The 1,153,433-nt window shown below is 43.8% G+C and overlaps 1 protein-coding gene across 3 annotated transcripts; it reads right to left on the bottom strand.

The window, feature by feature from the left end:
* Positions 1-187,035: 187,035 nt before the first annotated feature.
* On the bottom strand, positions 187,036-993,493 carry VIPR1 (vasoactive intestinal peptide receptor 1). Of its 3 annotated transcripts, none has more exons than XM_085628778.1 (13): positions 993,021-993,493; positions 747,537-747,633; positions 624,842-624,949; positions 531,023-531,126; positions 499,228-499,325; positions 456,411-456,543; positions 373,676-373,829; positions 342,374-342,434; positions 302,533-302,599; positions 297,624-297,715; positions 222,315-222,444; positions 196,044-196,085; positions 187,036-193,466 (listed from the first exon to the last, which is right to left on the bottom strand). In XM_085628778.1, the coding sequence occupies exons 1-13, from the start codon at positions 993,078-993,080 to the stop codon at positions 193,275-193,277; spliced, it is 1,338 nt and encodes a 445-aa protein (XP_085484904.1). In that variant the 5' UTR covers positions 993,081-993,493; the 3' UTR covers positions 187,036-193,274. The 3 variants fall into 3 exon arrangements, with proteins under 3 accessions (XP_085484904.1, XP_085484902.1, XP_085484905.1); XM_085628776.1 differs by having other exon boundaries at positions 191,676-193,466; positions 531,023-531,129; positions 993,021-993,487; XM_085628779.1 differs by lacking the exon at positions 993,021-993,493 and adding an exon at positions 826,841-826,952 and having other exon boundaries at positions 192,968-193,466; positions 531,023-531,129.
* Between the last annotated feature and the right edge of the window lie 159,940 nt (positions 993,494-1,153,433).

Below are 1,153,433 nucleotides of genomic sequence, written 5' to 3'. Positions count from 1 at the left end.
CTGCGGCATATAATCAAGCCCATTAAAGCGGCGATAATTTTAACGCCGTGCTTGATAATATGCGCCTAAATCTATGTAATTAATGTTTTTGTTTCTAAATATTTTGTAATTTAACATAGTTATTTGTTTGAAAATGATTCTATTTGGTTATTTAATATAATATTCGTAGGTATTTGCCATATGTATTTAACAGTATGGTGCCGATTCCGATCCGTTAAAAAAAATTACCATACGACTCGTATCCGTATTTTTTTACGTACGAATCGTACAAGTGCCGTCCCACCGGTGAAGTACGATTCGTACGTGAAAAATACATACAAATCGCTTCGGGAAAAGTCTACAAGACGTCCCCGGACAGTTTTACATACAAATCGTAAAACTGAAGTCCGAGCACGCAAGTACGATCCGTACCGCCCTTCCGAAAACACAAGCGCATGGAAAAGGCCCAGTACGGAGCGAACGCCGTACCACTCGTATCTGGGTAAACTTGTGCCCGGGATACGAGTCATACAGCCCCCCCCCCTCCCCCCCATATGTCAGCACCGTACCCCCCCATGTCCGCACTCTACCCCAGCCCCGTACGTGTACGCACCGTACCCCACCACTGTACCCCAGCCCCGTACATGTACGCACCGTACCTCACCACTGTACCCCAGCCCCTTACTTGTACGCACCGTACCCCACCACCGTACCTCAGCCCCGTACTTGGATGCACCGTACCCCAGCACCGTCCCCCAGGCCCAGACTTGGATGCACCATACCCCAGCGCCCTACCCCAGCCCCGTACCCCAGTGCCGTACCCCAGCCCCATACATGTACGCACCGTACCCCACCACCGTACCCCAGCCCCTTACTTGTACGCACCGTACCCCACCACCGTACCCCAGCCCCATACTTGGATGCACCGTACCCCAGCGCCGTACCCCATGCCCATACTTGGACGCACCATACCCCAGCACCCTACCCCAGCCCCGTACCCCAGCGCCGTACCCCAGCCCCGTACATATACGCACCGTACCCCACCACCGTACCCCAGCCCCGTACTTGTATGCACCATACCCCACCACCGTACCCCAGCCCCGTACTTGGACGCACCATACCCCAGCACCATACCCCATGCCCGTACTTGGACGCACCGTACCCCAGCGCCGTACCCCAGCCCCGTACATGTACGCACCGTACCCCAACACCGTACCCCAGCCCCGTACTTGGACGCACCGTACCCCACCACCATACCCCAGCATCGCGTATGTACGAACCATACAATAACATTGCATATGTGAGCACTGTACAACAACATCATGTATGTACGCACCTTACATATGCTAAAACGACTCGTACAGAACCAGGACACTGTAAAACAGCACAAGGAGGGTCAATTCGACTCGCACAACACCACAAAACACGTCTACAGTAGAAAAAACATCTAAAAGACTGACCTGGAAAATCCAAACAGGCAAACAGAGGCCCAAACTCACAACCACCTCTTATAACACACCCACCAAAATTTCAAACCCAGCCACACCCACAAATGGACCAATAAAAAGGGCCCACACTCACAGACCATGAGCCTTTGCAACAGACCTACTGCTGACAGACACCACACACAAACAACTGCACCCATACACCTTAACTTACACACCTTCACACAACCTCCTTCACACATACCCCCTCTACACATTCACACACAGACCTACACATTCAGACCCACACACCCACAACCATCCACACCCACACCCCACACCATGCCCACAGACAAGAATCCAAAGTTCACAAGGGAGGAGCTGGACATCCTTGTCAACGAAGTCATCAGAGTCGAGCCACAGCTCTTTGGAACATTGGTCAGACAGACCAGCATAGCCGAAAAATCACGCCTGTGGCAGAGGATCGTCGATCGGGTGAATGCTGTTGCGCTCATCAGAAGGACCAGGAATGAATGCCAAGCCAGGTGGTACGATCTGCGGAGGGCAGTCAAGCACAAAATGAACGAGGACTACGCCCAGAGTAACATCACTGGAGGTGGGCTGCCCCGCAGACCGGTACATTACCATCCCTGGGAGGAGAAGGTGATGGCCCTCCTTCCGCTGGTACGTAACATGGGGGTAATGGCATCCACACCCCAACTACAACAAATGCACTCACCTACCCCCAAGCCCTCACCGGACACAACCACACTCAAAAACAACACTCATGCCACTATCATGTGTATGCCCCATTCACAAAGCAAGGCCATGCCATGTCCCAGCCTACACAAACCACAAACCCAAGACTGGATGTCCGGGATGCTGGGAGGGTGGGGATCACTAAACATATTGTATAACTCAGAAACAGACATCATTGCCCTCAGCCCATATGGCCCAGGTACATACCCATGCACCATGCTCAATGCACATGGACTGCCAAAGTACTGACAAGGTAGCTGACACTTGGCCCTGCTGTAGGCAGCACAAGGCCCTCCTGTGACCACTGCAAACTCTAACACAAACACAACAAGCTCAGATATCTAGGACAGGAACTCACACTCACTGACATGGCAGCATGCTCCATGGGGGGATAAATACATCACCTGGGAGACCCACTGCCAAATCACACTACACCCACCAGCAGGCACCGTCAATCAATCAACAATCGATCAGGGTACTTGTAAGGCGCGCTACTTACCTGTGAGGGTCCCAAGGCGCTGAGGGGGGGGGGTTCCACTACTGCTCGAAGAGCCAGGTCTTGAGGAGTCTTCTGAAGGCAAGTAGGCCTTGGGTCAGTCGTAGGTGGGTTGGGAGGGTGTTCCAGGTCTTGGCGGCGAGGTAGGAGAAGGATCTGCCGCAGGCGGTCGTATGTTGGATGCGGGGGACAGCTGCGAGGGCGAGGCTGCCAGAGCGGAGCTGGCGGGTGGGGGTGTAGAAGCTGAGTCTGATGTTCAGGTAGGCTTGTCCGGCATTGTGGAGTGCCTTGTGTGCGTGGGTGAGGAGCTTGAAGATAATCCTCTTGTTGATGTGGAGCCAGTGCAGGTCACTCAGGAGGGGGGTGATGTGGCTGTGGTGGGGGGCGTTGACGATCAGTCGTGCGGAGGCGTTTTGGAAGCGTTGTAGCCACCGTTGGTGTTTGGATGGGAGTCCTACGTAGAGTGCGCTGCCGTAGTCCAGTCTGCTGCTGACGAGGGCCTGTGTCACTGTTCTACTTGTTTCGGTCGGGATCCACCTGTAGATCCGGCAGAGCGTACGTAGGGTGTCGTAGCAGGAGGAGGAGACGGAGTTGACCTGCTTGGACATGGAGAGGGAGGATGCGAGTATCAATCCTAGGTTGCGTGCGTGGTGGGTGGGTGTCGGTGCTGTCCCCAGAGCGATCGGCCACCAGGAGTCGTCCCAGGCTGAGGGTGTGGGTCCGAGGATGAGGACCTCCGTCTTGTCCGAGTTCAGTTGCAGATGGCCGCTCCTCATCCAGTCGGCGATGGCCCTCAGACCCTCGTGGATGTTTGTTTTGGTGGTGTGAGGGTCCTTGGTGAGGGAGAGGATGAGCTGGCTGTCGTCAGCGTAGGAGATGTTTTTGAGGTTGTGGTGGCGGGCCACTTGTGTGAGGGGGCCATGAGGATGTTGAACAGTGTCGGGCTGAGGGATGATCACTCACCCCTTACACAAGCACACACCCCGGGGCAGCCAATGGAGTTACCCACTCTCACAATGGACATGTGACACAACAAGATCAACAAAAAAGAGGGGGGGCCATGGAGCTATTGAAGGTCCAGTGTCCATGCTCCAAAAGACTATATTAGTTTTAACAAATATAGTCAAACAAAGTTTCTGTTGCCCTCACACACCCAGAGGACAACAAGTGGTTGTTCCACTTCACCAATGGGTCCCTTTTTTCCTAGGAATTCTTGTCTCTCTCTATCTGTTCACCTTTCTGATCTTCAATGCACGGGTGACTATTTGCACCCCCATGCGTGGGTGACTTTTGCACCCCGCATATAGGAACAGTGCCCCCTTGTTAAAACTAATATAGTCTTTTGGAGCATGGACACTGGACCTTCAATAGCTCCATGCCCCCCCCCCCTCTTTTTTGTTGTGTTAAATTATGTACGGCGGTTCAGCCGAGGGCCATTATTATGTCTATTTTTCTTGTTCACGGGCACATGAGGCATTGCTATACTAACTTGGGGTCTTGTTTTTATTTCCGGAATGTGGTTTCAACCCTTAAAAAACCACCCCCCTCCCTCCCTCCTTTTCGAATATGATATTGAGGAATCAGTAGTCCTGAGGGTATGTAAGGGTCACAGCCCCACGGACACTCCTCCAGTCCCCCCCTCCTCCTACGGTCTTAATTTCCAAGATTTGGATGGTTTACTCACAAAGGTACAGGCACTAGCAAACACAGACTTTCTTCTCGCTCTTTTCAGCACAGGGTTTGGTCCCGGATCAACTAAGTGAGAGCGGCGCCCACGCGACAAATAATTTAGCACGAGTAAGTTAGGTAGTGGGTTTCCGGCAATTTAACTTGTGGGTATTTCTGTGAACCCTATGAAAAATGAAAGATTAAAAATTGCCCACTCCCACTTTTGCGCATGCACTGGAGAGTACTTCTCCCTAACAACGCACATGCGCTCTTTACCCTTGCTATTGCGCATGCACGCTCCAGGTTAATTTGCGAGGACAACCCGGAAATGGTTAACACCCACAACTGATCTCATTACTTTATTAGCACAACGTTTGCTGCCACCTTTCTACTCCCGGCAGAGACTTGGAAGGGGTAGGTGTAGAGGAGATAGCACCCCGGCAAAATTGTAAGTAGATCACCGTGGCAGAGAGTCGGACATGGCGAGCAATTTGCTCAGCACAGCCTGTGTCTGGTTTCTGTTCCTGCATCTCTGTGTTTATTGCTTTCACAGTCCAGTAATGTGCGGGCATTCCTTGCTCTCGCCGGTGGAGGTATCCTCATAACGTTATGAGGTAAGCATCTTTAAAACTAACAACCTCTCGGTTCCGTTAATAGGCGTAGCAACATTTGTATACTATCAACTGCTGTCACTTTTGGGCATAATCTCCCATGTAGGATAGAAGGAGGGTTACGAGTGGTACCATAATCCACATGACTGAATGGCATGGTGTATCAGCAATACCGCACCGGGCCACTGCCCCATTGATCGCACCTTTATGCCTCCTGTGCCTGCTTTTTGCCTATATAAACTGCTGCGAACACAGATGTGACACATTATGAAGCATCAAGTTGTTACTGATGCTCTGATCTGATGTTTACTCTGTGCTCTTTTTCCTAGGTTTTCATCAGGAGCGTTCGTTCATCATGCAGCTGTAGCCACACTATAGGTATACAGGTTACTGCCTCGCCCTGTTGAGTTAGAGGGTTTAATAATTTTTATCACGTGCACTGAAGAAGCGCCAACGACCCTTAAGGCGACACAAGGCGCGAAACATGTTGACCTATGACTTTTTTGATACCCGGACATAGTGTGCCTCTGGGGCAAGATTTTAACTAGCAGTTTATCTGCCAAGGGTTTACAATTCATACATTGGCTGCATGTTTACCCTTTATTAACTTTTTTCACTACCTTGCACGCACTTTTTTCACCCTCTTTTGGACCCTAACCCCACATACCCACATGCACCATCCGGCAGTCCTTAAAAAGATCTCCGACAAAGAGACCCTTCGGGGGACCCGTAGGGAATTGCAGCGCCGGCCTTACGAGGAGCAACTGCCCAATGATGAAGCATGACACCTTTTGGGGTGTGTGAGGGCAACAGAGGACAACAAGTGGTTGTTCCACTTCACCAATGGGTCCCTTTTTTCCTAGGAATTCTTGTCTCTCTCTATCTGTTCACCTTTCTGATCTTCAATGCACGGGTGACTATTTGCACCCCCATGCGTGGGTGACTTTTGCACCCCGCATATAGGAACAGTGCCCCCTTGTTAAAACAACAAGATCAAGCCACAGCCAAAGAAGCATCCAAGCCCAAATTTGACATGTCAAACACCCTGGAGAACATTTCAATCAGTCCCCTGCAACATACCCATCCACAAGTGAACATTGATGTGAATGCTAGGCACATACAACTACCTGGAGGAACTGTGGCAACTAGAATATGTACGAAACATGGATGTCGCATTAAACAGCATTAACATTGTCTCTCTCTCACACACAGGGCAACGTCACGGATCTCCCCCCAACAATGGGGGGAAGTACCACAGTCCCAGGCTCGGGAGGAACCTGATCCCACCGGCAGCGACACCTCACAACACTCCGCGGATGACCCCAACCCACCTGGCCCCTCTGGTGTCCAAGCCCCTGCAGCACCTGCTTCAGGTACATCGGTGCCAACCACCACCCCCATTACTGCCACATCCAGGAGCCCTGCCCACACTGAACAATTGAGCCAGTCTGACCTAGAGGGACAAGGTTTGCCGGGCACCCAGGAGGAGGCAGCCAACACCGACACTGCCATCCCTCAGGGGTCCCGTAGACCCGATGTGCCAACAACGGCAGGCCAGGCTCGTGTGGGCAGGGGTGGTGGGAGTGGAGGCAGGCGGAGGCGAGAACCTGACCAGACAGCTGAAGGGACCGGTATGTCACACGTACGCAACATCATGGAGGCATACCGGCGTGACACCAGGGCCATCAGTCAGGTAGTGGCGACCCTCACAGACATTAAGAATCAGCAGGCCGAGCAACACGCCAGTCAACAACAACACCAAGGACGGATGGAGGCAAGACTGGCTGAGCTCCTGGCGGTGCAAAGGGACATAAGCCATTCACTCTGTCGGATCGCCGACAACATGGGCAACCAGGCGCAGACCAGCACCAGCCACAGGGAGGGAGGAGGAGGAGGAGGATTCGTCCGACGGAGCGTCCCAAGCATTGTCAAGGCCTGCATCTGAGGGTCCCCGGAGGAAGGTGGGTCGTCCACGGAAAAGACCGCGAGAGGCAGCGGACCATCCACATCTCCCAGGTCACCTGGCGTGGCACCTGGCCTTCATGCGCAACAGCAGCACATCATTCACTGACATTCTCTGCCACATGGACTTGCTGGTCACAGTCTGACCAATGATGACCAACACTGTGGTCTAGACTCTGATGACTTCAAATGCCAAGGATCCCATCTCCCCCTGTGAACTTTGGATTCTATGCACCCGGTAGAGCACCTTATTTTTTCTAGCACAACACGCACACCACCGAGAATAAAACGATTTATTTGTCATGAGATGTTGCAGTCATTTTGCATTAGTCCACAACATACGTGTGGGTAAATGTCAAACTATGCCTGAGTGTTGAACTAACTCCAGCCATCCATACCCTGGGATCTGAGTCTGGTACAGGACACACATGGGTCACAATGTACAATCCGATACAGACTGGGAGCCCAATACTCACCCGTGATGGCCTCAAGCTGCTGTGGGGGGGGGGGGCTTGAAATACTGTGCGGACACACCAATCAGGAAGAGGATGATGAACGCCTAGAGGTCATGGCTCATGTGGAGCTTCCCGGGGAGGGAGTCCCAGGTATGTTTGTCCAGGTGGGAGAACCATCTCCTTCATGCTGAAGTGTTGTGGATGTGAAGAATGGTGGCCAGGCCAAGTTCGGATGCATAGAGTTGGGCCAACGGGGTCTTGGATGACAGACGTACAAGGTTGATTTTGGGGTCTGGGGTTGTTGACTGCCTCCTGAGTGTGTGTGAGGAGTGTGAAGGTCATCCTGCAGCACACAGTGATCCCTTGCAGCTATCTCAGGTGGACGGTGATGTGGATGGGGTGCGGGATGTTGAAGCTGAGTTGTGCAGATGCACCCTGGATGTGGACAAGTTTCCCGTGAGTTTGGATGTACTTGCTCCGTAGAGGGCGGGGCAGTAGTTGACATGGCTGGTGTCGTGGACCTGGGGGATGGTCTGTCTTTCCTTGGAGTGGATCTATCTGAGGATCATGTGCATCATGCAGAGGGTGTTGCAGCATGAGGTACAGATGCTGGTGGTTTGCATGGCAAATGTGAGTGACAAATCCATGATGCACACCATCTTGTGTGCGTGGCCACTGTGTGCTTGTGTAGGGCCCCTGCGGGTGGGACATAAGGAGTTGAGCCAGCTGTAAGGGCACAATCCTCAGATGCTTACCTCAGTCCTGTACAAGTCCAGCCTCAGGTGGCTGATGTTCAGCCATTCATCCACGGACCTCATGCCTTCTTGAATGTTGAAACTGGCAATGGTGAGGGTGAGGAGCACCTGGGTGTCAATGGCATACAACATGATGATGAGGTTGTGTGCACATGTGATGGTGGAGAGGGGGGTCCTGGACACATTGAAGAGAGATGATCCCTGGGCCATGTGCCAGATGAGATGTACTACCAGTGCCTACATGTATGTTTAGGCACTGGTAGTACACGTACGGGTAGGCACTGGTAGTACACGTATGTGTAGGCACTGGATGTACACATACGGGTAGGCACTGGTAGTACACGTACGGGTACGTGTACTACCAGTGCATACACGTACGTGTCAAACGCACTGTGCAACTGGTGCCGTAGGGGTACGTGTGAAACGCACCGTACCTATGTGCGGATTTGAAAATTACATAGGGGACACATAAGGGACAAGCATTAAGCACTAAATGCATGCTGGTTGTCATGGATACAGAGTTTTCAGTTCAAATTTTTCCATCAGGTGTCCTGGAAAAGTCAGTTGGCCACAAAATACAATGTTGCAAAGTGGTTGTTGACTTGACATGATGCTCAAAATTTGAACGATGCAAATGCTGTCACTGGTGTATGTGGAAAGGGATTGGAGTAAACGTAAGATGCGAATGAATCTGACCAATCACTATGTACTCCTCCAAATGAATGCCCCTCAGCAAGACAGATATAAGTCAGCCAGAACCCATGAGAGGGCACTTGCCTGCACAACTTTCCTGTTGACAACACTGCTGCTGTCTGTGCTTCCTCTGGCACCATGTCAAGGTCTGTGGAGAGGGCCAGCCCTTCACCCAGGAGGAGAATGAGGCATTGCTGGATGTCATCCTCCCACAGTACACCAGCCTGTATGGGAGGCCAGGGGAGCAGGTGAGTGCTGACTCCACTACCTTTGACTGTGCACCTTTTTTGTGACTGTCACTTCTGGCATTGTGCCCAGGTGTGACAGACATGCAATGTTGTTTAGAGTGGGTCCCAGGGGGGGGGGGGGAATAGCTTATGTCTCCCATGCAGAGCATGATGTAGTTCATGTGTGCACTCCTCACTTACATTGTGCTTACCGTGACATTCACTGCATAGTGCATGACACATTCAGCCTGGCTAATCCTTTGTGGCATTTTTTTATCTATAGTCCTGAGGTGATTCAGTGGTCCCCCCGGTGTGACAGGTGACTGTACCCACAGATGTGTGTGAGTTGAGTGGAGCTGTGGTGAGAGTGTCCAAGTGATGTGTACGCCCTCTGGACATTGATGTGTGTGAATGTTCCTTGTCATGTGGGTGAGTGTCTATGTGAAGTGTTGCACCACAGCTGCATGGAGGAGGCAACAGCTCTACCCATCTGATGTGAGAAGTAAGCCGTGCTGTGTGTCTGACTTGCTGAGCTCGCCCCACACCTGTGACACCCCACAGGCAAGTGGCACATGTGCAGAGTGAGCTTTGTATCCGCTGTTGCCAATGGCAGGTGATTGATCTGTGCCTGTGTGTGTCTGTGTACTCTGCTGAGGTTGCATCAGTGGCCTAGGGCATGTAACTGCTTGGAGGTGCTGTCCATCAGCCTGGTGTTGCTTGCGATGCACAGTGTGTGCCATGATCATGGAGTGTGTCACACCCCTCATGCCACCTGTGTACTTTAAATGCCATGTAGTGCATTGGGGCTTCCACAGAGGCCAATGTCCATATGACAAAGATGCTATTCCTTGGCAGCATCCTATGCCCTGTTCAACATATCAAAGATGTTCAAATGTGTGTCTCTCTGACATGGAGCAGGTGTAGTGATGTTGTCTCACTTTGTCATCCTCACAGGTAACTGCCTACGTGAAGGGGGAGATCTGGAAGTGGGCCGTCAGGGCCGTGAGATCGGTGGAGGGTCGCAGTCGGCGCCTAGCCCAAGTCAGAAAACGGTGGCAGGACATCCGGTGCTGGAACCGGAGGATCGCCCGGGTCCTGCTGGGGGACTCACCTCCATGTCCCCACGGCGGGCGCCGACGCCTGACCCACCAGATGAGGCGTGTCCTGGCGGTGGTCTTTCCTGACATGGATAGGCGGTTACAGGAGAGACAGCAGCAAGGAGGGGGTAGGTACATGTGTGTTTGTTGTGTGTCACCAGCTTTTGGAAGTGCTCAGTCGCCTGGATGCACTGCCAGGGTTTATATGTGCAGTGCATATCCTGTTCCCCCAAGTCAACCGGTGCTGTTCTTCCTCCCTTCCCTTCCTTGACATGTGTTCCCTGGTCTGTGTGTAATCACTATTGCACATGGTCATCTAGGCTGCCAGTTATTCCAAGTGCACATTGCTTTCTGTATCATGTGTGGGGGTGGTCTGTGGCATGTGTTGGTACCTTGCCTGTGCCATGTCCTGTTCAGTCATTTGGGGGTCCATATTTGTTGGCACTGATGCTGAGTCTCAACATAGGAGTGTGAGGCTTCAAATTAACAGACTTGCAGCATGCATGACCGATGTTGTGGCCTCAGACATGATGTGCATGCGTGGGAGATATGCACAGTGCCGGGACGGTTGCTCATGTTACAGTCAGATCATTCCAGGACCATGGAGCAGTGTGCCCACTACAGTCCCCTGAGACACCCTTGCCTCGTAATCATGTGTGTCATCCAACACTATGCCCATTCTCTGTCTGTTCAGCATAGGTTGACCTCTGTGGCATTGTTCCCTGGCCTCATTTGTATGTATCTAAAGTGTGCTACATGTGTCCACTGGACAGGGTGACCCCATTTGGCTTGTGCATCCTCACACTGGGCAGTGCCTGTGTGTCTATTTACAACTATCTGTTGATGGTTGTTTGTCACAAATATGTGTTGGCAGCCTCACGAGGTGATGTGGAGTACATTTTGGAATTCTTGATGCACATTTTTGTAAACCCTGATTAAGAGGTGTCACTTCTTGATCTGTCTCAATCACATTGTCTCAGGTACGGGGGGTTTGTGCGGGCGAGGCCTACATGTCCAAACCTTATGTCTCCTTGCCAGGTCTGACCTGTGTGTGATAATTGTCTGGACAGACACTCAACATGCAGTGACCCAGTGATGTTGTGCAGGCTTTCATGTTTGTGCTTTGCAGCATGTGTCAAAAGTTTAAATACATGATTCCTGCTCATCCATTTTTGGCACCAGTGTGTGGTCCAGATGCTACGTAGTTTGGTCTTTATGTGCTGACATCTGTGTGGACATTCTTGCTTGCCATAAGGGTGTCTCCTCAGTGCAGGTGTGCCTTATTCCGACACAATTGCAGGCCCATTAGCTTATGCATTGTCCTGTGTTTGGACATGTGTGCCACTCCACATGACAGGCAGTGGGTCAGATGTGTTGCCAACTGTGTCATCATGGTACGGATGGCCATGTGACAGGTGGCATGATTCAAGTTGTTAGTCAAGAAGTCTTGTACCTTGGCACTCACTACACTTGTCAACATGTCTTCATGTTTTCAATGCTTGACTTTGATGTTTTGTTGTGAAGGACAATAATGTGCCTGCATGACAGATGTCTCCCAAGGAAGTGCACAAGAAACCACCTTTACACTTTCAGGGGACACGCTGGCACATTTTAAAGAAAGGCACAGTTCGAATAAGACTGTTTTTCAGATTATACATATCCATGTTCACACATTGTGGTGGCATATGGGTAAGTCCTTGGTTGTTGCTGATACCAACTTACGAGTGTCAAGTCATCCAGACCGCCGTGGTGCCATGTATATGTACGTCCTGAAACCCCATTTCTTTCTAACAGTGGCTTCTTTGAATAAGGCTGGCAGCTCATACAATGACTGTGTAAATGTAGTTTTGTGTGCACCTCCTTGTGTGACTTCTTTTATACAGGCACATGTGTGTTCTGTTCACAAAGTGGCACATTCACACATTCTAAACATGTAGATTGTGTAAAGTGGTGTGATTCCCAAGGGATCACAATGTATTTCGTTTGGGTTTCCAAAGTACTTACAGGTCTCTGAGTGTGGGGACACCTTCAGCATTGAGGTCTGTTATTTAGCCTTGGGTGCACCAATACTGTTTCTTTCACAGTAAACAAGAGGTGGCATGCCTTCATAGTATTGCTGTGCTCAACTGTTCCCAGACACTAGCTTCTCAGTATATTTCTAAATCAAGTTTTTGGCTGTTGTGTCCTATTTTTCCTTGTTTCCAAGTGGCATGGTGGGTCAACCAACTGGGGAGTACAGGGCTTACATATGTGCGGAGTAATCTAGATGTTACTCATGACACATGGAGTTGTGGTCATCTGATAATGATGTACACACCCCCATGTCTCTGTCCACTGCTGGTATTCCTCTGCACCCACCCCTCACATGTCTCTGTCCACTGCTGGGAGTGATAGGCACCCACCCCCATGTCTCTGTCCACTGCTGGGAGTGATAGGCACCCACCCCTCACATGTCTCTGTCTACTGCTGGGAGTGATAGGCACCCACCCCTCACATGTCTCTGTCGACTGATGGGAGTGATAGGCACCCACCCCTCACATGTCTCTGTCCACTGCTGGGAGTAATAGGCACCCACACCTCACATGTCTCTGTCCACTGCTGGTATTCCTCTGCACCCACCCCTCACATGTCTCTGTCCACTGATGGGAGTGATAGGCACCCACCCCTCACATGTCTCTGTCCACTGCTGGGAGTGAAAGGCACCCACTCCTCACATGTCTCTGTCCACTGCTGGGAGTGATAGGCACCCACACCTCACATGTCTCTGTCCACTGCTGGGAGTGATAGGCACCCACACCTCACATGTCTCTGTCCCCTGCTGGTATTCCTCTGCACCCACCCCTCACATGTCTCTGTCCACTGCTGGGAGTGATAGGCACCCACCCCTCACATGTCTCTGTCCACTGCTGGGAGTGATAGGCACCCACACCTCACATGTCTCTGTCCACTGCTGGTATTCCTCTGCACCCACCCCTCACATGTCTCTGTCCACTGCTGGGAGTGATAGGCACCCACCCCTCACATGTCTCTGTCCACTGCTGGGAGTGATAGGCACCCACCCCTCACATGTCTCTGTCCACTGCTGGTATTCTTCTGCACCCACCCCTCACATGTCTCTGTCCACTGCTGGTATTCCTCTGCACCCACCCCTCACATGTCTCTGTCCACTGCTGGCTGTGATAGGCACCCACACCTCACATGTCTCTGTCCACTGCTGGGAGTGATAGGCACCCACACCTCACATGTCTCTGTCCACTGCTGGTATTCCACTGCACCCACCCCTCACATGTCTCTGTCCACTGCTGGGAGTGATAGGCACCCACCCCTCACATGTCTCTGTCCACTGCTGGGAGTGATAGGCACCCACCCCTCACATGTCTTTGTCCACTGCTGGGAGTGATAGGCACCCACACCTCACATGTCTCTGTCCACTGCTGGTATTCCTCTGCACCCACCCCTCACATGTCTCTGTCCACTGCTGGCTGTGATAGGCACCCACACCTCACATGTCTCTGTCCACTGCTGGGAGTGATAGGCACCCACACCTCACATGTCTCTGTCCACTGCTGGTATTCCTCTGCACCCACCCCTCACATGTCTCTGTCCACTGCTGGGAGTGATAGGCACCCACCCCTCACATGTCTTTGTCCACTGCTGGGAGTGATAGGCACCCACCCCTCACATGTCTCTGTCCACTGCTGGGAGTGATAGGCACCCACACCTCACATGTCTCTGTCCACTGCTGGGAGTGATAGGCACCCACACCTCACATGTCTTTGTCCACTGCTGGGAATCCTACGCAGCCACCCACCCACCCACCCGCACCCTTGGTGCAGTACACTGCTGTCCTGGGCATACACACTCCCCAATATACTGGTTATATGCTGCACCAGGCCCTAAGCCAACATTCATGGCGTGTGTACGCCTTGTATCACAAATGTACTGGTGCCCTAGGGGTACGGGTGATGCGGTCCGTACCCCCGCATTCATAGGTTGGGTATGGTCCGTACCATGCGTACCCCTACGTCACCACTACAATGGTGGTACAGACCGTACCCACGCTCTGAGGCCGTGGGTACGGTCCATTCCACCATTATAGTGGTGAAGTAGGGGTATGCGTGCTAGGGACCATACCCACGCCCTCAGAGCACGGGTACGGTCCATACCACCATTGTAGTGGTGACGTAGGGGTATGCATGGTACAGACCGTACACATGCTCTGAGGGCGTGGGTACGGTCCGTACCACCATTGTAGTGGTGATGTAGGGGTATGTGTGGTACGGACCGTACCCACGCCCTCAGAGCGTGGGTACGGTCCGTACCACGCGTACCCCTACGTCACCACTACAATGGTGGTACGGACCATACCCACGCTCTGAGGGCGTGGGTACGGTCCGTACCACCATTGTAGTGGTGATGTAAGGGTTTGCGTGGTACGGACCGTACCCACGCCCTCAGAGCGTGGGTATGGTCCGTACCACCATTGTAGTGGTGACGTAGGGATATGCATGGTACGGACCGTACCCATGCTCTGAGGGCGTGGGTATGGTCCATACCACCATTGTGGTGGTGATGTAGGGGTAAGCGTGGTACGGACCGTCTGTACCACCATTGTAGTGGTGACGTAGGGGTACGCGTGGTATGGACCGTACCCACGCTCTGAGGGCATATTTGTACGGTCCGTACCACGCGTACCCCTACATCACCACTACAATGGTGGTATAGACCGTACCCATGCCCTCAGAGTGTGGGTACAGTCTGTACCACGCGTACCCCTACGTCACCACTAAAATGGTGGTACGGATCGCACCCACGCTCTGAGGGCGTGGGTACGGTCCGTCCCACCATTGTAGGGGTGACGGGTACGTGTACACGTCCACTTCCGTTGTTGCGGTACTCAGGGATTGGTGGACACGCCCCCGAAGTGACCAGACCCTGGAGGTAATGTATGTCCTCCATATTGTATGTTTTAATTTGTGTAGGGGGTATGTTTCATGCCCCTCACCCCCCCTTGACCCATGGGTGTTGTTCTCACCCTCTGCGGCATGTGCGTCGGGTTCGGTGCACCAGGTCGTAGGCTAGGAGGGCCGGGATGACACGTAGGATGGGGTCCATGGCTGTCTGTCGCGTACCGGTGCTCCTTAATCGCGTCGTCCTCAATTTCCCGGGAGTTTTTGGCTGCCGTAAAAAATGAGCCGTGCGGAGTGACGTAGGCACGAATCGTACTTACTGGTCCGTAAAATGCTGCCTGACTCCATACGGACGTCACGTACGCGATGTCCCAGATCAGAATTGTGGGTAGTTTTTTAGCCGCACGTAGTTTTTTACGAATCGTACGGAAATGGTATTTCTGTACGAATCGTACTTGCTGGTTTGTAAGGTGGATTTCCCGGGTACGAGTCGTACAGAGAATACGCTCCGTGCGACCATTCGTACCCGGGTTTTACAGGATTGGAATCGGCACCTATATGTTTTAATTTTTTTAATTTTAATAATATATATATATATTTGGATTTACATTTTCTAAAATATTTATTTATTTTGTTTTTAAAATTTGTGTTGTTAATATTTTGTTTGTTTTGAACTGACTGGAGTTGGAATATTAATTGTTATCCCTCCACAATCCAACACTTTCCCTACTGTTACACTTATTGGAGTGGGGGTAGTAATTTTGACCCCTCTGCTATCCAACACTTTCCCTATTGTTGCACTCACTGGAGTGGGAATACAAATTGTTACCCCTCTGCTATCCAACACTTTCCCTACTGTTGCACTGACTGGAGTGGGAATAGTAAATCTTATTACTCCGCTATCCAACACTTTCCCTACTGTTGCACTCACTGGAGTAGGAATAGTAATTTTTACCCCTCCGCTATTCAACACTTTCCCTACTGTTATACTCACTGGAGTGGGAATGGTAAATTTTACACCTCTGCTATCTAACACTTTCTCTACTGTTCCAATCACTGAAGTCAGAACAGTAATTTTTACCCCTCCACTAACCAGCACTTTCCCTATTGTTGCAATCACTGGAGTGGGAATAGTCATTTTTACCCCTCCGCTATGCAACACTTTCCCTACTGTTATACTCACTGGAGTGAGAATAGTAATTTTTAAACCGCCACTATCCAACACTTTCCCTATTGTTGCATTCACTGGAGTGGGAATAGTAATTTTCACCCCTCCGCTATGCAACACTTTCCCTACTGTTGCACTGACTGGGGTAGGAATAGTAAATTTTACCCCTCAGCTATGCAGCACTGTCTCTACTGTTGCACTCACTGGAGTGGGAATAGAAATTCTTATCTCTCCACTATCCAACACTTTCCCTACTCTTGCAGTGACTGGAGTGGGAAAAGTAAATGTTAACCCTTCGCCATTCAACACTTTCCCTACTGTTGCACTGTCTGTACTGGGACATTTAAGCTTAAAGATTTTTAAATAGTCTAATGTTTTAAATTATAATAAGATTTATTTTTTATTAGATTTTATGTTTTGGTATATATATATATATATATTTTTTTTTTTGTTATTTAAATTTAAAATTATAGAATATATCAAAATTGATAGTTTATTAATTGTTTCAAAATACATATATATATATAAAATAAAAAATATTAATTTAATTATTCAATATATTTAATATTTATTTTATATTATATATATATATACAAATCAATATTTTGTACAACTATATTTTTGACCGATATTTTTTTCTATATATTTTTGTACTTATCTGTTTAAGTATAGGGAGTCAATATTTTTGCATTCTATATTTTTACTTCAATATTTTTTTCATCTACATTTCCGATGTCAATATTCTGTCAGTGAGCCATGAATAAGTGGATGTCTGAGTGGCTCTATGGATGAGGGAGTCATTTTGTGAGGACTTGTATGGGTCTGTGAATGAGAATGTATGTGGTGTGTGGGTGTGTGAATAGGTTTATGAGAAGTTGAATAGGTAATCAGTGATGACATCAGCGATATAATTTGAGACATCATCAGTGATGTCATTAGTGATGTCACTAACCATGTCATGAGTGATGTAATATGTGAGGTCATAAGCAGGCATTGTGGGGGCATAAGGTATAGTTACCTCAGGTAACTATAACTGCTGAATTTCACTGGTTTGTATGAGAGAAATGTGAGCCTACTTATAATGTCTCTGGGACTTTTGTTTTTTTCAGTGAATTTCTAAGGTTTTTTTTTTATTCGATTTCTTAAACATACAGTCCCTGTAACCTTTGTTTTTTTCTAGGCCTGGGCGTAACATTTCTCTCTACTTGCTCAGTTTGCGTAATTCAGCAACTCTGCATTCCACAGAGAACACAGACTTAACGATAAACTCAGTTGGTACATTCGTCATGTCTTTTCTCTCATGTGCAGAGCGTGATGAAACTTGACGGTTAGTAGCCAGCAGCCGGGCAACCCTCAGCAGCCAAGGGGAGTTCATTCCCCAGTCAGTAGTATGCCAGAAGGGCCCTTGTGCAGAGTGGTTAAGAAAGGGGGCGAGGCCCCCAACGACGTCTCAGCAATCTGACTGCAGGGGACTTACTTGACAATAGGGGTTTTCAGCCCCAAATGACCATCAGCAGCCAAAGAGAATTAATCCCCCAACCAGTAATGTGCCAGGAGGCCCATGTGCAGAGTGGTTGAGAAAGGGATGAGGCCTTCAACAACATCCCAGCAATCCAGCTTTGTGGCATTTACTGATCGCAACAATAAGGGTTCTTAGGCCCCAACAACCTTCAGTGATTTTGGCCCTGGGGCTCACATCCTCTGTGGCCCAACCATTCCTAAAATGGGCGAGGGGGCCGCATGGCCCCCCTCCCCTGGCCAATTTTGGCCCTAGTGACCCTATCCCTCGGGTCCGGACATGGTTCTCTGGGGGCACCCAGTCTGTACTGGGACCATAGGGAAGCCTGATGGCCCTTGCGGTCCTTGCTGGCTCGTTGCCTTCTGTGGGTATTGGCACTGCTTTCACACACAGGGAGCTGCTAAAAATGCGCCTCTCTGTGTGTGAAAACAATTTGTCTGTTTCCCTGCCTGCTTGATAGCAGGCAGGGAATAGATGAAGGCTCTGCTTCCAGCAAGCAAGAGCATATCTCCTCTCTTGTTTTCTGAAGGTGGAGTGCTTGGTGTGGCTTGCCGTGAGCAGTTAAAGCTCCTGCCAAGCAACAAAAAACTGCTATTTCCTGGGGTGGGCAACCCGGCACATAACAGGAGCTGGCCCGGGGGGGTAGTGATCCCCTGGGCCATTATTTTCTCCAGGAGGTGGGCCACGCAGCCTCCCCTCCTTCGATTCAGTAGGGCATACCTTGGGGAGGTGGTGGGGCAGAGAACAGCTAAGGAAGGGGGTTGCACGGCCCCCAACCCATTTTCAAAATAGAATTGGGCTCCGGGAGGTGGTGGTCCCTGGGGCCCAGGAGGGTCAGTGTTGTTGCAACGTCAGTGCAAAGTAAATAGCCCCGGGGATGTCACTGTTCCCAGGGCATGGGACGTGGGGGGTCCCAAGAACCCCAGTTATTTGGAATTATCCTCAGGGAGGTGGTGGTTCCATGGGGTCCCTACTGCTCCCCATAACGCAATATAAGCCCTGGGGACATGGTCATCCCCAGGGCACATAGAGGGGAGCCCCATGTGCCCCCTCCTTTAAATTTCATTTAAGCCTGCATGCTCCGGGACCTGGCCCACCCGGGGGGGGGGTAAATATTAGAGGAGCATGGAAGCCTCCGCTTTTTTTTATTTTTTGGCCAGAGACGTGGCTCCAGCATGGCTCCTGCTGAAACCTTTTTTTAAAATATTGTTTTCACCTGGTACTGTCCCTGTGTGACCTCCCCAAGAGGCCTAGGCGGTCCGGGCATTCTTACCTTGTCCCTTCTCTGGTTTTACATTTTTTGTGGGACTTGGCTGTAGTTAGGTCTCAAGATGGCTGTCAACAATTCCTGGTTTAAAGTGTTTGCAGCCAATCAGATCTCAGCACGAGATCTGGAGAGTTAGAAGACCCTTTGCTTCCCTATATATACAAATTTGAATTTCTTTTGATAACCCTGCAACTATTAAACGGATTTACAACAAATCAGAAAAACGAACTTCTCTTGACCAACAGCTACCTTTCTGCCAAATTTCATGTAATTCTGTTCAGCAGTTTAGGCTGTAGCTGTGTCTAAAGTCCCTAAGGGAAGTTTCATGGGTAAAATACATTTTGTATCCCCCCTTTTTTTGCCCCCACTTGACAGATCACCCCGAAACTTCCAAGACAGCAGCTCAAGTGAGCATCATACTTGTTTAGAAAATTTCGCAAGGATTCGTCGAATGGCGCCAAAGTTTTTGGCAAAATAAAAAATGCTCTTCCTAAGAAAACAGGTCCTAACTATAACTACCTAGTGGTGACTGCGCATAAAATCTGAGCATAACCATAACGTCCCTGTAACCTTTGTTTTTTTCAGTGAATTTCTAAGTTTTTTTAATTCTATTTCCTAACTATAACGTCCCTGTAACCGTTTTTTAAGTGAATTTCTAAGGTTCTTCAAATTCTTTTTCCTAGCTCTTTTGTTTTTTTAAGTGAATATCTATTTTTTTAGCTAGTAGTCATGTTTGCAGAGTGGTGGCGAAAGGGAGAGCAATCTTCAGCAACCTGTCAGCAATCCTGCTTTGTAGGATTTACTGGAGATAATAGGAGAGGATATTGGCCCCAAGGGCCCTTAGCAGCCAAGAGGACTGAAATCCCCAACCTGTAGTGCACCAGGAGGCACATTTGCAGAGTGGGAGAGAAAGGGTGGGGGTCTTCCGACCTGTTCTCATCAATCACACTGTATGGGACTTACTGGAGGTAACAGGAGGGATTCTTGGACCCCAAAGACCCTCAGCTTGCAAGGGGACTTCATCCTCAACCAGTAGTGTGCCAGGAGGCATGTTTACAGAGTGGTAAAGAGAGGGGGTGTGCCTTTTGAAGACCTCTCAGCATACCTGCTCAGTGGGACTTGCTGGAGGTAACAGCAGGGGTTGTTTGCCCCCAAGAACCCTCAGCAGCCAAAGGACTTTATTGTCCAACCAGTAGTGCATGAGAAGGCATGTTTACAGAGTGGTAGAGAAAGGGAGCTTGACCTCCGACGACCTCTCAGCAATCCTGCTGTGTGGGACTTGCTGGAGGTAACAGGAGGGGTTGTAAGCCTCCAAGGACTCTTAGCATCCAAGGGGACTTCATATTCCAAGCAGTAGTGTACCAGGAGTCAGTGGGGGTGAAAGGGGGTGGGCCTCCCACAATTTGCTGGGCTGTCTTTTTAGAATTTTTTTTGCATTATTACGGGGGGGGGGGGGGCACGTGACCCTCCTTCCCTGGGCATATTTCGGCCCAGGAGACCCCATCCCCTGGGGCTAGATGCTTTTATTTATAAATCTTGGTAAGGGGGCACCGCAGTAGTGTAGAGTAGATTAGCATACAGTGTGGTAGTGTGCAGGGCAGTGGTCTACAGTGGAGTGTGTTGAAGTGGATTGACTTACAGTAGAATAGCATAGAGCGGACTGGCATAGAATGGAGTGGCATAGAGTGAAGTGGTGTACAGTGAAGTGTTCTAGATTTGAGTGGTGTAGAGTGGAGTGAGGTACAGTATAGTGATGTATAGTAGATTAACATGTAGTGAAGTGGAGTACAGTTTAGTATTGTACACTGGAGAGGCATACAGTGGAACAGTGTACGCTGGATTGGGGTAAAGTGGGTGGAGTAAAGTGGAGTGGTGTAGAGTGAAATAGCATACCGTGGAGTGGCATACAGTAGAGTAGTACACAGTAGAGTGGGGTAGATTAGAGTCAGGTACAGTGTAGTGGTGCACAGTGGAATAGCGAAGACTGAATTGCACTGCTGGTTGGGGGATGAAGGGAACCCAGATGCACTCCTCTTACCTCCAGCAAGTCTGACAAAGCAAGATTTCTGAGAGCTGTCGGAGACCTCACCCCCTTCCCCACCACTCTGCAAAGGCAGCTTCTAGTTAAAAAGACAAGGAAATTCCATCAAAAAAACAAAGGTTGGGAGCGCGCGGCGCGACGATCCAAGATGGCCGCCGGGTGAGGAGCTCCGCTCGAACAATGCCGATTCGAGCATGATGACACCTCTTTAAGGCAACGGAGCTTCGCTTCGAGCATGGATTTGGTTCTGGGACATTGCAGAGACTGCTTTGGCAAGTTTTGTTGACCGAAATGCGGTCTTTTTGTTACTTTTTTTGCGCATTTTATGCTCCCCTCAGAAGGCGGCCGCCATTTTGTTTTTTCTGCAGCGTTTTTCTTCTATTTTTTCGCTGCCACTGAGTCTTTATGCCTATTCCCTGTTGTTTTTTGGTGGCACTACGGCGGTGGCTGCGTTAGTTCACCTTATGCTATCTTTTTGCGCAATTATCTGTTAGTGCTCGGTCTCTTTGGTGGCTTGTGTGGATTCCTCAGACCGTATCTCCTAGCAATTATTTGAGAGGGAGCTAGTTGTGTTTCCGGTGTCCCAGTACCCTCTGCTGTGTTGTTTCTTGGTACTTTCATCGTTTGCTACGCCTCCTCTTGCTGCTGACTAAGCAATCTCACTGCTGTCCTGCCTGCATTCTGCCATTGGTTATTTCTGTCATAACTGGCTGCGGTACCGTCAGTATGGAGGGCGTACATTCAACCAAACCTCATGGAGGCTCCACTGGGGGAAGGAAGGATTCAAGCAACCCTTCTGTCAAGCGTACTAAAAAGGACCCGCCTTCCCCAAACAAGTCTCCGCTGCCTCTCACTCTTGAGGATATTATGGAGGAGTTGCGCCTTATTCGTCCTTTTATTACAGACACTGTTGCCACGCTTCAGAGGTTAGATGATAAATGGTCTAGTATGGATACGAGACTGTCTGAGGTGGAACAGAGGATCAGTGATACACAGGATGTTGTTACTAAAGTTGACACTCTCACCAAAGAGGTCGGCCAGCTCAAGAAAGTAGCGGAAGATTTGGAAAACCGCAATAGGCGCAACAACCTGCGCATTTATGGTATTCCGGAAGGATCGGAGGGGTCGGATATGATCCAATTCCTAAAGTCTCAAGTTCTTCAAATTGTCGGCCTCCCGAAATCCTCAGACTTTAACATACAACGTGCTCATCGTCTGGGGCCAAAGAATGCATCTTCTGCATCTAAACCTCGTGGAATCATAGCATATTTCCTCCTCTACTCTGATCTTATGATGATTCTCCAGGCCGCCAAGCAACATAAGCAAATGATCTGGTCTGGGCACAAGGTCTTTTTTACTCAGGACGTCTCCAAGCCTACGGCTTCCCGCCGAAAGGAATTTTTGGACCTCAGACCGGCTTTGAGATCTATGAACGCACGCTATGGTTTAATACACCCTTGTTTTTTCAAAGTGACCTATAAGGAAAGAACTTTTAGTTTTGAGGATCCTGCAGACCTGCGGAAGTTCATTCATACTCACAAGGGAGAACTTATGGAACTGAGCAAATCCTAGTTGTTTTTCTTTCTTCTTAAAGTATAGGACTATTTTGTTTTGCTAAAATGTTCAGTTATAAGTTGGATAGTTCCTGTACTTCTTTTGCTCATTCCTTGTTTTTCCTTTTGTTTTGCAGGATTCCCCTATGTGGTGTTCTTGTCAAGGTCACCCTTTTGTCCCATCCTGCTGTTTACAGTGTTTACCCCTTCTGTTGCCGTTTTTTTCCCTTGATGTTTGGTAAGTTCCTTCGCTTGTCCTATTTGATTTTTATATTGTTCTAGTTTTCCAATTTTATAGTCTTCCGTCTTTCAGTTTTTTCTATCTCTATGGTAGTCTATTCTCCTATATGCTCCTCTTAGTGCGGCTGTTTTGTTCTTCGTCGACCCCCCCTCTCACAGTAATGTTTTTTGTTCAATTGCTTTCTGTGGCTAAAGTCTATTGGCTTTTCGCCACCTTCCTTTGGATGCCTTTTGGGGGTTTCTGTACCCCCGTACCTTTCTTTCTATTTCTCCATTTTTCCTCTTTGCTTCTCCCCCCCTTTTGCTGTTTGTCCCCTCTTTCCTCATCCCTTTTTATCCCTGTCATCTCTAATCTTTTGGCAACTTTTTCATTATCTGTTACACACCACACTTCCTTTTTTTCTTTCTCTGATCATGGTACTTCTTTGTTCCTCTTCTCTTTTCTATCTTTACCAACGTATTTGCGGCTGTTGCCTGCTTTAATTTTTCTGTTTCTTACTAGTTATTCAGGCACATGTGCATCTAATTTCTATTTTCAGTTTACTTCTCGTTCTCTACCCTGTCTTAAATTCCATACTCCTTTCTCCTTATCTTTACTTTATTTACACAAATGAATGGTCTTCGTGTCATTTCTTGGAATGTTAAAGGAGTCCGCAACCCTGTTAAAAAACAACGTGTCTTATCTCATTTAGCAAGGTTGAAATGTCAAGTTGCACTGTTACAAGAAACTCACCTTAACTCTCAAGATTTGTCTTCGTTGCGTAGACAATGGGTTGGAGAGGCATTCTGTTCTCCAGCAGTAAATAGTAAAAATGGTGTTTTTATTTTGTTTCATAAGTCATTATCTGTTCAATTGCACAATGAATTCCATGATACTTGTGGTAGATGGCTATTTTTAGATGCTACTGTTAATAATACACAATTCTCCTTCTGTAATGTTTATGGCCCTAACGGTGTAGATTTATCCTTTTGGAGGGATTTCTCTAAACTTCTATCCTCTCATGCAAGTGATAATTTGATTGTAGGTGGTGACTGTAACCAACTAATGGACCCATTTTTAGATCGTAAATCACATACCAGATATGTCCCCAATAAAATGCAAAAGTCCTTTTTTAATGCTATCTCCTCTAGAGGTCTTATTGACTCATGGAGACTTTCTCATCCCGATATTTTAGAATTTTCCTTTTTTTCTCCAGTACACTCTTCACATTCCCGTATAGATTATATTTTTCTCACACAGCATTCATTCCAATTTATGACTAACTCAGAAATAGGCTCAATTCTTATATCTGACCATGCTCCGGTTATTACTGATCTGGACTTTCCCTCACCTACTCCCTCTTCTAGGCGGTGGCGCTTCAATAATTCGCTTCTTCTAGAATCACAGTTTGTTGAGCAATTTATATTTTTTGCAAAGGATTTTTTTATAAATAACCTTCACTCTACTTCTCACTTTCACTCTATTTGGGATTCCTTCAAGGCTGCGGCCAGAGGTTTTATTATTGCTTTTGTCTCACGGAAAAAGAAAACAGCTCTTTCAAAGTCGGCCCAATTTCTTAAACAAATTAAAGACCTATAGCATCTCTACTTCACCACTAATTCCTCAGAATCGCTCTCTTCCCTCATCAAAGCAAAAATGCAATTTAACAAGCACTCTTGGGACTCTGCGAGTGCTACTCTTCTCAATTTTCACTCTAAAATGTATGGCGGACGCAATAAAGCTGGTAAGTCTCTCGCTACTTATCTAAAAATTAAAAAACAAAAATCTAAAATAATAACTATTACTGACTCGCATGGAATTCCTCAGCATACTGATGATAAAATTCTCGATTGTTTTGTTCAATACTATTCCACACTTTATACGCCTGAATCTGTTTCCTCGCCTTCTCAAATAGACTCCTTCTTTCAGTCCCTCCCCAGGTCTTCAGACAGGTCTGTGGATCTCTCTTCACTGGACGTTCCTCTTTCAGAAAAAGAGCTACTTAATGCTATTACTCTTCTTCCCAAAGATAAAACTCCGGGCCCAGATGGTTTCACGGTTCGTTTTTATCTCCACTTTAAGGATATCCTGTTACCACATTTGTTTTCTTTGATTAATTCCTTTGTTGCTCAAGGGAGGTCCCAAGGTTATTTTACTCAGGCTATGCTATGCTTAATCCCTAAAAAAGATAAAGATCCCTCCCTTTGCAAGAATTACCGACCCATTTCTTTGATTAATACGGATTGTAAAATTTACGCTAAAGTCTTGGCCTCTCGTATTAACAAAGTTATTCCTGATCTTACCAACATTTATCAATCTGGGTTTGTTAAAGGTAGATCCATCACTGATAACTCGAGAACCTTCCTTAACATTATTCACCTGGCCTCAAAGATGGACTCCCCAATCGCTGCCATTACCTTAGATGCTGAGAAAGCGTTTGACAGAGTTTGTTGGGATTTTATGTTTGGTGCTTTGCGGTGGCATGGCTTTAGTCCTCCCTTCATTCATTATGTTAAATTGTTATATTCTGCTCCCTCCACTTCTATTTGGGTCAACGGGTCTCAATCCTCGTATTTTTCTCTGCATAGAGGCACTAGACAAGGTTGTCCTCTCTCTCCTCTTCTTTTTATTCTTGCGTTAGAGCCCTTTTTGGAAAAAATTCGACGTTCATCATTATATACTGGCTTCACATTTCGAAACATTGATATTAGGTTTACGGCCTATGCTGATGATATTTTGCTTTATATTTCTAACGCGTCCACCTCTTTGCCCACACTCTTTTCTCTGTTACAAGAATATTCTCTTGTTTCTGGGTATAAACTTAATATAGATAAATCTGAGGTTTTGCCACTTAATAAATTTTGCCTTCCTCATATGTTTCAGGGTTCGGGTTTTGAATGGAACTCAGGTAATATTAAATGTTTAGGTATTCTGTATGCTAGTACTATTAGGGATACGATTAAGCTTAATCAGAAGGATATTGTTAAAAAGCTCTCTTCCCTTATAGAACGTTGGTCCCCCCTTTTCTTATCCTGGTGGGGGAGGCTCGCCACTATTAAAATGATGCTTCTTCCTATAGTCAATTTTTACCTTTCAATGCTTCCAATTTCCCTTCCACTCTATTTTTTTAAAACCATAAACCGTATTTTTACCTCCTTTTTATGGAATAAACGTAAGGCAAGGATTTCTCTCTCTCGTCTTCAACAACCTAAAGATCTGGGTGGAGTTAATTTCCCCAACATTGTTCGGTTTCACTCAGCTTTTACTCTGAAACAGATTTGGCCTTTTCTGTCTAATTTGTCTGACCCCCCTCTAACAGCCTGGAGTGCTATAGAACTTGCGCAGCTCTCGCCTTTCTCTTTCGTTACGGCTGCCCGGTTATCTCATCCTCCGCAACGTCTTCTTACTCCTATTTTTAGACATTCTAAGGCACTTGCCCTTTCTGTCTTTCACTCTTCTCTCTCGCAGTTGGAGTTTCATTCCTCAATCCCAATTTGGTACAACAAATCCGTTAAGATTAATCACAGAGCACTTTTTTGGAAAGAATGGATAGATAAAGGCATCATTACTTTCGATTCCTTACTTAGCAATAATTCCCTGCGCGACTTCTCCGACATTCGCGATTCTTTTCACCTCTCTAATGTCCACTCCTCCCAGTATCCCTTGCTCAAGTACTCTTTAGATCTCTTTATTTCTCAGGGCGCTTCACTCTCTACTGCTGGCTCAACCATTTTCCCCCTTCCGGACTTCTCTGTTCCCCTTAAAGCTGCTGCTATTTACAAGCTACTTTCTTGTTCCCCTGTAGTAAGAACCAAATCCAAGCTTGAACTCTCCTGGGAAACGGATCTAGCCCAAGAGTTTTCCCTTCAAGTTTGGAACTCTCTATGGTTAAAGTTGCACACTGCTTCACGTTCTGCTAGCACCACACAGACTTTGTATTTTTTTTACAATAAACTTTTTTTTACTCCTTCTGATTTATATAGTTTCAAATTAATTGACTCTAAAAAATGTTGGTCTTGCCCCTCTGAGAATGGTGACTTTTTGCATATGTTTTTTCACTGCCCGTTGGTTAAATCCCTCTGGTCCTGTATTTGGTCTAAACTGAACGATATCTTGGCTACTGACCACACTTTTGAGATTGTCCATATCTTTTTAGGTGGTATGGCTCCTATATGGAATGTTTCTGCTAATGTACGTAAATTTATAGACCTGTATATAGCCATTTCTCTACAGATAATTACGACCAATTGGAAAGATGTCTCCAAGATCTCATATAATGCATGGTGGAATCTATTATGCCATCACCATCGACTTGATCGTGCTTTTGCCACCACTGTACCTCTTTTGATCAAAAAGGATTTGTTATGGTTGCCATTAACCAATTTTCTCTCCCAAACTGTCCCTTAAATAGCTGTTTTTATTTCTTTTTTCTTCTGTTCATGTTATAAATACAGCTTTTTCTAGTATATTTATTCATTTACTAGCTTACGGTATTTATATGATGTTTATCCTGTATAATGGTTGCATTTCCCTCTCCCTCCCCCTCCTTCTCTCCTCCTCTCTTCTCTACCCTCCCTACCCATTAACCAAAACCTTAAAATGCTTTTTACCTAGGTATATTCTTTACCTTTCCATTGGCACTTTTTCTATTGTTCTATTATATTGCCTTTGTCATTTTTTTCTGTACTGATGTTTTACTTGGTTTATGATATTTAATAAAGCTTTCTAAACTTAAAAAAAAAAACAAAGGTTGCAAGAACGTTATAGTAAGGAAATAGAATTTGATAAACCTTAGAAATTCACTTAAAACACCCAAAGGTTATAGGGTTGTTATAGTTAGAAAAAAATTAAAAGAACTTTGGAAATTCACAGAAAAAACAAAGGTTACATGGATGTTATAATTAGGCTCAGATTTCACTCCTACAAAGCCAATGAAATCCAGTAGTTATAGTTATCTAGTTACCTGAGCTAATTAACTCATGATCCTGCAATGCACTACTTATGACCTCACATATTGCATCACCCATGACATGGTCAGTGACATCACTGATGATATCACTGATGACATCTCAAATGACATCATTTTGACATCAGTACCAGAAGCACTGAGACACCCACTCACACCCCTATACAACCTCCCAATTCCACACAACCACTAACAAATCACAGACCTATGCCAGTACTCACACACCCAATCACTCTTACATATAGGCACTCACATACCCACTTACTCACCTATACAACCACTCATAGAACCAGTCACTCACCAGTACAGCCACTCACATAGACACACACTCACCCATACAGCTACTCATACCCCCACCATAGTCACTCATACACCCACTCGCTCACCCATACAGCACCTCAACACACCGACCCACTCAACCATACAAGCACTCACTCATTCATTCACTCACACACCAACACAACCACTTACATACCCATTCACACATCCATACAAACACTCACACATTTGCTCACTCACTCATACAACCATTCACACACTTACTCCTCAATACAGCCACTCACACACCAATCCACTTAGCTAGACACCCATTCAAACAGCTACCTAAACAACCATACAGCCACTTACACACTGAGTCACTCCCTTTTACAGCCATTCAGACACCCACTCACTCACACATACAGATACTACACACCCACTTACATACCTGTATGGCAACTCACACAGCATGTCACTTACCCACACAGCTACTCACACAACAACTTAAATATCCATACAGGCACTCAACACCCCTACACAGAAGGATATATACAGTAACACTGACACTCACTTAATATATGTTATAAGTAGTATCATTCAGTAATCGTGCACCTCGTATACTAATTTATCTTTTATAGTAGGTGAGTATATATGTTTAACACCCATAAACTCTTAATAATACTTAAACTCACTTGATGTCATCAGTGATGTCATTTGAGATGTCGTCAGTGATCTCTTTAGTACTGTCACTGACTATGTCATGAGTGATGTAATATGTGAGGTCATAAGCAGTGCATTACAGGGGCATAAGTTATAGTTAGCTCAGGTAACTATAACTGCTGAATTTCACTGTTTTGTATGAGTAAAATCTGAGCCTAATTATAACGTCCCTGTAAACTTTGTTTTTTTCAGTGGATATATATATATATATAGCTATAACTATATCTATCTATCTATCTATCTATCTATCTATCTATCTATCTATCTATCTATCTATCTATCTATCTATCTATCTATCTATCTATCTATCTATCTATCTATCTATCTATCTATCTATCTATCTATCTATCTATCTATATATATGTGTGTGTGTGTGTGTGCGTGTGTGTGTGTGTGTGTTACATATATATGGGATTAGATATAGCAAATGTATACCTGCCAATATGTTTAGCTTGAAGATATTTTTGTAGCAGATACTGGCTATGGCTTGATACTCCATTTGTATACACAGTCACAAGGTTTCTTTCAGAGAAGCCTGTTCAAAGGTACTGTGTGTAGAGCTCAAGATGGCTTTTGTTTGTGAGAATCTTCAGATAAATGGAAGTATCATACCTCTTCGGTAAAGAGAGGAGGTGTTATAAAACGTATTGCTCGTGAAATGCAATGGGGGGTAACAGAAGTATGGATTAAAGTCACCAGGCCAAAGGTGATTTTTCTTAAGGCAGAAAAAGAGCAACCTTGTGTGTTATGATTCCATCATACCTAATAAAAATCCATGACGATCCAATCTGTACTCATCCATCTTCTAACAAAAGCTGGGGAAGATTCATCTGTCTTAAAGATTTACCACTCCATTTCATTACTTTCTTACCATGCTAAGATATTGGAGGCACACATTGACCATCTTTGTCCTGTTCTTGAAGGCTGCTCCTTCCTTGACTCTCATCAGGTGGATTTTCGGAATCCATTATACTTCTGTAGGCGATGACATAAGAGAGGAAGTAGACAGTAGGCAGGCCCAGGCACTAGTCCTTTGACACAGTGGATCACAATAGCTTAATCAACTGTATTGAGGCTGCTGGCCTGCAGAGATCAGCATTAGATTGGCTGAAATAATTTCTTTCAGACCGATCTCAGCCAGTTCCCCTCTTTCCTTTTTGCTCAACCAAGGTCTGTGGAGTACTGCAGGGCTCCTCTTTGTCCCCGCTTTAATTCAATCTTTACATCCATGTAGTGGTACACTCTCTACAGAGACCATGGGTGAAAATATATAACTGTGCCTACAATTTGCAACTACTCTTTAGCATGGATGATTCGCCTGAATCCACAGAATTTTTTAAGAGCACTTTGCCCTGCATCCGTGACTGGATGAATTGCCATCAGCTGAAGCTGAACTCAGATAAAACAGATTGTGATGATTAACAATAAATTGCACAGTTGCAATCCCTTTTTCTGGTTATTGGAGGTGGGCACCCCATCCCAAAAACTGCAGTTAAAAGCCTTGTGGTTCTAGATGATTTAGACCTGTCACTGAAGCCCCAGATAGATGCAGTGACTTTGTACAATTTCTTTCAACTTTGAAAAATAAAAACTAAATCAGGAAATACTTCTCCATCAAGGCCATCGCTTGTTATGTCCCGAATTGACCAGGCCAACTCTCTCTAACTGGGCCTTATTAAGAGGTTAAGTCACAGGATTTAGCTGGTCCAGAACAAAGCATCTAGACTGGTCTGGCATCAGCCTAGATTTTGGCACACTAAACTACTGTTGGCAAAATTACACTGGCTTCCAGTTGCTCAGCGAACCCTTTTTAAAATTAGACGCACCATTTTCAAATTCTTTTACAGTAAAAAAACAATTTTGTGACCTCCAGAATTTGGAACTATATTCCTAAACACAATCTTGGATCAGCTCTTCAAAATCTTGGAGGTCCCCAAGTTCAACAAGAAGAGATTAGGTGAAACCAGGTCTGCCGTGCTTGCTCCTGGTGTTGGAAACTCCTTCCCCCTCAACATCAAAGCCACGGCTTCCTAAATGAGATTTAGACTTTGTTATAACAAATGTGGTTATTAGGCAGGCATACAGGTCAGATTTGAATACCCCAGGCCCCTGTGCTCTCAGCGCCATGAAACCTTTTGGACATATGTAACTTTATAAATTTGCTGTAATATAACATATATAAAAATGGGTTTAATGACAGAAGAACGGTGTTCCAATTTTCTACTAAGTTACACTACATAAGTAAGTCTTTTGAATCTACACTCAAGTCAAGTCAGCTTTATTCTGAGTAATTTTACATCCATAAAAGCGTTCGACAAATACACTAATCAATTAAAAATAAGAATAAAATAAAATTCAAACTCTTTACAATGTTAAAAATATCAATAATTCCTATCTTTCTCTTAATCAGATAAAAAATCACATTCTTAAAATTCCACGTAAGCAGAAGAATACATAACATACATTTTTTAAAATGTCATTAAATTCAATCATTAAAATCTTCATATAATAAGACATCTAGTTAAAACAGATCTTTTCTAATCTTAATTGCCCTTTGTATAAAAGAAATTACAGCATACACCGTTTTTACTTTTTCAAGTTTGCAAAGGTGGAAAACAGCATATTTATACTGATAAATTTTAATAGTCAGGAATAATTGTTTTAATTTTGTTTTCCTGATCTCAGTATAGAAATTACAGAACAGTAAAAAATGCAAAGTAGTCTGTGGAGTTTTCCCATCACATGGGCAATTAGGGAATTTATACAACCACTATTCCCTTCTTGGAAACGATAGTACAAAGTACCAAGTCTAAGTCGTGTTAAGTAAAGTCTATATTGGGTCCTACTTACAAGAGACAGATATTTTTGGGTACCCAGTATTGAGGGGATTTCGCAATAGTTGATAACACTTTGTGTTTTATATTTTCCATTCTATCATGTTCCTTTTTGGTAGCATATCTCAACTTTAAATCACATTTGCTAACATTCTGAATAATATATTCTGTCCACAGAATTTTTCTGCCTTTGTCCAGAGATAGACAGTCTCTTATTAGGTCCTTCGTCAACTTGGTTTCTTCTTTCACCCAGAGTCCTCTCCAGAATATGAGCCCCATTGTATTAATACAATCACTTATGTATGGTGCAGACAGCTCTTTATGCACTATAAAGTTAGCAGTGGACTTTGGAACTGACAACACTCTCTTTAGGAATGTATTTTCTTTAATTTGTAAGGGTACAAAGTTCGTCCTCCCTCATATGGCTGCCCCATAGCAGGTTCCTGTCACACATTTACTTCTATATAAAGTAAGAATTTTCCTCATGGGCTTATTTCCTAACTTAGCTGAGAATCTAAAAATGCTCTCAACAAGTCTTAAAAATTGTAGTTCGCACGATTTAATATGAGTATCCCAGATACCTTTTCTGTTAAAAAGTAAACCCAAATAACAAAAAGTTGGAACTCTACTTATCACCATTCCTCCCACGTGATGTGTTTTATGCTTCAGTTTGTTGTTACCACATGTCATGACAAAGGTTTAACTAAGGTTTAACTGGAGATTTCTATCAGTCATGTATTTATCAAAATTTTCTATTAAGAGTTGTAGCCCATTTGCTGGCCTCGACAGCAACACCTCATCGTCTGCGTAGAGTAGTACTGGAGTTATGCGTGTTCTAATTTTAGGGGCATCTACATTTTGTTTTTGTAAAAAAGTATCCACGTTGTTAATGTATAGTGAAAAAGGAGAGGTGCCAACACACATCCTTGGCGTATTCCTCTAGTGACCCTAAAGTCCTGGGTCCATTCCCCCGTTTTTCCAAACCATACTCTAGAGGTCAATAGGGCATAGATCTGGGATAGATATATTATAATGTCTACGGGGGCTCCAAGATCTTTCAAGGTTTCCCACAATTTGGCGTGATTGACAAGGTCAAACGCACTTGTGAGGTCTATGAAGCATAGTTGTAGCACTCCATCCTTAGCTATAGTATACTTTCCTATTAATAACTCACGGTTTAGGCACTGTTCCACTGTACCCATACCCCTCCTAAACCCGTACTGTGCATCGGAGAGGATGTTATTTTCTTCAGCCCATTGTTCTAGTCTTCCCAACAGTATTCTCCCCATCAATTTGGAAGTACAATCTAGGAGGGATATGGGTCGGTAACAGTTCACCTTCCCCTGTCCCCTTTTTTAAATATGGGAACAATAATACTGTCCACCCAGGAGGCTGGCATTACCCCCTCTAGAGCGGCATTAAAAACATTTACTAAGATGGGGGTCCAGAAATCAATGTTACATTTAAATACATCTATAGGTACCCCATGCGGGCCGGCTGCTTTTCCAATACCACTTTTTTGTAGGGCTGTTTTAATCTCCCCCAGTGTAATTACCGATGTGTGTACTGGGTCTATTACAATAAAAATGGTGTTCTTTACGGTCGTCACTAAGACAACATCAGGGTTAAAGATACACTCAAAATGTGCAATCCAGTCTTCAGGGGGGACTGCATATGCGATTTTTGCTGTTGAGTGTTCTTTAACTCCTTCAGTGCCCATGACGAGATGGTCTCGTCATGGAGCGCGGTTGCGCTGTGCCCATGACGAGACTATCTCGTCATGAACCCCGCCCGCTAAGGCAACGCCCGGCACAGGGCGGGGAAAGGGCGGGGCACTGAAGGGGTTAAAATAGGGGTGGTCAATTGTCCTCCAGAATAATGTTGCGTTTCTTGTCTCTGCAGCCTGTACTAAATTCTCCCAAGCATCCTCACGGATTTCGTTTTTTCTTTTGTTTAGAGAACTTTTATATTCTTTCCTCAGGATGCTAATTTTTTCGCTATCGCTTGGTTTTACCTTTAATGCTATTTTCAATTCCCTATTCAGCCTGGTGCATTCCCGATTAAACCATCTAGGATGATTATCATGGGTGGGATTTTTCCGTTGGACAGTTAAGTCCTCACTAATTTTTACCATGATATTGTTAAAAGCACTTATAATTGATTGATCTGTTAAGGAGCTATCCATACAGCTATCAATATCTTTTTGTTTATTTACTCTTAGTTGGTCCATAAAGGTTGTTGGATTTACCCCGGACCATTTAATGCTGACCCCATTAGCTCTCTTTTACTTAATGTCTGTATCTGATACCTTGCCCCTAGGTTGCTGAGTCAGACAAAGCCTTAGTGTGAGGATAAGTGGATGATGGTCGCTAAACAAGTTTGGGCAGATTGTATATTTTTCTATCGGGCCCATAAATTTAGCTGACATAATAAAGTGATCAATACATGAAGCTGATCTTGCCCCCACATAAGTATATAAAGATGTTTCTCCTTCCGAGTTTTCCAGGTCCAGAACCATTAGATTATACTTATGGGTAAGATAATTAATTGCTTCCCCATATGTATCATGCTTAAAGTGTTGAAAACTTTCCCCGAAACAATCATAGAGTCCACATTGCATACCTGATACAATATCACAAGTTTCAATATTAAAATCACCCGCCCATATCAGTAAATATTCCCCTCCTAGTTCATTTAGAAAATGATCCAAGTCTTTTTCTAATGACTTAATAATTCTAGATCTAGTGTCATCAAAGATGTTATTATACAAATTAATCAAAACTATAGACTGTATTTCCTCCGAATATAAATAAATCAGTTGATAATACTGTGAATTATTATTAACTTTCTTTAAAATCAGGGGTCAAGTAAGGGCAATTAAAGTTGCTAAACCACCTTTTCATCTCCCCATCTTGGATGGGATTGCATTTATGCATATAACCTGAAAACCATCGATAAAAAAGATGCAGTAGTCCAGGTTTCCTGGATCATGACCACTGAACTACCCTGTAATATTTTTTGCCATTCTTGATCATTTAACTTATTTTTAATTCCTGCCACATTCCATGACATTATATTAAGGGACTCATGACTTGGTATACTTACTACTTCTTCGTCCAGATCTTCAGGGGGGCTAATTATTGTCAAGTTCCCTGTATTATCTACAAATACAGAGTTTACCTCCCTATACGTTTGTGCATAGCGCTCGCCATCCTGAATATCAGCAGTAGGGATATGATCCATTTTACTCTTAGAAAGACTGTCCACGTTCACACTGAGTCAATCTATATCACTACAACTTTTAAGGGGTTCATATCTATTATAAGTTGGAACAGTTGGTACTTCTTTATAAACCTCAGGGGGATGTGGGTTTCTCAGTCTAGGTCTATAAAAGAAACCTAACGGAACGGCTGTTTTATGATCATTCTTGTTATGATTTAAAGATATCGGGCTATTCAGCAGGACCTCTATCTAGTCCCCTACCAATTCCCTGCTACGGAAATTTACTACTATACAGTCACCTGGACAATCTTTTCTAGAGCTACCCACCCAATTCACTCTCCTCAGCACTATTATGTTACGTTGCAAAATATTAATACCAACATTTGTTTTAGCAGCAATCCAATTTGTCACTTGGTTTTTAAGAGAATCGTATGTTTCACAATTTTTGTCTTCCGAACTATATATATTTTTAAGAACAATGATATATGGGGTTGCCTCTGGAGGAAGGTGCAGTGTCTTTTCTGGGGTGTTAACACATTGTCTAGGCCCTCTCGTATATGTAGATTTCTGAACCCATTCCTGTATCTGAGGGTTTTAGTTCTGTAGGGAATCTTTGCTCCTGGGTTGTACGCGGAATGTTACTATCCTTTGCAAACGGTTTAGGGCAAGCCACGGGTTGTACAGTAGGGCTGACGATTAATTGGGTATCGCTGGTTTCTGTTAACTTTAACGGCGGATTACTACTCACGATAGTGTTACACTTGTTTTTTGAAGGGACCAAATCCATGACCAAGTCATTTATAGAACTCACATCCTTCTGAACCTGTTTTATCTCAGTCATCAAGCACCGTTCAATACTATCCATCTTGGAATGCAGATTTTTAAATAAAAGATCCAGGCTTGGTTTTCCTTGTGCTTTATCTGTTGTGTTATTTTGTCCCTTTTAAGACCCAGATGATTTGTCACCTTTTGCGGCATATGGCTTTATTTTTAGCCTTACGTCCTTACTTTCTTTAAGGCCATTCTTCATTTTCGATTTTGTAAGCTGTTTTGCCTTTTTTGCCGGCGGTGAGATTAAGTCTATATCATTTGATAGCACTGAGATCTCCAGAGTAGATGTCAAAATGCATGGATTATCTAAGTTCGTAACTATGTCCGCATTTGGATCTCTATTCATTAACAACTCTGCTTCTATCCCTGTGGACACTGAAGTAGGTTTATTCCCTACAACCTGCTTGTTGGCAGTATATTTGTGGGTCTCTACTATCACCTCCTTGAGGGCTGCGTCTAGTGCAGTTTTAGTAGCAGCTAGTTTCTCTTCTACAATGACTATCTCACTATCTATCATGCCCACTGCTGATTTTAAGTATTTTGTGATATGCGTATTATTTGCGCTTTGGCTCTTCGCAAGTTGCAATAGTTTCCTTTTGCCCATTTTTATCTTAACTTGAGATTAGGGAGAGGCACAGATAGATATGAACAACACAGATGGTCACCTTACCAGGAACTTTGGTGTGCTTGCTTCTTTTTGCAAAACCATCGCTGATGGGCGCAGACAGGCCCGCCCTTGGCCCGGGCTTTGCCCAGGCACAGGCCGGGCATGCCCACGTGCGTACTACGCTGCGGGAGCCCTGGAAAGCTTTTAGCGGTGCCTCCTGGTGGGCAGATGATGCTGGTGGGTGCGCGACGGCGCTGTTTACCGCGAAGGACCCTGGGGAGTGTGGTCCTCGCTCTACTCCCGGTCCGCGGTCCGCTCCCAGTCCGTTCAGTTAGCTTCTCTCACTCCGGCCCCCAGCAGGGATTGTGGCTGTGTGCTTATTGTGCATTAGGGCGTCCACACTCATTTACCATTTGTGTAACTGGCTTCAGCCTCACTTGTAAAATAGTGTTTTGGACCTGGTATTCTTGTTTTAAATGTAAATGTGCTATAAGCTCCAGTTTAGTCTCAGTCACTATATAGTAGGCACTAATGTTTATAATGCATACTGCCATCTATCTGACTTACGTAGGACACACCACCTGCAGTGTCACATGTCTGCCTCTCATCTACTTAGAGTTTTTGACATTAATATGGATGACAAAACATTTGCTACAGGCTCATAGGAGGTGGTTGGATTTTTATGCAGCCTGCTAGGTTTGCAGGCGCGTATGGCTAACTTATCAAAAAAGTTACATCTGCTAAAAAAACAGAGTGAAGAAATATTGGACAATTCTTCATAAACCATTCGTCCAAAATATCAGCTTTTCAGGTTCACAAAAAGCAATACATTCAGAAGCACATGCAAATTAAAATGCAAATTAAAATCTAGCACGCCTGTTAATTCAAGATCTATTTTTATAGGTCACCCATAAGCATTCAGGCTCTCAATTACAAGTTTTTGATGCAGGGCTGTGCAGTAAGTCTCTTTGCTGTGCTGCCCTGCATCAAAAGGATAGAGCAGGAATGAGTTGTTGTTAGAAATGAGGTTTCTTGTTGACTGGGGTATACACCTAAGCCAGGCAGAACCCATCACTCTAGTCAGGGTAAGGGAGTTACACACACAAGATAACCCCTGCTCACCCGGTGGTAGCTTGGCAGAGCAGTCAGTCTTATCCCAGAGTCAATGTGTAAAGCATTTGCGCAGCACAATTTCACACCAGTGGCACGCTAGGCACACCACACAAAGAGACTCCACTAAAGGTTATATAAAAATATCCTTTGTATTGTACATAAAACACTTTAGACCATAATCACATACATCACTGTGCCACTAGGCACATGTCATGACGTTACACAGATTATATAAATCACTTTGCCACAGGCCAATTGTCATAACATTACAAGGTATTGCAATCTAGTCATATCTTATAGGTTGCACAGGTTTTTTTTAAAACCTACACCAACACTGTACATATTATGCAGATCTTGCAATAGTTCTTGTTACCCTGTCACCACAAGGCGTAAGCGACATGCACCATAGCATCAGGACATGAACTTCAGCCATTAGGTTTGGGAGCAACACACATGAATCACCATCTGTAACCTTCAACACATCAGCAATGATAATCTCCCACAGGTCGGAACCCCTTAGCTCCTCTTAGCGGGGTTACAGTAATCTTAGTGAGCCTGGCTGTACAAGACTAGTTATCTGGCTTGCTGATGTATCCTGTAGGCAGCAGGAGCAGCTGCACACCTACCAGTAGGGCTACCGTCATTCTCAAGTAAGGGGCTAGCAGGATTGTGACCTCTATTGAGGTTTCCTCACCCGTCCTGTTCGTCAAGGCTCCACTGCCCTCAATGGTATATTTCAAGACAAGAAAAGAGGGGGCGCATACACATTGCCCACGTCGGTGGGAGGACCTCGCTGGGTCCCGCGCCGCCCCAACCTTTAAAGGCAGCTGCCCACGGACATGCGGTGCAGCTGCCAGAACTAATGTGGCTTTTCTGGCAAATTCCACATGGGGGTTTCTTGGAGGTTCCACCCCACAATGCCGCCGTCAGCAAGGAGACCTCACTGGGTCTCACATCTGTAAATCAACTCTTAAGGATGCCCGCCAAGTCGCGGTGCCGCCTTTGCTCCACTGGCTTGTAAGCTAACCGCTGAGGGGCGACGTAAATCCTGGCGGCCCCCTGTAGGACTCCGGTCAGGCCCCTCTGGGCCAGGGAGGCTCTGAGCGAAGTCTCAGCCTCTCCACTCTCTTATGGGTGGAATCTCCTCCGGGGATGGGGCTCCACCTACAGGAGAAACTGGATTAAGGAAATGGAGGTCCTCCAGCGCTGTTCCCACAGTGGTTGCTTAGCAACCAGGACTTTGGGCGATCGCACCCTGTAACTACTCAGATCGTTCAGCAGATAGGGAAAAAGGGAAAACAGGACACTCCTCCAATGCATTTCCCTTTTTTGTTGCCAGAATCAAGGAAGGGGGAGCGGCACTGAGGCCACACACAGCGCACCCATGCACTGGCCATAAGCACATGCTGGTGCCCCACCACAAAAGCGCTCAGCACGGGCTTGGCTTTTTAAAATAGAGGGATGATGGACACTCAGTTCACCCTTCCCCTTTGGGCTGAGAACAAAATCGATCACACACGCTTCTTAGAGGAAAAACACTGGTAACACCAGCAACTTGGTGCAGGCAGGCAGGCCAGCACAAGGGTTTTTTGTAGCCAGAGGGGCAGTCCTTCTCCTAGCCCAACAGCCAGCAGGTCAGCCCTTCAGCAATCCAGTCCAATGGTGGTTCCTCCTGGCAGTCCTCTGGCCAGGTGCAGTCCACGAAGTGTCTAAATTCATTGGGTCACTGCCCCTGTACTTATGGTGAAAATCTCTTTGTTCTGGGGACACTTCACACACTTTTCAGAAGTGCACAGCACCCCTATTCACATCCCAAGCCCTGGCCCCAGACACACTACATGGGGTCGAAACGGCACTGTGAAATTCAGGCACAGCACTATTCACATGCAGGTGCAACTCCTCCCACCACTCTAAATTCAGACCAGGCCTATTCAGGTGCAAGGGAAACTCCTTCCATCCACCTAAATGCAGCCAAGGTGTATTCAGCCCAGAGCTGAGTCACCCAGGAAAGACAGGACACACCTCAACCCCCCCTTGCACATCCCCTTCTCCTATCAGTATAAACCAGACATTGAATACACAACCAGGCAGGGCACAAAGAATCATTAACACACAGAAATGCCCGCTTCTAAAAGTGGCATTCCTAAAATAGTAATAACAAATCCGCTTTCACCAATCGGCAGGAGTTATTACTACTATTCCAAACATAGCAAACATGGCCACACTACCCCTTTCATATTAGAAATTACACCTCAAAGCAAACCTATGAGAGGGCAGCCTCACAGCAGTGACAACCCAAATCGGCTGTTTGTCACTACCAAGACATGCCACAAAGTTAAGGCACATGTCCTGCCTTTTACATACACACCACACAGCCCATAGGGCTAGCTAGGGCCCATCTTACAGTGACTTATATGTAGTAAAAGGGGAGTTTTAGACATGGCAGCTACTTTAAATGCCACGTCACTGCTGCAGTGAGCTGTGCACACAGGCCTTGCAGGGGCAGAGGCCTGAGACAGGTTTGAAAGGCTACTGCGGTGGGTGGCGCAAGCAGCGCTGCAGGCCCAATAGTAGCATTTAATTTACAGGCCCTAGGTATGTGGGATACCACTGTACAAGGGACTTACAGGTAAATTAAATATGCCAACAGGTGTAGACCAATCTTACCAAGTTTACAAGAGAGAGAACATGCACTTTAGCACTGATCACCAGGGGTAAAGTGCCCAGAGTCATAAAACAAACAAAAACAGGTCAGAAAAAATACAGGAGGAAGGCAAAAGGTTTGGGGATGACCCTGCAAAAAGGGCCAGTTCCAACAGCCATATTTATGATATTTGGGGTATTCCTGTTCTTTCCCACTGTGATGACACCGTTTTGGCTGCCTTGCGCCTATACAGACACCCTTGCACCATGGTACAAGGTTGTCTGCATTGTAAGAATTATTGTTTTTGTGCAAGAAGGTGCAATGGATGCAGAATGGCGCACACATAAAAAGAGGATAATAAAGGTGTTTCTCCTCATTAAGCCTGTGGCTTTTGAAACATTCCCAAGTTTACAAGTCCTTGTAAATCTGGGAATGCATCAACATCCATGGGTGTTGCATGGGAACACCCACTGCATTGCCCATGGAATGCCTCTTTGATGCAGAGTAAAGCAACACAGCGACTTGACCTGCTAAGACTTACTCCATATCTATGAGACGATTAAAATCCATGCAAAGTGGCTTTGCGTGGTCTTGTAGATATTGCTCTGTACTCCACCGGTCCATCAAAAAAAGTGACGCATCAGGAGTGCAATGGGCTTGTAAATGAGCACCTCAGTTTAAACATTTAATAAAGATTTACATTACATGTTCTGGGGGATCAGTATATTACGATGTCCTTGGTTGGAGCAAGTGTTTGCCTCTTAAAATTATAGAGCATTGGTTTCTATTGCCATTGCATTACTCTTGTCAGCAATTAACCATTTCTATATTGTACTCTATACTTTCAGCACAAGGAAAGGATGTAAAATTATTGTCCACCTCACTTAGGGACATATTTACAAGCCCCTATTGCCACAGAAATGTCACTTATTTCAACATTCCTGTCCTGAGAATCCCTTCACCTTATTTACAAGGCAGTGTTAAGCCACTGAACGTGGCTTAACGCCACCTCATAAATAAGGCCCCCTTTCACGCTACACTTAAAGTGAAAGGGGTGCGCAATGGGTGTTGTGATGGGCGTTCTGCCGCAACACCCATTGATTTCAACGCTGCCCCTATTTACTAGGAGGCAGCGGCAAAATTAAGACATGGCGAAACTTGGAATTGCTCATTTCTCCTAGCTTTTGCTGTTTTCTATGTGTGTTGCAATGTGCAGCACACATGGAAACAGCAAATCACCATGAATGATTGTATAGTGCAGGAAGGTGTCCCTTCTTGCACATAAACAATCATTAAACAAATGGCGATTTGCAACTTCTATGCATGCTGCACAATGCAACACACATAGGACTTTCAAATTGGCATTTTGGATTGTTTATGTGCAGGTCGGGACACCTTCCTACACATACACAATCACTCCCTCCAACACAGGCACCCTCTGGTGTAAGGGTGCCTGCATTGGCAATAGGCAGCTAGATTTAGCACCAGCAGAAATGCAGGGGTGGGCTGCATTCTTGTGAATACGGGGCATCCCTGCGTTTTCAGAATGGTGAAGCATGGTGTTAGCAGTTTTTGCTTGATGTCACACTTCGCCATTGTGTTGTTAATATGCTCCTTAGTATTGTCCATTATTTCGTTTGTGATTTATTGCAATCTATTAGTCAATGTGACCACTAGTTAGCGAAAATGTAATGTGGAAAATAATTTTATCTAAATTGTTGGGACCCGGTCGAAGATCCTCTTTTCCTTCTACTCAGTTAGTAATGTTAAAATCATCATTTTAGTTTTCCAGGTCTTTCACAAGTGGAATATTTCTCTCAGGACCTAACATACCTAAATTATCTTACTGCAGTAGTGAATATAGGGAAGTTCTCTTCAACATGAACTATTAAACATAAACATCATTCAAGTGTATGCACAATAGACTGAAAGCTTTCATTTCCTCTCGGCATCCTGACTCATGAGATGCTGTGAAAGGGAAGCTTACAGTAAACTTTGAACAATTAATATAGGCATGAATTTCACAAATAGGATGCGACGTGTATACGTGACCTTGTATAATAAAATAAATTAGTAAACGTATTTCACAGCTGATGGATACACTAAAATTAGAGATTTTTAAGGTAATGTGGGCTCTGGCCCTAGGCCCCAGCCTTCCAGGGGGCCCCCTGATCGAGCCAGCTCTGTTCTGTAGAGTTTTGCCTGGATGACCATTAATAATTCTTGAACACGTGGTTTTAAATACCGTTTTCCTTAATTTGTAATGTGGGTGATGTGTGAGAGTCTATACAGACATTTTGCTAAGAAATGTTGTGTTTGTGTTTCATGCGACGTCCATAAAAAAAATATTTTGAATCGAAACAGAACGTCACACAGTAGATATGGGAGGGTGTCACAGACATTATTTGCAGTAATATTAGTGTGCTGCTGTGTTGTAAAATTGAAAACACATGTCACTGTTCCTGAATATTAGATGTAAACACATTTAGAATCTGGATGAGTGTGAATGTGCATTGTCAGTGACCTGGCCAAAGAGGGCATAAAAGGTTTGAAATTAGATCATACATTTAAAGCTGTTCTGAACAGGGGGCCCCAAAATAGTTTGACCAAGGAGACCTAAAATCTTCAAGATGCCCCTAACTCAGGGCAGAGGTCAGAGGTACACTTGGGTGGACAGCATCCACCCACTATTTTCACAGGGTGGGCGCCGTACACCCTGCCAAGAAGTCAAGCCCCACTGAAACATGCTGACTGTGTCCTGGTGTAGGTTTCAGAAACTGGCACACTTTCAGCAGCACCTGCACGTTGTATGCTTTTCTTTCGAGCAGCAAGGTGCAGTTGGGGAGGGGGGGTTGTTATGATAAATTCCAGCTGGCCCAAAACAAAGGCCCATGTTAAGGTACCATCAGGACTCCTTTTGTTTGAGTGTACTGGCTGGGAGCTATGTGGTGGTTCACACCTAAATGCAGTAGAGGGGAAACCTAGGCTCACAGTGTATTGATTCACATGTACTTAAAAGAGGCTTGCTTGTGACTTTTTTAGTCCCTGTATATAAGAGATATGCATACACTGTAAGAATGCCAAATGTGTTGGTTTGGCCCAGTATTTACGCAAATAACAATTTAAATACCACAAGTTTGTTTTATTACTTTTACAGCGCTACTCATCCCAATGCAGGGTGTCAGAGCGTTTTACATCATACGTAAGCATTATACATTGATAATAAATCATATGGGTGCAAATCAATGTCAAGATGTGTTACATAACACAGTGAGGGTTAAAGGTGCGTGAGTGACATGTCTTCCAGGGCTCACTGTGCTATATTAGAAAGATTACAATTTATGAACTGCAGCTAACAAAAGAATCTTTGTGTTAAAAACAGTAACCTGCTTACATTAGCTACATAACATAAAAATCTGTCATCTGCATGTTACATGATGCACTTTGCAAGAGACATTCCCCTCTATGCTACTTTGATTCATAATTGGGACTAGACAAAACATAGATCTCCCCAGCAAATGCCTTAACCCCCAAAGTCAAATCATCATTGTTATTATTCTCTGAGATTTACTAAGCACACAATGATCTCTGCAGCAGGTGCCTTAACCCCATAAGATATTTTAAAATGCAGACTTAGCAGCCAATTAAGCAGAACAGGTTTACTACCAGATTTATCCTTGTTGCTAATTTCTTTATGGCAGAGATTTTAAAAAAAATAGATGTATAAGCTGAAGCTGAGATTATGTGTTTGCATAAAATAAAAATCTGTCATCTTCATGTTATATGGTGTGCTTGCAGGAGACATATTATCCCTCTGTGCTACATTGATTCAAAAATGGTACTAGATAAAACACAGATCCCTCCAACAAATGTGTTAACCTCCAGAGTTATCTAATCTTACCATTATTAATTATTGTATTTATTTGAAAGGTTTTATAGAGCACGAACAAGACCCAAAAGGGTATCAGAGTGCTGAACAAAGTGGAGTAAGTATGAGTACAACAAAATGGAGCAAAGGAGATAACTTAACAACCAAAAGGTCAAGTGGGGAGACACACAAGGTCAAAGGGGGACAGGGGGAGTCAGCCAATCTAGTGGGGCCTGTAAGGTGTCAGAAGAGAAGAAACAACAAAATCCAATTGAAACAGCATGTTAAAAAAAGTAACCAGATCGGAGACAGAAGTAGATAGCAATAATAACCTGGTTAATGCTGTTGAAGATCATTCTGGAGTAGCCATTTGACATGTTTTTTTAAAGAGGCAGTAGATGGGTTGGTTCTGATCGCTGGGGGACGAGCAATCCATATTCTTGGTGCAAGATGAGAGAAAGCATGATTGTAATTTCTGTTCTTATTGAATTTTGGAGGTTTCAATAATAGGGCGTAAGAGTTTCTTAAGTTCCGACTTGAGCCCGATAGCTCAAGTTGTTTTGCCAGGTAAACGGGGGTGTTATGATGATTAGCTTTGTGCGTCAGGCAAGCTATCTTGAACCTGATCCTCGCTTCAATGGTCAGCCAGTTTAGTTGAATTAGGTCTGACGTGATGTGGTTGTATTTTCTGGAGCCAGTGATGAATCTGGCCGAAGCGTTCAGGGTGGCTCTAAGCGGGGCCAAACTAGATTTAGGTAGCCCTTCAAGGGTCACCAAACCATCTTCCAAGCATGAGATAACTAGGAATTGTACAGCTGGCTGGATGTCCTCATGTGGAAGGAAAGGCTTGATTTTCCTAAGGGTATTGCGCTGAAAATTGGCTCCCCTAATAGTTATACTGATATGATCTTGCATATTTAGGTATTTGTCCGAGGTTATACCTTAAGATTTAGCCGAGTCAACAACATGAGGAGTGCAGTTAAGCGTGGTAAGATGTTTGAGCCAGTCCAGGGTAGGTGCAGAGTGGGTGCGGAGGGCAATCAGAAGGAATTCAGTTTCGAGGGTATTTGACAATAGATGGTTATGACTTCACTTTTGTTGAGTTTTTAGAAGTGCATCATTTAGAGTTTTGATATCATCTGGAGAGGCGATCTTCAAATATAGTTGAGTGTCATCAGCATACATATGGTACTGGAAGTGAGAGTGGTTCAGAATATCAGAGAGCTGTTCCATAGAAAGGTTGAAAAGAGTGGTCGAAAGTGCGGAGCCTTGAGGTACTCCAATTATTTTTATTCTCTGAGATTTACTGGGTATATAAAAATCTCTGCAGCAGGTGCCTTAAACCCACAGGATGTTATAAAATGTATATTTTGCAACCAATTAAGCAGAACAAATTTACTGCCACATTTCTCCTTGCTGCTAATTTCTTTGTGGCAGAGTTTAAAAATAAGAAAGTATAAATTGTGTCTCAAATTTAGTATCGGGTTGCGTCACTTTTTTGACATACCCAGACTCCAAATTTCACTTGTTTAATCTTGGAATGCGCTCAAATTTTTTCTAGATAGAACTGCTAAACATATGTCTGAGGTGTTAAGATTTGATGTCATTTCATGTGATGTCACTTTCTGTGAGGTTATGAGTTGTGATGCCACTTTCTGCAATGTCACTTTCTTTGATGCCAAGTGCGATGTCACGTGCCATGATGTTATGCACCATGATGTAACTTGCATACTGCCTAACTCGGTTAGTCCCCCCATTTCTTATTTTAGGACTGGTGCCCTGCCCTGACTAAAATGCACAAGCAGGAAACATACATGAGATAGAAGTGTAAACTAATGGCACGGGTTACTCAGTGAAGACCAAGAAGCTTTTTATTCAAATTTATGATTGCACATCACAGAAATCGTAAAGGAAAAACAAGTTCATGTGACTGCTACATCCAACAAGCATTGGCAACAGAGACATCTTAAGGATTTTGGGGGACCCTGGGCAAAAACGTATTTATGGGGCCCCTGTTTCGAACAGCTTTTAATTTATGATCTAATTTCAGCTGTATCATCCCCTTTTTGGTCAGGTCACTGACAGTCCACAGGCACACCCATCCAAATTCTAAATGTGTTTTCATCTAATATTTAGGGATAGTGATGTGTGTTTTTACTATCGTGTAACAGCAGTAGCTCACGATTATTACTGCAAATAATCTCTGTGGCATTCTCCCATTTCTCACATATGAGGCCCTGTTTTGATTGGAAAAAAACTTTTTTTTATGGATGTTGCATGAAACATAAACACGTTTCTCTGCAAAACGTCTGTAATAGACCCTCTCACCTACATCAAAATAAATCAAAGAAAACGGTATTTAAAAGAATCTGTTTAAGAATTAGTCAAGGTCATTAGGGCAAGACTCTGCAGAACAGAGCTGTCTCTATCAGGGGACCCCCTGAAAGGCTGGGGCCCTGGGCCAGAGCCCACTTTGCCCTTGTCTTAAAACATCTCCTAAAAGACACACAATTGATGGACGAAATGCAGAACAAATCAAAACATTCACTCCCAGTCAAGAGATCTGGGTTAAATACATCATTATTTTACTCACCATGCCACCCCAGCTTAGACCCGTCCATATGCAAATCAGTCTTGAGCCTGTGCCTCATGGGAACAGTCCAGCCCGAATTGCCAAGCCAGGTCCTCCCTGGACCGGAAAAAAGCATCCTAGGACGGGTTTCAGGGTTTCACCCCTCATCAGCCAGGATAGCTTGATTGCAGTGGCACAGTGAGCCCGGGACCCACGTCTGGGCATACCAGGCGCACTTAGGGCGAGGAAGCAAAAGACACACAATTGAGAGACAGAATGCAGAACAAATCAAAACATTCACCCCCAGTCAAGAGGTCTGGGTTAAATCCATCATTCTTTTGCTCACCATGCCACCCCAGTTTAGACCTGGCAATATGCAAATCAGTCTTGGGCACAGGGTCAAGACTGATTTGCATGGTTCTTTTTCATTTAATCTGTACTATAAGATTATATTCGGGTAAAACAAGCTGCTTTACACTCCTGCAAGACTAAGCCTGATGGCTGCTCTCCACAACAACCACTTGGAAAAGCTTTCTAAGGTTGTCTGAGACCTCCTAAATCACATTATGGGTTGTCTGGACTGGTGCAAGGTGCCCACTTACATTAGTGGACATCATATACCAGGCCAGCCTCTCACATTCGTGGCAGCAGTGGGATTCAAGCCTGCATCCTTTTACCAGATTAATCTGTGTATTGATTAGTTGAAAAAACACTAGAATTAGGCGCATATAAATACAAGCTTAGAATAGTGAGTTATACTGATCTTAGGGTTGGGTAAGTCAAGGGTCTAGCACACCGTTTCTCCAACCTCAGAGACTGTAGTTCCCCCTAGGTTAGGTAGGTGCAACACACCTCACTAAGTATGTCTACTAAAGGAGATCCCAGAGGAGAACATAGAGGGCCAAGAGGATGCCCCTTTTGACCCTCCTGGGAAGGTGCTGAGTAGACCGACGAGGTCTAGATCCTCCTCTGCCGAGTACAATACTTCCAGACAGTCAGTAGGGACCTCCATTTCTAGTAAAGGATGGAACTCTTTGGATAGGGAGTACCAAATGCTTGAACTTACGAAAGCTAGGCTTGGGCTCAGGAAAGAGAAGTTGGCCCTTGACAGAGCGTCCCTAGAAGTCCAGAAGGCTAGGAAGAAATTGGGACTGGAGTCCCATTGTGGCAGCAACAGTGTCCCTAGAAGCAAGGAACATTTCTTTGACAATAGGAACCTGTGCAAGATTGACCCTCCCTACCATGTTGGGGATTACGTCCACAAATGGATAACTGCTTTAGAGATGGCCTGTAAAGTTCAGAGGGTCCCTCAAGAGCAGTGGGCAGCAATCTTGTGGCTGTCCTTTGCTGACAAAGGTAGAGATAAGCTCCTCACTGTTAGAGAAGAGGATGCTGACAATAACTCAGTTTTGAAGAGTGCTCTCATTGATGGACTTGGCTTATCCACTGAACAATACAGGATTAAGTTCAGAGACACCCAGAAGACACAGAATCAGGACTGGGTAGATGTTGTGGATAGTGCTATTGAGGCTCTGGAAGGTTGGTTGCTTGGCAGCAAAGTGCATGATGTTGATGGATTGTACAATTTGATTATGAGGGAGCAGATCCTTAATAATTGCCAGAATCAGCTATTGCATAAGTACCTGGTATACTCAGATCTGACTTCTCCCCAAGATTTGGGAAAGAAGGCAGATAAGTTGGTTAGTACCAGGGTGAAACAGAAAAACCAGAACAATAGTGGTGACCAGAAGAAGAAAGATTCTTCAAAAGCTCAAGATAAGGTGGGGACAAGGGTAAAGTCAAAGAGCCATCATCAGGGCCCTAAAAACCTGCATCTGGGGAGGAGTCATAATCCAAAAAGGGAAAAGGCAAAAAGAAACCTGGGTGTTTCTTGTGTAATGTAAAAACCCATTTGAAAAAAGATGCTGATTGTCCAAAAACCAGGGAAACTACTACCAACACTGCTCCGAAGGCAACTGCTCCCCATAGCACATGTACAAGTGGTAGTACAAGGAAAAAGGGATTAGTGGGGTTAACATTGGGATCTGAGGTGGTTTCTGGCTTTGTCAGAACTCCAGCTCAGGCTGTTCTAATCTGTGATGTTGGCATGGATTTTGCCATTTTAGATGTCAGTCCCAGTAACCTGGGTAAGTACAGACAATGTCCTACAGGGGCACAGGGGCCAGACTCACCATGGTGACAGAAAAACATGTGTCTCCTGGGCAGATCATACTTGGTGAAATGTACCAAGTGACCAATGCAAACAATGTCAGGACTGACCATTCCTTGGCAGTTGTTAATTTCAGCTGGGAAGGGGTAACTGGCCCTAAGAAGGTTGTGGTAAGTTCAGACCTACCAGTAAATTGTTTTTGGGCAATGATTTGGAAACTTCAGCCTGGGCTGAAGTTGACTTTAGGACTCAGGCAGCAATGTTGGGCATCTCTGCAGATGTGTTTGCTGTGACTAGGTCACAAGCCAAACTGACATCCACTGAACAGGCCCTGGATCCTGGAACAAAGGACCAAAGGCCTTCCTAAAGAAGGAGCAGGAGGGTTAAGGCTGTTTCTTCCCCCCCAGACTCAGAGTGAGGATCAGTCTCTTGAGGAAGATGATCTCAGTCCCTGTGAAGGAACTTTCCCAGATGAGCTTGAGCATGATCAGGTTGCGTTCTTGGGGACAGGGGGCCCTTCCAGTGCAGACTTGAGTTTGGAACAGCAAATATGCCCCTCTCTTGAACCCCTCAGACAGCAAGCTGCTGCTGGGGCTGCTGGGAATGTCAGTGGGTCCCACAGGATCTACTGAGATGTTGTACTCCTTTATTCAGAGGGTGGAGACCCCAAGCCTGGTGCTACCAGGAGGCTGGTTATACCTCTGAAGTTTAGGAGCTTCCTACTCACCCTAGCACATGACATTCCCCTGGCAGGACACCTGGGCCAAAGTCAAAGTAGGGGTTCCCTTTGAGAGGGCTGGGATTTACATAATTGGTCCCATAAACCTTCCTACTGCATCTGGGCTCAGCTACATACTAGTGGTGGTGGACCATGCCACTAGGTACCCAGAAGCCATTCTCCTCAAAACCACCACAGCTTCTGTAGTGGCCAGGGCCCTCTTGGGATTTTTTTCCAGAGTGGGCTTCCCTAAGGAGGTTTTAACTGACAAAGGTACCAACTTCATGTCAAGTTACATCACTGCAATGTGGAAGGAGTGTGTAGTGAACTACACATTCACCACACCCTATCATCCTCAATGCAGTGGTTTAGTTGAGAGATTTAACAACACCCTGACGGGCATGATCATGGGCCTCCCAGAAAAGCTTAGGTGAAAATGGGATGTCCTTCTGCTCTGCCTTTTCTTTGCCTACAGAGAGGTCCCTCAGAAGGGGTTGGCTACAGCCCTTTTGAACTTCTGTTTAGGCATCCAGTTAGGGGTCCCTTGTGTTTGGTGAAGGAGGTATGGAAGTTACCTCCCAAACAAGACGTAGTGGACTATGCACTTGGTCTCTGCTCCAGGATGGCTGAGTACATGAAGAAGGCAAGTAAAAACCTGGAGGCCAGTCAAGAACTGCAAAAAGCTTGGCATGACCAAAAGGCTGTCCTGACTGTTTACCAGCCAGGCTAGAAAGTGTGGGTGTTGGACCTGTGGCCCCAGCAGCTCTCCAAGATAATTAGAGTGGATCCCACACCATCATTGAGCAAAAAGGTGAGGTCACCTACCTGGTGGACCTTGGCATTCCCAGGAGCCCGCACAGGGTGCTCCATGTGAACAGGCTCAAGCCTTTTATACACAGGGCTGACATGGGCTTGATCATGGCAACTGATGAGGGACATGAGGAAGAGAGTGACCCTCTCCCTGATCCCCTCTCACAAAACCCTGATGATGGGTCAGTTGATGGTGTAGCCTTTGGCAGGCAGCCTCACTGATCAACAGCAGATTGATTGTAGGAAGGTCCTCAATCAATAAAGGCACATTTTTTCTCTGCCCCCAGTCAAACCACTGGTATACCCATGAAGTGGACACAGGGGAGAGTCTACCTCTCAAGAATAAAATCTACAGGCAGCCTGACCATGTCAGAGATTGCATCAGGACAGAGGTCCAAAAGATGCTGGAGTTGAGAGTAATCGAGCCCTCGGATAGCCCTTGGGCTCGTTTAGTGGTCTTGGTACCAAAACCTCACATCCAGGGTGGTAAGAGAGAGATGCGGTTTTGTGTTGACTACAGAACACTCAGTGCAGTCACTAGGACTGATGCTTATCCAATTCCCAGGGCAGATGAGCTTATTGACACTTTGTCCTCAGCCAAGTTATTGAGCACATTTGACCTAAATGATGGTTATTGGCAAAGCAGACAAGCTGAGGATGCCAAACCAAAAACAGCATTCTCAACCCCTAGCGGGCATTATGAATTAAATGTAATGCCCTTTGGTTTGAAGAATGCATCTGCCACATTCCAAAGGCTGGTGAATAAAGTTCTCACATGTCTGGAAGTCTATAGTGCAGCATATCTTGATGATATAGCTGTCTTTAACTCCTGGGAGGATCACCAGGTCCACCTGAATAATGTTTTGAAGGCTCTGTAGAAAGCAGGCCTAACTATCAAGTATACTAAGTGCCAGATAGGGCAGAGCAATGTTGTGTACCTGGGCCATCTTGTGGGTGGAGGCCAGGTTCAACCACTTCAGAGCAAAATCCAGACCATAATGGACTGGGTTACTCCAACTACCCAGACTCAGGTCAGAGCTTTCTTGGGCCTGACTGGGTATTATAGGAGATTTGTGAAAGGATATCGATCCATAGTGACTCCCTTGAATGATCTCACCTCCAAGAAAATGCCCAAGATAGTTCAGTGGACAGTTAGCTTTCTAAAGGCATTTGATGATCTCAAGCACGCCATGTGGACTGCTCCCATTCGGCAAAGTCCTGACTACTCCAAGCAATTTATTGTCTAAACATATGCATCTGAGTTGGGGGTAGGGGCTGTGTTGTCACAACTTAATGCATAAGGCCAGGATCAACCAGTAGCTTTTATTAGCAGAAGGTTAACCCCCAGAGAGAAACGTTGGCCAGCTATAGAGAGGGAAGCCTCATTCATGATGCAGAAACAATATTCTGTACATAATAATGCATGACATTAATCAATCTTAATGATGCAGACAAACAAAATATCAATCTTGATGATTCAAGCATACAGTTATAAAACTTCTTCATCTGTATTTAGCATGCGGCCCGATGCATTTCGGGACAAAAGAGTCTCTTCTTCAGGGGAAAACCTGGAAAAAATATCCTGAAATTACTCATCATACTTAGCTATTACGGGTGGAATATATTACCACAACAACAATTCACAGTGAAGCCAGTGTCAAGATTAAGTGTATAAAACACTAGGGGGCAGATTTACAAGCCCCTTGCGCCTCTTTTACGCCGCCGTTGCGTCACAAAACCAGTGCCATGCTGCAGGGTATTTACAACGTGCCGCATCTGGGAGATGCGTCACGTTGTAAAGCCCTGCACCAGACGTAGGTGTTCCTGCGCTGGGGGGGGGTGTTCCGTCGCAGGAACGCCTCTTAAAAGTGGCTGAGTGAAATCTACAAGATTTCACTCAGTCACTTTTGAGCCCATGCTGCGTCAAAACCCTGCGCCTGCTTGAAGCAGGCGTAAGGATTGACGCAGCATTGTGAAGATAGTGCACCCCAGAGCCTTGCTGGTGCTGCGTCGCAACTCCAGCAATGCGCTGCCTTTACGGCACAGATGCGTCACGCATCTGTCTGTTTTTTGCCCCATGGTGCGCCGCATTGTAAATGCGGCGCATCCATGGTGGCGGAGCCGTGACGCACAATAACTGGCGCATCCCTGCTGATATGCAGGGATGCGTCAGTTATTGTAAATCTGCCCCTAGGTATTTGCACTAATAAATAAAAAAGAATGAAAGTCAAAAAGTCACAAAAAGAGTGCTCAAACTAAATACTACAAGAAAAAAATAAGGAAATTAAAATGGTGTGTATCAGAACTAAGTGAGCGGTCCAAAACATCGCTAAATACAGATGAATGAATGATATCATTTGATATGTATTGATTAACTTTTGAGCAAATTGAATATAATGACAGTCTATACATATGTTTAGCCTGGTTTATTTGTATTAACTAACAGAGTTTTGGCCAAAAAAAAACCAGTGAACAGTGCATGGTACTAGCAGGTGTTCCTCCTATGTTGTTTGTTCTTATAGCTCAGGCACTAGACTTGACAGCTGGTCCAGTACCGTAGCACTAATTATTTATTATTGATACATCGATTATTCAGAGACATACATTGGAGTGCACCTTCACTCTCTCTTCGCTTCCTGAATAAGTTGAGGCCATACTTACTTGGCACTCACTTCATTGTTCAGACAGACCATAAGTCCCTCTTATGGCTAAAAAAGATGAAGGGTGAAAACCCCAAACTTTTGACTAGACAGTGGAACATAGACTTGGGAGTAACCATGCCAATGCACATGGACTCTCCAGATATTTCCACTTAGAAAATGAAGACTCAACGGGACAAGTTTAGTCTCATCTCCTTACATTTGAGGGGGCTTTGTAGGAAAGTAGGATCTGCTTCTTATGGTTACTCCCATTTTTTGCTTGATGTGATGCTGTTTTTTACTAGTCTGACTGGGATCCTGCTAATCAGGCCCCCAGTCTATCGGCTTTCTCCATACACTGTTGTGTTCAGTACCTAGTCACATCCCAGATTAGATACTGGGGTACCCTTGTCAGTCCCTAGTATGTGATACCCATGTACCCAGGACATAGGTACCCCAGAGGTCTCCCATGGGCTGAAGCATGCATTATGCCACCCATGAGAGACCATTAAAAATGGAACTACAGGCCTGCTATTGCAGCCTGTGTAAGTTGGTGCATACACCTCTTATTAAAGATATAGGTTTACTATATCTAAGGATCACTGCACAGAAAACCTATAAGTGCCCACTATAGAAGGCCTTTACAATCCTGAGTGCAGGGTACTTGGTTCTAAGTGAGAGGGTGCTCCTGCATGAGCAAGACACTCCTGCAGTCTATGCAGTCCATTATCCTGGGTTGTCAGTGAAGCAGCCATATTATATGTAGGAGGCATCGTGGAATCGTGCAATAACGATCTCGAAAATGGTTGCAACTAATCCTATCATGTTTGGTATCAAACATGTAGGAATCATACTCCCACACCTTAAATGGTGTGAAAAGTATGATTCGAAGCACTGGAAGAGCCCTCTGTTAGCGTCTCAGTGTTCCCAGTGCCAGCCTTCTAGTCCCGGACAGCACAAAGGGGTTGCAGACGACCAGAGACACATTTCTGCCCTCCTGCTGCTGAGCTAAGCTCGAGCAGGGGAAGGCAGAACAATAGGCATCCTGTCACAGGGAGGTGTGACCACCTCCCAGACAGGATTTAGTGTATTAGGGTTGGGAGGGTACGCTTGCCAGCACCTGAAAGTCTGCATAAGGGGCACATTTGGTGTCCCTGTGCATAGTCCAGTTCCAACCAGTCCTGCGAGCCGTTGGCTCCCGCTCTGGCATGAAACTGGACAAAGGACATGGGAGTAATCTCCCCTCTGTCCGGACCCTCCCCTGAATCTTCCCAACCCTTTCCCTAGGGTACTTAAGGGCTTACCTGGGTGTAGGTCCCTAGATTCATCATGGGATAGGGTTCAGAACTGAAACCACTGCACTTCTACCGTCTGGGCACTCTGGACTTCGCTGGACTTCATTTGAGCCTGACTTCCTCTCCCTTCCAGTCTGCTGTATTGTCTGTGCCTGTGTATCATACAGGAACCTTCCAAGGCCTGTAAAGCATCAAGGACAACCAAAGTAATCTCCTTTGGAGTGAAGGAATCACTCCCCTGCATTCGCAGGCACCGCATTGAAAATGACCGGTCTGCAGATCCCGAGCTCCTCCGGGCTCCATGGGCTCTGCAACACAGGTGTTGTTTTCCGGTGCTCTTGAGGTCTGCTCTACACTCCTACCAAGTTTGAGGCCAGTAGTCCTTCTGGGGGTTGCAATAACTGAACCCCTACTTGTGGTGAGTCCCCTGTACCTTGCTGGTTCCAACCGTGCATCTTCTTGACTTCCTGCATGGGTGGCATTTGCCAAGGCTTGTTGGTGCTCCGGCTGGACACCAACCCCTCAGCACTCAACATCCTTCATGAGGCAGCTTGTATCCAGGTCCTGGTTATCCTCAGTGTTGCCTGGTCCTCGCAGATGCAGAGTCAATGTCACCCTCATCTTACCTGAAGTATCCGACATCGGAGGGCATCCATCGTCCAAGTTTCCTGGTCACCCCTGAGTGACAAAGACACTATCTCCTCTGCTTTCAGGTACTCCTCTTTAAGAATCCACGTTTGGATTCCTCCAGACATTTTCTCCTTTTCCAGCAGCGGCACTTTCCTGAAGTCCTCCATTCGGTTCGACTGTGGTTTCTGACGCCACTTCACACCTATGCACCCGGCTCCCCTGGGATAGGTAACTTGGTTACCACGGTATCCAAAGGTGGGGTGGCTCTCCTACCTTCTGTCTTCCACTGGGTTTCTTCAGGGTCCCCTGAGACTTCTGCCTATACCTCTCAGGGGTCAGCCAAACGTATTAAGTAAAATGGCCTTCATGGGGGCTGATGTGTCTGATCCTCTACCTCTAGTGTAAAAGTATATCCCTCTCCACCATGGGCATGCACTTCCACAGACTACCCCCCACCAGGACTCCTCTGGAATATTGTACACCCTAAGACCCATCTCATAGGTGAAGAACCACTTGTCTATGTCATCCCTCACAACAAAACTGGGTGCCAAGTCCTTTGGGATGCAAACCGTCACTTCTGCAGCTGACACTGTAGGTACGCTGCCACCACTACTGCCAGGCTCCACTTTCCTGGCTCTGATGTCCAGTTCTTTCAGGCTTAGCTCAAGGGCCATCCTCCTCTCCTCCATAGCCAGACATTTCTTTTCTAGAGCTTGCTCCTTCTTCACTTTAGCTTGGGAAAGGCTTGTCACACTAAGTCACTGTATGGCACTGCACTGCACAAACATCAGTCCTGTCCTCACTGCTGATCACTAATGTTAGAAATGTGTTTTTTGGTTGCCAGTGGCATGCACCCTGTCCAATCAGGAACCTAGTCAGGGGAAGTCAGATACACATCTTAAATTAACTTGTGCCCACCCTCTGGTAGCGTGGCACAGAGCAGTCAGGCTTCACTTAAGAGGCAATGTGTAAAGTATTTGTGCAACACTTCAAACAGTAACACATTGAAAACACCACAAAAATACTCCACATCAGATTATGAATCTATAAATATAAAATGACCAAAACAACAAAAATCTAATAAGTATAAGTCGAGATGTGAAATTTTTAGAGAATAAAAGTGTAAATAGTGCTTATAAGCAATAAGGGCCAGGGCAAAGTCAAGAGTTCAGACCAACCACGATATCCTGCAGGCTGGGTACAGGAGTACCGTGAGGCCCGCTGAACAAAGTACCTTGATTCTGGTCAGCGAGATGTGGGGTGCAGCTGGGTGATGCGTTGGTGTTGATCCTGATGTGTTGATTTTTTTCATGCAATGTTGGTGATGCGCTGGTTCCGAATACAATGCGCTCAGCTGAGATGCTTTTGGTCCGATGCCAAAGCACCAACATTCTCCAGATACTCGAGTGGATCTTTCCAAACTGCAGCGATGCGCCGGTTCTTTGAGGTGATGTGCTGGTTCCAAGTATAATGCACTGATTCTGCTCCCGCAACAGCGATGTTACATTGGTTCTCCTTCATGCAGTCAGGAGATGCGTCAGTTCAACTGGAGCAAGCACCTGGATCCACGTCCAATGGGCCATGCACAGGAAGAGGTTGTCAGACTTTGATATTCCTGAGTCTCAAACCAGGAGGCAAGCCAGAATGCCCTTGGAGATCACTCTGGGTTCAAGCAAGAGTCCGGTTCTTCCACAACAGGGGCAGAGGGTAGCAGGCCATAGTGCAGCACAGTTGAAAGGCAGTTCTTCCAGAGCACCAGTCTTGCAGAGTGACAGTCCTTCTGGCAGCACAGAAGTCCTTCTTCCTGGCAGAGTTTCTTTACAGGTTTAGAAGCGTCAGAGACCCAGTACTTATACCCTGTTGTGCCTTTGAAGTGGAGATGACTTCAAAGAAGGGCTTTGAAGTGCACATAGGTCCTATCATCCCAGCCCTGACTCCAGACTCAACACAGGGGGGTAATCAACCCTTTGTGTGGTGGCAGGACACTGCCCATTAAGGTGTAAGTGTCAGCTACTCCCTTCCATCCTTTGCAGGATAGGCCATTAGGATTAGGCCTGGGCGAAGCACTACGCTACGCTCGCGTAGTTTGCGAAGTTCGCGCTACTTCGCACTACGCGAACTGCACGTAGCACAGTGCGAACACGCGTAGCGTAGTGTTGCGTAGTGCTGCGGTCATTTTTTGCTTGCTCGCGGTCCTCAACGTCAAGTTGGCGACCGCGAGCAAGCAAAATGACATCCTGGCGAGACTTTTTCCTTGTTCGCGATCGCGAGTATGGAAAATAAACCTCCCGGCGAGATTCCCAACGCGAGAAGGTCAGGTTTCTCATTGCGAGGGGTCGCGTATGCTCGCGACCGCTCGCGATGAGAAACTACCAGTTCGCGTTGAGAAAGCTGCAGCTCGAGTAAAAATCTACTCGAGCAGCAGAAAACTACAGCTCGCACTGTGCAAGATGCCATTTTCAATGATTGCACAGTGCCGGTTGCTTGTCCGCACTGTGCAATCATTGAAAACAACATCTTGCACAGTGCGAACATGTTACTTCGCAGTTCGCGAAGTGCTACACGTAGCTCGCGTAGTGCGAACTTCACTTTGCGTAGCTTCGCGAAGTGCTACTTCGCGAACTACGCCCACCCTTAATTAGGATGCAGATGGGCACTCTGCTACACCTACCGTTCCTATATGTGTGGCTATCTAGAGGGAATGCACAAAGTCCAGATGTCACCCACCCCAGATGTGTTTTGGAGACAGACTGCAGGCACAGAGAAGTTTAAGATTACAAAAATAATGCAATCTTTCTAAAAGTGGTATTTGTGAAAGAGCAGTGTTAAATCCAACTTTGCCAGCAAAGAGGATTTATCATTACCATTCCAATTAAGTCTGGGGGGAGTTTGCGTGGTTCTGCTACGCGGAACTCCACAAAGTACAAAAAAACTCTACATCAATCTCGAATAAGGTAGTGATGGAACTGTCAGTCGCACATCTGTTCCCTAGTAGCTAGAACAATTTTTGGTGCCCATCCGGATAGAAAAACATCCCACTACCCAAGATGTGACTGGCCACAAGGCCCGGGAGAAGGGTGCTTGTGGTTGTGACGTAATTTAAGAGTGGGTACTATCCCGGCACTCTAGTGTAGGATCACAGTATCTCAAAGTATAGTGAGAGATAAGAGTGTAACACAACAGTATTAGTACTCACAATCCTGACTGTCCCCCAATGTACAAAATAAACAATACTGTACCAACAAATTTCGGTCATAACACATAGTTAATTTAATTTGCACGTAATTCTGAATTCCAATGTTTACAATATAAGTCAATAGTCCCTTTACAGTGCACCAGTTTCTACTATCGTGAAGACATTCTAATCATAACACATGTTATTCAATGCCTACATAGTTCTTACAATATTCTGATAACAAAGAAGCATAAATGGTCCCTGTGCAATGCACCAGTTCCTCGTGCAATAGAAACAAATAATAACGTATTCAAAGTTCAGTAGAATGGTGATCCAAAAACAGCCATATTCTGATAACAAAGATGCATAAATGGTCCCTATGCAATGCACCAGTTCACAAATAATAACATATTCAAAGTTCAGTAAAATAGTGATCCATAAACAGCCGACACGTGTTTCGTTACTGATGTAACTTTTTCAAGGCTGTGGAAGTAAGGTTATAGAACAATTAAAACTAATCAACATGTACAAATTAAATCGCAAAAGTGGTTCAACAGTACCACGATGCTCATGTGTGTTAGTTCCAGTCACATGTAAGGAAAAGTGACCGAGCAAAAAGTTTCGGTTTCGAAAAGTAGTGAAGTTTCCACACATTCATTGGTACAGTGATATTCACCATAAACCCAATAGCTAGGCAAACCAGAAGGCAGGAAAAATAGACCCCAGAACCAAAGACACAAACCAAACAGTGTAAAATAAGCAAAATAGTCAAGAAAGTGAGGTGGATGGAAAAGGGCCCAAGAGGCCCAAAATAAAGCATAGTGACGTTCTAGAATACTAAATCAAGATGTGCAGAGTCTTGAGGTTTTACCTTCTTCAAATCATAGAATAGTACAAAAATTGTACCATGACAAAGCAGTCCCAAGGAATGTTCCTCTGTTGGGCCAGGATATGTGCCGAACGCCTGTAGGTAGGTTCTTTCCAATCTGTTCGTGTTCTGGAATAGACACGTATGCGTGAGCCACTTAAGAACCACATAACAATTTTGTGTCTATACTCGGCCCGTCTCTTGGGACTGGCCCATCCACAAAGTAGTCTCTGACACCCCATTACCTTTAGTACGAAATCCCTGTATTGAGAATGAAGAGAAAATTCCGTGGTCCCAAAAGTCCAGGGTATGAGAGACCGGGCCTTGGTGGGAATAATTAGCGGGATTCTGAAGTAATCCAAGCAAATGCCTGACAAGAAAAGGGGTAAACGAAAGAAACGATCTGTATCTGTTACTAAATTTTGTCTATCGAGCATAGTTTACACTCAACGTATTGAAGGAATAGCCCATAATACGCGCTTTGGAAAAGGTAAGTTGTATTGTGTATGGTAACACTTACTGTAGTCAACTCATTACCAGGACCCCTCCTGCTTGATAGTATGCGTTATGGAAGTAAACTCGAGAGTATCTAGAAGGGACCTGAGGACAAAAGCCAAGGAGAACCAGAAATTACCTGGCCACCAAAGTCTGAAAACAAGTAACATCAAACGCATTTGGTTAGCATATCTGTTCTTTCCCACAAGGAGAATGTGTTGAGACGTGGTAAGGTAGGTGTCTGAACTTCGAAGTCGCGTTATTCGAACACTACCAAAGTATAAGGTATGGGCGGTATTAGGAGGAAAAAACACTTAGTTCTTCCCATAGGTAAAGGATATACCTATCAAACAAGAGACCCAATGTCACCGAGTACTGAAGAAAAAAAAAAAAAGTCACAAGTTAGCAAAAAGTCAGGTTACTTAAAGTAGTGAAGCGCCCGAGCGCACATAAGAAGGCAACCGTAAAGTATTGCAAATTCTAATAACCCAAAGTATTCCTGGTGAACCAAGACAAAAAACATTGATCTTACTTATAAATTCTTAGGTTGACCGTGTAGCAGAATGTTCTGCCGAAAAGCACTGTGGTAGGTGCCTGCGTGAGAAAATGGTATTAGATGTTAAGTACATTGTGGTGCTATTCCAAGACAGACGTAAAGTCCAACCCGAAACTAATCTCATTAACAACAGTCTGCGCGGTCTCTCCCATGTTTACTTACTAGAAGTACACTGCAATAGTTCAGCGAGTCATGCAGGCGGCGTCCGTAGGGGCGGTCTCTGACGGTACCGTCACCTCTATTAGTATACAAAGATAGAAAGGGTAAAAGGACTCCATGTCTAAGGTAGACTTCCTGTTCCGAGATTTCAGAAAGACAGGATTCCGTTTCGTGCAAATATATCCGCCATATTAGAGTGGAAATTTTAGCGTAAGAGGGGATGGCTATATGTTGAATATGTTGGTAAACCACTAACAGTAGATGCGGTGTAATCAGTATCATCAGTAACGAAACAAGTGTCGTCTGTTTATGGATCACTATTTTACTGAACTTTGAATACGTTATTATTTGTGAACTGGTGCATTGCATAGGGACCATTTATGCATCTTTGTTATCAGAATATGGCTGTTTTTGGATCACCATTCTACTGAACTTTGAATACGTTATTATTTGTTTCTATTGCACGAGGAACTGGTGCATTGCACAGGGACCATTTATGCTTCTTTGTTATCAGAATATTGTAAGAACTATGTAGGCATTGAATAACATGTGTTATGATTAGAATGTCTTCACAACAGTAGAAACTGGTGCACTGTAAAGGGACTATTGACTTATATTGTAAACATTGGAATTCAGAATTACGTGCAAATTAAATTAACTATGTGTTATGACCGAAATTTGTTGGTACAGTATTGTTTATTTTGTACATTGGGGGACAGTCAGGATTGTGAGTACTAATACTGCTGTGTTACACTCTTATCTCTCACTATACTTTGTGATACTGTGATCCTACACTAGAGTGCCGGGATAGTACCCAGTCTTAAATTACAAAAAAACTCTGCCTCGCTACGCAGAGCTCCGCAAGCGGCAGAGTGCGTTGGATAAATGCTGTTTGCGGTGATTTTCTTTGCCAGGTGCTAGTCTGCACTGTGCAATCATCGCGAATGGCACCATACACAGCGCAAGCAGGCGCTGCTTCCTTTCTGCCACTCGAGTAGAGTTTTACTCGAGCGGCAGCTTTCTCAATGCGAACAGACAGTTTCTCAATGCGAGTGTTTGCGAGCATATGCGACTACTCGCAATGAGAAATCTGACTGCCTACTTTGAGAAATCTCGCCGGGATATAGATTTTCAACGCTCGCCGACTTGATGCTGGCACTCGCGAACGAGGAAAAATCTCGCTCGGGAGGTGGATTTTTCTCGCTTGCGCTCGCCAACTTGATGTTGACGTACACGAGCTCCGCGTAACGTGGAGTGAGGAAACCGCTGCAAACCCTGCCAGTGGAGCGGAGTTCACGGCCCAGACTTAATTCCAATGATATTAAACATGATAGAGCTACTCCTTGTCAATGAGGAATTACAGCTCTAAAGTGTAATATGGATTTTCCAATGTTAACCTATGAGAGGGGTAAGCCTCACTGTAGTGAAAAACAAATGTAGTACATGTCCTACTTTTTAGTTACACAGCACCCTGCCCTATGGGCTACCTAGGGCCTACCTTAGAGGTGACCTACATGTAATAAAATGGCAGTTTAAGACATGGCAAAAGGTTTTAAGTAAAAACCAAAGGAAATGATGGACGGAGTGTTGAACATTGCAAGCACTCACCCCCAGTCAACTGATCTGGGTTTAACCCATCACCGTTCTTTAGCCCACTCTGCCACCCCAGTTCAGACATGGCCATATGCAAATCAGTCTGACCCTGTGCCTCATGGGAACAGTCCAGCCCGAACTGCCAAGCCATGTCTTCCCTGGACCGGAAACAAGCTTCCCAGGACCGGTTTCTTGCATTTCAGCCGTCTTCAGCCAGGCTTGCTTGAATCCAGTGGCAAAGTGAGCAAGGGACTCACGTCTGAGCATACCCTGCCAACTTATGGCGTACAAAGCAAAAACCAAAGGAAATGATGGACGGAGTGTTGAACATTGCAAGCACTCACCCCCAGTCAACTGATCTGGGTTTAATCCATCACCGTTCTTTAGCCCACTCTGCCACCCCAGTTCAGACATGGCCATATGCAAATCAGTCTGACCCTGTGCCTCGTGGGAACAGTCCAGCCCGAACTGCCAAGCCATGTCTTCCCTGGACCGGAAACAAGCTTCCCAGGACCGGTTTCTTGCATTTCAGCCGTCTTCAGCCAGGCTTGCTTGAATCCAGTGGCAAAGTGAGCAAGGGACTCACGTCTGAGCATACCCTGCCAACTTATGGCGTACAAAGCAAAAACCAAAGGAAATGATGGACGGAGTGTTGAACATTACAAGCACTCACCCCCAGTCAACTGATCTGGGTTTAATCCATCACCGTTCTTTAGACCACTCTGCCACCCCAGTTCAGACATGGCCATATGCAAATCAGTCTGAACCTGTGCCTCATGGGAACAGTCCAGCCCGAACTGCCAAGCCATGTCTTCCCTGGACCGGAAACAAGCTTCCCAGGACCGGTTTCTTGCATTTCAGCCGTCTTCAGCCAGGCGTGCTTGAATCCAGTGGCAAAGTGAGCAAGGGACTCACGTCTGAGCATACCCTGCCAACTTTTGGCGTACAAAGCAAAAACCAAAGGAAATGATGGACGGAGTGTTGAACATTGCAAGCACTCACCCCCAGTCAACTGTTCTGGGTTTAATCCATCACCGTTCTTTAGCCCACTCTGCCACCCCAGTTCAGACATGGCCATATGCAAATCAGTCTGACCCTGTGCCTCATGGGAACAGTCCAGCCCGAACTGCCAAGCCATGTCTTCCCTGGACCGGAAACAAGCTTCCCAGGACCGGTTTCTTGCATTTCAGCCGTCTTCAGCCAGGCTTGCTTAAATCCAGTGGCAAAGTGAGCAAGGGACTCACGTCTGAGCATACCCTGCCAACTTATGGCGTACAAAGCAAAAACCAAAGGAAATGATGGACGGAGTGTTGAACATTGCAAGCACTCACCCCCAATCAACAGATCTGGGTTTAATCCATCACCGTTCTTTAGCCGACTCTGCCACTCCAGTTCAGACATGGCCATATGCAAATCAGTCTGACCCTGTGCCTCATGGGAACAGTCCAGCCCGAACTGCCAAGCCATGTCTTCCCTGGACCGGAAACAAGCTTCCCAGGACCGGTTTCTTGCATTTCAGCCGTCTTCAGCCAGGCTTGCTTGAATCCAGTGGCAAAGTGAGCAAGGGACTCACGTCTGAGCATACCCTGCCAACTTATGGCATACAAAGCAAAAACCAAAGGAAATGATGGACGGAGTGTTGAACATTGCAAGCACTCACCCCCAGTCAACTGATCTGGGTTTAATCCATCACCGTTCTTTAGCCCACTCTGCCACCCCAGTTCAGACATGGCCATATACAAATCAGTCTGACCCTGTGCCTCATGGGAACAGTCCAGCCCGAACTGCCAAGCCATGTCTTCCCTGGACCGGAAACAAGCTTCCCAGGACCGGTTTCTGGCATTTCAGCCGTCTTCAGCCAGGCTTGCTTGAATCCAGTGGCAAAGTGAGCAAGGGACTCACGTCTGAGCATACCCTGCCAACTTATGGCGTACAAAGCAAAAACCAAAGGAAATGATGGACGGAGTGTTGAACATTGCAAGCACTCACCCCCAGTCAACTGATCTGGGTTTAATCCATCAACGTTCTTTAGCCCACTCTGCCACCTCAGTTCAGACATGGCCATATGCAAATCAGTCTGACCCTGTGCCTCATGGGAACAGTCCAGCCCAAACTGCCAAGCCATGTCTTCCCTGGACCGGAAACAAGCTTCCCAGGACCGGTTTCTTGCATTTCAGCCGTCTTCAGCCAGGCTTGCTTGAATCCAGTGGCAAAGTGAGCAAGGGACTCACGTCTGAGCATACCCTGCCAACTTATGGCGTACAAAGCAAAAACCAAAGGAAATGATGGACGGAGTGTTGAACATTGCAAGCACTCACCCCCAGTCAACTGATCTGGGTTTAATCCATCACCGGTCCTAGGAAGCTTGTTTCCGGTCCAGGGAAGGCATGGCTTGGCATTTCAGGTTGGACTGTTCCCATGAGGCACAGGGTCAGACTGATGTGCATATGGCCATGTCTGAACTGGGGTGGCAGAGTGGGCTAAAGAACGGTGATGGATCAAACCCAGATCTGTTGACTGGGTGTGAGTGTTTGATTGGTTCTGATGCTCCGTCCATCACCACCCCCTTTTGTACCGCTTTGTTCGCCATAAGTTGGCAGGGTATGCTCAGACGTGAGTCCCTTGCTCACTTTGCCACTGGATTCAAGCAAGCCTGGCTGAAGACGGCTGAAATGCCAGAAACTGGTCCTAGGAAGCTTGTTTCCGGTCCAGGGAAGGCATGGCTTGGCAGTTCAGGTTGGACTGTTCCCATGAGGCACAGGGTCAGACTGATTTGCATATGGCCATGTCTGAACTGGGGTGGCAGAGTGGGCTAAAGAACGGTGATGGATCAAACCCAGATCTGTTGACTGGGTGTGAGTGTTTGATTGGTTCTGATGCTCCGTCCATCACCACCCCCTTTTGTACCGCTTTGTTCGCCATAAGTTGGCAGGGTATGCTCAGAAGTGAGTCCCTTGCTCACTTTGCCACTGGATTCAAGCAAGCCTGGCTGAAATGCCAGAAACCGGTCCTAGGAACCTTGTTTTCGGTCCAGGGAAGGCATGGCTTGGCAGTTCAGGTTGGACTGTTCCCATGAGGCACAGGGTCAGACTGATTTGCATATGGCCATGTCTGAACTGGGGTGGCAGAGTGGGCTAAAGAACGGTGATGGATCAAACCCAGATCTGTTGAATGGGTGTGAGTGTTTGATTGGTTCTGATGCTCCGTCCATCACCACCCCCTTTTGTACCAAAAGGTTTTAAGTGCCAAGGTGACATGGCATTATAAACTGCGCACCCAGTCTCTGCAGTGGCAGGCCTAAGACAGGTTTAAAGTGCTACTTAAGTGGGTGGCACAAGCAGTGGTGCAATACCAATAGTTGCATTTAATTTACAAGTCCTTGGCTCATATAGTGGACTGTAATAGGAACTCCTAATTAAATTGAATGTGCCAATTGGGTATTACCATGTTTAGAGGCGAGAACACATGCACTTTAGCACCGGTTAGCAGCAGGAAAGTGTGCAGAGTCCTAAAGCAAACAAAAACAAGGTCAGAAAAAGAGGAGGAAGGCAAAATATTTGGGGTGACCCTCAGAGAGGGCCATTTTCCAATATGTACACATCAATATCTTCCTGAAATCTTTACACACTCCTCTTTTAGAAAGCCTATTGCAGGTTAGCACTTGATGACTCGTCACTCAATTCCAGCATGGCACTCCATACCAACTGACCTACCCCAGAGTGTCACTTCACAGCAACTGACCAATCCCAGCATGGTAAACTCTGACATAGCTCTCAATACTTGCAGCAGTTCACCTTATTTACAATTTTCTCACATACAAAATTAGGCCTGGGCGGTGAACTCCGCTATGTTTGTGGAGTTTGTGGAGTTGTCTGCACTTTGTGGAGCTCGTGGAGTGCTGAAAACTCCGCTCCTCGTAGTGCAGTGGAGTTTTTTCCCTGCTTACAAATTGTAAGTTGGCGAGCGTGAGCTGCCGCTTGGGTAGATTTTCTACTTAAGCGGCAGAAAGATCAGTACGAACGGCGGTTCGCAATGCACTCCGCCACTTGCGGAACATGGCTGAGTTTTTTATCACTTTGCGGAGTTCCACGCAGCGAAACTCTTCGAACTATGCCCAAGCCTGCACAACATTTTACAACTTTAAGCAAGTACAATAAACAAGTGTTAGACTTGGGGGTCTCTAGTTGGCACAGGTATGCACTTGTGACAAATAGGGACCTCCTCCTCTAGTCAGGGTAAGGGGGGTACACTCCTAAAATAACCCCTGCTCACCCCCTTGGTAGCTTGGCACGAGCAGACAGGCTTATCTCAGAGGCAGTGTGTAAAGCATTTGTGAACACATACAGTAACCAAGTGACAACACTACAAATGGACACCACACAGGTTTTATATCACAAATAAGTATTCTTTATATAGATTTACCACAAGACCTTTAAACGACAAAAACACACAATACGGTTACTTTAGATGGTAGAATTTTGCTTAGTTCTCTTAAGTTCTTAAATGTGACACTTTAAGTCAATGTACCTTTTAGATGCATTGCGCTTCCACGACAAGCAATGTCGCAGCGATGGAAATGCGTCAAAGTTCTGGTGCAAAGGAAATAAAGACGTGAAGATCTTCCAGATGCGTTACGCTTCTCCGATGTTGCGAGAAGACTCGACTCGATGCTTCAGCTGCAGCGGCGACACACTTTACGCGATGCGACGACAGCGGCCTTGGCAGCGACACTCTTCTCCGACGTTTTGCGAGACGCTTCCGCTCGATGCGATGTTGCACCGGTGACACCCCTTTACGCGATGCGACGACAGCAGCTCTGACGGCGGCACGCTTCTCCGTGGATGCGAGGCGCTTTTCTTGATGCGGTGCAATGCGACAACTACGATGGCTGCGATGGCGACACGCTTCTTCCTCGATGCGAGACTCTTCTCTTGATGCGGTGCTATGCAGTGCAATGCGTCAGCTACGATGGCTGTGATGGCGACACGCTTCTTCGGCGTTGCGAGACACTTCCTGGATGATGCGAGACGCTTCCGCTCGATGCGAGGCTGCAGCGCCGACACACTTTACGAGATGCGATGACAACAGCTCCGACGGCGGCACGCTTCCCTTCTTGAGTCGCGCTTCCAGCTCCTTGCGACACCCAGTCCCTCAGAAGGCCCAACAACAGCAGCAGGCACTTTCAAAGGACTCTGGCGAGCTGGGGGGTGAAGTCTGTTGTTCCTGAGACTTCAGCAGGAGGCAAGCTCTTTTCCAAGCCCTTCACAAGTTGAGCAAAAGTACACACAAAGTTCCTTTCTCCTCTCTTTGGCAGTAAGGCAACCACTGCAGGCCAATCCCCCAGTTTCAGGGATAGTTTCCTCCTCAGCTTCTTCTGGTTCCTCCCTCAGCAGAGGTTCTTCTTGTTTTCCCAAAGTGATCTTGTTAAATGGTAGCGGCAGTTTCAGTCGGTATCCTTTCAAGTATTTGCCCGGCGGTAATCGCCTCTCATACCACTCGATAATTTACCAATAAAAGAGGCAGGCGCTGGAGACTGGAAGGCAGGAAACAAGGTTTTATTCCGTCGGAGCAGAACACATCAGATCAGACAGCAAGGTATCGTCACGAGGTGCTCTAACTGCATCTCTGAGACCTGGTCTCTTATACACTGGTTTATTGCTTTATTATACATAGTACATTCTTGAGATTCCCTTGATGTGCGGGAAATATCCCCTGAAGCCCCGGCTCAGATCCGATCCCACACATGGTTACAGTAGAGGTTCCCACCCTACCCGCAGTGGGAGATGGCTATCGCGCAGCAGGGAATTCCGCTAATTCCCGGGGGTGTGTGCAACCGGCCGGGTCTCAGGGGGTAGGGGCTTTGATTCTACTGTAATCCCTTTGATGTGGGGTGTTTCCCTTACAGTAGGGGCAATAAACTGCATCCGCAGGGCTAGGTGATGGCCTGGGACCAGTTCAGACAATGGGGCGCAGAGGAAGGGGGTTATCAAAGGAGAGGCATGACCATGTATGGGTTGTCGGTCGGAAGTGGTTCCGTAGCAGGGTCGCGCAGAAGGAGAGGGTTTATGGCCTGTATGAGAGAGCGGGGGTGGCCGGCGCGCGGGGGATGCTCGCAGCGCTGGGGGAAAGCGCTGGCGATCGAGAGTGAGCGGGGAGAGAGAGTGGGGTGCCTAAAATGGCGGCCGTGCATTTGCTATGCGTGGCGCTGGGGAGAGGCAAGATGGCGCAGATAATGTTCAGTTTGCACGCTAAATTTCCACAGTCCTCCCTTTTAACATGTCTCGCCAGCTTGCCTAGTTTGGATCTATCCCCATAATACCCCGTACCTCCACCTCATTCAGAGCTTTCATCCGCTCAGTTTCAAAGTCCAAAGTCTTAGGGCAGATGCAGTTCATAAAAAACGAACATAAAGGTGGCAGACACTGAATCCCCAAGCAACATCCACATAGTATCATGATTGGTATGAGGATAAATGAAAACAGCCTCCATCCCCAACCTTTAATAGCGTCCCAAAACCAACTCCCCAGTGACCATTCTTCTTGTTCTTGATGGACCTCTGTGGACAGTCTGTGGAGGTGTTCAATTGCTTTGTAGACTGAGGGTGAGTTATCCGGTACGTAGGTACAACAGCTGGACCCAATGATGCGGCATGCTCCTCCGCGGTCAGCCAGAACCACATCTAGAACAAGGCGGTTCTGGAGAGCCACCAGGCGGACGGCCTGAAGCTCAGCGGTGTTGTTGGCGAGGGCGCCAGCTGTAATGTTCATTGCTGTTTCGACTGCCTGGGTTAAGTGGCGGATGGCACGGCTGTTTGCCATCGGACCCCAGAGCGGAACAAGACCCTTTACTGCGTCCATGAACTGTGCTCTGGTGGAGTCGGTTTGTACAATGTCTTTGGCACGTTTCTGTCGGTGATGGTTTGCTGGAGCCACATACGTCGGAGGAAGGACAAAGGCGATGTAGCAGGTGCCTCCCCAACCTTTCGGGAGCCAGGTGTAGGCCTTAGTACCACACACGAAGTACATATTCGGGGAGGCAACAAAGGAAGGTGGGTCAACTGAGTCCAATGTTCGGGTGATGAGGCAGGAGCTGTGGCCCACCAGCTGTGCCCCCAGGCCTTCGAGGCATACAGATCCAGTGATGTTGATGACGGACAGGGCCACTGTTAGGGTGGCGGCTGTCCGTTTTCGGAGGTAAGAGAAGGTGGGTCTGGCTGGATTGTTGAACACTTGCATTTCAATTCGTTCTTTGGCGGGGATGTCCATGTGAAAGGAAGTGTTCGATCTCAGAGGGCAGAAGAGGGCGGAGGTTCTACCAGTTTTGTTCAGCCAGAACCCATGGTAGAAGTGTGACATGGTTCTGCCGGAAGTGGCATTGTCCTTGTAGCTCTCCTGCAGGAGGATCAGCCAGGCGAGGCAGGAACCATGGACGGAAAAAGGTGAAGGGATGAAGGGGATTGAGTGCCCAGTGGCATGGGGCAGCAATCCACAGATCCAGCAGTTAGTGGCGTTGGTGGCAAGATTGTGTTGTTGGAGTAACTGCACAAAAGAGTTATTCCAGAACTCCTTACGCCTTTCTCGGAGTTGGGGTGAAAGTGAGATCAGATGGTGTTCTTTCGTGGTGGTAGGTTGAACGGTAGTCAGCAATGTCTTATGAGCGGGTGTGCTCTCCTCCATGATCCAGAAGGTGACCACGAGGAGAAGGCAAAAGAGAAGGGAAATGAAAAGTGCTATTGTCTTAAAGCTGTGCATTCGGTCAGTCTTTGGGTTTTTGAAGTGGATCTTCGGACGTCCGGTTGCTTCCATCATCTTCATGTCGGGCGCTTCCATCACCTTCAAGAGACTCGGTAGCGGGCAGAACCACAGACTTTGTTTTAGTTTCTCTCCTGGTGGCCTTTGAGGTGCCTAGGCTACCGTTCTGAGATTTCCACTTAGCCTGTGGTCTGCTTAGCCGAAGTTCTCTCCTTTCGTCGCAAGTTATACCCTTCTTTGGATGGCACAGTGGGATCGGGATATTCAATCAACTCAAGTGTCTCTGTATCCGGGCAGCGGCTCAGGGATGGTCGGTCTTTGCCCAGAAGTTCCTCTTGGGCGGTGATGTTGTCCGTGGTTGTCAGGGTCGGTGATACCTTCTTGCAGTGGTGTGCATGCAGCCAATTGCGTTTCCCCTCCACTCGAAGAGCTGTTCGGGTGGTGATCAGGACTTGCAGGGGGCCCGTCCACCGGGGCTCCAAACTCTTGGTGCGCTGGAAGTTACGCACTAAGACGAAGTCACCGGGTTGGATGTCGTGTCCCGGGCCCCTGGAAACATCGGGAATGGCGTGCAGCACCTGCTGATGGATAACAGACAACGTCTTAGTTAGGTTATACAAATAGTCAGACATGAGGACGTCCGGGACGTCGTGGATGGATGATGGTTTTGGTGCAGTCCAAAAGTTCATGGGCCGCCCAAAGACGACCTCGTAGGGGGTTAAGTGGTGTTTGGTGGGGGTGGAACGCATTGATAGCAATGCTAGTGGGAGAGCGTCTGGCCATCTTAGTCCTGTGGTGGCGACTATTTTTGCTATCTTAAGCTTCAATGTGGCATTGTGTCGCTCAACCAGGCCTGCAGATTGGGGATGGAAGACCGCATGGAACTTCTGTTTTACACCCAACCCTTTTAAGATGAGTTGGATAACTTCGGCTACGAAGTGGGGGCCATTGTCGCTCCACAAAATTCGACAAAGGCCGTATCGGGGGAAGAATTCCTTCAGCAGTACTTTTGCAGTAGTCATAGCGGTGTTGTCATGGGTCGGGTAGGCTTCCACCCACTTGCTGAAGGCACACACAACGACAAGCACATATTTTAAACCTTGGCACCTTTCTAGCTGGACATAGTCCATTTGTAGGACTTCAAAGGGGTGATTGGGGACCCCAAACCCTCCCCGGGGTACAGCAGTTCCTTTCCCAGGGTTGTGTTGGAGGCATACTAGGCATTGTTGGACCAGACGTTTGGCTGAGTCTGGTATTCTGTCGTTGTGCCAGACTTGGGAGATGAGTTCGATCATGGGGGCAGACCCTATGTGTGCGGGGGAGTGTGCCATGGTCAGCATGGGGATCAAGTATGAGTCGGGTAGTAACCATTTGTTCGAGTCTTTAGTTCGCCAACAACCGTCATCGTCCTTCAATCCCACCCGGGCCCATTCAGTTAATTCGTGTGGTGTGCTGGCTAGTTGGATATCCCTAATCGTTTCCCTAGCATCCTTCCATTTCTCAGTTTGTGACCTGGTCACGTACATGCGGGTCGTGGACCTATTCTCGTCTGTGGTTCGGGCAGTAATGTCAGCTAGTGCATTTCCCTGACCTATAATGTCTGTCACCTTCTTGTGTGCCTGTGGAGGACTGCTCCGGTCAGGGCAGAGACTAGATCTCCATGCAGGATGGGTGTGCCATGAGAAGTCAAGAATCCCCTCTCTTTCCATAAGAGCCCGAAGTGGTGAACTACCCCAAAGGCATACTGACTGTCTGTGTAAATGTTTGCGGTTGTCCCTGCTGCCAGGATGCAGGCTCGTGTGAGGGCAATTAGTTCAGCCGCCTGTGCGGATCGCTGTGTGATGCGGGCTGTCTCAACAACTGTTCGAGCTGTGGTGACTGCATAGGCAGCTGAGGTGGTGCCATCAGGGAGCTTGATGCATGAGCCATCCACCCACAGTTCTCCGTCAGGGTCCGGGAAGGCAGTATCCCGGAGGTCAACCCTACTCTTGGTTTGTTCGTCGGTGAGGGTCACGCAATCATGTATAGGGGATGCATTGGGGTCAGCGTCAGGGAGAGGTAGTAGAGTAGCTGGATTCAGAGTGGTGCATCGTTTCAATGTGATATGGGGCGCAAGCAGAGTCAGTTCATACCCAGTCAGTCGTGCGCTAGTCAGGTGTTGAGTCTTGGTTTGGTTCAGGAGGGTATCAACAGCATGGGGTACCAATACTGTGAGGGGGTTCGAGAGCACGATCCCCTCACTTTGCCGGATAGAGACAGCAGCGGCGGCTACTGCTCGAAGGCAGGCGGGCAAAGCTCTGGCTACGGGGTCAAGAGTGGCAGAGAAGTAGGCACAAGGGCGTTGCTTAGGGCCTATGGACTGGGTTAGGACAGACAACGCACATCCCTCCCTTTCGTGGGTGTAGAGGGAGAAAGGTTTAGTGTAGTCTGGGGTTCCTAGGACTGGGGCCGAGCAGTACAATGGGTAGGATAGGGCTGTTGCAAACATTACTGACTACTTCTTCCACCACTCCTGCCTCGACCAGGGACTCGATGATTTCCACCAATGCCTTCTCGCCTTCGGGTGATATCCGATACTGTGGAAGCTTCGGGAGCACTGCGTCCGGTCGGACGGTTATGTGTACCGGGTCGATCACCATGCGCCCTACATCTGAGTCGGTTTTAGCCCATAGATGTGAAGGTAATGTGTCGAGTAGGGACATATCAGCATCGGTTATAGAGAGCATACGCCGTGTGTGACAGGGTCTGGACAGATCTGGGTTATCGTGTAGGATGACTCGAACTCCGTCTGGGGAGCATCTGATGGTGGCTCGAAAATGCTTTAGCAAATCAAGTCCCATAATAGCATCGGGGGTGTTGGAGGAGAGCAGAAAGGTCGTGTCAGTGGTGTTATCTTCTAAGTCAAAGGAGATTGGTGTTGATAAGGGGTTAGTGGAGGGCGTTCCGTCAAAGCCTATTGAGGTTACGTGTGAGCCAGACAAGGGTGCCCTAGGAATCAGTCGTTTAGATAACGCACTACGTGTCGCCCCAGTATCTACCAGGAATGGAGATTTTGTGCCCAGGACCTTAGCGGTAACGTAAGGACCTTGCTGGTCAACACGGAGTTCGACTGGATCCCTCCCTTGTCCCTGGCGGTCCTATGCGAAGTCATGGGTGCTTTCGTAGTCGGACTGCTGATACTGGTTTTGTCGGGGGCGATCAAAGGTGTTTGGTCTGCCTGGCCTGTCGTTGATGGTGTTGTTCGTGTGCCCTCGTCCCTGTCCTCTGTTTCTGGGGTCATATGTTGTGTCTCTGGGGTCCCTATTCTTGTTCATTTCCAGAAGGACCGGGCACTGGGATTTCCAGTGTCCGAACCCTCTACAGAACGCGCATTGATTCCCATCCAAGTCTCTCCGTCCGTTGTAGGGTGCAGGTGTATGGTCTCTAGGGGGTAGCTTTCTAGGGGCGGTTGGTTGGTAATTCTCTTTCGGGGGTTCCCTTCCTATGGTCACCCCTTGCAACTGTGCTATCATTACTCTCTCCTTCAGTTCCTTTTTCTTCTTCTCTGATGCCCTATCGTTCTCGTTTTTCTGATTTTCGTAGTATTGGGCCATCTGGAGAATCGCTGCGGGTTTGGAGGCTGCCCAACTACTCTCGCTGGTCTGTAGCTTCTGGGAAACTTCCTGTGACAGACCCTTTACATAATTCTGGACAAAGAGGTGGTGTCCGGTTGCGGTGGTCATGTCTTGGCCACTGTAATCGGAAAACACAGTCTCGAATCGGGAGAAGTATTCAGACACATCTTCCTGGGGTTTCTGACGGCAAGCCGTCACTATCGACCAATCTACCTTTCTTTCTGGGATTAGAGTCTTCAGCTTTTGTACAATCTTGTCTGGGAGCTCTAAGATGGCTTTCGGGGGTTTCTGTCCTGGCTCTCGCTGTTTATCTATGGTATCGAGTTGTACCCAGGTATATCCGAACGGCTCAGCGTGGTCAACTTTCCGGATTTGTTTCCACACATCAGCCGGCAGACATAGCCCAAAGAACAAGTCGATATCTGCTAACGTCATTATCGTTGAGCCTAAGGCTGTACCCAATTCCGTGTAGAAGGCAGTCGGGTTCTTTCTTAAGTCGGGTAGAGTCTTTCTAAAAGTCAAAATATCTTGCCAGTCCCACGGCTGATAGACCCAGTTATATACAACCCTTCCCTTCGCATCTGGGTTGTTGATGTCGTCGTGTGTTCCCTGACCCCGTGGGGGGACCCAGTAGGGGGCAGCTTCTTTAATGGGCATCATGGCATCGGCCCTTCCTCCCTGGGGATTAATTGCTATGGGGGTTTCTGTTTTGGTGGTCTGTCCATGTTCTTTAAGGTGTCGGTAGACCTCGAGTGTACGAGTGAAGAGGTTCGTTACATCGCCCTCTCTTTCTTCCCCAATGTCTACCTTCCTATATAGGGCCGCTAAGCCTTCGGGACCTTTATCGTGGTACCTATCCTCATATGCATTCAGGGCGTGATAACAGAGCCGTACGACGAAGTGTCGTCTGCGGCTGTCGGCATACGAGTTATACACGTCTGTTATATACTCCTCACTTTCTTTTCGTTCCACCAGCGTCCCTACTATCTTGTCAATTCCTGCTCGTTCATCCTTAGTTAGTCGATTCATTCTGGTGGACCCTTTCTTTCCTATCTCATGGTCGACTGGCGTTGTGGTTGACGTTGGGTTCGGCACAAGAGGCTCAGCCGGCGCGGAGGCCGTGAGGACCGAGGCCCCTGTACTGCTTTCGCTCGTGTTCGGGGGTTGTGGGTGTTGTACTATTGATTGGGAGGGTGCATACGGAGGGGGCATGTAAATGATCGGAGGACCTAACAGTAACTCGTCATTCGTTCGCTGCTTGGAGGACAACTCAGGGTAGAGCAAAGAAGGGGTCCTAACAGCGTACTGGCCTGAGGTTTCGGGTTCCTGTCTTAGTTTAGTCTCCCTTCTCTCTTTTATGTCTTCTTCTAACTTTCTAGCGGCAAGGTGAGCTGCCTTTCGTAATTCCTTTTCTGCTTTTACTTCTTCCCTCTTTTTCCGTTGCGTTGCTTCTTTGCGCCACATGCCGATACTGTCAAGCATAGTAGGCGTCGTCTTATTGCTACGCAGAGCTATTTCTAGCGCTTCTATCTTATGGTCGTCGAAGGATCCCATCAGTGGCCACTGACTTTCGGGGTCCTTCTTGGTATATTTATGCCACAGCTTGCTATAGGCTACGGCGACTAGTCCATATTTAGTGAACATGTCCTTATTAGGGGTGCCTTCCAGTGGAGCCGGATGGTTCACCTCTAATAAGCGGTCCGGGCAGAACCAACTACCAATCAGTGGGGAGAAGATAGGCATGACGGGTTTCAACGGGGACAAAAGTCAGCACTACCTATCTTTTCACTGCTTGCAAAGACTAGACAGAATATCTCTATTCTTCGTTATTTGTAAGCAGAGAATACCTCCAAAGAACCAATATCGAACAACTAGTGTTCGGACAATCAATCAATCAATCAATGGGGAGATAAAGATAGGCACGACGGGTTTCAACGGGGACAAAAGTCTGCGTTACCTACCCTTCACTATTTGCAAAGACTAGACAGAATATTCCTATTCTACGTTATTTGCAAACAGAGAATATCTCAAAAAGCACTATTCTTCAAAACAATCAATGTTCGGACAATCAATCAATGGGGAGATAAAGATAGGCACGACGGGTTTCAACGGGGACAAAAGTCTGCGTTACCTACCCTTCACTATCTGCAAAGGGAGAGAGAGAGAGTATTTCTACTCCTCCCCGTTTGTAGACAGCGAATATCTCAAAGAGAACAATCAATGAGCACAATCAATGAGCAATACTAGTATTTCCAGAGCATTAAACAATCAATCAATTATTTCTCAATTTGTCGTGTATCACGACCTTACCCGGACCGCGTGGACAGTTTCTCGTCTTCCGCCTCCAGCGCCCGATCGTCCTCTACTCTCCGTATTTGCCGCGGCACTCCTGATGGTTCCCAGTCAGGACCGTAGATCACTCGAGAGAGGTCTGCTCGGAACCAGTGAAGTTCGGATGATCGGCTGCCAGACGAGGGTCTATTGGGCAGGAGCTCTCCCGATCGTTGCAGTCGTTCACTCTGTCGTCGGGACCTCTCCCACTGGATCCACGTGTCGCTGATGGGCCCCACGTTTGGGACGCCAATTGTTAAATGGTAGCGGCAGTTTCAGTCGGTATCCTTTCAAGTATTTGCCCGGCGGTAATCGCCTCTCATACCACTCGATAATTTACCAATAAAAGAGGCAGGCGCTGGAGACTGGAAGGCAGGAAACAAGGTTTTATTCCGTCGGAGCAGAACACATCAGATCAGACAGCAAGGTATCGTCACGAGGTGCTCTAACTGCATCTCTGAGACCTGGTCTCTTATACACTGGTTTATTGCTTTATTATACATAGTACATTCTTGAGATTCCCTTGATGTGCGGGGAAATATCCCCTGAAGCCCCGGCTGAGATCCGATCCCACACATGGTTACAGTAGAGGTTCCCACCCTACCCGCAGTGGGAGATGGCTATCGCGCAGCAGGGAATTCCGCTAATTCCCGGGGGTGTGTGCAACCGGCCGGGTCTCAGGGGGTAGGGGCTTTGATTCTACTGTAATCCCTTTGATGTGGGGTGTTTCCCTTACAGTAGGGGCAATAAACTGCATCCGCAGGGCTAGGTGTTGGCCTGGGACCAGTTCAGACAATGGGGCGCAGAGGAAGGGGGTTATCAAAGGAGAGGCATGACCATGTATGGGTTGTCGGTCGGAAGTGGTTCCGTAGCAGGGTCGCGCAGAAGGAGAGGGTTTATGGCCTGTATGAGAGAGCGGGGGTGGCCGGCGCGCGGGGGATGCTCGCAGCGCCGGGGGAAAGCGCTGGCGATCGAGAGTGAGCGGGGAGAGAGAGTGGGGTGCCTAAAATGGCGGCCGTGCATTTGCTATGCGTGGCGCTGGGGAGAGGCAAGATGGCGCAGATAATGTTCAGTTTGCACGCTAAATTTCCACAATCTAAATTCTTGGGATCAGGGTCCCAATATTTATATCCAGAAATCCTTTGTCCTCTGAAGGCAGAGGGGCCTTTGCCCAGTCCAAACCAGTTCCTGAGCACTCTGTTTACCAGACTTCTCCTTTCCTTTCACAGTGCAGGGCAGAAACATTAGACGCCCCACAGGAGGTGGAACCAGCATTGTGGAAGGCAAGTACAGCACTGGAGCAGTTTGTTGACAGGATTCCTTCTCTTCATTCACGTGTGCAGGGCAGAGACATCAGCCGCTCCCCAGGAGGTGGAGCCAGCATTGTGGAAGGCAGGCACAGCCCTATTCAGGACCCAGGTGCAACTCCTCCCACCCATCTGGATGCAGATCTCTCTATTCACCACTGGGATACCACCCTGTCTCCTGGAATTCCCCAGCCCTGTCACTCAAACTCCAGACAAAGGAATACACATAGTCTAGCAGAGGCAGGTTTGAATGGTTAGACAAGAAAATGCCTACTTTCTAAAAGTGGCATTTTCAAACACAGAATGTTGAAAGCAACTTCACTAAAAGATGTATTTTATCATCCTGAGTTCAGGCATACTAAATTCGAATTTCTACCATGTTCTCTGAGTCAGTTAGGATTATAAAATGTAATAACCATACTGCCCATTCTGGCCTATGGAGAACAGGTAGCCTTGCAATAGTGAAAAACGAAAATGGCTGTAATTCACTATTAGAACATGCCACACACACCAGGGCATGTCCTACCTTATCCTTACAATGCACCCTGCCCTTGGGCCTACCATAGGGGTGTCTGATATGAAGGAAAGGGAAGGTTTAGGGACTGGCAAGTGGGTGCACTTGCCCAGTCAGCATGACAGTACCAGACTGCACGCAGGCTCTGCAATGGCAGACCTTAGACACATGTTTACAGGCTGCTTCTGTGGGTGGCACAACCAGTGCTGCAAGCCCACTAGCAGTATTTGGATTACAAGCCCTGGGCACTCCTGGTGCACTGTACTAGGGTCTGACAAGTAAACCAAACCAACCAATCTTGGAATCACAAATCATACATCCATTTACAACAGGGAGCACTTGCACTGTGGCACTGGACAGCAGTGGCACAGTGCCCTGAGCAGCTAACACCAGCAAAAACATACATGAGGCACAACGAAAAATGGAAGGGAGACTCACGCCAATGTGCCAGGTCTAACAACAAGTAACTTTTATCTGCTCCACTGAAGAATTCACAGTAGTTCATTCGTACAAGAAACAAATCAGAAATAACACCACTAAATCTTAGCAGACAAATAACACCACAACTAATATATTTCTTGATTATCCCAGAATCTTGGACTACTCTGAGTTCCGATCGCAATTTCAACTGCTTAACATGAAATGAAGAGTCATAACTAATCTATCAACTTTACCAAGACACATAACTTCAACACAGTGATGAATTCTCAAAAAAACAATTTCAACACATAACTCTATTAATACACACACCTCCACCACTGGAACCACCTTCGGAACTGTTACCTCCTTCAGTATTCAAATTGGGCTTTGGGCTTAAGGGATATGGGGGCATATCATCAAGCGGCAGCAGCGAGTTTTCCCATCATCAGCTACTGCTGGAATTGATCGCCAAGCTAGCACTGTATTAACAACGCTTAGCGCATTGGCGATGAAAATTCCAGTGATAGCGGGGAAATGGCCCAACATCGCTGGAAAACCAGCGATGTTCACTTGTAAACAGCGATAACCTTGCTGATACGACCCTGTGGTCGTATCACCATAATCCACCCCAATATTATGTATACATAAGTCTGTATTTTAGCAGACGTTAAAATCCACTGATAAAGGTCAGTCAGCGCGATTTTGTCCATCGTTATGCCGGCCGGGCCATCGTAGTTAATATCGCAAAGCTGCCTTTGAGATATTTATCCATGGAGTTCTGTCAGGCATCCCTACTTTGCATCTCATTAGCAATGCGAAGTTAGGCGTGCTGGAAACAGGCGCTAAGTCAGCAAAACAGGCACTAGATAAAGCGATAAAGTTATCGCCACTAAGGCAGCAATAAGTTTATCGCCAGCCCTTGATCATATGCCCCATGGACAATTCTAAACTTTAGAAATATTTTTCCTGCTCCTTCTCTCATGTGACCTGAACCATCCTCTCACTACCACTAGATGTAGTGGGGTTTTCCATATCTTAATCTTTGGGTGCAAGCATGAAATAACCCCACCCTTTGCTTGAATGGACCTTTGTTAGTCGACAAGGAGAAGTTAAAAAGGAGCAATCATTTACATCAGACATTTAAAATATGAAATCACTAAAGACATTTATACAGCCAAAGACAATTTGTGTAAGTTAAAGGGTTTTATAAATCAATTCATTTAGTACATTATGTAGTCAATAAGCATGAATGTTTAAGAATCAGCATTAAAAGTGAATATAATCCAATAATCAATATTTTATTGTAAGAAAAATTAAAATATATTTGTCAGAGTTACATTTAAAATTGAAGTAATATAGCAAGCATGTTCCAGAACGAAATTCCCTAATCTAAATCAAGTTTGATTGAAAAAGAATAAGGTGTCAGTTCATATACCCAATAAAAAGTTCTGATGAGAGAATAAATGCATAAGCATAAAGCGTTTGCATATCAATCAGAAATAAAGATCAAGCTGGAAAGTATTTTCAGCTTCAAATCAGCAGATATTCAATGAAGCAGAAAGTAGGCTAAGCAATCTCTCATGAAGAGAGGTATTATCTCAAGAAACTCAGGGATGAATCTCCAGTAAAGGGGAGTGAGAGAAATACCCATCTATTCTAGGATCATACTCTTACACACTTACAATATTCTAGATGGCAACGTTTCTCTTTCTTAACTCACAACATCCAATAGGATTTTAGTAAAGTTCTGGGAATAGTAAAACTCCCCATCGTCTCAATTCTACACAATAGGCTACAGACATAAGTCTTTGAAAAGATACCATGCTCGCATTTTGTGGTTCAGACGGCTCTCCCCATGAATCATCCTCCTTGCTATCTCCTCTCCTCCTGATGATAATCTCACTATAAATTGTCTAATCCAAAACAAATGCCTATTCACTAGCTAACAGAAGGTTTCTGGAAAGTTACAGCATCTGCAGCAAAAGAGAAAAACATTTTGTGCATTAACAGTTTAATGCGAAAATAGGCCTTTCTATGCTAATATAAAGCTTGTATTAATATGGCATCAAATGTTCGGCTAACTTTAAATCAGCACATATTTACTTCACATGTAGGCTTATATCATCTAGGTTTGATTATCTACTACAAAATTTCTGTTTATTATATGTGTGCTATTTACCCATAGACTTTTGAACATTTTAATTAAAATTGTGCTGTTGTCTGCACATGAAACATTTCTCCCATGCGCTTCTGCTCATGGTAAAAAATGTGTATTTTTCATTAAGTGGCAAATATTCCTATATCATTATTGTTCATAATATGGTCCGCAACCTCAAAAAATCATGTGGTCACCCATGTACATTTTGAGACAGAATAAAAGATTCATTATGAAGGAAGAGCAGTGGGAGTACTCACATAAGTCATAATCTTTGCCACTTTTTCTCCTGATTGGGTCTGAAGTGGTTGAAGACCTGAGGAGCAATATGGTACCATTTTACACAGTAGTAAATAATTATCACTGCATCTCGAAAGGTGTGTTCTGCTTTCAGCTGGAAATGTAGGTTCACTGCTAATGGTCTATAGTAACTACAGAGCACAATATGACACACCGCAATAACATAACATAACACGAAGCAAAATATCAGACCAAAAAAAAACCAAGGCAAAACAGAAGACTACAAAACAGACCACAAACAAAAAACAACATAACAACGCCAAACCACAAGAATACAAAGTACAATACAACCTAAAACAACAAATCAACTACTTTGCTCTGTAGTGTTGCTTTGTCCTGGTCTATCACTGTGTTGTGGTATTGTAATGGCATTTAGTGCTGGCATGCTATGTTGCATTGGAGGTTGGTTGCACTGTTGAATTTTGGCTTTATGTTGTCATTGTGTTTGGTATCTATTACATTTTGTTGGTATGTTGCAGGTTCTATCGTGTTGAATAGTTGTTGCTGAGGTGTAGCAGAGAAGTGCGGTACTGTATTGCAGTGTTGCTGTACCCCACCTGCATGATGTCTGCTTAAATTAAATGTGCTCAAATATTCTTGTTAGCTATCCCCGCCTCCACAATTCAATTTTTACATGACAGTTTTAAAAATGGGTTTTTACCAAGCACATCTTAATTTATCAACAAGGCCATGTAAAAGTACTGGCAAGAAAAATGCGAGGGAGGTCTGAGATCTTGCCCATGAAGTCAGTAAGCAACGTGCAGATTTTTTCATGGAAGAGTCGGTAATGCATAGCTTTTTCATTTCGTGATAATACTGGTAGCTGAGTTCCTGCCAACAAATGGTTATGTTTATATGGGGGATATACTTCTGCATGTTTTATTACGCTGGCAGATACTTTCAGATGCTCTGGCAAGCAAAACACGGAAGTAATAGGAAGGGGAATAGATGAGGAATCCAATAAACACATCCGCATCTTTAGACATGGACTTGTCAAGGATAGATCCACATTATTTCCTTCATAAAAAAATCTCATTAGCTTTAATAGTGTGTTTAAAGCACTGTAGAGGAACATCACGACACACTAGAACAACAATTTCAACCATTGAACCAGAATTACAGCCTGTAACAAGAAATAATTTCTCATTTTACAGATGTAGAGAGACTGACTGGGGTGATGAGTCAATCATGCACAAATTTCGGCAATAATACACAGAACAAGCTTACTTTGGCCTAGAAAATGTAAAAAGACATACAGCTAAAAAACAATAACCTAGTATCTTAAAATGCACACAAGCATTTAGAAACACACAAAAAACAAGAGTAGCCAAGTGACTAAAATATATGTAATACCTTCAATTGTTTGTTTTACAAATGTTAATATAATAACACCAGAATGATTTTTAGAAGTTCTAAATCAAAGTATCAATTTTATCCTGAAATATTGTTAGTCAAGCCATGATTGATTTGTTGCCACCCCTAAGTGGAACTCCCACTCTTATATGTGCAATCCCAGATATATTTTCTGACTGGATCATCTGTTTGTACATATTCAGAGTAATGAGGGCCACATTTAGGCTCTAATTAGGATGTCGGTCGGAGTCGCCTCCCATCGACATCCCTGTGGTCTCTGAACCGACTGACCTCGGTTTAGCAGTCCAAAACCGCAATTACAATGCAACCGCACATGATGCAGTCGCAGACTCACATTTCCCTATGGGACCATGAGTAGTGTTTGAAAACCGGCCGCAGCACAAGCTCCCAAAGGGAAATGGGAGTCACTGTAAATCCCTGCACCTGTGTGGCAGGCACCTCATGGTGCCTGCCACACAGTACAGGGACTTACAGGCGGGCATCATAGGTGCCCCCTCAGCCCCCAGACAGAGGCTACGAAAGAAAGAGGGCCCTTCTGGGGGGAACCAAAGTCACTTTCAGACAGGATTTCCATGTCAGAAACCCGGACATGGAAAGCCTGTCGGAAACCGGACTTCATAATCCTGACAGCGGAAATGCCATCCATAAGGGATTATGTTTGGTTTCCGACTGGCCAATGGGCTCCTTGAGACTGTCGAAAGCCAGCCGGATTGAACCGGCCGGTTTGAATTTCAACCACCATAATCATAATATGGCGCTCGGAATTCAAACCAAGGATGTCGATCGATAAGCCTCTGACGAGCGGTTGGAGGCTTACCGACCGACATCCTTGTTAGGGTCTTAATTTTTACTTTTCCAGTATCTCTCTTTCAATGCATTAAACATTCACTACAGTTTCCTCAACACTGGTGAAATTAGTGAAACACTTTGTGTTTATTCACAAAACTGCTATGTGTTGTAGCTGTACTTTTATGTTGTGTAGCGTAGCACAATTCAAATCTACCAGGGACATTATGACATTTGAATTTTCATTGTCCTGAATTAATGACCACTCACGCATCCATATTGTAATCGCTAACTTAAGAGCTGCATGTTGGATCTGCTGTGGGGCTCAACACAACTAACCCTTGTGTTTTCACCACTTAAATTAGAGCAATAAATTGGGGCAATAGTGAGTAGGGATCTGAACTGGGACAATTAGAGGTGCCATTTTTTCACAGCAGCGCTCTAATGTTCCAGCAATCCTGACCAGCCCCTCCTATTTAAAGATAGCTGCATCACAGACATGCACGCAGCAGGCACACCACCTGCATGCGAAAGGCAAACTTGCCTGTGCCTGTCCGCATCCTGTCTGCAACCAGCGACAATCACTGTGCTGGTCGCCTCCCAGAAGTAATACTTCTGCTGAACTGCATAGTATGAGCCCCACCCATGTAATCACTTGTAAACCAATGTTATTGAATTGCTGTAGCCCAGTTAAGTGTTGCAAATGCAAACTCCCACTGTATCTTCTAAATAGAGGGATTAGGGAGAGGTCAGAGAGACTCATGGCCCAGGCCAATTTAAAGGCGGACCTTATCAATGTATGAACTATGCATAAACAGGCGTTGGACGTCTATAATCTGTTAAATGATTGGCAATTAGATATACTTTTTATGACAGAACCCTAGTTAGGCAAGAACTCCTGCCCAGAATTTCAGATTGCGCTACCTGAGAATTACTCTTGCATCTGCCTAGACAGAGTTGGCAAACATGGGGGCAGTTTAGCCACAGCATTTAGAAAAATGCTTAAATGCTCCTCCTTTCAAATCGATGACCTAAAGGACTCTGAAGCACTGGGCTTCTGCATAGCACCCTCGGTCCAGTGTTCTTTTGTGGGGGTTCTATTCGACCATCCCCCGGGATATGCAAACTTCATTTACTCGGTTAAACAGGCTTTGGCGCATAAGAGTGTTAATTACACCAATTTTACAGTTTTAGGCAATTTTAACATTTAAGTGGACAACGCCTTGAGCCATCTGGTCCAATGTTTTCTTGAGACTTTAGCGGCCTTTAATCTTACAATGATACCCACAGGTCACATCCATAAGGTGGGACATTCTATTGATGTGATTCTCTCCAACACCTCGATTTTCTCCGAAAATGATAGGAAAGTGATTTTGTTGGACCATATTTTACTACCTTTCATCTGACCTTTGCCAACCCCAAAGGTAGGGAAAGAAGAGAGACAAGCTGGTCTCAAGGGGCCGGGCCTAGAACAGGGTTGCTATACCTATTCTAAAGGATACCCTAATGTCCTCCAAACCCACACTAATGGAAGATTTGTCTATAGATGACATGGCAGTTGATAAATGGCTGTCAGCTGTGGCCAACAAGGCTGCTACAGAATTTCACTTTGTGAATAGAGTGTTGGTTTTCTGATGAATTGACCTCACAAAGGAAACTTTGTAAAAAACTTGAGTGTCTGTGGAGACAACATTATCAAGAAAAAATAAAATTCAATTTAAACAAGCCCTGAGTATTTTCCATATATATCTAAAGCTTGCACATTGCACCTTCCATTCCAAAAAATGAGTGAAGCAAACAACAGCGCCAAATAAATTTGTAAAATTGGTTCTGACTGCACTGACCCTAAAGTAAACGCTCCCCTGTTTCAAATCAACTTAAATTATGCTCCAGGTTGAGTGATGTTTTTGAGGAAAAAATATTGGGGATTTAGTCCAATCTCTTGAGGGCAAACCCTGGTGAGCCTGGAGATTTAGTGCCTAGTCCAGTAATGCATTCAGTAAGTGGCAAATTATTACACACTAATCCCCCCCACTGAAGAGGAATTGAAGATTTGCTTGCGTAATTGTAAATCAGGCTCCCCGCTGGATCCATTTCCCCCACATATTTTGAGCCAGACATCAGACTTTATAAGTCCAGTATACATAGACCTCTTTACTGCAATCAGGGATGGTACCAAGCTCTTAGAAGAGGGTAAATGTTATTCCCCTTCTAAAAAGCCTAATACCAATCCAGAAACTGCTTCTGTTGCCTGGGCTCTGATCATATCCAGATTAGATTATTTTAATGTACTTTATTTGGGTGTCCTAGACTACTTAATCCATCAGCTGCAAATCGTGCTGAATACAGCAATCCGCATTCTGTTCAAGCTGCCTAAATGTGGCTTCATGTCGTATTACAGCAACCAACTGCAACGAATGGCTTTTCGAGCCAGGTAAAAACGAACTAACTGTTGCAGCTTGATACCGGGACCCGCATCACCTTTATCCTCCTTGGGTTCCACACAACTTGGTCGGCAAGTGACCAATTGTCACTAGTGCTTTTTCACATTGACCGCGATAATAATGTTTTGCAGTACGTGTTTTTTACGATTTATTATTGTTTCTATAAGCCATAACTCCAGTTGTATTCATCTAATTTATTCCATTTGGTTTCTAAAATTATATATTTATCTTCTTTATTTTTATAGATTGGGGTCAGATTTCTTTTTGAGTTATGTCAATCACTTATTGTCCATGTTGGTACTCTGAAATCCTTAACACATGTTCATCTCTAAAAAAAAGTCTGACTGCTCTTTGCCACTCTACCAAGGACTGATCTAAGGATTAATTATTGTGAATCCATTTACCATCTTTGGAACATTGTGAGAGTATTGCATGGTGAAGCCTAACCAGCATCGCCACATAATATTCCACCTTCCTACATGCAAGCATTATTTATGAGTGTTGTATGCTGCATGATTTGTAATCATTTTAAGGAGATATTTACCAAATGTTGAAGAAAACATTTCATCATTCAGGGTTACAAATCTTAATAATATATTACATTGTCAAACAATTATTTTGTATGCTTTTAATTTGCTGACCCCCCACCTCACTACATCTAAACACCATCCATCCCTGCCCCCAATAACCCCTCCCTATGGCTAAACTACACCCATCCATTAAAAGCACTTTCCGCTTATATACTTCACCCATCCCTCACCTCTAAAACCCCTCACTACCCCTAAACTTTACCCACCCGAAAACCTAGAAACTCTTTTCTACATCTAAACTCCATCCATCATTAAATCGTTAAAACCACTCACCACTTTAAACTCCACCCAATCCTGAACCCTAAAAACTTTTCACCACTCCTAACTTCTACCTACCACCTTAAATACCCTCATCAGTTCTAAACTCTGCACATCCATGAAACCTAAAACCTCTCAACAACCCTACTCTCTATGTACCCCTGAATCCTAAAAATATCTCATCACCCCTAAATCCATTTTTGACACCCAAAAATCCCTCATCACTCTTACACTTCATCTATCCCGAACCTTAAAAACCCCTTTCTATGCCTGAACTCCACCCATCCCTGGCCCTTAAAAAACCCTCATCACGCCTAAACATTGCCCATCCATGAACCTAAAAATCCCTGATTAGTCCTAAACTCCATCCAAGGTTAATGTCTTTTGGATTGTTTCTTTAAAATTATTTTTCCTTTAAAATGTTCCCTTTAATTTTCAATTTGTTAGGATTTCATTAAAATGTTCTTTCCTCAAATTTGTTTTCCCATGATTTGGTTTCCTCCAATGTGATTTCCCAGTTTTCATTTTTATCTGGGTCACCCAAAACACACAATGTTGCTGGCTGCAGGGGTATCCCCAGGGCCCCCACAACCTCGTCTGTTCCCTGCATGCACCCATCCTGGGTGCGGGAGCCGGCATTTCTCTTACCTAGCAGGAGCTGGTATTTATTTTTCTCTGCTCCAGCTGTGTGGGAGCAATCTCAGTTTCCTTGTACGCTAAAGTGCTGACCGGAAAACAAATATCTGTTCCTACCTGGTGTCAGCATTTTTACAGCTCCACCACAATGGGAGCATACAAGTTATCTCTGCCTGCGTTCTTGTGGGCAAGGAAACTGCCCCAGAGTGGGCTGTCAGACACACAAGAGGTAAGCAGGACCTTGGGGCTGTAATCGGCTCGTGCGGGTTGCACACTCTCCTACTCTTTCATTATTATGCTGAGTACCAGGTGATGGGGCTTTCAGGACTGTAATCGACTCAGGGAGTGGGACTGTGTGCACCCTTCCCATTTCATTATTATGCCAGGTCCCGGGCCAGGTGGTCCCCAGAGTCTTAATTGGGCTGAGGAGGAGGGCCCTAGGTCCTTTTTTTCTTTTTTTATGGGAGGAGGGCCATGGGAATCCCATACCCCAGAGCCTTGGCTTTTCTTTGTTTAAGGGAAGGCTGTGTGCAGCCTCCCTTCCCAATTACAATCAACAAAATCATCCCCACGCAGGAAGTGTAACCCTTACTTCCATGGCAATAGTTTTAAAAAGAAGAAAAAACTCTCAAGTGAGTACATTTTTTGTTCTGCATTTAGTGCATTTATTTGAACAAAAAACATCTCGTACTGTAAGAATGGTTTTAAACAGTATAATACAATATTTATACTTTTTTAGACTCAAGGTGCTCCTAAAAGGTGCTAATGCAGTGAAAGAGATATATAGTGAATGAAAAGGGTGCTGGAGCTATGTATAAGAATATATACAGGTAGATGATGTTTTTAGCTAACACCTGTAATACAAGTGTAGAAATCCACCATCAAATTTTAAAAGAATCTAGTCCATAATTGTTATTGTCGATGTTTTGACTCCTATGTGTAATGATTTAGATCAGGGTCATCATCAGAATTGAAAATGTACATGCGAGGCAACAAAGGATTGATGCAATGTGTCCCGCAAGTGGAGGAGTATCAAACACTACTTCATGGAGCAACTTCAAAGTAGATTTAGCAAGCACGGTACTGTGACCAGGTAAACCCTAGGACTGATTTGCATATTTGAGAGGAGAGGGGCTACGCAGCCCCCTTTCCAGAGCCTAAATAGGCCCCAGGGACCCCATCCCCAAAGCTGAATGTCCTATAAAAGGTGAAAGGGCCGCGTACCCCCAGTCCGAATAAGCATAATTGATGAAATGTCACAAAAAGAAATATTGAGGAAATTGATTGGAAGTCCATTTAATTCTCCAATCATGGGCTTACAGAAGCCCAATGGAAAATGCAGGATAGTGCAGGATTTGAGGAAAATTAATTAGATTGCGGTCCCTTGTTGTCATGTGGTACTGAATCCAGCTACCATATTATTGCAAATTCACTTTACTGAAGAACGGTTTACTGTCATTGATATCTACCAGGTTCTGTCCCCTTGCACAAGAATAGTCAGTTTTTATTTTCTTTCGTGTTTCAGCAGAAGACATTAGCATGGTGTTGTGTCGCTCAAGGATATTCAGAGAGTCCTTCCAGATTAAATCAGATCTTAAAGAAAAATTTAGAGACCATGCAAATGTCATACAAATCTACGCTTTTACAATACATAGATGACTGAATCATGACATCAGAGACACAAGAAGCCTGTAAACAAGACACCATTGCTCTATTGAATCACTTGGCTGGAAATGGACACAAAGGGCCTCATTTATGAGTTTTTGCTGTAGGGCAGCACATCAGGCCTTCCTGCTGCACTGCCCAATGGTAAAGGAAAAGGGCATGAATGCGCCATATCTATCAGATATCGTGCATTCCTGTTCTTTTCACCAGCGCTGGTGCACAATGGACTGCCGTGCGCCAATGCAGGCACCTTTGCACCATGGTGCAAGGTTGCCAATCCAGAATGGAGCCTACATCAAAGATGTATTGGATGCTTTACAAATGCCAGGAGGGATTGCAGTATTCAAATGTGCAGCACATTAAAGCGGGAACGGATACATTGCCACAGGCAAGAGATATGCTGATTCCGTGGCTAGGTATTGTACTTTCTTGGCCTCCACACTCAATGAAGGGTTCACATGTGAGTCTGAGGAAAAGAGTTCATTCACAATGTTGATGACAGTCACTGACACTTGGGAAAAGTTGAAAAGAGTACAGGAAACTTTCTCTGAAGCAGAACAAAGTGGTTGGGTAAAGACAGGTTGTGAGAAAAATGCAAATTACATTTGGATGTCGGCAGATGGAAGACTAATATTGCCAGACCGCTTGTTGTTTACAATGACACTATACTACCATGGATACACACATTTGGGTAGTGATGCAATGGTGATGCTTTCATACAGAGTTGGTACAACCCTAGATTCCAAATGTTAGCAAATGAAATTTGTCACAGATGCATGATATGTCAACAGTTGAATGCAGGGAAAAGAAAACACGTTACTTTGACGCACACAGGAAGATCAGGTGGCCTTTTCAACAGGTTCACCTTGCCAATTGCTCTTGAGTCAGATAGAGGAACTCATTTCAATAATGAGGTCCTGAAGATGATCTGAAGATGACCGATAAGTGAACAAAGATTACATTGCAGCTATGGACCCAAAGCCTCAGGTATAGTAGAACAGCTAATCTACACCATCAAGTCTAGATTGCCTAAAATGTATGCTTCAACATCTCTGAAATGGGCAGATGCATTACCTTTAGTGGTGATGAGCATTCGAAGTACCCCAAAAAGAAAAACAGGTTTATCGCCTGGGAAGGGCAATGAGATTAACTTCCATTCTTACAAATTCTCTCTTAAATATCACTGATGATATTATCTTGGACTACTGCAAAGGGTTGGCTGATGTGGTTTATTCTGTTTTTCGTCAAGCTTCAACTGCAACACAAGATCCTGATCAAGAACAGTGCCATGACAACAATCCTGGTGAATGGGTTGTGTTCAGAAAGCACGTTCGGAAGACTTATCTTGATCCCAGATGGAAAGGCCCCTTGCAGGTATTTCTGACTACAAATACTGCTGTTAAGTGTGCTGGGATTCTTAACTGGATTCATGATTCTCACCCAAGAAGAGAGTGAGCCATCCAGAATAATTGTCTGTGGTCTATGATCCTGAACGAAGAGCCTTGGTGACTGTTTACCAGTCAAGAGGCCACCTAGACCAGTAGCACCATGGCCAGTTCAACAGCAGGAAGAAGAGAAGGGTGAAGATCGACAAAGAGAAAGACAAGTTCAAGATCCTGAATTCACACAGAGTGCTGTTGAGATCTCTAACGAAGGAGAAGAGACTGACACACAAAGCAAAAGTGCGGTTGAACCTGTGTCTGCCCAAGAGGAAGATTTGGGTGAAGGAATCTGTACTGGATTTAGAAAGATAAATCGACAAACTGAATGGCCACAATCTTATCAGACTGAGAATCCACAAAGAAGTGCTTCAATAGTATGAATTCCTGAAGCAATATCTGAAGAAACTGAGGGCCATATGTACAACCCTAAATTGCATGTGCAAACGGGTTATCGCATGCAAAACCTAATAGGGCCATGTACAATTCCTAATTAGCGAGTCACAATTTATTTGTGACTTGCTAAATAGGAATTGCGATTCGCTATTAGGAAGGCGCATCCCTTCCTAATAGCGACTCTCTACCCCATGTATGAATGCTTTGCAACCATAATTGCGGTCGCAAAACACTAGCAATTTACCGCCCTCTTCAAGAGGGTGGTAATGCACTTGCAAATGGTAAGGTGTCCCCAGGGGACCCGTTCCCCTTTGCAAATGCAGGGGAAAATATTTTTTAGGGGCAGGCAGTGGTCCCTGGGACCACTACCTGTCCTTAAAAAATGAAACAAAAACGTTTCATTTTCTTTTTTTAAATGCATCCCATTTTTCTTTAAGGAAAACGGGCTGCATTTTAAAAAACTGCTTTATTTAAAAGCAGTCCCAGACATGGAGGTCTGCTGAGCCCAGCAGGCCACCATCCCTGGAAGGGCCAGCCATTCCCAATGGGGTCGCAAATTGTGAGTGCCTCATGAATATTCATGAGGCATGCAATTTGCGACCCCATTGAGAATCGCAAACAGTGTCTCAGACATTGTTGTACATGGTATTGTGCGACATGCAAATTGCGGTTCGCAATCGAAGGCAATTTGCGAGTCGCAAATTGTCATGGTCGTACATCTGGCCCTGAATGTAGCGACAAAAGTAGCTCTGACCTAAATCAACAAAGACTGAAAAGATCCAAAAGATCATGGGTGCCTTGTCACAGGTATTCTGCACCTGAATGGTCATACTACGTGAACGCTGCTTTGAATGCCACATTGGAAGATTTGTGCAATGTGAATCCTGTATGGTTTGAACATCCTTGAGATCAACTAAAGAGCCTATTGGTGAAAGAACTTTGCAAATTAAGAAAAATCAAGTTCACTCAATAAGAAAGAACATGTACAAACTTGCGCCTTTAGACATTTATTGTTCCAATTTTTTCTTTTACAAAAGACCAACCCAGGTCCGAGTCTGCTGTAGAAGAATAGCAATAACATTTTCGAAGAACACTGAGCAGGGTTACAGATTGTCTATTTAGAAGAAAAAAAAATCGGACGAGAAGTTGTTTGCAATAAAATTTACTGAGAGCTGTGGGATTCAAGTGTATTAGATCTGACTCAAAGAGAATGTGTTGCATTAGATTTAAGTGTAAATATATTATGTGTTCAGTTTTTGAAATAACAGTAATAGTAATTAGCATAATTTTAACAGGGTTCTACTTGACTATAGAGTCAGAACACACAGTAAAGAATCTCATTACTCCATACGCATATATCAGTAAAGAAGATATATTTAAGAACACTTTCATTAGTTATAAAAATAATGATTTTCATATTAATGTTTATTCTAGGTTAGTCTCTGCTAGGCTGGTGCTCAGCAGAGCTACCTAATCCTACTCATCATTGGCACTCGCTTCGGCTGATTAATTGAGAAGCCATTGCAGACTGTCCTCCTGTCACTATAGTGAATGAGTGATAACAGTGAGTTAGCGCTCTCTCTGTGACTTTGTTTATGTAGCTTGCACTGTCCCAAGCTGACAGCGATGTACAGTATGCATCTACGCATTGCAAAAAGGAGAGACTGAGGTGGTCCATCAAGGGGGTTGAACTTGAGATTGAAAGATGAGAATAGAATCACAGATCATTCACTGCAATACATTACTTCCAAATGTAGTTTTTTTCAAAGAAAATTTGGAATAGATAGCTGATATTTGATAGACTGTGTTTGCTTGTCATTATAATTTTTCGTAGATTAATTGAATCACTAATCTGTTTTTTTAATCCTATTCATTTCTTATATCAGCACCCAAGGGCAAAAAGAAGGACGTTGTCGAAGGTCTGGGAGCAGCTGGTCAGCAGGTGCCGACCATCTGCGCCACTGTCGAGTGCTCTGCTAACCCCAGTAAGTCCTATTATTCATTTATTATTTTCCTAATGTTGGGTTTTTATATGCTTGTTGTGGGCCTAGGGCAGAATTTTGAGGTATATTGGGATGTTGTTTGCTGGGTTCCAGGATGAGAGTTGCTGCCTTGAGGCTGGTATTGCTGGTGAGAAATAAAGTTACTCTGACACCCTTGCCTGCTGTCTTTCTTCCATGGAAACGAGATCAGGACACAAACCCACTTGTGCAAAGCACAATGGATTCAATTTGTGTTTCATTCCTGTTATCCCTGCATAATCCTTCTTTTCCTTATATTACATTGTTTTATTTTTGGTACCTTACTTTTTCCCCATCTCTAGTTCACTAAGTTACCTTCTGCTCTGTTGGTAATCTAGTCTTTCCCTCTCTCCTATATATATCTTGTGATACTGTAAGACTAAGAATAGGGATTAATGGGTGAAAGGATGTCTGGAAGAAAAGGTGGGTATTGAATGGATGGATAATGGATTGAAAATATTGGTGAAAGACTAGATGGGAGAACGTGAAGCTTAATCATGGTAGCTATGGGTGAATTAGAAAAGGATGAATGAATATTTGGATTGTTTTGATGAATAAGCAAGGCAGCTCTCCTCATGGAGAGGGGCAAGCTGCTCACCTACTTCACTTTCTTTGTTTATGTAGAATTATCAAAGCTATGGTTCAAAGTGTGGGTTATTTTCTATTTTTTGTTCTACTTCCTCGACTTGCCGTATTTGTTTGGTGAGTCAGATGTATCCCACCCATCATTCATCACCCCCTCCCCGCCCATGGCATTTTGCCACCTATGACCGAAGTGCAGTATGGTTCAATTTGTGACGTCATGTGACTGCAGTAGTGTTGGCTGTGCAATGGGTGACTGCTTCAGTTAATGCGGCATTTACAAATTTTCAATGCATTACAAGCCAAACACACAAGGTGTGTTTCCCAACACCCACTCAGTCACCTCTTAGTACTTCACTTTTTCCTAAGTTTTTCCATCCCAGCCAACCAAGAATTGTAAAATCCATTCTTGGCATGTGCCACATTTGATTTTACCATGTGAAGCAAGTGAAGTGATTCCAGAATATATTTCATGGTTTCTTATAACAGATTCATTTTAAACCTCTTCACCTTTTTCCCTTTCTTCTTCCATTGACTGGTACAGTGACTGAATAAGGCAAAGATTACAAATTTATGATCAGTGTAGTGCCCCTCTATTCTATATCAAAAGCGTTATGCAACCCACCTAATCCCTCTACCCTACCCTGCAGTAAAGTAAGTCAAGTTTCCTTTTCTTACTTGATGCCCATCGAATTAATTTGTTGGAAATAATATGTGGTGGTGGGCGAGGCTAGTGAGTAAAACTTGAGTCAAATTTAGTGCATGGGATACACTGTGATGAATATGCCAAATACAATCTATATAGCCTGCTCCTTTCTCTGTAGTGCATTCCATCTAACCGTGGGCGTACTGGTCCGCTTCGCCCGCGGAGTGTGCGTAGTGCTGCCTACTTTGCGGTCCGCGAAGTAGGCATAGCAGGCAGGCTACGCACACGCCACAGCGGAGCGGAGTTCCCCGCCACCCGCCTCCCTCCACCCTCTTTTAAATGCCCTTACGATGTTTAGAAGCATTGAAAAGTAATTAAAATGACTTACCTGAGCTGCGGCATCCCGGGGCTCCCTCTTCCTGCTCTATCGCCGACTTCTTCCTCACAAATGCTCTTGGCAGAAATTTGCATGCTGGCACCTGCGCATGCGCATTTGGAGCGGAGTGTGGGTAGATTTGCCCCCACTCCGTGATGCTCCGTATAGCCCCACTACACCCACTACGCCCAGGGTTAATTCCATCATTTTCCCCAACATCTACTTATGGCCGACAGGATAATATAAATATCAGCATTTCACAAGTGAGATGTGTGACGTAATATCTTATTTATTATTCATCTGCCTCTTTGGAGTCAGGGTAGAAAGAGAAATGCATTTGGAAAAGAACAGGGCATTTGGAATTAAAAATGGTTAATTGTCAACTACAGCTGCCCCAGCTGCAGACAGTAGCAAAATACACGACGCGGTGGCTATCAAAGAACATGGCTCCATTATTTTAGTTCAACACACAACTTATACTGCATAGTGCCTTGCTCATTAATGGGAGGTAATTCGTTTTTCCACTGAAAGTGTCTGTTTATAGTTACTTGATAAGCCTTTAGAAGAAAAAGAATATCTAATCACAGTTTTTTTAATCCAGTGTTTTTCTGCCCAAATACTTTTCTGCCACACAGTCAGTGCTTTTTATGAAAGGCATGTGTGGGTGACACAAAATTTGCATTGTGACTCCTAATATTAATCACAATCCAATGGTCCTATGGGACCAGCAATGCACTGCTACTGTGCCACCCACAAATTTAAAACAATTTTTTGCACAGAGCATGATTTGCAATTTGTCTTTTTCATTTTTTTTCTCAATATAGCTACTCCTGCTTGTCCACCCGAAGGACCCAACAGGCAGGAGATAGCGGCCTGTCTGTGGCTGCATAGGCTGGAGCATATACAGCGGGAATACAGCGGGCTGGTGGTCCTGTAGGAGAAGGAGGAGGAAATAAATGCCTCTCTGCTATGCCCCAGTTTAGCCGGTCCCTCTCAGCCTCCAGCCTCCTGGCCATTCCATTGTCGGTGCCGTGGCCTGCCAACTGATGCCACACCCTCCCACTCTGACAACAGGCCATTGCTGTGCCACATCCTGCAGCAGCTAGACAACATAGAGGGCCGGCTCATCACAATGGAGCAGAACCTTGACCAGATCTGGACGGAAATCCATTATGCCCTCTTCTAGCCCTTTAAAAAAAATGTTTTGGTGGGAGGGACTTGTTGTGGTGGGTGGAGAGGGTGGGGAGGGAGATTGGTCTGGGTTTGACTTTCTTTGGACATTTGGGACATGGGACTTAGGTCAGTTTGTTTGTGGACAAGGGTGAGCATGTTGTGTAGGTGGAGAGGGTGTGTATCTTTGTAAAACAAATAAAGGGGAATTTACAATTTATCTAAATGCATGCCTGAAGTAGTTTGTTTTACTTTTACTTTGCACTGCTGCCTTCAGTTTTTGCGCAAAAGACTCACAATTGAGGGGCGGAATGCAGAACAAATCAAAACATTCACACCCAGTCAAGAGATCTGGGTTAAATCCATCGTTCTTTTGCTCACCATGCCACCGCAGTTTAGACCAGGCCATATGAAAATCAGTCTAGATCCTGTGGCTCATGGGAACAGTCCAGCCGGAACTGTCAAGCCAGGTCATCCATGGACCGGAAACAAGCATCCTAGGACCGGTTTCGGGGTTTCACCCCTCATCAGAAAGGATAGAGTGAATCCAGTGGCACAGTGAGCCCAGAACCCACATGTGGGCATACCTGGCGCACTGAGGGTGAGAAAGCAAAAGACACACAATTGATGGACAGTATGGAGAACAAATCAAAACATTCACCCCCAGTAAAGATATCTGGGTTAAATCCATCATTCTTTTGCTCACAATGCCACCCCAGTTTAGACCTGGCCATATGCAAATCAGTCTTGACCCTGTGCCCCATGGGAGCAGTCCAGCCCAAACTGCAAAGCCAGGTCCTGCCTGGACCGGAAACAAGCATCCTAGGACCAGTTACAGGGTTTCACCCCTCATCAGCCAGGATAGCTTGAATCCAGTGGCACAGTGAGCCCAGGACCCACATCTGGGCATACCCGGCACACTTAGGGCGAGGAAGCAAAAGATACACAATTGATAGATGGAATGCAGAATAAATGAAAACATTCAACCCCAGTCAAGAGATCTGGGTAAAATCCATCATTCTTTTGCTCACCATGCTATCCCACTTTAGACCTGGCCATATGCAAATCAGTCTTGACCCTGTGCCTCTTGGGAACAGTTCAGCCCGATCTGCCAATCCAGGTCCCCCCTGGACCGGAAACAAACATCCTAGGATCGGTTTCAGGGTTTCACTCCTCATCAGCCAGGATAGCTTGAATCCAGTGGCACAGTGAGCCCAGGACCCTCATCTGGGAATACCTGGCACACTTAGGGCGAGGAAGCAAATGACACACAATTGATGAACGGAATGCTGGACAAATCCAAACATTCACCCCCAGTCAGGAGATCTGGGTTAAATCCATTGTTCTTTTGCTCACCATGCCACCACAGTTTAGACCTGGCCATATGCAAATCAGTCTTGACCCTGTGCCTCACGGGAACAGTCCAGCCCAAACTGCCAAGCCAGGTCCTACCTGGACCGGAAACATGCATCCTAGGACCGGTTTCAGGGTTTCACCTCTCATCAGCCAGGATAAATTGAATCCAGTGGCACAGTGACCAAGGAACCTACATCTGAGCATACCCGGCGCACTTAGGGCAAGGAAGCAAAAGACACACAATTGATGGACGAAATTCAGAACAAATCAAAACATTCAACCCCAGTCAAGAGATCTGGGTTAAATCCATCATTCCTTTGCTCACCATGCTATCCCAGTGTAGACCTGGCCATATGCAAACCAGTCTTGACCCTGTGCATTTTGGGAACAGTTCAGCCCGAACTGCCAAGCCAGGTCCCCCCTAGACCGGAAACAAGCATCCTAGGACTGGTTTCAGGGTGTCAACCCTTATCAGCCAGGATAGCTGGAATCCAGTGGCACAGTGAGCCCCGGACCCACATGTGGGCATACCTGGCGCACTGAGGGCGAGGAAGCAAAAGACACACAATTGATGCACGGAATTCTGGACAAATCCAAACATTAATCTCCAGTCAGGAGATCTGGGTTAAATCCATCGTTCTTTTGCTCACCATGCCACCACAGTTTAGATGTGGCCATATGCAAATCAGTCTTGACCCTGTGCCTCATGGGAACAGTCCAGCCCAAACTGCCAAGCCAGGCCCCACCTGGACCGGAAACAAGCATCCTAGGACCGGTTTCGGGGTTTCACCTCTCATCAGCCAGGATAAATTGAATCCAGTGGCACAGTGAGCAAAGAACCCACATCTGGGCATACCCGGCGCACTTAGGGCAAGGAAGCAAAAGACACACAATTGATGGACGGAATGCAGAACAAATCAAAACATTCAGCCCCATTCTAGAGATCTAGGTAAAATCCATAATTATTTTGCTCACCATGCTATACCAGTTTAGACCTGGCCATATGCAAATCAGTCTTGACCCTGTGCCTCTTCGGAACACTCCAGCCCGAACTGCCAAGCCAGGTCCTCCTTGGACCAGAAACAAGCATCCCACGACTGGTTTCGGGGATTCACCCCCATCAGCCAGGATAGATTGAATCCAGTGGCACAGTGGGCCCAGGACCCACATCTGGGCATACCCGGTGCCCTTGACGGTGTAACTCATGGGAACAGTCCAGCCTGCACATGCCAAGCCAGGACCTCCCTGGACTGGAAAGAAGCATCCTAGGACCGGTTTCGGGGTTTCACCCCTCATCAGCCAGTATAGATTGAATCCAGTGGCACAGTGAGCCCAGCACCCACATCTGAGCATACCCGGCGCACTTAGGGCAAGGAAGCAAAAGACAGACAATTGATGGACGGAATGCAGAACAAATCAATACATTGAACCCCAGTCAAGACAGCTGGGTAAAATCCATAATTCCTTTGCTCACCATGCTATCCCAGTGTCGACCTGGCCATATGCAAATCAGTCTTGACTCTGTGCCTCTTGGGAATATTCCAGCCCGAACTGCCAAGCCAGGTCCTCCCTGGACCAGAAACAATCATCCTAGGACCGGTTTCGGGGATTCATTTCCCATCAGCCAGGATAGCTTGAATCCAGTGGGACAGTAAGCCCGGACCCACGTCTGGGCTTTCCCTGCGCACTTAGGGTGAAGGAGCAAAAACCAGACATTGATGGACGGAATGCAGAACAAATTAATACATTCAACCCCAGTCAAGAGATCTGGGTTAAATCCATAATTCTTTTCCTCACCATGTCACCCCAGTTTAGACCTGGACATATGCAAATCAGTCTTGACCCTGTGACTCATGGGAACAGTCCAGCCTGAACTGCCAAGCCAGGTACTCCCTGGACCGGAAACAAGCATCCTAGGACCGGTTTTGGGGTTTCACCCCTCATCAGCCAGGATAGATTGAATCCAGTGGCACAGTGACCCAGGACATACATCTGGGCATACCCGGCACACTTAGGGCGAGAAAGCAAAAGACACACAATTGATGTATGGAATGGAGAACAAATCAAGACATTCACACCTAGTCAAGAGATCTGTGTTAAATCCATCATTCTTTTGCTCACCGTGCCATCCCAGTTTAGAACTGGCCATATGCAAATCAGTCTTGACCTTGTGCCTCATGGGAACAGTCCAGCCTGAACTGCTGAGCCAGGTCCTCCCTAGTCCAGAAACAAGCATCCTAGGACTAGTTTTGGGGCTTCACCCCTCATCAGCCAGGATAGCTTGAATCCAGTGGCACAGTGAGCAGTGGACCCATGTCTGGGCATACCCGGAGCACTTAGGGCAAGGAAGCAAAAGACACACAATTGATGGATGGAATGCAGAACAAATCAAAACATTCACCCCCAGTTTAGAGATCTGGGTTAAATCCATCCTTCTTTTGCTCACTTTGCCACCCCAGTTTAGACCTGGCCATATTCAAATCAGTCTTGACCCTGTGCCTCTTGGGAACAGTCCAGCCCGAACTGCCAAGCCAGGTCCTCCCTCGTCCAAAAACAAGCATCCTAGGACTAGTTTAGGGGTATCACCCCTCATTAGTCAGGATAGCTTGAATCCAGTGGCACTGTGTGCCTGGGACCCATGTCTTGGCATACCTGGCTCACTTATGGCTAGGAAGCAAAAGACACACAATTGATAGACGGAATGCAGAAAAAACCAAAACATTCACCCCAAGCCAAGAGATCTGGGTAAAATCCATCATTCTTTTGCTCACCATGCCACCTCAGTTATGTGCTTGTGAGGGAGAGTGTATTGCTTAATTATTGAGTTATCGCTCTCTAACTATCTTGAACATTAGGGGTAATGCTGCCCTGAGCTTTATTGTCCACAACAACCTAGCTAAATGATAGTAGCATTTACTTACTTACTTACTAAGTTAGCTGGTTCACTTCCCTCCATAGTAGTCTTACCTGAATATAGATGAATCAATAATAGGGAAGGCAGCACAACTTCACAAGCGAGGTCCCACTATCAGTTGTACCCAGGTGAGACCCAACGGTAGGATTGATCAACAGAATGATTATGCATCATAGGCAACTAAATGGAATTAAAACAATGAGTTAGTGGGTTATATCAAAGCTTTCCAAAGAATTGACACCAGAGTTCTACACATGGATGACACAACAAGAATTCCTGATAGTGATAAAAATAAAAATAATAATTTGGCTAATGGGGAGCTAGTAGTAACTTAGTTAAGAAACCCTTGAGTCATAAAAAATTGACTCAAAGTCTGGAGTGGACAAGCTTGTGCATTTACGGTTATGCAACACAATGCCTGAATGATGCTGATGACTGATGTTCTGTGTTCTAAATCTAAAATAGGGATCACTTTTCATGCACTGGTGGTAAATGTTGCCAGTGTGAGATGTTGCTTAGAAGATCATGCGGTAAGTTGGTGTTGCTTTCACCACATCATCTCCACCAAGTGTGTGATCCATTGAGGGTGTAAATTAAACCACACCTCAATAAATCACAAAGCCCAGGGGAAGAGGGTTAGGGGTTTGATGAATGGATGGGAAAGGGGATTTGGGGAAAGGTTTGAGAAACACAAACACTACACAAGGGCAACATTAATCTGGGCAATGAGCAACACATCATTCGTCATCAATCTGTTGTGGAAGGAAACTAAGGAATGAGTTTGAGAGAGTACAGCTAAATGCATTCCAACATTCCTTCCGCCCCACGACCCAACTTATCAGATGTCTAAATGATCTGTCTTCTAGGTTGGGACTGAAATAAACCCACCCACCTAGTTATCCAAATAGGATTGTTAAAAGAAAATTGATGCTCTATTGCAAAATTAGGTGGTGCAACTGGATTTTCCTCTGTAATTTCCACCACTCTTGGGTGCCTAACTGGACTGGTCTGGTAGGTAAGCAGGAGTGTTGAGCTCATCTTTTGCCTTTCGTTCGTGCAGGAGTGTAGATTTAGAATGCCAGTGGATTGTAAAACAAACTCTATTTTAGGGTCAAGGAAATGGACAGAAGAAAGGAAAGTTTCATGAGAAGTGTACCAAGAAGGCTCAGAGGCAGAGCAAAAAAACAAGATGGGGGATTCAGAGTTTCACTTTTGACACAAGTCCAACACACACACACACACACACAGCAGCATTTCACAAAACACACCTGTCTCTGTTCCACATAGCTGAGTACTAGGCTTTGGTCTCTTGGTTTAACTTTGAACTTGTCAATAACTTCTTGTTTCTAGCTGTTGATGAGGTAGCCATGCAGCTCCCAGCCTGCGTTCTTCCATCCTCCTCCTGACTCCGAGTAACTCCGTCCCAGACCAGACCAGTCATCTAGACTCGAGCAAGACAAATGTGAAGTGCACTGCTGTAGCGTTGACGAACAAGGACAGCAGAATTGCAGAATTTTGCATATGTTTTGTTTAGTAACTAAAGTGACTGTTCTGGTCTCTGAAGAACCAGAAAAAAAGGAGAGGACCATGCAATAAAACACACACCTTCCCTCACAGTCAACCACCACATGATGATCAATCATAATTTCTCACACAATCACTCACTCACCATTGCAATAGTTGTAGTTACCTCTTCCAATCCAAGCATGGGTAGTTTAGGTATTATGTATTCAGCTTTGGCACAAGCAACACATTGGAATCTGGTTTTGGCAGGAACTCTTGTAAATCAGTGATCTTCCGGGGAATACCTGCTAGTGCTAAGTAGAGCAAAAAGGGATAGCTAATAGGCATGCAAGGGGTCAGGGATTGTCTCTAATGTCATGTAGGAATTGTAGAGGCTTCTTCAATGCACACTGTTCCAACTGTGCCAATATATAGGACTAAAAAATGATGGGGCAGCATAAATCTGATACAAAAATAATCATTTCCCTTTAGCTACTGTTTTTTGTTGCAAAGATAGAAGCTCAACAAGAAATAATTAAAATAAAGTTCTATAGGGGCACTGGCATACTTATTTCCGGAAGTAGAGTTTGTCCCCAAACTCAGGTGGTTCACCCAGAAGTTGATCGGCACATGATTCAATTTCTGAGCAATCATCCTCCTCCTGTGCTGTTTCAGGAACCGTGTAATTGTGTGGTATAAAATGTTGGTTCAGTTCAATCTTAGTCAATCGGTCCACATTTTGAGGCTACAGACTGGCCCTTCTAACTCTAACAACTGCACCAGCTACACTGAACACACACTCAGCAGACACACTGGCTACAGGACAGGCCAGATACTTTATTGCCAGCCTGCTGAGCTCTGGCCATTGGCGCATCTTCCCATACCAATACATCAATTGATTTTGATCTACATAGACCTCTTTTGGATCACCCAGATACTCCAGGAGAATCCTGTGGGTGATAATTGGTGCTTTCACTTGCTCCACCTGTTTTGCTATTGCCTCTGCATTGAACTGAAGCCCTGCCGAGTAAAACCAATGCAAGGCGGAATTTGGGTCCAGTTCTTCTGTTTGTTGTTGTTGCTGGTGTTCTGGTTGATGGTGTTGTTGGCTGCTGTGAGACCAGATTGCCCTCTCTGGATGTTGAAGGCGATACCCCAGACCTGCAGGGTGGGCTCTACTTTCCGGCCGTTCTTCTTCCAGACCTCCAGCTTGCTCTGCCCTCCGCCTCTTGTATTTTTAAACATCTCCTTCAGAAAAAGGAATGAAAGTGGGCAGATTTTTTTATACCCTGGATCAAGGAGTGTGGCACAGATATACTCTTTGGACATGATAATGTCATGTTGCAGCCTTGTATTAGAAGCCAAGTGAAGGATTACGCTTTAAACCAAGGCATGTGTTTCTGTTTTTTCATTCACACCTACGGGGGTAAACCTTTCAGACACCTTATTTACCTGGTTTAGTAGGAGATGCAACAACAGGATAGCTTAGTCCACTGTACTGTCCTCCTTGCTAACTTCCCATGAGAAAACCTCAAAAGGAAGTAGCATCTGTATCAGGCATTTGACTAGGCTCCATGTGTCCACATACATGGTCATAGCTTTTCCAACTGCATCCCCTCCTCTTGGAATGACATAGTCACTGATCTGTTTGTACTGCTCAAACAGACATTGCAACATGTAATAGGTCGAGTTCCAACGTGTTGGCAACTCCTGTATCAGGGCTTTAACTGGTGCTCTGTTATTATGCTCAATAATCCGCAATTGCTTCTAGGTTTTAAAGGAATGGCTGAAATGGGTCCATATTCTTCTGCGGCTGGTCAGTATGTTACTGTCTTTGTTTTATTTTTTGAGAAAGTTTTGAACCTACAGGTTGATGCAACGGATCAAACACAGGACCCTGAAATAGCCTCTATCTTTGATGGCCTTGACTATGTCACTGCCATTGTCTGTGGCAATAAAATCCAATTCTGAGACCTCTGGGTCGCAGCCATTCTTACACCTTGCTGTTAAATTCCTCCAAGATGTTTAGAGTTGTATGTGATTTCTCTATGGCAAACATGGCCACTTTTGTATGCCACCAAATGCTCCTAAATCTTTATTCAGGGCCAAGACCTACAGATATCTTTTGCTTTAACCTCGCAAAAGAGAGTGCAGTGATGGATATGTAATCAGTCGCCTGTCAAATGGTCCACATGTCTGTCATCAGTTGGATGGTGTAAACAACACTTGCTGCAAAGCTTGTCCAACCAATGCAGCTCATCGTGATGCAGCGCTGAAACAACAACTCTGGCAAAATTGTCCAACTTGGCACATTCCATTTCGGGCATATGGCTGCCACAAATTCTAAGAATCCCACTCCTGGAACAAAAGAAAAATGGAGGGGGTCCAGTGCAAAAAAATGTGCTAGCTTTCCATTGTACAAACGTGCAGTGGGTGGTTCTACTCATAGGTCACCTCCTGTCTAAACATGCCCTCAACAGTAGCCTGGATTTTCTTCTTTTCTGGGGCCACTGACACTTGCATCTTTTGAGAAGTGGATGGTGGTGGCAGACTCAATGTGCGTCATGTTGAGCAGTCACTGTATGCCGTGGTGTCTCCATCTCACTCAGAGTCTTCTGCCATTGTAAAGTCACTGAGGTGTATGAATCTGCTGCCGCACTGCTGGAGACAGGGCTGCTATGCATAAAGATGTCACCCTCTTCTTCCTCATCATCACCTTTCACCATGATTGGACTTGAAGCTGATGTTCCCGGGCTAACCTCCCCACCATGACCAGGTTCAGCAATTTTTTGTAAGTGCTCCTCCCACTTGATTGTGTGGTGTTTTTTCCACATGGGTCATTTGGCCAGGCTTACCTCAACAAACATTCATATTGCAAATGCTGCATACTGCAATGTGCTGCCCGTCCTTGCTAACCATAAAAAAGTCCAAACCAGAGGAGTACTTTTTTACTGTGGCACTGCCAATGCCTGAAGAAGAACTGGAGGTAGGTGAGCGGGTCTTCAATTACCTCTCTGCTTTTCCTGAGGTAGGGTTTGGTACAGGTCTCAGCTGGGGCTTTGCAAATGTGGGAGCAAGTGGCGGTGCTACCTGTGCCACATCCCTCACAGCAGGATGAATAGCAATATCAGACACCTCTGTGTCACCTTCCGCAATGACTGCTTCATCGTCAACATCCTCCTCATCATCCCCTTCCATAAGTTAAAGTCTTTCAGGAACTTTACTTTTCCCTTGACTCTTCTGTTGTGTCCTGGACTCTGCCGGGGTCAACTGTCCCTATCATCGTCATCAAAAGTGGTGCTTGGAGAAGGCGGTGGAGTAGTACCCCTCCTTTTCCTTGATGGAGATCTGGGAACCAATGATTCGAAAACAGGACCTTCTTGCTTGGAAGGAAGCTCAACCTCCTGTTCTGCTCTAATATCAGGAAAATGCACTATTGCTAGCTGTAGCTGCTGTACACTTAGCTCTGTGTCCTTTGATTGTGTGCTACTTTTAGAAAGGGACTAATACAATTCAAGGTCACTTCTCATTGGCATTGACAACATTGTGGTGGCTGCCACACTGACAGACATGGTCCTGGGCTTAGGCTGGGATGCTGCTGTTGATGCAGGAGTGCTGCTCCCAGCTTGCTCCCTGGAGGCCAGTGCAGCAGGCACAGGTTTGCCCAAAAAGGTTCTGGCTGACACGCCAGCGGTAGAAAGTTGCTTCTTCTCATTGGCTATTTTCTTGGCAGCATCTTTCTTTGGGGTCATCTTCTTAAAGCTCTCAGTAGGCAGTTGCACCAAGCTGCACAAGCGATTAGAGGGCTGACGTGTGACTGCAAAGGCCTTCTGTTTGGCAGGACTGCAGGTGACAGTCCACGCAGGTAACTTCACAGTCCATGCCATGCTGGGCACCACAGCGGGAATGGCAAAAGATCTGTCCGCCTGCACGAGTTCAACTCGTAATCAGGTGCGTAGTCCTTATGCATCTTTGGAGCTGCTTCACTGGCAGAGAACTGGCGCAACAGCGCCAAAGTTGTTGTCAAACCTTTAGTGTGAAAAGTGGCATTGTTTGCAGTTTGAATTAGTACAGACAAAGGCAATATTAGTGTGGTTATTTTGTTAACTTAGGTACCCAGTGTAAAGTCAAAGCACACCATCATACCATAATTCCCCATCAGAATATACCACACACAATATACAGAATGATAGAGCTCTTTCTTTTATGCTCAATATATTCTAAAGGAGACACCTGTGGCGGTTAGGGAGCTAAATGGGTAAATGGAATACTAATCTTTAAAAAATGAATGATGCTATAGTCTAAAGTGCACCGCAGCCAGGGTGTCCACCAGGTGGAAATTGTATTATGTACCAAAAAAACTGAATGTTGTTATTTGACTGTGTGCCTGTGGTGGATGGATGAATGGATGGATGAATGGATGGATGGATAGATGGATGGATGGATGGATGATGGATCAACCAAGGCAAAATGGGAAGAAATATTTTCAAATAAACAGAAATGAAATAAAACATTTTTTAATTAAAAAATGTACAATATAAAAATATTTTAAATGAAATTAAAAACAAATATTAAACAATGTAAAGAAAAAAAGAAAAGAAAAAATGTAAATAAAAACATTACATCGAAAAGTGTAAATTCTTTTTTTTTAATAAATGAAATTATCCTCAAGCATATTTTTAAACTGATAAATCATCCTTCCATGCAAGCCTATGGCAAAGGCACACTTGCTGGACGCACACAATGGCTACCAGCCAGTGCCACATTATCAACAACGACACTGAGCAAGAAAGCATGGTCACAACAACAACCAGCAAATTAATAAAAATGTCCTCATTCTCCTTTTGTTAATACTACCAATCCTACTTCTGGGAGTAACAATTTTGGAACTTTTATGGAACTTTGCTGGCTTTGAGATTGACTTTCTGTGCTGGTGCTGTTCCCTTTGGTTTTTCCAGTTTAATCCACCATGAGCTTTCAGATTTTGTCTTGTAATGTCAATGGCCTGCGCACTAGACAAAGGGGAGATAAGATTATTCAATATCTCGGGGATTCCCCTGCCAGGTCATTGTCCTCCAGGAAACACATCTTCTTAAGGCGGAGGTCGTCGCTCTTTTAAAAAACAAAAAATGGGTTGGCCCATTCAGCCAGTCAGCTAATATTAGACGGGTTTTAATCCTTTTCAAGAAATCAGCCAGAGCACGAATCCTGTTCCAGTTAGCAGACCCCGGTGGCAGATGGGTCATTGTGAAAGCTGTTATCATGGGGTTCCAGCTCACCCTGGTCGGCTACTATGGGCCTAACCAGGACGATCCTTCTTTCCTTAAGTCTATTTTTCTTCATTTGATAGATCTCCCAGACCCAATAGTTCTAGCAGGAGACTTTAACATTGTTTTGAATCCTCTATTAGATAAGTCACCAAATAATAGAGCATTGATCCCGTCCAAATCACGGGATTTCTTATTGGGAGCTATGAAGCAATTTGCCCTTTCGGACTTATGGAGGGAAAGATCTGGTCAGCAGCTGGGAGTCTTGTTTAGGAACTTTAAGTATTGACATACATCTAGAATAGACTATGTGCTGGTTAGTCATTTGTTAGGAGGAAGAGTAAATGAGCTCTCTTATTTGGCATCACATCTTTTGGATCACTCTGGAATTCTGCTGGGGTTAGAATGTCCAAAACCAAGCCTCGCCAGGTCATGGTCCTTTCGACCGTACCCTTTTATTGGAGGAAGAGGAGATCTCTTTTTTATCTCAGGAAATAGATTTTTTTTGGGGGGGGTCAACTTAGACTCGGCTCCTATATCTGTAGTCTGGGATTCTTTAAAAGCTTACCTATGGGGCCAAATCACAAGTAGGGTAACCTATAGGAATAAAAGATATAAAGACGAGATCTCATCATTAGAAGCCAAGCATAAGGCCGCGGAGGCTTATTTAACCTGTCAAGCCCCCCCGGAAATCCAACAAGATTATCAGGCTAAGTTTGACAACTTGAAGGACCAGTTGGAGAGTGTCCTACATACCAGGCTTACTCGAAGATGGGAAGTTAGTAAGATCGCCCACTTAGAGTATGGAGAAGATGCAGGGAAACTCCTTGCGTGGAAATCCAAATTAGACTGGGTACGGAATCACATTACAGAAATTATCAGTGGAGATACCACCCTATCCTCCGATGAGGAAATCTGTGATGTCTTTCAGACTTTTTTTCAAAACATCTATTGTGAGGACAAAAGGGTGGTGGACTCCAATGTCCAGAGCTGGCTCAAGGACATCCCTCTTCCCTCCCTGAACTTCGAACAGCAGCAACAGTTAGATCGAGAAGTTACCCAAGCAGAGCTTAGGGATGCTATATCGCGCTGCAAGAACGGGAAAGCTGCGGGCCCAGACAGGCTCCTAGCAGAGATTTATCGATCAATGAGTGATAAGTTTGTCCCTACCCTGACAAAGCTTTTCAATCAGATACTACAAGAGGGGCTTAAGCTCCCTGCTTCGTGGAATGACGCCACAATTATTCTGATTTTGAAACCCAGGAAAGTCCCTCCATGTCCTGGGTCATAAAGGCCAATTTCACTTTTGAATGTGGACTATAAAATCTTCACTTCAATATTGGCGGCCAGTTTGGGACGTGTGGCGGGCGATATCCTCCACCTGGACCAGAAGGGCTTTGTCAGGGGATGGCAGCTATCAGACCTCACTTACGACTTTATAGGGGCTGTCGATGTGGCGTCTACGTATTCTCTACCTTTAGCAGCAATGACTCTCGACGCCACTAAAGCATTCGATAGGGTGAACTGGATTTACCTGGCTGAGGTCTTGGGGAAATTTAATTTAGGGCCAAAATGTGTTCGATCGGTGCAGCTGATCTACCAGAATCCAACGGCCAGACTCTTTGTGAACGGTAACATCACTGATCCTTTTAAAATCTCAAGGGAGACAAGGCAGGGCTGCCCACTCTCCCCTCTCCGTTTTGACTTATATATTGAGCCATTCGCTCAACGGCTCAGGGATGATACCAATATTCAGCCATTTAAATTTAGAGAGTGGGAGAGGAAGGTAGCCCTGTATGCTGACGATATTTTAATTATGTCAGCTAATCTCTCAACAGCTTTTCCAGTAGTGATCGGTCAGGCACAGGAGTTCGGCCTAGTCTCAGGTTCCGAAATCAATGTTGCCAAGACAGAAATCATGGTTTGGAATCATGAAGGGACACAGCACCAGTATCAGATTAGCTCTAAAATGAGATACCTGGGGATTAATGTTGTTCAAGGCATTACCAAGATTGTTGAGATCAATCTAGCCGGGATGGCCAAAGAGTGTCAGAGGCTGTTGAAGTCTTGGGCCCTGCCTCCATTATCCATCTTAGGTGGGTTAACCTGGTTAAGATGACAATACTCCCCAAGGTCACCTTTCTTTTTAACTGTATTCCCCTCCACTTTAAAAAATCAGCCATTGATAAATTACAGTGAGATATAAACTCCTTTGTTTGGGCATACTAATCATCAAGAATAGCCTGGAAGAAGTTGAGGCGGAGGAGAAAGAAGGGTGACCTTGCCTTGCCAGATTTCCAGTTTTATGCTTGGGCTTTCCAACTCATGCACTCGCGTATGCTGTTGAAAATGCCAGTCAATACCGGAGCAGGGGCTATGTTCCTAGCTATGCTTAGAGGCGCCAATCTTGTTGAGGAGGGTTTTTTGTTCAAATTCGGAGACCCAATTTTTAAAAAAAAGATCAAACTAAAGGTCCTACAAAAATTTACTAAGACCTGGGTGAAACTTAGGGGAGTGACCGCACTCAGTTACTTTTCGAGCCTGCTCCCATTTGAGACTCTCCTGGCACTCCGGAGTGTTTCAGGGATAGGTTGGCAATACCCTTGAGATAAGCTGACCTAATGGTTTGGGGGGATCTAGTCCCCGACGGCACTCTTATCTCATGGGATCAACTTAAAGATAAAGCTGGAGAAGACCTCTCCAGGTTTAAACATCTCCAGTTGAAAAGCTGGGTCCAATCAAAATTAGATCAAAGGAACCCGGTAGGAAATGACAGTTTTCTAGAACAACAGCTGTTGGACAAGTCCCGTGGGAGAAGGGAGGTTTTATTTTGGTATCAAGCTATAGCCGACTCCATGGATGGCGAATTCAAACTCGCTGAGGAACTGTGGGGGGGTCTACTACCTGCACAAAATTGTGATCATCTTTGGCAGAGTTTGTGCAAGCTTTTATATGAGACGGTAAAGCCTGCATGGTTGAAGAGAAACCACCTGTTTACTATTCATAGGGCCTACTTCTCTCCACTAAAGCTCTCCAAAATCTCTACTGGCGCCCCGGTCTGTTGTAAGAAATGTGGGTTGGCCTCAGCTCCTGACACCCATATGTTCAAAGAATGTCCCGCTCTGGAGATTTTTTGGGACCAAGTTGGCTGTTTCCTGACAAGGGTTTTGAGTTGTCCAATTCATATTGATTTACCTCTGATCATCTTCGGTTTTACAGATGAAGTAACGGGCCCTTCTAGATCATTACTTTTATATCTCATCTTGCTGGCCAGGAGAGAAATCTGCAAAAGATGGACAGAATCTTCCCCTCCTACTTTCTCAGACTGGCTGTCCTCAGTTGTGGTGGTCTCTGAGCTTGAGCTCGCAGTAAGAAGAAACTGGCATTTTGGGACTTGTTGCAACATGGATTATACACAGGAAGTGTGTGATGTTTTTTTTTTTTCCCTGAGTCCCATGATTATGCTGCCTCAACACTCTCCGGGCCAAGTCGTTTATTTCTAACTTTACAGCGGGGGTCCTCTAGCTCTTGGAGCCGGTAGAAGAGTTATCTCAGCTGGTCCTTCCTAAGCATCCAAGTAGGTTTTTGGTACCTGTAGGCGGGTCTCCACCTCAATTAGCCTACCTTCTCCTAGTTCGCTGAGTGTGGTATAGACATCTCGGGTGCAGAGTGAAGTGAGATTGGTGGCGAATGAGGAGAAAAAATTAAAAAAAACAACCAGCAAAGAGGCATGGCCACAACAAAGAACACATACATGGCTATGGCAAAAGCACATAGGCTGCCCCAACAAAATAGCTACCAGCCACATGGTCACAACACCTACACTGAGCAAGAAAACATGGGGAACAAAGAACATATGGAGGCCTATGGCAAAAGCACACTGAATGGCTACACAAAAGCTGCCAGCCACATGGTCACAGCAACCAGCAAGGAGTCATGGCCACAACAGAGAACAGATACAGGCCTAAGACAAAAGCATGCTAGATGGCTACACAAAATGGCCTCCAGCCACATGGACACAATAACAACCAGCACAGAGGCATGGCCACAACAAAGAACACATGCAGGCCTATGGCAAAACAACACTCACTGCCTACGCAAAATGGCCACCAGCCACATAGTCACAACAACACTGAGCAAGAAAGCATGGGGAAAAAAGAACACAAGCAGGTCTTTGGTAAATGCACACTGGCGGCTGGCTGCACAAAATGGCTGCCAGCCACATGGTCACAACAACAACCAGCAAGGAGGCATGGCCACAGCAAAGAACACATTGAGGCCTATTGCAAAAGCACACTGGTTGTCTATACAAAATAGCTGCCAACCACATGGTCACAACAACGACACTGAGCAAGAAAGCATGGGGAACAAAGAACACATGCATACCTATGGCAAGAGCACACTGGCTGCCTAGAAAATATTTCTGCCAGCATGGTCACAGCAACAACAACAACCAGCAAGGAGGCATGGCCACAACAAAGAACACATGCAGGCCTATATTAAAAGCACGCTGGCTCTCTACATAAAATGGCTTACAGCCACATGGTCACAACAACAACCAGCAAATAGCCACAACAAAGAACACATCCAGGCCTATTGAAAAAGCACACTCGCAGCCTATCAAAATGGCTGCCAGCCACATGGCCCCAATAACACTGAGCAAGAAAGCACAGAGAACAAATAACACATGCAGGTCTTTGCCAAAAGCACACTGGTTAGCTACACTGAATGTCTGGCAGCCACATGGTCACAGCTACAACAACAACTAGAAAGGAGGCATGGTCACAACAAAGAAAACATCCAGGCCCATGGCAAAAGCACACTCGCTGCCTACTAAAACGGCTGCCAGCCACATGGTTACAATAACACTGGGCAAGAGAGCACGGGGCACAAAGAACACATGCAGTTCTTTGGCAAAACCACACTGGCTGGCTACACTAAATGGCTGCCAGCCACATGATCACAGCAACAACAACAAGAAGCAAGGAGGCCTGGTCACAACAAAGAACACATCCAGGCCTATGACAAAAGCACGCTGGCTAGCTACACAAAATGGCACCCAGCCACATGGTCACAGTAACAACCAGCAAAGTGACATGGCCACAACAAAGAAAACATACAGGCCCATGGCAAAAGCACACTCGCTGCATACACAAAATGGCCACCAGCCACATGGTCACAACAACACTGAGTAAGACAGCATGGAGAACAAAGAACAAATGCAGGCCTATAGCAATAGCACACTGGCTGGCTACACAAAATGCCCACCAGCCACAGGGTCACAGCAATAACAACAAACAGCAAGAAGGCATTGCCACAACAAAGAACACATTCAGGCCTCTGGCCAAAGCACACTGGCTGGCTACACAAAATGGACACCAGCCACATGGTCACAGCAACAAAAACAACCAGCAAGGAGGCAGTGGCCATAACAGAGAACAAATGCAGGCCCATGGCAAAAGCACACTGGCTGCCTACACAAAATGGCCACCAGCCACATAGTCAAATAACACCGAGCAGGTGGCATGGAAAACAAAGAACACATAGAGGGCTATGGACACTGGCTGAAAATGGCCCCTGGTAACAAAGGCAGATGGTGGCCTATGCAAACACATTCACACACTGACCAGACAAATGAGACATTGTAACACAGAAACAAGAGCATTAATTGAGCAATGCCAAAAACAAAATACAAACATTTACTGGGCAAAGAAGTTTTATAACAACACAAATCATCCAAAGGCATCAAATATAATCAACGCATTTATACATTGTTTGCAGAACAAAATTTAAAATACCCCCCAAAAAACACATTTTGTAATTTAATCCAATACCAGTCATTACCTAAATTATGTTTTAATCCAAAAGACGCCACAGAAACAGTTGTTTTATGCACCCATATCTACTACTAAGCCTACTGGTTTGAAGGCCCATTTGCAGACTAGGCCACATAGTAAATTAAAAAAATATTGCAAATTTATTAAAAAAACATTGATAAAATGTACTGAACTGTTCATCATTTTTCAACAAAAGAAGAAAAATTATACACAAAAACAACTAGGCCCCTACTGAAACTGCAGGCCATCCACTGCAATACATTTAAAAAAAATCTAATAAAATTATAAACAAATCCTGGTGCATGTTCCCAATCAAACAAATAACACCGTTATGCACCAGTTTTCAAACTCACTTGTGAAATCTAAATCCAATCGTATACCTGCAGCAGACAAGTAGAGTGAGTCTTTCCAGCTCCAAATCCTAATAAAAAGGGACCAGGAGATGGATAAAACACTGAGAAGAGTCTGCTGGATAACAACAGGATGTTGCAGTCTCTGGAGAACCTCCTTCCTTTTTTAAACAAAGTAAATAAAATGACTACTCACACAAAGAAAAGGATTACAACGCTCAGCTGGAGAAGAAAATCCACTTGAAAAGCTTCTCAGCTGCATCTTGAGCACAGAGGCTGCTCAAGCACTCCGTTTGCGATCGCGAACGGTAGTACAATGTCACCGTCACGGCTGGAAGCCGTGCGAGTGAGCACAAAGTGTTGCTGGGCTCGCTAGCGGTGCGAGGTAACACAAAGTCTCGCACTGCTCGCAATCAGCCCGAGAGTATCGTGGCGCTTGCAAATGAGTGCCATAGCAAATGTGGAGCGTGCGAACAGTGGAATTTAGGAACTCTGTGCTCCTCTGTGGAGTTTTATGCCTGGGCCTAATTCTAATCTCAAAAATAATAGGACTTTGTGTAACATTTCTTTATGCCTTGTTTTTAGGCTGTAAATTTATAACGTGCAAAAGGAGAGAAAGGATACAAAGGAAATTATATGAAAAAGATTTGGAACTGAAAGGCATTATAAATGATGGTTATGTGAACTCCTTGAGATTTAGAGGTCAGAAAAGGAAAAGACAAGACACAACTGACGGTGATGGTGCCCTTTACGATGTACTCACCTGGGAAACAAATTTGTGTGAAGGCTAAAAAAACATCAGACAGGGGAATAGATAAAGTAGAAGATTTAGATCAAATCACCCACATATTAAAGTTGACATTTACCTAGACTTTAACTTGAAGAATGCACATTAAAGTGGAACTTAGAGGAAATGTGCCTTGCTTAAATGTGCAAATGTTATCGGCCAGCAGTATTTTTATAGAAAACTTTGATTTCAATCATACTTACCTAGGCCTGAGTAGGTCTCATTTATTCTTTCTTTCCTCCTTTTCTTTTTATATTAAATAAAATAGATGACGTCTTAAAAAATATTGACTGCGCTGTTGAACAGTTAAAATTGTCATTACTGTGAAATGTGTTTGTTTTAAAAAATGTACCTCTCTCTTTCCAGATACCATATGATTTCATCGTATTTAAGATTCATTCGCATATACTTTGGACAGATTGTTAGAATAAATGAGTGTATTAAAATCAATTACGTTCAGCAGATGTTTAATTCACATGATCTAACCAGAAACTGAATAGAGAATGTTTCATTCATAGAATAGTCAATTTATACATAATAGAGCAATGAACAGCTAACAGAGTAGGTTTGCATAGGTTCTCATGAGAACCTCACCAGCATGTAACAATCGTATCAATGCTTAGCACTAATTTTAGATACCATCATGTCATCCTGCGAGATTACTGTGGGAATGAAAGGGAGAGGTAACAGACCATCGGATTGTTCCTATTGTTTTATGATGATTTCACCAGCAGAACTATAGAGACATATGTTTTTAGGACTGTAATAATACATATTCCTAGCTAGAGAGGCAAGCTTCTTTTTTCCCTGCTATACACTGAGCACTTGACCGTGCTTTTCTTTCCTTTACGTTATTGCTGTGAGGTACTGCTGAAGATGATTGCTGTTGCCTGACATTTTGTTGGGTGACTAACTCTTTTTGAATGCCATAATCTACTGCTGTGACTATTTTTCTTGACCTGATTTCGACAGTTGCTACTACGACTGTAAGATACTCAGCTCCATTTTCTAGAACTACTTTTTATGGAGAAGTTCGTACTCCTATACATTCTAACTTGAAGCTCCAAAACTCCTACTCCTTTCTAAAGAACTCTTCATGGGTTCTGTCAGACTTAGGGATTTTTAGATTAGAATAGGGATTGTTTATTTTATTTAACACACTGTCTCTTAATTGTTGTCTTCCTAATCTCATTTTATTTGATATTTTTGTGAACAAATGTATCTTGGATGATTAATTAAATAAAGAAATGAGAAACCAATAATAAACTTTTTAACGAGAAATATAGGTTTTGAAAACCTTACTAAACTTTTCATTATTGACTGCTAAATATAAAGTAAACGATTAATGTGATTTAGATGATTTGATTTGATACTCGATTTTAAAATGGTGGCACAGATCTATCGACCTGAGGAGAATTGGCGTAGAAGTGGAGATTCCTTGGTTGTGAGTTACGAGTTGAATTCCTCAATAAAATATTCACTTTCTGTGCTATCAGCAGGCAGCAGGCCAATACAGCAGAGCAAGTAGGAAAGTGGTAGAACCTCCTCCAGCACAGCTCTTCTTCCAGGCAGAATGTTTTTGGTTCCAGTAGGGTTCTTCTTTGGTGGTGTGAGGGGTCTGGTACTTATACCCAAATGTGACTTTGAAGTGGGGGAGACATCAAAGAGGCCTTTGAAGATCACAAGGTCTGTGCCTTTCCTGTCCAGAGTCCATATACACAACGGGGTATGCAGCTCTTTGTGTGGGGACAGGCAAAGGTCCTATTCAGGTGCAAGTGTTGGCACCTCACTTCCAATCTACCTCAGGAAGGCCCATGAGCCTGGGGATGGGCCATCAGAATGCAAATGTTTTGTTCAAATATGAATTTACATTGAAAAAATGAATGACGCGGGCATGTCCAAAATGGTGGCGGTGTAGGACGCACGTCATGGAGCTCCGCTGGATTTCCAGGCCCAGTTCCGACACAGCGGGGGAGACGGGCACCCAGACCTGCCAGCGGCAGCCCCTCACCCATGGGACTCTGGTGGGAGTGTATCAGGGGGCCCGGCGGCAATGAGTGAGTGAGAGCGGATGTGGTCCCCGTCGCCCGGGGCGGAGTCGTCTGGTGGCATGTGGGGGCCTCTGGCCTGGTGCTGCCTGGGGTGAGATGGGACGTGCCTGGTCCTGTTGGTCCAACCTCGGGGCACTGACTGAGCGGTGGCCGATGGGTGGTCATCTGAGAATTGCACCGATTATGGTGAGTGGCAGTACTGGGGCCGGCGGGGTGGAGGAGCAGCCCACGAGTCACCACAGTGTAGGCACTTACTCGCCCATTTCTCTGCATACCTCTCCGGTCTGCGATCGGAACATTTGTGGCCAGGGCGTGAAGCACACGGGGGTTGAGGTGCTGCAGCCTCATCAGCATTTGTGCACTGCTCCCCCGGGGAAATTAGGACGAGGGCCGTCGCTGGGGACCTGCTGCAGTCCGCATTCGGTGGACTGGCCTGTCCCATCCTGGTGAGCAGCCGTGGGCCTTGGTTGCGCGGCTCGCCCCCCTCATTCACTGGTGAGCCCTGGGGGCCTGCACTGGCCCCCCTGGGCCAGGAAACCCGAATTGGAGGCAAGGGCATTGGATGGCTGCCTTCTGCAGCCCACTGGTGGTGGGCCGACCCGCCCCGCTCTGTTTAAACGCTGATCTCAAGCATCGCCTCATTTCCTCACTGGGGACGCAGGATTGGGTCACGCCATCCTGAGCTGGTCTACTCGGCGATATCTATGAGGTGCTGCTCACTGGAGGGGTGTACTATTTGATGTACGAGGGGGAGTCTCTCTCTGGTACGAATGTCTATCCAACAACAATCAAAGAAGGATCCCTCAGTAAAAGACATGTTTGCCCAATCAAGCATGGAAAAGGCGGATATGACACACGAGGCAAAGTGCCACGGGTGCCCCTGGATAAAGCTAGCTGAGAAGACAGCGGCAGGGAGGAGTTCCCAATCACAAAAGCATTTAAGGAACAGCTGTTTAGCGCCCTTCAGGACGACTTCGCAGGGCTCAAGCGTGACATTGCATCGGACATCAAAGGAATCAGACAAGATGTCCCGCCACTGACTAAAGACTGGCGCCAGTGGAGCAAAACCAGGAGGCCCGGGAGGAAGAGCTGGAGAGTCATCGCTGGGAGCTACTGGAACTACGGGACCAGAACGCAAAATTGCAATATCAGGTTGAAGATCTGGAAAATAGGTCCCGATGCTCCAACATATGTATCAAGGGCATCAGCCTGGGCTGTTCCGAATTACCTGGAGGGGTTCGTGGTCTGGCTCTTCAAACATGTGATGCCCTCCCTACAAGACCAGGAGGTTGTCCTGGACCGCACACACCAGGCCGGGAGACCGGCTTGCGCCCCGGGCAAACCCCAAGGCATACTCACTTGTTTGCATTACTATAGACAGAAAGAAGCCATAATGTCCATGGTGAGGGTTCTGAAAACCATCAAATTTGAGGGATTTAAGGTTTGGCTTTATCAAGATCTATCCCCGACCACACTGCAGCACCGTAGGACCCTCAAGCAACTAACTGACTTTCTCTGAGTCCGGGAAATTTGCTACAAATGAGGCCATCCTTTTCGCCTACAGTTCATCTGGAAGGAGGAAGTCCACATAATTCTCCCTTTGGAGGACACTTATGAACTGCCAGATGCACCAGACTTTTGGCAATCTAAAACCTCTGGGTCTCCGGTCCGTGAGCCTGTGGACAAGGGATGGAGAATATGGCATTTTTCTAGGCGGGATGGAAAACGATGAACAAACCTACCAAAGCTGACAGCCGTGAGGAGCTCTCGCGGCTACTGCAAAACCTACAACAGGAGGGTAATCCTGGGCCCTCTACCAATGGTCATTGAATACCTTCGAGTGCCTGGTTCCCGCTGGTCCCCTGGGCCTCATCATGGATTCCTAGACCGTGGCTGCTGGGACTATTTGAAACTATGCCCTAATACACTAGCTATAGGGTTTCTCCGGCAGAGCTTCACTGGGACGATTATCTCAACTTTAACTTCAACTCCAACGCTGGGCTGTGACATGGACCCCAAACTTGAGGCTTTAATGGCTCCCTGGCGGGAGATGTTGTCAGATGCACTGATCCTATTGTGTTATATTTTGTGTTCTAATTTCCTTTCTTCTCCCTTTCCTCCTCCCTATGTTGCTCAACCCAGTTCTCCAATCTGGGGGGTGGGTGGAATAGCGTGGCACTTGAATGAGTGGAGAATGCAGTGCATGATGTCCAGACTTAGCCTAAATGTCAGAGATCCTAACTCCCCAATGAAGACGCTAGTAGTATTCTCATTTCTTAAAGACACAAAGTGATATTTGCATACTGCAAGAAATCCATCTGCTTAAAAAAAACGGGTGACGGTTACGTTCTCGCTGGTTTGACCATCAGTATTTCTCGTCTGGGCCTGCCAAGAAAGCTGGAGTAGCCATCCTGTTTGCCACACACTTTGCAGGTAAGGTGGAGGGGGTTTTTATGGACATCCCAGGTCGATTGTTAGCACTACAAGTACAGTTACAGGGCATCCGGTACATGATGGCCACTGTATATGCATCCAATGACAAGCAAGAATCCTTTTTCAGGGACGCCTTGGGACGCCTGATCTCCACCCCTGACAGGGAGATGGTGGTGGTTGGGAGACTTCAACATTATAATGGATGGGTAGAGGGTCAGATCTCTCCCCCAGGCAGGCCAAGACAGAGGACTTACTCCAGGTACTAAGAGCTGGCTGGACGAAGCAGGGTTAACCGACATCTAGCGCCACACACATCCAATGAAGTAGACTACACATTTTTCTCAGCGGTGCACCAATCATACACACGCATTGATTACTTCCTCACAACCCCAGGGATAACGAGGGACACATCGGCCGCGTACATAGTGGTAGCCGCCCTCTCCGATCATTCTTCCATTAGTTTGCACTTCAACCCCAGAACGCAACCAACAATACCTTACCATTGGCGCTTTAATACAAAACTGCTCTAATATAATAAGGTATGAACGGCCACCTTAGGAACATTGACCTCCTTGCTGGAGCACAATGATAGTCCTGAGATGAACATTGCCACACTGTGGGAGACATTAAAGGTGGTCCTTCGGGGTCACTTCATTGGAATTGCAATGGGCTATAATAGGGAGCGGCGGGATAAGCGTTGCCACCTAGAAGCCCAGATTAAGGAGCTGGAGACAGCACATGTCCAATCAGGAGCTGTGGCGATTCGCTGTCAGCTGCCAGCTACTCGGAAACAGCTATGTGCCATAGACCTGGAGCGGGCAGAGTATGCCCTGCTGTGGCTGCGCAAGAAATACTACGCTGGAGGCAATAAGGCGGGGCGCATGTTAGCACATCGCCTCCGGGCACAGGTCACAGAACGGAGGATATCGGAAATACAAGAGGCAGATGGTTCCACCTACACCACGGCTGAGGGCATCGCGATCGCAAACTACTTTGGAGCATTTTATAGGGGTCTTTATATCGCCAAACCCTTACAAGAAGTAGACATGGTGACATACCTGTCAAGGTCTACACACCCGAAGTGGAAGTGCCCGTGTACACTGCCCTGGAGAAAGAGATCCCAATACAGGAGGTACTTATTGCTAAAGAGTGTTCCCTATGTGATTCTTCTCCAATTACCAACATAAATAATAGCTGATACTCATTCATACATTTAAAGCATACAACCAATAAGCCTTGTTGTTAGTAAAAATGATATCTCCTCCTTTATTTTACAAAAAAGATTATGCAAATCGTTAATAAAAACACTATATGAATACATTTTAATTTCCCAATCTTCAAAAACACAATATTTCTTTTTTATAATTAGTTTCTCCTCCAAGGGGGTACCTGAGGAACAGCTGACCGAATCACACATATTTATCCTTGCGAATCGATAACAAAGCTATACATAAACGGACTACTGGTTATTGAAAATAAGAACTCCTGTGTCCATCTGCCATATTGCATTGAATAAGCCACGGCCCAAATTGATTTTACAGATCTAAGGATAAGCAATAATATGCAGATCTAAAGGATTTCCGACCGTCAGCTTAATAAGAGGAAAACTCCCACCAAATAATGAATGAATCTCTATGAAACATGAAGAATTTCAGTAGTGAACATCTCTAAAATCAACTATATTGTATTTTACGCATAAACCTGCCCTGAAAAAGGTGGTGTCAACTAATTCCTGTCCACCGAAATTGCTGCGTCGACATCAGTTTTTAAATAATATGATAATTGTTTTAAAAGTATATTAGTTTCCTAATAATTTTTTTCCTTTAATAGACAATCGGTATGCATGTTTGAAAAATGAAAATACTTTCTCATGATATGTTTCTTTGTGAATGTATGTACATTACACATCATATAGAATGGTATAAACCAACAAAGTGTGAGATGTGCATTCCAAAGTTTTTGAACTAACTTATACACTTGGATAAAAACTAAGGATTGCCCTTTGGAGGAGAAACTAATTATAAAAAAGAAATATTGTGTTTTTAAAGAATGGGATATTTAAATGTATTCATGAAGTGTTTTTTATTAACGATTTGCATAATTTTTTCTGTAAAATAAAGGAGGAGATATACTTTTTACTAAAAACAAGGCTTATTGGTTGTATGCTTTATATGTATGAATGAGTATAAGCTATTATTTATGTTGGTAATTGAGGGAGAATCAAATAGGGAACACTCTTTGGTTATTGGTGCAATTTGACCCAGTTCCCTTTGTATCTGAAAGAAGGGCTCTTCTCTGTTTTGGTGTCGGGTACTTATTGCTATACATAAGCTGCAACCCCACAAAGCGCCCGGCCCCAACGGCTACAGTGGGGAATTCTACAAATCCTTCACCTCCCACCTGGCTCTGATCCTCACACGTCTATTCAATTCAATTGATAAAAAGGGAGCACTACCAGACTCAATGCCCAATGCCATCATCACAGTGATTCCCAAGCAAGGCAAAGACCCCAAAAGCTGCTCCTCCTACCGTTCAATCTCTCTGTTGAACGTGGATGTGAAGCTTTTTACTAGGCTTATAGGCTGGCACCCTATAGCAGGGACTAGTCGATCCGAACCAGTCCGGGTTCATCCTTGAGCGAGGATGCAGCGACAACACGAATAGGCTCTGTCACTTATTGTATAAAACACAGAGCTCCCGGACCACGGCACTTGTGCTGACGATAGACGTGGAGAAAGCTTTCGATCATGTGCACTTGAGCTTGTAGGCCTTGGACCACGATTCCTCAGCGTGGTGCAATCTTGCTACACAGCTCCCCAAGCCAACATCTGTGTTAATGGCGTGCAGTCACCCACTTTCCCAATAGGGCGAGGAACCAGACAGGGCTGCGCCTTGTCTCCTCTCCTTTTTGCGCTCTATATGGAGCCGCTGGCTGAACGAATGAGGGACAACACAACGGTGACCGGGATCCAGATGGGAAGAAGGGAGCACAAGATTATGCTATATGCGGACGATGTGCTCCTGACCCTCACAAATCCGTATGGCTCTCTGGCGGCCACCTTGACAGAGCTCTTTGAGTTCGGGTGGGCATCGGGTTTCAAAATCAATCCACAGAAATCTCTGATCCTGGATCTGACATTACAGGAGCCTGAACGAAACCATCTCCGTAACCTGTTCCCATTTCAGTGGGCAGAGGATGGGTGTCCCATACCTAGGATTATGAATATTTTCCACACTTCAGGCTACCACGGAACATAATTATAGGTACCTACTCGCCTTGACCAGATCGGACCGCACTAAATGGAAGCCACAGGGCCTCTCATGGTTTGGAAGGATGGCAGTCATCAAAATTATACTACTTCCTAAGCCTCTTTATGTAATGCAAACCCTGCCGCTCCAGCCCCCAACGGATACTAGATAAACTGCAGGCTCTAATCTGGGACGTTATCTGCGAGGGTAGGAGGGCAAGAATGTCCAGAGCACGGGCCTTTCTCACAATAGCTGAAGAAGGGCTGGGGGTCCCGAACATATGCAAATACTATCAGGCAGCCCAGCTGCGATACATGGAGGAGTGGTCCAGCACGCTCACCGAAAAACATTGGTGTTTTATGGACAAAGCTATAGCAGGTACACACATTTGGAAAGTGCTGTTGCTAATTAAGCCACATGGACCAGTGGGTGTGTACATATCACAGGTCATGAGGTCGATGATCGGAGCCTGGGGCAGTGTACAGAGGAGACATAACCTTTCCACCTCGATATCCCCACAGACACCAATGATAGGCAACCCAGATTTCCCCCCAGCGGCTGCAGTATCGGGATTTAGGGTATAGCAGGAGGCCAACTGCAAGCAGGTGGGTGACCTCTTCAATGCATATGGGCACACCTCCCTTCTTACCCCCCTCATTTTCTCTTAATATTCCTGTTTATAATTGTTGTTATTCTCATTTGGCTCACTGCCTACTAAGCAAGCCTCCAAATGCACGTACCACTGCCCAAGGGTTGTAGGTGGCTTATGCTGCATTGTTGTTACATTATATAAAATCAATAAAAATGATGTAAACCAAAATAATGAAAGACAATAGGCATTTGGCAAAACAGGAACAGTTAGCTTAATTAAACTCAGATGCTGAGAACAGGCAACATAGTCGGGGCTGAAGACTTTCCCAAAGCACATTGGTTTCGGCCATCTTTGTATACATTACATGAAGCGTCATAAAACAATTTGTACATTCATTTGGAGACAGAATTCTGGAGCTAGTCGCAGAGCCATAAATCTGGTAATTTGAAAAGAAGCAGATATGGGTCTGTAAGTTACGTGGACATATTTTGGGGCCCATAGGTATGTGTTCAGATGTCTGGCATGGAGAGCGTCTGATCACTGCGTGTAGTGTGCATTCTGTGTTCTGATTGGCTGAGTATTCCTAACTTAGGGCCTGATTCCGATCTCGCTTGGAAAGCCCTCCGTATGAATCTGATCTGGAGGGCTTTCCTAGCGAATCACGCTGTGCAAGTCCGACCTAATGAGTACGATGCAGCCGTATGCTGACAGACAGGTTCGCTCGGACTCCAATAGCAAAAAAAGGGTGAGTGGGGACAAGTGTACACCCTGTGGCGGGCAACCCATTTTGCCCGCCACATCCACACACTGTGCCTGCTTGGATTAGGAGGACCCCTGCGCACCCCCCTGCGACCAATTCCGACAGCCATTTCATCTTGCTTAGACCGAGTCGATACGGATGTCCGAATCGTATTCGCTCGTTTGGAAACTGGGTCCATTGCGTGCCACAATTAAGCTCCAGATGAGTCGGACAGACAGATTTGGTTCAGAAACAATTTGGTCGGCGCAGACGAGATCTTTGCATTGTACTTGGTCGTTCGGAATTGGGGATGATTCGGATGAAAACAGTGACCCCGAATCAGATTTTGTTGTTCTGGATCCTGTCAGGAGCCCTTCTGACCGAGATTGGAATCGAGCCCTTAGTGTGGCATCTGACTTTATGATGCTTTGGGAACATGCACCCCTCGGGCCAAACATGTTTTATTGGGGCCATTCTACTAAGACCATTGTGGTGTCACTGCCTATCTGTGTGATCTATCTGGATTTTCCTATTCGCATGCTTGTCTAAGGCTTGTCACCCCATCTGTAATCTGTCAAATAGTTCCTTCAGGCCTAGGTCGCAGGGCCTGCTGGCCACATATTTCTGACTTGTGGTTGATTGAGAGGTCATATCGGGTGGATTAGACAAAACAGCGATGCAAGTTTGCTGTTATAAGTGCATATATCATGGCATACGTCGACCTCGTATTTATCAATATTAACAAATGTCACACCCCAACTCCCTACGTGTGACTGTCTTGGTGAATGCACAAAGCCCAGCTGTCTCCCTCACCCCAGACATGTATTCCGAGACAGGCAGAAGCACAGAAAGGTTAAAGTAAGAAAATGCCAAGTTTCTAAAAGTGGCATTTTCAGACCTGCAATTTGAAAACTAAATTTACTAACTAACTTTACTAAAATATATGCCCAAAGACACCAAACTCCATTTTTTCATCTACTCCCAATAGGAAATGACACTTAAAAGATGAATTAAGGCAATCCCCAGGTTAACCTATGGGAGAGAAAGGCCTTGCAGTAGTGAAAAACAAATTTAGCAGTTTTTCACTACCAGGACATGTAAAACTTAAAAGTACACATCCTACTTTTTAAATACATTGCCCCCTGCCCATGGGACTACCAAGGGCCTACCTTGGAGGTGATTTACATCTAATTAAAAAGGAAGATTTGAGCCTGGCAATTAGGTTAACTTGTCAGGTCGAAATGGCAATCTAAAACTGCACACAGCGGTTCTGCAGTGGCAAGCCTGAACCATGTTTAAAGGGTTACCAAGTGGGTGGCACAATCAGTGCTGCAGGCCCACTCGTGGCATTTAATTTACAGGGCCTGGGCACATACAGCGCACTCTACTAGGGACTTATTAGTAAATTAAATATGCCAATTGTGGATAATCCAATGCTACCATGTTTTGAGTGTAGAGTATATACATTTTAGCACTGGTTAGCAGTGGCAAAGTGCCCCAAATCCTAATGCCATTAAAACAAAGTGAGCAAAAAGGGGAGGAGGAAGGCAAAAAGTTTGGAGTGACCCTGCAGAAAGGGCCATTGTCAACACAACCCCCTCCGCTTAGGCCAATAGAATATGGACAATGGCCCACTACTGCAGGGGCACTTGCCAGTTCTACGCCTCTCTGAACCCAGTTGGATCCCTCTGACCATACTCGCAGGCCCACTGAATTGACCCATGGGGAACCCTTCTCCTCATCTGTGGACCCCATCCGTGCAGAACCTAACCTTACTTTGCTAACAGTTGCTTCCCAGTAAGCAGACAGTACCACCATGGTCAAAAGTGTGACATGACCCATTCCAACCCTTGAGTCAGACTTCTGTCCCCAAGCCAGGGAAAACTCTGACCACAGGGACAACAGCCAACAGAGGCTACTGACAGCTATCAGTGTCAAGAGCCAGACCCCATGCCATCTAGGGGTCTCCAACCTCTGCGGTTTCTCAAAGTGGGAGGCAGTCATCCCAGGAGCCTAGTACCCTTTTTCCACTTCAACTCCCACCATCCTGAGACTGGCCACTCAGTCCAGGGTCTGTACCCCTGAGACTGGACAGGGGTGGGCTCTCCCATCCTGTTTCTCCACCTGGGGTTCTGTACCCTCCTGCTTGGGAGTGGTACCCCCAGAAAATTGAACTGTTAGGGTGCCTGTGGCAGCCACCCATTCCAGTTCCCCTGACACCATGGTCAACTAATTTCACAGAATAGAGTCTATGGGCATCTGGGGACTAAGTATGTCCCTTCTCTGGGTCAGCTCCCCATCCCTCTCTAAGGATTCCAGGGCCATACTGTGAAAGACGTTCTGCCCATGGGTTGGAGTTACCCTACACACCTGGCCAGTATACTGCTCTGTACAAACTAGCCTCTACACACCCATGGTCTGGCTAGCCCAGTGTAACTCAGAGCAGTGACCAGGACCCCATTCACTGTCACCTGGTGGAAGTGATGACTTCCACCCTCAATGATCACCAACTCACCCTCTGAATGCACCTCCCAATTAAGGGAGATCACAGCATTGTCTATGACCTGTTCCTAGGATCTTCTTACCCCTAAGGCCACATTGGCCACCCCTGCAGAGGTTCTACCAGTGGGAAGTTTCTTAGAACAGACAGAGTCCCTCTGCTTGTGTTCTAGCTAGGAACACCTAAAGCAGGGTGGTTGGAAATGGGGTGCCCTGGGCCACCGCCCACCAGAACCTCCTCCCTGTTTGTCAGAAGCGGTAATGGATCCCTTTCCTTCCCCCTTAATCTGGGACCTGTCTGTGTCGCCCTTCCTCTAGCTCTGCTGGGGAAATCCTGAACAACTCCCTTGGGCTGACTCCTAGGTACCTTCCTTTGGACCGTAGTGCTGATCCAGAGGTTCACCTCCTTAGCATGCTCTCTGGGGTCAGTGAGCCTACTATCAATAAGGTGTTGAGGCAGTTTCAGAAAGAAAAGACTGAACATTAGTCTAATGCTAAAAAATAATACAGCCCTTGGTAATCGTTTACCTCTCTGCTCTTCACCCACCCATGCAATGTCTTGCAAAAAGAATCCACACAATTCACCCAAATCTGTTGGGAAATCTTCTGACTATCCCTGAGTTCTGTCTATATTTCTCTGGGGTCAGTTAAAAGTTTCTGATCAGGGTCTCTTTCGTGGGGGATACCTCACCCTATCACTCCATTCTGGGGCTAGTAGCGAGTCCCTCCCCTCACTAGGGCTATGACTCCAAAGACTACCAATCAATCTGCCTCAGGGACTTTGAGCATTTGAAGTGTAATTTCATAGGCCTCAAACAATCTATCTATGTTGTCTCTTACTAAAAAATCAAACATCAGACATTTGAGTATGTGGACCATCCTGTCAGAGGGGAAGGAAGCCACCTGCCACCATTACTGGGGGACTCCATCTGCCTGGCTGTGATGTCCAGCTCTCCCAGGCTCAGCTCCTTAACCAACATCATCTTTTTATCCTCAATAGCCAATCTATTTTGGCTCTCCTCCATCTCTAAGGCTAGCTTTTTCTCCTCTAAGGCCGTCTCCATCTCCAATTTGAGTTTACACAGCTCCAATTTAACCTTTCTTTCCTCCCGCATGTTCTCTGACTCCTCTTGGGATAGGCCTTTGGATGATACACTGCTTCATGCTCTGGAGGGGGCCTTAATTCCTGGAAGTAACTTGCATTCCTCCTCCCCGATGGACAGCAGCCCGAGGCCTTATCCTCCCCCTCATCCTCACCCTCGTCTGGAGTTCCATCCAATACAGTATAGGCTTCAGACCACACTCTCAGTGCCTTTTGCAGCTCCCCCTTCTTGGTGGTGCTCTTTACAGGAAGTTCAAACTCCTTGCAGAATTCATTGACCTGGACCACAGTGTAACCCTAAATTCTGGCTAGCTCTAACTCCCTTCTTGCAGGTGCAGATGCAGAACCACCAATCAGAGACATGATTAAGAGTAAAAGGCAAAAATGCCAATCAGGGAGAAAAGAAAAATTACAAATACCAATTGGGGAGAGTAGGAAAGAAAAATACCAATGGGAATCAGAGACAATTAATTCTAATTGATCTAGATGTGAATAGTAGTGTAAACCAAATTACTGTAAAGTACTGCACAAACACAAGTCCTATCCTCACTGCTGATCACCAAGGTTAGACATGGGGTCTCTAGTTGGCAGAGCTATGCACCCTCTCCATGTAGGGACCACCACTCTAGTCAGAGTAAGTCAGATACACACCTTAAATTAACCTGTGCTCTCCTTCTGGTAGCTTGGCACAGAACAGGCAGGCTTAACTTAACAGGCAATGTGTAAAACATTTGTGCAGCTCATTAATTGCAGTAACACAGTGTAAATACCACAAAAAGATTCCACAACCAAGAATATTTATCTGATTAATACAAGACCAAAGTGACAAAAATCCAATAAGTAGAACTCAAGATATTCATTTTTAAAGCTTAATTGTGAAAACAGTACTTAGAGTCTTTTGTGGCTTGAGACTTCAGTGAACAGAAAGCAAGCGAACAAGCCTTTGGAGAAACTTGGGTTATAGGCCCTGGGCACATATAGTGCACTCAACTAGAGACTTAGAAGTAAATTAAATATGCAAATAGTGGAAGAGCCAATGTTGGCATGTTTTGAGTACAGTGCATATGCACTTTAGCACTGGTTAGCAATGGTAAAATGCCCAGAATCCTAAAGCCAGCAAAAACAAATTTAGCAAAAAGGGAAGGAGGAAGGCAGAAATTATGGGGTGACCCTGCAGAAAGGGCCATTTCCAACAGCAAGGTTTACATGTTTGTGTATATGCTTGTACTATACCTGTGTAGAAGGGAGTGTAATAAATGAGTGAAACAATCAATGTAAGCTCATCTACATTAATGGAGCCCCTGAAGAATGCTAACACATCCCATTTCTTTTCCAGAGGAAATTACTACCTTTCCTGTACAACAATCTGTCCATGATCAGCAACCTATCATCAACTCCCTCCTGCCCCCCATGGATGAATACACCTTCAACCAACTCCTGTACTCTATTGACACTTTTCATCCAATTTTGGCAAAGGAGGAAGACGTTGTTAGGTTTCCAAGTGAACCAACCCAGATTGTTCTTCAAACATCTGTTTGCCATGTTGCCAGTGAGGACTCTGATGACCCCCAAGTCATGTTTCAATGGAGACTGATAGGGGTCCAGCAGCGTATGGCGGAAGAAGTCAAGTTTGGGATGGATGCCAAAGCGGGTATTCTGGAAGGAGTCTGGAGGTGTTTCATCCCCAATAAGGTGTTGGCAGAGGCAATGTGAGACACTTATTCTTGGTTCTATGGAATTGATTGCTCTTTAGCTGACATTATGGTGTAATGCTGTTGAGGGGCAAAGAAGACCAGTCTTCAATATCTAATACCAGTGTTGTTGTCAACCAGCTAGGAGACATTAATACCTTTATCCAGTCCTTGGAACATGGACAAGAGGCTTAGGCAATCAACTGGAGTCCAAGAAGGAGTGCTTCATGACAACGACTAGTACCATCAACAGCATCATCATGTCTGTGATGCATAACCAGCAAGACCTTGCCAGGGAACACCATGCAGCCTTACTAGCATTCACTAATGTTCTTGGGAAATTTGGCCTTACAGCTAATCTCTATGGTCCTATATCTAACCTTAATCTTAATCTAACCTAACCATTACTAACACAACACATAATAAACATCAACACCCCCTACTGCCCTTAGTAGACATGCACAGACACAAAACCTAAATATTCTATGGACTAAACATAAACTAATTAAACATTTATTACTAAAAATATATATATTTTTTGTATTTTTTTTATTTTACATTTTTTCTTTTATTCCTAAACATATACAACCTTTAGTCTATTAAGATGATTACTGAAGTTACAGTCATGAACCGCCATGTACCAATAACTATTGTTATGTGTCTGTGTGTGAACGTTTCTTAATTGAGTAGGAACATGGCTTGCCATGACACAAAGGAAATGTTATATTGTTACAAGGGTGTGCTAGTTATCCTTAAAATGATACAACTGTTTGCCCACACTATGCGCTAAGTAAGCCTTTGCTTTGCCCTTGTCTCTCTCGGGTGATAGAGGTAGCTAGAGAAGAGTTTGTTGTTATTTTGCACACTTTTGAGTACCCTTAAGTGTGTTTGGACATACCTTTCATGCAAGGCAGCATCCTTCTGTGGACTTATATGACATTACTGGCTGGTAGTCATTACATGGGTGGATCATGGTCAATCACATGCATTATCTTAATGTATTCCGCAATTTGCCAGAATAGATGTAGCTAATAAAACAGTGTGGGTCCCAGACTGAAATATCATTGTGACACATCTTTTGTACCCCTTGTAATTCCTTGTGTCAAAATGTACTACCATCTGCAGCACACATAGGATCCCTGCTTCAACCAGTAAAACATAATTTCCCTTTGCATGTGTTAAAAGAAGTCCGATTGCAAATCATACACCATTCATCCCAAATTCAACCAATATCACCAAGGAATCCCAGTTAGTTGCATAATCCACTATAGAGTTTTACTCTTAAAATAAATATGTGCAAAACAGATTGTTCTGTATATGAATACAAAAAAAACTACACCAGAGTTAGTCAAGAATCAAATAAATCATTACAAAAACTAAAAGTAAAAATACATGATATTACAATGGGAGAATACCATAGACATTAATCTTTTGTAATTTCGACACACTAATCGAACAAAAAATCATTGGTCAGACCACGATTGTGAAGAGATCTCTTATTTGACTAAGGCTAATTCGATTTAGTGCTTTTAGTAAATCAACATCAAACTAGATGATGTCCATCATGTGCTGCACACTAACTGTGTCATAATACTGTATAGTAGATTTTACTCTGTTTCACGGCGACAGTTTAGTTATACATTTTGGAACTAGACACTTGTGCTGGTGCATGAGTAATTTAAATCACTTCAACCCTTTTGACTTACAACAGCAGTCTCCAAATCTGCCCCTTGATCTTTCTTTTTCAGGCCAACTGAATGTTTGCCACCGTATTAGAATGGAACATAAATCAATATCAAACTCCAAAACAGCCTATTATGTTCAGTCTATAATGAGAGTATTAGGTTAATTTTTAAAAGCTTTATTTATCTTTTTTAGGTTTAGTGATTTTAGATTTATTCAGTTTACAGAAATGTCCCCAAAAATTATGATTAACAGCAAATAGAAAATATTACAGCGTGTTCCATAAAGGAAATTTACCCAAGTCCCTCCTCTACTCTAATAGACCCTAACCTATCAGAATTCATGAAGAATCCTTTCAGAAAAGAGTGAGAATTTTAAGGAGCCTTTAGAACAAGCATTTAGATTTTAGTGAACTTCTCAGGAAGAGTAGTTCTGGAAAACGTGTCTGAGTCTTCTCCCAATAAGTAATTAGTCACAGCAGTTGTTGTATACCTAAAGAAAGTTTTGAAAAAAACATCAGCAGTGGTTTACAGAGTAAAGGTAAAAAGATAGTCACAGAAAATTAGCCTAAACCAGTCTGATCAGCATAAAGCTCTCAGCGCGTCACTAAGAAAGGCGTGGTGGAAGAGAGTCTGAACCTTCTTTAACTAGGAACATGTATATTATGCACAAAAGCGTATATATCCATCTTCTTTGGTGTTCTGTCACCATAACCAATGGTGAAAGGATCATCCGATGATCTGTCACATCCTTCTTCATTCCCACAGTAACATGCAAGAACAGCTAACATTATCTTCAATCAGCATGCTAAGTTGCAATTGCCTATGTACGTTAGTTTCACATCAAGTTTCCACAAGAAAAATGCAACTTACTCTATTAGCTAGTCAGAACTCCACTGCCTGACAATGAACGACGCTAAAGCAGAAACTTTCTAGTTGCAACCTTTACGGATCAACATCATGAGCTTCACATTTCTAAGCATACACTTAGGGGCCGATTATAATGTTGTTAGGAAACTGTCCCAAACAAATTGGTTCTGGAATAGTTCCCAAACTAATAGTGTCCTGTGAATCCGGATGACCGATTACGATGCTTCCCAACATCGTTCGGACGGACTCGCATTGACTTCAATGGGAGCCTGTGTTCTGAACGAGAACACGGGCTCCCATTGAAAAAAGGGGTGGTTGGGAAAACCTTGCACCCTGTGGCAAGCCATGGTGCCTGCCACACTGTGCATGTTGGGAAGAGTGGTCCCTAGGGTACCCCAACTTGCTACATTCATAAGTCTCAGTATGAGGGGGCCCGCATAGGGCCCCCAAAGACAGATTCCAGCAGCCGTTTCGTCTGGGGCAGACCGAATCAGAACGGTTGTCCGAATCAGTCATTGCAATCACTCGTCTGGAAACCACGTCCATAGAGCTGTAGGAATTGGTTTTGAAAGACTTGGGCTGTCCGGGTGCCTCTTGGAACCAATTCGGTCTGCTTGAATGGTTTCCGGGCATTGTAATCGGCTGTTGGGAATCCTGTACAATTCGGTAGGTAACAAGGGCTCTTTATCCGATTCTGCAATATCGAATATCATCCAGAGCCTTTCCTAACAACATCGTTATCGGCCCCTTAGTGTTTAATATAATGTTGGCTATTCATTATTAAGAACAAGTGAGAGCTAGAATCCATCCAAACATGATGAGAACATGTACCTTGAGAAAGAAAGAAAAATGTATCAGAATGAGCACATTCTACTAGGATGACATATTTACTAAGGCTAATGAGACTTATTTATTTAGTACTGCTCTGTGCCATATTCTGCTAAAAACACTTGGGAAGGCAAAAAAAAGCAATTCAGCAATAAAGAATGAAAAAGACCTAGCTTAACTTGACAATGAAAATATAATAGAAACGGATGCTTTAAAAAATAAAATCAGGCTAACCATGATACATATTAAATTGCACCTTTAAAGAAAGGCACATTTTCATTTTTATATTTCTTTAAGCATCACTCCTGTTAATGTTTTACAAGTTACGCTCATTATGTTCAGCTAAATGTTCTTGCTTTATCACTTGCATATGAATTCGCACATCCCCACTTAATCACGTTTTCTGATCCGAGGCAAATCGTTTGGTCTCTCTTACTGACAACGCTTAGGTGCAATTCGTTTTGCAGTGTGTGCTTTATTTGAACATTTATACTAAGAAAAGGAACCGTCAGTTAATCCTTTGCTGTTGAGTTTCTGGTTTACGAGTTTGGCTTGTCTAGCGTTAAATAAGTGCACAGAGATGTTTTGTTTGTTTTTCTCTCATATTGATGGACAATACAATTTGAGCCCTTATTTTGTTAGAGGTAGTTAACATTTTTATTGATTTGATTTTCTCTGGACCAACCTATACTAAGGAGCATCTCTTGTTTATGACTGACAGGCAGATATTGAAGGAGGCTTTGGTAATGGATGGGGTCGTAAATATAAGATGGCTAGCCTATGTCAAAAAGTTTATGATCAATCTAGGCCATCCAGAACATTATAAAGATCCCTACACTATGCAAAATCTGTCTAGGAAAGACCTAAAGGTAAGTTGTGTACATTATTTGGGCGAAGCGAGGATTACAACTGAATTAAAGAAACCAACAGTGTAAGCCCATTTTTCAATTTTAGTAACCCCTAAGACACAGTCATATATTGCTCTGATCTCTGATGATTATGAAAGGTTTCTCTTGACACGTTTCAGGTTGAACATTTTACATTGATTGCTAAGTTTCCCTGTACAGAACGACTGGTCGAGAGTTTTATGCAATTGCCCATGTGACCAGGTTTCGGCTCAATCAACCATACATATATTGTTTTTTTGTAAGCTTTATACCATACCGAGAAAGAGATGGATTATTCCTGTGTTAAATTTTTTTAGGATTAGACAATGTTACCCTGCATTTACAACCCTTCAACAGCTTGATGATATGTTTATAACTGCATCTGTAATTGCCTTTTAAAAAAATGTTTTTAGGTCTCAGAAATCAATTACGATGTGACCCAATTAATGATATGTATTTTTAACCATGAATGATGTTTTAATAGTTCTGATATATGCACTGTACTTTTTTGGTTAACTGTAATAGTTACCGAATAAAGAACTTTTTTGATTATTTTTTTTTGACTGACAGGTACTGTAAATTCCTTTTTCAAGTTTCAAAATATATATCCCCGTATATGATAATGTTTTTTTCTGTTTTCTAGATCGATTTCATCAGTGTGATGATACTGCACTCTTTAGAGAAGCACACAGCGTCGTAAATAATTATCTTCTTGTCATTCATTTTTACAAGAAGCTGAATGCTTGAAAATAATTAATTCTATCACATCAAAGAATAATTGACTGTGACAATCATGACATGGTGAGGCTTTGTAGAGGAGGCGCTTCTCAGTTTTACCACACTCCTGTGATCTTTGCTACCCTTCCTCACTTATTTCAGAACTGCAAAATGTTGGATGGAATATGGAGGGCAGAGTGACGGAATCGACTGGAGTATGTTAAAATCATGTGTCTCTGAAAAGTCTCCCATTTATATAGATACTTGAGAAAAGATAAACAGAAAGGTCAGTGATTAATTGTATTGGCAACAATGTACCAGAATGCGAAAAGGGGCCCCTGGATCACCCATATCTAACATATATTCATTTTCTTTGGGCTGTATTGCCCCCCCTGAAGAGTTGGGGCTCTCTGAAGGGTTTGGGTGCCCTATGTCACAGAGGCTTGAGGGTCCTGGGTCACATCCCTGCATTGAGCAGCTTGACTCATTCGCAGGCACAGTAGTGCTTGTGCGCCTGTGAGTATTAAGAAGCAGTTAGGAGACTAAGGGTAGATGTAATTCAGTCCCAGTTAACTTCACAGTGAGGGGCATATGTTCAAGGAAGTGGTGGAGTGAGGCGTTAGATGTCATGGCCTAACGCCTCACTCCGCCGCTTCAGAAACACAAGGCTGCACCATATTTACAACAATATGGTGCAGCCCTGCATTTCCCCCTGCGCTGGCGCTACACTTAGCAGTGCAGTGCCAATGCAGGCATCCTTGCACTATAGTGCAAGGATGTCTGCATGCAGGGGAAGATTGTTTATGTAATGGAAGGTCCTCCTTCATGCACATAAACAATCTTTACATGCCATTTTGTCACTTCTATGTGTGCTGCTTAATGCAAAGATTGTTTATGTACTGGAGGGAGGGCCTTCCTGTACATTAACAATCCAAGGCATTTTGCTTTTTCCATTGTGCTGCACAAGGCAGCACACATGAAAAAAAGCAAAAACAAGGCGAAATAGTTCAGTTCTCCTTGTTTCGACAACTTAAGACCAGGTTTTCCATGGTCTTATTTTTGGCGCTGCCTCCTATTTACGCTGCCCTTGTGATGCTAAGGAGTTTACCAGCTCTACACATTCATACACACAACACTCATTTGGGCCCATATACATTCATACACTCAATGAGCTGGCAAATATCCACTGGTCATCAATTTTATTTTACACTAGGAAACCTTTACACCAGTATTCTTACCATTCCCGTCTCCTGCGTAAATGCACGTTCGAAAGATCTAGTAGTAGATTAGAATAGGGAGGAAAAACAATAATACATGTATCCTTTATTCAAAGAACCACAGACTCAGAAGGAGTTTTAAAAGTTTATCTGAATTAATAATTTTGTTATTCAAATCAAATACACATAGATATACCAGAATTCTCCATCAGGAAAAATAGTACAGTTAGTTTATAATCAATTTGCATCAAATTTCTTGCAATGACAGTACTTGAGGAGAGAAAGAATAGAGAGCAGGCACAGAGCATTAACCCTACAATTATATTTACCTAGAATGGTGTGAGGACCCCGACATCAGAGTGTCAAGGATTCAGGACAGGTTCAGGATGGGGAAGGTGCCCTTTTCTAGTGTAATGCCAGCGTTACACCTCTCTCTGTTGCTACTCTGTCCGGCTCGGGCTCGTCCAGACCCCTTCCTAGATGTGCCTCCTCGGTTGTTCCGCGAATTTCCCTAGTGTTAGATTCTTCAGTCAGGTTGCAGCAAAATTGGGCGGCATCTCAGCATAGCATCAGCATCTCAGCATCAAGTGTGTCTAACTATCTAGAACTTACCTCTGTTATACCAATTCAAATGTATGATCCACCCCCAAATGTTTCAATTCCATGTACACCCGCAATTTGATTGGGCCAAGCAGTGGGGTGAGGACATCACACCATACTAAGTGCAATAATTTTCTTTAGTTCTATTGTCTAGCTCCCCGCCCCTTAATTTTAATACCCACAAGCTTTATTCCCACAAGCATTTCATATGTGGATCGATAAATCTGTAATAAAATGTTTCAAATTCTTCCTCTGGTAGGGTCAGGAGTTGATCTTCCCATGTCCTTGCTGGGCACATGGATTGGCAGTCACCTAATGACTTCATTAGTTTCAGAACAAAGAGGTTGCGCGCATGCGTAGTTGTCGCAAAGGATAGGGCCATCGGTCACCCTCCAAGGCCCAAATGCAGGCTATTAATAAAGTCAGAAAAGAACAGGTTAGAATACAAAATTAAATGATTTCACTGTATACCACTTACTTCTACTCTAACCCCATTTACTTAATATTTCTTTTGCATTAATAGCTTAGTAAAATTTGCATAGGTTAGTTTCAGCACAGCATGTGCGTTAGTTCGATAGTTTCAAGCAGCCATATTAAAAGCTATTGCGCAGCTGCAAAGATTTCCCCCCAAGCGACAGAAAACGTCATACCACGTAGATGTGGTAGACGCATGTGCAGAAGAGTTCCCATGGTTTTGGCGGCCATTTTAGGACACTCGGGTTATTCATTAGTGAAGCACATAGAAAAGCTTCCCCTAGATACGAAATGTAAAATGTGGTGCAAAATTAGTATTCACGGACAGGTTGGTTACAATGTTATAGTTTATTTGAGAGGATTGCATACGAGCAAGTTTCTTTTTATATGAAACCTTGCTCCATCACTTGTAAATAAGGGGCAGAGTCAAAATCAATGGGTGTTGTGGTGGACTGCCCACCACAACACCAACTGCCCACCCCTTTCAAGCTAAACATAGTGTAAAAGAGGGCCTTATTTACAAGGCAGTGTTAAGCCACGTTAAGTGGCTTAACGCTGCTTTGTAAGCATGGCAATGCCCCTATCGCCACCACAACATCATAAAAAGGGACATTGTGGTGTCGATAGGAGCTTGTACATATGCCCCTCTGTTACTGTGCCTAGCCCACTTCCAAGCTACATCTCTATCTCTTCTATCCTCTCTCTCGCCAGCCACACGCTGCTGGGCTCTCTGAAGCTGGACATGGTGGGGAAGTACCCTGCATATGTAGCACGTACCAAAATGTCTCCATGCGCTTTCCTGCACAAGCTCAGCCGGCTATATATTTGGATAACTGACGCTGCAGACATTCAATTATAATAGCAGCTCAGCTCACTATGAGCAGATCCAAATATACATGTGCACCTGCCCTCTTTCTCTCTCTCCCCCACACCTCTGGGTCCTGTGCCACTGCACCAGATGCACCACTGGTAGCTACGTTTATATATAAGGGAGGAAAGACAGCAATCTATTTTGCTTCAAGATATTCAAGCTTAGTAAAAGAAGGTGACAATAGGTATAATTTAAAAGAATAGGATCTTTTGGGTTACGCATAAATACAAACCCTTCATTAAGGGCAGCACCTTTAAGATAAACTCTGATTACAACTCTTTGAGAAGATTTGTTTTCACATTTCACAAAGTGTTTAGATGTAGCGTCGAAGCACCTTGTTCAATGGGTGTCCTAATTGTACATGTTGAATCACAACCTTGAATATATCCTGCGTAGGAACAAAAAGGCTGATTGTTTACCAAGACTCCAAATATAGAAAGAAGATAGTTGTAATGCATAATTGAATACACAGTCCAGGAGAAGACTTGTCACTCAAGTAGAATGGAATGAAGCAGTGAATAGATATACTGTGGGATATGTAAGCAAGAAGTGGTCATTAAATAAAAACTGTTATACAAGAAAAATTATGTTCGGAGAGTTGAGGTGGAGAGAAGTGGAATAGATGATCAATTAATCAGAGGAGATAGAACTGTAACTCCTGAAAAGTTATGGGAAGAAATAGTCGGGTTGGCAATTAAAGGTCATTCAGGGGTAAGAAGAAAAATGCTTAGGAAAGGTACTATGGTGGTAGGGTGGTATGTGGTACAATAGAGTGTTTGCACACTGATCTTGCACAGAAATAGAGAAAAATAACAGTCAACACATAGTTCTTGATCTACTCTGGATAAAGTATAGGACGTTTGTTGGGGAAAAATTATTTGGGGATGAGTATAAGCTCAATGGGACAGGGCACACCAGTACAAGATAAATAGCACCTTTCATGGGGTATTGGGGAATAGCATCCAGATTTTGGTATTTATCTCACAAAAATTTGCATGGTACATTAAATACTGTATACATTTCCCTTGGTAAATTTCAGCAGGTTTGACCTGCCAAGAATTAAAGAATGTTGGGATATTTAATGTAGCCGATAACTATTGGCTGCATGAAATAAATCCAAACTCATAATTCTGTCCTGTGCATTAACAGGGGGTTACCCACGGGACGGAATTAACTGCCCTACTTGTAATCAGGGCCTTGGTCTTTGAATCACTCAAGCTTGTCTAGTGCAGATCTGGCTGCCTAGCCTTCCTCAAGCAGTAGGAGCCCATGAGTAGTTGGAAACAGTCCTCAGAAGCTGGTGAAAAGGCTGGGCATGGCCTTCAAGTCTTCTCACTCAGTTTCCCATTTTCATTCCAGCATCAATCATTGGCCCTACCTCCTCTGCACAGGTTCAGGTCAGGCTACTGCTGCCATGTCCAGCAGGTGAGATGTATGCAGCACCACTTGGGCTGTTGACAAATGACAAAGAAAGTATGGAGCCATCATGGGCTCATGCATTTACCAGAAGAGTTTCAGCCCAAAGTAGTTGCATACCCAACTGAGTCAATACAATCACCATGGCAGTTGCCCCCATGACTGGGCTGGTGCATTCCAGGAAGCTGTTTACTGCTCCCACCTGAAACCTTCTTAGAACTCAGGGGACCCTCTGTAGCATGGATCACTCCATTATTCCTTCTCAGATGGTCAATTTTCTCTGGGTGTGCCTCCATCAGGGGACATGATGGGCTCCTCTTTCTAGACAATCTCTTCTCCTGCAGGACAAGGACAACTACTTCACCTCTCTGGAGGAAGAAAGGCTCATTGGCACTACGCAGAATTTCAGCTCCTCCAGCAGAAATTGTCAACTTCAGGTGAAGTCCCGTCACCTCTGGGAGACTGCCTATCCAGCAGACAATAACCCTGGTCAGACAGCATTCCTGGGACTACTGTGTTGAATACACCCCTAAATGGTCATAAAGGACTTGGACCTGACACAAGTGGGATGATTTGTTTTACACTTTTATGCACATTTTCAAAACTGATGTGGATTCATTGTCTCAAATGTCAGAACCAGTTTGGGAGGTTCTCTTTCAAGTGTCTGTTTCAGGCTACTCTTCAGGCACAGCCTTTGTGTAAGTGATGCTTCTTACAAAAGGTAGCACAAGGGGGCTCTGCACAACATGGACACAATTAAGTGTGAGGTTTCTTCCCCTGGCTGTCATCAGCATCTCTGAAGCAGTAATCAGTGATTGAAAAAGGGAAGGCCTGACCTAGAAACTGCCTTACCTTGCACACCGAACCTGCAGCCCCACTACTCTCTCCTATCATCAACTAAATGGCAGTGATCAGAAAAAAACGAATCAGCAGCCCCTTGCTGACAAAAGCCTTCATTCAATTTCTAAAGTTTATAGGTCGACCTGTCTCCATTCTTTTAACTTCAGTGTTGTCATGTGCCAGGAAACCACTCACCTAAAATCCAGGTGCTTCGGTAATGAAGAGCAAGCCACCCTATCACCTTCAGGCTAGTCCTCAACATTCGAATAGAAACATGTGCGGGCGATTAGCCTATAGGGAAAACTTGAGAGGGAAGACGAGGTAAGGTCCAATGATCTGCTGTGTGGGTTGTGCGGAAACCTCCTTGGTTGTATCTCAGTGTCGTCTCGCGAGTTATTGGGCCCCACTGCTATCTGGGATTATTCACCTTACAGGATACAGAGGTCCATATTTATGGCAAAGAAACACAATGCAGCTCAGCAAGTCACCTTGCTGCGCTGCATTACACGCAAATGGCAGGAATGAGCTGTATTTAAAAGAATGCAATGCATTCCTGTCCTTGTCCCTGTGCTGGCACCATTTTGGCTGCCAAGCGCCAATGCAGGCACCCTTGCACCATGGTGCGAGAGTGCCTGCATTAAAGACAATTTAACTCTCAGGATTGTTTTGGTGCAGGAAGGTGTCCCTTATTATTAAGTACCATAGGCAGATTAGGGAGACACACAGAAGCCATAATATCTTGGGGCAATCTGAAGCTCTACAAGGGAGCTAATTAAAGTGCTTAATGAATTCTTAAAGATGGCAGTCTGTAGACTAGCTTTACCTGCCCTTCAAGAGCTATGTGAGTTGCATGCCAACTATTTTGAGAACTAGAATTCCAGAATGTATAAGGAATTTCCACCGCAGGTAGCCAGGTCTGATAAACCAGGAATTTATAATGTATTGCCACCAAATGCTCGAGCCCTGTGGGGTGGATTTGATGTAATCTCCCAAGAATAGGTGTGAGAAATGCTGGGGAACATCACATCCAGGTCACCGCTAGATCCCTGGCTGGTATACATATTTTCTTCTTTGTCTTCTCTGTTAATCCCTTATATCACAGAATTAGTTAACTTATTCCTGGATTCAGCAAAAATGCTAATGGTATGGAAGTTGGCATTAGTTTCCCCACCTTAAAAGAAGCTAATGCTGATCCAAATTAGTATGCAAATTATAGGCCTATTTCGCTTCTTCCTCTTCTTGGTAAGGTTTTAGAGAGATTCATTAATAAGCAACTCTTCAAATACCAAGAGGACAATCTCCTACTGGACCCCTCACAATCAGGTTTTAGAACATCTTACAGCACAGGAGATGTTCTTCTGGCAGTAATTGATATCACTAGAACATTGCTGGATATAGGCAACCCAGCAATACTGGCATTGCTAGATTTGTCAGCTGCCTTCGATACGGTCTCCCATTCCATCCTTATTCAGAGACTATGTAAGATAGATGTACATGCGAAGGCCCTAGCATGGTTCAGGGACTTTCTGGCAGACAGAACCCATGTGATCTTGATTTATCCCTTCAAATCTAGGACAGTCCCAAATAATAAGGGGTCATCTCAGGGTTCCTTCCTATGTCCTGCCCTTTTTAATATTTATGTTGCCCCGCTTGCAAAGATTGTCAAATCCTGCGGAATTGAAATAATATCTTACGCGGATGACACCCATCTGGTGATCTCAATTGGGCAAGATCTGAAAATCTCCGAATCTAGATTCATTTATTGTATGAAAAAGGTGGTGACCTGGATGAGTTTGAGTTGTTCTCAATGGAGGAAAGACAGAAATCCTATTGTTTGGTAAAGAACAGGAACTTTGGTCAGAAGATTGGTGGTCGAAAGAATATAGGGCCATTTTTATGACCCGATTTGCGTTACTCTTGCACCACGCATTTGAAGTCAAAGAAAGCCACTTTTGTGTGGCTTTGAATGGCTTAAAAAATATGGAGTTATGCAACGCAGTACAATTTGCTGCATTGCATTACTCTGCGCAAGGATTGGCATTGCGTGGGTGTTCCCACACAACACCCTTGGTTTTTGATGTATTCCCAGATTTACCTAACCTGGGAAACCAACAAAAAGATACGCCCCCCCATGTGAGATGTAACGAGGAGAAATATCTTTATTTCTCCTTTTTTTGCCTTTTTTTAAATGTATTGGAAGAGGAAAAAGCCTATCAGGATTGCTTTTGTGCAGGAAGGTTCCCCTTCCTGTACAAAAACAATATTGCCTACAAACCTGGCATGCTTACACCATGGTGCAAGTGTGCCAGCATTAGCACTAGGCTCGCCAAAATCGCACCAGCTCAAGGGGAAAGGACAAGAATGCACTGTAGTGGATAAATACAGTGTGTTCCTGCCCTTTGCATGTGACTCAGGGCAGTGCAGCAAGGTGACTTGCTGCACTGCCCTGTGCCACAAGGGTCATAAATAAATTGTGAGCATCCTGCCCTCAGGGAGTGGTAAAAGCCCTCTCTTTTTGGTTGACAATAAGTCATCTATGAAGGGACAGGGGAACTCCATTTGTGGTGCCTGTTTCGGAACCTTACAACTGCTTAGAAAAGTCTTCCCTTGGCCTCCGATGAGTTCCTGGAAAGGGTTGTTCTAGTCATTTGGACTATGGGAATGCACTTCTGGTAGCGGCCAATGAGACCCCCCCTCTAAATTACAGGCAGTACAAAACACTGCAGCCTGCCTGGTCTGTCAACTCCCACCTGGCTCCCCTTCTGTGCCCACCTTAAAAGCACTACACTGCCTACCAGTAAGAAAGCATTATCAGTTCAAACTCTTGTGTCTTATTCATAAAACACTTCTTGGGAACAGCCCCTCATATGTGCGTATAAGGCCTTCTTGGTATTGTCTGGATAGAATCTTGAGGTCTTTGGACAAATTTCTCTTGAACCCATGGGGTATCCCAACAGACAGGTACAGAGGTCGTTCATTTTCGTATTTAACTCCTCATTCTTGTAATCATTTTTATTTTCAGACTCGCTCCCGCCTCGATTTTGGAAGGTTTTAAAAAATTCGAAAAACATGGCTTTTTCAAATACCATTCGCTACCTTACCTTAGATTCGCTGTACCAGTGCTGGGATACTCCTTCGGGAGTGAGTTGTACTTTAAAAAGCGCAGTTAACATAACATAACATAACATAACATAACATAATATAACATACAGTCACAGCTGGCATGACTCACGGGTGGGGCGGTAGGGGGTTGCACGGGGAGTTGGCTCACGCGGGAAGCGGCATTTATTTCAATAATTTAAAAAATTCTACTTACCACACATGTTATCTCTACTCCTGCTCTCCTGCCTCCGCCAGGAAGCAGGCAGCCAGGCTCCCACCCCTAAACCAATCACAACTCAGCATTGTGATTGGTCGAGACTCCGCCCAGCCAGGGGCTAATGGCCTGGTCATGTTCTCCATGTCGGCTGCATTGCAGCCTACATGGAGGAGGGCAGAGTACGCATGACTGGTTTGGTTGGCCCCAGAGGGCCGATCAAACCAGTCGTGCGCACTCTGGAGTGGGCACACCACTCCTCCCCTGTCCAGCCCTGCTCGCAGAGCAGCCCCAAACGAAACCCTGCTGCTTTCTCACTATGCGAGAAGCAGAAACATAAAAATGGTAGTTTTTATCATTTCATGTTCCTGCTTCTCACACTGCGAGAAAGCAGTGAGGCGACGCTCTTCCGCCCTAGTGGAGAAGCCGTCCCTGGTAACATAACATAAAGTAACGTAACGTAATGTAGTGTAGCATAATGCAACTTATTATTATTAATATTATTGTTATTGTTAAAAAGTTCTTATAGGGCGCACAGCTACCCACAGCTGGCTTTCCGGTGCTGACAGAACATGTGAGAATAAGTGAAGACTTGAACAGCTCAGATGAAAATATGAGTGCTCAGCTGTTTCCTAAAACTAAGTTCATTTTTGTCTGATCTAAGATGGATAAGAAGGGAATTCCAGAGTCTGGAGACCAGGTAGCCAAATGAGCGACCCTCCCTCCTACCTTCCTAACTTCCCAATTCCAGGTGAGGCTAGTAAGAAGAGGTCATCTTTTTCAGTTCTCTGGGAGCACTGTATAGCGTGATGAGTTGTTGCAGGAGATGTGGTCAATGGGAGTGCTTTATCCTGTCGACAATACATAGAGCCTTAAATTCTATTATTTTGTTTATGGGTGAAAGAATTGTATAAGCGCATTACAATGGGAGTCAGTTGGGACCTAAACAGTTTGTAAAATTTGCCTGTAAACCCATGCGGTCCAGGAGCTTTATTTATCTTCAGGGATTTGTTCAATGGGTAAATTTCATCTGCTGATATGGCTTCCTACAGCTTCGCATATTGCTGAGGGGTGGCCCTAGGTAATTGACAAGATGACTGGTAATTATTCTGAAGTGTTTCCAAAGTTCTCTCCACTACATAGAGGTGAGAGAGTAAAAACTTCTTATTTAGACACTCTAGTGCCATCCTCAAGGAAGATGGCCAAATAAAGGCCCTTTCCTGCTTCGCTCGAAGGAGTCAAGCCAAGTGCGGCCTATCTTGTTATGCTTGTTTTAATTTCAAAATAGAGTGCTCGGTTTTATTAGTGTCTAAAGTTTTGAGTTGTGCCCCAATGGATGCGATAGCTCTTAAATATTTATGTGTTGGTGAGGTACTACATTCTTCCTATTTTTTCTTAAGGGCCACCACTTTAAGGCATGCCAGAGGAGTGATCTCCTGCAGATAGTTCTCTTGAAAGTATTCAGTAATGTGAGCCTTTATTTTGACCTGGTGAACTGGGCTGCGGAACAAAGATGGATGGATATTCCATCTCTTGTCTCCCCTGGAGGAGCCCTCCCCAGTTCAAGTAAATGTGTAACAGGACATGATCAGAGACAGTAATTACACCAATATCTGCTTGGGAGACCAACTGTATAAGAGAGAATGAAAGGAAAGTATAGTCTATTCTTGGGGGGCGGAGCTAGCCACGCCTGGAGATGGCCGCGCTGTAAGCGAGCTTCTCCGGCCGTGTCCAAATCCTGCAATTATCCTGTGAACATAACCTGACAATTGTCCCAAACTCATAGATACCTGCACCGGAAGACGGCGGTGACCGGTGGGCTTGCTCTCTGGCATCGATATCCATGCTGTAAGGGAAAAAGCTTCAGCGCTTCCTGAGCCGAGGCACGGCCTGTGCTGTTTGAGTGCGCGCGCCCTGGCGGGTTCACTACGTAAAACCCGCGGGTGGAGACGAGGAGGCACTGCGGGCGTGGTCGCTTAACTCTGCGACTAAGTCTGGCTGAGACTGTCGCTACAGTCATTAATCTGCCTTGCCCTCCGCTGCCCACTGCCCTCTCATAAGCTGTAGACGTGTGGAGGAGGAGACCTCGGGGACGAGATGTCATCGTTGCTGTGGGCGGAGGACGGGCCTGGGTGTGAGACCAGCGCTGGGCGGTCTCCCGCCGAGGTGTCGGGTCCGCAGCTGGGGCCGCCATTCAGCTCTGCACAGCTCCTTGCAGTCCCACGCGCTGTGGGGTGCGGCAAAGAGGACTGCGGAAATCTGCTAGTGCCACTACTGCAGGTGAGGAAAACACAGAGTGCGGCCTTGGGACGCTGACTACGCCATTATGCTGCGATGGTGGTGGTGCTATAGGGACTGAAACGATGATCTGCCTCTAATCTGGTGGCTCTGAATGTGACAATACTGCACCTCCTGAATACGTGGAAAAGCAGAAGACTGTGACTCCTGCATTTGAATGGCTCTGCTACCTGTTGCCTCTGTGATTGAGATTGCTACTGTTGGGGCCTGGAATTTGTGCACAGTGACACACAGCTTAGAATACACATGGACCACACGCCTCACAGGCCCTGACGCAAGACGTGCGTTACCGGCCTGAGCGAGAGTGGGCACCCCTCCTTGGTAATTTGCCCCTGCAGTCGCTGTCCCCCTGTGGGCGGCTCTGCGGGGTGGAGGAGCCTGACGGCCTGGCTGGGTGGGCCGCGGCGGTGCTTCGAACTCAAGGACACCCTGTCTATATTGGACACGGACCTACTGTATTATTTACCGGTCCCCTCAGCTGAGGTTATTGCGAGGTGGCGCATCGTGCCCAAGCGGGGACCGGCTGTGTAATCCTGCATCAGCGCAGCCTGGGAGTGCTGAGACCCTAGCTGTGGAGAGGCTATTTCCTTGCCATAACTGGTGTTCCCTGCTGCTCATGGCAACTCAGACTCAATGTTCGGGATTCCCAAAGGGCAGCTATAAGTGCACTCTATATAAGGGCAGGAGGACTCCCTGGACTGAGACAGCACAGAACACATTGGTCACGACTGCTTACTCCTCATCGCCCACTAACTGCAGGTGTGGACAATAGACCCCTGGGCACCAAACTCCAGCACGACTCGCTGCTCTGAATATGGGGAAACCAGATAGAAACCATCCCAAACTGCACAGCGCCAAATGGAGACAAAAAAAGGGAAAATTGATAAGACCCTGACGACAATAATGGCAAAGGCGGAGGATTTGGAAGCAAGGTCACGCCGTAATAATCTGTGCTTCATGGGAGTGGCAGAATCGACCAATACAGGCAACATGGAGCGCTACATTGAGACACTTCTGACTGCGCTTCTTGGCAGGGACACCTTTTCAGATGGGTTCATAGTAGAGAGAGCGCATAGATCTCTTGCACCACCACCTCCACCGGGGGCGAGGCCGCGCCCTATAATTGCGAAACTATTGAATTATAGAGACCGCGATGCAGCACTCCGCAAGGCCCGAGAGCTGGGTCGCCTAAACCACGACGCCTAAACCACGACGGGATGGACATTTCCATCTATCCGGATTTCACCTCTCAAGTTCAGGAGGCACGGAAGAAATTCCTGGAAGTAAAAAACTGCATGAGAACAACATCCCCTATGCGATGATCTATTCGGCTCGTCTGAGAGTAATGGACGGCAGCAAGAGTAAGATCTTTAACGAGCCCAAAGAGGTGCTTAAATACTTGCAAATAAAAAATAAAAATTCACAACCTACACCTCGGAAATCTCTAAGAGGCACACAAGAAGAACAAGGCAGTACCTCTGATGTTGAATGAAGTTTGGCCTCCTCTGCGCTACCTGTGATGAAGAGGCGGAGATCAGGGGCTGCTCCAAGCTACACTATATGTGGACTGAGATAAGTGCTGGTCATGGATGTTTGGGTTTAAAAACTTTTATGCAGAAAAGTGGGCAATAATTACACTTGCATAATGCAGGTGCCTGTGTCACAGTTGTAACTTACATCCTACAATCTGGGAGATAACCCTTTGATGTTATTAGGTTATGTTGAATGTGTTATCCTTTTTTTTCTTTAATCAGATAGGATTGGACAGATGACCCCCCACGTGACGTAGTCACGGGGGCTCTCGGCTGGTAGCTCCCACCACCTTGTGTGCACCACAGCCTCTTAGTTTTTTCAGTATGGGAATGCTTAGGGGTGGGGGACATTGTTATCAGATTCTTGGGTTTGTCTTCGCTATGATTGGGATGGCGAAGTGGTGGAGGAGGTAGGGGTGGATAGTTCAGAAACACGGTCAGTGCAAAGAAGTTAGTTGCCGCATACATTGTGATATACGCATCCACATGACTTTACCGTGCAACTACAGGCACACTCACAGGGGATGGATAACAGATCCCGGGCCACGAGAAAACTGGCGCTCATGAAATGGAATATACGAGTGCTTTGCGTAGTTAGACAGTCATAACATAGACATAGCCTGTCAACAGGAGACCCACCTCACTAGCGCCATGGAGTGCAGAGTTGGAACTAGGTGGGCCACATATAGACTAGCATCTTCCTACTCTACTTATGCCAGGGGCGTAGGGCTTCTAATTAAAAGAGGTGTACCTTTCACGCTGCTCCATTCGCTTAAAGATGATCAGTGGAGGTATGTTATTGCACAAGGAGATTTTGGAGGCTCAATCATAACTATAGTCACTGCATATGGACCGAAAATAGATGACCCCTCCTTTTTTGCAGATATATGGGCCAAGCTGCGTACACTTCCACTGTCTGCAATGCTATGGGGAGGGGATTTTAATATGTGTCTTGATCTCCTTGTGGAGAGGTCCACAGGTAAGGATAGGTATGGGAGACACTCTACAAAGATACTCAAGGAAGGTATGGACGACTGTGCTATGCTAGATATCTGTTGATTATGTCACCCGCACTCCCGGGAGGGCACTTGCATCTCTACTACTCACAACACGTTGTCAAGAATTGACTTCTGGATAGCCACTGTGGATGTAAGTGCCTGGACCACTGAAATTACACAAATGTCCAAGCCTTTTCAGATCACGCACCAGTCCGGTTGGAACTTACCATCCCCTCAGACACCCCACGACAGTATACATGGTGCCTACAACTCAGCACACTACAAGATCAAGTATTTAAATCTGAACTGAGACAGGCTATTATTAACTACTTTGAGCATAATGTGGGCTCAGTGTATAGTGCCAAGGTGCTATGGGAGCCTTTCAATGTAACGATCCGCAGATTCTGTATTGGCAAACATGCGGGTATACTTAAAGATATCCAAAGACAGCTATCCATGGTTAAGGCGGACATTATATGACTAGAGACCGCATACACAAACACCTTTGACCCTAAGCTCCTGGCTGACATTAGGGGGAAAATTGACGCTTACCACAAGTTCGCGGAAAGTGAAATCAAATATATCTCCCGTAAATACACGGCGCATGTTTACGGAGAGGGAGGTAGGCCAGAACTAATGCTTTCCAGTAAGATATGCCCCATGCACACAACGTCTTACATAACTCAGATAGTGGACACATAGGTCATACCCAAATACGACAACCCCTCTATTTCACACTGTTTCTTAGACTATTACACTTGTTTGTATATGTCAGGGACAACGACATCTACCACTGAGTTAAGTCACTACCTAGATGACATAGCCCTGGCGTGGCTGTCTGATGAACATCGAGAATACTTTAGCCACCACATACAGAAGATGAGCTGCGAGAAGCTATCAATTCCTTCCCAAGTAATAAAGCACCGGGCATGGATGGATTGCCCGGGAAATTTTATAAGGAATACAAAGGCATGTTGCCTCCTTCCGTAACCGAGGCATTATTAATCACTCTCCTTAAACCTGATAAAGATCCGGTTAAATGCGAGTCATATTGCCCTCTGTCATTAATCAACATGGACGCCAAAATACTAGCCAAATTCATTAGACTAAAGCCACTAATGAAGAAGCTGGTTTTGTCGGACCAGGCGGGTTTTATTCCGTCACGCTCCACGACACAAAATTTAAGGACCATATTTGCTATGTTCCACCATTTAAACCCAGAACTGCCGGCTGCTGCGGCTCTGTTAGACGCGGCGAAGGCGTTCCATTCCGTGGAATGACCTTATATGTTTTACGTCCTGCGACGAATGGGTTTCCCAGAACCGTTTTTGAGATGAATAACATTATTATACACAGCACCATGTGCACGGCTCAAAAACAATGGCACCACCTCTGAACCCATTAACATATACCGAGGGACGAGGCAGGGCTGTCCACTGTCGCCACTTCTATTCACGCTAGCAATAGAGCCGCTGGCGTGTAAGATACGACAAAGACACGCACATACGGCGCTACAGTTCCGATTACGCCCTGTTAGTAAATCGCTTTATGCGGATGACATGGTTCTATACTCTAGATGCCCAGATCCTAACTTAAATACATTTCTCCGTGAATATATTAGGTTTGATTATTTTTCAGGCCTCAGTATTAATTGGGACAATTCAGTGGTCTTCCCGCTCACCCCAGCAACGACTAAACCAATACTTGACTATCCGCTGCAGTGGCAGAGAGAACCAGTAAAATACTTAGGTGTCTGGATACACCGAGATCCAGAGTTAGTGCTGCGCGAAAACTATGGCAAAGCAATAGCCAAGCTGGAAGATCAAATAGATAGATGGATCTGGCTGTCCCTGTAGCTTGCTGATAGAATTGCGCTACAGAAAATGGTGGTACTGCCAAGGTTTCTTTATTTATTTATGAATATACTGATATGGCTTCCACAAGATCTGTTCACCAGACTGCGCACGGCTATGCTTCGACTGACATGGGCGGGAAAACACGCAAGGGTAGGATGGAAGGAACTGACAAAACCCTACATTCAAGGCGGCTTTGGTGCCCCCGACCTCCAACTATACTATTATTGTGCACAGGCGCTACATCCGCACGGACATATACCACATATAGCAGTAGAATATGAGAGTATGCACCCTACTCCCCTAATTACACTTATATTGTCACCTAGACAGTATGCTCCGAATTCGGAGATACACCCAGCGATTTGTACCTCATGAGCATGCCACACACTAGTGAAGCGTGCGCACAAACTCCCAACATATGCACTGGCACTACCTCTGCGACATCACCCACAACTTACGGTGACACTGGAATGGAAAATGCTATATGTGTTACATGAGATGGGACTCCACACTATGGGGGATGTCTTACCGAATGGAAAGTGTATATCACAAGATGACGCAGCCTTAAGCACACATCATACTCCCTTACAAATCTTTGCATATGTGAGACTGCAAAGGGCGGTCAAAGCTTTGTACCCATCATTCCCGAACGAACTACTGACACATAATACACTACAGGTCCTATTGACATCCACTACGCGGCAATGCTTAGTTACAAAACTTTACACTACGGCTCAACACGAACAGTTCCACGCCCTGGATAGAGCCCTAACTAGATGGGAAGCAACGCTAGGCACAGCCATTGCCAAAGGAGATTGAGACTATAGTTGCATGCAATTGCAGCTGCTTACGTCAAACTGCAAACTGAAAATTATAAATTTTAAGTTTATACACCAGGTATATTATACACCTATGCAGCTGTATAAATATGGATTGAGAGCTGATGACCTTTGTCACAGGTGTAGCATCCCCAATGCAGACTTTTTACTCATGGCCTAGGCATGCCCAAAACTCTAACCTTACTGGCTGGAAGTAACCAACACTGTCTGAGTGGATTCCTAATGCACCCTTGGTATGCCTTTTGGGTATTTACAAGATCAAACTGCCACGCAGATGTAAATTCCTGGCGGTAACGCTGCTGTTGGCTAAGAGACGAATAGCAATGAGATGGGGCAGCAAGCATGTACCGAAATGTAAAGATTGGATTAGTGATATGACGTATCGTAAAGCACAGTTGGTTACATATGCGGAGGACCTACCTCAGGCCTCTCGTCCACGAGATTTTTGGGATCAGCTGGTGCAGTACCTCAATTTCACGCAAGCAGAGGACTGATTGTGTACATCAGTAAGTGCATATTTATTATACAATGTAGGCTGTTACACCCCATTATGTTCTGATGGTTGAAGACAATGCAGATTCTGTGTACTGAATGCCAAATCTGTTCCCTCCCTTTATCTGTTTCATGATGCAATGAGTCAATTTTCTCTTTTTGTTTTACGATGTGGTTCTGTAAACTAATGAACAACAAAGGTAACGAACTATGCGCATGTTATCATGATGGCCCTATCGTGTACAGTAATTTGAAATGATGTATATCTATAATGTGAACACTGTACTCTTTGACTGACCAAGAAAATAAAATAATAATAAATAAAAAAAAGTCTATTCTTAAAAATGTTCTATGAACATTGGAAAAAAAATACATATTCTCTTTCCTTGTTGTGGAGGTTACTCCAAATGTCATGGAGGCTGAAATCTTTTAATTTGTTTTTAAGTCTCTTTGCGAAGCCCCCAGAGTGCTGGGTTCCACTATCTGTTCTGTCTATCAAGGCATTGAAATCTCCTGGGAGTACAAAGTCACCCTCTGCAAAACCTGTCAACGGGTCCAACATTTAGTTAATAAATTCTTCCTGTCCAGCATGTGAATAAGCAGATGTCTGAGACAGCTGGATTAAGGTTCAGCTCCATGGTAGAACTCAGGCGAAGACAATTAGCTGGTGTGTACTATAATCAAAGGGGTTCAGAGTATGAACCTTCACTGGCACGCCGTCACCTCCCTGTTTCACAGCTAAGTCCCATAGGCCAATGGGCCGCTGCCTTGAGGCCTGCACACTAACTGATATCCAATCTGCCTGGGCAGCAGGCTGCTTATTCTTCACCTCAGCCCGTCGCCGCAGCTCCAGACCTTAGCATCACCCAGGCCTTCTGTTGATGCAAAGCAAATGTGCCTGAGGGGGAAAGTGCACAGTTCCTGACTAGTAAAGGAGGAGGGGGAGGGACTGCAATGCTGGCCGCCCGGTTTCTGCACTGTCATTTCCCCACCTCACTGGAAGGGCAGTGATGATGTTGGCAGCTGTTCCACCTACCGGCTGGAATCCAGAGCCCTGAGTGCCAGAGGCGCAGTGAGACCATATTGGAATTCATGCTGTCAATCACCTCTCTTCCAGGGCATCTGCAGGCCTCCCACCATCGCGACGGACCCAAACAAGTGTTGGGTATCTGAGACTTGCATCACCACGTCGTGTCATGCTCACTGCTGGCCCTGTCATTGGAGCAATTCTACAGTGTGGCCATCTTGGTCTGTGCTCTGGTTCTGCCCTCCCCCCCACACCTATGTTTTCAAGTCATTTTCAGATGGGCAGCCATGTCCCTGAGTAATGATTGCTACAATATATTGTTCATGTTATGACCAGCCAACCAGGATTGACTAGCCATCTTTAAATCGACCAATCAGAGCATATCTGGACACCAACGGGTCAGATATACCAAATTTTTTACCTCCATCAATCTCAACGCGAGTCCCTCTTTAAATGCTAATCTCTCAAAAATGGCTGAACAGATTACGCCAAATCACATAAAGCAAGCTTTCTACGGCCTTTGTCTGTAACAGAAAGCAAATTTTCCTATGGGAATTTACATGAGAAATCACACTTTTAACAAGCCTCCATTTTCCCTGTGCCTGGTTGACAGATCAGTACAACTTTTGATGAACCCACACTCACTAACATCTTTATTTTTGTTTGATATCGAGTGATATTTTCTTAACATATTATTTTTAATTAATTTAAATAATGTTACATATTTATTTTTAAAGTGAATGCTTTTCATTATATATTTATTTTTAAAGTGAATGCTTTTCATTATTCAAATTACATGTAAAATTATCTAGTAATTATTTCATATTCATCTATAATTTCTGAGTAAATATATATATTTAATAATATATAATAATAATATATAAATATGCATATATATTTATATATATACATAGAGAGAGAGAGAGAGAGAGAGGGGTGCCCTGTTATGTCCATATCCCACCTAACAGCTGGCACCGACTGTAATCCAGCCGGTATGCCGGTAATCAATCGATCCAAATGGAGCCGAGGAAACGAGTCTTACATTAAAAGTCTGCATTTCATGGGTCTTGATATTACAAATTTATTTATCCACAAATGTGTGCAGCATAGCGCCTCATGGCGTTAGGTAGTATGTTTGGGTCTCTCAAAGACTTTAATTTGACTGCCATTTCTCTTTCTTCCCTCAATATAAACAATAGTTTCAAACATATAGTACTGCAATGACAATAGACAGAGGGCTGTAACATTGTGGCACCAATACATCTTCCTTGAATCCGCCTTATTGGAATGGGGTTACACTGTAGCATTTTACTAAGAGTTTGTCAAATATTTGATTGACATGAGAACTCTCACATGCATCAAAACAAGCAGCATAACCCTGAAGAAAGAGAAGTGTAAATTTTTATGAGAAAAGGTGGAGTACTTGGGCCATGTCTTCAGTGCTGACGGTGAAGTGCCCAAACCCAAGCCTGATTTCAGCCATTGTCCAATCCCCACAACAATCAAAGGGGCATATTATCAAGCCAGGCGATAAAATTATCACCGCTTTAGCGGCAGAAAACTGCCGCTAAAACGGCGATAATGGGCTTGATAATATGCTCTATGGAATTACAATTGAAGCCCATGTTAGATGTGAAGGACATCTAACATGGGCTAATTGGAATTCCATAGAGCATTTTATCAAGCCCATTATCGCCGTTTTAGCAGCAGTTTTCTGCAGCTAAAGTGGCGATAATTTAATCGCCTGGCTTGATAATATGCCCCTAAAAAAGACAAACTTGCATCCTTCTTAGGATAATGCAAATTCTACTCCAAATCCATCAGGAATTACATGAGTAGGTGAAAATCATGCACAAATTGACTAAAAAATATATAGACTTTACATTGAACAAGGAGTGCACCTAAAGTATGTGTGCCTTGAAAGAGCTACAAAAGGCACCATCCATAAAATCCTTTGAGTCCCTGCTTTCCATGGTGACCATTATGCCAGTCAAGTGGCACTCCCAGCTGCCAGGCTCCTTAGGATGGGGATCACCTCGTTGCCTTTTTTTCTAGAAAGTTGAAGGGTTCTGAAATAAAAGAATATGTAATCAAACATGAACTATTGGCTTCTGTAGGGGCTGAGGCTAAATGTAAAGGTTTCTAATGGGCTAGACATTTTTCATCAGCACTGATCACAAACCAGTAGTGAGCATATTAAGTAAGGGTGGTCCAGACAGGGTATCTCCCTGCATTACGAAACTGGAATGTAAGCTCAATGAGTATGCATCTGATATTAGCACATTCTAGGTAAATCCAATGTGACTGCTGATTCTTCATGTCACTTGCCATGTGAAATTGGAGCTTCTGATGATGATGAGGGTTAGAAATGGGGTTACTGGTTAACAGAGGTTTGCACTCTGTCTACACAGGAACCACCACACTAGGCAGGGTAAGCTAGATACACACTAAAAGATAACCTCTGCTCACCCTCTGGTAGCTTGCCACAGAGCAGTCAGGCTTATCTAAAGAGGCAATGTGTAAAGTATGTGTGCAACACACACACGCAGTAACATTATGAAAGCACCAAAAAAAGACTTCACACAGGTTTAGAAAAATAGACAACAATTTTATAAAGAAATCAAGACCACAACAAAAACAATCCAATAAGCAGAAGTTGAGTTATGAATTTATATAGAATAAAAAGAATTCTAGCGCTTAGAAGCAATAAGCACCTATGGGGGTTATCTGGTCATGCTGGATTGAGGCAAAGTCAACAGTTTGAGCCAGGCAGGCCCAGTGAACAGAGTTCTTTGGTCCTGGTCATAACAGTGAGATGCGAGGTGCAGACAAGCAATGTGTTGATATCGAGCCCCACAGTTGAGTGGATGCATTGATTTTTTTCACTCAGTGGTGGCAATGCATCGGTTCCATTGAGTGAAGCGCCGGTTCTGAGAGCTGCAGTTTCAAAGGTGATACGTCAGGTAAATCCATGCTGGCAGGGCGATTCGTTGATCTTCTCCATGCAGTGGTGTTGATGCATTGGTTCAGAGGCAGCAGTTCCGGATGCGATGCAGCAGTTTCAAGTATGATGTGCCGATTCTACTCTTGCAACAGGGTCAATGCACCGGCTCTGCTACACGCAGACTGGAGATGCATCGATTTCTCTGGTGCAAATATCTGGGTTCACTTATAGTATACAAGGCACAGGAGCAGGGGTAGAGACTTTGATAGCCCTCAGTCTCAAGCAACAGGTGGCAAGCCAACTAGCCCTTGGAGACCACTTTGGCTGCAAGGCAGAGTCCAGCTCTGCTCAGCAGGGTCAACGAGCAACAGGCACCAGGGCAGCGCACCAGAATAGCAAGCCTTTAAGGTTTCACAATAGGGACAAAGGAAATAGGCTGTTTGTCACTACTAGTACATGCAAAACAGAAAGTTACAACAGATATCTCACTAGCGGTTGTTGATTTGCTCTGGTCTTGATAATGGCTCAGATTGGCTTGATTTTCTTCAACCTTGTTTCTCAAGGTTTCCACAACATTACTGTTCGCTGTTTTTTCAATCGGAAACCCACTTTTCCCTTCTTTTGAACCAAAGGGGTTTGAGTATGATGGATGCAAGTCTACCTCTCAACAATTCATATGTGATTCTGTCTACAATACCACGAGGGGTGTCACAATATGCCCAAAGGTGAGTTCTTAAAAGCATTCCTGACAGGGAGGCTACCCTTCAAGACTCATTTCATGGTTTCTTTAATTATGTGGTTGGCCCTCTCAACTTGCCCATTACTCTGAAGGTTGTATAAAGATGCTTTATGGAGAGTGATTCCACAAAAACCAAGGAATTCAGACTTTTCAATGGAAAGGAACTTGGATCCATTGTTACTTACAATTTCCAAGGAGACCCCTTCTCCTGGAAAATACCTAATTGAAGAATTCAAATATGTTTATCATTGGGGGTGCTCCAAGAAATTCCATATCTATCCATTTACTATAATAGTCAATCATGACTACTGCATAATGCATAGAAAGTGCTAATTAATTCATTTATGTAATAAAGTCCACACCCAATTTCTGCCAGCATCCACCAGGAAGGGTTACAGGTAAGAGGGGAGAGTTTGTACCTTAAATATCTGGTCAGCATCTTTACAAAGCAGGCACTTTTGTACATACATATCTAAATCACAGTCCATGGCTGGCCACCAGTAGTTCATTCTCAGTTTTCTCTTAGTACCAGTCATACTTAGATGCCCTTCATGACGCATGGTTGTAACTGAATAGGACTGTGGTCACCTAGTCATATATGACCCCTAGATTGAAGTGGATTTTGTCAGAGTTTTAATGGCCAACATAAAGATTACAAGGGATTCCGGGTAGGTTAGCGGCTGGACTCTTTAACAAAGTATAACGGAAATGTCCTTCTTGACAAGGTAGCCAATGCCCGGAGGCTTCGTACTTTCTCTCTTTAGACTTGAACTGGTACTTGGAGTCTTCTTTGGCTCTTTCTGTCATCCTGCCAGGTCAGAGGAGGAAAGGAAGCCGCGGCCAGGGCGACTAACTCCGGAATCTGGGGATCACGGTTCGATCCCCAGTGCCGGTGGCAGATTACCCTAGCACCATGTGACTCTGGGCAATAGCTTGCTTAATCTTCCCGATGGCCCCCAGTCCCTAGAGACCCTTACGGGTGATTGTTCGCGCTTTACAAATGTGGATATTATTATATTATTATTATTATTATGTGGCCTTCGAAATAAAGCAAACAAACAATAATCAGTGTTAGAGTTCTTAACAACTCCTAAGCCTAGACCGTCACCTTCACCCGGGTAATGAGCTGTGTGAACCAAAATGAGAGGTGGGGTTCCCTGCAGTGCCATGCAGACGCAAATGTTTAGTACCCCTGCCTTCATCACCCAGTCTTGAGATAGTGAATGAAGGGTACTTGCCAGAAGCCACGGACCCCTGGGTCATGGCAGTAGGAGTCTCACCGCCCTCCACCTCTCTGGGTCAGTCAGACCTTTGCACGTTGCCCCTAGGCGGTGGTGTCTGTGCTTCCTCTCCTGTGGCGTCTTCTTCCTCCGTGTTCGACCGTCCTGTCTCTGGGAACTCCGATGTCTCCTCTCCAGCCCCTGGAACTCACCTTCGCTTCCTGTACTCTGTCTCTCCGTAATCCGACTCGGCGTTCTTCTCTTGTTCCTCGTTGCCGTTCACGTCCTCACTTCATTCCTTTGAACGTGTTGGGGCCGCGCCTTCTAGAACGCCGACCTCCTTTTCCTGGTGGCCGGTCGCAGGCGCCATCTCGGAAATTCCGCTAGGGAGGGACGCAGGATTACAAGGAGCTATTAGATTGTTATTAAAGAAACTAATTTGGTCTTTGATCATCAATTCATTTGCTACTTTCCATCCTCTCTTTCATGCTCATTGTTAGACCTGTCATCCTCAGGGTGGTCTTTCCCAAACATTTTGCCTGCTTACCTCTTGTTTTTGCTGTATCTTTTTGTTGATCGTACGACGATGAGCATTTTACCACTGCTGATCAGTGCTAAAGTGCATGTGATTCTCTCATACTCATGTTATCTAAAGACTAGGGAACCAAATCTTTAGTGCTTAATGGACCTTTGGGTACAAGTATTTTATGGGAACAATGGTCCCTTGCAACAGAATTAAAGCATAGAATCACTATAGTGATACAATGAAGTCTGTATACGTTTGTCAAAATGGACAGAAATCTTCTTAATATACTTTTATTTAAAAAAAAAAACACAACAAAATTCAAGTAGGAACACATACATCGTAAAAAGTCGTTAAAAGGAAGAGAAGAAGAGCTCAGACATTTACAGTGGATTGTTCCAAAATGTACTCAGTATGCCAAGCCAGTATACAATCAAACACCATAGCACATAACAACAAGTAATTATAGTAGCTGTGTCGAGGTGTAACCCGTCGACGATGTTTTGATCCTTTTTAGCACAATGATGGGATCATCATCAGGACATACTTAGTTATGCTTGAGACTAATGCCTGTGAATTTATGAAGGGAAAAGAAGAAATGGATACAAAAAAAGAGAGATAGATAAGTGAGTACAGAGTCAGACAGACTCAAAAACATGGCTGAGTGGAAGCCAGCTGGAGTATATAACCATGCAACAGAGTGAACGGACCAAGGATCTGTAGCATGGTGGAATATTACGGTGCTGATTGAGCTTCAGATATCAATGGTGACGAAGAGCAGGTTTATTGACAAGGCTCTGTGATATGTGGCCTGCAGCACGAGTTGAGTAACAAATGTGGCCATAGACAAGAGGGTGAGAAAAAGAAACTGATATTTGTGCCCGTAAATAAAGAGTGGCGTGTAAGGTGCTAGTTGGCAGAGGGCAATGGTGATAGTAAGGGTGGTTGAGAAGTGCCGTTTATGGAGTTCCTGATAATGTGCCTGTGAGGAGGAGACGGTGTGCAAACCGAGAGAACTGCTTATCGTACAAAAAAAGATGAACTCATGCCCTAGCTAGGGCAAAGATGGATTCGAAAGGAAAGCGTTCGAACACCTACCAAAAGAAAGAGCCTGTAAGAGATTTAACATATGAGAGGGAGTACAGTGATGTGATTAGGGAATGTGAGAGGTGAGTGGCATAGCGTGGTGAGTCCATACCCAAACGATCAGGCAATATGGGCGATACATCAAGGAAACTGTGGATTAAAAAGGTGGGATGATTAGCCAGCTGGCGCATATCCAGTTGACATATTATTAATGTGTAGTGGGAAGCATCCGCTGTCAGTGCTGTGATGTGTATCGGACTGGGAGGATCTCCGATGTGAGGCTGTGCAGCGTACTAGTTAAAGCGAAGGTGTACGCGTGTAGTGCATACTTGGTGATGTAACCGTGGGCGTGCGTGAGGGAAATAGAGCAGCGTATTAGTTAAAGTGAAGGTGTACGTGTGTAGTGCATACCTGGTGATGTAACTGTGGGCATGCGTGAAGGAAACGGAGCAGCCACATTGGAATAGTATAAAAGCGTAGCATAAAGAAGGAAAAATGAGAACATATGCTAATTGTGAATCTCAAATTTTACATTATTGGGATGAGCATTCGAATAGGCTAATAACCATTGATTACATGAGAGAAAGAATTGTAACTATACAAGGAAATAGTTTATGATACAGCTCAGAAAACTAACGTATGGGTGAACCCAGGAGAAAACGACGTGTTAAAAGTTAGTAGCAAAGGAAAATACGTAAATTACCTTACACAAGGTAAGGGGTGAAAAAATAATAATCATAAACGTCACTTTCAAATCAGTTATAAAAGGTATGCTCTGGCATAACTACATATCCTGTGTGTCCTTTTCTTGATGCCCTCACACACCCCGAAGGATGTCATGCTTCATCATGGGGCGGTGCTGCTCGTCGGGCCGGTGCTGCAATGACCTACAGGTCCCCCCCAAGGGTCACTTTTTCAGACCTCCTCATCTCCCTGGATCAAGGTAATCTCAAAACAAAAACATAAAAAACCAACTGACTGCAACAGCCTTTTTCCCTTCAACAGTCATCATCCCAAGGCACTCCGTGAGAATTTACTATACGGACAATTCTTGAGACTGGGAAGGAACTGTAGTAACACTAGTGACTATGAGGTAAAAGCAGATACTCTCAGCAACAATTTCCAGAAGAAAAGCTATCCAAAAAAGGTCATTAGAAACGCAAGGAAGAGAGCCTGTAATAACCACCGCGAAGCACTCCTGGAAACCACCACGAAAACACCAGAAGATACCATGACCAGTGTAACAACATTCACTCCCACTTCCAATCGTGTACAGAACATTATTCTCAAGCATTGGAAAATTGTCAATACAGGGGACTTGCAATTAGAACGTCCCAGATTTGCCTTCAAAGGAACTCAAAATCTCAAAGACATGTTGGTTCACACCCGACATCCGACAATAAAAGTACCCAACCAGACCACCCTATGGGACCTCCCCTCTGTCAAAGGTCATTACCCATGTGTAAACTGCAACGCCTGGCCATCCACCAGCCACACAAAGTACCTCAAGATAGGTGATTTGACCTGGATCCAACAACAACATACTAACTGCAACACAAAAAATTGCGTTTACTGAATAAGATGCCGATGCCACTTGTACTACGTGGGAATGACCCCCAGAAAAGTAAAAATTTGAATAAATGAACACAAAAGCAATATTTGTTGCTGCCGCAGCACGACTGAAATGAGTGACCACTTTATTGAACATAGCAACACAATTAACCAACTCACATGGACTGTCCTTGAGGCCAATACCGTCTGGAACACCACCACTCTGTTCCGCAAAGAACAACGATGGGTGTTCAGATTACGTTCAAACATCAATGGATTGAACAATGAGATCCCCTGGACAGAACTACAGAGCTGAACTCTATCCTTCCGAGCAACATCTTTTCCCAATACATGCTGTGACCATCCTTAACTATCCAACTGACTATGATTAACAATCATGCTTTCTAACAATAACCGGAACCCCCCCACCCTTTCTTCTGACAATGAACTAATAAGTCCTTACATGCCCTTATGGCCTCACTGACTATGTTTCATAATCATACTTTCTAACAATGACCTTATCACATCTGCCCCCTATGTTTGGCAGTGAACTCATAGAACTCTACGTGCCCTTATGGCCTCATTCATACAATCATTACTGTTCCTAATCCTGTTTCAACCACATACACGACTGGTTACCTAGCAAAGGTTCTGAATACTATATGGTAGTTCTCATTGATAACGATCAGACTTTTCCTTTAGCTAAATTTTGAAATATACACCTTTCCAAGATGGCGCTACCAAGTTGTGCCATCTCACCCACACAAACGTGACAACAGCGACACGATCACTGCACGCTCAGGCATGCCCAACACACCTCATCTGATGCTAAGCTCATACACCGAAGGAGTTTGGCAGTGAACTCATAGGTCCCTACATGCCCTTATGGCCTCATCCATACAATCATTACTGGTCCTGCATGTTGTATTCCAGTTTCAACCACATAAACAACGTTGTAACCCAACAAAAGGCTCTGAATGCTATACAGTAGTTCTTTTGATAACAAACCATCTTTTTCCATAGCCTCATTTTGAAATATACACCATTCCAAGATGGTGCTAGCAAGTGGCGCCATCACACCCACAAACACGTGACTACAGCGTCACAATCTGTGCGTGCTCAGACAAGGCCACCATGCCTCACCGGGCGCTAAGCACAAATTACGAAGGAGCCACACTGAACACCTTCCAAGGTGGCGAGAGGTCGGGTAGGTTCAAGCGCCTGCTCACACCGACGTAACTGTAAGTACCGCTTAATTTCTGTACCCGTATGCTCCGGCATTTCCTTGGTCTGTATGCCTTGATTAATGCTGACAGATTACGATGGCATACCCTCAGCCGAACCTTATGGGACATTGTGCTCACATTGAATAGGTAAGCGGCAACTACCCAACCAACCTAAGTCAGCACAGTGTGTTCTGAGGTTTTGCCATCAATGGTTAACCATATGCGTAATGTCTCCCTCGATACTTTCAAGAGCCCCAGGCGGCAATTTGGGCACTATAACACGCTGTCCTATTATGCAACGTCCTGAGAGTAAAATACAGCATCTTTCGCACTATATGTGTTCTATGACATCAGCACTTTTTCAAATCATTAATTGCAATTTGTCTATGTATTTGTTTGTCCTCCTCTCACAATTTTGTAATACAAGCCACCACCTGTCACCTGGAAACAGAATAATTAGCTGTGATGATTAGTTGGCTGCACTACGAGCTCACAATTGACCGATTGGGGACCTCAACTCCACACAGAGATAATGCCCCATGATTGGGTTTCATTACACTGATTGTGTATGTTTTTCTCCTTAACTGTTTGTCATTCTAGATAGAATAATTCTACAATTCCAATGAGTGGCACTACTACATTTTACTAGACCACTTCACTGCACTAGCACTCACTTTACTCCCTTTCTGGTCCTGAAGAAGCGCATAGGATCTCCTCCTGAGACCACAACACTGCGTGGAACATGTCGACCCTACTCTTGTTCTAAACAGACTTCACACTTGTCTAGCTACTGAGGGCCAATATCACTCTCGAGCAGCACACAACTTTCTGTTTTTTTAATGATGACAGTGGGATTTTCTTCTTATTAAGCCTACCCTTACTCCCCTATAGACATCTTTTAACACTGCACTGTACACCACTTTAAAATCAGACCCGCACACACCCATACAGCTATATCAAAAGATCTCTGACAAAGTGACCCTTCGGGGGACCCGTAGGGCTTTGCAGCACCGGCCCAACATGGAGCACCACCCCATGATGAAGCATGACATCCTTAGGGGTGTGTGAGGGCATCAAGATAAGAACTCACTGCTCCCTGCCATTGCTTTAAAAGAACAACACTCATCTCTCTCTCCCTTACTGCTCCTTAGGAACTGTGACTTCCCTCAGCAACTACACTTCTTTTCAGGATCACGAGTCACTGGACATAGATCCAGATCCTTGTCCCTCATCCCCCATTTCTTGTGATAATTACATATCACACATAACAGATATTTCGTATGGCATGTATCAATTGGTAGGAGAGGACATACCACAGTTTTTAGGGGTGCTGATATCAGTGCATATGAGTCTGCAAGAGAAGGAGGCAGGAGATATCATAAACAACAACTTAAAACTATTAAGTACATACACACATGGTTTTGTGGAAGCTTATTCAGAGTAGAAAGGTCCTTTCCTCCATACAGTTTAGGCCTGTGTACAGACTGCCAGTTTTCAGGATCCACTTCAGCTCTTCTTTATTCAAGATCTGGTTGATGTCTGCGCTGCTTGGTGGAGGTTTTATCACACTGATGACCAGCCACCGGATATTGTTCTCTGTATGTCCTTTAGGAGACAAGTGGTCCACCAACTGGGAATTCAGTGTCTTGTAGCAAAGACGGCTTTGATGTTGGCAAGTGCGAATTCTTACTCTTTGGGTGGTTTGTCCAATATAAATCATATACAGGGGCATAGAACAGCATATATCACATTTGAGGTGTTACAATTTGAGAACTGGTTCAGCTGAATTTTAGTGGTGCCAAAAACAAATTCTTTACATTCAATCATGAATTGACAAACTACACAGTTTCCACACTTAGAATGTCTTACCAATGGTTTGAAGCCCCAATCGTCAGTAAGCATCAGTGTCGTTTTTAACCCTGTGCAGTGAACTCTGCTCCACAAAAACTCCACTCCGCATGGCGGAGCGCAGTTTTTTTACCTTGCATGCGTTCGTCAACGTCAAGTTGGCGACTGCGAGCGAGGAAAACCAACCTCCCGGCAATATTTCTCAACTCGAGCGGCAGAAAAGGAAAGCAGGGACCACTTACGCTGTGCAGGGTGCCGTTCATAAAGATTGTACAGTGCAGCACTGTGCAATCACCATGATCTGCATTTTTCGATCATACTCTGCCGCTTGCGGAGCTCCGTGTAGTACGGCAGAGTTTTTTTTACACTTCCACGAACTCTGCCCAGGGTTAGTTGTTTTCTTTGGTGGCAGTGCGGCTCTGGTTAAGTGTTCTTTGATGTTTTTACTTCTGCAGAAAGCAAACAGGGCACGGTCTAGGTTAAGACTGTGAGCTTTCAGGATTGGCCAATTCCTGAGAATGCACTTTCTGACCTTATTGGACACTGGTGAGAAAGTAGTCACACCTACCAATCGGTTTTGCGTATTCTCTTTTGACTTAGGTGTCAATAGTGACTCACGTGGGCAATGCCACGCTCTTTTGTGAGATTTGCGTACCAGTTTACGCGGGTACCCGCTGGCAGTATGTTTGTCACACAGAGTGTTTGCTTCACGAAAGTAATCTTCCTTGAATAAGCAATTCCTCCTAATGCGGATAAATTGTGAAAAGGGAAGGGAGTCACAGAGGGCTCATGGGTGGTGGCTGTCATAGCGTAATATTGTATTAGCTCAGTGAGTTTTCTGTAGAGGCTTGTGAAGAGTTCACCCTTGATCTGTTTTGCTTTCAGGTCAAGGAATGCAATCTTTGTTCTATTATGTGAAAGAGTGAATTTCAAACCATTGCAGTTGTTATTCAGCTAGTCAAGAAAGAGTGTCAAGGTGTCGATGCTACCGTCTTAAATCAGAAAAATATCATCAATATAGCGTTTCCACATAGCAATATTGCCTTGGAATGGATTGGTTGGAGTAAGAATTTTTCTGGTTTCTGGGGCATTCATGTAGAGTATGGCGAAATTAGGAGCGAAGACAGCCCCCATGGATGTCCCTTTGACCTGTTGGTAAAATTGATCATCAAATAAGAAAAAATTCAGTGTAAGGCATATAGTAAGGAGATGTAATATGAACGGTGTTCGTACAGCATGAGAACGTGGTCTAGAGTCCCGTATATTCTCAATGACAGAGAGACCATCTACTTGTGGAATGATTGTGTAGATTGATTCCACATCTAAAGTACAGAGGATCTCTGTTTTAGGATTGAATTGGTTATGCTCAATTTGATTTATCATAATCCATATTGTGTCTAATGTAGCATTGAGTTTTGGGTACAAACTCTTTTATGAAAAAGTCTACATATTGACCAAGGGGTTCCAGGATGGAACCACATCCAGAGACAATGGACGTCCAGGTGGGGTCTCACTATTTTTATGGACTTTGGGAAGAGTGCAAACAAAAGGAGTTCTTGGTGATTTGGTATATTGAGAAAAAGAAACTCAGTTTGGCTCAGATATCCAATGTTTTTGGCCTCTTTTGTAATGTCTAAAATACGTTTTTGGAGTTCACTTGTTGGGTCAATATATAGTTTCTGGTAATGATCAGTATCCGACAATTGTCTCAAGATCTCTCTTTTGTATGGTTCAGTGTCTTGAATCACAATGCCACCCCCTTTGTCAGCTGTTTTGATCACCAGGAAGTGGTTGATTTTCAGTCCTGTAAGGGCTTGATTCTCTTGTAATGAGATATTATAAGGGATGCAATTCTAAGTTGTACCTTGTATAACTGATTGGAAAAATGCATTTATCATTTTTTTGCCCCTGACCTCGATAATTTATGTGTTTTAATTTGCTACTATTTTTGGATTGTTAGAAATGAGGGTCTCTAGTTGGCAGAGGTAGGTACCTTTGACCAAGTAGGGGCCCTTGCTTCTAGTCAAGGTAAGGGGGCTACACTCCTAAAATAACCCCTGCTCACCCCCTTGGTAGCTTGGCACGAGCAGGCAGGCTTATCTCAAGGCAGTGTGTAAAGCATTTGTGAACACATACATTAATACAGTGAAAACACTACAGATGGACACCCCACACGTTTATTAAAATAATTCATCTTTATCTAGATTTAACACAAGACCATACAACAAAAAAACCACAATACAGTATTCAAAAATATTACTTTCAGATGGTAGAAATAGCTTTGTTTAATGTAGATGGTAAATGCAACACTTTAACCTCAAAGTACCTGGGATGCATAATGCAATATAAACAAAAGGGTCGCAGGGAAGGTAATGCGTCAGTTCCTTGCTTCGGTGGAGATGATGCGTCGGTTCCTTACTGTAGTGCAGGGGAGGTGATGCGTTGGTTCCTTACCGAAGAGAAGGGGATGCATTGGTTTCTTACTGCATTCCGGTTACTATGCGACAAGATGGTGCCTTGATGCGCTGCGACAATCTGGTGCGATGCGACAAAATGGCGTCTTTGATGCGATGCGACAACTTGGATATGATGCGTGCACGCCCGACGGCCGTGCGGTGAAATATGTGGTTTCTTGAGCTGCGACAGGTCCTGCGACACGCTTCTCCGGTGATGCGACGGCAACCTCTGCGACGGCAGCACGCTCTCCAGTGATGCATCACACTACTTTGGCGATGCGATGGCAAACAGCTGCAGCACGCTTCTTCGGCGATGCGATGGCAACTGCTGCGGCGGTGACACGCTTCTTCCTTGTTGAGTCGTGCTTCCAGCTCCCAGTGACACACAGTCTCTAGAGGTCCTAAAACAACAGCAGGCACCTCTCTGCAGGTAGAATTCCCAGCAAATAAATTCAGGGGGAGCTGGTGGTGACGTCTTTGTGTCCCTGTGACTTCAGAACAGAAGGCAAGCTCAGCTTCAAGCCCTTGGAGATCTTCCTCAAGATGATAAAGTACACACAAAGTTCCTTTTCTCCTTTCCTTTGCAATAAGTAACCACTGCAGGCCAACCCCAAACAGTAACCAGCGCAGGGGCAGTCTCCTCCTTCAGCTTTCTTGGTTTCTCTCCTTGGCAAAGGTTTGTCTTAATTCCCAGAAGTGATCTAAAGTTCTGGGGTCTGGTATACTACTAAATCCTTTGTTTTCTGAAGGCAGAGAGTGTATGTACCTAGTCAAAGAAAGAAAAACAAGGGGGGGAGTAGAGAGGTTCCACTCAACGAGTGGTGGAGGTGGATACTTCCTCCCAACAAAGCGTACTTAAACAAAGGGATCCACCCGCATGTATAATATATCAAGAGACTCCCGTTCATACCATGTGTGTCCCACGGTCGTGGAGAATACACATCAGTTGTTAAAATACCCCTCACACACCAAAAGGGCCCTTGGTGTCATGCTTCATCATAGGGGTCTTCCCGCCCCTCTACGGGACGGGGCGTGCTACGACCAGCGTATACGTGGGAGCACTGTTCTTGGTAGGACTACTATGTGTAGTGCAGGGGTGTGCAAGGAAGGGTCAGGAGTGAGTGGAGAGTGATTTTAAAAAATACCTGGCTCACTGGACTAGGAAAAAAATTTTATTCTGCCATCTAAGCTGGTATTAGTAAAAATGTGGGGGATGGAGGGTGTATGCCTCAATGAGCTTAACCTCCTGGTGTCGACATGTTTCGAAGCTTACCCCAAGCTTCTTCGTCAGGACCTAAGAAGATCCCTTCCAACGATGCACTGTGATGTGGTGAAAAATAGTGGGTGAAAAAATAATAAACATAGGAGGTAAATAGCCTCCAAAAGTTGGTACCGCCCCACTGGGTCTTACATACTCCTCGTAACCTAAATGGAGAAAATGGTATGAAATGAGAGATACACAAGACATTACTGTTATAAGGATAGACGTTCATTCCGTCGTGTTTAAAACAGTGATCTGAAAAGGAAGTGAGCGATGATCGTCTTCTAACGCTATCACGTGATCTGTGATAAATATAGTGTGACATACTACATTAAAAACACACACTAACAAAACAACAGAAAACACACACTCTACTCAGAAAGGAAACGAGGTTCCTGTAGGGCGAAAATGTCATTTGTGGTTGTTTGCATGCCCAACAAAGCAGAGAGAAAAAAACAACACATACTTGCTGTCTGGTGATGGAATGTGTTTCACTGGCTCTCACCCGCAATTTCTTTATGTATGCTGAAGACATATATGAACAACGTCACGGTACCAGCATGGGGAGTACCTTTGCTCCAAGTCTAGCAGGGCTGTATGTACACCATCTGGAAACTAACAGGATCCTACACACGATGAACCCATACCTTGCTCACATCAAAGTATGGAAAAGGTATATTGACGATGTCTTGGTCGTGTGGGAGGGTGACGTCGAATCAACAGAGGCATTCATGCTATGGCTGAATCAACAGAATGCATTTCTGAAATTTACACATAGTGTGTCGGCGGAAAACCTGGTGTTCTTGGACCTGAATATCTACCCTGAACAGGGGAAACTCAAAACCACAACACACTTTAAGGCAACAGCTAAGAACTGTTTACTTTTGTTTGACAGTTTTCACCCCCGTCACCTGAGGGAAAACTTACCGTACGGCCAGTTCCTGCGTCTGCGGAGAAACTGTACTGAAATTAGTGACTTCAAACAACAAGCATCTGAACTGCGTACCAAACTGATAAAACGCAATTACCCTGAGAAAATCGTTGACAAAGCCTTAAAAAGAGCAAGGAATAATAACAGAGAGGCTCTTTTGGAAGACAAAGTGGAAAACCAGATCGATGAGAGACCGATATGTGTAACAACTTACAATACACATTCTAACCAGATCACTAAGATAGTGAATAAACACTGGCGTCTACTCAATTCCTGCGGATTGAACATAACGAAACCTATGTTTGCTCACAAGCGGGGACGCAACTTAAGAGACATGCTTGTTCACACAAGACCAAAGAACATATCTCAACCAAGACCTGTCGGCCTACTACCCCCAGTACAAGGGCATCATCCTTGTGGGAACTGCAGCACTTGTCACCTGACGAGAAAAAGTACACACATCACGTTCCGGAATGGCGATGAGTGGGACCAGAGAAGCTTCACGAATTGTAATAGCAAAAATGTTGTATATCTAATCACTTGTCCGTGTGGCCTTGAGTATGTGGGGATGACATCCAGACCAATTAAGGTACGTATTGGCGAACATCGCAGTAATGTCAGATGCGGTAGGAGCACTACCAAGATGTCCAATCACTATATTTCCAAAAGCCATTGTATAGATGATTTACAGTGGACAGTGATAGAACAATTGAGTAACGAACACAGCCTCCTAGAGAAGGAACAACGATGGGTGTTCCGTCTCAAAACACACATCCATGGATTAAATGAAGATATACCATGGAATCAGTTCCGAGTATAACCATCATCATACCTAACTGAGTACTGTCCAATTACCGGTTCTCCACCTGACGAGATTAATCCTTTCAAGTTTGTCTTCTTTTCCTTTTTTTGCCCCTCGTATCGGCCCAGAACCAGTGTAGTACCACTCTAGGACCATTGTGTTATTTTTCTATCGTTTTTTCATGTACTTGTCGAATACCCCTTGACCACAGCAAAGGCCCCCCTGGATTAGCCCTCTAGTGTACCTATCCGATGCATATACACACCTCTTGGTTTAGCCATATACCAGCTGAGTGTTTCTACTAGGCATGGTTGGGGCATTTTTTCCTACCTTTTTTTATATTTATTTTTATATTAGTCTTTCAATATTAACATCTTTAACCCCATACGTTATGCAGGCAAAGTATATGGACACCTAGTGATACCTTCCCAGTTGATATATTTGTTGTTTTCATAACCTCAATTTTAGGTCATGTGGACTGCCTATTACACGCATTTTTTTAACATCTTTCACCCTTCAATTATGGGTTTCGATAGCGCTCCATCAGGCATCCGACTTAGACACCACTTTCCCTCTGGGGGTCCTTACAGTCTCATCACGATGACCCGGCCGCCTCTAACTTCCGGCTCCGGGTCCCGTGTAGCAGCGCCTGCGTGCTTCAGCTCACTTTGTGAGCAGGTGCCTTCTATTGGTCCGTCAAACGGGGCGTTTTGGCACTTATTCCCTGATTGGTGGGGGTATTTAAAGTACAATATCTCCGATCTGAATTTATCGACGGAGCCGACCGCGGTGGTTTTTTTGAGCGGGACACTGATCCTAGGAGGCGTAAGTACGGCACAGCCGGCAGGTGGAAGGTCTACCTTCAAAAATGACGATTGGATTACCTCTCCCGCTGTTTAGGTAGCCTATTTGGCACTTCAACCACCCGGTAAAAGAGCTCATGAGGAAATTATCCTCTTTGCAGCAAGTATGTGTTGTTTTTTTCTCTCTGCTTTGTTGGGCATGCAAACAACCACAAATGACATTTTCGCCCTACAGGAACCTCGTTTCCTTTCTGAGTAGAGTGTGTGTTTTCTGTTGTTTTGTTAGTGTGTGTTTTTAATGTAGTATGTCACACTATATTTATCACAGATCACGTGATAGCGTTAGAAGACGATCATCGCTCACTTCCTTTTCAGATCACTGTTTTAAACACGACGGAATGAACGTCTATCCTTATAACAGTAATGTCTTGTGTATCTCTCATTTCATACCATTTTCTCCATTTAGGTTACGAGGAGTATGTAAGACCCAGTGGGGCGGTACCAACTTTTGGAGGCTATTTACCTCCTATGTTTATTATTTTTTCACCCACTATTTTTCACCACATCACAGTGCATCGTTGGAAGGGATCTTCTTAGGTCCTGACGAAGAAGCTTGGGGTAAGCTTCGAAACATGTCGACACCAGGAGGTTAAGCTCATTGAGGCATACACCCTCCATCCCCCACATTTTTACTAATACCAGCTTAGATGGCGGAATAAAATTTTTTTCCTAGTCCAGTGAGCCAGGTATTTTTTAAAATCACTCTCCACTCACTCCTGACCCTTCCTTGCACACCCCTGCACTACACATAGTAGTCCTACCAAGAACAGTGCTCCCACGTATACGCTGGTCGTAGCACGCCCCGTCCCGTAGAGGGGCGGGAAGACCCCTATGATGAAGCATGACACCAAGGGCCCTTTTGGTGTGTGAGGGGTATTTTAACAACTGATGTGTATTCTCCACGACCGTGGGACACACATGGTATGAACGGGAGTCTCTTGATATATTATACATGCGGGTGGATCCCTTTGTTTAAGTTGTACCTAGTCAAAAACAGTTCTGTCCTCCCTGGTGCAGCTTCTTGGCAGGAGGTGGAGACAGCATTGTTGAAAGCAGGCCTGGCCCAGGTAGCTGAAAATAAATCTCCTCCCGCTACTCTCTATTCTATGTAGGCTCAGGCAAGTGAAAGGAAATCTCCTCCCCCTACTCTCTATTCAACCCAGGTCCTATTCAGTCCAGCCCTGACCCATCAGCCTGCTGGAGCCGAAGCCTTCTCCAGCCCCCTGCCACTCACAAACCAGTTGTGGAATACAGAAACCTAGCAACAGCATACTGGATGGTTAGGCAAGAAAATACCTACTTTCTAAAAGTGGTATTTTCAAACACAGAATGTAAATATCACCTACACTAAAAGATGTATTTTAACATTCTGAGTTCAGGCATACTAAACTTTACTTCCCCATCTTGTTCCTAGGGTCAGTTATGTTTATAATTTGTTATAAACAAACTGCCCATTCTGGCCTATTGGAACAGATAGCCTTGCAATAGTGAAAAACGAAATTGGCTGTAATTTACTATCAGGGCATGCAACACACATCAGGGCATGTCCTACCATTCACATACAATGCACACTGCCCATAGGGGTACCTTGGGCCTACCTTAGTGGTGACTAATATGTAGAAAAGGGAAGGTTTAGGGACTGGCAAGTGGGTGCACTTACCAAGTCAACATGATGGCAGTCCCATACTGCATACAGGCTCTGCAATGGCAGGCCTGAGCCATATTTTACAAGCTGCTTCTGTGGGTGGTAAAAGCAGTGCTGCAAGACCACCAGCAGCATTTGATTTTCAGGCCGTGGGCACTCATGGTGCACTGTACTAGGCTCTGACAAGTAAATCAAATAAGCCAATCATGGAGTCACTAATCCATTACAACGATTTGTAATAGGGATCACTTGCACTTTGGCACTGAACAGCAGTGGCAAAGTGCCCAAAGCATCTAGACCAGCAAAAACAGCAAAAACACAGTAGGCAACAGCAAAAAATGGAAGGGAGACCCATGCCATTGGTGCCGGGTCTAACATTGACGCATCATTTTCTCCTGGGTTTCACCCATACATTAGTTTTCTGAGTTGTGCCATAAACGATTTCCTTGTAGAATTCCAATTCTTTTTCTCATGTAATCAATGGTTATTAGCCTATTCGAATGCTTATCCCATCATCATCACCCAGCTTTATTCGATCTTTTGAAAAACAGACCATAAAAGCACATGAATACATATAAAATTTCCCGACCGATAAATAAATATACATATATACAAGGTTAAAATAAGTATTAAACAAATTTGTTGTGATCCAAATAAGACCATTAAAATCATTAGAAAAAACGATTAATGATTAAAATTGCACAATACTATTAGGATGTAAGCCCGCCTTTTTCCTCTTCCTAAAACAGGCCCTTAAAAGTAAAGCGACACAGAAACATACATATGGGTCCAGTAAGGCCTTTAGAAAGTACATTGCAACCAGGCATTGCCTAAAATTATGATGCCTCAGGATTGGAAGTATAAATGTTTTCCTTTCATCTGAATAATTTTGACAGAATAGTATAATATGTAAGTCTGACTGCACAGCATGGTTATTACATGGGCAAGGAGCCATATCTGCTCATCTGTATTTGTTTTGTTGGTATACCAGGAGTAACTGAATCATATTCAGATTGAAACGCAATAAAATAAATCTGTGCTGCGCATTATTTATACAAGATAAATAATGAAAACCTTCTCCTGGTATTGATGGAACCAGATCGTATGCAATGGAGGAGTGATGGATACGTTTTTTTTCCCTCCGTGCATAATTTTAATCTTTGAGTATGTAAATTCGTTATCCATTTCTTCGTGACCTCTTTACAACAGTCAGCATCCTGAAAACGTTTTCCCAGCCTAGAGCTTTCAATTCAGTCTCTACGTAATTTAGCCACCCGATCCTTTTGTAGTGATCCAGGTTACAACAATCCCTAATGATAGTTTGAGTCCACCGTAGTTCTTCGCCATATTGAAAGCCACAGAAGAACTGGGGCCAACCTTATGGTGTCACTCACATAGGAAAACCCCAATTCTAAATGTAAAATATGATTTGGGGCTTATTGGGGTAAAGACACACGATTTTTAAAAAAGGAGTCTTCCATTTGCTGTAATAAAGCAGCATTAACCATCCCCAAACACCTGCCCTATATGTTACAACCGACTTTGTTTTAGCTAAGTAAATATTTTTGATTACATCCAGTCGGCTTCCTCCCAACTTTTTTGCAAATCTTTTAACAGCATTAAGGTTCCTTTGCATACCCAGGCCTCTTGTTTTCACTAATTTAGACCACAACTGATCCTTATCAAAGAGCACTCCAAGATATGAGGAGTTAACTACCTCGATTTTTTTACCTGCCAGTTGAAAGTGGGGATGTTTCTCACCTCTATTCGCTCCGGCCACAATTATAAATTATTTGGATTGAATTAACTTTTAGATCAAGGTAGGCGATAAAGATGGAATAAGCTTTAATTACTTTTTGTAAGGCCAACCCCGATCTAGCCATCAGTACAGCGTCATCGGCGTACGCCAAAATCGGGAGGGGGGTTTGATCGACTATGGGCACATCCAGTAACAGAGCAGACAGGGAGACTCCACTCCGTTCGTATAAATTGAAAAAAGAAACGGGGCGAGCAATAACCCCTGTCTTACTCCCTTTTCAATTTTAAAATGACGAGTGTATTCCCCCTTCCTGCCATACCTTACACAAACTGTGCCGTTTGCATACAGCTGGCGGATGAATCCAATAATCAGCGGGTCAATACCCATACCCTCCATCATGGACCATAGCCTAGAGTGTGACACACAATCAAAGGATGATGTTAAGTCCATGAAGGCCATGTATAGTTTCCCGCTTTTAGCCTGTGTGTACTTCCCTATGGTTAGGGAGAGGTTTAGGCACTGGTCAACCGTCCCCATTCCTCTGCGAAACCCATATTGTGCCTTCATAATTATGTTATGTGACTCTGTCCAATCCTCCAGTCTGGCCAGGAGAACCCAGCCCAATAGTTTGGCGGTGGTATCGAGGAAAGATATAGGGCGATAGTTCTTTGTAGAGCCCCTATCCCCTTTTTTATAAATCGGGACAATTATGCTCAGACTCCATGATGGTGGTGGACCTGCTATCTGAATGCTGTTAAAAATATTTACAAGTAAAGGGACTCACATATCATAGTCCAATTGAAAAAGATCAAATGGTACTCCATCTGGGCCTGGGGCCTTACCTGGAGTACATGATTCTAACGCCTTTCGGACCTCGGATACAGAGAAGATTAGCCCTCCCTGAGGTAAAGGTGATGGGCAACGTACTGGAGTAGATGAGGGAGTTGATAGCCCAAATATTCCTTCAAAATGCCTCACCCATGCCTCTTCATCTAGATGCACATCTAATACGGGATCAGTGATGTCTTTAAAATGAGGGGCATTCACAATTTCCCAATAATCTCTGCTGCTACCATTGATAGCTGCTTGCTCGAGGTCTTCCCATGCCTGAGCCTTAAGATCATTCTCTCTCGCCTTCCTAGCTAATTTATACTCATTACGTAATGAGCGGATTTTAGAATAATCTCTGGGAAGAGTTTTTAGGGATATTTTTGAGGGCTATTTTTGCTTTGGAGCAGGCTAAGTCAAACCACCCCTTATTAGCAGTAGCATTTGTTGACTTCACCCGAGTATGTGCTATTTTTTGTTTTCGCTAAAAGAGTGGTAAATCCAAAAACCAGATCAGCAAGCAATATCCATTCTTCCAGGTAGGTTGGGAAAACATGGTGGTCAGTGAGTAACCGGTCGTGGGTGAGCTCCCGGAAAAGCGTCCTCGGTAACCAAAAAAAAAAGACCCGTAATGAAGGAGCTGCAAATATTCTGAGTTTGTCCCTGGTTTAAGAAGGAAGTGAAAGAATGCCCGTATAGGTAAAAAAACATACCGCGTAAGCTCCACCACGTACCCTGTCTGTAGGCTCGTCACCCTCCGGCTGCCCTTGGTATAACATGGGAGGCTGGTGTTGGCACACTGCGGAAGGCGCCCTGTGCGGAAGGCGGCTATCGGAGGTTGGTGGATGCGGCTCGGGTGCGTCCAGGCTTGACGGACTCGCGGGCGCTCAACTCCACGGATCAACACGGCGCCGGAGCAGGCCTGGTGTAGAGCGGCCCTGGAGCTCCGAAGGGGGAGAGGAGCGGCGGCGAGGATCTCCTTCCGGGGAGGGGGAGGCAGAGGAGGCTTCCTCCGGAAGGAGTTTAGTGGTGCTTTCCAACGAGGAGAGGAGGCACCAACGAGGGACAGCCGTGCGGAGTCTCTTGAGAGCCGAGGTATCCAAGAGGAGGAGGTCACAGCGCCCCTGCAAAAGGGTCAGTTCAATACAGAAGTAAGGAAAGGTAGGAGAAAAGCTCTCATTGGGGGCAAGGCGGAGGGAGTATCTACATATGCTCTCCGTAGTTTGACAGAATCTATTGGAGACAGGGCAGAGGGTGAATCTTTGAACGGCAGAGAGTTCTCTACTGGGCAGAAGGGGAGGCAGAAGGGTATTAAGGGGGAAGAAGGTGATAGGAGCGAAAAGAAAATAGAGGAGAGCGAGCAGAGGAGGGTTGGAGAGAAGGCTGGGAAAAGAGAGAAAGAAATAAGAGTAGAGGTCCCTGAGATTTTATGCACTATAGTAAAAAGTCCAATACCCTCTGCTATAAAATTAAGACATAAAAAAATCTCTACCAAGATCCCTAAAAAATAGCTTGCTGGACCCTAAAGTGAAAATCACCCCCTCTCTTAAAACCGATTTTATAGTTCTGCCTAAAGTATTAATTCTGGGTGAAAACAATGCTCTGGTGAGGGATACTGAGAGGCAGATTACACCCCCTGAAGCCTTCCCAGACTCTCTAGACCGGATGGAAAATGGAGTAGGCATGTCAGAAACTAACTCCAGTAACAACTCAGAAAATTTAGGGACAAAACTTGATCAAACCCCCAAATTGTTAGATAAAGAAGACCTATCAGTGGGAGCACTTCTAGCAGGTTTAGCGGCCGAAATCAAGAATAGATTTGAAATATCAGAGTCTAACCAGTTTGAGATAAAAAAGGCCTGCGAGGTTATGGAGAGGAAGATAGATGATCTCAGTAGTAGAACATCATCATTGGAGGGAGAGATCAAGGAACTTAGGGAGACGGTCCAGGCGAATTGTGCCGAAATAGTCAAACTAAAGATCGTAGAAAAAGAGAGTATGGACAGAGTTGAGAGGTTAGAAAATTTCCAGAGACGAAACAATCTCAAAATCCTGAAGGTGCCTGAAGGCAGAGAAGGCGACGATATTAAATCATACGTTGTAAAACTTATCAAGAATAAGCTCCAGTTAGAAGAGTCAGAAGAGGAATTAGCAAAAGACATACAACGTGTTCATAGAGACCCCTTTATACTTTATAGACAAACTTACTCAGGTGCTTAATTAGGAACGATACTACATTTTTTTTACTGTGGACGCTTCAGGGGGGGCACTCATATGGCCTTGAGCCATGTAGAAGCAGGGGGGGGTTTTCCATGGGGTGGGAGGGCGGGAGGGGACACAGGGTGGGGAGCAGTGGGAAAAAAGAAAAAAGAAATCCTCTAGAACCTCTGAAATAGTCTTAACACCTATTACTTATTTTTACCTTTGTGCGGCTTTAAAAACTTCTAAAAGGGATGACTGAGAAAAGTAAGGTCGTAATAAGAGTTCTGTCATGGAATGTAAATGCCCTTAGGGTACGAGGGAGGAGATATAAAATGTTACAATACTTAAGAGACTGCCCAGCCCAGATCATTATATTGCAAGAGACCCACCTATCAGAAAAGGAGGGTTTGGATCTCTTTAGAAGCCAAAGTTGGATCTCTGAAGTAGCCTGCTCATCTCAGTCGGCTGTCACAAAAGGGGTGGCGATTCTTGCCAAAAGAGGGTCGCAAGTGGTGTTCGGCGCCCATATTTCAGATAAAGTAGGTAGATGGTTAGTGGTCAAGGCAAAGGTTTAAGGCCACCCTTTCATGCTAGTGGGATATTATAGCCCCAATAATGATGATGTCTCCACTTTGGGGGATTTTGTAGCGGAATTGGTGGATTCCTCTTACCCAATTATTATGGCCGGTGATTTTAATGCTGTCTTGGATCATACTCTAGATAGGACCTCTCGTAGTAGAGCCTGTGTAAACCCAAACATGTCAATGTTCATCAAACAAATTATGATTCAGCTGGGACTTCGGGACATCTGGAAGCTGAAGGCCGGAAACAAAAAAAAAGGTTTTACATTTTATAACCATATATACAGACATCAGTCAAGGATAGACTATTTCCTCACCGATAGTAATTTAACTAAGTGGATCCAAAAGGTGGAACATGTGGGTGCCCATTTGTCAGATCATTCAGCAGTGGTTATACATTTAGAATTATACGAGAAAGTTTCCCAATCAGGATGGATCTTAGATCACACGATTCTACAGGATGATGATATTGTTGCCACACTCACTAGAGAAACAGAAGAGTTCTTCCTGTTTAATAAGGGTTCAGCCACATCTGGTGTAATCTGGGACGCCTACAAAGCCTTTCTGCGAGGCAGGTTAGGGACACTAGCGGCTGAGAAAAGGCGTAACTATCATAAAGAGGTGTCAACAATCGAGGAAAAGGTTCGGTCCCTAGAGAAAGACCTCTCTGACCCTAAGATGGAGGAAGAAGCCCGGGGAACTTTTTTCCAAGAGGTGCTGAGAGAAAAATCTAAAATGTCAACAATTCTACAGGATAGAGTCAGAAAAAAATGGGAAGCCGCCAAATTAGCTCACTTTGAATATAGTGAAGGCTGTAGCAAGCTGCTGGCTTGGAAAGCTAAAAAAGAACAGGTGAGGAATAGGATTGACCAGATCAAAAGTGACTGTACAGGTGCCCTCATTACTAACAACGAGGAGATTGAACAAGTTTTTCACAAATACTATAGCAAGGTGTGCCAAGAAGATCTAAAACCCACTCAGGAAGAGGTTCAAGTATGGCTATCCCAAGGTTCAAAGATTACAGCCGATAAATCCAGGCTTTTGAATCAGGAGATAAAGGAAGGGGAAGTTGAGCTTGCATTAAGACAAGGAAAGAAGGCCAAAGCCCCGGGCCCAGATGGGTTACCCTCTGAGGTTTATAAAGTTTTGGCGAATACACTAATACCCTTCCTTTTAGAAATCTTTAATGATCTTTTTATCAACGGCGCCAAAATGCCAGCTTCATGGAATGAGGCTAATATCTCCTTGATCCTGAAGCCCAGAAAAAATCCAACAAGCTGTGACTCATATCGGCCAATCTCTTTATTAAATTGTGACTACAAGCTTTTCACTAAGATATTGGCCGATAGATTGAATGGTCCTATGACAGAGCTGATCCATACAGACCAAAAAGGCTTTATCCGTGGAAGGTACCTAAAGGAATTAACTCACTCATTGATAGGCTCAATAGACCTTGCATCTACCTATGTGCTTCCACTAGCGGTAATTGCTTTAGATGCCACTAAAACTTTCGACCGAGTTAATTGGGTCTTTCTACAAGCAGCGGCAAGATCAGCAAATCTGGGTCTAAACTTCTGTAGAATATTGGAAGCTATATATAGTGTGCCAAAAGCCAGATTGCTAATTAATGGTTCCTTGACAGACCCAGTTTTTATCAGCAGAGGTACGAGGCAGGGGTGTCCCCTATCGCCGCTCCTGTTCAATCTGTATATAGAGCCCCTGGCCAGAAGAATTAGGGAAGATTCTGAGATCATACCTTTCCACTTCCAAGGCTGGAATAAGAAACTGGGCCTTTATGCAGATGATATTCTCATCTATACAACTAATCTGCATAAAACTATAGGTTGTATTAAAGCATTAACAAAGGATTTTGGGAAGGCATCGGGTTATGATGTAAATAGAAGTAAGACCGAAATGATGTCCTGGAATCTAGAAGTGGGGGAAGATGTTCAAAAGGAGGTAATGAGATATCTGGGAGTCTTGATCCCACAAGATATTTCTAAACTAACAAAAATGAACCTCGAGAAGGCAAAGAAAGAGATTAATGGGCTTTTAAAAATCTGGATACATCTTCAGCTTACCTTGCTAGGCCGAGTCAATTTAATAAAAATGATGGTTCTCCCAAAATTATCTTTCCTGTTTGATGCCATCCCCCTTCCATTTGAAAGAGAAGCACTTAAAAAACTGCAAGGCCAAATAAGTAGTTTTATTTGGTCAAGCAGAGGCCCAAGAATAGCCTGGAAGAAACTGAGACGGAGGGTAGATAAAGGTGGCTTAGCTTTGCCAGATTTACTATTTTATTCATGGACATTCCTATTAAAAAATGGAAAAATGCTGTTTAACACTCCTACAACATCGGAACTTGGGAGATTGTTAGATGCTATGTCAAGACAGGAGTCTGGAGCCAGCCAGGGTTTTTTGTTCAAATACGCTGACCCCAAATACTTTAAGAAAGTCAGGCTAAAGATTATGAAAGGCCTGGCAGAGACCTGGTACAGGGTCAGAAAGGCTCTAAAGATACCAAATTACAGTTCCATGGCTCCCATCTGGGACTCACCAGGCTCACCGGGTTGGGCAAAAGATACCCTAGCCAGATCATTGAAAGAGGCAGGCCTAACTAGATAGAATCACATTTTGCCTGAAGTACAATTAATAAGCTGGGATATTTGCAATCAGCTGTCGAACCAACAAGTATCCAAATTCAAGTATATCCAAATGCAAAGCTGGTGTCAAGATCCAACTACGGTGATAGGAAAACAGAATGATCTGGAAGATACACTTATGGAAGAGACAACCATCAAAAAAGAGCTGGCTTTGATCTATTGGCTGATGGTTGAGTTGGAGGATGGAACTTTCACTCTACCAACAGAGTTATGGGGAAGATGCTTGCCAGGGCCCTCGTTGGAAAATAAGTGGCAAGTATCAATGTCTATGCTTTTTAAAATAGTTAAATCTGCGCATTTAAGAAGAAATCACCTTTTCTCCATCCATAGAGCCTATTGGACACCACAGAGGCTGTCAAGGTTTGGAAGAGGAGGTGATGTGGCATGCCCTAAGTGCGGGGGTCTGAAAGAAGACAATGTACATATGTTCCTGGATTGTCCTCAGATCCAGTCATTCTGGAATGACGTGAGTAGGGCATTGTCCAAGATGCTGGACACTGATATCAAGGGAAGCGTCCTGTCGGTTATCTTTGGTCGTGTTGATTCCTCTGAAGAAGTCACAGAAAGTAAATCCAAGCTGTTTTTTTATACCATGCTACTGGCACGCAGAGAGATCTGTAAGCAATGGATATCTACATCTCCTCCCGAGTTCTCTGACTGGGTGCTCTCTATTAAATATGTGGCTGGGTTGGATTTGAGAGCTTTTAAGAATCATAATTTTTGGTCTCCTGCTTTGGAGTGGTGTGAGCAACAAAACGAATCTTAATATCCAATGATTACGCCAACTAAGCCTCGTCCAGCTATCCTGGTCTTTCTCCATTTATGCTTCCCAATCGGTGCTCACGCGCTTGGGGGAATGCAATGGAGTGATAGTGGGAAGGTGGAGGTGGGTTGTGACGCTCCAGGAAGATCTGGGCCATAAAGTTTCAGAGCGGATCACCCTTTCCTCCCCTCCCTTTCCCGGTTTTTCCAGCACATAAGCATAGAGGTGCACAGTTACTCTCAGTTAGGTGTGCAAATGGAATCTGGTCTTTCTCAAGAGGCAAATGAGGATATTAAAAAAAAAAAAAAAATATCCATTCTTCCAAACATTCTATTATACCGTCCTTTACCAGCGCTAACATTTCGGGAGCCAGATTTAATTTTTGTGCCATTGGCCATTTCAGTTGGTAGCCATTTTTCCTAGACAGGTTCACTTCTTCTACAAACTGTTTATGATCTTTGGGTTTGGGTAAAATATTTAAATAAGTTGATAGCATGGCATGATCACTGTGGGTGAAAATCGAATGCTCATAAGGGCCACTTTCCGAAGTAGATGTCCGGACACTAACACAAAATTAATAGTGAACTCTGGAGTGCCCCTTCTGAATGTGGTCCCTTGCCCTCTCTCATTCATTACATTTAGTATTGATAAATTCCACTGAAATAGCAAGCTGTTCAGAATCTCACCACACTCATGTGAAAAATGTGAGAGAGGTTTACCATGAGTTTCTTCTACGCCACATACCCTGGTCCCATTAAGCTTACAATGGTGGATATTGAAATCCCCCACCCATATAAGATTCATATTCACATTTCCCCCTTTTTTCCCTTTATACAATTTCTCGATCTCTAACACTAGATCATCTACCGCAACCCTTGAGTTCCTCCCAAACTCATTATTATAAAAGTAGACAAGAGTGCAAATGGCCTGTCTCCTGGTGCCCAGGTCCATAATCTGGAAGTGAGTGTGTAAGGGTCCAACTTGCCTAACTTGAAGTGGAATAGTATTTGAAACTAAAGTAAGTAAGCCCCCTTTCGCCCTTCCAGAGACTGAGGGGACAGCTGGAGAATGGAAGGTGCGAAACCCCGTAAAGTAGGGAGGATCTTTTGCCCATGTTTCCTGAAATAATACTATCTCCATAGATTGCCACTCTTTTAGCCCATGTGGATTAGCAATTTTGGAGGCTACACCTGCCACATTCCATGATACCATGTTCGCCCTCGTTCCCTCGATATTATTCATAGGAAATAGTGGGGTCTGCCCATCTCCCTGTGTACTTTACACTAGAGTTACAGCTGCAGGAGCATCCTCAATGAGGAAATGAGATGGATGAGAGCATCAAATTGCTGCACTCTGCTGCAGTCAGTGTCATTGGCCTGGTAAATAATTGAGGGGGTGACAGGGTAAGTCAGTCACAAGCCTCCAAGTTCAACAAAGCAGCGAATCTGTTATGTAATCTAATCCCAGGATTTATAATGGGATCCACATTCAGGGCAATAAATGGGTTCTGATTTCTGCCCGTGAGAGCTCTCCCCTCGAAAACACCCTGGCCAGCATAAAAAAACTCCAAGGACAAGGGTATAATCTGAGTATTCCTTAAGGCAGGGCTATGAAGGTTAGCTAAAAGGGAAGCACTTACATATGCATTGTTAAAGTTAATTACCACACAATCACCCCCAAATGTTTTTCTTTGTCCCGCCACCCAACCTACTCTCCTGGCCATAATTAATTCTTGAGCCAGCTGCCTCCTCCCCCACTCAGTCACATTCACATTACACAGTAACCAGTGAAGACATTTTTCCATCAATTGTCGGGTAGATTCAGTCTGGTTTTCATGGAGGCTAGGAACATTTGCCAGAATTAAGACCAATGGAGCATCAGTGGGTGGAAGATGGAGGGGTTATTGTGGGAGGTGCTTTTGTGCTCCGCTGAGTTTCTTGTGGCACCCTGCCTTATGTATTACTCCTGTTGATCCCTTCTGTGGTAATAGTTGCTGGGAGGTTAAGTCCCCTTCAGTTGACCCTGAAAGGCAAAGTGTGGCTCGTGTAAGCTTAGGTTTGGAGGTGGCATTTAAGGGCGGTGTTACAACACTGGTGGGGCCACCAAATGGTATAGGTGATGGTGATGGCTGCTTCATTATTGCCTCTAGGAATGGCCCCTGTGAATCTCTTGATGGAACTGAATCAGTAATAGTGGAAGTTATCGGTAGAGAATCGTGCATCGGAATCGTAGGGCTAGTAAAGTCCGATTCTGCGATTCTAATTCCACCAGTCGCAGTTCTATTTGGGACAATTTAGAGAGAATAGGAGCCATTATTTCATTTAGCCTTAATGTAAGCTTTGGCCCGATGGGTTCCAACTGCCGTACCTGAGACGACATAGTGGTTGATGGCGTTAGTGGTGCTGTCACTTTAGAGTGCATAGGGTGTCCCCTTGTTTAAACAGTTTTAGATTTAGGGGTACAAGTGTTTTTAGATTTTTTAAGTTTGGCGCCATTAGTAGTCCCCTCTGCTCTGGTTCGCTTGGCAGGTGGAAGTGGTGAAGAAGAATCTGATAGGGAGACATTCTGTGAAGGGCTGTCTAAACCCTTTTCCGAAACACTCTCTGTAGCCGGGTTTGGGAGAGAAAAGCCGCTTTGGTCTGATGGAAGAGCTGTTAGGGGTACAGGTACTGGCAACTAAATTGCTGGGGGAGTAGTAGTCTCAGGGGTTGAGGGCAAGCCCAATATTAGGGAGGTAGGATCCAAAGAAAGACGTCTCTTAGTCATCTCTATCTCGTGCGAGAGAATGCTTGCTGCTCTGACTAGGAAGGAGTCCAGCTTGGCTAAGACCATCCCTCGAGTCTTCTCTTTTAATTCCCTTCCTTTCGACATGACAACAGGCAGGAAAAGTAAAGGATAAACAGTACCTTGTCTAGACGCAGGTGAGAGAGAGTGGGCCCAGCCTAGCCTCCGACGGGCGTGGACTTTTCAAGTCAACATGATGGCAGTCTCAGACTGCACACAGGCTCTGCAATGGCAGGCCTGAGCCATATTTTACAAGCTGCATCTGTGGGTGGCACAATCAGTGCTGCAAGCCCACCAGCAGCATTTGATTTACAGGCCCTGGGCATTCATGGTGCACTGTACTAGGGTCTGACAAGTAAATCAAATAAGCCAATCGTGGAGTTACTAATCCATTACAACAATTTACAATAGAGAGCACTTGCACTTTGGCACTGAACAGCAGTGGCAAAGTGCCCAAAGCATCTAGACCAGCAAAAACATAGCAAAAACACAGGAGGCAACAGCAAAAAATGGAAGGGAGATCCACGCCAATGGTGCCAGGTCTAACATTGACGCATCGTTTTCTCCTGGGTTTCACCCATACATTCGTTTTCAGAGCTGTGTCATAAACGATTTTCTTGTAGAATTCCAATTCCTTTTCTAATGTAATCAATGGTTATTAGCCTATTCGAATGCTCATCCCAATAATGTTGTCAAATTTGAGATTCACAATTAGCATAAATTCTCATTCTTTCTTCTTTATGCTATGCTTTTGTACTATTCCAATATGGGCGCTCCATTCACCTCACACATGCCCACGGTGGTTACATCACCACGTATGCATTACACCAATACACTTTTGCTATAACTAGTACACTGCACAGCCTCACATCGGAGATCCTCCCAGTCCGATACACAGCACTGACAGCGGATGCTTCCCACTACGTGGTAACATTTTCCACTATTCTCCATGAATAATATGTCAACTGGATATGCGCTAGCTGGCTAATGGTCCCACCTTTTTAATCCGCAGGTTCCTTGTTGTATCACCCATACTGCCTGATTACTTGGGTAAGCAGTCCCACGTTATGCCACTCGCATCTCACATTCCCTAACCCCATCACCGTCCTTCCTCTCATATGTTCAATTTCTTACAGGCTCCTTTTTCCGGTAGGCGTTCGCATGCTTACCTTTCAAATCCGTTCCTGCCCTCACTAGGGCATAAGTGCTCCTTTTTTTTGTACGGTAAGCAGTTTTCTCGGTTTGCACACCGTCCACTCCTCATGGGCACATTATCAGGAACTTCACCAACGACACTTCTCAACCAGGTGTCCCTTGCTATCACCATTGCCCTCTGCCAACTAGCACTTTACACACCACTCTTTATTTATGGGCACAAATGTCAGTTTATTTTTTTCTCACCCATTTGTCTATGGCCATTGTTACTCGGCTCCTGCTGCAGCCCACATATCACAGAGCCTTGTAAATAAACCTACTCTTCATCACCATTGATATCTGAAGCTCAATCGGCACCCTAATATTTCACCAGGTGACAGATCCTTGGTCCGTTCACTCTGTTGCATGGTTATATACTAGGGCTGCTTTCGACTCATCCATGTTTTGCAGGTTTATCCAATGAGTAGCTCGCGAGCTACTGGTAACTCTCCAGCTTACACTAAATAGCTCTCCTGTGTGCTACTAAATTTGAAGAATTTTATTGGGTTAATATATTTTATTCAAAATTATAAAGTGTTTTTAAGGTGAAAATGTGTTAATTTCAGAACTCTTAAGATGATGTTTGGAGAAAAAAGTTGAATTTTCTAAATGTTTTTTAAAGCTGATATTTGAAGGAAATATCATGTGGCACTGGGGAGAATTATATCTTAAATTACCTTGATGCCATGGCTATGGCTGCTAAGTATTACCTATGTAAAGGCATTCTAAATTGACACAGCCTATTTTACACGACTGCAATCAACCCTGCCTGATGCACTGAAGGGATGATTGCTGGTAATTTTGGATAGCGTGGCTTGTCTGAGTTGAGCACGATTACAACATTGATAATACTAATAGCTCAGGATAATTTTCATTTAACATGAGTAGCTCTTGCTACAGAAAAGGTTGGAGATCCTGGAGTCTGTCTGACTCTGTACTCACTTTTCTAACTCTCATTTTTTCCCCTCCATTTCTTCTGTCCCCTTCATAAATTCACAGGCATTAGTCTCAGGCATAACTAAGGGGCATATCATCAAGGTGGCGTTATGAAATTATTGTCGCGTTTGCGTCCGTTTTTGGCCGAAAAGCGGCTATAATTTCATCGCCTTATCAGCAAAGACACGCTATCGCGTGTTTTGCTGACTTAGCGCCCGTTACAACAACGCCCAGCTTTGCATCGCTAATGAGATGCAAAGTGGGCGTAACACAGAGATATTTCTAGGAAAATGTCGCTAAGCGACATTACTCCTATTATCAACCTGCGCGCTAACCTGTGCAGCGATGATAAAAGGAGCGCTAACCGTGCTCATCGCAGGTTTCTTTACGCCTGCTTTTCCTTTGACTAAACAATGTTAGCCAATGGGTGGTGGATTATAGGGCTGAGACCACCCAGCCCTATCAACAAGGTAACCCCTGTTCCTGTGCGTTTATCCCTGGATTTCCAGCGATAATCGCACCTTTTTTCAACTATAGCGGGTTTATTTATCGCAATCGAGATAAGCGTTGCAGATAGCATGCTATCTCGGCGATATCAACCAGTGATAGCCGACGATATTTTTCCTAGCTCTAAGTGCGCTTAGCGATAATTATCGTCGGTTGTTGCTGATATGCCCCTAAGTATGTCCTGATGATGATCGTATCATTGTGCTAAAAGGAATCAAAATGTCATTGACTGTTTACACCTCGACACAGCTACTATAATTACTTGTTGTCAAGTGCTATCGCGTTTGATTGTAAACTTGCTTGGCATACTGAGCACATTTTGGGCCAAGCCACTGTAAATTCTTGAGCTCTTCTTCTCTTCCTTTTAATGACTTTTTATCGTGTATGTGTTCCCACTTGAATTTTGTTGTGTGTTTTAAAAAAAAAAGTTTATTAAAAAGATTTCTGTCCATTTTGACAAATGTATATAAACTTAATCTCTCCTAAACATGGCAACATTGGTGTGTACACAATTGGCATACTTTGGGGCATATTTACAAAGAAGTGACGGAGCACGGCGTTAGCCTTCTTGGCTTAATGGCGTGCTCTGTCACTTCTGAAATGCAGGGCTGCACCGTATTTACAACAATACAGTGCAGTTCTGCATTTCCCCCTGCACTGGTGCTCATTTCAGTTGTCTATTGCCAATGCAGGGGCCCTTACACTATAGTGCAAGGGTACCTGCTTTGGGGGTAATTCTTATTTATGTGAAGGAAAAGTCCCTACCTGCACATAAGCAATCTTAAATGGTGATTTATAACTTCTATGTGTGCTGCTTTGTACAGCACACATAGAAGTTGCAACTTGTCATTTTCAAAAAGATTTTTTATGTGCAGGAAGGGACACCTTCCTGTACATAAACAATCATGCATGGCGGTTTTGCTCTTTCTATGTGGGCTGCACAATGCAGGACACATATAAACAGCAAAAACTAAGAGAAATAAAGCATTTCTCCTCGTTTCACCACATTAAGACCAGGCCCTGCCCCATATTTACTCCACCCTTGTAAATATGGAGCAGAGTCAAAATAAATGGGTGTTGCAACGGAACACCCACTGCAACACCCATTTCCCACCCCTTTCATGCTAAGTATGGCGTGAAAGGGTGCCTTATTTACTAGGCAGCGTTAAGCCACACTGAGTGGCTTAATGCCACCTTGTAAATAAGGTGAAGCCTGTATTGCCACAGGAACAGTACTAAAAGTGGCATTCCTATAGTGATAGGGGCTTGTAAATATGCCCCTTAGTCTACTTGTAAGCCCTTTCCAGTACTTTTTTAACCGCTGGGTATTATGGGGCAGATTTATGAGCCCCTTGCGCCACTTTTGCGTCACTTTTAACATGGGAAAAGTGACGCAAAAGTGGCGCAAGGGGCTCATAAATCTGCCCCTATGTTTCTTATTTATGAAACATAGCAAAGAAACCTTTTAGGCAGCAATGTTTTAATTTCTATAATTTCAATTTGTTTAGTTAACCTGATTGCTATTTTGTGAATTGGCTGAAATAATATTGTTCACCCACTGGTTTATCAATGTTGCAATGTTGCTTCCAAAAATTGAAAGCTATCACACCATCTAATGTTTGTGCAATTTCATCGTGGTCCATGCCAGAGAATTTAGCTGCCATTTTTACAGGGAAATAGTTTGCTTAGTGGATTATTTTCCGTACTGTTAAACACATGTGTAACCACCACTTAAATGCGGTAGCAGCCGCCATTACTGAGGCTCTGAATCGTCAGAAGATGTATTCGGTTGGTTCACGAGACTTGAGCATAGCTGGATGTCATCTGTGTGTACACCTATTTGTGATTCTCCTAGTCATTAAGCCCATGTTTATGTTCTCTAATTTCCCTTGCAGTTTGATTAGCTCTGAATTCCTCTTCAAAAACATTGAAGCATGGAGTGTTGTAAAACCTTTCCTAATAAATCTTGCCATAGGGAAGCATCATATACTGTCAAAAGCTGCATAAATGGCTAGCAACATAAGTAGGACACATCCTCCTTTTTCCAAAATGCTATATGGGTATTATTTTTATCATTGGTAGTTGGCAAACAAATAAAAAAAATGGCTACACGACTTCCACTCCACTTTTCATTGCCAAGGTTCTCCATTCACTTTCTCAAATTCCACAAATTTTGGCATATCAAGAACCCTCCATCCCGCCTTGACACTTGCTGCGCATGCTACACTTCCTCAAATCAAGAGCCAGCAGCGCTCCTTTATGAAACATAAAGTAAAACAGTAGAAACGTCTCTGGACCCCAATGTCAAACATTCCAGATTTCCTGTACATGAAAAACTCAAAACCTAACAATTCCTTCTGTTGTTCGGCATGCTGCCCTGTTCACCGTATGCAAGTGCCATAAAATAAAATAAATATTATTTTAGCTATTAGTTTAATCTGTGACGTTGTATTTAGAAATGTTAGAGATGGTGGTAAGGTTAGCTCCTGGTCTGAAACTTGCTGGTGATGAATGTATTGTTTTAGCACTGGATCACCCTAGAAACAGTTAAAAAAATATATATATATTCTACCCTCATGAGCAGAATGTTCTGACAGACTGATAGCCAGGCATAGTAAGCTATACCAGCCATTAAAGTCCTGCTCTCTTGTTATAGGTTTACCTCCATTGCCTTCTGCTATGGTAGGTTAGATGATTATATTAGTCCACACTGTTTTAAAAGAATCAGGGACCGTGTTAAGATTATGAAATACATGAGAACCTTTTTTGAAAAAAAATGTGAATTGGATATTAAATCATTACTTGTCCAGCCAGTGATAGCTATAATTGTGATTAGAATAATGGGCTTTGTTGCACTACGAATAAAACTGCAGGGGTTAGTGTACAAACTTCAGTAAAATTAAACTTAGAAAAGTGATATTGAAATTAATTTCTCAGTGAAGGATAGCTTCAATTGTTGTAGCCTCATCTTCTATGTAGTGATTCTATAAATCTTTGAGAAGTATATTTGTGGCTATGCTCAAGATAGCATGCATTGGCATGGGAAAGCTGTAGGAGACTTTGTGGAAGTCACTCGGCAAAATATATTGACAAATATAACACCATAGTGCTGTAAATGAGGCAAAATCAGATGTCTGCCAAAGATATCAAACAGGGCCCCTTCCTACATCTAAAAGTCTAGTTTCTTGAAATGAAAAATGTATTCTGATGTTCATAAAGGTTGTCCATGTTTACCATCCACAAGAAATCTCAAGCAACACCACTCCAAGGGACCATCTATGAGCATTGTTAGTCTTCTCATCCTTTGAGTGGTCTTTCCCCAGACCTTTTGCCCTTTGCCTCCTGTTTTTGCTGATTCTTTTTGTTGGGTATAGGACCAGTGCTAAAGTGCATGTGCTACTCCCCTAAACATGATGACATTGGTGTATACCTGATTGCCATATTTTTTGCATTGATAAGTCCTTTGTAAAGTGGGAAATCACTGTTGCAAACACATTTTGGTCAGTGATGCTGCTGGTTGAAAGCAAAATATGTAGTTCATGGGACGTGGTAGTGAATCATGTGGGACTCCATCTGACATTAGTTGGAGAAAATATGATTCTTCTGGTTGAACAAGCTGAGATGAATCATTTAATAATGATGAGAAACGGTTGAGCTTTTGAATGCCATTACCCATCCATGTTTTCAGCATATTGAGGCCATCTATGCCATTTATTTTCCAGTTTTTTGGGAAATGCTTGGAATGGTGAATTGACAAATTAAATGCAATTGTGAAACATTTCAATCCACTCGTATTGAGTTATAAAAGTAACATAGCAGTCTTACTTGAGAAGAAACAGTTTTGTTCAGATTAATGTGTGTGCATCAAAATTCAACTTGTGGTGCTCGAAGATCTGTGGTTTATCTGTCGAATCGTCAACATTTCTGTAAAGATTGTAGCACTGAGACCATTATTTTAATTCTATTTGGTACTACATCACTTTGATAGACTTGATTGTCTAAATAAAGTATTTTGAATTTGTATTTGAACCAGATAGTAAGCACAGTTTTTGTTAATTTCAACTCAATTTCAAATGCATGTTAATTCCACCAGTCACTAGTTGAAATCATTTAGTTTTATCTCAGACTGAAAAAGATATAGAAGGCAAATAGGTACAATAGTGAGATTGTGGTAAGTCTCTTGGACTACACCCTTATAATACAAGTCCTCATGACCTATCTTCTTGACCCACAGATTATTAATAAGGTAACAATCCCAAAACAACCATTGGTTTACATTGCATTTTGTTTATTGCTTGTTTTCAGCAGTGGCAACCACAGAAGAGGAACCCCCTGGAAACAAGGAGAAGTTTCAGAGATGATCCAAACACATATGAAGAGGTATCAGGGATTTGTATGGTCCACATAGAGTACATACATTGAACAAAATAAATAACATACAAAAGAGAGAAATATGAGGCACATTCGCTTTTGTAACAAATGAGATGGATGATTCATACAGCAAAATGAAGTCCTTAAAAGGCATCACACATAGCACTGAAATTCCATATATTGAGGTAAATAAATTTGTATTTACAAATATTTTCACTCCAAACTATCAGATATATTTAAATGGTGGATTCAAGCAATTTTATAGGTGAGACACTGCGTGAAAGACTCACATACCAGGAACTTTTAAGCTACCAGCTACAGAACAGGACTATATTTTAAATTTAACATTTGAAAAATATACCTTAGGCACCCTAAGAAACATAAACATCTTTTTGAACTGTATTTACAATTCACATTGTATCAAAACATACATTCTTTTGTAATGTGCTAATCATAGTACCCTATTTACATACAACTGTACAATATCAATATATTCAGTCTGTGAAGATTGCCTGTTTGAAACAGGTGAAACCACATATTCCTAACTTTGATCTCTGTCTTAATATCTTTTTTTGGTGCACACATTGCATTCTTTTCTTACAAAATAGTGATGAATCTGTTATCTGTGTCTGTTCAGTCTACAGAAGACATGGCTCACAATCACAGTACAGGTTAAACTTTCTTGAGTAACATCATCGGACAGCTGGAAGCAACCTTGCAGGTTAGACATCATGGAGTGTTGAAAGCACCAGTCCTTGTTATCTCTCAAGCAGGTACTATGTCTAAGCACAGCAGCAAATTATGTATCACTCTCAAATTATCCAAATGCCCATATGCATACTTATGAATCAACTATTCAAGGAACTGATTTTTAGCTACAAGCATGGTTTGTAAACCATAATCTATAATCCCTCCGAAATAGTTCCAAATTATGTCCCAAATATCTGAACTTCAAACAGGTGAGTAGCAGGGTGACTACTTTGAATGTTTACACACTAGACTTGCTAAATTAGAAGTGGAAACACATGCTTATCTTTAACTTTTCCTGGTGGACACAGCATTACTTTCCCTTCCTCAGTCTAGTTTGTAGACCACCTTTTCAGAGGCAGACATATATGACCGCTGGTGTATGCCTGACAATGGCACTAGGTTTGTGAGACTAAATTAGGGGTTGAAAATGCATGAGATACTGTCACAGATTCTTGCAAGGAAAAAAGCTATGATGCATACCGACATTTCTGCCAATTACTACTAAGTAAGTGAACCGTAAAATAAAATGTACATGCTGAAGTTATCTTTCTTCTTTGTTTACTATGAGATATGGCTCAATCAGATACATTTGAATAGTAACGAACATTAATTTTATACCCTTGGTGAAATTACATAATCTGCATATGAATCATATTATTCCTTACACAAGTTGTCTGCTTAATGAAGGTATGGTGTTTTCCTCAGCTTGATATTAATTGTACTGGAGCAATGGAAGAATTACATTACTTTGTCTGTAAGCCTAGGTTAGCAGAACCACAGTTCATAGACTAAAACCTCAAATGAACCACATGCGGAATCTTGTTGGGTTGTGTGTATGCCTAGGCAATGAAGGGTAGTCGTGTAAGCTTATCACATTTTTCAATAATCCAGTAATTAAAGACGTGAAGCATTCAGATTAATGAGGTGGAAATGTGGACCACCAAGGTTGTGAACTACATTTTGCGCCAGAGTATCAACTCTAGAAAGGGATAAAGGAAGGTGACAATAAAACCCATGCTGCTCTGGTGTGCAGTGATATAGTGGGTGCCATCAACTTCAGATCTCTTTAATCCTTTCAATTCTGAACTGGGGATAGCTGGAAAAGAACCAAGCAACCTGTAATTGGGTTGGCAGACAGTCACAGTGCCAGTGAACTCTGCCTCTCAACATTTGCAAGCATATATGTAGTCAGGGCTCACACTTATACTTGTTCATACTCTCTGCTTCCCTCAAAGGCTGACGTCCTCCCACATACATTACATGTACATCAGATTGCACTTTGCTCTGCCTGGGTATTCGGATTGGCAAAAAGTACCTTAAGAGTGTCTTTGCCCATGTGCATACTTTCATAACGAAAGCTTGTGCAGGGACAAAGGGAATTCTCCTGTTTATGAGGGTGCATACCAATATGTATATGGCTAAGCATCCCCTTTTCGGTCTGCAGCCGCCAACACAGTAGCCATGGTGTTGCACCACATTATCGTAGTTGAAATATATCCCTACAGTTATATTGTGATCATACCACTCAAAATATTATCAGAGCAGGGTTAGTAATAATACATGTACACTTATCAGCAGATCAGTATTTCAGGACTCGATACTGTGACATGCATCACAGTCCTATTTACTGTATAATGCAAGTGGCACAAAACTGGTTATATGTGGACTAGTTTGGGTAGTAAGACCCCAGGAGTGGTAGGAATAATTTCCCATTAGTCGAATGGTCTTACGAGCTCATACAAAAGAGCTCAGTTTTTGCCGCCTCTACTCATTTGAAACAAACATTCTTTAAACCCTGATTTTGCTTTAGGTGACAAGAGTTGAGTTATACAATGGGTGGGTTCATCATCAATTCATCTAAAAGTTTGGCACTGAATGTGATCTGAAAAGGTGAAATGCTGCCATTCATTTATATTAATCATAGATAATAAAGAGTGTGGCATATGTGTTCAGCATTAACGCTGAGGCTGAATGATGAGGGGGAAGCCTGTAATATTCTATAGATACCTGGTTTATTTCAGTGGGAAAAGAAGTCATGTCTTATCTTTTTGCAAGAAAATAGCTAAACCATTCCACGGAGTTGGGAGAGACCCTTGCCAATTCTAATATCGTATATATATTTAAAAAATATATAGTTTTAAAATTGTCAGTATAGCAATGTTGCAATATTATGATTGTGCAAGTATTTCATCCAACCTTGCAAACTGAGCTTTCCACGCCTGTGCTTCAGCCCTGACTGTCCTTACTCAGTTTCCTTACTGCCATCAGTATGTCGGTGAAGCGGCAAGACTTTTTAATGCCTAAAAATGTAGGATGTTTAAAAATGGGTACTGCCTGACTAACAGCCTGATATTTTATTTTTTTAAATGTACCTTTTAAAAATAGGGAGTAGTTACCAGGGTTGCAGACATGCATACTTTGATCTCAACGAGACAGAAAAAAAATCTAATGATAAAGCTAGAACAATCTTAGTCAATATTTATCAGCCACACAATGGAAATGGATGATATTGAACAGACTGGTTCTCCAACACCGCAACAGGTGCCCAAAAGGTGCTCTAAATTACAAACAAATGATACCACAGCGAGAATGATGGACTTGCTTACGGAGCTCAGTCCCGGAGGAAGCGCGCTTACTGGATTCGCTTCGGAGCACTGGTTAAACTATCAGTTAGAACGGGTGTCACATGACATTTCTCCTTTGCTGGGCTGTATGTCAAATATCTCTTTTTTTATTTCTAAGTATTTTATTAGTTTTATACAAAAAAAAAAAGAATACAATAGCGTTCTGTCACGGGGTTAGCCAGAAGTAATATGTCTGCATTGGTTACATGTACTTTACAGTAAGATATCTGTTTTAGCTAATCCCCTCTTACATAGGCTTGCCTTGAAATTTAGGCAAAGGCTAATAGAAAGAGAGAGACAGGAAAGAAAGAGGTAATATTAAAAAAGAAAAATATTGCCATGCAGCAGTACATATTGAAAGATATCGAGACCTATTCATGAAGGCGTTTGGTACTAAGTAAAGTCGTACTCTTTTAAGTACTATATGATATCTGTTGTGATTTGGCCACACAAAAACCCACTCCTCACTGCTCTGATGTAAAAGGGTGTGGCACCATAATATTGACTTCTAAACACTGACGTGCAACAAAATTCACTTCAAGATGAGTGGCTGCGCAATACCATCAAGGTAAGTAGATGGGAAGTTAGAATGATAAATCTATACTTCCCTGCGTATGCTTCTCATGACCTCATTGTACAAGGGGTCAATTCACAAAAGCATTTACAGCACATGATACTTCAAGAGTACTCTTTCACCTACTTTGAATTAATTGTCTTTGGGAATCGGCCCCGAAATTATTAGAAAAAGTGCAAACAGGTAACTGTCCTTTCTAATTGTACTAATTACCAATGACTGTTCACTGGATACTTCCATTTTATTTCCATTTCAGATGTTTTGAGGCTAATTCACCAAGATATCTTAGAGTACCTAAAACAGTACTCCTGCAGTACCACTACCTGTAAAGGCTTTTGTGAATTGGCCCCTGTGTATTTCACCTTAACATTTAAGATGGATTTCCCCATTGATTACACAGGAAAGCAAAGACATTAAAACTGCTCCTTTTCAGTCCGTTTTACATGGATCCTATAGTTTTAACCTGAGGTTGTTTAAGTCAAGTTTGATTGAAATTACAGCGGGGTTCGCTATGGTTTTACAACACATTATAAAATCAGCCGCGGTCGGTAGTAGGAGTAACTGCAGGGCGGTGATGTGGGGAGGGGGAGGGGCAGGGTGGGGGGTAGTAAACTATGGATTACGGAGGTTTACAGGTAAGTTAACATATACATTAATAAAACGAATTTCGTTGAGTGCACTGCATCGCATTTGGGGATGAATTTTGATTGCTGCATTTTGTTTATCAGCTGCCTATTTATATTTTAAGTTGGTGGGTGCTATAAATAACAGGCCTGATTCACAAAGGTAAACTTACACTTTTGCGTTTTTTTGCTGTTCAGAAAGGAATTTACAACTGGTATCTTAATGAGTGCGGAGTCTCCATACACAAAAGAGATAGGACAGTCCTGCAGTACTAGGTTTGAAAGTATTGTTTGCATTGCATGCAGAGGGGCGAAGGTGGTGTTGTCGAATTGTAATTAAAGGTACTGGGATGTTCAGTTCAATGTGGCACTTCTTCATGGTTGCAGTTAAAGGAGACTCCGCAAGCATCAGATGTGCTTTTTGCACCGAGGTGAATATCTGACATGTCTTTAAAAAGCCCTTTTTCTTTCCAGCAGAGAGTTTGTCACAGGTTTACATCCACAGATTGCATGCTGTCACAAAAATCCCTACCTTCCTTTGTTCCTTCCTTTAATTTGAATATATTTCTGCTTATCTTATATGCCTCTTCTATATGTAAACTACTCTTAAATCTGAACCCTGTCTGTCTTCAAGCTTCTCCTTAAATAATTTCCTTCTCACATACACCAATCTGATGGTCACATCTAAGTCAAATAAGCACCACAAGTAAACTAATGCATGTAATGGGTTTCTTTACCATGCAAGACTAACTCCTATAACCAATAACATGATCACTAAATGTGGGCTCCTGTGTATCGTGCTACTCGCCGTAAAGCCCTTCAATGCCTTGTCAGGGGTAGTAAGCACTATATAAATGCAATTTCAATTCAATATAGGTGCTGCGGTGGATTCCACATTGATAGCATTCTATGATGTATAGGCATATATAGAGATAGCTATATTTACGAGTGTTTCATTCCTAGTTGATCCTCTCAGCACAGGTCACAGTAGCCAACCAAACTCACACAATTCTAGAGAACTCTGCTTTCATTTTTTTTTAACACATATGAAATACTTTGGGTTCATTTTTAACACGTAAAAAGCTGATTTACTTGTGTATCTATATATATATATTTGTATTTTTCTCTTTTGCTTTCATAAAATATACACATACATATATACATATATGCACACACACACACAAACACACATATATATGTAAACATATGTGTGTGTGTGTTTTTCCACATTCACAAAATAAAGGGTTCTTTTTTATTCTTTGTACAAGAAGAGAGCATTTTCTCCAGAGTTAGTCTCTCTTTACAAAAAGTTCCAGACTTGAAAAGCGTTTCTGGAATCGTGCACTCGCGTGCGTGTCCTCGCTGCTTTATGTACACAATGTCGGGAATATACGAAGGTTCTGTATCAGGTAAAGTGCATCATTTTCCACATGTGGTGTTGTGTCTTCAGTTCATAATTTTCCTGTATTATCTCGTTTAGGAGTTTGTATTGTTTCTCATGCTTGCCTTTATTGGGAAATGTGTTAAAAAAAATACCCCTTTTCATTCCTGAATCGTCTTTGTTCTTGTCAAACTAAAGACAGTTCAGCTTGAAAACTTGAGCATCTTCTGGTTTTTGGGCTGGACTTCGTCAGCATGGAGATTTGGGTGTTGAATGTAGTTCCGCTGCTGCCTGAAGAAGGGTGATGGTACTTCAAGTCCGACCCCAAGAACCTCTCGAGATGCCACCTCCTCCATTTACGCTTCAGCTCTCCTTGGACCTATATGAAAAAGCAATAGACAGTGTTGGAGTACCAGTGACAATGCTTCTGGCTAATACGGCAAGTCAAATGCCCATCGTATATATGTTATTTCGTGATTACTCACAATTACTTTGTGGTCACATTTGAGAAGGTTGACTGTGCAGTTGTGATCCACAATCTCACAATAACTATTCAATAATTGATTCTCTTGTGACCCCTTTTTTTGTCTCTTTGGAGCTAAACAGGCTCTTAAATGAATGGCCTAGCTGTATTAAAGGGTAAAGGGCATAAAGGGTAAAGGTCATAAAGTGGGGAATTGAGAAACCAGGAGCAAATGACATGTACACTACTGGTGGCAGCAATTGTCCTGCTTTACTAAGGGGACATTAAGAAAACTGGGAGCCATAAGGCAAGTGCCTTCTTGTGTCCTGTGAGTTCCAGCACATAATGATTACTACTATAGCGATGAGAGGCAGAGTGCAGACAGTTTCTGGTTGAGCTGCAAGTGGAAATAAGTAGACCCTGCACGCAACTTAAGTCAGACGAGTTTATGGTAGTACTGATGTTCCTTGAAAGGACGGACATACTCTTAGTTTTTTAGCTCGGTGGAAAGTTTGCATCTCACTTACTGAGGTGAGGAACAGCCACTCCATCACAAATTCTGGCCACCTGTCATTTCAGGCATCACGTCTCTCAAAGTGATCCAGGGTGATCCTTTGCATAGCAGTGGCCAGCAAAATCATGCAATTCTTACTTGGGTTCAGTACAGTGAATACAACTACCAGGATGTATAATAATCAAAAATAGGACCATACCATGTTAATGTTAATGTTAATACAAATGTATAGAGCGCATGTACACCGGGTGGCTTCATGGCGTTAAAAAGGCTCCAAATGCTGTCAAATAGGGACATAGAATCTAGCTTTGTGCAAATAGCCAGGTTTTCAGGGATTTCCTAAATTGCAAAAGGTCTGTACAAGACCGAAATTCCAACGGGAAGGAGTTCCACAGTTTGGGGGCAAGAGTAGCAAATCTGCGGCCTCCTTGACGTACCCGTTTAAACACCGGGGTGGAAAGGAGGGAGAGAAAGGCAGACCTTAAATTGCGCATGGGGGTGTGCCATGGAGTGTTATTTGTTTGGAGAAGATACTTCAAGCTACAAGGCCACTGGAGAGTTTGATGTGCCCCTACTGCAGCAATTTAGGAATACCGTAGTGATCACTCCTGGTTTTTTATGTACTATGTGTGAAATGAGTGCTTGAAAGGCATTGGGAAACACTGGGGCATATTTACAAGGGCATTGCACCACCAGAGCGTCACTTTTTGCGACGCTCTGGTGGCACAATATGCCTGCTCCATATTTACAAGGCGGGGCTTAGCACTATGCGTGGCTTAATGCTACCTTGTAAATATGGTCCTCCTCGCCACAGTTTCCTGCGGCACAGGGGTGTGTAATTTGTGGTACTGTGGATGTTCCCACGCAACACCCATTGCTTTTTGACACTGACCCAGATTTACAAGAAATGGTAAATCTAAGGCAGCGCCAACAACTAATGCCATTGAAAGGGTGGCGTTAGAATGGGGCAAAGAGGAGAAATACTTTTACTTCTCCTTGTTTTTTGCTCTTTCTATGTGTGCAAGGGTACCTGTGCTGGTGCTAGGCAGCTTTTCAGTGCTAAATTGCTTGCAGCGCCGCACTGCGCTATTTCTTTGAAACTATGCCCACCGTTTGCATGCTGGTGCTATTGCATTACCCTTTTGGTCATAGGCCAGGATCCCTTTATCTTTTGCTGCTACAAAGCAATCAAACTATAAGAAACTCATCTCTCAGAATAAATAGCAAAAGTATCAGCTTGGAGTAATGGAATTACTATGTGTATTCAAAACCCACCAAACAGTGCTCAACATTTCATTTGACACTATCCAATGCGCATTATACCAGAGTGCATGAGAGCACAGCAGGTTCCACCATAATATGTGCTAGAGAACTTTACTACCAATGTATGTGGAGTATGCCAAAGAGCAATGCGAGAGCAGCAGGTATGTGTTTTATTAAATTCTATAGGTTTATATGGTGCAAACATGGATCATAGAATTTAGGGTGTTTAATTATTTAGTAGGGAGATTGCACAGGTTAAAAGTTCAGAAGCTCAATTGTGCTAAAGGGTTTTAGGGGGAATTCACTGGTTCATAGAAGCAACTTCCACAGAAGAAGGTCAGGGTGGAAGGATCTGTGAGAAGAAGGGCTAGAGAGTGGCCGTGGAATAAATACATTTATATTTGAGCGTTGGAATGAGGAGAAAGGCAAAATAAGATACATGAATAAATCTTAAGCCTGCTGGGAGGTGTTTTTGATAGAGAAGTTACAAGTCTTTCTTGGAAAAAATCCAACAAGATGGCGGTGTGAAGGCTGTTGTCATCATGTGTGGTAGAGAACTTCACTATTGTGTTTCTGAGGAGTACTCCGCAATGAGGCGTGCAAATGAACAATACATTTTCAACCTGAAGTACATTCTTTAAAAGTATGACAGTCGAACATCATTTTTAGTCTTTCAATGTCCATGCATCTAAAATTCCAAACTGTTTTAGTCTTACCTCGCCATTGAGGAAGCAATAGAGGATAGCCACAACAAATCCCTGGAAAAAACGAAGAGAACGTGAGTACGGCACTGAGAACAAATGAGACACAACACAGTAAGAACTAAATGCAACAGAAAAACAGCCATGCTGAACACGGTTCCTCCAGATGTGAGAGCTTGCTGTTTAGAAATGGTAGTTTGACAGCACTCAGTTACCAAAAAGAAACAGACAAACTCATGGAGAAGACATGCTTATCAATGGCTTCTTAAATCTTCTAAAAGGGATCACCTATGAGTTTATTAACCCCACTCCCCACCCACCCCTCAAGTCTAAATAGCAACTTAAAAAGCTCTGTATATTCTGTATGTAGATACATATAATACTTTTCAACCTCCATAGACAGTTATGAATAGGACACCTCACTCTGAAACATCAAACCATATGATTGAGTATAACTTTATGTTGAAACATTAGTAGGGTGATGTGCTAGAATTGTTTCAGCAGTCCCACAATGCTGCACAATTAAAATTATGACTCAAAATATCCAGCGCCAAATACGTGTATATGATTGATTCACAAAAATGCAAGGGGCAGTGACATTTTGCACCTGGTTTGCATATGTGCCAACCTTTCATGCTTTGATTCATGAGACTTCTCCACAGTGGCGGCTGCACAGGATCCGAAGCATTGGGGCGGGGGTGGGTTCAGACATCATAAAAAATAGAAGAGCTAACTTACCTTATCTGCCGCATTGCACCTCTCCCGATCCGTACCGGGCTGAACACACTGCGCAGGCTCCCAGATGGCAATTTCTGACGCTACTCTTATGCTGGGAATGATTCCCAGCATTACAGCAGTGCTGGGATTGGTCTGATCACCATGGTTCTGCGCTCAGACTGTGCCTGGGAGCTTGTGGCTTTTCTCCAAATGGCTCTACAACACAGCCAGATGAAGAAAAGCCTAAGGCAGTCGGCCAAACAGTCATGCGCACTCTGTAGTGCCCATCACCCTGCCTCCCCACTACTGTTGTAGGATGCATGACCCCGCCCTATGACGTGCCACTGGAAGCCACAGGTAAGAAGCAAAATAAAATGATAATAAAATAGGTTTATTATCATTTTATTTTTCAAGTGTTTACCTCTGCTGCCACCTAGTGGGGTGACGCTCCTCCGCCATAACGAAGGAGCCATCCCTGCTTCTCCACTACTTTATAGTACTAGCAGGGCATTACGCGGCATGAGACAATTCACCAAAGCATAGTCTTTTTCCAAGTTTACATCTGACCACCAAACATCAATGCTCATTTTAATGAAAATTCCAACTTTCCCCAATGATTTATCCTTTGACATAGCAGATGTCCATTCATCTTGTGAGATTTTGTTGGAGCATGTGGCAACGGCATCAACTAGACCAACCACACAATCTTTGGAAAAATTGTTCTCACCTTCGCTTGAATCAGGAAGGGGAATACGAGATAGACAGTCTGCTCGTACATTTTTCCCTCCTTGAATATATTTCACATTGAGATTATACTCTTGTAACTTGGAAAGTAGTCTAACTAATCTGGCAGATGACTTACCTAAACCATTCCCAGATAGTAAAGAAACCAATGGTTTGTGGTCTGTAAAGATTTCACACGGGATGCCCCAAATATATGTTTTGAATTTTTCAGTGGCCCATACTATGGCCAGTGCTTCCCGTTCAATAGTGCTATAGTTACACTCGGTAGATGTTAAAGCTCGGGATGCAAAGGCAATAGTACTCTCCTTACCATCCACCCCTGGCCGAAAACTGCCCCAAGACCTTTTTGACTAGCATCTACACACATGAAAGGTTTGGCACTTGGGACAAAAGGGTGTAATGCTGGTGCATTAATAACCAGAAGTTTAACTCGATTAAAACATTCCTGAAGCGTGTCATCCCATGTGAACTTGGAGCCTTTCTTGAGTAAGGACCTCAGTGGCTGAACAATTTGTGCATAACCAGGGACGAACCTAGCATAATATTCACAAAGGCCAAGGAAAGAACGCAACGCGTCTTTGTCTGTTGGAGGAGGAGCATTACGTATGGCTTCAGCATTGCAAAATTTTGGTTTGATGCCTTCGTTGGAAATAAGATGACCCAAATATTCAACTTCGTGAACTAGTAGCTTGCATTTACTAGCTTTGACAGTCATACCTTTGTCTTGCAATATGGTGAAAACCTTATTAAGAATGAGTGTGTGTTCTTCCTCAGTCTCTGTGTGGACCAAAATGTCGTCTTGAAATGCCTGGACCTGTCGAAGATCACCAAATAGGTTATCCATGAGTTTTTGAAACACACTTGCGGCTGATGCTAGACCAAACGGTAATCTCAAGTATTTAAATGCACTGAATGGTGTCACAAAAGCAGTAAGTGGTTGCGAAGTGGATGATAGATGGATCTGATGGTATGCTGAATGCAAATTGATCATAGAAAAGAATTTAGATTTACCAATTTTTGCGAGCATTTCATGAATGTGTGGTAACGGGTGGCAGTCTACAAGGATGTTCTGGTTAAGGGATCTAAGGTCAACACACAGCCTGAGGTCGCCAGACTTTTTCTTCCGTAAAACTACCGGAGAAACCCATTCAGAAGCATCTATTGGGGCAATGATGCCCTCCGCTTGCAAGTTGGATAGGAGAGTTTTCAAATCCTCTCTGATGCTAATAGGGATTGGTCTTACTTTGTGTACAACTGGCATGGCATGCTTTTTAAGGACAATAGTATGTTCAAACCCCTTGACAGTACCAACACAATTCTTAAATACATTCGGAAATAGTTGTGCAAACGTGTCAATAATAGGAGTTTGGTTAGCAATAGACAAAATATCGGATGGTACATCTCCTAAAACAATAGGGGGATCTTGACCCGGACGTAAAATGATACCTAATAAGGCGAGATCCTTCCAACCAACGATGTCTCTGCCTTTGATAGCTACATAAATTTTGGTTTTGATTGATCTGCCCAAACAAATCAGTGTATCCCAGAAGTAACCTATTAAATCAATATCTTGTTCTCCGAATGCTTTTGGGTTAATGTCAGGAGGAAGCAAAGGAAACTTGTAAGGCCATAATCTATAAAATGTAACATCAGCTAAAATGGTAACTGGTGCACCTGAGTCTGCCATAGCTAGGACAACCTTGTTATCAATACAGATATCTGTGAATGGCCCTTTAATGGGTTTGTCAGAATACTCAGGAATATCAATGGTAACCACTATATTGGAAAACTGGGAAGTGCAATCTTGAATTTCAGGAGGGTCGACAGTAACATTAGAAATTCTAATTCTGTTAGGGTTACTGTTGGTATTGTATGATGTGTAATTTGACCTTTTGTTGCAAACACTTTGAAGGTGTCCAAATTTTTGACATTTACCAAATTGTTTTCCTAAAGCTGGGCAGGAAGGGTTATTACCAATGTGGTTTCTTGATCCACAACGGAAACAAATTAATTGTGTTCTATGGTTTTGGTTTCTCATGAACCTTCTATCGGGATATTGTTTCGGATTAATGGCACAAACAGTGTTCTCTTCAGAGATAAAATTCGTGGTTTGAGGTAAAGCTTGTTGGGAACCACCTTGTGTAAGTAACTGCATGGGTTGGACACTAGATAAGACTTTGGACGTAACAATTGACCTCTCAATGCTTTTTGCGATATCAATTGTTTCGGTCAAAGTGGGATTGCAAGAGGTGAGTTATCGTTCTTGTATTTTCTTGGAAAAGCAATGGAACACGAATTGATCCCTTATATATGTGTCAACATTTGCACCAAAATCACATTTTTCAGCCAGTACTCTCAAGTTCGCAATGTAATCCTCTACTGAGTCATCTGATGCCTGTTTACACATCGCAAAGTTAAATCTTTCAAGAAGAACGCTTGTGGAATCAGGGTATTGTTTCCCCATACGTAGTTTGGCTTCCACGAAAACATTCCAAATAGTGTCTTCGGACGTAGGTGCTAGGTAATGTGGAAGGTTTTCAAAGACTCTACGTCCGGCAGCGCCTAAATGGTTGAGCAGTAATGCTCACTTCCTGGTAGGAGCATAAGCATCCGCACCAATAGCAGTTAGGTAATTCTCAAAATCTTTTAACCACTCTGTCCACTTCAGTTCGGGTTTACCTGGTTTTAAAAGAAAAGGAGTAGGCTGGATGACTCCTTGAGCAGTTGCCATAACAAATGAAGCTGTGAAATAAAATAAGAAAACAAAAATAAAATACAAAACCAGGGAAGCAAAGAGTTAATTGAGGCAAGCGGCGTGTGGGTTTTGAAGGACGACACTCAATTATTGAGTTGCACAGAGATTTGTGCATTAACGGGTGTGAAACCACCGAAATCGAGTGTTTGCGTGAAACTGGTTGTATAAATTGCTTCAAAACTTTCCTAAGATGGCTGCCGATGTGTGACGTCAGTACGCTCCCATGAGGCTTTGCTGTCTTCCTGTCGAGGCAGACGTGAAATGCCAGAAGGATGAAACGCCAGGTGGAACGTCTCCGTGATGAAGGCTCTGAGCGCTCTCTCGGAGCTAGAGACGAGTGGCGCGAGCAACCAGTGACGTGCAAGGTAATGCCCCGTAAATTCAATTTTTAACTGCTGTAATTATTAAAGTCCCGAAAGCGCTTCCTTAAATATGTTTGCGCAAGCGCCTGACCCACCTCAATGATCCGCACTGTTCCGGTGGGCGGCAGCGTGAAGATAGGGACGGCCGGTGAGCTCTGAGTTCCGTTGGTCAGTATGCCAACTGACGATCTTCAAACCCCACTCCTGGTACCAAGAAATGTAGCGTGCTGCACAACAGGAACCATACTTAAGCACGAATCCGAATCCGGGGATGATTTCTGATCGTAGTTTAATATTCCAGTAGAATAATACAAAGAGCTCACGGCAGAGGAAAGCCAACCTCCGTAAACCCAGGCAACTGTACAAATAACAACGGACCTCGAATCCTAGAATACAGGGACAATAGAACGATGGCACAGTACAATTCCAACCAAAGAATAACACATTTAAAGGAACAGATACAGCATACTACACTCAGGTTCTGAAAGAGTAAAAATACGCCTCATTCACAAGTTTGAACTGTATGGGTAGACGTGATAACAGAGGGCAGAAGAATGCTACACAGGAATATTTGTACACTCTTCAGCAAGGAAGGGTCATGAGTAAATGGCATAGTAATGTAAGTTGCTACAGGGAGGCAGTAGAAAACAAGGTAAACTAAAGAAAAAGAGTAATGGGCCCATTTATGATCTTTGTGACGCAGTGCAGTGCAATAAGTCACCTTGCTGTCCTGCACTGCGTGACAGGGAAAGAGCAGGAATGCAACATATTTAATGGAATACAGAGCACTCCTTTCTTTTCCCATGTGCTGGCACACAATGAGCTGCCTAGTGCCAACGCAGGTACCCTTGCACCATGGTGCAATGGTGCCTGAATTGCATGCAGGATTGTTTTTGGGCAGGAAGGTACACCTTCCTGCACTAAAACAATCTTGGGCGGCATATTCCTCTTCCTATGTGTGCTGCAGAATGCAGCACACATAGAAAGAGGAAGAAACAAGAAGAAATAGAGATATTTTTCCTCGTTATGCCTCCCTTGGAAAGTGTAAGATTTTGGCACATCCCCAAGTAAAACAAGTTCTTGTAAATCTGGGGATGCGTCAACATCCATTGGAGTTGCATAGGAACACCCACGCAACACTCATGGAACACCTTCACAGGGCAGAGTAAGGGTACATAGCATGTTGTGCTGCGTTGCCTTACTCCAGATTTATAAAGTCACTCAGGACCACGCAAAGTGGCCTTGCATGGCTTCATAAATATGACTTAAGGTTTGCATCACTCTTGCACCATGTTGCGAAGTGCAAGAGCAAAGCAAACCTGATCAGAAATAGGCCTAAATCTCTAAGCAGGATAACCGATTAGAAGAACAGTAGAACATATTCACTCCTGTTTTGAGGGCAGTAAAATATGCCTTGCCCAATATAGTGTGGCATTACTAAAGCTGCCAGTCTATGGTTGGTCTAGGGGAATTTCCCTGCACCTTCAGGAGAGTTGCCTGGAGTGCTGTAATACATATACAGTATGTATGCATGTATTTGTGCATGTATTTATGTATGTATGTTTGCATGTATGCATGTATGTATGTATGTATGTATGTAGGTATATGGTATTTCTATAGCACAGACCTATTCAAAAGGCAAGGTAACACTGTACATGGTCAACAACAACGATACTTTCAGGAAGTAAGAAGAGAGAGAGGTGGGGTGTGGACGGTAATGCATTATGATGTAGTGCTCTTGAAAGAGGTTAAACTTCAACTCCCCTAAATTAGTGCAGCGTTGGGTATTTGATGGCTACAGAGATGTTGTTACAAATTCTGGGTGCATAGATGGAAACGCCTGCTGTATTATTTTTTTATTTTACACTTTATAGTCTGCAGTCTGATGGTTTTCTGGCTGCGGGTGTACTAAAATCCACTAGCGATGGTGAGCTGGTCTGCAAGGTCACTGGTAGTGATAGCTTTTTAAATGATTCAGATAATTTTGAAGATAGTACAGGCCATAAAGGAGAGCCAATGGAGTTCCATCAGGAAGAAGGTGATCTGTTCATATTTCTTGAGGCCCTAGAAGAGAGCCTGCACAACAGAACAGGAACACGCTGTTTTGTTTGCAGTGGGTAAACAAGCTGTGTATGCAGTGTTTCCCAGCACTCTTTGATAGAAGCAAAGGCAATGAATGGAGTCAAATCTAAATACTAGAATGTCCAAAATGGCAGACATTCTCTCTCTTTCCGTTTCTCTTCTGCACACACTTAGTTGCATGTTCTGCAATAGGCAGATCCATAGGAATGTCTAGCATTCCCTTATGCCCAAAAGCAAAATAAGGACTGCCTACTTAAAAATACATGGGAGGTTCAATTGTGTGTGCATATTGAGTAATACAAAGAAGGCATTACAGCCACATCTATGTTACATGCAGAGAAACACCTCTTTTAGACATCATCACACCCCACATTTTGGGCTGATGCTGCTGGTTTTCAACCTCGTTGCACTGGGCTCTTCTAACCAGACCCCAGTACATGTGCTCTGACCCCTAAAATATGTGTTCAATTGGCTAATCCCTGATTGGCATGATTAACTTGCTCTTAAGTCCCTAGTATATGGTGCCACGGGTACCAAGGGCCTGTAACTTAAATGTAATTAGTAGACTGCAGAGTAGTATATGGTACCATGGGTACCAAGGGCCTGTAACTGAAATGTCATTAGTGGACTACACCACCTATTGTCTCACGACTAAAATGTGATGGCAAAGCATGTCTTCAGCCTGCCCCTGCAGCCTGAATGTGCAATTTTACAACTGAAAATTAGACCTGGCAAAATAAACCTTTTGCCAGGCCTAATCTTTCTCTTTAATACTTATAAGCAACCCCTAACGTGCCCATAGAGCAAGGCGCATGATAGATAAAAAGTAGGGCATAAGTTTTACATGTATTGGCAGTGAGAAGTTTTCAAGATTGTTTTTTAGTGTGGCAAAGCTGCCTCTCCCAAAGAGAAGCAATGGGTTGCATTATAAAACCTTACAATGTAAAAAGTCATATTTTACTATTGTTAAAATGCCACTTTTAGAAAGTATCCACAGTATGGCATTAGTTTTTGCCTTTGACCTGGTCTAGCACAACCAGATACCCCGAGTTAAAGCTTAGTGATTTTTGGTGCCAGAAACACCTAAAACTTTAAAAAATCTAATTTCCGGTTGCCTGCATCCAATTTTTGTCATTTTAGTGTATATGTGAAGATTACAATTTGTGCTACTTTTTTATATAATGGAGTGGGATTTTTATTGTGTTGTCTGTACTACTTAATAACTTTGTTGGTACTGGCACATACTTTACACTTATTTCTCCTACGTTAAGCCTACCTGCTTTGTGTTACACCTATCAAGGGTTGAGCTCAGGTTTAAATTATTATAATCTAACTGGTCCTAGTGTGAAACAGTGTTATTATTACTTACTATTACTTCACAAAATAAGGGCATGCACAATGCACAGACACATATTCTGTTTGCTGCATTTCACGCTGGGATTGATCAATTTCTTGTATTCCTTTTCTCCATTGTGTCACCCTATAAGGAGTGTGGGTTATGGAAGTGGCTGGGTATCCAAAGCATCACCTTTGCACAATACTGACATGTACATTTTTGGCGTGCAAATGATGTCCGGAAAAATATACACAAATATATTTCTTGCTGCAAAAATATTCATTTTGAACTGCAACTTTAAGGGGTGGGGGGGCTGGGCATCTTGGCTACACCCTCCTTGCTGCCCATTTCTGTCCTGCACTTTGTTTTGTGTACCTCAGGACCCCTTCCCATTGTTATTCTCATGTGTTACTTGTTTACTGATATACTTAATTTGGGTTTTATGTAGTGTAAATGCAGCACAAGGGCATTGGAGTACATAATGTGTGATTGAAGGTTATGGCCACATTAAGAGTTTGGTCAGAGTACAGCACTACCATAAATTGGGATGTCCGTGTCCTAACAAACTCATGGTTCTCACAACACATCATAAGTCTGGTGAACTACAAAATGTCTGACAGTGGAGCCTCCAATAGCTCCACATTCGAAATCCCTTCACCTGCCAGTTCACCAACCACTGTACCACATGGGTCAAAATGGCGATTGCTATGCCATAAGAACTGATTTTACCTTCTGGGTACTGCCAATTATCCAAAAGAAAAATGCAACAATGTCCATGATTTACAGGAAGAAGATTCCCTACACATCAGGGTTATTTGTGTTTTTCTCTTCTGTAACACCCTCTGCTGTAGTGGGGTTTTGTTGAAAAACTAAAGAAAAGTTTAGTTGGCCCACTCTCCATTCAAGTATAATTAAAGTTATCCACCAAACAAACAGAGCACATTCATCACAGTAAGCCTCACAATGGAGACAGAGATCTCTAAAAATGGTGGGTAGTCCTCTGCGAGGTAAGTGGGAGCAGGTTCTCTGCTCACCAAGACAGCCAGTGGAATGCCCACCATGGTATAAGCAATCCCCGTAGTTGTTTGTCAAGAATTAAAACCAAACATAATGAAGAACATTGTAATCAATGATACTGCAGTAGTCAATACAGGATTGGACCAGGATGGTAGAATTCTTAGATGAACTTTGGTGAAGATATTTTTTTAATGACTACCTTTCAAGTGATGAGAATGTCTCAGCTCATTAATGATGTGTAGGGTTTGGGCAAAGTGTGGAAAACCATTAGGAGAAGAGATCTTAATACAGAGTTATTTATAATCATTGTTTTGGTGGTATATTGTTGCTGAGGTCTTCAGGATAACTCCAAGAGATTCTGGGTAAATAATAAAAAGCTATGGGTCAGAATGATACCTTGTGGTTCCCCCTGTGGCAAGTTAAGAAAACTGAAAAACAGGTACAGCTTTTAATCTGCTGAGATTAATTAGACAAAATAAAACAAACACCAGAAAAGGACTACTCTAGTAATACCCTCACACTCTTTGACAATAGTAACAGATACCATAATTGGCTGTGTTAAAAGTAGCTGATAAAGCAAGAAGAATATGAAGATAAGAATATTAATTTTCAGAAAATAACTGCATCATCAGCTACCTGGAGCAAGGCAAGCCCATGCTACTATTCTCTCTGAATTCCAATAGAAAGTCATCCAATGTTCATTTTCAGAGATTTATTATTTACATTTTAAGGCTGCACAACTTGTAATAGCCTTTGCAAGGAAGGGTAGTCTCAAAATGGGATGAAATCTATTGAACTCTTCCTGAATTAGCTGGGGGTTTCCTCAGTAAGACATAAACTTAAGACATTTTAAGACAATCCAGGAACACTCCTTTTGTAAGAGGTCAACTGACTAGGTTTATTGAAAGAGGAAAGAGTTAAAAAGTCAGTAATTTGTTCCACAATTGGGTTTGTGACATGGTTTAAGCATTTAAGCTGAGCAATAGTTTCCAGCCTATCGCCTTCTGTAATTTGTTTGAAATTAAGTCACTTGTCCCTGGGTTTCCAATTAAGATTCATGTGGTTTCCAGAGTTCTCACTGAGGCAATGAGAGTTCAAGGCATTTGAACAGCTAATCGAAGAAGTGAGAGTAAGCTTCAGACAAAGCAGAAGGGTCTTACCATGAACATTATGGAGGATGTTTATTTGCCAATTGTATTCCTTTAAATAGTGGTTTAGCACAATGTTGGCAGTGTCAATAACAGATTTAATGTGGCTTGGCTTCACATCAAAAATATCTCTCTTGTGAAGTCTTCTACAGCCCCAAAGTTATTTTAGTTGCAAAAAGAGGGTGATGGCCTCTAATTAACCTTCATCACTCTTGAAGATTTCATTTAATCAAATGTTCTCTAGAGACCAATAGCAGAGGGTGGAGATCTATTACATTTATTTTAAAGATGTGGTAACTAGTTGAAAAGTTCAATCAGGCATTCATTTTCTTTAGTAGTAAGTACAATGATAAATTGATTGCCATGTATAAAAAAAGATTATAAGAGTAACAACAAAGGAAACATATAACTAAATTTGAGTTTGTGTCTGTATTGAATAGGGCCAGAGTCTTTTGTTATATACTCTTACTGCAATATTTGATCAAGATTGTGCATATATCAATTGATATACTTAATCTGAAGTGATGCACTGAAATCAGAATTGGTATATTATTGGTACATGAATTGTAGATGATTTGTTCAACTTGTCCAAAAATAATGGACTGAGGAAGTGTGGATCGAGGCTGCTCTGCAGAACAGTTCACATAATATTATAGTTAAAGTCGTGTTGGTATGGTAAGTGAACGTTTGGATGACGAATGGTACTGAGGATCAACAATTCAAGGGAGAATAGATTTAACCTATTGATTAAGAATTCAACTTTGAGAGAGCAGTGTCCTAAGTTAAAGGAATTGATCATGTACTGGAGTGGTTTACATACTATCGTGGTCAGAACAGCTTTGTTAGTTCTTGTAAGTGCCAATGGGAGCACAGTAAGAAATGTGATACACTCCAGTACATTGGGAGTCAGTCATCTGAAATCTTGTGAAAGATGATTTCCCGAGACTGTGACAAGTGGCATTACAGTTAGCAGCTCTTCATTGTTTTTTATTCAGACAAGTCATAGACAAAAAATAAAGAGCTACAGGTTAAGTTTAATACTACCACGTTATCTGCTTTAGAAAACAGGCCATCAAGTTGCTTGCTTATCTCAGAAATAGAGATTTTCAGAGTAACAGACGATCAGAACATTGAAATGATCAAGTTAACAAAATTATGGGAAAACCACTCTTCCCCAGCTCATTAATGAGAGATTTGGAAATGGTTGATGTTTTTATTACAAGAAAATTGTGCTACAAGTGCATTCTGGACACGCACTGTATCCTTTAGGACCTTACATTTGTTAAATCTGTTTTTTACATGGTTTAGGAAAACATTGCTTAGTTTTGGACATCATTTTAAAACCTGCAATTGACAAACGTGGGCAGGGATCTTAAATCGAAATGAGGCTAGTATATTTGTCTTTTGATGCGGATAAAAATGTTGTCACCTCTGTTTTCTAGAAATTGAATTTTTCAGGTTATGACAGGAGGATAAATGTTTAAATGTGAACCAGGTTCAATCTGTTTTGCTCAAACCCACATACAGAATTAATGGTTGGGCATGTTTTAATGCATGATTTTATTTGCTTGGTTTATGAAAACATTTATATGGTTTTGGTTACAATTTTAAAACTGCAAGGCAGTGGGCAGAGAATTTACACTGAAATGAAGCAAGTATAGTCTGCTCTCGTTTTCGATCAAAGATTGTGTCAACTCTGGCTTTCAGAAATCGATGTTTCAGCCTGTGACATAAGGATCAAAGGCTTAATGTGAATCAAGTTCTGTTTGCTTGTCTCAGACATACAGATTACACATTTCTGCATAACATTTGTTCCAGCATTGCAAAGGGCTTTTTGAGAGACCTTTTGTCCAACATACAAAAGAAAATCTAATCTCTTGATAACCCCTTTCTAACTGCATTTGAAATAAACAATACCAGATATCTTTGTTTGTAAGGACATGTAGAATGTGTGAAATTAAGATAGTGATTGTAAAAAAGTCATACATTTATCTGTTCTCTGATAGACAATTGACTTTACTGCCGTTGTTTCTTACCAACTAAGTATTTAACTATTCCAGAAACAAAATAATTCTGGTTTTGTAAGGGGTGTGTACTTAACATTGTAACCTAATTATAAGCTACAAGTGATTTTATCTAGTGGGGATACATGATAATTCCAGAAACATCTGCAAAACATTTAACTTTGTATCATCCAATGATATAAATCTAAAATAGATTTATCTGAAATGCAAATTACAGTAGTGACAATCAGGTTTTAATTGGATTGAAGGAAATATAATAGGATTTGACCAAATCACACAACAAGGAAAATATCAACAGCTGACAATTTCTAGTAAGAATTCTAATTTTTTCTACTTACGCACTTAGTACTCGCTAGCACATTTGGTATTTGGTTTGCTCAATTAAGGATTTGCCTTTCACTATCACGGGGGTATCTCAAAGGCGATTTTCGCCCAGAGATAGGGAGGGGGGTTCCCCAAGGTGGGTGGCGGGGGGGTGCACAGGGTGTTGGGAGCATGTGGGAAAAAGAGAAAAAAAGTGTCCTTATTCTGTCTTATAGTTGTTTGATGCCGACAAAACATATTGATTTTGTAGCCCTTCCAAGTAAAGCGGTGGGCAATGAGAATAGGTTTAAACCTGGGAGCGTGGTAAGGAAGTGGGTGTTAACATAAAAAATGAGTACAAATTTGGTCCAGTTTATGTCCTGGAATGTAAATGGCTTGAGGTCCTGGAATTTCTTAAGAAAACTGAGGTCAGTGTTATTTTGCTACAAGAAACCCACCTAGAAAAGAGTGAGTGTAAAAATGCACTTAATAAATTGACCTGGGTTCAGGATGTAGCCTGTTCGGATCAGAGAGGCAGTACAAGAGGGGTGGCAGTCATCATAGGAAGTAATTGTGGTATTAAATCGGAGAGCTATCAGACAGATTCCTCTGGGAGATGGGTAGTAGCCAAGATGAGGGTTCAAGGATTGGCAATAGTTTGTGCCAGTTACTATGGGCCAAACAAGGACAATCCAGATGCACTAATTAAGCTTGAATCATGTTTGCTATTAGCTAATGCCCCCACGATAATTGGAGGAGATTTTAACATAGTACAAAATAAAGATCTGGACAGAACCTCCAAAGTTAAATATGTCAATCCACCTAAAACAACTGCGGTATTTAAGACTCTGATCCAAGAATTAAACTTGGTGGACATTTGGTGAAATAAGATGGGAGATAAAAAGGATTTTACTTTCTTTAGTAAGAAGTACGGCCACCATTCTTGTATCGATTACTTTTAACAGATCGAGAGGTGTTGACAGGGGTTGAAGGGATTAAACATCTGCCTGCTATCCTTTCAGACCATTCAGCCGTGCTTCTTTCCTTGAGGCTCCAGGATAAGAGGGGTACAATAAGGTGGACTCTAGATAGGGCTATCCTGTTAAATGAGGGGGTGATATCCAACATGAGGGAGGAGGTTTTAGTCTTTTTTCAAGCCAACGGAGAGAGAATATAGAGTTTTTTTTAAAGAACATCAAACTCCCGAAATTAAGCGAAGACCAGAAGACGACCCTAATGGCTGAGATAACAGAGGAGGAAGTCCGAGCTCAGCTGAGAAGGATGGCTAGAGGGAAGGCGGCCAGTCCAGACAGCCTTCCAGTTCAGATATATCTTAGTCTTCTGGACAGTATAGTACCAGTGCTGAAAGAGTTATTTAACAATATATTGTTGGAAGGGGAAGATCCTCCGTTGTCCTGGGTTGAAGCTACAGTAACCCTGTTCTTGAAACCCAACAAAGATCCCCTGGCGGTAGATTCCTACAGGCCAATATCGTAGTTGAATACCGATTATAAGGTTTTTTTCAGGGATATTGGCCACCAGGGTTGCTAGGATCATTAAAAGTGTTATACACCGAGATCTGAGAGGATTTATCCCTGGAAGGCAGCTCAATGAGCTAACTTTTGGGATGCTTGGGGTAATTGATTTGGCAGAAACGTATAATTTACCTGTAACAGTTGTGGCAGTGGATGCCGCTAAGGCCTTTGACCAAGTTCATTGGCCCTATCTCTGAGAGGCTCTAAAGATCTTTGGGTTTCCCGAGAATATCATAAGGGTAGTTCAACATCTATACTGTTCACCTAGAGAAAGGGTTCTAGTCAATGGGGAGCTAACGGATTGGTTCAATATAATGCGGGGAACTAGGCAGGGGTGTCCCCTGTCCCCACTTTTATTCAATCTTTATATTGAACCATTAGCGGCTTGGATTAGAAATGATGACTCCATTGTTCTCTTTAGATATGCAGGCTTCGAGGTAAAATTATCATTGTATGCAGACTATCTTATACGGTCAACCCTGCGAGGGCTATTCCTAACTTAATGGCTAAGGCGGAAACATTCGGGAAGATATCGGGGTACAAGATAAACAGAGATAAGACGGAAATAATGGAATGGAGCCAGCCTAGGCAAACCCTGGGGGCGAAATCGCATATGCGTTACTTGGGTATAATAATTACGCAGAAATTAGTGGATGTGACTACTGTTAAATGGAGAAAGATAAGTCAGGAGGTAAGGAGATTGTTGGTTAGGTGGGTGAATTTACCCCTAAATCTATATGGCAGGGTAAATCTCATTAAAATGATTGTTCTCCCTAAGGTTACTTTCCTTTTTAACTCTATACCCTTACCGTTTGACAAGGGAGAGATTGCTAAATTACAGGGAAAGATAGGCAGATTCATTTGTGCCTCAAAGGATCTGTCGGATGCTGTTAAATAAAGTTGATGGGTCATCAATAGGTATAATCTTTGGGGCAATGTTGGGTGGACTGAGGGATGGACAAGATCAGTTTTTATTTAAGTATGGGGACCCAAAGTTTTTTTTTTAAAGTGAGACTGAAGATTTTGCTGGGGGCATTGAGATTATGGGCCTTCATTTGGAAAAAATTAGGAATAACCTACTACTCTTCTAGGGTCCCGATATGGGATTCACCAGGAACCCCGGAGTGTTTAAAGGACTTGCTCAGCCTTCCACTGAAAACTGCGTGGATTTCCCGATTAGGGGATCTGAAGTCAGAGACAGCGTTAGTTAGTTGGGAAACTTTGAGTCTATGTACGGGGGTCAACTTACTAGATTCAAGTATTATCAAGTTTCTGCGTGGTGGACACGACAAGATTGGGATGAGGAAGAAGAAGATTCCTGGCTGGGACAGGCGATAAAAATTGGCACTATCAAAAAGGAGGTCTCTTTGTGGTATCGTACTTTGGTAGAGGCGGAAGATGAATTGGATAAAGACATTCAAAAGCTCTGGGGAGAAGACCTAGTAAACTTAAACCTGAGCGAGGCTTGGTTTGGTTCATTTGCAATGCTTTGGGAGATAGTTAAACCCACCTTTCTCAAACGTAACCACCTCTTTACTGTTTATAGGGTATATTGGTCCCCAGAAAAGTTATCAAAATTTTCAGGAACACACTAAACATGCCCAAGATGTAGGGATACCTCAGCAGATGACGTGTATATGTTTTTAACATGTCCCAAGATCTTGAATTTCTGGACTGAACTGTGTACATTTCTAACGGAAGTAACCGGCATACAGGTGAGGGTAAGTCCTTTACTTGTATTTTTTGGAATACGTCAGGACAGTGCCAGTCATCTTAATAATCTGGTTTCAAGATTTATTTTCTATGTAATCTTATTGGGGAGACGGGAGATTTGCAGATCTTGGAAATCAGGAGCCCCACCTCCATTCCCAGAGTGTCAGAAGAATATTATATTTATAAGCCAACATGATATAGCATGCGATCCTAGCAGTCAGGAGAAAGTATGGACTATGCTGGTTGATTGGAGTAAAAAATCTGAGGTCCAATGATTAAGCCAAACTATTGCTGTCAGTCCTGGCCCCTTCTTTGCTATGGGCATACCAGTGAAGGGTGGAAGTGGAAGCAGCTATTTTTCTTGGATGGAATGACTTTATCCCTGGCTGGTATCCTAGCAATGGGAATGGAGTATTGCCAAAAGGAGAATTGGCAGAATGAGGACAAAATAAAATCAAATTTTCTTATCAGACCAAAAGTATAACACACAGAAAACTCACTTGTAACTTATAAAGAACTGGTTTATATCGTAACTGGCAACTACTATTTGAAATAATAGGTGGGCATGAAAAGGAAGCTGACAAATCTTCATTAAATAATGCTGCTACTAAATCTATTAAAAAGTTACATATGTCAAACTACTCGGTTCCCTTTAAGAAAATTGAAGTTGAGAGAAGCAAATTGACCATATGCTCAAAATATTAGACAGCAGTATCAAAGTAGCCGCAGATTATAAATCTTGCTGGCTAGACAACTCAATGTAGTAAAGAATTTTACGCATGTTTTACTTTGTACATTGTATGCACATTACATATATAGGGACTGTTTGAGTGAATAGGAAACCTGTTCAAAGTTTTCTGTATTGCTGTGGGGAATGTTCATTTCTTTTGTATGATTTTGGATGGCACTACTGGTTATGTAATGAAGTGAAAAAACAAAGAAATTCCCTGAGTAACAGGTTTGCGTCAGTAGGCTTCATGGGCAAAGACTGGGTGGATTGACTGAGTGTCTCATTAGTTGGGTGTTGGGTACAAAAGTGTGCCTGAGATGTCCCTGAAGCAATGTTCTTTGGAAAGTTTAGTAAAAAGAGTAGTGTGTGATAAACATAGAGGCAGGAGTGCAGCTCCCATCATATCATCAGGAAGTTTCTGGGAGTACCAATCCCAGGATGGTTCTCTCAGGTCATGGCTTATATGTTGCCCGATAGTCCAAGGGTGGAATAAATAAATACAAGCCATACGAAGGTGATCCTCAACGACAGTCATCACTCCCAACATCCTTCGTAGGAAGAGATGCACCAGATTCAGCATAGACACAGTAATTGGGATTGAAAAAGCTGTGGTGAGAGAGGATTACAGTTGTTGTAAAAATGTCAACAACACTTGAGAGTAAAAAGGCATCAGGTCAGTGGCATTTTTTGCACATAGTGTGGGTGCATGCCTAGTCTTTGGCAGCAAATCTGGGTAATTACACGAAGGCCCTCTGTAAAAGTCATCAAGAGTTGAATTTAGATATGGAATTTAGCTTGACCTGATTATGACAGGCCTAATTTTCCTACACCCAGTTTTTGAGGTGTGTATAAACCAAATTTGTTTTTATTGGTCACAAATTCCAGTCAGTAAAATTGCTTGAGGCTTTTACTGCAAAAGTAGTGAGTGCTAGAAAACCAGCTCCTCCCAGGATTTTCAATAGCAAACTGGGGAACATACAATGCTCCTCTCTGCCAGAACTATTCACTATTCTTAACCTTCCCTCTGCTACCTTTCCTGTCACCACCATCCATCACAGCCCCACACAGCTGTTGGCCCTACATATATTCAACAACTTCCCACAGCAGGTGAGAAATGTGTGCAATAAATACCTCAGATTAAGGAAAACCTTGTGGGGAACTGCCTGGTAATTTCACATCTACACAGTTTATGCCCATTCCACGGGGTTTAACTCATAATTGAATAGTATGGGTGGGGTGTTCGATGTATTCTGCCTCATAGTTAATGAGATAGCCGCAATGGCACCCACTGCCCTATGGACATTCCTTGGAGTAAAAAAGAGCATGCAGAGCTGTGTGTGCATGTTTGTTTTGTGTGCATATCCTATAGTAAAATAGGCTTCCTGGACTGACATAGCACACAGTGAAAGTTCTTAAAATAATTAGGGGTGTAAAACATTGTAAAGATGAGCATCTAGTGTTTCTGCTTATTTAAAATAAAAGCATAACTTATCATTTTTATTTATTTTACATTTTAATAAAGTGCTACTCTACCCGATGATGCAACAAACTTCTGAGAAAAAAGCAACGAAGAGAGTCAAGTCTCAGAGTTACACTGAACAATTTAAAGAAACTGGAACACAACATTCAAAATGCGTGGAGGGCATTCATAATCTGGTGGTGAGGTTAACTAAGTGGAGATGAGGGAGAGCGTGTGGAAAGGAGGAGTGGGATTAAGGAGGGATAAAGTGATAGGTTGGAAGAGGTAGTGAGGTTGAGGTAAGGAGAGCTCAGTAGTATGAGATGGGAGGAGAGAGAGGCAGGTAAGAGGAGGACAAAGGTAAGTAAGGTGGTACAAGAAGATCTTGGGGAGAGCAAGTGAGAGGAGAGAAGACAGAGGGTGGAGTGCACTGTAAATTGAGAAAATAGCCAAGAGATTTCCAAAAATACGGAAGGTGGGGGCAGAAAAGAAGAAAACAATAAGAACCTTGCGAAAAAAAGAGGAGGGTGAGAAGTCTGTGGAGGATGAATAGGGGTAGAAAGTTGAAAGTGGTCTATACAGATGTTGCAGGTGACAAGAGGGAAAGGGATAAAAGAGAAGGGAGTGGGCTGAAGTGGGAGACTATGGTAAGAAAGAGGTGAGGAGGTAGAGAATAGAGTAAGGCGGATCTATGGGAGCAGAAGGAGAGGGAGAAGAAGAGGAAAAGGGCAAGAGCTATGAGGCAAATGAAGGTCAGAGAAAGGAAGATAAACAGCGGAGAGGGAACACTAGAGGAGAAGGGAAAGGGGCGTACATGGACAGTTGAGAAGGTGAAAACTGAAATGGAAGTGGGCAGGCGAGAAAGTGATGCAATATTAAAGTCACTGTGTAAACCGGTTGCTTCTGAGGGTTACGCTCATAGCAGGAGGTGAGTTTCATATCAGAATTAACTTAAACAAAAGATAGGTTTTAAGTTTTTTGGGAAAGTTAGATTGTTCTGGCAACACATTTCTGTAGGGAAAGAGTTTCATTGGCTCAGAGTTACTCCACAGAAGAATTGAGACTTGGCTTTCTGGTCTTCATGTTTTTAGATTCAAGTTTAAGAGTATCACTGCTTCTTAGCTGCATTGTTCCACCTGAGATTTAAATAGTAGATCATAGCTAAATCGGATTATGATCATGGAGGGCTATGAATACTTACTTTATGAACTGTAAAACTGACAAACTAAAGGAAGGGGAAAAGGGTGCACTGGTGGAAAGCAAAACACTTTAGTGCTGCTGCACAGGGCCATACTTCTCCACAGCCAAAATCCCCACTCCAAGGGTTGAAATGTCTGGTATTGCTGCAGAGCAGCACAGTTTTGCCTGCTGCCACTCAAGGTAAGGACAGGAATGATCAAATTACAACTGAAGACTGCTGACAGAGAGTGCCATAGTCAGAAATCATCCACTGTTCTTTGGCGGGACAGCTGGCTGCTTAGGCTGGGTTTTAAAACATTGCAGTGTACAAAATAAGGAATTCTAGGAAGATTTTCCAGTTTTATTAAGGGCAAAAGCTTTCCTCCTTCACTAAACTTCAAAGGGAAAACAATGTCTTTTCACAACAGTAAAGTATTTTGATATTTGTTATATAGTATAGGGCTCTGCATGGTCTGGAAACATCAACCGTTTGACTAGCAATATGAACTGGGGGCCAGATTTAGACCCTGGCAGATTAAGTACCATCCCTCAGGGTGGTGGAGTACTTACCACCCACCGCCCTGACAGATGGTAGTCCATCCTGTTTAGAGATGATCTCTGGCACAGCGGCCATCCCTGTACATTGAAAGGAACTGTTGTCATGGAGATTTCCTTTGGTGGACAGTCGCCATCAGTTTTGTTGGGCATCAACCAAACATTTACATTTCTTTGTTTTTCAAAAACACACCCCAAGGAGGAATCTGTTATTGATAAACAAAACTCTAATGAGCCCCACAACTCTCAGTTGTGAGGGTCATTATTTGTTTTCCGGCACTACCCTCAAGCTTTTTCTTGTGTGTGATGTGTTGGCTTTACTTCAATGGTCCTACTTCATTGGAAGTTGTTTGTTTCCATCAATGGCAACAACAGGACTTCAATAAAGGAAAGCTGATGATCCTTCTGACCCTAAATAGGGCAGGCAGACATGGTACTACATGGTATTTCTGTGTATACTATGGGCTTTAAGCACTGCTCATCTTTCTAATTGCCTTATTTAACCGTCCTTTGTAAATGGCTGCTTTTCTTTGGTTAATATGCTCAGTCCCTCCTTTTCTCCTTCTTTAAACTCCCATGAGGACTGCCCCTGTTACATGTGCTCTTACTCTTCATGGTAACCATTAGTTTGTGAGCACTCTTTTTTTTTTTTTTGCTTGTTTAGGCTCAGAAACTCATTTGCGCTCATGCTCACTCCCACTCCTTGGGCTGCAGCTGCCTCCTCCTCCTTCTCCTACCTCCTGCTTGTTTATTATTTCTTTCCTGCTAGCTCTTTGGTGTGTGTTTAGCTTTGGCTCCCAGCTGTCCCTGCACCACCAACTCCTGCCCATCAAGTTCACTTAATCTCCTTGTGCCATGCCAGCCTTCCACCACCACGTCCCACCCGTATTTTTAAACACAGTTATTAAAGTCCATTGTTTCAATACTTTACTTTCATGAAATAAAACACGTTTTAAAAATTGTAAGACTGTGTTTCAGTAAAATGCTGTACATTTTAAGACAAGTGTTGAAAACTATATATTTTCAATAATTTCTAGCCATTAGTCTTGTAATCTATCATGCTCATGTATATCTTAATACTTATTGTGGTGGCATTTTCTTAAAGATTGAGATCAATATTTATGAAGCCTTTGCCTTGTCCTTGCAATACGTAAGGTGACGCAAGGACCACACAAACGCTTCTGTAATATTTACAAAGCCTGATTTGACTGGATTTGCATGGCTTTGTAAAGAAATGTAAAGCAAGACATCTGCTAGCACTGCATTACGTTACATTTCCACTTGGGAGGTGTTCCATGGGAAGAGCAAGGGTGTTCCCATGCATCCACCCAGGGTTTTTGGCACATTCCCAGATTCACAAAGACTTGTAAATCTGGGAATGCGAAAAGATGATACGCCTTACAAAGTAATGTGTAGAGAGGAGAAATATTGTTATTCCCCTCATTATTTCCTCTTTCCACATGTGCTGCATTCTGCAACACATACAATGAAAGGGGAAAATACCACAAAGAAATGTTTTTGCGCTGGAAGGTTTCCTTTCCTGCATAAAAACAATCCTGCCTGCAATGCAGGCACCCTTGCACTATGGTGCAAGGGGTTCTGCTTTGGTGCTAGGCTGCACACAGAACACCAGCTGAAGGAGAGAGCAGAAATGCTCCATATCTTTTTAAATATGGAGCATTTCTGCTCTCTCCCTTTCACACAACATTGCACAGCAACCTTGCCACCTACCCTGTTTGCGTGAAAGTGTAGTAAATGTGCACCTTCATGTTCTAATGAATAGGGATTGATTATCAAGCAGAGTGCCTACACTGAGCTATGTCAAACACAGTACAATATTTGCTTTGTTGACACGATATGGAATCTGTATCTGTCAATGTCTATATTACTGGTGCTATATGGAAAAACCTTCATTCCTCCTATAAATGTAAGGGCCTGTTTAAAAATTAAGATTTAGAAAGTCCAATGTGCTTTGGAACTCTGGTTCTGATTTTTCCAAATGTGTGTTTAAAATGCACTTTGACATACTTCTTTATATATTTCATTGGGGAGGTAACCCAATAAATAAATCTTTGAATCCTAGGATTTTCTGGCCACTTTTCTGGCCTACTCTGCTTTCACGTTCACTGTTTGCCCCTCTTCTATAAAACCGGTCTAGAATGCGCACTTAAGAGACACGCATGTAAGTGGTCTTGAATACATGACAAATTGAAATTTTCTTTACCAGTTCAATGCAAGTTTCTAAATCACATTTACACATCCCTAATTAACAGCAAAGCACAATGCCTGTGACAGAGGTTATCAGTTTATCTCTACAATAAAGGCATTTAGGCCTTTTTTATATTTGGCATCTACACCATTCATGGAAAACATATTGTAATCGATGCTTAAACGGATGTTGGAATGGCCACTTCAGCCATTAACTTATTTTGCTCCAGAACAAACAACCACTAAATTGAGAGTGTCAATGACATCTTGGATAAGCACACATGAGTATTTGTTTCACTTTGATTTGTTGTTGTCTGTATGGGTGTTTCTTTCCACCACCAATAGAATGCTAATGGAACAATTTTACATGTGTAATCAGTCACCAAGTGACCTGGTAGTACTGGGAAGTGAGTAATGACGAAAGGCATCTGAAAAATGGATGCTATAGTAAATCAAACTCTATTTTTCTCTTATTGTTCTATGATGGCTGCTACATTTACAAACAGTTGATGAGCGTGCTGTGAATCCCATCTGGCACCAGCATATTTTAACTTCTATATTCTAAAAAGCTTTACACAATATATAAGTTGAATTTCTTTAACCTCACTGATTTGTACTCAATATTGAGTTTTAACCCCTTCAGTGCCCATGACGAGCTGGACTCGTCATGGGCTGCGGTGGCGCTGTGCCCATGACGAGTCCAGCTCGTCATGAACTCCGCCCGCTAATGCAAGGCGCGGCACTGGGCGGGGAAAGGGGCGGGCATGCAAGGGGTTAAGTATTTGTAATACACTTTCTAAAGTACTTGAGATCTTCTTAGAAGTGCACAATTTGTCTCCTAAGTCATATTGAAAACCTTTGATCTGATTTTGTTTATATTTAAGGCAGTGGCGAAAATCTTAACCGAGATTACTCCAGATGTTCTTAATGTGGCACAGATCGTTTATTTGTTGTGATAATCAGAAACAGTTTTGATAAGCAGACTCATCTGGAATGTTTATGCTATTATAAGTTAGTTGACAATTAATTATACCAATACATTTATGAGGAGATCCATACCAGTTCTATTGCAATTTTACTTAAAGTGTAGCTCTCAGTTTTGTTCATTACCAAAAACACAGTAAACATAAGTGAAGGTTTTGCAGCACATTCAAAAAGGAAATAACAAATGAACTACATGATTTTTATTCATACAACATTGACCCTTTGAAAAAATTAGCTCATAGTGTCTTTTGGTGGCTGTGATAAATTGGGCGGTTGGTTGACTGGGAGGTGAGCCCTGGTCAAGTAAAAGCCACAATTCCTTGCAGGGTGAACCACTAAAAGTCACTAAATTAACCTGTGCTTATCCCTTGGTAGTTTTGCACAAAAAACAGTCAGACTTAACATAGTGGCTATGTGTAAAGTATTTATGCAGCACACAAACAGCATTAAAGTGTAAACGCAATACAAAAAAAATCCCAACTCAATTTATAACAATAGAGTAAAATTGAATACATTATTTGGCACCAAAAACCACAAAAATCCAATCAGTAAAACTGGAGGACATAAACCGCCTGATTACGCTGTCGGGCGCACATATGCCCTCCCGACACAGTTGCAGTCTCGGGACCAACAGACCTCCTGTCGGCAGTCCCGACACTGCTATTACAATGCGACCGCACATGGTGTGGTGCCATTTCTCTATGGGAGCTTGTGCTGCGGCCGTAAACTGGCCATAGCACAAGCTCCCATGGAGAAATGGGATTTTCGGTTAATCCCTGCACCGTGTGGCAGACACCCCACGGTGCATGCCACACGGTGCAGGGATTAACCCTCGGCCTCCAACCAGAGGCTACAGGGAAAAGGGGGCCCTGCTAGGGGCCCCCAAAGTCACTTTCTGACAGGTTTTTCATATCGGAAAGCCTGACATGGAAAGCCTGTCAGAAATTGACATCGTAATCCCGATGGCGGAAAAACAGTCCTTAGGGATTACGGTGAGGCCTCTGACTGGCCGATGGACTCCTTGAGCCTGTCGGAATATAGCTGGAAGGACTGGCCAGTTTCACTTTTGACCACCTGCATTGTAATGCGACGGTCTCAAGTGAAACCTACAATGTGACTCAGAAAGCCTCTGACCGAGACGCATAGTCGGGACAAAGTTGACAGTTAAAGTCGACCATGATGGAGCACGGTTTGGATACAAGAAGTGGATTGGGCTCAGCCAGCGCTTATCTTCGGACTTAGAACAATTTCTGGATTAAAATGTCTGAGAAGGTAAAGTTCAGCGGTGCAAGGCTGCAGGAGGTGTCCCATGAGGGAGCGCCATCGTCAGCTGGCCTTGGGTCGAAGCAGCAATGAAACTTTCTATGTTCAGTCTTAGTCTTCAAAATGGAAGTTGAAAAATGAGTCTGAAGGCAGTAACTGATGACAGTTCGATGAGGTCGAATACCCCTTTGGTAAAGGACCACTGAAATGGATTTGCTGCTGTGGAGAAGAACGTAGCGGGAGAAGCTGCAATGTCAATCTGGCTGGTGATGCACCTCAGGCAGATAGGTAAGCAGTTTGCTCCCAGTCTTGTTCTGGTTCTCTGGCACGTTTTGGCCAAATTCTGTCCTCAGTTTTGGAAAATGGCCATCTGGGCACCTTTAGCACCACATCCAAGTGACCAGGACTGGTGGGACAACTCTTCGGGGTTTAGGATTCACTCAAGCTCGGTACAGGTGTGGGTTCAAGATGGTGGGAGCTTGTTATGTCTCTGTGGCTCTGAACACGAGGCCAGCTAACTAGCCCTTGAAGTCACTTCTGGTAGTATTGGGTGCAGGCATAGATGCATGGCTCAACAGGAGGGCTGGCCTCTGAGGGTGGTTCAAGGCAGGCTCCAGGAAGGATGACAGTCCTCCCAGGTACAGCAGCAGTCTGGCAGAATACACAGCACGTCACAGCAGCAGGCAGTCCTCTGAGAGACCATCCGCAGGTTCAGTAGTGAACCTAAGAGTAGATCTGATGGTCCTATTTTTAAACCCTGCTGCCTTCTTCTGGAAGGTAGGAGAAGCGTCTGGAAAGGTTTTTAAAGTACATTGGTTTCCCTGCCTCCCCTGCCCTGGCTCCAAGCTGGCTGCAGTGACAATACAGAATTGTTAGACCCTCTGTGGGAAGACAGATCAAAGTCTAGTCATATACTAGTGGGGCTGTGCTCAGTTCTACCCCTATTCTGCCAGCAGATGGCTCTTTCAGGCACACCTAATCCTTATTGTGACTGTCTGCATGGTATTTAAAAGGTCTATCTATCAGCCACACCCATGTCATGTGACCCAGGACAAGCTGCAGGCACGAAGGGCAGGAAAATTCCAACTTTCTAAAAGTGGTGCTTTTATAATAGAAATGAAAATCCGACTTTACCCTTCAAGAAAGTTTTTCATTTTAATTTCATTGGTAGCAAACATGATCTATCTTCCTCCTCTCAGTTAGGAATGACAGCTTATTAAATGAAATAAGGAATCCCCAATGTTATCCTATGGGAGGTGGAGAACTCACTGTAGTGAAAAACGAAGTTGAGAGTTTTTTCACTGCCAGGAAATGTAAAACCTAAGAGTACGGGTCCAACCTTTTAAATACACAGCACCCTGTCCTATGGGCTGCATAGGGCCTACCTTAGGGGATACTTATAGGTAATACAAAGGGAAGTTTAGAGCTTGGCAAGGTGGGCTAAATGGCAAGTTGACATGGCAGTGAGAGACTGCATTCAGGCTGCAATGGTAGGCCGGGTACATGTTCTGGAGGGCTACTTAAGTAAGTGGCACATTAAGAGCTGCATGCCCACCAGTAGCACTGAATTTACAGGCCCTGGGTCTATGGTATACCACTCTACAAGGGACTTATGAGTAAATTGAGTATGCCAATTCGGTGTATGCCAATCAAACCATCTTTAGGGGAGTGAGCATAAGCACTTTAGAGCAGTGGTAAAGTGCACATAGTCCTAAGACCAACAAAAGCAAAAGTCCAATGAAAATTCAAGGTAAGTTGGCAAATCTTTGTGGGAAGACCATCCTAAGGCTGACAGGTCTAACAGCGGCCCAGACAATATTGATATTTTTAAAATGTAGATATATCACAAATGGAGTTATGCAAATCTTAGGGACTATTACTGCCTCTGCAGAGGAGAGTGGAGATAAGTCATGGGTTCAACAACTATCCAGACTGTGCCACCTGTGATTGGTTTCTTGGCTTTGGACCTGGTGTCTTAGAGTCACACTCATCCAGAGTGTTATATACTCTTAAATGATTTAGTGGGAGACATGGGAAGTGGCGAGGAACATACAGACTCCCATTGCTGGTATGGATTCTCCAAATACCCATTAAATACCTTAACATTTTCTTTGCATTGTTGCGCGCTTGCTTTCTTAGCTGAAATATGCAATAGCAGCAATGATTTCTCACCTGAAAGGATCCGACTATAAGATCGAAGACAAGCTTGACTTCCACATTCACATTGTCAGGCAGGAAGGCAAATATAGAATAATGAATTCCAAACAGAGGTATGAGCAGAAGTGTGGATTTAGCCAGTCGCCTGTTCAGTAGAAAAATATAAATAATTAATAACAAAGCAGTGCAGGAATTCATAAAGAACTGGGATAATTGTAGGGTATAGCTGGCCCCCACTATAAGCAAATATCGAGCCCAAACAGTGGCAAGTTCCTCACCATCACCTGCAAACTCATCACTAGCAACACCAATAACTATTTCCCATTACTGAAAAATAAAAATTGCCCAACGCTACATGGTTTGCTTTGCTTTTACAAATCTTTTGCAGATAGGAGGACACTATGGGCCTGATTTAGAGTTTGCTAGATGGGCTACTTCATCACAAATGTGATGAATATCCTATCCCCCGTTTTAAAAGTACATTATGGTCATTGGCACTTTTATCAGGGTGGAGTGGATATCCGTCACATTTGTGATGGAGTAACCCGTCCTATGTCTGTTACCTAGAGCAAACTGTTTCCCAAATGGTCTGGCCCATCAGCCAAATGAAAAGAGCACAAGGCTTTTGTGCCCATCCCTCAGATCTGTGACTGGGGTGAGTGTTTGAAAAGTTTCAGCACTCCGTCCGTCATCTCTTTTTGTTTGCTTTCATTCTCTACCACAGCATCTAGATGCAAACTGCATGCTCATACTCACAAAACATTGTTTTGTCAAAATGAGGGTTAGTACTTTATAAATGTTAACAGCAATTTATTAATGTTTTCAATGTAATTATCTCTACACTGCAGAACATAATTGACGCACTAAGCAGTCTTCACTAAATTCACTGTCTGAGACTTCCTCTCAGGTAGTGGTGTTGGGAAACTTTAGGAACAATGCTGGCTGAGCCAAGCGTGTTCCGACAATGCAATCACCACCAAGCATGCCTTAACCACGCATATGCATGATTAAGGCACTGCGTGGTCTAGCTGCTGCTGGGCAAAAGCAGGAAGGATTTGGGAGAGCCAGAGGACACGGTGAGGTAAGTGGGGCTGCACTGGAGTTATGGGGGGTGGGGGATAATTTTGTGTGGGTTGAAGGGGAAAGTTTTCTGGGCTGGGGGTCGGGTAAGGTTTCAGGGCGGGCGGTCAGGGTAGTTTTCAGGTCTAGGGGGCGTGGTAGATTCAGGGCTTGGGGGGATCAGGGTAGTTTACAGAGCAGGGGAGTCATGGTTGTTTTCAGGGCTGTGGTGGGGTGAGGGAAATGTTTAGGGCTCAGGATGGGGTAGTTTTTAGGGCTTAGGGCAGGGCGGAGTAGATTCTAGGGCTTAGGTGGGCAAGGAATTTTTTGGGGCTGGAGGGGAGGGGTTGGCTTTTAGGAGGGAGGGGTAGTTTTAGGCGTCAGGGTTGGGACTCAGGGCCATTTTAGGGCAATGGGTGTGGGGCAGGTATTGGGTAGCTTTTAGGGCTTTGGGAGGGCAGGATAGTTTTTAGGATGGGGCAGGGAAGCTTTTAAGGCTTGTTGGGGAGGGGACTGATTTTCAGGAGGAAGGGGTAGTTTTAGGGCACAGGGCAGGTGTAGGGTTTGGGGGTTAAGACTTACTGGTAAAGTCGTCACCAGAGATATGGCTTTGCCATACATGCCTTACCAATGCATATTTCATTGTAAAGGCATGCATGGTAAAGGCATATGTGTGGTTAAGACTTACATGATTGAGACCGCGTGGAACCAGCATGCGTGGAAATACATGTGTGGTTCCATCACACAACCAGTAGTGTCCAACATATTTTGACAAGGCCAGATCCATGACACATGTTAGGATATCTGCTGACTATGTAATGAGTTACATCCAGAATCATTCCATATAAATTCACTTTTCATGGTTGTCTTGATAATCTCGCCTTTTGCAACGATGTTGAACAGCTCCTGCTTGAAGGTGATATATTTTAAGACATTACTTATGCACAATTACAAAAATCTGATATGGACAGAATAGAAAAACATGATTACATGTTAAGAAGGCCTGGCAAAACTTGAACGATTGCAGCAAAATTTGCAAACTGAAACTGACCCAGATGAATGCCAAGCACACATAGCCCCACATTTCATTTGTTAAAAAAGTCCAGGGACCCAAGGATTTTTTTAGTAGCTCACTACTGACACTGCCAGGGTTGCTGAATACTAAGGCCACCCACTATTAATTTTACCTCTTGCCTCTATTATCCATCACCCTAAACTTTCTGCTTCATTACCACACTCTTGCCTGTCATTTTACATTTCTGCATATTCCATTTGTCTTACTGTAAGCATGGCCTATCTTTACAGACCTCAAAAAGTGATCAAGCGCGGTTGTTAGAAGACTCAAAATTATACCATTTCAAAATTAGAATTTTCCATTTTCCATTTTGCAGATTTTGATTGCTGACTTCAATTATTTTCTTGCTATGCTTTGGACTCTGAGATATTGAATCCAAAGGATTCTAAAAGGCAAATTGTAGCAAGCTGCCAACATCACCAGCTTGACTTCAAGCCTTGCAGACGAAACAGTGAGAAACACGTTCTTCCACAGTACAGAGTCACCACGATAGAATTGATAATGCGTGGGCCTCCTTTGGAAAACCTATTTCCATTGTGAATCTGGTTTACAAGTGCCAATAACTGCATGTAATAATGCAAGTTAGTCATAAAAGGTTACCTATTTTCCAATTGAGTGCAATATTACAACCCTGATGGTGTGATATTAGGCATCAGCAAATCCCTCTGAAGGGGTGAGAAGTTGGCTTTCCACAGCGAGGTTTCTCTAGGAAGTTTGGGAATACGCAAAAACAACAGTTGATGGACAGAATGCAGAACAATGTCATACATTCACCCCAGTACAGAGATGTGGGCCTATATCCATCGTTTTTTTGCTCACCATGCCGCTCCAGTTTGAACCCAGCCATATGCAAATCAGTCTTGACCCTGTGCCTCATGGGAACAGTCCAGCCTGAACTGCCAAGCCAGGTCCTCCCTGGACTGGAAACAAGCATCCTAGGACCGGTTTCGGGAATACCACAAATTCCAGAGTTATGGGCCTATTTACTAAAACATTTTTGACTATGGGGAGTAGTACTAGAATAGTATTCTTTTCTTCATCTCAGAAACTTACAACCTCCAGTAGTAAAAGAAAAGAGAGGACACATATCTTTCTATTTGTACTGATTGTGTATGAATATTCTCATTTCATTGCCAATGAATATGTTTTGGGGCTAATTCACCAATGCATGAAAGAGAAAGTAAAAGAGTACTACAGGAGCACCACTTTATGAACTCCAAAACGCCTTTCTGAATTTGTCTCCTGTTTACACTCAAACTACTCTCCATGTGTCACTTGAAACTAGACAGAGATTTATTTCTATCAAGGGCATGAATATTTCCCTAACCAGGATGGTAAGGGAAAATTATTTTTACTGGTATAGTGAAAGAAAACTACCCATTTCCACAAAAATACGCCATTGGACAAAAGTGAAAGCAAACATAATTGCACAGCATGTACAATTGTGATGAGGTAATACAAATGTGCACAAGTAAAAATCAATTCACAATAGTTTTCCAGGGGGATTTATGGAAAACTGCTACTGGTGCACCTTTTTATTGCAAAACCCACAGGAGGGCATAACTTAAAAGATACAGATTTATTTGTTATAAACAACTGTGCATGAGTGTTTTTCTATCACATTATGTGGCATGTGTGCAATGAAGTGATGGAGTGCGGCGTTAGCCTTCCTGGCTTAACGCTGCACTCCGCCACTTCAGAAATGCAGGGCTGCACCATATTTACAACAATATGGTGCAGCCCTGCATTTCCCCTACGCTGGTGCTCAACTTAGCAGCCTATGACCAACGCAAGCAACTTTTCACCATAGTGCAAGTGTGTCTGCACTGAGGGGAGGATTGTTTATGTACTTCCTGAACATAAACAATCTTTAAATAACATTTTGTAACTATTATGTGTGCTGCTTAATACAGAACACAGAAATTGCAAGACATAATTTATTTGGGGGATTGTTTATGTGCAGGAAGGAACGAGAAATAAAGCATTTCTATTCGTTTCGCATGTTTAACACCAGGTTTTCCCTGGTCTTAATTTTGGCTCTGCCCCCAATTAACGCCACCCTTGCAAATGGGGGCAGCATCAAAATCAATGGGTGTTGATGTGGAACACCCACCGCAACACCCATTACCCTCCTCTTTCACGCTAAGTACAGAGTGAAAGGGTGCCTTATTTATAAGGCAGCATTAAGCCATGTTAAGTGGCTTAACGCTGCATTGTAAATAAAGCGAAGCCCCTATCGCCATCACACCTTCACTAAAAGTGACGTTGTGGTGGTGATAGGGGCTTGTAAATATGCCCCTGTGTGTATCCCATGGCTGTGTCAGAGACAGTATTTGCTAGAAGAAGAGGAAGTTGCTACCCTAACACAGATGTTAACTCAACCGGTTGGGGCAGCCTCTGGAAGAATACTCTGGTTGTTTTTCCTTCTCCTCATCTTTACATGAGATATATATTATTCATTAAATTATCATACACTACCATGAAGGCCTCTTGGTACTACACCAAAAAGGAGGAGAGACCATGATCTTAAGGAGCAATAAAATTGTCTCTGCAATATTTTAGAAAACAGTGCATCAGCCCCAGTGGCATAACGAAAATTAAGGAGACCCCCCTGCAAAGTTCATGGAGGCCCTCCCCTCAAGACTCACTTAGGAGATCTCACCCCAGGGTACTGCGCTGAGGGCCCCCATGGAGCTCAGGGGCCTCCCTGCACTGAGGGGCTGGGGGCCTTTGTTACACCACTGATCAGCCCTTGTCCAAAATTTAGCATGCGTTTCTTTGAGTAGGTCGTTCATATGTAATATATGTTTTTAAATCATTGTACCTATACTTTAAGTGCATTAAAATGAATCCACTGAGTTCCGGAAGGAAGGCATAAACACTGAGGCCCTCATTACACCCAGAGTGGTACGTCTGGTACGCCTGGGTAAAGTAACGCAGGGTGCAACGGCGAGTGTTTCTGGGACTAGAATGATCAGATCTAAAGTCCTAGAATTACCAGATCTGAAGTCTCCCAGCTCGATGGTTATGGGCTTCTCAGAGACGTTCAGAGGATGGAGATGGAGTTGAGGCAAGAAGTATTCCACAGCTCCAACCCACCGCCTACTGCAGTCCAATGGGAGCAGCTAATGCTCCACCCAAACAGCCACAGGGATGCTCGTCACACCTGCCCTCCTATTCAATACCCCACCTCTAAACAGGAGTCCAGCTGAAATTTTCCGCCAGCTCAGAACAGGTGAAGAATGTCAGTGTTAGTTTTTCAATGAAATGGTGAAATTGAAAAGGCTCCCAGTAAATCTGAGTGCTGCAACAGTTATTCTCAATTTCAGGGTTGAAACATTTGTCAAGGCCAGAGTGTACAGTGGATATGCTGGCTGCTGAACCTCTGGTGTCTATGCTTCAAACTCCTGCCAACTCGTAATGAGACCCTGCGGGCCCGATTTATCATGGGGGTTGCATGCAATGTGGTACATGCATGACACAACCCCAAAATGTGACTTATCAAGCCATGTAAGGCCATTTTGCATGCCCCTGAGTGGCTTGACAAATCAGGAGTAATGCAACGCAGCACAAATCGCTGTGCTGCATTACCACGCAACTCCCATGGATTTTGAAGCATTACCATATTTACCATTACCAGGGGAAGCATAACAAGCAGAAATATCTTTATTTCTCCTCGTAACTTCCTCTTTCTATGGGTGATGCATTGTGCACCACACAGAGATACAGGAATATGCCTCAGGGGATTGTTTTTGTGCAGGAAAGTGTCCCTTCCTGTACAAAAACAATCCTGTGCCCCCACAGCCGGTCGCTCCCACTCCACTGCTCTGCCGCCTACCTGCCTGCCGCTGCCTATCACCTAGCGCTGCCTACCGCTGCCTAGCGCCTAGCGCTGCCTACCGCTGCCTAGCGCCTAGCGCTGGTTGGAGACCACCACTCACCTCCTCCACGCCGCCGCCTTCAGCCTGCTGCCTGCGACCTCACAGGTACCGGCTGCCACGCTCTGCCTGCCGCAGCTTCCCCTTCACGCCCGCTGACCACGGCCGCTGACCAGGTCACGCCCCCTCCGCTTTTCCCGCCGCCGCTGCCCCAGTCTCCTCCTTCCTGCTCCCGCCTGCAGTCCCGCCTCCCCGCCCTGCCCATTGGCCACCCCGCTCCCGCCTCCTGACTGACCCTCCCTCCCGCCTCCTTATTAAGGGGACCGTGGCGGGCTGGTCAGTGTGACCCCCTGTGCCCCCACAGCCGGTCGCTCCCACTCCACTGCTCTGCCGCCTACCTGCCTGCCGCTGCCTATCACCTAGCGCTGCCTACCGCTGCCTAGCGCCTAGCGCTGCCTACCACTGCCTAGCGCCTAGCGCTGGTTGGAGACCACCACAGTCCCGCCTCCCCGCCCTGCCCATTGGCCACCCCGCTCCCGCCTCCTGACTGACCCTCCCTCCCGGCTCCTTATTTATGTCACCCCCTGAGCGACCGCGCAGCGGACGCGCGCAGCGGGAGCGCCGACTGAGCGCCGAAGGTGCGCCAAAGGTAAGCCCGTCTGCGCCCGTCGCCTTCCTCACAGAAACCTGGATGAACGACTCCTCAGCCCCCGACATCGCCATAGCCATCCCGGACGGCTACAAGATCATCAGGAGGGATCGCAACAACCAGACCGGAGGAGGGATCGCCATCGTACACAAAAGCACCATTCGCATCTCGACTGACTCCACCGACGCATTCAACACCGCCGAATACCTGCACTTCCAGATCCACACCGACCCCAAGACTACCCTCAGAGGCACCCTCATCTACAGACCCCCGAGACCACGCGCACAGTTCTGCGAAGACATCACAGACTTCATCAGCCCTCACGCCCTCCCCTCCGCCGACTACATCCTCCTCGGGGACCTCAACTTCCACTTGGAGAACAACAAGGACCGCAACACCATCACCCTGCTGGACAACCTCGCCAACCTCGGACTCCAGCAACTGGTCAACACCCCCACCCACTACGCCGGCCACACGCTCGACCCCCTCTTCTCATCCAGCAAGCACGTCACCTTCAGCCACTGCACCGGACTCCACTGGACTGACCACAGCTGCGTCCACTTCAGCTTCAAGAAGAACACGGTCCACCACCACCCGAAGCAGGTTCCCCACAGAAACTGGAGCAAGATCACCGTCGACCAGCTCACCACCTCCCTCAGCCAGAACCCACCGGTCAGGACAACGGACCCTAACACAGCAGCCCTCGACCTCATGCAATGGCTGACCTCCTGTGCCAACGACCTCGCCCCACTGAAGAACCCACTCACCAGGCCCAGAAGCAAAGCCCCCTGGGTCACCGACGAACTCAAGGACTCCAAGAAGGCCTGCCGCACCCTCGAGAAGGCCTGGCTCCTTGACAAGACCACCGACAACATGACCGCCCTCAAACTCGCCACCCGCAGACATCACCAGCTCATCCGCACCACCAAGAAGAAATCTTTGAAGGAACGACTGGACAAGAACGCCCATGACAGCAAGGAGCTCTTCAACATCGTCAAGGAGTTCTCCAACCCCAGCACCGGCAACAACGACATCACTCCCTCGCAGGACCTCTGCGACTCCCTCGCCTCGTACTTCCACCGCAAGATCGCCGACATCCACAACAGTTTCGGCGCTCCACCCCCGCACCCATCGACCGAACCTACGCACCCCGCCGCTATCCTCCAGACATGGACCAAAGTGACCCCCGAAGACACAACACGCATGATGAACACCATCCACTCCGGATCTCCGACCGACCCATGCCCCCACCATGTCTTCAACAAGGCCGCCTCTACCATCGCACCCCACCTCCGAGACATCATCAACGCCTCCTTCGACACAGCCACCTTCCCGGAGAGCTGGAAGCACGCCGAGCTCAGCGCACTACTGAAGAAACCAACAGCGGACCCGACCGACCTCAAGAACTTCCGCCCAATCTCGCTCCTTCCATTCCCTGCCAAAGTCATCGAGAAGGTCGTCAACCAGCAGCTGGCCGCCTTCCTCGAGACGAACGGATCCCTCGACCCATCGCAATCCGGATTCAGAGCCAACCACAGCACCGAGACCGCCCTCATCGCAGCCACCGACGACATCCGAGCCCTGCTTGACAACGGGGAAACTGCGGCACTCATCCTCCTTGACCTCTCCGCAGCATTTGACACTGTCTGCCACCGCACCCTAGTCCAACGCCTTAACGACACCGGCATCCAGGGGAATGCTCTGGAATGGATCATCTCATACCTCTCCGGCAGAACACAGAGAGTACGCCTCCCTCCGTTCCGCTCTGAGGCCACCGAAGTCATCAGCGGCGTCCCGCAAGGATCGTCGCTCAGCCCTACTCTCTTCAACATCTACATGAAACCCCTCACTGCCATTGCACGCCAACACAACCTCAACATCATTTCCTACGCCGATGACACCCAGCTGATTCTCTCCCTCACCAGAGACCCCGACACCGCCAAAGCCGACCTACACGAAGGGATGAAAGATGTCGCCGAATGGATGAACATCAGCCGCCTGAAGTTGAACACGGACAAGACAGAAGTCCTCATCCTGGGACCGTCGCCCTCCGCATGGGACAACTCCTGGTGGCCCCCGGCCCTGGGCACCGCACCCAAGCCAACGGACCACGCACGCAACTTGGGCGTCATCCTGGACTCCTCCCTATCGATGACCAGACAAGTCAACGCCGTCTCCTCATCTTGCTTCCACAACCTCCGCATGCTCCGCAAGATCTTCAGATGGATCCCGACCGAGATCAGGAAGACTGTCACCCAGGCCCTCGTCACCAGCAGACTAGACTACGGAAACATCCTCTACGCCGGTACAACAGCCAAGCTTCAGAAAAGACTTCAGCGTATCCAGAACGCCTCCGCCCGTCTCATCCTGGACGCCCCCCGACGCAGCCACATCTCGAGCCACCTGAGAGACCTGCACTGGCCCCCTGTCAACAAGAGGATCACGTTCAGACTCCTCACCCACGCACACAAATCCCTCCACGACCTGGGCCCAAGGTACCTCAACGACCGCCTGACCTTCTACACGCCCACCCGACAGCTACGATCCGCGAACCTCGCCCTCGCCGTCGTCCCTCGCATCCAGAGAGCCACCGCCGGAGGAAGATCCTTCTCCTACCTGGCGGCTAAGACATGGAACTCCCTGCCCGTCCACCTGCGGCTGACCCAGGACCACCTCGCCTTCAGGAAACAGCTCAAGACCTGGCTGTTCGAGCAGTAGCAGACCCCCTCCCCCAAGCGCCTTGAGACCCTTCCGGGTGAGTAGTGCGCGATATAAATTCCATGATTGATTGATTGATTGATTGCAAAGTAGGCACCCTTGCACCATGGTGCAAGGGTGCCTGCATTGGCACTAGGCAGCCCATTGTGCGCCAGCGCTGGGGAACAGCAGGAAGGGCTGTATTGAGATAAATACACTGCAATTTTTGTCCTTTCCCTGTAATGCAGCGCAGCAAAGTGACTTGCTGCGCTGCAATACTTTAGATAAATAAGGCTGTGTGTATTTATTTGTTTAGTGTATATCTATACCTGCAGGCAAAGTCCAGAAAGAGGAGGAAGGGCCAGTGAGGGCAGACTATCAGGGTGACGGAGGGCCGCTATTGGCGTACTATGGACAGTGCTTATTGGTTGTTTTGTTTGACTACATATTTCCCCAGGGTAGATGGGAAATGTAGTCTGTTGTTAAAATTTGCATGCTGTGTAAATAAAGTGAAGAATAGAAGGCATAATCCTCGCCTCTGAGTCCTTAATAGAATTGAAACTTTCCGTTACGGTAGCTAGGAAATTTTTCATTCTCCTACACTTCTACCAAGTGTGGGGTGTTCCCTTTCCTAAAAAAGAAGTGGATTTCCTTTTGCAGGAACTAATCTCTGTCCACTTCTTTTAGAGGAAGGGGTAGATGATATGATGGTAAATGTCCATTACATGCTTATGGGCGTTCTCAAACTGAGAAGACTATCTGGGCATAATTACCCCAGCTCCACCTTATTCAGAGGACTTACACCTGCAGAATTGGATTCATACAATTACAATATCCTTCTGTTAATGTTTCTTCTATATATGTGCGTTTACAGCACGGAAATGCCTTTATGGATGTTGCACTAGTATTTCATTGATAAAAGCCACATCAGTGACATAACTAATAATGATATAACGGTACACAAGTTACCTTTTTTGATGACGGCTGAAAGACTGCTCACACAAGAACTGCCTGACCACATCGGAGAAATCCTAATTGTATCCCAACTTTGTTATATATTGCAGAGAGAAGAAAAGTACTAATGATTATGTTTGTAATTCTTTAATAATTGAAGTGTGCCAACATTTGCCTTTAGATGGCAGCCAATTCAGTTTGAGACAAAACAGTGAAATTCACCAAAAGGCAACTAATTAACAAAACTAATCAATACCACCTTTCAAAAGAAGGAACTCTAGCACTAAAAGTAATTAAAACAATGGACCTGATGAAAATAATTATCTGAAGGATACATGGGTTTGCAAACTTTACTCCAATAACACCAGTGTTATTCAGTGCCTGCTCTTTCTTCCATCTCGCATTCTAACACATGTCCTAGGAAACATATATTATTCAGGAACACGTTCTCATCAGAGTTGTTTCACATTCTTTTGCTGTGTTTTGGCCCTTACAAATACTTTCTGCACAACTCTCGATCAGTGGTCTGCGGTATGACAAAAATATATGCGAATCCCAGGTGAGCAAATCACTGCTGACCTCCTCCTACATACACTCGAGTGGTGGGAGTTATGTCTTATGGACGACCAACTACATCTGCTCTGACAACCTGTCAACACATCACCAGGAGCAAACTTACTTAAGGCATTAGGCTCGGAGGCAGAGGTATCCGAGGGCAAGAATCTGTGACAAACTTTTCCTCCAGAAACAACTCCTCATTAAATGTACAATTAGATCAGTCTCTGAAAGTGACATATCAGACAGTGGCAACTACTTGAGCCACAGAGGTCATCAGTGTAGGTGAGCTGGTCAGCCAATGCGCTATGTGACCACATTTTACCTATACTTCTGAATATGAGAGTCAGGGAGGAACTAACTGTTCTGCTTGGGTTTTCGGATCAGATAGAACCCGCTCAGCAGAGCCTCTCTAACCCAAACCAGAACAGTACCCCCTCCCTAGGGCCTATTCACACCTAAATAACCACATATATGTACCACCTAAGGACAGGGAATTCCTACTATATATACCAAGACCTACAAGTCACAGCCTCGCGGTCCCAAACGGACCCAGGACTTCCTGCCCAGACGGCAGCCACAGACTTCCTGCCCAGACGGCAGTCACAGCCTCGCGGTTCCAAATGGACCCAGGACTTCCTGCCCAGACGGCAGCCACAGCCTCGTGGTCCCAAATGGACCCAGGACTTCCTGCCCAGACGGCAGCCACAGCCTCGCGGTCCCAAACGGACCCAGGACTTCCTGCCCAGACGGCAGCCACAGCCTCGCGGTCCCAAACGGACCCAGGACTTCCTGCCCAGACGGCAGCCACAGCCTCGCGGTCCCAAACGGACCCAGGACTTCCTGCCCAGACGGCAGCCACAGCCTCACGGTCCCAAACGGACCCAGGACTTCCTGCCCAGACGGCAGCCTTAGACAAGTCACAGCCTCGCGGTCCCAAACGGACCCAGGACTTCCTGCCCAGACGGCAGCCACAGACTTCCTGCCCAGACGGCAGTCACAGCCTCGCGGTCCCAAACGGACCCAGGACTTCCTGCCCAGACGGCAGCCTTAACACGAGTTCATCCTATAATTACCACGACATACAACAAGAGAATCAGTGTTACTATATATCAGATCACACAAAGACAGCTAGTTGAGCACAACTTGTTCCCCAGTTCGAAGGGCTCCTTTCTCCCTTATTCAGTTACCACCTACCTGATCGGGATTAACATCTGTCCATGTCAAGTCACAGCTGACTAGAAGAATAGGTTACCCTCTTACACAAGAACACGTAGCACATATTGCTTTACTACTTTATTTAGTTATTACATACACACTCACGGAACATAATACATATCACATAACCTGCAAAGAAAAGTGAAAGATTGAGTTGTACACTCTAATAGTAAGGGGTTGACATCACCTTGGTCGTATGTAGCCTGCACTCAATGGTCATCTAGGTTCCCTTCTCGTCTGCGCCTCGGCTTCGCCTGGAAGTCACACCTCCGCAATCACGGGTTTACTCCCGTCTCCCTCTCCGAGTCACTGGGACCTCTTCCTCATCGGCTACTCTCTTCTCTTTGGAATATCTATTTCTCGGTTTTTCTCCACCTCCAAGTTTGTCATCTGTCTTCCCTGGAATAAGTAGCAGCTTTACTACTAACGGCCAGGTGCCGCCCATGGACTAGAAGCAAGTGTGTGTATCTGCCTCAAACTTTTACTAATATAGACGTGCATTTCCTCATGGAAAATTCCAGCCCGTAACCTGCCGCCCACCAAATTCTTGTACCTCCCCGTGCCAAGGACACGTTCCCAGCCGGCCGGCCTGATGTAGTGTCTTCGGCATGAAGAAAAATACAATCCTTCGATAAGGGCCGGCCTGAACCGGTTCTCTCCAAGCGAATAACACCTCCTAACTAAAACACTGCCTATGACCTAGAAACATCCCGAGCTGCCAGAGCAGGAGGAAAGATGGAGTCTCTCCCGTTTAAGGCCTACCAGGCCTGAATTCAGCACGGCTCCATGAAATACCCTCACTACAGAACAGATTACCCCTAATACTGACGAATCTATCCCCTAGGATGTATATGCAAACCCTGATCTATGGGGAAGAACACAGGATCATGTCGAAGTGCCTAATAAATAGGCTCTATACACTACTCTAACCCTTAGACTTGAATGGGAAGAGACTGAAGTCACCTAAATCACCCTTCAACACAATAAGACCGGAAAAATCGAGCAGTACATTTCACCCTTGACTTCAGTCTATTATACATTCATTAAATGGAGCTAACATCTGTGGAAGAATAATATTAAACAAAGCTAACTGATCTATGTCTAGTACCAAGTATGCAGAATTGAAATAATGAAGGAATACACTGAATAAAGCAACAGATAGAAATCAAAACAGCAACAGCAATCAAAATACCACCTAATATTTGGCGTAGCACGTGTATATCAGGTAACCAATTAAAGAGCCAGTCAAACCAGCCCTGGTCAATGTGTTTTCTAACTTCTTCTGTTAAGTCACGCAACTTGTCGATGTGAGCACGAATGGATTGTGTATGGTCAGACAAGTTAAAACAACAGAGACCTTCGAAGTCCGAGCAATCATGTCCATGTTTAAGCAAAAGATAATCAATGGCTGCTCTATTTTGCAAAATGGCCCTACGTTCACCCTGGGCGTCTAATAGCATGTCAGACAAAATTGTAGAAGTATGATTAATAGATTTCACCATCCAGCAGGCCATTTTCCCAATAGATTTGGCATTATAAACCGCCAAAGCAGGAACACCAATAATTGAAACAGCTAAGCTAAGGTATTCAGACTTGGAATATAAATGCAAAGATGGGTCACAATCCTCCTGTAACATTACAGTATCTCGAAGCACACGAGAGTTGGCATTCGGATGCGATGCGAACATCAACAAACTGAGTCTCGTAATGGCACAAGGGCCTCCGGAAATGTTTGCAGGGACAAATGGCCAGGAAGTATTACCACATGAGAAAAGCCATCCGGCAGGTAGTAACATCGTGCGATAGTGACTGGGGGTAACTACCAAACTATTACAAGTCATATTGTTCTGAACTGAAACACATGTGGTCGGTGTCCTTTGAAAGCACAAAGTCCGTTCGTGAGTTGTAAACGAAGTGGCGCCTTTTAGTTTTAGGCGCAGACATTCAGAGATCGCACTAGGATTACACGTAAGAAAGAAGCACAAATCACCTTGTGTGATATTATAAGTAAGTATTTGGGACTGGATGGGGGGTTGCTCGTTCGGCAATTCAATACATAGGGGGCAATATACATGGGTAGCAAAATCACCCAGGAGAATATTGGGACGGGCCTTCGAGACATTAAAAATATGAGTTAAAGTTTCCAATGAGGCGGGGACAGCAACCAGGCAGGTCGCCAGAATATCATGTACAGATCTCATCGGTGTCAAACAGAAGTGAGGGGCGTCAGTCACCCTCTTAGCAAGTGCGGTCCAAAAGTTCGATGATGAATCCCATGCAGCGAAGGAACGCAACACTCGGGTTCCCAGTTCATCCCGGGTTGATAGGATCCCTCCTTTCTCGTCGTACCAGTCCGAAAACAGTCCGGCTCCGACACATGCTGCAGCAACAATCCAAAGAATGATCTGAAAGAGAACCAAATACAGGCATTAATCATTCTCGTAAATAACATTTATCAGCCGGGACCGCTTCCCAGCTATCTTTCCCTGGTCTCATAACCAAAATGGTATTATCCTGACCGGTGGCAATGACCTCTGCTTGTTCAGGGGGATTCTTAGGTGACTGCACCCAAACTCTGGCCCCAGGATTATCCGTGGAGCCAAAACCTTTCTGGCCACGTACAGTTAGCAACGTCGGAGCAGTGCCTTTCATTAATACACCACTGAAAACAGGCATTATGAGTAATTGAGCCACTCGGTCAGTGCGATGTATCAGTAAGTCAACCTCACTGCTATTCAGCAGGAGCACCTTAATCTCTCCCTGATAATCACTGTCGATAATTCCTCCAAGCACCTGAATGCCTTTTACAGCCAGCCCCGATCTAGGGGCGATCAATCCGAAATTTCCAGGTGGTATCTGAACACCAACACCTGTCTCTATGATGACTCGATCTCTACTTTTTATAACAATGTCATCCATAGCATGCAAGTCTAAACCTGCCGACCCTGGGGTCGCTCTACATGGAGCCAAAGCTCCGGGAGTAATTTCCCAATACATCACAGTTTCTCTGATTTCATTAGGCATAGCCTCAGCATTCGGGGGAAACAAACGCATGAGTGGAGATTCAGCATTTAAAAAAGGACGATTATTCAAAATCAATAGTGCTTGGGGCAAAAAGTCTCGCCAATTTTTATACTTGTCATCCGTTAACTTACGCAGCTGGTCCTTTAGCAGGCCATTCAATCTCTCCACCAGGCCCGAGGCCTGTGGGTAGTAGGGGATATGGAATATCCATTCAATGTTGTTTTCCGCGCAGAACTCCTGTACCAATCTTCCACGAAAATGGGATGCATTATCAGATTGAATTTGGAATGGCACACCATAGTACATCATAATTAATTCTAATGTTTTAATGGTATTCAATTGGGTAGCTTGCTTACAGGGAAGGGCTACCAGCAGGCCACTGTATGTATCAACAATAGTGCAAACATATTGACAATTCCTACTCATGGGAAGTGGACCAATGTAATCGATCTGCCAAATTTGAGCGGGCAATTTGCCGCGATGTAAATGACCTTTAACAATTTGGAGCACCTTACGCCGTCTGATATGCTGACAAACGGGGCAGTGTAAAATAACATTTTTGATTAAATCTAAGGGAATATAAATTCCTCGATCAGCAGCCCACCTGCTAGTGGCCTTCTCTCCAAAATGTCCTGCCTTCTGGTGTGCCCATTTCGCCAATCCCGCAATATCAGAATCTTGCCTGTCCACCACTGCCTCAGCAATTTTAGACTTCTCATCTGCAATGTTATGAAAAAATTTGTCAAGAGAATCTATCGGGGTGTGAGCGTCCACAAGGAAGATTGTAACAGTACTCTGTGGAAGCATCTCCCGAATTTCTTGCCATAACTCTTTTCCCCATAATTCTTTGGAATGTAACTTCCAATTATGGGAATGCCAAGTTGGCAACCAAACAGCCAGTCCATTGGCAGTAGACCAAGAATCAGTGAAAATATGACATGTACCAGGTAACTCTTGTTTCAAAACTTGGTAAACAGCGTAAAGCTCGGCAAATTGGCTGCTTTTACCTTCACCAGTTGTGCTCAACAATTTCTGTGTGATCGGATTATAGGACACCGCCTTCCAGTGCCGTGTCATCCCTATAAACCTCGCTAAAGCCATCAGTGAACCAAACATGGTTTCTTTCCGCTGCGGACAAATCATCAAAAGGCTTACCCCACTTGACAGGAGACTCCTGTGCTAAAGGTACGGAACATTCACTCTCAGTCTCAGTCGATGGCACTCGCGCCACCTGCTCATGTAAAGAAGCAACTCCTTTCGGGCCCACACGTGCCCTGTCTTGTATGTACCATTTCCATTTAATCACACTCGCCTCTTGAGCGTGTCCAATTCGGTGAGTTTTCGGCGAACTCAGAACCCACTGCATGATAGGAATTTCCGGACGCAGAACTATATCATGTTCCAAAGTCAATTGCTCGGTATCCACCAGAGCCCAATAACAAGCAAGTAACTGTTTCTCAAAGGGTGTGTAACGTTCACCAGCATCAGGTAACTTTTTGGTCCAAAAACCTAACGGTACTTTACTCCTGCCTTGTTTCTGCCACAAACTCCAATTTGCATAAAGGCCCTGTACAGACACATTCAAATCCACGTCACCATCACGTACAGGCCATAAATCCAGAGCATGTTGAATTGCCTCTTTTGCCAGACTAAACGCATCTTGCTGTGGTTTATCCCATTCAAATGCATTCTTTTTACGCGTGACCCGGTACAAGGGGGCCAATATTTGACTCAAATGAGGAATATGCTGGCGCCAAAAGCCAAACAGACCAATGAAGCTCTGGGCTTCTTTCCTATTTCTAGGAACTGCAAAATCAAGAATCTTCTGTTTAACCTGAGGGATCACTTCACGGTGCCCTTCATGCCAATTAATACCCAAAAATTTTACAGCCTGGGACGGACCTTGCAATTTATCTGGGTTGATTTCCCAACCTTTCTCACGCAGGCACTCAATGACTCTGTCTAATTGGGTCTGAACTTCCTCTTGTGTTTCGCCTTGGATCAAAACATCATCAATATAATGACATATCTGAATTTGGGGATGAACCGGTACCTCAGCCAAATGCTCTGCCACCAGCCGGTGACATATCGTAGGACTATGCACATAGCCCTGGGGAAGACTTCTAAACGTCATCTGACGCCCGTTCCACGTAAAACTGAATTGTTCCTGACACTCTGGGGCAATCGGAATTGAAAAGAAAGCATTAGCAATATCAATGGACGCGTACCATGTACCTGGATGCTTTTGGATTCTCTCAATAAGTGTAATAACATCCGGTACTGCAACAGTCAAAGAGGGTGTGTGCTTGTTCAATTCTCGATAATCAACGGTCATGCGCCAAGAGTTATCACTCTTACGCACCGGCCAAACAGGATTATTCCAAGCAGAAGTAACTGGGGTTATGACTCCTGCATCCACTAACTCCTGAATAGTGGTACTAATCTCCTCATGACCACCTGGAATACGATACTGCTTCTGACAAACCACTTTTGTCGCATGGGGAACTTGTATGGGGGGCATTCTTAAACGACCAACCCGTATAGGTCTGGACGATATATAATGCGTTGTTCCAAATTGGTAACATCCGTCATCTAGATGCAAAGTCATTCCTCTCAAAATATCAATCCCAATTATGAATTCTAGAAGTGGCACTACTAGTACAGAATACTCTTTTCTGGGAATTCTACCCATTCTCATTTCAAGCAAAGTTTGAACTGCAGGGGTTTCTTTTCCACCTAATCCGGTAATAGTAAAAGGCTGACCTGTAAACTTCTTTGATTTTCCATGAATAAGAGTGGCCTCCGCTCCTGTATCTACCAATGCTCGGGCCCTTTGGATATTACGATGTCTCCAATAAATATCAATATCTACATAGGGTCTATTATCTCTGTGAGCCCATCTGCGTACCGGAGCTTGACCTATTTCCTAGTCATTCTTTTTTTTTTTTTTTTTTTTTTTTTTTAAAACCTTTATTTGTGCATATTAAAAGAACAAATACGGGCCTACAACCATCAGGCCGGCCACAAAACGGTTAAGCACTGAGACAAACATTACATCCCCTGTGCATCAATGGTCAAGATTAGCAACGATTCAGGAGTTATACACTGGAGAGATCCTTGACACCAGGGGAAGGAGAAGTAAAGGTTAATTTTAAGGTTTTCAAAATAATTTTATCGAGGAAAAAAGTCAGTAGAGGATAGAACCAAGGAGATTCGAGTCCGCAAGATGGCTTCATCACACAGGAGAGCAGCAGCATCATTAGAAACGGCCATAGAAAATCTCAGACAGTGAGGCGTTGCAGTTATATAACAGGATAGTCACATGAGTAAATACGCACCCCTCCAAAGCCGCCCCCACTCAATCCACCCCACACTCGGACCCCGAATCGGAAACAAGGATAGCGCAGAGACATAGAAGAAAAAGGCCCATAGAACTAAAAAGAAACAGTTAATTACCCCCCCACCCTACACCAATGCGGAGGCTACGGCCTGCCCCCCCCCCCCAGCATAGTGCCTGTCGCCCAATGAACCCGAAATATAGACAAGAGAGAAAGTAGGAATAAAGGAAAGAAAATAAGAAAACAAAGAAGAAAGCGGGGAGGAGCCCACGTAACCTCGGAGCGCCCGAAACCACCGGCCAACTACGTCTCCACACACTGAGAACCCACTACACCCAAAGGCGGTCGTGTGAAGATAACGTGTCACAACAATATAAGGAAGGCAGACAAATCGCGACGAGAGCGCACAACCTATGCAGACAGTTCCAGTCCCAGTCCAGCCCATCCGTGAAACCATGGTGATAGAAAGCAATCTAGCCCTGGCCCGATCGCGGGCGTAAGATTAGACTAGCCCCCACATGAAGGCCCCGCAGCCCGTGCAAACAAAGACAATATGGCCGCTTGGGAGAAGATGGAGAAGTAGAGTCACAAAATGGCCGCCGATCATCTATTGAGGTCCCCTTGTGCACCATATAAAATCCAGACCTGGCCTGTAAAGTACAGGAGTTCCACATAAAAGAAGCCGTAGGCCACCGTGAACAGTTCCTCGAGGACGTCAGGTGTCGCTCAGCTGGATACTCTTGCGGGCGCGGTGAGGCAGGCAACAACAAAGCAGGCAGCAATGAACGGGGAAACAAAGTGTCCACAATTGAGCAGGAGATCGATTGATCCTGGGTGCCGGGAAAGCCAGATGCAGACACCAGTGCAGCACGGTTATACCCAGTCGTTGCGTCCCCGCAAGAGGACAGAAGCACTGGCAGACCCACGTCTTGTTGAGAACAAACGGGGCGCTCACGACCCGCAGCCGACAGTATGGAGTCGAACCGCTCACTCAGCGTTTGCACGCCAACACACAATTGCAGACGAAAGTCCCGCAGGGCAGCCAGAACGGAGCCGCATGTCAGCGGAAGCCGCGCCCCCACATCGGCAGCAATCCGGGACGGCACTGTGGAGCTGGAGTCCGGTAGAGGGAGGGCGAAGCAGGCAGCGGGCGAGACCGGAGCATCACCCCCCAGCAGCGAGCAGGCAATCAAGGCCATGTTTTACCGCTGAACGGTACAGTGGCCAGGGGGGGGGTCGTAACAAGGAGGCAATTCCCCGCAGGTCTGCGCCGCAACAGGTGAAAGCCAACAGTCGCTTCCCCTCTCTCGGACTCTCTTTGCAGCCGACTAGGCAATAGAAGAAGGGGGTCTGCAGCCTTCCACAGCGCGGGCCACAGAGCGGGGCAGGAGACCCGCCACACCGGGGCTTACCCTATAGCTCCAGCCCGTCAGGTGAAAGGTGAAGGAGGTGTCCGGGCGTCTCTCCCCCGGCTCGTCTGGCGACAGTCCGTGGTGTGAGGCGGGATCGGGGCCGCGGGGCTCTGATTTGCGCCGGGGGTCCAGTGACTGCGGAGCTTCCAGGGGGCCGACCAAGGCCACAATGGAGCAGGGGTCCAGCGCGGAGAACAAAGGCACCAAGAGCTCCGGCATCCGGGCGGGCTCAGACTCCGGGAAAGCGGCGGCGCGGTCAGCGCGTCGTCGCGCACGTTGCACCTCGAAAATCGGCGAGGATAGGAATCAGGATGATAGTCCGAGGCCAAGGGCCGGCGGAGCCGGGCGCTCAAGCGTCTGCTCCGGTCGCCATCTTGGCTCCACCCCCTTCCTAGTCATTCTTACTGCATTCTGTGTACCAGGATAAATCAGGATAAAGACTCTCACGTTTCTTAGGTATCGGTACCTCCTGTTCATATCCATTCCCAGTACGGAACGGATTCGTATCTTCTGCATTGTACTGCGGGTTACGATCGACCAAACTGTGACGATCCTCTCTCCTCCTCACCTCAGGGGATTGATCCCTATCATCTCTACGTCTGCTGTAAACATAGTCAGTTCTCCCCCTTTCTCTTTCCCCCTCTCTCTCCCTGTCTCTCTCTCGACGGAGGGACACATCACGTGCAGAACGTCGATCATCACGACGAACAGAGCGCCCACGGCGGTCGTCATCACCGCTACCGTCAGAACCACCACGATCACACTCAGTGGTCCGAACACGCCGGGCACCCTCCTTTCGATCCAAGCCACGTTTGCGAAACAACTCCCACAAACGAGCGGTAGTCTCACCATCAATGTCCTCCCTCCGCACACCATCAGCCAGAAGACCAGAAAAAATATCACGTCTAGTAAGTTTATTTTCACCAGGAGTACGAGTGTCAGGCCGGGACTGACGTTCAGGTTTAAACCACTCACCCAACTCACCGAGTTGGCGCACCGATTCCAAAACCGTAGATAATATGTTACCAGTCTGATTAATCAATAAAGTCATCATGACCTGCTTATAGGCAACAGGGGAAGATCGAATGATACGGTTCCGCACAGAAGATGTCAATGAACCATCAAGCAACCTGTCAGCAGTACCCAGAAAAATTGCCGTTTTCATCACCTCCTCTTTGAGACGTTGAGCAGCATCACGCAAAGTATACCACAGCTTGTCATTCACAGGCCAGTCAGATTCAGTAGGATATTTTAGATTACAACCCTCAGTCGCCAATTGGAGTAAAGAAATCTGACCAACACCATTATAGTTACGAAAATGATCCTGCACAGTAGAATCCAAACTCAAGGAACAGAACTTTAAACAATCGCCAGTATCCAACATAATACCAGCAGCGCCCAGTTCATAAAGGCGCACCATCCATGTGAGCAAGGACTCACCAGCTCGCTGCCGAAATCGCTGCAAAATATCACTAATTTCCTGCTGAGTAAAGTCTTCTAAACAGTCCAAAGAAATACCCTGCGGAGCATTGGGAGACTGCTGCAACTTCCGACGGAAAACTGGATGCGCAGAAACCGCGGGACGAGCAGGACAAGGAGCCTGATCAGTACTCGTAGAGGGACAATCAGTGTAAGAAGCATTGATCCCACTCGAAGAACGAGCGTAATCACGGGGTGCACCATCAAAGGTGCGAGAAGCAGACTTACAATCATGGCGGGAGCGAGAAGACTCGCGCTTGGCAGACTCCTCACCCGAGGAACAAGAATCAGTCGAGTTCCAGATATTACCATCCCATTCATCAGGATTCCAATCCAGCCCGGCTGTCGCCACGACCAGACGCACCTTTCGCGTCGAAACCCGACCGCGCCTGTTCTTGTATTTATAACGAGCAATTCGCACAGCCGCCCGTTCGGCAATAGTTTGGTAAGTCTCAAGTTTATCAGCAAGCAACTTATTTTGACACCGCAACAAAGTATGAGAATTCTGAATCTCAACAAAGTGCGCTTCCACATCTTTAAGAGATATCTGTAGCTTCAACAGTCTCTCATGCAGAATCCTGTATGCAGACAAAAGAATCCAACCTCTGCGCCCCAAAATGGGAATCTCCTCACCCTTCGATACGGGTGCCTTCTGCAAACAAGCAATCACATCAGCCGGCTCTGCCAGCTCCAAAGAAGAATTCCAATTCTCACTCAAACCAGTAGAATCAGCCCACTCACGGGCCAAGGCTTCATAAGGCGTTGAATCCCATCCGGGAATATCAACGGGCAACTTAAAAGTAGATTTAGACCTTCTAGAAAACATCGTGAAAAAGGAAAAAGAAGAAAAGAAGAGAAAGAAAAGAAGGAAGAAAAATAAAAACTATACACACAAATATACAAAAATAAAATGCAAACAAAACCACGCACGCGCCGAAAGCAAACACAAGACAACCACAACGCACACAGGTTTCGTAAACGGTTCGTGACGCCAAATGTTCTGCTTGGGTTTTCGGATCAGATATAACCCGCTCAGCAGAGCCTCTCTAACCCAAACCAGAACGTTACCCCCTCCCTAGGGCCTATTCACACCTAAATAACCACATATATGTACCACCTAAGGACAGGGAATTCCTACTATATATACCAAGACCTACAAGTCACAGCCTCGCGGTCCCAAACGGACCCAGGACTTCCTGCCCAGACGGCAGCCACAGACTTCCTGCCCAGACGGCAGTCACAGCCTCGCGGTCCCAAATGGACCCAGGACTTCCTGCCCAGACGGCAGCCACAGCCTCGCGGTCCCAAATGGACCCAGGACTTCCTGCCCAGACGGCAGCCACAGCCTCGCGGTCCCAAACGGACCCAGGACTTCCTGCCCAGACGGCAGCCACAGCCTCGCGGTCCCAAACGGACCCAGGACTTCCTGCCCAGACGGCAGCCACTGCCTCACGGTCCCAAATGGACCCAGGACTTCCTGCCCAGACGGCAGCCTTAGACAAGTCACAGCCTCGCGGTCCCAAACGGACCCAGGACTTCCTGCCCAGACGGCAGCCACAGACTTCCTGCCCAGACGGCAGTCACAGCCTCGCGGTCCCAAACGGACCCAGGACTTCCTGCCCAGACGGCAGCCTTAACACGAGTTCATCCTATAATTACCACGACATACAACAAGAGAATCAGTGTTACTATATATCAGATCACACAAAGACAGCTAGTTGAGCACAACTTGTTCCCCAGTTCGAAGGGCTCCTTTCTCCCTTATTCAGTTACCACCTACCTGATCGGGATTAACATCTGTCCATGTCAAGTCACAGCTGACTAGAAGAATAGGTTACCCTCTTACACAAGAACACGTAGCACATATTGCTTTACTACTTTATTTAGTTATTACATACACACTCACGGAACATAATACATATCACATAACCTGCAAAGAAAAGTGAAAGATTGAGTTGTACACTCTAATAGTAAGGGGTTGACATCACCTTGGTCGTATGTAGCCTGCACTCAATGGTCATCTAGGTTCCCTTCTCGTCTGCGCCTCGGCTTCGCCTGGAAGTCACACCTCCGCAATCACGGGTTTACTCCCGTCTCCCTCTCCGAGTCACTGGGACCTCTTCCTCATCGGCTACTCTCTTCTCTTTGGAATATCTATTTCTCGGTTTTTCTCCACCTCCAAGTTTGTCATCTGTCTTCCCTGGAATAAGTAGCAGCTTTACTACTAACGGCCAGGTGCCGCCCATGGACTAGAAGCAAGTGTGTGTATCTGCCTCAAACTTTTACTAATATAGACGTGCATTTCCTCATGGAAAATTCCAGCCCGTAACCTGCCGCCCACCAAATTCTTGTACCTCCCCGTGCCAAGGACACGTTCCCAGCCGGCCGGCCTGATGTAGTGTCTTCGGCATGAAGAAAAATACAATCCTTCGATAAGGGCCGGCCTGAACCGGTTCTCTCCAAGCGAATAACACCTCCTAACTAAAACACTGCCTATGACCTAGAAACATCCCGAGCTGCCAGAGCAGGAGGAAAGATGGAGTCTCTCCCGTTTAAGGCCTACCAGGCCTGAATTCAGCACGGCTCCATGAAATACCCTCACTACAGAACAGATTACCCCTAATACTGACGAATCTATCCCCTAGGATGTATATGCAAACCCTGATCTATGGGGAAGAACACAGGATCATGTCGAAGTGCTTAATAAATAGGCTCTATACACTACTCTAACCCTTAGACTTGAATGGGAAGAGACTGAAGTCACCTAAATCACCCTTCAACACAATAAGACCGGAAAAATCGAGCAGTACACTAACTTACTCAGATTACAAGCTAATCCTTTCATTACTACACTCACTTCACTACATATTTCAATCCATTTTGATATCTATTAATAGTCATAATGCCGGTCAAAGTGATACTAGACATTTAGCACAAAGGTTGAAAGGAACAGACAGAATTAACACATTCAAATAATAAGCCCAAAACAAAAATATATTTTTAACTATTCTGTTTGAAGGCTAAGAACAGCAACAAACTGCAAATCACTATAGACAGCATGCAACTGTATACACAGTAAATGCATTTGTTCAGACAGCAGTAAACAGGAATCTACAATATTGCTAAATAAGATAAGGGATCCAAAAGGCTGCAAACATATCTTCTGGGGTGAGAGCAACAAAGACAAGCTCATAAAGCAAAGGTTGTTCAAATGGTCCAGACGAAATCACTTTACTGTACTGCATGCTACTTGTGCAGTGGGCCACAACCCCACTTTTGGGTAAATCACTTTGGATCCACAGCTATTTACCACCCACCACAACCCTTTATCTCCGCAGCCTGTCATGCTTGCAACCCAGAGGTAAGCATTTCATATCCAGTTGACTGGACTCCTTTCACTCTTGATCTAAATATAGGCTAGTAAATGGTTTAAGCCAAGTCACTCAGTTGGAACCTAAGTACCCTGCAACTCCTCCTTCTGTGGGAAGTGAATTAGCTCCAGCATCCAACTGACACTTAATTTATTATTCTAAATTTTCCTTATCTTCAACTAAGATAAGGTACACAACTTCCATCTGTCAACTCAAAAACTAGCAGGAAAAAGGGGATGTGTCCACACAACTGGCCTGTCATTCAATCTGCTGCAACAGCCACATGATGCAATCTTGTTACTGTAGATCTTGTTGATAAAATTACCTTAGCCAAAACTTAAGTTAAAGGGATACAGTGGAGAGGAAATGGAAGTGTCTTCTAAAGTCCAGACCATGGTGGAGGAAATCACTAAGGCTGGAGTCACATTAGTGTCAGCTACAGTGAGACTACCAGCTTAGAGATGGTGTCTGAAATATTGGGGCTTCAATTGTCCTACCGAGAGCCAATAATCCTTCAATTGCGAAGTTCTGGATCCACCACAATCCAGCCGCTGTAAGGGATTTCACCCATTCCCTGCATGACACAGACTAGAACTACCGAATATGTCTCTTTACAATGCGAGTCATTACATCACCTACTTTTACAACGTGGGTCTTACAATGACCACGCTGTTACAACGCAGTACCATTACAACGCATGTCGTTACAACGACTTGCTCTAGATGGCGTGCTGGATTTAGGAATAGTATAATTTACTATTCCAGCTCCAGTGTGTGCAACATTAGCTAAGGTGTTGGAATAGTAAATGATACTATTCCTTATTTTAGAGTGTCATCTAGAGCAAGTCGTTGTCACGACTTGCGTTGTAATGGTACTGCGTTGTAACAACAATGACCGCATTGTAAAGGTATCGCGGCGTAATTACTGCGTTGTAAAGGTTGTTTCCTGAACTACCCAGACCTCTATCAGTGTCCTAAAAGTTTAGGAACAATAATTGCTGGTCTTTCAACAAGAAACACTATTGTACTTGGATCCCACCTGTAGTGGTGTGCTGGATAGCACTCAAAGGCAATGCACATAACCATATAAATTGCCTATCGCTCTATGTGCATGCACCTGTTTCATTTGTTGGGAGTATCCCACTTGCTGGTATGGGACCAGAATATTAGTCTAGAATATCGTCTGACATGGATATTATATTGTTCATATTGATTGTAAATATACGACTCCCATTGGAGTTAATATTTGCAAACCTACACCGTATGGGATAATATTGTCTTAGGAATGATATTCAGGACAAGATATTTATGTCAGTATTTCAGAATGTCTACATTCCACAGTATCATTATCATAACTACCAGGACAATGATATTTGAAATATATCCAGCGTCGGGGTAATGTAAATTGTCCTGGTTCTCCAACTACACTTGCCAAATGCTGAAGGGTGATGACACTGCTGCTAACGGCACTTTGTCCATTCATGGTCAGTCACCAGAAAAAAAACATATTAGCATAGGACCTTATGCATGCTTTCTGGGCTAGATCATTGCAGTTTCTGTTTCTGATTATCTAAAGCCCTGTGGAGGATGCACTCTTTCTTGGCTGTGTGTTAACCTTCAGGCATGAATTTTATCCTGGAATCAAACAATATCACAATTCAGAATGCGGTACTTTTCCGACTGCCGCAAGGCTTCACCATCAAATATCTGTGGTTGCAAGACTTCCACCTCATAAACAAAGCCCAATGCTTAAAGAGCAACATTAACTTGGTGCTGCATCCTTTTATAACACAAAAGATGCATGATGAAATACCATTCAGATCTGCTATTGGTACCCTTATGAATTGTGCCCACTGCACAGCTTGAATGCACTACAAGAGACCTGACTACCTATCTCATTAGGACTGGAAATTCATTGCATCCAGTCCAGTATACCACCTACATGAGTCCTGTAAACAAATCCATCACTCATTCAGTGGGGCCTGACTATAATTGTGCAAGCCACAAAATATCTACTGACCTAGGATTGATAATTTCTCATTTTTACCAGTCACCCATTCGCAAAGGCACATGATTCCTCCATAAACCCATGCATTACCTCAGTTGTTACTACTTGCCGCTTATCAATAATGTATTCCGAAGTTCGAGACCATGAATCCAGGTTACATTATTTTCAAACTGCCTATCACCTAATGGAGGTAGACATGACATCCATTTTTTATACCCCTAAATCCAATGGAAGGTGGACCTCCCAGCCTGTATGCAAAGGTAGCTGTGCCTGAGTCATAAAAGCCACTTTCAGACCAAATCTCATTCAATATTTGTTAAATATATAGGGCATCATTCAGAGCTTGGAACAGAGGGAGCTGTCCTACATATCGGCAGGTGTCTCGCACTGCCAAGCCTTCAATTTCTGCACCTAATTTAGAGGTGAAGAAACTGCTATCTTCCAAAGAGCTAAGCCTCAGGTGGTCCAGCTGGGAGAAGCATTTGGTCGGTGGGCCGATCTGTCTCACCGTTGACACTTAATAATGCACATTCATTTATTCTGCATGAAAACTCTCTGCACCCTTTTAAACAGTTCTCTACAGACAATCACTGCGCCCAGACAGCAAAAACATTTATGTTAAACTAAAACTCAGTTAGTCATCTTTACCCCACACAATCCTGGAAACCACAGGTCCAAGCTACATTACTCAACGAAGCTCCTTAAAACTGCATTTGTATTGCACTGACACAACACTCTGAGCGCAGATTGCTTCATGCCAAGACATTCAGAATCTGCTTTAGTATCAGTATAAATCTTCTGAAATAAACAATTGTATATCATTACCCTTCTAATTGTGTCCAAAGCCTTACAAATGGTAAAACCTCACACTTTTCTGTTCACGGTTAAGGAGCTGCAAATCCATAGTGAAGCTTTACATTCCCCACCAACAGATAACAAACCATGACTTAGATTCTCACTATTCAGACATTTATCAGGTGATCTGTGGGGCCTACCAAATATAACCCAATGACTCACAATATTAAAGATTTAATTCTATACCAGTCTCATTGAATCTAATGTTCAGCCCAGCATTCTGAACCTGTGCCAATGATACATATGGTGCAGAGATAATTGTCAAAATAAATAGTCCTTCTCACTGACACTTAATCTACTTGAATGCTTCAATGAGGTCAACTTCAGGATGAGGAACAACAACCTTAAAATAACCCCAGATAAAACAAAAATCCTCATAGAGGGCGACCTATCTAGAGCTCCTGGTACAATATGGGATAGTGTCCAACCAACAATTATATCAATGCATAATCCTTCATGAGAAACATATCACTAAAATTTCGTATGAACAACATAATAAACACATGCTTGTTTAGCCCCTTCACATCCATTATCATACCTGGCATATCCATGAAATCTACAGACTGCAATCAACCTAGGCAATTCTTGTCTGGACTATGTCAATGTTCTATTGTTATGACTCCTGTCTCTTCATGGAAAAATGTAAATGACGACAAAATGCAGCAGTCAAATTACAATTCCCAAATAGATCAAATGCAGAGTTTAATTTACATTGGCAGACAATAAACTGGAAAGGGAAAATCAGGACTATGGGTGGAGTTTGAAGTCTGGGAAAGATGGTGGCTCACTAGCTGAGCTCCTGCCAGAGTGTGGCGATCAAGCACCCTCCTGCCACCCTCTGGGGTGCTGCATCCTGCATCCTTCCCCCTGAGGGGAGCCACAAACATGACAATGGGGCCTCTGTGCCAAGGGTCTGAGGTTCTTGTATCCTAGGACGTGACCTGCCAACTTCATGTCGTGGCCCCGTTGCCCTCGAGGAGGCATCAGCACTCGGCACCTCCTTGCTCTGGTCCCCGAAAAAGGATGATGGGATTCGGGGCTCAACTGGGACTTGTGAAACCCTTCCACGAGAGAGCAATCCTCAGCATGCCTACACCTCCATACCCCATTGTAAGGCTGGCAGCCTGGAAGAAACACAGGAGGCTGTGCCGCATGGGGGCCTAATTCTCTGAGGTGCAGAATGCAGCGCACACCGACAAACGCAGCCAAACTCTGAAGAATTGCACTTTCCATCCTACCACCCCAAATGGGGTAAGAACACTTTCTGCTGGCTAGTCATTCTTCTGTAAGGGTTAAGGACAATGCTGGAGTCCGAGGCCTACTTTCACGCCACCCCTTACGCCCAGTTGGGTGTTGCTGAGGAGCCACACCATTGTTTATGCACAGGCCCCTTTGTGGTGTAACACCTTGTTATTGATTGAGGTTAGGAGCACACCTGGCCAACATTCAAATTAGAGGGTCACCGCCACCTCTCCAACCTGGTCAACGATGAGTCCTACAAAACCTCTGCAGAGGCTCAGGAACAGAATGGCCTCCTCCCAAGCCACTTCTGAGATTGCCAACGCTTGCAGAGCTGTCTTCATCACACCCTGGGCTCTTCCCCAACCAGTCCTGCCTTCTTCATCACTGATGTACTACCTCCGGAAGTGGGGTACCAATAAAGGGACAGTATTCGGACTGTACCGGATGTTGGTGGACCGCCTATACTCTATTCCGCTGGTCCGCTCTCTGTGGGAATGGTGGACAGATAGGTCCCAGGTTACATACTCAAAAGTCAACTGGGGAGATCTGATCTTCGACCATGCTAAGTGCCTCAAGGAGTTCTGTCTTAAATTCACCTATTTTAAGGTACTGAATCATTGGCATTGGTCACCTCTCCGGCTCCGTTGGTCTTCCCTTCACCCGTCTGCAACGTGCTGGAAGTGTGGCACAATGGAAGGGACATTGTTCACCTGTTCTGGGCATGCCTTACTCTTTCAGCCTACTGGTCCTATGTCACCACAACAATTAGACAGGCTGTGCCTCTCACTGGGGATTGGAAAGTGTAGAATGATTTCATCCACGACTTTGCCCAATGTCCAGCCATCACAAACTATCAGTCCAGGTGGTTGGCCACTGCCCTGGCCCCCACCAGGATCTACACCCTAAGACTTTGGAGATCACCCTCTTGTCTGACATCTGGTGACTGGCTGCAAGAATTGTATAAGGTGGCTGCTTTTTAGTGCATAATTGCTAGACTCACTGACCATTATGACAGATCCCTGTACACAAGGGGAGCCTTGCTCTGAGACCTCTGATCTACACCCTTTTCACTGACTGGCCCCCTCTCTTGGTAGCCCCTCCGTGCCCTCACGGCCCATAGTCACCTCCTGAACCACTACCTGCTCCCCCTGATACCCTGACTCGTGTCCTCTGCTTCCCCTTGCCCAGCTGCCTGGAGTATGTTTGGAGAGGGAACTGCACAGGGTCTTAATACTCAAAAGCCCGGCTGGTTTGTACAGGCATCTTGCTGTGCAACCCGATGGCTGTTTGACCTTTCACCCTGCTGTGTGTTGCCCTAGTACCTTTTTGATATCCCTGATGGACCGGCATTCCTGTACACCACCTCACTTTGCCACTCCCCTGCCACCTCTCTGGCCAGCTCCCAGGAGAACTTTCCCCTCCTTCCCTCTGTTGACCACTTCCCCACTCTGGTTGTCCAAGGGTTTGGTGGGTCCTGTCTCATGTTCTTCCTGGATCCTAATGGACCGCTTGACATTTGTGCAGGTCCCTCTTGTTGGACCATCTCCCTACCTGGGCCCCTTCACTCTCCTTAGGTGGTTTATAGTGACATTCGGTTTATTGTTTTACTTGTGCTTTATGTTTTTATGTATGTAATCACTATGTGCTCTCAGCTTGTATCATTCTTGCTTCTTTAAATAAAGAAAGTTCAAATAAAAAAACCAAAAGAAAAACAGGACTCTGAATTTCCTCTAAGTAATTTTTCAATAACTCCAACTATCCAATCTCTGAGATCTAAATTAGCTCTATTTTTCCAGAGTCTGCCTCAAAAAAATATAGTCAGTGGAAAATCTCAGCCTTTGCAACAAACCTATGGAATAACCTCCGAAGCCATATCGGCTTTCCAAATTAAAATTTTCAGGACCACTTTTATGGCATTTTTTAAAACATGATCTTTGAGCCAAAAACCCTCACACTAAAACTAACCATCACCTCGATTTCCCACAGAACAAAATGCACAAACATGACTCCCCTTCTAAGTAACTTAAACTAACACAACCCATCAATTACCTCCAAGTGTTACAGCCCACTATGCAATGAATGCTAACCAATAATTTTGACTGCTTCCAACTACCTACATTGGCCCACCTACCATTACCTCACTAGTACAATCGAGCAAACCCACATGAGTTAGGTTGTTCTGAGGAAAAAACACAGCATGTGTTCTCACCTGTACAAACCAAACTTTCCACCATTCAGGACCATCTCCATTATCAGTACTCAATTTTATCAGCAGTAGAAATTCACAGGAAGGCATTGAGACAAGGAATAAAGCCCCAAAAGGCCACTTTCAGTGATATTTTTCTGCAATAGACTGCAACTCCAAGTTCCAAATCTTCACCATTTCCCTGATTTTGACAAATGAATCCACAAGCAGGACTCCCTTCTCCTCTATTCTGGAAAAAATATGCCAATCACTAATACTCTTGATCACCATTTACTATCAAGGAATCACAACAAAGGGGCCAATTACGATGAGTGTCGGAAAGCCTCCGACCTCAGGTCAGAGGTATTCCGACACTCATCATCGGTTTATCATCTGACCGCCTGATTATAATACAGTCGATCGGAACTGAAACCAGACGGTAATTCAGGCTGGCTTCCAACAGGTTTAAGAAGCCCATCTGCCAGTCTGAACCAGCCCGTAATCCAAATGGACGGCGGTTTAAGCCATCCGGATAACGATGCACGGTTTCAGGCAGGGTTGCAATGCTGGCCTTTCTGACATGGACACCCTGTTGGATAGCATGTTTGGGAGCCCCTAGCAGGGACTCCTTTCTCTTGTGGCCTCCGGTTGGGGGCAGAGGGGGCACCTATGGAGACCCCATGTTAATCCCTGCACCTTGTGAGAGGCACCTTGAGGTGCCTGCAACGAGGTGCAGGGATTAACACAACCTCCCATTTCCCTAAGGGAGCATGTAATAGGGCCAGTTTACGGCTGTAACACATGCTCCCATAGGGAAATGTGGGAATACGACTGCACAATGTGCGGTTGCATCATAATAAGGCAGTCAAGACCACCACCCGGAGTTCGGTTGGTCCCGTTTCTGTGACGGTCCGCCCAACATCGTAATAGGCCCCATAGTTCATTATGCTACACAGAAAACAAAGAAAGAAATAGCTTGACACCTCTTAGGTTTTTATAACACTACTGCTGTTAATTCTAATCCATCACTTGAACACTCACAAAAAATCTGAACTGTGTCCCCTTTGTCTAGCCAACTTGGTAATTGATCAGGCCTAAATAAGGATGCTTCAATTCTGCTTTCATTCTCTCTACTCTCCTCTACCTCAATAACCCCAAGTGACAAAACAAGGGCTCAACAAATCCCTAACTTAAAATATGTTTTATTGGGGGGGATTTACAAACCACAAAACTAGCTCCAAATGGCAGCATAGCACAGTGCCTAGGTACAGAACACATACCCAAAATGTGTGGCTATTAGGACATACATATACAAGGAGCAGGAACTAAAAATTTGGAGAGTGTGGTTGCCGGTGGGGGCCAACAGCACTCATTTTTGGTGACCACAACTTATTTTTCCTCATTTCATATTTACTGAGAGCTGCTACTTAACGGTGGTTTGGGGGGGAGGGGTGGCACGAGGGTTGGGGAGGGAATGAAAAAAATATTTAAAACTCACCTACCTGCCTACCAGCGGCCCCCTCTCTGTCCTCTCCGCCCGCTTCCAGGACTCCAGGGGCAGGAAGCAGGAACGAAAAGTACCAAGGCTTCCAGATTCCCCTAGTCAATCACGAGGCTGCTGATAGTAGGGTTGTGATTGGTCCGAGCGCTGTGGTTCGGCGCTCAGAGAGGGACTGGGAGGCTGGGCACGTTCTCCACCAGGCTGTGCAATATAGCCCGGTGAAGAACATGGAAAGTGCGCCTGACTGTCATGCGCACTTACAGAGTGCCACCATTCCTCCCCCTGTTCCTCTGACACAGCCCAGCTCTGCCCGCCTCTAACCAGCTGTGCAACGAAGAAAAAATAAAATGATAATAGCAATGCATTATCATTTTATCTTTTCCTTTTTGACCTGCTCACAGAGCATTAGGGCAACACTCCTCTGCATTAGCAGAGGAGCCGCCCCAGGGGAAAATACACAAAGGGGGAAGAAAAAGATAAACATTTGTCTCAAAAGGAGAAAGTAGGAACCCTCAAGAGTGAGATAATGGGGTGGGGAGTGTCGCATGTGGACTAGAGAGACATGAGGTGGAGTGAATATTGTGCAGCCTTGGCAATTGGCATCTTGACATTTAATTGCACCAGCCATGACTTCTGAGCAGAGAGTTGGACACCAGCACTCGTTCTTTTGCAAATAAATCTCTGAGAAGATGTTTGTGTACAGATAGAGACATTAGCAGAAACCTAACATAATAGTGGGATATGGTAGGAGAAAAAAAGATAAATCTGGGACTGCACAAATATTGTGATGAGGTGGGTTTTAAGACCTTTCTTGAATTGCACAATGGAGGAGCACGTTTGATGTTCAGCAGAGTTCATTACAGAGTATTGTTTCACATGCACAGAAAACATATGGTTAGATGCAGCCCCACCATTATTTCTACTCACTTAATCATGTAAAGCTTTACTCAACATCAAGCCCTCAAGACCCAAGGCATAGTCAATCACTTGAACATACAAAAACATGCAGCACTATTTCCACTTTCCCGACCCCACTTGGTAACCAACCAGAACCAAATACATCAAGGTTGGGTCACGCAGTACCAGGTGAGAGCAACTCCTCACTCATAAAGCGATTGGTTCGGATATGCATACATTGACTCTCACATAAGACCTATAGATTATGATTTTACAATGTGGAGTCAAATTCCAACATAGGAACTGCCATGGAATACTCAACCACAGATAAGAGAATAGAGGCACAATGAGAACAAAAGCTAGACTGGATAGTCCTCTCAAGAAGAAAGGGACTAGGCTAACTGGGGCACAGTATTTGCTAGTTTGATAAGAACCATAGGACAGAGCCCAGATTACACATAGGCTTGAAGATAGTAAGGTATTTACAGCACCCGCTAAATATCATAACCCTTGGGTTATTTGGGCTGGTGCAAAAAAGTAGCTCCTTTGCCAAATGTTTCACTTGTAAATGAGGCATAACAAGCAGAATCAGTATTTAAGGCACTCGATTCCACATGCTTTGTCTTTCATCCGTTCTTTTCCCCAATCACTTTCTGCAGGTTTAACCTGACCCCAATCTGTCAAGGAAAAAACAGAGATGATGTACTAACTATCCCATATCTCAAATTCCAATGCCTGTGCAGACTCTGGGGTCACAATGTAATCCCAGCATGCAGGCAATGCTCAAGGGCCCCGAATAATGACTATGCATCTTTTCTTTGAAATGCACATTCCTCCCGATTGACTTTGGTTGGATCTGTGTTGGGATTTTTCTTATGTCTGTTGTGGCCTAACTGTCTGGAGGTTGGCCCTTAATTTCTCAACCGTAATGCTCAAGAGGGGTATAGAGGCTGGAGAGATCTTGACGGCATTGTACATTCTTGGTGGCCAGTCAGGAAAGCATGCTTTGAGACTTCTAAATGCTTGCTTCTAGCTTAGAAGTCTTGCTAAGAAGTATGGGAACTATGCAGTGGCGTAGCTAGCCCTCTGGGTGCCTGTGGCAGTCCCTGTGCTTTTGCCTCCCCGCGGCAGCATTGAAGAGCGAGATTTGGCCCATTTTGCCACCCCGTGGACACTTGGTGGAGGTTGGGGGGAGTTGATTTCCACCCCAAGATGGCCACTGCCCCCAAATCTCATGCCGCCCGGGGTGGACCGCCCTCACCCCACCTTGCTACGCCACTGGAATTATGTATATGTTTTGATATTCCAAACCCTACCAAGAAATAAACCAGTGCAGGATCTTGCGAGAGAATTAGGTCTTACTATTCCACCAGAAAATGGGACAAGACTGACTGTTGTGTACAGAATTAATTGTCGTATCCAGAGGCACTGACTGCATATCATGTCTTTCATTCCTGCATAATTTGATGGAAGAAGCCAATACCTGACTCTGTATGAATTGATCCAGGCAACATCCAACAACTTACAGATCAAGAATGGCATAATACACATGGGTAAAGAATGCAAAATTAGAGAGCAGGATTATGAAGACATGGGAATGGAGAACAATGAAATACTCATAAACATTGAGACCTTCACTCCACCCTATGGCAGAGAGCTCAAGTAGAATAACACAACTCAAGGATCTCTGAGAAGACATCAAACGGTGTCAGGTAGGTAAGGAAATGACGTAAACACTCTGTTACACAAAAGTTGCATACCACAACATTACATGTTATTAATATGCAAATATTCCCTAAAAATCAATCTGTTTTAATAACAGGAAACGTCAAAAACGACTTTTTGCCCTTTGATAAGAGTGGCATATATGTAAATAAAAGATATAGGCGCGTTAAATCAGCCAGTAGAATTAGTCAAAACCTTATCATGTAAAGTCCATTTTTTTATGGGGGAATGTTTTGTCATCTCCTTTAAGGAATCTTGGAGAAACCTTTCAGTGCCTCGTCAGCACAGTAAGTGCATGGCTATCACTTCAACAAACAATACATGAGGTCATGAGTCTTTGTTGGGATGACAACTGCCAGATTATCTTTTGTCAGACTCACGACTAACATCCGGCTTCTGGCCTCTTTACAGCATGGAAAAGGTGTCCCTTCTTGTAAGTGAGGCTTTTTAATGACGAGGATTACAACTCCCCGGCCTTAGTTGCTACTGCTCCCATGCTAAAGTGTCACTTCTGATGTAGATGACCTAAAAACAATCCTACAAAAGGTTCTACTTGTTGTTGACATCAGAAAGCAAAGAAGTAATTTGGCAAAATTATTTTCACTAAAACAGGGCATAAAAAATACACTTAAACCAACGCAAATCTGTGAAGCTCCTTATGGTTAATCCATGTTAAAACTGTACATTTATGTTTCAGCAAAAATCCCTGAATTCACTCAAAGGTTCTTCATGTCATGCTTATGCACATAAAATACAAATGTACATAAAGTGTGCAGTCTGAAGCTAAACACCAAACAAACCAGAGACCCTGGAGTAGGGATTCCAATCTAAATGAGTAATAACAAGCTAGCCTAGATGGCTTCAGAACAGAAACACTCCTCATTGATGGGCCTCCAAGCACTAAATAACATAACATGTGTGTTTGTGAAGCACACGTTCACCCAGAGGACTCTTGGCGCTGAATAACAGATGTCCATTGTTACCCAACTCAATGGTACACATTTTATCGACCTCAGATGGATGAAAGGCTGAGTGGACCCGCCAGAATTTGAACCTGTGACCATGAAGTCGACCACAGGCCCCTGCAATGGATGCATTAGTCCACTGAGCCACCAGACCCAGCACTTCAGTGCCCCAGCGCTTAGAACATCCACCTCGAACCGGCATAAAAGCGCAAAGTATGGGCGTGATTTCTCACTGTCGCAGAACAATTGTGAAATGAGAGTATCAATGCACATGTTCAGTTCAGAATTGCCGAAGAAATCACCAATCAAGCAGTAAGTCATCTTCTGAGCCAGCATCAAGGGAAGTAGCACACCACTGCGGAAAGAACTTGACTCACTGGCTCCCCTGTGCACACTTGCTAAATGAATTCATACATAAATGAGCTACCCAACAAAATCCATGAATGAATAAACAGGCACTGTTGAAACTACCTCTGAATGGTTTGCCAAATGGTATTTACATGCATGCATGCATTCATTTTCATTCACTCCTCCTTATTTAAAAAAAACTGTAAACTATTGCAAAGGCCAAAACCTCATTGCCCACAAAGTGAAAAGCCTTGAGGAAACACGAGACACTGAAGTATCTGGCCAACCACAATCAAACGGTGTAGAAAATGATCATCAGCTCGTCCAAATGAGAGAATACACCCAAGCTTTTCTGTCAATACCACACCCAGCAACAGTGCTTATTTTTTTAGAGAGTAAAGGCAGAAGTATAGTGGCAGCTGGCACCTAAGGAGTGGGAGGGGTGCGGGTGCGCATGCACAAAATAAAAATAAATACAATTTTTATAAAACACAACTTCCTCCGCTACGGTCCTCTTCTTTGCACAGGAATTGGATGCAGCAACTCCCTTGACCAATCAGGGCACTGCTCTCCTGCTGCATGAGATGAGTGCACTGATTGGAGGGAGTGGCCTCAGTCGGTGCTCAACAGTGCTCTGGAGGCCTGCACTTACTCGAACCCAGCTGTCTTAAGACATCTGGGTTACAGATGTTCAAAGTGCTCACGTCTGGTTGGCCATCGCAAGACGGCTGGCCAGAAAGACATGCGCACTTTAAACAGTGCATCGATAGCCAATCCTCCTCCCTGCTACTGCCACTCAGCAGTGGCTCTGCCCCCATCCTGACACTCTGGGAGTCATTACGATGGAGGTGAAACCATCGTAAAGCACTTCTCCGCCTTTCAAATTACAATGGGGGGGTGGTGTGCTGGCGGACTATAAGTCCATCCGCCACGGGTCCGCCACAGGCAATCTTTACGATTGCCTGGCAGACCCACCCCGCGTCAACAATATGGTGGCGGTGGATAACAGGCACCGTCCGCCATATTACGATGCTGCCTCCCCAGCAGCCGGTGGATGGCAGTAAAACCACCATTCACAGGCTGGCAGGATTGCATTTGGGGGCCCGTAGTGGGCCTCCCTTCTGTTGGGGGAGGTGTGGTGCCTGCCACGTAGTGCAGGGAAATGCAAACGCTGTATTTCTGACATTGCTGCAGGTGCTGCAGCCAGCAGCACTGGCTGCAATGTCAGAGATACACGATGCGACAGCCACGGTGGCGGTCTCATCGTAATCTTGTGTGCGGGACCGTCGCAATCCAGGTGGGCAGTCCCAATATCCACATCGAAATGACCACTCGGTTCGGGACGGAGGATCAAAAAATAAAATGGTTATAAATTACCATTTTATTTTTCATCTCTTGGGTTTTTGAGGGATATTAAGTGAGGCGACACTCCTCCACTCCAATGGAGGAGCCATACCTGCAGATGTATGTACCTTTAGAATAATTATTTCCAAATATCAATTTGTTCCGAATCGCTATTTGGTAATTGGCATTCTAAATGTATGAAAAGTTTATTCCTTAATTTGCGATTTCTAATGGGTAGCAAATTGACCTACCTCATTGATTATAATGTGGTAATTCGCAGTGTATGACTCATTAAGAATCACAGCCATCATAGGAATGGTGGCCTGCTGAGGTCAGTGACCACCATGTCTGTGATTGCTTTTTAATAAAGTAATCTTTTTTCTTTTAATGCAATCCGTTTTTCTGAAGGGAAAATGGGATGCGATTAAAATGAAAAAAAAATAAACTTTAAAGGTTTATTTTTTTTTAAAGTAGGCAGTGGTCCGTGGAACCACTGCCTGCTCTTAGAAAATATTTTTTTCAACATTCTCAAAGAAAAAGTGGTTATCACCACTTTTAAGTATTACTGTTTTGTGATGGGAATATGGACACTAAACAGTAATAAATACCATATCGATTAGGTATTTGGAAGAAATGCCCAAAATATACCCCTTCCAAATATACCCCTTCCAAATACCGAATCGTAAATGCAAATTGTGATTCGGTAACCAGTAACCAAATCACATTCTGCATTTTGAACATCTGAAAAACCATTATTCTGGTCGCAAAAGCCAGATCGACCGGAAAAATAGTTTGTAGATCTAGCCCTGAGTGCAGAGGCTCGAAGTTTTTTCCAGAAGCCCCCAGCAGAGCTGCCCAAGTGCCACATTCCCAGCTTTGAAATATTGATTCCATCCAGGTGCTGCCTATGCAGGGAAGAGTGGTGGGGCGGGTGGGAGGAAGTCGACAGTCAACGTCAACGAGGGAACCAAATTTAAAAAAAGAAAACCACTTACCTTGCACTCGCCGCATCGCCGACTACGCAATGCAGAGAGCGCAAGTTAAGTTTTTTTTTTGTAAATGTCAGTTTCCCACATCGTGGACTCAACCTGCACCCCACCCCACCTCTCTTACCTGCACGGGCCGTGCCTGATTCTATCTCAAGACTGTCTCATCCATCCTTCTACACTCCCTGCCTCTTTATCTCACTCTTACTTTCCACCTTTACTGCTTTTCTCTCTCTTTTATTCTGGGTCAATATCTGATGATCTCCCATACATCTTGCGCGACTTTCAGGCCTAGCTGCTTAGGTTCCTGGTTGAATCGTCGTGCCCTGAATCAGAAAAAGGGTGGCTGTTCATGGCGCGTTAGCTGGAATGCCCTATGGAAGATTCTTTTCTTGGTTCGATCTCACCGGCCCGCAAATCTATATTTATCTTCGATCACTGCACCTACCCTGAGGGTCTGGGATGCAGTAGCGACTCGAGGGGGCCTCTCATCGTTCCCCTCTCCGCTCACCCTGGTGGTAGAGAACCAAAACTTTACCCGGGACTGGATTGCGTCACGGGGCAAAACACGATTGGCCATTTCTTCCATGAGGAGGACCCCAACCCGTTTGAGATTCTGAGGGCCAAGTATGCAATTCCAGAGGGAGAACGATTCCGCTATACTCAAATACAGCACTGGTTGATGCAGCCGTAGGTGTGGGGGCTGGGCAGCGGCACCTGACTAAGTTTGAGAGGTGGCTTTTTAGTAAGGTCTCTGACAGGCATCTTGTTTCTGATTTATATGGAATGTTGAGGGATGGGGAGCGCTCAACTCAAAAACCCCTGCTCAAGTGCAATGGGAACGGGAGTTGGGGCGGCAATTGTCCCCTGGGGACTGGGTTGACATCTTTTACCGGGCGCGTCATACAGCCTCCAGCGCTTCTAGTATAGAAGCAGCAACGAAAATCACAACATTAGTATTTGACCCCGGTCCACCTACAAAATGGGAATCCGGAATGAGGAGATAGATGCTGGAGGTGACTCTCCAGGGACACTGGTGCACATTTTGTGGGAATGCCCCAAACTAACACAGTTCTGGTAAGAGATTTTCTCAGACATCAGCACACATTTTAATACACAACTTCCCCAATGTCCCTCTTACGTAGTGCTGGGTCTTCTCATCCCACTGACCTACCCACTCAAATCCAAAAGGGGCAGCCATATTGCTTTGGTATTAGGGGCAGCACACCAATCCATATTGGCCTTCTGGGGCACAGATAGGGTGCCATCTAGTCAGAATTGGTTGCACCAAATCTGGCAATTATTGGGGATGGAGAGGCTCTCATCGATACTTACACAACAAGGGAGACACATTTCAGGAGTTCTGGCAGCCGTGCATTACACTCCTCTCCCAGGAATTCACGGATCCGACCTGCCCTAGGTATCTAAAATTGCTACAACCCCACCGAGCCAATAGTGTAACGTCATCCGGGGTCCACCTCCTGGGAGATACGTACGTCATGACCTTTGTTGAGATATTAGTTTGTATGGGCACCCAGGGGGGTGGGGAGTTATTGGGGGAATTGGGGGAGTTTATTCAAAAGATGCCAAGGAGCTGGCTGTGGCTGAATGACACCGCACCGGCAGAATGTATAGTATGCTTCATATGCACTTTGTTGCAACAATAAAACACATTTTAAACATAAAAGGGGAATTATTAGTAGTGTTATTGATTACATCCTGCTTGATGTAAGACTTGAGCCATTACCAAGTGCCCTGGGAACTGTTTTTCAATCAGATAACGATCACAATCCATTGCTTTTATCGATGACTGGTGATTCTCTCATGGGAGGTCTGTCTCCCTGCCACACTTTATATCAGGAGCCTATCCTAACAAATAATTTTAGAAGAATCACATGGCCTTGGGTTTTAGCAGTCTGCAGATAGCACTCTATGATTTACCAGTTGTGTTGCAGTTTTTTTAATAGGTATGAAAATAGCACTTTTTCTCCTGTTTCATTACTGACTGTCCACTGTGATTTCTTTAAAATGCTAAGCCAAGTATTTTATAAGGAGGTAACTCAAAAGACTCCAGCTCACCGTAATGGGCATAATGCCTAGTGTAAGTTGGCAATGAAGGATCTCAAGAGAGCTATTAGAGATTGTAGCCATCTGGACATCTCAGCAGCGCAACTTAGCTATAAAGCTACACTTGCCACAGTGAAAAACGAATGGGCTGAGAAAAATTGGTAGGACTTGCAGATAGCTGCTAGGGTCAAAGATAGCAGCTCCTTCTGGCACATTGTTTCCCATGGAAGTTAAGATAGTATTCGCACTCCTAGCTATTACATTCAGCTGGAGAAGTGGGTTGATCATTTTTCTGCACTCTATGCCAAAGATGATACTATTGCTATTATACCCCAGCCCATAGTGTTGAACACTCCTCCCTATGACAGATCTACGGATGTTGAACTAGTTGTTAGTCTTGAAGACACATGCAAGGCCATCAACCGATGAAAATCAGCAAAAGCTCCTGGCCCTGATGCTAAGGGGCGAACTGTGCTGGGAGGTGAGGCAGTGTGCTCCCATCCCCCATTTGTTTGAAAAGGCTCCCTTGAGCCACTGAGCTGACGAGCTCTTGGCGATGCACCTGTGCGCCAGAGAGAGGTACTGAGACCTGAGAGACTATGGCAGCCTTTCCAGCAACCCCAGAAGGAATTTTCGTTTTTTATCTCTACTGAAGACGGATAATATCCAGAAACACATGTGTCTAGAGATTCACAGCACTAACCTGCACCAACTTTGGTGAACCACTACAGCTAAAATTCAAGTAAGAAATCACTGTGAACTGCATTTACCACAATGCTAAGGGGCGAACTGTGCTGGGAGGTGAGGCAGTGTGCTCCCATCCCCCATTTGTCTGATCATATTCCTGGTGACCTGTTTGAGTCATAACCCCCTAATCTGGGCACTGTATATTAACCACATCAATGCTCAGGACGGCTCCCGGCCGTCATGAGTCACGGTAGTCGTGTGCTCATGACGGCCGGGAGCCGTCCGACCGTTGCCGCTCCGCCCACGCGCGGCTAATTCCCCACCTGTGCGGGTGAATTAATTAGTGGGCGGAGTTCGGACGGCTCCCGGCCGTCATGAGCACACGCCCACAGTGATTTATGACGGCGGGGAGCCGTCCTGGGTACCTGAGCGCCACGCCCAACCCCGTCCCGCCCCCCCTCGCATCACGGCGGAATTTGCAGCACGTGGAAGGGGTTAATATTATATTAATATAATTATATTATTATATTAACGTTGCTGTGGGGGTAAAATTGCTGACTCTTGGAGGGGGTGCGGAAATTATTGCAGTGTACAAGAAAGTGATTCTTCTAAACCAACGAATTATACACCCATCAGCTGAATTGACAATTTGCAAAAAAATCCTTTCAAGACCAGTATTGGATGAATTGCAGGCCTGGATGGATGCAAACTACACTCTTTCACCACTTCAGGCAGGTTTCTTTGCTAAAACAAGTACTTGCGACCAAGTGTTTAGGTTCAGACGATTACATTGAAAATATGTATTGTTAATCAACTAGAAATTGTATGTTGCTTTGGTTTATTAAAGATCAGCTTGTGCCTCGAGAAAGCCTATAGAAGGTACCGTTAAGCATGGGAGCCCCTACTAACCTGGTAACTTTGATAGCCAGGATACATGATGCCAATTACGCTCAGGTCCACTGGGAAAACCATGGAGAGCTAACACAAAGAATACCCATACAGCGTTGACTAAACTAGGGGTGCGTTTTGGCACCAACATTATTTACCCTGTATATATATAGGGTGGTAAACGATCTTGTTGATTGTAGAAATGATTTGCCTTCTCTGAATGGGATGAAAATACCAATTTTGTTGTTTGCCCATGATTCCTTATTGATATCTAAGACACCTGCAGGCCTGCAGATGCTGCTAGATACATTCTTGAACTTTTGTCATGCAGGGGACTGGAACTCAACACAGCAAAGACAAAATTTATGGTGTTTGGGAAGGATAGATTCAGACACCTTAAATCAAGGTTGATGGGAAGCCCTTAGAGCAGGTTCACAGTTTTGACTATTTGGTTGTTAGGATGTTGGATAAGTTAAGTTGAAAGCCGCAACTCAGCAAAAGCCACCTACTTGTGGTACTGAGATCAAAAGCTGTTCCCCGCTTTTTCAGCAGACCCAGCTATGCCTAAAATGCCTGGCACTGGAGGTTTATCACGCTAAAGCCCAAGGTGCTACTCTCTTTGGTGCTCAGATATGGGGATATGCCGACCATAATAAATTGGTAGTAGGGGAGAACAATTTTGTAAGTTCTCTTGTCTCGGTTCCCATCTGTACTCCACTTGTCCCCCTGTTTTTCGATGTAGGCATTAAAAGAATCACAGATATTGCCTCACCGAAGCCTTTGATTTATTGGTAACGACTATGGTCCACACCTAAACTACTCGAGTATTCAGTGGCTCTGAAGAAGTTGTTGAGGATGAATAGTGGCAAAAAGATTCCCTTATTGAAACATGTGGCAACCTGGGTTAAATTACTTGGCCTCTTCTTTTTATGGGATCACCCTGAGGGGATAAGTAAGGCAGTGATACCTACTGTGAAAACTAAATACTGGGAATATGTGTAGTACCAATATACCTTGAATACAAAGGTGGGACGGTTTGACTAGTCAATTTCTGAGCTTCAAGCCTAGTTCCAAATTTGAATTCGTATTAGATATGATTTCACCACCATTAGCAAAGAGCTTGTTTCTGAGATTCCGGCTACTTGCCACTAAGGACCTTTGGTGATTGGAATAGAGAGCAGACTTCAGATAAATGTCCAGCATATGGCCTAGTGCCTGAAACAGAAGAGCATACCTATTTTTCTGTACTGCGTATGAAATCCCTTGTAAGTGCTGGATACGCCCAACTTGTTTAAACTTAAAAATTACAAAATATTTGAATGCACACAGAATTCTAAATACATATACCTCAGACCCAATTTTGCTTGCTCTAAATTATTTTCTGCTGAATGTTTGGTTTGAACGCTCAAACATTATGTATAAAAAACCTAATGACATGCATCCCTCTGTAATCTTAATAGTAGACTGTGGCCTGGTCATACTGTTTTATATAGAATCTATCTGCTGGAATTTTTAAAATATTTTTTTAATAATATATAATATGAATTCATATGCAATACTCTTATTATTATTATTATTATTCTAAATGCTGACTTCTATGACATATGGAGTTTTTAGATATTTATAAATTATTCAGTGATTACAGTTTTGCAGAGTTTTAACATAATATGTTTTAATTTGGTGTGTTAATTTTTTATCTGCCTTTGTTAGAATTATCTAGTGATACTTAATCATATTTTTAAGTTGTTGTGTACCAAAGTCAAATATAAACTTGTAAGCTTTGATTTTTTTTTTAAATAATGTTTCTATTGATTGATGATGAGTGCCACCCACCTGCAAACACCAATTCAAATTAAGTACTGGATGGAAACCAACCAGCACTTCGTAATTTTGCATACAAGCATTTTCAGGCCTTTTTGTGGGTGGCAGCCCAGGTGAAAAAAGGGAGAATTCACTGCCTATTTGTGACTGTACTGTCCCTTCTGCCCCCAACCAAAGCCAGGCGTAGACATTCACTGTGGTCTCATGCATGGATAAGCAGGGCTGGACTGGGCTTGGAATTGGCACATAGGGTAACCATTTTTGTCTCTGTCTTCCTGTCTGGGAATTGAATATCCTTCTTCTGGCATGTGTTCTGCTGTGTAACGATTGCTGCCCTCATCGCTACTGCTTGACAATGGCATTACATTATGCCTATTTAAGGGAGATGATGTGGCGTTATGGCCGGAGCTCAGGAAACAAGATTGAGACGCAGCATCAGCTCAACATCCTCTGATTCTGGGCAAATCACTAAATCTACAGATGCCTTAAAAAAAAACATATATATTACCTTGTGTAATGTAACTGGTGTACATGTTAAGTTGAATTAGTGCTATATAGGTGCCGATTCCGATCCGTTAAAAATTTTTACCGTCCGACTCGTATCCGTATGTTTTTACGTACGAATCGTACAAGTACCGTACAAACTGCGAAGTACGATTCGTACGTGAAAAATACATACAAATTGCGTCTGGAAAATGGTCCGAGAGGAAGCCGTAAAATTTTACGTCCGAATAGCTTCTGGAAAAGTGTCCAATAGGGAGCCGGACATTTTTACGTGCAAATCGTAAAACAAAAGTCAGAGCGCGCTAGTACGATCCGTACTGCCCGTCCGAATACACAACCACATGTAAAAGGCCCCGTACGGAGCGAACGCTGTAGCCTACATGTACACAGGTAAACTTGTGCCTGAATACGAGTCGTACAGCCCCCCTCACCCCGCACATGTCAGCACCGTACCCCCGTACGTCAGCACCGTACCCCCTCCGCACCGTACCCCAACACCGTAGCCCAGCCCGCACCAGTACGCGCTGCACCCCAACACCGTAGCAAAGCCCCGCACCTGTACGCGCCGCACCCTAACACCGTAGCACAGCCCGCACCTGTACACACCGTACCCCAACACCGTAGCACAGCCCGCACCAGTACGCACCGCACCCCAACACCGTAGCCCAGCCCGCACCAGTACGCGCTGCACCCCAACACCGTAGCACAGCCCGCACCAGTACGCACCGCACCCCAACACCGTAGCCCAGCCCGCACCAGTAGGCGCCGCACCCCAACACCGTAGCACAGCCCCGCACCTGTACGTGCCGCACCCCAACACCGTAGCACAGCCCGCACCTGTACGCACCATACCACAACACCATAGCACAGCCCGCACCAGTACGCGCCACACCCCAACACCGTAGCACAGCCCCGCACCTATACACGCCGCACCCCAACTCCGTAGCACAGCCCGCACCTGTACGCACCGTAACCCAACACCGTAGCACAGCCCGCACCTGTACGCGCTGCACCACAACACCGTAGCACAGCCCCGCACCTGTACGCGCCACACCCCAACACCATAGCACAGCCTGCACCTGTACGCACCGTACCCCAACACCCTAGCACAGCCCGCACCTGTACGCACCGTACCCCAACACCGTAGCTCAGCCCCGCACCTGTACGTGCCGCACCCCAACACCGTAGCACAGCCTGCACCTGTACGCACCGTACCCCAACACCCTAGCACAGCCCGCACCTGTACGCGCCGCACCCCAACACCGTAGCACAGCCTGCACGCACCATACCCCAACACCCTAGCACAGCCCACACCTGTACGCACCGTACCCCAACACCGTAGCACAGCCCGCACCTGTACGCACCGTACCCCAACACCGTAGCACAGCCCGCACCTGTACGCACCGCACCCCAACACCGTAGCACAGCCCGCACCTGTACGCGCCGCACCCCAACCCTGTACCCCAGCACCCTCACCCAGCATCGCATATGTACGGACCGTAGCACTATGGCGTACGCCTACGGCAACACTACCCTAGTGCTACGGGCGGTACCCGCGTGTGTAGGGCCCGTAGCACTATGGTAGTGTTGCCGTAGGTGTACGCCATAGAGATACGGGTCGTACATACGCAGGTACGGCCCGTATCTCTATGGCGTACACCTACGGCAACACTACTCTAGTGCTACGGGCCCTACACACGCGGGTACGGCCCGTAGCACTAGGGTAGTGTTGCCATAGGCGTACGCCATAGTGCTACGGTCCGTACATACGCAGGTACGAGCCGTATCTTTATGGCGTACGCCTACGGCAACACTACCCTAGTGCTACGGGCCGTACCCGCGTGTGTAGGGCCTGTAGCACTATGGTAGTGTTTTCGTAGGCGTACGCCATAGAGATACGGCTCGTACCTGCGTATGTATGTCCCGTAGCACTATGGCGTACGCCTACGGAAACACTACCGAAGTGATACGGGCCCTACACACGCGGGTACGGACCGTATCACTGGAGTAGTGGTGCCCTAGGGGTACATGTGGAACGCACCGTACCTGTGTGTGGATAGTGAAATTACATAGGGGACACATGAGGGACAAGTATAAGGGCCTAAATGCATGCTGGTTGTCATGGAGACCGAGTTTCCAGTTCAAATTTTTGCATAAGGTGGCCAGCAAAATTCGGTTGGAGACAATATACTATGTTGCAAAGTGGTTGTTGACTTGACATCATGCTCAAATTTTGAACCACGCAAAGGCCCTCACTGGGGTAGGTTTAAAGGGATTGGAGGAAACGTAGGATGCAAATGAGATTGACCAATCACTCTGTACTCCTGTAAATGAAACAGCCCAGCAAGGGAGATATAAGGCAGCCAGGACCCATGAGAGAGCACTTGCCTGCACAACCTTTCATTCCACACCACTGCTGCTGCTCGTGATTCCTCTGGCACCATGTCCAGGTCTGTGGAGAGGGCCCAGCCATTCACCCAAGAGGAGAATGAGGCGTTGCTGGACGTCATCCTCCCACAGTACCCCTGCCTATATGGGAGACCAGGGGAGCAGGTGAGTGCTGACTCCACTAGCTGTGACTGTGCCCCTTTTTTGTGTCTGTCACTTCTGGCATTGTGTCCAGGTGTGACAGACATTCAATGTTGTTCATGGTGGGTCCCGGGGGGGAATGCCTTATGTCTCCCATGCAGAGCCTGATGTGGTTCATATCTGCACTCCTCACTTGCATTGTGCTTACTGTGACAATCACTGCATGGTGCATGCCACATTCAGCCTGGCTAATCCCCTTGGGAATGTTGTTTCCATAGTCCTGATGTGATTCTGTGTTCCCCCCAGTGTGACAGGTGACTGTACCCACAGATGTGAGTGAGTTGAGTGTACCTGTGGTGATAGTGTCCAAATGATGTGTACGGCCCCTGGACATTGGTGTGTGTGTGTAAGTCCCCTGTCATGTGGGTGAGTGTCTATGTGGAGTGTTGCACCCCAGCTGCATGGAGGATGCATATGCCCTACCCATCTGATGTGAGCAGGGAGCCGTGCTGTGTCTCTGACGTGCTGAGCTAGGCCTACACCTGTGACTCCCCCCAGTCAAGTGGCACATGTGCAGAGTGATGTTTGTACCCGCAGTTGCTAATGGCAGGTGATTGTCCTGTGCCTGTGTGTGTCTGTGTACTCCGCTGAGGTTGCGTCAGTGGCCTGGGGCACGTGACTGCTTTGAGGTGCTGTCCATTCTCCTGGTCATGCTTGTGATGCACAGTGTGAGCCATGATCATTGATTCTCTCACACCCCTCATGCCACCTGTGTACTTTAAATGCCACGTAGTGCATTTGGCCTTCCCCAGAGATTAAGTCCCTATGACAAAGGTGCAATGAGTTTGCTGCATACTATGCCCTGTTCAAACAAGCCCAATTGTTCTAATGTGTGTCTCTGTGACATGGAGCAGGTGTATTGATGTTGTCTCACTTTGTCATCCTCACAGGTAGCCACCTACACCAAGGGGGAGATTTGGAAGCGGGCCGTCAGGGCCGTGAGGTTGGTGGAGGGTCGCAGTCGGCGCCTGGCCCAGGTGAGGAAACGCTGGCAGGATATCCGGTGCTGGACCAGGAGGATCGCCCAGGTCCTGCTGGGGGACTCACCAGAGGGCAAGGACCGCGGGCGCCGGCGCCTGACCCACCAAATGAAGCGTGTCCTGGCGGTGGTCTTCCCTGACATGGATAGGCGGCTACAGGAGAAGCAGCAGCAGGAAGGGGGTAGGTACATGTGTGTTTGTTGTGTCTCACCAGCTTTTGGAAGTGCTCAGTCGCCTGGATACACTGCCAGGGTTTATATGTGCTGTGCATATCCTGTTCCCCAAAGTCAACCGGTCCTGTTCTTCCTCCCTTCCCCTCCTTGACATGTGTTCCCTGGTCTGTGTGTAGTCACTCTTGCACAAGGTAATCTAGGCTGGCAGTTAATCCAAGTGCCCAATGCTTGCAGCATCATGTGTGGGGGTGGTCTGTGACATGTGTTGGGACCTTGCCTGTGCCCTGTCCAGTTCAGTCATTTGGGGGTCCATGATTGTTGGCACTGATGCAGAGTCTCAACATAGGAATGTGAGGCTTAAAATGAACTGCCTTGCAGCATGCATGACCGATGTTGTGGCCTCAGACATGATGTGCATGAGTGGGAGATATGCATAGTGCGGGGACGGTTGCTCCTGTTGCAGTCAGATCTATCCAGGACCATGGAGCAATGTGGCCACTACAGTCCCCTGAGACACCTTTTCCTAGGAATCATGTGTGTCATCCAACACTGTGGACATTCTCAGGGTCTTCAGCATAGGTTGGCCTCTGTGGCATTGTACCCTGGCCTCATTTGTATTTACGTAAAGTGTGCTACATGTGTACACTGTACAGGGTGACCCAATGTGGCTTGTGCATCCTCACACTGGCCAGTGCCTGTGTGTCTGTGTACAACTATCTGATGATGGTTGTTTGTCTATAATATGTGTGGCCAGCCCCACGAGGGGTAGTTAGAGTGCAATCAGGCTTTAATGGAGCCCATTAATGTGATCCCTGATTAAGAGGTATAAGTCCTTCCTCTGTCTCAATCACATTGTCTCAGGTAGGGGGGGGTTTGTGCGGGCAAGGCCTACATGTCCAAAGCATATTTCTCCTTGCCAGGTCTGGCCTGTGTGTGATGATAGTCGGAACAGACACTCAACAAGTATTGACCCAGTCATGTTGTGCAGGGTTTAATGTTTGTGCTTTGCAGCATGTGTAAGAAGTTAAAAGACATGGTTCCTGCTCATCCATTTTTGCCAACGGTGAGTGGTCCAGATGCTGTGCTCGACTGTCCACAGACACTAGCTTCTCTGTATAAATCGATATCAAGTTCTTTGCTGTTGTGTCATGCTCTCCATTGTTTCAAAGTGGTATGGTGACTCAACCAACTGTGTAGTGCATGGCCTATATATGTGCGTAGTATTGTAGATGTTACTCATGATGCTTTTCATGCTATGCACTGTGACCTATGTAGTCATATGTATACAGGTGTCTGATTATTTCCTGTCTCTTCACCTTGCCCACAGCATCATTGGGGGACACCGAGGGAGACACCGGCACGGACGTGGAGGAGGGATCCAGCACCGGTGCCACCAGTGCTGGGGAGTCTGGCACAGCGAGTGGCACGGAGGGCGAGGGGAGTCAGGCGGAGAACCTGTCCAGTCCCAACACCGACTATGACGCTGACGGGTCCGAGGCTGAGCTCCCAGAGGGGGCGAAGGCTGCTCCCACAGCTGAAAGCAGCAGTACATCTCTCGCCACCCCCTCCATTTCCATCACCGCCCTCCCACTTGCTCGGGTCCCTTCTGTCCCTGCTAGGCGACCACATGTCTCCTTCGTGCCAGGCACCGCACCCCCTGCCCCTGTCTCCCCTGCTGCCGTCAATGCCGAGTCTGTGGACATCCTGCGGCAGTTGCAGGTTGGTCAGACATCGCTGCTTAATGTCCTCCATGGCCACACCAGACTGCTGACACAGATGGTGTCGTGCATGGAGGGCATGTCATCAGCGATGTCTGACTAACGGATGTTGCTGAGGTCCATGGACTCGTCACTGACGACAGCAGTGGGTCTCCTGCCGTGCTCCGTCCCCCCCTACCCCTGCCCCATCCACACTTCCCACTCCCATGCCTGTCCCAAGCACACCCAGACATCCCCATGCACGCACCCCACCAGACACAGACAGCACACCAACAGGGAAGGCCAAGCGCACTCCTCCAGTCACGCACACACAGGGGGAAGTAGGCACACCCACTGGGTCGGGGGGCAAACGGCAGCCACGCAGCCACAGTGGGAGTCCGCAGTCCTCACGACCCACTTCCTCCAAAACCACTCCCCTTGGCTCCCCTGCCCAACAGTCGGACAACGAGTCCTTCATGGCCAGTCTGTCCCTCAGCCCCAGTGTGACACCACCCCGCAAGCGGTCGAGGAAGACCCAGGCAGGGGAGTTGAGTCCCCCCCCTGTCCACACCCTCCCCCAGTAGCGCTGCAACCCATCCCTCCGCCCCCCCCCTCCTTGGGGCCTGTGGTTCCTTCGGGTGCAGGGGAGACGCTGGCAGACCTTGCGACACTGTGCAGCACCATCCTAACCACCACCTTTGGCGCTGCTCCACCCCCTGTAGTGGGGTCGTCCGTCCCTGCACCCACAACACCTACCCATGCCCCTCCTGTCCCTGCGGTGCCTGGTCCTCCCCCCCCACATGATGCCCCCCCCCCTGTGGATGGAAAGGAACTGTGAACTTTGCAGGCAAGCTAGGGGAGACGTGTCCCAATGTGTCCCCCCCCCCCCGGAATTCCCATATGGACTGGCCTATGGGCCTTGTATATAGTGTACATTTCTAATCCAATTTTTTTTTATGCTGAATAAAGCATTTTGTTTTTCATTTGCACACAAATGCTTTTCTGGTATTACTGTTGGTGCTGCTGCTTCCCTAGTTGGGGTGGTGATAATGTGTTAGGTGTCTGGGAAATGTTGTAGTGTGCTGCTCATGGGGAGGGCCCTGGTATCTGCGTGCCATCACAAGGTCTCTGCAAATAATCTTTGGTCATGTAAGCTCTTACTGTATGGTGACATTGTCCCAAGGAGTGTTCCTTCCTCTGTGGCACCTGACGTCTTCCCTGCAGGGTGTTTCCCAATTGTTGTGCTGACCTGTGTCTACAGTTCCTTGCTGTGTGAGGGATCCCTTCAACTTTGCCCATGCCTGCTCAGCAATGTCTCCGCCTGCATCGTCTGTGCCATCCTTGGTAGTCACTGTACTTGTGTATGGAGTATGTTGCCATGGCTTCATGTGGACATGGTCCCTTTTCCACACTATGCATGTGTGTACTCCCAGCCTAGCACACATGTGTTACTTGTTCTGCAGGGTATTTGGGCACCTGAATGACAATTGTGGGCATTGTATCTGTGGGTACTCCACCCTTTTCCTTCCATGGGAGGCAACAACTTGTTGGCTGCCCCAGCACCTGTACATTCCTATCAGTCCTGGAATGTGGGTGACAGTGTGTGTTCCCTTAGGCTCTCTTAGTTTAGTGGGGTTTCACATGAGGATACAGTCTTGTTGCATGATCTCAGTGTGTGTATTGTGCTGCCACCGCCAGGGGTGGGTATGCATGTGTAATTTGTCATCACACCCACATGTGGTGTGTCATGCAGTGGGGGAAGGACATCCATCCTCATGGGAGTGGGACACTGCTGTCAGTGATGTGTTGTCATGGCATTATCAACATAGTCGCACATTGTGGATGCCTTCATGCACCCATGGAGTTTTGCTAATGGGAGGATGATGTACACACCCCCATGTCTCTGTCCACTGCTGGGAGGCCTCTGCACCCACCCCTCATATGTCTGGGCACTGCTGGGGGTCCTCTGCACCCACCCCTCAAATGCCTGGGCACTGCTGGGAGTCCTCTGCACCCACCCCTCATATCTCTGGGCACTGCTGGGAGTGATAGGCACCCACCCCTCATATGTCTGGGCACTGCTGGGAGTCCTCTGCACCCACCCCTCATATGTCTGGGCACTGCTGGGAGTGATAGGCACCCACCCCTCATATGTCTGGGCACTGCTGGGAGTCCTGTGCACCCACCCCTCATATGTCTGGGCACTGCTGGGAGTCCTCTGCACCCAACCCTCATATGTCTGGGCACTGCTGGGAGTGATAGGCACCCACCCATCATATGTCTGGGCACTGCTGGGGGTCCTCTGCACCCACCCCTCATATGTCTGGGCACTGCTGGGAGTGATAGGCACCCACCCCTCATATGTCTGGGCACTGCTGGGGGTCCTCTGCACCCACCCCTCATATGTCTGGGCACTGCTGGGAGTCCTCTGCACCCATCCCTCATATGCCTGGGCACTGCTGGGAGTGAAAGGCACCCACCCCTCATATGTCTGGGCACTGCTGGGGGTCCTCTGCACCAACCCCTCATATGTCTGGGCACTGCTGGGGGTCCTCTGCACCCACCCCTCATATGTCTGGGCACTGCTGGGAGTGATAGGCACTCACCCCTCATATGTCTGGGCACTGCTGGGGGTCCTCTGTATCCACCCCTCATATGTCTGGGCACTGCTGGGAGTGATAGGCACCCACCCCTCATATGTCTGGGCACTGCTGGGAGTGATAGGCACCCACCCCTCATATGTCTGGGCACTGCTGGGGGTTCTCTGCACCCACCCCTCATATGTCTGGGCACTGCTGGGAGTCCTCTGCACCCACCCCTCATATGTCTGGGCACTGCTGGGAGTGATAGGCACCCACCCCTCATATGTCTGGGCACTGCTGGGAGTGATAGGCACCCACCCCTCATATGTCTGGGCACTGCTGGGGGTCCTCTGCACCCACCCCTCATATGTCTGGGCACTGCTGGGAGTGATAGGCACCCACCCCTCATATGTCTGGGCACTGCTGGGAGTCCTCTGCACCCACCCCTCATATGTATGGGCACTGCTGGGAGTGATAGGCACCCACCCCTCATATGTCTGGGCACTGCTGGGGGTCCTCTGCACCTGCCCCTCATATGTCTGGGCACTGCTGGGAGTCCTCTGCACCCACCCCTCATATGTCTGGGCACTGCTGGGAATGATAGGCACCCACCCCTCATATGTCTGGGCACTGCTGGGGGTCCTCTGCACCCACCCCTCATATGTCTGGGCACTGCTGGGAGTGATAGGCGCCCACCCCTCATATGTCTGGGCACTGCTGGGAGTGATAGGCACCCACCCCTCATATGTCTGGGCACTGCTGGGGGTCCTCTGCACCCACCCCTCATATGTCTGGGTACTGCTGGGAGTCTTCTGCACCCACCCCTCATATGTCTGGGCACTGCTGGGAGTGATAGGCACACACCCCTATGTCTCTGTCCACTGATGTGGATCGTAGCATGACACCCACCCACCCGCCCACACGCTCTGAAGCCCTGGGTACAGGCCGTACCACCATTGTTGGTGTGCCGTAGGGGTACGGCCCGTACCCAGGCCTACAGAGCGTGGGTACGGGTCGCACCACGCGTGCCCCTACGTCACACCAACAATGGTGGTACGGCCCGTACCCACACTCTTCAGGCCTGGGTACGGGCCATACCACCATTGTTGGTATGACGTAGGGGGACGGCCCGTACCCAGGCCTAAAGAGCGTGGGTACGGGCCGTACCACCATTGTTGGTGTGACGTAGGGGCACGCGTGGTGCGACCCGTACCCACGCTCTTCAGGCCTGGGTACGGGCCGTACCACCATTGTTGGGGTGCCGTAGGGGTACGGCCCGTACCCAGACCTACAGAGCGTGGGTACGGATCGTACCACGCGTACCCCTATGTCACACCAACAATGGTGGTACGGCCCGTACCCACGCTCTTCAGGCCTGGGTACGGGCCATACCACCTTTGTTGGGGTGACGTAGGGGTACACGTGGTGCGACCTGTACCCACGCTCTTCAGGCCTGGGTACGGGCCGTACCCCCAATGTTGGGGAGACGTAGGGGTAGGCGTGGTACGACCCGTACCCACGCTTTTAAGGCGTGGGTACGGTGCGTACCACAATTGTTGTGGTGACGGGACGCGTCCACGTCCACTTCCGTTGCGGTGGGACGCAGGCCTTGGTGGACAGGCCCCCCCCCGAGTGACCAGTCCCTGGAGGTACGGTATGTACAGGGCATGTATACATTTTGCCTTGGGTGGGGGTTATGTTTCCTGCCCCTGCCCCCCACCTTTGCCCCTGGGTGTTGTTCTGACCTTCTGCGGCGTCTGCGGCGGTTCCTGTGCACCAGGTCGTAGGCTATGAGGGCCAGGATGACATGTAGGATGGGGTCCATGGCTGTCCATCGCGTACAGGTGCTCCTTCCTCGCGTCGTCCTCAATTTCCCTGCAGTTTTTGGCTCCTGTAAAAAATGCTACGTGTGGAGTGACGTAGGCATGAATCGTACTTGCTGGTTCGTAAAACGCTGCCTGACTCCGTCCGGACGTCACGTACGCGGTGTCCCGGATCGGAATTGTGGGTATATTTTTGCCAGTCGGTGTTTTGTACGAATCGTACGGAAATGGTATTTCTGTACGAATTGTACTTGCGGGTTTGTAAGGTGGTTTTCCCGGGTACAAGTCGGACGGAGAAAACGCTCCGTACGACGGTTCGTACCCGGGTTTTACAGGATCGGAATCGGCACCATAATAGTAAAAAAATAAATGCCATTGAGGACTTCGACCTATATATTTGTTTTTTGTGGGCTTAGGTGCACTCAGGGCTCATTTTGGGTCTTCGCCATCCAGATCAGTGCACTAGTGAATATGGAAGAGTCATTCATTTGTGTCATTGTAAGTCAGTGGACATCACTTTCTGATCATATAGGGACCTATCACAACCTCAAATTTGATAGTCCAGTGAGCATGGCTAATACCATATTTTTTATTAAAGCGTTTTTTGTAAAGGCTTTAAAATAACCAAGGAGAAAACAATGATAAAAAGAATCCTATTGCAGCAGAAAAGGACCAAAGGGTCCATCTAACATCCCCATTTGCCTAACTGCCCATGGGGCCTCATATACAATATTTTGCTGTAGGGCAGAGTCGCAAGCCTTCCTGTTGGCCTGCCCCACAGCAAATGAAAAGGGCAGAAATGTGTTGTATCTATCCGATACAGCACTTTCCCACCCTCTTTCCCTGCACTAGTGCTCAATTGGCTGCCATGCTCCAATGCCGGCACCATTGCACCATGGTGCAAGGGTGCCTGCATTGTTGGAATGATTGTTTTTGTGCAGGAAGGTCTCCCTTCCAATCAATGGAGGTGATTTCCTCTTTCTATGTGTGCTGCGGAACAGCACACATAAAAAGAGGAACAAACAAGGACAAATAATGCTATATCTCCTAGTTGCACCTCGAGGCGTAGGCTTTTGACGCATTCCCAGGTTTACAACTTGTTGGAAATCTGGGAGTGTCAAATCCCATGGGTGTTATGTGGGAACACCCACCATGATGCCCATGGCACGCCTCCCTGACGCAGTGTGAGACAATGCAGTGACTTGTGCTGCATTGCCTCTCTCCATATCTACAAGGCCATGAAAAGTCATGCTCGGTGGCTCTACGTGGGCTTGTAGGTATGGCTAAGCCCTGTGCACCACCGGAACGACACTCAAAGTGATGTTCCAGTGGTGCACAGAACTTGTAAATGAGCCCCCTGGTCTTGATCTTTGGCCTACATTCTTCATATAGCAGCTGAGACCTGGTGGTTAACTGGTTTAAACATGGTTAGATAGTGGATCATGCCCCTACTCCTTGGAGCTGTAGGGGAGGTACCAGGTGAGGAATTCCTATCTAGGTTTAAAGACTGTGCTCCATGGCTCAGTGAGGACAGAGCCCAAGGGACCCATTAGACGTGCAGCTGTGATCTGATGTATTGGCTGCTCTCTGGTTCAGAACTATCAATTGCCTGCATTAGCCACAGCAATAGAGAGCTGTGTCATGGCCTGGTACAATACCAGAGTTGTGCTTATACCCAAAAGACTTATTTCACTAGCTGATATGCCATTCTCCTCCCCCACATCTCCTGTTCCTCTGTTTCTCAGACTACGCACCAAGAGCACTCACATTAAACTGTTTCTTTGTTCTCCTCGCAGTCTATTCATTTCCCCATTCTTACAGTCTCCTGCGTCTCCACTAATCCTGCCCACCTATTCCTTTGATCTTACCTCCTTCCCCCATTGTCCTTCATCTCTCCTGTTTGTCTTTGCTTTCACTCTCAGCTCTGATTTCCATACATATCCTCTGGCTATCCTCATTCTCTTTGAACTCTCTCCTCCACTCTTCCCTCCCCGTCCCTTTTAGTTACATCCCCTCTACTGTTCTGTCTTCCTTTTTTTCCCTTTAGTTATATCCCTTATTTTCTTTAATACCTTCCCCTTTCTTCTCCTTTTTCTATCTCTCTCTTCTACAATGACCCTCCTTGCTCTTGTCCTCCCTAGCCAACACTCCCAATCAGTCCCTCTCCCCTTCCTTTACCTATACTCAATTGATCCCTGCATTTCCTATCAGAGCCGGCTTTAGGGCTGGTGGTGCCTGGTGCGACAATCGTTTATGGTAACCCCCTCATGACATCCTCCTCAGATTCCCTCACTATCACCCAGCAAAAGTTTCTCTCATCACTCCATGGCCCCTCTCTCACATACGTTTATTTTGTTTTAAAGTGCTGGTAAAGGATGGCTTTCCTAATTCATGCAGTTATCCACACAAAATACAGATCTGTTCTTTGCAGCAGGCATATTAACCCTCTGCACTACTTTATGATGGTCAAAACTATCACTAGACAAAACTCCGATCTCTCTTTCTAGCAGGAACATTAATCACAAGAGTTAATTCGGCATTTTTATTGCTGTCTGAAAGCTGGATGCACAAGGAACTCTGCAGCAGGTGCTTACATCGTACGAAATTGCTAAACACTGTGACACCCTCTGATGTCAGTCCCCCCCCCTTCAGGTCACCGCCCAGTGCGGCCGCACCATTCGCACCACCCTAAGAACGGCCCTGTTTCCTATCTATTAAATTCCTTCCCGTGCCCCCAACCCCTCATCACCCAATTACCACAAAGAAGGATACTACCTGGATCTCTTTGTTGCCCTGCAGCCCCTTACGGAGCTAAATGGTATTAATTTTATTGTTCTGTAAGTATGAATGGTTAAATCAACATTGCAAGGATCCAGTTTCTAACCTGAGACCTGCAGGTTGCACACAAATCTCTCTCAGATGCATACCACCCCACTAAGCTGATCTTCCTGTGGTTGGGAACTGCGACCACCAGGATATGCAAGATATTTTCACCAGGCACTATAACTTTCTGTTATATCTTATAGTAAATTCCATTTGTCGTGCTGTGTAAGTTGCTGTGCTGGTTGCTCTCTGTCTAAACCTTGCATTGGGATGCTGCCCAAATGCCCACCCCTCATTTCACCAAGTAACCCCAGATGTGTAGTCGCACTGTACTGAAATGTGCTGCTACCCAATGTCCACCTCAAGACCACCTCAGCCCCTGTGTGCTGGCCTCAGCCTAGCTGGCCTGATTTGGGTATATAGGGACCAGCCTCCGACTGCAGAGTGGGAGACCTGAGAGCTTGTGACATAGAAACGGCCACCATCATACCATGGGCTGGGCAGCCATGATGCACTTAGCTTGTTTCTCCCTGTGACACCTGAATATGCCCCTTCTTGCAGTCTTGCCTGCCCACAAATTCAAGCGCCTCTGCTTCCTGATGCACCATGTCGGTCACTCCTGTGCCCCGTGACCAAAGAAAAGGCATTTGAGGTGAGACTATGTCTACTATCCTGAGGAATAGACTGGAGAGCAGAACACCAAGGGGAGAGGAGAGGTATGTGAATGCATAGGGAAAGAGATGGTGCAGCAGTTATTTGGCTTCAAAGGCACAGAGAGACAGTTTATTGGTACAAAGAGAGAGAGGGAGGGGGTGTAACCTTATGGAGAGAATAAGAACTGGAATGAGGGAACCTTTGATAAGGGGAGACTGTGGGCCTGATTCACAAAGGTAAACATACACATTTTTGTAAGTTTAAATTTTTATTGGAATTCACAAACACTGATTTAATTGTAAGGAGAACTCCGCACATAGAAAGATACAACATGCCTATCTTTTAATACGCAGAGTTCTTCGCCCTGACCGAGGAGCCTTATTAGTTGTAAACCTACAATACAGTTTGTGAATTCCAAAGCAAAAGTAAACATAAACAAAAATGCAAGTTTACCTTCGTGAATTAGGCCCCATAAATATTGACAAGGAAGAGCAGGTAATGAGACGGCAGATATGGGAGGGTGAGTGGAAGTAGAGGAAAGGTGAAGGAATGCAATGGAATGAGAGGCACAGAGGAAGGAGAATGCATGTAGGCTGAGGAAGAGATGAGGTACAGAAGAAGAAATTATGTACTGGAGGATCTAAAGACCTGAGAGGTAAAGTATCTAGGGGGATATAAGTAGTGAGGCGTAAGGGGAGGGAGTAGGAGGAACAATGAAAACAGGGATACCAAGAGAGATAGATAGTGAATGATAAATTGGGTAAATTCTAGAGAGGGTTACTAAGTGGATGATATGAGTCAGGATGCTGCCTTTGAGCAGTATGGATGATGAGAGAACTGCTGCTTTCAGCTAAGAAAATGTATGTGCTCCATGCAGGACAGTAACGTCTTCGACTCAGCCCACTGCTACCACCGAGCCCAGAAAGCTCCCCTTACAAAGACCTTATTTCAAACTCTCAGCGAATCGTGTAGGACTTCAGGGCCAAAGACTCTTTTTAGAGTGACCCGCTCTTATACACAAGATCAGATACACTTATTGCATTTCTGCCTTAGGTTTTTATATACTAATTTGCACATTTGATACCTGTTGAAAGTGTTTAATGATAGTTAGTTCTGCAATTGCTTCATAATTGTAGGGCTGACATTTTGTTCTGTATTAGTAACCAGTCACACTTTTAATTCAGAACTCCAAGCATGCACAGTGCTGCACGGTTAAGAGGAAGGCCTAGCTGAAATTGTCATATGGCATTGGGGCCATTTGGCAGCTGCACATACATTGTACAAGAAAATGGCTATTTTATGGTGTAGTTTTATTTCCAGGAAATCTGTGAGAGAATAAAACCCAAAGGTTCCTAAACATGATTCTAGTGATATGCCACCAGGCCTGGTTTTCATGAGTGCACCACTTTCTGGGTCTATTACATTTTTAGTAAACCTAAATAAAAATGATTATGTAAAAGGCAATACTTTACAGCATTAAGCAAAATGTTAGCTAAGAGAAACCCCTCACTGTTCATGCCCCTGGAATTTATTATTGAGGAACGTAAACTCACTCACTGCAATTCAAGTGAGGTTTTGCACTAAGCTTTGGGTGGTGTCCATGCACTTAAGAGCCAGTGCACTGTTGGAAGTGAGTGATGTGTAAGATAGAAGTGGGTAGCACAAATGCTAGAAGTGGGTGATGGAAATAGTAGAAGTCTGTAGCACCATGGTGGCAGTGGTAAAAGTGGGTGGTGGCTTCCTGCGAAAAACTTTGGCCAACAACACTTGTAATTTGTATTTGTAACTAATTAGAACATTTAAATGTTGGGAGCTCCATTAAAGACATGGAATGTTCTGTGCTTCAAATGGCTGGTAAAAGACCGGAGGTCCAACATTCCAATGTTTGTCGTTCACAGGTGTTGCTAGGAACAAAGGCTTCATGGAGCTTGAGGGTATTAAAATCACCTCTGGCTGACTGAGGCCTTTGTTTTATTTGTTAGAACATTCTGCCCTCTAGTAGAGGAATGTTCTAGTAGCCTTATAGCCCTTCATAGCTGGGCCATACAGGCCAATAAAGGCCAGCTACCTTGTTAAAGCCCTCGGCTTCAGCTTGAGCCTTAAACGCTTGAGCGGGCTTTTAATGGCCAGTATAGCCCGCTACGGCAAGCTATAAGGCTATATCTAACACTGGTTAGTCCTAGAAATCATCACTGGTCTCAGGTTACAACCAGCATTATTTTCAAAGTATTCTGGGTCAAGGCACTTACATGTCATCTATATAGGAATTTAACAGCAAGAGCAGGTTGGGCTAATCAAAACATGAAAAGGAGAGAAGTAATGCTGAGAGTGTGATGTTGTTTAATGACATCCTAGCCACTCACTGAGACAGATGACCTTTTGAAGTTTGATAAGACTTTAAAAAAACTTTTTAAAGCGGTTACTGCTCTAGAGAGGAAATGCATCCTCGTGTCAAAAAACAACCACTATGCCCGACTACACATCATGGACTAGAAATTCTTCTTTTTCTGTCATTCACTGTCGACATCAATGAATAAATAAAACACCAAGCTAGTGTACCTGTGGAAGGGTTTTCAGTACAGGAGAACAAAAACCCACGCCTCATTAGCTGTGGTTGTTGGAGTCCTAGTTCATAATATTGAAATGATAAAAAAGGTGATTAAAAATGAAAGATCGCTCACAGGAATTTTAAAACTTAGGCTGTTGCCTTGTTCTATTAAATAATAGGTCTTCAGAATGCATCATATTGAAGAATCACATAAATAAAATACTTTTTTCTCAGGTGCCTAATCAAGCAAATAAACCAAAATAATAGAACTAGATGGCAGATACATTTCTTCTTTCCCTTTTCTAATGTTCAGCTCATTAAGCTAACACCTGCTATTTCGTGCAAAATGAAATTGCAAAACTGCAGTAGCAAGAACTATGTGAAATAGTTTGTTCCTATTCTCATTAATTCTTCTTCTATCTCTTTTTCTACTTATCATTGTCATTAGTAGGGGTAGTAATATTGTCTTTAAATGATCTGTAATTGAGTTGATGGTTAAAAGGTTTTATGTTTGAACCCCCGAAAGGTTTTATTTACTCATTCATTTTTTTCAAAGGCCTCCACAGGAGTATAGGCTGACAATTTTATTAAGAGAGTGTATGCATTTTGTAAATAATCAATGGTATCAATGAGACAGTGCAGAAGAAAACAATGTCAGGTGTGTTTCACGCCCAGTTGTATTAAGCTGATGATGACCCTCATGTTTCTCAGAAATCAGTATCTGAACAAATGAATTATGTTTCTTAATTTCTATCACAACGAGACCGTGTAGTAGATTGCTTTTTAATGAAGTGTGTCATGACCACATTTTCATGACCTTGCCTGATCTCAACCACTATGAAAACAGAACTCAATAAAGAATTAGATTTCCATGCTAAGTGTAAAAAGAGTCTGCCTGTTAACTCTTCTTTGGCTAAAAGAATGACCACGATTAACAGAATCCTATCTAATCCAGTAGCAGAAATATTGCCCTACAGCCATAAATATAGGCAGCTAGAAATTGTGTTAAATTCAATTTTTTGTAAATGTTGTGCTGTGGGTTTTAGTTTGCCATATCTAGCTGTGTTTTCATTACTCATCTCCTGGCTAGTTATCTACCTAGCTATGCTTTATTTTCTTTGCCTTCTATTCTTGTTGCTGGGCAGCACCTCTACATTCCATGTGTCATCCATGACAACACAATGCTCCATCTTCCCCAGCTGCATCTTTGGCAGTTGGATATGAGCTGCTGCCTGGGCTGGTGGTTTGTGTATGCACTCCTGAATAAAACTACTGAAGAATTGCTGAGCATTTCCTGCACTTTTTAATACTGGCGATGAGTTGTGCTTGCGTGGGGACAGGCACCCCTAGACCATGAGCTTCCCCAACTGACCCATTTGTGAACTGCAGCGCTTATTTGGCCATCATTTGATATCTCCTTGGACAGTGGAGATTCAGGTACTTTGTGAGTTTGGCTTGAACTATTCCTAGTTCCTGGTTTGGCCTGGTTTTGTGGAAATCATTCTACCTTTTCGTGGCCTAGTGGTTGAACTTTAAAAATTGCACACCTGAAGTAATGGTAACTTACTACTCAAACTATTTGGCAGAGTAGGCCTTGTGACATCTCCTACCTGAGGCCTCTTCATGTGCTGTGCTGTTTCCCTGGTAATGGAAGTTATGCGCGCTGTGGACACACACGCTCCTCCGTTGTCCTTGATGCCGGATTTCTTGATGTCGTCACCCTAGCCACATTCCCTAAAGGTGTTGTTCCTGTGAAAAGTTTCCTTGTGGCGCGCAGAGAATCATTCCGGTGGTTGGGCACGCGATTGAACTACTGGATTCACCACACCGCTTCCATGGGAAGATTTTACAGCCACTCCTGCCTGACGTGTGAGGTGCATGCGCAGTGTGCACTCACGAGTTTCTTGTCCTGCAGGGAGCATGCGTGGTGATGAACACACCTCCCTCTGAGCTGCAAGCATTCGCGGTGATGCACACACATTCTCGGAGGTTTGAGGCATGCGCATTGTGTTCTGTTGCTGAGTTCATAATTATTCAGTTTGGAATATGCGCAGTGATGCGCACACCATTTCCTTGAGGTTCTGTGTTTTTGAAGCGTGTGATGCGCTCACTTCTGGTTTAATTTGAGTTTTATTAAGTGCGCGGTGATGCGCACACTTTTCTCACATGTTGGGACACTTCTATTTAGTGCACACCATTTGGGTTTCTGCAGTTATCTTAGTTTGTGTTGTGCTTACCTTTTGGTTTTGCAATTGCAATCCCAGGTACTGTGCTAATTCCTCTGTAGTGTAGTGACACGCATAACTTTAAATGCTATTACTTTTTTATAGTAATTGATACTATTTTTCTTCTCTTCACAGTGGTCTAATTCAGCATGCCTCAGCTTACACAGTTTCGTTCAGACAAAGGTGACCCAATTTTACCTTGGAACAGTTGGAAGCCACTGTTTGATTCTTATCTATTGGCTATTGGGGGTGAGAAATTCTCTGCCTTAAGAAAACAAGCTGTGTTGTTACACAATCTGGGGGTTGTGGGTAGACATGTATATGATAGTTTAGATTAAATTGTTTTTGGGCATGGAGAGGAAGAACCTGACAATGTTTTTGACATGTCTGTCATGATGCTTGAGAAACATTTTGGATGTAAAATTAACGTAGTTTTAGAATGTCACAAGCTTTTTTATAGAGTTCAGGGCAAGCAAAATAAAATTGGTAGTTATGTGGCAACCTTGAAAACATTGGCTCCCACTTGCGAGTTCGAACAGCTTACTGATTCTCTTGTTAGAAACCAAATTGTCTGGTGCACTAATGATCTGAAGGTTCAATAGAAACGTCTTGCCAAAAATCCAGATCTTAATGGGACTTTAGCTATTGTGGAGAGTATGGAGAACACCAATATGTGGGTGCGTCAAATTAGAGTTTGTAAGAACAGTGATATTTCCCTGGAGGAAAAGGTGGTTCATGAGGTCAAGAAAGATGGTGCCAAGAGGATTGAGTCTAAAAAGGGTATTCATGGTGAGGGGATAAAAAATTGCCTCATTTTGAGCAGTTAGATTCAAGGTACAGCAAGCCTGGCTTTAAGTGTTTTAGGTGTGGGAGTGAAAGTCATTTGTCTAACAGCCCAAATTGTTTTGTGAGGTCTAACACCTGTAATAGGTGTGGCAAAAAGGGGCATTACACTTGTGTATGTCGTGGTGCGAAGAACCAAGCGATGCATTGTGTTTAAGAAGAGAAAAAATGTATGTTGAGCATCAGAGAAGATGGTGTTGTGGATGGAGACATGTTAGAGATGCCTGAGTGTGAGGTGTTGATTAATTGTAAACAGTTCTCTGTTCTGGCTGACTCTGGTTCGCCTTATACCATGGTTGGTGATGCCAATTGGGATGTTGTGTTTGGTCAAGACAAGGTGAACTGTCTCCACTGGATATTAATCCGGTAGGCTATGGTGGGGTCAAAATTGATGTTTTGGGTTATGTGGTTGGAAGATTTCAGTTCAGAGACAGAGAAATGGCTGGGAAAGTGTACGTGGCTAAAAAGGGTGATAATCTTTTTGGATGGAGACACCAGAGAGACATGGGGATCACTTTAAACCGCAACACACCCAAAACAGTTTTGTCTCTGTCTTGTGGTCAATTGTCTGAGAGTGTGAGTTCTCAGTTTCCTAAAGTTTTCAGTGATGGCCTGGGTTTGCTCAAGAATTTTGAGCACAAGATTGTTTTGAAGCAGAATGCCCAGGCGTTTGTCAGCAAAGTGAGGAAGGTACCTCATATGATGATGGATCCTTTAGGTCAGGAGCTGAAAAGGTTATTAGCTGCTGGCATTATCGAGGAGATTGAGTGTTCGGAGTGGTTAGCCCCGATTGTTCTAGCATCCAAGGATGGGGGCAAAGGGATCCGCATGTGTGTGGACTTACCCGCCTGAACAAGCATATTTGGGTCGACAGGCAGCCCTTGCCGAACATCTCTGAGACTCTTGCTCTTATCAAGGATGCTAAATGTTTTAGTGTTATGGACTGGTCTTCCGCTTACCACCAGGTATTGCTCCATCCGGATTCAAGACACTTGACATAGTTTGTGACTCCTTTGGGTGCTTTCAGATTCATCCACATGACTTTTTGTCTGGCATCTGCTGCCGCCTGCTTCCAGAGAGTCATGAACAAGGTACTGGATGGGTTGTCTAAAGTTCTCATTTTTCAAGATGACATTCTTGTTTATGGGAAGGATCAACATGAACATGACAAACAGTTGTGGGAGGTTTCGCAGTAACTCCAGGATGCTGGTCTTGTTATCAAGAAAGAAAAATGTAAATATCGGGTGTCATCAGTGAATTATTTGGGCCACATAAGTTCTGGAGAAGGGATCAGTCCCAAATTAGATCTTGGTGAGAGCATTGTAAAGGCACCAGTATCTGCAAACAGAGATCAAGTTCGATCTTTCCTGGGGTTAGCTGAATTTTGCTCCAAGCTTGTTCCCGATTTCGCTTGTGTGTCTTCTCCATTGAGGTTATTGCTCAAGAAGGGTGCAAGATTCACATGGTCTGGTGGTTGTACTCTTGCCTTCAACACTATCAAGGATGTCATTAGTCGCATGCCTACTTTGGGACATTTTGAGGCTTGTAAAAATTCTGTGCGGTCCTCTGAGTGCCAGCATGCTTGGTTTGGATGCAGTCCTCTCCCAGGTTGTGGATGGTGAATCCAGGATTGTTGCTTTTGCTTCTCGTTCACTCAGAGGTGCGGAGGAGCAATACTCCATGATTGAGCAGGAGGCATTGGCGGTTTTCTGGGCCATTCGCCAATCCAAATTTTATCTTTGGGTTTATCTGTAGCAGTCAGGTCTGATCATCGTCCTTTGGGTCATATTTGTACTTGCAGGGAGGTTGATAACCTTTCTCCAAGCATCAAACGTTGGATGGAATCATTGACTGAGTTCAATTTCATGGTTGAGTATGTGCCTGGCCCGAAGAATGCTATTGCTGATTGCTTGTCTAGGATGCCTTTGGATCAGTCTGGTGTGGAGGTTGTGAATTCCCTTGTGGCATGGGTGCATGAATCAGCTGTTAATTTGGAGTAGTGGTCTCTGGCTTCTCGGAGTGACAAGGATTTGAAGATGGTTAAGGAGTATAGTGTGAAGGGTTGGCCAGCGGACAAGGATGTTCCTGAGTCTTTGAAATGTTTTCTCAATGTCAAGGATTATGTATGTGTATTTGAGGAGCAGTTGTTGAGTGGTAATCGGGTGATACCTCTCAGTAATCTTAGGTGCAAGCTCATTAACTTGGCCCATGAAGGGCATTTAGTTAGGAACCTGAATAAAGCTAGTGTTCATAAATGGTATTGGTGGCTGACCATGGATCGGCAGATTGAAGATGTTGTCAAGGATTGTTGGGAGTGTGCCAATAGTGATAAGAGCAAGAAGATACCCACTGCACCTCTGTCGCCTGTGGAGATTTCTGATTAGCCTTGGTCCAAGTTGGGATTGGACATTGCTGGCCCCTTTGAACTTTTTGCTCACGATGAGTGTTATGTTTTGCTGTTGGTGAACTACACTTCTAAGTGGGTGGTCACCAAATGTGTACCTACTTTCAACACCAGAGCTGTTATTGAGTTTCTGTCTGACGAGTTTTCAAGGGAAGGCATTCCTAAACATCTCATCACTGACAATGGTGTTCAATTTGTTTCAAATGTGATGAGTTTGTTTCTTAAAGAGTTGTCCATTACTCCTTTCAAGATGGCCTTGTATTCAGCACAATACACCTAACTGTTTGACCTCAGTTCTCTCTTTTTCTACCTTGAGAGGAAGGAAGCCTCATGATAGGTTGAGTCCTGCGTGGTTGAGATTGTGTGTGGATGGTGTGAAGTGGGATGAAGAGTTTGTGTCTAAACGGAGACTCTACCAGGAAAAGTATAAGAACTGCTTTGACCAAAATAATTCTGCTCTTTGCAGGTTTTGGTGTGTTGTTGATAAAGTGTTGATTAGGAATCCTGGGCTTTTGAAGAAAGGTCGTTCTAGGTTCATGGGCCCTTTTGTTATCAAGGAAGTAAGGAAGAATGTTGTTGTTTTGAACTCTGGTGAGGTGTGGAGCATGTCCAGGTTGGTTAAGTGGAGTGGTGGTTTAAATGTGTCTGAATGTGGTCATGGTCCTTTTGATGTGTCTGAGCGGTATGGTCCTTGTGATGTTCCTGGTTCTGATGTGCCTGATTCAGGGAGTTCTAGGAGGTTGAGATTCAGACCGACTTGGCATCAAGACTATGAGATGGACTGAGATGTCAGTGGCCAATTTTGCCCTGGTTCTCTATTGCTTTTGCATTTTCACTTTGCATCTTTGAATGTTTTTCTTTTGTTCATTTTGTGTGGGGGGGAAGATGTGCTGTGGGTTTTAGTTTGCCACATCTAGCTATGTTTTCATTACTCATCTCCTTGCTAGTTATCTACCTAGCTATGCTTTATTTTCTTTGCCTTCTATTCTTGTTGCTGGGCAGCACCTCTACATTCCATGTGCCATCCATGACAACACAATGCTCTATCTTCCCCAGCTGCATCTTTGGCAGTTGGATTTGAGCTGTCTGCCTGGGCTGGTGGTCTGTGTATGTACTCCTGAAAAAAACTACTGAAGAATTGCTGAGCGTTTCCTGGACTTTTTAACATGCTGTTAGTTACAAAATCTATTCACAATTTGAATATATTTTTGTACGTGATTTCAATAATGATTTCCACATATGATATTCCACATATTCCTGCTTAGAGGCTGATTGGTCCTGTCACCTCTATACAAAAGACTACCCTGCTAAATAAGTCTCTGTCTGGCACCTGATTTTTTCTACAGGGATGAAAATAAGGAAGGCAGGTATTTCAACTAATGAAAATACATCTTATTATCAGTGCCTAGGCCCTACCCAATTTTATGCACATATTATTATTGATCAGCACTGGGAAAACAATGGACCAGTTTTGCTGGATTACATTTTATACACCTCCTAATTCAGGTCCACTGCTGAATTTATTTAATTAGATTCAATTCACTGGCCTTTCTTAAGAAAGAATAGCTGAAGAATCTTCAAAAATTGCTCACTATTTGGATTCCTATATGCTTAGATTTATGAATACCAGCCCCTTGCTAATATATGTCTTATTGGACAATTAAACCCGCCAACAGATTTGTCATGATAAGATACCAGCGTTGTCAGCATACAGCATAAAACAATGTGGAAAATGTATATTACATTCTGTGAGATTAAGATGCTACCCCTAAAACTTGGATTTTTACAAATTTGCAAATAAGATGTGCCATCCTCCAATTCAACCAAAGCAGACAGACTGCAACTGCCTTGTTCCACATTCTCAATTGGAGCTACTTACAAACGTTTAACAGCCATCTAAAACTTTCACAATTTTATGCTGATTCTAGATCTCTCCAACGATTTTTATCTAAATGTTTAAGTGTGAGACACAAAAATTAACCTTATCAATGTGTACCCAAAAATGACTGGCAATTTAACAAACATTAGCAAAGCCAATAGGTCTGGCATTTGGCATAGATGCAATACCTTAAGGGCCTAATTTACTACTTTTTGGTGCTGCCCTGCATCAAAAGGAAAGGGCAGGAATGGTTCTTATTAATGAAATATGGGACATTCCTGCCCTCTCTGCACCAGCCCACAAATTGTTACCTAGTGCTAATTGAGGTACCCTTGAACCGTGGCACAACTGTTTTTGTGCAGGGAGGTCACCTTCCTGTAAAAACAACAATCATCTGAGTCGTTTTCCTCTTTCTATGTGTGCTGCAGAATGCAGCAAACATGGAAAGAGGAAAAAACAAGGAGAAATACAATTATTTCTCCTCGTTACGCCTCCCCTGGGGAGGAAGACAGTATTGATGCATTGCCAGGTTTACAGATCCTTGTAAATCTGGGAATGTGTCAAAAACCATCGGGTGTGGGGTGGGAAAACCTACAGCAATGCCCAATGAACACCTCCTTGATGTAGAGTAAGGCAAGGCAACTCTTTGTGTTGCCTTACCTTGCTCTGTATCTATGAGACCATGCAAAGCCACGAAGAGTCGCTTTGCCTTGCCTCATAGAGAGAATCCTACACCATTGAAGCATCATGAAAAGTGATGCTCCAGTGGCACAGCCTCTTATAAATGAGGCCCTAACTCTTTATTAGCAGTCCACCTCGAGTCAGAAGTTACAGCTTAAAGTCTATAAGAAGACTGCAGTGCTTCAAGATGCTACTAGAAGTAATTTTGCGTTAGAAGCAACTTCTTAAAAAGTCTTTCAAAAGCTGCAGTACCTCAAGTCATTACTAGGTGTCCCTCTAGGGCAAGATGCAATTACTTTAAATGGATTTCATAAAGCTCACAGGCTATGATATGACTTCAACCCAGAAGTTTGATATAGGCTATTACTACACAAATGATTTGTGCTTGCTTTCTGTAGGATAAATATACATACAAAAACTGTTTTATGATGATTGGTCAATATTGCTATTTTCAATAAATGGCTTGATTATTATGTAGATTTTATGATGACACCCTCATATTAATAGGCACTAGCAATCACTGATATGATTAGATATGATTTGACTGACTGATATACCTTAATAATGATACTTACTACACTGTTTTTGAGTGATACTATTACTGTGTGCCAATAAATTGTAGTTGTTTTTTAGTAAAACACATCTGTGTTATGTTATAAAATATTAGGGTCAGTTGGGAAAAACAATGGATGAAAATTACAAATTTTAAAAATACATTTGTAGCCATACATTCATATATGTATTTTCACCATGAATTACAACTTGAGTTGACCTCCGACCGTAGAGGGACTTCTTCCCCTTACCCAATTTTCCTTATCACCTTGGGATAGAGGAATCATTACAAGGTTATAGTAGTTTATGCCACAAAAGGCACGGACCCGAGTGGATAAAATATCTATGATCCAAGCTACTTAATATTGATCATCTGCGGTAATGGACTTGTCCATTTACATTGTATTTTTCAACTTATGATGTTACTTGTTACGGATATACGAGCATATCACCTGAAGTAGTTGATGCCTTTTATGATTTAAGCATCTAATTTTGGCGAACATCCACAGCTTTTGGTGGCCCATATTCTTTGACCAAATAGCTCGAGTCCTTAACCTATATCTTCCTTTGAAGACACACATAAGCATTGAATCGTATGAAGAAAGCTTTAAGGCTCAGCCCTGGTTTTGTGATAGACTGCTTCTTGCATAAACTATTTGCGACACAACAAATACTATTGACGAAGCTTCGACAAGTATTTGAAAATATTTTTGTATTAAATTAAATTAATGTATTAGTTACATCTGACTTCTTTGAATACACCATCAGCGCCCTGAGGAAGGATGGTACATGGAATTCCGAAACGCGCGTCAGCACAATTGTGTTGTATATATTGTTTGTAATGTATATTATTGCTATGTATTGTCTTTGTTGTAATTGTCTTTGTCTTTTGATCAATTGTATTTTCCCTTCTGTGTATGTTTTGTTATTTATTCTTTATTGTTGAATCATGTACTTTAATTAAGTGTACAGCTTCGTCGGATTTTGAGACTCCTCTTTTTTGGACAAAAAGTATAGCTATATGTATTTTTGATAAATTACGGATATTAATTAATTGAATAAGATAAATATTTTTGAAAATAAAATAAAAATAATGTTATAGATTAATGTTATTTTCTTTGTGGGACAGTTTTGTAGCGAATATATTTGAAAGGGGGTTTGTTGTTGTTTATTTGATTACAACTTGAGTTTGGTCAGATGTTCTTCTAGAATCTCATGTGACAGTCTAAAGTTTTCAAAAAGATGCAGCACTTTAAGTGAAAACTAGTTGTCCCTTTAGAGATAGAGCTAACTGTTTCAAAACTTCACAAAGCTGTAGTTACTCAAGTTGTTACTAGCTTCATCTGTAGGGCCCGATGCAATTCCTTGAAATGTCTTTAATTCATAAAGTTCAGGGTGAGTGGCTCAACCTTGGACTTTGCATTGACAATATACACTACGGCTACTGTAATCATCACCGCTAGTATTATGAGTCAACGTTGCATCTTTCACTAAATATCTAGATTGTTACGTAAACACTTTCCTATATATAGAGGCAATAGCCATCATTGTGCCTTACATTTTTTGTTTTTGTAGAAAAGATCTTTTATGCGGATTCATACATGTAAATGGCTAAATGTATTCACTCAAACAATAGGGATTCCATGGCTGAAGTGGGCTTACTTGTGGATTTATATTTTGTGCTGTGTTGGAGGGATGCAAAATGTAAATCATATTTGAACAGAATAAGGACAAAAAATGTTAAAGGAAATCTTCTGTATATGTATTTTTGTTATGATTTTCTTGGAAAATATGAGACTGGCAAGACAGCTAAAGCTGTCTTTAGGCCAGTCCTAAAATGGAGTGTACAAATATCACCGAATGTGTTCTCTTTGTGTAACAGAGTGTAAATATGAATCATTGTTTACCTTATTATCTTGTAAGGCTTATTAAAATCAAAGCTGTTTAATTTATGTCAAATATTTTCAAACAGCACAATATTTTTGGACCGATTTATAAAACTTGCCCTTGAGTACACTTCCTGTCCTGATTAGAGGTATTATTTTTAGCCTATTTTAGTTGCCAGCCATAAACTGGTTACAGATTGCTTCAATACCAAAACAACTCTCCTATGTAGTTAGTTATAGATATTTTATTTATTTATTTTTATTTTAAAGATTTTATATAGCGCAGCTAGACCCAGGGGTATCAGAGTGCTTTACAGAAGTGTGAGGAGGTACAGTAATCTATACATTAGGTCAAAAACATTTCAATAAGAGCCAATATAACAAGGAGAGCAGATAAATATGAATGCTATTTACAAGAGATCAATAATAAGCTCACGTGGGTGGAAGTGATAGGGCTAGGGTGGGTGTGAGGGAGTGAAAAAGCAGAAGATAAAGTAGGGGGATGGTAAGGAGAGTGGGGGGAATAGGGGATTGGGAGATCTGTGGGAAGCCGTGGGTGAGTCTAGATGTCAAAATTAAAGGTAGAGGCAGGGAGGGGGGAATTGGGGGAGGGGAAGGTGTGTCGTGAGGGAGGGGAGTTTGGAGGGAGAATGGGGAGGGGAGAGAATTAGAGAGCAATAGGGGGGGGAGCCCAAAAGGGTACAGAGTGAGAGACGGTGTCAGAGGTAGGAATTATTGACCCCAATATTTGTTGAGGAGGTACAATTTGAGGTCTTTTTTGAAGATGATGTAGGATGGGTTACAGCGTAGGTCTTTAGGCAGGGAGTTCCAGATGGAAGGAGCGTTTCCAGAGAAGGAGCGAACTTGTGTGCATTTCTTTTTTAACAAAGGGGCGATAAGAATGAGGATGTTGGTGCTCCTTGTCGGTCTGGTGCAGCCCGCTTTGTGGAGTTTGTTGGAGAGGTAGCATGGGGAGATTTGGTGAAGGGCTTTGCGCGTGATACATGCAATCTTATAGGTGGATCTGCCTTCGATGGGAAGCCATTTGAGAGTTTTAAGAGCGGGGGAGATGTGGTTGAAACGTTTGTAGTCATAGATAAGTCTAGCAGCAAGGTTGAGCACAGATTTGAGTGGTGTAAGATGGACTTTAGGTGTTCCAGCAAGGATAGCGTTACCATAGTCTATTCTCGACAGGACCAGTGATTGGACCACATTTTTAAAGTCATCAGCCGGGATGAAGGGTATGATTTTCTTGAGATGACGGAGAGTGAAGAGTGCTCCTTTGGCTGTGGTTTTTATGTGGGAGGTAAGGGTAAGGCTGTTATCAATGGTGATGCCTAGAGATTTAACTGAATTGAAAGTGGTGAGAGAGCAGTTGAGAGCGTTACGGTCGGATATCCAGTCTTGAATGGGGAGTGGGTTGTTTTTAGGGGAGAAGAGAATGATTTCGTTTTTTTAGGGTTGCGTTTGAGATGGTTGTAGTGGAACCATGATTGGATCTTGGTCAGGGTGTCATTTTGTTGTAGGACATCAGAGTGGGATTTAATCTTATAGTAAAGTTGAGTGTCTTTGGCATAGAGGTGGTAATTGATTCCTGCTTGTTTGAGAATGAGGGTGAGGGGTTACATGAAGAGGTAGAAGAGGGCAGGAGAAAGAATGGATCCCTGGGGGACACAGAGGGAGATTGAAGTGGGGTTGGAAAGGCAGTTCTCGATTTTGATTTGTTGGGTTCTGTGTCGGAGAAAGGAGGTGAACCAGTTGAGGACATGGCCATTGAGGCCAAAGCGGACTTTAGGAGTGGTTAAATGTATCGAAAGCAGCGGAAAGGTCGAGGTGAATGAGTAGGCAGGACTCGCCATTGTCAAGAACGTGATGTATTTCGTCCACTATATTGAGCACGGCCGATTCTGTGCTGCATCCTTTCCTAAAGCCGGATTGCAGCGAGTCAAAGAGGTCGAAAGTGTTGATGTGATTATCCAGTTGTAGCAGGGCACATTTTTCAAGGGCTTCTGCATTGGGGTTTTTGGGGATGGGTGTGATTTGACCCAGTTGGAGGGAGGCAGGAACACACCCAGTGGTCAGGGAAGAGTTTATAATGGTGGTCCAAAGTGTGGCAATGATATGTTTTAGGTCTTGGACAAGGTTGGAGGGCATAGGGTCTTTGGTGTGAGAGGGTAGTTTAAGCTTGAAGATGAAGTTATAGACTTCATGTTTCGTGACAGGGAGAAAATTATGCCAGCAGGCATTGATTTTTGTTGCTGGGGGAGAAAAGGATTGTATTCAGGTGGGAAGGTAACGGATGAGAGACGGGGAGGGACCTTGGGGGATTAGATGGGGTTGAAGATTCAGGAGAGATGTCATAAGAAAGTAGTTGGTTGGGCGAGAAGGGATTTAAAAGGAAGGATTGATCTATTTTGGTGATTTTATCAGTGAAGAAATTTGAAATTTCTTCACATTTCTCATTTGTGGCCGTCAGTTTTTGGGGGGCAGAAGATGTTTGTTTTTTGACGATGCTGAATAGTTCTCTAAGTCTATTTTTGGCCCTATCAAGCTGTGTGTGGAAGAAGGAGGCCTTTTCAATGAGGATGTGTTTTTTGTAGTTGGACCTAGCAGATTTGAGGAGGGCTAGATGGGAGGGGGACGGGTGTTACCTCCATGTTCTTTCGGACAGTCTAAGGGAGCGTCTTTCATTGTTAAGATCAGAGTTGAACCAGGATTTGGAAGGTAAGATTCTTTGGGCTTTTAGTTTGGGAGGGGCCACTTGGTCTAGGACCTCGGTAACTGATTTATTATAATGCTCGGGGAGTGCGTTAGCATTATGGGAGAGGGGAGCGAGCAGGAATTAGGCTTTGAGTTTCGTTTCTAGTTTGCCGGGGGGATTAGATGAAGGTTTCTAGTCAATTACTTGTGTTTGATGCTTTTGGCGTGGATCGGGGGGGCCGTAGAGGGGATCGTTAAGAGGACGAGGTGATGGTCAGACCAGTCGATGGGGATGATGTTGGAAAGGGAGGCCAAATCATTATTAGTGATGATCATCACATCATGGATAAAGAAATCGGGTAGCATCTTGAATACTTGGGTGTAAGTGTGCACATGTATATAACTCAGACAAGAAACATGTTTTACATATTTTGCTTTAACATCAGAACTATAGGGCCTACTCACCAAAGCATTTTTTTACCAAAATCCCATTATTTGAGTAATATTACTATGCATACTCAAAAATGCTACTTATTATCATCTGAGTGGAGATCCCCAGCTAGACTTCTTCTATTGTTTATGTGTGCCGTTCACCGCCAAGAGTGCAAAAAACTTATTTATATGTTTTTTTTGTCATTGTGGAATGAGCAATAGGGAATGATTAGAATATGGGGAACCTCTACTACGAAATTGGAGAGTGATGTAAAATTAAGGAGGAGCACAGGGAGGCACATGCAAATGCAAATACAAAAGCACAACTAAAAAGAGTAAGCAACTCACTATTCACCAAAGGCAACCCCTCATCTAATTCAGAAGTACTACAGCACAAACAGATCCAAATCTCCTCCAGTCAAGCCTTGTAGAAGGTCAAGCATCACACATAGCCACCCACAGGTACTTCAAGACACTCACAGAAAAACAGGGGAGATAGGGAATAAAACTAACAGCCCATGGGGGGGGGGGGTAAATAAGGAAATACCTCTTTAAAAATAAAAACACAGACACATATCAGTAAACACAGAATTAGTAGAGAACGCATTGAACTACAAGAAAATGTACAACAACAGCATAACACATCAATTACAAGAAAACAGTGAGTAGTTGAAGCAAACAACACACATCCCCCTTTTTAAATTAATAGTAAGATAATCCATATTTTCCTCGTGGTACTTAATAAAAGTTAATATCCCATTTGTATTCATTATTTTGTGTTCCAATTTTATATTTGGGAAATTTAGCAATTAGCTCACTTTATTTCTTTAGAAATCATTATTGACAAGAAGAAGGAAATTCAATTTGAAATGGATATTGAAAGATTTCAAAAAACAAATTGCTCTCTATGTTCCAGTATATTAAAATATTTGTAATTTGGTTACAGATTCTCACTTAGATCCAGCCAACATAGAAACCAGTTAGACTGAATTGATGCCATGTGGAAATTGATATGTTAAATTGCTACAATGGTTGAAATTGATATGTCAAATAATCTTATCGTCCAAATACCAAATAGATTTTATAGAACAACACTTCTGCTAATCAAAGGTAAAGACTTACGAGTATTGACTATTTTCATTCCGTCCCACATCCGGCGAATGGAGCTTTTGTACCAATATTCGGATTATGCAGATAAAGAGGAAGAAATTCACCTAAAGAAGCAACAACACAGAGCAAGACAAATTACAATAAAATATTTCCTACTGATATTTTTTAAATATAATCATTAAATACTGTATTTATTAGTTAGATGTTTCAATAAGACATCAACATAGATTTTTCCACAGACACCCTGCCGTAATAGAGTCTTGACTTTTAGCCGATGGTCTATATTCATATTGTTCTGTGCAAGGAATAACGTGACAGGATGGCAGCCATCATGGGCCTGACATCAGCCTGCTTGGGACTTTGTGTCCTACATCCCAAGTATGATGATGTCAAGCCCATAGAATACAGCTGTGCATGATGATTGTGTTGCTGGGCCACGGACTTGCGACAGGCCAGGAAAGGATGTCAAATTGTCAAGTGTTTCTTTCGAGGGTCACTGCCAAAATGCATCTACTCGGCGTCTAATTCACGACTCATATATTCCACAGTGATCAAGCTAAAATAAACATGGAAAAAGCAAACACACATGTGAAAGCGGACATCTTATATATAATCAGCATAAGCTCACATAAGATACATTGCCTAGTAAGACACATGTACAAAACATTGTCTTTTCTAAAGTCACATAGATTAGGTATTAGCCATAATATCTGGCTTTATCAGATTTTATTAAGAATCTAGAGAACGTATCCAATCAGAATTACGAATACACAATTAAATCACACATTCTTCGTGGACATAACGAAAACACTGACATTTTTTCATGCTTGGTAATAACAGAGAACAACATAATTGAAAGTTAGCATTTAAAGTTAGGAGATGATATTTAGTAGTTTGTGAATTTATCGAACCATACTCTGCAATTCAAAGTAATTTCCTGAGTGGTGGTGGCAAGGGTTAATTTACAGCCCGTATTTCTCAGAACTTAATTTTTCAGCAACAAAATGAGCAAAATATTAGTTTGTGGTTTGAGAGATAGAGTGCAGTAAAGTGAAGATAAGTGTAATGTCATGGAGTAAAGTGAGACGGAGTGGAGAGGCGTAGACTGGCATAGCCTAAAGTAGGGTAAAGTGCTGTAGAGTGCCAAAGCATGGAGTGCAGTAGAGAAGAGTGAAGGGAAGTAGAGGGAAGTGGCACAGCATAGAGTTGAAAAAGTATCATAGATTGGAGTGGAGTGGAGTAGCTTGAAGTGTTGTAGAGTTCACTAAAACGGCCTTGAGTGTAGAAGAGTGGAGTGGAGTAGTGTGGCATAGAGTGGTGTAGAGTGGTAGACAGTGTTGTGGAGTGCAGTGGCATAGAATGGGGTGGTGTAGAGTGTCATAAAGTGGAGGGGCATAGAGTGATGTAGAGTGGAGTCATGTAGAGTGAAGTATGCATGGTGTGGTCAGTGCACTGCCAATACATACAACTTACTTTCAGTCGGAATGACCCTTACCTTTGCACAGACATAGAGTTTTAGTGATAAAACTAGAAACAGCTCAAATGATAATGTGTGGAAATGGCATCACCTATGTATTGTATAGAGGAAATATGCATGTCATACTGGTCACACCGGGATTTAGTGTCAGTAGCATGAGCAGGACTGAAAAATCTGCGTGAATGGCACCATGCAGTATGCAAGAGCGCACGGCCATTCAAGTTGATTTTGAAAATCTACTCGAGTTGCAGCAAAACTACTCAAGAAGCAGTCCTCTCTCTGCAATGCCCATGACTGCCTGCATTAGAAAATGGTGCTAGGGGATGGAAAATCGTAAAGAATTATGCCATGCTTTGATTGATTGGCTGAATTTGGTAGGAAATCCGCATTACAAGAGTAACGTTGAGTCACAAATTCCGCCAATTCCACGGGCATTGGCGGAATTTGTGACTACACGTTACTCTTGTAACACGGAGTCACAAATTCCGCCAATTCCGAGGGCAGGATGAAACATTCTGCCTATCCCAGTATTTATTTGCTTTGATCGTATTAAAATATTTGTTTCCACCACATGAAGGAATTCCCCCAAAATGTGCTTCAGTTGTGCTTTCCTAATTCTGATATATTCCGCAAAATGTGCACAGGTCATTTAAATGTTGCTGTGTTCTGGAAAAAGCCTTTGCTATCACACTCCCAGATTCTTAAATAAATCCTCTAATTTTGAAGTCAGAGACTACAGTAAACAAGCTATGCTCCACTAAAGTGACAAAGAGATGCAGAAAAGCCTAAAATAGAAAGCAAGAAAATGTGAGTTGCAAACCACAAAGCCAACGCTAAGCAATGGGCAGAATGTATTCCCAGGGAAGCTTTGTGGTAGGCTTCAGCCTAAAAAAGCCTAATGCATATAAATAGAGAATTAAAAACCCTTGTTGAGGATAGACAGCTACCAGAGCTATCACTAGTGGTATCAGATCATAGCTGGATTCAATCCACCAGACTAACTTCCTTGCAAAAAACTAGATATTGTCTAAGTTTAGTACACACCTAAATTTCAACTTGAGAAAAACATATATGTAATCTGTGAAAGAAATTCACAGTGACTTCACTACTTCTTAATCACTCAAGTTTCTGTCCACATTCTAATTGCTTACTATGCTGGAGTAGATTGAAACCAAATCTACCTTATGTATCTCCGTTAAGAGTAAATTGAACCACTATCTATTATAGGAAATATTTCAGGCCACGAATAGGGATGACTTTGTGATGCTGCAATATAAAGTTTATTACCACTTTCTCAGATATATAGCACTTCATATAATACTGTTTAAATATAAAAATGTAAAATTAATAATAATAGCCCTATCAAGAATTATATATCTCTGATGCACCCCAGGACATTATGCACCACAAAGGATACTCTAAGTTCACTAAAGCACACACAAATCCCAGTAGTATTCATGTGAAATTAGGGTTTCCTGGTTTACCTTCAATTTTAAGTTATAGAAGGACTAATACCGCAATATTTATGACCACACCTTTTGAAGGCAAAAATCAGAATCATACTTAATTGTTACATCTGCAATGCTATTGACATAGCCCATATTCAGCCTGACTCACCAAGATCTTTCAGTGAGTAGGTTCTAACGAACCCTGGTCATAATCCTACATTTCTAGAAGTAAGTCACACTACTCATGGGAAAAAGTATATTTAGGTGGTCCCATTGGTGACTGCAAGATAGCTCCTGGAAATGTTGGTCTGAAATTCAATTTTTCTTATTACCTTTTATCAAATGAAAATTCACACTTATGTGGTTATAATCCTTTTTTCCGATATATTTCTGCAATGACTACCACACAAATTATACTTTCCTTTTGTTCTATTAGATTAATTCATACAGGACACAGGTTTATTTCTATAATGAAATCCACTGATGTTCATCATTGTAGGTTCTACTATGTTTATCTTAAACCACTATGGGGTAATGAAATACATCTAAACACATGACTAACAAGCAACTTACAGGGCATGGTAATGGCCAGCAATTAACATGATTTGGTTTTGAGTCTTTAGTTGGGCAAATTTACCAGGCTTTAAAGTACATTGTTTTTGAGGAGCCATAATTTAAACGAAAACTGATGGACTTCTCTAACGTAGGAATTGAGAGCATAAGGACTGTTGCTTTATTTGACAAGTGTGATCATCTAATGGCAAAAGCAGAGATGACTGGGGATTCTAAACTTACCAGTAATTAAGTAATAATGAATAAAGTGTTGGAAACTTAACTCATAGTCGCACAAAGGTGATGAATTACATTGCTGAATACTTTTGACTATATCATTGTTAAATTTCGGTTTATGCATGATCAGCTTGGCGCTGAGAGATACACAGGGCACAGGTGTGACCATTAGGGTCAGAAAAATGTTGATCCATTAATCAAGATGAAGGAGTTCCTTTATGTAACCTCCTGGTCATCTTATTTTTATTGAGGAAGGCAATGACTAAAACTGATTAGAACCATTCTAACAGCATTATAATAGGCAAACCCCAGGGGGACAAACATACACCTTCCCTAGTCAACACTAGCTAATTTAGGTGATTATGTGACACAAACACGAAAATCTAAAAAGAAGATCTCATAGTTAATCTGCAAGCAACATCAATGATGAAGTATGCTACCACGTGTGAGTGAGGTTCCGCTTCATTTTGATTCTTAATAATTCTAGCACTTCAATCGGAGTATAGACATTAGAAGAGTGTATTTTGGGAGTTCTTGAAACATCTAGCAGTCCATTAAGAGTCCACTGCCTGTGTACACATTGGGAAGTATAATTTATTCCCTGTCTTGTTATTTTGTTTTTTGTAAAGTGCTACATGCTGCTGGCACTAATCTCCTCATTAATAGGTTTTTAAAATGGAAATACACACAGGGAAGACATACAATTCCTGAAATGATACTTGCAGTTTCCGACAAGTCTGCACAATCATTACAAAGCAGATCGAAATTTCTGGTGTATATTCGGTGATTTATGTTAAACATACATCTGCATTATTATAACTTTCACTACAAAATTGATGGTCTATAACCTTGGACTGGGAACAATATTGTTACACTTGAGGAGTTAATGTCTATTATATAGACTCACTCATATTTCACATAATTTATATAGTAAAGAACGACTCTCCGAAAAGGAACTCAGCATTAGATATAAACAGAGATGGTAAACTTAAAAAAATACATAAAATAACTAACAAGGAAATGCAAATTTAATAAATTGTTTAACCATAACTTTGTGCATAGTTTTACTGATTGCAGTAAGCATCACATCTTACAGGGCAGAAAATGACACTGTTTTTTTAACTTATATTGTTGTTTGAAGTTCTGTATTGACCGAGTACTTAACGTAAAGATGGCTGTGTCACACATTAGTTATATGATACTTTACCAAAATAGAAATCAGGATTGGAGTCTTAATTATCCACCAATAAGGAGATTCAATGATGTCCCAACATCTGAAAAAGACAATAGCAGGTAAAAGAAAATGAAGTAATAGAATAAAATGATTACGATTTAACAAATTCGCTTTGTAAGACAAAAATGTTTCTTTTAATCACATATTCAAATTTTTAGAGTTAAATTATTTGTTCTCCAGAATAAATACTGAGCAGCGCTTAACACTAATTCTAATATCCCACCTCTAAGTGGGGAGGTGGAGTAATTTTCCTTTTCTGCGCAGACCGCAACATAAAAAATTCCATACTTGGACCCTGTTACTCCTTCCCACAAATTGGCGGCCACATGCAAAGTTTCAACGTTGTCTATAATTCCCGCCTAATATATTTCCTTCCTAATATGCCCACTTCCTGCCTTAACCTTCTAGGTGAAGAAATCATCTGTCATTGTAGCAATAGCATTAATGTAATTGTTCTGAATGACTTCAACTTAACCTGTGGATAGAAGATCTACATGGCCTAACTCTTTAGCTTAAGTATTAGTTGAAAAATGTTAATTTTCTTGATGCTATATTTTCTAACTATGGCAATCTTCAATGTAGGGAAGTTACACTTCATCCATGCTCTGATCATTATCTAACATGTATCAGTCTTACCTCTTGCCAGTCTCTTAAACAATGCTTCACTCATAAAGAAAATACTACTAGAAATTATGCTTTACCCTTACTTTCCCACACTCTGCTTAATAGCTTTGACTCAACCACCCCACCTGGGCAACCTAAGAAAATCTTATGAAAGCAAACAATCAGACTGAGCCTAACACTTCTTATCTCCTGAAGGCAGTAAACAAAGGATAAAAATAGCTGTATCACTATATTACAATTGCAGCAGAACACAAGCACCCAATCTTGCACATGAACTGTTTAATATAACCAGGGAGCTCCAAACACCTCCTATTATGAACAAGAATGTTATATTATGCCATCAGCATCTCTTTGTGAAGAATTAGTCACTTTTTTACAGACAAAATTCTAAAACTCAAACATACCATTATGTCGGAATCTATTTGGAACCTGACTTTCACTCTCACAGCTAAAGAGGGCTTGGCTACAACAATCAAAGAGTCACCAGTCAGGCTCGTTTTTAGATGTGTCCGTGGTAACTCAGGTTAGCTTACTAATTGCAGGTGAATTGTCAATACTATTTACCTTGTCACTAACATGAGGCAATGTTGCCAATAGATAGAAATTGCAAAGGTAAAAACATTATTTAAAAAAATAAAATATCATTTAGATACTTTTCATTTAAACAACTTCAGGCCAATTTCTCTCCATCCATGCTGGTCCAATTTGCTAGACAAAAGTGGTCTTTAAGCAGTTAAAAAACATTGTCAAACTACACAACTTCTTGATCCCTTTCATGCCTGCTTCTGGGTTGGAAGGAGTTCTGACCTGGTGGTGCTGTCAGTGGTTGATGGTTTACGTAAAGTGATCCTTTTTTAGATCCATTGGCTGCATTCAACACCATTAACCAGACAGTTTTAATTGCCAGTCTTCAGTAAATTTGCATCCAAAGGAAGGTCTTGGATTTGCTATCCTCCAATTTAAGCAATCGTTAGCAAGTGGTTACCCTAATTATTGAGTGTAAACCCAGAGCTCTCAGCTATTATGTGCCTCAGGGCTCCATGCCTCTCACCCTTTAGTTCAACATCTATATGCACCCATAAACCCTACTTTTACAGGACACTCTCTCTACTGTAGCTTTATCCTTTATTCTACACTTGACATTCCGCCTGGCCTGCTGTAATGAATCTAGGCCTGCCTGCCGCAACCTCAGTTCATAAACTGGGCATCCAACTTGGCCAAATTCGAGTGTTTGGTCTGTACGTCAACAAAACTGCCAGCATCATCTTTTTTGTGCTTTAAAACTATATGCAACATCCTCCCTTATGTGGACAATACTATCATGTACAGGTGATAAATGTCAGCATCCAGCCATGCATAGATTATGGCAATGATGTACTCCGCAAAAACCAAAGGAAATGATGGACGGAGTGTTGAACATTGCAAGCACTCACCCCCAGTCAACTGATCTGGGTTTAATCCATCACCATTCTTTAGCCCACTCTGCCACCCCAGTTCAGACATGGCCATATGCAAATCAGTCTGACCCTGTGCCTCATGGGAACAGTCCAGCCCGAACTGCCAAGCCATGTCTTCCCTGGACCGGAAACAATGTTCAACACTCCGTCCATCATTTCCTTTGGTTTTTGCTATGATGTACTCCTGGCAGCTCCTGTGAAAACCTCCAACCATCTTTTTTTTAACCATTAGTATTAAGTTATATGGCAGCACAATACAGGTTTATGTGTGCATTTTATATATACATCCGAAATTCCACCCCACTGTAGGCACTATGTAGTGATCGGGTGACGTCAGAAGTAGTAGGACATAATTAAGAAAATAATCAAATCAAATTATTAAGAAGATTATCAAATGAAATAAACATATAAACAAAAAGCCATGCCTACTACATCTGTATTGAAAGGGCCGTCTCAGAAGAAAGCAGCCTCTCTCGTTTCAACCACCACCAGCCTCAGGCTCCCATCCCTTAGTCAGATATCTGCACATAAAAGGATCTTGGTCCCAACCCTGCTCATCAACCCATGCTCACTGATTCACACCGCAAGTCCAACAATCACAGGAAGAGGGAAGGATAGGACATAGCAACAAAGAAGGGTACAAAGTTCCTCGTGTACAGTAGCGGAGAAGAGCAGGTGAGAGAGTATCTCAACCGATCAATGATAAAAGAGACCAATCAGAAGAAAATGAGGGAAATTTCCCTTGGTTGAACTAGTGCTCTCACACACCCAGCAAGCTAGGTGTCATGCTTCATCATATGAGCACTGCCCCTCGTCAAGTCGGCGCTGCAATCCTTGACGGGCTCCCGAAATCGGGGCTCTTTGTCGGGGATCTTTTGTTCCTGCCGAAGGTGCTTGGGGGTGAGGGGCCTAGTGTGAGGTGATGTAGCAGAAAAGTGGGTTTAAAAGGGGGTCAGTTAGTCCTACTTAAATTTTATTCCAAAGGTAAACTGCCCTGTTAAAAATGTGTAGAGTGGCTAAATGGTAGGAGTTAGGTATCTAGACATGAGCTTTACTCTATATGATCAACATGTTTCTTGCCACAAGAGTCAGGAGGATCAAGGCAATTCATCAGGATCAAGATAAGGCTGTCTACAATAAGTGGTAATGTGACATCTACATACCACTTCCTATGGTCTTTACCTGTTGAGGATGAAAAAAAACAACTTTTTATAACAATTCTAAAAGTAACTCTTCATACTGTACATAATTATGAATAATTGTGTCGTAAAAGATCACCGTGCTAGGGGCGTGCATCACGCAATTTCATTACATTGTAGTGTCTAGAACGCCATTCGGGGGTGAAGGGTAGGGAAGGATAAAAACCAATGGTAGATATGCGATGGTTCTATGGAAGGCAAAAGGACTCACCTAAAAGGGTTGCTACTGTTGTTAGCAACGGTGCTGGCGGCTAAAAGAGGACACCGATTGGGTCCTGGAAAGGACATGAAAGTTGCCAGAAAAACAATCATTAATTGTACCTGTGTTTTAGACAAATAAGAAATTGCCATACATAAGGTGGCACCGTTGTAGAGGGTAGAGGGCAGCCGGGCGGAGCCACAGTAAACCATAGCCCAGGCCGATCAAACCGTACCGGACATCAGGATCGGGCCAGGATGTGCTGACCTCGGTACATGGTATCCGAAGGAATCGATCAGGAGGGTTTCGGTAGCCAGTAGGCAGATGTAGCTACACAGGCGTGGGGGAAACCAATATTAGTTACAGTACTCACCGACGTGGATTCACGTACAAGCAAAAGACCTACCCAAACCGCCAGGAACCGGGGTGGTGAGTATTGGGAGGGAGTACGGGAAGATATACTTTAGTTCCCGGTGCGTCATCGAGTGCATGAAGCACGTCATGATGTGTCGCGCTAGTTGGGTGCAGTCATGTGATAGGTTCCCGGAAAGATGGTGTGTCTCGTTGCTAAGCAACGACGTGATGTTGTTCCTGAGATAGGTGACGTGTCTCACTGCTAGGCTACAAGGTGTAGACTAGCGCGTAACCCACCATAATGCGTCCAAAACTTGCGACGCATGAACTTGGGAGTCAAAGGACTGAAAAGTAATTACAACTGAAGGACTATTTATCCGGAAGGGGCGATACAATGGCGAGTAGCGTTGTTGTTCAGTATACGCTGCATTGAATGGTAAGGGTGTATTAAAACCACTCCCGAATGGCGTCAGGTGTATAACACAATATTACCACATGCGAAATCCAAACAGTCGTGTGTCGATCAAAAGAATGTTAATCATCATTGATAATGTACAAGCATTGCATTGCTCGAGGGCTGTGTCGTGAGACTGCAGATCTAGAAATCTGTGTGTCTACAACATGGCGTGTGGTTGGAACAACAATGTTATGGTCCCTATACAATCTATCTTCCTGAGGTCAAGGTGTGAGAAATGATATGTCAATAATCACACAATGCGTAGAATGACACATCGGTATATGAATAAGACTTAAAAGAATGGACCCATAATCAGTGTGTTTGTATATAGCAACCGAGGATCACAGGGGAAAAGGAGCATCGTATCCTGCCAATGAGAATGTTAATAGCATTGACTACTACAAAGAATGGACCAAAAGTCAGAGTGAAGTTGGATCAGGAGATTAGGGCATACAATTCCCAGTTTAGGATAGGGTACTCCAGGGTATATCATCATTGAGACCCTCGGTATGGCAAGATAATCTATGTACCCATCTCTGTTCAAGCCTGAATAGGGAGGATTTGGAAATCTGAACATGGGATTCTAGTATGACCCAGTGTAGTGAGTCGGGAGTATGTTGTGCCTCCACGAAATGTCTGTATAGTCTTGTAGTTGTGCGTTGGCAATGTATGTTGCTCCTATGTTCAGTTATGCGGCTTTTAACTGGACGCATGGTCATCCCTATGTACTGTAGATCACAGGGACAAGTAATCAGGTAAATGCACTGTTTAGTATTACAGTTGGTATGTTTTTGTATGTTCCACTTAAAATTGGGTCGTAACACAATTTCTTTAGTGGCTGTTGTGAATTTGCAAACTGTACATGTTCCACAGGGGAAATGTCCTCTGACAGGTGGTAAACCCCAAAGGGTGGTTTGTGATGGGGTAGTGTATTTCTTGGGTCTTGTGTGGATCAAGATATCTCTCAGGCTACTAGTTCTAGTATAGGCAAACCTAGGTACAGGTATCCGTAGGTCGCCTGTGTTTAGAATGCCCCAATGTTTTAGGATAATCTTCTTAGTGGGGGCAGAGTTAGGTGTAAATGAAGTAACACATGTGATAATGTCCTCAGGTTGTTTTTGGTGTACTTCTAATAAGGCCTCCCTAGGACTATTTAAGGCTCTCTTCATGGAGTCTTTAATCACCTTGGATGGATAGCCCCTGGTCTTGAGGTTTTTGGCTAAAGAGGAGGCTTCTAGTTTATAGTCATTAGTGGAAGTACAATTGCGCCTAATACGTAGGAATTGTCCCACGGGAAGGTTATCTTTAAGCGCTTTGGGGTGATGGCTCTGGTATAAGAGAAGGCTATTGCGATCTGTGGGTTTTTTATAGAGGCCTGTAGAGAGCTGATCGCCTGATAACTTGATGTTCAAATCGAGGAATGCAATGTTTGTGTCTGAAATAGTATGGGAAAATTTCAGAAATGGATAGGACATGTCACAATTGGTGCTACCCTGTAAATAGCCAACCGGACACTTCATCACGGACAGGAGAGCCCTCCCTGGACCTCTGTAACTCATCCAACAAGCCCTCCCAGTCTACTTAAATTAGCTTCCCACGCAAACTGCGCCTCCTCCTAATGCAACACCACTGCCTCAGCTTCCTACCCCACTTAAGTGTTCCTGAGTGCTAATGTCCCAAGGCGGGCATCACGGTTGCCTTCCAGGTCATGGCAATTAACCTGTGCACCATTTACATTGCTAAGTCCAAAAAGGGATTCACAGTCCTCCTCGCTTTCCTATGCCCTAACAGTCCCAAGAGACCTATTGCCATGATGTTAAGGTCAGCTTTCCTGTTATGCTAGCTAATGTATGTCTTACCTCATGCCACAAGTCCACAGCTATGGGACAAAGCCAGAACATGTCAGTCATGTCAGCATCTAGGAACAGACCCCGCGGAAGCTCAAGGGAGAATTAAATATTCTGTGAAGTCTGGACAGGGTAAAAAAAACCCTGTGTAATATGTTGTGCTAGATATACTGGAATTTGGCTTTGCGAGAACATTTGTGCGGGTGAAGAAGCATCCTGTTCCACTCCTGTGTGAAAATTATGTCCAGGTCTATCTTCTAGGTACAGCGAAGTGTCAGCAAGGGGCCTTGTGATGTGTGCGACAGTGCTTGCGTGAGCCAGGTGATCAAGTGGCGGCCAACTTCAAACCATTTTTAACTGAATCAAAATGTCATAGCACATAAACGGGCTGATTATGATGTCAGGCGGAAAGCCTCCTCCCGACAGTCGCAATCTCCTTGACAGTATCAGAACTCTTCCAACTTATTCGGTCGATTTACAATCCGCCCTACCGATTACGGTGTTCCTGGTTGGAATGTAAACCTAGTGGTCATTCCGAATCGGTTCCAACTGGCTCTCGGAGAATTCATGTCGGTCGGAACCGCATTGTACACCTCTATGGACAGCGTTTCCGACCTCGCAATTACGATGCCGTTTTCCAACAGCATTTCCGAGTCTGCCTGTGCGACATGGAAAGGCTGTCAGAAAGTCAGACATTGGGGGCCCCTAGCAGGGCTCCCTTCGCCCTGTGGCCTCCAGTTGGGGTCCAAGGGGGTACCTAAGGGACCCCACTGTAAAACCATGTTCTGTGTGGCAGGCATCATGGGGTGCCCATGACAGGGTGCAGGGTTTAACACACACACCCAATTTCCCCATAGGAGCATGTGTTGTCAGGTGAAACACAAGCTCCTATAGGAAACAATGGGAATCCGGCCGAACACTATTCAGGCGCAACCACCGACCGCGGATCAGTTGGTCTCGATTCCAAGACGGTCTCAGGCAGAAAGTTTCTGCATGACATCATTATCGACCCCTTAGTCTGAGGCATTTGTAAACATCAGCATATACCCCCCATCTACACTACCTACCTGTAGGTCGAAGGATTAGTCTTAGAACTTCAAAGCAACAAAATGTGAATGCCATAAAGTTTCCTGTGATTTAAGATCTAATCAACTATTTCCCCTAAATGTTCCCAGAACTAGAATGCTTTCTTTCCTTCACAGTCACTTTTCAGTTGCTGCTGCATCAATTGAGAATTCATAACCACTTTCTGTTCATGAAGAATTTTCTGGTACTCTATCTCCCTGAGATCAATCTCCCATTTAAGCCTGGCCGAATATTCTGCATTTGGGCCCTTATCCAGGATCGAACACTATAGCAGGGCAACTACGTGCTCTGTTGAGGACTTTGTCAAGAATTTTTCTAAGGATCAAAATATTTCTGGTTTTGGTGGGAAGGATGGAAACACAAATCTGCTGGCTCCACAGAGGCAGTGATAAAGAAATATATGGAAGGGGGAATGCAAGCGGCCAGTGATCTGAAATGGGCATTTTTGTACAAACTGCCCCATGTCAGGAGGCAGAGACAGATTACCTGGGATACCGTTTTTGACCATTTTTCTGAGATTCTCAGATGAAATAAAAGAGGAAGCCCAGGAGAATAAATTATATCCCAACTGACTTCCTCATGCACTCTGTCCCAAGCACATTTAGTGCATATCAGAGGAAAGGAAAGGTTTGGGACTTGTTCCAAATTACATTCACCCCTGACAATGTTTCAAATAGAAATAATTCCCTAATAATGGATTTAAAGCATTCACCAGGTTTCCACATCTATAAAATTATGTTGTCTGCATCAGGCACAGCCCGTGCAGGTAAGAGCAGTGGGGTGGGGGGTCTGGGTGATTCTACATACGACGTCGAAGGAAACTTACATTTAAAAAAAGAAAACCATTGTTCTATTTAAGTTTCCCTCATCATCATATGTCGAAGCTCCTCCACCTATCCCCACCGCTCTTACCCGTACAGGCCACGCCTGGTCTGCCAACAGTGAAATAAGGTGTTGACTAGTGTACCTGGGTTCGTGACTAGTTTGGTAACAGTAGAGCTTTGAAGCTAGGGGGTCTAGTGCGATCGTGAAAAGAATAAGTGAGAGAGGGCATCCCTGATGAGTGCCACAAAAGATAGCAAAGGGCTGAGATATGAAGTTATTAGTGTGAAAGCAAGCCACGGAAGAGCTATAGAAATGCTTAATCTAATCTGTCAATTCTATTGGCATAACTAGTCGCCATAGGATGGCAAAAGGTTATTCTGATTCCATGGAGTCAAAGGCATTTGAAGCATCCCAAAAAATTGCAGCAGCACAAAGGCTTGGCCCCAGGTCGCGCATAAGATATGGAATAATTGGAGCCATATCTTCTCCCTTGTCCATTGAACTGGGGTGGTACATATTCTGCGCTAGTATATGGATAAACTTTCTCCATTGAAAAACGCGCTAAGTCTTTCTTAAATTTGTTAATTTTGGTTAGTATAACCGAATCCTTGAATTCTTTATTGTTCTTGTTATTCTCCTTGTTCTGTTTTTTAAATTGAGCGCCTGTCAAAGTCACCTTGATCTGTGATTCTAAAGTTTGTATCTCTACAAGAATTGTGTCAGCTACACGCTTGGCCGTGTTGATGATAAGGATCAGCCAATCACGCATGCAGCGCCAGGCTATCAAAGACCAATCCTGGAGGAAGACTTTGTCATCTAAAAATAGACGGTGGGCATTGGTGACTATTAAGCCTGTGGGTGCACAATTCCCTCTTAAATACTCCATCATAATTGCTCCGTGTATATAAACACGGGAATGGGATTTCCTGAGTGAAAGCAGTTTAGTCCAATCATCCCCCTGTGTCAAAGTGCCCCCATGGAAGGTATCGATTATGCTAGGTGTGGTCAAAATGGATTGAGCTATCATATCGTCAAATGCTAAACCTTGACGTTCAGCCATGGTGAATTGTTAATATCTGATATGATATGAAAAAATTGAACTGTAGGCATATCTTTATTAAAGTCTTGCTTTGATGCCTCCTAGCCAGTTTTAACTTTCACATTCTTTCACATTTTTCTCACAATTCCCCCCTTCTTTTGTGCTGCGACCTCACTCACACATCTCTGCTCACCATATGTGGATTTAGAAAATCCTCGTTATCCTAAACAAAACATCCCTGAGCTCCTCCCTCTCAGTGAGGGGGTTGTAGCCCTCAAAGGAACTAGGATTTTCCTTTGAGAGGAGAATCCCTATGATGAAGCATGTCACCTTTGGTGAGTGAGGGATTACGTCCTTTAAAGGGATCTGCCCTTATATGTAATCGGTAACTATTAATCACAAATAAAAAGTTTGATGTCTACCCCATTTACTTATATAATTATTTGGTGGTAGTTTTTTGTTTACGGTTACTGTAGAACCTAGGATTTCTTTGTTTGATAATAGTTATTTGGGGATATAATCCTTAGTGGTCTTTAAACTTTTTCCCTTGGACCCTCTTCTTTGAACTGTGTTGTTTTTTAACCTTTGCATACTTTCCCTGGAATAGGCACAACCTCCTATCCACCTCCACATACTCAGTGATCTTGTATGGAATATGATCTAATAATGGGGACATAGGGTCTTTAGGAGCAAAGATTCCAGGTCCCTGATTTCACGCTCTTGGAGTGCTGGTGTGTCATCAGTGAATTCAGCACCCCACATCATTGCAACACACATTTACCTGTAATTACAATTTGAAAGCTTCCCAGTCCTCCCACTCATTCAACCGAGCCCGAGGGAACGTGAAAAATGGTGTGTCTCTTCAGTTCAACAAAAAAGAGTCTGTGTCACAGGGTCCTTGTACCAGACTCCACTGCCTGTATTTAGGGGAGAGTTACGGAATGTTAACTGATGGAGAATAGAGGAGTGGTCAGCAAGTGTAAATACAATGTGATCTACATCTCCAACTCACCGGCCAACATAAGGGGTCAAAAGGCAGAAGTCCAGATATGGCACTGCCGACAAGTAAGTTCCCTCTCTAGATGCTGGATGCCTGTGCTACCACACATCCTGCAGTCAGTGCTCAGCCATTATACATTTTAGGGATGTGGTGGTCTTATCCACAGACGTATTGACTTATCTGATTAGCTGCACAATACACAGTTGAAGTCGCCTCCCCATACAATAGTGTGGGGCTCAGTGGTTAGTATTTTACTCCATAAGGTGTTGAGGAATACTGGGTCATGTACAATGAGACCATAATAGTTGCCCATTATAATATGCATTCCAATCAATTTTCAGTCTTTTTGCTCTACCGTGTTCACAGGAAGCCCAATTAGTTTATGTATTTAGCATCATAAGAAAAATGGTGCACAGTACTGATACACCACAGTGCCTGTAACACGTTCACATAGATTTTTCCTGCAGCACACAAGATACACATAATGTGTTTTGGATAAGTTCATATGCAGATACAATTCCCTAACATTTTCTGATCTGCATTTTGAAAATAGCATGACTGTCTTAAAGATGCTCCACAGGTGTTGCGAGGTTACCTGTGCCACAAATCTCAGTTAAGGAAAGTAATAAATTGACAAACGTAAGGCATCGTCAAAGACGCAGACTTAATACAAACAGTAGATATTCTGCCCGGCATTCCAAATGCACAAAGATTAATTCAAGCTAGAACCACAGCTACATTAGCATGGATGAACAATCAGGGGCATACTTACTTATCCTTCACGAACAGTAGGCCAGCAAGCAAGGCTGATGCGCTGCATTGCGTAAAAGGGACAGAGCAAAAATTATCCATATGAGCATTTTTGCTCTCTCCTTGATTTGTTGAGCTGTGTGCTACCTAGCACCAATGGAGGCACCCTCGCACCATTGTGCAAAAGTGCCTGATTTATGGGCAGGATTGTTTTTGTTCAGGGAGGGACACCTTCTTGAACAAAAGCAGTCCTTAGAGGCATTTTCCTCTTTCTATGTGTGATGCAGAATGCATCAGGAATAGAAAGAGAAAGTAACGAGGAGAAATAAAGATATTTCTCCTTGTCACACCTCACTGAGGAAGGCGTAGCATTGAGACGCATTTCCAGGTTTGATAGCTTTAATAAATCTGTAGTGTACCAAATTTCATGGGTGGATGGGTGGGAACATCCTTGCTTCAACCATAGAATGCCACCCAGCTCCAAACCTCTGCCTTGTGTTACATTTCCTTACAAAGCAACCAAGGCCGCACAAATCACCTCTTGCATGGCACTTTCGATTATACTGAAGCATTTGTGTTGTCCATGCATGGCCTTACGTTGCAAGGATAACACAAAGGCAGGATGATTTGTTAAATCTGGGCCTCAATTCTTAATTTGTTTCAAGAACACATTTGTCACTTCACTATGAGTCATTTTAATTACCTGGGCATTTATAAAGTGGCCTGCATCTCAATAACATTATTCATCAGTTCCCCATAGTCAGAGGATAATTTTGGTATTGTTCTAAGAAAGAAAATGATTCCATTAAACAAGGACTGATTGAGTTACAAACTTGCTTCTTGGGTCATATGTTCTACTTTACTGGTCCATAACCCTTTACTGGGTATTTTCCAACCATAAAAGTACAAAACAAATAGTCAATTAAATATACAGTCCATATAATTGAATTGGAATAAAAAAAGAAGAAACAACTTTAAAATCAACCACATCACATATAGAGGTTCAGCATTATATAAATACAGGATAAAAAGGAGCACCTATCACATAATTATGCTGAGAGCGTGCATTATAGTAGCAGATTGGCGAGTCATATACAATCACACATCATAGTAATCTTTACGACTAAAAATAAAGGGCCTCGTTTAAACTACCACTATTTTAGGGCAAAGTAAGAAGGGGGAGCCAAAGGGCCAGTTATAAAATAATCCTGATGTATTACACCGCATATTACATAAAGTCATTTAAAAATACAATCAATATAAGCAATATGATAATAAAAGAACTAGCAGCATAAAAATCAGGGAACATTTTCCTCATAGTATTTCAGGGACAAAATTCTATAACATCAAAAGTTATTAGGAGTAGAAATTCAGGCCATTGCTTTAGATCTAATGCACCAACTCCAATGTAGATATTTGGATACTGCGCAGACAATTGCCTGTTTGGACTCATCGCAGCACATCCTGGTGCTATCTGGAAACCATTACCTGCATATCGGAATAATCCACGATTTTCTGATGGGCAAAAAAATGTGTGCTAGTGAATCCTCAGCCTGCTGGCATGTTGAACATATAGAGCTCACGATGGCACCTGGCTTCCATTTCAGTAAAAGCGACTGTTGGGAGTGTGTGATACTGTGGAAATATGGATTTTTCTGGTCAGTTATGTCCCCTATCTTGGACCCCAACGGTTCTATGTGCATGTTACAAGTACATGTATGTTTCCTCCAGTTCCAGTTATGAAGACGCAAATACATGTGCGTCCACCGTCAACATGTCCTCTGTCAGATCCGCCATGAATAGGCCGGATATTCCATTCCTAAATATGAAAGGCCACCGGCTTTATATGGCTCAGTTACTCCATTTTACAGTCTAGGCAAGTAGGCCCTGATTCTGTCATCAAACTCTTCTTGCCTTCTGCCTCTGAAAGCTCCAGTCTGAGCCTGCATCTGTGACCATGAACTTTGTCTCATTCTCTGCGCGGCTCACGAAGCCTGACATCAGCCTATTCTCTGCCAAGAACTGTATTTCACCTTCGAATTATCTGCTTCCCCCTCAGCCGATGCATTCCTGCCTAGTAGTTTAAGTAAACATTCTTCCAGTTACCAAGCAAAAGGCCCGGCTTCTCTGTCCTCATGCAAGTAATTCATAGTCCTGTTACCATGGAATATTACTACCCCCTCGCATTTAGTGTAGACACTTAGACGCTTGTACACGCACGCACAGTCAGTATAGAATAGATTCTGTCCGAGAGTCCTTCTTTTGTGGATAACATAGTTCTTTAAACATAGGATGTTAGATATGATTTGGGATTAGGTTGACTTGACCCCCCAGACTTCTTGTCTCCACATGTAGAGCTAAATGTCAAGTCCCCTTCACCCCCTAGTTACACGTCAATTACACGTCATACTGCTGCGCGCGCATCTATGCCAAGTATTATCTTATGGATCCACCTATATATGACATCATAACCAATTATGTTCCTTTTTACTCCTTGTTCCACCCATTTTTGGTTACGCAGATAAATCATCATTTTCCTTATCAATTGTTACGCCTACTGCATTCGCTTCATTGTAATGTATGTACTATAAAAGTCATTTCATGTCAATAATGTATGTACTTCACTTCCTGAACCCCCGTGGTGATGGAACTTGGAGCAACCGATTATAATCGATCACTGGAATAAAGCCCATTCCGAACCTCTAATACCACGGATTCTGCCTCTCATTTTACTGAGCTATTTTATTATGTTTCTGTATCAAATTAAGTCAGGTAAAGGAATTTTATTTACCACATGAATGGCGCCCGAACAGGGACACTTTCTCATCTCACGCGCCGGCGGTGAGTTGCAGGCCCGGTCTCCTGCCACAGCTGGACGGACAATAACGCGTACCAGCAGGATTTCCTGTATCTCCCTCCGGTCAAGCGGGGGTGACTGAGACTGCGATCAACACCCAGACGAGGCGGTGAGAAGTGCGAAGTATCCCGACCAGAGCCTAGCTGAGAGAGCAAGATCCGAGGTATACAGAGACCCACCAGTTCGAAGTCAAGCCCAGTTTCCGACGAATCGAGTCGAGTCCAGTCCGGTTCAAGTTCAAGTTTCCGAGGCCTTCCGTTTCCGAAGCTACCCGGTGAGTACCATTACTGGGGAGGCATTTCTGACGTGCACCTAGGTTGTGCCGGTCAAGACGGGTTTGGGTACACAAATCCGGTCTGCACTGTTTTAGCAGTGTATCTGTACTGTTTAGCAGTATATCAAGTATTCCGAAGTATCTAGTTATTGTCAAAGAATTATGCTTGGTGATTAGTTATGCAGACGATCATCATTGTAGGTTATTTTAAAGGTTAAAGGTTTAATGTTTAATGTTTAATGTGTTTAAAAAACGTCCTGCATATTGTGGTATGAATGGTTGTTCATTATTGTGCTTTTGTATTAAGTGTGTTCAAGATTAAGTATCGGATCAGTTGTCAATATGCCGCTCTTTTCGAAATTAAGACAGATCACTACTAGAAAAGGGGTTCTTGAAGAAGCCGTCCCTATTCCTCCTAGGGACACTCCAGGGCACTTCATGTATCATAAACATGGCTTAGACGCTATATTATTTCTTGATTTATGGGTAGATTACACCAAGGGATTACCAGAAAGTCAGAGGTGGCCCGCAGCGGGAACCTGGGATGCAGAGTGCATCATGAAAGTCGAGGAAGAGTTATGGAAATGGAAAGTCAGACAGTCACAGAAAGACGCCGTCGAGTTATGGCGTAAAGAATCTCATAGACGTACAGAAAAAGCACGTAGACAGGAAGAGAAAAGTAAAGAGAGTTCAAACAAAGTTCGAGAAAATCTATTAATTGAGGAAGGTATCCGAGTGAAATCAGAACAAGTAGACAGACAAAGAAATGCCCTTATGAATGGTATGTATCCCCTTCTGGCCGAAGGATTACCTAAGGCTACTCCAGAGATACCGAAAGACTTGCCACCCCCATTGTTCCCAATAAAGGTACATCCTAAGGGGCATCCTAGAACCGCAGAAGATGTTTTTCTTTCCTCATATTTAGATGACGCAGCTCCCGAGTATGCTAATTCCGCCCCGCATAGACCGCATACCAGGGAGATCCAACGCCAAGATCCAGTACCCGTATCCCTACAGCAACAGATCGAGTCACAAGTTCCGGCAAGCACATCTGTTTCTACATCCGTCCCTACAGCTACTTCTATAGCTATGTCCACACCTGTAGTTGCTGTGTCACGTTCGACGAATCCTTTCACACCCGACACCCCAGATGGGGCCACGGGAGGTGCTACCAATATTTTTTCTACGCCACCCAGAATAAATAAACTTACTTTTCAAGAGTCAGCACATTCACGTACACCCAAACTCATAAGTGCCCGTACGCTTAAGGAACTTCTTATAGATTGCAGATATGACCCTGTGCCCGGTAAAGAGGATGAAATGACCCTGGCATCATTGCGTATCAGACGAGCCGCAGTGTATTTAGGGAAGTTACCAGGAATGACTGCGCATCTAGATAAAATATATCATTTTGTCCAAACAGGGCGAGATCCAGAATGTATTAACAGAGCTATGGAATACCAGAAAGTAGAGATACAGGGGGAACTGTTACGTTTCCTCATAAATTGCGTGATCAGAAATCAAGACCGACCGGGGGTAAACCCGGAAGCAATGCAAATTCTTACCAGATGGAGCCAGAATATATCAGAAGGGAGACATGATAAGCAAAATTGTATAATAGCCATGTGCCGAAAGATCCGTAAAGAAATAGAACGCCTACACGAAGAGAGATTAGAGGTAGACGAGTTCGAACAAAACGAGGAAGAAGGGTCAGGACTGCCCACAAGACAGTCGGACACCATAGCCTATGTAGGTAGAGGAAGATCTTGTAATAGTAATAAATGTCTTACTGACTCGATACGTCCGATATGTCCAGATAATAACAGGAATTTCCAAATACCTATAATTAATATAAGGTCTAACGAGCATTCGTTCCAAACCGCCGACAAACTACTCCGAGAACGAAGGGGTTATCATTTTCTCGATTCTATGGATGAACAAGATTTAGCCAGGGCAGCTGTCCATTGGGTGGACAGTCCCGGAAAATATAGTGATGATACAGTAGTACGCACATTTTTGAATCTCACCCCAGATGAACAGAGGTTAGTTGGGATTTATATGATTCAACAACTCATTATACTATATCGGAGTCAGCATTCGGACCCTGGTCCCTTACCTGACATATTGACTGAATTGCTTATGAATAAATGGAGAGGTGCAGGTACTAAATTAATTAAAGAAATTCTAGAATCAAGAAAGCAGTATATTCTTTTTGTATGCGCAGAGCATGTCTCATTACCCGTCAAGGAAAGAACCACGTATCACATGGATAGACAGAATCCCTTACGAGAAGTGCACCCAATAAAAGGCGAGGACAACGAGTTTAAGCGCGTATTTGTATATACGCCCATATCAACAATAGAATTGTTACAAATGAAGAAAGTGGTACCCAGTCATGACAAAGATCCAGCGGGTTTTCACCGAGAAATTAAAGACATGTTACTCATGGGAGAGTATACCTATCCCGACATTATGACAATATTAAAGGTATTGATGCCTGCTGGTATTTATGAGAAACTCAAGGAAAAAGAGTGGGAGGTAGGAGACCAAAAGATAGAATGGTCAGTGTTAGAAGCGGAAGAAAAGGCCCGAACTGCAGGAGCAGGACTTGGGGATAAAACTAAAGCACTACCAGGTTTATTAGTACAGGTACTGCCACGTTTATTAACTACGAAAAAAGAAGATTGGGGTACAATTTCAGCCTGTAAACAGAAGCAAGATGAAGACACTAGTGATTACTATGCCCGATTTGAAAAATGTTTTGGTATAAATAGTGGCATAAAAGCAAGTAGCGAATCATACCCACATCTGTTTGTAACAAAATTAGTAGAAAATGCCCTGCCCCCAGTAAAGAATAGAGTATTAAAATTCGAGAGTACCTGGCAAGGTAACACTCCATCACAAATGTTACAAATGTTACAGTACCATCACAATAGAATTAGAGAGGAACAAGAACATGAACACAGACGCATGAAAGACACGAAAATGAAAATGCTAGTTTCCCAGACAGTTCCAGCTGAAGGACATAAAAAGGGTATGACACATTCCGATTCAGCAGGACCTGTAAAAGGGACATGCAATTATTGTAAAAAGCCAGGTCATTACGTACACGATTGTCCAGTTTTAAAACATAATATCGCTATAGGTAAAACACAAGAAAGATCACGGCCACTCAGACAAGATCAGTATGAACAAGGAGCTCTGCAGCATGCCCAGGCCATGCCAGCCGCACAACAGCCAATACAGTTTGTGCCAGCTGCACCAGCGCTGCCTGTTGCTGCCACACAGACAACAACACGACAAATGTATCAGACCGCCCAGTATGAATATCCTGAGTATCAGCGTTACGCATGAACTAGCCTAGAGAGGGAAGTTGACTTACCCCTTATCGAGATTCCTGTAGATCAAGAAGGACCTTACGTACATAGTGAATTATTAGGCCAAGATAGAAAATTTTTACTCGATACAGGGGCAAGTCGAACAACTATAAAACGTAGTGAAGTTCCAGGGGCACCCCTCTCAGGCTCTCAGAATATTTCCCTTGGTTTTTCAGGAAAACCTATTGTTAATGAAGTATCACAGCCTCTTCCACTTACGATAGGACCTCTGACCCGAACTACAGATTTATTGCTTACTAAATCATGTCCAGAAAATTTGCTAGGAATAAAAACATTGAAAGCTCTAGGAGCCATAATATGTTGTTCTCCGGAAGGAGTAAGGTTGTTTTTACGTGATTTTAAAGGTCACTATGTGTCTAGAGACATGGATCCCCGACTGCAGACTTTACCTACACATCTATGGGCACAAGGCCCTACTGATGTTGGTTGCATGAATATTACACCATATCGAGTCACATTAAAGGCAGGAGTGGTGCTACCACGAATGCGACAATACAAGTTACCACCAGATGCTGTAGTGGCTTTACTACAAATCATTGACGAGCTCATTGCCCAAGGAGTAGTTGTGGAAACAGACTCCAATGTATGTAATTCACCGATAATTCCGATTCTTAAGCGAACAGATCCTAAGGCCCCGCCAGTATATAGATTGGTTATTGATCTGCGCGAATTAAACAAATGCATTGTGCCACAATTCCCTGTGGTCCCAGATATCTCGTCATTACTGACAGCTATTGATTCCGAAGCCACATTCTTTACTGTAATTGATCTCAAGAATGCTTTTTTCAGCATCCCAATAGATCCGGAGAGCCAATATTTGTTCGGATTTAGTTTAAATGGACGTAGCTTTAAATTCTCACGCGCACCTCAAGGATTTACAGAAAGCCCCAGCATCTATAGCCAAGCACTGAAACGAGAACTAGATAGTATCCACATGCCAGTTAACACTGCTCTGCTCCAATACGTCGATGATCTGCTGATCACCGCAAGAAGCGAACCGGAATGTGAAAAAGCATCACTGACAGTTTTAAAATTTCTAGCCGAAAAGGGGCACAAGGTGTCCCCTTCTAAGCTGCAATTCTGTGTCCAGCGAGTTGTTTATCTTGGACACTCGCTGTCCAAGGAGGGAAGGCAGCTTACACCCGACCGCATTCAGTTAATAGCTAACATGCCAATACCCAAGACACAAAAGGAAGTACGGGCTTTCATAGGCCTCACTTCATATTGTAGGCAGTGGATCCCTCAGTATGCATTTCTAGCAAAACCACTCATTCAGTTGACAACACAGGAGGCAGCCACATCGACTGTTCTCCCTTGGACTCAGGAACATACACAAGCTTTTGAAAGCTTAAAGAAAGCTTTATGTCAAGCACCTGTCTTAGCAACACCATGTTACAGAAAACAGTTTACACTCTTTGTTACAGAACGCGAAGGTACTGCCTTGTCAGTACTCACACAGGAACAAGCAGGATCACACAAACCATGTGCTTATTTTTCTAGTACATTAGATCCCGTAGCTCAGGCTTTGCCTGCATGCCTAAAATCAGTAGCAGCGACAGCTTTAGCAATCAGACAAAGCGATGCCATAGTGTTAGGACATCCATTGACAGTACAAGTACCACACGCAGTAGAGGTTCTTGTAAATAGAACGCAAACACAACACTTGACTATAGCGCGACTTACAGGGTACGAACTTACATTGTTTCAGCCACATATAGAAATCAGACGCTGTAACACATTGAATCCTGCCACACTTTTGCCAGTAACCGGAACAGACCCACTAGCTCATGACTGTATTGAAGTTATTACAATCACGACGAAACCCAGACAAGACTTGACAGATGTTCCATTGTCAGATCCAGACCTGACATTGTATGTAGATGGTTCATGTATGAGAACAAGTACAGGAGAGTTAGTGGCCGCTTACGCAGTCACCACAGATACTAAAGTCATTGAAACTAATCGTATAAATACTTTGTCAGCTCAAGCCGCAGAGCTCATCGCTCTGACACAAGCCTGTATTCAAGCCACAAATAAAAAAGTCAACATATACACTGATTCACGTTATGCATTCGGAGTTGTACATGACTTCGGCGTGCTGTGGCGAGAGAGAGGTTATTTAACTTCCCACGGTGCCCACATTCAGCACGGACCCCTCATTCATGCCTTATTAGATGCAATACATCTACCCACTGCAATATCAATTATGAAATGTAAAGCTCATACGAAAGTTACTGATATCATTTCCCAAGGCAATGATCTAGCCGACAGAACAGCTAAACAGACTGCTCAAACTCAAACATCCGACATGACAAAGACAATAGTCCCGATGCCGACACATTGTATGACAGTTAAAGATCCTACTCTTGACGTAATTGACATACAGACACATGCTACACCAGACGAAATAAAGAAATGGACTGAATTAGGAGGGACCCAAACGGACCAAGGATGGATGATGAAGGAAAAGTCTGTGTGGTTCCTTCCTGATTCAATGGTCCAAGTTATAATTAACACTATACATAGTCCAGCGCATCTAGGAGAAAAAGCTATGCTAGACAGCATTCAACACATTTGGTTCAATAAACATTTACGAGCAGCAGCCAAACAAAAAGTCCGTACCTGTATGATCTGTTGCCAGTTCAACCCAGGAAAAAGCGTTCCCGTAGAACAGGGTGGATTTCAGCCTCCTGATCACCCTTTTGAAGTCCTCCAGATGGATTATATCCAGATGGAACGATGTCGAGGATTCAAATATGTTCTCGTAGTTGTCTGCGCTCTGTCCCGTTGGACGGAGGCATACCCGGTTTCAGATTACACTGCCCCGACTACTGCCAAACAGTTGGTTCGAGAATTCTTCCCACGATACGGTTTACCACGTGTTGTCTACTCAGATAACGGCCAGCCGTTCTCATCCGAATTAATGAAACACGTTTCACTTCTGTTAGGATATCAGTGGAAATTCCACTGTGTCCGACACCCCGAGGCAGCAGGTCTCGTAGAAAGACATAATCAGATACTGAAAATCAGATTGTCCAAAATATGCAGAGAGAAAGGTGTCGACTGGGTAGTAGCGTTACCAGTTGCACTCTTTTACATGAGAATGGTAGCACACTCTCGAACAGGGCTATCCCCGTATGAGGTGATCTTCGGCAGACCACCAAATATGTGGGGGACGCCTGTACCACGCAAAATAACTGATGTTGACTGTAATATGCTGACAGATTACTTGGCTTCCTTGATGTCTGCACTACAATCTTGTCGTTCACAGGTAGCTGCAGCCTTTCCCGACAACACTGAGGTGAAACCCCATGACGTAGTTCCGGGTGATCTCGTATTTGTGAGAAATTTCGACCGAAAGACTCAGCTGGAGCCCAGGTGGAAGACACCCAAGTTGGTTCTGCTGACCACAAGGACAGCCGTGAAGATCGAGGGCCGCAAGGGCTGGATTCATTCAAGTCATATCAAGAAATTTCATGGACTATCCTCGGATATAGACATTGTGCCCTGCACTCCCTCACAGACTGATTCAAAACTTCCTTTGGTTGAAAAGACTGAAACCGAACTCTATAAAGTAAAATTGAGGCCTAGAACGTCAGACAATTTGATTGTTTAAGTCCTCTCCAAGGTGAAGCGGTTGAATTTGTCTCTGACATGTATCCTCTAGACCTGAATCATGGACAGTCGCGAAAAATGATGAAACGACAGGCGTATTGTAAATCACTGCGTAGCCACTGTATAGTGACATTATTAATTTTGTTTTCCTTAAGTCTTTTAATAATTACTGCAAGTATATTGTTGCACATATATTACCCTATTGCCAGAAACGTTTACAATGTTACCGCAGAACATTCTTTTAGTGACCTACCGCCGCAAGAATTGTCTTATAGACTTGCGCTGCGCAATAACACTTTCATTAGTATGTTACATCATTCCCATCAGACTAGTAATGCAACCAATTGTTGGGTGTGTGGTCGGCTCCCTCCCTATCAGAATTATGAAGGAGTCCTGCCATTCTTTCCACACCCATTTACACATAATGGCTCCTGTGGAGCATGGTTTAGTTTAATCAATTCCATAGACTCAGACACGGCAGTTTACCAAGATCAGTGGGTGTGGGGAAACCTGAACCTAGTTTTACTCAAGGTCTGCTACCCTGACAAGGAGGGTCGCCCCAAAAGAACAGGAACTGATCTAGAAAATGAAGTATATGGATTAGGTAATTTTACACCTAATCTCATGATTCTAAATGTCGTATCCGAAGTTGAACTAGTCTTACCCACCATGTCAGTATTCCCAGCGAAGGGTGAATTGTGTGTAAGAAAGATTGGTTCTATACATATGGGCCATAGTAAATGCACTACTACAGTAGAATTCAGTGATCAAGGCAAATCTTCATTTAGAGCTTCTCGCCACTCCTACTTTATATGTGGTCAGACTGCATATATGCGTCTGCCTCTAGATTGGGATGGTACCTGCTACATTGCATTCCTTTTGCCACCTGTTTTCCTAGCTCCTCCTGATTATTACAGAAATATTCATTTAGTACACAACAGAGAGCGGAGAGATCTCCCAATTGTCGATTACACTGAAACAGCATGGGAAAAATACACAGATTTCAATAAAGGCATCTTTCCTTATATAGGTACTGTTACAAATAGTAAGCTGATACGTAGATTAACTAGAACCCTTGAAGCAGTAGTGAATGAGACTATTTCCGCCTTAGGCAATTTAACGGAAGAGCAGTCTGCTATGCGGATTGTTGTGCTTCAAAATCGTCTTGTCCTTGACGTCATCCTGGCTGATAGGGGCGGAGCTTGTAGGGTCATCGGATCAAGCTGCTGCGTATTCATACCAGAAAATTCGCCATCAGTATATAAAGCCATCACTCGCCTTCATAAGATTGTAAACCAGATACACCAGAACCCAGGCACTTGGACTTGGTCCAGTTGGTTTTGGAGTGTGATATCAGCCTGGGGATGGAGAGTTCTATCCTTCCTAGGTATTGGCCTTCTCATACTATTCAGTTGCTGTCTATGTCTACAATGTGGACCAGCGATCTGTGGTCTGTGTGCCACATCGTGTATTCCACCACCAAGATTTCATTCGTCACGGAAGAAGAAAGAAGAACAAATGATGCTATATGAACAGATCAATGGATTAATGAAGATTGATATCTCTTGACGGGCAAGTAGGGGACAAGGAGGGAATGTGGAAATATGGATTTTTCTGGTCAGTTATGTCCCCTATCTTGGACCCCAACGGTTCTATGTGCATGTTACAAGTACATGTATGTTTCCTCCAGTTCCAGTTATGAAGACGCAAATACATGTGCGTCCACCGTCAACATGTCCTCTGTCAGATCCGCCATGAATAGGCCGGATATTCCATTCCTAAATATGAAAGGCCACCGGCTTTATATGGCTCAGTTACTCCATTTTACAGTCTAGGCAAGTAGGCCCTGATTCTGTCATCAAACTCTTCTTGCCTTCTGCCTCTGAAAGCTCCAGTCTGAGCCTGCATCTGTGACCATGAACTTTGTCTCATTCTCTGCGCGGCTCACGAAGCCTGACATCAGCCTATTCTCTGCCAAGAACTGTATTTCACCTACGAATTATCTGCTTCCCCCTCAGCCGATGCATTCCTGCCTAGTAGTTTAAGTAAACATTCTTCCAGTTACCAAGCAAAAGGCCCGGCTTCTCTGTCCTCATGCAAGTAATTCATAGTCCTGTTACCATGGAATATTACTACCCCCTCGCATTTAGTGTAGACACTTAGACGCTTGTACACGCACGCACAGTCAGTATAGAATAGATTCTGTCCGAGAGTCCTTCTTTTGTGGATAACATAGTTCTTTAAACATAGGATGTTAGATATGATTTGGGATTAGGTTGACTTGACCCCCCAGACTTCTTGTCTCCACATGTAGAGCTAAATGTCAAGTCCCCTTCACCCCCTAGTTACACGTCAATTACACGTCATACTGCTGCGCGCGCATCTATGCCAAGTATTATCTTATGGATCCACCTATATATGACATCATAACCAATTATGTTCCTTTTTACTCCTTGTTCCACCCATTTTTGGTTACGCAGATAAATCATCATTTTCCTTATCAATTGTTACGCCTACTGCATTCGCTTCATTGTAATGTATGTACTATAAAAGTCATTTCATGTCAATAATGTATGTACTTCACTTCCTGAACCCCCGTGGTGATGGAACTTGGAGCAACCGATTATAATCGATCACTGGAATAAAGCCCATTCCGAACCTCTAATACCACGGATTCTGCCTCTCATTTTACTGAGCTATTTTATTATGTTTCTGTATCAAATTAAGTCCAGGTAAAGGAATTTTATTTACCACAATACCGAAATTTAAGATATCTGCTCTTAGCAGCTGGGGGAGTTATATAATAGAAAATGGCTCAAAGGCCATATCAATCTTAAAGTCTAAAAACTAAGCAAGAGACTCTTCGTGAACATGCCTAACTTCTTCAGCTCACAAGTACTCCCAGAAGGCTTTCTTAAGAGTGGCCTTTGAAAGATGTTTTATAGTAGAGCAAACAGACCAAAATTCTTCAAGCCCAAGCTTATATAGCTACGTCCTGGAGAGAGTGGGAGTAATCCTCCAGGGCTGGAGAGTATTTGAGCCTGAACCAAAACAAAAGTGTTCTAAGTTAGGCTTTATGAGAGATCAGCTCAAGACCCAGGTCTCGTCTAAGAAGTATAAATGGGGTATTGTTTTAAAGATTAGCGAGGGCTCTTTAGAAAGTATCCTCTGCCACTCCCAACACAGCAAGATTAGCACTACCCCATACTTCCCCCATACAATGAACTGCCCTCAGCCTTTACTCTGTACATCTTCAATGCAGGAGATATCTGCCTATCTCTAGAGGCCTGATACACACACAGCTGCTGCATGCTGGGTAAGATTCAAACTATTTCTCTCCACCTGAGACACCCATGACTTTGATTTGGTGAAATTGATGCCCAAGTACGTAAAACCATTGACCCTCTCTAGTGGGGTGCCTTCCAAGTTTACTACGCCCCTAAAAGACTTATGGAGGGTGATAACCTTGGTCTGTGCTTGATTGATAACCAACCCTCGCTTGCTACAAAATGCAGCAAACTTGTCCAGTACCCAAAAGGGTATCATCGGCGAAGGGCACAAAAGGGATGGTACGACGAGCCAAATGAGGTGCATTGTTTAAATCATCTTCAAGATAAAATGATACATTGTTTAAATATAGATAAAATAGGGTCTGGGCAAGAACATAGCCCTGGTGCAGTCCATTTCGATGTGAGTTCCCCATTTCTTCCCCCACATAGCTTGGCAATATGTGTTCATATGTAGGCGAACCAAAACCTCCAGAAGGTCTTGGGGGCCCCCATTATTCCTAAGCACCTCCCAAAGCTTTTTGTGTGGAACATGGTCAAATGCAGACTTGATGTCTTCAAATACCAAGTAAAGATGTGCTTTGTGCAGTACTCTCTTCCAGTATATCAGCAGAAACTTGAAGACGTAGTCGGTTGTACTTATCCCTTTACGAAAGCCTGCCTGTATTGTGGAAAGGACCTGATGGTCCTAAATGCAGTCCTCCAAGCTCCCTAAAACTTGCCTTCCAAAACGTTTTGGGCAACATCTAAAAAAGCTGATCAGCCTATAGTTTAGAGGAACGTCCTTGCTCCTTCCTTGTGGATAAGGGTTTTGACTGCCTTCAAAACTGCCAGAAAAACTAGCCCCTGCAAGAATACAATTAAATAATTTAATAAAATATGCAGCCGATCCCTCAATATCTGCTAAAAACAGGTCTCCTGGAATGCCATCAGGGCTTGGTGCCTTTCCTCTTGCTATGGCTTTAATTGTAGAGACTGTCTCGCTGATTTCCAGCTTAGATAAACCCAAAGGGGCTAGATTGGTCATACTGAAATCAGATCTTCTGTCTGTGATTTGGCCCTGCTTATGAAGATCCAAAAAAGGAGAGTGCCATGTCGCTGGGGAAATGCAATCAGCCATAATGTTTTGTTGGATGGTTATTACTATTGGCTGCTAGCTTCCAAAATGTCTTAATGTCCGCAAGAGCAGCAGCTTCAAATACGTTCACCCATACCAGTGTGTCCCATTCCCTACGTGCTTTTATTTGAGTTAATTTACATTTATGGCGATTGGCATGAATCAGGTTAAAATCTCCTCTAGTCAAGGTGAGGAGAAGCCCTGCTTTCTTATCATGGGCCATTTTGTTATACCTGGTTTGATTTACCTTTAAAGAAGCCCGACTGGGCCCAGATCAATGTACAAAGCACTCCCTCAGCATCTTAAAAAGGCCCTCATTGATCTTCAAATGTTTGAGCTGCCACAGATCATCCCTGGATGGGTCTAGGGCCGTATCTTCTAATTTTCAAACAGCATCCCCTAGAGTATTAGCCATAAAGGTTTTAGTATCTATATTTGCTGCTGCTTTCTCCCATTTTACCCTACGTTTGTCATTTGACTGGACCATATTTGAACTTAGCGAGGTTGGAACATTCGTCCTAGTGGAGAATACATCTTTTTTAGGATCACTGTCCTCCCTGCCTAGTACCTTAAAATCAACCAAGCTACTCCACAGCTGCATTAATCAATCCTACTTGTGCAATAACCTAAAGCTCTCTGGGTGATTCCATCAAATATACAGATCTGGCAAACTTCTTAAGTTCCCTGCTTTTAACAAAAAATGGTACTGTACCAATCTGTTAGAAATTAGATTGTTGGTTGACTTACGTATAAGCCCTGGCCAAGCAGCAACCACAGTCTTAGTCAGGGTAAGAGGCAGGCAAATCCTAAATTAACCTGTGCTCACCCTCTCGTAGCTTGGCACAGAGCAGTCAGGCTTAACTGTAGAGGCTGCGTGTTAAGTATTTGTGCAACACTTCAAACAGTAAATCAGTGAAAACACTGCACAGAAAGATTTCACACCAAGTAAGAAACATAGTATTATTTTAATAAAGAAAACAAGACCTTAACGACCAAAATCCAATTAGTAGAACTGGAGATATTGAATTTCAGCTTGACTCCCCAACCAACTAAAAAAGGAAAAACATAATCTGAGCTTGAGCAGAACCTATTACAAAAGAGCGACACCACGATCTGTTCTATCGTCAAGAAAACAACAATTGGTGAACGCACTTCGGTGACAAGGCCCGAGAATGAAAACGACCAACGTATACTGCCTAAGATGCCAGTAAAAACAACAAGGAGGAATCTAAAAGGGATAACTGACAGTGAACAGGCTTCTATTACACACGTGACTTCATCCATACATATAAGGGCGAACCAGAGAGATGAAATACATGCACCCGTACACACATCCTGGTTGTGCAGCGCTGCATGGATCTGCGCGAAGATGCGTCACGCAGTAGAGGCATTGCGTTGGTTCCGAAATGCGAGGTCCTGATGCGTTGATTTCAAGGATCCTGTCAACAGAGCTTGTGGTGCAAAATCCAATGTCAACGATGCTAGGCACAGAAGAGGCAATGCGTGAATTCCAATGAGCGATGAAGCTGCAATGCAGAGTTTCAGCATCATCGAGGCTGCCGTTGAGGAGGGTTGAAAGGAGCTTGCGCCAAGTAAAGCATTACACAGAGGAGGTTCCAAAGATTGCATGTCAGTCCCAAGATGCGGGGTCAGCAGCTTTGCACTTCTTTTGCGACGGGTCCAATACAAGCTGCAGTGGCGATGCATCAGTTCGGACAGGGGATGCCACATTCAGCTAAGAAGATGCGTTGGTTCTCCTGAGGGATGCATAGTTCAGCTGAGAAGATGCGTCAGTTCCACTGGCCAGTATCACAGGCCCACTTCTAAGGGTCCAGGACTGGGGTAGCACCACTTGGCAGGGTAGAATCACAGATGGCAGAATCCAGCTGCAGGGGTTGGAATCCTGTTAAGTCCCCAAGACTTCAGATCAGGAAACCGGCCAGCTAGCCCTTAGAATCACTCTATGTTCTGGGGTCACGTGATGCAGGCCCAGTCTTCCTCACTCAGACAAGAGTGCAGCAAGCAGCAGATCGGCACTGCAATGCAGGAGTCCAGCAGAGTGTAGGTCCTTCAGCAACACAGCAGTCCTTCGTCATGGAAGAGGACCCTCAGGTCCATTAGGGTACTGAAGTGGTGGTGTCAGAGGTCCAGTACTTATACACAGTGGTGCCTTTGAAGTGAGGGGGACTTCAGAGACATTCATTTGAAGTACATAGCAGTCCTCCCTTCCTGCCCTGGCTTCAGACTCACTACAGGGGGGTACGTAGCCGTTTGTGTATGGACAGGACACAGTCTATTCAGGTGTGAGTGAGGTTGTGCTCAGCTCTTCCCTCCTATCCTGCCAAAGATGGCCCATTGAGACACACCTAAGTTCATCTTGTGTAAGGCTGTCTAGGAGGACTACACAAATCCCAACTGCCAACTACACCCAGTCATGTGACCAGAGACAGGTTACAGGCACGAAATGGCTAAAGCAAGAAAATGCCACCTTTCAAAAAGTGGTATTTTTAGAACTGCAATTTAAATCCAACTTCACCATAAGTTAGGATTTTAAATTAAAATTCCAGAGACACCAAACTTGAGTCAGCTATATCTTCCCATTTATAAAAATAAAGATTTAATAAGGTAATTCCAATGTTATCCTACTGGAGATATAAGCCTTGTTGTAGTGAAAAACAAATCCAAGAGATTTTCACTACCAGGACAAGCAAAACTTAAAACTACATTTCCTGCCTTTTAAATACATTGCGCCCTACCCTCTGGGTTGTCCAGGGCCTACCTTAGTGGTGACTTCTATATATAAAATAGGACAGTTTGGGCCTGGGAAAAAGATTATTTTGCCAGGTCGACATGGCAATGTTAACTGCGCACACAGGCTCTGCAATGGCAGGACTGAGACATGGGTAAGGGCTACTTAAATGGGTGGCACAACCAGTGCTGCAGGCCCACTAGTAGAATTTAATCTACAGGCCCTGGGTACATGTATTACTACTTTTATAAGTAAATTAACAATGCCAATTGAGGATGAACCAATATTAGCAGGTTTAACCCCTTCAGCGCGGCGCGGATTTCCGCGCCACGCTGAAGGTTCCGTGCGCGGGCGGGGCCATGACGGAACGGTTCCGTCATAAGCACAGCCCAACCGACGTGCATGACGGAACCGTTCCGTCATGCGCGGCAAACGGGTTAAGGGAGAGAGCACACACACGTTACCACTGGTTAGCAGGGGTGAAGTCCACAGAGTCCTAATAACAGCAAAAACGAGGCCAGAAAAGTGGAGGATGAAGGCAAAAAGTTGGGAGGAAGACTATCTCAAGGCTGTCAGGTCTAACACAATCTTTCTATGGTTATCCAGGACATGCTAAGTGCACAATTTCCCCATCAACTTGCACAAATCCACCTTCCTCTACTTCAAAACATATCTAAAACAACTGCACCTGAACTGGTAATGTCCCCCTTCTCTAGCTCTTCTCCTTACAAACTTTGAATTTCTTTTCAATCTCATCAACATGTGGAATGCTTCTGTGCTAGGTGATTTTGGTTTGTGTGCATATTTATTTGTGAGAAGTTGGGTTGTTTTTTGAATGGGGGTGACCCCTGTTCAAGCAACAGTCATAATTCCTGTTAGGGTTAAGCCCAAACATCACTAAATTAACATTGTGCTCAAACCTCTGGTACCCTTTGCCACAACAGCAGTCAGGCTTAACTTAGAGGCAATGTGGAAAGTATTTATGCAGTACACAAACAGTAATAGAGTGAAAACAAAACACAAGACATATTTCACTCCAGTTTAGGAAAATAGACTAAATTGTAATAAATTATTTGACACCAAAGTGGCAACAATCCAATCAGTGGAATCAGAAGTATGCACTTTTAAAGAATTAGGTGAAAATAGTGGCTAAAAGCACAAAATGCCAACTGTAGTTGTTTGGTCATGACAGACCGGGACAAAGCCGAAAGTTCAGACAGGTCAGGATGAAGTCAGGGCCAGATACAAGGGCTGAGTTAAGCCTGCTGGAAGAGTACCTTAAATCCTGGCTGTGGAACAATGTGAAGTCCATCACCAAGGATGCATTGCACAGCAGTGGTGATTAGAGGCCTTGGGTCTGAGATGCTTTGTGCCGCGGCTGTTCTGATGGGTTGTGGGAGCCGATACAAAGTCCTGCATGGACCTGCTTCATGCAGTGACAATTTAGAGGAGCTACAAGCTGCGATGAAAGGCCCTGCATCATGCAGCATGGTTCAGATGAGCTATGGGCTCCAATGCGAAGTCCGGCATCAGGGATGCGTCACTTAAAGGTTCTGATGCAGAGTTCTTCAAATCAATGTATCACACTGCGTTGGTTCTGCTGAGACCACAGCTCATCTGGCAGAGCACCTCGAGGCCCACTTCTAAGGATCCAGGACTGAAGTGGCATCACTTGGGAGCTAAGATTCATAGCGGACCGAGCCCTGGTGCTGGGTTGAAGGTGGTTGGAGTCTTTTCTGTGCCTGAAACCTCAGATCAGGGGACCAACCGACTGGCCCTTGAAGTCACTCTGGTGGTCCTGGGTGCAAGATGCAGGTCCAGTCCTTCACTCAGGTAGCAAGGCAGAAGGCAGCAGGACATTTGGGAAATATAGTAGCAGTCCTGATTGCAGAGCAGCACAGCAGGTCTGGATGTGTGCTGAAGAGTGGGTCTGAGAGTCCCCTTTTAATACATGGTGTCTTCTTTGAAGTAGGAGACATTTCTAGAGAATTCCCTTTGAAGTTCTTGAAGTTTCCTGACTCCCCCACCCTTTCTCCAAACTGGCTGCATGAATATTGCAGGGGAGACACGTCCTTTGTGTGAAGACGAAGCACAGGCTATTCAGTTGCATGAGGGGCTATGCCCAGCTCCTTCCCCAACCTGCCAGTTGATGGCCAGTCCAGACACACCTAATGCCTCTATTGTGTGTCCGTCTGGGAGGAATAAACAAAATCCAACTGCCAACTACACCCAGTCATGTGAGCCAGGATAGGCTGCAGGCACAAAAAAGTGTAGGGCAGAAAAATGACAACTTTCTAAAAGTGGCGTTTTCAAAATTGTAACTTAAAATCAGACTTTAACATTAGAGAGGATTTTCAGATGCAATTTCTCAGACACCTATCACAAAATGCTTACCTGTTCCCAATCAAAAGTTAAAACTTATATAATAATGCAAGCCAATGTTATCCTATGAGAGAGGTAGGCCTCATAGTAGTGAACATTTAATTTTGGAGTTTTTCACTACCAGGACATGTAAAACATAAAAGCATATGTCAATCTTTTAAAATGACAATGCACCCCGCCTTATTGGCTCCCTAGAGCCTACCTTAGGGGTGACTTATATGTAATAAAAGGGAAGAGTCAGGCTTTGAAAGGGGGTTGTATTGGCAAGTCGAATTGGCAGTTTAAAACTGTATCCAGGCTGAAATGGCAGGCTTAGGACATGCTTTAAGGGGATACTTAGGTGGGTGGAATAATATGTGCTACAGACCCACTAGCAGGATTTCATTTACAGGCCCTGGGTACATGGTACACTGCTCTACATGGGAATTATAAGTATATTAAATATGACAATCAAGTGGAAGCCAATTTAAAAAAATTTATGAGAGAGAGCACAAACAGCTTGCACTGGTTCGCAATGGTAAAGTGCTAACACAAATGAATTTCAGCTAAAAGTGGAGGGCAAAGGCAAAAGGTTTGGGGGAAGACCACCCTAACATTGACAGGTCTAACAATATATGTGAGCCAAACTAGTCTGAACAAAAACTATCTGCACTATCGGATATCCTGAGTGTGTGCTTTCTTTCTTCTTACGGAAGAAGTGGATTTGTTTGGATATATATATATGAATATGCCTCCTTTTCACGCATGCCGTCACCCCACAAGCAATTACAATGTGGTCCTTACAACGACTGCGTTGTAACAACGCATACCATTACCCCGCAAGTCGGAACAATGACTTGCGGAAGGGGCGCTGAATGTTGGAATAGTATAATTTACTATTCCAACTCCAGTCTGTGCGGACAGTAGGGAAGGTGTTGGATTATAAATCTAACACCTTCTCCCCCCTCTGCAAGTCGTTGTTGTGACTTGTGGGGTAATGATATGCGTTGTTACAACGCGGTTATTGTAACAACCATGTTGTAATTGCATGCAGGGTGACGACTTCCTTGTGAGGGCTGTTTACCTATATATATATATATATGTTTACATATATTTACTGAAAAAAATAATGGTTAAAGTGATGTTATAGTTAAGTGTGTATTACTATCTTACTTTACATTTTAAAAAATCAGATATTCAGTCAAAAATTCAACAGTTAAAGTGACATCATAGCTAGGCGTTGGACACTAAGGGTCTTATTGCAATGGTGGTGGGTCATCACAACAGGAGTGGGACTGCCCGACAAGTAGTCGGTGGTCCCACCCACCAGATAATGACGTGACCCCCATGTAGGCAGTCATAAACATCCTTTTTTCTATTTTGGCCTGTGCTGCGGCCCAGAGAAGGGTTGCAGCACAAGTTGTAATAGAAAAAGAGATGGATTTGAACATCCATGCAACGTGTGCCACACACCATTTAGTGCCTGGCACACGATGCATAGATGTTTTGGGGGGCACCCCATGTGCCCCCCAGGACACATAGTGTAGGCCCACGGATGACGGAGTCCCTGCCTGGTGCCGCCAAAGTCCTTCTCGGACAGCCTTGACATGGCGGTGGGACTGCCATTAAAAAGCTCAGGGAAATGGACATCGTAATCCCTATGGCAGTGCCTGCACAAGCATCACCCCCACTGTGGGGATTACGATCCTACCGCTGCCTCGACTGGCTCCTTGAGCCTGTTGGAGGTGACAGTCCGTCCCTCTGATTGCTACAGTCGGACTGACCACATCATAATGCAGCAGTTGGTCCGCTATCCTGGATGTCAGTGGGACCGCCACTGAAGGCCTGTCGCAGGCAGTCGCACCAACATCATAATTAGGCCCTAAGAAACAGTGCTTAATTTGTAAAAGGATAAGTGCTGGGGCTCTCGTCTGGAGGCCACTGCAGATTGCACCTCACATAACCCATGCTAGCTGCCAATGACAGTACATACACAGCTACTAACCTCCACACTCCTGCAAGTGTGACAAGTCAGACTATTCTAGGCCCCCAAAGCCAGAAGAATAGCTTGGGAGGCAGGTATTAGTCATTGTTAATGTAATTGAACTAATTGTTGTTGTGTTCATACCGAAATTAGCATGACAGCGCCACCATGTGGCAGACTGTCATAGCCCCGGTGCTGGCAATAAGGTGCCAGTGCGGAGCAGCAGAAAGCACCGGCTCAAATTAAGCAGTGCTAAAAAACAAGTTACCCCTTCAATTTCACCTTAATTATGTCTGCCTTTGACCTGGTAAAGCTCTTCTGCCTTTCAGATAGGGTTGTGCAATATATATTACAAACATACATTCATGGAGGCTTCTTGCCTTTCTTTACGTGCACATTGTGAGAGAGGACCTGGGTGCTTACCGAAAATCCTCTGAATCCTCTGATTTCTAGGGGATTATACATATATATATATATATATATATATATATATATATATATATATATATATATATATATATATATATATATATATATATATATATATATGTGCAAGAATACACCAGCGGAATTCCTTCCACCATCCTTTTGCTATAGAATCAATCCTTCTTTCAGATATAAGAAGATTTCTCACAAACACCCAGCGTTAAATCAGACTCTTACATGTTATTCAGCTGTGTTTTACAATACTGCGAACTGGCATAAGATCTCAGACACTCGATTATGAATGACATCCGAGAAATACTGTCCCCCTGACGAGCTGTATAGCAGATTTTGAGACATGCACAGGAATGCTGCTTCCAAAGGAGAGTTTTCTATTTGCTGAGGTGTGAGCAGGAGTCGCCTCTGGGGACCTGCTAAGTACAAGAGCAGATTTCGCACCATCTGATGTAAAGTGAGCGAGTTGCATTTTTCCTTTTAGAGACTTGTTTAAGGTGGTTTTGGACATTTCAAAATTGTTATGTTATTTCTAGTCAACACCAACAAAAAGTGAGCAGTCCAATCATTGTACAGCTTCTCTATCTAAAAAGAGTCAGAGGGTTCCTAGCACTCAAAAACACTGTGCAGGACTGTAATGCATATTTGTTTGGCTCCTTAAGCGTATCAAATAGTTATTATGTTTGCTATGGGCACAGTAACAGCAAAAGAGACTTATCAGGCACAGTTGATACTATCTTTATTAATGATATTTTGCCACATGCCTCTAACTGTTACATCTCATGTATCTATGCATGTATCTGATATTTATTTAGTGTGAACTTAGCCAAAAGTCAGGATCACACTGTATATATTAAAAGGCAAAGGCACTCTTATCGCCTGATATAAAAAGTTGATGGTTCCTCATATCGAAAGTGGACTGTTAGTGAATGATGATGTGGTGTACTTTAAAGAGCTGTGTCATCAGCTCTTTCCTAAATTGGATCAGGGTTGTAGCAGTCCCTATGGATACAGGGATGTTGGTCCAGATTCTGGGTGCATTGATGTGGAGTCTGGTAGGCCAATGAGCAGCAACATTGCCACCAACCAGATGCAAGACTACTGACGTAAATTCCTCCGGTCCAACTCCATTGTTAGGTGCGCCCGACTCTATCTTAGGTAATAGAGGTCGTCATTATCTCAATCATCTCAAAGGGGGTCACCATTTTTCTCAATTTATGCAGAATCCCTGGCATGTCTGCCATTGATGCAGATGTCATCTGATTTTACCTTTCTAAGAACAGTGAAAGCAACAAGTCATTCAGCTAATGACATAGCTAGAACACCTGATGCGACATCAGTCTGAGACATGTATCAACTTATCACCATGCCAAGGTTGAATAAGAACAAATACAGACTTATAACCAAAATAGTGTAGTTGGAATTGGCGATCTTTCACCTTATAAATTCATAAGGAAACATCTAGGACGCACACCTTGATGCACATAATCTATGTCAGACATTCCTTAACGTATCTCAGCAATACCAATCTCTGATAAGATTTAATATATAAGGGCTGCCACTTGACCACTTGGGAGAAGAGGCCTTCGCCCAGCTTACTGCACGAGATTCTGCCAGAAACGGTCTCACCTACTGCCAGAGCATGTTGAAGAAGCTATATCTTGTCTGAAGCTGATAAAGCTGAGTCTCTGCACAACGCTAATACAGCAGCACATTTGCCCATTGAAGGGAACACTGCCTTCATGCCTCTACCAATAATGACAGTTCTTGCTTTCAACAAAGTATGCACCATGTGGTGCCTGCCACACGGTGCTGGGATGTTTAGCGGGGCCCTATAGTGGAGGGCCAAAGGGAAGGGGGAACTGGTAGGGGCCCCCAAAGTCACTGTCTGACAGCCTTTACATGTCGGAAAGGCCGACATGGAAACGCCTCCGGAAAGTAACATCTTAATCCCGACTGCAGAGCTGAGTCTTGCTCCGCCGTCATTATGGGATTTTGTGTGTTTCCAATGCTCTTATGTGTGTTTCCAATGCTCTGATGGGCTCCTTGAGCCCATCAGGAGCACAGCGGACATTCCTCTGCCCGATGCCTCTGACTGCCGCATCGTAATGCCCAGAGCGGACCACAATGGCAGATGTTGAGCGGACCGCATCCGACGGGCGATTGGTTGTGGTCCGCCCAACATCGTAATTGGACCTAAAGTTGGCTGCACAGACTTTGGGCATGGCGGCCAGAATCGTATGACACCTTTTCTTGTTTGTGAATGTCAGAGGTGTGGTTTCAAAACAAATAGGGAAGCCAGTGTGCCCTCTTAGGATGACAGACAGAAGTCTTCCAGAAAGCATCATTTATTTGAACCATCATCACCTATCTTTACAGAAAGTAGCCATCTTAAGCCTTAATGCCACCTCCAGAGAATTGGACACCCTTTTTCTTGAGATATCAGCTTTTAAGAGCTCAAAACCACTAAAATATTCCTTGTCACATATGTACCTAAGGTGTGGAAATCCATTCCAATGCTGATTCAATAATCATTTTAAGAAAGCTGTAAACCCTTTTGTTTCAGTGCCTCTTTGAACAGTAAAAGGCCCCAGTGAGTTAGGCAGTGTACTGAACTGATCCACCCCCTGGATTGCCACTGCCTACTGTTCTGCAATATATTTACTGTTTGTATGAAATAGCTCTGTTGTAAAGTGTACTATGCCATCGACTGGGTCCTGTCCACACTTTATAAAACATTTAATAAATAAATAAATTCATAAGTAAATCAAGCATTTGCATTTACAATAAGGATATTGTCCTTCAAAATAACTTTATATTACAAAATGGTACCAGGAGGGACTTGATTAAGGCGAGCATCTCACATTTACAGTCCCTGGTCAGGACAGTCCCTAGTCACAACACTCACTGAATTATAGGGAACTTCACGTCTATGTTTTTTTAAAACTGTCCCAAAGGTCAGTAGTTAAGGTTCTCTAATGGCTAGCAAATCTCATAATTAGTACCGGGAATGGGCAATAACATTTGTTGTTATCCCGATGTGCAAAATATTTCTTTTTTATTATTTTAACTTAATCAGATTGTTTGCTGTTGGTAGATAATTAGATGTGAGACCCCCTATAAGAAAGATGCAAAGCCAAATACTGAAAGAAGTCCAAAACTAAATTCACATTGTATTATTTCTAATGCATACAAGATCCAGAAATCAAATATTATATATCAGTACATGCACAAGTGTGAAATATTGCACTACTTCAGAAAGGGTAAGGTGGCTGTGTGGTACTTGGAACAATGTTGTTACAGTATAAGTGAGGAACCAGTCTTGTTCTGTGCTATTTATATTATTAGGTCAAAAACTGTTTCAGTTCTCACCTAAATGTTTAGGTGTGCATACATCAGGACAAACATTTCAAACCATTTGATACAATGGCACCATCATTCTAATTTGTCTGTAACCTTCTATGGATGTGTTCTCTTTCAAGAAATCTAATGGTAAAATGTTCACTTTAAAATCAATGGATCAATGGTACCCAATTACTTTTAAAATATCCTAAAATGAAACATAAGAACGATTTTGCATTAAAAGTTATTGACTGCCTGCTCTGGCAAATTGAATGAGGATCCTCCTAAGGTTTTCAGGGAATATTCTTTGCCCTGTCAGATTTGCAACAATGGAACAAAGTAAAAACGCGTGCTGTATTCTTTTATGAAAAATCCCAGTACGCTTTGTGTAAAGGATAAATGGTCAATTCAATATGTGTTTCTACCACTGCATTCCTACTTTTTCTGAAAAAGAATGCCAACCTTCCTAAAATGAAAAAGTCTTGTCCAAAAAAACTTAACACAAACTACAGTTTTCTCTCCAAAGAGAATAAAGATATCATTGATATCATTTGAAAAATAAATAGCAAGTCCTCTAGTAGATCCTTCAAGAAAAAAGTCCCAGGAATAAATCTTTACTGACAAGATTCCACTACAAAAGTGATTAATGTCTTTCTGCTAGAGGAGCTTGTACTTTAATAACTCATTACCCTTTTTTCCGTTTATCAAGGAAAGCCTTTATACCGGAACTGCCAGAATTCCTTAAGGGCATGTCACCATAAACTAAATAGGCTTTCTGCATGTGCAAGTAAGCAGCTGTTCTATTGAACTTACTCACAAATAAAAAGTGCAAATTTAGTACAATAGCACAACCACAGTCCAACAATAAATGTACATTGTAGATTTCAACCCAACCTGCCCTCAAGCTTTGAAAACTAAAAAGGTTTCCATCACCAAACCATCCAAGTTATAAGTTTTGCTTAATTTCACTATTGCTTGCAGATTAAAATTACTTGGTAAGTGATTATGGCTCCTTAAGCCACCACATTACATTTCAAATCTATCACAGTAACTGTTAGACTTGACACCCTTGGTGTGGTATTCCCCCAAACGTTTTGCCTTGACCCATCCTGTTTTGCTGGGCTTTAGGACTATGTTCACTTTACCACTACCAACCAGTACTAAAGTGCTTGTGCTCTCTCTTTCAGACATGGTAAAATTGGCCTATACCTAATTGGCACATTTAATGTACTTCTAAGTCCCCAGTAAATGGTACTACATGTACTCAAGGTCCTGTAAATTAAATGCTACTAGTGGTCCTTGAGTACGCATTGTGAAACACACTAAAGTAGTCTTTTAAAACATGTCCTTGGCCTGCCACTGCAACCTGTAGTGCAGTTTTAAACTGCTATTTTGACCTGGCAAATTAAACCCTTTGCCAGGCCTAAACCTTCCTTTTTAATAATTATAAGTCACCCCTGAGTTAGGTCCTAAAGGCTCATAGAGCAGGGTGCATTTTATTTAAAAACTAAGATGTGTACTTAAGTATTACATGTCCTGGTAGTGAAAAGCTCCCAAAGATGTTTTTCACTGCTGAAAGACCTTTTTTCATCCCAATCATCTGTGCCTTCTGCCAATATCCTGGGTCACATGACTGTTCTCTGCTGTTGAGGTTTGTGTATTGCTTCTAGACCATAGCACACAGGGGTTTAGGTGTGGACAGGATGGGCCATCCTGGCAGGATGACTAGGGACAGGCTGTACCCAGCCCCACTTACACTTTAGAGGGCTTTGTCTACTGCACACACAAAGGAACCTGACACCAAACCTGTCCTGTCTTTTGTAACCCTAGACAGTTTGGATCCTTTACAGAGGAAGGAGAAGAACTTTCCAGAACCAGATGTGGGGGGAGGACAAGGATTCTCCCCAAACGAAGACTAGCACCAGGTATACATTTTGGACCTCCAGAGCCATTCACCAGAACACTCCTCTACCTGCGGAAGTTAACAGAAGAAGGACTGCCCTGCTGCCAGAGGATTGCTCTGCAGCTTGATGGACTGCCTTGCAGCCTGAGAAGGAAGTCTGCTTGCTGTCATCCAAGCTAACCAGGGTGACTCCAAGGGTAAGTTGGCTGACCTTCTGTTTGAGCTACATAGACCCAACAAGCTTCAGAGGCCTCAATGCAACTATCCAACTGACCTGCTGCAACTGGACCCTCTTAACCCCTGCTGCCCTCAACTGGAGGGAGTCCCTGATCCTCTGAGATATATCCCCAGGTCCTGAACCCATAGCTGACATCAGGGTGCACTCCTTCAGAAATAAAGTGAAAATTCTGAAGTTTGGTCTCCTCCTGCGTGGTCATTCGCTCCAAGGCTATGCGACCGGCGACGACCTCCAATGGGAAGTTCCAGTGAGACCGGCTCTTCACACCAATGACTGTCTGCAGTGACCAGGAACACAAGACCTACACTTTGCGCTACAGCAATGATGGATCATGATGACCACCAAAGAAAAGCTACCACAACGACCATCCGCAATGCCCAACAAGCTTTCCATGCTGCTACAATGATCATCCGCAATGTCGAGCCTGCCCTTTGCGCTAATGCGGCATCTATCCATGACCCTCAGCCTGCTCCTCAAGGCCTCTTCCAATCTGAACAGAATTCCTCGCACTAGATTTTGAAGGTAACTCTTCAGCGGACTTTCCCGGCTCCTCCAACCCACACTCCATTGTAGTCAGACTCTGAATTTGTGACTTTCCCTGGTCTAGGTGATCATATCACCGTGAGTGACTCTTTGTGCTGTTAGGCGCTATTTTCACTTAAACATTTAAAATCAAATATCTCCGACTCTACTGATTGGATTTTCGTAGTTCTGATATCTTTTATTTATTCAAATGTACTCTATGTTTCTAGATTCGTTTACAATTTTTCTTGCGTTGTGTTTTCCCTTTAGTACTACTTGTTTGCTTCATAAATACTTTACACATTGTCTCTGAATTAAGTCTGCCTGATTCTGTGGCAAGATATTAGAGGGTTTAGTACAGGTTAATTTAATGACTTTTGTGGTTCAGCCTGACAAGGATTGTATTTGTTGCCTGAGTGGGGCTTTCACCCCTTCAACCAATAACTCAATTTCCCACGGTAACATATTCTGTTTCAGTCACCTAGTAGTACAAACTGTGGTTCAAACTCTGCAAGATGTCAGCACATCCTTATCTAATGCTATATTAAGAGTGTATATTTAAATCTCATTCAGGGTGAGTCAAATGGTATGATTCAGGTTGGACCTGTCACACAATAGGGCTGAAGATGCAGAAGTATGTCATATTAACAAACAGCATAGCAGGCCTTAAACCATATAGTCGGCAAAACAAAGGGATCCAACAAGTGAAATTAAAATATAGATATATATTTGTTTTACTGAGGATATGGATCTTCTTTAAACATTATGCTTTGGGTGGATCTGGTATGTTTAGCCATTAAGATTAAGAGTATCATTGTACTTAATGTATTTTGCATACCAAGTATTATTTCTATGAAGCATTAAAAATTGTAAAATGAATTCAGATTCTTACCCGTGATTATGAAAGTAAATTCTTGTGATTGTCCAAGCTGTGATAAATACTGTTGGTGCACCTGTTATCATTAAATGCAAAAAGAAATAGTGAGCTTAATTACCAACAACATCAGCAGCACATTATCATGGTATCAAATGCAACATACTGCTACCCCTACAATACGGTGTTTGGACAAAATCTCAAGTTAGAAATCTCCAGAGACAGGCATACTAGAAATGAAATATTCTGATGCACAAATATCATTGACTAGAACATCATTTATTGAGGTAAGTAATTTCCTTTTGAATAATATCAATGTTTATAATATTGTTTTCAATAATATAGTGGTTAAAAATATTGCTTTTTAATTATTTGAATCTGTTTTAGTTGAAATATTAATTTTATGTGTTACTATTGTTTATATAAAGGTTATTGATTTTTTTTTAAATATAGCTCGCAATTTTAAGTGAATTAAAATTTCATTTCATTTTTTATAGTAATTCATAGTGTTGTAGCGGGTTGTTGGGTATATAGGGGGATAGGGTGGGAAGTTAATTAGGTAGTAAATAACTTTTAATTATTTAATTACTTTTATTTAACTATTTGATTGACATTTCTTATGTAAATTATGTAATACTGATTTGTATTTGTTATATATTATTTGAGGTTTGTAGGCGTCTAGAGGGGGGACGCAAATTAAGTAATAATTATTAAACAATTTCTTATTTATGGTCAATTAATTAACTAATTGATTTTGAAATTTGTAAAAATGTAAAATATGTAATACTTCTAGGGTTAAGGGGTGGAAAGTTAATTAAGTAATAAATAATTAACTAATAATTATTTTTTGTAAATTCATTTATTCATTGATTTTTAAATATGTAGATTATGGATACCTATTAATTTTACTTATATTTTAGCTTGGGGGTTCATTGTTGGGATATAGTCTGAGAAGTTAATTAGATATGAACTAACCAACAATTTAAAGAATCATTTAATTGATTTTAAAAATGTAAATTATGGAATGGTTATTTATTTTATTATATGTTAGGTACCAGCTTCTAGGTTGACAGGGGTATAAGGTGAGAAGGTAATTAATGACTAACATATATTTATTAATTGATAAATATTTATTTTGTTGAATAGTAATTATGTATATTGAGTAATTGCTTCTCCTTTTAAATTTTTTAATATAAATATATATATACATATATATATATACTTTGAAGATGCACTCCTGTCGGAAAACGTAGCCCTCCGAGGGGTGGCACAGCGCCGGTGGAGTAACCCGGTAAATTTAAGTCCTTGTAGAACGGAGTTCCAACTGTGCTCTCAGGTCTAGGAAAAAGACACCACACCATCCAAGTTGCTTCAAGGGGGTTTATTACTTCATAAACCCAACGTGACGCGTTTCACCCTCACGGGCTTGCTCACACACCGTTATGCTACCGGACCGCCGTATACATACTGAAATTGTATATACATCGACATTGAAAGAGGACTATCACAAGGGTTGGACACTGCAAGGCTTGCGGCAACAGCCGCTTACGCAAGGAGTTCTGGAACAGCAGTACAAACAGTATGATTCCCATCAAACAGTTCCTCACTTGCAGTAGCACCAATGTGGTCTACGTGCTAGAGTGCCCCTGCCAACTTAGCTACGTAGGTAGTACCACACACATGGCTAAGAAGCGGGTCCTTGAACATATGAGGGCAATTACGAACAAGGACCAACAGTATCCCATTGCCCGACATTTTGAGGCTAAACATTTTTCAGATTACACCAAACTGTCATATTATGCAATAGAAAAAATCCTACCCAATAAGAGAGGAGGCAACAGTACTCTTAAACTAAGACAACGAGAATCACGACATATAATTGGGATGGGGACTAAATTTCTGAATGGCCATAACATGGACGAGGAGATGGCAATACACCTGCATGGGGATTAATTTGTGAGAGTAGTCTTTAGGACACTATACTCATTCATGAACAGCACGATCACCTCTGGGATGGGACCAAGGAGGGAGATTCAAGTCTAACGAGATAATTAATAATGCAATGTGTATTTCACCTGTCTTTGTTATGTCTATTATAAATCATGACAAATGTTCCTGTTTTTCTCTTTCACAGGAAGAAAGGAAGGGACTATGTCTCGGGCCCGCGACACAGGATCCCTACCCTTCTCTTCCCAAGCTGCTCTCCAGTGAACAGATAAGACCAACTTTGTTTTAACTTTAAATCTAATTATGAGACACTTTTTGAATTTTTTGGTAGTTGGGTTAAGGATGCATCTTTGGACCAGCATGTTACATATCAATTGAAAGTTAATGTCATAAATTATCTGGACTGTATAGAAACAATGCAAGGAAATCACAAGGGCAGACATGACAGGATGTGACATTCAACACCAGTTAGATCTAAGACACCAGGGTTAAAGTCAACACTTTAACACACTTGGGGCCTGTAGAATAACCGAGTTAATTGTCTCAACCAACACACTTGGTAGCAAACGGGGAATAAGGTGCACTAGTAATGAGCAACACAGATAGCGGGCGCACACATTCTTGCCCCCATTTAGCGTAAGTTGTAATTACAGCGAACATATGCGTAAATTGTACATTAATTTCATTATTCCGCGCTAATCTAGTTCCTGGAATTCATCTGAGATTTTACGAGTGCTCATTCAACATCGTGCAACCATTCCCTAGAATTAAGCATACTGGGAGCGCTTTATGACTTTGTACTACACATCCTCCAGCCTCACCTTACGGCACCACAGTATTGCAATGGACGATACCCATGCTCACTAGGAGCGAGATACAGTTTTTCCATCATCAAACGAGGTGATTTCCACTTGTATCAATCATCCACAATGTGTCCATTTGTATGCTGTTACTGGTGTTTCACAGCGCATACTAAGTTTTGTCATCCATTCAAAGAATTACTGTTCCAAAATGGCGCTGAAATACTCTTTTCTCTATTGGAGCGAGATCAGTTGTTTTCTTGAGTATTAGAATGTCTTTGTTGAATTTACAAAACATGTCTTGTCACAGTCCATTAATGTTTGTTTATAAACAATCTAGGAGTTTGTTTGGACCAAATATACGATTTATGTTACTGTTATGTAATGGCGCCTACAAAGTATTGACATTTGTTCAAACATTTACTGTTCCAACATGGCGCCGAATAACCCTTGTGATAGTCCTCTTTCAATGTCGATGTATATACAATTTCAGTATGTATACGGCGGTCCGGTAGCATAACGGTGTGTGAGCAAGCCCGTGAGGGTGAAACGCGTCACGTTGGGTTTATGAAGTAATAAACCCCCTTGAAGCAACTTGGATGGTGTGGTGTCTTTTTCCTAGACCTGAGAGCACAGTTGGAACTCCGTTCTACAAGGACATATATATATATATATATATATATATATATATATATATATATATATATCGAGCACGATCCAGCATTAATCCGTTGAACGAAAGAGCAGGAACGGACCACCACACAGCCAAGTATTCTTTTGAATTTCAGTGCTTTATTCCATAATTTCAGCCAGCATGACGCGTTTCGACCGGGAAACCCGGTCTTGATCACATGACATGCCCCGATCACCTACGTGTTTAAATACAGGTGTAATTGAACATTGGCCCCTCCCAGGGGTAAATAGAGACAACAGACTAAACACTCAAGTTATCTAGTTACATAGTCGCTGTTATGTGTGCACATCTAATCCAATAAATTTTTTTGCAATTGCAGGAGTAGATGTGTGAATATAGACAATTATAAATATAATTGTAAACACAATGGTTTTTAAATTTTAAAATTTTAAAGTTTTAAAATTTCAAAGTTTCAAAGTTTTGGTGGGCAAGTGCCCCTAATTCAACATATATATATTTGTTTGAATCAGAAAAGAAGCATAAATATGCATGTCAGAACAAATATAAACATAATAACAGTTATGTTATAATGGGCAAGTGCCCATTATTTAACATATGTATCCTTGTCTGTGCTCAGGAAGGGGAACATGTGTATTTATATGCCTGCATTTTCTTTTGTATTTGCTTTTCTGATATAAAGTGCCAAGTGCAAAAAACCAAAAAATTATCTAAATATAACACATTAAGAGTTTCTCCATAGGGGTTAAGTATTAATACTAAGATACCTGTGATTAAATTTATAACTGATTATTTTAGCGAAAATCATATCTCATGTTCTGTTTCGCTAGTTCTTTTTAGAGCTTCTTAACAGTACAGTGCATGAAAATGGTAAATGAATAAGGATAAAAAACCGTGTGCAAATAGCAATTAACAAAGCCACCCACCTCATACATACCAGATAAAAACCAGTAAAAACAAGTAAAACTAGTTAAGATCCAATAAAATGACGATTGTAGCTCATATAAAAATCATTCTTACACGATTAAAACATCAATCCTAAAAACCATTATCACAAAATAATTATCAATAGAATTATATTTTTCTTTGATCAGGTCATTTGCAGCAAATTTAAGATACCAAGTTCAAAGATCAAATTTCTTGCCCTCTCACGAAGTTCTTAAATAAAGTTGTACAAAAAATACTCCATAGATTAACTACAAAAAGTTGTGCAGGTCTTCCCCAGTATTTAAACCGTTTGGCATTTTAGTATCTAATTGTACTATATACTGGCTTTCTAATCTGCGTAATTGTTTCTCTCTGTCACCTCCCCTGATGGATTTAGGTACGGCATCTATGACAAAATATTTGAGGTCATTTAAATTGTTTTGATGCACTAGTTTAAAATGTCGAGCCACAGGGTAGTTGGAATCAGAGTTGACAATAGCCCGTAAATGCTGAAGAATGCGGTTAAAAACTTGAAGTTTTGTACTGCCCACATATTTTAATTGACAAGTGCATTCCAGGACATACACCGCATAGTCAGTTTTACATGTGAACTGCCCTTTAATTTTACATGTGTTTGTAGAGAAAGCGTCTAAAAACTCTGTTTTGTTGATGCCAAATTTACAAGCCCTACATGAGCTGCATTTGTAAAAACCTGTCTTATTCGTTAACCAGTTCGTTTTTTCTTTTTGTATTTCTGGGCTAGTTTTTACAAGTGCATCCCTCATAGAGGGTGCTCTTCTAAATGTGATAGATGGTGAATCCTGTATTTCTGATAATAATGAAATGTCAGACTTTAAAATAGGCCAATTTCTCGTAATGATGCCTCTGAATCGTTTGTGATGGCAACTATACATGGTTATTAATCTGACTAATGATTTTTCTTTTTTATTTGGTTCATCATTAGTGCTCAGAGGAATCACATCTTTGTCAATATTTGTTGTTATGTCTGGAGGGCTTTGTATTTTGGCTAAGGCAGTTTTAAGATCATGCATTTTGTAACCCCTTGCTAAGAATCTCTCTACTGATTCATTTAAGCAAATAGTTAAATCTTGTTCATTGGTGCAAATTCTTTTAATTCTAAGAAATTCCCCATAGGGAATACTTTTGATCAAATGTCCAGGGTGGGTGCTGCTAGCATGGAGAATCGAGTTCCCAGCAGTTGTTTTTCTATGGAGTGTTGTATTAATGATATTGTTAGTAATATATATCTCAACATCCAGGAACTCAACTCTCTCTTTGCTAATATTTGCTGTAAATTCCAGGTTAAGATTGTTGATATTGATAGTATCAACACATTTTTGTGCGGATTCAGTGGTGCCATGCCATATTATGCAAACATCATCTATGAAACGCCACCATCTTACTATGTTGGATATGTCTGAGTTTATCAAGATGTGTTTTAAGACATGCTCCTCCCACCAGCCTACATGTAGACATGCATAGCTGGGGGAGAAGCATGCTCCCATCGCCACGCCCCGTAGTTGTTGATAAACTTCTTTGTTGAACAAAAAGTAATTGTTATTTAGGCATATACGTATCATAGTCAATAACATTTTGTTATGTTCATTGAATTTTACATCCCTGCTTTCGAGATATTGTTTTGTGGCTTTAAGGCCATCTTCATGATTAATGCTGGTGTAAAGGGAGCATATATCCATCACAATAAAACAATATTCGCTGTTCCATGTAATCTCCCTAAGTTTGTATATATATAATTCACTGAAAAAATCATAGGTTTCACACAAGTTATAGTTAGCTGTACATTTCACTCGTAAAAAACCAATGAAATTCCACGTTATAGTTAGTGCAGGCAACTATAACTCACGCGACCACAATCCTCTGCTAATGACATATGTGTCTTTATGAAAAAAAAATATTTGTAATATATGTATAGCTAAAATTTAATGGAAGAAGACATGGGCAAATAAGTGTCTAAATACAGTATTAGCATCAGCAGAGGATTGCGGTCGCGTGAGGTATAGTTGCCTGCACTAACTATAACGTGGAATTTCATTGGTTTTTCACAAGTGAAATGTACAGCTAACTATAAGTTGTGTGAAACCTATGGTTTTTTCAGTGAATTTGCAAGGTTTTTTAAATGCTAATTCCTAACTATAACGTGTGTGAAACCTATGGTTTTTTCAGTGAATTTGTACGGTTTTTTAAATGCTAAGTTACTTTACGCCGTTCGTGCCGTGCGCGCCCACTTCACGCAGTTCGTTCCGTGCGCGCACAGTGAGCACGCGGTGCGCTTCGCGCACCGCGCGCCCACTTAACGCAGTTAGTGCCGTGCACGCACGGTGTGCCCACGTTACGCTGGATGGGCCATGTACGCACGATGCCCTTCGCGCACCGTCCGCACACGGAGGACATATTATGCACTTCGTTGTGAAAGGTTTTCTATTAAATGTTCTGTAAAACAAAATATGCCATGCACAAAAGGTGTCCTGCGGGCACCTTTTGCACACGGGGGGGGGGGGAAATATGGATTTCTTTTTTTTTTTTTTTACCGTATCGGCGTTTTTTTTTTTTTTTTAAATTAATTTTTTGGCCTTGAATGGCCTTCTGGCACACCATAACCAAGGCTAGGTGGTTAGGAGCTGTCTAGCCTGCCCCCTTTTTATGATATCCAACTTTGTTTTTCCTCCCCCCCTCAGAGTGCGAGAGAGAAAATGGCGGCCGACCCTTCCTGGTTTCGACCGATTCGAATGTTTACTAAGATCTAACAGCCAATCAGAATCGCGCTCGCGCACGGCACCGTACGCGTACGGTAAGCTTACGGTGCGCGCTCGGAGCGCGCTTACAGATATAGATATTGATTTAAATGCTATTTTCTCAGGAACTACTGAACAGATTTACACCAGACCTACAAAAGGCACTTCCTTGACCTGAGGACTACCTCTCTGCCAAATTACAAGTAATTCTGTTCAGCCGTTCGGGATGTAGCTGTGTCTAAAGGTCCTATGGAAAAATGCATGGGGAAAACGCGTTTTGGGACCCCCCTTTTTTCTCAGCCCCCGCTTGACGAATCCCACCGAGACTTTCAGGGTAGGAGCGGAGCATAGCGCCCCATTAGTTTTGAAAATTTCGCGAGGATTCGTCGACCGGCGCCAAAGTTATTCCAAATAGAATGTTGCGGATTTCCTATGGAAACAGGGTCCTAACTATAACTACCTACTGGCGACCGCCAGTAGGTAATATATATATATATATATATATATATATATATATATATATATATTACCTACTGGCGGTCGCCAGTAGGTAGTTATAGTTAGGACCCTGTTTCCATAGGAAATCCGCAACATTCTATTTGGAATAACTTTGGCGCCGGTCGACGAATCCTCGCGAAATTTTCAAAATAGGTGGGGCGCTCCGCTCCGCTCCTACCCTGAAAGTCTCGGGGGGATTCGTCAAGCAGGGGCCGAGAAAAAAGGGGGGTCCCAAAACGCGTTTTCCCCATGCATTTTTCCATAGGACCTTTAGACACAGCTACAGCCCGAACGGCTGAACAGAATTTCTTGAAATTTGGCAGAGAGGTAGCCATAAGGTCAAGGAAGTGCCTTTTGCAGGTCTGGTGTAAATCTGTTCAGTATTTCCTGAGAAAATAGCATTTAAAAGCATATATATATGTGGGCGGAGCCTAACCACACATCTCATCCTGAGATCTGATTGGCTGTCAGCACTTCATCCAAGAAGTGTTGGCAGCCATCTTGGGACCAATTTACATGATAGCACCTCATTAAAAAGCATTGCAGTTAATAGAAGGTTTTAAAACTTTAGTTACATTAAAAATCATTTGTTGATGGTACCATACTCATTTTAGGAATTGTGGTATGTTCTAAGGTGATTTCACCATGTGAAAAAGCCTTCTGCTGGGATATCATGATTGAGAGAAAAATATTTTCTCATGCTTTTACCACAGAGGTTTGGAAGGTGATCTATAGGCTAAACTGAGAGCTTATTTTCTGTAAATTCACATTATCTTTCTCAGTCATGTGAGAATGAAGTCTGACATTCTCAGTAAAACATGTACATCCAACAAGGGCAGAGACTGTCAGTTGATTCCTTTGTGTTCTACTGCAGCTTCCCAGAGTGTTCCAAAGAACTACTAGAGCGCTAACAGTCCTACTTATGATAAACGTATGGCACACCTGAAGCCATCTTGCTTGGATTAAAGTGGTAACTCTTAAAACATTTAATTTAAAAAGGAACAACATGAGGGGGTTCATTTTTCCATAAAAAGTATGATTAGTGCTGCAGAAAGAAAAAGTAGGGCACATTTTGAGTGACTTCTCAAATCCTCTTCTATTTCATTAAAAAATTCTGACATGCAGACTGAAACATGCACTTTCAATACCAGCAGCAGTTTTCCCTGGTGAGCAGTAGCTTTACTACAGTGATCTAATGAGCAAAAAGAGTGCTAACATTCTGAATTTATGGCAAATGTGTGACACATCTGAATGCCTTCTTGATGGAATCAAAGTAAAAAACTGAAAGTATTTCCTACTGAGGAGACTGCAGTAAATGAGGAAATTAGGAAACTTCATAACAAATAAGTCTCCCAAGATGGCCACCAGAGACAAAAGAGCCCAAATGTAGCCCAAATATCACCCAGATGTAGCCCAAGTATAGCCCAATGACAGAATGTCCCAGAATGTTCTTAAAAACAACTAGAGCGCTTACTGTCTTCATTATGACAAAAGTATGGCACACCTGAAGCCATCTTGATTGGAATAAACTGGTAACACTTAAAACATTTAATTTAAAAAGGAACACAATGAGGAGGTTCATTTTGCCATAGAAATTATGATTAATGCTGAAGAAAGAAAATGAGGGCACATTTTGAGTGACTTCTCAAATCCTCTTCTATTTCATTAAAAAATTCTGACATGCAGACTGAAACATGCACTTTTAATACCAGGAGCAGACTTCCATGGTGCAGTAGTTTTACTACAGTGATCTAATGAGCAACTAGAGTGCTAACATTCAGAATTTATGGCAAATGTGTGACATATCTGAATACCTTCATGATGGAATCAAAGTAAAAAACTGAAAGCATTTCCTACTGAGAAGACTGCAGTACATGATGAAATTAGGAAACTTCATAACAAATAAATCTCCCAAGATGGCCACCGGAGACAAAAGAGCCCAAATGTAGCCCAAAATCACCCAGATGTAGCCCAAATATAGCCCAATGACAGAAGTGTGCAAAACACTTATTATTTTGTGTTTTTGCAGTGTTATATAGTGCAGACTTGTCAGGTATTGGAGTGCTTTACATGAGCATTGGTTACATCACACAAGAACAAATTCATTTTGGTTGTAGACATGGGGAGACTAAGTGATTTGACCAGAATCACAGAATGTCGAGCTGAAGCAGAAACTTCAACCTGGTTCCCCAGTTGCAAAGTCTGCAGTTCTGGAAGTAACACCACATCCTCTCCCCTAAGTGCAACATTTAATCAAGTGGTCAACTGGATAAAAAAACATAAAGATAACAAATAATTTAAAAGTGCTTTGTCGCTATTTGAAAACTCAAAAAATATGTCCTTATTTTAGTCTTTTAGAGCACTAACCATAATTTTGATGCCAATAAGACCCTCTCATATATGTAATTTCTAAAGGAAATGCTCTAGGTATTACAGTTTTGATTACATCAAGATGATGTCAGGCGTTCCACACTTTTGTAATAAATATAGAATGTTAGCAATCTAGTTGTTCATTAGGATACTGTTGAGAGGCAGAGGCCAGGGGCACGGACTCTGAAAATTGAAGGCAGGTAGGAGGGTGCAAAGGCAACAATTTAACCACACTGAGCAGGCAGGAAGGGCCGTGGAAGCACAACAGACTATGGAGGGCAGTGGAAAGGGGGGCAGGGGCAACAAACCAACAATACAGGACTTGCAAGAGAGGCTGTTGGAGGGAATATCTATTACGGGTCAAGGAAGCTAGGGGCGGTCCCCAGATCCCCGGGAGCCACCACAGAACTGAGCAGGAGAGTGAGTCAGGGACAAAAGGGGCACCTTAATTTGAGCCGGGGTGCCTAGGAACGCTTGCTCCAAAAATGAAGAAAACAGACATCTGAGACATGGAATTGGAGGCAGAATACAATGGCAGTTTAATGAGAAGATGCAACTTCAAGGAAACCGCAGAATAGAGACATAAAGTACAAAATACAGAATCCAGATAATCATACAGCTGTCATAATATTCTCTGTATCTCAATTAATGTACTGACAGAGAGAGAGAGAAAACACATCTATAAATGCATCATGAGAAACAAGTTACACCAAGGAAAATGTTACCTAGGAACACTCACGTTTACTCTTAGAGCAAGCATTCCTGCAATTACAATACAAAATCTTTTAAATGCAAAAGTAAAGAGAACAATGGTTAAACATAACATGACATTTCATATAGGTAAAACAGAATAAGATACTTCAAGCAAAGCAGAGCAAGACATTTTAAGCAAAGGAAGACAAGAGCTCCCAGCTCTTGGGGAAAACCTGCACTGCCTGTTAACCTACATACAGACGGCGAGGTAGTCCGTCGATATCTGTGGGTGCTCCCTTTTTATATCATTTTGTGGGCTCCTTTGCACGCTACATCTACCTACGTATGCTACCCAAAAGCTTCGTCTGCAGATTTTACCAGACATTTCGTCATTTACCCACTTAATGCTGACAATGGACTGGGTGAAAAGGTCAGTCTCTCAGGCCAATCGCTTATCGTAAGTTCCATAGAGCAAGCAGAAAATAATGGGTATTGTACGGGAATTCAATATATTCATGTATAAAATCTCCTCAGTTCTCCTAACTTGACGCTCTGCGGTTGCCACTTCCTTAAAAGCGGGAAACCTGCCCAGGAAGCAAGTACCAGTCCAGGATGCAGCCTACTGTATGTCGACAGCTTCAGGGGGATGTTGAACTTTGATACCGAGCACGGAGCACTCGGGTAGGGTGGGGGCTACTAGTTTGGATCAGAAGGCCTCGCAGACCTGCCTTCAGACTGCTATACACTAAAATTGCAGAGCTATGGTCAATTTAACAAAGAGGCCTACATATTGAACAGAAGGGCCTACACAGGGGTTTTATGCTGGCTGAGTGGTAAGGATGTCTCAGGATAATTATATAGCAACACAGGACCCGCTGGTCAATTTAATACGGCCTACAAATGCAGCTGGCAGGGCAAGGACAAGGGTCTCATACTTCAGGTGTGGACAGAACGGGCCAGGGGCCCCCTGTGATACAAAATCTACCCTCCTTCAAGGCTGTGGCAATGTAATAGACCATTGTGGGCAGAAGGAAGAGGCAATGGTAGTACAACCATACATGCCAACAGACCCGATTCAGCCAGGAAACGTCCAATGTTTTTAAGCTCAAATGGGCTTTATTTGATCTGTCTCCTGTCTACAATATCCTCTTTTTCAATGTAACTCAAAGGGGAAAATCAATACCCCAGTTTTTTTTCAAAATCTCCCTCTTACCAAGTTCAAAATGTTCGCAAGTATGGTACATTGGATCATGGAAGGAAATGGGATAGGGACATGGACTTGGATAACAGAGGACAGGAGGGACATGGAGAGGTGCACCAAACTGACCCTGCAGGGCAGGCATCAGGGTTTGCAGCAGCACAATACGCCACACAGGGCATGCAGGACGGGAGTGCAGCACAACAATCCATAGAAAGCAAGAGGGAGGGGACAGGACCATGTACATGGACAACAGAGAACAGAGGGGCAAGAGGCAATGGTAGCTAGCTGACCATAATGGACAGACAGGAGAGAAAGCTGCAGCATAACAGACCATAAAGGGCAGGAGGGACGGATCAGGGGCATTACAATGGAACAGACAAGCCAGGAGGGAGGGAGTAGGGCTGGGGGCAAGGGGGCAGGGCAGGAGCAGCAAGATAGCCATGGAGGTCAGGCAGGATGGGCACTAGAAGCAAGACACACCATGAAGAGCAACAGTGAGACTGTGATGGCATACACCCAGACCATGGAGGGAAGGTGGGAGGGGGTCAGGGGCAGCTAACTGACCACACAGGGAAGGTGGGAGGGGCCATGGCAGCACAGAAGACCATGCATGGCAAGTGGGAGGGTTAGTGGCAGCACAATGGCTATGATGGGCAAGAAGGAGGGTGGAGGGGCATGCACAAAGGACGATGGAGGATAGAAGGGAGGGTCAGGACCTGTGCACAGACAAGAAAGTTCAGGGGAAGGGACCTCACAACAGACCACATGGGGCAGGCAGGAGGAGCAGTTGCAGCACAACAGACCAGGGAGGGCAGAAGGGTGTGGCAGTACAATGGACCATGTAGGACAGGAGGAAGAGGATAGGGGCATGGCATGTGGACAGGCAGGGTGGAGGTGGCAGGGACAGGTTACAGTCATCTGACAATGCTAGGCAGGTGGGAGGGGAGTGGCAGCTCAACAGAACACTCAGAGTAGATAGGAGTGGCAGGTCCATGGGACATGGTGGGCAAAAAGGATGGAGCAGGGGCATGCACAAAGACATCGGAGGGCAGGGGGAAGGAGAATAGGGGCAGCAAGCTAAGCACAGAGTTTAAGCAGGAGGTCAATGATGGGGCATAGAATTGGGCAATGGAGGGCAGGAGGAGTGGACTGGTACATCATACTAAATTGAGGGCAGTGGCAGCACATCAGACCATGCATGGCAGGAGGGAGGAGGCTAGTCCATGGATTCACACAACAGAGGATAGGGAGGAAGGGGATGGGGCAGCAAGCTAACTGTTCAGAGAAGGCGGGTATTAGGAACTTTATTGTTTTTAAAACATTGTGTCTGTGCGAACTACTTAAAATATGAACAAGTATGCAGCATAATCTCACTTTTATTCAGGAAGAAGTGGACGTTTGTGACTGTGACTCCGGGCTCACTTGGCAGAAACACCCCCTGACCCTCCACCCCCTATCGCAAAATGTAATACCCGTGAAAAGGGTAGGTGAACACAGTGTTATATAGAACATAGTCCTGAGAGCACGATTGAAAATGAAAACTAGATATAGTGTATGGTATAAACTATGCACCAAAAAGTGTGATATAAGATGAACCGGGCGTGAAATATAATATGCAATACATTGTGCGCAATGACAGATTCATTGGAGAGCGCGAGATAGCACAGGCACTAGCGCGTGCTATGCGATATGCGCCTTGGAGTGTAATATGCACAGGGCAGTGTTGTGTAACCTAACTAGTCTCTAAAGTTGTAATATAAAATATGTGCTGGGGAGTGTAACGTTGCATATGCACTGTGACAAATATGGATCCCAGATTGTAATATGTATGGCATAGCACTGTGCGTTATAACATAGGCATCGAGAAAGGCACGTTAGATGGGGCAATATAACCCGTGCGAAGACAAGTGTGGCATGACATATTCACGGGGTGGTGTTACAGTGCACATGGGCTAGAGAGTGTCATAGCATATGCACTAGCTAGTGGAATACAACACAGAGGTGTGTGGCACTCGGCAGGCAATGGTGGGTGTAACACAGCATTGGGCTCTGTCAGGAGCACGCTGTGACTCTCAAGTGATGTTCGTCCCCTTTCCAGAGAGTAAAATAAAAAGTATTACACATCCGGCAGTGGATGTGTGTTTTATTAACCGTGAGGGGGGTTTCTTGCATAGTTTTGGTCGAATTTTTGTCGAATCCCCTTTGAATGGCTTGGTGTGCATGTGTATTAAATGTGCCCGTCAATAGCTACCCATGTTTGTATAAATAAACGACAAGGGTGTCTACCAGGATTAGGCACAGTAGGGCATCAGACATGTCAGAGCTTCACTAGTGGTGTAAATACATTCCACGTGGATTCATTGCATGCATAGTCGCCTTTTAATGAATATCACGCAAATCGTCATGGTGATAGGTACGTACGGTTTGTCCAGCATGTCCTAGGTGTGTCTATGAATATATATTTTTTTAAAATAATAAAAAACAGTGGCCGGCCCTGGGGATTGGGGTCAAAAAAATATAATTAGGAGACTGGCCCTGGGGGATGGGGTCATCAGGGCCAATAAATTAGAATAAGAAGGGGAACCAAACAGCCCCCCTTCTTAAAAAACTAAAATAAATAAAAGACTGGCATCGTGCCGGAGGCCATGCCCCCTCCGTGCAGCACTCTCCAAACGCGCCCCCAACAGGCATCTCCAGTATGCGCCAGGGAGCTGCGCTGCAGCCAGGTGTTCTGAGGCCAAGCCCCTTTTTACACCTCTCTGCAACGCAGCTCTGTGGCGCTTACTGGAGGTACCTAGTGGTCTAGTTTGACCCTAGGGACCCTTAGGATTCAAGGGGACTTAATCTCTCAACTTAGAACAGCCACAGGGCGCGTTTACACAGTGGTGAAGGGAGGGGACGGGGCCTGAGGTGACGTGTGCAAACACGCACTATGGCACGTTTTAAATTGGGGATATAATTTCCCTTCAATACTGAGGGCCCCTGGGGGCTAACTAGCCCACCAAGTGCTTCCAGTAAGCGCCACTGAGCTGCATTGCAGAGAGGTGGTCCAGGCCGTGCCACTTTTTACACCTCTCTGCAACGCAGCTCTGTGGCACTTACTGGAGGTACCTAGTTGGCTAGTTGGACCCTAGGGACCCTCAGGATTCAAATGAACTTAATCTCCCAACTAAAAATGGACACAGGGCGTGTTTACACAGTGGTGAATGGAGGGGACGGGGCCTGAGTTAACGTGTGCAAAAACGCCCTGTGGCCTGTTTTAAGAGGTAGTTTTAATCCCCATGCCCTATTATATACTAGGGGCTTACAGAGGAGGTCATGCTAATCACAGGGGGACCCCAACGCATAATGTTCCCTAGTGTATGTAGGTGTTTTCACTGTATTCTAAGTGTCTTTTAACATAGCACTGGCTCTAGGACTGGTTAGTCAGACTCAGTTACCACCAGTATCCATCTGAAAAAGTTGAGGGTACAGGATGATTTTGCAACAAGGCTTCTTTCTGCTCTTCTTTTTGTTCTTTCTGCACGTTATCCTTCTTCCTGCACTTATCTTCGTATTTGAGGACTTCTGTTGCTTCTTTCTGCACTTCTTTTGTTTCTTTCTGTGCATTTTTTCTTCTTTCTTCACATGTCCTATCTCTGTAGGCATAGTTAGAAATTAGCATTTAAAAAACCTTTGAAATTCACAGAAAAAACCATAGGTTTCAGGCACGTTATAGTTAGGAATTAGCATTTAAAAAACCTCAGAAATTCACTGAAAAAACCATAGGTTTCAGGGGTGTTATAGTTAGCTGAACTTTTCACTTGTACAAAACCATTGAAATTCCCCCGTTATAGTTAGTTCAGCTAACTATAACTCGCGCGCCCGCAATGCACTGCTGATGACGTCACATATTACATCACTCATGACATGGTCAGTGACATCACTCATGACATCACTGATGACATCTCAAATGACATCACTGATGACATCACTGATGACATCATCCTTGTGATAGAGTGGCAGACCTCCTCTCACCCTAATGATAACCTTTGATACACACATTCAAAAATAGAGACTAAAATTTTCAAAACAATGGACATACCAATACCAGTTACAACAACCTCTTCAGTAATTCTAAGATCCACATACACATCCACTCATTCACCAACAGTCCTATACAGTCACTCATACATGTACTCACTCATCATATGTACTCATACACCTATACATCCTGTTACACAATGCCACTCATCCATAGAGTTACTCACACACATAGTCACTCATGCTAATAAAGAATCAAACATACATTTACTTGCATATACAGTTATACACACACCACCATACTTACTTCTACGGAAACTTACACATACTTAGTCTTTTAAACAATCACTTATAGAAACACATACTTATTCATACAGGAACTCTTTCAATCTCTCACTCTCACATATACTCACATATATACACCAATAGTCACATATACTAGTTTAAAACATATGTAGTTACTCATAAAGACACTATTGAGACAGTCATTCACTCACTAACACACCCATACACACACTCATCCACCCATACAGTCCTGCACACATGCTGTGTTCAACCCATACAAACAGTGAGTCACTCATTCATGCACCTATGCACTACGTAATACCCCCCACCGAACCATGCAGACACTCAGAATGATACTCAAAAAAACAACTAATAACCTATATAGACACCCATGTAGCTACTCACCAACCCATGCAGCCACTTATACACAAAGTGAGAGACTGATACAGATATTTACATATTTAAACATTACTCACTAAGCCATGTATTCACTATGATACACTTAATCAGTCAGTTACACAATCAATTTTTCAAAAACAAATCATCCATTTAGACACTTATATACCCATTTATTCTTCCATCGACCTTGAGATATACATATATAAAACATATTTAATTTTCAGAAAAACACACATTCACTGGATGATGTCATCAGTGATGTCATCAGTGATGTCATTTGAGATGTCATCAGTGATGTCATGAGTGATGTCACTGACCATGTCATGAGTGATGTAATATGTGACGTCATCAGCAGTGCATTGCGGGCGCGCGAGTTATAGTTAGCTGAACTAACTATAACGGGGGAATTTCAATGGTTTTGTACAAGTGAAAAGTCCAGCTAACTATAACACCCCTGAAACCTATGGTTTTTTCAGTGATATATATATATATATATATATATATATATATATATATATATATATATATATATTCACTTAAAAAACCATAGGTTTCACACATGTTATAGTTAGCTGGACATTTCACTCGTAAAAAACCAATGAAATTCCACCGTTATAGTTAGTTCAGGTAACTATAACTCACGCGACCGCAATCCAGTGCTGCATGCGTACATCGTGCATGCTCCGCGCGCAAGTGCTCCGCGCGCTACGTACACGCATGCGCGCGTGTTATGTACGCGCGCTTCATACGCACGTACTCCCTACGCGCATGACCGCGTAATCCGTTCGCGCATGCACGCGTGCTTTATACGCGCATGCTCCGTACACGCATGCGCCCGTGCACCGTACGCGCATGCGCGCGCGCTCCGTACGTGCTCCGTGCGTGCACCGTGCGCACACGAAGCGCGCACGGCAAGTCATGTGATTAAGAAACAACACTTTTCATGGGTTCATAGTAGTTTCACTTCCAGAATCTTCCAACACCACACCCATTCCCTCACTTTCACTTCTGATTGCCTGGGAGAAGGAGCTGATCTGTTTTTGGGATACAATGGCAGAGCAGCACTCATCTTCTAGCAGTGAGGAGGAGACCTCTGTTGCACCAAGACAGAGGAAACAGAAGGATTCTTCTATATGGAGGTATTTTACATTTCCAGAGGGCCAAAAAAGGTGAATGCTCCTAAGGTCACCTGCACTCTTTGTGGAGTTGTTTTATCTAGGGGAGACCCTAAGAAAAAATACTCTTTCAGTATTTATTCTATGATAAGACACTTCAAAAAACTGCATTGTGTCCATTATGCACGGGAGTGTACTCGAGCTGCAAGAGACAACCCTCCAGCAGCTCAGCCGAGCACATCTTCTGCGCCGGCACCAGCAGTACAGCCGAGCACATCTTCTGCGCCGGCACCTTCACCTTCTTCTGGACCTCTGGATCTGCGCCCTCTTTTTCACAGAGTGCAGATACAGTGCAGTACCTGCCGTGCTCTACTCTGTATTGGTGAAACCAGTATCAAGTAGAGGATACGGCAGCACACTTGCACCCCTCCATAATTTTTTTCATTTTGTCCCTCTGTTCCTCTATCAACACAACGGTTCTTTTCAGAGCCACCTAACATCTGAACACTTAAACTTGTTTTTTAATTCTACTTTTTTAAATATTTTTTTTACCATCCGCGTACCGTGCGTGCACGGTGCGCGCACGTCGCGAATTTTTGGGAAAAAAAAAAGGTTTTTTTCACCCTTCGGGGTCCTTCAGGGACCCCCTGACAAAGGCTAGGGGGTCAGGAACTCCCTACCCTGCCCCCTTTTCACGTTCTCCACCTTTCCTTTTCAGTGCAACAGACAAAATGGCGGCCGACACTTCTTGATTTCGACCGATTCGAATGTTTACGACATCTAACAACCAATCAGATTTACGCTCGCGCACGGCACCATGCGCGCACGGTGCGCGCACGGTGCGCGCCTATATATATTTATATGCTTTTAAATGCTATTTTCTCAGGAAATATTGAACAGATTGACACCAGACCTGCAAAAGGCACTTCCCTGACCTGAGGACTACCTCTCTGCCAAATTTCAGCTAATTCTGTTCAGCCGTTCGGGCTGTACCTTTGACTAAAGGTCCTATGGGGAAAACGCGTTTTGGGACCCCCCTTTTTACTCGGCCCCCGCTTGACAAATCACCCCGAGACTTTCAGGGTAGGAGCTGAACAGAGCGCCCCATTAGTTTTGAAAATTTCGCGAGGATTCGTCAACCGGCGCCAAAGTTATTCAAAATAGAATTTTGAGATTTCCTATGGAAACACGATCCTAACTATAACTATCTACTGGCGACCGCCAGTAGATAATATATAAATCTATATATATATATGTAGCACACATCTGAAACGGGCACTGAAGAGGCCATTTGAAGGCTGAAATGAAGCCGATCTATTGTTCTCCCGCAGCTGTGTCACAATCTTTTTTTTGAGTTGGAGAGAGACTGGTTGCTATATTTTTATTTTTATATATATCTATCTATATATCTATATATCTATATATATATATATATATATATATATATATATATATATATATATATATATATATCAAACAAAGTTTGCCCTTCTTTAAAAGCGCACTCTCAAGGTAGATGATTCTGCCGTACCGTAATGAAGCTCTGAAGAAATCTCTAGTGGTGGTGCTGGCTTTCACGGCTGGGCTGCCGTTAAACATTGCACAAAGTTTGCCCTTCATTAAAAGCGCACTCTCAAGGCAGGTTGGCTCTACAGAGTCTTTTATTTACAGCAAACAGCATTCAGCATTTAAGGTAGATTTTCCTCGCCTTACGCGTTTCGAGCCTCATCGCTCTTGATCACAGGCATGTATGCAGAGTTCTGGCAACACGTCAGGACTTAACTCTCGTCTGCATGCTAATGAAATAATTGCCCTCCACATTTGTCATTGAGAGCCCCACTGGAGGGCTTTTAAATAACTAAAACACTGCAATGGTTTTGGCACACAACCCACTGGAGGGAAAAATGTTTCATAATGGACTACGAACTCCAGCATGCTTTGGGAGAATGACACACTGGAGAGGCCCACCGGAGGGCAATTATTTCATTAGCATGCAGATGAGAGTTAAGTCCTGACGTGTTGCCAGAACTCTGCATACATGCCTGTGATCAAGAGCGATGAGGCTCGAAACGCGTAAGCCAACCTGCCTTGAGAGTGCGCTTTTAATGAAGGGCAAACTTTGTGCGATATATATATGCTTGCTTCATCCACGAAAATAAATGTTGTTGTGCAACCTACCTGTGAGTTGTGAGTGCGGACTCATTTGCAGGGCAAAGTTGGGAGATATATATATATATATATACATACATTCCATGATAATTATTAATTTTTATATTAAGCGTTTAATATTGTTTTTACATTCAGGGGGTTACATATATATAAAATGTGTTTCACGTGAAGTACTTTCCCTACTCAAGTTTAGACTGTAGTAGGAAAAATAAAATTAACCTCTTCGCAGTTCAACAATTTCCCTAAAGTTGCACTATTTGGAGTGGGATTTGAAAATTTCAACCCTCCAAAATCCAATGCTTTTGCTACTGTTGCACAGACTGGAGTGGGAATAGTAGATTGTACCCCTCCAAAATCCAACACTGTCTTTACTGTTGGAGTTGGAAACTTAAGCTTGACCCTTTCGAAATCCAGTGGTTTTCCTATTGTTGCCCGTTTTGGAGTGAGAATAATAAATGTAACCCCTCCAAAGTCCAACACTTGTCTACTGCTCTGTTGCTTGGGGTGGGAATAGTAAATTTAAACCCTCTGAAGTCCATAACTTTCCCTACTGTTGCACTGTTTGGAGTGGGAATAATAAATTTCACCCATCCGAAGACCAACACTTTCCCTGCTGTTGCACAGACTGAATGGGAAAGGTAAATTGAATCCCTCCACAGTATAACACTTATCCTACTGTTGCGCTGTTCTGAGTGGAAATAGTACATTTTACCACTCCAAAATGTAACACTTTCTATACTGTTACACTGTTTGGAGTGGGAATACTGTTGTTTAGACTGGAGTGGGAATAGTAGATTTCACCCCTCCGAAGTCCAATGCTTTCCCTACTGTTGCGTAGACTGGAGTGGAAATAGTAAGTGTAACCCCTCCTAAGTGCAACGCTTTTCCTACTGTTGCACTGACTGGAGAAGAAAGAGTAAACCTAACTTCTCTGAAGTCCAACACTTTCCCTACTATTGGAATAACTGGAGTAGGAATAGTAAACCTAACCCCTCCAAATTGTAACACATTGCACAAACTAGAGAGGGAAATGTATATTTAATATTCTTAGACCCCAATAGTTTTCGTAATATTGGTAAAATAGATTTTATAACATTAATTGTTTTTTTTATATTATTCGTTTTTATGGTTTCGTTTTTTAAAATGTATATAGCATTTACAATTCTTAATATATATTTTCTTATTGAATTGTTTATGTTTATTGTTAAAGTTATATATATTTATATTTGTATATATATACATATATATATACATATATAGAGTAATATAATTAAGACAAATATTTATTTTAAATGATATTACTTTTCTATTTTTTTTAATGTACTACTATGTTAATATGCTTGCTCAAAGGTTGCCCTTGTGGTGGGAAGCACTCCAACGCTGTTTGTAGTACAAAGACTTTTAATGGTATAAGGGGAAAGGTGTCACCAAAAGCGTAGGCAGTTCAACGGCGTCCTTCCCGCCTGACGCGTTTCGAGGTAAAATCCTCTTCTTCAGAGGCGTGGACGTGGGTGAAAGTTCTGTGCCTTCAGGACTCCTCCTTTAATGCAGGTAAGCCCGCCCTTCATGGGCAGTTCCGATAGAACAGAGCAGGGATTGCTGGGCCACGTAGTCCTGATGGATTATTTCTTTAATCGCCGCACAGGTGATTAGCTGCCGCAAAAGAAGCAAGAGAAATGCCGAAAGAGGCAACAGAAGTCCAGGAAGACGAAGAAAGGTGCAGAAAGAAGCAAGAGATGTGCACAAAGAACCAACAGAGGAGCAGAAAGAGGCCTGTTTCAAAGTCATCCTGTGCCCCCAACTTTTTGCTGACGGGCACTGGTGGTAACTGATTCAACTAACCAGACCTAGAGCCAGTGCTATGCTGAAAGACACTTAGAATACAGTGAAAACACCTACATACACTAGGGAACACTATGCGTTGGGGTACCCCTGTGATTGGCAGGACCTCCTCTGTAAGGCCCTAGTACATAGTAGGTCAGGGGCATAAAAACAACCTGTAAGTCAGAGGTGCAGAAAGATGCTTCTTTAAGTAGTAGTCATGTTAGCAGAGTGGTGGAGAAAGGGTGCTGGGCCTCCGACCAGCGCTCAGGATTTCCGCCGCATAGGTCTTAGAGGATGTACTAAGAGGGATTCTTGGCCCCCAAAGTCCCTCAGGAGTAAATTGGACTTCATCCCCCATCCCGTAGTCTGTCAGGAGGCGTGTTTGCAGAGTGGTGGAGAAAGGGGGGGCATGTCCTACTTAGACATCTTAGCAATCCCACTTTGTGGGACTTACTGCAGGTAACAAGAGGGGTAGTTGGCCCCCATGGACAACCTTGGGGGCCAACTACCCCTCCTTTTACCTCCAGTAAGTCGCACACAGCAGGACTGGTAGGATCTCATAGCAGGCCATGCACCCTTTGCCCACCACTCTGTAAACGCGCTCCCTGGCACTCTCTCGGATGGGATTGAAGTCCCCTTCGCTGCTGGGAGTCCTTTAGGGGCCAACAAGCCTACCTCTTACCTCTAGTAAGTCCCACACAGTGGGACTGCTGAGAGGTGGACAAAGGCCACGCCTCTTTTCCCCACCACTCTGCAAACGCACCTTCTGGCGCGCACAAAGTTGGGGTTGTAAGTCCCCTTCATTCCTGAGGGTCCCTGGGTGCCAACTAGCCCACCAGGTACCTACAGTAAGTGCCACACACCTGGATTGCTGAGAGTGGTCCGAGGCCACATCCCCTTTTCACACCACTCTGTCAACACGGCTCCTGGCACACTGCTGCTTGGGGAATGAAGTCCACATGTGTCCAAAGGACGAGGCTGGCTGGTAACAAAGTTTCTCAGAAAGATTGTCCAGGGTGTAGGATCTCTGTGACCACTTTAGTCTTTACTTCAATTGAAGGTAGTTGCAGATCCAAGACTCATAGGGCTATAGAAGGATCGGGGAGACACCAGCCCTGTGTCAGAGAACATATCTAGCCCACTGGCCATGAGAAGTTGTCATCATTATAGTGTGGAGGAAAAATCATCCCCAACTTCACCGTCAACACCATCATCACCATCATCACCAAATGCAGGTTGGCTGTGATTGGAGTCCAACCCAAAGAGATGTAGTACTGAAGGGCGAGCTCTAGGCACAGGGAAAGCCTTATCTGTGTTGGAAGGAATGCCCACTGGGCACGTAGCAAGTGAACTTGCGTGCAGCTTTGTTTTAGGTTGGGACAGATTTGATTCAGAGTTAGACAGAACGATGAGTTGAACATCCTTCTTTGGCGGCAGCTGTGTAGCATTGGTGCAGCAGGAACCAGAGTGGATTGGGGTGCTGGATGTGGAATGGGTTTCAGAATCAGAGCTGAACCTAAAGGGTTTCCAGGAGACATAGCCAATGGTAAGGACGGACTGGCTGGAGGTAACCCAAATAGTGACCTCTGCAGATCTGTGGGCCTGAAGATGTGAGTCATGGTATCCTTAAATACATCCATGTCATTGACAGACCAGGACATTTCGGGTGCATCAGTTGAGAAACCTGCACCTCAGAGGAGGACCAGAATCAAGACACCTTGACATCCTCTCAACTTCTCAGAAGGAAAATGGTGAGGCTGGGACATGGACCGCTTAGTTTTTTCTTTGATTTGGACTTACCCAAAGACTTGAGATGTAACAATTTTCTTTTGTGGGACCTGCCCAGAGAAATTAAATGTGTCAGATTCCATGACTTTGAGCTGGAGAAGTCTTTTATGATTTCCAACTGCATTCAGCAATGTATAGCTTGGCTTTGTGGTCCGAGATCACCTTCAAATTCATCAGGGCACAGTCCCCGCTCAATTTGGAGCCATCAAATTCAGCTGTTTGAGATAGTCCCTACAGAGTTTAAAGTTTGTTGTTTTAGGAGGTGACATTTCTCTACACATTGTAACAAATGTGAAGAAAAAGTTAGCCCTGGGTCACCATACAAAGCTGTGGAAAGAAATTAACTGAGGTCAGTACACAGGGGGGGTGCTTATCAGTGGCTTTGGTGTCACTTGTGGGTGGGTGTGAGTCAACAGGAAACCACACAATGCTACCTGATGGTGTGCGAAAGCAATGCTGAGAAAAATCTTTGGATCTAGTCTGGTGTCATGGGGGCGTTCTCGTGGTGAGCTGTCTGCAGTTAGAAGTAACCATCAGAATGAATATTTGGGTGTGTCACTGTAGACATAAACAAGGAAGACGGAGCGGTTTGACATGATTACTCATGGCTTTGGAAATGTCATAAGTGATGTCACTAGTAATATTATAAATGAGGCAATTGGCATGTCTTAGGCAATGTCATCATTGAGGATGGTAATGATGCCATCTGAAGCAATGGGGAGAGAATTGGTGGGTGGTTGTGGTTATGTTTATTTCTTTATATCTTGTTAAAGAAATTTAAAATGTTCTTTCAGTTACCTGAGAAGAGGAAACAAGGACTATCTAGTTTCATCTAGAGTAAAGCAGGAGAGGAAAATTTTTAATCTAATAGAGTGGAGACAAGTTCTCATGTTCTCCGATCAAAGACTGCTGAGAGTTTGCACAGTCCTTTTAGATTGTCTCAATAGTTCCCTTTTCAACATATGATTGGGTTCTGATTCCTGGGAAGGGCTGAGGCCAACTCTTGAGCAACGTTATCAATAGCAAGCGTGTGTTCGATGTAATGCACTAAGTGACATGGGGTCTGCCCATATGTGGGTCCTTTGCTCAATGTGTTACACGATCCAAGCCATACATCACTGACCAGGTCTTATAAGGTCCAACCAGTCTAAGGTTGCTTGTATTTTCTTTTTAAGTGGACCTGGTGTGGCAGTTTGGGATGAACTGTTCCCAAGAGGAGCAGGGTCAGTGCTGGTTCAATTTGCTGGGTCTCAGTCTAGAGTGGAACAGTGGGAGAATTCTGACAGATTCTAATCCTACCCAAAACAATTGCCAATGGCTTAGACTGTTTGCAAGTATTCCTCCCCGTTGAGTGTTTGATACAACGCTCTAAGAGAATAAGGATATTCCTGAACTTGAGTCACTGGGTTATTGGTCAACATGATCCAAGTAAAACCTCACTGATGAGGCCTTATTAGTCCGAGATTGGTCGGGGATGACTTTTGTACCCTGATGGAGGGGGCTTTGCCAGGGGGTTAGGGATAAGCTGTCACCAAGAGGAACTGGGTCAGTACTGATTTGCAATAGGCGGACCTCAGTATGGAGAAGCACACTGGGGAAAACTGATTGATCGAGCTATTGACATTGGTTTAAAGTATTTGCAAGCATTCCTCCTTTCACCTTTTGTGAGTTTGACTCTATGTAGCCTGACAATTGGCAATCTGAGAAGCCCAGTCTAAATGATGTTTTAGTAGTCTAAGCAGGATGCAGCAAGATCTTGAGTTAACGTCACTTGCTGGTTATTTTTAAGTAGTGGGGGAATTTTACATAGTAGGGAAAGATGACACGTGATCCTTTACCTCACTTAATTGACATGTGGAAGCCCAAAAATATTACCAGGTTTCCTGATAGAGAGGTGGTATGGGCGGTCCTGGAGCCAGCTGAAGGTTTGTTAGATGGGCGTATAAACTAACGTTAAGGTGATCTCAATCGCAGGTTCAAATCATAGATCCCTCGCCTTCATCCAGTTTTGGAATTTAAGTGTTTTTAGATTTTGGATTACAACATTCTCTTCAAATTATTTTTTACATAGGATTTCTGTGATTTATGAATTAAAATAGGATGAGCTTCTTAATTGATGAATGACTTGTTTAAATGCAGTTTACTGTCCTCCTATGAAAAGTATATAAAACATTGAAACATTGCACTGTTGTGTGGGACATTTTACAAACCCACCTCTCCATTTTTGATACATGTGTGATAAAAACTGGATAATGTTTTCCCTAAAAACATAAGCATTTCCCCTTAGAAGCCATGGAGCAAAGTGATTTCACACTATTGGTTATGCGTTTACATAAAAGAACATTTTTGTAACACATTTAAATTGATTTATAAGTAATGCGTCATATATTTTAACAGTGCTTTCACAATCACTGAACTCCATTTTTATACCTGTGCAAACCATTTCAGTGACAATGGACGGAGTATTATCTATTTGTTGATGGCAGAAGCAGCAAAATGGTGCAAATTTTTATATATTTTTTTTATCCAACTATAGTGTTTATGAAGTGGCTCTTATTGATTTTTGCTTATATACTGGTTCTACTGTCTGTATTTATGTAATTTTCCGTGTTTGATACTCGTTTGGTTAGGCATCAAAATTCGGGGTGGGCATAACTTGTGGAATTGGAATCAACGGAATTCTGTGGTGTTAAACGATTGTTGGACTATCTATTAGGAACTCATATGCTATTCAGTCCTTTCTTCTTTTTGGTTCTGTAGAGCCGTTGATCTGGCCAGTAACTATGTACACTATGGGAGCTAGATAGAGTGATGCACTCAAATTAATCAGTCTTGATCGGAAGAGTCTACTTTCACCTTCCATCATTAGGTTGAAGGTGGGTAGTAATATGTTGCCCTAATAAATTCTAGGGTCTGTCTGTATAGAGTGAGGCCATTAATCGTTGGACTACACTACTCTTTGTTTTGCAGAGTATATAATATCAGCTCTGATTTCTAATCATCCAGCAGGATCATTTTTTCAGTTAACCATCCTCCTGTCGCTTGTATGATCATTTAGAGGTGAGACTTCTAAACTTTTCCTGGGTATATTAGCACCCACTGATGCTTGCTCTATTAATTGATAAGTGGAGCATAAGGTCATCCTTGTAAACAGATATTGACCTGAATGGTTATTATTTTCCCATTACAGTATAGAACCGAATCCCGGAAAAGGAATAGGAAGTGTTTTGACCCCTACCACCCGAGAAGCATATGCTCAGGGCTGCATGAGTATTCATCGTTGCCTTAGAAAAGTGTGGCCTGCTCTCAATATAATGGTGTCATAAAATATTTTAGCCCATACCATCAGGAAGAGCCAGCGGTATGTGGGGTGAAGTAGTTATAGAGATTTGTGAATGTGAATAGTGGGAAGAGTGACATATTTACCTGGATAATCATGGGACAGTAGGATTTGTCTTGTTGGTAGCATGAGCCATGCAATGTACAACTGTTAGGAGACTATTACATTGGGAATATGATATATTGTTTCATCATTAACTTGTGCACCATTGGTTGTAAAGATGTATAAACTGTACCATCTAGAGTCCAGAAAAGGACATTATGTGTTAGGGTGTTTTGAACATCAGGATAGTTTACTTGAGTTTACTTGAGTTTACGTCATTTTTATGTTTAATTGATTGTTATTTGTTGTTTTATTTTGACAGGTTTTTAATTGATTATATGTGTATCAATTTTTTATATATATGTCGTTGAGAGTCCACAAAAGTTTTTGTTTTGAAAAAGATGGTGTATGAAGAGTCCATCGAAACGCGTCAACGCCTCGCTGAAAAGTACACAATCTGTCAAGTGGCTAGACCAATGAGTATCTCATGAATTGGACAATACCCGGTACTAGCCCTGAAAATCTCTTCTTACGGATGTGTACGCCACTTATGACATATGGTTGTGTGTCTTGTGATATGTACTCTCTCTCTTTTTAAATTATACGATATTGATTTTTATTATATGCAATTAGGTTTGTTTAGATGTTTTGGTATTATTGTGTGTTAAATAGTGATGATATTATGTACTATTGTTTTTGGGATTATTTGTGTGTTTCAACTGTTTTTTAATCAATAAATTGACTTTGTACTTTTTTACAACTGATGTTGTCAGGATTATCTATTAGGAATATATGGTCTTACTTCCAATGTATGCAGGTGGTATGAGTGATTGAAAATGAGCGCAACAGATTGATTTAATAGGTGACATCTTCTCCAAAGGATAAAGCTTTTGTGATTCTTTGTGTTACATAAAAACTCCTCAAGATTCCATTGAATGGAAATATGCACTTTGGGTTGTGAACTGTACCACACGGCATGCCAGAGGGCGCAGCTACACACGTTGATTTTGCTGTTGCTTAAGTAGATTTTGTACTCAGCCACAGCCTTCTGACTGCAAATGTATGCGACCGCCAGCGTTAGAAAAATCTCACTGGATGTCCTCCTAGCGACCGGAAATTGCACTAGAGGATGCCAAATATTGCTCCTGCTATCCAACTTATCCTCTGGAGCTGCACACGAGGTGATTGGCAGAATTTGGCTGGAACCCCACTTTACAACAGTGATGCGCAGTCGCCAACAATTCCACCAATTTTGCTGGCAGAATGGGATATTTCGCCCACCCCTAGTTAAAACACGGATTTTTTCCGACTCAACTTTCAGTACCTCCTATTTTTTTGTGTTCTCTTTTTGAGTATTTCTGAGCCTTTTTTTTTAGTAATCATTAGATTAACCATTCCCACCTTTTTTATTCTCAGGATACATTTCATTCTTTCATCCATACTATTCATTATGATCGCTACACTGCAGTTGTTTTATACAGCGGTTAATTGGTTTGTTCTGGAACCTGTGGCTATGCCCTGGTTTTAACCACCTGCATACAAATTGAACTATAGTTTATTAGGGAAAATCTGTCATTTCATGCTGGTGCTGAGACAAATAAGTAGGGCACTGTCTTGGAGCACCAATGTTAGAGATTCTGTTCACAGGATGACATCTCTGGTCTGTCCCAAGTGCCTTCTAATGAGTTGGCTGATACACCAATGTTACATGTGTACAGAAATTATTCAAGATTGGTGATTACCATCGTTATCATAGGTGATACCATGTGGCAAACAACAATATATATTGTTTCATATAACATTTTAAAAATTAATCAACCAAATCTGAGGTCACGTAGGAGATTGTTAATCCTGCCCTTATTTAGTGTGAGCTTACTGCATTCTGATGTTTGTTCAATTTGATTGGGCATGCCCTTTGGTAGCATACAAGACTGTGAATGTTCACCTTCCACTGTTCAACAAGTGTGTGACTGACTAGTGACCTTGGAAGGCAAGTAGGACTGGTGCGGCCTCTTACATATTTGTTTCGCTTCTGGGAGACCTTGGAAGCTAAGTATTTCTTTATATACCAGACACATATGAAGAACCAGCATGGTCGGGTACATGACAAGTTGCATCAGTTTCAGCTCTAAAAGACTGCAATAGCTTGCACAGACAGCACAGATGTTCATTATTACCCAACTCAATAGTACTAATTTTATCAACCATAGAAGGATAAAAGGTTGATTGGTACAGCTGGAATTTGAACCTGTTACTCCAGTAAAGTCAGTGGAAAGCATTTTATATGTTGGGAGGGTGGAAATGATTCCAACATAGGCAATACTGTGCAAAATAGGGTACTTCATGGGCATACTGAAGATCTAATGCTTCTTAATAGTCAGCTGAAATAGTCCTGAGCCTGCCCATATCACACCAGCTCCTCCGAAAGCCTGTCAGACTGAGGCAAGACATGATCATATGTTTACCATTGTCTTATGCCCCATAAAGTCCTTTCTGCTTGAGTGCAGCCTTCAACTGTAGTGCTAAGGCGGGGGAGTGTCGCCCCACTACTCTGCAGCAGTAAAAGAAAGGAAGATATTAAATGAGAATACCTGAATGTTATTATCATTTTATTTTGGCCTCCTGCTGCAGCAGGTTTGGGTGAGGGGGTGGGGCAGGGCTGCACAACAGGTAGAGGAGCGGAAGAGCCCTCCTAAGTGTGCAATGACTGTTTGGCCCACCCTTGCGGGTCACCCAAAAAGGTCAAGCACGCTTTCCCTGTTCTCCATGCAGGCTGCATTACAGCCTGCGTGGAGAACATGCCCACCCCTCCAGCCCCTGGCTGATCGCTGTGTCAACGCTCTGACCAATCATTCATTTTATAACTTTATTTCGGTCAAAAGACCATAAAAGTGTAGTAAAATATGTACAGGTACAAGAATAAAACCATAAATACATACAAAGTTTTAAAAAGTTATTAAACAATGGGTTATCATGGATATTAATAGAGAAAAAAGATCACATATCATTGCAGCGTTGTGACTTGTGATTGGTCGGGGGAGCCTGGCTGTGCTTTCTGTTCCCGGAGTGGGACGCTGGAGAGCAGGAGCAGAGACGTAGGACCCGGCAGCAAGGTAAGTGTTTATTTTTATATATATATATTTTTACATTATGACCCACGTACCTCACTACCCTGCAAGCCGTACTGGCCACCACTGGTGGAGGGCAAGTAGGACTGCGGGGGAGTAAGTTACCGATCAATTCAGGCATTACTGGTGCTGCAGTACAGTCAATTAGAACGCATGACGAGAGTCTTTATTATTTAGCACACCTTGAAGAAGTATAGCAAAATTGTAATAGTTGTGCTTCAAAATGGCCTGCAGCATCCCTAAAACTTTGAAACGTGTACTGCAAAATGTATCAGTTGATTCAATTTTTCTAAATATGTTCTTGGGAGAGAGTGCTAAATCCCCTGAGGGGAACTTGGAGTTGCTTGCTTTGCTTGCTCCCTTGGTTAATTTCAGGGCAGCTGTTATGCCTCACCAGTGTCAAAGTTCACCATTCACCACTGGAGCACCACTGGAGCATATGTGTCAAAGGAGAAGAGCTGGATGCATGCCACTTTCATGTGTATTTATAAGAAACCACGATGTCACGTTTTTTTATTGTAATTGGCGTACGATCATTCTATTAAGCTAGTAAATCGGTGTTGAAAAGAATTAGAAAATGTTATGAAAGTTTAGCACAATATATCCAGAACACACAGCTTGTGATGAGCTAGCACAGATGAGGTGATAGCAGTATATGAGTGAGCTGGCATCCTGAAGCAATCTACTGCTCAAGGCAGGCCTACACGATGTCCCCACCTTCAAATCTTTGATAATACTGATCAATCATGATAATAATTTATATTGATTCACCAGTGTTAGGCACAGGGGGAGTCGTTAGGGCTTGTGGTGAGTGTGTGCATGCATGTGTCTGCGTGAGTGGTTGTGTGTGTGGGAGCACGTGCGTGTGTTTGTGTGTGTTTGTTTGTGTAAGTGTGCATGTCTTTGTAGACAAGAAGACATTTAAACAAATCCTGCCTCCACCTGTGACAGCGTGAAATGAAGAAGAAATTAAAAGAACAATTTTATTTAGTAAATCTACATTATTCTCACACTATTAAGATCACAATTTTAATGCAATTTGAAAGTAGTCATTCTGTCATAAGCGCTGAAAAAGGTTAAAAAATCTTATGGTGAATGTGTTTAGCGCTACACATGTACAAACGTACAAATGCAACGCCGGCGATAAATTACTATAGGTTGTATACTTCCACCAGTTGTCTGCATGGCACTAATATTTGAAGAAACACAAAGCAAACTAATCATTTTCCTAAAATACACCACCACTCATCCCTAAAAATATACATTACAGTGTGATTGCCAACATAAATCCCTTAAGAGCAAGAATATTATCTAGTTTTGTTGCAAGATGAAAGAGAGTTCCTACCCCAGCCAATCAAGATGTACCACCAGAAGTACTTCCTCTCTGAAAAGAAGGAGATGACGAGCAGAGTGTGCAGGTACAGGCCTTCCACCAGCAACCAGAAGAAGTTGGCCATCACACAGTATTGGAAGAAAACCATTGCCGCCTTGCAACCAACCTGAAAACCAAAAAGGATAAATTAGCCTAAATTGCTTTATGGGTGGAAGAGCTGGATTAATATTTGCTTGCTGAATTTCACACTCAAGAATTGCTTGTTGGGAGTGACTGACAATATTACACTTCTTTGTCAAGCATTTTGTACACTAGACTTACCTACTTCATTTATAAACCATGATGTTTGTGTAAAAGAGCAGCGTCCTTTAAAAAAATGGAAATTTACTCAAGTATAATCGCTATTGTAAATTTCTGATTGCCTCCTCAAACGCTCCCTATGCCAGTATTTGCTATCAGGAACCCGGCCACCTCCTCCCAAATATGTGGCAAATTGAAATTGGCTTCCTTCTAATGCCTTTCTGTCCCTTCCCTCAGGTAATCACTCTCACAAGGCCCTTAAAGGGGGCAGGCACCCAAGGCCTTCATGCAAACCCGAAGCACTAAAGATCAAGGTCATGATCATGAGAAGGATGGTGGGCCACAGGTTTCTAGTATGAATAAGGGTAATCAGAACAACAAATATTACCAGAAAGTAAACTCACATTGCCTCCTCAACCCTTTCCTCAGTCTATGACTTCAAAATTAAGGCAGATTACAGGACATCAATCTCACAACTACCAAATAGCACTGATCTTTCCGCACAATAGTATCACAAAAGATACTATTGAAAGGGACAAAAGTTGCAAAACTCAGAATTAATGAGATCATTGCAGATCATGAAGAAGCAGGCAGGTAGACCTGTACATAAACCTCATCCTGTCTGAGCCAAATCAGTTCAACTACCAGTCCTGAAATCCGCAATGGGAAATATAATCTCAGATCAACCAACCCAAGACAAGAGCTAAATTGTGGGTTCACTCCCCATTGGTCAAGAAATAACAAATAATCCAGATAAAACACCTCAGTACCTGGCCAGAGGACCTAATGGGAATCATAAGCAAATCCCAGGTCATTTCCAAAAAAGCCCAAAAATCTCCAGGAATGAGAGACCAATATTAGACAGTGACCCAGCAATACTGGTCACAAGCCAAAGCTGCATTGAGTCGTCTCATTGCCCAGCAGAGGATTGTTCCCAACCACACAAAGAAATTAAATAAATTATCTATGAATAGACAAGCCATCCATATGTTCCGCAATAAGAAGGCCAACCAGAAAGCAAAATTGGCTAGCCAATCTGTCACTCCTCTCAGATGAACCATGAAGATGATCAAAAGAAGCAAAAAATGGAATAGAAAATTAAAATATATGACCAGGTCAATTTACCAACCTTGTTGAACATAAGAACATAACCTTCTGGGAAGTGAAAAGCTAAAGCCAAGATGTAACACACTACAAAGCTCCAAACCCATTATAGTGCACCATAGGATGTGCATACTTCTTGCCTGGATAGTTAAGGCTTCGCACCACAATCAACTTTATATAACAAACACCAAGCAAAGAAAGCTATAGTAAGTTAAATCAACAAATGCATCATTCCACAAAGGTAGACCAGAATGGTCAAGACCCAATTCACCTGCCCCTACAAGTCCACAAGAGAAAAAACAAAGAGTTTAAGGTTTAATACACAACCTCCAAACTCAGCATCGAGCATAATAGGAAGAAAATTACCAAGACCTAAACTACAAGCATCAAAAACTAGCACGGAACATAAGAGAAAACAATACCCCAGGCTTAAAATACAATCTATAACCAATTAGCACAACTGAAAACCCAAGCTAAATGCACAAGTACTAAGCACAACTGGCAGTACTTGTGCACACCAGAGTTTCTGAAGCCTTATGCTCCAAAGTCTATGCCCACCAGGGAGTACAAAGGAAAGAAAAACAATCTGGACTGCCATTTCCAGCTCCAAACCAACAGGCAGTACAAGAGAGACTGTGTTGTGTAAGGCTTAAATCACAACCTAAAAATCCAAAATGACAGCAGTCTAACATCTCACACTTCATTGACAGCAGGGAGTACAAGAAGAAGTCAAAGTGATCAGGCCACTTTATCTCAAACCCCAGGACCAGCACAGAACATGAAAGGAGAAGTGAGTGTCCACGACTTAAATCAAAACTCCAGCCTAATTAAGGAACACTCTCATAATTCATGGGCTAATACCTCATATTCCCTACATAAGGTAGTGACCAGGCTCCATTCCAGCAGGGATCCTAAGAGAAAACTATTGTGGCCAGGCCTTCTTACACAAACTCTAACCCAACAAAAGGCACTCACAAAAGCTAGCATGGCCATGGGTCTACATCACACACTCCATGCCCAGCATGGAGTGCAAATGAAAGCCAAAAGACTGAATCAAACCCCTAAAGCTAAAACAAAGCATGGTGCATTAGAGGGACTCAGATTGACCAAGGACTAATCCACAAGCTCATTACTAATCAAGCAATACTCACAGAACACAAGTTCCTATGACCCATTACTCCACCTTACATGGCCATGAGGAGGTACTGTAGAAAACTAAAGCAACCTTGTTCCATCGTATCATATCGCCTTTATCCTATAATTAATTAAAATCATTTAAAAAGAGGATCATCTATGATACAGCATAAAAGCGAAATTCAAGTATTATGATTTTAAAACCAGGTGAATAAATGTGATGTGTAAGCCATTTCTAAAAACAGTTTTAGCCAATATAGAACAGCAGGATATTTAAAGCCCACCCAAAGTGCTCCTGGCCGCATTAGCTGCTTATGTGTGCGCAAAGACATGCTATGCGCAAGAGGCCATCGTATACTAGATATTGCATGAGCGGAACCAGTAATGCACCCTTTAGTTGGTGACCAGACATTCTGAGCCCAACATTTCACGCTAGCCATAAACAAGCATGCATGTAGTTTTAAGGTGATTGATGCATGGGTAAACCATGGAGTGCAGGATCAGAATCGTGCATAAGACTCATAAAGTGGGAGTTGCATGCATAAGAACTGTGTAGTGCCAGATCCTAAAGACAAAGTGAATGGGTGGATCCGTGTAATACCAGATCGTATGGGGGATCCCCTCAGGAGAAAGTATTGGCAACAGATCTTCAGCATCAGGTCAAAACCCTATCAAGGCTTTGCATCAAGTTCCTGAGCGGGTGCTGGGTGTTTTTGCACTCAGCTGGTACACAGAAGTCTTCCTGCTTCAGCATAAAACTTGCCAATCCATGCTAGTTCCATTGGCACAGTGGTTGTGCAGATGTATGTTATCTCTTCTTTGCAAGTTCTTGTGCCATTTTGCTAAAAGATCATTCTGAGGTACCGACCTCTCTGGTTTAGGGATGCAGAGCTTAGACCTTAAGCCCAAAGCCCAGTAGGGAGCGTAAGGAGTAACCATATTGACTAAGGAATAATCCACAAGCTCCTAATGCATCAACAAGACTTTACAGAAAACAGTGACTATAGCCCAGCACTCCACCTTCCAAGCCCAGCAGCACATAACAGGGGAAAACAATGTAGCCATCTTCCAAGACCTCAAGCCCACCAGTGACCATAAGATGAATGAGAAGCATTTTAATGAGCCAAAGTGGAGATGACCTAACACTTCATCCTGCATGTCCAGCAGGAAGTACATGGGGACACAAAATCGACCAGGTTCTATTGATTCAAGTTGCGAGCCCAGCAGGGAACATAAGAGGTTCCATGACTGACCAAGGGATGATCTGCAAACTCCATACTCAACAGAGAGCACTTGCAGAAACCGAAGCAAATATCGCTCTGCACTCTATGTTCAGCTGGGAGAACAGCAGGAGCCCAAATGTATCTAACACCTTTATCTCAATGACCAACAGGGAACATAAGAGATGACCTTATTGAACAAGGATTAATCCACGAGTGCACTAACCAGCAAAGCATACTCATAGAAAGCAAGCGTAGCTCTGGCCTAAAACACATACACAGTGGCCAGCAAGGAGTATGGGAGGTAGCCTAGAGGGATCAAATTACTGATTATTTTATAAATCTAAGACCATCAAGAAATACTTGCGGAAACCAGAGTGAATTTAACTAGACACCTTACACCCCCAACCCAGCAGGTAAGAGGACAGATAGTCATAGTAATTGACGGTCCTTAAATTACCACCATTCTTTCAAATGGAAGGTTGATTCCTTGTCAGGCTCTTGACCTGGCCATTGCCACACACTCATCACATGCTCAGCACATTAATGGCCCTTGCTCAGAGCAGAACACAGCCATTAATTCTACATTTCCTGAACTTGGGAACAATCTCGTAATTCAACTGAAATCCCAGTACCATGTGGGAAGTCTCAATAATCCTTATTATAGAGGTATTAAGCCTACTCACCACAACTCCAAAACCAACAGGAAGCACTTAAAAAGCCCAGAATATAGTCCTAGAGTTTGGGTGCACAGATACTGTACTACCTAGACTGTGGACCCGAGGTTTAATTCAAACCACAGTTTACAGACCATAAAGGAGTAATAAGAGGGCCAAAACACCACTGGTTAACTGAGAAGTAAAACTTAATAACTAGACAAGCACATCATGCCAGAAGGCATATGTCAAAAACAATCATCTTCAAAAGAGATGTGCAAAATCCAACCAGAGACTCATGAAATGAAGCCACAACTCAAGATCCAAATTACCCCCAAAGTAAAGATGCTAATGCGTGCAAATTATGCACAATTGTGGGCAGCGTAGTGTGAAATGATGCAAATTAAGCTAATTCCCCATTCCAGAATCAGAGGCAACTTGTGCATCCACTAATTACCACACCTAAAAGTGACGGTAATTAGTGGGTGTGCAATGTGCACCCACAATTTGCATGAATTATGTTATCAAGTCCCATGTTTTTAAACATGTGAATTTCAGTATCTGAAATGATTCTTAATGTGCAATCTTTTCGCAAACATATTTATGGGTGATGCTTGACTTCAAAATAGTTTGGCCTTAGTGAATGCCTCACAATGTTAAAGGCAGCATTTCTAGTGTTTGGAGCACAAAAAGCAAAGCATAAAGAAGTACCGGTACTATGCATAGCGCTGTGTGAAGAAAAAAATGCTGTAGCCAACTTATCGACATTTTAATTATTTCCCAGTCATAGTCAGTCGTCAAAAATCTGTCAAATTACCCCATGTCATGATGGTGTCTTTCCGCTAGTTTTGGGTTTTTAACCAAAAGCATAGTGTAGGTTGCATTTGACAGGAAAAGTGTAGCTACAATCACCAGCATGCCTAGGGCTCTTGGATGTTCACTGGATAACGAGGCCTGACGGAATGCCCCTACTCCCTTTCAATAGTATGGACACATGCCACTCTGGTTAAATGATTTTATAGGAAGGAAGGAAGGAAGGAAGGAAGGAAGGAAGGAAGGAAGGAAGGAAGGAAGGAAGGAAGGAAGGAAGGAAGGAAGGAAGGAAGGAAGGAAGGAAGGAAGGAAGGAAGGAAGGAAGGAAGGAAGGAAGGAAGGAAGGAAGGAAGGAAGGAAGGAAGGAAGGAAGGAAGGAAGGAAGGAAGGGAGGGAGGGAGGGAGGGAGGGAGGGAGGGAGGGAGGGAGGGAGGGAGGGAATTGAGAATAATCAACCAAGAGTCACTGATCTTTACCACTTTTGTCTTAATTATCTTAATTAGGAGCTTTACTAATGTTTAATGATATCTTGTATCCCACAAGTCAAATTTGAAAGACTTTGTCACACCGTAGAAGGCTAATAAGCCAGGACACATTTTCATTTACTTGGTGCCAAAATGGATACTGAGCATTAATAGAAGACCTATATATCATTATTTGGGAGCTAATGTCATGAGCACTATCTTTAGTCTGTTTAAGGAACCCCGACGTTCTTCTTTAGTGGTTGGCTTTGTATAAGCACCGGGTTCATATATATTCTAGTTGCTAACACTCCAATCAGAAATGTGAATAAATTCAACTCTCAAACACAACACTATGAAATACCGCTGTTCATCTTAGTTACTACTTTACGACACAAATCAAGTTTAATAACATGATTTTGTTTATAATTCTATTTATTTTATCACGTATCGAGCTAGGTGTTTGACTTTTAAATAAAAGTATATTCCTACTGCTCTGATAGATTAACAAAGGGCAATCACAATGTGATGCCTGCCCTTCTAAGAAATTAGTCTTCTTAATGGAAGTAATTAATTGATTGTGGGCTCCTTTCTCTGTTAAATCAACTCGTTTAAAAATAGGACATTGTATTTCAGAAAGCAGGTAACCCACTCACAGTTGGTATTAAATAATTTCGTTAAAACAAGTTTAGCGTGCTTCCAGTTCAAGAGGGACAAATTAGCATAGCCGCCAAAGAATTCAATTTATATGCGAATTGTAAGTTCATCAATTGTAGGTTATGAGTACTTCAGTTTTTTTTTTATTTACGCCTCATTCTGTAATTCACTAAACCAGCAATGCACTGATGTATGTCATTAGTTTGAAAGTCGTGGGTAGACAGTATTAAAAAACAAGATCCTCTTAAGACAATGACAGATGATGAAATGTGGCATCGTTTATGAAATGCATAACTTATGTCAGGGGCATTCATTTAAATCAGGAAATTGAAAAAGATAAAAACTAATGAAAAAATATCTTTAACCCCAGAACATTTTCCACAACATGACTTCTTTTCACCCTCCCTCCCTGTGAAAATTGAGGAGACTGCAATTCTTATACACATGGTCACTCACACTTACTCCTTAAATGTGCACTTTTAACTTAGGGCCGGCGAAGGGGACCAGATAGGTCTTACAAAATGTCGGTGAATTTCCTCAACAGTCTGGAGTGTGCCCCAATATTCAAAACAACGTCAACTATTACCTACCACGAAATTACTCTACTCCCACGGAACATGAATAGTGGGTGTGTCCATTTGAAGCGATTCACCATGACATATCAGTCCCAATGTTATGCCTCATTTGCACGTGACAAAGCAGTTACAATTAAGTTTAGCTGTGTTTTCTTACAAATGCATGCATGGAAAATGTATATATTAGGTGCATGTTGTGCACAGTCATATTTTGTGTACTTATTTAGGGGCTACGTACCCTTGCATGGTAGGTGCTAGTGCGATATATTCAGTTGTGTGACATACACATGTATCCACTTGGTAGACTTAGAAGACTTCTTCATGATGATGTATAGCCGTAATTTGTATTGTGTCTGTTGGTACATATATATCCTTGCATTTTATTAGCATGCATTCATCAAAAGTTGATGTCGGATATGTATAAGCTTTGAGTTTGGCCCCAGACGATGGCATTGTAGTTAAAAAATGACGTCATATTTGATATTCAGTTGTGTATTGCTTCTTTGTTACTTTATATAGGGGATAAAATACCCCCTTCCGTAAATTATAAGGATATTGCAAGTCCCCGAGGAGGTCCATAACCATGTAGAGGAACGAGGCCAAAAGCCAAATCCCCTTATAAGGATATGGAACTCCAAGGACCCTTGCACTATGCTCATTTTGTACACCAGTGGAGCATGTTATGTCATATAATACACAGTCACATCATCACATTTCCCACACACCACTTATAACTTTGGTGTATAGCTCTTTCAAGTAAAAGAACAAGCATGTTTACGAACATAAAGAACAAAAATAACATTTCTACTTCAAATTGAAACACATTGAAAACTTGTTAGACATTTGTTGCAAACAGATATTAGAAACAGTTCAATACAAGTCAGTTTTTAAAAAAAACTGCAGTAGCTCGGAATGTGTCGAAAGATTCTAGCTTCTCTCTAACTATCTAAGGAGTTCAAAACATGAACAATGACTGCTTGTCATTTTAAGCTTAGAAAAGCAATATTCCATTTTTATTGCTTTAAACAATTGCTCTGTGACCTGACCTGCCTTTCACCTCAGCTGCTGACTCTGGCTGCAGGCATTGTCACATCAGAACTCGACTGTAATAGCTGATAATAGTGGAGTTCTGACATATTTTCTTTATGATCGGCTACTGGGTGCATCACAAGGTGTGATTATTAAGAAATTAAAGACTGGCGGTTATACAGGGATTACAGAATCCCATGTATTATAATGAGACATTTTGTCTGTCTAGATTTAGAATGGCAAACATTCATAAGAGTTTCATTTTCTAGAGATAACTTTTGAAATGTTTCAAACAATTATACAGCATGTCGTGAATTGCAAAAAAATAAAAACAGAAGTAAATGAAGGGTGATTTTCACTACTTAGGGCCCGATGACGACTTTGGTGGTGCGGCACCAGGTCCGCCCCGTTGCCCACCGTCTAAGCCGTGGTCGGGCCAGCTGCCAGATTGATTAGGAGTTTCCTTCTGTATGGCGGGCCTTTTTTGGTATCCCCACAGCAGTGCCTCTAAAAATGGGCACCGCAATTGGAGTGCCAAAAACAGTTGCTGCACGGCATGGACTGAAAAGTGAGATGTAACCGATGCTCATACACTGTTAACAAGTTACAATACGTGACTGAAAGATACTTGTACAGTAGAAATCCAGTGCGGCAGGAAAAGTAAATAAATTAAGCTGCGGCCTCCTATGGCCCTTGCCATTTGTTACCTCGTTAGCCTGCATGCTTCAGTCGAACAAACCTTGGCACGTTGCTGCAGTGAATTTTATCAAATGTTTTCGCTTTTCATGAGGCATGCCGCTCTCTTCCAGTGCATTCCTCCGATTCCGCAGATGTGAACACTCAGTACACACCGATGTGCCACGAGAAGGAATGCGTCCGGCTCTCGGGGAGGGACAATGCTGCCTTTTGTTTACCTCACAATTAAATGAAGCCATCATGGACTCCGACTGGCCTTTTAAAGCTCCGATGTCTGCATTGGGTGGTACAAGAAACAAAAAAAATATTTGCAATACCATAGGTCTCGCATTTAAATGCGAGACCTATAGCATTGCAAACAAGCGGCCACCACTGTCCCGGCTGCTTGGTAAGTAAAAGCGCACAAGGCGCGGCGCTAAATGTAAGCAAAGCACGCCGTTGTGCCTGAAGTAGGAGAAACTCAATAAAGAAAATAGTGCTTACAAGACTAAATAACATGTACCATGTAACAACCGAAGTAACGGGGCCAGTAGCCATGGGAGGTTGCAAATGAAGACAAAGAGGTACTAAGGAGAGAATAAGAAACCTATTAAGGAATCAGAAGCCAGCATTTATGAAGGACAAAGACACAAGCCAATGAAAAATATGGGCGGAGAGTGGGCTGGGCTTCTCTTCGATAATACACTACAGCAGTCTCGCAGAGAAGCGCATGCGCGCTGACTCAGGCTAGACCTAAAAAGATGGATTCTCTCTATTTCTAGACTCACTTGACAGTTACAAAATGAAATAGAGGTATGAATCAGTAGAATGATCCTAATAATCACAATAGTTCTGTGAAACTGCGACATTTATTTCTAGCTAGAACGGTGGACAGTTTTGACATGAACTGTGGAAGTTCCACATAAACATGCAAAAGAAAACCACTTTAAAGTTCATGACAAGGAAAATAAAATAAATGTCAGTAATAAAATAGTTTTTTTATGTAGCAAAATAGCCTAAAGTGAAACATAGAAATCCATTATCCAATCCTTCCACTCAGCTAACCTAAGGAAATTCTGAATGGTCATTGTACCTAAACAAAACTTGTCTTTCAGCGGCATCAAAGCACACTTTGTTAAATGGCTGGCAACTTGTCAATTTAAAATGTAGTGACATTCTTTCCCTGTAGGAAACAAGACCTAGAGACAGGTGGTTCTGGCACAAGATTCACCATTCCCAAGTTCCTGTTCTCTATCGAGTTACACAGCTGCATAATTGTTGATGTGCCATCACTTTTCTTTCTCCTAACCTAAAATGGCACTTATTTTAAAATATTAATATTTTTCTGAATTTGAATGCTTTGCGTATGTGCCAGATTCTTGGTTTTTGGATTCATGTTTTATTTTTAACTGAATCGCTGTGTTGATGCTTACCCATAAAAACAACATGTCCCGGGGGTATTTTTAGGAATGTCATTCTATGGCTTTACAGTAAAAGAGAACAAGAGTAGTGTGCAGGGGCTGCAAACTGATATGTGCATACCAGTGCAACTAGACGACTGAAGCAAGAATTCGTTTGCAATCTGTCAAAGGATCCTGCCCTGCTGGCCCTTAAGAAAATGATTATTGATTCACTGTCCCACAGGGGGAACAACCTTTACAACGCAACTTTTACAACGCACTACCATTACAACGAAACTGTTACAACGCGAGTGCATTGACAACGCAGGACATTACAACGCAAGTCTTTACATCGACTTGCACTAGATGGCGTGCTAACATTAAAAATAGTGTAGTTTACTATCCCAACACCTTCCCTACTGTTACGTGGACTGGAGTTGGAATAATAAATTACACTTTTTTAATGTTAGCATGCCATCTAGTGCAAGTCGATGTAAAGACTTGCGTTGTAATGTCCTGCGTTGTCAATGCACTCGCGTTGTAAAACTTTCGTTGTAACAGCATGCGTTGTAACAGCATGCGTTGTAACGTCATACATCCGTCTCACAGCTTACGAATTATTTTCAAAACAGTTGTTTCAAAATGCAGCAATATCTAAAATTATGTTTTTGGGATATAATAGAAGAATGTGTCCTCATGGACTTGATGGTTTGGTCTGTCTTTTTTCTTGCTTTCGATTATGAAAACATATATGTTTTAATCCCATAAAATGAGTGTCGGTGCCCGTGACTTGCAACTATTGGTGCAAATAAGCAGTGAAGTTACTACTCTTTTGCATGTGCATGGCAACGGCAATTAGTATCAGCAGAAAATAAATAGGCAAGCAATTTGGTACAGCTCTTCAGTGTTATCCACCAAAAACTCACAACATATTGAAATGACATACTCATCATAAAAATGTAGCCATAACTAGGATTCATAACAATGACAATTGCTCTCCTTCTCCCACATTTACAGAGATCAGGAAGGAATATCAGAAAGCTATTTGGGAGGCAAAGCGTGCAAGGAATGAGCAAGACTGTATCAAAATTGTACAAGCCTGCAATTCAAAAAACAACAAACCTTTGTTAGCCCTGATCAATCAGCTGGAGCACGGCCCACTTGTGCTGCTGGCAATATGTTCTGCAACAAATGTGGCTTGCATGCATTTGATCGTTATATCACACCAACAAACCGGCCATATCGTGTATAAACAGCAAGGCAGACATTCCAGTGTTCACCCTTTCCAAAGCCACTATCATGGCGCAAAAAAAAAAATTAGGAGCTAATCGGCCGCCTAGCCAAAATTGGGTCCCCGCTTCAATTTAGAAACATGATCCAGACTTATGAAGCAAAATACTCTCACAATTATTCAGCTACTACTTTTGTGAAAATCGCATGCCAGAGTCATGACGAGGGTCAATCCTGCACCCAATCTACAAAAAACAGGGCCTTATTCGGCCCCACACAGCTATCGCTTGATTGCATTATAACACACTGATGCAAAGATCTTAGCCGGCATGCTATTGCAGGAATTGGAAAACTGGGTGGAGAAATCGGGCTGGCTCTTACGCAATCAAACAGATTTCCGTCCTTGCTTGAACACAACAGACAACCTAGTGGCCCTTTGTACCTAATAACAACATTGAGAAAAAAAAGTGCTCTACATGTGCTTTATTGATTTTTCAAAAGCCTTCGACCATATCAACATGAATCTGCTGTGGCGTAAATTGGCATCATGGAACATCCCAGCCAACCTCCTGCAAGCACTACAGCTATTGTATTCTGACTGTTGGACAAATGCTAGCCTGGGCACAAATAAGGGCCTAACTCAAACAATTGTAAAAGACGAGGCTTACCACAAGGTTATGCCCTTGCTCCAGCATTGTTCAATCTCTTCATCTCAGTTCTGAGCACAGTTCTGGATGAGGCACACTCACACCCCCCAAAACTGGGTCAAGACCCATTGATGTCACTTCAATATGCAGACTATATAGTTCTTATGAATTTAACTCCCATTTTTCTGTAAAATTTGCTTAACACTTCAGCTCTTATCTGCGTAACAAACGGCCGCAAAAAGGAAGGCAAATCATACCTCGGAAGGAGCTCAGTAGAAAGGTACCACAGCGATAAAAACCTTGGGGTTTGAGCACCACTCTCCCAGGCTCCATCTAAACTCTCTAAAACCTTGCCTTGCTTCACTTATTGCCGCCTTTCAAACACTGCACAGCAAATGGAAGCCAACTTGGAAACCAAATTGACAGCAATCAAAGCAAAACTGACATAGCTGTCTTATGGATCATTAGCCTTTCTGGGAAAGCAAAGTCTGTTTGTGAATAACGCCCAGAGTAAAGTCTGCCATCTGCTATTCATCTCCCACAACCCACATCTCCGGCACAAATCCTGTTAGAATTTGTGTTCCACAAGCAAGGATTAGCACAGCAATGCGCTCTTCTCTGGAATGCTTCATTCGTAAAAATGGGGTCTCCAAAAACTCTAAAAGCATTAATCTGGAAGGAGATTTAAGATAACAGTCAAACAATTTGCTGGGCGAAGGCGAGAAGTGAGGCATTAGAAACACTGGCCTTGCAACATCTGTGGGAAGCACACTTACCACAGCACACTTTTAAACTCGCATTGATCAAACAAAGAAGGCTTTAATCCTGGGCGCAAGATAAGGAACGCTTCCACAAGTGCAGACACTTGCAGCTATGCATCAACACATACAAATCACCAGTGCCACAGATCTATCCCTTTGAAACCATCAAAGGCTTATACAAATCATAGCGGGTGCCGCCACCGGCATGGACGTTTGATTCGTCCGTCCATAGGATTTGTTCCTGTCCTTCAAGTCATGCGATCCCCAGCGATTTAGTCCCCTGTCACTTCACCCGAGGTAAGAACAGGCCACCTAGAAGACGCCTCTTGATTCCGCTTTGGCACTAACAATTAATTAATTTATAATTCCTTTCCCTAATCTCTGCCTCTCCTCCCCTCCCCAGGCTTGATTTGATGCCCACGCCAGGCTCCCGAATTCCGGTTTTTTCCCTGGCCTCATTCCTCCTTGATGTCCAGCATTTATTGACACTTTGGTAATTATTTGTTTGTCCCTCACTTCCCCCTCTACCCTTTTGAGATTACATGGTTAAGTAACTCGGACCCCTTCGTCCCTCTCTTCCTCCTTTAGAATTTACGATTGTTTCGCAACTTGGTCTATCTCTACCCTTGGAATTCGTGTACGAAATTTACGCCCAGGTAATTAGCTCTTTTTCACTTCTTCTTGGGCTATGCGTTCAGGGCCTTTCTCTTTTAGACAACTAAAACACGACCCCACCCCCCCCCCCCTTCCCCCCCCTTTTTTTCTCTCCTCTCTCTCCACAGCACACGTTTATTTATGACCATTGTCCTGATGATGGCCTGGAATCAATCAGGCTGAAACGCCGTCGACAACCCCCAGCAAAGAACTTTGGCTTTTTTCTGTGGTCATTTACAAATTTGTTCAAATTTGATTGTACATAATCATATCTTGACCATATTGTCATTATCATTTTATCGCCGTTCACGCTGTCTTCACCTATTGTGCTCACTGCGCCGTTCACTATCACTAGCACGCCCAGTGCTCACATGTGTGTTTTTGGTCATTTGTACCTTTATTGTACCGTAGTGCTGTTATAACTACCTGCAATACAAACCCCTTTTTTTCTATTTTCTTGGTGGTCTCCCGTCCTTTCCCTTGTGATTTCATTATTGTTCTGAAATTTGCCTTTGAATGATTTCCAGTTGAGACATTGTTGTTTTGTTAAATATACAAATCTAGGGGCATATCATCAAGCGGCTGCGATAATTATCGGTGGCCGCGCTTAGTGCAAGTTTTCCCATCGCCAGCTATCGCTGGAATTGATCGCCAAGTTAGCGCTGTATTAACAACGCTTAGCGCATTGGCGATGAAAATTCCAGCGATAACGGGGAAATGGCCCAACATTGCTGGAAAACCAGCGATGTTCTTTTGTAAACGGCGATAACCTTGCTGATACGACCCTGTGGTTGTATCACCATATTCCACCCCCAATGTTATGTATACATAAGTCTGGATTTTAGCAGACGTTAAAATCCACCGATAAAGGATAGTCAGTGCGATTTTGTCCATCGCTACGCCGGCCGGGCCATTGTAGTTAATATCGCGAAGCTGCCTTTGCGATATTTATCCATGGAGTTTTGTCAGGCACTCCTACTTTGCATCTCATTAGCAAAGCGAAGTTAGGCGTGCTGGAAATGGGCACTAAGTCAGCAAAACACACGCTAGCGTGTCCTTGATGATAAAGTGATAAAGTTATCACCGCTTTCGCCTGAAAACGGACGCTAAAGCGACAATACGTTTTTTGCCAGCCCTTGATAATATGCCCCCTAGATTTGTGGCGTTAAGACTCGGCCTGTTACCAACAAACGATGCAATACCACCATTGGCCCCAGAACCAACTCCACCGTCATGCAGGCTGTGCCAGAGATCGCACAAATCTTTCTTGCGCATATTATGCATATGCCCCATTTTGCAACCAGCATGCAGAAAACCTTTACACAATCTCTCTAATGCTAATGGAGTAAAAAGATGCTTCCAAGCCTTGCTGTTTTACTTGCAAGGTCGGAGACCCCAAGTAATAACATGCTTGGTAAAATGTATTACCACTGTGGAGCAACAATTTAAAGTTGTTGCACAATCAAATGGAGGAACTATGTTCTAAAGCCTTTCCCCTTTTCATCTACACTTTCTTTGCACTGACACTTTATTGTGTGTTCGTCCATCTCAACTAAAGAGCTTTAATGAAGAGTCCTTTAGCGATTCGCAACCAAATTGAACTTTGTTATTGTGTTTTTTCTGGTATTATGCAACCCTTTCTTCAGTTTTATCTGCTGTGCATTTGCTTTTCAGGTCGAATCAAGTTTATTTAATGAGGAGCTCATGCACTTGCACTTTACATTGTGTATACTTGAATTAATCAGGATACTCACTGAAGTGAGTTTATTCTCGAAAAATGCAAACCCTTTCTTCAGTTTTATCTGCTGTGCATGAGCTTTTAAGTAGTATTAAGGCTAGGTATTGAAGAGTTCATGTACTAGCACTGTACCTTGTGTGCAATGACTTAATCCGGACATTTATTGAAGTGACCTTGGGCCAGAGGCATCAAGCATTTTTCACCTCGCAAGCAGGCCGATTCACAGAATCGGCCCGTTTGCAAACGCAAAAAATATTTTGTGATTTGGTAACCTGTTAACGAATCGCAAAATGGGTTTGCGATTCGCTGTTTGGGAGGGGCGTGTTTAAGGCGTCCCTGCCAAATAGTGAATCCTAACAGTATGCATGAATGTTTTGTGACCGTGAATGCAGCCGCAAAACATTTGCATAGGTGGTAAGACATTCGCATATTACCACCACTTCAAGTAGGTGGTAAGACATTCACAAAGGTGAATGTTTGTAAAAGCATTTTTAAGAGCATGCAGTGGTCTCACTGACCACTGCTTGCTCTTAAAAAATGAAAAGAAAACTTTTCATTTTTCTTTTTGTAAAGCATCTGCTTTACAAAAAAAAATGATTGCTTTATTTAAAAGCAATCACAGACATGGTGGTCTGCTGATCTCAGCAGGCCACCATCCCTGTGATTTTTGCGATTCCTAGGGGGTGGGAAATTGCGACCTACCTCATTAATATTCATGAGGTAGGTCATTTGCGACCCCTTAGGAATCGCAGAAAGTGTACTGCACACTTTCATACATGCCGTTTTGCGAATCCCTAATTGTGAATCGCAAAGATTTGCAATTTGGGAATAGCAAAACATTTTTGGGATACATCTGGCTCCTTTGGTTTTAGCATGTGCGGATTCTTTTAACTGATTGCGTACTGGTTAATACTGTGTGCTTGTATTATGTAATGAGTTTAACTAACTAAAATCATGATTAATAAGCTATAACAATGACACATTCAGGCTACTTTCATTTCATTGATGAGTCTGAATTGCAGCATGTTATGATCAGAATTTTAGGCTCGGTTTTAATAAGTTTTCACACAATATAGAGCAGCAACTATTCCCTGTGCTGGAGCCCTAAAAGGCTGTCTTGCGTGACACATAGCCTCGTCCCAATTGTGCTAGAAGCATACCTTTCAGTGTAAATTCCTATGCCTAGACAGTCATTTAAGTATCCAATGCACTGGCTGTGTACTGTGCACTTCAGCAAACCTGCAAAGCATGTTTTTTCCAGAAATAATGCATTTCTCCATGTTAGCGCCTTCTTCAAGAAGGCGTTATTGTTTATGCAAAGGCATTGTGTCAAACCCTTTTGGAACTTGCACTGATGTACCCCAGTAACACCCTAGTAACTCACCCATGAGGAAAAGTCAGCAAAGTAGCAGAAAGGGCCCTTGTCAATGCTAAATATCTTTTTGTGGTTGAAACTAATCACCCTTGCAAGACTTTGCATGGCTTTGTGCGTGCGCAAGGATTAATAAATCTGACATGGGTCCCTTGCTCACTTTGCCACTGGATTCAAACTAGCCTGGCTGATGAAGGGTGTTACCCAGGAACCGGTCCCAGGATGCTTGTTTCCGATTCAGGGAAGACCTGGCTTGGCAGTTCGGGCTGGACTGTTCCCATGAGGCACACGGTCAAGACTGATTTGCATATGGCCAGGTCTAAACTGAGGTGGCAAAGTGAGCTAAAGAATGATGATCGATTCAACCCAGATCTGTCACTGGGGGTGAGTGTCTAAAAAGTTTCAGCGCTCCGTCCATCATCTCCTTTTGTTTGTTTAATAAATCTGAGCCATCTCACCTAAAGTAATATTGATAATGGAAATGTACGTAAAGAATTAAATGGCTGATTCGTGAAGGAAAAAGCAGACTTTGGACCGTTTTAAGTCTGTCTTGAGCCAGATAAGAGTGCCTGATGTAGGAAGGGTAAATTGTATCATTGATCTTCAGCTTAAATTTTGCTTTCCTTTGCCTCAAAGCTGTTGAAATTTAATGTGTCTAGCTAAGGTGGCATTTTCGAAAAAAAATATTTCCATTAATATAACACATTTGTAAACAGTTACCCTGTTGCATAGCCTTATTTCAGAAGTCTGCAAGAATTAAAATAAAGATAACTACAAACATAATCTTTCTATTAAATGGCTTTAAAAGACATGAATTTTGACAGAGCAAGGGAAATTGCGTTTTATTTTCAAGATATGCATGACTAGGGTCAAACCTGTATCACTTTCACTTCTACACACTGTTTGGCTAAGCCTAATAAGCACATTTAATAAAATAATTCCTCATTCCTAGTGCTGAATCTTCCATCTAGATCCCCCTCAGTGCCCAGCCTTAGATATCTTCACTGGTTGCCAGTGAAGAAGAGAACCTGTTTTAAGATCTTATACCTAACACATAAAAACATGTATGGTAGAGGTCCGGGCTACTGGATCAAAAAAATTAGTTGGTACCAGCCAAACATGCCCTTAAGATCTTGTAACAAATCCCTCCTTACTCCGCTCAGAGTATGTACTGTCAGAAACGGGGGTCGGGCTTTCTCCTTTCTTGCCCCCACCCTCTGGAACGAATTGCCTTTACACCTACGTATCACCTTTGATCATAACCATTTTCGCCAAAATCTAAAAACATGGCTGTTCGACCATTAGCTCTGTCCCTCCTATGCTGACAACTCAGAGCCGTCCGCCAGCACCACAAGACTTTCGGGTGATTTGTGAGCGAAATAAATGTCGCTGATTTGATTTGATTTGATTTAATATAGAGAATAACTGCACGAGGTATGCCATATTTGACAGTAGCTGGGAGCAATTGATTTGGCAAATAACCAACATTTATGGGACTGATTCTTTTCCTAAAATATATTATATGGGATATGAAAATCTCCACAAATAGTTACAATGGTAAAAAGGCATGTTTTAATAAATCAATTCAGTACATGGTTCCATTCATAAAACTAAAAAAGTAAAACGTTTCTGTGGCACAGATTGGTGTTCGTCACTTACCTTTAAAAATTTCTTGGATTTAAAAGGAACGGACAGAATGCGTTGGAACTTCAGTAAATATTTGTAAAAATTGTCCACAGTACTTAGTAAGAAATTTATGTTTCTTGCGACATGAAATATCTTAAACACATTTCTGTTTGTAGTCCCTTGTTTGTTTCTGGATTTTAATAAAACAAAATATGTATTTGGAGTCCTTGAATTACTCAGGCAAACTCAAAATCAATCTCTCCTACTTAAACCACGAATTGAGGTGGCATCTAGAAATGTTAATATGTAATTGAATTTATTTAAATTGTTTATTAATGGATTTGTCTATTTTGATGCCACAAGGGGTGTCCTGGTGTTGCATAGAAGGCGGTAAGGAAAACAGAGCAGACAACCAGGTCTTCAAATTTTCTGAAGCAATTCTCATGAGTTTCAGAGTACGCCACAGCTAGGTTACAGCAAAGTTTAAAAAAAGACATGACCTTCCTACCCAGAGGAGGGAACACTTAAAATTCGGGGGCAAATTTATCAAAGGTTTTGCGTTGCCCTTGCGCCACACAAGGGTATGAGATTTACCAAGCCACCTTGCGTGGCCCTCTGTGGCTTGGTAAATCTGGAGCGATGCAAAGCAGTTCAAATCGCTTCCTTGCATTGCTCTGAACCCAGGAAGGTGTTCCATGTGTGAAGCATCGTTGTTCCCATGCATCTCCCCATGAATATTGGCGCATTCCCAGATTTACCATGAGTGGTAGACCTTAGCATGAGTCAAAATGCTATGCCATTCCAGAGGAGATGCAACAAGGAGCAATCTTTATTTCTCCTCGTTTTTCCCTCTTTCTATATATGTTCCATTCTGCAGCACATAAAGAAAGTAGATAATGCCTCAAAGGATCGTATTGCAGGAAGGTGTCCATTCCTGCACGAAAACAACCCTGTCTACAATGCAGGCACCCTTGCACTATAGTGTTGGTGCTAGGCAGCACATAGTGCGCCTGCGCAAGGAGAGGACAGAAATGAGCCATGCAATGTTAAATATGGACCATTCCTGCCCTCTCTCTATCATGTGCTGCAGCAGAGTGTCTTGCTGCGTTGCGTGACATTTTGAGGAATATGCCCCTTGGTAATTTAAAAAGAGCTATTGCTGGGGACAAGTGAGACCAACTAGGGCTATACCAACTAAATCTGTGACTCGGGTAAATCAGAACAAGACCAGCAAGAGTTCATTTGCACATACAGAATGTTTTGGACATAATAAGCCTTTCAAAAGAAAAACATTGCAGTTCAATGGGATGTTGGATACAGAGGAATATTTTTAAAAGGCCCAAAATAAGTCTGTCCAGCATATTTTGCAAAAGCTACAGCCTCTAGAGTAGATAGTTTGGAAAATCATGCATTTAGAGAATTGCAGAATAATAGTTGGTCAATTTGGCTGGAGTGGAATAGCTGCCTGTATCACAATCCTGCATGTTCAAAGTGGCTGCATTTTCTGATTTCAAAAGCTTCAAAAAGTAATGTAAAAATATGCATTAGCTAAAAATAACTGTAAAGAATGTGATGACATCTATAGGAGCAATTTCTCTATAGCTACCTTAGTACAATAATGGGACGTTGTATTTTTTTATATTTAGTGAATAATTTATTGTTTTAATGGAATATTCTGCTGTTGTTGACCTAGTTATTTTTAAGGTTGATCGCATTGTCCCCATTGTACTCTCTGCTAAGGTTCTAAACCCGACACTTATGTTACAAGTTTTAATTAATATTCCTTTCTATGGATTTTGATTTACTCCCTTAGTTTAAGTCCTGAACCTGCTCCTCGCTCACACTCTTCTGATTTCCTGCTTCGCACGCCATCTTGGGAGTAAGAAAGGTCAACGAACCCATTCTTAGCATACACGCCAACGCTCCCAATTCAGGTTAGAGGCTACAGATTTCAAAACTAGTCTCCCACCACCCGATTCCTGCATTCAAAAACTGAATTCCTCTGAGGGCTCAGCCGGGACTGTTCTAGTGAGACTCATAGTATTCACTGCCAGTAACCTGCCCTGCAGGCTAGTTCACAACATTTTTGTCACAAACTCTCTGCCTGCCATATAGTGCTTTGCTGAGATCCCGACAGGTAAGGGGGAAAAAGTCTGCATTTCTGATATCCGATCTCACAGCGGGACACTTTGAAGGCCCATGCATGACAATATGCCAGATTCAGGCCAGGATAGAAGTCAATGGGAGAAAAACAATCTCCCGATTATTTTTCTAAAATCTCCACTCTTTCCCTTTTCTGAAATCTTAGCATGTATATCTTAGGATCATTGGCTGAGCCACTATCCTCCATAAAAGTGGACCAGCTGTGCAGGCAGTGTTTTAATCTTTGATTTGTGTAATTGTTACCGCTCCCACAGTTTATTTCTTTATTTTTAGAGAATAATTCCTTCTTTGAACTGCTGCAGCTGTTTGAATTGCTACTGCTACATTAGTTATTTTTAAGATTTCCTGTGTTGCCTCTATCATATTAAACGCAAGGAGATGATGGACAGAGCAGAAACTCACCCCCAGTCACAGATCTGGGTTGAATCCATCATCATTCTTTAGCTCTCTTCGCACCTCAGTTTAGACCCAGCTATATGCAAATCAGTCGTGACCCTGTGCCTCATGGGAACAGTCCAGCCCGAAATGCCAAGCAAGGTCTTCCCTGAAACGGAAACAAGTATCCTGGGACCGGTGTCTGGGTAACACCCTTCATCAGCCAGGCTAGCTTGAATCCAGTGGCAAAGTGAGCAAGGGACCCACGTCTGGGCATACTCTGCCAACTTAGGGCGCACAAGGCAAACACAAGGAGATGATGGACAGAGTGCAGAAATTTTTCAGACACTCACCCCCAGTCACAGATCTAGGTTGAATCTTTAGCTCACTTCGCCACCTCAGTTCAGACCCAGCTGTATAGAAATCAGTTAGAGAATGTGAATTATGGTGTGGATGACAGGGTATTCTATTTCGTGCATTCAAAGACTATAAGTTGAAATCTCCCAACAGGTTAAGACATGTAGTGCCTGAAGCAGTAAATTATTTCTCGATCGCAAAGTCTTTGATTTGCAAAACTACAGACTCTGTAAATATAGAACCGCTGGTCACAATTCACAAAACCATTTTGTTAGTCACTCTCACTCACAAATGGGAGATACATGAAATGTGCATTTCCATCTTATTAGTGAATTACAATGTTATGCATCAATTGTTTGTGACTGCAATTGTGGATGCAAACTATTAAAATTTTACTATCGCCCATTCAGGGGTGATAAGTAATGCACAAAGTGGTAACTATCCAAGTTAGACAGCTTCCACTGTGTGAAAGCCGGCTAGTAGAAAGCCACAGAGGAAGCAGCCAGCAGTCATTTATTACATGCTAAACATTTCATTACATGTTAACATTATTAATGATGTCTTTGTGATTAAATTAATTAGTACTTCTGTCACATAACATTTGAAGCCTAGTCTCAAACTTGTTGATGTGCAAACACTATCAACTAGTTTGTAACTATGGCATAGTACATGGAGCTCCAAATCCTTAAGGCTGAATTCACAAAGAATGGCAGCAATTTGCTTCCATCAGGTTACTCATGCTTTTGGATCATATTTCTATCATTTCCTCAATTAGCGAGGAATGCCAAGCGTACTCTTTGAGAGTTGTTTCTGTCAAGGCTTACACTAGTATTCACATGCACTTACATATTTGGAAATGTACAATATGAACATTTCCATTTGGGAAGATGTAATGCAACACTGAATTTTCACTTTTTTTTCCTCCACGTGTTTAACCTGGCATCCTTGGTGTTATTTTTAGGTCGAGCAATCGAGACCTCTTGTATATACTTTAGTATATCCTTATTATATACTTTTTTTTTTGTAAAACATTTTTATTGGCATTTATAAACAGTTACACACATAGGCACAGATGATATCGCTATTGTTATATACTTATTATATACTTATATGTTTATGTACTTTGTGGGCTCTGGAGATCATCCCTAGGACTTTTCTGCTTCCGCTTAGGGACTTCTTTTCTGTTCAACTGCCTCTATTTAACTGTCTTGATAGAAAACGACCAGCAGAGGTCAGTAAAATACCAGAATTGCTTTCTGCTGAGTGACTTTCTTTTTTTTAATTTTCCTGGCAACTGCCTCTATTTAACTTTCTTGATAGAAAACGAACAGCATAGGTCAGTAAAATAGTACCATAATCACTTTAGCATTCTCTAGATTCCAGACCATAGAAATTGTCTTCCACGAGCACGCGCAGACAATAATATTTTTTTCAAATCTTGGATTTTCGGTGATATGACGAACGAAGGCCCTGATTTTATATTAAAAACAGAGCTTTGGACTATACAATTTCCAGCTGAAAGGAAATATTTCTCTCCATGTGTTCCCATACCTTGTGTGTCACACAGTTTGGTGCTTACTTTCCCCCCTTGTTAAAGAACAGTAGATGTTTCAGCATCCAGGCTAATGTGCTGCATAGCTAAATACATAAACGGTCCCAAAGGCGAGACCAATTCCATTGCAAATGCTTGTTTCCCTAACTTTTTGCCTCCAATCCTCCTGTTTTGCTGACTTAGTTTTTGTTGGCTTTAGGACTCTGCACAATTTACCATTGCTAACCAGTGCTAAAGTGCTTGTGCTCTCTCCTGAAAACATGGTGGAGTTGGCTTTTACCCATTTGGCATATTTAATATTCACTATTTAATTTACTGGTAATTCTCTAGTAAAGTGGCACTGCCTGTGATGAGTGCCTGTGAATTAAATGCTACCGGGCCTGCAGCACTGATTGTGCCACCCACTTCAATAGCCTTTAAACATGTTTAAGGCCTGCCATTGCAGCCTGTGTGTGCAGTTTTAAACTGCATGTCGACCCAGCAAAATAAACGTTATGCCCGGCTCAAACCTTCCTTTTTAATATATATTTTACCCCTAGGATAGGCCCTGGACAGTCCAGTGGGCAGGGTGCAGTGTATTTAAAAAGCACCACGTGTTCACTGCCCTCCGCGCGCTTGGCTAGGAGGGGGTACTGACACAAGCTACACCGCTGTGGGAAACCCGACGATTAGGTAAATTATGCAACACTAAAGGTTTTAAACAATGGGACCTAATTGGTATTTCCCGGGTAGGGGACCTATGGAAGAGGGGCAAAATCATCCAATTCACTCAGCTCCAGGAAATGTATGGGATGGCACCGACGGAAACGTTCCGCTACATGCAGATTAGCCATGTGCTTTTAAAACTTATTCTGCCGGAAACTGAGCTCCCGAAGGCCTCACCACTAGAAGATAGATTGTTGACGGACCACATGACTAAAAAAGCGATTTCGCAGACCTACCGCAAAATTATAAACAACCAAACACACCCCACAAAAACCCCCAGGGACAAATGGCAAACCGACATTGGTGAACTAGACGAAGCAGACTGGCAGGAAGCATTATCATCCCCGAGAGAGGTAGCAATCCCCTCCAGGTTAAAGTTAGTTCAACTTAAAATTCTCCATCGTATCTACTACACACGGACTGCTCTGCACCGCATGGGATGTGCTGACACACCATTTTGTATACGACAATGTGGGGGGATGGGTACGTTCTACCACATACTGTAGGACTGCCCAGAGATTAAACTATATTGGGAGGCGGTCATGCGCACCATCCAGTGGGTGGGCGGAGCTCCAGTTGAACTGGAACCCAAGTGCTGCCTTTTAAACATCTGGGAGCCAACAGACCTCACTCAAATAGCCCAAAACTGGGCAACACTGGGCATGACAATAGTTAAACGTAACATAGCCCAACACTGGGGTGCGAGACAAACTCCCACATACCATCAGTGATGCAGTGATATGGATGGCGCCATGATAGCAGAAAAAGTGGTCTATCCGCATAGGGGTGCCCCAAAAAATGGGCAAGGATTTGGGGAAAGTGGAATATTTGCGATCCGCCTAGGGTTCAGTCAATGTCTGACATCAGCGAATAAGTATCCAGGCCGCGGGGATGGGATGTTTCTTCTCAATTCACACTGCTGTTGCGAACGGGGGGAGGAAGGAAACAGTAAGGAAAAACATGTAAAGGTACTCAATATGTTTATGATTGATTATAATGCCATGTGCAATTTCTATGCCAAAGTATGCAGTAATATGTACCAATTATTGAAAATGTTAATAAAAATGTTTTATAAAAAGCATCACGTGTACTTTTAAGTTTTACATGTCCTGTTAGTGAAACACTCTTAAATTCGTTTTTCACTACTGCAAGGCCTACCTCTCCCGTAGGATAACATTGGATTTTGTTGGGGCTTGTTAGTACGAATTAGCAAATCCCAAATAAAAACAGTAGCAATACCTCAGGTAGAGTTTATACTGGCCCTTAACACTAACTCAGATTTAACCAGAGATAATTTCCCAATTCTATAAAACATTCTGAAATAGTTGATTTTACCAGAACAATATAACACTCACAAACTTGTAAAGTGTGTCTCTCCCAGTAAGGACAATTTAAGGAGAAAATATGGGGAAGAAGCACAAAGCACTCATTCAAGTTACACAAATGTGTTTATAATATAGTTGACAATCGGTGTGTGTTAGACATGTCATCCTTATGGTGGTTTTCCCCCAAACATTTGCCTGCTTACCTCCTCTTTTTGCTGATTCTTTTTGTTGGCCTTGGGACTCCAAGCACTTTACCAATTGTTGACCAGTGCTAAATGGAATGTGCTTCTCCCCTAAACATGGTTACATTGGAGTATACATAATTGACATATGTAGTTTACTTATAAGTCCCTTGTAAAGTAGCATACCAAATACCCAGGCCTTGCAACCTAAATGCTACTAGTGGGTCTGCAGCACTGATTGGCCACCTCCACAAGTAGCTTTTCAAACATGTCTCAGCCTTGACATTGCAGGGCCTGTGTGTGTCGTTTAGTGCCACTTCGACTTGGCATTTAAAACTACTTGCCAAGCCATAAACTCAACTTTCTTTTTACACATAAGTCACCCCTAAAGAAGGCCCTGGGTAGCCCATAGGGCAGGCTTCTGTGGAAGTAAAAGGTAGGACATATACTTTTACATTTAAAATGTCGTGATAGTGACAAACAGCTAAATTCGTTGTTCTCTACTGTGAGGCCTATTCTTCCCATAGGTTAACATTGGGAATTCCTTAATGCACTTTATAGCTGTAATTCCTGATCAGAAAGGAGACTGAATCATGTTTTATATCTTTGGAATGGTAATGATAAATCATATGTAATGGTAAAGTGGGATTTAACTTTACTATTTTAGAAATGCCACTTTTAGAAAGTTGTCATTTTTCTGCTCTGTGTGCCTGCAACATGTCTCCAATACACATGTCTGGGGTGGGTGACAGCTACAGTTTGTGCATTCCCTCAAGACAGCCGCAAACACAGGAAGGCTGGGTGTGTCTGCATACTCATCTGCATTCTGATACATCTTCCTGGGCAGAAGAGAGGGGAAAGCTGACACTTAAACCTAAATAGGCGGTGTCCTGTTTCCCACACAAAGGGCTGATTGCCCCCTACTGATAGTCTGGAGCCAGGGCTGGGGAGAACAGGCCTGATTGAGCATCAAAGGCCCTTCTTTGAAGTCACCCCTACTTCAAAGGTACAACTGGGTATAAGTACTGCAGCTCTGACCCTACCAAGACAGTCCACTACTGGACCTGAGAAGAACTTTGCCAGGAGCAAAGACTGCTGTGCTACAAGGATTGCCACTGTGAATGACTTTTGCTCTGGAATAACTGTTTTTCTGCTTTGTTGTGCTGTCCGACTGCCTGCTGAACTTTGCCCTGCTGAGGAAAAGAACTGGACCCATCTCACTTAAACCCAGAGTGACTCCAAGGGCTTGCTGGCTTGCTGAAGTCTCAGGGCTATCGAAGACTTCCTTCAACCCTGCAACAGCGCTTGGACTTTGCCATCTGTGAGTCGTGCCCTACCAAGTGGTGCCAATTCACCCTTTAAAGGTGATTTCTGCTGTGCTCATCCTTTAAATCTGATGCATCTATGACTTTGCTCCGATCTGAACTGACTCTTCGCCCTTCGACGTTGAAGCGGTTGCCAGTTGACATCGCTTCGATGGAATGCACGCCTCGACCTCGACGGACTACGTGGATCGATGATGATACTGCCTGCATCATAAAAGGGTTCATCAACAAAACCTTCAACTGCAAGGATCAGAACCAACACATTGCCTACATCCACAGGATCGTCAACAATGCCTCGCCTTCTCTGCTCCTCACATTGAGTCTTCAACGTCAACACTTGATCCATCCAAGGTACTTTTTCAGTGGGACATGTGTGAGTCCTGTAGCTGGCATACCTTCTATCTCAGTCAGCCTGAGCTTTAGATTTACCCCAGTCTAGCACGTCCAGATGTCGCTTGTTTGCGCTTCATGACTCTAAGCAATATAATTTGATTTAATATTTAAACATTCATATCTTCGGTTATACTTATTGAATTTTTGTCATTTTGGTCCTGATTTACTCATAAAGTTATTATCTATTTTTCTAACACTGTGTTAGTATTTTTGTGGTGTTTGCATTGTGTTACTGTGTGTGTGTTGCACAAATACTTTACACATTGCCTCTTTTGATAAGTCTAACTGCTCTGTGCCGAGCTACAACAGGGTGAGCCCAGGTTACCTTTTAGTGGGTATCTAGCTTACCCAGACTAGAGTGGTGAAAAACCTGAAAACAATTACACTTAGTTATTTTTAAAACAATCTTTTTAATGTTTAAAACTACTTGCTTGGCTCTAATTATAGTGCATATTAATGGTAAATTTACCCCTAAGGCAGATATGATAATACTTTTTATTTTTTTTAAACTGCCTGAAATATCTAGGTCTAGGCTCTGATGCCTGCAGTCTAAAAAACAAACAATGGCAATGCCAAAAGGTCAGACTTGAGTATGTCAGTGCTCTTGTGTCACTGATAAGTTAGGCATTTAATACGTTATCAAAAATGCACTCTGTTACTCATCTTTGCACTCATTAATCCATCCATTGACTCACTGTGCTCACCCAAGTGAACAAACTTCAGTCCAAAATATTCAACTAAATGTGTTTCAAGCTTAATGCGAGCAAATTGCACCTAATTCCGGCATTCTCCAACGGCCCCTTTGTACTGTGAATCACTGATTCTTTTCAATTCATTTCTGCCTTGTGGTAATAGGCACAGTGACTCAATTTGTTGTTCTTTATAACCCAAGGAGCAGCCATTGGTCCAATAATTTGTCTTTATATAGCTAGCTGCAGGGAGCAAACTGAGTTTGATATTTTCAATAATTTTGTTTTTCATGAAAGAATCTTCAGGTGTTCATAATTTCTATTCAAAATGTGTTGCCTTTAAATGAAAACAACATTAAAAATACAAAGATTCCAAAAACGTTTACAAGCTACTCTTGTCAGGATGAAAATAGTAACAGTATGTTATAAGTGTAGAAATAATTCTTCTTTGTGTTTAATCATCTCGGCTCCCTGGTGTACAATTCCAAGATGTAAGTGGGCTATTGTCTTCTTAAAAGCAACTCTCTGTTTCTCCCTCGACTAAACTTGGGTTACCATCAGTGATAGAATATTTCAAGAGGCCTTCCTTTCCTTCATATCATTTTTCAAAATGGAATGCACAGGATACTTTCTATCTTGATTCCTTATTGTCCATGTATGGTGTAAAATCCGTTTGTGATCCTATTAGGAGGTACTCCCTATGTATTCTTTTAACATGGAAACATCAACACGTAGAAAAACGAATTTAGTATGCCTTAGTGAAGTTGGTTTTAATATTCTGTGTTTGAAAATACCACTTTTAGAAAGTAGGTATTTTCTTACCCAACCATCCAGCCTGCCTCTGCTATCTTGTGTATTGTCTGTCTGGATGGTGAGTGACAGGGGATGGGTAGACTCCAGGAGACAGGGTGAGTCAGCACAGGGCTGAATAAACCTATCTGCATGTAGAGTGGTGGGAGGAGTAGCACCTGGGTCTGAATAGGGCTGTGCCTGCCTTCCACAATGCTGGCTCCACCTCCTGCGGTGCGTCTGAGGACCCTGGCCCACACTGACAAAGGAAGAAGGTGTACACTGGCAGAATGCACCCAGAACTGGTTTGGACTAGGTACAGGACTCTCTGCCTTCAGATAACAAAGGATTTGGTGGTATAAATATTGGGCACCAAACCCCAGAAATTTAAAACTCTTTTGGATCAAGAAGACTGCCAAGAAGAAGAGCTGGAGAAGCTGTGAGGTTGACCTACCGCTTTGCTGTGTGCTTTGCTGTGTTGGCCTGCAGTGGCTGCTTCTGTCATGGGCAGTGAAAGGACTGGACTGAACTTTCTGCAATCTACTTTTGTGAGTCTCTCCAAGGGCTTGAGGTAGAGCTTGCCCCCTCTTCAAGAAGTCTCAGGAACAGCAAAGACTTCAAGCTCTTCTGCCCTCAGTACTGGGAACTGTGTGTTTTGTGCTGCAACAGAAGAAAAGCAACCCAACGACGTTGACGACAAAGCTGCCGACTTCGTGTCCTGACGGCACCGCAGAGGCCACCGCAGCAACGCCACACCGTGACCCTGGTATCACTGACGACGCCGGTTGATGCCGCCACTGAGCTGCTGCTCGCACCGCGACCTGTGGGCACCGCACTCTGCACCGCCTCGCTTCACGACGCCGTCTTGGTATCCCCGACGATGCCACACCATGCCGGAATCAAGGCCGCTGCTTACACCGTGGTTTGAGGGCACTGCTCGTAAAGTTACATGAGGCGCTGCCCTCATCCCGCACTGCAGCCATGGCCTACCGACACTGGTGCCATCGACTCCAGTTCATCAGCCGACGACAGCACTTTGGCAACGACGATGCCGCTGCTTGCACCGTGACCTGCCAGCACCGTGACGAGCACCGCCTTCATCTCACACCGCGACCCTGGTCTCACCGATGACGCTTTCTGATGCCGCCACCGAGCTGCTGCTCGGACCTCAACCTAAGGGCACCGCACCACTGCACTTCACACTGCAGCACCCGACGCCTGCCGACGCCAGCGCTCCTGACTTTAACAAAGAGGAGTTCGATCTGCAACGCGTATGACTTCGAGGGCCCCGATGACTCCTGCACCGACCTCTGGAACCGAGGCCTGCGGACGCCGTGTTTTCGGAAGCTCAATGAGAGGTCATTGACGCACTGCATTTCTGAAAGGTACTGTTTGCGGATCTTCCTGACACCGTAGCTGGCCCGCGACGCCGCGGTTGAGGTTCTGTAATTCCCGAGTCTGACTCCATTTTGTTCTGTGCCACCATTTTGTGTTGCCCTCACGTAGGCCTGTGAGGGTAGCCTGGCGAATAAAGTGGCCTGGCCTTCTTAGTTCATGTATACATTAACTAGGTTTCTTTTTGACTCTGAAATGAACTGTAAGAAACTGACCTCTGCTCCTGAAACTGACCCCGCAAAGCCAATTTCCCTGATCGATCTTTGTCTGAGATTGCCAATCAATGTTCAGGACATCGTTAACTTTTAGTTTCCTTGTACATGCCTTATCTTGTTCAGCATCTGTTACCGTTTCTTTTTTATGTTTCTTCATTACATGGGTTATGCTTTCAATTATAGGGCTGTCCGGCTTGTAGAGATTAAATTTGGGACATTCCTAATAATTAACTTTTGGGTTGGGATACTGTAAATTGAGTTTTTGTTATGTGACACTTTGTTTGAAAATGTACCTTATTGGCTAGAATTTCGTGTAGTGGGTGTACATTTATAATGTGAATATTGGGTATAAAAGGAGACATCTCGCCTTAGTAAAATGAGCAGTCTCCTGAGAATTTACACCGTGATGTATTTCTAGGATCGCTGTTACTAGCTTCAGCTAATAAACTTGGTCTCTGATGCCATCCAGAAGTATTCTGTGTCTCTGTATACCAAGACAGGTGAACTCGAAGATCTTAGGCGTGCCCCTGACGCCGCTGGGTTAAACCCCGGTTCTTCAACTGGCGCCCAATGTGGGGCGACTTCAGCGGTACTGGTCCAAGCCCGAAGATTGTGAGGAGCCCCGTGAGGAAATTCTGGAGGACGGCCGCCACTTCATTGACCCCTGCATGTCGACGTGGACCGAAGGTTTTTTTTCTGCGAGGCTTCCCCTTTCCGACAGCTGCGAAGGACTGCTGCCCTGACTGTCGCCCTGTCTTGGACCCTCTTGTGATGATTTGTAAGGCGAGACATTAGACGGTCTTCTGGTGGCGTGACAGACATTTTGGTTAAGTATAAGTGGGTCGCTCCTACGACTTTGTTTTGTTTCTTGGTTTTGATTCGGCCATTGCAATAGTCGAAGCCGGGGGGTTCGTATATTTGCGAGTGTATCATTTTTGATAACCCCTTGAAGTTTGAAGCAAGACTAGTGAGCTAAAAGATGCCTGGTTTTAGCAAATTTAGGAAATGGTTTTGTTGTAGTTGTAATAGGGATTCCCGATTGGAGGACTCGTGTCCGATACCTCCGGTTGGAACTCCAACTTATGAGCTCTATTCAAAGCATGGTGTAGGTCCCATTACCTTTAATGAAGTATGGGTCCGTTATACAAGGAAAGATGGTGTTTTACGATGGCCCCAACATGGTAGTTTTGAACCAGATGTTTTAGATAACCTAGAAGTTGCACTATTTAAGAAGAAAGCCTGGCCGGCGATGTTTGACTCTTTCCGCCTTTGGCGTAAGGAAGCCAAACAGCGAGAAATTAAGCAAGCTAAGAGAGATAGGAAGGAAAGGAATATATCGGTAATGCAAGCTGCTAGGCAGTTTAAGGAAGATGAAGAAGATCGTGCGATTGAAGTGTCAGATAGACAACATTGCATGGCCATTGACAAATGTTACCCGGCTTTGCCACCTCCCCTTTCAAATGTGACTGTAGACCCTGAAAAGGATCCTTTGATGTCACATTTACTGAGATTACCATCCCCTTATGTGCATGGTGCTACTGCACCTCCGTTACCTCCAGTTGTTGCACCCCTTGTTGTCGTTCAACCCCCTGTTGTAGTTCAGCCATCCGTTGCTTCACAGGTGGTTCTTCCTCCCCCGGCGCAGCCCTCTCCAGGGCCGCCAGCCTTGCCACCAGCCTTGCCTCAAACTCCTTTGCCTTACACTCCTTTATCTTCGACTTCTCTTATTTCTGTCCCTACATCTCTGTCACCTCAAAACACTTTGTCTCCTGTCCTCATGTCAACTTCTTCTCCTTCCACTCGGCAACGAATGACTGAGACTGTCACTAGTCTTTTGTCTCCTTTCTTTGGGTCACTGAATATGACCCCTGTTTCTGAACGTAAGCAGAGTCGTAGTCAGCTCCCTGGTCCCGAAGAGCGGGCAGTGTTAGATCTCCTTGGTCGTAGATGGGTTTCGAATACCTCCAAGTACAGTCCACAAGTGGTAATGGATATCTTCCTACAGTGGGAGGCACCGAAACAAAGGTATGTTTTTGATGTCATGTGTGCCTTCCTTCATCAGGAGTGGGAAGATAATGAGTTTGGTTCAATTCCACTGGAATTGCTTAATGTTCAGTCTGAATTTGCTAAAGGGGCGATAGTGGGTTCCGATGTTGAGGAAGCGGTAGAGACACTACTTACTTTTAGGTCTAGACTTCCACCTCAGTCATTGTTCGAACCTGACCCTTCTATTAGGAGAAAAGTGAAGCAGTATCCTATGAGGGAGGTTCCCCCTTTATGGAGAGAGGCAGTTGTGGCTGATGCCGCTCATGGTATTGCGGCTGCACTGGCTCATTTTCAGCGAGTATGGGTGCATGTCCCTTGGAAGAGAGCTGAGGTCCTGGCTCTTAAGCAGACTTTGCCTGACCCCTGTACAAATCCTGCTGGTTATTATAAGGAGTTGTCTCAGACAGTTGATGCGTGTGTTATGAATTTAGCTGACATAGATATGTTGATGGGTAATGTAGTTCCTCAACCTTTGTGGGCGAAGATCCGTCACGAGGATCACGCGCCAGAGTTAGGAGATACGTGGGTTAATATTACTGCTGCAGATGGTCGGCAGGTAGGAGGTGCCAAACCTGAACCCTTAGTTGCAGAACTACCTGGTAGGATTATTAATTTAATGAAAACTATGATGCCTCCTCTGCGGGTGAATTGGGACAAGTTAGCAGCATGTAAACAAAAGAAAGACGAGAGTGTGTCTGATTTCTTCACTAGGTTTGAGGAAACTTTCATTGATCATAGTGGTCAGGATATGAGTACAGAAGGTGGTCAGAGGTTGTTTGTAGATAAGTTTGTTTTTAATTTACTTCCTGAACTTTCTAATAAGTTAAAGGACTCTGAGAGTTCATGGGCTGTTTCTTCTTCGGCTCAGATATTGGCTAATGCACAATACTATGAGAATAGAGATAAAGATGAGAAGGATAAAGTAGAGAAGAAGACTAGAGAATTAAAAACGAAAGTTCTTCTGCAGCAGGCTTATCCGCCTCGCCCTAATCAGCGTCAGTTTCAGCAACCTTCCCAGTTTCAGCAACCCCCACAGTTTCAGAAACTGTTGCAGAAGCCTGAGTCTTTTGCTTTGCGACTCCCGCTAGGCCCTAATCAGTGTGATTATTGTAAAGAAGAAGGTCACTTCAAGAATAGTTGTCCGATCTTGCTACAGCGTGCGAATGGTATGTCTGGTCTGAGAGGTCGTGGTGGTTTCCAACAAGTACCTAGGGGTAGGGGACGTGGTACGTTTCCCCAGAATGAACGTTCCTTTTCCCCTCAGAATTCTATGAATTATTTTGACCGACAGAATGTTCCGACCGTCCAGTCCGCTCAGTACTACACTGATGATTATTATGTTGGAAGTGAGAGTGCTGTTTTTAATGATAGTTAGGACAGCCATGGACAAAGGGAGGGAGTAGTGTCAGTTCCAGTAGACCAGAGTGGACCTTATGTTGAGGTGATTACATCAGGTGTGGCAGAACCTTTTCTTTTGGATACTGGTGCAGCAAAGAGTTCTATCACGCACTCTAAACTCCCCGGCGCACCTTTGTCTGGCTTGACCAATGTTTCAGTAGGCTTTTCTGGCGCCCCAGTTCGTAGTCCGGTTTCTTGTCCTTTGCCCCTTTCTATTGGTACTTGTGAATTGGAGGCCCCCCTTATTCTAACGACGGGCTGTGGCGAGAATCTGTTGGGTTTGGACTTGTTGAAAAGATTGCATGCGACATTACATTGTTCTCCTTCGGGAGTACATCTTACGGTGGGTAAGAAAGTGATTTCCCCGATGTATCTGTCTAAGGATCGCCTTCCACTGGAACTGCGTTCTCTCCCTGATACACTTTGGGCTACAGGTCCCAATGATGTTGGTCTCTTGCAGATTCCACCCTATGTTGTTACCCTTAAGTTGAATGCTAAATTACTTCGCATTCCCCAGTACAAAATTTCCAGGGATGGTGAAAGAGCTTTTTTTAGCGATTATCTATGATTTGGTTGAGAAAGGTGTGGTTGAAGAAACGAGAGGTAATGTGTGCAACAGTCCTGTTCTGCCTGTCCTTAAGCGTGCTGACTCTACTCAGCCACCTGTGTATCGGTTTGTGATCGACCTTCGAGAGGTCAATAAGATCGTTGTGCCACAGTTTCCTGTTGTCCCGGACATTACTGCTTTATTGACTATGATCCCTGCCTCAGCTGCTTGGTTTTCTGTTATTGATCTGAAGAACGCTTTCTTCAGTATTCCGATTGCTGAGGAAAGTAGGGATATTTTTGGCTTCTCTTTAGGAGGCCGCAGTTTCCGGTTTAAGCGCGCTCCTCAAGGTTATTGTGAGAGTCCTTCCATTTACAGTCAGGCTTTGAAAACTCAGCTTGATACTCTTGCATTGCCTTCTGGTGTTACTCTTATCCAGTATGTTGATGATCTGTTGGTTGCTGCTGATGATGAAGAGATTTGTAAAGAAGTTACTCTTTCTTTGTTGCAAAACCTGTCTGACCTTCATCATAAAGTGTCACCTTCAAAGTTGCAGTATTGCCGCCAAGAAGTGACCTACTTAGGTCATCTCTTGTCGAAGGAGGGAAGGCGATTGACCCCAGAGCGTATTCAAGCGATTGCCCAAATGACTGTGCCATGCACACAGAGAGAGGTGCGTGCCTTCTTAGGTATCACCTCGTATTGTAGACAGTGGATTCCGAATTTTTTTTTGCTAGCGAAACCTTTGTTGGCACTTACTCTTAAGGACACACCACACCCTCTTCCTTGGTCTGACGAATGGCAGAAGAGTTTTTCCGAATTGCGTGATGCATTATGTTCTGCTCCGGTGTTGGGTACCCCCGACTACAGTAAACCTTTTACACTTTATGTACACGAGAGAGAAGGTTGTGCGTTGTCAGTGTTGATCGAGTACCCTATGTTGGTTGACTACTTACATGATTTGACTGCTAAATTGCGTGTTCTTCACCAACAGGTCCATGACACTTTGCCTTCAGTTTCTGTAGACGCAGGCCACACGATTCAACCTGGCGACTTGGTTCTAACCAAGAATTTCCAGAGGTCAAAGAACTTGGAACCAAGATGGACCGGTCTATACCAAGTCCTGTTATCAACTCGGACTGCTATTAAGGTGTTCGGCAAGAAAAACTGGGTACATGGTACCCATTGTAAGAAGATACCTTTGCCCTTACTGTACGATAAGTGGGTCCGGGAAGGTGTTGCCGATTCCAAGAGTGAAAGGGTTCCGAGATTTGTACCTTTTAGCGATGCACATCTGGAATGGACTCAGTCAGAACGTGCGGATGATAAAGTCTTGCAAGAAGCTGTGCCGCCGTGTTTGAGACTTGATACTACGCACCCAGAGACACTCTTTCAGGATCAAACTATGCCTGGTAAAGAACGCTACAACTTAAGGTCTAAAAAGGACAAATAAAATTTGAATTTTTTTGTGAATTACACTCTTTCAGACAAGAAACTATTTTTCTTTTTTCTTTTTCGAACCACCATCCGGGTTCAGCTGCAGGGTCGCGGTATAAGAACTTAAGGGGTGGCCCGCGTATTGACGAAAGGTCTGCGGTTCTAGGGACGTCTAGGACGCCTGGACGCACACTTGAGTGAAGAAGGAAAATTGCCGCGAGCAGCACGTTAGAGGATTGAGTCTGTTGTAACTGAAAGATATGTTGAGAGAATAGATCTTAAGACAAGATTTTGTACATGGATACATAGCAAATGTTTTATAATATTGTGCTTTTTGATGTTTTTAAGTATCACATAAGCTTGTGTGGGTTGGACTGTCTATGCTACACAACAGACATCTGCACCCACCTCCCAACCTATGCTTTCTTTCACTACTGTTTCTTTGCACCAGTTTTATACGTTGCCTGAACATGAACAGACAAGGAGATCAGAATTTGTCCACAACTCGTTTATACAGTTGTTGCATCAGCATCAGTTAGTAGTAAATACCACTAATTGTTGGGTTTGTGGTCTTATGCCTCTTACGACAGATAAAGGTATGCCATATTTGGTTTTGCCTTTTTCTTTTAATGGGTCTGTGTGGGCTTTTCAGACCATGTTTATCTATGCAAATGAGGTATGCCCCTCACGTTCCCTTAAAGATAACTCGAGCAATAGTGCCTTAATAAGGGGAATAGTAGCTATGATCCGAGATATTGATGCATATAATGCTATCCCTAAGGATGAGGTGCAGGCTTACGTTGGTTGGAACGTGACTGGATATAGTACCAGTTTGACAGAGAAGGAGAGACGAAAAAGGTCTCCCCCTATTTGGATTGTACCCCACCGAGGCCACTTTTGTTTTCAAGGTAATGGTCGGAATCCGAAAGCTCAGCTAGGTAAGAGTGTGTGTGCTCAAACCTATGTCTATTCATCTCGGACTTCTCCACCGTTTGTGCCAGCTAAAGGCACATATTTTGTTTGTCATGACAGAGCCTACACATGGTTGCCACCTGATTTTTCAGGAACGTGTTATGTGGCGTTTCTACTTCCCCCTACATACACTACTGTTTCAGACTATCATAGAACGAGATATGGTAGAGGTGTCTTCAATAAGGAAGATACCGCAGCACACGAAGTAGGAGATTTCTTCAAGGGCTTCTTGCCCTTTTGGGGTCCTATGATCAATAGTAGGCATATTCGACAGCTTGTCCGCGTTGTTGAAGCTACTATTAATGAGACAGCAGGTGCTCTTAGTAATGTTACAGCTGAGCTTCAAGCGGACCGCCTTATAACTTTGCAGAACCGTATGGTATTAGACATCATACTTGCAGATCGAGGAGGAGTATGTAAATTGACTGGATCCAGTTGCTGTGTTTACATACCAGATAATGCCCCTACAGTGTACCAAGCCATCTCTAGGTTGTATAAAATCTCTGAGTCTATCCATGTAGACGAAGGAGACTGGTCATTGACGGGATGGTTTTTGGGACTGCTGTCCAAATGGGGATGGAAGATTTTGACATTCCTTGGTATGGTTTTAACCATCCTTTTCTCTTGTTGTCTTTGCATCCAGTGTGGTCCCGCCATTTGTAGTCTTTGTGCTACTATGTGTGTTCGGAGACCTGTCCCGAGAGAAGTAGAGAATAATAAGATGATGCTACAGCAACACCTTGATGACCTAATGAATATCGACATAGACCTAGATTCAGATTAACATGAGTATTAGGTTATTGCCTACGTAATGGCAAAAGGAGGGTCTGAGGTTCTGTAATTCCCGAGTCTGACTCCATTTTGTTCTGTGCCACCATTTTGTGTTGCCCTCACGTAGGCCTGTGAGGGTAGCCTGGCGAATAAAGTGGCCTGGCCTTCTTAGTTCAAGTATACATTAACTAGGTTTCTTTTTGACTCTGAAATGAACTGTAAGAAACTGACCTCTGCTCCTGAAACTGACCCGCCAAAGCCAATTTCCCTGATCGATCTTTGTCTGAGATTGCCAATCAATGTTCAGGACATCGTTAACTTTTAGTTTTCTTGTACATGCCTTATCTTGTTCAGAATCTGTTACAGTTTCTTTTTTTATGTTTCTTCATTACATGGGTTATGCTTTCAATTATAGGTGTGTTCGGCTTGTGGAGATTGAATTTGGGACATTCCTAATAATTAACTTTTGGGTTGGGATACTGTAAATTGAGTTTTTGGTTTTGTGACACTTTGTTTGAAAATGTATCTTATTGGCTAAAATTTTGTGCAGTGGGTGTACATTTATAATGTGAATATTGGGTATAAAAGGAGACATCTCGCCTTAGTAAAATGAGCAGTCTCCTGAGAATTTACACCGTGATGTATTTCTAGGATCACTGTTACTAGCTGCAGCTAATAAACTTGGTCTCTGATGCCATCCAGAAGTATTCCGTGTCTCTGAATACCAAGACAGGTGAACTCGAAGATCTTAGGTGTGCCCCTGACGCCGCTGGGTTAAACCCCGGTTCTTCACGGTCAGCCGGAACTGTTTGGATTTGTTTGGTCATGACGCCGTGATAGCCCCGGGCGGAGCTATCGACATCAAGGGACTGTTTTACAAGGTTAATTTGATAACGGAAGATTTTTAAGTACTGTATTGTGGATTTATTATCGTTTTGGTCTTGTCTTAAGTATATACAAATATTGGATATTTTCTAAACTGGTGTGGTGTCCTTTTGTAGTGCTTACACTGTGCAATTGTTGGTTATGTGCAAATGCTTTACACAATGCCTCTAAGATAAGCCTCACTGCTTGTGCCAAGCTACCAAGGGGGTGAGTATCCTGACTAGGAAGAAGGGACCCTACTTGGACAAAGGTGCAAGCCCTTGCCAACTAGAGACCCCCATTTCTAACAACCCCTGACGTCATTCACTTCTGCAGGCCATTTACACCTTTTTTATGCCCACGCCCCTGTGAACCGCTTTGTCCTTTAATGATTGTACTTTTTGATATATTTTAGATGGCCTTCTAGGTACCAAATATCCTATCACTTAATCTAATTTTAAAATCTTCCAGTGTCTATTCAAAATTGTTCTCACAATTTGATGGCGAGTACTATAGGTTGTGATCAGGAGCATTGACTCCTTTTTAACTTTCTTCATACCAAATATTAGCTCAACTCTTTTACTTTTTTTTAACTTTTCAACTGCAGTATTTAATTTATATTGCCTGTAATCCTTGGACTGTAATATTCTATGTTTTTACATTGTTCTTAATAAAACAACCAGAGTTTCAATATACAGTATGTTTTTGTTCAGGACAACTGGGTGAAAACTCTTGGAGTGCAAATGCTATTAACTGCAGTATCTTCCTATAAATTAACGTTTCAATCTTTCCTTCTAAGATTCTTACCCAATCAATAAGGTATGCCTACTGCCTTTATCATAACTTTTTATAAGGAGCAATCAGACCTACAGTCTTTTTTATTGGCTTGTCACCGCACCCATCACAGGCCTACTGTGTAAGTCATTCACATTCAAAACAACCATCAGATTATGCCTATCACATTACAAATATGTACAAAATGACAGTTGTCATAACAATATTGAATCCCTGATAATTTGCCCCGTTAAGGATTGCCATACAGAATGGTTTGTTGGGGTAGGTCACCAACACCAAATCTCTTGCCTAATTCTCTATTCTGTGGGATTCTGTATAACAAAATACCTGCCTACAGGCTTTAGCACAATATGATAATAATCCACCCTTAAAAGCCTTTTGCCTGTGACACATGCTTTTCAACATAGGTAAGTCAGGCTTACTTGCTTACCTAAGGAATATGAGATCGTTTTTTCCAATAGAACTGATATGGCCTTAGCATTTGTCGTTGTCTTGACACTATATACAACAAACGCCTACTGAAGTGCACACAAACTGGCAACTATCATGCATACAGTTATAAAATTGCCAATAAGTCCAGAATTGCAGTTAGTAAAACAATATATAGCCCCCTTCAATAGAGTATAATAAGAATCATTACAGTGTGACTCTCTTACTTCCTGGGTTAGACAGAGTGGGTGACAAAAATACCTCTCCACAGCCTGTAATATAGTGGGATAACTATTCACTGTTAAAGACCTATTGGCTTTAAAAAATGTTTTTCGTTAAAAAAGCAAGGCCTCCTGCCTTTTTCATAAGTTTCATAATAAACAGGCCACCCTGTGACTTCTGGCATACGTTTTCCTTGTGCAACAGTCATGTCTGTAGCTGGTCTCCATAACCAGTTCGTGTCTGTATTATCTTAGGTTGCTGCCTACAATATTCATACATGTCAGCATTTTTACAAAATTGATTGTCTTTGAAGGGAGTACGCACAACAATGTATGCAGTGGAGAAATATCCAGGAATAATCTAGACCCACCATCTTACTTCAGATGCACTGTTCACATGTGGACAGCAACCTGCCTATGTGTATTATTTATTTTGTTTCCACCTTGCAACTATTGCATTCTCTAACCCTATAAAACCATGTGTCTTCAAATAGGTCACTATTTGAATGCAGTATATACCCCAGCTCTCCACAGAAGAAAATATCCAGTTTGACTTTCTGGATGTTAGCCAGTTTTGCCAGTTGTACTTCCATCAGAAAGGCCAAGGGTGACATTATGAGAACATATTAATTTATGTAATACATAGTGAAAGCAGTCTTTTAATAGAAAGAATGCTCATGAGGAAACAGTCATGACATAAATGTGCTAATAGGAAACTCGGAAACTCGGAAGTACGAGAAGGAAACAAGTAATCTACAAAGAGGAAGGGGTGAATTATTGGAACTTTCTGTAGTGACGAAGATGGGCGCAACATAATTAGACTAAATGTAAAATAAGAGGAACACATGCATGCTCTAACAGAGTGGGCAAATGTAAATTCAAAGAGCAGGCAAGGTCTGCATGGCCAAAATGGGAAACAACCATTGCAACGCAGTCATTATAACACACTACCTTTACAACGCAGTCATTACAATGCAACATCCTTTACATGACATGCCATTACAATGCAGCCATTACCACGCATCTTACTACATCGCATGCCATTACAACGCATGCCACTACAACGCATGCCATTACAACGCATTATAAGGTAAGTAATGGGAAATAGAAATTTTTACCCCTACACTATCCAACACTTACCCTACTTTTGCACTCACCGGAGTGGGAATAGTATTTTTACCCCAACACTACGCAACACTTACTCTACTGTTGCAGTCACTGGAGTGGGATTAGTAATTTTTACACCTATACTATCCAACACTTACACGACTGTTGCCCTAAAAGTATTACGCGTTGTAATGGTATGCGTTGTAATGGAATACCTTTTAATGGAATGCGTTGTACGTGTAGTTTCTAAAAATACATTGTGATGGCATGTGTTGTCAAATCATGCATTGTAATGGATGTTGCGATGTAAAAACTGCATTGTAAAGGCATGCATTGTAAAATGTTGCATTGTAACAATTGTAAAGTGAAGAAAATAGGTGATCCTAACCTTCCGCAACATTAAACCTCAGTGAGGAGGCCATACAAAGCAGGGGGCTTATTTCTGAGCCCCTTGCAACACTTTTGCGCCACTATTGCATCACTTTTCGTGATGCAGCGGCAGCATAAATAATGCCCCACGTTGCGCCATATTTACAAAGTGGCACATCTAGTCAGATGCATCACTTTGTAAACCCCAGCGCCACATTATACCTGCGTCAGATATAATGTATGCAGGGTGGGTGTTCCCCTGCAAGAAAGTCTCATAGAAATGGCGCAGTGTAATCTATCAGATTTCACTGTACCACTTCTAGGACGCCGCTGCATCAAAAGCTTACACCTGCCTAATATCAGGCGTAAGGGTGACACAGTACAATAAGTATAGGCCGAGCATTGCTGGAGTTGCGTCATCTTTATAACACAACTCCAGCAATGCTCGAGTTTTGAGCCAACAGATATGTCAGGATTCCTGACGCATCTGTCAATCCTTGCGACATAGAGCGCCATATAGTAAATACAGCACATCCATGGTGTTGCAAGGAGGGTCCAGTGAAAAGTGTTGCATCTATGTTTTATCGCAGCGATGCAACACTTTTCATGAATGAGGCCCCAAGTGCGGCCTCCTATTTGCTCTATTTTTTGTGTGCCAGGAGCATGTTGCTATTAAAGAAGAGGTGGCATAGCATCTGCAATCAATGTGCCAATGCAATCCTGCCATTGCCTGATGTGCCCCACAGAGGCCTAATCCAAATGTACATATATTCATCATATATAACCTAGTCGATTATGCGCGACTGTATTTTTAATCATTGTTCAATGAGTCTTCGATTATAACATCACTACCTGCATCTCATATGATATTACTAATAACATCCCTGACTACAGTAATGAAGTTGCTGTGTCCTGACATCCTGCAGCCCTTGATTGTTTTGCATCTTTTGTAAAAGCCTGCCCTTGGAGGGTAAAGGTGTGCATAGGTACCGTTGTCTTAACGTATCACACACCCCTGAGTTTGTGTTGAAACTATTGAAATGATACAAGTGTGTACACACACAAATGTTGTATGTTTGTAAACACAGCAGCACATTTGCAAGTGGCAAAATGTTCCATGGAAATCCTTGTAGGTACAGAGTCTGCAGGTTCTTAGTCAAAATCAGGACCTGACCCTCTGCCTGAGGGAAGGCCAGGATGTGCATGCGTGTGCTGTGCGCCATGATTGGTCTTGTTTCCATTTTATTGCGGGAGGTGAGTTCCCACTGGTATCATATGTAAAGACTTCCTTGAACCACAGATCTAGAGGGACATGGCGTTCTGACATCACAGGTTACGGCATAATCCATAGTCCCTTTACATGTTATTCCCCGATCCTAGAATTGCCATTACCAGGGATACTAGTACATTGTGGGAAAATAGTGGGGGTTTAAGGAAATTGAGTTTACAATGCCAATTCCTGTATTTTTTGCTTTGTATTTTAGCAGCAAACATCATCTGCCTGAAGCAAGTAAAATCAGGGGCAGTACCACATACCAGCGGTGTTTCTGCTGAGCTCATTACTCTGATGGGCCCGGCAACTCACATTGTCAATGTTTAACGGAGTTAACAGGCGTAATGAGATTCCTACCACAAACATCTCGAAATGGAGCAATGTTTACATATTGGGGGCCTCATTTACGAGAAAGTGCCACAGCACGGCACTGAAAGCCCTTTGGCTGCGCTACGCTACAGCACTTTCAAAGCACAGGGATGCAAAATATTTACAATAACATGTCGCATGCCTGTGCTTTCCCCCGAGCTAAAGCACAATTAGCTGCCATGCGCCAACGCAGGCACCCTTGCACAATGGTGCAAGTTTGCCTGCATCATGGGGATGAATGTTTATGTGCAGGAAGGTGTTCCTTCCTGCACATAAACAATCTAAAATGACGTTTGTCAGCTTCTATGTGTGCTGCATTAGCACACATAGAAGTTACAAAATGTCATTTTTTATGATTGTTTATGTGCAGGAAGGAACACTTTTCTGTACATAAACAATCACCAGAGGTGATTTCCTCGTTTTATGTGTGCTGCAGACTGCAGCACACATAGAAAGAGTTAAAAAACGGGGAAAAATTAATACATTTCTCCTCTTGCACCTCCCTACGCCTCCCCTGGGGAGGCGTAGCATTCAGACGCATTTTCCAGGTTTACGATTTATAGTAAATCTGGAAATGTGTCAGGTTCCACGGGCATTGCGTGGGAACACCCAAAGCAACACCCATGAAACGCACCTTTCACGCAAAATGCTGCTTGTAAAGTGCCATATTTACAAGGACAGGAAAAGTCATGCAGGGTGGCTTTTTGTGTCTTTGTAAATATGGGGCAGGAAAATGCGCCTCCGGTGCATCACAAATAGTGACGCACCAGCGGTGCAAGGGGCTTGTAAATAAGCCCCATGGACTTTAATTAACCATACATGTTAATGCATTGAAGGACATTTCTACCCACATAATTTTAGTAAATTCTATTTGCAAAAATTTATTGTGGACATCCAGGTCAAGATCTGATTATTCACTGCAGCAATGTCACAATAGTCATTAAACAAAGTGGCTACCTACTATTGTGACATCATTGGGACAAGTGCTTCCCCTTTGTTCTACTGCCTCACCTGGGTCTCCAGAGACCTTATTGCGACAGTAAAATGGTCTGACCCACCTTCTCCAGCGTCTCCTGAGTCTCTACAGACAAAAAAGGAGTTGTAAAAAGCTGTGCGGCGCTCAGTGCTTAATTTGTGCCGGTGCTTTCCGGTGCTCTGCACCGGCATTTAATTTGTTTCCGGTGCTCGGCACCACCACCTAATTGGTTTCCGGTGCTCGGCACCGCCACCTAATTGTCAACACCATACTTAGAACAGTCTACCACATGATGGGGCTGCTCATCTAATTTAGAGATGAGCAGAACAGTTGTTTAGGAATACAATGTACATTAAAAGTGCTGATACCTGCCTCCCCAGCCATTCCTTTAGCTTTGGGGACATGGAATAATCGGATCTGTCAAATTTACATGTGAGAGAGATGGTTAGCTAGTTGTTTTGGCAGCGATGACAAGGGCGATGGGTGGTACAAGCTCCAGTGGCCTACTGGTCAGAGCCCTGGCACTTAATATTTCACAAATTAAGCACTGGCGGCGCTGTACCCTGTGTTAATCACCTTGCCCATTTTCTCACCATACCTGCGCTGAGAGGACAAATGAATCTGCATTGATAAGCAGCTGTCACAGAGTCGCTGTCAGAGCGTTTCCAGCTCTTCTTGGGTTTGGAGGGTGTGAGATGGCACTCAGAATGAGGGGCTGGGTAGCAGGATGCCAGGCAAATTAATTATTTTTCAGTTTGGGGGGCGGGCTTTGAGGAGGGGGCAGTTTGCAGAAGGCCAGGTATTTATTTTTTCTGTTTGGGTAGGAGATGGGGCAGGGGGCTACATGCAGATTGTAGTGATGAGTGAGTGGAAAGAAGCCAATTCTTTTTCAACATTTTTTATTATGTTACATATGTTTCCCCATTACTCCCCTCCTCCTGCCTGTATGTTGGATGCAGGGATAGATGCTTGGGGGTATATACTGTGGAGGCTGCCATGGAGTGCCTGCCAGCATTCCAATCTGGCTCCATTCATGGCAGAATTGAATGCAGGACCGATTGCGAGGCTGACTACCAAAGCAGAAGTGTCTGTGCTCCGCGCCGGGCTTTCGGCAGAAAAAAATAATTTTAAGTATATTCTATTCTCCAATATATAATTATAGATTGGCAAAATGTGAATATTGTTTTTTTTTGCCGCAGGGTTCTGAGTGACACACACAACTCAAGCTCCACTCTTGTTATCAATTGGATGTCACTCAGAACTCCTCAATGAAAAACATCCCCATTATTCACAGTTAATCATCCATTATTCTGTATGTTATGCATGGCTCTCCCAAAGAGCCATTAGCATGAATGACACAAATCTAAATCCAGTAATTCACAGCTATTTCGTCTTGATGGCGGATTGTTTGGTAGCCACTTTTGCTACATCATAAAGGCATTCCAGGCTGATGTAGCAGGGCTCTCTGAAAGCATGTCAAAGTAGCATTGGAACCCAGGGAGCACAGCTTCTGAAGAGAGGGCACAGAGAGTTGTGCGGTGGGTGGCAGGAGTCAGGTATTTATTTTTAGTTTTTTAGATTTTGGACAAGGAAGAGAGTCCAAGTTATGTATGGCACCTCCATTACTACTCTTTCCCCGCTAAGCAGCTGAAAGCAGGGACCAATGACTTTGGAGGCCATAGAATAAAATCATGAATAGGTCAAAAGGGAATTATGGGGATTTTTTTTTGCCTTGGGGTTTTGAGTGACATGATTGACAACTTGAGCTTCACTCTTATTGTCTATTTGATGTCACCCAGAACCCCTCTGTGAAAAGCAATCCCAGAATTCACTGCTACTCCTCCCTAATTCTATATGTTATTTATGTTTCTCACTGAGTGCCAGTAACATGAATACCAGATTCTAAATCTCGTTATTCACTGAACCAACAGAGTAACAGTGGGGAACAAAAGCTGCGTCTGCTTGTGTTGCCTCATAAATGCGTTCCGGGCTGCTCTGTCCGGGCACTTTGAGGCCCAGTCAGGGCCGGACTGGCCGTAGTGGGCACCGGTCAATCCCCCGGTGCGCCGCACGGGTGGGGGCCGGTTTTGGGCCCCTGGGTGCCGTTTTTTTTGCAAAATCGGCCCTGTAACAAAATCGGCCGAAAACCGGCCCTGGCAAAAAGCTCGGCAGCACCCCCCAAGCCCCCCCCCCCCGAGGGGGGGCCGGCCGAGCACTCTGCCAGGGCCGGTTGTGGTTCCCAGTCCGGCCCTGGGCCCAGTCAGCGCAGTGCTGTCTCTCTGCTATGGTGGAGAGCAGAGAGCACAGCTTTGAGCAGGGGAGGAGGAGGGAAGGCTCAGAGGGTGATGGAGATCAATGACAGGAGACCAGGTATTATTTGTCCATCTGAGACGGGGAGGGAGGCTTTTAATGTATGGCTCCCCAATACTCCTCTGCCTCTATGTGGCAGTTGAAAGCAGGGGCAGATGCGTTTTTTGAGGCCTCCATAACATAAAATTGTAGATGGGTAAAATGTGCATATCATTTTTCCCTTCGGAGTTTTGAGTTTCACTCTTGTTGTATATTTGATTTCCCTCATTTGGTATTTTTCACAAACTCTCATGAAAAAGATAGTATCATTCACTGTTACCCATTAATAACTCTATATCATCACCCCACTGCTCATGGCTCACATACAGGGTGGAGTTTGGAAGTGCAGCATTTTTACAGCATTTCTCTTCCATGTCCGCTCTGCACCTTCACCTGCGGCAGGCAGCAACATTTTCGGATTATCAGTGCTACAAGGCAGCAAACAAAATAGCATTCTTCCCTTGGTGTACTCCCCATTTTTTAAAAAAATCACTTTCAGATTTACTGACACTTGATGGTGGTGCCGCCTATTTAAAAAAAAAAAAAACACTTTCAGATTTACTGACACTTGATGTTGGTGCCGCCCATTTAAAAAAAAAAAACACTTTCAGATTTAATGACACTTGATGGTGGTGCCGCCCATTAAAAAAAAAAAAAAAACACTTTCAAATTTGCTGACACTTGATGTTGGTGCCGCCCATTTAAAAAAAAAAAAAACTTTCAGATTTACTGCCACCTGACGGTGGGGCCCTTGAAATGGCCCTACAATAATTCAAGACCACAGGGGTACAGGAGGCAAATCAGATTCAGGCTAAAGCACATCACTCTACGGATAATGGAGGCGATCTGGGCCTGCCATGCTTTGCGACATGTCCAGATATTGCATTTACCAACATACTCACACAAACTATTTTATTTTTTTTATAGCGCAAACTGGACCCTAGGGCATTAAAGCAATTAATAACAAAATCAGTTACATTAGACATTTTTTGGGCGCAGGGAGTTTAAATAGCTTTCCCAGATTCACAGTATTCAGCCTAAGCCAGGATTCGAGCCTCATTCCTCATATCCAAATACGACAGCACAAGCCACTTCGCCACAAGTCCTCTCTCAGCTTGTGAACACGCAGCACAATTTGCACATGCGCAAATCGATTCACATTTTCAGACAACAATCCTGACTTTTCAAACACCTACATCGCATCCTTTTTTGACATATCAAAATAAGACACAGTATAAATGACACAGCCCCGAATAAATACCATTCGACACTAAAAACAATACAATTGCTATTTTGGCTGTGTAGCGCAATTACCACACCGAGAAGACAGTTTGCTTCAAAACTGTAAATATTTCAAGAACTGTTTTACTTGGAAGTCATGGTTGCCAGTGAAAGAGGACACTTTCCCTGGCAGACTCTTGCACTCGATTAAATAACAGCAGTGCTGTTTACTGATTCTGCTATGCAAAGTGGCAAATTATATTGCCAGTTTACAAGCCTTTTCCAGACAATGCTGGCCCCATAGCATCGACCGCAGCGTGCTCAGTTTCTAACATCATTCCAGGCCTCACTATTGTCTGAGGCCTAAAATATGACCAGCGCGAGCCCACATAGTCTGCATGTCAATCAGCGCTCGTGCAGCCTTGGATTACATCCAGTGATAAACGGGTGTCCAAGTTGCAATCTGTTCGGCCATCTGGCGCCCGGTGATTACCAGGCTTTGCCCCGCTGGGATCTTGGTAAATACCCTGCCCACATGTGCCCTGTCTGAACCAATACCCTCACGTGGGCAGCATTTCTATGCTGGAGCTGGAACAGGCAGTCAAAAGTAAGCAATCAGAAAGTCACCGCTGTTCTTCCCCAGCCGGGTGATAAGTGATGGAGCATAAACAGCGCCGACAACAGGCTTCAAGTTGCTACGGGTGCCAAGAAGGCTCGTTGTTCTCAGCTTTCTTGGCGCGCCTAATGATTTCGGTCCCTGGGCGGGAAGGAAGAACATTTGCAGAGAGTGTACACAGCACGGCCGGCACAATCAATGGTCAATTAAAAGCCCTGGCATTGAATTCGTATTTGCCAAGTCATGGGTATAGCAAGCTTCAGTGAGGTGAAGACAGACTTCAGCTGGAGACGAATGTGTTCCTTTCCTCCTCGCATCGACATTCCTCAACCTTAGCAACAGCTTTTGTAAATGGCAGGAACTGCCAACAACTCTGAACTCGCAGACCTTCCCATAACACTTAGCAAACAGAGGAACACACCTAAAATATTGTTTCTCTGCAACAATGGCCTTGCACTGTTGACACTGTGCTGGGCTCTTGGTTGACATGATTTTTCTTTCCCATGCTAGTCAAGCATGTCCAGGCCCGAACTTGGAATATGATTTTTTTGACATTTGTGTTAATGGCGCTTGGATGAGTAAAAAACAGAAAATGAGTGCACCTGTAATCCAGATGAGGCAGGTAATAAAATTACGAAAAATTGCAAAATGTGAATTTCATTACCTTTCACAAATGTTGTGGATTTTGCATAATGCATAATTCAAAAACGAAGCAAACTCCACAGGCATAATGAACATTTCACAAAGGCCTAATTACAATATATCCTGGGATGCAATTAGATTTTTTCACACAGGAATCTCTATGCCAGGAGAAAGCAGGTAAAATCACCCAAAATATGTTCCAATATACAAGGCAACACCAACTCTCGCATGATATTCCTTATGATCCCGTAATATCCCAAACCCCACAAATGTATCGATAGCTATAGTTTCAATAATTGTTATGTCAGGAACTTACCTGCTGAAAAAATGGTGCCACTCATAACGAGGCCCTGGATGTATGTTCTGACTTGACTTAAGGCACGAGACACATCTAACCATGCCTATCAAGATCATTTCTATGCTTATGGTATCCATTAGAATCACTGTGCATTTTTCAATCCCTACCCCTTTCTTATCATTAAAAATGTAAAACTGCATTACCAGAATAACCTTTGCCCTCACCTGACTAAAGTGGGTTCTAGTGAGGAGCCTCCATATATCATAAGGCCTGTGTGCCTCAACCCACAAGGGTGATGAGGCCTAAGGAATGACTATTGGCCTGTTTTGGAGGAACATATGACGTTACAACGCATGCTTTTACAACGCAGGCTTTACCTCGCAACTACTAATACATTGCATGATTTTACAACGCATGCCATTATAACTCATTTTTAAAAACTACCATTACAACTCATACCATTACAACGTATACCATTACAATGCATACCATTACAACGCATAATCCTTATAGGGCAACAGTAGGGTAAGTGTTGGATAGTGCTGGGGTAAAAATTTCTATTTCCACTCCAGTGAGTGCAACAGTAGGGAAAGTGTTATATAGTGTAGGGGTAAAAATGACTATTCCCATATACCACAAAACCCATACCCATCCTAATAATACTAAAAAAAATCTCTATTACTTACCTTATAATGCGTTGAAATGGCATGCGTTGTAATGGTATGCGTTGTAATGACATGCGTAATAATGGCATGCATTGTAATGGCATGCAATGAAAGGGTAGTTGCGTTGTAACAGTTGCGTTTTAAAGGTTGGTCATTGTAATGACTGCGTTGTAATGGATGTTTCCCGTTTTGGAGCTGACAGGCAGGTACTCCATCACAAACATGATAAGTTTTAAGGGTGTGTAAAGTTTGCATAGTTTGGTTTAACATAATTGTACAATATTTTAACAACATTTTGTGGAATTATGCGTAATTAAATGAAAGTAAATCCACTATATAATCATTTGCTGACTCTAGGACACATTTTGACCAAGCCTAAATCCCATCCACCTTCTTACAATTACTTTAAATACTAGTATATGAGTAAAAAAGCAGGCATATATACATCCCTTTTGTGAGCGAGTACCTGTCCACCAAACTCTAAATCAGGCCCTTAGTGGCAGATGCACGCACAACATTTAGGGCTTGATGTGTAAAGAGTTTTCTGTAGTACTGTTGAATTTTCGTACGTACGCCTCAAATATGTGTGAAAAAAGCTTTGCAAATCAGATCCTTAGTTAATCAAGATGAGCAGATCTGCAAACCACCTATGCACTTGGCCCAAACCTTTTTGAATCTACAGGTCAGTTATGTGATTTAGTGGACCTGTGTGTTTCGCCCCTGCTCGAGTATTCAGACATTACTATGTGCAAATTTTATTTTGCTGTAAGAGCACCAGCTCTCCTTGTAAGTAAGTACAACAGAACAGTAGGAATAGATGTTTGAGACATTTTGAGGTTTATATTAACTTAAAATTCAGATAGTCATTTCCAAGTATTTTAATAGGAAGATTTCTCTATGATTGCATTTTTAGCTGTAATCTTAATGGTAAATCTTGTCACTGACACCTCTGCACGAGAGCAGCATACCAAATAAATCTCACATTCAAATATCATAAAGCTCTAGCACGGGCTGGGAAGAAGTAAAGATTTTAATGATGATTTGTATTAGGATAACATTTACTATTGCTCATGGTGGCACATCCTAACGCCTACATGGATCCACCTTATTCTGAACAAGTAAAGGATAAAGAACGTGAATAAAGCAAATTCAAAACTGGGGACATTGGAAAGGTAAAAGAATTGCAGGGAAGGAATTATTATTGCTCTACATATCTCTCATGAAACCTCACCCAAGAAATGATTCAATTTCTGAACTGGATACCCCAATTTGAAATTAGAAAGAAAAAATGGACATCGCCGTTTGTAATTTGAAATAATGGAATGTATCTGCGAAACAAACTTCCTGTGATATCTGTAATGTACGAGATTCATGACAGGTTGGTTGAAGGGGAGCTACAGCAAAGACACAACAGGACACTGTTCAGTCACACATCTTAGAAGAAAACCAATGAGCTCCTAAAGTACCAAATCTTACCATTTGATTGTCAGAAAAAATTAAAATAGCCGATGAAAGGAATATGTAGACAATGAGGTTTGACTGTGTTAGTGCAAACAACGAGAACAACCATCTCACAACGAAAGGAAATTCATTCTAAATTGATCAGTTGTGCAATGTACGTGTCACTAAGGGACTATGATGATATTTATAAACCTAGTGAATCATAGATCCCCGGGGTATCTCCCTGAGATAGCGCTGGGAGTGGGTTGCACCGCCCCCCCTTCTAGAGCCATCACATGCTCTGGGAGCCCACCATAGGGGCCAAAATTTCTCAAAAAGGGGAGAGTGCCTCTAAAGGCACTGGGGACCCCATTCCCCCGAGGCCGATTACCTTTTCTAAAGGGAGGGGGCCACATAGCCTCCCTTCCCCAGCCATTAATACCTCCAGGGACCCTATACCCCAGGGCCAGCTCACTAGCTATGTCCCAGGGAATCCCCTCCCCCCGGGACACAGTGGTTTCCTTGCCCACACTGGTATGGGAAGGGAAACTGTGTTTACTCCTGCCTGACTGGAACATTTTTTATTCTCTTGCCATGAGGGAGCAAAGATAAGGTCTGCTCCCAGTCAGCGGGAGCTTATAAATGCTCCTACCAGCTGGGGCAGACTTTTGAGCTCTTTACATGCCCACACTGATGTGAGATGGAAACAGATCAAGAGATTGCTCCCACCTGGAGGGAGCAGCAGAAATAGCTCCTGGGGAGCTGACTGGGGACACCGGGGCCCTGGGGTTCCCCCTGTGGTCCACAATATTGTGAATAATGTGTGCCCTGGTTGGGCAACAGGGCACCCACATTTAAATAATGTGGGTCCCAGGGATGAGGTACCCGTGCCGAAAATGTCTCAGGGAGCCGGGCTGCATGGCCACCTACTCTTTAAAAATAGTAGTGGCTCTGGGGGGTTGGGCCATCTGGGTCTTCTAAAGGCTTTGAGAAGGGGGCCTTCTGATCCCCATTCCCTTTAGAAAAAAACGGCCCTGGGTGATGGGGTCTCCAGGGCCTAAACCTGCTTGCAGAGGGTGGGTCAGACTGCCCCCTCCAGTTTAATAAAGAAGGCCATAGGTGATGGGGTACCCAGGGCCAAAAGAGACTCAGGGAGGGGGTCACGCAGACCCCTCACCTTGAAAATACATATTATTCTGGGGGATGGAGTCACAAGGACCATAATAGGCTCAGGGAGGAGGGCCACACAGCCCCTCATTCCCTTTTATTAAATGTATATCGCCCTGGGTCCATAATAGTCTCAGGGAGAGGGGCCGCGTGGCCCCCTCACTTTTAAAATAAAAAAATGGCCCTTGGGAATGGGGTCCCCAGGGCCTAAAGAGACACAGGGAAGGGGGACATGCCACCCCCTCCCCTTTAATATATATGTAGCCCTATGGAGTGGGGTCCCCAGCGACATATTAAGTCTTGGGGATGGGGCTGCATGGGCCCCTTTGCTTTAATCTTAAAAAAGGCCATGGGAGATGAGTTCACAGGGCTTCATAAGGGTCAGGGAGGGGGCAATGTGGAGTTTTAAACTCTAAAAGTCACAGAAATTCACCAGCTTTAGTTGGCTTAAGCAACTATAACTCGTGCCCTAAGGTAATTATTACTCATACCCCTTTACAGTCAACCTCCTGCATGCAGCTAACCCCACGCTGCACACGGCCTTTGCCCCCCAGAGCCTACTAGGCCTCAGGGACCCCAGGGCCCCATTATTTCAAGGTGTGAGCCCTGGTGTTGTGATTGACCCAGTTTGACTGGAGTTTTAAAAATGTACCAGCCAGGTGGGAGCAAACACAAGTTTCCCTGCCCACGCTGATGTAGATAGGGAAACCACTGTGTTCCTGGGATGGGCTCCCTGGGACACAGTATGTGAGCTGGCCACAGGAGATGGGGTCCCTGGGGACATTAATGGCTTAGGGAGGGGACCTGCATGATCCCCTCCCTTTTAATTAAGTAACAGCCCTCAGGAATGGGGTCCTCAGGGCCTTTTAAAGGTTTGGGGTCTCCCTTCCCCTTTAAATATACTTTGGGCCATGGGGGACAGGGTCCCCTGGGCCGAACACGCCCTGAAGAGTTGGGCCAGTCTACCCTCCCCTTAAAAGATACTTCAGGATCCGGGGATGGAATTCCCAGGCAGAAAATGGCCTGGGGGTGGGGGGGGGGGGCTGCGCATCCCCTGTCCAAAATAAGAAAACATGCATCAGCACCCCTGGGCCCTGGCCCACCCTGGTATTTTTCTTTAAAAAAAGAGGCGCTTCTTTTTAAAAAACAATTGCCATGGATTTGTGGGTCTTCTGTAAATTTGCAGCAAAAAATAACTAATTTGGCACCAGGCCAAGGGGGGTCTTGGTGTACGTACCTTGTCCCTTTTTTAAATGTCGTCTTTTTAAATGTTAGTGTTAGAACGTAGGACTGAGTCCCAAGTCCTAAGATGGCTGCCACCACTATCCTGGTTGAGGTGGTCAGCTCTGCGGATCCACCACGGCATGATATATACACATTTGTTCAACCTTAATTTCTCCAAAAATACTGAATGGATTTACCCTATAACACAAAAATCCCTCTTTCTGGACCATGATCTAGCTATCCGCCAAATTAAGTATAAATTTGTTCAGCAGTTTGGCCTGTAGCTGTGCCCAAAGGTTCTATGGAAAAATGAATGGGGAAAACACATCTTGGGCGCCCCCCCTTTTACTCATCTCCTGTTTGACGGATCGTCTCGAAACTTTCTATGTGCAAACTAATCAAAAGTCAGCTCTATTTTGGAAAGTTTTGTGGAGATTCATCAAACGGTGCCAACATTTTTAGCAACAAATAAAATGCATTTCCTACGAAAACACGATCTTAACTATAACAGCCCACTGGCGCTATTATATATATATATATATATATATATATATTTATATATATATATATATATATATATAGTGAAAGAGAGAAAGAGAAGGAGAGGGTGCGCCATGCAGTCATAGTTCCACAGAAGTGTGGAGAAGTACTCCCCATTGTCTATTGCCTCACCTCAGTTTGTTTACTTTTTGAGCATATTGGTTTTAGATCTCTCCTGAGACTTATGAACTACTAGACTGACCTCAGTCACTGTATGCTTGGTGTTAATGTCACTTCACTTCACTCTCAATGCAGCTCCTGCTATTGTGGGACTTGCCTGACAGAGAGTTAGCACACCAATCCTACAGTAAAGACGTACACAAAATTAATGACTGGATTATTGTAAGGTAACTATTGGCGGTCATGCTGTCCACTCCAATTACATCTCTAAACAGTCTTGGTACTGTGGTGTTATGATGGTTATCCACATAGTTTTGATTGCATCTCTATGTATAGGGCACTGAACCAAAAGGTAACAAGAATGTTCTTGCATATTTTCCATAGTGAAAAAGCTAAATTACCATAAATTCACAAGCACGTTTGTTGACCTATGCTTATGTTGTTTTGTCTGAAAACCAGAAGCTGCCAGGCCAGGTTTGACTTTTTTCTAAAGAAAGGAAATAAAACATATTATTCAGTACATCTAAAAGATATTCTGAATTGATAAGGCCAATTTCATGGGTTGAAAATAAATTGTTTTAGCCCCTGCTTATGATTCTTCTGTGGCTCTTGGAAATTGCTAATTCCGTTGGCTTGTTGTATTCTGGGTGGCTGTACTCAGGGTTTCCATTGCTGCTATCTTTGGGGGTTCCATGCCTCCTGATTTTAAACAGAACTAAGGAATGTATTTTTTTCATTTGATAAGATGGTTTGGTTGCTAAGAGGAGGCTAGGAAACTCTGGAGGTCCCTTTCTAGCTAGGGAGGATTCCCATTTTCAATACTATCTGGAGTCATTTTCGAGAATCTGATTATCGGAAAGGAAGCTTGAAAGAATTCACTGACACGTGTTTCCATGAATTCCATTGACTCAGTGGTAATGACAAACTCTACATGGGCCCTTAATTACCAGTTTTGGATTGGGGTAGAAGTTCTGATCATTGGCATTGGCACACTGCACAGCCTATGTTGGGGGAGAAAAATAATTGATGGAAAAGGAAGGCTTAATGGGGTTGCATACTGAATAGAATCTTTGGATGCTGGTGAAAGCAAATCTAAAAAAGCTGTTCCAACCTCCTACCTTAATCCTGGTTCCGATGATTTGCACCCAGATAGGAAGAAGATAATTTTCTCATTGCATCCTTTTGACACATTGGTATAGGCTGGCAGTTGACATCTGGTTGCTTTCTATGGAAATGTCCTTCTAGTAGAAGTCTCAGTGCTTCTAGTTAGGAGAATCCAGTGCCAAAAGAAACTGTCGACAAGTTGGCAGGTGTGTTGCTGGTAAGATTTTGAAACTACTTACTGGTTTCATGAAGACACTTCATTTTCTATGGATGGCTTAGGCTAGTTAAGGACCATGTTTTTAAAGTTCTCAGGCGGTCATGAATCGCATATAACAAAGGAATCCTCTTCCTCCGAACTGATATGTTAACTGAGGTAATTTGAGAACATTATGGACATTTCTCCAGGGGTAGAAGCTGTATAACAACTTTATTCAAGAAGACTGGGGTCACTGGGACCGGTCCAGGTGATTTACGACAGAAAAGATGTGAATAATCACTCTGCTTGGAAATATTCTTTCTTGACAATTTTAATTTTGTGGAAAATAATTACATATTTTCAGGTTGTTGAAAGGCTGGTGAGAACCAAGTAAGTTAACCTAAAAATTGACAATCTTGTCAAATAGGAGCACATCCTTTCTTGCTCTGAGGTTTTCAATCTTCTGCAGGCTGTGTTGTCCAAGGTTTCACACAAATCATACCTGACTTTGGGAAGCCCTGGAAAGATAATGAATGTGACTCTGTCTTGCTGTGTTATTTTGAGATTAACAAAATGCTCCTAGTCTTAGGGTAAGGCTTTTGATACGATTAACCATGAACATAGGACAGCCTGCTTTTGAGAGTCAGCCTTACCTTGTCCTTTGGTCTTATTCAGAAATGTTTTAACTAGAATTTAAGGATTAACCACGTGAACCTGCAAAACATAGGCTACTTGAAGGGTCTTGTTCAGATACAGTCTTGATATTAGACCCTCTTGATGTTCTTCTGCCTTATAGTGATTTCTAAAATCAAAGGTAGAATCTTAGATGTTGGAGAACACACTGTCTAATAAGACCAATTTCATTAGCGAGTTTTCCAGTTTGGATATACAGGTCCAGGTCATTACACTTTGCCCCTAGATTTGAACCCTAAATCCCTTTTCCTTTATTTTTGTGGTGATACATTTTTTACTTTTTGCTAAAAGTAAGGTTCTCATTATGAGTGACCCAGTAATTGGTCTGGATTTTCCCCACCTCTGGAGATTTCAGACCTGTGGGTATCAGTAATTCCAGAGGGGAGAGGGAACCGGCCCATTACAAGGTGGACTCTACTCGTCCACTAACAAATGAGGAATTACAAGAGAATCAGTAATTCTTGGTTCAGTTTCCTGTGCCAAACTTTCTTCGAAAAATGGCTGCTAAAAGGTGTTCCTGTGGATCTCAATGTTCCAATGAGACTAGTAACTGGGGTTATCAAGCCCATCAGAAAAAGGATGTTGAAGGCGTTAGTGTGCACCTAAATTGTATTTTTGGTTCGTTTGTTAAGCAGAACACCTCATGCATTTTCTAAAAGGGTTATCTTTCTTTTCAGGCTGAACTACCAAAGGTGAGACAATGATAACTTTGAAATCTGTTTGATTTGTGTACCTTTCAGCTTTGGAAGTGTGAGATTTCAATCATAGCTCACTTAAGTCTATGTTTTCTGCCCCTTTTATCTTAACAGTTATATTTCATACAGTGCCTATTTTGGAAATGGTGGTAATGTGTTATACATGATTACAATAACAAGTCACAGAAGAGAAAAAATATATATTTTTGTAGGGTGTCCAGATATAAATCTGCATTTAGAACCACTAAATGAGGTAGTCCAACACTACTGTGTGTTAGGCTATGACTTAGAAAAGTAGTAAAGGGTACTATTTTTAGGGGACGTTTTAAGGCCTGAGATTTGTGAATGCATCTGAGATTAAGCTTTCAAAGGGTACATGAAAATAGAAATGAGCATAAAATCCTCTACTTCCGCGATCAAGGACATTTAAGAATGGATAATATTGAAAGACTAAACCTTTTGTACATCCTCCTATTTCACCAACAATTTGATTACTACAGTTTAAGTAACTAGGAATGCTTTAGCAAATGCTTGTGGAGCTTCTACTGTGATAGGCAAACGTTTTCCCTGGTTGAAGAAAGGATGTGCCCTTTGTTCACAGTACATAGAGCATGGGCGCATGATCTGTAGCAAATCACATAGGCAACATAACATAAACTGTACACAGAGCATGGCACCAGGTATTGACTTGTACCTAATGCATAGTGATCCAGCATGTTAGGCCAACCCTCCTACCATTTACCCTCCGATGAGCCTTTTTTTCCCAACTGAGAGGTGATGGAAGCTAATATTCCATCAATCGGTTTCAATTAACAGTGTAACCCATTTGGTTACACAATAAGGACTAGGAATCTGTAACAATAGTTAGGAAGGTTTACTATAAATTTGCAATCAGATTAAGGTACAGAAATCTTAGCACTAAACTGTCAAGATACAGAATAAAAACTGGGAAACTCAACCTCCTAAAGAAGCTTAGGTGCACCAGTATAAGACAAAGAAGACGTTCAGTCACAGCAATACAACAGATCAAGAGCAAGATCGGGTGCTTAGAGAAGAGTTTCTGGTACTCTCTTCTATACATGAGTAAATTCTAGAAACATCTACATTAAAGTCCAAGTTAACAGGGTGGTTCGATGTTCTAAGGAATCTCAAAATTCAGGGAAGTGCAGAAAAATATTGAAATTTGGCAATAAGAGGAATGGTGAAGGTGCCAGCATTGCAGAAGCCCGGTCAAGTCTTCTTGGGTCAGAGAAATGTGAGTGTTAGCCTGAGCCGTACACAGCCAGAATCAAATGGAAGAAGCAAAGAGGTCTAAACCTCTCAAAGTTCCAGGAAAAAGTGCTCTAACATTATGCAGTGTAGACCCCAGTTATTCACTATAGCATCTCTTATGGTATCACCCTATCAGGGGTTCCGTTGTCCTTTACCATTCTCACATTGTAAGCTGCAAGATTCATGAAATGTCCCATACTGAACATGGGAACAACACCGTCCTTTCTCAACCAAGCCATGTTGCAACAATGCTGAATAGGGCTATTCTATTCTACGCATGGGAACATATGACTAAGAACTACATTTTGTATGAAATATATGAAACATTAGTGCACACATTACATAAATCATTACCGTTTCTAATGTAAACACATTCTAAACATGTGAGGATGTTTTATTTATCATGTCTCCAAACAATTTCTGATTTAATACGGCTAAGCCACACAGTGTTATGTATAAATTCTCTAATTCTATAGTGAATGCACTTCAATAATGATGTCAAGTGCAACACCTTCATTATTAATGTCGTTAAGCCACACAGGATATATGTGCTAAGTGAACGTTAATGTCATGTATTTGTGACGTGTAAAGGTGGAGCTCAAATTACGCTGTTCCAATAGTCAATTGAAGGCGTGACCCTTGCACCCTCTAGAAAGCACACTAAGTGCATACTACACACATAGCATTACCATAGGCCTGTTCCTCAGGCGTATGCACAGTAAATTTAGCCCATATGCTGTATTGGGTGTGTAAACTGTGAACAAGGCGAAAGGTTTCCCAGGAATGCAGTTTGCAAAAGGCAAGGCCACAAGTTAAGATTTGTTGGTAATACTCACAGGCTATGGGCAATGCAAAGTTAATGTGTGTCATTAGCTTCATTCCATGAAGTGCCCCTGGCAGCTGGCATTTGAAGATGGCCTTTACAGCCACTTCATCGAGTTCTTTTGGCAACCTGTGCTCGCCAATGGCCTTCATCGTGTTTGTCTGGCCCAAAAAAAACAGTTACATCTGAAAACAAAGAACTTTATAATTGTTTGCTGCATCCTCATTTCTGTCAGTTACCCACCCCTATATTTAATGCCAACTAGTTGACTTTGTTTATAATGGTCTGCAAACCGGATGGTGGAGTAAAAGAAAGCAGCAACGCTATTAATAGGATTAAAGAAAGAACATTAACTGTTTGGGTGGGAGCCCTTGTCAAAAGTGTTTTACGATCTGATTAATTGCTGGAGCAGGTGCTGGGCAGTATTATGTGTTCTATCCATGCATTTTGGTTTGTAAAGATGAACTGCTAATTGTGCTGCACTGTTGTAAAGTGATGATACACCTTGCAGGAATGTAATGTAATATGTCCCTCTTTACAATTTAAGGACTAAATTGTACTCCATGTTCAAACAAAAGTTTATACAGGAGTCAGAATTATGAGATGTGTGGTAAATATCACACCTTAAGAGTTTCCCTCTGATAAATTCTGGCAGATCAAACCTAACAAAATGAATTGGGGGAAAACCCATAAAAAAGGCCATACATGCAAAATTGTGTTTTAAACACCGATTCTGCACGTTATGCCTCATTTTAAAACTGAAATCTTGTAATATGTGGCATTTACCACATGTGGTAAATGGCCCACCAAATTCCGACAAAATTGAAATGAAGGTCACGTGTTAACAAAATAAGAAGTACAGTTCTCTCTCAAAGAACCCCTCGGGTTGCATTATGCATTGTGCCCGAGGGCACAATGGGCGCACGTGTACACTTTGTATGCACCGGGGCACTATGGTATTACAGAAGGGGCCGCAGACATTTGTGCATCCCTTTTAGTAATGCTGAGAGCGCTGGCGAACATGTAGCGCCAGCACTATCTGGAGAGGGTGTTCCCTCATTTGCGTGGGAGAGTGGCCTCTGTGACTGAGCCCCATTACTGGTGCTGGCGCCGAGGTAAAGAGTCCCTTAAGAGGCGCACTGACAATGCACCACAAAAAGGAGCACTCACTGAATTACCCCTGCAGGTGGGTGCATAGAGTCCCCTATTTAAAGGGCTGGTGGCTGCTGCCTGCACTGTGAAATAAAGAGTGGCTTGTAAGCAACTGCTCCATCTTACAATTACTATAATGCTGTGGGGGCACAGCATTCTTGATAGTGGGGCGCACTGTCCCCTTCTGCACCAGGCGCACCTTTTGAAAGATGTGATGTGCACAGATTTGGACATGTAACAGGTCCCTGGCCTTTTGCTTTTAATCTGAAATATTTCGAATTTTGAAAGCACCTTGGAATTAAATCAACCATGAACATTTGAATGTCATGCATTTCGCTTAAATACCCACTTGACGTTTATATCTACAAGGAGTGCACTTCTTACAATATGTAGGTTAACATGAGGTTAGGCTAAGAATAAAGTAAGAACGTTTCCAATGCTATCCGATAAAATCCTCTTCCCTGCCATTAGCCTATGTGTGCATAGTGCATTTTTAAAATCTTTTCAGATGTTGCATTTTTGATGAACACAAACATTTACACGAGCACAAATTCAGAATTTTAGGATACTTTATAGAAATGAGGTTTGCAACATATATGGCTTGAAAATTAATGAATGCCTCCATCCTCCATCCGCAATGTCATAAAATACTATTAATCACTGGAACACTGTGAGCTCCACTGTAGACAAAGAAGCAGCTCAGAGCCAATAATGGCAGGTATAGTCCTTCTGCTCCACCATTCCATTGCTTATATTTCTGTTTCTTCCTGTTTAATTTAGAACATTTTACTGTCAGAAAGAGGGATGATATAGTAGCATTTCAGCCTTTTTTCTTTTTTCTGTATTGGTCCTTAAAGGCTCCGTCATTGCAGAACTAGGACTGTGGCTCAGCCTTATAACTCAGAAGAGGGCTTTTAACCACCAGTATAGCCCTCAGCAGCACATTATAATGCTATAATGCTTTTATCTCTCCTGTTAATGCCACCTCTATTTACTAGTGAAACCAAACCTCCTAAACAAAATCTCTTCCTGTGCAAATAAAAGAAATATCAACTAAAGATCAGAAAATAAAACTGTTTTGTTAGAATCTTGAACATTTTCTTTTGGATATTTTCATGCACGTCTGTATTTTACAGGTTCTGATTAGAACAGTCTGATGACTTACTGGCTCTTGCAGCGGTGGCCGGCACAGGTAAATGCGGTGAGGTGGCGGGGCGGGGTAAGAGGGGGGAAGTCGATAGACGACAGAATAGGTATAATTAAAAAAAATATAATATCTATTAGAACATTGGAATGTGGAGCACTCCATTGTAGACAATGGAGTGCTCCATGCTTCTATGGGCCGGTAAAGGCCCGCAGAGCAACATTCCAATGTTTTACAAAAGCCTCTCGAAGTTCGAGGGGATCCCCTCGAGCTTCGAGAAGCCTTTGTTTATTTTGTTAGAACATACTGCCCTCTAGTGGCAGAATGTTCTAATAGCTTTATAGCCCTTCGTAGCAGGGCTATACCGCTATTAAAGTCCCGCTGCTTTTGTTAAAGTCCCTCGCCTTCGGCTCGGGCCTTTACCGCTGCAGCAGGCCTTTAATAGCCGGTATAGCCCGCTACGGCGGGCTATAAGGCTATATTCCGTCGCCTGTCAGCTTCCCCCCCCTGCCGTGCCGTGCCATGCCCCGCCACGCGTGCTTACATGTGCCGGCCGCCACTGGGCTCCTGTAAGTTTAAAAAATGTTCATCTCATTCAATCATGGCGATCAATTAAAGTTATGAATGGAAAGGTGTTAGTGGGGGGGCCACAGGAGGGAAATAACCATTGCATTATGAGCATTACAAAACGTTTCCATGGCATTTCCCATGTTTATCGACAACCTTGCATCAGAGGTAAGTGGGTAAGAAAGTGCATGAAAATTAACCACAATGTTCAAAGATTGGTGCGATAGGAGCAAAGAATTGCTTTGCATAGATTAAAAAACATCCAAGACACAGTTTTAGAATCGTTTTATTTCCCTAAAACCGTGCATTAAGAATCTTCACAATTCTGAGTGTAATTTAAAGAAAAAACGGTGGTGGATCATGGGAAACTATATGCCTTTATTTAAGGAATCCTTTAAAATCGATGCACTGTGTGGTCTGGTGTACATATCCGTGATTTCCAACTCTTTTTAAGCCAGACTAAAAGACCTTAAACGTTCTTGTAAATTCTAGGAATCCATATCTTTGATTAATGCCAGGAAAATGTGAATTGGGCAGGAAAGGTGGATCAATATCTTTAAGTCAGTTAAACCAGTCGTGACAGATGACTTTAAATTGAGTGGAATGTATTTGAATTTGCTCTGATGTTTTGAAGTCCTTTACAATAATACATATCTACACCGTTCAATAAAAGTAATTAACTTGCAATGCATTGCTTCTGAATCATCCAAATGCTGCATCGAGAATTCAATTCAGGATTTCAATTGCATGTTTCAAAGGTATATTACATTTTTGCTGACTGCGGTTTCAAATAGATGATTGAATGTTTAATGGCCCTGCCTGCAATTTCAGAGTATCCATTATTTGCATATGACGGTACTATTTTAAGAACTATTTTGTAAAATACAAACAAGCATAGGCAAAGCCATTATATCTAGCCTTGGTAATCTGGTGTGACGGTTTTATTTTGTTAGTTTCTAATTGCTATCATATGGTACAAAAATAAAAAGAATACATAACATGCAGCTGTATTGACATGGCAAACAGAAGAGAGAGAGGGCCCCACACAGCAAGGGGACAAGAAACCATTAAAAAAGTAAATATAGGATTTCCCCTTGTGCAGTACAACACAATAAGTACATACAACATTCAATCTTACCCCAGCTCAAGCTGGTCATCCATATGCTATGTTGACCCAAAGTACAGTACCACTACAGTATAGTAAGACACTAGGACACAAAGGGGTATTTTCAAAACTCTTCCATTGTTTTATTGATGATAATATATTCAAAATACACATAATGTGGTACAGTAAAATAGATTGTATCCAAAAATTCAGGAACGAGCCCCTTCATACAATAACTCTGTTTCCCGAATTGCAATGCGTATCGACGTCCATGCGGCAGAAAGAGTCTCTCAAGTAACAAACTGCCCTAAAATAATGTTTACATGAAGTGAACTGGAGTGGCAATTGCCAAGAGTGAGGAGAACTAAGTTACCCCACACAATCTCTTCAGTCGTGTGAAGAGTGGATCAAGTGGGGAAGGATTGAAACTGAGTTATCTTATGAAGGAGCTCGTTCCTGAATTTTCAGAACCTTCAAAAGTAGTAGCAACATACAAGTCCAAAAGAGGAACCCTGCCTCTCTCATTGACTGATTTTAATTATCTGTATTCTATGTGGAAGAATTTACACGTTGTCTTGGAGAAGCTGGTAAATATCATAAGATCCACCGAAACGAGTGGACAAAGTAAAAAAAGGACTGTGTCTGAAACATATCTGATATTACTACTGATGATTTCTAGATCAAGTAAAATGAATAATGTTGACACTGATCAGTAATATTGAATGGACCATTGGTTTTGTTTTTTTGTGTTTCTCCCTGTGTTGAATCTGTCTCTATGTTTTATGGATTATATTAAGTTATTCTGCATCGCATTGTGGAAAGAAAGAACTGATTTTTTTTTTAACATAGTACTTCTCAGAAGTAGGAACTGTTTAACTTTGGAAAGTGAAACAATCTTTTTTACTATGCACATTATGTGTATTTTGAATATATTATCATCAATAAAATAACGGAAGAGTTTTCCTTATAAAGTAGGTATACTAATAACAGTTTTACAAACCCTTTTTAGTTTTATTGCCCAACACAGGAAATATGATTCCAAATGGCGCAAACAAAAGGTACTCTTCTTTAAATAAGTGTTAAATGAAAAAGTAGTTTAATTGCTCATAGATTACATGAAAAAGAAATCTATTGAAAAGAAAAAAAACTTTTGCAAAGTAAAGTATTGGCACATTTGCCCAGGTAGCACTTTTTAAGTGGATGTCCGTGTGTGATCAGTACACACAGACCAAGACAAAATTGGCTGAAACTGGCCGACCCACACCCCCATACTGTAAGCTGTAGTGGATGAAAGCAAAATGATAATGATAGGTAAACAGATACTGGACAAAAGGGCTGACCCAAAGCCCCTCTATTTATATATAACTTGTATGCCTTTTTGATTTACATATGTTTTTGATTACATGAGACTGGTTAAACAACTAAACCTGTCCCTTTCTTCTCTCAATCCCTCACTGCACCTAGATATAACTATCATTTATTGGAATGTTCAGAATACTCTAATCCTTATGGCATGTCCCATACACATTTTCTCTAGTTTCCTTTATGTAGGAAGTTCAGAATTTAGTCCATGATCAGGTACAGGAGTACAGTATGGATATGCAGAAGAATTGTTTTGTGATATTATTATATATTTAAGCACTAAAGAAGGCACATTACTTAAAGCATAAATAAACAAGCACATTAAAACATTTGTTGTCAACTGCTTAGGATGATTGTTTGCTTAAGATATTGTATCATGGCCCATAAGGCCACATATAAAAATACTGCTTTATATTTAATTATGTTTCTAGTTAAGTCATAATTCAGTGCCCTGTTCTTTCAGGACTTAATGATTTTTTTACCCAGGTTTCATGTTTACAGCTTAATAGGGCTGACATACATTTCTATGCATCCATGCATTTTGTCTTGGGCGGTAGTTGCTCCAGAACACTAGTCCACCTGAACATAATACAATTTAAACAACATCCAGATGTATGATCATTGTTTATTCAGACCATCCACTGATTCTTTTACTCGGGTGTGTATTTAACTAGAAACCATCGAGGCCCTTCTAGCTCCACCCATCAGGCAAGCCTTATTAATTCATTATTGATCCCTTTCAGAATACTTTGCTGATAGGACTCATCGTTTTTTCTGTTTAAGATATATTTTGCCCAAGTCACAACAAGGCCAATTTATTATTTCATGTCTGACTGTGATGCTTTAGAATGACCCCCTTGTGACGGTTTGTTATCCTAGTTTTGCAGATGCTCAAAATGATTTTGATTAGCTGGACTATGACGCATGAACATTTTGCAACTGAGGGCCAATTCATCAACTTTGGACAACAGATAAACAAATGAGCCTCTGAAAAATTGACTTGTTGATTAATGAGGAAAAAACATTGATTGTTTTTCCTTCTGTTTACACAAAATTGCCAATTGTGCAACTCTATCTTGATGAATGATGAAAAACAGAGATTGCTTTTTCTTCTGTTTACACAAAGATTGCCAATTGTGCAACCCTATCTGGATGGGAGTCCTTCACAAGTAATGCGTCCGTAACCTTCCCTTTATTGTGAACAAATAACTACACTTGCAACACTTGGGCCTCTCAGGGTAGCAAAGCTCAAGGAGGTGGTGTGGGCTGGTACCCAGGCTCTCTCCAGAAATTACTGTCCAACAATGTGCTTTTTCTTCTTTCATGGAAAAGTATGTATTTAGGCAAAAAACGACTAAATATTACACTGAGATTTACAAATATGTACATTTTGGTAGATGGAAATGCTTCTGGTGACACCCTCATAACAGAAAATGCGGCGTAATGGCTAGGGCGGTCGACCTAGAAGCTGGGGAACCGGGCTCGAGTCTCGACAGGGACGCTCAACATCCTGTGATTCTTGGCAAATCACTTAGGGCCCGATGTAGGTAAATATGAAATACCGATTCCTAAATACCGAATTTTACCGATTCGGTATTTAGGAATCGGTATTTCATATGTAGCTAATAATTCGGTGAAAAATACCGAATCGGTAATATTCGTTATTACCGAATCGGTAATACTGATTCGGTAATAAGGAATCACCTTCCCATTCATTCCTAGGGGCCTGGATAAGAATGAATGGGGAGCCATTCACTATTACTATAAATACCGAATCGGTAATAGGGGGAGCATATTCAAGGGTGGCACCCCTGAATCGTGCATGTGTGCACATGTAGCGCACATACATGCCCTAAGGGCATGTATGTCTGCCACATGGCACCTTGAGAAAAGCAAATTATTGCTTTCTTAAAGGTATTCGGTATTTACCACCAACTTGTAGTTGGTGGTAAATAACGAATCCTGAATGCAAAAATGCACTCACTTGAGTGCCTCCTACATAGCTTTTAAGGATTCGGTATTTTACCGATTCCTTAAAATAGGGAATCGGTGAATTACCGAATCATTAAAACCTGCCTCCTACATTAGAAAGTGCTAAATACCGGTCGGTAACGGGACAATTACCGATTTTCGGCCGTTACCGGACGGTATTTAGCTACCTACATATGGCCCTTAATCTTCCTGTGTCTAACAAAACTGAATGTGCCCATCTGTAACGCAACTGGTGTTCATGTAAAGCGTTCTGATACCTTCGGGTCTAGTCTGCACTATATAACACAAAACAAAAAACAAAAACAAAAAACTAGTTGGTCATCAATTTCATAATCACAATACCTGCACCAATACAAGACACAATAGTGGAGGGGGTCATTATCAAAAAAACGGAGTGCTAATCGCTTTGTCAAGGTATCACCATATTGATAAAAGTAGAATTATGGCATAATAAACCAATACAACACCATTACATTCAATAGGGATGGTACCATCATAGAAAAGTCCTCCTTTTTGCCCTGAAAATCCCCATTTTTTGACTGCTGCTTGTGGTTACTGACCCTGAAAGTGCCCTGGGGTCTGTTAACCAGGTCCAGGGTAAGTGCTCTTTCCCCTAAAGGTATATGGTAATTTGTGCATCAAAAGTTTAAAAATAAGGCTGCATTAACCCATAGGTCCGGGCCATTGCCAGGGACAGTTTGGCAATGTACAACAGGGATACATGCTATGTTTCCCAGGAGACCATGCTTCAGAGGCAGCTTTGACTAATTGTGCTGTCATTTTGCTACTGATGGAGCTCTCCAGCCACCAGGAGCATTTTTCTTTAAGCCTTCGTGCTCTAAATTGGCTTTTGTTGTGGAGCTGGAATTTCAAAGTTCCCTTCTCCAGACCTATCCTCTGTCTGGGCTCCCAAATCTATCTCTTGTTTCGAGGGCGTCACAGCCAACAAGCAGAACACCTTCCTGTTCGCTTTCGCCAGGTCGCACAGCCTCATGGCTACTTGAAGTGCACCTGTGAATCACCGGAGTCAAGAGCCAGTCCGGAAAAATCCCAGGGGAACCATCCACGGCCCCCTCACTGTTCCATTCTCCCAATTGTTCCTTAGGACTATTAAGGGGGCCAAAACAACTGAGACTGGTGAGACTGGTGATGCAAAGTCACCTTCAAATGTGATTGCTTCATAAAATATTAATTTATAACTCGTTTAATCATTCCATATATGTCTGCTCACGTTATTTTATATGTAGATTAAGAGAAATGTGTGATTTTGTTTTCCCTATAGTAATCTTAAGGTTGACCTGTGTAGGCCTAGATGCTCAACTCTGTTTTGAAATGAATGCGGCATTTGTGCTCGCTGTGCATAACACTTTTTCTGCTTCAGAAGCAAGAGTCATTGTGGTCTCTGTTCGAAATGTTTTTTTGTTAGTTTACATTTTGAAAGGCTTAGTGTAGCCATTAATGTGTTTGGATGACGATTTCCACCACCTCTCTAGGATGGGAGAAAAGGAGGTCAATACTCATATTTGTGAGATATCATGAAGGTCACAATGATGGAAGAAGTTGGCACTTCATTATCTATGAGAAGGAGGCCAACACAAAATACAGAAAGAACATTGGGTTTTGATTTGTTTCCTCCCGGTGGGAACTTTTAGGATATATCATCTAGGTGAAATGCTACAGTTTAACTGTGTGAGGCTTGTTAGTTTGGCAGTTCACTTGTACCCTGTTCACCTCAGCAGGCAGAAGTGTGTCCTCTTCTCTTGAGAACAATGCTCCTTATTTTCTTGCTCCTAGTGATATTCTCCAGGGCCAGCCCATTACTTCTAATGCTCATTGGACCCTTTATTTGGTTCAACTTTCAATGCTATATTTGCTGACACCTGCTGCTTCTGAGAGTTCCCATTATGGAAAGAAGACTCAATTTTGATTTGGATGTGTCGTCGTTAATAACATAATCTTCACAGCTACTAAACTGAATTACTTGGATTATATTTACATCTGCTGCATTCAGATGAATCTGATTTATGTTCAATTGATTTGATTGGGATTGTAGCTTCACTAATTAGCTAATAAACAGTAATGATTTGCATACTTATTCCCCTCTGTCGTTACTGTGGTGCAAAATCTGCGTCACTGGCATTGCATCCTAGTGGATGAAGCAGCATTCTAAAATTGCACTAAAATTGTGTGCAAAGCCACCAACTTCATATATACATGCTATCAAGACCCATCCTAGTCTTGAGTGCCAGTTGGAATTAAAGTTCTTCAATTCACCCTTCCAGTGGTACCAGGGGGTTTCTCTTTCTAACTCCTTTTCCATCATCTCTTCCAAGTCCAGTGTCTTCTTGATGTAGTCCTCCCTTCAGTGGCGTGATGAAAGTTTAAGGGGCCCCCATGCAATCTACACGGAGGGGCCCCCGCTCCAGATTTAATATGGAGCGCTCATGCCTAAGTTCTGTGCTGAGGGGGCCCCCTGAAGCTCGGGGGTCCCCCGCACCGCAGGGGATGCGGGTGCCTGTGTTGCGCCACTTTAGCACTCTTAGCACATTTTCACAGCATTTACTGTCACTGAGACTCAGGTAGAGAGATGTTCTAATAGTAAAAGTTCAAAACTGGATAGTTTCAAAAGCAAAGAATCCAGGGGGGTTAAATAGGTAGATGACACTTTGCAACACATACCACCCTAAATGTAATTTAAATGGTAAAATCTCCCCAGGAACACTGTTTTTCGAAAGTTAGATACACAGTCTTGAATTATGAGTGAAAAATAACCTTTGTAGTTCATAGAAGGTGTATTGCACTTACAAAGCAATTTAATCAAGCATAACAGTGCCCTTGAATGTATCATGCTATGAAGAAAGAAATACTCTACTAGGATTTGGAGTGTGTGTTTAGGGCAGGAATGCCACAGAACATTTTTTGCACACTCCTAAGCTTGCATGTATTCATGCAGTTTGCCATGAAGCACCACTCAACTTGAAATGAAAAAAATCATAAATTTCCAGTCAGTGCCAAACTAAATGTCTTTTCATAGTGAAACTGAAGATGATATATCAACATGATTGGTGTGGGTGCATGGGGGAATGGATGTCTTTAAACCTTAAGCAGTAAGTCAAATGGGCTAGACTGGAAAAATCATAATAAATGTCAGCACATAGGATTATAAAAAATCTATAAATGTCTATTTGGATATCAGATCCACTCTCGTAAACTGTATGCAAGGAGAATAATACTTTCGCGCTATGCAAGATTGAGTGTACTGGCTGAGTATTTCCTAAAACTTGATGTTAAAGTGTGATAGCACATTTGTGGAGGGAGCTTTGGACTAAGGCAAGCAATATTCACATTATTCTATGTATTAGAATGCCTAGGTATTTATACTCACTAACTTAATGAGCTTGATTCTGCCAAGATACATTCCTCTTACCTTGATGTTCTTTGAAAAAGCATAACATATGCTTTCTGAAGATTTACAGTACTATTAACCTAAGCATAGCCTGCTAGGGCATCAGGGAATCTTTGTAGGCCAAAAGGAGATGAATCACACGTTACAAAATGCATCAATGTAGTATCAGACAATTGAGATATTGATTTTGTGAATTCAATGCTTTCTGAGTTGCAGTAGTATACTGTGTTTTACTCTGAAGATTTTTATTTCTTATTTCCGCAAACTATGAGGAGATGTCCTGCTACCACCATCATGGACATCATTATTTGCATAAAGCAAGTGGGCAATGTCCCCATTATAATTACACACAGTGCAAACATTGTCCAACTCCACCACAGAGAAGTTCACAAACACAAACAAATAAATACACAGGTAGATATGAACCCCTTGGCAGCAGCTTCATCCATGAGTTATGGTCCATGCCATTCACCTATCACTGTGAACATGCTGATAGAGATGTTTTTCTCATGGGGAGGAGTGTGACTCCACTGCCGGTTGTTCACTTGTTTGTCAACATGTAAAATTCCAAGGTGCTTGTAATGTTTTGCCACCTAATTTAGCTTGTTATTTAAAAGTAACAGCAGCTCCTGCAATCATATTTTCAAATGGAAGCTTTCTCGTGCCCATAATCAGGACTGTTGTGTTACGTGGGCAGGAGCTCTGAATATTGTATCAGATTCCCAGTTAGTCACTTGTTGCAACAATGGTCTGTTTATCCCCTCAGCACGGAGTGGTAGATAGCTCATTGTGGCCTTCCATTCTGACTTTGAAGGCAAATTTCAGCAAGCTAAGTAGATTTAAAGCATTATTGTTTCAAAAAGAAGTGGCACTTATATCTGCCCGCGAGAACTTCAAAAATGCCGGTGGCTAGAACTACTGTCCAAATACAGTCATTGTTGAATACAAATCCTTCCCTGAATTTCGGAAAATTGGTTAATCAAATATTCAACACTTCTGATACCAAAGTTGCAGCCCATTTTTTTAAAACATGTAGGCTCAAGCCTTGTCACATCTTTTCAAACTATCTTTGGAGTAATACACGCTTTTATACACTTTTCCTAGCATGTTTAGTGGGTTTTCGGTCCTATTGTTCCTCATATGAGGCATTCTCATTCTATTTTTGCTGTTCTGTATTGGGTGCTCCTTCTGTGGCTACCCCAGCCCTGGCCTCGCTCTAGCACTACTATGAGCACATGCTTCAGCTCTTTGGCACGATTCCGTTACAGGTGTTAGATGTGGATTAGTGTCTAACATTCTGCTGTGCTTACTTCACCTGTGTGCAGCCTGTTTTTCACTGTATCTGCTGCCCCTTTCAATGGGCACTAGACATATGCCTGGCTCTACAGACGCTTGCTGCCTTGGATCTTGAATGGCTGATGAGTCCCTCAGTGGCCCATTATCGGGACTTTTCTTTGCGTTTGCGACCTCTACACAATCCGAGTCTAGAGCAAATGGCCAACTGGAGTTCCTGTGCATAGGCACAGAGATTGCTGGATCAGAGTTTCGTTGAAACCAACACAGATTGCCGGATGATAGTATCTGGATCAGTTGGAGCCGAGGGTCATGTCTGTTCGTTGGAACTTACCAAGAAGGCCGCAGACTTGGGTATCTACGTGGATGCGGACCCCATCATGAAGTCCTTTACCTATATCATAACTGCATACATACTGGATCCCTCTGACACACATTAATTGGATATTTTTATTTTGAAACTGTCATTAATTGGACCGTGAAAATCAATTTATTATAGTACATCTCTTTGAGTTTGCTTGTCTCTCGATGTTTGTCATTCCCAAGAACATGCGAACCTTATCATATAGGTATTCACATCACTGTAACACACAGAGAGAGACCGATTTTGGCTGGGAGAAAATCACTGCTGTATCTGAAATGTAATACATTAATCTATATATGCTAAGGTAGGGAGTCCGCTATTAATCCCAGAGATCTTTGCTGTATAAACAGTTTGCTTCTGTAGAGGGGGAGGCTATTCTGTCTTATAATATGACAGGACTTTTCGTAATATATGGTAGATTGACAATGCTGATGGTATTTCTGTTAGGCAGTTGTTTTCCGATTGTGGCACATATACTGCATATCAGGGCACGATAGTTTAAATAAACATTTCAAACTTCATTTGTGTCTCTTTCATATCTTATTGTGGATGAGTACGACTTTGTGAGCGAAAGGGAGTGTCCCGTCACGGGATCCCTGTGAGGGCTGGGAGTGTTGTGTACTGGGGTGTCGATTCACTTGTTCCTCTGGTTATGAGTAGTAAGGCTAGTGGGAAACTATAGCCAGTCGGAGTCGGCTCATAGTATTGAGGTGGTACGTTGACCTAGTCCCTAAACACTGATATTTTATGTATTCAAGCATTGTTTTGTTCCTGAGAAGAATCCCTGCAACAACCTCACTTAAAATACTTGAGACTCCCTAGACAAATACAGTAAAGTGTCTGGATACAAAACAAAGATTCCATAATAGAAATTTTCCCACTGGGACTAAACATAATATACATCAAATCGATGCAGAAAGAAGTAACATGTAAAGTGGCATCAGATACGATTAGATACCTGAAGTTTAGCATACCCTCTTTGCTCAAGGGCTATACCTTTACCTAACTCAGAGAATATACCTAGATTTTGGCATGTGGCATAAAAGAAGACTTACATTATGGAAAAAACTTTATGTATCTTAGTTGGGCACATTGCAGCCTATAAAGATACATATATTTCCATGGCTGTTATACATGTTTAAAGCCCTTCCTATCCATATAGGGGATGAAAGATTCAGGGACTTACAGGCATCTTTATTGAATTTTGTGTGGCGGGCAGGCACCCAAGAGCGACTCAACGCTACATTCTCTGGGAGTGGCCTAGATGGAAATTAGAAAGGCACTGGTTGATATGGACAGGGCAGTGGTGAGTAGAATTATGTGGGACCTGGTGTGGCTTCCTAAAATTCAGACATCTGATAATGTCTACACAATTTGCCACAATATTTAGACCATGTACCAGGTATGGGACATGATAGCTGCAAAACACAATGTCACATCCTTTCCGTCACCACTGATACCCATTTTTGGTAATCAAGAATTTACACAAGGTGAGGAACACCCTAGCTTTACTATGGAGAGATACTGAAAGCAGGATGATATTCGATGCATTTATATCAGGACAGATCCGATCATTTGAAGACTGTAAAAGAAAATATTATTTGCCTGAGGTGGAGAGACTCCATTACTATCAAATCCAACACAGGGTATTACAAAATGGAGTCAAAGAAGTAGAAGCAGCCAGAAGGACATTAATAGATGGAGAAAAACTTCACACATCCTATCATGGATTAGCGATGTGGATATCTACAATATTTCAATATCTAAGTATGCCCATGGTGGGGGATAAATGGACCTACATGGACACATGGAATCCCTCCAGATTAGCATAGAATAGGTGGAATCTCCTGTGGCGGGATATGTCCAAACACAGTCTGTCCATCCAACTCAGAGAATCAGTACTGACAATAATGACAGTATAATATATAACATCAGATAAGCTTCATAGAATGGTTCTGGGAATGGCCTACACATGATAGAGGGAATATGAGATGGTGGGTACTCAGTTACATGTCTGGTCATCATGCTAAAGTTAGCTAACTATCTTAAGGAGGTGTTAAAAACTATAGGGAAAGTGGTGGGTTACCCGATATCTGTAGAATCAAATTTTTGGATTCTGGGCCTTAGAGCTACCAAGTCGAAGGAGCTGGGAAAGGGCGACTGAATGTTAATTTAGCAACCCTATTGATAGTCCGTCTTACTATCACCAGATTGTGGAAACAACCATGGCCCCTACATGGCAAACATGGATTTAGCATGTGTGGGAGATTATAGCGATGGAAAAGGTAGTGACACACATCAATAAACCACAGAAGCTAATATCAAAACATGGCAACCATTGGTGAACTATACAGGAAAGGCAAACTGTGAATTACCCTCTCCTCTGAGGTTGAGAGTACTCAGATTTGTTTGACTAATGAGGGATGGCATGCTTTAAATGGGGAGCATAAAACTTGGAAATGGGTACCAGTGGGCAACATTACCTTTTAAGAACTGCAAAGCATGATAAGTACAATAGGAAAGGAAAAACACTGTGTGGGATTACAGTTATTAAATACCAATCCACAGTTCATTGTTTGAAAAAAATTAGTTTTGTGATAAGAATATAACAGGTATTTACCAAATGTATAATTAGGGGTAGCTGATTGTCCGGCACCCACGCATTGTTATAGTGTGTTAATTTTGATAAATGCTTAATAAAAAAGTATTTGAAAAAAAGGATCTGTCCATGTAAGAACTAGGGGCCGCTCTACCCTACTGTAAGAAAAGTTAGTGAGTATAGGGTCAAGTAAGTGGCCCACTAGATGGATGACTTCTTTGGCATTATGGGAGAGGCCAAGTACTTTTAGGACATCTAAAAGGAGGATGTAGTTGGGAACAGAGACATCTTCCAAATTAAAGTTAGGTCCTCAAAGGGCTATGAATGTTTGAAAAATCAGAGGAGCAAGATGTGAACTGAGTCCGGGGAGATGATACACTAAAGTCTCTCAGAAGGCCAGGAAATTGGGAGTGATAATTTTGAATGTAAGGTACTCTATCCAGTCATTGACCTTAGCTGAAATAATGAGCAATTGAGGGTGGAGCAGTTAAATGATGGCCATTCCATCTACAAATTCACTAATTCTGTCCTGTTTGATTATGTCATAACCAGAAGGATTTGCAATGGCTATGTCTGAGACAGAGATAAGGTTAGTTCCCTGAATGTGCTTGGAATGCGAGACATACTGCTGGGGAATACATCTTTAGAATATTCGTTTTCCTGTGCAAAACGCTGAATATCTGTTCTTTGTGGTACAAATTCCCCAAAATATTCTTTTCAATGTGTTTTCCTTATATATTTAATAAGTAAATGTTCTTAGTCTGTGAAAATACAGCCGTCCATGACAGTTTTCACTGTGTTCTAAAATTCTTGCTTAATTATTCTGACTGTTTTGCAATTTTACTTATTTTAAAATATGTTTTAATTAATTACCTTTGAATGTAGTCATTTATAAACTACAGGGAGCAACTTTTTTCTATAGACAATAAATATATATTCAAATATGTGTATTTTAAAAATAATTAAATAATGAATTAAATTAATAACAATAGTTTGATGACAATAGACATTAAGGTAATGAGAAGCAAGTACTGACAGTATGTAGTGGAAGAAGTAGTATCAAAGGTCAAATTTCCAAATAGTAACTCGTGAAGAGATTCTCCGTATCCATAAACAATACATCTATTAGTGTTAAATATGAGATCTCTCTGCAAATGACTTGCTGTACCTCTTAAAAAAACGATCCAATGCATTTGTAAGGAAGATAAGCAAAACTTCTATGTCGAGCAAAATGTTACTGTTTTAAAATGAGGGGGTATTAGGTGACAGAGGGAGTAAATACAATAAGGAAATATATATGGCGGGGGATGTTGGTCTTAGGTGGAGATCTCCCTCATTAATTATTCTTAACCCTTTAAAATATATTATCCCATTGATGTCAAAAAATAATACCTCCTTTCACTTTTTTAAACAGCTGGTTATGTATATGTATGTACCGCTAACTGTCCCTTTAATTCAGGCTGCGCCATAGAAGAGGTGTTAAATGTAACTTCTCCTATTCAACAATCATAATGGCCAAGAGTGCCCGCTTTTTTCTTGAGTATAGAATGCTAGCATTCTAGTTGTTTATTAGAGCTCTGTGGTAAAGCTGCGGTACAGAGCTGTCCAATGAACTTTACTGCTACGGCAAGAAATTCATGTTTCACTCAGTATGCCAGACCGCTTATTCTCGCATGCATGAGGACGATATTTGACAATTTTAGAAAATGCAAACTCATTATACCATTCTGGAACGCAAACCATAAATTCCATCACAAAAGTAACCCCACTGATTTGTTCATTGAACACAATGTTCTCCATAGGGAACACTTTCAATTCTACAGCTCATAATTCAGCAGCACACCATTCAGTTGTGCCATACATTTGGCATGAATATCGAATATTAGCACTAAAGTTGTTCATTAGAACTCAGTAGAGAAGACGTTGTAGTAGACACAAGGGGTTTAACTGACGGACTGCAGCTTCAGCTGGCCAGAATGGTTTCTCACATGAATGAGGAGGAGGCTTATGAATTTAAAAAAGGGGTGTCCCCATTTACCTTTTGGGCCACAAACCATCATTTCCATGAGAGGATCATGAAGAATGTGTGCTTTGTTTCAAAGATGCTGAATCGAATCATTATCAGAGTCTCCGCATGGTTCACGAGGGGAAATCATCTCAGAACTGATCACAGTTCAAACAAATCATACTGCAGACACAATTAATGGCTTATATTGAAAAAAAAAGTTTACTATTTTTCACTCATCCTATATGAGTTTTTTTGTCAACACTCAGACTAAATGAGAGCTATAATGCATTCCAAAATGTCAACATGCCTTATCGCCAGAAATTAGAACCGATATGCTTCTTATTACCTTCCATCTAAATAGTACCATGAAAAACGCACCAATTAGCAAATAATGTTGCTAATGTCACCCACAATTGTCATGGTGTGATTTAAAGAAGCAGTCTGACCCAAGGAGGTGGGTACTGCGCGATAGTTATTGAATGGACTGGAGTAGGCCCTTCGGTTTAGCCTTGGGCCCTCTGACTCCACTCCCAGGGAGTGCCCCTGCCCCCCCCGCCCCCCTTGGATAACAGTTATTCAGAGTATCAACAACTGCAGAGTAGTCCAAACATTCACAGTACAGAGGCATGGTACCTCTTGATAAATTACAGTCATGCCTAGGCCATGTTGATTAGCACATTGAATCTCTTTCTTGTCTCACTCAGTCATTTAGTCACTCAACTGAGGAAGATCACAGACAAATCCCTTTGCACTCCAAAACATTTTGTCTTCTTATGGTGAGGTGAAGATGAAAGGAGAATAAGTGGCTGTCTTTCTACTGAAACATGTGTTAAAGCATTCTGGGCTTTTTTAGGCTGTGGTGGGAAATGCAAGGGTCACTAGGACTAATAACATGCCTGGGCCACCCAGCAAATCATTTCTCTAGGTGAAGATTAAACTGTGCTACTCCCAGATCAATAGTGCCTTGCAGGCACGGATGTGTGTAATGCAGCTTCTCTCCTTCCTCCCATTGTGTCACTGACCTGTCCTTCACTTGCCCCAGTGCATATCTGCTGGAAGTATGGCTGCAGCACCCTCAGATATCCTTCATGGTATTTTGATTCAGAATTTAACAATAAAGAGGCTTTGGAGAAGCATTTACAGTGTGCTCAAGTACAAACTGTCACATGACAATGGGCCTCATTTATATTTTGGTGGCCAGCCCATTGTTCCACCATGTGGATGGAGTAAATTACTCTGTTGCCATGGAGGAGGCCTGCACGCCAAATTTGTTAATGACCACTTAGCAGTCAGTCATTTATAATGCATTGACAGGAACCACCGTCAGGGCAGTTCCTGTCAAAGCATTTCACTATTTGCAGACTTTCTGCACCAGTTTCCATTTTTTATTTTCAAAAAGAAAATTCCGAAATAAAAATGAAAAGTAATGCTCCCCTCACCACGGGAGTCTTCTCCCATGGCGGGTGGACCATTGTTTGCATGTTACTGTCCATCACTGCCAGGATTTGCCTGGCAGTGATGGACAATAAATAAAGGGCGATATGTCTGCTCATCTTGATTGGGTGGTCTGACATACAGTCATTTCTCTGATGGCCCTTACTCTTTTTTGGACCGTCGAAGAAGTCTGGCCACGTCAGAGATGGAGTGGTCTTCACCTGGCCAACTTAAGGTCCAACCGCAATTACATTTGGCGAGTGTACCTGTACATTGGTGAGGAGGGAACTGTCGCCATTGTGACAGGGTACCCTCTTTGCCAATTTATAAATCAGGCCCAAAGTGCTGCTAATTATTTGAACATGAGACCTGTGTTTACAGTTCCTTTCTCTAATGGTATTGTTTTTGGGTATTTTATCATTTTGATTAGTGACACTTTTGCTGAAATAAAGTATTTCAGTGGTTTTCTAACACAAATGCAAATAAAGACAGATGCAAAGTAAAGAACAAATATCTCAAACGGTATATCAGCGGCTTGGAACGTGTCATGGCAAGGGTGCTACAGCCCTAATGGAAGCAAGGAAACTGGGCGTGGTTTGCCGCTTTGATAATGTAAAAACTATTATATCTGGAGAGCAGAGAGGCCCACTTCACGTACTCCACTACTGGGGAGTACACATCAAGTATGGAAAGTACCACAGAGGAACTTAAGTCAGGTGATGTTGATGACCAGCACCCTCACCCTGAAAATTGATCCAGCACCATTGAAGCTAAGGTTACAGATCTAACAAAGAAGAGGACCATTTCAGTCATTTGCAAAGGGTACTAGGGCCTCACGAGGAAGGTGCAGATGAAATCAGAAAATGTATACCACTTGTGTCCCCTTCAATACCCGAAGGAACTAATGCACCACCTTACACACTGAGAGCAGTGGCTGAGCCAACAGCATTAAATGCATGTCCCTAGGCACCATGTCCTACTCCTTGGGGGCGTCGGCGGTCACAGGTAACAGTCTGTGACTGCATTGCTTTGCTTGTGGGCACAATCACGGTGCATTTAACACTTGTGGATGTGCTAAAGCCCCCTGATGATCTGAACTTTTAGACACCTCCTTAAATGGTGTAAAAATGAAGGTCTGCATTAAAATGCAAGCATTGTGGTACATATTATCAAGAGCCATGGTCCCCAAAATGAGGAAGAACACGCAAAGGGTTCCAAAGCAGACAAATTAGGATACTTCTCAAAAGAATGTGTCAATGCACCAATAGAGGTGGCACTGTATAAGTGTTCCATAGTCCCTCCTCTGTTTTAAAATAGCTTCCATATGTCTCTAAGAAGTCTAATTTGGGTAATGCACTGGGCACATGTTAAATAATCAGCCTATTTAGACTTGTAATGCAAATATTAGAAGAGCTACCAGAATGCAGAATGTTTCAAACATATATAATGCTTCCGGGGAGAGCACCCACCATCAGAAAGCCATGCCTTCCTTTCACCATCTCCTGAACTGGCCTCCCTTTGCCTATCGGTGTATATTAAATATATACAAGCGAATAGTCTTTATGAAAATAGTCTCCAACTTCTGTAAGATGTGATGCTAAACTGGCTTGTATTTCTAAATAGCAATAGAAAGGGCTTTATTTAGAAGTTTTATATGCAGAAAGCGTCACCAGAAATCTCAAGAGTTTGCAACAAATTCAAATGTATTTGGCAAGCAACATGCATTGCAGAGGGCAAGAAGAAAAGGTCAACAAAAAAGCACATACGGCTAATCATTGCTACTTCCTGTTACCGCCATGTACCGAAAGCAGCTCATTCATAAGGTTTTAGACTTAAGTAAAAGCACTCTTGACAGAACAATGTCTTAAAAACTGATGCACGCCTAGTTGGGTCTGCACCTGTCCACAGTGTTCATGAAACAGCCAGTGTTTACTTTGTTAACATGTAAGCGCCAGGGTCTCTTCTCAGGAGGCCATTACAGCCTGCACCACTCATTGCCCCTGCCAGCTCTGCCAATGACAGTACCAACACAACTACTAACCAGTAATAGTCTGAAATGACACACTGATACAAGTGTGATATTTCAGACTATTACAGGCCACCAAAAGCTATGAGAATGGGGTGGGTGTGAGGTAGTATTAGTTGTAATGTATGTTGAACTATTAAACTCTCTGTTGTTGTGCTTAACTCAAAATTACACAAACAGAGGCACTATGTTGTGGCCTGTCATAAACGCCAGTGTTGAAAATGAAGTCTTGGTGCCAAGTACCGGAAAACACCAGCTCAAATTAAGCGTTTTGAAACAGCCCATGAAAAAACAGTAGAACGCTTTAACAGTTCAATCTATAAACTAACACTGGTGGCTTATATCCAACATCAAAAGACAGCAACAGTAACGACTAAATCACTGGATGTAAATGGCCAGTATTACAAGAACAGCAAGGAAGTTTAAATAACTACTTGCCACAAAGTAGAATATTATATATAAATATGTTCGGTAATTATACGTCATGAACTGGAAGGACACAAATTCCAATTTTGCTCAGTTTCTTGGTATTTATAAGTTTTTACTTTTCTCTTTTAAATAGGTAATTTACATTCGTGAAAATGCATCAAATGAGAGCTGAAGAATGTGTGTGCACTGAAATATGTAGAGAAAACATATGCAGGCAGGCAAAAGACTTAACTGTGGTAAGATAAGCAGGAAATTCTGACAGTTTCCAAACACATCTGCTCTGGAGTTACAGACACTTCTTTCAACTAAACCAATATTGATTTTATACAGAACACTAGAATTTATAATATAAGAGACCAAGGGGCATATGTATTAACATCTCCATTTGCGATTCTCAAATAGCGATTTTTTGAGAATCGCTATTTGAGAATTGCAAAACGGGATGCATTTAAAAAAATCGCACAAATGTTGCGATTTCTTAAAATTCCTTAATTGTGATTAGCAAATTGCGAAATCGCAATTAAGAATACCTTCCCATTCATTCCTATGGGCCAGGAGGCCCATAGCAATGAATGGGAAGTCCTTCTCAATTTGCGAATCGCTATTTGCTAATTGCAAATTGAGAATATTTTCAAAGGTGCAAGGGTGTCATGATGACACTCTGATGCACCCCTGAAATCAGCATGTGTGCACATATGCGCACATACATGCCCTAAGGGCATGTATGTGCACCACATGGCACTTTGAAATAAGCAAAAAAGTGCATATTTCAAAGAAATCGCAATTTATCACCAACTTGAAGTTGGTGGTAATTTGCGATTTCTTAAGGAGAAATCACACAACTTGGGTGCGTGTTACATTGCATTTAAGAAATCGCAATTTGCGATTTCTTAAATGCTTACACAAACTTAAGAAATCGCAAATTTAGCGATTCCTTAAGATTGCGAGGCTGAAATGCCTCATACATCTCCTTTTGCGATTTTGTATTCGCAAACGCAGTTTTTTTTGCGATTCGCAGCGTTTGCGAATACAAAATCGTTTGATACCCCAAATCAAACCAAGCATTTTATGCATGTGTAATTTAGGAAACAACAGGCACGTTTGAAAAATGTGACGTGTGTGCATTAATTGTTTTGTGGTCACGTTTTTTATAGGTTTGACAAAAGTGTGTTTGGATGCTTCACAAGGGGTGTGAGCTGCAGATCTGTGAACACCATGCTCACACAATATGTGCCTTTTACACCTCCCATTCCCCTTTGCAAGTTCAAATCTTAAATAGGGTTTCCTCAGGAAAAGTCGGAATGGGGAAAAGGGCCAACTAGGGCAGTGTAGGCTCCTGTGCATCAATCCACACAAAAGACATGAGTGCGATGCACTGGATCTAGCCTCGTTTAGGTAATGGGGTACACCCCTCTCTCCCATGTCTGTTCAGACCCACATGGGTGGAATGTGCATTACTGACATCGGCAGGAATAGAATGCAGAGTAAACCAGCGGGCATGCTCCAACAGCTTCAATATTCATGAGGGATAGACAGCTCGAAAGAAGCTGTTTGCAACTTTAGTTGCAGGTCTGGCCAGGCTCTCAGCACAGAGGTACCCGAGAGGTTTCTTTCACCTGCTGAGACACAGCATGGAGCATGAACTCATCATTGCGAGACTCAAGATGCTGTTATAAATGTGCATACACAGCTTTAATGGTAGGAACTTTAGAGCAAAAGTAGTAACCAGGGCGCCAACTTGCATGCCAGATTGTTAATAGAGTTTCAACTGTAACACAAGAAGTTATCTTTCCCCTTTTATACTCAGCTCCAGTTCACCTCTATGCTGTCATAAAATCTCTTATGGAACAGGTGTTACGAAAATGGGTTCAGTTTTTCATGTTCTCATCCCTGTTATTTGGACCTCTGGTGTGTGTTATACTTTCCCTCACCATATTGAGCCTTGCACACACTAAGCTATGCTTACATTGGATAAATATAAGCCCAGCTGATGTGCACATCTGGGTAAGGAACTCTGGGTGGGTTGAAGGGGACCTGTATGGAAAGTGTGTGCGCACAGTACACACGACTTGCGTGGATTATTGTAATCAAAGAGTGTATCTGTAGTGTTTTTTATTTCAAGGGGATCCATTATGGAGACCAACTCTGTTCATGGTTTCAGACTTGTTCTGTTTAAAGTTCAGGCACTCACTGGGAGAAATTTCAAGTTATACGTTTGAAATGTAGACATCTTTAACACAAAAAAATTACTCACATCTTCGGCCGCAGGTGCGTGAACGAACACAAAATGGAAAATGGGTATAGCCTGCCAGGCAGACATGTATATGTTTGAACAATCCTGAGGTCCTGTGAATAGTAGAAAGACAGACACCCCAGTGAAGTCCAGGGACAGTCCCTACCCCCTTCCTTCTTTCTTTCTTCCCCAGAGGTGTTACTCTAGACCGTTTCATGTGATAGCTGAGTGGGAACACCTCTCTCTTGTGTTTGTTTCAGATTTCCCCGAATGGAAACACCTAACTCCACTCCCTCTTCCTTCTGAACCCTGAGTGACAAAAGCCTGACCAATCTGGGGCTATTAAACAAATGTCAAGAACTGTGTGAAACTGCGCCAGAGAGGGATTTCTATCATCTATGTTGTTGTCTGCTAGACTAGGGTAAATACTAGGTAAAACCCAGGTGAGTGTGCAGATATTCTTATTGGCAAGTGTGACAACCCCCTAGCATGGTGGGTGGCAGATATACCTGAGATTCAGAACAAGATTCTCTGGGTTCTGGCTTCCCTAACAGGTGGGGACACACTTGATATGACCTTTGTAGGAAGAGCTGTTGAACGTGTGAGGTGGAGGACAAGTCTGTGAAGTAGTCAGCCCACCTGCTTTTGTGACTAAGGAGCAGTGCAAGGGCCTTGTGCACTAACCCTGAGAGAAGCTGAATTTGCTTTGATGGAAGAGGCAGAGCTTGCTGAGGAAAGAGAGTGTCTGAAGTGTGCCCCGCTGGAGAGTGCTGACCAGCAAAGAAGAGCCCAGCTGTACAGGAAGGACAAAGAAGAAGCTTTGGAATCTGGAGGCCCTTGAAAATAGCCCTATTGCAGCAGCATGCCACCAGGAGCACAGTGAATTGGCCCAATGAAGTAGAAGATATTTGAAAAATAAGAAGCTGCTCATGGAAGTGTTTTCATCTTTCTACTGTGTGCCGTAGAGTAGCTAAGAAATCCCAGGAAGGAGTAATACTATACCTCTGGCAAGCCTGCTACAAGTTTGGCCCCCCTCCCCCCTCCTCCTCTGTCATTTTACTATGGGGAGAGGATGTGGTCCGTCGGCTAGATTGCCGACTCTGGTGCTGGAAACCAGGGTTCGAGCCTCGGGGTCGCGTCCACATCCTGTGATTCTGGGCAAATCACTTAATCTTGCCGTGCCTGAATGTGTCCTTGTGTAACGTAACCGGAGCTCATGTAAAGTGCTCCAGTGCCTTCAAGTCGAGTTCACGCTATATAAGTATGCATTAAAAAAAAACGTACAAGTAGCACAATCGTAGCTTTTTGGGAAATTACTTCCCTATATTAATGGTAGTGTAACACAAATGTTCATTCCCCACCTTGGGAGCCCCTGGGCCAGTGCTCAGCATACATGTGTGGAGGAGTGAGCTCCCAAGCACTGCCATCCATTAAAAATGTAAAAAAGAAGGCAGGAACTATAATTTAATGTACTTACCGAGCCGACCATGCAGTGATCGGATTCTCCATTTTCAAAAAGAATAACATCTTTTATGAACACTGATATGGCTCTCAATATGAAGGACATGAAGAGGTGCATGTGGATATAATTCCGAGTGCAGTGCAGCTTTCTGTGGGAAGGAAAATACGTTTGGAAACATTATTATTTTTTAAAGTTGTAAGTCCATTTTTATAGAAACATTCTTAACACATTTGTTTAAAAAATGTCATTTTACTATAATCGTAGACTAGGCAAGAATGATGTTAATTGATCCTGAGAATTGCAGCATTTTCTCCTGTCCCACTTACTAGCTTTCATCAGTCTTACATATTTTATTGTTAATTAGTATGAGTTTAACACATAACTCAACTAAATATTCTGATTTTCTCAGATTAGCTTTCCTGATTAGGAATCAATACTTTCATACATTTTATAACTGAATTCATGTGGACTGAGTTTTTCGTTTATAAATCAACTTTTTCCTAATTCAGTGTTATCTTCTTTGCGAGCCATTTAAGGCTTACTACATTAGACCATTTTTTGAAGGTACCGGCTGCAACTTTTGCAACCCCTAATGTATTGTGCTATGACAAATTATGTTATGTAAGATGTGATAAGTGTTGTTATCAATGCTATGATTTCACATAGTATGAGTTATGTAAGATGCAAGGGTATAACTAGTGCATGGAGAAGGGGCAAATTTTAGTTAATGAATGTAGTGTATGAGTGAGGCAGCAAGACTGTGTGCAGAGGTGTACGACATAGCAATTTGAAGAAGGTGTGCAAATTATAAATTTAAGATATGATTATAACTTTTCAATTTTTATTGTGTGTGTACTTTAAGTTGGGTTTGCATAGAAAGAATGAATAAAGTATTTCTAACTACATATTATCCTTAACCTTTTTTATTTTCATTGTTTGTTAATAGTTTTTATTTTTAATAAAAAATGTGTTTCAAATCGTAGTGTGGCATTTCATTCATTGGAGTGTTGTAAAGTGGAGTGTCAAATAGAACAGTAAAGGAGATTGTTGTAGAGTCTATTGTTGTAGAGTGAAATATTGTAGAGTGGAATAGAGTGGAGTTAAGAAGAGTGGAATGATGTAGCATACAGTGGAGTGAAGTGTTATACAGTTGAGTGGTGTGTGGTACAGAGGAGTAGAGTATTGTGCGGTGGACCAGTGTGTTGTACAGTGCAGTGGTGTGTCGAACAGTAGAGTTGAGTGTTGTGCAGTGGAGTGTCCTCGACTGGAGCATCATGAAACACATTGTGGTGGAGTGGAGTGTCATCGAGTGGCATAGAGTGTAGTAGAGTGTTGTAGAGTGTAGTGGCATTGAGTGGAGTGGAGTGTCATACAGTTCAGTGTTGTTTTCGAGCAGTGTCGTACAGTAGAGTGTCAAAAATTCTCGTCTAGTGTAATGTCATTCAATGGGATGTCATTATTTGTGAGAACTCAGTGCATGGTAGAGTGGTAAGCTATAGTTAGTGTTCTTTGGTTGGGGAGTTGAAAAGACCATGCATGCGTGCAACGAGGTGCGTTACTTATAATAATTTGAAGGTGGTGGATAAAATGTAAATGAAAGCTAAACCTGTAACTTTAGAATTTTGAAAGTTTATCTTGTTTAAGTTTGGTTTGTATAGGGGAACAATTGTTTTCTTAACTTTAATTAAGCTTTAACCTTTGGTTTTTTCATGAAATTTCAATATTTTTACTTGTTTTAAATAAAAATGTGTCTTTCATCATAGAGTTCAGTGTCCTCGAGTGGAGTGTTGTTATGTGGAGTGTCTACAGTACAGTGGAGGAGAGTGTTGTGAAGTCCATTGTATAGAGTGGAGTATTGTAGAGGGGAATAGAGCGGAGGTGAGTAGAGTGGAGTGGTGTATAGTACAGTGTAGTAAAGTGTTATATAGTGTAATGGCATCATATAGTGGAGTTAAGTATCGTAGACTGGATTGACAAGTTGTAAAGTGGACTAGCATGTCGTACAGTAGAGAACTATGTGACGGACTGCCACAGAGTGGTGCAGAGTGCTTTAGAGTGGAGCTGAGTGAAGTTGAGTGGAGTTGAGTGGAGTATTGCCGTGTGGAGTGTCATTTTGTACAGTGGAGGAGAGTTTCGTAGAGTGGAGTACCGTGTCATATAGTGGAGTGGCATATCGTAAAGAGGAGTGGAGTGTTGTACAGTGTAGCACAATGCCCTAGAAGGGATGGCCATAGAGTGGAGTAGAGTGTCAAAGAGTGGCATAGAGTGTAGTACAGTGTTGTAGTATAGAGTAGAGTTGTATACAGTGGAGAAGAGTGTTGGACAGTGGAATGGTGTAAATTGGGGTATGGTCCAGTGGTGTAGAAGTGGGAAAAGGTGTAGTAGAGCGGAGTATATTGGAGTACATTGGAATGGGGTAGTTTAGAATGAAGTGTCATGGAGTGGAGTGGTGTGTCGTAGACTATAGTGGCGTGGAGTCAGTACAGTGGAGTGGTGTAGCATATAGCAGAGGAAAGGGTAATAAATTGGAGTACCTTGTAATACAGTAGAGTATAGTGATGTGCTGTACAGTATTGGAAAGTGTTGTAGGCTACAGTAAAGTAGAATGACATACAGTCTGGCTGAGTTTTGCAGAGTAAAGTGGTTACAGCACAGTAAAGTGTTGCAGTGTGGCTTGGCATACAGTGTTACAGAGTATAGTGTCATAGAGTGGCGCAGAGTGGAGTGGCATACAGTGGAGTAGTGGAGTAGAGAGGAGTACTGTGTCATGGAGAAGAGTAGAGTAAAGTGAGGTGCAGTGGCACACAAAGAGCTTCGTCCAGTGCTGTATAGATAATTAGGGTAACATAGAGCGGCATAGAGTGGAATAGAGTGTTGTACAGAGGCATATAGTATAGTACAATGTTGTACAGTGGAGTGGAGGGGTATAGGCAGGAGTAAAGTGTCATAGAGTGGCATGCTGTGTAGTAGAGCTTTGTAGAGTGGAGTTCATAGAGTACAATAGTATGTGAAACAGTGGAGCTGTGTAGAGTGGGTTGTTGTACAGTAGCATAGAATGAGGAAAAGTCTCCTACAATGGAGTAGAATAGAGTGTAATGACATAAGATAGTGTAGAGTAAAGTATAATAGAGGGTATTTGTGTGTAGTAGAGTAGAGTGGTATTAAGTGTAGTGGTGTAGCATAGGTAGTTATCTGTCATAAATTGGAGAGAGGCCTTCTACAGCAGAGTGGAGTGCTGTGTCGTAGAGTATAGAAAGGTGTTGTGTAATGGAATAGAGTTTTGTACAATGGACTGTACAAGAATAAATGGAGTAGAGAGTTGGCCAGTACAGTGTACAGGGATAGAGTAGAGTATAGTGTCGCAATTTTCCATAAAGTGAAGTTATATACAGTGGAGGAGAGTGTAGTTCAGTGGAGTGGAGTACACTGTAGTGGCATAGAGTGAATTACCGAAAGTGGATTAGCAGACTCGGGAATAGCATACATGGGAAAATGAAGTGGCATAGAGTGGAATGGTGTAGTGTAGAGTGGTATACAATGGAATGCTGTAAAGTGGAGTAGGGTATAGTGGATTAGCGTAGAGCGCATTACATTGAAGTGGTGTAGTCTAGAGTCAGGCGTCTCGTACAGTTGAGTGGAGTACTTCTTTTTTTTACAGTGTTGGAAACTGTCGTAGAGTGGAGTAAAGTGTTGTACAAAAGTGTGCACAGGCATAGAGTTGAGTACAAATTTGGACAGCGGAGTGTACGGGGATAGAGTGAAGAAGAGTCTAGCAAAGTTGCATAGAGTACAGTAGAGATTTGAAAAGTGGAGTTATATGGAGAGGAGGAGAGTACACTGGAGTGATCTTGAGCAGAGTAGGGTATAGTGGAGTCGCATTCAGTGGAATAGAGTAGAGTGGAGTGACATAGAGTGGACTAGTATATAGTGGAGTGGAGTAGCGTAAACGGAAGTGGTGTACAGTGGAGTGACAAAGAGTTTAATAACATATAGCGCAGTAGTGTACAGTGGAGACTGGAGTGGTGTACAGTGGCGTGGGGTAGAGTGTGACGGCATACAGTGGAGGGACGTACAATGCAGTGATGTCCAATGCAATAGCATAGAATGGAATGGCGTACAGTGAAGTTGGGTAGAGTGGAATACCATACAGTAAAGTGGTAAAGATTGAAGTTTCATAGAGTGTAATAGCATAGAATAGAGTGGCGTACAATGGAATAGATCAGAGTGGAGTACAGTGGAGTGGCGCTTAGTAGAATAGTATAAAGTAGAATAGCATAGAGTGGAATAGCTTGCATTGGAGTGGTGGACAGTAGAGTGGCAAAGACTGGAGTGGCATACAGTGGAGTGGGGTAGAGTGGAATAGCATGCAGTGGAGTGGTGTAGAGTGTAGTGGCATCCAACGGACTAGCGTAGAATGGATTAGTGTTAAGTGGAGTGGCGTACACTGGAGTGGAATAGAGTTGAGTAGCATATAGTGGAGTGGCATAAGTAGAGTTGAATAGCGTATAGTGGAGTAGCATAGAGTGGAGTGGTGTACAGTGAAGTGGAATAGACTGGAGGGGTGTACACTGCATTGGGGTAGAGTGTAATAGCATACAATAGAGTGGCTTATAGTGGAGTGTGTACAATGGAACAGTGTAAAATGGAGTGACGTAGAGTGGAGTGGCATACAGTGGTGTGGCTTAGAGTAGAATAGTGTACATTTTAGTGGCATACAGTGAAATAGCATAGATTGGAGTGTTGTACAGTGGAGTGGCATACAGTGGAATAGAATAGAGTGGGGTGTCCGACAGTGGAATGGCATAGAGTGGAATAGCATATAGTAGAGTAGCGTGTAGTGGAGTGGCATACAATGGAGGAGCATACAGTGGAATAGTATAAGTGGAGTGACGTACGGTGGAATGGCATATATTGCAATAGCATACAGTGGAGAAGTGTAGTGGACCCTACTGTGTACTATTGTGAAGTGACACAATGTCTGTTCCCAGCAGGTGAGAGTTTTGAAAATGCTTCCGCCAACTGGGAGCAGACTTGAGATCTGTTTTCCTGCCCACACTGATGCAGGCAGGGAAACAGATCAACTTATTGCTCACGCCAGAAGAGAGCAGCATAAATAGTCAGTGCAGTCAGGGAAACAGAAGACAAGTGTTCTCCCAGCCGGCTGGAGCATTTTAAAAGTTTTTATCCCTGGGAGCAGACTTTGTGTTTGTTCCCATCTGGTAGAAGTTTTGAAAATACTCCTACCAGGCTGTAGCAAACACAAGATTCCATGCCTACGCCAGCCTCAGGGGATTAGGTCCCAAGGGCCAATAATGAAACCGCAGCCCCCCCTCCCATTACATTTTAGTAGTGGACCTGGAGGATGGGGTCCCCAAGGCTTTTTTAAGGCTCAGGGAGGGGTGTTGTGTCTCCCCATTTTAAATACAAAAAGCCCTGTGGGGTGGGGTCCTTGGGGTGAATATGGCTTGAGGAGGGGGCCGTTCACCTCCTCTCCCAATATTAGTTTAATTGGGCCCCAGGGGATGGGCTCCCTTTTTAAGCAAAAGAAGGCTCCAGGGACGGGGTCCTCGGGCCTATGAAGGCATGGGTTGGTTCGCCACATGGCCCCCTCACCTTTTTCATTGGTTTAGCCAGGTCTGAAAAGTATTTAAAAAGGGGAAGGGGGCTGCACGGCTACGCTACTATTATGCATTAGGAGCACATTCATTTTGTAAACATGCACACCCATTGGCTGGACACAAGCTGTACAAAATTAGGTAGAGAAGTACTACAGTAGTTACCCGCCACTGTATAAACTATTAAACAAACTATCACACTCATTGGAAGATGTCTTCAATGATGTCATTTGAGATGTCATCAGTGATGTCATAAATGATGTAATTGAACATGTCATGAGTGATGTAATATGTAAGGTCATAAGCAGTGCATGGCGGGGGCGTAAGTTAAAGTTAGCTCTTTTAACTATAACTGGTGAATTTCTGTGTTTTATTCTAGTTTGAAATGTTAATGATATCACTGACATTCAACAAACTATACCATTACTTTAATGTTTTGTTTTCTAAGTAAATAAACATATATAAACATAATTTCTATCTCTGGTAACCCTAACTATAACTACTACCACTCTGTATTAATAGTTAAGGCTACCAGTGATAGGAATGTCTCAGATTTTTTCCCCTTAATAACTTCGCACAGTGGATGTCAGGAGGGATGGGGCAGGTGCATGCACAAGGAGAATGGAGGGAATAGGGCAGGGGCAGCAAGCTGTCCATGAAGGCAGAAGGGTATCAAAAGGCCAGAAAACTGACCATTAAGGGAAGGAGGTAGGGGGCAGGTGCATGCTGGCTTTGAACAGCGGCCCGGCAGGACCACAGAGGGAGACCCACATGTACAGAGGCAGCAAGCTGAGTACAGAGTGCAAAAAGGAGGCAGCAGGGCCACTAAGCTGATCAATCACTAAGCTGATCATTCAGGACAGGCCAGTATGGGTAGTGACAGCGCAATAGACCATAGAAGGCGGTTGGAAGGGGCAGGGGTACTCACACAGAGAATAAAGGGCAGGGACAGCAAGCTGGCCATGGAGGAGAGGCCGGCATGAACAGCGGCAGGAAGTTGACTACATACAGCAGGCAGGCAGTAGCACGCAGATAAAGACAAGCATTGGCATAGCCAATTGGTCTCGCCCTAAAGACCTTATATATTTTTAGCTAGAGCTATTGGCTTTGCTAATGTCTTTAAGCTATGTTGTTGAGCAATGTGGCTGCTAGAAATAAGTTTATTTTGAGCAGCAATAAGATCAATTACTTTCTGCAAAAAACATTTTTCCATAAACATGACAACATCATGCTGAAAAGACGACGCCGTGATAACTTTTCCCTCAGAAACCTATCATGTTGTGCAAATCACAGAGTCAAAAATGGGCTTTTGAAATCTATAGTATCTGTACTTTGTGAAAGAGTTCATATTTTACAATAGACCTATCATGACTCTTTGACGAATGATGCAGGTCTAAAATTCAAGGATAAATATCACGAGACCAAAAGAAAACAGAACAAGAAGTTACATTATTTCATTTACATCGAGAGAGGAAATATAGCAAACAAATGTTTAACTTCAATAATATTACAACCAATATCAACAGAATTGTGGAAAAGGCACAACAGCGTACACTAACCAACATCGTGTACAAAGAGGTATGTATTTATCTCAGATTCATAGTTTCTGACTTATATCCGCAAAGCTTTTTTGTTTTCAAATAAGTATTATCACAGCTCAGTGGGATTTTCCTTACACTGGTTTGTCCACAGCTCAAATGTACAGTAAAGTACCATATCCATTGAGTGAGACACGCTGGAAATCTATTAGAAACGTGCAGTAAGATAAGCAAAGTAAATGCCCAGGCATTTACACTGTAATACTGAACTGACACTGGCGTGGCTGAACCACAAAATTAATGATCAACAGCTACTGTGCTGGAACAGAAAAGTGCTTCTAGAAAAACACAGACTGCAAAGTTAGAGAAATAAGCCAAACACCAAAAGCCGACCCTTCTCCCGCACTCCAGACCACACACCAACATTCTATTACATCTTTCACTTTCTCTATTCCAGACTCTAGCTCCGACATTCATGGAATGGGGCATATAGACAACTACCTGCTGCTCCTGCACTGGGGAGGGAGGGTACTAGGCTGCACTCTGGCCCACACCGTGCGTTTTCTAAAAATAATAAAAACGAATATACTGGATGCAAGAGACGCAGGCCCGTGCTTGATGTTGAAGGGTGAATACTAAAAACAATGCAGTTTGCTTGTGACCTTCCACTGAGGGCCTTGGGATCAGTGGCGTAACGAAAGTTGAGGGGCCCAGATGCAAGGTACATGGAGGGGCCCCTGCTCCGGATTTATTTCAGAGCTCTCAGGCCTGAGTACTCTGCTGAGGGGGTCCCCAGCAGCTTGCCCCCCGCACCACGGGTGCTGAGGGGGTCTGTGATACGCCACTGCTTGGGATATGGGGGAAGGCGCAGAGCTTTTAAGTCACATATTCATGGCACCTCATAAGGTGTGAGCATAGGTAAGGGTATAGGGCCAGACAATGTACAGAAAGCACTGCCCAGGTGTTTGAAATAATATTATCTTCTGGCACTACAAAGATGGCTTTTGAGGTGCTCAAAGGGAACAGATAAGCTACAGAGAGAAGTGCACAGGTCCTTGAAGCACACAATACCCTTAGGAGGAATGCCCTGAAGGGGTCAATTAAAGGACGTGGTGAAGTTCAGAGTGCTTTGAAGTACATTCTGTGCTAGGTATAGTGGAAATGGTGGGAGATCGATGGGTGCTAACGGTGGTTACACAAAGCAGTCCCAAAAATGCATAGTTACCCTGTGTCTATTTCCCACTCACAGCGAGGATGCCTACAAAGTGCAGGCCTTTGATGTGCTAGTAGCAGCGATCCCTCTCACACACAGATTCCGCACAGAGGATGCGGGTCACTCAGAGCTCAGGAGGCCTGGCAGAGCTTTGAAGCCACATATTTCTTGCACTAAAGAGGTGGAGTCACTAGCAGCGTGGGCCTGGTGTGCTAGTGTCCCGGTGATGAAGGAGGTGGGGGTCACAAGTCTGCCCTGAGTACTTATTGCTAACAAATGGGGGGGTGCCCCGCCCATGACCCATCCCCAAGACCCTTCAAAATAGTACCAGCGACAGCCCCCATCAAAGCTCAAAGTACAAGTCTGTATCCCACAGCCATGCGAGAGCCTGGCAGTTTCAGTGCGGGTGCCCTCCGAACGATTAGGCTTTGTCACTAGCAGTGAGCCCCCGGTAGCCTCATCAGACCTCTGAAATCTCAGAAGAATGTTCATGCATTACTTCCCTTAAGATTACTTTCCATAAGAACAAGTGCGTACATCATCTCCCAGACATGTCCCTACATCAGAGGGTGTCTGTCCTGTCAACACCGGATCACGTCAATATATGTGGAGAAAATGGTAGTATTCATGATTTTCGGCTACGAGTTTGCTGCTGAAAACTCCTGGTGCTCTCGCGTTACAGATAGTGTAGTGCTGCTAGGAAGCGGAAATACTCTGGCTTTCAAATGAATGAATGAATGGCCAGAGCTTCTTCAGAACATGCCAGTGCCAGTACACCTGAGCAGGACATAACGCTGCACGATGCCTGGGATGATATGACCCAACCCAGAACCTCCTCCTACGGGGTTCATCGGCAAACCCTGAGAACCGAACCCCGCCCTCTTAACCCCTCAATGAAAAAACTTTAGCAGCAGATCTCACAACTGCCTTATAACCCCGTGTTGATGTCGGTCAATGTTCTATCTCAGGACCAGACAAAAAAAAGAAAGCAAGGTGTGCGGCTGCTATAGTTAAAGCGTGCCGCCCTTCACCCCAAACAAAATGATAAGCACAATCGCATCACCAGGTAGTAATAATTAACCAGACTTCACGTAGGGACTGCGTGCACATCCCTGTTCGTACACTCGGCAATACTCCATGGGAGGGAACTTCTCAGAAAAGGTGGGACATGCACACACCATTAACCATTTCCAGGCCACGATTTTTAAATGAAACACACAAAAGCCAATCCAAAGCGTGAGAGGAGTCAGACCCCACAAAGTACAGACAACAGAACATCTAACAGCACAAGCGTGGTATTGGCTAGAACTAAAAAAGGACAGGGTGAGGGAGGCAGGGGTAGCAAGCTAAAACCGAAGGGCAGGCCAACATAGGCAGAAGATGCACAATGGACCACAGGGGGCAGGAGGGAGGAAGTAGGGGCAAACACACAGAGAACGGAGGGCAGGGGGAGGGGTGAAGGGCAGGGGAAGTAGGATGACCCTGGAGGCTAGGCCTGCATGGGCAGGAGCAGCACAATGGATCACAGAGGGCAGGCAGGGTGGAGCCTGAGTATGCATGTGGAGAACAGATGTACGCAGAAAAGCAAGCTGATCACAGAGGGTGGACTGCTGCGGGTTGACTACCTGTCTGGGGTGGGAATGGATTAATCCAAACCCTGCTGTGCATGGCTAAAGGATGTGCACAGTTTGGGTGTTGGCTGATTATCATTAAAAAAACTGAAATTCACTAAAAAATAAGAAAAGAATTCACTAAAAAATAAGAAATTTAAAGAGATATCTTAACTTTGATAGCTTTATTTCGGTCAATGACCATAAAAGCACAGATAAAATATTTACACAAGCATAAAATACATAAATAATCATCATTTAGATAAAAAGTTATTAAACAACAGTTATCAAAGTAGCAACAATGAACAGTAAACATATTCAGTCACTAAGAGGGACCCAACGCCTTTAGAATGCGGTTGCGTGTATGCCAGACATTAGTAAGAAATTTTGCTAGCGCAAAGACAGTTGGACCATAGACATCACATTTCAAAATCCTATACATTGGTGCGTATTCCCTGCAGCCCATATTCCTTATCAGCGGAAGAAGCCAGTATTTTCGTGCAGCCTTGTAGGCTGGGCAGAAGAAAGCCACATGCAAATCAGTTTCCTCCTTAGCATCGCAAGCCGGGCACTGCTTTGTAGTAGGAGCCGTTGACCATGTGCATGTGAAGGAACGGAAAGGCAGTGTGCTGTATCTCCATTGGAGAAACAGCTTCCGCGCCAGTACAGGGGAAATGGGATCTAATACTTTCTCAAACCTGTAGGAATCCTTGCTTTGCAGAAACACGAAGGATAAGGACCCCTGTGCCTGAGTGGCTTGGGTCCTGGCTATTTTGTGTTCATGATATACATTAGCCAGGGACTTTTTGGAAATTTTTGGTGCGGCTTTCGCTGGATCAATCCATAAATCGGGGAGCCCTATTTCCATACAAGTGGCTTGGATGTTTTTGACCCAAGGGATATTAAGCACTTTTGGGTGGTTCAAGAGTTCGACCAATTCCGCCCGATATTCTGCAAGATCATTACTGCTCCACAGCCTGCGCCAGAATGCTATGGGTCTCAGACTTATTTCATCAGCTAACGGTCGTAGGCCCAAATCTAGCCTCAGGGGGAAGAGCGGGGTGCTGGGGGGGGGTGCGGTTATCTGTCTTATGAACTTATTTTCCGTTATTGAAAGACTCCCGCAAGGCGTATGGCCCCATATTTCTGCCCCATACATTATCGCTCCCCTGGCCTGGGCCTTGTATATCTGGATTAGTGCCCCCAATGGACGGTATGACGAACCAGTCATCATCCGGGTGATACCCCCAGTAGTTTGCATGAGTTTAAGGTTAGCCCTACTCTGGTGGGATCCCCAAGTCATCGTTTCGTTGAGGGTCACACCGATATATTCAAAGGTGGCCACTCTCTCGAGCCGTACAGCTCCCAATTGTGGATTTGGTCGCAATTTTTGTCTCGGGTTCAAAACCATGAATTTGGTTTTTGCCGCATTAATTTCCAGCCCCCTGTCAGTGTAGAAGGCCACAAAGGAATCGAGAATCCTCTGTATACCCATAGGGGTTTTAGATAGCAGCAGGGTGTCATCCGCAAACATAATTGCGGGCACCCTGCTGCCATTTAATTTCGGGGCGTCAGTATATTTAGTGGCATTCAGATGGGCGATTACCCCGTTGACGAATAGGCAAAACAGGGTCGGTGCTAACACACAACCCTGTCTTACCCCCCGGCCAACGGGGAATCTATCGGTCAATTCCCCCGAGCGCCCGCACCTCACTCGGGCATAATTATTGTGATGCAGCCTCTGTAAGATCAATAGGATGTCCGGGGGAAGACCCATCCCCGCCAGGACGCTCCAAAGTTTCCCCCTGGGCACCAAATCGAAGGCGGCCCGTAAGTCCACAAAAATTGTGTACAGACTACCGCCCTCGAATTTTGCTGCCCTCCAATAGATCAGGTTCAATCTAAAAACCTGGTCCACTGTGGATACTCCCCTCCTGAATCCCGCCTGGTAGGGACTAAGGGCACCCACCTCCTCCATCCAATCCTGGAGCCTGTTCAGCAACACCCTACCAAACAGCTTCTGTGCCACGTCTATCAGGCTGATTGGTCTGTAGTTGGCTGGGAGGAGAGGCGAGCCCTTTTTAAAGATGGGGACCACCTCTGCCCCCAGCCAAGTACTAGGGATTTCCATGCCTCCAAGAACTCCATTAAAAAGGGCGGTAAGGTAAGGTGCCCAAACTCTGGGCTCCTGTTTAAACATATCGCCTGGTAATCCATCCAGTCCTGGCGCCTTTCCAGAAGACAGTCCTGAGATGGCAGCGGTAACCTCGCCCAACGTTATAGGGTCCCCTGCATAGTCCGGCCGGCCCACCTCAACAGGAGGTAAAGATTCTCCCGGCTCAGAGCTGTATAAGGTCTGGAAGTGAGCCTGCCACACCCCAGGGGCGATATTGGGCTCTAGTGCCGATTTTAAGTTCCCGACCCCCCGTTCACAATCCTCCAGAACAAACAAGGGTTTTGGGTCGCTAGGGCCTTGGTGACTTTTTCCCACTGGTTTTCCTCCCATTCTACCTTTGCGTGGGCAATACGTTTCTTGTAAGCTTGCCTACTTTTTTTTAATGCTGTCCCCCCCTAAACCCTCCTTAATTGTTCTAAGGAGTTCTGTTTTTGCCCTTCTGCAGGCTAGGTTATACCATAGTGTTTTGCCTTGACGTCTCCCTTTTATTATTTGTAGACTACAAGTGAAATGAGGTACCGCAGCTTTTATCAGGTCCTCATGGGCCTTAAACAATTTACCCTGGGAATCTTTATTGTTAGCCTCAGTGTCCATACACCCCACAGTTTCCAAGATTGGAATTAACCCATCATAAAGCTTGGGGAGTTTATTCTTGCTTGTAGCCAAGTGCTCCCACCTAATCCTTCTCCTATTATTGTCAAGGAGAAGCACAGGGTTATTCCCTTGCTCGTTATTCGCGGGAGGTTGCGGGCCAGGATAATCAAGGTCAAGCTCAAGCGCGTTATGATCGCTATCGGTCCTTTCCGTTACCCTGAAATCCTGGATTTTCGGCCACTTCACTATTTGGGCCAAGACATAATCCAGCCGGGACTCTCTTCCCGGTCTGTTGTAGGTGGTTTTACTTGGTATATCAGATTTCATTCGGCCATTGCAAGCTCTGATTCCGAATTTTAGGGTGAGGGCTGTGATTTGTAGTGCTAGTGGGGTCCAAGCCTTCGGGGGCGGAGCTTCCACTAAAGGCACTGCCCATCTGGCCTCTTCGTCCGAAGATAACCCATCTAGAAGGCCAGGGAGTGGCTCAAAATGAGAGTTAAAGTCCCCTCCCACTACATAGAATGAATCACTCGATAAATCAGATATAAAGTTAGAGAGTTCATCTATGGTCGGTGATTCCTTAGCAATCCCCATTGGCCTAGAGTAAATGTTAATAAACACAAGTTTAACTTGGTTGGGCCATAAAAGGGAAATCGCAAGGATATCTTCAGAGTTAACCGGTAAGCGCATGGCCACACAGCCCAGATGAGATGCGACCCAAGTCGTAAGCCCTCCTGACGGACGGCCTTTGCCTTCCCACCTTGCTGGAATGAAGAATGACATGTAGCCTTGGTGACCATAGTCCTTTCTGGCCCAGGTTTCCTGGAACATACATATGTCTCCCGACTCAATATAATTTGCCCCGTCCGGGTCAGCCAGTTTATTAGCCAACCCGGCAACATTCCAGCAGATCAGCCTCAGATGATTAGAAGTTTTAGATGCCATACCTGGCGGGTTAGAGGAGATGGTTCCAGACTCACATGCAATCGGGAGTTCTAGCGCATTACCAACACTAGGGAACGAAGATTCGGAGAGTCCACTGGGGCCGTTCTCCACAGGTGTTGGCTCGTTCAAAATTCCAAGGGCATTAACAACATTGTGGGCAGATAAATCATCCATGAGCACTGAGTTGTTTAGTGACTCATGCATTATGCCAATAGTCGGGACGGGTGGCTTAGAGAGAGTACAGAAGCCACAATCTTGGGTCATTGGCGCATAAGCTGAAAGTCAATCAACCCCATCCAGATCAGTCAAACAATTAAAGCGGTTGAAATAAAAATAGGGTGCATCCTGCATTTGGGTATTTGGGCATTGTACATAATCCTTGTGTTTACGTCTGTGCTCCACCCTTATCCACTCATCCTGTAATGGAACGTGGTGCATGCGATTGGGTGGGAAAAAGAAGGATACTGGAAGGGTCTGAATAGTAGAATCCAGTGATCTATTTGTTCCTTCACAGATGTGCAAGACAGTGCCCGGATCCTTAAAGCTTACCAAAATGCAGTCCCCTATTATTGTTTTTCTGGTCTTCCCTAGCCAAGGGACCCTTCTAACCATGATGATCTCATTGTTAAAACGGGGTGGTAGGGGTCGGTTCAGATTTAGCCATTTAATGACCTTTTTCTTTAGAGATTGGTAGTCCTCATTTTCCCGTGATCTTAACTGGGGGGCACCTGCTAAGACCACCGTTAGATTATTAGCCTCTGGCGGCAGATCTGGTCTCCGTGGTCTTGGAGTTTGCCGGCTCGGGGAATTTAAAGGAGCGCTACCGGATTCTTGTTGGCCTCCGTTAGTTCCTACCTGAAAACTTTGAGGAGCATAGTCTATTGGTTGAGGAGGCCTATGGTTTAAGTTACTGCGCGGTGCCTGGACTGGAATAGCCATTAGTGGCTGCAAGGGGGGGACAGTGGGACGCTCTGAGAGGGAACCTTATTAACACCCTGTGGGATTCCTATTTTGGGAGTATCACTCACAGGGAGATGAGGTCCCATATTTTTGGATTGCTTACTAACTAAGGTGTTCAAGGTAGTAAGGGATGTCTCTAACAGAGTGAGCCTAATCTCCACTTTTTTCAGGCTATCGCTAATAGGCTGCAGGAGGGAACAAAGTAGGGATTCTATACTCCCTATGGATATGATGGGGGGATTTATACTAGGTGTGTTGTCCACTGGGCCGTTATTAACAACAGCTATATTGCAGCCGGGGGACTTGGAGGGAGAAGCAGTAGGCACAGTCTCAGTGACCCTCCCAGATTGAAGTGAGTTTGTATTTTTTTTGCCAAAGTCTAGATGGAATAGTTTGGCTTTCCCCCTCCCCCCCGTTGACTTCCTACTACGTTTACTTGGTGGGGGCCTATGTAGTTCCCGCACAACACTTTGTTTTTGCTTGCTTTTCTTATTTGCATTCCCAGGGGGCGTTTGAGTAACCAAGTTGACGGGGGTGGTACATATCTTGGGAGAAGTTGTGTCTGTGATCTTACCAGGGATCATCCCGGGGGAACTTGGAATTTCCCGAAGTAAAAGGGGGAAGTCCTCGAAGGTCGGAGGATTTAAACTATTAGGGGGCGTATCTTCCTCCTGTGACAAAGGATGCGGGATAATCTCCGTCAAGGGTCTGCTCCTCATAGATTCAATGGAGCGTCGCCGCACCGCCCTTCGTCTCTCCAGGAAATTTTCTTTGTCTGCGTCCGCTTTAGCAGATTTAAAATAGTTGTCCAGTGGCCCTGTATTGCTACCCCCCTCCCTTGATGGAGTTTCACGCGGACCTGGTGAGGGCATCACCTTAGTCAGATTGAAAAGTTAGAAGTAAGGAATATGGCCCAGCCCGGCCTCCTTTGGCCCGTGACGGCCACAGACGGCCCGCCCTTTGCCCGGGCTTAGCCCCGGGCGCTCCCGCGCGCTCCCGCGCAGCGGGAAGAGTGGCCGGCAATAAGCTGTAGCGTGGGCGGGGCAGGCAGGGAGAGCGACCCAGGTGTTGCGGGTCTGGACCTCGCGCAGGGACTCCTGGTACACTGAGTCCCTGCGGGTCAGCTCGCAGCCCTGTGGTCCCGTTTGTGCGCGCGCAGTCACGCCAGCTGCACCGCTGCAGGTCCGTGGAAGGCACAGGAGGCAGACAAGCCCAGCCGCAGTTACAGGAGCACAGCAGATGTCCAGGGGGCAGGAGCAGCGAAGCGGGACCCGCGAAGCGGATCCGGCGAGGAGTAGCGTCAGGGAGGTGTGTCCGGTGAGTCTCCGCTCTTAGTTAGCAAAGCAAATGTTGGTCCCAGAGATTTCCACCGGAGCGTCCTCTCTTAATGGCTGTAGCGTGGGCGGGGCAGGCAGGGAGAGCGACCCAGGTGTTGCGGGTCTGGACCTCGCGCAGGGACTCCTGGTACACTGAGTCCCTGCGGGTCAGCTCGCAGCCCTGTGGTCCCGTTTGTGCGCGCGCAGTCACGCCAGCTGCACCGCCGCAGGTCCGTGGAAGGCACAGGAGGCAGACAAGCCCAGCCGCAGTTACAGGAGCACAGCAGATGTCCAGGAGGCAGGAGCAGCGAAGCGGGACCCGCGAAGCGGGTCCGGCGAGGAGTAGCGTCAGGGAGGTGTGTCCGGTGAGTCTCCGCTCTTAGTTAGCAAAGCAAATGTTGGTAAAAGAGATATTTTATTTAGGTTTGGTGATATAATCTTCACTTCCATGAGCAAAACTGAATTTAATGAAAGAATCAAAAGTTAAAGTGACACTATAATTAGGCATTGAAATGTCTTAAACACTGATGTTTATAAACCAAACAAACACAGAACTTAACCAGTTATAGTTAAGTGAAGTAGCTGTAACTTCCTCCCACACCGTGCACTGCTTATAACCTAAAATATTACTTCACTCATGACATGTTAAATGACATCATTAATGACATCAATGATGATATCTCAAAAGACATCATTTAACCTTGTCACAGCTCTGATCAGTCTCCAGATTTTATTTTATTTTATTAATTAGCTTTATTTCCTCTGAAGCTTATTGTAGATTTAAAGAAATCTTAAGAGGCATTTCACAGCTTCACAGACAAATGCTGTTAAAAGTGTAGGTCCCAATGGTAAACTTTATGGCATCAGAATGATCTCTATTGGCTCGGGATACATGCTAAATCATCTCAGCTACTATGTACTTTTTGTGCTATCAAGCGGCTGTTTTACCACCCAACAAACCCTACACATCCCTCTTACTACATGCACTGCTTGGTCTCAAAATGAAAAAATGAATTGAATATTTGGGCATTCCCATGCCAAGTGAGACTCTGCTTTTGAAGAATTTGCAAATAAACTACTGGCTTTAAGGAAGTGACAAACCATTACTTGATAGGTTGTCAACTAATTTTCTTACAGCTGAGGACAGTTTTTCAGGCCATTTTGTGGCTGCTGCGTTAGTGCAGTGGAAAAGAAAATTCTTATCCAGATCCCAAGAATCACTAATTCCTCACTGAAAAAATATTCAAGATTAGTAATGATTCCCGCACTCCTTATAAAACATAATTGAGCACCCACAATGAGTGTATGTACATATATACCTTTAGGAAGAGAGTGAACAGATTGCTCCACCCTGTTCTTTAGCCTGTGTGTGATATTTTGAGGGAATGACTCCTTAAACATCATTTGGCCAAACTGCAGATTTCAGCTAGTGGCCTTCCAAAATTGCCACAGAGCATGTACTGTGTGAGATATTAAAACTCTTTCATCCCTTAGTAACTCTGCTTGTTCTTATTAACAACTGGAAATTACTGAAAGACATGAGGGTGTAAAAGGAGCACATGTTCATAATGAATGTATGACGTTACAACGCTTGCCTTTACAACACAGTTTTTACATCGCAACATCCTTTACAACGCATACATTTACATCGCATGCCACTACAATTAATTTTTTTAAACTACATTTACAACGCATTCCATTACATTGCATTATACCTTTACAACGCATACCATTACATTGCATTTAAGGTAAGTGTTGGATAGTGTAGGGGTAAAAATTACTATTCTAACTCCAGGGGGTGCAACAGTAGGGTAAGTGTTGGATAGTGTAGGGGTAAAAATTACTATTCTAACTACAGGGGGTGCAACAGTAGGGTAAGTGTTGGATAATGTAGGGGTAAAAATTACTATTCTAACTTCAGGGGGTGCAGCAGTAGGGTAAGTGTTTGATAGTGTAGGGGTACTATGCGTTGTAATGGTATGCGTTGTAATGACATGCGCTGTAATGCCTGCATTGTAGTGACTTGCGTTGTAGTGACATGCAATGTAATGGCTGAGCGACATGAATAGTAAAGGATGTTGCGATGTAATGGCTGCGCTGTAAATGTAGTGTGATGTAATGACTGCGTTGTAAAGGTTGTTTCCCGTTCATAATATGGGTTGGACACACCTCAGAGGTTGCATAGCTACTCTTTACTAAAGCATCACGGAGGAGCAGAGACCATCAGACACTATGTGACATATGCTATGTCCCTTCTTGTAAACCTTGCAAGATGTACTGTTGGAAGTGATTACTGAAAACCTGAGAAGTCATCGGGAGAATATTTACTATGATGCGATAGCCAGACTATTTCTCACCTCTACTCTCTTTTTTATGTTTTACTTTATTTTGCAAAGGCAAGCATGACAGAGATTGATAGCCACCCTTTATGTGTGCCTACAAGGGAACAACAGCCAGCCCTCAAGAGGCATATTTAAATGGTTTGTTCTCCTCTTACAGTTGTATTATATCATTTTGTGAATTTTAAATTACAGAGTGCAAATAAAATGTTCTACAATTGTGGAAACCTACTTTATTATTAATGTGTAAGCACTGACCTGAGAATCATTGAGGCATTCAAAAACACACCAGTGTGTTGAATGCCACACAATTAGTGTGTGGGCTGGAAACACGGCATTATATTGAAATAACTATGTTTCAATGCATTTGTTTGCTTTCCTGCGCTGCAAAACATTTCAGATATTTTACCATTCTATTATTGTTCTTGTATAAAAGTCATACTGTAACAAAGCATGTCTTCTCAACGTCAAAATCATTATTTTGTTGGATTACGTTTGGTACATGCTTACATCAACTGCAATAACTATGTACACCCCCCTTAAGCCTTCACTTTGCTATCGACGGACTGGTAGAACTTTAGTACCTTTGTTACAAAATACCCCCCAAACCATTGACCTGAATTTTCAGACAGCTACTTACAAAGTGGGGCATGCATTTGAGGAATTTAACTTTAACCACCCCTCGCAATATTGATATGTGGATTAAGGTTGCTTCTGGGTGCTCAGTGAACTAATGCATCTACTGCAGTGAACTGCATTTGATCAATGGCCGCCAGTTTGAATCCTGGCAGGTTCGCTCAGACTTTCATCTTCCTGTGGTCATTAAATGAGAACAATAACATTCCTTATTCAGTGGCAAGATAAGCACTGGTGAACATGTACTTTATAAGTCATGTTATGTTAAATAAATGTGATATTGTCAAAGTCTTAAATTAATCACTACCCCAAATTATCAGGGTACATCCTTTTGCCTATGCTGTTTAACATTTATATAGCACCAATGCCAGGCAAGGAAAGCTAGATGTTGGCAAGATTGGCCACTCTGAGGTGAAGGAGCTGTCACCTACCACTGTAGCACATCAGAAAGGCTCTGCCTGAGCACTCTCACAACGCATTTTAGACTGGTCTTTTGTGACCTCAGACAAGCTGGGGCCAGGACAGGGAGGAAGGGGACGCCTGACACCTCAAGGGGGGGAAAACCTCTTGAAGCTTTGTCTAATTCAAAGTGGGCACTAGGTATAAATGTTAGACGCTTAGACCCAGCTCTTCAGTACACTTCTGGACCTGTGGACCCTGCCAGGGAGAATGACTGCTGTGCTTCTGAAAGCACTGACACTCTGCTTGACTGCTGCCCTGCTTTGCTGACCTGCAGCCCTCTTGCCTGGGTGAGAAGGACTGGACCTGCATTTTTAAACCCAAGGACCCCAGAGTGAATTCAAGGGCTAGATGACTGCCCCCCTGATCGTAAGTCTCAGGGACAGAACAGGCTTCCAAAAATCTTGAACCCAGCACCTGGACTGTGACATCTTTGAGTCCTGCCAACCCAAGTGGTGCCATCCTAGTCCTTGACCACTGGAAGTGGGTTTGAACGTGCTCTGCTTGCCCATTTGTGGATTCAGCAAAAACAACGCATCCCCTCTTTGGTGTGGCACAGCTCCGCAGAACTGGCTCAGTGCCTCTGATGCTTTATGCATCACCCTCAGAACCGACGCATTACCTCTGTTCTGCAGACTTCCCCAATGCATGGGCTTCGCATTGCCCATCGCAGCTGCATGATGTATCCCCACGCAAGGACATCACCTCGCTCAAAGGAACCAGTACCAGCCGACGCATCCACACGGAAGGACATCACATCTCCCTTGGCAGCTCACAGGAACCTCTGCTGCACGAGGCATCTCTTTGCTTGGACCTCGTATCAACTCTGCTGTGTGACACATCCTCAAAGTTGAACTCCATGTCTCTTCACAACCAGGCTTTAGGTAATGGGTTCAGGGTCTCTAAGTGGATCCCTGTAGACGGTCCGTGCTCCAACGTGGTCGGCCTGAACTTGTGACTTTGTCCCAATCTAGAGCAACCAGATAACCACAGTTGGCGCTTTGTGCATTTTGGCACTATTTTCACTGAAATCTTTAAACTTGCATATCTCCAGTTCTATTGATTGGATTTTTGTCATTTGCTCTTGTTTTGGTTGTTTGAAAAAATTTATTTTACTTTTCCAATATGGTGTTGGATTCTTCTGGTGTTGTAGTTTCACTTTATTACTGTTTATAGTGCTGCATAAATACTTTACACATTGCCTCTAAGTTAAGCATGAACGCTCAGTGCCAAGCTATCAGAGGATTGAGCACAGGTTAATTTAGGGTTTGCCTGTGACTTCACCCTGACAAGGATTGTGCTTGCTGCTTGAGTAGGCTCCCCCCCCACCTCGACCAGTATCCCCATTTCTTACACAATCATAGTTCAACACATTTCTAAAAATCAAAACCATCACCTATACAAAAACCCTTAAAGAGCCATCTTGCTGGAGTGAGGGAACTTTTCCTGTGGGAGCAAGCAAGGAGGTTGCTGACATCAAGACATTTCATTGCACAATCAAATCAGCAGTCATAGCCCTGAGTAATTTGGGGTGATGGGCTCAGTTCCAGCTGTTGCACCAACTGCTGCCAATAAATATATTTCACTGTTGCAATGGTAACAAGGCTCAATTCTACAGCTTTAACACACTAAAGTAGAGTGAACTTCTTACATTTTCTACAAATAGAGAGTTGTAATATTTGAAAATGACTCCAAAGATACTCTTAACATGTAATCTTATACACAGCTCTTAAATTGTACAAAAATAAGGGCAGGGCACAAAGCTTCCCTTAGGGGTCTTCTACCAGCCTGGCCAGATAGTAGGCATGACTAGCACAAAGGCTGACATGAGTTTTGATTCGACCTCATATTATTTCCCTCCACAGCCCTACACTTTCTGTCTCTTTATCTTAATCTTGTAGGTCCTTGTTCATTTCTGCTTTTTACCTTTGTCACTGTTTTCCTATCATTGTCTGCCTCCTCATTTGTCCATATTCAGTCATTTTCTCTCTCTTGATCTACGTCAGTCTGTTCATAGCTGCCAAGTTTCCCAGGTCCATGTGTGGTGTGCTGCTCCAGTCCAGGTCCTATAGTTCTAGGTCCTGTCCTGTTTTATATCAGAATAAACATGACTACAAATCCAAGAACTGAAAAAAACCTGGGCTGGAGCACCACATCCTCATACACCTGGGAAACTTGGCAGGGTTGTTTATTAATAATAATTCCCGTTCCCCAAACATGGGTACCAGTGCCCCCCACCTACAATCACTGGCACAAATTAAGCATTGCTTATATCTCTGCATTTTTTCTGGCAACGTAATCGAAAGGATTTAAATTAGTTAGTGAATAATGAATTATCCTACAAGTAATGCAAGAGTTAACTACAGAGCGACCTTCTAATAAAAAACAAATCGAATTTAAGAAGAAACTCATCATACCACATTTTTTTTAAACCATAGCTTATGACAAGACTTCTGAAAACAGTAACACTGGCAATGATAATGTGAATATGTTGCATTAAAGAATTTCTACATTCCCATCTAAGGAACATTTTAATATGTTGTTTGCAGACTAAACATGCCATCCATTTTATGCTATGTTTAAAATCCCTCCAATAGTTACTTTAAAATTTGCATTATCCAACTGCACAAATAAAATACTGATGAAGTGGTATGAGGAGAAAACTTTAACAGTACTCTACATCCCCTGCTAGACAGATCTTACTCCCGCTCCCCCAGTCTTCACACACTCCAATGCTAAACACCTGAGCATGTGGCTGCACCAGTAGAAATACTGTGTCAGTGTCATGCAGTGGACAGGGTGTACTCCTTCTACTCCCACATTTATGACCTACACAGTCGCCTTGACCCTATTGTCTGGACTACTGAGCAGGCCACGGTTGTGACTCACACTGACTAACTGGGGAGGACGCACTCAGACCACAACTCTCAGGTTTGTTCGGTCAACACTATCCCTCCTATGGCAATGCGTCATATTCACCCTGCGGCACTGGAAAATGAGGCACTCCAAGCGACCCAGAATGTCTCCTGTGTTGAATTCCTTGAAACAAATGTTGGCACTGCCTCGTCATGCCTCCTGGGATGGTACGCATTCAAAGTCACCATCAGGTGTCACAGCATGGGTGCTGTAGTGGAGTTGAGTAAACAACTGAATCGAGATATTGCAAGAGCCGGACATGACCTCCTTTGTCTTGAGCAGTTGGCTATCTCCTCAGCCGGGGGCAGACACCGGCTTGCCAAGGCACGGCAGCAACCCACATCCCTGTTGGAGCGCCTATGTTGCCTTAGCTATGATGTGCAATCCACTCGGACTCATGCCAGAGCAGACAAATCTGGTACTCTTTTGGCATGGCTAATTGGACAAGACAGCCTGCAGCGCTTGGCTCATTACCTCACTGTGCCTCCGGCCACTGACCTGCATACACAGAGTGAGATACACACTGCTTTTACTCACTTTTACAGCATCTCTACACGCTGGCAGTGGGAATTTCTTACTCAGATGTTGAGGCTTTTTTATCAAGCATGGGCAGGTTCTGCCTGACTCACCATTGAAATTCAACACTAAACCACCCCCTTTGTAATCTGCAAAGTTACATAGTCGCTGGCATCAAGCAAAACTCCAGGCCCTGATGGCCTCCCCCAGGAGTTCTATAAAATGAATGCCACACTGCTGGTGCCCGACCTCCAAGCTCTGTATGATGATGCGCTCTCATGCTCCTGCCTGACACAGTCCCTCTGGGAAGCGCTGATCATTTCCATTCATAAACCTGGGCATATTCATAAAACCTTTGTTTTTTTATAGATTCCTGGAAATGTTCAATGCAGATAATGAAATTCTTGGCAAAATCCTAGAAGACTGTCTGGTGCCAGTGGTTCTGCAGCTGGTCCACACAGACCAGAATGGCTTTGTGCTGGGTCACAGCACACCCCTGAACTTCTGTCACCTCTTCTAGGTGCTGGAGCAGGCACCGGGCCGATGGCCACTGTCTGGCTGCCTGGTACTAAATTTGTAGGAAGCCTTCGACTACTTGGAGTGGGGCTATCTGTTTGCTGTGCTGGCCCAGTTCAGAATGGGCCCCTGCATGCTTGGAGTTTATGAAACTCTTAAACACCTCACCGCTGGCCCGAGTCAAGACTGGCAAATATATCTCTGAGCCCATATGTATTAGACAGCGGCACCCGCCAGGTTTGACCCTTCTCTCCCCATCTTTTCTTGCTGGCAATGGAGCCCCTGGCACATAAACTGAGAGCCCAGGGATGAGACTGGGGGATCACATTGGGGGATGGCTTGCATGCTGTCTCACTTTACACCCACAATATGCTTCTTTAAGTGCGCGATATCTCTGATCCCTTGCCTGAAATTGAGGGACTGCTCTCTTCTTTTGCAGCTGTCTCAAGTATGCACATCATTTGGGACAAATCTTGCCTCTTACCCTTGTCGGCTGGAGAGGCAGACCCCGGCCTCTGGCTGGGTTGGCAGGTTGTGCAGTGGCAGCCGGACACGATCCCCTATCTCACTCTCTGGATTTATTATTACATGGCAGCACTGGAGGATGGAAACGCATGCTGGGTGGTTTCCTCCCTCTGCAGGCAGATTTTGTTTTGAATGACTCTGCCGCTGTTGGTGGCAGGACACATTGCTGTGTCTAATACGGTAATGCTGCCCCGCTTGTTTTATTATTTGGCAGATGGCCTGACTTATCTGCAGACAACCTTCTTTGTCATGCTTGAACGCCTGATAAGTGACCTGATCTGGTCTGGCAGTCAGAGCTGAGTATTGCTGTCAATACTGTGTCTGTCCACTGATAGGGGGGGCTGGGGTCTCTCAACTTTGAGCACTACTACACTGCTGCCCAACTTCAGTTGGTGGAGTGGTGGTTTGCTGAGCGTGATGTAGACAACACAGCAACACTGACATCCCCCTGTGGATGTTAGAGCACTTGCTACACCTTTTCCACCCACTAGTTTGTGCACCCATCCCACCCATGTACCTCCTGTCTGTGGCGCTTCACCCATTGCCTCCGACTCCCTAATGCCTCGGCGCATATGCCCCTTTGCTTCGGGTGTTTGATTCGCCCAGGAGGCAGGCCCACATCACGATGGCGGCTACTGCCCCTTGGCGTGAGGCGGGTCTCCATACTTTGAGCGACCTCTACTCTGATGCTACTCTCATTTCGTTTGCTGATCTGGGTGACCAAACTTGTCTTGTCCCCTGGGCAGTTCATTATATACAACTCGATTATAGATACAATACAACTGCACGGGGGGCCATTGCAGCCTGAACCGACCACACATCGGGTACATTGAAATCTACATCTCCTGGGCAAAGAGTGTCACCTGGTGACATGACTTACCAAATCGCTGTGCGAGCACAGCTGCCTGCCTTTGCTGACACTTCACGACCAGTGGGGTAAGGGCCTGGGTAGGGTGTGTAGTGAAGTGGAGTGGGCCATGACCCTGGCCTACCCTGCCACTGTCTCCCGGAACACATGGTTCAAACTAATACAGTTTTACATCCTGCATAGGGCATATCTCACTCTTGCAAAGATGAACTGTTTCTTTCACCACACGGACGCCTCCTGCCCCTGTTGCACCACGAGGATGCAAACTTCATCCACATGTTTTGGTCCTGTCCCCAGCTGGCCAGAATCCTGACCCTCTGTCACTGCTCACTTCTGCCGTGCCTCTGGAGTTCCTTTGCTTTGCTCTTGGGGCATGGGCACTCTTTGATTGTTTAAGCTTCCTAAGAATAACTGGGCGGTTACCAGGTTCCTCGACTTGGCACTTCTCTTGGCTAAGTGGGGATCACGCTCGCCTGGAAGTTGGGGGCCCCCCTTGGCCACTCGCTTGTGCTCGATCTGCGGAGGTGTGGGTGGAAGCAGAGGGCAAAGCTTTGCAATGGAAGGAGCTGCGAGGACTCCGTAAGTACCCAATTTCACACCAGTGGGACACCCTGACGGGGCTTTTAAATCTGGAGTAGATGCTTCTGACCCTCTTTCACCTGCCCAGCTGCACACCCCCCTCCCCCGCGCAGAGCTTGCTTGTCACTCCAGCGCTCCTGCCCTGTTCACTGCAAAGGACGCCCTACCCATTGCCTTGCTTGACTCCCTACTGCCAATGGCCTGATTTATCACCTTCTCCCTCTTCCCTTTCCCTCCCCTCTTCCTTCTCTCTCCCCGATTCCACCACGTGCCTGCATTTTCAGGAGTTCGACTGGTACGATTTTCTCCTTGAGTGGCGGTGGATGTTCAATTGTGTATGGTAGGGGTCCGGACACCTCTGTGTACCGGGTACATGTGCTCATGTTGTTGTTCTTCACTTTCTTTCCCCTCTCCTTTTTCTCTGTGATTGTGCACACACACTTTCCAGCGCCACACGTGTTTCCCCTTGTTCTAAAATGGCTGCTCTCTGTGCACTGTTACCTTGCTATTGTCATTGTCACAAATAAAAACAAATTAAAACAAATAAAAAAAAGGAGAAGACACTCAAAAAATATTCCCATAGACCATGAGACATTTGAGAAAAAAATGCTTTTGAAACAAATATCTAGGTAAAGTAGTAGCTGATTGAGGCCTCATTAGGATTTGCCCAGAAAATTGGCTGGATTTCCTCCCTTCCCTTTTCCCAAGAGCTACTAATACTGGGGGTACCGGTAACTCAGGTGGTGGAAAACATCGGACCCAATTTGAGTTGAAACCATGAGCATCCACAAAGAAATTGGGAATTACTAGGGAAATTAGTAATGTTGAGTCAAGTAACACATGTTATTCTTAATTTTTCACTAGACTTTCTGTGTGAATGTGAAAAACCAATAATCCGATGGAGCTGACAAATACTTCTACCCGCCCAATCGAATGAAAGAGGCCACTCGTAGTGTGGGCCTTACGGTGAAAGAATGCATTGACGTTTTGCTTGTATAGTCCAAGCAGCCTTAAAGTCAGTATCATGTCTAAGGTCCACAGAATATCAGGGTAGAACCTAGAATTTAATCATGCTGTCAGCTTTACTGATCAATGACTGTTCCTTCCTATGCCAAAAAAAACTGGCGGGAAGCAACAGCAATAAATTCAATGGATCTCATGAAATTTATTTCCAAACTCTGCAAAAGGGTGGCTTATTTCCTCCCACAATAAATAACTCTTAAATACATAAAAATGTTTTAAAGGGATGTTCCATTACTTACACAGATTAGGTGCCTGGCACCAAGGGTGTATGGCATTAAGGCCTAAGGAGACATCGCCCCCTCCGCATGCTGTGTCATAAAATGCAATAAGCTGCTATTTGTCACTTCTCAGCAATGCAGAGGGTGACTCATACTGCATCAAAGCGAACAGTCATACTGCAGATACATCTGTATTATTTAGTAGACAAGTGGAGATTAGATCGATTTAGATCTAGATACTTATTTTATTTACATATCACAGAACTATTTAAGAAGTCAACAGTGTGGATGCAGCATTATCTGATTCGGACGATTACCAGCTAAATTTGACAGTTTGTCTTTTGATTCCACTTTTTTAATGGTATTTTGTTTCATCTATTCTATTTTTATTAATGTACGATGGCCCAGATGTAAGAAGCCATTTTACATTTCTTAACGGGCCCAATCGTTATTTTGGCCCATTAAGAAATGCTTAAGGGCCTTTTCAGATGTACAAAGGGCAAAAACTGGATGCAATTTGCAATGTCTACACTTAAGAAATCAAAACCAAAGGGGATGATGGACAGAGTGTTGAACATTGCAAGCACTCACCTCCAGTCAACTGATCTGGGTTTAATCCATCATCATTCTTTAGCTCACTCCGCCACCCCAGTTCGGACATGGCCATATGCAAATCAGTCTGACCCTGTGCCTCATGGGAACAGTCCAGCCTAAACTGCCCCTTTGGTTTTGCTTTGTTCGCCCTAAGTTGGCAGGGTATGCCCAGACATTGGTCCCTTGCTCACTTTGCCACTGGATTCATGCTAGCCTGGCTGTTGACGGCTGATTAGCCAGAAACCGGCTCCAGGATGCTTGTTTCCGGTCCAGGAAAGACATGGCTTGGCAGTTCGGGCTTTTAAGAGGGGTTCGAGATCCCCTTGCAGGCAGGCGCAGTCAGTGACTGCACCCGCCTGCAAAGGGATGTCTGAGGGGTCCATAGGACTCCCTTTCCCCTCTCCAGAGGGCTGCTCTCATGGGACGCACTGGCAATGCGAAGGTGGCGCACTGTCAGTGTGTCTACTGAGAGCTTCTTTGCCTCTGCGCCTGTGTCTGTAATACAGCGCATGCGCAAAGGCAAAGGGATTCCCTCATTTACATGGGGCATGCCCCCATGCAAATTAAGGAACACCCCCTGCAGATAGTGCTGGCGCTTTATGTGCGCCAGTCTATCCCGCACAAGCATCTGGGGCCACTTCTTTAATACCAAAGTGCCCCAGGGGCCCGCAATGCAGCCACAAACGCCTGTTGTGCCATCAGGGCACTTATGAAACAGCCCCTGGTGTTTTTAGTAGTTGAGGGGCTGGAGCAGAGTTCTTTTACCACCTTAGACAGAGTTAAATAGTTGCTTGTCACAGAAACTTTCAAAGCATGTGCTGCTTTTGGTTCAAAATGTAGGAGCACTGGGTGACATATCAAAATGAATGTGAGAACGAATCACAATAACATATGCAAAGCAACATAAAACCACAATTAAACATAAGAAGACGTCACCATAAAACAGTCATAATCGAATTTAGCCTAACAATTGAATTATAGCGCAACACAATCACATTGGAAAAATGCAGCACACAAGCACAGCCGCAAAAGAAAACAGCAGAACACATTTACATACCACACAACAAACAGGCACAAACCTTTTACCAAAATATTAACACCTCCAAAATCCTGTTTTCATAATATGCTAATACAAGTTCCTTGTAGCAAGCACTGCCTCAATGTATCACCAAGGACATGAATAACGACAATACAAAACGTTTTGAGATTCGGCCTACAGTCTTCGTCACATTTTTGGATGGACTTGTGTACTGCAGGAGCACTAGTTTACCACATTTGACAGAGGTAAATTATTGCTTGTGAAGGAAACTTGCAAGGCAGGTGCTGCTTTAAGCTGGAATTATAGAAGCATTTGCTGACGCAATAATATACACAAAGCACTGTGACAACAAAATCAAAAAAACACAGGGCACATCCCAACTAAACTAAAAGTTAAAACAGAACACATCACAGCAACCGCAGCACAACACACCAAATAAAAATAATAGAGCATAAAAACACTGCTGCACAAAACAATAACACATCACATTACCACCACAACAAAATAACACATAAAAAAAGCATTTTCCCATCTCCAGAATGTTGTGTTTTATACGGTGGTAAAAGGTGTTTGGAGAAAGTGCTGGCTTAACCTAACCACCAAGGATATGAAATAACGCCAGTCAAAAATCTTTTGGCATCAGGCCCATAGAGTGGGACTGCATTTGTGGGTAGCCTACCCACATGCGTATGCAGATGTCACAAGCACCAGTTACAGCCTGCCAATAGATGGCACTGCTGTTCAGGGTTGGACTGGGACAGAACATAGGCCTAGGAACCATAATAAAAATGGCCCGATTAGTGAATTGGAAAGCTATAAAAGTGGCCCATGTTTGAAAATTAGGGCAGTTTGAACTTGTAAAAACATGCTGTATAACTGTTTTGCAAGATATTTAACACTGCATGGGTTTGAACTTGCCGCAGGCTATTTGTATTTTATTATTAGGGAAATGAACAGTAGAAAAAACCCATCCCAGCAGATCTTAAAGCAGACCCGCAAACAGCCCAAAAATGGTCAACACACCAGGCGCGGCTGGCACAGTTAAGAGTGATGGGGTTGTGGGGCAGGGTGGAGGCGGTGTGGGGTGGGAAGTCAATAGATGACAGGATAGGTCAAATTCAATAAAAAATTTAAAAAAACAAAAACCTTATGCTCGCTACATTGCCGACTCAGCAATGTGGCGCGCACAAGGTAAGCGCTTTCACAATTTTTTAATTTAATTTTACCTATCCCGTTGTCTGTTGACTACCCCCCTCCGCCCTGCCCCATCCCCACCCTAATGCCCCACCACCCCACCGCCCCACTGTTCTTTCCTGTGCCAGTCACCCTGCAACACACTGAGCTGTCAGATTAGACCATTGGGGACTGCCTATTGCCCTAAAGGTTCTGGGATCGCAGAGACGAAGGATTTTGACTTTCGAAGGAATAGGAAGATTTTTGACCTTAAAGAAATTTTGCCTTGAAAAAGCCCACGGCCATTGGGCCATTGGGGCGAAACACGTGTCGGCTTTTCTCTTCAGAACTTCTCTATGGAAATACAAATAAAATCAAGCACGTAATAAACATCAGAAATTTTCTGACATTTATTTTTTCTTACCAACGTTGATTAATCAAGAGGGCACAACCCTCCACTTTTCTCCATATTGCCCTAAAGGCACGTCTGAACCTGCACTGCGGGTAAAACAAAAGTAGAAAATATAGCCGGGCTATATTCGTCACCCATTTATATAATATTGGCCACTATAGAAAGCAAAAAAAATCTCAAGTTTCTATTAAAATTTTACATTATACAATGGGGGCTAATAATCATAGAACTCTGCTTCAGGAAAAAGAAAAGAATGATTTCACCCTCGGTATAATGCACCAGGGCATGTAACTTACAGACCTAAATATTACATTGTGCAATTAATATTAGGTGTTAATAGAGAAATACATGGCCTGATTAACCCAGTTTCAAAATGTTTCACTGATTAGTGCACTTTATTTCTCAAAGTGCAGACTATACAAAAAAATCCCTTTAATAGAACTTGAAGTTTGTAGTAGTTCTGATGTAAAATACAGTGGCCATCATAATTTAAGGTGATGAAGACATGTCCTCAAAGTTAACTGGAATGTTTCATTAAAGAAGTGAATTCTAAATAAATATGAGCGTTCCCATAAAGGAACTAATTCCTTCTTTTCATGTCTTCCAGTTCTGTTATTCAATGCCCACAATTTCACCGTTTCTTGAGTTCATTTATGCACAACCATAAAGTCTTATCATTTTAACTGTACAATTGTATATTATAGATCACAATACATACGATGTAACGCATGTTGCAACTTTTCCAGACTATGTGATTGTGCTGCTAATGATCATGTTAGTAAAATAGATAATTACTAGACACAGAGGAAAACACGTTTGAGCCGAGGTGTGTTCTTATATGCAGCTGTGGGTACCCCTACTCTTATGTTGCCAGAAAAAGTGTTAAAACAATTATAAAACTGAAGAGTTACTATGAAATAGTCTTTCAGCACTGAGTTGGGTGACAATAAACATCTGCTTTTTTCATTGCTAAGGTATCCTTCTGGGTGAATGTGCCCTTCACAAATACACATGTTATATTATGTTACTATTTATCAAAAGACCTTCCTCGTGGAGAAGCATTAATCCTCCCACTTGAGAACAAAGACAGCATGATTCACACAATTACTCATACATCTACACCTGCACATCTACTCCCGTGCAATGGCATGGATATATTAGTGTTGGGAGTTCACATGCATTCCAGTAGAAGGCAGGGCCAGTTGCACAACTTGCAGGCGTCCATGTACACTATGCGGAATGTCATGTGCATTATTTCTGGAGTTGCTATTTCTCCAGTGTGGAGTTGTACACTGAGTACAGCTCTGCATTAGGAAACGGCAGGTCACTATGGAAATGCAATGTTTACCTTTTCTTTTTCTCCATGGGGGAAAACATTTTTCAACATGAAGACAACCCATCCAACCCACCTGCAGTAAGTTTGGGGGTGCTCTATCACCCTTCCCTATCCAAAAGAGGAGTTATTCCATATATGGTTGAAATATAGTTTGGACCAATTTGAGGGTAGGAAAGATTAGGAATGGAGTGTGTGGATGTTCATAAACTCACAAGGTAAACCACGCCTTCACACTCCCCACCGCTTGCATAGAGTTTACTACTAAATCAGTGTGTACAGTCCCAGTGTACACTTATTCTGTAGTCAGATCATTTACATCTGCTAAGCATCCCTTTTAGGAAACATGGCAGGTGCAAACTGAGACATATTCAGCGGTAAACATAGGAGTAGATTTTCAAACATTTTGTGCTGGGTTACTGTCACAAAAGTGAGGCTCACAAATGTACTTTCCAGTGCAAAACTTCTTTTGTGTCGAAAGTACCCTACAAATAACGGCAAGCAGCATGAAGCCTTGCTTTGCGTTACTTGGGACGTTACATGGGTGGTACAAGGGCGTTCCCATGCAACCACCAATGCCTTTTGACGCAAAACCCTATCTACAAACAATTGTAGACAGGGTTTAGCGCCAAAGGTTACCACCATCTGAAAGGAGGCTTTAAGAGGAGAAATGTTTCATTTCTCCTTTTTTGTCCTACTTTGCATGCGTGGTCCACTGTGCAGCACACATACAAAGTGTGAAAAGCGTTTGAACTTGTCTAGGCATAGTACTTTTGTACCGGAAGGATATCCTTTCTGTACAAAACCTATGCTAGACTTTGGCACGTACCATAGCGCTATGATGTGTGCCTGGCGCAAGTTCGCTGAAATCATTGCCGGCACTAGGGAGAGGTGAGTAGAGAGACATATCTCTGTAGACATGGCACGCTCCTGCTCCCTCCCTGTTATGCAATGCAGCACAGCATTTTTGGGGGCTGCTATGCGAGTTGTTTTTTAACATCTGGCCCATAGGGTTTAGATCATGAATTGCTTTGTCTTTCAGGCTTCAAGAGTGGAAGTTGTCCAGCTAATGAGATACTTCACTTTAATACTGAGTCTCTGCAAGGTCTGAGAGTAACAATCCAATAAATACAAATCATGTTGGGCCCAATCACAAAACATTTCTGACTGGCGGAATTAAATATCCTAGGTGGTAAATAAATCATTTCATAATGCAAACACCTTTTACCACTAAATTAGGAAAGAAGATTTCTCAAGATGGTAATATATAACTAGAATGAATGTGTATATTTGTTGTGTTTCATTTTGCTGCAGTGATGATGTGCTGCACTGTTTTTGTGCTGTGTGTTTTGTGCTTCTGTATTGCATTGTGTTTTGTTCCACCTTTGTTGTGTTGATATCACTTCTGTTTTGTTGTGTTGTACACGCTATGTCTTATTTGTGTCTTTTATGTTCATTTGTGTAATGTTATTGTATTATTTTCTACTGTTTACTTTAGAAAAGTCAACAAATGATGCTACATTTCCAACCAAAAGCAGCACATTCCTTTAAACGTCCTGTGACAGGCATTTACTGCCAAGTGGGTAACATACCACTGCTCCAGCTCTGTCACTATTGAAGACACTAGTGATCTCACACTGATAGTAGAGACCTGTCTTAAATTAGCCTTTCCACTGCTAACTTTATGTATTAAGGCATTTATTTCCGAAATGCAGCAGCAACATTGAGGCAAGTAAGCAGGGTTTAATTTGCAAGCTCTTTATGGAGTAACGTTCCACAGCATTCTACATGATTCTGATAAATCTGCAAGGTTCATTAATATTCTGAAGAGTTTATAACTTGCATAAGGCAACATTGTCACAAGTATAAAGTACAAAAAGTGGTGCATATTAATATTATATTTTGGAGTTAAGAGCATTGGGGCCGATATTATGTTCATGCAAAATTCTCTGCAATTTCTATTACTTCAAACATTGTTTCAGATACATGTATGGCGATTAATACTCTTAGTTAAATTTTCATTTGGAATCCATTAAAGCATATTTCCTTTTTAAGCATCATCTCTGGCATAGCAGGATACTTTCTTAGTATTTATAAACATCAAGAGGATAATAAACTGTTTTAGGTATGAATGTAATGGCAATTAACCTAGTTATGGTGAGATTTGATTTTCTCTTGGTCAAATGTCCATTCAACAAGGAGACTTCTATGATATGTTTTGTGAGAGAATGCTTTTAACTTTACAGAGGGTCAGTTCTCAGACTCCAACGAACGGACAAATTATTAGATATACCGCTGACATTTGTGATGAGGAAATGATCTAACACAAATGTTTGTCTCCATTTCTTTGCTTGTAGCTCCCAGTTAACATTTAGGGCCTGAAGGCAGAAGATGGGCAAGGTTGTGAGTTCAGATGTTGTACTTATTGCAGGGACCTGAGATGGACTGTCCTGGAGAAGGTGACAGGCACAGCACATGCCATTGAGAACTTGCTTATTTGTAAAGAGGCTCGCTGGATCTTTTCTGAAAAGGTAGACCAGGAGGGCTTGAACGAACCTATTGAGTGGCATAAGGTGGTTAAATGACATCAGTTATGTTTGGGTTTGATTTGCTGTAAGGCTTGCATGCACATACAGGGACTTGTTTACCTATTTGATAACTTGGTATGTACATGTTGGCCAGTGTTTGCCATTGCACAGTAGACTAAGAATGTGTTAATCTATGGTACACTTTGAGGCATGAAATCCTTAGGGGGGAAACTTATATGATAGCCCAACATGTGGCACCGCTGGGATCTCAATGGGACCTTTATTATTATTCTTAAGCTGAAGTTGACATAAGGCTGATGGGTACCATATGCTGTGAAACGTAGTTTACTCACATGTAATTGGTTTTACCCACTTTGATAGCCGGCTGTGTGGTCCATTAGATGCATCAACATACATACTCCTGAATGTGAATCAAATACAGTTGTTGTTTCCTTTTTTTGAAATAGCTGATAGTTTAAAATTATTTATCAGCTATATCTAATACCCCTCGGAGATGTTTCCCTCTTTTCCTGCTTGGCCCTATTTGATAAAAGCGAATACTTTCAAGATGGCCCATAGCGTACGCTGCCCGGGACCGGAACTTGAGCTTATTTTTGGACTGCAGTGGCGATCTTTCATCTGGCCTGATTAATAGGATGAGTTTAGGGTGTATGCATAGCCCTTCTGGCTTTTGAGGGTTTAGCTTCGGACAGTCTTCTGGGTCGGTCACTCTGTATTTTTACACGCAACCAAGTCCGTGGTTATTGTTCGAGCATTGAAGCATGAGCACCCAGCCCGGCGGTGAGTGAGTGAGTACAACATGGATGTGTGGCCTTTTGAATACTAGTTGATCATCAAATGTCTACATTGGTGCAAAGAGGTTTTAGATTTTGAATCTCGACCACACCTATATGGGAAGCTTCAAGGAGGCTAGCTGTACTTTTAAAGCAGCGTGGTGTGTGCATGCGTCAATGTGAGAGGTAATTACATTCTTAGAAAATGACTGGGAGGGCAAATAAGAGTCCCCCCGTTTTTCTCTCCCCTTCTTTTGGATAACGGGCACATATTTATTCACAGGTGTTTGTTCTTGGCTGCACTGAGTTGTGGGGGGTAGTTATCCGTCAGGTCCTCCCCCAGTGAGTTGCTGGTAGTCCACCTGGCAACCACTTGGTAATTATGTCAGGATCCGACCATTGCCGCGCCTCCCGAGACCTACAGAACTACAATACCCATGAGCCCCCGAGGCTCACAGGATATAGGAAGCGCGGGCGCACAGGAAGCTGCGCGTAATTTTGAAACCGGGATTGTACTCTTTCTCGGCGGTGAGCGGAGGAGAGAGGACGCGGAGCGCCGTCTGGATTACGGCACCGAACGGTGACGAAGATTTGGAGGAAGACGCGAGCGGTCATAAGCGTGGGCAGTCCGTGAGTACGCCGGGCAGCACTGGCAGCGTGACCGACTTGTATATATCGAGGGTGTCTCCTAGCGAGACAAGAACAGGAGAGTTAAGGGGCAACTCAGTGAAAGTAACTGCATCGACCGTAAGGTGAGCGAACCACGGTTGGGTGCCCCATTAACCTTAAATATCGGGGTGTGAGCCAATGGAGAATTGGAACATCGGTGAGGGAACCGAATGTTAACAGGAGTACGCAGCGGGTGAATTCGTCGACATTTTCGAGGCCAAGAAGCCTAAAGTAGCCATTGTGCCTAGTGGGGATTATCTTAGTTACAGGTGCTGGCGGAAAAGGGCCAACCTGGGAGATAAAGGATAAGGAAGGAAACACGAGGGAAAAACATTCGAGACTAAGGGGTTACAGCGTTTGGAGAGCTTCTTCATTTCCAGTGGATTTTATATTTTTTGCTCTTTTTGTGCGGGACCATTCATGCTCACAGGGAGTCACGGAAGGAGGGCCGCCCCCCACGAACAAGCTGTACATGTAAGGGGATACAAGGAGTGGGCTTGCTAGCGTTGTGCATGACTTAAACCTTAATGTGCGTGACTACATTTTGTCTTCTTTTGATTACTAGGTTCTAAGAGGGCATTAGGCGAGCCAGCTGTGTTCAGGTGTTGTGGCTTTTTGGTTGATACAGGTACACATACATCTTAGTGAGACCATATTGAGAGTAGTGGTAATTATTGTATTTTATCCCTGTCTGTTTTGTTGTTTCAGATCCTTTTATCCACTGCTGTCCCTTCCCTTCCTTTCCCCCGCCTGATCTTTCGCACACCCAGTTCCTTCTAGTGGTTGGGTGTGGGTCATATCTGGAGGTGGACCATATTCTGCTGCAACCGGATCCTGCGAAGCTGGGCTTGACAGAATTACGCGCCCACGAATTATAGCTTCGCCCGGCTCGGTTGCGGTAGACCATGGCCACCATGGATGAGGTTCTTCAGGTGCTATTGGTAGTTCAGCAGGAATTAGCCGCTTCTAAAGCAGAAACCGCAGCTTTAAGAGACAGAGTAGAGCGGTTGTCACGGAATCCTTTTGACGCCTCACCAGTGGCATCTCAGATTCAAGTAACTGTGCCTCCACCCATACCCCTGGTGAGTCCCGAGAGATATGCAGGGGATCCCCTGAAGGTGCAAGTCTTTTTAACTCAAATCCTGCTTCATTTTTCCTGCAAACCAGCATCCTTCCCTACTAATCACTCCCGAGTGGCATTCGCCATTTCCTATCTAGTGGGGGATGCGGCTAATTGGGCTGTTCCACTTGTCAGAAACAATGACGAGGTGTTATCGGATTGGGATGCGTTTAGGTCGGAGTTCGAAAAAGTCTTCGACAGAAGAGCCACCACGCTTAGTGCAGACAAGGAATTACTAGAACCAAAACAAGGGAGAGGAGATTTGATTACCTATCTAACCCCGTTTCAACGGATGGTAGCAGAAACGGTCAAGGACTACGTGATGAAATGAAGGACGTGCTGGCGCAAATCGACCCCCAGCCCAGCACTTGCACCGACATGATTAATTTGACTTTGCGTTTAGATGGGAGGATGATGGAATGAGGAGAAAAGAAAAGGTGGGAAAGGGGAGTGTACAGAGGAGAGAGACCATCACGCAAAGCGGTATTAAGCCCTAAAGCCCCCTCTGAACCTATGGAAATAGGAGTAGTAAAGAGTCCGTTAACCAGAGAAGAGAGAGAGAGCCGAAGGGTACAAGGCTTATGTATGTACTGTGGGAAAAAAGGACATTACGCCAGGGACTGTCCCACAAAACCGAAGCCCAACGAAGTTTGGACTAGACCGAAGAAGGTAGCGGTGTCCACGCTGGCCCCTATAGGTAACACAGAGACCAAGGTAGTGGGGGAACAGGATAAGGAGTCCGGATGGCTTCTACCTTCTCTGGCAAAGACTGAGGTACATGATACTGAAACACATATTGTGCTCCCCAGTACACTCACTCAGGGGGATTCCTGTCATACGATCAAGGCCATGGTGGATTCAGGAGCCACCGGGAACTTTGTAGACAGCGGGCTGGTCACTAAACTGTGGTTACTAAGGGTACCGCGGAGGACCGCGGAGGAAGTGTTCGCTGTGGACGGAAAGCCGTTAAAATCAGGGCTGATCGTGGAACAAACCGATAAGCTGCTCATGAGTGTGGGAGTGGGGGAGGAGAAACACCAGGAAATGATCTCTCTTAACATAATTGACGCCCCTCAGTATGAGGTGATTCTGGGCATGCATTGGTTAAGACACCACAACCCCACGATAGATTGGAAGAACAAGACGGTACGATTCTTTTCCGACAATTGTCGGGACCACCTTGCTTCTACTACATGCCACTCACAGAGCCAGTATTTGACCCATTCTCACTCTTTAGCCACTGCCGCCGAAAAGGACGTTTCGTTACTGGCAGAATACTCACAGTATCAGGATGTTTTTAGTGAGAAGAAAGCCTTTCAAGAATGGAGGCATTACCTATGGGGAGCCCAACATCCCGTCACAGTATATTCGGACCACCGAAACCTCCAATACATGAAGTCCGCGAGACACCTTTCCCAAAGACAAATGAGGTGGATGCTGTTCTTCGCAGAGTACGAGTTTGTGGTGACCTACCGTCCAGGAGTGGAGAACAAAAAAGCGGACTCCTTGTCCAGACAGAAAACCACCGATCATGTTCCTCAGGACCAAAAGATGGAACCCATAATCCATCCCTCGAAAGTACTGTGTGTAGTACGAGCTGAAAATTTCCTATCGGAGATAAGAAGACAGCATCCACACGCAGATTAGGAAAACTGGGCAAAAGACAAGGTAGACCGGTCAGTGAAAGACGGGTTACCTTTCTATAAACACAAAGTATTCCTGCCGTCAAAAGAACTACAGAAAAAAGCGTTCGAATGGTGTCATATCTCCCCATTAGCAGGACATCCAGGAAGAAGAAAGACCATGCAAATAGTACAACGCCACTTCTGGTGGAAATCTCTCCCCAACGACGTCACATCCTGGGTGGCGCAATGTGAAGTATGTGCAAGAGCAAAAACCGAAACAAGGGGAAAGCAAGGAATGCTTCTACCTTTACCCACTCCCCGTCGCCCATGGCAGTACATCAGTATGGATTTTGTCACAGGATTAAACAAGGAGAAGGGAAATTCAGCCATCATGGTGGTGGTGGATGGACTCACGAAGATGGGGCATTTTATCCCTTGTGTTAACCTCCCCACAGCCAGCGCCACAGCACAACTCCTCTTAACCCACGTGGTCCGGTTGCACAGCCTACCAGAAGTCATTATTTCGGACAGAGGCCCGCAATTCATAGCGAGGTTTTGGAAGTTATGGTGTAAGGCACTGCAAATCGAATCATCTCTGTCAACCAGCTTCCACCCTCAGACAGATGGACAAACGGAGCGGTTGATCCAAACCCTAAAGAAGTACCTTCGATGTTACGCCAGAGAGGCTCAGGATTCCTGGACTGACATGCTCTGGATGGCGGAATTGGCCTACAACAATGCGTGGCACCGCTCCATTGGCCTCTCTCCGTTCCATGCCACGTTTGGGTTCGAAGCAAAAGTTCTGCCAATCTCCATCCCCGAAGAAGTACGAAACCAACCCATGGTTCTATCACAAGCGAAGAAACTTCTTTCGGTACATCGCCGGGTAAAAAAGCATTTGACACAAGCCAAAGCGACTTATAAGAGATGGGAAGACCGACACAGAAGGGAGTGACCGCAATACCAGATCGGGGATCGAGTCTGGTTGTCAACAAAGAACATACGATTTAAGATACAAAGCATCTTTCATCCGCGTTACATAGGACCTTACCCGGTGCTCCGTCAAATCAATCCAGTGACATACAAATTGAAGTTACCGAGTACACTTCGCATTCACCCAGTGTTCCATTGCAGTCTTCTAAAGCCAGCGCGTGGGGCCCGCCAACGAGCACCACCTCCAGTACTACGGGATGAAGGCCTGGAATACGAAGTCCGAAGCATCAAAGATTCAAAGCTAAGGAGAGGAGAACTGTGGTATCTCATCTCCTGGAAAGGGTCTCCAGCAGAAGATGACTCATGGGAACCGTGGAAGAATGTACACGCGCCCAGAGCCATACGTTCGTTTCACCGCCGATTCCCTCTGAAACCTGGGCCTGGAAGGCGCTAGGGGAGGGGGACCAACTGTCAGGATCCGACCATTGCCGCGCCTCCAGAGACCTACAGAACTACAATACTCATGAGCCCCCGAGGCTCACAGGATATAGGAAGCGCGGGCGCACAGGAAGCTGCGCGTAATTTTGAAACCGGGATTGTACTCTTCCTCGGCGGTGAGCGGAGGAGAGAGGACGCGGAGCGCCGTCTGGATTACGGCACCGAACGGTGACGAAGATTTGGAGGAAGACGCGAGCGGTCATAAGAGTGGGCAGTCCGTGAGTACGCTGGGTAGCACTGGCAGCGTGACCGACTTGTATATATCGAGGGTGTCACCTAGCGAGACAAGAACAGGAGAGTTGCGGGGCAACTCAGTGAAAGTAACTGCATCGACCGTAAGGTGAGCGAACCGCGGTTGGGTGCCCCATTAACCTTAAATATCGGGGTGTGAGCCAATGGAGAATTGGAACATCGGTGAGGGAACCGAATGTTAACAGGAGTACGCAGCGGGTGAATTCGTCGACATTTTCGAGGCCAAGAAGCCTAAAGTAGCCATTGTGCCTAGTGGGGATTATCTTAGTTACAGGTGCTGGCGGAAAAGGGCCAACCTGGGAGATGAAGGATAAGGAAGGAAACACGAGGAAAAAACATTCGAGACTAAGGGGTTACAGCGTTTGGAGAGCTTCTTCATCTCCAGTGGATTTTATGTTTTTTGCTCTTTTTGTGCGGGACCATTCATGCTCACAGGGAGTCACGGAAGGAGGGCCGCCCCCCTCGAACAAGCTGTACATGTAAGGGGATACAAGGAGTGGGCTTGCTAGCGTTGTGCATGACTTAAACCTTAATGTGCGTGACTACATTTTGTCTTCTTTTGATTACTAGGTTCTAAGAGGGCATTAGGCGAGCCGGCTGTGTTCAGGTGTTGTGGCTTTTTGGTTGATACAGGTACACATACATCTTAGTGAGACCATATTGAGAGTAGTGGTAATTATTGTATTTTATCCCTGTCTGTTTTGTTGTTTCAGATCCTTTTATCCACTGCTGTCCCTTCCCTTCCCTTCCCCCGCCTGATCTTTCGCACACCCAGTTCCTTCTAGTGGTTGGGTGTGGGTCATATCTGGAGGTGGACCATATTCTGCTGCAACCAGATCCTGCGAAGCTGGGCTTGACAAATTATGCTTTATCATAAATTCAAAATGAGCATGAGGCTTGTCAAAATTTGAGGCTGTTAACTTATACCAAGTTTTTTTAAATAAGTGTTTTCTGCTGTCTCTGGCACTATCTTTCCTTCTCTTATTTTTCATCAGCCACTGCAGGCCCAGTGCATTTTTTGAGGTGGAGATGTGTGCCGGTGCCCTGATGAAATTGCAGCGAATTTTTAGGGCAATGAAAAGTGTTGGTCATTCAGGTTAAAATGGTTTATACATGCTGTCTTTTTAATTGAGGGTGAACACTAGTTTAAAATAAAAAATATGTGGGATAGATGTTCACATCTCTATTTTAATGTCTGGGGTGTTTAGTTCACTCTTTTTTACATTACAGGGCTAAAATGGTGGATAATTGTCACCTTTAGTTACACACCTTTTCATCGCATTAGTTTATGAGTTAGGTTACATTCTTTTTCTGTCAAGAAAGTGCAGATGATAAAGAGTGAGCAAACTGGTGAGTACCAACCAGTAGCTCCATGGATGGTGCTTACGTGAGGCACTTTCTGACCCACCTCACACTTTTTCTTTATTATAATTGACCAGCTCATTCGGAGACTGTTGGCTGATGGGCCTTTGACCTGAACTAGGTGGTTGATGATTTTTTACAAAGATTAACACATATGGGTGGGCATGACTAGATAAATGAGCATAGCCTTACCAAGGAGTGAGATATGATACCCATTTTATAGAAATTATTTATATGTGTTATGTGTTTCTTATAACCAGGCTTTACTTTTTGTGAGGCATTTGCAATCTAGACCAACGTTCTGTGCTTAGAAAAGCAGCAAGGTAAACAGGAGTCCATGCTGGATAAATGACTATATCTAGTAAGGAACAGACCCTAGCCCATGGCCCAGGCTCAGCTCTCCCATGCTGCTGCATAGCTCTTGCTCCTGTCTTTTCCTTGTTTTTTTACCCCATTTTTGTGTGCCTTCGTCTTGCTTTTCTCTCGTCTTCACTTCTTTCTCCTTGCTTTTTTCCCTGTATTTTGAATGCCTTCTGTTTGCTTTTCCCTCATTCTCACTACGTTCTCCTGCTTTCCCCCCTGTTTTTTGTGTGCATTCTCCTTCCTTTTCTTTACATTTTATTGCTCTTTTCTTGCTTTGTCTGCATTTTGTGTGCCTTCTCCTTGCTTTTCCCTCATTTTCAATGCTTTCCTCTTTCTTTTTCCCCTCATTGCCACTTCACCATGCTGCCTGTTATTTCCCGCCTCCCACCTAGCCCCCCTACTACCTCCCAGCACCCCACACTCCTCCCTGGACCTACTTAGTGGAGGCCGCAGCGTGACACCATTGAGCAGGTCCCAGGTCCAGCTCTCCCTGTGCTGCTGCATCGCTCCTGCTCCTATCTTCTCCTTGGTTTTCCCCCCATTTTTTTAATACTTTCTCCTTGCTTTTCCCTCATTCTAATTGCTTTCTCCTGCTCTTTGTCCTGTTTTTCTGTGTGCCTTCCCTTGCTTTTCCCTCATTTTCACTGCTTTCTCCTTACTTTTCCCTCATCTTCACTGCTTTCTTCTTGCTGTTTCCCCCTTTTTTGTGTGCCTTTTCCTTGATTTTCCCTTGTTCTCTCTGATTTCTCCTTGCTTTTTTCCAGTCTTTTGTATGCCGTCTCCTTGCTTTTTACTCATTTTCGCTGCTTTCTCCTCGTTTTTTCAATCATTTTTGTGTCTTTTTCTGACTTCCCCTCATTTTTAAAGCTTTCTCCTTGTTTTTATCCCTTCTTTTTCTGTGCCTTCTACTCGCTTTTCACCTCGTTGTCACTACTTTCTCCTTGCATTTCTACCCGCTTTTTCTGTGCCTTCTCCTTGATTTTTCTTTGTTCTAACTGCTTTCTCCTTCTTTTCCCCCATCTTTTGTGTGCCTTCTTGCTTTTCCCTCATGTTCACTGATTTCTTTATGTTTCATCCCATTCCTTGTGCAGCCTCCCCACACAACTACAGACCACCACCTCACTTCTGGAATTTCGAAGGGCCCTCAATAACTAGCAGTTCGAATGAGCCTCCGGGACGTGCCAGCGCCTGGATCCACTGTCGCGTGATTAGTAACGCTTTACAAATACAGATTGATTAATTGTTTGATCCCTTTGCTGAAGCATGCCACTAAATTGGGCCAGGGTCCAACTAGTTTAAAAGGAAGAGTCCTAAACTAATTGCTGACATTCTGGCATATCTGGAGATAATATAGCTCACTTGGGACTAACATACTTTTGGAGTTTAGTTAGTGAAATATAAATGTTAAATGGTAGGACTTTATGTTCCTCTCACTCCTCCTTGATATGTAAATTTGCTACAAAAGTATGTCACACCTACTCACAGCAAAATCTCGGTAAATCAGGCCAACCATGTTGAATAGAAACGATAAGGCAAATCCAGATGTGATTCTCAGCAAAATATTCATAACCTTACCTGAAGAGACACAAAGTGATCATAGCCGCAGTCAAGGAAATTAATGATAAGCTGTGGCCAATAGTATATCCAGTCTTGATTGTTCCAAAGAAGGCAGTCTGTAAACAATAACAAAGGAATGTAAAATAAAAAGAATCATTGCATGTGATGGATGCAGAAACAGTATCTGTATCCTTAGATGCTATTTTGTACACAATATATACTGTTTGCATAGTGCACACATAGGCTAAATTTACCGACGATGGCTGTACAGCATTGGTCAAAGCACATAATCTGCAGCTTTGCTGATGCAGTTGTGAACTCACATGGCCATGGTACATAAACTGCACTGAGTCCCATGGAATTTTACACTGACGTTTGCAATGACATTTGGGAAGACTGACCAATGAAAAATGTTTTTACATTGCTTAATCAATGCACAATCATATAGTCTGGAAATGTGGATGCAAAATTGAGCCAACCTTGTTGAAAACTATATAATCCAACCACAGTGTTATTATCCAATAAAGAAAATCTTTCTTTGGCCTCAGAAAGATGAAATGCTGAGTCTGAGCAGAATGCATTTAGGGTCAGAGGTAAGACCCTATTCTGCAGTCGCAAAGGCTCCAAATTTGCAAGATAGGAGCATTTGATAGGACGTATAAAAATAGGTATTTACTCTATATGACTCCCTTTTTAGGTAAAGTTTTACTGACTTCAAAATTAGGACTGTGAACAGATACCGATGTGGTATTTGTGAGGGGCATGTTGTGGGTGCCCCTTCCAAATACCGAATGGTTTCCAAAGTATTCCCAAGCTGAGATGTTAAACCATTTGTAAAGGGGAAGGGCATTCAATTTAGTAAAGCACAAAATCAACATGGAACATAATGGTGACAATTTTAATTGAAAACATATATTATTGGCAATACAATAATGTTATATGTAAAATGTTATAAAGAAGTGAAAAATAACTTTAGAAAATTTAAAGGCAAAGAGTTGTGAAAGTAAGTAAGTAAATACTTTATTTCGTTGTAGAGAACATCAAAGTGCAATTGCTGTAAATACATCATGGTGGTAAAAAAAAACATTTTAACAATATCACCAGAGAGAGGAAAAAAAATGCATAAACACAGTCTAATATCATTGAATTCATAGGATGGGCATGATGGGGAACCTTGGGAAAAGAATTACAACTATGAAATGTGTTGTTTGACCCAGTCTAACCAATCTGGAATAAATGACAAACATATTCTCCCCTTCATACTAATCGACAGCAGTAAGTATCCTGTTCTAGGGTAAAAGTGTTAAAAGGTAGTAAAAAGATATTATACAGTATGAACAACTTAAAAACAGTTCATGGGATAATTGTGTCTGATGATACTGTGTTCTTAAGACCATGACTTATATTTACATAGCAACTCTGATAATTGCAATTTCGCAGATATTAAACTTTTCATACATATTGTCCAGGCCCCCCATAAAAAGCGAGCAACCGCAAATACTAAAGGTTCATTCGTGTCACTTTTCTAAATACACATTGCCTTCCAATAGTGCCTTACACCCTTAAGCTTGCACCACTCCAAAATCCATTTTTTCCGTAGGATGCAATATCTGGGGCAAAATAGCAGGAAGTGAACCTCTGTTTCCTTTAGGAGCAGGCAGAAGGGGCAACTCTCCAGATCACCATCCGTTTTACACCATCTAGCTGTAAAACTTCTTAGGCGTAGGATCCCGAGTCGGAATTGTAGATACACTTGTTTCACCTCTGTTGGATGGAGGGCTCAAAGCTAGGCAAGCATTTATGAAGTAGAAATTGCCCTGTAAATGAGCTCTCCCTCTGCTCAGCCCAGATTCTGATCAGGTCATGTTCCCAGTAGGTTTTGTTTAATAGCAGCTTATCACCTTTGATCCCTTCATCCGGTGTAGCCCACAAATGTACTGAATTGAGTGATTCAACCTACTTTTTAACATGTTTTAACCAGGGGGTGTGAAAGGTAGTGTTAGAGTTCATCAGATCCCTTAGTGCTTCTCTATAGATGGTCAATTCCGGGGTGGTCCATTTCCTCACCTAATATAGCAGTGGTCTTAAAGAGAACACCAGATGAATGGGATTGAGGGCTAGATAAAATCTTAGCGGCACCAATTGTGTGCTTTTTGGAAGCTTGAGGAGGCCTAATAAATATATTCTCCTTGATGGTTAATATAGATGCGTCTGTGTTCCCCCAGTTCGCTGCTCCATACAGGGAAGCCAATGCTGCTGTGGCTAAATAGATTTTTATGGCGGGTGACACAGCCCCACCAGCAGTCGACTTGTGTTTCCTACTAATTAAAAGTGCATGCTGATGGAGACCGCCCGTGCTTCCTAATGCCAAGATAATCAAATTGAGTTCTCTGTTCTATCAATGCACCCTCTATTCTCATTTTGCCTCTGAAGTTTCTGAAAATATTTGGTTGCCTATCTCACTTGTGGGATAATGCAATGAGTAAACATTCTCTGCTAGATGAAAACAGTGATCAGCAGGTCCCTAGTTCAAAGCATAGGAAGACTTTCTCAGCCTTCCAAAGGTGAATTGTGTGCCACTAAATTGGGCAAAAATAAGATCAATTAGTACCCTGCTTGGCAATTGCAGAAGTGTAGTAAGCGTTATAAAACAAAATCTATATTAGTATTAACTTTATACTAAATTGTAGAGAAAAGCAGCATTTTGTTCCATGTTGTAAAGGTTAATAAACTTGAAAACATGGTTTAGATTGGTTGGTTAAGTTCACTGTATTATACTTGCAACTATAATCTTCAATCCAAACATCTTCAATATTTATGAATGATATTTATGACATTTTAAGAGGAAAGTCTGATTTCTCATTTCTGAACTCCACTGAAGTTTCAAAAAGGCACATGAGATCGTTTGGTAAAACGTTTATAATTTTTATAATATATTTTTAACCTTCATTTTTAATTTGTAATTATTATTTTTATGTTTTCATGTTGGCAAGCGCAAAGCCTGAGAGGGTGCCACAATGCCTTGCGTTGTAGGGATAACAACATTAGTTAACTAAATTTGGGAGTTCGTATTCTACTATATGTTAGTAACATCAGAGCTTAGACAATACATGGAAATGAGAGAAATAGAAGACATCATAGTGTTAACTTTTTGCATTATATCTTCAATGTTGGCACTCTGCAGCTTCAAATCTATGTAGATTTTCATTTACTTCATTAGTTTGTAGCACTTCAAGAGCTTTATTCAACATATACATCAGCTATGAATAAATCCCACCCTCATTCATTCTATGACATTGGATAGGCATTGATAATAATACGAGGCAAGTATCACAGTTTAGAGCGAAATATTCAGTTCTGTGTTTTTTGGCATCAAATTTAAGATACTTCAAGCACTTAAATTTGTATATAGTTAGACTGGTGTCATTAATGAATAAGCATTTCAGGAGCTTATGTTTTTACAGATATAGACATTTTAAAATGTATCATTTGTGACACATGAAGTGGGAAGGGAGTGCTCAAAGTATCTGTTTTGCAGGTGAATTTTCAAGGCACACTCAAAGTAATTTAAGGAGTGAGTTAGTCTTATAAACAAGGTAAGAGAGTTCCATAGAGCACTAGTTAGAAGTAGACTATAATTTCCTAAAACATTTGACTGGAGCAATAATATTCTTCACTTCTAACCTTGCAGGAGACCTAAAGATGGTCAGTTTTTGGGGCCTATTACCATGGCAGGCGGATCGCCACCACCCGACCGGCGGTGGCGATCCGCCCGCCAAAACTCCCCGCTGGATGGCCATTTACCCATTAGCATGGTGGGGGATACCGCGGCGGACAGAAAGACCGTCTGCCGCTTTTCTGCCGGCAGGCAATCTTCACAATTGGCTGCGGGTGGAAAAGGCCCATAATATGGTGGCGGTGCCTTGCAGGCACAGCCATCCATATTATGATGTGTGCGGTGGAATGCCTTTCCATGGCAGAGACTCCGCCATGGAAAGGCATGCGGAGTTTACTTTGGGGGCCTGTTGCGGGCCCCCGGGGTGGGGGGTTGGTGGGGGGCTGCACTTGGCATTCACAAGATGGCAGGCACCGCGTGGTGCCTGTCACGTTGTGCATGACAATGCACAACATGCATTTTCATCATTGTGGCGGGTGCTGCTTACACCACCGCCCGCCACAATGTTGAATATGTGGGATGCAACTGCCACACCCTAATGGGCACAGCGGGACCGCCGCACTTCTGGCAGTCGGTCCCGTTTACCATTATTGTGGCGGCGGACTTTGTCCGCCCGCCATCGTAATGGGCCCTTTTGTTATTTATATTGGTGGTATTTGGGTGTACGTTCACATAGATTAAGCAAGCTGTTTTATAAAAGCAGTTTGATCATCAATTGAAAGCTGTTTCATGGAGTACAGCCCAAAAGGAATATTATCATACTTATGAGTGTTTGAGACTAACTGGGCTGTAGCAAGGGAGAAAGCATTTAGTGGTGACAAACCTTATTTAATCCACTCAGGACTGCATTGCCATAGTCTAAACACGAGAGTCCAAATAATTGTACTGCAGCTTTTATCCTCAAACAGTCAGAACATGTTTCAGCTTTGAAGTAGTGTGACTTGAAAGAAGGCACATTTTGCCATTTTTTTAAATGTGAAGTTCAAAGGGAAATGTTTAATTTTTAACTACCGTGAAGCCCAGCAATTTAGCTGATTCTACTTTCAGTAACTGAAAGCCATGTCCCAGACTGACATTATCAATTTATCCCAATTCAGATTTAGGTTTATTTTGTTTCAGGTGTCTACATTTCTACTTTGGTGAATAAAATAGGTTGCCAGTAGATTGGGTTGTGTGACAGAATCTCGTGGGCAAAAATAACTAGGCCTGGGCGAAGCACTACGCTACGCTCGCGTAGTTTGCGAAGTTCGCGCTACTTCGCACTACGCGAACTGCACGTAGCACAGTGCGAACACGCGTAGCGTAGTGTTGCGTAGTGCTGCGGTAATTTTTTGCTTGCTCGCGGTCCTCAACGTCAAGTTGGCGACCGCGAGCAAGCAAAATGACATCCCGGCGAGACTTTTTCCTTGTTCGCAATCGCGAGCATGGAAAATAAACCTCCCGGCGAGATTCCCAACGCGAGGAGGTCAGGTTTCTCATTGCGAGAGGTCGCGTATGCTCGCGACCGCTCGCGATGAGAAACTACCAGTTCGCGTTGAGAAAGCTGCCGCTCGAGTAAAAATCTACTCGAGCAGCAGAAAACTACAGCTCGCACTGTGCAAGATGCCATTTTCAATGATTGCACAGTGCCGGTTGCTTGTCCGCACTGTGCAATCATTGAAAACATCATCTTGCACAGTGCGAACATGTTACTACGCAGTTCGCGAAGTGCTACGCGTAGCTCGCGTAGTGCGAACTTCACTTTGCGTAGCTTCGCGAAGTGCTACTTCGCGAACTACGCCCACCCTTAAAAATAACAAGAGAAACTAATATCCTGTCAAAAATATTGTGTGAATAACCAAATTATAATTTAAAAAATGTTAAGAGAATATCAACCAGAAACAGTTAATAATATATATTTTTTCATAAATATAGACTTTAAAGTAACTAGTTAAATTATTATAATGTTGAATGAATAGTTTAATAGTAACTTTGGCACTGTTTGACAAATCTTCAGAAAATTGCCACAAAAAGTGCCCGACTTTTCCTAGTTCTGCATGGAAAGACTTGGGGTGATCCATCAAGTGGGGGCCGAGAAAAGGGGGGTCCAAAAACATGTTATCCCCATGCAATTTCCCGATGGGATTTTAGGCACGACTACATACCGAGTTTAGTGTAAATCCATTCAGTAGTTTTCGAGTTATTAAAGAAAACATATTTATAGATATCTAGGGATGTGGAGGGTCCGCAGATCCGACAGATCTCATGCTGGGATCTGATTAGCTGCCAAAACTTTACCCAGGCAGTATTGGAAGCCATCTCGGGATAGGACTCATCTGAGTCCTAAGAATACATGACACAAAAAAGAAGAGGGCAGGGTAGGAATACCCTGACCCCCTAGGCCTGGTGGTGGGGTTATATTAAGAAACCATGACTCTTGCCCTAAGGTTCTATAATTCACGCCATCACCATGCACTGCTAATTGCCCCAGATATTACATCATTAATGACATCTTCAATGACATCATTGATAATATACCTGCAAAATTTGCAGTGAAATTCTTGATGAGAAAATTGCACATGGTGGTGTCGCGAGTTATACTTACCTAAGGGCATGAATTATGGTTTCTTGATATAACTCTATCTATAACTGCTGAATTCAATCATTTTGTATGTGTAAATTCTGAAACTTACAATAACGTCCCTGGTAACCTATGTTTTTTTAGTGAATGTATATAACCTCACGGAAAAAAACAAAGGTTAAAGTAACATTATAGTTAGGTGAATTTCTCAGTGACAACGTTAACATTTTGAACTAAATGAAGCATAGAAATTCAGTGGTTTTTGTTAGCAGCCCTAACGATAACTTGCACCCCAGACATCACTGCTTATGACCTTGGATAAGACATCACTCATGACATGTTCTGTGACATCATTCATGACATCACTGATGACATCTCAAATTACATCATTGATGACATTACTGATGACATCATCCAATGAGTGTGTTAGATTGTTTTATAGTTTACATAGTGGCAGATAAGTTCCATATTATTTCTCTACCTTATTGTGTACTGCCTGGGTCCAGTTAATGGGTGTAAATGTGCTCCTAATGCACCATAGCACCGTAGATGTGTAAAGGTATTGAACACTCTATAAATCTTTGCATTCAAGTGTAACTCCATGTGCCAGTGACAGTTGGCTTGCGTTCATTACATTCCACACAGGTTTTTTGGGTCTGCTGAAAAGGTTTCCAACAGAAGAACGATTCTAAGTAGTAGATACTAACTTCTGTAAGCAGCCTTGACTTATTAGGGAGAATCGTGTCAGCATGACAATTTCTACCTAATATAGAAGACTGTGTACACCAGGTACTAACCTATGTACATATGCTTGTCTTGCTTTAGAGGATAGGCTATTTGTACAATTTTCACAACAGTATGAAAGGTGCAGGGAGTATGAGCTTTAGCACCTTCATATCTTGGTTTTATAGCAAATGGTGTCTTTTTTATAAATGTGGCGTAGAGTGTACACTGTTTTCAGTAGATTCTTTTTAATACTCTTTGGAGTATTTCTCATGAGAGTTTCACTGTTTGCAAACAGTGTGGTATAGATTAAACTCTCTCAATAGAGTACACACTGTTTACCAATATCAACTTCATTTCTCAATGTAGGGTCGGTGAGTGACAGGATTTTGATAGAGATGAAAGCTGTCTGTAGTAGGGCATTTGTTTTGGAACTGACATCCACCATTTCTAGGAACTTGGCTTTCGGTGAACACTTGTATGCAAATTCAACACCATACTCAATGAGAGTTTCCCATATATCTGTGGTGCATTGTTAATGTGAACTCTGCTCCCTGTAGAGTGCATGATATAGGGCCAATGTTGCACATAATTCTTGCTTTCTACAACTAAGGGAGTAATATCGGAGATGGCACTAATGATACCTGATATTCTCCTGAGCTATTTTGTACTTACTGTCAGGCATCTATCATACCATAGTAATTGATACAGCAATATGCAGGAAAACGAAGCTTGGATGATGTCATCAATGATGGCTTCAATTATGTCATTTGCGATTTCATGAGTGATGTCATAGGTAAGATAGTAAACAACACATGGCAGGGGTGCAAGTTATTGTTAGTGTTGCTAAATATAACTGCTCAATTTCTCTTTTTTTTTGTTCGAAACATTAATGCTGTGACTAAGAAATTCACCTAACTTTAACATTACTTTAACCTTTGGTTTACTTAGTGAGTTTCTAATGTTTTTTCAAAATCCAAATCTCATATTTTTATTACACTTAACTATAATGTTACTTTAACATTTGTTTTTTAGTGAATATATATATATATAGTATATATATATATATACACTAAATATATATACTATATATATATATATAGATATAGATATAGATATAGATATAGATATAGATAGATATACTATATATACACACACATCAAAAGTTTCCAACAATAAACATTTTTTTAATACACATAATTTGAAATACTAACAATAGTATAAAGTGAATATTAGAAAACATATGTACAACCAACAAAAATATGTAAGATGATCTAAATATTTAAATAAACATTTAAAGTAGTTTTATTTTATAATGTACCCTAAATAAAGAACGTTTTTACACATGCACTTTTTAAAGAGACATAATACCCACATTTTAACAATTTAAAAACATTACAAACATTACAAACTCAAAAAGTTAAATAAAAAACAATGTTAAAATTGTAAAATGTCCTAAATCCACTGTACCCTACATAAGGAAAACTGTAGGAGTTCAGAGGAAGTTGATTTTAATTCCCACTCCAATTTACACAACAGTAGGGAAGGTGTTAGACTTGGCAATCATTAGATTTACCATTACCACTCCTGTCTAAGCAACAGCCCGAACACTCCTGGACTGCAGAGGGTCAATTTTACTATTACCAATCCACTTTAAACAACAGTAGGGAAAGTGTTTGATTTTTGAGGGATTAGATTTACTATTATCACTCCAGTCTAAAAAGGAGTAAGGAAAGTTTTGGACTTTGGAGGGGATAGATTTACTATTCCCATACCAGCCTAAGCAACAGTAGGGACTTTGGAGGGGTGAATTTCACTATCCCCCCTCCTGTCTAAGCAACAATAGGGAAAGTATGAGACTTCCCACTCCAGTTTAATTACAGGTCAGAAATTGTTTGGAGGAGTTACATTTACTATTCCCCCTTTCAATGTTTGTAAAATTAGGGAAAGTATTACATGTCTTAAGGATTACATATACCAATTCCAACTTATGTATATTTTCTAGAAAAAATTGAAATACCTAACAGCAATAAGTCATAAAATCATATTAAATCATATTTTAAACAAAAAATACAATGTAACTTATAAACACAAAAAAATACAAAATAATTTAAAATAAAACATGTATTTAAATACAATTTAGGTAAGTTCCTTCCCTATGACCAAAAAAACTTCAAAGCCCCAAAGAAAAAATGAGCATAAAAGTATTTAATTGAAAATATTACTTGTATTAAACAACAAAATGAGAAATAAATTCAAAAGTACATTTATAAATATTAATATTAAAAATGTAACAAAATATGGGGCGCTAGGTGGCGCACGGGCAAAATGGCCGCACTGCCGTGAGGCTCCTGCAGCCCAGAGAATGTATTTGTTATTTATCCTGCCCAAGGAACTCCAAAGCCAGTTCCTACTATGTCCGAGTGGCGCCTGTAACTCCGATGATGTGAGGAGCTATTTTTGGATTCATACGCCATTCCTGAAAGCTGAGATCTGTCCTGCTGCCCGGAGCCGCGAGTACAGAGTGAGGCTGTGGAGCTGGTGCAGGGCGAGACGCGGTACGCAACACCCGCGGTGCCCACGTGGAGTCCAGGCCGCGAGCGCATTGTAGCCGCTCCCCTCGGCACTAATAAAAGTAGGCAGTGGGCACACGTTGGGTCTACCACCCGCATTGCATTATATCGCTGCAGACTGTGAGGAAGGGTCAGCTCTGGCAAGGTGCTGATACCCCTGTCCCACCTTCAAGACTGGCACTGGGACCGACTGAGAGATCTCGCTGCATGTCGCCCGCATTCTCCGGCCCACAGAGCACCACTACGGATGAAGGACTGTGCCATGTGAGTCTTTTTGGCCCCATAACTATACCCCTGCGGTGCCGTACCGCTGCTGGAGACAGGGGGGGCGGCCCATGGGGTGTACTGCTGTTCCCGGGCTGGATGACATATGACGCACCGCTTACAAGGCACTCGGGAAGCGGCAAGGCCACATATCTGCTGGACCAAACATACTCAGAGCCCCCTCTGATGGAAATACCGGTGTTGGTGACCTCCAACTCATGCCTCTCGGATAACGGAAAGGAGAGTGTGCTGGTGCCTGGTGCGCATGTGGCGCTTGCTGTCCTGTGACCCCCGTGGCCATCAGACTGCAGACTTTGGCATTGGGGTGGGCCCGGAGAGGCTCCGGGCTGATTACCGCTATGCAGCTGACCTTCCCTCCTGCATTAGCGGCGACTGGTGCCATAGGGGGATCCAGGGAGTATTCATACGGACTGTCAGCAACTGGTGAGAAGGCACGCATTACAGTAGCGCAGATCTGCCCTATGACCTTTCTCACCTAGTGCGGGGTGTCATATACCAGCAACAATCCAGAATTGGTCAAACCATTTGTAGGGGACTCTACAGCATTTGTCCACGAGGGGATCGGCCGCTGAACTGCTGTGGTGCAGCTTATATAGCGCTATATCCCAGATACCTGTGGTACTCTCCAGCGATCAATGCAGGGCCCTCTTTTTGACTGTCTCACGCTGCTTGTAAAACGGCAAGCTATTGTCTCCCCCTTTGTATTGGAGAACTTCCTGCCTGACCCAGCCATTTATAATCATGCCTGAAATGGAGAGCCCTGTGCCCTACATCATGCGTAAACCAGATGCAAGGCAGAGTCAACTGTCCTTTGAAACCATAAAAGTCACCCGCTCGCAGCAGGATGATCCTGATCAGGCAAGAGAGGCCCGTACAGATAATACAGCACCAGGACAGGAGGAAGATGTTAAAGAGCTATTGCTGGCCATGAGGCAGAGTCTTGCCTCCATAGAATGTAAAATGGACACTATTGTGCGCAAAATAGAACAACATGATGAACGCATCACAGAGGCCGAGCGCTGCATCTCGGACACGTAGGATAGCACATCCACTCTGCAAACACAGGTGGCGCAAATGGACAAATTGCTTCGAGTTATTGCTGCAAAAAATGAAGACCTTGAAGCGTGCAGCCGTCGCAATAACATTCGCGTCATTGGAATTCCAGACAGCACCAACACGGGGCGGATGTAAGACTATATCGAGAAGTTCCTGCGCGAAGTCATTGGCGCGGACTCCTTATCCTCCCAGTTTATCAATGAGCGCCCACATCACTCTCTCGGCCCCCGTCCTCCACCCGGGAGCCCGCCCCACCCAATTTTTGCGTGGCTGCTTAATTACCGGGACCGCAATGTGGTCCTCAAGGTATCCCGAGACAAACGGCAACTCACATTTGAAGGAAACACCTTTACCCTGTAACCGGACTTTACAGCTGCCATCCGAGAGACAAGGCGCAAGTTTACTTCGGCAAAGCAGAAGCTGCGACAGGCACAAGTTGACTACACCTTAATATATCCGGCCAAATTGAGAGTGACCCACCAGGGCAAGCAGCACTTCTTTACAAACACACAGCAGGTGGATGACTTTCTACGATGCATTAAGCGGCCCAGCACAACGTGCAGTTTGTCTGACTCTGCAACGTGGTCCGCATCACCGGAAAAGGAATGACATTCTTTGAGTCCAGTTTGGCAGCCGCTTTGACCACCTGCCACATGCCTCCCGGCTATGAACTCTTGACATGGCTCACTGCGGGTACATTAGAACACTGCACTACATGTCTGGCACGAACAGGCCATCGAGACAATACAATCAGATAAGTTCTTTCTTGGGACTATTGGTATAACCTCTCTGGGCACCCCTTCCCCTGACAAGTGATTACTGACATCTGGTTGCCCTGTAAGCCGGTGGGATGGGAGTCAGTCGTGCCTGCACCTAGGAGTCCCCCTCAGGGTGTTCCCCCTATTTCTTTTACCGATCATAATCTCTGTTGTTGTTGCTGCATTGAGTGATTTGGGTGAGGGTGGGAAAGTTCATTCTGGCATGTTTGGGATGCTTCAGTGGGTGGGGGAGGGGGGTGGGTCTTTAAAGATCGCTGTACTTCAGGACACAGCGACACATATTGGATTGTTGTTGTATGTATTTTGCGATATTTCCAGAAGTAGGCCATATACCGATTCATGTATAGAAACACACTTGTACACATGGCAAGCTCGTGCTCTGGTGCGGGGCTGCATCTCTTAACTTGGAATGTTAGAGGACTAAGGGATTCGCGCAAGTGCAGACAAATCTTACCCTATTTGGACGGACACAAGGTCCAAATAGTGATGCTACAGCAAATCCACCTCGATCCAAGACATTTATTCTCTTTTGCTTCTAAATGGTCAGCACACAGGGAATTCCCCTCATACTCATCATACTCCAGAGGGACAGCCATAATGATTAAAATACATGATCCTTTTACTCCTAGCGGCACAGCCCACGACCACGAAGGCCGTTATTGCATGGTTTAGGGGAGATTGGGCACCACATCCACCATCCTGGTCTGTTGTTACGGCCCTAATGTACACAACCCTGATTTATTTGCCAAATTGTGGGGCAAAATTCTGGAAATAGGCTCAACCCACATCATATGGGGAGGATATTTTAACTCTGTTATAACTCCGGAGTTGGACAGATCGAATCCTGGCCCGCACCACTACACTCGCACACATTAGATTATACGGGACATTATGTGGGATAATTTCCTGATAGACACATGGCGACATGTCCATCCGCATCTGACTGCAGGCACACATTTCACTGCATCACACGCATCCTGGGCTAGACTGGATTATTTTTTGATTTCCAAGGGTTTAGGCCCATTGCTTGTTACAGCAGAGCATCTAGCAAGGACCTACTCCAATCATTCCCCTGTTCGCATTGCGTTGAGCGTACCAGGTGAAGAGGGACTGCCTAGAAGCTGGAGGTTACTACCCACTGTTCTGCTGGATACAGTTTTTAGAACCGAATTGGAGCAGGAAATTACAGATTTTTTCCAACGCAACATAAGCTCAGTAGATTGCCTTGCAACGGTGTGGGAGGCTTTAAGGTCACTGTCCGGGGATTTTGCATTTCGAAAGGCTTTAGGGTTTTACGGGATATCCGAGGTACATTGCAGAGGTTAGAGAGGGATCTTAAACAACTAGAGGCAGTTCCGGCTACTGGAGCTGATGGGCAGGCACAAAAAGACTTCAGAGAGAAACTCACTGAATACTCGTCAACTTCTCCCCGGTCCACTACAGCCATTGAGTGGATGGAGTTTTACCACGCCGAATACTCATTTGCGGCGGGCTGTGCTTCTTCATCAATCTTGGAGGGAGGCGGTCTAGTCGCCTGTAATCGGACCGGTTGGCCAATCCAAAAGGAGGCGATGACGCGGAAGTGCAGTTGATTCCTATGCAGTAGCGCTGATGAGGTTCTGAGGCAGCTCGCTGTTTTTAACTTTGTGGGTTTTACTGTGACATATTAACTGTTTTAAATTGCGCTACATTAAGTTTTATTTCATGGGGCACTAGTGTATCTTGCACAAACCCGGTTTTGCTACACTGTGGGTTTTTTAAATACGTTCATTTTTTGACTGGTGACCTCTCCGGCAACTTCTCCCCGGTCCACCGAAAGGAGGCAATGGCGCAGAAACGCAGTGGACACGCGCAGCGGGCGCGCCGGCAGCACATCGAAGGCACGCCAAAGGCAAGCCTGTCTGTGCCCGTCCGCACACGATTGTCGCCAGACGCCAGAGATGCTGCCAATTTCACGAGGTGTTTGCTGACATACACCTGTAGTGACCTGCTAGCGATCAGAAAATTGGTAAGCTTTTGCGAACAACCTTCCTGCGGGTTGCCTGAGGGCCCCTTTTGCTGTAAACATTGTGGTTTTGACTCCTGGGCCACGATGCCTGTATGCATGCCCCCTCCCCCACCCAGGGATAAGATTAAAATCCTCAGCCTTAACTGCCTCTCTCTAGTCAAACACTCAGCCGACATCTATGATCTGCTGCAAGATCACTTGCCTGAAGGCTATAGCATTCTGACCATTAACAGAGTGACTAGAGGTGGAGGCATTGCAGTCATCTTTAAATCCTGCTATCCTTGCATACTGGAGAAAGAGACTGTGGTTGATTGTGAGTGAGCGCATTTCAGGGTCTCTGTTAGAACTGGGGGTCTCTAGTTGGCAGAGGTCGGTACCTTTGACCAAATAGGGACCCTTGCTTCTAGTCAGGGTAAGGGGTACACTCCTAAAATAACCCCTGCTCACACCTTTGGTAGGTTGGCATGAGAAGGCAGGCTTATCTCAGAGGTAGTGTGTAAAGCATTTGTGAACACAGACAGTAACTCAGTGACAACACTACAGATGGACACCACACAGGTTTTATATCAAAAATAAGTCTTTTTTATATAGACTTAACACAAGACCACAAACAACAAAAATCCATAATACTGTACTTAAAATGGTAGAAATAGCTTAGTTCTCTTTAGATGTTGAAATGCGACACTTTGAGTTCAATGTACCTTTGGATGAGTAACACTATACAACAAAAGTGTTGCAGGGAAGGTGATGCGTTGGTTCCTTATACGCAGGAACGGTGATACGTCGGTTTCTTACCGCACTTCCTTGGCGATGCGGCCCGCAACGCCATGATGCGATGAAGATCCGATGCAATGAAACAAGGATGGCTTCTTCTTGATGCGACACGATGCGTGCACGTACGACGGCCGTGCGGCGACTCAACGATTCTTCTGAGCCGCAACAGGCCCTGTGAAATGCTTCTCCGGTGATGCGAGGCGCTTCGGCGAGGCGATGCGACAACTGCAGCGGCAACACCCTTGTTCAGTGATGCGACGACAGCGGCTGCGGCGGCGACACTTCTCTCCGGTGATGCGAGACGCTTCTGCGATGCGACAGCTACAGCGGCGACACCCTTGTTCAGTGATATGACGACAGTGGCTGCGGCGTTGACACGCTTCTCCGGTGATGCAGGACACTTCTGCAATGCGATGCGACAACTACAGCGGCAACACCCTTGTTCAGTGATGCGACGACAGCAGCTGTGGCTGTGACACGCTTCTTCTTCATGAGTCGCACTTCCAGCTCCTTGCGACACGCAGTCCCTCAGAAAGCCCAACACAACTGCAGGCACTTCCAAAGAACTCTTGGGGAGCTGGTGGTTGAAGTCTGTTGTCCCTCAGACATCAGCAGGAGGCAAGCTCTTTCTCAATCCCTTGGAGATCCTTCACACTTTGATGAAAGTACACACAAAGTTCCTCTCTCCTTTCTTTGGCAGTTAGGCAACCACTGCAGGCCAATCCCTCAAGCTTAGGGATAGTCTCTCCTCAGTCTCTCTGGTTCCTCTCCTCAGCAAAGGTTTCTTCTTGTTTCCCAAAAGTGATCTAAAATTCTGGGGTCTGGGTCCCCCTTTTTATACACAGTTTCTCTTTGTTCTCTGAAGGCAGAGAGGCCTTTGCCTAGTCCAAACCAGTTCTGGTCAGTCCAGGATCACTTCGTTTACATGACTCCGTCTTTCCTTTCACAGTGTAGGTCAGGGACATCAGACGCACCACACGAGGTGGAGCCAGCATTGTGGAGGGAAGGCACTGCCCTATTCAGGTCCCAGGTGCAACTCCTCCCACCCATCTACATGCAGATCTCTGTATTCAGCCCTGTGCTGACTCACCCTGTCTCCTGGAATCCCCCAGCCCCTGTCACACAAACTCCAGACAAGGAATACACAACCTGGCAGAGTCAGGCTTGGATAGTTTATGCAAGAAAATACCTACTTTCTAAAAGTGGTATTTTCAAACCTAGAATGTTAAAACCAACTTCACTAAAAGATGCCTTTTATCATTCTGAGTTCAGGCATACTAAACTCGAATTTCTACCATGTTCCCTGAGTCAGTTAGGATTCTAAGATGTTATAATCAAACTGCCAATTCTGGCCTATGAGGAACAGGTAGCCTTGCAATAGTGAAATACGAAAATGGCTGTAATTCACTATCATGACATGCCACACACATCAGGGCATGTCCTACCTTTTACCTACAATGCACCCTGCCCTTGGGCCTACCATAGGGGTGACTAATATGCAGAAAAGGGAAAGTTTAGGGGCTGGCAAGTGGGTGCACTTGCCAGTCTATGTGGCAGCACCAGACTGCACACAGGCTCTGCAATGGCAGACCTGAGACACACTTTACAGGCTGCTTCTGTGGGTGACACAATCAGTGCTGCAAGCCCACCAGCAGTATTTGATTTACAAGCCCTGGTCACACGCAGTGCACTGTACTAGGGTCTGACAAGTAAACCAAACCAGCCAATCATGGAGTCACTAATCAATACATCAATTTAACATAGAGAGCATATGCACTTTAGCACTGATCAGTAGTGTTAAAGTGCCCAGAGTCATAAAACCAACAAAAGCAGGTCAGAGAAAATACAGGAGGAAGGCAAAAAGTTCAGGGATGACCCTGCAAAAAGGGCCAAGTCCAACAGTCTCCTTCATTCCCAAATACACCATGTCAGGGCTTCTAGTATATCGGCCACCTGGGCCGTCCAAAAACTTTAGGACTGCATTCATTGAGGTAGTTAGCTCCCACTCTGTGAGTGCTGCTAATTTCATCATTATCGGGGATCTTACTCTACACCTAGATAATCCTTTGGACATGGATACGGTCTTCACTAACCTATCCTCTCTCACAGTTCACACCCCCCTCCAAATGTGTTGGACCGACCACTACCTTGTCTCCATGTCCCTCCAGGGTGTCACACCCCTCCAGAAAATGGGCCAGAAATCCTCTCTTAAGCGCCCTTGGCACAAACTAAAGTGGGATCAACTTGGTGTCCTTCACTCCACTGATACTCCCAGTTTGCCAGCTGACCCGGAGGCTGCCAATACAATGCTTTGTGACTGGATTCTCCAGCCCCTGGATGCGCTAATCCCTGCCAAGTGGTCTAAGAACCACAAATCTAAATCTAGTGCGTGACAAACTGGGGACTATGCGCAAGGCATGTAAAAGGCTAGAGCGAATCTGGAGACGAGACTGCGACTCAGTTGCAAAGGGGAATTATCGGGCTGCTATTAAAAGCTACCATAGGGCCATTCAATCTGAACGGGCAGCTTTCTATGCACAGAAAATTCGAGAGAGTTGCAATCCGGTGAAGAGTATCTTTTACATACTCACAGACCTTAAATCCCAAAATTCCTCTACAGCACCCCAAATGACGTCAGATCAGCAGTGTGAAGACCTGGCCACCTTCTTCATTAGGAAGGTGGAAAATATCTATAAGTCTTTTCCGCCGGTCCAAATGGGCATATGGGCTGGACCTACTCCCTGCTCTACCCGCACCCTAGCAGCCTTTGCCCCAATTTCTCAAGAGCAGCTGCTTCTACTGTGCAGCAAAATCAAATCCGGCTCTCCAGCTGACCCTCTCAAGCCCAATCAATTCAGGAAAATCCTGCCAGTGTTTTTGGCACCTCTGGGCCAGGTGATTAATAGGTCTCTCGCCACGGTGGTAGTTCCCAGGGAATGGAAGCAAACCAAGGTGGTACCTCTGCTCAAAAAACCCACCCTGGATGCATCTAAGCCAGAGAATTTCCACCCCATTTCCCTCCTGCCATGGGCGTCTAAGATCACCGAGGCATACATCAATTCCTTATCAACAGATTTCCTGAACACCAACAACATCTTAGACCCCTCCCAGAATGGCTTCCATCCGGGCCACAGCACAGAGTCAGCGCTTCTGGCTGTGACCGAACATCTTCAGACTGCACTAGATGGTGAGCGCACTTTGGTGCTGATATTACTGGACCTTAGCGCGGCATTTGACACAGTTTCTCATTCCATCTTGTTACGACGTCTGGGGCAGTTAGGCATAGTGGGCCCGCTCTTGATTGGCTCTCTTCGTTTCTCGCAGGGAGGACATTTCAGGTGACGACCCCCCCATTTAGCTTTGGAGTTCATACCATCAAACAAGGGGTGGCCCAGGGCTACCCCTTGAGCCCACTGCTGTTTAACCTGTACGTCCAACCCCTGGCATTGGTAGCCAAGAGTAGACGCCTGACTATGATCTCCTACGTCGACGATACACAGTTGGTAGTGGCACTATCGGAAGACCCCACGTGTGGTGCTCCCAAGTTTTGGAGTGATCTCGTGGCCGTCGTCGGATGGATGACAGCCAACTGCCTCCAGCTTAATGCCAACAAGTCGGAGGTGTTGGTGGTAGGGACGACCCCGTGCTTTGGAGCGAGCACTGGTGGCCCGAAACCCAAGGAGGTAGTGAAGAATTTGGGGGTTTGGATGGACTCGGCCCTCAATTTTCAAGTTCAAGTAAAGAAGGTGGCTGGGACATGCTTTGGGCTACTGCGAAGGCTCAAACCCTAATTGTGTTTTTTAGATGCACCAACACGGCAAATGATCATCCAGGCCTCGATCTTATTGAGGCTGGATTATGCCAACTCGCTATATCTAGGGTCTAACAAGGCTGAAATTGTGAGACTTCAGAGGGTCCAAGAGGCGGCTGCCAGAACCCTCCTTGGTCTCCGTAGAGCCTGTCCTGTGTCGGATGCTATTTGCCGATTTCACTGGTTGCCGGTGGCCAGGCGGATTTAGTTTAAGGCTCTCTGCTTGCCTTTAAGATCCTGAAATCTGCCACTCCAGGAATGATGGATAATTTGTTGCTGCCATACGTACCGACACGCCAACTCCGTTCCTTGGGGCAAAACTTGGTAGTGGTCCCCCGAGTAAGGAGGGCGTGCGTTGGGGGATGCTCATTTTGCACTTTGGCGGCACAACTCTGGAACTCGCTTCCTGTACAGATCCGCAGCTTGAACAACTACCTAGTTTTCCGGAAGACAGTTAAATCACACCTTTTCCCTCTGTTGTAGACCGCCCTGCCTCACCCCCGTTTGTCTCTATCTGCAGTTAGCGCCAGGACACCTCTTCGCTGGGGCAGCTGTGGCGCTTTATAAATATTATAACATAACATAACAATATAGGGACACAGCAGACAGAGAGACTCATTTCATTGGCAAGTTTTTTGTGGCTCGCCGTTACGGAGAAGTTGAGCGGACTGGCAGGGCTCTGGCTGAGGCGATCCATTGCCCTCGCTTCTCCACTAAGGTGCTAGAAATAACAGATGCAGATGGAATGAGACACAGAGATACTTCAGCTACATTGACCGCCTTCACTACATATTACACCACCCTATACTCCTCCAGTAGGCAAGGTCCATTTTCTCTTGCGGATTACCTCGAAGATGTGGCATTAGGCTGGCTGGGGGATTCCCAAAGAGAGTTTCTAGTGGCTCCATTAGAACTGGATGAGATCCGCGAGGCCATCACGCAAATTAAGTCCGGAAAAGCCCCGGGATTGGATGGACTCCCGATAGACTTCTATAAAACATACATTGACCAACTGGCACCGATCCTTAAGACAGTCTATGAGGAAGCCCACAAAAGTGGCACACTCCCACTCTCCATGAGGGAAGCACTTATCTCTTCCTTACTCAAACCAGGGAAGGCCGCAGATCAATGCGGCTCTTACAGGCCACTGTCCCTCATCAACAATGATGCTAAAATTCTGGCTAAAGTGATAGCCAACAGGCTGGCACTGCTGATGGACAAATTGGTCCTTCCAGACTAAGCAGGTTGTATACCTGGGCGGGCTACATCCCATGATCTATGCACACTCTTCTCTATATTGCACAACGTGAATGATAGCCTGGCGCTAGCGGCGATATTTTTGGACGCTACAAAAGCGTTCGATTCTGTAAAGTGGTATTACTTACTGGGAATATTACAGCACATGGGGATGCCTATTGGTTTTTTATCTTGGGTAAGACTCCTCTATCAGCTCCCGACTGCTAAAGTTCTGATTAATGGGCAGATATCTCAGGCTTTTCCAATCACTAGAGGTACTCGGCAGGGCTGCCCCCTATCGCCGGTATTGTTCGCCTTAGCGATTGAACCGCTTGCAGCGAAGTTACTGCAACATCATTAGTATAAGGCACTATGATGTCCCCTGCGACATATACTCATCTCGCTTTATGCAGATGTCATCACGCTATACATTAGAGATCCACAACAAAATTTAAATCCCGTCCTGCATGAATTTATCATCTTTGGTCGACTCTCGGGGATCCAACTCAATTGGGGGAAATCACAAATATTTCCGCTTACTGTTGCTGCAGTGCAGTTTCTGATTGATTACCCTATAGAATGGTGCACCTCAGACGTCAAATACTTAGGTATACACGTCACCAAGGACAGAGAACAGCTCTTGCATCTGAACTATGGTAGGGTGTTGGACAACATCACTAAATGTGTAACACGCTGGATCTCACTGTCTCTTTCAATGGCGGGTCAAACCTCACTAATTAAAATGGTGATCCTCCCAAAACTATTTTACCTGTTCTTGAACATACCATATCACCCGGGACATCACTTCTTCACCGCTCTGAGGTCCGAACTGATTCGATTGACGTGGGGATGTAAACAACCGAGCTTGCAATGGGATATTCTCACACGGCCATATGCTCAAGGGGGATTTGATGTCCTGCATATGGAACTATATTATATAAGTGCTCAGGCCCACTATGCCTATTACTGGTTCCACCCACCCAAGTACATGCCACAGGTAGCTGTGGAGCAGTGGCTGTCAGACCCGGTTCCCTTGGAAGGCATGCTGCATAACCCGCCCCAGCCCCGTGAGAAGGAGGCTACAACAGTGACATGCACAGTTACTGCATGGCATAGAATAGCAAAGATCCTACAGGCCCCCATGCTCTACTCCCCTTTGGTACCACTAGTATATCATCCACGACTGCAATTACTCCAGGAAACTGGACTCAGAAAAACCATGATAAAAGCCAATACACAATGCTGGGGGGGACTTATATCCTAATGGTAAATTCCGCACACTAGACCAGATGTTTTGCCACACTGCAGCCACACCGTTAGATGTGTTTCTCTATGTACAGCTTCAGCAGGGTATCAAAGATATCACACCGACATATCCATCGGAACCTACTACATTATCACCGCTACATAAGATGCTACAAGCCATGTCCCCTGCACATGCTGTCTCTACACTATATCATACCATTCACACTCAACGGCAGATGGAGCAATGCCCTGCTCGTGCACACTGGGTAGAGAGAGCTGGGAGTTGCTATCGCTGATGAGCAATGGTCCTTTTGCTGCTTACAATTAGAAAAAGTGTCAGCTAGCAGTAGGTGAAGGATTATTCATTTTTAATGTTTGCATCATTTGTATTATTATACGCCAACTAAACTGTATAAGTACAAGCTGAGAGCTAATGATAGATGTGATAGATGTGGCGGGCATAACGCTGACTTTCTTCATTTGGCCTGGTCCTGCCCAGAAGTGGAATTATACTGGCGTGGGGTCTTTGCGGCGCTAGAGCAGATGACATCGCTGACGCTGGCGTCCTCCCCAGTGCAGGCTTTGCTGGGATATACTGCACAGTGAATAAACAGTCCCGTAGATATGTTACACTTGCGCTGCTGATGGCGAAGCGCCGAATTGCGTGCCGTAGGGGTCGGGGCAGGGCCCCCAAGTTTAAGAACTAGATCAAGGACTTGATATACTATCGAGAACAGTTGCTTAATTTTGCAGAGTTACTCCCCCTGAGATCTCGCCCTAAAGATATCTGGGACCCTTTGAAAATGTACCTCCTTGCCCATCCACAAGAAATCACACCTGAGAACACGTAAGATTGGTCATGAGGCTAAGATCAATGCAAACACTACTAATGTAGAGATGATGTATGTATACCATGCCACGGTCGACCCCAGCGGACTTTGCAGCGAACTATAACCATCCTGGCAATTGTTGGCGGGCACTGCTCTGGTCTGACGCGCTTTCTTTGCTGTCCAGTAATGTGGGTTATAATCTGAATACCTGTCTGCATAAGATGATTTACTTACCTGTAAAGCATATTCCAAGTGCCTCTTGTCAATATATGAAGATGATGTACCAAACTAGAAATGGTCGATGGTCTTACCCTTACGAAATGTATATAATGTTATTGATATGACAAACGAAATGATGTACTAGCTATGTGCTTGCATGTTTGTTTGTTAAATGCAAACTAAAAAAATAAAGTTTAAATAAAAAAATTCAAAAAGTAACAAAACATCACAAATGAATAAAACAATGCAAATCATTTATACAATAAATGAAGAATACAAATCTAAATCATTCTTAATCAAATTATATTTAGGATTACAAATTTGTTTAAAAAAACTTATAATTTCAATAACTTTGTGTCTTATTTCCCTACAAACCCAAAACTCACTATTAAAATGTAGATAAGTAACAACAATTTAAAAATGTAAATATAGATTATATTAATGAATTAAACTGAAATAAAGTAGGAAAAAAATAATAATCCTAAATAAATTATGAATAATGTAAGAATTATAACTCAATTCAAAAACTTTATTTGCAATAAAAACTAAATGAACATATAGATTCTCACATCTTGTTCCCCTAAAAACCCAACAACCCACTACAAAAAAATATAAATTACTATCATATGTTTAAACACTAAAACAAAAACACAATTGAACAAAACCTAAACAAATAAAAAAACAAATAAACAATTTGCAAACTAAATCATCACTTACATATTTAGTTATCAATATAAAAAAATAACATTATGTGCTATAATAAGTAAAATAAAAAATGACAATAAACCAAAATGTATTCGAATTTAATCAACTTACCGACCTATTCCCCTACAAACCCAACAATGCACTACTCGATTATAAGTTACCAATTACATTAAAAAAATATATACATTGAAAATTGCAAACTAAGTTTTAATAAAGTTATAACAATTATGCTAACAACATTAGCACTTCAAATTGATATGCTAATATAATATATTAAATGAATTAAAAAAGCAATATTTATCACAACTATATTAAAGTATATGATGTTAAACACAACAATATTTCTCCAAAACGATATTATATACCAACAAAATTATACTCTTCTCTTAGGTATTCTGTTCCACTATATTTTGGTATTCACAATTTATTTTACATGATATTCATGTCACACAATATTTCAAATCAGGTATGTTGGTCATTCGCCCATTGAATGGTCAGAGTAAAAGGGCACTTCATTTCAGAAATGAATGTCATCCACATAAAGAGGATTAGCTTATCCCTACATATGTAAGCAATGATCCAATTGCCTCAATTTATGTGTTTAATACTAGGGGTGCCACAACTGATGGGGAGAGGACTGGAGACAGATTCTTTAATCTTCACACATTGGATCATCTTTCAACAGTAGGATTTGAATGGTTGTAGTCTTATCTCATTCAGCCTGAACCTATGTTTTAGTGTGTATATGAGGATGACATGGTTCAGAGTATCAAAGGATAAAAGGGAGTTTTAATTTTCATTAAAAAATTGAGGGCATCATTAACCTCTGTTAGCACTGAGGTGTTAGTGCTTTAACCCTACAGAAGTGTGATGGAAATGTATTGCATCCAGGCATTCCTTTGTTTGAGAGACAACACTGTTTTCCATTACTTTAGCTACAAGTGGAATGACAGTGATGTGGAGGAAGGTCTTGTGGTGGTTAAGGTCATCTGATGGTTTTTGATCAAGGGTTGGACATATCCAATTTTTAGATCTCGCATAGGTCAGCACAGCTGCCTCTACGAGGCATCAAGTAATCAGTATTACTAGTGAAACTCCAGCCATTGCATTTGTCTTTGTTTTGTTGCTTGCCATTGGTGGAATCTGGCATTGCTGTTCTCATCTCGCTTATTGTTGGTGGGTGGTCCCATATGTCACTTCCGTTTTCTTCCGTTTCTGGAGGAAGCAGCATGGACCAACTACAGTTAATTTACACTGCTGGCTGTTATCTTTTTAATTAGGGACTACTTTTTTTCTTTGCTGCTGGCATTTCCACATCTGGCAGCTTCCTGCCCTCACCTGACACTGTTTATTTATTTATATTTAATATGCACGAGATCTCGGTTTATTTAATTATAATTAAATGATACAGCCCATGCTGAGAGTCTCGAACCCTGTTCTCCTGCTCCAAAGTCGACATTGTTATATGTTGAACCACCTCCTCGCCACCGTTTGTTTGTGCTGACGTTCCTGCTTTGCCTTTGCTGGGTGCTAAGCTGCTGGCAGCTGCATTGCCCGTGTTCGTCTTTGAAGTGGCTTGGCTACGTGCATGCCTTTATCTTGTTTTAATGAGTTTCTGGTTTTTCTTTTAAAAATCAGCCCAGCCCGCAGTAGCAAGTTTGTTTACTTTAAATGACCCTTCTCCCTTCATCACAAACATTTGTCAGGCTAATTTAGCATCAGGATCGAAATGCAGCTGAGTCCAAAGCAGGGGCAGCAACTTGGAGCATAACAGCTCTGGGGGCATTCACAGCAGGCGACATGCTAGGTGAGGGCGTACCGTGCATAGAACCTCTTGCAAGCAGCCAGCCCGTCTGACAACATGGACAAGGGTACTTTTTCATTCTCCCCACTCCTCTCCCCTTCTACGCATTTGTGTGCGATTTCTGTGGTAATCTTCATCATGTACAGTTTGAAACTCTTGTATCTTTCTAACTCCCTTTAAGAGCTGCTCATTCTGACCTGGAATTCCGGGGAGCCGTCTCGCCTCTTTTAATCACCGTGCCTTCCCTCCAGCTGATTTCATTTGTGTAAACTTAGCTGTAACAAGTTGAAGCCAGCCATTAGTACCCATAGTTTAAATAAATGTTTTTGATCTGAACTAGTGCCTTACTTTAAGTGCTGCTTCGGCTGTTTCCCAGGAACAATGCATTAAAGCTGTGCTTTTAGCATTTTTTAAAAGGACGGATTTACTAGAAATAGTGGTATAACGTGCAAAGCAAAGGCTTCTTCTGTTCCCTCTTCACCCCACCCCCTCCTGGAGTTGCTTGATTGCAGATCTTGAGAAACCATCGTCTCTAACAAAAATAAAAACATCCTCCTTTTAAAACAAAACGCAGCTGCTGCTGCTACACCAGAAACCACGACAGGCTGGTTTGGTCTCACTTAGTCAGCGCGCATGCGCTGCCCGGAGAGACTTTAGTAGGTGAGTTTTCAAAGTGCTGCTGGCTGGCGACAAGCTTGCGGTCACGCGAGCGTGCAAGCACAAACCGCCAGCCTTCAGCACCATCTGTCTTTCCTCTTGCTTGCTCCCTGCCTCCGCCCCTCCCTCCACCTTCGTACTTACTAGCGTTCGGGATACTCCCAGTGATTCTTCATGTCACAGCTGCCTGACCAGTAGCTGACAGGACTGGTACCACGGGGTGTTACAGTAATAAGGGGTGCGCGGTCCCTATATAGCTGCCAATCTGCTCGTGTTTGTACCGCCATGCCAATCTTCTCAGGTGACTGTCTTTTTTTTACATGCAGCTGTTTATATTATTAAATCCTAACCGGCACCGAAGCGCGAATGTGCATTTATCAGTCAAATAATTGTTCAAATTCATAATTTATATATTTTTTAACCTAATGAAGAAGGATAAATCAGCAGACATGAGTGGAAATAATATGGTTAAACACAGAGACTGATGTTAAAAATTAAATAATACAATACGATGTGCCCTAACTCTATTTATTCCCTGACTCTGTGGATGAAGTTACATTGTCATTATTCAGGATACGAGCCCCTTTGTTCGGCTCACTCTGTGACACCCTGGACTCCTATGCCCCAACTCCTCACTGGTTTCATTGTGGCACAAGGTGCGCCAATATTTACGTTTGTTTTGTGTACTTTTATTTAGCACAAACCATGCCCAACGAGGCATCGGAGCGCTTTACGAGCAACGGAGGAAACTGTTTGTAAAAGAACCACAGACTACAGCAGACAGAGCACCATCACTCTGGATTCCGCAGAAGACCTGCTTCTCATGCTACGAAGCAGCTTATGGGGTCATAAGGCGCACTACATAAATATGATAACATATTCTACCACCTACTCCCCGCGCCTCGCAGCCTGACAGCGAGGCGCTATGGTAACATGCTGAACTGTGACAGGTCCAGTTATCTGCTGACAGCGGGTATGTGGCCACTGCACGCAACCTTTCCCAGAATCCTTTTGACACGCACAGGCTCATTAAATTGTCCTTGTGTAACATAACTAGTGCTCATGTAAAGCGCTCCAAAACCTTCGGTTGAGTTCACGCTATTTGCTGTTTTCATAAACTCCTACCATTTTTATTCCCTTACTAAACCCTTCTCTCTCTGTAAAAATGTATTTTAAATACTTACGTGTTTAACACAGTCACTAAATGCTTGCTCTTTATCTATTAGCAGAGAAAAAGCTGCAAATGGTTTTATTTACTAATTATTGGTATTTTTAAAGAAACATTGCCAATAGCTCTGGCTAAATACTTATAAGGTCCCAAAGGCGAGACCTATTGGCTATGCGCAATGCTTGTTTATTGAGTCTTTGCACTGCACATGTCATCGAAATGTAATACATTTATTATTAAAAACTTGCATGTTTGTAATTTCCTTAAATAGCTGCTTGTTCTAACCTGGAATTCCAGGGCGCGGTCTTGCTTCTTAGGATTGTCGCATTCCCTCCTGCTTATTTTATTTGTTTAGACTTAGTTGTAACTAGTTGAAGCCAACATTGCTCAGAGTTTAACTACAATTTTGTGTTCTATCAAGTACATTAGCACAGCTATTTTATATGATTTAGTACTGCTTGCTTTTACTTAGTGGTAAACATATAGCGCACAGAACAACGTGTCAAACATGCAGTGCTTGGTGCACAGCGTGTGTAAACCACGCCACATGCAGTGCATCTGTAAAAAAATGCCAATATTTATATGCTTTGGTACTGCTCATCGTATTATGTAGAGTTAAACATCAAGCGCCCACAGCAGTCTACTTGTGTGAGAAATGTAGCGCTTAGTGCACGTCATTTGTTAATCACCGCGTGTGAAACATACAGCACCCAGAGCATTGTCCTTGTTATACTACTGGTTAGGGCCAGCCCCCTTACCCCCTTCCACCGTCCCCTGGCATGTGTTTGCGGTAGGGAACCTTTACACACAAATGTGGCAATCAAAAACATGTGCTGGTTAAAAGGATGATAACATTTTTTCAGCAGAGCACAGCTACAAAGGATTCTTCCGTCTCCCACCAGTAGAAGCTTCCTCCTTTGCTAATTTAACTCTTCGGCAATTACAAACTTTCTAAAGGAGCTTATGGAGTCAATTCTATATGTTAAAACCTTTAGACTATTTTTAGCACGCAATCACTTTGTAATGTGCTTGCACCTTACATTTATTCAAAGCGAGAAGGATGCGACAAGGAGTCTGCCGTCCGGAAAGAACATTGTATACTTTACAGATTGTTAAACAGGTGATAGATACGCTATATAAAAGACGGCATTAGCATAGTTTAAGATTATCACTGCTAAAACTGTCATATCTCTCTTTTGTTGACAACTTCCACAGCAGTGGAACTTATTTTTCAAGAAGCTTAGTTATTGGGTGTAGATTGCAGATTAGATTAGTGTTGTTTGGGCTGATTAAAAGTTTTAAATTAAGGAAAAATGAAATATTCATATTATAATTTTTGTGCATGCTTTACTCCCCTCCCCACCACTCAGTTGTACTCAACTACACTCTGCTTTACTCCACTCAACTACACTCCACTTTACTCCACTCCCCGCCACTCTGCTTTGCTCCACTTCCCACCTTTGCTTTATTCCACTCTCCACCACTCTGCTTTACTCGACTCATGCCACTCTGCTTTACTCCACTTCGCTTTATTCAGCTCTACTCAATGCACTCTGCTTTACTCCATTCCACTCTGCTTTACTCCACTCCCCACCACTCTGCTTTACTCCACATCACTCTGCTTTACTCCACGTCACTCTGCTTTACTCCACTCTGTTTTATTCCACTCTGCTTTATTCCACTCTGCTTTACTCAATTCTGCTTTACTCAACTCTGCTTTACTCCATTCTACTCCACACCGCTCAACATCACTCTGCTTTACTCCACTCAACGCCACTCTGCTTAACTGCACTCCACCTAGCTCAACGCCACTCTGCTTTACTACACTCCATCCAGCTCAACGCCACTCTGCTTTACTACACTCAATTCATCTCAACGCCACTCTGCTTTACTACACTCAATTCAGCTCAACACCACTCTGCTTTACTACACTCAATTCAGCACAATGCCACTCTGCTTTACCTCACTCCACTCAATGCCACTCTGCTTTACTCTACTCCACTCTGCTTTACTCAACGCCACTCTGCTTTTCTCCACTCAACTCCATTCTGCTCAGTGCCACTCTGCTTTACTCCACTCCACGCCATTCTGCTGTACTCCACCTCACTGTACTCCACTCTGCTGTACTCCACGCCACCCTGCTGTACTCCTCGCCATTCTGCTTTACTCCACTCTGCTTTACTCCATGCCACTCCGCTTTACTCTACACCACTCCTCTCAATGTAACTCTTATTTACTCCCTTACACTCTGCTTTACTCCCCTACACTCTGCTTTACCCCTATACTCTGATTTACTCCACACTGCTTTATGCCACGCTACCCTCTACTTTACTCCATGCCACTCTGCTTTACTCCCCTCCACTCAATGCAGCTCTGCTTTACTCCACTCTGCTTTACACCCCTACACTCTACTTTACAGCCCTGCACTCTGCTTGACTCCTCTGCTTTACTCCATGGCACCCTACTTTACTCCCCTCCGCTCTACTCTGGTACACTGTTTTACTCCACGCCACTCTGTTTTACTCCACTCTGCGTTACTTCATGCCACAGCTTTACTCCGGTCCACTCTGCTTTACTCCAGTCCACTCTGTTTACTATGGTCCACTCTGCTTCAGTCCACTCTGCTTTGGTCCACTCTGCTTTGGTCCACTCTGCTTTACTCTACTCTGCTTTGCCCTACTCTGCTTTGCTTTACTCCACTCCGTTTTGCTTTATTCCACTCTGCTTTGCTTTACTCCACTCCACTCTGCTTTGCTTTACTCCACTCCACTGCACTTCACTCTGATTTACTCCACTCCACTCTGCTTTACTCCACTCCACTCTGCCTTACTCCGGTCCACCCTGCCTTACTCCAGTCCACTCTGCTTTACTCCAATCTGCTTTACTCCACTACAATCCACTGCACTTCACTCCATGCCACTGCACTTAACTCCACGCCACTGCACTTCACTCCACTGCACTTCATGGCACTGCACTTCACACCACCGCACTCCACAAAACTGCACTCCAATCTACACAACTGCACTCCACGCCACTCAGCTCAATGCAATGCCACTACACGCAACACCACTCAGCTCAATGCAATGCCACTACACGCAACACCACTCAGCTCAATGCAAAGCCACTACACGCAACACCACTCAATGCAATACCACTACATGCAACACCACTCTGCTCTACACCATTCCACGCAGTGCCACCCTATGCTACTTCACACAACGCCACTCCGCGCAACTGCACTCTATGCAATGCGGCCCCACTCCACACAACTGCATTCCACCCAACTGCGCTCCACTCTACACCACACCACTCCGTGCAGCGCTAATCAATGCAGCGCCACCCATGCAATGCCACTTCTTGCAATGACACTCCACACAACACCACTCCACGCAACCCCACTCCTCTATGCAACACCACTCAAACCAACTGCACTCTACACAATGCTACACAACTACACGCCAAACCACTCTACTCTCTGCAATGCCACTCTACGCAATACCACTCAATACAATGCCAATCCATACAATCACACCACACAACATATTTACAATCCATATAATACCACTCGGCACCACATAATTCACCTCCACCTAATTACACACTACTCAATACCACATAAATACACCCCACATTATTACACTCTATACCACATAACAATCTACATAAAAACACTCCACCATGCCACATAATTCCACTCAACACAATTTCACACTATACCTCAGTGTTCCATGACACCCTATTCAACTCCACACAAATCCATTCAACACCACAAATTACAAAAAGCAAACATTATTCCACCCCACAACACAATTCCACTACACATCGCATATAGCCAATTTACAACACACAATTCAAAATCATACCATAAAATTCAACAGCACACCACAGAATTAAACTCCGCTATATAAAACTCCACAACACAAAATCCCATTCACCATAATCACACACAATCCCACTTCACATAATTCCAATACACTCAAAAACACATGCTATTCACATAATACAACTGCACATCATGCCACATAATTCCACTACACGAATCCACTCTATGACAGACAATTTCATGCCACACAATGCCACAATTCCAATACAACCCACAAAATTCCACTACACACCACATACATCCACTCCAATCCATAACATATAGGGAAAATACATTTACAACTCCAATAGCTCTAACTCTTTCTTTTTTGTTTACACCCAAACACATGGATCTGAAGCTCATCTCCAACCTATTTCTTCTTTTCCTCACCAAACAGGTAAACCTATCCACACAGTTCCACACCACACAATTCAACTCCACACATTTGCAATCCACACCACATGATTCAACACCAAACCACATAATACAACTCAACAACACAATTACACATACAACTAATCCACATCACACAATTTCACATCACGCCACAAAAAATTCAACAGCACACAATATAATTAAAGTCCAGAACATACCTCTCCACATCACAAAATTACCATTCCACATAATTACACTCCATAACACACAATCCCACTCCACATAATTCCAGTATACTCAACACCACATATTTACTATGCATATAATTCCACGGCACACCATGCCACATAATTCCACAACACGAATCCAAGCCACACAACACAATTCCATGTCACACAGTTAGACAACTAACTAATCCAGGCCAACACACAATTCCTCTACACACCACATACATACATTCCATAACACCTAGCTTCAGGGACACCGCTCCCTGTTTCAAATACTTTTTAAAAAAAAACTTTACTGGTGAGCGTGGCGCCCGCTTCAGGGACACCGCTTTGTTTAATTTCTTTTTTTTTACTTCAATGATGAGCGCGGCACCCACTTCAGGGACACCGCGCTCTGCAATACAATAGGTCTTGCTTTTGCCAAACTTTGAACTATTGGTATTGTAAATGACAATGTATTTTATTAGTTTAAAAGGTATTGCCATTTACAAGGCCAATAGCTCAAAATCTCGCATTTGCGAGACCTATTGCATTGCAAATGCTTGTTAAGAAGTTGGGAACCCTCGCCATGAAAACAGAATGAGTTTATAGTTTCTAGGCACATTGATAAACATGCATGGCTGATTCTTTTTTTTAAAGTTTAGGAGGTATCAATTCAATTTTAGGACTAGAAAGTTTTGTCAGTGGCATAGCAGGCAGGCCGTAGGCATTATACAAGCAAGGACAATGGGCCTCTATGCACAGGCTTGGTAGTAGAACACAAGCTACATTTGGTTGCTCAGACCCATGGGCAGGGTGCACCACACCTGCTGCACTATTGATAGCCACATTCCTGGATTCTGAAAGACTAACTCTTTGAGATAAGTCTTCAAATATTTGTTTGAACTGCAAGAGTTATATTTACTATTGATTTTCTATATTTAGAGTGGATAGTTTTTAGTGGTTAACCAAATTCATAACTCTATCACATAGTTCTATTCAAAAACAAAATACAAAGATATGTAAAATGAGATATCATTCACAACTCTTAAAGAAGTGCAAAATAAATCAATTTTAAACTTTTGTTGACTATTTAACCTGCCATTTGCCCCCATATTTGCTCAAATATGGCCACAATTTCAATAAATGAGTAAAAATAAAGCTGCACAGTTTCATCAATACATACTTTACATATATTACAACCATCATTAGCTACACTATTTCATATAAGGAGTTAATATCATGCAAAAAACATACACACCTCCCCAATTACAGTGCTATTTGTATCATAACCACAAGCTGCGGCATAGGGTGAAGGAAACATCTCAGTCCAGCCTTGGCTAGTGCAGTTTCTGGATACATTGCCTACTGGAAAAAAGTGAAATAAAACCAAATTAAGAGACAGCATGTGTCATTCAATTCTATTATCAAAATATTCTTTTTAATGAAATGCAGGCTTTCAATTCAGCAGAGTGAGAATAAAAATCTATTTAAGATATGGTGTTTTAAAATATACAGTACAAACAGATTATCTATGGTATGAAGCTAGACCTAAGCATTATGGGCCTCATTATAATGTTGGGCGGACTTCAGTCTGCCCGCCATAATTTCGGCTTCGGGACCGGCTGCCAATAAGGCGGCCTCCCCACAATCCGAATTACGATGCGACCACCACCACCACCACAGCGGTTGGATCACCTATATTTTGCATTGTGGCGGCGATGCGGTCAGCAGTCCCTGCCGCAATACAAAATACAGGGTGAAGACACATCCCTGCACTACGTGCCCCCATAGGTGTCTCCCAGGGTACATGTCCCTGCACCTGGGAATAAGGGGGGCCCGCTACAGGACCTCAAATCTGTTTCCGCCAGCTGTTTTACGGTGGTTGACCACCGAAGTATGACCGGAGGAAAGGGATATCATAATCCCTACGGTGGTGCCTGGCAATTCAGGGCTGTACATTTGGTCCGACGGGTGGTCGGATTTGATCCGGTCGGTGGGTCTTTCTGACTGCCACGCTTCCCCATGCTTCCCCCCGCCATCATAATAGGGTGGTGGGAGAATCGTATTGCGATGGCGGAGGGACCGCCACCAACAGCCTGTAGGTGGCGGTCCCTCCGCCATCGTAATGAGGCCCTATCTTTGGGAATTATATGATAGATGATATCATATCAACTAAATTAATTATTTTTTCAAACAAATTTGAATATAGTCAGATTAAAAGGAAGTTTACACCACTTAGTAGATATCATAAGCATGTCAATAAATCTATCTATATATCACAGGGAAATGTTGAAGAGGCTTCGGGTCCAGTACATTTATAATGGAAACGTACACTTGAGAGACAATCTGGCTAGGTTCCCACAGGATATGTGTAATAAGAAGACAGCTGATTATGGAGCAACAGCTAGAAAGTATCTTGGGTTTAGATACAGGTTAACTCAAAAACATAGTAGGAGAGTGTATTTTCCACTCATGCATGTGCCATGGCCTTTCAAATCCTGAATCATTCTTTCTCATGAAAAAGGTGAGCCTTTTCATAATAGACAATCATCTAACAAACCCGGGCCATCACCTGATGCACTGGAATGTGAGGGAGTTTGTCTTTGGCAGCTGCGGTTGGTCTGGCAGTGATCAGTATAATTACAGCTCTCAAAGAGGATTCTGGGTCATCAGATGTTTAAGCCAGAACAGTCTGCAAAAATAGCTTTATACAAAGAGAAGAGAACTCCTCTGCGATCTTTTTGTTTCAGCTCGTGTTATTTTTTACATTTTTGGGTAAAAAGGCATGTTTATCAAATTGGTAGAAAGGTACCTCAACTCTATCATTGTCTCCAGTGATCAGAGACGTTCATCAGTATATCCTTTACAGACTTTGGTATTTATCTTCTTTGCAGGATTTTAAAAGAATACTCTGCATCCTGCACTTTAAAGTAGAAATGAGCTATTGTGTGCAAGGTTGTTTCCTATGTACCATCCTCCATTGAAATTTCAGGGCGGGGTTGCCAAGTTGATTTGAATTTTTATGACAGAGGGTTAAAGGAAGTTAAAGTAATCCATTTATCCCAGATATTAAGCCATTACTACCTTTTACATTGAGAAGAAGCCCTTATTTAACTCAAAGTTTGCTCCTAATTATCTATGCATATATGGCTGTGTCTGTTGAATGGGCGGAGTAGAGAAAAAAGTGACATAGGAGCCTGAAAAAGGCCAAAATATGATCACATCTCTTGAATGCAGTTATGTGAATAAGGGTAAAATAACCTCCATGAGAAAGAGTGAGGACTGCAACGTAGGACACTAGACGATGGGTCAGAAATACACAGAAAGCTGTATGGTGTAAACTGCCAATTTGAAATTTCAGTTAAGTGCTTTACAACTTTGAGTACTGGTGATCAATCATTACCCTTAGTTGGGTAGCCATTTAATCCAATTGCAAGCTGGGTAGCACCAAATCTCGAGGAAGGGGCTGTGGAACTTTCATAACATTCTGTGACATCTGCATCCGATATAAAAGTGGTAAGCACCTTGTTTAAATAGTCAAATAAAAATATATGCTATTAGAGAAACATAACAAAAAAAGGGAACTGCAAGCAGCATTTAACTTAATAGATGATGAATAAACCAGGACAACGTTGAAGATTTTTATATGTTGAGGTTCTCTGAACCATAGTCAAAAATAGGTGGAGGTTAATTATGTAAAGACTGTAAAACTATGTGGGAGAGAAGCCTCAGCCTTGATGTGAGCTGTGGGTGAGAACCAAGACAGTTACAACAATTTACTGGGTAGAAGCAAACATTGGATTCAGTGAGGAAAGCCTTCCTTGGGTAAATATGTATGTTATTTCCCCAACAGTGTCATAAGCAACATTAAATCAAAAAATAAATCAGCTAAAATCCCAAAACCAGTTTTGGAAAAGAAAAAATTCAATTTAATGATTACAATGACACCAAAAAGGCAAACATTTAGGGCATCAGAAGTAATTGGGTTTAAAAAAGAGATAAAACATATGTACAAAAATGCAGGGAAACTTCAAAATGAAATTGATTCTATGGGACTTGATAGCCTTGGACCTAGGTATTTACTAAGGGGCCCGATTACGATCTCGTTCGAAAAGCATACCGACTGAATCGGTTCCAGAATGCTTTCTGTATAACCCGGTTCCAGGGAGTCCGACCTAGTGATTTGGATGCATCCGTATGCACCCAGATACGATTCGGTCGGACTCCCATTTACTTCAATGGGAGCCTGTGTTCCAAACATGAACACAGGCTCCTATTGAAGAAAGGAGTGGCTAGGGAAAAACATGCACCCTGTGGCGGGCACCCCATGGTGCCCACCACACTGTGCATGGTTGGGAAGAGGGGACCCATGGGTACCCCAACAGGCCCGGTTTGGAGTGCCCCGGGTGAAGGGGGCCTGCTACAAGATCCCAAAGACCAATAGCTGTTTGTTCCGGGCAAACCAAATCGGAAAGGCTGTCTGAATCGATCATCGTAATCACTTGCTCGGAAGCCAAGTCCATAGAGCTCAACGAATCGGCTCCAGAAAGGCTCGATCTGTCCAAATGCCTTTCAGATCTGATTCGGACAGCCCTTACGGTTTCCAGGCATTGTAATCGGTCGTTCGGAACTGGGAACGATTTGGTCGGAAACAAGGCTTCTGAATCAGATTTGGCAAGCCCGAATCCCATTGTAGCCCTTCCGAACTAAATCGTAATCGGCCCCTAAGCCTGAACTCTATAACCTTCTGTTTGAAATTTAAAGAAATCAAAAACCTCAACTAGTTAAAATCTCGAACCTCTAGCCGAGAAGTGTTCTACAAGGTCATACACACTTATTTCTTAGTTCTGCTAAATCTCAGAAAGACTGCAAAAACTCACAGCAGGACAAACTTTTAATGTGTAGCTGTCAACTGTGTTTCATCACTGACCACACTTTAGAGCCTTTTTCTCTTTTCACAGTTTACTTTCAGAATTCAACATTTTTCTTGAGTTTCAAAATCCATCTTTGGTTAAGGCTGGGTGCCAGAAGCAATCAGAACCCCACAAGATTAGATACCTTGTTCACAATGACTCACTTAATTTCTCACACAGCAAGTTGAGGCTAAGTTAGCAGATGCATCCTTACCATTCACCTATAGATGACCCTCTTCATATTTGTATGTCAAATATAAGCTGAATTCACATTTCAGCTCTCCTGCAATTCTGTATGACTGTTTCTCAGACCTTGCATTGATTTTTGCACCACTTGTATAGTTTGTACCTAATGTACCAAATACTTATATTAAGGTTAAATCTGTCTAATATTTCTCCAAAATAGTTACCAGGTTAAGCAAAAAATGCACACACAGGTAAAGCTGCTTGGCAGTCTGTCATTGTTTATAAATCCAAATGGCAGTAATTTAGGACAGTTAAAAAACAAAGAATACAGAGTACAAGAAAAGGTGAATTAACTACACATAAAGTATAAGAGGATGGCACCCATAAATAAAGTGATCGTATGTGATGAAGAAACAACATAAATGTTTGTGACAGGATGCACAAAAAGTAGCTGAGAAAACTGGCAATCTCCCCTAGTTCCTCCACCTAGAGGTAACCTATGAGGTGCAATGGCATTAACTAAGACAACAGCTTTTCAATTAGCATAGCAGGCCCTGCCCATGCAAAGGCTAGAAGGGCAAAACTAAACATGTGTACATTTGTTCTAAGAACAACTACTAAACCCAATTAAATACTATCTTAGCATCAAGTGCCAGCAGATCTATTGCCACTTATCTTTGATGAACTATCAAATAGTTTCTAAGACCTTTCTGCCACAGATCAATTCAACTATATCTCTTTTGAATACACAGGAGAACCTTTTACCAGTTCCAGTGGGCAGAACTCTAACAAAAATCTTTGTATCCTAAATTTCAATGGAATGCCTTTATGAGATGTACAGAAAATAAACCCTTCCTTTCATTTTATGTTACCTAGATGAATGCACAAGCCTTAGCCTAAGGGAAACACCTGCTCTGCAAATTGGGGTTAAAGACCTTAATGTTATGTTATGTTATATTAAAATGGATTTGTATAGCTCTCGTATACTCCGAGATGTCTTGACTTTGATTCGAAGTTATTGAGACCGCCTTTGATCATAATCCCTGAGGGACAGTGTTTCTGCTGTCAGGATTATGATGTTGGTTTCCGACAGGCTTTTCATGTCGGGCTTTGTGACATGGAAATCCTGTCAAAAGCAACTTTTGGGTCTCTAGCAGGGCCCCCTTTTCTCTGCGGCCTATGTTTGTCGGCATAGGGGCACCTATGGTGCTCCTTGTAAATCCCTGCACCATGTGGCATGCACTGTGAGGTGCCTGCCACACGGTGCAGGGATTTACAGTAACTCCCATTTCTCTATGGGAGCTTGTGCTGCGGCCGGTTTCCAACCACCGCACAAGTTCCCATAGGGAAATGGGAGTTTGCGTCTGCACCATGTGCGGTCGCATCATAATCGCAGTTTCAGACTACCGACCCGAGGTAAGTCGGGTCCGAAACCGCAGAGATGTTGGATGGTTAAAGAGCCATGTTTTCAGAGCTTTTCTGAAAGGCAAGAGGTCTGAGATTGATTTAATGTTTGCCAGAAGGGCATTCCAGAATTTAGTTGCATTCCGAGTGAAGCTTCTTCCGCCCCAAGAAGCAAGCCTAAAATTGGGAACCATGACATTATTGGCGGTAAGTGGGTGATATTGTCTGGTTGGGCAATACTAGGCGGATCTCTGTTGAAGGTGTTTCAGGTCTGTACCATGGAGTGCCTTATGGGCAATATATAGTGACTTGAAAGTAATTCCATGGCTTACTGGAAACCAGTGGAGCTTGTGAAGCGATTGTCTGACTGATTGAAATTTAGGGATGCCAAGAGCAGATGTGCTGCTGTATTCTGGAGGACCTGAAGTTTAGACAGGAATTGCTGTTGGATGCTCGGATATAGGCCATTACAGTAATCCAGTTTGGAGATGACTAGAGCTGTCATGATTGTTTTCCGTAAAGTCTCAGAAAGCTACGGAAGAGGAGATGATGGCCTTAACCTGGTCGCCATATATCAATTTGTTATCCACTTGCAATCCCAGAACTTCTACTTTCATTACTGGTTCTGGCAGATTACCCAGTTCTTGAGGCCATCAGCCGGGAGACCAAAAGGAGGTATCATTGCCAAAGAGGATAACCTCATTTTTTCCTGAATTTAGTTTGAGACAGGTTGACCTCATCCTTTAATGGTGGGTGGCACAAGGCAATTTCATTTTCTTCTACCTTTAGAAAGTAAAAGCACCCTCTGCCAGATTTAGTACCATGGTTTAAATCAGCTTGGTTAGGCCCTTCTCACTCTGTGTGAGAAATCAAACTGACAGAGCCTGAGTAAACCAGACTTCAGATTGTCAGGCAAAAGATATTCATAGTGGGTTTATTGCTCCCTTTTGTAGGTGTATACTGCCCTGCTCCCAAGGCTCCAGGGGACTGGTTTCCCCATCTTCCAATGTTCCAGGAGGCATGGCTGCAGTCTCCTGCTCCAGGGGATGGGCCTACACCCATCACACTCAAAAAAGCTTTGACAATCCTGCAGCGTGGATCATATTGCTACCTTGTGTGGGGCGTTTTGCCCTGAATGACTCCCACGACACGAGGGAATCATTCCCCCAAATTCCAACACACCACCATAGTACAGCTGCAGTCTCCTGCTCCAAGGGGCAGGGCCTACAGCCAGCACGCTCTAAAGACCTTTGAAATTACTGCCGCACAGGACACGCATGGGCGCACCTAGGCGAAGCCCGGGCAAATGACAAGCCCATCCGCGCCTGTCAGAGCCCAGAAGAGGCTGGGCTGGGTCCACTCTCTTGACTGGTTCATCTGGACTTGGAATTTTGAGGTATCTGTCTAATGTACAATAAGCTCCATACCATTCTTAATTAGAAATTAGAGGCACACGGGCCAGTTTAATGTTGGACTGGAGCATTAAGTGATTTTATAATTTTTATTTGGTGGCTTTAATGTTGCATTGATAGTGACTGAGGCTCTAAGTGCAACTTGTCTATTTAAAATACTTTCCCTGCAATCACTAATCAGATGCTGTCCCCCACGTTCTGAAACAATTGGTGGCTGGGTGCTCCCTAATGATGTTTTTTCTCGTATAGTGCTTAAACATGGCCAATCCGAAGGTATCTGACTTGGCAGAGGACACAACACCCAAAGAGCCTGATAATTGTACACTCAAAGAGATTGACTTCCTAAAAGAAGAGGTCAAGTTTCTTATTAGCACTGACACATCTACCCAGGTAGAACCAAGAGGAAACACAAAAAACAAAGTGTCTGCCAAGACCCCTGACACCAAGGAAGCTCTACCCAGGAAAAATGTACTCAGGACCTCGAAGCGACAGCTAGAACATTACCTAGGGTAAGAAAGACACCCCAAAATGTTTGAAATTTTTTAAAGGGCACCCTAAAAAAGACACAGTTATAAATTACCTTTGGCTCCAGTTCATTCTATTACAGAACCAGGTAGCGTTTTGACCATGCAAAAACTGGTTCCTCATTCTTACCCCATCCCCTGAAGCAATAATTTCCTCTGTTTGGCCGGGTAGACACAGACACCATTTCCTGAGGCAAATGGAGAGTCTGACCCAACAAGAATTTATCTGCCAATCTCCTCAGGTGACACAGCAGCAAATAAGAAAGCTTAAAAGTGCGGTGGGCTCTGAAGGCACTGGTTAATCAATCTAACATAAGCAAAAACAATCATGTAGAAAAAAGCATGATCTGTATACACACACTCGACCAACACCCCCTGAATAAGTAATCAAGATCTCCGGAGCCCCAAAATCGGGTATTATCAAAAGAGCAACCCATGTGACTAAATGTATGGAGCCACCCAGAGGGAATTGGGAATTCACTTGGCAGGGTAGTCCTACAAATTGGCACAGATCTGGGCTAAAAGGGAATGGAATGAGGGTTGGTGGCAGGACCTGAAATTGGCCTATACCACTAAGCATTGTACTAGATTCTGGGCCCATCAAATGGGGAAGGGATGTCTGAGCCCCAATTCCACATTACAACATTCCCCCTCTGTTGGGCGGACCACTTTTCTAATCTTTATTCAGCAAGTCCTCCCTTCACTAAAGCGGGTGAAGAGCCAAGTGCTCCATGCATAGATGACTCCATTGTTTCATCTAATTTTTCATTTGACTTAGTTGATGTCTCCCTTCCTCTGGAGACAGTTGTCAGAGGTAGAACCCCAGAACCAGATGGCATACCAGCAGACATATTTCTGCAGGATAGAGCCAAATGGTCCAGGTATATCCCTACCCTGTCAAACAATTGTGTACATGGAGCCCCAAACTCGGACTCCTGGAGGGGAGACAAGTTACTCCTTTGTATAAAAAGGTGACATATCCTTCCAGTGCAACTACTGGCCAATCAGTCAGGAATGGGTCATTGATAATGTGTCATATCATCTTTTCAGCCTGGCTTCCATAAAAAAGTATCCCCAGTGGACCAGGCTTTCTGCTTTCTCTTTTTAGAATGGAGGAAGGTCAGCATGCATGTTGCCTTCGTCGAACTCAAATTGGCTTTTGATCTGGTTCCATGCAATAAGTTATGGCAGGTCCTCAGTGACATGGGCATGCCCATGGCCCTCCAGGCCCTATGATTTTGCATGCATGAGGGAAACTATGCTCAGGTTCAATGAGGTAGCCAAGGCTATCTAACCAATCAATTTTCCATCAACAAAGGTGTTTGCCGAGGCTGTGTTTTGGCTCCCACCCCGTTTTCCTTATTTCTCAATGATATTGTTCATTTTCTTTCTAGCTTCCCAACTGACACTCCCAGTCTCGGTGGAATAAAAGCACCTATATTGCTATTCACTGATGACACTTTGTTGATCTCTAGCAGGCACATGCATCAATATTGGCTGTTGCGATTCCTTAATTGCGATTTTTAAGGAATCGCAATTAAGGAATCGCAAAAGCCTATGCATGTAGAAATAGCTGGAAAAATAGCGATTTCTAAACATTCCTTAATTGCGACTTCCAAATTGCGAGTCGCAATTAAGGAATACCTCCCCATTCATTCCTATGGGCCAAGAGGCCCATAGGAATCAATGGGAAGACATTCTCAATTTGCGATTCTCAATTAGAGAATCGCAAATTGAGAATGCATTTTCAAGGGTGCAAGGGTGTCAAGACGACACCCCGTTGCACCCCTGAAATCGATCTGTGCACAAATGTTGCGCACACACATGTCCAAAGGACATGTGTGTGTGTAACCTATGACTTTGAAAAATGCACTTTAGTGCATTTTTCACAGTTTTCGCTATTTACCATGTGCTATGATTCCACGGTAAATAGCGGGGCCAAATAGCGAAATCGCTATTTTTAAAGGCATCTTGCATTGCAGTTAAGGAATCGCAATTTGCGATTCCTTAAATGCAATCGTAATTTAGGAAATCACAAAAAAAATTGCGATTTCTTAAATTGCGAGTGGCAAGTTGTTTCATGCATCGCAAAAGCTGTTTTTGCGATCGCAAACGGCCGATTTTTGCGATTCGCTCCGTTTGCGATCGCAAAAAGCTTTGATGCATGTGCCTGTAAGACACCTAGAGGGTTACAACTTGTATTATCCCATTTGGAGGAATTCAATAGTGAACATGGACTAGAGATCAATTCCGCTAAGTCAAAGTGTATGTCCCTTAAAAAATATACAATTCAAGAGTAGAATAGAGTGGGGGGATATGCAACTTGAGAGGGCAGATGTTTTAACTATCTAGGTGTTACTCAATTCTTGACTCTTTCATGGAAACCCCAGGTAGATCTACTAGCCCTTAAGCACAGGCAGATCATTAGTGTCACAACAAAGTAACACGGTAGTTCCTTAAGTAAACCTATTTCCACAGTGTTACAGATGTATAATGTCAAGGCAGTGAGCTCAGCCCTATATGAATCAGAACTGTGGGGCTTTTCCAACATATCCTGCTTACCGAGATCTAGGAATAGGTTTCTGAGAAGTTTAGCCCATCTACCATCTAGTACCCTACTTTATCCCTTAATGCTTGATTTAGGTAGGAATACTTTAGCTGATAAAGCTAAACTCTGCCTAGTGTTATTCTGGACTAGCTGATAGGTTCTACAACATTGATTGGCTTTAGTATATTAAAGGCTATTAATAGGTATAGGTCTGCGAATGCGAACGCTGTGGGATGATACACTTTCCAAGCCGACTCCAACAGCTGAGATGATCAAAAATACACTATGGGTAATAGGTTGAACTAAGTGAGGCCAAATCTATTGTTAGCTCTTCATTGACACGGAGGTTTCTAGATTTTAAATGCAGTAGCCTTCTGAAACCATATTGGGATGCCATTACTGTACCATTAGACAGAAGATTGTATTTTCAATTTAGGGCTGGTACATTGCCCCTGAAAACATTCACACATAACTGAGCTTCAGATGATGATGTGGTGTGGCCCGTCTGCCACAGGTCTGGAGAATCCACTGGTCATATAATGTTTGCCTGCTTAGGTTATGTTGGTCCCTGTCAGACATTGATTAAACCTATTTGCAGGCAACTGGAGACTCGAAGCAGCTGTACTGCTCTCAAAATTGTTAGATCAGACTCAAGACTAGTCAATACTTGTTCTGTTACCAAATTTGTGGAGCTGATGTTGGTAATACGAGTCAGGACCATGGCTGCACTACAAAAATTAACCAAAACCACTGCCCTATTAACAACAATAAAATGACTTGAGTCCAAGCAATGCACACCGAGACCCACACTGAGGAGTAACGGGGCCCGATAGATATGCACCTTTGTAATCTAAAAATGAACCGCCTGAGCATACTGATTGGTTGGTTATGTTTTTAAAGTTGTCAGCGAAATAAACTGTCAAGCTGCATTCCACTATGACGTCCCGGCTATGTTTACCACTTGAGAGGATTTGCACTTTAGTTAGATAAATGCACCTATCTTTTTTTACGCTGTATTAACTTATTGTAAAATACTGTTTCATAGTTTTTACGCTCCAAGAATAAGCAAAAAATCGATTCATGAAGCAGGGTAGATTTTATTGTATTAGCCTTAGTAATCAATCTATTTTGATCTGCTGAGAACACCATGTCTCTGATGCCAGAATGAACTTTCTTTTTTAAAGAATTCTGTTTTTTACTTGTTTGCTTTTATGGCATAATATGTTGAAATAAAGCTTGTTTTGGATTTGGCTTATTAAATAAAAGTTACGTGTTGCTTTTCCTCCAATGTGTAACATCCATTCAAACTTTTTAAAAAATTATTTTGAATTCACATCTTAAAACCATATGCTTCATTACAAACTAGGAAAATGTGTATCACTTGCAGATTCTGGAAGCAATCAGTCCAGTATTACATAGAGCAGGAAATAGTATCTGTGATCGGGGGTTCAAAAATAGTTTGGGAGATTGCTATGTGTACGACACCAGCTAGAAGAGTGCCTTAGGACTTTTTAATATTTTTTTCCATATGCTCTACACAATTTCTCAGACCTGGAAATCACCATCCAAATAACTGTCACTGCCAGCACAGGAATTTGTTTTTGGCAACATCTCTATAATATCCAGCTAGTCTGACAGTGAAGGAGACCTCCAAAATCAATATTAAACAATACTCCTTAAATCAAATAACATCACCAAACCCCATCCCCATTCACACTTCAATTGTATAACATTTACCTACCGCCTTTTTTTAAAACTTTTGGTGTCTTAACTACCGAAACATTTAGTAGCCTTATTCCTTCCTCCATAATCTTCAAGTGCTAATTAATATTTTTTTTTCTTTCAGTCTCTATGCAAGATATCTCTCTTAGAAAACCACTGGCTTCTACTACCATGGAGACAGCCATCATATGAAATGGAGCACAGCCACTTGCAATCCGGTTATTTTCAACTAAATTATTTGTCCCATTCAGATCTTGCCACCATCTTAAATGAGTGTGCTGTCCTCGCTCTGTTCACTACATCACAGAGCACCCCAGGCAAGCCTGCTCAATATTGTATTGTAGCATGGCATAAGATTGTCTGTGCTTGAAAATGAGGCTGCATCCAGATCTGAATCTAGAAGCAGATTTAAATCTATGTTCAGGCACAGGGTTCAATTAACAAATAGTTCTATAAGAGCCATCAATAATGCAGCGGCGGCTCCTCTGCAATGGCGGAGAAGCGTCGCCCCACAGTTAGATGTGCACTTTTAAGTGCCCATGTCAGTTTGGCCGGCCGTCTTAGGTCGGCCAAACTGACATGGCCGGCCAAACTGACATGTGCTTAGGTTTCTCCAACCTGGCTGTATTGGACAGCTGGGTTGGGGAAACAGCACAGACTTCATGTGCCTGAGCGAGCGTTAATTTAGCCCACTCAGGCCAATCCCCACACTGCTCTCAAACTTGAAAGCAGCGCAGGGATTGAGTGGGGAGCCCGTGATGCCAGGAACTGGAAGAAGAGGAGTGTGAGGCGGCAGGCAGCACCAGGTAAGTGTTTTAATTTTTTTTTTAGCATTAAACCCCCTGTCGCATGCTACCCCTGTGAGCTTCCCGCTGGCCATCCTCCCCACCCCTGGGCCCCCTCCACCCGCCCTGCCGGTATTTATCTATCTCGGCCATCACTGCAATAATTGTTCACACAATGTGTTCTTATTCAAGTTTATGGAGTGAAATAGCCACAGTTGTAAGACAGGAGTATTTGAGAGCATCATTAAGCATGCACTACTATGCATTTGACGGCTTTGATTTTCATAGGAAAACTTTTGGCAATCTAGTATAAAATTCATTTCGAGAAAAGTAGTATGGTTTTTGCAAGAAATTGTAGGGTTTTGTCACAGGTTACCGGAGATCTCTTAGTGAGTATGTAAAGGTACCCAACATTAATTGTGAAAGCCTTCTGAGATGGGTTTGCAAGGCATATATTATGAATGTAATGGTAATAAAAACTAGGCTGAGCTCTCTGGCCAACGTTTTGTGAGTAACATTTGTAATTGTGTACAATAGTTTGTAAAGTAGGACTACTGGAGTACTATTATGCTCAACCAAAAATGTTTTTGTGACAAGACCACTGAGTTTTGTCAACCAGTCAGGTAAAATAAATTATCACTGGGTGCACTGTTGTATCTTCCTGCCTGCTGTCCAGACACCAGCAATTCAACCTCAAATAGGTAACTTTTCCACACCTTTGCAAGGTATAAAGATAGAATATCGACGGGAAAATATCGACTAGCATTAATATCGTGGTAAGAATATCGACTGTTAAAAATATCGTAATAGAAAATATCGTTGTAAAAAATATCGTTTCGTGAGAATGACAAAAATATCGTCATAAAAAAATATCGATGAACAGAATATCGTTGATCAAAATGTCGTTTTATATAATATCGACACAAAAATATAAGGTGTTATAAAATTTATAAAAAAATATGTATTATGTTTTTAAAAAACTTACAAAACTCCTACTAGTAATAATATGTGTTAAAAAATATTTTCTACAAAAGAATTGTTAAAATTTTAGTAGCGGGTTATTGGTATTATAGGGGATAAGGGTGGGTAGTAATTTAAAATTTGGTTTTTAAAACATTTATAAAATATAAACAAATTAGAAAATAATTAAGAAATCGAAATTTTAATTTGAAATTTCGAATTGTTCACGAAATTAAATTTGTAATTAAATTTTAAAATTTCAAATAAAAATTTTAGGAGCGGGTTTTTGGTATTATAGGGGAACTCCTACGAGTAATAATATGTGTTAAAAAATATTTTCTACAAAAGAATTGTTAAAATTTTAGTAGCGGGTTATTGGTATTATAGGGGATAAGGGTGGGTAGTAATTTAAAATTTGGTTTTTAAAAAATTTATAAAATATAAACAAATTAGAAAATAATTAAGAAATCGAAATTTTAATTTGAAATTTCGAATTGTTCACGAAATAAAATTTGTAATTAAATTTTAAAATTTCAAATAAAAATTTTAGGAGCGGGTTTTCGGTATTATAGGGCATTAGGGTGGGTAGTAATTTAAAAATGTAGTGTTAAAATTTTTTATAAAATATTAATAAATTAGAAATTTATCATGAAATCAAAATTTAACATCGAAATTTAAAATTTTACATGAAATGTATTTTTTAATATTAATAAAAATTATTAAATTAATATTGAAGAAGCGTTATTTTGGTATTATAGGGGAATAGGGTCTAAAAAATAATTTAGATAGAAAAATGTATATTGTTTACTAACCTGCACATTTCCTGACTTATGTTGGATTGGAGTTAGAATAGTAATTTATCATAGTTTACTATCCAGCACTTTCCCTGAGTTATGTTATGTTTGGAGTTAGAATAGTAATTGATTATGGTTTACTATCCAGCACTTTCCCTGACTTATGTTGGATTGGAGTTAGAATAGTAATTTATTATGGTTTACTATCCAGCACTTTCCATGAGTTATGTTATGTTTGGAGTTAGAATAGTAATTTATTATGGTTTACTATCCAGCACTTTCCCTGACTTATGTTGGATTGGAGTTAGAATAGTAATTTATTATGGTTTACTATCCAGCACTCTCCCTGACTTATGTTATGTTTGGAGTTAGAATAGTAATTTATTATGGTTTACTATCCAGCACTTTCCCTGACTTATGTTGGATTGGAGTTAGAATAGCAATTTATTATGGTTTACTATCCAGCACTTTCCATGAGTTATGTTATGTTTGGAGTTAGAATAGTAATTTATTATGGTTTACTATCCAGCACTTTCCCTGACTTATGTTGGATTGGAGTTAGAATAGTAATTTGTTATGGTTTACTATCCAGCACTTTCCCTGAGTTATGTTATGTTTGGAGTTAGAATAGTAATTTATTATGGTTTACTATCCAGCACTTTCCCTGACTTATGTTGGATTGGAGTTAGAATAGTAATTTATTATGGTTTACTATCCAGCACTCTCCCTGACTTATGTTATGTTTGGAGTTAGAATAGTAATTTATTATGGTTTACTATCCAGCACTTTCCCTGACTTATGTTGGATTGGAGTTAGAATAGTAATTTATTATGGTTTACTATCCAGCACTTTCCCTGAGTTATGTTATGTTTGGAGTTAGAATAGTAATTTATTATGGTTTACTATCCAGCACTTTCCCTGACTTATGTTGGATTGGAGTTAGAATAGTAATTTATTATGGTTTACTATCCAGCACTCTCCCTGACTTATGTTATGTTTGGAGTTAGAATAGTAATTTATTATGGTTTACTATCCAGCACTTTCCCTGACTTATGTTGGATTGGAGTTAGAATAGTAATTTATTATGGTTTACTATCCAGCACTTTCCATGAGTTATGTTATGTTTGGAGTTAGAATAGTAATTTATTATGGTTTACTATCCAGCACTTTCCCTGACTTATGTTGGATTGGAGTTAGAATAGTAATTTGTTATGGTTTACTATCCAGCACTTTCCCTGAGTTATGTTATGTTTGGAGTTAGAATAGTAATTTATTATGGTTTACTATCCAGCACTTTCCCTGACTTATGTTGGATTGGAGTTAGAATAGTAATTTATTATGGTTTACTATCCAGCACTCTCCCTGACTTATGTTATGTTTGGAGTTAGAATAGTAATTTATTATGGTTTACTATCCAGCACTTTCCCTGAATTATGTTGGATTGGAGTTAGAATAGTAATTTATTATGGTTTACTATCCAGCACTTTCCATGAGTTATGTTATGTTTGGAGTTAGAATAGTAATTTATTATGGTTTACTATCCAGCACTTTCCCTGACTTATGTTGGATTGGAGTTAGAATAGTAATTTGTTATGGTTTACTATCCAGCACTTTCCCTGAGTTATGTTATGTTTGGAGTTAGAATAGTAATTTATTATGGTTTACTATCCAGCACTTTCCCTGACTTATGTTGGATTGGAGTTAGAATAGTAATTTATTATGGTTTACTATCCAGCACTCTCCCTGACTTATGTTATGTTTGGAGTTAGACTAGTAATTTATTATGGTTTACTATCCAGCACTTTCCCTGGCTTATGTTGGATTGGAGTTAGAATAGTAATTTATTATGGTTTACTATCCAGCACTCTCCCTGACTTATGTTATGTTTGGAGTTAGAATAGTAATTTATTATGGTTTACTATCCAGCACTTTCCCTGACTTATGTTGGATTGGAGTTAGAATAGTAATTTATTATGGTTTACTATCCAGCACTTTCCCTGAGTTATGTTATGTTTGGAGTTAGAATAGTAATTTATTATGGTTTACTATCCAGCACTTTCCCTGACTTATGTTGGATTGGAGTTAGAATAGTAATTTATTATGGTTTACTATCCAGCACTCTCCCTGACTTATGTTATGTTTGGAGTTAGAATAGTAATTTATTATGGTTTACTATCCAGCACTTTCCCTGACTTATGTTGGATTGGAGTTAGAATAGTAATTTATTATGGTTTACTATCCAGCACTTTCCCTGAGTTATGTTATGTTTGGAGTTAGAATAGTAATTTATTATGGTTTACTATCCAGTACTTTCCCTGACTTATGTTGGATTGGAGTTAGAATAGTAATTTATTATGGTTTACTATCCAGCACTCTCCCTGACTTATGTTATGTTTGGAGTTAGAATAGTAATTTATTATGGTTTACTATCCAGCACTTTCCCTGACTTATGTTGGATTGGAGTTAGAATAGTAATTTATTATGGTTTACTATCCAGCACTTTCCCTGAGTTATGTTATGTTTGGAGTTTGAATAGTAATTTATTATGGTTTACTATCCAGCACTTTCCCTGACTTATGTTGGATTGGAGTTAGAATAGTAATTTATTATGGTTTACTATCCAGCACTTTCCTTGACTTATGTTATGTTTGGAGTTACAATAGTTAATTATAATGGTTTACTATCCACCATTTACCCTGACTTACGTAGGATTGGAGTTAGAATAGTTAATTATTATGGTTTATTATCCAGCATTATCTATTTACTATTTTTAATAAGAATAATATATGTCATGTTGTAATATTCATTTCAACAATATAAATTAAAAACATTTTTATAACATTTTTACATACATATGACAAGTTTCTAAATTAAGAAATAAAAAGTTTTTAATTTTTTTTTTATTCATAGTTTAATTTGTCACTGCAAAGATTTTGAACATTTTATAAAACATTTAACATAATTTTTGCTAACAAATTATATTGCAGTTTTGTACATAAATACAGTTTCAATTATGCATAAATTAGTATATTAAATTTTAATATTTTTTATAAAAATTTAATATATTACATATTTTTTATGTCATTGATTTTATCACGATATGTACATAACATAAATTTACATTTTTTAACATCTGAGAAAAATATTTAACAATGAAAAACATTTTTTAATATACAATAAACAATTAATACATAATTCTATTGAACATATTAATGTATATTTTACAATATTCATTTGTTTTTTAACAATAAAAAGTAAATTATTACTAAACATGGTAAATATTATGCTATTTAATACAATTTATTTTTGATCAAAAGGGTATATATTTTCATATCAATAAGTATTAGGAAAACTAAATAATTATATGTGTGAATAGTTTTGTAAAGTAAAATAGTAAAAAAAGTGAGTAAAATAAAAGAATAGTGCATATCCAGTTGGTAATAAAAAGACGATATTTTTTGTATATTTCTATAAGCAGATAGGTCGTCGATGTTAGTGTAGTCGATATTTATGTTATTTGTGTGAATCCTTGTTTAAGTATAGGATGACGATATTAATGTAAGCGATATTTTAGTGACGATATTTATTTCTGACGATATTTATGTTAACGATATTCCATCATGGAACCCCTTTGCAAATGGTCCATCGGGAGGTACTCCCATCAACCTCTTCCATATTTCCTGCTTCTGCTTCCTCACCTCTGTCCCCATACCATACTATGAGTGAACGCCCCACTCTGATTCATTGAGGTTCATCCATTTTTATTTATTTTGGCCTTTTCTTGCCCTGGACTGTTGGGGCTCTGCTGTAGCTGACAACTTTCGTCCTCACCACACTGCTTTCTGTACTATTTACTCATCTCAATACCTCTCTGATGCTGAGATTATGTACAGCTACAGCAAAGGATTGTCATCGGGCAGCCTCAAAACTTCATTAGATGTGCTTTTATCTCATCAGAATTCAAATATGACATAGTAACTAATTTAATTCAATGTTCTGATGTAGTTAGATGGCCGCTATCTCATATGGCCAATGTACGGATTCCATCAATTGCAACATTTTTCATTTTTTATCATTTATATACGCAATCCAACATTGAACTGAATTTAGTATACAAAACATATCAGATGCATTCAACACAGCAAATAAACTCCTTATATTATTATACCATAGAGCTACCAACAGCACTAAATGAAGAAACACCAACCCAAACATGAAACAGAACACATTATTGTATGTCTTTTATACAAATAGCGTGGCACAATTATGCTTGGAAACCACTATTCTTCAACCAGCACCATTCACAAATAGATACCAAACAAATGCATCTAGCACAAAACACTAGAGTGAACATCTCTCACACACATAAAACGCAGTAAAGAGATGTCATGTTGTATGCCACCATTGTGCTGACAATAGCGCTTCTTCTGTTATGTCACAGCCAAACATCTACATTAGAACTCTTAACATACACTAATGCAATCTGAAACCATATATTTGACAGCCAAGGTGGTCAAAAGGACTTGCCACCAAGAAATACCATAGACAATAAGTGATAGTAAGAAGTATAGCTCACACTCTTGCATCACAAACAAACCAACAGGACTTAAAAGATCTAAATGTACCGTAGACATGTCGCCTACCCAGCAACAATATGCTCCCCTATTTCTACCACCATGTAAAAGGAGTAAAATATAACTTAAATATATGTGTGTGTGTGTGTGTATATAAAAATAGGGATTATCTATGTGAATGGGGTTCAACACAGTAACTCAGCATCACAAATTGAATAAACAATGATCTACAACAGAAAACCTGAAACTTTGTGAAATATCAGCTCTGAACTCCAGAAAGTGCAACAAGGGTCTATCAGTAGCAGACATTCCAATATACAACTGTCAATAAAATATCATTACATCTAGCCTGTGTTCTTTTTTCGGGTTCTTTGTTGCATATCTTCAGCATGGTGTGTATTCATTTCAAGAAAGCCTTCTGGTTATTCTACAAGAAGCATAATTTGTGGTCTCCCATTTCTCCTTCCTATATCACTAGATAGCAGGAAAAATAAGTTTACAATTTGGACTTTTGAAAACTAGAAGTCTTCTTCGTTGAGGTTGTCATTTATATAGTACAGTTGCTAGAGACTCACCCACAGACGATGTGCAGAAGCATTCCTGCGTGTTGGGTATTGTGATCTGAATGTTGAACGTTGTGTGATGCACATGAAACCACAGGACTGATTCACTTATATTGCAGCAGGTTTGATGTAGAGTAATGTGTAGGCAGTGTTTGCCAAACTGTACCTGAAGGATCATTTGGGAAAAAGGATGGTAGCTATAGCAAGTAAACCATTGAGGGTGAAGGCAGTGTGCAAGTGTTAAAGATAAAAGGGGGCACCTGAGTGTAGCTGTAGTAGGTGTGTGCGAGTGCTCTGCATAGAGAAAGAAACACAGCTAAGTGGAAGATCGGGGGGGGGGGGTTACCATATGATACATACCAAGAATTTGCAATGTTGCTTGTCAAAGGTCAATAGCCTAAGTGCCTGTCATGGTAGCAGGAGTTGCAAAATTCATTGCAGAGGAGGTATAGCACCAGTTATGACACTCTATAGTAGTCGAGAGAACACATAAGTAGAATAGAAGCTGTGAGTGAACAGGAGGTTAGTTGTCAGTGGATGTTTAGAAGAGTGAAGGAAGAGTTTAGTGACAAGCTGGCTGGATAAATAAAGAGTGATGTGGACAGGGATTAGTAGAGCAAATGTAGAGTAGAACGGTTGGTTCATCCAAAGGACATCTGAATACAACAGCCTTTTATATGTTATGTGAAAAAATGCAGCAAGACTGCACCGAATACAATTAATCACTGTGTAGTGTTGAGGAGATGCAATGTGAGTGCAACTACAAACTGGATTAAGGGTTTTAAAGCCCAGACAAAATACACTTAAGTTAAATGGCATAGCAGAATGTATAACACAAAAAAGTATTCATGTAGACATAAAGAATGGGCCAAACAATTACCAGGTGAGCTCAGATAGCAGAGCCAAACGCAGACACCATGGACCTAATTCACAAAGGTAAACTTACACTTTTGGTGTAAGTTTATAATTTTTTTGCTATTTATAAACTACATGTGTAGTTTTAAATGAAGTATTTTTATGACTGCAGAGACTTTCCTATCTTCTTTTGTGCAGAGTTCTCCACAGTTTTAAAGATACTACATGTAAAACTACACTAGTAGTTTGTGAAAAGCAAAGAAATAGTAAACCTACACCAAAAGTGTAAGTTTACCTTAGTGAATAAGGCTCTATGTAGTGACAATTAAGCCACAATGCTGCAATGAATGGTCTTCTCATATGCAATAAACAAGCAAAAGCAGGCCATACTTCATAATGTATGGCTTACCTAGATGAAAAGATGAAATGTAGAGACCACTGAAATGCTACCTGGGATCAATGTAGAGTAAAACATTCAAAACACAATTTAGTCAGAAAGCTTTCACTATGATCATCCCACCCACTGAACAATATATTAACCATCTAATTCATAGCTACCCAGGGTGTAATAGATAGATGGCACTGGGGCTATCTCCAAAGGGTTAGCACTGCACTATGAACATATTGAAAATTGCTACCTGCGTGATCTTTGATATTAAGAAATTCGACTTCATAAATGACAAGATTATTTTCTTCTCCAGGAAGATGATTAGTTGAGCCACATTTTAGAAAGTTTTGGAGATTTTATTACATTAGAGTCTTACAACTCCCAGGGTGTGTAGGTTACACATTCAATCCAAGGTCTTCAGTCTTGAAACCTCCAACTGAAATCCCTTCAATACTGTAACTGTGCTTTTCCCAGTCCTGATTAATGTCATTTCAGTTGTATTTCACAATATCAGCTACAACAACATTGACTTGCATCAATACCGGATCCACAAGATTGACCCTCCACCATACGTCCTCCCAATACAAAACAACACCAACAATGGGTCACTGCTTATTGCGAGAATGAGTGGAGCTCTTGTTAGACTACATGCACTGCAGAATGTCATCAAGTTGTAGCGTGCATTTTCTAGACCATCAATTTAGTACAACATGCATGAATTAGGTTAATTCCTTTAACTGCTTGCATGCTAATTTACAATCTGCATTAGGTTCATTACATTAACTGCTTGCATGCTAATTTACAATCTGAATTAGGTCATTCCTTTAACTGTTTGCATGCCAATTTACAATCAAAATATATCAGAAGGCAAATGGGTATACATTTTATTGTGCATTGGATATATGAGATAATTTTCATGCCATTTACTTGATCAAATAATCATTACATATTTTGGAAGAAATATGAATGCTGAAGGTTAAAGAAATGCTTTCCATTGCCATGATTGTTGTTTTAAGTGTGCAGGCTCTACTGGTTGTATTGAAATATTGTATGAGTTAGTTATCATTGTTTATTAACTGAGACTGAAATAGGAATACAACTTATCAGATATCTTTAAAGCTTATTGAACAGGGTGCAATAAATGCTAATATAATTATAAAATAATTAAGTGCCCATGAAGTGTACTTAAGACTCATGTGATCAGACACACAACTGCACTTTGAAGAAGCCAGGGGATGAAGGCTCTCAGTTCAACCTAATTCAATGTGAAGAAATTAAACAAACAGAAGAAATGTAAAACTAAGTAGATTGTGCAAGCTTGAGTCGGAACCTGGATTTACAACACCATGTGCACACTTAAGTAAAATGCAAGTGCACAAATATGCTGCCTCTTGATGCGAATTGTCATCCACAGAGTCTGATTCTGAGGACATTTACATAGGAAGATGAAACGGATGAGAATGGACTTTATGACGAGACTAAATATGATATGTGTGGTAACTCCTTTTACTTCATATATTGCAGTTGGGAACTTCCTGAAAACACTCTACCCACCATCAAACTTGATGATATTTATGTATGTATGTATGTATCGCATATTTGTATAGCGCAAAAACTGTCACCCAAAGGGTATCCTGGCGCTTTGACTTTTTACCAATAACATGCGATATTACAATATCCAGACAGTTTAATCTAACCTAGGAAAAAGATGAGTTTTTAATCCTTTCCTAAAAGAGGAAAGATCCCCCATACTTCTAAGCAACAGGGGTAGGGAGTTCCAACATTTGGATGCCGCAAATCTAAAGGACCGTCCGCCCATCCGGGCCCTCAAGACCTTTGGAACCACCAATAAATAGGCTGACAATGATCGGAGAGAGTGTGCGGGTACATACCACGCAAACATTTCCTGCAGCGGAACAGGCCCTTGCCCGTGAAGCGCTTTAAACACCAAGCACAGTGCTTTAAAAACAATCCGCTGCGAGATAGGCAACCAATGAAGGTCCACCAGCGCCGTGATGGAAGAATCAGAGCGCCGTCGAGAGAGGGCCAGCTTAGCAGCCATATTCTGCACTCGTTGCAGTTTACCCACCAAATTTGCGGGTGCTCCTAACAGCAATGCGTTGCAATAATCCAACCTGCTCAATATAATGCCACGCACCACCTCTGGCCGAACATGGACCGGTAGCAACGGAAGAATTTTCCATAACATGCGAAGCAGCGCCATGCAAGTGACCACAGTCTTGTTTACAAAAACATCTAACTGAAGATTGGGCCCAAACATCACACCCAGGTTCTGGACGGAACCTGCTGCCAGGGGAGCAACCTGGAAAGAGGTAGGCCAAAAATCAGATGGCAACGGACGAGAAACGCGATCCATCGAGCAATGCAGTACCTCTGTTTTGGAGCTATTAAATTGCAGGGAGTTTTGCCTCAACCAGTCTGCGGTTGCTGCCATGCAACGATGGAAAATCTCCAGAGGCACCGCATCCTTACCCTCGATAGAAAAAATGATCTGCGTGTCGTCGGCGTAATTAATGACCGCAATGCCAAATGATTTAATCAAGTTCACCAAAGGCCGAAGATAAAGATTGAACAAAATAGGGCTGATGGCAGACCCTTGAGGGACACCCTGCCCGACCACCTTGATGTCAGACTGAAACGGTGGCAAGGCTACCACCTGACGTCTGTCCCCCAAATAAGAGACCAGCCATTCACGGGCCAGACCCGTCACCCCGATTTCCTCAAGTCTTCTGACCAGGATGGCATGGTTGACCGTATCGAACGCGGCCGACATGTCGAGCAGCACTAAAAAGGCTGCCCGTCCAGTGTCGACTCGTGAACGAAGGTCATCCAGGACGGTCACCAAGGCGGACTCAGTACCGTGAGCTGGTCTAAAGCCAAACTGGGTCACGTCCAGACGGACATTATTCTCCATAAAACCGGACAGATGTTTAGTGACCAGTTTCTCCAGAATCTTAATGGGAAAAGGGAGCAGCGATATAGGTCTATAATTCGCTGGACAGGTGGGATCCAATGTCTCTTTCTTCAGCAATGGGGAAACCACCGTGAGTTTCCATCTCTCCGGAACTCAAGCCGTAGTGAGGGACTGGCAACAGATAGCGTACAACGGGGGGAGAAGCTCCGCCTGGAACAATTTCCAGTATTTATGTGGCAATGGGTCCCGGGGGGAGCCGGAGGATACACTGTTGGCCAAAACACAGAAATCCTCAAAGGACGGAGGTGGAAAACTGTCCAGCCGTGCCTGCCTGCCATCTACCTCTACGGTCTCTAAGTCGGTCACCGGCACGAGGGCAGGCACAGGATAATAAGGTGAAAAAGGTGTGGAAAATGACTGGACGTGCAGCATTTGGTGCGGTGTAAATCAAAATCCACAAGCTATGTCTTATTTTTGGGGTTGAAAGTTGTAAGTAGAGTAATTTATTGCATATGATAATCAATATCCCCAGGGAATCATTATTTGTCATATGTGAAAAATAATAAACTAGTAGCCTTTGGCTGATTACCAGGCCCTGTTTGGTGAGTATGACATCATTGTATGTTGTGGGTAAAAAGTAGAATGATGCATGTTCCCAGTGTCTGGGCATGTGGTTGTTCACAGGGAAAGTGAAGGACATCCTAAATGTCATTGTGGATATTCACAATCTTTCCCAGAGGTTTCTCTTTCCTTTGAGAAAAAGGAACAGAAGAAATTGATTTTTCTGTGAGGTGGTGACCATATGAACGTTTATGAGATCGAGTATGTCTGCATATGTTTAATGACATTTCTTGGGAATTCCTTTGATTATTAGTTTTCAGAGTTTTCCCAGGATGTTTGGTAAAAGAACTTACTAAAAGCAGGAGCCAGATTCCTAAGCATTTTTGACTCGCACTATTTTATGTTCTTGTTGGTAAGTTATGGTAGTGCTTGGTGAAACACTTTTCACCACGTATTATGAAAGCAAAATTCTGGAGGTGGTAAAGTGTGACAAGAATGTGTGTGCATATTTGTTGTGTAGCATTTTGTTGTGATGTCTTCTGTTGGTTGTTGTGCTGATGTGTATTTGTGCTGCATTGTTGCAATGTGAATATGTTGTGTTGTACAGCGGTTTTGTTAATTACGGTCTGTTTTAACTTCATTTTTTTATATGTCCTGTTAGAATTTGTATTATTATATTGCTTTGTGTATGCTGTTGTGGTATATTCTGATGTTTACTTCAAATATGTTTACAATTGCGGGCTGCATTTCCAGGGAAAAGACGCACATGTTTTTAAACTTCAGGTGACAAGCAATCATTTACCACTATTTACAGTAGGAAAACAGTATTGATGTGGCTCTTCCACTAGTTAAGACACCATTAAGCACAAACTGTGGGGGCGACTCTCTTAACTTCGTGTTCCATTGCTTGCTGTTTGTGATTCGCCTCCAGGAGTCTTAGGCCCGATTTACAAAGATTTAGTGTTGGTATTGCGTTACTTTTATTAACGCAGACCCAATGCCAAATCCTGTTTGGGATTTACATACCAAAGCAAACAGCAATATGCATTGGTTTGTAACAAAAAGTAACCCACGGCAAGACAATGCACTGCCACGTGCTAATTAACATAAGGGATGTGTTCCATGGGTAATGTATATGGGTTCCCATGCATCCAGCCGTGGGTTTTGATTCAAATCCATGCCTACAAAGAATGGTAGACAGGTACATGTACCAAAATCGTGCGCCATACTCAGGCGTGGCTGGCACAATTACGAGCGGTGAGGTGGGGTCGGGGAGATTCGACAGACGACAGGATAAGTCAAATTAAATTAATAAATAAAAAATATCACTTACCTTGCGCTCACTGCATCGCCGAGTTGGCAATGCGGCGAGCGTAAGGTAAGTGGTTTTATTATTTTTTATTTATATTTACCTTTCCTGTCATCTGTTGACTTCTTCCCCCAACTCTGCCCCATCCCCGCACCCCACCGCTCTTATCTGTGCTGGCCGCGCCAGGCCATACTAAGGCTGGTATATGGAAAATAAATAACTTTATTTGTCCTAGTTTTTCCATCTTTGCATGCGTGGTGCATTCTGCTGTACACACAAACAAAAGAAATAGGCTTAAAACATATTTTTTGTGTAGAAAGGGACCTCTTCCTACACAAAAATATGCAGAGCACAACGCAGATACCCTTGACAATGGCACAAGTGTACCTGCATTGGAGCATGGCTGCACAAAGTGCGCCTGCACATGGAGTGACTGGAACTGCACCATTACTTTGTAGCTATGGCACAGTTCTGCCATCTAAGCACCATGGATCGGCTCTCAGATGGGAAATGGGAGGCTGGGCATGTTCCTCACCAGGCTGTGCATTACAGCCTGGTGGGAAAGATGCAAAGTGTGCATGACTGTCTGTCAGGCCCAAGAGGGCAGGCCAAACAGTTGTGCGCACATAGAGAGTGTAAACCACTCCTCCCCCTGCTCTGGCATGCCCCGCCCTGCCCCAATAGTCACTGACTGCAATAGGAAAACTAAAATGATAATAACGGTATGTTATTTTCCTTTTGTTTTTCCCTTAGAGCAGTGAGGAGACGCTCCTCCACCATAGCGGAGGAGTCGCTATTGAGTTCTTCTCTCTCCAGTTCATGCAGTGCAGCAACTTTGTTGCTTGCCTTCATTGCATGAACTCTTAGTAAATCTGGGCCCTATTGAAAAATAAAGGTGTCAGACTCAGGAACTGTAGACTCACAATTACATTTTTTCGTTTTGGTAAGGCATGCTCAGGAACGTATTTAAGGCACTTGCCGGTATGTGTACATTCGCTTTTTTATTCAATTAATAACCTGATCGTTATTACATATGTGATAAAAGTAACTGCTGCAAACAATGTAGGTGTGTATGTTTCAGTACTAACTGCAATATTTTTCAATTTACAATATTGGATTTGTGTGAACACTGCAAGTATTAAACAAAGATAATACATTGCATTGAAGTGTGTATTTGAAAATTATAGTGGATTAAAGTAAATGTGGAATGGCCAGATGGAGTAGTAGTTGTCCAATCAGTCCAAGATATTAAATGAAATGTTATAAATTTTTGCAAATGACCGTAATTTAATTACACGATTATCGACCAATGGTCTTTATGTACATCATTCACTGACACGCCTGGACTCTTTAAGCAGATCTATCTACCAGCGTTAGGGTGGAATTCATTCAAAAATTTACCTAAATGGCCTTAGCAAAGGATAAAAAGCCTAGGGCCTATGTGCAATAAATAACACAACGCATGTCCTGATAATGACACTATTTGTTTCTATCTGTACTGAGTTGCATGTTCTATATCAATGCAGAGTTGTTTGATCATCAAAAGATGTCAAAGTGGAACAGCAGATTGAGAAAATCATTTTCCCAGGAACACTACTGAGTTAGTACACATTAATTGTAGAGACTATAACAAATAGAAATACAAAAAATAGAATACAGTCAGCAAATGAAGTTAATAAAATGTGGCCATATGTTTATTTTCCACAATAGTTCTCCAGAGCCCTTGGAAGTTTCACATACAGGAGCAAAAATATGCATTTCTGCATCCTAGTGGGAAATCCTGATTAGCATGGCAGAGATCTGCTTGGCACTTCATTTGCTCATATGGGGATCTCTAAACCTGACTGGCATTTCTTCACCAGGCTTTGGGAAGGGGTGAAATATTGGTATTAGCCATGCAATAATTTTGGCATCACCCACAAAGAGTTTTGTAGGATTCATTACCATAATATGTAGTTTTCCACTCTGCACAAGCATACTGGTATAAATATTCAAAAACATATAAAGGCCTCAAAGATCCTTGAAGTTCCAGATAGTGCTACACCTTCCTGTGGGATCTCACTGACCACTGGGACCCAAGGGTCATTACCTAACGAACAATTATATATATGTCTGGAGACAATGCTTGCATTGTAGACAAGAGCACACAATCCGCACAATGAATAACGAAAAAGTAAAAATGCGCCATGATGCAGCCAGCATTGAACGCGTAATAGCCTTTTTTTGGGGGGGGGGGGGGGGATTTTTCCAACTGTGCTGCTGTGCAATGTGAAGTGCAATGTTATAAAACAGCGGTAAGTCTGAAAAATAACAAAGTTGCAGCAACTAAGACTGCATCTCTTTTGGTCAAAATATGCATGTTGTTTTCAGGGGATGTTTTCCGCAAAGTTCAAAATGTTTCCACAAGTTCTGGTGGGTGTATTACTTTAAAGGAATGCCCTCACATTTTAGGGACCAGCTACTCAAAGTTTAGTCCTTTATCTTAAATTGTATAATGGATCCCTTTCACCTTGCTTCAAGGTCTACAGGAAATGCTCAGCACCAACTAATTGGGATTGTTTCCTCTCCCTCAGACCCTTCTGAACCTTCCAGTCTCTGGAAAGAAGTTCTGCAGGGTCAAGCAAGGTCCACCATAAGAACCTTGATACTCCAAAGAGCATGGTGTCCTCTCGCCCTCTAGGTCATGCTCAGAGTAAAGCCCCTTCCTTGTGAAAAATGCTAGTAGAAAATTAGATTGCTCTTTCCCGTAGTCACTGGTGGGCAGTTAGGACATACTCTGTACATCAGGCTGGGTAAGCGTAGTTCTCATTTATCATGACGTGAAGTGCTCAAGCAGGGTATTTCAGCCATCTATTTGGGAATCCACGCCTGATTAAATATTCAGGGTTTCCACTTCCTCTTTTTTGTGTGCTCCCCTGGTAATACATATATTTGAGACTACCACACATCAAAAATCCAAAACTAAGAGTATTTTTCTCAGTTATACGTAACTCTATATTCCAGATCCATAAAAATAGAGTCTATGTCGGCACAGATGTTCCAACTTGGTAGGCCCCATTAGCCTTCTTCCTCTAAATCTGGGCATTTTGTGGCCAGTCTTTGAAAGTGGCAGCTGGAAAGAAGGCTCTTCCTAATATTTTAATTTTGAGTGATTCCAGACAGAAATGTCAATATAATTAGAATGCTCTTCAGCGGAGTTCAATATACATCTTATTCCATAAGTGTTCTAAGGGGGAGGGGTAACTAGAACCTTTCTTCACCAATGAAGCATTTTCAAACACTACAAATAAAATGAAATGAAATGAAAGAAGCATTTATAAAGCGCATGGCTACCCTAAGGCCTCCCAGCGCTATGAACCAATCAAACAGAGGAGCAGACTGATTAAACAGTTGGGAAGAGATGCGTCTTCAAAAGTCTCCGAAAGGGAAGATATTCCTCCTCCAGACGGATGGAGTCTGGGAGGGTGTTCCAAGCTTTGGAGGCAACATAGGAGAAACAACGGCCTCCACTTCTGGACTTGAAAATTCTAGGAACCTTGGCCAGGCGTTTATTTTCAGAGCGAAGGAACCTTCTGGGACAGTATGGGGAAACTATCCTCCGAAGGATTAGTGGACCCTTAGCGGCCATGATCTTGTGCGTAACACAGAGGGCCTTGAATTTGATCCTTTCTGCAATAGGAAGCCAGTGCAGCTGTCTAATTGCTCCTCTCGCTGATTCTCCCCGCGGAATTTGCAAGAGAATTCTTGCCGCACAATTCTGGACCTTCTGAAGTATGCTTATTGTAGATTGAGGGACTCCCAAATAGAGGGCATTAGCATTATCCAGACGTGACAAAATTAATGCTTGGAGAAGTAGTTTTTTCGCATTAAACGGAAGAAGAGGCAGGATTTTTCGCGCTGTTTTCAGTATCCCGAAACAGCACCCAGCTACCTTTTTAGCCTGTATCTTCATGTCCAGTTTGGCATCCAGCCAAACTCCTAGGCTCTTAATATGATTTTTAGGAGTAGGCGAGTTTCCCATACAGCTAGGCCATGCAAGAAACAGGCTTGGAGGCAGAGGCCTACCCAACAGCATAAGATCTGTTTTTGCTCCATTTAACTGAAGGCAGGACTGTTTCATCCAGACTGATATTTCCTCAAGACATCTGGAGAGATTACTTCCAGGCTGGCCTGGGTCTTTGAGGGAGACTATCAACTGGGTGTCGTCGGCATACGTGACAATTTGTATGCTAAACACCTCCACTATTTTAGCTAATGGACTCATATAAATATTAAAAAGAGTGGGGCTTAGTGAAGAGCCCTGAGGCACTCCACTCTTCAAAGGCACATTCTTGGAAGTCACGTTATCCTCAAAAACCTGGAATGTACGACCTTCCAAAAAGGAGACTATCCATCTCAGTGCGGTTCCAGTCACCCCCATCTCATGACATCTGGAGATAAGGATTCGATGGTTGACTGTATCGAAAGCCGCACTAAGATCAAGGAGGATTATTGCAGCTGATCCTCCTGAGTCCATGATTTTTCTTGCCTCCTCCACTACCGCGATCAGGGCCGTTTCAGTGCCCTGAAGAGATCTAAAGCCGGTCTGTGTCAGGTGCAAGCAGTCATGCTCCTCCAGATAGGAGGAGAGAATAGTGTTGACATATTTCTCCGCTATTTTGGCTATTCCCGGGAGCAGAGAGATTGGCCGATAGTTGGCCATTACTTCCGGGTCTGATCCTGGCTTTTTCAGCAGGGCTTTAACCATCGCTTCCTTCCATAATGTAGGAACCCTACCTGCTGCCAGTGAGGAATTAATAAGTGTTGCGATGACGGGGGCTACTTCTAGGGCAACCTTACACAACACCGTGGGGGGTGCCTGATCTTTAGGGGAGCCCGATTTGAGTTTGTTGAGTAAAGAGACCACTTTGTCTGAGTCCAGGGGCGGAAAAGATTCCAAACTCCGATCTAAAAGGTCTCTTTTATCTTCCATCTGAGGATCATAGGCGGAATTATCCACTGCTGGAAAGGCTGAGTAGATCACTTGTACTTTATCCTGGAAGAACTCTGCTATATTATTACAGCGTCCTCGTAAGTCAGTGGGACTCGCTGTGGTGCATGGAGGGGTGATCAAGAATTAAAAAAAAAAAAAAATTCTCGTGGGATATTAGGTGCTGATAACATTTTTGCTTCATAGTACTTGGATTGTGCTATGATAATCTCTGCTTTGTAGAGTTTTAGCGCATCGCGATAGACTTGCTTTTTCCCATGTGAAAAATCTTTCCTCCACTGTCTCTCAAGATGCTTACAGTTCCGTTTTTGCTCTCTGAGCTCCGTAGTATACCATGCAACTTTTTTGGTACCCTTTTTAATGTCCCTACGTTTTATAGGGGCTAGCACGTCCAGTGTATTTTTAATCCAATGATTAAATTGCAAGTTTGTCAATTCAGGGTCGACGTCTAGTCGGGGGCAAGTTTCTTTAAGAATAGCGTCCCAATCCTCCATAGAAATATTTGACCAGTTCCGGTTCAAAATTTTAGTGTGGTTTTCTACCGTCCTGCTCGTGGAGGATGACCAGGAGAATGAAATTAGGTGGTGGTCAGTCCAAGGGAGCGGGTGGGGATCCTCCACCCGGATGTGAGTGTTGGTAAAAATCAGGTCCAGCAGATGTCCCTTGACATGAGTTGGACCCATCACTTTCTGGGAGAGAAGTAACACCTCTAAGGCGTCAGACACTTCCTCCACATTAGTGGCGGAGCGAGTTTCAAAGTGCAGGTTAAGATCTCCCAGGACAGTAAAGTTCGGCAAGGAGCTGACCAGTATGGATGTATTATCCACCAAGTCACCAATAAAAGATCCTATCGCTCCTGGGGGCCGATAGATTAACATGCCTGAAAATGTGCATGTAGATGTAAGCTTGATAGAGAAGGAACAATTTTCACAGTCACGGATCAGCCCATCCGAAATACGACAACTGAAAGAATCTCTATGAATAATGGCGAGCCCTCCGCCTCTAATCAGGCCTCGATCTTGCCTCTGGATGGTGTAACCTTGGGGGAGTGCCTGAACCACTGCTGGGTTTGACCAGTCCGTAAGCCAAGTTTCGGTAAGAAACATTACATCCGGGCTGGTGTCTTCCAGAAGCAGCCGTATTTCTAACGAGTGTTTGGGCAACGAACGGCAGTTGAGCAACTCCATTTTAAAATCCGAAATTGGGGGACACATTTTACCCGCCTGATCCTCTATCTTCAGGGCAAAAGGGCATTGAGAACAGTGGATCTGGTCGAAGGGGGGGCCCAAACAATGGTGACACCTGTACAAACCACGAAACTTCCTTAGCTGAGCGGCCGTGTAAGGGCATGGTGCCATAGCTGCGGGAGCAGGGGTCCTGGCCTCTGGTCTCGGCCGGGCGCGGCCGGGCGCAGACGGGCTTGCCTTTGGCGTGCCTTCGGCGCTAGCGGCGCGCCCGCTGCACGCGTCCGCTGCGCGTTCGCCACATCCGCCCCTTTTGAGCCAGGACGTGCAAATTCCCCGTGGCAGCTGCACCGCTGACCCCCTCCTCCCAAGATGTCAGCCGCCCCCAGAGTATTGAACACAACTCCGTCCCAAGAGCTACAAGAGCCAATTTCCCCCACAAATTTGAGAATACAGGTAAGATGTGCAAAATAACAAACGTTAAAAAGAATTGTTTTTTAAAAGAAAATGACGATGCACAGATCACTGAACACGCAGCTAAATGTCACGTTACGTATGATATAAAAGGTATGTCCTGGAAACATGGAGTATGTCAGGAAATATGCAACCTATAATCACATATTATGTTCAGAAACAGGTAGTAAAAATATCTTTAGTCCAATATCTTACTTTGAGAAGGTGTTCAGAGAGCCTGCACACTGAAAGCTTTCTTGCAAGACTGACAGTTAAGACAATTGGGAAGGAGAGAATAAAATAGGAGTATCTATCTAAATTGACAAAATGTAAATTCATTAATAGAAATTAGTATATCAGGATGATGAAGGCAATTTTAGTAAGAAAAATACATTAACTAAAGCAGAGTAAAAATATATAGCATAAGTTGCCCAGGAATGAGGATGATCCAATAAAAACCCATAAAATATAGCTTTCCGTGGGCTACCTTTTTCATCAGGACCAAGCTGTGACACTAATCTGACTGATCCCTATCCTACTTGGTTCACTCCTAAGTTTTGGATCTCAAAAATAAAAAGTCATGTTTTACTCATTTGTCTACTAGTAATTGATACATTGCCTTCATTATATTTCTTTTGTTTTCTACTTTTCAAATCTTAAATTTCCTTTGGCTTAGCATTGTTTTAAACTGTACCTTCCCACATACAGAGTGCATGCCTTGAACGCCACTAACCCGGCTACTCTATGGGGCTGGAAGTGTTATTTCATTTCCATTTGCAAATTAGTGGTGCTGTAAGAGCCCAGTATTCCCATGATTGGGAAAAACAATTCCCTGTGAACATATGGTGAGTATTGACTTCAGTTTGTATCCGTGGTTATTTTTTGACACTTTTAAATATCAGAGTAGAGCTGATTTTAATTTTAGTTATAAAAAAACTACAATGTTTCGTCTTTCTTGTAATGGTAAAGCCGTTGTAACGCATTAAAAAAACAGTTGTCATTTTAATTGGTGAAAATATTCTTGCTTAGAGCTGATCTTAATTCCAGTTATAAAAGCGACCATTTTTCAACAATATTATTTCCTGCAGTGAGACAATTTTATAATTGTATAAAGACTATAATCAGGAACAGTGGGGTTTGCTGAATTTCAATAGTTTCTCTTTCTGAATCATCTTACAGCTTTTTATATGTTTCTTAGTATGCAGTGCTATTTTCGCTTTTCTAACTTTTTGGTACATTTGTCCATTCCGTATTGTATTGTATTGCACGGAGTTGCATTGCTGTATTGCATTCTATTGAGGCGTATTGCTGTATTGTATTGTGGTGTATTGCAGGGTTATTTTTGTAGCAACAATAAATAAATACTGATTCCAGAAAGGCTTAAAAATTGTCTATGGGTAAAATCTCAGCCCGTCATATATACATTTTAGGAATATTTAACCTGTGGTGTAACGCTCATCATTTTGCTGTGTTTTACAGTAAATGTCAGCTTTTTTTTTAATCAATGACAGATATAATAACCCTTTTATTGGATTAGAGATTGGTGCTCTGCGAATCATAAATCGCAATATAATTAATTAGACATCCATAAGCTGGGCTCGGTCTGAGCATTGGGCCCATTTTCTACCCTTGTAGGGCAAAAATTTTACAGTTTTACCAGCTCTTTCCATGACAAATGGTTGTAGTCTTCTCTCACTCCCCAACAAAAAAACTATGGGCCCGATTCAAAGAACTAACTTAAGACAAAATCCTAAACTTATTACCATTTTGGTATTCACAGAAGGTACTTACTCATTTCGGTATTCACAGAAGGCACTTACTCATTTTGGTATTCACAGAAGGCACTTACTCATTGGTGAGTAAGTGCCTTCTGTGAATACCAAAATGAGTAAGTGCACTTACTCATTTTGGTATTCACAGAAGGCACTTACTCATCAATGAGTAAGTGCCTTCTGTGAATACCAAAATGAGTAAATGGTAGTAAGTTTAGGATTTTGTCTTAAGTTAGTTCTGTGAATCGAGCCCACTGTCTGTAATTGCCTCAGTGTTATCAGACACTGGATGGCTGCATTCATTTGCAATGTTTTATCTTCACAAACGTAATCCCCACTCTCTGTGAGGGAATCCCTCATGTGCACACTTTGCATGAATAATGCCAGATATGGGCCTTCTCTCCACTAAAGTAATCAGCATTGCAACCTGCACAATTTCTTCTCATCAGTGGCATCGACCGCGTCCCTGCACACTGCGGCGATTCTGGCTCTCTGACAGCAGCAGAGCACAGGTCAAGCGACTCACTTCTGTTTATTCCCTCTACGTGGCTGGAATGCGCTCTTCATTTAAGGACTACTCATTCACTACAGGCCTTTAAGGTCACCCTTACACACACCTCCTCACTTTAGAAACTCTCCAGCACTGTTAGACTATTCCATCTGCACTGAGAGTCATGTAAACTTTACAAAATAAACATACATAATATAGATTTCGCCCTCTCCATAATATAGATTTCGCACATTTTTGGGAAAGACCCAGAGGTAAATACTATGCATAATTTATTTAAAGCATATCATCCAGCAGCTGTAACTAAATATCTCACAAGGTATGACATCACAGGGGTCTCCAGGGTACATATATGAGACCACTATTAAAGGCTCTTACTTTTCTCATGCTGCTCAGCCGGTAGATAAGGGTTATCAGGGCTTTGGTAGTGTTCACAGGGTTTGCTAGGATTAATCTAACTAATTGTTACATTTCCAAGAGTCTTTTAATCTTTCTTTACTACTTTAATAATGAGCTTGTCCCTTCATCTCTCCTTCCTGTTTTGTTCTGTTTACATGTATGCTCATTAAGCGTTTGTTTAAACCATTTTCCAGTGGGCGCTGGTAATTATTGGGGGGGAAGGGGTGGGCGGGACGCATTCGCACGAATGCATGAGCAAAGATCCATCCACAACACACATTACCAAATATTCAAACATACATGCAGGTACGCACAAAACATTAATTTGAAAAAACACGTTTACCTGCAGCTCTACCTCGGAGGTCCCAGGAGGGTTGGGTCAACCAATAAGGGAAGGCAGCAGTCCCAACCTCGTCATAGAGTGGGATGGTGTCAGTGAGACTGCTGACCCCACCCCACTCTGTGACAGGGTGTCACTGATTGCCACTTGGCCATGGGCACTTCAGGACTTAAAACTGAAGTGCCCAGGTCCAAGGTAATCAGTGATGTTCCCTCTCATCATGGGAAGAGGGACTCAAGAACCACAGGAGCTGTGACATCCTCAGCCCAGCAAAGTTCAGCTCATGCAGCCAGGAACCTGCACAGTTAGCACATGTCTAGCTCCTGGCTGCCTGACCTGAAATTGGAGAGTGTCTGTCAAGGCGAACTTTGATCAGTCTGACAGACACTCTTCTTGGGGGCAAAAGGTGAGGGGGTGTGGCCTACCAAACCCTGCTTGCGAGGTCCAACCATTCCCCTTTGTTGAAAGTAGCTTGGGCCTGTGGATAGGGTCATCCCTTAGCCCTGGTCACACCACTGACAGAGGAAAAGGTTGCCTATCAACCAGGTTTGGCATCTCATCCCTCTGGCACATGCAACACCCATTTACAGAAGACACTGATTTGAGTGGATTGGGAGCCATTTTGGTTGGTCCCACAATCTCCTGACTGGCAGGATTTATTATTTACTGGCAGGATGCTTACCATGCATTCACCAATTTAGTAAATAGCAATCTGTGTTCTCATTACTGCTAAATGCCTCGGTGTAACAAATGGTTCCCAGTAAATTTCTCAGCATCTTTCTTATTGAGTCCTTGTAGTAATGACGCTACTCAGTCTGCAGTTAGACATGTAGGTTTAATCTTAGAATACATCCATCCATGAAGGGGCACTGGAGCAACTGACCACAGAAAGAATGCAGAGCTCCAGTGACCTCATGGCATTCCAAGCCCCATGACATTTCTAGCCTCAAGCTTGCACAATACCACACATCTCCCTTGTTATGAAACAAAGAATAATACAAAACAAATAACAAAGGTGCTATTAGAATAGAACAGTAGGCAATTTGAAATAATTTCAACAAACACAACATACCATTCACACCCCCCCCAAATAAGAGGGGAAAAAAGCATCAAAGCAGTTAATGCAAAACAAAATAATTCCACTTCTTTGGCCACACGGGAATGCGAACGCTTCTTCTAATAGCTTGTGTCAACATACCATTCTTTCAACATTTCTTGATTTTACTAGCCAAAACAAGGTTCTGTGGAAAACATTTCTTGGTATCACCAGCATGGCAAAATTATGGGGAACCAAAGCCACACGAGAAATGCCCCACCAATTCCCGTCAGAGCGTCACAGAATTCACATACCTGAACAGGATCTTTGAATTTAGATAAACCTTTTTCAGTAAGAACAGGGTTTTCGACACGTACCCAGTCACCTATTCTTAGTCTACATTCTTTCTTTAAACCTGGATTCGCTTTAACAGTTCTTTTTAAATTAGCAAGATTTGAATTAATTTCAGCAGATTTCCACCAACTGTCAACATTCCCAAACTTCGGTGACATTTTTGTAATCCAATAAGGACAGAGTTCCGTGGCAGGTTCCCTACCCCTCATCAATTCAAATGGGAACTTCCCAGTTACTGAATGCAGTGTAGTGCGGTGGGACCAAACCAAGTCTTGAATGGACTTGGCAACACATACATTACTTTTAATCGAAGATTGAACGCATTCTACTAGTACTTTGTTAAAGCGTTCACCTTTCCCATTGCTTTGAGGATGATAAAGAGGTGTCCTCAAATGTTCTATAGCACAATTTTCAAAAAATAAAGACATCTCAGTTGAAGTAAACTGATCGCCATTATCAGTGAGGATCTCTCCAGAGAAAAATCTTTCTTTAAACATTCAATTACTTTCTTGATGGTAGGTTCCGAAACTGGTTCAACTTCAACCCACCTATAGAGATGATCCACCATGACAATGAAATATCTCATACAGTTAGGTTAGTTTTGATAAGGACCCAAAAAAGTCTATGCCAATGCGCTGCCCGACTCTACTTGGGTTCAGCAATTAATACTTTGTCACTAAGTTTGCATTTGGCACAAATGGACACAAATTCCTCAACCTCAGCATCCATGTGAGGCCACCAGAACATTTCCCTGATCTTCCTCTTAGTCAAAGTGGAGCCTAGATGACCACCATGTGCTAAACCTATCAACCGTTGTCGAAAACAAGAAGGTGCAACAAGTTTGTCTCCACGTACTAGAATATCACCTTCCAAAGACAACTCATATAAGACTTTCCAAAACATCTGTAGTTCATGTTGCAATTGAGTCTCTTTAGGTCAACCAGATTTCACAAAAGCAATAACCTTACTAAGAACACAGTCAGATTCAATTGCAGAAATCCAATCTTTCTTGCAAATGGTAGCATCTCCTACATAAGCAATTAAATATTCCTCAATTTCCGTTTCCCATTCAAGATTCGAAGATTCTTCATTGGGGAGTCTGGACAAACAGTCTGCACTAGAATTTTTACCCCCAGGGATACACTCAATGGAGAAAATGAATTCCAAAAGAATTCCAAAAGTTTTGCTGCTAATCTTGAAATCCTGGCAGTAGTGTGTTTAATCTTTTTGCTAGAGAGTATGTTCACCAGGGGACAGTGGTCAGTTTTAAGTATAAAGGGTCTGCCCCACACATATACTTTACATTTTTCTACACTCCAAACATAGACCAAAAGCTCCTTTTCGATTACCAAATACTAGCGTTCAGCAGGTCTTAGTGTCCTCGATGTAAAGCCTACAGTAAACTCACACCCTTTCTCAACTTGAGGAAGAACAGCCCCAAGACCATATTTACAAGTGTCAAAAGTTACTACAGTGGTTCTCCCCTCAAGAAAAAGCTGTAGAGCAGGGACATTCACATTTTTTTCTTTGATGATTTTGAAAAAATTATCACAGGAATCTGACCAGACAAACTCTGCATTTTTCTTTAAAAGAGGCCTGAAGCATTCTGTCAGGTTAGCAAAATTCTTTAAAAACTTAGCGTGGAATTCACAAGTGCCTAAAAAGGAGAGTAGTTGTTCCTTATTTTTGGGAGCAGGGGCATCCAAAATGCTTTTCACAAGGCATGGCTTGGGTTTTACTCCTTGGGCAGAGAAGACATGAACCAAATACTCAATCTCTTTGGTCTTGAAGATACATTTGTCTTTCCTCAAAGTAGCATCTCTCACTTCAAGTATGTTTAGAGCTTTCATTATTCAAGTGTCATGTTCTGACTCACTTTTGGTAAACAGTAAAATATCGTCTTGAAAAACAGCCACTTGTGAGATGCCATGAAACATCTCAGACATCAGTCTTTGAAAGACTGCTGCAGCTGAAGCTATGCCAAAAGGCATCCTGCAAAACTGGAAGGTGCCTTCTGGTGTGACAAAAGCAGTAAGATGGCGGGAGGCTTTGTCTTATTCTACCTGGTGGTAGACTGACCAATTTTCATGATGAGATCTTCTATTCTAGGTAAGGGATAGTTGTCTACCCAAATGGCCTCGTTGACACTTCTTAGGTCCACACACATCCTAAGTTCGCCAGTCTTCTTCTTGGCTAAAAATATGGGAGATAACCATAAGGTACCCTCAACATTCTCAATGATACCTTGCACATGTCAGACAGAATCCCAGACAATTATTTCCTGACACTTAAGGGAATGTTATGTAACTTGTGTTTCACAGGTACTACATCTTGCTTGACTTTTACAGAATATACAAAATCAGTGATTCTCCCTAACTTATTTAGAAAAACTTTTGGAAACTTCTTTTCTCAGTCATTGTCAACATTAGTAACACACTTAATGTCATGCTTACCACAGACAGTGGTATTAGCACACATCAAGTCGTGTTTTTCAATGGTATTGGGATTACTAGAACCAGGTCTAATGGTTATTTGAACTCAGCTTTGTGAACAAGACCTAAGACTTTAATGTCTTTGTGTGCTACATATACTTTCCCATTGATAGAATGTAGAAGTTTGATGGAAGACCAAAAATAACCAATGATATCCACTTTACTACCTTCAAAAGCTAGTGTCAAAAGATCTGGAGGTAGTAAAGGTTGTGCACACCAAAACTGTGTGTACTTAGTGTGATCTATAATGGTGATGCGAGCTCCAGTGTCTACTAAACGTTTAATTGGAGCTCCAATGATCCAAACTTCAATTTCTTGATCAGCAACCAAAGAAGATTTATCTTGTTTCACACATCTCACAACTAACAGTAGCTCTTTGAGTGAGTCATTATGGTCATTGTCATAAACTTCATTATCTTCACTGACTATGCAGCGAAGTGGGTTGTTATACCTACCCCCCTACATACTTTTAAAAAATGGCCCATTTTCCCACATTTCATGCATTGTTGTCCATGTGCAGGACAATATTTGAAGGTAGAACCGTGATTGGGCGACCCACATCTAAAGCAAATAACTTTCCGTGTTTGGAAGGTTTGGGGATTGGGTTTAAAAGAGTTTTTGTTCTTGTTGTTATCTACATTAGAAATGGGTTTGTTAATGACTGCACCTGAAATTGCTGTTTTGTTGTGAGATTCCTCTAAACATTTCAGATCTTGGCATGAACCCTCAATGATCTTAGCTATATCTATAGCTTTGTCTAAGGAAGAATTTCTACAGGTAAGGAGACGTTCTTGAATTTGTTAAGAACTACATTTAACTACAAGCTGATCTCTGATTAACTGAGAGGTGAACTCTTCAAATTCACAAGTTGCAGCTAATATCTTCAGAGCAGTGACATATGTGTCAAAACACTCAGAAAGTTTTTGTACTCTTGTAAAAAATAAAAAAATATGAACAAGATTTTTTGACTTAGTAAAATATTTATCAAGTTGAGCAATAGCAATGTCAAATTCATCAAGTACAGACTCATCTAAGTCTTCGTAATCAGCTAAATGGTTAAATATATTTTGCCCTTGAACTCCTAGATAGTAATACATTAGACCTTATTTCCTATCTGGTTTAAATTTTGTGGCATCCGTTGCTAATAAATACACCTTGAAGGAATGAATCCACAGTTTCCATTCTAAAGGAGGTTCACAAGGTTCTTGCAGGAATGGTGCAGGTGGTGAAATGCTTTGCATGACTTTTGATTCTGACCGCTGATCGTTGATGAAATGGTGTAAAGTGTGCAAATCACTGGAGAGTGGATCTGCTCAAATCGTGCAGATCCCTGATGAAGTCCAACTCTGTGAAGAGTGTGCAGATCACTGAAAAGTAGATCTGCAAGTTGCACTTTAAGGGGGATATTCTCAAGAACGTGTGATAATTATCGCAAAAATTAGCTTAACGCAACTTTGCATATCGCAGTCTATCGCGAGAAAATAACGCAGTGTTAACGTTGTATTCTCCACACAGCGGTACCATGCGATAGACTCACGACAACGCATCAAATGACGCATTAAAATTAACGTGATGCTGAAAAAACGTGAAACATATATGCAAATAAAATTGCGATGTGGCCAATCGCGATACAAAAATCAGCGATAACCAGTGACAGGCCTGCAATTCCCACGCGTCATGCAGGAAAATGCACTATAAAAGCAGAACAAAAAAAAAAGCCAAAAAAATAAACTGCGTAACACCATGGATGCACTCGGACCGAGTGCACAGGACAACGCGAACCCTACAAGCCCCACAGACCAGTCTGTGAGGCTGGTGCGTATTCTGAAGGTCCGCTCTCTTTGCCTGCGCTGCCTCTGTGGTAGGCAGGGGGGGCAGGGGTGGTCCGGGGGGGCGGGCCTGGGGGTGGTGGTGGTGGGTGTTGTGGCCCTCTTGGGTTTCCAAGCTGCATGTTCAGTAGCTCCATGGCATCTGTTGTTCTTCAGGTGTGGCTCTGGGCTGGGCTCCCTTTCATACTGCAGGTAGTCGTCCGACTTAACACCAGGTAGGAGCAGGTGTTAAATCCCTGTTGCTAACGTGTCTTATCGCATGTTTTGTGATCTTATCAGTCTGCAGTTAGACATGTAGGTTTAATCTTAGAATACATCCATCCATGAAGGGGCACTGGAGCAACTGACCACAGAAAGAATGCAGAGCTCCAGTGACCTCATGGCATTCCAAGCCTCAAGCTTGCACAATACCACAGTCCTCTTTAAAAAAAAATCTAACTAAGGGTAAAATATCAAAGGCAATCATTTAGGGAGCACATACACTCATATATACACGTCCTCATCTCTGGGTATACCTAACCATCCTAGTGTTCCCAAAAGTTGTTGGTTCTAGTTGAGCTGATATAATGATGTAACACATATTAGAACGCTGAAATGTTATAATATTGCATAATTTTAGCCTGCATGGCTTATAATATAAACAGCATCCTGCCGTGGAAAGTTTGCCATGCCATCCCACCAGTCATTGCAGCACCCCAGTCTTCAGTGTTTGCCGACAGCCCAACCCAAACTCTTTAGATGTCTACTGTACCACACATTGTTGTAACTTAAAACCTTTATTTACTCCCAGTCTTGCAGATAAAGAAAGAACATATGAATTTTAATGTATGCTTATCAGTCCATTATATGTTTATCTGTTACAGAGTTCTGAATTGTCATGTGAGCAGGCAGCGCAAGATGGAGCCATATTGATTCTATATTTTGGTGAAGAACATGGTGTGGAAAAGGAGATATGTTATTTCTTAGGTCACGCAGTGCAATATGCCACAAATGCTTAGCCCTAACTAACACCGGAAGTACTCTACATTTTTCAATGAACAATGTCTGTAATGTCACAATCTGCCTTTCTCTGGTGCATGATTGTCTTAAAGTCTCCTCAGGCGCGATCTTATCACAGGAGCACACTGAGTGACACTTAGAGAAATCAGTTGACTGATTCAGTTAATTTTAAAGGCCCACTGAAGACTTTCGTCACATCTCATGAGCATAATTGTATCTTCAAGACAGCAATTTATCTATTATTAACCACTTCTCACCCGGCTTATCGTTTAAACTCTGTCTTATTCACTTACAAGATCTCTTGATTCGGTTCTACAGGAAAGTCATGCTGGTGTGTGGGAAATATGCATTGTAAGCTTTCTCTGAACCAGTGCTAGAAGCCAGGGACTGACCTAAGCAATTTCTATGATTTGAACCTCAAAAATACAAAAAAGTAAATAAACAGGTAGACATCTGGCAAATAGACACATTATGAAATACTTTAATTCTCAAAAAAATAGTAAATATCTAAATTTTTATGGGAAGTTTGGAGTTTTTGAAAATGTGGTTTTAATACTAAAAGTTGAAGTGATCTGCTAGATTTTAGCATATTACTTTGTCTTTCCTGCCTCTAATGCACATACTCTTTTTTAGCACATACTACTGCTTCTGTTCACAGCAGTTGCTCTCTTTCCACGTATCAAGCCAAGAATATCAACTTAATTTTTAGCCTCCAGTTTAAAATTTGCAGAGATTTTTTTAAATTTAAAATGTTATAGTATAGCTTTTATATGTATATATAACATATATTTGTTAGTGTTATTTTATTTTCTAAACAGTTGTGGCCCTCCTTAGTTGGCGTTAAGGACCTAAGCACCTAAGGCAGAAGCAAAAAGTGAACAGTTCAGTGGATGGAGAGGGCAGACCCAAAAACCCTTTACATATGTATATAACAATGTATTTTTTATTTACGTTTTTCTTTTATTAGATGAGGCTGGCAAATCAGCTGAAGCTGTCTCTAAATCATATCTAAAAATGTGCTCAGCTCTTCTTTCTAATTAGGTCCACGATGTATCAAACAACTGAAATAAAATTGTCACCATTTGAATTAACTTACATTTATCTAAAGCATAATGAAGTAGGCGATAATTTGTGAGCATTGCACACGTCATCTGTGTGCTCAATCTCTAATACCACCTCAGTAAACAGGTGAGAATGTTGCCTTATTTCTGTTGAACAGTGATCTGTTGATGTAACATCTTCTCAAATAATTATATATGTGCAGACAGCACTATATCGCTATCCACTAAAAAAACTGAAGAGATAAACAGAATTTGAAATGTATTAGGATTGACTATCTCTGAATAGTGCTGCAACACTGAGACAGTAAATCATCCCTTTAATGTACTAAGCAAAGTTTCCTTTCAATGTGTTATTATTCTCATTATTTACAAAGAGATGGTCACAGACTTATTTGCCTCTTTGCTCTGACAGAGCAGGTGTCAAATGTGACTGGGTCACTTGTAAGATGGACACTCAATAATACAGCTCTGAGGGGCCCACTCAACCTGGAAGACGTGGTGGCGGAGTGACTTTCATGAGTTTGCTGCAGAGGAAATATATACTGGAAACAAATGGGCCTTATGCGCTCAAACTCTCTTAGACATAGGATGTGTTTATCTTCAGATGCGCTGAGGGGAAAAGAAGATGGCCTGATGCACCCGCCGTGCTGCATGATCGATTGAAGCCCATCAACTCCTGCCAACATGTTGGAAAATACAACCCTCGCAAACCAGTTGGTGAGTCGCCATGCAATGCCCACAGATTTAATAATAACAGTACAATGTGTATCCCCTTCACCACACCAAAGCATCTATATGACCCTAAACATGCATGGCCAAATCTAACTTCTTCTGGATTCTCTCCATAACAGCGAAGATAAAGCAAAATAGGTGAGGATCGTACAAGGCAGGCCTACGAAAGAGGGTATAGTTGATTTTGAGAACACAAAGAATCTTTGGTGTGCATTCCATCCCACCTTCTAGACAATTATCTTTCTTAGACATCAGAAAAAAGAACACAAAAGAACATTCTGTATGGACCATTCGGAAAAAAAATCTGATCAGTTGCACTCTCAGTCTTACCCATAGAGGGAAAAACGGACGACATATCCAAAGGACATAAATCTACGAGGTCTGATCTTATTGCCTTTCACCACCACTTACATGCAATGGAAGAAAGATATAACAGGATAGAAAAAAGGATGAAAGACACTGATTGTAGGCTTGACAGTTTACGAAGGTCACCTGCAACAATATACTCTTGTACCTAAATGCTAAAGTCTACCCTGTAGAGGTAACATGTAGATCTATGGTATTCCAGAGAAAATTATATGTCCAATATAGCAGACTTTCTATTTGAATTACTACCTAAACTACTCGTAATCACATTCTTACCTCCTTTTGAATTTGAGTGGGTACACCGAATCAGACCTCACAATCTGAACAAAACAGGTTTGTCCAGTCCAATCTTTATCTATTTTCTCTGACATGTGCTCCATCTATCTATCTTCCTGTCCATTGTATTGATTTACTGATTACCTATGGTATATTTCAGGCTCTTTTTGCCCCTCTCATCTACCTGTGGAAGCAGGCCCCTCACTAGCTGGAATTACAGCCACTGACTAAAGCTAATGGTAATGGTTTTTTCCACACAACTCCCCTTCTTTCTGGACATAATGCTTTAATTATTCTTATACCACGTATCATTGTTTAACGATTTAACCTGACTCCTTACCTCAGGGAATGTATATTTTTCATCTTTTCGTGGCCCTGCCATCATTTAATGGAGAATAATGACCTTTCAGACCTGTGTCTAATTTCTAATCCTGGAATAAACTATACTTTATTTTTCATGTGTACATGACTTATACATTATTTTCTGATATTGATGGGTGTCCTGCTGGAGGTGTTGTATTGCTCTACTGTGGTGGGAGGCATCTCCGATCACTAACTGGTGCAAGTTGGCATAGGATTGGTTAACGGTTCATAAACATTAAGTGAAACATGAATATGTTTTAAGTGCAAATTACCCTAAGCAAAGCTTACTAAGGTAGCAGCTATCCAACTTTTGGAAGATAATAGAAACTCTGTCCTCTGCTCAGACCCAATGGGCAGCTGGGAAAGTGAAATTGAGTGGTCTGATGCTGAGATTTTCAGCTATAGCTGAACACAAAAACAACTAGAACAAGACAGATGAGGAAGGAAACTATTTGCACAATCAAAGAATACAATCTTCTCCAGACATCAGACTTTCTACATGTCATGACGCTTATGTTGCCCAAACGCACAGTCTTACTGAAATAGTAGGAGCTGTATGAAACTGCAGCTTGATGAAAAGACTGGTGTTGAATCCTCAGCATCAACGAGGGTCTCAAAGATGGCTTCCCTCTCGATGTCGAGTTGGGCTTAGCCTGGAGATTTTCAGTGGGACGAACAAGCAAGATCGATCCGATCGGTGAGCCGACTTCATCGAGCCGGTCTCCTCCTGGAGCTTTTCTGCAAAACTTTGCAGAAAGTATCCCAAACCTTTAAATCTTGCAGTTCCTTGGTTCCTTTAAGACAACAAGCACCCACTAGCTCAGTACAAAGGTACAGAGACTCTGGATTGCCTCTTGGGGACTAGGACTCCATTTCCCACAAAACACCTGCATAGTCCAGGAAAAATCAAGTTGCAACTGGTCAGCTGGGGTGATACTCTCTTAAGGCTTTCCAACTCTGTTGTACCTGTTGCTGATCAGGGAGTCCACTTCTGTTCCTGTGAATCAGTCACAGTCCTTTCTTTGTGGAGCCATTAGAGTGCAGCAGGTGCAGTCTTTCTGAGAGCAAGCCTTCTGTGCTGCAGTCCAAGGGTCCAACAGGGCAGTCCTTCCTTCTTCTTCTGATGTTCCAGGCAGTGTTCTCATGAGCTCCTGCAGCTCTTCCATATTTATACTCCATTCTAGGCTTGCAAGAGAAGGGCACACCCCACCAAATAGGGGTAAAGTTACCTCCCTCTGCTATGGCCACTTCCTGTGAAGTGTGGTATATTTGTGATACAAAATGCAGTGTTCTCCAAAAATCTAAATTGAGAAAATATCTCCTTGGTGTGTGTGCCTGTGTGACCCAACCAAGTGTGGCTACCATCTGACTACATTCCCTTTTCCTGCCCTCCTTCTAATATAATTAGGGGGGCTCCCATCTGGCTGGGGATCAAGGAAGTGGGGGCTGGCCTGAGTCCTATGACATCTGTTCTCCTGCATTTGAAGTCCAGCTTATCTCTCCAGTCTCTTCCTCTCACTGGCTTCACCATGAATCAAATCTCCCACCAAATGGTTGAATTGTTTCAGGCCCAGGCCTCTTCACACCTACTCAGGGAGTAGCTTGGCTCAGGTTGTCAAAGGTAGAACTGCGAATCGAATTAGTCAGGGATATTCCACATCAAGGAGCGATAAATCTGCGAAACCTTGTGGTTTCTCAAGTTGCCCTCTAACAGTTTGGCCTCAAGTGGATGAAAGTCAGGAGTTCATCTAGGCCTATTAGGTAGGGTAGGAAGCCCTGCCGTAGATAGCGGAAGAATTTGCTGTGGTGGAGGGCATTTTTTTTGCAGAGTTTGATAAGATTTAAGCGTCTCCCTCTCAAGCACGTCTCCTAGGGTCAAAATCCTTATAATGTCCCATTCTCGAAAACCCAGCAGCTGCACCAACTGTGGAAGCATGGTGCACAACCACAAAGGTGCCTGGCCCATCAGTCTCTTATCCCAATCCAAGTCCTTCAAGGTCATCCGCCACGTCAGGATCACCACCCTCATTACCAGGGTGAGCCAGCAGGAGGGCCCCACTCTGCAGGAGGTGTGCAATGGCTGTGCCCCCTAGAGCACACTTTTCCGTCACATAAGCAAGGTCCCCTGAGTATCTGACCACCATTCATTTTCAAGCACCAATTGAGAGGCCCTGTAATAGTTCTCAATGTCTGTGGGTGCCGTCCCACCCTTGCGGGGAACAACCTTTACAACGCAACTTTTACAACGCACTACCATTACAACGCATTTTTTACAACGCATAATCCATTACAACGCATGATATTACAACGCATGACACTACAACGCATTTTTAAAAACTACCTTTACAACGCATTCCATTACAACGCATACTACCATTACAACGCATACCATTACAACGCATAATATTACACTATACTATCCAACACTTACCCTACTGATGCACCCCCTGGAGTTAGAATAGTAATTTTTACCCCTATACTATCCAACACTTACCCTACTGATGCACCCCCTGGAGTTAGAATAGTAATTTTTACCCCTATACTATCCAACACTTACCCTACTGATGCACCCCCTGGAGTTAGAATAGTAATTTTTACCCCTATACTATCCAACACTTACCCTACTGATGCACCTCCTGGAGTTAGAATAGTAATTTTTACCCCTATACTATCCAACACTTACCCTACTGATGCACCCCCTGGAGTTAGAATAGTAATTTTTACCCCTATACTATCCAACACTTACCCTACTGATGCACCCCCTGGAGTTAGAATAGTAATTTTTACCCCTATACTATCCAACACTTACCCTACTGATGCACCCCCTGGAGTTAGAATAGTAATTTTTACCCCTATACTATCCAACACTTACCCTACTGATGCACCCCCTGGAGTTAGAATAGTAATTTTTACCCCTATACTATCCAACACTTACCCTACTGATGCACCCCCTGGAGTTAGAATAGTAATTTTTACCCCTATACTATCCAACACTTTCCCTACTGTTGCACCCCCTGGAGTTAGAATAGTAATTTTTACCCCTACACTATCCAACACTTACCCTACTGTTGCACCCCCTGGAGTTAGAATAGTAATTTTTACCCCTACACTATCCAACACTTACCCTACTGTTGCACCCCCTGGAGTTAGAATAGTAATTTTTACCCCTACACTATCCAACACTTACCCTACTGTTGCACCCCCTGGAGTTAGAATAGTAATTTTTACCCCTATACTATCTAATACTTACCTTAAATGTAATTTAATATTATGCGTTGTAATGGTATGCGTTGTAAAGGTAGTATGCGTTGTAATGGTAGTGCGTTGTAAAGGTATTTTTTAAAAATGCGTTGTAGTGTCATGCGTTGTAATGTCATGCGTTGTAATGGATTATGCGTTGTAAAAAATGCGTTGTAAGTGCATGCGTTGTAATAGTGTGCGTTGTAACGTCATACATCCCACCCTTGCAGGTGGACTTAAGTAATTTGTGAGTGCTATGCAAGGAGAGCTATGCTCCCACAGGAATTCCCTGAGGATAGTATGAAGGCGAGAGAAGAAGGACTTAGGCAATGCATAAGGGTAGGTCTGCAGCTTGTATAGAAGGTGGGGGAGGGATACCATTTTGAAGATTGTGGACCTCCACAAGTACCACAATGGGAGAGTGGACCCCGTTTCAACCTCCGTCTGCAGTCTGTCCAACAATGGTTTTATGTTCATCGTCCAGGCCAGCACAGCATCAGGTGTGATGTACATCCCTAGATAGTTAAATCTTCAGGCAGCCACCAGTATGTCAACTACCCACTGCAGATCTGACAGTGGAGGTGTGACTAGAAAGAGGACGGATTTAGACAAGTTGAGCACAAGGCCTGGCGTCTCATCAAATGGCCACAATGTTTGTATTATTCACAGGCCTGAAGTCTTAGGTTGCGTGAAAAAGATTTCTGCATCATACTTGTAAAGAGCAATGTAATGGACAGCTCCAGACCCCACTTGAATCCCGACACCTCTGCTTCAATGCGCAGCCACTCAGCCAGGGGCACTATCACAATTGCAAACAGCAAGGATGACAATGGGCAGCCCTGCTGTGTGCTTGTCTCGATGGGGAACAGGTCAGACACCACTGTTCCTACCGGACGTGTGCCGTCAGGTTGGTGTAGAGAAGTCAAACATAAGCAATGAACCTGGGACCAAAGTTAAGGCACTCAGGAGAGCGAACAAATATGTTCAGCTAACGGAATAGAACGGCTTCTCTATGTCTGCCAAAAGTATGGCCATGGGGCAGTCGAGCCAGCTCACCAGAGAGATGGCATTAGGCACCCTGCAAATGTTGCATCGAGTAGCCCATTGATACATGAATCCCACCTGGTCTAGGTGCATCAATGAAGGGAAAACGGCGAGCAAGCGGTCTGCCAGGGCTTTTGCCAAGATTTCCGTCTCTGTATTAAGCATGGAAATGGGCCTATAGGAGACACACTGGTCTGGGGGCTTCCTGGCCTTCGGAATCACTACAATTTCAGCCCAGCGAAAAGCAGGGGAAACCTGCCACACTCTGTTGCCTCCATAACCACACCCTGAAAGTCTGTGATCAGATTGAGCATAAAAGATTTGTAAAATTCGCTGGGGAAGCTCGTGTGTCCCGGCACTTTACCGGATGGGTCAAGGACTCCATAACCCCAGCGCCTGTCACCACTTCCTCTAGGAATTGTCTATCAACCTCCTTAAGTACCCAAAGGGGCAGATCAGCAATTTCTAATTTACTTTTAATAAAGATTTATGGCAATAATTACTGCAACATAAGGGACTGTGCCCTGATTTGAATTACAGACATACTGCTGCTTCAGAGCATGCTGGAGGTGGAGAATTATTCTCACATGCTTCATTACACAGGGTTGTTAGAATTGGGATAAGGATATCGCCTAATCCTTTATGTAATTCAGTGGTACAGCACTAGATATTCTGTAACTAGATGTAGAAACCAGGGGCGGCTCCTCCACTAAGGCAGAGGAGCATCGCCCCACTGCCTTTTTTCAGCATGGCAAAAGAATAAAAATAAAATGATAATAACAGATGTTATTATCATTTCATTTTTCTGTGCTGGGGCAATTTTGTGGGGTGAGGCTAGGCTGCACAGGGGGAGGGGTGGTGGCACCCTCCTGAGTGCCCTCTGAGGCCGGCCAAACATTCATGCGACTTTGCATGTTCTCCACCCAGGCTGCTTTCCAGCCTGGGTGGAAAACATGCCCAGGCTTCCATTCCCCATCTGAGCGCTGAACCACAGCGCTCAGACCAATCACAACGCTGCATTGCAGTGTTGTGATTGGCTCAGGGGAGCCTGGGTGCTTAACAATCACAATGCTGCATTGCAGCGTTGCGATTGGCTTATGGGAGCCTATCCTGCTCCAACAGAAGCCAGGAAGAGGACGGAAGAGAGGCAGCGTCCGGCCAGCCGGCCAGCAGATTAGTGATTTTTTTTATTTTAATGTTCTCCCCTCTCATCACTCTCACCCCCCCCCCCCCCTTTCCCCCACCTCCTCGCATCACTGGTGATTCGCGGGAGCAGCCGTGACTGGTAGAAACCCAAAACAATTTAAACAGTGGGTTTTTAGAACTCATATTAGAACTTATTTAAAAGCTGTCAAACTTAAACTGAACCATCTTGAGCAGTAACCTCTCATAACAGGTAGGATCATCAGTATTGGGCTAACATCTAAATGTCATCATGTTCCCATTATACATTAAGTGGCCATCACCCATTTGGCCCCCAGATCTACACAAGCGATATGCAAGTGTATGCAACATTTGAACTGGTTTTTCAGCCTAAAATTAATTATTACAGTACAGTGTATTTCAGTGCTTTGGACAGATGTGATAACCTTACTTAACAATCTTTTATTTATTTATTCAGCTCTCTCTCAGTCAAACAGGTCTCTTGGAGACAGATCACATTCAAAATCATTATTCTAAAAATCTCTCACTCTTCCTTTTCAGTCCCATGCCAGCAACTTTCCAAGTCCAAACCCCTATTCGAGGAATATTTTCCTAAATTAATTATTATGTACACTGGAGTTATCCGGTTTCTCTTGCAAGATATGAAGACATTTTTAATTTTCTCTCAATCCATACCTACCTCAGCCCAAAAAGGCTCATGGCTGACAGTGAATAAGAACAACTCACCATGTTTGCGTTTATGTGTCGCTACTTCAGTATTTAAAGACAACAAACTAGGGACCTGAAGACACGAGCAGGACTCTATCATTAACTAAAGAGGCTCACGGCTGTCAGTGAATAATAACAAGTCACAGTGTTTCCTTGTTGCTGCTTCAGTATTTAAAGGCAACATAATTCTGAATAAAAGTTTGACTGCTAGTTCGGGCCTCCTCCTGCAAACAGATACCTTTAGGGAAATGGGATCTGCATGTAGGAAATTTGCAGTTGCAGACCTGCAAGGCACTGAGGTGCTTATTTATGAGCCTGCTGCGCCACCGGAGCATCACTTTTTGTGACTCTCTGGCTGCGCAGATTACTAAATCACATCTATGAGGCCACACACATCCACTGTGTAAGGGTTGGGATGGCCTCAAGACAGCGCAAATCTCTGTGTTGTCTTACTCTGCGCTCGGGAGACATTTAATGGGCGTTGAAGTGGGTTTTCCCAAGCAACACCCATGTATTTTGATGCTGCCCCAGATTTACAACTTCATGTATAACTGGGAAAGCACCAAATCCTTACGCCTTCCGAGGTGAGGTACAACAAGGAGAAATATCTTAACTTCTCCCTGTTTTTCCCCCTTTCTATGTGTGCTGCATTTTGCACATAGAAAGAGGAAATCTCCTCCTAGGATTGTTTTTGTGTGGGAAGGTTCCCAAAAAGAAATGTGGTGAGCCTTTACCTGCAACCTCCGGCTCAAATAAGCACCGACTGTGGGATTGCCTTCTAACTCAATTTTGTGTGATGCAATTAGGCTCACTTTTGGTCACCAGCCAGCAGTCTCTCTATTTGTGATCAGGCAGGTCAGGTTTGGTGTTGGTGTATTATTGCTGTCATTAGAGTAGGGGTTATACTTTTCAGTGTGCGGATTGCCAGGGCGTGCCCCAAGGGAAATTAATAAGAAACACCTCATCTTTTCCAGATATGTGCAGTGAACACAGGATTCAAATGTCTTCATTTCTGGAAGAAAAGAAGCAATGATATTGGGATCCTCGGAAGTGACAAAAATAAGGGCCATAGGTTACTACTTACATGTTTTTTAAGGAAAAACATTGTCCTACTGTAAATAATAGATCATGAGAAAAACTAGTGTATATTTTTCTCAAACAACTTATTAATTTTCCCAAGTATTACAATAAAATGATCATCAGATAAAGGATGGGCATTATCATCATCAACTTTTCGTCCAAAACAAATTGCATCATCACAAAGAAAAATACAGATTATCTACCCTCCAAACCTGAAGGAATGAAATCTCAAAATCGAGCATTTTATGTAGCTTTTACTACACCAGAATAATTGTACTCCTATTTTCAGTCGTCTTGTAGAAGTCTTTCTAACCTTTACAAAAGGAATTCAGAGGTTGCTGGTACATTTCGATCATGAAAACACATTTTAGATTGGTTTCCAAACTATACCCATATCACAAATCCAAGTAAATTTAATGAGACATTTATTATAGATTAAACACGTATTAGTTTTTAAAGAAATTGCCATTTTATCAAAAAAATATTCGCATTGCAGTCAATAATGGTAGACACACTACTATGTGTGCCAATGCTTTTAGCTAACAATAATAGAGATTTAAAAAACTGATACACACACATTTGAAGTGGGTATGTAAGGTGAAGAATGAAAACCTTTCAAAACTGAGAAATCCTACTCTGTGCCTTAAGTGATTATATTGGGATCAATGCTCCATCTGCAAAGCATCTGATAATACCCTCTCTCATGATGCTGATAAGCCAGAATACACAGAAGAAAATATTAAATAAACATTTAAATGGATGTCTTTTGAAATATAATACAGGCTGATTCATTCATTTCCTATTAGCTGCTTGAACAACATGCTTTACACTCTCACACTTTAAGAATTAGCCAGCTCAAGTAAATAAGTGTAATCACACTTGATGCATTCTCTGATTAAATTGCTCAATCCACATGGATGATCAAATAGGATTTATAAAAAAGCATACTGCAGGAAACAAACACAGGCTACAGATAATAGTTTTTCTAACCCCAAGGGAACCTACTTTATCTGCTCTACAACCAATGATAGCAATACAGAAACATGTTCTCCATTTCTTAGATGTTGTCAAGAAATTTCAAATAAACACCTTTCTAAATCATAAAATTTGTCGCTAATTTGTTTATTGAACATATTATTTATTATTGAAGATGTGGAGCTCATAATACAGGTGATCATGTCTATCCTGGATAGTCTTACATTTCTGCTGTAAGTGTCTACATCATGAGTATGCAATACGTTGGCCGGTACCAAATTCTGGGCATTCATGTGTCACTACGGTTCTGGTCATTAGGTCCAGGTCATTGTGGTCACTGTTTAAAGTGATGGATTTATGAAAAATGAAATACCAGCATTTGTAAAGCGCACAGCTACCTCAGGAGAGGTGTTGCGACGCTGGGGGCCATTGGGAAGATTAAGCGAGCTATTGCCCAGAGTCACATGGTGCTGAGCTAACCTGCCGCCGGCGATCAAACCGTGAACCCCATGGTCCCGAGTCAGGCACCCTGACCGCTGCGCCACACCTCTTCCACATGAGTGATACCTAGTGCATTCTGGATGTTGTTGTCCTGTTGTGCTGCCATTGACCTAATTAGACATAGACACCTGAAAACAATGATTTATAGGCGAAAAGTTCAGGACTGGCGATAGTCCTTGACAACCATAAGTGAGGTAGTCACCTTAGCCATCATCTGGGTTATCAACAGTGGAGTACGCAAGATTTCCACTTTTGGTACTTATGTAAATAGACCTATCCTGAGAGAAAACATCTAGTTTCAAAGTTCTAAATATACATGTCTGCCCCAAAACAGATTTTCCCAAAATATTTTTCTGCAAATGCATAGGAAAAACAGGAAAAAATGGTAGCTGACTAACAATTACCAATGCCCAAGCGGGTATTCTCGCAAACAAACCATTACGTTAACCTAACCTTCAGTGGTCCACCTCAGTCCTCCAGAATCTGCCCGAATATATTTTATTCTCTCCTTGACAAGAGAGATGAGGATGAGTATGCTGCTCGAACATCTGTATTGTTTATGTGGGCTGCTACCAAGTGAGGTATCTGTGTCACAATAATTTTGCAAACATAAGCGGATTTTATATGTAAAAAAAAACCACTTTATGTTTTACAGAATGACAAATAACTGATTTTTTCAAACAGAAAGTTCACTTTCGAAATAAACAAGTATCCTGGTTTTAGGTATAGTGGCGAGAAACGGGGAATTACAATGACTGGCCATGCAAATGTGGTTTGCACCCATAAACACTCACGTTTGTATGTAGCTACAAATATTTTGCAGAGATGCACATATTACTATTGCTAAAGAATGCAGGAGTAAATTATTTTTTTCAGCGTGGGAATGGGAAGATCAGATATTCCACTGGGGTGAAGGGAGCAGGTAAAATATTTTCCAGGTGGAGAAAAAAGTAACCGAAACCAATGTGCAGTGGACATTCCATTCATGCATGTGCCCAAGCCCTCCCTAGGATTATACAGACAGGAACATGTCATGTTGAAAATTATGGCTTGCCTAGTTTTCAACGAGCTCTCAAAGAATTCTTTGTGAATCTCTGAAAAATCAGATGTGAATGCAAATTATAGATATAAATATGCGATCTGTAAATTTCCTACATGCCAATCAAAGCTTTTTTTTTCTTTGTGCAGGCCTGAATCAGAGCAGCCACAACTACCTGCCTGCAGAATGCAGTGGATCTCTTAACCCTTTCGCTGCGGCGGGAATTCCGCCGCAGCGCTGGGGGGGGGTTTGGGGGCAGCGCGGTGGCGCTGTGCTCATGACGGAGCCACTCCGTCATGAGCCACGGTTGAGCTGTGCTCATGACGGAGTGGTTCCGTCATGACTCCGCCCACTGCGCTAATCGCCCGCGGGGAATCAGCGCAGCGTGGGAGGAGCGGCCGCCGATGGCCGCGGCATGACGGAACCATTCCGTCATGAGCACACGGCGACCGTGGCTCATGACGGAGTGGTTCAGTCATGAGCAGGGGAGGGGTTAAAGGATGGCTGCATCCACAGACACATACGCCTTTTTCAAAAATGCACAAACCTAACTGCTGACTGACTGACTTGAGATACAAACCATATTTGCCTTTTGTGAATGTGTATGCTGCAACATTTGCGTAGGTTTACAGTTGCATAGAGGAAGAATTGCTGCATTTCCGCCACAGCAGTAGTTTTTCTTCTGAAGCACATGGATGAATTTCAGGCCTTCTGCAGTAAACAGGCACCACCACTAGATGGTGCTCTAAGGCTGCTGCCTTTCCTTGCCCAGTTGAAGCATTGCCCTCAGCCGCAGAAACACTGACCTCTATCGTACTAGTAGTATGATTCTACTGAAAATGTTTCAAACTGTTCACCAAATTCTTTCAAGAGTGAAGACCATTCCCAAACGTTTCTTTATTTGTAAATGCCACAAATTGAAGAGAACTCCTCTCACTTTGGAGATAAGCAAACCTTGAGTGCAGCTTGACCTTAGCATCACCTCTGAAAAAAGCTATACACCCAAAGAACCAAAAAATAAACAGATAAAGCCAGTCAAAGAGGGGCATGCTTGTCGTAAAAAAAAAAAAATCATACATTGATAGATATGCAATGGCCCCGTGTATATATGTTAAATGCACTGTTTTAAGTCATATGTTGCATGGTTTATATTACTGTAATATGCTGTTTACATATGAAAGTCACAGAATCCAAACACGCATTGCTGTACTAGTGGGGTTAACATGTTTTTTACTTTCATTAAAGAACAGGGTCCTCTCTCTTTCAAACTACAGAAAGAAATGTTGGTTATTATAACAGTATATTTAGGGCCATATGTATGAAGCCAAATTGCGATCGCAATTTAGGCAGTGTGCAATGTAGCACACAAATACCCACTCGCAAAATAAGGAATCGCAACATTTGCGATTCTCTATTTTGCGAATGCATTCAAGGAATCTCAAATTGCGATTCCTTAAATGCAATGTAGGAAGCACCCAAGTTGTGCGATTTTGGCTTAAGGAATCACAAATTACCTCAACTTCAGGTTGGTGGTAATTTGCGATTTCTTTGAAAAATGCACTCTTTTGCATTTTTCAAAGTGCCATGTGGCGCACATACATGCCCTTAGGGCATGTATGTGCGCCACATGTGCACACATGCTTATTTCAGGGGTGCAACAGGGTGTCCTATTGACACCCTTGCAATCTTGAAATTGCATTCTCAATTTGCGATTCTCTAATTGGGAATCGCACATTGAGAATGTCTTCCCATTCATTCGTATGGGCCTTCGAGCCCATAGGAATGAATGGGAAGGTATTCCTTATTTGCGAATCTCAATTTGAGATTCACAAATAAGGAATATGTAGGATTCGCAAAATATTTAGCAAATCCTACATACATTGCATTTTGCGATTCTCTAATTGCGATTCCGTAACAATCGCAATTTGAGAATCGCAAAACGTGTTTTTCAGACATATAGCTCTTAGTCACTGTCCCCAGGCACCCTTGTTGAAGCTGTGGGTAGCCCAAAGTGAGGTCAGATGTACTAAACTATTCAGGGGTTGCAAACACTCCAATTATAAAATCAAAGTCTCTGTGACAACAACATTGGTTTTTCTTGTGGTTAAAAAAAAAACATTTTAGGAGTTGCTGAGATTTTCCAAACTAAAATGAGTTTCTGAATAGTTACCAATTCGCAATTTGGAAGTGGTGTGTTGTGGGCATCCATTCCTAATTACAAAACTGTACCAGATTATCAATAGTTTGCGACTAAAATTGTGGTCGCAAGCATTTGAAAAGTTAATGACTGAGAAGATGATGTGGTAATCTATTCGGGAAAAGGAAATATGATCCCCTTTGAACCCCCTTCCCCTTTGTGATTTGGGGTAAAATTTCAGACGGAGTCTCCAGTGGTCCAGGGGAATCACTGTCCACTCTCACTGAAAGTTTAACAAATCAATACATACTTTTGCAAAATCAGCTCTGTTTCCTTTAAAGAAATAGGGATGCTTTTTAAAAAGATACTTTAGCTAAAATCAGTCACAAACATGGCGCTCTGCTGACCCTTCTCGGCCACCAGTACAGTGACTAATCCTAGTCAGTTACAAATTGTGACTTGTGGAAAGAATATTCATTAGGCAAGGAGGTCTATGACTCACTGCGATTCCTGATTTTTGGGAGTGGGTCTATTTATGCATAGGTCTGTAGGAATAATGTGAATCCGTTTGCAAACAGTCGGTGCACGTTCTGTGACTGCTTTTTAGGAATCGATCCTTGGTACATCTGGCCCCTGTTTTCCTTGGATAAACAGCGAGAGAAGCGACAAATGGTGGTGCAATGTATTAGTGTACATCTCACTCAGCTTTCTTATTAGCAGTTGCGCCGATTTGAGGTACAGTGGGCCTCGTTTATTTTATGAGGGTTTACCTTAGGGCAGCGCTGCAGGCCTTCCTGCTGTGCCTCCCTACATTAAACAACAAGCATTGGCATAGCCAATAGGTCTCGCCTTTGGGACCTTATAAGTGTTTAGCCATGCAACAGTTGCATAACTAAACACTTATAAGGTACCAAAAGCGAGACCTATTGGCTATGCCAATGCTTCTTTTAACTGCTGCAATCTATTGAAGCCTCACGGAGAACATCAAAGCAGCCATGCGGCCGTGAAAGTGAAAGTAATCGCGGTAAAGTGCGACGCGGGTGCCCGCGCACATGCACTGTAGGTCTAGGCTGGCGTGGTAGCACTTTTTGGAGCCCTCACAAAATGTCTCACTAGACCAGCGCATGCGCTGGGTCAGGCGAGACCTAAAAACGGCAGGAATGCACCACATCTATGAGATATGGCACATTCCTGTCCTTTTTCCCTGCCCGGGGACACAATGGGCTGCCGTGTGCCAACGCAGGCACCTTTGCACCTTTGCACCATGGTGCAAGGCTGCCTGCATTGACGGGATGAATGTTTTTTTTGCAGGAAGGGAAACTTTCCTGCATAAAAACAATCACAGGAGGCTTTTTCCTCTTTCTATGTGTGCTGCAGAATGCAGCACACATAGAAAAAGGAAACACTTTGGAGAAATAAAGATATTTCTCCTTGTTGTGCCTCCCTTACGCCTCAGGGAAGCGTAAGTTTTTGGCGCTGCCTCAGATTTACGATTTCTCTTAAATCTGGGACAGTGTCAAAATGCCATGGATGTTGCTGGGAACGCCCCCAGCAACACCCATTGCATGACCTTTTAACTCAGAAAACTGCATTGAAGGGGACAATATTTATGAGGCAGCATTAAGCCAAAAAAAGTGGCTGCCTCGTAAATATGGAGCAGGCTCCTGTGCCGCAGCAGGTCACAAAAAGTGACGTTCCGACGGCACAAGGTGCCTCATAAATGAGGCCCAATGTTTTCAGATCAGTTCAACAATTATATAGAGAGTGACATACAGCAAATTCATAAATGGGTAACAGTGTATTGTGGTCCTACACACTTCAGAGATTTTCCTGTGAGATCAGAAACCACAACATTTTGTGCACTTTATAAATATCCCCAGAACCAAAATATTGCATTAAATGAACTTAACAAAATGTCCTTGTTTCGTGTGTTCGATACTCCATGCTTCATTTTTGTGTTTGCTATTCTTTGTCAGTGATGATAATTCATGGAAATGATGTCATTCTCACAAAAGACATTGCTCATTTCAAGAACAATAATGTCATTAGCGATAATTATGTTTTAATTCACTGCTAATCATCAAACAACCTAAGCACGTACTGAAATGCTTTGTCTGGTCTGTGCCAGTGCACATTATAATGGCGGGGCTGCTGTGTTAAGCGAGGGTCCCAATCATGAGAAAACAGCTTCCAAAACTTTGCAAGCGAATGGGAACAAAACACTAGACTGAAACTCGTTTGTCACATTTATTCTTCTGACACATTTTCCGTTTCACGGCATGACCCGGGTATTTTGCACTCATATGTGAGACAATAAGCTGTTTCATTGAATAATTAAACATTTTGTGGTGGCTGAAGCAGGAGTGGTGATTTAGACATGAACAAAATGGAGAAGTAGAATAGTTAGAGGAAGGGATTCACACAATACACAGGATGATTGTAACCTTGTTTACAAGGGCTCTCTTCCCAGTCTTGCTGCTATTGTGAGTGACTATAGGTAAAATACACAGGCAGATGTTAAAGAAGCAAGTATTATCCATACACCTTTATTTCTAATTTTAGTCTTTTCTTGTCACGTGATCACCACCCCTCACACAGGATTTACCACTGATCGAATTCCAACATGCCTATAGCACGGGCACAACAGGATGTTCAGTCCTGGCTCACCTTGTAGGGCATCCCCTCACATACTTGTCATAAATGGCAGTGGGACATAGGTCAATTTTCAGAAGTTTTTTATCTCTGGACTTGATAAGGATCTAAAAGTTCATTAGCAAGAGCATAGGGCTAAGACTCCTCTTGGTCACAACAGGTCTTGACTAAACTGAGAAGGGAGTGAAAATAATCTGTCATTTTGAGCTTAAAAGGGACAATTCAGGGGTTACTGGTATTAATGCTGGCATATTATAGGGAGAGGGACTCAGGTGGAGCGTGGAAAGTGTAGTATATTTCAGGTACGTCTTCTCTGAGGGAGTGGCCCAAAACACACAAATCTTGAAACATGTAACTGAATGGGTACAAGGATGCCACAGGCACCTCCGTGATATTGTTCAAGAATGCAGACAACCTTTTAAGAGCGTGGCAAAAAACCATGCACATGGAGTGCTGGGCAGAATCTCATCTGTTTGCGTTATGGTGTCCCATACTAGGGTCACAGGATGTCCCTGGCCTACGGACAACATTGATTAGATCTAAGTAAGTTTTTCGCAGGCAATCAATCGAATATTTCATTTTATGCATGAACGGTGTTCGGTTCTGAAAACACTCTCTGTTGTCACCTGAAACAAAAACAAAAGTCCGTTCAGAATTTTAGAACATTCATCACCCTTAACAGTGAGTTTCTACAGGTGAGATTGCATTCTACATAAATCCAATTTTCCGAGGACATCCAAAGTTACAGCAGCACCTTTGAGTTAGTTGTGAAGTCATGGTATTGTATCATGAAACCCCAAACTTTGGAGGAGAACACAACTTCTTTAATTCTGAATACTGAGTCCACAAGCTTACTATGGCTGTGGAAAAACCATGATTCAGAAAAGCCAAAAGTAGCAGGCAATTGTGTCACTTGCCCAGCTGGGAAATCTTCTTTCTGCATCATTATAAAGTGGTTATGCTTAGCAACAGGTAGCACCAAGCAGGTAGTGACCAATTGATAGCCGTCTATTGAGAGAACTTTCTGCTGTATATGGTGAAATCTGCTCTTCATCAAGGCTGTTGAATGTACCATTTGTGACTTTTACAAAGACCTCCACATAACATGCAATGAAGGATGAATTTGTTACACTGATCTGCTATCTTTACTACCCTACCAAAACAAGAAAGGTAAGGAGAATATGCATACCAGATAATTCTTGAGTTAAGTGATATTTATGAACACCATCATGCGGCATTTTTTTTGCCAACACTATGATGGGAAATTAATTTTCAACAAATTCTAAACACTCGCGAAATTTGAACAAATCCAGTAAGAATGGGAATTTTTGTGAGCCACGTCATTTCATTCCAATAGTTCTTAATCAATCTAATGTTTAAGGATATCAGCTACTAGATACTGTAGATGAGATGCGGTCCATGGCTTCACCATAGGGTGAGTGAAACCAACAGACTTAACTTTTCATCATAGTTGCCTCCTTGAAGAAAATGAGCACTCAACGAAATCCACATTTGAATTGAAGTATGAAAGGAAAGTGAAAAATTTGAAAAGTTGCTACTTTGAGATAAATTTCTAAATCTTGGCTTTTATAGAATTTTCAAAGAAATACATGAGGACGTCTCCTCCAAGCCTGGAAGTACAATGCACGAAAAATGTAATAATCTGGTGCAGAAAAAGGACCTGTCAAAGGTATGAAATGATGACAAAAGTATAGGCTTTTTGTTGTTCGCCTAACTATGGATGTAGGACCTCTCTGGGTTGCGGATTGCCCTGCCCCTAACCCTAAATTTCCTAATGTCAAAATTCCAGAATTCTAATATAATGTCTTTATTATGTGTGCCAATACATTTTGACTATTTTAATGAGGACTGGAATTATACCTTTATTTGCTCACCCAAATTTGTCTTACAGGAATAGATATTTATTTGAACCAGTACCTTTTTTCACTGCCACAATTCCATTACATTCGATAAAAGTGATTTTGAGAGTTCACTTATTCAACCCCTGCACCAAAGGCCTTCAGATGACCAGACAAAGATGCAATTAGAACTCATAACAGTGAGTACTTTGTACTGTTCCTGCTCTTTACTGCTAACCTCAAAATTGCTCCCAGTAGTAGGGGCAATTAGAGCAAGCCAGGTCAAAGAACTTCGGAAACAACTTTTCCTATATATCTGTGGTCTCACGGAGAAATAGTACAGTGTATGAAAGAGTTTTGTAGGTTGAAATGCTTTGATCTAGACCCCTGGGAGTTATTGTGATATAAAAAGAATCTGCAGTCACTCAGAATGAAACAATTGCTGAAGCCCAAGTTATTTACAGGTCAGTCCTTCAGTTTCAAGATCTCAGCTGCACAGGTAGCATTGAAAGTTAACACGAGTTTCTTTTCTGTGGGAGGCGCCACATTGATCATAGTTCAGTGGAGTTGAGTGTTTGTCAGTTGCTATTATTTCTACTGTAAGACTTACTGTTAAGTGTCAATTCCCAATGTTCACTCTTCAGCTCATTTCAGGTGTGGAAAAGCTTTGTTTGTTCGCCAGGTCATGTGACTGACCAGCCTGCTGACTGTCAAAAATCTGTTGCCACATCTCACCTCTCCACAAACACGCTTCCACATCAATCTTACATTGAATTATTTAGTTGCAAATGCTTTTCTCTGTGAATTAAAAATGGTCTTTGATTGCTAAAGGAAACATGAAGAATTAAGCTGTAGTACATTCCCTACACCATTTTATTTTTTTCTATTTTTAAATGTAATTAGCATTTATGTAGCCAATCATGCTTCTGATGCCTGGGCCACTCGGTTCCGCTCCTAACCAGCTGTCAATGTCACTAAAGCTCAAACAGTGCAACAGCAACTTTAGCTACTGACTTCATTTTATGTCAACAATGCACAAAGATAAGAAAACTTTAAACTTTTTTCCCCCAAATCTTTTCAAAATATCCGTAATTTTGGAAAGAAAAATCGAAATGTCAAAATAATTTAAGGAGATGGTCAGAACATATCTCCAAAACGGCGAATGCCGAAATTGAGAGCGGATGACCATATTATAGTTCGATTATGTCAATGTAACCTTTAGGTTCACTCCTCCTTCAGTCAAGACACTCCTTTAGAATATTCAGTTCACACAGCTGCACAATACACTCATCCGGATTCATATGGTCATGTCACTTTGGTTGCAGCTATGCACAGACGTCTTAATTAGATAAATCTCCATTTTCTTCCCTCTTTTTTCAAGGCACATATGGCAGCCTTTAAGCTGATCAGGAATCCCTCTTTTCTATTGCGATATTGTTTGTTTCAGACCTTTTCCTCTTCACTCACTCAACACTACCTAGTATTTTGTTGCACTTTTATAGACCAACAACCTTGCGTCACTTAACCGGAATCAAGGCTAAGTCATCAAATGAGCCTGTTTGAGAAATCTATACTTTCTAACACTGCTTTTCCAGAGTTTGCTTCACATTTCCCCTGAAATAACTGCTTCCTTCTGGTCCTTCCCAACCTAGTCCCAGAAATCCAGATAACCTCACATGGGTTTCAATTCATAAGGTAGAGTCATATGCAGCCCTGTTCTTAAGTACATTTTCATTGCCATGCTAGTCCAGATGGTGAGCAAAATGCCAAAGTAGCTACAAGTGACAGCCCTACACAACTCCTGAATGCCATTTTCACACTTGGAAGATTAAGACCAGGGCCCTAGCTACACTTAATTTACATAAACCACCATGTGCTTTAATAGATCCACCCACATCTTTCCATGTGCTTCTTACATTCAATCACAAGCCCACCTCAACATGAACAGTACCCCACAATAGGTACCTATATCATGGTCAGTACTGATTACCTACTCCACATTCGGCTCTGCATCCCCTAGATCCCATATTTTCTGCTGCATAGCACCTCTTCTGGGAGAAGAACTAAATATAACTTAAGGCAAACAACACTTTCCAATCGACAGGTTTGAGAAGCCAGTGAATAATGCTAAGGAGCAATTCAGAAAACTCAGCAACAAAACTGATTTCCAAAAAGGCTACTAACATTAATTACCTTTTTACTGTTTTCATGATTTTGGCTTAGGATGAAACAACCAAGTTCTGGGAGTTGGTGGGCCACTAGACCCTCTGGGCCCATTACACACAGCTGCTTACGAGTAGTAAAAATACGAGTGTGGAATCTCTGCACTCGGGCGGAATCTCCGCACTGCGCACAAACGAAAAATGTCAGAAAGTGCAATCTTCACATCAGACTCTAATACACTACTTAAGTGCTGGATCTATACTTATGCAATGATCTTTAGCACTCTAAAGTAACCACAATGGGACACATTTATTATTTTTCATTTATTTATAAAGCACACTAACTGCACTGAGACCACACTAGAGACAGAACAGGTTGCCTTGGCTGCCTAACTTAGAAAGAGAATAGCACTGTTTTCAATCTTTTCCTGAATCTGAGTAAGGTTGAGTCGAAATGATGTTTAGTAGAATGTTCTTCCTGTATCCTGAAGGTTCTGACACCAAGCTTTTCATTCCTGACATTAGGAATAGCAAAAAGGGCTTGGGGTTGGGATTTTAAACTGCAAGAGAGAAATATTTTATGAATTTCTTATCAGAAAAGATGCCCAAAGTTGTTTAAATCTGATAGAATATACATTCCATCTTAAACAGAATCCTTTTATGGATGGTCAAGAAGTAAAGATAGTTAAGATAAAACAACACTCTACCAAATTTCCTAAAGTTAGAAATGTGTATTAAAGTGGCATTTTTGATCAACTGTAGTTTACAAATGGTTTTCTTAGGCATAACTAAATAAATTTAATTACACACGTTCAAGTATGATTGGATAAAAACATTAGACAATTGGTGATCCTCTGAGGAAAGAGAGTAAGTAGAAAAACAGCTCGTAAACAAGGGACTTAACCACAGAGAAAATGGACTAGTTCAAATCTAGAGTAGCACCCAATAAGAATCCCTAGGTTCCTTATGGTCTGCACTGGAGTAGTGCAGCTGCCCATTGAGGTTGGCCAGAGAGAGACCCTCCCCAAATACTGCCTTTTAAGGAGAAGAGAAAAATCTGTATGGTTTTGAACAACATAGTTTAATGAAATTTCTACCATGCTATCCCCCTATGGTCTTACGAGTCCCTAGTCAAATCAATAAAATGAAAACTTCATGGGCCAGATGTATGACCCTTCCAATTTGCGAGCCGCAAATTGCATCTTGCAAAATGGAATTTACAACAGTGTCTCAGACACTGTTTGTGATTCCTAATCGGGTCGCAAATTGCCTGCCTCATTAACCCCTTCCCTGCTCATGACGGAACCACTCAGTCGTGAGCCACGGTCGCGCTGTGCTCATGACGGAGTGGTTCCGTCATGCTGCGGCCGTTGGCGGCCGCTCCGCCCACGCGGCGCCTTTTCCCCGCCTGTGCGGGCGTGTAACGTAAGTGGGCGGCGCCATGACGGAACCACTCCGTCATGAGCACAGCTCGCCCGTGACTCATGACGGCGTGGTTCCGTCATGAGCACAGCGGCGCCGCGCTCACTGAAAAACCCCCCCAGCGCCGCGGCTGAATTCGCGCCGCGGCGAAGGGGTTAATATTCATGAGGCAGGTGCAAATTGCCAACCCATTGGGAATGGCTAGCACTCCCAGGGATGGTGGCCTGCTGGGGTCAGCAGACCACCACGTCTGTGACTACTTTTTAAATAAAGCAATTTAAAAAAAAATGCATCCCATTTTCCTTAAAGAAAAACGGGATGCATTTTTTTTTTTTTTAAATGAAACGTTACTGTTTCATTTTTTAAGAGTTGGCAGTGGTCCGTGGGACCACTGCCTGCTCTTAAAAAATATTTTTACTGCCATTCACAAAGGGGAAGGGGTCGCCTGGGGACCCCTTCCCATTTGCGAGCGGCTTACCTCCCATTTGAAATGGGGGGTAAACTGTGTTTCGTAGCTGTAATTGTGGCTGCAAAACAATCTTACATTGAAGTGCGACTCGCGTCTAGGAAAGGACGCCCTTAGCACACCCATTCCTAATAGCGCGTCACAAACCCTATTTTGTGAGTCGGTAATAGTTCACCGGCTAGCAAAATAGTGTTTGTAAATAGGGCAAACCTATTTTGCAGTTGCAAATGGGCCGATCTCCTGTTTGCGACTGTAAAAAATGGTAGTACATCTGGCCCCAAATGTTCAGTATAATTTTCATATACATTTTAAGGTGAATGTCCATAGGCTGGAAAGCAATATTTTAACTTGCTTGCTGTTTCTAATCTTTTCACATCAATAGTAAATATTACATGTTATTTAATTGGGAGCACTGGATTTAAATGATTTTACTGTGGGTCGCTTAGAGTGAACACATAGGATGATCCACTGTGCTATATTAACAGGAAGGGTTTATAAGTGGTTGTTCTTATCAAGATGTTTGGAAGCAGAAAGCAATGGCTGCATTCCTTTTTCGATCCAGAAAATAGCTAAGGATGCTTTTTTGATATTTCAAATGAACCTGCGAATGGATAATCGTGTGCACGCTGCCAAATGGGAGAAAGTCTAACTATTTGGTACTTGAGTCTACTTTCCACTGGACTATTTATGAACTCTTTCTGGTTGCAACAAAAGAAACTCTAGTTTGTGTGGTAGTTTTAGTGAGTATGCAAAGTACATAATGGGCATGGAAAATATATAAAGAATCTATAAAGAATCTGTTGAGCTCACAAATGAAAGCAGGAATCCAGATGGGGGCAAGCTATGGAGCAAATTCAAACAATGTCATTACACAAATTGGAAATCGACCATCAGGATTAATTTTTACTAAATCTATGTGTTCCATTCAGGGTTTACACTAGGGTCAAATCCCTCAGCCAACATCATAAATTAGTATTTATCCAAAGATAACATAAACCCAGCTGGATTGAGATACTCAAACGTTCTCATTATCTCATAAAATACCACTGAAGCACTTTGGCAATTAACAATGTGTTTCTGAAGTGCTTGACTATTGAACAACAAAAAAAAAAGAGTTGCCAAAAGTCATATCCACAGAGTGGGAAAATATATAATTTGACCAGAAATGCCACTGTTTTCAATGACAATTGTAAACAAAGCTGCTTTTAAAAAAAGAGAACTAACAAAAGAAATTGTGAAGGAATTCAACAAGCAATAATGTTAAATACATTGCTACTAATAGTACTGTTACTACTACTACTACTACTACTACTAATAATAATAATAATAATAACAATAATAGTAATAAACAAAAATCCGATTGGCCGCACTCTGCTCGTCCTACCAGCGTGTTACCCCAAAGCATTGTGGTTCATGAAGTAGCGTCGGCGGGTACGCCTATGCCAAAAGTTTAAAATGAAAATGAGTGTCGCGTTAGCCATCCCTGGACACGTGTTTCGAGGTAGTTGCCTCTCGTCAGCAGGGAGTAGGTATGTGTGTGGGGTTGCTGCGTAGGCTGCCGAAAAATATTCTCAGGTAAAGTACCACTCAAGGCGCGCAGGTGCGTAGCCATGGGCTCGTCAGCCCCACCAGCTCAAGGGAGCCTGAATATAAACAAAAATCCGATTGGCCGCACTCTGCTCGTCCTACCAGCGTGTTACCCCAAAGCATTGTGGTTCATGAAGTAGCGTCGGCGGGTACGCCTATGCCAAAAGTTTAAAATGAAAATGAGTGTCGCGTTAGCCATCCCTGGACACGTGTTTCGAGGTAGTTGCCTCTCGTCAGCAGGGAGTAGGTATGTGTGTGGGGTTGCTGCGTAGGCTGCCGAAAAATATTCTCAGGTAAAGTACCACTCAAGGCGCGCAGGTGCGTAGCCATGGGCTCGTCAGCCCCACCAGCTCAAGGGATGGCTAACGCGACACTTTTCATTTTAAACTTTTGGCATAGGTGTACCCGCCGACGCTACTTCATGGACCACAATTCTTTGGGGTAACACGCTGGTAGGACTAGCAGAGTGCGGCCAATCAGATTTTTGTTTACATTCAGGCTCCCTTGAGCCGGTGGGGCTGACGAGCCCATGGCTACGCACCTGCGCGCCTTGAGTGGTACTTTACCTGAGAATATTTTTTGGCAGCCTATGCAGCAACCCTACACACATACCTACTCCCTGCTGACGAGAGGCAACTACCTCGAAACACGTGTCCAGGGATGGCTAACGCGACACTTTTCATTTTAAACTTTTGGCATAGGTGTACCCGCCGACGCTACTTCATGGACCACAATTCTTTGGGGTAACACGCTGGTAGGACTAGCAGAGTGCGGCCAATCAGATTTTTGTTTACATTCAGGCTCCCTTGAGCCGGTGGGGCTGACGAGCCCATGGCTACGCACCTGCGCGCCTTGAGTGGTACTTTACCTGAGAATATTTTTTGGCAGCCTATGCAGCAACCCTACACACATACCTACTCCCTGCTGACGAGAGGCAACTACCTCGAAACACGTGTCCAGGGATGGCTAACGCGACACTTTTCATTTTAAACTTTTGGCATAGGTGTACCCGCCGACGCTACTTCATGGACCACAATTCTTTGGGGTAACACGCTGGTAGGACTAGCAGAGTGCGGCCAATCAGATTTTTGTTTACATTCAGGCTCCCTTGAGCCGGTGGGGCTGACGAGCCCATGGCTACGCACCTGCGCGCCTTGAGTGGTACTTTACCTGAGAATATTTTTTGGCAGCCTATGCAGCAACCCTACACACATACCTACTCCCTGCTGACGAGAGGCAACTACCTCGAAACACGTGTCCAGGGATGGCTAACGCGACACTTTTCATTTTAAACTTTTGGCATAGGTGTACCCGCCGACGCTACTTCATGGACCACAATTCTTTGGGGTAACACGCTGGTAGGACTAGCAGAGTGCGGCCAATCAGATTTTTGTTTACATTCAGGCTCCCTTGAGCCGGTGGGGCTGACGAGCCCATGGCTACGCACCTGCGCGCCTTGAGTGGTACTTTACCTGAGAATATTTTTTGGCAGCCTATGCAGCAACCCTACACACATACCTACTCCCTGCTGACGAGAGGCAACTACCTCGAAACACGTGTCCAGGGATGGCTAACGCGACACTTTTCATTTTAAACTTTTGGCATAGGTGTACCCGCCGACGCTACTTCATGGACCACAATTCTTTGGGGTAACACGCTGGTAGGACTAGCAGAGTGCGGCCAATCAGATTTTTGTTTACATTCAGGCTCCCTTGAGCCGGTGGGGCTGACGAGCCCATGGCTACGCACCTGCGCGCCTTGAGTGGTACTTTACCTGAGAATATTTTTTGGCAGCCTATGCAGCAACCCTACACACATACCTACTCCCTGCTGACGAGAGGCAACTACCTCGAAACACGTGTCCAGGGATGGCTAACGCGACACTTTTCATTTTAAACTTTTGGCATAGGTGTACCCGCCGACGCTACTTCATGGACCACAATTCTTTGGGGTAACACGCTGGTAGGACTAGCAGAGTGCGGCCAATCAGATTTTTGTTTACATTCAGGCTCCCTTGAGCCGGTGGGGCTGACGAGCCCATGGCTACGCACCTGCGCGCCTTGAGTGGTACTTTACCTGAGAATATTTTTTGGCAGCCTATGCAGCAACCCTACACACATACCTACTCCCTGCTGACGAGAGGCAACTACCTCGAAACACGTGTCCAGGGATGGCTAACGCGACACTTTTCATTTTAAACTTTTGGCATAGGTGTACCCGCCGACGCTACTTCATGGACCACAATTCTTTGGGGTAACACGCTGGTAGGACTAGCAGAGTGCGGCCAATCAGATTTTTGTTTACATTCAGGCTCCCTTGAGCCGGTGGGGCTGACGAGCCCATGGCTACGCACCTGCGCGCCTTGAGTGGTACTTTACCTGAGAATATTTTTTGGCAGCCTATGCAGCAACCCTACACACATACCTACTCCCTGCTGACGAGAGGCAACTACCTCGAAACACGTGTCCAGGGATGGCTAACGCGACACTTTTCATTTTAAACTTTTGGCATAGGTGTACCCGCCGACGCTACTTCATGGACCACAATTCTTTGGGGTAACACGCTGGTAGGACTAGCAGAGTGCGGCCAATCAGATTTTTGTTTACATTCAGGCTCCCTTGAGCCGGTGGGGCTGACGAGCCCATGGCTACGCACCTGCGCGCCTTGAGTGGTACTTTACCTGAGAATATTTTTTGGCAGCCTATGCAGCAACCCTACACACATACCTACTCCCTGCTGACGAGAGGCAACTACCTCGAAACACGTGTCCAGGGATGGCTAACGCGACACTTTTCATTTTAAACTTTTGGCATAGGTGTACCCGCCGACGCTACTTCATGGACCACAATTCTTTGGGGTAACTCGCTGGTAGGACTAGCAGAGTGCGGCCAATCAGATTTTTGTTTACATTCAGGCTCCCTTGAGCCGGTGGGGCTGACGAGCCCATGGCTACGCACCTGCGCGCCTTGAGTGGTACTTTACCTGAGAATATTTTTTGGCAGCCTATGCAGCAACCCTACACACATACCTACTCCCTGCTGACGAGAGGCAACTACCTCGAAACACGTGTCCAGGGATGGCTAACGCGACACTTTTCATTTTAAACTTTTGGCATAGGTGTACCCGCCGACGCTACTTCATGGACCACAATTCTTTGGGGTAACCCGCTGGTAGGACTAGCAGAGTGCGGCCAATCAGATTTTTGTTTACATTCAGGCTCCCTTGAGCCGGTGGGGCTGACGAGCCCATGGCTACGCACCTGCGCGCCTTGAGTGGTACTTTACCTGAGAATATTTTTTGGCAGCCTATGCAGCAACCCTACACACATACCTACTCCCTGCTGACGAGAGGCAACTACCTCGAAACACGTGTCCAGGGATGGCTAACGCGACACTTTTCATTTTAAACTTTTGGCATAGGTGTACCCGCCGACGCTACTTCATGGACCACAATTCTTTGGGGTAACACGCTGGTAGGACTAGCAGAGTGCGGCCAATCAGATTTTTGTTTACATTCAGGCTCCCTTGAGCCGGTGGGGCTGACGAGCCCATGGCTACGCACCTGCGCGCCTTGAGTGGTACTTTACCTGAGAATATTTTTTGGCAGCCTATGCAGCAACCCTACACACATACCTACTCCCTGCTGACGAGAGGCAACTACCTCGAAACACGTGTCCAGGGATGGCTAACGCGACACTTTTCATTTTAAACTTTTGGCATAGGTGTACCCGCCGACGCTACTTCATGGACCACAATTCTTTGGGGTAACACGCTGGTAGGACTAGCAGAGTGCGGCCAATCAGATTTTTGTTTACATTCAGGCTCCCTTGAGCCGGTGGGGCTGACGAGCCCATGGCTACGCACCTGCGCGCCTTGAGTGGTACTTTACCTGAGAATATTTTTTGGCAGCCTATGCAGCAACCCTACACACATACCTACTCCCTGCTGACGAGAGGCAACTACCTCGAAACACGTGTCCAGGGATGGCTAACGCGACACTTTTCATTTTAAACTTTTGGCATAGGTGTACCCGCCGACGCTACTTCATGGACCACAATTCTTTGGGGTAACACGCTGGTAGGACTAGCAGAGTGCGGCCAATCAGATTTTTGTTAACAATAATAGTAATAATAAACAAAATACCACCAGAAACAACAAAATAACAAAGACAAAACAATAATACAATATACACCTACTACTACTACTAATAATAATAGTAATAAATAAGAGGTTATATTGTGCTTCAGCACCAATATATAATAGTGCTGCGATAACAGACACTAGTATTACCCAACGCAATGGTACTGTCTCTAGTTACCTCACAAAGAAGAAGGGCAGAAAGAAGCTCAAAACTTTCTTGTGAGCTTCAAGTCACATACATGTTTCTCAAGATATTGCGGTGAGCATATGCTACTGTGAGTGTCAGCATAAGAAGTATCAACCTATGTGGCTATGATGTGAGAATTGCATGCATTTGTATGACTCAAGATGATTAAAATATATTCCACATGCTATGCAAGTCTTCTTAAAGTGGACTCATTGTTTTTCTATTCCTCGTAGTATTTAAAATACACTTTTTTGACATAAACATTATACTTACCACCTATTAAATCAATGCTTTGCTGTTGTTTTTTTTCTACTTGATTTTCCAAATGCCATAACAGGCATAATGAGTGAAGATGCACTGTACTACCGGCTGTAATTCCCTCACAAACCATGCCATGTATATAGGATGGCAGCATTTGTAAGCACAACCTATCAAACGTTGAACCTGTTTTCTGATTTTAGGTGAAAATCAGGTTGAAGAATTTGCCCCTCAGTGTTGCTGTGTCTTAAAAAGGCTGTGGAGTTTGAGATTTTTTATTAGGCCTGGCTTGACAGCGTTGCTGTCTACATGACCTCATTGTATCAGTTCTTTAAAATTTACACAGAGAGGGCTTTGGCTCAGCTCAGAGGAGTATTTCTCTCTCACCTCATGCTTTTTGGCTGGTTGGTGTATCATTCCATCCTGAATGAGTGGCTGCATTGCAATGCATGAGGGAAACCATTGCATCTCAAAAGTACACTGAATTATGACACAATACATTCTTTATCTCATAGATGCACTGTTTACAGCAAACAATTAATGGTTTGTGCTTTTTCAATGCAGCAAACTTTAATATTTTATTCATGACTCAAAGTGCAAGCCATTGCTTTAGTTCCTGCATGTTTGAGGATTGGGGCTTGCCACCTCTCCAGAATGAAAACAATCTCCACAGTTATTGGGGAATACAATTTGATACCTACCAAATTGTAGGGAAATAAGTAGAATATTGTTCTATAATCTTTAGTAAGATTCAATACATTCAGTACATTCAAAGACAGTGAATAAGCCGGTTTGATATCATCAATTTAATACTCAGTAAATGTGTTGTTTTCTAAATGGGCATGGAGGACTTAGTGCGTGGGGCTAATGTTCTGCTCATGGCAAACTAAGTTTCTGGATTTCCACGTCTCCAAAGTGGATTTATTTATTCACACATTAAATGAGTCATTAATAAAGATTGTTACATATTTTGAAGAACTATTTAGGAGCTTCTCTGACTTAATATAATATATCCAGTCAGGACTCTATTAGTTTATGCCAAATTTCTGTCTCCCAGAACAAGATAAGAAGTGGAATGTTTCCTTGTTGTTAATTGTGGACTGTTTATTGGTCTAGCGGTGGGAATAACCAGTATTGCTCAGTAACTGCTTAGGTAGTCGGACAGTATCATCTATTTGGCAACCATCAACACAAAGTAAAGGCATCAAAAATGTAAAAATCTATTTCAATTTCACTTCACCAGAGTAAAGATTCAACATTGAAGATAACACATCTAAGATGCTTCTTCTGGCTACAGTGATAATCAGATGGTGCTGATCAAATATATGTGTTTGCAAGTTGAACCAAACTTCTAGGGCTCAGGAGATATCTTTGATTGTTTTACACAGTGTTTTGTGCAGTGGATAAAACTATAAGGTGCTGTTATTATGAAAAGAATAAATGAAGATGATCAGCATGGTATAATTATTTTTGGGGCAAATGTTGGCATATTAGTGATTGCCTTGTATAGAAGGATTCAAATTATCTGGTGTTCAGCACATTGCTTCAAGAATTGCGTGAAGCTTGCTACTTTAAACACAACTGGGCATTGTTTAGTTGCAGTCTATAGGGGAATTGTTTATGAATTTTGAAACCTATTTTTAGGTTTGGCTTGACAGTGTAGGTGTCTGTAAGACTTATTACTACCAATTTGTTTAAAATATACATTTAGTGGGCTTTGGGTCCTCCCAGAGGACTATATCTCTTCAGCTCATGTTAATGGATGTTTGGTGTATCAGTCAACCTCCTATGGAGTGTTTGCCATGCAATACATGAGGGACTCCTTTAAATCTCAACACTACACTGAATCATTCACACATTAAATTAATTATCTCACAGATGCTTCCTTTAATCAAAGATATATTTTTAGCACATCTGATTTGTTTAATATTTTAGTCTGTACTCAAACTGCAAGCCAGGCCTATTGCCTTTGCCAATAGTTATTGAAGAGTTGTAGCACTCTCACTTTAATTTATATTACTTTAGCTGTTTCTCATTATATTACCAAGGGCTTGCATGGAATGCTGGAATGCCAGATATTAATCCCAGTGTTAGTATGTACAGTGACATAATGGCAGAAAGAGGTAAGGACCAAAGACAAAAGTGAGTAAAATATGCTAGAAAATAGGATGTCAGGAGTGAAGGGAGTAAGGAGTGAGAGGCATAAGAGGGACGAGAAACAGGGGAGGGGGATACAGTGAGGGTGTGAGATGAAAGAGGAAAGGAGATAGAGTGGACATAAGGAGATCCAGGTAGAATGGGGGGCTTAGAGACCCATAATCAGGAGCACAGCTATCATTAGTGCAGCAGGTACAGTGACACAGAAGTCCAACGGTGGGACAGGACCACTGCACTACAAATAACCCAAAAATATTTTAATACTAACCTGGGGTTCATTTCCTTGCTTACATTAGGGCCCATTACACACAGGCTACACCACAGCCAGTACCACTGGATAGATGCCATTTTGTAGCACACTTTATGTCTCTCCAAATCTGTTATGAAGACTAGAGTTGATTGTATGGCTACTTGCATTGGTACAATAAATGTTTGCAACATGTATGGAATATGCTCTATATTGCAGTGAGACTTGCCAAGGATGTTACCTTTACAAACATGAACAGGACTGAGAGATGCCAATTTCTTTACTGCCAGTGTATAACAGATGGGTAGTGAGGTTAGCAATGAAACTGGTTTGGGCAGAAATGTCTCGCAACAATGGACAGCTATGGGGGTAAAATTGTGAGGGAAAGGTGTGGTGACTATGGGGCCTTTGCAATTAGAAGTATGATGAAAGTCCTAAAAGACCTGGAATTTTTTCAGCTACTTGAGAAAAAAACTATCCATCTCCCCCAACCCTAGTCGTAAATAAAGCGGAATAGGAGATTTTGTTTTTATAAGTTCAGTCTCAGGTCATGTCATCTCTACCTTCCTGTAGCTGAAAGTCATGCAAGGGTGATGAGGCGTTGTTTTGAGCAACAGTAAGCTGTTTTCATTGCATAACATTACATTAATGAAAGTAAACATTGAGATTAGCATTGGCAGGTTTGTTGTCTTACATATTCACCGACAAACAAAATAATCAGTATAAGAAAAAATTAGCAGCAATTTACGAGTTTTGCAAAACATACAAATATGAATATTGATGAGTGCCTTTCCCTTACGGCATTAATAGTACTTGCTGATATGTTTTTCATTAAATATTCACCGATCTAAAAAGTTCAGTAGTTCTTACAAAGTTTTCACATTTAGCCTCTCAACATTTTGGGTCCATTTTCTTGCTCACTAGCTTGTCCAAAGTATCAAAAAATATCTTGATTGGAAAATATAATACATATATATATGTCTTGATCGCCCACAGACAATATGAAGTACAGATTTTCTCATTGAAATAGCGCTTATTTTTTGGCCGCCGCCTATATAACAATGTTTGAAGAGCAGCACAAGAGGTGCCTGACACTCCTCCTATTCAGTTTTTCCGCCTCTTTTTATGAGAAAAAAGAAAGCGAGATTTGTGGGCCACACAAATGAAGAAAATGTGGTGAGCAATAACAAGTGTAAACTTTTTCAAAATATAAAAATATGAATCATTATCATAAATACCAAGGGCCACATTTATCACACTTTAATGCAGTGCAACACAGCGAGACACCTTGCTGCACTGCATGAATAGGGGAGAGGGCAGAAATGGACTATAGTTAACATTATATGGCACATTCCTATCCTCTCCTTGTTCCGGAGCACAATTTACCCCTTGCACCAACACAGGCACCCTTGCACCATGGTGCAAAGGTGTCTGTGTTGTCGGTAGAATTATTTTTGTGCAGGAAGGGGTGCAATCCTGTACAAAAACATATATTTTCCTCTTTCTAAGTGTGCTGCAGAATGCCTCACACTTAGGAAGAGGAAACTAGGAGAAATAGAGATACTTATCCTCGTTGAGACTCCAATGGGAAGGCAAAGCATTTTGACACTTTCCCAGGTTTGCAAACAATAAGGAGCTACAGAGGGAAGCAAACCCAAGTCGCCCTCCTCTCAATCAATAATCATATACACAAGACTGGGTCTGTGAAGGTATAGTCACCGTGTGACACAATAAGCTGTGGTCCAAATCCCTATATCTTTCGGTATTTTGAACTCCTCTCTTTTCTTGATTTGAGGTAGGCACCAACAGCCTTTCACCTTCAGTTTTTTTTTAAAAAACTTACAAAAAGTTTTACTATTGGCAATCCCCCCTAATAATCCTCTCAGTGTGAATACAAAAAGAGAATATCAAGTTCCAAATCAATTACACCGGGTGTTTTAGGTTCTTGAAATCAAATATATTTGAAACAATACTTTGAAAAAATGTGAGAAGACAAGATGACACCTCACGTGCGCAACACCAATTGAGCTTGCTGATTGGTACTCACCAGCTATGCCCACTTTTATCATTATCGGTTGTCATCTTGCCCAAAAAAGTATAAATACAGTGTCCACGAAATTAAACCCAAATTGTGAAGGTAAGTAGTGAAACAATCCCTGTTAGACCTGGCAGCCCTTTGGGTGGTCCCTCCTCATCATTATTTATTTTGTCCCACTTTTGCCTCAAACCCTGTTTGAATTTTTCCTTTTTGGGAACCACCAGACTTTTTAGTGTTGCTACAGATTCAGGGAGCCATTTTAGCTACCCCTGAAACTTCTGTCTGAGGGCCTGAAGCACAAAATGGTGGCCACCTGTGACATCACCAGCATCCACTGGAACCTACCAGCACCTTCCAGAACATTCCAGGAGATTCCAGAACCCTGTGACCGTTGGAGGCGGTTTAGAATGTTGGGAGGATAAGAGAGGCAGTTGGCAGTTGGAGCTGGCAGTTGGCACCTGACTGGTGAAGAGAGAGGAGCACAACAGTGAAGGAGGAAGGAGTGAAGCAGCAGGGGTGGAAACTTGTGCCTGGAGTGGGGTCAATAAACCCACCCTTGATACTTGTCCCTACTGATGGATCCCAGCCTATAGCCCTGTGTGGGAAGAAGACAGAAGAAAACCATCCTAAGGACCTGGACAGCAGGAACAGGCCTTAGAACCAAGAAAACAGCAAGATTCTGACCTGAGAACTGGTTTCCCTGGAGTCCGGCGTCGAGTAGCCTGAAGACCTGGAGCCCGAGGTGGAGAAGCGGCGCTGACTGAAGTAGCAGACGTCGTACCCGGAGCCGCCTGAGGTCGTGAGAGGGCGCCGACGGGGGTCGTGAGGAATACCAGAGGTCGAGGAGGAAGTGAACCGAGGTCGAGCGAGCGGCGTCATCGGAGGAGTGAAGTCCGCCCTCCGGAGTCGTCGGAGACCGAGGTAGAGGAGCACCGGAGGTCGGGAGTGAGGATCGCACTCCGGAGTCGCCCGGAACCTGTGAGGAGGAACACCGGAGGTCGGGGGTGAGGATCGCACCCCGGAGTCGCCGGAAGTCGACATCGAGGCCAGGCCGGCCGACGTCATCGGAGCCGAGAGCGCCATCGGACCGGAGCCGCCCGAAGTCGACATCGTGAAGAGACTGCCCGACGCCGTCGAATCGGAGGTCGAGATCGAACCGAGGCCACCGACATCGGACCGGAACCGCCTACCGGCGTCGTCAAAGAACTGACATTGTGCCGAGGCCGCCGAGACCGAACCGGAACCGCCTCACGGCGTCGACACGACTCCAGCGGCGTCGGAACATCAGAAAAAGGGCAGTAAGTGGAGTAGGGGGCGCCTAAGGCCCTGTGGAGACCTGAGAGACTACTCTAAGGGGCTAGGGAGGTGCTGAAACCAACCTGACTGTGCCTGGGGTGAACTGGGACTAACCTAGAGAGGTTGTGTGGAGAGAGAAAGCCAGGGCACTGGTATTCCCCCCTTTGATCTACCTCAGTTTAGGCCTCAGCCTTGTCCCAGCCAGGGAGTAGCCTCCCCCCTCAAGCCTTCCACAACCCTACAAGCTGTGCCTGGGCCAAATCAGCCCTTAAGAAGTGAAGTGTCATCTGATTATATGAGGGGTGCTGTATACTTGTAATTATTTATTGGGGATACTGTATTTATTGAGTTTTTACCTATTTATTGCTGCACTATATTTATAGGTCCACAGGACTTGTTGGTGTACAATATTTATTGGTACAGTATTTATTGCCTCAAAGTATTTAATTGTCTGTATATATTGCCCTTGTATTTATGCCCTGTTATTTATGATCACCCCTATTTATTTCATCAAACAGCCGATATTTATTTGACCTGCACTAATTGAAATTTGTATATTGTGATTGACTTATTTATTTTTCCAATCAGCAACTAAGAGAAAAAGATAAAGAAAGAATATTTTCATAATTTTTACGGTGTAGAGTCGTTTTTGGAACGGATGCACGCATGGTTATTGTATGGGTATATTGTATGCTTAGCACTGCGCCTGTTTCCTGACCACTCGAGCCAAGCTACCACAGTGTGTTCGGGGAGTCCACCACCACCCTGCGGAGTGGAGGTGGGCTGTTTCCAACATAAATTGGTGTTCAGTGGTGGGATAGAGCTGTGCCTACGTATACTCAACAATAACTGTGGGTAGTCCATAGGCCTACACCGGGAGTTTTCTCAAAGCGGCCTTCCTAATTGTGGGTTTTTGTTTTTTTCCAAATTTACTCTGGTGGTGGGAGGAGGTATTATTAAAGGTACCCCCCTGCATTGTTACTGCACAAAACCTGTCCTCTGACCTGAGTGGGCAAGATGGAGTTTGTACTAGAAAATCTAGAAACGTACACTGTGGCCCAACTCAGGGAGTTTTGCCAGCGGGAGGGGGTGTACTGTCCCCCAGGAGCAAAGAAGGGTGCACTCCAAACCAGCTTAAGGGCTTGGGGGGAGGCACGCAGGGAAAGCAAGGCTGAGGAGGAAGACAGGGATGGAGAGCCTGACCCCGAGGGGGCTGAGATGTACCAACCTGAGGTGGGGAACCTGTCAGCAGGGCCCAGAACCATTTCTAGGGGGGGCAGCCGTGCCTCTAGCGGTGGCTTGTCTGAAGTGGAGCTAACGGACCGGAGGGAGAAAAGACAGCTCACATGGGACTTAGCAAGGCTGGAAAAGGAGAAGGAGGAGCAGAGGATGGCCCATGAATTGCGACTGAAAGAAATAGATCTTCAGATCTTGAGAATCGGGGCACAACCTGTTCCTAATGGTGGCAGCCAAACCCAAGAGATCACCAGGGAATCTAAACCATACCTGCCAAAGGACATAGTGGCTAGCTATGGAGTGGGCGACGATATCGCCAAGTGGCTAGCGGCCTATGAGGTCTCACTGAGGGCCCATGGGGTTCCGGAGAAGTACTGGGGAGGGGGATTGTATAAGTACATGCCTCCAGCTGGTAGGGATGCTTTATTGGCCCTCGAAGAGGATGAGCAAACCCACTACCCCACCATGAAGCTGGCGCTCATCAGAAAGTTTGGACTAACACCTGAAAAGTACAGACAGAAGTTCAGGGGTAGTCACAAACTGGGCACACAGAATTGGGTGGACTTCCTGGACTATGCGAAGAAGGCAATGGAAGGTTGGATTCAGGGCAGTGAAGTGAGGAACTACGAGGAGTTGTTTGACCTAGTACTGAAGGAACACCTGCTCGAGAAATGTTTCCCTGAACTGCGGCAACACCTGGTGGATAGCAAGCTGACCAGTCCCCGGAAGCTTGCTGAGGAGGCGGACATTTGGGCTAGTACCCGGGTGTCCACAAGGGGGACTGGAGGGGATACTCAAAAGGCCGGACAGGGCGCCCCCCAGAAGAAAGAAGGAGGGGAAAAGAAAAAGGAGTTCTCCAAAGGCCCCCAAAATAACTTCCAAGGGAAGGGAACAGGATTCACCTCTAAGGCTAACCCACCCAGAAACCCTAATCCTGGCCAGAGTCAGCAGCCAAGGGTTGTCCATTGCTACGAGTGCGGTGGCGTTGGACACTATAAAGGAGATCCGAAGTGCCAGAAACGACCACCCCCTCCCACTGGAGGAAAGACCCCCGGAGTAGCTAGTGCAGTGCTCGGGGAGGAGATGCCCTTAGCTAAGGGAAGGGAGTGGGCGGGTGTCACTTTAGTGTCCCTGGGAGAACGGGAGATGGTTCCTAAGATCCAGGTGCCCGCAAATACCGCAAAGTATGGGCAGTGGGTCACCATCAACGGCCAAAGAGGGGAGGCTCTGAGAGACACAGGAGCCAGTATGACTATGGTGCGTAGCCAACTGGTGTCTCCAGAGCAGGTAATTCCCGATGTACTCCACCCAGCCGCGATGGCTGACGGCAGAACAGGTCACTATCCAGTGGCCGAGGTTCCCTTTGAATGGGGGGGGGTTGCAGGTTCACTTCGAGTTGCCGTAAGCCCTGCCGTGCCAGTCGATTGTCTGCTGGGAAATGACATGGAGCACAACGCTTGGAAGGAGGTGGAATACCGGACTCATACCGAGATGCTGGGTACACCTGACTGGGCCTGTGTTAGCACAAGGTCCGCGACTACCCGAAGAGGGAGTTCATTCCGGCTGGAGCCTGGAACAAAGGCCCAGCCAGCTGCCAGTCAAGGGAAGAACCGAGGACAGGGGGAGCCTGCCTCGGCGTCTCCACCCCGTAGGACGGATAGGCCACCGGAGGTGGTGGACCAGGAGTCTGCGGAGGCGGACGTTACCAACCTGGAGGACCTACCCATCCCGGCCGAGTGGCACGTGGAGGGAGGCCCGTCCAGGGAGGAATTCTGCCAAGGCCAGAGGGAGTGCCCTACCCTTGAGGGGCTGAGGCGACAGGCCGAAGCCCAGGCAGCAGGGAACGTTGAAGGGAACTACAGTGTTTACTGGGAGGATGGCCTCCTCTACAGTGAACCCAAGGCACCCCTACACGGATCGTCACGAGCCTTGGTAGTTCCTCAACGTTATCGAGCCTTCCTTCTGGAGTTGGCTCACGAGATACCATTGGCAGGACACCTGGGGCAAGACAAGACCTTCGCCCGTCTTGTCCCACACTTTTATTGGCCTCAGATGAAAGTGTCGTCCGATACCTACTGCCGGACATGTGTGTCTTGCCAAGCCAGTGGGAAAACAGGGGTGAAGCTGAAAGCTCCCCTGGAACCACTTCCTGTCGTTAGCACCCCCTTTGAAAGGGTGGGCATCGACATTGTGGGTCCATTAGATCCACCAACTACAGCTGGTCACAGGTTTATCCTGGTTCTGGTGGATCATGCCACACGGTACCCAGAGGCAATACCTCTGAGGACCATAACAGCACCTGTTGTGGCTAGGGCCCTGATGGGAATCTTTACCCGAGTGGGTTTTCCCAAGGAAGTTGTGTCCGACAGGGGGACCAACTTCATGTCAGCATATATGCGGGCAATGTGGAAGGAGTGTGGAGTGACCTACCGGTTCACAACTCCTTACCACCCCCAGACCAATGGTCTAGTGGAAAGGTTTAACAAAACCTTAAAAGGCATGATCAGAAGTCTGCCTGAAAGCCTGCGGAGGAAATGGGACGTCCTCCTACCCTGTTTACTTTTTTCCTACAGGGAAGTGCCACAGAAGGGAGTGGGCTTCAGCCCCTTCGAGCTTCTGTATGGGCACCCTGTACGTGGACCTCTCAACCTGGTGAGAGACGGATGGGAAAGAACTCCCAGAAAGCTCCCCCAGGATGTGGTGAGCTACATGCTGGCCTTCCGGAGCCAAATGGCTAAGTTGTGGAAGCAAGCTTCTGACAACTTGGAAGCCAGCCAAGCAGTAATGAAGGCGTGGTATGACCACAATGCTCACCCGGTGGAGTTGGAGCCTGGCCAGAAGGTGTGGGTGATCGAACCAGGAGAGCTTAGTGCCCTCCAGGATCGCTGGTCAGGACCCTTTGAGGTGTTGGAGAAGAAGGGTAAGGCTACCTACTTGGTGGACCTGAAGACCCCTCGTCAGCCCCTGCGGGTGCTGCATGCCAACCGCCTCAAACCCCACCACGAGAGGCCCGAAGTCATCTTGATGATGGTGACTGACGGAGGAGAGGACGTGGAAAGCGAGCCTCTCCCTGATCTGTTTGCGTCTCAAGAGAAGGATGGGTCGGTGGAGGGAGTGATTCTCTCCCCATCTCTAACTCCTGAACAGCAGGAGGACTGTCGCCAGGCCCTGGGGCAGTACTCTGCGTTGTTCTCCCTTGTCCCGGGTAGGACTCACCTGTGCGTCCATGACGTGGACACAGGAGACAGCCCACCTGTGAAGTCCAAGATCTACCGGATGTCAGACAAGGTGAAGGCCAGCATTCATAGTGAAGTCACTAAGATGCTGGAGCTAGGAGTGATTGAACCTTCTAGCAGCCCCTGGTCCAGTCCGGTGGTGTTAGTACCGAAAGCTGCACCACCGGGTGCCCAACCAGAACTGAGGTTCTGTGTGGACTACCGGGGACTGAATTCAGTGACAAAGACTGATGCACATCCGATCCCTAGGGCGGATGAATTAATTGACCGGCTGGGAGCTGCCCAATATCTAAGTACCTTTGACCTTACTTCGGGGTACTGGCAGATCTCTTTGACTGATGGAGCAAGGGAAAGGTCAGCCTTCTCCACGCCCAATGGCCACTACCAGTTCTGTGTGATGCCCTTTGGGCTCAAGAACGCACCTGCCACGTTTCAGCGCCTGGTAAACCAGATCCTCACCGGAATGGAGAGTTTCTCTGCTGCTTATCTGGATGACATAGCCGTCTTCAGTAACAGCTGGGAGGATCACTTGCGTCACCTGCAAGCTGTTCTCCAGGCCCTGAGACAAGCTGGATTGACGATCAAGGCCAGCAAGTGCCAGATCGGGCAGGGGTCGGTAGTGTACCTTGGACACTTGGTGGGTAGGGGAGCGGTGCAACCCCTCCAGGCGAAGATCGAGGCCATCATGGCCTGGGAACCCCCCAAGACACAGACTGAGGTCCGAGCATTTTTGGGCCTCACGGGATACTACCGCCGCTTCGTGAAGGGGTACGGTACCATCGTAGCCCCCCTCACGGAGCTCACGTCCAAGAAACAACCTCGACGGGTAGTCTGGACGGAGGCTTGTCAGCAAGCCTTTGAGAGATTGAAGAAAGCCATGTGCGAGGCCCCGGTCTTAAGGGCCCCAGACTTTTCCAAGAAGTTCATTGTCCAGACAGATGCATCAGAACATGGCATTGGGGCAGTGTTATCGCAACTCAACGAAGAGGGTCTGGATCAACCCGTGGTCTTCCTATCCAGGAGACTACTTCCCAGGGAACAGAAGTGGAGTGCAATAGAGCGTGAAGCCTTTGCAGTGGTATGGGCTCTGAAGAAGTTGCGGCCATACCTGTTTGGCTCGCACTTCCTAGTTCAGACCGACCACAGACCCCTTCGTTGGCTGATGCAAATGAAGGGGGAGAATCCCAAGTTGTTGAGGTGGTCTATTTCCCTACAGGGGATGGACTTTCAGGTGGAACATCGGCCTGGAGTGGACCACGCCAATGCAGACGGTCTCTCAAGGTATTTCCGCCTTAGTGATGAGAACTCCCAAGGGGTTGGGTAGCTCTCCCCACTTTCAGCTGGGGGGGACGCGTGTTAGACCTGGCAGCCCTTTGGGTGGTCCCTCCTCATCATTATTTATTTTGTCCCACTTTTGCCTCAAACCCTGTTTGAATTTTTCCTTTTTGGGAACCACCAGACTTTTTAGTGTTGCTACAGATTCAGGGAGCCATTTTAGCTACCCCTGAAACTTCTGTCTGAGGGCCTGAAGCACAAAATGGTGGCCACCTGTGACATCACCAGCATCCACTGGAACCTACCAGCACCTTCCAGAACATTCCAGGAGATTCCAGAACCCTGTGACCGTTGGAGGCGGTTTAGAATGTTGGGAGGATAAGAGAGGCAGTTGGCAGTTGGAGCTGGCAGTTGGCACCTGACTGGTGAAGAGAGAGGAGCACAACAGTGAAGGAGGAAGGAGTGAAGCAGCAGGGGTGGAAACTTGTGCCTGGAGTGGGGTCAATAAACCCACCCTTGATACTTGTCCCTACTGATGGATCCCAGCCTATAGCCCTGTGTGGGAAGAAGACAGAAGAAAACCATCCTAAGGACCTGGACAGCAGGAACAGGCCTTAGAACCAAGAAAACAGCAAGATTCTGACCTGAGAACTGGTTTCCCTGGAGTCCGGCGTCGAGTAGCCTGAAGACCTGGAGCCCGAGGTGGAGAAGCGGCGCTGACTGAAGTAGCAGACGTCGTACCCGGAGCCGCCTGAGGTCGTGAGAGGGCGCCGACGGGGGTCGTGAGGAATACCAGAGGTCGAGGAGGAAGTGAACCGAGGTCGAGCGAGCGGCGTCATCGGAGGAGTGAAGTCCGCCCTCCGGAGTCGTCGGAGACCGAGGTAGAGGAGCACCGGAGGTCGGGAGTGAGGATCGCACTCCGGAGTCGCCCGGAACCTGTGAGGAGGAACACCGGAGGTCGGGGGTGAGGATCGCACCCCGGAGTCGCCGGAAGTCGACATCGAGGCCAGGCCGGCCGACGTCATCGGAGCCGAGAGCGCCATCGGACCGGAGCCGCCCGAAGTCGACATCGTGAAGAGACTGCCCGACGCCGTCGAATCGGAGGTCGAGATCGAACCGAGGCCACCGACATCGGACCGGAACCGCCTACCGGCGTCGTCAAAGAACTGACATTGTGCCGAGGCCGCCGAGACCGAACCGGAACCGCCTCACGGCGTCGACACGACTCCAGCGGCGTCGGAACATCAGAAAAAGGGCAGTAAGTGGAGTAGGGGGCGCCTAAGGCCCTGTGGAGACCTGAGAGACTACTCTAAGGGGCTAGGGAGGTGCTGAAACCAACCTGACTGTGCCTGGGGTGAACTGGGACTAACCTAGAGAGGTTGTGTGGAGAGAGAAAGCCAGGGCACTGGTATTCCCCCCTTTGATCTACCTCAGTTTAGGCCTCAGCCTTGTCCCAGCCAGGGAGTAGCCTCCCCCCTCAAGCCTTCCACAACCCTACAAGCTGTGCCTGGGCCAAATCAGCCCTTAAGAAGTGAAGTGTCATCTGATTATATGAGGGGTGCTGTATACTTGTAATTATTTATTGGGGATACTGTATTTATTGAGTTTTTACCTATTTATTGCTGCACTATATTTATAGGTCCACAGGACTTGTTGGTGTACAATATTTATTGGTACAGTATTTATTGCCTCAAAGTATTTAATTGTCTGTATATATTGCCCTTGTATTTATGCCCTGTTATTTATGATCACCCCTATTTATTTCATCAAACAGCCGATATTTATTTGACCTGCACTAATTGAAATTTGTATATTGTGATTGACTTATTTATTTTTCCAATCAGCAACTAAGAGAAAAAGATAAAGAAAGAATATTTTCATAATTTTTACGGTGTAGAGTCGTTTTTGGAACGGATGCACGCATGGTTATTGTATGGGTATATTGTATGCTTAGCACTGCGCCTGTTTCCTGACCACTCGAGCCAAGCTACCACAGTGTGTTCGGGGAGTCCACCACCACCCTGCGGAGTGGAGGTGGGCTGTTTCCAACAATCCCATACCAAGATGTGACTGAAATGTGAAAGTAAAAAATGAAAAGGATGGACTTTCTATAGGACCAACTTTATTCCTCCTTATATGTGCCCCTAATTCAAAACTTAAAAAGGTTGCTTAATATGCATACCGAATGGTATGCATATTAAGCACAAAACCAGGAGTGCAGTTCCTCTGGGAGAAGGGGGGTTAAGAAAAAAAAAAAAAAAGGGGGGGAGAGCGATTAGTCTCTATAGAATGCCCTCACACACCTAGCAAGGTGTCATGCTTCATCATAGGGCTGTGCTCCTCGTCGGGCCGGCGCTGCAATGCCCGACGGGCTCCCGCGAAGGGGCTCTTTTTCGGAGATCTTTTTAGAGACAGCGGTATTGGTGCGTGGGGGTAGGTGCAACAAGTGTAGTGAGTGATGGTGTAGTGAGTTAAAATAGGTATGGTATTGCCAAACAATGAACCATTTTATTCTGATGGTATACCAGCCTAGGTAAAAACAGGTGACCCCAAGGGATTATAATGCTCCCTAGGGAAATCAAAAGGTCGACATGTTTCTTGCTCTATGCCCTTACGGGTCGGTGGCAATTCATCAGGACCAAGTGAGAAAGTGCTCCAAAAAATATATGATAAACTCTACTACATAATAGGTGGCTCAAAAATTATAAGTACATCACCAAGCAAATCCATTGGGCCCCTAAGAGGAGTGGACCCGCTGTTGCGTTACCTAGAAGAAAAAGAGAAAAGAAGGACAACACAGACACATAAAACTTTACAGCATTTGAGAATTAGGTGCTGATGGGCTCCTGTAGGGAACCGTGCGTCTATTGTAATAGCCAAATCAATGTGTGCTCACACAGAAGATCTCAGAAGAGGATCGTGCCTTGTCGTATAAGGGTTACCAAAATACGTGATACTGTGCAAACACCATATATGCCAATTGCTATAATGTGCTTCACGAAGTGCTCAATGGCAAGAATGGATCTCAGAAGAGGATCGTGCCTTGTCGTATCAGGGTTACCAAAATGTGTGATACTGTGCACACACCATATATGCCAATTGCTATAATGTGCTTCACGAAGTGCTCAATGGCAAGGGGTCGCGATGTGTGACCGAGCGGGAATATCCTTAAATTGCACTGTCGTCCCCAGCCCTCTAAAGACGTTTATAAACATAATATGCAATCGGGGAGGTGTTGGGAGGCTAAAGTGGCGGTTGGTGAAGACGCTGATCCCACGGATGCTAGTGCTAATGGCTACGTCAATCCCAACGATACTCGTACTGATAGTTGCGGGGCCCGGGGCTGGGATTCGTGCCCACACCACGACACGATGAATTCAGGACTCACTGCGAAGTACACGATCTTTTTCGGAAAATTCGTCTGAGAAATTTCTTCACAGGCCAAAATTCCTCTTCCCAATCAGACTCAGGCCTGCGAAAACCATCCACCTTCACGCCCTCGTCTGCAATGGTGCCACCGGAAATTCTGGCTTTCGAAAAAGCAGTCATCAAGGACATTAGTACCATGACAGAGAAAAAAACCTTCCATAACATTTCTCGCCTGGAAAACTTGGCGATAACCGATCTCAGCAAAGACACGACGATTACCATCAAAGAGGCAGATAAGGGGGGAGCAATAGTGATCATGTCCACCCCGGACTACAGAACGGAATGCCTAAGACAACTGAGTGATACACGGTATTACGTGCAAATCAAAGAGGATCCAACCAAAAAACTGATCATTACAATAAGAACACTGGTGACCAGTGCTTTAACACAAGGCTGGATATCAAAAAACGAGTCAGAATTCTTAATGAATAATGATCCCCGTATACCGTACTTCTACACATTACCAAAAATTCACAAAGGTGTTCTACCCCCACCTGGGAGACCCATTGTGTCAGGTATCAATTCGGCTCTGGAACCCCTTTCGCGGTTCTGTGACCACTTTCTACGCCCCCTGGTACAAAAGACTCCAACTTTCCTACTCGACACAAGGGATGTCCTCAATATCATCAAACAAGTCAATGAGACTGGCAGTAGTGTGGATGCACTTATTACCTTGGATGTAGAGGCCCTCTACACTAACATTCCTCAGAGGGCCACCCTGGATGTTGTGGAAGAAGTACTTCGAGCACAAATATGGGACTCGCCCACACCAATCTCTTTCATCATGGAGTGTGCAGAGATTGCCCTAACAAAAAACTACTTCCAATTTGAAGACCGCATGTACCATCAAGTCCAGGGCACTTCGATGGGGAGCACATTTGCTCCCAGCCTGGCATGCCTCTACATGGCACACTTTGAAGCCAATCACATCCTATCTGAGACTAATAACTATAAGGAGAACGTCACCCTTTGGCGGCGGTATATAGATGACATTCTCATTTTCTGGAAAGGGGATCTGAATTCTATCCCCCTTTTTGTAGCTTGGGTTAACAGCCTGAACCCCTATCTTCGGTTCACAGCCAACTCCTCAGTTTATGAGCTGCCTTTCCTGGATTTGCTCATTCTTAAAACCCCTTTTGGGTTGAACACCAAAACCTACAAAAAACCTACTGACAGCCATAGCCCACTACTCTTTAGTAGTTTCCATCCTAAGGCTTTACGTAACAACCTGCCATATGGACAATATCTCAGACTCCGACGAAATTGCAGTACACTGGAGGACTTCAAATCACAAGCACATGACCTCACAGGCCATCTGGCTCGAAGAGAATATCCGGGGACAATCACGCAAACGGCCTACAAAAGAGCACGCAATACCAACAGAGATGTCTTGCTTGCCTCTACAGAAAAAATCAAAACTGATCTAATTACGTGTGTAAGCACTTTTACCCCTGAATCAAACACCTTCCAAAAAATAATCAAAAAACATTGGAATCTGTTATCGGTAGGAGGCTGGGAAGTCCCCAAGCCCCGTTTTGCGTTCAAAAGGACCGACAATTTGAAAAGTATGCTTATCAGCACCAGACCCAAACTAGCCCCTCCGTCCAACCAACGACTGTGGGGCCTTCCACCTGTGACAGGCCATCACCCATGCGGACAATGTACAGCGTGTACCCTAACAAAAACAAGTAAATCTATCACCTTTTCAGAAACCCTAAATTGGCAACAAAAATCCCACACCAATTGCAACACCCGCAATTGTATTTATTTAATTCAGTGCCCATGTGACCTTATGTACATCGGCATGACGACACGTCCAGTGAAGATCAGGATTTCCGAGCACCGAAGCAACATTAGGTGCAAAAAGATTAACACCAAAATGTGCACCCACTTTTTGGAGAAAAACCATACTGCCAATGATCTTACATGGACAATCCTACAGGCTTTCCCAATGATCAGTAAGGAGGCCCTCTTCCGAAAGGAACAGCAGTGGATTTTCAGAATTTCTAGCCATACTGGCGGCCTCAACGATGATATACCATGGGCCACCCTTAACAATACATGATCCACCTCATATATGAGACGGCCGGTATTAACTAATAACTTGATCTCTACAGCCTACATTAAGGTGATTACCCTTTGTCACCGTAAACAACACCAATAGTCACAAACAAAAGTTTTTTTGGAGCATTAGGCAAAGACTCATTGGCTTGAAGTGCTGACCTTTACAATACATAACTCATCTTACACACATATATGTCCTGATGGTGCCAATTAAGTGGTCTTACTAGTGGATATACAGGTGAACCACTAAAAATAATAATTACATACTTGTATTCTTGTCCACCCCTTAGAATAAAAACCCACTCATAATCACCTTTCTATACCCCCCTTTTTAAGACTCTGAGGCTGTTCCATATTACTGCATCAGTCATGTATATATTTCGAATGAACCCCGCCATTGCAGTGTACTTTCTGCTGAGTTACCTTCCAGCGCGTTCTTAACAAGATCTGTGTTGTGCATGCCTTAAGCTGAACTTTAATGGGACACTCGTCCTTCCCTGTACTGTTCGCACAATAAAGTTTGTTGTCATCTCCAATATGGCCGCCCAAGTTTGCGGTCTAGTCGTTTGCCCCGGTGCGTCCGATCACTTCCTTTATCTAGGACACACCCCTGGCGGCGTGTTACGGAAGCCTGAGCCTCAATAGGATCCCGGTCGTGCTTGCGCCCCAACTCTGTAAGTACTTAACGTTTCCAGGGTGTTATTTGTGTACGACAACCTTCAAGGTACTTAACCCCTCCCTTAACTCTTTTAGGGCGAGCGCTCTACGGCCTCCAGGCGAATCCGTACAGCAATCACTGTCCCCCAGGGGGTGAGTCTCACCCTCACGGGCCCCGCAACTATCAGTACGAGTATCGTTGGGATTGACGTAGCCATTAGCACTAGCATCCGTGGGATCAGCGTCTTCACCAACCGCCACTTTAGCCTCCCAACCCCTCCCCGATTGCATATTATGTTTATAAACGTCTTTAGAGGGCTGGGGACGACAGTGCAATTTAAGGATATTCCCGCTCGGTCACACATCGCGACCCCTTGCCATTGAGCACTTCGTGAAGCACATTATAGCAATTGGCTTATATGGTGTGTGCACAGTATCACGCATTTTGGTAACCCTGATACGACAAGGCACGATCCTCTTCTGAGATCCATTCTTGCCATTGAGCACTTCGTGAAGCACATTATAGCAATTGGCATATATGGTGTTTGCACAGTATCACGTATTTTGGTAACCCTTATACGACAAGGCACGATCCTCTTCTGAGATCTTCTGTGTGAGCACACATTGATTTGGCTATTACAATAGACGCACGGTTCCCTACAGGAGCCCATCAGCACCTAATTCTCAAATGCTGTAAAGTTTTATGTGTCTGTGTTGTCCTTCTTTTCTCTTTTTCTTCTAGGTACCGCAACAGCGGGTCCACTCCTCTTAGGGACCCAATGGATTTGCTTGGTGATGTACTTATAATTTTTGAGTCACCTATTATGTAGTAGAGTTTATCATATATTTTTTGGAGCACTTTCTCACTTGGTCCTGATGAATTGCCACCGACCCGTAAGGGCATAGAGCAAGAAACATGTCGACCTTTTGATTTCCCTAGGGAGCATTATAATCCCTTGGGGTCACCTGTTTTTACCTAGGCTGGTATACCATCAGAATAAAATGGTTCATTGTTTGGCAATACCATACCTATTTTAACTCACTACACCATCACTCACTACACTTGTTGCACCTACCCCCACGCACCAATACGGCTGTCTCTAAAAAGATCTCCGAAAAAGAGCCCCTTCGCGGGAGCCCGTCGGGCATTGCAGCGCCGGCCCGACGAGGAGCACAGCCCTATGATGAAGCATGACACCTTGCTAGGTGTGTGAGGGCATTCTATAGAGACTAATCGCTCTCCCCCCTTTTTTTTTTCTTAACCCCCCTTCTCCCAGAGGAACTGCACTCCTGGTTTTGTTCTCGATTCCTTGGAGCACAGTGCAGGACCTCATTAAAAAGCTCTTGGTTCCTCCCCTTTTGAAGCATGCATATTAAGCAACCTTTTTAAGTTTTGAATGGTATGCATATTAAGCAACCTTTTTAAGTGTTGAATTAGGGGCACATATAAGGAGGAATAAAGTTGGTCCTATAGAAAGTGCATCCTTTTCATTTTTTACTTTCACATTTCAGTCGCATCTTGGTATGTGATTGTTTCACTACTTACCTTCACAATTTGGGTTTAATTTCGTAGACACTGTATTTATACGTTTTTGGGCAAGATGACAACCGATGATGATAAAAGTGGGCATAGCTGGTGAGTACCAATCAGCAAGCTCAATTGGTGTTGCGCACGTGAGGTGTCATCTTGTCTTCTCACATTTTTTGAAAGTATTGTTTCAAATATATTTGATTTCAAGAACCTAAAACACCCGGTGTAACTGATTTGGGACTTGATATTCTCTTTTTGTATTCACACTGAGAGGATTATTAGGGGGGATTGCCAATAGTAAAACTTTTTCTAAGTTTTTAAAAAAAAAACTGAAGGTGAAAGGCTGTTGGTGCCTACCTCAAATCAAGAAAAGAGAGGAGTTCAAAATACCGAAAGATATAGGGATTTGGACCACAGCTTATTGTGTCACACGGTGACTATACCTTCACAGACCCAGTCTTGTGTATATGATTACTTTCCCAGGTTTACCTGCCTTGGTAAATCTGGAAATGCGCCCAAATCCATGGGTGGATGTGTGGGAACACCCACACTCCACCCATGGAAAGCCTTCCCAGGGTAGAGTAAGGCAAGGCAGTGACTTGCAATGCCTTGCATTACTCCAGATTTACAAACCCATGCAGGGGCATGCAAGGTGGCCTTGCGTGGCTTGGTAAATCTCATTCTAGGATTCGCGTCGTCCTGCACCACCTTGCGTGGTGTAAGGGCGAAGCAAATCCTTGATAAATTTAGCTCCGAGTCTGGGCAGATTTCTGTGACAAATTGTAGATCGCCTTAATCACAATGTACTTTTTAGACCCCATCCTATATATGACAGAGATGGCAACAGCATGTTAATGCCTTGGTAATGTGAACGCTTCTGTGATTTTTCCTTTAATTTATTGCATATTTTGTAATACGATTCTTCATTTGCAGCAAAATGGAAACACTGTAAGACAGTCATCCAAGAGCTGAGTCTGGTAGTATCATGGTTGGACTACTTCAATGCACCAAGCAGCTGACTACCTAAAAGTACATTTTAAAGCTCCAAGGAAATCAAACCTTGTCGTCTAGTTTTATATGCAGACTTAAGCTTTTTCAATCAAATCATGTCTAAGCTGAAGTATTATGTTAGCTCTTGATCAGAGAAGGAACACAATCAAGACCCGTGCCTTGTGCACTCATCCTGAACTGGCTACACGTGTGGCTAATTGAGCAATGACGTCCAGTCCTAGCAACCATCCAGGCACCTCCCTCCCCTTACTTTAATTGCAATCCAGATATCAAGGTCCCAAGTCTCAAAGACATTAGCATGTGAAAATCCAATCGGCATGTGCAAATGATTGGATTTCAGAGCGTAACATAGACACAAAAGTTTACCTTGTACCAGTTACACTTCTGTAATATTACACAACTCTTTTGACACCCCTCAGGTTAAAGGCAGAAAACATTGTGGGGTTTGAAGCCCATTCTCTTTTGTTCCACTTTTGGCCAGAAATCAAGTTTTACTTTGACATGACGCCTTCGGCACATGTCCAGCAAATTATACTGTCCCATTTTAATGGTCTCAAGCAATTTTGATCCCAGAAAAAGGTAAATGTATCACTTTCCATTAAGATAAACCTCAGGCATTAAAGTGAAAAGCAGACAGATGTCTTTGTTCAAGCACTGTCTTATGCTACACAATATATGTCCATCATGCCACAGAACCTTTCCCTGTGATATTTTCGCAAACCAGCAATTTTCTGACTATCCGCAAACGGTTAATGGACACATTACTGATCTGAATATAACAAATTGTTCCCTAGTGCAGGCACAAATAAATCCATATCCAAGATGTGACTGGGAAGGGAATCCCCCAATGTTGGTGGGGGTGTAGGGACAGAGGCTTGTCTATAGGAAATATATTTTCTCCTTGTATCAAATTAAAATGAAAAACCTACAAATACTATTGCACTTGAGTGCTGCATATACAAATATGCAAATGCACAAGCATTATATTTTTGCACATAAAACTAATTCTTGGTGGGAGTAACCTGGAATTCACAAAAATGTTACAGAACTATTCTTTGAAAACTGTTACCATGCACCTTCTGATGACTGCTTCTGAAATCATCTTTGACGTTGAAAAAACGTTGGCAGTTATCTCAGATGCAGGCATACATCACCAGCTAAAGAACACTTTAATTTTTTGGGAAAATCAAATGTTTTATGGAAATCACAGGTCTAGTTCATTTGGTATCACTTGCTGATACTTATATACTTAGGGCCTGATTACGATGTTGGCCGGACAACACAGTCTCTGGAGCAGCCGACCTATGGTCGGCGGTCCCGACCGGCTAATTACAATGCCACTGAACTCTGTTTGGTCACATACTCCCATTTCTCAATGGGAGCTTGTGATACGGCCGTAAACCAGCTGTAACACAAGCTCCCATTGAGAAATCGGAGATGTTGTTCATCCCTGCACCCCGTGGCAGGCACCTCAGGGTGCCTGCCATAAGTTGCCAGGATCAACAAGGGGACAAGATAGGTGCCCCCTCGGCCCCCAACCGGAGGTCGCACGCACAAGGAGGCCCTGCTGGGGGCCCCCAAACACGCTTTCCAACATGGTTTCCTTATCGGACAGGCCAGCATGGAAACCATGTCAGAAACCGTGCATTGTAATCACAAGGACGGAAAAGCCCTCACTTTAGGATTACGAGCCGGCTCCAACTGGCCGACGGGCTCCATGAGTGTGTTGGAAGACAGCCAGAATGACCTGCCGGTTTACTTTCCGACGGCCACCATTGTATTGCAGCATTTGGAAAGTAAATCGAGATGCTGATTACAATGCGGTCAGGAACATTTCCGGGCCGCATCGTAATCAGCCCCTTAATCGTAGTTATCTAGTCTGGAATTGAATTTTCAACATATAATTCAACAGTAAAAGAAGAAAGACTGAGTTGCCATGACTCAATTTTTGGACTTTAGCATTGTCTTCCACACCAGACATAATTTCATGACGTTCTTCATGAAGATTAGAATGAGTAATTGTTTTTCGACCTATTATTTTGAAAGTTTCAGCCCAGTATGCTGAACTCAGAACCTCAGACATTGGGGTAAACACATGTCTTTGCCTTGTGCCTCTGACCTTTATTTGTGCAGATGGTTGTGGGTGGTGGGCACCATTGGGAACCGGGACTTTTTTCATCATCAGTCTTTTAGATGGAACAAGAGAAAAAAAGGCGGATCATGCAGTACTAAAGAAGATGCAGATAGCAAAACAACAACAAAGGGAGAAAGCAAGGGAGAAAAATAACCTACAAGTGTGAGATAAATAGATAGGAAGTGTTGGGTGTTGGAAGAAAGAGGCCCCCAGTGGAATCACAATTTGACAGCTTTGTGAATTAAGCCATCACTGTGAGCCTCTGAAAAGCGGACCCTCTGCCTGCCATTATGCCACATCAAAATGCAAACAGTGGCGCAGACAGAAGAAGTTGATCCAATTGTGTGCCTCACAAAATGTAGCTGTTTGTTGATTAATTGAATCATCGTTGCCTGGAAACAGTCTAACAGATCAATATTACAGAATTCTTTATCGAGTGTCCTGTTGCTTTGATGAGGGTTTTTCGATTTTTCAAGAGCGCTGATATCTCAAAGGGATACAGCAAAATCTGATTAAAGTGAACATAAAGTGCAAAAGCAGTCGCCTTCAAGTGCCTTACCTGTCATATCGGAGAAGTAAGTGAAGATTAACGGACAGGGCAGCACCATAATGTCACCAACGTTTGCACGCGGCCAGCAAGTGATGTTATCCCACAGACTCCCGCAACCTGCAAAGCAAATAAGGGTGGGCATTAAAGGCATGAACAAATCATGGTTCATCTAAAAATGATAGGCAAAGTGTTCTCACAGTTGCTGTGGTACTCTAACAAATCGGATGCAGTGAGATGCCTTTGTCTCCTCATTGGAGGGCCATGTAATGAGGCATTTGTGCAATTCGTGTGATTTGCTTTTACATAATTAAGGGAAATTCTGGAAAATTGCATTAAATTACGCAAAATTCGAAATCTGATTTTACACTATATTTTAGCGCAAAATGCTTCTTTGCACCTATTTTAAGCAGCCATATATGTTCTGATCATTCGTATTGTTCCCATGCCTGCTTTAAAGCCAAGGTTGTCATAACTCTAAGTAAGCATTCAAAGATGAACAAGCGAGTTTGTGTTGAGAAGAAGAAAAGCAAGACATAACGATTGTCTACCTCCAACTTCCAGGAGGTGAGGAAATAACTGCACACAGGTCACAAATATGGTTTTTTTTCAAATTTGAAAGGAAATATCTGGTTAAAAAAAAAATCCACATTTGCAATTTGCAGCTACAAACTAGTTCCTGTCCGAAAATTGTTATCACTGCCCAAGTAGCTATGAATCCAGTACTACTATTATTACTTACCCAGGCCAACATTTGTTTAAACTCCTTAATACTGATATAAACCTCGAACTAATTTTGTACTCATGATTCTACATACCGAATATAACTTCAAACAAGTCGCACTCATTTAATTGAAATTCCTGAAATAGCTTTTCGTGTTTTAAATTATTCTTGTTCTGCAGAAATATGTACTATTCTCATTTTCTATGGTAACTTTGTCACACACTTTATCTTTAGAATCATTAATCTTATCATTGGCACAATGTCCAATAATTTTGACATTTCTTAAAAGTTGAATTGCATAGAGTTTGACCCTATTAAATGTATCCTCACATCTCAATTGAAAAACCTTTCAAAATAGCTGAAGTTTTTACTTTTCAATCTAAAAGTTCACTTTTCATAGGTCTCACTTAGTGTATACACCCTAGAAAATATTCTTCATCAATGTGAAAGAATACTCTAGCTAGTGTAATGTATTTGCATGAATTGTGAACAACTCAACAGAATATATTGCTACAAAACCTCACCAACAATGTTACGACACAGTGAAAAAACATTTTCAAACAAGCTTTGTCAAGAGAAACGATGAAGTTGCTTTCCTATTAAGTCTCTACAATTGTTCAAGTCCCCCTACCTCTATTCCCGATATTCCAATGGTAACCAAACTTCCAAGATAGATACTTAGGCACACATTTCAATAAGACCCTCCAGACATCGCACTGGCATCTCAAAATGTCAGATGTTTTCCTTCTTATTAGTATTGCTTTACATGCTTTACTTCTTGAAAACCCACATTTCGAGTAGCCTCTTGTGATGTAATGTAATGTAAATGTGCATTTATAAAGAGCAAACTGTCACTCCAAAAGTAGCCTCCTGGCGCTAAATCTGAATCTGAATCTTAATTCTGAAATAAGTGGGAAAACTGCAGGTCTCTTTACTTTCTCATGGAAATTACTGGATGACTTGGACAAGATATATTGGTAATTCCTCATTTTGTAATGGACACGTAAGGTCTAACTCAGAAAGGACCAGATTTGCCCCACCCCGGGAGTTACCAGTACATGCAGTGTATGTAACTAGTGGGGTGTGGAAATACTAGCCCAGTTGTCTGGCCCACTATAATGAGGGTGTGGTATCGTCATGTCTTTGCCATGCATTCTCTCCTTGTCTATATGTGCCCTGCTGCTCAGCTAGTGTGACTGTGAGGTACTAGAATGCTGATGTGTGCATGGTTTGAGTGAGTGTCAGTTGGAATATGTGGACTGAGCAGCAAGGATAGTGCTCCCAGTGGGGCCTTCCTGCTGCCTTACTACCATCTTTACCTGTAAACTGAGACTCCTATCTTGAGAATAAACCTTATCCTGTTTCACCTATACTACTGGCTATCCTGCATCTTCATTCCCTACAATGGCGGCGAACGTAAAGAACAAAGCGTAAAAAAAGGCTTCTGCAGGAAAATGAGAGGAGAGTAGATTAAAACCGAAGATTACCTGAAACTATACAATAAACCTAATAGTAAAACTGAACTTATACAAGTGCAACCTGTAGGAATTAAAATTCCCTAAAGGCCCCACCGGTTTCAGCTGACAGCCTGCAGTTTGGGGCGTCTAACCTTATTTTCATCTATTTTATCAACAAGCAGTTAGTCTTTACTTTTTTTTAAGTTGAGCCTACCAGTTCACAAGACAGCAAATTCTATCTGATTGCAAAAGGCATATTGTGGGGTTCCTAAGAACATGCAGGGGCTTCCAGCCCACCCATTTCATACCAGTGGGCTTTTTTCTGTAACTCTTATTTGCTTGCTTTCTATTGGATGAATGTCCAGCTTGTGTGTGTCCCTCCACTGGAGTATAGCCTCCTTACCATATCTTTGATTGGATGGCTTCTATGCATCCCTTTTTAAGGACTTCACCACCATATCTTTGATTGGATGGCTTCTATGCATCCTTTTTTAAGGACTTCACCAATGTACTTTTCCTCATGTTGTTTCTACCCTGCCTGCAATGTTGCTTCTCAACCCTTTCCTTGTGCTACTTCATCTCCTTGCCAAACAGCTCATCCGTCAACATTTTCAATTTTAAAAAGAGCAATTTTGCGCTCCTTGCTTATTTTTTTCGGGATGCTATACGATGAAATGAAAAGGCGATTTGTAGAGCGAGAAACAATCACCCGAAGGTGTCAAGGTACAAGCAACACCTATTGGCTTTGCTAATGCTTGTTTACACTTTAGACCTGATTTATAATTTGATGGACTGTACACTATCCATTAGGGTGACAGTGGACATGATCTCCATCATTCAGATGGACTACCATTTGTCAAATTTAGAGGTGACTGATGGTCCCTGGAATTTTGGTCACATGATGAAGGGGTGGTCATTTTTTTTACCTTCCCCTCACCACCAGCTTCTCCTGGCAGAGATGGACTGGGAGAAAAATACATTATGCCATTCACCCTAAATAGGATGGATGGTCTAATGTTCTTCCTCTGATGAGCCCTATTCTGATCAGCTGTCAGAGGAATTGTTTCTTGACGGAGCCAAAAGATCCCATTGATGTCAAACTGAAGGTGCGTCCATCTCCAAATGAGGCAGGGGTAGTCAATTGCATTTACAATGGAGCACCCTGTACGCCAGACTCTAAACCTGGCTCCTACTTTTTTTCCCTCCTTTGGAAGTGAAGGATTACAAACTGCATTCTTGAGCCACAACCCGGTGTGGGACCAGGTCTACTGTGGGCCTATGCAAATGAATGATGATGAGGAAACGTAGACTATGCTGACAAGCAACTCTCCCGAAATCAGTGCGGCACCACCTCTCTCTCACCCATTGAGAACAGAAAGCACATCATCTCAGCTTCTCGAATGTAGTGGAGTGGAAGCAGCAGTGGGTGGCTAGTGAGGCAGCACTATGCCCAGGACATTTTTGTATTAAGGGGGTAGGAGGATGAAAGGACAGCATTGTCGAGGGTAGACAGTATGTGTTGCAGGATGTCAGTTATTTTTATTTTGAATTGGGCTTAGAAGGCAGAGTTCTCATGAGGGGGGTGGGAAAGGAAGGCAGGATGCTAGGTATTTCCTTTTTATATTGGATCCCCATTGATGCCTCAAGCCCTTCACTGCTGACCTGCACAGGTTAAGATATTTTATGGCACCATGCACATCACAAGATTTACATGGGTACTTTTGAGTAGTGTGGAGTTTTCCACTTTAGAATTCTCAAGGGTGATCACCTTGTTCCAGGTCATTATAGACACTGTCTTCAATTCTGACCTTTTTGCCTGGAAAGCACTGATTTCAGGTGTGTTAGCCCGATTAGTTCAATCGAAGCAAAACAATATTACAACATCCAGAATGCATTAGGCTATCACTCAAAACATCCAAAGTTGGAATCAGTGTACAAAATGATGTGGTGGGGGGTGGTCATCCTACTTCCAAGTGAAGTGACATCAGATGCAACTCAAACATTATTGTCTATTCAATGTTGCTTTGAAGCCTTTGGTGGAAACAGCCCCCAGTATTGACAGGTGCTCATCAATAACCCTACATATGCTATATACAGAAAGCAATCTATGTTGCATTCTAAGTTATGTTCTAAAAGGATTCATCCTTGTGGATAAAATCTTGGGTCTGAAAATTTATTTTTAAAATGTGATAGAGTATGACTAATAATTTACTGGCAACATCAAATTGTGTTACTTTCTTTTACTTGTATCTAGTATTGTACAGCATGAGTTGTAGTGCACTGTGTTTGTTTGTTTTAACTGATATATTGCATTCTCAATCATTCAGTTACATGTAAAGCATGACTACTCACCCGTGCGGATCTCAAGGCCCTGGGTGGGGGGAGGGGCTGGGTCTGTGGTTCAGTCGAAGAGCCAGGTCTTGAGGTTCTTCCTGAATTGCGGCAGCGATGGTGCTTGCCTGATGTGCAGAGTCAGGTAGTTTCAGGACTTTGCAGTGTGGTAGGAGAAGGATCTTCCTCCAGCCGTGGTCTTGCTGATCTGTGGGATGGTTGGCTAGTTCTAGGTGGGCAGAGCAGAGATGTCTGGTGGGAGTGTAGAAGGAGAGACTGTGTTTGAGGTATGCAGGTCCGGCATTGTGGAGGGCTTTGCAGGCGTGCATGAGAAGCTTGAAGGTGATTCTCTTGTTGACGGGTAGCCAGTAAAGGTAACTCCCAGGTGGCCGGTGATGTGGTTGCAGCGTGGGATGTTCAGGATGAGTCTGGTGGAGGAGTTTTGTATGGTGTGCATTTTTTTGCAGTTTCTGTGTGGTGCCGGCGAAGAGTGTGTTGCCGTAGTCGAGTCTGTTACTGACAAGCGTATTGGTGACCGTTTTCCTGCACTCAGTGGGGATCCACTTGAAGATCTTATGAAGGAGGCGGAGCGTGTGGAAGCAGGATGATGAGATAGCACTGACTTGGTGGTTCACTGACAGTAAGGACTCCAGGATGATGCAGAGGTTTTGTGCGTGGTCCATGGGGGTGGGGGGATTCTGAGTGCTGTGTTCACCAAGAGTCATCCCAGGCAGATTGTCTGAGTTGAGCTTGAGGCAGCTTTCCTTCTTCCAAGTGGCGACTGCCTTCATCCTGTCGTGGAAGTTGCTCTTGGCAGCTGTGGGTTCGAGTGTGAGGGAAAGAATCAGCTGGGTGTTGTCAGCGTAGGAGATGATGTTGAGTTTGTGGCTTCTGATGATGACTGCAAGCAAGTCCATTTAGATGTTGAAGAGGGAGGAAGGCATAACACAGCTATTCTCAGTGGGTTCTGGTTTGAACGGTGTGAGTCTGACTCTCCAGTTAAGAAAATATTTTATGTACTTTATTTAACCCTGGAATCTTTTTTTCTGCATGTGTACCGTCAATAATAAAATCAGTGCACATTTTTTAAATAGTGATCCTGGTAACTGTTTTGGATACATAGGGTAAGCTGTTTTCATAAAGAGTGGTTTCCAACTAATTTTTCTGAGTTTAATTATAATTAAAGTGCAAATTTAATTTCCCGACTATCCCATAAAAGCTCATTACCAAGACATGTCCCTTGACCTGCTTGCAGCCACTATTTTCCGTTGCCCTCTTTTTCACTCAATAGGGCCCTCTCCAGAGAGGGTGTCCTCATAACCTTGGTGCTTCAGCAGACTGTGGTTCCAGTGGCTACGCAAGTAAATCCTCTCTATCAGCGGCTTGGGAATCAAAGCATGGTACCACAAGATACTTCTCTGCCTGAAATAAGAAGGTGTGGTTGGCGGCAACAGTTCAGAGCCATGTCTAAACGATGTGCAAGGAATGAAACACACTAACCAGCATGACAGTGTTGATATCTGATTCTGTTTTGTTCTCTTATGCGTGTCCCCTTCTGTAATGAAGAAAGAACTGCAATCTAAGTAAGGTAGAATTATTGTAGAGAACTAGGGGTGTAGCTACACCTGATGGAGCAGTGCAGTGGTACTGGGCCCAGAGGCATAAGAGGCCCACTGCGTCTTATGCTACAATAATCTGAGAGCAGCACTTGGAGGCTGATGAGAAGCTCATTCATCAGTCTGCAGAATGTACAGTCTGTTATGGTGGAGCAGCATAATTTTGGCTCCACCCTTACACGTCACAAATATGCAGCATAGTTGTGTTCTTTGTACATGTTCTATGTGTGCCCTGATGATATTAATGTAAAGTGTTGCACTTGATATTATTAGTGAAGAGCATTTAACGTAGGATTAGAAATTCATTCATATACTCTGCGCCTTCACCGAATTAAATGATATACTCTCTAGAGACTTGATGAAAAACCATCATCCCCTATTAAGAGTGTGTTTACTTTAGAAACGACAATGACTGATGCAATGTGTGCACTCATGATTCATATGTGCATTTAGATGTAGTTCCTAGTCATACTTATACACACGTATTCAACTTTTTACTGTATGCTACATGTAATTTTAATCCTAATGTACTGACAGTTTTATTCATTTATGTTTGAATGTGCACACACATATTAAATGTGCACCATTAGTTTAATAGTTTTAGGTTATACTGACTTGGCTTGTTTTTAATTCTATATAAAATTTTGTTTTCCATTTTTTCTTGCATGTCTTTTTCTTTGCAGGTATGTTCACATGGTGTGTTAGTTTGAGAATAGATACAACATTGTACTAGAGACAGAATGAGAGCCTGGGAAGAAGATCGTGACAAGCAACATGGAAGGTCAGAGTGTCAACTGAAAGTGTCCATTTATTAATGTTGCAAAGGCTTACAGGTCACAATGGACAATACCATTCCCCTGCCTAGCCTGGGAGAAAAGGTCGATGTTATAGATCACATTTTAAGAGCAGAAAGGACAATGAAGCCGTTGGTGATGAAGACAGAGAGGTGCTACCTGGAATATTCGGGTGCAAATAACTGGAGTTCACACTGTTTGAGGTTATATTACTTTCCTTTAGACTTTGAGAGGTTTAGGCCTGTATGCTTATTCCATTAGACTTTTGCTGAGTGTGGCTAAGGCTAATAATAATTACTCTGACCCAAGATGACTCTTGACTGAGCTTCTTAAATGCTGACACATTCCCTTATTTCCCGCATTTTTCCAATTTTCCTACATTTCCCTGATTGTTTAGATCCTTTAGGTTCCAAAACCATCCTCCTTAGCTTAGATGATTTTAGATTTTACTCATGTATAGACGAGAGAAGAAGAAATATTTTTCTGAGTACCAAATCCTGCTGCTGAACTTTTGTATTGCTGTGACTGAACTACCTGTTTGCCTTATACTGGCACGCCTAAATTTCTTTAGGAGGTTGAGTATCCCGGTTGTTTTCTGTACTTTTACAGCATGGTGCTAAGATTTCTCTATCTTAACTTGACTGCTAACTTGTAATAAACCTTTTTTTCATTATAGTCACTGATTCCTGGTCCTTATTGTGAAGCCAAATGGGTTATACTGTTAATTGAAACTGATTGATTTAATGCTAAGTACATTAACTTCCAAGGAGGCAAGTCCATTGGAAGACAAATGGTAAGGGGGTTGGTCCAGAGCGCTGCACCAATAGGTAGAATGGAACACCTTATTCCCACAGTGTACTGATGAAGGAAATCACAGCTCGGCTGTGTTTACAGCACTGATTGTTGTTATATATTGCGCATGATTACCGCTACCTCTGCCAATCTGCATATAAAAACAAACGTACATATTGATCGATGCTTGGCCTTTTCCCGCTGCCAGGCGTGACACTTCACGGAGTTCGTTCTTGTGGGTGACCGATGAATGCAAACTGTCATAGAAATTGTGAATGCTTGTGTCTGACTAGGGAAGGAAATAACCCAGCAAGGTTAGAGGCATTAAATAAAACAGGTGACAAGTCAAGGTTTAACCCATAACAAGTAAAATGTTCGCCTGTTATTGTCTGCTCATTTCCCCAGGCACTCAGAGCAAGGCATTGTGGAAGTGTTATCTGCCTCAACTTCCCCATCCTTGTATGCAATATGGAGTACTTTTTTGAGAGTCTCTTGACCTGTGCTTTTCCTGTAGAATGTGGCAGAAGTATTCTTGCAATAGAATCATGTTTGTGAAAAGGCAGAATCTACCTTGCATGGCGAATGTGTTGTGTGCACCAACCTAGGTTGAGGAAACGGGCTTAACATAACTGCATTGTGTGTATTGTATGTACAATGCATATGAACTAGAAATATTTGCAAGCCATGTGAGAGCGGCCCTTCCAGTTTTCAACCTGTAACCTGCATGTTGTTTAGCGACCTCGCCATCAGGTACTTTACCCACAGAGCTCTCTGTCTAGAGGGCCTCAACGCTCTTATTAAGTCACAGCCAGAAAAAATATTCACAAATGTGGATGATAAGAACTATTGGGATTATGCAAAACAAGTATTGTTGGAGTCAAAAATGTCAAAAAGATCAGCAAAATGACTTAGCATAGGATATTGTTACAGAAATGTTCTCTAGTTTTCTTAACACGTTTACCTTTACCTACATGTTTATTACATCTTACTTTGGTGTTGCTTCCAGTAGCTATAATCAGACACTTACTTTCATGGAAGGGAGAGACAATGTGTGACATAGGGGTAGAGGGTAGTTTTTCACTGTTTAATGCTGCTAAGAGAACTGACATCCTCTAACAAACAATTCATCTTCTTTTGTGAAGACAGCTAGTAAGTATGAGTGGAAGTTGGTTAATGTAGCAAGGGCTTTAAAGTTTTATTCGAAGACATACTGTTAATTCATTAACACCATATTTCCACATTTTTGCTAATTAGTACAGTCAAACACAGTACAAACAACTCAGTCGTGCATTTATTTTACAAATATGAATAGGGATTCATTAATTGAAGGGTATTAATAAAGGGAAGATGTGAGATGCTATTGAGGGTGGTGAACATGTGTGCCTGTTAGTTGGATGAACTGGATAGAAACAACGAATAGTTTGGAAAGGATGTTTGGGAGTCCCTTGTAGCCAAAAAAGTTTGGGATGAGCCAGACTGTGGCGGCAAAGGCAGAAGAAGTGTGTTTTTTTATTTTACTATATCCAAGCCACAAAGCCACAGAAAAGAGGATATCATATGAGGAAGACATATGAGGCACAGACATAGATAATATATGTCTGTTCGTAATGACCAATGTGCTTCACCAAAATGAATCACATTTTTATTAATAATCTGCATTGAATATATTTAAAACATGCTCTCCTTAACACTTGGCTTGCATGGTTCTGTAAAATAAGATCATGCTAGCCAGTGCTCTTTGGGAGGACTAGCTGATGGATGGTATAGGAGACCACAGCAAGAGAACCATCCCCCAGGGGGTATCTCTAATAGTTATTTCGCTGAGATGGATGCAGTATTTATTCATTTATTTAGCGTCTAGAGGACGTTAAGTATCATTTGAGAACGGTGAGTGCTTTCTGAAGATGAAGTTGAGCCTCATTATAATGAAGAGAGAAACTTGTACATGTTCATTGCTCATTGAGATACAATACAATCTGGGAAAGGATATACTTAAGAGAATCACTGCATTAAACAGATACAATAATTTAGGGCAACACTAGAGGTAATGGCTGGTAACATATGGTCTGTGCAGAACATTTGATATGTAGTTGACATTTAAATAATAAATGGCTGATACAACATGGCAGTAAGTATAGGCAGAGAGTGTAGTACACAAGATAAATGAAACATAAGCAGAGAAGGACCTGCCTTATATAAGTGTTTAACCATGTAAGTTAGACAATAAATGTATAGAGACAGTCTACAGAGATGTGGTCATTTTGGGTGTAGGAGATGTGGTTGTTTGGGTGAAGGGGCAGCCACTAAGGAATTGGAGGGGTGAGAGAATCCCAAGGCTTCGTTGAGGGCTGGGTCCCTTTCAGAGTACAGTATTTGGTAAGCCTGTTCATGGACGTTGATTCACCGAAATGCCAGGGGTAGCGGAAGTGACATAATATACCCTTTGACCTTAATGGTGTCAGGAAGTGACATCATATGACCTTTGACCCTGCATTGTCCCAAGAAGTGATAACACATAATCTTAATCCTGATCACATCACAATAATTAACATTGATGAAGATACATTATTGCATAATTCATAATATATATTCTTCTAGAGGGAAACAAATGGTGGGAGTTTCTCTTCCCTGAGAAACTATTGAAACAATGGGCTTTACTAGTGCAAGTTAATGCACAATTTTCACATATATTTGCTAAAGAGCCATAAGCTCTAAAAAACACCCACTATATATTTAAGTCCTTTCATGGTGTGCCAAGCTACTGAAATCTGACAGTCCCCATGAGTTCACCCAATTATGTTTTAAAAATTTCCTATGGGTGCACACTTATGTCAAAACATACCTTCACTGCTAGGACCAGCATTTTGCCATGGTGGCTACTTTTTCCCAAATATTACATACAATATGCCAGTACCAGCATTTTCCTAATACTGCTTCTCTTTCACTATGGAGTTCCCTTATGTCAAAGGTGATATCTAATATGTCAAGGACCAAATGTTGTCATGGATGGCCCCATGAACTTGCCACAGTTGTCTTCCCATATGCCAAGAATTTCCTTCGATGTGTCATCACATGCAATTTGCCACAGGTGCCAACTATGCCAAGAATTTCCTGCAGGAGGCAAGCGCTGGCATTTTTTCATGGGTGCTCCATGCCAAAATGTACCTACAGAGTGCCAGCAGTAGCTTTTTGCCAAGGGTATCCCATATGCAAGTATTGCCTCCAGTAATTCAGTGCCAACATTTTGTCAAGGGTGCTTCTATAAACCAAGAAACAGGCCAGATTCACCCACGTATTTGCAAGCATAACAACACATGCTGACAAACATTCACTTATTCACCCACATTCTATCATTAGCACTGACTTGCACTCATTCATTTCCACCTACTCTCATGCACTCACTCTCACCCTGAATCACTCATTCGCACTCTCTCACTCACTCTTACTCTGATTCACTTATACTTATTTATATACTTATTTTGACAGAGACATCCATGACCCCATATGCAAACATACATGCTCACACATATACACGCTTTGTCACCCAAACTCACTCTCACCCACATGCACGCACACAAACATACATTGAAACCATTTACTTTTTCATATCTAATATGTCAGTGAAGGTCCAGCTATTGCTGCTCCACTTTTTATTATATTGAATAATAAACTATTATTCACTATTAATGTAACACAAAGGAGCTAAAAACTAGGCTAGAACCTGACTCTAATGCAAGACAACCCTGTGTTCACTTCTCGGCACTGATTTCGCCACCTCTGAGGCCAGGGGAATCAAAGGAAATGCCAGTTGCAGCAAGAGGCACACTAGGTTTGTAACTGCGATCCCTATCGACTCCTAAATGACGTCCATGGGCCTGTTGGTCTGCGAATGGTTCGGTGCCTGAGATGGTCACTTGCTCTATGTTTAAAGGGTGGGGACTGAAAGGAGAGTTGTAGAGACCCTGACTGGTCTACAGGATATGGGCCTTTCTGACTAGTCAAGGGGAAAAGTTCTTGGTAGCTGGTTAGCCTTTCCACACTAAAACCTGCTCAGGTTGAGCTTTTGCCCCAGATTCTGTCCTAAAATACAATGAAGACTTTTTTTCAAGGGGTTAAGGGAAACCTGCCCGATAACGACCGACCCCCATTTTGAAACATCTGTCCATTAAGTAGAAAAAAAGAGAAATATAGTGAAGCGAGGGTCGAAGGGCTGATGGCAGGATTTGGGGTGTGCCTTTAATGATTTTTGGGACTGTTTGGAAGTACAAAAGCTTAACATAAATGAACTCAAGTCATGCTTGTACTGCAGGCTTCCTAAGGCATGGCCAATGCAGAGAAAAATATTATTATTATTATTATTATTATTATTATACCCCTTGAGAAGTGTTATCAGTGACCCATGGGTGTTACACTATATGACACAGAGAATAAGGAGATAATATTTACTGACGATGCTCTGCTTTTAGTATATGATCCAGAACATTATTTGTTTTTATTAGATCTTGCTACAATGATTGGAAAATGCCAGCCTAAAAAAGTAACTGTTCTTATACAGAGGTGCTGCCTTTACCAAACATTGTCGCGATCCTCTGCGGCTTCTGTGGGGGCGAATGAAGCACAAGAGTTCCACCTCCCGACGTCCCCGGCTCTGAATGTGAACACAGAGTACCAGGGCAATCAGGCGAGGGATGGGGAATTAGGAAGGGAACAGCGGGGACTGGGATACCTGTAACAGAAGGAAATCATAATACATAGTACAACCACACTGGGCAACCTACTCTCATTAGGTCTCACTATGTCTCCTCAGTGTGTCACCTCATACACAACAAAACACCAAGAACATTGCCGAAATCGCCACAAGTTACAACAAGAGGCTTCCTCCTTTCATCTCACACACCCCAGGTTGTTTATGGCTCTCTGGGTTCTGTTCCCCCTGACTTAAGGCTCCTTTGAGGTGGTAGCACCCGATATAATTCTGCAGTGCTTCAATACTAACCGACTCAGTGACTATAGTCTTTCACTGACCCCCTTGTCTAGCCCTTTAGGTGAGGTATAGTTAAAGTCACGCACCCCCCTATTACACCAGGCTGGTGTCTTCGTCGGAGTCTAGAAATGTCCCGCACAATGCAGCCCCTCCTTAGAACGACTATACCTTGCTATTGGCAGGCTGCGGCTCCGGCGGGGAATGGCACCGCTCCGGCTTCCACTGAGGAAGCGTCCGCTCCTAGTGCCTCTTTTGGTCCGAGGCTTAGATATCAGTCCCGAACTCCTGGAACGCGGTGGCGCTTACGTCAGCGTCCCGCGAGTGGTCCTTCACCTTTGGCAACTCCTGGATTCGAAGTAACGCGGTAACGCTTGGCTTCAGCGTCCCGCGAATAAAGAGTGCTCCTTCACCTTTGGCCAATCCTAGGTTCGAAGTAACGCGGCAACGCTTGGCATCAGCGTCCCGCGAGTGGTCCTTTACTTTTGGCAAATCCTGGGTTCAGAATAACGCGGCAACGCGTACACTAGCGTCCCGCGCTGGCGAGCTTCAGCAGTTCTTCGTTTCGTTCGGAACCCACCGAACGGAAATTCAAGTAAACAGGATTACGCGCTCCGATTGGTCCTCCTCTCCCGTACTAAATAGCGGAGGCCACGCCCTCTACCGCCAAGCATTCTGGAAGTTGTGGTCTGGTTACAGTTTCGGTAGGCGCACTGGATCAGCGCCTGACAGTATGCTCCCCTCCCGCGCGCCTCCTAGAATCAGGCTTGTCCGGGAAACGGGCGTGAAACAACCGCACCGCGGTCGGGGCGTGCACATCCGAAGACGGAACCCAGGAGTCCTCCTCAGCGGTGTACCCCTTCCAGGCTACGAGGTACCACAGACGACCCCTCCGGAACCTGGAATCCAACACCTTACGTACTTCATATTCCAAATGACCATCTCTGAACACCGGCGGGGCGGCCACCCTCCGAGCCCCCAGCGCCGGCTTTAGCAGACTGCAGTGGAACACCGGGTGGATGCGCAAAGAGGCAGGTAACGCCAATCTGTACGCCACGGCACCCACGCGACGCACCACCAGATACGGACCTATGAAACGAGGATGGAAGATGCTGCGCAGCTTGAACCGGAGGTGTTTCGTGGATAACCACACTCTGTCGCCCGGTTGATACCGGGGTCCATCCTGCCGATGTCGGTCCGCCCACGCCTTGTACAACCGCTTGGCCCGATCCAGGTTGAGTTTCAAGCGGCCGTGCAGCCTACTCAACTCCTGTAGATGAGCCGAAATGGCAGGTTGATCGCGCACCTCCGCGGGGAAGGATAAAGGGAGCACCTTGGCATGATATCCGTAGTTAGCCCGAAAGGGGGACTCCTTGGTGGAGCTGTGCCACGCGTTGTTGTAGGCGAGTTCTGCTAACCAGAGAAGCGACACCCACGACGTACTCGCCTCTGTAGCATAGCACCGGAGATACGTCTTCAGCGTCTGATTCAGACGTTCGGTCTGGCCATCCGTCTGGGGATGGAACCCTGTGGACGTGGCCGCTTCCACTTGTAGGGCCTTACACCATGTTCTCCAGAACCTGGCAACAAACTGCGGACCTCTGTCCGAGATTATGACTCCTGGAAATCCATGCAATCGCACCACGTGAGACAACAACAACTGGGCTGTTTGGCTGGCTGAGGGTAGATTCCTGCACGGGACGAAATGTCCCATTTTGGTGAGACTATCCACCACCACCATAATCGCATCATATCCCTGATCCAGCGGTAGGCCCACCACAAAGTCCATGCTTATGGTTTGCCAGGGCCCCGCAGGAGTCGGCAAAGGAACCAGCTTGCCCTTAGCCTTCGAGTGATCTCCTTTCGCTCGAGCGCATACCGCGCACTGCTGTATCCAAAGACGGATGTCCTGGTTCATGTGTTCCCACCAGAAGTATCGTTGCATCAGGTGCTGCGTTTTCGTACAACCGGGGTGTCCTGCTATCTGGGACTCATGGCACCAGGCGAAGGCCTGCCTTTGTAGCTCCATTGAAGGCACGAACAGTCGATTTTGATAAAAGGGCAAACCCCCTTTTATGCGCCTGTCCGCCTCCTGTTCCTCCCATCGGAGCCAGTCCATTAACGTGCGGTGCTTTCTGACGGAGTCCAGAAACGAGTCTGCCCTTACCGCGCATATCACCTTCTCTGGGGGTATGATGGCCTCCATGACTTCAGAGCGGTGTTCTTGCCCCCCGTCTTGTCGTGAAAGTGCATCCGCTTTCCTGTTCTCTGACCCCGGGCGATACGTGATGATGAACTCGAAGCCAGCAAAAAACAGCATCCATCGCATTTGCCTTTGCGTGAGATGCCGGGCCGTTTTTAGGTACTGTAAATTCCGGTGGTCGGTGAAAACAGTTACCGGATGTTTGGCCCCCCACAGATAGTGCCTCCATTCCTGAAACGCCTTCCTGATGGCCAAGAGCTCCTTTTCGGCGATCGTGTAGTTTGTTTCTGCTGGAGTCAGTTTCCGGGACAGAAAGGCCACTGGATGCAACTGTCCTGTTAGAGCTTCCCTCTGTGACAGCACGGCCCCCACCGCTATGTCGGAAGCGTCTGCTTCTACTATGAATGGGACTTCTGAGCGAGGATGTTGCAGGATTGGGGCAGTAGTGAAGGCCTTTTTTAAGTCACAGAACGCCTGCATGGCCTCCTGAGACCAAGAGAACGGATGACCTTTGCGTAGCAAACGAGTGATAGGCGAGACGAGCTGCGAGACGTGAGAGAAGAACCTTCTATAATAATTAGAAAATCCCAGAAAACACTGCACATCTCTCACGTTCTTCGGTATAGGCCACTCCTGCACTGCAACCACCTTTCTCTCAGCCATACTCAACCCTAACGGACTCAAGACCACCCCCAGGAATTCTACCTCTTCTACGTTGAATTCGCATTTGCTCAACTTGCAAAACAAATTGTTCTCTTGTAGTATGTGTAGGATTTGTGACACGTGCTTGATGTGCTCTGTGGGGTCCGAGGAATATATTAGTATATCGTCGATATACACTACTGCAGTTTTATCAATATATTCCTTGAGAACGTCATCTAGGAAGTATTGGAACGCGGCCGGGGCGTTGCACAGCCCAAACGGCATCACCCTGTACTCAAATAGCCCGTACCGCGTCTTAAATGCCGTCTTCCACTCATCGCCCTCTCTTATCCGGACCAGGTGATAGGCCCCTCGCAAATCCAAGCGAGAGTAAATGGACGCCTCCTTCACCTGGTCTAGCAAGACTGGGATGAGAGGAAGAGGGTAGCGGTTGCGCACTGTGTTTTTATTCAGTACTCTATAGTCGATGCACGTTCGTAATTCACCATTGGCTTTCTTGATGAAGAACAGTGGTGAAGCCGCTGGAGAACGTGAAGGTCTAATAAACCCTAGCTCAACGTAGTGGTCTAAGTAGTGTCGCAAATGTTCTGTCTCCGGCTCTGACAAGGCGTATACTCGACAAGACGGCATGACTGCCCCTGGGATTAAGTCAATTTGGCAGTCGTAAACGCGGTGTGGTGGCAAGGTTTCCGCCTTACTCTCGCTGAACACCTCCCTGTACTTGCCATAGGCTGCCGGGAGAACCGTCTCTTTCTCAGCTGCGGTACCGAGGTGAAAACCGTGAGTGAGGGCTAGAAGATGGGTTCGATGCGCCGTGGCGCACTCCTCTCTACAGTACTCGGTGTCGAACTCCACCGATTTCTGCTTCCAATCGATCGTGGGGTTATGGGTTGTCAGCCAAGGCATTCCCAATATCACTTCGTATTGCGGAGCCTCGATGATGTTGAAGGCCACCTCTTCCACATGATCCCACAGGAGTCCTGCTTTGGTCAGGGTTAGAGATTCAGTGACTTCTGTGATGGGCCCTGATTTAAGAGGCTTCCCATCCACCGCCCAAACTATCTCGGGACTGGTTCTCGGAATGCGTTTTAGTCCTAGCCGCTGTACTAACCCACTATCTACGAAGTTCCCGGTGGCCCCGGAATCAATCATCACCCCTATCTCGTACTCGCTAGTGCCCGCGGTCAATCGCATGGTTAACAATACGTGAGATTCGGATGCAACCGACTCTATCACGGCCAAAGAAGGCAACCGCATAACCCGAGGTTCGGTTGTCGTCTCCAGTACTTCTGAGGTTTGTCTACCTGAGGGCAACGCCGGCAACGAAGCCACTGCCACTTTCTTAGCCCCGGCATACCCGCTCTTCTTGGGTTTAACCGGACACTCTCGAACATAATGGCCTTTCTTCCCGCAATACATGCAGAGACCGGCGAGTCTGCGACTTTCTCTCTCGGCTTTAGATAACGGGGCCCTGATCGCACCCACCTCCATGGGTTCTGCCTGAGACTCCGGAGATACCCCTGTGGTCCTGGGTCCTCTCTCCGTTTTATCTACGTGGCCGTACACCCGCTCCCCCTTCCGCTCAGCCAATCTGTGGTCTAACCGTAACGTGAGGTTCATCAGGTCTGTATAAGTTTTAGGCTGCGGATCGATCTGCGCCAGCACGTCCTTCATATCATCATGTAAGCCCTGATAATACAGGGACATACGCTTTTCCTCTGGCCACGCCGTCTCGGCTATGAGCCGGTTGAACTGGGTCAGATATGTCACTAACTCATGTTTGCCCTGTCTGAGTCCCAATAACTCTCTGTCCGCCGAAAACGTGGTGGCCCTTCTATCGAACACTCTCTCGAATTCGTCTCTAAAGGCGTTCCAATCGGATAACAGGGGATCATCGTATTTGACCAAGGGAACTGCCCAATTGGCAGCGTCCCCCGTCATATAAGATATCGCAAACGCTACCCGCGAATGATTGGTGGGGAAAGAAGCGGGTTTGCATGAAAAATGTAAAGCTATTTGTGTCAGGAATGTTTGGATCTTGTGGGGGTCACCCGAGAACCTCTCCGGGCTCGCCAGGGTGATGGGCGGTGATACATTCACATGTATAGGCGATATTGACGACGAGGCATCAAACGGGTTGCGCCCCTGTCGTTCTACTCTATCCTTCAGGGCGGCTGTTTCTATCTTTAAGGCAGCCAATTCCTGTTGGACCAACAGGAGGGCTTGCAATACATCGTCTAGGGAGGCCATACTTGTGCTCGACTCGAACCCACAGAAATAATTCTTGGGCGCGTAATTCTGTCGCGATCCTCTGCGGCTTCTGTGGGGGCGAATGAAGCACAAGAGTTCCACCTCCCGACGTCCCCGGCTCTGAATGTGAACACAGAGTACCAGGGCAATCAGGCGAGGGATGGGGAATTAGGAAGGGAACAGCGGGGACTGGGATACCTGTAACAGAAGGAAATCATAATACATAGTACAACCACACTGGGCAACCTACTCTCATTAGGTCTCACTATGTCTCCTCAGTGTGTCACCTCATACACAACAAAACACCAAGAACATTGCCGAAATCGCCACAAGTTACAACAAGAGGCTTCCTCCTTTCATCTCACACACCCCAGGTTGTTTATGGCTCTCTGGGTTCTGTTCCCCCTGACTTAAGGCTCCTTTGAGGTGGTAGCACCCGATATAATTCTGCAGTGCTTCAATACTAACCGACTCAGTGACTATAGTCTTTCACTGACCCCCTTGTCTAGCCCTTTAGGTGAGGTATAGTTAAAGTCACGCACCCCCCTATTACACCAGGCTGGTGTCTTCGTCGGAGTCTAGAAATGTCCCGCACAATGCAGCCCCTCCTTAGAACGACTATACCTTGCTATTGGCAGGCTGCGGCTCCGGCGGGGAATGGCACCGCTCCGGCTTCCACTGAGGAAGCGTCCGCTCCTAGTGCCTCTTTTGGTCCGAGGCTTAGATATCAGTCCCGAACTCCTGGAACGCGGTGGCGCTTACGTCAGCGTCCCGCGAGTGGTCCTTCACCTTTGGCAACTCCTGGATTCGAAGTAACGCGGTAACGCTTGGCTTCAGCGTCCCGCGAATAAAGAGTGCTCCTTCACCTTTGGCCAATCCTAGGTTCGAAGTAACGCGGCAACGCTTGGCATCAGCGTCCCGCGAGTGGTCCTTTACTTTTGGCAAATCCTGGGTTCAGAATAACGCGGCAACGCGTACACTAGCGTCCCGCGCTGGCGAGCTTCAGCAGTTCTTCGTTTCGTTCGGAACCCACCGAACGGAAATTCAAGTGAACAGGATTACGCGCTCCGATTGGTCCTCCTCTCCCGTACTAAATAGCGGAGGCCACGCCCTCTACCGCCAAGCATTCTGGAAGTTGTGGTCTGGTTACAGTTTCGGTAGGCGCACTGGATCAGCGCCTGACAAACATGTGCTAATGTACTCATTTTGCATGATGGCACATGAAGTGATCCACAGATGCACTTAAAATGTTGATAATTAACAATTACTAGAAGTGTCTCTGAGGTCATACAAGCCAACATGGAACCCCTGATGCAAAGGATTGGCTGAAGCCTCAATATGTAGATTTTGCTGCAGCTTGATAAAAAGTGAACTCCATGTCCTTCCTTGAGTTTCATAGATACTAAGGGCATTACCAATCACATTTCCAGATTTTTGTTGGAAAATGTACGACACGCTATTGGGCAACTTCTTATAGGGTACACATACTGTTTTTCAGTAACTTCAGCTCTTACAGAGCTCTTAAAGAGTGCTTATATTACAATTTAGAGATGGTGAAGGATATATATATATATTCACTGAAAAAACCATAGGTTTCACACATGTTAGAGTTAGCTGGACATTTTACTCGTAAAAAACCATTGAAATTCCCCCGTTATAGTTAGTGCAGGCAACTATAACTCACGCGACCGCAATCCTCTGCTGATGCTAATACTGTATTTAGACACTTATTTGCCCATGTCTTCTTCCATTAAATTTTAGCTATACATATATTGCAAATATTTTTTTTTCATAAAGACACATATGTCATCAGCAGAGGATTGCGGTCGCGTGAGTTATAGTTGCCTGCACTAACTATAACGGGGGAATTTCAATGGTTTTTTACGAGTAAAATGTCCAGCTAACTCTAACATGTGTGAAACCTATGGTTTTTTCAGTGAATTTTCAAGGTTTTTTAAATGCTAATTCCTAACTATAACGTGTGTGAAACCTATGGTTTTTTCAGTGAATTTGTACGTTTTTTTAAATGCTAAGTTACTTTACGCCGTTCGTGGCGTGCGCGCCCACTTACCGCAGTTCGTTCCGTGCGCGCACAATGCGCTTCGCGCACCGTGCGCGCACAGTGAGCACGCGGTGCGCTTCGCGCACCGCGCGCCCACTTTACGCAGTTAGTGCCGTGCACGCACGGTGGGCACGCGGTGCGCTACGCGCACCACGTGCCCACGTTACGCTGGATGGGCAATGTACGCACAATGCGCTTCGCGCACCGTCCACACACGGAGGACATATTATGCGCTTCGTTGTGATAGGTAATCGATTAATTGTCCAATTAAAAAATTATGCCATGCACAAAATGTGCACTGCAGGCACATTTTGCACACGGGGGGGGGGGAAGTGTGGATAATTTTTTTTATATATTAAATTTTTACCGTACGCGTACGCTGACGGTAAGCGTAATCGGCGTTTTTTCGAAAAAAAATAAAATTGCATTTTTTGCCTTGGGGGTTCTTTTGGGACACCTTCATCAAGGCTATGTGGTTAGGAGCTGTCTAACATGCCCCTTTACATGTTTTCAACCTTTGTTTTTCCTCCCCCCCTCAGAGTGCGAGAGAGAAAATGGCGGCCGCCGCTTCCTGGTTTCGACCGATTCGAATGTTTACTAAGATCTAACAGCCAATCAGAATCGCGCTCGCGCACGGCACCGTACTTGTACGGTAAGCTTACCGTAAGCGCACGGTAAGCGCACCGTAAGCTGCCACAGATATATATATTGATTTAAATGCTATTTTCTCAGGAACTACTGAACAGATTTACACCAGACCTACAAAAGGCACTTCCTTGACCTGTAGACTACCTCTCTGCCAAATTTCAAGTAACTCTGTTCAGCCGTTCGGGCTGTAGCTGTGTCTAAAGGTCCTATGGAAAAATGCATGGGAAAAACGCGTTTTGGGACCCCCCTTTTTTCTCAGCCCCTGCTTGATGAATCCCCCCGAGACTTTCAGGGTAGGAGCGGAGTGTAGCGCCCCATTAGTTTTGAAAATTTCGCGAGGATTCGTCGACCGGCGCCAAATTTATTCCAAATAGAATGTTGCGGTCTTCCCATGGAAACAGGGTCCTAACTATAACTACCTACTGGCGACCGCCAGTAGGTAATATATATATATATATATATATATATATATATATATATATAGCGCTCCGCTGCTGTTTCAAGCCAGAAAGGACCAGCACTCCCGTTTGTATTAAATCCAATTAGGATTTATTTCATGCAACAAATAAACAAACAGACGCGTTTCAGTCATAGCTTTCGTCAGTGTCGGCAAGTGTCTCAGAAGCGGAAGTTAATATTTACAAAGTGCATCAAAGTAGAAGAAGGACTATACATGAAAATTCATCAGCGCCATATTGGAGTGTGCAAGACAACATAAATACAATTCATTCTTTTTTAATCATTGTATACAGTTCATTACTGTTCCATTTCATGATTTGAGTATTCAATATACTAATTAATAGTTTAACTCAATCGAAGGAGACCGTTGTTCTGCTCTACTTCTCATGATATTCTACAAAAATTGCACATTGGTCAACACTTAGCATTATAAGTAATGACTCATATTTGTTGCACTGGGTATATATATGTATGTGTATCTATGTATATAGATACACACACACGTCTATATATATATACACACAGTGCAGTGAAAGACTTTCATTTAAGTTATCCTTGCAGTGTCTTTGCATATGTTCTACCACGAAGCTGGATCAGCTGTGCCTTGCAAACACCAAGATTGGACCCATACTTTACTTCCCTCAGAGGCCACTCGTAGGGCTAGTCTTATCAACTGGCCACCACAGTGCTAAGGAGAATGCTAAAAAACAAACATCACTGCTGCAAAGTGATAGCAGCACTGGCTGGCTGCAGTGTGCATTCTGCTCCTGGAGATGGGTGTGGCCATCTCACAGCCCCTCCTGAGCATTCATTGGCTGTGACAGTAAGTGGAGCTCAGGTCACAGTCGAAGAGCAGCTGCCCGATGAGTGCAGGCTGCTACATTAAAAAAAACACATACAAAACACCTGCTTATCATTTTATTTTGTATATTCTGAAGTCAACTTCTGCATAAGCTCGCAGGATAATACATTTTGCCCACAGAAATAGAACAAAAATAGAATCATTCCGAATATATGTGGCCAAGTAAACATACATAATAGCTATAGTAGAAGGATGGTTTTCGACACATTAGTACAGAGTAAATATCATAAAATTGTTTTCATAGAGAAACTGTTATGCTTAGTAGCAAGAGTTGATATGTCATCAACTCTTGGAAAGTTATTTAGCATTGCCATAGCTGTCTCCTGGCTGGAGGGTTCAACGATTGCCAGCTGGCAAACCTCCAGGCAGGAGAGCAGCAATGGGTGGCATCTGTGCACTTGGACAATAAATCTACATTATGAACAATACGACGCATCAGTCTCCTCACCTGCTGTGCACACAACAGAAACAATTAAAAATAGTTTATTTTGTATACTTTTGCCCTCACATATTCTTACAAAATCTACTTTTTTTATACAACAAATTATTACAATTCACCTATACATTTTGGAAACATTTTTTGTTTTGCATTTTGAATTTTTTCTTGAATATTCTAATATTCGTGGATCTATTTTCTGTTTAATTAAGAAAATTATATTTATATTTGATGCTTTGTTGCAGATTTCATTTTTATGTTCCTGAGGAATTACTGTTCTAAAATGGGGGGCACTTTGCGTGCTTCCAGGCGGGATATCCGCCTCACAGTCTATCTTCTCTTTCTGGGCCTTTAAAAGAACCAACAGTGAGATTAATTGCATCAAAGCGTCTGATGCTACTGTGACTGTGAAAAGTGAAAGTCTGCAAATACATGCACAGCGAATGATGAGAGCTTGGTGGAGGGGGAGCATTGTGCAGATTTAAATGCCCAAACAAATTATCCGTTTTCTCTTTATTGCCCTGTGATTACTGAATTTGCACAAACAACTCTAAAACTAAGAATACTTATTTGACAACGTGGTTGTATTTGCTCATTACAATGTTATATTTGAGTTGTGATAGTGTTATTGTGATTTAGGTGACTTTAAGCTGTCTGCCAGAGGGGAGCACAACAAACTTTTGGTGACTCTGGGCAAGTTTCCCTGCTGGACCTCACAGCCCACAAGTCATAGGAGCAGGAGGAGGGGCAAGTATCCCCTTAAAAGGGGCATAAGGACCCCTCAGTGTGGGAGCGTGACAACATTTGGCGACTCTGGGCTGGTTTCCCTGCAGGACTTCACATTCAACAAGTCCTGGTAGCAGGAGGGGCAAGTCTATACTCATAGGGAGCACAACGCTCCCGCTGAGGGAGGGGCGCACGTGGAAAGCACCCGGGTGAAGACAGGGCCAAGACTGGGCTGTCTGGGCTCGTAGGAGCCTGGGGGAGGCTGCGCTGGGCCACCACTCTTGAACCTTACTTTCTGGGGCTCGTTTGATTTAACCACCATTTCTGCTGTATCATGGATAAGTGGAAGATGGCTAGTAGTATAAACCCACCCCATAGAGTTACATCTATAATATGCTGGAGAGAGCAATAGGGGTCCTGTCCAAAGAAATCACACTTACAGAAAGGAGACTTTCTATTGAGTCCACTAACGCCACTAGTTGCTCTGAAAATGTGGCTGAGAATGACTCTGGCCTTAACTCTGCTTGAACCAATCCCTGCAACTCTTCTAGGCTGACCGTTGCCACAGATATCAGATCCCTGTACTAGTGTGACATAGTTTTGTCACATGCATGTTGCATAGTTTGGCTCTTGTAGGCGACAGGCACGTGTTAGCATTGTACCATAACAGGTATTCTTTTGAATAGCCTTGCATGCTCTGCGAGCAGTCAGTAGGATTCCTCGCACAGTCTAGCCATTCACTGTTTTGATCCTGGCTGACTGTTTGCGGTGCACCAGGGGCGTATTTCTTTGGAATAAACCTCGTACTTTCAATCTACTTGGAGAGTCCGACTCTCATTACATATTGGTCATGAGCAGACCCTGGATTTATCGTCCCCTACAGCACTGGCAGCCAAAAGGAAAGAAAAAGAACATCCACATGGGTGTCGGCGATAGAAGATAACAATATTATTATTATTATTATTATTATTATGTGTTCTTATATAGCGCTCAACTCACCCTTGGGCATCTTGGCGCTTGCATTGGGAACCCGTCCTGGTTTTTCCCTGTGAGATAACCCGTACTGGGCATCCCCAAGGTGAAAGCCAGGCATCCCACCGCGGGTGGGCCATTGTGGAGATTAAGCAAGCTTGTTGCCCAGAGCTGCATAGTGTGAACTCGTGGTTAGAGTGGGCACCGAAGCGAGAATTATCGAGTCCGTGGACAATTGGGCTCTGGACCCTGCCGCGTCGGGAATTGAACCCTGGTCCCGGGTCTGACCTCTGCTTCAGGGTATGCCTCCTCTAATCAGTGAGCTACACTTCTCCACAATACTGCTTGTTGGCAGCCATCAGTGCTTCAGGGTAGATGTGAATCCATGCTTTAATGAGGAATGCTGCAATAGGCTTGGCTTGATTTAGAAAGTTCAGCTGCAGCCTGTTCTTGATCGTTTAGTGCAAATTGAGACCCACTGGACTGATGTTATCCCAGCCAATTCTATGGCTCCACAAATAATGTCTGCTACAGATTTACAACCTGCTATATCCGGTCAAATCCCACTTTTTGGTTTGGATGCTAGCTTCTTATGCGATACTCATCTGTTGTTATCTGTTGCCCCTCTGCTGGCTCCATCCATCCTGGGAGGGGGATCTGTTAAGATCTTTGAGCAGCGACTATATGGCTGACAGCAATGCCCCCCTGCCCATCCCAAAATTTCTGATTTGGGATCTGCAGTGCGTCCCGCTAGTGTTGGACAGCATCCAGCTGATGAGCTTGGTCAAGAGATGCCCAATAATAAGACTATATTAAATCTCCTGTTTTCTTCATACCCTTATGTACTCATGTTGGAAGTCTTTCCCGCACTCAGATGTGACCAAGAAGAAGGGAGGAACAAATAAAATAAAGTAATTCTTTCACTCTCCTGAAACAGAGGGTTTTGGTGCTATCAATGGCAACAAGATCCGTATGTTCAGATGGTGGATTGTCTGGACCCCTTTAGCAAAAATCTGCTCGGAGCTTACATTGTTGTCAAAATATGTGAGGAATTTATTCGCTTTCTCCTAATGTTCTGATGCTCAGCAGGGAGGTATTACTCTCCTACCCGTGGCCTATTTTATAAGCCACCACCTTAACCCAAAACAAACAGCACATTACTTAAGGTAACTGTCCCAACTCCGACAATATATCGGCCATGATCCTCAGGAAGCATGCAGTAACGCAAGGGATATGAAGTCTTATCAAATGTAATGGTTAATGGCTTACTTATGGAACCCAAGATAGAAGACACAACTGGAGGTGAAACACAAAACGGGCCTGAATCCTGCAGTACAGAGGTGGCTACTGCTTCTAATAATGTCTTGTCCCCTATTAACATTTTCAGCAGGAATATTGCTGTAATCAAATCGAGGCTGTCCCCACTCAACTGGCTATCTCTGATTAATAGGTGTGACATAAGTTTCCTTCAGGAAACACGGGTCATTGCCATATTAGCTTGTGATTGCTAGGCTTGCTACTCCATCTCCACTAGCCGTTCTAACACTCGGTGTGTTTATGGGGGATTGTGAATTTGGCTCAAATTGGCTCTGAAAGTAAGAGCAAGAGGCTGTGGAAACAGAGTACTTAGTCCAGATTGTATTTGCAAAGGGAATGTACAATTTTCATCTTTTTCTATTTAATTTGTACAATAATGGTTTCGGGAGTTCTAGTAATAAAAATGTTTCCTCTCTGCTTTGTCCTTTTGAATATTTAAAACAGAAGCATAGGCCACTCATTCAGGAGTGTAATTTAATTCTCTGCAGGGATTTCAGGGCTAAATTGTCATTAAATACAACTGATTCGGTCTATCTGACTTCTCAATCCAGTGATAATTTAAGTGATTATAGGGGCATTGAACTGGACAGCTATAATACAGACATGATTTAAACAATAAGCTTAAATTTGAAAATATTGGGTCTAGTAGGATACCATCTTTTCACAGGAGGGATTGAGCATCAGTCATATATTATACCTTTTTATGAAATATCTCATGCGGGTGTAAATTTGTGACACGAGCCATGGAGTTATGGAGACCATAACCCCTTCGCTTACACTCCTGTTGTTTGGAGATAGCTGTCATATCAAGATCATAGCTCATCCCCAACCCCAAAACAACTGTCTTGGGCTATCTTGGAATCTGCCAAACCCTCATCAGTTCCTTGATCTTCTGATTAAAAATAATTTAAATTATTTTCTAATTGCCTCTCTGAAGTGGACAATAGTGCATGTAGTCTGTCTGCTTTCGAGGAAGTACATTAAAATGTCTTTATTAAAGCCAGTGTGCAAACACAATGCTTCCCCTCAGTGGTTTGATTCTGCCTGGTGTTTCAAAAACAGGTGTGTACGTAAAGCATTCATGTCCAAAACCTAGAGAACTCGATGATGTGGTAATGTCTTGCTTGTTTTATAAAAACCACAATGTATTTTGGTCTACAGTAAACTCTATTAGGTTGAGTGACAATTCAGTATCATTGATGAGCAGTCATATCACCTCTGCACATTGGTTTAATCATTTTACAGGTATCTATTGCCCTCACTCTAATTGTCCCTCATTGATTCACTTCTTTAACTGCTTTGATATGGGAGCTGAAACTATTTTTGCATTAGATGAAGTCCATGATGCCACACTCCATAGCCCAGCAGGTAAAGCCCTGAGACCCGATGGGATGTCCATTGATTTATTAATGTTGTGTAGTTCCTATAAATCTATGTAGGATCTGCGCGTTTAGACAACATAAACTGTGGGATTGGTGTCCAGACTGATTCCAGACACCCCCACAGAATATGTTCGCCTATAGACCAGCTATCTCACAGTGCCACTATGAGCCCCTCTTTCCTAGGAGCGAATAGTTCCTGGCAACTATCGAACAAGACAACACTGACCCCTCAGGGATCATAGAAACAGTACAATTATTTTCGCTCAGTCACTCGTGCTCATCTTTGCCTCAGAGAGATACACGGAATAAACGATGGGGACATTTTAAATAAGCATTCATTAAACCAGAGTCATTCTAGTATAAAATATGTGTGCTGCACCAACCAGGAGACAGAAACAGATATATATAATTATGTGCACCAACAGAGTAAATATAAGGTAGAATTCTACCATAGTGCTAAAACAATGAGTATATGCAAGCATATAGATACATGTCAGTAATCATGAGTACTCCTACGATGCAAACCCTAACTAGATGTACCTAAATGTACCTAGCATGTATGTAGGTGTCCCTCTAGGAAAGAGCCAACCCCATTACCTGATGTGAGAGAATGAAGGACCCTGTCTTGGTCTCGAGTTGGACACTTCGTGAGGGATGTCAGACCACTGCGAGCTGGAATGTTTGAGTGCAGGGACCTCAGCGTCTCGTCTTAGCATGGAAGTTTTTCCCCTCTCCTTTAGCCTAGAGAAGATGTGGTACTTATATGCCCAAAAGGTACCCTCAGAGGTTCTACCTAGATGTGTCATGGTACTGTGGGCATGTCGGCCAAGGATGATGATAGTGGTGACTCTTGTACAGAGGTATTATGTAGAAGATGTTAATTCTGCTGTGATACTAAGAATCCTCATGCATAACAGATGAGGCTAGTTTTCGGAGAAAACCACACAAAATCTATTCTGCACCTAACTAGGTAAAAGGTCAGCACTAGAACCGTTGTGTAGAACAATGGCAGGACAAATGTAGGTAAAAGGACGTGTCACTACCTAGAACCATATTGGAGTACATTGGGAATCATAACAGTAAAATGTAATATATATCTGTGTGACCCAACTTTGACCAATATTTTTAGCAACCTTTATTGCAAGCAATTACCTAACTCATAGTCCTCTTCAGTTAATTTCCCTATATTTAAGAAGGGTAACAGACTTTGAGCCAAGATGCTACCAATCCATCTCTCTCATTGATACCTCAGTCAAAATTATAGGAAGATCCAAAAATAACAATTTCTTAAATCCTTGTCAATATGGCTTCAAAAGGAATCAGGGTACAGTGAAGCAGTACCTAAATCTTAACCTTATAATGGGTAAATACACCATAGCCCCGTACTGCGCACCGTACCTAGCATTAATGGACTTTTCCTCAGCCTTTTACTACGTAAATCATGCTAAATTGTGGCTAATAATGTTCGAGGAGGGACTAGATGTGACTTTGTGCACTTCTTAATTGGAATTCGCAAGACTGTCTCAACAAGGGAAAGATATAGGCACGGGCACTGGAATTATGCAATTCTGCGGCTGCAGATATTTTCGTATACTTATGGCTATTTTGCTATTTCCTCATTATCCTTCATCTGGTGCATAATCTACAGATTTTAACAATAACAATTTCTAGCTCAAAGTGATCAAAAGAGTTCAAAAACTTGCTGTTGTGTTCATACACATTGGAAGACCCATTGCAAATGTTAACTGATCATCTTTCGTTGCTTATTTCTATAGTTGTTAAACTGGCACTAATGAGGGCAAATCTTTGCTCAGATATTATTACCATATTTAAAAACGACACAATAATGAAACAATAATATGAAAAATAATTACAGCATTATGCAGCATGATTTGCCATTTTCTTGCTGTATAATTTGTCAACCCTGGTGCATAAATTGGAGCTCCATGCCACATAATTCCAGGGTGAAGAACAAACTCGGGTTTTGGCTAAATAGCAGCAAGGCCAAGCCACATATAATCCACAAAACACAATCAGTGCCAATGCTGCACTAAATTCTAGTAAAGAATTAGATCATGAACTGAGTAAAACAGTTTCACTTACAACCACTTTTTCCGTTGGGTTTAATTCAACATATTTTTATATACAATCCATTTATTTTTCAATTTGTGTAGTTTGAATATCACATTTATCACATATTCAAGAAAAAAAGAGAGAAAGAGAACAACATAATTATACACTTTTACATATGCTAATTTTTGCGACACCCCCACTTACATTCAACAGTCACTCATACATACTAAACACACGCTTACAAACTAGCATCCTCAATCACTGATTATGATAAGAATTTTTTTTTTTGAATGAATCAAATATACAGAAGGCCATCGACAAATTGGCACAATTGTAATACACTGTATTAGATCATTTGAAATTGATTGGCCTAAAGCGAAGAAAGGTCTACGCGTTTCGAATCCCTTTACGTGTAGGGATTCTCGTCAGGACCAACACTTTCTGCAGTTCAATGTGTGCAGAAGAGACTTTCAACAAAAATTCTGAAGCCGTGCAATAACTTGTCAAGCTTATTGTGGTGTCAGGATGATGGTTCTCTTCAATGGCGTCAAGGTCTGGGTCTTTAAAAATGCCGTATCCCCAGTGCAGCAAGCACAAAACTTTTGGTGCAATTATTGCCCTTTACGATTGCTTATGTCAATTCTGAAAATACGTAAAGGTTCGTCAACGCTCCTTACTCCGGGCGTGTTGGCGCCATAGTGATTGGAATGTACTGTGCACCGTACCTAGCATTAATGGACTTTTCCTCAGCCTTTTACTACGTAAATCATACTAAATTGTGGCTAATAATGTTCAAGGAGGGACTAGATGTGACTTTGTGCACTTCTTAATTGGAATTCGCAAGACTGTCTCAACAAGGGAAAGATATAGGCACGGACACTGGAATTATGCAATTCTGCGGCTGCAGATATTTTCGTTTACTTATGGCTATTTTGCTTTTTCCTCAGTATCCTTCATCTGGTGCATAATCTACAGATTTTAACAATAACAATTTCTAGCTCAAAGTGATCAAAAGAGTTCAAAACTTGCTGTCGTGTTCATACACGTTGCTTATTTCTATAGTTGTTAAACTGGCACTAATGAGGGCAAATCTTTGCTCAGATATTATTACCATATTTAAAAACGACACAATAATGAAACAATAGTATGAAAAATAATTACAGCATTATGCAGCATGATTTGCCATTTTCTTGCTGTATAATTTAGTCAACCCTGGTGCATAAATTGGAGCTCCATGCCACATAATTCCAGGGGCCATGGGTATACGTCAAGCGGGCTGTTATCTGACTCTTTTTATTTGTTGCGGATGAGTGCTAGGGATGCATTCTCACACCCCTACTTTTTATCTTGAACTCTTTTTTAGCCAGTGCCACCTTTGGTATTCCCCACTCCCGCTCTCCTACACGAAGATGATGCAGTGTTGAAGGCCCACACTCCAACTGCCTTGTGTTGCCTTGTCAGCTCCTTCACTTGTTTTATGACTGATCTTGATCTGATAAGAAACTTCACCAAATCCCATAAAATGGACAGTGGCCCAAAGCGGCTGAGTGTGGATATCCTTCTAGTTGGTTAACTACAAATTAGATAGGGACAAATGTTTCCCTTATGTTGGTTTCTACTTTGTTTGCTCTGGAACTTGTACCACTAACATTTCAAACTTCTGCTTCTGCACTTTTCAATCTACCATGATAACCATGTGGCAAGTCAATCATACCCTTTCTTAACAGTTTTCAAGAGCCATTGTGCCCCACTGCTTTATATAGTGTGGTGCATGGAGTTACACCAACTGTTCTGCCTAACAGGTGGACGAATATCGTTTCTGCATACTCATCCTTTCTGTCCCTCCCTCTAACTTGCATTACATGAACGATGAAGAACGTGGCCTCTCTCATTTCGAAGATCGCGTAAATATGGGCCCAAATTCCTTGTGAGTACTAATTTGGCGTAACTATGAAGTAACCCTGAATCATAATATTAACAGAGATACTCCTTCATATAACAATGAGCTTAATATACCTTGATTTGCTCATGTTCAAAGCCTCGCAGGGCTCGGGTGGTCTTCTTTATTTGATACTCCAGCCTTACCCCCGTTTTGAGGATACAAAATGGATTAAGTATTGGTTGCCTTCTGAGTGAAGACAACTGGTTAGGGAAACCAAGTGTAAATGTCACATGATTACCTAAAAATCTGAATTGTCCTAGTGTCTTATCTTAAATTAGCAGTTCACTGTTGAAACTCTGTTTTTATAGTTATTGCTGCTCGTTTTAATGTTTAATTATTAATGTATGCATATAGCATGTGTATCAATAAGTCTGTTTTATTCTTTTACATGTACTTTTATGTAGTGTCTCTGACATCTGAATAAAGTTAATTCTGCTTCTGCTTCTGTCCTGTGCACACTGAAGCATCTACTGCTTTGTCTTCTTTTGCCACATCATTCTACCCCAGACTTTCTACTGCATACACTCTGAAACATTTTGCTCTTGCCTTCTCTGCACTGCTTTTACCCCAAATACACTGCTGTCATACCCTTCCTCCATTCATTTGCTAACCCATCAATTTAGCAATCCACCATGCACTCACTCAGCCTGCAACCAGCCATCCATGAACTCTCGCATCCATCCATGCATTCATTTACGTACTCATTTAATGCATCTAATCAATACACAATGTGAGCCTGATTCCCAAAGGTAAACTTACACTTTTGTGCAAGTTTATGGTTGTTTGCTATTCACAAACGTGTTTTACTGGTCGTATCTTTATGAATGCGTAGTCTATGCTCTTAAAAAGATAGGACTGTCTTATCATTAAGGTACTTCATCACACACCATGCCCTCACCTCAACAGACTAAATCCTCCTCTGTGACTTCAATTTCCACCTGGACATCCTCAGCGACCCCAGCTCTACTGGAGAACCTCGCCACCATGGGACTCAGACACTGGTCATCTCCCCAACATGCTCAGCTGGACACATGCTTGGCCCCATCTTCTCTGCAAGCAACAACAGCTCCATCAGCCACACCTCTGAACTCCAATGGACTGACCACTGCTGCATCCACTTCTCCTTCACCAAACCCATCCAACACCACCGCGCCCACTACTGCCCACGCAGAAGCTAGAACAAGGTCTCTGAAGACCAACTCACCATCGCCCTCCACAAGACACCACTGCTGACCTCCAAGGACACCAACACATCAGCACGCAACCTCCACCTACGGACCTCTGCGCCAACACACTGACCCCCAGGAAACCCTGCGGCAAACAGCCCACGGAGAAAGCCTGCTGGTTTTCCCCTGCCCTCTAATAGTCCAGGCTCACCTGCAGACGACTCAAGAAAAGATGAAGGAGCAGCAAGACCCCAGCAGACTATGCAGCCTTCAAAACCACCATCACCATGCACCACAACCTCATCACAGCTACAAAGAAAACTGCCATACAAGAACGTATCAACGCCAACGCACACAAGAGCTAAGAACTCTTCACCATGATTAAAGAATTTCCCAAACCCAGCATGGATGCCACTGACATCCCCCCTCCCAAGCCCTCTGCATCAACCTCACTCTTTCTTCCACTGCAAAATCACAGACATCTATGACAGCTTTGCAATGAAGGACCCACCCCACCCACAGCTATCGTACCCAAATGATCCAGATCCCAGCCAGCCCTGCTCAACTGGACGACCTTCACCAACGATGACACCTTAAGGATCTTGAAGACCATCCACTCTGGAGCCCCCTCTAATCCCTGCCCCCCCCACATCATCAACCAAGCCAGCGCCACAATCACCCCTGAACTTTGCCACACCATCAACTGCTTCATCGAATCTGTCACCTTCTCTGAAGACTGGAAACATGCAGAGATCAACTCCCTGCTGAAAGAACCCTCTGCTGACCTGATGGACCTCAAGAATTACAGACCCATCTCTTTGCTCCCCTTCCCAGTTAAAGTCATCATGAAGGCTAGCAACGCCCAACTCACCAAATTCATCAAAACAAAACACATCTTGGACACCTCCCAATCAAGCTTCAAAAGCAACCACAGCACTGAGACTGCAATCCTTGCCGCAAAAGACGACATACGCAATCTCCTCGACTAAGGCGAAACCACATACCTCATCGTCCTGGACGGCTGTGCCACTTCTGACACCATCTCCCACCACACCCTCTATTCAAAACTCCATGACTTCCGGCATCCACGTCAAAGCCTTCGATTGGATTCTCTCCTTCCTCACCAGCTGACCCCAGAGAGTCAGGCTCCCACCATTCTCCTCAGAACATACAGAGATCAGCGGGGGAGTCCCTCAGAGCTCCTCCCTGAGCCCCAACCTCTTCAACATCTACATGACCCCGCTGGCAGCCATCAGCAGAAACCACAGACTAAACATTGTCTCCTTCACTGAAGACAACCAGCTGATTCTCACCCTCACCGACAAACCTACAGCTGCAAAGAACAACTGTGACAACGGGGTGAAGGCAGTCACCACCTGGATGAAAGAAAGCTGCCTGAAACTCAACTCTGACAAAACCAAAATCCTCCTCCTGGAAACCATCCCCACCGCCAGGGACAACTCCTAGTGGACCATAGCGCTCAGAGCTCCTCCACACCCACAGACCACATACATAACCTCGGCATCATCGTTGACTCTTCACTTTCAATGAACTGCCACATCAATGCCATCTCATCCTCCTGCTTCCACACACTCCGCCTGCTTCGAAAGATCTTTAAGTGAATACCCACCGAGTCCAGAAGCATGGTCACCCACTGGCTGGTCAGCAGCAAACTCGACTACTGCAAAGCACTGTATGCCCGCACCATCCAGAAGCCCCAAAGAAATTGCAAAGAAACCAGAATGCCGTTGCAAGACTTTTCCTGGACATTCCCCACTTCAGCCATATTGCCGGTCACCTGAGAAACCTCCACTGGCTTCCAATCAACAATAGATTCACCTTCAAGTTCCTGACACACTCCTACAAGGATCCCATAACATGGGACTTGCGTACATCAACTACTGCCTCTCCTTTTACACTTCCACCAGACATCTTTACTCCGCCAGCCTGGCCCTGGCCACTATCCCCCGGACCTGCAAGACTACAGCCAGATGAAGATCCTTCTTCTACCTCGCCGCAAAGACCTGTAAATCTCTTCCTCTACATCTCAGGCAATCACCCTCACTGCCTCAATTCAGGAAGGATCTCAAGACCTGGCTCTTCCACTGAACTGGCTCTTCCACTGTACTGCGAACACCCCGAAACCCCCCAAGGTGCCTTGAGACCCTAACGGGTAATTAGCGGCGCTCTATAATAAACATGATTGATTGATTGATTAATCCTGCATGGGCAATGTAAATCATTATATAGACCAGCCAACAAACTAAAGTGTCTCTTTACGTGCTAGTAATGTGTTTTACTAGTCTTCTTAATTGTACTAATTGTATGGAGCCCAAACTCATGAAATTCTGAACCTGACCTGGAAGGATTCCAACCTGTGCCATAATGGCTCAACAGTCTAAGAGTGCGCAGACAATTGCACTTCTTTTTCAGGGGCCGTATGCTGAGATTGGCTTGTGAGCTCAAGCTTTTCAGGTGCACTACTGAAGTACAACACCGAAACAGGGGACTGTGGTTCCCTGTCCTCTCTGTGATTCTGTGCAACTGATCTCAAGACCATTGAGGGCCCTCATATGGCAAAGGGGGTGGACACTGCCTGTGTTTTCATGCTGTACTGTCTGCAGTGCATTTACACATTTGCCAAGGTTGCACATGAGCTGCAGATAGCACTCTTTCTGTGACTCAAGGTATAGCTCTGGTCTAAGTTTCGAAGAGCTAGCTTTGACATAATCTTCTGCAAGGGCCCCCAGATCTTGTAAAAAAAAGTCAATGTGCCTGATTCTGTCAGGGAAGAAAAGTGATCTTTGTCCAGCTAGAGTCAGGAAGGGTTCAGGAGGCCTCTACATCAAGTGCTTCCATTTGTGCAGTGATGTACAGAGAGCAAAAAGCATCCCTGAAAAACATGTTTATACCAGCCCCCTATCGCATTGAGTGACAGGTGCATAATGCAGGCATCTGCCGACACTGCTATGCAAGGGGACCCCCAACACTTTAGGGTACCCTTAAGCCCTTCAGAGGCCCTCATTCAGCCCATGACTAATGAATATCTGTGAAATATGAGAGTCAGGGACCCTCACCACATTCTGTGCAGGGGGGGCATTATTTTGTGCTATGCCACTGCTGAGTGAGTTTAGTAGCTATTGAGTCCAGCCACATTCAGGATGATTTCAGTGGTGAAAAGTACAAGAAAATAGTGTGTACCCTCATCGAGCTGTTTGCCAGGCTGAACAGCTGGTGATTCCCCCTTCAGTCCACCCTTAGCCTGAGCCCATCAGGTGTTCCCAAACGGCCAGCCCATCCCCGCGTCATGATTTCGAGTGTCCAATCAATTAATTGTGTGTCTAAGGTTAAGTGGCAGGTCATTACTTGGTAATTGCTTCAATGTTTCCAAAATTCCCCTGCGGCTATTTCGAAATAACCACATTAGCTTTTCAAATTTAAAAAAAATGCAAATGCTTGCTAGCTAGAGGAGTAAGAAACGCTATCTGAGGGCATCACGACTGAAGGGTGTTCTAATTACAGCTGGCAAATTGGCAATGGAACAACAGAATGGTGCAGGGCGGGCCGGTGAAGATTAGGTAAAAACTAATGAGCCAAACGCGCTCCTCGCTCAGATGTCATGTTGCATTTCGAATGCTAATTTACATGGTTGATAAATTAGGAAATTCAAATGTTCTCCAATAAAACGGTATAGGTTTGCAAACGCTAAACCAGCAGCCCACCCACGTAAAATATTTCTAAGCGAGGCTGGTATTTTTGCATATTTTGACTGAACGCACATTTCCTGAGGCTTCTTCCGCACCCGTGAACAAGTGGTCGAAAGTCACAATCCGATGTATTTCTGTAGAAGCAAGCTTCTACTGATCAGAGCCCCCCACAGTCACGTGAATGGTGCCAAAGGAACAGAAAGTGCGGTTAATGTGTGCCTATTGGTGACTACGCAGTTCATTCAGCAGGTGCGCCATTGTTTCTCAAGGAATTCACTCTGTGTGTGGGGGAGGGGGGCACTCTAGTTGATTGACATTAAGCAACCTGGTAACAAAGAATGTTCTGAGACTAAAAGCAGAAGCCGGTTTTGTGTAAGCGAGCGCCGACATCTCTGTATGGATGCTTTCTACTGGAGCACTGAAGGTTTTAGTTTCAGAAATAGGAACTAGGACTGCAGTAAAATCAGACTGTTTCAGGGCGAGCATCAAGGAGTTAGATATCAGCCTACACTGGGAACTAAATTGAGTGTATCAGGTTATATGATGACAAGGAAAAGACGCAAATATTGTATAGGTTTTTAAATCAACTAACAACACCTGAATCCTGTGAAAGCACGAGAGACAGATTCGCCAATTTATTTTTTTCACTACTGCTAACCCTATCTTACCTATAGGTTGACATTGGGATTACCCTATTACATTTTATAAGTGTCATTATATTGGGAAAATATGGATATGAATACTCCACTCTTTTATCCATTTTGCCTATTGCCAACAAGCCTGAGCTGGATGCTCAAGATGCACTCGCTTGAGCCCAGAAAGCAGGAGGAAGTTGCGAGAGTTCAATGATGTCACTTCATCATAGGAAAGACTATTGTTAGAACTGGCATCCTTGGTGTGGTTTCCTCTGACTTTTTTGTCTTCTGACCTCCTGTTTTGCTGACTTCATTTTTGCTGGCCTTAGTATTACGGGCACTTTGCCACTGCTCACCAGTGCTAAAGTGAATGTGCTATTTCCCTGAAACATGGCAACATTGGCATTTCCACAATTGCCATATTTAATTTACTTATAAGTCCCTATGGAAGTCCACTACATGTGCAAAGGGCCGGTAAATTAAATGCTACTAGTGGGCCTGAAGCACTGATTGTGCAACCCACTCAAGTAGGCCTCTAAACATGTCTCAGGCTTTCCATTGCAGAGTCTGTGGGTGCAGTTTTACACTACCATTTCGAACTGGCAAGTTAACCCTCTTGCGAAACCCAAACCTTCCTTTTAATACATTAAAGTCTTCCCTAAGTTAAGCCCTGGACAGCCCCAGGAAAAGGGTGCAGTGTATTTAAAAAGTTGGACATTTAGTTTTAAGTTTTACATGCCCAGGTAGTGAAAATCTCCTAAATTATTTTTTCACTACTGCTAAACCTATCTTCCCTATAGGCTGACATTTGGATTACCTTATCAAATTTTATAAGTGTAATTATATTAGGAACATATGGATATTTCGAGTTTGGAGTCTCTGGACTCACATTTTAAAATCACAACTTATGGTAAAGTTAGATTTTAAGTTGCATGTCTGAAAATGCTACTTTTAGAAAGTTGGCATTTTCTTACTTTAACCATTCTTTTGCCTCTGCTTCTCTCTGAATACACGTCTGGGGTGGGTGACAGCTGGGCTTTGTGCATTCTCTCTAGATAGCCACACACAAAGAGAGCATAGGTGTGCCTGATGGGCCATCACCAGGCTGATGGGCCATCATGGGCAGGATGGGAGGGAGGAGCGGACACTTGCACCTAAATAGGGCTGTGCCTGTCCCCACACAAAGATCTGCATACCTCCTGTAGTGAGTCTAGGCCAGGGCAGGAAGGGCTGGGACATTTGTGCACTTCAAATGCCTCTCTTTAAAGTCTCCTCCACTACAAAGGCACAACTGGGTATAAGTATTGGACTTCTGACACCATCAACTCAGCACACTTCTGGACCTGAGGACACTCTTCCAAGAAGGACAGCTGTGCTGCTAAAAGAACTGTCACTCTGCTGGACTCCTGTTCCACTGTGCCTGCCCTACTGCCCTCCTTGCGTGTTAGTGAGAAGGGCTGGACATGCATCTCTACATCCCCAGAACCAAGTGACCCTAAGGACTTGCTTGCTTGCCTGCTGTTCTGAATTCTAAATGACAACAAATACTTAATTCAACCCTGCTAAAGCCTCTGGAATCTACCAACTGTGAGTCCTACCATGCCAAATGGTGCCAATCCAGTTCTGGGCCATTGGAAGAGGGTTTGCTGGCTATCCTTTGCAAAAATCGACACATTGATGTCAATGAGCCAGTGGAACTGATGCATCTCACTTCGTTGCCTCAGCATCGCTGCTGCCGCTGAAGACAAGGACATTGCCTCGCTGGCTGCACGGCTTGACGGCGATGCATTGCCTTCAACGCAAGGGGTTTGAGGATGACGCACCTCCAACTGCACAACTCAGAATTTACGTATCACCTACGACCGCTCACCGCATCTTGCTTCTCATCATCAACACAACCTCCAAGAAAGTACTGTTTGCAGCGGGCCCTGTGTGGCTCATGTACCTGACCTGCGCTACATTGCGGTTGGCCTGAACTTTTGAATTTACCCCGGTCAAGCACGACTAGATGTTTCAGTTGACGTTTTATGCTTTTGAGCAAAATATTTCAATTTAATCTTTCAAAATTCATAACTCCAGTTCTACTAATTGGATCTTTGTCATGTTGGTCCTGTTTTACTGTTTTACTTATTACATCAATCTCTATGTTTGAAGCCTGCTATCAATTATTTTTTGGTGTGGTGTTTTCACTGTTTTACCATATTAAGTGTTGCATAAATACTTTACACATTGCTTCTTAAGTTAAGCCTGCCTGATAGTGAGCACAGGTTAATTTAGGGTGTGTATCTGACTTACCCTGACTAGGATTGTGGTTACTATTTGGACAGGGTGCAAACCTCTGCAACTAGAGACTCAATTTCTAACATCTGTCTTAACATAGTCCTCATTGAAGCCATAGCTGAGGCACAAACCTTGCTTTGTATGTTAGATATGGGTGTAAATATAACCTATACACAGTTTGCATATGTAAACCACATGTTCATGTTTACCTATAACTGGTAAACACTGAATGCTTAAAGCAATTCATAAGGCTGTATTTAAAAATGCATGCATCTACATTAGTGTCTGCATCAGCTGTCTACACCTACCAGCCACCTGAGCCGTTCCTGCTTGAACTCCTCGCCGCTCCTGGGGCCCCGACGCTGCTTGTCCCCTCTGTGGCCGCTTCCTTCCATCCCGCGGGTCGCAGGGGGAGACTACAGCTCCCAGGCTGCCTAGCGGCTGCTACGCGTTTCCCGCGCACGGAGGCTCTGTTAAGAGCGAGGCTTCCCCGGCGGAGCGGGGGTCTGCATCAGCTGTCTACACCTACCAGCCACCTGAGCCGTTCCTGCTTGAACTCCTCGCCGCTCCTGGGGCCCCGACGCTGCTTGTCCCCTCTGTGGCCGCTTCCTTCCATCCCGCGGGTCGCAGGGGGAGACTACAGCTCCCAGGCTGCCTAGCGGCTGCTACGCGTTTCCCGCGCACGGAGGCTCTGTTAAGAGCGAGGCTTCCCCCGCGTCGCGGGACGCGCGCGGGCGACGCCGGGCTAAGCCCGGGCAAAGGGCGGGCCGTCTGAGGCCGTCCGAGGTCGGAAGAGGTCGGGCCGGGCTTCCCCTGTTCGAGGAGTGCTGGACGCTACACTCCCCAGCTGCAGATAAGGTACTGTGCTACGGCTAATGACCTTTAGTTACTGTGTGCTGGTCCTGGTCTGTTTGCTGTGGAACTTTGACCTTCGCTTCCTGCTATTCGTTTATCTACGGATTAACAGCTTGTACCCTGCCGTTGCTGCTAGGCTACATCCATGGGTAAAAGAAAAGCTGTAGAGGGAGGGCTGACGAGCATTGGTAAAAAGGGTAAAAAGCCAAAGAAGAATGTCCACGCAGCTATGAACTGTGTCCTGACCAGAATAGAGGAGATCGTACATGATTGTGAGGATACACTACATGACGAGCAAGCGGGGAGTCAGCCAGTTAAAGGTGCCCCAAAGATCAATTGTACAATACCATCTATGTTTCATACCCAGCGCCTGTCAAAACAACAAAAGTCTGACCCCGCTCCCGTCATCCCTACTCCTGACCTGCACCTTACTTCATCGCAGGCCATGCCTACCTCGAATGCCCCTGAAGCAGTCCCAATAACTCCGGACCCTGCCCTCCAAGCCTTACTATGTACCAACAGGTTTGCCTCTCTCGACCCTGACCTGTCTCATTTACCTAGCCAGGCTGCTGAGCCCACAGTGGATCCACCGATTGCTACCGGGCGTGATGCTGACAATCTGGCAGCGCTCTATGGTAGAATCGAGAAATTAGAGGAGCTGGTGGCTGATCTTGGAAAGAGAGTGGAGAGTCTCATCCTGAGCAGGATTCCCTCTTTGTCTTCCCCTGTTCTCCCATCTGATCCCGGGGTAGCTTCTTCTACAAAGAAGGCTGGATCACCCAAGCCTACTCTCCCTAATACGAATTCTGGTCATACCAATCTGGGTGTGCATGACGAGGGGAGAAATACCAGAGGAAGTGTCCATTCCAAGCCTTCCCAAGACGCGCTGAGACGCTCTGACCTGCCAGGTCTATCCACCGTAGCTCCCCTCTCAAGACACGCTCCTAGATCCTCTTTGTCTTGTAGCAACAACCCTACACCTTACATCCCAGCTCCCCCGGCGACCCCTTACCCTGTGTATAACAGCTTTCCTGTTTTCATGACCAACGCCCCAAAATTGACATCACGTTGTATCGTTGAAAACAGCGAATCCTTACACAATAAAGTTATACACTGGTTGAGACATGTAAGAGGCTGCAGATCAATCATTAGAGAGGACATCATAAGGGTAAGGAGGCTTTCTCGGGCATACTCTGGCTCTGACTGCATAGAGATTGTATTTGGGGACCCCGGCTTGGCTGAAAACCTACTCCTGCTTGAGTATAGGACTTCTCCCCCCGCCCACTCCTCAATCCAGATTCGCAAGTCTCCTGTCTGGACACATCAGAGGGAGGATGAGGATTCCGGCTTAAGACAAGTAGACTGACTACATAATGCACACACAGGATCCCCACTATATCCGTTTACACTGTATTCTGTAGTGGGCTCACCCTCGAATACTATCTCAGCTCTCAACCCGCTCTTAATTGATTCAGGCGAAGTTACTAACAGTCTGATAGCTGATGAGGGCTGCCAAGCTAGTACGGCAGCAGACACAGGGACCCCCCTAATGCCATCCCCCTCGGGTATCATTAAGATGCTATCATGGAACATCGCAGGGCTAAGGAGGAACCTTCCAGATCCTGACTGGAGCGATTTCATCGACAAGTTCGACGTTATCCTCTTTCAGGAAACCTGGAGCCTGGTCCCCCTCTATAGATCAGGATTTACTACTTTTTTTGTCCCAGCTACTAGGTCCATACGAGGTCGTCCCTCTGGGGGCCTCTTAATTTGGGTTAATATTAGCTTGAATTGGGAAGTCAAGAGCCATGTAACTTCATCTGATGATCTTTTGCATATTTCTATCAAGGGACTGGTCCATCAAATACCTCTTGATATATTCAACATCTATGCTAGGGGCAACCCTGGCGGTCAAGTAAGCCAGACTGTTTCAGTTTTGGAGTCTGAACTCACAGCAATCGCCCCAAAGGCGAGTGTCATAGTTGCCGGGGATCTAAACTGCACCTTTGAGCCCCTGAGCAGCGATGACATTCTGGGTATTGGCGTTATAGATTCCAAGCAGGGTATCCCCCAATTAACTCTTCCACCACTGAAAAAATGGTCAAAGAGAGCTGTACAAATTAATGCTCTCACCCTGGAGTTCAACTTGAGGGCCACAAATGGACGAACCCCTTCAGATGGCTTGGGTGCCCCCACATTCATAAGAACTGGAGCCCCATCACGCATTGATTACATCTTGTTGAGCACAGAGCTCTGGCCAGACCTCAGTGACATGGAAGTGGTTGATAGGCCCGAGAGCGATCACAATCCCTTATTTATGCAATTCAGGCGAGGGCTGGTTACTACTTCTATTGAACTCCCAACCATTCAGAGGCCCGGGGCTAGAGAGGTCGCCCCCACCAACTGTAACAGACGCCTGAAGTGGCCAAAGGTGGTAAAGCGAGAGAGGGATCTGTGTAAAATCAGAAGCATAGTCGAAGAAGGCATTGTTGCTCTGGACCTGCCCACAGGCTGTCTCTCGAAGACTCTCCCCCACAATGACTTCTTAGAAGTCTATCATCGGACGGTAGCACAGGTTGGGAACTTCTTTGTGACTCAGGAAAAGGGGGACCAAAAGCGGCATCCCCCAAAAACAGAAAACCCCTGGTTCTCACAAGATTGTAGGGCTAAGAGACAGACTCTATCTAGAGCTATTAAATCCAAGGACCAGCTAGCTATCTCCAATGCCCGGAAAATGTACTACACCACCATAAGAAAGGCAAAGCGTATGTGGGACGAATCCCTCTGGCAGGAGTTAAAGGTCGCAGCCCTATTAAAAGATTCATCCCCCTTCTGGAATCTTATAAACATCAGCACCAGGGGCGGGGCAGATCCAATCCCGAATCATATAACGGGGTCCCAATGGCATTCACATTTCTCTAACCTTTATTTATCTAGGGAAAGAGAGGGCCATGAGGACCAGTTGCCGGTATGGGAGCACTCGGAACATCTGGAATTAGAGCCCGTCTTTGGCCTAAATGAGGTCCTTTCTGCAATTAATACAATTGCCCCGGGAAAGGCAGCTGGCCCCGACGGTCTCCCAGGTGATCTACTGCTCCATGAAAAAGATCTCTGGGCTGAATTCATCCTTCGGATCTTAAAAAATCTAGCTCTAGGCTGCCCAATTCCGGACTCCTGGAAGGGGGCGGAGGTGGTGGCTATTTATAAGAAAGGGGATAGAGGGGACCCTGCCAACTACAGACCGATTAGTTTAATCGACGTAATTCAAAAAGTGGTTGGCAGAGTCCTCTTGACTAGGATTAAGGAGTGGATAGACGAGGAGGGCATTCTGAGCCATCTACAAGCAGGCTTCAGGGAGGGAGTAGGTACCATTGACCAGGTCTTTAGATTCTGTACTATATACTGGAAATCCGTGGTCATCGAAAAAGGCAGCCTATACTTGGCATTCATTGATTTAAAAACAGCCTTTGACCTGGTGCCACGCTCACAGCTGTGGCAGGTACTGCATGACCTGGGCATCCCTCCCCTAATTCTGGACCTCCTGAAACGTCTCCACGTAGGCAATTTTGCTAAAGTCAGGTGGGGACAACAGGGGCAGCTCACAGAGAGGATCTCCGTCGAGAAAGGTGTGCGCCAGGGCTGTGTTTTGGCCCCGACCCTGTTTTCTCTCTACATAAATGGTGTGGCAGACTATTTGAGAGACGACAGGGTCGATGCCCCTACCCTGTGCGGGGAAAAAATATCTACCCTACTCTTTGCTGACGACACTCTCTTAATTTCGAAAAGCCCCATGGGCCTACAAAGACTGTTGTCCCGCTTCTCAGAGTTCTGCGACTCCAGGGGGCTGCAAATAAACACGCTGAAAACTAAACTGATGGCGCTATCTCCCTCTAAAAACTTTAAGAACAACATCAAGCTCAATGGTACATCTCTTGAGCTAGTGGATGCCTTTGACTATCTCGGAGTGAGGGTAAATAACAAACTTAAATGGGCCCCGCACCTCTCAAAAATGCTCCTTGTCCACAAAAGAGCTGCAGGTGCAATATCGAGACATCAGAGGCTCTCATATAGCAGGCCGATAGCGGCGGCTGTCAAAGTCTATGAGGGGAAGGCACTGTCTGCAGCGCTCTACGGGGCGGAATTGTGGGGTTTCGAAAATCTGTCAGAGTTACTCAGATCCGAGAACAAGTTCTTTAGGGACTTAGTCTCGCTTCCCCTGTCCACCCCGCTGGTTCCTCTCCGCTATGACCTTGGCAGACAAAACATCAGTAACATGGCAAGGTTGCGCCCTATACTATACTGGGCAAGGATTAGAAGATCCCCTGAACTCCACCACTTTGCCTCTGCCCTGGACGAGCTACTAAATCTGGGAGCAGACCATAAGATTTCATGGGTATCAAACTTGAAAAAACATCTGCAGATGATTGGCCTGGAAGAAGCCTGGGCGAGCCAGGTTCCCCCTCCCAAACTTACGATAAAAAAAATCTATTGGGATTGGGTCACGGCCGATACCCTAAGGAACCAGGAGGGTGTGCTCACTGTAAACTTCCTGGATACAAAACCAGCTCCCAGCCTGGAATCCTTTATGGACCTCATTGAATCACCTGAAGACAGATCTCTATATCTCAAACTGAGATATGGCACGCTCCCACTCTATGATTTTCAAACCCGCTGGAGTAAGGTCATCACACACCCAAAAGGCTGCCCAGGGTGTGCCTCGCCCACAGAGTCTATTGGTCATTTCATGTTTGCCTGCCAGGCGTACAGGCAACCAAGACTTAGGTGGCTTAAACCTGTTTGCAACAATCTGGGTGTAAGGTCCGCTAGGGTTGCACTGCGTATTTTGACCTATGACACTACTGTCCCTAGTGTAATCTGTGGGACTGCCAAATACCTGGGATGGGCCTGGAGATTAAGACGCAGGCTGCTCAAGGCGCACCACCGTCAAGCTAACCACCCACTCCCCTGACCCTGCGTCTATTATTGTTCACTCTATTAATTGCAGGGGATATGTGGAACTGATACGTGTATTTACACGCTGTTTTTTATTCATTTTTTTACTATGTATGGACTGAAGCCACTTGTTGTAGTACAATTTTTTTTTTAATCTGTTTTTATCACACAATGTACTGCACTTTTATGATATTTTTATATGTCGAATAAAGTACTACAACAACAACATTAGTGCTCATGATTGGATGAACCCTAGACAAAATCAATAATACACTTGATATTACCACATATTCATTGCAAAAATAACACTCAAGAGCTGTTTTAGCTATTGTAAATCATGTGTAACTTTGCTACAGTTTGAGGAGTAGCTGATTTTGTAAATGATTTGAAATAACAGATTTTAAAAACAAAATTGGGGTAAGCTTGGTCAGTATATTCAAAAAGGGATATATATATATATAAATAAAAGGCCTGATTCACAAGGTTATATTTAAGTGTGTAGATCTGATCATATTCAGATCTACTTTGCTATTAACAATTTCAGAGTGCAGACTTACATGTCTCTATCCCCTCAAACGAGGGTTGGAGCCATGTATGGATGAATTTATGAGCATAAAGGTAATTCAAGTTGTTTTTCACCTGTTGATGGAGATCGCCACCACGAGGTGGAGATCTCCCTATGGCATAGTAAAGTGGGATTTAATAAACTTTAATTATTTTTAGTAAAATATATTTAAATGTATGTTAATACAATATAAATGTCAAATCATTTAAAGTAATTAATTGTAACCTAGAACTAGTACAATAAAATGTTAGAGTACAATAACTCCTACAATTAAATGTATTTAATTAAATAAAATACTGTTTATCTGTTTATATATTTTTTTAAATAAGGTAAAATATGAATTACCTTTTTGTTAACATTTAGTATATTATTAAATTGGAAAAATAACCATTAATTATGCAAATCTGTCTATCTATCTAGCTTTCTATCAATCTAGCTATATACATATATATATATATGTTTTTTTCGCAACAAAATATTTTCCTTGTGCAATTTAGAGGATATATATTTTCATGAGAATATTTTGTTTACTGATATAATAATCCTTATGGAATGCTAGTTTAGTTTAATTCCCTGCCCCCAATGTTTTCTATGGGAGTGTATTGCTGTACCGGTGGTTGGCTATGTGTGGTGTTAGACTTACTCCAAGGCCAGACTGGAGTAAATTTAAGCCAGTGTTGACACTACTAGGGCAGTAATCATTTTAGAAAAGTATTTTGGGTGCTGAAGTGGTCTTTCTCTTTTGTGCGTCTATGTTTTATATTAGCAAGTCCTTCATTTTCCTTCAATCCCACCCATTTTTCAGTTTATTATTTCCCACCACTACCCGGTCCTCCCCACATTTACTACAGAAATGTACACTTGTCGGTGTACGGGGATCTTTGCAACTGTGGTGGAGATATTGGCATAGACAAGATAGGAGAGTGGGGGTGAAAATCTCAACCCATAAGTTTGTAAATTGCATTTTGAAATAGGTAAGCAGTGCTAATGAAGTACTGCTCTACCTTCTACAAAACGCTGTCTGTGAAATGGGCCTATAGTCTGTGCCCGAATCACAACCAGGGATTTAAATTTGTTTCGAATAGGTTACTACATAAATAGGTGCAAATTTGTGCCTTTTTGAAATTCTGTATTATGCCTGGAAACCATCATAAATCACATAATTCCTGCCAAAATTCTGGAAACGACTTGGGAATTACACATTCTGAAGCAGAAATATGCATCCAAATTTGCATCCAAAAAAGAGCTGGTGAAAAAGTAATTCCTAAATGCTTTCTTTTTTCTTCTTTTATGAGTGTAAAACAACTCTGCAATTCACAAAAGTCGATTATGCATTCACAAAATTATTTACTCACACAGAGGTTTACCCGTCAGTAAATCAACTGTACAGGGAAGTGGGAATTCTAGTGCAGGAATTCACTTCAAGTCAATAAACACTCACAAGCTTCTGTCTTTGTGGGTATTCAGCACTCCTCCCGGAACCCTCCCTACCTTGAATGTCGGTGTAAACTTTTGTAAATTGCAAAGGATGTTTTACGTTCGTAAAAAACCCGTATGCAAGTGAAAATCAGACTTATAATCGTAGGGTTGGGAAATCTAGAAGTGGGTAATGCTCAATGTGAGCTGCAGAGATAGTTTTTAGGTCTCGCCTAGCGTTGCAGCACGCATGCGTTGCACGCTCTACGAGGCTTCTTGTAATCGATTAGATTTCAGCAGTGGAGTGTAGGCTCCGCCGCTTCTTTTCATTGACTTGCCTCATTGTTCATGATAAACACTGGCTTCCATTGTAAGTGAGGCTTTATAGTCCCTCCTTTTTACTGCACTGTCTCCTTTTGACCCCGCCTACCCGGAATAGATCTTTTACTCGCGGCGTTACACTGTATCTTTTAATTAGCCGCTAAGCACTTTTTTCATGCATTAGCGCAATGGCAACGCACTGCAGAGGAGCCCTCCATTGTGCGTTCTTATGTAGTGTTGGAAGTGTTACTTTGTGTTGTTCGCTTTCACATAATGTCAGGCTGGGAATACTTATTTTTTATATTTTTTTAACAAGCGCGGACATTGTGCACGTTCACGTAATGTTGGCCGCGTTACTTTGTTTACCCGTGGACGCCGCGCTGCTTTTAGGGCCTCTCACATATTCAACACGTGTGCTCTTTAAATATTATTATAGCGTCTTTCTTTTTTTTGTTTTTTGGAGGTCTGCAACTATGAAATGTCGGACAACCGTGCGTTTTAACTAAAGGGTGTTCACAGTCTGTGGGCAGGATAGTAAATTCGAGGCTCACACTGAGGCAAGAAGGTTAATCGGGTTAATTAGAGCCCAACGCACTTTACCTCCAGCCCGGAACTGCTCGTCTCTAGCAAGTGTGCAGAACCACTGCGCCGCCGGCGGTCTCACACCGCTGGATTCATGCCAGACTTTCACCTTATGTCCAAAGGTTTCACCGTCCGGAAAAGCAAGATAACAATTACAGGGCAGAATTATAAACAAGTGGGAATACCCATGCGGCACTGCTATGGATTCTGATGGTACCTTATATCATACGACCAATCTCACACCATCTGCCTGGTTTCTGCCAGTGGTTGTTGATGGAGTAAGAGCAGAGCCTGCCCCAATGGTCTCTGCTTTCACTGGCGAACTAAGGCAATTACTGCAACATCACCCTGAGGCTGAAGGTGAGGGGAAAGCAATCTGGTGGGCACTACAACCTTCCTCTAAGGAACTGGATGCTGGATACTGGGCAAGTTGGATCCTGCTACACAATTATCAAAGATTTTTGATCTCCAAGTATTAAAATTGCTTAGTTTTATAGAGGTGTGTTGACTAGAAATGGTAATTGGCCATTGGAACTTGACTTTGTTTAAAAAACAAATTACGGATACAATAAGCATTTGCACTCGTTATAAGAAAAGCCAAAGCCTCAGTGTTAAGGGTTCATGCAGGTTTGTTTGATTTAACATTACGCATGACTTTATGGTGTGCAGACTATCAGGTAAAGAAACAAGCTCAAACACATGCAATTTCTTATCCATAAAAGAAGTGTATGAAGCGTATGCAACTTTAATACCTTCAACAATGCCAAACAAAGTGTGTGAGCTGACCTTAAGCAATCCACAGATATATTAATATACTGCACATAATAGTCTGTTATAATCTTGATAAATTTGTAACTCATTGATAAAAACATGAAACGCATGATTGTGGTTTTTGTTTTTAAATGGATAGAATTGCACACTACCTCTTTGTTGACACTGTTCTCCCAAATGGCAGCTTCAATGCATCAAGCATTTTCATACCTAAAATGCAGTGTCTAAAAATCTAATTTCCGCTTTTGCCTTTCCATCCTATTGATTTAGTATAGAGAGAAGGAAAGTACATTTCTTTGCAGGAAAAGCAGATTTCTGTACAATTTTGTCACTTAGACAAGCAGAGTTTTTATACAGTGCCACACCCCTGCCATAGCCTCCCCACTTGAATTCCCTGATCCTGCACTACAATGCGTTGAGTTTAGAGGAACACCCGCCACAGCTCCCTCTCCCTTTTCACAGCCACCTGGCATCACTAAACACTTATAAGGTCCTAAAGGCCACTGCACTCCAAACCTCATTTACAACCCCAATAGCTCTAATTCTCGCAAATGAGACACCTATTGCATTGCAAATGCTTGTTCTTTTTTACCCTTGGGAATAAAGACAGTTCTGAGCAGCATCAATTAAAGGACTGGCAGCCAGGACCCTGAAGGTTGATGTCTGGCAGTTTATGGGTGGGACATTTGGCTGCAGGGAGTTGCCGAATAAACATCACTTTGGAAAAGTGTGACAAAAACTGAAACTTTTGTCCACATTCAAAACTAATGAACTTACTGACCTGTGGCCTACTTTGGGACATAATTTTTTATTTTTTTTTAAAAAGACCAAGTGAAGGTCACCGTCATGTTGTTAGCTGTGACTGATCTCCAGGAAGGCCCAAACAACATGTTCCCCAGCTGGTTTCTAATAATCTTTCATTCACCTTTGGTAGCGTAGCCCGAGCAGCAAACTTTTCTAGTGAAAAGGCGTGATTGGAATGTGTGTGACAATTTAGCAATCAAAGTTAGACATAAAGAAATGAAAGGTACAAATCAAGGTAGCTAATGCAATAAAAATAATACAGTAAGTCGCATATACAAGCTAAACAAGGCCCTTGAGAGATGAAGTTTTGGAAAATAGATTAAATTCATGTTTAATGTGAGCACCCACACACGTCATTTTGTAGTCAGTACTTTAACTGTATGACACAATAAAATACAAAAGGCACACAAACAAGGAGGAAGGCTAGATTAAATCTACCATTACCTTGGGAATTTTAAACACATGGAAAGACAAATCGCCTGGGTTGTTCTGGTTATTTCCAGTTTTGACCTACTTGGGAAGTATAAGGACACTTCTCTGATTGATTGATTGATTGATAAGGGATTTGTATTGCGCTACTTTGCCCAAGGGCGTCAAGGCGCAAATGATGGAAAACAATCAGCCAAGTAGCAGGAAAGAGACATTAGGGATAGGCCTCAGAGAAGAGCAGAGTTTTAAGTGCTCGACGAAACAAAATAAGGGAATCCTGATTCCTAAGGTCAGGGGGAAGCTCATTCCAAAGTCTGGGGGCAAGGGCGAAAAAGGCCCTGCCTCCCCACCTTGCTTTCGCAATGCGGAGGACGGTTAACAACTTCAGACTAGTGGATCGCAGGGCCCTGCCTGGGGTATAGTAGGACAAGAGAGACCTGATGCCCTCGGCCCCTGTGTCATGAAGAGCCCGATGAGTAAGGATCAGAGTTTTGAATTTTATCCTGGCGTACACCGGTAGCCAGTGAAGATGTTTCCTGATCGTGGTTCCAGAGGAGAGCCTAGGGGCATTAGCAACGAACCTTGCTGCCGCGTTCTGAACCACTTGCAACCGATGGACCAATTTGTTGTTCATTCCGAGGTAGAGGGCATAACAATAGTCCAGGCGCGAAGATAAAAGGGCAACCGAGACTAGTTTCCGGGCGTCGGGCGTGAGGTAATGGGTGAGCTTTCTCAACACCCTTAGAACCCCACAGCAGGTGGAAACAGTCCTATTCACCTGCTTGTCAAAGGTAAGAGAGGTGTTGAATAGGACTCCCAGATTACGGGCAGCCAGGGATGGCTGGGGGCAGACTCCCAGGGTCGATGGCCACCAGTCGGTTGACCACACCTCGTTGTTGCTCCCGAACACCAGAATCTCCGTCTTCTCCCCATTCAATTTTAGGAAGCTAGATGTCATCCAGCCTGCCACGACCTCCATACAGTTCCTAAAATTTAGGGCTGTAGATCCAATAGATTGTGACAGGGAGACCATAATTTGGGTGTCATCGGCGTACGAGAGTACTTCCAGACCAAAAGATCTAACAAGCCTAGCAAGTGGGGCCACATAAACGTTGAAAAGAGTCGGGCTCAGAGAAGAGCCCTGCGGGACCCCACAATGCAAGGGCTTGGCAGTGGAGAGGAAGTCCCCAATTTGACCCTTTGCTCCCTGTTATTGAGGAAGGAGGTAAGCAGACTGAGGGCCAGACCTTCCACCCCCATCTCACTGAGACGGGAGTCTCTTCTTAATATCATACACATCTATTGGGGATACCAGGCTTACCCAGGAAACCTAACCATGATGAGGAAGACCTCATCCTGTTCTCAAATGCATTGATGATAACAACTATCCCCACAATGATTATCTAGGGTTCCGCAGTCAGCTCTCATTCCACACAAAAGAGTGAGATCTGAGGATAGGGCTTTCGAATATCGAAACCTCAGTGCCAATGTACTTGGGCTTTCACAGCTGGCATCTGTCTTCATATGATCATTAGGTTGATCACTAGCCAAAGGGGACATTCTTGAGTGAAAGACTATATTTTAAAACTTTGGGCTCTAAGGAGTCGCCCAGTAGTTCCTAAAACCTGGCTAGACACAGCCTCAGCTCTTTAGTTCACCCAACTCAGGGGGAGTCCCATTTCCCACGGCCAAGATACCATTAACAGAGTAAGACAATTCACTACACCCCTGCTTCCCATGACTATATGGAATTCACGTGGGTTCAGTATGAAAGGGTCACAGGGTAATCACTGTCCTCAGGAGAGAAGGACAAGTTACACAGGGGTCCACTGCAGCCCAAATATACAGCAACCATTAGACTTTCCAATCCCTAAAACAGGTAATGATTTAAGGGCAATAAGGGCAATGTATGCAATACAAATCTGAGGGGCACTCAAGAGAACTGACAGCTACACAAAGGAGCTCATCCAGCACCCTCTCTTTGGTGCCCTCCCCAAACTAATGCAACTTGCGCCTTGCTCCTCAGCTGAGAGCCCAGTTCAGTGAATCCACCCAATGGCTCGTTTGTCTGCCTGGTTCAGCACGTTTTCCCTGAGGGCCATATAGAAAACTCCCACATCTTCCTAATCTGGAAACTACCCTGATGCAAGACTGACATCCGTAGGACACATCTGAAGCCAAACTAACCTCCACGTACACTCACTTTCACTACCTCCAGGGTCACACTCTCAGACTGGCTGTTCACTTTGAGTTTTGCAGGGTTGACACAAAGAACAAGCCTTCAAAGATCCATACTCAAGGTGGGAAATGTTAGGTTCTGCCTGGTCTGGGTCTCCTGTAACCTGTCTCACTGATAGTACAGACAACATTCTCCTTTCATTTCTTACACTGATATCTAGTCAAACCACAGCTAGTCCCATGGACTTCATACAAGTATAAAGCTTCTTAGTGCAATCTGCATCGCCACCCCCTGAAGCTATATGAAACAGTGCCAGCACAACCCACGATGTGGGCGGCATCAAAGAGTTCCTTCCCTCCCTGAGGATCACCCTCCTTTCTTACTTATTTGTCATGGACACAAAACCTTTCTAATATGTGTCAGGACCTCTTGAAAATATTGTTTTGTCTTTTGTTCTCCCATCCAAAATGGTTGAACTGATGGGGACAGGATTAGCCGTGTCTGGTGGCTTAGTGGACTAATGCATGAACTGTAGGGGTCTGTATTAGACCTTATGGTCACAGGTTCATATCCCAGAGGGTCAACTCAGCCTTCCATCCTTCTGAGGTCGATAAAATGAGTACCATTGAATTGGGTAACAATAGACATCTGTTACTTAGAGCCAAGGCACCCTTGAATGAACATGCGCTTTACCTTTCTCATGATCACCACTGTGTGGTGTTTGGGACACCCACATGTGAATGATTTATTAGCCATCTTTTCATAGGGTCCAGGATCATTCAGCCTGGAGTCCACCAAATGCAAGAACAATTCTTGAAACAAGTTCTAAATGAAGTGCTAATTTGCAGTTATATTACGTAAAGTATCATAATACCATAATACTGCCTCAATTCCAACCATTCAGTACTTTCCACTACTCCTATTTCTAGTGGGAGTGTGTGGTGCAGACAGGTATGTTTTATTTGTCAGCGCAAACCTTCTTAGTGGGGGAATTCCTTTAGGTGCTGATTCAGTGTGTACGGCCGAGGCTCTGTAATGAGCATAGTATATTGTCTTGTGCTGCATAGATCATCTCAATCCAATGGTCTATAATCAATTATCACCTCGGGTAGCATAAGTAGTTACCAGTTATTTGGCAAGTTGGATCTTAACTATTCCAAGCTTGCAGATACACAAATCACTCCACGGTTTCCATTGTGTGCATTTGGTGCTGGGGCCATCTAGATTTCAGGCTCTTTTCTCTTCATAGTGTTGTCATGATGCAATTCTGCATTTTGTCATTCCAGAACCAAAGTTGATTTCATTTGCTTTATAAGAAGAATTGCAATCCATTCCCCAGAATCCACGTTGATGGTGAAAATCTCTTTAAGAGGTTCCGTTCTCCACTTATAATATCTTTGCTGCTAACTCAATGGGAGTAAGACTTTTGAATCAAGGTTCCTGTCTCTTTTGAGATGGTGGTTTGAACCCCCTTGGAATATTACGTCATGGCTGAAGAGCCTACAATCTTGATGTGAGATGGAACTCAGCTCACACAAGACCCAAACAATCTGACCCCAAAACCAACCTGGCCAATTGTTTAATGTTACTGCTTTGTCTTGAAGGTGATTCAATAAGGTGAGGCAATAAAATGTTCTTACTTATAGAAGTGCTGTCTTACGCCCATTAACACTCAATAACTCCAGGGGATTTGACCCCCATTTGTAGCATTTAAAACTCTGTAAACCTCTGTATTCTTCTGTTCTCTTCATGACCACAAGATGAGGAGAAGTAAACAAATAACTAGAGGGGCAAACCACAATCCAGGGGTGGAAACTATTACCCCTTCCTACCACTAAATGACACCAATGGTCTGCTAAAAAAACAGCAAAAGCTCTTGATCTCTGCCACTGGGCATTTATGGGTCTAGTTATCGTGTTAATAATGAACGTCAAGTGTAGTGCTTTGTGAACTGAACACAATATTTAGAAACAAAAATCCGATTGAGTGGTACTTTACCTGAGCTTACTTTTTTGGCAGTCTACGCGGCAACCCCACACATATACCTACTCCCTGCTGACGAGAGGCAACTACCTCGAAACACGTGTCCAGGGATGGCTAACGTGACACTTACTTTCACTTAAAACTTTGGCACAGGCGTATTTGCCGTCGCTACTTCATGGACCATAATTCCTTGGGTTAACACACTGGTAGGACGAGCAGAGTGCGGCCAATCGGATTTGTTTGTATTAAGGCTCCCTTGAGCTGGTGGGGCTGACGAGACCACGGACCAGCACCTGCGCGCCATGAGTGGTACTTTACCTGAGCTTACTTTTTTGTCAGTCTACGCGGCAACCCCACACATATACCTACTCCCTGCTGACGAGAGGCAACTACCTCGAAACACGTGTCCAGGGATGGCTAACGCGACACTTACTTTCACTTAAAACTTCGGCACAGGCGTATTCGCCGTCGCTACTTCATGGACCATAATTTCTTGGGGTAACACGCTGGTAGGACGAGCAGAGTGCGGCCAATCGGATTTGACAGTATTTAGAAACATTAGACAGACTCACTTGGATCCAGAAAAAAACTTCCAGTACTTGGGAGACATAATTCACATAATGGAGACATATTAAAATCACAAAGACTATAAAACAAATTATCTACAGAATGTATACCGGTTCACGATTAAGCTCCAGCTTGTATAAAACACCCAGAAATGCATCACTGCAGTAATCAATGCCGGAAATTACATACAACAGATATAAGGCAGTTAAGGATGTTAAAGATCTTATAATATCTTATAATACAGGTGCACAATATGTAGTGTTCTATCTGTCACTCATTAAACAATTTGCACACACTGGCATTAGCAAATTTATATAATTTGTTCTCACCTCGCCAGACAATCAATGATGGACATTATGGTACAGTTGTTATGAACTTCGAAATATTTGACCTATGGACTAGCTCATCAGTGATGCTGAAAAACTGCACACTGTGCTTCAAAGGAGATATTCATGGTTCTGCATTACAGCTGAATAAGAATAACAATTTAAGGGGTTTAGGACATCATAGCTAAGAACTTGATGCCACAATACCGTGTGCCTCAGGATTGGATTGTTGTTTTTCTATTGTTTTCTGTCTATCATAATCCTGTACCTTTTATAATCTCTTTTTTTTTAAATAACATTTTGCTCTTAGCCAGATTGTGGATGAAGCACAAATATATATCTTATTTTCATCTTTTAAGGACTAGCTGCACATCACAATTTTCAATTTGTATACAATATTCAGCTCTAAATCCCACCCTTTTAAGCTCAATAAAACTGAAATTGTGTTCTTCTCTTCCCTTCCTTACATTTTTCCAACACACTATTTTCCCCTGGTTGCCACCAACACATCTGTCTTCTTCTACTCATAAACTTGACACACACCTCTTGATTTTCCAAGCTACTAAAACGTTCTTACTCTTGTTTTCTGTTGGTTGGACTACTGTTCGGATCTTCTACTTGGCTATAAAAATAAAAATGCTTGCAATGCAGCCCACTAAATTATCATGAGCAGCAGACATTGTAAATGTTCAGTTCACTTTCACTGCCTTCTATTGGGAAAATATTTTAACTCATGAATGTAGCTTTCACCATTCACCCCTATAAAATGCTGGGCTGTTCCCTTTCGTTTTCCACCATGGGGTTAAACTCCTGCCTTTTGATAGGAACAGATTTGTGTGCATTTTTCTGATAGTAAAACAATCTGCTAGAGGTATGTGAATTCTATTTTCCTCTTTACTTCCAAATGTTTCTCCTCGTATGTGTAGGTATTTTACTTTGTGTGTCTTTCCTGGCATCCTTTACATTTTTTCCTGTTTTTTTTTCTTTAGTGGTTACCGTTTCTTTTCATGCTTCTCCTTCCATCCTTCTCTTTTTTTATATTCCTTCTATGGCTCTCCCCCTTTTTTCATCTTTCTTTTCACTTCTTTCATTGTGAATTGCATATTTTAAATTAGCTTTTCCAGTTGCCGAGGATTTCAAATTCTTTTGGACTGGCATTTTAAAATATTGAATTTTGAAGTTAAAATGTCTTAGTATTGAGGTAATGCAGAAGTACAATTCCATGGCTCAAATTGTTTTGCGACTGTTGCCTATACTGAGTGAGCATTGAGTTACTAAGAAAAGTGAGGTGCACTGAGCATCATGTTGCCCAAAGTGGGTAATACTAGCTTAAGAGTCAGACTCTCTTTGTCAAGAATTGCTTTTTAAAGAGGCACGTGGGGATATATTTACTCCTTTACAATTGTTTTGTTTCTGGAGTTGCTCCAAAATTTCACCATTCTACTATCCATTTCCATTGTATAGTGTACGTTTTCAAGCAATGTCATAATCAGTATCAGCATTACTCTCCTATACCTTAAAATGATCACTAAATTCGGAAAAGTATGGGCCCACTAAATGCACCACAAGATGAAATATGTCATAAAGGTGGGACTTCAAACCAGGCAAAACAAGCATTGGGAAGGACAATAGATCTGGCATTGGGCTCTAGCTTTTTGACTTTGCCCATGTTTGTTTTGAGTGGTATATAGTATGTATTGGGTGCACAACAATGTCCTTGAATTAGCAGTAGCAAACTGTGTGCTACACCTAATACATTGCAAAAGTAGCAAAATATAACTGCAGCTGGATTTAGGACCGGATTCACCACTTACTCATGCAGCGCAGCAGCCGCAAATGCTGCGCTGCTTGGAAAGGAGAGAGGAGGAGAGCCTCATATTTACAGAAGATGACACGCTCTTCCCCTTTTCCTAGCACCAATGCTGAAATCAGCTGCCGTGCACCACGGAGCCCCCTTTGCGCCACAGTGCAAAAGTGTCTCCGTGAGTCTAGCATAGGTTTTGTACTGGAAGGCTACCATGCATTGACAGACTTGAACCCTTTTCCTTCTTTGTATGTGTGCAGTACGGTGCCGCACATGTACAAAGTCGGACCAGGAAGGAGAAATTAAAGCATTAAGCATTTCTCCTTTGTTGCGCCTACTGCAGAAGGGCACAGTTTTCTGTCGCTATACCCTATCTACTTTATTTAGGAAATAGGGTTTAGCATCAGAAACACTGGGTGGTTGCATGGGAACGCCCATGCTCACCCATGGTTCTCCTACTTGGTGCACAGTAATGCAAAGAAGAGCTATGCGCTGCTTTTCGTTACTTTCACATTATTTTCAACACTAAACAAGTTTAGCACTGGAAAGTAAATCGGAAAAAAAGAGTTTGCGCTGATTTCCATTACATTTGTGACGCAAACACGGCTAAAAATCTTCGTAACTCTCCCCCTTAGTCTATATAAACACATATTGCGCTCGGCATGTAGTCTGCCCGTGGTAGTAAATGCTCTTAGACTGTAAGGTGAGATGTGGGATGTAGGACCACAGGTAAATCTTCTGCAACAGACTTGCAACAGGCTCTTAAAGTTGCTACAGGGCAGACTCTTCCATATGGATGACCAAAGAAGCATGAGCGTGCGTAAAGAAAAGTGTGGCTGCGCAGCTCCGACAGTCATGCGTGAGGTCTGGTACATGAATGATGGGTGAGTGTTTGGGAATGCACGGTAGGTCTTGTGCCAATGGTGGGGAGGGAAGAATTCAAAGACTTTTACAATTGATTACACAGGGCATAGTTCGCAGTGTTGTGCTTAACTGCGACCATAAGGTGCCGAAGAATCGCTGTCAGAAATTAATAGGCTGTCAAAACAGCCATAACACTTTTAGAATGCCTTGGCGCGCCCTGTTGGCATGCCTGAAGAGAAAACTGGCATGAGGGAAAAAGCAGACCCACATAACGGATGAAGCGTTGCACACTCCCATTAGTAAATATGCCACCCAGCCAGTGTCTATTTCCAGAACCCAAGAAGGAGCTGCATATCCTTTAACTATGGAGGCCTGTTGTGTTTCAAATTCTAGATCACAAAGCCCAGGCATACAGTAATGATTTTTGCAGTAACTAATTTGTATTTAGGTTTCATTCATTTTAATTTACTGTTTTATTGTTTAATTGCTAGTTATTTATCTCCCTTTGCACAGCAAAGCTCTAGGGCTTAATTTGTAAAATAATAATAGCCATAAGTGCAGTGGCAAACAATTTAATTTAATAGTCTGCTGCCAGCTCCGCTGATTGCAGGGTGCTTAATACCAAAGTAGTCTAGTTTTGATTCCAACTCATGCCTCTTTTTTGGCCCAATGTACACTTCCTGATTCTGCTAATATTTATAATTGAGTGAATACTGTGGCCGGTTTTATTGCTCTTAGATCAAGACAGAAGCAGATGCAGACAAGGGTCGAGTGAATCAAGGATGAGTGAGAGACCGGGCATGACCGTAAATGTATTCTTCCTCTCTTTCATCCATCATACACTGGATCATGCCAGGCAGGTCCTCGCGCTCTTGGGAATTATTCTGATAACTTCCTGCAGGGCCAATCTGGCTGTAGCATGCTCCGGACGTTTCCCAGGGGCTGTTTTTGTTAGGGGGGGGGGGGCGGTTTTGCAGCATAGCTGCTATATTGGCCACCAGCAACAAAAGCGGCACAAAGCTTTCTGCTAGCACCCTTCCTCCATCCCCCACCCCAACCCTCCCCCAGGGGTGTCCAAGCTCTTTGCCACGGCCAGTTTCAGTTCCCAGTCCGGCTCTGGCTTCCTGGTTCTTTGAATCTTTTATATAGCGCAAACTCGACCCGAAGGTATTGGAGCGCTGTACATGAGCACCGTATTTACATTACATATTCAGGCACGGGGAGATTAAGTAATTTGCCAGAATCACAGGATGTGGACGCGACCTCGAGGCTCGAACTCTGGTTTCCTGCACCAAAGTCGGCAGTTTAAGCCGACGGACCCCATCGTTCGTCCTCTGTACTTATTTCTGTGTATCTCACTTAAAAAGAATCAGTTCGGGCATGGACGTCAATTCACCAAAAGGCCAGTGGTAGCAGAAGTGACCTCACACACCATTTGACCTTTACTTTTATTCACACACACATGCTTACACATACTAACACATTCACACACTTTCCCATACATAAACACATCTCACTCGCAAGCATGCATACAACACACATTTAACAGCATTTTTTACTTACCTTAGCCTCCAGATAAGCTCATATTCTAGCTAATGCACTCCATCTTTTATTACACTAATAGTGAATAATATTATGCACTATTTGTATAATAACAACAATTGACAGAAATCAGGAAAGTGGAGCTCCAACCAGCGTTCATTAGGAAGAGCTGCCCCTGTGTTCCAGGCAGTGATTTTGCCTCCTCTGAGGCTAGGGGTTGCAAAAGCAGTGGCAGGGGTTGCAAGGAGAAAGCCAGGGGTCGCAGCTGTGACCCCTGGCGACCCCTAAGTGAGGTCCATGAGTTAGCACTTACACAACCTTTAAAAGCACAGGAACATTTGAATGTGTAATGAATAATGCTATGGAGCTGGACATGGCAGTCTTCCAATGTAGTTCTACAATCTAAATCTCAGAATTTACTAATTCCAGACCTCTTGGAAATAATTCAAGCTGCAGTGACCACACAGATCCTTTCTGAGAAGTGATGCTCTAAAAACGATGTGATGTTCCCAAAATTAATAAAACTCCTAAGCCATCTACCATATACTCTATCATCTGGTTTCCTTAGTAACCATCGATTTGGAAATGTGAACATTCTAGTGAGGTTGGATCATAATTCTCAAATTGAGGAAAGACTAAATCCATTTTATACAATTTATAACTATTGGCAATCTAATATTGGTTCAAGACATCTAGACAAAGACTCTCCTTCAGTTACCCACTGGATCCATGAGAGAATCTCACATTATTAACTCGCTCTGTATCAAAATCAAGACGTGCTCTTTGTTCATCTTAGTTAAATATTACTCAGTGATTAAATATATGGGAGAAGATGTTTGATGCAGACAGTCAATGCAAACACTCAAAAGTGCCAAGCTTCACCTTTGATGTGATTTAATTTGACTTGATTTACGAAATTTTATTTTGCTTTGCAAAGATATCTTTTTTGCCTTTCTGCGTGGTTTTCTACATTTATTTACAGTCCTACCCTCCCGCTATGGTAAGATACTAACATGGACACAAATGTCCTAGCAAAATACCACCATCTAACTACCAGCTACTAAAATATTGTGTTGGTAAGTGCATACAGGCAAGCATAGGTTTCACTATGCATCACTCCAAATATATGTACTTTAACAATATGTACGTCTTCAAAGTTTGTGGTTTTGGAGTTCAGAGTAGATGTATGGCTACCTGCAAATACTCACCTTTACAACATTTTCCTTTTGATATTTTGGTCTCTATGTTTTTGATCGATGCTTATTGTTTCCTGGATATTCTGTCATACCACTGATCTCCCATTGTTCAGTAAAAATAACACATGAAATACAGTTTTCTTGGCAATAGTCATCACAAACATAAAAAGAGCATGGCTACTGCAGAGTCCGACACTTTTTGTTAAATTAAGCACTCATTGTATAGTAGCAGCACAATAAATACAACATCCTTGTAGGGGGAAACGTCTATATTAATAACCATAAGGTGTTGCAGGTCAGCAGTTCCCAATAGCCAATCAAAAGGAGGCTTCGTTTGTTGTGAGTTAGCAGGGTCAAAAAGTGACACCAGCGGAAAAAGGGGGTAGACCAACGGGGATATGCAAGACATATTTGCCATGAATTTAGGGGGTTATTTATGGGCCCTAGCGTCACTTCTGCACTGCCGGTGCTCCACTTTTTGTGACGCACCAGCAGAGTGAAAATGCGCCATGTTGTACCATATTTACAAAGTGACTCATCTAGGTAGATGCGTCACTTTGTAAACCCCTGCACCACATTATACCTGCACCAGGTATAATGTATGCAGGGGGGCGTTCCGGCACAAGAAAGGGTCGTAGAAGTCACGCAGTGAATTCTATGAGATTTCACTGCGCTACTTCTAGGACGCAAATGCGTCAATATCGTACGCCTGCCTCAAGGCAGGCGTATGACTGACGTAGGCACATTTAACATGGGACTTGCCAATGACCCATTGCTGGAGTTACGGCACTTTTGTGACACACCCCAGCAATGCATCATTTTTGCGCCTACAGATACGTCAGAAATGACGTATCTGTAACTCCTTGCAACATGATGCATTAAACTGTAAATATGACGCACCATTGGTGTCGCAAGGAGGGCGCAGTGAAAAGTGACGCATCGCTGTTTTCGCGCATCGATGCGTCACTTTTCATAAATGAGGGCCTTAGTTGTTTAACGTTTATTGAAATTGTTGAATTGAATGCGCTAATGAACACTAATCCTAATACGTTTCCAATGATTTTCAAGTCTACTGCCTTCAAATCATTTAATGAAATTACATTTTTAAATCCCAAATTGCAAGGCAGGAAGTCCACACAAATGTGATGTGATTTAGATGTCAAATCATTACTGAAATACCAACACATATTTCATGGCTGCATGCAGTCCAATCCCCTCTCCTACCCCACCGAGGCCATTTGTTACACATTACTGCAAATATCTGCAGTTGTGAAATATTCTAACACTTTCTGTTTATTTTTAGTTCACATTCGAATGACTGATGGTATTGCGTGTTTACATACTAGACTATAAAACAACAATGTTAACATTTTTATGAGTAAAATGCTATTTCTGCATACAATAGGAACCACTTTAATAAATTGTTGCTTATTCTGAAGGCAGGAAAACAGCTGCCCAAGAGTCATTGCACACAAACAATTTATACTAAGGGTACAGCTTGAACATTTCTGTGACACTTTATCACTTTTCGGCTGTTTAGAAGGGGAGATATGTTTCCTTTAAACAGCCAATTCAACTAAATATATGTTTTTCTACTCTAAAGTATATAATGAACAATAACTCAATACCAGTCTAAATAATATCGGCTTCAAACATATACATATTTCTATTACTCAAAAAAGTGTTCACGGATGGGTAAAGAGCAGAGCATTCTGCCAAACACAACAAATGCATGTTTTAAAGAAGTCATGTCTTAATTTTTCAGATAGCTCAGTGGGTTATTTGTTAGTGACAGCAGTTCATAGGCAGAGCTTCCCTTACAACAGTAAAACCACCCAGCACACAAGCATTTTCTTGGCAACATGGCATGCTCTATGTGGGCGTTTTCAGCATGACCACAGGCTCCCCGCTTGAAGCGAGAAGCAATGAAATGAAGTTCATAGGAGAAATGTGGACTCACACTTACTCTGCAAAGGGCATCATTAAACAAGATCGCTGTGCTCAAGATTTGACCCTGATTGGCCAATCATCCCTCTGCAGAGAAATGCTAGAACCTGTTGAATCTCCCCAGTTCTTGCTCAAACACAAAGTATTGACAAACACCTGCATTTCACACAAGGACAGAGTGAGACCGTAGAGCAGTATTGGCAAAAATGTTCAGCCCCCCCCCCCCCGCACCCATCCCCCTCTCTGATCTCTCTCCTTTTTAGTCCCTCAACTCTCTCGCCTCTCTTGTGCCTACTTTAATTACCCAAAGACGCAGAGAAGACAACAGCTGCCCTATGCCTTCAGAAACTGGCCTGCAACCACTTGAGTAACGAAACTTGAGGGGCCCCACTGCAAAGTACTTGGAAGGGTCCCGCTACGTACTCACTTAGAAGCTCTCAGGCGAGTGGACGGTGCTGAGGGGCCTCCTGAAACTCGGGGCCCCCCGAACTGCAGAAGCTGCAGGGGTCTTTGTCACGCCACTGCCTGCAACGGCTCCAACCCACCGAGGAAATGCCCGATCGAATAAACGGGCAGTTCGGCTCGGAGTTCCAGAAGCATTAAAGTATTGGTCCTTCCCCTCAGCCAAAACATAAGTTATCCACTATGGTCCATACAAACTCGCAGGAATACACGGCTGCGACTCCTCTCACACTCGATACAATACCTCACTGCATGCACTGGGCAGCACGCTGCGTTAAGTTTGTAGCATATCTTTGAATTTCACATACTTCAACCAACATCTCTCACATTGGGCATGCTACTACCAACATCGTTCCAGTTAAAGGGAGAGGTGTGGCCCAGTGGCCAGACCAGCTGACTCTGGATCATGGTTCAATCACCGACGGCAGCTCAGCATCATGTGACTCTGGGCAATAGCTCACTCAATCTCCCCGACGGCCCCCAGCCACTTGAAACCTTGAGGGGGGATGTGTTCGCTTTACAAATACGTATTATTATTATTATAATTAAACTCTTACAAAAGGGTGTCTAAGAACTGATACAAATTAGAGGGCTTTGTGTCCTTGCTAGGAGTATGGAGCGCTATACAAATGCTCCAATGGAATACAACCATACAAAGTGCCTAGATTTGTTTGAGACAGAAGACGCGTGCTATAAAATCGATATTTTTGCATGGCTGAAATATTGAATTTTGAGTTCAAAGAGAAGTATATGTTGTTTAGTACATTTCCTACTGCTCCTCTGTGACTTTCTTAGTATGACAACGAATAATCAAATACTGCATTGCTTGGCATCGGGGGCGGGGGTCACCGATTCAGGGGTGTAACCTTGGGACTCCAGGAGGAAGGACTATGACTGAGTAATGCAGTCAAATAATGCCCTGCCTTTTCCATCATTCAAAGCCTTTCTGACCCTTGAGCCCTCTTTGAATAATTAAAGAACAGACACATCAAACAAAAAAGCTATTAAAAAGGGAAATGTGTATTGAACTAACCAAATGGATTGGCAACATGCTCAAGCACCTTTGTTTGTTCACTGATGAATGACCTATTGAGGAGACGTGCTCCTGGCCTCATATACACGGCCCAAAGTACATACTGGCTTCTTCATTACCCAGGAGAATGGACAGCACAGTGAGTGTGTATGAGTGGATGGCACTTGAAGCGTGTTCATGAGCAATGATCGCACAGTACAAGACAAGAACTGTGATGTTACAACGTGAAACTCAGTTTGAGAGACAGTTTTTAGAAAATAAAGGAAGAAAAAGAGACAACTGAGTGGTAAAACTAAATGAAAATGCGCTAGCTTGTAGCATATCAACATTATAGAGCTCGGACGACAGTTCCGCGACGTTCTTACGAAGTGATGGAATGTAACTAAAGCTGGGTTAGGATTGCCACAATATAAATTCAATAAAATCCGCCTGGGGAAAATGTTAGTTCGCGGAACGAATTCGCCACTTTTTTGCGAACTTGTTGCACCCTGCAGTTTGCGTAAAAACTGATAAAATGCATTTTCTGGTTCGTGTAACAAAAAATAGAATACAGGACAAAATGTAACTGACAAGACTGAAACAAGCTTTGTCAGAAGTGCAATAAATCACATCCATAGAAAACAAATAAGTTAATTTTTAAAAAAAGGCACAAAAAGCACCAACTGCACAAATAATAAAGGTGCGATCAGTGGCGTAAGGCAAAGTGATGTTGGGACCTCTGCACCATACTCACTCTTCAGCAAAGGCAAGAGGTGAATGCAAATAATACTGTACTTCTGAAGTAGCGTGAAAGAAATGTTTTTGACTGAATAGAGTTTTAGTTTTGTTGATCATTTATCAAGGATGTAAGGAAATTTCTCTTACTTCATGGTTATCTCCATTTTTTGCTGACTGCTAGTGCTGGTTTTTGAACTCTGCATACTAGAGGACTGAGGACCAGTCCCCCGTGTAAAACGTGGCAAAATTGGCTAATTCTTAAATTACATAGTCAACTTTCCTGTAAGACCATAGTACATGGTGCAGGAAATACATCAATAGCATAAAAAAGTTACTTGTGGACTAAAGCACATATTGTTCCTTCTACTAGGCTAACAAAGAACGCGTGACTTCAGGTCTTCATGGGTAGCCGGATGGCTACAGCTTTTAAACCATTAGAGAAACCAGTCAAAATACCTTTTTTGACAGGAATAAAACCTACTTTGAAATATTAAGTAAGTCACCCCTAAGAAAACCTTTCAGCCCATTTGGTAGTGTGTCTATCATTTAAAAATGAAACATGTAAGAAATGTTTGATTGCCATGTTCCTACAGTGACTAGCTCCCAAAAGCTGTTTACCTGAGAAAAACAGTTCAATTAAAGTAGTAGTTTTGGCAACGAAGAGTGGATTAAGCTACAAAATCTGCTTTTACCAATTATTAGAAATCCAATTCAATGCTGTAATTAATTTCTGATAAATATACAAGAAAAGTAAGTTTTCTAAAGTTAGATTTTGCTACCTGAAGCTTCGGTAGGCTAACTATGGTTAGCCTGCCTGCAGCTGTCCACCGTGCCAGTTCTTTCCTGTTGATAAGGCGAGGAATGTGCTCTCAAAGCAAAAACAACAGCATGGGCCTTCGAGCCGGAAGACCTTAGTGTGAATCAGGAAAGGCAGCAACGCAGCTAGGGAAGGCCCAGGAAATTCATTAGTTTGAAAGGGACCAGGGTGAAGCTTGATGATTAATAGTTATGTGTAACATGAGACAAGGAAAAAGGATCAATTGATTCTGGGGCAAACTGTAGGCAGCCCGGTTCTATTCTGTCTATTTCAGTGGAAGATAGAGATCATCCAAAATTCAATTTGATGTGGTTGAGGATAAGGGAACTGATCATTTCCATAGACAAACCCCTGAGTGGGCTACCAGCCATTTACTGGATTAGAAAGATTCTGCCAATTTGATTTTCCCAGAAAATGTTGCACTGTTGGAAAGTTTCAGTAAGGCAAACAGGGCATGTTACAAAAGGGGGAAGTTTTGCCATAAAAACATTTAGCTAATTGGTTATGGAGTGTCCAGGAGTCACTCCGACCCACTAGCTAGTGAACTGAACAAAGGTGGCACCTCACCCCCAGTTCTTCAGAACACATCTGGACCTCTGGAAGAAAAGAAGACGACTGAACATGCTGTCTGTGACCATTGTGGAGACATAAATGGCTGTATTTGCTCCTGCTTGCAGCCAGAATTAAGAATTAGACTTCAAGCATTGGTCATCTAGCTGACCTCCTCTACGACTATGGGGACATCAAAAGCTGCCAGAGGCCTGTTTATAGAATAACTACTTAACCAGTGACAAGTGTACCTGGTTTGGCCCCTGATCTGGGCCTCTGCTGGAATGAATCCTGGACTCTAAGTATTGTTTCTGTGGTCTTCTCTAAGGAGTTGGGACTTGGAACATTTTCGACCTTTATGAGGACCAGGTCTAACCATCCTAGGCATAACCTTGGCAAACAATAAAATTAGGTTGGGCCCGGTTGATGCCCAAAAGATGACCCTCGTGCCTAAGGTACCTGGCCTTGGTGAGACCTGATCAGCTACAGCTTCCAGGCCTGTCTAGCTGCAGGTTTTTGAGCTCCAATTAAGACATAAGGGGCCTGATTTAGAATTTGGAGGACAGTGTACTCCTGAACAACCTTCACAAACTTGTAAGAGTACCATGTCCACCAAATCCTCAGTCTTCCTCCTCATTTATGAGTCAGGTTGACTGTCAGTTTTCCAATTGTTGAGCCCTTGCTGACTTCACTGTTTGAAACTTACTCTGAAGGCCCAAAGGAGTAGGAGTATGAGAGTAATCTCATCAGACTGCCCATCCTAGTTCGAGCAGTCAGTTTGTTGTCCTTTTTTTCTGTTTTCTGACACGGATAGGAAAAAAACTATAATGACTCCCACAATTTGGGAGAAAACATCCAATATGTTGGAGCCGAGGTGTATTGTATTTAAAAAAAAAAAAAAGGTTTGGTGTGGAGCTGGCTAGAAAATGATGGCCATGCATCAAGCTTTCATTACCATCACAGGAGCCGTCATGGTTGTGTCTGTTGTGAAAACACGGAGGTCACCCAAGAGCCGGCGGTGATCTCGTACCTTGAAGGGCAGCACTCTGGCAAGGTAGGCTGCGGAAATGACTTTCCTCTGCCCATCACAATCTAAATAAGGCCCTTAGGGCCTCATGTAGGTAGCCAAATACCGGTCGGTAACGGCCGATTTTCGGTAAATATGCCGTTACCGACCGGTATTCAGACAAGTGAGATGTAGGAGTCCAAAAAACACTTTTCGGTAAATATGAGGCGGTAAATACCGATTCATATTTACCGAATTCCAAAATACCGAATCAGAGTTACCGAATACATAATTAACGAATCGGTAAATATGAAGTGGTAAATATGAAGTGGTAATAATTAAAATGACATGTAGGAGCACTCGGTAATTAAGAAATCCAAGAAAATCGGTAAATAAGAGTCGGTAATTAACACGGATTGAAAGCAGGTGGTAACCATCAACAGTGCAGATAAGCAATCCCAAAATGCAACAGCGTGGACAACATGCCCGCTATTTACGTCATTGCAAGGCGCCCACATCCACAGGCAGCAGGACTGAGGGTTTGGCGACGGGAGGAACGCATCTACAGACAGCGCATCACACTATTCCAGCTGACTGATGCAGAGATACATGAGAGGTACAGGCTACACCCCGAAAACATCATGGCCCTAATCAGGGACCTGCACCCACTCCTGGACCAGCCAATAAGAAGGGCGCACGCCATACCCCCACATGTGCAGGTGCTCTGCAGCCCACATCTGTTGGCATCCGGCAGTTATCAGGTGGTGACAGCTGCGGTGGGTGGTGTATCCCAAAGTTGCCTGTCCCGTTCCGTCAGGAATTTCCTGGATGCCATGATGCAGAGAATGCACCACTACATCAGCTTCCACAACACACAGGCTGCACTGCAGTAAACAAAAACAGACATTTCTCACATGGCACAGTTCCCCCATTTCATTGGCTGCATTGATGGTACACACATCCCAATCTGTCCACCAGCTGACACAGAGCACATCTACAGGATCAGGAAGTCCACCCACTCCATCAATGTGCATACCGAATTGAATGATTTTGTGAATGGTCCTGTGGGTAGCACAACCAAAAGGTGGGCGTATGCTATTTACAACGAAGTCTGCAAGTTGTCGCACAGTGAGGCGGCTTCCAGATTGAGAGCTATTGACCAAGCAAACATGGAGAAGGCTTTAGCCGTTATAGATAATAGCTTCAGCACTCTCTCTTCTAGGATTCATACATGAGACAATAGGCACATGCAAGTACACGGCGCATGCAATGTACAAGCCCCGAATTTGGCGTGCGTCCTACGAGGTATCCCAGTGCCTGTGATTACACCTCCTTTCACTCTGCTTGCAAACGGTATTTATTTAATGTTGAATAATGAAGCTTGCTGCGGGATGTGAGTGGGAATCCCGTACATAACTGTCTCGCATAAAGTTGTCTGCTGCAATACTGTTCTTCTTCCACCCCCGCATGTGCGGCTGGATGTTTCCATCTGGCCTTCGATTCCAACCTTGAAAGCAGAGTTCAACAAGTTGAGCAGAATAGAGCGCTATTGTCCCACAAAGAGGTGCCTTTGACTTCCTCTCGTGAAACATTTGTCCTTCACGTTGCTAATACGCGCACTGAGGTACAGGCGCCTCTGAATACTGACCTCCCCCTGCATTTCGGCTCTTTGATCCAAACTATTTTCAATGCCTCGTCCACGACCGGCCTGGCTCATTTTTTTACACATGTGGGCTCGGGTCTCGTGACCTCTTTCCAACCTATTTTTGGTGTAATTCCGGCATTTGTTCATTCACTGTTCTCGAGCATCTGTGGAGGTGTCCCGCTGCTCCTGGCGCTAGTGGCAGGTGTGCTGCTTTTCCTTTTCATACTCCGGAATGGCTGCTCCTTCTGTGCCACACGAGCACCTGTCCCGTCTGCATCTTCTTCGTGATAGGATGCTTGACTTTTATGGTACTCTGCCATTGGCGACTTTGAGCCTGGCTTATGGATTATCCTTCAGGTATTCCTACTTCACCTGCGTACAACCTGTATTACACTGCCTGGATTGTCCCTTTGAATGGCCTCTGGATTTGTGCTTGACCAACATGGTGTCTCCGGTGCCGGATTTCGATCGACTGATGAGGCCCTTAGTGTCTCACGAGTTGTCCTGTTCTGGTGTCCGGATCATGGCGTGTGGTGCGGCGCATGGTATCCTGGGTAATTGGGACATCTCAGCGGCAGCCTACGACTTCTTGTCCATGAGCTATTTGGAGGAACATTCCGGGTGCCCTCTGATTGTGCTAGAGGCTCCGTTGGTTGGAGAACACGTATGTTCCTTTTCTTTACTTAATTGGATGGCTGAGACTTTTAGTGGCCCTGCAAACGATTTTTTGTTGGAAGCCGTGGCCACATATGCTGCCTATACATTCATGGATTAACTGGATTGTCGTCCATTGCGCCTGTGCTACTGGACAGCACCCTGGCGCAACATTTATTTCTTTTATTTCTCTTTTTTCTCTTCCTGATGGTCGGCTTGAGTTTTTTACTATACTTGCATTGTGTTATTTGGAATTTTATGCTGCAATTAATTGGACTTTAGGACTTTGGCGCTGCATTGGTTACGCCTTGTTCTGCTCTGACGATACTGAACTCTGCGTTCTCTCTTTTCTTGCCTATCAAATATTGCTTCGCTCAAGGGGGCGTGTAGTGAGTTCTCCCTGAATACGTACATACATTGTTCAGTTAGCATGACCACGTTGAATGTTATGTAGCCATCTTTTTGTCTTTGCACACGACACTGCGTTTACATGTTCTTTCTTGAATAAACTGCTGACTCGAGACTTCCTTCAGACGAGTGCATTCTGTTGTTCCCATCCCAAGCTCTGCGCAGCGACCTTGGTCTGTACATGCTGTGACACACAGTCTGGAATTTTACACAATGCATGTTTTCCACTCTAGGTTGTTCGACCCACTATTTAGCCATGACACACGCGCAGCTGCAAATACCTGACAGTTGGTGCTTTTCATATCACAGACATCATGTTTATTATTCAGACCGAAGACGAGCCTTCCTGCGAGACGGCTCCTGATGCTCCTGTGATGTGATTTCACTGAGCTGATTTTTGAGGTATGGGGTCCCCTATTCAAGCCTAAGAGACCTTCTATTATAACATAATTATGATATTGGCTACTTAGTTAAGGGAAGGTGGTAGTATCCTCGGTATTTTCCGAATCGCTAAATACCACCTCGGTATTTACCGATTCGGTAAATACCACCTCGGTATTTACCGATTCGGTGAATTCCGATTCGTGATTACCGAATGTTACCGAATCGGTAACTGTTACCGAATTTTTACCTACATATAACTTAACGATTCTAATTTAACGATTCGGTACGGCTCGGTATTTAAGAAACGGTAAAATTTATTTACCTACATGAGGCCCTTAGTCTCAATGTAGAAATCTTGCCCGAGAGATGAGAAAACTTTGGCAGGCGAGTAAAGTTAATTTTCCAGTTTGGAGCTTTTCCCACCCAAAAAAAATGGCTTCAAGGGGACCTTGTCCAATAGCTATCTGATTCTCTGGAGCACTTTGCCAGATACAGTCTTGAACCTTGTCCAGCTGGATGATATAGACTTCCATAAAAAAGTCTTAGAAGATAAAAACTTTGACTCGGCGGCCAAGTTGTTGCCTGACTTCTGCTCCATCGTGGTCATCCTGAAGCCAATCATCTTCACATAGGTCTGCAAGGAGCTACTTCTGATTGTCATCTAGATTGTAATCATTTTTGCGTTTTTTTAATGTAAAATATTTCTTGATTTTTAAAAATGTATCATGAGATTTGTATTATTTTGTGAGTGGATGTTTTAACTGTATTGGTACTACTAAATACTTTACACGCTATTTCTTTAGTTCAGCTTGGCTGCTCAATACTATAGCTACTAGGGGTTGAGCCTAGGTTTATTTTTGAACAAACTTGTATGTTGGACCTGATAAGATATGGGACTTCTTACTTGGAAGAGACTCACTTGCTTTCCCACTAAAAATATATTTTCTTACAAAGGGGCACTTAAATCTGAACCTTTTTCACAGTAGACCAATTAATGGCAGCATATATTTAGGTGTGGTCTATAGGGCGCTTTAGCTATTCGTCTCTTTGAGATCCTGAAAATAAAGTCATACTTAAGAAATACATAGATATATGCATACTTAGAGGGGGCAATGTGTCAGCCCACCTTATCCACTGGTCTGTTCCTCTGTCATTCAAGTTTTGCTTTGCCTGCCACAGTATACAGCATGGGGCAATGGATCAGCCCAATTCATCTATTGACTTTTTGTACAAAAGGAGTACGACTGCATTTTGCCTACCTTAAACAAAGTGGAGTTTAGTGCTAGGGTTCAGGAACTATACTTTATTTATCCATTATTTTTTGGTTTTTATTCTTTATCCTTATTATAATTTCTACTTCGTTATTCTTAGTAATTCAAAGCTTATATTATATTACCATAGTATCTGTGAAGGGTATTAAAGCTAAAATGAGTTATATGGCTGTTCCAAGGACACACTTACATACTGAAGAACACCATACTATTCTATTAAAATTATATGTGACGGTTACATTTTTTACAAACATAAATTCTTATTATAAGAGTATTGACATCATGTTTAGGCAGTGGCTTGTTTTCTATTTATTCACCATTTAATTTTTCTGACATATGCTTATTTTTAATACACACACCAGCTTGCAAAGGCCAGGCCTTTTGACTTTGCCAGTGTATATGCTGTTGCCACTAGCACTAGGTGGTTTAAATTTCAGTTGCATAGAATTCTGATATTTTGAACAACACTCTATGAATGTTATTGCTTCTCCCTGGTATTCATAGATGTAATGTAGAGTTTTAAATGTAAACCATATGGTTACCATGTTGTAATGACATTTCAGATATTTGCCTGTAAGTAGTTTCTGTGTCATATTACACCAGAGGTCTAAATGTGTATTACATTGGGGTTCATTGTGGCTTGGGGCAGATGCCATGAGCTGTTATTTTGTAATTGTGCTTTTTATTACATCGAAGTATTGCGCTGTGAATATGTACCCAATGATTGTATCTTGTTGAAAATGGTAAATAAAGTTTTTAAAATAAATGTAAACCATATGGTTTCCCTGGAAGCCCCTATCCCATTGAACCTCCTCCAACTCTAACTATCTTACTGGTTTCTGGCACAGACTATAGAGGTATGGGCCCTTTTATGTAACACCGTCCTCCCACCGGAACCATCAAGGATGTGATGGGGACAAATTTCATGCCACAGTCCAAGACTGCATTCTCACATGCTCAATTGCAACTCCTTTTCGTCTGGTTCCTTATGATTTTGACGTTTCAGATCCATTTTGCACCTAACATAGGTTTATTTTTTTCCCTTTCCTGTGATCTCCTGGGATATCTCTACTGCTACCCATATAGTTAATGTGAAAAATATTCAATGTTGGGAGGTACTTTGAACACACAAAAGGTGGCAAGGGTAAGCCCAGACGTGGGTCCAATGCTCACTGTGGCACTGGAATCCAGCTATTCATTGCTGATGAGCTGTATCATAGGTTGTGTGTATTCTGGTTCGCAAAGTATCTGGCCTTGCAGTTTGTGCTGGATTGCTCCCATAAGGAGCCGGGGAGAGGCTGATTTGCATATGGCTGGGTCCAAACTGAGATGGCATGGTGAGAAAGAGAACAATGGGTTGGGATGTGCCCCAAGTGATTGCCATTGGTTTGACAAATTGCAAACATTCCCTCCATCATCTTTTATGTGTTTGATGAACTGCCTTAAGGGGGAAGGCTTTGCTCAGACGTGGGTCCAGTGCTCATTGTGCCACTCAAACCAAACTATACCTAGCTGATAAGCCCTTATCACGGCAAACCTGGCTTCCTGGATTGGCACTGCCTTGGCCTGATAAATCGATAGATAGATAGATAGATAGATAGATAGATAGATAGATAGATAGATAGATAGATAGATAGATAGATAGATAGATAGATAGATAGATAGATAGATAGATAGACAGACAGACAGACAGACAGACAGACAGACAGACAGACAGACAGACAGACAGACAGACAGACAGACAGATAGATAGATAGATAGATAGATAGATAGATAGATACATTCTTAATTGAACAATTAATTAAAATCAATTACAATAGACCCCAAGTTCCTCAGCAAATGCAATATAAGTTTTAGTGCTAATAGGTGTGTGCTAAAAGGCCATACTTCAGAAAGCAGTTGAAAAACAACAATGTAAAAACCCTCTGCATCCAACACCTGAAATGCTAGATTCCAATGCTAAAACCTAGGTAAAGTGCAGTATGTTCACAGTCTTTCCAGTACCTTGGACCTAGGATTCTAACTTTACCTCTGAAATAAATTTCATTGATAAGACATAGGTAAATGCAATGTTTAAAGTGCAATATTTTTAGTAACACATTAAACTAAAAGGCCTGTCTTGGAGATAGTTTTATAAGGCCAAAGGTGCTCTACTTGACTCTAGTAAGTGGACCAAGACTGAGCCCTAAGTAAAGTGCAATTTTTTTAACAGCATATTGAGTTTAAAATAAGTTGAAAGGCCACTAAGCAAAGGGGATTGAAAGGCCTACGTTTGAGATAATATTATCTGGCCTCATGATCATGAGGACCATGAGGGCCATGAAATACTCAGCCTACCTATATCCCAATGTACCTAAAGTACTAGCTTGTCTGAAATGCAAAGTCAAATCTTAATGCCCATATAAGGTGCAATATTATAGGTCTGGGAAAAGTGAAAGGTTTTTAGCAGCATACTAACCTAAAAAGCAATTCTGAGTCCACCGCATTGACAGAAGGTGGTCGCACAAATTTCATAAATGTCAAGAATCGAGTCGCTAGCTGAGATAATTCACCTCATAAACAAGCTTGCACGTCGCCTTGGCTGGTCCTGATGTTTTAGGGTACACTATATTGGCCGCAACCAGAACTTTCTTAACGGGAGCAGATTTTCACAAATGCAGAGACTATGGGTCAGAGATTCCTCTGCTTTTGCGTAGAAACGGCATTGTCGATTGGAATCATATAAGTTCCTCTGGCCATACCAGTAGGTTTTCAGGGGAATTAATCCAAATCTTAGACTCATCAGTTGTTTTTTCATCACTTAACAAAAAGGCAGTGAAAGGTACGTTGGCAGGGCCCCTGGATCGTACAGTGTTGTAGTTCAAGCACCATGTGCCAGTTCCTTCAGGGCCTGCACAACCTGTTCCCTCAATATTACTTTTGCTTGCTTAACCAACAGTTTTGAGTCTAGGGACACAGGTACATCACTTGACCAAACTCACAGTCCTCCAAGACACCCAAATGAAGGTTTAGGTAGCTATGCCAGATTGTCAGGGGGTTGCTTATTACTTCCCAGATTACATGTTTTAGAGTGCTATTCTTCACCTGCTTGGCTTTGAGGCAGTAGGTCAGGAATTTTGCTTTCAATATCAATTGCTCTGAAAACTGGCACCATTCTTGACGAATCTGAACATGTGGGTTTCAGTTAGGCTGGCAGTTCAGGTTGGACTGGTCCCAAGATGAGCAGGGTCAAGGCTGATTTGCATATGGCTTGGTCTAAACTGTGGTAGCATGGTGAGCAAAAGAACGTGGGGTTGGAATGTTACCCAAGTGATTACCAGTTGTTAGGCAAATTGCAGTCATTCCATCCATCACTGTTTATGTGTTTAACAAACTGATCCTACCAGGTGGCCAATGGTCCCTTTACAGAGTGGGAATGTTTATCCTAGAACCTCTGAGGTTTTTCACTAGAATATCATAGAAAAAATACAATGGGGCAAAATGTTGAGCCCCAAATAATGATTACAAAAAAATTGGCAAGGAAAGTATATAAAGGCAAGTATAGGTTTACTATACACTATGCTTAACTTCCTATATATGTACCTAAATGAAATACATATCTTCAAGCTACATAAAGGTGAAGTTAACAATAGTAAATCTATACTTACATAAATAAACTTATCTTGACAATATTTGGATATTTAGGCCTAAATGTATTTTAGCCTCCCAATATTTTTTCCTCAAAGTTTTACATATAGTCCCCACCTGCATTCTAAACAGAGTGCACAATAGCTAAGGGCCATATATATAATTCCAAATTGCGATCGCAAACGCCGATTTTGCGATTGCATTTAAGGAATCGCAAATTGCTATTCCTTAAATGCAATGTAAGAAGCACAAAAAAAGTGCAATTTGGCCTTAAGGAATCGCAAATTATCACCAACTTCAAGTTGGTGGTAATTTGCAATTTCTCTGAAAAATGCACTTTTTTGCATTTTTCAAAGTGCCATGAGGCCCACATACATGCCCTTAGGGCATGCATGTGTGCCACATGTGCACACATGCACATTTCAGGGGTGCAACAGGGTGTCCTTTTGACACCCTGGCACCCTTGAAATTGCATTCTCAATTTGCGATTCTCTAATTGAGAATCGCAAATTGAGAATGTCTTCCCATTCATTCCTATGGGTCTCTAGGCCCATAGGAATGAATGGGGAGGTATTCCTTAATTGCGAATCGCAATTTGCAAGTCGCAATTAAGGAATATGTAGGATTCGCAAACTTATTTGCAAATCCTACATACATAGCGTTTTGCGATTTTCAAATAGCGATTTGCAAAAAATTGCTATTTGAGAATCTCAAAAATGTATTTTTATACATATGGCCCTAAGTCCTTTTCAGGTTCCGCCAACATAATCTGGAACTCACTTCTGCCTGCCTTATTCAACACAAAGACCCTGACTCTATTCAAGAAAAAGCTCACATTCCTAATTTTTCAAAGATACTTTTACTCAGGACTAATCTAATTTCAGTTCCATGCACACATATGCTCACAGTAGCTTGGTTGTGTATTTATTGCAGGCTTATCATTACTTTCCTAAAATGTTTCCTTAGGTTTCCTACTATGATAGTTCACCTCCATCATATTGTATTTCCATTTTTTTCTCTCACCCATATGGGCTTCATTTGTACACTATGACAGGATACCTCTAACGTATCGCACTCCTGTGTTTGTTATAGAACTGTTCATCATGTCGCCATCGGTACCCTGCACATAGATAATCTTTATAAACTTCATATACCTTCTGGTGTCCACCTATCACCCCCTTCCCTGCTCCCCCAATCAAATTACACCTGGGTCAAATTTGGTTTAGCTGTTCCACAATAAATCATGTTCTCTACTTGCATTGAAAGTTAGTTAATTTTTGTAAAGCACGGTTCGAGCCTCCATTACAAAAAATTATGCAGTGCAGCACCGCAAGCCCTTTCTCTGCGCCGAACAACTTCATTTTAAAAGCACAGGGATGCATTATATTTACAACAATACCACACATCTGTGCACTTTCCCCTGCGCTGGTGCACAATTGGCTGCCATGTACCAGTGCAGGGGCCCTTGCATCATGTTGCAAGGGTGTCTGCATTGTGAGGATGATTGTTATTGTGCAGGAAGGGACACCGTGATGGCATTTTCCTCTTTCTAGGCATGCTGCAGGACACAGCAAGCAATGAAAGAGGAAAAAATGAGGCCAAATAAAAGTATTTCTCCTCGTTGTGCCACTCCTACACCTCTCCTGGAGAGACGTAGGATTCTGGCGCACTCCCAGCTTTACAAAATTTTGTCGATCTGGGAATGTGTCAGGTTCCATGGATGTTGCGTGGGAACACCCACAGCAACACCCATGGAATGCCCCTTTCACTCATATTAGTGCGTGAAAGGGGCCCAAATTTACAAGCCCATGAAAAGTCACGGCGGGAGATTTTACGTGGCCTTGTAAATATGGCCCAGTCCGTTGCGCTGCTGGTGCGTCAAAAAAAAGCGAGTGACCCACCAGCGGCGCAATGGCCTTGTAAATGAGCCCTTAGTCTGTTGGGACATGTTTGCGCTACTAAAAATTGCATACATAAAATAAATAAATACATATTGTGCCAGGTTTATTTTGTTAGGTAAACCATTCTGAGTATGACAATTTCGTGGTAAACACATTACAACCGGTTCTCTATTAGACCGGGTCATCCTTAAACATTTTCTTCATTTGTACATTTGGACTACAGTGATAAATATATAAAATATGCCATGCACAGATAGGGCAAAAAATATGCATTTCAAACATTCCCGTGCAGCTGTGTTTGAATTGCTGGGGCGCTCTTAGTGTGGAGAAAATTCTGCTCTTTCTCTTTGCAAGTAAATTGTGTAAAGAGAAACAAGTGGATGTAGAACGTTTAATTTGTTCAGCTGGAAAAAAACAGAAGTCTGACTGTTTCGCCAAGAGACATTGACAGAAAATGGCTCGCAAAAGCCTGGTTCATGCTCCAGAAATCTTTTCTAATACGTGGGAGCGGCTCTGTCAAGCGTGATTTATTAAATGCGGCTGGTGTTCCTTGCGGCATGTCTTCAAGGGATCTTGAGAACATGACAGGCTTTGTGCTCACAAATCTTCCTGCTTTCACTGCACCTTGTATTAATCATTTGAAGGCTCCAGGACCAGTCTAACGAGGCAGCCCAGGGAGCAAATCTCCAGGGCTTATTTACACGCTGCCTTATTGTGTTTTGAAGTTTGTCCAAGTTAGGAGAGGGTGGGAAGGTACTGCACTAAAAACACTGTTGCTATACTGTGAAATATAGATGCACAATCATTGCTAGCCAACAAAGGTCATTTGTCTCCACCTTTATTGACACTTGTTTACTTTTGACGTTCTCATGTGTGAAGTCAAAAATGATAACATTGAACAAACAGCCTTTTGTTATTAAATGCTCCAGAACTACAGTGATTTAGAAAAAACAAGCTCCGAACTGTGGAATGTCATTAGCCCCACACTGAGCTCAAAATAACTCTCATGGCCAATGGAGTTCAAGGTCCAAGACCGTGTAACAGACGCGGGTGGTGCAGGTAAGAGCGATGGGGCCGGGTAGGGGGGATTCAACAGATGACCACGAGGGAAAATTACATCCGTGGCCTGTGCAGGTAAGAGCTGTGGGGCGGTGGGGCCGGGTAGGGGGGATTCAACAGATGACCACGAGGGAAAATTACATCTGTGGCCCGTGCAGGTAAGATCTGTGGGGCGGTGGGGCCGGGTAGGGGGGATTCAACAGATGACCACGAGGGAAAATTACATCTGTGGCCCGTGCAGGTAAGATCTGTGGGGCGGTGGGGCCGGGTAGGGGGGATTCGACAGACGACCACCAGGGAAATTAATTATTTATTTGATTTTCAGTCGTGGTCGTCTCTCGAATCCCCCCCTCAACCTGGCCACACCGTCCCACCGCTCTTACCTGTATGGGCCGAGGCTGCCGTGCAGTACCATTGGCCGTGCCCGAGATCTGACCCAAAACCCGTGCACTTCTGTGAACTCTTCAAAAATGAAGTATTCAGACTCGCTTTCGAAATTAACCATCCTGTACCTATAGAACATAGTGTTGGTGATGGGAAGTCGACACTGTCGCCTCCAACCCCCTTTCTTCAGACTTTCCACTGTTGCTTTCCCACTTTGGTGGTCTGAATTAAGTACATAACTATATTTACCACATTATACAACTCCCCAGCTAATAAATTGATGCCCATTTCAAGCATTTAGCTATGGATCTTCTGAGGTTTAGCAACATTGGTCACCTCTTACACCAGCATTTGTTAAGTGAGTGGGTGTCATTGAGACATCTGATATTAAAGGGCGCTTTGAAGCGAAGTGGACTCTTTGGCAAATTCTACAGTCTACAGAATGCTGCTGCTCCCAGCTCCTTACCAGATGAACGCTTGCTTAACTCTTCTAACCTGAAAAGCACTGATTTCATTTTTCTTTGAATGTGACGATTTATTATGCAGTGAAAACTGCAATAATGTTAGTTTCCGTTTCTAAGTAGAGATGTTGCAAAGTTGACAATATTTTACTCCTCAAAATCTGAGAAACATATTTCCTCACTTCACAAAGTCTAAAAATAGTGGTTAAAAATCCTGTAAGGTTTTGTGAGTTAAAAGGTTCCTGCAACATAATTAAAATGTTCCTAACGCAAGTTTTTGTAGAAAAAAAATCACCCCCAAAACATTTTTTGGCAGAAATTTGACCCTCAACCCAAATTGTGCTAAGTTTCCACTTTTCAAAATTGTAGGGCATATTTACAATGAAGTGGCACAGTGCAAGCAATTCAGCTGTGCTACCCTGCACCATTTTAAAAGCACAGTGATGCGCTGTATTTACAAGAGTATGGTGCACCCCTGTGTTTCCCTTGCACTGGCGCTAAAAAAGCTGTCTAGCATCAGTGCAAGCACCTCTGCAGTGTCCACCTTGCAGGGATGATTGTGTTTCTTCAGGACAAACACAAGACACCTTCCTACACAGAAACAATTATTAATGATGTTTGGCAGAATGCAGCACACATACAAAGAGTAAAAAACAAGCAGAGATAAAAGTATTTCTTCTCGTTGCGTCACTCTAACGCTTCCTTTTCAAAGGCGTTCGCTTTTGACGCTGCTTCAGGTTTACAGATCTGTGTGAATCTGGGGCAGCATTAAAAACGAATGGGTGTTGTGTGGGAATGCCCACAGCAACACCCATTTCACTCCCCTATGCCGCAGAAAACGGTGGCAAGGAGGGCCATATTTACAAGGCGGGGTTAAGCCACACAAAGTGACTTGGCACCATCTTGCAAATATGGAGCAGGGCATTGCGCCACCTGAGCTTTGGAAAAAGTGACACTCTGGTGGCGCAATACTCTTGTAAATATGCCCCTTCGACCATAACATTTTCCACTCTCTTGCTTGGAAGGAACTGGGGTTTGACCCTGAAGAATTTGACTGGGGCAGCTCCTCCACTTGGGCGTCGGAGCATCGCCCCACTGCTTTCTCGCAGTGCCAGAAGCAGAAACGTAAAATGGTATAAATACCATTTTACATTTCTGCTTCTCGCACTGCGAGAAAGCAGAAGAAGGGTATGCCTGGTTGGGGGTGGGAGGTTCAGGGATGTTATGGGCGCTGACTGTCCCGACCAAACCAGTCATAGCACACTCTGTTTTCTTCATGTAGGCTGCTGAGCAGCCTGCATGAAAAAAACGGCCTCCCCTAAAACGCCTGCTTCCTGTTTGCAGAGAGCAGGAGGCGCGACGCGGGAGTCCGGCACCGGAGGCGAAGGTAAGTTTCTTAATTAATTTTTTTTTCAAATTAACCCTCCACCCCGTCCCCGCGCGACCCCCTCCTGTCATGCCGGCCGCGACACAGCAGATGCTCCTGCGCTCCACCTGTGATTAAAAGCTTGTTGTGATGCGCCGAATGCCCAGAGGCCTCCTTGACGGACGCTGCGATATAATGGTCAACTGTAATTGTGCATCTTCTTTCAAAGCGGAGTCTCCTGTACAGTATGGATTGGTGTTTGATCGCTCCTGAAAGCTGTACTCTTTCTTAATTAGCAAATGTCAGACGGTCTGAGGTAATCCGATTTTACGTGGAAAGGCCGGTCTTTTTAAGTGATGAAATCACTTTAATTAGAGGAATCTGAATAAAAAGAAAATCACAAGCGGCCTTTTGGAACAAAACTGACACAGGTGGTTGTCGCATAAAAGAAATCCATGGACTTTGTGCTTGCATGCATCCTGCAGAATTAGCATTAATTTTTGTTTAAGTTCAGTAAAACACGCAAACATAATATCTCATTTTTATGCAGTGTTATACTACGCTTCTGCCATGTCTAATCACTGAAAATTATAAATGCTCCAGTTACCTTATTTAATAGTACCCAATTTACGACCCTCGGAAGGATGGAAGGCTGAATTGGCTATCCCAGAATTTGAACTTGTGATCTGCCAGGCATGTTACAGGAGTGAGTGGTCAACTTTACAGTAACACCCAAAAATAAATAAGGCATTGCCAGAATACATACTTACACTTGCTGTCCCTAGACTAAATGATGCCAAAGTGGAGGTATTCAGGGCCTATGAGGACATGCCTGCCTTTGAGATATTCCTTAATCTGTCCTATCGTGTCCAATTAGGGCTCCAGTGGCTTCCTTGCCGACACGTGTCCTGTGGCACAATGCCAGCAGTCTTGCTGACAAGTGCACGTACTGTCCTGTGAGAATATGTCAGCGATCTCGCTGACAAGTGCATTTACCGTCACATTGGAAGTACAGTAGAAGCCTTCCAGTGACATATCCGCACTGTCCATTGAAGGAACAGGAGCAGTGTTGTTTTGTCCCATTGAATGAATAGTACCTGCCTTGTTGACAAATGTCTCTACTGCCCCTTTTGCATTTGACTGTTCTGTACCACTGAAGGTACAATATCTGCCTTCCTTCGATTAATATACTGTCCTAATTAAGAGTTAATAGCAATCATGCTGTGATGTGTCTGCTCTGTCCCATAGGAGGTATAGTAGAAGTCCAGTTTAGATGTAAAGGTACTATGCCATTTAGGGTATAATAGAAGGCTTGTTTTCATGTGTCTCATTGTGACTATAGTAGCAGGCTATTGAGATATGTATATACTGCTCCATTTGAGGTTAAGGTATAGTAGCAGTCTGGTTGAGATGTGTCCACGCTCTGCCACTGAGGGTATAGTAGAAGCTTTGCTGAGATATGTGTATGTGGTTCCAGTTGAGTTTAAGGTATAGTGGCGGTGGATATTTTGACTTCAGAGACCACTGCTCAGAGTGGGGCCCGGTCCCTTGGTTTCTGAGGTCTGGTATGAGTGGGCTGCTGCACTTTCCCAATTGCTTTATTAACATTCTTGCTTTCTGAAATGTCCTTGAAAATGCACCATTTGACTGCTCTTTCCTCAAAATGTTCTCAGGGGGGGAACCCCCCCGAACTCCCCTTCATACGTTTGGGCTCGATCGCTACTCTCGCTACAGTGCGCTGCCCGCAACTTTTACGCCTCGCCACTTTCACATTTCACCAGCCGCCACTGGAATTTGACACTGAAAAGCCTCCCATGAAGGAAGGCAAGATTGGCACAGATTTGAGGAGTCCCTCCACATTAAATGGACAATTACGGCTGTAGCCTTCTTGAATAGAAGGTGAAGGAAATCAAACAGTATTTTTCTTCATTCTGCTTATTGTATCATGTTGTTATAACAGAAAAATACAGTTTTCTTAATGCACCAAATACCGCCCCACTTTAATTAGAATTTGAACATGTCACAATCTTGTAAAATATTCCCAGGAAGCTGATTTGCATGCAGTATTTCTAAGACTGTTACCAGCTTCAGGTCCCAGCAAACTAATCAGCATCAGTCAGCCACAACATTAAACTTGAGGTTGTATTTAGTACACAAGTGCACTTATTTTTAAAAAGTTATAGGAGAATTAAAGACTAATTCTGATATGTCTGACATTTCGAATCTTATAGTTTTGAGCATTTATGACTTTGTGATACTTTACTTATTTGCTTCATTTGGAAAAAAAAGGTGATTTAGTGATATTCATTAACAACTTTTGGTTATCAAACAAGCTGTCACATTAAAACATCATCATCGTTTCTTGTCATACCAGCATGTTTATTATTTTTAACAATATTATTTGTAGTTGCAGCAGTAGTAGTATCATCATTATTATTATGCATGTATTATAACATTATTGCTATTATTAATGACAATAATAACACATTGCTCTTATAAAGTGCATGTTATCACACACGTGTTGTTTCATAAAGCTGCAAATAACAGATAGCTCAAACGCCTAATCTTCATCATTTTATTACTGGGGGAGACAGAGAGGTTATCAGCCATCTCATGCTCAGCAATGTAGATGAGGGCATGTAACAGGAGCACTTTGGAGACATCCCTCCTCACTTTAAGAGAGGATAATGAGCACTGTAACAAGATCTTTAAGTGGACATCTCTGTAATTTATGCAGAAATATCTTCTGGGAGATAAAGCAACTTTACTCATAAAACTAAACTCTGGTGCCTTGTCTATAGCTAGAGAGCAAAATATCCTCGTTGAGACCTGTACAATTAAGACTTCAGGTGAAGAGAATATTCCGTATGCAGCTTATTTTGAAAATAATAGTGATTTTACATTTTTCAGATGTCTTGTCTATACAATCGTTTTTTGTAGAACGTCTTTATTAGCATTTTAATATAACTAGAAAAACAGTGAACCCAAATGGGGTACATTGGTGCACGTCAACTCCCCAGCATGAGAAAGCCTTTCAATATTATGAAATAAGTTATCTGTGTCAGCTGTCCGGTTCAGCTCCCTTATGGTTGTTGTCAAGTATGCACCTAGGGGAACCCTTTGCGGACTTAGCAGTTCAAAATTAAAATTAAAATTCAAAAACATTATTCAGTCTTAAAAGCAATAGACCATAAAAGTACATTAAAAAATAATAATACGCATAACTGTAAACACGCGTAATAAATAAAAATAGTCATAAAATGAGAATACTTAAAAAAGCTGAAAGGACTTTAGAGGTACGAAACAAACACTTTTGACTAAGCAGTTCAATTGACAAGGATATGTACAGCTTCAAATAGCAGATGCCAGAATACACAGCATATCACACATTTTTTTCTAGCTCTAAGAAAAATTGTTAAACTGTACTATGTTGGGCCAAGGGGAGGGGAGGCAATCAGGAAACAATGGAAACTATTTAGTTTAAGTGTTGAATTAATGGAAATAGATCCATACCCCTGAGCAGAGACTCTATTGACAGAAACAGAATCAACTATAAAACAATTACAGAAAGTAGAGTTGGATTGATCTCTCCCTCACATAATCCAGTTTGTAACTCTATATGTATGTAATGTGAAGAATCCATATGATACAAGTATGTTAAAGATAGTGAGTGCAGGCTGATAGATTCACTAAGTGTGTCCCATATCATCCTTCAATATTCTATCAGTGTTGGAGAGTCCCATAAGAGATGTGGTAGATCATATCCATCTCTCCGGCATTTCCAAACTTTGATGCCCCCTATATGACCAGCCTTGTGCAATTTGAATGGAGGTTCAATACTAGTTTTGGTGTATTCTAAAATCATTCAGTGCCAGCCTGATTTCCCTGATAGGGGCGCTCGAGGGTCTGAGTCCTGTCCACCTTTGCGGAGCCATAAGGAAAGTATTCTTGTCTCTATGGGTTTGGAAGAGACATGGTCTATTAAGAGGTGATAGATGCCAGACATTACAGTCTGGTAAATTCCCCAAGTCTGTAAATGCATTACAACAGAGAATCTAGCAGATCCCAGGGGAGCGATCTTAGTCTTTTTGAGGCAATGCATGTACCTCCAACATTGACCCTGGGGGAGCTGGTATTCAGCTCTAAGCTGCGGGAATGTCTTAAGTATCGATGTGGACATTAATTGATGAATGAAGTGTATAGCTGCTCTCTGGCAGGTCTCCCATTTTAGTACTTTACCTCCAATTCTGAGCACCATACTTTGCCACATGGGTGCCCCTTTGTGTAGCCTAGCACCCACCTGTGTATTTGACTCTTCTCATTCTCTGATCGTAGCTTGCAAAATGGGAATATTAATCATGGATGTTTTGGAGTCATATAATAAAGAAGAGCCTGTCATACCCCCAGTGATATGTTTTTCTACGGTAACAAAGAATGGGGCGTCACAGTTTGAGGTAACATATATGACAGTTGAGAAAGATGTAGGTCAGTATGTGAATGTCTATGCTCATCAATCCCAAACCACTTGACAATTGATTCGCTAGTAAATTTCAGCTAGGTTTCAAAGATCCCCAGAAATATGGATCTCATCTCCATGTCAATAAGTTGGAAGGTTTTCATTGCTACAGTTACATGCATAATATCTAGTACATAATTAAGCCAGTGGTGACCACTATCTTAGCCTTTGAGCTATTCCCTAAAAGGAGAGGTACAACTACGACCTTCTGACATAATCATTGGACATTTTGACTATCAGAGGTTGAACATTATCCTCAGTCATTTTCTTCACAAGGTCTCATGGGTATTTGAGATTATGTGGCTGCCACCCAAAGTTGAAGCCCTCCATTGATTCTGGCGTTGTATTTCTGTGTAATGGTAGATCCTCATTCTTACCCCAATTCACTTTGTCAGATGATATTATGGGGAAGTATTCTAATATTTGCATTAGTACTAGTAGCGAGGTTTCTAGGTTAGTAAGTGTGAGGCAGATATCATCTGCATATAATACTATCTTGAATAGTTCAGCTCGTGCTGTTATTCCTGCTAGGGTTCCTCTCTGGTGTATGGAAGTGGCCTTGGTTCCAGTGCATGCAAAAATGATAGAAGTGACAAGGGAGGCTGATTGCATAAAAGGAATCGGACATAAAGCCGTTGAAGTGTACCTCCGCCGTTGGTGAGTTATGCAACCACTTCACTTTGGCAATACAATTCTCACTTAGCCCCATTCTGAGGAGCATTTGAAACATGAAATTCCATTCAATGTAGTCGAATCATGCATTATCAGTGTCCAGATATGGTTCTATAATTTCTTCCAGGCACTCCCTAAAAATTCATAGGATATGGGCCAAAATATGTATATTATTTTTGCACATCCAACTGGTACAATTCCCACATGTGATTGATGAATAAGAATTGATATAACCTTTCTCAGTGTTGTCCCTAGAACACTGGCCAAAATATTGATGTTGACATTAAACAAGGAGGTTGGGCGATGACTACAACAGTATTGTAGATATTTGTGACCCCATTGTTTCTGTCTCTTTATACTAATTATATTAAATGACTACATTATTCGCCTTAGACCATTTATAAAATTTGTCTGGGTACTCATCTTTCCTGGGTGCCTTATAAGACATTTCTGAGATGGCCTAGTAATTTCTCTCTCTTGGAGGGCTCTCCCTTATTCAGTAAATTTCAGGATTTTAGGCCAGTGTTCAGTTTCAATGTTGATCCTGGATTCTGATGTGTAAAGGGATTTGTAATAAGATGCAAACGTGTATACATTTCTTGGGGTTACTTACTAGGCCTCCCTTCGCAGCATAAGTGGCTGGTATTGCAACTGCTGATTCCCTTTGTCTCAGATGAGCTGGCAGTAGCTGCTTAGCCTTCTCCCACAGCTCATAGTGTCAGAATTTAGGACATTATAATGTACTTGGATTTGGAGGTGTAGAGATTGTTAAGAGACAATTTCAATTGTTCTAGGTTGAGTCTGTTTGTTAGGGAGGGGTTAGCAGCATATAAGCATGTTTTGACTTGAATGTCCCACTACAGGTCAGATTGTTTTATTTTGTTCTGTTTATTCACAAAGGCTGCATCTCTCATAATGTGACTTCTTACAGCTGCCTCCCCAGCAGCCTTAAGGAAACTGTTGGAAAGCTACATACCAATTAATGTCATTCGAGTGAATGAATAAAGCAAAACAGTGATCCCTAAAGGGAACAGTGTGAACCTCTACTTCCTCGGAGAGAGTAGTTTAGACCATCAAGAGATTAGTTCCATTTATTAATTGGACTTTTTTTTGTCAGAGTAGAAAAAAATCATTGCAGTGTTATACTTAAATTGATTTGTATGTAAGAAGGTGATCCCAAACGGCGCAACGACACAGTGCAAGTGAATATAAGTGACTGTAAAGTGTGTTGGATATACATAAAATAGTGACTGATTCAGGATGCATAAGTGGTTGGTACACTGACAAAGAGTGAAATGCTCCAGAATCAAAATAAAAACAGTATACTATTAGTGTGTCAAGTCAACGTTTCGACCCTAAGCATACAATTTAGACAGGGTCATGATCAGGGCGTAGGTTTGGGAAGCCCCTGCCCAATGTATAGGATGAATGCAGAGATATTTTCTGAACCTAGCCGAGCAAGAAGTATTCATTTTTTAGGATGAAATCCCTCACCCACCAAAGGTGGCATGCTCTTCACACCGTGACAGCAGATCATGGTGCAGGATACAACTCCCTCTCTAAGAAAGATGAACTCTTCAGATGTTTTGATATATGGTAAAAGCCTTATAGAGACATAAAGGGCGGTGAAGCTAGAAGAGCGTGTAAAACATAAACACAAATGTGATGGTGATAATTAAAACTGACTCCAGAGCAGGAATACATCTTTATTCTTGCATGCCTGGGTCAGGATTAAAAAAAGTGAAGAGATACTGCAGCGGTCAACTGACCTTGCTTACATGTGTCATTGGTCAACATGTGTCTGCCAACTACACTCTCGTGGGATGTGTATTTGCATTCATCAGAACCTTAAAGTATCCTTTCTGCTCAAGTAATGTGCATATAAAGGAAAAATACAGAAACAAAGCTAGTGGCCCACAATAATTCAACAGCGGATCCATTTTCTTATGACTCGTAATCGTCGGGTGTCGTGCCTCAACTCGAGGAACCCTGGCGTGGGGCTCAGGGTGCACTCTGTCCTTGGGATGATGCCCTTGTGAAGTATGACCACTGCTAGCTATATAGTCTTTGACCTTCTGCCATAGAAGAAATAAATTCCCTTGATTATCCACTTTCTGCCACTTTTTTCGCCTCTGACCTTCTGCCATAAAAGTAATAAAGTCTCTTGATTATCCACTTAGCCCAAATGATAATACATTGGAAGCACTGCTCTGCTTTTGGATAAATGTTTTCTTATTTTACATTCACAAATTCACTTTACTTAAACACTTTTGCATGTTTGGGTAGAATGATTGACATAGGTAGTTGGCATTTATTCAGAAAAATTATTTATGTTGTAACAATGTGTAAAATAGCTTTTTATTTACTATTAACCTCTTCGCTGTAGCGCAAATTCCGCAGCAGCACTCCCGCGGTGCTGACATTCCGATCGCGGGCGTGGTCATGACGTCTCCCGGCCGTCGTCCGCACACGCCCATCGTGACTCATGACGGCCGGGAGACGTCATGAGCACGGAAGAGGTTAAACATGTATGTGCATACAATTGTCAGTGTACCATGGTTACTCTAACGAGTACTTAAGCACTATTGACTGCAATTAAAAAAGTATTTTGTCATAACAGAATGAGTCATTTGAATTGCCATTGCTGACCTAGGTCCACTTCTTCCTTCAAACCCCTGCAATGGTTTACACCTACTGCTGCAAAAGCCACAATGCAGCACCGCCACATAACTGAAAAGTTCACCTTACTCTTTGTGCTGCAACCAATCTCTACCACGCCCCCCTCCCCACAGACTCCAATAGCAATGTCAGCGTACAATTATTTTTGTACTCATGTTTATAATTATTGGTGGTGTTCTCTTCTCGTGGCACTTTTACAAACATACTTCAAATCTGAAAATGTTCCATCAATCCATATCTCCCTATGTCTTGTTTGGGAGGACTTACAAAAGTCAAGTAGTAAAAGTTCTATCAAGAAGCAGATTTCATCTATGGATTCTAGCAGGTGGTCACAGCTTCATATCATCTCATAACCCTAGATCAGGATCCTTGCACTTTGTGCAAACACCGGGCCCAATCCACAAAGCTTTTGTTAAGAGTATGAGTGATTTACACATGAAGTTCTATTAGTTTATTCCTAAATTAAAGGAGTAAGTTAGGAGTGGTACAAGAGTAAGGCATAGCAAATTATTAGTGAACCAGCCTGAACTTTTCAATAATTGGACAGTTAAAGATGTGCAGACAAAAGCGTGTAGACCAGTGTCTACTGCGCCTGCAAAATGCAATTCAGGCATAGCTCAGTGCCTTGAATAAGGGCGGCTAATATTTTATAATTCGTTTTTCATGTTTAACCGAGACATGTCTGGTAGCACGGCATTCATTATCTGACATACTAAAGGCTCTTAAATTCAGTTCTCAGGTTAGATTTTCTTCTAGCTGTTTATTCAGCTGCAGCCGCCCTCATTCCTTTGTCAACTTGACTTTCTTCATAATTCTCTATACCGTGCTTAGATGCATTTTGCGACAAGTGCTGCAATTTATCAAACCATAAAAAGAATAAAACTAAAATAAAATAGCAACATAATATTTCACCAAGGGACAGATGCCAAGAGGATATGTTTCCTCTTTTTTTTCTATTTTTGTTTTTCCTCTTTGTTCCATTTTTTACTTCCATTTTTTAGGGGACTCCAAAACAATAATTCTTCACTTAACTAGCAATTTATCTTGTATATTAATTGTATCTGTTATTTAAACATTGTGTAAGTGCTTGACTGAATTGGATTAGCTCATGTTGCCCACCACTGAAAGCACACCCATGTGCAAAAAAGCCACACACGAATTTCTATGAAAACCTGCCGTTTATACATGCACAATTTCAGGGAAAAAAAAATCCGTCCTCACATCTACAAAGAGGATCATTCTGTCAGTTATAATCCCTTCAAAGAGCATGTGGAAAAATCCTTCCCTTTATTTTATTTTTGGTCTCCTCCCAGTCAAATATTTGCTCATGCACATTGTCACGGAATCGCAGGCTCGCGCAGCGCGCAGTAGGAGGATCTGAGAAGTGCTGAAGGATGCTTTGCAACAGCTCGCTGAAAAGTCTTGCGTGACTGTTGGACATATGTTGTCTCAGAGGAGGCATTCTGAAGTAGGCAGTGGTAACGGCACCAAAACAAAATAATGTATCATCTCAAGCAGGTTATAAATATCACCTGAGCGGGAGTATGCAAGGCTCTGTTTTTTAACTGCCTCACATGTTTGTCTGCATGATAAGTGTGAATAAATCAAAAAATAAAATAAATATAATATAATAATAAAATTAAAATGAAAGATAATAGGCTGTATCATGGAAAGGTGTTCATACGGTGCACATGTGCAAAGCCTGTTGCACATGTTTTACCAGAGCATTTTGTGCCCTTTGAATATAAGGGAATGTTGTCTTCGGCTTTTTGTATTGTTTTCACGTCATGTTTAGTCTTATCATCAGCAAAGGCGCAGAATGGCGCTGTCAGCAAGGGCCTGCGAATTTGCTGTTTTATGTGGTATCCATATTTGCAATTAAATAATCACATTACACATTGTGAATTATGATTACTTAATTATTAGTGAGGGTGGCAAATAAAGCATGAAACGCGTATCAGACCCAACACCGCATTGCCAGGGCCTGCCCATTTTTGTGCATTTCATCCTCAGACCCTTGCATGATGCAAGGATCAGGCAGCCAGGCAGGCACTTTCACTGACACATGCGCTAGGGCGCATGAGTCAGACATCATGGAGGCAGAAGGGCTTCATTCATTTGACCTACTCTTATCTGGGAACTAATTTACTGTAGAAATTTTACAGGAAAATGCACTGTTTCCACTCATTATTTACAATTTTCTAGGAGCGGAGAATCCACCATACCCTCGGGGAAATGTCAAGCTTGTTTGTTAGACTTCCTTGAATGCCAAAGTTCGTAAACTGGTCTTATCCCACCACTTTCCAATTTCACCAGCCACCACTGGCTAAGCTGTCTGTTTTGAATAAAATCAGGAAGCCTACAAGCGTTAGTTGGTAACTGTACGAGCAGCTGCAAGAGCTGCAGAGAGAGATGACAGCTCGGTAACAAAATATTTTTTCCCGCTCTTTTTTAGAACTGCGCTCACTATGCCCCATGCATTAATTCATGGAGTTTTAGTGAGTTTTCAAGTCAATCCAGATAGTTTCAGTTACTGCATGCACAGTGAAAGCTTAGGGCCTGATTTCGACTTTGGCGTAGTTGCGCTGGCTCTCCGCCGACACAGTTGCGCCAAAGCCATGCAAGGACCACCCGTCTTATTACGAGTTGAACTCATGTAAGGCAGATTGTCCTTCGCCTTTCCCATGGCGGTGCCTGAAAAACAGGCACCGCAATGGGTACGGCAAAAAACTTCCCGCACGACATTGACAGTGACGTCCATGCCGTGCAGGAACTTTGGGGGAATACAGATGGGGCACACATGTTGTGCCCCCCTGAATGTATCCATGTGGCGGGGGTCATGGGGGCCCTGGAGGCCCTGGAGGGCCCTCTTTGTTCCACCACAGCAAGCCTTTTCATGGCAGGGCTCCCACCATAAAATGGCTGCCGGTGGCGGAACTCATTATATGCTGAGCGGGACTGCGCCAGTTCCGCTGAGCATGTTACATGGTCGAGCAGCTCCACTACTGCCAGGGAATGACTGCTCCCTGGCACAGCTGGTGGTCCTCCACCGCAATTACTTTTAAAGTTGTAATTCGGCAGATGAACCACCGCCACCTTGAGTCTGGTGGTCCTAAGACTGCCAGCCCCTTAATTATGATCAGAAACAGAGGCACAGATCCATTCATCACCCAAGCCAGTATACATTCATGGCCCCAGAAATTCAGATATCACATGTGGGCCATCTATATTAGGGTCTAACAGACCCAAGACAATGTTTGCTTTAGCACAGTTTCTCATGAGCACTATGGCATTTTCCCACATGTTAATACGTTTTGCATATGTACTGCTCTATTTAGAACACGTACAATTTAAATGTGTGCATAGGAATACAGAGTGCCAATACTGACTTGCATGCTTCTGACGCACAAGAAAGCAAAAGGTGGACCCACAACATGCAAAAAATTGTTTGCATATTAACTTTGAAGACGCATTATTTCATGATTTGGACCAGTTGTCCTATATGCTGTAGTATTACACCACTGCCATATTTCATGTACAATATTCTGCCGAAATTAAGCTTTTATATCACGTCTACTGAACATTTGTATTCCACTGCAGGAATGTGTCTTGCTCACGTGTTTGTGGGTGAAACTAGCTGGGATCAGGCTACAGTTAATTTCCTGAGAGAACTTACTTGTGGGGGAAATATCAGGGTGATGGCATATAAAACTGCCTAGTAGGGGTATGAAACTAAACACAATATATCAATTGAGTTTTTAGTTAATTTGTCATATAGATAAGGTATGATATATTACAATTTCTAAAAAACTCAACTTTAAAGGCAACATATAGCGAAAATGGAAGTGAGAGAAAATCAGCTTTTTTCTAAACTTCAAGTCAGGTGCCTGTTTTTCTTAGGTGTCAAAAAAAGTTCTGTGACTGTATGTTCTAGTGCACGGAATGTAGCCCATTTGCTGCTGCTGTGTGTGTTAGAAATGGGATTTCTGGTTGGCTAGGGTACACACCTAAGCCAGACAGAACCCACCACTCTAGTCAAGGTAAGGGAGTTACACACCCAAGATCACTCCTGCTCACCCCCTTAGAAGATTGGCAGAGCAGTCAGGCCTATCCCAGAGGCAATGCACAACACACACCCAGTGACACACTAGGTACACCACAAAAAGAGAATCCATGCAAGGTTATATAAACATATCATTTGTATTATACATAAAACACATTACACCACAAAACACATAATCACTTCGCCAACCAGGCGATTGTCATGGCATCACTTAGATCATACATCACTTTGCCCTAAGGCAATGGTCATAATACCATATCTAGTGTACTGAAGTAAACACTTCTTTAGTTGCATAGATCATACAACACTTTGCCACTAGGCACTTGTCATAAATATAGACATCATAAATCACTTTGCCCCCTAGGCATTAATCATAACAGCATAGGTCATAAATCACTTTGGTACTCTGCAATTGTCATCAGCGTATCAGTTGGAGCATTGCAATACCCATTTCATGGTTCTTTATATTATAGATCAAATCCACTGCACACTTCAAGCTGATCCTGTCACATGGAATTGTGTTATACTGGTTTCAGAGGAAGCAAGCAACAGGCATCGATCACAATGGGTTGAACATGAATGGCAGTGGAGGGAAGTGCTAGGATCATCCTGCCCGGCTTCCTTCGCCACCTCTCAGCCTTCCTGGCTGACGCCGGTTCTGTGCAGCACGGGGCCAATTGCCTTCGCGGCTCCCTTGTCGCTACAGCGACCTACTGGGGCTGCGCTGAGGAGCAGTGGCACCTTTGATTTATAATCCCCCGATCATGGAGAGGGCAGCAGCGGTTAGGGCTCAGCCCACAGACGGGCCAGTGAGTCCCCTGCTCAGGGAAAACTTGTTCCAGAAAACCCAATTCACTGGGGCTCTCAGGAATTTAAAACCCCAGGACCTTTATACAGCCAAGCAAACCACCTACAGGAACTTCCCCTCAGGGAAGCACACAGGAGCTTCTCCCATAATAAGGCATAGGAAGGCTTTCAGCAATTAAAGCCCCGGTAATCCTTTTTAGCACAGGGGGCAGCACAGTGGAAACTTTAATGTCCCTGAGTTTCCTAGAACAAGAGACCAGCACACACAGGCCCTTGGAGACTTATTCCCAAGCAGGATACCATAGAAGGTCAAAAAGAGTCATTCCTTTTCCTCCGCCACAGACAGTAGTAGCAACTGCAGGCCAACCCACCATGCATTCATAAAATGCAGTGCTCCTCACACAGTCCTTCCGCTCTTCTTCTTGGCAGGGTCCTCTTTTTCCTGGAAGTAATCTAAAGTCCTGGAGATTAGGTGTATTACTTATACCCCAAATTGTCATTGTTCTCTTTGCTTGTTGATGGTCTCTGAACCCAGTTCAAACCATTCCTGTCCTCCTTGGTGCAGCATGACTACAGGTGGCAGAGACAGTATTGTGAAAAAGGAGACATGGCCTATTCACGTGCAAGCAAAACTCCTACCACCACTCAAATGCAGACCAGGTCTATTCAAGCCTGCAATGAGTCATCCAGGCAAGGCAGGGCACACCTCAACCCCCCCCCCTGTGACTGTATAGAGTGAATGCACATCCCAGCTCCTGTCAATAAAACCCCAGACGCTGAATACACAAACAGCCAGAGGCATACAGAATGGGAAAGAAAGAAAATATCCACTTTCTGAAAGTGGCATTTTCAAACACAGAATTTAAAAACCACCTTCACCAACAGGTGTGTTAATAAATTTCAAGTTCAGAGAGCCTAAACCTCATTTTTCTATCTTGTCCCTATTGCAAGTTACACATGTAAAAATGTAACAGTGCAACCCCAATGAAATGCCTATGGGACAGATAGCCTTTCAACAGTGAAAAACGAATTACACAGTATTTCACTATTAGGACATGTCACACACACCAGCACACGTCCTACCTTTCACATACACTGCACCCTGCCCATGGGGGCTTCCTAGGGCCTACCCTAGGGGTGCCTTACACGTAAGGAAAGGGAAGGTTGCAGCCTGGCAAGTGGGTGCACTTGCCAGGATAACTTGCCAGTCTACAACTGCGCACGCAGACACTACAGTTGTAAGTCTGAGACACATTTACAGGGCTACTCATGAGGGTGGCTCAATCAGTGCTGCAGGCCCACTAGTACCATTTGATTTACAGGCTCTGGCACACACTGTGCACTTTACTAGGGACTTACCAGTAAATCAAATATGCCAATCATGGATAACCAATCATTGTCATTACACTGTGGCGTGTGGCACCGTGGCCAGGGTGACTGACTCTGAAATCAGGGGCTCACGGTTCGATCTCCGGCACCGGCAGCAGGTCAGCCCAGCACCATGTACCTCTGGGCAATAGCTTGCTTAATCTTCCCGATGCCCCCCAGCACTGGGTAGCTGTTCGCAATTTACAAATACTGGATTTACATTTTTTTTTATTTACCCAGAGCATATACACTTTATCACTGATCAGCAGTGGTAAAGTGCCCAGAATCCTATAGCCAACAAAAACAGGGTCAGAAAAATGAGAGCCAAAAGACAAAAAGTTTGGGGATAAACCTGTTAAAAGGGCCAGGTTTAACAGTGTGCAAGCTAAGAAAATGCACCAAAGTGAATTAATGGAGAACTGCAGCATGTGTACTATTAAATCACAATGAAAAATTTCCTAGCTATCGTAACGGAAAGTTTCAAATCTATTAAAGACTCGGAGGCGAGGATTATGCTTTAACTTTCTTTACTTTAATGACAGCAGCCATTTTAAAGTCACCAAAAACAAACAAATATTCCCATAAGCCATAGGGAACAACACAAGAAACCATAGAGTGTCCCAGGATAGAGCGTCCCTCGTCGTTTGCACCAATCACCAGGCTCCGAGGTAATGATAGTCCTTCAACAGTGTCCAAACTCCCTCTTTCGTCGCTGAAGGCCAGCCAGCTCCAAGGGTTTACGAATCTTGTTTACCCGACTCGCCTGGAACAGAAAACATATCATAAGCGAACGCTATAGCTAAGGTTTAGCCTGTAAGGAGAACCATAGAATACACAGCACAGTCAATATCATATGACATCTGAACAAGGAAAACATGCTACTTACCTCAGTACGAGGGTGGGAGAAAACAAAGAGGCTTTGTACCCTGGGTGGGATAATCCTGGCCTCCGAGTCCTTAATAGAATTGAAACTTTCCGTTACGATAGCTAGGAAATTTTTCATTCTATGTCAGGACCGGAGGCGAGGATTATGCTTGTTCAAAGCTTGCTCACCACCAAATGAACCATGTCAATAACCGGCTTAAAGTAGAACCGTTTAAAAGTGGAATCTGAAGACCAATCTGCCGCATTCAGAATGTCTTCCAGACGAGCTCCCAGGGTAAGCCGAGTGAGCCCCGAAGGCCCGAAGGTCAATTCCGGCTTCCTGCATGACCCATCGTACCCACCGAGCAATTGTGGGGGAGGAAACTGCCCTATGAGGCTTCCTAAGTGCAATGAGTAACTGCCGTTCCCCAGGGGGGCGATACTCTTCGGACATGTTTTCATAAGCCTTGAGGCAAGCAACCACACACAACTTCGGAGAATCGGGAAACGCCGGTTAGGAAATAGACCTTGTCCCGCACTTTGTTCGTCTGTGGACCATAAAAGTGACCCCTGAGGGGGAAAAAATTCTACTGGACACATCAAGGGCTCTGACATCCGATACCCTCCTGCACGAGATAAGGCACAGTAGTATTGCCAGTTTCGCTGACAGTTCCTTTCTAGATAAATATCTATTCGCCTGCCAGGACAGAAACAAATTTAAAACCTGGTTAACATCCCAAAGTTGAGAGTAACGCGGCTCCGGCGGAAGCGAAAGACGAATACCCCGAAGGAGACGGCAGACGAAAGGGTGTTCACCCACTGGGGATCCGTCCACCATAATGTGGCCCGCCAAGATGGCAGAACGGAAGGTGTTGACAGTCCTGTAAGCCAAGCCCTCTTCGGCTAAAGAGGCCCAAAAATTCAGGATAAAGGTTACATCCGTTGCCACGGGATTGAGACTCCGTCACACACACCAACGGCACCACCTTCTCCAAGAAGAGCGGTAACGCTTGACTGTGCTGTCGGCCCAGGCCTTTGACATAAACTTTTCAGTCGCTCCCGAAAGGCCTGGGACCGCCCAGCGTCCCCTGTAATCCTCCATGCCATGAGGGCCAGAGAGCCCTGTTGTATCAAGCGGTGAGGAGCTCCGTCTGGACTGAGGAGAAGTGTCGGAAACAGGGGGAGTGGGATTGGAGAATCCCAAGAAAGTTCCAGAAGAACCGGAAACCACGCTTGAGATCTCCATATTGGAGAAATGAGAACCACTTCCGCCATCTGGCGTCGTACCTGGGCTGAGACCCTCGTGAGCATGGCAAACGGAGGAAAGGCATAGCCCTGTTCGTCCTGCCAATTCTGCAGGAACGCGTCTGTCTGTGCTGCCAGAGGGTCCGGCCTCCAACTGAAGAATTTGGGCAGTTGGTGATCCAGGCAAGAGGCAAAGAGATCCACTGAAAAGGGACCCCAGAGAGAATGCAGGTCCGCAAATACTCCCGAATGCAGCTTCCAAAGGCTGCCGTCGTGGAAATGGCGGGAGTGAAAATCCGCGATCTGATTGTCCCGACCCGGAAGATATTCCGCCGTCATGGACACATGGTGGTCCAGACAATATTTCCAAAAATTCGCCGCCATGTCCGAGAGTGCTTTCGAGCGCGTACCCCCAAGATGGTTGATGTACCTGACGGCCGAAATGTTGTCCATCTTGAGCTGTACACAAGACCGTATGGAGTCTTTGGTCCAACATTGGATTGCAAATGACCCCGCCAACAGCTCCAGACAGTTGATGTGCAAATCCTGCTCTGACGGAGACCACACACCTCCTGTCGTAAAGTCGCCACATCACCCTCCCCAGCCTGATCTGCTGGCGTTGGACTCGATAACGAGATCTGGTGCGGATCCGAAGATTGCACGCCCATTCCAGGCCTCCATATTGGCCAGCCACCATTCTACCTCCTCCCTGGACTCCGCCGAGAGGGACACCTTCTGAGAATACGAGAGACCCCTGCGAAGGTGTTGGGCCTTGAGACGCTATAAGGCTCTGTAGTGGAGGGGACCTGGAAAAATAGCTTGGATCGACGCCGAGAGGAGACCCACAATGCGGGCTACCTGTCGGAGAGAGAGCTGGTGCTGGGAGAGAGCCCTCCTGAGCTCGTGACGGATCTTCGTCATCTTTCGGGAGGGAAGGCTTAGAGTAGCAGCCACAGAATCTATGGAAAAACCCAGTAAAACTATTTTTTGGGAAGGAACCAACATGGACTTTGTCTCGTTGATCACGAAGCCCAGGTCCTGGAGCAGATTGACAGCTGTGCGAAGCTGTTGGGATAGTGCATGAGGACACTGAGCCATGAACAAAATGTCGTCCAAATACACTATCAGCCGCATCCCAGACGCTCGCAGACGTTCGATCACCGGGCGCAGAACCTTGGTGAAGCACCAAGGAGCGGAGGATAGTCCGAAAGGGAGCGTGGTGAACTCGTACACCGCGTCGTGCCACAAAAACTGCAGGAACCTCCGGCGGGGAGGATAAATAGGAATGGCCAGGTATGCATCTTTCAGGTCGATGCGCGTCATCCAGTCGTTTGTTCTGAGCAGGTCGCGGAGAAGATGGATGCCTTCCATCTTGAAGTGGCGGTAAATCAGCCACTCGTTGAACTCGCGCAAATTGATGACGGGCCGCTGGCCCCCGTCCATCTTGTCCACCACGAAAAGATTGCTGAGGAAACCGCGAGCATGGAGAGTGGTTTGCACCACCGCCCCCTTGTGCAAAAGAGATTGAACCTCTTGGTCTACTAAAACGTCGTCCGCTGCCGAGAACACCAGAGGATGCGGCGGACGGGACTGGATTGGATCCCCGAGAAACTCTATGTGAAACCCCCGGATAGTTTGGAGAACCCAAGCATCGGTCGTGACAGAAGTCCAAGCCCGAAAAAATGCGCCAGCCGGCCCCGCACCTTTAGATGGAAAGAAGGGAGAACACTCACCGGAAGAGCTGGAGGTGCTGCCGCCTCTGCCACCTCGGTTCTTTCCTCGTCTGCCCCTGGTGGGGTAGAAGTTGCCGAACCTGGCTTGGTCTTGGTAGGATGCCTGGTTGGAGCCTCCTCTCTGCTGATTCGGACGGCCGGATGAGCGGCCCCTGCCTCGTCCGGCCCCCCTTGAAAACCCGAGGGTGGAAAACCTTGCGGATGGAAGTTTGTGCCCTGTCTAGGGACGTGAAAGTGTTGACAAAACGCCCCAACTCCTTCATAAAGGGCTCACCAAACAGTCCGCCCTGGGCAACAGGCCCTGCCTCGGAGTCCGCCAGATCGCCAAGCTTGGGGTCAACTTTAATCAGAAGGGATCTCCGGCGTTCAGTTGATAGGGCGCAGTTGGCATTCCCCAAAAACACTACAACGCGCTGGGCCCAGGACGAGAGATGCTCCGGAGATATTAGTGCGCCTGACGATTTGGCCTCCTCGGCCATATCAAGAATCTTTGTTATGGGCCCAAGAATGTCGAGGAGCTTATCTTGGCAGGCTCGCCAAGACCTGTCGATACCCTTCTTAGGGTCCTTCACAAATTTCTGGAAGAACGTCGCCATACCGGGATCAATTTCTGGGGTGGCCGCCACCTTTCCGTCTGAGGAGGGGCGAGGTCACTCCGCCCTAAGACAGTTGCATACTGAGGCCTCTAACGGCCAGCGGATGCGGGTGGCAACGTACTGGAAGACCTTGTCACAGGGCTCCCAGTCAGAAGATCTAGGATGCAAGATGTCATCCTGGTCAAGCATATCCGTGCAGAGATTCTGATCACCTGCGTTAGACACAGGATCGGCAGGCACTGGCTGCGGCGGACGCCAGGGACGGGACAGGCCAGCGTCATCGTCCCCTTGAGCAGAGTCGTCCAGAGGAGTAGGCGTCGCAGGCAAGGGCTTGGTAGCAAGGAAAGCCTGTTTAAGGCGCGCGAAAGCATCCGAATCAACCCCCACGTCCTTGGCTCGCTTGGCGGGGGTGGCCGGGGGTCAGCGAGGGAATCACTAGGAGTGAAAGAGGCCGGAAGGCCCTGAGCCGCTCTGGCTAATTTGTCGCATGCCAGCTCAATTTTGCGGGAGAGGCGATCTTCTAAAGGAGCCATAGCCTGCTCCACCGCTTTATTTATTGAAGAATCCACTGCGTCATAGAAATCTTCATCCCATTGTAAAGCAGTGAGTGGATCCTCTTCCCACTGGTCATCCAGGTAAGTGTCATCCTGAAAAGATTCCATGAGCGACACAACACCACCACAAAGGTAAGTGGGACGTAAGGAAGGAGGGGGAAACCTCGCAGTAAGGGGGGCTGGGTGTCAGCCTACAGAGATGGCAAGCAGCGCTCGCGTTTGGGCAGAGCCCTGGGACCCACAGCCCTGGTGCTGAAATCAGTGGGCAGCCTGCTGATAACTGGTCCCAGCAGGTCACAGCCTGCAATACCGACTCAAGGAGCGTGTGAAAGGCCTAAAAAATACGGACCCCCGAGGCTGAGGAAAATTCACAACTGTGTTTGAAGCTCACAGCCTCACTTGCTCAAGCAATATACTGACCTTTGTAAAAAGGCGCTCAGGGGGCGTTAGGTAACTGAAATTGACAACAGACCGCAAGCGGTGTCTCAGCAGGCAGAGGCTCGCAACTGACGTGCGATCCGAGATTCAAAAAGATCGGAATGCGCAGAATCTCCGGAACGCTCGTCAGCGAGGACGTGCACGCGCGCCCTCTAGCGGATGAAACCGCGAGCCGCACCAGAAATCCGAGCCGCTAGGGAGGAACACTCCCGCGGCTGTAAGTGAGGCAGCCGAGTAGCGGATGACTCGCGCTTCACTAAAGGTGAAAACAGTAAACAACGCTGGAAAACAGTAATCAGCTAAAATGATGACAAACAACGACGCGCGTCGGATCAAAGCCGGCGCGTGTTGCTGCAGAGCCGCCAAGGCCCCGACAGCTGAGGGGAGAATCTGGTCATTGAAAAACCCCCTCCAACGCAAGCGCTTATCAAAGCGATCAGAAAATAGCACAATGCAGTCAAAATGGATATAAATACACTGTAAATAGCACGCAAGAACTAGTTCATGAGAAAGTGAAAACAGGACTTATCTGGCTGTAAGCAGCAAAGAAAGAGGGAGTTTGGACACTGTTGAAGGACTATCATTACCTCGGAGCCTGGTGATTAGTGCAAACGACGAGGGACGCTCTATCCTGGGACACTCTATGGTTTCTTGTGTTGTTCCCTATGGCTTATGGGAATATTTGTTTGTTTTTGGTGACTTTAAAATGGCCGCTGTCATTAAAGCAAAGAAAGTTAAAGCATAATCCTCGCCTCCGGTCCTGACATAGAATTTAACATGTTATTTCCACTTTATACTCTAACATTGCAATTAATGGTGGATCCTTTAGTGTGTCAGAGTATTTACTATTCCTAATCTAATTTTGTTATCATATAAGTGGATGTTAGTATTGCCAAATCTGTTAAATTATATGGATATGTTGTGCTTAACTACATGGATTTATTATCTTTTAATGTTCACAGTATTTGTCCCCAATTTTAAGCCTGGATCTTGAAAAAAACACCTTATATTATGTCATCCCGATTTCTTTTTTTAATTAACTGAGGAAACTACACGCCTTCCTGTCTGCTGTCACAGTCACTATGAATAATTTAGAGCTAAATTAACTGATTTATAATGACTTACAGTGGTATATGTTAATGGTTCCTGCTCTAGTTAATTACTTATTTGTAAAATGGAACAAGTTCCTTGCACAGAGCATTTTTTGCAGTGTATAAGCCTGTTTGCCAAACTTTGTGTAATTAGGCTGTCTGAGCTAAGGGCTGAATAAACATTTGTACTTCCAACATAAGGTGATTCTCTATTTTGCTTGCAAGTGTGCATTTATTTAAATGTCATAATGCAGCAAAAGTGAATTTAAGTAATTACGTGACCTTCTGTAACTTAAATACCTAGTGCTAAAGGAGCATGGTAAACATATATGTTATGCTTCATTGTGGTAGAAGATATAGTCCAGCGGCTAAAGATGCTGAGCTTGAAACATGGGAATCTTTATATTAATCACACCTTTAGACTTTGACATAAGAGGGCATGATATTAAGCAAATCACCTTATTTTTCAGTATCAATATGGTAAATGTGCTTAATGTATGTGTGACGTGACAGGAGATGTTTATTCTTTCAACCCACCAGGATCTTTCTGCTCCCATATGTTACTTTGGTATTATTAGAAGGGCTGCAGACGCAATTCTAAGGAAGTATTCTCTCATTAGCACGCAGGGGTAACAGCGTTGCTAACGAAGGAATGCCATACTATGGATGTGGGCAGAGAGGCAAAGAGACCGCCAAAAGGTCCATTGAACATGAGCAAAAAAGCGGTGGTGCACAGTCAGTTTGCCCCTCAAGTATGACCTCTTCAATGGAGTGGAGAGGGTCCCATGGACCTTCCAGATATCACCCCGCAGGTGGGTGCCGTCACTGCACCCGCATTCAGTTGGCTCTCTTTCTCCCATTTGAAGTGCAGTTGGATGCCGCCTGCTGTGTGAAAGGACAGATCATCTGCTTCGAACAGCTGGTCCACCTTTCACTAATGCAGTGTGCAAAAGGGCTGCAGCTCACTGGAGGAGGTGGGGATAGTCACATTTCAGAGCATGATTTCAGGATTTAGAAGTAGAGGATCAATGCTTTGCCATCTCTAGGGAAACAGTCATTGGTACATATCGCATCTTACCTGATGCCATCCTTGACATAGTTGCAGACTGGTAGTAGGAGCGCAATTCATTTACAGCCTGTACCCAGCCCATACCTACACATGTCAACATAATGGCTCTACTCCACTACCTGGCCACTGAATCTTCCTATATGGTCAGTGGAGACACCATGTTTGCTTCACAGCCAAACTAATCATGATGCGTATTAGATGCACAACACCAGCCTGGCCACAGTCAGATGTAGTCCTGTTCCAACTGTTGCGTACTAGATATTGGAACTGTATATCATAAAGTTATAGTGTGTTGAGAACAATTTTAACAGTTTATTCTTGGGGAGAGTTGATAGAGGCTGTGTACGAGGGCTATTTTTGTAATATCTGCCTATCTGTGAAAAGTGGGTAAAGTACAGAGTGGCAAGAAGGGTGACACAATAAGCAGTTGCAAGACATGTGTTGTGAGTTCTTACCTCACCTTACAATTAGGGTATTTTCACAAAATATTAATTTGTAAATATCGGGATACAGAAATATCGTTCTCAAGAATATCTATTTTTTCAAGTAAGTGATATTGTTCAATAGAATATAACTGTTGTTAATATTGCTTTAAATAATATAGTTGTAAAAAATATAATTATTTAATTATCTCAATGTATTTTATTTCATATATTATTTTATGTTATTATTGTTTGTAGAATTGTTAATAATATTTATAAATATAGTTTGGAATGTTAAGTGAATAATAATTTTTAATTGAATTAAAAATACTAATTTATAGTGTCGCAGTGGGTGGCTAGGTTTGTAGGGTTATAGAGTGGGGAGTTAATTAAGTGATAATAAATTAACAATTGATTACTAATGTATTATTAATTATTTAATTGTTTATTCATTATATAAATTGCGCAATAATTATATTTTTTAGTAAAATTTTAGGTGTGGGCTGCTGGGTTTGTAGTGGTATGTGGTGGGAAGTTTAGGAATTAATTAACAATGTATTATTAATTTATTATGCATTATTTAATAATTGCTAATTATGTAAATAGTGTTTTACATTTATATATTAGTTACATTTTAGGTATGGGATGTTGGGTTTGCAGGGATATGCAGTGGGAAGTTAATTAAGTAACTCCAATGCTTTACATTATTGAAAGGGGAGGGAGGTCGCACGAACCTTTGCCTGGGCCGATTTCGGCCACGGGGATCCCATCCCCTGGGGCCCAGCCATATACAAATGGGGGAGGGGGCCCTCTTCCCCGGGTTGATTTCGGCCCTTGGGACCCAATCCCAGAGGCCTGGCCATAACTTAATCGGGGAGAGTAGCCATGCAGCCCCCCCTCCCCAGACCGATTTTTTTCCCGGGGACCCTATCGCCCGGGGCCCAGTTTTTTTCTAATGGGAGAGGGGAGCCATGCGGACCCCCTCCTCTGGACTATTTCGGCCCTGGGGACTCTATCCTCTGGGGCTCAGCCATGATTCCTTGGGGGTCCCTAGGTCACCCAGTGTGCAATGGGACCTCCTGCGGGAGCCGGCATTGCTTTCACACACAGGGAGCCGCTAAACAAGCAGCTGCCTGTGTGTGTAAGCAATTCATCTGTTTCCCTGTTCACTTGACAGCGGGCAGGGAAGCAGATGAAAGTTCAGCTTCCAGGAAGCGAGAGCATTTTCACAGCTCTCATTTGCTGAAAGCGGAGTGTTTGCTATTACTTTACAGGATGATTTAAACTCCTACCAAGCCACAGCAAACAGCTCTGTCCTGGGAGTAGGCACCCCGGAACATAGAAGGAGACAGGCCTGGTGGGGGTGGCGGTCTCCAGAGTCATCTATGACCCCCAGAAGGGGGGCTGCATTACCCACTCCATTGTTGTTTTTAGCCTTGGCAAGGTGGTGGTCCCTGGGGCTGCATAGGGGAAGCGCTGCTCCCCTCTTTACTTGAATGAATTGCCCCGGGGAGGTGATGGTCTCTGAGACTGGTGTGGTGCCCTGTGGGCCCCCCACATTAATTTGATGTTTAGCCATGAGCAGTCAGGCTTATCTCAGAGGCAATGTGTAAAGCATTTGTATAAAACACTCACAGTAACCCAGTGAAAACACTACAAATGGACACAACACCAAAATAGCCAATCTTTATATAAGTAAAACAAGACCATAATGACAAAAATACAACATGCACAAGCAAAGATATCACTTTTAGAAGTTTCCAACAGTTCAGTACTTAGAAAACTATGGATGCGTCACTTTTTTAGTGCAAAGTACCTGGGATGTGTCAAAATCAAAAGACGAAAATGGGCACTGGGGAGATGAGGCACTGTGATGCGTTAATTCCTTAATCTCAAGGGAGGTGATGCGTTGATTCCTTACTACTAAAAGAGGTGATGCATTGACTTCTTGCTGCAGTACAGAAGAGGTGATGCATTGGTTCCTTGCTGTCAGGGGAGGTGATGCAAATCGATTCCCGTCCATGAGGGGAGGTGGTGCATTAAATTTCAGACACGCAGCCTTGGTTCCTTACTGCTGGGCAATGTCGATGAAGACTTGGCACACAGGTACGATCCATTGAAAATGTGGGTGTGCTGGGGCGATGCGGTGGTGGTGAAACACGTGCTGCAACGATTCTCCAAGCCGTAAACAGGGCCTGCATGGGAGTTGGAGTGGGTGTCTTGGACGTCGGAGACACAGTGTTAGGGACTCGGGCTGCAGTGATCTTGGAGCCGCATGACAGGAACTGTGTTGAATCTTCACCTTCACCGTGGAAATGCATTGGTTTTTCAACCGCACAGCAAGCTTGTGGAAGGAAAAACAGGGGCTTGAGACCGATGCATGGATTTTCTTCATTTCTTGCAACAGAAGCCACCTCCAGGGGCCCAGAATTGGAATTGGCACCACTTGTCAGGTCAAAATCCCAGATTAGGAATTCAGGGGCTGCAGCTGAAGTCTTTGATGGCCCTGAGACTTCTTAACAGTAGACAAGTACACACAAGCCATTGGAGAACCTTGACAAGCAGGATAAGAAAGTGAAGTCAAATCCTTTTACTGTCCAAGACAGAAACAGAAAGCAGTAGGCAAGCTCAACACAGCAGCAAGCAGAGTGGCAGATCCCCTCCAACAGCCTTCTTATGATCTGTTGAACCTTCCACATGTCGGTGGTGTTATGTAGCGCTCTGCGTGGGGTTGTGCACAGGCCCTGCAGATGCACCCTGGTCAGTTTGTAGGGTTGCGCTCTTCAACCCTCTGATCACACTCCATTTTCTCCCTTCAGCTCCAGAACAGAGCTGGAATAGTTACGGCAGTGTCTGCATTCCTTTCTGGCCACGTGACACCCTGTCACACTTCACTCACCTCCGCCAGCCCTCCTTCCCCGGACATTCCAGTAGCATGGGAGTGGCGTTCTGCTCCTGCTGCTTCTTCCATCGGCATCTCCCAGTGATTGCATTGAGCTTGTCTGTGACAACGTTTGAGACTGCGCTGTGAATATCTTTTGAAGACAGCGCTCATCGTGACAGGAACAAAAGTCGAGAACTTCAGCTGATTCTGGCTGGGCCCTGCCAGGGTCACCACAATTTCCTCCTGGTGGTAGTCACATGCCGAATTGAACCGTGTAGAGTAGAGGCGCCACTCTGGCTGCCTAACAAGGGAAAACAATGTTGCTGCCCGCCTTGGAGATACCTCGCATAGGTGATGTATGTGAGACACGCAGCTTTGATGGGTCATGTGACACCCCCGCACTCACATCATTTTAGACATGATAATGGAGCAGCCATAGCCTTGCAATGATTTCATCTGTGTATGCAGGATCAGTAAGCAATCTGACAGCAGCGCACTCGCAGGCGACTCAAACACTCATGCATGGCCTTTCAGAGGCACACTGCCGCAATACACTGCCGCGTGAGGACTCTCAGAGCTGCCTGCCCCACCATGGCTGAGTCTGGGCCCTTCCTGCCTGCAGACACTCATAGCATGCTCCTGACAGAGTCCTATCACAGCTGCCTGGCTATTGCTGTACATGCTCTGATCTCTGCCTGTGCTGTCACTGTGCAGCTCCACCATGGCTCTGTAACTCTCAAGTACAGGATGTTCACCAAAGCATAAACAAACATATCACTGACAATCCTGCAGCCATAAGACATCTTAAAGGTGCTAAAAACAAACATCTTCATAAGTAACTAACATTTCCATTACAACGCCAATAGCTTTAACTCTATAAAAATTCGAGACCTATTGCATTGTAAATGCTTGTTTTTTGTTTTCTTTGCGGCCTAGTTATGCTAAATTAAACACATGTAAAAACTCTCTTTTCTCATTTTAACAAACACTCTGTCACACCCAGCCCTAATATATTGTTGCCATTGTCAAATATTAAGATGAATGCACTTTAATGTAAGGTTTTTCTCACACATATGTGCCAATTGCCTGTAAACATTAATAAATGCAACAGCTAGCTCAAGACTACATTTTTGAAAAGCCATACAAATGAACCTATAGGAGGGCAATCAGTATGATGCATCATTGGGCATACATCATTGAGACAGCAAGGGAGGCAGTACCTCTAATGTGAGAGAGGATCATGATTGGTTTGTAATAGAATGAGTGCCAGTGCCCGAAACTGCTCAGAAGAACAGTTAAATGTTGGCACACCCGATACAATCCCCAGGCCTCTTTAATCGATTACTAAACACACCCTACTTCTTAATCTCTCTAGTGCTGGCTCTTACCTTCTACCATTGTTTTGGGATTTCTGCCTTTCTCTTCCTCTGTATTTCTGCATTGTATGTTTTTCCCTCTCTAGCTCTTGGTTAATGTCTGATGTGGAAAAATAAGTGCCGGTCCCCAAAAATGAGTGCAGGGGCCCCCATTGGCAACCACCCACGCAAATCGAGCCCTGCTTGTGGCATGCACCACGACAGCGGCGAGCACAGGCCCTCGCAGTCCCTGCGGTCGGGGTGGGCCAAGCTCCACGGGACCCCCTCAGCACAACACTCTGGCCGGAGAGCTCCTGATTGAATCTGCAGGGGCCACTCCACGAACCTTGCTGGGGGGGTGGGGGGGGGGGGGGGGGCTCAAGTTTCGTTATGCCAGTGCACCATGATCCTATACACTGAACCACATGGTACACACATTCAAAGTCAATTTCCTTGTAATTCCTTTTGCATTATATTATGCATAAAACTTTAAAGATTGTGTTGTTGTTGCCATATGCACTTAAGTCTGGCTCCTTAAATTCGCGAAACAACTCATTTTTGAGCCTTAATTGTTTTAGCGAAGACCAGCGCTACAATCTCTTCAGCTCAAGCACTAGCGGGGAAATTCAGGGATTAATTATCGTTCCTGATTCCTGAGCTCCGCCGTCTCATTAATTTTCCAGAAATGGCAGCCTGCCTCTGCCAACAACGGAGGCTCACTCACTGCATATTTAAAAGCAGTCACGCCTGCAGGAAGCTCTGATTTACTATCTACCTGGCTGCACGTCTGCAGGCAATTATCTCGGATCCGTGGCCTATTCCGGAAACCATACCCTTAAGCAATCACAATTTACTCACTTTCCTTCCCTCAGAAATTAATGGCTGTTTGCTATCTTCGCAGAGATAATAACGTGGTAACGTAAAAAAAAAAAAATGGAGGCTACCACAGTCCAGTGAGGGAAGGAGGGACTTGTGGGCTAACAGGATAGTGGCGAGAATACCGCTTTCTGGTTGGAGCAGGTCTGCACAAATATTTATGTAATGTGCCCAGAAAGTCATTGAGCTGTTGCGGCTATCTTAGATTGTAAACAAATCTCCATATTACTAAGACATATTTCTCTTCTAGTTTGTTTCTCAAAAACAAATCGTGGCAAATTAGAAAATGAATTCATACTTTTTGTATTTGCACGTGAGGTCCTTGTCATCAGATGTCAGTAGCGGGTGGAGTCAGTGTCGCAGGCACACAGGTGACTAATGTTTAATGGCAGCTGGCAAAGAACCTGGCACAAGTAAGTAGCAAACAGTAATCATGGGTGTCCCTGACCTGCGACCCCTCTTACTCTTGCTACTTCAAACATAGGAGACAAGAAGACTGCTGCTCTGAACCTGTGTGTGAATCAGTATGATTACATGCTTATAGCAGGCCCCAAGACATCAGGTGCACAGTACAAATATACAATAAATGAACAGTCTTTTGCACATGTTCCTACAACAAATGAAAAGGAGCCATCGACATGTTGACAATCTAAAGCACAATAATGGGGTGTTGTACTGTGCTGTGTCAATGGAATATTGACACGAACAGACACATGTGCACACATAGGTCGACCAACATAGACATGAGTGTAGTGTCCAAGCATGGACACGTTCTAGTGCTCCGACCTGCTGTATTACACTGTACACCCACCCACCACAGACGTCACTGTGTCAGGTGACGCTGTCAATAAAAGGGGCCGAGCGCACGTGCTCGTGGCCATTCCCACTATCCCCAACTACGTGTGCAGTGTCCTCCTTCACCTAGCATGTGGGCCTAGGGCCCAACATTACAATGAGGACCAGGACATTTGAAAATAAATTCAGCAGAGGGGGCATGGCTTGACTGCCGAACATGGCAGACACTCTTTAACTGAGCTCCGTCGCATCGTGCTGAACCATCCGGCTACAACCGCCTGCTCCCCTGGGCTAACCTGCCTGGATGGAGCATGCACTGGCGGCAACCATCGGGCACCTGCCTTGTGCCGAGAAATTGTAGCTGTGACTCAGTTGCAGGCAGGAGCAGTGTGGACAGCGGCCATCTGCCAGGAGCAAGGAGGGCTATCTCTCCTGTAGATTCAGAGGGCCTGTCAGTTGAACAGTGTGGGGGCGGGGCCATTGCCCCCCATCTCTGACCCAATGGAGGCTTTGACCGCCTGGTGAGTTCTGGGCCGCTGACCTATGCCAACACCGCGTGAGCTCTACGTGTGTGTCTTCGCTGGCACCCGCGATAGCTGTGGGTGGGTTTGGGGCCCGACATGCATACTGAGCAGAGCACAGTGGCACGTGACCAAGAGGCCACAAATGGGCCCAGGCATGTGAGGGCTGCGAGGGGCGTGGCCTCAGAAGCGTGCAGGACTGGCATTTTATTCCTTCTCTCCCCCAGGCGTATTGGCAGACGTGCAGGAGGCCCCTGGAGGTGGCCAGTGCCCCATGGTGTCACACCCCGGATGCTGCAGGCAAGGCTTATGAGTTGCAGGGGGGGGTCAACCTTGTTGATTTAAAACTGGTCTTCGGATCCAGTGGTGGATCAAAAGTCCTGACTTTGATTGCCCTTTGTTCTCAACATCAGTTGGGCCAATGCGGCGATACATGCTTGCTGATTGCATAGCGTGGCCCCTGGACAGTGTCTGGCTTTGACCTCTTGCTGCTTGGACCTTACCTGCTCTGAGATGGCTGGTGACTCTTGCCCCCTCTGGGGAGCTGAGGCAGAGGCAAGAGTCAGCTGCTCACACTGATGGAGACACTCTGGATGGCCCCAAGCGGTTAATTACTTTTGGGGTGTTGTGGGGGTGCCATACGTGGGGGCACCAAGAGCCCTGCTGGGAAATGGTGAACTGCTTTGAGGTGGCCACTTCACTGCAAGGAGTGAAGGGCCCACTCCTTGGGACGAGAAAGATTCCCTGCTCAAGAGGGCACTTAAGCAGAAGCAGAGGGACCATCTGCGAACATTGCTTCCACTGAGCTGTTATGGGCCTTGCAGGAACTCACTTAGTGACTCTGAAGGTACAGGTTGGCATGTGCCTACATATTTTACAGAGTGGGTTGGATGCGACTATACACAGATTTACATGCAAGACCTCCCATTACTTTTTTTTGTGGGGTTATGTTGGTTGGTTCAGAGGCTTGTATTCTGAGTGGCTGGGGAGCGTGTTTGCAGAGGAGGGAAGACACACATCTTAAGCTGGCCTAGTTGGCTACTGTTCCTAGTTGCACCATGACAGGTACTTCTAGTGGCGAAGCATGGGGTGGGAGTTGGGGATGGGGGTGAGGTATGAGGGGTTTTATTTGGTTTACTCTTGTGTTGGTGCTACAAGAGGCAGTTACACAACAGACACATGAGACACATGCATGGAGGCTACAGACAGTGTTAGATTATAAATCGTGCACCTGAACACATAGGTGAGATGCAGCGGCGTGTCTTCCTGGGCAAACTGACTGTCCTCTTCTGGAACATAAACGGCATATTAGATAAGATTAAATGAGTGGTGGTGCTCAAAGCTGCTCAAAAATTCAACTCCGTTATTCTCATGCTCCAGGAGACCTGTCGGGGATTCTCCCAGGTTTACCACTTGGGTTCCACCATGGCTCACGGGGCACAGCCATCTAAATCTATATGCTCCCCTCTGGCACTGTCCAGGGTGTGGCACGATAACTTATGCTGCTACATAGCAGTGACGGGTACGCTGCAGGGCTTCCCAATCTCCCTGGTCTGCGTATATGCTTCCCTGCCGCTTTCCACTGAGTTTTGGGGAAAATTGGGCAATCTCCTCTGGGAATTGCCTGATGCCCCATGGATTTTGGGGGGAGATTACTGGAGTGTGCGACCCGGGTATGGATTGTTCCTAAGCCTCCACTGATGCCAGTCGTGGCATCATTGTCTTCTTTTTTACAAACGATGTCCCTGGTTGATGTGTGTAGGGCGCATCACCCCATAGACCCTGGCTACACTTTCTACTCTGGGGCTCAACAGTCTTTCTCCTGGTTGGACCATTTCTTTATGCCCAGTCGAGACAGCCACTGAGTGTTTGGTGTCCACATGCTAGTAAGGAACTTTTCAACCACTCACCGGTAGCGATGGACCTAGCGTGGGGTCTACCTAGATTCACAGAGGGCTAGCGGTTAAACCACTGGGGTTCCTCTGCTGGCTGCACAAACAAAACCCGTGTTGGTGTGCTCCCTACCTGTGGCGCTCTTTGGGGGACCGGGGGAGTCTTGGCTGCTGTGCTCTACCTCCCTGCCTGCAGCGCTTCTCCTCGCAGGACTACAGCACCCAGGCTCCTGTGCTGTTACTTCCGATGGCGGAGGCGGACACTCTGCATTTTCGCGCCAGAAGGCGCTTTAAAAAGATCACCGCCCTCGGCAGAGCGGGTTCCTCTGCTGGCTGCACAAACAAAACCCGTGTTGGTGTGCTCCCTACCTGTGGCGCTCTTTGGGGGACCGGGGGAGTCTTGGCTGCTATGCTCTCCCTCCCTGCCTGCAGCGCTTCTCCTCGCAGGACTACAGCACCCAGGCTCCTGTGCTGTTACTTCCGGTGGCGGAGGCGGATACTCTGCATTTTCGCGCCAGAAGGCGCTTTAAAAAGATCACCGCCCCCCGCGTCGCGGGACCGCGCGCGGGCTAAGCCCGGGCAAAGGGCGGGCCCTCTGTGGCCCTCAGAGGCCGGAGGAGACCGGACTGGACCCGTCCCCCTGGTCAAATCGTGCACGATACGAACTTAGCGCACAGTAAGTCGTATGATTATATTATTGTTAAGGTATCGGGTTTTCAAGTGCATAACATGTCCTTGCCAGTGCAGAGCCCGACAACATCAGTGGCTAACAGAGTAGGGCCTTTATTGAATGGAACCCTGGATAATTATATTGTCAGAACATCAACCGGAGGCACGACAGAACGTATGCTTGTAGAGCGCAGGGCTGAACGTCGACGCTCCATTGAAAAAATTAAGAATAGGGTATTGCCGGAGTCTAACCCTGCAGCTATTGTTATTAATGAGACAGCTTCAGATGTTATAAATGATACCCTATCTACAGAAGGTGTACCCTTCTTGTTGAGAGACTGTGAAGTGCCCCATACCAGTCCCATTGGAACAGACATTCCAACTTCACTAACTTCACCACATAATACTCTTTGCATTTCTAACACTGCTGAAGTTTTGATTTCTGTGTCACCCACTCCTTTGAAGATAGCACGACAAACAAAGGCCTAAGAAACCTACACAATCTACAAAGCATGGCCCACCCCCTACCAAAAGGAGACGTAAAAGGATGGAGCCTAATAAACAGAAGTTGAGTTCCACTGACTTTGGGAAAAAGATTACCCCCTCTGGCATCAATGTTACAACTGCTGTAGCTCTCACTGAAGTAATTGGAACAGCAAATGCTTCTAATTCAATGTTGACTTCTGCATACCCAGTGGGGGAGCATGGTACTCAATCTAGCCTGGAGGACATTGGGCTTAAACCTATATTTAACAGTAGCCTCTTGGATAGTATTGAGATCATTATGCGAACCTACACCTTAGCTATAGTGGAAAGATTGGAAAGTATGGAGAACAGGCTGGGGAAAATAGAAGTAGAACTGGGTAGGAAGAGTAAACAAACAAGTCAAAATAATAACCCAGACCTTAAACTGGCTTCAGCCTCTTCCTTAGAGGATAATCCTGATAATAATTCCCGGTCATTGTCTATCGAACCTGTATTAACATTAGGCCTGGGCGAAGCACTACGCTACGCTCGCGTAGTTTGCGAAGTTCGCGCTACTTCGCACTACGCGAACTGCACGTAGCACAGTGCGAACACGCGTAGCGTAGTGTTGCGTAGTGCTGCGGTCATTTTTTGCTTGCTCGCGGTCCTCAACGTCAAGTTGGCGACCGCGAGCAAGCAAAATGACATCCTGGCGAGACTTTTTCCTTGTTCGCGATCGCGAGCATGGAAAATAAACCTCCCGGCGAGATTCCCAACGCGAGAAGGTCAGGTTTCCTATTGCGAGGGGTCGCGTATGCTCGCGACCGCTCGCGATGAGAAACTACCAGTTCGCGTTGAGAAAGCTGCAGCTCGAGTAAAAATCTACTCGAGCAGCAGAAAACTACAGCTCGCACTGTGCAAGATGCCATTTTCAATGATTGCACAGTGCCGGTTGCTTGTCCACACTGTGCAATCATTGAAAACAACATCTTGCACAGTGCGAACATGTTACTTCGCAGTTCGCGAAGTGCTACGCGTAGCTCGCGTAGTGCGAACTTCACTTTGCGTAGCTTCGCGAAGTGCTACTTCGCGAACTACGCCCACCCTTAATTAACATCAAATACAATTCCAAATAATTTCACTCCAGATGTCCCATCTTCCAGTAGACATCCTTTGAACGGGATAGCTCTTCCCCCTAAACGTGCTCATAATAATTTTACCATCAATATGCTTAATGCTCCGGTGAGCACCGCAATAGAAAAACCTGTTTGCTATCCAACAATCTCTGATAATAAATCTCTCAGAGATCAGGGTAGTTGTCTGAATAAAATAATGAGAACAGAGGAGGGAGCCCTTAGGCAGACCCGGGGGGAACAGATTAGGCGACCACTACCGGATCTTCCCCCAGAGGCTATACCATACGTAGTGATCCTCACAGGGGTGCCTGAGCTTTCAATGAACAAGAGAGAGAGTTTTTCCCAATTAAAGAATAAAATAACTCACTGGCTGACATTACATAGACCAATTGCCAGTAACATAGATGGCAAAATTATACATGTACGCCGTCTTCAGTGGTTGGGTGGAAGACCTAAAGACATTGGGGGGGATGTGGTTATAGTCAATTTCAGAGATCAGAACGTAGTACGATATATCCTGAATTGGCCCCAGACAAATTCTAATAGTAGTATTTTTCCTCGCCCTTTGACTTACTTTTACCCAAGATCTGCAGTATTCCCACATCAACCTGCCCATGATTATTCTTTCCCCATCATAAACTTCCCCTTCATGCCGAAAAATATGAACCCAGCCCACGTCCATTATGCAGCCCCGGTCGCAGAGACGCCGGGCTGGAATTTAGTACCTACTAGGCCAGGTGCAACTGTACATATGAGCTCGGATTACCCAGTGCCATTCACTCCGCTGGAGATGACAAATAGGTTTGACACCTTCAGCGGTCTGGATGCCTGTGATTGAAGCTTACAGTTAGGAGGGGTGGAGACAGTGGGTGTACACTTTCCGAATAAGGGCGGCTTGGATGAGGTTTTGGATGGGAACGTACCCACTGCGCCAAGTATATCTGTGGGAGTTATAAATGCTGATCAACCAAATCAGGTACAAGAACCCACTACCACTGAGGTAGTAATTGATAAAGTGATCGGTGATGCTTGTAATGTGAGTTTAGTCTCTTGGAACATAGCAGGCCTGGCTGACAAATTATGTGATTCCGCCTGGCTCGCATTTCCTAAAAAACATGCAATTATATGCCTCCAAGAGACATGGATGGAAGGAAATAATGCCTTCATTGAAGGATACCAAAGCTTCCTTAGCCCAGCAACCCCCTCAGTTAGTGGTAGAGTGAAAGGGGGTCTTGCCATCTTTATTAATTTGGCTCTTTCTTGTAACATAATCAGCCAACAAAATGTAAATTGTAACATTCAAATGATTGTACTGAAGAGAGGCAAATATGCTTTAACTTTAGTTAACTTTTATAACGCTATATTCCAGCGAAGGGGAGTGTAATATATTATCACTGAATGCAATGCTGAATGATGGACCAGGCATATTGCCACGTAACGTATTGATTGCAGGAGACTTTAATGTACATCCCTGCGGTAACCCCGTGATACCCCTATGGGATCCCTGGGGTGTAACCGTATGGATGGTTTCCACTTTGATCATACTAGGCGTGGATTACATTTAAATGATTTGCTAAATGAAAATAATCTGGTTGTAGCTATGTCATTGGTTCCCGAGACCAAAATCCACGAAGTCCCAACATTTAAAGGCTCAGCCCTTGGATCATTTATAGACCATATATTATTATCTGCCGATTTCGTTAACCAGGCATCTAGTTTTACCATCCAAACTAGCATCTACAGCGATCATAACCCCCTTACTATCAAATTGAATGGGGGCGTTTTCGAACAGCGAAAACACCGTAAAGATGCAGGAATTTTAAAATGTGTAAATGACAAACGACGTCTGAAATGGCAGTTAGTAAATCAAGAAAATCTCTATAACGAAATAATTAAGACATGTGGCAGAGATTTAGCGGACTGTGTATCAACACTTACGTCCTCAGAGCAAACCCTAGTTATTTTTGAAGGTGTAGTTACAACAGTAGGGTCAATGTTATCAGTTTCAGTGAAGGGACAAGTCAAAACCAGTCCCAAATGGTTTGATCATACATGCTCCTTGGCAAGTAGAAACTTAAGAAATGCGCTAGAAACTAAACCCAGAGACCCATGTCTAATTAAAAATCTCCGACTGATATATAAAAAAACCCTTAACAAACGGAAAAATGAAATAAAAGCCCACACCTGGGAGTCTTTACTTGACCCCTCGGTTTTGGGTAATAGCAGTAAATTCTGGGAAATTGTCAACAAACCCTTGTTTGACAACCCGAATGACTCTGCTTTAGGTACTAATATCTCAGAGGCAGATTGGGTCACTCATTTTAGTATAATTTTTAAAAGTGATGAACAACAGTCAGCATCTGATTTTTTATTACCAATGGTGAACTTTCCATTTTTTTCAGTCAATGAAGTAGAAAAGGCTATTCAAGGGCTAACTGGAAATAAGGCACCAGGCCCGGATGGTCTGCCTCCAGATCTTTTTAAATCTCGTACCTCACTATGGGCTCCTGTTCTCACAAAGGTGATAAACGCAGCTGCTATCTCCGGCTGCCCAAAATCCTGGGGACAATCAACCATAGTTCCCGTGTTTAAAAAGGGTGACCGGAGCAGTCCGCTATGCTACAGGCCAATATCCTTAATTAACTCGGTAGCAAAAGTGGTAGGGGGAGTAATTCTAAACAGGTTAATAACATGGGCGAATGAGAATAACGCTATATCCCCAATACAATATGGCTTCAGACCTGGCCACTCAACAATAACCCAATGTCTGAACCTATATTTGATTTTAGGCAAATATACCTTGGCCCGACAGGGAACCATTCATATGGCTTTTATGGACCTATCGTCTGCTTTCGATTGCGTGGATAGAGGTAAACTTTGGGACATCATGCTAAGGCTGGGCGTCGAGCAGTACTTAATTCATTTCTTGGCTGACTTGCACTCAGATACAAGAGCTAATGTCCGTTACACTCAAGACCTGAAAGTGACAGGTGACATTAGAATTAATCGGGGAGTCCGCCAGGGGTGTATATTAGCACCATTTATGTTCAACTTGTATATTAATGAGCTGGAGGATTTCCTGATAAGAACAGGTGCTGATTATCCGTATGTCGCCAGAAAGGGCGTCCCAGTTCTGCTCTACGCGGACGATGCTGTCCTTATTTCAAGGACAGCAATTGGTCTTCAGTTACTTCTTAACTCATTCTATGATTTTATGAAGTCCCGAGGCTTAAGCATCAACAACTCAAAGTCTTATGTTATGAAAATAGGCCATGGATCGCGAAAACCTAATTCTTTCACCATCAATGGGGAAAACATTCCAAACTCTAAAACCTTCTCATATCTTGGGGTCCTCCTCGATGACCAATTATCCTGGGCCCCGGCTGTCGCCAAAAAGAAGGGCGTGGTAACACGCGTCAACTCAGCCATACTTGGCTTTGCTAGAAAAATGGGCAACAGTCCGGTGGCTGCTCTGCTTAAATTATATCAAGCTAAGAGCGTTGCCACTGCCTGTTATGGTAGTGAGCTCTGGGGTTATAGCCAGACGCACGACCTGGAGGTCGCAGAAAATGATTTTTTGAAGAAGGTCTTGAGGCTGCCAAGGGGAACTGGAAACTTTTCGGTACACGAGGAACTAGGTGTACCTTTTCTCAGTGATAGAATAGCAGCAAATCCCCTTTTATGTTGGCTGAATTCCTGGCTAAACAACAATATACCTCTTACTCATAATATATTAAAAGAAGCCTTAACTTGGGATGGCAGGTTTAAGGTTCCGTGGCTAAGATATATTAATGACCGTCTCACTGAAATGGGACGGCCAGATCTGTTCTCATCCCCTAACTCCATAACTAAAGCTGACGTTATCTTTGTGAAAAAAACATTCATGTCCTCTAGGTATCTTGCCAGGGAGAAGAGAGAACTGATGAAAGTCAGCGTTAGGAACCATGCCCTACTTAGAACAGGTTTATGTATGGAACCATACCTATCCTGGCCCATGTCCGGTTATGACCGTTATTTATTGACACGGTTCCGTTTTGACCTATTTCACCTCCTGTTGGCAATACCGAGAGGGGCCCATCGAGGTCAAGTGCTACCTGCTTGCGGCTGCGACAGGAAGTCTCCGCAAGACTTGGTGCACTTTTTATTTATTTGCCCTTATTATACAGTACCGCGGAAGTTATTTTTAAAGCCTTGTTTAAAAAATCTAAACTTCACACAGACTAAACCAGCTGTTTACTACCTTCAACTCCTGACTGGTGACTGCACTTTGTTTATATGCAGTTTTCTGAAATTAGCTATCACCTTCAGGAATAGTATGGAGGGCTAACTATGCTGCCACCATCATTGTACTTTTTAATCATTTTATCTTGAATATTTATACATTTCTTTTAAATCTTGTTTATGCTGTCTGCTGCTCTAGTTTCACAATGATTTCGTAACTTATTTTGTCTCTCAAACATGCTGTCTTATAAAGGTTTTGGATGATTTGTTTTTAACTGTTCACATATGAAAAATGTTTATATTTTTATGTTTGTGAAATGAACTTTTATGATTGTAAAGAACACAATCGAATAAAGATTTTGACTTGACTTGACACTGGAACCTTCAGGTTGAGGAGTTACAAGAGGCTTGTCAGCACGAGTGCCAATGATTCGTGAAAGAAAAGCAGGCGTCGGTGAACTCCTAGGGGGGCCTTTGGGAGGCCCAAAAGGCTACCCTTAGAGGTGATATCATCAGCTACTCTAAAGGACAGCGAGAACACACCCAGCATAAGGTAGGAGACCTTGAGGTGCTGGTGCTTGACCTAGAGAGTTTATATGTCACCACAATGAAGGAGGCTCTCCTACATGATTCCCTACACACACAAACTCTGCTTTCACAGGAGCTCAAGCAGGAGGCTCTCAAGGCATGGCTGGCCACCCACAGACACATTTAACAATGGGGCAATAACGCCAGTAAAACCTTCACTGGCTCTGTACCCCTTGAATGGGTGGGGCTTCAATAGCCTATCTTGAAACCGAGCAGGGCTCTAGTATAACGGGGAGTGATACTATGGCAAACGGATTTGAGTCTTATTAAAGTGACCTTTATGGCTCTGATCCCATGGATTCTTGGGCAAATCTTCACAATTTGTGGCAGGGATGTTAGTGCGGTGCTTATCCCCAACAGATCGCAAATCCCTGGAGGCAGAGATGCGCAGCTTCACACAGGCAAGGTACCAGGGCCCAATGGCTTTCCGGTGGAGTTCTGGCATCTCCTCTGGCCCCAGACCGGCCCCTTGCTGTTAGTCACCTTCAAAGAGGCTCTGATGAAGGGTGAACTGCCAGGGCGGCCCAGACAGTGGTGATCCCGAATGCCGGGCCTGGATGGCACACACTGTAAAGACAACAGGCCGATCTCTTTCTTGAACTCAGAGGTCAAAATCTGGGCCAAAATGCTAGCTAATCGGCTCACCAGGCAATTGCACATCTTGAACACCTGGATGCAATCTGGGTTTATGCTTGTCAGGCTACCCAACACAATATCCGCAGAGATCACAACACCATAGAACTGAGCGGTAGATTACCCTGTCGCCAGGCTCTACTCTTGGTCAACTTTAAAAAAGCGTTCAACTCAGTGGACTGGGAATACTTGTTCAGCCTCCTGACCTGATTTGGCTTCAGGCCCAAGTTCATCAGCTCTGTCCATTTGCTCTATTCCAACCTCAGGGTGAGAGTTCTAGTTGGGGGGACCTTCTTGGACTGGTTCAGTATAGAGAGTGGAAATCACCAGGGCTACCCCCTCTCTGTGTTGTGATGCTCTGTACCGCGGCTTCCAGTGGTCTCTGGGGCTTAGCAACACAATATCTCTGTACACTGATGATGTCCTGTTGTTTTTGGATGACCTGGAGGAAACTGGCCCTCCAGATCTTATGGATTTTTGGGTCCTACTCTGGCCTACTCATGAACAAGGCCAAATACTCCATCTATCCCATCCCTCCTTGCCCACTGGCCATGCCGTGGGCACCTGATTTTCGGGTGCTCACTGTTGGGGTGCAAATATCTAGGAATCTTTATAACTGGTAATAGGGCCAGGGCATACAAACACATCCTAAAAACTCATCTTGATTCCCTAGCAAAGGTTGTGAAATTTTGATTCGCTCTCCCATTGTCCCTATTCGGCCGCTCTTCCATCTTCAAGATGGTCTCCCTTTCCGAGGCTCCTTTATCAACTACAAAGTTATCTGTTCTCGGTGAGCGCACCTTCTTTATCAAGACTAACGCACTGATTAGAAATCTATTATGGGAACCCCTTGGTCTACCTTGGGAAGTGTTGTTAGCCTATCTTTGAGGGTGGGATAGCTACGCTGACATTCTCCTATATGATAGGGCAAAGCATCTCTTAATATTGAACTATTGATAGTTCAATGGGATTGGTGACCCGGCGCACGCAACACAGGGGTGGAGTATGCAGTGCTTAATTTGTAAAATATTAAGTGCCAGGGCTCTGAACAGGAGGCCACTGCAGCTTGCACCACACACCGCCCTTGTCATCGCTGCCAAAACAACTACTAACCATGTCTCTCGCATGTAAATGAGACAGTTCCGATTATTCTAGGTCCCCAAAGCTAAAGGAGTGGCTGGGGAGGTAGGTATTAGCACTATTTTAATGTATATTGTATTCCTAAACAACTGTTGTGTTGCTCATCTCTAAATTAGATGAGCAGTGCCACATTGTGGTAGACTGTCAACACCATACTTAGAACATCAAAAGATTGTAAGATGCACACCTCATGTTATCCACTTTCAACGCTGTTCAAATCTTTCAACTGTAAGTGCGTGCTCGCCTGTGTCGCACTCTGCCCAACTGCGCTTCCCTTGTAAAGCCAAACACAAGGGAACCATATGCTGGTTCCCATACAGGCTGCACAGCTACATGGCTGAATGAATCCAATCAATCAAATACTTGATACTCTGATGCTTAATTTCATCCTTTTTAAACTCGATTTGCTTTTCACCATATTTCTTGTTCTTCAATTCATTTTATTCATCCACAAGTGATGCTTAGGTATTCACAAAAATACAGGAGAAGAGGTTGCCTCATGTCACTTCTTTATTAAAATTGCCCAATGCATTTCGAGAGAATTCTCTTCCTCAGGGGCATCTTCTTTTAATTATATTATTTAACTCAAATGACTTTTAAGGCTAAAATGATGTGAATCACCTTTACATACGACCCGCATTAGGTTCATTTACCCTGAATCCAAAGTTCAACCCTCGATGTTTAACATTCGTCTCTCCCAAAATATTCACTTGCAAAAATGTAGTTTGTTTAAGCTTACCGTGACATGTGCTATTCAATCCATTAATTAAAAGATGATGTTTTATGGCCAAACAAACGGAGGAATTGGTGATTTGATTATACGTGTGATGATAAATAAAATGGTTATAACATAAACTGTTTGAACATGTTTGCTTTTTAGATGCCCCTGAGGAAGAGAATTCTCTCGAAATGCATTGGGCAATTTTAATAAAGAAGTGACATGAGGCAACCTCTTCTCCTGTATTTTTGTGAATACCTAAGCATCACTTGTGGATGAATAAAATGAATTGAAGAACAAGAAATATGGTGAAAAGAAAATCGAGTTTAAAAAGGATGAAATTAAGCATCAGAGTATCAAGTATTTGATTGATTGGATTCATTCAGCCATGTAGCTGTGCAGCCTGTATGCGAACCAGCATATGGTTCCCTTGTGTTTGGCAACACCATACTTAGGACAGTTAGGTGCTGGTGCCGAGCACCGGAAAGCACCGGCTCAAATTAAGCACTGAGATTATGGGCCACAGTAACCTCTTCCACTTGCTTTATGGTGGTGAAACCTTGACGCATCTAACCACAACTATGACTGTTATTCTAACGATATGGGCAGACGGTGTAAAATGTAAGGGCTGGGCCGGTAGGCCCACGCTAGAGACTCTGTTGTGGAGGGGGAACAGATACCCACAAGTCGGAGCCCTCTGTGGTTTCTCTGCTTGATACACTATAGGTGTCCCATCGCTGGTTGACGTGCTACACAGAGGGTCACTGAAATCCTTCTAGGTAGTACAGTCAGAGTACAACATACACCACACACAGATCTTTCGGGACCTTTATCTCCGACATGCACTTTTGCCTTCCTTACAGCTCGAAGAGGTCATCCCGGACCCAATGTGGGAGTGAGATCTGTGACCCCTGGAGGACACACACTGGATTGAGGCGGTGGCAGCTCCGAGAGAGTCAGTGATAGCCTCTCAGTATCATCTAATCCAACTAAGTTGCCACACCTCACACAACTCACCAAGGCTAGGCTGTCCAGAATGGGATTGATCGCTACGGGAGGTTGCCTACGGGGCGACGACCCTAGCGAAGACCAACTACACGTGTTTTGGCTCTGTCCTGCCCTCTCCCACTTCTGGAATGGGGTGTTTGGAAAGTATTGGGATGGAGAATACCCAGGGACCCAAAAAAACTTCTCCGACACCTCATGAAGGATGCAAAGGGGAACAGATATCAGAAAGCGCTGCTCCGAGTGGGTCTGATGATTGCCAAGTAGCATATAGTACGTGCCTGGAAAGATACGGAGGCTCCTTCCATTGACAGATGGGCCACAGGTATGGATTATTGTCTGAGTTTGGAATGCCCGACTTACCTCACAAGAGCATGCTCCCAGAAACACCACAAGATATGGAAGGACTGGGGGCCATAGGGAGATAATGATTGAGCACTGCCCTGTCAAGCCATTGTTAATGCATGGAGACATGCGCTCTGATGGGGTTGATTTGGATTGCAGATAGAATGGATGAGGCACCCAGGGACTGACTTGGTGAGTCATTTTCTTGTATACATTACCATAGAAGCGTATTTGTCCCTCTAAAGTGTATTGTTGTGCCTTTGTGATGCATTGCTATGTGCTCTGTACCGATCATGGGAGCAGTTTGATTAAAATCAATAAAAGGGTTTTTCAAAAAAAGGGGGAAAAAAGAAACTTCATTCAGCAGGGAGGGAGGAGAGCAAATGGGACATCTTGGGCCACTAGAGGCTGACTTTTAAATTGTATATGTGGTGTGATTCTGGCTCTCGCCATAACGAGGCACTGCAATCAGGGAAAGCTAAATGTTCACCAAAGGTTATACCTGCTGCTACTCTCATCCGTGAGTTTGAAACAGACTACTTGCAGGGTGCTGAGAAGTTAAATTTGATAACAGCTAGACATACCCTTCATCATGGAGTCTATTAATTATTCCATGTGTTGAGTCATTCACATTCAATTGCATCCCTCTGCAGACAGTGTGACAGTTTTATTGTGCATGAAAGTGGGAACAACAATGGTTTCAGAGAGCCTCCATTTTGAATCCTCTGATAGAGATAAACTGCTGACATTGCTCTATTTCACCTGCTTGTCTTGGACATGCATTTACATTCAAAGCCTCTGCTTCATCTAGCTAGGTGTAGATGTGGTCCCACAGAAACAGAATTTACAAACACCCGACAAATATCAAATACCATAACTAGAGAAAGTGGGGTGACCTGTGCCTCCTTCCAATGCATTAGAGGTCTATTTATGTACATGTTTGGCCTTTACTCCCATCTGCCCTTAGCGAGTGTGACATATTCGCCATTTGCTATAATGGAAACAGGGATTTTGATCTGAATCTCCACATTGCAGGCCTGGCAGATCCAGTAACCACCCTGGCAAGCCCCCAACTCATAATGTAGAGTGGGAGAGCACTGTGTGGAGCAACTGGCAGTGCACACACGACCCACAAATTTAGGAAGCGCATGGACAGAAGCGCAAGCATTGTACTATTGCATTGTATTGTTGTGTCATACTCACATTTAATCAGCCTTTTCCATAGTACATGCAAGGCATAGTGTGCTTTCTCATTTGTTCAGTGTGTACATGTTTTTCATTGTTATGTAAAGTAACCTGGCCGATGGACAGCAAAAAATCACCTGGTCAAATTATATTACTTTGCCTCTTCCTGGTTGGTTGAAAGTGAACTGCCAGATGGAGTAGTTTGATAACTCATGTGTACCCTTCTTATGGCCAGTGACTTGCATTGCTGAGAAGCAGTGCTTTAAATAGGCAGGCAATGTCTGCTCCTGAGTACCTGCACTTTTCAATTTGTAACGGAGAGAACCTGCACTTCTCAGCCCAGCTGCAATACATTTAATGAAAGAGTACCAGGCACTTCTCTGGAGCAAGAAGGTACTCTAAAGGATGAGTACCATCACTTCTATATTTTCATTTAAAACACTGATGCCAGGGATCCTCACCTTCAAAACCCCTCGTCCAAAAGTGGAGACATACAACTGCTTCTGTCAAAAACGTTATCCTATCTCTTTCAACCTTCTAGGCACTATGACGGTTACGCATTACTCAGGCAACACGCTTTCATGGATCTGTAATTCAGATACAATGGGAAGGCTTTTTTTAGCATTTGATGAATCATAATACATTGCCAACCAGATCACTGACACCATTCAGGCACAAGTGACCACCGTATCCTTGTCAGTGGGAGTTAGCTAGACAACATGTTTCGGTGTGACAGGCGGCACCACTACTGTTTTCTATTTGAAAATAATATAATTCATAGCAACGGCATAAGGCACAAGAAAAGTAATTAGTAAAAAGAAGAAAGAAGACTTTACCTGAAGTGTGATTCTCAGGATCAGAATCATCCATGCACAGCTCCCGCTCTCGTTCAATTGAAAGCATCATAGCACACTCTGGAAGCATGCTCAGTACCTGAACATGAAAAGGAAGTGGGAAAATATATTACTATGCATATATTTATGGGTATGTGAACTATAAATATCACTTGCTGTTCAGACTACAGCTGTATAACACAATGTTGACATTGGTACAAATCTATAAATCAGATAGATACATTAATTTTGAATAAATATGGTTGAAGCTCATTATAGGATGATATAAATGCACACTACAACCTTACAAAGAATCAACGAAAAAAAACTCTGCAAGAAACGAGGATATCAATAGAAGCAATACAGAACTATAGGGAAGAAAGAAAGAAAGAAAGAAAGAAAGAAAGAAAGAAAGAAAGAAAGAAAGAAAGAAAGAAAGAAAGAAAGAAAGAATGAATGAATGGTGGGAAGAGAAGACAAGTGAAGGGAAAGGAAGGGAAAAAACCTACAAATAAAAGAGATTATTCAATTGATAGTTTGAATATATATGTCAAACGAATGCATAACTTCACACTTAATTTTAGAGACATAAGAAAAGGGTATGTCACGTAAATATCAAGTCAAACATATTGTCTGAACATAATATTGTCGTAGTGGCTGCTAAAATTCTGTCAATCAAAATATTTAAGGTAAGGACATAATTTTGTACTATTTTACTGCAATAATTAATGCTTAAAACATTGGTTAGTTTAATATTGTTTTTAATGATGGTGTTTGCTATATTGATTATATTTTTCTTTTATATGTTTCTGTTAAATTTATAATTTTTTTGAAACTATGTTATAGTAATGTAATGTTTTAAGCTGTTGGATTTATTGGGGGATTAAGTGACAGTATTTTCTAGTTACATATTCATATTTATTAAATAGCACGGTAATTGTTATACATTTTAATTGTTATTGTTTAAATGTTTAAGTTTTTTAACATTATGTATTAAATTGTAATTACTGGTTGTTTAGCTTATTGGGGGTTTGAGTGGGCCATATTTTAATTATATAATAATTAGTGTTTATGTGTTAGTTATTTTATATATTTTCAATTTTATTTGCAATGATATATACATTCTAATTATAGGGTATTTAAGATTGATAGATAGAGAGAGAGAGAGATAGATAAATACATTATAATATAATATATATATTGCAAAGAGATTGATTCTGATACTTTGTATGTACAGCTCTTTCCCAACCTTGTGCTGGGCCTAGTATGAACCTTATGAAACTTCTAATACTTAAATACATAAACAAAACGGAGTTCCTGATGATATAGTTAGCGTTCCTTGTGTTCTGCGTTTGTTCCTTGTCTAAGTCCCCCCCAAAGCCTCTGACGGCGCTCCAGCTAACTTGCTCTGAATCCCTTTCTTGTGTGCGGAAGCACTATTTGTAGTGATCTAGGGAATAATCTATGTTTGGTTTGTACAAAGCTTTCCTCAATCCGTTTGTTTGTAATACAAAAATTCAATAAAAAGATTTGAAAAAAATGACGTGACATTTGTTCTGTGCATCACCTCTGGCTCAATCATTGACTTATTAGAGACAGAGAAAAGTGAAGGCGCTCGCCCATGGCCGGATATGTTAGAAGAACAAGCAGTATATTATTGATATTAAAAACATATTTCAAGAATAAAATTAGGAATATGGTAGGCATTTAGTGAATGACAACGAATATTTACAAACATAAAATTTGTGTATTAAGTCCACCTGCAAACTGAATCAGACATGTTCGTCCAGATTTACTAACATTGTGCATCGGGTTTTGCTGGGATTTACTATCCAATGCAGTTTCACAAAGTAACACAAAGTTGCCTTATGCGCAGCTTTGGAATACTTTTTGTCAGCCGGGTCTTTTGATGGGTGGTACATGGATGTTCCCATGCAACCTCTCACAGGTTTTGAAGCAATCACCCATGGGGTTTGAAGCAAACTCCTAACTTACACAGTAATAGACAGGGATTTGCACCAAAATCTTACGCCTCCTTGTGAGATATGTTTTCATTTCTCCTCATTTTCCCTACTTTGCATGCATGGTGCATTATACATAACACAACAAAGCAGGTAACGAGTTAAAGGATAGTTTTTGTAAAAGAATGTGCTCTTCCAGTACAAAAGCTATTCCTTATAGTACGCACACACCCTTGCACTATGGCTCAAAGGTGTGTGTTTTGGGCCTAAAGTATACCGGGGCAGGGAGAGACGAAAACTGCACCATATCTTGGTAAATTACAAAATCCTTAATTGTTTTTGTCCCAAAATTGAGACAACACAAATTTTAAAACTATGACACCCCTCTTTTACATCAATCCATTAACAGTAAGCAATACTCTTAAAACAATAATAATTTCAATATTGACAAATGCTTTTTAAAATTGCAAAATACATAGCAAATTATTTATAATAATCAGTCATTTATACCTGTGCATACATCTCACTCCTTTGTCCTGAAACAAGAAAAAGATATTGCACACTGCCTACTGTGCCAAAGCATATTAAAGCGGGGGGACTGGTTTAAAAAGTGTATCAATCACATAGCACAGGAAAGGAACAAGGGAGACCAAAGGAGAGTGAGAAGATTGTTATTTGCATATAGAGGCACAGAATTACAACTAAATTGCAGTAACCATAACAATCAGATGTGCACTGGAAGTGTTGTGGTGAATAAACGGCGCAGTGACACAGGTGATTAAGGAACAACGTGGTGGAGGGGAAAAAAATCCGGGAGATGGATCCTACACGTCTGGAACCCAGAAGGCGAAGTGGTTTGATGAAGCAATTAAATGCGGGAGGAGGTTGGAGGTGGCAAGTCCAACGTTGTGGGGACGAGCGAGTGCAATGGAGGGCAGCGCTCAGAAAATTAGGCTTGGGGGGCGGCGGGTTAAGTCCAATGAGTGTACGCGCTCCGTGAAGGGCTACGGGAGCAGGAATAAATCCAGACGCGGTCAGGGACGAGTGAAGTGTTTCCCCATCCCCACATTGAATGCCAACAGAGCACCCCAAATTGAATCGTGCAACCATCGTCCTGATGATGACCTCAAGTTAGAAAGGTCGAAACGCCGTCGACTCTACAACACCAAATTGCGGCATCTTTATGGGTCACCACAAACAATGAAATTATGTTTTGTGATTGTAAATACTTTGTTTGACCTTCACTGATTACCTTATTATTCCTTTGCGCCGCCTCACGTTGTTCCTTAATCACCTGTGTCACTGCGCCGTTTATTCACCACAACACTTCCGGTGCACATCTGATTGTTATGGTTACTGCAATTTAGTTGTAATTCTGTGCCTCTATATGCAAATAACAATCTTCTTACTCTCTTTTGGTCTCCCTTGTTCCTTTCCTGTGCTATGTGATTGATACACTTTTTAAACCAGTCCCCCTGCTTGATTTACCTGTTAAGACGTTGTTTTTTTGTTACAATAATTACCCGGTCTCAACTGGGTTAACGGGTTTACTCCTGTTCTCTTTTTGTCTTAAAGCATAATAAAGCTGGTAATAAAATTCCATAAAAACAGAATTCAAAACAACCTCAATATAGTTTTAAAATAATATTTTTAAAAATGTAAAAATCGTGTAACAGCTCATTTCATTTTCTGGATTATATAAAATTACACATGCATTATCTACAGTACAAATAATATTGTGGGTAAACAGCGAATGTAAGTACTTTACACGCAGTGTGTGCAGAGTGGGGCATACAAAGATCACATGATCACAATTGTGGATTATCTGAGTGAAAAAATTGCATGTTTACTTCTGTCTCCTAATTATTTCCCAAGCTCATGTAATATTCTTTAATCGGTACATATATTAAGTCTAACTGGGAGCATCAAGTATCAAATTGTTTTCTCTATGTTCCATTTCAGTATGGTTATGTCCTCTTCATATTACAGGAAGCACGTACTATATCATATCTACCATTTGTATGACAGGAAACCATATCTAATTCCATGCTCAATACTGGATGTGGGTTTTTTAAGAAAAAAACCTAAAGCTCTGACATGCACATAGATTCTAGTGCCACATACAAATATTGTCCTGCCATTGCTTAGTAAAAATGTACCTCCAGAGTAACCTCCACAGGGAGGTGGCATCAGATTGAATCAATTTGAAGCCTCAACGTAAAGCTGCGGCAAGGCTCAGGACAAAAGTACTTACAAGACGTAGTTCTAACCAAAGAGTGGACGTTCAATCTAAATTATGCAAGTTACATAATCTGCATAGGAGTTTACCCTCCACGGAGTTCTTAAAGAGCCAGTTATCAATTGGCAAGACCTCTGTCACATATAACAGGGATGATGAGATTTTTTAACTATATAGCTGAATTAAAAAGGAAATATTAGTACCATCATGGCCATTAAACAATGCTCTCAGCCTATTGCTTTAGAGTGTAAGTGGGCTATATGGTTACTGTCTTATAAATTGGAACTAAAGATTTTCCCTTGGTATACATAGGACTTGTCCACCTCAAGAATTTCCTTCTCCAAATACCATGTGATGTTTGCCTTTAAATATTAGTATTTTACTTTTAGATATATATATTTTTAAAACATGTTCTGCAAATGTTTTAAAGGAGATCTAAGCTTTTCTGATGTCCCTTAGGCATCAAATCTGCATTTAGGAGGCGAGGGGCGGGGTCTCCAATATATGAAGAGAGCACTTTGGGTACGTTTATTACATACAGAGAGAACAAGAAGTCAACCACGTTTCAACCCATTATTTTTTAATGTCTTACTTGATTACCTCTCAAGAGCAGTTGGAACCACGTGGCAGAATGCAAGGCCAAAATTAAGTGGAGTAGAGAGTAGAGGATACGCCGCATAGAAAAATTAACCCTTTTGTCTTTATGTACTTTTCTGTGATAGTCTGGATAATTTAAATATGCTCCTAGATCATTTAAATATTATCCAGGGCAGCACAGTTAAACCTAAAGCCTGCTTATTCCCTTGAAAGAACACCCATATCAGCCACCCAAACTAGCATGTGGACCAATAAACCTTTAGCAAAAACCTTACCCGTGGCATCTAAAAGTGCTATTTTACAGTAACTACTGGGGGAGGCTCCCTTGCCTTTTTTATAAGGGGGTACAACATGACTGCCTTTCCAAGAAGGGACAACTGCACCCTGCTCATCCAGAATGTAAAGATCTGAGCACGAAACAGGGACCAGAGTGAGGATTCTGTTTTTTTATAACCCAGATCTGATTCTCATCTGGCCCCATTGCACTTGATTAACGGGATTTCAGGATAAAAGTTTTTATCAAGGGTGCTAAAGGGGGGCCATATTGACAGGTATAATTACCCTTATAAGCATTCAACAAGGTAACTGTATCGGCAGTTGTGTCATTGGTGGCTTGCAGTTCATATAAATACTGCACCCAAGTTGTACTGTTGATAGGCAATAGAGTAGATGCTTTCCTATTTTCACAAGCTTCCGCTACCAGGGACAAACACTTCCTAGTGTTTTTAGAGACTACAGCAATCCATTTTAAATCAGCTTGCTTTTGCTTGTAGGCTGCTCTAAGTCTCTTTCTTTTTTCTTTAAGGGCTTCATTATTTTGCCAATTACTGTAGAGTAGAGCGGAAATTGGCATCTAATAATCTGATTGAAGACCCTACCCATGTCGCTAATAATCATTTTAGGATCTAGATGATTATATGCATTGAAATAATTTTGCTTAGTTAGAATGGTCAGCCTAGATGGCTCTTTCTTCTGTCTAATGAATAATTTGATCCAATAAGAGTATTTTTCTAGGAGGCTGCTAGGCATAGAATGTAGGTCCTCTGTAGGCTCACTGAGAAAGGTCTTCGAGGGCGGAAGACATTTGTGAATCAGGTACCATGTCTTGTGAATAATCATGCTCACCTTCAAGCTGGAGAGAAGTGTTAATTTTAAGTTGATCATTAAGTGCCCCCCACCCCCATATTCCAGGAGACACTACTTAACCAGTATCAGGGTTGAGATCGGAATCTATGAGATAACGACCGATAACTGAAGCATTTGGCCAGCCAGTACTAACGGTAAGATTCCTACAATTGAGATGCAAGGGACGGGTTACCCAGGGGAAAGAATAGTCACCAATCTCCCAGAGAGAGCCAGGGTAACTATAGTATGTTGCCCTTCCGATAGAGAAATTGCTTCTTTAGTGGTGTGATGTGAAATCATGTTGAAACCTGCTCCTGATTTTAATGCAGTTATACTAGATGGAGGGTTGCTCTTCAATGGAAACAAGAGGACAACATCTATGCCCCTACAAAGAAAGTAATCATTACTACCAATGACTTTAGCTAGGGAACAGTAACATAAATTGAGACCTAGGGCTGAAGATCCCTATTTAATTGACCCATACCATTCTTCAGGATTTCAGCAACTTTAGAGGGCTCAGAGAATTGGATTTTCCTTGCACCCTTTTTAACTTATACACTTCCTTTTCTTTGATCAGAATTGTTTATTATTTTTAGTTGAAGAATTGTTTATATTAACAGGCTCAGGTAGGTTACAATGGCATTCTCTGAGCATCTTCTCTTTTAAAGGCAGATTCGTCCTCCTCAGGGCCGGACTGGGAACAGAAACCGGCCCTGTTAAATTCAGCAATTAGCGCTTGATGCTTGCCGGATATACTGAGCTGAAGTTGCAGGAAGAGGTTTCCAAGTGTATTATATCAAGGACCCTATCCCTCTGGAGGTAGTCTTCTACCAGTTTTTTATCTTCTGTCAAGAATAAACATCAGCAGTAGGTGGCCTCCTTGATAGTGTCACTCCACTACACCCTACAGTCCCTGCAATCTAGGCTGAAGGAAAGCTCGCATTGTAGAGATCAAATTGGTCATCTATCAGCCGCTTGTGGGGAATCCCTCGAGCCACACTGGGGCTGTCTTCGTGCCACCTTCCCCTGCCCACTTATTGCCGCCTTGTTACCAGTGCTTAAGAGGCCACCACTCCCAAAAAAGCCTTCTACATCATCGTGCCACTCTCTCACACCCCGCCAGCTGTGTCCACAATGCACTGGGACAGCAATCAGCGCTCATAGGGCACAGCGAACACTAAGTGCCCCATTGACCCCACCTCACCTCATCTGCCAATAGCCTCCATTGCTGTAGTTGGGGTTTGCCCTGGGACCAAGGAAGTCCACTTTCTGCAGACGCCAGTGCCGCTCTGTCAATGAGCTAAACGCTGCAGGATCGTATGGGGCAGAAGCACAGTTGTACAGCACCAAAAGCTGCTGGCGGATGGGGGGGCAGGCCGGCGTCCACTAGCAAAAGGCAGGCTTCAGTGAGGCAAATTTGGGCAGGCCTGTCTGGCTCAGTGGACAAGGGAGGACGAAAAGGAAGATGGCGGGACATAAGCACACCCAGCTGCTACCAGGGGCCCGGCAGCTACGATCAGGTGGTTGGTTGTCGTACGTTAGAACGTCAACCTGTATGTCATATGGCGCTGGTCTACTCTCTCTCTTTAATACAACGCAGTGCAGCAACTTGCACTGCATTGCATGAATTCTTTGTATGTTTGGGCCATTTTTAAAGAATTTCATGCACTTCACTGGAAGGTACAGTTGGAATAAACAGCTCAACACTGGACAACATATACACTCATGAGGCTTTCTACATTCGAGAGGGTGTATAAGTATTAGTAAATTGAGTGTGTATGTATTAAAAAATAGTGTTTATGTAAACTAGTGTGGCCTCTAGGGAAAACTGATTTACAATGGAGTAACATACTGGATTTTGTTACAGAAGTCTCCTTGCGGCTGGAGGGTGCAAGTCCCCTAGCAGAAGCATCTGCCCCATTTTAGGGAGGCACAACAGTGTCTGACTCTGCAATTACCTTCACAGCCTGTAAATGATAAATAATGGCTGAAAAATTACAGAAGTGCATTGAAACGTTATGCTAATCACTCAGCTATCACATAGGGATCATGTATTCACCACTGAGCAAAGAAAGTGGAACAAACATAAAGTAAAACACCACCATGGCCAAACTGATGTTTCACGACTGCTGTTCAATTTTCATCTGTGGGTGGAGAACTGCAAAACAAAATCGTCCCTTAAGTGAGGAAGTAAAGCATTAAAGAAGTAGTTAAAAGGAGTGGCCTGCAATGCGCCTTTGAGTGCAAGGAGTGATAACATAACATATGTATTTGTAAAATGCACGTTCACCTGTAGGTATTTTGGCACTGAATAACTGATGTTTATTGTTACCCAACGGTACTTATTTTATTGACCTCAGATGGATGGAAGGCTGAGTGGACCTGCCAAGATTTGAACCTGTGACCATGAGGTTGGACACAGGACCCTGCAGTGGACACATTAGTCCACTGAGCCACCAGACCCATGACAGAACCCCTCCACCCCCAAGAGAAGTTCAACTGCTTAGGGAAAGTAGCTGTCCTAGGGGCAGAATCATCTCAGTCCTCCACCAGGCTGTCAGATCGAATTTTTCACCGGGAGTTTAGTTTGTGTCTGACCAACTTCCTCATAATTGACTTTCTAGCGCTGGGAGGCCTTCGGGTAGCTATGCGCTTTACAAGAATCTCAGAACGGTATAGAAGCGATTGGCAAACCCATTGGTAAGTTTCTTTGCCATAACATTCTGTGCACTGGTTTAGCTAATGGGCTAAGTCAGACAATCAGATACCTGAAATGTTCTGCTGCAGTACTTGGTTTTAAAGCATTTGGTCAGTTTCAGTAGGAGGAAAAAACTGATAGTGTAATGCCGCACATTATACTCTGGATGGTATTAGTCTGCTCCTTCTTCTGGTGCAGTGGAACCAGGGCGCACAGGTATCAGGGGCCCACTGCACCACTATTTTTGTCTTCACGGCCCAACCACAGATCTGGGTGTCCCATTTTCTTTGCTCATGTTAGAACCCATGACACTCTTATCACACCTCTCTTCTAGCGGAATGTGTTGACCACCATATTACCAGCTAGATCTTTTAGCATGCTAAATCAGTCAGTCAAATACTTTATTTCGATCACACAGATCAACAAAGTAAAAGGAAAGGTTACGCTACGACAATGAACCCTGTGTGTGGCTTAATAAATAACAGTCCATTCATGACGTTCATCATCGTTTTGTTTTTCAGCATTTTGGGCATTTCATGGAAATACGGAGCGTGGTCAAAAGGACTAATGCCTAATGTACTGGATCAGAGTTTGGTTATGAAATCCTTTTAAGGGATGTCTATTGTCATCAGTTTTCAAATGTCAGCCGGTGTTAATCGGTTTGCAGGTATGCCCAGACGTGGGTCCTGTGGTCTCCATGCCACTGGAGTCAAGCTATCCTGGCTGAAGAGGGGTGAAACCCCGAAACCGGTCCTAGGATGCTTGTTTCCGGTCCAGGGAGGACCTGGCTTGGCAGTTCGGGCTGGACTGTTCCCATGAGGCGCAGGATCAAGACTGATTTGCATATGGCCAGGTCTAAACTGGGGTGGCATGGTGAGCAAAAGAATGATGGATTTAACCCAGATCTCTTGACTGGGGGTGAATGTTTTGATTTGTTCTGCATTCCGTCCATCAATTGTGTGTCTTTTGTTAATCAGTTTGCAGCATCACTGGCATTTGTGGCAAGTGGAAGCGACTCAATCGATTTAATAGAGTTTGTCTCCTCAACTTATTTTCTAATGTCAAGAGACTTCTTGTAAGGTTGTGGATTTTCTTGCAGATCATATTCTTGAGAGTAAGAATACTTTGTAGTCAGATCAGCTTTTTTTGTCTGCGCAATGTTATGCAGAAAATGAGGAGGGACCTAAAGCGAATGAGTTATTTTATGGGAAGTCTATGTAATTGATGGCATGTTGGGGCGAAATAGTCTAATCTCATGTTGGCTTCCTTTCTGGCAGCTGAGGAGCCAGTGTTCCTCTGTACAATTGTTCATGCTGACGCCACACTCTTGCCACCACAACAAGGAAGGCACATCCATGTTCACAGCTTCCAAGAGCCCCACGTCATGTGTGACAACTGCATTCAGTCTTGAATGTTTTTTAGCCAATAACACTTTGTATGGTGGAATGTTATAGCCCATTACTGAAAGAGCAAACCAAAATCACAGGTTGCTAAAGATTAAAAAGATGGACTGGCCTAAGGTGTCACCAGCGAATCGGTCCACACCGCATCTACTCATTTGTTTGGGCAAAACAGTGAGAGATCGGGTGAAGTTTCTTATTATGCCAGCATAATCTCGCGTAATTTCACGTTATCCATATTACACAAATTTCCTGCCATGTGGTGCAATTTTGTCATCTTTCCATCTAAATTTTACGGCGGTGGCACGGAAATAGGAACCAGAATGTGTTATCAGTATTTTCGTTATCAGTTTTTTATTTACGCTATATTTTTAATGCAAAATACATCCTTACGGGAAAATTGTTTCAAATTAAAAAATGTGGAGCAATTTTGCGTACTTTTGGGGGATTTTAACATAATTAGGCAAAACGAAATTACGTGAACTTCGCACACCCCTAGGCAGAGCAGTACCCCTAGCCGGCATTTCTGTTACCATTGTTACCTGCTGATATAGGGCCACATGTATCAAATTTGGAAATAGCGATAACCTAATTGCGATTTTCTGAGAATCGTAATTAGGTAATTGCTATTTCCAATTTATAAAACTCCATGAGTTTCATATAGCGATTCCTAGTGGGTCGCAAATCGACCTACCTCAGGTAAATCGCAATTTGGGACCCCTAGGAATCGCTAAATTCACGGGGACAGTGGCCTGCTGGGGTCAGCAGACCACCATGTACGTGATTGATTTAAAATCAAGCAATCTTCTTTTTTAATGCAGCCTGTTTTCCATAAAGGAAAATGGGTTGCGTTTAAAAAAAAAGAAAAAATGTATTTTCCATGAGACCATTGCCTGCTCTAAAAAAATCTTTTTCATTGCCATTTCCAAAAGGGAAGGGGTCCCTTGGGGACCTCTTCCCATTTGGGAATGGGTTACAACCTACTTAAAGCAGGTGGCAAAATGTGAATGTTTTGCGACTGCACTCGCGGTCACAAATATTCATACATACCATAAGGATTCGCTATTTAGAAGGGATGCCCTAAACACACCCCTTCCAAAAAGCGAATCGCAAACCCATTTTGCGAATCGGTGACAGGTTACGGAATCGCAAAATAGAGTTTGATACACGTGAAAAGCATTTTTTGCGTTTACAAACTGGCCGATCGATTCTGCTAATCGGGCCATTTGTGAACACAAAAATGCTCGATGCATGTGGCCCATAATTTTCTGAATACTGTTGATAAGTTTGTAAAGTTTTGTAAGAGTGTCATATTGAACGATAGCTCTGTGGTTGAGGTTCTCCACTCGTCAGCACACACACCTCCTGAAGACAAAGATTACAATAGCGTTGCAATTAACTATGATGAGTATGAATTTTGACACACTGTCCTGCGGCTCGGGGAAGACAGCAAAAAAACACAGGCACATCTTACACCGCCCGACTGGGCCGTCGATTAAATAGAAGCATGGCAGCTCTTTACATTAATCTGAAAGCAGAGGCATGTGGGGCTCTTTCTCAAGCGAATTGCCATCAAAGGAGCCCAAATGAGGTTATTTGTGTCTGAAGGCGAATCTGTACTTCCGGGAGATTCTTTTCAAATTCAGACACATCTGAAATAATGAAAACAGGAGCACATTTGATAAAATGGCCGGTGGTAGAACTGTGTTGCAGGGAAAGGTAGAAAGCTATGCAAATCAGCGTCTGCTTGCCCAAGATAAGGACTTTGGGGAGGTTTTGTTTCTTTCACAGTTCTGCTGCAGTGGGGGTGGGGCTGGGTAAGGTAAAATGGCGCCTGAAACCCTCCAGGGTTGGACTGGCCTATAGAGAAGTCAGGCAGTGCCCTCGAGCTGACAGGTCTGTGTGTGGGTCGTTTTTATTTGTGGCCTGCTGGGCTTTTTTTTACTGTTGATTTCGCTGATATTAAAACAAATATTGGGTGTAGCAACTACACATCCATGCATTTTTCCATACCTGGCAAGACACTTAAACAGATTGTCTTTATAAGTCACTACTGCCCAAATTTGCAAACACAGGACACTTTTTTAGGAATTTAATTCACTTGTAGGGGGCATTTTTATTTTGGCACCTGGGCCTATTTTCGGTCCCAGTCCGACCATGAGACACTCCCAGGATAGATATGGCTCCTGACACCGATAAATGGGTCGAGCAACATCATAATGGGGATCTGATTAATAGAATTAAATGGCTCTTTAAATAAAAACTATTTTTGTGAAGTGTGTATTATTGTCATTTCTTTCGGCTGTATTAAGTTATATCTAAAGGAATAATGCAGAAGATTCAGGGGCTAATTTATTAAAACTGTTGCACTGCTGGGTGAAAACAGCGATGCAACAGTTTTCACTGCGCCCTCCTTGCGACACGATGGATGCGCCGTATTTACTGTACAACATTCCATGACGTAAGGAGTGAGAGATATGCCAGGAATACTGATGTATCTGTAATCGCAAAAGTCATGCATTGCAAGAGTTGTGTCGCAAGCATGGCGCAACTCCAGCAATGCATGAGGCAGGCCCACACACATAGCACTGCATCGCCCTTACACCTGCTATGAGGCAGGCGTAAGGTTTTGACGCAGTGGCATCCTAGAAGTGGCGCAGTGAAATCTGAGAGATTTCATTGGACCACTCCTTTGAGGCTTTGTTGCGTGGGAATACCCACCCTGCATACATTATACCTGATGCAGGTATAATGTGGCGCAGGGCTTTACAAGATGACGCATCTGCCTAGATGCGTCACCTTGTAAATATGGTGCAACGTGGCACATTGTTTAGGCCAAAGCTGCATCATGAAAAGTGACACAACGGCAGCGCAAATGTGTCTTAAGGGGCTCATAAATAAGCCCCTCAGTGACTTTACACTCCCTGCTGCTAGCTTCAGTGACCTGAAGACCACGAAGTCGGATATGGACGAGGCAAACTCAGCCTTCCATTCTTCTGAATCGGTACTTTGAGAGACATGATTTGAGTGGGTAATATTACTGTATTTTATTTACAGCGCTTTGAAGCTTCAGTAATACGTTATGAAGCCCTAGATGCAAATATGATTATTAATATTTCTTGCTAAATCTTTCTGATAGGAGTTTAATTTTGCATTGCAATTTTTACTGCCTGTCCAGGGCAAAGGTGACATTTTCTTGGCGCGACCGATGCAAAAACAAGATTTTGAATGGTTTGTGAGCGGAAAAAAAATTCATTGGAAATGTCATTGAATAATTGCCTTTGCCCCTGGGAAGCCAGTATTCGGAGTAAAAGTTCAACACTGATAATTCTAATAATATGTACCATTTATATAAAATGGCTCACAGATGGAAGGGATTTTCTGTGCTTAAGTGTTCACTGTGTCAGTGAAATAGATGTCAAAATGTTCAACTCATGGATTTGTGTTGAAGGCTCTTCAGCACAAGTCCGGTATGCTGAACAGAGATATTTTTTTAAATGTTCACTCTCATATCTATCCAGTTAGCTTATCAAAACCAGAAAAATGCTGCAAATCATCTAGCATTTGAAGGAGCAGTGTTGTCTCAGTACCAAACTGGGGCTAACACATTAATATTTCTGTATGGTGTTGTATTTTAAATGTGTCTATAGTACCCCTCATACCCAGACGAGGTGTTACTCCATGTGTATGCTTTGATGGAAGTGTGCGTGCCTCTGATGTGGTCTTTGTGGGCAGTGTTCCAGTGTTCATGAGGATCAGAGTGGTAGTTGTATCCAGTAGCGGCCGGTGGTGGGAGTGCTGCAGGGAGTTGAGGCAGGGCGGGGGTGGAGCAGAGTGGGGGTAGTAAACTATGGAAATAGGCCTAACGGAGGTAAGTAAACAAATACATGAATAACCCGAATTTTGTTGCGCGTGCTGCATCGCATTTGGCAATGCAGCGCGAACAATGAAATTCGTGGTTCTGTTTGGTTGTTGTGGGATTATCTTGGAAAGATCTAAGTCTTCATGAACTTTCTGAATTCCATGTGGTCCTGCATATTAAATCTTGTCTTTGCTGGGAGACAATTTTGATCTTCTGATGCTTGTAGGGAGAGGAAGGCTTCCACTGTGTGTGTAACTCTCACTCTGTGATATTGCCTGCTTGCATACTTTGCAACAGTACCAGTCCGTGTGGTCTTGGATATTTCTTGTCTTTGCTGGGAGACAATCATGGTCTTCCGATGCGTGTAGGGAGAAGAAGGCTTCCACTGTGGGTGTAACCCTCACTCTGTGATATTGCCTGCTTGCATACTTTGCAGCAGTACCAGTCCATGTGGTCTTGGATATTTCTTGTCTTTGCTGGGAGCCAATCATGGTCTTCTGATGCTTGTAGGGAGAGGAAGGCTTCCACTGTGTGTGTAACTCTCACTCTGTGATATTGCCTGCTTGCATACTTTGCAACAGTACCAGTCCGTGTGGTCTTGGATATTTCTTGTCTTTGCTGGGAGACAATCATGGTCTTCCGATGCTTGTAGGGAGAGGAAGGCTTCCACTGTGTGTGTAACTCTCACTCTGTGATATTGCCTGCTTGCATACTTTGCAACAGTACCAGTCCGTGTGGTCTTGGATATTTCTTGTCTTTGCTGGGAGACAATCATGGTCTTCCGATGCGTGTAGGGAGAAGAAGGCTTCCACTGTGTGTGTAACTCTCACTCTGTGATATTGCCTGCTTGCATACTTTGCAACAGTACCAGTCCGTGTGGTCTTGGATATTTCTTGTCTTTGCTGGGAGACAATCATGGTCTTCCGATGCGTGTAGGGAGAAGAAGGCTTCCACTGTGGGTGTAACCCTCACTCTGTGATATTGCCTGCTTGCATACTTTGCAGCAGTACCAGTCCATGTGGTCTTGGATATTTCTTGTCTTTGCTGGGAGCCAATCATGGTCTTCTGATGCTTGTAGGGAGAGGAAGGCTTCCACTGTGTGTGTAACTCTCACTCTGTGATATTGCCTGCTTGCATACTTTGCAACAGTACCAGTCCGTGTGGTCTTGGATATTTCTTGTCTTTGCTGGGAGACAATCATGGTCTTCCGATGCTTGTAGGGAGAGGAAGGCTTCCACTGTGTGTGTAACTCTCACTCTGTGATATTGCCTGCTTGCATACTTTGCAACAGTACCAGTCCGTGTGGTCTTGGATATTTCTTGTCTTTGCTGGGAGACAATCATGGTCTTCCGATGCGTGTAGGGAGAAGAAGGCTTCCACTGTGTGTGTAACTCTCACTCTGTGATATTGCCTGCTTGCATACTTTGCAACAGTACCAGTCCGTGTGGTCTTGGATATTTCTTGTCTTTGCTGGGAGACAATCTTGATCTTCTGATGCTTGTAGGGAGAGGAAGGCTTCCACTGTGTGTGTAACTCTCACTCTGTGATATTGCCTGCTTGCATACTTTGCAACAGTACCAGTCCGTGTGGTCTTGGATATTTCTTGTCTTTGCTGGGAGACAATCATGGTCTTCCGATGCTTGTAGGGAGAGGAAGGCTTCCACTGTGTGTGTAACTCTCACTCTGTGATATTGCCTGCTTGCATACTTTGCAACAGTACCAGTCCGTGTGGTCTTGGAAATTTCTTGTCTTTGCTGGGAGACAATCATGGTCTTCCGATGCGTGTAGGGAGAAGAAGGCTTCCACTGTGGGTGTAACTCTCACTCTGTGATATTGCCTGCTTGCATACTTTGCAGCAGTACCAGTCCATGTGGTCTTGGATATTTCTTGTCTTTGCTGGGAGCCAAGCATGGTCTCCCGATGCTTGTAGGAAGGCTTCCACTGTGTGTGTAACTCTCACTCTGTGATATTGCCTGCTTGCATACTTTGCAGCAGTACCAGTGCATGTGGTCTTGGATATTTCTTGTATTTGCTGAGAGACAATCATGGTCTTCCGATGCGTGTAGGGAGAAGAAGGCTTCCACTGTGTGTGTAACCCTCACTCTGTGATATTGCCTGCTTGCATACTTTGCAGCAGTACCAGTGCATGTGGTCTTGGATAGTTCTTGTCTTTGCTGAGAGACAATCATGGTCTTCCGATGCGTGTAGGGAGAAGAAGGCTTCCACTGTGTGTGTAACCCTCACGCTGTGATATTGCCTGCTTGCATACTTTGCAACAGTACCAGTCCATGTAGTCTTGGATATTGCTTGTCTTTGCTGGGAGACAATCATGGTCTTCCGATGCATGTAGGGAGAAGAAGGCTTCCACTGTGATATTGCCTGCTTGCATACTTTGCAACAGTACCAGTGCATGTGGTCTTGGATATTGCTTGTCTTTGCTGGGAGACAATCATGGTCTTCCGATGCGTGTAGAGAAAAGAAGGCTTCCACTGTGGGTGTAACTCTCACTCTGTGATATTGCCTGCTTGCATACTTTGCAACAGTACCAGTCCGTGTGGTCTTGGATATTTCTTGTCTTTGCTGGGAGACAATATCGATCTTCTGATGCTTGTAGGGAGAGGAAGTCTTCCACTGTGTGTGTAACTCTCACTCTGTGATATTGCCTGCTTGCATACTTTGCAACAGTACCAGTCCGTGTGGTCTTGGATATTTCTTGTCTTTGCTGGGAGACAATCATGGTCTTCCGATGCGTGTAGGGAGAAGAAGGCTTCCACTGTGGGTGTAACTCTCACTCTGTGATATTGCCTGCTTGCATACTTTGCAGCAGTACCAGTCCATGTGGTCTTGGATATTTCTTGTCTTTGCTGGGAGCCAAGCATGGTCTCCCGATGCTTGTAGGGAGAGGAAGGCTTCCACTGTGTGTGTAACTCTCACTCTGTGATATTGCCTGCTTGCATACTTTGCAGCAGTACCAGTGCATGTGGTCTTGGATATTTCTTGTCTTTGCTGAGAGACAATCATGGTCTTCCGATGCGTGTAGGGAGTAGAAGGCTTCCACTGTGTGTGTAACCCTCACTCTGTGATATTGTCTGCTTGCATACTTTGCAGCAGTACCAGTGCATGTGGTCTTGGATATTTCTTGTCTTTGCTGAGAGACAATCATGGTCTTCCAATGCGTGTACGGAGAAGGAGACTTCCACTGTGTGTGTAACCCTCACGCTGTGATATTGCCTGCTTGCATACTTTGAAACAGTACAAGTCCATGTGGTCTTGGATATTTCTTGTCTTTGCTGGGAGCCAATCATGGTCTTCCGATGAGTGTAGGGAGAAGAAGGCTTCCACTGTGTGTGTAACTCTAACTCTGTGATATTGCCTGCTTGCATACTTTGCAACAGTACCAGTCCATGTGGTCTTGGGTATTTCTTGTCTTTGCTGGGAGACAATCATGGTCTTCCGATGCGTGTAGGGAGAAGAAGGCTTCCACTGTGTGTGTAACTCTCACTCTGTGATATTGCCTGCTTGCATACTTTGCAACAGTACCAGTCCATGTGGTCTTGGATATTTCTTGTCTTTGCTGGGAGCCAATCATGGTCTCCCGATGCTTGTAGGGAGAGGAAGGCTTCCACTGTGTGTGTAACTCTCACTCTGTGATATTGCCTGCTTGCATACTTTGCAACAGTATCAGTCCATGTGGTCTTGGATATTTGTTGTCTTTGCTGGGAGACAGTCATGGTCTTCCGATGCGTGCAGGGAGAAGAAGGCATCCACTGTGGGTGTAACGCTCACTCTGTGATATTGCCTGCTTGCATACTTTGCAGCAGTCCCAGTGCATGTGGTCTTGGATATTTCTTGTCTTTGCTGAGAGACAATCATGGTCTTCCGATGCGTGTGGGGAGAAGAAGGCTTCCACTGTGTGTGTAACTCTCACTCTGTGATATTGCCTGCTTGCATACTTTGCAACAGTACCAGTCCATGTGGTCTTGGATATTTTTTGTCTTTGCTGGGAGACAATCATGGTCTTCCGATGTGTGTAGAGAGAAGAAGGCTTCCACTGTGGATGTAACCCTCACTCTGTGATATTGCCTGCTTGCATACTTTGCAACAGTATCAGTCCATGTGGTCTTGGATATTTGTTGTCTTTGCTGGGAGACAGTCATGGTCTTCCGATACGTGTAGGGAGAAGAAGGCTTCCACTGTGGGTGTAACTCTCATTCTGTGATATTGCCTGCTTGCATACTTTGCAGCAGTACCAGTCCATGTGGTCTTGGATATTTCTTGTCTTTGCTGGGAGACAGTAATGGTCTTCCGATGCGTGTAGGGAGAAGAAGGCTTCCACTGTGGGTGTAACTCTCACTCTGAGATATTGCCTGCTTGCATACTTTGCAGCAGTACCAGTGCATGTGGTCTTGGCTATTTCTTGTCTTTGCTGAGAGACAATCATGGTCTTCCGATGCGTGTAGGGAGAAGAAGGCTTCCACTGTGTGTGTAACCCTCACGCTGTGATATTGCCTGCTTGCATACTTTGCAACAGTACCAGTCCATGTAGTCTTGGATATTTCTTGTCTTTGCTGGGAGCCAATCATGGTGTTCCGATGCGTGTAGGGAGAAGAAGGCTTCCACTGTGGGTGTAACTCTCACTCTGTGATATTGCCTGCTTGCATACTTTGCAGCAGTACCAGTGCATGTGGTCTTGGATATTTCTTGTCTTTGCTGGGAGCCAAGCATGGTCTCCCGATGCTTGTAGGGAGAGGAAGGCTTCCACTGTGTGTGTAACTCTCACTCTGAGATATTGCCTGCTTACATACTTTGCAACAGTACCAGTCCATGTGGCCTTGGATATTTCTTGTCTTTGCTGGGAGACAATCATGGTCTTCCGATGCGTGTAGGGAGAAGAAGGCTTCCACTGTGGGTGTAACTCTCACTCTGTGATATTGCCTGCTTGCATACTTTGTAGCAGTACAAGTGCATGTGGTCTTGGATATTTCTTGTCTTTGCTGGGAGCCAATCATGGTCTTCCGATGCTTGTAGGGAGAGGAAGGCTTTCACTGTGTGTGTAACTCTCACTCTGAGATATTGCCTGCTTGCATACTTTGCAACAGTACCAGTCCATGTGGTCTTGAATATTTCTTGTCTTTGCTGGGAGCCAATCATGGTGTCCCGATGCTTGTAGGGAGAGGAAGGCTTCCACTGTGGGAGTAACCCTCACTCTGTGATATTGCCTGCTTGCATACTTTGCAACAGTACCAGTCCATGTGGTCTTGGATATTTCTTGTCTTTGCTAGGAGACAATCATGGTCTTCCGATGCGTGTAGGGAGAAGAAGGCTTCCACTGTGGGTGTAACCCTCACTCTGTGATATTGCCTGCTTGCATACTTTGCAGCAGTACCAGTCCATGTGGTCTTGGATATTTCTTGTCTTTGCTGGGAGCCAATCATGGTCTTCTGATGCTTGTAGGGAGAGGAAGGCTTCCACTGTGTGTGTAACTCTCACTCTGTGATATTGCCTGCTTGCATACTTTGCAGCAGTACCAGTCCATGTGGTCTTGGATATTTCTTGTCTTTGCTGGGAGACAGTCATGGTCTTCCGATGCGTGTAGGGAGAAGAAGGCTTCCACTGTGGGTGTAACTCTCACTCTGAGATATTCCCTCCTTGCATACTTTGCAGCAGTACCAGTCCATGTGGTCTTGGATATTTCTTGTCTTTGCTGGGAGACAATCATGCTCTTCCAATGCGTGTAGGAAGAAGAAGGCTTCCACTGTGTGTGTAACTCTCACTCTGTGATATTGCCTGCTTGCATACTTTGCAGCAGTACCAGTCCATGTGGTCTTGGATATTTCTTGTCTTTGCTGCGAGACAATCATGGTCTTCCAATGTGTGTAGGAAGAAGAAGGCTTCCACTGTGGGTGTAACCCTCACGCTGTGATATTGCCTGCTTGCATACTTTGCAACAGTACCAGTCCATGTGGTCTTGGATATTTCTTGTCTTTGCTGGGAGACAATCATGGTCTTCCGATGCGTGTAGGAAGAAGAAGGCTTCCACTGTGGGAGTAACTCTCACTCTGTGATATTGCCTGCTTGCATACTTTGCAGCAGTACCAGTCCATGTGGTCTTGGATATTTCTTGTCTTTGCTGGGAGACAATCATGGTCTTCCAATGCGTGTAGGAAGAAGAAGGCTTCCACTGTGGGAGTAACCCTCACTCTGTGATATTGCCTGCTTGCATACTTTGCAGCAGTACCAGTCCATGTGGTCTTGGATATTTGTTGTCTTTGCTGGGAGACAGTCATGGTCTTCCGATGCGTGTAGGGAGAAGAAGGCTTCCACTGTGGGTGTAACTCTCACTCCGTGATATTACCTGCTTGCATACTTTGCAGCAGTACCAGTCCATGTGGTCTTGGATATTTCTTGTCTTTGCTGGGAGACAATCATGGTCTTCCGATGCGTGTAGGAAGAAGAAGGCTTCCACTGTGTGTGTAACTCTCACTCTGTGATATTGCCTGCTTGCATACTTTGCAGCAGTATCAGTCCATGTGGTCTTGGATATTTGTTGTCTTTGCTGGGAGACAGTCATGGTCTTCCGATGCGTGTAGGAAGAAGAAGGCTTCCACTGTGGGAGTAACCCTCACGCTGTGATATTGCCTGCTTGCATACTTTGCAACAGTACCAGTGGGGCAGTTGAGTGCCTCACTGCGATGCATGTTCCCACATTGGTTCTGTTTCCCAATGAAGAAGCTGTTATTTACAGGCTCTCTCAGAGCTAAACGAGTTTGAAACAAATGTCTGGCTTCTGATCCATGTGTATGTTCTGGCAATTCTCTGGGTTAAAATATTAATGGGAAAGAACCATCCAAGGAAAAGCTGTCCATACCAGTGGGGAACTTGTCTTTTATAGATAGATATGCAAAAGGGAACCCCCCCAGGATCTTATCATGATCCCATTGTCTGCACTGCACGGATGCAAAAGGGGTCTTTGTTTTTCTTTTTTGTGTCTACAGTGCATACATTAACTCAAAAAATCTTTTCGTTTTTTACTGATCTGCTGACAGCAGAGCTCAGAAACACTAAGAGGCAATTATCACCCTGTGATTCTGAGCTTTGCTGTCTGCAGCCCATGCACTAACTCAGATTTTTAGGGTTAGTAAATGGCCTCCTTTTAGAGAAATGGGACTGCATTAATTTGTTATCCTGGAAACCCTGAAAATGATTGTGACATTAAACGGTGGCTTTTACACTATGCACAGCCAGTAAGACAATGAACAAGGGACCGTGCCACTCTGACTTTTCAACACAACCAATGTACGCCTGCTTCTTTTCCCTATTGCATCCTTGAACCGTCCTATTGTATTCTGCCACTGGGCTTGTTTCTGCATTGTGTATCCATACGCAGTCCTAAAAAGGACCGGCGTTCTTCTGAGATTGTTTAATGCCCTGGTCTATATTGAGGAGGGTTGCCCCTGTTCTGTTTTAGAAACACTGACTGCCTGGCGGCGAGCTACCAAGAGAACATACTGACCAGAAAATCCCATCATCCAATCATAACAAAATAACAACCACACAAGAGTAATGCCTGAAACACATTAACATTTCAAATAACACATTCAAATCGAATTTCTGACCTAAAAAGAATAAGTTAATACGTAGGATGAAATAATTGATTTCGGATTAATGGGGGAACGCAACTACCAAGTCAATCAATAAACACGATGGAATGGATGGAGGAAAGTGGTTAATAAACAGCTTGAAAACCTGCCACGAAGTGCTTTCATCATAATGCGATTTAGCAGCTACTTAAGTGGCATAAAAAAGGAGACACAAAAATGAAATAGTCCTCTAGCTTGCTAATTTTTTGTGTATAATTCCTATATTTTTTTTATTAGGGGATAACATTGGTACACTCAAAATGAACAATTTTCCATAACTGGGCGGTACCATGGTCGTTTATGCTCACGCATAGCCCAGTTGTGCTCCTGTTTGTATGCGCTGGCACTGTCTAAATCACATAAATTTAACTCGGATTTCTATAATTCGGTACACGAGCTGCAGACAGCACAGCTCTGAAACAGAGGCAACCACTGCTCTTTGTGTCTGAGCTTTGCAGTACTGACTCGGATACATGTATGCACTTTATTCAGTGCAACTGCATAAAAACACACAGACTGCTGGACTGAAAATAATGAATGATGCTTCAAGAGAGCTTACACTACACATTTTGAAGAGTGGGATGATCCACATTCTTCTTGAATTATGGAAATATCAATCCATCAGAGGAAAACTTTCATGTAAGGGTCAGCACTTGGACATGCTGTAAACCGATGTGTGATTGGTCTACTTTCTCCTGTGAGATCCCCTGGAGGGGAACTCAGGCCTACATTTGAGTAAGACTGTTCTAGTCAAATCAGCTTCGTGTTATAATTTTGGTCGATGGTAAAATTGCTTGCAAAGCAGATAATAGAATACAAATGGGTTTGATAGCGATTGTCCTGGCTATGAAAGCAGACAAACAATATAATACTCTTAAATTCAAATTAACATTCCTTCGATGGAAAATAGTTTGCTATGAAACATCTGTCATCTCAAGATGATCTTATGATGGCCTTAACATTAGCACTGTGGTGGGGTATAGTGAAGTGCAGATGATCATGTCTGGACTATAGGGGGTGGTATTTCACATTCCCATTGGTTGGTTTCAGTAGACCACAAAGTATTTTCCTATGTCTCACAACTTCAGCCCAACTTTGATGTCCATCAGGGCAATGCCCTGTCCACATTCTTCTGTGACATATGTATATCCTAAGTCTGCTGAAAATCATTTATTCTACCACTTTAATTTCTAGAACCACACAAACACCACCCAGAATATGATCAGGTTTCAGGTTCGAGATGGGTCTCCACAGTATAAACATTGAAAGATGTTGCATAGAAAGCAGTTGGTGGGAACCTAATCAAAAAAATATTAAGATAGATGCAAGGAAAATCCACGACTAAATCATATTTATTCTGACCAGTGAATAGGGTCTGTGATTTTTTACCACAAATCCTGGACAACTGCTGTGCACGTAGGCTTTGTAGACTTATGAGTTCAGAGGGCACACTTTATAATGTTAATTAGATGAATGATATGCACTTTTCAAAAGTCTTTGGTTCACTTCGTGTTAGTGCTGCTCATTTGCCGAGTTACTTCTGCACCTCTTTTGCCCATCGTGTGCCTCTTTATCCCTTTCACTGCACCCTGGTTCTGCACGCTCCACCCCCTTCCGCCTCACTGCCAATTATCTTGTAGCAAACTCACCCTTCCTAAGCCCCACGTCCGACCCTGTAAATATTCATCTGAAGGCAAAGTTTCGCAAAGTGCCATTTGCATCTACTTCATATAGACACAGAGGGGCAGATTTATGAGGTTTTGCCGTAAGGAAGCGCAGCAGGCCTTCCTGCTGCGCTTCCCTACGGCAAAAGAAAAGGGCAGGGATGCGCCGTATCTATAAAATGCGGCGCATTCCTGTCCTTTTCCCCTGCCCCGGCGCACAATGGGCTACCTGCGCCAACGCAGGCACCTCGGCACCATGGTGCAAGGGTGCCTGCGTTGCGGAGATGAATATTTTTGTACAGGAAGGGAAACCTTTCTGTACAAAAATAATCACAAGAGGTTTTTCCTCTTTGTATGGGTGCTGCAGAATGCAGCACACATAGAAAAAGGAAAAAACGAGGAGAAAAAAACGATATTTCACCCCGTTGCGCCTCCCTTACGCCTCCCCTGGGGAGGCAGAAGCTTTTGGCACTGCCTCAGATTTACGATTTCTCGTAAATCTGGTGCAGTGTCAAAAGGCCATGGGTGTTGCTGGGAACGCCCCCAGTAACACCCATTGCACACCCCTTTAACGCAGAACACTGCGTTAAAGGGACTGATATTTATCAGGCAGCATTAAGCCAAAAAAAGTAGCTCAGTGCTGCCTGATAAATATCACACAGGCTTCTGCGCCACGGAACGTCACAAAAAGTGACGTTTCGATGGCTTAATTTGGGCCAGCGGTTTCCAGTGCGCGGCACCGTCACCGGCACCTAATTGTCAACACCGGTACTTGTGACATTCTGCCACAAGGTGGCAATGTCTGAATAATTTGAAGACCAACACAACAGGCAATAGTTAATTCAATTTGCATTAGAAATGACTATTACCTTCTGCCAAAGCCAGTTTTATACCTTTGGAGGCTTGAAATAGTCTGAACTGTCACACTTGAAGGAGTGTAATGGTTAGTAGTTGTGTTGTTACTATCATTAGCAGTGTTGGCAGGGGCAATGCATGGTGCAACCTGCAGTGGCCTCCTGAAGAGAGACCTGGCCAATTTTTTTTTTTTTTGTTTTACAAATTAAGCACTGTAGTTATTAAGGCTCAGATTTACTATTCTTCATGCATCTGTGTGCTTTGTGAAAAACAGCGGTACTGCACTACCCAACTGAGAAAAATGTTTGCTGCACAAGACTTTCAGAGAGTCATGGGACATCATTTCAATTGTCACACTTGTGGGAAAAAAAAGATGTTTCGCGCCATGCAGCCTAGTGTGTTGGGTGTAGATTTGGTATCAGAGGACACCATTCAGTACAATGCCCCATCTGAAAACACTACAGGCAAGCTCAGTCAGATGTGTATTTTTGCGTAAAGTGAACGTGTAGGTATCATTAAAACAAGTTTATTTCCTCGTTTGCACCAGATTTCGCTTGGTGTTTGATTTTGGCGCAAAGACATCCGAAGCCATTTTAGTTTCTATAGGTTTGTGCCAAAAATGATGAGAATTTGCACCGGTCTGCCCCAGACACCTCCTTTTCGCATCCGTTAGCCGGGGGTTGACCCTTCACAGTGCAAAGCGATTTTGGCGAAGCGCAGGGGTCACATTTTGCTAGAAAGTTTAGTGCTCGAAAGTTGTTCAATGCTGCTGTGTGCGCTGCTTTGCACCACATGAACCTGGCCCGACGTGTTTAGCTTCATATAGTTCTGCCACCAGAATGATAGTTTCTCATCTCCCTCCTTAAAAAAACAAACACCCAGGGAATATTGCTGCCCTGCTAAATAATGATTAAATCATCCAGTGATACAAGTGTTCATATGGCAATGGGATTTGCATTGTGCACTCACAATTTGTTCCAAGTGAACATTGTGCGCAGGATTCTGGCTAGCATTATGTTTCTGTGACTCATTTTCACAGAAAGCAAGTCCGTCATAATGGGGGCAAGAGGAACATCAAGCGAGATGCAAGGCAAATTCTCAAAAGCACCCCTCAGGCGCTCACAGAAATGAAGATATTGGGGCATATTTACAAGGGTTTATCGCCACTAGACCTCACTTTTTTTGCCGTTCTGGTGGCGTTAAATCCTTTGCCTTATTTACAAGGTAGGTAGCGTTAAAACTCCGCCTTGTAAATAATGCCCCTATTCACACAGCAATTAGTGTAAAAGGGGCGTGCAATGGGTGTTTCAGTGGGAGTTCCACCGCAAAACCCATTGCTCTTTGACGCTGCCCCATATTTACAAGATATAGGGCAGCACCAAAAATACTGCCAGGGAATACCTGGTCTTAAGCAGGTGATATGAGGAGAAATAATTTCTTTCTCCTCGTATTTTGCTCTTTCCACAGGTGTACTGTACATCCTACAGCACACATAGGGAAAGTTACCTGTAAAGATTGTTTATGTGCATGAAAGTGTCCCTTCTTGCACATAAACAATTCCCACTGCAGCGCAGGCACCCTAGCAAAATCGCGCTAGGGTACCTGTGCTGGCGCTAGGCAGCTTTTTTACCACCAGTGCTAGGGGTAATGCAGGGGTTCGCCGCATTCTTGTGGATGCAGCGCATCCCTGCATTTTGAAACTGTCAGAGCGCGGCCTTACCAATTTTGGAGTAACACTGTGCTCCGCCAGTTTCTTGCAACTATGCCCCCTTGTTTTTCAACTGTCAGTGCATCTGCAACACTTGTGTAACTTTCCACTTAGAATTCCCTATAATTGTTTATTTTGGAAGCACTTTGTGTATCATGATCAATAAAATTCATTCATTCATCTGTGGAACATAAGATATTGAGAGATTCCAAAGACTGCCAAGTTGGCAGTCCTTGGAAAATTTTGGTGTGCTGTGGGCAGTGCTTAATTTGTCAAAAACTAAGTGCTGGGGCCCCGTTCAACCTTCAATTCCCCCTGCATGCACACCCAGTTACAGTACCAACACAACTACTAACTGTCACACTCCTCCAAGTGCAGTTCAGACTATTCTAGGCCCCCAAAGCTATAGGAATGACTTGGGAGGCAGGTATTTGTCATTTTTAAGATATGGTAACAAACAACTTTTGTTGTGGTCGTCTCTAAATTAGTTACCATAATTTGCCACATAGTGGCATTGTGTAAGTGCCGTTGTTGACAATTAAGTGCAGGAAACAGTCGGAACAAACGAAGGCAGAGCCACATGTGTTCAGACTATGCAAGCGCTACCACGCTTGCCTTAACCACAGATATGCATGGTTAAGGTGGTGCACGGTCTAGCTGCTGGCCGCAGCTCGGAGGAAGCAGGAAGATGCCACACAGAGAAGATTAAGTGAAGTAAGTGGGGCCGGGCCTGGGGCTGGGTTTTGTGGGGGTAGTTTGTATGGTTGAGAGTATTTTGTATGGGTTGGGGTGTAGTTGAGTTGAGGGTCATTTTCAGGGCTAGGGGTGTGTGTGGGGGGGGTCAGGTCATTTTCAGGGCTGGGGGGGTCAGGTCGTTTTCAGGCTGGGGGTCAGGCTACTTTTCGGGGCTGGGGGTTGGGGTAGTTTTCAGGGCTGAGAAGGAGGGTCAGGACAGTTTTCTGGGCTGGGTGGTCGGGGGTAAATTACAGGGCTAGGGAGGGTCGGAGTAGTTTTCAGGGCTGGAGAAGGGTCGGGGTAGTTTTTTTAATTAGGGGTTAGGATATTAGGCCGAAAGGCAGTGGAAGATTTTGGGGTAGTTTTAGGGACAGCGCGAGGGTAAGAGGAAGTGAGGGGGTCATGTTAACGGACAGGGATTTAGGCCTCAGGGCAGAGGGAGGAGAATGGGTAGTCTGGGTAGTTTCTAGTGCTTAGTGGAGGGCGGGGTCATTTTTAGGGCTCGGGGTTGGGGTCGTTTTTTAAAATAGGGGTTTCGGGTTTAGCCTAAAGGCAGTGGAATGAGTTGGAGAAGTTTTAGGGACAGCACAAGGGTGAAGGGGGCTGGGGTAGTGTATGTTAAGGGTTAGGGACAGTGTTGGGGTGGGAGGGGTTCAGAGTAATTTGACCTCAGAGTGAGGTGGGCAGGTAGGAGGTCTGTAGCTTAGGGCGGGGAAGGAAGGGTCACGACCTTAGCCACACATACCCTTTTGCCTTTACCATGAAAGTGTGTGGTAAAGGCACGCGTGGTAAAGGAATGCATGGTTAGAAACATTCACGGTAACGGCTGCATGGTAGAGGTATACGTGGTTTAGCCATGCATGCCTCTATCATAAAACCATTAAGTGCAGGCGCCGAGACCGGGAACCACAGGTTCAAATTAAGCACTGGCTGTGGGTGTGCTCTTCCCACCTTTTAGGGCTGAGAAGATCTCACCTCTCCACTTACTCTACACAGGTTCTGCCTGGTGATGGCACTAAAGGTTTTTCAGTGTACAATTTGAACTCAAAGGTGATGTCTACCACTACTATTGCTACTACTACTGCTACCCCTGTTTTAAGGTAAATCAAGTGGTCTGTGAAGGATAAAGTTTCTTTAGGTACTTGTGTGTGTTTGAGACTATTGTATTGCTAGCTGTGCACCTGCAAATATGACTACTCTTTGCACTTTCTATTTCTACTTTTTCCTCAACATCCGCCGCCGCAGCTACATGACACAACACCCTCGACAAATCCACTGGCTCCCGAACAACAAGAGAATCGCTTTCAAGATCCTCACACATGCCTACAAGGCTCTCAATGGCGCAGGATCAGAATATCTGAATCACTGCTCGCTTTCCACACACCTGTCCGACAACTCCAACCAGCCCAGTTCGCCATGACCTCCATTCCCACAGATCCACAAGACCAGAACCGGAGCAAGATCTTTCTCCTACCTCACCGCCAAGTCCTGGAACAACCTGTTATGCTATGTTAAAAAAATTGTACAGCGCAACGTATACCCGAGGGTGTCTTGACGCTAGTCAGCGTGCCCCTCCACCTTAGGCATTCCACATTATTGACCCAGTTCAGGAAGGACCTCAAGACCTGGCTCTTTGACTTAAACCTCCACAACCAGAGGGATCAGCAGACCCGCACCCCTCCGCGCCTTGAGACTCTCACGGGTGAGTAGCCACAATTTACAAACGCCTGATTGAGTGATATGTGATTGTTTGGGTTTCTGATGAATACATTCATATTAACTTATAGGTGCTCTTTGGACAAACCACTGGTCCCTTCTGCCTTTAGCACATGGAGCTCGGAAGACCTTTCTGTAGCACGAGACATTCTGAAAACTCCTCCTGAGTTTATTGTGAATTGCAGAAACGTAAAATTTAGATTGCTACTAGTGAGAAGGGCTTAATAAACATATCTCAGGAAAAAGTGTAGAACAGAACACGGCTTCTATATAATTTGGTCCGAACCGAAAAGAGTTTTCTGGCAGATTAAAAACCTTCTTAATGTAACATCAGTGTGTAGACCCCATGAGTTTCATCATTTATAGAAAGTGCAATTAGATACTTACATATCTGGTGGTCGCTGTGACGCAATAGACATTTATAATGGTACCACTTGTATTTCTCAAGTGTTTAATGACCCTCTTTAGTCATTTAAACTAATCATCCAGGTTTTATCATGCCAGAATTCAATGTGGCCACATTAGCCTTCAAAGCTTTGCGCCGTAGGGGTCGTTCTTACTTGATGGGCCAATATCTAGAGACTTTGGAGCAGTTAAAAAGACTTTAAGCTAGTGCAGTGTCATAAAAAGTGGCAAATCTTCACCAATTCTTGAAATTAGGGGTTCTATTTCAGGGAAAATCTTGATTTCCTGTGGAAAGCAGCCCTAAAGTAATGAAAAACAATGCTTTGTGCTACTTTGGGTCAAAGGGACATCCCCAGGCAACCACCTATGGATTTTGATGCAAAGTCCTATCTAATAAAAAAAAAGTTTGACAAGGCTTTGCACCAGAAATGTACAAGTTGGGATTTGGTTTGAAAAAAACAGACACAAAATAGCAATGTCCCTGACATTCTGGGAGATTTTGAAGTATAGTGGCTGAGGTAGTTCAATGCTATCATGAGAAGAATGAGAGGGCAATTTAAGTGAATACATCCCAAGAAACATCTTTGAAACTGAATAATTACTACAAACTTTGAAGAGAGGACAGGGAGCCTAGAACAAAATTGCCCTGATTATGAGCGCATCAGTGTTTTTCAACCCGAAAGCAAGCCCCGGTTTGCACAGGGGTCATAATTAGGAGTTGTGTTGTATTCACCCCATCAAAGACATTATCCTCTGTCAAATTTCGGCAGATAAAACCTGGCAGTATTTACTGGGAAAAAGTGTACAGTATTTACCGTAACATGCAGATTTTGGTGCCGTAAGCACAAAAATATGTATGTTATTCTCCAAGAACTCTGAATATGTAATCATTATTCTATCCTATTAATTATGATTGCCTCAATTTTGGGATTTCTATAGATGGAATGATTATTGCGCCCAACTAGTACCACCTGTAATCAAGCCCAGTGACTAAGGAAAACAAAACAAAGGAGTGGAGTGGAGTGGACAGAACCCAACTGCTGGCTGCACGAAAACCTTGGTGAAGCTGAAGATCAGACCTCTCATTACACCTACTGGACTCCAATGAGAGGCTCAGCTATCAGTAGCGTATCGCAGAGCTGGCACCCAGTGCCCAATGATTATTGGCACCCCCACTCACCATGACCGCCTCCTCAGATTCTCTCACTACCATGGGCAACAGTGCCTGCATCTCTCCAATCATAAGCTATTGCTAAACACAGCACTGGTCAGAGCCACCTCCAGAAGTCAACGCCCTGTGCAGCCACTCGCAATTTTTGAGGATCTTCTCGTACAACGCATTACTAGAATCCACTGTTCGGATTTCTCTACAATCACTTGGCTGTCCACTTCTGCTTCTACAGTCATGAGGAAGACCCGCCTTGACGCATGTCAATCTGCGCTGAACTTTGGGTCGAAACGTCAACGCTTCCTTTATTCATGTCCTAACAGTCTCCTTGACCCTACTCTAAAAAATCACAATTAGGCCATGTTAATTCATGTTACGAAATCAGATATAGGACAGAAATATTAAAAATAATTCATTCATTTATGTCACGTGTATATGTCATGTATATAGCTCACCACTGACTTCGCTTTATCACTCTATTTCACCTAATTTCACGAGAGTCACCTTCTATATTTCGCCGATATGAAATTGTGCTTGTGACAGTCATATTTAACTTCTTTTGAATAGGAAAAGAGTAAAACTCTGGTTTCTCAACTTACGTTTTTTAGTTGTGTTCTTATCATACATTTGATCTCTCGAAATTGATTTTTTTAAAGCGATTAATAATTAATGTGTGGTATCATATCAATTACTCAGAGCATAGCAATTGCACCACTCAAAAAGAACCAACTGTTTATTATATTACCAATAGCCAGGTTCTGAGGGACACAGGGTTAACCCATTAGCCTTAATGGGCCATCCTATATTACCCAGTTAATATCCACGCTCCGCTATCTATACGCTAATCCTCACTATTAATTTCTATTCACTTAATAGGAACTCACAACAATCCCGGAAAGGCATTAAATATGCGCCAGTTTACCCTTGCCGCACTAACCTACACCAGTAGTTTCTATATCTCACCTATATGTATCACTAATACTTTGCATTGTTTTTCTACTGCTTGTTTTTATGTAGCAACCTGCTCTGACGTAGTCTGCAAGGTATTGGTGCCATCGAAAAAATATATTAAATAATAGCCTGTTTTTATGCATTTTAATATTCCAGTTTTCCCGTTTTACAGATAATTACTGCCAGTATTACCTAAGCAATGGCTCTCATATAATCGACTTTGGAAGGATGAAAGGTTGATCTAGTCGCTATGGCTTTGATATTAATGATCAAAAGGCCATTGAAGATTTCAACGGCATAGGAAGACGGCTGCATATGTAGCGACATAGCAACAAAATGTCACAATTCCGAAAAGCACCTCGAAGCTTAATGCTCATCTATCACTAATTTTGCCGGATATGTCATTGCACAAAAACAGGAAACAGAAGAGTTTTTTTTGTTTTTACCCTGGTGATTTTTTAATGGCCAATTCAAAGTAAATATATGACGCAGGGGAGCAGGGCGCGCGAGTGGGATGTGGTGATAACAGGTCTATTGAGCACGCGCGCCCTCCGGGTGATTAGAACCCCAGTGATCAAGGAACAAGCAGGAAACATATGTTTAAATGGCAGTCGGTGTTAAACGTGAAATGCTAAATATAGTTCACACCGTTTTCCGTTGCCTGTTGTCACAAGCTGTCAAAAAACAGAAACACGGCTAGAATAAAACAAACAAAATGAAAAGGTAATTAAAAGTGACAAACGCAGGTTCGTCGTCTCTGTGGTACTAGCACGATTTCGACCGCTTTTTCGATAATGCATTTTAGGAACAGAGGGCGCGGTGACTGTGCATCGCCAGGCTCTTCAGCTGTCCCTGTCAGGGGACTTACTTGAGGCAAATATTGTTCTTCCGTTTTCTTAACTGAGCCGGTTCCACTCAGACAAATCAATGCGTCGCTTCCGAGAAGTTCAAAAGAGGACAATTGGAAGATCTCTCTAAGGAGGTCACTGGCTGACTTGCTTTTTATGTCTTATTTAAAGAAAGCCCAGGTAAGCAAAAGCAACCAGTGCTTTAAATGGACAGGTCCTGTCCGGTACTGAGTACCCGCACTTTTTTTATTTTGAGAAGGAGAGTACCTGCACTTCTCAAGAATAATGTAAATACTTTTAAGTGGAGAGCACTTCACAGGAACAAGCAGGTAGGTACTCAGGCACAGAGTACCTACACTTCTATTTTTCCATTTCAAGCACTGATCCAAACATGACCTTTGAACCCGTGAACTGTGACCTTTTTAAGGCAAGGGGCGCTCCCTGTCGGCGCCCCAATGACATTTTAAACATTCATTGGAATGTGCAGAAGAATGACTGATCCCTCGGCTGATCTAAACACTTGACAACTTCCAGCAGCCTGCTGTCAAGGGATTTCACCCCAGGCACAAAGCTGCCGAAAGTGGGACTACCCAAAAGTTTACACCCCAATATATAAAGTGGCGGAAAATGATCATAATCTAAGGGTGCTCTGGCCATGCCTTATGGGTAAAGTGGCGACCTTAAAACCTGCAGTGCATGGTGCTACCCGCAGTTTTGTCAAATGCAAATACTCCTGCGTTCTAGGAATATCACGGAATCTTCCAGTGCCTCAGACTGAAAATATATGTAATTAAAAATGTGCAAATCGAATATATAAGACCCACGTAACATACACAACCGTGGAAGATCCATCACTGACATAGGGCGCTCTGTTCTTTCCCAACTAGATATGCGCTGCAAGAAAGATCAATACTTACTTGAAACGCCATGTTATGTTTGATTTTAAATTTGCTACAACTGGAAGAAGAGCTGCAGGTCTAGCAAAATAATCCGGTGGATTTCCTCCATGATATGGATAGAATCATTGAGGACATTTTACCAGTGATGTCTGCTCCAGTTTTTTACGCCACTTAATAGTTAATGTTAATGTTAATGTTACTGGGTATTTGTAAAGCGCACGGCTACTCCCAGGAGTGTCCCGGCGCTAAAAAACAAGAGGGACCAGTGACAAGAACACGTCTATGAAGCCTCAAGGCCGCCGATCATACAAACAGCCAAGTTTTAAGCTTGTGGCGAAGTTATTCACAACAACATATCTGCAGGTAATGGACCGGTCCTTCTTTTATGTGGATGTCAGTATAGTATACATTGAACAGTCTACAGTCATAGTTTTATGTTGGTGACTCTTACCCTCCACAGATCTGAGGCATTCAGAATCATAAGCTGCCAAAGCTCAAGGCATGTGGCTAAACTAAGACTGTCTGTCCTACTAGATATCATAGAAGACCAAACAACTTATTGAACCTCTTAATCCATACCTAATCAGCCATATGAAGCCAAACAAGACTCAACAAACATTACAACACTCACAGACACATGTTAATGACATATTTTACCCTAAGGGTTCCCTGATCCAAGATGTAAGGTTGACATTCACAACTATCTCTGTAGCTGTACCATTCTTGCCCTGTTTTCATAGCCTTGAGGCTACCCTCTCATTGGCCCATTTTTGGCACAGATTGTGTGGTCCTGGACTTTAAGGGGCCCCCAAACTGCAAAAAAGGTGGTCCTTAGCAAAGTCCTTAAGATAGCATGAGATGGGGACCTGCTCATTGTTCCACCAAACCCAGATACTCACAATTGGCAACCGTATTTGACCCTGTGCCTAAGTCATGAATAGTCACAACAGTTACAGTCAGCCGCGGTTCGTGCAGGTAACAGCGGCGGGGCGGTGGGGTCGCGTGAGGTGGGATTTCAGGGGTTGATGCTGAGGGAAAATCGGCATCGTCTCTCGAAATCCTCCCCCACGTGGCCCAATCGCCCCACCGCTCTTACCTGCACAGACCGCGGCTGGTTACAGTCAGTGTTTCAGACAGAATAACTGCACTGGAATTTCCGCATAGTAGCCTCACAAATTGAGACCAGTAAGTTAAGGCACATAGTTTTAATTTTTTGTAATGATGTTTCTGAAATTAAGTCTCAGTTTTGCAATAATGATTGTGAATATCTAAATAAATGCAGCCGGAACATTGATTGTAATCACCTTCAGGGCACCTTTCACTAGGGTAACTCCTAGAAAATTGACAACATTGGTTTATTTGTATGAATGCTCTATGCAAGGAGGAAGATGGCTGCTGTCCACAGAGGACAACAGTGGCAGCCAATTCCCCTCTTTTCCTCTCTTGATTTCTTGGTGTTCTGAACTTGCCTGAGTGAATACACAAAGTTTCCAACCAGAGCAGGCAACTTGAAGTACATCATGACTAGCTGGACATTAGCACTGGTCGCCACAGTGCGTTATGGGAAGATATCTAAGAATGCCTCCTCAGAAATCATTCTATGGATGGAAACTCTATTCCAATCTGGTTATTTGGGATTTCAAGTTTGTGAGCGGAACTGACTCAGACCCGTATCAGTTTGCTGCCCAACTGCAAGTGACTGAACATACAAGCTGCAGCTTCCCTTCAGATAGGGGAAGAACACTGACACTGATGCAAACCTTTGTGGAGCCTGCTGTGGCACTTCTAAAATGTGGAGCTGAGCACCACCCGTTTCCTGAAGGCTAGGATCAAGCCGGATGGCCCGGTTGAACCCATGGTAGCCTGCCCTGCTGTTACTCACAATGCCTGTGCGGAAGTCCCCTCTGCAAAGAAGCAGAAACAGTACTTAAAATATCACTCTTCCTCTCACTGGAGACCCAGGAAGGGTTCCACCAAGAATTAAAATCGTCCGGTATAGGTGATATAAATGCTGACTCTGCTTAATGAGCACACTCCCTTCCTGCATTAATTTTGATTGTTTTGCACCCCACAGACTGTCTATTCACACAATCATCCAAAACAAGATTGGCCTCCATGTTAGCCAGATGTAGAGACTCTGAGAAGGGCCTGAGTGGTCCAAGTGTGTGCCTTTGTTACTGTGGGATGACTCCTCATTTGTCCCCTGGATCAGACAGCCATCTGCCCACCTTTGTCACCAAAATTGTTCAGGCCCCCAATTCCCCAACTTTGATGTCGCTAACTAAGCGTCACGTGGACGCAGAAGTTGCACGATAACCCCTTTTTAAGGGGCCCACAGTAACTAACGTTTAAGGGAGAAATGAGCAGAAATCCCACACATTTTGCTTCTATTGCGCAGAGCTGCTTCATAGGTTTGGATGTGGCACCTGTGCTTTTTTAGTTTCTGCCACATTTCAGGTGTTTCCAAAAATCCTGGTCATGATAGAGAAAGGTTTGGGCACACGGAAACAAAGTAACCTTTTACATCACAATGTTCTAATTCAGTTAGGTATTACATTGCACACATTTTTATTATTACTTCTTGTTTTGAATTACCTTCCTGTTCCAAAATCACATCTGCATATTGCAACAATGTATCTCTTTCAGGTTAACCTTGTTGTTGGTGATCTTTTATATAGATTGAATGGACTATGGAATGTGATGCAGGTGCTGTTTTACTCACTATATTATTAACGTGTTGTCCTTATGTTTGTTCTTTGAATAGGGCTCTTTTTACTATTCAATGCACTCCCGAAGTATTATTAAGACTTGTGCATTTGCAAAAACTCACTTTACGCTGGACATTCACATTTTTATTGTATCTGTGATTGTGTTCTGAAGCACAATATAACTTTAACCTCACACCAACTCTTCTGAGCTAAGCCTTGACTAAATGTTGAACTACCCAGTAAGTCAAGTAGATTTAGGAGGTCAGCCTTCATGGGCCCAGTGCTCTGGGTAATGGTGAAAACTTGCAGTCTCCCTCTAGATATTCCTTCCGGTACTTCGAGACTAAGAACGAGTGCGATACGCAGGACACAGGGGGCTTATCATGGCTTTTCCTGTTTTTCATTAACCATTGGCGATCTACAACAGTGGGACGAAATCTGCTTCTCCGGGATACCTTTCTCACTGGTGGATAGATCACCCGTTATCCACTTTTAGATACTAAGGATATACTATTTGGACAGCTGGAGACTTTCCTTAACTTAGAATATACAATGAAACATTACATGACTGATAACTTTCCTGCTGGTTAATTGACCATCTGGGATTCACTCCTCAGTACTAAGGATGTACTTTTTTGAACAGCTGGATGTTTGGGTTTAATTCGGAAGACTAAATTGACCTATTACGTTAACTTTAACTACACAGCTCGATTTATACTCGTCATCCTACAGGATTATGACTACTCGACCATTATTTTAGCCTTGAAAAAGTCCCCTGTGTGACGAAACATGTGTCGGCTGTTTGGCTCTTTTTTCTGACTCAAATACAAGCTTCATTCAACAAACATCTGGCTCTTGTCATTTAAATGTGTGAACTATGAAAAAATATGAAGGGTGGAAACACTATGTTGATTGTTTTTGGAAGTGCTTGGGTACTTTGATCTCTTATAGTTGTGAGAACGTGCAGTTTCCCTTTAGATATTCCTGGGCTGCCCCTCTGACTGCAAGGTTCGAGACTCAAGATTGACACAGGGAAACAAAGAATATTCAAAACTGCACACCTTAATCTTGTACCACCCGACGAAGGCAGAAGCCGAAATGCTGTAGTGGAAATATATTTTTGTTCTTTGGTGAGTCCATCTGTTTGAGTCACTTCCTTCTTGGATGTTTAATTTCTTTGAGACTCTTTGTATCCTTTGGAATATGGATTCTTGCCCTGGCTGGCTGTTGTTTACCCCTGCTTCTACATGTTCTAGTGTAATAAAATTAAATAACATACAACACTCCATGGATAACATTTCTGCCCCTTCTGGTAAACTGCCTCACAGTGGTGCAATATGGCATGTCGATTTACTAAATGAGAGAACAGCAAGATAATCAAGGCTGAGCCAAGTAGCAACATGGAATCAAAGAAACTGCTGGGTGGGTGGTCTGTCGTGACTTATTCTACATGCCGGTGAAAGAATATTGTGCATTAACCATTGCTAATCAATAAGCCAGTACGAAATAACATGTTAAAATATTGCCTCAACAGTATACTAAAAGAGTTTCCATTTCCATTGAATTATTGAAAACATTGCCTCAATAGTATACTAAAACAGTTTCCATTTACATTGAATTACTGAAACATTAGCTGAACAGTTTGCTAAAACAGTTTCCATTTACATCAAGTTATTCAAAACAATGTGTCAAACCGAGGCTTGTTTTCACCCTTCAAAGATGAGAAAATAACAGTACATTAAGTACAAATGATAAAGATGAAACATCTTGCTACAAGTGGTGTACTCTTGCACAAACAAGCCCTTATCTTACAAAGGCAGGCCGCTCAGAGAGGGAGTTCACGCTGCGAATATCAATTTCAGCCCTAGCGAAGCAGGGCCCGTGCCAATCCACTGCCGCCCCTTTTGAAAACTCTACTTGTGGCACCCAAGAGGATTTTTCAGTGGGAACATTTTAATTATTTAAATTGTATGACTGGCATGAGACTTTTCATATCCATGGGGTTGGGGGAGTGAAGACTGTTTGGCAACATCAGAAATACTTTGAGGCCAAACTGGCAGCGAGATCCTTCACTGAGCCAAGAGATGATGTGGACAGGCAAAAAGAAGGCAATGCTCAAAAAATGAAAAGTCTAATTTTTACAATATACAACTCTGGCACGATTTTCATAAAAGTAAACATTATCCTGGACTGAGGCCACGACTCTATTAGGCATGACTATCCACCCAGCCTCTTTCCCATATATTATAGTTCATTGTCCCTGTGAGAGAAATTTGAGGTTCAAATTTTCAGCCAAAAATTTCAGTCTATTTCTTAATTAAAATATGACAACATTCTCCCCCAAAATTGACAAAGTAATTTTTCCACCTCTCTGGTGTACAGCGTACGTAATAAGTACTGTGTTGATCCAGTAGAATGAATTGATAACCAAAGCAAACAAAATACATTCTGATAAAAACAGAGCTAACAAATATTTGGGGGACTATTTTTCACAAAAATATTGCATTTACTGCTGCGAATATTTGGAAAGGTTTAGGGGTATATTTATCAAGGGTTTTGCAATGCCCTTGCACCATGCAAGGGCAATCATGGCGACTCGAAACCTACTATGAGATTTACCAAGCCACGCAAGACTTCTTGCGTGGCTCTGCATGGCTTGGTAAATCAGGAGTAGTTCAAGCAGCGCAAGACGCTGCCTTGTGTAACTCTGCCCCAAGGAGGCATTCCATGGGTGGAGCATGGGTGTTTGCACACATCCACCCAAGGATTCTTAATCATTGCCAGATTTACTACTACTGGTAGACCTGGGAATGCGTCAGAAAGTGCGTGCGCGCACACACACACACACACACACACACAAGTTTGATGATGGGTGTGTCTAATGTAGATGCGACATAGTAGCACCTGATCCCTGCACGATTTTCAATTTTTATATATGTCCAACACATCCAAGCGGAATTTATTCACATGGTCACTTCTTATGCTGAAGATCAGACGTGGATCCTGCCCTCTTGAGCCTAAATTGAACACACAAACTCTGAACAACTCCATCCACTTAATAAAGAGGCTACAGAATGGGTTCTGAGGAAGACCGCAACGTCAACTCTTCCTTCAGAGAACAATCAATTTGGACTATCCACAACATGCACCCTACTATTGTTTATTAATATTTTATGAGTGTTATAATGTTCTAAATGCATCTTTTTGGTTTCTTTTGAGTGCAAAAGAGGCAGTGGAGGCTCTGCTAGTGAAAACCTGGCTTACCTCCCAGCTCTAAAGAAAGCGCAAGAACTGTGAAGGTCGTGGAGGTGGAGCACCACTGCTTTACAGCAGTGCTCTCACTTCTCCAAAGTCTCAATGAGGTCTTAATTGTTCACCATTACTACAGCTTTAGAAAAGGCGTTCCAGAAAACAACCTCGTGTTCTGCACACCTCGCTCACTCCAGCTTCAAAACTTTCATGAGAAATTCTCATTTTCCTCATTCCTCAATATTCCTTGGGATACTGACTCATCAGAAAAACAATCAAAGTCTAAAGCACCATCTTTACAATTATCATAATTAAGAAGAGAAAAATAATTAGGCAAACCATTACACAGTGACATTCTTCAAACTTCAATCAATTTCAACTTTATTCGATCATTCTTAGGTATGATCATAAAAGTACAGAAATAACAATAAATTTAAAAGGGAAAGCAATTCTCGTAAATAAAATATGGTAACCATTTCATCTGGATTCTTATAGAAAGAAGTTAAAAATCTTACAAAGTTTCAGTTTATAAGTACTAAAATCTGCCATATCAAATATAAGTTAAAATGCTGAATATATATAGTTAAATACATTTCCCTAAAAAGTTTTATAATCCCAAGATCTTACGCCTTTTTCTACAAGCCCATAGAAATGAGGCTAGGAAGGAGCACACTAGATGGTCTGGTAATGATTTTAAAAAGAATAGTGCAACCCTACATTGGACAAAATTATGTCTCTTTAAAATCGGTACAATGCTTCAAACTTAATGTTCCCTTCATTGAAGACCTTCACATCTGTCTGGTAAATCTCTGGAGATGTATCCTGATGGAAATCGCTTCAAGAAACTACTACCGTCCCAATCAAATAATTATTTAGTTCAAAAAGTGAAGAAAAAGTAGACCTGAGTCATCTTTAGTAGCATACTCAATGTCTGACCAGAGAATGGTTGTATGTTAAAGTATCAGGAGAGAAAATATTTTAGTTGTCATATTCTTGTTCTATACTATACATTTCCTTGATTCTTGGTTCTCCATTTAGAGTCTCACTAAGGCCTTCAATATTACACAACCATAAGTACCAGGGGAATACCCACCACTGAGGAATGATTGTTCATCACCTGCCACTGCAATGGTCTTGAACTGATCTTGCTTCATCCACCAGTGTAATGCACCACTCAGCCTCAAGGACCCGAAGGGGCACCCACCATCTTAGGTGCCCACAATGTACTGTACCCACTCACTGGTGTAAAACATACCCCTCAATCCCTCCCTTCCAATAGATAAGACCCTATTGTTCTACAATTGAACCGAGCACAAAGGAAATGAAGCCCTTCTCCACACTCCAGGCGAAACTGGTGGGAAACGTTTCATAAATCATTTGGAAAACACATTCCAAAAGAAGCTACCTCCTTCTGAAATGGCTTGTAAAAAAAATCCTACCAAGAGCTACCCTCTGATAACCACAGGGGTAAAAACCATCAGCATGACACCCTTCCTCAAAAGAGATGATCCATCAAAAACATTCAAATCCACCCTCCCTCCCTCCCTTCCTCCCTTCCTCCCTCCCTCCCCCCCTCCCTCCCTCCCTCCCTCCCTCCCTCCCTCCCTCCCTTCCTTCCTTCCTTCCTTCCTTCCTTCCTTCCTTCCTTCCTTCCTTCCTTCCTTCCTTCCTTCCTCCCTCCCTCCCTTCTTTATTCCTTCCTTCCTTCCTTCCTTCCTCCCTCCCTCCCTCCCCATGTTAACAGAGCACTTTCCAGATAACTAGGGTAACCAAATGTGACAAAAGTAAACATAGTAGCAAAGGGAAAAAAGGAACATGTAACTGGAGTCACATATAACCTTGTTACAGGTGAGCCTATAAGAATACAAGTAACTTAACGAACTAGAGTAGCAGAAACAAACATTGTAGAACGGGTGAGCATGACATATTAGTGCTGCCATGAATGCCCTTCTTGTAAGTGAGCCTCGAGGATTTAAATAGAGGTTAATTAACTGAAAACGAAAACAAGCACTGGCAAAGTCAATAGGTCGTGCCTTTGGTATCTATTGGCTTTGCCAATGGTTTTGTCAATATGTTACTGTATATACTCTGCATATTCTAATTAAGTACAGGCTTTTAATTTGTAAACCTTTGCAAAATCGGTTTGTTTTAGTTACATTTTGTGTTGTAATTGGAATTGACAATACTAAATATTGGCAAACTTAAGAGGTCTTGACACTAATAGGCTAAGCCACTGGGGGTCCAATGTTTGTATTGTACACGTGTGGTTAGTTGCATTTTTGTGCCTGGGTGAGTTGTGGTTGTGGGAGGGTGTTCACAATGGGACAGGATAGAGAGCTCTGGAGTTGAGGTTGAATAAAGTGTGAGTCAGTGGGCCAGAACAATGTTCACATTATATGATTATCAAAACCTTCCATCTCTCCAGAATGTACATTGTGATGGGCCTTCATGTATCATTTGTCATTACCATTTACTATTATTTACAACAAAATAATTGTTGTTACCCATTTATATCAAACTGCTAACAAGCACTCATGAAGTGAATAGGTCTGGCTTGTCGTAGGCGTATGTTTGATGTTGTGTGATATGTCCAGATACAATAGCAGACAATTCACAAAGACGGACCCAATGCTGATCAGGCACCTTGCTGTGTAAGTACAGGATTGTAGTTCACATGTTTTAAATACACCCTTAATCACTTATGTCATTTGCCCTTTTGGAGACTCCAGCCATCTTTTTCATCCCACTTAAAACACTGTTGTCCATAAAAGATTTTTACCTGCAGAGAGTTAAAAGCTGTCCCAAAACCAGGAACTAACCAGTATGATGTTGTAAAGCTGCAGAGTTCTAAAATTCATGGAGCAGGAAGAATGCACAATGTCTTTATTTCTCTTTGGTACTCACTTTGCAGCATCTCTGGGAGGACGGGACACTGCTGGTGTTAAGCTTCAGAGAGGGGAGTTGTGCATCTCAGTGAAAGAAAGCTGAGCGCCTGACCTCCTCTACTGTAACATCCCAGGCAGTGACTGTAGGGCCTGGAGCTTTTCTTCCCATGCCATTCCTTTAGATGTAGAACCGCACTACAAGTTCCCCAGTGAAGTTGATACAAAAGTTGTGCGGGTCATTTGCTTCTTGGTGAAGCAGATTCAAATATCATTAGCTACTAAGGGAGTCAAGCATGAAGGGAGAAACATGAGTGTGAGATAGCGATGTGGAGAGCGGAGGGGAAGGGGGTGCAATCATTGAGGACAGCGGTGGGGGAAGTAACAAAGAGGATGAGGCGGACCAACACAGGGTCATGGGTGTGGATGAAAGTCACACGGAGGGACTGGGGAGGGAAGTAAACTAAGGGGGGGAGAGAGAGCAATGTGGGGTGGGGAGGGAAAGTAAATGGGTAGAGAGCACTCGTGAGAGAGAGAGAGGGAGAGAGAGAGAGAGAGAGAGAGAGAGAGTAACACAGAGCGAGAAGGGTGGAAGAGAAGCACGCTAGGGAGATAGGTTGAAAATACATCTACTCCCATGGAGTGCTTAAACAAAGAAAAATATAGCACCAGAAAATGAGCAGTGTAAGGACACAGTAATGTGTCCATGCTCCAGGTGAGGGGCAAACACAAGAAGATGAAGGAAAGCCCACATAAGTTAATGAAGGCGAAGCAAGCAAATAGGAGTGACATTTAGGTCAACCAATTCCAAGTAATGAGCAGACTTTAAGCCAACTGTAAACTAATAATACATCTTGCAACAAACAGCACATGCACTCTCTAGTATGCAAGACCTAATAACTAAGATGGATAGCCAATAGTAAGGGGCCTTAGAGTCTCACGTGATAGTGAATGAGGAAACATAAGGATTTCATCGCATGATAAAGACATTGTTGAAGGTGAACTTTGATGAAGTGACTTTTAAACTCTTTTATGAATGATTCAAAATTAGGGTTATATTCTATTTTAGATGATCACACGATCTCTGGTAGTTCTTTGCCTAGCCTAACAATTAGTGTTTTAATGATGCATTAGCACTATTCTTTTGTTTCTCATTTTGAACATCCCATGTAGAAACTGTGATTCCTTAACTTAAAAAAGAATTGATGGACCTTGGACCGATGACTGAGTACTCTTTGATGAAATTTGTGATCAGCCCAGTCTGGATTGGAATAAATATATACATTAATACAAATATAAATAAACGCCTGGAATAAGAGGAGTTTGTTTTGTGAAAATAAATACCATTTCCAGAAAGAAGTAAAAAATAGATGTAGCAGACTCCAATATGAGGCAAACCACTAAACTCTATATCGTGCAACAATCCCTGAGGTAAGCAGCTGCCAAAAGCAGACATTAACTTGGATAAAACAATTTGTTCTGTGTACTTTTTCTTTTGCACTATTTACATGAAACAATCAAACATGTTTAAATGTTAGTAACTTCATGTTTTACTGCAAGGTACTAGTAGTTCTATGTCTTCTGTCATTAACCCTCCCTGCTGTAACTGCTTTACCTTTGTTACACCTTTTAGGGCGTTTTTCTCTTGGTGGAGAAGTGTGGCTCAATGGTTAGAGCGGCAGACCTCGATGCAGAGCACCAGTCCGAGACCAGGGTTCAATTCCCGTTGCGGCAGGGTCTCGGACTATAAATTCCGTGGACCGGATATTCTCGCCTCAGTGCCTATTCTAATCTTGGGTCCCACGCTGCAACTCGGGGCAATAGCTTGCTTAATCTCCACAACAGCGCTGGGATGCCTGGCCTCACCATGGGGGTGCCCAAGAGTAGAAACTCCACACGGAAAGCCAGGAAGGGTTCCTTCAGCGGAATGAGTACAGTGCTGAGATACCCGTAATAGTCATCGGCGCTATATAAATACATTTACATAGACAGTCATTACCCTAGTCCGCTGCAAGTCATTCAGAAAGTAATCCAACATGAACAAAATCAAGCCTAAGCAAAACAAGGCACGTTATTTGAAGCAATGCATAGTTTCTTAAAATCAGTCGAACTTTTCTATCTTTAGAGTTAGAAATGCATCTGATTCATACTAGTGATCATTTATTTGAAAACATGTGTCTATAATATGAAGTTACACGAAAAGTCACTCTTACTTTGTATCAGTTCTTTCTAATAAATATAAGAATAGTATGAAGGAATATTGCAACACTCATGGACACTAGAGAAAAAGATAGCACAACGGCATAGATCTTTTTATTGATACACAATGTCCACAGTACGTTAGACAGCATCTGGCACGCACCTACAATTGCAGACAAGTGACACATACACCCTGATTGTGCGTGAAGCGGAGCAGAACTACCATATGGATTTCCACTTCTCCTGATTCAGAGTGGACTGCTGTTCTCAAATCTCATATTCCCATGTGTGGGAACACTGGACCCAATTTTACCGGGTGGTAATTCAGCACAGTAAAATCACATGAGGTTTCAGCTGCAGCAGGGGTAAAGCCTCATTCCTACTTTTTTCAGGTGGGGGGATACCTCTTTCCAGGATGTCCTGATGCAGCATAAAACGTGATAATGTTTTACACGACACAAACAATTTTGCCAACAAAAAGAGAAATGTGAACTTTGCACGTGTTGAAAAACAACACTGAAACGGAGAAAAATTGAAGTACCAGCACCGTAAAAGTGTGCTTGACTAGGTAGAAACCATAGGATTAATCAAATAGTATATTTGAGATGTTTAATAACTGATTACTTATATTCTTCACAAAGATGTCATGAAAAGTAATGATGAAACTTAATATTTATATTGACTTCCATGTAGAGCACCATAACAAACTCAACAATGGTGCAATTAATGCATGAAATATGCTATATGACTGAAACTTTCAGTAAAAGTGCCTAACATTATAAAGATCTTTTAATTATAGAAGCAATTGCATTTACTGATTCTTAGAAAAACTTTACATGTTGCTATTTTTTGAAATTGTGGTAGTAGAGCACAATGAGCGTTGAACATTTCTGTGTAACATTCCCTGACAACCTTCCAAAATTCTCATATATATGTTTTATTCATTTTGTTAAGCTTGAACTTAATTAGCTTGAACTTAATTAGGAATGTATTTTACTAAATAAGAAATGCTAACTTTAAAATGAAATGAGTTGTCTTTTTTCCTTAGGCTGCATCATTTCATAGACTTGTGATTTTGATAGGTTTCCTCAAATGTTGCTTTATTTGCTCTTGTTCATGGGATATTCTTTAAGCAACAAGATGCATTTCTTTGTGTATGAATGGTGGGAAATTGACCTTTGGACTATATCCATAGAGAGCAACAAAGAAAATAAGCTTTTTGTCAACTAAACTGTGAGGGCGTAAAGGACAGTCATTTCTCATGATGAGCATGGGAAAGTTTGCTGAAGTATTAATTTGTACCTGGAGAATGTAGGAATGGACTTTCTCTATCATGCCCCTTGCCTTTTAGCCCATACTAATGAACTTGGCTGCTGGACAATTTGGAGCAATTTGGTGACAGACCAGACTTGCTTGAACTTTCCTGATTTATGCTGCATTCCCCTTGCTCGTGCCCATGGACTTTAGCCTAGTGGACTTTAACTTTTTGCCCATGCTAAGTGAACCCTTGTGAACCATCCTCCTGCCTTTGTTGGTGGTAGTAATCTCAAACGATTGGAACCATCCTTTTATGGATGCCTGTATTTAGCAATAGATTTACTTTGGCTAGATGTGTGATTTTATATTTCGAGATGTAAGACTTATGACCGAGCTTCTTAAAATGATGCTACTTATATGCATTGATTTTGGATCTTTAATACAATAACCAAATTATCTGAATTTATCTGAGCCTTTTATTGTGTCTCGGTGTTCTTTTCACCGAAACTGTGCCTACAATTATCTGATTTTTAAATGCATAATAGAGAGAGTAATAGATTATTTTCAGAACAACCGGTTCTTTTGCTCTTGTTTTGTGTAGCCACAGCAGAGCTATTTGTTTGTATTTGTGAGTTGGCTACCAATTAATGATGCTCATTGGGTGTCCAACAGTGGGACATCCTGATTTCTCAAACCTCACTCAGAGGGCCACTGGGTAAGCACAAGCTACGGGGCCCAGCCATAGGGGCTTAAACCTTTAACTCCTGATGTACCGGACACGACTAATATGGGTCCTGAGCAACCGGGCCAAGTTCCCCTTCAGCACTTGACTCTCTGTAGCAGCCTGAGTAGAGCAATGAAAGACGTCTCATGGGAAGGGGGAGGTAGATACATCAGGGTGAACACATGTGCACAACTCAAAACATGTGCAGCAGCACCAATACATGATTGTCCAGTCAAATACTTACTTTATGAAAAAAGTATTTATTTTACAGCTACCACCATGAAAATGAAACACAACATTCAGAAACGCGTTCCACACTTGTCTGAGGTTGGGGATCTAGGGGCATATGTATCAACATCACCATTTGCGATTCTCAAATAGCGATTTTTAAAGAATCGCTATTTGAGAATTGCAAAACGGGATGTATTAAAAAAATTGCAAACTTTTTGTGATTTCTTAAAATTCCTTAATTGCGATTAGCAAATTGCGAAATCGCAATTAAGGAATACCTGCCCATTCATTTCTATGGGCCAGGAGACCCATAGGAATGAATGGGAAGTAATTCTCAAATAGCGATTCGCAATTTGCTAATCGCAATTTGAGAATAATTTCAAAGGTGCAAGGGTGTCATGATGACACCCTGATGCACCCCTGAAATGAGCATGTGTGTGCATATGGCGCACATACATGCCCTAAGGGCATGTATGAGCACCACGTGGCACTTGGTAAATTTCAAAAAAGTGCTTTTTGAAAGGAAATCGCAAATTACCACCAACTGGAAGTTGGTGGTAATTTGCGATTTCTTAAGGATAATTCGCACAACTTGGGTGCTTTTTACATATCATTTAAGAAATCGCAATTTGCGATTTCTTAAATGCTTACGCAAAATTAAGAAATCGCTAAATTAGCAATTCCTTAATTTTGCGATGGGATGTGGCTCATACATCCCGATTACCGATTTTTTAATCGCAAACGTTGTTATTTTGCGAATCGCAGCGTTTGCGATTAAAAAATCGTTTGATACATATGCCCCCTAGTGTTTCTTGGCATTTCTCCGAGTCCCACTCCCTCCTAGTTCTAGCAGTAGTGGTTATTCCCCATTCATTATAGGCAACATTCAGGTGAAGCCCCCACTAGTCCGAGTCTCAGGAGTACAACTTGGACTCTGTAGAAAAGTCAAAAGTGTTCCAGCGCATAAGCGCTTTCTGGCATGCAAGTCCCCCAGTGCTGACAGGTTCTAAATCAGTCTTACCTGCACCTGCAGGATTAGAGCCCTCAATGGGCACCGGAGCAGCAACAACTGCATCCAGTCATTTATTTGCATGCGGCTCGGGCTGCCTTACAGTTGACATTTTTGGGGGTCTCAGGTTCCCCTACTTATAGTCCATTTCCAGATACCAAATATGACTTGTTGTCTGAGTCTTTGAAGTTTATGTTGGGGTTCTGTTTCTTTTGAAGTGCCCACTCCTCTTCCCTTTTTTTATCCAGAAATCACTCTGTGACAGCAGAAGCATCTCCAAAGCTGATAACCCAACAACACTAGCAATGGGAGTGACTAGGAGTTCACACCTGGATATCAGTCACAGTGATATGTGTATCAAAAGGTGAGCCTGGGGCCTCAGCCCTATTCTTTCAGCCTCATCTCTTTCCTGGGATGTGCCCAGGCTCCTTCCTTCTTACATCTCTCTGAATCAAAGAGCACCCTTTAAAGTGTACTGGGGAAACTTGCTGTCTCTCTGTCCAGTTTGTACCACCCAGCTTACAGGAATGCAGTAATACACATGTCTGTTTGGTGTGATTCCTCTACCCCCTTTCCTCTTGTTTCACCATGCAGCACCAGGTCTCCAAAAATCAGCTATGTATTCTGACCCTCACAGGCACACATACACCCAGCACATGCATATAACAGGCACACACTGCAGAGCACTACATCCTTCATGTGTTTTACCACTCACAGGCACACACACACATATGTATATTACTTTACTCCAAATTCAGCATCTCCAATGTACTATCGTTACATATGCATTTTTAATTGCTATTGCTATAGGTAGAAGGTTAGGTGAGCTGCAATCTCTTTCCTTTGGACCCCTATGCATCAGACCTTTTCCTAATACATTTAATTTATGTCTAGGATAATTGTTTGCCTCTAAGATTGAATCATCATTTCATTTTAAACAAATAGTTCTACCTGTTCTTGGCTCTCCTGATGAGGTTAAGCTATATTCTTTACATGTTAGAAGAAGAGTATTGATCCCTTAAGATAGAGAGGATTCTTTTGAGAACAGGAACAACATTTTTTTGACTGTGGTTCTGCAAGGAAAGGTTGTAAGATTTCTAATCCTACTCTCAGTTACTGGAGAGAGCTAGTATTTCTTGGACTTATATGATGTAGAACATTCCTCAATTGGCACATAGGGTAACTCTACTCTACTAGAGGTATTTCAAGTTTTGGGCAGAGGTTCAGTGAGTGCCTGTGAATGAAATATGCAGAACATCCACCTGGACATACCATATTCAGGTGCAAAGTTCCAGTAAGTTTTGATTTTGGATCTAATATTCATTCTTCTATAAAGTAATATGCATAAAGCATCTTTAATATATGTTGATTTGCTGTAAAGTTTGTTGTTGAGCTTAGCAGTTAGAGCTCTTCAGTGTATGGCCACGGAAAACTGTTTTGTTTTGGTATTCTCTATAAAGTGATGACTGAGACTAGGAAGTGGATGATTTGGTAACGACTAAAGTACTTAGAATAATTCCATTATTGAGTCCAATGGTCCTCGTTCCAGTCATAGGTTTTAAAGTAATAAGTTCCTCCCTCGCTCCCAGTTAGGAGTCCCAAAAAGCAATTATGACCATGAAAATCGTTACAAATACTGTAGCCTGCTCTGATTGACCTAGTCCTGTTATTTGGCCTCCTTGCGCCAATTGTCCTGCTCTGAGCTTTTTGCACTCAATTCCCAGTGTCCTGCATTGACTCCCATTTCACATATTCAACCTCCATGGCACCATTTTTAGATAGAAACAACAAGATGGTCCTGCTTGACTTTTCCATCCCAAAAAGAACCTTAGAGTTTTTGACAAGATCCAAGGACCAATTTCAACTGAACTACGTGAATGTGAGTGTTAGATCATTGTCGCTATCAGAATTTAGGAGGGCATTTTGGAATTTTTTAACTCATTGACTTTCTTAGCTGCGCATATTTGTGTATGATTGTAGTGCGTTCCTTTTTTATATTTGCTTAACTCTTTATTATTTACTTATTCATTAGTTAATATCTTTATCTATTTGTTAATGAATGTATTTATTATTAATATTTGGCATAGACAGACAAATGCAATAGGCCATCAGAATGCTTTTATGTAACGTAAAAATAATATCGTAAAACAGAAAAGAGGTAAGTTCAAGATTAATAGCATATGGAAAGATACAATAAGTTACTCACTGGGAAAACTATTGAAAAATGGTTTTATTTGATTTTTGGGTTTTTGTAAAGTGCTACAAATTAATTCCCATTTGTCTTCCGGCAACAAGGCATGTGGCTGCCAGAAATTGTACTATCAGGAGTGCTAATGATTAATTCTACTTTGTGTCTGTAATTATAATGGCATTTTGTTTGGATTTGCTACACAGAGAACTTCTACAGTTCCTGTAAGGGCTGCCTTGCTACAATCCAAGAACAGCCAAGGTTACTTTTATGGAAGCTTGTAGCCTTTCTGAGATCTTCTGTTTGAGCAGTACAAGAGACCAGCCACATCTACCACCAAAATGGTGGCTTCCCTCTCCCATTGCCTGGCATGGGGTTTCCGTACAGAGTGGTGTTTATAAATATGTTAGAGTACCGTAATATAAAATACATCACATAATACACCATTTGCTACCCAGTTCAACAATATAACCCCTGCTGAAAATACAACTGCTCCCCGAAGGCAACAGATTGTCTACCGTCACTATTTTCCCTTCACCTGTGGTGAGCAGAGATCAACTTATATCCCTCACCATACACACAATTACATACACAGTACTCCGGGGAGATTGAAATGTGGCTTTGGGGTAATAGAAAAATCCAAATAAATGTTTAAGATAAAAAAACATTTGTTTTTCCTACAGATTCCTGACATCTATCAACAAGCAGCAAAAAATGGATGATCTTGGAATTGCAATATTGACAGCAAGCAGCATATGTATTACCAATGAGGGAGCGACCGCAAGTCACCATCTGGCTACCTAGTACCACCTACTGATTTCAGAGCAATATTGACTTGTTTTTCTTTCAAAACTGATCACTTAACAGGCTGCCCTATCTTACTAACTCAAGAACAGACACACACCCAAGGGCAGTGCACCAACAGTCCCCCTTGGGTGTGGCTGTGGCACCCTGTGATCGATAAAGTCAATGACTGCCTTGCCATCTGTTGAAGCAAAAATATAAATTCCAGTGGAAAACCACTATCAGGCCATTATCTGGATTTTGTGCAGAAACACTGCTCTGAGAAAAAAATGTTTTTTCAAAGCTCACTGAACTTTTAAGGTCCCATCATATTCGGTTTGTCTCTTGAGAGGGAGTTAACAGGGGCATCTGAAGGCCAATGACATATGATCATTTCTATTCTGCTCCATATTACTCAAGTGACATAAACTCAGCCTTCAGGGTCTCTGGACTGAGCCATGAGCAAGAGCTATTTATAATTCATGGTAGTTACATATCTTGAGCTACTGGCAGGCTCTATGCAAAACAACTCTACGGGATCACAGAGCCAAGTTTTATTGGCTGAAATTTGCATGAGATAATTTTAATGACCTAATTGTTTTAAATTATTAATTCCAAAGAAAAGAGACATAGTATCTGCTGATGAGCTGCATAGTACATTTACAGAATATGCCACAGTGTTCTCAACACATCTAATACACAAGGAGAAAAAAATACATATTACTAATCTAATAACTATTTACCTCTAATCTTCGGTTCCGGAGTCACATACTACTCACAACAAATCACTTTAATGCCTAGTAAAGGGTAGCAAGCACAAAACAAGTACAATTTACGATTACAATGATGCAAATAGATTTTCCCAAAGCTTAATTTGAGCCAGTGGTTACGAGGGGGACATAGAGACTCATTTTTGGTGTCAAAGACTTAACTTTCATCATCAGATTTTGAACCAGGTCAAGAGAGAGAATGGCAGGAAAGGGAGAAGTAAGGTGGAAGAGAAAGATAAGAAAACAGGTGGTGAGGGGGAAAGCAGGGATGAAAAAGAACATGCAGGAGTGAGAAAAGAAACAGGATGAATAGGGTGGTGGAAGAAAGAAGTGTGATGTGGGGTCAAGAGTGGGCCGCCTTGGTATTCTGTAACTTCAGCAATGCAGAAAGCTGTCTCTTACGAAACACTTTGAGCCCTAGCACTTATATTTTTTCCTGCTTCTTCTTTCATTGTGAGTTATAATACAACATTGTTTCTCTACTCCTAATGGATACAACGAAATGTCAATGAATCCTTACTGAGAAAGCTGCTGCAGCTATACGCTGGATGGGTGGAAAGGATGATAAAACACTTGCAGCTCTTTTAAAATAACTCATGACATCTAGGGCCTCATGTAGGAAGCCAAATACCGGTCGGTAACGGCCGAAATTCGGTAAATATCCCGTTACCGACCGGTATTTAGGCATTTACGATGTAGGGGGCTGATTTCTGGTTTTACCGAATCGGAAATTAAGAAATCGGTAAAATACCGATTTGGTAAATACCGAATCCTGAAATCAGATGTAGGGAGCACTTTAAAGAGTGACAATTAGTAATAGAAATTCGTTATTTACCACCAAATACAGGTTGGTGATAAATAACGAATACCTTGCAAAAAGTAATATTTTGCAGATTTAAGAGTGCCATGTGGCAGACATACATGCCCTTAGGGCATGTATGTGCGCCACATGTGCACACATGCAAGATTCAGGGGTGCAACAGGGTGTCAATGTGACACCCTGCCACCCTTGAATATGCTCCCCCCATTACCGAATCGGTATTTACCGAATCGGTAATGAGGCATACCTTCCCATTGATTCCTATGGGCCTCCAGACCCATAGGAATCAATGGGAAGGTATGCCTCATTACCGAATCAGTAAATACCGATTCATAATTACCGAATTTTTCCGATTCGTTAAAATTTACCGAATGATTACCTACATCACATTTACCGATTCATGAATACCGAATCGGTAAAATTCGGTATTTATGAATCGGTAAATGTGATGCTCCCTACATATGGCCCCTAGACTCTTGTAAAGTTTAGTTGTAGGATTTGCAGATACAAAGGTGCAATTTACAAGCCCCTTGCGCCGCCAGTGCATCACTTTTTGTGACGCACTGGCAGCTCATTTTTTTGCCCCAAATTTACAAGGACAGGAAAACCCACCCTGCGTGGCTTTTCCTGTCCTTGTAAATATGATCCCTTTACACGCAGCACTTTGCATGAAAGGGGCGTTCTATGGGTGTTGCTGTGGGTGTTCTCATGCAACACCAATGGAACCAGACACATTTCCAGACTTACGAGAAATCGTAAACCTGGAAATGCATCAGTTTGCTACGCCACCCTAAGAGTGGCGTAGCCAGGTGCAACGAGGAGAATTTTTTTTATTTCTCCTTGTTTTTCCCTTTTTCAATGCGTGCTGCATTCTACAGCACACATTGAAAGAGAAAAATGCCTGTAGTCACTGTTTTTGTGCAGGAAGGTGCCCCTTCCTGCACAAAAACAATCTCCCCATGACTCAGGTGCAAGGATGCCTGCGCCAGTGCATGGCAGCTGTTTGTGCGCCAGCGCATGGGAGACCTCCGGAATGCAACATATCATTGTAGATATGTCGCATTCCTGTGCTCTGAAAGTGCCGCAGCGTGGTGCAGCCAAAGGGTTTGCAGGTCCGCGCTGCGCACTTTCTTGTAGATCTGCCCCCCTGTGCTTTGCCTCTTGGTACAACTAATCTGTGAGATGCATTTGTTCCTAAAACCGGACGTCTAAGGCAAAGATATCACCATGTACACGATAGCAGCAACCCAACAGCCGCTGTTGGTAGTGGGAGTAGCTGCCGGGTGGTGACGTGGGGAGAGGGAGGGGCAGGGTGGGGGGTAGTAAACTATGGATTACGGAGGTTTACAGGTAAATACACATATAAAAAAATAAAACAAATTTCGTTGCGTGCACTGCATCGCATTAGGGGATGCAGTGCGCGCAACGAAATTCGTTTTATTTATTTATATGTTTACTTACCTGTAAACCTCCGTAATCCATAGTTTTCTACCCCCCCACCCTGCCCCTTCCCCTCCCCACGTCACCTCCCGGCAGCTACTCCCACTACCAACCGCGGCTGCAACCCAATATATGTTGCCATATTAAGCCTCTACTGATCTTTGACATAATGATTCATACTGGTGGTAACCATTTCTAGGTGACTATCAATCAATACGTATGTATGTGAGGTCTAGAAAAGTCCAATGTCTTCTTTACCAGAATAGAAGTTTAAGAAACTTACTCCTGCTCCGGAGAAACTCATGCATGCAGACTCAGGCCTGTAGCTTGTGCAATGCATAGCTACATCAAAATGGGTTGCTAGATGAGAGGAAGGCACAAAAGTCAACAGGACACTTTGAAGGTACCTAAGGCCATATTTGCATTGTGCCCTAGGGACACACATGTGAGTGTGCCTGCTTTGTGTGCTTTGGGGGCATCATGATTTTACGGAAGGGGCTGCAGATTATTGTGAGGCCCCTTCTGTAAAGACTGATAGCGCAGACACACACAGCACCAGTGCTATCATAAGAGGGTGCTCCATCATTTGAATGGGGGGTGTGGCCCCTTGCCACACCCCCAGTCTCTTTGACTCTGCGCTCATGCCATATTGTAGATGTGGATACAGACATAAACAGACCCTTAGGAGGCTCATTCACTGTGTGCCACAAAAAGGTGTTGCACTGTCAGTGTGTGCTTCCTTTAGGCAGTCCTCTAGAGGGGCAAATAGGGGTCCCTTAGACCCCCCAACACAACCCCCTGCAGCCAGGTGCAGTCACTCTCTACACCTGCCAGGGGGATCTCTAACCCCTCTGTAAATTGCAGGCAGGTTGTTGCCTGCATATATAAACACAGAGTGGCTTTAAGGCAGCTGACCTGAATTTCACTGAACGCGCTGTCCCCCTGGGAGCGTACGCTCACAGCTGCCCTGGGCACAGCACTTTCATCGCAACAAGGTGCACTGTCCCTGTTTGAGCCCGGCCCACCTCTTTACATAACTCGGGCCCAGGTCCCTTAGATTTTTTTCTGTTTGTTTTTCGGATATTTGAAAATGCTAATTTCTACCTTCAAGGATCAGTGATTCAACTTTAAAGAAAAAGTATTTTATTGTAGCAGGAGTGACTCAAGCTGAATATAGACCAGTGTGGGAGGTGTGGATGAGATTGGATCGCAGAAATCAGGATGGAATAGGAAAGCAGGTAGGAGAAGCATGTAAGAGCGATAGCACCAGAAAGGATGCTGAGCAACATTACAGACCACCTAGAGTTTTAGACCAGCAGGTGGGGTACCTTGTGCGACAGACCACTTGTTAAATTTGGGTCTGGTATTCTACTACCAAGTAATTTCAGGTGAAGAAACACTGTCCCACTGCTGGATTTTTATACCTCGGGGGTACAGTGTGAACTGACTTATAATGAGACCCTCTTTGAATATGATTTTCACATTTCACACATTTACAATTTGAGGCTGACCATGATAAAGTAATTTGTCCAAAATCACACTTTTATTGGTCAAATGCTGACGCATGGATAAGGACTGATGTTTCCTTTTAATTGCTACTTTGGAAATCCAATATATCAGAGGTTGGAAGAAGGGTCACATAAAGATACAGGAAGATAGAAAGTGGACCTTGGTGCTTCAGAAATATTTTGAATAAAAATGGGCATGTTTTAAATGGTTTTAAAATGTAATTCCCCTTTATCTATTGGTAGACCCGTGTATTCTGTTTGGTTGAAAATGAATGCTTCATGCATATAAAAAGAATCACTTTGGTGCCGATTACGATCCGGCAAAAACCGGGTACGAACCGTCGGACGGAGGCTTTTTTCCGTCCGACTCGTAACCGGTCGTAAAACTTTACAAACATACAATCACGATTCGCACGGAAACACCATTTCCGTATGAGTCGTACAAAACACCGGCCGACGAAAAGATACATACAAATGGGATCCGGGGAAGGCGCCGACGTGACGTCGGGACGCTCTCAGGCCGCGTTTCACGAACCAGGAATTACGATTCGAACCGACAGCAGTCCGGACGGTAATATTTTTACGGCACCCAAAAAGTGCCGGAAATGCGAAGTACGGCGCGAAACGACCAGAGTAGGTGGCCCGGTAAGCGCCGTACCCCCCCCAGCCCCCGCATGTACGCGCCGTACCCCCGCCAGCCCCCGCATGTACGCGCCGTACCCCCCCCAGCCCCCGCATGTACGCGCCGTACCCCCCCCAGCCCCCGCATGTACGCGCTGTACCCCCCCGTGTATGTACACCCGAGTACGTGTCGAACCCCCCCGTGTATGTACACCCGAGTACGTGTCGAACCCCCCCGTGCAGGTACACCCAAGTACGTGTCGAACCCCCCCGTGTATGTACACCCGAGTACGTAGCGCTGGGGGTACGCACCGTACATACACGGGTGGGGGTACGACTCGAACGTACTCGGGTGTACATACACGGGGGGGTTCAACACGTACGGTTCGACACGTACTCGGGTGTACATACACGGGGGGGTTCGACACGTACAGTTCGACACATACTCGGGTGTACATACACGGGGGGTTCGACACATACTCGGGTGTACATACACGGGGGTTCGACACGTACGGTTCGACACATACTCGGGTGTACATACACGGGGGGGTTCGACACGTACTCGGGTGTACATACACGGGGGGTTCGACACGTACTCGGGTGTACATACACGGGGGGGTTCGACACGTACTCGGGTGTACATACACGGGGGGTACGGCGCGTACATGCGGGGGCTGGGGGGGGTACGGCGCGTACATGCGGGGGCTGGGGGGGGTACGGCGCATACATGCAGGGGCTGGGGGGGGTACGGCGCGTACATGCGGGGCAGGGGGGGGTACGGCGCGTACCGGGCACCTGTTTGGACGTCTCCATGGTTGCTATTGGAGTTCGGTGCGGACGGTCTTTTAGCCATACGGTTGTGAGATCGGACGCACGGGATGGATCGTGATTCCTCGGTCGGACTTGACTGTTCACGTTTGTACGGTAAATCGTCCGAGGACGTGTCGGACACATTTTCCGACCCGAGGACGTGTGGGGACTAATTCCCAAGGCGGTTCGTATGGACTTTTTACCATGCGAATCGTGATTGCCAGTTCGTACGGCACTTGTACGATTCGTACGGTAAAAAGACCGGATACGAGTCGTACGGGAATTTTTTTTCCCGGATCGTAATTGGCACCACAGTGTCAAAATTCGGGAGGCCTTAAAAAGTGCAATTGTGCTAAAGTACCAGGGGCCAGATGTAGGAAGCTTTTTCAGCTCGCAAACGGCCCGATTTACAGAATCCGGCCGTTTGCGAACTGAAAAAAGCATTTTTAAATGTACAAAGCCCAATTTGCGATTCTGTCAGCTATTACCTATTGGATTTGTGAGTCGCTATTAGGAAGTGGCGTGCTAAGGGCGTCCCTTCCTAATAACGAGTTACAGGAGCACATATGAATGTTTTACAACAGGAATGCAGTCACAAAACATTCATACTTTACTGACCCCATGATTTCCCTTTGTGAATGTCGGCGCCAACATTTTTTAAGAGCAGACAGTGGTCCCATGGACCACTGCCTATTTTCAAAAATAAAAAGGAAACATTTCGTTTTTACTTTTATAAATGCATGTCATTTTCCTTTAAGGAAAATGGGCTGCATTTCGAAATAATAAGCGGCTTTATTTAAACCGCAGTCACAGACATCAGCAGCTACCATCCCTGTGAGTGCTAGCCAATCCCAATGGGTCGTAAATTGTGGCTTGCCTCATGAATATTAATGAGACAAATCCTTTGCGACCCATTGGGAATTGCAAACAGTGTAAAACACAATGTTGTACATATCTGTTGGCGATTTTTTCATAGTGAATCACAAAAATTTGCTAGTAGGAAACACGAAGTATATGTACATCTGGCCCTAAAACAGATCAACAGAATATCGGATATGCTGTCAGATGGGGGACAGGCCGAGAAGTAGGTCAATTGACCGGGCTCAGCATGACAAAGGTAGATATATCTACCTGACTGAACTAAAAAGCTTCCCCCCATTGGGTATCTAACCACGTGGTTAGGGAGATAACCACAAAACTAGTTAATTTCACTAGGTTTGAATTTTTTTTATTCACTCTCTATATATCCTTCTGCATATCACACAATGCATGCTTCAAATATATTAAAGAGTGGGTGGTACAAAATATTAGGACCCTGGATTTGAATAAAGCCGCAGACCATAGTGGGGCTTAGGTTGGGGCGGATACATGTAGACCACGTAAAGAAAGCAGCGGTTCCTCCGCTAAGGCGTAGGAGCATCGCCCCACTGCTCTCAGAGCAGTGCAACAAGGAAAAATAAAATTATAATAACACATTGTTATTATAATTTTATTTTTCTGCATGGTGCCAGGTTAGGTCTGGGCTGGTTCACAGGAGGAGGATTGGTATGGGCACTACTAAGTGTGCATGATGGTTCAGCCAAACTGCCATGCGAACTTAGCATTTCTCCATCGGGCTATGTTGCACAGCCGGGTAGAGAACTGTCCCAAGAGTCCCAGGCACTACTTGAGACCCAAACAGGCCCCAAAGACTAATCTCGACGCTGCTGTCATGCTTTTGACTACAAGTTCGTGATGGGCTTAGGGGAGTCTGGGAGCTTCCTCCCAGTCAGGAGGAAGAGAAGAGGACAGAAGAGAGTCTGCGGCATTAACCAGGTAAGTGATGTTTTAAAATTTTCTTTTAATGTTTTGTGGCTCTCCACTGTTTCTTCAGAAAGTCACGTAAATAAAATAATGTTTATCAATGAAGGGTCAAGTCTCAGACACATTAATGTACTCTGGATATTAAATATCTCATATGTCTCCTAGCAATAGCTCTTACTCAGAAGCCCAATCCAGATTTAAAAATAGCCGATCCAGGGTGAAGGACAGACCTAGTGATGAAACATGCCTCTTTAATAGGTGAGGGTCCAGCGTCCTTAAAAAAAGATGTCTACTTCAGTCGTAAATAGGGGCTGCCTGCACACTAATATTTGATCATCTAATCAAAAATCTCTGGCCGATCATACATCATATTTCTATTGTAAAGAATCCTACCTGTGGGATTTCCAGTTTAAGTGCTCTCAGATCTCTAAAAGAACAACTCTCAAACAAATAAATAAGGCTGGTTGTAGGCATCCTTAGAGTTCTGCTCAATATCCTGTTACATTCACCAAATAAACTTCAGGTTTTCACAACACTGATCTTGACTCAGCCATAATTCTGCTACTCATGATCAAGAAGATTGATAAGCCCTGCTTAACCCCATCCCTCAAATTCAAACATTAAATACTTTTAATTTACTGTTCAAATGATCTTACCCGCCCTGCATGGGATTTTTCCCCATGCTGATCAAGTTCAGGCATATAGAGCAGGTACACACACAACTTTAATTAAACATATTTGCAGAGGTGTATAACAGTGTGACAGAAATTGTCCTAAAATCAAAAGAATCACAAAAATAGTACAGTTGTATTGTCAACAAGGTTAAGTATAACTCATATATAAGATAGAGATGATTATACATCAGATTAAAAAATATCAGAAAACATAAAATAATATTTCACCAACCCTATTATTGTTTGCCATAGTTCTCACAATATTATCAACAAGCACTGGCATAGCCAATAGGTCTCGCCTTTGGGACCTTATAAGTGTTTAGACATGCAACAGTTGATGTTGTTGCACCATGGATATTGTACTGCATAACTAAATCCAAATAAGGTTCCAAAGGCGAGACCTATTGGCTATGCCAATGCTTATTTACATTACTGCTGGCAACTCTGTCTGATTGACTGAAGTGATCACTGCTGGTAACCTTACTTATGGTGGCCACTGATGTAATCATGTCTGATGTGGTCACTGTTACAACACTAATAATATTAGTAGCTTGGGGGGATTTTTATTAAACAAAAGTAGCTCTTATCACAGGAAAGGCTGGAGACCCCTGGTGTAGTTTCTGTCCCAGACCGACCATGCCCTACCCATGATTCTTCCACCGCACCACCCCCATCATATCTAAATGCTTTACTCCACTTTCCCCTCCCAGTTGTGGGACTCAGCGAGGAAACCTATTATCATGGCAACCAGAGCTCCACTCACGCCCCTGCTGCCGAATCAAAACAAGGCTGTGCCCCGTCCGCTCCGTGTTAATTGTTTGCCTGTCCTCGTGTGTCTGACAGATTCCTTAAAGGTTATGAATCTGTCTCGGAGGTTACATTTTCGGAACCACTGTTAGGGGAGCTATCTCTGATTGAGGGAAGTGGGAGTCCAAAAAGCCCAGATTCAAATTCATGAGTGATTTACTACATACTGTTCAGCGCAGCACAGAAAACATTTTGAAGTTTTGCCGTTAATTAGGAAGCGTCCATCGTAATCCAGAGCAGGGGGGAATGGGGGTCCCTGTTCTTGCTTGTAGCATTTACGGGAACCAAAGGAGGGAGGAACACAGCAAGGTCGGTAACAAGTCGCAATTGCATTTGAAACATATTATGATGTGTTTTGACAAAGAGCTGCTGGCGATGTAGTCGCTGACTCATTATTTTCATTGGTACACGGAGCGCCCCTGAAATGCTGCAGTGTTCGCGTTACCGGAGCAGTGCTTTGTTGACAGCTGGTAGACTGATGCCGCTTGGCTTGGTTTAATGAAGATTAATGTGGGGGGTTGGGTGGTAGGAGGAGGGAGGGGGAGTCGTGCTCGCAGAGATACATAATGATTAACATCTGTTTCAATTTGTAGATACCATTGAATGGTAAGTGGCAGAAAGGCGACTTTTTGCGCTTTCTTGGCGAAATCTGTGTTGGTAAAAGGGTTCAGCAAGTTTTACCTATGTATTTTCATTTTGTATAGTGCTGCAGCTTTACCTAATGGCATTAGTGCGCTTTTCATATGGAACTGAAAGGTTAAAAAAGTTATATATTTTTGAGATAAAGTAAAAAGAGTCGCAAGTGGCAAATGTAATGAATGTGAAACTAATGGGAAGGGCTAAAACAAGCACGCGTGCCTCGCACTGAAAGTAAAAAAAACAAGTTTGGAGAGGAGGAGGCAGCAGGGGGAGGGGAGAGAGGAGGGGGCCTGCGCCTGTTTCCCTTGCGAATTTTTAAAGGTCTCCTCCTAAGCAGCGCATGCGCGCTGCGTATGCGAGACCTAAAAAGGAGTATGCTGTTCCTGAACAAGGGAGAGGAGGTGTAGGAAGGTCGCATCCTGTTCCTTTGGTGGAAACAGGGGGTATTCTTATTTGGGAAATAGGGCCCTCACACACCCAATGGTGTCATGCTTCATCATAGGGCATGCTCCTCGTCAGGCCGGCGCTGCAATGCCTCATGGGCACCCTATGAGGGGCTCTTTGTCGGAGATTGACCCAATAGCCACTACTGGACATTACTCCCTAAGTGGCCTTCATCATCAGTTTTTTTTAAAGGGACCAGTGGGGTCACCTGATTAAAATTGTGTTCCGGAGTACCACTGGCCACCATTTTCAATCCTTTCCACACTTGCACCACATTCACACATCTACACCATCTGGCCCCTCACCCACACTGCACCTTACAGCTTGGGACAAAAGATTTCTAAGTATAACTAGCACCCTACAGATTTCACATGCCATCAGTAATGTAATATGTGAGGTCATAAGAAGTGCAACATTGTCGTGTAACTTATATTTTGATCAGTTATATATAATTGGTGCATATCAGTGTGGTTTTAAAAAAAGGAATTTATTATTATTAGAAGACCTAGAATTCATGGTTACCTTTGGCATCCTCTGTGATTTGATACGTTTTTCGTTAACATAAGTGTTAGAAATGGGGTTTCTGGTTGTCACAGTATGCAGCCTGTACAATCAGGAATCACCACTCTAGTCAGAGTAGGCTAGATACACACTAAACAATAACTGGTGCTCACCCTTTGGTAGCTTGGCATTGAGCACTCAGGCTTATCTAAAGATGCAATGTGTAAAGTATTTGTGCAACACACAATGGGTTGGTTCCTCTCCTCCATTGCCAGCCTCCTCTATTTTCAAGCCTGTTCCAATTTAGCAAGCTCCAGCTTTAATTTCCTTTCCTCCCTCCTGTCTGTCAGCTCCTCTGAGGACAGGTTCTTTGAGGAGACACTGCTTCCTGCTCTGAGAATCACCACTGCTTCCAGCACATAGTTGGCTTTCTCTACAGGCACTCCCAAAGCCATATCAGGCTCCAGAATCAGGTCATCCTCATCCTCAGGAATTTACTGCTCAGCTTCTGGATTATTATCCCCTGTAACCTGGGTCTCCACCCAGGCTGTCATAGGTTTCTGCAGCTCCACCTTCCTGGTAAAGCCTCTTGTAGACACTTGAAGAATTTTGCAAAAATCTCTCAGCTGAGGCACAGTATAGACCACTAACCTGGACAGTTTGAAATCAATTCCTGTAGGTGCTGCTTCTCCGGAGTGAGTATAAACAGATGGACTAGTATAATGCGGGAACCAATTGTAATAAATGTAATTTACACTGTGAAAATATAAATTAATCACTGGTGATGTATTTGAATTTACAAAGCATTATTTATTGTGACTTATTATCAAGCATACTAATCATCACTTCTGGTCTAGAAACCTGGGGTGTGCATAGATGTAAAGACCTAACATTTATACATTATAGATAAAAGAACAAAACTCTGGAAACAAATGGAAAAATAACATATGGCTCCCTATGTTTTCAAAACAAAATGTAAAATGAAAACAATAAATGTGCCAACTAGAAATGTACTTTAGTCTACCAGTTGTTTAGATAACTATGGTTGTACTTTGCATCTGTAGCACAGTCTATTTTGGAGGTAGTCCATACAGAGTACACACATGAGGGACAATCTTGCCCTCTGAGTCCTAGAGTGTGTCCATCGATTCTTTATTGTATTTGAGGTTTGGAAGAACTCCTCCAGTTATAAGTGTTGACGTGTTTCAGCCATGTTACTTTAGGCCTCTTGAAGGATGGTGGTAGAGTGAAAATACTATCAAATACACTGCAGGGAGGGCAGAAGGAAACCACTGGAGGTCCTCAGGTAGTTGATCCACCGGGACTGGCCAACCACCAACCGCAAAGGGATGAACAGACTGAGGGAACTTCATCCATTTCTGACATAGTACAGATAGCCACTATCATGCATCCAGGGGGCTTTCGGATGGCTCGCTGGGCGCCATGGTACAGAGTAAACATATGATAGCGAAAGTTATGAGAAAGTTCAATGAGTGTGCCGTAGCACCGGTGTCATTAAACGCTCTGTAGGAGCAGTTACAATCTCTTAATGATGCAGCTGAAAAGTCTGGTTACTAGAAGCCGGCGAGTCGGCAGGAACTGGTCAGAATATGCTTCAAGTTTCACCAGAGTGAGACATAATTGAGCAGAAAAAAATCAAAAGGCAAATCAGGGAGAATTAAAAAAACTTTGAATTGGTCTTAGTATAGAGTTGTAGTAAACAATACGTTACTATATGTTATTGAACGAGCAGTCAGGCTTATTTGAAGAGGCAATGTGTAAAGTATTTGTGCAACACACACACACACACTAACACAATGAAAACACTAAAAAAATACTCCACACAGGATTAGAAAACCAGATTATATTTTCAGGAGTAAAATATGACCAAAATGACAAAAACTCAATGAGTAGAACCGGAGATATTATTTTTTTAAAGATTATATCAAAATGTAGAGCTTAGAAGCAAATAGCGTTTCGGTGTTACTTGAGGTCGCACTAGACAGGGGGGAATTCAAAGTTCAGGATGACAGCGATGGAGGACAGGCCGTCTACAGGACTCATGCAGGTCCCGCTGAAAAAGTACCTTGGATAGAGGAAGCGTCGACATCAAAGAATCGATGTGTCGAGTCCGACCTCCGCAGACGATGAAGGCTTTGTCAATGAACCACTTTATGACTGCGTCGTCCCCGAGCCGCACAGGCCGTCAAAGCAATGTCATCGAACAGCCCCTGAGTTGGTGTCAAAGGGCAATGTATTTTTTCCGATCGGTGCAAAGTAGTCACGGAGTTAATTTTAATGGATCAGCACAGCAGAAATCACCTTTCAAGGGCCCAGGACTGGATTGGTAAGACTTGGCAGGGCAGGACTCACAGAGGCCAAGTGCTGTTGCAGAGTTGAAGGGAGTCTGATGGCCGTGAGACCTTAGAACAGGGCCAGCAAACCCTTGGAGTCATGTGCGATGGATCCAGTCCTTGTCCTCATGGCAGCACAGCAAAGCAGAATGGCAGTTCTTCCAGAGCAGCAGTCAAGCAGAGTGGCAGTCCTCATAGCACTGTAGTCTTTACTATTGACAGAGTTCTTCACACGTCCAGTAGTGTACTGTCTTAGTAAGGAGAGCCCCAGTACTTATACCTAGTTGTGCCTTAGAAGTGAGGGTGACTTCAAAGCAGATCCTTGAAGTTTACAGGTCCCCCTTTCTTCTCAGCAGCCCTGGTTACAGACTATCAGTAGGGGTAATCAGCCCTTTGTGTGGGAAACATGACATTGCCTATACATGAGTAAGTGTCAGCTCCTCCCTCTCTTCCTTCTCAGGTAGAGCTATCAAAATGCAGATGAGATCTCTGTTACACCCACCCTTCTGCGGTTGTGGCTGTCTAGAGGGAATGCCCAAAGTGTAGCTGCTACCCACCGCAGACATGTATTGGAGACAGGCTACAAGTCACAAAGACCAGTGAGAGCAAAAAATGTTCACTTTCTAAAACTGGCATTTCTAAAATAATAACATTAAATCCAATTTTACCAGTTAAGAGGATTTATCATTACAATTCCCAAGATATGAAACTTAGGAATTACAGCTTAAAAGTGTTTTATGGAATTCCCAATGTTACCCTATGAGAGGAGTAGGCCTCACAGTAGTAGAAACAAATGTAGCTGTTTGTCACTTTCAGGACATGTAAAACTTGAAAGTACATGCCCTACATTTTATTTATGTAGCCCCTTCCCTTTGGGCTACCTAGGGCCTACATTAGGCGTGCAATATGTGTAATAAAAGTGGGATTTAAGGCTAGGCGAGTAGTTTCAAATGCTAAGTCAACGTGGCAGTAAACTGCACACACAAAGGCCTTGCAATGTTAGGCCTGAGACAGGTTTGAAAGGTTACTTGTGTGGGTCGAACAATTAGTGTTGCAGGCCCACTCGTAGCACTTAGATTACAGGCCCTCGGTATAAGGTATACCACTCTACATGAGGCTTATGATTAAACTATGTCAATTGGGTATACACCAATGCCATCATGTTTAGGGGAAAAGCCCATGCACTTTAGCACCGGTCAGTAGTGCTAAAGTGTTCAGAGTCCTAAGTCCAACAAAAAGATACAGCAAAAATAGGAGGTAAGCAGACAAAAAGGTTGGGGGGAGACTACCCTAAGGATGAAAGGTCTAGCACATGTGTCCCCAAGCTGAAGGTGGGGTGATTTACCCAACCTTTAGGGAGTTCTCATCACTAGAATCTGGATATACCATCAACATTGACGTGGTCTACCCCTGGTAGGATTCCACCCTGAAGTCCATACCCTGAAATGGATCACCTCAACAGTTTTGGAGTCTCACCCTTCATTTGCATTAGCGACCTGAGGGGCCTGTGGTCAGTCTGAATCAGAATGTGAGTACCAAACAGGTATAGCCTCAACTTCTTCAGTGCCCAGACCAAAGCAAATGCTTCTCTTCCTATAGCACTCCACCTTTGTTACCTGAGGAATATCCTCCTCAAGATGAGGGCTACATGTCTATGTAGGCTCTCTTCATATAGCTGTGATAAGACTGCCCTTATTCCATGTTCTGTGGTATCTGTCTGAACAATAAACTCCTGGGAGAAGTCAGGGGCCCTGAGCTCAGGGGCTGTGCACATGGCCTCCTTCAGGGAGTCAAATGCTTTTTGGCATGCTTCTGTACTAATCAAATTTCTGGGCTGCTTCTTAGAAGTCAACTCTCTCAAGGTTGCCACCAATGGTGCCATATCCCTTGACAAACCTTCTGTAGTATCCAGTGAGGTCTAAGAATGCTATGACCTCAGTCTGGGTTTTAGGGGGAATCCCAGGCCTTGATAGTTTCTATCTTGGCCTGGACCGGCTGCACCTTACCCCTGCCCACCAGGTATCCCAAGTACACCACAGACGCAAGCCCTATCTGGCACTTGCTGATCTTGATAGTCAGGACTGCCTGTTGCAGAGCCTGAAGCACTTTCTGGAGCTGAAGGAGGTGATTTTCTAGCTAACAAGACCCTGCGCCTGACTCATAAGGCCTACTATGGTGCAGGCCCAGAGGGGATGGAGGCTATCATCCATCATTATATTCCCAGTAGGATGCTTCGGTCCTCAGACAAAAACCTGTTAATAGTACCGAGGTTCAAGAAGGTCAAATGGGGAGGGAGAGCCTTCGCCACGGTTGCTACTAAACTGTGGAACACCTTCCTGGATGATCTTTTGAGCCAGGTGTCCCATTTGCTTTTCCGCAAAATCTTGAAGACCTGGCTTTTTTCTCAGACCTCGTGTGAGCATGTCTTTTTGTCTGCACCCCCAGTTTCCGTATATAGCGCCTTGACACCCTTGGGCTAAGTCTGCGCTCTACAAATTTTATATTCATTCATTCAATACTGTACACAGCTATGTCATCCAGGTAGGCAGCTGAGAAGGCCTCCATACCAGCAAGCATCTGGTTCTCCAAACTCTGGAAGGTGGCAGGGGCATTTTGGAATCCAAGGGGCATCACACAAAATTGGTGGTGGCCCTCAGGAGTGGAAAAGGATGACCTCTACTTGATATCTTCTGCTAGGACGATCTGCCAGTACCCTGATGTAAGATCAAAAGGACTGAAGTTCTGGGCATCCCCTAACCGTTCAATCAGCTCCTCATCACCTCAAGCAATGGGATGAGCATCTGTTTTTGTAACTGGGTTAAGCCCTGTATAGTCTACACAGAACCTCAGTTTAGGTATGGTGCCCAGTGGGACAGCTTTTGGTGCCAGAACCACATGACTGGACCAGGAGTTACTGAAGGGTTCTATCACCCTCAATAACAGCATTTTAGGGACTTTATTCTGGAAAACAATTCTTTCATGGTAAACATCTAGCTTTCTCCCCAACACAGTGTCAGTCTGCAAAGTGTTTTTTTCTGTATTGTTGTTTGAATTTCCCTATGGAAACTGCATTGTGAAAAAAAGCTTTTGGACTATCCTTTTTCTTGGCCCTCACTTGGCAGATCACTCCAAAACCTTCCAGGAAGGAACTGAGGTGAATTAACTTTTATTGGGAAAGTGTTTTGAAGATTTGCCATATGACACCAACGTTATTGGCAAAACAAAAAAACATTCTTTTGCTGATAATTCTGACTGATGTCTAACTACAGTATCTATTCAGAACTTGGCCTCAGATTATCAACTGTGGCTGTAAATGAGTCATGAAGACAGGTTCAAGCAGAAAACATTTCTCTCATGAGATATTTTCACTGTGAACAAGTACATTTGCCAGTATCTCAAGTTATTTTTTAACACAAGGTATACAGCACTGTCATTTTTGATTCAGGATACCCTTAAACCTATTTTGCATTATTTACAAATGCTTGCACATAATTTACGTGACACTTTGCATTATTTGGGGGGAGAAATACGCAAGTTTGGCAACACTTACTTTTGAAATTGAGCTATGCAATATTTTGCATGAGCTTCACCCTCCTTAAGCAAATCAATGAGGCAATTCACAAGTGTGACTAGAAGACTTCATCTCTTCACAGTCTTAACTACCATATTTATGGCACCTGCCAGCCCGGAGATCTAAGGATGTACACACATTAGGCAAGTGGTGTCAAAAGGAGACAACTAATATTATTTCCCTGGAATTTGTTCTTGAAAAAACCCCACCACCATCCATCATTTTTCAAAAAAGCGTTAGGTCTAGCCTCTGTCTCCTCTGTTCTGTGTGACATCTTGGAAATTGTAGCAGAAGGTTTGGACATCTTTGAAGTGGTTTGGTTGAAAAGCTCAATGTGAAGTGGATATTTGAAAGGTAGAGGAAAATGCCCTGACGCCCAAAGCTGTCCTAAAATATGCTGGATTTTTACCTGCACAACCTTTCTTGGTTAGTTTAGTGCAATTGGGCACAATCAAAGAGAAATAAATGCATCACACGGTAATTTAATTGGGAATGTAAAGTGTGGAACTACTTTAGGGAATTGTTCAGCATCAAATATAAATTGCATGCTAGCCCTCTGCAGCAATCCTCAGTTTGAACCATTGGCACATCAGATCTATTCTGGAAGGAAAATAAGAAAGACTTATCTCCCTACTGCGCTGGTGGAATCTCTCTTAGAAGAGCACGTAATGAACTATTCCTACTGCTGCTTTAAACATTGTTAGTTTTCAGACCTGGTCTGCAGGGAGCAACCCTCCTGGGGACAAAAGTCTGAATACTAGGAGAATGTTACTTTTGAAGGTCTGTGCTCCAGTGCTTTTATAAGGTTCAGGGTTAGAGAAGACTGATAACCAATTCACAAGGTCTCAGCTAAATGGCATGATAATTGGGGGACAGAGGAAGATGTATGGGTGCATAACAAGTTTTGAAGAAGATTGAGACCACTCAGGCTGAGCAGACAAAGACACATTTTAAAGCTAAGACAATTCAAGAAACCCGTTTTGCCTTAAAATAACTGTAATACACTTGCCTCTTTTGCTAGACCAAAGATTCATCTGTATAATTTCCGGAACAATATATTGAGCCAGAAGTACCTATCCTGTCAAGGTGGGACCTCTCCAGATAGTTGAAACAAGTCAACCTCTTTTTACACAGAAGGTGTTCACCGAGCTTCATTGTCAAGTTGAGTCATGGAAAATGTATAGAGCCTTCTCTTTGTCCCATTGAACCTATTCAAGCTCCAAAGAAATTTGTAATTATGTCCATAAAAGTCTTGACCAAGACTATACCGACTACTTATCCAGGCATCAGTGCTTAATGGCCTATTTGTTCCCCTGGATCGGCTCAGAGCTTTTTCCCACCTCTCTTATTTAACATGTATGGTGCCCTGCATAGAAACAAACTCCAAGATGGTTCTGCTTGCCCCAAAATGTTTCCAAGTTTCAGGATGGAAACCTTGACCAGATTCAATCACTAATTTCAATCTAACTGCACATTGTCGATTTACAAGTGCAGAGGGAGCACACTGCCTCTCATCCCAGCATACTTCACCCCATTGCATTCTGGTAAAAGGAGTAAGCTAACTTTAAAGTTGCTGTAATCTTTCGCCAAAGTTCGTGCAGGTATTGCTGTTTTCTCTAGACACATGTTTCGAGGTTTATCAGAAGTATTAGAGAGAAGAGAAAAGTGATCTGGGGATGCTGAAATGCTGCCCAAGTCTTCACAGGTCACAGAACCACTCCATAGGCACACAGCTACATCTCAGGTAAGCTCGTCAGCTCGTTGACTCAAGGGAGCATTTTAAACTTAAGGGGGAGGGAGCACACTGCCTCTCTTCCCAGCACAGTTCACCCCATTGCATTTTGGTAAATGCAGTACACTTAATTCAAAGTTGCTGTGGTTTTTCACCAAAGTTGGTGCAGGTAGTGTTTCTGGGTTTAACCCTTCAGCAGTAGACAGCAGAAATAGAAGAGCAAAGAGAAAAGTCATCTGGGGTTGCTGAAATGCTGCCCAAGTCTTCACAGGTCATAGTAACACTTTACAGGCACACAGGTGCATTCCAGGTGAGCTTGTCAGCTCATTGGCTCAAGGGAGCCTTTTAAAAACAAGAGGGAAGAGAACACACTGCCTCTCATCCCAGCACAGCTCACCCCATTGCATTCTGGGAAATGAGGTTCGCTTACTTCAAAGTTGCTGTCATTCTTTCACCAAAGTTGGTGCAGAAGGTTGGAACTTGTCGGCTCATTGGCTCAAGGGAGCTCAAGGTAGCCTTTTAAACAGGCTCCCTTGAGCTGATGAGCTGACGACCTCTGACTGATGCGCCTGAGCCCAGTGAATGGTATAGAGACCTGAGAAGACTTTGGGCTGCATTTCTAGCAGCCCCAAAATAATGTGTTGCTCTCTACGGAAGAAGGACAACTACCTGGAACATGTGTGTAGAAATACACAGCACTGGCTGCACCAACAAGGGTGAAAAACTAAAGACTGTCACTGAAATAAATGTTATCATGCACTGCATTTACCATGATGCACTGGTTTGAACTGAGTGCTGTGATGTGGGTGCACCTCCCACCCTCTTTTTGTTTGAAAAGGCTCCCTTGAGCTAATGAGCTGATGAGCTCTGCCCGATGCACCTGTGCCCAGTGGGTGGTACAGAGACCTTAGAAGACTTTGGACAGCATTTCCAGCACCCCCAAAAGAACGTGTAGCTCTCTGCTGTAGAAGAAGAACAATCCAGAAACGTGTTTAGAGATACACAGCACTGGCTGCACCAATAGGGAGGATAAACTAAAGACTGACACTGAAGTAGGTGTTACTATGAACTGCATTTACCATGATGCATTGGGGTGAACTGAGTGCTGGGATGTGAGTCTGTCTGCTCCCACTCTCTGTTTCCAATGTCGATGAAATTTAAGGATATCTGAATTTAAGGCTCGAGAGTACAGGAGGTTGTGTTCTGATCAGATTTCGGGTGGGTAATTGGGAGTTTTTTCTTCATTGACATTCAATACTGTGCCTTTCAGTATTTAATTCCAGTTCTATATTTTTCAATGTAACTGAACTCTTATTCCTTTACTTATTATCTGTATTTAAATTATTTATTCATGCATTTATATATTTATGTATGATAGTTTACGTAGACAGACAGATGCAACAGGGCAGCAGAATGCTTTTCATGTAACATAAGAATAATACAGCAATACAAAAAGAGGCCCATGAAGAAACGGTATAGAGAGAAGCGATACGTTATTCACTTGGAAAGATATTGAAAAGTGCGATTTTATATTATCATTGTTTTTTGTAAAGCGCTACGAAACAATCGTTCTTCTTCTACCACTGTTAACAATATAAACCCTTAATCTCTGCTGAAAATACGGCTGCTCCCTGTAGGCAGCACAGTATCTACCTGACACTTTTCTGCCCTTCACCTGTGGTGTGCAGAGATCAAATTATATCTCACAACATGCACACAATTACATTACATAGCAACCCAGAGTGACTAAGAGATGGTTTCGGAGGGAATACAAATTTCAAAATACATGTAGAAATTAACAAAACATCTTTTCCGCATTACCAGGACATCTAAAAAAAAAAAATTCAAAAGCAAGCAAGGGTAGTAAAAAAAAGTTCAAAACCAAGCAAGGGTAGTAAGATTTACAGTGAGCACCGTGTGAAGTGTTCATGAGGCAGCGTCCGCAAGTCACCATCTGGCAAACCTAGTAGCACCCACTGATTTCAGAGCAACATTTATCTGTTTTTCAGAACTGATCACTTCACTGGCTGCCCTATCTTACTGGATTACGAAGTGGCACACGCCCAAGGGCAGCGCGCTGACCGCCCTCCTTGCCCGCGGCAGTGGCACCCTGTGGTCGATAAAGTCAATGTCTGCCCTGCCACCTGTTGAAGCAGAAATAGATAATCCAATGAGAGAACCACAATCAGGTCATTATCTGGATTTTGTAATGAAACTCTGCGCTGATAAAAATGTTCTCTTTAAAGCACATTCAGTTGAACGTTGATGGTCCATTAAACTTAGGGGCATATGAACAAGGAAATGGCACAGTGCGGCGCTGCAGCACTTTCTGCAGCGCTGCGTCATTTCCAAAACACAGGGATGCACCATATTTACAAGAATACGGCACACTCCTTTGTTTTTCCTAGCACTGGTGCTAAAAATAGCTGCTTAGCGCCAACACATACACCCTTGTGCTATAGTGCACGGGTGCCTGCGTTGCAGTGACGATTGTTAATGTGCAGGAAGGTGTCTGTTCCTGCACATTCAATCAATAATAGCAATTTGCTACTTCTATGTGTGCTGCATTCTGCAGCACACATAGTAGGAGCAAATCACAATTCTTTAATGATTGTTTTTATGCAGGAAGGGACACCTTCCTGCACAAAAACAATCATTAATTGTATTTTGCTCTTTTTATGTGTGCTGCAAAAGCGAAAACAAGGAGAAATAAAAGTATTTCTTCTCATTGCGCCAAATTGGTGCCTGCTCTTGCATGCCATTCGTTTTTGTTGCTGCCTCAGATTTACATGTCCTTGTAAATCTGGGGCATCGTCAAAAAGCAATGGGTGCTGTCGTCGAACGCACACAGCAACACCCGTTGTGCGCATCTTTCACACAGATACTGCCCGAAAGGGTACCATATTTACAAAGCGGCATTAAGCCACAAAAAGTGGCTTGATGCCGCTTTGTAAATATGGTGCAGGACATTGCGCCACCAGAACGTCAAAAAATGTGGCGTTCTGGCGGCGCAATCCCCTTGTACAAATGCCCCTTGGTTTGGCTCTTGAGAGGACACTAACAGACGCATCCCAGGGCCAGAAGGCATTATCATTTCTATTCTGCTCTTAATTGCTCATACAGCACAATCTGAGCCTTCAGGGTCTCTGGACCGAGCCATTAGCAAGAGTTATTTATAATTCACAATAGTTATACATCCGGGACAAATGGCAGGCTCCAATGATATCAACATGTCACTGTACGTGACGTGGTCAGGGACCTCTATGCTTTTGATTGATTGTAATTTGCAAGGATCATTTTAATGATCTCATTGTTTTGAAATATCACTTACAAAGAAAAGAGAACTATCCCACAGAGACATAGTTTCTGCTGAGCCAGCGTCCTCTAAATTTATAGAATATGCAACAGCATTCCTCATGTAAATAGTTTTACCAGTGCCTAATTTGTGTCAGGGGTTACAAGTGGGGGCACTGGCACTCATGTTTGGGTTACAAGACTTATTTTATTAGGACTTTGAACCAGATCAAGAGAGAGAAACACAGAAAAGGGAGAAGGAATAAGGAAGAGAAAAATAAGAAAACAGAGGTAAGGGAGAAAGCAGGAATGAAAAAAAAATCTGCATGGTTGAGAAAATAAAAGATAAGTGTAGCGTGCTGGTAGAAAGAGGTGTGAGGTGGACTCAAGACTAAGCAGCCTTGGTATTCTGCAAGTTCAGCATTCGGCACAGCAGGCAACTGGCTACTGACAAAACTTTGGGCCCTTCACATTTATTTTTTGCTGGTTCTTTCTTCATAGTGGGGAATAAAATGTATTTCCAAGTATACTTCTTATCGAAATATTCACTTTACAATAACATTTTAAAAGGATAAAAATACACATTGCCATTTCATACGTCTTGAGGAAAATACATGTTACAATAACATCTTGAAAATATAGAAAAATACAAAATACAATTTCAATCAGTTAAGATACACAAAATGTATCCAACCATCATGATTAAAATGGATCCAGAAAACTCCCTACATAAATAGGCTTTAGTTACCATATTTTTGTTCAAATAATGTCATATTCAATATACACAACGAAGTTTTAAAACTTCCGGTTTTGGAGATGAGCAAAATATGGCTAGCCCTTGAGACCACAATATCAAACTGGTTCATGGCGTATAAAGCGACAAATAGGGATTCACTACGTCATCTAACACCCTGCCTTAAAAAAGTGGGCCCAAGGTATTTTCCCTTTCCCATAAAAAGAGTACAATCTAGCAAAAGATGAACAATTGGATACTTCCTTTTTAAAGTGCAAAAGCAACAGTCATTATTTTCCAAGACTCGATTTTCATATCCAGCATTCTCCCACCTATTTGGAGATGAAGAATCACACCCCTCAGTCACCTTTCCAGAACCTGAGACAAGTAGAGAAACAACCCCTCTGCTCCTAGGAAACCCAAACAGTGGGCCACTGAACTTTTAGAGACTAAATAATGTCTATCTGCAATTTCAGAAGCAGCTCATTTGCCAGCTGTATTTGACAATTTACTGGAGCGGGCTTCCTTTGTGGAATTACACACGGTATGGAAGGATATTTTTGAACTTACAAACTTTAGTTAATTTCCTCCTCCTCCTTACGGTAGGTTTACAATGATCGGCCTAATGTATGTAAAATGTGTGCAGTGCGAAAAGTATGACATGGTCCTTTTCCCATAAAGTTCGCCTCTGTGGTAGATCATACTAGGCCGTCCCAAGATATACTCACTACTCCCTTTAGGTATAGGTGCTTGAATATGGTAATTTCCCTTCTCACTGAGGTCCACCTCGAAAATGTTATCTACCAGCCTTCGTCCCTGAAGCTTTTGGTTAATATTAAGAAGAGTCTTAATGCTCTCTTAGAGCTGCTGTGTGGTCAACAAAACCAATGTCTTCAGCATGGCGAGAGGATGTAGCCTTATGACTATAGCTGCCGACTTTGGACCTAGGGAACTGGGTTCGAGCCTCGGCGTGGGCTCAACATCTTGGGATTCTGGGCAAATCACTTAACCTCCCAGCGCCTACCAAATAATGAATGTGTCCTTGTGTAACGTAACTGGTGCTCGTGTAAAGTGCTCCAATACCTTTGGGTTGAGTATGCGCTATATAAATCTGCAAAACAAAAATAAAGAAAAAACTGAAATGTTGTCTGCATATGGATACGCAGGTTCAGCATTGAAAACTCCTGTGCACCTTCTAAGGAATTCTGGGCTTCTGAATTGCTAGTAGGTGAATGTAGGCCAGCATGGATGGATCCCTCCAAGAGTCTCTCAGTTGGAGCATCCTGCGAGGAGATGTTGCGGGAGAATTAAAGGACAGATGTGAGCACCTTATTAGCATGGGGGGAAGACGAAAGTTGGGATGGACATTGAGAATGTATTATTCTTTCACCATGAAAACCTTCTATTTGTCCAACACCCCAGTCGTCAACCCCTCCTAAGCCCAACAGCCATTGGTTGTTTTTATCTCTTTGTGCTTTCACTTCAGCCTTTGACTCCAGTCATCCCCATCATTACCAAAATAGGACATTATAGTTGAAGAGGGATCATCATAAATTGTCAACCCCCTCCACCAATAAGAGATCTTTGAATACCTTACAAATTCCTACTTTTGATTTTTCATCAACCATCTCCCTAATGGACCTCTCCACCCTACTAGAGGGTACATTCGCTAACTCCCCACCTAATGTCAGGTCAAAACCAAGTGAACCATGAGTGCCAACATCAGACTGGAAATATACAGGTGTGGGGGGGGAGTGTCATCAATGACAACATTGGTGTTAATGGTGCTAATGCTAGAGCTTACGTGATGAGACGTCTGGGGCAAGGTGAGGCTCTGTGATGGAGTAGATACTCTTGTGCTTTTCCACGAGCTATAGTATGTTGCTACAAAGTTCTGCATAGAGCTAGGCGAGCTCAGTCCATTCTGCTTCACTGATTTTGATGGCTTTACGGAAACCTGGTGGCAATTGATTCATGGGGTCTTTTTTAATGGCTGGGTTTATCCCTTTTAGTACTTTTTTCACTGTTGCCACACCTAACACATGTATCTTTGTGGTTGTCTCCCCTAGTTATGTGGTTTGGGCTGTTGTATAGCCCCCCAAAATAGACAGGAGCTTCTGCTTGACTATGTTCAGTGCCATCACTGACTTTCAGGCTATTCTGGGCATTTCATCAAGCAAGGAGGCTTCTTGTAGTTTACAAACTTTTACCACTACTATGAGATTGATAAGCTGCTTTCTGCTTCTTAGGGGACATTTCAAGCCATTGGCAAAGCCGTTGACAACCAGGAGATTAAATAGGTTTTGGAAAATCCCTCTGACAACCTATACACTCTCTAATTCTTGTTTCCTGTTAGTTGCACAACCCAGCAGGGCATCCAAGAAGGTGGTTGTAACTAATAGCTGCTAATAGTTAACAGTTAATTGAGCCCACAAGTGGCACTGCCTCAGAAACCAGTAATCATCCTCTATCATCAGCCACTCCTGTTTAGGTACCTTTGATCGAGTCTGCGCTCAACTCAGCACCGGCCTCAGGAACAGTTTTGGATTCCAACTTTCTTTCTCCTCATGAGGATGGCGACATAAATGAATATCAAGGAAAAATGATGGCAGAGGATGTATAGTGAAAAAGGGGCGGGGCTATGTCCAGCCGCAAGCCGTACCAGTACCTAAAACCAGCCGCCTCCGCATGCTATGGGTCTGCAGTATTCCCCTCCCGTTATCCTGAGCTTTCACCTACCGCTACCCGCTACCCGCACATCTGGGCCTTCCACCGTCTTCATCCCTGCCTCCTTCAACTCCATACACCACGACATGGCACAACCCAGCTTTTACTCCTGCATGCGTCATCACAGTTCAGGCAATGCCCCTCTCCCCTCTGTAGGCAGTGGAGCTGTAGTGGGCTGTGGATCCAGGGGCTCAAGAATTAGCCTGAGGGCTTGAGGGCATAAGGGCCTGGGGGCCCAGGCTTGGCCAAACTCAGCCTAGGAGCCCTTCCTGAACCCTGGAGATTCAAAGTTCCTTGCCCACTCTCTCAATGGCATACTCACTCGGTCAGCTTGGCAGGCCACGTCTTCACTTACTTGAGCGCTCCTGTGCTACTCCGTTCCCTCCCTGCATCCTTGTACAGCATAAGATTCCTTCTCTTCACACAGTGTCAGCTCTCACAACTGCTTGAAGTCCAAATACTTTGCAACAACATGGGGTTCATCGGAGATGCACATGCCCCATAACACTTAGACCTCTCCTGCTCAGCCAAGGGCATGGCAATACCGCATTGGCTGCTCCTGGCTCTGGATGTGACTGACAGGGTATGCAGAGATAAAGTGCTTTACCTCTGCATACAACTAATGTGTGAACTGGATTCTTACCATCTCTAAGTATGGACATTAATGCACTGACCTCACCACGTAAACAAAAGCAACAATGCGATGGATCTTGCCATGCTTCACCTCTACTGATCTTTGATATACTGACATCTACTGGTGGCAACCAAAACTGGTGTATGTGAAGCCCTGAAAAGTGGCATCGTTACTCTTCCTGAAATAGAAGTTTATGAAACTAACTCCGGCTGCCAAGAAAATCATGTTTGGGGACACAAGCCCTTACATAGTACAATGCCTAGCTACACCAAATTGGGTTGCTAGATGAGAGAAGGGCAGAAACAATGACACCTGGAAGGCACAATGGGCCAGATGACCGAAACACAGGTTGCAAAATACTGGTTGCAAATTGCTACAACTATGTTTGAGATCAGTGTGGCATTTTGTGAACCGTCCTACGTGCTAATAGGCCTCTTCACAAAATACAGAATCGTAGTGAGTCACAATTCAACCTAAGTCATGAATATTAATGAGGTATGTCACACATTGCATGGTAGCCTGCTGGGGTAAACAGACCACAATGTCTGTGATTGCTTCTCAATAAAGAAATGTTTTTTTTATGCAGTCTGTTTTCCTTAAAGCAAAAATGGGATGCGTTTAAAAGATATATGTCAAGTGTAATTAATGTTTCTATGGGTAGTTTGTGGTACATTCACAAAGGGAAGGGGTCTCTTGAGGAGCTTTTCCAATTTGCAAATGGGTTACCACTACATTTGTGTTGTTGGTAAAACTTGATTACATCCCTTATGAAATCAACATTTGGAAGGGATGTCATTAACACGTCCCTTCCAAATTCTAAATTGGTATTTAGGCTCAAATGCAAATTATTGCTGAATCACAACTTTGGTTTCTTACTTGTCTAGAGGACTTTATGCTGCTGCTAAAATTGTCTGATTTTGCCATTTGGACATTTTACAAAAGGTAAATGCGTTGTACATCTGGCCCCATTACCCTTAGGCTTTTTTCCTTTTTTGCAGTGCTGAAAAGCAGTGAGGCAACGCTCCTATGCCTTAGCGGAGGAGCCTCTACTGGGTGTGTTAACCTTGTACAAAAATCAAATGGTAAAAGTGGGTCTGGTATTCCAACACCTAGCAATTTCAGGTGCAGGCACACTGGTCCACCCAGAATCAGCTGAAGCTGTCAGCGGTGTACGCAAAATGGTGACCCCCCCCCCCCCTGCAGAATTTAAAGAGGGGCTGCTGAGTCGCCCTTCTGTCACAGATATTCATGAAAAACATTTTTAATGGGGCCCTTCAAGGGCTGGAGGACCCCCTGGAGGGCTGCCCCCCCCCCCTTGCACCGCAGGGGCTGCAGGAGTCCGCGTTACGCCCCAGGAAGCGGCATCCCCAGCGACACAGCTCCAAACGACTCATAAGGACCGGTGGAATTTGATTTGATGAATTTACATTGCATACAAATTTACACATTGAGGCTGAGGGACAGGGTGAGAGGCAGATAAAGTAATGTGTCCAAACTCGTAATTGTTTTTGTGAAATGATGATGCATGGTTAAGAACAGATCTCCATTTACAGATTCTTAGACAAGAAATTGTAAGAGGGGTCCCATGAAGAGTAGGAAATCTGATAGAAAGTGGACCTTGGGGTTTGAGAATTGTTTAGCACAAAAGTGGGCACGCTTCAAACGCTTTAAAACAGTTATTCCCCTTTATTCGAAGAACCGTATATTATGTAAGGCTGAAAAAGAGAGCGCCACATTAAATAAAGTGAAATACTTTGTGTAGATCTCAGCAGGCATTAATATGAGGAAACGCACTAAAAGAGAACAGGCTTTCCCCTTTGAGTGACATTTTCAGCAGCCAGCAAAATATTAAGTAAACAGTGAAGTCATTGAGTATATTTCCTACACATATATGTTTTATTGCATTGCCATGTTTTTCAGGTCACAAAGGAAAGGTCCTCGCAAAATGCGTTTCCTAAGTAAACCCGTAACAAACATTGAGTCTCTTAACTGTAAATCGGGTCATTGCCGCTAATGCATCTGCCATGACATTTATTGCTTTAACATCAATAACATATATGACTTTCTGACTTCAACGCGGCTATTTTGGGAGCAGAGGCAATAAACTTAAAAGGTGAAAGGAAAAGTAAGATTACTCTTCTCAGCAATGAAACTTTCAGAACATAATGAAAGTGGACACTGCAGCCTTTTAAAGTAAGTGCTTTTTTCTCATTCTCCTACTGCTGCGGTGCCACACTGAATGCAGACATGGGATTAAATGGGATAATGGAGGTAAAGAGTGTTTAGTAGTCCAATACCACAAGATAACGTTGGGCTACCGGAGCGACGAAGAAGGCTAGGGAGAAGCATGAGACGAGGGGGGCCCAATTTAGGCCCAGAAGGGACGTGATTCATCCCACATTTTCATGATAACCTCATAAAATACATTTATACACAGTGAATTTAATTGGTATATATTTACATTGTGATTCCTAACTCGACAATCTGGAATAGGTCTGAGCCTTCATTGGAAACCCCATCCTTAAACAAGCATTTGCAATGCAATAGGTCTCGTATTCATGCGAGTTTGAGCTATTGGCATTGTAAATGCCAATGCCTTTTATTTATGCTTTGGGTTTTAAAACATAAATAAAAGGCATTGTCATTTACAATACTAATAACTTAAACTCTCGCAAATGCAAGACCTATTGCATTGCAAATGTTTGTTTCTTGTTCTCTGTAAAACGCCATAATTAGCCCAAGAATTATCATACCGAAACCTTTCTAAAATGAAAAGGCAAAGAAAATCATAGTGCTACATATAATAGAACAATGCTTGGAAGTAAAGAATAGCTATGTCCCCTCCCCGTGTTAAGCATGCTAAATGGAAAGTCCGTCTTCAAATTAAGCACTGCAGGAATCCCATCTACTTCACCCAACTAGCGCAAATAAACTTTCTGTGGTACATGCGCTTTTAAAGTGTCACCAACATAACGTACATCTATGTAGCGCTCCATATCCTTGATGAGGCCGCGAAGTGCTCCTGTTTGTATCATGCTCATTGCGCCATACTGGAGTGCTTGGTTGACAGACTGTAGAATGAGGCATTTGAGGGTCAGAGATGTGCTTCAGACATGGGTCAGGCAAGCGACACTGCCATGAGAATGACGTCAGCAGACCATATGAGAAACAGATGGTAACAGGCAACTTCCCATCCTGGGAGGGAGTGATCCTAATCTGGTGGTCTTTGATGGCAGAATATGTGATCCGCAGAGCCAATCAGGAAGTAACGTATGTGGAATGCGCATAGAAGCAAGAGACACTGTTTACCAGCATATATAGGAGGAGGTGTGGGCTCACGGAAATGGGAAACACATGGAGAAGGGTCTCCAATCGAGGCCCCGCGACTACAGTGCCCCGGCGTCCTGCAGGCACCAGAGCGGGACCTACAGAAATGGAGGGCTGCACAGGGCCAGTGAGCGAGGCCCAAAGTGGGCGGGGGAGCCGATGAGCAGCCAGAGAGCCCCTGTGGTATGGCGTGGTAAAATCAGGCCCCAGACCAACCCCTCCCATGCCGCGTTGCCGGAGGCTCAAGGGCGCGAGGACTCAATCACGGCTCTTTTGCGCTGGGTCAGAGGAGGCCAGTCCCCTGATTCGGGTGACCGCAGCAAGCAGGGGGAGAGGACATGCCATATGGTGAAAAAATCACTGCAAACACAAGACTCAGCTTGTGGACTCCACCTACCTGCCAACAGGCCGACCCCCGCCGAAAACACCCAATCACTCCAGGCATGCCGCAGGTAATGCACACGCTGCAAGGGGGAAATGCAATGTCTATGGCGGGCCCCAGGAGGTCATTCCTGGGCCAGCGAGGCACCGCGCTCTCAGGTCCCAAGGTCAGCCTGTGCTAGGCTTAGAATCCCAACCGAGTTGGCAAGGAAGGCGGGGATTGGTCTCCACCTGCATCCGATCATTGGTTTGCAGTGACGGGACCAGGCAGCCGCAGTGCTCTGCCGGAGCTCGGGTTTTCCAGGGGGCACCGCGCAGCCCACGGCCAGACTCCGAGGCTTCTGTGGCACAGCACCCTTTCCAAACTTGCTCTCAAACTAGGCCCTGGGGATCACCGGCAGTAATACAGCGCTGTGGGTGCAAGGAAGGCACCGGATGGATAGTAGTGTACACAGGGTCCTGAAGTTGCTGACGGAAGTTCCGCTGAAATGCTGCTTGTCAGCCATGATGCCTGTCCACGCCCCATAGGTCATTTTTTTTAAAATAGAAAACCCAAATAGTGATGCATTAAAGAGCTGCAGCGGATTACTCAGCACTGCCTGGAAAGCGAAAGCACGCCGCCATGCACGCGTAGGGACAAAAAATGCACACGCATGTGCACAAAGATGGCATCGGGCTGCACACATGCGCGTGCATTTTTTTGTCCCTAGGCGTGAATGTTTACCATTGTGAATGCCGAGAGCAGACATTTCTGTCCATCGGTAAGCGCGTGCATTCAGCATTGGCTGAATTGATCACAAAAGGTCCTCGCATGGCGAGGTCCTCGCATGGCGAGGGCAGTGCATGCACTACTATCGCCAGGTGAGACCTAAAAACCTATTTTCACAGACACTTCAACTGGAGGCACTCTATGACTTAATATAGCTTCCAACTAGCCCCATGCCAAGAGAACGACCTTCAAATAGGGCCACATGTATGACCATTTCTTGCAACTCGCCAATTGCGATGTTTAGCGAGTCATAAACTGAAATGTACAGAGTCTCAGACACTGCTTGTGATTCCAAAATGGATTGCAAGGGACCTGGCTCATTGATATTCATGAGCCAGGTCGCAATTTGCAACCCATTTGGAATGGCCAGCACTCACAGGGATGGTGGCCTGCTGGGGCAGCCGACCATCATGTCTGTGGCTGCTTTTTAAATAAAACAGTTTTTTAAAATGCATCCCGTTTCCCTGCATGCATTACAAAAGAAAAATGAAACGTTTCTGTTGCATTTTTTAAGAGTAGGCAGTGGGCCATTAAAACATTTTTGCTGCCAGTCACAAAGGGAAAGGGGTCCCTTGGGGAGCCCTTCCCATTTGTCACTGGCTTACCATCTTTGAAGTACCGAACTCTGGTCGCAAAACAATTGTACATGGCCTTGTGACTCGCTATTAGGAAGTGACGCCATTGGCACACACCTTCCTAATACTGACTTGCAAACCCAATTTTGCGAGTTGGTAAAAGGTTAGGTAGTACAATGAAGGATAAAAACAAAACATCTTGATGAAATAACCATCACTTTAACTTAACATGCCAAACTGGATTTAACCTAAAAAACTATTAAAACCTGTACTATTCATTATATATATAAAAACATGTGAATTGATTGCAATAGCAATAGTGTATTGGATCTCAGCCTCATTACCACAATGGTTTTCTTTCTGAAACACAACCAGGCATTCATCAAGGCTTCCATTTAAAGCAAGGTTATCAGGCATAGGCCCGGAATGGGCAGATCCATGGCAATGTTTCAGAATATACAATTACGTACAACGTATGTAAATGTAATTCATTCATGTTGTCAGTGGCTGTCCTGAGATAATATTGCATGGATCTGGCCCTTCTGGACCTTAGTTGGATACCGCCGATTTCTAGAATTGTTCCCATTAAAATTAATTGCAGCAGGTCTGTTTTCAAACTCTTGCTGCTCAAAGATACATAAACAATATTAGGGCTAGAACACTTGTCAAAGGCTATTAAAAATAAACCCTCAGTTGTACACAAAACCGATTAATTCCACTTAGCAATATTTTACTGCTACTGCCTTCTTAGTAGATATTGGAGCAACCATAATTTTTCCACAGTCCATATTATAGGATATGTAACTAGAGCAAAAATCCGGGGATACTATCTATGCAAATGTTACAATAATACAAAGCTATAAGATGGATATTGCTTTTTAACACCTAACCTCATGTAAAAGAGTCAGTCCTGTTCAATTAATAACCTTTTACAAATAGGACAAAATAATTTACATTATGTTCAGGGCAGATGGAGAAAGCAAGCAATTCTGAAAAGTTTTTTAGTACTAATCCTAAATTTCAATGGGTGTGCATGTTGAGTCAGAGACAACCGTTTCTAGGAAGGTGTTTGGGGGACTTGCCCCAAGGAGGAAATTTGGGAAAATGAAGAAAAGTTATGTATTTCAATTTTATATGTATCCAATATATTGCTAGAAAGCTATAGATTTGCAGGCAATTATGAAAATGGACTAATGAAACCTTCCACTACCCTAGTATGCAAAGCACCATGGCCAGGCCACTCTTGCTCTAACAAGTACAGCTCTATAGTCATGTCAGTTTCTACAGTGCAATGGTATCAAAGCGCTCTCCCAGGAAAGTATTTATCACCCCCAAAGCGCCCGCATAGGTCAGAATCCTCAAAGACCCAGAATGTAACGTACCATGTTCAGTCCAGTAATCTGCATGGCCCAGAATCTAACGTACCATGTTCAGCCCAGTAATCTCCATGGCTCAGAATGTAATGTACCATGTTCAGGCCAGTAATCTCCATGGCCCAGAATGTAACCCACCATGTTCAGGCCAGTAATCTCCATGGCCCAGAATGTAACCCACCATGTTCAGGCCAGTAATCTCCATGGCCCAGAATGTAACCCACCATGTTCAGGCCAGTAATCTCCATGGTACAGAATGTAATGCTCCATGTTCAGGCCAGTAATCTCCATGGTCCAGAATGTAATGCTCCATGTTCAGGTCAGTAACTTCCATGGCCCAGAATGTAACGTACCATGTTCAGGCCAGTAATCTCCATGGCCCAGAATGTAACACACCGGTGCCGATCATGATCCGGTAAAAAATATCCCCGTGCGACTCGTATCCGGTCTTTTTACCGTACGAATCGTACAAGTGCCGTACGAACTGGCAATCACGATTCGCATGGTAAAAAGTCCATACGAACCGCATTGGGAATCATTCCCCACACGTCCTCGGGTCGGAAAATGTGTCCGACACGTCCTCGTACGATTCACCGTACAAACGTGAAAGGTGAAGTCCGACCGAGGAATCATGATCCATCCCGGGCGTCCGAATGTACAACCGTATGGTTAAAAGACCGTCCGCACCGAACTCCCATAACAACCATGGAGACGTCCAAACAGGTGCCCGGTACGTGCCGTACACCCCCCAGCCCCCGTAGGTACGCGGCGACCCCCCCCAGCCCCCGTAGGTACGCGCCGACCCCCCCCCCCCAGCCCCCGTAGGTACGCGCCGACCCCCCCCAGCCACCGTAGGTACGCGCCGACCCCCCCCCCCAGCCCCCGTAGGTACGCGCCGACCCCCCCTGTGTGTACACCCGTGTACGTGTCGAACCCCCCCGTGTACGTTCGAGTCGAACCCCCCCGTGTACGTTCGAGTCGAATTAATTGCAGCAGGTCTATTTTCAAACTCTTGCTGCTCAGAGATACTTAAACAATACTAGGGCTAGAACACTTGTCAAAGGTTATTAAAAATAAACCCTCAGTTGTACAAAAAAACGATTAATTCCACTTAGCAATATTTTACTGCTACTGCCTTCTTAGTAGATATTACAGCAACCATAAGTTTTCCACAGTCCATATTATAGGATATGTAACTAGAGCAAAAATCCGGGGATACTATCTATGCAAATGTTACAATAATACAAAGCTATAAGATGGATATTGCTTTTTAACACCTAACCTCATGTAAAAGAGTCAGTCCTGTTCAATTAATAACCTTTTACAAATAGGACAAAATAATTTACATTATGTTCAGGGCAGATGGAGAAAGCAAGCAATTCTGAAAAGTTTTTCAGTACTAATCCTAAATTTCAATGGGTGTGCATGTTGAGTCAGAGACAACCGTTTCTAGGAAGGTGTTTGGGGGACTTGCCCCAAGGAGGAAATTTGGGAAAATGAAGAAAAGTTATGTATTTCAATTTTATAGAATAATGTATCCAATATATTGCTAGAATGCTATAGATTTGCAGGCAATTATGAAAATGGACTAATGAAACCTTCCACTACCCTAGTATGCAAAGCACCATGGTCAGGCCACTCTTGCTCTAACAAGTACAGCTCTATAGTCATGTCAGTTTCTACAGTGCAATGGTATCAAAGCGCTCTCCCAGGAAAGTATTTATCACCCCCAAAGCGCCCGCATAGGTCAGAATCCTCAAAGACCCAGAATGTAACGTACCATGTTCAGTCCAGTAATCTGCATGGCCCAGAATCTAACGTACCATGTTCAGCCCAGTAATCTCCATGGCTCAGAATGTAATGTACCATGTTCAGGCCAGTAATCTCCATGGCCCAGAATGTAACCCACCATGTTCAGGCCAGTAATCTCCATGGCCCAGAATGTAACCCACCATGTTCAGGCCAGTAATCTCCATGGCCCAGAATGTAACGTACCATGTTCAGGCCAGTAATCTCCATGGTCCAGAATGTAATGCTCCATGTTCAGGCCAGTAATCTCCATGGTCCAGAATGTAATGCTCCATGTTAAGGTCAGTAACCTCCATGGCCCAGAATGTAACGCACCCTGTTCAGACTAGTATCTGCAACACGTCCTTTTGTAATGCACTATCCCCAGCAGAGTATCCATAATGCTACCTCATGTAAAGTAAAGAAGCCAAACCTGTGACTGCACAGACCAAGCACCATCCTCAGGCGAATATCATTAATACTTCAGTATCTTAAAGTGTTGTCCACTCAATAAGCAATGCCCATAAAGTTCCAGAAAGGAAATCACTTTTACCGTACCGTCTAAAGGTCCTTGTTTGCCATGCCTGGGAGAGTAAGGGGGAGAAAAGAATTCTAATTTGCTGCAATACAGGACAAGACAATCGTACAGTTATGCCAGTAGTGAACCCTTCGCTTCTACGATCTATGGTAATTGAATTATACCCGCTGAGGGACCACTTTTTAGGTCTCGCCTGACCCAGCGTATGCGCTGGTCTGGCGAGACTTATTGAGAGGGCTCCAAAAAGTAATACCAGGCCAGCCTAGAGCTGCAGTGCATGTGCGCGGGCGCGCGCGCCGCTCTTGGCCGCGATTACTTTCGCGGCCCCACGGCCGGATGTATAGCCAATAGGTCTCGCTTTTGGGACCTTATAAGTATTTAGTTATGCAACTGTTGCATGGCTAAACACTTATAAGGTCCCAAAGGCGAGACCTATTGGCTATGCCAATGCTTGTTTATTCTTTTGGTCAGTATGGTTGAGTCCAGTGTTCCCTGCCTTTGCATTACATGTGCTGTACAGGTAACAGCTCAAAAACACAGATCTACAGGCGAGAAAGGTGGACTTCCGGTCCACTAACAATTTAAAGGCTCAGGCTGTAAGTGAGATGGACAGATGCACCAGCATGGGGGGAGCAAGGAGTCAGGACTGGGCTCAGTGAGGTCAGAGGTTGGGCTGGTCAGACCTTAATGTTATTACAGTTTGGCTCTCATTACAAGCAGCCAACAAGCAACAGTATGCCAATTATCAGATCACTCATAAGGAGGGCCTACGTGTCCTACAGGGAGGGACGGCTTTAGGGCGGTGAGACTGGTGCAGCCGCACCTGGCATTGACTTTGGTAGGGGCACCGTCTTTAAAAATAACTTATGGGTTCAAATGCACCTGAACTTTGTTGTGAGTCCAACAGTTGTCAGGCAACAATAAAAATGTCAAGCTAACTCTGGTGATTAATTTGACAGCTGTTGAGAGGTCAGAATTTTGTCTGATGGCAGTTTTGACTCATCATAAAGTAGTGCAGAGGAATAAGGTGCCTGCTGCAAAGAGCGTGTACCATGCCGATCACAAAACTGAGTGTGAGAGAACTATGAGTAGAGCTTAAGCTCTTAAAAAATGAAATGTACGTCAGAGGGGGCAATGGAGAGGTGAAGGGCACTGTTGGAGAGTGGTAGAGAGGGAATCTGTGGAGAAAGAGGGCATGGGGGAGGGCACCAAAAAAGGTTTGTCGCATCAGGCGCCACCAGCGCTAAAGCCGGCCCTGTCTACAGGATGAACGCTGGTCTATCTGTACTTTAGGTGCAGTAAGTAGCCTTCTGACTGGGATTAAAACCTGTGATCTGAAGGCTACACCGATCTCTGCAATTGGTACATTAACCCCCTGCACTTATATTTTAGCCTTCTACATACAGAGCCTGGCTATACTATTTTATACTTTACTCTTCTTTACTCCTCTTTTCAAGCCCTGGTTTCCTTTTGTCAGCAGTCGCTCCTTCGAGCTCATTAACTCTTTTTTTAAGTTCACTTATTCCTCTCTTTCCTTAACTTCACTTTTATTCTATTGTTTTTGTTGCACAGTTCTAATTATGTCCTGTTAGCTCTGCATTCTCCATCTCCTTGCTTTTCTGACCCTTGTTGTTTTCTCTATGTGTTGTTTTACCTTCACCATTTTCGATGTTCCTGCAGTTGTCTCTTGCCCTTCTGTTTTGTATCTTTTTTGCTACAGCCCTGTTTTGTTTTTATTATCCTGCCTATCCTTTCGTCCTGCTTGCCTGCATTGGTAGAGGTGAAGTCACTCGTACAGCACAATGAACTTCACCTAGAAACAGACTTTGAGCTCATAAAGATGTCAGTACAAAGCGCATAGGTCACAGCAGTGCCAAAGAGGCGAGAGGGAGCAAAGAGATTAGAGCAATTGTGAGCAATGGTACATCCACCTCGGTTTTAGGTCCTTTCCACACTTCCCTTTCACTGCATTGGAAACCCAGCAATTGGAGAGGTCCCCTATCCTTGCTAGAGGTCTGATGGTTTGGGTGAGTGAGTTCTGAAGATGGGAACTGGCAGAAGAGTTGCTGGTCTGGCTGGACATGTAGTCATTTTAGGAGACTGGAGTGTCTAAAGTATACCAAGGAGCAGTGCTTAATTTGGAAAGGAATAAGGGGCATTCCTATGAGAACCTTGGATCACGTTTGCAACACGCAAAGTGGTACATGAGTGACACAAGGCTCTGAGTCAGATTTACGAGCACCCTACCTGTACCTGTCCTAGTAGCCCAAAACCAAAGTGTTTGGCTGGACGTGAATCTCTCTACGAGTTTTCAGATCTCTAAAGTTACTGCTACCTGCTTTGGCATTTTGAGATGACTCAAAAACCTCTTAGGGTGTCTTCCGTTTACGGCCCAACGAACTGTCATTCAGGCCTTGGTGATCTCGGGGCTCAACAAGGGAAATATCTTGTATCTTGGAGTAATGAAGAATCGGCTTAGAGGTCTTCAAATAGTGCAGAACACAGCGGTAAGACTTCTGCATCGTCCCGAGCTCTATTCCACCACCATTCGTCTCCGCGATCTCCACTGGCTCCCTGTTGAATCTCATATCCAATTTAAGACACTCTGCTACGTTCACAAATGTCTTTTGAACTCTGGTCCCTCTTACTTAAGAGCTTTGGTGATGCCTTATACTGGTAGCCATTCTTTACGCTCTAGCAACCCAGACCTTGCAGTTGCTCAGAGAGTTAATACAGCCAGACGGAGTTCGAGCACTCTCTTTTTTAGGCTAAAAAAATTTGAATTCTCTCTCGGCTGAGTTAAGATCGTGTCGCTCGCTCTCTGCTTTTCACAGGAAACTCAAAACCCAGCTCTTTTAATGCCTGCCATCTGTAGCAGTTGATTCTCTGTTTCTGGTACCCTATTGTAGCGTAGCTCTGGGAAACCCTTGGTTGGGTAGCCATGCGCTGTACAGATCTGAATGATAACAATAATGACTGGCTGCTTAATCAACATTGTCCATGTCGCTTCAGTGTAGACTCCAGAATATACACCACGCTTGAGTCAAGACTGCATCTTCCAAGCGTAGCACCGCTGGGCGTTTCTAATGCCCATATTTCCAATGGTTTAGACTATATGATACATTCCAACCCAAAAATGTTATGTTATGTTACTGGGTATTTGTTGAGCGCGCGGCTACTCCCAAGAGTGTCCCGGCACTGTGTGCTGCTGGGGAACCCATCCTGGCTTTCCCTGTGAGATGGTCCCTACTGGGCATCTCCAAGGTGAAGACAAGCATCCCCGGCGCTGATGGGGCCGTAAGTGGAGATTAAGCAAGCTATTGCCCAGAGTTGCTGAGTGGGATCCATGGTTAGAGTGGGCACCGAGGCGAGAATTATCGTGTCCGCTGACCTTGGTCCAAGACCCTGCCGCGTCGGGAATCAAACCCTGGTCCCAGGCCGACTTCTGCTTCCGGGTCTGCCGCCTCTAACCAGTGAGCCACACCACTCCAATGGGAGGTACCTGCATGCTGGACTGCATCTATGGTCACACTTTTCTCCAGCACTCATTGGTCCATGCTTGTTGAGATATGGTTCGAACAATACACTTCCCATACAGACCACATCCAGCACTTCATCATTTTAACGAAGCACTGTAGAATGTCAGGTATAATACACACAGAGGAACCCTACAGATGTAAGAGGTTCAGTCCTATTCCTTACTTTACAACCCATTGGATTTCAGGAAACATTGTAAAGGAACATGATAACTGATAATTCATTCCAAGGGACACCCCTCCAGGACGTTAGGTGGAACTATCAAACTATTTTATGTTGTACCCATTGTAAGGGGAAAGGTACACGTGCAATACTTTGAACCCCTGCCGCATAACTTTACTGCACTATTACTAAGGCGACTGAAATTGTGTTTCTGTGGCTGTATATTGAAGTGTTAAACTGGTACTGAGGTGGAACCTTAGCCGTGACAGTACTAATGTGTATTAAAATGGCAAAATAGCTAACACTTACTGCCATATAATTTGCTTAATTATGCCGAATAATTTAAATTGCAAATGATCAGCGCCGCTCTCTTTCAGAAGAGATGTAAAGTCTGGGTTAATGTGTTACAATGACATGCTTTTTACCACGAACGCTGCTTGGTTCACCACACCTTCACGAGGATGAGACAACACAATAAAATGTGCATCTCATAATACACTTTTCCCAATTTACCGTGTCAAAGTCCATGCTTCGATGACGTTTAAAGGTGTTAAACCAAAGCACTTTGCATGCCCTTTATATTGATTTTTTTATGTGTTTGCACAGGCTGTGAGCCTGTTTCATGTATTTCCATGGTCCAGTACGGAGTATGCAAATTAGACCGGTGGTTTTTATAGGACTTCTTTAGTCAAATTTCACGTATTTGCCTTTCCTTCTAGAACTGTCAGCCACAACTGCCTCACTGTTGGATCCAGAACATGGGACTGCCACGTGCACTGTGCAACCAAACTGGTTATTGACGCAATGAACTCCTAAGCGCGAGAGACTGACGTCACCGTCAATTACAAAAGTGCATTTAGAATCCTTCAGGTTTGGGCGATTATATTTAATTATTAACAGTGGTGTCCAGTAAGATATTTCAGATCCAAGTGCTGACCTCATTTAAAATGCTAAGATAGCTCTGTAATCATGGCAGAACTTGAGAAAATGTGTAAACAATAAATCCTGAGATACTTGTTATATTTGCCTTCATAATGTTAACTCCTTTCATCGTGCAAGGAAGGCCCCGCAGGAGGGCAGAGAAGCACCCACTCTGCAGGGGGTCTTTGGGAGGTACCAACAGGGGCACGCGATGGATGACGGTGGTGGCCCGTGGGCAAGTGAGTCACTGTATTAAAGAGCATGCGCAACAGGATTTGTTGCAAAAACCCTCAACACAATTTATTTATTTATTTACGATTTTTGTAGAGCCCGACATTCATCCCCTGGGATATCATGGCGCTAGATTGCTACTTGTCCTTCTGAGACAGTGTGTCAAATTGTGGTAGTTGATGCATTAAAATTAATCTCTGGAAAAAATGGGTTTTTGTTTTATTCTAAAGCTGAAGTGGGTGTCGGTAAGGCGGAGATCCAAGGGCAGTAGATTCCATTGGGCAGTTAGCAAGTGAGCCACCGCTCGATCTGACTTTTTTATGCGCTTAGATTTGGCTAGTGCTAGGTTCAGTGATCTCAGATCTCGCTTTGATTTATAGAATTACCTTTTTACTTGTAGAATCCAGGGCCTGAATAATATAGTGTCTGGTGAGCGTGTCAGAGGAGATTAAAACTGGCTCTTTTGCGCTTTTGGCAGACAGTGAAGGGTTCCTAGGCTGGCCGATGCCAAGCTATATCTTTCTTTGTTACAGATAAGCTTGGCAGCTGCAATTTGTATTACCTGGACTCATGTGAATAGGTAGTGTGCCATTCCCACATAAAGTGCATTTCTGTATTCCAGTCTACTAGTTATTAGAGCATGGACTAGGGTTCTTCGCCAGTCAACCAGAATCCGGTGCAACGGTCTTCTTAGTAGCTTGGGAATGCCAACCCATTTGTCACAAGTGGCATTGACTTTCTTCTGCATGGATAGTAAATCTTCGATTAGAACGCCATGATTTTTTGCCACTTTCTTGGGCTCTGGTGCAGATTCCAAATTGGCAGGCCACCAAGAAGAGTCCCAGATCTGGTGTGCCCCTCCAAAGAGTAAGATCTCTGTTTTGTCGGCATTCAAATTCAGTCAGTGAGCCGCCATCCAGCTTTTCTACTTCAGAGAAACACTTAGTCAGGTTATCTTTGATTTCACATTGTCTCTCCCCTATCAAAATGACAAGCTGGGTGTCGTCAGCGTAAGAGCAGATTTCAAAGCCCCATTTTCTGACAACTTCCGTGAGGGACAAGACTTATGCACTAAAAAGGGCAGGGCTCAGTGAGGAGCCCTGAGGGACTCTGCATTTGGATGGAGCTAAACCATTGTAGAGCTTTGAAATGAGGTCCAACCTCATAATGTTTTTTTATCATTGAACTATGGGAAACGGAATCAAATGCCGCGGAGAGATTGAGTATTATCAGGACTGCGGCCTTGCCCTCATCCACTTCCAGTCTGATATTATCCAGTACAGCAATGAGGGTACATTCTGTGCTGTGTTTGTTTCTGAAGCCATTGGTGATGGATTTAGAAAGTTGCTGTTTTCCAGCTTTAGGTGGGGTGGCATGGAGCTGTGGGTCCAGTAAGGTAGGAAATTGGAGATGGTCTGGAGCAACCCCCACCTCTAGAAGAGATAAGGACCTAAGCAACGAAAGCAAAGGGGAGATTGGTGACGAACAGATGTGGGAGTAGGTGGTGCAAGGAAGGAAAGGTGCAGGATCACTGATGGGGGCTAAAATACCCAGGGCCAGCCAGGAGCCCAGAGCAGAGGGCTGGGGCCTTATAATTAGTGGAATGGCAAGGGATAGCAGAGGGGCTGCATTGGGAAGGCATTGAAATTGTGTAGTTGCTCAAGGAAGCCTCAACCGAGAAGGAGAGCATGACAGAGGATGGTGGTGAACAGCAGGTCACAAGAGTGGCAGGTGAGGGTCATAGATAGAGGCTGGCCTCAATGATGGGTATTCCAAGGGGGCAGCAAGAAAGAGATGTGGATGACATGGAAAAGACATGGAGGGGAAGGGAGGTGGCCTTGGAGCTGCATCCCATGGTGACTATAAAACAAGCATAGAAGTGAGAAGATAAAATTGTCAAGGGGGCGAGTTTTCAAGTGGGATACAGGTAACAAAAGACCAAGGTGGATGACAACACTACACACGTAAGTAACAGACACTGAGAGTGAGAAGGCAGGGGAATGGTGAGCAATGTGGGAAGAGAGAGTAGAGGGACAATGTGGAACGCAACAAGAGCAGGGAGAGAGGGGCGAGTGAATTTGAAATTTGAAATGTTACTCATGAATTGGTGGGAGTCTTCAGAGAAATTCTTGGTAAGGAGGATGGTGTTGCAGAAAGAGAGAGTGGACAGGCAAGGTGGGGTGACACATGCAAAACAAATGGACCTTAGTGGATGGGGGGACAGGCATCATGGTCATAACATAAAAACACCCAGAGCAGTCAGGGATGGAGGGGCCAAAGTGTTATATTCTCCAAACTAGTTAAAGTATTTTACATGTACATTTATAAGATGCATTGGAACACTGGTGGTTCCCTAGCAACCTGTCTTCTCTGAGCCTGCTAATGGAATGTAGAGGGCAGAGAGAGAGAAAGCAGTTGCAGAGGAAGGTGGCTGGTGTTTCCAGGGGTCGTTCCTGATATCTTAATAAATCATCTTAAATCTACTAATGTGTCCTGTCACTTCAAAATACAAAGGCCAGTTGAATAAAGAGAGCAAGGAGGTGCTGGAATTGGTAGTAAGCATGGAGACAGCAGACAAGACAAAACAAGACCATATATGGGAATAGCAGACCCTTTGGTGGGCCATTTGCTGCTGGCAGAAAAGAGAAGATTTGGGGTGGTGATAGGTGGTTATCTTTAAACTGTTACACAGGGAGATTCAAAGCAAGGAGGGATCTAAAGCAAAAGACAGGTAGTAAGGCAAGTTTCTAAGGGTGTCCTCCAATGAGACTTTGACTGCAGCATTCACAATTTACTCCAGCATTTTCTGCCAAACCTTTTTCAGAAAGTAGTCGGCCACCATTTAAATATATGGACATCATTAGAATGTCACAGAAAAATGGCAACAGAATAGCCTAGATGAGAGGGACCTCACAAAATCATGGGTAGAGGAAGATCAGGAATTGTGATTACAGTTCATGACGCGGACCAGACCAAAGCTGGCCATTTATAGATTACCTCAGCCACATGTTCCCTTTCAGTGCCATCCAGCCCTGGGAGGAGTGGGGCCCAGTGTAACAATGGATCAGGCAGAGTTTGATGGAACTTTAACAAAGGAGCTGTTTCAGGTTGCCATGTAAGTTCAAGTATGAGTGCTCCAAGTGGTGGAGGTAAGCACTTACTAGTGTAATGTTTCGCAGGACAAGAATGGAACTTTGGTATATGTGGTAGCGGAGGTGCAAATGGGAACATGGGAAAAGGCCAATTAACTAGTTAGGTTAAAAGCCTTTGCGCTGTGGCTGCCCCAATACCTGGATAGAGCAACAAATGAGTAGTTGAGCAGGAGCTCTGAAACGGGATTCATGATACCATGCACTGGTCCGTGCTTCAGACGTTGGTGTGTCAATTTGAGGCCAGTAAAGTGGGCGGAGCATGTAGTGCTGGAAAAATTGCCAAAACAGATGTGAGCAGGCAGAATGCTGGGCCACTTTTCAGAGGTATCCATCCTGGCCTTGATGATATCCGAATAATGGGATGTTCTATTGAAGACGGAAGGAGAATTCAGGCTAATTCACCATCGGTCTTGGCCAAAAAGAAATTTGGTCAAAGACTACATAGCAGAAAAAGAATGATCAATTTGCTACATGGGCACTGATGAAGTGATAGCTTTGGTTAGAACTCCGGGGTGGGAGCTGAAAAGGGATAAATAGACATACAGTCAACTTTCAGGCTGCTACCCATACACCTACAAGACTTTCCACTTCTAGAAATACAGTTTGATGGAAAGCTCTTTATAGAAAAGTTCATGTCACGGCATGTTCAGTAGCATGCATATTTTCTGAAAGCTTCAGCTATTATACTAGAATGGATGGTAGGGTGAGTGATGAGGTCAGAGCATGTTTTGCACTATCTGATTGACTTTTTGATTGTAGGTGGGCCAGAAGGGCAAAGTGAATGAGCAAGACTGATGATGACAATGAAACCAGTGACACAGGAACTGGGGGTTTCATTCACCCAAGGAAGAGCAGAGGGGACAGCAACAACGGTGACATTTCTTGGCATAGAACTGGACCTTTTGGCCATGATGCTCAGATTGCCAGACAACAAACCAGTGACTGAGAACACTGGTGTGTGAAGCAGCAGGCAGAAGCAAACACAAACTGAGAGATGCAAGTGACACTGGGGCACTTAAACTTTGCCTGCAAAGCTGATTCTAGGACCAGCCTTTTGTAGTCAGATAGCAGTGGAGATGAGAGGAGTAAAGAAGCCATTCCATGGAAAAAGACATAACGAGAACGTGAAGCAGGACATACTGAGCTGGGTGTTCGTTCCGAATAAGTATAACAGAGTCACGTTGTAGATTGACATGGACCCATAAAGATAGGTTGTTGAAATATTTTCTGATGCACCAAGAGCATGGGTTTTGACCTCTATGGGAAGGGGCAATGGTGGCCAGAAGACTGTAGAAAATGCAACAATGCCTTCCTGCATATATTAATAATATAATAATAATATAATATATATATATATCCAACCAAAACTTGCCCTGATACGAAGACGCCCACAACAGTGATTTCTTCATTGCTTTATTCAACAAAACCAGCACTTTGCATTCCAAAAGCTTTTCTTCTTGCCTGAGGAGTTTCGGGCCCCTGCTCCTTATTCATAGGCATTAGCTGTTGATCCACAGAAGCACTCAAACGTATTTTCTCCTCTCTGCATGCTGAATAAAAATTGCCCTTTTGCTGGGCCTCTCAGGTGAGCTTGATTTATATCATGGGCCCGCTAGTAATTGTGGTACATGTGGTGCAGAGTCCTCCCTTCAATGGGTTTTTTCAGCAATTCACAATGTAAAATGAGGGCCTCAGATGACAAGTCCGGTTTCAAAATATAATAATCACTGTGCTGTTCAGAGGCATCATCGTGCCAAGCCCCTGCAGCCTCACATTACCATTTTCGTGATGGGGCAGTCCTCCACGGCCAGGCTGCCATGTACAAATCCATTCAAACGATATGAAAGATCTAAAAATGTTGTTAATTTTCCAATAAATGAGGGGTCTATGGCATAGAAAACAGTAACCGAAAGCATCACAGATGGTTCTACAATAAGAAATAACGAATGCAAGCTTCAAATATTTCCTCATTAAATCAAGTAGAGCCAGACATACAATTAATATGTTATATTGCTTCTTCCTTACAACCACATAAACAACTGCTCTTTGATGACAGACACTTTGTGTTTCAAGAGCCTTCAAACTGAGACAAAAATCTTAAATATTTTAGTTTATAGCTGGGCTCAAGATTATAAGTAAAATACCTTTGCTTAACACTGGAGTAGGAGTCAGTTCTATAGTGCGCATGTTTGTATTTCTCTGCCCTTGTCAGGGCAACAGCTCTTGCATTTTTCCTCATGGGATTCTTTATTAGTCTTGTCTGCTCAGAGCGAGGCAATTTTTGGGATATTTTTGCAGAGCCGATTTATTTGCTATGAGTGACCTGAGGATCACTGTGAGATTAAGACACGAGGAAGAATCACTCGGTGCTGTCACTTCTTGATACTGGCAATGGAGCTGTGGGATAGAGAGTTGACGAACAAGGAATTCACATTTGTGATGAACAACAAATCAGCGGTGAGAGAGATAAAATAATGTTGACTAGTGACAGATGATGATAAGAGTCCTGAAAGAGCTGGCACTTGTGGCTCAATGTCAGTGGTGGCTGCTACTTAACGGGGGTGGCAGGGTGGGGGGGATAAAAATAATCACTTACCTGCAGTCCGGCTGCTGCCTCTCGGTCCTCTTCAGTCGACTCCAGATGTAGGAAGCACACAGGCTCCCAGACTCCCTTAGCCAATCATGATGGTGCTGTCACCAGCATGACAGCAGCGTCCTGATTTGTCTGAGTGCCATGGTTCACTCCTTAGACAGGGACTGGGAGCTAGTGCATGTTCTCCACCCAGGCTCTACAATACAGCCGGGTCGAGAACATGCTAAGTGCGCATGACTGTTTCGCTGGCACAAGACAGCTGGCCAAACTGTCATGCGCACTTAAGAGAGTACCCACCACTCCTCCACCTGCTCCTGTGTCAGCCCAGCTCTGCCCTGCAACTAAAATGTAAACCAGCTGAGCCAGGACATAAAAATAAAATGATAATAGCATTGCATTATTATCATAAAATGTTCCCTTTTTGAACTGATCACAGAGCAGTGGGGCAAAGCACCTCCGCCGTAGGGGAGGAGCCGCCACTGTTCAATAATATGTTTCTATTCAAACATATACCAGATCTTAACAAGGAAGTATCAGATATTTTTGTCTCATTTTCAGTGGTCACAGCTCTGTGGATTGGAAATGAAAGTGGAGCTGCATAGACAGACAGAGTGGGGAACTCCCTCCCTCTCCTCTGCATAGGGCACTTAAGGGAGATGAATCACTCCTGACCCAAATGCTCTGAGAAAAAAGCTGCTTTATTGGAAACAAGCAGAGATCACAATTGTTACAAACCTTCATAAGGCTTCAAATTCCTACATGGCAAGATCTGTGTGCCCACATTGCATCCATTGGGGAGGTGGTTGCTTTGCAACCATGGCTGAATGCCAAGTGGGTGCCATGATTTTTTTGCCAGATCGACAAGCAAGGATTCGCACTTTGTCACAACGGTTCATGACATCTAAGCAATACAATTACTTGAGTGACCTCTTTTTCAGTTCTACTTGAAGTATACTCTCACTATGGAGGACTGTTACTAGATTTTCAGCCTTGCTAATTTATTATGAGCGGCAGCTAAGACAAGAATTAAACTTATTTTAAAAAATAGATGCTCAATTTTGCCAACGTATGGAACACTTCAGTGTCAGGTGGTATAAACTTTCTCCACCACCTTCCCATTTTGACACCTCAAAATTTGTGCACATCACTCCAGGGCATCTGGCTGGCAAATGCCATTTGTAGGTTTTCCCGCAGACACATTTCCTTTTCTATCATGAGTGCAAAACATGGTTATTGGTCTTGTTAAGATCCTGGCAGATGGTCATTCAGTCTGCAAGTGGGGCAGGGGTCTTGACCTCCACCACCCTGGTAGAGGAGGGTCCTCCACAATTAGCAATGATTGCCTTCATGGCAGGCTGAGAAGAGATCCACACCAGCAGGGGCTTCATTCACAGCAATGAATTTTGGCCTAGCGGGTGCCACGTATAAAAGTGAGTAATTGTTTCTGTGAACAAAATGTAAATGGCCCTAAATTTCAGAAAACCTTTCACTGCATGTGGGGGGATATTTAACTTTTAACAAGCCCATAACCACCATATATTTCGTAGGGGCCAAAGGCGGAGAAAATGAGTGACAAATCTGCCAAAAGGTTGGGGGTGACCGTCACTGTGATCCAGGTGTAATGAGGCGCATGGGCCAGTGGGTCAAGCAGTACGAATGGCAGAGCCAGGGGAGGCTCTGCCAAATGTATGCTCTGCTTTCCCTGACCCTAATGGGAGCAGAGGAACTTCAGGTTTGGTGGGCTAGAAGGAACAATGGTTTATGGCAAATCTCCCACTCTTCGAAACACTCAATGAATCCCTATATACCTTGCAGGGGATGTCTAATTAGTCCTGTTAAGTATGCACTGCTTTCCTATGCAATTGGCATCGAAAACCAATCTAATGCAAATAAACTGGGATTGATATCATCCAAATTCTTTAGATATGTTATCCACCTAGCTGCATGATTCTTGCATAATTATACCTCCCAATGGACAGGCTCTGTAGCATTCATTCGAAGAGGCAGATCCTACATTCCTCTAGGGTCGAAAGAGTTGATGATGTGGATAGCAGAGAAGAAGGTGCTTCCTCCCTCATAGAGCTTTTTCCATCATGGGGCACTTTCCCCTAATATATTTATGGGGATTTTGGTGTTTGGATCAGTAAGGAGTGTGTGAAGCAGTAGACAAAAGATGAGTGGAGAGGAAAAGCTTTTGCTATTAAGTTCACGCTTTCTACTGGGTGTATTAATCAGCAAGATGGTGTTACAATTGGGAAACGGCCTTTAGGACGAAGCCTCAATCACGCTGTGCTTTCACAGCGCTGGTAGCAGGACGAACGCGTCTTTAGAATGCAATCGTTCGGCACGCAAGTCGTTACGACTTGCGTTAGGGGGGCGCAATGGTGGAGTGGTGTTGGAATTAAAGTCCCTCACCTTCCCTACTGTTGCGCTGACTGGAGTTGGAATAGTAAATTAAACAATTCCAATATCCAGCGCTCCCCTAAGGCAAGTCATCTAAACAACTTGCGTGCAGAACAAATGCGCGCTAAAGTTGCATTCCTACAAATGACGAGTTCCTAAGGCATGCGTGAAAAACGCATGCGGAATTCCTTCATTTATTCATAACAATTTCCCTTGGGTTAAACCGTCCTTATTTTTTTTAGATAATATTCTAAATGTTGGTGCACTAGAAATCCCAGCACAGGTGACATGATAAGTAACAGATTCTGGATATGGCAAGAGTGTGTTTAAAAGATCTGTAGTCCATCAGAGTTGCATCCAAGTGTTTATAACGGGGCACAATTGGGTTGTGTCAGAAAGCACAGTGACTTTCTCTCAGTGCCTGTCAGTGGGTAAAAATGTGTTCAGAATACACGGTAATCCAATCCTTGGCCTCTGTGCAAAGAGCATAGAGCAATGTTCACGTATGCCAGCTGCATTGGTGATTCTATGCAAATGGATAGGGTGGCACTCTATGGGAATTTCAGTGCATATGTAAGCTGCACCCTTAATTATGTAGGCCCCACTCCTTTTAGGGACCCCTCACTATTTTCATCCCACTTAAAGCCTTGATTTGAATGATACGTGGGTCAAATATATGTTTTTAATTAAAGGTTGTACGTTAAATATAGAATTTGATGGTGCTTCTCACTCTGATACCTATACACCTTTGTTCACACAGAGACTTATCATGGGTGTCAACAGCGCTTCATGAATAGACTGTGCTGCTGAAGGCAGCGCTACCCCTAACTTGTTGCTCTGTAGCTGTGATGGTCTTTGAAAAGGTCTGTGTCTAAGTAATAAATGTGCTCAAATGGCAATGATGATGCTCTATGAGGACAGATGAACAATCAAGCTGTGTTTCCGCATTAAGGGCCTTATTATGAGTTTGGCGGTGCTGGAGTGGAACCACCGGCTCCCGCACCACAAAACCTGTGGTTGATCTGCCCGCCAGATTAGGAGTTTTCTCCTGTGTGGCAGGTGGTTCTTTGGCTTTCCAAGGGTGGTGCCTATGAGAAAGGCACCACAATGGGAACGTCAAAATGAGTACCTACACGGCATGAACTGCTGCAGTCTATGGTGTGTAGGTACTCGAGTCCATGCAGACAGCGGGGCACAACATGTGCCCCCCTACGCGCACCCCATGGCCCTGAGGGAACAGGGCCTCCTTTGTTTCCTCTCTGCCACGGTTCTCATGGTGGGTTCACCACCATGAAAACTGTGGCAGAGTGGAAACTTGTAATATGCTTGGCGGGACCACGGCGGTCCCGTCAAGCATACTGTGGCCTCAAGACCGCCGCACCACCGCTTGGGATCTCTGCTGCATGGTAGTTGTGGCGGTCAGAGGGTGGCCAAACCGCCCTGGTCGTAATAGGGCAGTTAGAAGACCGCCTCCCCCCCTCCCATCAAGTCCGGCCGGCCGTGGACCACCAGACTCGTAATAAGGCCCTAAAACTTGACAAAGCGATTATTTACAAAACATGTCAGCTGAAGATTTGTATTGTAAAATGGGATGTCAGTAATGTAGGTGATCAAAATTGTGGATTAATAAATAAGGCTGACTACATCATTGCTATGTTCATATGTAGTTTCTGACTCTAACTAAATGTTGGAAGTTGCATCCCTCTCTTGGAAATGGCATCGCTTAACTCAGAGAGATAGCTCATGTGATAGCTTAACTCAGAGTGATAGTTCTTGCGATGGATAAAGCACATTTTTTTTAGCACAAATGTGGTGACAAGTCCTGATTTGGGGCCCACAAAGGCAGGCTTTGATGACGTGGTGCATGCATTATCTGACTCACACCAAGCGTTATATATTTTAACTCAGCTATGATGATGCTTAGTTACAAGCAGCTTGCATCACAAAGGCGCTCAGCAAAAGATAACTGCATCAAAAGGAGAACTGAAAAGATGGAATGATAGGCGGGTTAATCTCACTTTATATATTTATGAGGAGACGCTGCTAACTGCCAGGGTAACAAGAAACACAATAGATCCCATGCGGCAACAAATGCTCTTCAGTAACTGGGGATGGCCAGTGCTATAAATGTGTTGTTCCCAGTGGCAAGATCGACACAGAGAGTTAACCCCTCAGGTCAGACGTGCCGTGAAACCAAGGAGACGCGTAGGTGCTATTGCTGAGATAGGCATCTGTGGGATGAGTCCCATATGTTGTATGGGACGCCCGTCCATTGACCCTCAACCAAGCCCAGGACCACAAGCACTGGGCCCAGCCCCTCTGGAGGCATCCGCTTTACAACGCAGAGTTTCAGTCACGTAACACAACATACAGGCCATGCCGGTGAAAAGAAATGATAAAATAAGATATTTACAGTGCCTCTACTAATAAATGCACACAACATTTATTACCAAAATTCAGTGAAGGTCACATGACAAAAACGCTGTTAGTGCCTCCCAGATTGCATGTTACAGTGACTGTACATAGGGAAACGACTCTGTTAATAGTGACATCTCACTGAGTGAGTTTGGCCACTGGGATCATGGCTTCAGCTTAACTATTGAAAAAACAATTCACGTGGAAACCGTCAAGGCATGAACCATATTCGAAGGGTACTTTACAATTTATTACCGTTGTGGGTGTGAAATGGCAGCGTGTCCTCCTTGACCCTCATGATGCCTTTTCCTTGCTCACTGAGCAATGGTATAAATTGCATATTACACTCTGTGCATCTGCATGTATAAAAATTCAGTCCCATGCATAACATAACAGGTGCATTTGTAAAGCACACAATTACTCATAGGTGTCCTGGCGCTGATTAACAGACGTTTATTGTTACCCATCTCAATGGTACTCATTTTATTGACCTCAGATAGATGAAAGGCTGAGTGGACACGCTGGGAGATAGATGAAAGGCTGAGTGGACCCGTTGGGATTTGAACCTGTGACCATGAGGTCGACCACAGGCCCCTGCAGCAGCTGCTTTATTCCACTGAGCCACCAGACCCGGCACAACTGGCAGCCGTTCTTATGCCCATGGATATGGGGACCTTTGAATTTTGAAATAGTTAACGTCTGATGTTTCAAGAAACAATAGGAGTGTGCAGTCAGTCTTTTACAGGAAACCCAACTCTGATTTGCACTGTACCTTTTGAACAGTGGCAAACTGGTTATTGACATATTGATCAAGATTAGGAAAAAGTGAGAAGGGGCAGCTAAGTGGCAAATCCTTTAACATTGATCCCTTTCTAGGGGTTCGACTGTGTGTTTTTTCATCTCGCTAGTATCACACTGCTATTTTCTTTTTCAAAATTTCAGAACATCCTGGGCCTTGTTTCAGAACTGTGACCTGTCGTCACCATTAAAGTCCTCATTCCCAGTTGACCACATTTAAGAAAGGTAGGTATTGTGACAGGAAGTACCAACCTCAACCGGTTTCTCACTCCCAAATCCAGCCACTAGACGATAAAGTCCCATGAATGGCGAATAACCTGGTGGGTCTAGATTTACTGGATTCTTTTATACTTACATATATACAACCGGCTCAAAAGAAGGAGTTAAATGTGAGTAGGATGACACATGTGTCAGTGCAGCGCCAGGGATGCTGTGGGATCGCTGCATATTCTCCTGGTGCTGTGCGGCTGGGTCAAGTGGGAAAAGGTCTGCGTCACTGCTCAGTCAGTGGCGTAGCTAGCCCATGTGCCGCCTGTGGCGGTCCCTGCCTTTGCCGGCAGCGGCATGTAAGAGCGGGAGAGGGTGCTGGCGATTCACGCGATGACCACAGGAAAGACCACAGGTAAGAGGAGGGGGTTTAGGGGGGTGCTGGTGATTCTTGTGGTGGTCGCAGGTAAGGGGGGAAGCCGCCACCGCCAAAACTCATGCCGCCCGGGGCTGACCACCACCCCCTCACCTGCTACACCACTGTGCTCACTGCTGCTGCCCTAGAATCCTAGTAGTTTTATAAGGGGGGAGTGAGGGGGGGCATCCGGTATAGACCCTTTCATCTAGTTATTTCAGGTGTGGTAACTGCATGTCACATGGGGCCATATGTAGGTACCTCAATACCGGTCAGTAACGGCCGAAAATCGGTAAATATCCCGTTACCGACCGGTATTGAGGCACTTGAGATGTAGGTGGCTGATTTCTGGATTCGGTATTTACCGAATCGGAATTTTAAGAAATCGGTAAAATACCGGTTCGGTAAATTACCGAATCCAGAAATGCTATGTAGGGGGCACTCAAGTGAGTGCATTATTGGTGTCTGGATTCGTTATTTACCACCAACTACAAGTTGATGATAATGATGAATACCTTTCAAAAAGCATTTTTGTGCTATTTGTAAAGTGCCATGTGGCAGACATGCGCCACATGTGCACACATGCACGAATCAGGGGTGCAACAGTGTGTCAATGTGACACCCTGCCACCCATGATAATGCCTCCCCTATTACCGATTCGGTATTTACCGAATCGGTAATAGTAACTGGCTTCCCATTCATTCCTATGGGCCTCATTCATAAATACCGATATTTACCGATTCAGTAATAATTACCGATTATTTACCTACATACTATTTACCGATTCATAAATACCGAATCGGTAAAATTCGGTATTTATGAATCGGTAAATAGTATGTTACCTACATATGGCCCTTAGAATCAGCCACAGCAGTACCCCCTGCCTTGTACTCCTGAGTAAACCCGCTGGTGAACTTGTAATAGGCCCCTCAAACTCCTTACAGAATTTCCCAGCAGCTGTAATACTCATTTAAGTCTACTGGCAACATTTGGGTCTTTTACACAAATATTTAATCTCAAAGTGTACATTCCTACTGGCCTTAATAAATATGATTACACTATCTGGCGATCTGGTGACGATACCAAGCTCCAGTAATTGCTCTGAACCCAGATAGTATCTTCATTTATTTACGGCTTATGAAAAGGTTGGGGATCCCCTGAAGGATTTAGTTAATTATTTTGTAGTTTTATAAAGCATGTTTCATTACAGCTACTTCGTACACTTGAAGAGGATTGTTAAAAAAATTATGGTGAGTAAGCATAATCTAGAAACATGTTAAAGATATGTCACATAAAACTAAGATAGAGACTGACCGTATGGATCAGAATCCCTAATCTGTCTAATAAGATCTGTACAGGAACCATGCATTATAGGTCATAAAACTGAAATCAGCAAAGCAGTAGGAAATGCAATAAACACTTAGCAGTATCTCAACTGGGAGAATAATTTCCATCCTGTGTATGAGTCTCACCCCTGGGATCACAATCTCATTCAATGAATGTGAGTCTTAGCCCTTCTAGGACAATCTCACACATGGAGCTTAACATAACCATTTGAGAAGATTCTAACTCTAAGCCTTAGGGCAAGGTTTTTCTTACAATGAGAGTTCACAACTAGAGCACTTTTTCAGGTACTGGGTGTGTGTCGCACAATCCAAAAGGGAGACAGAAAGGGAGAGTGTCCAGTGCTTAATTTGTAAATAAATAAGTGCCAGGGCTCTTGTCAGGAGGCCACTTCAGCTTGCACCTCAGATTTTTCCTGCCAGCACTGGCAATGACAGTATCAACACTACTGCTAGCCATCACACTCCTACAAGTGTGACATTTTACACTGTTCCAGGCCTCAAAGCTATAAGAATTGCTCGGGTGACATGTGTTAGCCATTTTTTATGTATATTGAATTAATAAACAGCTGTTGTGCTAATCTCTAAATTAGATTTACAGAGCCACCTTGTGGCAGACTGTCATAAAAAACGATTTCGTCAATTAAGTGTTGGTGCCAAGCACCAGAAACTACTGGCTCAAATTAAACACTGAGAGTGTCAAAGATTATGTTCTGGCAAGCCCACCCGTTCTCCAATATCTGGCTGGCAAGCTCACAACCTTTAGGTGGCTCTTAGCCCACCTGCAACCAAGACACCATCAGACCGGATATGAAGTACAACAAAAGAGTAAAGCAAGGCAACAGGTCGTTGTATGACTGAGTCACGCATGGCTAAACCACGTGTGCCTCTACAATGCCGCCCAAACAAAAAATGGGTCTCAACAATGCATTCCTTACCACGCATGCCAATACCACACATGCCTTTACCAAGCAATTTCATGGTAAAGGCATGATTGGCAAAGGAATATGTGTGGTAAAGATCACATCCCAGCCCCTTCATTTGGAGCCCTAAAACCTGCTTCACGTACTTAAAACTACCCCAACCCCAGACCTGTCTTTAATCACTAAAACTACCCCCAGCCCTGAAAACTGTCCCTTACCCCTCCCCGCCCTGAGCCTTAAAACTCGCCCTTAAGTCCAAAAACCTTCCCTGATCCCAGTCCACACCACCCTGAGCCCTATAACTGCCCCCAGCCCTGAAAACTGTCCCTTTCCAGTCCCGCCTGGAACCCTAAAAACTGCCCACCATGTCCTAAAAACGACCCCAATCTCATTTTTGTGATATTTTGCATTGTCTTTATAATAGGTACATTGTATCGATGTTTTTAATTGGTTTTAAAAAAAGATTTTTAATTTTTGACACGATGGTAAAAAATAACTGGGTGAGAAAGGAAGGGTAATAAGGAAGAGCATGGGAGAGTGTGTTTTAAGAGAAAACAGAAGACAGTAAATGGAAAGGAAAAGAAAGGGAGAAAAGGGAAAAAGTAGTGAAGAGCAGTCGTAGGGGAAGATGGAGAAAGGGAGAGCAAAACAGTGAAGCAGGGGCATGGAAGGGGACTGTAGAAAAGATACAGAGAAGGGAAGAGGGATTTGTAAAAAAGAGAGCGAATACGTGATAAATGGGGGAAAGACAGATGGAGCTGCACTGAATGAGGGGAAAAGAAATAGGACTAAGGCAACAGCAGAAAGAATTAAGAAATGAATTGTGAATAAGGTTACAAGTGCTAGGGTGGAACTTGCAGTACTTAGTACAGTGGGGCTGCATCTTAGCTTGTCAACCAATCGGACTTACAGTTTTATTTTCGTCTGCAAAAAGGGACACGGGCCAGATGTGAGGATTGGCCTTAAAACCATCTTGAAAATCCTTTTCCAACTAAAATTAGTGAAATTGATACAGATTTGCACACCACTTGTACATATAAAATCGAAGTTGTGCAAGGAACACATGAGTACTGCGGAGACACTGTGGCCTGGCACTTAAAATACATGGTCAATGAAGCATGTCTTTGACATTTTTTTTAAAGATATTCGAGTTGTAAGGAAAGAATGCAGCAAAGGATTGGCCTCTAGTATGCACATTATTAAATACAAGAAGGAGCTGTGGCTATTTCCTTTGACTACATCACAGTGTTAATAAGAGGCCAAGGAAGCTATGGCACCTCTGCCTCGCTTTGTTGTTCCCGGGGCACCCATGACCTGGTAAACGTGAACATGATGATAGTACTAATTCTTTGCATTTTATCAGTAGCTGCTGCTATTGGGCAGTTATGGTGGGCGGGGAGGGAAGGGTGGTTAAACAAAAAGGGGCAAAGGAAAAAAAGCACTTTCCTTCCCGGCAGCTGCTTTACTCCTTCCTCGTCGGTCACCAAACCAGGAAGCACCCAGGATCCCTTCTCCCCTGACCAATCAAAACGGTGCTGTGCAGCATTTTGATTGGTCTGAGTGCTGTGGTTCTACGCACAGAGAGGGGCTGGGAGGCTTGACATGTTCTCCACCGGGTTGTACAACACAGCCTGGTGTAGGACATGCCAAGTGCGCATGCCGGCCAAACCCTCATGCGCACTTAGAAGAGTGCCACAACTCCTTCCCTTGCTCTGCGGGAAGCGCAGACCCACCTGCACTGGCTCTACATAGCCAACAAGGAACAATAAAATGATAATAACATTGTTATTATCATTTTATTTTTCTTGTGGCTTGGCGCTCCTCTGCCTTAGCAGAGGGGCCGCCACTGTATTTAATTTTGAAATGCAAGCTTTTAATTTGCTAAAGCAGCCGCACAAGAGATGTCATCAGTGATGTCACCATAAATGATGTCATATAACACGCCATGATATACTACATGAGGGTATAACAGGGCCGGCAGGGCTGCAAGTTATAGTTAGCTCAGTAAACTATATGTGTTGGATATCAGTGTTTTTTTATTTTTAAATGTTAATTTTGTCTCATTTCAACTCAAACTACTAAGGGGCATATCAACAACAACCGGCGATAATTATCGCTCAGCGCTCTTAGCGTGAGGATAATTATCGCCGGCTAGCGTGAATTTTTATCGCTGAGATAGCGTGCTATTAGCAACGCTTATCTCAATAGCGATAAAAATCCTCACGCTAACAGGCTAACGTGAGATTATCGCTGGAAACCCAGCGATAATCTCACGTTACCTTGTTGATAGGGACAGGCAAACTTAGCCATGATATCCTCCTTCCATAGGATATCATGGCTAAGTCAGAAAAATACCAGACGTAAAAAAGCAGCGTTAACCGCGGTTAGCGCTGCTTTTTTTGTCTCTAACAGGGTTAGCGACATTCTTGATAATAGGAGAAATGTCGCTTAGCGACATTTCTCCTATTATTTTACTCTGGAACGCCCCCTTTGCATCTCATTAGACATGCAAGGGGAAGCGTAGAGTAAAAGGGTGCTAACATGCAAATTTGCGTGTTAGCACCCTGTTGTTGATAGGGTGCTAGTTTTATCTCTGCTTTTTTGGCTTTTAAAGCCAAAAAAGCAGGGATAAAGCCCTTGTTGATATGCCCCTAAGTTACTTCAACCTTTGTTTTTCAGTGGTTACACACACACACACATACACACATACACACACTTGCACAAATATATATTATATGTTTAGGTAATGATAACCCCAAACCACTCTGCAGAGCTTTCACATTGTCAGGCTACTATGGTTATACACCAACAAGAACCAAATAATGTGGACATGTTATCTAAAGTATGCAGCATAACATGCAAAGTTTGGTGCACCATTGTCTGGCAGTATTATTATCATCCATTTGAAATAGAAAAAACATTTGTTAAGGAAATCTACACATTATGCAACTTACAATAGAGAGTACTAAGTCCAATATACTCATATATTGTTATCACAGGTTCTGGTGACATTTACAAACAAACCTTACAGCTTTTGGACTTGTGGTTTATGGTGCCAGAAAACCTCTCAAAGGCAGGTTTGGACCATACTAAATAGTGCTGTTATATATACATTTATTTATTCTATATCTCTCTCTCACGTTCTCTCAGTAGCTACTGGGTAGTTATATTTAGGATCATGTTTCCATTGGAAAAGCATTTTTGTTTTCCTAATGACTTTGGCGCCGTTTGACAAATCTTTAAAAGAAAATGTTCTTCCACCTCAGCTGCTTCCTGGAAATTTCCAGGGTGATTCGTCAAGATGGGGCTATGAAAAAGGGGGTGTCCTTTCTCTATTCCAGCACGGTTCTCTTATCAATAATTTCATTGCAAAATGTTGCAGTGATATTATCAATGATGTCATTGAGGATGTTATGAAGGCTGTAATATATGGGGTAATTAGCAGTGCATGGCGAGTGCGTGGTGTATAGTTACCTTAGAGCACGAGTTACAATTACCACAAATAACTATAACTGGTGAATTTCAGTGGTTTTGTACGTTTAAAATGTTACATTGTCATTGATATTCTCACCAAAATAAACTGTTACTTTAACCTTTGGTATTGTCTGTAAATTTCTAATGTTGTATAGTAAAATTTTAAGTGTTTTTTGTAAACAGGAATTGTCTTACCCTTCTGAGGGTGTGTGTTTTGTATTAGCACATCCCTCCCTAAAACCCTCCCTAAATTGATCTAAAACCCACCCATTATGCAGGTACTATTTTATATTTTCCCTTCCCTCCCCATCGTCCTTCCACATTTTCTACTAAAGGCTATAATTACATGTACCGAGACCTCCCCCTCGGGGTGTTGAAATATAGGAGGGGCGAGATCTCTGCCCATTTGACACACATTAAGCAGTACTGATTCTTGGTTCTCCAAAAGGCCTTTTATTAATCAGGCCACCAATCTTTAATGTATTGCTTAATTCCAGCAGGTAGGACATCAAGGCCGCTCAAGCACCCATGCCCTTCTTCTGTGAATATTTATTAATCAGCACAAAGAAAAGTCTGAAAAACTCTCAGGTGCACAAGTCAGGCGACTTTTTGCAGCAGAAAATGGGTGGATTATGAAACGCCAGGGCCATTAGGTCTTTGCATAAATATTTGCTTTTTCTGCTGACTAAAAGGTAGACCAACATAAAGTCATTAAGCCACTTGCAACTAAAAGCGAAATACAAATAGGATTAACTAGGAAGAAACCTAACCCTTCGGTGTCCCACTGCTGCTGCATTAAACTTCCACACCAGTGAAATAACACTAGAAATATTTAGGACACAAAAATGACAATTCAGTCAAACCTCTGATTCATACTGCCTGGATCACCCACAAAGCCTTGCACTCCTCCTCCCCTCGCTACCTGGCGAGTAAACTGAAACTCTCTGGAGGCTCCAGAGCATCACGTAATGCAGAAAATGTATTGCTTGAACCTCCCACTTTCAAGAAGGAAAGATCGATGGCCCAATCCTTTTCAGGCAACGCGGTGAGAATCTGGAACTCACTTCCGCCTCAGCTCCGGACCACCAGCTCTTCCCAGGCCTTCAAAACTGACCTCAAAGCTCTCCTCCTTCAAAGACACTTCCAAATTTAATTCACGCCCTCTATTTTCTGAAGGAAGTCCTTCCATTATACGAAATTCTGTTCTCCATGCCTATAGATGTGCCTTCCCAGTGTGTTTTAGTGTTTCGAGTGTCTGCCATTTAGTGCAGTATTATACCTCTACTTGTACTTTTTACTCTTTTGTAACATGCACACGTCACCTCTCCATTTGTAACGTATCGTTTGCTACCTCTTGTATTTTGTTTGCTTTTGATACATGCACAACGGCCACCACTGCCTCATGTAATGTAACTTGTGTTTTTAATGTTTTGAGTGTCTGCCATTTATTGCAATTTTTTTACCTCTACGTGTACTTTGTATGCTCTTGTAACCTGCACACGTCACTTTTTCCTTTTGTAACGTATCGTTTGCTACCTCTTGTATTTTGTTTGCTTTTGATACATGCACAACGGCCACCACTGCCTCATGTAATGTAACTTGTGTTTTTAATGTTTTGAGTGTCTGCCATTTATTGCAATTTTTTTACCTCTACGTGTACTTTGTATGCTCTTGTAACCTGCACACGTCACTTTTTCCTTTTGTAACGTATCGTTTGCTACCTCTTGTATTTTGTTTGCTTTTGATACATGCACAACGGCCACCACTGCCTCATGTAATGTAACTTGTGTTTTTAATGTTTTGAGTGTCTGCCATTTATTGCAATTTTTTTACCTCTACGTGTACTTTGTATGCTCTTGTAACCTGCACACGTCACTTTTTCCTTTTGTAACGTATCGTTTGCTACCTCTTGTATTTTGTTTGCTTTTGATACATGCACAACGGCCACCACTGCCTCATGTAATGTAACTTGTGTTTTTAATGTTTTGAGTGTCTGCCATTTATTGCAATTTTTTTACCTCTACGTGTACTTTGTATGCTCTTGTAACCTGCACACGTCACTTTTTCCTTTTGTAACGTATCGTTTGCTACCTCTTGTATTTTGTTTGCTTTTGATACATGCACAACGGCCACCACTGCCTCATGTAATGTAACTTGTGTTTTTAATGTTTTGAGTGTCTGCCATTTATTGCAATTTTTTTACCTCTACGTGTACTTTGTATGCTCTTGTAACCTGCACACGTCACTTTTTCCTTTTGTAACGTATCGTTTGCTACCTCTTGTATTTTGTTTGCTCCTGATACTTGCACAAATGCCACTATTGCCTCATGTAAGGTACCGTTTGATTTTGTAACATGCTCAGTTGTAATGTTTCTCCTTATGTATCATTACTGTTCCTATTGTGAAGTGATCTGACACCTTCGGGTAAAGCCCGCGCTATGTTAAAACGCATTAAATAAAATAAATAAATAAATAAAAAATACTGCGATTGAAAATCTCTCACCTTTCTCAAAAATCGTTCTCTGTGTTTTAACAGCTGTTAGGCAGAAGCATGAGTGAATGGAGAGTCCATAGTGCAGTGCAAGAGGGACAAAAATGTCCTTATCTACAGTGAGTTCAACAACTGTGTGATAAGGAAGATATGCTTTGAAAACCAAGTGTCGGGTCCGGTTCTTAATAGGCGGTAATCGGGCAAACAGGGAGGCGCTCAGCAAAAACAAACAAGTGCCTAGAGTTTCCCTGCAAACTCCCAAGCATTAGAAAGTCGAAAAGCGAGTTATGCTGGGTCAGAAAGAGAGGCAGTCTCTGTGCCGCCTTCACAATACCTCGCCAGCTTCCATTGTCAAGAGAGACAAATCAGGAAAAACTATTTAAAAATGTGCTTTTTATTTCTAACCATCCCACAAGCTTTTTCCTTGTCATAAATCGTTTAAGGCGAGGAGGAAGTCGGAAATTGTGTTAGGTATATCAGATAAGAAATACAATGATAGGCATAGAAAATGAGGTAACTAAATGCCACAGTTTTGTAATATAGGCCACAATTGCATAATCTGTGCAAACCCAATATTGTGTGTTTGCATAACGTGGTAGGCATCTTGGGAGGGTGTCTGACAGGCAAGGGACATTTGGCCACACTGATAATGTTTGAGGACATTCACAAATGTTTGGAAATGCTCATGGCAAACTCAGAGCCTCAATTTACAGCTAAATACACCTGGACCTGTTAGTGCAACATAATGCTGAAGAGCAGTAATCAATCTAGGATATATAGAATATGTATGGCAAAAGAAATAACATAAGGGGAAAAGTTGATTTATGGGGAAAAACGTGGGAGTTACTAACATTTCTTCACCCCTTTGCAAACGAAATGTAGACTTTTCATACAAATGACAATCATAGGGTTAGGCAAAAGGTGTAATTCACCAATATATGTGAACACTATCCACTTACACATTTAGGGACTCGTTTATGGCATGTTGGCATAGGGCAGCGCAGCAAGGCACCCTCTTGCACTGCCCTACACCAAAGTGAAAGGTCAAGAACGCACTGTATGAAAGCAATGCATTGCTTTCCTGTCCTTTCTGCCTGCTTTTGCTCCGTTTCTGCAGCCTAGCGCCAACGTAGGCATAATTGCACCAGGGTGCAAGTTGCAGGATTGTTCTTGTGCACGAAGTTTTCCTCTTTCTCAGTGTGTTGCAGAATGCAGCACACATGGAAAGTGGAAAAAACGGGGAGAAATGAAGTTATTTTTCCTCGTTACGCCTCACCTCGGCAGGCATACGGATTTGTCGCTCCCCCAGGTTTACATGTTTTTGTAAATCTAGGGCAGCATCAAATTGCATGGGTGTTACGTGGGAAACCCCACTGCATCACCCATGGCACGCCTCCCGGGCACAGAGTAAGGCAATGCAGCAATTTGGGCTGCGTTGTCTTACTCATGATTTATAAAGCCACTCAAAGCCATGCAGGGTGGCTTTGCGTGGTTTCATGATCTTCAAGACAGTGACTTAAGGCTCTCATAAACAAGCCCTTAATGTAATTTACACATTTAAGGGACGATTACAATGCAGCCTATAAAGGCTCTGACCGACGGTCGGAACCTTCAGAACCGCATCGTAATCGGCCCCTAGGTTTAGTGTCCGACCGCAGCATTACAATCCTGGCAGTCAGAAACTAAACCAGCTGGTCATTCCGGCTGGCTTCCGACAGGCTCAAGGAGTCTGTCGGCCAGTCAGAACCGTCTCGTATTCCCAAAGGGCGATGCTGGCCTGTCCAACATGGAAACCATGCCGGAAAGCATGTTTGGGGGCGCCCAGCAGGGCCCCCTTTGGTGCGTGGCCTCCGGTTGGGGATCAAGGGGGGCACCTATGGTGCTCCCCTTTTGATCCTGGATGAACAGCATCTCCCATTTCCCTATGTGAGCATGTATTACGACCGGTTTATGGCCGTACTGCATGTTCCCATAGAGAAATGTAGGATTGCGACCGAACAGTGTTCAGTCACATCCTAATTAGGCATCGGGACCACCGACCAGAGGTCGTTCGGTCGAAGAACAAAGACGGTGTTGGGTGGCCTTAAGTCCACCCAACATCATAATTAGACCCTCTATGTAAGAAAGACTGATAATATGCATGCATAGTAGTTAAATGCAGGTGACAGAGCACATAGCTGCAACTTCCACAAATGTGTAATCAACGTTTATGCCTTCCATAATTAACTATTGATTGACAACTCCTTTGTGAAACAGTGTGCATGTCTCAAAAGCTATAGTATTTTTTCTGATGAGAGCTAAATGCACTGTGCAGTTTATACTGTTAATTCTGCTTTCCAGGGACAGTTTCGTGAAAAGGTGTGCAAGCTCAGTGCAGAGCAGAATGCCTGTTTTGTTTTGGTTTTTTAAACAGATTTTATTATTCAAAACATCACATGTGATACAAAAAATTTACTTTGACCGTTTTACTCATCTAGAACAGGAGAATATGAAAGCCAATGCAAATAGAGTTAAACCCTGCAAACCCCCAACATACCCCCCTCCCTCCCCACCCCCCAGTGCACCGTCCTCTAATTCCTGACCAACATATCACTAAACCAGACTGCCATTGCTCTACACATAAGCTCAATGTCCACAATACCATATCCCGCTGTGGGACTGCGAGCAACCCACGGGAAAGTGCGGGAAGGAAAGAGGCCAACAGATTACTCCGGGTCACGGCTGCTTCCCTCCCGCAGCGGCTCCAGCTCCAGGCCACGATAATCCGCCCAGCACCTCCAGATCTTATAGTGCTTCCGGGGACACCCTCTAGCTTCAAAGATGGGGATCTCGAGGGCCATACAGAAGCCCAGACCGAGAGGGCGACCACCGCCTTCCAGGCTTTAGCTATATCTCTCTTCGCTAAAGTAAAGCCTAGGAGCATACAATGGTGCTTATAGATGTTGCCTCCGATCCCTTCCATCACATGAAGGAGGACAAGCTTCGGTGAGTTAGGGAGCTCCCACCCCAGTACTTCAGAGAGACAGGCCAGAACCCCCCTCCAGAATTGTGCGAGCGCTGTGCAGTGCCAAATAGTGTGGAGCAGGGTCCCTTCTTCGTGCCCGCAGCGGAGACACACCGGGGAAGCCACCAAGCCCGCCCTCCATAGCCTAACCCTGGTAAAATAGACCCTGTGAAGGTATTTAAATTGAATGAGCCGCAGGCTCACTGCAATAGCCACCCCGTGCGGGGAAGCCAGAGCTTTTGTCCAGTCCTCTTCCTCCATCTGACCCACATCTCCCTCCCAGGCCTCCCTCAGATGCTGCAGTGAGGGGGAACAGTGCGTAACTAGGGATTGATACATTTTAGAGATCTTATGGTCTAGGAGGTCTCCCATAAATACCTTAGCCTCCACTGGGCTGAACTCCGGCAGCGAGTCCAAACCCTCCAAGCTGAGGGAGATAGCATGCCTAAATTGCAAATATTTGAAGAATTGAGTCTTTAGCATCTGGAAATCCTTCTGGATGTCTTGAAAAGATTTTGAAATCGTGCCCGCATGACATCTCCCAGAGTAGAGATCCCAATGTTCTCCCAATCACGAAATCCGGAGAGGCTCAGCAACTGCGGAAAGCGTCCGTTGTACCATGATGGGGTCTCCCGAGTCAGTCTATTCCACCAGCCCATCCTCCGCAACGCCTGCCTCCAAAGCTGAAAAACAATCCGCATGTCAGACGGTAGGAGACGCCTCAGTGGAGCAGAGTAAAGGAGAGTGTGTAGGGACTGGCCACTCATGCAGTGCCTCTCTACGGTGTAGGCTGGGTCCTCTCTGTCTCCATACCACCACTCGTTTAAGACAAATAGATGTGATGCAACATAGTAGGACCAGATATCAGAGGTTGCCAGCCCACTGCAATACGTAGATAGGAAACACGTCCGAACCGCCACCCTCACCGCTCCACCATCCCAAAGGAACTGTCCCAGGCCAGAGGTCACCTGCCGGAACCACCGCGGGGGAATCGGGTAGGGATGATTTTGTAATTGATACTGTAGTCGCGGGAGCGACACCATCTTAAAGATGGCTGACCGGCCATAGATGGACAGGGGCATGTGAGACCAGGTCTTAATATCCTCGCGCACACGCTCCCATACAGGTGCAAAATTGCGGTCCCAAGCAGCGGTGGGAGAATCGGACAAATACACCCCCAAAAATGTCATGCCGCCATACACCTCCTGTACCGGCGATGCCCAAGCACCAAGTTCGACCCGACCTCCCAATACTCACAGGGTGGACTTCCGAGGGTTCATGTATAGACCCGACATTTCCCCAAAGATCTGCATGACACACATCAATCAGGGGCCTGTGCGTTCCAGGCTGGTAAGGAAAAACAACACATCGTCCGCATAAAGGGTGATGCGATCAGAGAGTCCGTGTGCCCATTCAAAACCGGATACCTGAGCGTCCATCTGCACCCAAGCAGCCAAGGGTTCCATTGCTAAGGCAAAAAGATATGGGGAAAGCGGACACCCCGCCTGGTACCCCGCCCAATAGAGAATGCCGACGAAACAAAGCCCGCAACTCGCACCAATGCCGTCAAGTCAGTATACAACAGGGTTAGGTAGGACAGGAAATGAGGTCCGAAGTTCAGCCGCCGCAGGAGCGCAAATAAATAAACCCAACTCAAGGAATCGAACGCCCTGTCCATATCTGCCAGCAGAAGCGCTGCCCGTTCCCCCAGTCCCTGTACCGTCGCGACTGCCACATGCGCCCGCCTGATATTATGTCGGGTAGCATGCTGGGGCTAATCTGGATGTACAAGAACAGGAATATGTGGGCGGAGGCGGTTCGCCAATGCCTTAGCCAATATCTTAGCCTCTACGTTTAGGAGGGAGATAGGGCGATACAAGGCATAGTGCTCTGGCGGTCTACTATCTCCACATGCCTCCAATCTCTGGGCAGACATGCCTGGTCCCTGGCCTCCTCCACTGCCCTGCGGTGGTGGGGCCCCAACTGACGAAAATATTTCTTAAGAAATTCACACGGAAAGCCATTACGGCCCGGAGCCTTACCTGAATTCAGATCTCCTAGGGCCGCTCCCAGCTCCTCATCAGTAAGAGGGGCTTACAGGTCGTCCCTAACTTCATCCGGAAGTGCCTTCGGCGGGAGATCATCCAGGAAACGATCAATAACTTCCGCTGGGAGGCATTCAATGGGGGCATATAGCTGAGTATAATACTCTGTGAAACTACGTGCAATAGCCAAAGAGCCAGACAAATACAGACCATCTGGCCCCACGACATCCGGGAGGGCCTGAGGGCGAAGCAAACCCTGACACAATCGATGCAACATTTTGCCAGATTTGTCGCCCCACCGGTAGATTCTACTGCGAGTAGCCAGCCACGCCTGGCGGGCCTCATCTAATAGGATATGAGAATATTCCTGCTGTACAAGCAGTAACTGATGTAGAGTCAGCCGCCCTCCCTCTTCCCCACCACGCGTCTCTAACTTGAGAATTGTAGCTTCAGCGCGAACCAGGGCCTCTCTAAACCGTCATCAGGCAGCAGCGCAAAATGAAATTTCTACCTACCCCCCGAATGGTGGGCTCCAAGGCCTCCCAAAGAGTCCCAGCTCCCGAGACTGAACCTAAATTAATGGCCAGATATTAGTCTATGGCATCATCCATTCGGTCCCTGTAGTCCTCCTTCTGAAGGTTCCAGACTGATAGGCGCCATCGAAATGGCCCATAGGCACCCCCGGCTCGTATAGTAAGTGCCACCGGAGAGTGATTGGAGAGTCCCCGCGGGAGAATTTCTGCCGCCACCACCCTGTTGTCAAAGACCCGTGGAATAAACAGATAGTCTAGACAGGAAAAGGAGCTATGGACTGCCGAGAGATACGTGTAACCCTGTGTACTACCATGTATCCTGCGCCAGGGGTCGACCCAATCCAGGCTCATCACTAAGGAGTATAATTTAGTAGGGTGACGGGCCTCAGATAAGCCCCCGGATCTCCATCTGTCTCTGGTCACATCTATCACATCGTTCCAGTCCCCTCCAACAACTGCTAGGCCCTCGGGTATATCCGCCCACAAGGTCATAAGCCTCTCCGCCAGCCCCCGGTAAAGAGGCGGGGGCATAGACACTTCCTACAACCAAGGTCTCACCACCTACCGTGCCCTGCACAAACACGTACCAGCCCTGAAGGTCCCCTAAGGTCTTAACATGTGTATACGCAACTCTATGGTGTATTAAGATAGCAACCCCTCTGGAGCCCCTCACAAACCCAGAATGAAAGACCTGAGAAAATCCAAAACGCTGGAAACATAATGCCTTAGTCCCCATAAGGTGGGTCTCCTGCAACAACAATATATCTGTGCGGGCGCGTTTGGCCGACTTCAGAATGCCACCCGTTTGATCTTGTCGAGTGCCCCATCCACATTCCAGCTAAGGACTCGAATAAGACCCGGGGCCTCCCTTGTGCTAACAGACATTCCTACTCTGTGCAGATCCTATAGTACAATGGCAGCATCAAGATCCTTCTGCATAATGCAGCAAAGTCCAGAACGCAGGTAGACAGTGCAACAACCCCACAACTCCCCCCCAAAAACACAATTCAATAACACCCCCCCACCCTGTACCTCCAGAACAGTGAAGTACCTGTCGCGGCAGGTAGAGCAGGCTGATCCCAACAGGGGAAACCACCCCTCACCCGCCAATGGCCAGTTCACAGCCCATTATCTATTGGCCTCCTCTCCTTCAGTGGAGCCCCACGGAGAGACCGGCCATCAACCACACCACTCCGGTCTATAAGGAATATTCAAAGTTGGAACATTGCATGGTCAACCCGCCGAAACATGCGGCCGAGAAATGGACCCCTCCCGGGCCGCGGCCCCTACAGATTGTGAGTGATGCCTGGACTTGGAGCGCCTTCTCCCTCTACCCCTTGGCCCATGCTGATTCCGGGCAGGCCCGCCCGAAGAGGAGTCAGATTCCCTTCCCGGAGGAGAGTGAGGACGCAGCCGCACTGTTTCATCTGTCCAGTAGAACACCTCCTCCGGTGTGTCAAAAAAATGGGTGCGGGACCGGTATACCACACGCAGCCTTGCTGGATAAAGCAGGACGTAAGGGAGCTTGAGTTCACGGAGACGGGCCTTGGCGGCCAGGAACGATTGCCGCCGCTGCTGAACTAGCTTTGTGTAGTCCGGAAAGATTAAGATGCGTGAGTTGTTGAACAGCAGCGGCTCCATAGCACGAGCCTGTTTCAGAATAGTGTCCCTGTCATGGTATTTGAGGAGCTTGGCAATGACAGGCCGTGGACGGGCGCCCGGGGGGTGGGCCTCTGCATCAGGGCCCTATGAGCACGCTCCACAACAAAGCAAGTTGATCATTCCCCCGGGGGAGCCAGCCCTCAAGCCAGTCTGTAAGAAACTGCGCCATATTCTCCTTTTCGCAGTCCTCAGGAAAGCCAACAAAGCGCAGGTTGTTGCGTCGCCCCCTCCCCTCCGCGTCCTCCACTCTCAATGCCAGACCCCGCGGTGTATTCTCCAGGGACGATACCTTCTGTTGCAGCGTGGCGACTGCATCCCCCACACCCTGGGTAATGGCGGGCAAAAGGGCCGCGTTATCTGGGGCAGCATTTTGAGACCCCCCGGGCAGCGCCGCTGGAGCCCCTTGGCCCGTAAATTTGTCTATGATGCTCTGCTTAGACGAGCCGCTGCTGGGCTTATCCCTGGTCATAGCGGCCCAGAAACTGCCACTGACCCCGGTCGAAATACCCCCCAGGGGGCGAAGATGTAGCCGTTCCAACGAAGGTCGGGGTCTAATTGGAGGCAGGCCGCCCCCAAAAACTCCTCTCACATGGCCTGCCGAGCGAAGCTCCACGGAGGCACCCTCGATACGTGACCCTCCCCCAGTGGCCCAATATGACCTCCGAACCCCTGATGGATCAACCCCCAAATAGGGGGGGGGAATGGGGAAGCACCGGTTCCGCAACGATGGACTCAGGGGCGCTGACCCCAGCAACGCCCCAACCGCGGCCCGACTCAACCGCCGCAGCCACCGGTGCTCCTCACTGGCCATGCCAACCACAGGATAATAGCCCCCTCCTGATCCCACAAACCGTCTGACCGACAGCCAGCCGAAAGGACCGAATGAACTGTGGAGGCCAAGAGAGGGAGCCCAGTGAATCAGACACCAGCGGGCCACCGCTCAGGATCTTTTCCCCCACTCAATGCCACTCGCACTGGCTCCTCGTACTGCTGCAGTGGCGCAGGCCCCCCGTGTGGCCCGATAAGACCACTGGACCCCCAGTGGGCTCAATAATCAGAGGAGGGGGGGGAGAGGTGAAGAGGAGAAAGGCACCAGCCACCGTTGGGCCACCCTCCTAGGCCGCTCAGCTGTACTCACATGCTGGGCTCCAAAGTGGGCCGCCACAGGGATGCACGGCAGCTCCAAGATGGCCGCCCGCCGCGTCCCGCACTCCGGCTACCTCCACCACTCCACCCGCGACCCGAGCAGGCCGCCGACAATCACAGCATCCCTGCACGGGACCGGTGGGCCACTGATATATCAGGGCGAGCCGCGCCCAGGATGTCTCTGCAAATGCCCTGCCGATTATCCGTGCAAGGAGCGCTCCCTCAATTGCCGCGGCGGCGGCCAGGCAATGCGGCAGGGAGCCCTGGCAACACAGCAGCTCAGAATGAGGCCGCGTTACAGGCAGGCCCCAGCTGCTGCCGATCGCCGCACCTCCGACCCCGAGACTTCCGCAGCTCCCAAACCGGTTCCGGGGGTAGTGCTCAGCAAGCGATGGCGGAGGGACAGACCAGGAACCAAATATAAGACCAGGGAGGCAGGATAATTGTAGGATTACTGTGAGGCTGGACGGAGCGTGCTCAGCTCACGTCCGCCATGCTGGCCCACCAAGCCACGCCCCAGAATGTCTGTTTTAAGCATTTGTTTGCACTTTATGATGCACATTGAACTCAGAAATGTTCCTACTGCACGATTTTCAGACTGCACAGCTCGAAAACATTCTCCTCTTCCTCTATACAAGCATTGCTGTTTGAACTTCATGCATTCATGTGGAGAAATTCTGAGTTAAATGTATTTGCTTTAGACAGTGCACTAACATTGAAACAAGCGCTCTGCTCCACACTGAGCCAGCCCAAGTCTCTGATTCCCAGAATCAGCAAGGCCATCAGTTTACACTCATAACAGAAATTGCCCTTTGATTGGTGGATTTCTGGTTCAGGGTAGTTCCAACTACAAAAGCTGGTAAACTGTTCACAGAGTCTCAAACCTGTAGGAATCCACAAATTCTTCGGCAGGTAGTTTCCCTCCCTGGCAACGTTTGTAGATGTTCTCCTGTCAAAGGTAGGAGGATTCCAGTTTTCAAGGTAAGTATGGTATGGAGCCCTGCGACATTGGTAGGGTTGTAGTAGGTGGATTTTCTCCAATAAGGAAAATATTTTTACAGCAGCGAAACAGAAAATAATTTAGCAAGCAGAAATGTACATTATCATAATTTTCCTACACGTGGAACTGAACAAGTGAGTTTCTTTATGTAAATATCTACATAGATAGATTGTGATGGCCTACCTTCAAGTTTAAAAGAATAGGTATTGGTGTTAAAAGACATAAGATCTTAAAAAACAATGAATTTACACTGTAAACATGGAAAAGATGCCTTATTTGCAATAACTTGCGCCTGAAGATGTTCTCTCTTTTCCAAAAGACTGATGCCAAAATGTACTAAAAGTCACTGCATTGCGTTGCACGAACAGAAAACAGTGCGCAATGTCATATTTGCATAGTGCTGCTCCTCTATGCTGCCATTGGCCAGACTCTAGCTAAAAATACCATTGAGGACGATGCTAAACATGATTTTGTATTGTACCACGACACAAAGGAAAGCGTGTCTTGTGTGTTTTGATTTTTTGAGGCACAGCAGTCCAGCACAAATCTGTATAGAAAGGTAAGCTGTCTAATTTCGCAGAAAGTACACGTTATGCAGGAAAGCGTCAGTCAATAGTCCTCTTGCCCCTTGGCATGTTTCAGGTGGTCCTAACATTGTGACCAAAGCCATGCTAGGCTTCTGTCTATGACTTAGGAGATATGTCATTTTTTCAATCCTAGAGGTGTCGCTGTTGCTCCCACCCTGTTATGCCTCCTCGATGGACACCATCATTTACACCATTTTGCATTGCTAACTACGCATTTATATTGTGCAAATGCCCTTACAAACATTGTGGGGCATATTTCCTAATATTTCATGCAACGCAGTCCAGCGAGGGGACGTTTTGTGCTGTGTTGCGTGAAAGGAACAGGACAGAATGCTCCATATTTACAAAGATACGGTGCATTTCTGTTCTCTCCTTGCGCTGGCGCATTGTGTGCTTTCTAGCGCCGATGCAGGCACTCTTGCACTCTTAAATGGTGAAATGGTACGTGCGTTACGGACAGGATTGTTTTTGTGCTGGAAGAAACACTTTCCTTTACAAAAATAATCCTTAGAAGGATATTGCTCTTTGTATGTGTGCTGTGCGGCACACATGGAAAGAGGAACTAACAAGGAGAAATAAAGATATTTCTCCTCGTTACACGTCTGTCCGGTATGTGCACCATTTGGCCACAACTCCAGCTTTATAGTTCTTTGTAAATCTGGGTTTGCGTCAAAAACATGGGAAGATGAAAGACAGCACCCATGCACCACCAGACTACCTGCTTTCCCAACACAAAGTGACGAAAAGTAGCGCTATGTGCTGCGTTACGGTACTTTGTATTCACTAAAACACGCAAAACAAGATTTCGCATTGGAATGTGCCACAAAAGTGAAGCAAACCCAGATCAAAATCATAGGAAATCTGGGCCAGCGTACAAATGAATTTGAAAGAGAAGCTCTAACATATGTTTTTGTTCTTGTTCTCGAAAAAATGCCTGTAGAAAGATGGAGTTCAGAGTAGGAAATTACAAAAATATGTCATCCAAATACATTTAAATAGAATTGTTCGTTCTGTTTTAGTCCCCTTCATGCATTCTTTTAATTTGCTGCCATCAAGGAAAACAGTCATTGTTCAGTGTAGTAGTAATTGTGAAACGTGGGAATTTCTCATAGGGCGGCACCGCTAGGTAATCCTTCCAGCCGGGAGCAAGTGCACAGCTGAATTCCTGTTTACTCTCAGCCAATGGCAGCCTGCCATAAGTCTGTGCTTTCATCTGATACAGAGCGCTAGACTACAGGATGTTCTGTGTGTAAGAAGCACCCACCTTTGCTGGAATGACGTACGTGCGCATAGGCAGCCCTGTGACCTACAAATCAGCGAATGCAATTTCCATTAACTAGTTCATGCTGTTGACAGCACCTAAAGCAGAAAGGTTAGACGCACGTGGGGACCCCAATTCGCAAAGGCCACCCCCATTGATGTCTGTCTGGAAGGCATTTGTGGCAGCCATAAGTGCATTTTATATTGAGGATGTTTCCAACAGGAGTGTTAGGAAATCTGCAGTATTAAATCACACGTAAAAGGGTGCAAAGTGGGCATTAGAAGGTAGGATTTGGGGAGCGCGCGGCGCGGCGATTCAAGATGGCCGCCGGGTGAGGAGCTCCGCTCGGAATATGCCGATTCGAGCGTGAAGGTGCCTCATTAAGGCAACGGAGCTTCGCTCCAAGGATGGATTCGAGCGTCGGAAACAGTGGAGACTATTTTGGCAGGTTTTCCTGATCAAATTGCTGTTTTTTATCGCTTTAATTGTGCAATTTCTGCTCTCCTCAGATGGCGGCCGCCATTTTGTTTTTTCTTCAACGTTTTTTTTTCCTATTTTTGATGCCACTGTGTTTATCTGGTTGGTCCTATGCTGTTTTCCTATGATATCACGGAAGTGGCTGCTTTGATATACCTTATGCCATCCTTTTGTGCCAGCAATCGCTAGTGGTTGGTCTCTTCTGCTGCTTTTGTGGCCCCTGCGCACTGCATCTCTTGGTAACCACGTCAGAGGGAGCCAGCTGTGTCTCCGGAGACTCTGTACCTGTTGCTGTTTTGTTTCCGGTCATTTTCAATTTTTTGCTACGCTTCCTCCTGCTCTTGCTACGTTTTATCATCGCTGTCCTGCCTGCATTCTGCCACTGTGTTTTTCTGTCATACCTGCTTGCGACACCGTCAGCATGGAGGGCGCACATCCAACCAAACCTCATGGGGGCTCCGCTGGGGGAAGGAAGGACTCAAGTACTCCTTCTGTCAAACGCACCAAAAAAGATCCGCCTTCCCCAGTTAAGTCCCCGTCGCCTCTCACCCTTGAGGATATTATGGAGGAGTTGCGCCTCATTCGTCCTTTTATGACAGACACTGCTGCCACGCTTCAGAGATTGGACGACAAGTGGTCTAGTCTGGATACGAGACTGTCGGAGGTGGAGCAGAGGATTAGCAATGCGCAGGATGTTGTTACTAAAGTTGACACTCTCACCAAGGAAGTCGATCAGCTTAAGAAGGTGGCGGAGGATTTGGAAAATCGCAATAGGCGCAACAACCTGCGCATTTATGGTATTCCGGAGGGTTCGGAGGGGTCCGACATGATTCAATTCCTTAAATCTCAAGTCCTTCAAATTGTTGGCCTCCCGAAATCCTCAGACTTTAATATACAGCGCGCTCATCGTCTGGGGCCTCGGAATGCATCTTCTGAGTCTAAACCTCGTGGAATCATAGCATATTTCCTCCTCTACTCAGATCTTATGTCAATTCTTCAGGCCTCCAAGCAGCATAAGCAAATGATTTGGTCAGGGCACAAGATATTTTTCTCTCAGGATGTTTCCAAGCCTACGGCCTCCCGTCGAAAGGAATTTTTGGACCTTAGACCGGCCTTGCGATCTATGAATGCACGCTATGGTTTAATCCACCCTTGTTTCTTCAAAGTGACCTATAAGGAGAGAACTTTTAGCTTTGATGACCCTGCTGACCTGCGGAAGTTCATCCATACTCATAAAGGAGAGCTTATGGAATTGAGCAAACCCTAGTGGACTTTTTTTTTTTTTTTTTTTTTTTTCTTCTCTCTCTCTTAAAGCCTAGGACGATTTTGTTCTTCGAGATTATTCTGTTCATTACTGTATAACTCTTATATCATTCTGTTTTTTTTTCTTAGCTCATCCCTTGTTTTTTCCCTTGTTTTGCAGGATTCCCTTGTGTGACGTTCTTGTTAAGGTCACCCTATGTCCTATCCTGCTGTTTCTTGGTGTTTACCCTATTCTGTTGCTGTTTCCTTCCCTAGATGTTTGGTAAGTTCCTTCACTTGTTATAATTGATTGCTATATTGTTCTAGTTTTTCAGTTTATAGTCTTTTTGTCTTCTAGTTCTTTTGATCTCTGTGGTAGTTTGTTATCCTACATGCTCCTTTTAATGCGGCTGTTTTGTTTCACGTCGCCCCCCTCTCACAGTAATGTTTTTCGTTTACTTGCCTTCTGTGGCTAAAGCTTGTTGGCTTTTTGTCACCCTCTTTTGGATACCTTTCGGGGGTCTCTGTACCCCTGCATCCTCTCCTCTATTTTCCCTGTTCTCCTCTTCGCTTTTCCCCCCTTTTTGCTATGTGTCTTCCCTTTCTTCTTTCCTTTTCATCCCTGTCATTTCTATGTTTTTGGCAACCTCTTTACTATTTGTCACAAGTCATATTCCCTTTCCTCTTTTTCCTGATTATGGTACCCCTCTTTTTTTATACTCTTTTCCACCTTTACCACTGTATTTTTGGTGGTGGCCTACTTTATTCTCTCTGCCTTCTGTTACTTACTCTGCTTTTTACTTGGGTGTCTTCTATTTTCAGCCTATTTCTCCTTTTCTACGCTGTCTTAAACTTCATATCCCTTTCTGCTTATCTTTACCTCATTCTCGGGAATGAATGGTCTTCGTATTATCTCCTGGAATGTTAAGGGTGTTCGCAATCCTGTTAAAAAACAACGTGTTTTATCTCACTTAGCAAGATTGAAATGTCATGTTGCACTGTTACAGGAAACTCACCTTAACTCTCAAGACTTGTCCTCGTTGCGTAGACAATGGGTGGGAGAGGCATTCTGCTCTCCAGCAGTAAATGGCAAAAATGGTGTTCTTATTTTGTTTCATAAGTCATTATCTGTTCAACTGCACAACGAACTCCATGATACTTGTGGTAGGTGGCTATTTCTAGATGTAACTGTTAACAACTCACAATTTTCTTTCTGCAGTGTTTATGGCCCGAATGGTGTTGATTTATCTTTTTGGGGGGACTTCTCTAAGCTCCTTTCTTCTCATGCAAGTGATAATCTGGTGGTGGGTGGTGACTGCAACCAACTCATGGATCCATTTTTAGATCGTAAATCACATACCAGATATGTACCCAATAGAATGCAAAAGTCCTTTGTTAACGCCATTTCCTCTAGAGGTCTTATTGACTCATGGAGACTTTCTCATCCCGATACTTTAGAATTCTCCTTTTTCTCCCCAGTGCACTCTTCACATTCCCGTATAGATTATATCTTTCTCACACAACACTCTTTCCAATTTATGACCAACTCAGAAATAGGCTCAATTCTTATATCTGACCATGCTCCGGTTATTACTGATCTAGACTTTCCCTCACCTACCCCCACCTCCAGGCGTTGGCGCTTTAATAATTCGCTCCTCCTTGACTCACAGTTTGTTGAGCAGTTTAAATCTTTTGCGCAGGAATTTTTTACAAATAATCTCCATTCCACCCCTCACTTTCACTCTATTTGGGACTCCTTCAAGGCGGCTGCCAGAGGCTTCATTATTGCTTTCGTCTCACGGAAAAGGAGAACTGCTCTGTCAAAGTTGGCCCAAATTCTTAAACAAATCAAGGATTTAGAGCACCTCTACTATACCACTAATTCTTCAGAAGTGCTCTCTTCCCTTATTAAGGCAAAGTTACAATACAATAAACACTCTTGGGACTCTGCGAGTAATATTCTTCTCAATTTTCATTCTAAGATGTATGGGGGACGAAATAAGGCTGGTAAGTCTCTTGCTAATTATCTAAAAATTAAGAAACAAAAATCTAAAATAACAACTATTACTGATTCACACGGAAATCCTCAACATTCTGACGATAAAATTCTCGGTTGTTTTGTCCAGTATTACTCCACGCTTTATACACCGGAATCTGTTCCCTCACCTGCTCAAATTGAGTCCTTCTTTCAATCTCTCCCTAAGTCCTCGGACAGTCCTTTGGACCTCGCATTACTTGACGCCCCTCTCTCTGAAAAAGAATTACTCAGTGCTATTACTCTTCTTCCCAAAGACAAAACCCCGGGCCCTGATGGCTTCACGGTTCGGTTCTATCTCCACTTTAAAGATATTTTGTTACAACATTTATTTTCTTTGATTAACTCATTTGTTATTCTAGGGAAGTCCCAAGGTTCTTTTACTCAGGCTATGCTATGCTTAATCCCTAAAAAAGATAAAGATCCCTCCCTCTGCAAAAATTATCGACCCATTTCTTTAATCAACACAGATTGTAAAATTTACGCTAAAGTCTTGGCATCTCGTATTAATAAGGTTATCCCAGATCTCACCAACATTTATCAATCTGGCTTTGTTAAAGGCAGATCCATTACTGACAACTCGAGAACCTTTCTTAATATTATTCACTTGGCCTCAAAGATGGAATCCCCTATCGCTGCTATTACCTTAGATGCCGAAAAGGCATTCGACAGGGTTTGTTGGGACTTCATGTTTGGTGCTTTGCGGTGGCATGGATTTAGTCCCCCCTTCATCCATCTTGTTAAACTGTTATACTCTGCTCCCTCCACTTCTATTTGGGTTAATGGTTCTCAATCCTCTTATTTTTCTTTGCATAGAGGCACAAGACAAGGTTGCCCTCTCTCCCCTCTTCTTTTCATTCTTGCGTTAGAACCCTTTTTGGAAAAAATTCGTCGTTCATCATCCTATACTGGCTTCGTTTTTCGTAACATTAATATCAAATTCACAGCATATGCTGATGATATTCTGCTTTACATCTCTAACCCTTCCACCTCTTTGCCCACGCTCTTTTCTCTACTACAAGAGTATTCTCGGGTTTCCGGGTACAAACTTAATATTGATAAATCTGAGGTTCTGCCACTTAATAAATTTTGCCTTCCTCATATGTTTCAGGGCTCAGGCTTTGAATGGAATTCAGGGAATATTAAATGTCTGGGTATCCTATATGCTAGCTCTATTAGAGAGACTGTTAGGCTCAATCAACAAGATATAGTTAAAAAGCTCTCTTCCCTTATAGAGCGTTGGTCCCCCCTTTTTCTATCCTGGTGGGGAAGGCTCGCCACTATTAAAATGATGCTTCTTCCGATTGTTAATTTTTATCTCTCTATGCTTCCAATTTCCCTTCCTCTCCATTTCTTCAAAACCATAAACCGCATTTTCACTACATTTTTATGGAATAAACGTAAGGCGAGGATTTCTCTTTCCCGTCTTCAACAACCTAAAGATCTAGGTGGTGTTAACTTTCCCAACATTGTCCGATTTCACTCGGCTTTCACACTAAAACAGATCTGGCCTTTTCTTTCTGATCTGTTTGATCCCCCTTTGACAGCCTGGAGCGCTATAGAGCTTGCGCAGCTTTCTCCTTTCACATTTGCTACGGCTTCCCGATTGTCTCATCCTCCACAACGCCTCCTTACCCCTATCTTTAAACACTCTAAGGCACTTGCTCTTTCCGTCTTTCGCTCTTCCCTCTCACCGTTGAAGTTTCATTCCTCAATCCCAATTTGGTATAATAAATCCATTAAGATTAATCACAGAGCTCTTTTTTGGAAAGAATGGATAGATAAAGGTATTATCACCTTTGACTCCTTAATTAGCAATGATTCCTTGCGCGATTTCTCTGATATACGTACCTCTTTCCAACTTTCAAATACACACTCCTCCCAATTTCCCTTGCTCAAAAACTCTTTAGATCTCTTTATCTCTCAAGGCGCCTCACTCTCCAACACTGACCCAACCACTTTCCCGCTACCGGACTTCTCTATTCCCCTTAAAGCTGCTGCCATTTACAAGTTACTCTCCTGTTCCCCTGTAGAGAGAACAAAGTCCAAAGTTGAACTGTCCTGGGAAACGGATTTAGCCCAAGAGTTCTCCCTTCAAGTTTGGAATTCCTTATGGTCAAAGCTACATACTGCCTCACGTTCTGCTGGCACCACACAGACCTTGTATTTTTTTTATAATAAACTTTTTTTCACTCCCTCTGATCTTTATAGGTTCAAGTTAACTGACTCTAAGAAATGTTGGTCTTGCCCCTCTGACAATAGTGACCTTTTTCATATGTTTTTCCACTGCCCGTTGGTTAAGTCCCTCTGGTCCCGTGTTTGGGCTAAACTGAACAATATCTTAGCTACCAACCACACATTTGAGATCGTCCATATCTTTTTGGGTGGTATGGCTCCTATTTGGGATGTTTCTATTAACGTACGTAAGTTTATAGATTTGTATATAGCTATTTCTTTACAGATAATTACGTCCAACTGGAAAGATACCTCGAAGATTTCATACAATGCATGGTGGAATTTATTGTGTCACCACCATCGGCTGAATCGTGCTTTCGCTACCACTGTTCCCCTTTTGATCAAAAAGGATTTGTTATGGTCGCCACTAACTAATTTTCTTTCTCAACATGTCCCTTAATTTGCTGTTTTTATTTATCATTGTTCATGTTCTACATATAGTTCTATCTTATGCATTTGTTCAGTTGCTAGCTTACGGTACTTATTTGATGCTTATCTTGTACATTGGTTGCATTTTCCCTTCCCTTCCTCCCCTTCTCCTCTTTTCTGCCCTCCCCACCCATGAATCAAAACCTTAAAATGCTTTTTCCCTAAGTATATGCCCTACCCTTTCACTGGCATCTTTTTAGATTATAATGATTTTCCTCTTTATACTGTTTTGCTGTATTGCCTGTGTCTTCTTTACTTATATTTTTTGTACTGATGTTTTACTTTGAATATGCTATCTAATAAAGCTTTATAAACTTAAAAGAAGGTAGGATTTGTCTTGTACGTTTGTGATTGACCAAAATTAAGCATGTTTGTGAGTATTCGCCTACCGAAAGCTGACCTTTTATGTCCTAGAACTGGTCAGAGAGTTACTCCAGCCAAGAACAAGGTAACCGCCCTTTCAAGATAGGAAATGGAATGGATTACCATCAGATTTGCTGAAGGTGCAAGAGAAGGGCTTTCTCCAGAAATTTTTGGGGTTTGCACAGCGGGTTTCATTCTCACTGTGTGCATTTCTACTTTATGTAGAATTAGGCACAGGGGATACATTGCATGACATTTGCAGGAGTAAGCCAGGAAACCTGATTTTTGTGACGTATTAATGGGAATGTTTGCGAATTCCCAAAAAGTAATGTTTACACCCATACAGAGGTGATCTTCTACAGTTACAAATGTGCTACTTTGGAGCATTTGCGCCGGCTCTCTTTTGCTGTGGCTGCGCCAAAGTCACGTGAGGACCGCCCACCCTAAAATGACTTTTTTCAGTAATTGGCAGGCATTTCCTATGCTGTTCCCATGGCAGTGCCTATAAAATAGGCACCGCGATTGTAACGTCAAAGGAAGTTCCAGCACGGCATGGACTCGAAAATCCATGCCGTGCTGGAACTTATGTGTATGCACACAAGGGGGCACATGCTGTGCCCCCCTGTGTACATCCACGAGGCGTGAGGCACAAGGGGGCCCTACAGGGCCCCCTTTCTTTCCTCTCTGCCACTGTTGTCATGGAGGAAAGACTTCCATGTAATCAGAGACGGAGATGAAAGTCATAATATGCTTGACGGGACAGCGGCAGTCCCGCCAAGCATATAGATGCCTCTTGACCACCACGCCAGCTCCAGGGAATGGCGGTACCCTGATGGAGTCGGCGGTCCCAGGCCAGCACGACCACTAGGGTCGTACTGTGGCCACCGCCACATCACCAGGAGTTTGGCGATCCTCTGACCCCCAGACTTGTAATCAGGCCCTCAGAGACAAAAGTTGTAGGCTCCTGGTAATATCTCATGACCTGTGGAAGACTAGCTGTACTAGACACAGCTTTTATTTCTCAGGATTTCCTTAAGTACTCTGCAGGGTAACCACTCTCTTGGTCAACTGAGAAACTGGGACCATCTATAAGGATAGGAAGGTCTATTCAAATGCAATCATACAATTACTCTGTAATCCTCTGTGTAGACCTTGCAAGCCCTAATTTTGCAGTGAGCCAGAGCACAACAATAGTCTGATCTGCCTTGTGATAAAACCACATAACAAATCATCCATTTTGTCAAATGATTACACTGAACTTATGTTTCCAAATATTTGATGCTTTGATGCTTGCTCCTGTTTTAATGCAAAATAACAATTTTCGTCTCACATGGTTGTCTCAGAGAGCAAATTAAAACCTACAACAACTGTGAAGTGCTCTGTGGTGCAGCGGTGAGACTGGAAGAGGGATACCAACATGCATCTCTGGGCAAACCAAAACTCAACGAAGATGAGCCCCCTAAACCTTTGGTTGATTTTTTAATTCTGATTCCTCAAAAACTTTTATGTAGTTTGAAATTTCTGTAGCTCGACCATTCATAGCGAGCTCCCAGATTTGAATTTAAGGAATACACTTTTTGGTTACATGTCTTGGTATGAGCAAAGATTTATGGGGCAAGCTACCTGAAATTAATTGCAACTGAAATACATCTTATATGGTTCAATATATAAGTTCACAGAACCAGTCTTGAATCTCCATTAGAGATCCAGCTTGTCCTGTGAAACAAAAAAGGGAAATGTGTTAGAAACCACAGATAAGCACCATGGAGGCAAAATATAGCAGGGGAGAGGTCTACGCCAGTACACCAGCAGAACTGTTGCAGGTTGGGAATTCAACACGTTTCCTTGCTTAGAGCTTCACTATAGTGTTGATAATGGAATCCATATTGAGTTCATCACTATGCTACATGATATTCCATCAATCTTCAGTGTCATAGTGGAGTGGGGAATAAACAAGGTCAAACTGATCTTTCAATATCGTAAGTTTCAGGAAACTGTCATGTTGGTCAAAACTACTGATCCCAGCGTCAATGCACAAATCTATACCAAATGATCATACCAAAGCACGCCAACGGCTAGGACTGGGAGTGATGCAGTGCCAATATGGACTTTTGTGCTCCCCGATTGGAGCTATCAACAATACATTTGAGATCAAGAACAAAAATCAGTACTGGACATTCTCAATAAGAATGACAGACACAAGTTGTTATTTGAATTTTTATATAAAGAATTAATAGGCAAAATACATGAAATATGCCCTCAGTATGCTTAGCAACAAAGCATGCAAATCATATGTACAAAAAACTCAGTAAAGTTAAGTATAAAATCCAGCATGGATTCAACTTTGAAGGTGGGGATTAAAGAGCTTCTTGATACATAAAATGCATGTCCTTTTATAGGACGTTAGAACGAGCCTTCCATACAATTCTATATAAGTACATGGGACTCAGGATATGCACCAAAGGGAACAGGCAAGAGTACACATTTTACTACAGAATACGTTCAAGAAATTTCTCATGGTAGAATTACATTAGGTTTCAGTCATTCTCACAGTTTATTTGTCCATGTTAGTTGATACATTTACGACGATAGCCTGATACAGTGAGGATGTCCTTGGTGAGGTACAGTGCAGAAAAAGTCTCTGGGAACACTCTCTGTTTATTAGTGTAAAGCTTGCAGTTCTTTATTTAGAAGAAGAAACAACAGCAATAGTCATCACGTGATGTATTGTGACATCAATGCAAGATGGAGTACAGTGTAAACACGGATTCATGTTAGCATAAGCCCAGTTTCTAAACCATTTAAAGTCAGTAAAAGAAAAACAGCCCTCACAACATCCAAGAGACTAAAGATTTGAAAGAAACAGAGAAAGCCTTTTTTTCAGTATTCTTTTGACATTGAGTTCCCACTCCAGGGATATGTGTAGGTGTGTAGGTGTGCGCCCCGCTGATGCAGACTGTTTGTTTGCATATTTGTATATGTAAATGCACTTGTGTGTACTTGTGTGCACTTGTCCATATGTGTGTTTGTCTGTGCATAAACCTGAATTACGTGTTTCAATGCTGTTTTCACAGTGCCACAGTGGGCGTGCGATAAAATGTGTTGTATTGAGTTGAGTAACAATTAAACCTAATCCTTAAGCACCAAGGCACTAACCAGTTTGTTGGGTTGTTTTGTGTGCCATAAAAATGCCCTGAGCAATTCATTTCTGATGGTGGTTCACACCTTAATCTTCCCGGGAGACTATTGGTTTTCATTAGTATGCATTGCGTGCTTCCCACACAGCATTATGCCCTGTGCAGGTACCAACTTGTTCACCAGTGAGATCCCAGCCAAAGCAATATTTAACAGTATGTGTGATCATTCTCTGATACTGTTTATGGCCAAGGAACGCAACCACAAAGGATCCAATGATTAATTTCTTTTATTCCCTTTCATAAAGGATCCAATGATTAATTTATTTTATTCCCTTTCATAGCTGGCAGGTATGTTTTGCACGTGCTTGCCTGCAAAGTGAGTCTGAATGTGCACACTTTATTGATTCAACAAAAATACCCCTGCAAGAAATTTGGACTCCGCGAAGAGGGGAATATTGGACCCTAAGAATGATGTGCATTACTGCCACTTTCAAAACCCAAAAGATCCCTTTGCTTCAAATTTTCTTGAATGAAGAAACAATAGCTGAACAATAGGGCGAGAAAACAGAAACAGAGTAGAGAGAACATCAGCTATTGAATTCAAATTGTCCAAAAAGGCCATTGTATTGCCTGATTAGTCAAGATGTTGTCTCAATGAGAAATGTCGAAAGCTCTGAGTCTATGTGGTCTGATGGTTGGAAAGAAAATCCTCTTAAAGAATTGAAATTCGTCATCAAATTTATTAAAATAAATCCTACGGTCGGATCACAAAAACTTTGCACTGGGACAAAAATACTGGGCTAATTCGTTTAATCATTTTAGCTTCTCTTGTGACACGGAATGAAGCAAAGGGTTATGCCCCAGTACATATCATAACATAGAAAAAATGTTGTACTAGGGAAAATGTTGAGGGAAATAGGAAACAATCATTAAAGATAAATAATAGGTTTTGCTTATTCGCATTCTAAAATGTTTAATAGAAATGTCAAAAAAGTAATGATCTGTTTGAAAAAAAAAAGCAAATTGGTTTTGTACAATTTTGGCTAACTTCTTAAAACCTGCAACAAATTGATTTTGCCTCAATCATAGACCCATTTTAGCATCCGAGGTAGAGAAGATGCATTTCCTTCATTGTGTGGGATCTAAATGCAGAGAAAGAGTCTGTGCAATCTGTTTGCTCAATGTTTTACCCTGGCACAATAGTTTAGTTTGTAGCAAATACCATTTTGTGAACCTCCTTCCGGCATTGGCTCAACGTCTATTCAGTCAAGTTTAGGTATCTGACCGCTACATTTCACAGATGTTGAAATATTTTCCTGTTTACATTGGTGAATACCTAAAAATATAGATCCTCTGATCCTCCCGGCTTCCTCAGCACCACACAGTTTCCCAGCAGGGGCTGAGAAGAGTCGCCCCAATAGAAATCACAGCTGACAAACCGGCTGCCACCTGAACCCTCCCATTTTGCAATGAAAGCCTATGGGAAGAAGCACGCCGGATAGTTACAACCTGACAATGACACCAGCACAGAAAATAGACACCAGGGGTGAGACACTTGCTCAGAGAGTTGGCACTAGGGATCAAGCATTTACAAATAAAGTAGGCACCAAGGGACAGACACATACACAGAAAGCAAAAGCAGGCACCATGAACAAGTCATGACCCTAGAACATATCCATCCACCAACACCTGAGTTTTCATCAATCAACCCTTAACCAAGCATTCATGTGTCCACCCATACTTTCTTGCAGCCATGCAACCACACCCCTCTATCTGTCCACCCACTACCCACTCTATGAAGCCACAATCACCCAAACATTTAATCATCCTTATATAAACCACACAGCCATTAATCCATCCATGCATCAAACCAACGTCCGCGTTTGCCTGTGTGTATTTGTATTGCATAATTGCATATGTATCTGTGTGTGTGCCTTTGCGCACATTTGAGTCATTTTGTGTGCATATGGGTGTTTGTATGTGTTTTCTGTGCATGCATATCTCACTAAATCTTTTGGCCTTCACAACAACAATCACAAAGAATAAGCCAGACTTATGCCTGCTAGAGTGGGCACAACAGTGTGTTAGGGATGGATACACTGAAACACGATTTATTTCCAACATTGAGTTCCCAATATTAAGCTAACTATATTTAGTTGCCTTCTAATATCCAGTGCTGTTGACCGTCTCACATTGGTATGTAATGTTTCATGTCATTTTCCTATCGTCCGATTTAGCTCACATGCTCTGTTTGTGCACTCAACCCGGTTTGCATAAGGAGGGCTTGGCCAAGGTAGTCTGTGTGCACATTTGTGAAGAGAATCTCTTATTGAATAAAAAGTAAACACTCATCTCTGCAGATGGTTTTTAGGGCAAGCAGAGAGTATAAAGAGGTGGCCTGTTCGGATAGTCAACGCGCCCTGATACTCCCAGTCCCCCAAGCTCACGACGACATAAAAAATGTGCCTGGCATTGTGCAACCATTTACTAATGTTATGTTATATGTTATATTTAATTTGTACAGCGCACGGATACTCAAAAGTGTCCCGGAGCTTGCTTCAGAAAAAAAAGAGAGAGAAATGCACACCAATCAAAAACTAAAAAAGCAGCGTTTTTAGTTTTTTCTTAAACAACAGAGGGTCTTGGGTAGCCCGAAGTGCCAAGGGCAGCAAGTTCCAGGCAAGGCCAGCTTTACGCACAAAGGAATTCCCCCCCAAGTCTTTGGCGACTAACATGGCCCCACTTCCGTTGTGCTTGGATATTAATGAAGCATGCGGAAAGGCCGAGAGGTAGTCCACAGGGGTTGGGAACTGCAGAAGGTATACCATGTTTTAATTAATACAAAGGGCCTGATTAGTAAGTGGGAATAATTTACCGTACTGTAAAGTCTCATGCAATGTTACCGTTTCGGTGACATAAAATCAGCCAACTAATATGCAATTACAAGTCAAACCTTTCGCACTGCTGAATTACCATGTGAGGCAAATTTTCATGGCCAGGAAACCAGGGAAAGGGCCTTTACAGTGCGACTTCAATCATGTATTCCGTTTCACCGCAAGCTAAACCACGCTTGCCTTAACTACGCATATGTCTGAACCACGCATATGCGTGGTCAAGGCAGTCGGCGTTCTAGCTTACTAAGTGGACAGGCAGAGGAACCAGAAAGGAGGACCTGCACGAACAACAGTGACGTGGCGAGATAAGTTGAGCTGGGGCTGGGGGGGGGGGGAGGGTAGGTCTTAAGAGAGTGGGGCGATTTTAGGGCTTAGGGCGGGGGGTGTGGGGCTGGGTAGGTTTTAAGGTAGGGGCAGAGTTTTAGGGCTGGAGAAGGAGCAGTTTAAGGACAGGGGGAGTTTTTAGGGCTGAGGGCTGGGGTAGTCATGGGAGTTTAAGGTTTTAGGGGTGGGGCCATTTTTAGTGCTGGTGGATGAGCCGTGTTATAGGGCAGGGGCCAGGATTTGAGGAATTTGGGTTGAGGGGCTGGGGTGTGAATCTTACCACACATCCCTTTACCAAACATGACTTTACGTCAAAATTGCGTGGTAAAGACAAGCATGGAAAATAAATACGTTGTTAAGACGCATTCATTGTTAGGGCTGCGTGGTAGAAGGCATGCGTTTTCATCAATGCGTGCCTCTGTCATACCACTATAAAACCACAAAGGAATGCCCCTATTCCTTGCGGTTTTATTCCATACATTTACCACCCGCTACGAGGAGGTGAAAAATGTATGTGGAGGCCGATGTGCCCGGTGGGGGTGGGTAAAGGGGCGTGGTTAGTAAGGGAGGGGAGAGGAAGTTTTGTTTTAGCAGAGAGAAGCATCATATTCTTTCCCCTGTTTTATAAAAAAAAGAGGCAGAAAACTCATATATTTTTTCTGACTTTAAAAATCGGGCCAGTTCTTCCACTCCTGGAAAATCTAGGAGCGTAAAAACCTAACCAGTAATAGTCAGGTGCACCAAAATCAATGTATGCAAACGTACTAGTTTCCTTCTACCTCACTCATAATCATGCCCAAATTCGTAAGAAATCATAAAATATGAATAAAGCATGGACTGCTCAATATAGCCATATAAATTATTTTATCATATGTCAAAACAAGGAATTTAAGTGTATTATTCTTTCAGTTACTGGTTTGAAGGCTTTGCAAGAGTGCCTCCAACTTAAGACTTTATCAGATTGTGAAAGTACAACTTTAATTAAATATTGGTGTTGAGTGCTCCAGCCACATGAACTTATTTTATGAACTACACAGGACTCAAAAAGTTACTTCAGCCCCTGTCCTGTTTCTTAATGAGGATGACATTCAAGTTTACCTTGGCTGACTTGACATTCAGTGAGACTTAAGGAATACAAAGACCCCATTAAGATTTTTCCAGCGTAGCATCCCCCAGGTGTTACCATTCTAGGCACCTGACGCGGTCCTATGTTCCAAGGCACAAAATTGCTTGATCCAGAACCACCGGTCCAGGTTTTCACAGGTTCAGGTCCACACCAAGAAAACCCGTGGCCGAGAGAGGGGCAATGGCTGCAGGCAGAGGCACAGCGTGGCCTGATTCCACTAAATAGAGAGGCCACTACCTCCCCATTCCAAGACACCACCCCCTCCACGTCTCAGCACCCATGACCCTCAGTAGCCCCTCCCTACAGATATTTACCACCTGCTCTTAGCAGGTGGTAAATATCAGCATTAAGCTCTATGAAATTTGTCAGGTTATTCCCCATTCTGGGGAGTTTAACTTCTGATCCCTTTTAACTCATATGGGAGTACAGGATGAAATTGTGACTTCTGGCTGCAGCATACCCAGCGGAGAGAAGGGGGAACTTGATTTGAGGACCTTAAAGTTTATATAATTATTTATTGGATTGTTCTGTAAAAGCCAATTCATAGCACTTATGAACAGTGAATGGTAGACCTTGAAATCCCTACTGCTTGATAACAGAAAATTCTCTGAATCGTGAAATACGTTTTACATTCTCAAGATATTGTCCTTATGTGGTCCACACCAGCAGAAAATCCTTCAATGGTGATGCCAGATTTTTTTGACATGTCAGAGTATTTTTTCCTACCACGAAACTCTAAATCCGGACTTTGGTTCCATCTTGAGACCCGTGCGAGCAATAATAAAAGGCGCAGCTGCACCCTGGATAAGGTATTGCACCAAATGTGTGAAATGTACCAAGAAAACAGAAAAAAGGTGCTTCTAGAAGAAGGAAGCAAGTATGGAGCCTAGGCTGCAACAGGCTGAGTACACCAACTGGATTTCAAGGAGAATGCATTTGATTAATCAGGAACCTTTGTTGTGCAGTACTTCACTTATTGTGTTGATAATTGGTTTGCTTCTTAAGGAACAGGTGATGTGGGTTTTGCAACAGACAATGAAAAGAAACCGCCTCCCATAATAATAGGAACCCGGTGTAAATAAATAGCCTCTTCTAAATACATATTGGCTTCTGATCAGTTGTAAAGCATAGTTTGACTCCCTAAATGTGGAGAAGACCCTTCAAGTTTCAGGATACATTGTGTGAGCAGCTCATCCTGATCAGATTGCTTCTTTGCATTCTGGTAGTTGAAGTCCTGTGTTTATAGAAACGCAAACATAGCTATAAACATACAAAGAAAGCATCTGGCTTTAGCGAGCAACACACACATGGAGTATACAAAGTTGAAGGCTCTGCTGTGGGATGTAGTCACGTTATTTAATGCAGCTGGTGGACAGGCTTTAGAACACACACTTGCCGTTTTACTCTACTCCTCTTCTCACACTGAGCGATAACTCCGGGTGTAATGCCCCAAGTCGGATTTATGAGACTCTGGGCCTTGAATTATTGGGTCTGAAACAGATCTGATATCTTTAGATTCGGATATGGAAGGCCTGCTACAGTTGCTGCAGGGGCAAGGGCTCTGGGCAGCAGCATTGCCTGGCCTAGAGTACCCCTTGGAGCAGTCCGGGAGATCAGAAAATGTCGCACTGGGCAGGCACAAGTGTTTCTCACAGCCCTGCCCCCTACCTGCCACCGGCACTCCAACAGGTTCTTTCCACCTGAGCAAGAGGAAAACATCAGAGATTTTTTCAGTTATTCCCCATTTTGAGGGGGTGGGGGTGTAATGGCCGGAATTTGGTGCAATGGTGCAAATAAATAACCCATTAGCATAGATTCCACCCCCTCCGGATCTTTACACCAAAGTACAGACAACTTATAATTGAAGGTAGCAAAATGCAGGAATAGCTTTCTAATCATCTCACGGATCTCTAAGCTATGGCGTTATGTTTTTTACTTAAAGCATCATAAACAAGATAATATTGCAGGTTTTTTTCAGGAGAGTCACGCACCTGTGGAAAGAGCAACTTTCAGTCAGTTCAACATAAGGGTGTCAATGTAAGTACTAAACTTAAAGCAGCACCATGATCCTCTTACTATGACACTGAGAACAAAGCAGGGCCTATTCTGAGACCAAACAATGTTAGGTGATTGCCTATGTGTGCACCAGCAGGACGGCACCTAATTTGCCCTTATAGAAGCAAATATAGTTCAGTTAATTACGGAGGTGTGGTATAATGTTACTGCGTAGGCAGCAAAAGTCTTGCACAGGCCTTGGGCAACAGAGAGACCAGAGGCTTGCTTGTTACTCTGTCAAATTTAACCAATGGGGGACAGTGGCTGCTAGGAGGAGAGATGCATGGGATAGGAAACACCCTAATTAATGCATAAATCCATACTGAGTGTCTAATTAGCAGAGCAAATTTGCATATGTTAGGACAGCAATGTTACTAGAATTTGCAAGACATGCTAGTTCTTTCAAATTGATTTAAGGTGGGTGCTGTCATTTTTAGAAGAATTTTTTTTGATAAAAAAGACATTTGATAAGCCGCCTTTAAGCACAGATGGTCAGTACAACAGGTGCTGTGGATAATTCTGTTTCAGTTGCAATGGTCTAAAGATCTAATAACTTCTACAACAGCTTAGTTGTGTTACATAGTTTTCAGGTCTCGCCTGAGAAAGTGCATGCGCTCTTGCTGGTGAGAGATTTTGTATACCACAAGGTGCTTGCAGCCACTGATTGCTTAGCCTTCATTAGCTTCATTGCCACTCTTATTTACTGCATTCTAATTAACCAGCAAGTCCTAGCTTTGCTTCCTTTCTCTTTCGGCTGGAGCATGGACCAAGTACTGATTGCTTCAGCTTGATTACTGTCATTCCACTAATTGCGTTGTGATTCAAGTACTACTTTCCTTTTTTTCTTTTTCCCTGTCATCCCTGTTGAACCTCTTGCCATTTGTGGTTATGTTTTAATATGCCACAAATACATCAAAGAAGCCTTTTGAATTGGATGTTTATTGTGAGAACAGATGTTATCTGCTTTCATAGTGAAAACAGATGCTATGTTACATTATAATGATTTGTATAGCACACTAATCACCCGAGAGAGTATCTAGGCTCTTCTGCTTACAGATTTATTTTCACTAAAACATGGGCACAATTGCTTTCTTCATGTGATAGGATTTTTTGGCAAATGTCATATTTGTTTTCTTTTTCATGCATAGGGAGATTAACTGGTTTGCTCAGAATCACAGAGAAGTTGCTCAAAGACCTATAAGGCATTGGCAAAGCCAATAGGTATCGGTTTTGAGACTATTGACTCTGCCCCTGCCTTTTGTTCATCCTGTACTTCATCGGCATTGCCGACTTTGGCAATGATTCATTGCAGTGATGCATAGCAGTGTGGCTGCTGCACAGCACAGCTAAAAAATAATAATTAAAAAAGGGCTATAGTGCTAATGCAGATTTAAACAAAAAAGCACATTAGACATAGCTGCATCATAGCCCTTTTTAAAATTAGTTTTAGCCACACTGCAAAGCATCCACACAGCTGTAAAGCATGTCTACAAAACATTGCCAAAGCCAGTCGCACTCAAAGGCGAGACCATTAGGTTTGCCAATGCACGTTTTGTAGTGCGATGTTGGCAACGTCTGGCGTGTTGAAAATCAGTTAAGAGCTGCAATCTTGAGTTTATCAACAATAGATCAGGAGGGAGGGGTTTATTTGACTGTCGGTCAGCCCTAATTCTGGGTGATGCGGTTTGAAAGTGGACGGTTGTCTTTCTGCGAAAACTCTGAAGATACCGTCTAAAGGCATTCATTTAAATGACTTTAGTCTTTAAAGAAAATCCTTAAAAGGAAGTTGAACTCTTGAGCAATGCTTCAGCTTTGATACGCTCTGGTGGTCCAAACCACATTTGTAGGTTTTTAATTAAAACCCAGAACGCCCCATTTACAAAGACGCCAGGCATTGCAGCACAGCACCCAAAGCTGCTCCACTGTGTGAAAAGGAGAGAGCAGGAGAGTGCCATATCTATAAAGATATAGCACTCTCCTCCTCTCTCCCTAGTGCCAGCAGACAATCAGGCTGCCATGCGCCACACACACCTTTGCACAATAGTGCAAGGGTGTCTTCATGAGTCTAGCATAGGTTTAGCACAAGAAGGGTACCCTTCCAGTACAAAATATTATGCTTTGACTGACCTTAAAACTTTTCCTACTTTGAATGTGTGCTGTACAGTGCAGCACACATGCAAAGTCAGAAAAGAAAGGAGAAATAAAAGCATTTCTCTTTATAATGCCTGTTTTCAATCAGGGTTATTTTTTGGCGGATACAGTTTTGCAACAAAAACTGTAGATGGTTTCATGGGAACGCCCATGTACCTCCCATGGAGTGCCCCTCTGACACAGAGTAATGCAAAGCAGTGCTTTCTGTTACTTTTAAACAACTTTCCAGCACAAAACAGGTTTAGCACTGGAAAGTATTCCAGCAAAAAAAAAAAGGGTTGGCACTGGTTTGTTTCACTTTTATGACACAAACCCAGCGCAAAAGGTTTGTAAATCTGGCCCTCGGTACCATTATGTATGCTGTTTGACCTTCGCATATCCCTCCAAATACTTGTCTACCACAAAATGTTCATTGGATTGAATGATACAGTAGTGTTTAAAGGCACACTGGAGCAAATTCCTGTTATGGTATATTAGACAAATGAAGGGGCAAAAGCGTAACCTTGCTAAGAGTATTCTTTCTTTCTTTCTTTCTTTCTTTCTTTCTTTCTTTCTTTCTTTCTTTCTTTCTTTCTTTCTTTTTCTTCCTGATTACTGTCTCTCTTTCGTTCACAATGTGTAACCCTCTAACATTTTCTCGACCTTCATTCTTCCTTTATTTATATTTATCTTTCAAAAGCTTTGTTTCCCTTTTCTATCCTTTGTTGCTCTCTTCATTTACATTTCTTCTTAACCTTGTGATGTCTGATGCTATGTTCATAATAAAGTCAAAACATCTTACGCTTATTATTAATCAGAGACAACAACACAGTGTAACTCTGGGCTAAAGGGACACATGTTAATATGTATTTCCTATTTTAGGTCACTATGTGTTGCACCGTCTTCCGTGCTTTAAACATGTTTGTTCTAGCCAGGATTTATGGCGGGTACAAGTCATAGGTGCTTTGTGAAATCTGCACCACATTAGTCGCAAGCACTGGCATGCGGTGTCTTTACTGTGATCATTCTGGCTCCAGCCATGTTTAGTATGCACGTCATCACTACTATCTTTGCTAAATTTAGAAGGGCTACTGCGTATCTACGGCAAGCATGCTGATTGTAAACAGTTATTGTTGAACAATCAGTGCACATTTCATGTCACCATTTATAACTACGTCTGTCATTTTAGAGGTTGAAGATGACTAACAGCCTAACTTTTTACCCCGTAGCTAGATAAAACTCTAGTGGATGAATGAATCAATCAATCAATCAAATAAACTTTATTCGGTTTTACATCAGAAAACCATAAAAGTTACACAAATACAGGTGCATAAAAACAATGATACATTAAAACATGATTAAAAAGTCAAACCCTCTACAGAGTTAATAAATAAAAACCCAATACCCAGCCACCCAAAATAGTTCGAAGCCTTAAAGTGAAAGGTGCCCGAGAAGAATAACTTCCTGTTATATTTACTTAATGGCGTAAGCTAGTCCTACTAAAATACTAGGTCATACCTAGAACAACCATTATCTACACATCCATACAAGCCTTAGATTTCACAGAAACTTTTTAAAAGCAATTGAAGATACATAAGGGCATGACGGGCCTGTCTAAAATTCATTCTTTTTAAAATGGGAACCAGAAAATGCCTTCGAGGGATTTCATACAACTTACATAAAAACATAAAATGCAGCAGATCCTGCGGAGACTGTCCGTCGCAGCCACAGGGAGCTAGCACCTGACCTCTACTGTATCCCTTAGGCCTTGCTAACAATAGGTGAAAAAGGTTCATCCGAAACCGAGTTAATAAAAACCTCTTGTGTGTTGATAGAAGCCCCATTAGATAAGGTTCCGTTGTCGGGGTTGTTTTAAGCATTAAAAACATACGAACACTTGATTTCAGCATCTCCTGCGCCTCCCTGTCCAATTTCCTTGAGGTTAAGAAGGCTACCCTAATTATTTCCACGTCCTTCTCAACAATGGATTCAGGTTTATGAAATAAATCAGCGCGCCCTACCCCTTCCAGGCTGCTTTTAATGCATTTAAGCCAAGGAATTCGGGATGCATTATCGAGAGACATACATTCTCCTAAAATTGAATGGTTAAGAGTTAAATCTTTGTTCAGCCAGCACCTCCACCAAAACACCAGGGGGCGCAGTGCAAGGACATCGCTTAAATAGGGGACCCCCAGTTCCTCATGGACCGCTAGGTTAGAGGTTCCGCGCGGAACATACAATTGGTGCTTCAGAAAGTCATTCTCAGCCACCTGGAGGGAATCCACAGCAATATGTCCCCAGATTTCACTACCATAGCAAGCTATGGCCATACTTTTGGCTTGATAGACTTTCAAAATAGCTCCTGTTGGTTTCTTCCCTATTTTAGTGGAAAAATATAAAAAAATTGCCGCATTCACCCGGGCCAGGTCCCCCTTTTTCCTCAGAATTAAAGGACCCCATTTTACTTGGTCATCAAAAAGAACCCCTAAGTAGGAAAATACATTGATACGGGGGATCTTAGCAGGGCCAACACTAAATTGAAAACTTTTTTTGGGTTGTTGCCCCACTTGTATTATGTAAGATTTTGAATTATTTATTGCCAAGTCCTGGTCGGTCATTAATCTAGAGAATGCTGTTAAAAGAGATTGCAAGCCTATTGCGGTCCTAGATATAAGGACGGCATCGTCCGCATATAGCAGGACAGGAATGCCACACCGCCCGACACATGGGTATCCCTACCCGGTGGCTCTTAGTGCAGTATCCAAATCATTGATGTACATATTAAACAAAAAAGGAGCCAGGATGCATCCTTGCCGTACTCCCCTCTTTATCTCAAGGTCCCTAGTGACCCGAAGGTCCTGAGAAAACCTGACATTAGCCTTGGTTGATTTATGCAGGTCCTCTAGGAAATTAACAATGCTGTCATCCACCCCCATTGCCCTCATGGACTGCCACAATTTAATCCTATTGACGCAATCAAATGCGGGGGACAAGTCCATGAAGGCAAGGTAGATGGTACCGGGGCGGGCAACAGTATATTTGCTCAGTAACATGGATAGATTAAGACACTGAGCGACGGTAGAACGTCCCAACCGGAATCCAAACTGGACATCCGACAGGATCTTGTGCTCCTCCGCCCAAGTGGATAATATCTGCAGGAGAATACGTCCTATAACCTTGACCACTGAGTCAATGAGGGAGATTGGCCTGTAACATTGGGTACTATTCCTGTCACCCTTCTTAAAAAAGCAGGAACTATGGTGGAGGCGGCCCAAGACTGAGGGCAGCCATTCTTGGCTGCTGGGTTAAACACAGCCTCCAGTACCGGAGCCCAGAACGGAGGGTCGGACTTAAACAGGTCCGGAGGGATACCATCTGGACCCTGCGCTTTATTAATGGATAGCCCTGCAATACCAGCCATAACCTCACCCTTTTCAAAAATTATTACAGGGAGATTTGTATCCCGACCTTCTTGGCAAATGGATGAATCAATAAAAGATTGCCACAGGTGAGGCAGATAATTACTGACAGACCCATCTAGTCTGATACTGGCAGAGGATGGAGTCCTGTTTATAGAGGTGCACTGATGTCAGCTGGGCTTCATTAATCCCGCCCTGCCATAAAATGGCGTCTGAGACAGTGGGCAGCTTGACAGCATGTACGCTGAGAGTTCGGGTGAAGGGATCCGGAGGGCAGACAAAAACATAAACAACAGTGCCTGCATTAGGTTGATTTTCCATTTAAGATTTTTTTCAACCAAACGCTAACTATACTTCCAGGATTCCAAATATGTTCTTTTGATGTTGGAAAGAGTGACAATCGAATTAAGATTGGCAGGCGATCTCTGCTAATGGCCAAAAATGCTACAAAGGTAGACTAGCCTTAAACTCTGATGACAAGAAAATTATTTGTCAGAATATCAACTATGAAATATCTTGTTACAAGAATATTGAGCCAAATATATAGACAACCAAAATATTGCGGAGGTTGGATAAGTATGTTGGTTAACTATACATTTACTCTTCTGAACTTCATGCATTAATACCATAAAGGTATGTATTACACTACGGCAGTCGCCGCTGGGTAGTTATAGTGGATAGTTATAGTTAGGTCAGCATTTCCAAAGGAAATGCCTTTTTTTTTTGTTTCACTAATTAACTTAGGTGCCCTTTGACGAATCTTCACGAAACTTTCTAAAAAAGTTCACTTTTTCACTTAGTTTATGTACGGAAAGTTTGTGGATGATCCATCAAGCAGGGGCCTAGGAAATGGGTAAGTCTCAAATACAAAGCCTGCACGTATTTTCCATAGACTTTTTTAGCAGCGCTACAGCAAAAACTGCTGAACGGAATTACACTAAAATTGGCAGGAAGCTAGATCTTGGTCCATAAAGCGTGCTTATTGTAATTTGCTGTAAATCCGTTTAGTACTTTTGGGGTTATTAAAGTAAAAATATTTATTTATGTCTAGAGATGCAGATCCACATGGCATCAGGCAATACCGTGATTGTCTAGCCACAACCTGTGGTGCCATTTTGTGCATTGGGACTTGGTTCCCAGGGAGGAAAATAACATTTAAAAGTGATAGAAGGGGTCATGGTAGAGGTACCCTGACCTCATGGGACTCATGGAGGGGTCTTTGAGGGAAACATCATGGGCAAGAAATTGCATCAAAAAATAATTTAGCACGTGAGGGTCCATGGATCCACCGCGGTGCTCACACGATTCCCTGTGAGCTCCGATGAGGATCTACAGATCCAGACCACAATAATAAAAACACATTTACCCACTCACTGAACTACACACCTACTCACAAACTCACTGACATGTTCACACATCCACTCATACACCTACACAACCACTCACACACCAACTCACACACTCACAAAACCACTCACACACACTCATAGACTCACACAGCCACACATACACCAACTCACACAACCACTTATATACCCACAACACCACTCATACACAACACTCACACACTCATAAAGCCACTCACTGTCCCACTCAAAGACTCACAATACCACTCACATGCCCACTCACAGACCCACACACCCATAAAGCCACTTACATGTTCACTCAGACACTCACACATCCACTCATACACTCACACACCCATTCACACACCCACAAAACCACTCGCACTCCAACTTATATACCCACACAGCCACTCACACAGCCACTCACATACCCACACACCCACTTACACACCCACACAACCACTGACACACCCACTAACACACCCATATAGCCACTCACACACCCACTGACAGACCTACAAAACCACTGATAGACTTACTTACACATCCACACACCATCTCACACACCCATACAGCCACTCACACACCCACTCAAACATCCACTCACACACTCACATACCCACTTACACAACCACTCAAAAACCTACTCTCACCCATGTGGCTACGCACACACCCACTCACAGACCTACAAAACCAATCACAGACCCACTCGCAGACACAGCCACTCATACACCAACTCACACACCCATTCACACACTTACACACCCACTTGCACATTTACTCACACACCCATATAGACACTCATACACCCACTCACATACCCACACAACCACTCAGACACCCACTCACAGACCCACACAGCCTCTAACATACTCACTCATACACCCACATAGACACCCACAGAACCACTCACAGACCCACACACCAAGTCACACACCCACTCAAACACTCATGCACCCAATTACACACCCACACAACTACTCATACACCCACTCACGCACCCATAGAGCCACTCACACACCCACAAAACTACTCACACAGCCACTCACACACCTATTCACACACCCACACAGCCACTCTCACACCCACTTACACACCCACACAGCCACTCACACACCCATATAGCCACTCACAAACCCTCACAGTCAATCACACAGCAATTCACACATCCTCACACAGGCAGTGATGGGCTTAAAGAAATTGCAATAGCGGATATTTGTATTAAATGTGTGCTTTTGGTTGGAAACTTCTCAGAGAATCCATGAAATAAATAAAAAAAGAAATACTTGGTGGATTGCTTTTATAGAAAGACTACAGAAGTTACCTTACCATAATTTTTTGTTTTTAAACTTATGACTTATAATAAAAATTAATTTGTGAAGAAAATGTATTTATAAACTAGTGACAATGTATGTTAGTAAATTGAACTTATGGGTAAATTCATAGTATATGTATGTAAAAAAACTGTGAAATTCACTAAGAGAAAAAGGTTACAGGGACAGTATAGTTAGGAAATAGCATTAAAAAAATTGAGATTTACTGAAAAATTGAAGGTTCCAAGGATAATATACTTAGGTTCATATTTAACATATGCAAAACCACAGAAATGCAGCAGAGTTATCTGAACTAGCTACAACTTAAGCCTCCCCCCGCAATGCACTGCTTATGACCTAATATATTACATCACTCATGCCATGGTCAGTGACATCACTGATGACATCTCAAATGACATCAACCAGATGAAGATTTAAGAGTCACAAATGACTATATTGTTTGGTGAATAGATTCGTTTTTGTAATTTTTCTTCTTGGAAAATCAATTTGTTTTAATTAAGAAGGATATTATTTTTTTGGTTTGTTTTTATAGCTAAGTGTTTAAAGCAATTTATTATATTTGCTAGGTTTTGGCCTCCAGAAATGCCAAGAAGAGACCTGAGAAACGTTTAGAGTAGTGGTTCATGGTCCAGGGCCTTTTCCATGTCTTATGGTCTCTGCAGATCAAAGAGAGGTCAATGTATGTGTGGGTCTGCATACGTCTGTGCTGATAGGACATTTCAGGCTGCACTGGCTTTCACTATGCTGTGCCAGCACTCTTGCAAAGAGTGTGCCTTCTGTTTGGGTGGGTGAGGGAAGCTTTCGACAGTGATGGGGTAATGTTTTTTATTTCTTAAACATTTTCTGGTAGCGGAGGGAAAGGGTGAGGGTGGCGTGGGAGTGGGCATGATACTTGGTGTTGTTTTTTAAATAAAATATTTCAATGAGGTGTAATAAGGTGTTTTAAACAGAGTTATGGAATGGTGGCAGGATGCCATGTATGTATGGTTGTGTATATGATAGAGGTGAAAGCACTAACAAGAGTGATGTGGGTGGGTAGCAATATGCTAGGTATATTCTTTCAATTTGTATTTTAATGTTTTGTTTACATCTTTTTATATTATCTCATTTCCACAGAATTGCGAAGTACAGTCATAGTTTACCATTTTGAAAAGACAAAAACAAATCTACGCAGATGGTGAATTAAACAATACCTTCATCACGGCTTCAACTGTATAAAAACATTTGTTTTGAAAGATTAGTTTTATGTATTTAGATCATGGGGTAGTGGGGTGGATGTCAGCATAATTGGTGAATGGTTTTTTTAATGTTCAAATCAGGGGATCGTGTTCAGGGAGAAGAAGACATGTTGGACATGGATTCCCCATGACTTCTCTTCTTCTCTTACCATGGGCAGCTCATTTACTGGATCAGCTGCGCATGGTAAGAGGATTGCGGGAATACATAGCATAAAAGCATTATTGGGTAGTTGTCATTAGAGTGGAGTGTCCCACCTGACATTAAAGGTACCGTTAGCTCTCATTCTCCATTCATTACAATGTTGAACCCATTGGTTTAAAACAGGCCATTATTGAAAGCTACCCATCAATAAATCCATAGATTGCAATCACGTTCTTGGTTTTCAACTGCACTCTTTCCTCACTGAACAAAGTCTTAAAATTTAATGTAAGAACTACATACATCTTTCCAACCTTGGTCTCATTTTAGTGCCATTCCCCTGGTGGGTATCAGCCCACAGGCTTATAAGATAAGATCCTAGTATTTAAAGACTTTCATACCACCTTATCAAAAATATTTCTCTGATATCATTACCTACACCAGCCCCACTTGTATCCTATGAGCTGCAAACCAGAACCAACTTACGCCACCCAAACCCACCTGTGCCAAATTTAGGTTCTGGTCTTTTAATCTACTCGAGCTCACTTCAATCAACCCACTCCCACCTGATCTCAGTGCAATCCCCTTCCTTCATTCGTACAATAAAAAGTGCTCCAAACAACTTTGTCCTAAAAAAAAGCACACATGACTGAAGACTTCACAAACATTTCTACGCCTTATTCCCAAACTCGCAAACTTGCCACTGTAAATACCTAATATGAACATAATACTGTAAAAGATATATGTGTATTGTCTGGTTACTGTATACTTTATTACCCATCATATCTAGTTCCATCCCTGTAAGAAAATCCATTCAGACTGATTGGAATTTTGGTAGAATTTCTACAGCTTATTTTAAGGGGCATAGCTGGTTCAGTAAGACTGGGAGGGTGAGAGCTTCTGATTTTCCGACAATCATGCTAGCATATCATATTAATCACTGTATGAGATGCAGTGCATAAGGGGGGCTGAAGGGCTAGTGGAAAGAGAAAGGAGCGCGGATTGTGAGGGGCTACTTAAACACTGTGTTTTGTAAAATAGCCATGCTTTTTGAGACCATCAAAAGAGAGTCGTGTGTGTGTGTATGTGTGTGTATGTGTTTGTCTGACTATGTATTTAAAAATACCTGGTAAAATCCAACAGGCACCTTACCATACCCAACTGAAAGTTTCTGTACCCAACTATTTATTAAAAATACTTTATTAGGGTGTGTAACAACCCAAACAAGCACACACAAGCTATGCCGCTGCTTAATTTACACCATATAAACATAACAAATAAGCAATGGAGTGGAAAACCACTCAACATATGACACAACAGCCCATCTCATTCCTGGGGGCACTCCAAGCAGATGACTTACCTAAACTTCTACTCACACTGCTCCACAACACTAGTAAAACACCTGTAGGATAAGTGAGAGTAAGCCATTAAACTGCCATGAAAGCAACTGAAGCTTTAAAAAATTGAAATTGCCTCCTTCTGGAATTTACAGAAGGTTTAATATACTGTGGGTATCTTTCCACTGACCCTGTATGAAGAGGGGGACGTTCAACCAGTAAGGGGCTTTTCAGTCAGACATAATCATGCTGGGATTTCTAGGTACAGCTACAATGAGGAGAAAATAAACTACTTGTCCCATCATGTAAATCACCCTTATTTGACAGCTGTAGCCCTCGATTTCCATGATTTTCTCTCTGAAAACCTGCTTACAATAAAAGAGAGTGTATGAAAAACATACAGGGATGCTAGATAATATAAAAAACGTTCCTTTTCAAATCATCCTCCCAGATGTTGATTCTTTATAGCTGAGGAAGGTAGTTGCATTGTTTTATTGTGCATGGCTATCGGGTTGCATCTTCCTGCTGCTGAAAATGTTATTTGTGGCTGAATTCTGCTCGATGTGGAATGCTGTTACACGGGAACCCTTTATTTCTGGTGTCTCCAACCTTTTCTGTAATAAGAGCTACTTATGTTTCATGAAAATCATCCTGAGCTACTAATATATAGTGTGTAAAAGTGATCACAACAGACACAATTACATTAGTGGCCACCATTTGCAAGCTTACCAGTAGTGATCACTGGGGGAAGGGAAGAGGTGTGGGGCAGCGGCCAGGGCGGCCAGGGCAGCTTACTCCGGAACCCAGGCACTCACGATTCGATCCCCGGCACCGGGGGGGCAGGTCATCCCAACACCATGTGACTCTGGGCAATAGCTCACTTAATCTTCCCGACAACCCCTAGCGCCTTGACACCCTCGGGTTATTGATCGCACTTTACAAATACTGGACATCACCTCAGTGCATCAGACAGGGTCGCCAGCAGTTATGTAAAAAGATTTGCCTCAATGTGGAATGCCCAAGGAAATAATATGAGTAAAAAGTCTCTTCAATGCCCCATGAATTACCACTCAAATATCAACTTTAGATATATATTTTGGAAATCCAAACTTTTGTTTCAAGCATTGGCTTATGAATTTTGAAAATACACACATTTTTGTCGCGAATATATGCTTTTCAATTTTGATATACATACATTAATTCATCCAAGCAAAAGTTTCTGATCTATTCGGCCGGTCTGCACAGAGGTGAGCTACTTACAGGCAGCTAGAGAGCTACCAGTAGCTCAGGAGCTGCTCGTGGGAGAAGCCTCTATTTACATCCTTATTAAACCTTTGAAAATTAAACAGGAACGAGGGTGGAATGCCAAGTTAGGGTCTGAGCTGCTTTTGGATCTGGGGAACAAGTTTGGATTCCTGGCGTCAGTTCAATATAATGTGGTGCTGGGTTGATCGCTTAACCTGTCCGTACATAAATAAAATTAAATTTAAAAAAATATAAAAAACAGTAAACGTGTTTGCGCAATGTAACTGGTGCTTAAGTAAAGCGCTTCAAACCCCCTTTGAAGCTAAATAGTTGCATTTATAATTCTTCTGATGGCCCTTAACAGAACTCCATACCAAGTTTTGCAACATTCCCCGAGCAGTGGACAAGCTCACTGGACTGAACCTTTGAACAGCTGGGTGTTAAAAAGCATTCCTGCGGTTTATAAAAGGGAGACAGGAAGGAACACAGGAGTGTTTCAACTCCTGAGATTTATGAAGACAGCAAGTGATAAAAAAAAAAAACATTGTTTGAGTCACAGGTCAGGCATGATGTTTATCTACATTTGGGAGGCGCCCAGTGCGTCTGCAGTGAAACAGTGGTCTCATAAAACAAGGTACGAAGTTTTCAAAAAAAGAAGCATGTTCTCTTTAAAAGCATGCAAACAAATGCGGATATTGTTACCTATGACTGCTACAAACTCGAATTTTCAACACAATAATATCCACATTGTAAAAAAATGTATATTTTCTGGATTTAGAAAAGTAAAACATACTGCATAACCATTAGGCACAAATTCTAAGCTTCATCATTTATACATTGTCATTCATATACCGAGGAGATAGCTGTATATCAACGTAACTTAGTCTATCAATTCGAGATTGTTTTCACACTTGCATTCCACAATGGCACAGTATTTACAATTGAATTACATTTCTTCCAAATGTGTGCATTTCAGTACAGGGAGATTTGGTAACCTGCCCAGAATCACACATGGAGCTGGGATTAGAATCAGATCCCCAAATTCCAAGTCTCTGTTGAGTTCTTAGGGGACATCATCCAATCATTATCATTACTAAACCATTTAAGAGCAGTACAGTACAATACATTTCATGGAAGTGTTAAAATGACAAAAGATTCAAAAAGGAAGCAAAGACTTTCCTTATGGGCAAATTCCTTCCATAACACTCTCAGCGCATATACAGCTCAGCTGCCTAGCGATATGATCTCTTCTTGACTTCTACCAGTGTATGCCAATCTGGACTTCCTTGATGTAGCCTATGCAATGTGTTGATGGATGCTGCTATTTCCTTTTGCTTCATTCCTACTTCACTGTCACTTTATGGGGCAGAGACTGGTGTTGTGCAGTCTGCCTCTGCTTCCGCTAAGGTTTGTTTTTCTCCCTTAAGTTGAACCCATGTTTGCCTCTTCCCTCTCATTGCAATATCCTGTTTTTCACGGCAAAACGTTCACATGATTCGTCTGTTCTGAATTTTTGTAAACATCTTCCTTGGCCTTGTATAGTGCTCTGATACCCTAACGGGTCACGTTTGCACTCTATAAAAGACTGAATAAATAAATAACTACACCCTCAAACGTGGAATCAACGTAATTTATGAGTCTTTGCAAGGTGATTCACCCCGATTCAGGCACAAACTGCAGTTTTCACACAAATCGGGATTCGAGTAGTGCTGATTTATCGCACTCCTGAGTTATTTTCCCCAAGCAAACTCGTAGAGAGAAAAGAGGTCTCAAAGAGAGAAGTGACATCTTAAGCATTTGTGGGGCTAGACCAAGATATATGTGGGGACCTTCAGTTTGGAAGAAGTTTGAATTGTTTACATCTATTTGGCTTATTAAAGCCCTCATGAAGCCAAACAATAGAGAGTTATATGTTAAACCTTCTGAAACAGCCGCACACAAAAAACTGTAAAGCAGAAAGCTCCAGTTGCCTACTGTTCACTGACTAAATAGTAGTAAAATAAATCTTAAACAAGCATTGATAAAGCCATTTCTTGCTGAGTCTGGATCTAGATTTCTTTAATTTGCAATAACATCTTATCTGGGATTCAGTGCCAGATTTACAAAGATGTGACGCAGCGCAATGCAGCGCAATAACTTTCTGCTCTGCGTCACATGGAGAGGGCAAGAATGTGCCAAATCTATTAAGATATTTTGTATTCCTGCTCTCTCCCTGTGCTGGCACACCTTGCAGCCTAGCACCAATGCAGTCACCCTTGCATCATGGTGCAAGGATGCCTGCGTTTCAGGCAAGATTGTTTTTGTTCAGGAAGGGACACCTTCTGTCACAAGAACAATACTTTAGAGACGTTTTCCTCTTCCTATGTGTGCTACAGAATGCCAACATGTAGAAAGAGGAAAAAACTAGGAGAAATAAATGTATTTCTCCTTGTCGTGCCTCCTCTGCGATGGTGTACCTTTTTAATGCAATCCTAGGTTTACTACTGGTAGTAAAGATGGGAAAGCACCAAAACTGAAGGCTTTACCTATGTAATGCTTTCCAACGGCAGAGTAACATAAGGCTGTGACTTGCGCTGCCTTGCGTTACTCCAGATTTACTATGCCATGCAGAGCCATACAAGGTGGCTCTGTGTGGCATAGTAATTCTCATTTAAGGCTATATTGCCCTTGCTTCACCTTGTGTGACACAAGGGCAAAGCAAACCTTTTGTAAATGTGACCCTCAGTGTCCAAACAGCTCGGTACTTCCATTAGGACAACACGATGAGAGTGACTTGTTAGATGTTTATTGGACTTGTGCACAATATTAAAATAAGACATATGCACACAGCACTTGAAACTGGAGCTTAAGTTGCAAAATACATTGCCCTTCAATACTGACATACTTTTTGCAACTGGGAATATCAAAGCACTGCTCTAAGGATTTTCACCATTCCATTAGTTCAATACTAACACCTTTCTCCGAATGTCTTTTTCTCACCTCATCGCTCTTCTCTTCTGTGTATGTGTGCACTACTCTGGCTAGACAGTTACCTGTGATGATACTGGTGAGTAAAAGAAATGGGACTCGGCAAGATACAGGAGATGGACAGTGAAATAAAGAGAACAGCAAAGTGACATTTGTAAGGAAGAGGGAGAAGGGGTTAGAGATAGATATGATGTAGAAAGTATGTGACGTAAGGATAGAAACAAAGTGAACTGAGAAAGGTGAGGTAGCCAGAAGGCAAAATAAAGACAGGTATAAAAGAGAGCAAAATGAAGGTATAGAAAGAGAGGTATGGTAACTGGTAAGGGTAAAAGTGTGGGAGCAAATGGGATAAAGGCAAGAAGAAGGACATGTAGTGAGAAGCACATGATTGCAATGCTCTAAGATGTGATATAGAGAAGTAGTGAGTAAAATGTGAATTAGAGAGAGGTAAAGGTCATCACAGGTAAAGATAGACAGAGACTTGAAAAACAAAGAGATGCAAGGGAGGGAAAGAGAGAGAGAGCAAAATCAGAAAAGGTAGAGAGGGAGAAGAGGCAAATGAGAAAATATGTGAAATAGAGGAACAGAGGTACTGATTTGTGAATTAGAAAACAAGGAAATGAAGGTGAGGTAGAGAGGATAATAAAGAAAGCAATTGAAAAAGATAGTTGTGGTGGGGGGCTGAGGTGAAATAGAGAAAGAGGTTCAGAAAGAGATATGTTTGTGTGAGAAGGGGACAAAGCAAGAGATAGAGGTGATGATGATAGTGAAAAAGGGTACATGTAGAGAAATATAGGTACCTAAGGAAAGGGAATAGAGGTACAGAGAAGGAGGGGTGCAAGGGTATGGCAATGGATTAACAATGAGGTCACGTTGGATATTAGGAAGTGACAAAGAGGGCAGTGGGGTAGAGAGGGGTGTGGTATTGAGGGAAGTGTGAGGGAGTCAGAGAAAAGTGATAGTAAGGAAAAATGGTGAGTTTGAGAAAGAAAAGAGAGAGATATAAGATAGTGGAGACCAGGAGAGAGATATAAAGATGAAGTAAATATACAGATGATGTTGTGTCAGAAGTGAAATAGATGAAGAATAGATCCAGGGAATTCAGATGGAAAAATATCATTAAGTTACTGAGATAGGGAGGAGGTAGAGTGTGAGTTAAGGCAGAGAAAGAAAATCAAAAGTGATGTATTTATATGCACAGAGAGTGATAGAGAGAGGGGCAAGGTCATGAGAAAGAGATGAAATTGAGAGAGGTATATTGGATATATTGAGAATAAATGTGAGGTGAAGGAGTGTAGAGAGAAATTATACAGAAAATGTATTTTTCAATGTAATTGCCACCAACTACCTCAGAGTGCTAGGGTTAAGACTGAGCAGGCTGGGCATGCAGACCAAAGGGGTATATTTATATTTTTTAGGGCGGGCATTAGCCACATTTGCAGTGATGGGTTGCATTGTGTAAGGGTGGAGAAAGGAGCTCAGAGCCATATGTATTAAGAATGACCTTGTGCTGCTCACTACTCCTGTGCGGTTGCACAAAACTGCTGCCTAAGCACTTAGGGGCAGAGGTGGGTGTGCTGTCTAGCATATGATGTGTACTGGAAGCATACTCTTCCAGTACAAAAACACACTCCTGGACAAAGTTTTAAAAATTCCACACACTGCATGTGTGTTGTAAAGTGCAGCACTGTTAGACTTGGCATCCCTGCCGTGGTTTCCCCTGACGTTTTGCCTCTACCACCTGTATTTTTGATGCAGTGCTGGATTTCGTTTTGCTGGCTTCGATGCTTTGGGCACTTTTCTACTGCTGGTCAGTGTCAAAATGGAAGTGCCCCCTGTACAAACTGTTATTAAAATTGGTTATCCATGATTGACATATATGATTACTGGTAAGCCCCTAGTAAAATGAGTGTGTCCAGGGCCTTTAAATCAAATGCTACTAGTGGGCCTGCAGCAGTAATTCTGCCACCCACATGAGTAGCCTAGAAACTGTATCTCAGACCTGCCACTGCAGTGCCTGCCACAGTTCTAAACTGACATGTTGACCTGGCAATTGTAACCTTCCCTTTTCTTACATGTAGGACACCCCTCAGGTACGTCCAAGGTACCCCCATGGGCAGGATGCAATGTATGTGAAAGGTAGGACATGTACTGGTGTGTGTGACAGGTCCTGATAGTGAAATTCTGTGTTTTTCGTTTTTCACTACTGAAAGGCTATCTGTCCCCATAAGTTAACACGGGAGATACTTTGTAACATATTACAAGTATAAATTACCATTGGGACAAGATAGAGAAATGGAGGTTAAGCTCTCTGAACTCAGAATTTAATAAAACATATTTTAGGAAAGATGGTTTTTGGGTCTCGCGCCTGGCGTTGCAGTGCGCAACACTGCTCGGGCACAAGAAACTTCTTGTAGGGGCTTCAGAAAGTTGACCACACGCTCGTGCGTGTGGTTTTATCACTGCAGGCTATTGGGCGTTGCGTGCGTCTCTCTAACAAAGACAGCACGTAATTGGGCAAATGTGGGCGCATGTCCCGCGTTTGCCCCGCCCACAGCCTACTGGTGTCTGTTACCCGCACGGTCGACATCTGTTTTGCATTATCGTGCCCAGACTCGTGCGCCATAATGCAAAATAGATGGCCTGCTCCCTCACACAAGCACACGCGTGCTCTTGTGCACCACTCGCGATGTACCTTTGTGTTTATTTTTGTGATCGGTGATTTGAAAATATACACCCAACACCCCCAGTGTCTGTTTAATACTGTTAGACGTATTCCATGTCTATTGCAAATGTTCACCCAAATGCCATGTTTCGGCTCTAAATCCAGTCAATGCTTTAAACGGTTGTATTCGTGAAACTAGCGGGCTAACCCGGGTTTCCACATAACCAGCCATCTGATCCTGGACAAGCCCTTGACTCACTTCGCTTGCCTTCTAAACCCGGAGTGCTTGGATACATGGCAAACATCCAATTTTAACGTTTGTAAAAAAAAAAAAAATGACATTTCTGTCGAGTTTCTGGAAACAATCATTATACCTGCTGGAATTGCAAGCGGCATGTTTAACTTTCCGTGGTTTCAAATAATCCATTTATTTAAACCTTGGTGCCACACCGCAGGGGCTGAAACCCGTGTAGACCCACAGATGCGCCACCTCAGCGACCGGGCTGCAGTGCCCCTTTCTGGAGACGATCGCTTTCTAACCCCGGATCACCTGCACGACTATAATTTTGCAATTCTACATAATTCACGTTTTATGTCGTTGGCTGAACATCTGAAACGCTTCGAACGTGGTTAATAACACACTAGGCGTTATCATACAATGCGCTGCACCAAGGAGGAGTATTTTGCTTGGCATGGCAAAGCGCCACGAAGCAGCTGTTTAATGTGCGTGTTGTGGTTTAGCTTTCTAACTCCTTGCGCTCGAGAAGGCAGCCAAAAATATATCCCCCAATGTGATGACGTATAAATGGGTGCTCAATCAGAGCTCCCATGTGCAGTAAATGGAGAGTCAAAAGGCTTGGGTAGAGGAAGTGACACCCGCACCCTCTGACATCAGAGCGTTGACCCCTTGAGGTACTGGCGGCTCCCATCGAGAGGCGGGTGGAGAGAGCCCTTCACATATTCAACGCATAAACAGCTGCTTTTGGGTGACGCCTCGCCATTCGGTTTAGGACCCGTGCAGTGCTTAATTTATAAAAGAATACGTGCCGGGCCCCAGTTTTGGAAGTCAGCAGCAAGTGCTGCCTGAATACAAAGGCTGCGTGGTCTTAATTTAACCCGGTCCCTCTTTAATCCACCGCCAGTCAATCGCTCTCTGTCCCTTCACCACTCTCGTTCAGGCTATTTTGTGTCCCTGTTGTCTTTGCCACTGCTTCTTGTCTTTCTCCCTTTAGTGTTTTGCTCACATGCTCGGGTCACAGTCTGATGAGTGAGAAATAGGTGCTGGTGAGCCCCACCTGCAGGCACCGCTCCAAATTAAGAACGCGCGCACTGCTCTTGAGGGTGAGGGCTGCGCGCTGACGCTCTGCCACGGGTCAGGCACGGACATGCCTGCCAACTCGTGCACCGTGGAGGGAGGGGCGCCCGCTGTTCATGGGTGTCAACTGTCCCAAACACGCTCCGTCGGCTATGCCGCTGAAGGCTGCTCCCACTGGTGTCTGTTCCGCGTGGAGGCTTTTGGTACTAGTGTGCAGGGGGCTCACCGGTGTCCTGGGTGGAGGTTGCTACCACCAGTGTCCCGGGGGTGGAGTCTGCTCGCACTGGTATCCACGAGAGGAGGTTTCAGGGGCTGGGGTGCTCTCACTAGTGTACACTCAAATCCTGGGCACACATGCATTAGTATGTACAAAAGAGGTCACATGAACATAAGTAGATTTGAGGAGTAAATATCATAAAGTTTGCTGCAGAGTTGTTTCTTGTTTCTTATAATACATATCATGTAGAACACAAGCATTTGCAATGCAATAGGTCTTGCAATTACGCAAGTTTAAGCTATTGGCATTGTAAATGACACTGCCTTTTATTTATGTTTTAAAAACACAAACAAAAGGCATTGTTATTTGCAATGTTAATAGCTCAAACTCACGTAAATGCGAGACCTATTGCATTGCAAATACTTGTTAAATTGTGTATTGGAAAATACCACTTTTAGAAAGTAGGCATTTTCCTGTTTAACCATTCTGTGTGCCTCTGCAAGGTTGTGTATTGACAGTATAGTTTCGGAATTACAGGGGCTGGGGATGTGCATTCACTGTAGACAGTCACTAGGGGGTGGGTGAGGTGTGCCCTACCTTTCCTGGATGACTCGGAGCTGAGCTCAAAAGACCTTGGCTGCATTTAGAGTTGTGGGAGTAGTTTTCCGTGCCCCTGAATAGGGCTTGTTTCCCTTGCACAATGCAGTCTCCACCTCCTGTGGTCATGCTGCACCAGAGAGGACAGAACTGGTTTGGACTGGGCTCAGAGACCCTTGCCACAAAGAAGAACAAAGACAAAATGGGGTATAAGTAGTGGACCTTAAACCCCCAGAATTTTAGATCACTTCTGGACTCAAGAGGAACCTTTGCCAAGGAGAAGAGCTAGAGAGCTGTAAGGAGGAGTACTGCCCCTTTGCTGTGTGATATGGTGAGTTGGCCTGCAGTTGCTGATCCTGCCAAGAAAAGGACAAAGACTGAAACTTTGCTGAGAAACCTGCATGAAGAATAATCTCCCAGGGCTTGTGAGTGCTGGCCTCCTGTTCTGAAGTCTCAGGGACACAAAGACTTCACCCCCAGCTCCCCTGATCGCTACAACTGAGAGCTCTGACCTGCCAGGAGGTGCCTGTTTGAGTTTTGGGCCTCTGGAGGTTGTTCCTGCTGTTGGGAGCTGGAAAAAACCTATGAGAAGTAAGAAAAACAATCTCCGACGCCATCAGTGACGCGGCCGTGGCGCAGCAACCTGCACTGATGCCAGGGATACCGCTTGTGAAGTGCACTCCGCACCGCCTTGCCTGCACAGCAGCTTTGACACCCATCGACGCCTGCAGTTATTGGCCTTACCGACACCCATGCTCGCATCAACTCTGTCACTGCCAGTGCCTGCATCCAGTTATCACTGAACCGATAACCACCGAGGGCTGACTCCAAGAACTCGCCAACTTCGCACTGCCTCAACAGAAGCGATGCCTCACCGACGATGCAACTGACTTCCCCTGTCGTGGATTCGACATGTTGCCTCCTTGCGAACACAACACCTCACCTCCCCCGTGGAAGCCAGAAAGCCGGCCTCAACCTTAGCACTGACGCCTTACCTCCACGATGCCGTGCATCGATCATAGACTTCGTTTTCTAAGGTACTGTTTGTTTGGGCGTCAGTGTGACTCTATGCTTGGCTCCGAGCACCTCGCGGTAGGTGCTGTACTTTGGATTTATTTCTGTCACGACATCGTAATAGCCCCAGGTGGAGCTATTTGTTTTCTACAAGCTTTATATTTGAAATAACTGTTTTTAAGTGCTATTTTACTAAATCTATGCTGGATTTTTGTCGTTTTGGTTTTGATGAGTTTGGATAAAGATACTTTACTTTTCTAAACTGGTGTGGTGTCCATTTGTGGTGTTATCACTGTGTTACTGTGTGATTTGAGTACAAATACTTTACACATTACCTTAGCGATAAGCCTGTCTGCTCGTGCCAAGCTACCAAGGGGGTGAGCAGGGGTTATCTAGAGTGTTTATCTCCCTTACCATGACTAGAAGCAAGGGTCCCTACTTGGACAAAGGTACCTACCTCTGCCAACTAGAGACCCCCAGTTCTAACCAGCACACATCAAATAGTGGAATGTTTGTTCTGCATGTTAGCACCAGCTTCATTAGGGTTTATTTTCTTATGCAAAGCCCAGTCTGGCTATCTTAATTGATTGTGTTTTTTCAAAAAACAATGGGTGCTTATGCTAATCCACCCAATTTACACACTTGGCACAAAGCTAAATTTACACTAAGAATAGAACATCTTTCCATTGTAACATACTTTTTGATTGAAAAGTGAATACCCCAGCAAGGGTTTGTGCTGCTTTGCATCACGACCCCAGTGCAAACCTTTAGTAAATCTGTCCCTAAGTTTCTTTTAAGCAGGTTTCTCCCTTAAATTAGAGCTGGTATTTCTGGGAAACATTATTATGACAAGAATTTGGACTTTCCACTCACTTTACAAGGGGGGCTTTGAAAGGTGGGGCCTCTGGGCAATTTCCCACTTTGCCCAGGTCTTAAAATGTCACTGAGAGAGAACACATGTAGTAATTGGGTGAGCAAACTCTTACACTGTACATTAGCCTGATGCCAACATTATTATTTTGGCATGAATGGTAATTTCATATTGGAGTAGTGCCGCGCATTGCTGTATCCAATTGAATCTGGTTTGAAATTCCTAGACAAAAACTCAGCTGGATTCAAAATTAGGCTCTAATTAAGTAAGCACTGTTCTTTATAGCAAATGGAAAAAGAGTTACTTCGTAATATGCTGCGGCTTATCGGAGTGAAAAAAACATCTACCTAAAATGGTATAAATCATCCAGGAGTTAGAAAGATTAAGTTTTATGCAGATGAAGATTACTGCTGTTGATCTCATAACATAATTTACAACTGAGCACATGCATGTTTTCAAGGTCCTTTTTCTCTATAAATTAGCTAAAATAGATTACTAGGACATGGTTTTCATCCAACCCTCTATTTGTAGACTCTTGGGAGACGTCAAAAATTCACAAACATTTATTTATAGAAACTTGTAAACTTCTGACAATCAGCAATAATGTTCCCATTAGTATGAAAATTCATTTTTAATGACTTAGAGGCCAAAAAGCAAGTATATGATAGAACAGTGAGAATGATAAGTCCTCCCTCATAGAATTAGAAATGCTGAAATGTACCCTCATTATTGGGAATTACCAATGAGCAAATCTGATTACAGGGGCGGGTTTACAGCAGGTCCAGGGTGGGACCACCATCAAATATTGGTGAACAACCATAAACTTGCAAACATATCAACATTAAACAAATATTTGCAGTATATTCCAAAACTAAAAATTTACTGATATGTTCTCAATCAAGGGTGCAAGCAAATTCAATTTTTGTCTGGGAATTTCGGAGTCTAATGTTCCTGACCCAGCAGTTTTGGCCCATCCTGCTCTTCATTTTGTTATTGTGAATGCACAATTACGATTTGCTATGCAGAACTCCCATGTCACTGGCCACCTGACAAGCGGCCTGCAATTTTTGTATGCTGCTCACTCACAGAGTGTTTGACTCTGTTGGGAGATAGGGAGTCCACCCAATGTAAAATTCCATGTATCAGATTTGACTGTCATCTCCAAGAAAAGGCAATGGTATGGCAAATGTTTTGAAGGCAACTGATCAGTTACAGTGCAGTAGGGAGACTGCTTACAAGCTCTGCCTATTGAAATCAATGTCCGCACCATGACTGGCTCTCTATTTCTCCCTGAGTATATGAGGTGTGAGAGCGAGCAAAACTTCGATAGAAGCGGTCTCTGTTATGTGAAAACAACAAATGGAGAGGAGAAGGCAAAGACACCGTATGTCCCTTCAAAGACTCAAACCAATCACAAGCAATAGTATGTGGCAATTGGAACAAAGAAAGTACGGTATCCCAGAATTGTGGTCCAGTACAAAAATCCAGACTATGGATATCCCTAAAACATTGAATGTTGTCTAGAGAAAGTCATCCTATATGGAAGAGGAAACCTCACACACATAACAGTGTCATGCTTCATCATTGGCATCCTTTTCCTGCCCTGGTCGGACAATTCCGCAACCTCTTCGAAGACTATACCGGAAGGAGGGAGTTCTTAAATAAGTTCTACTGGACATAACAAAAAAAAGAGGGATCCAGATCGAGCTAAAAATACCTTAGTGTTCCTAGATTAGTACCTTTATTTAGCAGGACACTAGGTATGACTAAAAACTAAACGTGGATGGGTATGTTGAGAACAATAGCTCAAACCCATCTACTATCTGCCAGTGATTGCAGCTGTCACTACACCTTCCTGAATAAAAAATCCATCAGGTTGCCTGTTCGAGGTTGTGCCGGTTTTGTTGCTTTTCTTATGCCCAGACGAGTAGGTATCATCGTTCCTGGGTGGTGCTTACTCGTGAAGCACACGGACCTGCACTGTCAGCAGGGGGGCATTTGAGATACTATGTTATTGAGGCCATAACTCCCCAGAAAAGAGGAGGTGATAGAGAATCAAAATTGAGGAGGTTGGAAACAAGTTATATCCTGCAATTCGATTCTAAATATCCCAGGGGGTTGAATACCAGTGATGATTTGTATACATTCTTATGCCGATAGGGATTAACACAATAGTGAAGAGAACATCGTGGAGCCTCTTGGGAAATGAGATAGTACTGATGAAATACATTAATGTTTCCCACCTTGTGATACAATGAATGTTACTTTGTTCCACCTTACATGAATTTTTAGATTGCAAATTTCAGGATAGTATTTATATATTTATGATGTTTTAGGATTGATTTTAGGAATCATTATTGGAAAGAATATTTTTATGCCTCCATATATATTATGTGATTTCTCGATGGATCTACCTATTATATTGATTATATTTATTGTTGTCCTGGAATCTTTTGCACTTTAGAAATTTATGCAATTTGCACAACCTATTTGCTCACAGTGGAGATGGGATCTACCACATATGCTGCTATGAATTAATAATTGTAGGATCATGTGATAGAAAATGTGAGCTTTTGTAGGAGTAGAGATTTTAGGAGGTCGCCTTACTGGAATCCAGTATATATATATGTATATCCTACTGGCGGTCACCAGTAGGTAGTGATAGTTAGGACCTAGTTTCCATGGGAAAAGCGTTTTTTGTTTTCCCAATAACTTTGGCGCCGGATGACGAATCTTTGCGAAATTTTCAAAACTCGTGGGGTGCTACGGTCAGCTCCTATCCTAAAAGTTTTGGGGTGATTCAGTAAGCAGGGGTCGAGAAAAAGGGGGGGGGCCCAAAACGTGTTTTCTCCATGATATTTTCCATAGGAAACTTTAGACACGACTACAGCCCGAACTGCTGAACGAAATGACACCAAATTTGGCAAAAAGGTAGCCCTTGGTTCAGAAAGAGACCTTTTAGTTAAATGGTGTAAATCCGTTCATTAGTTCCTGAGAAATTCAGAAAATAGAGGTCGAAAAATGCATTTCCTATAGGAAACTTTAGACATGGCTACAGCTCGAACTGCTGAACGGAATTCACCAACTTTGGCAAAAAGGTAGTGCTTGGTTCAGAAAGCGCCCCTTTTTTTAAATGGTGTAAATCTGTTCAGTAGTTGCTGAGAAAATCAAAAAATAAAAGTTTCGATATAGAGAGGCACGGAGGATCCGCGCACCCTCCCGACCACGAGCTGTATTCTAATTGGCTGTCAACACTCCAAACCAGGAAGTGTTGGCAGCCATCCTGTGCCTCGGTAACCGAGGCACAAGAAAACAGAAAAACAAAAGGTGAAAAATAACAAAAGCGGGCAGGGTAGAAACACCCTGACCCCCAGGCCTGCTCAGGGGGTCCCAGAAAAAGCATTTTTTAAAAAAAAGAAATCGGCGAGATTCGCGCACCCAGCGCGAATTTCGGCCGAAAATAAAAAAGAGACCGTGCTTCGTTATTATTTAGCCCCCGGGTGGACCAAGTCCAGGGGGCATGCAAAATTGAAATTGCTGGGGCCCAGGCAGGCCCCCACAGCCCCGGAGACTGCCACCCCTGGGGCTTTCATAAAAAATTTGCGGGGGCACACGGCCCCACGCTGCCCCGGGGACCGCAACCCCCGGGCTTATTTTTTTTTAAACTACACATGTATGGAAGGGCTCGAGCCCCCCCACACGCCCCGGGGACCGCCACCTCTCCGGGGCACTAATATTCAAATTCCCAGGGCTGTGCATGTGATGGGAGGGGGCCGCGTGGCCCCTTCCTGGAGCCTGTGATGGCCCTGGGGACTGCCACACCCAGGGCCGGCTCCCGCAGTGTCCCGGGGTGCCCAACCCCCGGGACACTGCTGTTTGCTATGGAAGGACGGGAGTCTTGCGGCTCCCGCCCTGGCATAGCAAACTGTGGTTTGGATTTTGAAAGCGAGAGCAGGAAACCACATTGCTTTTCCACATGGGGAGCTGCATGTCAACAGCTCCCCATGTGGAAAAGCAATGCTGGCTCCCACAGGACGCGGGGAGCCGGCAGGGACCGTGGGGGCATTGGACCTCCCCTCACAGTCCCCAAAGGAGAGGGCCGGCCAAGTGACCCCCCTCCACTGTGAATAATTGGGAAAAAAAAAAATGAGAGGCCAGGACCCGGGGGATGTGGTCCCCGCGGCCATATTTGGCCTGAGGAACCCCCCTCCCCCAAAAAATAAAAAAGGATGGCCAGGCCCCGGGGATGGGGTCCCCGAGGCGAGAAGTGGCCTAGGAGGGGGGCCACATGGCCCCCCTCCATCAATAAATAAATAAAAGAGGCACAGCCCCGGGGGATGGGGTCCCCGGGGTTAATAATAGAGGCCTCAGGAGCGGGGCCATGCAGCTCCCCTCCTAGATTTAAAAATAATAAAAAAAGGATGGCCATGCCCTGGGGGATGGGGTCCCTGGGGCCGAAATTGGCCTCGGGAGGGGGGCCACGCGGCCCCCTTCCCGTTTACATTTAAAAAAAAAAAAAGGGGGAGGGCCCGGGGGAATGGGTTCCCAAGGGCTCAAAAATAGGAAAGAGGTGGGGGGCCACACAGACCCCCTTCTTAAAAAATAAAATAAAAAAATAGCCATATCTCTGCTAGGCCCCGCCCCCTCCCTGCAGCACTCAGCAAACGCGCCCCCTGGTGCGCTGTAAGTTGGGGAATTAATTCCCCTTGAATACTGAGGGTCCCTGGGGGCCAACTAGCCCACCAGGAACCTCCAGTATGCGCCAGGGAGCTGCGTTGCAGAGAGGTGTGGAGATGCCAGGCCCCTTTTTACACCTCTCTGCAATGCAGCTCTGTGGAGCTTACTGGAGGTACCTCGTAGGCTAGTTGGACCCCAGGGACCCTCAAGTTTCAAGGGGACTTAATCCCCCAATTTAAAAAGTGCCACAGGGCACTTTGCATAGTGGTAAAGGGAAGGGGCGGGGCCTGAGGTGACATGTGTGCAAACACACCCCGTGGCACGTTTTAAGTTGGGGAATTAATTCCCCTTCAATCCTAAGGGCCCCTGGGGGCCAACTATCACACCAGGTACCTCCAGTAAGCGCCACAGACCTGTTTTGCAGAGAGGTGGTGCAGGCAAAGCCCCTTTTTACACCTCTGTGCAATGCAGCTCTGTGGCACTTACTGGAGGTACCTAGTGGGCTAGTTGGACCCCAGGGACCCTCAGGATTCAAGGGGACTTAATTTCCCAACTTACAACGCGCCAGGGGGCGGTGGAGAAAGGGGGCATGGCCTTTATCTACATCTCACCAATCCCACTGCGTGGGGCTTACTGGAGGTAAAAGGTAGGCTAGTTGGCCCCTAAAGGACCCCCAGCAGTGAAGGGGACTTCAATCCCCATCCAAGTGAGGAAATATGAATTTTGTGATCAGTTATGTCCCCTATCTTAGACCCCAACGGCTCCATGTATATGCTACAAGTACATGTATGTTCCCTCCAGTTCCAGTTATGAAGACGCAAACACATGTGCGTCCACCGTCAACATGTCCTCTTTCAGATCCGCCATGAACGGGCCGGATATTCCATTCCTAAGTATGAAAGGCCACCGACTTTATATGGCTCATTTACTCCATTTTGCAGTTCAGGCGAGTAGGCCCTGAATTCTACCATCAAGCCTTTTTCTGCCTTCTACCTTCGACAGCTCCAGTCTGAGCTCGCATCTGTATCCATGAACTTTGTCCTACTCCTTGCGCGGCTAACGGTGCCTGACTCGACCTGTTTGCCTGCCAAAAATCTGTATTTCACCTTCAAGATTATCTGCTCCGCTCCTCATCCAATGCATTCCTGTCTAGTAGTTTAGGTAAACATTCTTTCAGCTACCGAGCACGGGGCCCGGTTTCTCTGTCCTCATGCGAGTAATTCATAGCTCTGTTACCATGAAAGATTTCTGCCCCCTCGCATCTCATGTAGACACTTAGACGCTTGTACACGCACTCACAGTCAGTATAGAATAGATTTCGTCCGAGAGACCTTTCCTTTTGGATAACACAGTTCTTTAAACATAGGATATCAGATATGATTTGGGATTAGGTTGACTTGACCCCCCAGACTTCTGTCTCCACATGTAGAGCTAAATGTCAAAACCCCCCTTATCCTCTAGTTGCACGTCAATCACACGTCATGCGGCTGCGCGCGCATCTCTGCCAAGTATTTCTGCTGACATTGCAGGATTCCCTTATGGATCCACCCACTTGTGACATCATGTATAATGACGTTTTCTAGTTACGCCTATATGTCCGCCTATTTTAGTTACGCATGCATATCTTTATCTGTCTTATCAGCTGTTACGCCTCCTGCATCTGTTTCACTGTAATGCCTTTTCTATAAAAATGATTACCTGTCAATAATGTATTGCCTTCCCTTCCTGAACCCCCGTGGTGATGGAATATGATGCCTGCAGTTCGAACTGTAATTCCTTTGTAGAGGAATAAAGCCCTTTAGAACCTCTAATACCACGGATTCTGCCTCTTATTTTACTGAGTTATTCTTACTAGATTTTACTGCATCAAAAATAGTATCGGTAATTAAAATATTTACCACATAATTGGCGCCCGAACAGGGACACTTTCTCATCTCACGCGCCGGCGGTGCGTTGCAGGCCCGGTCTCCTGCCACAGCTGAACGGACAACTACGCGTACCCGCAGGATTTCCTGTATCTCCCTCCGGCCAAGTGGGGGTGACTGAGGCTGCGATCAACACCCAGACGAGGCGGTGAGAAGTGCGAAGTATCCCGACCAGAGCCTAGCTGAGAGAGCAAGATCCGAGGTACACAGAGGCCCGCCAGGTTCCGAAGTTCCGAGTCGAGTCAAGTCCAGTCCGATCCAGTTCAGTTCCGTTCCGAGGCCTTCCGTTCCGTGCTACCCGGTGAGTACCATTGCCGAGGAGGCATTTAGACGTGCACATAGTTTGTGCCGGTCAAGACGGGTTTGGGTACACAAATCCGGTCTGCACTGTTTCAGCAGTGTATCTGTACTGTTTAGCAGTATATCTAGTATGTCTTATACATAATCCAGTATCATCTAGTGTTCAGTATTATGTCAGTAACCAGTTTCCTATTAGTTATCATTATTCGTTAAAATGTTAAATGTTAAATGTTTTAAATACGTTCTACATATTGTGGTGTGAATGACTGTTCAATATTGTGGTTATTGTATTAAGTGTGTTCAAAATTAAGTAACCAGATCTAGAAATGCCGCTCTTCTCGAAATTAAGACAGATCAAAACTAGAAAAGGGGTACTCGAAGAAGCTGTTCCCATTCCACCTAGGGACACCCCAGGGTACTTTATGTACCATAAGCATGGCCTAGATGCCGTATTATTTCTTGATTTATGGGTGGACTACACCAAGGTTTTACCAGAAAGTCAGAGGTGGCCCGCAGCTGGGACCTGGGATGCAGATTGCATCATGAGAGTAGAAGAAGAATTATGGAAAAAGAAAGCCAGACAGTCACAGAAGGATGCCATTGAATTATGGCGTAAAGAATCATATAGACGTACAGAAAAAGCACTCAGACAGGAAGAGAAAAGTAAGGAGAATTCAAATAAAGCCCGAGAAAATATATTAATTGAGGAAGGTACCCGAGTAAAATCAGAACAAGTAGACAGACAAAGAAATACCCTTATGAATGGTATGTATCCTCTTCTGGCCGAAGGGTTACCTAAGGCCACCCCAGAAATACCGAAAGGCTTGACACCTCCGTTACTCCCGTTAAAAGCACATCCCAAGACCGCAAAAGATGTTTTCCTTTCCTCCTATTTAGATGACGTAGCTCCCGAGTATGCTAATGCCACACCACACACACCGCATGATGATGGTGTTCAACGCCAAGACCATTCGCCTGTATCCCTGCAACAACAAACTCCTACGACCATTTCCACAGGTCCGTCCGTTTCCACCGCTTTCCCCGCATCTACAATTTCTATTTTACATCCAACAAATCCTTTCTTGCCCAGCACCTCAGGTGGTGCTACAGGAGGTACGACAGACATGTTTGCCACACCGCCGCGAAATAAACAGACCCTTAGAGATTTAGCACTCCAACGTACACCCCAGCTAGCAACTTCCGACATGTTTAAAGAGCATCTGGTGGATTGTAGATATGATCCAGTGCCAGGTAAGCAGGACAGACTGCTACTGTCATCACTACGTATACGACGAGCTACATTATATTTAATGACGATACCAGGAATGGTTGAACACCTAGACAATATATATCACTTTGTCCAAACAGGGCGAGGCCCAGAAAGTATTAACGAAGCCATGGAATACCAGAAAGTGGATGTACAAAGACAACTACTACGTTTTTTCATAAACTGCGTGATCAGGAACCAAGACAGGCCTGAGGCAGATCATGATACTATGCAGAAACTTGCCAAATGGGGTCAGAATATATCAGACGAGAAACATGATAGACAGGCGTGTATAATCGCCATGTATCAAAAAATCCGTAAGGAAGTAGAACGAATACATAAAGAAAGACGAGAAGTAGACAGAATTGAATCAGAGGGAGAGGAGGAGCAAGAATCAGAAATAGCCGCAGGACAAGTAGAAACGATAGCTTATGTAGGTAGAGGAAGACCTCATAATAATACTAGAGGCTTTAATGATCCGATACGTCCGGCACGCCCAGAAAGTAACAGAAATTTCCAAACCCCTATAATAAATATAAGGTCTCCTGAACACTTATTCCAAGCCGCTGATAAATTACTCCGAGAACGAAGGGGGTATCATATGCTTGATTCTATGGATGAACAGGAATTAGCCAGGTCAGCAGTCCTATGGGCTGACAGTCCCGGAAAATACAGTGATGATGCGCTAGCACACACGTTTTTGAGCCTTACCCCGGATGAACAGCGTTTAGCTGGTATATACATGACTCAACACCTCCTTATATTATATAAAGGCCAACATTCCGATCCTGGTCCCCTACCTGACATATTGACAGAACTACTCACGAATAGATGGAGAGGTTCAGGTACTGATTTAATTAAAGAAATTCTAGAATCTCGAAACCAGTATATTATTTTCGTATGCCCAGAACATGTCTCAGTCCCCATCAAAGAAAGAATAACGTATTACATGGACAGACAGAATCCCTTACGCGAAGTACACCCAATAAAAGGTGATGACAATCAGTTTAAACGCGTGTTCGTATACACGCCCATAACTATGATTGAATTATTAGAAATGAAGAAAGTAGTACCTAATCATGACAAGGACCCAGCAGGTTTCCACCGTGAGATAAAAGACATGTTGCTCATGGGAGAGTATACCTATCCTGACATTATGAAAATATTACAAGTATTAATGCCTGCCGGTATTTACGAAAAACTCAAGGAAAAGGACTGGGAGGTGGGAGACCAAAAGATAGATTGGACAGCATTAGAAACGGAGGAAAAAGCCCGAGCTCCAGGTTCAGGGCTTGGGGAAAAGACTACAGCCTTACCAGGATTACTAGTGCAGGTACTGCCACGTTTATTAACTACGAAAAAGGAAGATTGGGGTGCAATTTCAGCCTGTAAACAAAAACAAGATGAAGATACTAGTGATTTCTATGCCCGATTTGAAAAATGTTTTGGTATTAATAGTGGCATAAAAGCAAGTAGCGAGTCATACCCACATCTGTTTGTGACAAAATTAGTTGAAAATTCCCTGCCCCAAGTTAAGAATAGAGTATTGAAATTCGAAAGTACCTGGCAAGGTAACACCCCGTCACAAATGTTACAAATGTTACAATATCACCACAATAGAATTAGAGAAGAACAAGAACATGAACAAAAACGTATGAAAGACACGAAAATGAAAATGCTTGTTGCCCAGTCGGTTCCAGCTGACAGTCATAGACAATCCAATGATTCAGTAGGTCCTGTAAAAGGGACATGCAACTATTGTAAACAACCAGGTCATTATATACAGGATTGTGCAGTTCTGAAACATAATATCTCCACGGGTAAAACACAGGAAAGACCACGTCCACCTAGACAGGATCAGATCCAACAACGAGCCCCTCAGCAAGCTCAATCGATGCCAGCTCCGCAACAGGCAGCTCCATCACAGACCATAGCAACATCACAGGCACAGCCTATTGCTGCAACACAAACAACGACACCACAGATGTACCAGTATGCACAAGCAGATTATCCCGATTATCAACGATACACATGAAACAGCCTAGAGAGGGAAGTTGGCTTACCCCTTATTGAGGTTCCTGTAGATCAAGAGGGACCTTATGTACATAGTGAACTATTAGGCCAAGACAGAAAGTTTTTACTTGATACAGGGGCAAGCCGAACAACAATACGACGCAGTGAAGTTCCAGGGGCACCCCTCTCAGGCTCACAGAATATTTCCCTTGGATTTTCAGGAAAGCCTATCATTAATGAAGTATCGCAACCCCTTCCACTCACGGTTGGTCCATTGACACGAACTACAGATCTATTGCTTACTAAATCATGTCCAGAAAATCTGTTAGGTATAAAAACATTGAAAGCTCTAGGAGCTATAATATGTTGTTCTCCGGAAGGAGTAAGATTATTTTTACGTGATTTCAAAGGGCACTATGTGTCCAGAGACATGGATCACCGACTGCAGAATTTACCTACACATTTATGGGCACAAGGCCCCACTGATGTTGGTTGCATGAACATTACACCATATCGAGTCACACTCAAAACAGGAGTGGTACTACCACGAATGCGACAATACAAGTTACCCCCAGATGCTGTTGTGGCTTTGCTGCAAATCATTGACGAGCTTATTGCCCAAGGAGTGGTCGTGGAAACCGACTCCAATGTATGTAATTCCCCGATAATTCCGATTCTTAAACGAACTGATCCAAAAGCACCGCCAGTATATCGATTAGTTATTGATCTGCGCGAATTAAATAAATGCATTGTACCACAATACCCCGTGGTCCCCGACATCTCTTCATTACTGACAGCCATTGATTCCAAAGCAACGTTCTTTACTGTAATTGATCTCAAGAACGCCTTCTTTAGCGTCCCAATCGATCCGGAAAGTCAATATTTGTTCGGATTCAGTTTAAATGGACGAAGTTTTAAATTCACACGCGCACCTCAAGGATTCACAGAAAGCCCCAGCATCTATAGTCAAGCATTGAAAAGAGAACTTGACAGTATCCACATGCCAGTTAACACTGCTCTGCTTCAATATGTCGATGATCTGCTGATCACCGCTCGAAGTGAACCTGAATGTGAAAAAGCATCACTGACGGTTTTACAGTTTTTGGCCGAAAAGGGGCACAAGGTGTCCCCTTCTAAGCTGCAATTTTGTGTCCAGCAAGTTGTTTATCTTGGGCACTCGCTGTCCAAGGAGGGAAGACAGCTTACACCCGATCGCATCCAGTTAATTGCTAACATGCCAACACCCAAGACACAAAAGGAGGTGCGGGCTTTTATAGGCCTCACTTCATACTGTAGGCAGTGGATCCTCAATACGCATTTCTAGCAAAATCACTCATTCAGTTGACAACACAGGAGGCAGCCACATCGACTGTCCTCCCTTGGACTCAGGAACACACACAAGCATTTGAAAGCCTAAAGAAAGCTTTATGCCAAGCACCTGTTTTAGCAACACCATGTTATAATAAACATTTTACACTCTTTGTTATAGAACGCGAAGGTACTGCCTTGTCAGTACTCACTCAGGAACAAGCAGGATCACACAAACCATGTGCTTATTTCTCTAGTACATTAGATCCCGTAGCTCAGGCTCTTCCTGCGTGCCTGAAATCAGTGGCAGCAACAGCTTTAGCAATCAGACGAAGCGATGCCATAGTATTAGGACATCCATTGACAGTACAAGTACCACATGCAGTAGAGGTTCTTCTGAATCGAACGCAAACACAACACTTGACTATAGCAAGACTTACTGGTTACGAATTAACATTGTTTCAGCCACACATTGAGATCAGACGTTGTAATACATTAAACCCTGCTACACTTTTGCCAGTAAATGGAACAGACCCATTAGCGCATGATTGTATTGAAGTCATTACTATCACGACGAAACCCAGACAAGACTTGACAGATGTCCCATTGTCAGATCCAGACCTGACGTTGTATGTAGATGGTTCATGCATGAGAACAAGTACAGGAGAGTTAGTGGCCGCTTATGCAGTCACAACAGACACTGAAGTCATCGAAACAAATTGTATAAACACTTTGTCAGCTCAAGCAGCAGAGCTTATCGCTCTGACACAAGCCTGTATCCAAGCCACAAATAAGAAAGTCAACATATACACAGATTCACGTTATGCATTCGGAGTCGTTCATGACTTCGGCGTGCTGTGGCGAGAGAGAGGTTAATTAACTTCTCACGGTGCCCACATCCAGCACGGACCCCTCATTCATGCTTTATTAGATGCAATTCATCTACCCACTGCAATATCGATTATGAAATGCAAAGCCCATACGAAAGTTACCGATATCATTTCTCAAGGTAATGATCTAGCTGACAGAACAGCTAAACAGACTGCTCAAACTCACCCAACCGACACGACAAAGACAATAGTTCCGACACTAACACATTGCATGACAGTTAAGGATCCCGCTCTTGATGTAATTGACATACAGACACATGCTACACTAGAGGAAATAAAGAAATGGACTGAATTAGGAGGGATCCAAACGGATCAAGGATGGATGACGAAGGAAAAATCTATATGGTTTCTTCCCGATTTCATGGTTCAAGTTATCATTAACACAATACATAGTCCAGCGCACCTAGGAGAGAAAGCTATGCTAGACAGCATTCAACACATTTGGTTCAACAAACATTTACGAGCAGCAGCTAAACAAAAAGTTCGTACCTGTATGATATGTTGTCAGTTCAACCCAGGTAAAAGCATTCCCGTAGAACAGGGTGGATTTCAACCTCCTGATCACCCTTTTGAAGTCCTCCAGATGGATTATATCCAGATGGAACGATGTCGAGGATTCAAATATGTTCTCGTAATTGTCTGTGCTCTTTCCCGTTGGACAGACGCCTACCCGGTTTCAGATTACACTGCCCCGACTACTGCCAAACAGTTAGTTCGAGAATTCTTCCCACGGTACGGTTTACCACGTGTTGTCTACTCAGATAACGGCCAGCCGTTCTCATCCGAACTGATGAAACACGTTTCACTTTTGTTAGGTTACCAATGGAAATTCCACTGTGTCCGACATCCCGAGGCAGCAGGTCTTGTGGAACGCCATAATCAGACTCTGAAAATTAGATTGTCCAAAATATGTAGAGAAAAAGGTGTTGATTGGGTAGTAGCCTTACCAGTTGCACTCTTTTACATGAGAATGGTAGCACATTCTCGAACAGGGCTATCCCCGTATGAAGTGATCTTCGGTAGACCACCAAATATGTGGGGGACGCCTATACCCCGTAAAATAACTGATGTTGACTGTAATATGCTGACAGATTACCTGGCTTCCTTGATGTCTGCACTACAATCTTGTCGTTCACAGGTAGCTGCAGCTTTTCCCGATAACACCGAGGTAAAACCCCATGACGTGGTTCCCGGGGACCTGGTGCTGGTACGGAATTTTGACCGGAAAACCCAGCTGGAGCCTAGGTGGAAATCGCCTCAACTCGTTTTGCTAACAACAAGGACAGCCGTGAAGATCGAGGGTCGTAAAGGGTGGTTACACTCGAGTCATATCAAGAAATTTCATGGACTACCGTCCGATGTGAACATTACGCCTTGCATTTCTTCACCGATTGATTCAAAGCTCCCCTTGGTTGAACCTAAAGAAACTGAACTTTACAAACTGAAATTAAGGTCTAGCAAGTCAGACAATTTGATTGTTTAAGTCCTCTCCAAGGTGAATCGGTTGAATTTGTCTCTGACATGTATCCTCTAGACCGGAATAGAGAAAGAAATCGACAGATGCAGCTTAAAAAGCATGCGTATTGTGAATCACTTCGTAGTCACTGCATAGTGACATTATTAATCTTGTTTTTTCTAAGTTTTCTGATCATCATAACTAGTGTATTGCTTCATATGTATTACCCTATTTCTAAACGTGCTTACAATGTTACTGCTGAACATTCTTTTAGTGAATTACCCCCCATGAGTTGTCCTATAGATTCGCGCTGCGCAACAACACTTTCATTAGTATGTTACATCATTCCCATCAGACCAGCAATGCTACAAACTGTTGGATATGTGGCCGATTCCCTCCCTATCAGAAATACAAGGGAGTTCTGCCTCTCTTTCCGTATCCATTCACACACAATGGCTCCTGTGGAGCATGGGTTAGTTTGATTAATTCCTTAGATTCAAATTCCATAGTTTATCAAGACAACAGGGTATGGGGAAACCTGAACTCAGTTTTACTTAAAGTCTGCTACATTAACAAGGAGGGACTTCCCAAAAGAACAGGAACTGATCTAGAAAATGAAGTATATGGATTAGGTAACTTTACACTTAACCTCATGATTCTGAATGTTGAATCCGAAGCTACAACTATCTTGCCTGCTATGTCAGTATTTCCAGTTAAAGGAGAACTATGTATAAGAAAGAATGGTTCAGTATATATGGGTCATAGTAAATGCACTACTGTGATCAAATTCAATGATCAAGGCAAGTCTACATTTAGAGCTTCCCGTCATTCCTACTTCATATGTGGTCATACCGCATATATACGTTTACCTCCAGACTGGGATGGTACCTGTTACATTGCATTTCTTTTGCCACCTGTTTTCCTAGCCCCTCCAGATTATCATAGGAATGCCAATTTAGTACACAATAGACCGCAGAGAGACCTCCCGATTGTCGACTACACTGAAACGGCATGGGAACAATACACAGATTTCAATAAAGGTTTCTTTCCCTATATAGGTGTTGTCACTAATAGTAAGCTGATACGTAGATTAACTAGAACCCTTGAAGCAGTAGTAAATGAAACTACTTCCGCCTTAGGTGACTTAACAGAGGAGCAGTCTGCGATGCGGATTGTTGTTCTTCAAAATCGTCTTGTCCTTGACGTCATCCTGGCTGATAGGGGCGGAGCTTGTAGGGTCATCGGATCAAGTTGCTGTGTTTTCATACCAGAAAACTCGCCGTCAGTATATAAAGCCATAACTCGCCTTCATAAGATTGTAAGCCAGATACACCAGAGTCCAGGCACCTGGACTTGGTCCGGTTGGTTCTGGAGCGTGTTGTCAGCCTGGGGATGGAGGATCCTATCCTTCCTAGGTATTGGCTTTCTCATAATATTCAGTTGCTGCCTGTGTCTCCAATGTGGGCCAGCGATTTGTGGTCTGTGTGCCACCTCGTGTATTCCACCTCCAAGTTTTCACTCAAGATCCCGGAAGAAGAAAGAAGAACAAATGATGCTATATGAACAGATCGATGGATTGATGAAGATTGATATCTCCTGAGGGTCCGTAGGGGACAAGGAGGGAATGAGGAAATATGAATTTTGTGATCAGTTATGTCCCCTATCTTAGACCCCAACGGCTCCATGTATATGCTACAAGTACATGTATGTTCCCTCCAGTTCCAGTTATGAAGACGCAAACACATGTGCGTCCACCGTCAACATGTCCTCTTTCAGATCCGCCATGAACGGGCCGGATATTCCATTCCTAAGTATGAAAGGCCACCGACTTTATATGGCTCATTTACTCCATTTTGCAGTTCAGGCGAGTAGGCCCTGAATTCTACCATCAAGCCTTTTTCTGCCTTCTACCTTCGACAGCTCCAGTCTGAGCTCGCATCTGTATCCATGAACTTTGTCCTACTCCTTGCGCGGCTAACGGTGCCTGACTCGACCTGTTTGCCTGCCAAAAATCTGTATTTCACCTTCAAGATTATCTGCTCCGCTCCTCATCCAATGCATTCCTGTCTAGTAGTTTAGGTAAACATTCTTTCAGCTACCGAGCACGGGGCCCGGTTTCTCTGTCCTCATGCGAGTAATTCATAGCTCTGTTACCATGAAAGATTTCTGCCCCCTCGCATCTCATGTAGACACTTAGACGCTTGTACACGCACTCACAGTCAGTATAGAATAGATTTCGTCCGAGAGACCTTTCCTTTTGGATAACACAGTTCTTTAAACATAGGATATCAGATATGATTTGGGATTAGGTTGACTTGACCCCCCAGACTTCTGTCTCCACATGTAGAGCTAAATGTCAAAACCCCTTCATCCTCTAGTTGCACGTCAATCACACGTCATGCGGCTGCGCGCGCATCTCTGCCAAGTATTTCTGCTGACATTGCAGGATTCCCTTATGGATCCACCCACTTGTGACATCATGTATAATGACGTTTTTTAGTTACGCCTATATGTCCGCCTATTTTAGTTACGCATGCATATCTTTATCTGTCTTATCAGCTGTTACGCCTCCTGCATCTGTTTCACTGTAATGCCTTTTCTATAAAAATGATTACCTGTCAATAATGTATTGCCTTCCCTTCCTGAACCCCCGTGGTGATGGAATATGATGCCTGCAGTTTGAACTGTAATTCCTTTGTAGAGGAATAAAGCCCTTTAGAACCTCTAATACCACGGATTCTGCCTCTTATTTTACTGAGTTATTCTTACTAGATTTTACTGCATCAAAAATAGTATCGGTAATTAAAATATTTACCACACAAGAGCGTGCCAGGGAGCGCGTTTGTAGAGTGATGGGCAAAGTGGGCGTGGCCTGGTACGAGTACTTACCAATGTTGCTGTGTGGGACTGACTGGAGGTACTAGTTTGGAAAGTTGGCCCCCAAGGATGTCCTTGGGGGCCAACTACCCCTCTTATTATCTCCAGTAAGTACCACACAGTGGGTTTGCTAAGATGTCTTCGGAGGCCATGCCCCCCTTTCTCTACCACTTTGCAAACGTGCCTCGTGGCAGACTACGGGATGGGGGATGAAGTCCAATTTAGTCCTGAGGGACTTTGGGGGCCAAAAATGTCTCCTGGTAGCTCCTGTAAGTCCTACGCAGCGGAATTCCTGAGCGTTGGTTGGACGCACAGCACCCTTTCTCCACCACTCTGCAAACGCGACTACTAGTTAAAGTAACATATTTCTGCACCTCTGACTTAGAGGTAGGTGTAATCCTCCTGCCCTATTATGTACTAGGGCCTTACAGTGTATGTAGGTGTTTTCACTGTATTCTAAGTGTCTTTTAGCATAGAACTGGCTCTAGGCCTGGTTAGTCAGAGTCAATTACCACCAGTACCCATCAGAAAAAGTTGTGGGCACAGGATGATTTTGCAACAAGGCCTCTTTCTGCTCCTCTGTTGGTTCTTTCTGCACATGTCTAGCTTCTTCCTGCACTTTTCTTCGTCTTTGTGGACTTCTGTTGCTTCTTTCTGCATTTCTTTTGCTTCTTTCTGTGTGTTTTTTCTTCTTTCTTCACATGTCCTACCTCTGTAGGCATAGTTAGAAACTAGCATTTAAAAAACCTTTGAAATTCACTTAAAAAACCATAGGTTTCAGGCACATTATAATTAGAAATTAGCATTTAAAAACCTTAGAAATTCACTTAAAAAACCATAGGTTTCAGGCATGTTATAGTTAGAAATTAGCATTTAAAAAAACCTTTGAAATTCACTGAAAAAACCATAGGTTTCAGGGGCGTAATAGTTAGTTGGACATTTCACTCGTACAAAACCAGAGAAATTCCCCCGTTATAGTTAGTTCAGCTAACGATAACTCGCGCCCCCGCAATGCCCTGCTGATGACGTCACATATTACATCACTCATGACATGGTCAGTGACATCACTCATTACATCACTGATGACATCTCAAATTACATCACTGAAGACATCATCCATGTGATAATTTGATGCATCTTCTCACACCCTAATATAACCTTTGATACACCCACTCTAAATTACAGACTGCCATTCTCAAAACCATAGACACTCCAACACCAATAAATACATACCCACTCACTGATTCTTAGGTTTACACACACATCCACTCACTCATCCATACAGTCACTCATACTTATGGTCACTCAGTACAGGACTATCATATGCACTCATACACCTATATAGACACTCACAGACCACCACTCATCCATAGAGGTACTCACACACCTAGTCAGTCATGCAAATAATTAATCACACTGCCATTTACTGACCAATACAGTTTACACACACCAGCTCACTTACTCATACAAATACTAGCACATTCTTACGCTCTTATACAATCACTGATACAAGCACACACTCATCCATACAGCCACTCTCACAATCAGACACTCTCACTTATAGCCATTTATATACGCCAACACACATATATACTGCCTTTCACATATGTAGTCACTCACAGATGTACCACTGAGATATACATTCACTCACTAACACACCCATACACACACTCACCCACCCATACAGTCTATCACAGATGCACTCTTGAAACCATGCACCCAGTGAAACACCCACTCACACATCTATGGACAGAGTCACACACACCCCACCCACACAAACACTCAGGCACCCATACAGATACTCAGACAACCAATCAATAACCCATATAGACACTCATGTAGCTATACACAAACACATGCAGCCGCTTACACACAAACAGACAGACGGATACAGACATTCACACAGTTTAGTCACTAACCCATGCATTCAGTAAGATACGTTTAATCACTCACTTATAGAGTCAGTCACGCACCTACTAAATCATCCATTCAGACACTTATACAACCACTCATTCTTCAATACGCCTTTCCCTATTTATATTAAACATATTTAAACTTTACAAAAACACACAGTCACTGGATGATGTCATCAGTGATGTCATTTGAGATGTCATCAGTAACGCATCAGTGATGTCACTGACCATGTCATGAGTGATGTAATATGTGACATCATCATCAGTGCATTGCGGGGGCGCGAGTTATAGTTAGCTGGACTAACTATAACAGGGGAATGCCTCTGGTTTTGTACGAGTGAAATGTCCAAGTAACTACAATGCCCCTGAAACCTATGGTTTTTTCAGTGAATTTCTAAGGTTTTTTAAATGCTATTTTCTAACTATAATGTGCCTGAAACCTATGTTATTTCAGCGATATATATATATATATATATATATATATATATATATATATATATATATATATATATATATATACGGATTTCCTATGGAAACACGGTCCTAACTATAACTATCTACTGGCGACCGCCAGTAGATAATATATATATATATATATATATATATATATATATATATATATATATATATATATATGTAGAGAGAGAGAGAGACGCTTCAAGGGCAAGAAAGCAAAAACGAAAATGATAGCACTCAACTTGTCATAATTACAAAGAAGGAGACATGTTATGCTCCTGAGTTTATCACTTGTCTCAAGTACAGCTTGGCTAGACAGATTTGTCTTTCACCAGCTCTTATTGTTAATCTAGTAGGCACCCTATCACTTTTCTCATTTTTACCAAAAGAGGAACCTTTTAAGCTGACATTAATTAATCTTTCTCGTCTATTCTTCCGGAAGCAGACTTGGAGATATTCTAGTCTTAGACACATGATTTGTGGTCTTGTCATATTTCCTGCTGTCGACAATGTGGTTTTGCTTAGAAAGAACAGCCTCAGTTCAGAAACATGCTCACTACACATTAAAATCAGGAAGAATGGGTTGCATTTGTGTAGCAGAATAAAATCTTAAAGCATATAAGTATCTAAGCCACTCTACATTAGATCCCAACATGCTCGGACAAAGTCTGGGGCTTACTGAAAACCTGGCTCTTTCCCATACTGTAATGACCTGACCTTTCTGAGTTTCACCTCACATCTTTGTCTTCCCAGCGCCACGACGCCTCGGCCATCGAGCGCTTTATAAATCTCTTACTTACTTTCTTACTGTAGGCATATCCACAAAGCCCTCTCGGACATGTTATCAACTATCCTCTCAAAATCTGAGTTCCAGCAACGCTGATTTGATTTCACTAATTTCAGACTGGCATGATGTCAGATTCAACCACAAGACTCATAGATGCAGGATGATAATTGTTCTCAAGGATCAACTCTGACCTTAGAACAGACTTAAGAAATGAACTGAATCTAGTATTGGTCAAAAGAAAACGTCCTGTGCCCACCAAAATACCACTGGCACCTCAAACAAGCATTGGCAAAGTCAATAGGTCTCGCTTTTAACATGTCATTGATGGTATTATTGTAATGCAGTGGAATGTGTTTGAATGTGTACGTTTTGTGAGTGTAATAATATTGTCTTGTGTGTTCTGTGTAAATGTATTTGTTTTTAATCTGTTTTCTTTTACCAAAACTAATTGTATTCAATTTTGTAATAGTAATATTTATTTATTGTGCATACAAAATATCCATATGTATATATATATACATTTTATTATAATCATCACTTAAGTTGTTACTGCACTGTGCACCTACTGTCTTTGTGAGTGGAGCCTCTTTGCAAAAGTAAATATATTGCAGACGCAGTAGTAGTACATATTATAGCGGTTTTGTAAGTCATTTTTTTATTCTCTTAATAAAGTGTGCCCTTCAAGGGGGGTTTGCTTTATTAAAATGCACCATCCACCAATTGACCGGACCCTCGATTGTTAAGAAAATATATTGGGTAGGCAGTAGTATTGCTGTCATCTGGATGCTGCTTTAAAGGCTTTCTGATGATTACATTGTAACAGAGGAATAGTGCATCTGACAGCCATTTAGGAGGAACATTAAGTGACATTTGGCACTACAGGAGCATTTTGATCCAGAGGGCGCTGGACAGCATTTTGGAATGAACTTTGTGGAAAGAGAGAAGTGTATTGCATAGAATCAGAACATTTAGTAATAATAATTAAATTAATTTGTGTCAGAGGTCCAAGCAGAGCCAGCCTTTGCTCAGATAGCCCCCATCGGCGTGGGCAGAGAGAATTTTGGCACCTTTGCTGGTAGTAGTGAATTAAATAAGGCAGCAGGGGGTCCCTTTTGTGTTCACTGGTCAGTACCTGATGAGCAGGGACTGGCCCCAGAACACAAACATTCCTGTACATCCCCCAGCTCACATAATTCACCGATAGTTTAGCTGCCTCACTTAGACTATGGTTTTGTTGATGTGTGTCAGCAGGGGTCGGAGGGTGAAGGGAGGGCAAGAAAGGGGGCTAAAGGGGTGTTAAAACCATTGCCCACCATATGATAATGAAGGACAATAACCACTTTAAACAGGCAAATCAGACTGAAACAAACAGGCAGGGACAAATTCAAGGCTGGAGCAAGATGAGAAGGGCACTGTTGTTGGCATAACCTTAATGCACACAGCTCCATGCGCCCCACAGACTATTGGTGCACTGAGCCTGTGCCTAGCTCGCCTATGATAAAGGCCAGCCCTGGGTCCAAGGAGTTTAATCGTTTTTTTCACAATCGAAGGACAATGATGCGGCATGGTGAATAATCTATGCCATGTAAAGAAAGTCACATAGAACAAAATGGCGATCGGAAAAAATGCTGCTATGAAAAAAAGATAGCAGAAAACCACATGCACTCACATGGACTCCTTTAATAATATGTGCCATTGAAAGAAAGTAATGTTCAACAAAAAATGTCGAAACATTAAAAATACCAGTGCAAATATAATGCCACTCTGAAACGAAAAGAAAATGTGGACAAAAAAAAGTTCTCAGATGCTCTCACATGGACTGTTTTGATATTCTGTGTCATTGAAAGAAAGAGACGTACAACAAAGTGAAATGTGTAAACATTAAAAATGCCAATGCAATGCTGATGCGAAACAAATGCCGATCTGAAGCACAAAAAAAGGATTTGGAAAAGAAAATTCTCAGTAGGACAGCACCAGTAGTGGAAGACCACAAATTATGGAAAATTAATTAGCACTTTGTCCATGATCCCATAGAAATAAAAGGAAGTGATGTCAGAGTATGGTGTCCAATTAGGAGGCAGCTACGAAGATTGACAATCACGCCTGCAAATGGTAAGTGATGGTGGGGCTTCAAACTCTTTACAGCATACAAAGTTCTCGCAGCAACAGCACGTGCACGGTGTTAGGAGAGACATACAAAGGGTCAGGTACCTCCAAGGGCAGGTCGGTTTCTCTGAAACCCACATCTGATGATCCCCATTTGGTCTCTTTCCTCACATATGTATATCTTGCCACACTGGAAGGAACTTCTGAAAACATAAGCTTCTTACCAAGAAGTCATTAGCTCTAAGGAATGGCTTTTTGTCACAACCAAGTGCCTAACTAACCAATGGACATATAAATTAATAATTAAAATCCCATTCTCACTTTTAATAAGTATGAGGGAGCACCAACCTAGGAATATTTCTTGCCCATGACGTTTCTTCTCCAAAACGCAAAGCATAGCTAACAGTATTTCCACAAAGTGAGTTCAAGATGACTTCATCGTGTGCATTTCCAAGCAAGGCACTAACACAAATAGATCAAAACAATAAACACAAGGTTGCAATTTGCTTTGGCATTGAGACACAGTGAAACAACCCTTGAAATGTAGCCAGTTCATAGCTAACACAAAACAACTTACAAGTATTTCGTGGCCTGCACTATCACTAACGAGGTGGTATTTTGGCTTGGAAGAGAGTGCTGCACTTCAGAGGCAATGCAGCAAAATATGCCCGTCTTCCCATTGCCTTCTGTTTCCAAGGCTGTGGTAGACACTGGGGCAACCCTACTGATATATCACGGATATTCAAGCATGATCTGTGCATTCGCGATTCAGACATTTACAAATGTGTGCAATGCAAATGTAGTATTCTCACCTCTCATGTCCCACCTACATGTTCTGCCTTTTTATGGACTGCTTTTGATGGTGTTTTTCCTGTGGGCACTGTGACACTGCCATTCAGTCTCACAGTACATGATCTTAGGCCCTGTAACATGAAGAAAATTGACTGCTACCAATTGACTTTTGTACCTTTACAATAAAGTCATGGGGAGTTGTTGCAGGAAATGCACCAGTGCCATGGAAGTTAAAAAGTCACATGTGGGATGAAGTGGATACCTACATCACTTAGATGTGTGACTCAGTGACTAATGTGAGCCGATGGTTTCCGGTGCTCAGCACTGGCACTTAATCGTCACACGCACTTTTTCATGAGCACCAGTTAAGGATACATTCATTTACCGGGAGATTAAGTGATTTGCCAGAATCACAGGATGGTGAGCTGACGCAGAGACTCAAACCTGGACCCAGCTACAAAGTTGGCAGCTCTGGTCATTACGCCACATCCTCTCCCCACTTTCATGGTTAGTAGTTGGTTCTGTTTTACATGGTGTTAACGGAGAAATGGGCTGGCGCAAGCTGCCTCCAGATGAGAGCCGCAGCACTTATTTTTTTTTACAAATTAACCACTGGTGTGACTAAATGAATAGCCCCAGGTTCACTGTTGTAGCCTGGACAGGTGAAGCTTTAAAACCCAGTTGTAATGCAAGTCAGAGAAAAGTCGAGATGGCATCCCTATTTCACCAGTGGTGGAAAGTTAACTCCTCAAATATATACCTTGTGGTGGCTGGAAGCCTGGCGGTAATAGAACAGTTAACTTCGTGTTCCTTCCCTCCAACTACATTAATTAGCTTTCAGATAAGGCACTGCAAGATGCTCTGCAAGAAATCAAATGGCTCATGTCTAAGACTGGAGGGTGCAAAAACGGAACACTTACCAGACGATGAGTCACCGAGGAGTTGATAGGAATAGGTGGTGGAATACATTGCCCTGGCAGAGGACTGGCTTTTGACCTAAAGTTGCTAAAAGGAGGCTTAAATGACAGAAGGTAGTCATCAGGGAGGTCTGCTCTTACATTTGTCTCTGCTTCCAGTAGAGGAGAAAGCCTCCCCTTGATCAGACAGAGGGAGTGGTTCCTCATTTTTATCGTGGCTGAAACTGTATGGAACTAGAGGCTCCAGAGAGGAGTGCCATACCTCTCTCATTTAGTTAAAAACTTCTTGGAGTTGAACTACTGGATATCAAAGCCAACAATATCATGGTACTGGAATATAGAGAACAGATTGTTGAGGGACAAAATATCAAAAGGTAGGTGCATATAGGAAAGTACAGATGTATTATTCCTCACTCCACATCTACGTACCTTGAAGATATATGTACCACACAGATACATATATGTGGAGGTAGGTATAGAAAATCTAGATTAATTTACCTGTCGATATTATTTTTTCAATATTTTGTCTTTGATATTGCACCCCACTGATTTTGTGGGTTCGATTTTCATGGGGCACACCACTTCTAGGACAGCTTATAGCAAGTGAGACTGGAAGTGCTGTAAAAATGGTATGTATTGTGGTGGACAACCTCATGGGCTGGACCCAGAAATATCACAAATTATTGGCTAGCCCACTAGATAAAAATGGCACTGCACCACCACCTCATCAGAGCATCCCTGGACTTTGAAAGAGACCAGAATTTAATAAGAGGACATTTGTTTGCACTATGATATTTACTTTTGAAGATGACTGGATTGTGAACTGCTTTGCACCATTTGGCTTGCCCACAATACAGCCTCAGGAACAAAAAAGTTTGAAGAAGGGATATTTACCTGCCCAGGACGTGGACTGAGTTGGATCCTGTAGGAGCTTTGGCTGGAGAGGGAGCTGGATCCCAGGAGCCTTTCAGAAAAAGGATAGGCTGTGGGAGCGACCAGGAGTGACTTTTCCAGCATCTTCAAGAAAATGGGAGAATAAGTTGTGGCAGGAAAAAGAACAGAGGTCTCCCTCGGCCTTGGAGCTGTGAATGGAGTTGCCAAAAAGAGCAACAGGAAAGCACTAGAGTGTACCAGTGTGAAAAGTTACTGACTCTGTCCCTGACCTCCTGGCCTATATGAAACAAAATAGCTTGCTGGTTACTTTTCTTATTTTTGCCTTTACTGCAAAAGCAGCTTATGGTGGCCACATTTTGTAATTCACACAGAGTAACAGCAGGTTCAAGGACCTAGCATTATAAAAACAATCTGAACAAAGAACTACATTATTATCTGCCTTTCTGAAGAGATGTACCCAAAGCCCTGTATACCTGAACTTTTTAACACTTCACATGCCTTGCTTTATCAGGAGCCCAATTTCATGTGCGAACATTCAAACAAGTAAAAACAAGCATTTGCAATGCAATAGGTCTCGTATTTGCGGAAGTTTAAGCTATTGGCATTGTAAATGATAATGCCTTTTTTAAAAAAAGATTTTTTTTTATTGATTTTACAGAAATTGAAAAACCACACAAATTGAATAAAAGGTATAAAGGAAAAGAACAGTCACAGTGTTTGTGTATGTAAATCCAGAGGCATTACTAGTATCTGAGTACGGTATATAATCATTAATACCCCAAGGGAGCGACCAACACATGCATAAAAGGTATTGTCATTTACAATGTAAATAGCTCAAACTATCGCAAATGCTGGACCTATTGCATTGCCACAGTGAAACCACGCATGGCACACTGCTACTATATAGAAGCAGCCGCCATTGCCAGCGTCCTGCGAGTGCTGTGAGGGGCAACCACAGTAAAAGCACGCATGGCACGCTGCTACTATGTAGAAGCAGTCGGGAGTGCTGTGGGGAGGGCAGCCACTGTAAAAGCACGCATGGTGTGCTTCTAATACATAGAAGTGTCCGCAATTGCTGGCGTCTCAAGAGTCCTGTGTATATTAATTAAGTAAATAAAGGGGCAGTTCTAGTGGGAAGTAACAACAGAAGACAGGGAGATACTACGGAGGGACAAACAAGCCTACCAACAAATCAGAAGCCAACATTTACAAAGGACAAAGACACAAGCCAATGAAAAATATGGGCGGAGAGTGGGCGGAGCTTCAAGTCCCTACCTGACTACAGCATGCCTCACAGAGCAGCGCATGCACTGCCCAGGCTCGACCTAAAAACAGACTACTTATATTTTCTTACGAATAGCAATATCATGAGAATAAATAAGGATACTTGTTTCGCAGGTTGTTGAGGAGAAGAATTTGTCAAAATCACACACATATAAAAACAATTGTGGGAATCAAAAGGCTGTTTCCCAAACGGGTCTATGGATTTCATAGCTAAATTAAGCATTACCGTTGATCAAACATCCTAGCCCTGCCTTTCTTATCTGCATGGGTGGCTTGTGCTACAACGGAAGGTAGACTACCAACCTATGACTAGCAAGCAAGCCATTTCTCCACTGTCATTCTCACTCTATGACTCCATTCTCATAGAAAAGGCCGCTCTTTCCAGGGACAAATGCCTAGCTGGGGATCTCCATTATGATCCAGCGGCATGAGGGAAGAGGCAACAAGTGGTGGCTACAAGCCCTGAAATAGAAAAGCCTAACACAGACTTCTCTTCTCTTTCCTGCAAGACCCACAAACCACGTCCAAAATCAACAGCATTTCTGCTAGTTTCTGTACTGAGAGCTACTTATGTTCAATGAAACGAATTTTAGAGGTCCTAATATCATTAGTGTTGTATCATCTCCATTTTGTATATGTATATTAATTCAACCAAGCAAAAGCTTTCCAATGTAATAAGCTCGGCTGCACACAGGTGAGCTACTCAGAGTTAACTGGAGAGCTACAGTAGCTCACGAGCTACTGGTTGGAGACCCCCTGTGCTAGGATTTATGGAAGGGGCGGTCCACAGAACGGGTGGAAGCTGACAGAAACATTGTTTATTCCAGTCACTACCAGAAATTGAAATCTTTAGTATTATCACAACTTCCTTTAATTTCCAAAAATGTTTGTAACACACTAAATAACGGAAAAAGAATGACAGCATTTCTGGACATATTCCCCTAACTGGATCATCACCAGGACATGTGGAATTAATACTTTACAACTTTTCAACAATCTCTCTGAGTTATTTTGTGAGTTGTGAAGAATGAGGGCTGGCTATCACAAAAAGTTTGAGTTGTTTATGAGTAAAGACAACTACCATAAGGCCATGCACTTTGATAAACAATACAAAATAAAAATTTCTCGTGATCTCCACCCTTCTCTGCCTCCAGCGCTAAGGCACCAACATAAATAAATGTCTTCATGTTAACAGTGTTAATTTGCCACAAAAGATAGATGCCTTCTAAGTGTGACTAAAAAAGTGGCATCATATATGTAAACAATCAAAAGACAAGCCCACCGGTTGCTTGTAAATACATCATCATAATGGGTTTAGAAACAATGTAATATACAAATTCAGTAAGTAGCGGCCAGTAGGACCCCGTTAACACTGTACTCTGATCTCCCATAAACACACATTCTAGCAGCTCTAATACACTGGTGGCATGACAGAAACAAATTGGCTGATAAGCTCCCAGAGCTGGGTAAATTAATAAGCACAGTCAATCAGTTGCATTTCTATTATGGACGCTAACAACGTCGCAATTAGTAAAATGATGTATTCTCGGCCTCTGGCTCTTTAGGGATTACACAATTAGCCATGGTAATGCGCTCATTCAGAGTTTACACGAACCCTGGAAGGGGGGGACGGGATGCAAAGGCCCACCATGACTGCACACTGATTGTCAAGAATAATCATGCCCAAAAGTGTATGATTACAAGCTGGGGGTTACATTCTGACTCCTGGGCGAACAGGCATTGTATTCTCCTTTCACCCCTTTCTTTCCTTCTTCTTTCTTTCTATCATCTTTTGCCTAATTTTCCAGCAAGTCAAGTCAAAGGGGATTAGCTAAACATATATTTCAAAGTGCCTGTAAACACTGCTTTACAAACTATGTTTGGCTAAGCTTGTAACAGAAATGCTAATGTATCTGCTTATAAAATTCATAAAAATATTAAATAAAAAAAATAAAAAGAATTCTGAGGGCCTGATTCTGATGCGGTTAGGAAAGCATTCCCACCTAGGGCCTGATTCTGATGCAATTAGGAAGGCCTCCTAACGGCATTTGCTCCTTCCAAATTGGATCTGGAACGTGTTTTCCCGACCGAGGACCCAATTATGATGCGGTTAGGAACATATGCTCCCATTGAAGTCAATGGGAGTCCAACGAAATCGTATCTGGAAGCATCCGGATGCATCGTACTCCGCCGGTCGGACTCTCCCGATCCGAGTGGGTCAGAAACTATTTCCCAACCGATTCGGTCGGGAAGCTTTTCCAACCCACATCAGAATCGGGCCCTTTGTTGTGTGATGATTATCTGACCCGGGATATTTTCCACTGGCTGATTTCTGCATGTCAGCAGAAAAGCAAAACATGCAGAATTTGGTGTGATGTATACTGATTCTGCATGTCATGCCTCCTTTTCCAACGAAAAACTTGACATATGAACAATTTACCACAACTGGTAGCTACCTCACACTGGGGTGAGGTCCAGTAAGTGGTTTACTGCCTTCTGATCCACTTGTATTTCACTGCAATGACAAAACGTGTCCTGTGCAATTCACAATGGGGCCATACAGAAAGAGATCTACATCAGAGATCTGCGCACAAGTAGAATTACACTTATGCCTGTGTGCAAATCTCCAACTAGTTGCAATTTTCAAACGGTAATAGGAGATGTATTCCTAGTAGGCATATGTGGGGCTTATTTACAAGCCCTGTGTGCTGCCGGCACGTCACCTTTTGTGACGTTCCGGCGGCGCACAGGGCTTAGCCATATCTACAAGGAAGTTGGAGAGGTTCTTAATAGGATAGGAGAAGCAATCTTCACATTCAGGTGTGGTGTGGAACAAGTAGGTCAGAGAGTAGCTAACTTTGAAGAAAGAACCACCAACACCCTTACACTGCAGAAGGAAACAACAGAAGGCTTCAGGTTTGGATTTGCAAGTCCACATGCTCAATACAAAATGGGCAGACCTAATAAATGAAATGAGATGCAATAATATGAGAGTAAAATGTAACAGAAGAAGCTGAAGGTACAAAAACCATGGACAATGTGAAATGTCTGTTTGCATGAGTATTGAGTTCTATAGATAAGGAAGAAGCACAAATGAAAAAAGTTCAGAGAGTAAGGGCCAGAAGGAAAAAGCTGAAGAGCAGTTTGATAAGCATTGTCACCAAAAAGCAAGCATAAAAACCATCCAATTCCACGGTGACACCATCTTGTTGCCACACAGCCTGGCCTAATGGACCCTAATTAAACAGAGACACTCTCATCTACTTGTCACAGAGGTGGAAAAAACCCAGAAATTGTGCTTCTGCTGGACATTTCCATGTAGTATGCAGTTTTAAATGGAAGGAAACTATTACATTCTTACTGATCAAAGAGGGGATTCTCTGCAGTTGAATTGTTCCCTAATGCCTGACTTGAGCTATACTGTGTTCATCTGAGCTGTTTTATTGCACGATGTAATGTGTCTGTATTTCGGTGCCTCAATAAAGGTTTTTGAAAAGAAAAAAAAAGGGGGAGGGATTCTCACCACCAGGCATGAATGAACTTTGGGGGTGAGGGCGGAGGTCTGGAGTCGAAAAGACCTCTCCACTCCCCCTCCAAACCAAACATACAGGTGAGTCACAGAGAAGCTTTAAGTAAGCGGATCCACAAACTTAGCAGAAATGGGAACATAAGACAGACAAAAATGCGTGAATGGACAACACGTAATGTCAATGTAAGGTACTTATTTAGCAAGCATACTCTTGAAAGATTCCAGACAGATTATCATAGAGTCCAAAATGTAAACTTCCTATTTAGAGTAGCATGATTCTGAATAAAGGGATGCAGAACCCAGGAGTGTCTCCTCTGCTAAGGCGGAGGAGCGTCACCACACTTCTCTTTGAGCTGGAAAAATAAAATTATAATAACGTAGTTATTATCATTTTATTTTTCACAGGTTCGGGGCTGGGTTAGGGCGGGGCAGGGCTGGAGGCAGAGGGGGAGGAGTGGTTTCCACACTCCAAGTGCACATGACTGCTTGGCCGGCCGTCTTAACCCGGCCAAACTGTCATGCTCACTTTGCATGTTTCCCCCAGGCTGCAATACACTGCCTGGTGGGAAACATGCCCAGGTGCCCAGGCCCCATATGACCGCCGATCCATGGCTCTCAGACCAATCACAATGCTGCATTGCAGCATTGTGATTGGCTTAGCTGAGCCAATCACAATGCTGCATTGCAGCGGTGTGATTGGCTATAGGGAGCATGGGTGCTTCCTGGTTCCTGGACTGCCGGAGAAGCGATGGATGGGTAGCCGGCGGGAGAGGTATGTTTTTTTTTTTATTTTGTCAGCCCTCCTCCTGCTTCTCCACCCTTATTCCCTGCCAGTCGCTACTGGCAGAAGCAGAGGACATGAGACAGAAGTAGGACACTGCTAACACCTGTGGAAGCAAGGCTCCTGACAACGAAGCCTAGATGTTCTTTTTTATTATCTTTCTTTGCTTGTCACATTCAGTAGGATGCATGTTGAAGTGGAATGTTTATTTGAAAGAGGGGGAGTGGAGGGAGAGAACTGAAATTCAGGAGAGGGCTCTGAGAGAGTGCTTGGGTCAGGAAAGATTGGCCCAGAAACAGGAGTTCCAGAGGTGGAGTAGGCAGCGGAAAGTCAGCAAAATGACAGGAAAGTGCACACTATAGGAATTCAGGTCTTCATTTTAAAGTACGCTAGCTAGACTCCACCGCAGAACAATCTTGCATTTGTATTTGTGCCAAATTAGAGGAGGTTAAAGCCGAAATTGTAGTGCTTCAGGAGAAGCATCTGAAGCATCGAGATTTACTTAGGCTCAAAATTAAATTCCACCAGACCCAACATCACTCTACTGCACCTACTTCTAAGCCTATTAGGAGGATCCTTGATGAGGTGTTCCTAGAAACATTAACATGCAAAATGGAAAGTTATACCTTCGTCAAACTTAAACTGGGTATGGCTATAATAGTAGCTGCAACACTACAAACACCAAACCAGTGCAAAAATAGATCTGTTCAATCGGTGCTGAAGACACTACAGGGGGTTGAAGAAGGAGAAATCATTGGGAGGGGAGACTTTCATCAGGAAGATGAAGCAACCCTATTTCGCTCAGGCACAAAGAGAGGCACTTGGGGTTGATTTCCCAGGATACAAGAGACACCATATAAGACCTGGAATTTTAGCAGACATACATCAGACATACATCATCTGGTGCATCCCACTGAAAAATACTTTATTTACTATTTACTATCACCATGTCCACCATACTCGATCAGGATCGACCTGTTATTTGAAGGGGGTACTCTTGAGGGGCAGGTGATGAAAGCTAAAAGGTTGGGGTTCTCAGATCACATCTTGTCTTGATTGATTTCCCAAGATAGACAAAGCCTCCACAGATAGAAGGTGGAGAGTAGGGTGCTATATCCAGCAGGACACAGCAAATAGAACCGAAGCAGTACAATCCATAACTGACTTTCCCTCGACTAATGAGACAAATGAAATGATACCAAAGGTGTTTAGTGATTGGTGAAAATGGTGGTTCAGGAAAAATGAAACCTCTTGCAGAAGCTGACAAAAGCAACAGGGCACCCATACAGATTAAATTAGAGATGGTTCTGATGGCTGCAGAAGAGAAACAGAGATCCTCTGGTAGTAAAGCTGACCTGAAAGAAGTGACACAGATCAAGGGCCAACTTAACATGATACAAGTAAAAATTTCAGAAAGACACCTGCTTTCCCTACATCACAAAACCTATGAGTTTGGTAATAAAAGTACTCTTTGTTTGTGAAGACTAAACAGAATAGGGAGAGAATACCATACCTTATAGGTAAATAAGGGCTACCAATTTCTGATGATGAAGGGAAAGGGGAGCTATTTAGAGATTTATTCACAGAGCTATACACTAGTGGCAAGGAATCACGGACAAAACAGAACACATTTTTGAAAGCCTGTACCTGCCAAGGATTACAGACTCCCAAAGGTAATGTTTAACAATGCCCATGGAAGAGGAAAAGGTGATGGTTGGAGCATTTTGTATAGAGTGTGTCTTGGGAATGTTTTTAACAATCTTGCAATCAGCAATGTTTCCAGTTTATACAGTGTTTATTTGATGGAGAACACACTAGGACAGCATGTACAGTACAGACTAAGTTCAGCACATTAGTTGGACTACTCAAGCACATATTTTGAACTTGGTAGTATCTATAAACGGGTACTTAACCCCAGATAAATTAAATCAGCATTACAAGAGGGTAGATGGCTTCCTTTTGAGAGGCTGTGGTTGTAGATGTGGCCCTATATACATCTGCTGGAGCTGTCACCTCCTCTCGACCTATTGGAAGGAAGAATTAGAATCAATAAAAAAAATGGTAAGGTTCCATAAACCGAACAGCCTTGGGCTTAAACTGAACAGGTGTGAAGGAGTGAGAAGGAGAGGATGATCATCAGCCTTCCAGTAGATTGTGGTGGCTAAAATGGAGACTGCAAAACTGTGGATAAGGGTTAAACCAGTCTTAGATTGCTTGTATTAAAGTACAGGTTCAAGCTTAACTGTTCCCAATGGATCAGGGTCAAGATTCATTTGCATAAGTTTGGGTCTAGACTGAGGTGGCAAGGTGTGCAAAATAATGATGGACTGGGATGGGGCCCGCGTAACTACCAGTGGCTGAGATTATTTCAAACATTCCACCCATCACTTTTTTGTATACTCCAGTGCAAGACTGTGGTGCAGACGGCCCCCCTACAAAGAACTTATGGTACATCGAAATGCGGTAGACCATGGCAATGGCGAGGATGAGCAGATACCGATGCTGGACTCTACAGGTCAAGACTGTAGGGAGGTTATGTGCCGTATTAGACTAAGCGCACTGTACCTCTTCGACTAAGACATGGGTGTAGTTCTAGATTGCGAATCGCAAAAGTAATACAGTGGGATCTTTCATAATCCTATCACTCAGTGATGCCAAGTAGACGTTCTAGGCATGGGGAAGGGTGAGGTACAGGGGACGTTCTTTACACTGGGGGAGATGTTCTAATACTGACGACAAATACTGGAATTTCCATTATGTTACAAGCATTGTCTGAAAATTCCAATAAAAAGAATCCACACAAAAAAATGCTTACAGCCTATATGGTGTAATGGAACTTAGCGTGAAATAATGCAGGTCTATTCATTTGTAGGGGGAAAGGAATGTGTCTTTGTAGTATTAGAAATGTAGCAAGGAATATAGTGATCGTTTGTAAAATCACTATAAAGTTGCAGTTCATGATCCAGTGATGTCAATGACAGTAATGGTTCGTGGACGTTTTTATGTTTTTCTCATATTTGAAGGAAGTTAAAATGTACAAACAACGTACAGAAGTACACTTAATAAAACTGATAAAGCCTTCTTACAGTTTGTGACACCTCTTGATTACTTCCTGTTCCCTCTGTAATGGCACAATTGTGGTGAAAAGTAAAAAGGGAACCTTTTCCAGCTAAACTGTGAAAAGTCTGTGGACTTTCCAGGAGAGGAAAATGACTGGAGTAAACGCAGGTACTCGAAATTAGGTGAACAGCCAAGGAAAAGCCAGGGGCACAGCGATGTTTCTGGACTAACTAAATATGCACATACTAGTAAAGCAGATGGACCGACCGGCATTTTTTTATTAATTAAAAACACAAAGAGCAAAGGGAAAACGTAACGTTGCAACAAGCCTGACCAGAGTATTTCGCTGCCTAATGGATCTGTCACGCGCCTCGTGGTTATTATCACAGCTCTGTCCCTGGCGCCTTTTACTGAACTTGTAAAACGTTCAAGAAAGAACATTTTACAGGCAATGTGCTCTAGACTCCAAAGAACATTTGTCATAGAGAAAAACCATTAAAAAATCTACTCTTGTCTTAACCAGAGGACTGGAGTGTTTTTTCTTTTTTATTAAGGATTATACTAATTCAAAAATTCTCTCCTCAATAGGCTGTTGGATGGCCATGTATGGTTCAGCCGTCGCTATGCAACAGTATTATGAATGCAATATTATTTATTTATTTTAGCAAATTTATGCTGCTTTGATTTTACGCAGGAAGGCATTTACTCCTGTCATATCCAGCCAAGATGCACAAAATTAATGTGACGATTTATGACAGAAATGGAAAAAGACAGGCGAGTTCTACGTTTTTTTTTACAAAGGTGTAGATGAAGAAATGTGAAAACTTGCTGTGGAAGGTGATTCGTTATTCAAGAGTTTTGGGGAATATGGAAATATGGAATATGGGTGGCCGAAGCGGAAGGAGATTTCGGCAAAATTATTTCCATACTGGAACATTTCTGGAGAGGTGGAAATAGAAGGTGAGATTTTGTTTAAGGATGGAAAGTGCATGCCACCTGCTGGTTTGTGAGATCGCATAATGTCCTTAGCCGAAGAGGGACATTTGGGAATGTCATCCGTAAAAAGGTTGGTAAGGATAACTGGAGCTGTAGTGAAATCCTGCCACCCCCAGGTGTACATCCTACAGCAGGCCCAGCCTTTTATAATTCCAAATAAGCATTGTCTGCTCACGGGAGCACTGAATCATCTCAGATTAGGTAACGATCTATGTCCTGAACTGTCCAAGATTTTGATTAACTGCCTTCATAATGCCACTACATTATAATCCAATGACGATGGCACATGAGATCATGTTACACCTTTTCTGATCAGCTTCACTGGCTGAAATGCAGCAGTGAATTAGGCTTAAAGTACTCAGCATCAGTGGCGTCTGCAGTGTGTCATGGGCACTAGTGTAACAAATGAAATGGGCTTCAGTGTCGCCATTTGAACTATAAAATAGAGCAATAATCAGTTTCCAGTGTGTCCCTCAGTGCTCTGTGTCCTAGTGCCACTGCACTTGTATCAATGGCAGCTTTATCATTGGCCTGTCCCTCCCCGCTCAGAATAGTTCAGAATTAGGGCTTCCGGTTTTTATGTTATTTTTTTTTTTTAACATTTCCATCTGTATTTATCCATATTTATTTTTGGGCCATCTAATAGTTCAGTTCAGTTCAATAACTTTATTCGGGTAACTTAATACCCATAAAAGCAGAACAATTGATAAAAGAAAACGAGTGGTTAGCAATGCACATTAGGCAAGCCTTTACAATAATATCTCTATAACAATTACTACATTTCATAACATGTTAAAATGTTAAAAGGAACTTCATTGGTAATACAAATTACTATTAGTAAAAATACTATGCCAGCTAACAATAGTGCAAAAATAGTCAAGCAGATGGAGGCTCAAGGGTCAAGCATAGTATTACGTACTCTTATGGCAATTCTTAGAAAGGTACCTATGCGAAAAGTCAACTCCTCATCTACCAGGGAGACTAGGCATATATAGGCATTGTTCAGACTAATTGGCCTTCTCTTTTTGAAAAATGAGTTTAATAGCCACTTGGTATATTTAATATAATATTTACAAAAGAATAAAAAATGTAAAATTGATTGGCCACTCACCCCATCACAAGGACATGGTAAATTATCGAGATTATGGTGATGACCAAGAGGGAAACATAATGCATATCTAATAATTCCTGCCCTAAGGCGAAATAGTAGACTCCTTTCCCAGTGGCTCATGTGTAGGGTGAGGTATATGGGTAAAAAGTGACAGTCCTGTGCGATAGACATATATCTAAGAACAGAGGATTTCTTGGATTCCAGGTCAGTTCTTTCTTCGTTGTATAGAAAATACAACGCATCTCTGAGCACCTTTTTTGGCACAGTGTCAACTGTTGTTGGTTTTAGGAAAATATTTCCTTTGTTGACACTGCACAGGCTTTGATATACTCCGCTTAACCAGGGGATTTCCATCCCTTTATCACACAAGAGACAATCACTGATGATCTCTCTGGTGAGGGAGGCAGCCTGATTTTTCCATATCGATAGCTAAAACAGGGCGGGACGGGCACGGATGAAATCCGATATAAAATTAAGATTAAGTTCTCTATGACATATATATTGTGATGTAGAGATTGGGGTGCCCAATAGTTTCCTGCAAAACCTGTTTTCCTCCTGTTGGATGCCAGGACAGTTAGCAGAACCCCAAATCTCAGCCCCATAGGTCGCAACAGGAATGCATTGTAATTTAAAAACTTTAAGATGGCAGATATAGCACCATTTGCCTTTGGACGGGGAAGGCTAAGAATTGAATTGATGGCCTTTGAGAACTTGCTCCTGGAGTGAGCAAAATGCTCAGTCCAGGAGCCGTTCGCAGCAAAGACCAAACCAAGATATGGGAATGCACATGTGCTTGTCAATTTCTGGTTACCCACTGCTATAGAACTTAGCTGTCGCTTCCTAGGGCCACAAGACATTAAAAATGATTTTTTTAAATTGACACGTAGATCCAGACTATCCATATGTTCGACAAAAGTCCGTACTAATCTGAGGAGAGAATTCGGGGTGCGGGCTATAAGAACCGCGTCATCTGCATATAATAGTACGGGAAGACTTTTGCCATTATTCAAGGGGACATCATGGATCGCGGTTTTAAGTGAATTATTCAGCCCATTGATATAAATAATAAAAAGGAGGGGGGCCAAGACACAACCCTGCCTGACCCCCCTTCCTACCTTAATCGTCCCTGATACCGCGCCACTCATGTCAATCCGCACCTGCGCCTGAAGATCTTTGTGGAGGTGGGCTAGGAAATATACTAGGGGTTCGTCCAGGCCATAAGCAAATAAAATTGCCCAGAGTTTGGACCTATTGACGAGGTCGAACGCTGAAGACAGGTCCATGAAGGCCATATAGACCGGGGATTTCCGTGCTATGGTGTATTTCCCAATAACCAGGTTAAGATTGAGACATTGCTCAATGGTGCCCACCTTGCTACGGAAACCTAACTGGCAGTGCTCTAAAATATTGTTTTCCTCTGCCCAGGTTAAAATGGTATTATACAGAACTCTCCCTAGGATTTTTAAGGTATTGTCAATTAATGAGATCGGCCTGTAGTTACAGGACAATGACCGATCTGCTTTTTTAAAAATTGGAACTATAATACTCTTGGCCCATGTGTCCGGTAAAGTTGCATATGTTAGACTGTTAAAAACATTTAAGAGTAGTGGGGCCCAAAAGTCTGGTTTCCATTTGATTAAGTCAATTGGCAGCCCATCAGGACCAGGTGCTTTATTCCCAATGCTCTGTTGGATGGCCTCTTCTATGTCCGGAATGGTCAACTTAATAGCAATAGAAGGGCCATAATCCTGTTGCTCAGGCTCTGATTCTGGGGCAGCGTAAATTTGTGAAAAATGGTTTACCCAGGTCTCGCTTGATATGTTACAGCTAATGGGGGTAAGTAGCTGATCCATTGATCGGAGCTCCCTAATTGCGGACCAGAAAATGTTGCCCTTTTTTGAACTAGCCGCCTGAGATAAAGTTTCCCAAAGTTCATTTAGGAGGGTTCCCTTCCTTTTCCGGGTAACAATATTATATTCCTTTCTAGCCAATTGAACATCTGCGGCACTTCTTGGGTTAGATGACAATGCCCTTCGGAGATTTTTGTTAGCCCGTGTGCACTCACGATCGAACCATTTAGGGTTATTTACTACAGATGTGGTGGGTTTCGACAGGAGTGTTTTGATGGCATAACACAATTTTGAGAAATCTTGGACTACCTCGGAGTGTACAGCGTGCGGTGATAAACAGGAATTAATGAGGTGCTTATTGCCTCTGACTAGCATTTTAAAAAGTTCCCCGCTATCGACACCCTTCCAAACTAATCTCAAATTATCAGTTGAGGGTGCAAGATTTTTTGCTCCGCATTCGATAGAAAACAAAGGCCGGGGTGCAAAGTTCAACATTATTCTAATGGGGTTGTGATCCCCAAAGTCCGTTTCAATTACTTCGGCGGTCATTAATTGACCTTCTAAGCAGGGAGAAATGAAAATGAAATCAATGGTTGACGAGCAACCCCTACCCCTAAAGGTTGGCAATTTTTCATTAGTAGTGTTCGGGCTGCTCACTAAATCCATTACATTAGTCAAATTGTTAGATTTTAAGAGCAAATTCAGCTCTGCTCCCCTCCGAGACGAGGGCCCATAGCTACTAGTACCCTTGGTGTATGCAGCGCCATTAATCATAGCATTAAAATCGCCTCCCAGGAGAATCCCAGTAGATCCCCCCAAGTTTAGTTGGCAATCTAGGTTTGAAATAAAATCAAAGAGCCCAATGAAGTTCCTATTGGGGATCGAGTAAAAATCGTTATTATAAAAGTTTACCAGGTATAAGCAGATCTTCCTTTTAAAAAGGATGACTTGAAAATTTCTACTATTGGTTGAAAAAACCTTGAAGCTACCCTCTGCAGCCACATTAATCCCAATGAATAGTCCCCCAGATGATCTTCCCAATTTGGGGGTGGGGGCTAATAAACTAAAACAATGAAACCCTTCAATATAAATGTCTTCGGTGGCCCAAGTCTCCTGGAACATAACTACATCTTGGTCTTTTACTAGGCGCATCCAGTCTTGTTCCCCAATCCTGGAACGAAGCCCCGCCACATTCCAACTTAAAATACTTAAATTGGCTCCCACGTTTGTCATAGTTGGTGCCAATTTAGTGTTGGAAAAGGGGGGTACAGTGTCTAGGTTGACCCCCTCGTGGGCCTGCAAGTTGATTGGCAACGATTGTTGTCAATCCTGGTCGTCTAAGTTAGAAACTGCAAGGAACCTATTTCCTGCCAGAGATGTTGCATAAATGTCCCTTGGTGGGGAAACTGATGGTTTGTAAAAATAGCCCAAGGGAAGTGCGCAGATATCGGTGTGTGGCATTGAAGATTGTTCTTGAGTTCTAAGTAGATGACGGACCGTATGTGGTCTACGAAAGTTAAGAACAATACAGTCACCACTGATGTTCTTAGCCGAGGGCCCAACCCACCCTACTCTCCTTGCCATGATGATTTCATCCATTAAGGATGGGTGGAAACTTTTATATTTACGTAACCAATCAACGGATTTGTTACGAAGATCTGACCAGGATTCCCACTGTCCCTTAGCAAGGCTGGGGACACCAGCCAATGCTAACACATAGGGACTGGAGGCTGGTGGCAAGCTCAACACATCTATGTTAGGGCTTAAGTGTGTGTCTCTAGGGTTGGCCGTAACTGCATTGTTTTGAGCAGCCCCAATAATTCCCTGCTGGGGCAGATTACAGTTCGCACTGCCTAATGTTGCATCAGCGTCATTAGTATTGCGCACGTGAGATAAGCCCAAACTTCCCCTCAGTGTAACATTTGGGTTAAGCCCCGGTAAATTGTTTGGATTGCAACAAGAAACATTGGGATTAGTTACAGGGGATATAACCTGAGGGGCAAGAGCAACGTCCATAAATTGCTTGACAGGCCCATGTTTATTGGCCACTGATGTTATGTTGTTCCCTCGTCCAGCTTCGTCATAACCTTTATACAGACTCCCCCCTCTTAAGTTGTCCACAGTACAGTCCAACTGGTTGAATTTCCCCCACAATAGTTTGAAATTTTTATCAATTGCGTCCTTAAGGGATACCAACGTGGACTCTATGGCTGCCAAATCGAACCCTGTTTGTGTGACTCCCCCCGCAATACCTGTAGTAGACCTATTGCACATAAATTCAGAAATGCCATCCGTCTGGGTTGCTACTGAGTTTGTGATAATGGCTGCCACAAAGTTTATGTCCCCAGCTGTTTGGCAGCCTTTGGTATTTTTAGTATTAGGCTTGGCAAGGACAGCATGCTTTTTCCTGTTAGGCGGACCTTTTGGTTTAATATTCCTTTGTGCCTTGACGGCATTCCCCCTGGTGTTAACACAGGGCGTGTCTAAAACGAGCGTGGTGGGCGAATCTTCGGATAATAAGGATGTGTTGGGGGGGACAAGGGCGACTCTTGTTGTGGATATATTAGGTGACTTATTTGGTGTATTGGAATTAGTTGTGTTTCCATTTGCGAGACCGCCCAGAGACAGTCGAGATTGTAGCGTAGCAGGGTCCAGGGACAGCCTTCTTTCAGTCAGATGGATTTCATGGGATAGGAGTGACTCAGCCCTTACGATGAATGCATCCAAAGTCCCCGCTACACCTTTCAATTTGCTCGTTGTGTAACACACGATATAATGTACCTGACTGTGCAGTGATATGGCCACCAATATACTACAAAGTAATAGACGCCAGGCGTCTGCACAGTACCTTAATACTGGATGACCATGGGTGGGACGGTAGAGCGCAAGTGGCGGCCTCTGCTAGAGCCAAATGACACGGCCCAGCCCAGCCTCCTCCGGCCTCGGACGGCCACAGATGGCCCCGCCTTTGTCCCGGGCTTCTCCCGGTGCGTCCCTCGCGCGTCCTCGCGGGGCGAGGGACCAAGTCACCGTTTATGCGTCTTCTGGCGCGTGATGAACTCGCGTCCTGACGTCCTAGCCCAGGGGATCCTGGGGAATGTAATTGGGAGGGCTGGCGGAGCCAAGCCCGGCCGGTCACTCGTCCGCTCGCGTTGCAGGCAGGGGGGCGGAGCTAAGCCCGGCCACTGAAGCAGCAGGATGGCGGGAGGGCAACAGGATCAAGTGGACAGCCAAGGGGTGCAGCAGAGGGAACAGGAGGCTCCGCACCAAGTCGCCGTTTATGCGCCTCCTGGCGCGTGATGAACTCGCGTCCTGACGTCCTAGCCCAGGGGATCCTGGGGAATGTAGTTGGGAGGGCCGGCGGAGCCAAGCCCGGCCGGTCACTCGTCCGCTCGCGTTGCAGGCAGTGGGGCGGAGCTAAGCCCGGCCACTGAAGCTGCAGGATGGCGGGAGGGCAACAGGAGCAAGTGGACAGCCAAGGGGTGCAGCATAGGGAACAGGAGGCTCCGCACCAAGGCACCGTTTATGCACCTACTGGCACGTGATGAACTCGCGTTCTGACGTCCTAGCCCAGGGGATCCTGGGGAATGTAGTTGGGAGGGCCGGCGGAGCCAAGCCCGGCCGGTCACTCGTCCGCTCGCGTTGCAGGCAGGGTGGAGCTAAGCCTGGCCACTGAAGCAGCAGGATGGCGGGAGGGCAATAGGATCAAGTGGACAGCCAAGGGGTGCAGCAGAGGAATCTAATAGTAGTTATCCATATTTTAGTTTGTGTTTTGAGAATTAATGGAATTGTAAATGGTATATTTCTATCTTTATTTAACTACTAAGCATGCACTCTAGGGTTGACGCCTGTCACATTTTAGCAAATTAAGCAGTTAAATATTACAGAACCCTACACTCACAGATAAATATCAGTATTATACTTGAAATATATGTTAACATATACCTGCATTTAAGAAAATATCATCCAGTTTTTTAACTCCCGAAGCTATCGATCTGCTCAGTGGTTGGCCTAGAATTCATAATGGTCAGCATAGAGAGTCTCTCACAAAAGAACAACTTTCTGTACTTTTCCGCTTTTAAAAATAAATACAGGCTGTAAACACATCGTTTTCTGTCTGTCTGTGTTTATCTGTAAAAATCTGTAAAAACAGAAAAGAGGGAGCCACCTTCATAATGGCTGCCACGAGATAGAACTTGAGTGTCTGACAAATTCCAAGCCTATGTCCCTGCTGGTTATCTCTGTTCAGCGGCGGCAGGCACAGTTAAGCTCGGTGGGGAGGGCAGGGCGCAGTGGGGGGCGGATGTTGACAGAAGATGGAATAGGTAATATTTATTTATTTAATTATTGCTATTACATCATCTGCCAACTCCCCCACTCTCACCTCGCCCCCGCCCACCTTGTTTACCTATGCCGGCCGCCGCTATCTGTGTTTGACTAGCAATGTTTGCCCCAAGTTTGTCCTTTCATAAAGTTCGGACTGGTGGCCGCACCTTTGCTGTATAAGCCATCAAGCGTCCAGGATTGCACATGTTTAACAAATCAAATAAATAAAAATAGGTTTGCTTAAGATATTTATTCATTAACCATTTTTTTCATCTAAAAAGAAATATATCCTTTCAAATAGAAATGCCCTTACAGCAGGATAATGAGCCCACTCTTAAAAGCCAGTGGGAAGGGTGCCTTCAGAAAAGTAACATCCAGTGAAAAGAGCTGGGTAGGTAGATTTAGTGCAGTGCTTAATTTGAGCCGGTGGCTTCCGCTGCTCAGCACCTGCACTTACTTGTGAACACCAGCGCTTGAAACAGTCTGCCAGAAGGTGGTGCTGTGTGGCTAATTTCGAGAACACCATAAAAACATGTAATTACTCTTTCAATATACATTAAAAATGACAATTACCAGCAATCCAAGCCATTCTAAGGGCTTTGGAGGCCTGAAGTAGTCCGAATTGTCCCACTTGTAGGAGTGTGATGGTTAGTAGTTGTGTTGTTACTATCATTGGCAGCATGGCGGGGAGAATGTGCGGTGGAAGCTTCAGTGGCCTCCAGACGACAGCCCTGGCATTTATGTTTTTTTTTTTATAAACTAAGCACTGATTTAGTGGAAATGCGGCTACACCGCTGATAAAAAATGAATATGGACAGAATGCACATCCCGAGAAGAGATGTCACCTGATGTTATAGTAGTAACTCCGGGAGGTTGCATGAAGTGAATTGTTTTGAGCATTGACAAGAGGCTTTCACTATTTTAGTCAATGGAAAGGAGGGAAACTGAGTCCCATCCCCTGCTTTGGTAGTCAAAACAGTTGCTACATAGCTGAAGTGGGCCTCTAACATCCCTGGGCCCCGGTGCCACTGCACACGCTGCACTATTGATAGCTACGCCCGTGGTGGTGGAGTGAGATGGTACATGTGTAAAATATGAGCATTTTATCGACGAGCAAGAATGAATATTTATCAAGTTCTGTTGTAATCTAATCTGCTCGAGACAAGAGAGTTAACGAGGTACTTAGCAGCGCTAATTGGGAGGTGTGGGAGGAGCTTCATGATGCTTAATAGCTGGCACCTGGCCATCGCGGTGGTGTCGGCGATAAATGTTTCTAGTCTCATGAGTATAGGAACGAAGGGAAAGGAGCATCACGTAAAAAAGTTTTCCGCAGAGCTGAACGAGAGGGGTTAAAGGTCAGCACGTGCCATTCGATAAAATTCGTGCAAGGGATAAATTCAGCCCTTGGACACTCACGCATGGCGCGCCGTACGTAGTTCATGTCAAGTTTCATTTTTAAGTATTTTTATCTAAAATATTATCCTGGAGTCAAGGCTATGGCACAACCGCTCACTTCTCTTTTTGATTTTTTTTTTTAAAACATACATTTTTTGACGGACAGGGTTGAACTTGAAATACTCAAAATAACCTGACCCTTCTTTGTACACAATGTCTGACGTCACGCCCACGCTAATACCGGCGATGCTCTAATTTGTGATTCCACTGCTTACAGCAATCAGCTCTCTGTGGCGCGACAGCCTACATGTTGAAATGAAGGTTTCCACCTCTTGCAGACCTGATGATCTCGCATCCTCACCTGCAGGATTTGGTCTCCTTAGACATATAGATCTCCTACGTCCCTAATGGTTGGTGGATATTAAGTCAGCATAGTATAGATGTGTAGATAGCCCTTGATCTGGATGCTGTTTAGTCTCCTCTTAAGGACTATTCATTGTGTGGAATTTAAATCCACCTGTGTAAAGTGTTTTTTTCCCCCTGGTGCCCCTTTCCTCGTTTGAAGAGAGGCTGCACCTCCATTAAAAGATTACAATAAAAGGGGCACCCCCGCCAGCTACCACTGCCCTCTTACACTACCTCAGACCCCCTGTCCTTGAATGCACTTCATTGAGGTACAAAGCCAGCCCAAGCGAAAACTGGGCCTATATTCTAAAGGAAATGTGAACTAGGGGCAATTTATTGCACATGTACTTCTACTATGTAGCAGATGTTGCTATAATATGTCCAGTACTACTAATATATTTTATATACCCATAACATTCCAGGGACTGAAATACATTTGCCTGTGTAGTGTCATAAGTTGCCCAGGTGCAGACATTATGTACTGTACCCTGTTGGAGGCCATTCACAAAGGCACCTTACCCTGGTGAGCAATTTACTTGTGTAAGTTTACTTTTACACCTTTGAGTAACTTTAGTACTTTTTTAAACTAAAATATAATTGAGCTAATTCGATACATCACTTTTCTTTAACATCAAATTACATGCATTTTTATGCTTAACTATTTAAATTATTTTCTTTTCTTTAACATGATTTCCTCAGTGGTTTTATTTTAAGCCCCTACTTCGATTATTATCTATGGGACCATTGGCTGACTATGTGAGGTGCTGGATCCACAGTAGCTCTGAGCTGGAGGAACGTACTCCTTTTTTGGAACCTTTCTTTGGCAGTAGTAGCTTTGGAAGCTGATTTGCGAATAACATTGGGCTTACTCCTTTGTGGACGGGTGCGTGTGTCTCACTGGGTCCGTTCCGAACATCCTTCCTAACTCCCTCCTTACTCCTCCCTAAACCCTCCTATGTAGCAGGAAGTATGGTCCTTTTTCCAGCCGCTCCCCCTGTTCCTTCCCACATTTACTACTAAGTAGCAAACTTGTGCTACCACAAGATGCCCCAAGATATGACAGACTGCAACAATGGTCACATAAATGTCATTGATGCTCATAAGACAGCGCCCAAAAAGCGAGTTGGTATTTAGTCCGCGGCTCTGAAAACCGTTGTATTGGAGCTGGGCAGGACATGTGGGAAGATGTCTGTTCTTAAGAGCAAGAAAGCAGAAATGGCTTGTTTGTGAGTGTGTAGGTCATGTGTGCAATAGGTATATATGTGATGTGATCACGGCGCAGTGCTAGGATATGAGGTGAGTCATCCCGAGCTAGTGAGTGGTGGGGGCTGCTTCATTCTGAAGATGATGGTAAATATGTACATTGGAACAGGTTATGCATAGCAATGCAAACTTTTGAAACTTAAGGCCTGGAATCATATTACCTGCCTTTGCCTATTGTTCCTTATCTGCAAAGCATGACAGCACCATGAAGTGATTAGTTTACATTGCACGCAACCATTGCCCACTGTGCCACCTTGTGATTTCCGGCCATGATTTCCTGCTGCTTTCTTCTTGTGCTGCCATGGGTTTGCTCCAGCGCCAGTGCCAACAAAAACACCTCGCCCTTTCATTTATTGCCCTACTCTGTTACACCAACCTGCTCCCATTGAACCTTGCTCACAATCAGGGCCAGACTGGCCGTAGCGGGCACCAGGCGTTTCGCCAGTGAGCCCGAGGGGTGGGGACCGGTTTCCTGGCCATGGGTGGCCGTTTTGTCACAGTGGCCGGCTTGGCAGCAGTGCGGCAATATCGGTCCCCTGTAACAAAAGCGGGAGCGGTGCTTTTTACTAGCACCCCTACCCCCACTGGGCCGCTTCCAGGGTCGGTCAAGCAGCAATCTGCCAGGGCTGGTTGCTGTTCCCAGTTCAGCCCTGCTCACCATATGCCCCTATTACAAGTAGCCCAGTGAACTATGGCCCATGCGCACACACAAGTTTGCATAAGGGTTGCAATTATAAGTTTGTAGAGGTTCACCCCACCAGGTAGTTACCATGTCCCGTAAACCTACCCCTGGCGTTATATTCAGGCAGGTCAAACCTGTAGAACCAGTTCTCAGTAAACCCTAGGACATGCAGATGTTGGGGCACAAAGCACCAAAATCGACTAGTCAGTCCCCATTTGGATGGAGGAAACTAATAGGAGGTTTTTTTGTTTTAAAATATTCAACTTTTTTCCCATCTAGGGCACCCTTTAATTAAAAGGATTTCGTTTTATAACATGAACGTTTGGTGCAAAAACACAGGGGTAAATTTATGTAGGAGGGGAAATACATGTTCTCCATGTAGAAAACAATACCCTTAGTCCCCCATGAATATTGGATATTTTGGCTATTCCGGTGACCCTCGAAAAAAATGTACGGCCCAATACTGGGGTAAGCGTCCTACATTTTTCATGGTGGCAAGAGGAGATGTGTGGCATTGTGCCATCTGGTGTTCTCAAGGAGGATACACACAGCGCGTGTGGAGGTCACAGAGAGGTCACACACCTCTAATCTGACAGACATATTCAGTGTACACATTTTTGCCATGAAATAGATTAAGTAACTAAGTATCCACGTTCCTTTTGCTGGCCTTTTGTATTTTTTTCAGGATGGGTCATGACAGAAAGTCATTACAGAGGGCCCGAGGAAAGAGGAGAAGTGACAAGTCAGTACGTGCGAGGAAGCCTGCCTGGTCTTTGCGAATACCAGCAAAGGGCAGGCGACAACCCCGGGAGACATACAGACATTTATGGAATCTGTAATTACACTTAATTACCGCATTCCCTCGGCAGTAGTACATCACCTTCATAGAAAAGGGCACGGAGCATCAGGCAGGAACGTTAGCTTTCACAACAGAAAACAAAGTAAATGCTAAATATCCTTGGATTACTTTTACACCGTAATTATTTAGTTAACCCCACATTTTCGTTTCTTGGATTCAAACTTTTTTCACGCAGCAAGAACCCATAGCCAGTCAAGGAGCTAAAGCACGGGAACATCTCACTGCAGAACATGGAGTTCTCTCAAACCAGTCCTAGAAGCAAAGGAACACGATCGAAAATCACAATAGGCCCGAAAAATGGGCCCGTTTTCAACTGCAGGCCCGTCCAGCAGAGAGCAGTGACTGAATAACGCCGGATAGTACACTAAGAGGCCTATTTGCAAGAGGCCTGCAGGGCCGGAGCGTAGCTTTTTTGATGCTTTGGTGTAGGTCTCTCCAAGGGCGGCTCCACCGCTAAGGCAGAGGAGTGTCGCCCCACTGCTTTAAAAGAAGTGGGGAAAAAAATGATAACTTTCTTATTAACATTTCATTTTTGGCAGCTGCTGAGCTAGGTTAGGGCAGAGCGGGGCTGGGGTCACAGGGGGGAGGAGTGGTGGGCACACTCTAAGTGTGCATGACTGTTTGGCCGGCTGTCTTGGGCCGGCCAAACAGTCATGCACACCTTCACAGGGGGGAGGAGTGGTGAGCACACTCTAAGTGTGCATGACTGTTTGGCCGGCTGTCTTGGGCCGGCCAAACAGTCATGCACACCATCACAGGGGGAGGAGTGGTGGGCACACTCTAAGTGTGCATGACTGTTTGGCCGGCTGTCTTGGGCCGGCCAAACAGTCATGCACACCATCACAGGGGGGAGGAGTGGTGGGCACACTCTAAGTGTGCATGACTGTTTGGCCGGCTGTCTTGGGCCAGCCAAACAGTCATGCACACCATCACAGGGGAAGGAGTGGTGGGCACACTCTAAGTGTGCATGACTGTTTGGCCGGCTGTCTTGGGCCAGCCAAACAGTCATGCACACCATCACAGGGGAAGGAGTGGTGGGCACACTCTAAGTGTGCATGACTGTTTGGCCGGCTGTCTTGGGCCAGCCAAACAGTCATGCACACCTTCACAGGGGGGAGGAGTGGTGAGCACACTCTAAGTGTGCATGACTGTTTGGCCGGCTGTCTTGGGCCAGCCAAACAGTCATGCACACCATCACAGGGGAAGGAGTGGTGGGCACACTCTAAGTGTGCATGACTGTTTGGCCGGCTGTCTTGGGCCAGCCAAACAGTCATGCACACCTTCACAGGGGGGAGGAGTGGTGGGCACACTCTAAGTGTGCATGACTGTTTGGCCGGCTGTCTTGGGCCAGCCAAACAGTCATGCACACCATCACAGGGGGGAGGAGTGGTGGGCACACTCTAAGTGTGCATGACTGTTTGGCCGGCTGTCTTGGGCCGGCCAAACAGTCATGCACACTCTGCATGTTCCCCCCAGGTTGCAGTACACAGCCTGGTGAGGAACAATGCCAGGCTCCCATTCCCCGTTGGAACACCTAGCCATGGCACTCAGATTAATCACAACACTGCATTGCAGAGTTGTGATTGGTGTATGGGAGGGAGCCTGTGTGTGCTTCCAGTTCCTGCTTCTGTTCTGGGACGTCGGCTGGGAAGCAGAGGAGAGACACGGCCGGCCGAATAGGTGAGGTTTTTTTTTTATCCCACCACCCCCGTTTCCTGCCAGCCACCACTGGGCCTCTCAATCATACCTATGAGATGAAGCAAAGCCACCCTAATTGGCTTTGCTTGGTCTCATAGATATAGAGTCGGGCAAGGCAGCACCAAGAGCTGCCTTGTCTTAGTCTGCATCAAGGAGGCATTCCATGGGCGTTGCGGTGGGTGTTCCTGCAAAACACCCATGGATTTTGATGCTGCCCCAGATTTACAAACTCACGTAAACTAGGGACAGCACCAAAACCTTATGCCTCTACAGAACTGGTTTAACACGGAGAAATGTTTTCATTTCTCCTTCTTTTTCCCTCTTTACATGTGTGTTGAATTCTGCAGCACACCTAGAAAGAGGAAAAAGCCTCTTTGGATTGTTTTTGTGCAGGAAGGTGCCCCTTCCAGCACAAAAACAATCCTGCCAACCATGCAGACATGCTTGCACCATGGTGCAAGGGAGCCTACGTTGGCGCTAGGCGCCAAATTGAGCACCAGCTAAAAGGACAGGAATACACTGTATCTCTGAAATACAACGCATTCCTGCCCTTTCAAATTGGCATAGGGCAGCGCATCAAAAAGACTTGTGGCACTGCCTTACGCCAATTTTTTTGTAAATAAGGCTCTTAATGTTTGCTGGACTTTAACTACTGGGCATTACTTCTCTCACTATTTCTTTTCTACTTAACTGCTCCCCTCCTTGATTAGTCCCCAACACCCACAAGCACTGACATATTACTTTGTAACACTTGTACCCATAGAACTATACAGTAAATAACGTTTACAATGCATTGTTTACAACGCATGCCATTACAACGCAAGTCGATACAACGAAGCGTTGTTACATCGCATGCCATTACAATGCAAGTCGTTACAATGACTTGCTGTAGGGCGCAGAAGGTGTCGGATTTGTTGGATTTTCAATCCAAAACCTTCCCTACTGTAAATTATACTATTACAAACTCCAGCGCCCCCCCTTCAGCAAGTCGTTGATGGATTTCCTAGTTATCCCTGATACAAACAATTACTGCATAGCAAGAGTTTAGGATGCTTGAACATATCCAGTCGCAGTGACTGACAGCAGATCTCTGTGCGTATTTGTTGCATATCTTATTAGCAATGGGTGAGATTGGTTTAGAAGGGTTGATGTTCGCTAGGATACTCTTTACCAGTGGCTCGGTTAAATGTGATATGTGCGGTAATAACTCCTGGTATTGGGGACAAACTTATGATTGGGAGTTATTTATTGGGCTGGATAAAGTCAAACCCAGCTGAGTCAGGTTTTGTCAGGTCCACTAAATATCAGCTCAGACACCACACCACTCATAATGAGGGCCTTCAGGGTATGATTTTTTTCTAGCTACCACTACTCTCTCATGGAGAGGGAACGAAAGTCCGAGATGATTTGGCGAGAATCAATGTCCACCGTTGTTATACAGGCTCAAGAAAACATTCACTGCAGCACAGCATAGTTCGGGCATATGGTAGCATAAATCAGGCATAGCACTATTAGCTCTGGTTGGCATGGCCAGCTCAAAAAGGTACAGTACTTTAATTTCTCCACTTCCAATCCACTAATCTGGGCTGCCAATGTCACTGAAGAAGGCTTTGTTTTCGGGCTTTATTGTGAACAAAGAAACACTTTAGCAGATTCTAATCAAGTTGTATTTGAACTGGGTTGCATTTGTCGCAACAGCGATCAGTAGTTGGAAAAATTCCGCTTTAAGACCAAGAGGGCTGAATCACAGGGTGATGCTGCCACCACAGTACTCCACTGCAGTCACAATCAGCGGCATAAAATTTTAAGCCTGGACTGAGTTGCATGTTTTTCCCTCTGTGTGGTCAGGACCGCCTCTCAATGCAATTTAAAGTGGTTACAGGAAGCCAGCGAATTACAAAGCCATGGTTGACATCATGCCGACGAATTAAGGTCCTTTTATCTGCCAAAGGGAAGGATTAGCAAAGTAAGCCCCGTGTTATTGCCTCCCGTATGCAGCTGCCTGCACAAGCTGTTTTTCATTTTCATGAATGGCATTTAAGCTCTACATATAGGCTTTCCCATTTGCTAGGTATCTGGACTGCTCACACGGTAGATAATCTAAGGACTCAATCTCAGACTTGAGTTGTAAAAGAGCTAAGTGAACTTACCAAAACGACACCATTTTAGAGAAATATTTTGACTAAAGCTCTGCCAGTGCACAGCAGACAAATGGCCGCATGTCATCTGTGACATCATCGCCTAGTTGTGGCTTTTTGGATGCTATTTTATTTGCAAGTTTTGCAGAACATGGTGGGGTGGTGGCACAGCTTGTGTAAACGTCTGTTTGAAATTTAGGTCCAGATGTACAACCATTAGGAATACCAATTTCCTATTTGTGATTACCTCTGAATCTTAATGTATGGATTTTCAAATTCCCAAATAATGATTCACCTCCCTTATGCAGATCAACCTACATCATGAATATTAATAAGGTAGGTCTCAATTTGCGACCAATTAGGAATCGCCGCCTTCACAGGGACAGTAGCCGGCTGGGGTCAGCAGACCACCATGTCTGTGATTGGTTTTCAATAAAGCAATATTTTTTTTTAAATGGAACCCATTTTCCTCAAAATAAAACAGGATGCATTTTTAAAAAAGAAAATAAGATCACTGTCTGCTCTTACAAAATATTATTTTGAATATTCTCAAAGTGGAAGGGGTTCCCTGGGGACCCTTTCCCATTTGCGACTGGGTTACCACCATTTTTGAATTGCTGATAATTTGTCATTGTTTTGCAACCAGAATTTGGTCGCAAAACATTAATAAATTCTACTGTGATTCGTTATTTAAGGGGATACCCCAAACACGCTCATTCCAAATACCAAACCACAAATCCTAATCAAAATTCGTTAACAAGTTACTAAATAACATTTTGCCTTTTGTACATTAAAAAAATGCTGATTTGCAGTCGCAAATGGCCCGATTCAGCAAATTGGGCAGATTGCGACCTCAAAAAACTTTTGTACATCTGGCCCATTGTTCTGAACTTGTTATTAGTGCCTTAATGGTCAAACAGAACATCAAATCAGAATATGTAAACTGAATACAACAGTATTGTACTTTATTATTTATGTAGTGCATTAATATCACTGGTTTGGCCCTGAAATGCCTGTGGGGGAAAGTGTGTGTTTTTCATGTGAACTAAGGAGGAAACTTTGGGCATCAAGCGACAGGCCAGAGGGATGCTGACGTGATGCTTAGATTAAGCTTTTCAGTGATGCAGAAGTATGAGATGGATACTGTCACACTTGTTGGTAATAACCATTTCCAACTGGCCTCTATGTGAGTATCAGCTGAACCCCTTTACTGCTGAGGCTTATATGCTAAGACATTTTTAAAAATATTTTTTAAATAAGCATGGCTTTGCATTTTTCTAAAAGGCAGTACATTTTCCCTATTTTTTTGTAGTTGCAGCCTACACGCAGTATTATGTGGACACAAATGTAACAGTCATAAGTGAACCCGGAAAGCAATATATTTCAGAAAAATAGAAAACCTTTAGAAGTCAGATGGAGGTCATTTGTGTAGATTGCCCATTATTTTTCCAAAGAAACGTTATCTGCGAAATAAAAAACATAAACAAGCACTAGTAAAGCAAATAGGTCTTGTCTTTGAGACCCATTGTCTCAGCCAATGCATTTTGTTCACGTTGCATAGCATGAATCAACAAAGGGAAAAAAGAAGCGATGATGCAGCAGCTGGTCGTCACGTCATTTTTTAAGGCACGCATATATGCTTCATGACGTATGTACGCGATGTCGGTACCATTTTTACAATTACTGATCTGAGATGGATCCATAAATAAAGATCAAAATGAAATAGTTCGAAAGCACTTTTATTTAGAATGCATAAGGGCACGCAGCTATTTGTTTCCCGGTCCTCCCCCCCAATTTATTTTCAAATAGGAACATGCTGATACAGTCTGAGTAGCAAAGAGGAGGAGGAAGGGAAGCACACTCAAGAGAGGGAGCATCAAGGAAGATTAAGAAAAGCATAGGAGGGAGAGAATATCTTAAGGAAGAAGCACGAGTGAGACACAGCAACACAGACGTGGGGCAAACAAGCACATGGAGGAGAGAAAGCAATACCAACAGGGGGAGATAGAAGCACACCAAATAGACAGCTAGAAAGCACATGCACTCTGATGGAATGCTTAAGCATAAAGAAAGAAAAGCGATTCCCTAAAAGTGATTCGTAAAAAGACTGTGCTCTAGAAGAGGGACTAACAAAAGGTGAATAAGGCAAGCCATCGAATAAGAAGCAAGCAAATAAGAGTGACAGTAAGGCCAGTCAATGGTAAGCAATGGGTGTGATTTAGGCACACTGGACATTCTTGGGAAGATGATAATAGCTAATTTTTAACCAGACAGCTGTGATGTCTGGTCGACTTGACTTAATAATGAAAGTATATAGGTAAAAAATACAAATAGGAGACATGTTTTTATTTATAATTTTTTGTCTTGTGAGCTGATTTACCACTATATATCATTACATCCATCAGACCCCTCTGTACGCAGGGATATATAGGTCCTGTTTTTCATCTTGGCAGACATGTTACTCCATCATAACCTACATACCATGATACCCTATGGGATTTATATTTTGGTGGATGAGATATCCCTTACTGTTGTGACAGAGGAACCTGTCCACCAAGATCTTAACCAGGCCCTCCATGTTTGTAGTTGTCCAAAGAAACATGCAATGTCCATAGCCACCAATTGAGCTGTAGCGTACAATCATTATTGAGTGTGTAACAACTATGCAGCAATTTTTCATGATAGAATCTGCAGAAGGAAGAATGGCTGTGAAGGAAGCCAATGGATTTTTTAAATGCACCAAAGACTATGTTTGGGTTTCACACCGTGGAATTCCATGGAGTTACATAAAAACTGTGCAAGATTCCACAGAGTTCTGCCAGTGCGTGGAAAATATGCACTTTGCACAGCTCGCGTTGCATGCGGTGCGCAAAGGTACACGGCCATCTGAGTTTCTTTTGCTGCCACTGGAATAGAAAATCTACTTGAGTGGCAGCAAATCTACTCGAGAAGCACCTCTTTAACCGTGACCGCACACTACCACCCGCATTAGATAATAACGCTAGGGAATGCCAGATCTTGCTCACGCTCGCATTTGTGGAGCCTTGTGGGAAAAAGCTCAAAGACTTTAACCAGAACTCTGTGTTACAAGAGTAACGCAGCATCACCAAATTCCACCAATTCTGTGTACCCCTTCCAAAGACACCGATCTTAAGAACAGTGGTTAGTTGTACAACTTTGAATTTGGAGTTGCCCATACTATCGTGTTTCAGAGGGCATTTTGTAGAATGTGTTTGTTCTGGTGATTTGGATAGCTGTGGTATTTGGAACCAGGCTCGGCCACCACCAAGGGAAACCTACCAAACCCAGACCTTTCTGAAAACTAGAAACCAACAGGAGTTCAAGGTGATGAAACTTGCATGGACTCCACTACGTTCCATTAGCCAGAATTCACTACAAGCATCAAACTTTGTTTAAAATCATGGATTTTGCTCACATTTCTATATGGTAAAGTTCCAGACTATGTGGGGATCCAAAATTCCTCTCACCCAGCATTCATGCTCTTCTCCTGATAAAAACAGTAACCCACTTCTGAGTCTGGGTGTATCACCCACAACAGGAAATGCCGCAAAACACAATAAAGAAACATCAAAATGTTGCCTTGTAAATCAACCCATTCTAGTAATGTGGGTAGCTGTGATATTCAATCACAAACCTAGCTGGCATTAAGGGAATCTTATCAGACCCAGACATTTCTGAAATCTATACACACAGAGGGGAGTCCAGGGTGGTGTGGCTTGTGTGGATCTCTCCAGATTTTTCTACCAAGAATGCCCAGAAAACATCAAACTGTTTTTAAAATCGTAGATTTTCTTCACATTTCTGAAAGGGAAAGCTCTGGAATCAGCAGTGATCCACAATAGTCCTACCACCCAACATCCCCACATTTCTCCTGATAAAAACGGCATCCTATTTGTGTTACTGGACTCATCGTCTGCGACAGAAAAACCCCAAAAGCCAACATAGAAACCTTAAGATTTTGCTTTGCAAGTTGACCCATTCTGGCAATGTGGATAGCTGTGGTATTTTGGCCTGAACATAGCTCCAACTCTGGAAAACCTAAAAAAAACCAGACATTTCTAGACACCCAGGGGAGACCAAGGTGATGCAACTTGTGTTGGTACTACTATGTTTTCTTACCCAGAATGCCTGTAAAAGTCAAAGATTGTCTAAAAGCATAGCATTTTCTCACATTTCTTTAAGGAAAAGTTCTGGAATCCATGTCACACCACAACATTTCTACCATCCAACATTCGCACACATCCAAAAATAAATTGAACCCCACTCATGTGGTTTGGTCTGTCACCCATACCAGGAACCAGGAACTGGTCAACATATGGACCATATGAAGTCAACATGGTCTCAAAAAGGTCTTCACATGGTTAAAGTTTTGGTCTGTTCCAATGAATATAGGCCTACCCAGGGCAGGTGGTGTGGGCTAGCAATCCCAATTTGCTGGCGCACATTAACAACACTAAATAAATCATTGATCAGTCAATGCTTTTTTAAAAAAAGGAAAAGTACACGTATTACAGATACATTACTAGATGCTACACAATGAATACCAAATATATACAGCAAGTAGATGAAAATATCTTTGGTGGTACCATCAGACCACATTTGTCCCCTAGTGGGTAATGGACCCGATAATACCTATATTCCCCACCTTCACCAGATGCAACACCACAATATAAAGGGGTGCAATTTTAAATGAAGGAGGCCTATTGGCTTTAGCCAGCGATCACCCCGTATATAATACACACCTATTGGCTTTGTCAAAGGTTCACCGCATTGATTTATAAAGCAATATTAACAAGTTTGATGTGACCATTAATCCCAATGGAATCATGTGTAAATGTGTTCATTGCAATGTTCAATAATCATCATTGTCAATAAAGTGTTTGAAATAAAGCATTTGAAAAATAATCACAAACATGTCAGAGACTTCTTTTTATATTCCTTGGACCACAGAATGTAACCGTAGGACCAACCACTAGGAGTCTGTGCACTCCTAAGCTTTACACCAAAAGCTGAAGTCCAGGGAGTGCTTTGAAATACTGAGCACCCTGGGGCACCACAAAGCATCCACTCATGTTGGGTGCCATGTGGGAAGCCACAGGTCACTGCAACACTGCCATTTCCCGCTATCTCCCTGGCATCTATGTTGTGATCCAACCCACGTTGTGCACAGTGGGTGGGAGCAGAATGAGTTGTTCCTACTTGCTGCATGGAGTTCGAGCTGGAGAATTCAGAGTGGGGTGCATCCACCTCCCAGGCATTGGTGTGGGTGGTGGGTGAGCACCCTGCTGACAACATTTTCCTTCTAGGTCCCGGGAATGGGGGCCCAGGACCATGTTTGCTTGCACTGGCCTACCTCTGCTTCTTTTTGCATGAGGCCCTGGGGCATGGTGTCTCAGGGTCAAAGGATGGCTCACGGAGGGAGTCCCCACCACTGGGGGATTTAAAAGAGGTGTAGTGGAGCGCCATACTCTTCTTTCTAAGTGCATGTTAAAATGGGAAATACTTCAAGGTGTATATCTCGGGTCCCGTTGTGCTGATTTTGCCCATCCTGGGCTCATATTATACCCTGTAGTGCGCTTTGGCCACCAGGAGCATTTTCAACAGACCTCCTGGCGCATTTTGTGGAGAGCTGGTCCTACTGGCTACCTGCCCCAGACTTCTTGCACAGCCCCTCCACTACCAGCCAGCCTGTACTCTCAAGTCCCAGAGCATTCTGTCTATCGTGCAGAGTACTTGGGGTGGCAGTGGAGTTCAGATCTTCCCCCATCTGGTCCTCGGGGTGAATAATGGGGCCAGCGCCACTGTTCCTGGAAAAGCCCATCTAGTCCTGGTGGGTCAGCTTGAGTCAATCAATAAATCAATTAATCAAATCAACTTTATTCGGCTAAAGAAAAAAGAAGATAGCCATAAAAGTACACAACAGCAAACAAGGCATAAATAAGCACGTAACTAAAAAGCTGATAAAAAGATAAAAATATATCCGGAGGACATTCTTAAAAACACTTTGCGCAAGTCAATACTGCCCTGAATTTAATTGACAATAATAAAAGCTTCTAACAAGCAAGCATGAGAAACAGGCCACCTAACAAGAGTAGACTGCGCCATATCAGTATCTCTTCAGAGCTGTCAGCAAGCATTTAATAAAATTAATCACTGCATAATATACCTGCGAGATACCCAGTTGCTGGAAAATAATGGCTTTTTAGGTCTCGCCTGACCCAGCGCATGCACTGCTCTGGCGAGACTTTTTGTGAGGGCTCAAAAAAATGCTACCATGGCCAGCCTAGAGCTACAGTGCATGTGCGCGGGCGCACGCTTAGGAGCAGAGGCTGGCAAACCTCGTCATGCTCATTAAGCGCCCGCGATCACTTTCACTTTCGCCCGCGATCACTTTCGCAGCGCCCCTTTGATGTTCTCGTTCAAAGAACATCAAAGAACATGTTGTGTTAATGCTTTGCTGCGCCCGTTTGACTTACATTGTGCTTTCTCTTTCCACAAACTCGATGTGTGTGTTCCTTTATTTTGAGATGCTTTTAGTATTACTGTTTTGTGACTTAAAGAACATTAAGGAAATGTTACTGTGAAACTGGACAACGTTCACAGTGTTTATTTCTGATCACAGCGGCTGCTTCATGTCCGATGCACCATTCAGGGAGTCCTTTCGTTGGTGCTTTCATGAGGACATGATGAGGAAGCTGGGAACTTTTGGCACATTCTCTTTAAAAGCACAGCATGTTGGCGACTGGTTAATCGATTAGACCTATGTAGCGCTTTAGATCTCAAAGCGCTATGGTGGGTGCAGTAGTTACAACTCATGAAATATGGGGTGCAACTCACAAGGAGGGGGCAGGTTTGAGTGCACATTGGCTGCAATCGAACTCTTAAGATGATGGGCTGTGTGTATCCATTATCAGCACTCAGTCTTCGCTAAGTGATCTTGTTTGTTTTGTTGTTGTGTTAATGCTTTGCTGCGCCTGTTTTACTTGCAACGTGCTTTCTCTTTCCACAAACTCAATGTTTGTGTTCTTTTATTTTGAGATGCTTTTAGTATTACTGTCACACACACAACCACACACACAACCACAACCACATGCACAACCACAACTACACGCACAACCACACACACAACCACACAACCACACACACACACACAACCACAACCACACACACACAACCACAAACACACACAACCACACATACAACCACACACACACACACACAACCGCACACACACACACACACAACCACACCCATACACACAAACACACACACACACAACCCCACCCACACACACACACAACCACAACCACACACACACAACCACACAACCACACACACAACCACACACATGTACAACCACACAACCATGCCCACAACCACACACACACACAAGCCCAACCACACACACACACACACACACAACCACACACACACACAACCACACACACACAACCACACAGACAACCATACACACACCCAACCACACACACAAACACACACAACCATACACACAACCACACACACACAACCACACACACAACCACAACCACACACACACAACCACACACACAATCACACACACACAAGCACACACACAACCACACCCACTACCACACCCAACCACACCCACAACCACACACACACAACCACACACACACAACCACACACACACAACCACACACACAACCACACACACAACCACACACACAACCACACACAAAACCACTCACAAAAAACCAAACACACACACACAACCACACACACAACCACACATACAACCACCCACACACACAAACACACACACAACCACATACACAACCACACACACAACCACACACACACAACCACACATGACCACGCACACAACCACACACACACAACCTCAACCACACACACAACCACACACACACACAACCACACACACACAACCACACACACAACCACACACACAACCACAACACACACCACCACACACAACCACAACCACACACACACAACCACACACACAACCACACACCCACAACCACACAACCACCCACACCCACACCCACAACCACACACACAACCACACACACACAACCACACACACACAACCACAGACACACACAACCACACAACCACACACACACATCCACACACACACACAACCACATAGACGCACACAACCACACACACACACACACACAACCACACACACAACCACACCAAGCATTGGCATAGACAATAGGTCTCGCCTTTGGGACCTTATAAGTGTTTAGCCACGCAACAGTTGTGCTGCATAACTAAATACTTAGAAGGTCCCAAAAGCGAGACCTATTGGCTATGCCAATGCTTTTTTTATAATGTCTAATGTTTGTGTCGCATAAAAGCAGAACCAATAAAACGTTTTCGGTGGGAAGTGGAAAGGGTGCAAAACAATATGAAGTGCGTAGTGCTTTGCCTTGAGAAATCATCACTGGGGCACTTAGGGAGATTTGAAAACAAGTGTCTGGAGTAAATGTCCTTAGCAGGGCATCAGGTGGCTTCTCTCATTACTCTGCTGTCTTTGCTGTCTAAGTCCAAGGTTTTGATCTCTGTCGCTCCCTTGTTCTCCGCCTCTCCATTGCGCAGGTGTTTATAAGTGGGGGTGGAAGGTTCTGGATGCTAGGCACCCCTGGCCATCCCTAGGATGTCTCATCATGCGTATTCCCCTCTCCCAACCTATGCGTACATTATTCTGGGACAATCCAATATTGCAGAGCCTTTCTTCCTCTGTGCAGAGCTCTTGGGCCCACCTAGAGGTTTGGCCAAGGAAATGAGCAGCCCATCCTCTGTAGTCACTTTATATCAATTATGGAGCAGCTTCGCCTCCCACAGGGCCTGGTGCCTGAGGGGCTATGGTGGGCAAAGGAAGCGGCAAGCCCAGGTGTCTGTTGCATCTATCTGTGGCTGGGTAGGCCTCCGTGAAGCTAATCAAGTTGTTGGGCACAGCCCCAGGCCCTATTGTCATTAAAAGGACATCACCCCCCCCACAACCACGGTCCTCTCTCCTCGCCCTGGGAGCAATTCACACCTCAGTATAGGGGAGCCACCCAACTGTCAAGTGACAGTTGAATTCTTAAAGAAAGACTTCTAGTGGTTGTAGGCAGGAAAACTGTAACTTTTTTAAAGTGCCTTTAGCTTAATAGATAGACAAAATTTAATTTGACCATTACATAGTATTTTGAATAACTATTAAAAAAGAGTCTTGTATTATTTCTCTACCTGATACCAATCTGAAGTTAGCATTTATTAAATATAGTGATGTGACTCAGTGTTTCCTTATGGAAGCAGCCAGCCTTGCCACAGTGAAAATAGCTTTTGGTGTATTTCACTGAAAGGGTGGTACAGTAAACTTTTACATGCCCTACTTTTAAATACCACATACCCTGCCCTATAGGCTCACAAGGTCTGTTTAGGTATGATGTATTACTATTTAAAAGTAAGAATTATGCCTGTGAAAAGGGGCCATTTTGACAGGTTTACTATGCACATTAAATCTGCCACAGACACGCTACTAGTCTACAATCACCGGTTGCACATGACAGTAGTCTTTCATAAACAGTATGCACACACATGCATGTCCACATATTTGTGGGTAATCAGCATAGTGCCCACTATCTTCGCTTCACTGCAGTAGCCATATCTTAAAAGGTGGACAATGGTTGCAAACACGCTCAGTTCAATTACCATGAAATTATAGTGAGTGAAACTCAAATAGTGAGACTCTCCCACAGTAAAGGACCAAAAACCCTGAGATCAAAAGCAAAATATCCTGGTGGACTACATGGATGGAACCCACTTGCAGCAACATGCATACATAGGTATGTGGCATTTCTACAGCAGAAACTTAGCCAAAAAGCAGGTGAGTGAGGTACACGGTCAAAGAGAAGCACAAAGTCAACAAGTGAAAGGAGAGGTAGTAGGTTAGGAATGTTTATGCACTGTAATGCAGTATTCTTTAAAGAGGAATGTATTTGAACTTTCTTAAATGGTAGCATTAATGGATTGTCCTGATGGAAATAACTGTATTTCCAGGTCCTGGGTGCATAGATGTAAAAGGCCTGCTGCTTTATTTAATTTTCTTACAGTGCTTAGACTGTGGTCTGATGATGTCCTGGGTGTTGGTCTGCTGAGTTTCACAAGAAGTGGTAAGCTTTTCTGCATGATAGGGGGTGGTGCTGGGCTTTGGAAATTATGCAGTTGGATTTGAAGATGGTGCAGGCTGGCAAGGGGAACCAATAAAGGTGACAGGGGTGATGTGATCATATTTATTCGGGCCCTAGATTACATGTGTTAAAGTGTGCAGGATATAAATGGTGTCAGTGTAGTGTCTGTGAGGCCATGGAGCAGGGCATAACCACCATCCAATGTGAGGGTATGAAGGCTTAAACAAAGTTCTAATACTGCTTTCTTGAAGAAACCATTTTGCTTTTTTCTTTTTTAGAAGAGAGAGCTTGTATCAGCCATATTTGCTATTTGGCACTGTTTTTTCTTGAGATGAGGTTGGTGTGCAGGCAGGGTTAATCCAAGTAAATTGGCTTTTAATGGAAGAAGGGGTTAGAAGCTGCCATGGTTTGTGTAACTGAGTCAGGTTTGTATAGGTGTTATGTTTATATTCAATAGTGTTTTGAAAGTAATGTTTCTTCTTATTGTGTTATAACCTTGCTTAGGTACATGTTGTATTATTACTAGTCTATGTTTTCCTGGGAGACTGGAATGTTAGTGTCCATGAAGCTCCAGGGTGAGTCAGTTACATCCTGACTGCAGATGATGGGAGATGCTGTTGGAGGGATCCCTATGCTGACTTTCTATTCTTGGAATAAACTCCTTCTACAACCTGTTATGGAGCTTCTGTATTATTTATATTAGCACACAACAAGTTTCCTGTTTGTTACTATTAGAATTCTGTCTTGGTCGGGTTGAGCTTCAGATTAGCACTGGATATTCAGGTCTTGAGAATGTGAAGACAATGTTTGGGGAGTTGGATGTCTTAAGCAGGGGAGAGTTTCATGCAGAGTGGTATATGCTTGACATATTGGTCAATCTTGATGCTGTTATCAGTGAGTAGAGCACCAAGTGGCCCCGTGTAGAGGGTGAAGATGACAGGGGTGGGGGATTCCACAGTTGACAGGGATCTTTTTGGACCTGAAGGTGCCCTTGTGAAGAAATCTGTGTCTGTAAAAAAGGTAAGTGAGAACCAGTAAAGGACATTAACACTGAATCCCATCTGAGACTCCAGGGTGCATGGGAGGGTGGAATCTCACATTTTTCATTTAAAACAGACTCTTCCCCTTTAATTTTCTCCATTTAAAAATTGAAAACACAGGGATGAAGGTCTCATATTCTTTGCATACCTCAGTCACTGTATTCTCAGTCAATAACTGTGGATCACAAACTGTGACATGTCTAACTAATAAATATATATGGCATGATGCTACCTGAAATGCTGTTATGGGTATTTCTATAGCATGCTAATCACCCAAGAGGGTATCCAATTACTCAGAACCAGGTGTGTGAGGCCAGCCCTGATGTTTATCAGCGGGGTCATATAGATGAAGAGTGTTGGCCCGAACGAGCAGCACTGTGGGACTATGCAAATAAGATCTCTTGCTTCAGTGGCATAGGGGGCTGGTTGACAGTGTGTGTTCTTTTTTTGACGAAGGAGCAGATCCATTTCAGGGCAAGTCCCTAGATGCCTGATTTGTGGAGTCATTGAATTAGGATGGCATGGGAAACAGTGTTGAAGGCTGCTGATAGGTATAGAAGGATGAGAGCGGTGGTTTCCTCTCTGTTGAGGATCATCTGGATGCTATCTGTGGCTGCTAAAAAGGAGGTTTTCATGCTGTGGCTGGGTCTGAATCCTTATTGTGTAGTGCCGAGAAGCTGGTATTTGGTTGAGGTGGTTGGAGAGGCACTTATTGATGGGTTTTCCAGGACTTTGGCTGGGTATAGAAGGAGGGATATTGGTCAGTGATTTGTGAGTTTGGTAGGGTCAGCCAAGGGTTTCTTTAGGAGGGAGTTGATGGCTGTGTGTTTTCATGGTTGGAGGAAGGTGGCTGTACTTTTGGAGGTATTGAGGGTAGGGTGAGTGCCTTTTTGATAGGGATTGATCCTTTGTCAAAAGTGTGGTGGGAGCAGGGGTCCTCTGGAGCCCCGAAGTGAATGGTCTTCCTGAATGTTGTGGGTACCACTGTACTAATGGTATGTCATATGGTGACAGTGTTGACCTCCTTTGTCACTTGGAGATTTCAGGAGAGGGCCACGGGGTCCGGTTGTGTGAGGGACGTTGCTGTATATTTTTGTGTTTCTGCTACAAAAGTAGTTTGAGAGGTTGTTGCACAGATCTTGTGATGGCTTGATGTTTCCGGTGACAGCTGTGGTTGTGGTGATGCCTTTGACTATTGAGAATGTGTGTTTGCTGCTGTTGGAGCTGGCCTTTATTCATTCGACTATGGCCTTACTCTTGGTTTCTCAGATCAGCTGGTGGTACTTTCTCTGGGCGGCTTTGAAGGTGCTTTTTCTACTTCCCTTTGCTAGTTCTCCATTTCCGTTCCAGTGCAGTGTTGCATGCCCATTTTGAGGTCTTCTGTGTACCAGTTAGCTTATGTTCTGGTTTTTGCTGTGTTACTTTGTTTCATGAGGGCAGAGTGTCAGCACAGTTGGTGATCCACTTGTTGAAGTTCTCAATGTCGCGTGACAGGGTGCCAGTGGGTTCTGGTTTGTTCTCATGTCTAGAGGCCATCCAGTCCGTCTCTGTTAGGCTGTTCCAGTGTCAGGGTGCTGGGCCCGCAGTGGGGGCTCTTCTGGTTTGATTGATGTTGATTTTAAAATTTACAATGGTATGTTCTGTCTAGGTGATGAGTCTTGGTGATGTTTTGCAACCCCCTGCAAATGTACAATTTACAATGAGACTTAGTAGTGCGAAGGTCACATCATAAAATGTTCTCCATCAGATGGTGTGCATATTTCCAATTTCTAGTTTGCGTATAGTAATAGTACACCAGGCCGAAGTTGACTTGAGCCAAAATACAATGTAGCAGTCTTAGGCAGGACTGAGTGAAAGTAATATCCCCAACATTGTACCTAGTTCATGATCCACAAGCCAGTATGAAATAACACCTTATGAACTGTTTGCATGATGTGGAAAAAACTTAATTTATTGCAACTTTAGTTTCTCTTGTGACAATGGGCAAACACAGAATAAAATCACCCTCACTGTGTACATTACAATAATATTTGGGAAACCACATTGAGAAATTTGATTCTTCTTACTTTACATGCTAATACAATTTACTAATGTACATTTCGAGTGGTAGATGTTTAGCCCAGGGACACTGTCCCGTCTTGATTGAATTTAAAATAAAGCCCTGAATATTGATTTCCAAAGAGATTTAAAATATTTTCAATATTTCTTGGCAAGTGCATGATATTGTTCAATATGCATCCTCCTAGCTTTCCTAGGTATTGATGCATGGAGTTGTGTTGGACACAACATAGGGAACACTGTACATGTAAATTGTTTATCTAGGCAAGGGTGCAAGTTATAGTTAGTTAAATTAACTATGACTGATGGTTTTCAGTGTTTTTGTTGTTGTTTAAAATGTTACAATATAAAAGTGACATTTTCACCTAATTATAGCATCACCTTACCCTTTGTTTTTCTCAGTAAATTTCTAAGGTTTTTGAAACAAATTGAAGATTTAATTACCTTATAAACTATGCCTACCCCTTGGCAAAGGGTTACACGTAGTGGGATTGGCTGCAGGCCAGGACCTGCTCCTAGCCATAATCGGCAGGCCAATCACCCACAACCTCAATGAACACAAACTGTCTCTTTTTTTTATTACTTTCCCAATCCTGATGGACTCCTGCAGGATTCCATGTGGCTGTGATAGCTTCCGAGTGACTCTCACCAGTGTCTAGGGGCCACTGCTGGCTCCCATGAGACTCCAGGGGGATATGGTCACCTTAGGGCATGAGTTATAGTTTCTTTTAAATAAGTATAACTGCTGAATGTCTATGCTTTGTGTGAGTAAAATCTGAAACCAACTATAACGTCCCTTCAACCTTTGTTTTTTTAGTGAATATATGTGTGAATATATATATATATATATATATATATATATATATTTATATTACCTACTGGAGGTCGCCAGTAGGTAGTTATAGTTAGGACCTAGTTTCCATAGGAAAAGCGTTTTTTGTTTACCCAATAACTTTGGCGCCGCATGACGAATCATCCCGAAATTTTCAAAACTAGTGGGGTGCTCTGGTCAGCTCCTGTCTTGAAAGTTTCGGGGTGATTCGGCAAGCGGGGGCCGAGAAAAAAGGGGGTCCCAAAACGTGTTTTCTCCATGTTAATTCCCATAGGAAACTTTAGAAACGGCTACAGCCCGAACTGCTGAATGGAATTACACAAAATTTGGCAAAAAGGTAGTGCTTGCTTCAGAATGCGCCCTTTTTTTTAAATGGTGTAAATCCGTTCAGTAGTTGCGGAGGAATAAAAACATGTAGAGGTAAAAAAATCAATTTCCCATAGGACACTTTAGACACGGTTACAGACAAAACTGCTGAACGGAATTACACCAAATTTGGCAAAAAGGTAGTGCTTGGTTCAGAAAGCGCCCTTTTGCATCTAATTATCACATGGATGATGTCATCAGTGATGTCATCAGTGATGTCATTTGAGATGTAATCAGTGATGTCATCGGTGATGTCACTGACCATGTCATGAGTGAAGTAATATGTGACGTCATCAGCAGTGCATTGCGGGGGCGCGAGTTATAGTTAGCTGTACTAACTATAACGGGGGAATTTCTATGGTTTTGTACGAGTGAAATGTCCAACTAACTACAACTTTCCCTAAAACCTATGTTTTTTTCAGTGAATTTCTAAGTTTTTTTAAATGCTAATTTCTAACTATAACGTGCCTGAAACCTATGTTTTTTTCAGTGAATATATATATATATATATATATATATATATATATATATATATTCACTTAAAAAACCATAGGTTTCACACGTTATAGTTAGCTGGACATTTCCCTCGTAAAAAACCAATGAAATTCCCCTGTTATAGTTAGTGCAGGCAACTATAACTCACGCGACCGCAATCCTCTGCTGATGACGCCAGATATTACATCACTGATTACATATGTGTCTTTCTGAAAAATAAATATTTGTAATATATGTATAGCTAAAGATTAATGGAAGATGACATGGGTAAATAGGTGTCTAAATACAGTGATGTAATATCTGACGTCATCAGCAGAGGATTGCGGTCGCATGAGTTATAGTTGCCTGCACTAACTATAATGGGGGAATTTCATTGTTTTTTTACGAGGGAAGTGTCCAGCTAACTATAACATGTGTGAAACCTATGGTTTTTTAAGTGAATTTGCAAGGTTTTTTAAATGCTAATACCTAACTATAACGTGTGTGAAACCTATGGTTTTTTAAGTGAATTTGTACGGTTTTTTAAATGCTAAGTTATGTATTTATTAAAAAAAAATTTCTTCAGGTTTTTCACCGTGCGCGGCACGGTGCGCTTCGAGCACCGTGCACGCGCTGTGAGCTCTCGGTGCGCTTCGCGCACCGAGCGCCCACGATGCGTTGTGTGTGCCGTGCGCGCGCGGTGCGCGCATCCCGCGCTTTTTTGTAAAAAAAAATAATATTTTTTTCACCCTTGGGGGTCCTTCAGTGACCCCCTGACAAAGGCTAGGGGGTCAGGAACTGTCCACCCTGCCCCCTTTTCACGTTCTCCACCTTTGTTTTTCACTGCCTCAGACTGCGAGAGACAAAATGGCGGATGACACTTCCTGATTTCGACCGATTCGAATGTTTACTGACATCTAACAACCAATCAGAATTGCGCTCGCGCACGTCACCATGCGCGCACGGTGCGCGCTTATAGATATATATGTACTTTTAACTGAAATTTTCTCAGAAACTACTGAACAGATTGACTCCAGATATTCAAAAGGCACATCCCTGACCTGAGGACTACCTCTCTGCCAAATTTCAAGTAATTCTGTTCAGCCGTTCGGGCTGTGCCTTGGACTAAAGGTCCCTATGGAAAAATGCATGGGGAAAACGCATTTTGGGACTCCCCTTTTTTCTCGGCCCCCGCTTGACTAATCACCCCGAGACTTTCAGGGTAGGAGCGGAGCGGAGCGCCCCACCTATTTTGAAAAATTTGCGAGGATTCGTCAACCGGCGCCAAAGTTATTCAAAATAGAATTTTCAGATTTCCTATGGAAACACGGTCTTAACTATAACTATCTACATATATACATATATATATTATCTACTGGCGGTCGCCAGTAGATAGTTATAGTTAGGACCGTGTTTCCATAGGAAATCCGCAACATTCTATTTGGAATAACTTTGGCGCCGGTCGACGAATCCTCGCCACATTTTCAAAACTAATGGGGCGCTACGCTCCGCTCCTACCCTGAAAGTCTCGGGGGGATTCGTCAAGCGAGGGCTGAGAAAAAAGGGGGGTCCCAAAACGCGTTTTCCCCATGCATTTTTCCATAGGACCTTTAGACACAGCTACAGCCCGAACGGCTGAACCGAATTACTTGAAATTTGGCAGAGAGGTAGTCCTCAGGTCAAGGATGTGCCTTTTGTAGGTCTGGTGTAAATCTGTTCAGTAGGTCCTGAGAAAATAGCATTTAAATCAATATATATATCTGTAAGCGCGCTCCGTGCGCTTACCGTAAGCTTACCGTACGCGTACGGTGCCGTGCGCGAGCTCAATTCTGATTGGTGGTTACATGACTGTAAACATTCGAATCGGTCGAAATCAGGAAGTGTCGGCCGCCATTTTCTGTCTCTCGCACTGAGAAACAAAGGTGGGGAACGTGAAACGGGGGCAACGAAGAGAGTTGCAGACCCCCTAGTGTTTGTCAGGGGGTCCAAGAAGGACCCAAAAGTACGAAAAATAAATTTAATAATTTTTAAAAAAAATCGCGTGTTACGCGTACGGTAAGCTTACCGTACGCGCACGGCAAAAAAAATAAAAAATAAAAAATAAAGAAGTAACAATCACATTTATTAAATAAATTAAAGGACCCACAAGGGAGAAAAAAACAAATGTTACTGCGTAAAAAAAGGCGAGGCGCGCACGGCATGGACTGCGCAACGTGGGCGCTCGGTGCGCGAAGCGCACCGAGCGCCCACAGCGCGCGCACGGTGCGCGAAGGGTGTGCGCATAGTGAAAAACCAGAAAAAAAAATAAAAAATAAATACATAACTTAGCATTTAAAAAACCGTACAAATTCACTGAAAAAACCATAGGTTTCACACACGTTATAGTTAGGAATTATCATTTACCAAACCTTGCAAATTCACTCAAAAAACCATAGGTTTCACACATGTTATAGTTAGCTGTACATTTCACTCGTAAAAAACCAATGAAATTCCACGTTATAGTTAGATCAGGTAACTATAACTTGCGCGACCGCAATCCACAATGTGTAATTTCAGATGTCATCATTGATGTCATGAGTGATGTCACTGACCATGTCATGAGTGATGTACTATGTGACGTCATCAGCAGTTTATTGTGGGCGCGCAAGTTATAGTTACCTGATCTAACTATAACGTGGAATTTCATTGGTTTTTTACGAGTGAAATGTACAGCTAACTATAACATGTGTGAAACCTATGGTTTTTTAAGTGAATTTGCAAGGTTTTGTAAATGATAATTCCTAACTATAACGTGTGTGAAACCTATGGTTTTTTCAGTGAATATATATATATATATATATATATCCATATGCATATATATATATATAAGGATTATGTTCTGACTTACAAACAGATGAACTATTGTGGGTATAAATAGAATTTTCTTACTGAGACATAGCTAACATCCCAGGATTCAGTTTACAAGTCATTGCAATCTGACACTTAATCTGCTCGCTCTGAATCACATGGACCAATTCCTAGAATGCACAAACTTTTTGAATGGAAGTCCAAACCTTGAAACTGGCAGCTCAACTTTATGGAGCAATATAATAACACTACTTTGGGAGATATTGCCTGCAGGCTCAATTCATGTCTAGATTCAATGAGTTCTTATGAGAGCCATCACAGGAGCATGCTCCCATTTATCAAGACATGATGGAGTCATAGATTATCCTGTCCTCATCTTAATATTTGGGGACTGCAAGATATTTATTTGTACTTAACATATGTATTGTTTTGTAAGGCATGTAATGCGAAAACAGCAAAATCAGAATGCTCTGCCCCAGGGTTGGCTCGTGGATCTGTGCATAGACTTTCAGCCAATTCTTGATTGTGAGTCAGTATTACTTTGTTTACTCAGATTTACTATACTTTTTATGGCCACCCCTCCACCCCCACGGACCACGCCTGAAACCTCAGCATCATACTCAACTCCTCCCTCTCCATGACCAGATCTACGCTGTTGCCTCCACCTGTTTTAACACCCTCCGCATCCTTCGCAAGACCTTCAAATGGACCCTCCCCGAATCAAGGAAGAACGTAACCCATGCTCTCATAACCAGCAGGTTGGACTACGGAAACGCCCTCTACGCCGGGATCAATAAGTCTCTGCTCCACAAACTCCAGACCATACAGAACACCGCAGCCAGTCTCGTCCTTGGCATCCCTCGACACGAACACATCACTCCACACCTGCAAGACCTCCACTGGCTCCCCGTCGAGGAAAGAGTAACTTTCAAGATACTCACCCACGACTACAAATGCTGCCACAACACCAGACCCCAATATCTCAACGAAAGAATGTCCTTCCACGCACCCAAAAGGAACCTCAGATTGCCGCCACGCCCTCGACGAAACCCCATGCATCCGCATCGCAGAAAAAACCTAGAACAAGCTTACGATCAATATCAGGCATGCCCCCCTCTGCACATCTTCAGGAAGACCCTCAAGACCTGGCTCTTTGACTGACCAGTGCCTTGAGACCCTCACTGGTGAGTAGCACGCTTCAAAATTCCTTGATTGATTGATTATTGAACTCCAGAATGAAACATTTAGCTGGCTTTCTAAATAACAAAAAATTAAAAAATACACTGTACTACACTATATTTCACAAATATAGTGTGCCTCAATGTATTTTTTCTTTTTATACACATTATTTATTTTTTCAAGTTTACACAGTACCATGGTACTACCTACAAATCATCGCTCTATTTTTTTTAACTAGAAAAAGTAAATATGTAAAACATTATAAAAAACACTACTACATTATATTTAAGGGGAAAAATTCTGTAGTACAGTGCTTTTTTAATTTTATACAATTTTACAATTTTTTTTTTACAATTAGTCAGTGTTGTTTTGGGTTTTGAGGGGAATTATAGTGTAGTACACTATACTCAAAAAAATTAAAGAAATAAAAAAAGGTGTAAAATTTAAACAAACACTGTCAAACACTATATTATAGCCATATAGCCCACTGTTGAGGGCCCTGGACCCGAGTTATAGGCCCAAGCCACAGGCCAGGGCCCATAACGAGGCAAAGGACATTTAACAACCGGTATAGCCTAAGGAAGAAGGGCTATAAAAATATTAGAACATTCCATCCACTCAGGGTAAAATGTTCTAAATTTAAAAAAGAGAAACATATAGACAAGCATTGGAATGTTGGAGCAAATGGCTTATACCAGCCTTTATAAGACAGGAGCTATTCCATTGTCTTCAATGGAGCTCTCAACATTCCAATGTTCTAATGCCCCTTAAAACCAGAATGCACACTGCGTGGTCTTAGCTATATTTCACAATTTTAATTTTGGTTGGGCAAAATACCTTTTAGTCCACACTTACTCTGCATTTTGAGTTTTAAGGGGAAATATAGTGCAGTAGAGAGTGCCTTAAAAAAATATTTTTAATAATTGAAAAATATCAAAAAACACTGTACTTCACAATATTTTCCATTAAAACATAGAACACAATTCACTGTGGTCTAAACAATATGGTACTACTACAGTACTCCACAAATTTATTATCAAATATGTTAACTAATAAAACAACTTTTACTTACCTTTACACACTTATAGATTCTGATACATCCAGTTCTATTCACTTATAAAACAGTACAACACTATATTTACACTTACCAGCCACAACATAGCCAAAGTGTAATGTGAATTATGTGGTTGCTGTTTACTTTTATAAAGGCATTCTTTAGCCAGTCGTATATTGTTTCGTCATTGGCATGTACCATGCTATACCGCAAAATTGTTGTGGCATACCATGGCATATTTAACCTCTAACTTTTGCTGCCTTAAGGGCCTAATTCACAATGGTAAACGTATACTTTTCTGTAAGTTTATGACTGTTTGCTATTCACAAAGCATTTTAATGGTAATATCTTTATGACTGCGAAGTCTTGGCACATAAAACAAGCATTTGCAATGCAATAGGTCTCGTAATTGCGAGATTTTGAGCTATTGGCATTGTAAATGGTAATGCCTTTTATAATAATAAAAGGCATTGTCTTTTACAATACCAACAGGTCAAAGTTTTGAAAAGGCAAGACCTATTGTATTACAGAGAGCGTGGTGTCCCTAAAGTGGGCGCCACGCTCACCATTGAAGTTAAAAAAAAATGAAACAGAGCGAGGTGTCCCTGAAGCAGGCAATGGACTCACCATTAAAGTTTTCAAAAAATGAAACAGAGTGCGGTATCCCTGATGCGGGTGCCGCGATCACCATTAAAGTAAAAAAAAAATTAAACAGAGCGCTGTGTCCGTGAAGCAAGCTCCGCGCTCACCATTAAAGTTATTTGAACAAATGAAACACAGCGCGGTGTCCCTGAAGTGGGCGCCGTGCTCAGCATTCAAGATTTTTTTTAAAAGTTGGAAAAAAGCACAGTATCTCTGAGGTGGACGCCGTGTTCAGCTTAAAAGTGTTAAAGAACAAGAACTCTAATGAGGAATCGGAAGCCAGCGTTTATGAGGGACAATGACACAAGCCAATTAAAAATATGGGCAGAGTGTAGGCTGGGCTTCAAGTCCACACTCCAATACTGCATCCCTTGTAGCAGCGCATGTGCTGCCCAGATTCAACCTAAAAATAGACTGGTTTATCTTTTTATGTGCAGAGACTCTGCAGTCTTAAATAGATACTACTCACAAAATATGTTTGTGAATAGCAAACAATCATAAACTTTCACAAAAGTGTAATTTTACCTTTATAATCATTCCCTATAAGTTTCAAACTACACAAACAATTTAGATCTACAACCAAAAACGACCTTTTACACCACATATTCCATATTTCTCCCACATTTCACCTACTTAGCCATTTTCAAACTACCCCTCTTTAAACAATACTCTGCAACATGACATACCACTCCACCACACTGTAAGACACGCCACTCCACTCTGTGGCATGTCATTCCACTATACGAAAATCCACTCCACTCTACAACCGCCCAGTCCACTCTATGACACCGCATGCTACTCAAGTGTATGACACCACACTCCACTGTACAACGTAGTTACCCATCCAAACGTTGTCTATACTGGATGTCGCCAGTAAAACATTCCTGCTAGACAGCACACTAAGAAAGGTTTATGGATCCTCAAAGCACTCTGCAGAAGGCGGCCATGACATATGCCTCTTTGCTTTTGATATGCTATTAAATTTACCCTATCATTCAGTAAAAGCCAGATTCATCGTCCCAAAGCCAAAATTAGTAGTAAGGGGCCCTTTGTTCCTCTCCAGCACATTCACTGAGAAACCCTATTCATTATGGGACTAATGTCCAGTTAAACACTAATGTGACTAAAGTTCTTGGTTACAACAGTTTAACAGAGAAAAAGCTTGACTAGAGTATGGGGAGCCTGATTTTGCAGAGTCACCTTGTAAACATAGTTATATGCATCCTTCTATTTTAGGGTGCCAGATCACACCCCCACATAGGGCGGTGCTAATGTACTGTATGTTCTTTTTTTTTTTTACAATCTACTGCATTTTAGGAGATGTAGTCCTGATTCACTTTACAGACTCCATCCAGGATTTTGCAGCATCAATTTGAAAATTAAGCACCAGGGTTGACTAAATTATGTGGCAAAATAAGCCAAATTATGCAGCTAGGTCGGCACATTTTCTGATAATAGTACTTCATTATTATGTCATTTTGACACCTGTTAACACTGTCTGAGCATAGGCTACGCCTCATTAGTAACACTTTTTTTTTTTTTTGATTTCAAAAGAATTTATTATTTTAAGGGAGTAAAAACAAGCATAGAATACAATCAAGAATGATACAAATGATATCAGCTAAAAGACATTCAACCTGGTAAAATGAGAGTTAAAACTTAAAAAAAAAAAAAAAACACCTTACAAAGTTCATTAATCTGGAAGTATCAGAGGAATGCATTGAATAAGGAAGAATCAATGGATAATCAGGAGCCGTGTTTATCAAAAGTATCATCATCATATAATAACTTAGGGATGAAGGGAAAGAAAGGAAAGAAAGCAAAGACAGAAAAAGAAAGAAGAAAAGAAGAAAAAAGACAAGACAAGATGAGAAAAGAGAAGAGGATTTCCAAAGGATTCACCCAACAACAACACCATCATTAACCAGGCACATCAAAAGGGTATTGAGCCACCAAACCCTCTGAGGCTCTTTGCATGTACGTATCTAGAGTCAGCCACACCTCATTAGATATAGACGGAGAAAGGTGAGCATGATCAACTGACGTATGAGCACTACGCAGAAAAGAAACCCATGCCCACCAAGTATGATAAGAGACTGAAGAAAAAGATTTCCACTCCATGAGAATTACCTTGACTGCAATAGATAGTAAAAGATCCAATAATTGTAATTCCATGGCATCTAAGGGCAACGGGACCGAGGCAGCCAGCGGACCTAGAAGAATTAGTGGAAAAGAGAGTTGAAACTGAATATCAAAGATAAGCATGAGGTGTTTGTGAACTAGACTCCAAAAGGGTTGGAGAAGAGAGCAATCAAAGAACATATGTTGGAAATCACCAGGTGCTAGCCCACAACTCCAACATCGATCATCGTCCTTGAGATTTAGCGCGTGTAAACGAATGGGAGTCCAGTGAAGAAGATTAATAGAGAAAAACTTAGATTGCATTAGTGAGGGGGCGATTTTATTACGAAGAGAAAGCCTACCAATATCTTGCCAAGTGTCTGAAGAAATATGATCGGTGATCTCATGCCCGAAATGACGTAACCATTTTTGCTGTGCAACAGTTTGGGTAGGAAGTGTCGAGGACGACAAAAATTTATAAATCCTAGATGCAACATGACCAGACTTAATCCATAAGTGAAAAAGCATAATCATAGGGGAAGAAGGCTGAAGCTGTAATCTAGCAAGTGCTACCTTTATCTTAAGAAAAGTATAAAAATCTATATTAGATAAAGAAAATTGCTGGGCCAGGGTAGAGAAAGGAAGAGGGTCATTTTTGGAATCATACAAATGTTTAACAAGAGAGATACCTTTCCCCGACCAATAAGACATCAAGTCCGGATCAATATTAATCTTAATTTTGGAATTGCGCCAAATGGATGACCATCTAGTTTTATGCAACGGAATCGCCACTCTCATATCAATTTTACGAATCGCAGCAACAGTATCCAAAATAATAGATCTAGAAAATGGAATGAAAAGAGTATTTGTGGTTAAGAAAGAGGCCGTTGGAAGAGGAGAGGCCAATTCCTGTTCTATTAGCAACCAAGCTGGAACATGCATAAGGGGAGGGGAAAACCAGAGCGCACCTTGAGAGGCTAGAAAAGCAGATTGATACTTCCCCCAATCAGGAAGATTACATCCCCCCAACTCATAGGGTTTCCTCAAAAATTTATAGGCAATTCTAGCCCTTTTATTATTCCATAAGAATTTGGAAGTAATTAAATCAAGATCATGAAAGAAGGCATCAGAGAGCTTTACTGGAAGCATAGAAGAGACCTCATTAGTAACACTTTAACGCTCAAACACAGCAATAGACAACAGAAAAGTGACCAGTCAACCTTTGCAATGGGTCATTCACAGCACTGTAACAGGTGCCTCTGCACTTTTAGTAACTTTTGAACTGTTTGAGCTAGAAGCAAAAACTTTATTTTTGGTTAAAATCTGCAGATTTGGCAGCAAATTATGGACTATGTGGGAAATGTGGTATATCCATAATTATGTGGAAAAAACGATGTGGCAGCAGTATCACATAATTCCAGTGGCCCTGAATATAATTTTGCATGAACAAATGCTCAACACAAGGAGGATCAGGCAGAAAACCAGAGCTCAGTGTGGAAAGCATCACATTGCATAGGTCCTTATATGGAATTTGACAGAATGGATACTCTGGCAAAATGTGGTGGATATTGCAACTTCTACATTAAAGTGCCATAAGCAATAATACACCTAATATATGGTGGATGGTACTTCTACAACCTTTGTGAGGGAGAATTCAGACTGCCAAACTCAAAATAAGGAGCATCGTTTGCTATTCTTTCAAACTGGAAACTGCACAGGGAGAAAGCAATTTACACAGGATTATACCGTTTGGTTGAGGGGGTAGAAAGGATTAAACGATCAGGCCTTGCTACCAAGCTCTCCAATGCCATGCCTGATACCTTAAATCAGTTCTCACATTGTAACCAACATTGCCCTGCATTCTGGGAAGTCTAATATTCCCATTGCATGGGCTAAGTACTCCCAGGATGCAAAGCGCTAAAAAGCCATGATTTGCTTCAGGTGTCACACTGAACACATCACCCCTTGGCAGCTACGATAAGACAGGGCTACTGGAAAACTCCCTGCCACTCGGGACATCAAACTTTCAGTATCAGGATTCCAATTTACAAATAATTCAAAATAGAACTTCGTTCAGTACTTGTGAAACCAGCCTTTATCAGATAGTCACATTCCCAGCGCAAAAGCTTGTATGTGCCAAAAAGATGTCACAAACGCGTTGCTAAATGGCTTTACGTCGCGAAACAGCTGTAGACCCCTCATAAGTCATGCAAACTGTCCAAACACCCCGTGAACGTCGTGTTAAGGCATGTAAACTAAAACAGGACCGCCTGGCTCTGCATTGAATCTACCACCACATGAAAACACGCGCAATTGGCAAAAGGAAAATCCTGTGACTTTGGTCGCGTGGCAAAATTACAGCTATTATCCAATTAGCATTTAGGTAACTCCGAGTATTCAGATTTGTACTGGAGGGTTTATGAGAGATCTCGCGCAACACCACACTCGTTGGTCTAAGGCAAAACCCTGCGTAGTTGTATGTTAAAAAAAAACATTATTAGGGCGAGCGTGGCCAATTGCATCATCACCGAATGACGCGCAGGAAATGCGGCTTTTTTTGTCGTTCGCACAATGCGCCTCTTCAGATTTCCTCACACAAGTGGGTCGCGGTAAATCTCGGTAAACTTGGCAACTTGGCTTCTAGCCCACACCCCCTTTCGAAAACGCAACCTGCTGCTGCAGCGGCATTTACTGCTCCGTCGGTAAACAGGGAGAATCTACCAGCTGGGCTATGAAGAGCAGATGACGCGCGGCAGTCCCACGGCAGAAACAAATGCCTCAAATCGCGGCGCTTCCATAATTAATGCGCGCGCCCTAATTGAGTGAATCGTCGATTAGCCAGTCTGCAGGCATTTGCTGACTAATGTCTTTTGGAAGCGCCGGTGCAGTAGGTGGGAGGAGCTAATGTTAAATTATTGATGTATTTTGCCAAAAATCGTGACTTCAGATTCACCCATGGGTTTTATGTTTCTTTTGAAGGCGTGAATTTTATGTTTCCTGTAGATAAAAGGCAAAGTAGTTCAAGTTTTGAGTTCTGTGCCAAGGAAATCAGCTAATGGAAAGTGAATGCATAAATATGCTCTGTGGAGACACTTGAGTTTAATCTACTTTACACTTGAATGGCAAAGATGTTCAGAATGGACTTCTCGGTTTTTACCAGACCACATTTTAAGATAGCTGGCGGATTTAGACGTTCATGTGTGTGTGCTATTGAAGGGGTTTGCGTGCATCCAACACGCCTCGGAGTGCTCCTCTATTCCCATAGCTCAGGTGGTTAATGCACTTGTAGAAACGTTTGGTGTGAAATCTCAGATTTTATGTTTGCGTTAACATAAAATAGCTTAGATCAGTACTATGCCTACTGTAGAGCATCGTGTGGAATCTGCAGGTATTTACTTTAAGAAATCTCGGTGGGTTTGTATATGTATTGCTATATGGATGATAACATGAATGGCACAAGGTCCAATCCTAGTAAAATAGCTCAGGGAGTTACGACCCCCCCCCCCCCCTGCTAACGGCGGCGTGCAACCTGTAAACTCTATATAATTGAATCTTTGCAGCTTCTAACTTCATCTTTCATTCTACTGAGGGTGACAAAATTAGTTCCATCACGTGGGATTGTAATAACACATATTATTAAATTACAAAACGAAATCCAATTATTAATCTGTTGCATGCAAATGGTAATTGTATTGCAATTATGCCCAGAGATCTACATTAGGTACACACAGAACTTCAGAATTAAAAGCAATTGAATTTTGTCTCTTTGCTGCTAACTAAATTGACACAAAGAGGGTGTGTCTTTGATTCGTCTAACAGAGAGAGAGAGAGAGAGAGAGAGAAAGAGAGAGAGAAAAATGGGGTACATCCATTGTACACCCTTCAAAAGAAACTAGGTGAACACACAAAATGCAACGCTGAAAATGGTTGTGCCATGCACAGGCATTAAACCTATCTTGGTGGATAGGTATGTGTTTCAGTTACACTGGATGAGGAAGCCCCACCCACGTTTTGTGTTATGCTTCATCATTGGCTACCTCACCCCACCTTAGTAAGAGATGCTTCCTCTGTGGGCTCAACCGCTGTATGAGGAAGTTCTTTAGAAAAGACACACTGAGTAATGTGTAATACAGAAAAGCTAAAATACCTTTCGGTAAGACTAAAGAATTACCTTTAATAGTAGGTATCACCGGTATTGTTAAAAACAAAGGGCAAAGGGGCACTTAGACAAAAGGAACTATGGATTGTCCTTAAAGTGAGGTATGCAGAGGGTGGTGCAGGGGAGAGAGAGGCTCCAATCCCTACCCCGTCAGATGCTGTTATGCACAGCACACATGTAACATGAATGGGTGCTGGTGGTTGTGCATTAGTGTAAGCGCACAGCAGAGCGTCAAACATGGGGGGAGGGGGTGGGGGATTTGAGAGAACTGTCTCTGAACTCTACTCCACATAAAAATAGCTGCCAGAACTAAAAACTGATTAATTAAGGAAAAAGAAAGTACATTTTGTGAGCTAAAAAAGCAATTGATCAAGTATAGTAAATCCTATTATGCTAGGCATGGTGACTGACTAGACTTTTTATTATAGATAAATACACAAAACTATAAACAGATTTTCAAAGAGTAGTGTTTTGCATTTTCTACCTTTTTGCACTCTATTGTTATACAATTTGAACAATAACTCGAATTCTCTATGATTCTGCTATAACACAGAAAACAACACAACACATCAATAATGAAGCCATGACCAATGTGTGCTTTTCTAAAAAACAAAACGTCCTGACGGGTGCGTGTGTGTCTATAACTTATATCATTGACAGTCCACTATTCATATTTACTTGCACAAGTCTGTTGACAATACTATAATTGAGCTTAAGTTTTTTCTTTTTACCTGATGAAGCCTCTGCATTGATCACTGAGTAAACCGAAACATGTGTCAATGTAGAGTGTAGATTTGAAAATATGGAGATGGAAAAACATACCTGGATGTTTTTTTTGCAACTCCGTAAATCAACCTTTACATATAAGTATTGTAATACTACGTCGCCTTTCAAAACTCGAGTGGTTGCTTTTCTTTTAACTTCGACATTAGTGGTTGGTACAGACAGTTGTTCACACAGCGCCTGCTAAAAGGCGCATTTTCTTGTTTTTCCACTTCACTAACAAAACATTGTTTTAGAAAATCACTCTTAATAGACTGTTGTTTCAAAACCTGCTAACATATTTCACTTTTTTTACTGAATAATGCATCTCCAAACCATGAGTGGCCACTTCACTCCATGTCAATTAGGAAAATAATTCCAGTCTTATCCTTTTGTGTGCCATCTTAATGCCTCAGGGCATTGTACTCTTGGTTTGCTGCTATTGAACTAATTAGACCAATACACCTGATAGTAGTAATTTGCAGTTGAAAAGTTCAGGACTGGAATTTGTATCTGTGATCAGGTTCAGAGAGGGTGTTTATTATAAAGTATTGATGGAGAGCTTTGTAGTTGAGACTGACGACATTGTGAGATTCTCACAGTGCCTGTCCCTGGGTCATAAAGGTGTTCACTATACATGCTCATCCAATTCCTTGGCTTCTCTACAGAGCACAGAAAGCAATGGTCACATATGTGCAAATTTTAATTGCGAGCAAAAGGAACTATTGATGGACGGAATGCTGAACAATGCGAACATTCACCCCCAGTCGCAAGGATCTGGGTTAAATCCATTGTTCTTTTGCTCACCATGCCGTCCCAGTTTGGACCAAGCCATGTAAAAATCAGTCTTGACCCTGTCCCTCATGGGAATAGTCCAGCCCGACCTGCCAAGCCAGGTCCTCCCTGGACCAGAAGGAAGAAGTGGAATGACTCAGACAAACCAAAGACCAGTGCCGGATGTATGATGATACAACGCGTACCATCACAACGCGGTATGTTACATCGCAGTCGTGACAACGCAAGTCATTACATCGACTTGCGTTGGAGGGCGCTGGATTTAGGAATAGTGTGAATTACTATTCCAACTCCAGTCTACGTACCGTAGGGAAGGTGTTGGAATAGTAATTCACACTATTCCTTAGTCTAGATCGCCCTCCAGTGCAAGTCGGTGTAACGACTTGCGTTGTCACGACCGCGATGTAACCATACCGCGTTGTAATGGTTGCGTGGTAAAGGATGTTTCCCCCAGTGCCATATCAACCGTCTTTAGTAAAGCTCATAAGGATAGAGGGAGAAAAAGGGAAGAGCCTAACAAAGTGTAAGACTGGTGAGGAAGTGGTGTGAAGCGGAGAATGGGAATGACTGAGCCAAGCCGCAGACCACTATCATGTCAATAGTCCTTATTCATCTTCAGTTGTCTGGCTCATACTTTCGGAATTGAAAAAAAAATCTATTATAATTAGTCACAAACAGATCATTGTTGTAACTCATTTATCTAGCAAAGTCAAAGATCCTAGCTTGTTTTAGTCAAAGGTTTGTTGTTGTGCAATACATCTGATTACAATAACAGAGAACTCACAGACAAGCGCCCAATTAAACCAATCAGGCTACTAGGGTTAGAATGATCCAGCCTATAAAAAGAATGCTGCAGCAGGATTGAGGGTGCCCTAGGAACTTGAAGTCATAAAATAACTCTGTACTACATGTTTACGCCTAAAAATAATTATGTCACATCAGTGGCGTAACAAAACTTGAGGAGACTCCCCCTGCAAAGTACATGGAGGGGGCCACCACGGGCCAAGGGTCTACCACCCATGTACAGTGAGGGAGGGGGCCCACTATAGATCTGGCTCCCCACGCACTGCGGGAGCTGCTGGGGCTACTGCTATGCCTCTGTCTCACAACCAATGAAAACGCAGTGCAGTGATACCCTGCTTGGATGTGGTAACGTGCACTGGAAATGGAGGGGGAGAGTTAGAGGCAGGTGAACAGCACTACTGGAGTGAAAAGCATCAGGAATGCAGTCCTACAAAGGAAAATGCATGGCTACCACCTCACAGTTATTTGATTTGTGACCAGAAGTGCATTCCTGCTGTTTTGTTGCTCACTGCAAGCCTTCTGTTTGGGCTCAAGCTCCCAACCTATCTACCTATTCTCCCTATGTGTTGAGCAAAATAAAGGGAACGTGAATACAGAGGAAGACCACTGCAGAAGGCGTATTCTAGACCAGATTAAAAAGAATTGCAAAGCCGATATGTCTCACTTTTGGGACCAATCAGATTTGTCAATGATTTTTAACCATGTGCAGCATGGCTAAAGAGCTAAAAAAAAGCATTTGGGATGGCACACCATGTTACTTTTCAGGCATATACACCATGCATGACATGCCTTCAAAATGATCTGGGAGCTGTCTTTTTTTCTTTGTAGTTACTGATCTGAGTTGGATCAGTAACTAAATGAAGAAAAAAAAGAGGCAAAAGCTTTTTAAGCAGATGGAGCAATGCAACATGGGGTTTGAACCAACTTGGGCAGAAGGAACCCTGAGGGCGGGTGAGGGGAAGCAGATGAAAAAAAAAGGACAGTGAAGCACTGGGGAGGAACAAGCAGGCGAAAGAGAGCAACTTGGAGCGGGCAGGAGAGAAGCACATGGGTGGGAAAGCAAGGGGGAGGTACCTGAACATGAGGTGAGCGCAACATGGGGGTGGAGAGAAGCACATCGAGCCTGAGACCACAAAGAACGCTGAGGGAAACAGATGAATATCACATGCACTCCCTCGAAGTGCTTAACCTAAAAGAAAAAAGTTTTGGCATGAAAAGCATGCAGTGGATGCACAGAAGCCAACCAACCAAAAGAGATGGATAGACTATGTTGTGCGGGAGGGACAAACACAAGATTAACAAACTGGGACACAAACAAGAAGCAGGCAACTGAAAATTACAGTATAGCCAGCCAATTCTAAGCAATGGGTGAACTCCAAGCTCCTGCATGTTTTTGGTAAGCCCACAGTATGTCTCACAACAGGCAGCACAGACACTGTCTAAGAGGCAAGCCATAAAAGGCAGCTATTTTTAGGTCTCGCCTAGCGTTGCAGCGCATGCGCTGCTCGCTCGGCGAGATCTATAGTTAGAGAGGAGATTTTAGAAGGGGGCTTGAAGCCCCGCCCCTCATTTCCATTGGCTTGCGTCACTGTTTATGCTCAACGGTGGCCTGCCATTGGAAATGTTTTTTTTTTGTCACTGCCCTTTCTCCTTTTCAGACGGCCCATTCAGACAGGATCGTCTGCTTCACGGCTGTCGTGAAGCACTTTCTTATCTTTAGGGGGCCATCTGTTTTGACTCAGCCACGTGTTTATTTTTGCATCGCACTTTCACTTAAAGTGAAAGTAAAAGCGAGATGCAAATATAAACAAGCAGCTGAGTGAAAACAGATGGCGAGCGCTTGTTGCTCTTGCTTCCTAGCGCGCCTCTTGTTTTAAAGAAGCGCCCTCTCTCCGCCCAGGTCATCTGCCCGATTGAATGAATCATAGTGTCTGGAGGCACTGACTGTGAAGAACCAGCAGCACTTTCGTGTCACTTGCAATGTTATGCCGTGTAATCGGTTTAATGGGAGAGTGTTTTTCTTGGCCTCGTGTAACCAGCTTCTTTGCGCCCTGTGTCGTTTTTAGCATCGTCGATATTTTTAACCAGCGCAGCCTGCATCGTGAGAACATCCGGGTGCCCTGGTTGGGGCTAAAACAAACTCGTGATTGGCCCTCCGTTCTCCCTCTCATACACGTCAGACACTTACGCGCCACTCGCCAGTCACCCCCCTTTTTAATTTTGGGAAGTCGGGCCTACTGTTTCTGTGGCTGACAGCTGCTGGCTGGAGGCCGTTGTGCAACTGAAGGGTTCACTGTTGGTAACCGCGGTCCAGTCCACTAATACTGATCGGAGGGGATGTGCTGTATTTTAACCCTACCCGCCAACAATACCACCAAAGCTGCTGGGCTCCATTCAGATCCTTCCATCCCCCCTCCCCTCTCCTTCATGTACCGCCGCTTCGCCGTCCTGGGCAGTTTCCCTTTTGGAATGGCCCGTCGGACCACTTGGGGTGCTTTGAACAATCAGCCTATTCTTTTGGGGCCGCCAGGCGCGGTCAGCGCCTTGTGATATTGCTCAGTCATCAGTGCGCTAAGGCCCTACATGGGCTGGTGGTCACTGGGCTCTCTGGAGCTGCTGGGCCATTCTTAACGCCGAGGGTTCAAGCCAGTGGTGGTGTTTCTACCTGTCTGGCTGCATCAAGGGATCCCGGACCTCCTGGTGACATGTACTGATGGTAACAGGGAGGGAGGGTGAGAGCTTCACTGGCTTGTGCCGTGCTCCGCAAGTCACACTGTGCGCAAGGACTCACCCTGCAGCCAAAGCACAGAGGGTCGTTAGAAAGCACTTCGCCCTCCCCCCCTTCCATCATAATTAGGGCTCCCGGACCTTCAGGTGACATGTACCGGTGGTGACAGGGAGGGAGGGCAGGACTTCACTGGCCGGTGCCGTGAGCCGCAGGTCACACTGTCCGCAAGGACTCACCCTGAAGTCAGCGCATGGAAGGTAATTAGAAAGTACTTTGCCCCTCCCTCCCTCCAATACCATCATAATTAGGTCACTGTTAAAGCAAGCACAGAAAGAAGGACACGGCTGAAAGGCCAAGAGTGCACAAACACGAGGGCGTGCAAAACAGCGGCTCATGTGACGCCCTAAACAACCACCTCCCTGAGGGTGCAAACTCCGCTTCATAACAGCGCTTCTTTAACCCCACCCCTGTTCGTAGGCACCCACTATTAGGGTTATTACGGTTCTCCCATAACATAGTGCTTCTTTAACACCACCCCTGTTCGCAGGCACCCACTATTAGGGTTATTACCGTTCACTGGCTCCAGACCGGAGATTTCTTTAACAAGAGCTGTCTGCAGGTGTGTAAGGAAAAAAGAACAACTCTCCGGAGTGTTCCAGGGCACTCAATCCAACAGTGCAAATAGAGAGTGCGCTAGCTGTGCAAAAACACTAATAAACAAACACATTTAAAAATAGAACACCTGAGATACTAAAAAAAGATGAAAAAAGTATGAAAGTTAAAAAAGCAATACGTGGACAACAGAAGGTTACATCCAGAGCGCATATGTCTACTGCGATTAATAACTTGTTCTCATAGCTCAAAATATAGCATTGAATAGAGATATTAATTCTTATTTTTAAAAAAACCTTAACGCGAGACAAGAAATGAGGCCGGAGTATTTGTCAATGTGGGTCAATCATGACATGTTCAATAACATCACCGACAACATCTCAATTGACATTGCAGTTAGAGTCAGCATAGTCATGGGCATACATCATGGTCATCTTAAGTACCCGCTCATCTCGGAGGTAAAGCTCACTCCTACCAAAGACTGATAACACCATAAAGAAGCCAGAAACAACAAGCATTTGCAATGCAATAGGTCTCACGATTGCGAGATTTAGAGCTATTAGAATTGTAAATGACAAGGCCTTTTATTTACGTTTTAAAAATAAAAACATAAATAAAAGTAATTGTCATTTACAATGCCAGTAGCTCAAACTTGCGTAAATGCGAGACCTATTGCATTGAAAATGCTTGTTTCTGATAGAGTGGTGTGGAGAGGTGGCAAAGTGATAAACAATTTTTACGTAGGTGTGAGGGAAACATGGCATAATATATTCAAAGACCACTGCTGGTATTCTATCCGAGCCAGACATAGTGACAGCACAGTCCTTCATATGTTACTTGCCAGACAATGCTGCAGTGCAGAGCCGGTGAAATGGATCAAAATAACAACATACCGTTCACATTGGACTTGCAGCTTCCGCGCCATGTACAGTGATATTATTAGCAAAATGGATTGTTCTGATTGTGTTTTCTTTTACAATACTCCATTCTACGTCACTAGCAATCATCCCAAAGCACTGAACAGGGGTATGGAAGATAGGACCAACAGGAACAACAGTGTGATGATCAGAGTTTTAGTATGTTTCAATTAAATGAAAGATAATCCATTTTATAAACTGCATCAGAGACCCAGAGTAGATATAGTAGGTTTAGAGTCTGTGAGATATCTCCGCAGCTGGCGCTCAACCCGCTCAGCTATTGTACCTGCACTGTGGCGCTTCGCAGGCATTTGTAAAGTGTTTGTACTGCGCTACACCCACTCTGGCCTGATTGCACGTCTGCCGTGGGAGCTGCTGGACAGCGCTGCAGGCATCTTCCACAGACACGCAGTACGCAATCTCACTGTTGGCTCGCATTTTCTGACGTGTTTGCTTCCTCAGACTGACATGCATTTATCGCATAGCACAGGCAGGGAGAGGGTGACACATCTCCCCCATGTTCATCGTGCGCCTCCCTGATATTAGTTTCCACGTGTGGACTAGTACGACTCAGTGCACTCGGTGCGGGGACAGCACACGCCACACACAGTGCACGCCGAGTTTACAACCTTGAATGACACAGACCCACCTCTCCCACGAGTCCGCTGCAACACACTCGCTCTTGTGCGGACCCCTCACTCCTGACTTCAGTTGTGTCAAATACCATACAATAAGAAATACGTCTGCAGTGGTCGAAATACCTGGGAGCATGCCTCTGTCTTTCTAGCGCTCGACTAGACCGCCAATTCCACCAGGTTCAGGCGTCAAACGATGATACAGTGGAACCAGCCCCCCTCCCCCCCACCCCTCCATAACTGTTTGTATCGCCGCTCACTGGAGCCCTCACTCTTTCGCGCCAACTCCTGCCCTTATCCTCCTCTATTGCCCTGACCCACGGGAAACAAACATAAGCGCCAGGGGTGCCACCCCAATGAAATGAGCTATGTAAAGCATTATGACACGGACGGGAACTGGATCGCTTCAAGGCGCTTCCAAGCTAGCGCCTAGTGATCTACTTGTTCTTAGTGATTATAACGTCGATGATTAGAGGTCAATGGGAAACGTAACACACAATCAGGCGGTGCTAGTGCTTTTTTTACTAGGCATACACCCCACCCCCCCCCCCCCCCTCAATCCCCCACTCCCGAGCTTCAGGCAACGTCTTTGGGCCAGAAACCCACTCTCATCAAGCAGAGTTTGCCATTGGACAAGCTAGCTGTTGCTATTTTTAACGCAGAGAACCCTGTTTACTATTCGCCTCTTTGAATATTTCGTGTATTTTGTAATTTTCACTGGTTACACTCTGGCTGGGGTACAGGTGAAAGGAGGTCCAGGTATTCATAATTCCAGAGGTTTTGTGCCACCGATGTGCAGAAAGGCCTGTCTGCTTTACAAAGTAAAGCACAGATATCTCAAAATCAATATCACCAGCATGTAAGTTAGGTGATGACGATGGCCGGCACCCCTGCCGGGCACTGACAAATACTCCATGCCCAGGGACACACAGATGTCATGGAGTACAGAAGTCAGGACTACAGCCTGAGACTTGTGGTTCCAAAGTCATTAACTTAAGCAGCTGAACAACACATCTCCTTCATATCACTCAGCCGTTTGACACTTATTCTGAATAATAAACGTCAAGAACATGATTGTCTAATATGTCAGAATTCTTTCAATATACATATGTGTTTGTTTTTCGCAATAGTAGTGGTATAGTATGATGTTGTCATTAATCAAGCACCCCAAAGCAGCCACTTTGTGGACTGGAGCTATGCAAAATCCCAATTAAGTGACATGTTTTTGGAATATGAAAACATTCACGGATGTGCCCTCCAATTCTCGCTGAACAGCTCTCCAATGCGCATTACTGTGCTGAAAGCTGCTCACCAAAGCGAACTCCCGCAAGGTGCCATGCTAAGGACGTGACAAGTGTCCAGTGGTCACTTGTACCCACAGGGATAAAAGGAACTCCCAAGAACAGAGGCTAACATGACCTCAGAGCACTCACGTTTCCCCCTCTATTCTCACAAATTATGACACCTCTCTTTCAGCACTCCTGATACCCACACCCCTTGTTTAACAGGATACAAACTTATCACTCTGGTGGTGACGACACCGCAAATCAGCGCCTGGCATTTACCCCCCCCCCCCCCCGAGGTCTTGGTCGCTGGAGCCACTACAGGCAGGATGACCAGGTAACTTCACGACCCTGGGTTCGCCATCTTTCAGTGCCTGGCTTTCCCTGTACAGGCACTTTCAAATGATGGCCTCTAAAACCGATTCAAGTAAAGGAAAGCCGGGCAAGTGCTCCTAAAATGCAGACATTGCCTAATGGTATAGATCCTAACTTTGGAAGTGGGGAACCAGGTACGAATCCTGGCGCCTCCTCAACATCCTGTGATACTGTGCCAATCACTTAATCTCCATCTGCCTAAAAACGGAAAAGAAAAAAAAATGCACTTGTAAACCGCTCTGATGTCAGTGGGCCAAGTTCTTCTATAGAATACTACACAAAATAATAATATAAGATAAAGCAAGCTGGTTACCCCACCCCTAGAAGGCATGTGACATGAAGCCCATTCCTTCCCGTAACTGAGCGCCCGACCTCACTCCCCCTTCACCTCAGACTTGAGATCGTGCATCAATCTGTCCTGACAGCCTATCGACCCCCACCTCAGGAAGTCTTTGCGGTGGGTCATCCATTGGTTGTAAATCCTGGAGACCTGAGTTCTGACAACGTCTTCCTCACGAGAGCGAAGGCTGTGATCCGTGGAATATACCACCCTATCTCCATGGACCGCAGTCACCTTGCCTGTCATTATAAGGCGCTATTTTAACATGCCCAAGCTTCAGAATTAAGTAAAATATGAAACATGGATTAGAAGCGTGGGTCTGCACCAACTGTCAATAACAAAAACAGATATAGAAAAGAAGAAACAGGATGTTTATCACACGTGTGTGTTTATACAAGACGTAGCTTATTCGAGAAACAAACAGAGTTCTGGGGGTATAATGCCCTCACATGACATTCCCACGCATACCACAGGTGCAGAAAAACATTACTGTAAACGTTTGGTTGTACTTACAGGTGTGAGTATCGAACTGCAGAGAAAAGAGAGCACAAGGCATGCTCTTAAAAACTCCATGACAACCGCAGAACCGGGGTCCGGCCCGTTCCTCCTTATTCAAAAGTATTTTAAATAACATCAAATGCCACCGTCCTCCCTCAGGGTAAGTAAAAAAAGAAGTAAAAAATAAAAGGATTAAAAAAAAAAGTTCAGTGCAGCTGGCAGGAAGTTGACTTGACAATCTTCGAAGCGCTGTGCGGCGCTTTCCTAACACACAGTGTGCGCTGGCAGAAAAGTCCTCTTGTCGTGGGCACCTGAGGGATGAATGAGTTGCATGTCCAGGCTCGGGGTGGCACTCGCAGCACAGCGGCTGTCAGTAGCAACGTGTTCCCTCCTCCCTGCAGGTCCAGGGAAACCCCTCAGTCAGCTATCTGCTCCGGTCTCCCCGTTCTGCCTTTCAAGCCCGCACTTTCATTAAAGAAAATAAAGTCAAGCGGAGGGGCGGGGCCCGGGTGAAGGCTGAGACGTGCGAGCCAGTCACGGTGCGGCTACGACATTGGGGGCGGCGCTTGGCGTAGTGGGTGAGAGCGTGGGAGGTGCTGGCAGGTGACATGCCGGGATCAGAAGGTGTGAGTGTGATAGTGCTCCACGCAGCCCTCCCGTCCAGGTTCACTCCTCAGCTGCACATACCGGTGGCTTCCCAACCGGCAGGAGGCAGGCACCCAATGTCTGAGGCGTCGGAGGCGATGGCCGGTGCTGTCCACACAGACAGGTTCACCTGCACGCTCGTGTGAGCTGTTGATGCCTGGGTCGTAACGTGGCCACTGTGACACCCCCTCTCAAGGGGCGCAGCTCAGCCTGTGGCTCCCCAGAGAGGTTAGGATGTCAGGAATCGTCACCGCATTTTGATGCGTGAGGCGGGAGGAGGAGTGATCGTTAATATCTCCTTCAATTTCCCTGAAATCTCCCATGACGGTTTCTGTGATCTGATTCGAAGCGCAGTTTGAAATTGCATGCGCCTTAAGTTTATCCTCGGGCAGTTCTGGGGAGCTCCTAACCTGGATGTTATCTCCCAGTTTTGATCTATAAATCGTCCATAAAAATCTCAAGACTCATCTTTTTAGAGCCGGATGTGACTCTGATATGACTTGCATCTCTAGTGTCAGTACAGCCGACGGTGCAGTGCGCTTTTATCAAGTATATGTTTCATTTATTCATCACAGAGATTCCCCCAGCTCTTGTGTCTCATAACTCAACATCACACGTGACCCATGCTCGTATATTTTATTTTTTATTTGTAGGCGCCTAACTAACACCATTACATAAAAAGACGTGCAATCGATATAAAATCACAAATCTGGACCTTGCACTTTCTCTGGGATTCGCAACATGAGAAGAATAAAAACGACAGTCATGTTGTTATAGCAAATAATAAAGGCGACATTTAAGCTGACAATGATAAAGTACATATGCAGAAAGAATGATAGCAGCATGCGAATGTATTTTTTTTTAAAGGCTTCCGCACTTATAAAAGAGCGCGTTGCATACATAGATTTGAAATAATAAAAGAATAGCGCAAATTGTATAAAGCTCAGTCAGTTCAGATAGATATGCCACAGAGGACGAGGTTAACCTTGCGATACGGCAAGTGTTGGCAGGAGAACCCAATATATCTGGGCTGTCAGCCTGGTGCAGTGTTTTTTGGCTTCCAGAAGTGCACTGACTGAGGCTATCCTCCCGTATTTACCTGGTGCTGAGGTCCCTGACATCTTGAGGCAGGATCCAAGGACTCGCTGTGTGTCTGAACCTGAGAAGAATACACAATTTGCGAGTAAGAGTGGACTAAAAGTTTTCAAAAATGGTAAAATGCGACTAGCTTTTGATTGTGGCAAACACAAGGACCCCGTGGTTTCTGGAAAGTGCCAGTGCAATTGGTAAGTGCTGCAATAGATCTCTAGATGGAATTATCAGAGCCAGAGCCTGGGGTTACCTACGCACATTACAAAACACAGTAAAACCTCACGTCTCACTGCTTTTGAAATGTCAGAGCGAGTACAAAAAGCATTAAATGAGCTAAGCTAACAGTTTAATATAAAAAAAGTGGATCTTCAAGAGGTACTAGTGCGGTAGCTGGTAATTACATGGTTATCTTGTCGTCGGTGCCATCTTTTCACTGACTTGAGGAAGGATCGATGATCGCCCGATCAATGGACTGGTGCTAGCCAATGGGGTTCCTAGGTGACATAGTTTGTACTGAGCTAAAGAGACAGACTTTGTCAACTGGATGTTCAGATGAATATTGTCCAGGTTAAGCGAGGTTATGGCGAGGCGATGATGGCTTGCTTTTGCTTCAACTCCCTTCTGATGCTGAATAAATGAGCCTCTTGCATCTATAAATACCCCCAGGTACTTATATGATTGGTCCACTGTAACCCTGTTGTTGATATGAAACCAGCCTCAGACACACAATTGATGGACGGAATGCAGAACAAATCAAAACATTCACCCCCAGTCAAGAGATCTGGGTTAAATCCATCATTCTTTTGGTCACCATGCCACCCCAGTTTAGACCTGGCCATATGCAAATCAGCATTGACCCTGTGCCTAAACAGTCCAGCCCGAACTGCTAAGCCAGGTCCTCCCTGGATCGGAAACAAGCATCCTAGGACCGGTTTTGGGGTTTCACCCCTCTTCAGCCTGGATAGCTTGAATCCAGTGGCACAGTGAGCCCGGGACCCACGTCTGGGTATACCCGGCGCACTGAGCCTCCTCCGCAGTGTTTTTTCCTTCCTAACGTTACTACTTTGGTTTGGTTTTCTTTAAGTTTACCTCAAGGATGTTGGCTGTTGTGTAGACCTATAGTTCATTCAGTAGACACTGTAACCCGATACAGATAAAACTGAGCATGACGAGTTCATCAGCATACAGTAGGTTGTTGGTCTTTTCACCTCCTAACGTGAGGGAGGGTGGCTGTTGACAGAGTCGACGATCAATAAGTTAAATAGCAGGGCGGCCATTACATACCCCTGCTTTACTCCTCGTGTTGTAGGTATTTTCCTTGATACTCAAGCTCCGTCACCTTGTTTGATGGGAATCCACGTGTTGGAGTGCAGCTGGATTATTGCATCCAAGTGTTTTGGTGGAGTTCCCAGGTCTTTAATTTGTACCAAAGACCCTCTTTGGAGCCCGATCAAATGCTGCTTTAAAATCAATGAAACAGCGGTGCAACAGACTGTTTGACAAAATTGCTTTATCCAACAGAATTGAGATTGCCAACAAGTTGGAGAGCATACCAGATTTTGTGGTGAACCCTGTTTGGTTTCTTGGGATGAGGTTCTTCATCTCCACCCATTGCTGAAGTCTTCCAGGAACAAGCAGGCATTGAATTTAGCTTCATTGTTAAGAAGCACTATTAATCTGTAGTTGGTCGGATGAGATTTAGAACCCCCTTTATGGATAGGATGAATTAAAATCCCACATAACGAATTGGGGATTGTCAAACTCCCGAGGCAGTGGTCGAGGAGGGGAGAGAGCCTTTCTGCCCGGAATGGAACATCGTATTTATAAAGGGCTTGAGGAAGCCTGTTTTTCCCAGGTGTCCCATCTGTTCTGGCCTTGTTATCATGCGGTCCAACTGCATTGTCAGAGGGGCTATGTCCATGGCTTGGTTGGGTGAACATTCTTGATTTTGGTGGGTGCCAGGGGTGGTAAGTAAGTCTGGGTTTTGAAGACCTTCGTGTGAGTTTTGGTTGGCATCCCCACTTGCCAGGAAGTAGCCAGAGAGAACGGACACCCATTCTGGATTGGAAATGTTCACACAGCCAAGCCTGCTAGAGCCATTCAGCTGCTTGTTAATCAATGGCAAAAAAATTCCTGGAATTAGATTTCTGGCTCTCGTGTTAGAGGATTGACCAAAAGTATTTAAGGCGTCTTAACTTCTCATAAGTGGCCCGCCGTAAAGTTTTCTGCACTAGTTTAAATGCTCGATTAGTTAGTTGGAACTGGGATTCTTCTGAACTCTCCTCAGTGCCACACTGTGGCCTTTCTTTAGACGCTGAATCATTGTCGATGTAAAGGCCGGATTGGAGGGACAATACCGGTGGGTGGAGCATGGAAATTTTGCAAGGAGCCAAGTAGTGAAACGTAACCATGCAATAATCAGTGACTCTGAACTTGAGTTAAATTCTGCAGCTAGTTTGGTGTATTTTGCCTTGATGTCGCCACTAATGGCATCACTCCATTTGAGGCACTTTAGATTCTCGTTGTGTGTTCCTTTGCAGGTTACGGTATCCAAGGTGTGATGAAACAGTTCTGAGTTTATTGCAATGAGTTGAGGCAGATGGTCATTTTCAGTGCGCAGAGCGATTCTGTAACTTTGTACTGATAAAAACTTTTCTATGTTACATTTTGTGTAGTCCAGGTAAGAGCAAGATTTCCTGTCAGTTCTTGACCAGGTTGGTGGTATAGCTTGAGGCAGCCTGCCATTCAGCACTTTGAAGCCCACGCTGTTAAGTTGCAGGATTAGGAGCTCGTCTAGTGGGCAATGTTGGCAGCCCCTCTGTCTGATTTGGTCTGTGGTATTCATACAGGTCCCCAAGGGGAGCTCATCTGAGTCCTCCTGATAGTCTTGAAAGAGGTTGGCGTTGAAATCCCCAGTTTTCATTCAGTCGGTTTGAGGATGATCTCTGATTAAATCGCACAAGATCTGAGTCAGCAGGTTTAACTTCAGTCTCTTCTACTTTACGTTGGGGCTGACAAAAATGTTGACTATGAAGAGCGGATGCTGAGGCCTCCAGTTTCTAATTTTGATTCCTTGTAGCCAGCTCTCTTGGGTTGATAACAGTTCGATGGTCCCTTGCAGTTCAACCGAGACATATATGGACAGGCCACCCTCAAGTCTACCAAACTTGTGCTCTCTCTGGGCTGTCTTCCAATGCTCGATAAATCCCATTATCAGGGTGTTCTGCTCTGTCCATGTTTCCTGCAGAACTATTATTCATGAACTTTTAAAAAGTCTAATAGGCTAGAGGACTTGTATTTCTGCAGAAAGCAATTGATATTTCATGAGCAGAGAGATAGCAGGAGTGACTTGGAGCACATGCATGCGGGCCGATCCATTCAGTCCTTGTGAGAGGACTGAGAGAAGCCAATTCAAGCTGCTACTTGGGCAATCAGTTGCTACTACTCTGGATCCACCACTTGCTATCACTGTACACCTTAGGCTGTTCTTCAAAATTAAGAACGGATCTCTTCTGAGGGTTTCAGGAGGCTGAGGTTTAGCCAGGACTGTTGGGTAGCCAATATCTTTAAAAGGACTCATCTTGATGGCCCATTGGTGGAATAATTCTGATCTGGTTTTTAATACAATTCAAAATTTGATAGTTTATAAAAATAGTTTCATAGCCGCCACAACATTTACAAAGCCAGAGTGAGGCATATCAAAGAGGCTACAAGGAAAAAAGAAGGAAAGCTCTCTTTAACTAAGTCTGGAGAAATTATATGAATGCTTTTTGTAATTTCACATCTTAAAACGAGATTATCAAAAAAGACCTCATTTAGCTATAACTGAACATGACTGGCATTGAATTGTTGAATGAGTCTCCCAATGACTCATGGGCCTCCGGGCCCAATGGCCTTTCAGTGGCAGCCCTTAAGTACAATATTTCATTTTGATCTCAGCAGCTGAAGACGTTTGACTGTGTATTGTGGAGTGGTAACTCCACCTCTTGTTCTTGCAGTATACTAACCACTGCTTATAAAAAGGAACCGCGGAAGGAAGCTAAAATGATCACCTGTGTGTTGTGGAGTGGTAACTCCACCTCTCGTTCTTGCAGTATACTAACCACTGCTTATAAAAAAGAACCGCGGAAGGAAGCTAAAATGATCACCTCATAGTCATGTTAAAAATTTAAGGTAAAGGTTTTTTCCAAATAGTTACTTCTCCTTATTTAGGACTGGGTTTAAAGGGAACAGAGCCTCAGTCGAGCACAGGTGGAATTCAGAGACCAAAAAAGTATAGGTGAGTGTAGTAATGTCCTAAAATGGGATAATTTACTGGGAAATGCGTTCCAACAAAGGCCCAGTGACTGCTGGCTAAGGGACTTTATTAATGCTTTTGATAGGGTCGAGAAGAAAAAGATTATGGTCCAAGCTGCATACCATGAACATTCACCCCCATGTTATTGTATTTTCTACAAACATTGCATCCACCTACCTGGGTGTAAATGCAAATTGATAATGGTTCCAAAGTCATCAACTGTTTGGCAATCAGTTCGGATGTCACGCAGGGCTACATCATCGATGAAAATACATTTTAGTTTTTATATGAATTACCTATTTTCCAGTATCAATATGATTAATTGTCGCTCTCTGAAAACTGGACAGCTAAGACATTCCAGAAATGGCATATGCCGATAACCTATATGTTTGAAAAAAGGGGACCCCTACATAACCAATAAGTTTGCTATACGCAGGGAATGTTAACAAAATTAGGAAAGACAATAGCAACCTTGAATAAAAAATGCCACTAAATACCAGGTATATATCTGCATAAAGTGAATACTTTCAATTTAAATTATGAATACAGCAAAAACATATTTGAATATTTAAAATCATGTATTTATTGTTAATGTAAAATATAGACAATGATAAAGTGTCTATGTACAAGACTAATAATTAATTCCAAAATTATGACAATAATAACAAATAATTGAAATTATGATATAGTACACATATCAAAAGAAAATACTAGAATCAATGTAGATATTGATGAAAGCAAAGCGGTGGATGGAGACTACGCGCATTTCGGCAAAGATGCCTTCATCAGGACACCGTCTATTGCAATGCAGCTCTAAAGGACAAAAATTGTGATTTCACAAAGAGAGAAAAAAAACAACAGGAAAATATAAATATTAATAAAAAGAACATACAAGATTATAATTTCATACATTTTTTTGTCTATCTAGTTTAGTCCACTCACAAAATACCTGGTAACTAAGGTCTATTATTTACAACATAACAGTACAATGTGAAGACAGATATTTACAACAACTAAGCAAAATTCATACAGAACAGTATAATATTACTAAACATAGATACAACTCAAATGAAAACGTTTACTTCAAACTGCATACAGAATGGTTGACAACATAAACTAAGAACGTCACAAAGACTATATATATTGGTTAATGCTATATGACAAGAAAGAATGATGAATATGGACACAAAGATGAAACGTGAAAAAATGAAGGATGAATGGGAACAAATAATAAATAGGAATAAGCAGATGGAAAATGAAATACTACCTCTTTGCTTTAGTGGAGACCTTTCCATATTAGGTTACTCTGTCTAAATTTTGTGTATGCAAACAACAATGTATAAACATGATTTGATACTAGTTAGAGACTTAAAAATGCCTAGATGATCCTAGTACGTGCCAATGGGGTACCCAAATCCTATAAATATTATTAATTTCTAATTGTACTTACTTAGATAATATCAGGTAATTTTTATTAACATGGATGATAAGATGCCAGAATCCCTTTATATTTAGTAGCCTTCGTATCCTGCAGTGAATCGATATCCTGAAAGGTACAATATTAATGTTTTAATCATATTTTATATCGTTTGTGGATACCCATTGTCAAACAATAAAAGATGCCTCGAAAATGAACTTACTGTAGCAGAATTAAATGGAAACTTAGAATCAAAAAGGCCCGAAGATTAGGAGCGAACTGATGGTTAAAGAAATTCAAGATAGTTGAAATCTTGTCTGCAAAGCAATAACACTAGATCAGTTAGATGGAACAGAGTTTAAAAGCTGAAACTCTAAACAAACCGCTATCAAATTACAGAATTTGAATGAATAAAGGAAGACCAGCATTAATTTGCATAAAATTATATTAACTGAATATTTTAATCTAAGATATATAGAAAAACTAATCGATATTAAATATAGTTTCGATATTAGTGGTCTAGAATCGATACTCAGAACAATGGATACTTACTAAAGACAATATTTGATCATACTATAGACGGATAATTGCAAACTTGCGATATATCGCGAATTTTGTAGATATCTGCAAAGAAAGAGTGCAAAGGAAATTATATAGAAAACTCCACTCCTCTAAAACAGTATCCCATATTAGGAGTAAATATTCAGTTATATGGAATGTAATAGCAAGACAATTTTTTTGCCATAGTATCTAATATAACTGATGAGGTTCCCATACGGAGTTCAGAATATAATGGTAAAGTCATTGGCCAATTTACTAGAGATTAACAGTTCAGCAATTACAAAATATACATAACTATCGAACAAAATACTTGAATTTTATATTTTGGATCTCCTGGCGTGAATAATACCCCGACATGGAATATCGCCTTGACCATTTCAAAAAGACGCTTAAAAAATGTCCCCAGTGAATCGACCAACCTAATTCTACTATGAATAAACCAACCTTAGTATACTTACTAATGTCGTAGTATAACTACTCATACGCCAAGTGATTAATTTTTATTGACAGAAGGGTGTTTTAACAAATAAGTTGATATCTAGGGAAAAGAAGAAAAAAGCACCAAAACGATGTAGCAAAGGTCTTTAAATATAAAACCTCCTTAGTTTATGAAATAACTCATGTTCCAATTCTCACCTTATTGCTAAATGCACGACGTATAACACGGGGGGCCTTTTCAAATAGAGCTTCGCTGGTCAACTGGCGATAAACTCGATGGCTGCAAACCATAGAGTTAAACGCTCTCGTTTAAATAGCAGAAACGTTTGCCGCGCAATTTCAAACAAGTGGTAGCGCGAGCCAATTAGGAACAAGACATCCTATCCACCATATTGGAGTCAGGCAATAAGTAGGTTTAAAAATATCAATTAGAGTATGCGTGTTAGTTGTCATGTAAAGAATGTAAATAGTTTTGAGTATAATCTTAGTAATCTATACTAGGTACTATATGTAAAAACAGAATCAGATCCAAAGTATATAAAAATAAAATATGGACGAAGAATCGAACTCACAGTACTATAGTGAAAAAATGGATAGTAGAGGCTTTACTTGATAGAGCTACGTGAGTGAAGCGAAATAAAGACCAAGTTTATAGAAATACATACCGCGATAAAATGGTATTAATCAAAAACGTATATCATTATGATGTTAAATATCGTTCTATGCCAACATTGTTGGTGGTATGTTTAAAAGAAAATAGAAAACCAGATATTATAATAACTGTCCAAATCAAAAATTAAATGATTATTTATTTTCCAAAATTTAAACAAAGATTCTAACTAACCATTATGAAGGAATGTAGTCAAATGGGGTAAGGACTGTTCTAGTCGGTGCTACGTCAGTAGAGAATGATGAAAGCCATATTTATTTGAATAGATGGAATAATCAATAAATATAGATTTGGGGAAAAAACATAGAATAAATGGCGATAATATTGAAAGCCATATTTCTTTGAGTAGATAAAGTAATCAGTGAATATAGATTTAAGGAAAAACACAGACTAAATAGCAATAATGATATATAAATTGTAACTCATCGTTAAAAATACAGAGACTATGTGCCGTTCAGAGGCAAAAAACCAAATGTTTCGAAAGAAACCACTAATAATGATAAAGATGATTACATAGATGTGCTAATAGAAACTCACTATAAATAGAGGTTAAATCTCAGGGTGCAATGGCACCGATTTTAGGGCCGAACAAAACGGTTAAGTCACAAGGTACAATGGCACAGATTGTAAGGCTGAACCTTGTAGTATTACAAAAAGCTCTGCTGCCATGGAATCTCTAAGTTAAGTCCCTTGTTGGCTGTATCCAAAGAGAAAATCCAAAAGACCTCACGTTGTTGGTAGGAGGAATTGTCTTGGCCAAAAGACTCAGATTGTGCATAGTATCCCTCTGAAAGGTAGGGATATACACTTTCTTTGCTAAAGAATCTAATGTCTTTTTTAGGTTTTTCAGTTTTACGTTTTGTAAGGTAGTCATTATATGAGCTTAATTCCAGGTCTAAATCTTCTAATTTCTTTTTCGCATCCTCTACAGCCGTGGACAATTTTATTTCGTTTAAAGAACAGCATTCCGTTGAGCCAATTTCTATGCTTGCGACGGAATTGCTCTAAACTAGAAGATTATGACATAAGAGCAGTTGACATGAAGCAAAAATTTGTAGAACGTGGATATCCACATAGATTGGTTAGAGAATCGTACAAGCGCGCCAGATATTATGATCGACAACATCTCTTAAGAAATACGCAACAAAAGGAAGATGCCAAATTAGTTTTTGTCACACGACACTCTCTGATGAACGAACAGATTCGTCAAATCATTTGTTCGAATTGGCATCTCCTTAATGTCAACATACCCAAACTTGAACAAATACCTAAGCCACTTTTTGCTTATCGCAAAAATAAAAATCTTAAGGATTTGGTGGTCAGATCACGCATGCCGCAACAAAAAGAACCAATACAGAGAAGTATTGATGGCATGCATCCCATTAAGGGTAACTTTAGGTGTGGTATATGCAAAGTCTGTCCGCAAGCAATAGAGAAAAAAGAACTATACTTTAACGGGCAAAAAATAACCCCCAGTCATCTTAACAACTGCAAAACCAAGAATATCGTCTACCTACTTCTTTGTCCATGTGATAAAAGGTATGTGGGTGAAACTTCACGCACACTTAACACTCGGCTGACTGAACACAAATCAGCCATAAAAACCAAAAAATACACTGCACCTTTGGTGCCACATTTCCTAGATAATAACCAAACTTCAGAGGATATACGTTGGTTTATTTTGGAAAGAATAGTACCTAAGGAAGGACAATGCTCCGACAAAACAAGAAAAAAACGTGAGGTCTTTTGGATTTTCTCTTTGGATACAGCCAACAAGGGACTTAACTTAGAGATTCCATGGCAGCAGAGCTCTTTGTAATACTACAAGGTTCAGCCTTACAATCTGTGCCATTGTACCTTGCGACTTAACCGTTTTGTTCGGCCCTAAAATCGGTGCCATTGCACCCTGAGATTTAACCTCTATTTATAGTGAGTTTCTATTAGCACATGTATGTAATCATCTTTATCATTATTAGTGGTTTCTTTCGAAACATTTGTTTTTTTGCCTCTGAACGGCACATAGTCTCTGTATTTTTAACGATGAGTTACAATTTATATATTATTATTTCTATTTAGTCTGTGTTTTTCCTTAAATCTATATTCACTGATTACTTCATCTACTCAAAGAAATATGGCTTTCATTATTATCGCCATTTATTCTATGTTTTTTCCCCAAATCTATATTTATTGATTATTCCATCTATTCAAAGAAATATGACTTTCATCATTCTCTACTGACGTAGCACCGACTAGAACAGTCCTTACCCCATTTGACTACATTCCTTCATAATGGTTAGTTCGAATCTTTGGTTTACTTTGTTTAAATTTTGGAAAATAAATAATCATTTAATTTTTGATTTGGACATTTATTATAATATCTGGTTTTCTATTTTCTTTTAAACATACCACCAACAATGTTGGCATGAACGATATTTAACATCATAATGATATACGTTTTTGATTAATACCATTTTATCGCGGTATGTATTTCTATAAACTTGGTCTTTGTTTCGCTTCACTCACGTAGCTCTATCAAGTAAAGCCTCTACTATCCATTTTTTCACTATAGTACTGTGAGTTCGATTCTTCGTCCATATTTTATTTTTATATACTTTGGATCTGATTCTGTTTTTACATATAGTACCTAGTATAGATTACTAAGATTATACTCAAAACTATTTACATTCTTTACATGACAACTAACACGCATACTCTAATTGATATTTTTAAACTTACTTATTGCCTGACTCCAATATGGTGGATAGGTTGTCTTGTTCCTAATTGGCTCGCACTACCACTTGTTTGAAATTGCGCGGCAAACCTTTCTGCTATTTAAACCAGAGCGTTTAACTCTATGGTTTGCAGCCATCGAGTTTATCGCCAGTTGATCAGCGAAGCTCTATTTGAAAAGGCCCCCCGTGTTATACGTCGTGCATTTAGCAATAAGGTGAGAATTAGAACATGAGTTATTTCATAAACTAAGGAGGTTTTATATTTAAAGACCTTTGCTACATCGTTTTGATGCTTTTTTCTTCTTTTCCCTAGATATCAACTTATTTGTTAAAACACCCTTCTGTCAATAAGAATTAATCACTTGGCGTATGAGTAGTTATACTACAACATTAGTAAGTATACTAAGGTTGGTTTATTCATAGTAGAATTAGGTTGGTCGATTCACTGGGGACATTTTTTAAGCGACTTTTTGACATGGTCAAGACGATATTCCATGTCGGGGTATTATTCACCCCAGTAGATCCAAAATATAAAATTCAAGTATTTCGTTCGATACTTATGTATATTTTCTAATTGCTGAACTGTTAATCTCTAGTACATTGGCCAATGACTTTACCATTATATTCTGAACTCCGCATGGGAACCTCATCAGTTATATTAGATACCATGGCAAAAAAATTGTCTTGCTATTACATTCAATATAACTGAATATTTACTCCTAATATGGGATACTGTTTTAGAGGAGTGGAGTTTTCTATATAATTTCCTTTGCACTCTTTCTTTGCAGATATCTACAAAATTTGCGATATATCGCAAGTTTGCAATTATCCGTCTATAGTATGATCAAATATTGTCTTTAGTAAGTATCCATTGTTCTGAGTATAGATTCTAGACCACTAATATCGAAACTATATTTAATATCGATTAATTTTTCTATATATCTTAGATTAAAATATTCAGTTAATATCATTTTATGCAAATTAATGATGGACTTCCTTTATTCATTCAAATTCTGTAATTTGATAGCAGTTTGTTTAGAGTTTCAGCTTTTAAACTCTGTTCCATCTAACTGATCTAGTGTTATTGCTTTGCAGACAAGATTTCAACTATCTTGAATTTCTTTAACCATCAGTTCGCTCCTAATCTTCGGGCCTTTTTGATTCTAAGTTTCCATTTAATTCTGCTACAGTAAGTTCATTTTCGAGGCATCTTTTATTGTTTGACAATGGCTATCCACAAATGATATAAAATATGATTAAAACATTAATATTGTACCTTTCAGGATATTGATTCACTGCAGGATACAAAGGCTACTAAATATAAAGGGATTCTGGCATCTTATCATCCATGTTAATAAAAATTACCTGATATTATCTAAGTAAGTACAATTAGAAATTAATAATATTTATAGGATTTGGGTACCCCATTGGCACGTACTAGGATCATCTAGGCATTTTTAAGTCTCTAACTAGTATCAAATCATGTTTATACATTGTTGTTTGGATACACAAAATTTAGACAGAGTAACCTAATATGGAAAGGTCGCCACTAAAGCAAAGAGGTAGTATTTCATTTTCCATCTGCTTATTCCTATTTATTATTTTTTCCCATTCATCCTTCATTTTTTCACATTTCATCTTCGTGTCCATATTCATCATTCTTTCTTGTCATATAGCATTAACCAATATATATATTCTTTGTGACGTTCTTAGTTTATGTTGTCAACCATTCTGTATGCAGTTTGAAGTAAATGTTTTCATTTGAGTTGTATCTATGTTTAGTAATATTATACTGTTCTGTATGAATTTTGCTTAGTTGTTGTAAATATCTGTCTTCACATTGTACTGTTATGCTGTAAATAATTGACCTTAGTTACCAGGTATTTTGTGAATGGACTATACTAGATAGACAAAAAAATATATGAAATTATAATCTTGTATGTTCTTTTTATTAATATTTACATTTTCCTGTTGTTTTTTTTCTCTCTTTGTGAAATCACAATTTTTGTCCTTTAGAGCTACATTGCAATAGACGGTGTCCTGATGAAGGCATCTTTGCCGAAACGCACGTAGTCTCTATCCACCGCTTTGCTTTCATCAATAACTACATTGATTCTAGTATTTTCTTTTGATATGTGTACTATATCATAATTTTAATTATTTGTTATTATTGTCATAATTTTGGAATTAATTATTATTCTTGTACATAGACACTTCATCATTGTCTATATTTTACATTAACAATAAATACATGATTTTAAATATTCAAATATGTTTTTGCTGTATTCATAATTTAAATTGAAAGTATTCACTTTATGCAGATATATAACTGGTAATTAGTGGCATTTTTTATTCAAGGTTGCTATTGTCTTTCCTAATTTTGTTAATATGCCGATAACCTCACAGTATTGGATATCTCACCTATCAAGCTTCAAAGGTCTATAGACCTTATCTCGCAATACTGCAAGGATAATGGATTTTGGATGAACTTATATAAAATCAATATTATGAATTTTGGTAAGCCAACTCACAAGTCTATTTGGTGCACCAAAGGCAGATGCCTGGAATAAACCTATGATTACATTGGTGTGACCACATCTTCCAATACATATTGGTCTCCCCAGTTGGCGTTTCTAAAAACAAAACATATTAAGCCATTCCTGGAGTAAAACCTTTTTTTTCAAAATGCAACACCATTTTAAACTCTATGATCTTAAAAGTCAAGTCAAGTCAAAGCAAGCTTTATTCGGTGCAAATATATCACCATAAAAGCAAAAGATAAAAACATCACATTAGAGGAGATGGGGATAATATACAAACAAATTTGAGCAACAAAGGATCATAGTCAATGGTTTGGGCAAGTACAGTTCAAATTCACATAGTAAATTGTGCAAATAAGCAAAGTAGCACACAACGTTTGTGTGCAAAAAGTGCGAATGCATATCCCTAGGTGAAATACAGTACAAGATGATCGAAAGATGCCCTATGAGGTATAAGTTCTGAAAGTGCATTGTGCCTTTATAAGAAGATATAAAAAATGCACAAAGCATAATAAGCAACAAAGCCTGCTTTATGATATAATACAAAATAATTTGAGTAGTCATGGGTCCTAATAAGCAATGTGTGAAATGGCTACTTGTGCTCTTCCAGCTGATACTATGACAGACCTTTTAAGTATAAGTTTGTCATTCTTCTTTTTGTTACCGTTAAAAATAGATGTTCGAAATTTTAAAAAATGAATATGGTCTTTATGCATAGCTCCCAGAGGAGAACATTCATGATCTTAAGGTACAAGACACAACAATTATATAATGATTAAAATTAGATAAAAGTTTAAGAAGTATTAATTAGATTATTCCATCTAATGACAACATTTCGCTAAAATCAGTTTGACAATAAAACCTTTTCACTTCGGGGGGGCTTATAATAATTTTTTCGTTATCAGTTTGTTACGCTTGTGCCATGCTCAGCCTAAGTATTTGGCCACTCCGCAAACCAATGATGGAGTACCATCGGTTTTTAAAATTCAAAGGGCGACCAAGTGCTTAGTGGTCCCGAGGTTTTTGCAAACAGGTTTTAACCATCTAGCCCTTGCCGGTTTATATACCGGGCAAGCGAGGAGAAAGTGGGCAAGGCTTTCCTCCGGGGCAGGGCAACATGGGCATGATTGTGAGAGAGATTTTGATAAGCTCCATTTGGCTGTGTACGAGTTTAAAGGTAAGGAGCCTATTCTGAATTGGATATACAGAGTTCTATCTCTCGGCACTTGAATAAAATCCAAATATGGTTCATAGCAGCTGTATTGTTTGTGGGAAAGGTACTCCTCGGTTAATTTCCCCGGAAGGGGGGATCTCAATTCCCGTTCTGCTGCCCAATTCCAATATAACAATTTAAGATCCTCTTTAGGATGAGGGATCTGACTTGCCCATGCCCTGGACAGCCCTAGATCAGTTAGCAGTTTCTTGAGATTGGTCAGACATTTGATTTTGCTGCCCGTGTCTAATGTCAGAACCTCAGTTAGTGCGGCTGCATACCCAGATAGCTCCTGTGTCCGCCGGAGACGTGCCCAAAAAAACAGGGGGCGGGATCTGGCAATGTCACTAAATGAACGTCCACCTATATCGAATAAAATTGGTTTCAAGGGGGTGCGTGTGGGAAGTGAAACTAGCTCTCTATAAAATTTATGTTCGGACTTAGAAATGTCATCGGTATTATTGAAGCCCCAAAGCTCCGCACCATATAAAGCCGAGCACACTGCTTTGCTCTCAAAGACTGCCAGGGCAGGGGCGACCGGTTTGCTCAGTGATAGGCTCTGTGCTTTCCTAATGGCTCCTGCCGCACGCTTGTGGTTTAATAGCATTTTATCTAGATGGTGTCTCCAGTTCATCTTATCAGAAAGTCGGACCCCCAGATAGTTAAAGGTTTTTACTCTCTCTATCTGGTTTCCATCCAAGGTAGGACAAGATCTAGAATGTTTACGAGAGCTAAAAACCATAAACTTTGTTTTTGAGGTATTTATCGTGAGGCCTCGTATAGTGCAAAAAAGATGAAATTAATCTAATAACTTCTGGAGACCAGCTGGAGTCTTGGAGATAAGCAATGTGTCATCGGCAAATAAGAGGGTCGCGATTTTTTCTCCAGCCAAGGTGGGTGCGTCGGCAGGATCTTTCCCCAGAAAATCAACCACCCCATTCATATACAATGAGAATAGGGTGGGAGCCATGACGCACCCTTGGCGGACCCCCCTACTGACGATGATCCTGTCAGTAACTTGGCCCTGTGCTCCCCATCTTACACGGGCATAATTGTCCTCGTGTAAGCAAATCAATAGATTCAAAACTTGTGGCGGGGTGCCCATTTCTGCCAAGACTGACCACAGGGTCCCCCTAGGTACCAGATCGAACGCAGTCTTGAGATCAATAAAGGCAAGATATAAGCTGCCCCTAGCAATCACTACCACTTTCCAGTAGAGGAGCAATAACCGAAACACCTGGTCAATGGTTCCAGTGTTCCTTCGAAAACCTGCTTGGTATTGGGAGATAATATCGCTGTCGTCAATCCAGTCCTGAATCCTGTGAAGGAGAACCATGCCAACCACCTTTTGGATGGCATCTATCAAGCTAATAGGCCTGTAGTTGGCAGAGTCTGGGACCGGTGCGCCCTTAACAATTAGGTTAAGCAAGAGCGAGATATATTTGGCCCACCTAACTGGGTCTGAACGCAGTAAATCCCCCGGAATACCATCCGGTCCAGCAGCTTTAGCAGGAACGATACAATTGATTGCAACTATGGTTTCTGTGATGTTAAAAGGTATAACATCATCGGCGGGATAAAGGTGGTCTATGTGCTCTAGAGACTGGCGATTGGCCAGGAGGTCTTGAGATGAATATAATCCAGAAAAATGGGTAAACCATTCTAAGCTGGTGATGTGGTTGGGTATGGGAGAGGTGCCTTTGAAATTAGTGGCTTTGATCAAGTTCCAAAATTTTGTGGAATCCCTAGGGTTGCAAGCGTCTTTTAGATCCTGCCAATGCGATTCCTCCCACTCACGTTTTGCTTTACTGATAGTAGTGTTGTATTCTTTCCTGGCTACTCTAATTTCGGGAAGTATTTTCTATTTTACGGCAAGAAGTAAGGCTTTCCTCTTTGCACGGCAGTCCTTGGTAAACCAGGGATTAATTCCCTTTTTGTTATTGTATTTACTATTAACTGGTTTACCAGACAGGAAAAGTAGACTCATCTGGCTGATAGTTGTATCATAAATAAGGGTTGCCATGGATGTTGCTGATGGGTCTTTGGCAACAACCTCGAGATCCTTGGTTTTGGAGGTCAAAATTTCAGAGATGGAATGGATTTTAAGATCTTGCCCAGCGACCTTCGACCACTTCAAAAATCTACCAGAGTTAGAAGGGACAACTTCTTTGGTGGTTAGGATTGGATCGATAGTTAAGGCTTGCTCTGGGCATAGGCAAGAATTCTGGAGGTGGCAGGACAGAAAGTTATGGTCGCTATCCACAGTAGGACCTATTACCATATCAATGGAGTCGGTCCAGAGACGAATGTCCACTAGAATATAGTCGATACGTGAGGTATGTCCCACTCTGTTAAAAGTGTGGGCTCCCAGAGAGTCAGATAAGACTCTGCCATTCAGTGCTCTCAGACCGAATTCTAAGACAATTGCATTAATTTGGATAGCCACCTGGGACCATTTCTTAATGGGGGCTAGGTCTAAAGGAGATATTCCCCATTGAAGGTCTTCATCTGATGTCCCCAAGAAATCATCCAAGCCTAAAGGTTCGAAAGTACAATTGAGATCCCCAGCTACCATGATTTTCGCAAGTGCGTGGCAGGCGCTTAGTTTTTCCGCCAAAAGTGAGAGGGTAGATGAGACTTTGGTCGCGGGCATCCCTCTTACGTAGATATTGAAGAGTTCGAGGGTCTCCCCACCCTTTGGCCCTTTTATAGTGAGCCACAAAATGTCTTGAGAGGGGACTGTATTTTGCTTTACTATCCATCCTAAGTCAATGCTGACCCACACAATCAGCCCGCCCGATGGGCGCCCCTTGCCAGCCTGGACTGCTGAGATAAAAAAGATGGTATAACCTGACTTATAAAGTGGAGTCAAGCACCAGGTTTCCTGGAAGAGACAAAGACGGTGATCCTCAACTAAGCTGTTCCAGTGGGGCAATGAGAGTTTGTTCCTGAGTCCTGTGACATTCCAAGAAAGTATCTTAAGAGAAGTGTTGCATTTCTCAGGTGCTATAGCCACCACATCGGTAGCTGTGTCCAGTGTGGATGTCAAATGTTTAATTTTTGGATGGGCATGTCCCAAGTTTGTCTGGCCTACCTGAGTCGAATTTGGGGCAACCAAAGGGGTAGTGGGCACACATAGTCCCCCTGGAGATGTGAAAACCAAAGAAGAGTTGTTAGGAGGGAAAAGATTAGAAATAGACCCTAGATCTGCCTCACTATCAAAATCAGCAATGGGTCCTATGCCATGATTTTGAGGACTAGCCGTGTGTAAAATCTGATGCAAAGGGAAAGAAACAGATTTAAGAGAGGGAATTTTATCCTGATAGAAAAGTGTATTCAGCCTTTCGGACTGGACAGAAATATTAAGTAGTCAATCATTTTGAGACAGTGGTGAGGGAGGGTCACACGCTGTAGGTTCTTGGCAGGAAGCGACTCTTTTCTCAGCTAGAGGTGGGAGGTGTATTGAAGACGACTCTGGGGAAGATGTACGATACTCTAGTGCGACCAGATTATCAGCCAGATCTATATTTGACAATGTTAGTTCAATATGGTCAAACACCCCATTTGTGGATGGATGCCTACTTGCTCTTAGGTTGTCCTCCCGTATAATGGAGCGGCATCCTCTGACGTGTCTTAACCAGTGCATGGACTTGTTGACCAGCGAATCTTTGCTCTCAGCACTATGACTGGCGTCAAGTTTGGGAACATTAACCATATAAACAATGTGCTTGGCTTTCAGATAGTCCCTGTGGTTAGGGGGGGTAAAGAATTTGCTGGGGCCCACCGCATTAGGTGAGTTTGACGGTCAGTCAATGATGATATATTGCTCCTGAGCATAGGGTGGTTGCTGGCTCGAGGATAAATCTCAGGAGGGTTAGTAGAGCCAGAGACTTGGGGCATCTTGCAATTAATAGGATTGCTTTTAAAGGGGCGATGAGACGCATTGACCTGTGCCATACCAAGCCCTTCACGTTCTTTACCAATGCTCGGGAATGTACTGGGGGGGCACTGTGAAATGGTGGGGTGCTGATTTGGGTGACAAACCAGGGGAAAAGACCTAACTAAAGAATTGAGTCCTGTGATCATGCTTTTTAGGGATTCCACTTCAGTTTTGAGGGACTGGATAATTCCAATTAAATTACTGTCGGAGCATTTACAAGTACAGTCCCCGTTATTATGGATTATGGGAGGCAACATTTTAACTGTAGCTTCTATTGGGATTACGGTCGAAATATCTGCTAGGGCTTCGAATCTGTTTGAACAGGGTATTTGGAAGCCTACTTGGCTCATAGTTGGACTAGAAGAATCAGCCTGCAGGTCCGAAGTGGTAACTACGGGTTCATTGTGTGCCAAAGATTTGGCTATTTGTTCATCGGAATTGCGACAAGATTTCTTGAACATTGTTGGTATGACAGTGGACACGCCAGCTTTTAAATTGGCTACCATTGGAGAGGGAATGGAGGGAATGGAGGGTTTGTCAGTCAAGATGTCCTCACATTCTCTAACAAGGGTGTCTATCCGATCCATGACACAATTGTCACCAGCAGTTTTAAGAGTTTTTCTAGCCTTTTTCATCTTCCCTACAGAGCTATTGGAGCCGTTTCCGCCCCCGACCCCAACCCCCTCCATGATTTTCTGCTTACCCATGATAGAACAGAAGCAAGGTTACAATGACCCAAAAAAAGAAAAAAAAGAAAACAATCCAAAACAAAAATGGTAAAACAGTTAGATTAGAGTACCTTGAGTCCCTTGGAAATCTAGGGGGAAATTAATTGGCTCTCAATGTTTTTGACAAAGCAAACGTATAGTCATAGTACCTCTGATGTATATGGATCTTGCTGGCGCATGGAGGTGAACGTAAGAGGTAGGGGCCAGCCCAGCCACCTCCAGGCAGTGACGGGCAAGGACGGGCCCGCCCTTGGCCCGGGCGCTGCCCGCACGGGTCCCGCGCTGCGGTGCACCCTCGAGGCTTTTGAGCTCCCGCGGCGCTGCCTGCTGACTCCAATGGCATGCGCCGTGGGGCTGCTAGGTAATGTAGTCCTCACCCGCTGGCCGTTCCCCTCACGGCGGTCCCGCTGTTAGCAGGGAAAGATATGCTTCACCCAATTGGCCGTTCACCTCACGGCGAAGAAACAGGTGAGTGCTCTGGTAGGGTTTGGTCGTTTGGCGCGTCCCGCGCTGCGGTGCACCCTCGAGGCTTTTGAGCTCCCACGGCGCTGCCTGCTGACTCCAATGGCATGCGCCGTGGGGCTGCTGGGTAATGTACTCCTCACCCGCTGGCCGTTCCCCTCACGGCGGTCCCGCTGTTAGCAGGGAAAGATATTCTTCACCCAATTGGCCGTTCACCTCACGGCGAAGAAACAGGTGAGTGCTCTGGCAGGTTTTGGTCGTTTGGCGATCTTAAAAGTTTAGAATGCCAAGATTGTTCCTGTACTTCGTTGCTATTCTGTCTTTTGTAAAGATGATATAAATATTGACTTCGGGCTTTTAAACGTTTCCTAGCTGGTAAGTCTTTTCAGAATCCGACAGGGTACCCCTTGGTAGATTGTGAATCATGAATTTGGTCTATCTGTAATGGGTAAGTCATGCAATAAGTGGGCACTCCTCAATTTCCTTCAGCTTTATACAGCTGGGCTTAATGACTCCTTGTCTCTCAGCTATTTAATTTGGGAGGACAGACCATTATTTAATTTAACAAAATCTGATTAATTCTTTTCATTTAGAACTAAATTTGATCATATTCTTGCACCTACTTATTCTTCCTTAGCTGTCCAAACCTATATGACTGAGCCCATGGCCCAGACAATTTGCTACTACTTTTTATACTGTTGTTTTCAGAATTCTGAAAGAATTACGATGAGGATTTGGAGTAAGTTTGCATCAAACTTTATTGTTCTGGGGATGTCTCTTATGTAGTTGTTATGGACCTTTCTTTAAAGGCAATTTTATTTAAAGCCTATGTTACATTTTAATAAGATACAATGATGGGGTATACACATCTTTTAGCCCTTCAAGACCACTCCAAGCAGGACTGAACACAATTTTTTGAATGAGTTTTCCATGCTTTTTGGAACACTCATCTTTCAATATGGCTTGCAATATGGCAGTGTTACTGTATTTGTTATTTATCTTTTTATGTATGTATTCTAGTTACTGTGTTTATACCATGTATATATATCTCATTGTGCACAGCACGATGACAACCTATTTTTTGTATATGCAATAAAAATAAAACTTTCAAGTATACCTAAGCCCCTTCCATCTGACACATTAATCAAGTATGGAATTTATTAATGCAAGTTACCTGTTCCAAAACATCCATGAGTTAATTATTCCATGAAATATACGCACATAAGCAATGCAGTGTGTTGAATCTTTACTGACAGTTAACAATGGGAATGCAAGTTATCCTGGACCAGATGTACTAAGCTTTTTTGGTTTTTTGCTTTTGAAAATGGGTCGAGTCACAGAATCAGCCTATTTGCAAAAAAACCCCAATTTTGTTATGCATGAAACCTAACTATTATTCGGTTACCACGTTATAAAATGATAGGGGCCCATTAGCATGGCAGACGGATCGCCATCCTGCCGGACGGTCTTTTACCCCCTGCCACATTAGCATGGTGGGGGTACCGCAGTGGACGGAAAGACCGTCTGCCGCTTTTCCGCTGGTAGGCAATCGTCCCGATTGCCTACTGGGCGGAAAAGGCCCATAATATGGTCCATCCATATTAGTATGTGGCATTTTCAATGCCTTTCCATGGCGGAGACTCTGCCATGGAAAGGCATGCAGACTTCTCTTCGGGGGCTGGTTTCGGGCCCCCAGGGGGGGTGGGGAGGTGGGGGGCAGCACTTGGGGGTACCTATGGTACCCCCCAACATTGGCATGGATAAGGTGGCAGGCACCGCGCGGTGCCTGTCACGTTGCACAACATGCATAATTGACATTGCAGGGGGGTGCTGTTCACAGCACCGCCCGCCGCAATGTTAATAATGCGGGATGCGACCACCAGGGTGGCGGTTGCATCCTGTTCGCCATGGCGGGACCGCCGCACCTCTTGCGGGCGGTCCCGTTTGCCGTTGCGGTGGTGAGTGGACTTTGTAATGGACCGCATAGTTTGGGTTTACAACAAAATTTCAATATGTTATTTGAAAGGGACATCCCTTCCGAATACTGAATTGAAATGGTATGTATTAATGTTTGGTGACCGAATTCCGGTCACAAAACAGTAATGCTTTACTGACTACAAGCATGTAACAGTAACCCATTCGCAATCTCGTCTGGACCCCTTCCCCTTTGTGGATGTAAAAGAGGTTTGTCTGAGAGGATGGACACAGACCTGCCTCCTTTAAGGGAAATGGCCAGTATAAAAAAAATGCTTTATTAAAAAGAAATCACACACATGGTGGTCTCCTCATACAAGCAACCCACCATCCATGTGATGGTGGCGATTTCAAGGAGGTTGCATATTGTGACCTATCTCATTAATATTCATGAGGTAGGCAATTTCCCACCCAAAAGAAATCTTTCATACATGCATATGAAGAGACCTTTATTCATTGCTACGTCTATGGGTGAACCTAAGGTTGAATTAGTTCTCTTTGTCAACTTTCACCAGGCAAAAATTACTGTGTCCTTGATCATGTGTCTTCTCATTTCACCCTAAGTACACTAATTCATTTTTTTCTACATCTCCTGGCTCACCAACTACAATATTAATAAGTTTTGTTCTGTTTTCTTTTTACAGCAAAAACACTACATAAAGGGGTCCGAGGGAAATTTTATAGATCTTAAACGGACTAAATCCCCCTATTCCATTAGTCACAAAAACATACATATAATCTGTGGTCTATTATGCTAGCTGCTTATCCAAATCTGTGAATTATTGATATAAAACACTTGTGCAATACTGTCAACCTGAGTGTCACCGGAAAGAATAGAATATAGAGAATTACAAGATGAAATGACCCTTCAGGACTGTTGGAATCCCATCACACACCAAAGTGATCATTACCATCATTTGGGTTTCCAGCCAACCTACCGTCTGACCTCTTGATCATAGAGGAGTACTGGGTGGATTGTATCCTCTATTGGGTCTTTCAGAGGAAAAGGAGAGCGCAGAGGAAGGTTAGAAATTGTATCTGGCCCCCAGGGAAATCTCCCATGAAAAAAGTGCAGTGCAAAAGTAAAGTGCGTGATGAAAATAGGATTTGCAATAGAAAAATAACTTTATCTTCTTTAAAGTATCAATTGCATTCCTAATTAAAACCAGTGCAAAAAATATAGCAGTTCAAACAAATTACTGCTTTTTATTTATTTTAAAAGCTGAACTGAAAATGTGTGCTGAGATTATGTACTCGGTGAACTTCTGGAAACTTGGTATCAATTGGTATAGGCTATCTAAAATCAAAACATAGTGATAACATATATAACAGTAAAATACCCATGTGTGATCAATTTGCTAGAACTGGCCCTAGTAAGCAAAAATCAGTGAGAAGCTGATGTTTAAGAAATATTCAGATATGTTTTTTCATTACTAAGAACCGTCTTGAAAATCCAAATTTGACATAATACCACTACAATCATAACATCCATAGAGATCTATGTTAAAAGAGACAATAAATAAGTGGTGTACTTCCAGAGCCAGTGAGACCCCTGTGAGAGCAACTGGAAGGCCAGCAAAATCGTTTAAAATAATTAAATATAATATCCATGTCCCAGCTGGTGCAACCAAAATGGCAGGATGCATTGAAAAACTCCTAGAAAACGGGTAATAATATGTGGTGTCCTTCCAGAGGTCATAACACACTAGGAGAGCCACGAGGAGGCTTTAAAACATTATTACATTCATTAAATACAATAACCATGGACCAGCGGGCCCAATCAAAATGGCAAACAATTATGAAAAACTTTCCAGTTCAAAAGTAAGTTTATTGAAGAAGTATTAAAATATCAATACATAATACAAGAAAACAAGAAGGATTACATATGGAACCTTTTAAATTCAAATAAGTTATTAAAAAAAGAAAGGAATAATATACATCAGGAAATAAAGAAAGCTGGCTTGTATGCAGAGAAACATAGTATAATATATATATACAATTGTTTGAGTGATAGAAATAAAGATATCAAAACAGTATTAATACGAAAAAGGGAAAGACAAGGAATCTGAAGGACATCTTGTTAAGATGGCATAGGAGCAAAAGAACGCTTCCCACTGGCATCTCGGAATTGTGTTATAGGAGACTATAAATTGGAACGTTTCACAGTGAGAGATATGGGATAAACAAAAGTGGTATGTAATCTGTGATTGTGGCAAAGAGCATACCACTACTTTTGAAAGGATAATTTAGACAAGCCCTTCTAATTGCTTGTGATCTGCTGGAATGCAACTGCTAACAGTAAATCCAAAATACGTAACTGAGATGGACAGATGTCCCAGTCTTCAGACAGACTTCCCCCAAAAATATTAGCAAATGAAAATGGACTTGCAGTACAGAAAATTGAATTTATCTGAGTCCAAGTTGGCGTCCACAAATTTAGCAAAAATGGACATGTGAAGAATAAATCTTTTAATTCAGCATGCTCAAAGGGACATGACCAGTATGTGTCAGGGTGTTCAGAATGCATTTTATGTAAGGACATAGGAGATAATAAAAGTCTATTGTAAATGTAGAAAAGAGTTTGTTTGGTGTTTGCTGCTCTAGAAGATTTCCTAATGTTTGTCCAAATCTTATTCCAGAGGGAGATGGGCCATACCATATATAAATAATGTGCCCACGATAGTTCTACCTTTGTTTTTGACTCTGTCAAAAGAAGAGGATGTCAAATGAAAGTAAATATTAGACGTTTTGGGATTTGTGCATATGAACTTATCCCGCTCAAACTCTGAAGAAGAAGAAGAAGGAGGAGGAGAAATCGGAAATGAGTATTTGCAGCACGTACTGTGGTTTGTAGAATCTGAAATTAGCTTTGAAATGTGGCAGGGAGATGATAAAGATGACTTGCTTGTGGAAATGAAAGAAGTGTATCTCGTTCAAAAAGTTGATATATCCAAAGTAAACCTTTATTCCTCCATGATTTCTAATATATCGGTTTGTTGTTTATTAGTATAAATATATTGTGCCAAATAGTGGAATAAGAAAAGTATCAAGATCACTGGGGGTTGAATGTAGAACAGAATCAAGTATCTTACAAGAGTGTTTAAGGATTGGTGTAGACACCAATTGTGGTTTGCGTGTAAAAGACAAATAGTCTTGAAAAGAAAAGGGTAGAGAAAGGAGTTTTCAAGGTCAACCCATAGTGGAGAATCCAGTGAGGAGTCCGAAAACCATCGAGAAACTTGACGTAATAAAAACGCCTTACGGATTTTTAAAATGTCTAGAAAGTTTACATCCCCTTCCGATTTTGGACATGACAGAGACATTCGAGATTTTATATTGTTCCACAGAGAGGATGTTGCAGAATTAATCTTATGGTAGGATTTAAGTGGTATAGGCAAAGGGATATTGGAGATAGAGTATTGTAGAAACTAACATCATTTTGATGGTGTCAACGTGACCCCACCAAGATAAATAGAATGGATGCAATCTTGTGATTAATAGAGTTAATTTATTAAGGCATTTGTCAAGGTTCAAAGAAACTGAGATTTTAATAGATTAGGTAAACCTTATTCCAAGATATTTAATGTGTTGAGGACAACACATAAAGTTGGATATTAAAAAATCTTCCTTAAAAGTATATTTAGTAAGATGTAATATTTTGCACTTCTCATTATTCAACTTATATCCAGTACCAACTTGAAGGAGTCGACTTCCTTTAAAAATGCTGGAAGGGTAGACTGAGGTTAAGAGAGAAACAATAGAACATCATCAGCATATGCTGCCAATTTAATGGGTGTTAAACGTAAAACCATGAATATGTAGATTTTGCCAAATTTTGGATGAAAATGGCTCTAGTGCCAAATTAAAAAGAAAAGGGGATAAAGGGTAGCCTTGGCGAACACCCCTTTGTAGAGCAAAAACATAAGAGGTAAGGCCAGTTGCAGAAATAGCAGCCTTAGGATATAGTAGAGATATAAGGAATATAATTTTGGGCCCAAAGCCAAACCACTTAAGTGTGTGAAAAATCATAGGCCAATATACACGATTGGATGCCTTTTCAGTATCTAGGGCAATTGCTGCAAGGGAGTCAGGATAATACAACGATTTTGATAAAATGTTGAAAAATAAGCATGCGTTTTACATGATATAACGTCCTTTAACAAAACCCGACTGTTCCCTACTCAGTAATTGAGGAAGGTAGGAAACAAGTTGCATGGCTAGAGCTTTAGAAACCATTTTATAATCAACATTGACTAAAGAAATAGGTCTGTAATTTTTGCAATAATGCAAGTCTTTTCCGTCCTTTGGGATGAGACAAATTAAAGCTTCTGAGAAGAAATCAGAAGATCCACATGAACGTGGAAAGGAAATTATAAGAGTGAGCAAATGTGGAAGGAGTAGTTAGCAAAATGTATGTAAATTTCGTCCAACAGGACCAATGGATTTGTCTTTTTTAAGGACTTTCAAAGCATTATGCAGTTCCGTTTGGGACATGTCTGATTCCAATAGGTGAACATTCACCAAGGGGTCTGAAGATTGTTGAATAGTAGAGAGAAAATGAGAAATATCAGAGTCTAAGGATACGTTCTCTGGCGTGTATAGTGACCAATTGAACTGTACAAATTCTTATAAATCTTTATATTTTGGCGTCTGGTGTACATCAATAATGACTCGATGTGAAGTTTATTTTGTTTATTGATGAGGAGTTAGCTAACAGTTTAACTGATTTATTTTGACCACTGTAACATTTTGCACTAGTCTTCAGTAAATATAACGAGGAGTTATCTGTAGACCTTATTAAATTGGATTTTAGTATCAATAAGTTCTGATAAGCATTGTTTCGATTTGGAAGTGTAAAAGGAATGTTTCAAACTCTTTATTTTAGCTAGGAGCTTTGTGGTGGAGATAGGGGATTCTTATCGCTTGTTGGAGACATACCTAGTAATAAAATCATGAGCAACTGCTTTAAATGCATCCCAGATGGTGTGAAAGGACATATCATCAGTTTCATTGAAGTGAAAGTATTTGCGAAAAAAAGAAACAAAAGAGTAGGTAAAAGTAGAATCTAAAAGAAGTGAGTTGTTGAAACGCCATCGCTTAGGCAACATGAGTTGGGAAATTATAACCAGCTGAATCAAAACTGGGGCATGGTCGGATATGAGAATAGGACCTATATCAGATGACCGTAAATACTGGGAGACATTGTGCGATATAAAAATATGATCTATTCTAGATTGAGTCTGATGTGGAGGGAAAAAATAAGTATCTTTTTTTAAGGAAGAGTTATAAAGCCTACAGGCATCTGTTAAATTCCTCTGTTTAATGGCCTGTAAAAAAAATGTATGTGCTTTGTTAGGAATGAAAGACACTGTAGAATTGCGATCAAGAAAAGGATCTACAACCTGATTGCAATCACCCGCAAAAATAAAATTGGCCGCAGGGTAATTAACAAGTTGTTGAGTTAAACTGGACCAAAAATTAGCATCATCATTAGTAGGGGCATATACATTAAACAAAGAAACTGGAATGTTCCTAGTTACTAATTTGGTGAACAGCCATCTGCCTTCCTTGTCAGATTCCTGAGAGACTAGCTTAGTGCAAAGTGACTTATGACATAAGGTTATAACACCATTTCTTTTACCATCCCTTGGTGAGAAAAAAACATCACCTACCAAACTTCTATTCTATTTTAACAATTCAGATTCTGTAAGGTGTGACTCTAGAATTACGGCTATGCTACCATCAAGTTTAGATAAATACGATAACACACGCTGTCTCTTAATAGGGGAGTTTAAACCTCTGACATTTCAGGAAACAATTTCAGGGACATAAAATTCTCATATGAAAATACAACAAAACAAACCTGCCAAAAAGTAGAAGGTATACATCCTATACCAAAAGACAACCAGTATGGACAAGATGCTATTAAAAAAACTATACACTGGAAATAAGAAGTAGGAGAGGACAAGAAAAATAGAGAATGTAGCAGGAGACAAAGTATAAAAGATGTCCAAAAGAGGGAAGTAATCGAAATTGAAAAAAAAGACGGTGATAGATTTAGGAGAGAAGGGTAGACCATACCTATATAAAATTCCAAAATAGGGAAGTGGGAGGGATGAGGCCACATTGAACAGATGACACCTCCAGACTCCATAAGGAAAGGCGGGTTAATCGGGAGCACACACTAAACGAAAAGTGAGGGAGCCACAAAACAGGGGAATAATGCCTGTAAGGAGAAAAGTAATTGTTTGTATTAAAGAACTAATTTAACAAAACACTACTATAGATCATATGAAAACATCTAGAACTGCACATAGGAAAACAGGAATGAAGCGAATCAAGTGGTGGACGCTGTAGAGGTATCAATGGTTTCCATTCTACAAGAGTTGGGAAAGCTCTTAACAGGTTCCTCATAGGTGACTGCCTTATTGTTGTAGGTGACTTTAAACAAGCAGGGAAGAAAAAGGACAATGCGCGCACCATGAGAACGAAGATTTAGCCTCAATACAAGAAACTCTCTACGTATGTCAGCTGTACATTTTGCATACTTTTGGGAAAAAAACGAAGAATTGCCTGACCACGAAACACGCTTCATGGATCTAACAGTAGACAGGACCTTGATGAGATCTTCTCGTAGTGGAAGCAGACATAGGTTTATTACCTAATCTGTGTGCGTGCTGAATGATGAGAGGGCCACCAGGCAGTAGGTTTAAAACTTTTTGGAAGAAATGTTTTAAAGAAAGCAATAGGGTCTGAACCTTCTGAGCCTTCAGGTAAACCATAAATTCGAAGATTATTCCTCCTATTTCTGTTCTCAATGATTTCAACCTAGTTCTGGGGAGACAAAACCTGAGATTGAAGCGCATTCGCCTTAAGAGCAGTTGATTCCAGTGATGAGATGATTTGTTCAACAATAGTAAGCCTTTCCTCAATGTGTGACCATCTATCAGTGAGGTGTTGTAGTTTAGCGTTAGTCTCCTCCATGAAGGGGAATAAAGCACGATCGCCTCTAAAAGAAGGTCCATAGAGACAACTGACAAATATTTTGGAGGATAAGGCTGTTCTTTTTTTACATGTTTGGTAGATATCTTCCCAAATGCTTCATTTGAACCTGATGCAGAAGCGCCCGTGTGTAAGGAGACCATGGAATCCTCCATTGTTGCAAGGTGTGGAAAACATTTGAGTGAGTAATACATTTATGATATTGAGTGAAGATTTTGCTTTTTCAATTTGCCCAGAAGAGGAGGAAGGCAAGAACAGGCTCTTCAAATTGCACAACCATGAATAGGAGTTACCCAACAGTGCCTGTGGACTAAACAAAAGAAAATGGCTGTCTATCAGACAGAAATTGGTTTTACGTTAGGATAGATGAGCGCATGGCAAGAATTGTGGATTTGTAGAAGACTAATTCAATGATTCTCTTTACTCTTGAACCTCTCCTCCTAGCACAAGCACATGCATCATTACAAGGCAAGGATTGTACTAATATATAACCAAAATGTACCACATGCCCATACATCATCAGTAAAGCATCAGTGAATGAACAACGCATGTAAACAAGCACTGGCAAAGCCAATAGGTCTTTAACTTTCTGCACGCCTTCTGTCCTTGTCAATGCTTGTTTTATGTTGTCATGTTTTGTTTGTAAAATATGATTGTTGGGGAAGCTTCCATGCCCTTGCAAGTATGAAAAGATAACATTGCCCTAAAGCAAAAATATTTTTTGTCTCAAAAACACAGATTTTCATAGCATTTTCAGTCATAGAAGGGAACTATTTTATTTGCCTATGTGCTACTTGTGAACGAGCAGACCATCATCACTCTGAGTTAAGTTACCCAATTGCTAAGGTTATATGACTCATTGCCCCATGCGGAAGTGGAAGAATAATGTGAATGACTCAGCAACAGACCAATAGATAAAGAGGACTGGTTGAAAGCCCCTATACATAAGTATATCATATGTATAATTTTAGTAAAATGAAAAGGACTTAGTTAACACCAGACCAAAAAATGTATTAAGATAAACAATGACAATAGCAATGTGGAAACTGATAAAAAAGTGATTAAAATACAATTTAGTCATAGGAAACTGTTTTACCAGCCAAAGACTTTTAAAAGGTGAGGACAGTACACATAGTGATGGGAAAGCAAACGAAGAAGGCAATTTAGAGCAAAGGAAATTGGCTGGCTGCCAGTGCTCGGACTCTCACTCCCACTGCCCCCAGCCACTCACAGGCACATGCAGATAAAAAAATAACTTACATTTGGCATGCAGGAATTTAATCCGCAGGCCCCTAAAATATCTCTTGCTTCAAAGCAGTAAGAATGTGAAGAATTCATTAAAATAAAAAATATATATATCCTCCAGGATTTTAGTCCACAACAGTAAAGTATCACAGTATAATCACACACCTGGGTAATCACCAATGAGAGCAATGAACTATATCACTAGGCTTCCACCAACCAAAAATGTCCATTGCTCTTACACTCTTATCCTTTAACCTCATTTGGGTCTCCCTTGCATCCGTTAGTCCAAACTCTAGGCCATGTAGCAGCAAACACATACAATAAAAAAGATCCAAAAAAGGAATAAAGTGGTGGTGTCTCATCCCTCAAACATCAGATTGTTTTGCAAAGTACTAAAATGAACTTACTTGATATCCCCAGAGTTGGAAACACTCCAATGGTGGATGATGTATCAGAGAACGCAAACTCTCATCCTAGCTCCATGATTTCCTGATTGAATTTTTTTATTCCTGGATTACCCTGTTTTTTGCACTCTGTGAAACTATGAGGCGAAGATAGATAGGCGGACCACAAAAACACAGCTGCTTTTTGTGCGGACAATAAAGATAAAACACATGCGTGTGGTGTTCCTGGGCTGAAGGGAGATAATGCTTATGCTGTTTAAGTTCATTTATTGGCTTCCCTGTTATCTGATTTGTTGGGTACTTTCCTCTCAGAGGCTAGGCAAGATTACATCGAGAACATTCAACACCAGGCTATCTTAGTCCGAATTCACCCATCTGACTCAACCTAAACCTAACAGAATGGCAGTTCTATGGATCAATTTTTTCTGTATCGTTTGGGCGTGAATGTTTCACGGCAAACTAAAAGACAGTCCATACATCTGCACTATTACTCCTACCAATTGCCAGTGTATCAGAGAGTAGTAAGCAGAGAAAAAACAATGAAGCGCACAAAAATAGAGAAGAGATTAACTTGAGGAAAGAGACATCAGGAAAGAATTATCACCTCTTTGTAAAAACTTAATTCCACCTGAATCATAGGTGCAACAATGCTCTCATCGTATCACAAGCAGTGCATTCCACTACTCATCGTGCATGACACTAAAGCACTTTCAGTACATCATAACCCTCACCTTTCCAGCTATATTCCTTACTCCTTTTCACTCCAATACTGTTTTAAGTGCAACAACCAATATCGCTTCTTCAAATATGACATGAAATACACCTCCCAGAAAGGCCACAGTGCATCGCAACTTCCTTCCCACCAAGCATTCCCTATGGTGCAGAATACTAAATGTCTGCTAAGGCTTTCGGTTCCTTAATAGGCGTCTCAAGAGCTATAGAAATGTCAAAAATATAGCATAATAGAGCATTTGTGACTTTTTTTGCATTTTATATCCTTTCATGTTTCTCGTCATATGCCTTTTTCTTCTCTTCCTCTCGTTTCCTCTTTCACTTTGCTGTTTCCCCATCATTTACTCCCCTTTTTCTCTCTTTCGCATTTTATCTCCCTTTCACCAATAAATACTGCAACCAAATACAAGGGGTACAGAAGAGGGCTGTATGTACTTTTCATTTGGTAACTTGTTTTTAGTTCAATACAAGCCTTTATTTTGTTTCCTTCTTTCATTCTTTGCGGAGATCAGATGGGCCATACGTGCAGTAGGGAGTGGTATGAAGATTGCAAACCTTTCAATGGCTCCACCAGCAGTTCATTGAGAACACTAACTAACACCAAGGAAACAAGCACTTGCAATGCAACAGTTCTCGCATTTACGTAAGTTTGAGCTATTGGCATTCTAAATGACAATCCCTTTTATTTATGTTTTGTTTTTAGAAACAGAAATAAAACGCATTGTCATTTACAATGCCAATAGCTTAAACTCGTGTAAATGCGAGACCTATTGCATTGCAAATGCTTGTTTCTCGTTGTTGCATGCGGTCGCAACACAACCCACTCAGCTTTGCCAAGCGATCACTTGAGACTTACTTCAGCAGAGTGGCGTTGGCACCGAGGCGCAGTCTGAAGAAGGGAAGCCACACAAGTGGAAATGATAGTGTGGAGACGACCCACTTGAATTTGCGCAACCTCCTGCTCGTCAGGAGTAAATCGCAGCCGACACGTCTTTCCTGCCTGCCTTGGAAACCCACAAACTGATGAATTCTGAGGGCAAAGGGCACAGAGAAGTCAACGTGCAATGTTATAGCCTGAGAAAATATTTTTCTATTGATTTATTTTTTACTCGCAAGGTAACGCAAGACATTACTTTCACATGGCCCAGAGGAACATAACTTATGAAGAGCTTCATAGGGGATCTCACAGGGGCGCCAAGATTAAATTAGCAGTTATTCCCACGCTTCGCAAAACCAGGCCTGAAAACAGATTAAGCAAGCTTCATATATCGAAAAACGCTTCAAACGCCTTTTGGAGTGAAGCACACATTAGAGTTCCTTTATAAATATTCATTCAGTGTAAAATACAACATTATTGTTTTTTAAACCTTTTATCTCCTGGACTAGGGGTACATCCGCAGAGAGATCAGTGGCGCAGTGCTTTAAATTGAAACATACATGTAATAGTACCCTCTGTTTAGAACACCTGTTTGCTCTTCAGAAGTGCAGGTGGTCATCCATTTAGAAGTGGCTACATACACTTTTCCTTTGATAACTCTATCGTTGAATTAAATTTTAGCCCAAAAAAAACCTTCCAGATCTATTTTGTGTCCTGAATACCCTCCAGGCTGGATATCAGGAATTAACAAATCTCTTTTTCCCCATAAATCGTTACACAACTTCATACCAATAATGGTGTACCTTGAACACGAATCTACCATTAGTTGGACAGGTTTGTCATCAATCATAGTAGTACATGAGGGAATTTTTTTATGTTCAGTTTCATTCACTGACAATATGCAATTCAAACTGTGAAGGACTTCATCCTCTTCTTGTGAAATGTAATTAACTTTCTGGATAGAACGACAAACATTACCAAAATGTCCCTTTTTTGCATTTGATACCCACTTTATTCCATGCAGGACACCCTTTATAATTACCAACATGGTTGAAGCTGCCACATCTGTAACATGTAATAGTATTTCTTTTAGAGAAGTTCTTATTATCTACGCTTTTCTTATCAACTTCCTTCTTAACAGGATTTTTAGTATACGTGTTGGAATTAGTTTGACTCTTGACTAATGAAACTTCAGGTTCAATATTTTGTGGCTTCGGCGCTTGGTTTCTGATTTCCGATACGAATAACTCTTATTGCTCAATCCCCTTTGCAATATTGATAACAGTACTGAGAGAGGATTTGGTACCTAACCAAACTCTTTCTTGAATTTTTTTACTCTTTGTCTTCATCATTATTTGATCTCTAAGTACCTGTTCGGACGAAATGGTGTCAAATGCACATGAACAAGCCAGAGAACGCAAAGCCGAAACATAATCTACTATTGATTCTTCTTGTTTTTGGCCATGTGAATAAAATTTGAACCTTTCCATTACTGTGTTTATTTTAATTCCAAACCGGATTTTCATTTGTTTAGTGGCCTTTTCAAAAACATCCATATCTCCAGAATCTTCGATAGGAGGTAAATTGTCAAATTCTTTAATTCCTGCGCCTCCTAAGCAATGTCTCAATAAAGCAAGTTTCCTTTTGGCAGAACAACCATCTTTTTGAAGTACATCCACATAAGCAATAAACATTGGGAACCACAAATCTCATTCAATGTTAGGTTCGCCTGCAGTTTGTAGGAAATGTGGAGGTGCAGTAATATTTTACATCTTTTCTGTTTTAATTTTTAAAAAAAATAAAATATAGCAAACAATGAAATGGAAAAAGAAAAATAAAAAATAATAATACCTGACTCTTCAGGATGTGAGAAGATTTCCTTGCTTGTAGAAATAAGTAAACTTTAACTAAAATGAATATTTAAAACTACTAGAACTTGCGATGTGCAGAAAGTTCAAAAAGAAATAACTCCGGGTGAAATTCCTGATGAAGTGAAGCTGACGAAAATTATTAAGATGGCGGCACGTAAATGACGTTTCCCACGTCGCGTAGGGTCAAAGGCAAACAATACCAAAGTGCATTGCGAAAGAGAAGGGAAAAAAAAACAACGTCGCGCATGAAGAATTCCAGACAAAGCTCGCGCTGTTGTTTGAAAGATGCAGTGCATGAATGTCCGTTAGCACTTGAAGACAACGGTCGACTTCTGGAACTCAAAAAAGTAAGAAAACCAATGTTCCAAAAGTAAAATTGTTGCGCATGGACAAGAAGAACTTCCAAAACGGTAACTTGGCTTGCGGTAAAATTAATAAAAGGTACTAGCAAAATCTCAAACCGTCAGCACAACCGCATATGAAAGCGCTAGGTCACTAGAGATTTTCCCGCAAAATAAAAGTTTAAAATGTACATTACCAAATAGCCATTAAGCGTTACCAAGAGGATTTCTGTTGCGGAGTTTTTTCCGATGAAAATCTTCTATAATCCAACTCCAACAGAATAAACAAGTGAACGTTGTCTCCAAATTCTTAAATCCAGTTCCCAAACGTCGCAAAACAGTGTGTAGTAAAGAAGTCTGGACGTGAAGTAGGTTCCAATTAAGGATTTATTCGAAATGGAGAACAACTTAACAACCACTGTAGAGACCAGGGTAAACACAACCGATCTCCCCAGTATCTCCTCTTCCCCCTTCCACATTCTATAATGACCTAATACAATTCTACAATGACATAGTAAAGAATACAACACTGTCCCCCAGAGAGTTGAAAGACAGGGAGAGAAATAGGGCACATGAGCTGGAGATGGCTAAGCTTAAGATGGGGGGTCAGAGGGAAATGGAGAATTACTAGTTGTCCTTGGAGAGAGAGAGAATGAGAGTGGAGCATGAGAGGAGGATGTACGTCGTTACAACGCACACTTTTACAGCGCATGCACTTACAACGCATTTTTTACAACGCAACATCCACTACAACGCATGCCATTACATCGCAGGACACTACAACGCATTTTTAACAAGCATTTGCAATGCAATAGGTCTCGCATTTACGCGAGTTTAAGCTATTGGCATTGTAAATGACGATGCCTTTTATTTATGTTTGAAAAACAAAAACACAAATAAAAGGCATTGTTATTTGCAATGTGAATAGCTCAAACTCGCGTAAATGCGAGACCTATTGCATTGTAAATGCTTGTTGTTCCTTTCACTGTAGCAGTGACCTGGTTTGTTTTTAAAAAAATAAGACCTTTGGCCTCACGCTGTTTGTTCATTTGCATCTCACTGATGCTGGGAACAAAGAGATTGCAATCTTTACTGCCGATCTTTACTGCCGTGCGGCCCGCGAAAGTGAAAGCAAACAAGTGCTTTCAGGCCTCCAAATGGTGCGCGCGCCCGGCCGGCGTACATGCACTGTATTTGGAGGCCTGAAAGCACTCGTTTGCACTTCCAGATCCCCCATTTACAAAAGCTCTCGCGAGAGCAGCGCTAAAGCGCTGTCTCAGGCGAGACCTAAAAACATAGAGGGAAGAGCATATGTGAGTACAAAGAGAACAAGTACAGGTTATTCCAAGCGGAAGTGATCGTGTTTGCGATCAAACATCAAAGCGGCGAAAGTGAAAGTAATCGAGCAGAGCATCAAAGGGCTGGGTGAGAAGGGAGGGGGGAATGCAAGGGTCAAAGCGGCTAAAGTGAAAGTTATCGAGCAGAGCATCAAAGGGCTGGGTGAGAAGGGAGGGGGGAATGCAAGGAGCAGATGAGCAGCTGTGCACGTGCACGCCATCGTGCACTCAAGCCCTAGGCCAGCAAACCCATGTGGGTAGCACTTTTGAAAGCCCACTTACAAAATGTCTCAAAGAGACAGCTTTCGCTGTCACAGTGAGACCTAAAAACTACCTTTACAACGCATTCCATTACATCGCATACTACCTTTACAATGCATACCATTACAACGCATAATATTACATTGCATTTAAGGTAAGTATTGGATAGTATAGAGGTAATAATTATTACTAATCTTACTCCAGGGGGTGCAACAGTAGGGTAATTGTTGGATAGTATAGGGGTAAAAATTACTATTCCTACTCCAGGGGGTGCAACAGTAGGGTAAGTGTTGGATAGTATAGGGGTAAAAATTACTATTCTAACTCCAGGGGGTGCAACAGTAGGGTAAGTGTTGGATGGTATAGGGGTAAAAATGACTATTCTTACTCCAGGGGGTGCAACAGTAGGGTAAGTGTTGGATAGTATAGGGGTAAAAATTACTATTCTTACTCCAGGGGGTGCAACAGTAGGGTAAGTGTTGGATAGTATAGGGGTAAAAATTACTATTCTTACTCCAGGGGGTGCAACAGTAGGGTAAGTGTTGGATAGTATAGGGGTAAAAATTACTATTCTAACTCCAGGGGGTGCAACAGTAGGGCAAGTGTTGGATAGTATAGGGGTAAAAAATACTATTCTAACTCCAGGGGGTGCAACAGTAGGGTAAGTGTTGGATAGTATAGGGGTAAAAATTACTATTCTTACTCCAGGGGGTGCAACAGTAGGGTAAGTGTTGGATAGTATAGGGGTAAAAATTACTATTCTAACTCCAGGGGGTGCAACAGTAGGGCAAGTGTTGGATAGTATAGGGGTAAAAATTACTATTCTAACTCCAGGGGGTGCAACAGTAGGGTAAGTGTTGGATAGTATAGGGGTAAAAATTACTATTCTAACTCCAGGGGGTGCAACAGTAGGGTAAGTGTTGGATAGTATACGGGTAAAAATTACTATTCTAACTCCAGGGGGTGCAACAGTAGGGTAAGTGTTGGATAGTATAGGGGTAAAAATTACTATTCTAACTCCAGGGGGTGCAACAGTAGGGTAAGTGTTGGATAGTGTAGGGGTTTTAATATAATATTATGCGTTGTAATGGTATGCGTTGTAAAGGTAGTATGCGATGTAATGGAATGCGTTGTAAAGGTAGTTTTTAAAAATGCGTTGTAGTGTCCTGCGATGTAATGGAATGCGTTGTAGTGGATGTTGCGTTATAAAAAATGCGTTGTAAGTGTAGTGCGTTGTAAAAGTTGCGTTGTAAAGGTTGTTCCCCATGAGAGGATGTTGAGGGAGTTAGAGATCAAGGCAAAGGGCTTAGAGATCAATCCCTCTGGTGGCAGAGCACCATTTGTGCCTTCAGAAAGCAGAGTGTACATTCCCATGGATGTCATCAAAGATTTCCACAAGCATGAGGATATTGGGCAGTGGTTTGCAGCCTATGAAATAGCAATGTTGGCCCATCGGGTCCCTGAGAAGGATTGGGGAGCTGGGTTGTGGGGCCGCTTTGTGAGTGAGGGGAGGGATACTTTGTTAGACCTGCCCAGTGAGAATAGGATGTCTTATGACCACATGAAGGAAGCCCTGATGACAAGGTATGGTTTGACCCCAGAACTCTATGGACAGAGATTCAGGAATTGTAAGAAACTGGAGGGAACCACTTGGGTAGAATATGTATTTTTTTTTGCAGAGCTATGGATGGTTGGGTGAAGGGTAGCAAAGTGGATTCTTTTGAAGCACTCTATGATTTGTTTGCAAGACGGCACTTGTCTGCTAACTGTTTTCCAGAGCTACGCCAGCACCTTATTGATAGCAAGTTAACTAACCCTAGGAAGCTTGCTGAGGAGGCGGACCGCTGGGTCAGTACCAGGGTCCACAAGGGTCATGTGGTAGATTCCGCCAAAGGTGGGCAGGGTCCCCAGCAGAAGAGTAGGGGGGACAAGGGTAAACAGAGGGAGTTCCAGAAAGGGCTCCAAATTAATGCCCAAGGGAACCAAGGGAAGGGTTCCCAGCCTCCCCCTGAGAAGAAGCAAGAGGCCCCGACAGGTAAACCTGTTCAGAGGGGCCCCTACGAGTGCTTTACGTGTGGTCAAGTGGGCCACAGTTGGTTTGATGCACAGTGTCCCATGAAGGATTCCAGAGTGCCACAACGTGCACCCCCCGTCAGATGGCAAGTGTAGCCCTGGGAGGGGAGGAGAAGGGTGCCCAAGGTGGGTGGGGTCCCGCAGAAATGTCCCTTGTCTCATTAGGAGACTTTGAGATGGTCCCTCAAGCTCAGCTGCCTGATAACACTAAGAAATACAGGCATTGGGTGACCATCAATGGCCATAGAGTGGAGGCTCTTAGAGACACAGGAGCCAGTGTGGCAGCTGTCAAGTGTCACCTGGTGTCTCAAGAGCAGGTTGTCCCCAATGCCTTTTACCCAGTTGTTGCTGCTGACAACACAGAGAGCCACTGCAAGGTGGCTCAGGTTCCCTTTAAGTGGGGGGGGGGGTGGTCTCTGGTACTCTTCAGGTAGCTGTGAGGCCAGCCATGCCTGTGGATTGTCTGTTGGGCAATGATTTAGAAAGCTCCCCTTGGGCTAAAGTGGAGAAGAAGGCTCAATTGGAGATGTTGGGTCTGCCTGAGTGGGCGTGTGTGACCACTCGGTCTATGGCAGCCAGTAAGGGGGTTGAAGAGTTCCTGGAGCCTGAAAGTATGGCCCAGGAACCTGCCTTAAAGTGAAGAGGTAGGGGGCACGGTAAACCAGCCCCCAGTGTTCCCACGGTCCAGGAGGAGGCAGACCTTGAGGTGGATGCCCTGGCACCTACAGGGGAACAAGTTGCTGAACTGGGGGGCCTGCCTGAGCTGACCCATTGGCAGCAAGAAGGAGGACCCTCCAGGGAGGAATTTTGTGCAGAACAGAAGAAATGCCCTTCTCTTGTGGGTTTGCGGCAACAGGCCACAAACCAGGCAGCAGGTGATCAGTCTGGATCACATTGGATCTACTGGGAGAACGTCCTCCTGTATACCGAGCCTAAGGTTGCTGAGCCTGGGTCGGCCCGTGTGCTGGTGGTACCCCAGCGCTTCAGAGCCTTCCTACTGGGGTTGGCTCATGATGTACCTTTAGCTGGAAATCTGGGGCAGGACAAGACCTTTGAAAGGCTTGTCACCCACTTTTATTGGCCCAGATGCGGAAGAGTTCAGATACTCATTGAAGGACCTGTCAAACTTGCCAGGCAAGTGGGAAAAGTGGAAGGAAGCAAAAGGCTCCTCTCCAACCTTTCCCGGTAGTCAGTACCCCCTTTGAACGGGTGGGCATTGACATTGTGGGGCCACTGGACCCCAAGACAGCCATTGGCAACAGGTTTATCCTGGTCTTGGTGGACCATGCCACCCGGTATCCGGAAGCCATCCCGCTCAGGACAGTGATGGCCCCCGTGGTGGGACGTGCACTGATGGGAATTTTCTCCCATGTGGGGTTCCCCAGAGAGGTGGTGTCAGACCGTGATACCAACTTCATATCCAGTTATATGAAGTCCCTGTGGAAGGAGTGTGGTGTTACATACAAATTCACCACTCCTTACCACCCCAAGGTAATGGGCTGGTTGAGAGATTCAACCGGACCCTTAAAGACATGATCATGGTACTTGAGGAACCAATGAGGAGTAAGTGGGACGTCCTCTTGCCATGCCTTCTATTTGCTTACCGTGAGGTGCCACAATAGTCCCTAGGGTTCAGACCCTTTGAACTGTTGTATGGACACCCGGTAAGAGGACCTTTGAGTCTGGTCAAGGAAGGCTGGGAACAATCTCCCAGGAAACCTCCCCAGGATGTATACAGTTACATGCTGGCCTTCAGGAATCAGACTCAGCGATTCAGAGAGCTCGCTCAGGCGAATCTGGAAGCCAGCCAGGAAGAGATGAAGCGGTGGTACGATCAGAATGCCACTCTGATTGAGCTTCAACCTGGACAGAAAGTTTGAGTCATTGCCCCTGTAGAGCCTTGTGCGCTCCAGGACAGGTGGACCAGTCCATTTGTGATGGTGGAGCGCTAAAGTAATGTCACCTACTTGGTGAATTTGCAGTCTTCAAGGAACCCTTTGCGGGTCCTACATGTTAACCGCCTGAAGCCCCACTTAGAAAGGTCCGAAGTGGGCATGCTCCTAGCGACAGATGATGGAATGGAGGAGGAGACAGAGCCTATTTCTGACCTCCTGTCTGTAACAGAGCAAGATGGATCAGTGGATGGTGTCAGCCTCTCTGCCACACTGACCCCAGCAGCAGGATTGTCGCCAACTGTTGGGACAATTCTCTGATTTGTTTTCCTTGGTTCCTGGTGTCACTGAGTGGTGCGTCCATGATGTGGACACTGGGGACAGTGCTCCTGTGAAGCACAAGGCTTACAGAGTGACTGACAAGGTCAGGACGTACATCAAGGAGGAAGTCTCAAAGATGTTTGCCTTAGGGGAGATTGAGTCCTCCCACAGTCCTTGGGCCAGCCCCATGGTCTTGGTTCCAAAGGCTGCCTTGCCTGGTGCCACACCTGAACTCAGGTTCTGTGTGGACTACTGAGGACTCAATTCAGTCACCAGGACGGACGCGCACCCCATCCCCATGAGCTCATTGATCAGTTAGGGGCTGCACGGTACCTCAGCACGCTTGATTTGACGTCTGGGTACTGGCAGATCGCCTTAACGGATGGGGCCAAAGAGAGGTCAGCATTCTCCACACCAGATGGGCACTACCAATTACGGGTTATGCCCTTTGGGATGAAGAATGCCCCTGCCACCTTTTAGAGGTTGGTCAACCAGGTGTTGGCTGAACTGGAGGATTTCAGTGCTGCCTACCTGGATGACATTGCACTGTTCAGCGCCAGTTGGGAAGAACATCTGCGCCACCTCTGGGAAGTGTTGATGCACTGCGCAAGGCAGGCCTCACGATCAAGACGAGTAAGTGCCAGATCGGGCAGGGTTCCGTGGTGTACTTGGGGCACCAGGTAGGGAGCGGCCAGGTGGCGCCCCTGCAACCCAAGAATGATACCATCCTGGCATGGCAACCCCCAAAGACTCAGACACAGGTGAGAGCCTTTTTAGGACTCACGGGGTACTACAGGAGGTTTGTCATGGGGTATGGCAATATTGTTGCACCTTTGACTGAGCTGACTTCCAGGAAGCAGCCCAAGAAAGTGAACTGGACTGACACCTGTCAGAAGGCTTTTGACGCCTTGAAGACTGCCATGTGCACAGCACCCGTGCTTCAGGCTCCCAACTTCTCAAAAGAATTAATTGTTCAAATGGATGCTTCAGAGCAGGGGTCTCCAACGTTTTCTGTAGTGAGAGCTACTTCTGCTCAAGGAAAGTCTTTCCGAGCTACTTGCAAATGTTATAACTGTAAACTAGTAACTACACTATAACCACCATAAACAGGATTATAAGTAGTGACCACCCAAGTATTCCAGGCGCGGTTACCAGCGGACATTCCTGGGAAAACTCCATCAATATAAAATGCCTCCAGCTGACTTATAAAGTAACATTCAAATCTTGACATTCCCTGTGGTTCAAAAGACATATGCACAGCAGGAGGTCTCCCCGCCTCAGCTTGAATGATCATTCATCAGTTTCTGAAAATGCTAATTTTTCTATAAAGTATAACTTTCTACTGTGGGCAAATGAACTCAAAAGAAACCCCACTTTTGAAAACAAAAAATGGCTTTGAAATATCTGTTTTCATTTATAGAAAGTGCACAATCCCAAAACATCAGCTTGACATTTTCATCAAGTAGTCCCATATACAAGTGCCTCTAATGGACAGAATGCTTTGAATACCCAGATATTACAGTCATATGCCAGGGATGCTAACCATAGCACCACGGTGCCTGCATTATGCCAGTAATGCCCACCATTATACTAGGGCCACAGTTGTGCCAAGGCTGGAAACCATAAGGGTCTGGGCAGAGACCATATACCAGTCATGACCATTCTTATGCCAGGAATAGGTAAAGGGAGTCATGCTCTTAGTATGTCAATGATGGCTGCCAGTGAACCACAACTAGACCAACAATACCCCAAATACATAAAGATGACCATTATTATGCTATTGGCACTATTCTGCCAGGAATGACAAAAACTATGCCAGCGATTAACACCCTTATGATGTTTGCTGGTCCTTGACACCAGGCGTAGCTTTCAGGAAGCAATAGTGCTTATTATGCTGCACATAAATACTGAGGAGTCTCTTAATTTTCTCCGGTCTGGGTCATGCCCTGTTCTCCTCTGGTCTTGGGCTGATCCTGCACCCAACTGACACATTTTCACTCTGACTCCTGCAGTCCCACACCTTGGTGGGTAAGCACTGATTACTGCTCAGGCTACTGCTGCCATACTTCTTTTAAGGTCCACTGTTCTTGCACATGTTGTGACTGATAAAGCAGGGACTACAACATGATCAGTCTCCTTGTGGCGTAGTTATATTGAGATTGGATACAGACAGTCATGTGGGAGGCCCTGCAGGCCGCACACTGTGTGCTTGAGTGTTAGTATGAGTTACTGTCATAGGTTTAGCTGGCTGTCACTCTGAGGGTCTTGAGATGAGAAGTGCTGCCTTCTTTAATAGGCACCTACTCTCTGAATTAGATACTGACCTTGACATTTCCTTTGAGAGCTACTTTGAAGGTACTGGTGAGCTACCAGTAGCTCCGGAGCTACTCGTTGGAGACCCATGCTTCAGAGCATGGTGTGGGGGCTGTTCTATCACAGATTAATGAAGAGGGCCTAGACCAACCTGTATCCTTCCTCAGTAGGAGGTTACTTCCACGGGAACAGAGGTGGAGTGCAATTGAGCATGAGGCATTTGCTGTGGTCTGGGCACTGAAGAAGTTGAGACCGTATCTGTTTGGGACTCACTTCCGGGTTCAGACAGACCACAGGCCCCTCAGATGGTTAATACAGATGAGGGGTGGGAACCCAAAGTTGTTGAGGTGGTCTATTTCCCTACAGGGGATGGACTTTACGGTGGAACACCGCCCTGGTACAGAACACGCCAATGCTGATGGTCTGTCCAGTTTTTTCCGCCTTAGAGAAGAGAACTCCCAAGGGAAAGGGTAGTTTTAGCCACATTTCAGCTGGAGGGGACACGTGTTAGACCTGGTACCATTGGCGTGAGTCTCCTTTCCATTTTTTCTGATTGCCTCCTCTGTTTTTGATATGTTTTGCTGGTTTAGATGCTTTGGGCACAGTGCCACTGCTATTCAGTGCCACAGTGCAAGTGCTTCCTATGTTAAATTGATGTATTGATTAGTGAGTCCATGATTGGTTTATTTGATTTACTTGTCTGACCCTAGTACAGTGCACTACGTGTGCCCAGTGCTTGTAAATCAAATGCTGCTGGTGGGCTTGCAGCACTGGTTCTGCCACCCACAGAATCAGCTTGTAAAGTGTGTCTCAGGCCTGCCATTGCAGAGCCTATGTGCAGTTTGGTGCTGCCATGCTGACTGGCCAAGTGCACCCACTTGCCAGTCCCTAAACCTTCCCTTTTCTTCATATCAGACACCCCTATGGTAAGCCCAAGGGCAGGGTGTATTGTAAGTATAAGGTAGGACATGCCCTGGTGTGTGTGGCATGTCCTAATGGTGAATTACAGCCATTTTTGTTTTTCACTATTGCAAGTCTACCTGTTCCCCATAAGCCAGAATGGGCAGTTTGAGTATTACATCTTATAATCCTACCTGACTCAGGGAACATGGTAGAAATTCGAGTTTAGTATGCCTGAACTCAGAATGATAAAATACATCTTTTAGTGAAGTTGGTTTTAACATTCTGTGTTTAAAAATACCACTTTTAGAAAGTATGTATTTTCTTGATTAACCCCTTTGGTGCTCATGACGAGCTGGGCTCGTCATGGCACACAGTTGCCGTGTGCTCATGACGAGCCCAGCTTGTCATGACACCCACCCACGGGGGAAGCGCTGGCGCTCCCCCGTGGGCGGCCGATCGGGTTTTTGTTCCTGGGGAAGGCAGGGGAAGACCTTCCCCTGCCTCCCCCTGCCCCCCCTGGCGTCATCAATGACGTCAGTGCGCGAGGTGCACTGACGTCATTGAGGGTTCCCTTGGATCACCGACGCGCAGGAAGCCATTTGCTTCCTGCGCGTTGGTGATCTAAGAGGTTTGGGGCTGGGAAGGGGTGGGGTTTCTTAAAAGAGACATCGAGGGAAAGGAAAGGGTCTTCCTTTCCCCCGGTGCCTCTTTTGTGCATTCCTGCTGCACGATCGTGCGATCGTGCAGCAGGAATGCCCACTAGACGCCAGGGATATATATATTTTTTTAATGTCCACAATTGTGTTGTTTGGGGAGAGCGGCCCCTTAGGCAAAGGTAGCTCCCCCTTTTGGGGGGCAATATTTCCCTGTTTTGTCTGCCCCCCAGCTCCCCATTTTGGGGGCAATGTAATACAGGCTTTGTCTGCCCCCCTGGGGGGGGCAGATTATCTTTATTAAGAAAAAAAAGAAACAGAGATAAGTAAAATACCAGAATCACTTCAGCATTCTGTAGTTTTCAGTCCATAGAAATTTTCTTCCACGAGCACCCATAGACAATAGTTCTTTTTTTAAATCTTGTATTTTCAGTGATATGATCAACTAAGACCCAGATTTTATATTAAAAACAGAGCTTTGGACTATACCATTTCCCGCTGAAAGGCAATATTTCTCCCTGTGTGTTCCAATACTTGGCGTGTCACGCAGTTTGGTGCTTGCTTTCCCTCCATGTCAAAGAACAGCAGATGTTTCAGGGCTCAGGCTAATGTGCTGCATAGCTAAGTACATATCAGGTCCCAAAGGCGAGACCGATTTGCAATGCAAATGCTTGTGTAGGGCACACTCGGCCACCAGGGAGTTATTTGTGGAGAGTGACCCCTTGGGCAAGGGTCACTCTCCTTTGGGGTCATTAATTGGGCCTGTGTCTGCCCCACAGGGGGCCAGATCGCCATTTAAAAAAAAAAATTGGGCCCACTAGACCATCAGGGATTTTTTGTGAGGCGTGGCCCCTTGGGCAAGGGATGCTCCAATTTGGTAAGCATTAATTTGCTTGTTTCTGCCACCCTGAGGGGCAGATCGGCTGATTTGTTTTTTTGTAGGGCCACTAGGCAACCCGTTTTTTTTTTTAAATGTTGGGGAGCGGCCCCTTGGACAAGGGTCGCTCCCCTTTATGGGAGGATGATTGTGGTCATTTTTGCCCTCTTTGGGTGGAAGAATAGCAGTATGTTTTTAGGCCCATCTGCCATCCAGGGGGGCAGAAGCCACTAGACACCTGTTTTTTTAAAAACAAAATTGTGTTTGGGAGTGGCCTCAAGGACAAGGGTTGCTCCCTTTTTACGGGGGTGAATATTTTATTTATACTCTTAGGCCCACCTACCCCTTAGCTTGGCTGGTGGATTATGTGTGGACTGGTGCATTATTTGCATATGTGATTGTAATGTTTTATTCTCCTTTTCATTCTAGTGTAAAGCTTTTGATTCCTGTTTGCAATTTCGACAGTGGTGTTCTGCAGTTTTGCGCAGTTGCATTTTTTTGTAAGAAAAACATTTTTGTTGTATTTTTTCCGAAAGAGTATTTTTGTCATGTATGGATGAATAAGTGGTGTCATAATGGCAGCTTATTTAGTTAGTGTTTTGTGCATGGAATTCTTTGCGATGTGTTTTGCACTGTCTTATGTGTAGTTTTCTTTTCTCTTTCTTTTTTAGTGGGATATTGTTGATCCATACTGTGTCTGTGCAGAGTAGTTGGTGGTGAATTTAGCTGCTTCTGGCAAGTGAGTGGTATCGTTTTGGAGTATATAGGTATTTCTGATAAAGGTGCATTTAGTTTATTACTTATTTTTCAAAGTGTTTGTTGTTGTTGACTTGTTTGACAAGTTACTTTTATTAGTAAGCAGTATGGCTAGCCGTAGAATGACTGCTCAGCAGGTGGTTGGTATGCTTCTTGAATCTTCCTCTGAGTAGGATTATGAGACTGCGTCTGAGGGAGAGGAAGGAGGGGAAGATTCAGGCAGTGAGTTTTCTCTCCACATGGAATCATCGGATGATGAAGGTACTCTCAGTGCAGATGAAGCCACTCTCAGTGCGGATGAAGTGCCTGTTTTAGAGGAGGATACTGCTGTGCCGATGGTGCAAGAGGCATCTGGATTGCAGCCTGAGGCTGCTAGGCTTCCTACTGGAAGTGCTGGACTCTGGGTTGATCCAAATATGGTGCAGCCGGTGTTGCCTGCCTTTAGTGGAGATGCAGAGTGTAGAGTGGATTGTGAACATTTTTTGCCTATTCCGTTTTTTAAGTTGTTTATGAATGATGTATTTTTGGGTGAGATGGTTGAGCAGACTAATTTGTATGCTGAACAGTTTTTGAGAGACAGCAGTGACAAACGTAGGCCCCACTCGAGAGCTACCCGGTGGACTCCCACAAATTTGGAAGAGATGAAGAAGTTTTTGGGTTTGAGTTTATTGATGGGTTTGATAAGGAAGCCGTCCATGGCTTCATATTGGTCTACCAGTCCCTTGATTGCAACGGCCATATTTCCTGCAGTTATGACTCGTGATCGGTATTTACTTTTGCTACGGATGCTGCATTTTGTTGATAATTCTTTGGCGTTGCCACAAGATCACCCTGAATGTGACCGTCTTTTTAAGATTCGGCCTGTTCTTGATCACTTGGTAGATCGATTTTCAGAGATCTATACTCAAGGGAAAGAAATATCTATTGATGAGTCTTTGGTCTTGTTCAAGGGCCATTTGGTTTTTAGGCAGTACATCCCTAGCAATTGAGCACGCTATGGAATTAAACTGTATATGTTGTCTGAGAGTAGGACAGGATATGTTTTTAATTTCCGTGTGTACACTGGTAGGGATTCCACTATTGACCCCCCTGGTTGTCCGTCCACTTTCTGAGAAAATTGTGTGGGATCTTGCTAGAGGACTGTTTAACAGAGGCCACCATTTGTACCTTGATAACTTCTACACTGCTGTGCAATTGTTTAAGGAATTGTTCAAAGTGGACACTTTTGCTTGTAGCACAATCCGCTCTAACCGTAAAGGTTATCCAAATGATCTTGTTTGCAGAAAACTTCAGAGGGGACAGTGCAGTTCCTTGCGTAGTGATGAACTACTAGCTGTGAAATTTGTGGACAGGAGGGATGTCTACATGCTAACTACCATCCATGATGAGAGTACTTCACCTGTGGCTGTTTGGGGTCAGATTTCTGAAGTGCGCAAACCTGTGTGCATTTTAGACTACAATAAGCACATGGGTAGTGTCGATAGAGTAGATCAGAGGTTGGAACCTTACACTGCTATTCGTAAGGCTTACGTTTGGTATAAGAAGTTGGCCATCCATCTCTTTAATTGAGCAACTTTCAATGCTTTTGTTGTGTTCAAGGAGTGTTCTCCTGCATCAAAGTTGACTTTTGTTCAGTTTCAGCAATCTGTGATAGGCAGCCTTGTTGTTGTGGAACAGGCAAGTGTTCCTAGAGTTGGAGTGGTGGAGGATGTGGCTCGATTGAAAGATCGCCACTTTCCTGATTTGATTCCTCCCACATCCTCAAAAAACTCTCCCACTGGGAGATGTAGAGTCTGTTGGCGAAGAGGTACGCGGAAGGAGACTCATTTGTACTTCCCCGAGTGCCCATCTAACCCTGGGCTGTGTGTCCCTGCTGGTTTTAGAGCGTACCACACGCAAAATAATTTTTGGGAGCATCCATGAGTGGTAAAGTGAACTGCCTGGTCTGTATTCTTTAAAAAATGTGATTCTGTTTCAAGGTTGGCATTAGTCCAATGATTTTGTGTTAGTAGATTTGTATCTATTTGCAATTTGTTTGTGTTATTATTTTTGTCTAAAATAAATCCTAAATGTGAGGGTGGTGTGCGTGGACTGGAGCTTGGCTGGCAGTGTGCGTGGACTCGTGCTTGGCTGGCGGTGTACGTGGACTGGTGTTTGGCTGGTGGTGTGCCTGGACTGGCGCTTGACTGGTGGTGTGTGTGGACTGGCGCTTGGCTGGTGGTGTGCGTGGACTGGCGCTTGGCTGGCGGTGTGCGTGGACTGGTGCTTGGCTGGCGGATGTGCATGGATTGGCAATTGGCTGGCGGTGTGCATGGACTGGTGCTTGGCTGGCGGTGTGCATGGATTCGCGATTGGCTGGCGGTGTGCCTGGACTGGCGATTGGCTGGCGGTGTGCGTGGACTGGCATTTGGCTGGCAGTGTGCGTGGACTGGCGCTTGGCTGGCGGTATGCGTGGATTGGCGCTTGGCTGGCGGTGTGCGTGGATTGGCGCTTGGCTGGCGGTGTGCATGGACTGGTGTTTGGCTAGCGGTGTGCGTGGACTGGCGCTCGGCTGGCAGTGTGTGAGTAGTGCAAAAAGAACTATTGATGGACAGAATGCAGAACAATGTCATACATTCACCCCAGTACAGAGACCTGGGCCTAAATCCATCGATTTTTTTGCTCATCATGCCATTCCAGTTTGGACCTAGCCATATGCAAATCAGTCTTGACCCTGTGTCCCATGGGAACAGTCCAGCCCGAACTGCCAGGCCAGGTCCTCCTTGGAGTGGAAACAAGCATCCTAGGACCGTTTTCGGGGTTTCACCCCTCTTCAGCTAGGATAGCTTGATTCCAGTGGCATGGAGAGCATGGTGTGTGAGTAGTGACTTGCTGCTGGTCACTACACACACTGCTAGCTGAGTGCCACTCCACGCAATCCATCAGCTTGTGTGGTTGCTGTGTCAGGAATGTGGGCGTGTGAAAGTGATGGGCCCTTGAATGGTGCTGTCTGCTGGTGTGAGTGTTGTAATGTGATGGGCCCGCGGCTGGCAGTGTGAATGGTTTTGTATGTGTCACACGTATGAAAGGTGTATGAATGGCCTGTAAAGAGGTTGGTGCATTTTCGTTGCTTTACAGCTCACGAGCTGTGCGTCAATGGTTCAGTATCTCGCCCTTTCAATTATTAACAGTGCATTTCATTTTTGTGAAATCACTTGCTAATACAATTGTATATACTGAACCATCACTCACCCTCGTGCCAAATCCAACCAGTATGTGTGTGTGCTTGAGGATTAGATGGCTGTGCAGTAATATTTGTCTTTCTGAAGCAGGGTGTACCTTGTCCCTTTTTGTGAATGTTGTAATGTGTTGTTTTTGTGCCTGGTGGTGTGAATGGTCTTGTGTGTAAAAATGGTGCCTCACTTCTGTGGGAGGCCCAAGTACCCGCGACAGGCAAGGGCCCAAAACGTAGTGAGGCAACATCAACATTGCCTAGCAAAAAATGTTTTGGGCCCTTGCCTGTCGTGGGTACTTGGGTCTCCCACACAAGTGAGGCACTAATTGTACCGGGAGACCTGGGGGAACGCTGGGTGGTGGGAAATTTGTGTGAGCACAGTGATACCACAACTTTCCCACACAAAAATGTGTGAAAAAAGTGATTTTTTAAGCTAAAATTGAGGTTTGCAGGGGATTCTGGGTAAGGAAACGTTGGGGGATCCACGCAAGCCATACCTCCTTGGAAGCCCTCAGGTGTCTAGTTTTCAGAAATGTGTGGGTTTGGTAGGTTTCCCCCTATATGGCCGCCGAGTACGGGGCCAAAAACCCAGGTGACCCCCTTGCAAAACCAGGTGGTTTTGAGATAGGCAAATTTGATGTCTCCTCACTACGTTTTGGGCCCTTGCCTGTCACAGGTACTTGGGCCTCCCACAATAGGGATTCTGGGTAACAGACCCTGGTGGGAGGCAGTCAAGTCACCCCATCCTGGATTCCCCTGGGTGTCTAGTTTTAAAAAATGTATAGGTCTGCTAGGTTTACAAAGGTGCCCGCAGAGCAAGGGTTCAAAAACTACAGCTAGGCACTTTGCTAAAAAAGGGTCGTTTTTCACTGCGAAATTGAGGCGTGACCACCTTGCGTTTTGCACCGTTTCTTGTCACGGGCACTAGGCCGACCCGCACAAGTGAGGTATCATTTTTCTCGTAAGGCTTTGGGGAACCCGGGGTGGGTGGAAAATTTGGGATCCACGCAGATTCCAGAACTTTCCACCACAGAAATGTGGGGAAAATGTGTTTTTTTTGACAATTTTTTAGGTTTGCAGGGGATTCTGGGTAACAGAACCTGGTGGGAGGCAGCTAAGTCACACCATCCTGGATTACCCTGGGTGTCTAGTTTTCAAGAATGTATAGGTTTGCTAGGTTTCCCTAGGTTCCGGCAGACCTATGGTTCAAAAACGACAGCTAGGCACTTTGCCAAAAAAGGGTCATTTTTCTCTGCGAAATTGAGGTGTGTCCACGTTGCGTTTTGCGCCATTTCCTGTCGCGGGCACTAGGCCGACCCACACAAGTGAGGTACCATTTTTCTCGGAAGACTTTGGGGAATACAGGGTGGGTGGAAATTTGTGGATCCACGCAGATTCCATAACTTCCCACCACAGAAATGACAATTGTTTAGGTTTGCAATTTACTAAAATGTATAGCTTTCCAGGATCCATTATTATTTTCACACCCATTTCTACCATTAACTGGAAGGAGGTTGAAAGCACAAAAAATAGCAAGAAAGGGCTATGTCCCAGAAAAATGCCAAAACTGTGTAAAAAATGTTGGTTTTCTGACAAAAGTCTGTCATTCCCTAAAAGCTGGGAAAACAGTGATTTCAGCCCCACAAACCCTTTTTTGATACCATTTGCAGAGAAAAACCTAGACGCTTTCATTTGCAGCCAGTTTTTCCCATTCTCCCCCCAAAAAATATGTTGCTGTATTTTGGCTAATTTCTGGGACCCCTCCAGGGGAATCCACAAACACTGGGTACCTTTAGAATCCCCATAATGTTTGAAGAAAAGGACGCAAATTTGGCATGGATACCTTATGTGGTCAAAAAGTTACAGGGGCCTAAGCGCGCACTACCACAAATAGACCAAAAAAGGCTTAGCACAGGGGGGGAAAAGGCCTAGCAGCGAAGGGGTTAACTGTCCAAGCCTGCCTCTGCTAGGTTGTGTATTGTGTGTCTGGTTGTGTGAGTGACAGGGGCTAGGGGATTGCAGGGGAGAGGGTGAGTCAGAACAGGGCTGAATAGAAAGATCTGCATGTAGATGGGTGGGAGGAGTTGCACCTGGGACCTGAATAGGGCTGTGCCTTCCCTCCACAATGCTGGCTCCACTTCCTGTGGTGTGTCTGATGTCTCTGCCCTGCACTGTGAAAGGAAAGAAGGAGTCATGTAAACAAAGTGCTCCAGGACTGACCAGAACTGGTTTGGCCTAGGCAAAGGCCTCTCTGCCTTCAGATAACAAAGGGAAAAGTAGTATAAATATGGGGACCCAGACCCCAAGACTTTAGATCACTTTTGGAACAGCAAGAAGAAACCTCAGCCAAGTAGAAGAACCAAATGAAGCTGTAGGAGTGGACTGCCCCCCCGCCAGTGTGCTGTGTTGCTGGGTTGGCCTTCAGTGGTGTCTTCAGTGCCAAGGAGAGGAGAAGGAACTTTTGTGTGTACTTCATCATCTTGCTGAATATTTCTCCAAGGGCTTGAACTTGTGCTTGCCTCCTGCTGAAGTCTCAGGGACAAAAGACTTCAACCCCAGCTCCCCTCTGAATTTCCTTGCTGGGAATTCTATCGGCAGAAGCCTGCATGTCGCTGGGAGCGCGACGCAACAAGAAGCGTGTCGACGCTGCAGCTGTAGTCGTCGCATCGCCAGAGAAGCGTGTCGCCGCCGCATCTCCCAGAAGCGTGTCTTCGTCGCAGCTGTCTGCTGTCGCATCACAGGAAAAGTGCATCGCAACCTTGAGGGTCGCCGTCGCAACCCCGGAGAAGCGTGTCGCAGGGCCTGTCGTGGCTCCGAAGTACAGAGTCGCCGCAAGGCTGCCAGGGCATGCCCGCATCGGCTCAACATCGTCGCATCAAGGGCGCCATCTTATTGCATCGCACAGGATTGTCGCATCGCATCGAGGCGCCATCTTGCCCCATTGCAACTGGGCTGCAGCACGAGAATCCACGCATCAACTCCTCCCCGGTAAGGATCAAGACGCATCTCCTGCTCTGCACAAGCATTGAGGCACGACGCATCTTCTCTCCCGAAGCAAGGAACCGACGCATCTCCAACGCTGCGAGCCTTTTGTTTATTTTGCGTTACGCATCCAGGTACATTTGTGAGAACTGTGTCGCATTTACCATCAACTTGAACTAAGTTACTTCTACCATCTTTAAGTCAATTTTGAGTACAGTATTGTGGATTTTTGTCGTTTGCGGTCTTGTGTTAAGTCTATATAAAGAATACTTATTTTTATAAAAACCTGTGCGGTGTCCATCTGTAGTGTTTTCACTGTCTTACTGTATGTGTTGACAAATGCTTAACACACTGCCTCTGAGAAAAGCCTGTCTGCTCGTGCCAAGCTACCAAGGGGGTGAGCAGGGGTTATCCAGTAGTGTAATCCCCTTTCCCTGACTTAGAAGCAAGGGTCTCTATTTGGTCAAAGGTACCTACCTCTGCCAACTAGAGACCCTCAGTTCTCACAGTTTCCAACTGGAGATCCGGTGACTAAATTGTTCCACACATACATTGTAGTTGAACCACTGGTTGAATACATTCCATACGAAGACATTTAAGTCTTTTTAACTTACCAGCAGCATGATTTAAATGCGCCCTCCCACACACAACATCTGTTGTGAGACTCGATCCACTCAGCATAGATAGAGCGACCTGGCAGGTCTTAGCGGCATACACTCCACATACCGAAATAGATACACTACCAGTGGATTAAGTCCATACAATATACAAAGAAATAGTCAGGCTATACAGACACATTGTCCAGTTCGTCATGCGAACATTGACAGTACAACCTGCAAGAAAAGCTCCAGCTGGTCCACATCATGCAACACCTACAACTAACCTACAGACACTGAAATCAGTAATAAGGACAATACCTTCCAATCGGGATCAAATTCCTTTCTGGATAGCACAAAAAATTACCCAACTGGAAGTAGTGTCTCCCTTTACGGGTCCGCAGGAAAAACACAGAATGCTAAAAATTTGCTTGACAATGGAGATGGTTCCCTCGATTGAGGATTGTACCACTTGGGGAACAATCTTTGCCGCAGTTTAAGTCAGAATACACAGTACCCCTACCTTAGCAGTCGTTCCAGATGTTTTGAAACAGATACAGAATGACTATGGGGCAGGACCTGCCATGGACTTGGGAACAAAACTGATGGATAATTTTGCCCAAGTCTCTGCAATCATGCAGAGCAACATAAAGGGAGAGACAGCAGCAGTGTCCATACACAGCCATCTAAGGGAAATAGCACCTATCATTAGAGAGCGAGAATTACCAAAAACTATTGAAGAAACCTATGCTGAATTAGGTAGGGATAATTTGGGAACCAAAGTCGGGAAGCCGCAAATGGCGGGTAGTACCGACAAAGACAATGCAAAGCAAGCACCTGCTTCTTCTAAAAAGAAATGGGAAAATAAAAATTCCAAAAATAAAAATTCAAAAAATATCAATTCAGATAAGAATTCACGATCAAGGGGTGGGTCTCCCCAGCGGGAGTCCTCTCAAAAGAGGTACAACCTCAGGAATCGTGACAACATTAAGAAACCTGACAGGTATCAGGACACTGATACACGTTCATTTCAGGGTTCATCAAAAACACTTGGAGAGAAAAGGGCGATCAGAACAAAAGAAAGAAGATCGACAAAAGACAAAAAGGGAAACACATCGAAATTCAGATTATATTATCAAGTAGGAAGAGCAACCTAAAGCAAAGCCTCAATTAAAAAAGAAGAAAGGAGCTGGTTTAAAAATTAGAAATGCCCAGGTTACTGATGACTCAGCTTCTGAACAGGAAATGGGCTCTGACGATGCTAGACAGTAAGGCAGAAGTAACAATAGCTCACAAGAACCTGAAGGATTTTCTGGTGACAGCAGTATTGAATGAACACATCATGGTGGAAACACCTGATACGAGATTTAGTGTCCCACATAGACTGTATGAAATTAGACTTCAAATAGAGGGGGACATATCAAGAAAAATTAAAAGTCTATTTTGGGAGAATTTGACATCTGGATATGACATACTGCTAGCAGAAAAAGATTGTCCGCCTGAGGTTTTGATGGATTGCCCAAAAGGAGAAACTGTAATTTTGCCTGCTTTCGCCAACCTCGTTCCAGAGTCTTTAACACATTCATATGCGCAGGAGTGGGCGCTAGCGCTAGCTCCGTCACTATACCGCAACCATGTGGAGTCTACTCACCAGCAAATCCCATTAAAATATACCCCAAATCCACAGAGACAGTATCCTATTATAAATTATGCAAAAAAGCAGGTCAAAGAAATTCTAGACCAACTTGAATAAATCAAGGTATAATTGAGACTTGCACCTCCCTGATGAATAATCCTCTGTTTCCAGTAATGAAAACTGACAACACATAGTGTCTAGCTTTAGACTTATGACATTTGAACACATGCAAGCAAACATTTGCAGTTCAAAATGCACACAGTGCCGCATTAATGAGTAACATTGTGCGGAAGAAATACAAAACAACATTACATATCTCGAATGGATTCTTCTGCCAAAATATAGCTCCAGAAAGCAGATATTTGACAGCATTTTCTGTCTTCAGCAATCAGCGAAATTTCCGTTGCCCCAAGGGTAAAAGAACAGCCGGGCTATTTTCAACAAGAGTGTCAGAAATATTACAAACATGCAATGAGGAGGCAGTGTCTTATGTAGATGGCATCTATCTGATGGACAATGATTTACTTGAACACTTGAGCAGGGTGAACAACATAATTGTGGGATTCGCCAATTTGGGCTACAAATGTCATTTTAAGAAATCTAAATTTGTCCATCTCAATGTCCTATTTTTGGGATATGAGATATAAAGTGAAGGCCAGAGCCTGGCAGCCAACTTCTTTGAAAGGTGTGCACTGCTTCAACCTCCAAAGAATCTAAAGGGTTTGCAATCCAATTTAGGATTTCTACATTTTGGCAGAACATACATTAAAGATTACGCAGAAAAAGTAAAACCTTTCAATGACTTCATCAGACCTGATTTCATACCACATCAGTGGACACAACAACTAACAGATACTCTCCTTTCAGTTCAGGTTGATATGATAGCATCTAAACACTTGCACACATGTGTAAATTCTACAAACTTGGTGATCCGGGTCGTCCCAGGTTTAACAAGACATATTTTTCTCACTTTCAATATACCGACCATGTCCCTGCGTTTAGCTCTCAGGCTTACAAGGAAGCCATGGAAAGTATGGGCGTGGCCTTGCTGTACTCCTCTCCCTACAATCCCGAGGGAAATTCGGTGGTGGCGAGGAAAAACTGGGACCTAAAGCAATCCTTAACAACAAGGGTATTAGGTACAGGCTGTAGTTGGGTCAATCACCTCTATGTGGTCTAGAGGGCACTGAATAATATGCCAAGAAAATTCTTGGGAGGATATTACAGATAATATTCCTGAACAGAACAGTGCAACAAACTACCTACTACGGGTTTGCAAATATGAAAGACCTGAAAACACCATGCATCCCGTCGCCCATACCTATTGAAGGTATTTCGAATGACACACTGATTTGTGAGGTGGCACTGGGTACAATGATACAGAATGGTACATACAATTATTCAGCTCCCAATTGGAAGGGATGGTTGGTTTGGCCTATTGACACAAATAGGTGTCAAGCAAGATTCAAGGGTATCATCAGAGGGTCACAGGCCTGACCAACGCTATGTACACATAGACGACCCAGGGGTAGTGACTTCTTGTAGTGCTGGGAAGTTGCGCCTGGAATGGATAAAAACCTCAACACTACAACAGGTGAAACAACACTTGTCCCTTTTAGCTAACAATATGGATCTTAGGGATTTCTTGTTAGGTCCCAAAAAACTGCGTAAGAAATGCTGCTTGTATGCCATCTATAATGAACTGTGGAAAGTCTCCCAACAGGATGCTGCTGAGAGATTACATGAAATTGATAGGATTAACCTAGAAAAGGCCCTGGCTTGGGTAGACAATGTTATGACCATACTTTCTTCATGTATTTATTCACTGGACAGCATTGTGTCCTTGGCAATCGACATAATGGAACAAGATTAGTCTATTCTACAAGACGGGCAATCTCAATTGCGCTCAATTATGCTTTTAAGCTGGACATTGCAATCCTTGCATTCAGTGCACTTGCCATGGCGATACATTAACAGCACAAGTTTGTTCTCAGTTTACAATCTGACCGACAGACAGTTGACTATGGAATGACGAGGCGCAAATTACACCATGGTGTTCATTGAAAAGTTAGTAAGGGCGGGCAGAGTACTATGCTCCACCAGCGGAGTGTGCAGAGTTTTACCTACTTCGTGCTCCACTGAGAACATGGAGTTTAGGCAAGACTCTGACTCCGCAGTAGAGTGGAGTTAGCCAGCCCCCAAGGACAAAAAAAGGCTCCCCGCCTCTACCCCCCAATAAGACATATTAAACACAAATGAAAAAAGAAAAAAGGCACTTACCTGTACTGTCACTTCTCGGGGCTGCCCTCCTCCTAACCGGGTCTCTCTCTGCGCAGTTCTCGCAAGACATACTTCAGACGTAGGGGTTTGTGGAAGAGAGACCATGGCGAGGAGGAGGATGGCAGCCCAGAGAAGCCACGGTACAGGTAAATGCATTTTTTCTTTTTTAGTTTGAGTTTTAATATTTTTTATTAGGTGGGGTGGAGGTGGGGAGCAGAGAGGAGTGGAATTCCGCAGAGTTTTTTCCCAACTCCGTGGAACTCCTCGTAGTGGCACTATGCCAACTCCGCCCGGGGTACAAATGAGAGAAGCTACCTTTCACTGTGGCAGAGTCACCGTCTACACAATGGTTAATTTATGGCTGTATCACACTTCCAATCACATTTCAGTTCCAATAATGCCTTCGATACATCCAAGAAGGTGAAGAGTTGGGTGAAGGGTACATACAAGAAACATGGGAGTTACTGTATAGATATAGGTGCAGGAATAAGGACACTGAAGTTTTCTTAAGTGGTCAAAACTGCGGGAAGGCTTTAAGTGGGTCTTTAGTGTGCAAAGAAGTGTCATGGAACGTGTAATGCATCAAAAGCGAACTTATCTTGCTACTTGAACGGCTCCCCAGCTGATGAAATTCATCCGGTTTTTGAATTGCTTTTGAAAGAAAGTTATTTAGTGCTGAATGATCAAGGCTGTTGTGGAATGGCGCCAGGCATCACACAGTTTGGGGGGCACCACTGTGGCCTTCATTAAATGTTTCCAGTATAAGGTTTGATTCGCTAAGCAGACTGAAAGCCATGTTGTTTCAACAAAATGTGGCCTTAACTTCAGCCCGAGAGACTTTTGAATTGATCTCCATGTTGCAAGATCTTCAGCAGAGATACAGGCCCTGGTCCGTACGAACTTCTCGATCCATTTCGGGGAAATGGTTCATTGTATCTTTAACATGTCTGATACGAGTGGGATCGTACAATTATTTAAGCGACATGGATCAGGTCTCTTAACCACTTTTCAGACCAATTTTGGAGTACTTCCAGCCTTCATACACTCCGTACTTGGAACTCTTTTTGGAGGGCTTCCTTTAGTCTTGCTTTCGTAGCGGGCATCCTGATTTTAATACTCCTGCTTCGCAATGGACATCGCAATCCCTCACGAAATGGAGAGAACACTGCTGGAACAACATTCACAATATATACAAGTTTAGAGGACCTTTTGAATGCCTTTTTAGGGAAACATGACTTATCTATTATGGACATTTTTTTTCAAGCTTTTAAAGTGCTTTTTAATATGTTTTCTTATAAATGGTTTTATGTCTTTTAATAGCGTTAGCTTTATCTTACCTAGCTTACCTTGTTGACCTTTTGATGAGGAGTGGTTGTCATGTCTTTTAGGATAGTCGCATAATATATACCCCATTTTACATACATTATCCCATCCACACGACTATAGCGATTCTAAACAGGTTACCTTTTACGTAATAGCTTGCACCTGTCTCTTCGACACCAGGCTCTTCATTTTCTATCAGAATCCCTGTACCTGATGTACATAAACATGTCCCCAGGCACAGCAGATTTATTCTGTATAAGGGTCACCACTTTTTTCATCCTTGGCCAACAGCCAGCTGTGCATGATCGCACTTGTTTAGAAGAGCATTGATGATTGTTTTCAAAACATTTATGATTGTTTTCAAAACATCCATGATTGTTTTAAACACATATGGATTCTAGAAAAAAACATGGGGTGACCACTTTAGTATAAAAGACCCTCACTGCCCCCTACAAATTAGAGGAGAGTTCCTTCCAAGTTGAGACGGGCTCCTGCATGCTAAATCTTCGACAAGCAGCGGTCTGACATCCCTTGCGGGTTGTCATCTTCGACGCAGAGACAGGTTCCTTTGTTCTAAACCATCAGGCGAGGGGGCTGGTTCTTCACTGGGGATTTCTTGGCTACAGATACACATAGCTATATGCATATACACCTACACATCCAGGTTAGGCTAGGTACATTTAGGCAAATTACTTAGGATGCACATTTTAGGAATATGCAAGTGCTACTGTTTTTATCTGAACCTTTCCTGTTCATCATATTAGCACTATGGTAAACATGTTTCTACTATTCTCTATATTGGTACTAGCAATGCTTCTGTCTCCTGATTGTCGAAGAACATATGTTTTACACAAGGTTGTCGCTGGACCGATAAATTATTATTAAAACATCCTAATTGCTATCCTGTGTATTTTGTGAGAGAAAGCAAGCACGAGTGTCTGAGCGAAACGTACTGTACAGTTTTTCACGATCCCTGAGGAATCAAGGTTGTCATGTTCAGTGGTTGCCAGAGACTACATACACCACTGTAGAATACAGGGGGGGTGGTAGTGGCACTGTAGAGCTAGCTGGTCTAACTGCTTACATATCCTGTGCGGGTGTTCGTAAGTGATAGGACACCAAGCCCTCAGTTTAGGCCATCCAAAATACGCAGGTCCTGGGGGACTCCTAGGAACTACAAGACAAATTATCTCTCCAACTTTATCAACCTATTTCTAAACACTTTCACTCTCTCGCTCACTCTCTTTATCTCTAACTCTACCTTTCTCTAACCCCCTCTTTCACTCTCTATATCACTCTCTCTCTGTCTCTATCTCTGCCTCACCGCTCTCTCTTGACTCTACCTCTCACTTATACACGCAAATAACTCAATCTCAATATACCATCTCCTTCTTGCTTTCTATCACTTTCACACTCGCTCTCTCACTTTCTCTCAATATCTCTCTCTCTATATATATCTGTACTCTATTTATCTCTAACCAATAATCCTCTCCATTAATGCTCCAAATATCACAAACCAACTTTGTGTTTATTTAGTGCAAACCTGCCGATATATGTTAGGGAAATGGGAATGGCGTGTGATGACAAAAGTGCTATTTTGTTGCACATGATAGCATTTTTTTAGCAGTCTTTAATTCTGACTATTAGTGACTCTGCTAGTCAATATCAACAGCCAACATCCTTTCTCTCCCAGCCTTCTTGCAATAGCTTCTCTCCTCTGGTAGTTGGGGCCATCTGCCTCTTTCTTTCTGTGTAACTCTTCCAATACATCTCTACCCTGATAGGTGGCACCTTTTGCCTCTGTCGCTACTCCACCCTGCCCATAAACATAATGAGAAGGATCCCCATAAATGCTCCAATTGTGTGTCCCGACATCAGCCTTTAATTGTTTTTAAAACCCAAAGACACAGAGCTAAAGCAAAGCTCCTACCTATTTGTTTTTTTGTCACCAAAAGTGCAAAGCTATCCACACAACTCTGCGCCACAGAATTAAACTCCAGACATTTCCAATTCTCACCACATAATTCACCACCAAACCACATACATCAATCAACAAAACAATTACACTACACAACACAAACATCCAATCCACAGTACAAATTTCCACAAAATTCAACAGCACACTACATAATTAACCTCCACTACATACCATTCCACAACACAAAATACCATTAAACATATTTACACACCATAACACAGACCATCTCCACATAATTCCAATACACTCAACACCATATAAATACTATCCACATATTTCCACAGCACACCATGCCACATAATTGTACAATACAAATCCACTCCACACCACACAATTCATTGCCACACAATTCCACAACTGACAAATCCAATCTGACCCACAAAATTCCACTACACACCGCATACATACAATACATAACACATCATAAAAGAGATTGCCATTTACAAAGTCAATAGCTCTAACTCAAACAAAATGTGTCTGTGTTGGTCTTGTTTTATTTATTAAATGTTGCTCTATTTTTCTAACTTGGGGGCATATCATCAAGGGGCTGCGAAAAAATTATCGTCGCATTAGCGTCCATTTTCAGGCGAAAAGCGGCAATAATTTTATCGCTCTATTAGCAAGGACGCGCTAGCGCGTGTTTCCTTGCCTTAGCTCCTGGCTTCTTTCCGCCTAGCCTTGCATTGCTAATGAGATGCAAGGTAGGCATGTCACATAAAACTGCATTGTAAAATATCGCTAACGGGCTTTCGAGATATTTACAAGGTGGCCCTCAGGATTTTAGCAGACGTCAGTTTTTGGCGAAAACCGCGGTTTTCGCCAAAAACGAACGTCTGCTAAAATCCTGACTTTGCTGTACTGTAAAAAAAAAAAAATTAAATGTATTTATTGTTGACTGATCACTCATGTTGACATACATAGCTGCGCGCCTACAACCCTAAGGCCGGCTGCTTTATCACTGAAAGGCACAACGCATCTCAGCTTATCCCACATCCCGGAGGCTGGGCATCACTGTGTTCAAGGGTTGCAATTTGGTATATCTATCAAGGATTGCAGTCCTGTATGCCATTTCTTACAGTCTTTTCCCCATAAGGGACACAGAGTTTTCTTCTTAAAACATAACACATGAAAAACCAACTCCCTCCCCACCCCCTACGCACAACTGTTGAGGTATCCTGCCAGCTGCCCACATATATATATCCTCATACTCAGTGCCTAAACATGACGTCTCCTCACGGAAGAGACTGCCATACCTAACTTCTATACCAGACAGGAGAACATTAGTGAGTGGCCCTTTGTGTCCTCCCCTCCACAATCAATCCCCTGGAATATAAGAACTCTCCTACCCTACCATCCACACAGCACCACCAGCTGCCAAAGGTCACCCTTCAGTTTGCACCAGGAGCGGCTGGCTCCGGGGCCGTCCCGCCGTCCGTCCGTCCCAGTCCTTAGCCCCGCCGCCACCCCGCCCCTCCCAAGATAGTCAGCATACAATCCCCAGAACTTCTTTGGTCTGCATCGCAGAGGAAGTAGTTCGCTAAATGTCTCTGACTGCGTACAGCAGTAGAGCACATCCCGTGCCCACTGCATCACTGTGGGCAAGGGACCTCATATCCAACACAATGCAACCCTACGCTTTGCGATCAACATACCCATGTCTACTAGCCTACCTGCTGCAGGGTCCGGGGTTAGACCTAATTCAACTATTCCCCCTATCTGCTGAAATACAGCCTCCCAAAATGTATTTACGCCTGGGCAGTCCCACGCCAAATGGATGAAATCAGCCGCAGGGTGGTCGCATCTCTCACAAGACGATCCCTCACGCAGGCCGTACCGGTGCAGCCTCTCCGGCGTGTAATAGACTCTGTTTATGAATTTAAAATGAATCAGCCTATGCTTGCCATGCAATGATATGCGACGTATACCTGCACAGCAATATGCCCACATGGCGTCGTCTATTACGGTGTCCAGGTCCCTTTGCCAGGCTAATCTAGCCTTAGTATATTTCTGGGATCTCTGTGACATCGCTATGCCATATAATTTAGACATCATCCTACAGGGACTCTTGTGTTTGATGAGATGTGACAATTCCGGAACCTCAGGGGGTTTGACCATATCGTCCCCTAGGTGCTGCCGCCATGTACCCCTCACCCTGTGGAATTGAAAACGCTGTAGCTGAGTAGTGTTCTCCACTGTAGCTGCCACCTCATCCCATGTTTTAGCGATGCTATCCGTGAAAAGGTCCCCCATCAGGTGTATACCCAGCTCACGTAGGGACTGCACCACACCGCGATCCCTGCCAGGGGTCAACCAGACCGCCCAGTCAAGTGTCATTGCTGGGGAGTATAATAGTGCCCCCGCCGTTTGCTGTAGTATGCCATTCCATGCATTTCGAGTTGAGTTTAGTGAATCTAAGAATCCCGTTCTGCGGTTGGTCAGCTCAAAAATGACCGCAGGCAGCAGGAGAGGTGCTGCAAACAATCTCTCTAGCTTTAGATATGGGACTGTTTCCTCGCCATGCATCCAACTATGCGCCTGGGCTCCCTGTGCAATCCTGTAGTATAGCTCCATATCAGGCGCTCCTAGACCTCCCATATGGTAAGGCAGCATCAAGACGCGCCAACTAACACGAGCCTGCTTCCCCGCCCACGCCAGGCACAGCAGCGACCTAGCTAGCCTAGCGAAAAAGGCGCGCGGCAACACAATTGGGATATTGGTAAACAAAAATAAAAATCTGGGAAGCACCACCATCTTCATAATGGATATCCGGCCCACCAGTGACAGGGGCAGCCCGATCCAGGTCTCCACATCTTCTTCTAGTTTATCAATGGCTCTTCCATAGTTCTCAGTGATTACTACTTCGACATCCCTGTGCAGTTGTATCCCAAGGTATCTAACCGAGTCGTTCGACCACTGAAGCGGATACTCCATTTCGAACGGGGTAGTTGACGGGGTCAACGGAAAAGCAATGGACTTAGTCCAGTTTACTTTTAGCCCAGAGAGTACCCCAAACTGCACCACTTCCCGCAGCACCGGTGCCAAGTTGTTCTCAGGTTCCGTAACATGAAGCAGGGTGTCGTCTGCATATGTGGAGACCACGATCCGGTATGATGGAAAGCTCACTCCTCTAAGGCTATGGTATTCCCGTAGAGCGCACGCCAAAGGTTCCGCTATGAGAGCATATAATATGGGCGACAGGGGGCAGCCCGGGCGCGTTCCCCTCGAGATTGGTATAGCGTCCGTAACCAGGTCTCCCAATTGTATCCTCGCAGTGGGTCCCTTATATAGCACCCCAATCATTTGCAAGAAAACCGGGCCCAATCCCATTTTGGTCAGGACCTGTCAAATGTAAGACCATTCTACCAAGTCGAAGGCCTTCTCCATATCCAGGAAGACCGCAAGAGCCCTCGAATCCCGCCGAACATGCTGCAAAACACCAAACACCGTCCTCAAATTATACGTGAGGTTCCTGCCAGGTACAAACCCAGCCTGCTCCGGGGCAACCAGCTCCGAAGTGAGCAGGGCCAGGCACGTGGCTAAGACCTTCGCAAATAGTTTAGTATCGACATTTAACAAAGATAGCGGTCAATAAGAACTGCACTCCTCCAACGCCTTACCTGGCTTGGGGATAGCAACCAAAATGGCCTCTCTCATAGACTGTGGCATGTGGCCCGTAACACACAGATCATCAAACAGTGTCGATATATGTGGGAGCAGCAGGTCTATAAAGGATCTATAAAAGGCAACCGTGAGGCCATCCGCTCCCGGAGCACTATTCGCCTTCATGCCCGCCAACGCCTCAAGAATTTCATCCTTCTCTATGGGGAGGGCCAGAAACTCCCTATGCGCATTGGAGAGGAAGGGTAACTTAATATGATCCAAGTAGTCACATATGCTTTCTTCCATATCAGTCTGTCGGGAAGCATATAGATTAGCATAATATGACTTGAAACACGTAGCTATATCTGCTTTCTCCGTTAACATTACTCTTTCGTCTGATCGGACCCTGGTAATCACGGCTCTGCCCCTCCGGGCTTTTAGTATATTGGCTAGTACTGAGCCAGGCCTATCGCCCTCCCCATACACCCTGGCAGTGGCATACTTCCCCAAATGCTGCACTTCCACGTCCACTGCCTCATGATATTCCGCTAACAATATCTTCAGCTCTTCTGCTATGTCTTCCGTCGCTTCAGACTGCTGCCTAGCCTCTAAGTCCCCCAGTTTGTGCTCCAATGTCGACAGTCTCTGCCGAATAGAGCGCAATACCCCGGAATGTTTGGCAATTGCCACCCCTCTAATATAAACCTTAAATGTTTCCCAAACCGTTTGAAAGCTATCCACTGAGCCAATATTGGCGTTGAAGAACGTTGTGATCGCCTCCGCCATTTCTTCTTTAAAAAGGGGGTCCAGTAGTGAGTATGGGGGAAACCGCCACGTAAATGGTGGTATGGTCTTTCTGGGTGTAGCTAAAGTCAGCAATATAGGGGAGTGATCCGACAGGGTACGCGGCAGCACCTGGCACGCAGGAACCTGAGATACAATGGACGTCGATGCAAGCCAGTAATCTATACGCGTATGAAGGTTATGATAAGCAGAGTAGTGCGTAAAGCCCCCCTCCGTAGGGTAGAGGGTTCTCCACACATCCGTAAGGGCCATACACAGCATCTCCCTTCTAATTGTTTTAACTGCAGCTGCCTGCGTTCTGGTCGGGCCTCCCGATCTATCAAGGCCTGAGTTCATGACCATATTGAAATCTCCTCCCCACAGCATTTGTGTTGCGCCACAGTCCCTGACTTTGTTGGCTAGCTCTGCATAAAACTCAGGACAGTCATAGATTGGGTCATAAACATTCACCAATAATAAGTCCAGTCCCCTACCCTGGCATCGCGAAAGCACAAACCTGCCCCCTCCATCCGCTGACAACAAATGCGCCCTGTAATCCGACTTAGGGTTGAACCAGGTCACTACCCCCCTGGCTTGAGATGTGAAGCCAGCTGCATGTGTATTTCCTAGCAACCCTCTGGTACGCAGCATATGGCTCTGATTGGGGAGGTGCATTTCCTGTAGAAAGGCTATATCAATAGCATGTCTATTGAGGTAGTGTAACACCTTGCGCAGCTTCCGGTGATCATTCAGGCCTCTAACGTTCCAGGTCACTACTCTTTCTGAGTCAAGCGACCCGCTTGAAAGAGTTTTACTAGTCATTACTATCCTGTCTGTAATGCATAGCGTCTACCTCTGAGTGCTGTATGTGACATGTACAATGGAAAATGCACAGCATAGCATACTGACAGTCGAACCTCTGTTCTTTATCAATATCATGTTTATCAATGCGCTCCCCCATACGATCCATTCTATATGAGAGTGCGTCAATCTTTGCGCCCAAGGAGCTGATACCATTCTGCAATCCTCTCTCCATGGAGAGCAGTAAGCCCCGGATATCCTGTTCTTCTTCCAGCGGGGCAGAAGCTCCACTAACAGCCTCTTCAACCGGGGTCTGGGATTTAGGGCGTTTCTGCTCAAATGTTAACTTCGATTGGGACTTGTCAGACTTGCCCATCTTGGCAACTGCCCCCGAGTGGCGCCGCACACCTCGTCCTGAAATATACCCAAAGGTTCCACCTGGGGCGCACAGATGCGCAGAATGTCTCGCCTGGCGTAGTCCTCTCCAGCCTCAAATCCTGGGGCGCGACACCAGATGCGAGTATAGCACCATCGTTGGCTCTCCCCTCATAGATTGTCACCACCCGGCCTCTCTATGATGGGACACTGTATCACTACTAGCGCAGCAGTGCTCTTACTGCGCCTCGCCTCCCCCTTAAGGGACAGATGCACTTAGACAGGGGAGTCGCCGCTATGGTTCCCGCCAGGTCAACGCCCGTCGCGTAGGTGGCTGTCCAACACTCCCAGCGTTCCACGCACTCCAGCTCCAGGCTTCGTCATAGGCCCCTCTCGCCCTTACACCATTCCACCTCCTGTCGTTGAAACCCCCTCACTGTACCAAGCGGCACCGCTAAGCAGCCCTTGTGGCGCCGACTCCCCAGTACCTCTGTCGGTCGATCACCTCCGTGTCATGGGCCCACCACGGCCTACTGGCTTCTGATCCAATGTTTGCCGCCCAGCCGCGCTACAAGGCCGCTCCCGACGCGCTCCTCCGAGGTTTCCTGCGTCCGTCAGCTCGCATCTGCAGGGTGCCCGCTGTTCAAAGCCCCAGGGCACACTACAAATCCCCAGGTACGTCGCCTCACAGCTCCTGGCCACAACGTGCGCAGCTCCTGCCGCCACCCGTATCCACCGTAATAGTGGTGAAGTCGTCACCGCATCCAGCACTTCCCGGCCCAGACTGGCAGAAATGCAGAGGAGACTGCACTCACAAGCGCCTCTCCCGCTTTACAGCTGATCAGGGAGGCGCTCCCGCCATGCTCCTAGCTCCGTACCTGCCTCTATGCCCAAGTCTGGGCCACAGCAGCGGGGGTTGATGCAACGGACCGCGGCCTCTCCTGGTCTCGTGCCGCACGCACAGCGACGCTGGCCCGCCTGAGCTCAACCCGACGTCCGGGGATTAGCGGCGCAGCTCCGTCGACCGCCCCTCAGTCTTCGCAGCGTTTCCCGGTTCAGGAGTCTCAACGTTAGGAAGTGCACCCAGCCCGGCGCTCGAATCTTTACTCGTGCTGCGGTTTCAAGCAGTGCAGGGCCGGATTTATGCAGGATAATTGTGCTGCGTGCCGGAGCCCAAGGCTCAAGCAGCCATCTTCGATGCGAGCCAAGCTCCGCCCCCTGACTTAGCTATACTTACCATTAGGGGTGTATTATGCTGATACGACCACAGGGTCATATCAGCAAGGTTATCGCCGTTTTCAATGGAACATCGCTGGAAAACCAGCAATGTTCCATGGAAAACACCGCTATCGCTGGAAAATTATCGCCATTGCGCTATGCGTTGTTAATACAGCGCTAGCATGGCGATAATTTCCAGCGATAGGCGGCGATAATAAATCTCACGCTAAGAGCGGCCAGCGATAATTATCGCTGCCGCTTGATAATATGCCCCTTGGTGTGATGTTTTCACAGTGTTACTTATTGAAGTCTTGCACAAATACTTTACACATTGCCTCTCAGTTAAGCCTGACTGTCTGTGTGTGACAAGCTATCAAGGGGCCTGTTCACTGGCTAATTTGGGGTTTACTTGTGCCTTACTCTGACAAGGATTGTGGTTGCTGCTTGTCCAGGCCTCACACCCCAGCCATCCAACAATGCAATTTCTCACATTAGTCAGTAATACACTTTCTTGGCCTCATTGACTGCTCTTTTATGTGCTTGTATTTGTTTTTGCAAATTAAGTCATATATTGTAAGCATTTTGAATACAGAGAAAAATGGGAGCAGTTTATACTCGTCATCTTAAAGGTAAAGGGGCAGATTTATGTTCCCTGGCACATCCCTGCAAATCAGCATGGATGCCCCAGGGAAGATGCGTCACGCAAGTTTGCCCTTGCGCCACCGCAGATGCGCTGCATTTACAATGCGGCGCATCGTGGCGCAAGGACAAGCAGATACATGACGCATCTGCCGGTGTAAGGTTGGCGCAGTGCTGAAGTCGCGTCGCAAGCGCGACGCAACTCCAGCACTGTTCCAACCTACCCTATCCCTAACATGGTGCGTCAAGCCTCACGCCTGCTTCAAGCAGGCGCAGGTGTTTGACGCATCAGTGTTGGGAAAGTGACTCAGTGAAATCTTATAGATTTCACTGAGTCACTTTTCAGGGGCGTTCCTGCGACGGAACGCCCCCCCTGAGTAGCAACGCCCACATGAAACCTGGCGCAGGTTTCATGTGGCGCAGGGCTTTACAATGTGACGCATCTCCATAGATGCGTCATGATGTAAATGGGGCGCAACATGGCGCAGGGTTTACGCCGCCGGTGAGTCACAAAAGTGACGCAACGGCGGCGTAAAAGGGGCGCAAGTCCCTCATAAATCTGCCCCAAAGTTCTTATTTGGTATGATATGCACACTAGAGTAATCCATAGAACAATATTCTATTTAAGCTGCCAATACTTCTATGTTGTCATATCACAATTGTTTGGTGAACGAAGAACCAACTAAAAGAGCCACGATGATGAACTCAAACTTTTTGCCTAGTTTGCTTCAGCAATACTAACTTCAAAAACACTTTTTTTTTACCGAAATTCTAATGCACTTGTCCAAGGCAGTTGTTTTCCGAAGCAGTAAACCTAGTTTTAACATTTTTGTTTCTTTTTTCCATTTTTGTTTTAACTAGTGGCTTGTTTTTTTAATGATTAATATTACAAGCGCACCTAAGCCTCATTGGCAGCATTACAATACTACACTACTTACTGCCAGTGTGGATACATACCGTTAGAGATACGTCATTTATCTAATTTATTCCAATGTGAACAAACGAAGACTGACCATATGCTTCCACAATGTATGTGGACGTCGAATTAATAACAGTAGCAAATCTCACAGGCAATTCAGCTATGCATAATAACTTTTTGCAAAAATCCATGGCATCCAGTTCATATTAAATCCAAATGTGCCACACGAGCTGATAAATGTGTCAATGTTGCTTCATGCTAGAGAAGATAGTTTATTTCCAATACTAAAGTTATAAAAATATGAATCCCTAAAGATAGAAGTTAATTTGTATTCCTAGGAGCACAACTTCATATATATTATTTCATGTTTTCTAATTTTTGCCCTTGCATTCTCTTATTTCCGTGATGTCAATTTAATTTCTTCAATCTGTGCGTGTGTTTAGAAAAGAAAACATACTGGCAGAGATCCAGAGTGTTACAGTAGAACTATTTTTTTCACAGCAATTTGTGAAAAAACTATGGGCCATATGTACAAGGACGGGCGAAAACTATTGCTAACGTTAGTTAGCGGCAGTTTTCTTCCCGCCGTGTACTGCTGAAAACTATCGCCATGTTAGTGACGTATGTACAATGCGTCGCTACATGGCGATAGCTTCAGGGATCGGCGGCGAAAACTGCAGCTTACATTAGCATGATGGCGATAGGGATTCCGGCGTAAGTGGGCAAAAAACAATGAAATGTCCATTAGCGGCAAAAAAACGCTAGTTAGTCAGTGCAACGTGACCTTTTTTTGCCTCTATTGGAAAATATAGCCTATCAGTCGACCTCCAATAGAAAATAGGCACAAAAAAAAAATGAAATGCAGAATGGAGCAGCCAGTGTCAAGTGCAGCACACATCAACAACCCCCTCAAGCTACCCAATATCCAGGAGACCAGGATGAGAGCCTGGATGCCTCGCTGGAGCTGCGTCTGGAGCCTGGATGCCTCGCTGGACCTGCGTCTGGAGCCTGAATGCCTCGCTGGACCTGCGTCTGCAGCCTGGATGTCCCGCTGGATCTGCATCTGGAGCCTGGGTGTCTTCCTGGACCTGGGTCTGGAGCCTGGAGTGGGATGCAGAGGAGCCGTGGAGTCGATGAGCTGTGGCAGTAAACAATGAGGCGCGGCGATCGCCTGTACCTAGTGGTGAAGTCTGGCAGGTTGCATGGGACACGTTGCTGACCTATGTGAGAAGACCGCCTTGAGCCCCTTGGAGCTGTGAATGGTAGAGGCGCTCCTGCGCACTAACGTAGTGAGGTCTGCATCGCATTCTACGATCCAACACTACACCGGGCTGCACAGAGGCAATTACCAACGGTGGGCGGCGCCTCTCTGCATCACAGGCCGGATGATGTTGCGCTGGCTGGACGCTGTGGAGGGTGAGGCCCCTGAGCTGCGCCGAACTTGTGTGGCGGGAGCGCTGCAACTTCACGCCTCATGGGGCCCTGCTGCATCAACTGCATCGGGAGGTTTCCCCAGCGGACTTGGCAGCGACTGCTGTACCCAGGCTTGTGAAATCCCACCTGGCTGAGGCTCCTGCTGGCTGAGTCACAGATTTGGAGAGAGTTTAGCAGATTGCGCCATGGTGTCAATGTCCAGGTAAGGAGAAGGTGAAACACGTAGCAGAGGAGGCCCGGGGCCGAGTTGTCCAGGCCTAGCACCTGTAGATGACGCACCCCCGGTATTGGCTCATCCGCTATGGCAGAAGGGCGTCACCCCACTGCTTTCAAGAGGTGCAAGAAGAGGAACAATCATCACATGATGATAACTTGCTGATGTGATCGTGCCATGTTACCTTTGCAGGCGGGAGTATGGGTAGGGCTGCTCAACTCACGGATCAGGGCAACGGGAGTATGGGTAGGGCTGCTCCACTCATGGAGCAGGGCAGGGGCAGAGTGGCATGCCCACTCAAGTGTGCAGTGACTGTTTAGTCGGCCCACTCAGGCCGCCCAAAGCAGGCATGCGCACTGTCCTGTTTGCAATGCGGGCTGCATTACAGCCTGCATGGAGAAAATGCCCACCCCTCCAGCCCCTGGCTGAACGCCTCGTCCCGACGCCAATGACCAATTCCAGTGCCTCATTGCCACGTTGCGATTGGCTTAGGGGAGGGAGCCTGACTGCCTACTTCCTGTTTCTAGTAGCAGACTCAGGAGAGCAGGAGCAACGAAGACACAGGACCCGGACTCGAGGTAAGATTTCTCTCATCTAAATATTTACAACACCTGTTCACACACACACCCTGCGTCCACTCCCCATCCAGTGTTCCTTCTGTAGTTTTCCCACCTCCCAGCTGTCCAGTCCCCCCACAACACTTCTCAATGGACGCCGCTGTGCGGCCATGCGCAGCGGGCGTACCACTGGTGTGCCAAAGATATACGACGCATACCATTAAATCGCGTTCCATTACAATGCATCCTAATACTAGGCATATTGCAACAGTAGGGAAGGTGTTGTATTGCGGATATGTAAACATGACTATTCCCACTTCAGTGAGTGCAGCCCTAAAACTAACCCTTGCACCCCAAAGCAAACCCTGAACCCTAAAATTCATCTTTGATCCCCCCAAACACACCCTAAAATTCATATTTGACCCAAATGCACACCACAATTTTCATATTTCACCCAAATGCACACCCCAATTTTCATATTTGACCCCAACGCACACCCCAATTGTCATGATTGACCCCAAAACACACCCCAAATTTCAGATTCTACCCCATGATACACCCCACATTTAATCTCTGACACCCGAAACCCATACCCACCCTAAAACTTAAAAATACCCCATTACTGACTTCACAGTGCGTTGTAATGGAATGCGATGTAAATGCACCTGCGTTGTTGGATTTGCATTGTAAAGGCATTACGATGTAATGCCTGCATTGTAATGGACATCTCCTGTGTCAAAGGCAAGCCATAGGCAAACTCATCTGCGTCTGTCTGCCCCTGGACCGCACACAGCACCAAGAACCCTTCCTCTTGGACACTCCACCCAGCACCCTCCTCGTCAACAACCCTGGGTGCCACATCACCTGCCAGGATTCAACATCTGCTCCGGACCGGACGTCGCCATCGCCATCACTGACAAAAATCACCCAATAGGACCACCCCGACCGTCAAGGAGGAGGCATTGCCATCACCTACAGAAGCAAACTTCGACTTACCACGCACTCTAATGACCCAACGGTGACCATGGAACACCTCAACTTCCAGATCCGGGGCAACCCGAACCCCAACCTCATCCTCTGCGGCACCCTCATCTGCAGGGCCCCCGGGCCATGGACACTCATTCTCTGATACCATTGTAGACCTCATTGTACACCAGGCTCTCCCATCCACCGATAACATCCTACTTAGCGAACTCAAGTTCCACCTGGAGAACCCCAGTGACCAGACCACCACCCCTCAGACTGAAGCAGCTAGTCACCGCAGCAAGCCACATAGCAGGACACACGGTTGAGCTTGTCTCCTCCGCCAGTGGGACCTTCAACTACAGCCACACCACCGGACTCTCCTGGACCGACCATCATTGTATACATCACATCTTCACCATGGCCACCGTACACCACTGCCATCATCGCCCCCCTTGCAGCTGGATCAGGGCCACCAAAGTACGTGATGTCAACTCCCTCAGCACCACAACTATGCCAGTGCTTACAGTGCGCAACAGCCACCGATGGATCTCCAACTGCGCCGACACCCGGGCACCCCTCAAGAACGGCACTGCGTCGGTACCTTACGCCTGCATGATGGCAGGCGTAAGGGTGATGTAGTGCCACACGGATAGGCTGGCCCAATGCATTGCTGGAGTTGCGTCATGGCTGTGACACAACTGCAGCAATGCATGACTTTAGCACAGACAGGATTCCAGAGGTATCTGTCATTACTTGCGTCATGAAGCTCTGTCCAGTGAATACAGCGCATCCGTGGTGTCGCAAGAAGGGGGTAGTAAAAAGTGTTGCAACGCTGTCTTGTCGCAGCGCTGCAACAATTTTCATGAGTGAGGCCCAGGAATGCGGGCCCCAAGGGTTATCTCCATTTTTAAGACCAGCTATTTTCTGGTCTTAAAAAACTGCCTCTAACTGCACTTAGAGGCAGTTTTTTTGGTCCTCCTACCTTCAAGAATTTCCTTGTACATATCTTAAAGTGGGGTTAGCGGCTGTTTTTGCACGGGAACGCCTCCCTTGCATGTCATTATCCCCAACAGAAGTGGCGATCTTTTCTATGGACGTTTTCACCGGAAAACTGCTGCTAACAGAGGTTAGTGACTGCTTGTACATATGGCGATAAAAATCTCGTCGCAAAACCATCGGAGAAGTGCCGCTAATGCCGTATTAACTCCTTGTACACATGCCCCTATATATACCAAATCACAACGCATTTTGACTGGTTCTTCTCCATGTCTTTTGTAGCAAGCACAGCAATGCGTGATGTAGATACTTTTTTACTATAACATATTGAAAGCAGTTTGTAAAAGTGGTTCTGTGTGACTTGAAAATGTGTGCTTATTGCAATTTGTTGTTATATGTTTGCACTATTTTATTGTTTTGTGTTGTTATGCTGCACTGTGTGTGGCTGTTGTGCTGCTTTCATCTTTTGCCTGCTTTGTCATATCATGCCGTTATTCTTATGTTGTATTGTTATTTTGACATGTTACATTATTATATTGTGTTATGCAATTAACTTGGAGATGTCCAACAAATTCTGCTACATTTCTGACCAAAAGCAGCTCTTTCCGTCACAGTTGTAGTGATAACTAACAATTTACCACTGTGAAAGGTGGTACAATACACCTCTTCAACTATTTAAGATATTTGCCAGCAGGGGGGCGTGGTCTCGCACCACGAGAAGATGGCGGCTGAATTTTGAGCTCCGCTCGTCCGCGGAGACACTCTACGGATTACAGCCTGTTCTTTTGATTATGGACACATTACGAGGATGGCTTGCGGGTGATGAAGGGTCGGTGCGGTGATTTTGCCCGTTCCGACCCTGGAATCTTCTCTCGTGGACCCGGTAGCTGTGGCGGTGATTTCTCTTCAGTACAGTGCGTGTAGCGGCCGCCATTTTGTGATGCCTACTCGTAGAATTGCTGGACACTGTGAGGTAATCCGGCGCTTCATAATATGATCGCGCGGCAACGTTCTCCTCTATTTTTTTTTCTTTTCTCAATATTTCTGGCTGTACTGACTTAAGGAATGCTTTCAGCACGCTTCTATGCATTGATATAGACGAGGTCTATACTCTTCTCTTCCTCACTACGTGCCCCAGTCGCAGCATGTTATTTCTAGCATCAAATTTTTGAGACTCTTTGGGAGGTAGTGCCAGTTGCATTTTTTTCTCCTCTCTCTGGCTCTCAGTTTCATATCTAGTATGTGCCGATTTTAATCTTTTGATATAATGCTGTCACATTTCCTAGCCTCTTGGTGATTTGTCTTTTTTAGGAGTGACGCTGTTTTGCTCACAAGTGTCAAATATCACTAGAGTGCTGACGGAAGGTGACGTTCTTTACCGCACATGCTATCTTTTTGGATTTTTTCTCTGTTCTTTGGTCCCCGGAGACTTCTTGAGGAGTGAGGTGTTTTCTTTTGATGGATGGGCAGGCGGAAGACTTTATTGAAAATCACCTCTCGACCGCATTACCGTTTCAAGATGGCTAGTGAGGCTTCTACTTCGGCTAGAGCAGTTTCTTCTGGTACCAAACCCAAGAGAGCCAAGAATGACCCTCCCTCACCCATACTTTCCTCTCAACATCCTGTTCTAGATACTATTTTGGATGAGGTGAGGGGTCTGAAATCTTTTATGGCCACTACTAATGAGAAGCTACAACTAATTGAGGATAGGTGGATTACTATGGAAGCTAAGGTGTTTGATATGGAGCAACGTATTAGTGATGTTCAAGATATTTCTACTAAAATTCCAATTTTGGAACAGAAAATCCAGCGTCTTAAGCTTCACACCGAGGACCTTGAAAATCGCAATCGGCGTAACAACCTACTCCTTTATGGCTTACCAGAAAATTTGGAGGGTCCTGATTTGCTTCTCTTCCTGAGGAACTTTCTGACTGAACTCTTAGGCATTTCCCCGGAGCCTGCACTGAATATTCAACGTGCTCATAGACTTGGTCGTTTTCAACCTAATGCTTCTAAGCCTACAGGCATTATCATGTTGTTTTTGGAATTTACTGATTTAATGCGAGTCCTCTCAGCTGCCAAATTGAAGCGTCACCTTATTTGGTCAGGTCACAACATTTTTATTTCGCAAGACGTATCTAATGCTACCAACGCGAGAAGGAAGGAATTTCTGGCGCTTCGTCCTCAAATGAGACAGTTGAATATTCGCTATGGTATTCTCCATCCTTGTCTGTGTAAAGTCACACATGATGGCTCCACTCATTCTTTTGATGACCCTCTTAAACTGAAGTCGTTTCTTCAAAACCTATCTTTATGTCCTGCGACTGGCTCTTCCTCTTCTACTTAATGTTCTTGTGTCTTTTTGCTCTCCCTTTTAATACGGCTGTTTCTTAGTTTTCTATTCTTATCTTTTTCTCTGTCATTCCTTCTCTTGTCGGTGCTGTTACGTCCCATGCATTTGTTTTTATTGTTGTTTTCTTTTAGATCTGGATATCTTTCCTTGATCTATCTTCTTTCACTTCTTTTTCCATTCTCTATTTCTTTCTTCGCTTTGTTATTTGTTCCGTCAGTATGTCCTATTACTCATTTGACAATGTGCTGCTTATTGCGTATGTCCTTTGGAACTGTGTACTGTCTTATTGTATACTTTTTTTTTATTTTTATTTTGATCAATTTTGGTGTCTCTTATTTTTTAGATGTCTTCCTGAAGTGTATCATCTCCTTCCATATTGTTCCCCTCCGATCCCTCATTATGTGTAATTTTGTTACTTGGAATGTTCGTGGTCTTGGCAACCCCGTCAAAAGACAAAAGGTACTTTCTCATTTATCCAAATTAAATTCTCAGATATCTTTCATTCAAGAAACACATTGTAATGAAGCGGAATCACTTAAGCTAAAAAGACAATGGGTAGGCCAAGTTGTGTATTCCCCTGCTTCTAGTAAAAAAGGGGGAGTTGCTATATTGTTTCATAAATCTTTATCTGTGCAAATTGTTTCTACGCAAAATGATGCTGATGGACGATGGGTAATGGCCAGGGCTGTTGTACAAGGCAAGGATTTGGTTTTGTGGAATATTTATGGTCCGGTTAAACCTGACCCCAAATTCTGGCATAACATCAAGGTTCTACTCTCCTCCTTTGATTGTCCTAATATTATTATTGCTGGTGATTTTAACCAATGGATAGACCCATTTTCTGATAGACAATCTCAGTCCAAATTTCATACTGACAAATCCCATAAAGCTTTTCAATCGGCCATTACCTCTCGTCCTCTATTTGATGTTTGGAAGACATGTGACCCAGATTCTCTTGAGTTCACGTTTTTTTCCAATGTTCACCATACACGGTCTAGGATTGATTATATTCTGGTCAGTAAATCCCTACTCCCATCTATTCAATCCACGGAGATTGGGTCAATTTTTATTTCAGACCATGCACCAGTCCTTACTGTTTTGGATCTTTCGTTAACCTGCCAAAAATTTAGTCATTGGAAGCTTAATAATGTTTTATTATCGGATTCTACTTTCATAAAAGATGCTACTTCCTTTGTTAATGAGTTCTTCATGTTTAACAACCCCTTAGCAACCTCTGATTCCAATAATTGGGATGCTTTTAAGGCCTCGTTTCAGGCATTTGCTATTTCTTATGTATCTAGGGAAAAGAAAATTGCTCGAAATATATACTTAGCTTTACTACAACAGCTTAAATTACTGGAGCATAATTACTTCACTTCTAAATCACCCTCGAACCCTTCCTTGAGCGTATTCGGGTTAAAGCTCATGTTTCTGGTTTTACACACAACTCGGTAGAAATTAAAATATCAGCTTATGCTGATGATGTATTGATCTACATGTCTAATCCTCTCACATCCCTTCCTCCCTTCTTGGATGAGGTTCGACTGTACTCCAGCATTTCTGTATATAAGTTAAACCTCTCTAAAACAGAAGTTCTACCCCTGAACTCGTTATGTTATCAATATATGTTTCATGATACTAATTTTACATGGTGCCCCACAAAAATTAAATACCTAGGTATTTGGTTCTCTGCGTCCCTACCTGCCACAATAAAATATACATTTGCAGCATTACTCACTAAAATTCAATCATTGCTTCTTACATGGTCCCCACTATATCTTTCTTGGTGGGGCAGGTTAGATACTATAAAAATGATGATTGTACCTCATGTCCTTTATATATTGTCTATGTTGCCTATTCGCATTCCCCTTACATATTTTTCGCAAATTAATTCTATTTGTGTAAAATGTTTATGGAATAAGAAACACCCACGTTTTGCCCTTATAAAGCTTCAACGCCCTAAGTCTGAAGGTGGAGTACGTTTTCCCGATTTTAAGGCTTACCACTCAGCCTTTCTCATCAAACAATCCTTCGCTCTATCCTTTGTTTTTGCGGATACTCCTATTCCGAGATGGATTGTTTTTGAACGTTCCTCTCTAAAGGATTTTTCTTTTCAGAATGTGATTTATATGTCCAATTGTACTTTCATCTCTAAGAACCCGATTATAAAATATTCCCAAAATGTATTATATAATACGTTTACTAAGGATTTAACTCTATTTCAATGCTTTCTCTCTTCCACTATCTGGTATAATACATTTCTTAGATACAAGGGTAAATCATTCTATTACAAACACTGGAAGGAGAAGGGTATTATTTTCGTTCACCAATTAATCCTTCAACATTCTGTTATTCCCTTCCTTGATTTGCAAGCACGATTTCAATTACCTGACACATATCGTACCGAATACCTTTTAATTTCAGCCGCTTTACAATTACAATTATCCTCTTTTGACTTACCTGTATTAATACCTTCCCTTACTCCCCCTACACCTTTATACAGTATATTTCCTATGCATATACCTAAAGCAGCTCTTGTTTATAAACTGTTGTTGTTACATATAACCGAGAGACCTAAATCTCCTAATGAACTTGCTTGGGAATTAGACTTATCCCTTTCATTTTCTATCGATGTCTGGGATAAATTATGGTCTAAGTTATTTAAAATCTCTGCTGCTGCTCGTATAACTCAATCCTTGTATTTTATTTACAATAGAGCTGTTATTACTCCTGTTTGCATATCCAAGTTCTCCCCTTCCTCGTCTCCACTATGCTGGTCTTGTTCTAAGCATACTGGCACTTTGAGTCATCTCCTTTATGATTGTCCTAATGTTTTGACTTTTTGGAAGTCGGTTTGGTCAAAATGCATGAATATTTTTAATTGCAATCTGAGTTTATCATTTCATAATGTTTTTTTAGGTTCCTCATCACCTGATTTGGATGACTCCACTTCTATTTCTTTATTGTTTGATCTTTTTATTGCATTGGCATTCAAAGTTATTTTATCTTCATGGAAAGACAATTCGAAAATCTCTTTATTAATGTGGTGGAATTTTATCTGCGACGAACATCGGATTGCCAATGCCTCCTCTTCTGTCCTCTCGCAAAAAATTAAATCTGATCTTCTCTGGTTTCCATTTACATCTTATCTTTCTTCACGCGCTCCTCTTCCCTAACTTGGATCTTTTTTCTTTTATCTGGTATCATACGTAGTCTTAGGACATTTTCATTTTGATTTCTATTTTTATTTCTTTTTTCTCTACTCTCCTTCTTCTTTTCTCTCCCCTTCCCCTTTCGCTCTTTTTCTTTTCTTTTCTTTTCTTCTTTTTCTTTACTGTTTGATCATTTATGGGATTTTTTTTTTTATTGTTCTTATTACTTGACTTTTATACTTTGTAAGTACAATTTTGATTTCCTGATTGATTGCATTCCTCTTGTATTTCTGTGTTTTGTTTCTTTCTGAAAACTCAATAAAAATTCTTAAACAAAAAAAAAAAGATATTTGCCAGCAAAAAACTGTTGCAAGATGCTATTTCTTAAATTAGCACGAATTTAGGAACATATTTATAAAAGTTTTGCGTTACCCTAGGGCCACCCAAGGCAGCGCAAGGGTGACACAAGATCTAGAATGATGTTTGCCACGCAAGCCCACCTTGCATGTCCCTGCATGGCTTGGCATATCCAGATAAACGCAAGGCAGCACAATTTGCTGCATTGCGTTACCCTGCCTGAGGGAAACATTAAATGGGTGGAGCGTGGGTGTTCCCACGCATCTACCCATGGATTTTGGCGCATTGCCAGATTTATCAAGAGTGGTAAAAGGGTATGCGTTAAAATACTGCTCCTTCCCAGGAGATATGTAACAAGAAGAAATATATTTATTTTGCCTCGTTTTTTCCTCTTTCTACATGTTCTGAAAGGGTGCCTGAGTTGGCGATAGGCAGCAGTTTGTGCACCAGCGCAGGCAGAGAGCAGGAATGTACCATATCTTGATTGATATGGTGCATTCTTGCCCTCTCTTTCATGCAGTGCACCGCAGCAAGATGTCTTGCTGCATTGCATTGTGTGAAATAATGATAAATATGGCTCTTAGTTTGCCAGTGGATCTCCTAGAAGGCACTGCAGGCTGAAATCCAGTGATTCAGTAATATTTCTGAAAGGTGACTGACATTTCTCAATGTAGAAATAAACAACAAGCTTTGATTAATTGAATAAAGGCATTAATGTGTAGCTATACTGAGCAAATCACAACATAACTGTAAACGTTCTACAAATCATTTTAATTAGCGTTTAGCATCACATTTCAAATATCGTTCACATAACTCAGTGTTCTGCAACTTTTCCATAAGTCACAAAAATCTATTTTTACCTTTTCTTTTCTAATCAAATATCTCCGACTTATTGTCCTTGACCGAAAGGTAAGTCAGGTGGTCACCGAATTCCCACCAAGTGCTTACAATTGACAGACAGGCACCAGAAAACATCCTGCATGCAAAGTGTCCAAGCATTATCCTTAACAGCCCGCTCTCTTTTTCACACATCTTAAACGATTATGCCTGTGTGTAAAAACACACTGAGCATATTGAGGAAACCCATGCCCTTTCACCCTAAATTACTTGAAAACCAGATACCCACTGACTTGCTCTCACCCTTTTTGACCCCTGCATCTGACGTACATTGGCGATTGGGAAACTGTCTTTCATGCTTTGCGACATGTCCAGAAGTAGAATGATGGTTTGCCTAAATTACTGAACCTATGTCACATCATACAACACCAGCTCCAATGTCTTTTCTAATCAAATATCTCCGACTTATTGTCCTTGACCGAAAGGTAAGTCAGGTGGTCACCGAATTCCCATCAAGTGCTTACAATTCACAGACAGGCACCAGAAAACAGCCTGCATGCAGTGTCCAAGCATTATCCTTAACAGCCCACTCTCTTTTTCACACATCTTAAACGATTATGCCTGTGTGTAAAAGCACACTGAGCATATTGAGGAAACCAATGCCCTTTCACCCTAAATTACTTAAAAATCGGACAGCACTGACTTGCTCCAGAAGGGGGATGGGAGCACACTGCATCCTCCCAGCACAGTTCGCCCCTTTGCATCCTGGTACATGCAGTTCAATTTTAAATGCCTACTTGAAAATTTTCAGAGTGTCTCACCAAAGTTGGTGCAGGTTAGTGCTGTTAATCTCTGACTTGCTCTCATCCTTTTGACCGCTGCATCTGACGTACATTGCCTATTGGGAATCTGTCTTTCATGCTTTGCGACATGTCCAGAAGTAGAATGGTTTGCCTAAATTACTGAACCGAAGTCACATTATACAACACCAGCTCCAATGTTTGAACACAAGCTCTCCAATACAGTTTGGATGTGCAATTCATCATCCAAAACCAATACAAGAAAACAACAAACCAATTATAAAAATTGAGCACATTCAGTAATACTTTCCAGCTAGAACTACCATGATGATCCTGCTAGCCAGAAGGCAAGCAAACATACTTATCACAATAGGCCACCCTATAGATCTTGCTCTCCCCTTGTGGTAAGTGCAGACAAACGCTTCTTGCCTTCAGGAATCATCCACAAAACTACTTCTTACAATGGTTCTACATCCCAGGAGCAGTTTCGAACCACCTAGTGGCAAACTTAAAAAAGCAAATACTTCTGCAAAAAAAAAAAAACCTGCATCCCCCAAATACATTTTTTTCCATCGTAAATATTAATTGGGTGTGCTAGTACTTAGTAGTTAGTTAGATGTAGTTGGAATCAGAAAGTAGGGGGTGCTGGGCCTGCGTAACGTGCAGTTTTGAAGAACATATCTTCACAGTACCTAATTTCTAAGGTTCGGTAGAAGAAGATGGCCCCCAACGTTTGCATGAATTGGTAGGCTTTACGTTGCTGACTATGGGCAAACTTACCATAGATGGTGATTTAACTGTATACAGTGCAATAAATTATATTCATCTCCAGAAGGCAGGAAACAGGATAAATTACAAAAAAAAGCAGGTCCTCAAAGATTTAAAGTCAGACTTTGGTTACTATTACCCATTTTGTTTTGTCCTTGTACAACCATGGCTTCTGCAAACCCAGGCTATCTCACAATAGTTGTCCAGCCCCCAGACTGCTGCATTTGCGTTGGTCGCACCGACCTGGGCCAAACATCCATCCCCCATGTCAGTGACTAGGTGGAATTATGGGTTAAACTGGAACCGACAAGCCACCTCACCTGGAAAAATCAGCCAATATCAATCAATCAATCAATCAATCATAGCATTTGTAAAGCGTACTACATACCCGTGAGGGTCTCAAGGCGCGGGGGGGGGGGGGAATGCTGCTACTGCTCGAAAAGCCAGGTCTTGAGGGGTCTTCTGAAGGTCAGCAGGTCTTGAGTCTGCCTTAGGTGGATGGGGAGGGTGTTCCAGGTATTGGCGGCGAGGTCGTTCTTCGGATGCGGGGGACTATGGGGAGGGCAATGTCGGTGGAGCGAAGCTGGCGGGTGGGGGTGTAGAAGCTGCGTCTGCTGTTGAGGTACGCAGGTTCAGTGTTGTGGAGTGCCTTGTGTGCGTGGGTGAGGAGCTTGAAGGTTATCCTCCTGTTGACGGGGAGCCAATGCAGGTCTCTCAGGTGCGGTGTGGGATGTGGAGGACCAGGCGTGCAGAGGCGTTCTGGATGCGTTTAAGCCGTTTCAGGAGTTTGGCCGAGGCTCCTCCTAGAGGGCGTTTCCGTAGTCCAACCTGCTGCTGATGAGGGCCTGGGTGACCGTTCTTCTCGTTTCGGTGGGGATCCACTTGTAGATCTTGCGGAGCATGCGGAGGGTGTTGAAGCAAGCGGAAGAGATGGCGTTGACCTGCTTAGTCATGGATAGGGTGGAGTCGAGGATGAACCCTAGGTTGCGTGTGTGGTCGGTGGGTGCTGGAGCTGTTCCCAGTGTGGTCGGCCACCAGGAGTCGTTCCAGGTCGAGGGGGTGGATCCGAGGATGAGGACCTCCGTCTTGTCCGAGTTCAGCTTCAGTCGGCTGTTCTTCATCCATTCGGTGACGGCCTTCATTCCTTCGTGGAGGTTGGTTTTGGTGGTGTGGGGGTCCTTGGTGAGGGAGAGGATCAGCTGGGTGTCATCGGTGTAGGAGATGATGTTGAGGTCGTGCAGTCAGGCGACGTGGGCGAGCGGTGCCATATAGATGTTGAACAGCGTTGGGCTGAGGGATGAGCTCTGGGGTATGCCGCAGATGATCTCGGTAGCTTCGGAGCGGAAGGGGGGGAGGCGGGCTCTCTGTGTTCTGCCAGAGAGGAAGGAGGTGGTCCGTTCAGGGCTTTCTCTTGGATTCCGGCATCGTGGAGGCGTGTTCGTAGTGTGTGGTGGCAGACCGCATCGAAGGCGGCTGACAGGTCCAGGAGGATAGGGCCGCGGTTTCTCCGTTGTCTAGCAGGGTCCTGATGTCATCGGTGGCAGCGATGAGGGCCGTCTCGGTACTGTGGTTGCTGCGGAACCGAGACTGGGACGGGTCAAGGATGCTGTTCTCCTCTAGGCAGCAGGTCAGTTGTTTGTTGAAGTATTTTTCTATGACATTCGCCGGGAACGGGAGCAGGGAGATGGGACGGAAGTTCTTGAGGTCCCTGGGGTCTGCCTTGCGTTTCTTGAGTAAGGCGTTGATCTCTGCATGCTTCCAGCTCTCCGGCAAGGTTGCTGTCTAGAAGGAGATGTTGATGGCTTTCCGGAGGTGGGGTGCGATGACGGTGCTTGGTTTGTTGAAGATGTGGTGTGGGCATGGGTCTGACTGAGATCCGGAGTGGATGGTGTTCATGGTCTTGATGGTGTCGTCGTCGTTGATTTTGGTCCAGGAGAGCAGGCGGTTGGTGTGGATTGTGGTTGTGGGGGCGGCAGTCCCAGTGGTTGTTGGAGTGGTCGTGGCGTTGAAGCTGTCGTGGATGTCTGCGATTTTGCGATGGAAGAAGGTGGCTAGCGAGTCGCACAGGCCTTGCGAGAGTGGGATGTCTTTGGTGTTGGAGCTGGGGTTGGAGAGTTCCTTCAGGATGTTGAAGAGCTCTTTGCTGTTGTTTGCGTTGTTGTCTAGTCCGTCTTTGAAGGAGGCCCTTTTGGTTGATCTGATGAGGTGGTGGTATCTGCGGGTGGCAGTTTTTTGGGCTGCGTAGCTGTCTGGTGTTCTTTCACGGAGCCACTTCTTCTCCAGCTTTCGGCAAGTTTGTTTGGAGGCCTGGAGGTCTTCAGTGAACCAGCTGGATTTCTAGCTGGTGTGATTGTTGGAGGATTTCTTGAGTGGGGCGAGGTTGTTGGTGCATTCGTTGATCCACTGTCTGAGGTTGCGTGCGGCGGTGTTGGTGTTGGTGGGGTTGGCGGGTGGGCTTTGGGCAAGGGTGATGGTTAGCTGGACTTTGGTGATTCTGCTCCAGCAGCGGCGAGGCATCTTTTGGGTGCGGTGGTGCGTGGTGGGTTTCCGGAAGGTGAATTGGATGCAGTGATGGTCAGTCCAGTGGTGTTCGGTGGTGTGGTTGAAGGAGACGTGGGGGCTTGCAGAGAATATGGGGTCGAGCGTGTGGCTTGCGGAGTGAGTGGGTGATGTAACGAGTTGTCTGAGTCTGAGGTTGGCTAGCTTGTCGATCAGGGTGGTGGAGTTGGTGTCGTTGTTGTTCTCGAGGTGGAAGTTCAGGTCCCCAAGGAGGATGTAGTCTGTGGAGGCGAGGGTGTGTGGGCTGACGTAGTTGGCGATGGAGTCGCTGAACTGTGGTCGGGGTCCAGGGGGTCTGTAGATGAGGGTTCCTCTGAGGGTGGTGTTGGGGTCGGTGTGGATCTGGAAGTGCATTTGTTCGGCGGTGCTGAGGGTGTCGTCGGTGCTGGTTGAGACTCTGAGTGTGTTCCTGTGGACAATGGTGATTCCTCCTCCTACTCCGTTGGTGCGGTCCCTGTGGGAGATCTTGTAGCCTTCCGGGATGGCTATGGTGATGTCGGGTGCAGAGGAGGGGTTCAGCGAGCTCTCCGTCAGGAAGGCGATGTCTGGAGAGGTTGAGTCGAGAGGGTCCCAGAGTTCAACGGCGTGTTTGCGGGCGGAGCGGGTGTTGAGAAGGATGCAGTTGAGGTAGTTGAGTTTGTTCCTGGTCGCTGGGCTGGCGGGTCGTGTGCTGGTGAAGCTGCAGTTCTGGCAGGAGAAGGGTCCTTGGATGTGCTTCGAGGTGGCCAGGCAGCATGCGTGTTGTCGTCCAGTGTTGAGTGTGTGGAGGGTGTTAGCATCGTAGCGGTGTTGGGGGTCGTGGGGGCCAGGGGTTCTGGTGCTGGGCGTGGTCCAGGCACGGATGGGCGCAGACGGGCTTGCCTTTGGTGCGCACAAAAGAAGGGAAGGTGGGAGGGAGGAGCAGCTGGGAGGTGGGGGCGGGCGAATGAGGGAGCGGGGCCGCAGGGGACACAGCAGTGGGAAACTGAAGGGAAGACCGACGGGGATACAGAAATAAAAGAAAAGGGCACAGTAAAGGGGCACAAGGGAAAGCACACAGCGAGTGATACAAGAAATGCAAATACAAATTACAGTGAATAAAATGAAAAAAACTACCAGGACATGGGTGCGAGCAGTGAGGGGCTCGAACCCCTGTCAGCAAAGCGGCAGCTGGGCTGAGGCGCGGGCACACAGGCGGTGCTGTGCGGTGTGGGGAGTGACCTACCGAGGGTCCCTCCAGTCTTACTGTCAGTGTCTAACCTACAGTTTCAGTGCACCACTTTTAACCAGTCCATTGGAGGAGGAGATGATGGAGCTGTCCAGCGCTTACAGGTCTCTGTCCTGGCAAGGGGTATGAGATAGAAAAACAAGCCCCTCTGTGATCTACTCAGAAGGCTGTGCAATGTCATATCCACCCCCATCAGAACCAGCATGAAGCTTAGATTATTTCTGACCCACCAGGGTCTCGTCGAAGACATTACCCACATTCTCCCAAAACAAATGCTCGTCGACAGATTCTTGATGGCCACATCACCAACATCTTTGTTTTGGATTTTGTACAAACCTTGCAATCTTTTGAGGGATCCAGTATAGTCTGTTAAGGGTGAAAAATGATTTTGCTTCAAATTAGCTGGTTTAACCACAGAGTACAAATGCTTCAGAGATAAGTGCCACATAAGCTGTAACTCAGGCTCCGGGATAGTCCTCTCTGAACTGACTGTAGCACCGCCTTATTACTATCCTTGGCATCCAAAAGCTTCCAGTACCAGATGGCAACCTCTTTGCTCTCAGGCCTCACAACTTGCAATTGCGACTCATTCTCCCAGGCTCTCCTCCATCTCCCAACTGACAATTGAAAGCCAGGAGTAAAGTTGCAGGTATTTAAATCTTGATAGGGAGCCTTCATTCATGGCTTTTAGCACTTCTCAGGGTAATCCCCGCTGTACTGAAGACAGGTTCCCCCAAAAAGCTAAGCCGGTTTTCCTCAAGGGAAGGCTACACCCATACTGAAAGCACTCTGTGGTGACCAGGAAATCCCAGATAGACAAAAAGTCTGAGAAGCAACCAATCCCTAGGGTCCTCCCGACTCAAAACCAGAAACTCAGCACAGCCTTTAAAACTTTTAATTGCACTTTTTAAAAAAGATTTGGGGCACCAAACTAATATAGAAATCGTATAGATTCCAACTCCCTGGTGATCCCTGCTAAAAGCAACCCCCAAGTTGAACTATCTGTGGTTCCCAGGAGCATCTCACAATTTTTAAATTGAAAGGCCATACAATACAGATTCAGGTCCGGAAGAGCTACACCACCTTTCAACAGTCTGCGCCTCAATTTTTTTCATGGAAGCCTTGCCCTACCCAAATTCCACATAAAGTATGTAAATTTCAAATAGGAGAGGAGACAGGGCAGCCCTGCCTTGTGCATCTACAAATTCCCAAACTCCTAATCAATGACCCATTATACAGAATTCGGGCTGACGAATTCTCGTACAGCCTCTGAAGGGTCAGAATGAAGCAAGGAGTGAAACCCAATACTGCCAAAACCTCCCACAAGTAAACCCAACATACTCGGTTGAATGCCTTGGCAGCATCTATTGTGACCAAGGGATTCGAATGAGTGGTGGACAGATCAACGGATCTGATCCATTACTGAGTAAGCTCATGATTCTGTCGCTTTGGTACAAAGCCCATCTGATCCGGATGAATTAACTTAGGGCTAATATAAGGCCTGGGCAGAGTTCTCAGAGTTCTACTCCACAGAACAACGTGAAGTGCCTCACAAACTCCGCAACGCTCCGTGGAGTTCCGCAAGAAGCGGAGTCTATTAAGTTGCATGGCTTGCACTGATTTTAAGTGCCGAAAGATTGTCCCGCGCTGCAAAATCAGAGCAAATGGCACTCCAAACTGCACCGGATGGCGCTGTTGTTTTCTGCAGCTTGAGTAGACATTCTACTCGAACAGTAGCGTCCTAATGCAAGCAGCAGATTTCTCAACTTAACTTTGGCAAGTCGCATGAGAGAAAATGTCCATTCCATGGAGTGGGCAAAACTCCACTCACTCTGCATGGCAGAGCGGAATTCTTTGCCCACCCCTAGCTAATATGGCCAAACTTCTGGCCAAAATACTCATGAAAAGCTTATAGTCGGCATTCTGTAAAGAAATTAACCAATAAAAATCGTTCTTGTTAGGGTCTTTAGCAGGCTTTAAAATCAAGACAATCATGGCTTCCTTCCATGAGTCAGGAATATGAGCATTCCCCAGATAAATTGAATTAAACAATGTCTTCCACATCAGTACAATCTTTTCCTTTAAGATCTTATAGAGTTCTGGGAGCATGGCATTGGGACCTGCCACCTTCCTATTCTTAATACGTGATAAATGCTCCCTGATTTCCTCCTTAGTAATCTGCGCCTCGAAAGCACTCTTCACCTGATGTTGTAAGCCCAGGGAGGTCCCTTCCCCTAAACCATTCTCTGAGCCTACCCAAATCCAGAAGTACTTCTTTTTCTACAGTGTGGAAAAAGGAGAGACCAGGTGCCCCTGCACTTCCTCAGCCTATTAGAAATATCCCTCTGAGAGATGACAATCAGCTCCTTAATGTTATTCTTGGGCTCTCAGCTCTCTCCTTCCATGCCAGCAATTCACCAGATCGCTCTCCATACTCAAATTATCTCATGCACCTGGACTGCCACCTTTCCCTACACTTCATATCAAACTTGATTTTAAAGTTTAACTGCGCCTCATCCAGCTGCTTCAATATTCTTTCCATATCCACTGGGGTTTTTGAATCTAGAGGGCAGCCTCCAATGTCTCAACTTCTTGCTCCAGTCTGGCCAGATCCGCCTTCTCTAACTTTTTTTAAAAATGTGCCTGACTCCGCAAAACTCCTTGTATAAAAGTTTTAAAGTGTCCCAAATTATCGCTAGAGAAGCTGAGCTGGCATTGTCAAGAAATAAATCACCACTGGCTTTTTTCAAGACGAATGCAACTCCAACATTCAGTAGGAGAGCTCGATTTACCGTCCACCTTAATTCTGCCTACCTCCTGTACATTGAAGAATCATGGTAACAGCAGAGTGGTCAGAGATATGCCCTGGCAGATAATTGACGTCTTTCGTTTTATCGGCTAGGGCTCTATCAACAAAGAAGTAATAAAGCCTTGAATAGTGGCCATATTTTTTGCTGTGAAATGTATACCCTCTCATCAGGCCCTTTAGATGGCGCAAAATGTCAACCAACCCCAAATCCTGTGAAAATATAGCTAAGAGGCTGCCTGGTCCTAGGTGTTTGCATGCTGTCTCTCCTTGTGGATCTATCTAGGGTGGTATCCAAAAAGGTGTTAAAATCTCCCCCAAGAATCAATGGGAACAATGACTCCACCAGGTTCCACTCCAGATTCAATATATGCTGGGGATCATCTGTGTTTGGACCATAGTATCCTGCACGCAGAAATTCATAACCAGTGCATCTCATGCCTGCCAGGACCCCCATGTCTGAGCTATCTGTTTTTGAAGGTATGACCTCCACCCGACTCCCTTCCTTACCAGAATCGAAACCCCTTACGATACTCTGCTTGGTCAGAGACCACATAGCTATCCAACCATCTGAATTTAGAAAAGTGAGCTCTACTCTCAATCGCAGTTAGATGGGTCTCCTGTAGGATCATGGCATGGGCATGGCTCTCCTCGAGGTACTGCACTCTCTGCCTACCCTGAGACCTAAGACCATTGACATTCCAAGTTAAGAAGCATAACTCCTTACCACCCGCAACTGGTTCCAGCGGGATTCCATACCCTTTTCCTATAGTGTATCTGGGGCTAGTGTACAGAAGAGACTACTACTTGTTGAAACTGAGTATTTTAATTTTATTTTTACCCACTGCTCCCTACCCAGTGCCCATTCTTTCACCCTCCACGAAACCCCACCCTGGGAAACCCTCCCAATACTCATAGGCATAGAGCGTCCCCGGGGTACATACGTAAACAAAATCTGAATGCTTAACAGCAGTGTGCCCCCTTCCCCTCTGCCACCACCATCCTGCCACATGCCCTAACTTCTGGGATTCAAAAGATCAAGAGCCCCCCTTTCAATAGGACCGATTAATGCATCCATGACCCCCAAGGTGCAGTAATTAAACATCTGATTGCTCCACATGATATGTAGCATTGCCAGGAATTTTAATTGCGCCTTAGCCCCCAACTTATGTAGCTTCCCAATTCTCCCACTAATTTCCCACTGCCAATGGTCTGTTGCCTTACATACATCGGACCTGATGGTAAAGGAGAACCCTTTAGCAGCATAGGAGCCGCACTTCAATGCAGTACCCAGAATAACCTCCTTTACTGCATATGAGGGGAACTTTATCAAGACCTTCCTTGGCTTCTGACATTGCGGGTTCCTTGTAAAAGGGTCTCTGTGTGCTCTCTGTATCTCCTGCTTGAAGTTGATGTCTGGCTTATCCTTTAAAACTGTATCCCACAGTAGAGCAATAATGACGGTCTTCAAAACTGTGTTTCTATTAGACATGGAGGAATACAGTCTAACGAATATCTCTGTATTTCAAATTGGTTTAAAATGTTTTCCCAAATGAACTGTTTTTAGTTCCTCAGACCCTTTTCAGTTGTAAAGTTACTAACATCCAAAAGAGTGTTCCAGCCATCTTTTAATTTAGATATTGGTTAAATTACAAAATTAAATTGAGAAGCTAGGGGATAGTAGTTTAATTAATTGTTACTTTAGGGTGAGTTTTGGGTGGTGGTTACAAGATGGTTTATTGTTGGATTATGAGATCAGTATGAGGATTCTGTCAATGCAGCAATCACCTAGGATGCTTTTAAGACCACCTTACAAGGTAAGGTCATTTTTATAACTTTTCTAGGAAAATGAGAGACAAAAGTTACACCCATGCAGGTAAAACATCAAAAACAGGCAAAATTCCAGATAATTTGATCAACCATCTGTACGCATAGGTGAGTGGATGCTTAATACTCTTTGCATGAGGTTTACTATGCAGAAGGGTCAATCGAGGTGTTTGTCGTTGGTAAACTCCTATGAGGAGGGTGAGTATATGGAGTAACTCCTAATTTGTTCTGCTAAAGTTAAGTTCTATCAAAATAGGGTTGAAAAACTTTAACACCAAGAGATAGGTGGTATTACAGACGATCTCAAGGGCTTTCAAGAAATATTTGTGCAACATTATAGGATGTTATACCAGGATGATAACATATTACAAAAGACTGTAATCAGTAACTAGTTTGCAGATACAGCTTTAACAAAACTCTGGAAAAATCACAGCACAGGTTTTATTAGCATTTTGTTTCAAAATGCCCAAAGTGTAGACCATGTGGTAAAGATGGCATACTGGCTGAAATTATTTAAACCTTTTTAGAGGTTCTATAGAAAACCCTGTGTGCACTAGTAAGTCACATGGTAAATGAAGGCGAGGTTCTGCTGACTTCTCAAGCCAGGATTCTATTTATCTTTCTGAAACCAGGCAAGTCAGCTGAGGACCCTGGATCTTACAAACCTATAACTTTTCTTCATTCAGATTAGAAACTATTAGCTAAGGCTTTAGCTCTTGGAGCATCAAGTCAGACCAAAATAGGTTTATTCATGGTCTTTAAATATCTCCCAAGACGCATTACTTAATCCAGGTATTGCATTTGCTGTCAAAATCAGCATCCATTCAGTAGCCATAACGCTCAATGCGGAAAATGACTTTGACCTTTAAAAACTGAAAATGACTCTTTAGCATCTTGGATAGAATAACTTTACTACCTCAGCTCATGGGGTTATTTTGGAGGCTTTATTGAGATCCCACTACTATAATAATTCATTCTGGTACTGCAGGTAATAGAGGGCTAGATGTCCAAAAAAGTCAGTTTGTGATTTCCAAATTGCAAACTTTCGCGATTGGCAATTAGAAAATCGCAAACACACATGTACAAATGTGCCTTAAACACATTTTGCGGTTTCCAGTGTGTCACAAATAGATCTACCTCATTAATATTCATGAGGTAGGTCTTGCTTTGAGACCCATTGGAAATGGCCTGCATTCACAGGCATGATGGCCTGCTAGGGTCAGCAGACCACCATGTCTGTGACTGCTTTTCAGATAAAGCAATTTTTTTTGTAATGCCTCTTGTTTTCCGTGACGAAAAACAGGATGCATTTCAAAAATAAAAAGCTACCTTTTCAGTTTTTAAGAGTAGGAAGTAGTTCATGCATTCTGTCCATCAATTGTTCTTTTTGCATTTGTCACCCCGAGTGGGACGGGAATGCCCAGACATGGGTCCCGTGCTTTCCATGTCACTGGAGTCAAGCTATACTGGCTGATGAGGGCTGAAAGACCGTAACCGGTCTTAGGATGCTTGTTTCCAGTCCAGGGAGGACCTGGCCTGGCTGTTTGGGCTGGACTGTTCCCATTGGGCGCAGGGTCAAGACTGATTTGCATATGGCTGGGTCCAAACTGGAATGGCATGGTGAGCAAAAAAACGATGGATTTAGGCCCAGCTCTCTGCACTGGGGTGAATGTATGACCCTGTTCTGCATTCTGTCCATCAATTGTTTTTTTTTGCATTTGTCACCCCGAGTAGGACGGGTATGCCCAGACTTGGGTCCCGTGCTCTTCATGCCACTGGAGTCAAGCTATCTTGGATGATTAGGGCTTAAAGCCCGAAACCGGTCTTAGGATGCTTGTTTCCAGTCCAGGGAGGACCTGGCCTGGCAGTTCGGGCTGGACTGTACCCATTGGGGGCAGGGTCAAGACTGATTTGCATATGGCTGGGTCCAAACTGGAATGGCATGGTGAGCAAAAAACCAAGGATTTAGGCCCAGATCTCTGTACTGGGGTGAATGTATGACATTGTTCTGCATTCTGTCCATCAATTGTTCTTTTTGTACATGGAAGCACTCCCTGCTCTTAAAAAGTTTTGGCACCCACATTCACAAAGGGGAAGGGGTCACTTGGGGCACTTTCCCACTTGCGAATGGGTTACCACCAACTTGAAGTTGGTGGTAACTGCGAATGTTTTGCGACAGCATTCTCGGCCGCAAAACATTCCTACATACCAGTGTGACTCGCTATTAGGAAGAGACACCCTTAACACACCAATTCCTAATAGTGACTCGCAAACCCTATTTGTGACTCGTAATAAGTTACTGACTCGCAAAACTGGGTTGGTACATGACAAAAAGCATTTTAATGGTCGTAAACGGACCGATGGGCATTTTGTGAGCGGTAAGACATCGTCTCATCAACCTCGCAGTGGATAGCACGGATTGCCAGCGCAAATTGAGTGTGGGTGCTTTTTAAAATTAGAGCAGCGCGCAGAATTGGCAGCGCGTTTTTTTAAACAGAGCGCGCGTTTCTTCGTGTAATTACATTGTCTTTTTTTAAACATTTACTCGCGTTAACGATCGCCAGAGTAGCACTTACTTGCACTCTAAACTGTGACCTTCACTGCGCTTTTCGCAGGCCGTTAGCCGTCAGTCCGGGACACTGCAGCACCGCCATCTTGGGGGTAGTGTAGAGGACTCTGGAGAGGCGCCACTTCCGTGTGTGCTCTAGTTGGAGACACAGGAGGCGGGGCCCCTACTTAAGACGAGGGGAACAAGCAGTTCGTTCCTTGACATCGTCTCATCAACCTCGCAGTGGATAGCACGGATAGCACGGATTGCCAGCGCAAATTGAGTGTGGGTGCTTTTTAAAATTAGAGCAGCGCGCAGAATTGGCAGCGCGTTTTTTTAAACAGAGCGCGCGTTTCTTTGTGTAATTACATTGTCTTTTTTTAAACATTTACTCGCGTTAACGATCGCCAGAGTAGCACTTACTTGCACTCTAAACTGTGACCTTCACTGCGCTTTTCGCAGGCCGTTAGCCGTCAGTCCGGGACACTGCAGCACCGCCATCTTGGGGGTAGTGTAGAGGACTCTGGAGAGGCGCCACTTCCGTGTGTGCTCTAGTTGGAGACACAGGAGGCGGGGCCCCTACTTAAAGCTGCTATGACAACGCGCAGCGGTGACGCGCAGCGGAAGCGCCGTCTCAGCGCCGGAGTCACGCCAGAGTCCAGCCCGTCTGTGCCCGTCCGGGCCCAGACGGGCACAGGGCAGGATACTATGGCGAAACCTAAGGATGCGATTCGTTTCTACGATCGCACAGAACTTATGGCTCTTCGGTATGCATTGCCTAACAGCGAGGAACTTCTTTCGCGGCGCTCTTCCTCTTCCTCCTCTTTCGTCAATGAGGTAAGGAGAAATCCCTTGGCCCCTACAGGTAAAAATGACCTGGTGATAGGTCTTTTGAATTGCAGATCCCTCCCGCGTCATGCGACAGAAGTCAATCTGCTTATCCAAGACTCTGCCCTAGACGTTCTGCTGCTAACGGAAACGTGGTTGACCCCTAGTTCCGATGCAGACATCGTGGAGGCCCTTCCGCCAGGCTACCTGATTTGTCATGTAGATAGACCAGAAGGGCGAGGAGGTGGCCTTGCCATTATTTACAGGAGTCTGTTTGTTTGCAGGGCACAGAATGGCCAACTCTCGGATTGTGAGAGCTGCCATTTTTCCCTCAGGATATCCCCGACTGTGTCCATATCGGGCCTGCTGATCTACCGTCCCCCAGGTGTCGTGGGCAATTTCGTGAGCTCCCTAGTTGAATCAGTTACGACTCTGGCCACATCAACGGCCAATTTTATGGTGCTGGGCGACTTGAATCTTCACTTCAACGAGCCCACTGACCAAACAGCTCTGGATCGCCAGAGCGTTTTAAAAGAGTGTGACTTGAATCTAATCAATTCTGGGCCCACTCACGAAAAAGGACATTTACTCGATCCGATGTTCTCGAACATCCCTCGCCTCACGGCAAAGCCCGCCCTCTCTCTCCCTTGGTCAGACCATTTTTTGGGCCCAGCCTGTTGGCTAATTGATCCACTACCGATACGTACCAAACAGGCTTTCTTGGTGGACCGAGCTTGGTCCAGACTGTCGGTGGAGAAGTGGACCTCGAAATTGGAAGAGACGATCCCTCCTTGCGCGTCGGATCCAGTCACGGCCGACTCCAACATTAACAACTGGCTATCCGCCTCCCTTGATACTCTGATCCCGAAAAAGAGAGTCCAAAAGAGGGAGAAACGGGTTGGCTCGGCTCCGTGGTATTCGGTAGAACTTCGCACCCTTAGGAAAGGATGTAAAAGGATGGAGAGGCTATGGAGGAAGAACTGGGACGATCATAGGAGAGAAGAATATCGTGCTGCAATGAGGGGCTACAAGTCAGCTGTACGACTTGCGAAAGCCCTTTTCTTTGAAGATCGGATTAAATCCGCCTCTAGCTCCTCCAGGGAAAGTTTTAGAGTGCTCAGAGAACTGCTCAAAGTTCCGGAGCCGGTTGCCATGCACGATAAACAAAAGAGCACGGAACTTGCGGAGTTCTTTAACACGAAAATCGAGAAAATTCTAATCTCTCTTCCCCAGCCCAGGTTATCGCAGGACCACGGCAAACGAATTGGGGGAACTCAGGATAGAGTTAGCGCTCCCGGCCTGGACACCTTCGGCCCAGTGTTAGTGAGCGACGTCATCAAAACTCTATCGCTGATTAAAAGTGGCTCCCCCATGGACCCGGTCCCTATGAAGTTTCTTAAACAGGCAACAGCGGCCATTGCAGCTCCCGTGACTGATCTAATGAATGCCTCTTTCACCCAGGGCCTGGTCCCACCCACTTGGAAAATGGCAGTTGTTAGGGCTCTATTAAAAAAATCCAATTTGGTCCTGTCGAATTTTAGACCTATTTCATTGCTGGCGGGCCTTGGCAAAGTCGCTGAGCGACTGGCCAACAAGCAGCTGTCTGCCTTTTTGGAGCTGAATGGTCTTCTCCGGCCATCTCAAACTGGATTTCGCCCGGGTCAGGGCACCGACACAGCTTTAGTGGCGGTCGTGGATGAGGCCAGACGGATCCTAGACACAGGAGGATCAGTGGCAGTGATCCTCCTGGACCTCAGCGCAGCATTTGACACCGTGAGCCATCAGTTGCTGATACAGCGGCTGGCTGAGGTCGGGGTGTCTGGGATGGCTCTGCAGTGGCTGAGTTCTTTCCTATCGGATCGAACGTACCAGGTCTGGGATGGATCGGAGAGATCTAAATCAATCCCCCTCCAGTGTGGAGTGCCACAGGGCTCCTCGTTGAGCCCTACATTGTTCAATGTTATATGGCCCCGCTGGAGGATGTAGTCTCCCCCTATAACATCAAAATCATCAGTTATGCTGACGATACGCAGCTAGTCGTTTCTTTGTCCCATCTGGCCGACAACCCGGACATTTTGAAGTCCTGTCTTGTGGATGTCCACACTTGGATGGGAGAGTCCTCCCTCAAACTAAACGGCTCAAAGACGGAACTACTGCTGCTGGGGAGTAAATCTACCCTCCTTCCTCCACTCAGCTGGCCTGGTTGTATGGGTGAACCTCTTGCCCCCAAGGAAGCTATTAAGAGCCTTGGAGTCTGGTTAGAACCGGACCTGTCACTCCGTACCCACGCCAAGAAAACAGCAGGAGTGTGTTATGCCTTACTTAGGTCGGCTCGGAAAATCTTCCCTCTTCTTCCGTTAACATCAAGGAAGTTGCTGATTCAGGGTCTCATAACATCTCGACTTGACTATAGCAATGCTATTTTCTTGGGCGCCCCTGAATCTACCTTTAAGATCCTGCAACAGGTCCAAAACGCGGCGGCAAGGCTGCTCATGGACATCCCGAGGATGCAATCTGCGAAGCCGGCACTAAAGGCATTGCATTGGCTCCCTGTGCGGGAGAGAGTGACTTTTAAGGCACTTTGCTTGGCTCATAAAATCCTTTTAGGGAAAGGCCCCCTAATCCTAAATAATCTTGTCACGGCTTACAAAGCAAGCAGAACGCTGCGCTCAGAGAGGCAACACCTCCTATTTGTCCCTAGAGTAAAAAAGGCCCGCACTGGGGGAAGAAGATTCTCCTTTAATACAGCAAAGCTCTGGAACTCGCTCCCGCTTAAACTACGCGCTGAGACCTGTACATTGCGCTTCCGTAAAGGTCTTAAAACCTTTTTATTCCCTGGATAACGTGTCATTGCTGTTCTCCATCTTGGATTGGATGTTTGTCGGGAAGCGCCGGGATGCCCAAGGGTAGCTGCGCGCTATATAAGATTTTAAATAATAATAATAATAATAAAATGCTTCGGACATCTGGCTCATAGAGATCTCAAGATGCCCAAGTAAGTCCAAAGTCAGCCACGTTATTGCTCTGTTTGTTGAACATTTAGCATTTTCTTTACAGCCATATAGGGATGCAATTATACCAATGACCAATTGTGCCACATTAAAGCTATATGGAGATGATAAAATTCTGTTTTTGAGAGCGTATAAATGCAAGATAGAATAGGGATTAGATCAAATTGAGAAGTCAACTGCAAAAGGGTCTATTTGAATCTGCATAACACTTCAATCCTATTGCTCAATATATCAGCTGAGATGTTGCACAACGTTTTGCAGATTAATTATCCTGATGGCCCAAAATATTGTCTTGGTGTTTGTGCCACTGGAAAGAAAATGATGAACTCTATGATTTAAATTATGCTCATCTTCTTAAAAAAGCTAAGAGTTTGTTCTCCAAGCTGAAAGTTCTTCCAATGTCCCTTTTTGGTATAGTCGCACTAATTAAATTGTCAGTACTTCGCATCTTCACTCTCTTGCTCACCTGTGTTCTTTATCTTTTACCCTTAACATTTTTAAGCAGTTCTAGGTGATGGCTCTTGCTTCACATGGGCAAATAAGAGATTTCGAATGAATCTAAGAAAATTACATTCAAGACACTTCATTGCACGAAAAGACACAAAGAGATTTTCTTTCAGCAATTTAAAATATCATTGGTTCATGTCAAAAATCAACAAGAAGACTATAGAATTCTGTTTCCCCTGATGGATACCAAAGCTAGTAAAAGATAGAAGGAAATAGTCATGTGTGCTCTGCTTCCTCCAATTCAGGAAATCAGCAGATTACTCTAAATTGGCAAAAAAGCTGTTCTCTACAGAGAATGCATTGAACCAATGTCAATATTGCACCGCATTGCCACGGATATCAAAAGGACAGCATTGGATACAGGCTTCACATGGCATCCAATTGTCCAAAGTTCAAAGGCTATTGGGCAACCATTGGACGGTGATATTTGACCGGGTGGGCACTTGTTTAGATGTTAAAACTATTCCCCTGCTGAAAACATTAATGGACTAAGTATGTGGTGAAAAATGTAATTTTGTTCCGATGTAAGTAGCTGGTTCTATCAAAACCACTGCATAATTTCTCAACCTATGAATATTGGGCTACAGCAGGATAAGATGATCAAGGTAAAGAGCTATGAATATCTTTAAGCATTAAGGAATGATACCAGGAGAAACATTTATGAAAAATGCAATAACTTTCTGAGCAATAGGGGGGCGTGACTTGGCCGGAGACGATGGTGGACGTGTGACAGAGAGCTCCGCACCAGCCGCTCATTTCTCCCTTAAAAATTGTATGGCCGGGGCCGATTTACAGACGACCACCACCCGCCGAGAGCTCGAAATTGCGGGGAGAATATCTGAAATAACTTTCATTTTCACAGCAGCAGCACTTTGCAGCAACTCTCCATTGAAAACGACGAAGATTCCCGACACCATTTGACACCTATGCACCCGGCTTCCCTGGGTTAGGTAACACGAGTACTCCGGTGCTCACATGGGTGCTGGCCTTAGAACCTTCTAAGTCTCCAAGGGTTTGCTCCAAGTCCTCTCCTAAGTGTCCTTAATCTTTAAAATTCCAACCGCGGCTTTCCCATAGGATTGTACGCAGCTCGTGGCTGTGTTCTCACACTGCACGCGTCCCCCATGGGTCCCCTGTGTCACTGCCTTGGGTGGTTCCTTGGGTCCCAGCGATTCTACGTGCTCCAGGCACTGTGTCTAGTCAAGTCGTGGTTCTTATACCACTTTCTTAATATATGATTTGGTCTCCCCCTGGGGCCCATTGTATATTGTGTTATTTACTGTCGTTCTAGTGCTTTAATATTGTGTATCTTGTTTTCTAATCTCATAAAGAGATTAGCAGAGAGTGTTTAGAAATACATACATATATTTTATATATACCTTGTGTGGTTCTCCTTTCAATTGGTCCTTCACGATGTTATAATCTGGTAAACCAAGCTGCTTTACATTGCTTCAAGACTTAGCCTGAAGGCTGCTCTCCATAGCTACCACTAGGATAGCTTTCAATAAAGGTTGTCTTTAACCTAATCATCAATAAGGGTTGTTTGGACTGGTACAAGGTGCCCACTTTAATTAGTGGACAGCATATACCAGGCCAACTTCTCACAACTGGGTAGAGAGCCCTGACTGTGGGGAAGCTGTGAGCAGCCCATCGGTCACACTGTACCTTGCAAAGCTGATCCAGAGCAACAAGGTGGTGGATCTATGAGGCACAACTGGCAATCGATACCTGGACCTGTAGCTGGCAGTGGAGTTTCGTCCTGGAAATGACCTAGGCTTTAATTTTGAAGGGAGATATGCGCACAAGACCGCTGTGAGTGGGCCCACAATTGAACAGTGGAAACCTTATCCTGCTGTGAGTTCGGAGATGCCTGGGGAGCTGTGAGGGGGCCCTACCGGTGCAATAACCTGTGGGGTACATAGCTGTAACCCCTGCTCTTCTGAGACTTTGCCCCCTGCTGGGGCACTGTGTGCAGGGTTGGTCTGCCTAGCGGGGTGCTGCACTGCCACTGTTGGCTGGACTGGGAGAAGTTTGGCGACGTGCCTGGCTGGTCAGTGGGGCGCTGTCGGGCGGGTCCTGAGGATCTTGGCACTCTGTTCTGGCGCGCCTGCTTACATACTAGCGCATGCCCAGGAAACCTTCTCGGCGGTGGGCCAGTCACACTGGTGGGGCCCCCCTGAATCATGGGGTTGGACAGCCTGGAATCTGTTTGGCCTAGGTCACTTGAGCGGTCAATTCATGAACTTGTGAATCCAGTGGGAGGGCGATGGACTGGGCCCAAGGCGCGTGGCATGTGAGTGGGGGGAGCTGAGTGAGCCGGCCTTGTGGATGGAGGTGAAAGTTCCATTACGGTGGGCAACCCTTGCTGTCCCGGATCACCACAACTGTTGACAGTAGGGGGCCCTGATCCTGCCTTGGGATTTAGCATTATCATCATGGGCAAGCCCAGAGGACGCCAGACTGGTGCCCCTCTGGATCAAGAGGACAGTGTTCAGGAGCAGTCACAATCTAACTCAGATGACCCAGTCCAGCAGCAGCTCAATAAAATCTTGGAGGCCATAGCGGATACGAAAGTGACCCTCCACCAAGATATCAGCACTGTTTCCGTGGGACTTGGCCTGCTGCGGGAAGAACATTAAAAGTTATCAGGGAGGGTCAAAGAGACTGAGTCTACTCTAGTGGAGATGACACCAGCCCAAAAGGTCTTGGAGAAGCAGATGGGGGCTCTCACGGACAGAGTGGGCCAATTGGAGTGCAGAGCAGAGGATGCCGAAAGGCGCAACAGGAGGAACAACATCCATAGTCTGGGCCTTCCGGAAGGAACGGAGCGTAGTGACATGGTGTCCTTCCTGGAGAACTGGCTTAGGACTGTCGTAGCGCCGAAGGGCCTCTCCTCCTTCTACATGCTAGAGAGAGCCCATAGAGTGCCGGCCAGGCCTTTGGCCCCTGGGAGACCCCGAGTCCAGTGGTGGCCCGTCTGCTCCACTTCTGTGACAGAGATCTTCTTCTGCAAAAGGCGAGAGCAGATGGCCCCTTCGCTGTGGATAATAGTAAGGTCTCTCTCTTTCCGGGCTTCACGCTGGAGGTACAGAGGAAACAGGCTTCCTATTTGGAGGTCAAGAGGGCTCTGAGAGATAAAGGTCTCTAATACTCTCTGATGTCCCTGGCTCGGCTCCGTATCTTGCTGGGGGAGACCACTCATTATTTTGATTGCCCTAGTGATGTGTGGGATTTGTTGGATTCCTACAAAGGCGAGAATCCTGGGGCCGGGGAATCCTGGAGGCGTCGGGCGGAAGCCCGTGGAATCTGGAAAGCAGCTGAGAAGGCGCAATCGCAGGAGGACCTCCAAGAAACCGTCCTCACCACAGACCGAAAGGGAGAGGGCTGTAGCACTGCAGGAGTTGGGGGAACTAATGCAGAGTGAGGCTTCGGCTACGGAGACAGTGGCCAGTTCTCCCAGGGAGACAGACGGCAACAAAATGGACACCTCCCACTGTGACAGCGTGAAGATGCCTGTGGTGATGCCTAACACTGCGGACGATATTATTTTATGTGACTGGTAAGCTAGGGCGGCTGTGCCACTTAGAGGGCCACCGTCTGAATGTTGTTCATTTTTGGCCCTGAGCTGCCTCTTTCTATGGGGGCTGGTGAACTCTCCTTGGTAGGAGCGTTCCCCTTCTACGTTTTGCCTTTTTTTGCTTCTCCTTGCCTTGCCAACCCCGTTGAGTGCCACACTGGGTTGAGGCCTCACTTAGTATGCACTATTTCACAGGATGTTTGGGCGGCTGACCGTTGTTGGACTGCCCTGGGGTTGGGGAGTTGACCACCATGATTTTTATGACCTGGTGTGTTTGCAGAGGGGTGGGAAGTTATGTGACAAGGAGGATGTGGTGGGGGCCTTTTCTCCGGTATGTTACATAGTATGATCAAGCAGGAATGGCAGGGGCTCAGAGTGTTATACGGTTCCTAACATGGAAAATTAAAAATTAGCGGGATGGGGTCCATGGCAAAATGTCATAACATCTATTCATACTTGAGACGCAGGGACATTCACATAGCGTTCTTACAGGAAACCCACTTAAACAGTGAGGAGGCTGGAAAACTGAAATGACGTTGGAGTGGCTGGTTTTTGTGACTACCAGCTCAGCTTTTGCCAAAGGGATGTTGATCTGGGTGAAGCCGGGGGACCCTTTTGCAGTTGAGAGATCGTGGCTGGACGAAGGGGGCCAATATGTTCTGGTTGCTGGGAGGTTGGCGGGGTGCAAGTTTACCCTTGGTAATATCTATGCTCCTAACCAGGACATGGTTGGCTTCTTGGACTCATTTTCTTCTGTCTTGGCGGGTAACCTACGGGGCAGTCTGGTCCTTGGGGGGGACTTTGACTGTGTTGTGGATGTTTCGGAGGATCAGTCATATCCCCCTCTAATGGGGTTCTCGGCACGCTGCACTGCTTTGGGGTTCTGCGCTTAGATGGCACACTTGGGTTTGAAGATACCTCGAGGCTGCAACATGATAGTTGCAGGGAATTCTTCTTTTCATCAGTACACCAAGTGCATACGCTTCTTGATATGTTCCTATGTTCCCCTGCCTTTAATAGCACCGTTGCGCACACAGAGTACCTGGGCCATACACTATCGGACCACAGCCCGTTAATAATGACTCATCAACCGTCAGGGCGGTACCCCCCAGTCCCCACTTGGAGGCTCAACCCAGCAATGCTAGATGACGGCCCTTTTCGTACCTCGCTGGGGAATTGCCTGGCACCACTCGGAGTGCTCTGGTAATCCCCCTTCCAAAAATAAAGTCACCGAAAGCAGGGGTTAAGGATTATAGGTCCCTCTCCAAGCTTAACTTGGATTTTAAGATCTTGAGCAAGGTGCTGGCTGGTAGGTTGATCCCGCATATGAAAGCATTAATACATTCAGATCAGAATGGGTTTATCTCTGCCCATAACACCTCTTACAATCTCCGTAGGCTCTACTCCATTCTTTACCAGGCCGAGACCACGCTTCATCTCCAGGCCGCGGTGCTTTCCGTTGACCTGGAGAAGACTTTTGACACAGTGGGCTAGAGCTACTTGTTTGAGGTGATGAGGCGTATGGGGTTGGGCGAAGAATGGGTACATTGGGTGCAGCTTTTATATGCGCCCACTGCCAGGGTCCGAACAGGCAGAATAATGTCTAGGGAGTATGGCATGTTTTGGGGGACTCGGCAGGGATGCCCTCTTTCTCCCCTCTTCTTCACCCTGGCGATTGAGCCCCTTGCTGAGCGACTCCGCCGGGGCGGAGAGGGGATTGAACTGGACTCTGGAGGGTGGATGCATCATGTTTCCCTCTATGCAGATGACCTCTTGTTGTAACTTTCGGATGCTGTGGTGGGCACCCCGACAGCCATGCAAATACTGGACGACCTCGCAGGCTTATCGGGTCTGCGGGTTAACAGAGCAAAGACGTATGTGTTTCAGCTGGCGGGTCCCCTCCCTAGACCAGAAGCTCTGATGGCTGAGATTATATGGGCCCAGAATACGTTAAAATACCCGGGTATACATATTTTCCATTTGCTCGATAATTTGAAAGAAGGTAACCTAGGTAGAGTGGTGCGCTCGCTGCGAGCGTGTGTCCATTTTTGGCGTACATTGCAACTGCCGGTAATGTCCCGGGTTTCCCTATCTAAAATGTTATGCTTCCCCGTTTGTTGTATTTCATTGTCAACCTCCCGGTCCTAATGGCTAGCGGTTGATTTTGCCCCCTGAATGCTATGTTATGGGATCTGGTGTGGGGTGATGGCCGCCCTAGGGTGTCCCTTACAACGTTACAGCGTCCCGTTGCTGAGGTCGGGTTGGGAGTGCCGAAGTTTGAATATTATATGTTGGCTGGTCAACTGCAGTGGCTGGCGCAATGGATAGAGGATGTGAACGAGGACGGTACGTTCTTGTTGCTCCCGGAATCCCGCCCTATTTTAGTAATGGCGAAACTGCTGACACCAACGACGCCCACCCCATACTGTTACTTGCTGCAGCGTACAGCCTTCCTAGACTGGCGGACATGCCAGGGTAGAGGACGGCAGGCCGCTACCTACAGCCCTATGTTGCCTCTTGTGGGTCTGCTACATGGCAACCCCCAGTCTGTCTTCACGAATGAGCAACTGGCCCCCTGGACGGATGCAGGGCTGCATACTGTTGGCGACTGTTTCCTAAACAAGTCCCTACTCTCATTTGACGGCCTTATGGAAGATTGTGATCTGCCACTGGACCAATTCCTGCATTATGAGGCCCTGACTCATACTTTTGCGCAGTTATGGGGTGCAGGTAGAAACAAACCGGAGGCACACCCGGTGCTCCATGCCTTGTTCATGCTTGGAACGGCAGGGCATCTAGTGAAATGGTTTAATGTGGCCCTCCAGGAGGCCTCGGTGCGTCCTTTGGTTAAGCTGCGTGCCAAATGGGATGAGACTGGGGACAGGGTTGTAACGGACGCAGAATGGCGGAGGTTTTTGAACTACCCCAAGAAAATCTCTCAGAATTCATGTGTTAAATACATACAGTTTAACTACACACATATGGCTTACATGACCCCACATCATCTCAATGTGACATATGGAGGGGAGGTTCGTTCCTGTCCACGATGCTAACACCCGGACGTGGATTTCGGCCATATGGTTTGGGACTGTGGAGTTTTGTGGCCTTTTTGGGAGGTGGTGCTTGGTAAGATAGCAGCGGTGCAGGGTAGAGAATTACCTTTCACACTACAGACGTGCATTCTGGGTCTTTTTCCCAGGACGCCGAAGTGCAAGGTGGGGAATAGGCTCATGGATCTGGCGCTGGGATTAGCGAAATGGCGCATTGGATGGAATGGAAATCCAATAGGGGACTGCAGTTTGTGACCTGGCATAGAGATGTCATTGTGTGGGCTGGGGCGGAAGGTAGAGAACTCAGCCGGGAGGAATCTAAAGGTATGAGGAAGCTCCCCATTGCAGACCAGTGGAGGGAAGTGCTGGCATCCTGGGAGAATCCTGAGGGACAGGGGACAGGTGAGACAGGTTCTGACTCAGACCCAGGTCCAGGTCAACACCCAGAAGGGAATTAGACTGCACCACCTATTGCATCTTTGGCGAGTTCGGGGAGCCGGCTTTGCCTGTTTTCAAAATACTGTATGGGGGATTACTTGCTGGCCACCTGTGGCCTGGATGGGGCTGCTGTACCTGCAGATGTGGGACCCTTCCCCGTCTTGCATCGCTTGTCTTCCTCTGTGACACTTCATTATATTGTACCTTCACCACACGCTTGTACTGATGTTTCCAATGTATTCCCCCCTCTACATAAGGTCTTTCTTTGCTTTCTTTCTTGTTTGTTTATGTTGGGTTAATTGTTTCTTTATTCTTCATTTTGTTAGAATTGTTTCCAAATGATTGAAGTAGCATTTTGTAAATCAAAATGTTATATTGGTACCTGGATCTGTTAGTGAGTACTCTCACAATGTGTATTATTGTGCACAACTTATTGTGAAGCATGTACTGAGGAATCTGGTCTTAATTTGGTGGTGACGGATGTCTGCTAGACTATTGGCTATACAGCACTCCTCTGGGTCCAACAAAATGTATATTGTTACTCAGATTCTTTTCTGGGATCAGTTCTATGGCCGCTGAAAGATGTATTTCAGTATTGCACTTTTGCTGCCATTGTATTATTTGATTTTAAGATTGCTCTGCTTCCATATGCGAACTGTGTTACAAAACTTGAAAATGCTAATAAAGATACTTTAAAAAAATAACTTTCGGAGCAATACCAGGATGTACATCAATCTAGGTGTTAAACCACATTGCTATTATTTTACTTTATTTGTTTATAGTGTATAACTTATTATATGTTGTGTGAGCCCTGTTTTTGATTATGTATAATGAACACCTAAAGAAATTGAGTAGGCACCTGCCTAAGGATCTTTCTTTCCTCATGTATTAGGGCCACTCAAAATCTTCTTGTCCTCAGGAAACAGCTATAATATCCCTTTTTCCTACAAGGTCTCAGCTTCTCAGCACATGCTTCCCATCAACTTGGTTACCAACTGGAAAATGAATTGCTTCTCCAAATGCCCCCATCCCCAAATCATTGATGTTTGTAGATTTTCCCCCCTCAAATATTACGCTTGAATCTAATCATATGTTTATATTCCCTTTTCAAGCATGAAATTAGGAAGTTTTCTTATGTTAAGTAATGTTAATTTTTTGTATCCTAATGACTGTTTCAAATTGCTATATAACAAATATCATCATGTGCATTTGTCGTTCTGCCGCCATCAAACAGATACATATACGGTTTTTGCTACAGATCAATCAACCAAGCTGTGCCTCACATATATAGTACTACTAAATATCGACCTCCAAAATATCATTGTACACGAATATCGAGGGCAGAATATCAAGGACAAGATATAAAAATGTTAAGTGCATATAGGGAAGTATACATTTACTATTACTAGCTCCCCATCTATATACCTTGAGGATATATGTACTACATAGGTACATATATGTGGAATTAGGTAAAGAAAATCTAGACTTACTTTTGTGGCATCCCTTCAATATCCTGTGGTTGATATTTGGAGAGAGGTTAGATTAATAAATAATGTGTGCTTTTCATCATGGACATTTTGCATCAAAAGCAATTTTTAGAATTATATTTCCTGGGCATGCCAAAACTATATCCAAACTATGCCTGACTCCATCTTTTATTTCTTTGTGTCCATATGTTCATTTCTCCTCTAAGTAAAATGTGCACTAATGAAATGCTGTGTTTGCACACTGCTCTCAAAGAACTCCGGAGGAAACTTCCATCCCACATGTAACAGTGTTCAAGGCCTTTCCTCTCTGTGCCTCAGTAGGCCTATTCATTGTATGATTTTGCCATTGTAGGTTGTAACTAGATTTGTGCCATCTGATCCGCTGACATCAGGTCAAATAGTGATCAATTATTATTTATTATAGTTCAATATTGCTGTACTGTGATTGGTTGAGATATGAAACATTTAGTTCACTTTATGATATGTGATTTATTTTATGCATTTTATTATATAAAAAAGCCCATTCTGGAGGAGAGCCATCTGTGGTTTGCCCCTACACTTAGAAAGCAGACCCAAGTCTGTGTGTTGCTTGCTTAGGACCGAGAATATTTTGTCAGACTTTATGCAGCTTTTGAATAATCCTTATGCAAATTTTATATACTGACTAACTATATGTTTGCCTTCCGCATTAAATTTTGATCTTTGATAAACTTTCACAGCTTATAACTTTACCTATCTTCAAGAAGTCTTGTTTGGTTGTTTATACTTCCTTTTTGTTGTCAACCTGACTGTGCTAAGGTCACATTACTTCACCCAATCTTAAGGCTAATAGTGCCCCTGATCCTGCTTAGGCACTTTATCTTGCATCTTATCAGATTATTAAAAATAGCATAAACAGTTTTGTTGGAGAATGCTGTCAAGGCAGATAGCAGGTTAAGAGTTTATATAAAATCTAGCAATTAAATGTTCCCCTTCCTTGAATCTCTGTCTATGCTCTTGATTCCTATGGTCTGGACAAACTGGATTATTTGCAATGCTCTAGTGATCCTGAGGTGCTCCATGGTAAAGGAATGTGAGTATCAATAGGGTGAATGCATTGCAGGGTGGTCTAGGATCTGTGTAAAATCAATAACATTATAGTCCAATGTTGTCATGTGGTATCGAATCCTGCTGTGATTTTATTTCAGATTCCTGCGAATGCAGGATGATTTGCAGTCATTGACTTGTGCCAAGCTACCTTCTGCATTCCTTTTCATGAAGTTAGTCAGTATCTTTTTGTGTTGTGATTTTTTTTAAAGTTCTCATGTGGTGTTGGATTCCACATGGGTATGCAGAAAGTCACTTAATCTTTAATCAGTTTCTAGAGAAAGATTTAGATAGTCTGCAACAGCTTTGTAACTGAGTGCTGGTGAAGTACGTTGATGACCTGATAGACACATCTAAAACAAAGGAGGATTGTAAGTCGGATATAATTGCACTCTTGAACCATCTTGCAGATAATGTACATAAGATATCATCTACAAAAATACAATACTGTAATAAAGAAGTTGGGACACCATATTGAGAAAGGGGGAAAAAAGGTGTCTAAAGAACACATTTCTGCAAGTTTGAAAATAAATCCTCTGGATGTTTTTGGGAATGGTTGGACACTTTAGACAGTGGATTTCAAACTTTTCCCGGATTACAAAGCCTTTACTGATGCTTACTCGGAACAATGGAAACAATTCTGTGCCATTTGATGATGAGTGCATGAGTACATTCTTCTACTTCAGAGATAATCTCTGTAGTGCACTTGCTACATGAACGACAAATTGTGAAAACGATTTTTATGTGTTGTGCAGCAAAAGAGAAAGGTGTGTGTTGTTCTTGGCTCAAAATGGTGAGGTAAAGCGACGTGTGGCTTATTTCTCTGATATATTAGATCCAGTAGCCACAACGCTTCTTGGTTGCCTAAAATCAATAGCTGCAGTTTGCCTTGCAAGTGAACATAGTAGAGAAATTGTGATGGGATAAACACACAGGGCCTAATTTACAATGCATTGGCCTTGGGCTGCAACTCAAATCTTTTTGCTGCGCTGCCCTACGCCAATTCAGAGGGGTAGGAATGCACAGTATTGGCAAGATACAATGCATTCCTATCCTTTATGTCTGTGCCGGCACACAATTTGGTGCCTAGCACCAATGCAGGCACCCTTACATCATTGTGCAAGGGTGCCTGCGTTGTTGGCAGGATTATTTTTGTGCACTAAGGGCTGCCTTCCTGCACTAAAATAATCCATGAAGGCTTTTCCCTCTTTCTATGTGTGCTGCAGAATAGAAAAAAAACAAGGAGAAATTAAGACATTTCTCTTAGTTATGCCTCCCCTGGGTAGGCGTTCAGTTTTGATGCATTCCCAGGTTTACAGATCCTTTTAAATATGGGAATGTGTCAAAACCGATAGGTGTTGCATGGGAAAACCCAACTCAACAACCATGGAATGCCCCCCTGATGCGGTGTAAGGCAAGCCCCTAAATGTGTTGGTTCCCCAATCAGTTGAGATTTTACTGACCCTCAAACTCAACATCTGACAAACAGATGTCTAACTAAATAAAAACAAACAATTTTAGCAACATGTCAATTAGAAGATGTAATACCTTGAATTCCGCAAAAAAAATTCTAATTGCATTTTTAAGATCTGTAGTGGGTTGTGGGTTTAAAGAGTAATAGGGTGGGAAGTAATTTAATTATAATAAATTAATGATTATTTTTTATGTATTAGTATTTATTTAATTTAGATTTTATAGTGTTAATTGTGGAAATTAATGTATTACTAATTATTTCTTAATTGGTTGTTAATTATTTTTAATTAATTAATTGTCAATTATGTTAATTGTGTCTTTTTTTAGAAGCAGGTTGTGAAATTATAGGGGAATAGGGTGGAGAGTAATTTAATTATAATACATTAATTATACATTTTTATGTATTAGTATTTATTTAATTTAGATTTTATAGAGTCAATTGTGGGAATTAAGTATTATTAATTTTTAATTAATTGGCTGATAATTATTATTATTAATTAATTTGCAATTATGTTAATTGCGTCATTTTTTCAGGAGTCGGTTGTGGGTTTATAAAGGAATAGGTTGGGAAGTAATTTAAAATATAATGAATGCATTAATAATTTGTATTTATAATTATTTATTTTATTGATATTTTATAGAGTTAATTGTGGAAGTTATTTTAATATTAAATATGTATTAATTGTTTGTTAATTATTATTAAATGATTAATTTGTAATTCATTGTTAATTGTGTAATTTGTTTAGGAGTGAGTGGTGGGGTTTATAGGAGAATAGGATGGGACATCATAATTTAATAATTAATTAATAATTGTTTGTTAATTAATGCCATTTAATGAATTAAAAAGTTAAAATATGGCAAATGTGTAATACATGTTTATATAAGTTGTGGGGTTTATAGTGGTAAAGGGTGGGAAGTAAATTATTTTAAATTAATCAATAAGTTGTTAATTTATTAATGTAAAATTAGTTACGAAAATTGTGTAATGATTTTTAGGTGTGGGTTGTGATGTTTATTGGGGTAAAGGGTGCAAAGTAATTTATGTTTATTTAATTAATAATTAGTTGATAATTAATATTAATTTATCAATTGTTAAACATTTATGGTAAGTACTTATTGTTATTTTGTGTGTGTTTTGGTTTCATAAGGGTAACGTTTGGGGATTAAATTAATTTTTATTTGGTTACTTTTTCTTTAATTGTTAATTTTTGTTCAATTGTTAAATAATTATGTTAATTATGGAGGAACATTTAAAATTTTTTGTTAATGTGAGTTGTGAATTGTGTGGTGTTGTAGGGTAAGAAATAAAATATATTACAATTATGTGATAATTAGGGGCCGATTCTGATCCTGTAAAACCCGGGTACGAATGGTCGTACGGAGCGTATTCTCCGTACGACTCGTACCCGGGAAATCCTCCTTAAAAACCAGCAAGTACGATTCGTACAGAAATACAATTTCCGTACGATTCATACAAAACTACGTGCGGCTAAAAAATACCCACAATTCCGATCCGGGACATCGCGTACGTGACGTTCGGACGGAGTCAGGCAGCGTTTTACGGACCAGCAAGCACGATTCGTGCCTACGTCACTCCGCACGGCTCATTTTTTATGGCAGCCAAAAACTCCCGGGAAATTGAGGACGACGCGAAGAAGGAGCACCTGTACGTGACGGACAGCCATGGACACATCCTACGTGTAATCCCGGCCCTCCTAGCCTACGACCTGGTGCACACAAACCGCCGCAGACGCCGCAGAAGGTCAGAACAACACACATGGTCAAAGGGGGGGGCGAGGGGCATGAAACTTAACCCCTACCCAAATTATACCACATATATCATGTACATACAGTACCTTCAGGGTCTGGTCACTTCGGGGGGCGTGTCCACCAATCCCTGCGTCCCGCCACAACGGAAGTGGACGTGAACACGTCCCGTCACCACATCAATGGTGGTATGGCCCGTACCCACGCCCTCAGAGCGTGGGTACCGGCCGTACCACACGTACCCCTCCATCACCACAACAATGGTGGTACGTCCCGTACCCCCGCTCTGAGGGCGTGGGTACGGGCTGTACTACCATTGTTGGGGTGATGTAGGGGTACGTGTGGCGTACCACCATTGTTGTGGTGATGTAGGGGTACAGCCCGTACCCACACTCTGAGGGCGTGGGTATGGGTCGTACCACGCATACCCCTATGTCACCACAACAATGGTGGTACGGCCCGTACCCACGCCCTCAGAGCGTGGGTACGGGCCGTGCCCCTACGTCACCACAACAATGGTGGTACGGCCCGTACCCATGCCCTCAGAGCGTGGGTACGGGCCGTACCTCTACGTCACCACAACAATGGTGGTACGGTCCGTACCCACGCCCCCAGAGCGTGGGTACGGGCCATACCACCATTGTTGGGGTGACGTAGGGGTACGCGTGGTACGACCCGTACCCACACTCTGAGGGCATGGGTACGGGCCGTACCACCATTGATGTGGTGATGTAGGGGTACGGCCCGTACCCATGCTCTGAGGGCGTGGGTACGGGCCGTACCACCATTGTTGTGGTGACGTAGGGGTACGGCCCGTACCCACGCCCTCAGAGCGTGTGTACGGTCCGTACCACCATAGTTGTGGTGATGTAGGTGTACGGACCGCACCCACGCTCTGAGAGCGTGGGTACGGACCGCATCACGTGTACCCCTAGGGCACCAGTACATTAGTGATACAAGGCGCACACACGCCACAAATGTTGTCATAGGGCCTGGTGCAGCATCTAACCAGTATATTGGGGGGGTGTATGCCCAGGAGAGCAGTGTCCTGCACCAAGGGTGCAGGCGGGTGGGTGGGTGTCTGCCTAGGAATCACATCAGTGGACAGAGACATGTGAGGGGTGGGTGCCTATCACTCCCAGCAGTGGACAGAGACATGTGAGGAGTGGGTGCCTATCACTCCCAGCAGTGGACAGAGACATGGGGGTGGGTGCAGAGGACTCCCAGCAGTGTAAGACATGTGAGGGGTGGGTGCCTATCACTCCCAGCAGTGGACAGAGACATGTGAGGGGTGGGTGCCTATCACTCCAGCAGTGGACATAAACATGTGAGGGGTGGGTGCCTATCACTCCCAGCAGTGGACAGAGACATGGGGGTGGGTGCAGAGGACTCCCAGCAGTGGACAGAGACATGGGGGTAGATGCCCATCACTCCCAGTAGTGGACAGAGACATGTGAGGGGTGGGTGCCTAGCCTATCACTCCCAGCAGTGGACAGAGACATGGCGGTGGGTGCAGAGGACTCCCAGCAGTGAACAGAGGCATGGGGGTGGGTGCCTATCACTCCCAGCAATGGACAGAGACATGTGAGGGGTGGGTGCCTATCACTCCCAGCAGTGGACAGAGACATGGGGGTGGGTGCAGAGGACTCCCAGCAGTGGACAGAGACATGGGGGTGAGTGCAGTGGACTCCCAGCAGTGGACAGAGACATGGGGGTGGGTGCCCATCACTCCCAGCAGTGGACAGAGACATGTGAGGGGTGGGTGCCTATCACTCCCAGCAGTGGACAGAGACATGCGAGGGGTGGGTGCCTATCACTCCCAGCAGTGGACGGAGACATGTGAGGGGTGGGTGCCTATCACTCCCAGCAGTGTACAGAGACATGGGGGTGGGTGCAGAGGACTCCCAGCAGTGGACAGAGACATGGGGGTGGGTGCCCATCACTCCTAGCAGTGGACAGAGACATGTGAGGGGTGGGTGCCTATCACTCCCAGCAGTGGGCAGAGACATGTGAGGGGTGGGTGCCTATCACTCCCAGCAGTGGACAGAGACATGGGGGTGGGTGTAGAGGAATACCAGCAGTGGACAGAGACATGGGGGTGTGTACATCATCCTCAGATGACCACAACTCCATGGGTGTATGAACGCATCCCCAATGTGCGACTATGTTGAGAGTGCCATAACAACACATCACTGACAGCAGTGTCCCACTCCCATGAGGATGGATGTCCTTCCCCCACTGCATGACACACCACATGTGGGTGTGATGACAAATGACACATGCATACCCACCCCTGGCGGATGCAGCACAATACACACACTGAGATCATGCCACAAGACTGTATAGTCATGTTAAAGCCTACTAAACTAAGAGAGCCAAAGGGGACACACACTGTCACGCACATTCCAGGACTGATAGGAATGTACAGGTGCTGGGACAGTCACCAAGTTGTTGTCTCCCATGGAAGGAATAGGGTGGAGTTCTCACAGATACAATGCCCACAAATGTGAGTCAGGTGCCCAAATACCCTGCAAAACAAGTAACATATGTGTGCTAGGCTGGGAGTACACACATGCATAGTGCGTAAAAAGGACAATTTCTACATGAAGGCATGGCAACATACTCTATACACAAGTACAGTGACTACCAAGGATGGCACAGACGATGCAGGCGGAGACATTGCTCAGCAGGCATGGCCAAAGTTGAAGGGATCCATCACCCACCAAGGAAATGTAGACACAGGTCAACACAACAATTGTGCAACTCCCCGCAGGGAAGATGTCAGGTGCCACAGAGGAAGGAACACTCCTTGGGACAATGTCTCCAAACACAAAGAGCATACACAACCAAAGAATCTTTGCAGAGACCTTGTGATGGCATGCAGATACCAGGGTCCACCCCATGAGCAGCAGACTACAACATTTCCCAGACACCTAACACATTATCACCACCCCAACTCATGGAGCATCAGCACCAACATCAATACCAGAAAAGCAATAGTGTTCAAAGGAAAAACAAAATGCTTTATTCAGCATTAAATTAAAACGTATAAAAGGACACTATTTACAAAGGCCATAGGCCAGTCCAGATGTGAAGTCCTGGGGGGGACACATGGCCACGCGTCTCCCCTAGCTTGCCCTCACATTAGACACTTCATGTTCATCGACTGGGGGGGCATCATGTGGGGAAGGACCAGGCGCCGCAGGGACAGGAGGGGGAAGGGTAGGTGTTGTGGGTGCAGGGACGGACGACTCCACCACAGGCGGTGGGACAGCGCCAAAGGTGGTGGTTAGCACGGCGCTGCACACTTCCGCAAGCTCGTCCAGCGTCTCCCCTGCACCCGAAGAAACCACAGGCCCCATGGAGGGGGGGGGTCAGAGGGATGGGTTGCAGCGCTACTGGGGGAGGGGGTGGACAGGGGGGACTCAACTCCCCTACCCGTGGAGTGCCTTGCCCGTTTGCGGGCTGGTGAACCAGTGGGGCTGAGGCCCAGCACAGCCAAGTAGGTCTCCTTCTCAGATTGTGGGGCAGGGGAGCTGAGGGGAGTGACATTGGAGGGACTGGGTAGTGAGGAATGCGGACTCCGACTGTGGCTGCGTGTCTGCCTGTGTGCCCCAGACCCAGTGGGTGTGCCTTCTTCCCCCTGAGTGTGCATGACAGGAGGTGTGCGCTTGCCCTTCCGTGTTGGTGTGCTGCCTGTGTCTGGTGGGGTGCATGCCTGGGAATGTCTGGTTGTGCTTGGGACAGGCATGGGAGTGGGAAGTGTGGGGTGGGGGGGACAAAGCACTGCAGGAGACTCACTGCTGCCGTCAGTGACGAGTCCATGGACCTCAGCAACATCCGTTGGTCAGACATCGCTGATGACATGCCCTCCATGTACGACACCATCTGTGTCAGCAGTCTGGTGTGGCCATGGAGTACACTCAGCAGCGATGTCTGGCCAACCTGCAACTGCCACTGAATGTCCACAGACTCGGCAGTCAGGGCAGCAGGGGAGACAGGGGCAGGGGGTGCAGTGCCTGGCACGAAGGAGACATGTTGTTGCCCTACACGGACAGAAGGGACCGGAGCAACTGGTAGGGCGGTGATGGGAATGGAGGGGGCGGTGACAGATGGAGTGCTGCTGCCAGCTGTTGGAGCAGCCTCCGCCCCCTCTGGGAGTTCAGCCTCGGACCCATCAGCGTCGTAGTCGGTGTAGGTACTAGACAGGTCCTCCGCCTGACTCCCCTCGCCCTCCGTGCAACTTGCTGCGCCAGACTCGCAGGCACTGGTGGCACCGGTGCTGGATCCCTCCTCCACGTCCGTGCAGGTGTCTCCCTCGGTGTCCCCCGATGATGCTGTGGGCAAGGTGAAGAGACAGGAAATAATCAGACACCTGTATACATATGACACATGAGTCCAAACAAAGTAGGTCACAGTGCATATCAGGAAATGCATCATGAGTAACATCTAGAATACTCCGCACATATGTAAGCCCTGCACTCCCCAGTTGGTTGACTCATCATGCCACTTGGAAACAATGAAAATTAGGACACAACAGCAAATAACTCGATATCCAATTATACAGAGGATATGGTGTCTGGGAATTGTTGAGCACAGCCAGACTATGAAGGCATGCCACTTCTTGTTCACTGTGAAAGAAACAGTATTGGTGCACCCAAGGCCAAATAACAGACGCCAATGCTGAAGGTGTCCCCACACTCAGAGACCTGTGAGTAATTTGGAAAGCCAAAAGAAATACATTGTGAACCCTTGGGAATCACAACACTTTACACAATCAACGTGTTTGGAATATGTGAATGTGCCACTTTTTGATCAGAACACACATGTGCCTGTATAACAGAAGTCACACAAGGAGGTGCACACAAAACGACATTAACACAGTCATTGTATGAGCTGGCAGCCTAAATCAAATAAGCCACTGTAAAGAAGAAATGGGGTATCAGTAAGTACATATACAAGGCACCACGGTGGTCTGGATGACTTGACACTCATAAGTTGGTATCAGCAACAACCAAGGACTTACCCAAATGCAACCACACTGTGGGAACATGTATATGTATAATCTCTAAACAAATTTTTTCCGAACTGTGCCTTTGTTTTCAATGTGCCAGCGTGTCCCAGAAAAGTGTAAAGGTGGTGTCTTGTGCACTTCCTTGGGAGACATCTGTCATGCAGGCACATTATTGTCATTCACTACAAAACATCAAAGTCATGCATATAAACTATTGAGACATGTTGACAAGTGTAGTGAGTGCCAACGTACAAGACTTCTTGACTAACAACTTGAATCATGCCACCTGTCACATGGCCATCCGTACCATGATGACACATTTGGCAACACATCTGACCCACTACCTGTCATGTGGAGTGGCACACATGTCCAAAGACAGGACAATGCATTAGCTAATGGCCCTGCAATTGTGTCGGAATAAGGAGCACCTGCACTGAGGAGACACCCTCATGAGAACCAAGATTGTCCACACAGATGTCAGCACACACAGACCAAACTACGTATCATCTGGACCACACACCGGTGCCAAAAATGGATGAGCAGGAACCATGTCTTTTAACTTTTGACACATGCTGCAAAGCACAAACATTAAACCCTGCACTACATGACTGGGTCACTGCATGTTGAGTGTCTGTCCAGACAATTATCACACACAGGTCAGACCTGGCAAGGAGACATAAGGTTTGGACATGTAGGCCTTGCCCGCACCAACCCCCCCTACCTGAGACAATGTGATTGAGACAGAGCAAGTACTTACACCTCTTAATCTGGGTATACTAAAATGTCGGTGGAGGGTTGCAGTCGGCGCCTAGCCCAAGTGAGGAAACGCTGGCAGGACATCCGGTGCTGGACCAGGAGGATCGCCCGGGTCCTGCTGGGGGACTCACCTCCACGCCCCCACGGCTGCCTTATATCTGCCTTGCTGGGCTGTTTCATTTACAGGAGTACAGAGTGATTGGTCAGACTCATTTGCATCCTACGTTTCCTCCAATCCCTTTAAACATACACCAGTGAGTGCCTTTGCATGGTTCAAAATTTGTGCATCATGTCAAGTCAACAACCACTTTGCAACATTGTATATTGTCTCCAACCGACTTTTGCTGGCCACCTGATGGAAAAATTTGAACTGGAAACTCGGTCTCCATGACCACCAGCATGCATTTAGGCCATACTACTTGTCCCTCATGTGTCCCCTATGTAATTTTACAAACCACACACAGGTACGGTGCGTTTCACACGTACCCCTACGGCACCAGTTGCACAGTGCGTTTGACACGTACGTGTACACACTAGTCGTACACGTACGTGTACACACTGGTCGTACACGTACGTATACACACTGGTGGTACACGACGTGTACGATCAGTGTGTACACGTACGACCAGTGTGTACACGTACGTGTACAACCAGTGTGTACACCTACGTGTACGACCAGTGTGTACACGTATGTGTATGACCAGTGTGTACACGTACGTGTTCTACCGTAGTACACGTATGTGTACACACTGGTGGTACCGTACGTGTACCACCAGTGTGTACACGTACGTGTACGACCATCATGTACACATACGTGTACTACCGTAGTACACATAAGTGTACACACTGGTGGTACACATACGTGTACCACCAGTGTGTACACGTACGTGTACAACCAGGTGTACCACCAGTGTGTACACGTACGTGTACAACCAGTGTGTACACGTACGTGTACTACCATAGTACACGTACGTGTACACACTGGTGGTACACATATGTGTACCACCAGTGTGTACACGTACATGTACCACCAGTGTGTACACGTACGTGTACCACCAGTGTGTACACGTACGTGTACTACCGTAGTACACGTCCGTGTACTACCATTGTACACATATGTGTACACACTGGTCGTACACGTACGTGTGTACGGTACGTACACACACGCGTACTCCTACCCCAACACCAATATAGTGATACGGACCGTACACACGCCCTCAGATAATGTGTACGGTGCATTTCACATCTTCCACTGGTGATAGGAGGTGCACAGGAAAGGAATGGATGTCTCAGACTCGCACAAGGCTGTACATCAAGTCATTGTCAGTGCAGTCCTTCTTGTGCAGGGTCTATGTGTGTCAGGCAGTGATATGGCACATGTCTCCTCATGTTTTAGCACAATAGATGTGTGATGACCTGTGTACACATGCCATGTGTGATGGGGCACTATGTGGCACACTTCCCCTTCACATTTTGCACATGTGTGCATGTAGTACAAACGTGTCAAGCACTGCATCACTGGTATGGCACAGTCACCAACACCCGCAACTGTCCCCTGATGCCAGGGACAGGGACACTAACACCTGACATCTCACTACCAGCGTGCCCCGATGTGACTATGTCATGTGTGTCATGTGTTCCCATTAGCTTGCTGTTGGTGTTCCGTCAACTGCATCTGCTGTTGCTGCATCCAACATGTGTCTGTGTGTAGATGGCCATGGCACACATATACACACACCATGCCACATGTGGATTCACAAGTTACGTGTGTCTGGATGCTTCGAACATGTTCTTTTGACATGAGGACATATCTGCGTCGTCTCCATGTCTGTGTTTTCTTTTTTCATGTGTACCCCTTCATCGCAATGTGTGTGAGCTGCTAATTTTTAATGACATGTGCCCTGTGCGTCTAGCTTGCTGCCAGCTGTCTGTATGAGATGACATCCTTCAAATGCAGATATGTGGATGTATGTCACTCCTGTGATGTCTCTGGCTGTTCACTTACACTGGCCCACAGCTTGTTTCAGGGCATGTAATGTAGAACTTGACAATCAACGGTTGTAGCTGGCTCTTCAAAGGAGTCTCACCTGGCTGGCATACGTGTCCTGGATGTATTGAACAGACCAGACTCTGTATTTAGCAGATGTGTATTAGCTGTTGAACATGTGCTCAGTTTATTGACATTGGTGTTGTAATGTACTCACTCTTAGTTATTCCTTCATTATTTCTGCAGGGCACCGCCTCTCCCCCGACCAATGCCAGACTTGGGTGCCATGAGGGAACGTGACTGCATAAGACGCTACCGCTTCTCGCAAGAGTTGATTGAGCACTTGACCGCCCGGCTGGAACCACACCACCAACCGCTACACAGGTATCCTACTGCGCTGACCCCCAAGATGAAGGTGATGGCAGCCCTAAATTTTTTTGCCACCGGTATGTTTCAATTCACCATAGCTGATGTTGGTGGCATGTCCCACGGGCCTGGGGTGCGGCGCGTACAGGTGCGGGGCTGGGGTACGGGTCTGGGGTACGGTGCGTACAGGTACGGGGCTGGGGTACGCGCCAGGGGTGCGGCGCGTACAGGTGTGGGGCTGGGGTACGGGCCTGGGGTACGGTGCATAGAGGTATGGCGCTGGGGTACAGTGCGGACGGGGGGGGTACGGTGCTGACATACGGGGGTACGGTGCTGACATATGCGGGGGAGGGGGGGCTGTACGACTCGTATCCGGGCACAAGTTTATCCGTGTACATGTGTGCTACTGCGTTTGCTCCGTACGGGGCTTTTTACATGCGGTTGTGTATTCGGACGGGCGGTACGGATCGTACTTGCGCGCTCGGACTTCTGTAAAAATGTCTGGCTCCCTCTCGTACACCTTTCCCGACGCTATTCGTATGTATTTTTAACGTGCGAATCGTACTTCGCCGGTTTTAGGGCACTTGTACGAATCGTACGTAAAAATATACAGATACGAGTCATACGCAAATTTTTTTTAACGGATCGGAATCGGCACCTTAATGTTTTTGTTTATAAAAATTTCGATTAAAAATAGTTTTTACATTATTTTAATTTTTTTTTAAATAATCTTTCTAGGTATTTGTTAGTTTTTTTAACTTTTGACATTTCTAACATTTCTATCTTTTGTAATATTTAAAACTTTCATATATGTTTTTTAACCCCTTCGATGCGAGTGACGGAGCGGTTCCGTCATGTGCGTCGGTTGCGCTGTGCACATGACGGAACCGCTCCGTCACGGCCCCGCCCGCGCACGGAACCTTCAGCACGGCGCTATCCAACACTTTCCCTACTGTTGCACTCACTGGAGTGGGAATAGTAATTTGTACCCCTCTGCTATCCAATACTTTCCCTACTGTTGCACCCACTGGAGTGGGAATAGTAGTTTTTACCTCTCCGCTATCCAACACTTTCCCTACTGTTGCACTTACTGGGGTGGGAATAGTAAATTTTACCCATCCGCTATCCAACACTTTCCCTACCGTTGCACCCAATGGAGTGGGAATAGTAATTTGTACCTCTCTGCTATCCAACACTTTCCCTACTGTTGCACCCACTGGAGTGGGAATAGTAAATTTTACCCATCTGCTATCCAACACTTTCCCTACTGTTGCACCCACTAGAGTGGGAATAGTAATTTTCACCTCTCCGCTATACAACATTTTACCTACTGTCGCACCCACTGGAGTGGGAATAGAAATCTCTACCCCTCCGCTGTCCAACATTTTCCCTACTGTTGCACTCACTGTAGTGCGAATATTAAGTTTTGCCCCTCCGTTATCCAACACTTTCCCTACTGTTGCACTCACTGGAGTGGGAATAGTAATTTTTACCATTTCGCTAACCAAACCTTTCCCTACTGTTGCATTCATTGGAGTGGGAATATTAAGTTTTACCCTTCCGCTATCAAACACTTTCCCTACTGTTGCACTCACTGAAGTAGAAATAGTAAATTTTACCCCTCCGCTATCCAACATTTTCTTTACTATTTTACTTACTGGAGTGGGAATATTAAGTTTTACCCCTTCGCTATCCACTACTTTCCCTACTGTTGCACTCACTAGAGTGGGAATAGTACGTTTTACCCCTCCACTATCAAACACTTTCCCTACTGTTGCACCCACTTGAGTGGGAATAGTAATATTTACCCCTCCGCAATCATACAGTTTCCCTACTGTTGTACTCAATGGAGTGCAAAGTTTAATTTTAAAGACTATTCAATATTTTAATGTTTTAATTTATAATAGAATGTTTTTTATTAGATTTTGGGGCCGATTCCGATGGGCGGTCCTTACCATGCGACCGACACGTACCCGGAGCCGGACCGTCCTGTAGAGTAAGTACGATGCGCATAACTGCCAAAAACACGACCGACACGTAGGCTGTTAATCAAGCCCCATTCTCCATCCGAGCCGTAACTCCTAAAGATGAACCGAGTCGCCCGGAAGCAGTATCCATAGCAGTTTCCGGCATGACAAGTACGATGCGTACTTCCTACGCGCCGGACTGGTCGTCACGTACAGCACGTCACAGCATCCGGAAAAGAAGCATATCAGCTATGATTCGCGCCACAAATCAATACACGGCTACGAGACGGACCAGCTTGCAGCGGGTACGAGACGGAGCAACAAGCAGCGTGTACGACACAAACACATCATGAATCCCATCGCACAGGTCATACCAGTACTCTACATCTATGACCGGATCAGGGACCGACGCCGAAGGCACAGCCGGTAAGTCAGACACCGACAACACCAACAAACAACACGTACACGCAAAATGGCACACACACACAGGGGATCCACATCCTGGCCACCAACAACAGCCCACCATAGGGGTTGCATGGCCAGCACCACTAACACCCCCACCCACAGGGGGCCTGTTGCCCATCACTACTGCCACCCCCACCCATAGGGACTATGTTGCCCATCACCCTTGCCACCCACACCCATAGTGCTTATGTTGCCCATCACCCCCACCACCCCCACTCACAGGGGACCTGTTGCCCATCACCCCTGCCACCCCCACCCATAGGGGACCTGTTGCCCAGCACTACTGCCACCCCCACTCATAGGGGACCTGTTGCCCATCACCCCTGCCACCCCCACTCATAGGGGACCTGATGCCCAGCACTACTGACAGCCCTACTCATAGGGAACCAGTTGCCCATCACCCCTGCCACCCCCACCCATAGGGGACCTGTTGCCCATCACCCCTGCCACCCCCACTCATAGGGCTCATGTTGCCCAGCACTACTGCCACCCCCACTCATAGGGGACCTGTTGCCCATCACCCCTGCCACCCCCACTCACAGGGGACCTGTTGCCCATCACCCCTGCAACCCCCACTCACAGGGCTTATGTTGCCCATCACCCCTGCCACCCCCACTCATAGGGGAACTGTTGCCCATCACCCCTGTCACCCCCACTCACAGGGGACCTGTTTACCATCACCCCTGCCACCCCCACTCACAGAGATTATGTTGCCCATCACCCCTGCCACCCCCACTCATAGGGTCCCTGTTGCCCTTCCCCCCTGCCACCCTCACTCACAGGGGACCTTTTGCCCATCACCCCTGCCACCCCCACTCACAGGGCTTATGTTGCCCATCACCCCTGCCACCCCCACCCATAGGGGACCTGTTGCCCATCACCCCTGCCACCCCCACTCACAGGGCTTATGTTGCCCATCACCCCTGCCACCCCCTCTCACAGGGGACCTGTTGCCCATCACCCCTGCCACCCCCACCCATAGGAGACATGTTGCCCATCACCCCTGTCACCCCCACTCACAGGGGACCTGTTTACCATCACCCCTGCCACCCCCACTCACAGAGATTATGTTGCCCATCACCCCTGCCACCCCCACTCATAGGGTCCCTGTTGCCCTTCCCCCCTGCCACCCTCACTCACAGGGGACCTTTTGCCCATCACCCCTGCCACCCCCACTCACAGGGCTTATGTTGCCCATCACCCCTGCCACCCCCACCCATAGGGGACCTGTTGCCCATCACCCCTGCCACCCCCACTCACAGGGCTTATGTTGCCCATCACCCCTGCTACCCCCTCTCACAGGGGACCTGTTGCCCATCACCCCTGCCACCCCCACCCATAGGAGACATGTTGCCCAGCACTACTGCCACCCCCACTCATGGGGCTTATGTTGCCCATCACCCCTGCCACCCCCACTCATAGGGGTCCTGTTGCCCATCACCCCTGCCACCCCCACTCACAGGGGACCTGTTGCCCATCACCCCTGCCACCCCCACTCACAGGGCATATGTTGCCCATCACCCCTGCCACCCCCACTCATAGGGGACCTGTTGCCCATCACCCCTGCCACCCCCATTCACAGGGCTTATGTTGCCCATCACCCCTGACACCCCCACTCACAGGGCTTATGTTGCCCATCACCCCTGCCACCCCCACTCACAGGGGACCTGTTGCCCATCACCTCTGCCACCCATTGGGGACCTGTTGCCCAGCACTACTGCCACCCCCACTCACAGGGCTTATGTTGCCCATCAACCCTGCCACCCCCACTCACAGGGGACCTGTTGCCCATCACTACTGCCACCCCCACCCATAGGGACTATGTTGCCCATCACCCCTGCCACCCACACCCTTAGGATGGGTGATACGCAACACATCCAGCATACACAAACATCAGGTATGTCCGCAAAATACGTCCCCCATGACACCATGACAACAGTGTGTAGTCTGTGACAAATGCCCACAACAGTGATTATGGCTACGAGCATACAATGTAAGTAACAGCACATGTGTGACCAACACATGAGTGTGACATACACAAGGCAAGCCTCACCATAGCACTGTAGCAATGTAAAAAGAACACCCCCTCACTGTGTATAGCAGAAGTTAAGTGGGGGCTCACAAAATGCAGCAGAGGTGGAGCATTGTGGTGATGGGGACCAAACCCCCCTCATGAGAGTGACCAAAAGGTAAGTGTCATCATGGTCAAAGCTGCAAATAACAAACATCATGTATGATCCCTGTTCCCAACACATCAAACACTTCTGGGGCAAACTAGTGGTTGTGTCCCATACACACAGAGATGTGGTGAGGCTAACAGTGCAGTGAAAACATAACACTCTCGGCCATGTGCAGACAAGCACCACACATGGGGGCTGACAACGCACACAGCGTACAATGACACAACAGCAGAAGTGAGCATCACCAAGCATGCACAAATCTCGAAAATAAACACACCAATCAAAACAACATGTGTAGACTGTAGGTGTCAGCTCACAAACTCACATTCCATGCCAGCAATGGCACCCAACAACCAGGATGAATGTGCACAATGATGTGAAATGACTCACAGGGACAGCATGCAAAATCACAGAAACAGCATCCATACGAAGGCCCACAACAGCAATACCAATGCACTGGTGCAGATGCACAAACAGGCAAACTCACACTGCAAATTGGACACAACATGTGTGTGTGTGTGTCAAAGTATCCCCAGGCAACTACGCAACACATGAGGGGGGCTGAACCACAGTGACACAGATGTGTACATAGTGCCATACAAAAGTAAACCATCATTGGGCAATCAGGCGTTGGGAGATGGGAGGAAGCACAACAGACACATGTGACACAAGCTGGAATGAACACCAACTAACACAGCAAAAGACTGACACACAACACCACTACCCCCAGGGACCAGACAGTGGGGTGACACAAGCATGCATGACACCTCCACTGTGATGACAAAGGCAGATGTTGTACAAACTGGGAAACACAGACATGTGTCCTGTGCCACAAACGTACATCACACATACACAAACACAAATCACTCAGCATGGCCCCTCATCCATGGACAAACGGGAGCTAGGGGACCATCCATGCAAACATCAGTCCACCCTCAACACCACATACCTGAACTGCAACAATGTGCATCTGTGAAGTCCACATGGACAGGTGACATTGCACATGCACCCATGACAAACACAGGAATGTTGGCAGGAACTAAGGTGCACACACACATCACACAAGGACTGTTTACAACCCTGGGGAATGACAGACACACTGCACTGTATGCAGTGCATGGCCATGACCTCAAAAGTCATGTAGACCTTCAGAATCCCTGCCACAGTCCCAGGACTATGCAGATGCCAAGGAGAAACACAAGGCACACATGCTGACACCTGCCAGCATCGCAGCCGTGAACCCGACAAGTGGGAGCAGTCACACACACATACAAATGTCTCAATCACTGAAAACTACCACCTAGGGACAACTACATGATATTGCGAACAAACAAGTGCCTTGAGGAACCCTGCCTGTGTCCCATCTGTGTCTGACAACACCATCACCACTCAGAACTGACAAATCCATCCCAATGATGATGCACCAATTAACAGTAGTGTGTCATGCACCCACACAACTGGTAGCCCATTGGAAAAGTAGTGTGATGAACCCAGTACCACTCTGCAAGCATCAGCAACAGGAACATATCAAGGGAACACTGTCTGTGTATAAACAGGGATGTGGACACACACTCATGCACATACAACAAACACCATGGGCCCAGGCCATGTCACTGGACAACACACTAACTTGAGGGGACACAATTCCTGTGGGAGCCCAGCTGTGCCAAATATATTAACGGCAAGTCCCACTCATGTCTGCAGAACACTTAGTCAGTCAGCCATCAGTTACCACACAATGAAGGCTCTGGTCACAACAGCCTGGGTACGGGAGTCTCCCCTAAGTCATCTACACATACCCAAAACATATGTCTAGTAAGTTGCACAGAGGACCCAGTTGCTCCTATTACAATGATGCCCACACCTTTAGGGCCAGTAGTGATGAGCACAAAGTATGTGGAAGTGTCATTTTGGACAATGGGAAGCACATCATATGTGCAGGGGTGCAAGCCACAGATGTGACCATGCCAATGAAATGCTCCCAGAGAGATGTACACAAATAGTTGATTCAGACACACCCAGGTAGCTGCAAAGGATGACATGGATACCCACCAGAATAGGATACATATCTCATGGACCACGTGGAGTACCTCACATCAACACATCAGTATGCAGCATTGTAAACCAAGCATTACAGGTGCAAGGGCATGTAAAAAAACATCAACATGATGTACAGCTAAATCAAGTTCACAGGGACAAAGAAAAAAGCTTTATTCAGCATATGAAAAGTGAAACGTCTGTTCCAACAAAAGGCCAAGGGCCAGTCCGTGTCCAAATGGCAAGGAGTGAACTAGAGTGACAAATTCAGTATATGAAATTCTAAACGTCTGTGCAACCAAAAGGCCAATGGCCAGTCCATGTCAAAATGCCAAGGAGGGAACTAGAGTGACAACTGTCACACCTTGCTTGCCTGCACTGCTAAGAACCGGGGTCATCCCCTCGGAGGGTCATACATGGGGGCAGGCCAGGCACCGCAGGGACAGGATCAGGGCGCAGCAGAAGGAGGCAGTGAAGAGGTGGGGGATGCAGACGAGACACTTGCAAATGCAGTGGAGAGGACTGAAGTGATGGGTGCTGTCACAACTGTGGGGCACAAGTCAGATGAGGTGGGTGCCGGCACAACTCCAGTGGGCAGGTCAGATGGAGTGGATTGGCTCACCACTGCAGTGCCCAAGTCAGACGGGGTGGTCGTGGACTCCAAAGCAGTGCCTACATCCATGGGAGCAGAATGGGGCACAGGTGAGGTCGGCAGGGCAGGGGAGGACATGGTCCCCACATCAGTGGCACCAACTGTCTGACCAGGTGTGGAGGAGCAAGTGCTTGGGGGGGATGGCCTTAGCATTTTGGGGATGGTGTATCTGTGTGTGGGTGAACCCAGGGCAGGGAGTGGCGGGGGAACATCTGGAGTGGTGGCCTGGGGGGTGGAGGACGGAGACTTTGCCTTGGAGCTGCGTGGTGGCGGGATGTCTTGCACTTCTTGCGCCGGGGGGTCTTGCGGGTGGGCGTCTCGGTCTGACTGCGCCTGGGGGAGTGTGTCCGGGTGTGAGGGCACTCCCTTCTGTGTGTGGGGACTTCCTCTTCCCCTTGTAATCAGGATCTGCTGGGTTGGTGTGGAAGAGTCCAAGGTCACAGAGGAAAAGCTTCTGGGGGGATGGGGTTGCAGGTGAGGCAAGGGAAGGGGGCTGGGAGAGAGATGTCTCGGATGACTGTGGATGACTGTGTGTGTGTCAGCAAACCAGCCCCTGTGAGTGTGGAATCAGTCCCCTGCGCTTGCTTGTGTGCACGTCTAGACCTTGGTTTGGGGGTTTCTGTGCTTGGGACAGGTAGGGTGCTAGGAATCGTGGGTGGTGCAGGGGTAGGAGGGGTGCGGGCCTGTTGGAGGAGGGACACTGCTGCTGTCAGGGAGGAGGCCACGGACTGGTTGGTCCTCTGTAGGGCAGACATGCCTGAAGAAATGCCCTCCAAGAATGACACCATTTGTGTCAACAGACCTGTGTGTAAATTGAGGACCTTCAGCATCGACGTCTGCCCTACATGGATCTGTCGAAGTAAGTCCACAGACTCCTCACTCAGGGCAGCAGGGGACACAGGGGCAGGGGGTGCGGTGCCTGGCACAAAGGAGACATGCTCACGAACACAAGAGCCCACAGGGACCTCTGGGATGGTAGCCGATGGGAGGGGGTGGTGGTGGTGGTGGTGGCGGTGGCGGAGACAACCTCACTAGCTGGTGTTTGGTGGCTGCTGACACCCGCCTCCACAGGGAAGTCATCCTCAGAGCTGCTGTGGCCTTCAGCTGGGGAGATGGTGCTGACGACTCCTCTGTGTGGCTCAACTCGCCCTCCGTGCCACTGGGTCCACCTGACTCCTCTCCTTCTGTCCCTGTAAGGCTCTGTGGCTCCTCCTGGTCCGTGGAGCAGTCCCCTCCTGTGGCCGTGGATGTATCTGGATAGGGATAGGAAGTAACAGAAGTACATCAGTCACCTGCACTGACTGCACACACCACAGTGAGTACATCACATCACAGGGCAAGCCCTGGCATCATCATCTGAACACAGCTCAAAATGCCAACACTGTTTAGGATAAGACAATTGTCATTCTCAACATCAACCATGGCACACATATCCCTCCTTGACTTTCACACATATGTTCGTTGCATGTTGGATGCTAACACACCAATGTGCCAACATGCACCACCCACACATTAGTTGTACATGCAAGTGAACATGTAGGAGTATGTCACTATACACACAGCACATCTCTTGCGACTGACTCAGTACAGGTGTCCGGATGAAGGGATGGGCAGAGACTCATTTCACATGCTTGGGATGCATGCCAGCAACACACACTATGATGTACTCATGTCCTGATGGGCAAGGCCACAATGGGGTGCATGGTGCACACTTGAACACAACGCAGGCTCAAACATAGCAAGTTCTATTCCATGGCACTGGGATGCCCTGAAAGTCAGTCAACACTGTCTCCTGTCACAGGGGCAGGGCATCCGGACAACAACAATATGCACTGACTCACAATCCTAGCTCAAGGGTAAAGCTGACTCTGCAGATGACCGGCGCATTTGCCCATCCCATGCAAACAACCTATCCAGGACCCAGAAGACCTCACATCATGCAAATCATTCATATGAGTCTCAGCAAACACAAATCCATGTACATTAACACATCACAGTCTGCCATGCATGTAACCCAGCTGCATGAGGGACACAGTTGCATACACCATTGTGCGCTGTCAGATGATCACACACCTATATGTCACACAGGTCTTGTCTCCCACAGTCACATTGTAGATGTCATGCTAACCCTCTGAATCATGGACACCCCATTGTACGTAGCAACAAGCCACACCCTAATGACACAGAGGCAGACACCTGAGGGCACATGTCACTAAGCACAACCTGCAATTTCATACACAGGATTGGGATTACAGAGTGTTTCTGAATGCCCTTGAGGGGGCATGACTGGGCAGGACTAAGTGAAACAGTGTTTTGCCCCGGACAGTAGTCAGGTGGCTAAGAAATTGTGACATACTTGATATACATACTCCTGATGCCCAAAAAATGGAGTCCCCTGCTGCATGGTTTTGTTTGGAATACCCCAGAAACATGTTGCGAGTCAGACCAGCAATTGGTACACATATCAAGGGCACACACAGTTCACATGTCAGATCTCAGGCATTGTGTAAACAATTGACCCACCCATGAAACACACAACAGAATCACGGGACCTGATGCTGACTGGTACCCGAAGCATAGCTGACTGCAGGGACACAGTGCCCTAGTGACACAAGCAACAGACTGTAGGGGCCACACCTGTGGAACAGATGAGAAGGGTGCATCACACAAAAGAGGGACTTGATTTTGGGACTACAAGACCTACGTAATGTGGAAGTGTGACCAGGACAAAAGACTGCTATTTGCATGTCAGACATAGTACAAAGATCAGGCATGGACTTACCCCCTTCCTGCTGCTGTCTGGCCTTCAGCTGCCTATCCAGGTCTGGGAAGACCACCGCCAGTATCCGGAGCATGTGGGGAGTCAGGGTCCGGTATCCGCCCCTCCTGCGTGGAGGTGACAGCTTCAGCTGGACTCTAGCTATCCTCCGGGTCCAGCCCGGAAGGCCCTGCCACCTCTTCTGGCAGTTGCGGATGCGGCGCTTGTAGACCCCCACAGAACGAACAGCCCGGGCGATGGTCAGCCAGATCTCCTGCTTCTTGTGGGCATCAACCTGTGAGGATGACAAAGTGAAAAGTGCATTAACACACATGTCCCAGATTTGTGCAGCACACAATTGGATATACATGTCATCATCACAAAGGGAAATAAATTACACAGGTAGTGCAACCATGGGGAATGAAAACTCACATGCATGTCTGACATGGTAACAATGCCTGGATAGTTTAAGCTTGCAATAATGCACTTTAGCAGCAGGAAAACTATTCATTACATGTACCTACACACTTTGGTGGATGAAAGAAGTCAGTGAGAATGCTTGCCCCTGGTGTACACACTGCTAGTACTGCTAGTCAGACAACATGTATAATTAGGAAGGCAGTGGACAGCACACTCACCTGCTCCCCTGGTGTCCCATAGAGCTTTCTGTACTCTGGAAGGAGCCTGTCCAGCAGGTCCTGGTTCTCCTCCTCAGTGAAGGCTGGGGCCCTCTCCAGAGTACATGCCATAGCAGGTGCCAGAGGATGCAGAGACAGCAGCAGTGGTAGCAGGTATGTGGTCCAGTAGCATGTAGTGCAGGCAAGTGAGCTCCCTGGTGGCCAGCCAGTCTTATATCTGTGCTGCAGAGGCAGACTCTGTGCCATGTGTCCCAAGTGATAGGTCCAATATGGTTGCACTCTATGAATCTGGCCAATCCATTCAAAAGTATGACTCGTACACGCCTTCCGCATCGTTCAAATCTTCACCTTCATGGAACACTTGAAATTGCAACATTGTTGTAGGCATCCAACTGAATATGCAGTGCACAACTCGTACAAGTTTTGAATCCACATCCGTCTCCATGACAGTCCTGAGCCAATGGGTGCACCCGGCTCGTTCAACTGACTGTACAACGTGTATTTTGAACATACACAAGCACCCATCTCCATACGATTCAATGGCCAAGCCGTACGCCTGTCTCGCACCATGCCTGTCCGACGCATATGTTTGATAGTCACCCGTGTCGGACCTCATTGGATTCAATGACAAAGCATACGCATGACTCGGACATGACCCGTGCAATGCGTACGCATTGTCACCCGCGTCGGACCTCATTGCATTCAATGACAAAGCGTACGCACGGCTCGGTCATAAACCGTGCAATGCGTACGCATTGTCACCCGCATCGGACCTCATTGGATTCAATGACAAAGCGTACGCAGGGCTCGGTCATGAACCGTGCAATGCGTACCCATTGTCACCCGCGTCGGACCTCATTGGATTCAATGACAAGGTGTACGCACGGCTCGGTCATGAACCATGCAATGCGTACGCATTGGCACCCGCGTCGGACCTCATTATTGTGACTGTTATACGGATGCAACACACATATACTGGCCATGGACACCTGCGCACACCTGCCACACTATAGCATTGGCCACACAGTGTCCCATGGCATGTAAGGCTGCATTCCCTGGGTGTTTGAAGGGGCCACAGCTGTTTTTTGTCTGGCACTTTGTGCAGCCACTCCCAGGCTGTTATCTTGTACATGGAGGCAGAGTCCTTCGTGTGTTGTGCACATTACCACTGTGATGTGCAATTGGACAGTAATGGGCATGAGTGAAGGCCACAGTGTCAGGTTGGATATGTTTAAGACATGTCACATACACCCTGAGTCCTGGTGGTGATGGCATGTACATCACAGTGAGACCTGTAGCCCCAATACTGATGTGCACCCACAGTCTGTGTGCATGTTGCATCTCAGATGTGTCTGATCACATGTTACTAATGGGTGACAGTCTCCACATCCATGTGGTATATGCATCAACCTTGATGAGGTGTGTGTCTAAGAGACGTACATGTAGGGCCGGCAGGAACAACAGTGGCCACTACCAGTGGGACTTACGCTTGCCTTGGGGTGTGTACGTGCTATGCCATGTCCATGGCTGTGTTGATGTGGCAATACAGGGAGCCTGGGTCTCTGTGATGCCTGGGAGACATGAGTCCTCATTTGTCACTGGGGTGTGTTTTTTGAACGTTGCAGCAGCACATAGGTTGGGTGACACAGCCAGATGATTAGCCCATTGCACTACATGGCACTCATTTGGAATTGAGATATGAGGTGGTGGTCTCGTAGGTGACATATGTGTCCATGACCAACAGCACAAACCTCAGTGCATTGTGTAATGTCATGAACTAGCATGTGATAGTGGTCATGGCCACATGGGTGGAAGTACTGACTATCTTCCTTTGTGCATCTCTGTACTGCAGGGCACCAGCTGTCCATCGTCCGTTCCCAGACCTTGCAACCATGCAGGAACGCGACAGCATCAGGCGGTACCGCTTCACCAGGCCACTGATTGAGGAGTTGGCGGAGCAGTTGGCGCCACATCTGCTACCTGGCCGGACATTCCCTACAGCACTGACACCAGAGGTGAAGGTGATGGCAGCCCTGCACTTCTTTGCTATCGGTACCTTCCAGTACACTGTGGCTACTTTTGGTGGGATGTCGCAAACGATGTTTAGTCGGGTGCTACGCAATGTCTTGGAGGGGATGTTGCAATTCCTCAACCTGTATATCAAGTTCCCGAGCCAAGATGAACTCCCTGAAATTAAGGATGCCTTTTATACACTGGAGAGGTTGCCAAACATCATAGGATCCATTGACGGGACACATGTTGCCCTGATACCACCACAGGAACATGAGCAGGCATACCGGAACAGGAAGCACTACCATTCGATCAATGCTCTGGTGGTCTCTCTTGCTGACATGTTGATCACACATGTGTATGCACGGTTCCCTGGTTCGGCGCACGATGCCTACATTATGAGGAGTAGTCACATTGCAATGCTGATGTCACAGATGCCAGCTGAGCGTGCCTGGCTTGTCGGTGTGTACTGACTGTTTCTCATTGTGTGTGTTTGTCAGTGTTGTATTCCGCACTTCTACAAAACTCAGCTACTTGTTCATTTTTGTGTGTGTAAGTGACTCTGGATACCCAAACATTGCGTGGTTGCTGACACCCCTCAGGAACCCTGTGACACCAGCCGAGCTACATTACAATGAGGCACATGGTCGGAGCAGGAGGATGATTGAGTGGACATTCGGCCTCCTGAAAAGCCGCTTTCGCTGCCTGGACAAGACCGGAGGGGCCCTCCCATATGAGCCTGCAAAGGTGTGCAAGATAATACTGGTCTGCTGCATGCTACACAACATGGCGGTGCGGAAGGAGGTGCCTCTCATCCAGGATAACGAAGACGATGACCAACGTCCGGCACCTGTGGAGAATCCCGGCCTGGGCCAAGATGCCAGTGATGATGAAGATGATGGTGACGTCCGCTCCCAGCTCATCAACAACTTCTTCACCTGAATATGAGTTTCCAGTGTTGTTATGTGAATGTATGGAGGTAGCCTGGAATGTGTTGAGCCAGCTCTGTTGCTGTCTGAGTGTGTCTGTGTGCCACTTGAATGGATGCGTGCTGTGATGTGTCCATTCAGGGGGTGTGTACTCCACAATAGGGTAGTACTGCTAATTAGTGTTTGTGTAGGTGTTTTGCAACATGTTTTTTGCATGTGTATTGCATTTCTCTCCTGTTCTTCTGTGCTTTTGACTGTATCTTGTCTGTCCTTCCCAGGGTCCTTTGCCTGTTGTGTGGTCAACGCTGACCCCCAACACCCAGAAGCCAACACCAGTGCGGAAGTTGACAATTCCCATCAACTGATGTACCACACATCCCTGGACTTCCATTCTCCAAAACATTGTGAGCGTGTATCCACTGTTATGTAGAATTACCGTGCAACTATTGTGGAATAAACGTGTTGCTGATGTGTAATGAACCTGTGCTACGGTTTGTTATGTGTGTTGTCTGTCTTCCCACATCTGAGTGACATCTGCTTACCTCACCTGTGGACTTGTTACCACTGACTGTGCTTGGTGTTGTGTCTGTGCATGCCAATGTGTTTCAGGTCAACATCATTGTGTGTGATGAGTAACATGGTGAGTATGTTTTGTGTTGCCATAGTGGTGTGTCTCCCTCACATGTGTCACATCCTCATGACTCACCTTACGTTGGTCACATTGTTGCAGTATTTGGCATGCACTGTGTTGTGTAGCAGATCGACATCTCCCTGAACATGACAAGTTGGAATCACAACAGAGGCAAGTATGGTGTACTGGTGAGTTTATTTACAAACATGTGTGAGTGAAGTGCACAGGATGGTGGGTGCTGTACAGTGGTTTGGGAATCCAAAGTTCACATTGGAGTTGGAAGTGCTGGTAGATGAAATGTCCAGAGTAAAGTCCACAGTCGTCTGCTACATTGGCCCAACATGAACCCTCCATGTAATGTGGGCGAGTTGTGTGGGAATGGACAAGGTGAACGGGTTGCGCACAAAGAACATTGTCCAGAACAGGTTTGAAGGCCCTGGGGGATGTGCTGGGACATCTGCCTCTCACATGTCCTTCTTCGGACGACCCCTCTTCTTCCGGGGGGGGGGTGGGATCCTCATGTGCAGGCCTCTGCAGTGCGGGGGACTCTCCATCAGAGTCCTCCGCCCTCCCTGTGGCGCTGGCAGATGGTGTTGTGACAGATGTTGTGGGCACACAGCAGGGGGGTGTGGAGAGATTTGTGTTGATCTGGCGGAGGCATTGTAGTATGTCCCAATGCACCGCAGTGATGTCATCCCACTTGGCCTCTATGCGGGCATGGTGGGCGACCTGCTCGTGTTGCATGTCCATGAGGATCCCCACTACCTGGCCAAATCCTCCGGTGCTATCCTGGTACGCATCTACGATGCGTGCCAGTTGGGGGTCATCATGAAGTCCAGACCCCTCTGCAAGGCGTGCTCTGTGCCTCCCACCCCTCCCAGCACCCCTCTCCACACGGCAGGACCAGCGGCGGTACGCACGGGTGACACTGGGACCCCTTGGGTGGTGTTGCTGGTGGTGTTGGCTGTAGCTGTGGGTGTTGATTGTCCTTGGTCTGTCCGTGTTGGTGGGGGTGCCCGGTCGGTGTCCAGATGCTGGAGGCGTGGGTACAGGGGGGGCAGATGTTGCTGCTGCTGGTGCTGCATGATGGCTCACACCGGAGGGGTCAGGCTGGTCGTCGTCATCTGAAGAGGACAGTGAGAGAGTCAGACCAGAGAGCTCAGTGTCCACCAGAGTCTGGGACTGGGTATCCTCGTCATTTGGTGCTGGGTGCCCAGCACGACCTGTGTTTGGAAGAGACACACAATGTGATTTATTTTTCTACATGCATCGTTGGTTCACAAACATGACATTTTCTACTTTTCAAACAGATGCCTGCCTGCACACTGCTTTTTCCCAGCTTGTCACAGACAGAGTTTGATTTGTTGTTGGCCATTTGCCAGCATGGCCTTGTGCTCCCCACAACAGAGCCCAGTGTCAGACATCTTGTCAGTCCCTTCCCACTCCCTGTGAGACGAGTATGTTTCAGTTTGATCTTGCTGGGCCATGTGGGTGGGTGTAGGTTGTCTGTGACTGTGACTCCCATCAGACTATTGGCTACACCCCCCTTCCCAGCATGCCCATGCTTCCTCCTTCTTGACTCTGCTTCCTTGTGAGGGGGTGTGACAGCAATGGCAAGATGGCTGACTGTGAAATCCTGTTGTTTGTTTGGCTACAAGTCCCAGCATGGCCTTGTGCTCCCCACAACAGAGCCCAGTGTCAGACGTATTGTCAGTCCCTTCCCACTCCCTGTGAGGCGAGTATGGTTCATTTTGATCTTGCTGGGCCATGTGGGTGGGTGTAGGTTGTCTGTGACTGCGATTTCATCCGACTCTTGGCTACACCCCCCTTCCCAGCATGCCCATGCTTCCTCCCTCTTGACTCTGCTTCCCTGTGAGGGGGTGTGACAGCAATGGCAAGATGACTGACTGTGTAGTCCTGATGTATGATGTTGGCCATTTGCCAGCATGGCCTTGTGCTCCCCACAACAGAGCCCAGTGTCAGACATCTTGTCAGTCCCTTCCCACTCCCTGCGAGGCGAGTATGTTTCAGTTTGATCTTGCTGGGCCATGTGGGTGGGTGTAGGTTGTCTGTGACTGTGACTCCCATCAGACTATTGGCTACACCCCCCTTCCCAGAATGCCCATGCTTCCTCCCTCTTGACTCTGCTTCCCTGTGAGGGTCTGTGACAGCAATGGCAAGATGGCTGACTGTGAAATCCTGGTGTTTGTTTGGCTACAAGTCCCAAGTGAGCCCCTGTGCTTCACACACCAGCACCCAGTACGGGGTATCTTTTGCTGATATTTCAATGAGGTGTGTGTCAATGCATTGTACCCGGTGAGTTGTGCAGAGTTTGTGTTGGGGGGATGTCTCCCCATGCTGAGTAGTATGGTCAGGGCTGTCAGTCCTCCTTCCCATCATGAACCGTGCTTCCATTGTAGGGCGTGCAAGTTGTCTTTCAGGATGTCAGTCAGTGGTGTCCTGCTTCTGATTTGCACACAAGCCCTAGCAGGGCCTTGTGCTCCCCACAGCAGGACCCAGTGTCAGCCATCTTGTCAGTCATTTTCCACTCCCTGTGATGTGGGCATGTTTCAGAGGGGTCTTGATGGGCCTATCAGGAGGGGGGGCATTATCTGTGACTACAGGCCCCATCATGCTTTTGGCTACACTCACTTCACCTGCATCCCCACTATTCCTTCCTGACAGTCAGCTGCACTGTGAGGTGGTGTGTTTGGGGTGTCAAACTGTCTGGCTGGGTATATTTGGCTTAGTGCCACTGGCTTGCTCTATTTGTTTTTAGATTGGTGCATGTCATGACACAGTCCCCAGTCACTATGAGATGGCAGGTATTGTGTTTGTGTGACTGGCATACACATCTTGGGTTGATTATCTATTGGTTAGTGTAGCTTTGCTTGCGGTGCATGGTTTCACTGTCGCCTTGCCACACAATCTTGGGTATGTTGTTTGTGTACTCACCAGGCTCTGGGATGTCTGTTAGGCCATGGACGCTCTCTGGTGGTAGGATGTCCCGCACCTTCTCCTCCCAGGTCCTGAAGTAGACTGGTTTGGCAGGAGGGCCACCGCTGGTGCGCTGACTCAAGGCGTGATCTTTCTCGATGAGTTTCGTGACCCTCCTGCGCACGTCATACCACCGGTTCTGGATATCGTCCTTTGTGCGCAATGTTGGTGCTTGTGCGTTCACCTTGTCTACAATCCTCGCCCACATCTTGGTTTTCTGTGATATGGGGGTCCTTTGAACCAATGTACCAAACAAATGTGGCTCTACTCTGATGATCTCATCTACCAGCACTTCTAACTCACTATCTGTGAACTTTGGATTCTTCTTTGGAGGCATGGTGATGGGTGGTGGTGGTGGGGGATGTGTGTGTGAGGGTGCAAGTGATGTTGGTTTGGTGTTGGTTTTGCTGTGTGTATGTGTGTGTGCTTTTGTATGAGGTGCTGATGGTGTGTGAGTTGTGTGATGGGTGAGTTGTGAGTGTGTCTGTGGTTGCTGTGTACTGGTGTTTGCTGCTGGCTGTGTCTCCTGTTTGCAAGGGTGATGGTAGTGATTGTAGTCCTTTATATAGTTGGAGTTGTGGGTGTGTCTTTGTCACATTTTTTTGGGAGGTATTTATTGGCTTAGTCATTGCTTGTTTGGTCCTTTTTTTGTCTTTTTTCCTTTGTCTTTTGTAGGCATGAAGGAGACGTTCATGTGACGGAAACGGATGCTGCTGTTGTCTCGTGCGGGTTTCTCCGCCTCGTTCACGCTGCCTGCCTTCTGTGTTTGGTACCCGTCATTCGCGGCGGTCTCTATTGCTTGTGTGCCGGGTTGTCTGTGCGTGTGTCGTGCGGCTTGGTCTCCGTGCGAGTCGGTTTGGTTTTACACGCATTGCATCGTACTGCGCTAATCGTACATCGTGGGTACGGGTCAGTCGGGTTCATTCCGGGTTCGTGTCGGTCGGTGAAAATCGCGTCGGTTTTCCGGCTGGATCACTATTTTCACTCCGGCTCGGTCGTACGGCCTGTATTCCGTACGTGTCGGTTGTAATTCACTCGCTTTGCATCGTACTGCACGGGTCGTATGCCGCTGGTCCTTGTCGGTCAGTATTCAGTCCGGGTCCGTGTCGGTCGGTTCGTTTTGCGGCCGGAATCATTAGTATTTATTTGTAAATTGTTATATATTTATAAAATTATAAAACAAAGTATTAGTTTATTAATTGTTTTAAAAGAGATAGATGAATATATATTAGATTTTATATATGTATGTTTAAATATTTTTTAAATTAAATACATTTTATTATATGTGGTGAAATGTATATTAAATCTAAATAATTTTTTAAGTTAATTTTATTATTTATTATATTTCACATTATTTTTATTTAAATAAAAAAATCGATATTTTGTACACCTATATTTTTTACATCAATATTTTAGTTTCTATATTTTTGTACTTACAATTTTAAATATAGGATGTCAATATTTTTTACATCGATCTTTTGTACACCTATATTTTTTACATCAATATTTTAGTTTCTATATTTTTGTACTTACAATTTTAAATATAGGATGTCAATATTTTTTACATCGATATTTATGCATCGATATTTGTGTATGGGGATATTTTGGGCATCGATGGTCTATCAGTGAACCCCAAGCCTTACATCATAAGGCCCCACGCATTGCTGCCAATGAAGTTCCCCCTAGACTCTGTATTAATTCACAGTCTGCACAGAGGGTGAGGTCAAAGCCAATCTTGCATCTAGGAGTTTTGTGTCCACAGGGGATCAGCAGCCAAGTCCCAGCAAACCTAGGAGGGAGGTAGATCCAGAGCCACTGGTCACCCATTGAGCTCAGGGGCCCTGCAGGACCGGATGATCAGGTGAGTAGGTCCAAGTGCCCCACATGGCAGACCCCGCAATCCCCGGTGGCTTTGCTGTCTCCAAAGTCAATCGGACTCACTGAGAAAAGAAGGGCACCCCTCGCAGCTCTGACTCAGCACGCCCCACTCAGGATCCATCAAGTAAGTCTCTAGTCCGCCACAACCGCCCCCGTCCACCAGGCTGCAGCAGGTCGCCATAATCCAAGGAGGTTCATGGCATGGTACACTGACCCACCGTAGGCCATGTGCTCTGCCCCAGGAGCAGGATCACACTGAATGAGCTCTACCGGCTGTCCGCTGGGGAAAGCAACCCCTCGGGCCAGCATTGACTGTCCCAGGGACGCACACGCAGTCGTAGCCCTGCAGGTCGCATCAGGCCTCAAGGCCCAACCAAGCTTCTGCATGCAAGTCATCCACACCTCGGATTCCCCCAGGAGTTTAGTTTTAAAAAATCTGCACGTTTGCTAGGTTTCCCTAGGTGCTAGCTGAGCTATGGCCCAAAATCCACAGCTACCAACATTAGAAAAACAGTGAGAGTTCAGTGGAAAAATGTGGTGCATCCATGTTGTGTTTTGGCCTATTTCCTGTCACAGGCACTATGCCTACCCACACAAGTAAGCTACCATTCTTATCAGAAGACATGTGAGAAAATAAAATAGTAGTACATTTGGTATTATCAATTGGATTTTGCTGTATTTTTGCCTTCAAATGTAAGCCAGTGCGTAAGAAAGAAGACATTTTGAAAAATACCCTCCATATTATATGCTAGTATGGGTACCCACAAATTCAGAGATGTATAAATAACCACTGCTCCGAAACTCCATATCTTGTGCCCATTTCAGAAAAACATAACTTTCCTCCATACTCATTTTTCATTGTACATTTTTCAATAATGAATTGGCCTATACTCGGTACATAATTAAAAACCAATGTACGGTGCATCTCAGTTTTGGCACTGGGTACATTGCGTTCTGGGACAACCTACAAACCCTATGTTCCTCATTAACAGAAGGGTCTAGCAAACGTAATGGTATATTGCTTTTGTAATATAGCCATCATGACAAAACGTTACAGATGAAAATGTTGTCACAAATGGTCCATTTTCATGCTCATTTTCAATATTTCTTTGTTTCAGCAGTTTTCTCTGGGAAAACGTGAAGGGATCCACACATATGACCCCCTTGCTGAAATTTAAAATTTGACTACATTTCAGAAATCTATAGCTTTTCTGGTTCACCCTTGGGTTCTACACTGGTTTCCACCACAAAATGGAAGTAGGTTGCTAGCACAAAAAATAGGGAAAATGGGCTACAACTTTGAAAAATGCCAAACAGTGGAAAAAAAATAGTTTTTCTTTATTCAGCTCTGTTTGTTTTTGAGAGCTGTGAAGATGGCGACTTTAGCAAAGCAAACCATTCGTTGATGCCATGTTTATGAAAAAACCCAGACACTTTTATCAGGAGCAATTTCTTCCTATTTTTCCCCCAAAACTCAACATGTAGCTTTATTTTGCCTATTTTCCTGGTACCCTCCAAGGCAATCCACAAACTCTGGGAACCTTTAGAATCTCCTGGATGTTTTAAAAAAAATATACACAAATTTGGTGTGGATTCCTTATGTGGAAAACAATATATGGAGCCCTAAGAACGAATTTCCCCTAATAGCCAGAAAAAGGAATCAGGACTTTGGGGGCCGGGGGGATCAGGAAGGCGGTTAACCCCTTCGCTGCCAGGCCTTTTCCCCCTCCTGTGCCAAGCCTTTTTTTTGGCTATTTGGGGTAGTGCGCGCTTAGGCCCCTGTAACTTTTTGACCACATTAGATATCCATGCCAAATTTGCGTCCTTTTCTTCTAACATCATGGGGATTCTAAAGGTACTCAGGGTTTGTGGATTCCCCTGGAGGGGTCACAGAAATGAGCCAAAATACAGCAATTTTTTTTTTTTTTTCGGAAAAATTGGTAAAACGGGCTGCAAATGAAAGCATCTGGGTTTTTCCCTGCAAATGTTATCAAAAAAGGGTTTGTGGGGTTGAAATCACCATTTTCCCAGCTTTTCGGGGATACCAGTCTTTTGTCAGAAACCCAACATTTTTTACACAGTTTTGGCATTTTTCTGGGACATAGCCTATTTTTTCTATTTTTTGTGCTTTTGACCTCCTTCCAGTTAATGGCAGAAATGGGTACAAAAGCAATAATGGATCCTGGAAAGCTATACATTTTCGAGATGAAGACAACATTCTGAATTCAGCAAGGGGTCATTTGTGTAGATCCATCAAGGTTTTTTATAGAAACAAACAGTTAAATATAGGATAAATTGAAAATTAGTTGAAAAAAAACAGCCTTTTGTGTCAACGTTTTCACCTGTAACTTCTTCTAATTATGACAGCTCTTTGAAAGCAATATACTGTTGCATCCGCTGGACATTACTGGTTGTGGGGAGATATAGGACTTGTAGGTTCACCAAGAACCCGACGAGCCCAGAGCCAAAAACTGAGCAGCAACTTGCAATGGTTTTTTATTATGTGCCGGGTATATAGTAATTATTCTGTAAAAATGTGTACATGGAAAAATCGGTATGAAAGACACCTATGTATTTCTGAAATGGGAACAAAATATAGAGTTTAGAAACAGTAGATATTTGCACATTTCAGAAATTGGGAATACTCATACTAGCATGAGAATTATCAGTCATTTTTTAGAATGACTTATATTTTACACAATGTCTTTCATTTGGAAGGTAGAAATGCATCAAAAGTCAATAGATAACAACAGTTCCTTTACAAATCTGAATTACCCTAAGTCTCCCAATAAAAATGGTACCTCACTTGTGTGGGTAGGCATAGTGCCCGCGACAGGAAACGGCGCAAAACGCAACGTGGTCACAACTCAATATCGCAGTGAAAATTTACCCTTTTTGGCAAAGTGCCTAGCTCTAGTTTTTTAACCAAGGCTCTGCGGGCACCTTAGGAAACCTAGCAAACCTATACATTTTTGAAAACTAGACACCCAGGGGAATCCAGGATGGGGTGACTTGACTGCCTCCCACCAGGGTCTGTTACCCAGAATCCCTTGCAAACCTAAAGAATTGTCAAAAAAAACACATTTTCCCCACATTTCTGTAGTGGAAAGTTCCGGAATCTGCGTGGATCCACAAATTTCCACCCACCCCGCGTTCCCCAAAGTCTTACGAGAAAAACGGTACCTCACTTGTGTGGGTTGGCCTAGTGCCCGCGACAGGAAACGGCGCAAAACGTAGTGAGGTAACATCAAAATTGCCTATCTCAAAACCACCTGGTTTTGCAAGGGGGGTCACTTGAGTTCTTGGCCCGTTGCTCGGCGGCCATCTAGGGAAACCTACCAAACCCATACATTTCTGAAAACTAGACACCTGGGGGCTTCCAGGGAGGTATGACTTGCGTGGATCCCCCAACGTTTCCGTACCCAGAATCCCCTGAAAACCTCAATTTTAGCTGAAAAAATCACTTTTTTCACACATTTTTGTGTGGGAAAGATGTGGCATCACCGGGCTCACTCAAATTTCCCACCTCCCAGCGTTCCCCTGGGTCTCCCGGTATAAATGGTGCCTCAGTTGTGTGGGAGGCCCAAGTACCCGCGACAGGCAAGGGCCTCAAACGTAGTGAGGTGACATCAAAATTGCCTATCTCAAAACCACCTGGTTTTGCAAGGGGGGTCACCTGGGTTTTTGGCCCGGTGCTCGGCGGCCATCTAGGGAAACCTACCAAACCCATACATTTCCAAAAACTAGACACCCGGGGGCTTCCAGGGAGGTATGGCTTGCATGGATCCCCCAACGTTTCCTTACCCAGAATCCCCTGCAAACCTCAATTTTAGCTGAAAAAATCACTTTTTTCACACATTTTTGTGTGGGAAAGTTGTGGCATCACCGGCCTCACTCAAATTTCCCACCTCCCAGTGTTCCCCTGGGTCTCCCGGTAAAAATGGTGCCTCACTTGTGTGGGAGGCCCAAGTACCCGCAACAGGCAAGGGCCCAAAACGTAGTGAGGTGACATCAAAATTGCCTATCTCTAAACCACCTGGTTTTGCAAGGGGGGTCACCTGGGTTTTTGGCCCGGTGCTCGGCGGCCATCTAGGGAAACCTACCAAACCCATACATTTCTGAAAACTAGACACCCGGGGGCTTCCAGGGAGGTATGGCTTGCATGGATCCCCCAACGTTTCCTTACCCAGAATCCCCTGCAAACCTCAATTTTAGCTGAAAAAATCACTTTTTTCACACATTTTTGTGTGCGAAAGTTGTGGCATCACCGGGCTCACTCAAATTTCCCACCTCCCAGCGTTCCCCTGGGTCTCCCGGTAAAAATGGTGCCTCCCTTGTGTGGGAGGCCCAAGTACCCGCGACAGGCAATGGCCCAAAACGTAGTGAGGTGACATCAAAATTGCCTATCTCAAAACCACCTGGTTTTGCAAGGGGGGTCACCTAGGTTTTTGGCCCCGTGATCGGCGGACATCCAGGGAAACCTACCAAACCCATACATATCTGAAAACTAGACACCCGGGGGCTTCCAGGGAGGTATGGCTTGCATGGATCCCCCAACATTTCCTTACCCAGAATCCCCTGTAAACCTCAATATTAGCTGAAAAAATCACTTTTTTCACACATTTTTGTGTGGGAAAGTTGTGGCATCACCGGGCTCACTCAAATTTCCCACCTCCCAGCGTTCCCCTGGGTGTCCTGGTAAAAATGGTGCCTCACTTGTGTGGGAGGCCCAAGTACCCGCGACAGGCAAGGGCCCAAAACATAGTGAGGTGACATCAAAATTGCCTATCTCAAAACCACCTGGTTTTGCAAGGGGGGTCACCTGGGTTTTTGGCCCGGTGCTCGGCGGCCATCTAGGGAAACCTACCAAACCCATACATTTCTGAAAACTAGATACCCGGGGGCTTCCAGGGAGTTATGGCTTGCGTGGATCCCCCAACGTTTCCTTACCCAGAATCCCCTGCAAACCACAATTTTAGCTGAAAAAATCACTTTTTTCACACATTTTTGTGTGGGAAAGTTGTGGCATCACCGGGCTCACTCAAATTTCCCCAAATTTTTTTGGGATAGGCAATGTTGATGTCGCATCACTACGTTTTGGGCCCTTGCCTGTCGTGGGTACTTTGGCCTCCCACACAAGTGATGCACCATTTTTACCGGGAGACCCAGGGGAACGCTGGGAGGTGGGAAATTTGAGTGAGCCCGGTGATGCCACAACTTTCCCACACAAAAATGTGTGAAAAAAGTCAGTTTTTTCAGCTATAATTGCAATCTTGCATGTTCCAACCTTTATATTGACGAATCTCAGAAAAGCCTTCAAGGGTACATTAAACAATCTCTTACAAAACAATCCTTGAATATGATTAACCCAAACAACTTGCAAGCGCTGCTGTGCACGCAAAAAAAGCTCAAGCAAGGCAGAGTCAGAAAACAGGATGACATGAGGCCATGTCAAAGCCAATAGTAAGAACTTCATAATACTTATCAATGTACAACACAAAGCACATTTGTACACAACTACTTATAGATTCACATACTTCAGCTCTCAATGTACACCACCGAGCACATTTGTGCATTACTGCTCAGAACACTGCACTTCGAGACCAAAAAGTTCATTCCACATCTCTCACGTTCTGTTCTTGGCAAGGCTGTCCTACTCCGTGACAGGTCCCACTGAAAGACTGCAAGATTACAAGAAAGAAACTTTTAAAAGAAACAGGCATATGCAGGACATCGTACATTCAGGCTAGGGTAAAATAACACACCAAAGTCAGTTAAAATAATGTAAGGCAAAGGTCATCACAGGGTGTCAGACCACAAGAGTGCCTCTAGCACTACATCTGCCTTAAGTGGCTTAACAAGGAATCCTACACATTAAATTGTCTTGTCCCACTATGTCTGGCCCATTATTTTTTTAGCTCAGATACGGTTTGTGATCTAAATCTAAATGAAATATATCAAAAGAGAAAAAAGTCAAAGGATCTGGTTAATGTAGTGGTGTTAAGGTCAGCGTTGACATAATGACGCACAAGTAAATCTAAAGGAAGAGTTATTGCATCTGTCTCTCAGAAACACTTGTATATGTAGGTAGACTATTATTCTTTAACTTAATAGTCTTGTTCAGAGATTTTGTTGTCTTGTCAAGACACAAACCGTGGTGGTGGATTTAAGATTCTGAGAAGGAGGCAGGAGAGTATTGTGGCCTCTAGATGCTGTTGGTTGTGGATTCCATTATGGGTAGATTGGCATCGCCACAGCATGGAGGCCAACTTGCAAATGTATGGGATGCTGCTTTTAAGGAACCTCCAATAGCCATTCCCCTTTATTTGGACAGGCCACTACAAAATGATGAACCCTAGATATCACCACCTTCCCAGTTAGATTATGCCCCTTTAGATTGTTAGATGTGTCTATTATTCTTGCATTCATTTGCTGGGGAGTGGTAACAACTGAGATACCTGGCAGGAGCCACCATTTTACTCGAATCAATTATACAGATATTCTAATCGAATGGAATTAACATTCCTTTATTCCCTCGAGTTTTGATGTTCTTTAGGTAGGTACAGTTTGTGTTGTCTTTAGAATTGGCAACTGAGGATCTTTGATAGATAACATTTATGGTGCCAAAACTTAGGTGCAGTAGTCCCATGAACATATAATTCAGGTTCTGAGAGGACCCTAACAAAATATTGCATACTTGAAGGCATGTGACTACTTTATGAAATCTATAATTTAGCGTCCCTCATCTGATGTGTAGCCATCTGTTTTGCTCATTTCAATAACCCAGTGATGAGTTTTATTCCTATGCCTGTTTCAGTGTCCTCCTTGAGTCTGCTGTCCAATTACTGTCACCAGTTTTTTTGATCTTTCTTGCATTACACTTGCTGTGGTTTGTCCTTGCCCCTGACTTTAATCTCACCCTATCACATAGAACCTGTGAATAAAATATGACATTTGATTAAACTCTTGTCAGCAGTTTGCGAATAAATATTTTGCAATATGGTCTGGGATGAAAAGGCATAAATATACTTGTAGATATATGCAATTTCCCATAGAGGTGGGCGAGCCAACATATTAGCAAGAAGAACCAAGTTAGAGCTGAGGCAAGGAAATATTCTTTATGTAACCGTAGGATGCTTTTTTCCTGTCCAGGGAGGACCTGGCTTGGCAGTTCGGGCTGGACTGTTCCCATGAGGCACATGGTCAAGACTGATTTGCATATGGCCAGGTCTAAACTGGGGTGGCATGGTTAGCAAAAGAATTATGAATTTAACCCAGATCTCTTGACTGGGGGTGAATGTTTAGATTTGTTATGCATTCAGTCCATCAATTGTGTGTCTTTTGCTTTCTCGCCCTAAGTGCGTCAGGTATGCTCAGACGTGGGTCCTGGGCTCACTGTGCCACTGGAATCAAGCTATCCTGGCTGAAGGGGGGTGAAACCCCGAAACCAGTCCTAGGATGCTTGTTTCTGGTCCAGGGAGGACCTGGCTTCACAGTTTGGGCTGGACTGTATAGGCATATATATATATACTGTAGAGGCATATAGGCATATGCATATAGGCATACAGTGATAAAGTGATTTGCCCAGAATCACAGGGTGTTGAGCCAACGACAAAATCGAACCTGGTTGCCCACTTTCACAGTCGGCAACTCTGGCCCTAACCCCGCATGGGTAGAGGGAGCTAGTTAGATAAGCCACATGAAAGGTTGGCTCTCAATAGCTTTAAGGTTCCAAGAGGATGATGGAGCCGGGTTCCACGTTCTAGACTTACCTTGGAACCTTCGGGCGATGGTCTTTGTTGCGTGCTTTGCAAGTGTGGAGGGGCGGAAAATCATTAGCCAATTATACTTTAACTTTTCCCATGACCCTTAAGGAGCACAGTCTCCCAATCCAAATTTCTGTATATTTATATTAAAGCCAAGAACAGGTGGACATTAAAACACCTCACAACAAGCAAGTAAAGATACATGGAGACTAATACAAAACCAAACCTACGAATAAAATGTAAGCAGTGCAACATTCACAGAATAACCAATTCCAAAGCCAGTACACAAATGATTATAGAAACTAAATCAAGATTCAAGAGCCTTCTTCATTGGTGGGTAATAAGCAAAAGCATTATCTGTACCTACACTACTTCTATCATGACTTCCCTACTTAGCATTCCCCAGGCAAGCTCCCAAAAAGGTGTCAGCATGTGAAGACTTCCTAAGAAGCTCACTCACGTTGAATGGGTTGAGTAAAGCTACAGAGCTCGTTCTAAGATGCTCTCCCGTCTCCAGGTAAGGCAGAAGCCCCTTTGGCTCTGTCCCTATCCCCAATACAAAAGTCTAAAATCACACCCCAAATTACATCACTTGACTGCCTCATCCAGTTGTGCACCTCTCTGCAGGTAACTTTCCATGAAGTAACAATACATCCAAACTCTTGCTCGATGACCTTGGTTCCCAAGCCTTTCCAGACACAGAAGACATCCTCCTTCATTATCAGCTCCGCTTGTTCAAAGGCATCCTCTCCTTTCTGTCTAACTAACTTCTGAAATAAAGACGTTATTCTAACTAATGAGGACAAATTCTTGCACATGCAACTGAGACGTGAAAAGAACAATATTCCACAAACACATAAACCCTAATTAACAGTGTCAATTTATGAGCAAACAGGGAGAAACGAAAGTTAGGTCTATCAAATTCAGCTAACATAAGAACAGTGCACACATTTAAAGTACAAGCATGTATTAGTCATTAATATACACACATTATATGAGCCTTTATATGAAAAGTTCATTAGTCATGAATACACTTCACACGTATATGATTAATCTAAATACGTATACTTACTACATTAATTCTTTGCTTGCATGAAGGAAATATTTAGCACTTCACTTACACATTTTTACAATTTACTTTCTAATACCATAATGTTAATATGACAACAGATTATATGTGGGTGTGGACTAGCCATGGTTATAATGCATCCCTTCAAATAAAAAAGCAACTTTTCACTCTATCAAGGACCTCGCATTGAGCCACAGCCAGGCTTTAGGCTCAAGCCTGGCTCGAGCTTCCAGTAGCTCGCCCACCTCCAAATTACCATTAATCACCTTCCTTATACAACATGTTATTTTCTTTTCCTGTACTTTTTGTTTTTCCCATTGACCTCTTTTTGTCTTACTTTGTGTCTCCTTTGCTCCAGTATTTCTTCTGGTCATTTTATTTTGCCACCTGTCATTGTGTCTCTCTGTGATACATCATTTTCTCAATCATTTTTTTCTTTCTGTCTCTTTTAAATTTTTTTTTACATCTTTGATCTCTTCTTACGTCTGCCAGCATTTCCAGCTCTTTGTCTCATGCTTTTATTTATGCAAATGTATTTGCCTTTTCCAAATATCCCTGTCTCTCTTTGTCCAACTCAGTTTTTGTTCTATATCTGTTGCTGAATGTTTCTGTATCTCTGTTTTTAAGCTTCTTTTTATTATCTTCATCCTGTTCTTTCAGGTTTCTAGCAGTTTCTTTCAGTTGGTCTGTATTACCTGTTGCCTGAATTTGTTTTGTATAGTGTTTCTGTCTCTTTGCTGTGTGTTTCTTCTTTATTCATTTACACCCACACTTATATACAACTTGGGGGCACATGCATCAAGCTAATTACCGGTCGCAAACGGGCCGGTAATTAGCCGTTTGGGATGCATCAAGCCCAAAGCCATTTGCAAAATAGGTAATTGCAAAATTTGCGATTACCTATTTTGCTAATGCAGTTAGGGAATCGTTATTTACGGTTCCCTAAATCCAATGAAAGAAGAATTCTCAAAATGCTACTTTGCATTAAGGAATTTGCATGCACAACGTGACAGGCACCGTGCGGTACCTGCCAGCTTGTGCATGCAAATGCAGGGGGGTACCATAGGTACCCCCATGTGCACTCCCATCCCCCCAACACCCTGGGGGCCTGCAACGGGCCCCCAAATGCAGAGACCGTATGCCGTTGCCGCCATGGAAAGGCTGATCTCTGCCATCATCATAAAATGGATGGCGGTGTCTTGCAGACACCACCACCATATTATACATGTTTTCCGCCCGGATGACGAGTCGACCGGTGGAAAAGCGGGGGACAGTCTTCCCGTCTGCCGTGGACCTCTCAGCCATCCTAATGTGGGGGGGGTGATTCTTGGCAAGATGGCGGGCGGATCGCCCGCCTTCCTAATGGGCCCCTAAGTGCCATGTGGCGTACACGCATGCCCTTGAGTCATATGTTTGCGCCAAATGTGCACACATGACAATTATGGGGGTGTATCAGGGTGGTCTTTTGGCTCCCTAGCACCCTTGAAATTGCAAGCACAATTTGCGATTACCTATTTGGTAATCGCAAATTGCGAATGGTTTCCCATTCATTCCTATGGTGGGATGGCATTCCCTATTAGAAAATCACAATTTGCGATTCGCTAATAGGGAATGTGTGGGAATCGCAATTTATTTATCGATTCCTACATGCATAAGGAATTGCGATTCCTAAATAGCAATTCCTTAACAATCACTATTGAGAAATCGCAATTCCTTATGTTAATCCTGTGCCCCTTCGTTTCTTTCTCAAGTTCTGCGTCTTTTCATTGGTGTGTGTATTCCTGTTCTATGTTAATTTAACGTTTTTTGTTAAGCGATTTTGATGTTATTGCACGAAAATAAGCATCCCGTGTAATGTACAGAGGAGATGGAGCAGCATCATAGACCACATGCATCATTTCTAGACCACATCCCATGTGTTAAAGGTTATCAGTTCAGAATGAGGACTCAAACAAGAGATGTGTGTTTGAAAATATTGAAAGGAATGCCAATTTCGTGCCTTATTTGGTCTGGTACAGAACATCTGACAAATGGCAAGAGTTTATATGAAAACTGAGATGGAGTTTAGAATGGAAAATCTATCACTGCATGGAAAGGAGAAAGTGTTAGTAACAATATTCAGGCTGATTTATGAGTGCGCACATACAATTAAACCAACTATGAAGTGCATAATGCCTTAATGACACAGTGTGTGACGGCAAAGCGCTATATTATACTGTAATAAAATACATTTAAATATCTCTTGTTAATATTAGCAGTTTTTATTGCTGTTGGAAAGTACAGTGTATATTGATTTTTGTGGTCATTTGTGAGACCTATCAAGCTCTGAGTAAACAATTCGATATGAGGCTGTGTCTCTTCCTGGATGTCAGCAGTACCTACGAGGTGGCAGAGTGTTACTGTGTGGTGTCTTCACTGTCTTATAATAATGTGTTTCATTGTATGCCACACAGGTAATGCCTATAGCAATTCAGTATCCTATTGAATATGGTTTAAGTTTCAAAGATAGGTCCCCTTTGTAGAACATGGGCTTCGGGGTTTCTTTTTGTAAATTGATAGACATATGCTGTAATCGCAATGCTCATTCTGTACTGAGATTAATTAATAGGCTATTTATGTGCACTGTTGTTGCACTTCCTTGATCTTTGTACAATTTTTAAAAGACAGTTGTGTTTTTTATAATGGAACTTTTTATTGGAACTCTCTTAAGTTTGTGCTTTGCTGCTAGTGTTTACGACATCGCCTCAAGTAGAAGCTCTATATCAATCCATTGTTCTTTGTTGAGTGTGTTCAGTATGAGGATCTTGTCTACTTTCCTTCTGCATTTTAAATGATGGGCTTTTAATGAATTGATTCTTGACTAAGTGGTTATGTTGTATTTTGTAACTACTACCTGAACTGATAGGATTCCTTCTCGTAAGTGCGTGAGTGGTGTTTTGCATCTTAGTAAGGCTCCTACAGGTTATTCACGTACTTGATTATAGTACCAGAGTTACTCAAGCCTGATAATATGAAATATACGTATTGATACCTCTGAACCAGGGTTTTAAACAAATTTTATTCCAATCTTTGAAGGGACTACTGGTGAGCTCCCTTTGCTTATATTTATGTGGGTTTTATCTCTTCTTTTTCTATAAGGCCTATTTACTTTTGTGTGATGTACTTATGTGTGTTGTAGTTTTATGATCCTGGAGATTGAAATAAAGTTTATGATGATGATGGTTTAAGTTTCAGGAAGAAAGATAGGCCACTTTAGACTAGAATGTTTGCAAATCACGATTTGGGTTCAAGGTGCAACCGCTCCCCACTCTCCTCACCTTCTACAGACATTTGTTACCAAACACCTCTCCTAATTAAATAAATAAAGCATTTCATAAAGTGTGTGCTTACTCCCAGCGGTGTGTCTCTGTGCTAAGACTTGACCTGACCAGAGGAGGAGAGGAACATGGGTGGTCATCAAGAGACATTTTCAGCCCACTTAAAAAGCCAAGATTGAAGTCTTATACGAATTTTCCGCTGTTCGGCTCTCATGTGCATTGGGAGGGAGTTCCCTATCTTAGCCGCCAAATGGCTAAAGGAATGTGCCCCTAGCTTGACCCTCTGCACCCGAGTTACCTGCACCGGATTTGCCCTGGCAGATCTTAAGTTACATGATGGTAAGTAGGGTTGCACCATAGGGAGCAAGAATTTGGGGCCGTTGACCTTTAGAATTTTGTGGTAGTAGCACATACCCTTGTAGATGTTTCTTTTTCCCACTGGCAACCAGTGGAGAGAAACAAGGGTGTTCAAGATCGACGACCTTCGAGGCAGTTTCAGAACTAAGCGAACTGCCGCAATATGTATCCCTTGAAGTTTCTGCAGGCTTCCTTTAGCAGCCCCAAGGTATAGAACATTGCAGTAATCTATTTGAGAGATTAGTATGGCATGCACAATGGTTTGCCTTGAACCTTGGTTTTTATTACCCAATCTGTTGATTCTTTCGTGAACATTCTTTATGTCGAACACATTAGATCACATAAAACAAAGGTATCAGGGGCCCTTGGACCATAAATCATATCAACTTCACATACAACACATTCAAAAACAAGAGTTTCTTAAATTTAATTTACACATAACAACCATTTTCCAAAACAACACCTTTTGGCAAATGCTTAATTAACACAAAAACTGAATAAACGTGAAAACCAGTCTGGAATTTTCAAAGGACGAAAAAGAGTCCATATTAATTTCACTTTTTTGATATGACTCAAATTCCCGCAATAACCAGAGGTTCTATCAGTTAACGACTATACGGGACTCCTATCACAGTCATTTGGTTGCCCATAAGAGATTACATTTGATTTATTCAACTCCCTATTTACAGAAAAAGTCGACTAATTTCAACATCCACTATTTGAGGTCTCTTCAGGACCAAGGTCAGTTTTTAACTGAAAAATAAAGAAATAAACTTGTTTCAATTCACAATACTGTGCAAAGTTAAAATCTTCTTTCATAAAAACTTATTTTAGAAAATCAAGGCCTTTTTGCTTCTTTCTCCATACCTTTTCCAAGTAAAGTCAGTTGTGAGGCTTGTATTTTTGTTGTGCTATGAAGGCTTCTCACTTCTTGTATCTCCAATTCCGTTCTTCACAAATTGAATTTGTATCGCAAAATGACACTTCGCTTTTCACTCTCCTCGCTATTTTTCAAGGAGACAAATATTTAGTATGTCGGAATCCCGTCATATTCATGCTTCACTGTTTATTTACTTGATTATTGCAATTGCCTGAACGTTAACTCAGACCCGTTTAACAGCTTATTTGTCCTTTCCGCCATCTATCGAACAAGGGTAAAGACTTCCTGACTCACTGGTAACAATGTTGCAGCCTGTAAAATATATACAGAAAATCTCCATATTGATAGAATTCCTGACTTTCCTTCTCATTGCTTGTATCCCACATCCAGCCGGAGCTAGTACATCTTCCAGCTTAAAATGCATTTCTAACAGAGGCGCGACTAGAGCCAAATTTCGGGGGGGATAAAAAAACATTTCGGGGGTGCTAATTCTTCCAGCAATAGGCAGAATGGAGGTGCAGGGGCTCTAAGAAGGGGTGGGGAGAAAACAAAGCCTCATTAACAAGCAAATGGTCTTTTAAAGACCTGTGATTTACTCTGGTGTGTCTGTGTGTGTGTGAGACCGGGAAGCTTTCTCGGCCCGGGCTGACACACACGAGGGGGGGGACTGAAGCCCTTTTAGCCCAATGGGCATTGCGTGCCTAATTCCCACTTACTTGATGCCATTCATGCCAGCTTTCTAGCTGAACTTGTGTTTAGTCAAACGGCGTTCTCCCTCTGTGCCGCCGTTGCTTTTCTTCGAGTAATCGTCAGTCTACGAGACAGGCCTTTCAACCATGAATAATGACTTTAGGAGTTTTTCACTGCCAGGACACGTACAACTTAAACACACATGTTCTTAAATACAGTCCACCCTGCACTATGAAAAACAAATTCAGCAAAACAGGAAACGTGAAGGCAAAACATATGGGGAAATGCCCCCAAGGATGTTCGGTCTAACACTGTTGAACTATTTCAACTCAGGATTTATGGTTGATGTTCAACTCACTGGTCTTAAGATCTGTGGAAGATGGACTGGTGATCAAGTTGGCAAGGGGGACAGCTACTGGCAATTCCTTTTGATTACTTATTTTCCTTTATTGCAAGGTCTTATTTTTTGGGCACATAGACACATCACTTACCACTCTTCCCCCACTCAGGCAACAGAAAATGCTTAGGTTTAAACCAGACACTGGGCCAAAAAATAGCACCTTGGATTATTTCCTAGCACGAGTGTTCGGGTTCATTTCTCAAAGGAATTTGCCCTGACAGAAAGATGAATTTCACTGGACCATAATGATCCTACTTTATCACTTACAGAAAGAGGGGGGTAAAAACCAGTCCCCAGATGAAGGTCCTGTTGTAAGAATGCCATCTTAGTGCATCCTTAATTACTCACAATATTGCTATGTCTGCCCTACAGCAAAAAAGATAAAAAAAGCCAAGCAACCTGTGGCTCAGTTTGAATATATGGTCAACTGCCCCCCAGTTCCTCAACTGGATGAGGTTGTTGAGAGCCTCTGGTGGGAAGGAGGGCCCTAATTGGAACATCTTTTTTGATTAAGTTAAGGACATGATTGAGCCTGTTGGTGGAGTGTGTGTGCTCACTTGAAAAGGAAATCGCTGAATCATTAGTCTCCAACGAGATGACAGACTTTGGTGCTGGGAACACTGCACCATCTTTGATTATGCCCTAAGCTCCCAGTCACAGTACCCATGCCCAATAAACCCCTCCCCATCAGTATGCGCTGACCCACTTTCTCTAATATCCGTCATACATGGAGGAGATGATAAGTGTAAATCAGGCAGGTGTGAGACTCTACATAACCCTAGATCCCCAGAGACTGTTCCACAAGACAAGTTCCCCTAATACTTGTTTTAACCTTCCACTGGAGGCATGTCCTTATTTGCTAACCTATAAGCTTCAGCATCAGCCACAATGTTAGCACCTGCTCATCTGAAGAACAAGGTTTGTTATTGGCTTTCAAAGCATACTGGTTTAACATTGCTGACTATTAAAACATTTTATTTGTGAGAGAGTGGAATAGGTAGCGCCTTCTCAGGTATTTCTTAGATGTGATTGTGTGATTATAAACTGCAAATATCCAGCCTTGACATGCCACCTTCACTCCCAAAACTCTACAGGCCTGTACAGTGACTAACGCATTAGCCTGTTACCCCTGGGCTGTTTTTTGTTTACAAACATCTGCAATGTGGGTATGTAACACAGCACCAAGCTCAAGAAATGACTTTTCTTTCTCAAGAAGAGGGCCTGGTAGCAACTCAAACCCATTTTCTTCCACTTTCACTTGGTATCTATGAGGAAGGCCTTTTAAATAGTTGGAAATACAATCAGATACCCAATGAAGTCACTTGAGATGAGTAGCCAGATGCGAAGTCTGAATCTGATCCATTGGAATACTTCTGGCATAGCCTTTAAAATAAGTATTGAGGACTGCCTTAATCATGTCAAGAACTATGATATTTTATGTTACAGGAAACCTGAGATACTGAGGACATCATATGGGATGGATATCTCAGCAAACGTGTACATACGATCCCTTCCACTATAGGCAGAACCAGGGTTGACCTAGCAACTTTATTTCAGGCGCCCATGTATTTTAAGATTATTCAGATTCCATTTTCACATCCGGCGATTCAAATTTTCATGGGCCTTTCAAACTATTTATTTGTTTCTCTAATTATCTTTTTTATAATGCTGCAAATCCACATTAAAAGAGTTGCAACATAGATATCTTATTTTTGTGATAGAAACACTGAGGCACTGATTTTATTTTGTCTGACATTTTTGCTAATGCAATTGTATTGAGCAGTTTTTATGGATGAGATAGCTAAGATAGAAGCCAGCTCTACCCTTTTTGATTCTTTTGAGTCCGGGGAAATTGTGCTGCTCCAGTCTAAAATGGATGGCAGTGGGGCAAGCTTCATAAAAACCTACTGGACTTTGACTTGTGCAATTGGTTTGATATTCTGCTGGGTTTGGGCAAACAAATAGCTAATCTCAGAGGGGCCAAGCAATCATATATCATGATCCCTGCATATGTAAGTTCAGTCAGGGGGAACCAGAGAAAGCAGCTATAGTGATCACAACCCTAATTATCTAATCATTAGCGTGCCACCAAATATGACTAATTTACCTGAGAAGGCTTAAATGGTGGGCAGTTCTGTACAGCGGTTCTATAAAAAAGGATGGAGCAAACCAAGTATTGATTAATTAATTCTTATTAGGCGATAACCTGCGTAATGCTTTAAATAATGAGCCCTTTGTTACCCTGGGCCATCACATTAGAAAGTCACTCTTGACCGTCATTAATTGCAGTAAGCCAACTCTACCTATTTGGTTTAAAGGGCATGTAGAGAGGCAAATAGACGGTTAAAGATGACCCGCAACAACATAACTAAAGTCAGGGGAGATATTGTCAAATGTTGCTCTAAATACAAATTAACTATCAGGAAAAAGAAAATAGCCATTACAGAGGAAACCTGGAGTAAACTAGCTAGTGCAAGTGTCACTAGAAATAACAAGGACTTTTGGAAGACAGCAAACTCAACCAGTACCATCATTGGACAGTCCAGTGGACTAAGGACTAATACTGAAGCTGATACCTGGGTGGAGCACTTTAAAGTAATCTACTGTCTTGGTCCTGAAAGGGAAGAGCTGTCACTTTAGTCCAATCCATACTTTCCTTTAAATATTAAGGTTTGAGCTCCATGTGGTAGTGAGTGCTAATACCCAAACCACACCCTTCAAACACCCAGGCCTGATGGGGTCCCTATGAGCTTCAATAATTCTAATATTGAATTTTGGGCCCATGATATTACCAATGCCCTATACTCTCTGGTGAGTTCTAAGTCACTTATTTTTTGGCATATGGCAGTCATTGTCCCTGTATTTAAAAAAGGCAGCAAGGCAGACCGCCACTGCTTTAGGTCCATTTCCCATTTTGTCATCAAAGATGTTGGACGCATTGCCTTGCATAGGATAATGGACTGAAGAGAAAAATCCAAGCAATTATCAACATTTCAATACGGCTTCAATGAAGGGCTTGGCACACAGGGTAAGTGCCTGAATCTACATCTGCTTATAAATAAATAAATGGATGCAAAGAAGGGGTCACTTTCTCTCTCTTTTATGTCTTAGTAGTGCCTTTGACCCGGTCAACCAGACAAACCTTTTGGACTTACTGTCTGAGATGGGAATGGAACAGGATCAGGTAGAATGCCTCCAATCCTAGCATTTTAGTCTCAAGGCATTGGTAAGGTATGGGATTGAGGGGGAATGTACTGACTCCTCTGAGATGGAATGAAGTGTGTGTCAAGGCTGTGTTTTGGTGCCTATCTTGTTCCTTTTGCACATTAATGGACTTAATGTTTCTTTGACCTCCTCCGTAAAGGACATGCCAAGCGTGAACAAGACCCCCCCCGTTCTGGTTCTATTACATGCTGATGACACTGTGATAATGTCCCAAACCCCCACTGCATCAAGGGCCTATTCAACAACTTTATACAGTTTATGTACAATTTAGACCTCAAGACGGTCTTCTCCAAAACCTATTACATGACATGCAGCACAAAGTCTAGTAAGGTCAGACCCTTTTCTATTAAGGGTGAGAGAATTAAAAGAGCTAATTACTTCCCTTATTTGAGGGTTACTTATGATTCATCGAGTACATGGGCTCCCTGCTTTTCTTATACTTTTTTGATGTTCAATCAATCTCTTGGGGTCTTATTCAACCCTGCAAGGAGGGTTGGGAATCATTGGAAATCTACAAATGTGTATGTTTGCTGATACTGGGAGATGGGGCAGCCATTTGCGTCAGTAACAAGACTGCAACTTGAAGAAAACATATTTTGCTAACAACCTTTAGGTCTACCATCTCAAAGCCCTTGATGCTTCCTTCACGAGGAGCTAGGCCTCAATTACAAATAGAACTACGTCAAATTAGCCCCAGTACTCCTTCTATGGTTACCTGGGGTAATAAACATGGTACCTAGAACAAGTACATAACCAAAGACTGCCTCAGGTGTGAAATGGAAGCAAAGGTCCCTGGCTCAAGCATATTAAGCAGATTTATGTTGCCCTTGGAAGACATGAACTGTATACATTGTCTCATCAAATCACTTAGGGGGGAAATACTAAGGGTTAAATATCTCTAAAGAGCATTGACCACCTCAAACAGAGAAGTGAAAGAAATGAAAAAAACCAACCTTACGAGATTATGCCATCATACAAACCACTCTAGAGGTGGAGAAAGAAGTATCCTTGATCAATAATCCCTGGGAAAGATCATTACTCACTGGATTTTACTTGGGTAATATTCAAACGTACCTTTGCTTTCCTCTGGGACTATTTGATTCATCGGCTACACACCTAGGCCCCTTTCTACTGAACTTTCTACATTGATGCACTTTGATTTTTTGTAGGTTTTGTATCCTTTTCACAAGTCAATATTTGATACCCATTGTTAAATAATATGGGGCACATTTATCATAGTGTTGTGTTGAAAGTAACACAAGAGTAACACATCACTAAAGTGTGACGTGCTTGGTAAATCTGGAGTAATGCAAAGCAGCCCAAGTGACTTCCATGCGTTACTCTGCACCAATGAGACATTCCATGAGTGGAGTGTGGGTGTTCCCACGCATCCACCAATGCATTTGGTGCATACACAGATTTACCATGAGTGGTAGACCTGGGAATGCATCAAAATGCTGCACCCTCCCAGGAGAAGCGTAACAAGCAGAAATAATTTTATTTCTCCTTGTTTTTTGCTCTTTCTACACGTGCTGCATCTTGCAGATCGCATAGGAAGAGGAAAAGGCCTCAGAGGACTATTTTTGTGCAGGAAGTTGTCCCGTTCTGCACAAAACCAACTGTATGCATACACCATATACACCCTTGCACCATGGCGCAAGGCAGCACATTGTGTGTCAGCACAAGCAGAGGACAGGAATGCACCATATAATGTTACATATGGCACAGTTCTGCCTTCTGCCTTTCATGCATCGCAACACAGCAATGTGTCTTGCTGCATTGCATTCCGTGAAAGTTTGATAAGCCTGGCCCTATCTTTTTTAAATAAATTTAAGCCAGGACCATATTTTTTAGGAACACTATGTAATCCAACTCTTTGAAATCATGTTCTATGCTTTTTAAAGTCTGCCTTATGGCACTGAAAATCATTGATTTTTTAAATCTAATCAGATAGAAATTGTTTCAAATGATATGTGATGATTTGTGCTTTATATCTGTGATTTTATGATTATGTATGATTAATCGAATAAAGCTAAATTAAATTAAATTGAACTCTTGGTGAATATGTTTGTATTGTATGGTCATTTTAGTGCAATCTTAGTGTTGTTTTCGACAAGGGAAAAGAGGTTCACATTTATGAGAACTAAAGGCTACAATGAATCTCTATACCTATTTTTCTGTGTTATAAGAGGCAGTCAAGAAAGCTGTGCGTCAAGCATCTGTTTCATATGTGAAGAGCTCTTAGGATTGTTATTTCTGTGATCGAAGCTCATCAGTATGTTCATCTTGCTTTGCCTTCTTTAAGACTGGGTCCACGTGTTGCACTTTCTATCGGTGTGCTGTGTGCAATACGTCTCTTGTCTTGAATGAGTTGTGGGTCTTTTGAAGGAAAAGTTTGGGTTGTTGGGTGGGTGAGGAGGCATTTGAATTCTTCAAGCTTTCCACCTAATTCAAATACCTGAACATGAATCTAGAATTGAATGAAGTGAAGATGCATAGCCCTCTTGAAATTCAGAAAGTTTCCAGATCCTGGCCTATTAACACACGGTTCTGCTCTAGAGTGGCTTTTGCCATGTCCTATTGTTTGCTTTTAAGGCGGCTTTTAGCCAGAAGATTACTACATTTAAATATGCAATATTTTACCCTAGTTAGAGTCTCACGTATCCTATATACCAAGGGCCTCATTTAAAAGAAAATGCAGAATGCAGAACGCATAGAAAGAGGAAAAAAACGAGAAAGAGAAATAAAACAAGGAGAAATTAATACATTTCTCCTTGTTGCACCTCCCTACTCCTCCCCTGGGAGGCGTAGCATTCTGATGTATTTCAGGTTCCGATTTCTCGTTAATCTGGAAATGTGTCAGGTTACATGGGTGTTATGTGGGAATACCCACAGCAACACCCATGGAACGCTCCTTTCACGTAAAGTGCTGTGTGTAAAGGGGCCGTATTTCAAGGACAGAAAAAGCCACGCAGGGTGACTTTTCCTGTCCTTGTAAATAAAGGGTAGCATATTGTGCCGCTGGTGCATCACAAAAAGTGATGCACCAGCGGCGCAAGCGACTTGTAAATAAGCCCCCACATGTTTAGCACCTTCATATTTGTCCAGGACCGCTTACATACTTTAAGTCTCATCAAGTTTTCCTGCTCTCTCTAATTGCTATTGTTTGATGGAGAAGCTTTTGGCCAATGCACATTTTTTATTCTGATCATCTTCCTGTGAGTTGAGCATTTTTTCATCAATTGGGCACTATTTTGAGTTGGGGTAGCAGCCTATTGAGTACCTACACATTGAGGGCTGCAGTTATTTATTTTCTATTGCACTTTATCTCCGCTTTTGGTACACGCCTTTGAGATTCTGATATGATAACAAAAGGCACAGCAAATTCCATGAGTTAAGCTTGGAATTGTATTAGTTCCTATGCTCTTTCGGTGAGGATATTCTGAACTTGAATCTTAGTCCTCGCCGTATTAGTTGGCCAAATTTGTCAAATCTGCGTCCACCCCTGGATTATTTCTTCCATTATCTCATCTCCTGCATTGTTCAAAGTTCAGATACCTGAAAATTCTCTTATTCAAACAAGAAAAACAGCATGGGTTTCTTTTTATCCTGGGCCTTTTTCCCAATAAGAATCTGTTGTAATCAGGATTCACAAAGGATTGTTACCTTGTGTAGTGGGTGGTCCATGTACCTCTAGTGTTGGGGTTGATTTCTGACCTATTTTGTTTTCACTTTTTCCTTTTAGGTGCATAATTTGTATTAAATCTTCCCTACTATTGGTTTCTTATTTTTCTTTTTGATGTGCCACATCTTTGGGGTTCTTATGCTTTTATTTTCTAATATTTCACACATCTCAGAATGAGATGATGAACCCATCACCATCTGCCGATGTCTGGCTGCAGCTAGTGGTGCGAGGAACACAAAGTAGTTGAATCACATAATCTGCTTGCGCATGCTTCACTCATTCCCTTTCATCCATGCCACGCATTACTTCATTGATTGCACCATTGACACATTTAAACAAGAGATTGGGCTGCACCACCTACACACCTGCTCCATCAGATAATAATAAAGATAGCTGCTGAGATGCAATAAAGAGTTAGGGGCATATTATCTAGAAAGTTGTGGTGAGAGGCGTTAGCCTCCTTGGCTTAACGCCTCTCATCGCCACTTCGTAAGCGCCAGGCTGCACCATATTACCAAGGATATGGTGCAGCCTGGCGTTTCCCTCTGCGATGGCGCTAATTCTCATGACTTAACGCCAACACAGGCACCCTTGCACCAGAGTGCAAGGGTGTCTGCGAGCAGGAAGGTTTGTTTATGTACATGAAGGTGTCCCTTCACAACACCCATTCCACGCCCCCTTTCACGCAAATTTTAGCGTGAAAGGAGCCCTATTACCAAGGCAGCGTTAAGCCACTTAACGTGGCTTTTGCCACAATATGTGGTTTAACGCTGCCTTGGTAATAGGGCGCTGACCCTATCGCCACCACAACGTCACACAAAGTGGCATTGTGGTGGCAATAGGGGCTTGGTAATATGCCCCTAAATGTTTTCATTCCCTCAAAATGGTCCAAGCTCTACGAAACCCCCACATTTCTGCTTCGTGTGACAGTGAGGACCTTTGTACAACGTCAAATCACACTCAAGTGCGTGTTCACTTTTCAAGCTGAAAATGCAATAAAAGATTGTGAGCATATATTATTAAAAAAAAAATAATTGACTGTTAAACTCAGTATTTTACTTTCATATTAAAAAGAGTGTGCAATATGAAAAGGGTGCATGACTAACTATTAGGATGTATGAACTTTAGGCTTCTTCGCAATCACCCACAAAACATACATGCTACTTAGGGCTCGATTCCGATCTCGCTAGGAAAGCCCTCCATACGACTCGGATCCGGAGGGCTTTCCGAGCGAATTGCGCTGTGCGAGTCCGACCATACGAGTACGATGCAGCCGTATGCGGACGGACTCGGTTCGGTTCACTCAGACTTGAAATTGAACTCTATGGGAGCCTGTATACTGACACGTACACAGGCTCCCACAGCAAAAAAGGGATGGGTGGGGAAAAGCGTACACCCTGTGGCGGGCACCCCATGTTGCACGCCACACAGCCGTTATGTCTCGCTGAGACTGAGTCGATACAGCTGTCCGAATCGTGCATCGTACTTGCTCGTTCTGAATCTGGCTCCATTGCACAGCACGATTCAGCTCTGAACGAATCAGACTGACAGGATCGGGTTCGGAAACGGTCGATTCAGACGAAATCTTCTCATTGTACTCGGTCGTTCAGAATGGAGGATGTTTCGATCGGAAAAATAGGCTCCGAATCGGATTTGCACGTTCCGGAACCCTTCTGGAGGCCTTCCTAATGACATCAGAATCAAGTCCATAGTGTATGTGTATATGGCCATCCAGACTTTGCACAAATCAAGCATCCTGCTATGTTGTATGTGATATTTAACATACCTGATAAAAAATGATACCATCAGTTTTCTATTTATTAAGTGCAATAGACAGTGCCTAATACATGTTTTTACCCAAACATGTAGAAAAATATGCAACTTTTGGTACGTAGTGCACCAAAATCAGCATTTCCCAGTATATACTGGGCATTTTCCCTTGATAAACATAAACAGATTTGATCTGCTGAAATTTATCTGGAGAGGAAGCTTTCACCACCCCCTGGTATTTAATGTATGTGACATAAACCTCCAAACAAATATTCTACATTCTTCCATGTGTGAGAGGAAGTGTTAACACACATATTGTAATTTGCTGGTTACTTTTATTGAGGGCCTAAGACTGAGCCACTGTCAGTGATGGGTGGGCACAACAGTGGGTTGGTTTCCCCGCCACTTCATGATGATGTCGGCAAGTGCATTCAGAAATAGAATGGAGGCAGAATGTGCTCTGCTACAGCCAGCACAGCTCATAAACA

Source organism: Triturus cristatus, chromosome 10 (assembly GCF_964204655.1).
Source record: "Triturus cristatus chromosome 10, aTriCri1.1, whole genome shotgun sequence".
Taxonomy (NCBI): domain Eukaryota; kingdom Metazoa; phylum Chordata; class Amphibia; order Caudata; family Salamandridae; genus Triturus; species Triturus cristatus.
Note: the sequence above shows the minus strand (reverse complement) of the source record. Positions and strands in the feature narration are given on the sequence as shown.

Excerpts from the sequence above, each read along its gene's own strand:
- VIPR1 (XM_085628776.1), bottom strand. The coding sequence starts at position 993,080 with ATGGAGTTTTTAAGAGCATGCCTTGTGCTCTCTTTTCTCTGCAGTTCG. Across the intron at positions 499,326-531,022 it reads ATAGCACTGTAATTGGGGAG|ACTGCCTTCTTTGGAACAAT; the intron begins GTGTGTATGTTT and ends TATTGTTTACAG. Across the intron at positions 196,086-222,314 it reads TTATAGTCGGATCCTTTCAG|GGATTTGTTGTGGCTATCCT; the intron begins GTGAGAAATCAT and ends CGTTTTTTCCAG.